The sequence below is a fragment of the Oryctolagus cuniculus genome, chromosome 10 (genome assembly GCF_964237555.1).
Source record: "Oryctolagus cuniculus chromosome 10, mOryCun1.1, whole genome shotgun sequence".
Lineage (NCBI taxonomy): Eukaryota > Metazoa > Chordata > Mammalia > Lagomorpha > Leporidae > Oryctolagus > Oryctolagus cuniculus.
This window is the reverse complement of record NC_091441.1, coordinates 83,344,477-84,443,919: the sequence shown is the minus strand read 5'-3', so window position 1 is coordinate 84,443,919 and position 1,099,443 is coordinate 83,344,477. Positions and strand designations below refer to the sequence as shown.

General features: G+C 43.5%; 1 protein-coding gene and 1 pseudogene across 36 annotated transcripts; both read right to left on the bottom strand.

The window, feature by feature from the left end:
* Positions 1-160,309: 160,309 nt before the first annotated feature.
* LOC100338652 (spindlin-1 pseudogene) lies at positions 160,310-162,257 on the bottom strand (annotated as a pseudogene).
* A 52,298-nt stretch (positions 162,258-214,555) lies between these two features.
* MAGI1 (membrane associated guanylate kinase, WW and PDZ domain containing 1) lies at positions 214,556-899,879 on the bottom strand. Of its 36 annotated transcripts, none has more exons than XM_008260898.4 (25): positions 899,007-899,879; positions 488,139-488,255; positions 347,198-347,317; positions 329,102-329,308; positions 321,799-322,000; positions 314,357-314,439; positions 309,054-309,092; positions 303,318-303,375; positions 299,076-299,197; positions 296,153-296,245; positions 287,429-287,611; positions 285,811-286,431; positions 259,419-259,450; positions 248,488-248,704; positions 244,771-244,854; positions 241,618-241,709; positions 240,037-240,229; positions 237,089-237,382; positions 233,965-234,168; positions 227,874-227,967; positions 227,697-227,760; positions 226,647-226,790; positions 222,002-222,140; positions 219,893-219,981; positions 215,849-218,063 (listed from the first exon to the last, which is right to left on the bottom strand). In XM_008260898.4, exons 1-25 carry the CDS (start codon positions 899,314-899,316, stop codon positions 218,007-218,009), a joined length of 3,858 nt encoding a protein of 1,285 aa, XP_008259120.2. In that variant the 5' UTR covers positions 899,317-899,879; the 3' UTR covers positions 215,849-218,006. The 36 variants fall into 36 exon arrangements, with proteins under 36 accessions (XP_008259111.3, XP_008259113.3, XP_008259114.3 ...); XM_070050628.1 differs by having other exon boundaries at positions 227,697-227,757; positions 233,965-234,165; XM_070050629.1 differs by having other exon boundaries at positions 233,965-234,132.
* Between the last annotated feature and the right edge of the window lie 199,564 nt (positions 899,880-1,099,443).

The following is a 1,099,443-nucleotide window of genomic DNA, read 5'->3' as shown; positions in this document are numbered from 1 at the left end:
AATTACTTCGGTTACAAATGTCATAAATTGAACTTAAATGAGTTAAGCCAAATTGGAATGATGGGCTCAACTAACAGAGAATTCTAGGGCTAAGTAGACCCCAGGAAGCCCACCCAACAACACATACAATGTGATGACATTTCATCATTTTCTTCTGTCTTCCAGCTCAGACTCTACTGTTGTCTTCTCCCTTTTCTATACACTGGCTTCTTCCCCATAGCCAGTTTGAGGGATAGTAAACAAGTATGGAAGTGGACATCACCAGGCTTCCAACATTTCTGCTTGCTAATACCACAGCTTTTCTATTCCATTGTCTTTCTGTTGCCAGGAAGATTCTGATTGGTCTGAATAGAGCCACGTGCTCACGTCTGTGGCCATGGCATCAGGTTATCTACTTTATGAGCCCACTTTTGATGCTGCAGTACTGTATCCTGTGACTGGCAGCTCCTCAGAACCACACAGAGTAGAAGAGAAGTTCCTGGAAGTGGGCTGTTTGTTATTCTCAAAAAAAAAAAAAATGTAGAACAAACAAACAAAAAAATATTCACCACATCATCCCATTCTGTCTTTATTTCCAGGACACTCAGATTCTCTGACCCTTATTCACCTTAACTCATGACATCTGCTTCCTATAAACGTTCCTTGCCATCATTCCTAGACGCATAACCCTTTTGGACTCCACCTTTAGGTTCTACCTCATCTCATTTTTGTATTCAAAGAAACTCATCCTAGAAACCACAAGTAAATAAAAAAAGAACTTTACATGTTTACTAAAGCTTTTGATTTAAAAACCTATGTAAAAATTATTCATGTAGCACCCAGAAAAATATATTGTGACTGACCATTCTCTCCTTCTCATACTCCAGGAAGTATGCATGCGAGCTGCAGTCCAGGGCACACACCTGCCCTGCAAACACCCACCTTTGCTCACCACAGCTGCCCCCATTTTTCATTTCCTCTGTAATATTTCTATTTTTTCCTCCCATTTGTTGTTCAACCTCTCTATGGGAATTAGCATCTCTGGACCACAGCACTTACTGTAAGGTATAAAAAATGTAAGGAGTTAGCAATCGACAGAGAAATGTATCTGGTGGAGCAGGCAAAGTCTGGTTTGTCCTTGGCAGGTGGGGAGGGACAGCTCCATGGATGCTCACACAGTCACAGATTTTCACTACTACTTCCCAATTCCTTAAAATCCATACTGTTGGCCCCAGTCACTCAGTTCACAATCTCATTCACAAAAAGGCCCGTTGATCCAAAGCAAGGATCATGTTCTGTTGAGAAGCTGCACAACAAAAATGGCTTTGTAATCAAGTAAAGTGGGAAAGGCTTCACACTCTGTCCCTCTACTTGAGACCTGCACTGTAGCTGAAAGGCCCTGAGAAGTTCTGCAGTGAAGAAACACAAGGGCTTCAAAATGTTCATGAAAACAGAATCAAACAATAAGCTCATTTTTGGTGCCAAAATATTCTGAAGCCCATGCATAGATTTTTCATAATATGCCTTTCCACAGGCTTGTTAATTATACTCCTCCATGGATCTTGTTTTACCTGGCTTTGCAAAAATGAATTTGAGACTAAAAATTGTTCACATTAACAGCTATTAACAGTCCTTGGAATACTCTTGGAGAATAAGGCCACCAAGAGATTTGTGGGTAACAATGCTAGATGTGGAAGAATTTTCATTTTGGGGGAGGAGGTTGGCCTAAACAACAAAGTTCACAAATGGTGGAGATGGCAGGGCAGCCTCTGGACTGTGGTATGAAGGAGAGCTCTTGAACACACAGGCTTCTGCTGTCTCTGGCTTGACACTACTTTCCGGATGCCATGGCTGAGTTCTGGGGTACCACAGGTAAGAGAAGAATGAATGATTTGGTTGCCACTGGGGAGGCCCCACTTCCCATTAAAGCAGTATAGTGCTCTCACAGCTCTCAAGAGCAGTTTTCCTACCTTGGGGGATCATGTGGCATTTTTCAGTACTCCTGAGACTTTCTGTACACTTTTTTGTTGACTCCTGCCTCCACCTCACTGCTTCTGCCTGAGAATTTTTGGTTTCAGCCAGGGTCTGTCTCTCTCCTTGGCCCTGTCAGATTTGATGTTTTGTTCCAGAGATCCAGTTCTATCTCCAAATCTACTTTCATTTGCCCAAACTACAAGTCAACCTCATCTGTTAAACTCAGCTTCCAGAATCCCATCTCATGGATAAGTTTAATCAACCACTTGTCCATTAGGAAAAAACAGAAGTGCTTCCTCTTTGCAAGGTCTTACAAGATTTTACATCTTTCCTTTGTCAGATGTAGTGCTCCTACTTGCATTATAGTTATGTGTACATGTGACCTAAATCCCTTCATCATCCCTTCTGACATCACAAGCTTCCTGAGAACAAAAATTTATAATTGTGTTTTCTATATGGCCCACAATGCCCAGGCAAAGCCTCTTGCATGTAGTAACCACTCAATGAATGTTTATTAACTCAATGAACAGAATGAATTATCTTAGATAACATCAGCAATTTCGCTCTGGACGATTAAGAGAAACTATAACCTATTTATAAAGTGAATGTATAAAAAGTAAGAACCTTGTATCTTGCTAGTCTGGAAATCCCTAACTTGAAAGCTATGCTGATTCTCACAGTGTAGCAATTTTTCCTACCTCTATATTAGTGATATCTTTAAACATTAGGGGTCTTCAAAAATTTCATGGAAAATCCATGTTATAAAATAATCACATAGGGGTCAGTGCTGTGGCTCAACAGGTTAAGCCACCGCTTGAGTCACCAGCATCCAATATTGGAGTCTCAGCTGCTCAACTTACAATCCAGCTCCCTGTTAATGTGCCAAGGGAAGCACATTAACAGGAAGCAGGTGGGAGATACAGATCAAATTCCTGGCATCTGGCTTCAGCCAGGATCAGCCCTCGTTGTCTGGGGACATTTGGGGAGTAAACTAGAGAAAAGAGCAGCTCACTCTCTCTGTACTTACCCCTATCTGTCACTCTATCTTAAAAAAAATAAATCTTTTTGAAAAACTGCATAGATTTCAAAATGTCTTTCACCAAAATAAATTTATCTTTCAATTTAATTTTTCCATGAACTTTTTGAAGTACCCTTGTATTTGTCAAAATAAAGGTGGGGAAGTCATCAGAGCTGCTGGCATGTAGTCCATTGAAGCCAGGAATGCTGCTAAACATCTTACAATGCATAGGGTAGCTCCCACACCAGAGTTATGTGACCCAAAATGTCAACAGGACCACTCCTAAGAAATCCCACCACAGAGGTCGAGCAAAAGTCTACCTTTTCGCTGTGCAATCACAAAAGCTTGCTAAGAAATTAATAGCCTAAAAAGATTGCAGGTAGAATTCAAGCTTTTTCAAATGCTTCATGTCATCTGGTTTTCTTTCATCAAAGAGTGGTCTTCAATATTGTTATTATTCTACTCTGTAATCACCCAGCATGCTTTGCTCCAGTTATATGTTGGGCCCATTGGTGACCTGAATTGCCTAAATACTTTCTCTTCTTAGTGATGTTTTTGTCTATATTACAGGGTAGGAACCAAATTTAATTCCCCAGCCATAGGACAAATATTTACCACAAACAATGGCATTCCAACAGTTTGAATCTCTAACTGCCAGAATGGCTTCTACACAAGAAATTGTAAGCACAAATGCTCAGCTAGTATTTAAAGACCCAATTGCTCATACACCACCGAGCACTTGCACAGATTACCATTTTCTTCACTTGACAACTGCTGTTTTTATCTTGACACATCCACTTAAAAATTATTTCTGACAAGAATCTTAACAGCTTTAAATGAGTCTAATTAAAGGTAATATATTTTTGCTAGAAAAGTATTTGAAATTATACTGTATTGCACAGTTCACTTTTCAAATCAAGTTAGAGTGTATTAGTAAATGCCAAGAACAACTCTGCTGACAGATGGCCTCCTTTCAAAAGGGAAACACTTCTAATATTCTGATGGAAGCTTCCAACAGCAAAGTTACAGGTGGCCAAAAAAATGCTTCGACAGGTTCTCTGTCATGTATCAGCACCATGGCCTTCAATATGACTTCATGAACATGTAGATAGCACCCCTGATAGGGTTCCCAATGGCTCAAACATTTTCCAAAATGAACATTGACTATATTTTCTGCTTAGGAAGAGTGAGGTTTTTTAAGTGCATTACAATGTGTTGAAGAACAGTATTTAAGAGATAGGCAGCACTGAAGGGGACGTAACTGACACCATCATCATGCAGAACACACGCTAAAGAGAAGGGCGAAAGAGTATTATTTTCCAGACAAATGTCAAAGTGGAGTTTGGCATAGAAGGCCCACGGGAAAGAGGTGCCATTAAAAATGACCCCAAGCTGAAATGACAGGACACTCAGATGAGAATGTCCAATATAATGTAGCTGCTGACAACCAGTCAGGGATTTCTGGCAGGCAGCAGGTGGAGAGAGAGGGGCTGTCCCAGCGGCATGGCTCTGATTTCCCATAAGGCCATGAACGAGCCCAATCCTGACAATGACAGGCTCTTCCTATGGAGGCAGCCACGGATGCTACATGGAGAACAGGCTCAAGAGATGCAAAGCAGGAAAGCCAGTCAGTCCCGTTCAGATGTGGGAGCAACACGATGTCAGCCACGTTGCTTCCTCAAGTAAGCCACAGTGACAGATAAATACACAAGGATGTGAATGTGTCACATCCCAAAGGCCCCCAGCCAACTGGGTCCCATCACAGTCTGAGCAAGCACAACTCCAGCACAACATCTCTGTGGGCAAACAAGGAGGTTTTAGAATAGCAAGGAAGGCCTACTTTCTCTCACAAAGAACACTGCAGGTTCATCAAAAGAAGGAGTTTGATAACTTTGTCACTTAGGAGCAGTAACATCATAATTAAAAGGAAAATTCAAGGCTGCATCTTTGGAGAAGGAACAGATACATGATTGTGGCTGGGAAAGGCACCACTTCCCATCTGTGGAAGCAAAAGTAGTGTAGAGATCCAACAACACAACAGCACAAGTTCTGGTTGTATGATGTGCCCTCCACACATTAGCTCCCACTGCATAACATGGGGAGAATGGTGACACCCATGTCACAGAGTGTCGTGAGAAGTAAATGGGAATAACATGTGCTATGTGCTCTCAGTTTAATGCCTGGCACTAAGCAAGCATTCATTAATAATATGTGTCATGTGGCACATGCTGCTGCTGTGGTTACTGACTATTCTTCCTGTGGCCTCTTTTGAAATTTCATTCCAGAACCTTCCATTTGCAAGGTCTTTTCATGCCTTTTATTATGTGCTCTTATTTCAAACACAGGGTCTAACTTTAGAAAGCAGGGACAGCCATTTGGCTGTAGCAGTTAAGAGGCAAATGGGATGTCTGCATCCCATACTGGAGTCCCTGGTTCCAGGTCTGAATTTAATGATTCCAGCTTCCCACTAATGCACACCCTGGGAGGCAGCAGGTGATAGCTCAAGAACTCAAGGCCCTGCCACCCACATAGGAGAGCTGGATTGAGTTCTGGACTCCTGGCTTCAACTTGGTCAAGCACTGACTGCTGTTGCCATTTGGGAAGTGAACAAGAGGATGGAAGGTCTCCCTCAGTCTGGTCTCTGGTTCTCTCTCCCTCACTCTTTTCTCTCCTCCTTGCTTTCTTTCCACCCTCTCTCCCTTTAGAATAAAAAATTGTTTTAAAAAATTTAATAAACATAACAAGGACTAGTGCAAGCCAACTGCCATAGTAACATCACAGTAGGCAGAAGTGATGTAGAACATTGCAAACTCAGAGAGAACCAGAAGCCTAGGTAACACAGAATGATGTCAAATCACTTACTTGATTTTTTGCTACTATACAGACTTTAAAATCATGAAGTCTGGTAGGATCCACCGGTTCAAGCTCATCCATATGAGAATACCCAAATGTGTTCTTTAATCATAAAACATGAAAGACTCAAAGAAAAGGATAGAATCTGTATTCTATAAGGAAATCCACACTCTATAAAATAGATAACAAAAGACACAGGCGCCAGGTGTTTAGCACATCACTTAGGATGCCACTTGGGGTGCCCACAGCCCAGTGGGAGTGCCCAGATTTGATGCTCCTTGGGGTATTTATTAAGTTTTTCCTTGATTACTCACTATTTAAAGGGTTTTCAGATTTTCCTGTTTGTAAAAATTGGTTGAGGGGCTGGCTTTGTGGTGCAGTGAGCTAAGCTGTTGCCTGCAATGCCTGCATCCACATTAGCACAGGTTCAAGTCCCAGCTGCCCCATTTCTGATCCATCTTTCTACAAATCCACCTGGGAAGGCAACAGAGGATGGGCCAAGTTTTTGGACTGCTGCACCCACATGGGACACCTGGTTAGAGTTCCAGGCTTCTGGCTTCAGCCTCACCCACCCCTGCCTATTGTGGCCATTTGGGAGTGAAAGAGCAGATGGAAAAACTTTCTCCTTCCCTCTCTCTCTTCCTCTCTCTCTCTTTCTTCCTCTTTCACTCTGCCTTCCAAATAAAAATGTAATAAACCTTTTAAAAATGGTTGAATATCCTTAGAACAAATTGTTTGTGCAGATCTGTGGTCTTTTCCTCAGGATAAATTCTGAGAGGCAGAATTTTTGATATCCAAAAGGATTAAACATTCTTCAATTTTTAATGATTGAATTGACATCTATGGAAATGCAGTGCTTCTTCCAAAAATTTTCGTCAGGTTCTAGCTGGGAATATGTAATGTTACAGCTCTTTGTCTTTCTAACCAACAGGCTCTTTTATAGTTCCACTATGAAATGCACATGTTCTTCTGTGTGGCCAATGAAAGGCTTTGGAAAGCTCCTCCTGATAGAAGAGTCATTTCCTGTAGCTTCTAAACTGAAATTGAATTAGGCAAAAATATTAAACCCACAATACTGGCTGCACAGCCCAAAGCGATCATACCTAGATGACATCTTTCAATCAGCTGAAGCTCAGAATTTTGGTTGACTCATTGTTTACCAGTTGGATACTCAGCTAAGGCAAAGAGATTCTTGACTATCAATCTACCTTCCTTTTTCACTTTCTGATCTAGTGTGTCACTTCCTTTGCAAGCAAAAATAATATTTTAATGAAACACACAAACTCTCCAAGCTCCAATCCATTTACAAATTTGTGCACATGTCAAATTTCCTAAAATGGCTTCCCTTTGCAAACAGAAAAATCTCAATGCCTTGCATCAACATGCAGTACTGCAAAAATCCAGGACCCACCCCACTCTTCAATCACCACTGCCTTGCTCTCTCTTGCCTATTAAGCAATGGCCATGATAAACATTCTTCAGACCTGTGAGCACTCTAAGCACTTTCTGACCTTAGAGGCTACTAATGCACCTGGGAAGGCAGCAAAGGATGCCTTAGAGGATATACAGACCTTAGAGTCTATACAGGAGCTAGTCCCTCTACCAAGAATCTTTTGTGCTCCTCATAAATCAGACCACAGCTGAAATGCCCTCTCTCCTTATCTGCATTCCTTCCCTGCTCACCTGGTCTGAAGCTGCCTCTCACTCACTCTTTCTGACATTACCCAGTTTCAGTCTCTGTAGTGCACTTGTCATTTCCTGATCTTATATAAAATCAAAGACCCTAACAGTTTTGTGCCTCACTGCATCCCTAGCAATTAGCAACTAGCACAACAGATGCTCAATGGTTAGTTTTTAAAAAATTATGTAGGGCATGGAAGAGTGTTCAGTCTGGTAATTAAAATACCAGACTGGGCTACCTGTGTCCCATATTGGAGTACCTGGATTCAACGCTCACCTCCAGTTCCTGATTCTAGATTCCTGCTATTGCAGACCCATGGGAGGGAGCAGTGATGATCTCCTTGATTGGATTCCTGCCACCCACAAGAGAGACCTGAATCCAGTTCCTAGCACCTGCCTTCAGACTCCATCCCAGCCCAGCTGGGAAGAGCATTTGGGGAATGAATCAAGGAATGGGAATTCCCTCCCTCTCTAATTAATAAATTTTCAAAAAAATTGTTAAATGAATTATGAAAATACTTGCTTATTGTATCCTACTTAAAGGTACCTGCAAAACAAATTCTAGGAGAGAGGTCAGCTTTGTGGCACAGTGTGTTAAGCTACTGAGTGTAATACCAGCATCCTATATCAGACCACCGGTTTGAGCTTCAGCTGTTCTGATTCTGATGCAGCACCCCAGTAATGTGCCTGGAAAGCAGCAGAGGATGGCCCAAGTACTTGGTCCCCTGTCATCCCCATGTTAGACCAGGATAGAGTCACTGGCTGCTAACTTTGGCCGGGCCCAACCCTACTGATGGTGCCACTTGAGAAGTGAACTAGCAGATGGAAGATCTCTTTCTTTCTCTTTCTCTACCTTTCTCTGTCACTCTGCCTCTTTCATAAAGATTCCAATCAGCCCTCCTGATCTTATCTGAATTCATCCTCTCCCTTTTACCATCTCTGTCCCACCATGGTCTCAACACCCTCATGTCTTGCCTGGGTGGCTATAACCACCACCATAACGGTTCCCCCTCCACAGTGGTCCCTGCGTAGTCACACATCAGAACATGACCCCCCCCCCATCTTCACTGATCATGACCCCCCCCATCTTCACTGAATGAAATAACCCATGGAAGATGGTGAACCTGTCACTTATGTTCTCCCTGATTGGTGACAACTAACTGAGCACAAAAAGGAAACCTGTTGAAGTGAAATGGACACCATGACAAACAATGACTTGATCAGCCCTTGTCCTGACTGGTGAGGAACAACTTGATATTTTATCCCTTTTAGTATTTCTTTTTGTTCTACTTAATACTATTGGTTGAAATCTTTAATTAAAACACAATTATTCTTAGGTGTTTAAATTTAACTGCAAAGTGATCCCTGTTAAATATAAGAGTGGGAATAAGAGAGGGAGGAGATGTACAGTTTGGCACATGCTCAATCGGATTTGCCCCAAACGGTAGAGTTAGAAACGTGCCAGGGGATTCCAATTCAATCCCATCAAGGAGGCATGTACCCATGCCATCTCACTAGTCAAAGTGATCAGTTTCAGTTCATAATTGATCATAATGATAGGACTAAGAGTCAAAGAAGCACTGCATTTCCATAGATGTCAATTCAATCATCAAAAACTTGAAGAATGTTTAATCCTTTTGGATATCAAAATCAAAATCAAGAATAGTGTCTGCTAATACTAACTGATAGAATTAAAAAGGAGAGAACAATCCAACATGGGAAGCTGGATACATAGCAGACTCATAGAATGGCAAAAGCCCTAAACAGCACTCTGGCCTCAGAATCAGCCCTTAAGGCATTCAGATCTGGCTAAAAAGCCTGTGAGAGTTTCTCAGGCATGGAAAGCCAAGACACTCTGGGAAAAAGAAAAAAATGAAAGATCTCTGTGAGTGAGATCCCAGCGGAAAGACGGGCCATCAAGGAAGGAGGTACCTTTCTCTGAAGGGAGGGGAGAACTTCCACTTTGACTATGGCCTTGTCTAAATAAGATCGGAGTTGGCGAACTCAAAAGGCTTCCATATCCTTGGCAACTCATGACAAGAGCCTAGGGTGATTACTGACACCATAAACAAGAGTGTCAACTGTTAAATCAACAACAGGAGGGCTAGCACCATGGCTCACTAGGCTAATCCTCTGCCTGTGGTGCCAGCACACCAGGTTCTAGTCCCGGTCAGGGTGCCGGACTCTGTCCCAGTTGTTCCTCTTCCAGTCCAGCTGTCTGCTATGGCATGGGAGGGCAGTGGAGGATGGCCCAAGTGCTTGGGCCCTGCACCCGCATGAAAGACCAGGAGGAAGCAACTGGCTCCTGGCTTCAGACTGGCACAGCTGCCGGCTATAGCGGCCATTTGGGGGTGAACCAACGGAAAAAAAGAAGACCTTTCTGTCTCTCTCTCACTGTCTAACTCTGCCTGTCAATAAATTAATAAATAAATAAATCAACAACTGAGTCACTGTGCACTTACTCCCCATGTAGGATCTCTGTCCTTAATGTGTTGTATTATTTGAATTAATGGTATAACTAGTACTCAAACAGTACTTTACATTTTGTGTTTCTGTGTGGGTGCAAACTGTTGAAATCTTTACTTAGTATATACTAAATTGATCTTCTGTATATAAAGATAATTGAAAATGAATCTTAATGTGAAGGGGATGGGAGAGGGAGCAGGAGATGGGATGGTTGTGGGTGGGAGGGAAGTTATGGGGGGAAAAAGCCATACTTTGAAAATCTGTATTTATTAAATAAAAGTTTTAAAAAAATGAGAGGAAGATCTGTGATACAGTGAGGATTAGGAAATCAATTGTGAACACATGTTGGATAGAAGGAGAAGTTTAGGGACTTTCAAGTGGCAGATAAACATCCTTTACTCTTAAGGGTGATTGGAAAGAAAGAGCAGGAGCTGGAAAGAAAACGGAAGAGAGAAAAAAAGGGAGCGAGAAAGGAAGGAGACGGAGTAACTCCAAGTGGGTCTTTGGAATGTTGTGTGGCTGAGATGCAGGAAAAGAAAGCAAGAAGGACACATGGCAGGGCCAGGCCTCCAAGGGGAGCTTCAAGGAGAAATCTGAGCAGAGCCTGTCAAAAAAAGATTTTTTTTTACAGAAAGAAAGTAAAATAACAGAGAGTAAACAAAAGCAAGTAAAATAAAAGTGTATAGCTGGTTGAAAAAAATGGTAGGCTACTCTGGGGGCTGTTACATGAGCTATGGAGGGAATCCTGGAGGGAATCCAGTACCCATATTTTTCAGTACATTCATTCTCCAAGGCCCAGTGACCGCTGACCTGCATAAGAGAGATCAGACACATAAATCAGGCTCTCCCTGTTCTCCTCTCTCATTTATCATTCTCCTTTTCTCTTAACATGTTTAATGAGATACAACACAGATACCACCTAATTCACCGACTTTTAAATATATTCACAAGGTTATACAACCATTACCACTCTCTAATCAATGCCAGGACATTTTCATCACTCCAAAAAGAAATCCCTTACCTATCAACAGGCAGGCCTCATCATCTCACTCCAAAGTGATGGCAAACTCTAACCTACCTGTTGTTTTCATGGATTTACCTCTCTTGGATATTTCATGGCCAAGTAGTCCCATGATGTGTAGTCCTTACTCACTTACTTCCTTTACCTACTTTAGTATTGTCAAAGTTCATCCATAACGTAGCAGGTATGAGATGTTCGCTCCTTCTCATGACTGAATAATACCTCATTGTGTGCATGTATCACATATTATACCATCATTTTTCAGATGATGACATTAGGTTTCTTTCTACTTTTTAGCTATTAGAAATAATGTTGATACTACCATCCTTGTATAAGGGTCTCTTGGGTCTATACCTAGGAGCAGAATTTCTAGGTTAGATGGTAAAATCTAGCATAAACATTTGGAAGAACTGCCTGTTTTCCATTTTTTAAAGATTTATTTATTTATTTGAAAGTCAGAATTACACACAGAGAGAGGAGAGGCAGAGAGAGAGAGAGAGGTCTTCCATCCACTGGTTCACTCCCCAATTGGCTGCAACTGCTGGAGCTGCACTGATCCGAAGCCAGGAGCCAGGAGCTTCTTCCAGATTTCCCACGTGGGTGCAGGGGCCCAAGGACTTGGGCTATCTTCTACTGCTTTCCCAGGCAACAGCAGAGAGCTGGATCAGAAGAGGAGCAGCCAGGGCTAGAACTGGCACCCATATGGGATGCCGGCGCTTCAGGCCAGGGCATTAACCTGCTGCGCCACAGCGCCGGCCCCTGAATTGCCTGTTTTCCAAACTGGCTGCACTACAATATTTTATATTCTCACCAGCAAGTGTGTGTGTGTGTGTGTGTGTGTGTAGTGTGTATCTGTGTACATACCTATATCTGTCCTTTAAAATTATTTGACAGAGAGAGATGGACAAAGACCGAGCTCCCAGGCCGTGGTCCACTCCCCAAATGCCCCTGCGAAGTCATCACCACTGCCTCCCAGGGTCTGCATTAGCAGGAAGCTGGAGTTCATAACAGAGCTGGGAATCAAACCCAGTCACTGTCATGAAAACATGGGCATTTTAACTGCTATGCTAAGTGCCCACCTGCACGTGCCATTTTGATTATAGTCTTCCTAATAGATATGAAATGATATCCCACTGTGTTATCTGATTACAGTTTCGATTTACATTCTCTAAGACTAATGATGTTGAGCCTCTTTTATTGCACGTATTGGCTATTCTGTTCTGCCCAATCTATTCTTCATCCAGTAGAAAAATTTGTCTTTGACTCATACCAGGTCTCCATAGTCACCTGACAGAGCTTTACAAAGGCTACCCCATGATGGACTTAAGAGAGAAGTCCAAATACCTTCTCTCACATTATACTAGCCCCTGAATAATGTTACATCTTGCAATTAGTTTACCAACTTGCATGCTTCAGGGTGTGTGTCAGTCCTCCTCTGCCTGCCCTCTGTGAATGCTCAGGTAGAACAAATGCTCACCAAATGCATTTTATTTTATTTTATTTTATTTTATTTTATTTTTTGACAGGCAGAGTAGACAGTGAGAGAGAGCAAGACAGAGAGAAAGGTCTTCCTTTTTCTGTTGGTTCACCCCTCAACGGCCGCTGCGGCCGGTGAGCTGCGGCTGGCGCACCGCGCTGATCCAAAGCCAGGAGCTAGGTGCTTTTCCTGGTCTCCCATGTGGGTGCAGGGCCCAAGGACTTGGTCCATCCTCCACTGCACTCCTGGGCCACAGCAGAGAGCTGGACAGGAACAGGAGCAACCGGGACAGAACCGGCACCCCGACCGGGACTAGAACCTGGTGTGCCAGCACCGCAGGCGGAGGATTAGCCTATTGAGCCGTGGCGCCGGCCCACCAGATGGGTTTTTAAAAACATGATCCCCCAAAATATCACTGTATAATGCACAGTAAGATGTTAATGAAAAGTGACATAAATGCATGCATTTATTTAGCTAGACTCATAATGGTGTATTGCCTTCTCTCATAAAAAACAGTGTGTACTAACTGATCTAGAAGTAGAGAAGGAAATTAAAGTAGACACACTTACTGTAGTTAACCGAATTCCATAACACTCTCCAAAGAGAGCTATCTGTGTTGTGATACTTTCTTTTCTGTTTTTAATTTGTAAAAACTTACATAAAGGAAACAAATTTCATGCATTTCCTATTCACAGTTTTAAGAGCCTATTGATTCTTCCCTCCTTCATCCTTTTCTTATTTTTCTTTTAACTTTTACAATGACATACTTTCAGTTTACTTTATAATCACAAGTTTAAGCCTGTACTAAATAAAGAATTCAACAACTAGTAAGCAGAACAACCACTGTTCCTCAAAAATATAAACAAGGGATACAAACAATAATCAAATCTAAAAATGTCAATTTCACTCATATACATACTACAATTTTTGCACTATGAATATTAGCTACCATAAATCAGGGGAAGCATATCATATTTGTCTTTTGGGGACTGGCTTATTTCACTAATTATAATGGTCTCCAGTTGCATCCATTTTGTTGTGCAAGCCAGGATTTCATTATTTCTTTCAACCAGCACAACTCATATCCACATGATATACATGTGGCCCTCTGGAATATTTTTTTTTAAAACAATAAGTAACTCAGGCAACAGGCCTGTCACCATTGCATAGACTTATAATGCAGGTTTTATTGCATCAGTAGGTATGACTATGTTTCTTCTGTTGGTGCTAACAATGAAGGAAAACAGCCTAATGAAAGTGTCAGTAACTCCGCTGTGAGTCTGTGTTGTAAGACATTCCTCACACATTGTGATTCTTGCCTATGTCAGCCTTTTGTTTGCTCAAACATAAAGGTCATTCTGAACTATGCTGTGAGTCCGAATTCTCTCCATAAGTTATTAGGTCGCTGTTGCCACACCCTCAAAAATTAGGGTAAGGTAACTAGAAGTTAATAGATAGAGAAACTATTCATTCCATGTGTTACTTCAAATGAAAAAAAAAACTTTAATTTTATGGTGTATGGTCTTTCAACATGGAAAACAACTTTTTTCTAGCACCTTTTTAAATGTACAAATTTGGGCATGAACAGAGAACAGAAACAAAACAAGAAGCAGTTTCTAGCCAAGCATCAACGAACTCTTCCTTCCTAGAACACACTTTTCTACGCATTTGTCTGCGAGAATCAGCTCATGTGCTGATGACTTAAACTTAAATTTTACCTCCCTCATAAAGATTCCAATCAGCCTGATCTTATCTTGAATTCATCCTCTCCCTCTCACCATCTCTGCCCCACCATGGTCTCAACACCCTTATGTCTTGCCTGGGTGGCTGTAACCACCACCATAATGGTTCCCCCTGCACGGTGGTCCCTGCATAGCCACTCTCCACACATCAGATCTTGATACCCCCCATCTTCACTGAATGAAATAACCCATGGAAGGTGGTGAACCTGTCGCTCCCCCTCTTCATGGAGGAACGACACTAAACCCTGCCCGGGCTTCATATCCGAGTCACGGCACCATTATGTCGCTCCCCGTCTTCGTGGAGGAACGACACAGGACCCTGCGCTGTTCTTTCGTCTGCTCGGCCCTCCCTGGGTTTGCTGCTGGTTCTTCCCGGGTTGGCTGCCGACCCTTCCACCTCCGTGGAAGGGCGGTTCCCCCTGCCACTTTCCCCACTTCTGCAGGGGAGCGGCGGAGCGGCACACCGCCGGCCGGCTCTCTCGGGGGCTGCTCAGGTGTTCCTTCAGATAGATGTTCCCCTTAGATGTTCCTGGTGCATGCCGTCTCTCTCCTCCTTTATAGTCCTCTTCCGCCAATCCTAACTCAGCTGCCCACACGCCGAGTACGCTGCTCTCCTCCAATCAGGAGCAGGATCAGCTCCTGGAGGTCATCACTCAAGTTGGCAAGAGGCAGCTGCGTAGAAGCTGTTTTCTCCTCTCCCAGCGCCATATTGTGGGAGAGCAGATGCATAGAATAAGTCTTAATTCCAGTAACTCAGTCCAGTCCGGGTTGCTCCCCACAAACCTGTCATAGGAAAAGCAGCAAGTCCAACAACAATCTTCTCATATGTATAAAGCATTTTGCTCATAGCCTCAACCCAGTGCATTGAGGACAACAGGTAGGTGTTATTATTTTCATTTCACAGATGACAAAACTGAGGCGCATGCAGTGGGATTATATGCTCAGGGTCATGTGGACAGGTCAGGGGCAGACAGAACCAAGAGTCTAACTTGGAATTCCAAATTCCCTGTCCTGAGCTCTTTCCATGGCACCTTGTTTCTTTCCTCAGACTCCCCACATACAAACACATGTATGCTTGCACATACAAGAGAACTTCAAACCATTCCTGCAAAAATGAAATTAAAAACTGTTTATTTTGGTAAAAAATTGAAATACATAAACAATCTTCAAGAAGTTCATGAAAAATTCATATTATGAAAAAAGCTACACATATATTTCAAAATTGTCACACACCTAAATAAACCCATCTCTGTGACCTTGTTGAAGTTTCTGTGACCTTGTTGAAGTTTCTTGCCATGCATACATGCACTCAAACCTGCATTTGCCTCCAAACAAATCTAAAAGCTACTTTTATTTTTCATTCTTCAGACAGAGAAGCAGTTGCATGAACATCTGTGACAGCAGAAGTCCCCAAGTGGGAGATTATTTCATTTCAAGATCCAACCACTGACACTGTCCTAAAACTGCCCAAGAAGAAACTCTCAACTTCAGAACATGCATACCACTTGAATTATCAGCAAAGCCCTTCAGATAAGAAACCCATGATCTTCTTTCTAAAGAGGAGCTCCAATTAATGTTCAGCTGAGTGTGTCCAGAAAACAGGAAAGATTAGAATGCTCCTTGACACTTTTCTTTCTTTCCAGCAAGTTATTAAACGAGGCATAACTCTTTGTCAAGCTTGTTTTTCTTGTGATCCACAGAAGGAACTCACAAACCTGGCAGAATATTCTGATCAGATAGAGCAAAGAGGTTAAATCAGAGGAAGGGGACTGAAGAAAAGGTATTAGGACAAAAAGAGAAGAGAGAATGATAGGGTATTTTCATACCCAAATATGTGTTAGAGGAGAAGGCAGGCAGGGTGTGTGGTGCCACAAGACTATTTCACTATGACATCTGGTTGCCATGACCACTGCAATATGCTTTCTCATCCAGAATGGAGAAGGTGGTTAGGGAAATACAAAGGAGAAAGCACTTTGCTGGTGACTTGAAGCAAGCTGGTTATCACAGGATATGTTGTCTATAACTCAGAACGTAAGCTCAGAAATGAATGGGCCCTAAGGGATAATCAAATAAAATTATCTCAAACCAAGGAGTTGATTACAAGATGTATCAGAGGCCGGCACTGTGGCATAGCAGGTAAAGCTACCACCTGCTGTGCCGGCATCCTATATGGGTGCTGGGTTTTGAGTCCTGGATGCTCCACTTCCTATCTAGGTCCCTGCTAATGTGCCTGGGAAGGCAGTGTAAAATTACCCAAGTTCCTGGGCCCCTGCACCTACGTGGGAGACCTGGAAGAAACTCCAGGCTCCTGGCTTCAAATTGGCCGAGCTCTGGCCATTGCTGCCATTTGGAGATTGAACCAGTGGATGGAAAACTCTGTCTCTCTGCCTCTGTCTTTCTATAACTCTGCCTTTCAAATAAATCTTGAGAGAGAGAGAGAGAGAGAAATCTTCCGGTTGGGCTAGGCCAAAGCCAGGAACCATTCAGATCTCTCATGTGTGTGTGTGGGTGGCAGGGACCCAAGCACTTCAGCCAATACCTGTGGCCTCCAAGAAAGCAGATTATCAGGAATCTGAATTGGAAGTGGAGCCAGAATTTGAAACCGTGCACTCCACCATGGGATGTGAGGGTCCCAAGTAGCATCCTACTTAACTACAGTGTCAAAAACCTGCCCCTCTCCCAGCTCAGTCTCTCTCCCTTAAGTTCTAAGGAATGGTAAAAGTGTTGAAACCAAACCAAACCAAACAAAAAGCAGCTCTCAGGTGTCTAGGCAAGGCAAGCCCTGGACACTCATCTGCAGGACCCTATGAATACCCACCAACCCCTCAGACATCACTGTCCCCTTGGCCCTTTAATTCCATGAGGTAGAAAGACATCTCTCTCAGTCCTTTAAACTCCCCATACTTCTGATTCTTTACAAACTTCAAAAATCTTTATTTCCTCCTCTTAGAGTGATTTGTCTTTCTTCTCATTGCTGACCAATTATGTGGGTGCCCTCTTGAATCACAGCATATACTTCACTGGGTGCCTACTTTAACCCTGCCTCTCCTACCAGAGCTGATTAGTTCACCTCTGTCATACTTTCGTGGTACTTATCACAGTAACAAAAATGCCTAATGAAGTGATTATTCTGTAATGATTTTCCACATTGTTAGACTAGGAACTCCAAGAAGATAAGAATATGGCCTAATTTTCCTTATTACTGGAATCTTAGTGCTTAACTCAGTCACTGCTGGCTCATGACAAGAATGTGGCAGAATTTTGTGGTTCCTTTTACTACTTTTCACCTTTCAAAATCTCTGCACTACAACATTATTCTCCCATTGTAGCTCAGCAGACATTGACTTGGAAATCAAACAGGCTAACAAAGGGAGCCCGTTAGATAGCAATGACTTAGATGCAACAGAGCTATCCCCCCTCCATAGGAACCTATCTTGCTTGTTACCACCCCTCCTGTTGCATAGACAAAAATCTATGAATCATTTTTGACATCTATCCTGTCTCTCCATCACCCTCATGTCTAACCCATCACGTAGAGCTGTCAACTGTAACTTACAACCACTGGCTTTGCTCCGGCCACAATCCAAGTCTGCTGTCACCATCTCAGTCTCAGCCACCACTCTTTTTCAGCACTAACCTTCTCTTCAGTGGTTTCATGCCTTCCCTCCTGTTCCCTTACTTCTATTCTTGACTTAGTAGCCAAAATGTCCCTTGTGTAACATCTACCATGTCACAGTATTGCCTTCTGCTGATATCTCTTCCATGACTTCCTATGGTTCTTTGGATGAGGAGCAGAAGCCTTAATTTGTCTTTGGGACCCTCCTAGAAATGCCCACTGTGCTACTCACTCAACTCAACTGTAGTAAATGACCCCTACATTCAGCTGTTCTACTGAGTGTTCTCTGGTCATGCAAACCCTCGGTGTCCTATGGCCTAGTACTCACTGCTTCCTAGACCTACAGTGTCCTCTCTGACATGCTACCCCATAAACTCCCACTCATTCTTCTGATTCCAGCTCAGTTGTCCTATTGGAAAGAGTCTCCTTTGATCAATTACTTTGTCCTGCTTTAGAGCCAGTTTCTTTTCCTTTAAGAGGCATGAATATGTTTCCAAATGTTTCTAATTATATGCTCATTCAGTAGAATTTCTTTTCTTTGCACCAGACTCTAAATTCCTAGATAGAAGAGACTGTTGATCATTTAATACATATTATATCCTGAACACAAGACACAGGAATAAGCTTTTTCTAATGAACGGATGGATGGAATGGTGGATGGATGGATGGATGGATGGATGGATGGATGGTGAGTCTAGGGTGCCAGTTGTCTATCCTCTAAGCCAAGCATTACAAAAACCCTACTGGGGCCATGTAGGTAGCATAAATGTGCAAATTATGCTATGAGTTAGTAACAAGAAATTATAGAGAATGCACAGAAGCTTAAATTTTTTGAAATCCTAGCCTGGGCAATCAAAACATATGCCCTAATTTTTACAGCTTTTAAGGTAGGGCTTTCAGTAGATTGTTCCAGGAAGCTACTCCCCCAAATCCTACCTACCTGGCACCTCTACAGTCTCTCCCTCAAGACCTCAAGTTCAGCTCACCAGAACAAACAGTACCATCAAAGACCAAGTGCAGTGAAGATGCGCTGTCCTCTAGCATGGACTCCAGGCTCTATAGCACCACAGCTCCCTTATCCATTTGTTCCAATTCAGTTCATGAAGCTGACATGACTAAAAGAGGCTAATAAACTTAAACATGTGGCATAACCCCAGCAACTCATTTGTTCAATAAGAGAAAGAAGTTTAACTTTGTAACAATAGTATGAACATAAAACATTTTCTAGGAGCAAAAGAATTGTGGCTTTGAAATTCTGTCTTTTATCTTCATGGGAAAAGCAAGAGCTCACAAATTGAAAGAAGTTTCTTTTTGGTAAACTTACAGGATTTTGGCTAACCTTCCCCCACAAACTGAACTGTTTGTGGCTGATCTGTGGACTGACCATCAGAGATGTTCTAATGAAAACATGAGGTCACTTTCACTTACTTTGCTTATTCTTTTTTGTGAAGGGACATCAATATATTGTAGACATACACGTGCTTTTTCTAGATTTTTGCCATTATGAATCTGTTTTATTATTTAATGCAACCCACCTGATTCTGATTTCCCCTACTCATAAATCTGAATTTTTACTACATTTTATCTGAGAGTCACAACAGATGGGCTACAAACCAAGAAAAGCACAATGGGAGAAAAGAGAAGAAAAAATTATTGGGCAGCAACTACACAGAAGATGAAACAATTCTCAGAATATCATGAGAAGTGGAGGGAGCAGGCCCCACAAACAAAAAAGATTGAACGACTGACTTTAAATGACAAAAAACACTTTCTTAGTAAAACTACAGATACAGCTGCATTTACCTTCAGAGTTATTGTAAGCCAGAAGGAGAGAAGGTATCTTGGAATTTTATCAACCCTATTTTTATGTCTTCCATCAAGGATTTCAACTTTCCATTGTACGCAGTAAACTTTTTTAACTAAGAGAAGGCAGCCATTTTTAATGATGTTAAACCCACAACTCCATATTTCTAACCAACCCTGCATTTTTTCCTGAAACAAATCTCAACCAGACATTTTTTTACAACCTTTCAAAAAGACATTATGAAAATACCTTAATCCTGAGGACAGCCTATTCAAACATTCTAATAAAAGGACAGGTGAGAAAACACAAAACTAATCAAAGAAATGTCCACAATTGTGTTATACTAAAATTCATGACAAAAGGCAGAATAACAATTTATATAATATAACATGAAATATTTAAATAGGAAAAATTCAATTAATCTTATGTATGTTATACGTACCTTACACCAACCAGATTACTCGAAAGTCACACATTAAAATAGATGCCTTCACATTAGTTAGTTGCTATCTAATTTCTAAAGATCTTGATTCTATAAAACTGTTCTGATTTATATTATTGCATTATTTTTCAAAATTTCCTAATACAAAGTCAAGAATGGATATTTACTGCTAACTCTGATGGAGGAATTCCATCTCTCAGGAAAAAAGCAACTAATAAAACCTGGCTTTCAATTAAAACCAAAATTTTCTTTCTAAAATCTCTAGAATACAGGTTTTAGCAAACTTCAAAAAACATTCAGGTCAAATTTGGGTTCATTGTTTGTCTTAGGATTTATCCCTTCTGTGTCACAAGCTCATTTGCTCACAAGTTACAGGAATTCACTGAATCTTGCTTTGGAATTAGAGATGTAAAAGAACACACTGTGAAACCCAAGGGCAGGTAAAATGCAGGAAGCGTGCGACCCAAGCACAAGAAAGTCAGATGTATGAAGGCAGCCAGTCTCTGGACCTCCCCATCACTCTGCGTGGTTGTTTCTGCTCACTGCAGCTCCTCACAGTTGGCTTCATTCTTTGCAGGGCAGTGTTCTCTGCCTCTCCAGGCATACATGATAGAAACAAGCACTCCCACGTCTCTCAAGATTGTAGGTCCACAGTTTACATGATCAGACAGATACCCTTGTCTGCCTCTAAATTTCCAAATGGAATCTAATGGCTCATCTTAGATCTGGTGTCCACCCCAGGCCATTCAGGTTTGGGCAGAAAGGCCAGACTTCAAAATAGGGCTTCATAAAGCTTCAGACTTGCATTTCCTGGGAGCTAGTAGTTCAATTACAGGAGAAATTTCACAAAGGTTCATAGAGGGACATGTGTAAGGATGTTTTCTTTGTATGCTGTGATGTGCAGCAGTTAGATGTCTACTACTAGAAGAGGAAGTTAGGTGAGCAGCAAATGAATATTACAGAGTGTTAGGCAGCAATGAGAATCACCAGGCTGTACACTGTCACCCAAATTATCTCTGTCAAATGTAGCACATTACTGCACACTGGATAAACCTCAAATGGGCAGATGAGAAGTCCCAGGGAGGAAGACAGCAACAGGATGCCAAATCTCAGTAACTCTTTATCATAGTATCCTACGGAGAGGTGTTTTTAGGACGGCAGATAGCCAGGTGTGTTATGGTTGTACTCCTAGAGAGAAAGCCACAACTTATAGGGCCAGAGAGAGCCTGTGCTCAGTTCTTAGTGAGTCCAGGGAATTACATGCTCATGCTGATCACTCCTGGAAAATTTTTGGCAAACTGTGGTAGCATTTGATCCATTCAACTGGTAGAGAGGATGAGCCCCAAATTCCAGCCCCTAATTTCCAATTATTTGGAAGAAAGCACCATATCATGCAGTTGACAGACTTTTCATCACTGAAATCGTAAATGCATAGTGCCTAGGGGGGAAAAAACTGGTAGAAAATTTTCAAAATCTATAAAACAATAAACATTTCCATTTGCATAAATTTGAGGGGAGGTATATACAAATGATAGGGAGTGAATGATGAGCAAACACAACCAAAGAGAATCTTTTCATAGAACAATCATGATAATGTTGTAGCATCTGAAGGGTACAATTAACTGAAGCTATTGTGCCATAAACCGCGCCCACCACCAAAAAAAAAAAAAAGAAATAAAACCAATTTTTATTTTTTTACATTTATTTAGTAAATATAAATTTCCATAGTACATTTTATGGACTACAATGGCTCCCCACCCCCCCATAACTTCCCTCCCACTTGCACCCCTCCCATCTCCCGCTCCCTCTCCCATTCCATTCACATCAAGATTCATTTTCAATTCTCTTTATATACAGAAGATCGATTTAGTATATATTAAGTAAAGATTTCAACAGTTTGCAGCCACACAGAAACACAAAGTGCAAAATACTGCTTCAGTACTAATTATAGCATTACTTCACATTGGACAACACATTAAGGACAGATCCCACATGAGGAGTAAGTACACAGTGACTCCTGTTGTTGACTTAACAATTTAACACTCTTGTTGATGGCGTCAGTAATCTCCCTAGGCTCTAGTCATGAGTTGCCAAGGCTATGGAAGCCTTTTGAGTTCGCCGACTTCGATCTTATTCCGACAGGGTCATAGTCAAAGTGGAAGTTCTCTCCTCCCTTCAGAGAAAGGTACCTCCTTCCTTGATGGCCCCATTCTTTCCTCTGGGATCTCACTCACAGAGATCTTTCATTTAGGGTGTTTTGTTGTTGTTGTTGTTGTTGTTTTATTGTTGTTGTTGTTTTTTTGCCAGAGTGTCTTGGCTTTCCATGCCTAAAATACTCTCATGGGCTCTTCAGCCAGATCCGAATGCCTTAAGGGCTGATTCTGAGGCCAGAGTGCTGTTTAGGACATCTGCCATTCTATGAGTCTGCTGTGTATCCCGCTTCCCATGTTGGATCGTTCTCTCCCTTTTTAATTCTATCAGTTAGTATTAGCAGACACTAGCCTTGTTTGTGTGATCCCTTTGACTCTTAGACCTAGCCTTGTTTGTGTGATCCCTTTGACTCTTAGACCTATCAGTGTGATCAATTGTGAAGTGAAATTGATCGCTTGGACTAATGAGATGGCATTGGTACATGCAACCTTGATGGGATTGTACCGGAATCCTAACAATTTTTAAAAATAAGTAACTAACAGCTATTGTGGTGCCTTCAGATTTTTTTTCTTTTTGCTCAGGATTGCTTTAGTTATTTGGGGTCTTTTGTACTTTCATATAAACTTGTGGGTTGTTTTTGTAGTTCTATGAAGCATGTCATTGATATTTTTGATGTGAGTTGCCCTGAATCTATAAATCACTTTGGGTACTAGAGACATTTTAACAATATTAATTTTCCCAATCCATGAAGATGGGGAAAAGGCAACACTTATGAACACTGGAGGGAATGAAAATCATAGAGAACAGTATGACAGTTCCTCAAAAGACTAAAAGTCGACCTACCATGTGATCCAGCTATCTCACTACTGCGTATATATTGAACGGAATCAAAATCAGAGAATGAAAGAGATACCTGTACTCCCATATTTGCTGCTGCACTATGGACAATAGCTGATATATGGAAGCAACTAAGATGCCTATAAATGGATGAATGTCTAAAAGTGTGGAATATTATTCAGTTAAAAAAATGATATCCTATTATTTGCAGGAAGATGGATGGAAGAGAAAGTAACTCAGACACAGACGGACAAAAACCACATGTTCTCTCTCATACATGCAAGCTGAAAACAAAAACAGCCAATCTGAATGAAGAATAATGATTACTAGAGGTTAGCAAGGATGGGGAAGGGGGATATAGAGGAAGGTTTGGTAATGGGCACCAAAACACAGACACCACTTGGTTCTACAGCATAGTAGTGTGATTATAACTTATTACATATTTTATGAATAACTAGATGAGAGTCCCAGAACATAAAGTCTCAGCATATAAAGTAATGAAAATGAGATGTAAATGCTAATTAATTTGATTTGATCAATACATATTGTATACATATATTGAAATATCAGGGCCAGTGCTGTGGCGTAGCAGCTAAGGCTGTCACCTGCAGTGTTGTTCCACTTCTGATCCAGCTCTCTGCTATGGCCTGAGAAAGCAATGAAAGATGGCCCAAGTTCCTGGGATCCTGCACCCACGTGGGAGACCCAGAAGAAGCTCCTGGCTCTTGGCTTCAGACTGGTACAGCTCTGGCCATTGTGGCCAACTGGGAAGTGAACCAGCGGATGGAAGATCTCGATCTCGATCTCTCTCTCTCTCTCTCTCTCTGCCTCTCCTTCTCTCTCTGTGTAACTTTGACTTTCAGATAAATACATAAATCTTTAAAAAAAAAAAGGAAATATTATGGGGCCAGTAAGTGATGCAGTGGTTTAATCCACCACTTGAGATGCCAGCATTACATATTGAAGGGTTGATTCAAGTCCAGGCTGCTCCACTTCTGATCCAGTTTCCTACCGATGTACATGGGAAGGTAGCAGAATATGGTCCAAGTGCTTGGGCCTCCACCACTCATGTGGAAGACTCAGAGAGAGTTCCTGGCTCATGGCTTCATCCTGGCCCAGCTCCAGCCATTGCAGCCATTTGGGAAATAAACCAGCACACAAAAGATTTCTCTTTCTCTCTCTCTTTCTCTCTAGCACTCTGCTTTTCAAATAAACAGATCTTAAAAAAAAAAAAAAGAAATATCGCATTATTTCCTAGAAATGTATGTAATTATTAGATAATCAAAAATATTTTTTAATTTTTAAGGAAATGAAAATGCTAACTACTCTTTTTTTAACTTTCCCCTTTCCTGCTCCCTCTCCCTTCCATTCACATCAAGATTCATTTTCAATTCTCTTTATATACGGAAGATCAGTTTAGCATATATTAAATAAAGATTTCAACAGTTTGCACCCACATAGAAACACAAAGTGAAAAATACTGTTTGAGTACTAGTTATAGCATTAAATCACAATGTACAGCACATTAAGGACAGAGATCCTACATGAGGAGTAAGTGCACAGTGACTCCTGTTGTTGACTTAACAAATTGACACTCTTGTTTATGGCGTCAGTAATCACTCTAGGCTCTTGTCATGAGTTTCTAAGGCTATGGAAGCCTTTTGAGTTCACCGACTCTGATCATATTTAGACGAGGTCATAGTCAGAGTGGAAGTTCTCTCCTCCCTTCAGAGAAAGGTACCTCCTTCTTTGATGGCCTGTTCTTTCCACTGGGATCTCACTCCCAGAGAGCTTTCATTTAGGGTTTTTTTTTTTTTTTTTCCAGAGTGTCTTGGCTTTCCATGCCTGAAATACTCTCATGGGCTTTTCAGCCAGATCCAAATGCCTTAAGGGCTGATTCTGAGGCCAGAGTGCTGTTTAGGACATCTGCCATTCTATGAATCTGCTATGTATCTCGCTTCCAAAGTTGGATCATTCTCTCCCTTTTTTATTCTATCGGTTAATATTAGCAGACACTAGTCTTGTTTATGTGATCCTTTTGACTATTAGTCCTATCATTATGATCAATTATGAACTGAAACTGATCACTTGGACTAGTGAGATGGCATTGGTACATGCCACCTTGGTGGGATTGAATTGGAATCCCCTGGTATGTTTCTTTTTTTTTTTTCTTTTTTTTTCCTTTATTTTTTGACAGGCAGAGAGGACAGTGAGAGAGAGAGACAGAGAAAAAGGTCTTCCTTTTTGCCGTTGGTTCACCCTCCAATGGCCGCCGCGGCCCGCGAGCTGCGGACGGTGCACTGTGCTGATCCGATGGCAGGAGCCAGGTACTTATCCTGGTCTCTCATGGAGTGCAGGGCCCAATCACTTGGGCCATCCTCCACCACACTCCCTGGCCACAGCAGAGAGCTGGCTTGGAAGAGGGGCAACCGGGACAGAATCCAGCGCCCCAACTGGGACTAGAACCCGGTGTGCTGGCGCCACAAGGTGGAGGATTAGCCTACTGAGCCGCAGCGCCGGCTCTCCCCTGGTATGTTTCTAACTCTACCATTTGGGGCAAGGCAGCTTGAGCATGTCCCGAATTGCACATCTCTTCCCTCTCTTATTCCCACTTCTATATTTAACAGTGATCGCTTTTCAGTTAAGTTTCAATACTTAAGAATAACTGTGTATTGATTACAGTATTCAACCAAAAGTATTAAGTAGAACAAACAAAAACAATACTAAGAGGGATAACGTATTAAGTTGTTCATCAACAGTCAGGACAAGGGCTGATCAAGTCACCGTTTCTCATAGTGTTCACTTCACTTTAACAGGTTTCCTTTTTGGTGCTCGGTTAGTTGTCACCAATCAGGGAGAACATATGATATTTGTCCCTTTGGGACTGGCTTATTTCACTCAGCATAATGTTTTCCAAATTCCTAACAGGGATCACTTTTCAGTTAAAATTTAAACACCTATGAATAATTGTGTGTTAATTACAGAGTTCAACCAATAGTACTAGAACAAAAAAATACTAAAATGGATAAAGTATTACATTGTACATCAACAGTCAGGACAAGAGCTGATCAAGTAGTCACTGTTTCTCATGGTGTCCATTTCACTTCAATAGGTTTCCCCTTTGGTGCTCAGTTAGTTGTCGCCAATCAGGGAGAACATATGATATTTGTCCCTTTGGGACTGGCTTACTTCACTCAGCATGATGTTTTCCAAATTCCTCCATCTTGTTGCAAATGACCGGATTTCACTGTTTTTCAATGTTGTATAGTATTCTACAGAGTACATGTCCCATAATTTCTTTATCCAGTCTACTGTTGATGGGAATGTGGGTTGGTTCCAGGTCTTAGCTAATGTGAATTGAGCTGCAATAAACATTAAGGTGCAGACAGCTTGTTTGTTTGCCAATTTAATTACCTTTCGGTAAATTCCAAGGAGTGGGATGGCTGGGTTGTATGGTAGGGTTATATTCAGGTTTCTGAGGAATCTCCAGGCTGACTTCCATAATGGCTTGACCAGTTTGCATTCCCACCAACAGTGGGTTAGTGTCCCTTTTTCCCCACATCCTCGCCAGCATCTGTCGTTGGTAGATTTCTGAATGTGAGCCATTCTACCTGGGGTGAGGTGAAACCTCATTGTGGTTTTGATTTGCATTTCCCTGATTGCTAGTGATCCTGATCATTTTTTCATGTGCCTGTTGGCCATTTGGATTTCCTCTTTTGAAAAATGTCTATTGAGGTCCTTGGCCCATCTCTTAAGTAAGTTGTTTGTTTTGATGTTGTGGAGTTTCTTGATTTCTTTGTAGATTCTGGTTATCAACCCTTAATCTGTTGCATAGTTTGCAAATATTTTTTCCCATTCTGTCGGTTGCCTCTTCACTTTCCTGACTGTTTCTTTTGAAGTACAGAAACTTCTCAATTTGATGCAATCCCAAATGTTAATTTTGGCTTTCACTGCCTGTGCTTCTGGGGTATTTTCCAAGAAGTCTTTGCCAGTACCTATATTTGCAGGGTTTTTCTAATGCTCTCTAATAATTTGATGGTGTTGGGTCATAGATTTAAGTCTTTAATCCATGTTGAGTGAATTTTTGTGTAAGGTGACAGGTAGGGGTCTTGCTTCATGATTCTGCACGTGGAAGTCCAATTTTCCCAACACCATTTATTGAATAGACTGTCCTTACTCCAGGGATTGGTTTTGGATCCTTGATCAAATATAAGTTGGCTACAGATGTTTGGATTGATTTCTGGTGTTTCTATTCTGTTCCATTGGTCTATCCATCTGTTTATGTACCAATACCATGCTGTTTTGATCTTTAACGTCCTTGGTTAAGTTTATTCCAAGGTATTGGATTGTTTTCGTAGCTATTGTGAATGGGATTGATCTTAGAAGTTCTTTCTCAGCCATGGCATTGCCTGTGTATACAAAGGCTGTTGATTTTTGTGCATTGATTTTATATCCTGCTACTTTGCCAAACTCTTCTATGAGTTCCAATAGTCTCTTAGTAGAGTTCTTTGGGTGCCCTAAATAAAGAATCATATCATCTGCAAAGAGGGATAGTTTGAGTTCTTCCTTCCCAATTTATATCCCTTTAATTTCTTTTTCTTGCCTAATGGCTCTGGCTAGAACCTCCAGAACTATATTGAATAGAGTGGTGAGAGTGGACATCCCTGTCTGGTACCAGATCTCAGTGGAAATCCTTCCAACTTTTCCCCATTCAATAGGATGTTGGCCGTGGGTTTCTCATAAATTGCTTTGATTGTATTGAGCAATGTTCCTTCCAAACCCAGTTTGCTTAGAGTTTTCATCATGAAAGGGTGTTGTATCTTATCAAATGCTTTCTTGGCGTCTATTGAGATAATCATATGGTTTTTCTTCTGCAGTCTGTTAATGTGGTGTATCACATTGATTGTTTTGTGCACATTGAACCTTCCCTGCATACCAGGGATAAATCCTACTTGGTCTGGGTGGATGATCTTTCTGATGTGTTGTCGCATTCTATTGGCCAGAATTTTATTGAGGATTTGTGCATCTATGTTCATCAGGGATATTGGTCTGTAATTCTCTTTCAATGCTGCATCTTTTTCCAGCTTAGGGATTAAGGTGATGCTGGCTTCATAGAAAGAATTTGGGAGGATTCCCTCTTTTTCGATTGTTCTGAATAGTTTGAGAAGAATTGGAGTTAGTTCTTCTTTAAATGTCTGGTAGAATTCAGCAGTGAATCCATCTGGTCCTGGGCTTTTCTTTGTTGGGAGGGCCTTTATTACTGTTTTAATTTCTGTCTCAGTTATGGGTCTGTTTAGGTTTTCGATGTCTTCCTGGTTCAATTTAGGTAGGTTGCATGTGTCCAGGAATCTCTCCATTTCTGATATATTTCACTGTTTGCTGGCATACAAGTCCTTGTAGTAATTTCTGATGATTCTTTTTATTTCTGTGGTGTCTGTTGTTACGTTTCCTTTTTCATCTCTGATTTTATTGATTTGGGTCTTTTCTCTTCTTTTTTTTAGTTAGTTGGGCCAATGGGGTGTCAATTTTGTTTATTTTTTTTTTTTTCAAAAAACCAGCTCCTCATTTGGCTGATTTTTCGTAATTTTTTTTTTTATTCAATCCTGTTGATTTCTTCTCTGATTTTAATTTTTTCTCTTCTCCTACTAGATTTGGGTCTGGTTTGCTGCAGATTTTCTAGATCCTTGAGATGCATTGAAAGCTCATCTATTTGGTGCCTTTCCAATGTCTTGATGCAGGTACCTATTGATATAAACTTTCCTCTTAACACTGCTTTTGCTGCATCCCATAAGTTTTGGTATGTTGTACTGTTATCCTCATTTACTTCCAGAAAATTTTTTATTTCTCTTTTAATTTCTTCTATGACCCATTGTTCATTCAGGAGCATGTTGTTCAATCTCCATGTGTTTGCGTATGCTCTAGGGATTCCTGAGTTGCTAATTTCCTACTTCATTCCTTTATGGTCTGAAAAGCTGCATGGTATGATTCTAATTCTTTTGAATTTGCTGAGACTTGCTTTATGGCTTAGTATGTGGTCAATCCTAAAGAAGGTTCCATGTACTGCTGAGAAGAATGTAAATGCTTTATGTGTAAGATGAAAAGTTCTGTAGATATATGTTAGATCCATTTGGGCTATAGTGTTGTTTAAATCTACTGTCTCCTTGTTGATCTTCTGTCCTGTTGATCTGTCTATTTCTGAGAATGGAGTATTGAAGTCCCCCAGTACTATTTTATTGGGGTCTAAGTCTCCCTTTAAGTCCCTTAACAATCCTTTTAAATAAACTGGTGCGCTGTAATTAGGTGCATATACATTGATAATTGTTACATCTTCCTGTTGAATTGATACCTTAATCATTATTTAGTGCCCCTCTTTGTCTCTCCTAACAGTTTTTGTGGTAAAGTTTATGTTGTCCCATATTAAGATGGCTACGCCTGCTCTTTTTTTGTTTCTGTTGGCATGGTATATCTTTTTCCAGCCTTTCACTTTCAGTCATTATGCATCTTTGTTGGAAAGATGTGTTTCTTGTAAGCAGCAAATAGATGGGTTTTGTTCCTTAACCCAATCAGCCAATCGATGTCTTTTAACTGGACAGTTCGGGCCATTAACGTTCAATGTGACTATTGATAAGTAGTAACTTTGCCCTGCCATTTGCCAAAGATATTTTCTAACATATGTTTTGAACTTCCTGTGATCTTTTGCTGTGATGTTTCCTTCCTTTACCTTCTTTCATATTGATGACCGTGTTTCTGTGTTTCTGTGTGTAACACATCTTTAAGCATCTTTTGCAGGGCTGGTCAAGTGGTGACAAATTCTTTCAATTTCTGTTTGCTGTGAAAGGTCTTTATTTCACCTTCATTCACATATGAAAGCTTTGCAGGATATAATATTCTGGGCTGGCAGTTGTTCTCTCTTAGTACCTGGGCTATATCTTGCCATCCCCTCCTAGCTTGTAGGGTTTCTGATGAGAAGTCAGCTGTGAGTCTGATTGGAGATCCTCTGAGAGTAATCTGATGTTTCTCTCTTGCACATTTTAGGATCTTTTCTTTATGTTTCACTGTGGTGAGTTTAATTACAACTTGTCGTGGTGAGGATCTCTTTTGGTCATGTTTATTAGGGGTTCTGTGAGCTTCCTGTACTAGGATTTCTCTGTCCTTCTCCAAACCTGGGAAATTTTCTGCTAGTATCTCACTGAAAAGGCCTTCTTATCCTTTCTCCCTCTCCATGCCTTCAGGAACTCCTAGAACCCGAATGTTGGGTTTTTTAATAGTATCCTGAAGATTCCCGACAATATTTTTTTAGATTTCTAATTTCTTCTTCTTTTCTTTGGTTTGACTGTATATTTTCCTGTTCTCTGTCTTCTAAGTCCGATATTCTCTCTTCTGCTTCACCCATTCTGTTTTTAAGGCTCTCCAATGTGTTTGTCATTTGATCTATTGAATTCTTCATTTCATTATGATTTCTCATCACTGTCACAGTTTCATGTTCTACTAGTTGTTTCATTTCATTTTGATTCCTCCTTAATATTTCATTTTCGCGCGCGAGATTTTCTATCTTGCCCATTAAGGATTTCTTTAGTTCAAGAATTTGTTTTTGAGAACTTCTTAATGTTCTTATCAATTTTTTGAGATCTGCTTCTTGCATTTCTTCTATCTCATCATCTTCATAATCTTGAATTGGGGTGTCTATTTCATTTGGGGGCGTCATAGTGTCTTCCTTGTTCTTGTTACCTCGGTTTCTGCATTTGTTGTTTGGCATATTGGAGATATTCTTTGGTTTCTTCGCTGTGGTGTTTTTTCTCATTGTACTGTGACTCTAGATTAAGTGGACTCTCTGCTTTTGATGGATCCTTAGAGGCTGTGATGGGTGTGGCCAGAGAGCTCTGTTTGGTTCTTCAGGGTTAAGGGTGTGCCAAAAGTGACTCACCCAGATTGTTCTCTTGCTCGCTCGCGCTCTCGCTCTCTCTCTCTCTCTCTCTCTTTTTTTTTTTTTTTTTTTGACTCAGTTGGGAAGTAATTCCACACAGCTGAGTGGAACTGAGGGTAGCTGATATATGAAATCTGGCCCATGTGTGTATTCGTCTGCTTACCCCTGGGACCACACAAAGAGTTTATGCAGCCCTCAGTGTGGTCTCAAATTTCTCTGCAGTCTCTCACCAGGTTGCCCAGGTTACCGAGTTTGTGTACTCGGTGAGTTCCTCCCCCCTCTCAGATTTTCACAGTCTCAGTTCGTTAGCTCCACACTTTCACTAGGTCTTAACCTCCTATTATTTCTCCCCACCAGTGTCAGGTTTTTCTGCTTGGCTAATGGCGGGCGCCACTTTACATACATAAAACGGCACCTGCTCTTTATCTTGCTTGGCTTTGTAAGGTGAGTGGAGAGAGAGGCTAATGTCCATGCCGGTTCCCCTTATTTATTCGTTTTTTTCTCTCCTCCAGTCAGCCTGGTGACTGAACCCCCAGTGGGGGTTCAGGCCTCGTTCCCTGTAGGCTCTTTCTGCCTTTCCCTGCCAATGTCTCTGGTTACCGGGGTTTTTGTCTCACCTCCCCTTCCAGCACTGGCGCGCAGACTCTGGCTCGTCTTCTGCAGTGGCTCAGCTCCCGTGGCTTGGCTTCCACGCGGTGGGCAACTTTGCTCTCCCCGTAGGTCCTCTGTGTCACATCCACTAGATCCGGAAGAGTTTCCTCTGCAATTTTTCCTGAGCCTTTTACTGAGGCTACAGTAACTCCACTTTTATTAAACTATCTTTTCCCGGACTATCGGTGCGCACCCTCACTATTCCGCCATCTTGGCTCGAAAATGCTAACTACTCTTAACCATTACACTGTATATACATGTTGGAGTCTCATACTATACCCCACAAAAATAAAAAATATTTTTTAATAAAAAATAGATAAATAAGAATTTATATGGCTGCAGTTTCAGAAGAACTGAGAAGACAGACTTAAGGTTACATATGAAATTTCTATCTTGTGTCCACTTTGGATTTATGTAGGCCAAACTCCAACTGGCTTTTTAGTCACAGAAATCCAGTATCAAATGTATCATATAAAAATGAAGTTCTGATCTAGTCTATAATTTATTTGAAGGTGGATTTTTTAAAAGTAATAAAAAGTTATATATAAAAAATTTAAGTTGCATGTGAAAACGCAACAGCAACCATTTGCACAAACACTGAACACCAATTGTGAGCCAGGAACAAAGGCTGCTTTGCAATATAACCAGGATGACGTTTCCCTAACATTTTCACTTACCAGCGGGTTACTAGCAAATAAGATTAACTCCTCTTTTCTTTGAAGGCGGTAGCAATAGTGAGATCAAATATCTTTTTGACCTCAAAACTCACATAAATAACAGCTCAGCCATGTAAGTCTTCACTGTTGTCAAGGAAAGTCTTGTCTACAAGCAGTTAAAGATTTGTTGAGAAAAATGGGGAAAGTATCTGGCAAATGTTTTAATAAATCACTACTGCTTAGAAAAGCATCTGAAAGCACATGGCATACATTGATTTTTAGATTTCTTATCTTAAAGTCTTGGACATGTTCAGTATCTAAAGAACTATTTCAATTTCCATTTCTTTTTTCAGATCAACTTGAACTTAGCCAAAGGTAGACTAACAGCAAGGCATATCTTTGACTAATGTGGAACAGGGTAAATTTCCCATGTCGAAGGACACTTACACACCAATTCTTTGGGATGAACTTCAATTATAGACCAACTTATATCTCCAACTTTTGCCTTGTATAAAGGGACCAGGGTTGCCAGAGGGAAGGTTTCCAGGCTTAGAAGCTGATTAAAGCCAAAACTGGGGATAGAGGAACAGTTGAAAAAAAAAAAAAAGACTGCTCTTCTTCCTGGAAATTCTTATACTCTCAGGAACATAGATGATTGGATCTCTAAGAGAAAGGCCCCCTCTCCAGCCCTATTGGCCATCAACAGGCAAGTAGAAGGTTACCAGTTTAATGATACACAATGTCATAGTGAACTCTTGCTTGTGTCTTAGGCTCTAGGGTCTTAGTTTATAGTTGGTTATTATATGACCTGTGGGAATTTATTGAAAACCAATTGTTCTCACTAGAAGACTTGTTTTGTTTTGTTTTGTTTTGTTTTGTTTTGTTTTGTTTTTTTGTTTTTGACAGGCAGAGTGGACAGTGAGAGAGAGAGAGACAGAGAGAAAGGTCTTCCTTTGCCGTTGGTTCACCCTCCAATGGCCGCCGCGGCCAGCGCGCTGCGGCCGGCGCACCGTGCTGATCCGATGGCAGGAGCCAGGAGCCAGGTGCTTATCCTGGTCTCCCATGGGGTGCAGGGCCCAAGCACTTGGGCCATCCTCCACTGCACTCCCTGGCCACAGCAGAGAGCTGGCCTGGAAGAGGGGCAACCGGGACAGAATCCGGCGCCCCGACCGGGACTAGAACCTGGTGTGCCGGCGCCGCTAGGCGGAGGATTAGCCTAGTGAGCCGCGGCGCCAGCCTAAGACTTGTTTTCTTTTAGCTTCAAGTTTTTTTACAGTCCATCTCTAGAATTCTTACAAAGGGTACTACTGGGGCCCAGATCATGGCTCAGTGGGTTGAGCAGCTGTCTGTGATGCCAGCATCCCATAGGAGCACTGATTCAAATCCTAGCTGCTATACTTCTGATCCAGCTCTCTACTAATGTACCTGGGAAGGCAGCAGAAGATGACCTAAGTACTTGGGCCCCTACCACCAACACTGGAGATCCAGATGGAGTGTTAGTCTCCTGGCTTCAGCTTAGCCCAGCCCTGGCCATTATGGCCATTTGGGGAATGAACCAGCAGACAGAGGGTCTCTCTCTCCATCTCTTTTTGTCTCTTCCTCTCTCACTGTAACTCTGCCTTTCAAATAAATAAAAATAAATCTCAATTTTTAAAAAAAGGTATACTAGGATTATTAAATATCTCAACACCCGAGAATATGACAGAATCAAGGCAACCATAAGAAGTAGGTAACATCTGTTCCTATATCCCAAATCTATTACCTTCTGTTCACTGCTACTCTATTATGAATCCCTTCCCTCCCAACTAGATAGCCAGTCAAATGTCTTGCACCCTTGGACCCCAAATACTCTTAAACTGCCTCCTTTCTTCCCCGACTGGGTTTTTTGCTGAGAGACTACTGACATTAAGATACATTCACAGTCCGAAAGTATCAGTAGGTGGCACTGTCTTAATAGCAAGATTCTCAAAGTCAGGGGCAGATCACTGAGCAGACTTGATATTAGGTAGCATCTGTTCTGACGGTTCAGCACCCATGCCACATGGTCTTTGGATAGTTTAACATCACCCTCCTTGTGGAGTTTTTCAGCTGACATATATGGTTCTTTCTCTTTCATCCACTTGTTTCCCTACTCATCCAACACCCTGTCTCATAAATCAATGTCACAGTGAGTTACTACAACAGATGAACATGTGTGGTAATCCTCAGATATTTTCAAGCATAAAGCTATACAAAAACCAGAGCTTAAATGTTAACAGCAATATTTCTCAATGCTGATTGCAAATTATAAAATTATATGGGTGAGCTGCTTTTAAAGTTGATGTCCACACCTACCCTAAGCTAATTAGCTTATGTTTTTTGACATTAATATTTTGTTATAGACTCTCTACATGAATCTAATGTGCAGCCAAAGCTGATAGCCACTGAATTGCCATTTCCAGATAAAATGCCAGATTGGTGCTTTCATTAAGGTCTAACGCAAAGGAAATCTTCAGGAATGGTGCTGTGGCACAGTAAGTTAATCTATCACCTGCGGAACCAGCATCCCATATGGGCACCAGTTCCATTCCCAGCTGCTCCACTTCCAATCCAGCTCTCTGCTATGGCCTGGGAAATCAGTAGAAGATATCGGCCCAGTGCCAGCCGTCACAGCCATTTGGGGAGTGAACCAGCAGATGGAAGACCTTTCTCTCTGTCTCTCTCTCTCACTGTCTGTAACTTTCCCTGTCAAATAAATAAATAAAGTCTTAAAAAAACAAAATCTCCATGAAGTAATTTCAGATACAATAGCTGAGTAGCAGAAGATTTTGGATCAGTTAGGATATCACATGATGTGATCAGGTCCTTTTCCATCTAGGCATGGAATGCCAGCACTGAGCCTTAAATTCCCACTGTATTTAACCAACAGGGAAATCAGACTGGCTGAAGACTGGTGAGAGACCCTCTTGTACCCACTGGTGTGTGTCTGATGAAAGCCTTCTCTTGGTGGTTATATTCATACACAGAACAGCAAACTCCATGGCACTGAGCTATTGAGCACTAAATTTATTAAAAAAAAAAAAAACTATACCCTTAAGACGCTCTACCTCTTCATGCTTCATTTACTCTACTTGGATTTAGTCCATGCTGGCATTTCTATATTAAATGATTTGTCCTGCTGTCTTATGTTTTAAGGCCCTTTGAGAAATCCAACAGTAAATTGGTCACACAATAGAAAAATTGAGAGAAGCAGGCTCCCTACCCCACTCTTTTGTTAGCATGATTGTTTTTGATTAAGTCAAGTCGAAAATGAAAACCACAGGGGCCTTCCATCACAGACATCCATCTTAAGCCATGTTGAAGGCACTTCCCGAATCCTATTAGAAGTCCAACTTGTGTGAACACAGAGAAACTTGCCTGCAAATTCTGCCACTCTCAGAAACATTTCTGGGGAGTCAGGTTGGGGTGGAAGGGCAGGCAAGGATCACTACACTAAATGGCTCAAAGCTAATGTCTCCATAAAACAGCATTTCTCCTATTCATTAAAATTCTTCCAAACTGGTATCACCATAAAATCTAAGCCATTGCCTACATTTCAATGGGTTTGGCACTCTTGTCTTGCACTGCTTGCATGTGGAGTCATGAATATGAGGGAGCTCCAAACAGTATATGGAAAATGCATGTTACGATAAAACTATGCATGTATTTTAAAATTATAATTTTTTCCACCAAAATAACCTTTTAATCCCTTTTTCTACAAACGTCTGTAATTACCCTCACATTTCCTATCCTCATTTCTTATGCCTCCATAGATTAGCACACCCCATACATGAGTATAGCACAAGTTTGCTCTCATTGTATTCATATGTGTACTCCATGATCTTGAAGGACAGTGTTCAGGAGAGTATTTGACACAAAACTGTCATTTTTTCCCTAACCAACAGCCATAAAAATTATAAACACAGCAATCACTCATTCTGCTTAGTCCAGATGCTTTACTGAAGGTGTCTGTTAAAAGATTTAGTTCATGGAGTCTACATGTCTATATAACTTTCAATTATTGTATATGAGTATACAACAGACATAGTACTTTGTATTTCCAGTTAATTTTTTGTTTAAACTTCATCAAAGATATTCCTTTCCTCATTTTATAAAGGAAGAAATTTGGGCCAGGATTACGGTACAGCGGATTAAGCTGCCACCTGGGATGCTGGCATCCAATATGGACATCAGTTGGAGTCCCAGCCACACCACTTCCAATACAGCTCCCTACTAAATGCACCTAGGAAGGCAGCAGAAGATGGCCCAAGTGCTTGGGCCCCTGACACCCACGTGAGAAATATGGATGGAATTCCAGGTTCCTGGTTTCAGTCTGGCCCAGCCCTCGCCACTGAGACTACTTGGGAATTGAACCAGAAAATGGAAGGTTTCTCTCTGTTTCTCTCCTTCTCTCTCTCTCTCTCACTTGTTCAAGTAAATAAAATAAACCTTTAAAAAAAAAAAAAGGAAGAAACTGAGTTCATAGCAGTGAAGTCCTCACCCAAGGACAGGTGGCAATTATATGGCATATCCAAAGAATATAACCTTGGTATATTTTCCTCCAAAGCCTAGTCTCTCCCTTTAACAATTCTATATTCCGTAGTAAGATGGAGATGCAGACTATTAAAGAAAATCTGAAAGTAGAGTCAAATGCATACATGTTGTTCTGAGTCATCCCACAGCCATCTGGAAAGATACTGAGGTAGGGGTGAGTGAGAGGTAGCAATCGCACCATGCAGACAGAGCAAGGTTTCTCCATTTCTTGCTACAGACCTTTGAGGCACCATCATCTGTCCTGGGCACTACAGGATGTTGAGCAGAATCTGTGACATCCACCTGCTAACAAAAGTACTCTCTCTCCATCGTGACAACCAAAAGTGAATTCAGACATTGTCAAAAGCCCTCATGGGGAAAAAATTATCCCCATTTGATAAGCAGAGATGGGAACTGAAAAAAGAATGGGGAGGTCCGGAACTGGGCAAGGGCTGAATCCCTGTTCCACCCTTTATGCGACCAGAAAGCTCCAAATGAAAACTGGGACTCAAATGGAGTGAGATCAATCAAAAGTGAGTGGATGCTCCTAGAAGAACAAAGGGGGCTTGGGGTCACCTCAGGTATTCCTGTGGCCTTGATATTGACCAGACTGAAAAGCACTCCACTCTGAAAGTGTGTTGCTCATCATTACTTTACAGCTGGCACCCCCTCACAGTCCTATGGAGAGCAATGAACTTGATGATCCTTTACACTGTCTGCTTATGTTGTGCCCTGATGGCTCTACTGTTTGCTCTCTGTGGTGCTACGTGTTTCTCCTCTTTCAAAAGGAGAATAGAAATGGAGGCAGTAACAGAGTGAGCAGAGGCGCAGTTTGGAGGTCAGTGTGTGAAGACTTTCCTCCAGCCAGTGTCCCACACAGTACAAAGATCATCCTTGTTCTACAAAGCGTCCCTGAATCCTATATTCCAAAGATTTTGAGCTAGACTTATACATATCACTGATGCCTCCAAGAAAACCAGATGAGTTAAGCCACAAAGGGCAATTCTTTAAATCTGAGAATGCAAAGGTCCAAGTAGGAATGAAGGCCCTGAGAAGCTCCGTGTAATGAATATTAACCTGAGCTTCAGACTGTGTCAGCAAAACAGAGTAACCATGACACAGATTTAATTTATGTGTTGGTTTTGGCGCCCTGAGCATCTTATCTTTCCCCGTGTTGGTCCTGGTGGAATTGCACATACTTTCAACTGCAGTGCAAGGTGATGCCTAGGATGGACGCAAGTCATTTCATTAACCGCAGATAACATGGAAAGAGGGAGGGGAAACAGGAATGTCCTAGGATTCCCAAAGCCTTTTCTCAAAAGCTTATCTCTTGCAAGTCCATCTGCAATCCATTTTGTGTTTCAAACAGGCTTAAGACAGTATGAGCTACAGAATTACACTCAACACGGAAAAGCTTTACGGCTAGGCCAGGTCAGGGATTGCTTTGTTGCTTGTGATTTTTGGGTGTGTGTGTGTGTGTTTTATTTTGCCTCCTGGCATCACTGCATGCCACAAGAGGGGTGGTCCCCTTGTTGTCATGGTGACAGGATGCTATGCATTGGCTACTCACCACTGGAAGCTGTAAATAGCATTCACACCACATGGTCACTTCCCCCTTGGCATTCTGTGATCCTGAACTGAACCAATGACATTGTGCCCCTGCTAGAACCAACTCTAGGGGTTCCTTCAAGTGAACTGGAGTTGGGACACAAGCTTGGCTTTGAACCTGCTCCCTGCCAGGGAACTGAGCCGATGGAATGAGTTATTTCAGGCAGCAGAGTCTCCTTTGAGCTCCGGACCTCTTTGCCCTTGCCAGATGACTCAAAGGATGCATCTGATGTTTCCTCCTCCTTGCTAATCTTCCTTCTGATGTCCAGGACATGTGTGTGTCTCCAAACATTTTTACAAGTAGGAAAGTAAGGGAAGAAAGAACAAAGCAGCTCCTTCTCCCACTTCAGCCTGTGAAGCACTGAGTAAAGAAGCCTCATAGAACTAAAAAAATGATTGGCTGATACCCGCACAACTTTAAAATTGCAACTTTTCCTTATTCGGCATCCTGCCACTCTTTGGTAAAACAGAGACTGCAGGTTGCCACATATTCACCCTTGTGCTTGGCATTGTGGTTAGTATGTTATGAACACTCAACGAACATGAAAGCCGGGTCCAGCATGGCTGGTCTTGTCTGAATTCAGAGAGTAGCTGTCAGAGACACCAAACGGGAATTGTCTTTATCCACTCAACCAAAGAAATGCCCAGAGTAGCCCTAACTGGTTTCTCTGCTTCATCCTTCACTCTCCTTGTTTTACATAAAGCAACCAGATGATCAAAAGGAAATCAGGCCACATTACCCCTCCATATAGAACATTCCATCTCCTGGTCCTCAAGAAAATCCAAAGTTGACCAAGGCAGCTGTGCCCTGGGCTGTGATCAGTGACCACAATGATGGCATTTCCCACATTTGCTCTCGTGGCCACTCTAGTACAGCCCTCTGGCTTTTCTGCTCTTCCCGCCCATCGTTCAAATGCTGACTCATCAGGGAATCCTTTCCGGTCCATCAATAAAGCTCCCTCCCAGCCCCCCCCCCCCCAGGCAACTCCTCACCCTCCTTCATGCTCACTGCAGTTCTTGCCACATAGGCCTGTAAAATCAGCTGATCTGCCCTGTCAGGGCAACTAAAGGTGGGACTCAAAATTCAATAAACCTATAGCAACTTAATTTTTTTAAGTTGATAATTTTGTATGGCCTGGGAATGATTTTATAAATACTCAATGATCTGAGGCAGGTGCTGCGGCATAGTGGGCAAAGCCACTGTCTACAGTGCTGGCAACCCATATGGGTGCCAGTTTGAGTGCTGCTTCACTTCGATCCAGCTCTCTGCTATGACCTGGGAAAGCAATTGAAGATGGCCCAAGTCTGTGGGCCCGCTTCACCCTCATGGGAGACCCCTGAAGAAGCTCCTGGCTCCTAGCTTTGGATCAGCACAGCTCTAGCCGTTGTGGCCAATTTGGGAGTGAACCAGCAGATGGAAGATCTCTCTCTCTCTCTCTCTCTCTCTGCCTCTCCTCTCTCTGTGAAAGTCTGACTTTCAAATAAATAAATAAATCTTTAAAAATAAATAAATACCCAATGATCCTTGGCAGAAAATATGTTCCTTAACCTTGCAATGTTAGTCTGTATATTTGCCAATCTTCCTTGGAAAGATCAGCTCTATGAGAGACAAGGACTTTGTCAGCTGAGCAGTCAAGGAAGGCCTCTCTGAGGTGGTGACATATTGGCTGGGACCTCAGTTGATCCCTGGCTGGCACAGCGGATCAAGTCAGGGGAAGAAATATCCCACCAGTACTGAAGCACAACCTGGCTTGGCAATGCTATGAAACAAAGAAAACATTTTCCCACAATTTAAAACCATTGGCTTGTTTTCTACAGAAACATGCTTCTCTTTCAGATGGTACTCATTATGTGTCAAGAGTTAGATGAAGCCTTTGTGTTCTTAAACATTTGTAAATTCTATGTTGGAAGATAACTGGGACCAATAGGAATTTTGTGAAAGGCAGTTGTCTGGGGCAAAAAAGGCCAAAGTGTTCACCCATCCGTCTTGGAGCCCCCAGGAAGATTCTCATCTGCACTTTCAAAATGCATTTTGCAGGCAGGCTAAGCCCATCCCTACTGCTTTTAGAAAACAGGGATTAAGCAAACTGTCTTCAGGATCAATACCAAAAAGTCTGATTTACCAAGAAAACAGGCTAAGCTCCAAGTCCCCTGGAAGGGGTGACCAACGACAAAAGAACAAGTGCTCACCCATGGTTACTCCAAGTCTCTATGTTACTGTTCTTTTATTATAGAAAGATGGGATATGAGTTGTTGTGAAATTTTAAAATGTACATGAGATATCTGTATCAAAGCTTAGCTTGAAGGAATTATCCATAAGGTAATACCTTTAGGGTAGGTGGGAGAATTTAGGGCAGACATTTGTTATTTGCTTATGCTATAACATCTTGGTTGGGCATGTTTATAACTAACTTTGACCTCTCTATGTGCATCTGAATAAGGAGGTATAAGAGAAAGCTACCAGGCCCACCTACTACCCAGGATATGGGAAGGATTTTTATAAACTATTTCACCCCAAGGTGATGGCAGCTTAATCTGATACATCTCCCACAGCTGTTAGCATTGCAATTTCATTTTGCTAAATAACTTATTAAGCATCTACTATAAACCATGTTTTGTGTTCACTTATGAAACATGCATTTTTCAGTAACTTTTAATAGAGTAGGGCTATTAGATCTAGGTTGGTGGCAGAAGCAAAGGTAATTTGAAAAACAAAATATTGTTCATTAGACTATTATTTTCATGATACAATTTGTAAAAATTAAAGCTCAACCAGAGTCGTCTTGGTTGATGGCCCTGTGCCAGCTGACCTCAAACCCAGACCTTCAGTAACTGCTTCCTCTCTCTCTGCCTCCACCATGGAGGTAGCACACGTTTCCTGCTGTCATGCGTATCTGAGTTCCCTCAGTGATTCCTGTGGGCCTCTCAGCCTCTCTTCCACTACCTGCATCCTACATAACCAGTTCTCTTCATTATATCCTTGAATTTTAAATACAGAAAATGACTTCTGTTTTCCTGGTTGGATCCTGGTTGATACAGAGATAATAGACAATGTTCCAAGGTCACAGTTGAAAGAGGAAGAGCTGGGCATGAAATTCAAGACTGTCTGCATCAAATAGCTATATTCTTTCCCTGACCTGGTGCTGCTTAGATACATTCATTTATCCAGTGAATATGCACTGAGCTGTGGCTGTGTGCTGGACACTATGCACACAGTGGGTCAGTAAGGCTTCTCACCCAGACTACAGATGTGCCTCGGGTTTAGACCCTGTGTTGACAGATGAGAGATGTTAAGAGGATTCTCTTTCCAAGATGCAGCCTGGTTTGTTGCTCTCTCTGGGTCTATCAGCTCATTTATTGTAACATTTGGGGAGACACCTGTGATCAGAGGAATACCGAATTCTACAACTCCCAGTACCCCAATTTCCAAATACCTATTCCTTGAGTACACCCCTATGTGCCCTTTGCTGGAGTCCCCTGAAACAGCCACCATCTCACTTCCCCGTGGAGATGCACTGGTGGCAAGTGTGGTCTGAGAGCCAAAATGTTGTCCTGAAACACGTTTTCCTGTTTCTAGTCCTGACATCTGATAATCTCAGAAGGTACCATGAAATCCATCTTGCTTTTCCGCTTCCTCCTTTATCTTACCAGTGGAGGAGCAGGAGAAGCAAAGCTCTTCCAGGACCTTACCAGCAGGGGAGAGTGGAAGGACCTGGCAGTAGCACAAGTGCAGCAGGGGGTGGCTGGGAGGCTGAGCATGTCTGTTGCATCCAGAAGGCATTTGGTGAAACACATATGAGGGTACTTCTAAAAGTTCAAGCAAGGTGAAATTTTAAAAGAAGTTTATTTAGATGCAAATAAATTTGAAATCTATGCTTAGTTTCCACATAATCCAAATGTTCTATGACCTTTTTTGAAGACCCCCTCATATACATGGATTTCAAAAATGTTTTGCACCAAAATTAATTTGTATTTTAATTCCATTCTTGTGTGTGTATATGTATATATGCACATATGTACACACACACACACATACACACGTAAAGATGGCAGGATAACCCAAAGTCATAATCCAAGTTTGTGGCAAGCAGTGAATAAGGCTAGCTCTTCTAGTTCTTCTTAGGCAGAAAAGGAGAGCTGACTCTCCTGGTTTTCCTTATAGAACATTTTTAAAAGATTTATTTATTCTATTTGGAAGGCAAAGTGACATAGACAGAATGGAGAGGGAGAGGGGGAGAGAGGGGGAGAGAGAAGGCGCCCCCCTCAGGAGTTTCAGCGAGTTGAGTTTTCCCAGCCCAGGCACAGAATGAGTGATGATGTCTCTGAGATGACCCCAGCTCAGCACATCTTACTGAAACTGCTTCAGTGACCCCAAGTGAGAACCATATAGTTGAGCTAATTCACACCAGAAGACTCTGAGAGATAATAAATGATTATTGTTGTTTCATGCCATTAAGTTTGGGGTGATTTCATATGTAGCAATAACCATATTATCCTAAGAAATAATTTATCTTCCTACTTAAAAGACCTCAGGTACTTTGTAGTTGTTAGAAACTCTTCCCCAAGAACGGGCCATCAAAGAAGGAGGTGCCTTTCTCTGAAGGGAAGAGAAGAGAACTTCCACTTTGAGTATGACCTTGTCTAAATAAGATTGAAGTCCGCGAACTCAAAAGGCTTCCATAGCCTTGGTAACTCATGACAAGAGCCTCGGGTGATTACTGATGCCATAAACAAGAGTGTCAATTGTTAAGTCGACAACAGGAGTCACTGTGCACTTACTCCCCATGTAGGATCTCTGTCCTTAATGTTTTGTACTATGTGAATTAACGGTATAACTAGTACTCAAACAGTACTTTACACTTTGTGTTTCTATGTGGGTGCAAACTGTTGAAATCTTTACTCAGTATATACTAAATTAATTAAAGATAATCGAAAATGAATCTTGATGTGAATGGAATGGGAGAGGGAGCAGAAGATGGGGAGGTTTGTGAGTGGGAAGGAAGTTATGGAGGGAGGGGAGCCATTGTAGTCCATAAAATGTACTATGGAAATTTATATTTATTAAATAAAAGATAAAAAAAGAAACTCTTCCCCTCCCTAATCTCATATGATTTTTCTAGAGTTGTCCATGAGGTCTTTTTGTTGTTTTTGTTGTTGTTTTTTAATTATTTGAGGGGAAGAGAGAGTTAGAGTGAGAGCAAGAGAGTGAGAGAACACACTGCCAGCTGATAGTTCACTCCCCAAATTCTCACAATGGCTGAGGCTCAGCCAAGCCAAAGTCGAAAAGCATAAAGTCTATCCAGGTCTCCACGTGGGTGGCAGGAACTCAATGACTAGAGCTATCACTTGCTGCCTCCCACAGTACACACTTGCCGGAGGCTGGAAACTGGAGTGGATCCAATATTCAAAGCCAGCCACTCTGGTGTGGTATGTGGGTATCACAACTGACAACTTAATCACTACACCAGATGCCTGCCCTTTCTATCAGGTCTTCTTTCTTAGTGATCAGAAATGTGGTCCAACATGGCCAGTCAGAATTCTCCACTCTGAAAAGAGAAGTCTTTGTGGTCCAAAGAAGTGTACACATGATCTGGCAGAGCCAATCAGAGAGGAGCTTGAATCCAAAGGGTGAGCCAAGATGGAAAGTGTCCTTAAAGCCATTTGGAAGTGACTGGCCTCGAAATACAATTCGATGGCATGTAACTGATAGGGGGACCAGTGGACAAACACTGCTTTATTAAGTCGCAGTGCTCCAACTCAGATGGAAGAGTCTTGTCCTTGGAACCCCACACAGGAAACTACACTGGTCTCTTCTACACTCCAGATCCCTGCCTTCATAGATGTTCTTCGCTGTCAACTATTGGTAACTTCCTCTACAGACTGAAATGATTTTTTGGTCATTTTTTCTAAAGCCCTAGATTGGACATTGTGCTTAGCTGCAAAGATTCGGTCTCTTCTTCCCTCACCAGGAACTAGACACATAGTTTAGGGAGTGCCCATTAGGACATTCTCACAGGAGACAGTCTGGTGACTAACAATACAGGTTCTGGTGTCACAGCCCAAGTTCTTAGTTCTGCATCTTTCTGACCTTCATTCACCTCTATAATGGGGGTAACAGTAGTACCCTCCTTAAAGCCATATTGTGAAAGTTCAATAAGATAATTTATGCTAAATGCCCAAGTTCTTAGTTCTGCATCTTATCCTCTCTGACCTTCATTCACCTCTATAATGGGGGTAACAGTAGTACCCTCCTTAAAGCCATATTGTGAAAGTTCAATAAGATAATTTATGCTAAATGCCCAAGTTCTTAGTTCTGCATCTTATCCTCTCTGACTTCCATTCACCTCTATAATGGGGGTAATAGTAGTACCCTCCTTAAAGCCATATTGTGAAAGTTCAATAAGATAATTTATGTTAAATGCTTCTAACAGCACATACAGTAGAGTTCAAAACACAGTAGAGGGGCCAGCGCTATAGCACAGCAGGTAAAAACCCTGGCCTGAAGAGCCAGCATCCCATATGGGCGCCAGTTCAAGTCCTGACTGTTCCACTTCTGATCCAGCTCTCTGCTATGGCCCGGGAAAGCAGTAGAAGATGGCCCAAGTCCTTGGGCCCCTGCACCCATGTGGGAGACCTGGAAAAGGCTCCTGGCTCCTGGTTTCGGATCGGCACAGTTTCAGCCATTGCAGCCAGTTGAGGAGTGAACCAGCAGATAAAAGACCTCTCTCTTTGTCTCTACCTTTCTCTGTAACTCTTTCAAATAAATAAAAATAAATCTTTTTTTTTAACTTTTATTTAATGAATATAAATTTCCAAAGTACGATTTATGGATTACAATGGCTTCCCCCACATACCATCCCTCCCACCCACTACCCTCCCCTTTCCCACTCCCTCTCCCCTTCCATTCACATCAAGATTCATTTTCGATTATCTTAATATACAGAAGATCAGCTTAGTATACATTAAGTAAGGATTTCAACAGTTTGCTCTCACACAGAAACATAAAGTGAAAAATAATAGATGATTTTTTTAAATGATGATGAAATCAGATCAGACCTATTGTCATGTTTAATCCCAGTGAGAGTCAAGTTGGGAGTTGATAATTTTTTTTTTTTTTACAGAGGATCAGTTTAGTATACATTAAGTAAAGATTTCAACAGTTTGCACCCCCATAGAAACACAAAGTGAAATATATTGTTTGAGTACTCGTTATAGCATTAAATCTCAATACACAGCACATTAAGGACAGAGATCCTACATGAGGAGTAAGTGCACAGTGACTCCTGTTGTTGACTTTACCAATTGACACTCCTGTCTATGGCATCAGTAGTCTCCCTATGCTCCAGTCATGAGTTTCCAAGGCTATGGAAGCCCTCTGAGTTCTCCGATTCTTATCTTGTTTAGACAAGGTCATAGTCAAAGTGGAGGTTCTCTCCTCCCTTCAGAGAAAGGTACCTCCTTCTTTGAAGACCTGTTCTTTCCACTGGGATCTCACTGAGATCTTTTGCCAGAGTGTCTTGGCTTTCCATGCCTGAGATACTCTCATGGGCTTTTCAGCCAGATCCGAATGCCTTTAGGGCTGATTCTGAGGCCAGAGTGCTATTTAGGACATCTGCCATTCTATGAATCTGCTGAGTATCTCACTTCCCATGTTGGATCACTCTCCCCTTTATTTATTCCATCGGTTAGTGTTAGCAGGTACTAGACTTGTTTATGTGCTCCCTTTGACTCTTAGTCCTTTCATTATGATCAATTGTGAACTGAAATTGATCACTTGGAATAGTGAGATGGCATTGCTACATGCCACCCTGATGGGATTGAATTGGAATCCCCTGGTATGTTTTTAACTCTACCATTTGGGGCAAGTCAGCTTGAGCATGTCCCAAATTATACATCTCTTCCCTCTCTTATTCCCACTCTTATGTTTAACAGGGATCACATTTCAGTTAATTTTTAACACTTAAGAATAACTGTGTATTAATTACAGAATTAAACCAGTCGTATTAAGTAGAACAGACAAAAAAACTACTAAGAGGGATAATGTATTAAGTTGTTCATTAACAGTCAGGGCTATGCTGATCAAGATCTTAAAAAAAAAGAACAATTCACGTTAAAAAAAAAAACATGGTAGAACAGGGATACAGCAGGCTCAATATAATGCAGCAAACACTTCATTTTATTAGTATTTTATGACTAAGTTGTCCTAAGGTTATGTGATAAGAGAATCAGCAACAAAGTATAAGGCTTCATGGGAGAGTACAGTTGGATGGGAAAGAGTGCTTGGATGGGCACATATTTTGGCAACTGGTTGTGTCTCCTGTGCCTATAGTGACGGTGAGACAAGTGAGACATAGGTTTGTGGGCCTGTTATTTTTCTCATCTCTAGAGGTTGATGAGGGCATAACAAAGTCATAGACCTAAGGTCACAGAAACTTAGAAGTATCTAGTATAGATACTTTTTTACTTATTCATTTATTTATTTAATTTATTTGAAACACAGAGTTACAGAGAGAGAGGAAGGGAAAGATAGAGAGAGAGATCTTCCATCTGCTGGGTCACTCTCCAGATGGCCCCAAGGGCCAGGACTGGGCCAGCCCAAAGCCAGGAGCCAGGAACTTCTTCCAGGTCTTCCAGGTGGAGACCAAGGACTTGGTTCATCTTTTGCTGCTTTCCCAGGCCAATCAGCAGAGAGCTTGATCAGAAGTAGAGCAGCTGGGACTTGAAGCAGTACCCGTATGGATGTCACACTGCAGGCAGTGGCTTAACCTGCTACGCCACAGTGCCAGCCCAGCCCTCTCATTTTCCAGACAGAGAAAGGAGGTCCTAAATGACTTGCTCAAGGACATGCAATTGGTTTGCAATAGTAGTGACGTAAAAGGATCTGTAGACAGACAAAGCATTTTCTGTAGCCCACCAACCAGGTATCTTATTACCACCTACTATAGTACTACCATGAAAATATTTATGGCATCATGACCAGCAAGACAACTCATATACAAACAGACCCCAGTATAAGCTTTTACTACTGAGAAGGCAAATATGGTACCCTGAGTTACTTTTGCTTCAAGAAGAAAGAGCAAAAAACCTTTATTATGCTAAAGTTTCCAAATCACCAAATAAAAAGTCCTCACATTAGGGTATCAGTCTATAGTAAAGAGTGCCACAGAACACAAATGGGTTGTAGGCAGAAAGGGGAAAGTGAGATCTGCATTAAGAAAAAGGATCCAGCAGCCAGCACTGTGGCGTAGAAGGTTAAGCAGCCTCTTGCAGCGCTGACATCCCATATGGGTGCTGGTTTGAGTCTTGGCTGCTCCTCTTCTGATACAGCTCCCTGCCAATGTGCCTGGGAAAGCAACAGAAGGTAGTTCAAGTTCTTGGGTCCCAGAATCCGTGTGGAAGACCTGGAAGAAGCTCCTGGCTCCTGGCTTCAGCCTGGCCTAGCCCGGGCTGTTGAGGCCATTTGGGGAGTAAACCAGCAGACAGACGGTCTCTCTGTTTCTATCTGTCTCTCCTTCTCTGCCTTTCTGTATCTCTGCCTTTCAAATAAATAAATCTTTAAAAGAAAAAAGGAAAAGGAAAATGATCCTAGCTAAACCAGAATTAAAAGGTGCGCTCACAGTCTGCACTTTACCATTTTAACCCTTACAATTGTCAGGAGACCTGGGACACAAAGACTTACATTTCAACTCTCTTCTACTCTCTAGCTTTGTGACCTGGGCCAGCTACTTAAACTCTCAAGGCTCCAGATACTGCTTCTATAAACAGAAGATAATAACATCTGACTCACAGGGTTGTTTTCATAAAGCATTAGAGAGATATCATTGACAATGTCCAGCATAGCCCCTCACACGTGGTGTTTGGCCCTGCCTCTTCCCATCCAGGTATACCCAAACACTCATTTTCTGCAATAGCCATAATTATCTGCTATGCTGCAATTCTTTCCTAATTGGGCTTTTGTTCTGTTTGTTTTAATGATTTTTCCAAATTAAATAGAGAGCAAGGAACTGGTTTAGATTACAGGGTCACTGCAAAAGAATGGAGACAGTAGATATGACCTACTTTCAAGCTGCCACAGCATAATTGGGAATATTTTCTTTTTCTTGGGAAAGAGCCAGAGCTGGAAGCCTCCTGCTCCCATCTGCTTTGTGGGTCGCGTTAACCAATGGGGCCACTTTGACAGCTCTGAGGCCCTGGCCCATGCTTGAGAACCTCCCTTCCTCCGACCTTCCCAGGGGCCCTCCTGAGAAGGTCTGCTTAGTACACTGCCCAGCATTGCTTAAATTTCCTCTACTTACAGTCCTGGCTTCAAGCAAGGTCATTCTTAGTGCATTTACAATGCTGCGATGCTACCTCTAATGCCACCTGTCGGTGACGGGTAGAGTTGATAGGTTTCTGGCCCGTTCATGAGTTTGTTGAATTCCAGAGCAATCTGTGGTTAACTGTCTCCAGAGACTGTCACCCACCCATCTTATTAGAATTACTAATGGAAGTTCTTTAGGCTAAGAGAAAATACTCCCAGACTACAATTCGAAACCACATTAAAAAAAAATGGGCACCAGTAAAGGTAATTATAATTCATGTAAACGTTGATTTCTTCTTCTTTATACTTTTAAATGATTTAAAAAGCAATTCTACAACACTCACACATAATTGCATCGCTATAGGCCTAGAGCATGTAGAAGGCCTGTAGCATGTAGCATAATTGACAATGATGGTGCAAAAATGGTGGGTACAGCAAACAGTATTGGGGAAAGGAACTGACAGCAAAATTTAACTTGAATTCATAGAAACAAATGAAGCAAGCCAAAAAGAGCAAATAGAAAGCTTAATGTAAAACTTCTATAATGGTTAGTGCTCTCCTTTTTTTGCTCAGCTTCTTTAGTAAATGCAAAATCATATAAAGCAACAATTATAAAAATCTATTGTTAAGTTTGTTACATATATGAATGTAATACAGCTAAAAATAATGGCATAAAAGGAAAAGAAGGAACAGAGTTATGCAAGAGTAATGTTTCTTTATCTCAAAGGAATAAGTTTGTATAAAACTGAAGTAGGTTGAAATCATTTAAGACATCTATGCAGTAAACTCTAGTGCAACTACTAAGAAAATCAAGAATGAGTGGCCAGCATTGCAGTATAGGCAGTTAAGCTACAGCTTGTGATGCTGGCATACCATATGGTCACTGGTTCGAGTCCCAGCTGCTCTATTTTTTTTCTAAAGATTCATTCATTTATTTGAAAGGCAGAGTTACAAAGAGGTGGAAGCAGAGAGAGAAGTCTTCCCCAGATGATCACAAAGGCTGGAATGGCATCGACCCAAAGCCAGGAACCATCTTCTACTGCTTTCTCAGGCCATAGCAGAGAGCTAGATCAGAAGTGGAACAGTCAGGACTCGAACCAGCGCCCATATGGGATGCTGGCATTGCAGGTGGCAGCTTCACTTGCTAGACCACAGCACCAGCCCCTGCTCTACTTCTAATCTAGCTCTCTGCTAATGGCCTCAGAAAAGCAGCAGAAAATAGCCCAAGTGCTTGGGCTCCTGGCACTCATGTGAAAGACCTGGAAGAAGCTCCTAGCTCCCGGCTTTGATCTGGTCCAGCGCTGGCCTTTGCAGCCATTTGGAGAGTGAACCAGCAGATGGAATATCTCCCCATCTCTCTGTAACTCTGCCTTTCAAAAAAATAAAAATAAATCTATTTTTCATTTTAAAAAGAATAGAAAGAAAATATTGTACTAAAGGAATTAAAATGGTTTACCAGAAAATACTTAATACAAAAGAAAGCAGTAAAACAGGACTAGAATAAAAAGCATGAGCGATGTAGAAAACGAAAAGTAAAATGGCAGACATAAATCCAACCATACTAGTAGAGTAATAACATTGAATGTGAATGCATTAAACAGTGCAGTCACAAGGCAGACATCGCTAGGCATTTGGCCTAGTGGTTAAGCCACAGGTTGAGATGTCCATATCCCCTATCAGAGTCCCTAGGTTTGAGTCCTGCTTCCACCTTCAATTCAGCTTCCTGCTAATGCAGACCCTAGGAAGCAGCAGTGACAGTTCAAGGACTTGGGTTCCTGTCACCCACACAGGAGACCCAGATTGAGTCCCTGCCTCCTAACTTCAGCCTGGCCTAGCCCTGGCTATTGCAGGCATTTGTGGGGTGAACTAGAAAATGGAAGATCCATTTCTCTCTATGTGTTTGTGTCTATTTGTGAGTGTCTCTCTCTTCTTCCTCCCTGCCCTCTCTCCCCTTCTCTATTACTCTGCCTTTCAAACATATATACATACATACATTAAGCTTTCTTTAAAAAAGTTTATTTTGGTGCAAAAGAATATTTGCAATCAGTTTTTTCATAAAATGCATTTCCCAAGAAGACACACACATACTCACACATACACATCCTATCGGTTCTGCTGCTCTTGAGAACCCTAATATGGTACTTAATCTTCCTAAGCTGCAGATATATTTTCTGTAGTATGAAGAAAATAATGGCACTTAAAGGTTTTGGTGGGAATTAAATGACTTAATTCATACAAAGTGCTTTAAATGAAAGAAAGGAGGCCAGTGCCGTAACATAGCAGGTACATCTGCCACCTGCAGTACCAGCAACCCATTGGGGTGCTGTTTTGAGTCCCAGATGCTCCACTTCCAATCCAGCACTCTGCTGCGGCCTGAGAAAGTAGTAGAGGATGGCTCAAGTCTTTGGGCCCCTGCACCTGAGTGGGAGACCCGGAAGAACATCCTTGCTCCTGGCTTCAGATCAGCACAGCTCCAGCCACTGCAGCCAACTGGGGAGTGAACCAATGGATGGAAGACCTCTCTTTTCTCTCTGCCTCTCCTTCTCTGCCTCTCCTTCTCTCTGTGTGTAACTCTTTCAAATAAATAAGTCTTTAAAAAAAGATAGAAACACTACATGAGCATGTGTTGTTATATTATTATAATATCATTCAAATATTTGAGGTATCTTTAGAAGCCATCTCAATATTCATTTCAACTATTCCACTAATTCATCTTTATGGAGCTCTTCAAATCATAGTATAGGTAACAATCCCCCTCTACTAAATGTAAAAACTTGAGGTCAAAAATTACATTTTACACATCTTTATATGCCCGCCCAGAGCACAGTGGAGGCTTCACAAAGAGCAAAAAAATTCAGCCTGTGGCAGACACAGAAGTCCACTTGCTCTTTCATGTCACATTAATCTGAACAGTTCTCTGCCAAAGTCACTGATGGCTAAGCTAAGCATTTTAGTAACAAACCAGTTACTATAGGATCCTCAGCTGCTATATCATTCTTTTTTAAAGATTTATTTATTTATTTAAAAGGCAGAGTTACAGAGAGGCAGGGTGGGGTGGGGAGAGAGAGAGAGAGAGAGAGAGAGAGAGAGAGAGAGAGAGAAGTCCTCCATCTGCTGGTTAACTCCACAGATGGCTACAACAGGCAGAGCTGGGAGGATCCAAAGCCAGGAACTTCTTCTGGGTCTCCCATACAGTTACAGGGACCTATGCACTTGGACCATCTTTCAATGCTTTCCTAGGCCATAGCAGAGAGCTGGATCAAAAGTGGAGCAGCCAGGACTTGAACCAGCACTCATATGGGATGGTGGTACCCCAGGTGGAGGCTTTACCTGCTACGTCACAGTGCCAGCCCCTGCTGTATTCTTCTTTACATTCATCTGTTAGCTCAAATTTCTAAAAAGGTCTTATTCATAATACAAAATAAATGATCCAAGTTTCCAAAGTATGTAGTAATTCAGTCCTAAGGGGCTGTGGCATAAGCTGTCTGCAGGCTAAAAGTGCCTAAGAACTACGGGGTGGGGGGGCGGCGCTAAGGCGTAGCTGGTAAAGCCGCCACCCGCGGTGCCGGCATCCCATATGGGCGCCGGTTCAAGACCCAGCTGCTCCACTTCCAATCCAGCTCCCTGTATGGCATGGGAAAGCAGTAGAAGATGGCCCAACTCCTTGGGCCTCTGCACCCACATGGGAAACCCGAAGAAGCTCCTGGCTCCTGATCAGTGCAGCCCCAGCTGTTGCAGCCATCTGGGGAGTGAACCAGTGCGTGGGAGACCTCTCTCTTTCTGCTTCTCCTCTCTCTGTGTAACTGTGACTTGAAAGTAAAATAAATAAATCTTATTAAAAAAAAAAAAACTATTATTGGGGGAGGCAGTGTTTGACCTAGAAGTTAAGATGTCATGTCACATATTACAGTGCCTGGATTCAACTCTCAGATCCAGCTGCTGATTCCAGCTTCCTACTAAGCCTCCTGTGAGGCAGAAGGTGATGACCCACGTGATTAGGATCCTACCACCCAGGTAAAAGACTGGGATTGAGTTCTCGGCTCCTGGTTTCAGCTGCAGCACAACACAGCAAATGCAGGTAAATGGAGAGTGAACCAGCAGATGAGAGCTCTCTCTCTTTATTTATCCCTCTCAAATAAAGAAGTTTTAATTAAATTTTTGATTTATAAAACCCAAAGAGCCGGGAAAAAGCCAGGGCCCAATAACCCCTAGTCCATCTTCTTTCGTTAACTTGATGACTGCAGAATTACCTACCAAGCCCTGAACTTCTCTCAACTGACTTGCCTAGTCTTGGCATCTTGTTCTGCCTTCCAATTTTTGCTTTTTTGCTGAACTGATGGAAACCAGAAGACAAGCCGTATATCTATAACAATGAGCATTCACTTTCCTAAGCTAATGAGAGTCAATTGCTGGGATTTGAACAGAAACAGTCTTGTAATTACATTATAATTAATAATGATGAGGATAAGGAGTTTTCTAAGTAGCGAGGGGAAAATCACTCAACACTCGAAACTAGCATATAGGCTCAGTCAGGATTAGGGGCTAACCTTTTCAGCTGCTTGGGTATCTAGCAAACAGTTCTCCTCACACTTTGAGGTTAGGAGCTTGAGGATTCAGAAATTTGGTTCATGATGAGCAACAGAATCCCAGAGTCCCAGAAGGTCAGAGCCAAAGAATTCATCTATATTCAATCTCTGCAGAAGAACCTGATACACATACACATGGAATATGCCTGAGATACATCATCTAGCTGAAAACAGACAATTGCAAGATAATACTTGTATCAATTTTACCAACATATCCACAAAAATAAAAATCTTAAAATGCTTGTCAGAAAAAATACATATTCTAAAAAGTAAATAGAAAATATATATTATCAAGAAATCCAGAAGAACATATATTACTATACTGACAGTGATTTTTTTATTTTTAAACATTTATTCATTTGAAAGAGTGACAGAATCAAAGAGGGGGGAGATCTTCCATCCACTGGCTTATTCCCAAATAACCACAACAACCATGTCTGAGACAGGCCAAAGCCAGGAGCCAGGAACTCTATCCAGGTCTCCCCACACGGGTAGCAAAAGCACTTGGGCCATCTGCTGGTTTTCCAGGTGCATTAAGAAGGAGCTAGACCAGAAGCAGAGTAGCCAGGATGCAAACCACTACCCTAATAGGGGATCCCAGCATCACAAGTGACAGGATAATCTGTTGTGCCACAAACCTGACCCGAATAGTGATTATTTCTGGAGGAGTGAAATTATGTAGGTAATTACAAAGATAGCCTCAATTGTTTCCCGCACTATGCCTCTGCTGTTTGCAGCATGATTTTGCAATTCTTCCCACCACAATGGGGAATCTGTTTCCTCTTCCTGAATCTCAACTGGCCCTGGTACTTGCATAGGCCAATACACGCAGCAGGAGTGAAGGCTTGCCAGGTGCAAACTAAGGTTTCCAAAGCTGCCACTTCCTCTCTTGCAGCCCTGCTCAGCTGCCATGAGAACAAGCCTCAAGCTATTCAGGTAGATGACAAGGGAGACACAGTCTGGGAATCCCCAGTGCCCTACCTGGCAGCTAGCCCCAGTAGATTTGCAAATAAGACCATCCTAGACCACTGAGCACTTGCCAACCACAGACAAATAAGGAACCTCAAGAGTCATCTGCTAACTTGGGCCAGAACAGTCTCCACTAACATTGAGAGTCATGAACACCATAAACACTTATTAGTTCAAGGCACTGGATTTGAGTGTGATTTGTTATACAGTGATATAAACCTGGTACGTGAGGGGCCCGGGAAAAGTTTGTGGGGAAAATATAATTGAGATAGTCATTTTTGTGCAATGTGGACATTGCTTTTATCATCAGAAAGCAAAATAAAGATTTTGGGAGTATCTCATGATTTAAAGAAAATAAACCTGAGAATCAGAAAGGGTTTATTGCCCCAGTTGATTAGTAACCTGGCTGCAGGGAAGGAATAAAAACACAATTCAACAGGATTTTTTAAATGTTTACTTAGTTTTATTTTTTTAAAAGGCAGAGTGACAGACACAAACAGAGACATCTTCCATCTACTGCTTCACTCCCCAAATGCCCACAACAGCTGGGGGGATGGGACAGGCCCAAGGTTAGAACCAGGGACTTGATAGTGGTCTCCCATATGAGTAGCAGGGACCCAAGAACTTGAGCCATCACCTCGTACTTTCTAGGATGTGAGTTAGCAGGAAGCCAGATCAGAAGCAGACTTGGGACATGAACCCAAGCACTTGGATACAAGTGGCACCTCAACCTGCTGCCCCAAAAAGGCCTCTCCCGAGCAGTCACTCTATCACCCACAATTCAAATTTAGCTCGCTTTGTCACAGGAGTCAGAAGCCCAGGCCATCTGCCTGGTTTGGAATGCTATCGATATGCTTGTCTTCAGTGCGTGTTTCTCTTCTGTGCATCTCTTTTCTCCCAGTTTAGCTTCATTTTCAGACAGATATTCCCAAGATTAGTAAGATTACCATCTACAGGTTTAGCAGTCTCCAGCATAAATGAGAATTCTTCTTTCATAAAAATTCTGGCCAAGTTTCAGGAGTCCCTCTGAATAGTCCCATTTGGAATATAGGCCTAGCTCTCATTCAATTGCTGCTGTTCCAATTGGCCAGGCCCATTCACAGGACCCGCACTAACTGTAGACAGCGCAGTGATTCAAATGAATGTTGGAGCACTGTCACCCCCATAAGGGCAGAGTGGGAATTGGGCAGGGAGAACCACAACAAAAGCTCCCTACATCCAGAAACCTAACTAGAAGGCGGCCAAGTTGTGACCAGCTCTTGGTCTTTCTGACTCTAAGCACAACACTGAAAAATGGCCTCCTATATATAGGCACGACATCATGCATGTATTTCTGCCTTCATCCTCTTCCTCATTTGGCATGCATTCCTCACACAACACAAAATATTCTACTGCTCTGAAACATCACGACAAAACACTGCTTTCCCAAGTTCAAGTGAAGAAGCCACAGTTCATCACTGGACAGCAAAAACCCGCCTTCATGCATTCAGTAACTATCATGTGACTCTTACTATATACTTTAGTGAGTTCTGTATCTGTATTAACATATAAGTGAAAACCAATACAGTCATCCTAAAAGGGGGGTTATGTTTTCATTATCATCTCACAAGCCATCTGTTTTGCAACCTTCCCAAATACAGTCAAAAGATGGCTTTAGCATAACAGAAACATGGGAAGGCCGTCATCGGAGACAAGGGATAGAGTGAGTCTGAAAATAAGAGACAGCTTTAAAGTGGGATTTTCCTATGCTTCAAGAACCTGCATGCCTTTTTCCTAGCATTTCCAAATATTTACATATGATCACATTTGCCACAATCGCTCCGAGCAAAGCCTCCTGTTTCGTTTTAAAGAAAATAAGAGCCAGAAGGAGAAACTGACATTTCCAAGTCCACTGTTGGACGAGAGGTCTGCCTGTTTTGATCATTTGGGACTGGAAGGAATTGTGAGTCACAAAGTGAGAGATGCAGCCTCTACTCCTTCCACATGGTTTGACATTATACAGACCAAGGTAGGACAGACTGGAAGATATTTGGTGCTATCATCAAAAATAAAGTGGTCTCCTCCTACCATTCATCTGGTACTTAATCATGGACTGCCCTGTGGTTTTTCTTCTTTCTTCAGTTATTTTGTTTGGTTTTGTCTTTTTAAAAAATACGTTTTTATTGTTAATTGACAAATGGTAATTGTACACATCTATGGGGTACAGTATGACATGTTTAATACATGTATACCATGTGTAATTATCAGATCAGACATAACAAATACCTTAGACACTTATCACTGCCTTGTGCCAGAAACATTCAAAATAATCTCTATTGGCTATGTAGTTTTAAATATTCAATTAATTGTTGACAATCATAGTTATCCTACTGTGCTACAGAACACTAGATGCTATTCTGTTTTTTTCTTTTTCATTTTTATTTAATAAATATAAATTTCCAAAGTACAGCTTATGGAGTACAATGGCTTTTGCCCCCCCCATAACTTCCCTCTCACCCAAAACCCTCCCATCTAACACTCCCTCTCCCATTCCATTCACATCAAGATTCATTTTCAATTATCTTTATATACAGAGATCAATTTAGTATATACTAAGTAAAGATTTCAACAGTTTGCACCCACACAGAAACATAAAGTGTAAAATACTGTTTGAATACTAGCTATAGCATTAATTCACATTGAACAACACATTAAGGACAGAGATCCTACATGAGGAGTAAGTGCACAGTGACTCCTGTTGTTGACTTAACAAATTGACACTCTTCTTTATGGCATCAGTAATCACCCTAGGCTCTTGTCATGAGTTGCCAAGGCCTTTTGAGTTCGCAGACTCCAATCTTATTTAGACAAGGTCATAGTCAAAGTGGAAGTTCTCTTCTCTTCCCTTCAGAGAAAGGTACCTCCTTCTTTGATGGCCTTTTCTTTCCACAGGGATCACACTCGCGGAGATCTTTCATTTAGGTATTTATTTATTTATTTATTTATTGCCAGAGTGTCTTGGCTTTCCATGCCTAAAATACTCTCATGGGCTCTTCAGCCAGATCCAAATGCCTTAAGGGCTGATTCTGAGGCCAGAGTGCTGTTTAGGACATCTGCCCTTCTATGAGTCTGCTATGTATCCTGCTTCCCATGTTGGATCATTCTCTCCCTTTTTAATTCTATCAGTATTAGCAGACATTAGTCTTGCTTATGTGATCCCTTTGACTCTTAGATCTATCATTATGATCAACTGTGAACAGAAATTGATCACTTGGTCTAGTGAGGTGGCATTGGTACATGCTCCCTTGATGGGATTGAATTGGAATCCCCAGGCACGTTTCTAACTCTACCATTTGGGGCAAGTCAGTTTGAGCATGTCCCAAATTGTACATCTTCTCCTTCTCTTATTCCCACTCCTATATTTAACAGAGATCACTTTGCAGTTAAATTTAAACTCATAAGAATAATTGTGTGTTAATTACAGAGTTCAACCAATAGTATTGAGTAGAAAAAAAAATACTAAAAGAGATAAAGTATTAAGTTGTACATCAATGTAATCCATAAGTCAGGACAAGGGCTGATCAAGTCACTGTTTGTCATGGTGTCCATTTCACTTCAACAGGTTTCCTTTTTGGTGCTCGATTAGTTGTCGCCAATCAGGGAGAACATATGATATTTGTCCCTTTGGGACTGGCTTAGTTCACTCAGCATGATGTGTTCCAGATTCCTCCATTTTGTTGCAAATGACCGGATTTCACTGTTTTTCACTGCTGTATAGTACTTGATAGAGTACATGTCCCATAACTTCTTTATCCAGTCTACTGTTGATGGGCATTTGGGTTGATTCAAGGTCTTAGCTATTGTGAATTGAGCTGCAATAAACACTGATGTGCAGACAGCTTTTTTGTTTGCCAATTTAATTACCTTTGGATAAATTCCAAGGAGTGGGATGGCTGGGTTGTATGGTAGAGTTATATTCAGGTTTCTGAGGAATCTCCAGACTGACTTCCATAATGGCTTTACCAGTTTGCATTCCCACCAACAGTGGGTTAATGTCCCTTTTTCCCCACATCCTCGCCAGCATCTGTCGTTGGTAGATTTCTGAATGTGAGCCATTCTACCTGGGGTGAGGTGAAACCTCATTGAGGTTTTGATTTGCATTTCCCTGATTGCTAGTGATCCTGATCATTTTTTCATGTGCCTGTTGGCCATTTGGATTTCCTCTTTTGAAAAGTGTCTATTGAGGTCCTTGGCCCATCTCTTAAGTAGCTTGTTTGTTTTGTTGTTGTGGAGTTTCTTGATTTCTTTGTAGATTCTGGTTATCAACCCTTAATCTGTTGCATAGTTTGCAAATATTTTTTCCCATTCTGTCAGTTGCCTCTTCACTTTCCTGACTCTTTCTTTTGCAGTACAGAAACTTCTCAATTTGATGCAATCCCAAATGTTAATTTTGGCTTTGACTGCCTGTGCCTCCGGGGTCTTTTCCAAGAAGTTTTTGCTGGTGCCGATATCTTGCAGGGTATTTCCAATGTTCTCTAATAATTTGATGGTGTCGGGTCATAGATTGAGGTCTTTAACCCCTGTTGAGTGGATTTTTGTGTAAGGTGAAAGGTAGGGGTCTTGCTTCATGCTTCTGCACGTGGAAATCCAGTTTTCCCAGCACCATTTATTGAATAGACTGTCCTTACTCCAGGAATTGGTTTTAGATCCTTGATCAAATATAAGTTGGCTGTAGATGATTGGGTTGATTTCTGGTGTTTCTATTCTGTTCCATTGGTCTATCCATCTGTTTTTGTACCAGTACCATGCTGTTTTGATAACAACTGCCCTGTAGTATGCCCTGAAATCTGGTATTGTGATGCCTCCGGCTTTGTTTTTGTGGTACAGGGGTACAGGATTGCTTTATTTATTTATTTTTTTGACAGAGTGGACAGTGAGAGAGAGAGAGAAGAAAGAGAAAAGTCTTCCTTTGCCATTGGTTCACCCTCCAATGGCCGCCACGGCCGGCGTGCTATGGCCGGCGCACCACGCTGATCCGAAGGCAGGAGCCAGGTGCTTATCCTGGTCTCCCATGAGGTGCAGGGCCCAAGCACTTGGGCCATCCTCTACTGCACTTCCCTGGCCACAGCAGAGAGCTAGCCTGTAAGAGGGGCAACCGGGACAGAATCCGGCACCCCGACATTGACTAGAACCTGGTGTACTTCTTCCTTCCCAATTTACATCCCTTTAATTTCTGTTTCTTGCCTAATGGCTCTAGCTAAAACTTCCGGAACTATATTGAATTCAGTGGTGAGAGTGGGCATCCCTGTCTGGTACCAGATCTCAGTGGAAATGCTTCCAACTTTTCCCCATTCAATAGGATGTTGGCCATGAGTTTTTCATAAATTGCTTTGATTGTATTGAGGAATGTTCCTTCTATACCAAATTTGCTTAGAGTTTTCATCATGAAAGTGTATTGAATTTTATTGAATGCTTTCTCTGCATCTATTGAGATAATTATATGGTTTTTTTTCTGCAGTCTGTTAATGTGGTGTATCACATTGATTGTTTTGCGCGCATTGAACCATCCCTGCATACCAGGGATAAATCCTACTTGGTCTGGGTGGATGATCTTTCTGATGTGTTGTTGCATTCTATTGGCCAGAATTTTATTGAGGATTTTTGTATCTATGTTCATCAGGGATATTGGTCTGTAATTCTCTTTCAATGCTGCATCTTTTTCCAGCTTAGGGATTAAGGTGATGCTGGCTTCATAGAAAGAATTTGGGAGGATTCCCTCTTTTTCGATTGTTCTGAATAGTTTGAGAAGAATTGGAGTTAGTTCTTCTTTAAATGTCTGGTAGAATTTAGCAGTGAATCCATCTGGTCCTGGGCTTTTCTTTGTTGGGAGGGCCTTTATTACTGTTTCAATTTCTGTCTCAATTATGGGTCTGTTTAGGTTTTCTATGTCTTCCTGGTTCAATTTAGGTAGGTTGCATGTGTCCAGGAATCTCTCCATTTCTGATATATTTCCCAGTTTGCTGGAGTACAAGTCCTTGTAGTAATTTCTGATGATTCTTTTTATTTCTGTGGTGTCTGTTGTTATGTTTCCTTTTTCATCTCTGATTTTTTTTTTAGTTAGTTGGGCCAATGGTGTGTCAATTTTGTTTATTTTTTCAAAAAACTAGATGTTATTCTGATCCAACTGCACTCCTATACCTGTTAACTATCCTGTCTCCATCCTTTTCTTCCCCAACACTCTTTCCAGGATTTGGCATCAGCTATTCCATTGTGTACTTCTATGATATCAGCTTCTTAGCTTCCACAAAGTGGATAGAAGTGGCATTTGTCTTTCTGTGCATGATATATTTCACTTAAAGTAACGTCTTCTACTTTCATCCAGGTTGCTACAAATGACAGGACTCAAATATTTTATGGCTAATTAATAGTCCAGTTTGTTTCTACCACATTTTCCTTATCCATGCATCCACTGATAGACATCTAGGCTGTTTCCATTTCTTGGCTACTGTGAATAATGCTGCAATAAGCATGGGAGTGCAGATGCCTAGCAGAATGATCTCATTTCTCTTGGATTTATATACATTAACAGAATTGATATATCATATTGCAAGTTCTGATTTTTTTAAAAGATTAATTTATTTACGTGAAGAGACATACAGAGGTATTCCATCTACTAGTTCACTTCCCAAATGGATGTAACAGCAAGAGCTGGGCCCATCTGAAGCCAGGAGCCAGAACCTTCTTCCAGGTATTTCAGGAAGGCACAGGGACAGTTGCAGGGACCATCTTCTACTGCTTTCCCAGGCCCTATCAGTGCGCTAGACTGGAAGTGGAGCAGAAGGGACTTGAACCGGTGCTCATACAGGATGCTGGTGCCACAGGCGGATGCTTGAACTACTATGCCAAAGCGCAGGCCCCAGTTCTGATTTTTGCTTTTTGGGGAAGCTTCACACTACTTTCCACAGTTTGTACTAATCTACATTCCCACCAACAGTGTATGAGTTTCTCTTTCTCTGCATCTTCATCAGCATTCTTTTTCTGTCTTTTTGATAATAACCATGCTATCAGGGATGAGGTGATAATGCATTGTGGGTTTGATTTTCATTTTCCTGATTAGTTAAGCATTTTTTTCCCATATACTCTAGGCCATTTGTATATCCTATTTTAAGAAATGTCTATTCAGGGCCGGCGCCGCGGCTCACTAGGCTAATCCTCCGCCTAGCGGCGCCGGCACACCGGGTTCTAGTCCCGGTCGGGGCGCCGGATTCTGTCCCGGTTGCCCCTCTTCCAGGCCAGCCCTCTGCTGTGGCCAGGGAGTGCAGTGGAGGATGGCCCAGGTGCTTGGGCCCTGCACCCCATGGGAGACCAGGATAAGCACCTGGCTCCTGGCTCCTGCCATCGGATCAGCGCGGTGCGCCGGCCGCAGCGCGCCGGCCGCGGCGGCCATTGGAGGGTGAACCAACGGCAAAGGAAGACCTTTCTCTCTGTCTCTCTCTCTCACTGTCCACTCTGCCTGTCAAAAAAAAAAAAAAAAAAAAAAAAAAAAAAAAAAAAAAAAAAGAAATGTCTATTCAGGTCATTCACCCAAGTCTTAGAGTATTTTTTCTGTTTGCTGTTGAGTTGTATGAGCCCCATATACTTTATAGAAATTAATCCCAGGTCAGCTGAGTAGTTTCCAAATGTTTTTTCCCATTCTGTAGGTTATCTGTTCAATTCTGTTCATTGTTGATTTTGCTGTGCAGACAGTTGTTAATCCCACTTGTCAATTTTTGCTTTTGTTGCCTGTGCTTTTGGGGTCATATCTGGAAACTCTTTTCCATGCCAAATGTCTTGAAGAGTTTCAGCTCTGTTTTTTTCCTAGTATTTTCATAGTTTGCGGTCATCCTTGTAAGTTGTTTTTATATATTTTGAGTTGATTTCTTACACATAGTGAGCGGCAGGGGTCTAGTTTCTTTCTTCTACATCTAGATAGCCTGTTTTCCCTGAATCATTTATTGAAGAGACTGTCCTTTTCCACTGTATGTTTCTGCTGCCTTTGGCAAAAATCAGTTGGCTATAAATATGCAGATTTATTTCTGAGTTCTTTATTCTGTTCCATTGATCTCTGTATCTCTTTTTATGCCAGTACCCTGCTGTTTTGGATACCATAGCATTCTAGTATGTTTTGAAGTCAGGTATCATAATGCCTCTGAGCCGTATTTTTTTGCTCAGCATTGCTTTAGATATAAGGGAGACTTTGTCTTTCCATATAAATTTTAGAAGTGTTTTTCTGTTGTTGTTAAGAATGTTGTTAGCATTCTGACAGGAATTGCCTTGAAACTATGGATCACATTGAGTACTATGTGGTATTTTTTTTTCAGTGAGAGAGACAGAGAGAAAGGTCTTCCTTTGCCGTTAGTTCACCCCGCAATGACCGCTGCGGCCAGCACACTGCGCCAGTCCGAAGCCAGGAGCCAGGTGCTTCTCCTGGTCTCCATGCGGGTGCAGGGCCCAAGCATTTGGGCCATCCTCCACTGCACTCCCTGGCCACAGCAGAGAGCTGGCTTGGAAGAGGGGCAACTGGGACAGAATCTGGCGCCTCGACTGGGACTAGAATCCAGGGTGCTGGCGCTGCAGACAGACGATTAGCCTATTGAGCTGAAGCGTCGGCCAGTATGTGATATTTTAATAATATTAATTCTTATAAACAATTTTAAAAATTTTATTGGAAAGGCAGAAAGAAATTGATAGAAAGAGCTCTCATCCATCCATTTGTTCATTCCGTAAGTGCCTGAAACATACAGCACCAGACTAGAACCAAAGTCAAGAGCCAGGAACTTAATCCAAGTCTCCCACACTAGTGGAAGGGACCCAGTCATTTGAGCCACAGTCTACATTAGCAGGAATCCGGAGTCAGGAGTCAAAGCTGGGTATTGAAGTCAGGTACTCTCACTTAAGATATGTGTTTCTTTTTTAATTTTTAAAAAGATTTATTTTTATTTATTTGAAAGAGTGACTGAATGGGCAGAGTGGGAGGGGCAGTGCAAGGTGGGAAGGGGAGACAGACTGAGAAAAACATTTTCCAACTGCTGGTTCACTCTTCAAATAACTACAACAGCCAGGACTAGGCCAGACGAAAGCCTGGAGATTTTAAGTCCATCAGGGTAAACCATGTGGGTGGAAATGGCCCAAAACCTTGGGCCACCTTCTGCTGCTGCCCCAGGTGCATTAGCAGGGAGCTGTATCAGAAGCAAAGCAGCCCAGACACAAAAGAGCACTCTTGTCATGGGATGCAAGCTGTGGCTTAACCTATTGGGCTACAGCACTGGCCCTGACATGTGTTTCTTAAGTGGCATCCTAACCACTAGACTAAATGCTCACCCTAATCCTAATCTTTTAAATCTCTGAACAAGGATTATCTCCGTGTGTGTGTGTGTGTGTGTGTGTGTGTATGCCTGTGTCTTCAACTTCTTTTATCAGTGTTTTGTAATTTTTACTTAAATTTGTTTTTAGGTTTTTCTTTTTGATATTGCTGCAGTTATTGTGAATAGGAACACTTCCTTAAGTTCCTTCTCAGCAATTTTGTTATTGATGCATAAAAAACAGATTTTTACATGTTGCTTTTATCTTAAAACTTTACTAAACTCATTCATCATTTCTAACAGCACTTAGACTCTTTAGGTTTTTCTCTGTGTAAGAGCATGTAATTTGCAGAAAAGGATAGTTCAACCTTCTCCTTTCCTAGTTGGATGTATTTTATTTCCTCCTGTTGCCTTACTGCTGTGGCTAAGACTTCCAAACTGTATAGAAAAAGGGTGGTGAAAAACAACACATTTTTGTTGTTCCTGAACCTACTGGAAATAATTTCAGCTTTTCCCCATTCAGTATGAAATAGGCTGCCGATTTATGATATGTAGACTTTATTGTATTGAAGTACTTCTAAGCCTAATTTTTGAGAGTTTTTATCTTGAAGAAATGTTGAATTTTACCAAATATTGTTCTCATCTATTGAGATGAGCAGATGGTTTGTGTCCTTCATCTTGCTAACATAATGATGCATTACATTTATTAATGTGTATATGTCAAACCATCCTTGCATCCCTGAAATAAATCTCACTAGATCATGATGAATGATCTTTTGGGTGTGCTATTAAGGTCAATTTCTGAGCATTTCATTCATAGTTTTTGCATCTATGTTCATCAGGAACACTGGTCTGTAGTTTTCTTTTTTTCTTTTTGGTGTGTCCTTGTCTGGTCTTGGTATCAGGGTAACGCTGGCCTCACAGAATGAGTTTAGAAGAGTTCTCTCACTTTCAATGTTTTGCTATCGTACTGGAAGAATTGATGTAAGTTCTTTTTAAGTTTTGGAAAATCCAACAGTGAAATCATCCAGTCCCAGGCTTTTCTTTCTTGGGAGACTTTCCATTTTTGATTCAATATCACAGCTCAATACTGGTCTGCTCATATTGTCTATGTCCTCATCATTTAATTTTTTTAGGCTATATGATACAGAAATTTATTTCTCCTAGGTTTTCCAATTTGTTGGCTTTTAGTTTTTCATAGTAGTCCCTAATGATCCTTGTATTTCTGTGGCATCAGTTTTGGTGTGTCCTTTTTCATCACTGATTTTATTCATTTTAGGTCTTTTTTCTTTGTTTATTGGTTAGTCTAGCTAAAGTTTTTAATCTTGTTTATCTTTGCAGAAAACTTCCTCCTTGTTTCACTGATCATTTATATTTTTAACCTCCTTTTTGTTCATTTCTCTTCATCTCTCTGTTGTTTCTTTCCTTCTACTAATTTTGAGTTTCATTTGTTCTTTTTTTAAAAAAAAAATGATTTATTCATTTGAAAGGCAGAATTACAGAGGAAGAAGGAGAGAGAAAGGTATCTTCCATCCACTGGTTCACTCCCCAAATGGCCACAACCACCAGGGCTGGGCCAGGCTGAAGCCAGGAGCCAGGAGCTTCTTCTGGGATTCTCATGTGGGTTCAGGGATCCAAGAACTTGGGCTGTCTTCCACTGTTTTTCCAGGCACATTAGCAGAGAGCTGGATTGGAATTGGTGCAGCTGGGACTCAACATGGTGCCCAAATGGGATGTTGGCAATGCAGGTGGAGGCTTAACCTTTTATGCCACAGTGTCGGCCCTTTGTTTTGTTCTTGATTTTCTAGTTTCTTGAGTTGCAAGGTTAGCTTTTTTTTTCATCTTCCTCTTTTTAAAATATACGTATTTATTATGATAAACTTCCCTATTAATACTGCTTTTGTTGTATCTCATAGATTTTGGTGTGTTGTATTTTCATTTTATTTGTTTCAAGGAAGTAAATGCACAAGGCAGCTCTACTCAGCCAACTTGGTGACACCCTCTGCATTTCTCTTTAGCTATTGTTAACTGGAAATGTAATCCTTATCTTGTTCTTTCTCATCTTTTTGGAGTCTCTCTTCTAGACCTAGTGCCTTGGGGCTACAGAAGCTTTACTGAGCCAGTGAAGACTAATAGGCTGCTTCCTGGATGCTCCTGGCAGTCAAATGTTGGTAGTTCTGAAGTCTGATGCTAGGGCTCTGCAGCAAAGAGAGCCAAAGCCTGTGGCAATATCTGCCACGCTTCCATGTGGCAGAGAGTGGCTGACTCTCAGGCTATGACACCCTTGCCACCCTTGCAATACCAACTCCCAACTCTCTTCTCATTCAACCCACAGTTTCATACCTTCATTTTTATTCTTCATCCAGAATTCCAACCTTTTTATGACCATACATAAACAAAAGTTCAGTCAGAAATGTACATACAGATACTCACAAAAAATCAATTACCTTGGAGCAGATGTTTGGTTCTACAGTTAAGCACTACTCAGTATACCAGCATCCTTATTGAACGGACTGGTTCTACTCTCATATCCTCCACTTCCAATGCAGCTTCCTGGTAATGCATACACAGGGAGATAGCAGATGATGACCCAAGTACTTGGATACTTGCCACCCATGTGGGAGATATGGACTGAGTTCTAGCCTCCTGGCTTCAATTTGGCCTAGCTCTGGCTATCATAATCTGGGGAGTGAACCAAAGGATAGAAGGTCAGTCACTGCCATTTTCTCTCTCTCTGCACCATCAAATTAAGTGAAAATAAATAAGTAAAAATATTTTCAAATCAATTATTTTATTTTCTGATTACGAAGTTATATATTTTGTGTAGTAAATTGAAAAAATAATTTTAAGATTATAATAAATATGATACATAAAAATCACTTGAATCACATCATCCAGAGATAACCAATGATAATGCTTTGGGAGTCTTCCTTGCCAGCCTACTTCTTCTTCCTATTTGCCTTTTCCTCCAAAATTTGGTTCATACCAATATACATTTTTAATGTTTATAAAATCATATAAGTATGTGTCTTGACTATTTTAAATGTCATCATTCTTCCACAAAATGTATTTTCTCCAAATAAATTTGTTTGATTGGGTTTCCATGTGTTGCTTTTTCAGGTTGAGGTTATCTTTCTATTAAATTGTATTGGTTTTAGTTATAACTTGTCTAGCATTAGTGGGACCTCTGACTATATGGTTACATTAAAGGAAATATTTTCAGGGGTTCAGTTTCCTTATCGAAAAACATCATGAAATCAGACCTACTTAAGAATCTTTGTTGCCTACAATGCTGAAAAAAAAATAGAGAGAAGAATAGTTAGGTTGGGTGCATCCATTGGAACATGAAACAGAAGGAAAAAGACCTTAAAAAATTTAAGAATTCACAGTAATACCATTTGGTTATCTTTTTTCCCTCCCTAATTGCTTTTAGTGCCTACACATCCTTGAAACAGGGTAAGAAAGAGCCACTGAATGATCAGCAGGCAACTTCCCACTGGCCTCACGGCAGAAAGTGGTCTGCAAGCTCATCAGAGGAACATCTCCCAGCAAATGCTCACTGAGAATAAGATGGGGGAAAAGAACATCCAGCAAGCGCCGGAACCTTCCAGCAATCATCCAAGGTAAATCACTTACATACAGAGGAGTACAGCTTTAAGAATTCCCTTCAGAGTGGGGGGAAATAGTGAGGATCTTGTGGTATTAGGAATGTTTTGTTCTTTATTCAGGTATTGATTATGAGTATGATTAGAAAAAAAACTCATTTATCTGTACACTTAGGTGCATTTCTTGGTGTGTATACTGTATTTTAATAAAATGTTTTAAAAAGTAAAACACACACACAAAAAGACATATCTATTCACTTATTTGAAAGGCAGACTGACAGAGAGAAAAGGGAAGAGACAGAGAGGGAGATCTTCTACCCACCAGCTCACTCCCCAAATGTGCACAGCAGTCAGGTCTGAGCTAAGCTGAAGTCAGAGGCAGGAGCTCCATGTGGGTTTCCCACAGAGGTGGAAGGGGCCAAAGAACTTGGGCCATTATCCAATGCCTTCTCAGGTGCATTGGAAGGGAGCTGGATTGTAAGTGGGGTAGCCAGGACACAAAACTGGCACTCAGGTATGGGATCCTGGCATCTCAAGTGGCATTTACACAATGTACCACAATGCCAAATTTACATAAGAAAAAATTCTTTGATGCTTCACACACTTAAAAAAAAATTAAACCTATCACTGGTTTTGTAGAAGTAAATTAGTACAAGGGATGGCACTGTAGCACAGTGGGTAAAGCTGCCACCTGCAGTGCTGGCATCCCATCTGGCCACCGGTTTGAGTCCCCGCTTCTTCACTTCCGACCCAGCTCTCTTCTATGGCCTGGGAAAGCAGTCAAAGATGGTCCAAGTCCTTGGATCCCTGCACCCATGTGGGAGACCTGGAAGAAGCTCCTGTCTCCTGGCTTCGGATCAGCTCAGCTCTGGCCATTGCAGCCATTTGGGGAGTGAACCTTCAGATGGAAGACCTCTCTCTGTCTCTACCTCCGCCTCTCTGTGACTTTGCCTTTCAAATAAATAAATAAATCGTAAAAAAGAAGTAAATTAGTATTCACCTACATGAACTGTCCCTGAATTTAACTACAAATAATAAGCTACATGTTTGTTAAAAATTCAGATTTCTAGGCTTTATCCCAGACCTACTGAATCAGAATCTTGAAATGGAGAAAAGAGAAAGATAAAGAACATGTATTTTCTTTTTAAGTTCCCCAGGTACTTCTGATACAATCTATGTGAAGCCACTGCCTCAAGAGTTGGAATTGGAAATCACAGACACAGGACTGGCATTGTGGTGTGATGAGTAAAGCAGCTGCAAGCAGTGCCAGCATTCCATATGGAGGCCAATTTGAGTCCTAGGTGCTGCTGTTTCCATGCAGCTCCCTGCTAACACACCTGGGAAAACAGTGGAGGATGGCCTAAGTGCCTGGGCCCCTGTACCCACGTGGGAGGGCTGCATGAAGCTCCTGGCTTCCACCTGACTCAGGCCTGGCCATTGCAGTCATCTGGAAAGTGAACTAGTGGATGGAAGATCTCTTTCTTTCTCTAACTCTGCCTTTCAAGTAAATAAATAAATCTTCAAAAAAAAAAATCTCAGCCACAAAGCTTATATTTGCTCTCTTGACTTAAGATTAACTAAACTGAATAAATGATTTTGATACAACAGATAGATTCTTCCCACCTCATGCCAACTAGTGTATATTAAATATAAACATTGTGTTCAGCTATGTCGTGAGCCAATGGTTCTAATTCTCCACTGCCAAACAATAAGGTGCTGATAACTGGTCCTCTACAGACATCCTAGAATCTTCCAGAATGTCCTCAGCAGCTAACTGTCACATTGAACAAACAAGAAATCACAAAGTTTACCATACTGTTGATAGAATTCCATCCAAGAATAAAGAAAGTTGACATTTCAGTTGGCCTAAATGGCTTTAGGATGGGAAAATATACCATGTCTGGCTGACATTTTTAAATACCAAAAATCAAGGATCCTCATCCACTACCCTCTGTTCACAAATCTCCAGCTGGGTGTTAGTTTTCTAGGGAAGAAAAGCACCCAGCATATCCTTACCTTAAGAAACTCATGATGTGATGAGGAGAACATAATATATTCCAAAAAACAAAAAAGGAAGAATATGAGATACAGCACAATCAAGGGCTAGATTGTGAAGAAAGTATCCTAAGTATCAGAAGAATTTGGTGAAGAGAAAACTATATGAAATTTGGTTCAAATAATTACATTAGCCTTGCAGATGGCAACTTGCCTGCAATTGAGTAGTTTCTCATGATCTCTACTTCAAATGTCTCCTTAGAATACCATCTCTAGAGCTCTGATGGGTTAACCCTTTTTTGTCATCTGATTTGAGGACTGTTTTGTGAAAGCTGGATTTAAACCATAAATCAATCTGGACTCTCAGTGTAAAATCCATTTAGAGAAGCAATTATAATTCATCCTTCTGCCTATACTAAGATAATTTTTCACCCCAGCAATCCAGCTGTAATTGTCCAAAAGATGTAACTTTCCAAAGAGTTTGTCACACAGAACAGAGAAGAAGCTGTGATTAGTTACAGTCAGCATCATTTCACTGTGTTATTTTAGAAGAAAGATTCTGTTTTACGCAATGGAAAAATAAGCATTCAGAAAACAAACTCTATTGAACACTACTGAAGATAGAAATATATCTTCAAATATTAAATATAATTTCTGAAATCTGTGCTACAAAATAACTTTTATACCTGTTAATTTCACTGACCAGAGAAAAGTTCTATTAACCTTCCCCACGAAGTGTATCACACTCACACACACGTATGCATTTATATTACCTGTGTAACTTACAACAAAATGGATGCAACTGGAGGTCATTATGGTAAGTAAAATACGTCAGACCCAGAAAGACAAGTATCACATGTTTTCTCTTATCTGTGGTATTTAATATAGAGTATAAAAATTGGGTGGATATCATATCATTTGGATCTTAGTTATAAATATTGCTTTGCTTAATCATACTATGTAAATGACAATATTCTGCTTTTTCCCCACATGATGATCATTGTCATGAATTCCTCACTCTGAGATATTAATATCTCTGTGTTCAAGAAAAAATAGGATTTACATATATAATGTCTTTGTTCTAAATGAATGTGACAAGGCGCTCTTAAAAACTGTAAAATGTAATTTTGAAAAAAGGCAAATAGATACAAAAAAACAGAATTAGTCCTTTCTTTTATAACCATTGGGTTTTCTTGGACTATTGGCCTCTTCTCTTAATAAGAAATAATGAAGGGCCTTTATTTACCTTTAGGTTTAGGTTGTATTTTATCAAAATCATTGCTAGTGCTCCATCTTATCTCTGTTAAGACCTACGACTGCTTAGAAAAAACTGAGTCATCTGGTTGTAAGACATAAGGATTACCTTTCTTCAACTATGTAACTTTATGTAATTTAAATTTTTTGGCACTTTAATGAAATACATAATGATTGTTTCACAGAAAAAAATAAGTTTAAAGCAACAAAAAAGTGAAAAAATATTAGAAAATTACACATAGTAAATCTCTTTAAAAAAGGGATCAGCCTGCATACAGTGTTCTGTAGTCTGAACTTATCCTACATGGGAGCATTTTTCCCTGATCAAAAAATATTCCTCTTCAATCTTACTTTTAATAGATAACTTGAATTCTTTTATACTGACTTGCCATCATTTTTATTTAATCCAATCCACATTGTAAGACATTCAGATTTTCTTCATAAATTGCCTGTTATTATACAAAACACAATAATGACTATCAAGAAGATAAAATATTTTCACCAGTACTGATTACATTCTCAGGCTATTTCGTGATGTGCATTTGGAGGTCAAGTATGTTCTTGTGATATATTGAAGGCCAACAGCTCCTCGCCCCAGGACAGGCCAGATCCATTTGTCCAAGTTCTTCTGTAGGAAGCCAGTTTTCTCAAAATAATATGGATCCTCTGACCTAGCACATATTACAGAGCTCAACACATCACTGAACCAAACATCTCCTCTCCATGACAGCTGAGGTTGGGGAAAGTCAAGGAGGAAAAGGAGAGGGGTAAACCTCACCAAGCACATTTCACTGTTTTTTATTTCACTGTACATGAGTGGGCTTCAAAAAGTTCTTGGAAGTTTTGCTCCATCCTTTAACTCAAATCTCTCAGCAACGTTTTTGCAGCCCACTTGAGTTAAGCATACCCTTCACACCAGGCTGTGCTTTGCAGGACAATTCCAAGTTTCCTGTATACCTCTTTGAACAGGGAGAATCACAGACGCTCATGAATGCATTTGCAGAGTATGATGGGTATTGTTTGTGAGTCACAGGTAAAGAGAAACACAGCACAAAGAGACAGGCTCTACCAAAGCCGTAAGAGTCAGAGATCAGGGTGAAGGGTCTTGACTCTGAGCCAAATGGGCAATAGAAGTCTTCCAGGGAAACAAGAAGACAGGAGAAGGATATTCCAGTTGGAGGGAAGAGAAATGCAAAGGTTCAGAGGCCTGTTTGAAAACAACTCATTCCAAAAGTTCACAAGTAAATGACAGCTACAGTAGAGGGAGCACAGATTGCAGCCACAGACAGGATGTGAGGATGGAAATGAGGCCTGGATGAGACCTGAAGGCCTCAACGTGTCATATTAAGGGCTCTGGAGTTAACAATTCAGGGCACCAAAAGATTGTGAGAACACTTTTCATCCTTAAAGATGTGATCTCATTGAACCATAGAGGGAGGCTAGACATAAAGCTTTGGAATCATAGGGTTGCTGAGATTATTAAATTGATGCTTGTAAAAATAATAATTGCAATGTCTGAGTATTCGATAGACAGTAGATGTTATAATTACAAGAGTATACTTATTAATGCTCATAACAACCACTTGAAGCATGCATTAGAGCAAAGAAAAGGTCAAAAGGGATAAGAGACTTGCCAAATTCCAACAGGTAGTGTGTAGAGTAGCGTGAACTCAGAACCACAAGCCTGCGATCCTAAATCCAGTGCTACTTTTGTTTTTTAACATCATAATGTCTTCAGCCATTTTGCAATGCTACAACAAAATGCCTCAGATTGGATCATTTATTAAGAATGAAAATTTATTTTCTTGACATTCTGGAGACTGGGAAGCCTAAGATCAAAGTGTGGCCTCTAGCGAGGGCCCTCTTGCTACATCCTTGCACGGCACAAAATGAAAGGGAAAGTAGGACGAATGCTGCATCAAACCCTTTTAGAGCGGCTTCACTGCCATTTGTGGCATAATCACCATTTAAAGGCCTCACCTCTTAATATTACCACAATGGCAACATCTGAATTGTGGAGGAGATACACTTAAAACATAGCACCTCAACGTCTTCACTTTTCCCTTTACATTCATCCCAGATGGAACAATATGAAACCTGCAAAAAGGTTAATTCCTCTATCCCCTTCAGGAAAGCAAGACTAAGACAAAAGATGAAGTTGGGCTAATCCTTATTCTGATAGTGAATTACAGCATCATGGACAACACTAACACAGCAGCAATAGTAGGGCATTAGTGACCACTAACTTTGAATGAGCATTTACTAGGTACCCAGGACTGTGCTAAGCATTTTACAGCACTGTACCATTTGATAGCACCCCAAGTTAGAGGTACTTTACAGAAGAACAAACTGAGGATCAGAGAAGTTGAACAACTTGCCCAATGACACAAAAACCAAAATTGGTAGACTCAAACGTGAGCCATATCACTACTAAGCTGGTGGTTTTTTTTTTTATATATATATATACTATTTTGTCCAAACAATCCAGATGCACTACCTCTTCCATAAGGAAAGAAAAGTCACCAATCGGCTTTAACACAGACTTTGTCCAGCACTGATGCCTCAGGACTGGTCCCAAGTATCACTAGCTTGTCATGCCACACAGTGACCCCAGCATGCTGTGATTCTGTCTCTGGAAGAACAGTCTGGTATATATTTGGCTACATTGGGGAAAGGCTCTTCACAAGAACGCCTGCAACTGAGTTTCACCACCAGCAGTGTGTAACTAAGGCTGGTGATGAATGGAAGGTGAGAGTGACATTTACTAAATCAGGGTACAGCCTGCACGCAGAGGGACAAGGAGCACCAGCAAGCCGGAGTGATTCACGGAACCTGCTTTGGCAATCTGTGAAGACTTTATTCCAGACTCACAGCAGGGAAAACACACTTAAATCTTGCCTGCAGAGCTCTCCAGGAATGAAATCTATCATATCACTGTAGGGGAAGAAAGAGAAATCAGCTGTGCAATTGTGTGGTGCGTCCAACCACCAGTCACTACTGTCAATATTCAAACTTCCCCTGGATGCATAATAAGAAGCCACCAGCCATGCTGCACCTGCCAGCCCATGCACCAGGGGAGGAGGAAGCAGTCTTAAGTGATCAGAGCAGGAGAAGGCTTGATTTAAAAGCTGTACATGGTCAAAACAAATAAATGCAGGGTCCCAGAGGGAGAACACAATGCATCTTCCATTCCTCCATACCTGAAGGTGAGGTTGCAATGGGACCCAGGCCTGTGCAGTGGATCAGTAGTGTGGTTCACGGGGAGGAGGAGAAAGGAGAGCTTCAGCAACTTCTCACCATTCCATGTGCTTCTCTAAGAGTACTGCCTACACAGTAACAAAGCTAATCATGATTCCTAACTTCAGTTGAACACTCTCTATATTCTAGACACAATGCAGACCCTTCATATCCATTAGCTGATTGGAAAACCCCTTCCTAGAATTTTAAATTGAGGAGGTTTCACAGATGAGGTTTCAAGTTACCTGCATGAAGTCAACCAAATCATGACCAAGATTTAAAGGGAATCGTATAACAAGAAAGCTATAATACCCCAAGTGCTTACACATGGTTCTTCTCTCAACGGTCATAACTAAATTACTATTTATCAGAAAGGGTGATACCAAATCATTACTGTATTGATTTCCACGTCCATTTCCTTCAGAGTATTTATCACAATCTGGACATATCCTATTTTCTCTATGCTTACTTATCATTATTTTGTTCCCCCAATGAGCTCCGAGAGTAAGCTTACTTGTCATGTTCGCTAACATATCAACAGCAAGTAAAACCATGCCTAGCGTGTGTAAAGCTTTCACTACAGACTTGAAAGAATGAAATGGTTTGTGATTAATTAGGTATACAGGGGGTCAGCGCTGTGGCACAGGAGGTTAAACTGCTGCCTGCCATGCCAGCATCCCATATGGGATCCAGTTCAAGTCCTGGCAGCTCCACTTCTGACCCAGCTGCCTGCTAACGCACCTGAGAAAATTGTGGAAGATGGCCCAAGTCCTTGGGCCTCTGCCATCCACGTGGCATCCACATGGGATAAGCTCTGCCATCCACATAGAAGAAGCTCCTGGCTCTCTTGGCTTTGGCCTGGCCCAGCCCTGGCCATTGTTGCCATTTGGGGAGTGAACCAGTGGATTGAAGATCTCTCTCTCTCTTTCTCTCTCCCTCTCCCTCACCCTCCCCCCACTCTTTGAATTTCTGCCTTTCCAATAAGTAAATAAATCTTTAAAGAAAACATAGCGGGGCCAGCACTATGGTGTAGTGGGTAAAGCCACTGCCTACATTTCCGGAATCCCATGTGAGTGCCAGTTTGAGTCCTGGCTGCTCCACTTTCATCCAGCTCTCTGTTGTGGCCTGAGAAAGCACTGGAAAATGGCCCAAGTCCTTGGGCCCCTGCACCCACCTGGGAGACCTGGAGGAAAACTCCTGGCTCCTGGTTTTGGATCAGCCAATTAGGCAGTGAGCCAGTGGATGGAAGACCTCTCACTCTCTGCCTCTATACTATGTGGTATAATTTTAAGAAGAGCTGATATCTGCTTTGTTGGAGCAGATAAAGCTAAGTGCAATCATTGATTAGTTTGTGGTTTTTAGAAAGTTACTTAAAGTCACTGTGCTGCCACAGTTGCAAGACATGCAAAATCACAGGACTGCCAAGAAGGTTAAATGATCAACATCCCAGTATGTAGTCACATAGTAACACTAGTTGTAAAGTCTTTATCTTCTAGCTCTGGGGTAATATTTAGCATATTGCAGAGGTTTAAAATATTTGCTGAATAACTGGAGGGAAAACTCAGTGTTCCAGGAGGCAGGTTGTCGAGGGCTCCCAGTACATCTAACCAGGAAGCAGGCAGTGCAAGGCTGAAACAGCTTAGTCCAGTGTCGGTGATTGTACTGGAATGAATAGCAGCCTCCCTCTCCCATATTTTTGTCCACTCTGAACCTCAAAGTGTGACCCAGCTGGACACAGGGCCTTTGCTCATGTAATTAATTAAGGATGTTGAGATGAAAATCTTCCCAGATGTATGGCAGCCTTTCTTTTTAAGAAGAAAGGATACAGAGACACAGAGGCAAGAAGGCCAAAGACAAGAAGGCAGAAACTGGGGCCACACTACCTCCAGCCACAGAATGCCTAAAGCCACCAGATGTAGGAAGAGGCCAGGATTCTCCTGGAAAGCCTTCACACAGAGCATGGCCCTGTGGATGCTTTGACTTCAAACCTGCAGCCTCCAGAACCATGATGGAATATGTTCCTGTTGTATTAAGCCTCTTGGTTTATAGCAATCTACAGTGGCAGCTCTAGGAAACAAATGCTGTAGTGGGCGCAGGTGCTGTTGAGAATACAGCATGACTGTCAATAAATAAATAAATAAATAAATACAGAGCAACAGCAAATGACTCAGATGGGATCCAGCTCAGGCACACCTTGCTGGAAGCAAGCTTAATCAATAGACATCTTAATTAACAGACAGGATGATCCTCAAAATGATTCATCACAAGACTTCCTTAAAGAACAAGATTCAACTTAGCCAAATACACCTCCCACAAAATTCCTCACCACATTTACTGAGCAAAAGGAGATAAAATTATAAAAATCGCTATCCTGAAAGCCACTGCACTGCTTTTCTTCGCTTTCTAAAATGCTTATTTACCAGGCATCTCCATTGGTGGGCCTGTTTTTTTTTTTTTTAAGAGAAAACTATTTTACCCAAGTGTAACATACCCAAAGTCCTGTACGTAGATAAGGGGTCTTCCAAAAGTTCATGGAAAGGCATCTCACCCTTGGATCCCATTTCTTCAGTGTTTGAAGGAATCTCATATAGATCTAGGGTTCAGTGAAATTTTAAAAATTGTTGAGCTGTTTATAATCACAAGAACTAGGAATTTGATGGGCATTCGAGAAGTCTGTGTGGTCTGCCCTCCCAGTAATTACCACCTGCCTGTGGCATGCAGCCACTGTCATGCTCTCCAATGCCAGCAGGCAGCTTGGCTTATTATGAATTTTATATTGTAGCATCACATGGATTTACCCCATGTCTGCTATTCTCCAACACTACATCCCTGAGATGCATCCATGTTGTTACATATCAGAGTACTCTGCTCTTTCATGTTGCTGGTATTATTCCATTATGTAAATATAACAATTTATTTTTCCATCCTATGATTGATAACATTTTGGTTGAGTCCAGTTTTGTGGCTACCAAAGATAGTGCTTGGGGTGGGCATTTGGCCCAACAGTAAAGTGAGCCAAACCCTAAAGTGGAGTGCTTGGTTTTGATTGCTTCTTGTGCTGTGACTCCAGCTTCCTGCTAATGTAGACCTTGGGAGGCAGGTGGTGATGGCTCAAGTAATTGTGTTCTTGCTGTTTGCATAAGAGATCTGGACTCAGTACCTGATCCTTGGCTCTGGCACCAACCACGGGCCATGATCGGCATTTGGGGAGTCAAACAACAGATCAAAGTTTTCTATCTCTGTTTCTTCACTCCTCAAATTTTTATAAATAATGCTTCTATGTCCATTCTTCTGTGTGACTTTTGGTGCACAAATGAACTCACTCTGTTAGGATATACATTTGTATCAAATTACTAGGTCCTTGGCTATATATTTATTCACTTTTACAACATACAGTCAATTTGATCCATTTTGTTAGATACATAGTAGTATTTGCATTTTTGTGGTAATAACTGATGCTGGGAATCTCTCAAACATTTATTGTCCATTTCATTATCCTCTTTTACAAAGCATCTGTTAAAGGTTTTTTTATGGCCTAGCAATTAAGATGCAGTTTGGGATATGCACATTCCACATCAGTGTCTAGGTTTGAGTTCCATTATAACCTCGACACCAGCTTCCTGCTAATGTGCACCATAGGAGGTAACAGGTGATGGTTCAGGTAATTGGGTCCCTGTCACCCATGTGTGAGACTCAAACTGAATTCCTGACTCCTGTCTTTGGCTTGACACAGTCAGGGCTATTGCTGGCATTTGTCTTTCCCTTTCAAATAAAATAAAATATTTTCAAAAAAGAGACTTCTGCCCATTTTTTAAAAACTTATATTACCCTCTCTAATAAACTTTTAATTTTTGGTTTTCCACAGAGATCACATGATAAATATTTTAGCTGGCCCAGTACTATAAACAAGAGGAAAACAACAGGAATTCTATTTTGCTCTGTGGTTAGATAGCCTCCCTTTGTTTGTTAGATAGAAGAAAACCTTGGAAGAATACAAGGCAGCTAAGTCTTGAGTCTGGTGGTCCAGTTCCTTTTTCTTTCTTTTCAAAGATTTATTTATTTATTTTATTTGAAAGGCAGAGTTACAGAAAGAGAGAGGGAGAGACAGAAAAAGAGATCTTCCATCTACCGTTTACCCCCCAAGATGTCCACAACAGCCAGAGCTGGGCCAATCTGAAGTCAGGAGCCAGGAGATTCTTCCAGGTCTCCCATGTAGGCAGGGGCCCAAGCACTTGGGCCATTTTCTGCTGCCTTCCCTGGCCAAAAGCAGAAAGCTGGACTGGAAATGGAGCAGCCAGGACACAAACCAGTGTCCTTATGGGATGCCAGCACCGGAGGCAGTGGCTTTATCCGTTATGCCACAGTGCCAGTCCCTCTTTTTTCTTTAAAAAAAAAATTATTCACTTATTTGAAAGACAGAACATATAGAAAAAGAGAGAGACAGAGACAGAGAGACAGAGACAGAGAAAGAGAGAGACTGATTTTCCATCTACTGGCTCACTTCCCAAATGGCCACAACGACCAGGGTTGGGTCAGGTCAAAGCCAGGAACCAGGAACCCCATCCTGGTCTGCCATGACAGTAGGAGGGACCCAAGCAATTGAGCCTTCTTCCATTACTTTCCCAGGCACATTATCAGGGTACTAGATTATAAGCAGACCAGCTGGGACTCAACCTGTGCTCCAGTATGGGGTGCCAGTATCCTAAGCAGCAGCTTAACCTGCTGCTCCGCATAGCTGGCCTCTGGCAGTCCACTTCAAGGCAAAAAACTGGATACTGCTGTAAACATACTGTGGAATTTCTCCTAGGAGCCAAAAAAACTTCACCCCTTCAGGCCCAAGTCAGCACTCTCCTTTCTCATAAGTAATTTGCATGCAGCAGAAATAACTCAAGGCCCTTGCACACCAAACTGATCTAGGGCCTTAGAAATGCTCTTCTCTCTCTCTCTCTCTCTCTCTTTTTTTTTTCAGCCTGTGGGAAATGCACCCCTCTGTGCTCATGCTTTCTTGGTACCCAGAAGTGAGATTTTTCCAGCATCAAGGCTCAATATCTTTTATGTGTCTTTCTTTTCCTTGCAAAGAGTATTGAAACTTTTTCAAATTTTCACTTTGATTTCAGAGAAAATATTTTGTTCTAATAGGTATGGTTGGCTGGCTTAGATTTGGCCCTGTCTAGAATGATGCACTTACTAATCACTGGAACGACCAATATGAATTCATTTGCCATCATTGACAGTGAAATGCTACCATTTTCCAGAATTCAGGCTGCATAAAAAGTGCTTTAAATAGTAGTCTGAGTTCTCTTGAAGAGTGAAGAAACTTTTACACTCAATGGAGGGATCACGATTCCTATTGGCATTTCAGACCTTAACCTAGCAGCAGCTATGCAGCAAAACCCTGGGGGGAAAAGTGCGGAATTGAAAACGCAGTCCTCTGGCATTTTTATTAGGGCAAGTTTCCCAAATACCACATTAAAATGTTGCCTCTAAGACACCCCAGAGCACACTTAGTCTCAGGAGAAGCCAGATGCAAATCAGGAAGAGCAAACTGTCACAATTTACCCAGCCACTTACAGTAGTGACACACCTTAGCTTCCACCTATGGTTTTACACCCGAAACCCAGCGGTATGGGTGACCATCAAGGATGGTGACACATGGCTCTTTTCATTCTGCTTGAAAAATATGTCTCAGTGAAATCATGAAGGATATGCAGAAATATTTTCATATGAAGATGACTATATCAGCATTGTTTACAATGCAAAATATTGCCAATAGCCTAAATATTGAGAAATAAAAGACGGACATTATTTATTATATTTTAGTTATTTTTGCTTTTATGTCTTATTTTACCAGGAAAAAAAACCCTGTATTTCCTATTAAATTAAATTTTTAAAAAATAGTAAAATGAGTATCTGGCATTGTGACACAGTGGTTAAGCCAACATTTGATATCAGATCATCATTTCGAATCCTGGTCACATTGCTTCCAATCTAGCACCCTGTTAATGTGCCTAGGAAAGCAGCAGAAGATGACCCAAGTGCTTCGGCCCCTGCCACCAGGTGGGAGACCTGGAAGGAGTTCCTGGATTCTGGTTTTGCCTAGCTCAGCCCCAGTTGCTGCAGCCACGTGAATAGTGAACCAGCAGACGGAAGACCTCTGAATACACATCTCCTACCATCTCCTGCTTTCCCCCACCTCTGTCTGCCTTCGAATAAATAAACTGGCCTTTAAAATTAAAAAAAAAGTGATATTAAAAATCAATCCACATAAAGAAAATAATACAGAGTAGCAATTGCAAAGAGGTTATTCATTATGTCTAAAGCAGAGTTTTAGGATGGGGCTAGATGGGACTGTGAAATAATTTCCTTTAGAAAAGAAAGACAATAGAACAGATGTGGCAGCTGGTTCCTGCAGCAGCTGTTGTATGATAGAAAACAATAATAGAGCTTCGTTCTCATGGCGGGTCACCATTTGCTAAGTGATGCTAGGGCTTGGGTCATCACCAGACATGACAAGTGTGTGCTATCACTTAACGTTTGGGCAGAGATGTAATGCAGGCTCATTTATGATAAATCCTACCATCTCCCTGCACCCTATCCTTCCTGTCTACACCATTCCCTGCTCTGCCTCCATCCCTTTCTCCAGTTCACGCTCTTAGCCCTCCAGATCAGAGGTTGAGGGTCAGCATGCTGCTCTTGTGTTCCCTGGACATATCTTGTTCCCATAACAGATCTAGTAGTCAGCTGGAGCATTCTGTATCTTCTCCTCTACCTCATTAGTTATGCTATGTACAGTGAAGTCATTCATTCACATGTTCTCCCCTTCAACATAGAATCAAAACTTAAACCCAGGCAGGCCAACTCCAGCATCACACTCTTCAATTCTCTGTTTTATTAGTCATTGCACACACACAAGCTGTGGTATATATGGACATGGGTTCAAATCCTGTGTTGTCAATTTCCAGCTGGTAGGATCTTCAGTAAATCTCTTTGGTTCTTAAGTCACACCAATAGTATTTGTCAAAATGGTAAATTTCCTAGGCTTAATCTAAGGGTTAAATTAAGTAATAGTGTAGCAAAAGCTCTTGCACAAAGTCTAATACATAGATATATTTAATAAAAATATTGAATATAATCAAACTAAAATGTTGGTCCATCAAGTCAGGTTTCTGAGAGAAAGATTTATGTGTGAATTGCCTTATACAGAAACTGTCTGAAAACGAGCCACATAAATAGAGCCATTTGGTAAGTACATAAATAGAGAATTGCTGTTGAGGTTAATTTGTCCCCAATCATCCCAAATTATCATTTTATAAACAGCTAATTGAGGGCCTTCTGTTCTGGGAGCTAAGCATCTCTTGTGAATTTTTCTCCAACCTTTCTCTCCCTCCCTCCCTCCCTCCCTCCCTCCTTCTCTCTCTCTCTCTCTCTGAGGTATAATCTTCTGGCTTTCTTGATTCCTACCAATAAGATTTTTAAATAGCAGATTATATAATCATATCACATTCAGAAATTTGGCACAGCCATGGAAAAAAGGAAGGACCTAGCCACTCACCCCCCAAGGTCATGCCATTAGTTGCTTCTCCATCTTTTCCAGGCATACAAGGTCGAGTGGCAGCTGGGGTCTTACTCAACTGTACTTCTGATACAGTGGATCAGGGGTTGAGCCTGTGTCACTGCCTGTGTAAGGAAGTCATGCCTGATGCAATGATGCTGGTCTTGGGTCCACATTTTGAGTACCATAGCAAAAGAACCCTCCCCATAGATGTTATCAGAGAACTGGATATCACTAATGGAAAAAGCAGTCTAAGCAGCTGGTTTGTTTGGAGTTAGGAGTTGCACATGCAAGGCTTTCTGGTGAAATGGAAGCAGCTGTTACGATCCCAGGAGAAAAAAAAATAGATGTTGGCACAAAACACGGCTTTTTGTCAGGTGAAATTCTACTGCACATCTGCTACTTACTTGGTATTTCCTACAAATCCAATAATTTTCTGGAAAATACATATATTTCATCTGACTCCATGTCAACAGTAGATAGATATCTATTTTAACATATTTGAAACATTAAACAATTGCTCAAGTTGACACTAACAGTGAAAGACAAAGCTGGAACTCAAAACCAAGTTGGCATAAGACCTAACTTCTAGATATACCATAGAACTACTCTAATCAAAATAGCATGATACTTGGGGCTGGCACCGTGGCGGAGAGGGTTAACGCCCTGACCTGAAGTGCCGGCATTCCATATGGGCACTGGTTCGAGACCTGGCTGCTATGCCCTGGGAAAGCAGTAGAAAATGACCCAAGTCCTTGGGCCCCTGCACCTGAGTGGGAGACCCGGAAGAAGTCCTGGCTCCTGGCTTCGGACTGGCGCAGCTCTAGCCATTGCAGACAATTAGGGAGTAAACCATCAGATGGAAGACCTCTCTCTCTCTCTCTCTTTGCCTCTCCTTTCTCTGTGTAACTCTATCAAATAAATAAATTAATCTTTAAAAAAAAAAAAAAAGCATGGTACCAGCATAAACAGACACACAGACCAACAGAACAGAACAGAGATCCCAGAAAAAATCTACACAGTGACCACCAACTGACTCTTGGTAAAGGTGACAAAAATATGCACTGGAGAAAGGACAATGGTGCTGGGAAAAGTAGATTTCCATAGGTGGAAGACTGAAAGTTGACCGTGCCCTCACCACTCATCCTGTACAAAAAGCAACTCAAAATGGATCAAAGAACTAAAAAAGAAAAGATGTGAAACTGTAAAACTACAAGGAAAAAAACACAAGAAAAACTCTTCAAGACCCTGGCACAGGCAACAATTTTTTGGAGAAGAGCCCAAAAGCACAAGCAACAAAAGCACATTGATAAATGGATTGTATCAGACTAGGAAACTTCTGTACAGCAGAGGAAACAATCAGCAGAGTGAAGAGACAACTGACAGGATGGGAGAAAATGTTTGCAAACTTCACATCTGATAAAGGATTATTATCCACAATATATAAGGAATTAAAAAAAAACTCAATAACAAAAAAATAAACAATTCAGTTAAGAAACAGGAAAACAGACAGACATTTCTCAAAAGAGGAAATACAAAATGGTCAACAAAGACATGAACACATTTTCAGTATAGCCAGTCCCCAAGGAAATGCAAATCAAAATCACAGGGAGGTATTAACTCATTCTGGTTAGCACGGCTATTATCAAAAAGAAGAAAAATAACAAATGCTGGTGAGGACGTGGAGAAAACAGAACACTTATACACCACTGGTGGGAATGTAAAAAATCTGCACAGCTGTTACGGAAAACAAACAATATGGGGGTTCCCTGAAAATCTAAAAATAGGGGTGGCTTTTTGGCAAAGTACTTCAGACATTTTTGGACACCTGCACCCTATTTCAGAGTGCGTAGTTTTGAGTCCTAGATCTGCTCCTGATTCCAGCTTGCTGCTAATGTGCACCGGGAGTGGCAGCAGGCCAGGGTTCAAGTAGCTGGATCTCTGCCATCCTCATAGGAGACCTGCGTTGACTTCCTGGCTCCCAGCGTTAGTCTGGCTTAGCCCAGGAGTGAAATCAGTGGATGGGAGCATCCTGCCTTTGTGTGTGTGTCTCTCTCTAGTTGCTTCTAAATACAAACAAATAAATAAATGAATAAATAAATAAACAAATTACTATATGACTCAGCTTCCCACTTCTGAGTATATTTCTGAAGCAAATAAAATCAGCATATCAAAAAGAACCCTGCATTCTAATGTTTATTTTAGCACTATTTATAGTCGCCAAGAAATGGAACCATGGATTAAGAAAATACACACAAAATGAAATATTAACAAGACATAAAAATGTGTGCTATCCTGACATCTGGAGCAACATAGATGAAACTAGAGGTCATTATGTTAAATGGAATAAGCCAGACACAGAAAGACACATACTGAATGTTCTCTCTCACATGTGGAATTGTAAGAAGTCAATTGGAACTTAGAACAATGACTACGAGAGGCTTGGAAGGATGGAAGGAGGGAGGGGCAATAGAGGGAAGCTGAATAATGGGCTCGAAAAGCCAGTTGGATAGACATAATAAAGTCTAGTGTTCTATAGTACAATGGGGCGATTACAGTTCACAGAAATATATAGTAACACTGTACGCAGAACTGGAAGAGAGGAGGGGGGATGCTCCAAACAAAGAAAAGATGCGGAAATGGAAATGCTAATTGCCTGATTTGATCAGTTCATGTTTCATTACAGGTGCTCAAATATCACACAGTACCCTATAAAAAATGTACAAGTAGTACATGTTAAGCAATTTTTTAATTTAAAAAAATTTTAAAAACCATTTGTCTCATGACATGGTTTAACAAAAAGTTAACAGATTTACTGAAGTATAGAAGACAAAAAATAGACTTGCATATATTTTTTAAACTATGATTTGATGAAATCTAAAATATGTAAACATCTATAAAATCATCACCAAAACCAAGAAAATCCTTCTATCCATTTCCTTAAAAGTTTTTTCATTCTCCCTGTCATTCTTTCCTCTCCCTACTCACCCCATCCTCAGGCAACCCTTCTGTCATGTCTTTCTGTCATGGGACTTTCCTTCATACTTTCTAAGGTTTTCTGTAAAAGGACTCAACAGGGTATACATTTTTTTGGTTTCTTCTTTTATTCAACATACTGGTTTGGGGATTTATCATGTTGCTGGTTTATCAATGGCTCATTCCTTTCTATTGTTGAATAATATTCCACTGTGTCAATAGACTGCTATCATTTGTTTATCCATTCACCTGTTCATGGACACTTGGACAGTTTTCAGTTTGGAGCTGTTAGAAACAAAACTGTTCTTAGCATGCTTGTAATATCTTTGAGTGGACATATGTTTTCATTTCTCTTGGGAAATACCTGGGAGAGGAATGCCTGGGTCATATGGTAACTATATTTAACTTAAGTGCCAGTCTACTTTCTAAAGTGGCCGTACGATTTTTTACATTCCTGCCAGCAACATATGAGAGTTCCAGTTGCTGTCCAGCCTTGCCAACACTTGGGAAGGGCCAGTCTTTTTCACTGAAACAATTCTAATGTCCAAGTAGTGATATCACATTTTTGTTGTCATTTGCATTTCCCCACTGACTAAGGATAAGAATCTTTTCATGTGCTTATGCGAAGTGCAAGCTTTTACATTCAACTTCACCATTTCTACAATACACACAGTATGATTCTTCTTAAGTGAAAAACTAAACTCATACTAATCCACAACCCCTATTTAAACAACTGTTTTAAGATATTTATTTTTATTATAATTTTTAGAAAACACATAGCAACACAAAATCAAGTAGGAATTCTTTAAACTGAAAAACTTGAGATGGCTAAGAAAAAATAAAAATTTAAGAAAAACAATTAAAACTCGCACTAGTCTAAATAATAATGAGAGGTGGTGATATTTGCTGATACTAAATTACTGCTTGCAAATTTACCTGACTTTCTCTTATAGCACTCCATGCTATTACATAGCTTTCCCTTGGCAGGAATTCATCACTTATGTGTAAGTTCTTTTTCACTCTTAGCTTATAACAAGTCCTTTTTGGGTCTAACACAGTCACAAACACCATGCAAATGTGGGTACTAACACTGCACAGCAGTACTTGATTATAAGGAGAACCAGATGATCCAAACCATGCTTACATTGTTGTTAGATTTTCATCAAAAGGAAAAACATAATATTGAAATACTCACATAACCAACAAGTCATTCTCCCTAAAGACAGGACTAGAATCCTGGGCTTTAGTACATACCCTGATGAGAAGTGCTCCATCAAGCTATGTTTTGGGGTTCTGTGCCATCTTTTGCTGGTGACACACCTCCCTGAACCCCATGTCCAGTGACCCTTTCACTGTCCCACAGGGGAAAGACTCTTCCAAGGATCGGTATTCCACTGTGCTCCTTGATTCCTCCCCCTTCCCAAATCCTGCAAGGAAGGCTGAGCAACTCCCTCAAATGCAGATAAGGAATCTGAGGCTGACAACTCCAGGCAGGTCCTCCCATGTTCACATCACAGAGCTGGTAGATTCAAGGCCGGTAAGTCCACCTTGCACCTTTTTTCCTACAGCACGTGACTTTCTGACAGTATTACTAGGAATAAATATTCTGGAGGACACACAAACCTGGGACTTCTTTAAAAGAGCTCTTCTTAGGATCAAACAACCAAATGTTTTCCATGCATTTCACTGCCACTAATCCAAAACAGATCCAGTGCCCTTTTTCTTATAACTAGCTTCTATTTTTCTTTGGTTGTCTCTTTGTCTTCTTCAATAGGAAACACAAAACTCTGGGCACATAAATCAGTCTGACACAATTTAGTCACCACCCAGTGTGTGTCTACTGTCCATCCCGTAAGAACAAAGACCCCTTCCTGCCTCATTCCCATGGAAAAGACCCCGGTGCTCCTACAATCACACCAGCCTTCAGCATCCTCTGTACGTTCACAAATAGCATGCAGCACGCCTCATTTCTTTTCCAGGTGCGACTTTTTTAATGCATCTCCAAAAACAACTAGAATACCAGCTCAACATCTGCCATTCTGTGAGCCTTTATTCCATGTCAGGCCTTTGCTGAAGGTGCACAGGTGTGTCATCTCAGTGCCACATTCCCAGGAGGCATATCTTATCCTACTCCTCTTCTGGAGATAGCGAGTTGCATTCAGACGATGTGTGTAACTTACATAGTGTCACACAGTCAATAATCAGTGGTGCCAAGATTCAAACCCTGTTCATTTAGGTACCATTAACATATGCATTTAATCATTATGCCAGTATCACCTCTGAGAAGCCATCCTTTTGCCAGCCATAGCAAAGATCTCCTAGCCCTTTTATTCTACTGGTCTCACTCTTTTTAGAATTTTTGACTTTGCACTTTCTTTATGTGTGAAATAAATACAAATATTTATTTATGTTATAAATGAACAAACCCATGCACTCCCCAATGGCTTGTCTGAATGCTCTTTGATGGCAATATTGTGCCAAACATTCCTTGGGAGTCTTTCACATGGCTTAGCACACTGCCTTACCTATAGGAAGATTTTAGTAAATATCTATTAATTATTTTTTTTACTTAAGTTTTTGCTAGCTAGAGGGACCAGTGGGCAGGTGGACAGAGCTGTTATTTTCATGTTTTCGGCATCCTTCTTTCCATAAGTGACATCTGTCATCATCATTACCCGTTTCACCTGTGGTGGAGCACAGTGTCCACTCCCCTCCCTGGTAACCTGGGAAGATTATTTCCTAATCTCCCTGCAACAGGAATTGATCCAGGAGGGGTAGAAAGAGAATCCAGCAGTTCCCTTCTCTGTCATCATACATGGACACAAGGAGACAGTGGCAGTATCTTGTGGAGAGAGGTTACATCTAGGATTAGGGAAATATCTGAAATTGTAAAGTCAGTCCTGCTAGGGCCAAAACCCTGACAAATTTACCAGTTAACTCAGCTTAATTTAGCATCTATCCATTTGGATATCGGCCACTTCCAACTTTAAATGTCCTAACAAATATTAGAGAGTACAGGTATAGATAAGGACTAGGCTTCTTTGTATTACTATTATGAAATTGGCAATGCTACAAGAGGAAGGTAGACACAACAAATGAATTGTATGCAATCTGTCAACCTGTCATCACCCACAGGTCAAATACCACCTAACACACCTGGGATACCATGGCACTCACATGAGTCCTCTCCACTAGTCTTTTATTTTCACAGTTAAGCCTTTCATTTTTTTCTTTTTTAAAAATCAAATTGTTTTCTTACCTGAATAAAAAGACTAAAGATGCAGATGATTTTAGGAAAGACTCAAACAGTACCTTTAAGGAAGTGGTCTCCTCTGCTCTTCCATCTGATTCCTCCCCTGCTGCCTTTACTCTCAGGTTTCACATGCCTTAGCAGCTCCAGGCTGTGTCTTCATGGGTACAAAACGGTTGTAGCAGCTTGAGCATCATCTCTTCATATCATCCAGGGAAGGAAGAGCCTCCTCTCCTAGCTCCTAAAAAAAGATTTTGGCAGAAGTAAGGTTGTCAATCTTCCACAATTTCATGACTAACAATAGGAAATTGATTTCTATCAAAGCAAAATCCACATGAAGAGAGAATAAGGCTTACACAAACATACACACCCAGAAGAGCACAAATAGGGTAAAAAATAACAACCGCTAAATGCAAATGTGTAAGCTATATGGATATTCATTGTATTCATATTCAATAAATATCTTTACAATTTTCATGATAAAAAAATGTAGAAAAATGAAGGTATGAAGACCATCAGTGCTGTTCATCAAAGAGTTTCTGTTCTGCCTCCAAGGCACACAATGAGTTCATACTCACCAGGTTCTTAGAATTTAGAGGTAGACCAGTGACTTTCTTGGGCCTATGAAATATGAACCAGTATGAGCCAGTGTCATTTCTGGAAGAAGTTTTGTAGACTCCTTGTGATTCTCCATGCCACCTTCCACTTGTTGCAATGATCAAGGAAGCACGCTCCAAGATGAAACTTTGTCAACCTGGGTCTCTCAGCAATGACCTGAGAACCATCCTCAGATAAACCACACTAGACATGCATCTAAGCCTTTTGTCTTACACAGCATTAAGCTTTGTGAATTGTTTGTTAAAACAGCAAAATCTACATCATCCTGATGGTAAACAATATACGTTTCACTAAAAAAAACAATATTCCATCCTCTAAACATTCAGAAACTTTAACCATTTAGTTTAATCCCCAGACCATTCTCAAGCAGAGGCCTCTAAACACACACTTAGAACAGACTAAAACTACTGATTTGGTGGTTGTTATTTCAAAGGATCGATTAAATCGTGCCCTAACCTCAAATGCACTATGCTCACTCTTTTATCTATGCACTTAAGGAATACTGGGAAAATGATTCCAATTTTTCTATTTCCTTCTTTCCTAATCTTCATGATTAAATCCTAGAATTGTATTGGAGCAGTGGCAAGAATTTAGAAAAACTCAAGAACCTGCCCCATTAGCTCACTGCCTTGATTCAGTAGGGAAAGGCATCTAGCTCATGGCACAGCAGACCATTCACTGCCCACTGAAACTTACTGTGAAACTGTGAGACAGGGACAAAAGGAAAGTATACCTGGTCCTTAGTAAGTTTCCAAGGAGAAGTTACAGTGGGCAAGAGGAATGAGAGTGAATTCACCAGCAATACAAACCAGAGAACTAGGAGACTTTCCGTAACTACTTAAAGGGAATCTTTCTTAACCACTCCACTCTTTACACAAGTATTACCTGTTGTAACAAGTGGCCCTCAATTGGCCTGTATCGGATTTTTTTTTTTTAAGTAGTTCAAGTGTCCTCTCCAAAGAAAAATCTTTAAAAGTAGCAAAGTTACCTGGTGTCCAAACTCAACCTAGATAAAAATTCTCTGAGAAACACTAAGCAGATGGCTTGATGGATAGATGAATATTTTTTTGGAAAGAGAATCTCATAGAATCTTTGTTCAGTGATAGCGGCCTGTTAGCAACACCCTATGAGTGACTCTCAGCCACCTTTGAGGCCCCATCTGCACATATGAGCTCTCAGTAATTCTTTCAGCAGCTCTGTCTGAATAACTCATCATCAACCTAAATTGACTTAGCAGAGGTATGATCTAAAGGAAACCATCCAAAATCTACATGCCTCAGTTTCCCCATTTAAAAACCAGTAGTTAGACTATTGTAAAGATTAAATGAAATAAAAATGTAAAGTACTGAGCAAGGTCTGGCACACAGCAAGAGTTCAATAAATGTTAAGTTGTTATAATGATAAATTTTTATGCCTTGCTTGGAAGAGAATTGTGTGTCTTTATGTGCATTGGCTGGCCTTTCCCTTTCTTCAAGGGCTCAACTCATTATTTTCTTTCCTGTTTAATTCAAGAACATTAAGCCATGTGCTAGGCACTGTCCTCATGGATGGTGACAATGATGAATGAGACAGAGTCCTTGGACTCCATAGACAATGCACATAATGTAATGTGATCAACTCAAAAAAAAAAAAAAAAAAGCCATGTCACAAAAAGCAGGGACAACTGAGTTGGCCTGATTTTGAATGGTGATATTTGTATGCCATCCTCGCTCCAAATCCAGCTCTCTCTTCAAAAGGACCTGCAAATACTATCCAACAGATGTCAAGAAAAAAAGTAAAACTTCCCTCCCAGATTTAATTGCTATGAAAACTGGCTTGAATGATGAAGGCTGAAGCTTAAGGAAAGCTATCAGAACCAGGGGCTTGAAATAGGCCTGTTTTCATGGATTTTTTTTTTCCCCGTGGATATGACAGATACTCATACCAAAAACCATGAGGATAGAGCTTCTATCCCAACATTGCATGCCTGTGTAATAAACCTTTATGTGTGAGTCTCCCTGCACCTCAAACCTGAATTTATTGCTCCAGTAAAACCTGTACTGACATTAGCACTACCATACATCTTGATTTGGCCAGGATAGTCCTCGTTTGTGCCTTTTGTCATAATGTAATTATTATTAGAATTACCTTTCACTTTGAAAGTTGTCTCAGTTTGAACAATAAATTATAATTACAGTGTCACACTGATTTTAATATAAATCTTCATTCCTTCTTTTCAAGTATATTTCAATGCTGAAACTTATGGGAAGTTGAATTCATTTTCAACATCATTCATGCTATAGACTTACAGTTATAGTGATAATAAACTGGTTTATTATTTATTAAAAAGCAGTCCTATGCTAGTCATTATGGTAGGGTTTCCCCCATTTAATTTCATATGTAAATGTTATAGTTTCCAGTTTCACTGGTTTCCATCAGTGGGAAAGTGAAATACTAGGGAGTGACTTTTTGAAGACAGAAATGACATCCAGGAAGGAATGGGGAAAAATCAGAAGAAGCAGGAGAGCAGGGACAAAGCCAAGACAAGGGAATTGGCTTGATTAAAGGCCAATCATACTCTTTGACTAGAACCTTGCAGAAGCTGGAGCATTAAGGCTCCCTCGCTTTGGAGCTTGAGTAAAACCTTCAGGTGCCCAGATGCATAAGTGAAGCTCTGGAGTGCTCTGAGATACAAACCAAGGCAGTGACTAAGTCATCCTGTCTCAACTATCCATCCCCTCTCTTGTCCTCAGCTCTGTGCTCTGAAGTTCTCTAGAGCAACATCAAAGCATAAAGATAAGTAAGACTTCTAAAATCCAAGGGTCATTAGAAATGTATTCTAGAGTGTCATGGCTTGCAAAAGCCTCCCTAAGGCTCAGCTGTAGAGGACTAGTTTCCCAGCTGTTCTGGGCAAACTGTCCCCTGGCTAATGTCATGAACTATGGTCAGTAGATCTGAGCCCTTCAAGATGGGTTCCCACCTCCCTTCTTGCATAATTCACATTCTGACTGCCACTAGCATCGGAGTCTCATTCCCAATATTATGGTGAATCTAATCCCTCCCAGGTTTCCACAACTAATCATATCTTCATCAAGTTTAATTTAATGTAATTTAACGTAACACTGCCCTCTTGTGCTTCACCACACAAGGGGCCTTTGTAGGAAAAGATTTATTTTTAATAAAAAATAAAATGTTTAATTTCAGCACCCTATTGCATGTGGTGCTGGGGGAGGGGTAATATTTCTTGTTTCTTTCCCTTCATCATTTATCCCACTCTTTTCTTACACTGGTTTACATCAATGATAATTGCTGGCCAAGGAAACCAACCGCTAGCAGCCAACTTCAACATAAATTCACATGCGATTATTTTCAAGTGCATATGGACAGAAATAGCAAATAATGAATCCAGGCCTCTCAGGAATGAGGAGTGCAGGAGAAACTGACTAAGAAATCAGGAAATGAAAAGCAAGTTATTAAATAGACTTGCCACAGCTGGCTTAGTCATTTCAATAGGCTTGGTTAATGGGAAAAACAATCATAGAGAGCTTCTTAATTGCTTTTCTGCTGAGTTCCTTTCCATATCTCCATGTTTATAGAGATTAATTAGGAGTTCTAATCACAACTTAAACTAAACTCAATAAGACAGGTTAGGAAAAAAAAATTTAGTGGTAGTATGCTCAGAGGACTTCTGTGCAGTATGTCTCCTAAATTGATGGTCATTGCTTCCGATTCAAAAAGAAATTATTTGTAAGTAATAAGTGATGTAAAGGCAGAACCCACCATCAAAGATTGCAGAAATCTCTACTTTCTGCGCCTTCTTGCTAGCTCAAAAATTGGATCTTAGCGTTTTTCTCTTGATTAGACACTATGCAGCACTCTGGATGAGAAATGATGGGTAGGAAAATGATCCAGAAAACCTTGGATGTTCTATACATCAATGAAGCAGAAAGGATGTGGCCCAGCTGACCTCTAAGAGAAGCAGATAAACACAGGGCCTGCATGAACAATGCCTCTGGAGGAGTGTTTCTCACTCTTCCAGTGACAGAGCTGCAGCGAACCGTTGCATTTCCATTTGTTTTTCTATATCCAGCATCCAGCTCTGCGATTATCTCAGAGGATGGAGGCTTTGCTCAGTGAATGACATCTGCAAACTAGGTACCTTTGAAAAAACAGTATGAGATCTCCCCACTCCTTAGTCAGTTTTTCTGAAGCCATGCTTTGTTTCCTGATGAGTTCTTTTGACCAAGTCTAGAAAATTCAACTTTGCCTACAGCTCTGAAATTTTCTGATGTCTTGAACAACCAATAAGCCCCCTTTTGCCTTTACTTTCTGTTCCTCTGTTTTAGTGCTTTAAGGTAGCACAGCTCTGCTACTCTGCGGAGTCACACACAACCCCACCAGGGCCACACGGCAAACAAGCAGAAGGCACACATCACAGGCTCATGTCACCTGGGTCAGCAGGCTTTGCCCAGGAATTTTCACTCTCCCTAAGGGAGGAGATCACTGACCATGATGGGTACAGAAAGTGGAAGGGGATATAGAGAAGAATCCTTTTCAGTAGGAGGCAGAGCAAAAATAACAATCAGAATAAAAGAAGGACTTGAGAAAACATAACAGAAAGACCAAATAAGCAAGAGGTAGACAGCATCATAACAGGAGATTGGGAAAGGCTGTTTATTCATTTAATAGCAGTAAATGAGAGTTTTTGGAATCACTACATGACCAGTTCTTCCTGATCCTTGGAGCCTCCTTTGTTGAGACTCATGATATTCTGTACCCAGCAACCCTCCCCCCTCATCTAAACCACCCCTGCACAAAGCTGGCCAAACTCTCGCCTGGAGAAGCTTGGTAGCCTCATCAGGCTTCAGAACCCACAGAGTCTGTGAACTGCCTGGGTTCACATCAGGTGCTCCTCTCTGACCTTCAGTTTCCTCATCTGCAAAGTAAAAATGTTAACAGTCTCTTCCTGACAAGGCTCCTGTGAGGATTTAATGAGATAATAAAAGTAAAGCACTTAGCTCAGTGCCTAGAGTCTAATAACATGATAGTCTTAACTTTTACCTGCATTCCAATCATAGGACAAATCTTTAGGTTAAAGGAATAAATGCTGATAGCATTTTAAGAAAATTGATCTAGAAAGAACTTTAGGTTGGTTGTGGAGTCAAGTGCAGAGCTCCAACTTGGTACATTGAAAAGCCAGTTCACTATCTCATGAAGCAAAGCAAGATAGTCTGTAAGCCAAACAGCCTACCTTGAACTGAAATGATAGCATTTATTTATCTGAAAGGGGGCCCCAGCAGTGTTTCTCTTTTTAAAATTTTCATTATTTTTGTGAACTGGCTTATATTTACTAATATTTCAGTAATTAATATGAAAAGCATTTTCAATAAGAATAACAAGTATGTTTTAAAATTTAAATAAAAAAAGTTTCATTCTTCAAAGAACTTTTTATGAATTTAGGCATTTGCAATAATTTTTGTTTGAAGAACTTTGCAGCAAGTTCCAGAAGTGAAGTCATTTCTTTTCCTTTATTGTATATGGCGGTGGCCACCTTTCTTTCACAGCTGTACCTATGAGGGCACTTCAGGAAAGTTATGAAATATACATATTATGAACTATGCATATAATTTCAGAAACTTTTTATGACAATAACCTTATTTTTTAATTCCATTTTCCAAAAACACTGAGAAGTTCCCTCTTATACTGCTAAAAGTAATCCTCCTAATCATTCAATAAATCATTTTTGATAATGTACATAGCACTAGGTAGACAAGGTACACGTGTTGGGTGGGACAAGAGATAGGAGAAGGGACAGAGACTGATGAGATGGCAGAGCTTTAAATTCAGAAGAGGAGAACAGTCACTTCCATGGTACATACATCACAGGGTGGGAAGCATCAGTATCTTAATCATTTGGGGAGTTTTAAAAAATATGCAGATGACCTTAGAGATCCCAATACCATCTGTCTGCAGCAAGATCCTGAATATCTGTGTGTTTTCAAAGCATCTTTGGTTGACTGTGATGTGCAGCCAAGGTTGAGACCTACAGGTACAGCCAGACCATGAGGAAGATTCAGAAAAGCATGAGGTTATTTGCCCTTGAAAAGAACAAGTGGGTAGCTTCATAGAAGAGAGTGTACTGTATTTGTACAGAGTTGCCAGATGAACGCTGGTATAATACATATTAGCCATACACCCAAGCCCTGATAAGCACACAATTACCAGTCATTCTTAACTAGAAGACTAGACAGACCTAGTAACTATCCAACGTAAGATATTAGAAATATTCAAGACAAGAATCAAACTCAAATGTGCAAGGAAGCATTTGATAGTTCACCAACCATGGGCAAAGCACCATTGGATGGAAAACAGAAAGGGCTTAAAACCGTTGGAAGCTGAGAATTTAGGGTATCTCTGTAGCTAATAGAACTACCTAACAGTAAGGCGAGTAAGTGGATCTTTTTGTGACAAAAAACGTTGCCTTCAGCCTTTTAGCAGAGAAGAGAAAAAAAGGTAGATGGATGATATGACTGGGGCTGTGCTCCTGACATGTGCATTGCCCTCTGGAGCAGTCCAAAGTCAAAGAGGGAGGAACTCTGACTGCTTCTCTAAGTTTCTGTTTTGCTGGGCAGGTGAAGAAACAGATAGATGATGCCATCAGAAGCAACTGTGCTTTCATTGCTAGAATTATTTACTTCTCCTGAAGTTCACAAAAGAAGCATCAAGATAAACCTTCTCAATGTTGCAGGGATGCATCTAGTCCCTCCTCTCATAAGAGCAAGAAATACTATGTTTTCTTATTTTTTAAATCACTGTCTGATTCTTAGGGCCCAGCTGGCCATGAGATCTGGAATCTTCTTTCATTATTGATGTTGCTGTCCTCCTAGGTCCCATATGCTTAACCAACCTCAAGCAAGAAGACAGGAAGTGACACTCTTTTCTAAGGCATCTGTGGAACACTACTTCCAGGAATAAGTTTCATGGCTATCATGCTCTGTGGGTGACATGGGAATCTTGGGCCCTCCGTGGAGTCCTGGGCTTATGATCCCACCCCTATGTAGGCATCACCTCCCACGCAACCCAGGAAAATACCCTTAGATGATCTGCTTAAGTGAGTTATCGTGGAGCTTCAACATCTTTGGGATTTTCTCAGTATCTAGAAATATTTCTTTATTCTCTAACCTTGACCTCATTGTCCCTCAGTCCCACCCACTGAGACCTTATCATCTCTTTTACACTTTTAGGCTTTTCAGAAGAGTATTGTCCTCAAGCAGTTTTGACTCTCACCAAAAAGCTTTAGCCAGGAAACTAAGGCTACTTCTTGGAACTGAGAGATGGGATATACAGACAAAAAATTTAAATAGTATTTAAAATTTAAACGTCTAATCTGACCGCACCACCTCCTGGATGGATGATCTGTAGTGGCCTACCTTTCACCATCACGTAAAGTATATCACCATTATTGACAACACTACTTATGATGTCATCCCAGTCCAATGCACTCCATCAAAAAGCTTTACAAACCCACAAGTGCATCTCAGATTCTACCTATACTGCTGCTCTGTTACAGACCAAAATTAAAGAAGCAATAACAGCTATTCATATTATTATTAATATTTTCTATGACCCAAGGACTCTGCCAATCACATCTACATTAAACAACTGTTTTTAAAATATTTATTTATTTGAGAAGCAGAGTTACAGACAGAGAGAGCGAGCGAGACAGAGAGAGAGATCTTCCACCCACTGGTTCGCTCCTCAAATGGCCACAACAGCCAGAGCTGAGCCATTCCTAAGCCAGGAGCCAGGAGCTTCTTCCATGTCTCCCAAATGGGTGCAGGGGCTCAAGAACTTGGGCCATTTCCACTGCTTTCTCAGGCCATAGCACAGAGTTGGATCAGAAGCAGAGTAGCCAGGACATGAACTGGTGCCACATGGGAAGTCAGCACCGCAGGCAGAGCATTAACCTACTGTGCCATGACACCGGCCTCCATTAAACTCTTACAAGCTAGATTATGACCCTAACATAATGTTACACATGAGAAAACTGATCCTCATGACATTAAGTCAGCTACTCAAGATTCTGTAACTAACAGAGAACTTGGAATCTAGAGTGTCTGATCCCAGAGGTCATGTTCTTAACCTGGTGTTACAGTGCCCTCTGGGAAATGTGCCCTGGTCACCCACAAGCACATCATTCAAAGTACTGGAAGATCCATTTGGGTAGACCCCGGACTTGTTACATCTTCACTTTCTAACTGTAGGAAATTTTCTTTGCACAAAAATCTGTAACAGAAGGTCTTTGTGTTACTTCCCAGAGAGTAAATCACATCCCACTTAGCCCACCTTCTGGGATCTTCACTCTCCTAGACAACCTTGAATTTATTCACTTCCGTATCTTATTTTATTAGAGCAGAGGGGAAAAGTCAACATGTGTTTCATGGTTAGCAAATAATACATTAATCAGACTAACCAAAGAATTTCACAAAACTTCTAGTCTCCCCCAGCCTTAAGGTGTTTTGCCTAATGTTACAACATCTGGAAAAATCATGCTTTCACACAAAAATCCAGGAAGTCTGTGAGTATCCTCTTGTCAAATACATGCAACCTGAAATTTAGATTAACTAGGCTAAAATCCACCATTACACTGCCCTCCCAGTGGTTTCCATCTCTTTCCCAAGTCTCCTCTATCCCTGGCTCCTGAGTATGATTCATTTCTCCTCCTTGTCAACCTAGATGAGAAATGTAGCTCTTTCCCAGTTTTTACAAAAGCATTTTGAGAATGAGGAGGAATGTACCAGAGTACAGGAGACAGACAAGTCACATCAGAGCTCCCGCACCATGAGCAATCCTCCTACTGTCAGCCTCACTCAACATCCAAAAAGGCCAATATCCTGTTGTTTTTGCAGAATAAATACATCAGACACTGCTGCCTTAATAACTGGCAATAGGTCTCTCTCTTATAGTCTATTATAAGCCTAAAATTTTTAGGCTTTCACCTGCACAAAACTTGTGTGCTTCAAAGCAAGAACGTGACCCTCCAAGTTCTTGCTCATTCTCCATCTACAGAACGGATAAAGCCAGGATAATTCTGAAGCCACCTTGACAATGACAGGGCTATGCCATTTAAGAAACCAAGGTCCTTGAATGCAATAGAAGCCTCTAGTTTCACTGTCTGATTAAATGAAAAAACAGCAAATGTTGTACTAAGCCAACCAACCCCAAAGGCTGTCTACCTCTAGACTTCTTATGAGATAATATTTTCCTTAATATTTAAGCTCATTTGGGAAAGGCTATTTTTTGTTGTTACTGTTATTTTCAGCCTAAAGATTCTTTTTTTTTTTTTTTTAACAGGCAGAGTGGACAGTGAGAGAGAGAGAGACAGAGAGAAAGGTCTTCCTTTGTCGTTGGTTCACCCTCCAATGGCCGCCGTAGCCAGCGCGCTGCGGCTGGCGCACCACGCTGATCCGATGGCAGGAGCCAGGTGCTTCTCCTGGTCTCCCATGGGGTGCAGGGCCCAAGCACTTGGGCCATCCTCCACTGCACTCCCGGGCCATAGCAGAGAGCTGGCCTGGAAGAGGGGCAACCGGGACAGAATCCGGCGCCCCGACCGGGACTAGAACCCGGTGTGCCAGCGCCGCAAGGCGGAGGATTAGCCTAGTGAGCCGCGGTGCCGGCCCAGCCTAAAGATTCTTAAAACACTCATTCTCATCTCTACAGTTCTACTTTCATAATTCTATAAACAAACTCATCAAGATGTTCACAGAACCAAGGCCAAGATCCAGGATAAAGAAGATAATTGATATGCACAGGAATTTTTAAAAACAATCTTCAGGGATAGTATGCCTTCTTACCTTTGCCTTGTGATTTTTCTGCCCACTGTTAGTAACATCTGTTATGTGCTTATTTCTTGCCCTCTCCTCAAATCTGGCAATACATTAGATTTTCTCCCTCAAATTTACTATTGGTTCAATGGCTTCTCTTTGGAGACAGTATCTGAGTCATACCGCTCTCCTCCCTTTGTGGCTTACTTTTTTTTTTTTTAACTTTTATTTAATGAATATAAATTTCCAAAGTACGACTTATGGATTACAATGGCTTCCCCCCCATACCGTCCCTCCCACCCACAACCCTCCCCTTTCCCACTCCCTCTCCCCTTCCATTCACATCAAGATTCATTTTTGATTATCTTAATATACAGAATATCAGCTTAGTATACCTTAAGTAAGGATTTCAACAGTTTGCTCCCACACAGAAACATAAAGTGAAAAATAATAGATGATTTTTTTAAATGATGATGAAATCAGATCACACCTATTGTCATGTTTAATCCCAGTGAGAGTCAAGTTGGGAATTGATAATTTCTTTTTTTTTTTTTTTAACAGAAGATCAGTTTAGTATGCATTAAGTAAAGATTTCAACAGTTTGCACCCCCATAGAAACACAAAGTGAAATATACTGTTTGAGTACTCATTATAGCATTAAATCTCAATGCACAGCACATTAAGGACAGAGATCCTACATGAGGAGTAAGTGCACAGTGACTCCTGTTGTTGACTTTACCAATTGACACTCCTGTCTATGGCATCAGTAATCTCCCTATGCTCCAGTCATGAGTTTCCAAGGCTATGGAAGCCCTCTGAGTTCTCCGACTCTTATCTTGTTTAGACAAGGTCATAGTCAAAGTGGAGGTTCTCTCCTCCCTTCAGAGAAAGGTACCTCCTTCTTTGAAGACCTGTATTTGGGACATGCTCAAGCTGACTTGCCCCAAATGGTAGAGTTAGAAACATACCAGGGGATTCCAATTCAATCCCATCAAGGTGGCATGTACCAATGCCATCTCACCAGTCCAAGTGATCAATTTCAGTTCACAATTGATCATAATGAAAGGACTAAGAGTCAAAGGGAGCACATAAACAAGTCTAGTACCTGCTAACACTAACCGAAAGAATAAATGAAGGGGAGAGTGATCCAACATGGGAAGTGAGATACTCAGCAGACTCATAGAATAGCAGATGTCCTAAATAGCACTCTGGCCTCAGAATCAGCCCTAAAGGCATTCGGAGCTGGCTGAAAAGCCCATGAGAGTATTTCAGGCATGGAAAGCCAAGACACTCTGGCAAAAGATCTCTGTGAGTGAGATCCCAGTGGAAAGAACAGGTCTTCAAAGAAGGAGGTACCTTTGTGGCTTACTTTTACTCACACCTGGATGAATGGCCAGTGGTTGGGCCTCCTCCCAAGGCAGGTGTTCTGTCTTCCACTCACTATGGTGACTATGTTGTCCCAGTTGAGACTGATGGATCAACACATCCTTAGTTAATCTTCCTGCACCTCCCATAGTATATGGAGATAGGCCAGGCAGATACAGGGCATTCAAAGAAGAAATAGTGTATTTTAAACAAACAACAGTTACAACACAATAAATCTTTCTTATGAGATTTTTCCCTTTGAAAATTAAACCATTTATCTGAGCTTCAAAGCCTTTCCTGAATCTCTTCTTTGCTCTCTTTCCACATTTCAGCCCTTCCATTACGATCTTCCCATGGCGACTGTCATCCTCTGATGCACTTACTGGTGCAGGAGGATGGAGAGATCAGGAGCGTGGACTCTGCAGACTGTCTTGGCTGGATTCCTAGTTCTCCCACTTACTAGCTATATCACTTTGGACTAAGTAATCTCTCTGGACCTTGGTCTCCTTATCACAAGAAGGAGATAATAATAAGACCGACTTTATCGGGTAGTAGTGAATATTGAAGAAATTCACTGAAAGTGGTTAGAAGACTGCCTGGGACAGAATAAGGGCTCAATAAACATACACAAAGTTATTGGTATATTTATCTCTGCTTTCTCTTGAAATGAACAACAAAATCATATCATCTTTGTAGCTCCATTGCTAAGTTACAGGTAACGTTCAGTATGTCCTGATGGAATGAATGAATGAATGAGAAGTAAGTTACTGAATGAATTTCTAGGTATGTCACCAGCTAGCAGTTTGAAGTTTGTTGCACTGAAAAATTATACCTTTAGAGTCCAAAAATTTCAGTCATTTTATCATTTGTCATAACCTCACCCAATGTTGCTTTAATTGTTTTTGCACCTGTGAGTTTTCTGACACCACTCTGGATATTTCAGTCTTCCTCTGCCACCCAGCCCTCATCAGCTGGCCCAGGTGAAAACACTCTGAATAGACTTACCCAGAGTGTAAGTCCATGAAAAAAGATGGATCTTAGATCTCCCATCCTTCTATGGAAAGATCTTTGTAATAAGCTGTTAAGTGATACAGATCAGTTAATAGAACTACATTCTAGGATGTTCATTTTGATGAAATATACATCTTGTACACTTAATGTCCAGAATCGTGGCTTTCATCCAGGGCTACAACAGTAGACCTTTGACAAACCTTTCCCTACCCAGGTTCACTCTAGACCACTTGGATCAGAAGCTGCGAGGGAGGGGAACAGCATTGGTATTCCTTCAAAGCTCTCCAAGAAATTCAAAAGATATAAACTGATACGTTATCAGGGGCTGCCTCTGCCTGATGAGATTGTTGGTGTTTTTATTTTCTTCTCTTTGCTTATCTTTCTTTTCTTCCTATAAACATGTATTGCTTTTGTGATAAGAAAAAAAAAAAAACCTTACATATAATCACAGTGCAGGTGTGGGCAGGGGCGAGCACAGTTTTTACTAGAAGGAATAGAACTATGGAACGCTCATGCTGCACTGTTTCAATTGCCATTCCACAGGGACTCACAGATGGAGGTGAGGGACAAAAACCATTGTACCATTGTACTGCTGATCAATGCTAACCAACGGGAGAGATAATTAGATGATAAGCTGCCAGCCCTAAATCACCAGATCTTCTTTGAAGTGTATTAACCTTCTTGTTAGTTAAAACCCAGCTGTAACTGTCAACCACCATGAAACCTTCACCAAAAGAAGATACATTGTGCCCAGCAGTCCCTGATGCTGTCTGATGCCCATGGCTATATACAGACAAATAAGTCTAATTCCATCTATCACTTAAAAGTTGAAAATAATCTCTGAGTTGTCTCTAGAATTCAGGATAATTATAAATCAAGGTAATTACATATGTAGTGGGGTAGGCAGGGGTCTTGACAAAGCCCACCCATAACATTCAAAAAGCCTGAGGCAAGAGTTCAAATGGAGGCTCATATACCGTGTGTCTATTTTACAAATCAGGCTAACAAATGAAAGATGTTCTGTCTCCCTACTTCCTTCCACAGAGACAGACTAGAAAGTAAGTGTGAAAAGATGGCTTTAAGGGACCAAAAAGTCAATGAAATATCAGAGATGACTGAATTTAAATATTACTATACAATGACAGTTACTTTTTAGATGAACCAGCAGTATTTCAATGAAAAATTAAACAAATCATACATACTCAAAAACACCTATCTACCTGTCCCAAAAACTTTATCTTTCTTGCCATTATTCCCATAGAATCATTAACCATTTTGTTAGGGTCAAGATTTTCATATATTTTCTATTCACAATAATGATATAAAGGATTAAATATGTTATACACAAAGTAGACAAAATTTGAGAATATCTCTATTAAAGAGTGAAAGCAGGGGCTGGCGCTGTGGCTCACTTGGTTAATCCTCCGCCTGCGGCGCCGGCATCCCATCTGGGCACTGGGTTCCAGTCCCAGTTGCTCCTCTTCCAGTCCAGCTCTCTGCTGTGGCCTGAGAAGGAAGTGGAGGTTGGCCCAAGTGCTTGGTCCCTGCACTCGCATTGGAGACCAGGAAGAAGCACCTGGCTCCTGGCTTTGGATCCACGCAGCGCCGGCCAGTAGCAGCCGTTTGGGGAGTAAACCAACAGAAGGAAGACCTTTCTCTGTCTCTCTCTCACTGTCTAACTCTACCTGTCAAAAAAAAAAAGTGAAAGCAAATGAAACCAAGTGAAAAATGTAAATCATTTAAGTCAAATTACTTTACCATTATTTAGTATTTTATCATCTTTGCATTTTTATTCTTTGATTATTCAATAAATTATTTAACATTATCTACATTACTTCTTTAAAAATCTTATTTTTCTTCTAAAATGTGTTAAAGTAATAAAATTAAAGACAAAATTTAAACTAATTAATGACTATCAAAATTAAATCAAAACTATTTAAATAAAACAAAGAATTGTACTTTGCTTTTCAGCATTCAATAAATCTTATTAAATATTTGCATAGGAATAAAACTTCAAATTTTAACACAAAAAAGTGTAAAGAATTGCAAACAGGTTTCATTTATGTTACATCTAGAGCTAAATAAACAAAAATTAAAGAGTAAATTGTTTAACATTGTGAATTATCCTTTAGCTGCCTTGTGCGACTATTGCAAAACCAAAGTTAACTCATGAGTAGCCTTAAAACAAGATTTTTGGGGCCAACATTGTGGTACAGTGGGTTAAGCCACCCTCTGCAATGCTGGCATCCCATATCAGGGTGCAGGGTGGAGTCCAACTGCTCAATATATTCAGACTCCTTTTGTTCCAAGGACTTTGGCCAAGAGATATGTTAAAATCGTGGCAATGGATATTCAGGATTACAACTCTCCCTGTGCTAGAGCTAAACATTAGATATAAATCGTATGAATAGCAGATGTGCCTATGTGCTCTTTAAAAAAATTGCTGGGGCAGGGGGAAGGCACTGGGGCACAGCAGAAGTATAAGGATATATTAAAAATCCCTACTGCAGCCTGTGCTGTGGCGTAGTAGGCTAAGACTCTGCCTGCGGCACCAGCATCCCATATGGGTGCTCATTCAAGTCTTGGCTGCTCCACTTCTGATACAGCTCCCTACTAATGTGCCTGGGAAAGCAGCAGAAGATGGCCCGAGTACCTGTGCCCCTGTATCCACATGGGAGACCCGAAAGAATGTACTGGTACTCCTGCCTTTGGCGTGGCCCAGCACTGGTTGTTGTAGCCATCTAGGGACTAAACCAGTGGAAGATTTTTCTGTCTTTCCTTGTCTCTCTGTAACTCTTTCAAATAAATAAGTAAATCTTATTAAAAAAAAAAAAAAAGTGTGTGTGTGTGTGTGACAGAGAGAGAGGGAGAGGGAGAGGGATAAAGTGAGACAGTAGAGAGAGAGAGAGAGAGAGAGAAATACTTCAAGTTCAGGGCCCATGGTAAGAGTCCCAGCTGTTGAATCTAAGGGTGAAAGTACATATGAGGGATGCCAAAAAGAATCCTTTGCTCACGAGTATCTCCTCCACTAAAAGTTCAATAAGAAATGGATAATTATATAGCCTCAGAGTTTCTCGGCACAAAATCACTTCTTAATTACAAAGGGGAAACCAACAAAAAAACTTTCAGTGGAGAAAATACAAGGCACCAACTCAAGCCACTGACCAAAGCTGACTGCACCTGTGATGGGAGCCAGTAACAAGCCGTCTATGATAGTCCTGCCAATGATGCATAAATTGAACTCAATAATGAGAAAATATCAGAAAACACAGATTAGGGGAAACTATACAAAATAAATAGACTGTAACAATCAAAAGTGTCTTGAGATTATGAAAGCCAAAACAGACTGAGGAACTCTTCCAGAACAAAGGAGTCATGACAACCAAATGCAAATAGTGATCCTGGATTGGAACATTTTGCTATGAAGGATGTTATTGGCACAACTGATGAAACCTGATCTGGGGCCTATGGATTAAGGGTCAATTATTTGATGAAAATGCTTGTATTTTAATTATATAGGAAAACATCCATATTTAAATAAAAATACTCTAAATTATTGGAGATGCTGGGGTACTATGTAACTTACTCTCAAACAGTTTGGGGGCAGTTCTTTGTACTGCTGACTCAACTTTTCTGTAAAACAGAAATTTACACATTGTGTATTAGTAAGCTTTTTGTCATATAAGAAACACCTGAAACAAGCTACTTATGAAGTAGTTTATTTCAGCTCACAATTTTGGAGGTTCACAGCCTAAGATTGAGTGGCCCCATCGGTCTAGCGTCTGATCAGAGGGGAGGTGGCAGAATGAGAGCAGAGGAAGGATCACGTGGACAGTCAAGAAGCAGAGACAGAGAGTACAGTCCTCATCTCCCATGTACATCGTCTCTCTCCTTGTACAGCCACTGCAACTGGGCCACAGGGGCTTCATCTCCAACAGTCTAATCCAATTTAAGTATTTTCCAAGGTTCTACCTTCATGCAACATAACTGGATTCATTTCCATCCTTAATTCACTAATATCAGACTCTGGGGATCTGGTCTTTAAAATACGGGACTTTGGGGAACATCCAAACTATTATCCCAATCATAACAGTCAGTTTTTAAATCATCTCTCATCCGGGGGTTTGCATAGCCTAGAATTTCACCATTATTGACATTATTTGTTCTTCCCATTAATATAAAGCATTGCCTTCTCCAGGCTCTTCTTTTTAAACTACTGCTATTCCTGAAGAGTATTAATATATTCTATTTTCTATTCTTCATTCATTCGTTTAGTCACTCAACAAACATTTTACCCATGGATTTTTTTTCTTTTTATTTTGAAAGACAGATTTTGCTATTTTGTCTGTACTCAATCATATGTAGCTTCCTGTTGGTCTGGTTATCTGTGAAATTTGTGGCTATAAAAGCAGTTGAGAAAGTGTTTGGAGAAATAATTTGAGAACTCAAATCAGGTTATCTTCCTCTAAAGAGGATTTTTCATTTACTTTTATCAGGTAACTAGAGGCATTAGGAATCTAGAATCACTTCCATCCTATCTCAGGAAACACCAAAGATGGGTGGTAGGCTCTAAGGCAGGTGTTTTTGTTTCTGCTTCACATTTCCTAATTAAGGAACAGCCTTTCACATTCCCAACCCAACATGCAGAGCTTTTACTAGGTCTCTATCTTTACTGGGCCCTGAACTTCAGCCCTCAGCTGCCTTTTCCAGAGTCAGCAACACACCCAGACTTAAAACAGCCAAAAACATTGGTTTCACCTCTCCTGTGCTTCGATTTCTTGTGTTTTGACCCAATAACACTTCATAACCTGCTTAGTTCCACACACTCTTTTTTTTATTATTTTATTTATTTATTTATTTATTTTTTTTGACAGGCAGAGTGGACAGTGAGAGAGAGAGACAGAGACAAAGGTCTTCCTTTTGCCGTTGGTTCACCCTCCAATGGCCGCCGCGGCCGGCACGCTGCAGCTGGCGCACCGCGCTGATCCGATGGCAGGAGCCAGAAGCCAGGTGCTTTTCCTGGTCTCCCATGGGGTGCAGGGCCCAAGCACCTGGGCCATCCTCCACTGCACTCCCTGGCCACAGCAGAGGGCTGGCCTGGAAGAGGGGCAACCGGGACAGAATCCGGCGCCCCGACCGGGACTAGAACCCGGTGTGCCGGCGCCGCTAGGCGGAGGATTAGCCTAGTGAGCCGCGGCGCTGGCCTAGTTCCACACACTCTTAAAAGAGATTTTCAAATATACAATATTTTATCCTGCTTTCTGATTATCACCCAGTGAGGAGTTGTTATAAATCACAGAATCTTCCACAATCCAGGGAAATTTTACTTTTCTGAATTTCGGAGATAGCTTTTCAAACCCAGTCTAAATCATATTATACAGAGATGTAATTAAATGTATCAAATGCTCTAACAGTTTTAACCAAAATTGTAGAAATCAGCATGGGCACAACAAAGGAATGAGTCTATTTTTTCACAGAACTTAGTGACCAAGAAAGCAAACAAAGCAATGAGCACAGTCCTCTGGTGGAGGAGCTCTCTCTGCCACAGGAGACAGGCAGTTCTCCTAAGCACAGCAGCTCCTAGGAATGACTCACAACAGACAACCCCGCTGTTTTCTCCAGACTGCTAATGGGCAGAGAAATTCTGGAATGATTTGCCTAGGGAGCTTTATTCGTATTTTTTTAGTTTTTGGACTTTTTTGGTCATATTTTGGTTTTAGATAGCAGTGCTGAAATTATGTTTCAGATGGAAACAACTTCCTCTCAGTGAATAAAATAAAAGTAAATAGCAGGCTTGACCCAAACATGTTTTACAAAGAAATTTAAAATTTAAAACATAAGAAACTTGAACATCTTTCGCATGGTTCCATGTGGCCTTCTGCAGGAATCTCTCCTGTAAAGGAACTTTCCCTCTTTGAGCAGACAATGAAAATCAGACCTGGTCTAAACTTGGATCTCTTAACAGTCAATAGAGAAATTCTTCTGTTGTGACGCTGAGGGACAAGTCATAGAGCTTAATGCCATTTAAGCAGTGAAAAAAATGATGAAAAAGCATCAAGGGAAGTCTCAGATTTTTTTTTCCCTTTACAGAAAAAATTTTTCATCGCATTCTACAAGAAATCGAGTCCTTGTAGGCTGTTGCACTGGTAGATAGGTTCATTATTGCTAAGAAATCAGAGAGAGAGGTTTCCACGAAATATCTAAGACTTTGGTGTTCACTGTGTTTATTAAGCAAACAAGGATAAAATATCAGTTGTGGTGTTTCAGAAATCACACAAGCTGATCCCTAGAGGGCAATCACTTTTAATAGGTTGGAGGGCAGAGAGGTTGGTCATCACAGTTGCACAGAAAAAAATGAATTATTATTTGTTGTCAGTGAGAGGCTCTGTATGTTAATGACAGGAAGCTGATATAGAGCACAATGAGACCATGTCAAAAGACTAGCAAATTAAAAGTCACATAAAATGAATGTCAGAGGATAGAAAAATTTAGGCCTTTGGAAGTTAGTCTTTCCATACAGAGATCTGTAATAGAAAAAATACTTTTCCCCCCACTAAAAAATAGAATAAAGGTGAGCTTTTCCCCCAACTCTGTCATGTACTAGTTGTATGAGTTTGGAAAATTGTAGGCTTTCTTAACCTCAGTCTATTCATCTCTAAAATGAGGTTGAAAATGGCTGCCATCTCAGAAGCCAGCTGCAAACGGCTTAGATAACAGTCTTTGGGATGGGATAAGTCATTGATATTGTTACTGTTTACCATTAGACTCAAAGTACAATTAACAAAATAAAGTATTTCCCCAGACAATTCACATTAGTCAGGGAGGAAAAGAGTATTTTAAGAAGGTTGAGGGTATTAAAATAAAACATCCTAAATCAAAATCCACTACTACATATCCAAGAATATTAAAGGAAATGAGTCACTAACATATCTCTTTGAAGTGTTGATTTTAAAATAGGGTCTTAAGCAAACAAAAGAGTGGGAAACAGATAATACAGACTGACAATGACCTCCCTGAGCAGAAACAGGAGTCTACGTAGCTGGAGTCATGATACAGAGGTGATTCTGCTTCCAGAGTTGCTTAAAGGATAAATCATATTCACTTGATAGAACTCTTTGTATAAGCATCGGCCTGGATTCTCCTCCATTTCTTTTTTTTTTTTTTCTCCTCCATTTCTTTAGCATTTCCATCCTTGGTGAAGTCTCCTATATTCATGTCTGGTTTGTCTTGTTCCCAAGAGTCCTGGGGCCTTACTCCACTGGATATAAGAGGGACCAGTTGAGTCTCCTTCACTTGTAAATGCCAGGTATAAACCTTGATTTTGCTTAAAATAAGAGATTATCTTCAGTTCACAGTGTTAGAGTTCACAGTTAAAGATCACACAGGACCTACTGGCTCAGCTGTCCAGTGAGGCCAGCGGATGGCAATTGGTGCAGTTATGTGCAGAAGAGGTATCATGCAGCAAAGCACGAAGTAGAATGCAGGATCAGGTGCAACTCAGCTTTTATAAGCAACCCTCCTATGAGACCCACCACCAAAGGGCACACCCCTAAGAGCTAAGGACATCCCACTAGACCTACCTCCTAGACACCATAAATGGATTAAGTTTCTACCACTCTCGCACCACTTAGTGATCCCCATAACCTATGATGTGGAGATCAAACATCTGCATGGATTCAGGAGCCAAATTCTGCCAAAAGCATTCAAATAACCACCAAAGCCAAAGGTTCTGTGGGCTTCAGCACGGTGGAATCCAGCTGTTCACACAACATCTACCGGAAATCTGTCACTCTTATGTCTCAAATCTGCTTTCCCAGCTGGTAGTTAGCTAGTTCTCCTCCCTGGCAAGTTGGACACCAGAGGCTTAGCAATATCAGCAGAAAGAGAGAAGGATCCTTTTTCCAATAGGTCCAACCAATATCTTACTACTCACTCTTACTGAAGAGCGTTGGGTTCTATGCCTATCACTGAACAAATAACAGTTTCAAGGCAACAAACGATATATTTATCCAGATCACAATTACATCCTCATTCTCAAAAAAAAAAAAAAAAGAAGAAGAAAATGGGAGTCAACTGCATCCAAGCTATTAGTCTAACAGTGAAAGTTTACTGTAATCCAGAGAGAGAGAGAGAGAGAGAGTGTTAGTTCTGTTAGCAGAAGGAATGCTTTACAGACAAAATAACAATAATTGCACACACGAGGTCTTCCCTGTTCTGGCCCTGCTGTCTCCTCCCACCATTCTGGACATTTCATGCCAGTAAAACCCAAAGGATACCATTCTTACCCTGTACACCTTCATAAAGCTAACCCTCAGTCACCCTGCAAGACTCAGCTCAATTATTATTTCTCCAAGAGGTTATTTATAACTACTCATTATCACCTAAGCCTAGGCTGGATTAGGAGCCCCCAGGGATACTATAATTCCCTTTGCTTCTCTGATTCATGGCACTTACACATTTATGTGCTAGTCTCCACTCCTTGGGCTCAACCTCTTCAACAAACGATTATCTCACTCTAAGTCATACTTCCTAGAATTGAACCCGTAGCTTGCATTAAAGTACTTATTCAGAATTTGTTGAGAGAATGAATGGATTAAAAAAATTTTCAATATGTGGTCAGACCTGAAACATTTACATACATACACAGATGTGGTATTCAAACAGTTAACAACTTATAAATTCACAAACCCACCAGAAAGTTCTCTAGCTGTAGAATTGGAGCTGAGACTTGGAGATACCTTCTAGGGTCCAAGTGTTTCCACTTCAGCTGCTAGATCAAGGTAAGACTCAAAATAGGAAGCAGGTTGCAAGAGGAACACTTTGGGGCAGTGGCTATTTACCAGGTACAATGGAACTTTTTGAATATTTCATCAGTTGTATTGGTACATACTGGGTGACTACCCTCTATGTATCTATTTTTGTATAGTTAATGTATAGTACATTTAACATACACATGTACACATGAAATATAGCAGGTCATCTTCTACACGTTCTCTTCTCATAAAACTGTCAACAATATCTAGGAAGATTTCTGGGAGATATTATTTTGGCATGCAAAATTAGAGTAATTCTTTTTCCATTATACTCTCTAACAAAGAAGCAACTGTTCTAACTTTAGCTCCCAGGGCAGGAGCCCCCCCAAAACCCTCTGGAGATGGCACAAAATTTCAAAGGTGCTTACTCCTCTTATAAGCAGTCTGATCATATTCACAGGCTTCCCCCAAGCTCGCCTTCATCCCCCGAGAGGGTTCAGTACCCTCCTCCAAGCACATCAAACAAACACCATGAGTCTTAAGTGATCTAAAGGTAACCAGGGTTGGGAAACCTTCAGGGAAGTTAATTTTGTATTCACAAAGGAGGTGGCAGTGGTCAGGTCCTGCCAGCGGGTGAATTTACAACATATAATTCTTTCAGAATGAGATATGCAAATTAAATCAATTAAATCCTGGCCGTGCTTGGTCATTCTAATTCGCACACTCATGGCCACATTAATTGAAATGGCTCTGAAACAGCCTTAAATTCAGGGTAATAAGTTGTATCTGAGATAATCAACAGGCAATGCATTCATATTAGGGCTGAGTAGGAAGAGCTGATTCTAAATCATTCGAAGATCCAGCATTGCATGTGAGATAGAGGGAAGTCATGTGGTGCTGATAACCGAAAGGAACTCCATTTTTCAATTCTACTGACAAGAGGCACAACTTGCTCTGGAGAGGAGCTGATTTTTCCCCTGGACATTAAGCAGGCATGATGACGAGCAAAGGCAGTGGCTGAGACCTTGACTTAGCAAGAGCTGAAGGGAATGAAATTACAGAGTAAAACTGAACCAAAGTCTTGAACTCAAGCCAGGAAAACAATTCCACCACCCATCAGTAGCAGCAGCTCAAGACAGAAACTTGGGTGTTATCCTAGATTCCTCACATTCTAATGATCCCTCTTCACCAGACAATCCAGCACTACATTCTCTTTTTTCCTGACTCCTAATTATACCCTTAACCCATCAGCCTCTCAACCTCCAATGCATAAGGACCATACAGCAAGCCACTGTCACACCTCCCTGGACCCATGTAACTGTCCCCTTACACATTTATCTGATTCCACTTTTGCTTTCCTCTGATCCATTTTCCTGGTAGAAGCTCCACTGGTCTATTACCAATACAAATATATGATCATGTCAGTCCTTGTCTTCAAACCCCTCAGTGGTTCCCTGTTATATGTCAAACACAATCTAAGCATCAAACCATGGTCCGGCTTGTCAAACAATGGATCACTACTTGCCTCACCAATCCTGTCTGAGTGCCCAATCTCCCTATTTGTTCTCCCCAGCAATCCCCACTCAGTAGTTCCAGTAACAATGGCCACCTTTCAGTTCCTCAAATGGACCACCCTCATTCTTCCCTCAGAGTGTTTGCAATGCTGTTTCTTCATTCTGATCTACTTCTTCCTACTCCCCCAGCCTCACCCCTGACCTCCTTTTATAGGTGGATTCTTCTGATCTACTGGTCTCACTCTAAAACTAATCTCTTCAATGAGTTTTTTCTGACTATTTTATCCAAAGAAAATGCCTTTCCTTCACTGAAACCCCACACTTTGCAACATCACCTCTTCCCAACAGAAAGCCTGATACCACCCTCTAAGATTTCTTCATTGTTCCCTTGTTTCAAGAGACCAACCAACAGGAACCCCCATTTTTACTCTGGCTTTCTCAAGCCTGTCAATCTGCTACGGTATCCATGAGAGATTAAATGTTCAGAGACCTGCTCCTGCTGGGATCCATTTCCACCATCAGCAGGCACACTCTAGAAAGGATAGCAGGAAACCACTTGAATTGATTTGCCTTCCATCCTGTCAACAAAGCAAGGCAATTTAACCTCACATTTTGTACTGCTTGCTTTACTAAGTACATTCTGACAGAGTTTTAATGACCTAACCCTGGGAGTACTCTATCTACATATATGTAGATTGGATGAAAACTTTGATTCCCCCACTGGAGATCTTACCATTAATCCAAGATTTATTAAGCCACAAAAGATTTCAACCTCATAAACAGGAGGCCATTCATATTTAAGTTAGCATTCCCATGTCTCACTATCCTGTTCTACTTCCTGCCAATACTTCCAGGGACTGGTGTGTCCAGGTATCTGCAGCAAGAGCAAGTGGCATCTCCATCTCACCTCTTTTTCTGCATGCAGCCCTCCAAATAGGCCTCAATGGAACTGCTATCATATTAACGAATTTTTCTCATTTGTAACTTGATGTCACCCATCTTGGTCCTGGAAATGATTTCAACATGCTCAGTGGTAGTTCCCCATTTTTCTTCTAACAACCCACTCAGAGAAGTGAAATCCACCTCCTGCAAAGTCACTCATTCTTGCAAACATACTTCAGAATATGACATAAAAGATATATACTACTTCTCTGCCAAACACAGTCCCTCAAATTGTTCATTTTGTACAGTTGTTTTTAAATGTATTTTTAAAAAACACAATCTCATCTCTTTGTTTTCACACTTCTCTGGAGTTAAAAAAGTCAAGTCTAGGGGAAATAATATAGGATTATTATCACTGTCATATCCCAATAAAAAGACTGTTTATACTTAAGTATAGATAATGATCATTATTCTAGCATTTAGCTTTTCTTCTTTCCTCTTTCTCTTTTGCCATTTATTTCTTTCCTCCTCAGGTTCCTACTTCCAAGAAATCAAAGCCAGTTCTCAATGTCTGGAGACTACATAGAGTTTATAAGAAGGCAATTAATTAGAAACTCATAGAATCAGTGAGAGATTCAAGAACAGGGAAAATATTAAGGAAACACAGAGCACTGAAAAACTACATTGTGGACATTTTGGTGTTAATACTGCTTCAAACTTCAAAAGGTAACCATACCTTCCACTGCTACTGCCAACCCAAGTCGGTGCTATTGGATTCTACATGTCATTCACTAAGGAATTAATCTCCTTGGAGAGAGAACAAGATGGGAAGAGGTTGGCCCCATGGCACTTGAAAGAGAGGAGACGCCCTCTGTAGGCAGTGCTGTGGTTCACGGTCAGATTCATCAGGATCCAAGCCTCATTCCCCCTGCTGAGGGGTCACAGAGGGTGCCTCCCGGGAACTGTCCCTCACTGCCTGGGTGGAGCTGCCTCACCCAGGATTACGGTCGGTACTGGGGACAGCCTGCATTCAGTGCCTGCTTGATACGAGAATACGAAGGCCTGCCCCTGAGCCTCAATTTGGGTCATCCCTGGAGGGCCAACCACACTCAGAGCTGCTTGGGCAGATGGCTGAGGTCTCTATAAACTCCATTTCCGTTCAGAATCACTCCCTGCCCAGTACTGCTTCCCAACAGCCTCCCTCTATTCTCCAAAGAGAATTACATATGATAGAAATCTACCATAAAGAAGACAAGGCCTGGATCCCAGGCCAGCAAATAAAATGACATTCATGCTCTACACAAGCATGTTCTCACTGTTGGAAAACAGAGGCTGCTGTCAACAAATAGTGTCAATTTACACTTTGAAAAGTCTTGAAAATGTCCATTAAGTCTGGCTATTTCCTTACTCTCATTTACACCATCCCTCCTCATTCTCCCCAGTTCACTCCCTTCTCTATTGTACTGATACAGTTCTATATCATATATATGTATATGTATATATGTATGTGTGTCTGCCTGTGTGTGTGTGTGTGTGTGTGTGTGTGTGTATATATATATATAGAGAGAGAGAGAGAGAGAAGTAATGGAAAGACAGTGGTAGAGATAGAGATTATGCACATATACCCTTGTATGTATGCATATGTCTATGTGTGTGTATAAATATAAAATATACATGCAGGCTGGCGCCGCGGCTCACTAGGCTAATCCTCTGCCTGTGGTGCCGGCACCCTGGGTTCTAGTCCCAGTCGGGGCGCCAGATTCTGTCCCGGTTGCTCCTCTTCCAGTCCAGCTCTCTGATGTGGCCCAGGAAGGCAGTGGAGGATGGTCTAAGTGCTTGGGCCCTGCACCCACATGGGAGACCAGGAGGAAGCACCTGGCTCCTGGCTTCGGATTGGCATGGCGTGCTGGCCGTAGCGGCCATTTGGGGGGTGAACATGAACCAATGGAAGGAAGACCTTTCTCTCTGTTTCTCTCTCTCTCTCTCTCTCTCTCTCACTGTCTAACTCTGGCAAAAAAAAAAAAAAGCATACATATGATTTTACTGGTATCTGTCCTCATATTCTTCTTCCTTGCTAGAATTCCTTCTCTCTCTCTGACAGACTAAATTCTGCCTTCTCTTATTTATAAAATCAATCCATCACTTGGATAGTTCTAACTGCTTTAACATACTTTCAGCAGTTTGATATCACAAAATTACCATGAAGAAAGAGTAGATAGACATCGTCATTCCCATGTTACAGATAGGGAGTCCAGTCTTGGATAGGTTAAATATCTTATTCAGTTTATTCATCTCTCTTCCATCACATTCTTTTATTTATTTATTTATTTGAAAGGCAGAGTTACAGAGAGGCAGAAGCAGTGAGAAAGAGAGAGAGGTCTTTGATCCACTGGTTCACTCCCCAGATGGCCACAAAGGCCAGAGCTGCACCAATCCAAAGCCAGGAGCCAGGAGCCAAGAGCTTCTTCTGGGTCTATGGCATCCAAAGAGATGGACAGGGGCTTGTGCTATGGTGTAGTGGGTAAAACTGCTGCCTACAGTGCCAGCATCCCATATGGGCACCAGTTCAAGTTCCAGCTGCTCCACTAGCTCCCTGCTAATGCACTCAGGAAAGCAGAAGATGGCCCAAGTCCTTGGGCCTCTGCACCCATGTCGGGGATCCAGAAGAGGCTCCTGGCTGCTGGTACAGATTGGCCCAACTCCGACGACTGTCATTTGGGGAATTAACCAATGGATGGAGGATCTCTCTCTCTCTCTCTCTCTCTCTCTCTCTCTCTCTCTTTCTCTCTCTCTGCCACTCTGTAACTCTTCCTGACAAATAAATAAGTCATTCTTTAAAAAAAGAGGAGGTTGGCTGGTATTGTGGTTCTGGGGATTAAAGCCCCGGCCTACAGTGCCAGCATGCTATATGGGCGCTGGTTCAATCCCCAGCTGCTCCTCTTCCAATGCAGCTCTCTGCCATGGCCTAGGAAAACAGCGGAAAATGGTCCAAGGCCTTGGGCCCCTGTACCCGCATGGGAGATCCAGAAGAAGCACTGGCTCCTGGCTTCAGATTGGCACAGCTCTAGCCATTGTGGCTATTTGGGGAGTAAACCAGCGCACGGAAAATCTCTCTCTCTCTTTCTCTCTCTCTCTCTCTCCCTCTCCCTCTCCCTCTCTCCCTCTCCTTCTATGTGTAACTCTGACTTTCAAATAAATAAATAAACCTTTTTAAAAAGAAAAAGGGAGAGAGACAGACAGACAATGGGCTTCAACACAGTTGTTAAAAATGTTCAGTGTTGATCACATACAAGCCCAAACACTTCAATCACATCATTTTCTACAAAGTACCAGAATTTTTATTTTTCACCCAACCATGCATCTCCAAATTGACCCACACCAGTATGTCTAGTATTCCTTCAGACCTTCACAGTCTGTTTATAGGTACTGCATTGTACACGTTACCAAAACAGTATTTTAAAATGGGAGCAACTCTCACTTTAAGAATGTGGTAATGTCAGAGAATAACTGATTACCCAAAGTCACACAGTCAAAAAATAGCAAAGTAGGGACTAAAATTCAGATTTTTTTTATAAATCTGGAACCTAAATATTGCCCTCTAGTCCACAAATGTGCTGTGTCATTTCATAATCAGGCTAACTTTTTCTTAAACTCCTGATAAAAACACTGGGGTGTCCACAAAAAAAATATGAGATTAATGCTAGTTTCATTTTCAAAAAGTCATTTGATTGCGAGAAAGGGAAATCCACCCAGCCTGCAGTAAGTAAGAAGAAACCTATTTTAATAATTCTGGAGTATCTTAAGGATTCTTGGAACTCTTGAGAAGCAGAACCCAAAGACTACCCACCAGCTAGCTAACAACATCCCTGCGTTCTACTTCCAAACTCCCAGGTCAGAACACCTAATTGGCTGAGACCAACCAGGAATGATTTGCCTTGCTCAGGTGTCTACCCTCATCTAGCCTGCTAGAGCCACAGAGGAGTATAGTGAGGCAATGCAATTATGACTACAAGGTTTTACTTCTTTACACAGAGACAACTTCTCAAAGAAGCAGCCCAAGTGGAGCTAGTAGGATAATTCTAGATGTTAAATGACTGAATTGTCTCAATCATCTGGCCTTCTCAAACATCTTAAAGATGGACAACTTTATTTACACATTATGACAATTCATTCAAAAAGAAACTTGGACTCTTAACAATGCCACAGCCATGGGGCAGCACCAGACAGATGTAAGCATCTCAAAGAGATATTTGCACTCTGATATTCCAGCAGCATTGTGCACAATAGTCAAGAGGTGGAAGCATCCAAAGATGTCCAATAATAGATGAATGAATAAAGAAAATATGGTAGGGACAGTTGTTTGGCCTGGCAATTAAGATACTACGTAAGCTGCTCACATGATGTATAGGCGTGCCTGAGTTCAAGTGCCTGATTCACTCCCAATCCCAGCTTCCTGCTAGCACAAACCTTGGGAGGCAGCAAGTGATGGCTTAATCACTAGGCTCCCTGAAACCCACATCAGCAACCTGGATTACATTCCCAACTGCTGGCTTTGCTCTGGTGGTTCTGGACATTTGGAGAACACACCAGCAGATGGGAACTCTCCCTCAATCTGTGTTTGTGTGTGTTTCTCAAACAATTTAAAAAATTAAAATGTGGTTCATATACACAGTTGAATATTATTCAGCCTTAAAAATGAAGAAAATTCTGTCATGTACTAAAGCACTAATGAAACTTGACATTATGCAAGGTGAAATAAGGTAATCACAGAAAGACAAAGACTGCCTGATAAGACCATAAAGTCTTAGAAATAGAAAGGAGAATGATGGTACCAAGAGCAATGGAAAGCCTTTGTTCAGTAGCTATAGAGTTTCATTTTAGCAAGATGCAGAATTCTAGAGACCTATTAGACTACAATGTAAACAGTGCACACCGTACTGCACACTTGAAAAACAGTTAGGATGGTACCCGTCATGTTACATGTTTTTTATTAAAAGAGAGACTCATTCAGGGGATGCAGGCAGCTGTCAGTCTCTACTGTGGTTGTCTTCAGAATCTGCGTTAGTTTTCAACAAAGCTTACCAGCCCCAGACATACTCCAGGAAATGACAGAGCACAGTGCTGGCACAAGACTTGCCAACAGATGCCTTTACAGGCAACCTTTGGAACAGTGTCCCTTCAGGCTGTGTCCTGCAGTCTAAGGCTCCTCCTGCCTTGCCTCTTTTCTTTCAGAGATGGTAAACCATGCCCATGCCATGATCTGAAGGCCTGCCCTGCCTGCTCCTACTCTCTTCCTCTTTATCTTTTGCAGGCTTTACCCTCAATAAATCTCTTGTACTTCTTCCGCAGTCTGGGCATCCCCTTCCCCATGAAGCCCACTGTCAGAGGTCACTGAAACTGCACACACAAGATCACTCAGGAGAGAAAAGGGCTATGCATGCACACATACACTTGGGGTTAAGTATACTACATGAAAACGCATCTCTGAAAGCTAACCTGACACCCCTGGGTAGCTGTGACTTCCCTCTATTCCTACCACATCTTCCACACCTCCATAATATTTAGCACACTGTATCACACTGTTCACCAGTCCATAACCCCACTGGGAATTACTTCTTGAAGGTTAAGAAGATACCCTTATTTGTTTCTGCACTCTTAGCACCTCTCAGGTTACCTGGCACACAGAATATGTTTAGAGACTACTTGAGGAAAGAAAAAATAAGAACAGGAGGAAGAAAGTAAGGGAGGAAAGTTTCAATGATAGGAACTATTTTTGATACCTCAGCACACCACAGCTAACTCAAAAATACTCATCCACAGGAGGCATGTATTCAGTAGTCTGCCTCTGTCTGTAATCCACCCAACAGTTAACAAACATTTATGAGTGCTTAGTGTGCGTCGTAAGGAGATAACTATGCACATAAGTGCATTTGATCTCCATCCTAAGCACTGAAATGCACAAGCGATTCATCTGCCATAGGCAACTGGCACTCATGTTTTCCCTAGTACTATTTGGTCAGCAAAGCCTTCTTTGCATTCCATGGATTTTGACAAATTTGAGGGGTGAGGATTATTGCTCAGGAAAATGGACACTGGTGTCACTGACTATCATCCCAGGCTGGCACAGGGAAATGCCCACTCAATGACTCATTAGTCATTTTCAGGGATCACCTTTTTCCTAACAATGGTGACCTTTCTGAAGCCAAAGATTTACTGTGAATATATTACCTGCTTCAAAAGCCAACCATTTATAAATGAAGGGTGTTGTAGTACCTGGGGAGACTTACAGATGTGGTGACCGGAGCATTCCTGCCATTTAGGATACTGTCACCACACTTAAGTCATTTAAGACTTTTAAAAACAATTGTCTTAGAGGTCTCAAAACTTTGGGAGTTTCTTCAAGAACACATCCCATTAAACACAGCCTGATTTTAGCTCAATCTTCAGATTCTGTTCTGCTGACTCATCCTTGCTTTGGGTGGATTTCTGAGTTCCAGAGTGAAGTGACCAGTAAGTGATGGAGATTGCTTCAGTTCAGTGTCCCTTAGCAACCATAATTTCACTTTCCTGTTGCCATAACAACTATAGCATGAACATCAAGGTCATCAAGCCCACTGAGCCTCTTTGAGGAAGCCAAGACTCTCATACTTTTTGGGCTTCTCTTCTCTGTTTGCCAAGAGTATTTTTATAGAAAATGATATTTGCTTCTCTCTCCCTCCTGTCTGCATTATTTTAGAAAGCAGTCCATTATATACAAAAGATAAACCATGATAAAGGGGGTACAACAATGTACTTCATAGATTTATATTTCCACTGGAATCTGGCATCTAATCTGTGCTCCATCTTTAAACTTTCCTGTTTTAAAACAATGGAGGCCATGAGAGTCTCGCAGGCATGGAAAGCCATGACACAGTGGCAAAAATCAATCTAAATGAAGGATCCTGGTGAACAAGACCCCAGCAGAAGGATCAGTCCATCAAGGAGAGAGGCGCCTTTCTCTGAAGGGAGGAAGGAACCTCCACTGTGATATGGCCTGGACTAAACAAATTCAGAGCTGGTGAACTCAAGGGGCTTCCATAGCCTAGACAGCTCATAGCAAGAGTCTCGGGTGATTGCTGACATCATAAATAAGAGTGCCAATTGTTAAATTAACAACAGGAGTCACTGGGTTCATGCTCCCCACGCAGGATCTCTGTCCTTAATATGTTTATCTATGAAACTCAAAAACAACACTACTAGTCGAACAATACCCTATACCTGGTTCGGTTGTGTGAGTGCAACCTGTTGAAATCCCTGCTTAGTATATACTAAGTTGATCTTCAGTATATGAAGGTAATTGAAAATGAAACATGATGAAGGGCGGGATGGGAGAGGAAGTGGGTGAGGGGAGGTCCACGGGAGGGAGGGAGGGAGGTCGGGGGGAAGCCACAACAATACAAAAGATGCATTTTATATTCTACTTAAACTATTGGTTGAACTCTGTAATTAATACACAATTACTCTTAGGTGTTTAATCAATGCTATAACTAGTACTCAAATAGTATTTTACACTTTGTGTTTCTGTGTGGGAGCAAAATGTGGAAATCTTTACTTAACATACGCTAAATTGATCTTCTGTATATAAAGATAATTGAAAATTAATCGTGATGTGAAGGGGAAGGGGAGAGGGAGTGGGAGAGGGGAACGTTGTGGATGGGAGGGAAGATACGGGGGGCAGGAGGCTATTGTGGTCCATAAGCTGTACTTTGGAAATTTATGCTCATTAAATAAAAAAATATAAATAAATAAATAAAAAAACAATGGAAGGACAATATAGAGGGAGAAGAATTTTAAAATTCTAAAGTCTTGAGTTCTAAGATGCCATTTGTCATGATTGCTAGTATTCCGTTAGTCTGTCTAGTTTATAGTTTCTGGAAAAATGGGGAAAGGTTGAAATTGATGATCTCCACATTGTGTGAAGCCACAGTTCCGGTGTCACATTTTGCAAGGGCTTGCTTTTAAGCAGTAAGCCAAAGGTAATTCCAGCATAGGCTGACTCACTGCACATAAAACAATCACCTTTACAGAACAAAGACAGAAGAACTCTTCACTATGTGAACTCTTTGTTCATTCCTACGTGTGTGCAGTAGTGCGGGCACTCCAGAAATGTTGAGTCACCACAAATAATTATGCAGCAAAGTAACTTTTTCTTCTGTGTGTTTTCTCAAGAATTATAAATAGTTAGCATTAAAATGGCTCTTTCTCTTAGTTCTCAACCAAAATTTGGGAGAATTGGTTAGAAATTAACACTTGGAGTTTATATTATTTAATAGTTCTAGTAGGGCAGACAAAGAACTCTCCCAGCTCTGTGTATTTTTGACTTGGAAAGAAGGGATCTATTTAGGCTCTTACAAAAATAAGTGACCCTTAACCCATTCCAGATAAATCCCCCTGTGGAGCTTACCCAGTCATCCTTGTTAATGATAACCACACCCTGAAATTCTAGATACTCGATCACACAATGGAAGCCTCCCTGTGTATCAGAGAAACTTGATTTTAGGACATGGGAATTATACTCATTAACTGAACTAAAGATCTTACGTTTTTTCACATTTTGATGATGAAGTATTCCATAAACTTTTTAAAAAATATTTCATTCTGGCCTCAGAATCAGCCCTTAAGGCATTCGGATCTGGCTGAAGAGCCCATGAGAGTATTTCAGGCATGGAAAGCCAACACACTCTGGAAAAAAAAAAAAAAGAAAGAAAGAAAGAAACCCTAAATGAGAGATCTCTGCGAGTGAGATCCAAGAGGAAAGAATGGGGCCATCAAGGAAAGAGGTACCTTTCTCTGAAGGGAGGAGAGAACTTCCACTTTGACTATGACCCTGTCGGAATAAGACTGAAGTCGGCGAACTCAAAAGGCTTCCATAGCCTTGGCAACTCATGACTAGAGCCTAGGGAGATTACTGACGCCATCAACAAGAGTGTTAAATTGTTAAGTCAACAACAGGAGTCACTGTGCACTTACTCCTCATGTGGGATCTGTCCTTAATGTGTTGTCCAATGTGAAGTAATGCTATAACTAGTACTGAAACAGTATTTTGCACTTTGTGTTTCTGTGTGGGTGCAAACTGATGAAATCTGTACTTAATATATACTAAATCAATCTTCTGTATATAAAGATAATTGAAAATGAATCTTTTTTTTTAATCTTTTATTTAATGAATATAAATTTCCAAAGTACGACTCATGTGTTACAATGGCTTCCCCCCCCATACCGTCCCTCCCACCCACAACCCTCCCCTTTCCCACTCCCTCTCCCCTTCCATTCACATCAAGAAAATGAATCTTGATGTGAATGGAATGGGAGAGGGAGCGGGAGATGGGAGGGGTGTGAGTGGGAGGGAAATTATGGGGGGGGGGGAGCCATTGTAATCCATAAACTGTACTTTGGAAATTTATATTTGCTAAATAAAAATAAATAAATATTTCATTAGTTGATAAGGAAGGCACAGAAAGACAAACTCTGCATCTTTTCAATTGTATATGGAGGTTAAACAAGTTGATCTCATAAAAGTAGACAAATAGTAAAGGTCATTGGAGGGTAGAACAGGGAGAGCAGGATAGACAGAGGCAGGATAATAGATACCAAAATACAGTTAGACAAGAGGGATGCATTCTAGTGTTCATAATAAACGAAGTGACCATAGTTTACAGCAATGTAGTGTGTATGTTATGAAGAATTCAAAGAAAGGTGTCCAAAGGCACCAAATACAAAGAAATGATAAACATTTAAGGACATAGAAATGGTAATAGGCTGATGATCATTACATCACATTGTATCCATGTATTGAATTACCACACTGTGCTTCATTAATATGCACAATTTTTTTTTTATTTATTTGACAGAGTTAGACAGTGAGAGAGAAAGAGACAGAGAGAAAGGTCTTCCCTCTGTTGGCTTACCCCGCAAATGGCCACTATGGCCGGAGCTACGCCCATCCGAAGCCAGGAGCCAGGTGCTTCTTCCTGGTCTCCCACATGGGTGCAGGCACCCACACACTTAGGCCACCTTCCATTGCCTTCCCGAGCCACAGTAGAGAGCTGGACTGGAAGAGGAGCAATTGGGACTAGAATCCGGTGCTCATATGGGATGCCGGCGCCGCAGGCAGAGGATTAACCAAGTGAGCCACGGCGCCGGCCTCGTATACACAATTATTGTATGCCAGTTAAAAAAGAAATTTTAAAAATCTATCTGTTGAGAATAGTTCTTAAGATATCTTGCCTAGCAGGTTGGGTTTTATTTTTCTGTTTGCCAAGTATTTTTGACACTGTTATATGGTTTTTCTTTTCTTTTCTTTCCCAAAAACAGTGCCAGTTGGGGTTGATGCTTGAAAGGATCTGTCCCCTCCCTGGTTCGGCCAATCCTTACTCAATCAGAGTCTTCACATTCCCTAATTGCACCCATCTTCCCTCACCCTGACGTACACATTCAGCGGGCACCAGAGGAAAATAGAGCACTAAGAAGGCCACTTACACAGATGAAATTGTTTTCTCTAGGGAAAAGAAGAACAATGTCTGAAAGAAAGGCTGCTTCCTGGCTGCCCTTGACTCACAGATGTTGCTGAAGAGCAAAATATGACTCTTGGCCAAAGAAGCAGGAAACTTGGAATGAGTATGTGACTTCCTTCTGCAGGCAGAGAGCTTAGTAGTGTATTCCACAGAACTGGAAGAAGATGACAGATAGATGGCAAATGATAGATTTCTCATAAAATGCTAATTAAAATGATATTTGGCACATAATGATCACTTAATAAATTTCTCTAGAATGAATTTGCAAATCTCAATACCACTTATTAGCATGTGCTGAATAGAGGTAGGACAAAGTTATAGCACTGAGGAATCAAAGCAAAACCATCCACTTATGCATGCATGGGCCGTACAGTGACATCTCATACTGAGAACTGATAGGGTACTCAAGCTCTACTGTTCTGCTGCACATGGTAATGGGCACTCACTACAGCCCTACAGGCAGAGAATTTTTCTATTCCCATTTTATGGCTGATGAAACTGAGATAGCTACTCAGTAATTTACTTGAAATCACATTGGTAAATGGCCAAAGGATGAGAATTTAAATTCAGTTCTTGTGGTTCCCAGACCTGTGGTTTTATCTCATATTGGAAATTTTTTAAAGGGGAATGAATTTATAATTAGAATTCTTTAAATACAAAATTCAGTTAAGCAAAAATTTTTCAGTGAGTGCCTCCATTAGGACACATTATTGCAAGCAAGAGAAACCAACTGAACAACCCTTTAAGAAGAAGGTTTATCTGAAAGAGATAGAGGGATCAGAATCAATGGGTAACTGGATGTGGGGATGGCAAGACTCTGGGGGCCAGTTTGCTGGAAGCAGAAAGTACAGCCAATCTCTTTAGAAATAGCCTGCTCAGAACATTGCCTGTAACACCACTGTTGTCAATGACATTGCCATCAATTGCCATGAAAATTTCTCCAAATATTTTCCTTATCCTTGTATCACTAGTTCAAGATTTAAAAGTCCAGCAAAGAGTGCCTGATTGGCTGAGCGGGAGTCATAGATTCAGCTCCTGGCAATCCAGAGACCAGATAGAGGAGGAATGTGTTCTCTTATTTTCACCCCTACACTGTGAGATTCTGTAGCACAACATTGGTAAAAGGAAGCCCACTCCTGAGTCAGGCATTCAGCACAGGGGCTAAGACTCCTTGGGATGAGCACATTCCACATCAGAATGCCTTGGTTTGAGTTCCAGCTCCACTTCCAATTCCAGCTTCCTCCTAATGTGCACCCCAGGAGGCAGCAGGTAATGGCTCAAATGCTTGGGTCCCTGCCATCTGTGTGGACAGGGAATGAGTTCCTGGTTCCTGATTTGCCTTGGCTCAGCCTCAGTCACTATGGGCAGTGAATAAGAGAAGACTAAGCAGACAGAGGTCAGTTTTGCCTTTGACTTGGAGTGTAACATTGTGGACCCTGACTGGTGGTCTAAGGAGCCACAGCTATACCAATCTATGAGCCCTTCTTGCTAAGGGTTTGTGTACTCACTGGCTTTGGGAATACTTATTAGCTCTAGAGATGTTTTGACATGACAGTGGGTAAATCTGTTTTACCTATCCAGCATCCTTTCTTCTTCATTCCAGAAACAGCATATAACACTGGCCAGAATGCCACTGGGGAGTGAGCCAACTCCTGCTTCCCTCTCAGACAACACTGTTCTGGTGGATATAGTAACATTTACCACTGATCCTTGCACAGGCATGACTCAAACATAAAGTACATAATCCTTCCTTTTGAGCATGATTGATTTAAGATCAATATGTCATATTGTCAAAGTTGGACCAATGATATTCAAGTCTGAGACTTCCAAAAGGAGAATAGAAAAGAATAGCTCATTTACACTCAGGTGAATAAACTGTGAGAATGTCATCCTGCAGCTTGTGTCAATGTATTTACCATAAGGTGACCAAATGCCCGATATGCAGACAACAGAGAAAAACAAACTGAGAGGTGGTGAAAAGCAGATTCCAACCCTCAGTATTTGAATATTCAGATTCAGTCATTCCTGCCTCTATTTGTGAATCTACAACCTGAATTTTCAATTAGAGTAGTCAATAATTCTCTTTTCATGATCAAGCTAACTTGAGTTGTATTTCTCTCTGTGCTTCCTCTCCACAAATATAAGAACAATAAATCCATTCATTCACTCACCAGATTTGTGGGTACTTCAAAAAGTCTCTGGAAAATTGAAGTAAAATCTAAGTTTATGGGGTAGACTTTTAGCTGAGTTATTAAGATGCTGGTGAAAATGCTTGTACCTCATACTGAAGTATTTGGGTTTGATACCTGTTCTGGCTTCTAACGCCATTGGCCTACTAATTGCTAATTGCATTCCTAACACTCTCATAAGAGGCCCAGATTGAGTTCCCAGCTCCCAGATTCAATATAGCTGTGGGTTTTGGGGGAGTGAACAGAAGATGTTAGCCGTCTCTCTGACTCTCTCTCCTGTCTCTGTCTCTATCTCTATTACATTTTAAAATTTAGAAAAAATATTTTTATTCTGATGCAAAAAATTTGTAAATGCATGAACTTTTTTTTTTATCTTTTATTTAATGAATATAAATTTCCAAAGTTTGACTCATGGGTTACAATGGCTTCCCCCCCCATACCGTCCCTCCCACCCACAACCCTCCCCTTTCCCACTCCCTCTCCCCTTCCATTCACATCAAGATTCATTTTCGATTATCTTAATATACAGAAGATCAGCTTAGTATACCTTAAGTAAGGATTTCAACAGTTTGCTCCCACACAGAAACATAAAGTGAAAAATAATAGATGATTTTTTTTTAAATGATGATGAAATCAGATCAGACCTATTGTCATGTTTAATCCCAGTGAGAGTCAAGTTGGCAATTGATAATTCCTTTTTTTTTTTTTTTTTTTACAGAAGATCAGTTTAGTGTACATTAAGTAAAGATTTCAATCGTTTGCACCCCCATAGAAACACAAAGTGAAATATACTGTTTGAGTACTCGTTATAGCATTAAGCCTCAGTGTACAGCACATTAAGGACAGAGATCCTACATGAGGAGTAAGTGCACAGTGACTCCTGTTGTTGACTTTACAAATTGACACTCCTGTTTATGGCATCAGTAATCTCCCTATGCACCAGTCATGAGTTTCCAAGGCTATGGAAGCCCTCTGAGTTCTCCGACTCTTATCTTGTTTAGACACGGTCATAGTCAAAGTGGAGGTTCTCTCTTCCCTTCAGAGAAAGGCACCTCCCTCTTTGAAGACCTGTTCTTTCCACTGGGATCTCACTCACAGAGATCTTTTTGCCAGAGTGTCTTGGCTTTCCATGCCTGAAATACTCTCATGGGCTTTTCAGCCAGATCCGAATGCCTTTAGGGCTGATTCTGAGGCCAGAGTGCTATTTAGGGCATCCGCCATTCTATGAGTCTGCTGAGTATCTCACTTCCCATGTTGGATCACTCTCCCCTTTATTTATTCTATTGGTTAGTGTTAGCAGATACTAGACTTGTTTATGTGCTCCCTTTGACTCTTAGTCCTTTCATTATGATCAATTGTGAACTGAAATTGATCACTTGGAATAGTGAGATGGCATTGGCACATGCCACCTTGATGGGATTGAATTGGAATCCCCTGGTATGTTTCCAACTCTACCAATGGGGCAAGTCAGCCCGAGCATGCCCCAAATTATACATCTCTTCCCTCTCTTATTCCCACTCTTATGTTTAACAGGGATCACATTTCAGTTAATTTTCAACACTTAAGAATAACTGTGTGATAATTACAGAATGAAACCAGTCATATTAAGTAGAACAGACAAAAAAAAAATACTATGAGGGATAATGTATTTAGTTGTCCATTAGCAGTCAGGGCTATGCTGATCAAGTCACCATTTCTCATAGTGTCCATTTCACTTCAGGAGGTTTCCTTTTTGGTGTTCAGTCAGTTGTCACCGATCAGGGAGAACATATGGTATTTGTCCCTTTGGGACTGGCTTACTTCACTCAGCATGATGTGTTCCAGATTCCTCCATTTTGTTGCAAATGACTGGATTTCGTTGTTTCTTACTGCGGTATAGTATTCTAAAGAATACATATCCCATAATTTCTTTATCCAATCTACCATTGATGGGCATTTAGGTTGGTTCCAGGTCTTGGCTATTGTGAATTGTGCTGCAATAAACATTAGGGTGCAGACCACTTTTTTGTTTATTAATTTAAACTCCTTTGGGTAAATTCCAAGAAGTGGGATGGCTGGGTCGAATGGTAGGGTTATATTCAGGTTTCTGAGGAATCTCCAGACTGATTTCCATAGTGGCTTGACCAGTTTGCATTCCCACCAACAGTGGGTTAGTGTCCCTTTTTCCCCACATCCTCGCCAGCATCTGTTGTTGGTAGATTTCTGTATGTGAGCCATTCTAACCGGGGTGAGGTGAAACCTCATTGTGCTTTTGATTTGCATTTCTCTGATTGCTAGTGACCTTGAACATTTTTTCATGTGCCTGTTGGCCATTTGGATTTCCTCTTTTGAAAAATGTCTATTGAAGTCCTTGGCCCATCTCTTAAGTGGGTTGTTGGTTTTGATCTTGTGGAGTTTCTTGATCTCTTTGTAGATTCTGGTTATCAACCCTTTATCAGTTGCATAGTTTGCAAATATATTTTCCCATTCTGTCGGTTGTCTCTTCACTCTCCTGACTGTTTCTTTTGCAGTACAGAAACTTCTCAATTTGATGCAATCCCAATAGTTGATTTTGGCTTTGACTGTCTGTGCCTCTCGGGTCTTTTCCAGAAATTCTTTGCCTGTGCCAATATCATGAACTTTTTTTTTAATAATATGCAATTTGTATGCACTCTTTGGAGATCATTTGTATTAAATGAGCACCTGTCATTTGCTAGATACTCTGATAGGTACTGGAGATACTGTAATGCACAGAGGAAACATGAAGGTTGGGGCAGCGGAGAAGCATCTGCCAAGTAAACACACAGATAAACATGCTTTGAACAATTGTGATGAGTGCCAAGAAGGAAAACACAGAGTACTGTGGGTCTGCAAAGTCCATGTGACGCAGCAGGAGATAATGTGTGAAGGTAAAACAATGATGTACAAGATCAATAAACAAAAGAACAAGATGCGGGAAAAGCAGATCAAATCAGTGAGTAAGGGAATTTCATCCCAGCTATATTTGACTACTTGCATTTTGAAGGCTCCCCAACATGGAGAGAGCTAACGACAAGAAAATGTGAAACCTTTCAGATTAAGGAACATTCTACAGGCCCAACAAAGAAAGTTCAGGGAGAAAATGCCTTCTGAACCCAAACCTGGTCAGTTTGTTTTCAACACAGAGCTCCATGAGTGTCTGCCACTTCCTGTGTCACAAGAAGTGGGCAGGGCCCTGACAGAGGCTAACAGAGAACCATAAAGCATCATCAAGATGTTCATAGTCTTTATACAGAAGGCCAATAAGAGGAATGGGGTTACCTAAGGACCCAGTCATGTGAAACAGACAAATCATGTTCAAGGACAGTGGTTCTTGGTGGCTGGAAAGGAGATGCATATTTGAGAAAGCATACCATATACCTCTACACACAAAACAGCAAACTCTCGGGTGGTGCAGACAAAGGAAATGGGAAAAATCATTGATGGAACTTGGGTTTTACAAAGTCTAGAAATTCTTCCTTTAGAGGAAAGGCCTAGGGAAGGGATACAAATTTAGCACCTACTAGACACAGGGGCTTTGGAGGCAGACCAGTGTCCATCCAAATGCTAGCACTGTCACTGACAAGCTGTTAGAAATGGAACTCTGAGCACACTGCTCCACTTTTCTGTATATCAGATACCTTTTCAACAGCAGAGATAATACTACTGCCTACTTTGGGGAGTAGTTGTGATGACAAGATGCAGTAACAAATGGATGAACTCCTTGCTGTCTGGAACACAGTAAACAATTACTCTCAGCTATGACCACTGTGTCCTGTTTTGACTTTGATGAAAAGGGAAGGTGTGGACAGATCTGGTTTCTAAGGTCTCACACCACCCTGAAAGCTAATAGCTAACTTACACAGGGTATTATTGTGTGCCAGGTGTTATGCTGGGCATTTCCCAACATAAATCCTCACTCACAGGCAATCAGAAGGGACAATGACTTCCCTAATGTATGAGATAACAGCACTAAAGCACATGGAAGTTAGTTTAATAATCTAGGCTCACATACCGCAACAGAAAATGACCCTATACAGTCTCATCCAAAGTCCCCACATTATCTCCAGATATATGCTTGTGTCTTCCAACCCCAGAATCCCCTATGGAAAGTTCTTCAAAGCTATCATCTCAAAGTCGAATACCAGAGTCCCCACTAATGAAATCTAGTGGGGAGCCAAGGAATCAGTACATCTCAGGTTCTCCCGGTGATTCTAAAGATCAAAGGAATTCAGAGACCCCAGCTTCAGAGGACCACATCTTTGGAAGGGAGTTCAGTGTACGACCCTGACCTCCATGGCCTTCCAAGTAGACACTGCCACATTTCCCACCAACACCAAAAGATTGTTTTCCTGCAGTGCTAATTCAATGGAATCAGGAATAACTCAGGGGGCAGGGACTTGTTCCAAGTGCCAACTCACTCCATCAAAGTCAAGAGTTTTACAGATATGAGGACCATTTCAGCATTAATTTTAGTTCCATTATAAATCAGGGGTTGTAGTTTGTGCCCAAAGCCTTAGACTGATGAAGTCTTGACTCCTCTTCCCCTCATCTCATCCCAGTCCCTTCCAGCATGTGAGGCTGTCCCTTAATAACCACCTCTGGATGCCCAGATCATGGCTAGACATCAACCTTGGAATCTCTGTAAAGGAGGTGGCAACATTTTTCCATGTGATTGCGAACCAAAAGGTCCCACCAGGATTCTCCAAGCAGGCTCAGAATGAATGAGTTAGCTGCTTAAGTGGTCTCGTTGTATGCCTGGCACAAATTCACTACAACAAATCAAATCTCTATTTGATTTTCCAGGAACACTTGGAATGAACTTTGCTCTCAGCAAGCAGCCTAAACAAGACTACAGGTTGTTCCTTATAGTCTGCAAAAACCAGCAGAGCTGAGAGCTGCACACATGTGGCTGTCAGCTCAGTCCAAACGAAGCTATCACTTTCACCACATGATCCCAGCAAGTCATTAAAGATGTGTAGTACCTATACCCATAGATTAATAACTCGGGCAAATACACCCACAGGCATCCAAAGTCAACGGGCAACAAGTAGGTGTTTAATCCAAGCCAGGAATTCAAATGCAGTGGAATCATTCGGCTGTTGAACTCTTTCCCCCTTTTTCTAGTAAAATATCCCAGCAGCCATTGCTGCTGCCTACAGCAGCAGTAAACTTCATTTAGACCAGTGTTTGAAGCACATTGTTCACACACAACAATGGAAAGAGAGACACTGAGCAAAGCTCCCTGCTTTGACTGATGTGTGATACAGTCTAAGGTGACATGCTATAAATTATTTCATGGAAACTATGCTCATAGCTGGAACTCATGCAAATATAAACACTGGCACCTTCATAACAATCTCCTCGTTATCTGTTGCTGGCTTTTTATACTATTGTCTTTGATCCATCTTTTTTTAAAGATTTATTTATTTATAGGCCAGCGCCGTGGCTCACTTGGCTAATCCTCCACCTGCAGCGCTGGCACCCTGGGTTCTAGTCCCGGTTGAGGCACCAGATTCTGTCCCAGTTGCTTCTCTTCCAGTCCAGCTCTCTGCTGTGACCCGGGAGTGTAGTGGAGGATGGCCCAGGTGCTTGGGCCCTGCACCCGCATGGGAGACCAGGAGAAGCACCTAGCTCCTGGCTTTGGATCAGTGCAGCGTGCCAGCCACAGTGCACCGGCCCTAGCGGCCATTTGAGGGGTGAACCAATGGAAAAAGGAAGACCTTTCTCTCTGTCTCTCTCTCTCTCTCACTGTCTAACTCTGCCTATCAAAAAAAAAAAAAAAAAGATTTATTTATTTATTTACCTATTTAAAAGGCAGAGTGATAGAGAGAGAGACAGAGAGAGAGAGACATGGAGACAGAGAGAAAAATAGTAGTCTTCCAACCATTGGTTCACTCTCCAAATACCCAGAGCAGACAGGGCTGGGCCAGGCTGAAGCTAGGGGCCATCCCAATTGCCCACATGGGTAACAGGGGCCCAAATACTTGGGCCATATTCTGCTGCCTTCCAAGGAGCATTAGCAAGAAGCTGGATCAGAATTGGAGCCATCACGACCTGAACGAGCACTCTGACATGGGATGCCAGCATCTCAAGCAGTAGCTTAAACCACTGTGTCACAACTCTGTCCCCTCCAGCGCTCTCATAAAGTCCTTTTGTTGACTTCATCTCTTGACTTTCATGTGCTTTTAATATAGATTTATAAAACTCTATTAAACATAGGCTTTTAACACTATTTAAGAAGTCTAGGGGCAATGCCTTTGGTACCCTAGAGATCTACAGAAGGAAAAGTTTGAACGTAAGCAATATGTTTTGTGGCATTTGAACTCTAATCAGTGTGTTGGATCATCTCAGGATATTTGAGAACAAGCATGGAAGTGAACTGCCTTTCAGCACCATTTCCCACTCCTGCCCCAGAATGTATGTTTAGAACAAACTCTTACCATGTTAAATATCCCACCCCTGAACTCCAGATGAACAACCAAGCCATGAAAGTTTAAATACAAGCAGGTGAACTTGGAGGATATCTATTTCTAAGATTTCTTGTATTCCTGTTTCTGGTTTCTCTCCATAAATGTGCTAAATATAACTATGTGTCCTAAACTTACACTTTCACGCCACTTGGAAAATTTATTCTCTTTTAGTAAGTTATTTCCATAGATTTACAGTCTGCTTCATGTCTCTGTTTTTCTTGGTTAATGGCACATTTGGGATTCACTTTGCAGAACCTGTTTAGTTCATAGAACTGAAGTGGTTAAACACATTTAAGTGACAAATGTGTAAAGAGCATATCCTTTGTGAAGAAGATACAGCCCTAGCTACAAAATACATTCTAAATTCAAAAGAAGGCATGCATCTCAATCTCCCTTCATTATTCCAAAAGAGAAGTGTACCCTTCATGACAGTCTCTACATCATCATCTGAGTTGTGCCATTTTCTAAGATATTGTGGCAACCTCCAGGTTTTTGTTTGTCTGTTTGGGCTACTTAGTCCCACAGCAACCCATGGTTGCAAGCAAAGTTGGCCATGGGTATTAAAACCAGGAAAGATCAGATAAAAGTTCAATTAGTGAATAATTGGTGATGGCGGCCGGCGCCGCGGCTCACTAGGCTAATCCTCCGCCTAGCGGCGCCGGCACACCGGGTTCTAGTTCCGGTCGGGGCACCGGATTCTGTCCCAGTTGCCCCTCTTCCAGGCCAGCCCTCTGCTGTGGCCCAGGAGTGCAGTGGAGGATGGCCCAGGTGCTTGGGCCCTGCACCCCATGGGAGACCAGGAAAAGCACCTGGCTCCTGGCTCCCGCCATCGGATCAGCGCGGTGCGCCGGCCACATTGCGCTGGCCGCGGCGGCCATTGGAGGGTGAACCAACGGCAAAGGAAGACCTTTCTCTCTGTCTCTCTCTCTCACTGTCCACTCTGCCTGTCAAAAAAAAAAAAAAAAAAAATTGGTGATGGCTTCCCACGCTTCTTCCTGATTGTTTCTCAACAGCCTTCTATTTTCTTTCAGAGAGCCACATGGTTCTGGGAGCTGACTCCATCTCAGACTCCAGCAATGGAATCTGTGGTCTCCACTGAACCAATCTACACGTTCCATCCAGTGAGTCACAATTCAGGAGGAGGTAAAGATTTAAGAAAAGATGTAGGTTTTGGTAGGAAAGAGAGATCAAAAATTAACAATGGTATAAAACAAGGTCAAAGCTTATTTCTCTATCATATAAAGCTCAAGTTAGTATTGTGGCTCTGCTTTGCAGAGTCATCAGGGACCTGAATTCCTTCTATCAAATTGTTCTTCCATATCTAAAGTGTCAGTCTTATCTTCATAGACTCAATATTGCTTATAACTAAGAAAGCATCCCCATTTCTTCCCCTTTACTTTGGAAGCATATATCAAAACCACATACAAAACTCACTTCCTATTGGACGTAACTCATTTGCATGGCCATACTAACAGCCAGACAAGATAATGTAGTCCCTTTTCAGGCATATAACTGCCTAGTGAAAAGTCTATCCCTAATTAAGAGGAGAATAGCAAATTAGAGGTCAACAAAATAGGCTCTTAGTAGCATGTGGCCCAGGTTTTTCCAGATCCTGACATCCATTCTTGGAATCCAAGAGAGTAGGTACTTTTCCTGCCTCTGGATGCATGGTTTGCTGAAGGGGAAACCTGAGTCAAATCAGCCATGTTTACAATCACAAGGGAAAAAATCTCAACAGGAAGCTGAAACACAGAAGAATATAGAACCAAATGAATCCCAGAGGAAATTAGTGAGATATATGGATATGTGATAAAGTTCTAGATCAAATAATACCTGAAGCTCTCTCTATCTTTTGACATCCTGCTCTTATTAGCCACTGATTTCTCCCTATTCTCTCAAGCAGCTTGAGTAAACATTTTCTTACATCCAATCAAAACATAAAAAAAAATGCCTGATGGCCAGTAATACAAAATCTTGACAACAGCCATTTGCAGACACATGAAATGTGCAAATTATTTAAAACAAATAAACTAAATATTATCAAAGCAGGGAATGATCCAAACATTACCAAAACTTCTTAGAAGAGAGAATATATGACAAAGAAGAGCTGGTATTAAGCAATCTAGGAGTCTCATGTTTTAAATAATTCCTTCCAGAGCTGCTAATATGCCTTGAACTTGACGATCGCATCACCCTCTTCTCTGCCCCCTTCCACAGAAGACTTTGTTGGGTGGGATAATCCCCTAAATGTAAAAAGCCTCATTAGATTACCAATTATTTTAGATCAAAGTCTTGGTTAGGTGCCCCCTGGCCTTGTCTCCTTAACAAAATCTATTGTAGTGGTCAACGAAAAGCCTTGAAAACAAACTTTGTGAGCTTTCCAGTCTTTGGTCCAAGGCCCCTTCAACTCTAAGCCCCAAGGACAGTACCAGACAATTACAACCCTTCTGTGCTTTCTTTTTCCCTAAGATCATCAGGAAGTTATTAAGCAAAATTTATAGTGTAAATATAGATGAAATAGGCCCAAGTTCTAGGAAACTGTGAAAGGAGTTTGTTTTCTCTATACAGTAACTCAAGACTGAATAAGACTACATGTTTGAGGAAATGGAAATTTAAGAGATGAGAAAAATTAAGATGGAAGACACTGTGTTCTGTACAGTCACAGATGAATTAGAGCTAAATCTGGAATGAGAATTTAGATCTATTTGTTCTAGTAAACCCCCCAAACCCAAATTCCTTCCATTTTTTACACGTCTAGAATAAGAAGACTTACATAGAATGGAAAAGTACTGACAGAAGTGTGGCTTAAAATTGGTCATTCAGATTAAAAGAATAAAAGCCAGGTGTTCCAGTGGGTACCCTTAGGTACTCAGGTACTGTTGTGTTTGTGAGATAGGTGGGGATAGAGCAAGACTGTTGAGAGGCCAGGTTATGGAGCAGGATGTTGATTCATTCATTCATCCTACAAATATTTCCCCACTTTGTGCCACGAACTGCTCTGGGTGCTGACGATATGGCATGAAACAAAAGAGAACAAACACACTCTCCTCAGAGTCATTAGGTGGTAATAAGGCATCAGAAGAAAGAGTTGTGGTTAATTTTTTGGAGTAAGCAAGACGAGTCAGTTTCAGGTAGGGTAGTCAGGGAAGACACCTGAGAAGACCCCCATGGCTGATCTCTTGCTCTATAAAAACCATGTTTCTTCCATCAACAAACATTGGTGATCTCGCAGCGTCAGCATGAGAGCAACGTGTGATGTGGTTCTGACTCAGAGCCTCTCACCATACCCCAGTTAGGACGCCATCTAGGCTGCAGATACTTCATGGTTTGGGGTTGAACACTCTGCTTCCATGGTGGTTGGCAGCAATGGTTGCCTATTACATGAACTTCTCTATGATCTTCTGAGGATGTCCGCACTACACAGGTAGCTTCCCGCAAAGCACGTAATCAGAAAATGAGAGAAGCTAAAAAAAATAAATAAAATAAAACTCTGGTGGTTTATAACTGACACTCAGAAGTGACTGACCACCCCTTCTGCTGTATGCTCCTCAGAATCCAAATTAAGCTTGCAACATGGCAAGAGATCAATTCACAAGGGAGAGACTACCAGTAGGCCAGGACCAAATGGAGCCTTTCAGAAGGCTGACTAATTCTGTTATTGAGTAAATACATGGAGAGTGTGAGTTCAAATCATATAACTTCAGGAAAACCATTTAACATTTCTAAATTTCTGTTTTCTCATCTGAACTCTAGAAATTTTAAAAATAATCTACATTTTTAACATCTTGAGAAGACTGAGACAATGCCAGTAAATTTCTTTAGCTCACCTCCTGGCATATATATTGTTCTGGTTATTCTTACCATTTTTATTGATGTGATTGTCATCATTATTCTCACTTTATAGATGAGAAAACTGAGGCTTAAGATCTAAATACTCACTCCATACTGCAGAAACAGATAATAATTAAATTCAAGTTTCCTGGATCCAATCTTTAGCTTTCTTTTTTTTTTTTTACAGTTTTGAAACAATTATTTCTATTTATTTTTAATTTTTCCTATTTCAAATTTTTATTACTTAATCTCTTCAAATATTTTTAAGATGTAACAATTTCTAAAATTCTGTCATATTCACTTCACATGTAAATATTGTATACATACACATATATGCTATTTTTTTGAAAAGAAGGATATTAATATCACAAATATGGGACTAATGACAATGATCAAAAAGCAAGGAAAGAAGGGTATATTGTCATGGATATGGTATAATTTAGTGAAGACTTTTTTTTTTTTTTTGACAGGCAGAGTTAGACAGTGAGAGAGAGAGAAACAGAGACAAAGGTCTTCCTTTTCCGTTGGTTCACCCCCCAAATGGCTGCTAAGGCTGGCGCGCTGCGCTGATCCAAAGCCAGGAGCCAGGTGCTTCCTCCTGGTCTCCCATGCGGGTGCAGGGCCCAAGCACTTAGGCCATCCTCCACTGCCTTCCTGGGCCACAGCAGAGAGCTGGACTGGAAGAGGAGCAACTGGGACAGAATCCAGTGCCCCAACCAGGACTAGAACCCCGGGGTGCCAGTGCCACAGGCGGAGGATTAGCCTAGTGAGCCGCAGTGCCGGCCAAAGACTTTTTTATTTCACTGTATGCTGCCTCACAGATACCACAGGAAAAATGAATAAATGAGTTTTGGAAGATTAATCTACCAGAATGTCAATAACTAAATGAAGCTGTAAGGAATGCCTATGAAAATCTAGCTTTCTGTGGTTTAAACAAGAACTGTGAAGGTGAATCACTTTTTGTTTTGATTCTGAACCGCTATCTTTTGGGTTTTGGTCTTCATGCTTATTCTATCATGGTTACAAGATGGCTGCAATAACTTCTGCCATCACACCCGCAATGAAGGGAGGGATAACAACGGTGCCAACAAATTCTGCATTCCTAAAGGCCTCATTTACAGCCAAGCAAGCTTCTATGTATACCTAATCAGCTATAGCTTTGCCAGTGCCTACCATGATCACATAAGCAATGCCATAATTTAAAATAATCATGGCTGGCCCCAGGTCCTGAAACACAACTACTCAAATAAAATTTGGGTTCTGATTTTGCAAGAAAGAAATATCTGAGTCATTCTTAGGCAGTCAACATGATTTGCCACAGTTGGGTGAGTTTCTTCCAGAAAAGTAGCAATAAAGCATAGTCATTTGTTCCCTACAGGTGAGACACTTTCATGATAACAAGAATTGCCATAATTATCTGGCTTCTGTCAGAGAAAAGAAATTTCCAGGTGAATCACTGGGCAAAGGCTCATGCCCATTGAAGGAACCAAGCCTTGTTGACATCATTTCTCAGAGGTAAATAAGAGAAATACGGCTTCATCTTGCTGAAGGTTCTTAAAGGACATCAACCAATAAAATCACTTGACAATTCAAGCAGACTGTACTGTCACTGACCCCACATACCTCTCATCTTCATTCACCGCAGGACTGCAGTGCCCAATGTTTTCTTCTAACATAATTCAGGGTAACATTTCTTGCTCTATGGAGGTGGCACAAAATATTCTCACATGTCCAAATCGCGAATACATGAACATCAACAATCAGCATACAATGAACCAACTTTTTCATTATGTTTCAAATGTAATGTCTTTTTGTACTTATTTTCTATTCTTCATGGGGCCAGAGAGAACACAGAGATATATTTTACATAAAGGTTTCAAAAGCTAACAAAAGTAAAAGGGGTGTATGAATCAGCTTTTTGTCACTACAACTAAAACACCTGAGAAGTTACTTAGGAAGATTTCTGTTGGTTTCATGGTTTTGGTGGTTCACAGTCCAAGATCGGGCAGCCTCAGTGGCCTAGCATCTGATGAGGGTAGTGGGTGGTGAAACAAGTACAGAGGAAAGATCACATAGTTGCGCCAGGTAGCAGAGAGAGACGGGGAACATACTCATCCTCCATGTCCATGTGCCTCTCCAGCAACTTAATTCAATTCACTTCCCAAAGTACCCACCTTCAGAAACCACAACTGGATGAAGCCTCCATACTTAATCTATTAATCCATTAACCTAAAACTTCAGGAAACAAGCCTCTAACACTTGGGTTTTTAGGGAGGCATCCAAACTCATATCCAAACTATAGCTTCCACTCCAGGCCCCTAAATGTTCATGTCCATTTCATAACACAAAATATACTCATTTCAGCCCTAACAGTTCGAAAGTCTTAACTCAAACCAGTATTAGCTGAAAAGTGCAAAGTCTCATCTGAGATTTAAAGTCAACTAAGCTATGAACCCTTCAGAGTTAACAAGTTATCTATTTCTCAGATACAGTGGCAGGAAAGGCAGAGAATGTACATTTCCTTTCAAAAAGGGGAAACAGAAAGGACTGATCAAAGCAAAACAAGTTTGAAAATCAGCAAAGCAAACACTAACCCCTGCTTTCTGTGTGCAGCATCCTGGGCGCACTGTGGTAGGGCAGCTCTGCCCCTCTGGCTTCGCTGCTCAGACTGCACTTCAGTTCTCACAAGCTGAAGTGTCTTCCCTGCAGCTCCGCTAGGCTGAGCACTCCTGGCAGGGACTCTGTGCAGCAGCTTCCACCCCCCATTTCCACTTGGCTTTGCCTTAGTGGAAGCTCTCTGCAGTGGCTCTGGCCCGGTTACAGTCTCTGTCTGAGCCCCCAGCTTGTCTGAAATATCCTTTGAAATGTAGGTGGAGGCTTCCATGATGCCTTGGCTGTGTTGATCTCTCTCAACATGGCCACTCTCTGAAGCTGCACGCTGATGTGTGTGGCTTTCCAATGCGTGTGAGCACACTGCTTGCAGTTACCTCTGGCAGGTGGTCCACGATGCAGGAACCTTGACCTTTCTGGGGTCTCTACCGCAGCTTCACTCTCACAGCTTCACTAGGCATGCCCTCTCATGGGATCCATGAGGAGCCTCACCCCTGCAGCATCACTGTGCCTGCCCTACAAAACTTTCTCTTTAAATCTTGGTGTATTCTGTGTGTCTGTAAAATCAGCATTATATGGATAATACCAAGATCTGCCACCAGCACAAGCCAGGACTTGTTTGTGCAAGAGTTTTGCAGTAGCCTTGGAGCTCTTCCCAGGCAAGCCAGGAACCAGAGCTGACCCAGAGGGGATTAGGATGCCCTGGGGATCTTTCCCAAAAGGGTTCATCCCTGAAGGAACAATGTGCCCTTATAGTCCTCTGATGGGACTGTCATGGGAGGGGCAGCCTGGAAGATCTCTGAAATGCCTTTAAGATACTCCTCTTACCTGCACTACTCTCTTCAGCAAAAGCTTTCTCTGCCACTCTATGCCTCAAAACTCTTGTCTGCTCCTTCTATAGCAGGCTGTAAATTTTCCAAATCTTTCCACCCTGCTCCTTTTTGCTCCTGATTTTCACTGTCCAAACAGCAGCTAGAAATGCCACGCAGTAGCCCAGTCACCTTGCTGCCTTGAGTCTTTTCTCTGCCAAAACAAATTAGTCCTCCACCTCCACATTCATCCTTCCCTAAAGTCTTGGGAAACAGACACAATGTAGCCGAGTTCTTTGCAGCAAGGTTGACCTCTAACTCAGTTCCCAAAAGAACCCTCATTTCCATCTGAAACCTCACCAGCAAGGCCCTGAACATCCACACTTCCACCAGCATTCTGGTCTTCTAAGCCCTCAGCACAATCATCCGTAACACTCTGCTTATGGTATGTTAAACTTTCTCAAGTCTGCTCCTTCAACCTTCTCCAAGCTTTTCCCATAAAGTGATTCCAAAGGCTTCTCCACATCTTCATGTACAGATTATAGTAATGATCTCACTCCTTGGTACCAACTTTACATGAGTCAGTTTTTTGTTGTTATAACTAAACTACCCAAGAGGAGATACCCAGGAAATAAAGGTTATTTCAGTTCATAGTTCTGGAGGTTTACAATGCAAGATTGGGTGAACTCCTTGGTCCGCCACCTGATGATGTAGGCTGTGGATAGTGGAAGCAGCACTGAGAAAACATCTCATGATGAGCCAAGAAGCAAGGACAGACCAGGAGCAACCTCATTCCCCCTGTCCCTATTAGCTCTTAATAAAGCTGCCATGATGCAATCCTGGGGATTCTTCCCAGCAGCTTCATTCAATGGTCCCACTTCAGGCACCACACCTGGATTTCAACTCCACCTTTCAGCCACTAACCACTAACCAAGCACCACTAACCACTAACCAAACACCTAACACACCTGCCTTTGAGACAGCCAACCTAATTATCCAAGTCATAGCAAGAGGACTTTAAAAAGTGTATGGATGGTTCTGGCATTCCGGCACAGCAGACTAAGCCCCTGCCTGTGTCACCAGCATCCTTGGATACAGCTCCCTGCTAATATACCCAGGAAAGCAGCAGAAGATGGCCCAAAAGCTTGGACCCCTACCACGCACAAGGGATACCCAGATGGAGTTCCTGGCTCCTGGCTTTGGCCTGGCCTAGCCCAGCCCTCGCTGTCTGTCTCTGATACTCTACTTTTCAAATGAATGAATGAATGAATAAAGCTTTGCTTTTGAAAAGCCTGAGAGAAAATGAGATGAAAAGAAATTCGTTTTGGTGCAAAAAATTTTGAAATCCAGATAAATAAATCTTTTTAAAAATATTTATTTATCGGAAAGGCAGTGACAGAGAAGGGGAGGCGAGAGGGAGAGGGAGAGGGGGAGAGAGAGAGAGAGAGAGAGAGAGAGAGAGAGAATCTTCCACCCACTGGTTCACTTCCCAAATGGCTACAGCAGCCAGAGTTAGGAACTTCACCCAAGTCTCCCACATGTGTGGTGGTGTCCAAGTACTTGGGTCATATTCCACTGCCTTCCCAGACACGTTAGCAGGAGTTAGATCAGAAGCAGAGCAGCCTGGACTCTACCATATGGGGTGCTGTCATCACCTGCAACAGCTTAATCTTCTGCTCCAGAACACTGGCCCCCATTGTAGGTTTTTCATAAAATGCATTTCCCAGGAACATCTTGAAGCCCTTCTGTACAGGACAGAACATTCCTGTCAAACATTGAATCTTTTTTTTTAAAGAAATCTTTATTTATTTGAAAGTCAGAGTTACAAAGAGAGGCAAGGGGGGGGGCTGTCTTCCATCTACTGGTTCACTCCCCAGTTGGCTGTACTGACCCAAAGCCAGGAGCCAGGAGCTTCCTCCAGGTCCCCAATGTGGGTACAGGGGCCCAAGGACTTGTGGCATCCTTTACTGATTTCACAGGCCATAGTAGAGAGCTGAATCGGAAGTGGAGCAGCCCGGATGCGAACTGGTGCCCATATAGGATGCCAGCACTGCAGGTGGCGGCTTTACCCGCTACGCCACAGCACCGACCCCAAACATTGAATCTTCTTTTATGATCAAAATAGAAACACAATGCAAAAGAACTTACCAGTTAATTCTGAGAAAGCAGATGCTTTTTTCCAAAAACAAAACAAAACAAAATCTCCCTACCAAAGTCATAAGTCAGTGTGATGATACATTAGAAAGAACAATGAGCAACAGCTTTCTTAAATCCTAACCCATGTGTCCAGCAGAGTTTGAGCCCCCAGGCAGGAAGTAATTCATTCATATGGGCCAGGGATACCTCCTGCCACCACTATCGGTTTCAGTGATGGGCATGGAGTTGATCAAAAACCATGATATTCAGTGTGAAACTGCTTTTTAGGTAGTTTTACTGTGTGACCTCTATGAGTTTGGGAGACACCACAATGCACACTTTACTCTCATCTTATTAAGTCCAATCTATATGGCAGGTACTTTGTCAGCATTTTCAAATGAGGAAAATGGGGCACGGGGCAGCGCTGTGGCATAACAGTTAAAGCCCCCACCTACAGTGCCAGCATACCATATGGGCATTGCTTTCTTTCCTGGCTGCTCCACTACTGATCCAGCTCTCTGCTATGGCCTGGGAAAGCAGTAGAAGATGGCCCAAGTCCTTGGGCTCCTGCACCCGTGTGGGAGACCCAGAGGAAGCTCCTGGCTCCTGGCTTCCAATTAGCTCAGCTCCAGCCATTGCAGCCACTTGGGCAGTGAACCAGTGGATGGAAGACCTCTCTCTCTCTCTCTGCCTCTGCCTCTCTGTAACTCTGCCTTTCAAATAAATTAATTAAAAAAAAAAGAGAGAGAGAGAGAGAGATCAAAAAGAGTTTAAATGGGGCCAGCAGTGTGGTGTAGTGGGCTAAGCTGAAACCTGCCTCTCTAGCATCCCATACCAGGGTACTGAATTTGAGTCCTGGCCGCTCCACTTCCAGTCCAGTTCCCTTGTAATGTGCCTGAGAATGCTGTGGAGGCTGGCCCAGCCGCTTGGGCCCCTGCCCCCAACACAGGAGACTCAGAAGCCCAAGCCCAACTGTTGCAGTCATCTGAGGAGTGAACCAGCAGATGGAAGATCTCTCTCTCTCTCCCTCTCTGCCAGTCTGCCTTTCAAGTAAATAAATAAAGCTGGAAAAAGAAGAACTCAAGTGACTTAGTCTTGATGATATGAACAGAAAATCATAGAGTCAGTATTTGATTTTGGATCTATATCACTCACAAATAGTTGATTTTTTTTTTCAGTTCAGAATCAAATACACACACATAAGGCCATTTTCAGATTTATGCTTTGGTGTGAACTCTCAGAAGGTGAATAGTTACTGAGACAGACATAATTGGAAAAAAATAAAAGAATTAGACTGCTAAAGTGATAAAACTTTTAGAAGCCAACAGTCTTGCAACAGAGAAGCATATTGACATCTTGAGATAAATATGGAAAATCAAAGACAGGAATTATGAGGAGAAAATTATGCTGTCTTTTAAAAATAAGGATGAGAGAGAGAAAGAGCTACATAAGCTACAGAGGTCATTAGACTGGGACACATTTAGGCTCAGCAAAAAAGCTTTGATAACCAGAAAATGCCACATTATAAAGTCAGATATTTAATACTTGTAAACCATTACAGATAGAATTTTTACCATGCTGGAAATAACTGAAAAACAGAGGCATGCAATTGACTACTTTATGGCTTCTTTGATTTCTCCAGGCTGTTTGAAGAGTTCTGGAAAGGATTTGAAAACCAGGCATACAAACCCGGACCATCTAATTGCCAATGAAGAAGAATGAATTACTCTGCAATTATATTAAAGGTGAAAGAGGTCCCAGGGCACAATTTGAACAGAAACTGTACTGACATGGGATAAAAGCTTGATTGGTGACAGCCCTGACTATTAAGATATTGAACCTGAGTTCAAAGGGAGGACAAGAGTAACTTTATGTTTGACAACCTTTAGACAAGGTTAGTGCCCTTGACTAAGTAAATGCCAACTTATCCAGATAAAACATTCCATTTCACAGATCCCTTCTTCATCCATCAATAGGGGCAAAAATGCTCTCAGATTTACTTATCAGAATAGTCACCTGCACTTGTCCTTAAGTTTCACATTCAAGTCATTATTTTGGCCACTGTCCAGTGACAGATAAATTTATGGCAGAGCAGATAGATGGACCCACTCTTCCGGAGTTGTAGGTGGTTGGCCACCTTCTGGAATTCATTAACAACAAAGGTTGATATGGCCTGAAAATAGAGGTAGATTGCAAGCAGGTTTTGATAATTCTTGGATGACAGATCATAATAGGTTAGTATGAAAAAAGAGGCTCAATCATTACCCACTGAACCTCTATTAGGGTTGTCACATAAAATACAGAACACTCTATTAAACTGGAGTTTCAAATAAATATGAATAATATTTTAGAATCAGTATGTCCCATTCAGTATGTGTGACACATTCATATCTTTAAAAGGTACCATTTCTCTAAAATTCCAATTTAAAGGGTCATTCTGGTTTGTTTGTTTGATGTTAATATTTTGGTTGTTGTTGCTGTTTGCTTGTTTGTTCTTGCTCAATGTAGAAACTGCAGTCCCTAGAATCCTGCTTCATGTGTTTTTATTTTTCTGGTTGGTAAATAAGGCCAAAATTATCTGTCTGAAAGATTATCAGGGAAAATCTTTGAAATCATTCCAAAACAAGTCTATTTGATTTTATATCACTTCACTATCCTCAATTGATTCTCAGTTGAACAGCAAATAAAATCTTGCATATTGTAAAACATACTGTAAAAAATGCTGAATAAAAAGATGTACTATATTTTAAAATTCATTTTAATATTTGTCAAAATAATCTGTGCATTGTTTAAATAACAAATTATATTTAACATGATTTAAGACAAAAAAAAACAGTATTTTTATAGGTTAAAGACATTTACTTACTTTACAGACCTAGTTATTTTAAAGACTTTTTTACTTGAAAGGCAGAGTTACAGAGGGAGAGACAGAAATCTTCCCTCCATTGGTTCATTCCTAAATGGCCCAGGAGCCAGGAGCTTCTTATGGGTCTCCCATGTGGGTGCAGGGGCCCAAGCACTGGGGCCATCTTCCACTGTTTTTCAAGGTGCACTATAAGGGAGATGGATCAGAAATGGGGCAACCAGGACTTGAACTGACATCCAAACAGGATGCCACCATTGAAGGCAGTGGTTTAATCCTCTATACCACAATGCTGGCCCCTCAAAAATACCCAGTATTTCTCTGATCAACCTCTGCATACATCAGACCAATTCCTCATAGGCAACAAGTCCTCAACCTTGCTAGCTCTTTTCCATTAATATTTACTTCTGCATTTATGAGTAATATGTCTACACTCTCTTTTCTTAACTTTCTGATTTTGAACATTATCTACACATTTTGAGTCACTTCTGAATCAGACTGTGTCTTGTCACCATGCCTTCTTCCTTGGGCAGTTCTACATGGTTCCTGGAAGCAATTACTACATTTTTTTTTGTTATTTTCTCTTTTTTTTTAAAAAAGCAAGGGACTCGGCTTGTCCTCTTTTTTAAATTTATTTATATATTTGAAAGGCAGAGTTACAGAGAGGCAGAGGCAGAGGCAGAGGCAGAGAGAGAGGGATCAATCTTCCACCCGCTGGTTCACCCCTAGATGGCCACAACCGCCAGAGCTGCACCAATCCGAACCCAGGAGCCAGGAGCTTCTTCCAGGTCTCCCAGGTTGGGGGTGAGGGAGCCCAAGGACTTGGACCATCTTCTGCTGCTTTCTCAGGCCACAGCAGAGAGCTGGATTGGAACAGGAGCAGCCATGACTCACAACCGGTGCCCATATGGGATGCCGACACCACAGGCAGAGGTTTTACCGTTAAGCCACAGTGCTGCCCTCCTGATGTTTTTTTTTTTTTTTTAATTATCTGATCTTCTAAGTACAAATGGCTAATTTGTTCAAATGTTCCATTATCCCTGCCATACCCTATGAATAATATTTTCCATTTAATTCTAAGACATCATTTCCATATTTTTCCTTCCTGTAAGAACTCCATCTCAGAAAGTCTCATCACTGTACTCCATCATGCTTTTTTGTTTTTTCAAAGATTTATTTATTTCAGAGGCATAGTTACAGAGAGACAGGCAAACAGAGAGGACTCCCATCTGCTGGTTCACGCCCCAAATGGCCGTGATGGCCAGAGCTGCACTGATCTGAAGTTAGGAACCAGGAGCTTCTTCCAGGTCTCCACATGGCTGCAGGGGCTCAAGCACTTGGGTTGTCTTCACTGCTTTCCTAGGCACATTAGCAGAGAGTTGGATCAGAAGTGGAGCAGCTGGGACTCAAACCTGTGGCCATATGGGATGCCAGCACTGCAGATAGATGCTCAACCTACGACACCACAGTGCCAGCCCCTGGTTTTCTGTTTCCTCTCTCTATGCCTGCTATCCAGATGACATTCTGGATCCTGACTTTTACAGTTCTCCTGTGTTGCAGTGCCTGCCGTTGAATTCTGGTTTTGTGTAGTTATTGTACCCAATATCAGAACACACCTCCAGAATCTTCCTTGAAAAAATTGTCATGGAAGTAAATATTTTGAATCCTCTCAATTATCACAATACCATTATTAGTTGATAGAATGAGTCAAGTTCTAGTTTGGCAGGCGCCGTGGCTCAATAGGCTAATCCTCTGCTTTGCAGCGCCAGCACACCGGGTTCTAGTCCCGGTCGGGGCGCTGCCCGATTCTGTCTCAGTTGCTCCTCTTCCAGGCCAGCTCTCTGCTGTGGCCAGGGAGTGCAGTGGAGGATGGCCCAAGTGCTTGGGTCCTGCACCCCATGGGAGACCAGGATAAATACTTGGCTCCTGCCATCGGATCAGCGCAGCGCGCGGACCTCGGCGGCCATTGGAGGGTGAACCAACGGCAAAGGAAGACCTTTCTCTCTGTCTCTCTCACTGTCCACTCTGCCTGTCAAGAAAAAAAAAAAAAAAAGAATGTACTCTTCACGGCCAGCGCTGAAATCATGTGGGACACTAGGAAGAAGCTCCTGGCTCCTGGCTCCTGGTTTCGGATCTGCCCAGCTCTGGCTGTTGCAGCCATTTGGGGAGTAAGCCAGTGGAAGGAAGACCTCTCTCTCTCTGTCTATACCTCTCTTTCTAATTCTGCCTCTCAAATAAATAAACAAATCTTACCAAAAAAGAAAAAAAGAATGCACTCTTCAATCCTTGGGTTTTGAAGCATCACAATGATAATGCTTTAATGCAGATATCACCTCATCTGTCAGGTTTGAATTACTTTCCTAGGGCTGTCCTAATAAGTACTATATGCTGGGTGGCTTAAAGAAACACAAGGTCTCTCACAGATGTCAAAAATCCAGGTGTCAAAAGGCACGATTTTTTCTGGAGGCTCTGAGAAAGTATCCATTGTATGGCCTTCTTCCTGCTTCTGTTGCTTGGTAGCAATCCCTGCTATTCCTTGGCTTATAGCCACACCACCACTACAAGTTTGGTTTTCACTATCATATGACCTCCTTCAGGTATTGCCCTCGTATTGCACCTGTATTGCCCCCTGTATTGGCTTCTATAAGGATGTCAGCCACTGGAGTTAGGCCTAGTTAATTTCAGATTACCTTAATTAATCACATCTGCAAAAGACCAGCATTCCAAATGAGATTACATTCTGAGGTTTGAGGTCAACACAAATTTTGGAGAGATGCTATTCAACCTCTAACAGTGTTATGCATTCCTCTTTCTGGAGCAAAACCTCCTCAACTTCTGTCTCTGTTTCTTTCAGAAAGATGGAAATTTCTACTAAAAATGAGATACTTAAAAAACAAATCAGAGGCCAATATGAATGGATAGGGTCAATGAAAGACACAACAGAACACTTCTTACATTCAATTTCTTCAGAAAAGACAGAGCCAATCTCTGGTCAGTGTTGGCTGAACAGAGTGTAAGAGGGAATCTGGACCTTAATGGCTCCAAAGTTATTCAACCTATCTCTGCTTATTCAACCCCATTCATCACCATTACCCTCAGTAGAAACCTGCTGAATACAAAGTAAAGAATTTGGTGAGTTTTTACCGGTTAGTGTAACACAGATTTTAGCTGATTTTCAGAGGTTCCATTTCTAACCTTTGAGGCAACAATCAACCAAACCTTTTCTCAAGAACTGCTTTTGGAAAAGATAAGAGTGACTCAAAATAGCTCACCTGCAATGATGTGAAAAGGAAAAGATGGCATTTGATGATAACCTGTCAGACTTGCACTGGATAATTCTAGAATAGTATAAGGATTGGATGCAGTAATAAATGGAATTGTAAGTCCCTTCATGGCTAGGAAGGCAGTGCTAATGGGAAATAACATCAGTGCACACAGATAAGGTAATGGACAACAGCTCTGGCAATGGGAGGGTTGGAGATGATGGCAAGGACCACATCCAGCACACTGATGGCTAAGAATACAGGAAATGGTATGCCAGGAGTTGCAGGCTGTACACATCTTATCACCAACCCTGGCTCTAGTTTCTACTTCATGCTGGTTTCCCTCACTGTTCCACTTCTTCCTACTTGTGCTGTTCTGGAGAGTATCAGGCCATATTAGACACCATATCAGTGCCTTCACTCCAAGAAAAACAAAGTCCCAAAGACAAAAGAGATGCACTCCTCTATAGACTGTTAAGAAGGAGTGAAGATGCAGACGTGGCAAAGAGAGTCCATGTGGCACTTCACAGAGATGGATTGAAGACTGGATTTGAGCAATCCATGGTATTTTAATTGCTGTAATTTTGTATTTCTTATTGTTTTTTTATTTGATTGATAGGTAGAGATCTTCCATCTGCTGGTTCATTCCCCAAATGCTCACAACATCCAGACTTGGGCTAGGCCACAGTCAAGAGGTGGGAAACTCAACACGGGTCTTCCACATGAATGGTAAGGACCTAACTACCTGAGTCATTATCTGCTACCTCCCAGTGTATGCATTAGTAGGAAGCTGAAACCAGGAGCAGAGATGGAACTCAAACTTGGGTACTCTGGTATGGGATGTGAGTATCCCAAACTGCATCTAACCTGCTGTGCCACAGGCCCACCCTATTTTTTATTTGAAATCACCCTACTGTTGTCTCTGTCCTGGAGTTTGCCCCAGGTAATATGCTGGCAGCCCCTTGCTCCTCCAGAGACCTCTCTGCCTCTTTCCACAGTGGCTCTTGAGAGCTCTGAAACTCATATGTTACTATAAGCAGAATTCAGTTCTCTTCATTTCCATTCCCTACCTTAAGGAATCATACAGGCACCATAGTTGTGTTGATATGCATATTGTACTGACCAAAAGGGTTCCTGATATAGAAAGAAATGATTCCTCTTAAAGTGAGAGACACAGCTACTCATGACTTAGTACTAAAGAAGACTTTTGTTTTCCTTATATCCACAGAAAGTGTGGGTCATATTTATACAACATATATGCACATACACACATATCAGATACATGTTCACATTTACTACTATATATATTGCTCAACACAAACTTGCATGCATAAAAAGGGGTTGTAAAAAGTTAGTCTAAAAAAACAGTCCATGGGGTTTTTTTCTGTATCTGTCAAAATAAACTTATCTTTTACTTGCATTTACAAACTTTCTGAAGTATCCTCATAAACAGAGGAAGACAAAGGGAAGCTTAGAATGGTATCCACTACAACCCTCAGTGAATGTTAATACAGTTATTTCTGGAAAGTGCTATTAGAGAGGAACTTTGGGTTTTCTACTATTCCTATTTTTTACAGGGATGGATTACTCAAATAATGAGGAAATAACAGCAAAACCATTTCCATTGAGACAAAAAAAAAGTCAAATTGAGTATGAGAGAGATGACTAATGAACATAAAAAGTAGAACCATAGGGAATTTTAAAAGGAAGGAAAAGAGACATTTATAGTAAAGAGCAAAGGGATAAGCTATAATCTTAAAAAACTCATTCTACGGAAGAAAACACACCTTATGTAATATTACCAGAACAACAAAACGGAGGCCCTAAGTGCATTTCATGGAACAGGAAGGAATGTAGCTAAAAGGTCACGCAAGTTCAAAGCAAAAGAACTTACTTTTAGGACCTGAAAAATCTGTGCAGTCTGGACTTCCATTCATCCTGAGGAAGTGGGTGGCTTCCTCACATTTCCCTTCCCAATTTACCTCCTCACACAGATCTCGAGTTTTTCTACCAGATTAATTCAGCACAGACCATGTTCTTTCTGGAAACATGTTAAATAAATTATGTAAATTTGCCAATTTGGCCAATTTTATAGAAAAAAATGTTATGTGCTCAGTTCTACATCTGGAAGGTCCCCATTTCAATGCGGTAGTTACCATCCTCTAAACCTCATCTCCCCCTTAGCATTCTGAAGTCAGTGGCAACACCAGAAAAGAATATGGGACTCAAGAATTAGGAAATAAGCTCAAAGTAAAAAAAAAAAAAAAAAAAAAAAAAAAAAAAACAGAACAGAGAGTAAGCCAAATATAGAAAAAAAGTCTCCAATGTCTTAGCTCTCTTCTGACTTGGCAGTCAGAAAAGTTTCTTATTATACAAAGAAATGATGTAAGATGATGGGTCATGGCTGACTAGCTGATGTAGACTAGCTCCCCCAATGAATACTGCAAAAATTATTTCATGAAACACGTTGATCTTCTTAACAGCATCTAAGAGCCAGGAGAAATGAAAAGGAAATATCAAGTAAGTTCCAAAATAAGAGCTGTAAACGGCAAACTGCAGAGTTGCTTTAGATCTGAAGCCATCTGCCAATCTGGTCGAAACTAAGCTGAGTTCTTGATGACCATGTGAAACAGGGAAAATACACATAGAAGTATGAGGTTCATTGACTGCTATATTGGTAAACTGCTCCCATACAGGTTAAACTGAGAGATGGTAAGCATCAGGAAAAGTATATCCACCCACTCTATCCACCCCTGGTACCTTGGCACTAAGCTCAGCAGGAGGAAAGAAAGAAAGCGAAGGGAAGCAGGGGCTGGTGCTGTAGTGCAGTGGGTTAAACCACTACCTGCAGCACTGTGACCCTACATGGACGCAGGTTGAGTCCTGCCTGCTCCACTTCTGATCCAACTCCCTGCTAATGCACTTGGGAAAGCAGCAGAAGATGGCCCAAGTACTTGGTCCCTTGTATCCACATGGGAGACCTGGATGAAGCTCCTGGCTCCTGGTTTTGGCCTGCCATAGCCCTGACTCTTGCAGCCACTTAGGGAGTAAATCAGCAAATGGAAAATCAATCTCTCTTTCTCTCAATCTGTCCCTCCCTCTCTGTAACTCTGCCTTTCAAACAAATAAATAAATCTTAACCAAAAAAAAAAAAAAAAAAAAAAAAAGAGAGAGAGAGAAAGTTAACCAAGGCAAAACAAGGAAACATAATCCCTGAAAGGATGTGAACCATGGGTAAGTTTTCTGAGTTATTTGTATCACCAATTTTGAGGCACGTAAGTAGCTGAAAATATGAACTATTGTTTTAACTTAAAACAGTCCCTCAATCATCAGCATACCCCACCCCCAAAGATGTGATTAAGGGACATGAATATCATAGAAAGATAACCAAGTCCACAAGGAACCAATATGCTGTGAGTGGGAATCAACAGAAAAACAAAATGGATTTCCTAGTACTTTAGATATTGTAATTATCACACCTGGAGACCACATCTTCAATTTTCCAGAAATGAAAGATCAACTGAAGGGTGAGCATTTGATGTAGCAGTTAAGAAGCTGCTTAGGATGCCCCTCTCCCATATCAGAGTGTCTAGATTTGGCTCTGCTTCCGACTCCAGCTTCTTATTAATGTACACCCTGAGAGGCACTTGAGTCCTTGTCACTTACTTGGGAGAGCTGGAATGCGCTCTTGGCTCCTGGTTTTCAGGCATTTGGGGAGTGAATCAATGAATGAAAGAAATTCTCTCTCTCTCTCTCTCTCTCTCTCTCTCTCTCTCTCTTCCCCTCCCTCCCTCCCTCCGTTGCTATACTTCTCAAATAAAAAACTATAAATAAATCAGGGTATAGGAACTATACAATGTATGATAGCAGAATTGAAAAAGAACAATATGAAGCTTCCATAAATAAAAAATACAATGATCAAAATTTAAAACTTGCTGCATAGATTAGGCAGCAGACTGGCTGAAAAAAGATTCAGTGGGGCCAGCACTGTGGCGTAGCCAGTAAAGCCACCACCTGCAGTGCTGGCATCCCACATGGGTGCCAGTTCAATTCCCGGCTGCTCCATTTCCAATCCAGCTCTCCGCTATGGCCTGAGAAAGCAGTGGAAGATGGCCCAAGAGCTTGGGCCCCTGCACCCACGTGGAGACCCAGAAGAAACTCCTGGCTCCTGGCTTTGGATAGGTGCAGCTCTGATTGTTGTGGCCAATTAGGGAATGTACCAGCAGATAGAAGCTCGCTCTCTCTCTCTCTCTCTCCGCCTCTCCTTTCTCTGTGTAACTCTGACTTTCAAATAAATAAATAAAACTTAAAAAAAAAAAAAGAAAAAAAGATTCAGCAAACAGACACTAGAAGACATTTATGGAGAATGCAACACCAAGAAAAACTAACTGGAAGAAAAAGGGAGCTTTAAGAAGAGGGAAGAGAAAGAGAAGAAGATGGGAAGGAGTAGAAAGTGAAGAGGAGAAGCAATGGGGAAAGAAATGTGGTGGGAAAAGAGTCAAAAAGTCTAAATTTTAAATTTCAAAAATAAATTATAAAAAAGAAAATGAGGCCATACTTGAAGCATTAATGAAAAAAGAATTTTCCAGAACTCAATACACAAAGGCAAGCAGCTAAAAAAATTCTAAAGGAGGCCAGTGCCACGGCTCACTAGGCTAATCCTTCACTTGCGGCGCCAGTACCCCGGGGTTCTAGTCCAGGTCAGGATGTCGGATTCTGTCCCGGTTGCTCTTCTTCCAGTCCAGCTCTCTGCTGTGGCCTGGGAGTGTAGTGGAGGATGGCCCAAGTGCTTGGGCCCTGCAGCCACATGGGAGACCAGGAAGAAGCACCTGGCTCCTGGCTTTGGATCGGCACAGCGCACTGGCCATAGCACCCATTTGGGGGATGAACCAATGGAAGGAAGACCTTTCTGTCTCTCTCTCTCACTGTCTAACTCTGCCTGTCCAAAAAAAAAAAAAAAAAAAAAAAAATCTAAAGGAAACATTCTAGAAGAAATTCACAGATAGAGATCAGAGTAAACTGCAGGAAATTAAAACTACAACAAGCCCAAAAGCAAACCAATAAAACAAACGAAAAACTCAGCTGGCAGCAGTTGGATACCTGACTTTCGCAACAATGGGTGAAAGACAGGGGGTCCATATCTTTAATTTACTGCCCACGTAGAATCCTATTCTCTCCCCAAATCATTCAAGAACAAGAGAAAGGCAAAGACATTTTAAGATCAACAAACATGTAAGACTATCCAAGAAATCAAATTCTCAAATATGGACTTCAGGCAAAAAAAAAATGTGCACCACATGGAAGATGTATGAGCAAGAACAGATAAAAAGAAAGGTTAGCTCTTGTGCAAGCAGTTTATTATTTTTTTAAAGATTTATTTTTTATTTATTTGAAAGAACTACAGAGAGAGGCAGACAGAGAGAGGTCTTCCATCTGCTGGTTCACTCCCCAGATAGCCGCATCGGCTGGAGCTGCGCCGATCCGAAGCCGGGAGCCAGGAGCTTCCTCTCATGTCTCCCACACGGGTGCGGGTGCCCAAGGACTTGGGCCATCTTCTACTGCTTTCCCAGGCCATAGCAGAGAGCTAGATCGGAAGAGGAGCAGCGGGACTAGAACTGGCACCCATATGGGATGCCAGCGCTTCAGGCCAGGGCTTTAACTGGCTGCACCACAGCGCCAGCCCCACAAGCAGGTTATTATTAAAAAAAAAAAAAAAAATGCTAGCCTGGATCCCCTCCCGGACCCTTCCAAGTATGTTACTTCATGTCTTGTGGTTTCACTTCTCTCTCTCTGCTGCATGTGTACTCTGATAGCCTCCCAAAATCTAGCAGATTGCAACAGCATGCACTTGAACTGTGAGCTAAATAAACTTCTTTCCTTTATAAATTTCTCAGCCTCAGGTATTTTGTTACAGCAACACAAAACGGACTAAGACATAGCAGACGCTCAGTAAATGTCATTATGCTTGCCTCATTAAGTGAAATCATTTATGACGTACTGGGCTGGAGAAATTTATGTATGTAATCTGCAAAGCCAATGAAATACTAAAATCTATGTTTTGATTTCAACATGGTTACCTAAAGAGCTGTGGAAAACATTGCTAATGCCCTGCCCAATACCTCTCCCTTATTCTTTCTAAATGAACACCAGATTTACGTGTTGCAGTAATATGCTGAGCTAATGCTTTATCTCCCAGATCCTTAGCAGCTAGACATCATTGGCTGAATTTGTGCCACACAGACATGTCTGAAGAGTGCCAACCCATGAGGCCCTCTACAAGCAACTCTGGCCTTCTGACCTTCCCTCTCCCGGCCTGGAAGATAAGTACAACTCCTAAAATTGCAATCACTCATTAAGAACATAAGAACAAAGCAACACATGAAGGTCAATAAAGAATACAGAGGGAGTCTGGCCCTTGATATCATCCCTGGACTCCCATGCAAACCTAGGAGTATTACTGACTCCTAGATTAGTTCTCCTTGACAGATGAATCTTTTAATCATGTAAGTTTCATGGTCTTTTGTTGTTGTTATATATCATATAAGTTGGGATTTTCCAGGGAAATAGAACCAAGAGCAGATAAAGATCAATATACAATTGTAGTGACAGACACAGAGATACAGATACAGCTACATAGATTTATTACAAGGATTCGGCTTAAATGATTAGGGAGGCTGAGAAGCTCCATTGCCTGCGACTGGAAGACCCAGGAGAGAATATACTGCAAGCCTCATCCAAGCCCAAAGGTTTGAGGACATGAAGACTGAATGGTTTAGCTACTGATCTGGAAGCCAGCAGCCTCACAGCCTAACAATAGTTTGAGTTCCAAGTTCACACAGGTAGGACGGAGTGTTCCTTACACACAGCCAGGTCACACATTTTGCTCTAGTCAGATCTTCAACATGTTTTACTCAGTCTAGAATAAATTCAATTGTTGATCTCATCCAAAAAAGCATCCTAGCAGATATATCAAGAACAACCTTTGCCCAGGTATCTGGATACTCTCAGACTCAAGTTAATACCTAAAATGAATCATCACACATGCAGTCCAATGGGATGGTGAAACACAGGTCGAGACTACCTCAGGAACATTTGTACAAGAACATTCAAGGATTCCTTTAAGAATAATATTTTTAATGAGGTATCTTTCCATCTCCCATTTTATATTTAGAAAGTCCACATGAACACAGTGGAATATGAATGTAATTTTCAAGCGAATTAAAAATAGTGAAGGAAACCAGGCTACAATGGCTTTAAATGCTAACTAGTCCTCAAGAATAGCTATTGTGAAAGTCTTTTTTTTTTTTTTAAAAAAAAAAATTGATTAATTTTAAAGTCAGAGCTAAACAGAGAGAGGAGAGGCAGAGAGAGAGAGAGGTCTTCCATCCGATGGTTCACTCCCCAAACGGCCACAACAGCCAAAGTTGAGCTGATCCAAAGCCAGGAGCCAGGAGCTTCTTCTAGGTCTCCCACATGGGTGCAGAGACCCAAGGCCTTGGGCCACCTTCCACTGCTTTCCCAGGCCACAGCAGAGAGCTGGATTGGAAGAGGAGTAGCCGGGACTCGAACTGGTGTCCATATGGGATCCCAGCGCCTCAGGCCAGGGTGTTAACCCGCTGAGCCACAGCACAGGCTCAGCCCGTGAAAGTCTTAAAAATAGAGGAGGGGCCTGCATTGTGGCATAGTGGGTTAAGCTGCTGCCTGCAATGCCTGCATCCTGTATTGGGTTACAGTTCAAATTCCGGCTGCTCCTCTTCCGAAACAGCTCTCTGCTAATGCACCTAGGAAAGAAGCAGAGCATGGCTCAAATGCTAGGACCCCTGCACCCATATGGGAGATCCGGAGGAAGCTCCTGGCTTCAGATTCACCCAGACCTGGCCATTGCAGCCATTTGGGTAGTGAACCAGTGGATGAAAGACCTCTCTCTCTCCATCTCTCCCTCTCTAGCTCTGCCTTTCAAATAAATAAAATAAAATTAAAAAAAAAAAAAAAGAAAAATACTGCCAGCCCTTTCTCCAAGGAATTCTGCATAACTGCTCCCAAAGGAACCTTCAAATCTCTAGTGCTCAACACAGAATATGAGACAAGAGTTAAAGGTTGAACCACTGGTCCCAACAGAAATAAAACCATGTACCTCATCAGCATTACAAAAGCTTTTATGATATGAAAGTCAATGTTCTTTTTTATCATTTTCTAGGACACTTCTGAATTTGTGTATAATGAACATGTTAAGCATAAACATATTTATACATTAAAAGTGGTTTCCTGAGCCCAAAGGAGAGATCCTAATTTACATAGGATGATTGCTCACTCATTCATATACTAGTTGTATAAATTACTGAGGGAACTCTAAATGTCAGGCTCCTGGGGACACACAGCCAGACACTTTGTAAGGATCTATCTTAAAATGCCAGTTCTAGCCTCTAAGAGTTAAAAATCTAATATTAATACTGATAACACATGCAAATGCCTCATGGTACAGAATAAAGGAATTCATTCAGGACATTCCCTGACAATGAGGTATTTATGTCACAAATTGTCTTAGAATGCAAGTTCATGCCTGCAAATTTATTTCTTGAACTCTATATTTAGTGGAGGCAATAAGCCTTTGACTATAATATAAAAGTATAATATCTCAAATAATAAATAAAATATATTTTTAAAAGAAGTCATTTACTTCTCCAATAGATAGAACCTTAATGGACAGTATTGTTCAGAAGAGTTTTGTTTAGGGAAATTCCAGGTCTGGGCAGGGAGATTTCAGGTCTGGGGCAAAACGTAACTACCACATGCATGTAACCCCCAAAGCCAAATGGAGCCCACAACATCATCACAAAAAGTCCCTGAAGAGCGCAGCATCATTAATCAAAGGAGGCCATGAGCGTCAATGACCAAACAGAAACTTGGACGTGAGTTGATCGTGTACCTCTCAGCCCCAACTGTAGTCCATAGCACCTTTCAACCCTAAACCCTGGGGAGCCAGGATAACTGCCAAAGTATTTCTACATGTAATTCCATCCCCAGTCTAGTCAAGGGACCGTGAGCAAACTGCAAAGCCCCTAGGAGCCTCATCCCCCTATGAAGAAAAGAAGTATAATACCTAGCATAGCATGATTCTTTGATTACTAGGTAAAATATTAGCTTAATTGCACACAGAGTGGTGCCTAGCACAGAACAAGCAGAAACTGCTCTTAATAGCCACTTCTCCTGAGATGAGAGTTGCCCACACAATATTAATCTCATGAGCAGAATGTGCACTCCAGGTATGTTTGAATTTATCAGGCTTATTTTTTCCCTCCAAAGAGTCAGCATCCCTCAACTGTCCCTAAAGACTCAGGTTCTCAGCGAGGCAGATTTCATTGCAGTAAATAATATGGGTTCTGGAAGTATATAGAAAAGCCAAATTAAATGATTCTTTCAATGCTTTTGCCAGTTATGGAATTAGCTATGCCAGTTTTGTTTCCTCCACTGTTTGTCTTTAAAAATCCATCAGTAATTTCATTACCTCCTTAAAGGATCAATTCCATGTAGCCAAAGAGTATTTTCTAGGTCATTCTTTTTTATTAATCAGTTAATTAATAAATTAATTTGAGAGACAGAGACACAAAGAGAAAAAGTTCCCATCTACTAGTTTTTTTCCACATTGGCCAGGACTGAGCCCAGGCCTAAACCAGGAGCCCAGAACTTAATTCAGGTGTCCCACATGGGTGACAGCGACCAAATGATCTGCGCATCACTACTTCCTTCCAGGGCAAGCATTAATAGAAAGCTAGAATCAGAAGTCAGAGCCATGTGTCAAACCAAGGCATCTTAACTCATGTCATAACCACTCAGCTACACGTCTACCCCTTTACATCTCTTTTTAAGGAGTTTATATTTCTGTTTAATGTAACACTACTTTTATTCATTTATTCATCCATTCATTAAATATATTTTTCTCAGCATCCACAAAGAGTTGGGTACCATTCTGAGTTTAACACTATTAAATAATATCTAAATAGTATCACTGAGGTAGACGGGTTCCTCATCTCAGAAATCTAAGTGAAGGCTATTCTTTCATCTGTGGTCAAATAGTCTTCCAGGGTTCTTCCAAATCATCCTTCCAAATCCAGGATCCTTCCTCGCCAATCACTGTAAATTCCATCCCTTACAGATTGTCCATATCATCTCTGCCTACTAAACTCCTATGCTTACTTATATAACACAATTCACCAACTTCATTTTGATTTGCACTTCTATTCTCTTCCCATTGTTTCTCAAGTTAGTGAACTCACAACAAAACCATACAGAGTGAGCCACAAAAAAATACCAGTGAGAAGTACTAACGTTTAACTTTGGTGGTTGGAAAACTATGGCAAGGTGCAAAGAAACAGTAAGTGACTCCTCTGACACAAATGAGGTCCTCATGTGATGTGATGAAGACATAAAGAGAGAGAGAGAGAGACAGAGACAGAGAGAGAGGCTTTCTAGTAAATTCTTGAGTTTTCATCAACTCAGCAGGTGGGAGAGATTGAATATCTACTCAAAGCATATGTTTATCATGGACATAGGCACTAACACATGAGTTACCATTTTTCTTAGGCAAGCTTTTTAACTCCAAGTACTTTCATGTTACAAGACACTAAAAACTGAACATTCGCTGCATGAGTTACAGCCATGTACCATACAAAAAGCCAGTGGGTACTTTTTGCCCATCAAAAGATGATAACTCCAAGTTCTCCATCTCTCTCTTTATCTCAAGGTTACTGTTGGTCTTGGCTGATTTCTTATGAGAGACTTGAATAATGTCTTTATAAATGACCTTTGTTTTGCCTTATATAACATTCACAGGCAAGGTATTCAGAAAACCTTAGCAACTTTTCTCTAAGAAGAGTTGAAAATAAATTTTGTTTTAAATGTTCACCCACTCCTTCATAGAGAAACAAGAGAACACATTTTTGAAATTAGCAAAATTTTCCAGATGTTCAACAAAAACTCCTAAAAGCTAAGAGGTATCAATGCCTCATAGCCCAGCCCTGAAGAACTGCTTAACAAAAGGTAACACAAGCCTACGTTAATGTCTTCTGGATCATTTATTTTTTTTGTGCACATAAATGTTTTAAGGATAGCATAGAGTTACATCATGATTATAAAAATTACTTAGAGAATTAACAGATTTATATTGTGTATATTTCTAAATGCAGAGAACAGGGGACTGTCTACACATTGTACAAAATAAAATCAAAATAAAAAAAATGAATTCAAGCTCAAAAGATGAGGTCATTTACCTAATTTTAAAATGTGAACACGAAGACCTCTGGCCACTGCACTAATGGTGGAAAACACAAAGAGTGCAGCATTTCCAAGGAACCACAGACACTTTGACCATAATTATCTTGTTATAATTGTTCCTGTTTTGTCTTTGGAGACTTTTTTTTAAGACAATCAGCTTAAGAATGCTTTCAGGAACCACCATTTGTGCAATCAGAACAGTCTTCTTATGGGTCTACAGTTTCAGAGATTCAATCCCAGTGTACTTTGGGGTTTGGCAGATAAAACAAGAAAAGAAAGGAAAAAAAATAAAGGAAATCTGACTGAGAAGTAACTGTGACTTTTAAAGACTGCACAGTCCCTTCAAATGCTGCATAACATACACAATTGGAAAATCGCCTTCTGTTGGCACTCCATTTTCTTCACCAGTGCATTTTTATCCTATGACCACTACAATAGCACAGTAAGCCAAAAATACAGGAAACTGAAAGAAAATAAAAAGAAAGAAAACAAAAAACCTAATATCGTTACCATCCTACTTAGAAGACAGCATGCAAAAAAAGGATGGTCTGTTTCAAGATTTTTCTCTGAAGTTTTAGATAGCAGCATGACATCACACACATGCACACACACACACACATACAATAATACTACAGCAGGTAAGAGAAAGGCCAATAGATTTCACACATAGATTCATCTCTTGCTTTGTCACAAGTCCCACGATAATTCTGGAAATTAATGTTGAATTCCTAAAACAAGGAACCAACATTCAGATACCTGAAAAATGCAAGCAATGAATGCAGATCCAAAACATGAGCCTAAAATGAAGCCCAAGATACAAGGGCTCGAGAGCAGATTTAGTCACAGTGTTGTTAAGTATGGTGTACACCACCAAAACGAAGCAAAATAGGGTGGGGAGGGGAATGAACAAGAACAAAAACCCTTGCCCATCCCTCAGCCTTAAAGGCAATAAATAGAACAGTGACTGAAAACATCATAATCGGCATCATCGATGTTGTCACTGTCCTTTGCATTCCTCTGTGGACCAGGAAATCATGGGTATATTAAAGCCACTAAAGTTACTTGCAGAAAAACCACAATGCAAGGTATCAGGCCAGGCTAGAAATGTTTGAACTGACTCAACCCTCGGGATAGTCTACGTAAAATTCATTTTCTATCCCAAAGTCACCACGGAATGTTCTGCACCCTGTCTGCATGCTGTACTGTTCATATTTCGACTCTGGTGGCACACGTATCAATGTGGGCTCTAGGAGCTACGCTCAGACTGGGGACTGACTGACAGGACTCCTGAGAGTCCTCAGTAAAACACAAAGCAGAGCTGCAGAATGACACTAATCACACCCAAGAAGCATCTATGTCTGGCGGGGGTCATGCAGCTTTGAGAAGCTCAGCCCTGGCTGCCTGTGGTGAGGCTCTGTGTACTGGGCTCAGATGCTGACAGAGACTGAGAGACAGTGACTACAGGAGGGATAGCAGTGGTTCACACCCCACAGCACAAGACAGAAGCCTTCGGGGACGCTGAAACAGGCACCAAGGAAACCATGCACAGCTAGCCCTTGAAATCACACAATCTCTTAACATCAGGAATGGTCCCAAGAGGTCACGCCCACTCTGACTCAAACCTCTGGGTTTGACTGGCAGCGTGCTCCCTCAGGTTCTGCCCAAATTGCAGCAAGATTCACAGTCTCCAAATGAGACTGGCTTCACATTTGGCCTTTCTCCTGGCTGTGAAACCACCAGGATCCTCCAGAACAAAGTGACCAGCTGTTCAACTGGTTAACCAACCACAGTTGCAGTTCTATTTCAGCTTTAATGATCTTGCAGGTACAAACCACAAAAGGACTCCAGTTAAGGGCTGCTTTCACATGCATAGCAAACGGATGATTGGACCTATTAAGGTGACTCATCTCCACTCTGCAAATCCTTAGGAGTCATGAAAGGGAATGGATCCACAGAAATAGGTGTTAAGACATTAAGCTGTCTTTTGTCCAACATTCTTTGTCCAACATTCTAAAGTGACCAGCAAGGGGAAAGAGGTCTCTAACCATGATCATATCAGCAATAACAGCTGACAAATAATAGCAATAGTAGTGACAAAAATTAATACATCCCAGAGAACTTGTTAGAAGGCAACACCATTTTTTTTTTATCTTTTATTTAATGAATATAAATTTCCAAAGTACGTCTCATGGGTTACAATGGCTTTCCCCCCCATACCGTCCCTCCCACCCACCACCCTCCCCTTTCCCACTCCCTCTCCCCTTCCATTCACATCAAGATTCATTTTCGATTATCTTAGTATACAGAAGATCAGCTTAGTATACCTTAAGTAAGGATTTCAACAGTTTGGGCAACACCATTTTTAAAACTTACATTTCTAATATAAAAGCACAGTGATATCCCATGAACTAACCATGTACACACAAACCACCAATGGATGTTGCCTTTCAAATCCATGAACTAAAATCCAAATTCCTGATTTGTACAAATAACAGACCAAATATGCAGTCCAAAAAACACACCTACATTATAATTGTATTGTGTGTTGGGTCGGCGCCGCGGCTCCACAGGCTAATCCTCCGCCTAGCAGCGCCGGCACACCGGGTTCTAGTCCTGGTCGGGGCGCCGGATTCTGTCCCAGTTGCCCCTCTTCCAGGCCAGCTCTCTGCTGTGGCCAGGGAGTGCAGTGGAGGATGGCCCAAGTCCTTGGGCCCTGCAACCCATGGGAGACCAGGAGAAGCACCTGGCTTCTGCCTTCGGATCAGCATGGTGCGCCAGCCGCAGCGCGCTGGCCACGGCGGCCATTGGAGGGTGAACCAACGGCAAAAGGAAGACCTTTCTCTCTGTCTCTCTCTCTCACTGTCCACTCTGTCAAAAAAAATAATAATAATTGTATTGTGTGACCAAGGACACACCTACATTATAATTGTATTGTGTGGATCAAGGACCTGGGCTTTCCTAAAAGTATTTAGATTTAAAATGTAAACAAAACATTTGCAAAGTTTAGAGTCAAAGGCAGCCTTTTACCTAGATTTATCACCAGTTAGTGAACTTCTGAGGTGGCCATTAACTGCTCACACATAGCTCCTATTTGGAGTTAAGTGTCTCAAGTCCCCAGATGGAAAAGATGTTCTGAACTTCTGACTTTCAAAATAAGCTGAATGTTCTTATGTGCTTCCTGTGCCCAAATCTGATTTTAAATAAAGAACGGCAATATCATAAATATGACAGACTTGGGTTAAGCACTCCTGTTCAAGTGGAGAAAATTACATCACCCCCATCCCAATCTAGAGAAAGGACTGCCAATGGTGTATGTGTACACTTGTATCTCTCACTGTAAACTGTGTGTGTGTGTGTGTGTGTGTAAGTATGCACACAGATATAAGATATAGACAGGTAGGTATAAACACATACATCTAAAAAAAAAAAAGGTAACAAGAAAAATACCAAACTATTATTGCATTGTGGCAGCAGAAAAAGAGTGTTAGAGTGAAGAGGAAAAGACTGAGAACAATTATGGGTTTAAATGACTATGATGTTAGCTTAACTTTTATCAACCTTGCCTGTAACTTCCTTCCACACAGAGTTCTTCTAAGAAGGAGTTCTCTTTACACAAAATGCTTCGTGTTCTCATCTGTACTATTCAGAACAAATTCAGTTCTGCTGGCAGAAATGGTGGGTTTGCAAGGACATCTAAGTTTTCATTAAACCAGAAAACAATCAAGTCTTCTTGTCTACAACATACATTTAATAGTTCCACAAATTTGGCAAAGTTCGTGGTGACACCTAGGATATTTTCATCAAATCGTAGACATAAAAACAGAAATCATCATCAAACTTGATGAAACAGATGGTTTGGCTTCCACTTGCTGGATGACCATGCCAGTCCTTCCTGAGCCATCATCTTTGGCATATTCCACTTGTTTGCCTACCAGGCTGTCCACAACTTCTCCTGGTTCCCTTTCTGCTGGAGGTGAATCATTAGAATCAGGCATGGCGCGAAGGTCGCCTTTTTTGCAACCATCTAGGAGCTGGTACATGTACAGGACAGGGTCGTTCTCATAGGGGATGTAAAACCACGCGTTCATGACAGGCGCCCAGGCTAAGACCATTGCCCTCGATTCATCTTTAGAGCCCTCCTCGGCCTCCAACATACGCTCCACTGCTTGGCCAATCCCTGTGTCTTCCAAGTGTGCGTCGCTGAGAGAGCTTTGAGGGCAAAGACTCTCATCTCTATTAAGTTCAAGTCCATAAACACAGTCAAATCCATCATGTTTTACAAGATACAAAGAAGGATTTGCAGGCACCTGGTCCAGGCCGGCTCCTTTCCACTGGGTGACAGGAGCACTCCCCTCTTCCCACCCACGCTGAATCTTGCATCTTACGATATTCTGCCGGGGCTGGAAATCAGGTTTGCTGCGCCCCGCACTGCTGGGTTTTCTGTGGGACGTCCGCTTCTTCACCCTGTCTGCAGACGCTCCAGCAGGGCCTGCATCAGCTCTGGACCGCTGGCCAGGTGTCTTTCCGAATGGGGTCTTCACTCATCTGCATTTAAGTGAGCAGAACCTCTGGACTAGGGTGAAAATTCAATATCCTCCCATCTGAAACTTTCCAAAGAATTCCAGTATTCTCATTAATCCACTAAACAAATGTTTCCTTTGCGAGTTCAACAAAACTCCATGAAGCCAAAAGCACGCTGCCGGTCTCACAAAGGCCGCGATCTGCCAGCCCCGCGGGTCCGTCGCTGCTCCCTCAGGCTTCCGCGGGTCCCGGAAGGCGCCTTCCGCCCTCTCGGCGCGCCCCGCCAGCCACCATGGCGCATGCGCACTGCACTGCGCACTGCACTGCGCCCGCCAAACTGCGACGGCGGCGCCGACGGCCACACTCTGGATCTCTTTACTGTAACCCAGAAACAATTCACCAAGCAGAAGCTGCCTTTCAGTTTAATTATTCGCCAGCCACCGTTTCTGGCCGCCATGACTGTGTCCTGTTGATAAACCACATTGCAGGCACCTAACTACTAGTCAACAGGTAAGAGCACCCATGGGCGTGGCCTGTAAACTCTGCCTCTAATTCTGTCTCTTGTATTTGTGCATCTGCTACCAACCTGACTTAGTCTGCTAGGACTGGTGTAACAAAATACGTTAAACAGGATCATTTATGCACAATGGACGAGGATTCCAAGATCCAAGATGCCAGCACATGAGGTATCTGGTGAGAACCATGCCTCATAGGTGGTGATTTCTGCAGCAGAAGGGTCAAACAGCCTCCCCGGGGCCTCTTTCATGGAGCGCTCATCCCACTCCTGTAGGTCCTTACCTCATGTCCTAGTCACTTCCTAAAGGCCTCATCTCTTCACACTACTGCATTGAGAATTAGGTGTCAACTGTGGATTTTAGGGGGAAAATCCTTAATTCTCTGTCACAATATGTGTGTCCATCTCTGCCTCTCTGTTGGCATATCTTTTTATGCTCCTCTCCCCACTTACGCACATGTATACACAGATAATGCATTTTTTACCTATATTATTAACTCCACTAGATTGTTAAATTTCTCCTACACTAATACAGTTAAAACTTTGACCTGACAAGTTTCCATGCAAAAAAATGTCAAAAATTATTGAGAAACAAAATTCCAATACAACCACAAGACAGCTCTTAGTTATTTTCTGCATCTAGAATCTGACACGAGGATCCCAAACACATAATAAAAGCTTTTTCTTGTCACTTGAATCAGTGTTCCAGCCATTGCTGGGGAGATCCTCAGATCCATAAATATATCAATCTCTGGGAAAACTGTATGAGCTGAAAATATGAGAACATATTTGGATTTACTATTATTTTCAAAAATATATTACTCAAGATTTCTTAACGTAGAGTCCACGTATTTTCTAGTGGATAGTGTTGGGAGTTCAACAGGCTTTTGAAACTGTATATAATTCTTTACATATAAATATTTTGTAGGAGAAAATCCGTGGGTCTCATGAGGATTCCCAAAGGAGTCCTTGTCACCACCAAAAACAGAAAGAAAAAAGAACCTTTGATCTGGCTTTTCTTTTTTTTTTCAAGATTCATTTATTTATTTAAAAGGCAAGCTTACAGACTTACATATACAGGAAGACACAGAGACAGAGATCTTCCATCTACTGGTTTACTGCTCAGATGGTTGCAACAGCCAGTCAGAAGCTGGGAGCCAAGAGTTTCGTCTAGGTCCCACTTGGACCATCTTCTGCTGCCTTCCTGGTTGTAATAGCAGGGAGCTGGATCAGAAGTGGAGCAGCTGAGATGTGAAACAGTGCCCATATGGGATGCTGGCAATGCAGGCATAATCACGGTGCCACATCACTGGCCCCTGTGCTTGTCATCTTAAAAAAATAATAAATTCATTTTAAAGATTCTACTATTGGTCAATATATACCTTATCAAGCAAACAATGTTAACAGTCACAGACTTACCACCATATGGAAGTTCATAAAACATTTTGACAATTAGAAGCATACAATTTGCTGTTTTAGAGGCTTACAAATTCCACCTACACAGAACTTTTCCAGTTGGCTCTGCTTTTTTTTTTATCTTTTCTATAATATTTGAGAGCTATTTCCAGCATAGTCCAGATGAGCTCCAACTCCATGCGTTTTTACCTTCCTGAATAGTTCCACAAGAATCTTTTCTTTCCTAGCTTAGCTCCTAAACAGAGCTCATACAAGATGGTAAAAACAAGGTACACTTAGCAGGTAGCTCATTTTGCTCTCCACAATTAGTTCCACAGAGGAGCTGTGCTAAACACAAGGTTGAAAGGGGTCATCTATTGTCTTGATTCTCAAGGTAGTAGTTTGCATGTTGGGCTTCAACAACTCCCCAAATAATAAAACTATAGAAAATGATTAAGATTAATTCAATGCAGATGCTTTTTAAAACACATTGATATTTAAGTTCTAAAACAGTTTTCAAAAGAAATGAATGCTTAGAAAATGAGTATTTGAGCAGAGAATTAAAAACCAAAATGAGTTTCTTAGCAAGCACATTGACTTCAGGAAGCAATAGGAGGCCAAAGATGGAAAGATCCAGTAACAAGTTCTACAAAGCCAAAAGGATCAGTCTTTCCAAATATCCTTCAGGGTTCCCCAAAATGTAGCCCCAAAGTTCATATCCATCTGATTTCCAACATTCCTCAACAGGCAGCTTATGTCTACTTTTCTTCCTTAAACCTAACATTGTCCTAACCCGCCATGTCTTTGCTGTTGCACACTTCAAGATGATCACCATATTCCCCAACACCTGGTCTTCACATCGTCCTAGCATGCTTTCCTTTTGCATATGAGCTTCCAAAAGTAGAATGCAAGAAAGGCCATGAAATGTTACTCCTGGGATTACCTTATGTTATATAAAACTCTATTACTTGTAGACTCCTTCCATGTCCTGTTTGTCTCCCTCTCTCTTCTTCTTCTCCCTATTTACTTCAGATAAGCAAGTTGCCATGACTCCTACAGCTATAAGGAAATTAATTCTGTCAACCACTTAACAGAACATAGAAGTGAATCCTTCCCCATTCATGCTTCTGATGAGAACCCCAAGAACCTGAGCAAAGAACCCACCTAAGATTTGCCCAGAAACCATGAGCCAGTTAATGTGTATAGTTTTAAGTTGCTAAATTTATTACACAATGAAGAAAACTAATTTGGCTAATACTGTGCTCTTTCTGAAAGGCTCTCCTTTCTTCCTTAACACGCTCTCCCTCTGCAAACAATCAGATCCAACATCTCTTCTTCACGATTTTCTCACTGGAAGCTGAACATTCATCCAAAGACCTCCCCAAAATGTTTGTTTTGAGCCTCTTCCTATCACCCCTTTCCCACTTGGGAGACTTTGGGTCTCAGTGTCTCACATGAATTTCTCTATAAATTTCCACATGAATCATGATATCACATATATAGTCATCTACTCTCTTGCCTGGTAATTCCTTCATGATATTTTTGGTCCTGCTTGCCTGGGCCCTTTGTCTACCACTCAGCTCCCCTCGACTGTAAAGGCAGTCCCTAGCAACTCTGGAGCTAGAGAGAGACCAGCAGCTCCACACTCATGGCCTGGTTTCTTCTTGATACCAGCCCTCCCATTTCCCCAGCCAACCAAACACTGTCTTCCAAGTCTGGGAGAAGGTGTGTGGGTTTGGTTATGATTCTTCCCCTTAGTCAACACTGCTCTCAAATCAACTCAACATGGCCTTCACCAGCCCTTCATCAAATATTTGCCTGCCATTTGAAGTACTCAGCACTACACACACAAAATAATGAGCCCAGCTTTAATCCGCATCCAGATCATCCTCACCTTACCTCATCTGCATCTAATAAACATCAGGTGAGTGTACAGATGGTCCTCAGTGGCCACAAATATCAACCAATGCGTATTAAGGCAGGTGAAAATGTGAACTGGAAAAGCCTTTGTGGAGGGTAATTTGGACAATATAACAAAATAAAGAGTTTATACAAGGTGATATTGAGCAGTTGAGAAGACAACTAAGATGCCTGCTTCCAGGAACAGATAATAGATATACTTTTTGTATTCCTCCTGTTTAGTAAAACTAAAAACCCTGAGCATTGGACTACATGAATCTGTGACCTACAGAATGACATGATAGTAAATGCCCTAGTTTATTTTTGGTTTTATTTTTGCTGTGTACATCCAAGATTTGGAGCTTAACAAGTCAACAACTCAAATCTATACCTGGATTTTGTAACATTCCTGATGATCCAAATCTGGAAGCAACCAAGATGTCCTTCAGTGAGTACAAAGGTTAAGCCAACTGTGTTATATCCATCCTATAGAATACTACTCACCAACAGAAAAAACTACTGATACATGCAACAACTGAATGAATACCTTAGAGAATGGTACTACAATGAAGAGTTGATCTCAAAAGGTTACACACAACAGTGTGCACATGTGTTACACTTTTGAAATTACAAAATTACAGAAATAGCATATGAATAGTTGCCAGGTTTTAAGGAACAAGTGCCAGCAGGAGGGAAGTAGGTGTGTCTATAAATGGGCAACAGGACAGATGCTTGTGGAGATGGAACTGTTCCACTGTGACTTTATCAGTGTCAATATTTGGGTTGTGAAATACTTGTGTCTTGCAAGGTGTTACCATGGGATCTCTGTATCTTTGCTTAAACTACGTATGAGTTTACAATAGTCTCAAGATAAAAAAGTTTATAAAAAACTAGAATGCTGTCTCAAAGCTTACCAACAGGTACTTTTTTAAAAGTAGGTTGAAAACATTATATACAGCATAGCCCCACCTGTGTGGAGTTTTTGTACTTGCTGTAGTTAATCTATTGCACTTTATAACATTAGAACTGCTATTCCCCATTGAAGTGTGTTCTGGTATGCATTACTCACCCTCTCACGCACCCCCATTGCCCCTACACTTCCTAGCCCCCTAGTGGCCTCTGTCCTACTCTTTACTGAAAATCAACTTCTTTAGCTTCCACAAATGAATGAAGTAATGTGATACTTGTTTTCCTGTGTGATTTATTTCTGTAAACATAATGTCGTGTAGTTCTATCCATCTTGCTGACAATAACAGGATTTCATCATTTTTATGATGGAAAGACATGGGGAATCTTCAGAAACTTCTTGGAAAATGTACATTATGAAAAAACTAGGATTTTGAAATTGTTTATGCCTGGCTCAGGCATTTGACACAATTAATACACCAGTGGGGATGCATAGATCTCATAACAGAGTGTTCTGGTTCACATTCCTGCTACTCTGCTTCTGATCCTTCTACCTGCTAATGTGTACCTGGGAAGGCAATACATTTGGGCACTTGGGTTACTTCTATCCATGTGGGATACTTGGATTGAGCTCCTGACTTCTGTCTTCACTCAGGTCCAGACCTAATTGTTATGGACCCTTAAGGAGAGATCTAGCAGGTGGAAGATACCTCTCTTCCTCTCTCTCTCTCTCTCTCTCTCTCTCTCTCTCTCTCTCTGTCTCTGTCTCCCTTCTCTCTGTATCTTTCAAATAAAATTAAAATTAAATTAAACCAAAATCAAATTATCTTTCCATTCCATTTTTCATAAACTATTTTAAGCACTCTCATACTCTAGGATGTGTATTTACCACATTTTTTTTATCCTTTTATCTGTTGATAGACGTATAGTTGATTCTGTATCTTGTCTGCTAAGAATAATACTGCGATAAACATGGGCATGCAGGTAGCCCTGTAATATAATGATTTCATTCCCTCTGGCTGTACACCCAGTGTAGGAATTGCTAGCTCATAGCGCAGTTCTACTGTCAGTTTTTTGAGGAACTTTCATACTGTTCTTCATAATGGCAATACTGATTTACATAACCATCAACTGTCTTTAGGAATTCTTCTTTCTCTGCATTCTTGCCAGCATTTCTTATTTTATTGTCTTTCTGATAACAGCCGTTCTAACTGGGTGAGATGACATACAGCTGTGATTTTGATTTGCATTTCCCCAGTAATTAGTGATGTTGAGCATTTTCACATATACTTGGTGGCCATTTCTATATTGTCTTTTAAGAACTATCCATCCATATTATACAGTATTTGTTCACTGTAAAGTCGTATTTTTTTTTTTTTGGCTCCCAATGTATTCTGGATATTAACCCTTCTTCTGATGAAAGGTTAGCAAGAATTTTCACCCATTCTGTAGGTTATCTCTTCACTGTGTTCACTGTTTTCTTTGCTAAACAGACATTTTTAGTTGGATATAATTCAGTTTATCAAGTTTTGCTTTTGTTGTCTGCTCTTTGGGGAGTCTTAGTCAATTTTTCCCTCTCGCAGTATCCTGAAGTATTTCCCCTAAGTTTTGTTCTAATAGTTTCATAGTTGTGTGCCTTACATTTACATCATCTTTGATCCGTTTTGAGCTGAGTTTTGTATATGGTGAGATTTGGGAGGAAGGAAGGTATCGTTTCTTTTTTTCCATGTGTATTTCCAGTTTTTCCAGTAGCATTTATTAAAGAAACTATGGGGGCCGGCGCTGTGGCATAGCAGGTAAAGCTGCCACCGGCACTGCTGGCATCCCATATGGACACCAGTTCGAATCACAGCTGCTCCACTTCTGATCCAACTCTCTGCTATGGCCCAAGTCCTTGGGTCCCTGCACCCATGTGGGAGACCCAGAGGAAGCTCCTGGCTTCCGATCGGTGTAGCTCCAGCCTTTGCAGCCAACTGGGGAGTAAAATAGCGGATGAAAGACCTCTCTCTCTCTCTCTCTCTTTCTCTCTGCCTCTCCTTCTCTGTGTAACTCAGACTTTCAAATAAATAAATAAATCTTTAAAAAAAAAAAAAAAGAAAGAAACTGTCATTTCTCCATCATATGTTCACTGTAAAAAAAATCACTTGACTATAAATAGATAAATTCCTCTATTTTTTATTTTAATCCATTGATCTACACATCTGTTTTAATACTAGTACCATGAAGTTTTGATTAATAAAGTTTTGTGATATGTTTTGAAGTCAAATATTGTGATTTCTCAAGCTTTCTGATTGGGTTTTAGGGGGTTGTTTTATTTTATTCATTCAGGACTGCTTTGTCCATTCTGGTTTATTTGTGTTTGTAAATGTGTGTTGTTATACAACCTTAGGGATTTTTTTTTTTTGTTAAGAATACTCTGGTATTTTGATGGGAATTGTACTGAGTCTATAAATAGATTTGAGTAGTATGGACATTTTAACAGTATTCTTCCAATCCCTAAGTATATCTTTCCATTTTGCAGTGTCCTCTGTAATCTTTCATTAGTGTCTTAAATTTTCACTGTAGAGGCCTTTCACTTCCTTGATTAAATTTTACCTTGGTTTTGTGTGTGTGTGTGTGTGTGTATGTGTGTGTGTGTCTATGAATATTTGTGAATGGGATGATTTTCAGCCAGTTCATTATTGATATATAAAAATTCTGTTTTTGTATATTAATTTTATATTCTGCAACTTTATCAGATTTATCAGTTCCAAAGTTTTTGGTGGAGTCTTTAGGTTTTTTATGTATAAGATCATACTATCTGAAAATGGGGATTTGGTTGCCTGCTATTTCTTTCTCTTGCCCATTTACTCTGGCTGAAACTCCAAGTACTCCGTTGAATAGAAATGATGAAAGTGGACATTTTTGTTTTATTCCTGTATCAGCTTTTCCCCACAAAACATGATGCTGGCTATTGGTTTGTCATAGCCATAGTTTTAATATATTGAGTAGTTACGTTTCTTCTTTACCCAATTATTTGAGGATTTTATCATGAAGGGATGCTGAATTTTACTGAATGCTTTTTCTGTATCTATTGAGATGATCATATGATTTTTGTCTTTCAGTTGATTGGTGTGTTATACAATACTTATCTGACTGGCATATGTTGAACATATGACCAAAATAAGCCTTGCATCCCTAGGATAAATCCCACTTGCCCGTGATGAAGGATTGTTACCATCTTCTGGTGGATTACATTTGACAGCATTTTGCTGAGAATTTTTGCTTCTATTTTCATCAGGGATGTTGAATTGTAGTTGCCTTTTTGTTGTGTCATCTGGGTTAGGTATCAAGGTAATTACTAACTTTACAGAATGAATTTGGCATAGTTACCTCCCTTTCAGTGTTTTTGAATAATTTTATAGTAATTGCCATTAGTTCTTTAAATGCTTTGTAGAATTCAGTAGTAAAGTCTTCATGTCCTTGACTTCCCTTTGGTAGGAGATTTTTTATTATTGATTCAAAATTACAGTTTGTTATTGGTCTGTTCAGGTTTTCTCTGTCTTCATAGTTAACTTTGCTAGGGAGTTTGTGTGTAGAAATCTATTCATTTCTCCAGGCTGTCCAATTCATTGCAATGTAATTCTTCATGATAGTCTCTAATAATCCTTTGTTTTTCTGTGCAATCCAATGTATTGCCTCCTTTGTCATCTCTATTTTTTTTGGGTCTTCTCTCTTTTTCCCTTGGTTTACCTGGCTAAATATTTGCCTTGTTTATCTTTTCTGAAAACCATCTCTTTGGTTGATGTTTTATATTTTTAAAATTTCTATTTCAATTATTTTTCCATATCATTGTTATTTCTTCACTTCTAATTTTGAATTTGATTTTGATTTTTTTGCTTGCTTTTCTAGTTCTCTGAGTTGTACCATTAGGTTATTTATTTAAAATCTTACTCATTTTTTACATGTAGACACTTATTGCTATATACTTCCCTTTTATAGTGCTTTAGCTATAGGTTTTGGATGCTGTTTTCATTTTCACTTATTCCAAAAAATTTTCTAATTTCCCTTTTGATTTCTTCAATGATGCATTGGTCATTCAAGAGAATATTGTTCAATTTCCAAGTATTTATATCATTTGTCACATTCCGCTTGTTGATTTTTATTCCTTTGGATGATAAAAGATACATACTATAATTTTGATTTTCAAAAATTTGTTGAGACTTGCTTTGTGGCCCAACATATGGGATACCCTGGAGGATGCTTGATGTTCACAGAAGTATGTGTATTCTCAGCCGTTCAATGCAATGGTCTGGAAATGTCTGTTAGGTTCATTTAATGTATGATTTAGTTTAACTCTGATGTTTCTTTGTTGATATTTTGTCTGGATGATCTAGCCAGGACAGTGGGATATTGAAGTCCCCAGCTTTTATTACATTAGACTGTATCTCCTTCTTTGGCTCTAGTAATATTTGCTTTCTATATCTGGGTGCATATATGTTTATAATTATTTCCTAGTATTGATTTGACCCCTTTATGATTACATAGTGTACTTCTTTGCCATGTGTAATTATATCTACTCCTTGCTTTGGAGTTTTCATGTGTGTGAAATAGCACTTTCCAACATTTCACTTTTAGTCTATGTGTGTCTTGAAGGCAGGTCTTGTCACTAGGATTTGTTTTTTTAATCTTTCAAGTCTGCCTTTTTTTTTTAATTTAGGAATTCAATCCACTAATAATCAAGATTATTATTAAATACAGTTATTCTTGCCATTTTAATTTGCTAATTTTTAAAATATTCTTGGTTCCTTTTTCTCTTGCTATTTTGGGGGAGGGGGGGAGCCAGGCAGAGTTAGACAATGAGAGAGAGAGAGAGTTATAGACAGAGAGAGAGACAGAGAGAAAGGTCTTCCTTCCATTGGTTCACCCCCAAAATGGCCGCTACAGCCAGCGCTGCGCCAATCCGAAGCCAGGAGCCAGGTGTTTCCTCCTGGTCTCCCATGAGGGTGCAGGGCCCAAGCACTTGGGCTATCCTCTGATGCCCTCCTGTGCCACAGCAGAGAGCTGGACTGGAAGAGGAGCAACTGGGACTAGTACCCGGTGCCCCAACTGGGACTAGAATGAACCTTGGGTGCCGGCACCGCAGGTGGAGGATTAACCAAGTGAGCCGTGGCGCCGGCTGTCTTGCTATTTATTTTTGTGGTTTAGTGGTTTTCTGTAGTGATAGGGTTGATTATTTTCCCTTTTTCAGTTATATATCTACTTTATCAGTGAATTTTATTGGTTTGTATGTTTTCATAATGGTGGTAATCATCCTTTCACTTCTAGGTGTAGGATTCATTTGAGCATTTCTTTTAAGTCCAGCCTAGTGGTGATGAACTCCCTAAGTTTTCGTTTGTTTGGGAAGTCTATTTGTCTTTCATTTCTGAAGAATAATTTTGCTGAATACAATATTCTTCAATGGCAGTTGCTTTTTCCCCAGAACTTTGAATATGTCACTCGATTTCCTCCTGGCCTGTAAAGTTTCTGCTGAGGTATCTGCTGTTAGATATCTGATGGCTCCTATAAATGTGACCTGGCACTTTTCTTTTTGGTATTGATACAATTATCTCTTAGTCTTGGAGTTTTGATATATTGAGTATAAAAAGTTAAGGGGCCTTTTCTAAATATAATCTCTTTGGGTCTTCTAAACTTGGAAGTCTGTCTTGTTCAAGATTTTATTATCAGTCAGCTATTTCATTGATTAGGTTCTTTATGCACTTTCCCTTCTCACGTGAAATTGTCATTTGAATATCTGTTCATTTAATGGTATCTTCAAGTCTCAGAGGCTTTCTTCATTCTTTTTTTTATTATTCTTTTGGATTTGGTTTAGAGATTCGGCCTGATTGGAATATTTCAAGAAGCTTGCCTTGGGGTTCAGAAATCCTTTCTTTTGCTTAATCTAGTCTGCTGCTAAGATTCCCAATTTACTAATGTTTTAAAAAAAGATTTATTTATTTAATTAATTCAAAGAGTTACACAGAGAGAGGAGGAAAGGCAGAGAGAGAGAGAGAGAGAGAGGTCTTCCATCTACTGGTTGACTCTCCAATTGGCCTCAACAGCCAGAGCTGCACCCATCCGAAGCCAGGAGCCTCTTCTTGGTCTTCCACACAGGTGCAGGGGCCCAAGGACTTGGGCCATCTTCTACTTTCCCAAGCCATAGCAGAGAGTTGGATTGGAAGTGGAGCAGCCGGGACTCGAACCAGCGCCCATATGGGATGCTGGCACTTCAGGCGACTGCTTTACTTGGTACATCACAGCACCAACCCCAAGATTTACTTATTCAGTTTATTAAGTTTCTGAGGTTTCTGTTTTGTTCTTTTTCATGATGTCTCTTGTTACTGAATTTTTCATTCATATGATGAATTATTTTTCTAATTTAATTGACTTGTCTTTCTATATCCTCTTGTATTTCATGAGTTTCCTTAAAGCCATTCTTTTGAATTCTTTTTGATAGATTTTTCATTAATTTCCTTCCCCTTGGAGTCTCTTGCTAGCGTGTTATTGTGTTGATTTTTGTTGTTTGTTTTTTTGGAGACATTGTGTTACCTTGCTTTTTCATACTTCTTTCATCTCTGTATTGATGTTTGGACATCTAGTAGATCAGTTATAACTACCAATTTTCCAAGGTGGCTTTCATAGTAAAATGCTTTCTCCTGAAGCTGTGTCTTAACTGAGGGTGTCAGTTTGGTCAGCTATGTTGACTTTATCTTTAGTTGGGCACCACAGTTTAGCCCTCCTATAATTTCTTCAGCTATAATCTATGGTTTGGGGTGTGACAAATATGGTAGTAGGGTTGGACATCATGTGTATCTCCAAAGGATATATGAAACTAGGGGGACTCTGGCAGCCCAGGAAGGGGAGGTACATGCAGCAGTGATGGTGCACCACTGCATGGCTCACTCTGGCAATAGGAATGGTAGCCCTGAGGACAAGGAACATGGCAGACCCTCCCTCAGATACCACTAGGGTGAGCGCTATTGTTGTTGGGGGCCTCCGGCAATGACAGCAACATGCCCAGGACATTATGTGTACCATGGGGGACATGTCTGCAATACCAGCAGGTGTGAGTATGACTCATGGAGGAGGATTCCAAAAGTGGCAGTAGTGATGCTGGGATGTGGAGCAGAGGGGTTGTGTCCCAGGTCTCATTTGGATGAGTATGGCTGAAGCATTAGCATCTGGAAGCCATAGTGGGCATACCAGGGTATGGACCATGGTGGCCAAGTCTTCAACCCATGTAGGGTGAGCACCACTGGCAGTGGATGATGTTGGAGGTCACATGCTTAGGGCCCCTGCTGTACACCTTGGTGGTGGGCAGCAGCAGCAGTGATAGGTGGTGCACACTCAGACCCATGGTGGTACATGCAGTGTGGCAGGGAATACCCAGGGATGTTAATATTAACTAACATTTGTAGAGACTTGCTTTGTAGCAAGCACTTTACACACATTCACTCCTTTGATCCTCATGATAAGTCTAGGACATAGGTACTATTTTTATCTGAGGTCTACAGAAAAGGAACTTAACCATTCTTTTTCTTCTTGATTTATCACCAAACTCCTACATGAGCTGTATTAGTTATTGACTGCTAACAATTGCTTATAAAGTTAGCAGCCTAAAACAATCATATTAACTGTTCACACCTTCTGTGAGTCTAAAATCTGTGCATGAATGAAGCTGTGGTGCACATCATCTCACAACCCTGCAACACAGGGTCTGTGGTACAGCAGTCTCATCTCAAAGCTTGAATGGGGAAGGATGCACTTCCGCTCTCCCTGACACAGCTGTTAAGGAGACTAAGTTCCTTGTAGTATGTAGGACCTAAAGCTTCAGTTTTTCACTATTGCCTAGCAGCTGTGCTCAGTTCATTGCCACATGGGCTTCTTTACAATCCACAATGCATCAGCTGACTTCCTCAAAAGGAATAAGCAAGAGGAGTTAAAGGGACAAAGTACAAGCAATTCAGGAAAGAAAAAATTTTTTCAAAGCCACTCTTAAAAGTGCTATCACATCATCTTGGCCATATAGTATTCATTAAAGCAAGTCACTGGATCCAATCTTGAGTCACAGGGAGGGGATGACCCAAGGGCATGAATGTGAGGCAGCAGCGATCACTGGATTAATTTCAGAAGCTGCCTGCTACCCAAGCTTCCACAGCAGCCAAGGTGGAGAATAGAGATACGCATCACATTTCTGCCTCAGCACAGGAGCTAACATTGTCTGTCTTGCCACAGGCATTCAATTAACACGTGGGAATAGGATGCCTACAATGTGCTAGGCCTTGTCCTGGGTGCTGGGGGACAGCAAGCCTAACAGAGAAGGACCCCTGTTCTCACCATTTGGCCTACTAAATGGAAGAAAAAGACTGCCAACAGACTAAAAATGTAAATTGCATCAGGTGATCAACAGGGCAGAACAGAGCAAGACATTGGAGAAGTAATGGTTGCAGGAGGAAGTAAGGAAGCAGTCCACGTGAAAATGTAGGGTTTCAGCTTTCCAGCAGAGAGAAAACCAAATGTGAAAGCACTGAGGTGGTACTGTGTCTGGTGTGCTCAGGGAACAGCAAGGAGGACAGTGAGGAATGGAGGAAGTGAACAAGAGGAGAGGAAGCCAGAGAGGCAGGCAAGGCCTTGCAGACCACAGTAAGGACTTGGCTATTGTGAGAGTGTCACAGAGCCTTCACAGAGTTAAAGCGTTTCTTTCCAAGGCCTGTCATATAGTGAGAGACCAGAGAAACTGTGAGGCACTCTCTGACCCTTACCACTGTTTCAACATTGACAGATTTTCCTTTATCTATTTCAAAGGATTGAGAATGTACAAACCATTGGTGCACGGCTTAGTCACACAGCAAGGTTCACTGTCATGAATCTCAGCTCTCTGCACCAAAGCCTGTGCTTGCTTTCTTGGCTTCAAGAGCAAGTTGAAGGTCACCAACAAGTTGCCAGCAAAATAAAAATAAAAGAGATTTTTTTTTCTAAACAAATCTGATTTTTCCCAGAACAAACACTATCTACTTTGACTAAAAACACACAAACACTAGACAAAATAAAGCCCAAAGCTCAGTCAGAAGAAAACAAAGTTGACCTATCCAGAGCACCTGTGTAAGCAAACACTGCCACGTTCTACAGAATGCACACCCAGGGAGTCCTTACATGTTAAAGGGGCAAAGCACCAGAGTATGGTTTCTCTTTCATCCTCTCCTTCACATGTGAAGTAGGTGGACCCACAACTCTGATGCTCTGCAAGGTAAGCAGTAGGCTAGGTTCTTGCACCTTGGAATGCTTGACATTGGGTGCTACATAATTCTTTGCTGTGGGAACTGTCCTGTGTACTGCAGGGTGTTTAGCACTGCACTGCCCCTGGCCTCCGCTTACCAGATGCCAGGAGCACCTTCCCAGCTGCAATAGCCAAAAATGTCTCCTTTTGCTAAGTGTTCCGTGGAGGAGAAATTTGCCTTAGCTGAGAACAAGTTCTATGAAAACTCAAATGTTTACCTCTGTAAGTTGGATGATTTGATTCTCTAAAATTTCTGTTCACAGTGTGAACAGTCATCATGCTTACATGACTCTATAATACTCAATGAAACAATTACACTGCATTGAAAGCATTCCTACTAAACTCTGAGCTACTTGAAGGCAAGAACTAAATCTTATGCAGCTCTGCTTATCAGCGTCCAGTATAGTTTGTGAAAAAACAGTGATTCCCAATAAATAGTAGCTTAATTATGATTAGTACTCATACTCCTCTACTTATGACTGTCACTATGAGATTTCTTGGACAGTATTAAGCAAATGCTTAATAGTATCGTTTAATGTAGTAAGGTCACCTTGAAACCAGGTCCTTTATTAATTCAGAACTGTTCCCATTAATCAGCATCTATTAATCATTTGCAATAATATAAGCATTCAAGGGACAGCTATTAATGTGATGGCTCTTGCCCTTCAGAGAGCCCTGCTATAGGGATACAAGTCAGCCCCACAACACAGGAGATTCTACTCAACGATGAAAGACATTACAGCCCAGGAACCTAAATCAATTCTGCACAGTTCTGTCAATCTTTTCTTGGCATTGATTCCAAGTAAAAGGGACTTCCAAAGAATCGAATCACATTAATATAAGCAATTACACTGTATATAAATGAAATCATTCTGGTAGAATTGTTCATGAACTGGATCACATATTTCCCCACCTTCCTAACTAGATCATATGCATAATTGAATCTGATTACAGTTCTATCTTGAATGCCAATTTGAATACATATTGTCTTGCAGAACTATGTTAAGAATTCCAAGGCCTCATCCAGGCCCATGTTCGATGTCCGCCATGAATGCAGCATAAAGTGTTGGTAGTTCCCTTATGGGAACCGACCATATCTGATTTAGCCTGTCCTGGACAACTCCAGACAACCCTGCAAATCTGATCCATCTCAGTAAATGACAACTCCATCATTTTACCTGCATGGTCCAAAATCTCTGTAGTCATCCTGGAATGCTCTATTTGAGTTGTCACAATCAAATTTTTGGCAAGTACTAATGACTTTACCATAACATACATCTGCCTCTGCTGCTGCTACTCTGGTAGAAGTCACCACCATGTGTTTTCATCTTTTCTCTTTGCCATCATATGCCCCAACTAATGTCCCTTGCACCTGTCAGGATTCTCCCAGCTCAGGATGTATTAACTCATCGTTCCCTCTAACTTGCATACTCTTACCAGGCAACCTCTAAGCTTGATTCCTCATCTTCATCTCCTCGGTAAGACCTTCCTAGGTATTATTTTCAACTTCCCTTGACCTGCACATATTTCTTAGGATAATCTGACATCCTACATTCTTCTATTATTTGTTTGCTAATGTAGTAAGCTGCATGAGGGCAAGCATTTCTATCCACTGTGTTCACTGTTACATCCCCAGTACCTAGAACAACAAAGTCACATAATAGGTGCTTAATGAACATTTATCAAAATAAAGGAGAAGTAAGCAAATGCTTAGGGGTATAATTTAATTACCTTTATGGGTTGTTTTAGAGAGTTTAAGAAGAATTTTTGTCTTTTTACTAAATTACATCCAGTAGTGCTCTGGTTATTTCACTCTAGTCAGTGAATCTGTTCAAAGCTGCACTGTCCAATATGAGACTCACTAGCCAGATGTAATTGCTGAGATTTAAATGTAAGCAAATTAAAATTAAGTAAAATGAAAATTCATTTCCTCAGTTGCAACAATGACATTCCAAATGCTCAAAAGGCACAAGAGGCTGCTCCGTACCATATTGAACAGACATTTTTGTCACTGCTGAATATTCTACTGCCCAGCCTGGTCTAGATTATCCATCCTGGCCACACTAAAGAAATACTGTATCTAATCTGCAGAGGGGAGAGGCCAACTAGACGAGCTTGTTAAAACCATCCATGACAAGAGCCAGCTGAGTATCAGTCAAGGTCTCAAGAATTCCCCAATGGGATTTTGTGTCTGGGCTTTCTGATCTTTATGTTATCTTTTCTTTCTTGGGTTTGGATTTTCAATAATATTCCAAAGTGTTGAGTTTATAGGGTAGATGCCCTGCAGATAACAGTATCTACACTGCCACCACTGTCACATAAAAATTGCCTCCTGAAGCCAGAACTCTATTCTGCCAGTCTTCAGAGATATAGCACAACTGTCAAAAATAAAGATAGGAATGGGATAAGATTCTCCTGGAGCCAGAGATTAGAAAGTGGATAAATTGACAGAAAGACAGGAAGTAGACCCATTATGAAGATGGGTGGACAGAGTATTACAACTTCAGGGGCATTTGTATTATGAGATAAACAAACAGGAAGAACATCGTATACAATGTTATTTACAGCTTGGTGTGTCTTGGCAACACAAGAAGAAAAGGCCCATGAATTGGAACATCTGTCTTCAGTTTTCATTTCAGGAGGTCATAGGACCCACATTCTAATTCATTGCTAACACCTCCCATATGCATCATCTCTAATGGTCTTGAATTCAGCCAAGCCACCTGCAGGGGTCACAGTGGGTGATCCCACCTAGAAAGGAGGTGCTTTCCCTACCTGCCTTCAACAGCTCTCCTTTCGCCAGGGGACAAACAGATCGGTCACTGCTCTGCTGAAAGAAGTCCAAACTTCAACACTTCTGTCAGCGTCAGGAACAAACGAAGGCTCTCTCCTTCTTGCTTAATTGCAAACTGCTTTCAGTGCCATCGAAGGAACTATAAATGTGACCTGATCGGCAATAAGCCTTAGACTGTGGAAGGCCAACATCAGAGGTTCAGTCTGAATGAGCTACAGGTACAGTTTGGCCTAATCGTGTCGCTATTAAGCAACCAAGGATAAAAAATGAGCATACTTCTTCCCCCAAAAACCCCCTAATGGTATCCTCTAAATTTCACTTAAAAGGTATTTATTATTACACATGCCATGCTGTACCCCTTCCCCTTTTTCAGGTCAAGACACTTACTATTTCAGAGTCAAAACATTTCTACTGTATTTTTTTAAAAGATTTATTTATTTACTTGAAAGAGTTACACCGAGAGAAAGGAGAGGCAGAGAGAGAGAGCGAGAGAAAGAGAGAGAGAGGTCTTCCAACCTATGGTTCACTCCCCAATTGGCTGCAACGGCCAGAGCTGCACCGGTCCGAAGTCAGGAACCAGGAGCTTCTTCCGGGTCTCCCACATGGGTACAGGGGCCCAAGAACTTAGGCCATCTTCTACTGCTTTCCTAGGCCATAGCAGAGAGCTACATCAGAAGAGGAACAGCTGGGTCTTGAACCGGCGCCCATATGGGATGACAGCGCTTCAGGCCAGGGCGTTAACCCACTGTGCCACACCGCCGGCCCTCTACTGTATTTTTAATGTGGTGAATCTGCACTATTTCATTTATGTTTCATGAATAACACTATTGTCTCTTAATTTCCTTCTCTGATAAATTGATGCTGACCTTATCCACACCTCAGGTCTGTGTTTTAGTAGGCTGGACAAAGGATCTCTGAGGATTCTAGACAGAAGTCTTGTCATTATTTGTATTCCCTATGGTACTTCATATAGACACTGACAGCAAATTGGTATCTGATTCTTCAGTGAATGAATGAATAAGTTGAGAATGCATATCAGAGTAACTACATGAAAAAATCATTACAAATGCCTGTGACTATCCAGTCTAATGTCTATGAAGAATTCTCTCAGATCCTGCAGCCAGAAACACATTTATCAATGGACTTCATTATAAGTAATAGCTCCATGTGCTGTGGAGTAACTGACAGCAGATGAAGGACAGGCACTCTTGAGAGCACTGGGAAGTGACACATCTTTCAATTGTAAGGACCTAGGCAGATGCTATATCCCTGAATGGGTTAAAAAAGTTATCTTTGGACTTCATCCAACTTTTAGACTAAAGGCATTTGCTGTAGGTAGAATGCACAAGAACAAAGACAACTGGGGTTGTCGCTGTTGCAATGCAGCAGGTTAAGGCTACAGAGTACAACACTGGCATCCCAAATTGGAGTGCCAGTTTAAGTCCCGGCTGCTCCGATTCTGATCCATCTCTCTGCTAACGCACCTAGAAAGCAGTAGATGATAGTCTACGTGCTTGAGCGCCTGTTCATAAGTGCAAGATCTGGATGGAATTTCTGGCTTCTGTATTTGTCCTGGCCCAGCCCTGACTGTGGCAGCCATTTGGGGAATACATCTGTAGATAACAAGAATCTCTCTCTCCTTTCTTCCCCACTCTGCCTTTCAAATAAATAAATCTTTAAAAAAAAAGAGAGAGAGAGAGAGAGAGAGAGAGGGATAGAGAGAGATTATCTGGGAGTGCTCCCTTTTAAGCCACATATTAGCACTGGAAACTCTTTACCAAAGGTGCTCTCCATCACTCCTCTCTACTCACTTCTAGAAGACACTGTGAAATGAGACCTTGTAGTTCACTATGCTAATGCAAATATCCATGAGTCACTGGGAAAGTAGACTAGTGGTGAGGAATGAATATAGACACTGTAGCCAGATTCTTGGCCTTGCCCCTTAGTGGAAACCCTGGCAAATGATCAGCTCCTCTGTGCTTTAGTTTTCTCATTTGCCAAATAGGGGGAATGACTGTACCTATGTCATGGTGTGCTTGTACAGAATGAACAAGTGGATAAAAGTAAAGCGCTGTGGGTAGTGTCAGACAGTCACTGATGCTATGATGATGATGATGGTCTTGGGAAGACTGTAGTTTAGTTACAGACATGTATTTTAGGACACAGGTTGTCATATGGATGTCCACTGGACAGATGTGAACTGTGTTCATCATTCAAATATCCTATTACACATTCCAGAGCTAGGGGCTCCACTGCATTTCCGCATTCACACCTGCATGTGAGATAATTTTGTATCACAGATGTCTTGGGCCTCCAGCACAAAAGTAGGAGGCAGCAGAATATAGTGCTTATGACTCAGACTGGCTTGAACACAAATCCCAGCAACATCACTTATTATTTATGCAGTGTGTACAAATTAGTCAACCTTACTTTTCTCGCCTAGTTTCCTAGTGCTGCTATGAATATGAAATAAAATACTGTATTATATTTTTAGTTTTGTGCAGAGAAACTATTCAGTTTCAGGCATCCCTCACAGTGTATTCTTTTAGCCAAGAAGCTCAGGGAGAACATGGACCTGTTACTTTGAGCCCATCACAGGATTCTGATTCATGGAACCATAGACTCTGAGTTGGAAGAGGCTCATTATTTTCTTTATATGCAGATGAGAACACTGAGGTTCAAAGAGAAGAAGTCACTTGCCTAAGCTTACCCAATGGGTAGATGTAGAACTGGGATTTAAAAGCAGTTCTCCAGGGTAGCGGGTGGTTAACCTAGCCATTAGGATAGCCACATCCTACATTGGAATACCTGTTGTGTTAAAGACCTGTCTCTGGCTCATGTCTCCTGCTACCCACCAGTGCCATCCCTGGGAGGCAATGGTGATAGCTTAAATAATTAGGTTTTTGCTACCCATGATGAAGACCTGAACTGCACTCCTGGCTCCAGCTCCAGTCTAGACTTGACCACAGCACTTATGAAGTTAAGTGGTAGGGGTGTGTGTGTGTGTGGTGTGTGTGTATGTCTTTCTGTCCTTCTATGCATCTCTGCCTCTCAAATTAGTACAAGACACTTAAAAAAAAGAAGAGGAAGAAAGTAGTCCTCCTGATTTCCTAGTCTGGAGCACTTTTGCCAACAATGCTCTGCCTCTCTGCTACCATTCAGCACTCCTCAATCTTAGATACTGTTTTCTTAAACTTGTCCCACTGTAGCAGATGCTTACAGAGCCCCAGCCATTATCCATCAACATTCACTGCTGTTCTGATCATGTCTGCATCAAGTAGAATGTCTTGGAAGTTTGTCCCACCCTGTGTAGCAGGATGGCCCCCTGTCACTGAGGCCCAGTTTCCCACAAAAATAGTCTGCTTCTAACATTCTTTGTATTGGCTTCCTTCATTTCCCTGTCTGTCTTCCTCATACCTTCCTAGGACTTCCTGGAATCAGCTACTTACACTCAATCACTTACATAATGTCAGCTTCTGGGAGAGCACTAACTAAGACAGCCACCAATACAGTGAGTGTTTGGAAGGGCAGGGGAGAATTGGAGGAATAAAACAATGAGAAAAATTACAAAGTAAAACACTCTGCTCAGAGAGTGTATAGAGGCAACCAGTGCATCCCAAAGAGTTGAATCACAAAGTACAAAATGGGTCACTGGGAGCTACTCGGACAAGATAATATCAGGTTGAAGGACCACCCTTGTCTCTGAGCCAGACCTTCAGTCAAGGACAAAATCACTGCATCCCACCCATATCCATACCACTCTGCAACATGGGAGGGGTACACAGCACCTCACTCCATTGATGCTTACCTACAACTCTGCCAGCATCATAAAACACCTTTGCTTTTTTTTTTTCACCTGCAAAAATCTCCCTCTCCTCAAGTATTCTTCACAGAGAAATTGCTTACCTAGGAACCTCAGTCCCCCGTGGTGAGGGAAATCCACCAGAATGATTCTGACCACAAGCGTTAGAGTCCAACAAGCTGGTTCAACGCCACGGTGTGAGGCCACCACTAAAAAACGGAAGCTGTTTCGGTGCTTTCAGCTTCAGTTTTCTCACCTGTGAATGGTGTAGTACTACTTCTCTTAACAAAGCCATGATGATGAAACAATGCAAAGCCTGTATCACACACACTGGTGCAGGGAAGACTTGAACAATCCGGGGCTATGATAACATTGCAGTCACACAACAGCCTGTCCTGTTCCACGGTCACAGCCTCCTGCAGCTCTTCCCTGGGTGGTAGGCTCTCTACCACCAAGGATTACAGAAGCAAGCAGTTGTCTTTCATCACAAGAGATTCATTCGGAGTTTTTCTTTGAAACACTGAGAGAGGAAAGAAAAATAGTGTTCTAAGAACAGAGAGTGCACAAAATAACCTCAGGAAGAAGCCTAATGAACACATCCAAGGCCCAAGGAAGACTCAAAAAAGAGCTATTGTGATAAGTCTTAAAGCTTCTTGCAAAATGATACATAGTTCTCTGCTTCTGATTCAGAGTTCACTGCAATTTGCTGAAGATCTTGAGGAAATTATGTCATTTGTTCTCCATAGTCTTTGTAATCAGGGCAAGTCAAATCCACAGAGGAAATTCAACAGGGTGTTGAGCAGCAAGCTATTTGTTCCAAAACATGGCCAGAAGGAAGTTTTATTTGTTATCCTACATGGACCTGCCTAACAGAGTGAACATGGCATGGTAAAACAAGAAAATTCACAACTTCTGTCTAAGGGAAGCCCAACTGCTAGAACAAACAGACCCAAATACTTTACAGGCTTACTTCCTGCTTGGATAACAAGTCTGTATAGGCAGACAGGGTAGCAGGGGGTCTCTGGATACAGTTATTTGAGGAGCCAGATGGGTGGAGCCTCTACCATCTCAAACAAGTGCCTTCCGTGGTTGCCTTGGAGCCAAAATTGGCAGGGAAGGCAGCCTGTAGGACTTGAGTCAGAGATTGGTGGCCAGGGTTGAGATGGAGTTCGTAACTTTTGCCCTCAGTCCACTGACTAGAACTCCAGCTTTTAGTTCATAGAACTGGAAGGAGAGAAGACAGGCAGTCAAGAGTGTCACCTGCAGATGCCTTGATTTTTACTGTAGAGCATTACCATCTAAATCTACCCTAAATAAAGGAACTCAATGTCTCTGAGTCAAAATGAGAGCCTTGAGTTGTGTTTACAATATGAAATATGGAGTGTATGGAAGTATTCTGAGTAAATTTCTCAAACCACACAGTGAGAAGCCAATAGTGCCCCCCAGGTGTGTGTTGCTGGTTAAAAACCACTGGTGCTGGGCTCCTGGCACAGATGGCAGCATATGGCACAACACAGGTGTTGAGGGGGAAATAACAGCAACAGCAGAGTTCTCAGGCTGCCTCCAGCTCTAACTCTCAAAAGCAAACACTCACATGTATGAAAACAATGCAGTGGTTCTTTGCCCAAATAACAGGATTGATTTTCTGCAGAGGGAGCAGAAGCTGTATTCTGCACATGTGTAACATGCCCTTCTCTCTGTCTTCTAGTTGCAGAACCCAAAGATGTAAGGCCAACACTGAATACAAACAGGACCTAGGTAAGGAGAGAGGGTGATCCATCCTGGATGCCATTATTTGAAACCCGGGATTCAAATATTTAAACTTCCCAGGATCATGAGCTGATGGTTTTATTTTTGTTTTGCTTTTTAACTTTCACTATTTTGAAATGAATTTCTGTTACTAATAACCAACAGGACTAATTAATACAAGGGTACTTCAAAATGTTTATGGAAAACAGAAATAGAAAAGTTTATTTTGGTGTAAAAAATTGTGAAATCCATGCTTCCAAGGAGTCTTCAAAGAGGCAATGGAAAATGCACATTTTGCAAAACAGTGCATGCATTTCAAGATTTTTTTTGCACCAAACTACATTTATCTTTTAATTCAATTTTCCAGAAATTTTTCTGAAGGCCCCTGTACACATTCTTTGGTTATATACCAACCAAAACATATCCTGAACACAATGTCAGTGTACTGGAAGGCTCTTAGGAGAATCCACAGAGGCAAAGGAAAAAAACGTAACACCCAGAGAAGCTTGAGGAACGCATCAGCAGGTGCTTACTCTCCCTGCTTCAGGGATCACGCTGAAATATGACTTGGCTCCAGCTGCCTTCCGTCTGCAACTACCATGATCTGCTATTTCGAATTCCTCAGAGAAAAAATTATGATTGGCACTGCTTAGGTCAGACACCTTGCCCCTTAGACATTGGTTTCTGAACTTCAGCCCTACTGATGTTTGGGTCATCATGATTCTTTGTTGCGTGGCATGGTCTGGTGCATTCATTGTATGATGTTGAGCACCAACCCTGGCCTCTGCCCACTAAATGCAATGGTATTGCATCAGCTCTGAGTATTCTTAAATGTCCCAAAGAGGAGGCAAATATCCCTGGTTGAGAGAACCCTTAGACTAATCAGATAAGGCTGAAAGCAGGTAGCACCAATATAGTCACTGGATATTTGGTGTGAATTTGACAGCATCCCAGTTTGGGTTTACTAAAAAGATTTCTGCATGGACCATCAAAATCTCCCAGTGCCCATGGACATTCCCACACTATGTATCATAAAACCAAAATAAACACAGTATTTCCTTTAGAACTCCTCCCTCCTCATTCTCCCCCCCCCCTTTTTTTTCCTATACATACCTTCCTTCTCTCACTCTCCTCTGTCCCCTACTTCGTGGTCGTTTCTTAAATAGTACAATAATCAACACATTCCCTACAAGCTAGGAGCACGATTAACATCTTGGTTTTTTCATCTCCCCACCTAACCTGCAAGTGAATAAATTCTACCAGTATCTCTCCAAATCCTCTTTTCTTTGCCTCCTAATGTCCACAGTCTTAGATATGGCCAACATCATTTTTTTTCACTGAACTTCAACAGAGACTTCTAACTGGGCAGTCTGTCACTATTCTCTCCTTTGCTGTCCTTCTTCCAGTCCACAAAATCATCTCCCCCGTATTGACTCTGCTTTGCTGTTTAACGTGTTGTATGCATTTTGGCAGCCAACTCAACTTTCTGGATTTGTATGCAATACCATTTCCTGTTCTTTTCCCCAAGATTTATTTTATTTATTTGAAAGGTAGTGTGACAGAGATGGAGAGAAAGAGGGAGATAACAGCCAAGGCTGGGCCAGCCCAAAGCCAGGAGTCTGGAACTCCATGGAGGTCTCCCATGTGGGTGGCAGGGGCCCAAGGATTTGGGTCATCTTACACTGATTGCCCAGGTATGTTAGCAGGGAACTGGGTCATGAACCAGTGCTCACAAGGGATGTCAGCGCTACAGGTGGCAGCTTCATCTGCTGCTCCATGACACTACACCACCACTCCCTTTCTTGCCTTAGATTTTCCTCCTCCATTTTTTCCCTCTCCTTGCCCCGCCCCATTAGTTGAGTTCCAGTCACATCAAAATTGAAAAACAATGACCATTTCCAAAGACATGGTATGCTTTAGCCTGGGATTGATGCCCACTATTGTGCCTCCTTGGAACATGCTTTGCTGTTCTTCCTAATGAAGTCTCTCTGAGACACTGTTCTTAACACAGTCAGGGAAACTTACCTGTTCCCCTTTCTATGACCTCAAAACTATTTGTGCACTGCTGGACCATGATACTTGGCTAGCAGAGTTGGAATGACATGCTTATCTAGCTGATTTCTCTAGAAGCTCACAACTCCTCCAGTAAGCAGGCACATGGAGAAATTGCACTGCATGGGTTTGTCCACTGAAAGTTCAAGCTGTTACAGCCAAAGCAGCAAAAATTTGTTAAGTATATGAGCTCCAGAATGTGAGTTCCAATCCTGGCTTTTCCAGATACCTGCTCTGTGATACTGAGCAAGTTTCTCTGGTTCGCCAAATCTTCCTTTCTTCTGTCACATGGTAACAGACACACCAACTTCTGCAAAGAAGCCTTTCTGCGTTAGGGAGCTCATTAAATGAGCATCAGATAAGGTCACCTCAGGAAAGCACTTACCCAAGTGCCTCTGAAAGCCCTGAATAAATATTAGCGGCTATTATTCTCACCATCATCATCATTACCCATTCATGCCCTGTCATAAGGCATTCAAGACTTAGTTGAAAAGTCATTACTGACTGTAAGTTGAAAGCAAGCCAGAAATATCACCCACAATGTGAAGAGATATGGCCCAGCACATTATCCAACATTAGCTGTGGAGAGGCGATGTCTGAATGGAGACTGAACATGAGCGTAATGCTATTCTGCCCTGAGGTTCAGAAGCCAGGGGATCCTTCAGCCCAACCTGAAGAGCACCACACACACACTGGAGTAGGCAGGTCAGTGGGGAAGAGAAACATGGCTCTCACTCTCTAGCCATCCAGCCTTGGCCAGATTGCTTTGAGGAACCTGTCTCCTTTTCTACAAAATGGCAACAAAATTATCACATACACATCTCATACCTCTGGTGAGTAAATGAGACATTTTATTGTCAAATCACCGTGCAAAGAGTCAGCACTCAACACAAATGGGAGGGCTGTTATTTTTTTAAATAATTTAATTATTTATTTATTTGAGAAGTAGAGTTACACAGAGGAGAGACAGAGAGAAAGGTCTTCCATCTGCTGGTTCACTCCCCAAATGGCTGCAGCAGCCAGAGCTGGGCCAATCCAAAGCCAGAAGCCAGAAGCCAGTAGCTTCTTCTGAGTCTCCCGCGTCAGTGCAGGGGCCCAAGCACTTATGCCATCTTCTGCTGCTTTCCCAGGTGATAACAGAGAGCTGGATCAGGAAAAGAGTAACTGGAACACGAACCAGTGCCCATACATGATGCCAGCACAGCAGGCAGAGACTTAGCCTACTATGCCACACAGCAGGCCCCAGGGCTGTTATTTTTCAAAGTCAGTTCCAACTGGCTGGGCTGATGAAGTAAAACCACAACTGAGCCCAGAGTGCTCAGACAATTGGGCTAAAAGCTTGGTCTGTCACTCAAATAATTAACCGCCAACAGGGCCACATGGATGATGGAGCCACATTACTGTACACACTAAACAGATATCTTAGAGGGGTATGTATTGTGGTGCAGCTGATTAAACCACTGCTTAGGATGCCTACGTTCCCACTCAGAAAGCCAGTTGGAGTTCTGGCTACTCTGCTTCTGATCCAGCTCTCTGTTAATGCACCTGGGAAAGCAGCAGATGGTGACCAAGTATCCCCACATGGGAAACCTGTCACTCCTGGCTTCAGCCTGTTCCAGCCTCAGCTGTGGTAGCTATCTGGGGACTGAACCAGTGCATGGAAGATCACTCTCTGTCTCTTACTCCCTCTGTGTCTATCTGACTTTAAAGTAGATAAATAAATCTTTTTTAGAAACAGACATCTCAGAATCCTTCATGTGGGCATTCCAAAGGCTCTATGAGGTGTAGTGTATGACTCACGGTCACACTGGGAAGTCGTGGGAGAAGCCTTCTCAGAACCCAGTTATGAGGCTGGCACCATAGTGTAGCAAATAAGGTTGCTACCTGCAGTGCTGGCATCCCATATGGTCGCCGGTTCGAATCCCGGCTGCTCCACTTCCAATCCAACTCTCTGCTATGGCCTGGCAAAGCAGCAGAGGATGGCCCAAGTCCTTGGGCCCCTACACCGGCATGGTAGACCTGGAAGAAACTCCTGCACCAATCCTGGCTTCCAATTGGTGCAGCTCCAGCCGTTGCGGCCAATTGCGAGTGAACAGCAAATGGAAGACCTCTCTCTCTGTCTCCTCTCTGTGTGGTAACTCTGACTTTCAAATAAATAAATAAACCTTAAAAAAAAAAAAAAATGAACCCAATTGTGGAATGCTTCATGGCAAAGAAACCCTCCATAGTTAAGATTTTCAGTACCAATACAACTAAACCCCTTGTATGAGTCCATCACTTTGTTAGGTGCAATGCATACTCCATTCTTATCCTTCTCTGGACTCTAAAATGGTAGGTATTACAAATCTCCTCTTGTGGGAGAAATTGAAGGCCAGAGAGGTTTAGTGATTTGTCATGGGTCACACAGCATGCACACAGCAGAATACTACATGAACTACCTTGTTTGAAAGCTCAAGTAGCCCACCACTCAGTGACTTCCTGACTGCTGTTTCATCCAAATTACTTGCTTGAAACTTTGTGTTATGGGCCAGCACCACGGCATAGCGGGTAAAGCTGCCAGCTGCTCCTCTTCCCTTCGAGCTCCCTGCTAATGTGCCTCAGAAAGGAGTAGAAGATGGCCCAAGTGTGTGGGCACCTGCAACCACATGGGAGACCCTGAAGAAGCTCCTGGCTCCTGCCTTCGGATTGGCTCAGCTCTGGCTGTTGCAGCCATTTGGGGAGTAAACCAGAGGTTAGAAGACCTTTCTTTTCTCTCTGTCTCTCCCTCTCTCTCTCTGTAACTCTACCTCTTAAATAAATATATATATATCCTAAAATTTAAAAAGAAACCATTGTCTTAGCCATTCACCTTTGCTTAGCTAATTTACATTTTGCAGACTACACAAACATGATTCAGGGAGCTCCTCTCAACATGGAGATCTCACAGGATAGTGGCAGGGAACAAATGGAGCTTGTCTACTAAGAAAGAGGTAATTCAGAGGAACCAAGGCTCGAGTCAGCCTGGTGTGCAAGCTGCTCTCCCAGCTGGAGCCATGAGAGGTCAAAGTTCACAGGAAATCCCAAATGAGAAACTGAAGTGCTCAGCTGCACACTGACAGGGTTGCCAAGAAATTAATCCATTAAGGAATAGGGTTCAGAACAGTGAAAAGCACAGGACTTTTGATACCGGCAGAAAGGCAAGTTCAAAGCCAGAAACCTGGGACCTTCCTCCGAGGAGGGCATGGCGTCACTCATTTCTCAAAGTTTAGGGGTGTCTGGTAGAGGGCTCCTTCTGTAAGATCATTTCCACAATAATGATGGCTATTTATTCAGCATGAGAAATGAGTAGTCAATCTGAGCAGGGCAGGGTGGGGGTGGTTGGGAGAAGAAGGGAAGCAGGAGTGGAAAAGAGAAAAATCTATAGAAGTGTGACAAGGTCAAAGTGAAAATGTCCAATGTTAAAATATGATGACTTCAAAAAGTTCCTATAAAAAAAGAAATTCAAAGACATATTGATTTTTTTTTTGCAAAAACCTGTGAAATCCATGCACAGGATATTTTTTTTAATCATATACATTTCCAAGAACTTTTTGAAGACTCCTTGTGCAGAATTGCCAAGTCTTTGAAACATACAATTTGAAGTTATTTTCAAGTACAGAAAAAGTCCAGAAGGCAAAATAAATGACTTTTTTTTTAAAAGCTCATCACTTTTGCAAGAACAAAGGACATTCGCAATTTTATGTTCATAAGAAAGAGCCAGGAATTCCTGCTGTCATTAAATTAGGATAATCATTTCAAGGCTTCCTCTGTGATTGCCAAGTTGGTACTGAAGGAGACTGGCAATTCTGTCTGCGAGGGAACAGCTACAGAGAACTGGAGGTTAAGCAAGCAATTAATCCAATATTGACCGTGGGGGTTGCCGATACTGACAGCTTGTGTCTGGTGGGGCTCCTGGCTGCATCATAGTTCTACCTTTCACTTCTGTCAGCCACTTGTGGATACAGAATAGAAGTCCAGGATACACAAACATTTGTCAAGGGGGTATGAGAATCTAGGTTTTGATGGATTTACAATTTCTACTTAAGAGAGGCTGGAACAGGGTATGGAGAGAACATGGAAAATAGGAAGGAAAAAATAAGGAAAATGTCTTACTGTGGTGCTTGCATAACCAGCACTACACTTTTCTCTGGATTATGTGCAAATGTACAGTGTCTAAAAGAAATAGATAGGCAGTTGGGCAGCTTTGCTTCTTACTTGCCTTGTGTGCTGTGGTCCAATTAACATTTCTGAACCTCAGAAGTCAGTGTTTTGGGGTATTCTAGCCACTGAAGAAGCAAGGGTGAGGCAGACTAATCTTCTGTGTTGGGGAGCTTACATTTAAGTGGGTTGAATGGAAACAAAGTAGAAATATACACTAATTTCAGGTAGTGTTCAGCTGGTTAAGGGACTACAGAGTGACAGGGGAATAGGAGAAAAGCTCTGTATTACTCAGGTTTTTGTCACCATAATGAAATACCCAGAGTATCTAACTTTAAGAAGCAAAAGGGTTTATTTACCCCATAGTTTCCAAAGTTCAAGTCCAAGATCAGGCAATCCCAATGGTTTGGCCTCTCATGGGAGCAGGGAACAGCAATGGTGGAACATGCGCAGAGTAAGGGTAACGCGGTGAGCCTGGAAGCAGGGGGTGGCTGGACGCACCTCAAGCTTTTATACCCAACCCTCTCATGAGAACTACTTTCCAAGAGCACAGTCCCAATGACGGAGCACCCTCCTGCCTTCTCCCGACAGCAGCACACTGAGGATCAAGCCGTTCACACACAGACCCTTTGAGCAATATTCAACCTACAAACTAATATCCAGACCACAGCAAACTCTTGGAAAGGGCAATCAAAAAACTTTCTCTAAGGAGAGAATATTTGAATAGCAGGTTCACTAATGGCATATAAACAGGTGAATGATTTTATATGTTGATTTTCTATTTTGCATCTTTTGTGAATTTTTTATCAGATCAAATAGTCTTTAGGGTTTTCTACATATCTGAGGGATTATCTGATTTCCTCCTTTCCAGTTTATGTGTATTTTATTTCTTTCTCTTTCCTAATTGCTCTGGCTAAATCTTCCAGTACTATTTTGAGTAAGAATGCTGAGAGTGGACACCTTGTTTAGTGTCAGATTTTTGAAGAAATGCTTTGTTTTTCCCCATCCAGTATCGTGAACTTCATTATACTGGTTGTATGCTTGTCATATATAGCCTTTGTTATGTTTGCATGTGAACACATCACTGATTTGCTTAGGGTTTTAACTATAAATGGATGCTGAATTTTATCACTTTTTTCTGCATCTATGAAGATAATCATGTGATTTTTGTCCTTCATTCTGTTGGTATGGGGTATTATGTTCATTGACTTGTGTATGTTGAAACAACCTTGCATCATTGAGATAAATGCCACTTGATCACATTGGATGATGTTTTTGATCTGTTATTGGATTGGATTTGCTAGCATTTTGTTGAGAATTTTACATCTGTAACTGTCAGGGTAATAGGTCTATAGTTTGTATGTGTGTGTGTGTATCCTTATCTGTTGTTGTTATCAGGATAATGATACCCTCAACAAATGAACTTGGAAAGGTTCCCTACCTTTCAACTTTTTGGAATAGTTGGAGAAGAGTTGATTTTAGTTATTTCTTAAATGTTTGTTGGAACTTGTTACTAAAACCGTAAGATCATGGGATTTTCTTTGTTAAAAGACTTCTTTTTAAAACATAACAAAACAAAAAAAGACATATTTATTTGAAAGACAGACTTACACAGAGAGAGGAAGAGACAAAGAAAGTAAGAGAGATTCGATCTGCTGATTGACTCCCCAGATGGTCATAACCTCCAGAGCTGGGCCGAGTCAAAGCCAGGAGCTTCATCTGGGTCTCCCATATGGGTGCAGGGTCCCAAATACCTGAGCCATCTTCTGCTGCTTTTCCAGGCCATTATCAGGGAGTTGGAGGGGAAGTAGGGCAGCCAGGACTCAATCTGTGTCCATACTGGATGCCAGCATCAGAGGTGCCAGTTTAACTGGCTATGGCACATAGCTGGCCTCACAGAATTTTTATTACTGAGTCAATCTCATTACTTCCTATTGATGTGTTCAATTTTACTAAGTCTTCATTGGTTAATTTTAGCAATTGTATGTGTCCAGAAATATATCCATTTAATCTAGATTTTCTAATACATTGGTGTATATTTGTTGATAATATTTCCTGATGGTTCTTTATATATTTCTGTGGTATTGGGTTTCAGTGTCTGTTTCCCCATTTCTAAGTTTATTGATTTTGGACTTCTTTTTCTTTATTCCTTGGTTAGCCTGGTTAACAGTCAGTCATTTTTTTTTTTTTTATCTTTTCAGAAAACCAAGTCTTGATTTCAATTAACTTTTGTATTTTTTGGTCTCCATTGCAATTACTTTGGCTCTGATGTCTTATTTCTTCCCTTCTACTCATTGTGAGTTTAGTTTGATCTTGCTTTTCAAGATCCTTGAGATCTTTCATTAGGTTGTTTATTTGAGATCCTTCAATTTTTTTTTTGATATAGGAGCCCCTTACTATAAATTTCCCTCTTAGTACTGCTTTTACTATATCTCATAATTTTGGTATGTGTTTCCACTTGTATTTGTTTCAAAGAATTTTTAAATTTTCCTTTTGATTTCTTCATTGACCTATTCTCTCCTTCAATAGCATGTAGTTCTGTTTCCTTTTATTTGTGTCATTTTTTAAAGTTTCTTTTGTTGTTGATTTCTAATTTTATTAAGCAATCCCACTCAGAATAACTACAAAGAAATAAAATACCCAGAAGTAAATTTAAATACAGGTAGGAAACAACTACACAGTGACAATTTTAAAACACTGATGAGATGGGGCTGGTGCTGTGGTGTAGTGGGTTAATGTCCTGGCCTGAAGCACTGGCATCCCATATGGACACCAGTTCTAGTCCCGGCTGCTCCACTTCCAATTCAGCTCTCTGTTGTGGCCTGGGAAAGCAGCAGAAGATGGCCCAAGCCCTTGGGCCCCTGCACCCACATAGGAGACCCGGAAGAAGCTCCTGGCTTCAGATTGGCACAGCTCCAGCCGTTGTGGCCAATTGGGGAGTGAACCAACGGATGGAAGACCTCTCTCTCTGTCTCTCTCTCTGCCTTTCTTCTCTCTGTGTAACTCTGTGTTTCAAATAAATAAATAACTCTTTAAAAAAAAACACTTATGAGAGAAATTAGAGACATATATAAGGCGAGCACTGTGGCATAGGGGGCTAAGCCTCTGACTGTAGCATTGGCATTCTACACGGGCACCAGTTCTAGTCTTGGCTGCTCCTCTTCCGACCTAGCACTGTCTGATGGCCTAGGGAAGCACTGGAAGATGACCCAAGTGCTTAGGCCCCTGCACCCACGTGGGCTATCTGGAAGAAGCTTCTGGCTCCTGGCTTTGGATTGACCCAGCTCCAGCCATTGCAGTCATTTGGGGAGTAAACCAGTGGATGGAAGCCCTCTCTCTCTCTCTCTCTCTCTCCCTCCCTCTGTCTGTGATGTTACCTCTCAGAAATAAATAAAATCTTTTTAAAATGGCTTACATTATAGAGACATATACAAAAAATACAAAGATCTCCATGGTCATGGAGTAGAAGAACTAATATTGTTTTTTTTTTTTTTTTTTTAAGATTTATGTATTTACTTGAAAGTCAGAGTTACACAGAGAGAGGCAGAGAGAGAGAGAGAGGTCTTTTATCCACTGGTTCACTCCCCAGTTGGCCACAGCGGCCAGAGCTGTGCCAATCCGAAGCCAAGAGCCAGGAGCTTCTTCCAGGTCTCCCACGTGGGTGCGGGGGCCCAAGGACTTGGGCCATTTTCTACTGCTTTCCCAGGCCACAGCAGAGGGCTGGATCAGAAGTGGAGCAGCAAAATGAAAGCTATAGAAGCAAAATAGTCACTTTTAGAACTAATGTCTTCAAGAATCCTTGACTTGATTGTTGAGAGACAGTTAACCATTGTTAGTTTTTACTGTGTATACCCTTTTTGTTTTGTCAGTTTTTTCCTCTGTTTTCTCTCTCTTTCTCTCATCTCTCTACTTCACAGTATATGATGAACTCTCTATGTAACACAGAGTTAATCATATGTATTTTAAAGCAATTGGAAGAAGATCCCAGTTAAAAACAAGGGAGGGAATAGGAGATGGAGGAGGTAGTCTAACACTGTGAAACAGTATAGTTCTGCATACAGGCATATAGACTTACCTCTCAGGGTACAGCCTAAGAACCAATCATGGGGCTCCAAACCCATAAGAATCGGTGGTATAAACACCATCTCCACTATTTCAATGATCATATTAAATGTTAAAGGCAACAGATAGACTGGTCTAAGTTTAAAAGGGGTGACATAAATAACATCAAGTACCTGGTAAAAATAATAGAATTAAAAAAGGAAGGAAGAACCAACATGGGAAGCAGTCCACACAGCACACTCCTAGAATGACTTTCACAGTGAATAACACTCTGACCTCAGAATCAACCCATAAGGCTTCCTGGTCAGGCTGAAAGGCCTGCAAGAGCATTTCAGGCATGGAAAGACAAGATTCTGTGGAAAAAAAAAATCCTACACGGAGGATCTCTGCGAGACCTCAGAGGAAAGGAAGGGTCATCAAAGAAGGAGACACTCTTCTCTGAAGGGAGAAGAGATCATCCTCTTTGCTTATGGCCGTGTACAAATACCAATGGAGTCTATGGTCACAAAAGGCCTCCATAGCCCTGGCAGCCCACGACAAGAGCCTCGGATGATCACTGACATCTTAAAAAAAAAAGTGTTAATTGTTAAAGGAACAACAGTAGTCACTGTGCACTTGCTCCCCATGTAGGACCTCTGTCCCTATTGAATTACAATATGAGAATCAACTGCAAATTCTGTCCCCAAACTGTACTCTATATGTTGTGTGTGGGCATGGGGGCAAATTGTTGAAATCTATGATTAGCATAGAGATGGTCCTCTATATATAAAGTCATACTAAAAATGATCTATAATGAAGAAGGAGATGGGAGTGGGAATGGGAGGCAGGAAGGGAGCAGGGTGGGGGCATGGGGGAAAGAACCACTGTATTCCTAAAGTTGTATCTATGTAAAAATGCATTAAATTAAAAAATGAAAATAAAAAAGACTGATTTATTTATTTGAGAGGCAGAGTTACAGAGACAGAGAGGTAGAGAGAGAAAGAAAGGTCTTCCATCTTCTGGTTCACTCCTCAAATGGCCACAATAGCTGAAGCTGGGCTGAAACAAAGCCAGGAGCTTCTTCTGAGTCTCCCATGTGGGTGTAGGGGCCCAACTGCTTTGGCCATCTTCTACTGCTTTCCCAGGCCACAGCAGAGAGCTGGAATCAGATTGGAAGAGGAGCAGCCAGGACTCAAGCCACAGTGCCAACTGTGCAATATCACACGTTGTCTCAGAAAGCTGTACAAATTTTAATCAAAAAAATTTTTAAATAAAAAAAATTTGAATGGAGAATAGAATAGAGCAGGCTTTCTCCACTTCAGCACCATTGCCATGCAGACAGCAAATTGTTGCAGAGGCTGTTCTGTGTGAGGCAGGATATTTGGGGCTATCCTTGGCCTCTGCCCACTAGATGCCAGAAGCACCCCTTCATCTAGATGTGATAAAAATGTCCCCAGTGGAGCAAAATTATTCTAGTTAAGAACCACCAGAGTAGACTAAGAAAAATCATGAAGTGGTTTAGGGAAGAATCATCTAGGGAGAAATCAGATCAAGAACAAAGACACTGGAGAAGGACTAAGGCAGTTTGGATGAAAAGGAAGAAGTCCAGAGGGGCTAGAAGTCAGGAGGACTATGAGCACAGATGAAGTCAGATCACACAGCACCTTAGGGATGGGCATGAGAGGTTTGGAATTGGAGTGGTAAGACAAGCTATTGGAAGGTGGGGACAGGAAAGAGATTTGACATGATTCACATATTTAAAAGGCCACCTTGGGTGCTGTGGGGAGAACTGATGGACAAGGTTAGCCTGGAAGCAATGGGACCACTTATAAAATGATCCCAAGCCACACAATGTGAAATGCTGGGCTTTAGACTGGAGTGATGGCAAGAGGGGTATAGAGAAGCTCTCAGATTTGGTGTCTATTTCCGTGGAAAAACTGATGGGATCTGATAACAGAATAGATGAGAGAAGGAAAGGTAAAAGAAGGCAATGACATCCTACTTTGGAATACAAACAACTGGATGAGGCCACTGCCCTAAAGTGGGGCTGGGGAAGACCAGATTTGGGTGGAGGAACCAACAGTGCTGTCTGGACACGTGGACTCTGATACCTGTCTCTGACATTCGTGAGGACTGTCTCATGATGCTTGACACCTAACGAGGGTTACATCAGCGGGGCAAGAAGAAGACAAGAAAAGCAGATACTGCTGGGTGAGCACAGCATAAAATTATTTGCCTCACCAAGTTTTATGAATTGTTTATGTGGATTATGCACTTCCTGCCTACATTGCAATGACGACAAATTGAGAGAAAAAAATTTACCCACGTCAGTCACCCATACCTTTTTGCTCCCGTTATTTTCAAGCTAAAATGGGAGAGCTGATAGGAAGAATTATTTGAATATTTGGGATCCATCATCCAGGAGAAGCTTGGTTAATCTGCCTGAATCTCCCTCTGCTTATTTATTATACTGTAAATCATCCTGAATGCTAATTGAAATAAATCTCTCTACAATGTATTTTTCTTCAAAGTTTCTTACATTTCAAAAAAGTAGCACTCCGGAGAAAAGGATGACAGACAGGGCTGTAGACTGCAGGGAAAACTGATTTTTAAGGAGCGTAAGGGTGAGTTTATATTTAGAACAAGTTAGGCTCCCTATTGTCAGGGAGATGAGTTAGTTTTGGTCACTAATTCCATAACCCCCTGCTGTTTCTCCATGGAGGAGGCTCTAGGCAAGGATCCCTGTGCAAAGCGCCTCTGCCCCATGTAAGCAGCTGCCATTTGAGGCATCCACCCCTACTGCTGCAGGTGTTTTGCTCCTTTTTGTGCTCCTTACAGTGCCTTTCCCTGTCCTGGGAGTCTTAATCCAGGTGGCACATCGCTCCCAGTTATTAGCACCTGGAACTTTGAGATTTTCCAGAGTAGAAGCTGGCAGATGGTTTCTGCAAAGGGCCAGAGAGTGAGGGTTTTTTTTTAATTTTCAGGCCTTACAGTCTCTATCAGAAGTTTGCAAAATCAACTGCATGCAGTGAAAAGAAGGGACTGTAACTCTGTTCTAGTGAGATTTGGCCCCTGAGCTATGGTTTGTAAACTGTGAAGGGAGGACTAATCTCTCTTTCTCTCTGATGATATCCAAGTCCCTGTAGAATGATTCCTAAGTCAATCATTTGGAATATAACCACCAATTCTGTTGAAAATCTGTGGTGATGCCTATGCATAGAATTATAATACTGTTACAAGTTCCATGTTAGTGGCTTAAGCATATATAATTCTAATCAAGGAAAGACTGAGTAGCATATCAGCTCTATTTATTACCACAATGAGGCTATTTAACAAGTAACACCACAACTACAAACTCTGGGGCAGGCATTTGGCATAACAGTTAAGACACCACTTGAGATGCCCTCATCCCCTATCTAAGTGTCAGTTGGAATCCCAGCTATGCTCTGAGTTCCAGCTTCCTGCTGGAAAATATATTTGATTATGTAATTTATATTTATATGTTTGATTATGTAATTTATACTTATATTTGAATATATATCCCTGGAGACAGCAGGTAATGGTTCAAATGGTTGGGTCCCTACCACCCATATTGAATGCTTGAATTGTATTCCCGCCTCCTAGGCACCTGGAGAGTGAACCAGTAGATGGTACGCCTCTGCTTGTCTGCCTCTCAAGTAAATAATTTTTTAAAACAACCATTTATCATTTCTCCAACACCTATGGATCACCCGGATGTTTCGGCTGACAGGCACCTGGTTTGCTGATCTTGACTGGGCTTGCTCATGTGTTGTTAGTTAGCTAAAGGCTGGCTGGTCTCAGATGACCCTGTTTACCAATGGATCCACCATCCACCATCTCTCATCACCCAGCACATTAACCAAGGACACTTCTTACCATACAACTGGACAAATTCAACTGCTCAGGAGAAAAAATGAAATATACTAGGCCCCCTGAGACTTAAGCTTGGAACTATCATGTCATCATTTTTAACAGGTTCTTTTAGCTAAAACAAGTAGCAAGGCTAGCCCAGAATCATATTGGAAAAGGGCCATAAAAGCTTAGGGCAAATGGAATGAATACAGAGGAGCCATTAACCAAGGTCATCAATGCAGTGAGTGTATCATTACGACTCCCTGTACCAGCTCCCTACTGGCACACAGTTCTCAGGAATGGAGCATCGCTTAGGCAAGGAATGACTCAGTCTTTAAAAACTTATGTTCCAATATATCCAATTTTTAAAATAGCCAAAAGATGGTGTTGCTCATTTTATTCTGTTTAACCATTCTTAAGAGAAGTGCTTTTAAGGGTGATTGTCATAGGATGCATATTCCAAAGTCAGGGTTTACAAGGGACAGCTATCTTAAGAAGTAAAAAGGCTCCAAAACACTCTGGCTATATGGATAAACTTAAGAAAGAAAAACGAAAACTTGAAAATCTTATCAGGAAACAAGCACAAAGTCCCAAGCTCCCCACATTCACCCAGAAAGCCCACTTAATTGGCAAAGAAAGCTTATTGCTGCCACCTGAGGGTTTATAGAGACTCTCCCACCACCAAAGTGCAACACATCTCATTTCCGTTGTAACAAGTTTCTCAGAACCTGTATTCATCAGAACACCTTGGTTCCAAGTACAGCAACCAATCTGAACTAGCAAAGGCTCTGAAAGTGGAAAAATGCCATATAAGGGTACACGTTATCTATTACAAGTATTGGACAGCGCTGTGGTCAGACTTCGGCTAGGGACCCAGAACACTACGCTCTTTCCTTTCTGCCTACTTCATTTTTCTCTCTGCAGACTGACTTGTTCCCTTACTTAGTCTGCAGAGTAGAAAATATATAGCTGAATATGTTCTACTTTTCTTGTTTTCTTTTTCCATATGGGACTGACCTAGAATGTCTATGTCCTGACTTCATATTCCTGAATATGGACTGGGTGAGTGCAGTGTGGGTCAGTTGGCCATTCTGGTCCAATCATCTATAGTGAGGTCGGAGACCATCAAGAAGGTTCCTAAGGCCCCTCTTTTGAAGGTGAAGGAGGCACCCAAGGAGTTGGTGGGAATGGCACTGGAACGCCCCCAAAAGAACTTACAATATAAATTCTCCCCAGCTGGGGCCAGTGTAGTGTTGTAGCAGGTTAAGCTGCTATGATGACTGACATATGAGTGACAGTTCAAGTCCCAACTGCTGTACTTCCCATCCAGCTCCCTGCTAATGTACCAGGGAAAGCAGCAGAAGAGGGTCCCCACCTTGGGCCCCTGACACTCATGTGGAAAATCCAGATGGAGTTTTGGGCTCCTGGCTTTGGCCTGACCCAGCCCTGGCTGTTGCAAACATTTGGGGAATTAATTGGGGATGGGAGAACTCTATCTCTTATCTCTGTCTCTGTGTAACTCTGACTTTGAAATAAATAAATCTTAAACAAGAAAGGAAGAAATCTTCATTTTAGGAAGGATTTCTATAAGTTCAATTTGTGGTATCATCAAGAGAGATTAATTCATTCTCCCTGGAGTCTAGGTAGTCCTCAAATCTTTATGTTCTCCTACTCATCAGGCACATTAGTGTTAATGATCTAAACCGTTGAGAAACACAACTAGAAGTTTTGTCTTAGTTTAGGGTCTCCAAGCAATAGACTCTGAGTGAGCAATCCCAGCAGATCTCTGTTACGTGAAATCATTATTTCAGTCATGTAAAAGCAATGAAGAAGTTAAACAGAGAAAGAGCTGATGAATGGAGAATTACCCAACAAATGGCCACCGAAGGCAACTGTACTTCATCCTGCTGGGGAACTTGAGGAAAAAGCATAAAGCGCACAACCAAGGCTTGTCAGTGCTGGTTTGTAGAGATGGGAGGTATTTCATGCCAGGTGCTGCCAGCCTGTTGCTTACCCAGGTAGAGCCAGCTCCATTGGCTAGAGGAAATGTGCAGGCACTGAAACACAGGTTGTAGCTGCTGGAAATCCAGCTGAAATAGTAAACTGGCGTACCAGCCAGGAAAATGGAGATGACCAGAGGAAGGGGTCAGGCAGGCTGATGAGTGGCAATATCTCCCCTACTTTAGAAAGGTCACAGCAGGGCGGGGGAGGGGGCTGGGCAAGTGTGGAAGCAGTGAGACTAACTTGGAAACTGTGACTTGAGTCCAGGCACAAGATGCTGGTAGCCCAAGGATATGAGTGGGGATGCTAAGAGACAGATTGATAGCTGAATGTGTTGTGGACAAAGGTCTACAGGAATTACTAATGGATTAGAAAGTGGCAAGGATGGCTCCAAGGTGGGCTGGTTGTTTCCATGACTGTTTTGCTTTATTTGGACTTGAATGGGTTGAATTTCATTACAAAAGGAAAGGCCTTCCAGGCCTAGCAGGAGCCAGGGGCTCTTCAGGGGAGAAATGCTGGAAAGGTAACTCCAGGTCTGGTCCTGAGCCACAAGCACTGCTTTGTCTTTCAGCCCTGGGTGGCCACTGTGGATGTTTCCAAGGAAACGTGCTCAGATGAGTATTTGAGTGTAGAGGGAAAGGAGTCCAGTGAGGCAGCCAATCTAATCTTGATGGATTAAATGGCAAGTGCAGAGTTAAAAGCAAAGGAATAAGGTAGAAAGATCTGAGAATCTCAGAGTCCCAGAGGTAGAGTCAAAGGAGCCAGTGATTGTAGGCTGGGGTGGAAGAGGAAGACCCGGATCCAGCGCTGTCAGAGGCTCACTGCTGGATGGATAGGAGGATGGTAAAGCACTATCCTGACTAAGGAGCACCGGCAGAGAGGGGACATTTTCTCTTTGGCAGGGTTGCCAGATGCAACAGAGAAGGCTTAGTTACACTGAGATTTCAGATGGGTAACAAATAACCACTGAGGTACATATGTTCTATGCATTTACTGGTACATGCTTATTCTAAACAGTTATTCATTGTCTATCTGAATTACTTGGTAAATCAGGCAACCCCCCACTCTTTGGACATTCTGAGTTTGTAACAGCTATGGAAACAGGTGGAGGGAGATAAGGGTCTTAAACTGAGGGCAGAGGGCAGGGCTTGAAGTACACACCTGAGAACCACACACAGAAAATGATTCACATCTCTGGTTCTCTTTCCTCGACTTTGTAACCATCTAGAGAGCTTTGAAAAAAATAAAAAAAAATTACTGATGATTACAGATTATGAGCTAATTAGCCTATAGCATAGCCTGGGAAGTTAAAAGCTCCCCCAGGTTATTCTAATAGGCAGCAAAGTTCAGGAATCACTGATCTAAACCAAGGAAATATATGAAATCACCTAAGTGAAAAAGAAGGCCCGGGATGGTCCTTGGAGAACCACCAACCCTTACGGGGTACCCAGGGACAAGGAAGGAAGGAGCAACCTGGTTGGAGAGTAAGGAAGCAACCACCAAAGCAAAGAGGAGAATCCAGGAGAGAGGGTCCAGCTCTGCCCATACTACAGAAAAGGGAAGAGATTAAAGCAGCCTTGAACTTGTGACTTTGGATCAGTGGCCCCTGGTGGGCTCATGGTCAAGGGGTCACTGTGGGTGCCTTGGAGCAGGAGCTATGGAATGTATGAGAGGTGATGATGGTGACTCACTGATTAACTTGCTGATATTCATGAGCAAGTCCTTCCTCTTTTTCTTTCTTTGAAAATGCTATCTTCCCTCTTAGCTTCCCAGGGAGACAAAAGCCACATGGGAAAAAAAGGGGCGGGGGAGAGGCAGAGCATCTTTACCTTGAGATTCTGGAACAAATACAACACTGACTTTGAAACAGTTAGCCCGGTGTCATCCTAGCTCAGTGACCACGGTTTCGGTGCTAGCCTCTGGGAACCTCAGTTCTGGCAACCACACACTGGGGATAATCACACGGATTGCACTAAAAGCCGGAGGCTTAGATGGGATCCCAGGACAGTGCCTGGAACTTGGCAGTTTCAATTGTTTCCCATCGACAGAGGACTTGGCAAATACAGGATGATGACAATGGCGATGATCATAAAATAGGAAGTTATCATCATAGGGGTCAAAAGATAGAATTTGAACAGCAAATAAAGATCACTTGGTGTTAGGTTATAGGTTACTTTAAAGAGTTTTAGCAGAGTCTCAAAATCATGTTTCCTGGGGCTGGTGTTTGTCACAGGGGTTATCTTGGGATACCCACCTGCCACATCAGAGTGCATAGGTTTGGGTCCTGGCTCACTTCCAATGCCAGCTGCCTGCTGAAGCACACCTTGAGAGGCAAAGGATGATGGTTAAAATAGATGGGTTCCTGCCATCCATGTGGAAGCCTTAGATTGAGTTCCTGGCTCCTGGCTTTGGCCTGGCCCAGCCCTGGCTGTTGTGAGCTTTTGAGAAGTAAACCACTGGATGGGAGATCACTGTCTCTCTCTCTCTCTCTCTTTCTCTCTGCATTTCAAGTAATTTTTTTAAATAACACTTTACTCTTTTCAAAGGAATGTCAAGGGTGGGGGCAGAAGAGGGAGGTACAGACAGACTGAATGAGTGAATATGAATGAGAGAAGACACCATTTTGCTAACTTACTGGTATTTCAGAAGTCTTCCATCACTACAAAAAGCTTTTCAATTCCCTTGAGATATCTTTCTCTTCATCTCTCCATTAAAAGAGAATCTGAAAATATCCATCACAAATTAAGTTTGCATTTTTCCACCACTGACCACCACTATTGCTTCCTTCAGTATCCTTCCTTCCAGTAGATTGCTTAAGCACATGAGAAGACAGGCAGGATCAAAGCCACCAGAAATGACTAAAAAGTGCCTAATTTGCCCAATTATGAAAGTCAGTGTAGGTTTTATCTTCAAAGCACCTTATAAAGTTTAATTAATTGATCCTGATAACACTTTGTGAAGTATATATTATTATTTAACTCAAGTGAAGCATCAGTTAGTGTCTACGATTTGAAAAAGGCTATTTGATGGTGAGACCCCAGCGGAGTTTGTAACGAAACTTAGGATGGCAGTAGATATCACAAACTGGTCTCCCAAGAATCCTATGTGCTGTGACTAAGAAATTTAATGACTGCTTTAGTAGCCATCTGCAAAATAGAAAAGGAAATTGTTTACTGAGATACCCACTGTTTTCAAAGAAACATTCAAATCCACAATTTCAAAGGGACGGAGCCTTGTCTGAAATTACATCTCCTTCAAAATAAAGATGTCAATAGTCTCTGAAATTGTTTCCCCACTTGGCAGTGCCCCAGAAAATTTCCATCATTTAGCTAGCGTCAGAGTTTTATGACCTTGGCACAATTGATATTTTGGGCTGGATAATTGTGGGGGAGCTGTCCTGCACATTGCAAAATTAGTAGTAGGCAATGCACAGGACAGGAGGGCTCCTGGCCAGTAAGCAAATCCTTTGCTCAATGTGACCATCAGAACATCTCCAGTTGTTAATGTCCCCTCAGTGATAAAAACAGCCCAGATGTGAACCTGGCTTATAGTAGAGAGAGAGCAAAGCATATCTCTCCAATACTGCATGCATCCAGAGGGTCCTTGCAGACTGACCAAGAAAAAAATGTTTTCTTTTCCAGGTACCATTACTGTTGGATCTAAATGAACTAAGAATTCCAGATTTTCCCATGACATAAGGGGACCTGGGTAAACATGCACACAGAGGGTCCTTCAAAGATGCTCAGAATGATGAATGCTGCAGTCTGGTTCCTGGATACAACTCCAGGGGACAACTCTGTATGGAAAGTATATGGAAGCAGTCCCGGGGTGTCTGTCTGTGACCTGAAGCTTTTATAGCTTCCCCAAGTATATTAGCTTGGTACTCTACAACAAATACCCGAGAGGAGCTTCTTAGGAAGGAAGCTGAACTGAGACCTACAGTTTTGGAGGTTACCTGTCCAAGATGATGTGGCACCATTCGTCTGGTGCCTGCTGAGGGCAAGAGATGGCAGAAAGTGTGTGGAGGGAGGACCAGGTGGTGATCAGGAAGCAGAGAGCAGCTAGGTCAAATGAACCTTGTAACTCACTCTCTTGTGAGATCCACCTTCCAAGAGCAGACCTCAGTGATCTCAAAATCTTCCTTGGACCCTCCTACAAGACACTATGATTGGATCAAGTCTTTATCCTTCATCTACTCATCATTAACATAAACCCATTAACCATTAATATAAGACTTTGGGGACCAAATCTTCAACATGTGGGCTTTTGGGAGCCACCCAAAGTATTATCCAATCATAACATGCAGTTTCCGAATAGCAATGCTAATTTTCAAGGAAGGCTTGCAGCCCACACAGGACATTTCTGGCCTTGCTGGCTTCTTCCAATTTTGTGTGCTCAAATGCCACATTCTCCCACTTTGTAGCTTAAAAGGGAGAGAAGAAGCTGAAAGCTCTGCCAGTTAGTGAGAATGAGTAATTGGATATCAGCCTTTTAAACATCCATCTCTCATTTCCCTCTCTTTCTGTCCCCATTATCTCTCTCCTACCTCCCATCAGTCCTCAGAGGTGAAGGAAATTTTGGTCACTTATGGATGAAGGGGACAAAAATCATACTGTAATTAAGTTGTCTTTTTAAAAAAAAGTAGGGGCCAGCATTGTGGCGTGGCAGGTGAAGCTGCTGCCTGCAGTGCCGGCATCTCATATGGGTACCAGTTCGAGTCCTGGCTGCTCCCTCTTCCAATCCAGCTCCCTGCTGATGGCCTGGGAAAGCAAAGGAGGATGGCCCAAGTGCTTGGGCCCCTGTGGGAGACCCAGAAGAAGCTCCTGGCTTCAAACTTCAGACCAGCCCAGATCTGGACATTGCCACCATTTGAGGAGTAAACAAACAGATGGAAGTTCTCGTGCTCTCTGCCTCTCTAACTCTGCCTTTAAAATAAATATTTTTTAAAAAGTAAAGAAATTTATCCCACAGCAGTCATAAGTAGATTATATAAGTAGGTTAAATATAGGAGGACAGCCATTCTATAAATGCTATGAACTGGACTGTATACCCCACAAATTCATATGTTGACTCTTGAGCCCCTGTATATGAGTGGACTTAGAGATAGGGCCTATAAATAGGTAATAAAGGTTAAAGTGAGGTCATTAGGGTAGGGTCTTAATCTGTTAGGACTGATGTCCTTAAGAGACACCAGCATCCCATATGGCCACCGGGTTCTAGTCCCAGTTGCTCCTCTTCCAGTCCAGCTCTCTGCTGTGTCCCGGGAGGGAAGTGGAGGGTGGCCCAAGTGCTTGGTCCCCTGCACCCACATGGGAGACCAGGAGAAGCACCTGGCTCCTGGCTTCGGATCAGTGCAGCACCGGCCATAGCAGCCATTTGGGGAATGAACCAACGGAAAGAAGACTTTTCTTTCTCTCTCTCTCTCTGTCGATAACTCTGCCTGTCAAATAAAAAAATTTAAAATAAAAAGAGAGAAAGGGACACCAGGAATGTATACACACAGAGACAAAGCCCTGTGGGGACACAGTAAGAAGACAGACATCTGTAAACCAGAAGAAAGCCCACACCAGAAACCAGCCTTGCTAGGACCTTGATCCTGAACTGCCAGTCTGTAGAGCCATGGGAAAATACAGGGCAGTTGTTGAAGTCTCCTAGTCTGCGGTAGTCTGCTAAGGTAACCTGAGTAGACTAGAACACTACTCAGTGCTATTCAGCAGTTTGGAAAAAAAGGGTGGTAGTTGGGGGGAACATGAGAATACTCCCTAATCCGGTAAGATCAGCAAGAAGTAGCAAGTGGCAAACCCTACAGATCAAACTAGTCACACACACAACAGAACACACACACAGATACACATTGAATATTTGCCTGTGGATGGTGATGGGTTCAGGAGAAGACACCTATGTGACAGCCATGGTGGGCACCTAAAGAAGACTGGGACTGTTGTGGGGGGGACAAGAATTTTTATCAGATCCTATGTGGATTTTCTAAACAAACCTAATGTAATACATATTACGTGTATCATAAAGCAAATAAAAACTTCAGATCTTTTGTCTCAATTGTTCATCTCAGTCTTCTCAGACTAAAGTATGTTCTCAATGATGACCACGTCGAGCCCTTCCTAAAAGTAGCAAAAAATTAGAGAATTTGGAATTCTTCCTGCTCTAAATTCTATTTTTGTACCAGAACATTTTCTAACATTTGAGCATAACCATCGGTGACATAATGGGGGAGGCAAATAAAGGAAGAACACTTTTCTCTAAGTCCAAATTAAATTTCATTAATAGGAAGGAAGACAAAGACACTTTTATCATCTAGTCACACACCTTTGGGATTTCTAATTCATTTCAAAGGGGTTCAGGGAGAGGAAATAAGTTCTTAAAAAAAAAAAAAGAAAAACAATCTAGACAAAATATCAAAGTAATAAAAATAAACCCCCATGAAATAGATTTCCAAATTAAAGCTGAAAGAGGCTGAGAGAAAAGAACATCATAAGGTAGACTGGGTGATTTCACGGGGCTCACGACAGCACTCAACAATTTTGTCCATCTATTGACAGGAAACGTTTCCTTGTGTGACAAAGTTCCAATAAGACTAGTTCAAAGGAAGATAGCAGCAAAGGTACTCACAGCCTATGTGTGCTTTCTGTGCTCCCAATACTGCCTCTTGTAGGAAGAATAAAGGAAATATTTACTCCTCCATAAAAAGAAAACCAACATGTGATTTCTTCCCTCACCTATCTGTGGGCATTCTATTGGGCTGAATGTGGGTTGCTCTTACTACTTGTTGTACCAGTTATTTTGCATTGAGCATCCCTTGGTCCCATGTCAACTGTTCCTTTGGTCTCTCTTCCTCCCACTATGGGGACAGGTAGTGGGTCTTTCTCCTTAAGGTTTACAGACACATTGCATTTGTTTCCACATTTTCCTCTGGACTACACTGCATCTGTAGTCTCACAGGCCTTTCCTCTACTCTAGAAATACTCTACCTTCCCTTGGCCATAAACCCTTTGCTCAAGTCTTGCTTCCCCCTTGGAGAGTTCTTCCTCCCCTTTCACCATCCAATAAAGTCCCTCCTTTTAAACTCCAGAGCACCACATTTGCCTCCATAGCTCTCATGCAATTCAACTCAATTATCCTGCCAGACTCAGAACTTCAGGGAGTATTTGTATGACAATCAGTGCCACCACCAGGCTGGGAAAATAGCACAACCCCAGTACCTATTTGCTAACTAACTGCTTTGGCCCAAGCTATAATTTCAGGAGATAATGGAAGGAGTTAAAGTCATCTAATTTATAACTCACAAAGGGTGAATGGAGAATCTGATTCATGAAATTCCTCCTAGATGGGCTTGCACTGTGGTGCAGCAGGTTAAGCAGCCTGTAAGGCCTACATCCCTATGAGACTGGATGGAGTCCAGGCTGCTCCACTTCCAATCCAGCTCCCTGCTAATGCACCTGAGAAAGCAATGGAGGATGGCCCAAGTGCCTGGACCCCTGTACCTATGTGGGGGACACAAATGGAGATCCTGGTTACTGGCTTTGGCCTGACCCAGATTCAGCCTTTGTGTACATTTGGGGAGTGAACAAATGGAAGGAAGATTTCTCTCTTTAACTTTGCTTTTCAAATGAAAAAATAAATTAAAAAAAAAAATCCTCCTAGGAGTGGTTCTGTAGAGAGACAGCTGTCAAATTGATGGCAGAGAGAAAAAGAGAGAAAAAGAAAATACTCAGTAGTCCTGCCACATTCAGCCATCAGAGAAAGAGGGATACTATCTAGTTCTAGACTTCAGGACTATTTCAAACATATTCTTGAGTTCTCTTATTCCAGAGCCAGGGCTAATCAGCTAATAATACCAGTGGTGGATTCTGGATCACTGGCCCTGACCAATGTTAAAATCTTTTACATTAATATCAGAGCATTTATTGCCAGCAGAATTTTCCCAGGAATCTTTTTCCCTCAAATTTTAAGGCTTGTACATTATTTTGGTCATAGGAATATCTCACGCTTCTATTCGGCATAACACAATTATTTTCAGCCCCAAAGTTGCCTGCTAGATGTAGTTGTCAATGGGGGTGGAAAGCAGAAAAATCACAAATATTTTGGGAACTAAGGAATTGCTAGAAAATAATGTTTCCTCTTCAGGACTTCTAATTGCTGACTGTTCAAACCCATGTTTTTAAGAAACCCCATGTTTCATTTCAATAAGAGCATTCACACATTTCTCAAAAGAATTTAAGTGAAGAAGTTACTTGGCTAAACCTTGGTTAAAGAATGGTGCTTCTAGCGTCTTCTCATTGAGAATGTTAGAGTTCCTCAATTATCCTTATTAATGAATAAATTCAGGGATGGTAGCAACATAAAACAATTCACAATTGATACATAGATGCCCCCAGTGTAAACATTTTGCTTATTATTTCATGCAAGTAGGAAAGTGTTTGCTCACCTTGGGAAAATGATTTTGAACTGTTTCCTCTGCGCTGTTGAATCATCACAAACTAAAGCCAGTGCAGACACTCTAGAAAAGAGAAAGTAGTGAAGCTGACCCACCCCATTTGGCTCAGCCTATGAGGTCAAAGCTGTTAGGGAAGGTAATGGCTGCCTACTAGACTCACCTGGGACCTGTTATAAACTCAGGCTAGACCCAGACCAATTACATCAGAATGAGGGTGTGTGCTGCAGACAGCAGCATTTTTAAGCTCCCCAGGTGACCGCACTGTGCATCCAAGGCTACGGGAGCATAGGTTAGCAGCGATGCTGTGTTGGTAACTTTCATCAGAGGGGAAATAGATCCCACAACCTGCAAGTATTTTGCTATGAACAGCTGTTCCTAATGAAAGCATGCACATTCTCAAGAATATCCATGTTACCAGAAATAAATAAGAACTAAGAGCCACAGTTTATCCCCTCAAAAGGATTTAGGCCAAACCACTCAAGGGTACCTAGTTTAAGTATAACTTTGTTTATTGATGTGTGTTTTTGTAACAGGCAATTGCAAGTCCATATCGGATTAATTAAATAAATTGTAGCCAACTGCAGCATATGCGGTATCCAGAAAGCCAATTCTCGAGAACCAACAATTGCAGGCACCTTTTCAAGAACTTGAAATTCATCAAAGTTCAGAGCAAAGAACCTTGCCCTTGTGAAGCTTACATTTAGACAAAGCCAGCTGCATACTTTGAAGGACTCCTTGTTAAAAATTTAAAAAAAATTAAGGGTCAGTGTTGTGGCATAGCAGGTAAATCTGACACCCGTGATGCCGGCTTCCCGTATGGGTGCCCGTTCAGGACCCGGCTGCTCCACTTCTGATCCAGTTCCCTGCTAATGTGCCTGGGAAGGCAGCGGAAGATGACACAAGTGCTTGGACCCCTGCCACCCACATGGGAGACCCAGAAGAAGCTCCTGGCTCCTGGTTTCAGCCTGGCCCAGTCCCAGCCATTCAGCCATTTAGGGAGTGAACCCATGGATGGAAGATCTCTTGCTCTCTCTTTTCCTCTCTCTCTCTGTGTAACTCGGACTTTCAAATAAATAAATCTTCAAAATAAATAGATTAATTTGTGGGAAAAAAATACTAAAACTTGAAAATCATGACAGCAAAGCATTAAACGAAGCAAAAGGGCCTTCGAAGGGAAGGCCCTTGGATGACTGCATGGGTTGTATCCACAGAGCTGGCTGTGATCCGGCCACCAGCAGAAATAACAGCTATGCACAAAGATTACACAGCAGGTCAGAGGAGGGAAGTGCTATGGACGGGAAACGGGTAGAATGAGTAGAAGAACAAAGTTCCAATTTTGGATAAGGTGGTCAGGGTAGGATTCACTGAAGAATAAGATTTGAGAAGACTTTGAGTAAAGCATGGGAGTCAGCAATGAGTGGATTGGAAAACAGCATTCCAGGCAGGACACACGCTGCAGCAAAGCCGCCCAGGCTGGAAGTATGGCTGGAAGGGAAGAGGGAGTGGGATCACAGAGGGCTTCAAAGCCCCGTGTAAGGACTCTACCACTGACTCAGCATTTTGGGTGAATCTCATGGCTGCAGAGAGAAGAATCTGTAGGTAGGGATGCATGGGGCCAAGGGCTGATCTAACAGTAGCGCCCGCTACTGCAGACAGGAGCAGAGAAAATGGGACTGAATGAGACCTTTTTAAAGATTTTATTATTTATTTGAAAAGCAGAGTTACACAGAGAGTGAATCTTCCATCTGCTGGTTCACTCTCCAAATGGCTGCAAAAGCCAGAGCTGGGCCAACCCATAGCCAGGAGCCAGGAACTCCTTCTGTGTCTCCCACAAGGAAATAGGGGCCCAAGCACTTGGACCATCTTCCACTGTTTTCCCAGGTGCACTAGCAGGAAGCTGGATCAGAACTGGAGCAGCTGGGTCTCAAACTGACGCCCTATGGAATGCCGATGCAGCAGGTGGCAGCTTTACCTACTATGCCACAATGCCAGCCCCTAAATGAGGCTTTGAGATTTTATTTTAATGTATGTGTATGCATGTGTGTGTGTGTATAAAATCTTAACACTGAAAAATATCCACAATATATAAGATAAAGGAAGATTTCATAAAATATCAAGTACTTAAGATTTTTTTTCATAAAAACAAAACCATGTGCACTTGATTTCCTACAAAAGTCCATGAAAAATGCAGGATGAGAAAACTGCATGGATTTCAAAAATTTTTGCACCAAAAAAAACTTACCTTTTAATTCCATTTCCCATAAATTATTGAAGTACACACAAGGAGAAAAAGATTAGAAATGTCATGAGCCATACCCAGTGGTTCATTAACTATGAATATATCATAAAAAAAAAGTCATGACCCCAGTTGTTAGTAGTGGTCATTCTGAGCAGTGAGAATGGGAAGTAGAAGGGGAAAGATGTCACGTTTTATGTTGAACTGTCCTGCAGTGCTTTAATATTTTCTTACAAGTGTGCATTGGTTTTGTAATAAATAAATTAAAAAACACTTCTCTTTAGAAGAGGGCTCCTTTTTTACCACTGAAATGTGAATGTCTGACAAAGAGTGGATTACTTACATAGGCTCTGTACTTGAAGATGTGGTCAACCTAAAAAAATGTAAAAAGAAGATTTCAAGTTTTAAAAGCAGGATCTGAAAAAAAAAGGGGGGGGGTGGAATAGGCTGGGTCTTTGAAACTGGGAGTAGACCAAGTTGAGTAGTCAGTGGTCAACCTTATGGAAGAGGAGAAACTGGGTACAAAGTGTTTGGTATATATTAAGATACAGTGCAGTAGGGGGTTTAGGTTGGAAAGAAGATGAAGTCTCTTAATGAGTGGGTGGCAAACATGGGCCTGCAACCTTCTCAGCCATGGCAACTCATGTGTGATGAGGACAAGCTATCATGCTAAGGGGGGCTGCCTGGACTAGCAATCCTGCCCACCTGGATTCACTGCTGGCTCCTCCCATCTGCTCTCAGTCCTGCTGAAGTCATCCTTCTCCAAGTTAAACTTGAGCTGGTCTCCATCCTCCTCCCCAACACACACAGCTCACTCTTCAAGAGCCTCCTGTTATTCTGAAATCTGGAGTTCAGAACAAGGCTTAGCCCATCCCTTTCTGGTGTCACCGTTCCATTGTGGACCAGTTTCTTCCCATCTGGCCTTTATCTTAGCCTGAACTTGGCTCTTTTTACCAACTAACTTCTTCACTTCCTTCTGGCCTCAGTTCAGTGGTAACCTTCAGCAATCTGGCTAAATCCCCTACTAATTACTAACAGAGCGCATGGTGCCTCTCCGTTCAGTGGTTTAACCTGTGTCTCTGCCCTCTCCAAACCAGGCACCAGCTATTCCAGCCCAACCATATACCCAGCAGAGTTGGTCTTTAATAAACTTAGAGAATGAGGAACAGAGTATCAAGCCTTGCCTATTACACACCCAGGAGTTAGCTGCCTTTCTTAGCTATTTTCACTTCAATTTTATGATCTCATTAGCTCAAAGAGGATTTATTGAGGGATAAACATGAAAATGTTCACAAAAAATGGAATTAAAGGTTAAGTTTTGGTACAAATTTTTTCAAAATCATGCCTAATTTTTCCTAGGATGCATTTTCCATGAATCTTTTGAATTCCTTCTTATACTTAGGACAGTGCTTATTGGAGTGGTAATTATGAGTTGCATGAGTTACAGGCTGTGTAGACCAGGCTTTTGTTTTTTTTGAGACATGTCAATAAAGACTTTTCCATTGGGTGTGCAGTTACTGTAGTAAAAGGTAGCAGTTAAATGAGTACATGAATATTTATGGTATAATGCAAAGGTTAATAGCATCTTGTCTAAACTCTTGTACTTTCAAGGAGACCTTGTGCTTTGGACCTAGCACACCTAATGTCGGCACTAATGAAATAAAGCCACACTCCCCTTGACCCTGACAGTGATAGCAATGGATAAAGACAGGAAAACTGGTAAAGAACGCTTCACAGAAAGTCTCCTGAAGAAAAAAAAATCCTCAGTAATTGTGTTTTGAGTTAGAAAAGGTTCAGCCTTCTCACTTCCCTTCTAACAAGCCAGTAATAATTTATGTCCCAACGTGTTCTATAGCACAGTAGAGTGGCCATAGGTCACAACAACTTATTATAGATTTTATGAAGAATTGAGAGGAGTTAAAACTTTACAACACAAAAGCATGATAAATGTTTAAGGATGGGGACATGGTAATTACCCGGATTGATCATGACACGATGTATACATGAACCACCTTATCACACTGTACCCCCTAAATATGCAGTTATGTATCCAAAAGAAGTACTTGGGTAATACTGTGCTGAACAATTGAAATTCTGATAGTGTTGCCTCACTATCAGAAAAACCACCCAGAGGAATCTGAAAGGGCTCTTCGAGATTGATGCAGATCATCACAGGTGATCTCAGACTGCCTGCTAGGAAAATCACAGTCTGAGGCCCAGCACATCTTTTTAGTGTGGCTAAAGACCTTGTACACCTCTAAGAGCTTCACACTCAGCTTCAACTACCGGTGAAGCCAAGGACCATTTCTAGATGCTACTTTTAACAAAGACATTCTAGGGAAATGAGCAGTGTCCATAACAATCATGTTGGTGACAAAGTAGAGCAAATAGATGGTTTTAAGGAAAGACCACTGTTCAGCACCACACCCTTTTCAACGCCCAGGAATTGGGTTGTATAGAAAACTCCCATCACCATATCATGCAAAGGAACAACCCAAAACCTCTGAGAAGGAAATCAGAAAGTCGCTCAGCACTATGTGATCAATCTAGATGCCTCTTAAGTCATCCACTAAGGGACTAACATTCCCATTGAAGCAAATTCAGAGTATATCTAACTCCACATACGTACCTACTTCCAAAAGATATGCTTCTAACTGTGCCAACTTTCACATCACAGCATTTTTGCTTTCATCTAAAACAATGGTAAGCAGCATTATACTTGTTATGTAGCCATGAGCCATACCATTCATCAACTTTGTGATTGAAACTAAAGGCTTTCTTCCCCATTTTCACAGTGAGAAATGCTCTTCTTCAGCTTTATAGGAAAATAAACTAAGATAGCAAAAAGACTAGGGTACCCGTCACTGTGCAGAAAATCGACAATAAAAATTGTTAATGTCATTTTCTGTGGACCCTTCTAATTGTCAGAGGTATTCTAAGTACTGTGCATTCATTCTTGTCAACTCTAGGTGTATGCTTCTTTACTGATTAAAAATAAGAATAATAATGAAACCCTGAGGCTTAAAGAGGTAAAGCAATCTGCCCAAGAATCACACAGGGAATGATAAAATTCCTGGCCAGGCAGGATTTGCTGTATTACCAGGGTACTATGCTATCCCATGCTGCTCAAACTTTCATGAGCATACAAATTAGCTGAAGAGTCTGTTAAATGTATATTCTGATTCAGTAGGTCTGGAGTGGAGTGTGAGATTCTGAATTTCTCACAAGCTCCCCAAGCATGAGGAGGAAACTGGTCCACTGACCATACCTTAATGAACAAGGCACTGTATGGCAGCTCCTTCTCTTTCAATGGAATGGTCTTTCATTGACTTTGAGTCAGAAGCCCTCAACTGAGAACTTGACCCTAATTTGAGACAACACGGAGACAAGAAAGATACCAATCCAGAAGCAATAGTGGTTATGGAATGCATACATTTCCATGTATTTTTACAGTAAAAATGCATTAAAAAATCTTTCACAAAAGAAACTTAAAAAATACAAGTAGAGTGGTGAGTCCTCCCCCCAACATTCTTTCAGGCATCCACTGTGTAATGGAAGGAGAGGAACTCCTAAATGGTTTGACTGAATCATACAAAATATTCATCCATCATCTTGCATCAAGACATTGACATGAAGTGGGGGGATTAGGGAAAGTAGGCTCACAAGAATCGGTTTTCAATTCAAGGTTACAGTAGTTCAAAGAAACTCATATCTTTCTGCTGAATGCAAAGTCCCTGTACAGTACAGTATTTCCAAAGCAAATCTGGTGTGTGGAATTCAGGTGAAATCATCACATCAAATGCCCACGGACTCAGACAAGCCCAGGTGGGTAGGACATAGATTTTGAAGATGTCAAATGTCATCTCTTACAAGAACAAAGACATCATGATGTTAACTTCAGGATGGACTCCAAAAATTCACCTTGATTTCATTTAGTTAAAACTCTGGACCACAATTGAGAGCATCAGTCATTTAACATCACAGATTTTGCGAGAACCAGTAAAAAATCCTAGCAGTGGAGCCTTCGGGATAAAATCTCCAAAGCTGGCTCTGAGGAAATTGATGAAAAAGAACATCATCATTCAGTTGTACTCTTAGCCTTATCACTGCAGTCAATATATGCTTTGTACAGAAAACTCTGATAATAAAAATAGCCTTCATAGACTTTCCCTCGTTAGCTACAGAACACACGTTTCATCTGTTCCAGGAACCTGTTTTTTTACATGTCCACACAGCTATAGCTACTCATTCTAATGTTGTGTATAAACCCATAAGTCAAATAAAGCTATGAACAATGTAGTATTTATATATGCATAGTGTTTTATAAAAAGATTGGCCCCCATACTGCTTTTCATCAATACAGAAAGAGCATTAAGTCCATAGCACACTGCAAGAAATAAATGAGTGAACAGAGAATGCAAACAAGTGCTTAATAATTCACAAGCAGGCTCACCATGGAGAAAGTGATGATATTCAAACCAACTAAAGCTTTAGAGAATTACTTATATAGTCTCCAGGTTTAAAACAACTTTACATACCTGATTTAGTTTACATTAAAATATACCCCATGAATCAATTTGTTCCATATTCAGAAATATAAACACATATCACATTCCTCACAGCTAAATTTTTGTCATAAATTCTCTTTTGTACAAGAAAAGAAGGCAACAGTTGTTTTTTTTTTTCAACAGGCTCTATTAAATACAATTTTAAAGTCTGTACACACTATGATTGGCTGGTTTTCTCTTTTTATGTCTTTATTTTTTTTTTTACAGTACCATGGGAACAACAGTGATTGACTTGCAAAGTTTTGTGTTTGTACGGAAAATGCAGAACAGTACTACAGAAATACACAACGCACTGTAAGCAGCGGTTTGCTGTAGTGGTCCAACAGGTACAAGCAAACGTTTTGGCTCAGCTAGGCAGTAATCCACTCAAACCACATCCTGGTGCTACCGCCGACCCAACCCTACCTCCCACGGGATTGAAAAAAAGAATGGAACTTTTCTGAAAGAAGGAATGTTATGTTTTGTTCTGCTGTCCAAAGACTCAAAGGACAGGGTCCTGAAGGCAGCCGTTCCCCAGACTGATCTAGAACACTGGGATCACCTTCTTCCTCCCCCTGCCATCAACCTAGAGGCTTGGATTGCGGTTTCCACGTGCGATGGGCATTTCTGAGAATGCACCCCCAACCCTCACTTCTTTAAGTATCAACAGAGAGGTCCCTTCCACCAGGGCTCATTCCCTCCTCCCCAGTTTTGGGCAAGGCAGCCATGGGCTTCTCCCTCATGTGGGGGCATGTTGTCCCCCACTCCATCTGACAAACACAGCCTCAAATCTGGCAACACAGAAGGTGTCTGTCCTTTCTAGGAGGTGAGCAAAGCCACGAGGGCACTGCCCGAAGTGAGACCTTACTAGATGTTGGAGATGCCAATGAACCTGACCCGTGCTCGGGCTGCATTTGGGTAATGGCGGCCAACCTTTGCTTCTCTGTGCTTTCTTGGACCAGGAAGGGTAACCACTGTTTTTTTGAACCAACCAGAATTCAAGAACATAAAATTCCCTTGAGCTGTGTCTTGTAGCTATAAATATCCTTCATTTGCCATAGTAGTCTCCTCATACTGTTCGCTTTATTTTAGGATCATTGGCAATCCTAATTCATCCCCAAGGGTCCTCAGCTTTCACAAATAAAACTTTGCCTTTTTGTTCTCCGCTCTGAAGAAAAACTCCTGACTATAGTATAGCCCTACATCACTACATAACAGTCGATATCAAATTAATGACACTTAATAATTTCCCTTAGAGAAAACGACCAACAGCCCCATTTAACCAGGAGAGAAAAAAGGCAGCCCTCCCAAAAGGGATTAATTCTTGATCGTTCTACAGTGCACGTAGAGACAAAAATCTATATCCCTTTGGGCCAGAATTTGGCAAATAATTTCCAAAAGAAAAAAAAAAGGTATGCATTTAAAAATATTTTCTTTAATTTTATACATCAGGCACAACACTTTTCATATATATTTTTTTTTTCTTAAAAGATTTCAAACGCATAAAATGTCCATCGCTCTTCACAGGATCCACAGGGGCCGGATGCTTCCCTTAGGTAAGACACTGAATGATTTCAGGTTCGTGACCTGCCTCGTAGAACCTTTGACACGGTAAAGGTTGGAACGGGATCCAGAGCCTCAGATACTGAGGTCGGTGCTACATTCTTTGTAGGGTCGCCTCCTCTGCTCCGGGGGGTGTCTGGAACTCTTCCCGCTCGCCTCCTCCCTCTCCCGGGGGCCGACTCTGTCCTCCCTGCTCCTCCTGTCCAGCGACCGCTCGCGCCTGCGCTCGGGGGAGCGCGCCCGCCGCCGGTCGGTGGACTTGGCTCTCCTCTCGGGCGAGCCCGCCCTCCTGCGCTCCGGAGACCGCCTCTGGTCCAAGAGCCTCTCCAGAGACCTCCTCCGACGGCTGGGGGAGCTGTCCCTGCCGCGGCCCGGGGAGCGCTCCCGCCGGCGCTCCGGAGACCCGTCTCGTCGCTTCTCGCGCCTCTCCAGGGTGTTGTCGGCGCTGCGGGTGCCTTCCCTGCGCTTCTCCGGGGGTCTCCTCTTGGGGCCGTTGGCCGCCGAGCGCTCTGGCTGCGCGTCTCTCCGGCCGTCGGCGGCGGCCCGGTCCTTGGGTCGGCAAGCCCCGCCGTCGGGTTTTCTAGAAGTTCCGTTCCAGGTGTGGTGCTCGCTGGGCTGTCTGCTGCCATACTCTCTGATGCCTTTTGCGTCTCTCGCGTGGGCCCGCCTTTCCCCATGGGGTGATGATTTGTGAAGATCGGGTGGGTAACTGGACTCCAATGACGGATGCGGCCGGCGGTCGGGCGGCGCGGCCCTCACTTGCGGAACCCCTTGTGCACCGGAGGGGGCGCCGTTCCGGTCGCCGCCGGGGTCTGCGAGCAAGACAAAGGAGAGGCATGGTTTGGTACAGGGACCTTCAGCGCCTGTCCCCACGCCCACCCACGCCTGACTCATTAGTCACAGCCAACAGACAACTGTTAAAGCGGTCAGACTGGAAGCCGCTAACCCTCGGTTAATGGATGGATGACTGCATCTAGCTAGGGTTACTAACTAGTACTGGGGGCCTTGGCTTGACTCAGGACAGAGATCAGTAAAGGATGCAGGAAATCGGTCATGATTTTGTTCTTTCCACAGGCGCAGCCCGGATTGTCTGGACTGCCAGACATCAGGACTGCCCCACCTCCATTAACCCTTGCTCTTCTGCACTCCTCCCCCACCCTTTCTCTTCTGCCCCTCAACCCTCCTCCACCCCTCTGGAAGGGATATTCTTTCCTTAATAGAATACTTGTTCGATTTGCTTAGAATAACCTGGCATATTGACCTGGAGGGGCAGGATGGAAGCTTCCTGGGGGATGGAAAAAGGATACCTCTTCTCTGGGTGGCGGGGCAGACACATTGCACAGTCTGCCTGGAACTGTGCATTTTACTGGCTGCGGCGCATGCTTCCGTTTTAAAAAAAGGACCCGGTGTGGCGGCAACACCTGGGCCACACTGACAAGTGGCACATGTGACAGGCACACGAGGGCCGCTCAACTATGCTGCTTCTGTGTCTGTCACTCTCCTTTTGTGTACATTTAAAAATAAGGAACTTTTTTATTGAAATGTGGACTTTCTGGAGAAAAAGGGAGGAGATGAGGTCGTTAGCTACACATCTGAAATTCCATGAGGCTCAGATAAAAAACCCTTCAGGTTTCCAGGTCCTTTTTCTCTGTGACATACAAAGCAGCCAAAATGAGTTCTAGGAGCTGTGGAGTCACTGGACTGCTTCTTACAACACTAAGATATCTTAAAAGCAGGGAGGCCCATGACAGCCCATACTGATGATTATTAAACTATCAGAAACAACCCTGCAAATGTTTCCGGTGGTTTCCTGAGTTTAAGAGAAGCAGGGACGCTCTGTTATAACAGAAGCTAGCAAGTCAAACTGAGTGAAACCATTCCAGGCCAGACTTGCTGTGCCAGCCTGAGACTGTGAGACAAAGCAATCCCTGGGGCTCTTTACGGATCTCCCATGAGGCTACAAGGTCAAGAGTAAGCAATTAATCTGCTTCAGGAATGATCTCCGAAAACCCAGGGTGCATGTTCACCAAAGCTGGAATACAGCCTAGGACAAGGTCAGCAGGTTTTTCTCATGGGCCGGATGGTAAACATTCTGGGCTTTTCAATGTCAGTCATTCAACTCTGTTAACTGTGGTGCAAAAAACCGAGGCCGCACATAAAACAAACAAGTGCAGCTACGAGCCAAGAAAAATCTGTTTACAAAAATGGGCTGTGCATAGGACTGGGCTCGCGGGCTGTAGTGGGCCAAGCGAGAGCTGGACCCCCAGGAAATCTCACCTAGCGCTAGCTACCAGCAAGCCCTACTACCTGGTTTGAGGACTCTGTGTTCACGTAAGGTTCATTCTTTCTAAATGCTGGGTGGACGACTAGAACAAAAACACAGACAGGTTCTGGACAAAAACCACAGATCTGGGTGAGGGAAGGTGCCTCCTTCGCTATCCTAAATCTAAGGTGGGATTCTTCTGTCTACTTGTAAGACAAGGCATAGCAAGACTTCCACAGGGTCAGCGGTGTACTTACAATTCCAAGAACGCGGGGTGCTCAGAATGAATTGCCAAACATATCAAAATAGAGCTAAGCAGAAGCAATGAGGAAATTAGGCCACAGCACAGAAACACCTAGTATTGATTGAGCTACAAACCGTAGTTTGATTATGGCCCATAAGGTAGAAGCAAGCCTCCCCGAGCTTTTCATTTCTCATACATGCAGCGATATTAGGAGGTATCATCGCTGTAGGAGGAGGGCCCAGCACCAAGAACAGTCAGAGAGAAAGAGAAAGAGAGAAAGAGAAGAAGTTGAACATTTAGATTCCCTATAACAAAAAGGAAAGAACAAAAAAAAATCTGCATTTGTTAACATAGGGCAAAGAGAGTTTATTTGTCCAGTCAGACAGTCTAAGGCAACACTCAAATAAGGCTGCAGAGACCGCAATTGGGGACAGTGACATTTTTACACAGCCATCAGGTGACTCGAGTACCCGGACAGTAGATGCATCCTTTTTTTTTGTTTTGTTTTGAAACAACTGGAACAATGACAGGCTGGCATAGGAGAGCATTAACAATAAACAACCAAAGAACAAAGGCCCCTCGGTCCCTCCCCTCCCCTTCCTCCCCCCACCCCAAGACCGCGGCAGTTAAATTAAGTACAAAAAACTCATTACAAAAATAGCCTCACAGAGAAGCAGGTTCCAATCATGTCAGAAAAATATTGGAACTTAACATATTATAACCCATTTGCGACTCTAATCGATAGAATTAGAGAGATTTCAGTCCAAATGACGCATGGAGACATTACAGCAGCACAACCCTGGCAAGTTCGACCCTTCTTGGAAAACCGTGTATTTAAACGATCTTTATTTTTAGCCCAAAGAACATTTGTTAGTGTTGGATTTTCATCCTCAGTGCAACAGACATAGGTTTTGAGAAGGTACACAGGTTACTGACGATGACTCTCAAATGAAATATCACATCCAACAGAAGCGTAGGAGACAGAAAAGGGACACAGTGTTACACAGTTTCAGTGGCATCAATACACCAGACGGTCAAAAGTTTAGTACAGTGCACAGCCATGGCATCTTCATGTTGTCAAAAATACTTCTGGGGCTGGCCATATGTATCTAAAGGGGTCTTGTCTGATACTCACCACACTCCACCCCCCACCACCTGGGACCCCCTATATTTTGCACCTGTACAAATAAATGTCCAACATGTGGGGAGCTGCATCTGAATGAAGGGTCTCCTCCAGTCCCAAATGCAGCGGGAATTGTGCAGAAGGACTTCCAGCCAAGAGGGGGATCACAGATAAATCCCTAATAAAGGGGACCAATGTATATGGGGACCATTCAATCACAGTTTCTATAGAAACTTTTGTAGACCTTTGGTTGGGAAAAAAAAGCCCTACATCTAGGGCATAGCTTCCTTTTAGTAAATTTAAACAAGCATTTCAAATAAATAGGACATGATTATTACAATATACAATATTTTGCCCTCAGGATACTAAGCTATATCATTGCTGTCTACTCAAATCATGTCTAAAGATATGACAAAGGAAGAACTCTACGTACAACCTGGCTTTCCTCATAGGAAAGGTATAGTGACATGTTTCCCTCATGACAAGCACTGGGAATTGATTTCATCCTTTATCATTTAGGAACATATGGCTAAATGTATCAACAGTTTTTGTGTTTGACAGGAGTGGGCTCCAGTGGTCTTACTGGGGGGTAAGGGACCAGCAAGGGGGATGGAGAATCATTGTAGACAGAGCAGAAGGGAGATGGGCAGAGCACCCAACTCAGCTCAGTATTTCACGCCTCTTACGACATCAAGGAACCAAAAATAAAAATAAAAAAAAAAATTGTGCCTCAACATACCACTCGGGAAACCTGCTTTCCTGCTTCGTCAAAGGAGGATAGTCATTTTGTGCTAACAATTGGAGCTGAGAAACAGTTTGGCACAGTTCAAACAAACATTCCTTGGCTCTTGGTCGGACTAGACAAAATGTTCTCTCTGATTATCAGAAACGGGGCTCTACGGATCTTGTCTTAGGCCATGCCCCAGTCCACAGAAGCAAGCAAAAGGATGACATGTGTGTAGATTTCAGAACAAGCGAGGCAAATAATCACATGGTGCGAGAGGCTGGTAAGACACTGGTGAACAGGGGGAAACAAAAAAGCCTTTCCTGCTGCCGTTCTGGAGACAAATTCATGGAGTCATGCCAGGGAAGGAAGGAAGGTTTTCATAGTTTGACCCACCATATTCTGGTACCGAGCCGTCTCCCCGCTTCAGAAACAGGCGAACTCTGCGGCCACCATTCTTAATCAGTTCTATCGCCCGAGAATGCTTCATGTTTTTGGTGGTCTCGCCATTGATCTCTAAAATTTCATCACCGATCTGCCAAGCGAGAGAGAACAAAGTGACAAAGCTGCAGGAGGTTTCTACCGGCTATTCAGGGACTTCATGAGTTCAACTTTTTTTTTTAAGATTTATTTATTTATTTGAAGGTCAAAGTTACAGAGAGAGAGGGGAGGAAGGGAGGCAGGGAGAGAGAGAGAGAGAGGTCCTCCATCTGCTGGTTTACTCCCCAACTAGCCGCAATGGCTGGAGCTGTGCCGATCCAAAGCCAGGAGTCAAGAGCTTCCTCCAGGTCTCCCACGTGGGTACAGGGGCCCAAGGACTTGGGCCATCTTCTACTGCTTTTCCAGGCCACAGTAGAGAGCTGGATTGGAGGAGGAGCAGCTGGGACTCAAACCAGTGCCTATATGGGATGCTGGCACTGCAGGTAGCGGCCCCATCCACTACACCACAGCGCTGGCCTTGAGTTCAACTATTTTAAATAAGTTTTTTTTTTTTTTTTTTTTTTGAAAGGTGGAGTAATAGAGAGGAGAGGGACAGAGCAAGAATCCCTCCCTCCATCCACCAGTTCTCTTTCCAAATGGCTGCAATGGCTAGGGCTGGGTCAGGCCGAAGCAAGGAGCCAAGAACCGTAACGGGGTCTTCCACATGGATGGCAGGGACACAAGTACTTGGGCCATCTTCTACTGCCGACTAGTCAAACTAGCAGAAAGCTGGATCAGGAGCACAAAGTAGCCAGGACTTGAATCAACAGTCCAAGAGGGGATGTAGACGTCCCTAGCAGTCGCTCACCACGAAGCCTGCTCCTAAACGTCTTTCACTTTTATTAAACATACATCAGACAATTTTCTATTGCTAGGCTGTAATGGTAAAAAACCAACCAACCAACCAACCAACGCTTGCCCAGGTGACATTCTAATATGGAAAGACAATTAAGAATTGCCTAATGAGGCAAAAACAGTTGTGCTACAGAATGTGAAATGTTAAAGAAAAAATGCAAAGCAGTAAGGGGAACGTTAGCTCCTGAGGGAAAGAGGTTGCAGTAAGCTGCTGTAGGGCGGCTCCACTGATCCTGGCCTCCCGGCTGCTCACATTGTGAGCCATGTCCTGCCTCTGAATGTGAACCAGATCTAGTGACTTGCTTCTACTAACTGGAATATGGCAAACATGACGTCAGTTCAAACAGCCCTGGATCCCATCTCCCTTGTTGTCTCTGAATGACGTTCTGAGTCACCCTGTGGAGTGCCATAGTAAAATAATGGGAGGCTGCAGCCACCAGCCCAAAAGACACTAAATCCTGCTGACAACCATGTGAGTGACCTTAGAAACACCCGTTCCTCTGATGGCCTTCTCGACAGACCCGGGTCTGGGATGCCTCACTTCAAACAGCATTTACTACGTGTCAGTCCCTTCTGTAGGCACTGGAAATGAGGGGGAACCAAGAAAGGCCCGATCGCGGCTCGCATGGCCCTTATTTAAGGAAAAGGGAAAAGCACTGGCTTTGGGGGCTAAAGCCTTGAATTGGAATCCTACCACTTGTCAGTAAAGTCATCTTGTGCAAGTCCTTTAACTTCCTGGAGTCCATATCCTCACTTGCAGACACCCACGTCTACCAAACTGCAATGATTGGGCCCAGCGCTGTGGTGTAGCAGGTAAAGCTACCATATGCAGTGCTGCCATCCCGTATGGGCACTGGTTCGTGCCTCGGCTGTTCCACTTCCGATCCAGCTCTCTGCTATAGCCTGGGAAAGCGGTGGAGGATGGCCCAGGTGCTTGGGCCCCTGCACCCATGTGGGAGACCTGGAGGAGGCTTCTGGCTCCTGGCTTTGGAATGGCATAGCTCCGGCCATTGCGGCCATCTGGGGAATGAACCAGCAGATGGGAGACCTCTCCCTCTCTCTCCCTCTCTCTCCCTCTCTCTCTCTCTCTCTCTGCCTCTCCTCTCTCTGTGTAACTCTTTCAAATAAATAAATAAATCTAAAAAAAAAAAAAAACTGCAATGATCCAACTGAACAACACACATAAATGTGATGTGTGAACTCTATGTCTTTATGGAAAATACCATGACAATCATATTTCATTCAATCTGAAACTTCAAAAAAAACTATTACAAGCCAAGGAGACAGGTTCAGAGCAAGAGATGACACTGTCTTTTAGCTCAGTTATATCAGATGCCTGAAAGGACAAAGTTACACATTTTCTGAGACCTCTCCTACATGGGGAACCTGACAAGACTGAATGGAAGTAAGCAAAGCTGAGTGGCTTCACACTGGAAGACATATTCATTCAAAATGATGACGGATAAGACTAATGACTGAATGGGACTCTAATTATGTGGAATTGTCTTCAGCTGTATGTCTTTTTGATGTAAGGGAACCATGTTCTAAGACAGGGTGAACAGTGACACTGTGAAAAATCAATTCGGTCTTCATCTAGTTTCCCGCCCTGCAACTCCTAGAATCCTTGGAATCTTCAAAGTTCCAGTGTCTTTCTGAATGCTAATGTGCCAAGCCCCTGGGTGGCTTCAGGACATGGTTTAGAACTCTCAGTCCCGGCCGGCGCCGCGGCTCACTAGGCTAATCCTCCGCCTAGCGGCGCCGGCACACCAGGTTCTAGTCCCGGTTGGGGCGCCAGCAGCCCTCTGCTGTGGCCAGGGAGTACAGTGGAGGATGGCCCAGGTGCTTGGGCCCTGCACCCCATGGGAGACCAGGAAAAGCACCTGGCTCCTGCCATTGGATCAGCGCGGTGCATCAGCCGCAGCGCGCCGGCCGCGGCGGCCATTGGAGGGTGAACCAACGGCAAAAGGAAGACCTTTCTCTCTGTCTCTCTCTCTCACTGTCCACTCTGCCTGTCAAAAAAAAAAAAAAAAAAAAACAACCAAAAAACAAAACAAAACAAAAAAACCTCTCAGTCCCACATCCAACCTCCAGGGAGAGGTGAGGGGCTAAAGGCTAAGTTGATCACCAATGGCCAATCATTTAATTAATCATTTCTAAACAATGAAGCCTTCAAAAGTAAACTAAGAAGGACAGGGTTACAGAGAGTGTCTGCAGAGTTGCACATGTGAAGTTTCTCGGCATTTGGGTCAATGGATAATTTGCCACTTGAGATGCTCGCCTCCCATACAGCAGAGCCTGGTTTGAGTCCTGCCTACTCCTCTTCTGATCCAGCTTTCTGGAAGTCTGCATCCTGAGAAGCAGCAGGAGAGGGCTCAAGCACTTGAGTGTTTGACACCAATGTGGGAGACCTGGATTGAGTCACGCATTCCTAGCTTTGGACTGGCCCAGTCCTGGCTAATGTGGGCATTTGGTAAGTGTACCAGCAAACGGGAGATCTCTTTTCAACTCACACACACACTCTCTCTCTGCCTCAATGCCTTTCAAATAAAATGAAAATAAATAAACATTAAAAAAATTTCAGTCTGGTGCTGGTGCTGTGGCATAGCATTCCATATGGATGTTGGTTCAAGTCCCGGCTGCTCATTCCAATCCAGCTCCCTGCTAATGTGCCTGGGAAAGCAGCAGAAGATGGCCCAAGTCCTTGGCCCCCATACCCTCAAAGACGACCCATAGGAAGAAGCTCCTGGCTTCTGGCTTCAGATTGGCCCAGCTCTGGCTCTTGTGGACACTTGGGGAGTGAACCAACGGATGGAAGATTTCTCCACCTACCCCCATCTCTCGCTCTTTCTTTCTCTCTCTGTAATTCTGACTTTCAAATAAATAAATAAATCTTTAAAAGCAAAAAAAATCAGTCTGAAGAAGCTTAAAAATTAAAATTGCACCTGAAGTACAAGTACAGCATTAAGCATTCACAATTACTCAGTATTTTTTCTCTTGGGGCACTAATTTTATTCACTTGGGTCCCTCCTGACCTAGCTGTCTTGATTCCTTTTAGTTGGTCGCCAATGGCTTCCACGTGTAGGTGACTTACCTATAATGAGTATATAATTCATCTTCTCCCAATCATCTCATCTGCCCAGGAGACTGACACACTCATCCACAGTAACATGTATCAGACAGAGCACAGTAACTTTTGGCATTTGTGTAATTAAAATTTGCAGCTTTGATTACTTCCAAGCAACCCTGAATATTAACACCATGGAGTCACTGGCCCTGTGCTAAGAGCCAACTCATTCTCTCTCAGGCTAGACTGAGGCAGCTGGAAGAAAACGGAGCTCCTGGTCCAGAATATTCTAGGCCATGTGGCTTCCTGCTCTGTGAGCATCCTGGGATATCCAGGAATTGTGAAACGCTTGCCTCATGGGAGTACGCACAGGGACTATGGAAATGGGATTCAGAACATATCGACTTTAATATGTTTTAAGTTGTTTGGATCCTTCGTTTAATCCCAAAGAGTTTAAAGGAATCACTGAACGTCAGGAGCTGCAACTATGTTTTAGGGAGAAATACAGGACATGGTGGCAGTTAAGAATCTTGAAAGCTGCAGAAAATAATTCCCATGACTGTAAGCCTTGTGGCCATGTTTGTCCACAGGTCCCTGCAGGAGATCTGTTGACATCGACTCCAGACTCCAACCCCTACTTACCCTCATCTTGCCACACCTTTCAGCAGGACCGTCCTCTGCTAAGCGCAGAACATACAGGTCCATGTTATACTCCCGGCCCCCTCGAAGACTAAAGCCAAACCCTTTGGCTCCTCTTTCCAGTTCCACAGTGTAAAAATCTTGCTCCTGTTTAAAGAAATTAAATTCAGTCATTCTGGGAGAACACCCACATCTCTTCCAAAGCATTCCCTATTACGTTGACTTGGTAAAAAGGTATAATCTCTGTTCCCTCCATGGTGCTTCTTAATTGCCTATTAATCTTAGTCATTCATCTCAGAAGGTGGAGAGCAAGAATTTGAAAACATGAGCATGCCTACACGGACACATGGATTCATTACAACACATATGTATTAAGATGTAATCATTGGGGGTGCTATATGCATTTGGGGCAGGAAGACTCCAAGGCATGGTAAAGTCTCACTGGCTGCAGGAAGTTCAATGCCCCTGACCCATACCAGATAAAGGCGAGCAGTGCCCATGTAGATACCAACTACCTCTACACATATAGGGAGGAGTTCCTGTATTGGTAAAAGAGAATGGCAGACAGATCACTGAACGCTCCCAGGGTAGCTAGCAAAACAGGAACCTGTTGAACTTTACATCACCCCATGCTTCTCAATTTTGTTCCACCTGCTCTTACACGCACACTCTTATTTTAGGGTGTTGCGTGAAATTCACAAGCCTGAGAAACCCCTTATCAGAAAGACATTTTCTTGGCAGAAATATATTTATGAAAAGCATGAGTAGATATTAGCAGTTTTACTCTTGCTTTGATTGTCAATCCTTGGAGTGGCTCTTCATTTTGTAATTTTTTTTCCCTCAAAAAGGATATTTAGGAATGTTTTTCAAAGCTAGTAAAATAAACATTTCCTAGACAACGAAATGAGAGCATGTATTTAGTAACTCACCTCCCCAGAGGTTATTTACTTTACATTAAGGACACCTTTTACAAAACAACTTGTAAAAACACCTTCAGGAAGTTAGAAGGAAATGTGCTAAGTATGCAGAGATAAAAGGGGAGACAGCTCTCACCTGTGTTGCCTGGGGTGCTTTGAACTCAAACTGAGATTCCTGCTTTGGTTTGGTGGTATTCCTGCTGAGGAGAGAGAAATGGATGGGGAAAACTGAGAGCAAGGCAAGGGCATGGTTGGTCACGCTGGGGACCACATCTCCCCTTTCAACCAGAAGGAAACCAAAGCCACAGCTGACCTTGTCTCCTGGGCCCCTTGCTGGGAAGGGGTGTGCGTGGTGGTGATGGTGGCGATCTTCTCCGCGTTGGTCAGCAAGGTGGCATTTGACGACTCTGCAGGGACAGCGAGAACACACAGCAATGAAGACCCTGAATTAGACCTGGCCCAACTGGGAGGCGTGCAGAAGCCCTGCATCGGAACAGCAAGTCTGACTTCCCTAGCCCCATGTCAAATGACTGGACTCCAATTTCTAAACCGTCAGGAGCTTAAAACATGAACCATTCTAAATGTGGTGTGCTGGGCTGTGTATACTTCAAGGATCCCAACCAGACTTCGCCCAAAATGAAATGAAGTGTTTGCTAAATAAAGAATACGCTGCTGCTTTAAGATCATGGCCAAGGTAGGTGTCTCTCCCTCCTCCCTTGCCACTGAAAATTGGCAGCCCCATCAAAACACTACACCACCCTAGACTTATTTTCCAGAATTCCTCTGCTAATGTTTCCTGCAATTTATCAGCAGCATTTAGTGAGTCTGCTGGATGTCCTCATGCAGATATTCAGATCGGAAGTGTGCTAACGTCTTGTTAAGCACACACACAATATCCACTTTCTTCCCTGCTACTTTTAATGAAGCACAGATGAAAATATGGAACTCCTGACAGATCTCATCTAATATCACTCATGAAAGATTAATTTTAAAACTCGCATTCGTTAGAACCACAGTTTGTAAATACCAGCTGTATAAATCATAAAGCCACCTTCAAGTAATGAATAGGATTAGATTCCTATGTAAATGGACTTTCTTTTCCACTAATCACAGTCCTAAGCAACGTCATTAATCTCTACAAGCTTGGCGGTACAGAATCTGAAAACCCTCGCGAGTGTAACTACAGACGGCATCCCAATAGAAAAGACAGAACAAGTGTCTCTGTGAGTCTGTGCTTTACTCTGCTTTTACTATGCCCAAATGCCTTGTGACCCTCCAAGGAGGGGAGGCAGTGCTTAGCACTGGGACACAGTGGAGCATAACGGTTATGAGGTCAGATTCTGGAGTCAGTCTGTCTGACTTTGTGCCCTAGGTCCTTGCAATTTACTGTCTGGGACTTCAGCAAAGTGATTTGAACTTTTGCAGCCTCAGCTATCTCCACAGTACCTGGGGGACAACAGAATTATCAAAACACACTGATGCAAAGATTACCAAGAGGAATATGGTTGGGATAGTGCGTGGCACACAAAAACTGCTCAAAACATGACCGGCACATATTTGGTAGCTTGTCCTGATGATTGTGATCATAACATTACAAGCACAATATAAGTACGCTTTTGTGACTGCTGTCTTAACAAAATTCTTTCCTGAGCCTTGGAAGGGGTATCACTCCCAGTTAAGGGGCAGCTAGCCAGCAGGACCCAAATGATGATCCTGGGTGATATTTCATAGAGCCTGCCTGCCCACCCTGTCAGGAATCAGACCGAGGGCACAACATGTCAATGTGACTCTCCAGAACTCTGATTCACACGGGGATTAGACTTTTAACAAACTTCACTGTAACTATGCTATGGACTCTCTGGACAAGACTCTATGGACAAGATCATTTGGGTCATGGAGAAATCAGAGTAAGTCAAAAAGAATGTTTCCTTATGAAGCCATCATAATGAGTGGACAGTGCAATGGTTTTCCTTTTAAAGTTCTCGTGTCTTGCTGGCAGCCAGTTTCTAGTCACATCAGATCCCATTCTTGAAAATTACTCTGTTTCTGCTGATTCATGATTTGATGAGATAAAAAACAAATTCCTTTACTCATTTTCCTTCTATTGCTCGTTTGCTCCTTATTCCATTTATAGTGACATGAAATTTTTTTCTGGGTTGAAGCTTAACTTTGAGTATTTTTAAAATGAACATTTCCTATGCAAATATCTGAAGTTGCTGAATTGTCCTCATTTTGTTATTTTTATCTAAACAGCTACCATTTTTTGATCATTTTATAATGATCAGTGCCAAACAAGCCCTGTCCAAAGTTCATTATCATATATATTGCTTCATTTCAGGTACAATTATGGCTCCACTCCACAGGTAGAGACACTGAGGCATAGAAAGACAGATAACAGGCCGAAGGTCACCCAAGAACAAGTAGAATTAGTCCCAGGGCCTGTCTGACAGCTAACTTTTATTCTGTGTACCTGGGAATTCTGTATAAGCAATATTTCTTTTCCAACAGATAGATAGCCCCAAGGTCACTAAGCAGTATCGAAGATTGATTAAAATACAAACTACCCCTCTCTGACTGCTAGATGGGCATTCTTCAGAGCACCAAAATAATATCCAGCATACCTTAAATGTCAAAGATGCTTTTATAACATCAGTAAAATTCTAAGTATTTTTAACGAACCTAAAATCTTCACTTGGAATTAAACCATCCTGCTTTTCGATGCTCTTTAGCTTTGAAAATACAGAGACACAACCCAGTATCAAAGAGTTCTATCCCAAAGCAGATTTTGCCCTGTATCACAGAACAAACAACAAAGAATGGCCTGAAACAAGAGGATGAATCTCCCTGCCCCCCAGCAGCACAGTCCATTAGGAAGGGTGTCAATATGTTTGACTTTTAAAACCCCGAGGCAAGATGGACAGATTGGATATTTTCATGACAAATTCCAGAAGGTACCCTCTGTCCTTTATGAAGCAACTGTACAACTTTACACCTACTGCAGCTCTCCCACAGGCATGGAAATGTGTATCATCCAACTTTCCCTAGTAGTCAGGTGTCAAGAGAGCACATCCTTGGCTCGCAGGGCACTGTCACCACCTGTTCTCAATCAGGGCCCTTGCTCTTGCGACAGGAGTTTCTGTCTTGAATTTCAGCCTGTCTCCCAGACAATTGATCACAATTCTAATTTTGTTCTCCTGCTGTATCCTTAGCCACTGCCCCCTCCTTAAAGAATCAACAACAAAAAGCCAAGCAAATCAACAAAGGATGTGATCATTCTTTTCATGTATATTTCAATGCACAAACATACATGTAATAAATATCTGAGGGAAAATTTGAATCCTATAAATATTTGAAGAGTTCTGGGAGAGTTTTTACCATTCTATGCGTTTGTCAAAGAAACAGCAATTGTTGCCAAGTTTCTCCTCCTATACAAGCAAACACTCTGAACCAGAATGTGCAAATTGAAGATTGCGACTTAAATAATACATTTTTAAGCTCATAAATATTTTAATTATCTTGAACTTGATTCAGCCTGATTGGTTCCATGTTAGCCTGGCTCACTCTGGTGCTGTTCTGATTTAAGACTCACCTCACCCAGCACACACAGGGCATTTCTATACAAAGTCGAGTGTGATCTGATATGGTCAATTTCAAGTTCAGATTCAGTCAGTTCCACTTGTCTCTGGGACTTTCTGTACTGCTATTATATTTTTTATATCCCTTGTCTATACCTCATGGGAGAAAAGGTTCTGGCCACACCCTACCTCCCACCTTGGCCCCAAAGACAGTAAAAACAGAGGGGTGAGGACTCCCCTGAGCACGGCCTGTCCCAGATCTGCTGGAAGCTGGCCTTCTAACAGCACAATAACGCCAAGCAAATGGGAGCCATATTTTGGAGCTTTTGTTGAAGAGGCAAAAGAGAAACAGGAGAAGTAGAGTGAAGAAATCAAAGACCAACTTGAGTGAAGAAAAAAAAGAGGCAACGGTTGACAAGAAAAAAAAAAAAAAAGAATTAGGCAGCATGGACTAAAGAAGTGGATTCAGAGGAACATTTCCAAGCACTGCCCATGCAAGCAGGCACCTTCTTGAAGTGCTGCCTGGGGTTTCCAAGAGCAGTGCACCTGACACAGTGGAGTTCTAAGACCTCAGAAACCCGCCTAAGAACTTTAGCCTCCTTGTCGGTATCATGAAACAAATCATCTTCGAGTGACCTGATGAAGTAAATATTATAATCAATGTTTGAAAGGAAACAGGAAGTCCCTAATGCAGAGATCACCTCCCTCTCATCCTACAAGCAAACACATCCAACAAATCTTCAGAATGGAAGCGGATTCAGCAAGATTTTCCCTCCACCAATCTAACTCCTCTGCCTCGACTCCAATTTCCAAGATGGCAATTCTCAGCTCCTTTTAAAATATGTGCAACCCATGTCCACCCTTTGCCAGACCTGATTCCCTTTACCGGCCATCTGACAGTTATAAAGTGACTGGTGGAGAGTTTAATTTTCACAACAACCATCTCCTGAAAAAGTCTGAATGAGATCACAACCACAGCAGACCATGTGTTGCCTTAAAAAAAAAAAATCACTCCTTCACTTTATTACACCTACTTCATGTTCACTTTGTCCTAACCAAGGCAGCACACGAGATGCCTACCTGAATTTTATATTTTTAAGTACTAGAGGTTAAAAAAATATGCCCGTTTTCCAACTGGTGTTCAAGTTTTCATAAATATTTTCCATCATACCTGATTAAGTCAAATGTAATGTGTGTGTGTGCGCGTGTGCACGTGTGCGCGCACGAGCGCTTCAGTATAAGCTGCTTTTGCATATTCATGTCTCTCCCGATTTCAAGCTCCTGACTAGAACAGACCCAGTTCTTCTGACTTTGTTTTTGAAGTCTCTCCATGGCACATAGAAAAAATGTATCTAAATTTACAGAGTAAATGTGGCGCTCTCAACCAGTTCTTGCTTTATTTTTCTGATTTCCTTCATTTGTTCCATTAGGAATCTATAGTCTCTCATCTTGCAATTGCTTCTGTACAGGGTAATAACTTTCCGGAGTGGTGAGTTGGTGGAAGGGCCCCAGAACACACCATAAGTTCCTATCCACAACTTAGCAGGAGGAGGGAGAAGCAGACCACCATTCAAGAATATGCATTTTCCCTTCACCACCAGTGTGCTATTTTTGACAAAGTTTTTTGTTCTTGAAATCAACAACTTTCAAATATTTATTCTGAAAGTAAATTCCTGGAAAGTCCTGATTAGACCACTCAATTTTGAACTATAAGGCTCATTTTCTTAAAACTAATATACAAAATTATTCATTTGCTGAATAACTTTCACTGATCTTCTCCTTCTACAGATCCTCAGCATAGACTTTTTATCACAGTATCCATATAAACCACATTTTCCTCTTGAGGAAATCATACTTTGAGAATTTTATTTTATAATATCTATAGCAAGAATGAAAAAAAGTGAACACTTTGGGACGAGTATTACTTTTCTCCCGAGGACAAAGTCATCTTAATATGAAGGTCAACATTCAGGGCTTAATTCTTCAAGGAATCAATACTTATAGCTTCATTTTTATTAGATTTGAATAAGAGGATGAATATTGCTATTTTGTGCTGCATAACATTTCTATGGGAAAAGATGTGGTCTGACCAACTGGATGTTATTGGCACCCACTGCAGATGAAGCCAAATGTTCCCTGGGAGGTAGAATTCCACAAATGCAAAAGAACCCCAAGTCTGAATTAACCACTCAAGCAAAAGAGCACCTACCTGGATTAACAGACAAAATGTATTGAAAATATATATATTTAATTCTTTCTCTATACATTTGGAACAAATCAAGTAGGCATAAACCCTAAGACGCTCCTATTAAATACAAACTATTATAATTCATTCATTCAGAAAAAAGAAAAAAAAACATAATATTGGCTCTGCCTTGCCATTAACTAGGTTTTGTGATGTCATCATATTATATAGCTCAATTTTAGCTTATTGTTTAAAAAAATCCATATCTGATTTCTAGAGAGAACATCAAGTGATATTTCCTACCTGCACTGAAACTATTCTATTGAACATCAAAACCAAAATAAATGGGAGAGAGCTGAAGAATTTATGCAACTTTGGCATCCGCAGTAAGTAAGGGTCATGGGACTAGAGGATTAATTAAATAAGAAGGTGAGCTATAGTTTAGTAACAATGGTTCATGTTTGTTTGATGGGTATGTTTAGTGAGGAGTGGGTAGAGCTGCTTCTATGTCAACACTATCCAATTACATTAACACTAATGAGAGAGAGACCTGGAGAGACACACACACAAAGAGAAAGGGAAGAAGCGGGGGGGAGAGAGAGGGAGAGGGGGAGGGATAAAAGGTAGGCTTTAGTATACTTTACCATCCCCAGGAATGATGCGAAGGGTAACCGTGTTTCCTGCTTCCTTGATTAGGTTGACAATGTCTGAATGGGATTTGTTGGTGATGGAACATCCATTTACTGCCAAGATCCGGTCTCCTACTTTCAGCTTGCCACAGCGGTCAGCGGGGCTCCCCTCAATAATCCGACCTATTTTGTGAGGCATAGCCACACATGCATTGCCTGCTTTGATATCGAGTTTTAATTGTTTTTAAAGTTACGTGGGAATATAGTGAAGGGAGGAGAAAAAGGGTTGAAAAGGGAAAGAGAAGGTTAAGTGTTAATTAATTAAAGCATTAAGCAAATGTTATTCAAAGGAGAGCTCGGCGCCCATGGTCCGAACATTGGCGAACTCCTGGCTAATAAGGAGTGCGTCCCCGAAACCAGACATCACGGCTGCAGTCTTTCCTGATTCAACATGGACGGAAAACCCCAGCTTCTCTCTTCACAGCAATTACAAAATTTGGGAAATCTGGCAACTTCGGAAATTCTCTCAAGAGCCCCTAAATAACTCAGCGCCAGCTTATTTTGGGACTGCCAATGTGAAACCCAGAGGGAGGCTGGCTGCCTTCACTCATTGTGTGTTCCCATCACTTCATTTTTGCCAGCTGTTGTGCAAGCTTCTGCCAATGTTTAGTTCTTTTTCCCTTTAGAAAAACAATCCCTGGTTCTGTGGTGAGGCATGAGAGTCGGCTAGCACAGAAAATTCCATCTGCGAACACCTGATGGGCAAACACTGGCACTTGGTACCTTCTCTCCAAAGCTTTAGGCAAAGGGCATCATGACAACAGATGCACCAAGAGAACACCTAACGTTGAACCTCACTTTTCCTTTCAGGATCTTTGCTCAATCAGCCCATCCTGGGTGCTTCCAAGGTAGGGCTGGATTGGCTCTCATCACCTCTGAAATCTTGCTCCTGCCTCGCAAAGATAACCTTAAGGGAAGATGAAAATCAAGTACCTGATTCACAGTAAGGTTCGAATAATTCCCCAACCCTTTCCCTCTCATGATCGTCCTTTTCATCACCAGTTACCATATGCCCACATTAAGAAAAACCAGGAAAAGGGCATCTGAAGAGGAAGGCTGATTGTGTGAGCACTCTGAGGCACTCAATGCTATTGTTAACTTCTAGAGAGTGGTGGGCAACTGGCTCTGCAGCCTGGCGTTAAGTTTCTAGCTGACCATACACTGAGTTTGAAAGCTGTTCATGCAGGTTCACTTATTTTGAGAATTTGCCAATCTGGGGGACCATGAAATCAGTTACGCAGTTGAGCCACCTTTTGGAAAGGAAAATAAAATTAACATGGAAGACCTAGAATCTAAATAGGTTCTTCCACCTTGAGGGTAAGTCTAGACCTTGAGGGTAAGCTGTATAGGAAAATACACTTTAATTCCTTAGAATTTCTGCAAACTGGCCTGACTTTGCGTCACTGGATATGATGTCAAGGTCAAAGCATTTTTAAAAAGAAAACTTGGAATTCAGCAGGTAGAGGTAGTGGAAAGCTGCCATACTCAAGTTCAAGGGCTTGATTAAGTTTAGCTCATCCCCAAGCGCAACTGGCAAGACAAAGGTAGCAAGCAGCAGATACAAGGCAAGCTCTGCATAGCTCAGAAGTCTCATGCAAGGTATTAGGGCAAGTAAGTTTAATTTGTTTGTTGTAAGAGCCAAAGGAAAACAATCAAAGACCAAATTGTGAGTGAAAACATCCAATATTCATTATGTAACCCACAGCTTGACACTTGACATATTTGCCATCTCTTTTTAGAAGGTAAAACTAAGAATTCTGAAATAACTGAGAACATCACAGGGTTCAGGAGATCAATCAAATGATAGATCTGAAGAAATAAACTGATGATTTCTTCTCCCCTGCTCGCTTTCTCTTTCTTTTTAAAGCAAGCAGACAACTCTCCAAACTTCATTGAAAAACAAAACCAAAACCCTCCTAGCCATCAATGTCAGGTCATCCATCCACAACATGCTGCGATGACTTTATTAATGGAGTTCACAGAAGCACTGTTAGTAAGGGGATTTGTTACTGCAGCCACACATGCATACACCTGGCTGAGTCACTGTCCCCTACCCAAATAAAACTTAGGGACAAGACAGCTGTAGCAGGAAGCAATGTACCTTGGTTGCTTAATGGAGGTGAAGTTGAGTTCTAAGGGGTCAGATTTCTAAAGGGACAGAGGACCTTGCTGATATTAGCCCACAAGTGACCTAGGCCAACAGTCATCAGAGGCCATACTGGGACAGAGCTGTGGCAACTGTCAAAGTCCGTATGCCCTTCCCCTTCTACTATCAAATTCCAAGCCAATTAACAAATTAGCCTGGGAGATGACAGATGACTTTCTAACTAACAGGGAGGGTGAGTCATTTTTTGAAGTGTGCAGCCATAATTCGTGCTAGTGGGAAATGTGTTCACAGGTGACCAGCTTCCGGAATTATCTGGGCTCTTATGTGTCTTTGCTACTGCAACCAGCAGAGTATGAACCTTCTACTGGTAACACTGTTTCGCCACACTTGGCTGAAGTACCCAACATCCAGATGAGATAAGAAAATCAAACCACTCTGAAGTCAGATTTTTAACTATTCTTCATCAAGTAAAAGTAAACAGAGTATTTAAAATAAAAACAGATAGCAGGGTATCTCATGCAGCACTTTTACTTCTACTTTTCCTAGGCATTTTATAAGCATCTGAGTCTTTTATAAACTCTTAAGGCCTTCTGAGGCCATTGCTATTCATGCCATCACATCTAAGACCTTTCAAAAGTCTTCTTCCAGCAAAAATTTGGGTCTCCACTGACAAGGAGCTGCTGTTCAAATTCTATGCAAATCTCATGAATGTTTGGGGCTGTGTGTTGTGTGTGATCTTTCAGTAAAGTAGCTGAAAATAGTTTTTAAAAATGTTTCCAACCTTCAGAAGGCAAAAGAGCTACCAAACAAATTCCATCCCCAATTACGACTTTAATTACCCAAAGCGAAAAGCATTAAAGCATTTGTGCTAATCAGAGTTTGGCCGACTGACTTTCCCTTTGGAGAGAACACACCACCCCCCCCACCCCCGCGTGGTAGGAAGCCCTGGGGGAAATCATCGTGAGCACTCACCGAAGGTCGTGCCTGCTTCGGGCCTGCTCACCGAGGACACGATGACGAAGCCGAAGCCCTCGTTCTCGCCTCGCCTGATCTCCACGTCGTAGGGCTGCACCACGGTGCTCACCACGCCGCTGCCCCCGCCCCCGCCGCTGCCGATGCCGCTGGTGCTGCCGCTGCCTGAGCTCACCGTGTTGAGCGAGTTCTGGCTGCCCTGCGGGGTGCGCTTCTCCTCCGTCAGCGAGGCGGGCTGGTTGCTACTGTGATGAGATGAGGCTGGCGAGGGCACCTCATTTTCTGTTTTGGGGACTGTTAGAGAGAGATGCGTGTCTCAGTCTACCTGGCATCCCCACGCGAAGGAAGGTGGCAACTGGCCTCACAGACCTGAGACGCAAGGGACTGAAAACAGGAGCTCCTGACAAATACTAACCTTTCAGTACCCACTGAGCCCCAGGAAACCCCAAAGACCAGTCCCAAATCATGTGTCCTTGAAAACATGCTAGGTGTCAACAGCCACACTGGGACTCCAGTCTGCGGCCACATCAGCTCTCAAGTTATTTCCACATGGCACAAAGGAAACTGGATACCAAAAGCAGGTGCGGGCTGCACCAACGCTAACCACCATCCTTGTCCGAGGCACAGCCACACCTGCTCAGGCATGTTGTCATCACCTCCAGTCTCCTTGGTGCTCAGCTTCCTCTTTTCCACCAAGCCAGGGTCCTTAAGCTGCCCGAGCCCTTGTGGATACCCTATGGGGGATCTGTGACACCTGTGAGGGGCGTACATGGCTTCTCTCCCTAGCCTCCAGATGTCAAGATCTACTCTGGATACCAAACAGGGTACCTCAGCCTCCTCCTGAATTCAGTTACCACCGCTGGCTTATCCTGCTAAAAAGCCAAAACATTAAACAGTAGCAACCTCACCAAAATCAAAATCTGTGTCATGTCCAGATTTGGGATAAAACTGTCTTTATTCCCCAATGCTGCTTTCATAGATTAAAAAAAAAAAAAGGAATGACGAGTTCTTTCACAATTTTTGTATTCATTTAGTTTTATTTGGAAGGTAGAGAGGAAGAGATCTTCTATCTGCTTGTTCAATCCACGAATGCCTGTAACATGTGGGGCCGGCCAGCCTGATGGCAGGAGCCTAGACTACTATCTGGGTCCTGCAAATGGGTGGCAGGCACCCAACCACTTAAGCCATCAGCTGCTTCCTCCCAAGAAGTGTATTCATAGGCAGCTGGAATTGGAGGCGGAGCCTAGCCTGAAACCAGGAACTTATGGTGGGATGCAGGTGTTCAAAGCAACAGCTTCACTGCTAGGCAAAACACCTGCCCCAGGTTGTTTTAATTAGATAAAACTATCGGTAAGGTTTACCATTTTAGCCAACTTGAAGTGCCCCCTTCAGTGGCGTAACTACATCCTTGCTTTGTCCAGCCTTTATCACTGTCACCCTCCAGGACTTTGTCCCCTTCTATGATTTCGCCACCTCACTGAAGTGGAGTTACACAGTACTTGTCCCTTTTATGAAAAGCTGATTTCATTTAACATATCCCCTCTTTATAGATTTAACATGCCTTTTACAGTATTAAAATACGAGGTATTGGGGGCCGGCGCTGTGGTGTAGTAGGCTAAGCCTCCACCTGCATCCCAAATGGGTAAGGTTCGTGTCTCAGCTACTTCACTTCTGATCCAGCTCTCTGCTCTGGCCTGGGAAGGCAGTGGAAGATCGTCCAAGTGCTTGGACGTGGGAGATCCGGAAGAAGCTCCTGGCTCCTGGCCTTGGATTGGCCCAACTCTGGCTGTTGGGGCCATTTGGGTAGTGAACCAGCAGATGGAAAACCTCTTTCTCTGTCTTTCCCTCTCTGTCTGTAACTCTACCTGTAAAATAAATAAATAAAATCTCAAAAAAAAAGTATTAAGGACTTGATTATACCTGTTGTTTAACAAGACAGATATATATGATAGGTATTTATCTCACTAATATCAACGCTGTGCAAAATCCATAATATTTTTTCATATTTCTGCAGTAATTCACAGATAGGACACTTCTCCTGCCTCTTCTGCAGTCTGGGGTCTGTCTGAAAGGAGTCTGGGTGGGGCTGCATATGAAGGCCCTTCAAAAAGTTCATGGGCCAATGAATTAGAAGATGAATTTATTCATATTGTGGTACAAAAGTCTCTGGAAATGCATGCTTTTTCATAATGCATTTTCCATAAACTTTTTGAGGGACCCTTCAAGATGAACAATCAAGGTGTGTGCTTCCAAGCAGCTGTAAGTCACCAAAAGGATGCTTGGTACAATTAGCTGTCTCAAATGGTAGACTCCGATAGGCAGTAAAGCATGAATCACAAGAAAGACAAAGAAGGAACGCTAACATCTGCAAGCAGCCGGAGGAAGGAGATTTTCTGAGGGAGGAAGGCTCTATTTGAGGTGATCCTAAAAGGGTCTGTAGTATTTTGAGAACTAGAGTTTGATGCTTGCAGGAAGGAGGTCTCCAGGAGACAGAAGGGCCCAGCTCCACAATCTGCTTGTACAGAAGGAAAAATCTTTCTTTAATAAATAGGACAGGCAAAACAACAGAGTATCGCTAACTTTTCATAAAGCCATTTTGCTGTACAAACCTAGGTTTTGTTCTCTTAAAGCTACAACTCATCTGACATTGATCATGACCTCGCTTATTGAGGATGATCATCGAATGAAGAGGGTACTTATGTTCTGGTCAGCAAGGAGATGGGAGAGAGGTGACCTACGTTCTACCAGCCTTCTAGAATTCTGTGCTCAATAGATGCAAATGGCACGTTATTAAAAGTACTTAAGAACGACAGTCGTTTTGGTGGGGATGAGGGCAGCACACCGGCTGGACGTTCAGAGTTTGATCATATTTGCCAAGATGGACACTCAAGGCTGCAAACAAAACCAACAAACAATGTGCTCTTGGAAGGATTGAAAGAAAAACCTACCAGCAAACACCACCTTACGGCGCACCGTGAGATTGACATGGCCCTGCTTGGCAGCTTGTTGCATGAGCTGGACCACGAGCTGGTGTGATTTTCCAATGACCGGTGTTCCATCCACACAGATTAATTCATCTCCAGACCTCAGGCGGCCGTCAGTATCAGCAGCCCCCAGTGGTACGATGTGCCCGATATAAATCTGTGGAGTAATCAGATGATGGATGAAACACTGCCCTGGTGGTTTGCTACTGCACTGATGGCCTTGACATCCCCCGGAAAAATTCAATTCATGTACTCATGTCTGCATGCATGCCACAAACATATACCGAGCACGCACTGGGTACAAGGCATTGTGCCAGGTACTGCAACAATTTTTAAGTGGTGGCAAGAATAACTCTTTCTGGCTGGGATCCTGTGGTCTTCTCAGGACTCACGCTTTCTCGTAAATCATGTGACTTCCCTTCCTTTGTAAAACCTTTTCTCCTTTCCTATCTGCCTAAGAACTTCACTTTCATAAAATTCTGCTAAATCATCATATTAATACTACTTTCCTTAATAAAGTCCAACACCAAACCTTGAAGAAAATGTGGATCATGAAAAAGCTGTGCGTGGATTTTAATTTTTTTCCACATCAAAATAAACTTATCATTTTAATTTCATTTTCCCACAAACTTTAAAGTGTCCTTGTAAGTACTGTTGAGTGGATGGAGCCAAATCTGCTTTGACATCTCAAGTCTGTAGACTTGTAGCATCTGGAAGCAATGTGGACTTTATATTTAGTGACTGTCAAAGTCACCATTCACTAACCCTGGGCTATAATATTTGTGCCTGCCTTGCATTTCTAGTAGATGATGATGCTACAATTATTTTCTTATGGTCTTAACAGTTTGGAAAAAAATGGGGATTAGTTCCCGGATGTGACGGAGAGAGGACAGAATGCATGTGTATACTAAACGCCTTTAGTACAGTTCCTGGCACACAGTAAGTGCTCAAGGAGTAATAGCTGTCATTATCAGGAGAGAATCAACAATCTAAGTACTTATCTTCAGTTGTCTTTGTTCTTTTCAAAAGAACCTTGTGGTCTTGGACTAAATTTATTCTAAAGCTGCGGAAACAGTGGTGCAGGGAGACTGAAAGGTCTCCCGATCCCTGCTCAGGACTCCTTCTCCGCTTTGGAAAGACAGGGGTCTGGCTCTCTCTCATCTTCCATACGGCCCCATGGAGCTCTCTAGGCAGCAGCTACTCAACACTCCACGGCCACTTCCTGCTGGCAGATGGAGCAGGACTGACAAGAATCAGGCCACTGTTTTATGAGTGATGCCTTTTTCTATTATTCTTTTGGTTTTCCTTTTCCTCACTGGGGGTCTCCAAACACTGTCACTGCACTTTTCATAAGCATTAACACACACTTTTTAAAAAAGGATCGGCTTCCACACAAGTCAGTGAAGAGCCCACACTGCCCCAGATGAAAGGCAGACTCAGTGTAGCATCGAGCTAGGCCCGCATCTTAGTGATCTGTCACTGCCACTGATCTGCTTTGAAGTCTTCGAAAACAGCTCTGGGGAGAGAAGCAGACAAAAGACTCACAGGTTCCCCTGGTTCATTTCCACCCAGAATCCGAAATCCAAATCCAGTTTCTTTTCTCCAGAGGAAGATGTCCTGTTCCTGGTAATCTGGAACTGCAGGGAGGGGAGAGGGCAGGAAGATTACTCGACTGATAGAAGGGGTTGCACCCGGAGCATGCACACAACGAGACAAGACAAGGATGGGGCTTGCGCAGATAGAAGCTTGCATCCCAGGTACAGAAACAAAATCACCTGGACAGGTGAAATCAGAGAAGACAAGGAGTGAAATAAAACCAAGAGGAAGTCTCACTGAGTGCTTAAATGCTTCAAAGGACTAAGCACTATTGGGTAATTCCTCGTCCACCCCAGGCCATTATCCCCAACGAAGCCAAAGTCAGCAGGAACTACCTTCCTCAGTACTGTTGCAAGGGGGAATTAAATGAATTAAAATCGTTATGTGCCCAACCCCACAAAGTGGGTGTCTCTGTCCAGGAAAAGACTTCACGCTAAGTCAGGGGCCCTCTGAAGCACTAGTGGGCTCTGAGGATGCCAAAGTCCCATTACGTCAACTGACATCTTAGCAACCAGAGGATGGAAGGCAACAGCTTGGGTTAAAAGGAGTTTGCAACTTATCTTTAAGTCATTTTTTTCCTCCTTAAAATAAACAAGATCAGCAATGCTAATAAATCGATTTGGTAGCGTGTTTTTTTGCCAAAAAATTTTTTTACTGTCAAACACTCTAAAATTTCCAGTTATCAAGTTTATGATGATTTCAATATAATTAGCAAAAAACAGCAAAACTTGCACATCATGTAAGCCCATGGTGATAATAATAAGAAGGTTCTCATTGTTAAAATAACAGCTTTACTCTAGGATTTGCCTATGTTATCTCAACATTATTAAGTATTGTTTATTATCCAGTAACTTGATTTTATTTTCAATACTCCCTAATGATCTAGGACTTGAAACTTCAAAAATCTTATATATTGGGAGACAAGTGGGGCCAGTGTTATCGTGCAGATTAAGCCACCACCTATAATCCCAGCATCCCATAGGAATGCCGAGTCCCAGGTGCTTCACTTCTGATCCAGCTCCCTGATAATGCACCTCAGAAAGCAGCTGAAGATAGTGCAAGGGCTTGGGCTCCTGCCACACATGTGAGAGACCCGGATGGAATTCCAGGCTCCTGGCTTAGCCAAGCTCAGCCTCTGCCATTGCAGCCATGTTGTCAGTGAGCCAGAGGATAGAAGTGCTCGCTCGCTCTCTCTCTAACTTTGCCTTTCAAATTAATAAAATAAATCTTAAAAACAGAGAAGTAATTTCCAGGAGGAAATGTTTATTGTATAAGAAACTATTGTATATACTAGTCTGTTCCTTCACTAAGATAATAAAAAGGGTTATTTCTGTTTAATTCCCATTTAATATTTTAATATATGCATATAGTGTTTTATGACCTATAAAGTGACAAAGTTTGTATTTGAAGAGAATATAAATGAGTTGCAATTACATTAGAATGAACTGCAACCTAAAGGAGATTTTTAAATGCTGCCCTGTTGGGCTAAAGGAGCATGTAGGCCTGGGCATTAGATTCCTGTCTTCTCCACTTTCATACATAGGGACAGGGGGAAGAAGGTGGTGGTTTAGACTTCATGTCCGTAAGAGCTATCCATTTTTAGTGACTCACCCACAGCTTAAGATGAAGGGTGAATGAAGATGCCAAGAAACTAAATGCCCAGGTAAACACAAGTGAAGAGTTTGGGTTGAATATTTTTTGCTTGAGCTGCTTAATGCCCCAGCCTTACACATGTGCTTTTGATCCAATCCTTTTGTTATTGTAATTGCTGAAGCTAAGCTGCAGAACACCACGGAACAAGGAGCTCAGCTACCTCACAGGATTCCCACAAACACAATCTGAGAGTAGTATTTTCTTGAGCACACTACGGTAACACTATTTGCTTTCTGTTTGAGTAGCTGGGTAAAGGGATTTGCTGTAATAGACTCTGTGAAACAATAAATTAAACCAAGTGTCTCCACATTTGGTTCACTTCAGCTGGTGGATTATCACCCAAATGTACGGGATGCCTTACAGGCAGCGATGCGTTCCTTGGCAGGGGTTCTGGGTCAGCTAAGTGAGCGCCCTTTCTGTGAATAACAAAGGGGCATCTGTACAGGCCTCCAGCCCAGACCCATCCTTCTCAGCATCCTTTAACACAAGGATATCTGTCCATCCTACAGGGACAACAAACGTAGCAAGTTTCTGCCTTCTTCTGCTCATTAAGATAGAAGCGTTCATGGTATGGGAGGTTGTGGCCAAAAAATCCCCAAACTTATCAAAGAGTTTAGACCACAGGAAAACAAGTGTTTATTTTGCTCTGGGAATCAGTGAGAAATGGCCAATTTATTTCAAGAGTTTTCTGTAGATAAGGAAGATGCTCAATGGACGTTAGACACACCGAGAAACACAAACACTGACACACAGACATATTACAAAGAAAGTCTTTTAGTACTTTAGCGATGAGATATGTTTCCTCTTCCACCTGCTAAATGCCATTTACCCAAGTCTATCACTTTGGTGACAAATCAGTAGTCATACATATAAGGGGATTATAAAATCTCTGACACCTTATCTTCATAGAAGCATTGATGTTTCTAAATTACTCCAAGAAAATGATTTGTTCTCCTCTTCACTTCAGACAGATTTTATTAGAAATAAGATTTTCCTGATACTAATAATACTTTCCTTCGAGTGAGGTTAAATCAAATAGAGCTGAGAAAAATCACCTGCCATTTTCTTCATTTTTAAGTCCTTGTACAGGGAACCATTTCAATGGTTAATCTTTGGGTAATGCCATTGACAACTCAATAAAGCAGTTAAAAGACTTCCTTTGATAACTAGAAAAAAAAAATGGAATCACCAGGATTTAAGAGAAATCCCCTGATGTCTCCATTACTACAGACATACAATGCATTTCCAGACTAGGCAAAAACATGCACATAACTTTTTATTTCATGCGGCCTTTGGCTTACGCTTGGTCAACAAGCGCGTCAAAGTACTTTCCTCCAAGGTGTTTCCCATCCCTCCTTTCCCGAGTTTCTCCCCAGGCCTCCAGACCAATGGGCACACTGAACAGGATGAATGATGATGGAGAAACAAAAGTTTTCGGTATATCCTTACTCTGACATTCTCCAAAATTCGTGGAATTGATTTCTCTCTCTCTTTCACCCTTGCTCAATCCCGACGCAGGCGAAGGTGACATAGCTGCAATATTAATTTCACAGTTTTGCAAAGCTTAATGTATGTGTTTTCTCTTTTAGTTCATTTTAAATCAGTTTTGATTGATCAGGGGTGTGTAGGTTAGCTTTCACAATGAAGATCCTGGCTGCTATGGACTGTAAATGACAACAGTTTCATCTATGTTTTCTTCTTTCTTTTTTCCACAGTCAAAAAACTAGTATTTACAATTGTACTACTCAGTTTCCTAAAACCCCCATTACCATCTTAAATGCCTCATATTTAATTATAACCAAAAGCACACATTCTCAAATGACCTTTTCCAGTCACATCATGCACCATAGAAAGTTTTCCTGAATCCTTATTGCATTTTGGAAAAAAAAAAAAAATTATGTCTGTGCCATTGTTGCACTCCAGCATTTATTTAAAAGACTATAAAGTTCCTGAGTAGAATTCATTCTTGTACTAACAAATGTTCAGGTTAATTCCAGGCAGTTCCAACCAGAACAGTCTTTATATTTAGAGATGCAGATCATCAGGTCTATCGGAGGTTTGAACAAACACACAAAAAGGAGCTGTTGTAATGGATATAAAAATACAAAAGTACACACAAGCTCCTTACGCTCACTATGATAAACAGGCTCACTCATCAACTCCACCTTGGAAGCAAGTTATCTTCAAAGCATGCAGGCTGAAGATGACAGTGAATGTGGCAACTCTGAGCATTTTTCTATCCTGACTATACTATAAATAGTCCAAATTTCAACTGAAAACTTTAGAATTTCTTTTGTAGTAAACACTACTGCATACATGTCACTTTTCCCAAACATTTACTAATAAGATTGCACCAATGTCATTTTTAAAGATATGGAAACAAATAGAATACGAGCTAGAGAAAAGATAAAACAGACGACACGGCTTTTAGTGGACCTCAATGTGTGTCTTTGTTTGCTAATTAAACAGTGAAATCCTTCATAGCGTTTCACGGACACATCTGTAACTCGGAGTGATTCATTTTGACCCTGTTTTGTTGAAGATGGTCATATCGAGATTATGGTATTTTGCAAAATACTTAGAGCACATGAAGGAATGTGATCAGAGATTTATTAATATCCATGTTGCCCTTTTCAATAACATGAAATGCAAGAACAAACTATCTGCAACAAAAAGGGGATGAAAAGGCTAAGGTGCTATTGCTGCCTTCAGTATTCCCGCTTGTACTCTTCCTATTTCACTTTGAAGGAAGGGGACACAGAATGGCATCTATCAAGGCCACACACTGTATTTTTTTTCTCCGAAGACAAGATACAGAACAATCTAGAGGGATGGCAGAAACTGTGATAAAACAAAACCTTGATCCAAAGATGAGATAGATGCAAGTTCTTTTGTGGGTGCTGTGAAAAGAAGAAAATCTGTGACAGATATTGAATAATTACTGTTGGAAGGAAATCCTCCCATCATGATCCTCTTTTAGCAGCAAGGAAGAGATCCCTATGAATTTAACATCAACTAGATTGCTACCACCACTCAATTACGGAGTTTCCAATCATCACAAAGACATTGATTCTCATTTCTGCTGCTATATCCCACTCCTTAAATGCGAAAGAAGGTGAAGAAACAAAACTGGTAGCATTACAAATATTTTGGTTTGGCTGCCATTTGAACTACCTTCAATGTTTACAAACATATTCCATTTTTGGGGGTGCAAATTTTTTAAAAATTTGGAGAACAAATTTGGAGAAACATTTCCTTCCATTAGGGTCAAAATGGCATTTGAGCCTGAGACTTCTCTTGAACAGTCAGTTAGAATTGTCGATTCACGATGTCTCTGCTGGCACTTGAGAACACGATTTATTTTAGTACAAAGTGATTCATACGCAGAAAACTCAATCATAAATGTGTGCCGTATTGAGAAAAGCAGGAGCGGGGTCAATAAAGCAATAGCTCAAGATCCATTGAAGTTGGGCCATTGATCGGAGGAGCCACACACTTAACAGCGAAGGGAAAGCACCACTCTTCCCCTCTGGAAAACATCTGTCCAATGGCTTTCTTCAGTGAAACTGGTACAACTCGTGAGGAGACCCAGTGAGGACAGACCCGGGTTTATACTTAGCATCTACTGTATAGGAGGGATATTTCAAATGCCAGCTTCATCTGCTTTGGCCTGGCTTCCAGGGCATTTTAGGGGTGGTGGGTGGTGTTTCTAGTCCAAGGACTGTAAAAATCCCAGCTCAAATTAGCTGGCTTTTGTCAGCATCGTGAACCCTTAACCCAAACCGCCTCTTTAGCTGCACATGCTGTTATAGCAAGGCGGCAGTACAACAGTTCTCCCATGAGGAGGAAAAGGATGGCAGGACCCTGAGCAGCATCAAACATCTGATCTTCAGCAGGACCTCGGGCCAACTTTCCTTCCCACACAGGGATGCTGGCCTCACTCAAGCCTCAGTGAGCAGAGGAGATGCAGCACAGGGGAGGCCATGCGGCACCTCACGTTCTCTGCACCGTGACTCTCTGAACCTCAGGCATACATCCAAGCAGAACCCGTGCCTGGGTGAGGCAGGGACCGAGAGGGTGGGCACAATGACTCTCCTCTGTTTTTCCTCTCCTCTGGCTCCTTCATGAACCCAGGGTCCTCCCTCCAGACTTGTTCTCTCCTGTCCCATGGCAACCACAGGAAACCAGGGGTGCTCACCCTGCGGTTCTTTTACCTAGGCCAACCAAACTCATCGAAAGTCAGCAACAGCCAAAAACAAAAACTAAACAAACAAAAAGACCTACACACACAGCAAAAAAGAACCCAAAAAACAAAAAAACACCCAATTTGTATCTGAAACTAAAGCATTTTAGGAGTCCATTTGCTAAGATCCAATAATGATGATTCATGATGAAGAGTCTTTAGAAATTACTTGAGAATAAGTAGCACGACATTAAAGAAGAGGACATTAAGTTTCTCAGAGCCAAGAAGTTACAAGGTACACCATGACTAGCTCATATTTATAGAACGGTAAAACCAAAGGAACAGATTGAACTGCTGTATAAATAATTCAAGCACCAACTACTCACTGTTATTTCTCTTTTTTTCTTCTTGAGGGGAATGTTGAGAAAGACTGAAAATGGTTACCAAGAAAATCACCACTATTTTTCAAAACCAAGAAAGAGACTGCTAAGAAAGCATTTCATTTCTTCTCATTACCCCTGCCACATGAACCAATCATGTTTAGGTTCTCCTGTGTTTCGGGGCCACGTCCCAAGACCTGAGCTCCGCGTGTGCCCCCATCTGCGCTTAGGGGAGAATTAATGACACAGCAGCTCTTATCTGCCCCTTCTTGTAACTTAAAGGGAAATCAAATCCATTTTTGATGCAGATCACTTCTGTGGTGACCATTCATTTCTGCATCCCCCCTTCCCATGCACACACACACGCCCACACGCGCACACACACACACACACACACACACAAACTGCAGACAGAAGACAGAACGGAGTTTCCAAGAATTTCTAGTCCACTCTATGTGTTCTGGGAAGCTCCAGCCTTTCACCCCACCTGACCTCTACCCAGGATACACCCAGAAATTCTTCCATTTTCTTTAAGTCTCAAGAGAAAGCGGGAGCCTCCCCCAGGAGGGGCCATGGGCAGGCAGGAATCAGGGTATTACTCACGTCGGTTTTCATACATGCTCCTGGACTGGGCCCAGATTTTAAAAGGATCTGGTTTTCTCTGCCCAGAGCTGTCAGTCTGGTCTGGAGCTGAGGCTTCCGCAGGTGGGTACTCGGGGAGCACCTGAGTGCTGTGGCTTGGGGACGCCGTGTGCAGGCTTCGATGGCTCGCAACACTGTGCTGCGAACTACTCTGGCTGTCTTTCCTTTCCAGTGGTTGCTGAGAGCAAGCGAGAGGGGTGAGAGGAGATTATTACTGGGTTCCACCAGTGGGTGTTTTCCACCAGCTCGTCTTTGTTCAGCACTTCTGCATACACAGACATCAATACATCAACAACATTTTGGCTTCCACCTTTCTTCAGCAAAGGCTGAATGCAGATAAATCCCCAGGTGATTGGCAGACAGACAGAGGGGCGGGCTAGAGAGAAACACATAATCACAAACCATACAGTTCTCTGGGCTGTAGCGGAAAACAAATCCAATTTTCAACGCAGGTTCCCGGCTAAGATACTGGGCTCATTTCTTGCAAGATTTATTAGTTTTAATATCCCCATTTTTGAACCAAAATATGTGACACAAAACACCACGAGTGGTTTAACTTAAAGGCTATAATATCCAGAAAAATAAGATCATGTCTGAGGATTTTCTTGGGGAGTCCAGGTCTTGCACCTTTTAATAATAATAATAATACTCCTTTCTATGCATTTGCCACTAGCCTTTCTTGACTACAAGAAACAGAGGTCAGAACTTGAAAAAAAATCATGCCTAGCATTAAGCAGTGCACTAGTGCTTACAGGTAAAAGAGGTCTTCAAAAATTCATGGAAAATGTATATGATTTAAAAAAAAAAACTATGCACTGGTTTCATTTTTTGTTCCAAAATAATTCTCTTTTCATTCCTTTCTTCCCACAAATGCTTCTGAAGTACTCTTGCATAAAAGTAACAATCCAACCAAGAGTTTCTTAATTCCTACTTTTGCTGGCATGATGTGTCACCTCTTGAACTGCTGACACTAGCCTTGGTTGAAAACCAAGATCCAACTTTATACTTGGGTTGATCTCTGGGGGTCAGTCTTCTTAGATCAGTCTTCTTAGTGTGCAACTTGCCCAAAGTCCAAATGTATTCAAAAGGGAAGAATTCCACTTAAATTTCAGTAGAATAAGCAAGTTCCTGTTCATTAAAACTGCTTAGCAAAGACCCTTCCCATTTTACAAAATGCTCTGTCTGAAGGGTGACTGAACAGAGAGCAAAATCTAATGGGAAGAAAAACATTAGGTAGGAAAGAAAATAATTTTAGTTCTAATTTTGTCCAATAAAAGACTACGACAATATCTGGTGTTTAGTTTCCCAAATTCAAAATAAAAATCCTGGAATAGTGTCTCCTACAATGCACACCTGCTTAAGAACATCAAAAACAGAGAGGACAGACAGGAGAGGTATTTATCTGCATCCTTTCTTGTATGTCCTATATAGCTTACGTATTAAAAAGTATCTTGTAGGATCTTTGACTTCAAGCACTCCGGCTCCCTCAAGTTCTTGACAGTGTCCAAACTTTCTACCTGGTATTACAATGACTCTTATCACTGCTGCCTCCCCAAGTACCCTCCATTATTCCTTCCCCAGGAATTATGCTAGAAGTTTCCAAAGTCATTAAATTCTCAGGTCCCTGCCAGTCCTTTCTTTGAAACAAGTATTTAAACAAAGCCCAAGGAGGACAAAGACTTCATTTGTGCTTGATTACTACAGAACTGAATACAGGCTTTGGCAAGAATTTACAGTTGAGAAAAACTGGGCATATATTTAAGTGAAAGTAAGACAGACCATTTAAAAGTATACATGGTTTGCCTGATGGAGAAAATTGAGGACCATATTCTAAGGTGGCAGAGGGATCTTAGTAAAACTGTTTCATTCACTCTGATTCAAAGGAGAACAAACTTTGGTGAAGAGGCCAGCAAAGCAGGTTGACATTGGCTGGGAGAGGGAGGGGTCATCAGAACTCATCACTACTGCTGTCTTTGGAGGCGAAATGCCCAGCTCAGCCCCGGATGGATTAGCATTCCGGACACTTGAAATAGAACTTGGCTCTGCCAACTTCCAACAGCGTCTTCTGCAACAGTGAATTCAGCTCTCAGGGTTAGGGATCTGACTCCTGTCCCAGGAAGGGTACTGCTACCTGCCCTCTAGCTACCTGGCAGACACAATGAAGATATTCAGTGTCAGAAAAATGTTAATGATGAAGACCATACCCATTCTCTTTGCATTTCCCATTGTTTTTCTCTTCAACGGAGTCTTTACAAGGGTTTTCCTCATTTATGATGTGAACCCCACGCTATAATGCACACAGCAAAGTGAGATTATGAGTGCATTTCCCCTATAATCCTCAGAGTTTCCTGTATTGCCTATTTTTTTTAAAAAAATAATACACACAGAATATTTTTATAATCAAGACCCAAATTAAAGTTACTTTCACAATGAATGAATCTCAATAGATAGAACGAAGATGGCTGCTTTATGTTTTTGGTCCCCTCTGTATGTGGTGGTGGTGGTGGTGGTGGGGAGGTGGAGATTTTAAATTAACAGCAAGTAACCCAGTAAAGATCTCTGCATCTACCTTAGAGCTGTAGGTCTCCTGTACATGCCCATCTACTCTTGGTTCTTCAAGTAAGTAGCAGATCCAAGATTCTAGGATGGATCCAGCCACACAAAATTCACTTCATAGTTAAAAATGGGTTCCTGGACTGCAAACTCTAGTCCCTGACTTCACAAAAGCTTGAGTACTGCAGGGCCACCCGAGAGCAGCGTTCACTCTGCTTCTTTGTGAGGTTATTTGGCAGTCCCTGTGCTACTGCCTCCTTGGGTCATTGTCCTTGAAATCTAACTTGAACTTCTTCCAATGGATTTCTCTTCCAGAACTGGAGAAAAACACCTCACTGGCAGCAGCCCTGCTCTATTGAGAGTCTAATAAAACTTCCAGACTTTCTCTTATAGAAATGTCTGTGTGCTTCCACACATATACCCAGATCTCCATGCATACAGATTTAGCAAGTCACATCAGGGGTTTGCAAGACTCCTGGATGTCTGTCCTGGTAGGACAAATCTCTCTCTGACATGGAGAGTCCAGATCTCATCAGTTTAACTGGAGAGACGGCTCTGCCACAAACTGTGTGTGCAAATGAAGTCTTCCGCAAATGTATGGGTCATTTTCCAAATTATAACACCGTTTCTCACCTCCGCAGTAAATGACTCATTTAGGCCCAATACAACACAAAATGACAGATACGTTCTGGGATGAAATAGCTCACTGCCTCTCAGTCAAACTGTACCTTGGAGTCCTTTTTAAATGCCACCTCAACTCTGTCCCTCCATTTGGAAAATAAATATAAAAGAGCACCCTGACAATGTGCTCCAAAAACTGCACCACCACGGAACTGTCACTAACCGTTATTATATAAATGGCACACTCATGGGCTAAATAAACAACAATCCCGAAGCATCTTGGCTTTTCCTGTGGATAAAACTGAGCCCTCACTCCATGTTCCTTCTCAAACTCAATTATGAAAACTCCTTAATTTGAAGATGCATTCTGCATTACACATCTTGTGGGCACTCTGGGTTTTCGGAAGCTATACTGTACATGTGTGTAGAAGTTTCCATTTTCTTTCAGCATGCTATTTAGTTTTGATGTTGTCCTTTATTTGGCCAGAGCCCAGAATCTTGGAGCAGAAAAGCCATGTTTCTAGGTCTCTCAGTCTGCAGTCCACTTGCATGCCTTTTTAGCAGCCTGAATGACCTCGCAGAAGACTTGAGGCATGAGAATAAGCTCCCTGTTTTAGCACAGGACCAGGTTCACAACTAATGTGATTATCTTCTACCTTAGTTTGCTAGGTAAAAACACCAGCTCCAAGACAAGAAACTACACTAGAAGACACACTCTCAATTCTGTTAACAGAAGGACAGAAGCATCTAGCACAGCAATGCCAGAAATTGGCCCTCCTGTAACACACTTACTTACACATCCAGTTAATACAATCTGATCGTTTACTGGATGTCTGAAATGGAGGGATACAATGGATACGTAAGACAGAGAAACAATGAGCTCTTGAGTCTTTATCTAACTGTGTGCATATGTATGTCTGTAGAAGTATCCATAATACTTTGAGAACATATTCCAGTGTCCTTTAGAGAAGTAGTAACAAGAAATCTTTGGGTATACATGTTTGGTATACTGCTTAAGCCACCACATGGGAAGTGATATTCCATATCGCAGCATGGCTGGTTCATGTCCTGGCTCTCTTCTGGTCCAGCCTGGGAAGCAGCAGGTGATGGCTCAAGAATTCAGATGCCTGCCACCTATGTGTGACACCTGAATGGAGTTCTGGGCCCCTAACTTTGGCTTGGTCCAACTCTGGTTGTTGCAGGAATTTTGGGCACAAACCAGCGGATGGAAGTTCTCCCTCTTTGCCTGTTTCTCTACCTTTGAAGTAAAGTAGAAGTAAATACATGCATACAGCCTTAGGAAGAACATTCCATTAATGGCCATAGCTAAGTCCCCAGGACAAAAATGAACTGGGGCTGTTTGAGGAACTGAAAGGCTATTGTGGCATAACAAGGAGATGTAGCAGCCTGAGATGAACTTGGAGGCCAAATAATGCAAAAGACTTGGGGGCTACTATAAAGAGTCTCTGTTTCATTCTTAGCTCAAGAAGGGGAATTCATTCATGAATTCAAAGTATGGATGTGCCAACAGCCAGCATATTTCCAGAAAGTTGGGTCTGGCTACTGGTAGGACATGGATTGACAGGGAGAGGAGTGAAATCGGAGAGCCCAGTCAGGAGGCGATTCCTTCCCTCCACGCAAGGCACCTGGGGTGGCTTATACTGGGGAAGCAGCAGTGATGGAGAGGAACAAATGAGATCAAAGGATATACTGGTGCCAGGTTTAATAGGCAGTGTTGAATTTCTGAATGGGAGAGAGGAGAAGCAGGGAGAAGACGATCTAGAAACAAGGGTATCCACTCCCCAAGTCTCCAGTCTGAGTAACAGTTGGACAGGGCTGCCGTATTTAAGACGGGTATTGCCAATGCTAACAGTTGACACTATGCCTCACTATGCTGATATTCATGGAGCAAGACTTTTTTTTTTTAATTTATTTGACAGATAGAGTTAGTGAGAGAGAGAGACAGAGAGAAAGGTCTTCCTTCCATTGGTTCACTCCTCAAATGGCCGCTACGTCCGGAGCTACGCTGATCCAAAGCCAGGAGCCAGGTGCTTCCTCCTGGTCTCCCATGCAAGTGCAGGGGCCCAAACACTTGGGCCATCCTCCACTGCATTCCCAGGCCACAGCAGAGAGCTGGACTGGAAGAGGAGCAGCTGGAACCAGAACCCGGTGCCCAACTGGGATGCTGGTGCCACAGGTGGAGGATTAACCAAGTGAGCCATGGTGCCGGCCCCAGAGCAAGACTTTTATTTTGGAGTCTGAAATCACAACCTACTAAGAAGGCAGTGTTGGGGGAGAGGGGGCTCTATGTAAAACAAAACAAAACTCCACAAAGGTCCTTGGCCATATATGGGTCCTGAACTTGCATTACAAGACCTTTTAAAATAAAACTACCCACCTCCTTGAAATGAATTATTTCCTTACTATTTACTGTCAGGCCAGGGAAACTGGGAAGATACACTGGTTTTTATAAATGGAAATGGGGAAAAAAATCAACTCATCAGTATTTCACAGAATGATTTAGAAATGGAGGTACTTATACAGTGAACTGAAAATACTTGCTCGGAAGAGCAAATGAATACAGACAGCACTTAGGAGCTTAAATGATGAAAAGAATTCATGTGGCTTAAAAATGACAAATCGATCCATTTTAAAGCAAAATTATTTACAGTTCACTTCTCTGCCAAGACCGAAGGCCACTGCAGCGATTTGCATGGACAACAGGAAAAACTCCAAGTGCGGATGAGGTATGAGGCCAATGTCATTAAAAGGTTGTACAAGAATCTGACACCCAAATCCAAGCCAAAACACAGCACGGCCTAACTGTCTGTCTACTTCTTTTATCACTTATGGGACGATTTCCTCCAAAAAGCCAGGCAAGAGGAGTTAGCGGAGAAGAAAAGGGAATGCATCGATTGGATATGAAAATAACCCTGGTTCACACTGAATGTTTTAAAGGAATCTAAGACAACGGCCAAGTCTGTCTTTTGGAGGGCTCCAAAGGGTTGGGAGCAGGAGCTGCTGTGGGAGGCAGGAGCCAGGGGGCTCACTTAAGTAACCCTGTATCTTTTCCAAGCACTCCTCTCCCTGCTTCTCCTTGGAGACTGGGGAAGCTTTGATGGGATCTATTACTGTGCCGGTTGTCAGATGCCTGGCGTCAATAAAAAGAAAGACAGACTCCAAGATGACTGGGAGAGTCGGAGAATGAGACAGGGTTCATAAACCCGAATGAGTCAGCCAGGGTCATGTCATGTGCACCATTTCTAAGAGGCCTTTGTGTGTCTTCCCCTCACATCTCTTACTGACTGGTTTTCAGAAACTCCTGTTAGCACCTCTGGCAGGGGAAAGGGACAGAGGACCGTGCTGCAGAGACTTGTCACTATGCCTACTCTTTAGTTTGCTAAAAAGAGGTTGCTGAAGGGAGTGCCCTGCCTGCTACTCTGTGGTCTCTCTATGAGAATTTGTGCAAGAAGATTTTTAGTAACTGAAGAAACTGTGTCTCCTCACTGAAACGGTGCACTTTCTTTTATCTGACAACAGCAGCAACCAAAGAATATGCTTCCCTTCCTGTGCTGCCTGGGCAGCTGGGGAGCTCCAAAGAATTCCATACTCCATCATGGCATTGAACTCAATCTTGGGTCTGGATTTTGTAGGACTACTTCACTGAGGTTGTTGTAATTAGCAGCTGACTGATTCTTCGTTATGTGTGTACTTGGTTCCATATTATATTTCCGCTCTATTTACTTTGGAAACTCCATGCTCAACAGACTTTCATCTCCATAAGGTAAGGGTCTCTAGGGATTTGCCTGCAGATGGGGTTATTGGTTCTCTCTTTCCAGTTCCAAGAAGGCAGGAATGTTTTCTGTTTTAGCTCTTGCTGAATACTGGAACCGGTCTGACACAGAAGATACTCCATAAATACTTGTTGATAAAATGAATCCATAAGAAGTTCTGGTAATTTGAATTCTATTTCTAAAAGGAGACATCAATAAACCATCTGTTTGCAAGCTGAAAGAAGGGAGGCGTTGGGGCTGGCATTGTGGCATAACGGGTAAAGCCACCGCCTGCGACACTGGCATCCCATATGGGTGCTGGTTCATGTCCCAGCTGCTACACTTCCAATCCAGCTCCCTCCCAACGGCCTGGGAAGGCAGCAGAAATTTATGCAACTGCTTTGTCTATTGCCACCCAAGTGAGAGATCCAGATGAAGCTCCTGGCTCCAGGCTTCAGCATGGCTCAGCCCTGGCCATTGCAGCCACTTGGGGAGTAGACCAGTGGATGGAAGATCTGTATGTATGTGTGTGTGTGTGTGTGTGTGTGTGTGTGTCTTACCCTCTTTTTTAACTCTTTCAAATAAAGAAAGAAATCTTAAGAGGAAGAAGAGAAGTGATATGACCCTTTTACTTATTGAAGTATTTCCAGTGCCTTGCTCTGAACTTAATACTTAAAGGTTCTCAGTATTAGTTTACTAAATAAATGAATGAATGGGTAAGTAAATGACAGATGAGTGTAAAGAATGGACAAATGAACAGATGATGCGTGGACAGACGAATAGATGAGCAGACAGACAAAAGGGAGAAAGTAAAAGAGGAGTCAGAAAATGACCAGCGTTGTGGCACCGTGGGTTAACCAACCACATGCTGGCATCTCCTATCAGAGCACTGATTTGAGTCCTGGCTGCTCCACTTCTAATCTAGCTCCCTGTTTATGTGTCTGGGGAAGTAGCAGATGATGGCCCACATGCTTGGGCCTCTGCCAAGTAGATGGCAGATCTGGATGGAGTTCTGTGCACCTGGCTTTGGCTGGACCAGGCCTGGCCACTGACAGCATATGGGGAGTGAACCAGCAGATGGAAGCTCTCTTTCCTCCACCCACTCCCCTGTCACTTTACCTTTCAAAGTATTTTTTAATGAATAAATATATTAATAGATGTTGATTTTAAAATTTATGGTTTGGTGTGATGTTCCGAGTTTTAAATCCTCACTCACTAGGTCTTAGAGTAACTTGGACTGAAAGTCTCAGTTAAACAAGTTTCTAGTCTGGCTGATTAAGCTGGGCAACAGAATCAGTTTTCCAGAGAGGTCTAAAACGTGACACCAAATATGTCTTATTTTTGTCTCTGCCATTTGGCAGGAAAATGTCCAATGGGATGGAAGCCCAGGTATTGAATTAATAAAATTTTATTAAGACACTGTCATGGTCTCTAGTGAGTATATAAACCATAAATTCAACATTTAAACTCAATCTAGTAGGCGAAATTGCTTATTAAGAGTAAGCTATAGGGACCACCCTGGAGGGAAATAAGATAAAAAAAGGTAAGTCCTTCGTTTCCAATAAAAACCCAATGACTGAATTATTGGGGGGAGGGGGCGGGGAACAGGAATGAGGGCAAAGAGGAGCGGTCAGTCACAGGAGCAAGGCGACAATCGCAGGAGCTTCTAAGCAGAAAACAGCATGGCTCGGGGTTAAGACACTAAATTCACGGAGCTGTGAGCAGATCTAACCCAGCACAACCCGTGGTGTCTCATCAGACAGCCTCTCCAAGGGACCCTGTCTGCGGTTAACTGAAAGGTTTTCTGGTTCCAGGACATCCCGCTTCCTCGTGGATTCCCTGACCCCCACCAGAAACATCTCATCATCATCTGCGTCTCTGGCAGGACACGATCCCAGTGCAAACTGGCAAAGCTTTCCATCCACCTGTACAGAGCCCCCACTGGTCACAGATGTTAGCAACGCTCCTCTGCCAACAGCAGACCTTGGCAGATGCCCCCCACGTTTTGTACGGCAGCTGCTAGAGCGTGCCAGTAATGGCGTGAAAACCATCATCCCTGTCCTGGCACAGAAATCGAGGAAGGACGAGCCTCCAGCTGGGGGCTTGTTCTCTGCTAACCCAGCAACACACCACTCTCTTAGCTTGTGGTAATTAAGAGCCAGCAGACTGTGGGCAAAGCAGTTAAGAGAGCTTTTTTTTCCCCTAGGAATGCAGCCCAAGTAATTGGCTTGCTGCTTGCTAATGGCAAGGCTTCTACAAAAATAAATTGTCATAGGGAATTCTCTTAACCGACTTGCTGAAGGCAGGCTGTATACCTGTTTGATACACCTTTTGAGTTCACCAAATAATTTCCAAACACTTTGGGGAGGAAAAGATGTAAATGAACTACAGAAATCCTTTTTTGGCACTGCAAGTGCAAATGGGATGCAACACAGGAAAGAACACCTTGCTACCTGATGTCACCTTACCTGTGCAAAACTGCTATGCTCCCCACAGTAGGTTCCTTGCCAAGACTCCATCCATCAGCCAAGCAGGGCTGGGGTGGGGGTGGAGGAGGGAAAAAAGGTGGCTCATGCTAACTTAAGCTCATGAGCTGCACCTGCCAGATCTGCGTCTATTTGTCTGAAGGCTGAATGGGTTTCTGACTATGACCCAGGGCCAGGGAGAAACACATGTGCCCATGCACACACTCGGCCATCTCTGTGGCTCCAGCTTAGGCACCAGCCAGCCCTTTTTTGCCTGGACATTAACACAGACTGACAGGGGCCGCAGCCCTGAAGTCAATGCTTCCAACCAGCACGGCGCTATGCTATCAGAATCACAGCAATTATTGCAGGTTTTTCTCTCGGGAGAACTTGGGAGTGGGGTTTCAGAATGCAGGAAGCTCCCTCTCTCATCTCCTTAATAAACTTCTGTCTCGCGCTGCCAGGCTTGGAGACAGGTGGAAAGAATTCAGCTGCAGCGCTGTAAGCCGCAAAGTTTTAAAGCTTTTCCTTTCCTGGATGCTAGAAAGCTGTAAATTTCCCCTCCCTCCAATCTTCTAAGCCATATGGAAACACCCCCAGCTTTATCCTAATTTTAATGAATTAGGAAGCCCCTTCCACCCAGATCAATTTCATTGGAGCTCCAGATTTTGAGTTTTTCAACAGCATTCTAATTTGTTGTCAGTGCCCCAAGAGCAAAAGCCCATACACCAAGCAAAGCACTATCTCTAAGCTATTAGCTAACATGTCAACTAGGTAATGCATCTTCAGAGAAACCAGATTAGAAAGGACAGCAAAACATTGATTTTTTTTTTTTTTTAAGAATCCTCTACCTGCAGCATAATGCTGCTAAACCTGGAAAAACAACAAAGGACATTTGCACAGCAAGGAAATGTCTTATTCTCAGCGTTGGGCATTGAATGTTGTTGCATGTGAGCATGGACACACATGCAGGGCAGAGCAATTCATCCTCAAACCAATCGGCTTTGTATTTTGTAAATAATTCACCATCCAGGGCATAAGGCAGCTCGGGGAGAGAACGGGCAGCCATGTGAACGGCTGCGAACACCAGTTGAGAGCAAAGCTACTCGGAACAGGTGGAGCTGCCTCTTCCCATCCCTCCAGAGGAGACAATAGCATTTGCATCAAGTTCAAACAGCTAAGAAACTCATCCCGTGAAGGAGAGTTGTGATGCAATGGTACAGAGACGATTCCAAACATGCATTCTGTACCCCGGCTCCGGCAACCTGCCCACAAATCACCACACAGTTAAAGGCAAGCCCAGATACCTTCTATACCAAGCAGATCCCCAGAACTTAATAAAAGGAGACCTGGCCCCTGTCTCTTCCCCAGCCACTCTAAAACCCATTTAATGAAGTGAAGCTGGACCGTGAACCCTCCCACCACCAGCCGGCCAGCCCCCCACCTCCAAACAAGCACCAAGGAACTGACAAGTCCTTACCGACTTTGGGCTCTTCTTGGGGACTGGCAGCCCTGGGGGAAAAAAAGCAACAAGGGAGGGAGGGGGAAAGAAATCATTAGCATAGCAATGTTACCTTTTCCTTAAAGAACCATCCCCAGGTGTTTCATGGCAACCTAGCCATCTGCAGAGTTATGTCAGATTTCTCCCCAGCATCGGAGTTACCAGGCTGTTCATATCGAATCAAAGCAGAGGGAGGAGGAGAGCGAGAGGCAGATCTATCTGCATTAGCTATGCTGACTTGTACTGCAGCAGCCTGGAGGCTGGGGAAAGAAATTCACAGACCTCAGCGGCCTGGGAAATTGAACACTTGGACAGAATCTCAAATGCTCTTCTGGATTAAGAGAGACTTAACTTACAATTAAGTCCGGGATATTTCCTTTCCGCACGATCCACTTGTCACATGAAGTGGACCAATCAGGACAGAGGAAAGGGTATATATTTAGTTTCAAAGGAGTACATGGTTAAAATTAATTTTTTTTCCTTTTTTGTCTTTTCTTTCCTTTTTGCCTCTGCCGTTCAGGAGAGGAAATGCCTTCTTTATTTGGATGAGCTCAATACCAAAACAAAGACAATGCTCTTTTGCCAGCACAGGATAAAATAGGAAGCCAAGTCCATGTTGGTCTAAGATCCCCTCCAGTTCATCAGCACATGTCTCGGTGCCTGTCAATCAAGCACTCAACCTCCTATTCAGCTGGTTGGAAAGTACTGGAGCTTGGGCTAGCCCCTCCAGGGGAAAGGAACCGTGTCATCTGGGAGTGCAAAGGAAAAAAGTCACAGAGCTGTGGGAAAAAAAAAAAAAAATGAGAACAAAGGAGAAAGAGAAAGACAGAAGGTTGAGCCCCAAAGTCTGTGCCCAAGCCTTGTCCTTAGTGGGAGGGGCCAGTGATTGTCTCACTTTTAGGAAAGTCAGTACAAATTTGTGGCAGATTATGGAGAATCTGTCAGCAACAGAGAATGGGGAAGAGTAGCCAAAAAAAAAGGGAAAATGGAGCACAAATGTGTGTTGGGAAAGTCATCACTTGTGCAGGCTGCCACCTCTAGTTGGGGCAGGAGTCACAATGCTCAATGCAGATTCCATCTGCGTAAAGTGCCAGAGAAGAGTGCGCTCCGAGGGTTTTGCACAGGAAATTCCAACCTGTTTTTGAAAGGGATCCCCACACACTGCAATGATTTCAAATCTCTGGGAAGTGACTCGTCAAACCGCGAGCCCTGCCAAGTTCAGCGCAAGTAATAGGAGGCAACAGAAGTGGGTGAGGACAGCAGAAGCCACTCCGAGGAGCACCGTGGATGTGACCATTCCAAGTGAGGCACGACACGAATTACTTAGCCTAAGAGGCATGGTGCGGGGGTGGGGAGAGCGCTATCTGGGCAAGGCTCGTCGCATCAGCAAAATGAGGTCACCACGGTCTGGCACAGTGGCTTTCAGACTTCAGAGCGCATGAGCAACACACAGCAGCTTGTGGAAAATGCAGGTTCCCAGGCCCCTCCCCAAGGAGCCCAGAAGTCTGCAGTCCCAAGAAGTTTTCCTGGGGCTTCCAACACAAGAGGTCTCAGAACCCCATTTAAGGAAGTTACGACGCAGTGGAGGGTGACACTTTCAGGTCAGGCAAACCCAGGCACCCTCGGCAGGTTCCTATAGCGCCCTCTATGCCCAGTCTCCACGGATGAAACAGAAACACCCCGGCTCACCTCACAAGACTGTGAAGGTAATTAAGAGAAAATGTTTCAGAGCCTCGTCCCTGGCACAGGACACTTTCTCCAGGACCTGGCCCTTTCTCTTTCCTTGGCTAATTCATAAAATTGAGAAATCAAGTGGATGTGATTATGTGACTCCAGCTAAGAAACATTTTTCTATAAGCATATTAAAATATAAAAAAGATGGGAGGAGAACTATTTGATCTACAGATAAGGCGAAAAATTCTGATTTGTCTTTCTGCTTGCACATAATTCTTGGGTGCTTTTATTGGTGCAATAATATGATCCATATCAAGTTATATTAATGTGCATCACTGTATTCAAAATTTTATACTACATCTTTAAATTCAAATTGTCACCTAATTCAGACATTCTTTGTTCATTGGAATAAGCAAAACTGCACTGTAGCTGGCTTTTACTGAACTTGACTGTGCTCTCTACAATGTTTTGTAAATAATTTCCATCTAGGTAGGTAGAATCAATGGCAATGGTTTCAATCCCGACCTATAATTGTTTACAAGACCGCACAGTTTTAAGCTCCTGGACTCTTAAGCTCTTCTTATATACAATCAAGAGCACTGTCTGTCCTCTACTCTAGAGTAACACCTGTAGGTATGTTCACAGGTGCATTCACAAGGATGTGCACGACAGCACTGCTGTAGAAAGAAAAAAATAAAAACAACTAGAAGCTCAGATTAACCTAGGAGTTAGTCAACCTAGAAGGCTATCCATGGAGGTTAAAACGAATGATGTATCTCTATGGTCCCAACAAAGATGGCCTCCTAAACACTTCGCTATGTGACGGAATGCTGAAGAATGGCAGGCACATATACACCCAAGCACATGCATGGTTTCTGGCCTTACACCACCGTCCACACCAAATAAGTGACACAGATACTTCAGGGGAGGCACGGAGGGCGGGGACCAGAGGGACTAGTTCAAGGCGGGATGTTAGTCTTATTCCGAATTCCTTTTCAAGAATACTATATCCACAGCTCATTGAGGCAATAAAACATTAATTTAAAAATTCCCACTGTTGAAGATACAAAATCAACCAGTCTGAAAGGTGGTGGGGAGTGGGGTATAGGATAGGGTATGGTCAATAAAAGCCCATTTCCTCATTACAGCGGTCCAGGGAAAGTGTCCCTGTTGCAATGATACCACAGGATGCATTTTATAATAAGAAAATGTTTCTTTAAATTCACAGAGGCATTTGTTCCTCCTTGCTGATTGCCAAAAAGCTGCATTTTAAAAAGCCACACCTTTTCCAGGAGCCCAAAGTGGGTTATGCCCACCAGTTAATATTTAAATAGTCAAAGCCAAAACACTCCACTTGACTGCATTTGAAAAAAGAAAAGAAATTAAGGATTTGTTTTAGGCCCATATGGTCATTAAATCTTAAAATCTAATAAATATGAATGCTGGAAGAAACCTCCTTTGGAAAATTTATAATTTATTTTAGCCAAAATAATTCAGATGAATTGAAAACAGCTGGGAGACCTAATAGGACCCACATGAAAGGTCACTGGTTGGCCGAATTCTCCAAGACCTAGAAATCGTAGGCTGTGCCCCTGGTCCAGTGGGCGTGAACTGCAGGCTGCATGTCCCAGATGGGCTGTCGGAAGCAGCGTTATCCGACACTTCACAGCATGCCAGTGGTTCTCCTAAGGACTAAAGCACAGCATGTGTACCCTGCAGCAGCAGGAAGTCTGTGCTCCTCAGTCTCATCCCGTAGTACACGGGAGGCAGACAGGCAAAACCCACACCTGTCTTAATGGGCTCATTTGGTCCACTCAGGGTAACCAAGGGGAGCTTTCCAAAGATGGAGGAGAGCGAGCTTGAGGACGGTACTATCTGCTCCTTGAGCAGAGAAGACAGCAATTGCTACGTCTAAGTGGTCCCAGACAACTTCTACAGGGAAGCTGAAGTCGAAAGCGTGACTCAGTGCAGCCTCTGAAGGCAGAAAACATGGGCCCTGGATTTCTGAAGTCTGCTGTCAAAGAGGCGTCTCACTGAAGAAAGCAAAGGGCAGCCGGCGCCGTGGCTCAATAGGCTAATCCTCCACCTTGCGGCGCCGGCACACCGGGTTCTAGTCCCGGTTGGGGCGCCGGATTCTGTCCCGGTTGCCCCTCTTCCAGGCCAGCTCTCTGCTATGGCCAGGGAGTGCAGTGGAGGATGGCCCAGGTGCTTGGGCCCTGCACCCCATGGGAGACCAGGAAAAGCACCTGGCTCCTGGCTCCTGCCAGGATCAGCGCGGTGCGCCGGCTGCAGCGGCGGCCATTGGAGGGTGAACCAGCGGCAAAGGAAGACCTTTCTCTCTCTGTCTCTCTCTCTCACTGTCCACTCTGCCTGTCAAAAAAAAAAAAAAAAAAAAAAAGAAAGCAAAGGGCAAATTCTCTGCTGATGACTTCGACCTGATGGATTAAGGTGAGGAGGAGGGATCTCTTTTCCTTCAAATACCAAGGCCATGCACTGCCAATAAACATGTTCTCATGTAACTCAAGGGCAGAATGTTATTCTTGGTGAAACTGCGTAAAGGTGGAGCACAAGTTATTTATAGGAAAGGAGTAGGAACATAACAGAATACACATGCAATTGGAACACAAAAGACTAAAGGGTTATATACTAAAAGTGTATTTTCTCTGCCTCATCAGTGGCTTTATTACCCATTGTAACATCTTCTACAAGAAAAGCTTTATTTAGTTACAAACAGATACATAAACACACAGATACCACAATAAACAAAAATCTATGCTACCTTTGTAAGTAATACAATTGCAGCAAACTGCACTTCTAAGCCTCTAGAGCCATCACCCACCTCTATATCCTCTATCAGTTCTTTCTTTTCCCTGAAAGGAATGCATACACGCTTACACGATTTTAAAGCACCCTGTTTCGACTCATCCTGGTGTCTGTCCTACTCCGTGAACCATGAAGCAGGTTAGCCCCGCTGAGTTATCAGGGAAGCCAAACAGAAATCAAGCACTGTGGGCCCTGCACCCCATGGGAGACCAGGAAAAGCACCTGGCTCCTGGCTCCTGCCATCGGATCAGCGTGGTGCGCCGGCCGCAGCGCGCCACCCACGACGGCCATTGGAGGGTGAACCAACGGCAAAAGGAAGACCTTTCTCTCTGTCTCTCTCTCTCTCACTGTCCACTCTGCCTGTCAAAAAAAAAAAAAAAAAAAAAAAAAAATCAAGCACTGCCAGGGGCCATCGTGTGGCACTTCCTGAGACGCTGGCATCCCATACAGTGTCCAAGTCCCGGCTGCTCCACTTCTGATCCGGCTCCCTGCTAATGTGCCTAGGAAGGCAATGGGACATGATTCAAGTGCTTGAGTCCCTGCCAGTCCCTTGGATGGAGTTCCAGGCTCCTGACTTTGGCCTGGATCAGCCCTGGCTATTGTGGCCATTTAGAGAGTGAACCAGTGGATAGAAGATGGATCTCTCCCTTTCTCCCTTTCTCTCTGTGACTCTGAAAGAAAGAAAAGAAAGAAAACAAAGAAGGGAGGGAGGTAAGGTGGGAGGGAAAAGCAAAGCAAAGCAATGAAACCAAGCACTGCCATTTTGGCACTGAGGTTAATAAAACCTTGGACTTGTTTGGACCTCAATTTCCCCAGGTTTATAGCAAGTCAGAATCCCAAGCAGACTCACTAACTACAAGAAAAATGTGCAAAGAGCTTTTGAGGGGATAACTTTGAAAGCCACTGTGGCATAGAAAGTAGAGCTACAAATAACAAAAATGTACTAGGTCACTGATTTGCATTTTTTTTCATTGTGATATTCATTTCCCTTTTGCACAGGGCTCTAGATTGGAGTATTTTAAGAGATGCATTTTCCTAAGGATTCTAACAAACACTGTGTCACAAATCCATAGGTCATGAAACAAGTGAGATTCTTTAGAGTTTTGCAAGGCAAAATGTGCTGAAAACTGTACTCCCAGGTGAATCAAGTAATACAATGTGCAAGGAGCAGGGGACTACACACACACACACACACACACACACATAATGGATGCTTGGAAGGGAGAGGGAGAGAGAGTTTATATAGATCATCAAAAGCCTGTGAAAAGGGCCATCACTGTGGCATAGAGGGTAAAGCCACTGTGTGCAGTGCGAGCATCCCATATGGGCGCTGGTTTGAGTCCCGGCTATTCCACTTCCAATCCAGCTCTCTGATATGGCCTGGGAAAGTAGCAGAAGATAGCCCAAGTCCTTGGGTCCCTGCACCCACATGGGAGACCCAGAAGAAGCTCCTGGCTTCAGATCAGCCCATCTCTGGCTGTTGCGGCCATTTGGGGAGTGAACCAGTGGATGGAAGATTTCTATCTCTGCCTTTGCCTCTCTGAAACTCTGCCTTTCAGATAAATAAATAAATCTTACCAAAAAAAAAAAAAAAAAAAAAAAAAGGGTGTGGAAAATGGAACTAAAAGATAAGTTTACTTAGAAAAAAAAAAAAAAAAGCCTGTCAAAGTAGAAGACTATGAGAGCTTGCAAAAGGGTTACTCATAGACACTAAGGAAGATATAATACTCCCAAGCATATTTTTATCTGATTCCATCAACCTTCTCTGGTATTCTAAAATCTATCAATGTGTAATCCTTTTTAATAAAAAAAAAGTTTATCAGGGATTAAATTTCTTTTTTTAAGATTTATTTATTTATTTGAGAGGCATATTTACAGAGAGAGGGAGAGACAGAAAGGGAGGTCTTCCATCCTCTGGTTCACTCCCCAGAGGGCTGCAACAGCCAGAGCTAGGCTGGTTCAAAGCCAGGAGCTTCTTCCGGGTACATGCAGGGGCCCAAGCACTTGGGCCATCTACCACTCATTTCCCATTAGCAGAGAGCTGGGCAGGAAGTGGAACAGCCGGGACTCAAACTGGTGCCAAAATGGGATGGTGATGCCGCAGGTGGAGGCTTAAACTACTAGGCCACTGCACCAGCCCCAGTGTGTAATCTTCAACGCAGGACCCCAAGAGTACAGCTGATACTGTCAATTCCACATTTGGAGTTTGCACTAAGGAAAGAATCAAACAGCCTTACACAGACTCATAGGAAAAGATGTTCAACACAGCAATATTCAAAGAAGACAAAAATTAGAAACAATCCAAACTTTGATTACAGAGGACTGAACCAATATACTGCTAGATCAGTAAAGTGAAAAATTATGAATCCATGAAAAAATGAGTACAATAAAGAATACTTAGTCAAGTGGAAAAACAGTAAGCAAGACATAGAAGCTAGGTAAACAAGCAGAAAGAGAATATACACAGTCACTGCTAAAACAGTAGATATGTATTCACATATACATACTCCACATGCAAAGACCAGAAGGAAATGTATTAAAATACAGCTTTTCAACACTGGGATTAATGGGTGATTGACAGCCTTATTTTTAAACTTTCTAGATTTTATGTATAATACAGCTGTCTCTATAAACATCTAAGCATTATTTGACAGTCAATACTGAGTGTGGTGGGACAATGGTATGCACTTACTGGCCTTAGTGTGGTGCTATATTAGAAAATAGAGATTGTTCTACTTCTATCTTGGCTCAATGCCCACTCCAGTACCTTTACTACTAAATTATCAGGTCACGGCCTTGATTGAAAATGGAATAAAAAGCTGACTGAGACTCTCTGAAGCAAAGGTGAACAGAAGCACACATTTTTCCATAGAATTTCAGAAAGTCCGTGAAACCTTGAACAGTGACCCTGAGGTGCTCATTCTATTGGACCCTATGCAATTTAGGTGAAACCATCCTTGTCCATGCACACGTTATGGGGTTGCAAGCAATTTTCAAGGTGATGTTTACTTCACTAAGTTTTAATCTTCAGTGAGGTCAGCAAATATAAAATACTGCGTCTACAAATACAGGAGGCAATGAGAAGATCACGCAGAAAGGGAAAAGTTGCATGGTTTGCTTCTCCTTTCTTGGAAAGATCTAAAGGTCACATCTTTAAAAAATTAGGAGGCAAGAAACTGAGTTAAAGACCACATGGAATGCTAATATTACCAGTAAAAATGATGCTCATGAAACAGTAATGTGTCTGCCAGGTAATGAATTTATTTGTGCATAAGAGTATGCTGATGAATCAAAACAGTAAGATAGGAAGAGAGGTAGAGTATGGGTGGGGAGAATCACTATGTTCCTACAGTTGTACTTATGAAAAGCATGAAGTTTATATTCTTTAAATAAAAGGTTTCTGGGTGGGGGGAGAAAGGGAGGGAGATCACAGAGAAACAGTCAGGGATGCAGGAAAAGAAATGGCAACAGGCTACGACTTCCCCAGCCAACCCGAGTTGATGACAGACTACAAACCAGTGACTGAACAGTGAGCACTGGTGCCTGCATTCCTCCTAAAACCGACCTCTTGCCTTCTTGTATTCTGTCTGTCTTCTTTGTTCAATTCAGAAAATGTAAACCATGAAATAAACTTTTTAAAAGTTGATTTATTTTTATTTATTGTAAAGACAGAGTAACAGAGTGGGGAAGAGAAGGAAAGCTGAAGAGAGAGAGAAGAGAGAAAGAGAGTGAGAGAAAGAGAAAGAGAGAAAGAGAGAGAGATCGAGATCTTCCATTTGCTGTTTCATTTACCAAATGCCTCCAACAGCAGGCACTGGACCAGGCTAAAGTCAGGAAGCAGGAGCACCAGTCAAAACTCACAAGTATATGGCAGAAACTCAAGCACTGGGACTGCCTCCTAGGCACATTAGCAGGAAGCTGGACAGGAAGTGGAGGTGGGACTTGATCCCAGGCACTATGATATGGGATGCAGGCGTCCCAAGCAGCAGTTTAACCTGCTGCGCCACAATGCCCAGCACCAAGGAGATACACCGACACTGACCTCTCCTCACTGATAAAATGCTAAGGACAGTCCAGAAAACAGAAAAAGGAAGGTACAGTCACTTCTAACTTTTCCTACTGAACTTTGGAAGGAAAATAGGGAAAACTTACCCACTCAAGTAATCAGACTGTACAGAGCGCCCCTCTCTGAGCCAGGAGCTGCCTGGAATACAGAACCACAAGGTCCTGCTTCCACAGCGCTCACGTTCTGGGAGCAGGGGGGAATCAACAACGAGGCCAATGATTTCAGAGAGTGAGAACCTCCGGGGTGCAAATGAAGCAGGAGGAAGACTCAGGCCACACCTGGGATGCAGAGCTACTACACGAGGTGCTCAAGCAAATCTGCCTGGAAGATGCACAACCACAGCTTTGTCCTCAATCAGAAGGTTCTATTCATTCATATATCAGAAGGTTCTATTCATTCATATAGGACTTACTGAGGTTTCTGCCCTGGAGCAGCTCATAGCATGTTTTGAAGGAGAACAGCAGCAATGTAAGCATTGTAATGCGGGGCGCTGAGCATGAAGTGCCATGGTCAAAGGAAAAGCACCATGGCTCTTATGAAGACAGAGACAAGAAATTGAACCCAACATAAAGAACGGGGCAGAAGAGACAGGCTGAAATTGAAGGACAACCAGCATTTATTCATCCGGAGGGGGGAAAGGTAGGAATGACATGCAAGGATTGATGACTCAGTGAATAATGATGATGACTCTTAAGTTTTTTTTTTTTTTTTTTTTAAGCTAGATAAGTGTGCCAACATCAACTCAAGGCCAAGCTTAAACCAGAGCACATTCTCACTGAAGGATCTTATAAACACTACATATCACAGAACTGAATCTATAAAACAAAATGAAAGATGATCCTAGCTTGGATACGTTTGATCTCCACCCCCCCTTCTCCCCTGGCCAAATACCATCATCGACCTTGCAGTACAATTTTTCAGCACAAATATTATGCCACCTGCCAAGAACAGGATCATCAGGCCCAAGGTGTCCAAAAAGATGAAGACACTCTTTCCTTTGGGGATCTAATAATGGTCATTATGAAATATTGTGACTGTCATAATTGAGAGGGATGCTTGTACTTCAGATGTCTGGAATGAGCCGTTCCCACCGCCGTGTCAGGTGGCATTTTGTGAAGAAGATGAAGATGGTAGTTGTCAAGGTTTTACAGCGACGGAGAAGTCTGCTTCAATTACACAGTACATATAGCCTAATAAATATGTCCCTAGGAGAAATAAATGGCTTGCACAGCTGGCGGTTGCTAATGGTTTACAGAGCCTTTCAACCTCAAAGTCAAAAGCCTTGGACTGCCACAGGTGAGGAGATACCCAGAGTCATTCACAGCCCAGGCTGCTCCAAGACCTAGGGAAGACAGATGAGCTGTCTTCATGGCATGCTAGAGCAATAGATGGTCACTTCAGAAAAGCTGTCACTGAAATGCACAGATCACTGTACTGCTGTTGATTCCAGAACATGTGATGGATACCCTGAAAGAAAACTTGGTTTCTTTTCTCATTTTGACAGAAAGTGGGTCTTCCAAAACAAGGGTTTTGTGCAAAAACGAGTGTTGAGTGCTTGTCTTTGACATATATTTCTTCCTTGTAACTCCTCTGTGTGTTACACACTAGTACCATCTCTACTCAGCAGATGAAGAAACTGAGACACAGGTGAAGGTTAAATAACACAGGTAAAGTCACACAGTTAGGTAAATGGTTGAGGGGATTTTGTTTAAAGCCAAGCGCCTAGGCTTTCAAATACAAATATTGTATAGTCTCATTCAAAGGGCCCTAAACCATGCAGGAACTTCAAAAAGATAATAAAATGAAATTCAAAGATAATTATTTTATTTCTACATCATTGGCCATTCAAAACTATGCATGCTAACAGTCGAGTAAGAACTCTGATTTGGGGCAATGAAGCAAGTCTTCAAAGCTTTGCAACTAGGAGACAGTTTTACAAGTAGGTAGCACCTTGATCAAGCTTGCAAATGTTCCTTGACACTACATGATAATTTTTTTTTTTAAATTAAAGGTAGAGAAAAGAAGAATTGAGTCATAAGTAGAGTGAGTTATGGTAACTTCCACCAAAAGAGAAAGAGAAAAAATTGCAACCTAAAAAGACCACTAATTTGTTGTTACACGATGTAGCCAATCTTTCTTCTCCAAGGAATATTCCTATCAAGTTCTAACCTTTATTATAGAATCAAGCCACTTTCTCATACTATATGGTAGGAAGTTCGCTAACTCTATGTACTCTCAAAGTTTTTCTAATTATGTTGTTTTGGGAATAGTCTTGCCTCAGTCCAAAAATGCTTCTACTTCTAAGGAAACTCCTTCATGGCCAGACTGACAGCTTGGCATTTCTATTACCTATGTTTCTCATCTGAATTGCTTTTTGTTGAATGCTCAAGGGCTGACCTTGTTCTTCTCATCCATAATTTGTTCCTAGAGGTCTCCCTGGGATAGAAAGGTGAGAGGATGGTAGCCTGGAAGGTCCACAACAGCCCCTCCAAATTTCAGTTTGATTATTAATACAGAGGGGTCAGGGATTCTGAACTAACAGCTGAAAATAGTTCATGAAAGAAAAAGCTGGTAGGGATTCCTTGTCCCAAACAGGATGCTGTGTGGGGCCTTATTTTAAGGTCACTGGCCCCAAAGGGAAACCAATCACTGTAACTGGTACTGAGAAGCTTCCAGGTTAAACACACACACACACACACACACACACACACACAGGGGCCCTTTTCACCAGACTTGCTGACTTTCAGGCTGATTATTATCCCGACTGCTTATTTTTAGCACAGACCAAGAAAGAGATCAGAAGAGCTCAAATTTTATCCTTACAGGACACCAAACCCCTGAAACTCAAGGCCCTTTGTAGAGTTTTTTTTTTTTTCTTTAAAGATATATGTATGTATGCATGCATGCATGTATTTGAAAAGCAGGGGTGGCAGAGGAGGGGGCAGGATTGGAGAGAAAAAGAGAGAGAGAGAACTTCCATTTACTGGCTCACTCCCTAAATGCCCATAACAGCTGGGGCTAGGCCTGCCAAAGCTAGGAGCCAGGAACTCCATCTGTGTCCTCCATGTGTGGAGCAGGAACCCAAGCACTAGGGCCATCACCCGCTGCTTTCCCAGGCTCATCAGCAGGAAGCTGGATAGCAGGAGCAGAGTTAGTAGGTACTAGAACCAGGCACTCTGATATTGAATGCAGTTATCCCAAGTGGCAGCTTAACCTGCTATACCACGACGCTCACCGCCCCAGGGGCTCCTTTTTCTCTCCCACCATAAATGTCTCCAAAATGACTGACTCCACCCACACCTGTCCATTCTTTCCCTTGCCACTGCCTCTCCTTGCCTATAGGAACACAAGCACCTAAATGCTAGGCCCTTTGCTTTGTTCTTTGATCCTCTTATAATCTATTATCCACAGAGGCCACATAGCTTTCTACAGCATGAATCGGATTATATGGTCTCCTGGCTGCAGGTCCCTGCGGATTCCCAACACCATTTTAATGAAATGTAGATTCCTTTCTGTGTCCCACCAAGCCTTCCTTGATCTGATCCTAACAACTTCTTTCATTTTATTTCCTACTTCTCTGCCCCATGGCCATAGCTAGGCTGGCATTCTCTGCTTCTGGCTCCTCCTTTTCACTCCTCTGCATCTGCTTGCAGGCTAGCTCCTTCTGCTTGGAACACTAAGCCTGGAGATCTGTGTAGGTGACTTCTTGTCACTACTCAGGCCTCTCCTTTAGGTCAGTTCTTCAGGGACTCAGGCCACCTGTCAATCTGAAATGACCCTTCTGGGTCACACTTTATGCACACAGTCTACCTTCCTAGTGTGTATAAGCCCCACCACTCTCTATAATTACCTTATTTGCTCATGATTCATATTCTTTATTACTGTTAATTTGCTTATTGTCTCTGTTTCAGAGAACTGTGCGACCTGACCAGCCTCTCCCCAGCTCGGTTACCACCTTCCGAATGGATGCACAAATACGCAGAGCTTATGAAGTCACTTCCATCTTGAAGGCTGCAGGAAAAGCTGATGAGGCAAAGGGGAGGGGCGGCCTGGCCTTCCTTTTTATCGCCTCCATCACTGTGGTGACTATTTAACAGCTCCTGATCCTTGGTCTGCTCCCTGATTTATTGGTGAGCTGCCAGGCCCGGCTCACTCTCAGCTGCCTCGCTGAGCGCAGAGAACAAGGTTCCACTGTGCCACCTTGTGTCCCGACTTCCCATCACAACGGAACAGTTCTCAGCACCAGCTGGTAGCTCAAAGCGAAACCCCAAACCCTACCAAGTCCCAGCCTCAACAAAGGCATGTCTTGTCAGGGACTCTGAGAAAATAAAGGCCTTTACATCCTTCCTTATAGAAGCAACTTTTATCAAGAAACCTACTTAAAAGGTCTCCAAAGCTGTACATTTTCCCCTCAAAAAGCAAACAGACAATGATACAAGAGTATTTCAAGTCCTTTTCTTCAGACAAATCCATGAACCTCTCTGAGCGGTTCTAACAACCTGACTCACATGACAATCATTCTTTGGGCGCAGTTTTGCAAACCAGGAGGGAAGTTTTCCAGATTGTTCTATAAAGGTATGTACTATTTGGCAATTTTGTTGAACTTTATTATAGAACAGCTTAATTGCAACTGGGGCCATCCCTGGCACAACACTCAACTGTATTCTAATCTCTTACATTTAAAAAATCGTTATTAGCCTTAAAAAGCACAGGTCATGGTTAATGTCAGCCAGGCGATTCGACTTCAGCATCTGCAGTACTGCATTATTCAAAGTCTGGAAGTCACACCCAAAGAAGCCATTTACCAAGGGGCAAGGGTTTTTCCAGGGAGCAAAGCACATTTTGTGCAGCCCTGTTCATCTGCAATGGAGATATTAAATATCATTGAAATCCTCCATCTGCAAAGTATCTGAAATGGCCTGAGTGATTATGTGAATTACAGGGGGGAGTAAAGCCATCTCCATGGCTATGGGGAGGCAGGTGAAGCTGAGGCTTGGGACTTCAGGTTTCAGTGAGTCAATACTGCACCAACCGGATGTACTTAATGCAGAGTTCAGGAATCAGTTTTAGCCGTACACACCCACATTGTCCCCCTCAGGATGGGCCTCAATTAGAAATAACTGCTACAGGTCAAGTACATTTAAGGTGCAGCAAAGATCCCTGACTGTGAGGTCACTTAATCAAGTACTTTAGCTGGGAACAAGATGTGTAACAGAGCTCTGTGTTAATGGCAGTGCAGAGTAAGTAGGAAACGAAATACAGGCTGACCTGGTCAGCATTCAAGTTAACATATTTCTTGTAGTGGAGATAAATGCCAAGACCCTTTTTCTCTCTTTCCTGTATGATTCTGGCTACTTCCTATTGTCTTTTTGTTTCTTACTTTTTTGTTTCTTACTCTGGGAGACAAAGCTCCAACCAGACTGAGACCCAATGTAGAGGGTGACCTTAAGACATGCAAACACACCCAGAGTGAATTTTTAAAAGCTGTCATGAAGTTTCTGCGACGGCTTTTTACACACAGGAAATCAGCCATGGATATGATGGGACACCCGGAGCACAATGAACGTGCCCACATCACTCATTTTTTCTCAAGCTTTTGGATGTGACATTCTGCATACCTCAATAAGTTGAGTAGGACAAAAGAAGTTCATGAAAAGTTCTGACCAATTATGTAGTATTAGTTATGGGCAATGCATGGGAGAGCGATGAACTCTATCCTGGCCCAGCACCTGAACTCTGCTTCTTTCAAATTGAGAGACGGTGGAAGCAATGGTGAGCAGGAGCAAGGAGTCCCCGCGGCTGTGCTGTGGCTTGGATTGCAGAGCTGCATCCACCCAGCACCTCAGTGGCTCTGCTCTCTGGCCCTATCCCCTTCTCAGCCTCCTCTGGTCTCCTCTCCACAGCAGCAATCCCTGGATTTGAGATTTTTACAAACCAGCACGCTTTTATAAAACAGAAAATAAGACAATTTATGGTAAGTTACGAATTCCCAATTCTGCAAACCAAGAACATGGGAAAGTGGGAGACAAGTGACAATTATTTCATATGCAAAAGAAGGAAAAGATAAGCCATTAAGGAGAACCCTGTGCACTGGACAAACGTCATTTCTTGAAGAACCCACTACCCTGTCCTGATTTTTCTCAGTTCACTGTTTGCTGAAAGGACACGACATCATGGACCACAGGGAAACACATCTTCTGCCACCTCTTCCCTGGTGGCTCCTTTCTGCCTCCCTTGACCTTTTCCTCACCCCATACAAGTGCAGGACCGCAGCTGTCTCCTTCAGCTGCTGCGGCCTGAGTGCCATCCCATCCAACACAGCCAGTGGCCACAATGCAACAAGCCCTCCTGCCATCATGGCAGCGTGGCGCAGAGGGAACGGCAAGCAGGCCCTTGTCTCGTTCCACCCTCACTATGGAGCCCAGGAAGGTGCTGCTCTCCATTTACACCAGAGGGACCAACTAGAAATTTTAATGGGAGCAAATCCCTTCACTACTTGGACACAACACGGAGAATGAAATTCCAAGTCCTGACCTGGTCTCCAGTCCTTGAACTGCACCTGTCTCTGGTCACACTGCTCTCCCTTCCACGTCCGCACCAGCTGTCCCTTCTTGCTGAAATACTGTTCCTGTCCCTGTGGCCACTCAAGTCTCACTGCCTCATCTAGAGGAGCCCTCTCCCTGCCCCCTGTGACACCTGCTCACTTCACCTGATTGGCCTCACACACTTGCCTCTGGTATTTGCTTTTCATCTGTTTATTTCTGCTCTTTCTCTCCTTCCCCTAGGGGGTAAGAAAAAAGTTCATGAAATCGGTTGGCATTGAGTACACAGGATTCTTCTCTACTCCCAGGGTCCAGACAATGCCTGGCACAGGATCTTCATGACTCTGTCCCCCAAAAAGTGACAAGAAAACAACATACTTACAATCAAATTCAATCTTGTAGAAGTACAGACTAATTCTACAGCCTGCCAACCATGGCAACAGAACTCCATTACTCTTCCACGAAGAACAACCATCATTAATGACAATCATAAAGCACACACAACTGTAAGAAATAACACACATGCAACCCAGAGCATTAAGTCTACATATGCCAAAAGCCTTGTAAGAAACAAGAAGTTTCACAGGTGCTAACCACTGTGACTTATGAAAATAATAAAAATAAAACTCAGATCATTCTATGAAGTCTGAAACACGAACTCTCGGACAAGTATGTAAAGCCTACTTAGGTTTAAAATTGAAGTGACCAAAAATGCACAAAGTAGAGTTCCTTAAGTTGTGACAGGGAGGGGTAATTTTTAAGTGTTACATAAAGACAGAACCAAAATAGAAATATTTTTGTATTAATCTCCTCACTTGCTGTAGCTATAAGTCATCGCAAATATAAATGTGAACTAACATTCTATAAAGAATTCTCAAATAAAATCCTTGATAACTTTAAACCGTGGCAATAAACCAAAATAGCAACTTAAAACTGCATCCCTACCACAGGCCAGAAAGCTCCTTAATAGCAAACTCAAATGCCACCCTGTTTAGCACTGTGGAAGTGCTAGGAAGCTTGCTAATTTTAACTGCAACAACTTTTACAAACTTTTTTCCATTTTATTTGAAAGTTAGAGACAGCAAGACAGATGGAGAGGGACCTCTGTTCTGCTGCCACAGCTGGGGCTAGACTGGGCTGAAGCTAGGAGGCTGGAACTCAATCTGAATCCCCCAGGAAGGAGGCAGGAGCTCAAGTTCTTATACCATTACCTTGCTGCCTCCCAAGATGTGCATCAGCAGGCAGCTGGATCACAAGCGGAGTAAGCAGGACTCAAATCAGGCACTCTAACACGGGATGTGGGTGGCACCAGTGGTCTCTTAACTGCTGTACTACATGCTCGTCCACGGACAACTTTAGCAAGCAAGGAGATAGGAGGCAGCATGATGGATCTGATAGAGACCTTAATTCCCAGAATTATTAAAGATGAAGCAGCATAGGTCAAAGTGGACATTGCCCCCAAGTGCTTCACTGTACACGTCTCAAGTTCCCTGAGCTACCCAACACCTACTCAACACATGCGAAGAATTCACAGCAGTGCCTACACATGGAACGAATTTACTACACAAGACTAATTTTTGTTACTATCTATATAAAAACACCCATTAACTATTAAGCTGCCTTCATTTTTGTTTTATTCGAAGGTATAAGAGGAGACATAAAATAAAAGATATTTATTATCTCTTTTTAAAAATATTTAAAGAATTAGAGAGAGAGAGAGAGAGGAAGAGACAGACATACACACACACAGAAAGAGAGAGAGAGAGAGAGAGAGAGAGAGAGAGAGAGAGAGTTAGTTTTCCATTCTCTGGTTTGCTCTCCAGATGGTTGCTGCGGCCAGGGCTGGGGGCCAGGCCAATGCCAGGAGCCAGGAGCTTCTTCTGAATCTCCCATGTGAGTACAGGGGCTCAATCACTTGGGCTGTTCTCTGTTGTTTTCCCAGGTGCACTAGCAGGGAGCTGGATTGGAAGTGGAGCAACCTGGACTCAAAGTGGTGCCCATATGGGATTGCAGCACTGCAGACAGTGGCTTAACCCTCTGAGCTACAGCACCAGTCCCTACTTTCTCACTTTTGAGAGTAAAATGACTAACATTTCTAGCAGTCCAACAACACTTTCTGTGATGATGGGAATGTTTCCTATCTACACTGCCCAATATATTCCACTAGTGGCTACCGAGCACTCAAAATGTAGCCAGGTGGACCAAGAAGCTAAATTTTTAAATTTTATTTAATTCTAATTCATGAGATAATTGCTACTTTACTAGATTCTGGAGAAGATACTTTGGGCCTAACATGAGGAACTGGCACAATCCTCTGGTACCTTGGCCTCCAGATCCGACGAGAGATGACACAGCAAAGAGACCTGGGAACAGACTCAGGCTCTGTCAACTTTTAGCTGGGTGGTCAGTCTGCTGCCTAATTCTTCACCTATCATGGTAAGCGCTCACAATTCCCAAAGTTCTCTTGAGGATTTGTGTTTAAGAAAACAAACAGGCAGATGGGTAATTCATGCAGTAGTCAAGACAACACTAGGGATGCCCGTGTCACTGATCAGAGTGCCTTGGCTCAAGTCCTGGCTCCACTTCTCATTTCAGCTTCCTGCTAATGCACACACTGGGAGACATACGGCGATGGCTCAGGTGCTTGGGTCCCTGTCACTCAGGGTGGAGATCCAGATGCAGTTCCTGGCTCCTGGCTTTGGCCTGGTCTAGCTCCAGCTACTGTGAGGACCTTGGGAGTGAGTCAGCAGATGGAAGTTCTCTCTCTCTCTTTTTCTGACTTTTAAATAAATAAAAAGAAATAAACTTTAAAAAATGATCTAGTATTACTGCATTCGATGTACATGATTGCTGGAATAAATACAAAGTGCCAGGCACTATTTTGGGCAGTGGGGATGGAGTAGTGATTGAGACCAGCTTTAGGCTCAGAGAGGGCTCACAATAAGTACATTAATCCTCCTTGACCTGCACATCCACTTCTTGAGAGTTCAGTTACCCACCCACAGAACATTCCAGAAATAAACAATTCATAAGTTTTAAATTACACACAGTGCTGAGTAGCACATACTGTTAAAATTGTTCTATTTTATTATGCTAGTGCTGCTAATGTCCTACTGTGTTTAAGCTATAAACTTTATCATAGGTATGGATGTATAGGAAAAAAACAGAATACTCAGGGTACACCATGGCTGTTCACAGGTCAGTACTTTCTATGGTTTCAAGCATCCAGTGGGGATCATGGAATACATTCCCCCAGGGAGACAAGGGGAGAACTCCTGAGAAAGTGTCAGAAGGGAGACAGAGGGGGAGAAAGTGATGGTGGTGGTAGCCACGTTATTTTATGCGAGGTGGGCAGAGCAATTCTCAGATGAAAAGAACCTTCTGGCACAGCCCTGAAGGATGTGAATGAGGGTGTTCCAGAATTCTCCAGGAAGAAGGGGAAAAGCAAGTAGGAGGGCCCCGACAATGGACTTGGGAAGACACTTTATTGACATGGAGTCATTTGGACACAAAGAGTGACTTGACCCACTTTACTTTAAATCAGTCTAACTGGAAGAAGGACCATAGGAAGAGATGAGACCTACTACAAGGTTATCGAAAAGGTCATGCCAAGACCAGAGGCCACATGATGGATGGAGAGGCCGGGAAGAAGGGGGATGCGCACCGAGTTCTGGGTATCCCGAGAAGAGTGAGCCGACAGCATTTGCTGATGTGAGTCTACAGGATGCCAACATGACTCGCTACTGGGCTATCACTCTAGAAGCAGCTCAAATTCCCCCTTTCGGGGGCTCTGCTGCTCAATTTGAGACATTTTGGCAGAGAAACACTGAAGTGGTAGAATTTGTAAATTTGCAATTCATTCTTCCATCCAAGACTAGAGGGCAAAGAGAAGAGAAGCACCTCCCAACAGGGTTTAACTCCCTGGCACACAGCTTGTTGTGGTTCTATCATGATAGCTTTGCATCATTCCAGATAGTGTGGGTGTGCGCTCACACACACACACACACACACACACAAGCTGGTATGAACAATGCACTTAGTTGATGACATTAGATATCGGTTTCCCTGTTTGATCAACCATGACTTAATGAATGAAATGTCATTAGTGAATTTCAATGAGAATTACATGGCATCAATTCGCCCATGGATTTCAGGCCACTTTGCTTCCTTTATGTGGGACACAGACTCTTTAAAGGAGCAGTTTATTGCCAATAACCTAAGAGGCCATTCAGCATAGGGAAGAGGAATGCAGTCTCCAGAGTCAGAATTCCTGGGTTCGAATCCTTGCTTTGCCAATATGCAACTGCATGGTTTTGGCTAAGATACTGAAACTCTTTGGGTCTCAACTTCTGTTTCTCTATAATGGGGCTAAGAAAACTCTCTCATAGAAACAATGGCATATAAAAGGTTAAGAACTGTGCCCAGCACATTGTAGAAGAATTTACTGTTTTTATTACCAGTCATATACATGTTTTCTCAATCAAATCAGAGATTTTTCCTTTGCTTTATACTAGCTAAATTTAGCTCTGGGGTTTCAATGCCTAAAACAAAAACAATTTCTTCTTTTATTTTTTTTTCCTGGCATAGGAGCTAAGAACCACGGCTTTCATTTCACAGAATCACAATGCAAACTGGTGGCAGTTATAAATTTGGTCACAACCATGGGGTGCTGAGGGTTTTTATTACATATGTGTACAGGGGTGTGTGTATGTGTCCTGCTTATATCAATGGTAACATCCCAAACAATAGTAGGAAAGTGATCATTACCATGACCATCACTTTTAAATTTACTTTTTGCCTTTTAACTCTCATGATCATCGCTCTAGAGTTAAAAATGCATGCCTATAAGGCTGTATGGTTGGTTATTTTCCATTGTTGCTTCAGGATCAAGTTGCATGTATTTAGGTGATATTCACTAAGATCTTCACATGTGCAAGTTTCCCATGAGGTGCATGGGATACAAGGGGAAAAGTTGGACCCAGTCCTATCCTCTGGGCATTCTAGCACTTTATCATTTCATCTTCAGACTCTACAATGACTTAGTGAGCTGACAAAAGCACTCAGTATAATTGGGAAAGCAAAACATTACTTCTATGAGAGTTGGGATCAGCAAAAGCCAGTGGAAGATTGAGCTCAATATAAGCATCTCTGATACTAAGCCCTCCTCTGAAACAGAACAACCTAGAATGTTGGAGCTAATATGAGACCTCAGGGAAGATGGAGATATCTGTTGCTCATAAAACTGACTTTAAAAAGAAGAGGCCAACACCACGGCTCAGTTGGCTAATCCTCCACCTTTGGCGCCAGCACCCCGGGTTCTAGTCCTGATCGGGGTGGCAGATTCTGTCCCAGTTGCTCCTCTTCCAGTCCAGCTCTCTGCTGTGGCCCAGGAAGGCAGTGGAGGATGGCCCAAGTCCTTGGGCCCTGCACCCACATGGGAGACCAGGAGGAAGCACCTGGCTCCTGGCCGGCTGTAGCGGCCATTTGCGGGGTGAACCAACGGAAGGAAGACCTTTCTCTCTGTCTCTCTCTCACTGTCTAACTCTGCCTGCCCCCCCCCCCAAAAAAATAAAAAAGAAAAAGAACACTACTCAGCAACGAAAAATAATCTAAGCTTCATAAACTTACTTTCCCCAAGTTGCATGTCACAGAAGCAAAACTAGAAGGAACTATGGAGGCAAGAGCCTAACATTTGCAACTCCAAGTGCACATCAGGATCACCAGTAGGAATTTCTAAAAAATACTAATGTTTGAACATCATACTCTGAGATAAGATTCTGTAAGTAACAGGTACAGCTCCTTTTAAAAAATGATGTTTTTATTTATTTGAAAGGTAGAGTGATGGTGAGAGCAAGAGTTATTCTATCTGCTGATTAGCTTTGCCAATGCCTGCAACAGCCAGCACTGTGCCAGGTAAAGCCAGAAGCCAACGCTACACCCAGCTCTCCCACATGAGTGGTAGGAACCCAAGTAGCTGAGTCGTCATCTGCTGCCTCCCAGGATGCATCTGCAGGAAGCTGTATTGGAAGCAGAGCACCAAGGGCTTCACCAGGCACTTGGACATGGGATGTGGGCCTCCCAAGAGGCAGCTTAACCCGCTGCACCACAATGCCTGCCTTCTTTCTTCTTTTTTTCTTAAATAAAAAGCCACCCATACTCAACCGCTTCTGATAATGGGTAAGAGCAGTAAAACACCTGCGCTTTATCATGGAACAATTACTTCTATGTCAGGAATTGACACGATGCTCCTTTTTAAACTAATGTTATGCACATGAGACATTTTTTCAGAAGTTGAACTAAGCTCAGAGAAGGTAAATGACTTGCCAAATGCCACACAACCATTAAAAGCAGGAATCGGAATTCAGGCTTCTGACCCTAGAATCACCCGGTCTTTCCTCAACACAATAATGACGTCATTCTTCACACAAAGTCAGAGCCAGAAAGGCTATCTGAGAGATACTGGTGTTTGAAACATCCATTTTGGGGTCAAGAAAGAAATGCTGGCCAGATGCATACAGCAGCTGGGGGGCAGAGTCTGACGTAGAGGCCAATTCTTCACACCCCCAGCCCAGGTTTCACTTCAGTAGATATATTTTCTCTCAAAAGCAAAACCTGCATTTTCCACTTTCATAAAGCATTGCTTATCTTCACTTTAAACAGAGTACTGTGAAATAACACAAAAATACTCTTCAAAAAGTTTGTTTTGAAAGTTAGAGAGAGAGAGGAGAAAGAGAGGGAAAGAGAGGGAGAGAAAATCTTCCAGCCTCTGGTTCACTGTCCAGATGGCCTCAACAGCCAGCAGTAGGCCAGGCTGAAGCCAGGAGCCAGCAGCTTCTGATCTCCCACACTGGTGCAGGGGCCAAGCACTTGGGCCATCTTCTGCTGCTTTTCTAGGCCATGAGCAGAGAGCTGGATTGGAAATGAAGCAGCTGGGACATGAATCAAAGGCCACATGGGATGCCAGTGTTACAGGCAGTGGCGTTTCCCACTCCAACATTGGCCTCACAAAATTACTTCTTAAAGACTGTCATACCTATTGATAGGTGTCAATCACCAAAATACAAAAGATCCTTTACAGAAAGGGGCACAGGTAGTTTTACTATGTAATTACAATAAAATTTCTTTGGTGAAAATGTGAAAACCTTTACAGGAAAAATTCTCTATATTTTCTATATTCAAAAAAAGTAATCATCTCTGTCTTTAGATTTCCATAGACATCAGACAATAGAATTTCTGGACAGCATTTCTATGTTAAAAATATTACAAGTGGGCCGGGACCGTGGCTCCCTTGGATAATCCTCCCCCTCCGGTGCCAGCATTCCATATGGGCACCAGGTTCTGGTCCCGGCTGCTCTTCTTCCAGTCCAGCTCTCTGCTGTGGCCCGGGAAGGCAGTGGAGGATGGCCCAAGTGCTTGGGCGCCTGCACCCACATGGGAGACCAGAAGGAAGCACCTGGCTCCTGGCTTTGGATTGGCATAGCTCCGGGCGTAGTGGCCATTTAGGGGGTGAACCAATGGCAAAAGGAAGACCTTTCTCTCCGTCTCTCTCTCTCTCACTAGCTCTGTCAAAAAATTTAAAAAAAAAATTACAACTGGGCATTTAGCCTACAGCTTAAGAGGCACACATCCCATACTCAAGTGCCTAGGTTCAATTCCTTACTCTGCTCCCAATTTCAGGGTGTTATATGCAAACGGGGAGGCAGCAAGGATGGCTCAAGTCCTTGGATCCCCACCACCTGTGTGGATGCCTGGACTGGGTTCCTGGCTCCCAGCTTCATCTTGGCTCAGCCTTGGCCATGGTGGAATCTGAGGAAAGAACGAGTGGATAGGAGCATTCTCCTTCTGTTTCTCAAATAAACGATGATGATGATGATGATGATGATGATGATGATGATAATGATAAAGCACTGTCCTGAATGGACAGCAAAGGACAAGGAAGAAGGACACAGGGTGAGAAGACCAGGACCAAGGCACAGGGACAATGTGCTGCCCTCACATGGGTGAAGGGTCAGCCAGCAGGCAGATGTCCACGCAGAGAAGACTCGGGAAACATGAGCAATGGCCCCAGCTACTCAGGCACCAGGATGCACCGGCTCCAGCCTGCAAGGCTGACCCGGGAAACAGTCTGAACCCAGAAATTTACAAATGACATTCCACCCTCTGCTGACCTCTATGTTGGAATGGAAAGGGCAAGAATGGACTCAAAATACTACAAATGGAATGTACTGGATCTTAACGAAAACAAATGTCAACAATGGGCTCGAGGATTAAGAATTAAAACACACACTGCCTACGTAGCCCATTCTGCCCCAAAGTAGAAAAGCTGAGAAGGCTTGGTCCTCATGATATGAATCCTTGAGATTCATGAGGAGTGTAGATTTAATGAGTTTGTCAATCTGCTTAGTAGGAGCTAAAACAGAAATGAGATTCATTAGAAAGAAATCAACGAAGTGACCATTTACTTTCTCATTTAACCTCGCTGCTGTCTCGTTCCTTCATCAGACCTCCTCATTATACCTCAGCACACAGGAGGGATGATTAAACGTGAGCCCTGATTCAAATAACTAAGACATGGCAGAAACAAATATATTTATATGCTTTCCAGAAAGATTAATAGTAGCTGGTCCCGGCCTGCCAACTGTAGATGTACAAACTTTCTATCCTGTACATAAATCACACACAGGCATACAGCATATTTTAAAGACTGCTGATGTTACAGTGATTTTAAATTACTCAGGTTCTGGCATAAACTTATGTAGATGTTGACTAACGTGACATATATATTTTGGAGCTTAGCATATGAATGTTACAAAGTTGATGGCATTAACACAAAGATGATTTTAGGAATTAGGAAAAAATAATACAGACACATTTCAAATCAAGGAGTATGTTTCTGTATCAGATATTTGCTAATTTGGGCAAATGCATCACAATATGGTTCCAGTAAGTGCTATAAATTAGTGTGTTGTGATGAGACTTTATTTTTTGACTTCCTTAAAAGTGACTCTAATAGAAGAGAAAATCTCTAGATGTCGTATGGTTAACAGAAATGAAGCAGCAAAGGGATTAGACCAGACAGCAGAGTGATTCGTGACTATCAGATGAGCAGGGTCTGACGCAGAGATATGCTTGATACACCAAGAACAGTCTGAAATTTCCCAGGTAGATGGCCACAGAAACCAGCAACTATGTAAAAGCCAGTGTTCTTCTGGCAGGGCAGGAAATTGAACTGGAGGCCCTGGAGTCAGGACGAATTTCTCAGTCCTACCATGAGCTGGCACCTTCCTACCTCAAGGGGAGGGGGTACCGATGGGGTGAGAGCTGCACACAGCTGTGAAAGTGCTTTGCCAATCAGAGACACATCTCTAAGAGAGGCAGGCATCACCATCATCACCATGGCTGCCACCATTGCCATGCCCACGTACAAGTCACTTCCTATACTGCATCTCGGTCACTGTTCAAGAGCCAATTATCTGGGAATCAAGAGATCCAAGTATAAAGAGAGACTTCAAAATTGTATTGGTGCAAATAATTTTTTTTTTTTTTGACAGGCAGAGTGGACAGTGAGAGAGTGAGAGAGACAGAGAGAAAGGTCTTCCTTTTGCCATTGGTTCACCCTCCAATGGCTGCCACAGCTGGCGCGCTGAGGCCGGCGCACCGCGCTGATCCGAAGGCAGGAGCCAGGTGCTTCTCCTGGTCTCCCATGGGGTGCAGGGCCCAAGCACTTGGGCCATCCTCCACTGCACTCCCTGGCCACAGCAGAGAGCTGGCCTGGAAGAGGGGCAACCGGGAAAGAATCCGGTGCCCCGACCGGGACTAGAACCCAGTGTGCCAGCGCCGCAAGATGGAAGATTAGCCTAGTGAGCCGCGGCGCTGGCCGCAAATAATATTTTTAAAAGTAAAATCTTCACAATGGCTTTTGTAACAGCTCAGGAAGGGTTGATTGAGCATTCTGATTCATGCCAATAGTAGCTCTCAATTCTGAATTTCCTTCTAACGACCCCAATCATCTTGATGGTAGAACATACAACTTCATGAGAGCGGGAGAATGCGGCTGCTGTGACATGAATTAACTCCTCCGGTGCAATGGAATCAAGGGGAAATAATAATCGGGGTCTGAATCTCTTTGCAGAGGGCCTGAGTATGTTGTGCACAAACAAATGATGCAAGAAAGATTGGGAAAAGTAGAGTCTCAGGCACATTGCGTGCAGTGAGCAGTCACAGTGGGTCACAGATACATATCCCGGGAATGTGGCATTTCCCAACTGTGGACAGTGGTTCTCAGTGTGAGGTCCTGGGAGTGCTGATGGGGGACAGAGTGGGGAAGACTGGCATGGACTCAGACAGTAGACTAACATCTCAATATTGAGAGTATTCCTGCTCTCTGGGATTCCCAACCACTTCTCTAAGATGTATTGTGAGGTACGTTTTTAATTTGATTTGTGACGCTGCTGTTCCTGAAAGTATGAATAACCACAGACCAAGTCATTCATTTCAAAATGCATTCATTCATGAATACCCAAAAGGAATCAGGTGTTGTGTTCAATGCAAGGGAAAACCCTGCCAACCTGTAGACCTGCATCCTGAGTTTATGGAGCTGGTTGTCTAGTGAAAGAGATAAAGATCCAACAACAATTACACAAAATAATACCTGTGATAATGATGATGTGACAAAGGACATCATAATGGGGTGACACTGAAGAGGTGCCAGGGAAGTGTCAGGGGGCTACGTCAGAGCAATCAGAGAGGCCCTCTCAGGGAGGGCACCTGAAGGAGACTAAGCCAAACAGATCACTCCAGGCAGTGCAAAGGCCCTGAGGTAGGAAAGGGTTGGAAGCATTAAAGGAACTTCAGAGAAGCCACCATAGCTACAGCACAGCAAGAAGAGAGAGAGGAAAGTGAAACGAGGTTGAGAGTGGACAGGAATCGCATTGTGCAGTTTTTGCGGGACAGGTTCAAGAGACTTAAAGGATAAAAATTTTAAAATCTTAATGGTTGAAAAAAGACACAATATGACTTATAATTGAAAGTACGACTCCAGCTATACATGAGTAACAGAATGTATAAACCAGAGGCTTACTGTGCATGTGTAAACCGTATCTGTTTTGATTTGGAGAAATCAAAAAGGTGCTCCAAATGCATTTGCAAATACTGAAATAAAAATGATCATAAAGGAACAGACACGAAACTCCAAAGTCACCCTAAGACCAGCCACATAAGCAATGGATTCAGGGTTAAAAAAAAAAATCATCACAGAACAACGTACCTCCTCGCTGCACCAACAGCGTGACCTCACTTCCCTTCGGACATTCGATCAGCATGTCCACCACCTGGTTGTGTGTGAGGGTCTGCACGTTCTTCTTGTTAACTTCCACGATGAGATCCCCTTCCTTCAGGCCGCGGCACCTCGGGCTGTCGACGATTTGCTTCACTCTCTGGCCACCACCACCAGGACTGTCAGCTATAGTGAAACCAAAGCCCATCGGCCCTTTCACTATGTGAACGGTGATGAGTTCTGGCTGAGTGGCGATGGAGGAGGCCAAAGAGACAGTGTCATTGGGATAACCTTGGGAACTGTTCGAAGTCACATCAGCAGGGCTGCTCGGCCGGGCATCCTTCATGCCATTGACTTTGCCTGTTTTACTACTGTGACTAGCTGGCGAATCATAGGTCTCTTGCCCATTCACAATAATTGGTTCTTTATCCAAAATGGCCACCGAAGTCACTAAACTTGTATTGGGGTCATCTGGGTCAAAAGGCAAGGGATAACCTCGGCACAGTTCAAGGTCCACGCTGGCACCGATGGGGATGGACTGGAAGATTTTCACAACTTGAGCATGCGTGTGGCCCAAAACACAAGTGTCGTTCACACTGACAATGACATCCCCTGAAAATGTAAGAGTTTGGGGTCAGAAAACACAGCACCCTGCAAAGCTGAGTCACTTACTGTAGCCCTGTGACACAGGAGCTCAGAACAGACCATTGCAGCACACTCATATGACACTTTGGCATCAAGATTATTTGCAGTTAAAGACACTTTTATTCTTCCTGAGAGGAGAAAAAGCCCACGTGGAAGATGTCCCCCCTGATATCAGGAGAAGAGTAACATTCTTGTCATCAAGTACAGAGAGTCCAAGTCAAGAGAAATCTGTGCAAACCCACTGGGTTCGATACCCTTTATCTTTCTACCCATGTCTCTGCCCGTTTAACCCAGCCCAAACTCCTCTGCCTGGTCACGTTTTCACAACTTAACTACTCTGTATCTAACCTGGCATATAATGAATCTTCTGGTTTTCACTTTCTCATAGGGTCCCTTGTCACATAAAACTCAAAGTAAATAAACCTGTACGTTTTTCCCAGGCCCAGGCAACAACCCTAACAGGGAAGCAATAAAATTTTGCCTCCTCCACATTGGCAATACAAAGTTGAACTGAACCTAGACTTGCGGGTGATACCTGGTACACATAGAGTGCTTCTATTACTTATTTTAACTACAAATAAAGTGTGCTGTTAGCATCCAGTGCCTTTCCTGCCAGTAAGAATGCAGTAGTCATTGTGAGAACACTGGAGCTTGAGTCTTTAAAAAAAAAATGTTCCTGCAAAAACTCAAGTTCAGAATTCATTTATTTAAATGGATCACATTTTTAGTAAATTATTGCTTAGCTGTACTCTAGATCACCCTAATAGCTTTCCCTAAGTTAAAATAGCTTCAAAGATTTCCATCTGTGTCAAGGGATGCATTTCTCTAATAGAGAAATCCAACACATTTTCCAAGTATTTAAAGGACATTTACAGACCCATGAAATCATGATGCTGTTTGCTGCTGTCCAGGTGTGGGTAGCAGGTGCACCACACAGAATGTGCCAAGGTCATGTGGACTCTACCTGTTTCCATCTTGCCATCCAAAGCAGCAGGACCATCGAGGACCAAGCTCTTGATCTGCAAAAACTCGTCAGGTTCATCCCCGCCGACCACGGTGAAGCCGAAGCCTCGGCTGCTTTTCCGCAGCTTTGTGTGAATGAACTTCCCTTTCAATTCAGAAGGGTTTCGTGTAAAAAAGGGTTTGCCTGGATGAAAACAAGAAAAGTACATGGAACATCAGCAGGACTGAAGAGGTGAATTAAGCTCTCCAAGCTTGTGCACAGGGGCCTTTGGGAAGATGTGTCTTCAGAAACACCTCTCCTGGGTGGGTCTTTAGCCTAGCGGTTAAGACGCCCACATCCTGCATCAGAGTATCTGGGTTCGATTCCTGGCACAGGCTCCAAAATCCAGCTTCCTGCCAATGCAGACTGTGGGAGGTAGGACTGATGTCTCAAGTAATTGGGTTCTTGCTACCTACATGGGTAACTTGGATTGAGTCCCCTTCACTCTTGGCTTGCCCATGGCTTTTTTGGCATTTATGGAGTAAACCAGCAGATGGGGGCTCTGTGTCTCTCAAATATATAAATCAAAATTTTTTAGAAGGCTCCTCTTGATTTCAGTATTAAAGAGTATTCCTAGACCCCCTTGTTCAGCAGAGGGAAATAATATACAGAGCACATCACCTCTAAGGCCTAAAAGAAAAATCTAGAAAATGAAACAGGTCTCAGGTACGTGATGGAGTTTGATAGCATCTGCACTGTGACAAGCTCCTCCACAGAAAATATGATTGCTCTTTGTTTTCTGTCTTTGGCTTTGTTTCATTTTTGATTTTGCAACAGTGCTTCCTACGTGCTACTCTGGGCTTGGCTTCCACTTGGAAAAACAGCTGAGCAAAATCATCAGTTTTTAATCAAACAGGAAACTCACACTGCAAATGCACAGATAGAACTAGGAAATAGAGTCACAAAAACAAATTTGACAAGAACATTAAAAAAAGTCACTGTTTTGAAAATGAAGCCTCATAACTTTAGTTTGTATCAGCTTCTAAATCTCTAAATTTGGGGCTAGCACTGTGCGTAGCAGGTTAAGCCTCCACCTGTGATGCCAATATGCCATATGGGCACTGGTTCAAGACCTGGCTGCTCCACTTCTAATCCAGCTCCCTGCTTATAGTCTGGGAAAGCAGCAGATGGCCTGAGTGCTTGGGCCCCTGCACCCAGGTGGGAGGAGACTGGGAAGACACGTCTAGCTCCTGGCTTTGGCTTGGTGCAGACCCAGCTGTTGCAGCCATTTGGGGAGTGAACCAGCATCTGGAAGATTCCCTGTCTCTCCTCTTCTCTATGCAACTCTTTCAAATAAATAATATACCTTAAAAAATACTTATTAAAAAATAATTCTCTAAATTAGCTGATTTTTCCCTATTAATTCGCACCTTTTAACAATTTGTGAACTAGCCAACACGTGTCCACTGCTAACATTTACTGTTTAAAAGGATATGTGACCTGGGATCTTAAAAACACACACACACACACACACACACACACACAGAACACAAAACCCTCAACAAGGTGCTGGCATTGCGGCATGGTGGGTTAAGCCGCTGCTTGAGATGTCTGCATCTCGTATCAGGGTGCTGGATGGAGTCCTGGCTGCTCCGCTTCCAATCCTGCTGTCTTCAAATGTGCCTCAGACAGCAGCAGGTGATGGCTCAAGTACTCAGGTCCTGCCACCCACATGGGATACCAGGGTGGAGTTCCTGGCTTCTGAAGAGGTGAACTAAGCATGATAAAACTCTCCAAGCTTGTGCACAGGGGCTATTAGGGAGATGTGTTTGCAGAAATACCGCTCTTGGCTTCTGAAGTCAGCCTGGCCCAGCCCCAGCCATTATGGTCATTTGGGGAGCAAACCAGTGAATGGCAGATCTCTCTCCCTTTCTCTTTCCATCACTCTGTCTTAAAAATAAATAAAAATACTTAAGAGAAAACCCCCAAACTAAAGAGTTACTAACAATAGCCACAGAACTCCAAATTCAGCCATCTTATTTAACACATATTAATAGTAGGGGCTGGCACCATGGTGCAATAGGTTAAGCTACAGGTTGCAATGCCAGCATCCATATAAGCGCAGGTTCAAGTCCTGGCTGCTCCACTTCCAATCTGGCTCCCTCCTTGTGCACCTGGGCAACAGTGAATGGTGGCCCAAGTAAAAGGGCCCATGCCACCCACATGGGAGACCCGGATGGAGTGTCAGAATCCTGGCTTTGGCCTAGGCCACCCTGAGCTATTGTGGACATTTGGGGAGTAAAGCAGCAGATGGAAGATGGGTCTCTCTCTCTCTCTGTACATGTCTCCTCTCTCTGTTTCTGTGATTTTGCCTTTGAAATAAATCTTTAAAAAAATAAATAGTTAGATGGGGCCAGCACCATTGCATAGTGGGTAAAGCCCTCGTCTGCGGTGCCAGCAAACCATATGGGCACTGGTTTGAGTCCCTACTCCACCAGCTCCCTACTAATGTGCTTGGGAAAGCAGTGGAAGATGGCCCACGTAGGAGATGGACCCAAATGGGAGACCCGAAGAAGCTCCAGGCTCCTGGTTTCAGATCAGCCCAGCTGTGGCCATTGTGGCCATTTGGGGAGTGAAATGGCAGATGGAAGGTATCTTTTTCTGCCTCTGTCTGTAACTAACTCTGCCTTCCAAATAAATAAATAAATCTTCAAAAAAAAAAGTTATATACACACAGCTAAATAACTTCCAAACACTGCACAAGGAATTGTTGAGTTTTCTTAATGTAGTAAAAAATAATATTCTGGACACAAATCAAAGTTTCATTTTGGTTTTATTAGACATTCCTCTGAGAAACTGGGATTTCTCTAGTTACTTAAATAGTGGACACAATTCCATGAGCAGAATTTTCCCTCTCTGCTAATTTCATTTCCTAGTCCTGCCCTTGCTATTGCTTCCTCATCTGTTCCACCCTTCTTCTACCAAAAACGTTAGCCACGAAAACAACAGAAGAACACACACACACCCCTGTAGTAGGAGCCTGGCACCCAGGAAAGAAAGTTATTTTTGGTTAGCTCCATCTAAAAGGCCTTAAAAGGTCTCTGGGCTTGCATACAGCTTTTAATTGCATATTTTCAAAGATTCTGGCTCTGAACAATAAGGTTCTTCTCAACTGCCCAAGTCGAAGGCCAGCTCACAACACCCTCCTCCCTAACACAGTCCCAAGGTTTATTGGAAGCTTGACAAACTCCATCCAGCCCTGTCGCTATGGCTTAGGAGATGCCTGAGGAGGATGCACAGTGCGAAGTCATCTGCCAGAAAACCAAGAGGGTGATGTCACCTGCAGCAAGGGCTTTGGGGAGACAGCTGCCAAGGCAATTAGTGGATGGAAAGTTGAGGACAGGTGATCCAACAGGAGTTGGGGTGGGAAGGCCTAGACTCCAGCGGCAGAGGCTGCTGGGAGTTGAGGGAAGAGCATTTCACTTACACAGGGACATCAACAGCTGTACTTTCCAGGGGGACCTCCCCGACTACTTCATTAAAGGCTGTGGTTCCTCCTCCCTCCTTTAGTTCTGTCCTTAGCATTTACCACCTTCCAAACATCTGAGCTACTGGCTGCTCTCCTGTCTCACTGTCCCCACTCGCAAGCATCAGGGGGCACTGCCCACGGCCCTGCGCACATGTGAAAATCCGCAAGAATCTAAGCACCACGAGGATTCCTTTTTGTGTTCACTGCCTCTGGAATATGGTCCGGTATATTTTAGGTGCTGAGTGAATGAATAAACAAACAAAAGCACAAAGCTGTGAGACTTAACCTACCTTTGAGAAGCCTAAAAAGAGATGTTGTGTATTAGAATTTTGTACACTTCTAACAGACACAGTTAGAAGATGTGAAAATGTGCCTGGGAGTCTACCTGAAAAAATTTTGAATACCATTAACCAATTCTGGGATTAGAATGTTTTCACCTTGATAGAGACAGGAACAGACTTTGAAATTGTACCATGGAATCCCGTATCCTATGTGTAACTGGGGAGAGATGATCAGAGGTTTTCCCATTTTGCACACTTTATTATGTTTTATGAATGGGTGGGTCATTATCTAAGGTAGCTTTGGGGAACAAATGCTGTTCTCTCTCCAAGCAGTACAACTTGGAGTTCTCTGCTTGCAGCTCTGTATTAACATGTAATGTTTGGATACGCCACCTTCTGTTGACCATCCACCAGTTCTAGGACCTAGCTATACATAAAAATCACCTGGGTAGAGTCTAGAAATTCTAATTCCTACCCTAGACTCACTTTATCAGGAGCTCTTGGGTGTTAGCTCAAAACCTGAGTAATCCTTGTACTTGAACAACACTTGAGTGCTTGTTTCCCACTGGGCTGGCACTGTGTTTGATACTAGAGCTCAAATGCCCTCTACCAGTGCTGTCCAGTAGCACTTCTGCTACGATGGGAATGTTCCATTCCTGCACTGTCTGATATGGCAGCCACGAGCCACATGTAGTAACGGAGGCCCTGAAACGCAGCTACTGGGACTGAGGAACTCAGTTATTCATTTTTTAATTATAAAAAACGTATATGGAAAACATACAACCTGTGGCAACCTTACCAGACAGTATGGAACACAGACTATGCAATGAGGCATCATGTGAAAAACAACCACACCAAGGTTTTAGACAAAAGTTAAACCAATCCCAGTGACAATGAGCCTTCAGATCTGTGCTCAACTGCTTACTTGCGGTGTGGCCTCGAGAAAATTACTAAAGCTCTCTTTAAGTTTTGCACCTACCACACATGACAGTTGTGATGAGTAACTGTGGCGGACGATGCCAATAAAGTGCTCAGGCAGGTGCCTCGCACACAGGAAGAGCTCAGAGGTCTTTATTTTGACAGTGTTCTTGGTAGAGTGACTACAGCAGAAGGGTGGCTCCAAAAATCTCCCTTCGAGCCTACACTTGAAACTGGAGAGTTTGCCTGAGAGCACATCTCTAAATCCACTACATGCTGGGATGAGAAGTGTCTTCTTGATCCGGGGAGAGTTCAGGTGAGCAGTGAATTTAGCAAAATTCACATCAAACACTCTAACCGAGTTAGGTATACAGCTTCTTCTGATAATACTATCAACACTCACATGGTACATAACACACAAGACTAGATAGCGGACTAGCAAATGGGTAACTGAGGATCTCAACCAATGAGAATAAAGTCTAAGTGTTTATCACAATTACACTTTGACTACAAAGGTCTGGATTCTAAAAGGTTTCTTTGGTATCAATTACATTCCAAAGATTCAAAGACAAAAACCAACATGGAAACCATGCAGTAGAAGGACTGTAAGGACAAATGAGCCAATGCCAGGAGAGTTCAGAGAGCAGAAACTTTTCCAGGCCACTATCAAACCCAAGCAGACTAATGAAGAAAGGAAAAACAAAAAGCAGAGAAGAAAAAAATCTGACAGGACATTTCTCATGCAGGTAAATGCTACCTCGACTCTACTCAGTTGGTGACTTAAGCGTTTAGCACCCAGAACCCAAACCTTAAAACTTTAATTTATGGAATTACTGATAATCCTTTAAAGAAGCTTGGCCTACCTATCATATACATATGGGTGGATGGATGGGTGGATCCAAGAGTACTTCATGTAGTTCATGGGAAAACAGAATGAATAAAGTTCATTTTGGTGCAAAAGTTTTTGAAAGCCATGCATTGTTTTTTTTTTTTTTTTAATAAATATTTTATTTATTTATTTGAGAGAGAATCACACAGAAACAGAGGGAAAGATAGAAAGGTCTTCCATCTGCTGGTTCACTCCCCAAATGGCCCCAGTGACCAGAGCTGGGCCCATCCAAAGCCAGGAGTCAAGAGCTTTTTCTGGATCTTCCATGTGGGTGCAGGGGTCCAAGCACTTGGGCCATCTTCCACTACTTTCCCAGGACATAAGTAGAGAGCTGAATGAGAAGAGGCGCAGCCAGGACATGAATCAATGCCCATATGGGTTGCTGGCACTGCAGGAGGAGGCTTAGCTTACTACACCACAGTGCTGGCCACCAAGCATTGTATTTCAAAATATACTTTTTTCATGAGCTTCCTGAAGACCCCTTGTATGCATGGACTTCAAAAATTTTAGCCCCCAGATAAATTTAAAATTCCATTTCCACAAACTTTTTGAGGTACCCTCATACACATATATATTGTTACACTCAATTATCAACTTCAGCAGAAATTAGGTACCAAGGATTGGAGCCTGATTTGAGGTTAGCCACAGTGGAAAAAATATAATAATCATCACAGTCTCCTGCTTCCACGGGACCCAAAGTCTAACGAGGAAATTACTGTTAAATAGCAGAACACAAACAAACATGAACCATACCTGCTAAGTGTTATAAGCAAGACAGACAGGGTGCTGTGAAGAGTGAATATGATATGGGAATCAAGGAAAGACCTCAGAAAAGCAGGGGTTAGCAAAGGAGGGAGTTGGAGGGAAAGACAGCCGTGCACATGCAAAAGCCTAGAGATGGTCCAGCTGCACCGGTACGAGGGCATAACAGAGGGTGGTGTCACTAATGGACTGTCAAAGAGAGAAGGGCAAGACTATGGGAGCCTGCAGAAGGAATCTGATAATTAAAAAATATTAATGAAGCCACAATCATGTTCATATTAATATATTATCTACTAGGTTCTAGTTACTATCACCACAAAAAAGTACATTTATGCCAGAAGAAATTATTTCTACCTAATTTCAATATTAATCTAGGGCAACGTCAGCACAGAATTTCTTCCTTATAAAAACTATCATAGGGAAATAAAAATCAGAGAAAAGAGTATCCCACCTAGCTTTTTTTTAAACTGTGGTTTAATTTTTTAAAATTTATTTGTAAGTCAGTTAGATGGAGAAAGAGGGAGACAGAGATCCTCCATCAGCTGGTTCACTCTCCAAATGATCAACAGCTGGGGCTGGGCCAGGCCACAGCCAGGATCCAGGAGCTTCTTCCAGGTCTCCCATGTGGGTGCAGGGCCCAAGCACTTTGGCCACCCTCCACTGCTCTCTGCTGCTCTCCCAGGCATATTAGCAGGGAGCTGGATCGGAAGTGGAGCAGCAGGGACTCGAACCATCGCCCTTATGGGATGTTGGTGCTGCAGGCTGTGGCTTTATGTGTGGAGCCAGAGTATCGCCCCCATCTAGCTTTTTTCCACACTTGAACTCTCTAAAAATGCATACAGGAAGAAGGCAAATCTTAGAAGTGTTTTATTTGTTCTATACCACGCACTTTCCCCAACTCTGTCAAACAGGATGTTTCTTCTAGTTCTGCTATTTAGAAGCAAAAATCTGAGCAAAACCCTTTCCTCTCACTGAAGAGGAAGGAGGCCTGAAGTAGCATGGTTCTGGAGCCTCCAATTTTCAAGAATGAACCCCTCTAGGGGGTTCAAACTATTTGTGAATGTAAACCAGTGAGACCCACTGAAAAATAAAACAGGTATAAATGCCAAAACTGGGGCTGGCGTGTGGCACAGCAGATTAATCAGCAACTTGCAAAGCTAACATCCATATGGGAGCTGTTTCAAGTTATGGCTTCTCTGTTTCTGATCCAGCTCCCCACTAATGTGCCTGGGAAAGTAGTGGATAGGGGCCCAAGTACTTGGCTTGTGTTACCTATGTGGGAGACCCAGATGGAATTCCAGGCTCCTGGCTTTGACCTGGTCCAGCCCTGGCTATTGTGGGCATCTGGGGAGCAAACCAGTAGATGGAAGATCTCTGTCTCTCTCTCCCTCCCTCAGTGTCACTCTTCCTTTCAAGCAAATAAATGAATTATCCTTTAAATGCCAAAATTGTGGCACGAACAGGGGATAAGAACTGAAAAGTGCAATATTAAACCATTTACACTGACAGGAAGATCTCAGATAAAAGCAAATATATTGATGAGTATTCTGAAATACTTAATGCTGAATTTTGAGTTTGCTTTATTCAACATAGTATAAACAGATTCCAAGTCAGCAATTCCCAAGTGTAGAATGGTTCTGCACCCCAGGGACATCTGGCAATATTTGGAAACATTTCTGGTTGTCACACCTGGGGGTAGGAGATGGGGTGTATGCTCCTGGCAACTAATGGACAGAGGCCAGGGTGCTGCTAACCCTCCCATAATTAAGTCTCACACACCAAGAATTATCTGGCAAGGCCAGCATTGTGGCACAGTGGGTAGAGCTGCTGCCTAGGATGTCGGCACCCCAACTGGGCAGCAGTTCATATCCTGGCTGCTCCACTTCTTATCCAGCTCCTTACTAATGACCCGGGAAAAGCAGTGGAATATGGCCCAAGTACTTGAGTTCCTGCACCCATATAGGAGACCCGGATTGGCCCTGCCCTGGCTGTTGTGGCCACCTGGGGAATGAACCAGCCGATGGAAGATCTGTCTTTCCTTCTCTCTGTGTAACTCTGACTTTCAAATAAAAATTGATCTTTTAAAACAATTATCTGGCAAAAAATGTCAATAGTGCTGAGGCTGAAAACTCTTAGTTTAATTGTTCATTTAACAAGTAGTCCTGACTTTGAGAGTATCACCAAGAGTTAAAGAAACTGACTCAGAAAAATTTTTTGGACAAGTCTGATTAACAATACATCCAGATCTGCTTTCATTATTAATGGCTTTCACTATCAAAGGAATGATCTGAGAGTTACAAAAGCCCACTTTTTAATAACAAGATTTTTTGACATAAAACCAAGATGCAATCACAAAAACACCATACCCTGAAGTGGAGCTTCTCTGGCTGGCTCCGGATTGCTCGGGGGGTGGCTTGGAATCACAGGAGGCACAAGGGATGAATGATCTTCCGTCCACTCTAGAATAAAGAACAGAAACAGCTTCCTGTTTTTCCTTCTAATGGCTGGACGACTGACAAGTCCCCTCCTTCTTGGTAACACCCAAAGCACTGAGATCAAAGGCAGAGAGCTTTGAGTCCGTAGAAAAGTAGGGAAAAAAAAAAAAAAAAAAAAAAAAAAGCAGCTTTGAGTCAGTAGAAAAGGGAATACAGTGGTGTGGGCTGGTGAGGGGAGGCTGGGCCCCTGTGCTGCGCCTGGGGTTCGGGAGGTTAGATGACAGAGGAGGCTGAGCCTGCCCAGGCGGGGTATGAGGACAGGGATGGCTCCATCAACTGTGAGCGCATCCTAAGCCTCCCAGCTCCACAGATTCAACTGGGCCACTGAGTTGCTGCAGGCAGAAGCAAGATCCTGCCACTAGGAGGCCACCTAATGTCTAAAAATAAAAGCCATGATTCTTCTGGAAAAAAAAGAGAAAAAGAAATTGGTGTCTGACCTCTTTTTCTCCTGTCAGATGGTCATGGAAACAAATATTGTGATACCTATCTATTCACCCATCGATCAATCAATTGATGTATTGATCTCAACACACAAAACCTCTATTTCTCCAGAGTCCAAAGTGAGAATAAGAAATATTGATTGGTGATCAATATATTTAACTATATATAGATATATATACCAACAAAAGCTCCACTTCTCTGTCTAGAATCCCAACTGGGAATAAATAGGAAACACCAGGGAAGACAGTCACCCAGGACAGTCCTACAAAGGAGAAACGTCACTAATGCGATTCATACCAACTGCAGAGGGAGCCAGGCGGAGGAAGGCACTCTCAGCAGGTTGTTCAGGTGCAACTCTGAAACCTGGGGTGGGGGGGTGTCATGACTCTAATCCTGATCCTAACCACGGGAGTACTTCAAAACATTCATGGAAAATCGGAATAACACATTATTTTGATAAAAAACTTGTGAAATCCATGTATAGATTTTTTTTTAGTAATATGCATTCACCATGAACTTCCTAAAGTTCCTTCCTCTAGTCTTAATCACCTTGGAGGCCCCGAAGTAATTCACAGTGAGTGTGCTTTGGGGGTCTCCTGGCTTCACTTTCTAGTGCAGCTAACACATTCAATCGCCTGTTCCCATTCCACAAACTACTTCTGAACACTACCAGGATTCACAGCTTAGAAAACACATTCTTTTAGAGGCTCTTTTTAAATAGAAAAAGAATTAAGGTATAGAAGAGAACTTTATAATGGGCAAATAAATGTAGACACATGCATCTACACACTCTTTAAATTACACAGGGTAGGGCAGCAGTCAGCTAGCTTGTATACAGCCTGGGAGCCAAGAACAGTTTTCAAATTTTTAAATAGCTGGGGAAAAATGTGGAATATTTTATGACACATGAAAATGACATGAAATTCAAATGACAGTGTCCAGAAGTAAGGTTATACCGAAACACAGCTACACCAACTCATTTACAAGTTGTCCATAGCTGTTTTTATCTGCAACAGCAACATTAGGTGTCACAGAGACTGCATGAATCACAAAGACTGAAATGTTTACTATATGGCCATTTACAGAAAAGTTTGTGAACCCATAATCTAAGGTATTGTATTTATTCAATATTACAGTATCCAGAAGTACTAGACTTGACCTTCATACATTTGATATTCACATACTGAAGGGGTACTCAACCCATAACATTAAAATGTTTTAATCAAAAATTGGAAAAATCTAATTATCTACTAATAAATGGATAGTTAAATAGTGGTGAAGACATTCATAAAATGGAATATTATGTAGCTATTAAAAGTATATAATAGGGGCTTGTACTATGGCATAGTGGGCAAAGCCGCCGCCTGCAGTGCCGGCATCCCAAATGGGTGCCGGTTCGAGATCCAGCTGCTCCACTTCCGATCCAGCTCTCTGCTATGGCCTGGGAAAGCAGTGGAAGATGGCCCAGGTCCGTGGGCCCTTGCATCCACATGGGAGACCTGGGAGAAACTCCAGGCTCATGGCTCATGGCTCCGGCTATTGCAGCCATTTGGGGAGTGAACGAGCAGATGGAAAACCTCTTTCTGCCTCTGCCTCTCTGTAACCCTGCCTTTCAAATAAATAAATAAATTTTGTAAAAAAAAAAAAAAGTAAATATATAATAAAAATATATATTAAATGACTGATAAGTCTAAGAAATAAAAAGTGAGCAAACTATATGTAGTTATGATCTGATTTTGTAAACACATGAAAATCTGCAAACCCTTGGGAAATTTTTGCACAGTGTTTACCTCTGAGAATGTGATAGGGCAAACAGGTAAGAACCTCCTTCTCTTTACCCTGAACTTCTCAGATTTTTTTCTTATAAACAACATTAAGTAACCCGTCACTTTTTAAAAGCACTCAAAATTACCATCTCTTTCTGATTCTTATAGGTCATTTTCCCCAACTTAAAAGTGAGTCTCATGTCCAGGAACTCAGCTTAACGGGGAAATGCTAAGAGTAGTTGGGAATGAGACAGTGGCTATGAAGAACCGTGCCACGGCAAGGCGAATCCATCAACCACGAGACAGCTCCTGGATCAAAGGATGCTCTTATCTAGTTATCTGGATCAAAGGACGCTCTTGTCTAGTTAAGGTGGAGGTTGGGAGCTTTTGAGTTGGGACCCCACAGCAGCTATCCAGCGGGGCTGCTGGGATTTCAGCAGCAGCTCTGTATTCTTGCTGCCGGGACATCAACTCAGAGTGGCAGAACGAGTCAACCATCAAGGCCAGTTTTGACCACACGGGGGTGTCATTGCCCAGCCTTCGCCCTAGGTTCCCTGCTGGAGAGAAGTCTCCCGGGAAGGGCTAACCTTCTGCTGGCGGCGGCTGCTGCTGCTGCTGCTGTTGTTGCTGCTGCTGCTGCTGCTCAAGCTGCTTCTTCCGTTTGGCTTCTAGAACTGGATTCTCATATTGTGTCTTCCTGTTGATGTGGCTGGGGAAGAAGGAAAATAATATTCAGCTAGGCAACACTGCATTTCACCAGCAAAATGCCAATCAGGCCAGTACTGGGTAAGTGGGTGGTCTGAGAGGCTGACCCTCCAGTGTCAAAATGCACCATTAGGAAGAGGCCATAAAAACAAATGGTTTCCATTACTGAATGCTTATATGCCCCTAGCACTGTGTTAGCAGTTTTACATGCACTTACGTGAAAATTCCCTGTAACTGACAGCATGGTAAATTCTACTTTTATCCACAAGATTGTCCCCCCTTATTTGTGGGGGACATGTTCCAAGATACCCCACAGATGCTTGAAACTGTAGGGAGTACCAAATTATATGTATATATATATATATGTATATGTATAAAATATATATATTATATATTATATATGACTGACATGATATATATTACATAGACATGGGATTTATGTAAATATATATGATTGACATATATATTACATGTAGACATGTAATTTTTCCTACATATACATACCTATGATGAAGTTTAACTTCAACATTAGGTACAATAAGAGATTAACAATTTGCCATACATCTCAGCAACCTCAGTACATGATTTCATTCTTTCCTTACTTAGAATTCTCACCTTTTCAGTGAAAAGAAGCACTTTACAACTTCTCTTGACAAAATCGATTTGCCAGCGTCCTCACTCTTGCTCTTTGGGGCATCAGTCAGTAAGATAAAGCTTACGTGAACACAGACACTGGGACACCTCTGTGGATGACCTGATAACGGAGCGGGCTACCACGTGACTAACAGGTGGCTGTGTATACAGCACGGGGATGCTGGACGAATGGATGACTGACAGATCAGGCAGCAAGAATGAGACAGCATGAGATCTCCTCTTGTGACTCAGGACAGCGCACTGTTGAAAATTTCTAAACCGTTTTTTTCTGAAATTCTCTACTGAGTATTTCTGAACCACAGGTGACTCTAACTGACATAGCAGAAAGCAAAACTGAGTAAGGGAGACTACTGCATTTTATGGATAAGGAAGTAAGTTTCTGAGCGGTTAATAACTCAGCTAAGCTACCTGTAAGCAGTGTAAGCGTGCAAGCTCCAGTCTGCCTGCTTTCACACGCTAGGATGTTAACCACTGACCCTTCTCAAGAAGGGAAATCTGCTTTAATTCGACATGAAATAGAAATAGAATAAGAAAAATAAAAACCAAGCAGATGTGACATACTGTCTGTGACATACAGGGCAGGAACTGCTGTGAAATTTTCTACCATATGCTTTGCAGAAGCATAAGCATTTAGCCAAAGAACAGAGTTTTTAAAAGGACTTTACAACATCTGTTGACTATTGTGATCAACAGACCTGGGAAAAGGATTAAAAGTATAGCTGTAAGGCAAAGAAACTGCAAATATAGCTGACCTAAGCAGATGTGATGTGTTCAAAGTGGCAGAGATTCAGAACTTTTGAATGGCCTCCAGATTGGTAAGGTCATGGCAAATACACACACACACACACACACATATGAAAATATATACACAAAGATGGCTTTTACAATGGCCTTATTTAGTGTGGGTGTGTATATATGGGCTATACATTTCAAAATGTTATGGAAATTGGAATTAAAGGTATGTTTATTTGGGCACAAAAAGTTTCTGAAATCCATACATATGAAGGCCATCTATAAGTTCAGGGAAAACAAGTATTATAAAAAAAGTATGAATTTCAAATTTTTTTTTAAATTTACTTATTTGAGAGGCAGACAGAAACAAGAGAGAGCCTGCATCTTCTGGTTCATTCTGCAAATGCCTGTATTGGCTAGGGGGCTGAAACCAGGAGCTGGGAAGTCAAGCTAGGTGTCTCATATGGATAGCAGAAACCCATCACTTGGTTACTCATTGCTATCTCTCAAGGCCAGAAGCTGAAGCTCAGTATAGAAACCAGGTACTGCAAAACCATATGTGGACATGCTAACAAACACCATAACTGCTAAGCTGAAAGTCCCAATATGTTTGTGTGTTTATACTTTAATTCAAAACCATTTTATTTCTTAGAAGTTAGGGAATATACTTATCATATACTTATTTAGAACACTAAAGATATATATTTTAAAATCAGGCTTTATTTTTAAAAGCAGCTGTGTCAAACAGATAAATTGATTACCTTTAATTCCTATTAAAATTTTTTATGTCCTAATTCTTGCTGGCAATTTTCAAAGAAACATTAATAAACATGGAGATCACATATTAAAAGACACAGAATCGAGAACTGAAGGGCAGGATGGCAACCTGCCTCTCAAACCATGTCTCTTTGGTGGTCACAGCTGTTCTCACCTGTTCCTTTTTCTCTCTTAATGCACAAACAAGATGAAGGGCAAGACAAAAGGAGCCCCAAATAGGAGAAACCTCACCATACACCTACAAGAAAAATAATCTTTGGGGGCAAACAAAGGACATTATTTTACTCCTATAAATGGCGAGATAATGACCGCATTTGCTTCTTCATCATACCCCAAAATGCCAATCCACTGTGTCAGTTAAAGAGGAAGCAATATTAGGACTGGCCAAGAACACTTGCTACTCTGAACTCATAATTTTACACAATATTTGACTGGGCATTTTACGGTCTGGCATTTGTGTATCATATGCTCCCATTACCATGGTATTGTACAGATAACATTTCACAGCCAGCAACATGAGGCTGAGACACCCCATCTTCATCCTAACAGAAAATGTTATGATGATACATTTATTTGGCATTTATTTGTCTTTTATTAGTTCTCTTTCATCTTTCTTACAGGAAATGGCACGAAGCCTATTTTGTCAATGTCCTATCTCTTGAGTATCTTTTTCCTATCATCAGTGGTTCTGCTGAAAGCAAAGAGTGAGCCCAATGCTGGAATACGGCACATAGTGAACAGGACCCAAGAAGGGCTTGGAAATCATCAGAAGTCATGTGTAGGGTTCTCCAGCAAGGGACAGGCATGGGGTGCACAAGGCCTTGTAGCTCAGCCAGAGTTGCCACTTCCTGCTTGTTCTTGGCAACATTTGATAAATGATTAAGATCTATCTTACCTTTGGAGAATGTGTGAGCGAAGAAATAACAATGAATGAGAAGTTCAGATCTGGGCAGGGCAAAAAGGAGGCTAAACAGGTCCCTGTCCTCCTGAAGATGAACAACTCTTATTCATCAAGTCCAACAAACCCCTCTTTTCTCAATTGACTTGGCTGGGTCTTAGTGAAATAAACAAAACGGATCTTGCTCTTCTAAATTTAATAACATGGCATGTTAAATTCAGAGTTACTGCATATTTTCTTTTTTGAAGATTTATGTTTATTTATTTGAAAGGCAGAGTGACAGGGAGAGAGAGGGAGATACAGAAAGAGATCTTCCATCCACTGGCTCATTCTCCAGATGGCTGCAACAGTCAAGGCTGGGTCAGGGAGGAATCCAGGAGTCAGAAACTCCATCCAGGTCTCCCACGTCATTGGCATGGGTCTAACTTCTTGGACCATCTTCCACAAGTTCATTAGCAGGGAGCTGGATCTGAAGTAGAGCAGTCAGAACTTGAACCAGCATGACACCAATGCAGGCAGCAGTTTAATTTGCTGTGTCACAATGCCAGCCAACTGCATATATTTTCTTGTTCATTAAAATGTACACATACGTGGGCACTGTGGTGACAGGTTAAGCTGCCACTGGGGATGCCCACATCCTATATTGGAGTGCCAATTCAAGTTCCAGCTACTCAGCTTTCAATTCAGCTTGCTGCTAATGTGCCTGGGAAGGCAGTCGATGTTGGCCCAAGTACTTCGGTTCTTGCCACCCATGTGGGAGACCCAGAAAGAGTTCCTGGCTCCTGGTTTTAGCCTGGCCCAACTCTAGCTGTTGCAGGCATCAAGGGAGTAAACCAATGATGGAAGATCTATCTCTCTCTGTCTCTCTCTCCTTCCCTCTGTGGCACTCTGCCTTTCAAATAAATAAATCTTAAATATATATATATACACACACATCTCCATTATAAAATATTATTTTATGGTTATTTAGTGTGACTCTTGTCATGATGAGAAGTCTGTCTAGCATCCATGTAAATCAATAGAGGAGCACAAAGAACCATGTACATTGTAAACAGGCACTTACTCTACATAGTAGATACCATAGACAGGGTCTTCGATCTTTTCCCAACCAGCAGGCAGTTCTGAAAAATAAATCATGTTTAGAGCAAAAAGTGTACATTCTCAAAAAAAATTTAGAGATTTTCAACAACTGAGTTAGACAAAAAGAGAAAGCCTCAACCAAATGCCTTAACGCCAATTCAAACTATTCATCCTAACTGCCCCCCCCGATAGCATGTATTATTTTTATCAGTATATTCTCTACATGAAAAGCCATCCTTCATCTACTGTTATTTTTCTCAAGAAAATAAACTTTAATAAAATGCAGTTCCCATACGCCTTTATTCTAAAGCAACTACTAAGTTACAGTTCAATGGAACTACAGCTGAAACTAGTCTTGAGTGCCTTGTTCCTACCTTCAGTATCCACAATTCCTTTTTCTTTCTAGACTACCTTAACATTTTCTAGACTACCTTTTCATTTGCAATACAATAGTGTTGTTATGCTCTCACCGGAATAAAATCAAATCTGCATCTTATTTTCTCCTGGTTCCTATTTAAGAAAGCTATGGAGTAAATAAAATGCCTACATGGAGTAGGGTTTCTGAATTGCAGGAATCAATCACTTCACTACTGTGTGTGGGCCAGTCCATCTTCCCTAGAGCTTTACCTATGAAAGCAGGAACACAGGTCCTGCTCCCCAAGAACTCACTACTTATGAGGGATAGCTTTATCCTTCAGTGGCACAGGGGGAATGTATGTGCCCCTCTGAAAGTTCAATCATGTTCTACTGGACTGGACTTTATAAGGTTTCATATCAAAGAGCATAACTTTACCAACTACAAATTAGTGAATTCCATGAACAAGACTGTTACTATGGGAGGGCCCATTGCCTCAGATGAATTCACTCAGTGAAAGAATTAACTGTTTTGTGTTCTGTGTCATTAAACAATCCTTTCAGGCATGGCAGCAATGAAATGACTCAATTTTAAAACTGTTTCAATATACGTAGTCAAAGCTAGCCTGTGTAACAGCTTACTCCAAGATGAATCAGTATGCCTAGAAGTAGCTGGTTAAGACTAACTTGAATGGAATACTACCAACACTTGAAATATCAGTTATTTCAAAATCATCTTTTCTCAATTCAAGGAACTGGGTGGTCACTATTTTCAAATAATGTCCTTTTCATCAGAATAGAGAGCTTACAAATGCCATAAACAGTTGCAGATGGAAATGAAGGCAGCCGGGTGCACATCAACACAGACTAATCATTCAAAGTTTATGTTTTGTTAAGATTTGGCTGTACATCAAGAGATGTTAATTTCATGATTTTTGCTCCACATGTTACCTATCTGCACACAAAGAGACAGGTTTTCCCCTTTTCTTCTAATTTATTTATTTATTTTTTTAAACTTAGCAAGTTTTAAAAAAGTCTTTGAATTCTAGAAGACATAAGCTACTAAAATGCAAGACACGTCCAATTTGCAGATGTTGATACAACTTGACATGCTTTATATACCGAGTCCTGTGGCCTGATGCAAATCAAATGCCTGAAAAATGGTTTCCCCTTACAAAGCTGGAAATTACCATTTAAATGAAAATAAATCAGGAAAATATTTCCAAAGAGTTGAAAAATCGAAGATTAAAAAAATGCAAATTGGTGCACAGTCACACATTTGTATGGGGTAGAAGAGTAGGTGAAGTTGGAGGGGATTGCACTGTATTTAATTAAACCAGACCTCTCTGCAAAATCAGCAATCTGACAATCTGAAATATCTGACCTCATGGTCTTCAGATAAAACAGGAAAAACATTAAGCATTCAATTCACTCCATTATTAATCCGAAAAACATCTACTGAGCACCTACTCTTTGCCCGAGAATGTGTTAGCTATTAGGGATACAAAGATAAATACAAGGGCACTATCTTATCAGAAAATCTAACCACATTGTGTGTGTTTTGATGGAACTCTAAGGAAGGTATAGGAAAAGCTACTCTTGCCTTTTTACCTGTCACCTAGTCGACAATTTAACATTCTGGGGTCCAGAAATGGAGCCAGTCAACTGACACTACTGGACATGCCTCAATGTAAACACATCCTCTAGAACAGATACCACAAACTCCAGGCATCTTCCAGTTGCTCAAGTTAAAACTCATTTTACATTGAAACGATAGATTTCTCACTTCCAATGTGGTGATTAACTTAATCACAGGAATTAGTCTTCTAAAGCTGAAAATAGAAATGGGTCATGGATTTTAAAAAGGAAGATGTTTGTCCTACAATTTGCCATTTGGTTCTAAAAAAATTGAACATGGTAGAAAATATGTAAGCCTCGAAAGTGATAACATTATGATTCTTTTTTTTAATGAATGCTTTGAAGAATCCTAGAGAGGCATCTACCTAAACACTGCCAGGAAGTAGACCAGACTATACAATCTAAAACATAGACTTCAGGAGGAGCTAAGACTTTTCTGGCATTGCTCGGATTGGGTGTTGAGCCTTAGCACTAACCCTTCTGGTCTTATCTGTTACTTATCTTGGACCTAAGTCTTTCTCTTGGGTTTCTCTCAAAAGACAACGATGCATTAAAAGCAAAGAAGCTTGTAAAACCCACAGTACAGTGCCTGGAACACAGGAAGTGCTCCCAAAAAAATGGCAGCTGTTCCAAGAAAGGACAAAAGGGACAGATCAGATTTCCAGGGCCTTGGTGCTTGCTACTACTCTCCCTTCTGAAAATCCCATGCTGCCCTACTTTGTCACCACAGAAGCAAATATTGAGTAAATGTTCTGAGCTCTTTTCTAAAGAGATTTGTCAGTGTACAGATGGGAATATCAGAGATAAACATCAAAATGCTGACTTAGTTTTGGTTGAGAGGGGAACTCAATTTCTCATGTCTACTGCTCCTGGTTGGCTTCATCACATGAATCCCCTATTGTTCCCAATGAAGGTCCTGCGGGTGCTTTAGAATTCTGGGGAGATATCTGCAGAACAGGTGATAAATTGTGCAAACTCAAAGTGCATAATGGAGCTACTGACCCAGCTCACAGAAAAGAGTTCAGAAATGACAACTCTATAATCAAATGATCTGTGTCCAACACCCAAGCCAACCACCCACGCCTCCCAGAGGCAGATTAGAGAGAGGGTTTCCTTGTCACATCTGGAATCGCATTGTTCACAGAAAACCTGACAGTGGCTATTGTGTGAAATTACGAGCCTCTTATTAAGAAAATGGGCAGTGGGCTTGTCAGTGGAATCTGGAATGAATGTAATGGAACACAGCATACGTGTGCACATGTGTAGACAAAAATCAAGGGTCCTATCTCTACTCTTCCTAGCAGCACACACTGGGACCATGTCTATAGTACGACACATTTCTCCCTTGCTCCTATTGAAGGGAGAAGGTACTACTGTTGAGATACTGAAAAATCTAACAGAATAGAAATAGGAAATAAACAATAAACACACTCGTTTTGCATAAGGAAAATTGAGTTAGGTCTTATACAACTTTATCTACACAATTTAATATCAATGGGTTGCTAAGTTCATTTTAAAAAAAGATTTATTTATTTGAAAGGCAGAGTTACAGAGACAGAAAAAGAGAGTGGCCAGCGTCGCGGCTCACTAGGTTAATCCTCCGCCTGAGGCGCTGGCACACTGGGTTCTAGTCCCGGTTGGGGTGCCCGATTCTGTCCCAGTTGCTCCTCTTCCAGTCCAGCTCTCTGCTGTGGCCAGGAAGTGCAGTGGAGGATGGTTCAAGTGCTTGGGCCCTGCACCTGCATGGGAGACCAGGAGAAGCACCTGGCTCTTGGCTTCGGATTGGCATGGTGCACCAGCTACAGTGTGCTGGCCGAGGCGGCCACTGGGGGGGTGAAACAACAGAAGGAAGACCTTTCTCTCTGTCTCTCTCTCTCACTGTCCACTCTACCTGTCTGCCTGTCAAAAAAAAAAAAAAAAAAAGAGAGAGAGAGAGAGCGAGAGAGAGATACAGAGAAAGAGAGGTCTTCCATCTGCTGGTTCACTCCCCATATGGTTGCAATGGCCAGTGCTGGGTCGATCTGAAGCCAGAATTCGGGAGTTTCTTCCAGATCTCCCATGTGGGTGCAGGGGCCCAAGCACTTGGACCATCTTCCACTGTTTTTCCAGGATTGGCATGGAGCTGGATTGGAAGTGGAGCAGCTAGGACTTGAACTGGTGCCCATATAGGCTGCCGGCAATGCAGGTGGCAGCTTTACCTGGTATAACTCAGGGCTGGCTCTGATAGTTCATTTTTAATAAAATTAGGTTCCAATTATCTTATCACACAGATTGAGCTGCAGGGTAATCCTACCATCATGACTACAAGGGTAACTTACTAAACATTAAAAAAAAAATAAATCCTTCAATAGTTATTGACTCTCTCTTGCATGTCCATGCAAGAGGATACTTTCCAAACAATAAGAAAAATTAGATTTTTATATAAGAGCTAAATTTTATTATATCATAATTCAAGTCAATCATGACTGATTATGTAAGAAAAACAAAACCAAATCAAAGCAATAATCTACATTAAATATGTATATATTTTCAGGTCCTAAGTCAATTGTAAAAAGACTAGGTATATTAAATAAGCTTAAGACATTTCAATTCATACTGATGTTAATTAATTTTCTACTTAAAAAAAAAAAAAAAAAAACTGGGGCTGGCATTGTGGCATAGCAGGTTAAGCTTCCGCCTGAGATGCCAGCATCCCAAATAGGCACTGGTTTGAGTCCCAGCTGCTCCACTTCTGATCTAGTTTCCTGTTAATGCATCCAAGAAAGCAGCAGAAGATGGCCCAAGTGCTTGGGCCCCTATACCCATGTTGGAGATCCAAAGGAAGCTCTAGTATCCTGGCTTTGGCATGGCACAGCCCTGGCTGTTGCAGGAATTTGGGAAGTGAGCCAGTGGATGGAAGATTCTCAATCTCTCTCTCTCTCCCACCCCTCCTCTCCCCACTTTTTCCCTCCCCAGTTCCTTTCCTTCCATCTATGCAATTCTACCTTTCAAACAAATAAAAAATAAATCCTTAACAACAAAACCAAACAAACACTATTGTCAATTTACAAACAGCCAAGGGCTTTATCTACAACAGAGTTGAATGCTGTGGTTTCCTCTGTATCCCTCTGTGGATGCATTAGATGGAATGCAAACCAAGGTTAACACTGTTCAAAGTTGAACCATAAACCACGTAACTTAGCAGGGAACAGAATTCAGTATTTTCTAATAATAAAGGAAAAAGGGTTTGGCACCATGCATTAATGTGAATGATTCCTGAACTACAACCGCTGGAGCAGTCAAGACTGGATTGACATTGTCATACATATTCTGAGGAAAACAGCACACAGGAAGAATGCATCTGGTCGCCGAGCCATCCATCACAGTGACCAAGTCAAGAGTATGTGGTCCGTGACTTAATAACAGTATGACCTGAAGGCTTATTAACTGCTCAATTAATCACTGCAATTCTTTTATTGCAATTACCCCTGCAGCAATCCTTACATTAGTCTTTGCTCTCGTTCTAGACTCAATTCGCTGACTTTTTCTTTGTGGACATAACACATTACACCCCTTTGTGTTGTTGGCAGACACATGGGTTATGAGACTGACCTTTTGTGGATCAGCTGGAGAGAAAAATCATCATTGGGGAAGTGCAAACTAAAGACACAGAGAAATCAAGCAATTCACCACGGACAAACCAATGCAGGGCCCGTCATGCAGCTGTAGCAAGCAAGGGAGGGTTTACCTAGTTCACTGTCCAGCTCCTCGGTGTGTACCCCTTCTTCTCCAAAGGAATAACAGGAATGAGACAGAAAAGAGACAAAGAAAAATTCAGATACCAGCACCAAGAAAGAAATTTCCTTCAGAAAAATAGCAGCGCACACACCCCTTTTAATTTGTCCTTACCTGTGTTGTGGCTTATTACATTGGCTTGGCTAGTAAACTCACATGGCCTCAGTGTAAATCACAAGAGGGGAAGAGCCGATATTGACAAAATAATTACATGGCTCATTTCCTTGCATGTCAAAACAGGATTTGATTGGTTGTAAAAGATGACAAACACTTTTTGCGGTTTCGATGTTCTTAAGTAGGAAGTCACTTGTAACAGAAATTATTTGGAGCAAACAAAGCTGTTACAGACCTTTCAATATCAGTTCTTTTAATCCTTCAATAAGCCTCTAATCAGGGAGGCAATTACACTCACCATGAAAGCATTACTTAACTTACAACTAATACAGCTGCTGAGCAATGGCACATGAGGTCCACATGAGAATGTAGATGGTCTAATGAGCTCAATGTCTTCCAAAACGGAGCTAGAAAGATGCATGATGTCACGATGATGTGTATCAAGGAAAGGAGGCTTGACAGCTGCCCCAAAGGAGCACAGGGAGCAGAGTTCACTGTTTAATGCTTATATGTGTACACGTTTTCGATGTCAAACAGCTCCGAAATATTAGAATGAAAATGCTCTCAATAATTTCAGTGAGCAAAGCAAGTCAAAAACCTGTCCATCCTCGGTCTCCTCTAGCTGGGAGTACAACATTTTATTACTGCCAAGAACACAGGACAGCACACCAAAGTCATCTGCCATCAAAGTCTCCATGGCTACAGAGCAGGTGGCTGTCCCTTCCACTGCAAGCCCACAGAGAGAGGGAAAAGAGGGATCCAGCTCTTCTCCCCGCAGCCATGTGCTCAGTGCCCAGTACAGCTTCAGGAACATGTTAGGTACTCAGTATTTCTTGAATGAGTGAGACAATCAAAAGTCACCCAAACAGTCCTACTCAAATGCCAATAGTGAGTTCTGACTGACATTGTTTCTTACACAAAATCCTTGTGAAAATGCCCACTTGTATATTAGCTTGGAATGTCTTTGGGAACACACATTTACTTCAATGAACTGGTACCTACAAGGTGTCAGTCACCGTGCTGGGTGACAGAGATATCAAAATGAGCATAATCAGACACATTCCCAACCTTGTGGAAGAGAAGAGTTCAGAGCTCATATCAATAAATTAGGACCACACTAAGTGCTCTAGAGTAACATTCACAGACTATATCACATGTGACTATATCACATCTGGGTGCAAGATTGTGGGAAAAAATCCCAGGGATGCAAACTGAAGAACTTGCAAAATGTAACAAAAAGGCCTGAGTGAAAAATGATTACAACATAAGCTCTGCAAAAGCAAGGCTTTTGTGCGTCACATTCCTTGATACATCTTAAGGTCTGAGAATGCACTTGAATATGGAAGAGTTTCAGTGACTCTGTGTGATTGCATGTGAATCCCAAGAAGAGAGAACTGCACAGCCGACTGTCATGGGGTGGGAACTCATCAAGGATGAGCAGGGATGAGGAGCAGAGAGCCGAAAGCGGGAGGGAGAGAGAAGTTAGCGAGGCTGAACCACACCGGGCTTTGACAAGCAAGTTATACATTTGACAGTTACTGAGCAGACAAGTGAGGCACTGAACAGGGCTTGGTCCTGGGGCTGGTCAGCAATAACATCATCCCACTGACGTTAAAAGACTGCTCTGTATGCAGCATAGAGAGAGTCACGAGTGGTGGCAGAGTGCTGAAAAACACAGTGAGTGGAATTCAGTGACATCTCGGGGCTCAGAATTCAGATGGTTTCATGCCTTAGAAATGGGTGTGAACAAGGTGGTAGGTAGATCAAGGGAATTTTTAAATATGCATGGATCTATCCTAAATAGAGTTAGGGAACAGTTAGAGAGGACCAGATTTTGGGGACAAAGACCATTAGTTCAGCCCTAACCAGACTCAGTTTGAAGTCTCTGGATACAACCAGTTGGTACTATCAACCAGGTAGATTAAAGTATTGGTCTGGGGCTCAAAGGCTAGGTGGAAGACTTCTTGTTAAACAAGACAAACAGTAATAACATGTTACACACTAAAGATCAAAAATCCCCAACTAGCTTTTCATTTATTTTTGAGACAGAAATTAACAAATATAAAATCTTTATAATAATTAAGTATGACACTACACTTATAGTCCATGTGCATATGACCTATAGGGACAAGAACAATATTTATAAAAAATCCCATTTTTCTGCTTTGTGTAATTATATAATCAATAACACAAAGTAGCTGTGTGTTAACAAGCAACAGAAAATGCACACTGATACTTGCCATGATCTGTTTATATATTTACACTGTTGGTGTGTACAGGCACACAGACACACATATAATTTCAACTAGAAACAGAATACACGAATGCTAATGTTGAGGGGATAATTAACTAAACTAACTGCATTTGGTATGAAGACACACCACAAAGGAAATAACATTAGCACAAATGATAAGAATTCCAAGAATTAAAAATGACAAGATTCGGTAACAAAAACAGTTATTAACTCTACTCAATACTTCTATTCCACCAATAGTGGTTTCTCAGTAAAAGCTACCGCAGTCTTCTAACATCAAGGAAATTATATTAACAGGCATTTTTATACAGTCCCAGTATAATTAGAACGGGTATTGACATTGAAGATACTGTAATAAGAGTGTCTAAATTGCTTTCAAAATCATCAGGCATCAAATAAAGATTAAATTTTGTTCTGTGAAGTTTTATGGTTCAATGTGTTTTATGTTCTGATCTTTGAAAATTGGTCACCTAAGTGTTATATATTAAACAGAACATTTGAATAAACAAGACAGTTCATTATTCTCTGAGCAGGCAAAATACTAAGAGCTGACCAAACCTGTCCCACTCTTTCCACAGGAAATGGAGCAAGCCACCAAAATAGAATGAGCATGGCAGTCATGTCTCCTAAGTCAGAGGACTTGTATTTACACTCGAAGTCACTCAGTTAAATATGAGCACACAACTGCACACAATTCAATGTCATCTGCAAACTCTGTATAAATGCACTTTAAAAAAAATGTGTTAAAAACAGAATTAAAAGACGGATTCATTTTGGTGCACAACTGCTTTGAAATTCACATATAGTTTTATCACAACATGTATCTTTCATGAAATTTTTATGAGAAAACCTAAGCACGGATTCCAAAACATTTTTGCACCAAAATAAACCTATGTTTTAATGCTATTTTCCCATGAATTTTTGGAAGTACTCTCGTGAAACAAAGAGATCTTTCAGGACAAGATTTCAACAGGGTTATACTTTAAAATCCATTCAGGGGTCCGGCACCGTGGCTCACTTGGTTAATCCTCCACCTTGGGCACTGGCATCCCATATGGGCACCGGGTTCTAGTCCCGGTTGCTCCTCTTCCACTCCAGCTCTCTGCTGTGGCCCGGGAAGGCAGTGGAGGATGGCTCGAGCGCTTGGGCCTCTGCACCCGCATGGGAGACCAGTAGGAAGCACCTGGCTCCTGGCTTTGGAAAGGTGCAGCACCGGCTGTGGCAGCCAATTGGGGAGTGAACCAACAGAAGGAAGACCTTTCTCTCTCTCTCTCCCTCTCTCTCTCCCTCTCTCTGTCAAATAAGTTTTTAAAAAATTAAAAAAAAAATACATTCAAAAACAAACCTCAAATGTATATATACAATACCTCTGCACTAAGGGACAAACTAATAAAATTGTGTTATCTTACTTGAATTTTTATTCAATAATTGTACTAGTTCAAGTATCAAGTGAATAATGAGATGCAAAGTAAGCTGTATGTCCATGTCAAAAAATAATTTTCATAGAACTTAGGATAAACATCTGTAAACTGGAAAAAAACAGAAGGAATTACAAACTCCAAAGCTCTGAAATAAGCTTTTTTAACAAAAATTCTTATTTTGGGGCTGGCGCTGTGGCACAGCGGGTTAAGGCCCTGGCCTGAAGTGCCAGCATCCCATATGGTCACCGGTTCAAGACCCAGCTGCTCCTGTTCTGATCAGCTCCCTACTATGGCCTGGGAAAGCAGTGGAAGATGGCCCGAGACCTTGGGCCCCTGCACCCGCATGGGAGACCTGGAGTAGGCTTCTGGCTCCTGGCTTCGGATCGGCGCATCTCCGGCCACTGCAGCCAATGGGGGAGTGAACCATCAGATGGAAGACCTCTCTCTCTCTGCCTTTCCTTTCTCTGTGTAACTCTGACTTTCAAATAAATAAATAAATCTTTTTAAAAAATTCTGATTTTTAGTGTGTTTCCGAGATTAACCAGGAGGGAGGGCTCTGGCTAATACCTTTGTCTCTTTCTTGGTAGCATACACTTTTCAGATACTCTAGGTATGTTCTAAGTTGTACAGTGATTCCTAAATTAAATGCAGTATCTGCATTATTTACACTCAAGATGGGGAAATTAATAGAGTCATAAAATACATAGAATTCAAGAGGGCATCTTGATTTTTGTCCCCAGTGTTTTTTGTTTTTTGTTTTTTTTTTTTTTCCTGACAGGCAGAGTTAGACAGTGAGAGAGAGACAGAGAGAAAGGTCTTCCTTCCATTGGTTCACCCCCCAAATGGCTGCTATGGCCGGCGTGCTGTATCGATCCCAAGCCAGGAGCCAGGTGCTTCCTCCTGGTCTCCCAGGCGGGTGCAGGGCCCAAGGACTTGGGCCATCCTCCACTGCCTTCCCGGGCCACAGCAGAGAGCTGGGCTGGAAGAGGGGCAGCTGGGAAAGAATCCAGCGCCCCAACCAGGACTAGAACCCAGGGTGCCAGCGCCGCAGGTGGAGGATTAGCCAAGTGGGCCACAGCGCCGGCCATCCCCAATGATTTTCAAAACGTAGATTGAAGGTCCAGTGTGAGTGGCCCCAACATCTTTGGTTTCTATGTTTCTAGAATTTTCTAGAGGCTCCTGGTCTCTCGAGTGGGAAGACATGCCTGCATCTGAATGGTTTCAGACTGTGCTGAAGTTCTGTTTCTGATGGAGTTGTTGCTGTGCACCTGCTTCTAGATGTGAACAAATGGTTCTTCTGCAGCAATTCTGACTTCCTCCACTTTGGTAAACCACAGCACACTTACTAGAAACTGGATTACCTTTCCAAAACTGTTACAACTCCACTGCCCTTCTTAGCACCCTTCAGAACCTGCACCTGGGAACACGCCCCCACCTCACTGAACCCAAGACCTTCCCTGTCCTTACCATCATCTTCACACTCTTCCAGGGGCTTCTGCTGCTTATTCAGGCACCGAGGGTCTAACCAAGATGTTGTTTTTGTATTATGGCTGCAAAGAAGGAACAAAAACAAGAAAGTTGTTTAAAACCAAAATAGCCAAAAGCCCAGTGACAGAAGAAATTTTGAAATACCTGCTCCCCAACCAAAATAAAGATACTTTCCAACATCAAACTCAAACCAGAGGAGAGCCTGAGTTTGGAATAACACACTGGCTTGGGGAAGGTCTTGAGCAGGCTTCTTACCTTCTTAAGGTATAATTAATTGCCCCTTTACTGGAAGCTGGAAATGAAATACCAGTTTTATTTACGAAAAATAAGTTACAAATGATACTCCTTGCCTATCCTGTCTGCCCTTGTCTAGACTTATTTTCTAATCTTCACATTCGTCAAAGAGAAAACATCATTTTAAATTTGTCTATGACTTAAATCTTAAGTCCTGGAATTCACATGGAAGGCTGCTACTTTACTCATTATCCCCATGATATATAAGAATTCTTTTTTTTTTTTTTTTTTTTTTTTTTTTTGACAGGCAGAGTTAGACAGTGAGAGAGAGAGACAGAGAGAAAGGTCTTCCTTTGCCGTTGGTTCACCCTCCAAAGGCCGCCGCGGCCAGCGCACTGCAGCCGGCGCACCACGCTGATCCGAAGGCAGGAGCCAGGTGCTTCTCCTGGTCTCCCATGGGGTGCAGGGCCCAAGCACTTGGGCCATCCTCCATTGCACTCCCGGGACACAGCAGAGAGCTGGCCTGGAAGAGGGGCAACCGAGACAGAATCCAGTGCCCCGACCGGGACTAGAACCTGGTGTGCCGGCGCCGCAAGGCGGAGGATTAGCCTAGTGAGCCACGGTGCCGACCGATATATAAGAATTCTAATGACAGTGTGAGACTCCCTCAACTCTCTCAAGTGGCTCAAAGTGACTAAAACACACCATTAATCATAATGTCCTGAATTATGCTTGGGACATACTGAGGGCAACTCCAAATTACCTATCATAAACAGCACCGGGGCCAAGCAACTAAGCATGTGCCCCAACTGCCTTCCAGAGGGTACAGCCTGACTCTGGATGAAGTGTTTGTACAAACAGTGAGCCAAGCCTTGAAGATCAAAGTGTGCAAAAATGTCCACAAGGACACTGCTTTTCCACCATGTTGGGAAGATCATGAGGACGGCTACATAGACACAGCTTTTCTGCCTCCACAGCAGACTAAGACCATGGGGACAAAGTTCTGCCAGGGCCTCCACATCCACCCCATGCAGCAAAGCGAGTGGGGCAAGGAACTCCAAGTCTACTCATTCTGGCTACAAACCAGAAATAAAAATCAATGAAGAAAAAAAACCATTTTTTATTTATTTAAGAGGCAGAGTTATAGACAGAGACAGAGACAGAGAGGTCTTCCTTCCACTGGTTCACTCCCCAAATAGCCACAAGGGCCAAAGCTGGGCTCATCCAAAGCCAGGAGCTAGGAGATTCTTCCAAGTCTTCCCACGAGAGTGTGAGGCAAAAAAGACGTGGGCCTCCTTCTACTGCTTTCCCAGGCCACAGCAGAGAGCTGGACTAGAAGAGGTACAACCTGGACTAGAACCAGCAGCCACATAGAATACCGGTGCTGCAGGCGGAGGCTTAGCCCACTACACCACTGTGCCGGATCCAAAATTTTTTTGAAATTTAGTCAGTTACTTAACTTTTTCCTCTTAGTTTAGGTTATAAATATGGGGTTAGAAGGAAGTGGCATTATTTGTTACTTTGGACTAAAATCATATTAATTGTTAAAAATAAAATCCTGTCTTAAGTGAAAAACATGTCAATTCAGTTGTGCTAATAGAGGGGCTGGTGTTTTGGCACAGGACGTTAAACCACCACCTGTGATGCCAACAGCTCAAATGAGCACTGGAGTCCTGGCTGCTCCACTTTTGATCCAGCCCCCTGCTAATGCGTCTGGGAAGGCAGTGCAAAATGGCCCTTGCCACCCACATGGGAGACCTGGATGGAGTTCCAGGTTCTGGACTTCAGCCTGGCACATGCTATTGCCATTTAGGGAGTACACCAGGAGTTGGAAGCTTGCTGTCTCTCTCTCTTCCTCTCTCTGTAACTCTGCCTCTCAAATAAATAAATTGTTTTAAAAACTGTAACAAAAGGAAAAACACAATGAAGAAAGTGAAATGGGGCTGGCGCTGTGGTGCAGCGGGTTAACGCCCTGGCCTGAAGTGCCAGCATCCCATGTGGGCAACGGTTCTAATCCCGGCTACTCCTCTTCCCATCCAGCTCTCTGCTATGGCCTGGGAGGGCAGTCGAAGATGGAGAGAGTCCTTGGGCCCTGCACTCACATGGGAGACCCAGAGGAAGCTCCAGGTTCCTGGCTTCGGATTGGCGCAGTTCTGGCCATTGCAGCCAATTGGGTAGTGAACCATCGGATGGAAGACCTCTCTCTCTCTGCCTCTCCTCTCTCTGTGTAACTCTGACTCTCAAGTGAAAAATAAATAAATCTTTTTTAAAAATTGAAAAACAGTAACAACCACTGCCACCAGGACTACTCATCTGACCACTTACAGGTACCAGCATCTGTTCAGATTCTTTTCTCTCTAAACATCCTGACACCACGCCAGTGGGGAGTTAGCAGAGGGTGTGTCTTTGATGCCAGGTGGGTGTGGAGGTCCACACCCCCAGCACGTGGGCTCTGCAGTCTACTCTTACTGCCCACTTGCAATCACAGGGCCAGCTGGATGCTGAGCCTTTGTGGAAACAGCGGCCAGGGAGGGCTGGGCTGCTTGTCACACCCTGTAGCACGTTGTTGTGGTTCCCCACCTGACCTTGGCTGGTGCAGGTGAGGTTGCAAATGCAGATTATTCTGTGGGTTGGCTGCACTACAGCCACTGTTGAAATAACACTGCTGTGAAGGAGGCCTCTTTCCTGGGAAAACAGCAGAGGATGGCCTTGGACCCCTTCCACTCATCTGGGAGATGAGGATGCAGTTCCTGGCTCCTGGCTTCAACCTGGTCCAATCCTGGCCATTGTGGCCATTTAGGGAGTGATCTCTCTCTCTCTTCCTCCCCCCACCCCACCAGGAAAGAAAGGTCAAGCAACTCCCTGTCTGTTGTTCGTTGATCCTAAGCTCCTTAGCCGGTCTGCCTTATTTGCTTCTCCTTTCAGAGTCTTATGTTCATTTTCCACACAATATCCAGAGTTTCTAAATTCATGCTTGATATTTACATGTGCTTTTTGCTTTCCAAAATCTCTTAGGTTTCCCACAAACCACAAAACTAATACATGCTCAAATATATATACACATGCATAAAACAAAGCAGACTCAATTGTAATGAAATTTAACTTGCTATTCAATGTGAAATCATCTGGGGCTGGTGCTGTGCCCTAGTGGGTTAAGCCACTACCTGTGATGCCAGCATCCCATATGGGAACCAGTTTAAGTCTCAGCTGTTCCACTTCTGATCCAGCTCCCTGCTAATGTGCTTAGGAAAGCAACAGAAGATGGTCCCAGTGTTTGGGCCCCTGCAGCCATGTGGGAGGCCTGGAAGAAGGTCCTGGTTCCTGGTTTCAGCCTGTTCCAGCCCTGGCCATGATGGTCATTTGGGGAGTGAATCAGTATATGGAAGGTCACTCTTTGTCTCCTAATCTCTCTGTAACTCTACTTTTCAAGTAAATAAAATAAATCTTAAATAAACAATCATCTAAGCGGCAGTTTATGAGAATGAAACATACAACTCAGTAACGAGGTTATTTAAGTTAAAGATATAAATAGTATGTAACTAATCAATATCTGTGGATTTTGACAGCTATAGACAAAAGTCTCACAATTGTCAAACTCCATTTTTATATAATTTTCTATTAAATATTAATTCAATGAAACAACAGCTTCACATCAGCTAAAAGCTAAAGGAAATCATGAGAAGTAGGTAGAACATTGTGCTTTTATGGAAGGCTGCCAGTTTGGGGCCACCATCTTATTAACTGTGAACATGTCCAACTTTCTTTTTTCAAACATATTAAGCCACTCTTAAGCAAAATTACTAGTGCCTTCTCTTCCAGTAATTTGAGTCTCACATTGTATTCTATTACTAAGAATGCCTCTGTTATACTTTCCTTTTCTCAGCACTGTTCTTCCTCACTAATGGAAATAATTTTAAAGGCAATTTATTGCAAAAGCTAAGTAGAAAATCCTGATCTTACAGCTGACATCCTGTTTTGTTTTTTTTTTTTTTAACAATGTCTGTACTCCTCTGTAATAACCAGAAGATGGTGACAAAAATGGTAATAACGACAACAGCGGCCACTGATTAGAACTGGTCTAAGTACTTAAGTACTTTATGCTCACTGTCTCCTGTCATTCTCAGAACAGACTGACAAGGTAAGTACGACTCTTGACATTCATGTCTTCCTTTTCCACTCATGGAAAATTGAGATGCAAAGAGGTCCCCACAAGTTCCCAAGGTCACCAACTAGAAAGAGGTGGACAGCATGAGTTTTGGGGTGAGTTCTTAACCACTATACTTCCCTAATTCCCGGGAAAAGATGACATCTTCCAGTCCTTCTGTTTTTTGTTTGTTTGTTTTTTGAGAGGCACAGGGAGCAGAGAGATAGACACAGAGAGAAACTCTCCCATGCACTTGCTTCACTTCCCAAATGCCTATAATGGTAGGGAATGGGCCAGACTACAGCTGAGAGGGAGGTACCGAATCCAGGCCTCCCTTGCGGGAAGCAGGGACTCAACTACTTAAGCTTTCACCTGCTGCCTCCTGGGGTACAGACTACCAGGAAACTGGAATTAGGAGCAGAACTTGTATCCCTTTCTTTAATAAGCATTTTCCAGGAATACGAAGAAACCATGGATTATTTCCTCCCTCTGGTTGGCCGACGACTCAGGGGCTCTAATTTGGTTGTCTAAGACTTCTTCCTAGATAGGACTAAAACACAGGCTTTGTGAACCTAAGTGTTCTCCCTCTTTCTCATGTGTTTAGGAAAATTGAGTTTAACTTCATTGTTTTCTCTAATTACAAAACACATATTAAAGATAAAAAAAGTTAAAACCCTACAGAAATGTATAATGTGATTAGAAAATAAACTCCTTTTACTTAACTCAAACCCAACTGTTTATAGATACTTGTAGATGTTTTCTACATAAAGAAATATAGAAGGAAACATCACAGAGTTCATGGAGAAATGGACTTAAAAGATGTTTACTGTGATGCAAGGAAGTTGTTGATATCCATGCAGTTCTTCGTAATGCACATTGTTCATAAATTCTGGAAATTCTGTCTACATACCCACAGAAACAAATGCACACATACCGTATATGCAGTATGTGGGTATGAAAGCATATACTTTATCAAAGTGAGATCCTGCCTATATTCCTCTGCAATGCTCTCCTTTCTTACTGGCCATTTAAGAGTAGTTTGGTTTCTTTTAGAAGCATTTTTATTTACTTGAAAGGCAGAGGTACAGTCAGTAAGAGGAGAGACAAATGGATCTTCTATCTACTCACTCTCTAAATGGTGACAGTGGCCAGAGCTGGGCCATCCTCTGCTGTTTCTCAGGGGCATTAACAGGGAGCTGGGTTGGAATCGGAGCACTGCTGGTGGTGGCTTAACCAGCTGTGCCAGAGCGCTGGCCCAAACAGTAGTTCAGTTTCAATCTATATGTACATATGAATACTCATTTATGCTTTCATTCTCCTGAGAGTTTGACCACTATTTTTTCATTTTAAGTAGTATATAAAAAGATGAATCTTAATAACAATAGAATCAAAGTAATTGATTTAAAAAATTCTTATTGGTTATAAAAATCATTCATCATACATTTTTCAGAATCACTTCAACTGCAAAATTTTTTAGCTTTTTAGAAAAAGTTAATTATCAAATGTTTACACAGGATTTAAGTTTTATCATTTTGAAAGACTTTAGCATCCATATATATATTCTCAAATACTGATCCATACACCTTGTATTATGTAAAAAAATTTAACTTAAAAGGGATCATGGACCTAAATGTAAAATGTGAAACTACGAAACTCCTAAAAGAAATATAATAAAAGTCTTTAATGGCTTTGAGGTAGGCAAAGATTCCATAGCTACTACAGCAAAAGCATAATCCACAAAAAACAGCTGACAAATTAGACCTCATGAAGATCAAGAACATTTGGTCTTGGAAAGACTGTTAGAACAATGAAGGGTGAGTGTGTGACCTAGAGGCTAGATGTCTGTATCCCACATCACAGCGCATGGGTTCGCTTCCCAGCTCCGGCTCCTGATTACAGCTTCCTGACAACGTACACTCTGAGAGGCAGAGGTGATGGCTCAAGTAATTGGGTTCCTGCCCCCTATATAGGAGACCTGAGTTCCTGGTTCTGAGCATTTGAGCAGTGAACCAGCAGGTGGGAGGTCTCTCTCTCTCAAAAAACAAATTTTATATATATATATATACACACATATATATAAATTATATTATCTATATATATATATATAGATATAAAATGAACAGACAACCCAGACTTGGAGAAAGCGCTTGCCAATCACAAATATGACAAAGGAATCATACCTATAACAATAAATAAAGTGTTCAAAAAAACTCATGGAAAACACATACTATAATAAATTATATTTATTTTTTGTACCGAGTAAGCTTATCTTTTACTTTCTTTTTCCATGAACTTTTTGAAGTATTCATATGAAGAAGTCTTAAAAGTCAATGGTAGGCCGGCGCCGCGGCTCACTAGGCTAATCCTCTGCCTAGCGGCGCCGGCACACCGGGTTCTAGTCCCGGTTGGGGCGCCGGATTCTGTCCCGGTTGCCCCTCTTCCAGGCCAGCTCTCTGCTGTGGCCAGGGAGTGCAGTGGAGGATGGCTCAGGTGCTTGGGCCCTGCACCCCAAGGGAGACCAGGAAAAGCACCTGGCTCCTGGCTCCTGCCATCGGATCAGCGCGGTGCGCCGGCCACAGCGCGCCGGCCGCGGCGGCCATTGGAGGGTGAACCAACGGCAAAGGAAGACCTTTCTCTCTGTCTCTCTCTCTCACTGTCCACTCTGCCTGTCAAAAAAAAAAAAAAAAAAAAGTCAATGGTAAGAACGCTGTATGTGAATTATTTTTTAAAAAGTGTTTATTATTTTTAATGGCTAAATAAAACCTTCAGTGTTAGTCCAACTGATATGTATCATAAATAGTTGTGTAACCTTACGAGGAAGTTACTCACCTCCCGCTTTCTCAAAGTCTTCAGACTCAATAACTAGGATGATATGGCTAATTACATTTTTTTATGCAAAGCTTGTTAAACATTATGAAAGACCATGATTGGGTGAGCAATCCCCCTGTTTTTAATTTACATCCCTGACTGCTGGAGAGAAGGAAGGAAGGAAGGGAAAAGGAAGAGAAGGAGCGAGTCAGGTAGGAATAATGGTATACTTTACTCTATAAAATAGACTTCTCCATTTTCGGTATAGGCCATCTCCCAGTTTTCAGGTAGAGGACCTAAATTATCCTCTGCAGAAAGAGGTAGGTATTGAGGGAACTTCTGAGAAGGGTCCGTGATGGGAGCAGAGATGATGCTACTATTCACAGGTGGTAATGTTGTTTCCTGGAGAGTGTGCTCGTCTTGGTCACCAGAATCGGCTGTTGAACCAGGTTGGGAGAAACAAAGGGAGAGAAAACAAGAAAATATTTAGCAATCATGTCTCAAACCTGGGAAGTGCACTACCTGCATATTCTGAATTTTAAAATGCTCTTTTCCTAAGTGCTGGGCACCCACTGTGACTTCTGACTTTTTAGAATGATGTTCCTCCAACAGACTGCGTTGAAACAATCAACAAACCTATTTTACTTAAAAGGAACACAGAGAAAAGTGTGCCTGGATAAGCAGCGTTCACAATCTTGAAGATGCAAAGGTGAAACCGAGGCAACACTCAAAGTCAAGAGTCTGTAAACTGGGAAAGTCATCCAACCAGACTGATGGGCACTCATTCCATAGGTTTGGGTTCGTGACACATAAGAGACTTCTCGGGGCAATAAAGAATTCCATGCTGAAGACACAGGGTGGCATTATCATCCATTTTTATGTAAGTCATTCATTGAAAATATTTTTGGTAGATACTGGCAAAGATCAAAGACTGACAAAGTAAGCTGGAAAGTAAAAAAGAGTTCAGAATATGGAGACAGCTATACCAGTGAGTCACACTGGAGCCTTTTTTGGAGAAGTCGAGAACATTCCTGTGAAAATCAAGACAGTTACCCTCATAACAGTGCCATGTGGGTGGACTGATTTGACATGGATCTTTAAGGAAGGCTCTAAGTACACGAGTCTCCTCGCCCTCTCATTAACTAGAAACATCAGGGGTGATGTCATCAAAGTAGCCACAAACAGCATTACGGTTGTTAACATTTTGGGTGAGTTTTTATAGAGGCTGATGATATTAAATGTCAAGCAGGCTTTAAAACACATTGATCAAGGGATAGAATGATTTTATATCTCCCACAGTAATCGTCCTGCGGGCATTTCTGACATCATAAATGCAGAGTGGAGGATAATAACACATGGTTGGCAAAGCTTTCTCTGATGAGGAGCACACAAAAGTTGGAAGGAGGACATGTCAAGCCTACTCGGCAACACTTTCACCAAAACTACCCACGAAGGATGCTGCATGGAAATTTTCCCAGCACTGTATCCATCCCCACTTCTTCTGGTACAAGCACTCAGGCATCCTTGTAGAAACCACCCCTTACATTCCAGGTCCACGTAGTCCAGGTGGGAACTAACTCCTGGCTCCAGGTAACACTCTTGGCCAGTCAGGAGTACTCCATCACTTATGCCTTTGTGGTTGGTTCAGCAATAGGTATACGATCTAAGGCAAACCAACGGGTATCAGGCATGAAAATTTTACTCCAGCAAGAGGCAATCTGTTGATGCTGGGGTTATTTATCTGATGGATTCTTATGCTGTATGTGTGGAAGCCATCTTGACATATCTTGGCAAGACTTGCAAGAATGAAGTCCACATAAAGGAAAGCAGAGGTTAAAGATACGAAAAGTTATCCAATATTTCTGTGCCTGAAATCAAAGCTGCTCTTCTTCTACAACTGCTTGATTCCCCCAAAGTCCTATCTATGCTTAAATTAATGTGAGTCAGTTTTGTAACTTGTATCCAAGAGTACAAGTTAATAAAAAACGAAATCCACTGATATTTTAATATTATATTTAAGAGGCTGGTAACTGCCAACACAATAGGAGACATGAATAAATTCACTGCTAATTAAACCCTTTAATAAAAACTAGAGAGAGTAGTGGAAATGAGTGGAACACACCACAAAGGAAATCAGAGGGACTCAGGTGAACAATGGGTTCAAAAAATTCGTGTTTTTTAAAAAAAAAAAAAAGTACTCCCAGTGTCTCCAAATCTCAGCCACAGGAGAGGAATAACAGAATGTTACAATTCCTAGAGAAAAAATAACATATAATTCCAACAAAAGGACTTTAGACTATCCAATATTCATGTTTATTTTGTGTGCTTTCTGTGTCTTATTTCCAGTTAAAAAGAACGTATACCACCACATCTTCTGGAATAAAATGGAAAGTACAGGAAGGGCAGACATAGGGCAGACTCAGGAATCCACAGGCTCAATCAGGGCTCGCACTTTGATGTACACTGTGATTTATAAAAAAAAATCTTTCATTTAACCTACCAAACATTTAGGAGCTCTACTGCCACATTCTTACTCAAGGTTGCCAATGAATCCCAAGAGGACTTTGGAATATTGCAAGGAGAGTGAATGGGCAGATAGGGAGTCTGGTTCTCCTATGGTTCAGTGGTGAATACACACTCTTCCTCAGAATTCCCTTCCATAGAACTGGGAAGGTAATCCCTGAGAAGGTAATAACTCCCGTATTTCCAGGACGTTTTCTGGACACTTGTGAAAACTGTTTGTAAACCATAACAGAAAATGAATGGCATTTTTATTTATGTCAACCAGAAGCTTTCAAGCATTTATACACACTTACACACCAGCACATGCACACACACACAAACACACATATACTCTCAAGAACTTTTGGAAGTGACTCCGAGTACATAAAGTCACATAAGAAAAACTTCTCTAAAGCTTCTTTTAAAAATATAAATGCTTGAGGCCGGTGCCGCGGCTCACTAGGCTAATCCTCTGCCTGCAGCGCCGGCACAGCAGGTTCTAGTCCTGGTTGGGGTGCCAGATTCTGTCCCAGCTGCACCTTCCAGTCCAGCTCTCTGCTGTGGCACGGGAGTGCAGTGGAGGATGGCACAAGTGCTTGGGCCCTGCACCTGCATGGGAGACCTGGAAGAAGTTCCTGGCTCCTGGCTTCAGATTGGTGCAGCGTGCTGGCCGTAGCAGCCATTTGGGGGGGGGGGGGGTGAACCAATGGAAAGAAGACCTTTCTCTCTGTCTCTCTCTCTCACTGTCTAGCTCTGCCTATCAAAAAAAAATATATATAAATGTTTGAGGCAAGTATTCAGCCTAGTGCTTAAGACAGCCAGGTCCCACATTGGATTGCCTGGGTTTGAAACTACACTCTAGCTCCTGACTCCAGCTATCTGCTAATAAAGACCCTGGGAGGCCTCAGGTGATGGCTGGTGTAAATATGGCTTTCTGCCATCCAGAAAGGGAGACCTGAATTAGATTCCTGGTTCCTGTCTTCAGCCTAGGATCAACTTGCATTTAGAGTAAACAAGCAACGGAAGTGTTCTCTCTTTCTCTTTCGCTCTACTTCTCAAATAAATACATGTTTTAAAATGATACATTCTTGGGGCCAGCGCTGTGGTGCAGCAAGTTAAAGTCCCAGCCAACATCCCATATGGGCACTGGTTCGAGTCCCGGCTGCTCTACTTCCAATCCAGCTCCCTGATAATGTGCCTGGGAAAGCAGTAGAAGAAGGCCCAAGTACTTGGGCCCCTGCACCCATGCAGAAGACCCAGAAGCTCCAGGCTCTTGGCTTTGGATTGGCTCAGCTCCAGCCACCGTAGCCATTTGGGGAGTGAACCAGTGGATGGAAGACCTCTCTGTCTCTACCTCTCTTTGTAACGCTGCTTTCAAATAAATAAAATCAATCTTAAAAAAAAAAAAAGATACATTCTTGGGGGCTGGTATTGTGTTGTAGTACGTAAAATCATAGCTTGCAATGCTGACATCCCATATGGGTGCCAGTTCAAGTCCAAATCCTGGCTGCTCCACTTCCGATCCAACTTCCTGCTAATGCACCTGGGAAGACAGTGGAAGACAGCCCAAGTGCTTGGGTCACTGCATCCATGTAAGACACCTAGAAGAAGTTCCTGGCTCCTGGCTTTGGCCTGGCCCATCCTCAGCCATTGTGGCCATTTGGGGAATAAACCAGCAGATGGGGCCGGCGCCTTGGCTCACTTGGTTAATACTCCGCACTGAGGAGCCGGCATCCCTTATGGGTGCCAGGTTCCAGTCCCAGTTGCTCCTCTTCCAGTCCAGCTCTCTGCTGTGGCCCGGGAAGGCAGTGGAGGATGGCCCAAGTGCTTGGGCCCTGTACCCACATAGGAGACCAGGAGGAAGCACTGGTTCCTGGCTTCCGATCGGCGCAGCACCAGCTGTGGTGGCCATTTGGGGAATGAACCAAAGGAAGGAAGACCTTTCTCTCTGTATCTATCTCTCTCTCTCTAACTCTGTCAAAAACAAAAACAAAAACAAAACCAAAAAACAGCACATGAAATATCTCTTTCTCTCCCTCTTTCTCTGTAACTCTTTCCAATAAATAAATAAACCTATAAGAAACAATAAAATTATACACTGTTTTACATTTATGTATATCTCTCAATGAACAACCATTCAAAATCTTTGGAGCACCATGGAGCTGATGAATTGATTTACAACACAAATAACAGCGAATGTGCACCTAGGTTCTAGAGACTGGCTTTCTAAGTTGGAAAAGCAGCTCTGATACTCACTAGCTTTATTATACTGGAAAAACTATTTGAACTACCTGGTTTGTGAATAAAAACCTTGGAAAAGTATCTGTCATTATGTGGTCAACCCTTGAGAAATAGATCCCACAGTAAATATTATTTCTTGACATGCCAAAGCAATGTTTTTTCCATTGTTCATCAATAAAAAGGAAGTGCTTGCCAACACTCTAGTGTTCAACAGTGGTCTTTGGAGGAGGGAGAAACACAAACAACATTTTGATGTCTCTTGGAGGTGATTAATAGGCGACTCAGCTGTACTAGTTTATTGCACAGTTTCCATGCTGTCCATAACGAACACAACACTTTCACAAAAGGTGTTCTTTGTATACTTAACAGTTACTTAACTATGTGTTTGGGCTATCAATGCAACTCTACTCTCATGAAGTACAAGTAAAGTTTTATCTCCCAAGGGTTCTGTGTCTTGGTCTATTATGTCAGGATTTGCTATTCTTATTGTTGAAATATTAAGACATTAAAATATCATATATTTTTAAAGGAAAGGTAACACTTTTTCATATTCTCTTTTCTTCTTTCAGTGAGAACTACCGTAACTGGCTGAACCATATTTCTGGAATTAGCTAATTTCAAAAAAAAGTATATATAAAAGATGACAAATTATTTGTTGAATTCTTTATTTAGCAGAGCCACTAGCATTGGACTTTATATAAAGTAAATTAAATATATTTTATCTCAAAAAATAGCAAAAAAAAAAAACCCGCCCTATGTCCTTGAAAAAGCAACATATTAAATAAAATTATTCAAAGAGAAAATTAAAAAAAAAAAAAGATGACAACTTTCTTCCAGATACTGCAACTATATGTCAGCCTAACTCATTCTTATTGAGAAAATGGAAATTTTCATGCATTTAAATCTCAGAGCTAAAAGGGGAAACTTAGAAATGATCTAATCCTAGCTACTGATTCTACAGATGAATGAAGTCAAACAACACATTCATAAAAAGAAAACTGTCAAGAGCCAAACCAGGATAGCAAACAATCCCCTTCCTTCTTTACCCAATACTTCTTGAAAAAGGGTTGGTCCACTGTACTTAACAGAGTGCCCTCCAGTTCTACTCACTTTGATGCAAATAACATAAGTCACAAAGACAAACACCACATGTTCTCACTTATATGTACATGGAAATGAAAAGGTGATCTCATAAAGGTAGAAGTAGAACAGTGGCTCAGAGTCTGGGAAGGGCATATAGGAGAGAGGGAGGAATGAAGAGAGAGAAGGCAGATGGCTAGTGCATAGTACAGTGGTACAGATACACAGGAGAAATGATTTGGAATCCTGAACAGTGCAGTACTGTAACTATGGCTGACAATAATGAACTGTATATTTGAAAATGGTAAGGAAGATTTTGAATGTTCTCAAAGCAAAAAAAAAAAAAAGTTACATGTTTGAGGTAATGAGTATGTCTATTAGTCTAATTTGAACATTACAATTTGTATGCATGTACTGAAATGTCACCTGTAATCTATTAGTGTGTACAGTTATTATGTGCCAACAAAACAACTGAAATATATCAAAAACAAACACAAAATGTTGGGCTATGCTGCTGCTATGACGAAGTCATTCCAAAAATTTTTTATTGCCATCTTAATGAATGGCAAGACTTTAGAAAGATCTACAAAGCCTATAGATAGCATTCAACAAGAAACAATTGTTTTCCAGAATATTCTATCAGACTGGGTGACACATAGAGGAAATACCGAGCCCCTTCCCAGGGTCAGCTTTTCTCAAGTCAAAGTATGGTGATATGAGAAGTTCTCCTATGTTGAAAATAACTCATCCATGACAATAAAACATTAAAGACAATACATGAATATTATACAGGAAAAACGGAAAAAAGAAGACACTCTCCTTAGTCACAATATTGAAGACTGAAGTTACTCATGTCTCATGCAGATGTTGCATTTGAGCTATTACCAAAAGTCAAACATGCATATGGTGAAAAAAATATTCCTGAATGGCTCAGGGTCACTGCACTAATCTGGGAACACAGATCCTAGCCTCCTGGTGCTCCTGGAGTCATACAACCAACATCCAGACTGTCTGGCACACAGAGTCACAGGGTTCTGTTCTTGAAAATCCCTTCATAAATTACAGCGCACCTAAGCTTAGGGGCAGACAGCCTCGAGTGTAGATGGAAATACATAACACAATCAACACAATAGGCCATACAATACAGAATACCTATGTGACATATAACCTCACAAGATTAGTATTTCACAATATTAATATTTCCTTTTTAAAGCATAGACAAAAATCTGCATGAGTTAACTGAACACATGATACATTCCCACTATATCTCTATAAAGGGATCAGACATGGAGATGTTCCTGGCCTTCCTGACAGTATCAGTGAACATTAACCTGTGGAACGAATTCTCAGATACTGCTTCACAGCAATCAGTCATAATGACAGAGATGTTCCAAGGCCAAAATCCACACTTTTTTTCTTGTATACCATATCATGTTTGAGAGAACGAAACCACGATGATTCTGACACTGTTCACACATTAAACTCCCAGCCCCTTAAAGATATTTAGTTGGCATCGACGAAATTCTATGAACAAGTACAAAAAGTAGGCCAGGAAAGGACCACCTCTTCCCTGAGCACCGTGTGGTGAGAGCTAGAATTCTGGCAACCTCACTGAATTCCTCTTAAGAACAGCATCCTTCTTTTAAGTCTTTGCAAACCCCTCCTGCCACCCCTCTCCCCGCACCCCTTTAATGAGGACACAGCCTGGCCTTTACCTGTGAAGCTGCTGTTCATTTCAGGAACATCATCCTCCTCCTCATTTTCCGCATGGACTATGCCAGCATTTTGCATATCATTGTAGGACTTGGTGCGCTTCGGGGTGGACTGCTTGGAGCCAGACTGAAGGCTGTGCAAGGCATCCGTCGTGATCACTTTCCCACTGACTGGCTGGCTGGGAGGTTTGGGTGTCCCATAATAGTTTCCTAGGTGATGGGAGAGACACATTTGCATGTTTCAAAAAGAATACTTTGGTGTTTTTTCCCAAGACTTCACAACCAAATCGCTCAGATCATTTAAAAAAAAAATGAATCTAGGAAACCAGAACAGATTGTGTTTCATTTCTGGGTTGGTTAGAAAAGGTATCTTTTCCTGTGTAGCTAGATCTGGTGATTTCAGAAGCAAAAAGGAAAGCTGCACTGTTCTGGGGGCCAAGAACCTACCAGGGCAAAACAAAGGCAGCCATGCTCAATAGGCAAACTTCATGCTCATTACATTTGAATCTCAATTGCCCGGCTCTTTACATATATGCACCAGCATAATGCTGGAATCTGATTTAGAGTGAGCCTCGCAGAAAATAGAAAATTCATTGCTGCTGGCATCCTTACAGGGCTAAAAAGTTGAGGTCACCATCCCTGAATACAGGGACTCTTCAAGAGGGAACCAGGGCAATACTGAAAAGGGAGGACAGTGAACTGCACGTGGCGCCTCTTTAACTGAGTGGCAGACTTGCCTCTCAGAGTCAGGAGGGGTGGGGACAAACCCTTGTCACTGGTAACACAGAACCCTGGGGGGCTACGGGCATCCCTTTGGGGCTACTCTTCTGGCCATTTTCAGCCATATTTCTCCCAAGTTTGGTACCTGTCCCACTATAGTGTGCTATATGATTCTGAGTGGTACAGAAACAGGTTTTTGCATTCTTCAAAATAAATACATGTATTTTACATTTGCAGTAGAAAAAGCTTAACAAGTTAAAGCACTAAGGAAAATGTTTGCCTTTTAAAGTTAGGAAAAAGTGCAATGCTCTAAAGAACTAACTTATTTTTAAAGCTTAAGAAGGCAGCTTTAGAGGCCAGAATTGTGGCACAACTCACTGACATCCCATATGAGCACCAGTCCTGGCTGCTCAGCTGCAGGTCCAGCTCCCTTGCTAATACGCCTGGGAAGGCAGCAGGAGATGATTCCAGTGCTTGGGTCCCTATCACCCACGTGGAAGAGCTGAATGCAGTTCCATGCTCCTGGCTTTGACCTGGTCCGGCCACAGCCCTTGCAGCCACTTCGGGAGTAAACCACTGGGTGAAAACCTCTCTCCTTTTGTTCTCTCCCTCTTCAAAAACGATTTATTTTATTTATTATTTTATTTATCTCAAAGGCAGAGTTATAGAAAGAGGGAAAGACATTGAGAAAGAAATCAAAGTTTAAAAAGCACAGTTTATAATCAATAGTATTCAGTAACTACATAATTATACACATCAACATTAGTATGCCAATGATTTATTCACATTTTTTGTCTTTTAGATCAAGGCCAGAAAGATGATGTTAAGCCCTAGAATTAACAATGTTTGTAATTCTATGCTGAGTAAAGCAGAATTTGTAAGCAATAATAAATCCTATTTATGCTGTTGCTTTCCTAGGACCCAATTCCACTGGTCACCTCAGTGCCAGTTCCATAACATACATTTTATTGCAAAAGCATAAAGAAAAGGCAAATGGAGACTGCAACATTTTCGTCTTCCTAAGGTGTACAGGTGGTAAATAATTAGCTGCCTTATCTTTGTAGTTAAGATTTCTTCTAGCCGGCGCCAAGGCTCACTAGGCTAATCCTCCGCCTAGCGGCGCCGGCACACCAGGTTCTAGTCCCGGTCGGGGCGCCGGATTCTGTCCCGGTTGCCCCTCTTCCAGCCCAGCTCTCTGCTGTGGCCAGGGAGTGCAGTGGAGGATGGCCCAAGTGCTTGGGCCCTGCACCCACATGGGAGACCAGGAGAAGCACCTGGCTCCTGCCATTGGATCAGGCCGTGGCGGCCATTGGAGGGTGAATCAATGGCAAAAGGAAGACCTTTCTCTCTGTCTCTCTCTCTCTCACTGTCCACTCTGCCTGTCAAAAATAAATAAATAAATAAATAATGAAAAAAAAAAAGATTTCTTCTACAGAAGAGGGTTTGACATTTCTTTAAAACATTCTTTTGAATCATCATCTGATTTAACACACACCCCCACTTTCTTCAAGAGTGGTGTAACAGTCTGTGTGTGGCAGCAGGGGAAACTTAAGTTTTATAAAAGCAATAGATACAAGCACATCACGCTTCAGTGGGAAGGATCCCAGGTGGAGCCTTGTACTCAAGTGTTGACATTTTCCCAGAGCAAAGGATCCATCACACTGTTCAGGAAACTCTGCTCATGTCTCCAAGTGAAAGGCACAGGGATCAGTTGAAACAGCTTGATGAAGGGATGAAGGGCATCTTCTTTGTGTTTTTAGGGGCAAACACTTGGGCAAGGAAAAATCCGCACATCTATGAGGCCAAAAACGCACTTCACCTTGCACTGTGACAGAGGTTAGGTTCAAGGACTTCCCCTCCTTCCTTGATGATCTAAATAGGCTAAGGGCTAATGTTTTCATAGACTAAAGATTCTTCAGTGAAACATGGAATTAAGATGGTTAACCAATTAAAAAATCATCACAGTGAGAAAAAAAATCTATTGAATTTACTTTTAATTCCTTCCAACCACTAACATACAGAAACAACATGTGCATTTTAGAATTAGATGTTAAATTAGGGCTAATATCAATAAGAAACTTCCCCTGAAAGATGTGACCACAGTGTATGACCCTTTACTCAATTATAATTTATAACCACATTGTTTCAATACCATGAAACTGAAGTCCCACTCAAAAAAATTACTATTTAACAATCAATTAAACCATTAATATTCATTTCATACCAGAAACAAATGCTGGAAAATAAAATTAACACCTATTTTTCACAATTACCCAGTAGGTAACCACCCTTGTTTTTCAAGTTCATTAGTAAAGTGATTAACACATCTGTCAATTTAACACCATACAGCCTTGGAACAATCCACTTGTTTAGCAGTATTGCCTCTTTCTTGGAATTAGCTTGAGACTGATGGGAGACAGATGAAGTGAACATTATCAGGTTGAACCATATGAAATCAGTACAGCAGAAGACATAAACCGTCAAACACCAACAATTTCATTCGCCTTAATCTCATGTTTATGAATTAACAATCCTGAGAAGCCTCAGTAATCTGGTCTTCTAAAAGCTCATGGGAGGGAGATGTTTAGCCTAGCAGTTAGGATCCCTGTGTCCTGGGTTCAATACCCGGCTCCAGCTCTTCACTCCAGCTTCCTGCTAATGTGGACTCTAGGAGGCAGCAGTGATGGCTTAAGTACCTGGGTTCCTCTCACCATTGTGAGAGAACTGTATTGAGTTCCTCACTCCTGGCTTTGGCTTAGACCCAGCCACAGCCAATGTGGGCATATCAAGAGTAAACCATTAGGATCATTCTCTTCTGTCTGCCTCTCTCTCTTTCTCCCTCACACCCCCCAAACAAAATTTGAGGGGCAGGCATTTGGCTTAACGGTAAAGACAGGGATTAAAATGTCCATATTTCATACTGGAGTGCCTGGATTCAATTCCTGGCTCTGGCTCTCCTTTGCACCAATGCAGACTGTAGGATGCAGCATTGATAGCTCAAGTAATTGGGTCCCTGCCACCCATGTGAAACACTTTGGTTGAGTTCTCGGCTCCTGGCTTTGGCCCCAGCCACAGCCCTGGCCATCATGGGCATTTGTGGAGTGAATCAGGGAGTAGGAACTCTGTTGCGCTCGCTCGCTCTCTCTCTCTCTCTCTCTCTCCCCCCCCAACTGTCTGTCTCTGTTTCCATGCCTCTAGAATTAAAAAAAAAAAAAAAAAAAAAAAAAAAAAGTAAGTTCATGGAAAGTACATCATAAAAAAAATTAGAAATCATTTCAAATTTTTTCCACCATAATTAACTTAGTTTTTAATTCTATTTTTCCATGTACTTTGGGAAGTGCCCTCATATTGATAAAGAGCTTAGAAGAGTCAGCCCAGAATTCAAAATCTCACTACTGACCACCTGTGTGACCACAGTCAAGTCATTTAAACATTTTTTTAAAAAGATTCATTCATTTATTTATTTGAAATGCAAAGACAAATGGAGAGGGAGAGGGAGAAGATCTTCCATCCGCGGGTTCACTCCCCAAAGGGCTGCAACAGGTAGGGCTGTACCAGGCTGAAGCCAAGAGCCTGCAACTCCATCCTTTTCTTCTATGTGGGCTGGGTTACACGGGCCCAGACATTTGAGCCATCTTCCAGTGCTTTCCGAGGAGCATTTGCGGCCGGCTGCGTGGGCAAGTGGAGCAGCTGGGATGCAAACTGGCACTCACCAGCCTTCATGTAACCCTTTTGTAAAAAGCTTTGTCCTTGGGGCCAGTGCTGTAGAGGGTACAGCCGCCACCTGCAGTGCTGGCATCCCATATGGGCACCAGTTCGAGTCCTGGCTGCTCCACTTTTAATCCAGCTCTCTGCTATGGCCTGGGAAAGTAGAAGACAGCCCAAGTCGTTGGGCCACTATACCATGTGGAGACCTGGAAAAAGCTCCTGGCTTTGGATAGGTACAGCTCCGGCAGTTGCAATCATCTGGGGAATGAACCAGTGGATCAACGTCTTCTCTCTGCTTCTGCCTCTCTGTAACTGCCTTCCAAATAAATAAATGAATCTTTAAAAAAAAAAAAAAAAAAAAAAAAAAAAAAAAAAAAAAAGCTTTTTGTCCTCAATCTTCAAATCAGGATTCTCTGAAAACCCAGCTCACACTGAGGACACTTTTCTGAGGACAAAAATGAGATCATCTACTAAGTGCTTTTTGCCCACACTGAAGTCCTCCAGGAGAGCCAGTGCCACTGAATACCAGTATCACCCATTTCTAGAGAGATAAAGTATTTGAAGAGTGTGGCACATGGTAACTGAGTTTTTGTCTTTCACTGCTGTGAAGGAAAAAGCAAGCAAACTTGGCCCAAAGAGCCGTATTTAAAAAAATAGATTTATTTATTTATTTGAAAGTCAAAGTTACAGAGAGAGGGCAAGACACACACACACACACACACAGATAGAAAGAGAATCTTCTACCCATTAGTTCTTTTCCCCAGATGGCAGAACAGCCAGAGCTAGGCCAGGCTGAAGCCAGGAACCAGGAGCTTCTCCAGGTCTCCCACATGGGAAGCAGGGGCCCAAGCACTTAGGCTACTCTCTGTCGCTTTTCCCAGGCCATTGGCAGGGAGCTGGATCACAAGTGGAGCAGCCAGGTCTCAAACTGGCGCCCATGTGGGATGCCAGCACTACAGATGGTGGTTTTACCTACTATGCCACAGCACCATGCCCTCCACTACAATTTTTTTTTGCCAATTTAAAAAAAAATACAAGGTGTTACAAATATGAGATGTTGTTATTATTCAACTCTCTCCAGCATTTGTTATTTCTCATACTGTAAACTTTGCAGAAAAGCTTCTACCTCGTGGTCTTCTATCCACTGAGCATCAGACCTTGAGAGACATGTTTTGAGACTTTCCTACCTACACATCACTTTTATGTAATTTGAATTAGTGACCAACATTTAGAAATGTGCTATTTCCAACTACAATCAGAATTCTCAATGCTGCTTGACAAACTGCATGGTCTGCTTGCATGGACGCCATCTCTTATAGGCAAGGCTGATAAGCAAGTGTAGGAGTTTAAAGACAGCTCACTCCCAACTCACTCAGTGAATCAAAGGCTTGCACAAATGTTTTGGTTCTGCCCAGCCCTTGCTAAACAAATCCCTTGCACCCAAAGTAGAGCACATCCCTAAGGTTGTTCCACGGCTAAGGCATGGCAGATACAGGGATATAGAGAGGCACGAGTCAGCATGTAAGAAAATCTAAAGCTTCAAAAATTCCTTAATAACTCACAAACTGGTCAGTGAATGAACTGACTTTTGGTGAGTCCATCCGTAGTCCTGGGTTTCTGGCTGGGGGGTTAGGGTGCTCTGATTTGTCTCTGCTGTGGAACACAGGCAGCATGGGTCACACACTCCCGAATGCCACAGCCTCTACCAGCCTATGCACTCTTACTCAACTTGCCTGGCCCATCAGGCCTTTGAGTTCATGACCGCTACACCTTTTGGAAAATTACCTATTTGATCAAGTTTCTACTCTGCTCATCATCAAGCAAAATCTTGGCAAGATCAAGACACAAACCTTACAGACAACACACACCATGCACAAGAGACTTCATGTGAATATTTTGATCACTTAACAGTGTTAAATAAAAATTATTGTAAAAATGATAAATGACTAAAAAGTTAATTAAGGCTAGCACTTGACAGGCTGACAGTTTCTATGAGCCACGAGTCTGATGTCCCAGGGCTTCCAGGTTACCCAACACACAGCTCCCTAAGTAGCCCGGCTCCCTCCCAAGCGGGGATGTGTTCCTATCTGCTGCTATTCTCAGAATTGATTCTACAACAGAAGTCAACAGGGCTGGCAGCAAGGGAGGGAAGGGAAGGACAACGGAAGATCTAAGAGGAAGGCCCTGTTGGCCTTAATTAATAGGCACAATTCCTGACCACGACCAAGCCAAAGAAAATACCTTCTGACACACATTTAAAAATTAATAGGGCCTTCAAATCAATTTTTAGAGCTTTATAAAATATTTAAGGGGGCCTATAACCCTGGATTTAAGTCAGAATGAATCAAATCTGTATGACCTCACACACACACTTACATTCACTCAATCACTTCCAGAGAGACTTCTTTGAGCCAGAAGCTGGAAATAAAAAACGTAAAACTGGGACTACACCATGATCTTCACAGTGGTTCTACACGGTGTGCTTCAGTTGTCTTGAATGGTAATGTGCAGACATTGAGATTACAGTAAATGCAGCTACAGATTCCATAGGCCACCATGGGTCCTAGACTGGGACTTTCTAAGAAGTGCACAGGTGATGCTGCGTTCACTGGTCCAGGGATCACCCTCTGTGGATGGACGACGAGGAAGGGGGAGGCTCAGAGCAGCCAATGGCAACCAGGCGCAGCAGAGGAGCTGTCTCTGCAGGGGAAACTTTTGAAAATACACAGGAAGCCAGGACGGCAGTGACCACAGGGACTGGGAATCCAGAGGACACCTTTCCACCATGGGCAATGTGACTCCCAAGGGGACAAACATGGCTTCCCTGCTTTTAGGGAATGGTTGTCAAAATCATTGTCTCTTTCTATATAAAGTACACATATGCACACAGTACACGGACACACAGGCATTCAGCACAGATCTGTTTCTCCCTGGACATCGAGGCTGAGACCTTCACCCACTTGCCAAGCCCTTTTTCCCAGCTGCCTTCTGCTTGCTCTTTCTGCTCTGAACCTCCTGGGCCTCTTTAAGCTCCTATTTGCAAACTATGTAGCCTTCTTGTCTTACAGCTCGGAGTCCCACTCCTCCACCTGTCCCTCACCCCAGCAATACCTACTCATCCTCAGGACTCAGGGACAGTGCCTCTGAGCCCAGGAACAAGATCAAAGCTGTCCTGAATGGTTCTACTATGTCCTCAGGGAACCATGAACCTCTCCTTCCTAATGCCCCTGTTTGTACTTGCCAGTCTAATTCATTAGTCAGTCTTAGTCTCCCAGGGGCCAGCACTGTGGCACAGCAGGTTAAGCCACCATGTGCAAGGTCAGGATCCTGCATCCTAGGGCAGGTTCCAGTCCTGGCTGCTCTGCTTCTAATCCAGCTCCCTGTTAATGCACCTAAGAAGGCAACAGATCACAGTGCAAGTCCTTGGGTCCCTGCCACCCACAGGGGAGACCCAGATGTCATGCTGACTCCTGGCTTCAGGCTGGCCCAGTCCTGGCTGCTGTGGGCTTTTGTGGAGTAAACTAGTGGGCTGAAGATCTCTCTATCACTTGGCACTCTGCCTTTGAATAAATAAATATAAGTTAAAAAAAAAAGTCTTTCCCCCTAGACCCCTCACATCCATGAGGGCAGGGGCCTGACCTAGTTTTGTGCACAACTGTGTCCCCAGGCCTAACAGTATTATGCACACACTGTCACGAGGCGATTCTCTGCAGAGTAAGTAAATGAACCAGTGGAGAGAGTGCACAGGAATTCCAGCCTGGGATCCTCCTAAACACCTGTGTTGCAGATCTGGTTTTTGCAGTTTCTTCCCAGCCCCAAAACTTACTTCATCCGCACTGCTGCAGATCCGCATCACTTCACTTCACCACTTGCCTCCTCAGCCCGTGATGCCATCATCCACAGAGACCAGCACTTTCTCTCTGTTCTTCCTCTCCCACTTGCCCCACCCTGAAAAATATGATCTACATGCACCACGGGCCAAGAACTCACTGACCTGTAATAAGAAGTGTGTCCTGGCCAGTGCCATGAGGCTTCTCACACAAATGCCTGCAGGACAAAAGAAGCTAACAGCTACGTCCCCCTGAGCAAGGTAAAGGATCTTTTTCTTTTCAGCCTCACTATCCACAGGGTAAAGACAAAAATACCAAGGGGCTTCAAAAAGTTTGTGGAAAATTGGAATGAAAAGAATTATTTTGGTGTAAAAAATCTGAAATTCATGCTGACTTTTTTTTATAATACACATTTTCCATGAGCTCTTTGAAGAGTCCTCTCTGCCTGGATTTCAAAAATGTTTTGCACCAAAATAAATTTATCTTTTAAAACCATTTTTCATGAACTTTTAAAAAATGTTTTTAATGCATATGAGCCATAGAATATACGAGAACACAGATTCCAAGAGCATTTAAAAAAGTATACCTACTATACGTGACTACCCACTCATTTACTAATATAAATGATATTCCATTCACTGGCTTACTCAGCAAACATGTGTAAAGTGAGGACTGGGCCAGGCCATACTCAATTGGATCCAGGTCCCTCACATGGGTGGCAGGCACCCAAGTACTTGAGCCATCACTTGCTACCTCTTGAACATTAGCAGGAAGTTGGAGTAAAGGAGCCAGAGCTGGAAATGAAACTCACACACTCTGATATGAAACGCAAGCACTTCAAGTAGTATCTTTAACTGCTGTGCCAAAGGCCTGCCTCAATTACTCTATTCTTCCTAACCATCTTAGAACAACAACAACAACAAAAAGGCATCAATATTCCCATTTTCTAATGCAGACACTGAGATGCACACAATTCATAAATGATGACTGGCATTTAAACATGCATTCATCTCCAACATCTGCTCTTAACTCAAGGAATCCTTGGAGATCTGAGCAGGAAATGCGAGCAACGCTTGGCCAGCTCCAGCCTTTCCCTCCAGCTTCATGCAGAGCAACAGCCAATTGCAGCACAGATTTCATTCGGTTACTTGCGTTATCAACAGAGAGCATTCCATGGTCGAGTTTGCCAACAGAGCTTATCACAACAGATGGCTTCCAGGGCCTGCCAAAAAGTAGGACTCTAGACAGTCTCGTTTTCCTCAATGACAACTAAGAACTCTCTTCAACCCCGCGGTATCGCTGTGTCCCCCAAAGTATACCACTGGCAGCTGCATTTTTGCAGACCTTCTAGGAAGCACAACAGTCACATTATTGAAGACTGACATCCCTTTCCTAATTAACATGCAGAAATATGCAACCCATAACTCCAATCTAAAATGTCACCTGGCATTGCATGTCTATGCTGAAGGAAAACCTTCGAACTGCTCAAAGTAAATAATCAGCCTCATCTACCCAGAGGCATTTGTAAAACAGGCATGTTTGGAACCACCCCCTCTGAATAGTTCATCCCTTGTAATCTCTCTCCTTGAGAAGTCCCCAGGGCTGGCTGAGGCAGCAACCTGTCTCACAGAGCTTAGTGTCAACAGGAACAAAAACAAAACAAAACAAAACCACAGCAAGGCAAGGGAGAGATGGTTCAGCTGATTTACTTCATGTAGCCTATCAAATAAATTAGCTCAGTTCCACAACCAGGAAGTTGAGCCAAGGAGGTAGTCTTACCATTTTTCACCTTGCCTTGCTGCCAATTCAGCCCAGTGACAAAGACAAGTCGGCTCAAAGCGCGGAGATGACAAACTCTGCTAGTAAGTTCTTCAAGGACACCTCCAAAAGTTTGTGGAAAATGGAATTATAAGGAACATTTATTATGGTGCAAAAAGTGTTGAGGGGCTGGCATTGCGGTTCAGCAGGTTAAGCCTCCGTATGTGATGCTGGCATCCCATATGGGTGCCAGTTCAAGACCCAGCTGTTCCACTTCCTATCCAGCTCCCTGCTAATGCACTTGGGAAAGCAGTGGAATATGGCCCAAGTGCTTGGGCCCCTGTACCCATGTGGGAGACCAGGAAGAAGTTCCTGGCTCCTGGCTTTGGCCTGGCCCAGCCTTGGCTGCTGCAGCCATTTGGGAAGTGAACCAGCAGATGGAAGATTCTCTGTAACTCCACCTTTCAAATAAGTAAAAAATAAATCTTAAATAAAAATGTAAAAAAAAAAAAAAAAAAGGTTTGAAACCCACTTCTAAGTTCTTTCATAATACATATTTCCATGAACTTTTTCAGGACTTCTCCTATATCTTGTGAGGGATCACTGTGAGTTTCCATATATAGGAAAGAAGGCTGTCTATTATGTTGGGAGTCTACTATCTTCTAGTTTACTCTCCAAATCCCTCCAATGGCAAGGGAGGGGCCAGGCAGAAGCCAGGAGCCAGGAGTTTCTTCCTGGTCTCTCACATGGGTGCAAGGGCCCAGGGACTTGGGTCATCTGCTGCTGCTTTCCCAGGTGCATTAGCAGAGAGCTGGATTGGCAGTGGAGCAGCTGGGACCCGAACTGGCATTCATATGGGATGCTAGCACCCCAGGCAGTGACTTTATCCGTAACGTCACAGCACTGGCTCCCCAAATGCGGCTTTTTAACCACACAGTTATCTCCAGTTCAGTCAAGTGTTTAGTACAACCAACAGTAATGATGTCCAAAGCCAATTCCAACTGGAGTTGCCAGATAAACGCAAGACAGGATGTCCTGTTTTTTATTTGGTAAATCTAGCATCCTAAATATAGCCCACTCATTTGATTTCACCCCAATTACTATTTGTACTCGGGAAATTTTTACCAATTCCACAGACAACAAATCTCTCCATCTTAAGGTCTCCCTTAAAGATCTTAACACACAATTGGATATCTGTTAGCTATTTGAACAAGCTGTCTCATCCACTAGACAATAAGACCCATAAAGTGACCATACCTACTTTGCAAAAATTTGGTCTATTTTAAATTTTATTTTAAAGGCAATGAGAAAGACAGAGACACAGATAGAAAGAGATCTTCCATCCACTGAGTCACTCCCCAAATAGCCTCAACAGTCAACGGAGAGGCCAGGCTGAAGCCCGGAATCCAGGATTCAGGCTGGGCCTCTTAAGTGACCCAAAACACTTGAGCCATCATCTGCTGCCTCCCAGGGTTCACAATGGCAGGAAGCTAGAATGGAAGGAAGCAGAGGAGCTAGGACTTGAACCAGGCACTCCGATACTGGATGTGGGCATCCCAAGCGGCATCTATACTTTTGTACTGAACGCCTGTCTCTCCCCTGTCTCTGATGCTGTTCAGCAACTGATCTTTAATGAACACATGCACCTGAGTCATTGAAGCTACAAAAGAAGCGTCGGGTTTCATTCGCAGGAAATACCAGCCTCCCGGCCCTGCCTGCCACGTGACCTAGGTACCAGGCATCGGATCAGGTTTTGGTCCTTCATTCCCTTTAGTGCCTCAGACCCATCTCTCTCTGGATTTTAGTTCTGTCATCTGAAGAGATGAACTGGACGGCAGTTCCACTCTCAAATCCTACAACTCTGCCAATCTAAATGTCAAACAAATATTGGGCTTGAAAGAAAATCCTCCAGGTTAGCAGGCTTTGCGCCTTTCTTGGTTCACTCTCCTTGTCTGCATATCACGGAGTGTGTCCACACAAGATCACCTCTCCACGGCCTTGGGAGGACTCAGAACTATGCACCCCCCCCTTTTTTTTTTGACAGGCAGAGTGGACAGTGAGAGAGAGACAGAGAGAAAGGTCTTCCCTTGCCGTTGGTTCACCCTCCAATGGCCACCGCGGCCGGTGCACAACGCTGATCCGAAGGCAGGAGCCAGGCGCTTATCCTGGTCTCCCATGTGGGTGCAGGGCCCAAGCACTTGGGCCATCCTCCACTGCACTCCCGGGCCATAGCAGAGAGCTGGCCTGGAAAAGGGGCAACCGGGACAGAATCAGGCGCCCCAACCGGGACTAGAACCCGGTGTGCTGGCGCCACTAGGTGGAGGATTGGCCTATTGAGCCGTGGCGCCAGCCAGAACTATGCTTTTTAAGAGGACCTTAACTCTTGAGACACGCTTGGCTCTGAAAAGTAGGCTGGTGAGACAGGAGAATAACTCGCACGCTTCTTTTCTGCATGTTTCATTCTAAAATTGTCATGTAAAATACAACAGCCACCAACCATATGTGGCTACTTAGATTTAAGAAAGTTCTATTAACTTTTAAGATACTTTGAAATTCAGCTTTTCAGTCACAGCAGCCACATGGGGCTAGTGCCGACCATATAGGATAGCTGAGAATACTGAACACTTCTAGTGCTGAACAAAGTTCTCAGTGGACAGCACTGGTTTTACACAAAGTTGAAATGGTTACTTCTCCACTGTTTCTAGAAGCTGCTGTTCTTTTTGTTTTGTTTTTTAAAAGATTGATCTGTTTATTTGAAAGGCAGTTTCTCCTTTCTCAGCCTTTCAAATAAAAAAAAATCATAAAAAAAAACCTACACAACGTAAAAATCAAGACAAAATCTTTAAAGAACACAAAAGAGTATTTTGTGTTGTGGTTGTCTGCAATCAGCAGAGTTTAAGAGAAAGAAATGGTGGGGAGGAGAAAATGCTGGGAGGAACTGGGGAGCCAGGAATGCTATGTACTGGAAAACCCCAGAACAGGGAGGGAATGCAGGACAGGAGCAGCTTTGGACCAGCAGAGTGTGTCAACATAAGCTAATGCTGAGGGAGGGCTAACACGTGTCAGACACTCGGCTAAGCCCTTTCCAATTATTGTCTCATTTAGTCGTCCCTACGATGAAGCATGATTATCACCCTCATTTCACCAAAGGGAAATGGAGACACTGAGCACTAAGCACCTGGCCGGAAGGCCCGCGGTGCTGCAGCAGAGGGGCTGAAATCAAAGGCAGGCAGGGAGGCTGCTCCTTGTGTCCAGCAGAGGCAGACAGCATCCGGGCCTTGCCCAGGGAAGGCATAGACAGGAAACTCTCCAAAAAGCTCCCCAGCCCTGTGACGGTGTCTGGCATTTAATGAAAATTCCATTTTGTTTGCAGCTTCTAAGAGTCAACATAATATACTGTGAGTGGTTCTGAAACATTATGAGCCATCTCACATGGTAGGAAATTATGCCACCAAAAGGTCAGAGGCTGAGGAACACCGTACAGTCAAATGGGTAAAAAACGGAGAGAATTAATCCCGGGCATTGAGAACACTGCAAGTTGAAAATAACCAATAAAGCATTCACAAAAACAGTTTTATTTAAGACAATCAGCTATTTCTGAAAAAATACTTCCCTTTTGCCACCCACTAGACAGTTAGGTTACAGGACTCATGGGTTGTGATGTCACAACTTTTTGTTAAATAGGGAAAATTCTTCTTGTGAGTTTTCAGGAAAGACAGTAGGATCTGACAGTCAAATGGAGACGGGTTTGGTTCCTGCTCTTACATCTGAACAGGCTGTCCGACCTTGAGTGAGTTACTTCATGTCACTTAGCCTCAGCATTTCCAACTAAAACTTCAGTGATAATAGCTACTCCTGTCGCACTGATGAAATTCAATGAGAAAAAGAACTGACTCCACCTATATATAATTTGTCATTGACATATCTGAATGAAATGAGTTTCTTTTCCTTTTTCCAGGTTCATTTGTCACCTCAGTCACAAGTTTCTCCTCTCTGACCCCGCCCTCGGAGAGGGGGGACTCAGGTTCTACAGGTGAGCACAATGAACTTCACACACTGACAGTTCAGAGTCTGCTTTCCAAACGAGGGCTCCTCCTTCCCTGTTTGCAGCCACTGCATCTTAAACTGGACTCACACGTGCAAGACAACATCAGGGAGGAGCCCACAGCCCTCCTCCCCTTCCCGTCCCACATCCTAGACCTCCAACATTCTCAGCTCCCCGAGCCTGGCCATAGCCCGCTCAGTCACACCTGCTTCCAGGAAACTCAGCCAACTGGGAATCAGGCATACTCTGAAGAAAATACCCCTGAGTTCCCAACTGGCAAGTTGAACAAAATCCCAACACTGTCCAATGCACAAGCACGACTTGGGAACGAGCAGTAGGAACCAACAATATGCTCCTTCCTTTTCCCTTCCAAAGTGTCACACCAGAAACCACACACCCGAGACGCATGAGCATGACTTGAACGGCAGCCACTGCCTGTGACATTAAAGCTGTATTCTCCCTAACAGTCTACCTTGTATTTACCCTTTGTTTTTAAGCCTCATCTTTATAACGCCCCTGTGACCATCCAACAAATCCAAATATTAAGTTCATAAAAGGATACATAATGTAATAATTATAAAAAAATTAATTGGGCTAGTTAATAGTTTCCTATGTCCATCTATCACACTAAAAGAGCTACTACATTGCTTTTTAAAAATATAACTTTCTGGGGCTGGCGCTGTGGCATAGTGGGTTCCAGGCCCGCTTGCTCCACTCCCGATCCAGCTCTCTGCTGTGGCCTGGGAAAGCAGTGGAGCATGGCCCAAGTGCTTGGGCCCCTGCACCCACATGGGAGACCCAGAGGAAGCTCCTGGCACCTGGCTTCGGATCAGCACAGTTCCAGCCGTTGCAGCCATCTGAGGGGTGAACCATTGGATGGAAGACTTCTCTCTCTCTTTCTGCCTCTCCTCTCTCTGTGTAACTCACTTGCAAATAAGTAAATAAATACATCTTTAAAAGATAAATAAAATATAACTTTCTAAAGCTATACAAATGGTGAAAAAGTACTCAACTTATTCATCATAGGAAAATTTAAATCAAATAAGCTATTATCTCATTAGGATAACTATTAACAAAGGGACGAATGTTGGAAAGGATGTGGGAAAAGAAGAACTGTTGTACGCTATGTATCAGAAAATAAATTAGTATAGCCATTATGGAAAACAGTATGGAAGCTTCTCAGAGAACTAGAAAAAGACCCTCATATGACCCAGTCACACCGGGACGAGGCACACATCCCAAAACATGTGCTGAAGCAGTATCGATACTCCCCTGCTTAATTTTTCAAGACAGCCAAGAAATAGAAACAGCCTATGTGTTCAACCTCTGATGAATGGATAAAGAAAATGTGGTAAATACACACAATGGAATATTATCTGGCCATAAAAAAGGAACACAATGGAATATTATTCAGAGGTTAAAAAAAGAACAAAAATCCAGTCATGTGTGGGAACATGGAGGAGCCTAGAGAGCACTGGGTTGAATGAAGCCAGGGCTAGAGAGACAAATACCACAGTTCCTCGCACTCAGATGTGAAAGCTAAGAAGTTGCTCTCATGGAAGTAGAGCATGGTACAATGACTACCAGGGTTGGAAAAGGTGAGGGACCAGGGCAGGGATGGAAAGACGATTGTGCATGAGTCCAGGGGTACAGGAAGATAGGAAGAACTTCTAATATTCCATAGCACAGATGAGTTGGCTGTGGCTTACAACAATTAACTGTGCAATTCAGAGTAGCTAGTAGTGAGAATTCTGGAAAATGTTTGACGTGATGGAAATGCCAATATCATGATCTCATGATTTCACATTCAGTGCATATTTTGAAACAACCCACAAATATGTAATTACCACGTGTCAACTAAAATTTTAAAAATATTAAAGTAACGTACATAAGTACTTATGTATTGAGAAACAGTTTTAAAAATTACAATACAACCACCAAAAGAAAATGCACTCCCCATTTGGCTTTGACCTAGCAATGCTATTTGTGGTATCCCCTCCAGTAGATGTATTCCCATGTGAAATGATCTATGTCCATGGTATTAAACACAGCATGTTTCAAAATATCAAAATGAACAGGATGCTCATGAAACAAATTATGGTATGTCCATGCACAGAAATTACACAGTAACTTAAAAAAGAAAAGCCGGCGCCGCGGCTCACTAGGCTAATCCTCCGCCTAAGGCGCCGGCACACTGGGTTCTAGTACCAGTCGGGGTGCCAGATTCTGTCCTGGTTGCCCCTCTTCCAGGCCAGCGCTCTGCTGTGGCCAGGAAGTGCAGTGGAGGATGGCCCAAGTCCTTGGGCCCTGCACCCCATGGGAGACCAGGATAAGTACCTGGCTCCTGCCTTCGGATCAGCGCGGTGTGCCGGCCACAATATGCCGGCCGCGGCAGCCATTGGAGGGTGAACCAACGGCAAAGGAAGACCTTTCTCTCTCTGTCTCTCTCTCTCTCACTGCTCACTTTGCCTGTCAAAAAAAAAAAAAAAAAAGAGGAAGAAGAAAACAGGGGCTGGCGTTAAGACATAGAGGGTTCAGAGCCTGCCTGTGATACCAGCAACTCATAAGGGCACCGGTTCAAGTCCTGGCTGCTTCATGTCCAATCCAGCTCCATTCTAATGTGCCTGGGAAAGCAGAAGAGGGCCCAAGTGTTAAGGTCCCTGCACCCATGTGGGGAAAATGGAGCAAGTGCCTGGCTCCTGGCTTCAGCCTGGCCCAGCTCTGGCTGTTGGGGCCATTTGGGGAGTGAACCAGCAGATACAAGACCTCTCCTGTCTCCCCCTGTAATTCAGCCTTTCAAAAATTTAAATAAAGTCTTAAAAAAAAAAAAACTACTCTATTACTGAATTGCAAAAACCTATTAAGACATAGTTTTTTTTTTTTTTTCTTTTTTAAAATTTATTTATTTGAAAGGTAGAGTTAGAGAGAGAGAGATCTTGCATCCACTGGTTCACTCCCCTGATGTCCATAACAGCCAGGAGCCCGGAGCTTCCTTAAGGTCTCAGATATGAGTACAGGGGTGCAAGGACTTGGGCCATCTTATGCTGCTTTCCCAGGCCACAAGCACAAGCAGGGAGCTGGGAGAGAAACGGAGAAGCAGGACTCCAATCAACACCCATATGGGATGCCGTTGAAGCAGGCGGTGGCTTAACCCATTAGGCAGGCCTCGAGACACAATGTCAAAAAAGAAGAGCAAGACACCAAATTTTGAGTTTTCATATGCGACCTTTTCTAAAAAACAGGAAATAAGCAAGCACACATGAGATGCACATGACGGTACAAAAAGAAACTTCAGAAGAGCAATCAGAAACTAGCAGTTACCAACAACACTGTACTAACACTCCTAGTTTGTTTTTACTTCCCCCTTCCTTCCTCCTCCCCTTTCCCTCCCTCCCTCCCTCCCTCCCTCCCTCCCTTCCTTCCTCCCTCCCTTCCTTCCTCGTTTTCTTTCTTGGACTAAAGAGCAAAGGGGGTAGGAAGCAGGTGAGTGGTTAAGAGGATGGGTCGATGGGAAGAATTACTATGTTCCTAATGTTGTACTCAAGAGATACATAAAACACACACACACACTGTACTATTGAATTAGAAACTGGGCAGATGGGAGAGCAGGTATAGGAAGAAGATGACCTACTGAGTACTGCTGAAATATTTTACTTTATAAACCATGTAAATGTTCTTTTCTGCTCAAAAACACATTAAAAACCAGTTAGAAGTGAAATATCATTCCTATAAGGCCACATTTGTGATTAATCACAATTTTTCCTCCTCTTCTTTTAAATATGATACAGGGTCATACTAAACACACACACACACATTTAAGTTAGTAAGTTACAAAAAAACTCCAGGAGAAATACAAAAACAATTTTAAAGGGCCCACCAAGCTTCACTCCATATATTGTACCACGTTAAGGGAACTGCAGTCCCTGTCCTTTATTGAGACCTCCCTTGCCCATAACACATTTGTGCTTTGACGGCTCTAGATCCTCTGAAACACCAGGGAGAGAAGCAGCCCCACTGACACTCTGTGGACAAACTCACCTTCATAGGTGCCAACTTCCAGCAGCGTCCCGCTCTGCTCAAGCTCCAAGAACTCCTTCACAGTCAGAAAGTTATAGTCCACACCGGGTACTTCTCCCTCTCTCGGAGACCGGGTCGTGCCTACAGGATGAAAAACCACGGACAAGAAAACGTCAGTCAACTCGCCCAGGAAGTTCCCCATCCAGGGGTAATTAAAATAACCTGTTCAGTAGGCTGGCCTACCCGAGAGTCCGCCGACTTTATCTGTTCAGACAGGGACCAACCTGGTAAAGGCGACTCCTCTGTGTCAGATGGTAACCTCACTTCCACCCTCCAGGGCCTGGAACCCCCAAATAGGAGAAAGAGAAAGCCTGGCATAGCTAGGTAATCCACAGAGAAATTTACTGTTTCTAAAAATGCACTGAATGAAAGAGGCGACCTGGATTTTATATACAGACAACACACAATCAGCAGCTTTTTGAAGCTCTAGTGCATACTAAAAAGTTATCCACCTTAAGTACAGAGCCTAAGGGGTTTATATTTTCATCACAGGCCTCAAACTCCTTGTGTTCCTCAATAGAAGTGGCAAGTTCCAATGTAATAAGCCCTTTGAAGAAAATGACACCCACTGCATAAACACATCACTAGAGAAATGTGATTGCCCAAGATCTGCGGTTGGACATCTCCCAGGGATTAAAATGCCATTGCTCTCCATGTAATTAATATGGGGGGGGGGGGGAAGGCCACCCACGAGTTCTGAGTAGGAAGAGAGGACATCACATTTGGTAGAAAATTGTCCCCTGAGTTAAGTCTGCTCATCTTGTGAACAGCTAACACATTTAACAGCTTCTCTTATGAAACCATCTATAGCCTCTTGAGCATGGACGCCACCGGGCTTAGATGCTAGGCTGCAGATCTATCACGCAAGCCTCGTCTCAACCAAAGATGTGGAAGCACTGAGCATCAAACATTGGAAGAAATGACACAGAAAATACTAGAAACCTATGCTAGACACGAGGGCAGACCAACAAGAGCTAATGCTTCAGCTGGCTAGAATATTCAAATTAGGGACATGACCAACATAGTGCAGCTTACAAGGCGTCCTTAACTATGATGTGAAGTGAATGATTTCCCACATAATGAGCAAGGAGCTTTCCCTTTCCTGGGATCTCTTCGTCAAACTTGAAAAGCGACGAATTAACCAGTTGTATGTAGCTGGCAGCTCTCAAGTTATCACCACCGTGTAGTCTCTGATCAATGCCTATGTGAATAATCACATCCACGCAACTTCACTGGGCACCCATACTCTTGGATACTTGTTGCATACCTTATTCAGACTAGATGCACCCAACTTTTCCAGCACCTGAAATCCGAGTGTCTCCAACAGCTCCAAATCATGTATAGAACAGTGCATCACAACCATCTGCTTCCCATACCCCACGAGCTGGGGCTCTCTGGGGAAAGCAGTCTGCCCTATCCTGTCTAGAACTCTTCTCGCATATTACTTCCCATTGATTTCTAACTCCCCTGTCAGCTGATGACGAGTCTCTGAAGTCTTTCACAACTTGCAGAATTGTAATTCAGATATGAGGCACACAGTAGGTGCTGAGGACACATAAAGATGGTACTACGTACTGCTGCAGGGCAAGGCTCTGCAGTCGGAATGTCACGGTCTGGTTTTCCAATCTGGGGCCCCGGCTGGACCCTTAGCTTTAGCTATTCCTGTGTCCTTGTCTACTTAGCAGGGATAATAATAGTACTTACACAATAAGTTTATTCTGATTATTAAATGAGATAATCCCTTTGGAGGGCTTTCTGAATCGATTTTAGCAGATAGTATAGTTTATGCTATTGAGTAATGAAATGGCTTGCTCAAATTTTTTTTTTTTTTTTTTTAAGATTTGTTTGTTTATTTGAAAGGCAGTCATGGCGGGAGAAGGGAAAGAGACAATCTTCCATTTGCTGGTCACTTCCCCAAATCCCTGCAACAGTCAGGGCTGGGGCTAGCCAAAGCCAGTAGTCTAGAATTCCATCTGAGTCTTCCACGTGGCTTAACCCACTGGGAAATAATGTTAGCAGTATTTAAATATTATCGTTCAAATTCTACTACAATAATCTTAAATCATATATATGCATATATAAGAGGGAACCTCAAAAAGTTCAAGAAAAATGGAATTGAAAGATAAATGTAGGGGCCAGCAGTGCGGCACAGTAGGTTAAGCCTCAGTCTGTAATGCCAGCATCCTATATGGGCACCGGTTAAGTCCTAGCTGCTACACTTCCAATCCAGCTCCCTGCTAATGTGCCTAGGAATGCAAAGGAGGACGGCCCAAGTGCTTGGGCCCCTGCACCCACATGGGACATCCAGAAGAAGCTCCAGGCTCCTAGCTTCAACCTGGGCTAGACCAGGCCATTGTGGCCATTTGGGGAATGAGCCAGTGGATGGAAGCTCCCTCTCTCTCTTTCTCTCTCTGTCCCTCCCTCCCTCCTTCTATCTCTATAACTCTTTCAAATAAATAAAAAATAAATCTTAAAAAAGATAAATCTAGTTTGATATTAAAAATTTTTCAAGGGCATGCTTAGTTTTGTTCAGAATATGCATTTTCCAAGAACTTTCTGAAGACCATATGTGTAAATGCGTGTGTGTGTGTGTGAGAGAGAGATGTTTCATTTAATGAAATTTTTTTTTTTTTAACCAGGCAGAGTGGACAGTGAGAGAGAGAGACAGAGAGAAAGGTCTTCCTTTGCCGCTGGTTCACCCTCCAATGGCTGCCACAGCCGGCGCGCTGTGGCCGGCGTACCACACTGATCTGAAGGCAGGAGCCAGGTGATATCCTGGTCTCCCATGGGGTGCAGGGCCCCAAGCACTTGGGCCATCGTCCACTGCACTCCCTGGCCACAGCAGAGAGCTGGCCTGGAAGAGGGGCAACCGAGACAGAATCCGGTGCCCCGCCCAGGACTAGAACCCCGTGTGCCGGCGCTGCTAGGTGGAGGATTAGCCTGTTGAGCAGCGGTGCCGGCCTCATTTAATGAATATTTAAGAACTCAATGCATGCTGCCTGCTGAGCAACACTGGTATTTTTATTTTATTCTGAGAGACAGCAAATAACTATAAATGTGAATAAGTACAGTATACAATTTCAGGTGGAAGTCATCTTCTGTGAGTGAAAAGATGAGAAAGCATTTCAGAGTGATTTAGAGAAGGGCTAGAGAGCCTCTCAGAGGGGGAAGAAGGCGCCGAGCAGGAAACCAGCCTTGAGGAGGCGATCAGGAAGAAGGCCTGGCAAGGCAGAGGTGATGGGGAGAGCATTCCAGGAAGCGGGAACAGCCAAACGCTTTGATGTGGGGTTGGCCTGGCCTGCTGGGGGAAGGGCAAAGGGTCGCATGTCTGTAAGCAGAGTGATGGAACACAGGATGATAGGTCATTCAAGGGCTTTTAGTAAGGTGGTGCCCAGATTCAATACTCATCTCCACAGTTCTCTGGCTTTATAGAGACAGGGCTATGGCAGAGTAGAGAGGAGGCAAGAACAGGGACAGGAAGACCAGCGGGGAAGACAGCACAGTGTGTCCAGGTAACAGGCAATTGAGTATGGACTAAAATAATTGGGTGGAGGTGATAAGAAACCAACAGATTTCTACAAGGAAACATGAAATTTTCTCCCTTTAATATGAGAGAGATACAGAAAGACAGACGGGGAGAGAGTTGCCATCTTCTGGTTCAGTCCCCAAATGCCTACAAAGCTGAAGCCAAGAGTCAAGAATTGATACAGGTCTCCCACATGGTGGTAGCAATCCAACGACTGGAGCCATCCCCTGCTGCACTACAGGGTCTCCATTAGCAGGAAGCCGGAGTCATAAGCCAGAGCCAGATATCAAACCCAGGTCCTCTGTTACGGGACATAGGTGTCTTAATTGCTAAGTTCAACAGCCACTCCAAAATGTGAATAGTTTAACTAGTTGAAGGGTGACCCACAGGATAGACAAATCTGTGTCAATTCATGACAGTGTGATGGGTCCATATGTTGAAAACAACTAAAAGAATTTGCTTTTGCCCTGGACATATCATGTAACACAGAGGAATCAAGACTGACACCTTGTTTTGTGGCAAAAGGAGTGTGCCATTTACAGAGACTGGGAGAATTAGGAAAAATGGTTTCTGGGGGGAGAAAAAATTCAAGAGTCTACTTTTGGACATGTTAAATGCGAGAAGCCTCAGTCTACCTCAGCACAGAGAACTGAAGGGCAGCTGACCTTGAAGGCTGACGGTCAGAGTGGAGTTTGGAACAGAAACTTGGATGTGATCAGTTATCAGCAAGCCATCGGCATGGGAGGCAAGACAAATACCCAAGCAAAGAGTATAGGAAAGGGGCTCTGCCTGCGGCACCGGCATCCCATATGGGTGCCGGTTCTAGTCCCGGTTACTCCTCTTCCAGTCCAGCTCTCCGCTAAGGCCCAGGAGTGCAGTGGAGGATGGCCCAAGTGCTTGGGCCCCTGCAACCATCATGGGAGACCGGGAAGAAGCACCTGTCTCCTGGCTTCAGATCGGCATAGCTCTGGCTGTTGTGGCCATTTGGGGAGTGAACCAACAGAAGGAAGACCTTTCTGTCTCTCTCTGTCTAACTCTACCTGTCAAATAAATAAATAAATCTTTAAAAAAAAAAAAAAAGAGTATAGGAAAAAGAAGCCAAGGAGTGTGGATGGAACACTAAGACCATCTAACTGGCAGAAGCTGGGGAAAGGAAGGGAAGAAGATTCTCGGAGGAGGCAAAGCAGCAGGACAGCCAGCAAGGCAGGAGCAAAGGAGGACGGGGTGGGGTGCAGCGACGTCTTGGAGCCAAGCAGGACAAGCTGCTCAGTCGGCTACTTGTAAAACACAGACAGTCTACACCATACTGGGAAATTCCAGCACACGGCAAGAATAGGATCTCTTTGAAACTTGCTGTGAAAGAATCTGTCCTAAACATGTTCTATATGGCAACGCTGGTACTCAGGCTCCCAAACAAAATTCCATTAACTTAATCCATTCCCCCCAAGAAAGAGAGGAGAGGATAAAATAAAACCAAACAGATTTTTAAAGTCTTCTCAAACCAAACAACATTGGGGTTTTTCCCCCCTCCTGTAGCCATCTTATCTTAGCCATTTCTTTCCATCCATGTTTTCAGTTCTGATTTGTCAGACTTGCTTTAGAGACAACAGTCACCCCCTGGGTCTTCGTTTCCTGAAAGCATCGAAATAATCAAGGACTTCAAAAATGCTGCATCTTAGAAGAAAACTGAAACCAACAGGACACCATTTTCCCATCAAAACAAACAGGTTTCCAGTGGCCTTGGAGTAGCAAGGGAAGGTGTGCAGGTGGGCAGGCAAGTCCCCGCCCACCAAACCCTCAGGCTTTATTACCCGGACTGAACCTTCCCAAGCTGCGGGCAGCAGGAGGTGTACGCCTGGTTATCCTCTGGACGACCTGCCTGGGCCGGGGCCAGCCTGCCCAGGCTCCATTCAGTGACATGGCGGAGAAAGCACCCAGGGAGGGGAGCCCGCCTCTTCTTTTCTTGGAGCAGAATGACGGGCTGCCGGCTGGACACACGCCTGGCAGATGGCATTTCAAAGGGTTTTCAGGAGCCATCTGGGGTGGGTACAATTATTACAATCCACGCTTCTAACAAAGCCAGAAGGGTTACTTCGCGACAGAAGAGAAGGAAAACAAATTCTATCATGTTTCTCAGGGACAGCATTTAAAAAAAAAAAAAAAAAAGAAAAAGAAATTGGCTGACAAACTGGGGTTTTTCTGCAACCTACAATACTCCCTTCTGTTTGTCTGCTTAGCAATTGGGCCAACAATATCTTGCAGTTATTAGTTTTAAGCTAACAAACACAGTGGTCCCTGCTTTCAAAAAAGAAGATGAAAAGGGGAATTAGTAAACACTAGGCAAAGAACAAAGGCTTCCATCTACTGGATGCTTATTTATGTTACAGGCAAGGTGTTAAGCAGGTGATCAGTGCTACTGTATTTAATCTGCACAAGAAACACTGAAGCCAGAGATTATCACATTCATTTTATTAATGAGAAATTGAGGTTCACAAAGGTAAAATAACTGCCCACGGTCACACAACAAGGAAGCGGGACAGAGCCATGATCTGAATGCAGTCATATTTTAGTGCTCATGTTAAACCCTCACTGTCCACTGTTCAATATAATTCTCTACCTTGATGGGAATGTTCCCTATCCATGCTTTCTAACATGAGAACCTCTAGCCACATGTGGCTTTTGAGATGTGGCCAGGCTGATGGAGGGACTGAATGTAAAATTTCATTTAATTTTTTAAAATTTATTTGACAGAGTTAGACAGTGAGAGAGACAGAGAGAAATCTTCCTTCCGTTGGTTCAACCCCCCCCCCCCCCCCCGAATGGCCACTACAGCCAGTGCTGCACTGATCCAAAGCCAGGAGCCAGGTGCTCATCCTGTTCTCTCATGCGGGTGTAGGGCCCAAGCACTTGGGCCATCCTCCACTGCCCTCCTGGGCTACAGCAGAGAGCTGGACCGGAAGAGGAGCAGCTCAGACTGGAACCCGGCGCCCATATGGGGTGCTGGTACTGCAGGTGGAGGATTAACCAAGTGAGCCATGGCACCGGACACTCATTTAATTTTAATTGCCTTAATTTAAATAGCCACATGTAGCTAGTGGCAATCAGGTTGGTGAAGAGCAGCAGTAAACCATAAGAATATCCAAGTTGCCTAAGTTAGCTATACTACATCCAATACAATGCTCCAAAGCACTCCAGCTCTCAAAATTTAACAAGGAACATATTAAACAGCAAGACATGATACAAGGAAACCTCCCTTTTAAACACTCTTAGATACTTTGGAAAATTGGACAAATTCTATGTTTTGTCCAAAAAACACATTTTGACTCCTATTGCCTGTGGTCTCCTAGGGTGCGGGAAAATCTCTTTAGGTATTCATGGCAGTTGTGGTCTGCAGCAAACAACACAGGAATAAAACAAAACCAAACTTCCAAAACCCAAAAATGAGTGCCTACACCTGGGAGTGGCTTAATGATACATGGTTGATCCAGTCACAGAAAAAGGTTTTAGCTATGTAGTGATAAATAGTATGAAAAGATATTATCTACATGCAGATACCAGGATAAATCACTAACACGCACTGCAGTGACGCAAGCAGGTTACAGGATGATATGCAAATCAGCATTACATTTCACTGCAAAACAGAAAATCAAAGTCACCATCAAGGTCAACCACACTTGCCTTCAGCTATGAAGAGGACGACACTACAAGGAACATTGAAGAGAGTGGTGCAGTTCTTCCACCTGACTGGTTTGTACACCTCACACTGTTCATCACTTAAGTAAGCAAAGCCCTTTTGAAGTGTTCAAGCACCTACAAGACTGGCACCAGCATGGCAAACACTCAACCCTTTCTGCCACCAGATGGTAACTTAACAAATTAATCTGAGTGATGCCCCAGTGAATGTCTCAGTCTGAATTAGCAGTACCCCCAAAGTTCACCCGGTGAAGCTTGAGGGGCTGCTTGCTCCTTATGCATATTTGATGGTTCATAAACTTTTAGTGCACCTGGCTTCAGTGACCCCTGCCAAGGAAATCAGAAAGTGACCTTCCTTATCATCAAACTCCAAAAACCATGGACATGGGAAGACAAGAGGAATGGGAGCCCACAGGCACACTCTCTCTCTCTCGCTCTTCTTATTCTAGAAATTCTACTGAGATACAGAGTTGAGGCAGCAAAAAATCTGAGAAACCGTGAGGAGCCACTTTATACTGTATCATGTCCCTGGCACCAACAGGTTTCAGCACAAGTTATCTAGACTGAGACCTCACTCAACAACTATCCCAATGGCTTCAAGGTCCCCTTAAGATTAAACTGCAAATACTCAGATAGCACCTGCTCTTAAATTATCTGGTTCCTGCTTATGAAAATCCACATCCACTGTCCCCACATGGCAGGCAGGCCATCATTTTGTGAGGAACACCCTTGTTTACACTTGTCAGGCACCCCGGGTACCATTGCGACACTCAGGATCGCTTTGGGCCATGCAGCCTTCAGGTGACGAGGGAATGTGTTGTTCCCCCAAATGCACTCAGTTACTCTACATCTCACAGCACTTTTGCCAGACTCGAAGAACAACAACATTTTCCTTCACATCCAACGTCTTTGCAAACAAACTAGATATCTTTATATAAAAACTAGAAACATTTAACTGCAACATAGCCAATTCAGTCGATTTAGACTTTATTTACAATACCAGATACTGGCCAAAGTAGAACTTTCCCATCTTGTTGGTAACAATATAAAATGATGGTTCAACCACTTAAGAGAAGAGCTTGTCAGTTTCTTAAAATGTTAACCCTGCAAACAAATGTTCATTGTAGCTTAATGCATATTCATTCAGAACTGGTGAGAAAACAACCCAAAAGTTCTTTAACTGGTAAATGGATAGACCTACAAAAAGTAACATAAATAAGGACCTGGTATTTACCCTATTGTGCTGATGGCTCCGAAAAGAGACCTACATATTACAGATCAGAAGCGTCTACATTGGTTTCCATGATCTTCTCTCTGCAACTTGGACTTGGGATGAAAGGAAATAAGGCAAAGTTTTGAGAGCTGAATCCAAATAATGAAAGGAGAACTCTTCAATCTATCCAAACATCCTTGTCCTAGAGACCAGTCATCCTCAGTTTTCAGAAATGTGAACTTTCAAGGATTTCTGCAGGGTACAAGGCCAAGGGTAGACCTCAGACAGCTGAGTGAACCATATGATGACACAAACAGAATGTAAATGCATGGGAACTTCAAAAAGTTCGTGGAAAACAGAACTGAAAGATAAGTTTATTTTGGTGAACAAAATGATGAAACCCTTGCACACAGTCTTCAAAAAGTTCGTGAATAAATAACTATATGGATTTCAAAATTTGACTCTCACACGCAAATGGCTTCAATAGTACATAAAGAAGAGTAGTTTACAAGGAAGGAGCTGGTGTAGAAAGAATGCGTCCGAATTAATGAGTGCTGGCTAATATGTCACTTTAACGTATTCTCATGTTACTTAAATAGTGTTTATACTTCAGTTTCTCTTCCAACCATGCCAGGGTAGTGCTGTGCCCATCTACGTAAGGAATATCACTATTGAGGCCAAGGGTCTGTGTGCCCCTTCCCCGTCATCTGCATGTACACAGGTAGTGTAGAAAGAGTTGGTTTAAGAAGCCAGCTCTGACCCTAAACCAATTAAACCAGTTGTTAACACTGGACTATTCCTTTTCATGCACTCAAGGCCCATATCTGCAAAACTGGAAGGAAACCCAAACCCACTGTTCTGATCCTAACAGAGTGATGATGGAATACAAAATCAATTCATAGCCTTGCTACATAAATTTTAGGCATTTCAAAGCTTTGTTCATTAAAAGAAATCTATTGGAGCCAATATATTTACTTTCTATTTATCATCTCCTTTAACACTTACCACACCCTTATAGGCAGGTAACACCATTAACCCCATTTTCCCAGATGAGAAAATGTGCTCAGAGAGATTTCCCAAAGTGACACAGCTGGTAGGTGGTGGTGGAGCACCTGGACCTGGGTTTCTGTTGTGCAGAGCAATAAAAGCTCAGTGCAATAATAAAGGCCCCTGGTGTAAGGGTGGGAGGGACCAAGAAGGAGGAGATGGGGGTTGGGGTTTCATAGCTCCTCACCCAGGAGTGACTAAATCAGCAACTGCCTGTACCAAGGCAGGTAAGGTCCCAGCCCCTGGCACTGAGGGCAAGGGAGAAGCAATCTGATGAAGTCCCTACTGGCCACACTTTCTTGATCCCAAACCCAAGGGTTCAGGAACTATGTCTCACTGCCTCTTAACGAGAATAACAAGGTAAACCACATTCAAGTCACAACGTGAACCTGAGCATGAGTCACTCTTGCTCTCTGCCTGCTAGGAGGGGAAGGAACTCTGGCACAAACTCATGGAAAGCATGCACTCATTGAAAACAGGAAAGTGAAAATTCTCAAGCTGTCACTGCTTCATTTCAAGCAGTAAGAAAAAACATTCAGGAAATACAGGAGAGGAACATTCAACATTAAACACCTGCTTATCAAGTTAACTTGGCAGGATTATCTTGACGTACTTTTGTTCTGAGGGGAAATCAGGAATGCCACATCCTGGCATTGAGTGTTGTCTGTGACGACAGGAGCTTAGACCAGACTTTCTCCTCTGACAGGTAGCATGTTTACTTTCTCTGAACTAGCTACAGCAACTGTTTGTATGAAGTAGAATGAACTAATTTTGATGATTTAACCAGAAACATTTCAAAAGCAAGGGAAAGAAAATGATTATTTTGGTGAAAAGCTATGATTAATTAAGAATACCAGGTTTCAACAAATGAGATGACTTTGTACATCAAATGCAGAGTTCTGAATAGTTTTAGTATTTGCTACCTTGTTTTCTTAATTAAAAAAAAAAAAATCAGGAGTGACTGCTAATGGGCACATGGCTTCTTTTCAGGATAATGAAGATTCTCTTTTTTAAATTTATTTATTTATTTTTATTTTTGACAGGCAGAGTGGACAGTGAGAGAGAGACAGAGATAAAGGTCTTCCTTTTCCGTTGGTTCACCCTCCAATGGCCGCCACAGCTGGCGCTCTGTGGCCGGCGCACCGCGCTGATCCGAAGGCAGGAGCCAGGTGCTTCTCCTGATCTCCCATGGGGTGCAGGGCCCAAGGACTCGGGCCATCCTCCACTGCACTCCCGGGCTACAGCAGAGAGCTGGCCTGGAAGAGGGGCAACCGGGACAGAATCCGGCACCCTGACCGGGACTAGAACCCAGTGTGCCGGCGCCGCATGGTGGAGGATTAGCCTATTGAGCCACGGCGCTGGCCCCTGAAGATTCTCTTAAAATTAAACAGTATAATGGTTACATAGTTCTGTGAAAATAAAAGCTATGAACTATATACTATGAAGAGCGAATTTTGTGGTTTGTAAATTGTGTATTAATAAAGCCGCTAACATATTACCCTATAGAGATGCAGAAAATTAGTCTCTGCACTTGTGGGTATTACCATTTAGTAGGGGTTGTTACCATTTCTTATGTAATGATTAGTGATATAGTTTACTCTTAAATCTTTATTTTTGTATTTGAGAGATAGAGGGAGAGAAGAGGAAGGAAGGAAATAAGGGAGGAGGGAGAGAGAAAGAAATGCCCGCAACAGCCAGGGCTGCGCCAGGATAAGCCAGAAACCCCAAACCAAATCCAAGACTTCCACATAGGTAGCAGAGACTCAAGCACTCAAGCTCCACCTGCTGCCTCCCAGAATGGGCTTTAGCAAAAAGCTGGATGTGAGGTAGAACAAGTACAAAAAACAGGCACTTCAGCCGGCGCCGTGGCTCAATAGGCTAATCCTCCACCTTGCGGCGCCGGCACACCGGGTTCTAGTCCCGGTTGGGGCGCCGGATTCTGTCCCGGTTGCCCCTCTTCCAGGCCAGCTCTCTGCTATGGCCAGGGAGTACAGTGGAGGATGGCCCAGGTGCTTGGGCCCTGCACCCCATGGGAGACCAGGAAAAGCACCTGGCTCCTGGCTCCTGCCAGGATCAGCGCGGTGCGCCGGCTGCAGCGGCGGCCATTGGAGGGTGAACCAACGGCAAAGGAAGACCTTTCTCTCTGTCTCTCTCTCTCACTGTCCACTCTGCCTGTCAAAAAAAAAAAAAAAAAAAAAAAAAAAAAAACCAGGCACTTCTCCATGTAATGCAGGCACCCCAAGTGGCATCTTAACCACTAAGCCAAATGCATTCCCCCCTTCAATAATTTAAGAATTGCTTCCATTAGTTAGTGCCCCCCAAATTGGAATCTAGGGAGTTTGCCATCAGAAATGACAGATCCTTTTACAGGATTTAACAAAAAACTGCAGGTATCTAGAGCTTTTCTAGAATGGTCAAAGAGAAAAACACTCTGAAGTCCAAAATCAGACTTGTGGGTTCAAATCCCAGTTCTGCTATTTACAAGCTGCAACCATGGCCAAGTTCAACATTGTGGACCTTGGTTTCCTAATCTCTAAAATTGGAACAATAACAATAACTGCCTCAGGAGATGGCGCAAGAAGTATATAGGATGGACTGTGCTTAGCCTGGTCATGGTATGCATTCCATCAACACTGACCATGACAGCAGAGCATATGAAAGAAAGAAAAGAATCAAGTTATGGATCCCAGTAAACTGCTGACATGGAGCACAGGTTTTCTACATGTAACATGTAACCTAATTCTCTAAAGATGTTCTATGTTAATTTTTTGTCTTTAATCATCACTGTTGAAGCCTCTCACACCAAATTTTCAAAACACCCACACAAAACCCTTCAAATTATCTTTCAATAAGAAATCACAGTCAATACATTCTGTAAATATCATTGTCTAGATCATCGTTTGTCGTTAGTCCCTAGCATCGAACCACCAGAAAATGCCTATTTACAGGAACACGAATTCTAAGTCTGAGGATTTCAATTCCCCTAATTCCATATTAACCATATTATTCCTCACATGATCGACTTGTCCTAACTGAATCAATATAATACTTATTGGACAAATGCTATGTGACTGCATATAAAAAAGTGATTTTATAAATAGCACCAAGACAGAGCAATTGTCACAGCAATACAAGGTTGATGTTAAGAAAAAGAGAGGGGCTGGTACTGTGGCATAGTGGGTAGAGCTGCTACCTTTACAACCAGCATCCCACATGGGCACAGTTTGAAACCCAGCTGTTCCACTTCCAATCCAGCTCCCTGCCAATGCACATGGGAAAGTGGCTGAAGACAGCCCAAATGCTTGGGCCCCTGCATCCACATCAGAGACCTGGAAGAACTTCCAGGCTCCTGGCTTCAGTCTGGCACAGACCCAGTCACTGTATCCATATGGGGAGTTAGTGGAGATGAGAGATCTCTCTGTATCTCTTCCTCTCTCTGTATAACTCTGCCTTTCAAATAAATATATATTGTTTAAAAAGAAAAAAAAAGAAAAAACAAGGGGCCAGAGCTGTGGCATAGTAGGTTAAGCCCTTCACCAGTGGCACCAGCATTCTATATGGGTGCCTGTTTGTGTCTCGGCTGCTCCTCTTCCTATCCAGCTCTGATTACAGCTTGGGAAAGCAGTAGGAGATGGTCGAAGTGGTTGGGTTTCTGCACCCGAGTGGGAGACCTGGAAGAAGCTCATGGCTTCAGATGGTCACATCTCTGGCCACTGTGGCCATTTGGGGAGTGAACCAACAGATGGAAGATCTCTCACTCTGTCTCCGTTTCTAACTCTGCCTCTCAAATAAATAAATCTTTAATAAAAAAGAAAAAGAATTCATATTATTTAATAAATGCACTGATTCTTGGTGAACCTAGGCTTGATAGTTTTTGATGTCTTCTTAGGTGTACAGGCAAACCCTCATGAATGTATAAATCTTATTTTGGCTCCCATCAAGTTCTGCCCTGACAAAATAAGAGAATAGTGTGTAGTATGGGATATCACATTTTGAAAGAATAAAGAGTGGCCAGTGCTGTGGCGTAGCGGGTAAAGCTGCCACCTGCACTGCCAGCATCCCATATGGGCGCCAGTTCGAGTCCCTGCTGTTCCACTTCCAATCCAGCTCTCTGCTATGGCCTGGGAAAGCAGTAGAGGATGGCTCAAGTCCGTGGGCCCCTGCACCCATGTGGGAGACCCGGAAAAACCTCCTGGAAGACATCTCTCTCTCTCTCTGCCTCCCCTTCTCTCGGAAGGAAGGAAGGAAGGAAGGAAGGAAGAAGGGAGGGAAGGAGGGAGGGAAGGAGGGAGGGAAGGAGGGAGGGAAGGAGGGAGGGAAGGAGGGAGGAAAAAAACAAGAGTACAATATCATGCTACAGCTTGGAAGGGTGTGTCATTGTACTATCTCTGTATGCCCTATATGGTATAACTGAAAAGAGTGGAAACACTACAATTTCTCCCCAAACAGCAGCACAGTTTTGAAAAAGAGCATAGCATAAACTCTAAATATTTCTTTCGATATTTTAACAAATAACTTGTTCCTTTTTTTTTAATATCAGTATTTGCCTCGAAAAGACTTTAGATTCGGTACTGAAATCTCTTTACATTGGAAAAGTGTATCATGGGCAAAGATTAAGAAACAATTGCACTGAAGATCACCTAAGGATGGGTTCCCAGGTGGTTGAATTCACCCCTGGGACTGCGCTATTGTCCAGAACCCACTCTCAAAAATGATAACATCAACAGATTCTCAGAAAATTGAGTTGCTGCCTAGACTCCTCAACCCCATTCCCAAAATCTCCATTACCTTATCTAATGCTTGGCAATTATCTCTCTGCAACCTTATATCATCATCCAAAAATATATGGACTTCAAGTAATTGCAAAATGATCCAGATCCAGCTGATCAACTGTTATTGCCCTCATTCCAATTAGTTCATTTCTCAGAGAGCAATTACACTCACACATTATAGAGTACATCTCTTGCTACAACTACAGCTCATTTCATGTTACACACTTACATTTTCTAGGTAGATGAGTCATACAAATTATTATTTTTCATTCTGACTGGTGTATCAAATTAGGTTCCTTTTAGATGTGAAATTTTCTTTAAAAAAATTGCAATGACTAATGCTTCCACATATTGGCTTGGAAAATGCTAGTGTAATAAACCTAAATTCTTGTCTTCACCTGCATGGACTTTTAAAAATATCATTTCATGGCCGGCGCCGCGGCTCACTAGGCTAATCCTCCGCCTAGCGGCGCCGGCACACCGGGTTCTAGTCCCGGTCGGGGCGCCGGATTCTGTCCCGGTTGCCCCTCTTCCAGGCCAGCCCTCTGCTGTGGCCAGGGAGTGCAGTGGAGGATGGCCCAGGTGCTTGGGCCCTGCACCCCATGGGAGACCAGGAAAAGCACCTGGCTCCTGGCTCCTGCCATCGGATCAGCGCGGTGCGCCGGCCGCAGCGCGCCGGCCGCGGCGGCCATTGGAGGGTGAACCAACGGCAAAGGAAGACCTTTCTCTCTGTCTCTCTCTCTCACTGTCCACTCTGCCTGTCAAAAATAAAAAAAAAAAAAAAAAAAAAAAAAAAAAATATCATTTCATTAGAACACTCTAAAAGAGATCAAAGGTATTATCGGAAACTTAGTGGCCAATTAAAAAAAAATTGAGCAGAAATCTTTATAATTGTAAGTTATTTTAGTCAGTTGCCACATAAAGACCATAAATAATTCTATACATTCTAATGAAAACTGGCCTTTTTCAAACAAGCCTTATTTCAAAGATGTCAACTGAGGGCTCTGGCTTTTGACATGGTCGCAGAATTCTCATTAACCCAAGAATGCAAATGATGCCCTCATCCTCCATACCAACAGGACCATATGTCAGACCAGACAATAGCCAATCAATGATCAAATCAGTTAATCTTTACTGGAGATAAGAGATTTTAAATTGATTCACTAGGCACCTTTGTTGCGACACATTAGCATCTAACGAATAAAAAAATATAGAAGGATTTTGTTTGTTGCTTTGCTTTGTTTCACATATATTAATTAAATGTCATATCATAGGATGCCTGCTGGTTCTCACTCCTGGGTTTCATCTAATCTGTCATCCCTGTCAACAGCACCTGCTGATCAAGGGCACAGAGAGGGGAGAGGCAATCTTGACTTCCTTGCGGTAGCAGCGAGGTCTGACTGCCATTAGCTTCCTGTCAGCAGGGGAAGACCTGGTGGTATGATAGATGTTCCTGCAGCTCTGACAAGGAGTTTTCACTAGGCACCTGCCTCTTAACCTATTTACCCAGCAGTTCCACTCTCATCTTTGGGGAAACCCACATTTTTGCTCAGAGGGGAACCAAGAGTCAACACCTTTAATACATCCAAAGGCTACTGCCATGGCCTTCCAAAGGCTTGGATTTTCAAAATAAACCAAAGTAAGAGTGTTTAAAGGCATCAGCTGGGTGATCCAGGAAGCGTCTTCCAATCTCAACATGTAATACATACCTGGGAAGAGGATTAAGAAACTAAAACTAAGGGGCCTGCACTGTGGTGCAGCAGGTTAAGCCGCCATCTGCAGTGCCAGGAACCAAAAAGGGAGTCCCTGCTGCTCCATTTCCGATCCAGCTCCCTGCTAATGCACCCAGGAAAGCAGTGGAAGGTGGCCCAAGTGCTTGGGCCCTTGGACCCATGTGGACGATTCAAAAGAAACTCCTAGCTCCTGACTTTGCCTTGGCCCACCCCTGGCCATTTCAGCCATTTGGGGAGTGAACCAACAGATGGAAGAGCTCATTCTCTTTCTGTCACCCTTTCTCTCTTCTCTAACTCTGCCTTTCAAATAAATTTTAAAAATCTCAAAAAAACAAAAAGAAATTAAAGCTCAGAGGTTGGGAACTCAGTCATTATCTCCCATATGGGTGGCAAGGAACCAATTACTTGAGCCATCACCTGCCACCTCCTAGGATGTGCATTAACAGGAAGGTGGACTTGGCAGCGTGGTCAGGACTTGAACACAGGTACTCTGAATATGATCGGTGGGTATCGCAAATAGCATCTTTAACTATGACCCAAAACGTGTCCCTAAAGCTAGTTATTGTAAAGGCTACATGCCTCACTGTACAGTTCTTTCATAGCACTTTACACAGTCTGTAAATTCTCTCGCCATAAGGAATTGGATGTGTCTGTCCCAGTATATTCTTAGTGAGTAACACAGATCAGGAACAAAGTAATTTCACAGTTATTTGTGGAAATAAAGGTGCACGGAGGCTCAGGTAACTTGACTGAGAATAATCCACTGGAATGCTTTTACGGGTCTTCCAGAAAAACATGGTAGGAAGGAAGGGGAATCAGTAGTGATCTCAGAAGGATCCTCTAAAACAGAACTCTTTAATGAGACTGGGAACTGCAAAGGGGCACCTGTTAAATTCTGGACTAATAGCACTATGAGACACCATTGTATTCATAAGCTAGAGGACTTCATGGGGTAGATATCCGACCCAGTGGTTAATATACCTGTGTCCCACATGGGAGTACCTGGCTTTTATTCCTGGCTTCAGATCCTGACCCTAGCCTCCTGCCAACAGGGATTACGGGAGGCAGCGGTGATGGATCAAGTAGCTGAGTTCCTGAATCACACCTGGGAAACCTGGATTGAGTTCATCGCTCCTGGCTTCATCCCAAGTCAGGCCTGGCTATTGTAGACGTCTGGAGAGTAAAACAGCAGCTCACTCTCAAGTTCTTTTCCTCTAGAATAAATACAAATGTCTGTCTCTGTGCTTTCCTCTATTTCTGTGTTTGTCTCCCAAAATTTTTTTAAAAAAACTTCAAAACCATTAGTGTCATGAAAAATTAAAGTAGTTGAAATCTTTCTCCATGATTTCAACAAATAGTTATTAAATATAAACTATATGGCAAGAATTGTTTCAAGCATGGGTGGGGAATGCCCAGCACACAGTTCATATAAGGCCCATGAAATAATCTGGTCTTGTCCTGCTGTGGCAGCTGTAGGCAGGACTAGAACTGCAATACATCTATAGCAGGCTAATTTTTAAGTCCACGATAATTTTGTATGGCCCACGAATGATGTTATGAACATCAAAGAGGCTACTGGCAGATAAAAGTGTCTCCACCCTGGAAAGCAATGGGGGATTATAGCAAAAAATAAGCAAACAACCAAACCCCAAACACAACCAAAGTTCTATCCTCATGTGGTTTATACTCTAGTGGGTGAAGATGCATAATAGACAAACTAATAAATACATAATATGCTATTCAATGTAGCAGAGAACAAACAGAATAAGGGAGGTAGTGGATTCTGGGTGGTAGAAGCAGAATTATAATTCTCTGCAGTCAGGGAATGCCTCACTGAGAGGGTAAAACATCTGTGTAGAACTAAAGGCAATGAGAGCAGGAGCCATAGAGAAAACCTGCAAGAGGCATGCTTTTTGGTACAGCATATTAAGCCACAACTTAAAAAGTACCTGGGATTAAGTTCAGCCTCCATTTCTTACGCAGCTTCTTGCTAATGCACACCATGGGAGGCAGCAGGTGATGGTTCAAGTACTTGGATCCCAGACACTCACATGGGAGACCTAGATGAAGTTCCTGGCTCCTGACTTAGGCCTGGGCCAGCCCTGGCTGCAGCAGGCATTTAGGGAGTGAACCAATCAACAGAAACTCTCTCTTCTGCTATTCTGACTTTCAAATGAATCACAATAAATAAATAAATATTTAAAAAGTAAAGAAAAAACAAACATCAAGAATTGTTTAAAAAAATACCCAAAAGAGTGGTCTAGGCATAGCACTTTATATCAAAAGCAAATACCCTGAGGCAGGCACAAGGGTTGGTGCTTAAATGACAGTAAGAGGCAATGGGAGAAGAGTAAGACATTAGACCGGAGAGATCACAGACTTGGCCATGCAAAGACAAAGAGGCCACCATGAGGGCTCTGGGAAGCTGCCAGAGTTCTCAGCACAGGGTGTCATGATCTGACTTAGATTTTAAACAGATCACTCCATTTACTCAATGAGAATAAACTCCTTGACAGAGTAGAGAAGAAAGGGGAACAGCAGTTAGGAGGTTGTTACGCAATGGAAGTTACAGACTGTTCCAGGTTACAAATTTTCCCCTTGATTTTGGGTTGGCTTTAGTGACTTGCTTCACGGGAAAAAAATATAATGGTGAATTGATGCTGGGTTACTTCCAAAGTGGGGCTGAAGGAATCCTTGCAGCTACTACTTTGGTTCCTCAGCACACTGGCTCTTGGAACAACGTCTATGCTTGGACGGAAGCCGGAGAGACCCATGTGGAGAGCAACTGAGACTCCCAGGCAAGAGCCAGCAGAGTCTGGCAGCAACCTGAGTCAGCCATCTCAGAAGTGGTTCCAGGAGCCCCCTGTTAAGCTGCCCCACCTACAAGTCACTACCTGGAGCCCTAGTGCAATCACAGAGGATGGACAGAATAAGCACTTCCTACTCTTTGAAGCCACTGTGAAGTGACTTGTGACACAGCAATATGCAAAGACAAACAAAACAGAATTCACAAAGGATCAAATCAGCCACAAGTTCCTGGGTACTAACTCAGTAGACCCTATATTCATCTGGTAAATAACTCAGAGTCTTAGAGTCAGGACGATTTGTATCTGAACCAACCTTTAACCAATGAGTTTTGAGCCTTAATTCCATCACAGAATAAAACAAGGTCCCAGTTCCTTGAGGCGCCGTAAGGTTACAATGGAGAAAATGTATGTTAAAGACTTAGCCTAGTGCCTAACACCAAATGAGGATGCAAAGAAACAAAAAGAGTGAGCTATTAATAGCACTGACTTTTTACCTTCTGAACATGGCCCCCTGCCATTGCACATTCGCTAAGTGGTAGCTTCTGTGGCATGGTTCCTTGGCTTCCATTATAGATGCAATAGGAGTTGGTCCCAGGGGAGGCTAGAAGCACAGCTGACTAGGCATCTTCTGCGCATTGCAACTGTTCATGAAGATGCCCGGGGAGTCTCTGCCCAACAGCCTGTCAGAAGCCCCTTCTGGCTACTGAAGCATGGCAGTCACAGAGGGAGCTAACTGAACAGTCCCAGCCTCAGCACAACCCTTTCCCAACTGTTACCACCATCACCGCTATTCGGGCAAGGACTGTAGCCTCTCTGTAGAGAACAAACTATTACGACACCACTTGATGAGATTCTAGAAACTCAGAAAGGCAAAGGCACAGTTTTTATCATTCCATCCCAAATTCTGCTGCCGCTGAGGCTGCTTAGTGCAAACCTCATTACAAAAGCTGAGATTAGCAAGACATAATATCTACCAGCGAGTGGAAGAGACTTCAAACACAAGGATCGCTTTACTGCATTATTAACCTGAGCTTGATAACAGATCACTGTTTGAGATACTCACGTCCCATTTCCACTTTATTACAGAGATTACACTGAATAGAGAGCTGACTTTAACAATAACAGTCTTTCTGTGGCCTTTAGCCAGAAGCAATAAAATCCCGACCCAACAGCTATAGCAAAACAGAGAAGCCTACTGTCACAAATCTCTATATTACACAAGCAGGCTTAGAGATACACTGATGGAAAGGTACAGGAAAGGCATGTTGTCTTAGAAATATCATAGAGGGGTCGTTGCTGTGGTGTAGTAGGTAAAGCCACTGCCTGCAGCGCCGGCATCCCATATGGGTGCTGGTTCAAGTCCCGGCTGCTCCACTTCTGATCCAGCTCTCTGCTATGGCTTGGGAAAGCAGCAGGATGGCCCAAGTCCTTGGGCCCCTGCCACCTGCATGGGAGACCAGGAAGAAGCTCCTAGCTCATGGTTTCAGATCGGCACAAGCTCTGGCCATTGCGGCCATCTGGGGAGTGAACCAGCAGATAGAAGACCTCTTTTTCTCTCTCTCTGCCTCTGCCTCTCTCTAACTCTGCCTTTCAAATAAATAGATCTTAAAAAAAAAAAAAAATTACACAGCCCACAATTCAGGAGCAAGTACAACAAATGTTTAGAATTGGCTTAATAAATATTTAAATATGTATGCCAATGTGTCATTAGTTTATGAAATACAGATTTAAGAAAATATTGACTTAAATACTGTATTAGTAAGCAAACATATACCACAATGAATATTCATGAACCATGCTAATTCACTATGTTAAATATAAATATGCCTACCTGGGTTCCTGAGTGATTTAGCTTCAGATTGGAGGGTTACTAAGATTATGATAAACACTAACTCCTTACCATATGTTAATGAGTGATTTAAGGCACAATATGAACTTCATGAAAAGTTGAATCTTACATTGATAAGGATTAGGAAGTCATTACAGGCTAACAGAAAACAGAATTTTACAAAGAAAGCACCACTTCTTTGCTGATACATGAACCAATGCTATGTTATTTTAAAAAACTTAAAATGGCCACTAATCTTACTGACTATTGCAATGGAATGTAATTTGTCTGGGATGCATTCCTCCATCAATTCCATTGTTCTTCTTCATAGCTACCCAAGCTTGGGGTAGCAAGAGGATCCTAAACTTCTCTTTATTACAACAGTAAAGTAGCAATAGAGAGGAGGTTCTATCACAGAGGAAGAAAAAAAATCCAAATACAATTTCATTCCTCCTTCACTCTCACAACGGCCTTCAACAAGAGCAATATTTAATTCCACAGCTTGGCATAAAAATGCTCATTTAGTCCTAGCAATAAAGAGATCCAATAATTTTCCAAAGCAGCAGGTTACCTCAATCAAACAGAATATGGCAGGTTCTTTAATTCCCAAAGGTCTTTAACATGCTGATATTGAGAGTTTTCCAAGATAAATTACGCTGTATTTACTAAGCTCTTTTCAGAACATTTCACCAGACTGGTGTTCCTCCAGGTGCACTTTGGGAAACACCATGACAGGCTGGTGAAGTGGGAGAAGCACTCTCCCAAACCCCACAGGCAGCTTACTCATGTTTTTAAAGAAACGCCTTTATCATGAAAGAATTCTTATTCTTACTGTTTCTTCTACAACAATGCAGAAGTTAAGATAAAGTCTCAAAGATCCAGAAGGCAATAAGCACAAACCAAATCTGATGAATTACATCATCTACCTGTTTGAAAGTGCTGCAGTTCTGTCCAGTCTACAAGGTTAAACACAACTTCTGTAGAGTTTTTCAAAGTTTCCCCAAGAGTGACCACTGGTTTCTTCCCCAGTCATAGCTATTAGCACCTGGGATCACAGTTTGGCTGTTTCGGCATCCCAAGTAGATGCTCTAAAGGCAGAGGAGTCCAAGCTAACACAGCTGAATGTGGCACACACCATTACTGTCTGCTGTTCTTCCTGCAGAAAACAGGTCCCCAACTCCTGCTGGGTGGGGGTGAGGAGCCCCAAACATTCTTTTGGCTCTAGGTTCAGCCTACACATCGCTTCCTCCAGAACACTGCTTGATACACACAGGCTAGGCTGGGCAGCAGGACTACGGGTTCTCACAGCATCTGCTCCTTTCCCATGCCATACGACTTCAGACTCTCCACAGGAGCAACCTGTTTACTTGTCTTTGCAACCATCACATATATTCCCTGGGGATTAAGGATGGAGTCTGGCCACAAATATCTTGTCTACCAAAGAGACATGTATCAGCCAACCAATGAAGTTATAGAGAATCTTTTTATGATAATCCCTTTTGGCCCCTTACAAAATGCTGTCAAACCCATGCATACCCACCAGGTATGAACAGAAAGCTCAAACTTAGATGCCATGAACTAAATTTAGTAAGGCAATGACGTAGTCTACACAGAAGGCTGGTGGAGTCACTACAAATGCCATTTAATGTGGGTACCCTTAATCATATGAGTGGGGCCATAAATAATGAACAAAAGGAAGAGAGCAGAAGGGAGTGATACAGGGGAGGAAGAAAGGAAAAGAAGGAAAAGAAGTGAAAAACAAAGGCAATGGAAAAGAGAGATGTTGTGAAACCAATTTCTGCACGGAGGTAACCAGGAGATGAGACTTGTTGTTGTCCCTTTGGTCTCTGCTGTGCGTCATCTCAAAACGAGCCTCCTGCTCCATAGTGTTGGATTATGTACAAACGAAGAGAATTTCAAGGGGAATCTTGACCTTAAACAATTTTGTTTCACATACTGAAAGCTGACCTGCATGTAAGTTAGGACACAATTGCACGGGCATGCTAAGAAATAAGCCTCCGCTTAGTGCTAAAAGAATTGGAAGTGGTGCCTAACACTGAAATGCAAACACAAATAAGCTACAGGAGTTAAAATATCCCTTCTACGGTTTTGTAGCATTCAAGATAACAAGTGTTAAGTATGTCTGGGGTGCAATCCTTGGAAATCTCACTTCGGGAGAGTGTATGATGTCCTGCTACACCTGACACCATCAGAAATTCAAATGTAAAGACCATGTAAAATGCCAGACCTCATGTTGCTACAGTGTCTATTGTTACCCAGGAAAGGCGCAGAAACTGCGGGCAACAGGAAATGAGAAAGGAAGGGAAGGGAAAGAGGACAAAGGAAAAGGGGACTGAGGGAAGGAAAGAAGAACACAGAAGGAAGGAGAGGGGGGAGGAAGCAAAGTTGTCTGCAGTTTTGGAGAAAGCTTTGCAATTTCACAGCAACCTTTCAGAATTAAAATTTTACTCTGTACTCTCAAATCACAATGATGATATGCAATGGATATAGATAACATGGTGCAATGGGAAATATCTGACAACTTCTATCTAGAAACAATGGGAAAAGGGAGGACCACAAGCAGAACAGAAGGACTCATTTCTAATCAGCAGCTCATGAAATTGTCCTAGGAATTCTAAGAGATAATGAATAGGAAGTTTCTTATACACAGGACAAGGCAGCACAGAGGACTTAATAAATGTGAGTCTCAAGTTCTATTACTCCGTTTTTGCAGACAGAAAAGTGACAGGCATGTAAGGTGGATTGGATTGTCTGTTGTCAAATTCCCAAAGCAAATGCAGAGGTGTATCAGAGCATCGCTCAATTCCTTGGCTGACCCTGAGCACGCCACGATTGATTGGAACCAGGTAAGATGAGGATAAAGGAACCCTGAACAAATGCAGCCCACTCAGCTAAGTGTCAACACATCCTACTCTGCTGCCCTGATGTGTGAGAATGAAAAGACGGGACAATTATCACAGTGTGGAGATCTTCCTGTAGAACCAAAGGAGCCAACTGACAGATGATGGCAGGTGGATATTTGACAACTCGGGCCTTGTGGGCACTCACTTTCCAAGTCTCCCTCAGTTCCACGGGGTTTTCTCAAGGTCATCCATAAGGTTTTGACTAAGATTCTGAAAACTTAACAGGGAACCTCGTCAAGCACCCAGCCCAGCCCATTAATAATCTGCAAGTGATCCCCTCCCCATCATAAGCTCAAGCCACAAGTCTTGGAGGTAAAACCTCAAATCTGTCTTCTAGAAACAATTCCTTTACTAGAGAGGTCTCCTCTCCACTCACCCTTATCTAGCTCCCTCAGTTGTCATTTAAAGCACCTATTTGGATCTGTGTCCCTAGACTTAAATTTACACATTCTTATCACCCTGCCACAAATCTGTGGTCCCTTTCCAGTTCACTGCCATCAATCTGTAAGACTCCTAGATGTTCCAGCTCGTTGCATGGAGTTCACACTCCAGGAGAATCCCAAGCCTCTTCCTACGGACACTCCCTGAATCTGCAGTAGCCCTCCATGCTGACACTGCCCTGGCACACACCATGGACCCTCAGCAGGGCTTTCTCCTCACTTCTTCCTTAGGGTATTTATAACCAAGCATATTATCTGCTGTACTGAGATAAGACTTGCTTTTATAAGGCTTTCAAAATCTGTGGAACTAAGATAAACTCATGATACCCGAAGATTCCATTCTCAGTAAAGAATCAATAGTAATCTGTTGAGAATGTCTGAATGCAGTATTCTGTTGAGAATGTTTTCTTTTCAAATCCACTACCAAAGCTTGTAAGAAGGTAAAATAAAAGGACATCTTTGCTTTCTGTGTGTGCTAGTGTGTGAAGTAAGTGTTGTAGTAGTATCTGAGATTTCTATCCATGATACTCCAAACAAGTTACAGAAAGCCTTGGGGTTGTAAACATTCGTGAAAAAGCAAAAAGGGAACAAAACGATCATCAGGTCACAAATCGCATTCCAAGAATGTACCTGAAACCACTAACATGATTCAGCATCTACTACATCCAACCACCATGCCCCATGCAAGGGAGGCAAACAGACATGGTCCCCTGTCCTCATCATTTACTCCGCGGGGACTTGAGAAACTACCAAATCACAGTCAGAGATCAACTTTGAGAAAATGTGTATAGAAACAGACTTTCTAATCTCTGCAAAAAAACACAGAATTTTTATTATATATATTTAAGTCTAGTATAATTTACATTACCTACACAATTGGGCTTTCAAGTGAGTAATATTTACTGTGTTTTCCCACTCCAGTGGCAGGGCAGGGCACTGGACTGTTTCATTTTCCCTTTTTTATTCCCCTACGCTCATTGGTGTTCAGTGCACTGTGAAGGTGTTGTTGACATCTTTGCCATCTTTTGCCAAAATGACTGCCCAAATTAAGGAAACTGGGGAAGTTACTGCCTGTAAAACAAATGAGGCGTCGCTGAGACGGCTACTTCTTGCTTGTATTTCATTTGAAATTTAACAAAGTCAGGGAGATGGGTCCCACGAGCCTACCTCTAGTGAAAGCCCCAGCTCTTACTAGCAACGTATGTTGTGCAGTAATTACGCCACCAAGCTGTCCAGAATTCTTTATCTGCATGCAAATGAGTTCATATGTGCTACAGCTGCTATTATGACAGTATTCAAATGAGAATTTGATAATGAAACTATCCACTTCGTGGAAACACAGTTCAATTACTCTAATAACACACTGCACATACCTGGAACCGCGTCCCAATTCAAAAGCTCAATTCCCTCCTCACACGCCCGGAGGGCTGCACTCCATCCACCGTCCCATCACTTTAAATAAATACAGGAAAAATCGAATGGGGAATTTCTAGGCTACCTACACCGACTTGACTCAGTGCTATGATCGAAGCACTCCCTCGACTGACAGCACGGGTAATTGGTTGATTAAATATTCCCACAATCCTCTAAAGGTTAAAAAAATTAAACGGCCATCAAACTCACAGCTGTTAGCTCCTAGCTTTGCCATCGATCATTAACATTAAGTCCTGAGACCTTCAAAGGCAGCCAGCAAGCAGGAGTGAGAAAGGCGAAAAAGGAATTTCAGGCCCTCAATTCCAGGCTGGAAATTCACGCACAAAGCTGAGAAGCCAGGCGCCAAAAAAACTGGACAAAGCTCATGATATTTCAAGAAGGCTAATATTCACACATCTGAGTATTCTCATCTACCTCTGCCGATTTCTGGATTTCTTGCAAAGATCCATCCTAAAATCACTGCTGTTGGGCTGGAGTCACAGAGGACAAGCAACAGCTCCCATGCGACACAAGCAGTGCCTCTGAAGAAGCAAGTCCCAGCCCTCGTCGCTGTTGAGCTTGGGATGCGACCACAAGGACACTGAGCCAACTTCTGCAACATCGTCTCCCAAGTTCCTTGTGCTTCTGAGAGATGGTAAGTACCAAGTGGCAGCTTCCCCAAAAGTGGGGACTATTACTCCTTACATAAAGTAAGTTATTTTTATGGACTACCTTTATTACGTTGACATAGTTTAAAAATCCCAAGAGGACTTAACTGCGTACTGCTGATTAATTCCTCATTGCTACCATTTAGCAAGCTTGGGGAGCCTTTTATCTGCCAAGGGCCATTTGGATATTTACAACCTCGTTTGCAGGCCATACAAAATTAGCAACTTAAACATTAGCAGCCATAGATATATGAAGATCAAGTCCAGCCTGCAGTTGCCTTGGCAGGGCCAGATCAAATGATCCTGTGGGTCTTATATGACCCACAGGCAGGTTGCCCCCACCCATGACCTACATCAAGGAAATATTAGAACACCTTGAAGAAGGTGGTGTGAAATTTAGGCTTCATAAAACTAAGAGTTACCTATTCTCACTTTTCTTCTCCTCCATGATACTGACACAAATTCACCTAAGATGGCAACATTTTTATAAGATTTTTTTATTATTATTTATTTGAGACACAGAGTTACAGACACACAGAGAGAGACAGAGAAAAAGGTCCTCCATCCGTTGGTTCATTCCCCAAATGGCCGCAATGTCTGGAGCTGCACTGATCCGAAACCAGGAGCCACATACTTCTTCCCGGTCTCCCATGCAGGTGCAGGGGTCCATGAACTTGTGCCATCTTCTACTGCTTTCCCAGGCCACAGCAGAGAGCTGGACTGGAAGAGGAGTAACCGGGACTAGAACTGGTGCCCATACGGGATGCTGGCGCCGCAGGTGGAGGATTAACCCACTGTGCCACGGCACTGGCCTCAACGGCAGCATTTTTCTAACAGTGCTAAATGCATCTAGCATTTTTTCTGAACTGATATTTTTCAATGCAGTAGAATTACCAGCCAATTTGTGCTACCTAATGTAGCAGAAGCCCCTCATCTATGCACTGCAGGGATCTGAGATGACTCCACGCACCACGCACCATGGCACAGACAGGGACTAGAGCCTAAGGTCACCACAGATACACAAGCAAGTGTGGTACTGTCCCCACAGAGTGGGCCATTCAATGGACCTGGCACTGACAGAGTATACCACTCTCTGAAAGACACTGGACAGGTTACAGAACCACCTGCAGCTCCATGTCTGAGTCTGTAACATGAAGGAAATGCCACCCACCACAAGGGGCTGTTGCAATAATTTAAATTTGATAATCCAGTTAAGTACTTTGCATGGTGCCTGGCAGAAAGCAAATGCTCAGCAAATGTCAACTCTCATTTCTTTCCTCCCTTCCCAAGGCAAAAATCAGTCACTGTGCCAATACACCATTTTGCCATTCAAATTACTGCCATTACTTAAAGCGTAATTGCAATGCATTTTCTTCTAAAAATGAGAAAGAAATCTTAGAATTTCTACTCCCAAAAAGAAAAGATGTTGAATACTTTTTTAAATGGTAGTAAAATACACAGAACAAGCAAGTCACCATTTGAACCATTTATAAGCATGCATTCACAATGTTGTCCCACGATCTTCTTAAACATTTCTTGGCCCCAAACAGAAACTCGATAAAAATTAAGCATTCATTCTTTATTTCCCTCTCTCCCCCCAACTGCTAGCAGGTACTCCAGGCCTACCCATTTGGGATGTTTCCTATACATTTGTAATCACACAATACATGGCCTTTTGAGTCTGGCTTCTCTCACGATGTGTGAAGTTTTCAATGGCATACTGTAACATGTATCAGTGTTTCATTCCTTTTCATGACTTGACAGTACCCTGTAATATGGATAAAGCACATTTCCAAAGGTATTTAGATAGCTATGCTGTTCCCACCGTTCAGCAATTACAATAGTATGCTGCCAGGAGCACTGACGTGCAAGTTTGTGTTTTAACACCTGGTGTCCACTCTTTGCAGTGTATGCCATACAATAGGACAAGTTTTAAAGGTTTAAACATACATACAACATATATAATACATATGAACATATATATGTATGCATAAGATGCATACACATATACAAGTACACAAGTAGATATAATGGATCAGTGGTTACTACACAAACACATATACACATAGCAAATAATGTGGGCAGTAGTAAGCCTTTAATGCATTCATTTGCTTAAGGCCTTCTCTTCTTTCTACAGCACTAGCTGATCTTGACGTTCTCCCATCTTTGCATTTATAATCTCTTAATATCCTTGCCATATTCCACCTGCTTACGTAACATGCAAACATCTCTTACAGTGGCTAGCTCCTAGTAAGTGGTCAAAGTCCCCTAACTGAATGAACAGGCGAATCAGTATCACCTTACATACAGCACAGACAGAATAATCTGCTGCACCAAGACCCACTTCATAGTTACAGTCAAGGTTCAAAGCAGGTCATCTTCCAGTGGTGAGAGTTTCCTTTGTTTTTGTTTCTGTGTGCCTTTTTTTTTTTTTTTTGGACAGGCAGAGTGGACAGTGAGAGAGAGAGAGACAGAGAGAAAGGTCTTCCTTTGCCGTTGGTTCACCCTCCAATGGCTGCCACAGCTGGTGCGCTGAGGCCGGCGCACCGCGCTGATCCGAAGGCAGGAGCCAGGTGCATCTCCTAGTCTCCCATGGGGTGCAGGGCCCAAGCACTTGGGCCATCCTCCACTGCACTCCCTGGCCACAGCAGAGAGCTGGCCTGGAAGAGGGGCAACCAGGACAGAATCTGGCGCCCCGACCGGGACTAGAACCCGGTGTGCCGGCATCGCAGGTGTAGGATTAGCCTACTGAGCCGCGGCAGCGGCCGGAGAGTGTCCTTTGAATGTCAACCACTGAATGTCACCAGCGTCACCCATGTCACTGCATTAGGCAAGTGCTAAGACTGACTTTGACTTCACTCTACTACCACAAAACTTCTCCAGAACTGTATAGCAAGTCAAAATTTAGCACAGTTCCATGCTAGAATCCACGCTGGCAATGTTGTGGTATGTGGTTCCCATAAGCTTCTATTTGCCCTTCTTAGAAATAGACAATAATCCCCGTGCCTTGAAGTGGCTATGAAAACTGAATGACGTAATGCAAGTGAACTGCTTAATGAAGTGCTTGGCATACAGGTAGGATAATTAATCATACCTCTTACCATTCAACTGGAAGGTTCAGAGCATAACCTAGATCTCCATCCAGTAAATTCTCACAAAATACAAAAGAAATGTCTGGAAAATTAATTCCAAATGCTCCAATTTAGACCTCCGGGTTTTTAATCAATGTACCAACAAATCTCAAATTTATACCTAGAGCTGCCAACTGACCTACAGACTTGCTTATTACCCAAATACCTATGTGAAATCTTCACTTAGATCTCTGAGACACCTTAGAACTAACAGAATGCATGGCTAAGATCTTACCATTGGGGAAAGTTGGGTGCAGTTACACAGAAACTCTTTACTATGCTTGCAACTTTCTGGGTCTTAAATCATTTTAAAATTAAAAATGATAATACTAATATGTAATTTTTACAAGTAATTATTACTATTTATAATTTCTTGATATATTATTAGTTTACAGTTATAGTGTTTATTTATAATGATAATAAAGCCAACATGGCCCACATTGAACTGGCATTAATTTGCTTGCCATCCCCCACATTCTTCTCAGAAAGTGAACCATTGTCCAAACAAGTACTCGGGTGCAGCACTTAGGCCTGCTCCTCACCTGGTAAAGAGCAGTGTTAGGAACACATGACCTGCAGCGGCCATGGTGGTGCAAAGGGTAAAGTTGCTACTTGGGACTCCAGCATCCCACATAGGAATTCCTGGATTCGATTTCCACCTCTGGTTCCAATCCAGTCCCTTCCTAACGTGCCTTGGGAGACAGAAGATGAAGGCCCAGGAACTTGTACCCCTGCCAATCATATGGGAGACTCAGAAAGTGTTGCTGGTTTCAGCCTGACCCAGCCCTGGCTGCTGTGGACATTTCGGGAGAGATCCAGCAGATGGAAGATCTCTGTCTCTGCCTATCACTCAGCCTTTCATTCCAATTTTAGTATATGTGCCGCCAAAGCGAGCATGAGCCTTTCAAATAAATAAATAAGCTGTTTAAAAAAGAACCTATGCCCTGATGTGTCATGCCACCAGACTGCAGGGTACAAATCGTGGTTCCTTAAGTTTCCAGTCTGTGACCTTGGTCAAGTTATTTGACCTTTCCATACTTCAGTTTCTTCATCTATAAAATGAGAAAAAGACCTGTGGTGTAGAGTTAACGATATGTGGGGCCAATACACTCAAGTATGTCAAATGATGTACTGCACATTATAAGTATTTAATAAAAATGTAACTATTATTATTAGTTTCCCTTAGCCTTATACCCAGACCTAACACCTATTCTAAACTTGATCACTGCTTGCCCCCTCAACAGCCACCAACTATAATAACCAGCCACCATCTTCACCCACCAGGAATCTGCACATAATCCCATTACATCTCTGTTCCCAGACTCCCCTCCCTACAATCCATTCTCTATAGTGCAGTAAACTTCCTAAAACCTAAATCAAATCATTTCCTCTTCTACTCCAGCGGTTTCCATTCAACGCTCTAATGATTTCCTATTGAGAACAAAATTAAAAAAAAAATCCTAACAGTAGTCTAAAAAGTTCTACATGAGCTCACTCCTGCTTTCCTCTTCTGATCTCATCTGCCTCCACTCTTACTAATTGCCCAACACAATGGCCTTGAACGTGGCAAAGCTTTAGCACTTGCTGTTGGTGGCATGGATTGCTACTTGATCTGCAACACATCTATTCTCCTGTCCTCTCTAAGCAATTCCCAATTTTTCAGGGTCGGGTGGCATCCTGGAATAGACACTACATGTCCACCCTGCCTTGCAGCTAGACATAACCAAGCGACTACATTCCAGCCAATGAGAGCTAATCACAAATAGTATGTGTAACTTTCAGGAGAAGACCTTAAATGGAGACGGCACATCTCTCTTTAGCTCTTCCTCAGGCCGACTGCATGCAATGCAAATATGACAGCTCAAGCTTGGAGCAAGAGGCTGGAAAAAATGAAACGCAACAAGAGAAAAGGAGCCAAAAGCTGTGGAAGGCAAAGCTAAAATATAGAAGGACTCTGGGGTCAGGTGATCAACCAGCTGTACTAAGCTCTAGGTTACTGACCTCTAAGGCAGCATTAGTGCACTCCTATTCTGCTTCTGTTGATGTCTCCCATCCAGTTCGGTAGAACAGTTGCCCTCCCAGATTCCTGCAAGGATGCCCCTCCCTCATCAGCCACGTCTGCACTCCAACAGCACCGTCGCAGGGGTGCCCGGGTTCAGCAGGACCATTCCTTCTCCCCCAGTTTCTATCACATGGCTCTAGGCTTTCTTTGCAGCACTTGATAACTCAAGAAAGTGCAGATCTATTTCTTTAATACCTGTTGCTTTTCATCCAAGCTACTTGGAGCTCCCCTGTGCACTCCGGACAGCTCCCAGCAAACATAAGGAATGGAACACCTATTTTTTTTTCCCCGCAAGTCGCCTGGTTTTGCATTTCCTTCAAGTCAGTGGACTGAATACAACCCAACATTTATTGAGCTCCTACTGGATGGAGGCACTGCAGGAGACCATAGAGAAACACACATAGAGGAGACATGGTTACTGGCAACAAGAGTTTTAGAACTGACAATACTACACTCCACATTCTCAGCACAATGTGATACATTCAAAGAGCAGAGTGAGCTGCTGTTAACTTCTGCTCAGCCTTTGCTTAGAAAGGAACTCAACGGCCAGTGTTGTGGTACAACAGGTTAAGTCGCAGCTTGAGATAACTACATCCTGTAAGAGAATGCGAGTTGGAGTCCCAGTTACTCTGCTTCTGATCCAGATCCTTGCCAATACATGTGGGAAACAATAGATGATAGTTCAAATATTTGAGTTCCCACATGGGAGACCCAGATGGAGTTCTAGATTCTTGGCAGCCTGGCCCAGCCCTGGCCATTACAGCCATTTTAGAGGTAAATCAACAGATGGAAGCTCTCTGTCTCTTCTCCCCTCTCTGTCTCTCTTCCTCTCTCTCTGATACATTTTATTTGAAAGGCAGAACAGCAATCTCAAAAACAAAAAGAACAGTAAGAAGCTCAAGAAGCTCAAACCTTACTCATTATTTTCTTTTTTGGATCAGTTTTGTCACACACTGCAATTATTTGTTTAGTATTTTGACTATCACAAAATATGGGCATCTTCCAAAATACAGTTTCAATATGTCATTAAATACCCAATTTTTGAAGAATTCTGTCATTTCAAAATCATCCTCTCAAAATCACTTTCCAAACTTCGAAGATGCTGGCAAACCTTCTGAGAAGCGTAGCAAGTAGGATTCTACCAAACTCATGCTGAAAGCTATACACACAGTCCTTTAACCAAACCACAACAGGTGAATCCTAAAAGATCTTTCAAAGCTTTCTCTGGGCCTTTAAAAGGGATTGTCTGGGTATTGAAGATAAGTCTCTTGGTCCAATTTAATTAAGATGGAAGATTTGAAAACTGAAAGTTGCAAAGCCTTAGGATATCATTCCAAATATTACCTCCATTCAATGCAAATTTTTCTACTGCTACCCAAGAACATGTGAAAGCATGCATTGCTTATGTCATTTCTAGACTAGGAATGTTTGTAAAAAACGCAATCACTACTCAAAAGTGGATTCTCTGGCCAGAGTCAAGCCTTGAGATGACTGAATTCTGACAATTTGACTACAAGCTCACAAGAGTAAGAACTACCCGGAAGCTGCTGAGCCATACGGCCCAGCTAAACTGTTCCTAGATGTGTGACCCTCAGAAATCCTACGGGATAACAAAAGTTTGTCGTTGCTGTTTTCAAAAAGAAAGGTCACTGGGAGTCTAATTTGTGGATGATGTTAGGGCAGGAATACTGTCTAATTTGAAATACAATTTGAAGTAATATTTCAGAGTTAGAAGGCATTTTTGGCTAAGTGTTTTAGAAAGAGAAATACATGGGTCTGGCATTGTGGCAGAGCAGGTAAGCTACCACTGCTTCTGATCCAGCTCCCTGCTAATGTGCCTAGGAAAGCAGCAAATGACAGTCCAAAACCTTGGGCTCCTGCACCCACGTGGGAGACGAGGCTGGAGTTCCTGGCTCCTCCTGGCTTTTACCTGGCCCAGACTTAGCTCTTGAGGCCATTTAGGGGGTTTCTCTATTTCTGTTTCTATTTCTCTGTTACTCTGCCTTTCAAACAAATGAACAACATTTTTTTTTTTAATTTAAAAATGAAAGACCATAGTCTTAGACTGGGCTGAGCCATGTGACTTGGGCAAGTGTCTTGGTAACTATTCCATGCCCCAGTTACTTGCAATAAATAAAAAAAAAATCAGAAAATAAGCTCACAGTGACCAGTGCACTGCATACAGCAAGTACTGAGTCAAGGTTCACTGTAATGTCAACAAGGTTAGCAAGAGTGAACCAGGATTTGAATCCAGGTCTGGATGACTTCAAATGCCAACCTCAGTTCAATACGAAATCCTATTCCAATTTTTTCATTCCTGGTCGCCAACCCTGGGCACCTGCAGGAGGCTTCAGCTCTGATTTTGAAGGCATGAAAGCTGCAGGGCCTCTGGCAGGAGAGAGGGTGGGTTTATTTAACCCCATCTCCATTGCAGGTAATTTCTACAGCAGCAAGGACAAAAACTGAATGGAGGGTGAGTGCCAGCTCTCCATGTGGGGGACAAGGCACCATATGGCCCTGCAATTAGGGAGGAAGAAGAATGCCAAGGGCAAAAACAACCCTGGCAAAACCCAGTATAGATGGTAAGAAAAGTCAGCTCAGGCCAGCTTCTTCTGTGTTCTTGTTTCCCAAGGGCCTTGGCTGTCCCTCCTTACCAGGAATATGAAACGGATCTGAAAGATGAAAAGCAAGTCTGATGATAGTGGGTATTTCTAATACCAGGTCATTAAATCAATTTTCCCCTTTGCTACAAGCCTGGTGCAGGAACAGCTCTTCAAAGGGAATATCAGCTTTAAGAGAAGATCATCGGTAACTTTGAAGAAGGCTAACAACCGCCCTCTCCACGTGTGCAAAGGAAGGCAGGTGAACAAGATGAGACGCCTCGACTCTCCCAGCTCTGAAATAAGCCTGGGACTGCAGGCACCAAGCCAGAGAGGGTGACAGGGAGGGGAGGAAGGAAGCTTCGCAGTCAACCCTGACCAGTCTCTGAGACACGGTTGGATTCGAGGGGAAAACCACGGAGCAGGGACTCGAGAGAATTTCTAGAAGTATTCCAGGTATGTTTTGCAACTAGGAAAATAACGAATATAGTAATCTTTTCAATGTGGAAAGTAATCCAAATGTTCCGTGTCTTTCTCTTTTAATGGAATTAAACTATCAATGACATTTAAATAACATCATTCATTGAGCTGAAAGCTATTTTATGCATTTGACTATGAAAGGATGATTCAAAAAAAAAAAAAAGCTAAGCCCTGTATTTGGCAGAATGGAAATTAATATTTCTTAAAATAGAGTTCAGTTAGGTAATCTCTATCTTAATTATGACACCTCAATATTTCTTCTTGACAGCTTACAGTCAAAATCACCCTTGACTGTTGCTGCTTTGGTTAAACTGCAGCTGATGGAATTGGCTTGGATTCAAGGATCATATTGAATTTTTAAAAAACACACAATAACCACCAGAATCGCATGCACTGTTGGATAAGATGTTCACACCATAAGGGGCACATGGAAACTAACACGAACAGAAAAAGCTGACTTGTGTCTCTGTTCCTGTTCACTCTGGGACCTTCACCCACCATGTGAAAGGCACGGCACCAACTGTAGTATCTGTGTGCTTTTCCCTCGACCTTTAAGCTAGCACATGTTGTCAACTTTGACATAAACATACAGAATATCATATCTCAGCATATGATGTTTTACTACACAGTATTGTTCTAATTTTATCTCCCCTACCAAGCTGTAGATTAGAGGAAAAGGCAGGATTCATATTAACTCCTAGAATACGGTAGGTTCCTAGCTTCCAACACTTCCAATAGGAGGGTCTCAGGAAACTGGTAATGGATATTGATAATTAAACAAAAAGTGATACATCCCTGAAAATATTTCCAGAGCTTACTTTTCCTGGAGGTTTCCATATATATATATATATATATATATATATATGTGTGTGTGTGTATCATATATACATGCATACGTATATGTAATATGTATGTATGCATATGTATATATGTATATAATGCATATTATACATATAACCCATAATATATAATACATAATATATAATATGTATATATTATATATATACATGTATGTATGTATATAATGGGCCTGTTGCAACACCTACAAAGGTAAAATAAATCACAATAAATTCCTGTGCCTTCTAGAAGAAGCCCATCCTTCCAACAGTGTGAGCTGAGACTTAGATGGTAAGTGTACTGCTCGTGCCTATCAAGTCTCCATTACCTATTTTCCTACATTCTAGATACTGCCGTCCATGTGCCCCTGACCTAGCTAACTAGCACAGCCCATTCCCTAGTCCAGGTGTTCAGGAGTGGCCATGTGCCCCAGTTTAATCAGAAGCAATACTATCTGAGGACTATGGTTGTAACCACTGATGAAAAGAAATTCACTTTTCATGCAGGCTGTTACGTTGCAAGCAAGGGGATCTAAAGCTGCAAGGAATAATCCCGTTCCCACCAGACAGAAGACACCAACACAGCAGATGGTAGGAGAGATACAGGGACAGATTCCTAAGATGCTTTGGATACCTAGATGCAGCCATGCCTATAGGCAGTCTATCTTGAGACATTGTCATTAGGGGAGCCAACAAATTTTCTTTTCTGGCTGAGTCAGTTTGAATTCAGATATGAACTATGGCCACAGAGTTTCTCGTGAAACATGGCTATTAATTGAGGATAGTACAGGCTCACTACACTCAGGTCTTTCACAGTATCTCCCCACCCACTTACTCCAACATGATCTGCCTTTATTCTGCATCCATTCCTTGCATTTAAATTCTATGTGTAGTCCACGACTACATCACCAATATTTATGCCAACATGTCTTTGCTTCTGCCATTATCTCTCCCTGTGAGATCCTTCCTTCTTTCTCTGCCTAGCAAACTCCTATTGCTACTACAAAGCCCATCCCCTGGCCCCACCCCGTGGAGCCATACCCAGCAGTCACAAACAGGAATAATCACTCCCTTCTCTGTGCTCCCCTTATATTTGTCCCTTCTTATGGCAACTGCCACACCGGTTTACTGTTATGCATTCATATGTCTCTCCCCAATTTTTTCTTTATTATCTTTTGTTTCCTAAAACCTTAATGTTCAGTGAGTGGGAAAGAGAAGCGATCAAAGAGGGTCAGAGAAGAAAGATAGATTCAGAGCAGCAGTCTCCAGAGCCTGGCTGAGATATATAACAAAGCAAATATCAGGAGATCAGCATTAGATTCACATATTCAAAACAACCTTCCAACCCCTCACCTTCCTAGGAAGAATCATTAGAGTGTTGATTACACAGGAAACAATCAAATTAGGAGTCCACGCTCTCCCCTAATCCTCTAAAAATCACACATTTAAAAAGATAGGATGGGGCAGACACTGTAGTGTACTGGGTTAAGCCTTGCCTTGCAGCAATGGTGCCCACATGCTGGTTCAAGTCCTGGCTGCTCCTCTTCTGATCCAGCTCTCTGCTATGGCCTGGGAAAGCAGCAGTAGAAGACAGCCTAAGTCCTCGGGCCCCTGCACCCACATGGGAGATTCAGAGTTTCAGGCTTCTGGCTTCAGCATGACCCAGATCTAGCCATTTTGTATGTTTGGGGAGTGAATCTGTGGATGGAAGATAGCTCGCTCTCTCCCTCTCTCTCTCCCCCTCTCCCTCATTCTGTCATTCAAATAAATAAATCTTTAAAAAAATAAATGAAGAGACAGATCACGAACTTAATGATGTTTTAAATGTTAACACAACTGTCCCTCTTCTTTTAAGACTTTATTTATTTGAGGGGTAGAGTTAGAGAGAGAGGGAGAGACAGAGAAACGTCTTCCATGTACCAGTTCACTCCCCAGATGGCTACAAAGGCACAAACTGGGCCGATCCAAAGCCAGGAACCAGGAGTTTCTTCCAGGTCTCTCATGCGGGTGCAGGGACCCAAGTACTTGTACCATCTTCTACTGCTTTCTCAGGTACATTAGCAGAGAGCAAGATTAGAGAGGAGCAGCCAGGACAAGAACTAGCACCCATACAGGATACCGGTTTTGCAGATGGAGGCTTAGTCCACAATGCCAGAGCACCAGTCCCACAACTCTCTTTTACTCTGCCTTTTTTATTAATCTGTAGGCAGCAAAATAAGGTCGAAAGCAGAAAGCAGCATTACTTGGTGTAAGGTTAACAATGGCATCAAGACTTCCAAATTCTCAAGAGTCAACAAAATACTGATATAAGCAGGCAGACAGGATTAAAATGATTAGATTTGTAAACTGGAGACCAGGACTTCACGCTGCCCCCTTTGTGATCTCACACCCCTCCCTGACCTCAACTATACACACCCGCCATCAGACTAGGTAACTACTCCCTTTTGGAAGTGACTGGAGTGCCTCTCTCTTGTTTGTCTGGACACCTCTTGACTTGGGCTCTCCTGCCCACGTGCCCTCTCCCCCTTGCAGCCTCTGGTCTACTCCCTGGAAAAGCCTGGTAACTTTCTAAGTTCCTTCTCCCTCTTATGAAGTCCCCACTTTCCTGTGTATTTCTCTCTCTAAATCAATGTTAAACTGTACCATGTTGCCTGTTTCATTTATAAGCAACCGATATTTAGGATTCTTATCTAACTATATGGCAAAAATCCTCAAAATATTAACTTTAAAATAATTTGTAAGATTTTGAGTAAAGGTCCCCGAAATCAATACCACAGCTAAGAAAAATACTTTCAAGGGAAATTTTCGAACCACACTGAGAGGTACATATCAACTTTCAGTGTAATCATGAAACACTGTCATATATCTTTTTTTCTTTCTCTCATCCCAAAACCTTTTTCTTGTGTTAAGCATTTTCTGACCAGAACAAGTTAGACCGAGTTTAACCGTAATAGTCCCAAAGCTCTTAGAAATCTGGCAAATAAAATATTAAGGGTATCAAAAGGAGCATGTAATTGAGCTGAAAAATTAATTCCAGCCTCAATGTGGTTCTCCTAGATGAGGATCCATTAGACACTGCACTCTCGTGTAACCCTCGTGGAGCAAGGCTGCGGCCCCAGCCAGACAGGCAGCAGTGAATCCAGGGCCACAGAGTGGGCGTTCGCCCTGGGGGAGAAGGTGCCCGTGTTTCACACCGGAGTGTTTCAGGCCCTAACCCAGCTCTGCACCCCAGCTTCCTGCTAATGCAGACCCTGGATGGCAATGCCTCCTGCCACCCACACGGGAGACCTGGATGGAGTTCAGCCTGGCCAAGCCCTGGCCAATGCAGGCATTTGGGGGAGTGAACAAGCAGATGGGAACTCACTCACACTCTCTCTCCCTCTCAAAATGAATGAATGAATAACAAAAACTAGAAACTCAGAGTGACTACTTTTTCTCCATTTGGTCCTGAATCCTTTTCTTTTATGAAACAAGACATACATACCACCTACGATCAAAGAGAAAACATTCTTCCCTAAAACCTTGCCAAGGGGCCATCTGAAATGGATATCCTATTCTCTAGGGAACAAGAACAACAATAAAAAAAGATGTCTGTGTCCTTTTAACCTGGACCCGCATTTGTGATCCTGGGCCAAAGCATATGTGCTTAATAACTGGGGTGTAAGGAAACATATGTTAAATAACTCACTACAGCACCACTTGGATCAAAAGCAGGGCAGGGCTTTGCTCCCTGTTCGGAGACACAAAGAGAGCCGGCTTCCTTCGCACTTAGGCAGACTGTGTACAACTAGTTAGCATATGAAGAGAGCCCCTTGCTCATGCCCACTTTCTGGAAACAAAAGCAGTCTGTCCTCAATATAAATAGTTTACATACCAATGGTTTCTAATTAACCTTGCACCAGTAGTATTGACCATATCCCATTTTCTTTCTTAGCCTCAGGAACCTAGGAAAGGACTAACCCACAGACTTGTTCCACCTCCCCAAGGACAGGCTTGGGGGGGGGGGGGGGCTTGAAACCAAGTCTGTATTTGAGTATCAGCTCTACCCCTTCTGAATTGTGTGAACAGAGCCAAGTGACTTAACCTCTTTCACTCCCCATACATTCATTCCTGCAGCAGAGACGTTAACTTTCCCCTAAGATCAGTGTGATGAAATCCCATAGGCAAAGTGCTCATCTCAAAGATGGGGCCAAAGGAAAAGTCACACCATACACTGACAATGAATCTTTGTTTTTTTAAAGATTTATATTTACTTATTTGAGAGGTAGAGTTACAGACAGTGAGAGGGAGTAAGAGAAAGGTGTTCCACCCACTGGTTCACTCTCCAAATGGCCACAATGGCTGGAGCTGGGCTGATCTGATGCCAAGAGTTTCTTTGGGGTCTCCCACATGGGAGCAGGGGCCCAAGCACTCAGGATACCTTCCACTGCTCTCCCAGTTTGGATTGGAAGAGGAGCAACTGAGACTAGAACCAGCGCCCATACGGGATGCCGGTGCCACAACGGAGGGTTAACCCACTACATCATAGAGTCAGGCCCCGACAACGATTCTTTACAGATTTAGTACCATGTAAGCTATGAGCAACACTGTAGATCAATGATCACAACCCCTAAGAGATTTCTTAATTCCTATTTGCCTTCCTGGACCACTCCAGCTAAAATGACAAACCCCTTTATTCTCTCTCCCCTCTCCCAGCTTTATTACTTTACTCTGCAGAGTGTATCACTGCCTGGCATTTGACATTTATTTTGGGTTTCTTTTCTATATTCGTGCTCCATAACGTAAGCTGAGTTGAGCTCATGACTACATTCCCTGTACCTGAAATAGTAGCTGGCAAAAACAGGTCTTCCATAGGTATCTACAGGATGGTGGGCTAAATTTAAGTCCAAAAAAAGACAGTGGGTGACACACTGTTATGTTATGTTTGGGGGGGAAGAAGATGTATTTATTAAAAGGATTGCTGACACTGTAGATTGCTTTATGCTCAAGATAGAATTGTCATCTACCTATGCAACAAATATTTCTGCACAGTGTGCTTCAGAAAGATACCTGCTGGACACTGCAAAAGGGGTGATGATTCATCAGATTCCACCCTTAAAGAAGTTTTACTTCACACATACTGGACTGCATCTTCCATGCACTATCACTCCTCGTTCCCTGATAACTGCCCCTCCCCATTATTCCACATAGGAAGAGCAAATACAGAAAGGGTAGAACACTTCCCACTGTGGGAAGGGAGGAGGCAGATGTGCCCAGAGCAGCAGGAAGCCTGAGACAGGGCTGCAGAGTTCCCTAAGGTGCGGCAAGCCTAGGGTCCCAATTTTACCAAATTTCCAAAGCATATCATCAAAAACATTTTGTTGGAAATATAATTACGTGATACCTACCAAAAACTTCAAGATATTGTGAAATGTAATCAGGCAATGCATACCAAAAGCTTTTTTAAAAGCATGTACTTTTCTAAGGAAATCTGTCCTAAAGAAATACAAGAAATGTGGACATTCATGAATACATGAAGGTATTCTTAACAGAGCTATCAAAAGAAGACAATGATTACTGTAGGTAATAGAACCAATGAAGAACTTACTTTCACGTGGTAAAATTCAGTTTAATAATTAAAAGTGTATGTTTGGGGGCATAACAGATAAAGCTGCCACCTGCATTGCCGGCATCCCATATGGGCACCGGTTCTAGTCCCGGCTGCTCCACTTCCAATCCAGCTCTCTACTATGCCCTGGGAAAGCAATAGAAGATGGCCCAAGTCCTTGGGCCCCTACACCCACTTGGGAGACCCGAAAGAAGTTCCTGACTCCTGGCTTTGGATCAGCACAGCTCTGGCCACTGTGGCCAATTGGAGAATGAATCAGCAGATGGAAGACCTGTCTCTCTCCCTCTCTGCCTGACCTCTCTGTGTGTAACTGACTTTCAAATAAATAAATAAATTAATCTTTAAAAAAAAAAGTTTATGTTTGAGGACAATTAGGCTACATAAGTAAATAAAAGTAGAATACAAAACAATATATACAACAGCAGTGGTCTCTCTGTGTGTAAGAGAGGTGATGAAGCAGGTATAGATGTAGATATAAGCATGCCTGAATGTTCAAGATTATTCCTGGATTATGGATGTAATAAGACTTTCTTTTATCCTTACCCGCTTGTATATTTTCCAGGTTCTCCATAATAAATGATTACTATTTTTTTAATGCTGGATTTTATTATCCAAAGACTCCAAGTTCTTGTGTCTGTAAGTAAGTAAAGAGGAAATGCCTCAAAGATCATCAGGAGCGAGGCTGTATTTATCACTCCCTGCAGCAGGGAGAACACACACTGGGGAGAAGTCTGGGCCATCTCAGTAACAGGACATTGCCAGGCACTTGCTTAGCATCAGGACACTTGTCAGGTAACTTATGTGACCTGGAGGGGGTTCAGAGAAGCAGGGCTTTGTCCTAGACCGGATGCTATTAAGAAGCAGGAGTACTTCTGTGATTGTGTATCCACATACATCTTACCCAGGAAGCAGGAAGCACAAAGCCACACAACAACTGCCAACAGGTAAAGCAGCAGCCATCATTCACATCAGCCAGTAGACGAGGATGCCTGGCCATTTCTGCAATCTTGATAATTTTCATGTTTTGTTTGTATTAAGATGTGATCAAAAACATGTGTTCTTGTTTTTGACCATAAACAAACCAGTAGACACAACAAAGCTCAAGTGATACTACCAGGCCAGCTCTTGAAGCTATGCATATGAGGGATTTTCAAAGAAGTTTATGGAAAATGCATGGATTTTAAAAATTTTTGCAAAATAAACCTATCTTTTTTTAAATGAAAGATCAGTTTTATTTTTATTTATTAGTATGCATTTCAAAGGCAAAGAGAGAGAGAGAGAGATCATCTCTATTCTTGGTTCACTCTTCAAATGCCAACATCAGCTAGGATTGGGCCAGGACAAATTCTGGGACACGGAACTCAATCTGGATCTCCCAGGTGGTTGGCAAGGATCCAAATATTTGAACCATCACCACTGCCTCTCGAAGCGCACACCAGCAGGAAGTTGGAAGCAATCCAGAGGGGAAGCTAAACTGAGGCTCTCCCCCATAGAATGTGGGCATACCAAGCTTGAATCCAATGTCACCACACAACTTTTTTGATGTACCCTCAAATATGCTTTCCAAAATACAGATGGCCGCCTCCCTATCCAAGATTGGCAGATTCAACCAACTTCAGACCAAAAATAATTGGGGAGAACACCTACATCAGTATGCAATATGCACAGACTTTTTTTAAAATTGTTGTTAATCCCTAAATAACATAACCGCAATCGACACAACCTTTACATTGTATTAAGAATTATAAGCCATCTACAGATGACTTAAAGTACACGGGAGGATACATTAGATACAAAGAGTATCTCATTTTATATAAAGGACGTGAGTGTCCATCAATTCTGGTACCCATGAGGGGTCCTGGAAGCAACCTTCTGAGGCTCTCACGACATGACTGTATGGAGGACTATGCAGTGTGATTAGTGTCATCTCTAATAACAAGCGTAATACCAACATGATGGAGTTGTTTTTCAGCTTAAGTAACATACATGAGTGTGATTTATAAGTCAGGCACTGCTAGACAGATGTTACTATTTGGCTACCATCTTCAACATCATTGTCATTTCTATCAATCCTAACATAGGAGGATCTGTTTCTTCAGGGTGGGGGAGGCTGTAACAGAAACTTATGCCTTAGTTTGTTTACCAAGGTGATGAAAGATTATGGAAATTAAGATGGAATCTTAGAAACGGTCACAATTCAAAACACAGACATCCCTTCACAACTCTTTAATGTGTTACTGTTGACAAAGCCGTACCAAGGAACAAAGTTGAACACCTATCCCTAAACACAACAACTTAAAAGAAATCAAAGAATTGGCCAAAGTGGGCAAAGCTAAGAGGGGCACCATCTCAGCAGCTTACTTTCAGTGGTCCAGCCAAAACAGAATGAAGAAATGAAGGCAAATGTGGCCCAGTACTAACATTTGGGTGTACATATGCTATTTACAACGCAACAATCTGGGGCAGTACAGCAGGTTAAGCTGCCTCTTGGGACACCTGCACCCTCTTTCAAAGTGTTGGTTCCAGTCCTTGCTACTCACTTAAGATCCACCTTCCTGGTAAAGTGCCTCGGAAGACAGCGAATAATGGCCCAAGTATCTGGGTCCCTGCCACCCACATGGGAGAGCTGAATCAGGTTCCTGGCTCCTGACTTCAGCCTGCCTCAGACTCAGCTGTCGTGGATCATTTGGGGAGTGAACCAGCAGATGGAAGCTTACCCTCCATTTCCACCTTTCAAATAAATTAAAAAAACTCTGCAAAAAAGATGACATTAAAAATATACTATATATACATAGAACTCCTAATAGTTTCTTCCCATACTCTCATCAATCATATTGCACTCAAGAAACCATTTCTCTAATGGACCTACTTATGACAGGGAAGAATTGTGGGAGTGAATGTAAGATGTGCGTCAAAGACGTGTTAGAACTGGTGCTCATTGTAACGCAATCATAAATTCTTAGGTGACTCACACTCTAGCCATCTACTCATTCTAAAATACCTGCACAGCTCCCGAGAAGGATCAAATTCTGTGCAAAGTATCAGAAGCCTATGAAGTCTGGTCCAAACAACACTAACAGGGTCTCTCTCATGTGCCATCTCTATGTGCGGGGTGATGTACCAGTGGCTGCATAGGAATTCCATCTGGCAGACACCCTCCCCACAACCAATACACTTCGAATCCCATCTAAGGGCTGTAGGTACTCGACCAGGGATAAGAAACCAAACAGCCCATAATAAAAGAGTCACAGTAAGAGTAAGTTACACAGAAAAATAATAACACCGAACTCGGCAGAACTACATCTCTGAACACTTTCGCTTCTCACGGATGCACGCACATGGTAGGATATGTTCTAAAAAAACAAGCAAAACTCTGACCAATGAGAATAAAACTCCTCTATTCTTCCAGTCCCTCCAGAGGCAACCAGTGTTTTCTATACTTGTGTACACTTGCATTATTTACTTAAAAACATAAATGGTAACTAACTCCAAACATTACTCAATATCTTGCTTTGTCTGACTGAACAACATTCTCATTCAGTCATTTATTGAGCAACTATTGAGCAGCAAGCACTATTCTAAAGCCACAGAGAGGTGATCAAAAGAGACACAAGTCTTGTCTTCATATCTCGGGGTCTGTTCCCTAACAGTATATACACAGCAGGGCATTGTACAATGGCTGTGAATTCACTCTACTGTAAGGACAGATGGTCCCAACTTACAATGGTTACACTTATAGTTTGTCAACTTTCCAGTGGTGTTACAGTGATATGGCATCAGTGAAAACCATACCTCAAAGTCTGAATGTAAGTATCTCCCCCAGGCTAGCAATATATGGCTTGATTCTCTCGGGCAATATTGGGCAACACCAGCAAAACCTAGTACCCAGTCAGCTATGGAAGTCACATGAGTGAGTAACTGCTAAGTTATGACAGTATGATAGTTTACATGGATCAAAAGCATTTCAATTTCAGAGGGATTTATCAGAAGAGAACTTCATCTTAATTCCAGGAGCATCTATATGTGCTACAATTTAACCACTTATTGATTGCTGTGTTTATTTCCATTTACCACATGCTTTTTTGTAAGCATTGGGCTTAAAATGTCTTCGTTCATAAACAAATATTTTGCATAAACCCTCAACAGCTGTTCAAAACATGCTACTCTATGTCAATGTTGTATTTTCAAAACGTTTCATTCCATGACTTATTTTTAGTTTGCCAACATCTATAAAGCCACATCAGAGGACATACTTATTCTAGAATTGCTAAAGTAAGATTCCAATTGATTATTTGCAACAGTTTTGCAGATTATATTACAGTTTTTAAGAGCTTAGGAAGAAAGTAAATGTCATAGTCAATCCATTTTTTTCTCCCTTGCAACTGTTAAGTGTGGTGCTAATTCTTCCAGCTGGTTTTCAGACAGTTTTAAAATTAACTTTGAAGTTTCCCTAACCCTTAAAAGTCAGTGATTACTTTGCCAAGACAAACAGAGCTCCTACTGAAAGAGTCGGAATTCACCAAATCCTTAAACATTTCCAATGCAGACTTTCTGGGCTCTGTGTGGGTGGTGTGAGTGTGTGATGACTGTGGCAGGTCCCTGATACACTACCATCAAAGAAGCGATGATGCTAAGCCATGGTTACACTATGCTATGCTACAAAGTAACAACATACCCAAATGCAGGAGACTATACCCATTTCCAAAACAGACATCATCCGAATATTTCTTGAGCGTCTACTTTGTGTGTACCAGGCCTAGTGCTGTTTTAAGTCCATCTTCTATGCAATACAACCCACTCTAAAGATGCAAAAACTGTTTTCTCTCTATCACTGGGCCTTTCAAATAAATAAGTGATCTTTAAACATGTAACAATGGAGGCTGTGAGAGGTTTAAGTTCTTTGACAAGTTCATTCAACTCCTGAGTGACAGAGTTGAATCTAAAGGCCCACAGATTGCCTTGGCTTTAAAAATCTTTAAGTACTGTGACACTGTGCTACCATAACTTCAGAATACATCTGATAACACCTGCCTATGAATTACGCGGTAAGCATTTTATACCGATTACCATCTAACACATCATGTAGGATTTATATGGGATAACTCATGAATTCTGGAAAGGTAGGATCCAAGATTCAACCCACATCTATCTCACTTCACAGTGAGTGTTGTGCCTTTTTTTTTTTTTTTTTTTTTTGACAGGCAGAGTGGACAGTGAGAAAGAGAGAGAGAAAGGTCTTCCTTTACCGTTGGTTCACCCTCCAATGGCCGCCTGATCCGATGGCAGGAGCCAGGTGCTTCTCCTGGTCTCCCATGGGGTGCAGGGCCCAAGCACTTGGGCCATCCTCCACTGCACTCCTGGGCCACAGCAGAGAGCTGGCCTGGAAGAGGGGCAACCGGGACAGAATCCGGCGCCCCGACCGGGACTAGAACCTGGTGTGCCGGCGCCGCAAGGCGGAGGATTAGCCTAGTGAGCCACGGCGCCCGCCTGTGTGGTGCTTTTTTATTCAAGGCACCCCAGAAGGAGGAAGCCCATGAGGAAGGTTTAACACACGTGTTACACAAGGAGGCAAGGATGAACACAGCTGAACCTTGAGGTGATACTACCTCCATTCAAACCCCAGCTCCGTCACTGTGCACACTGGACAAACCTCACTGCTTCTGCTGATCTGTTAAGTGGGGATGCTATTCTTGGTGGCATGTGTGTACTGAAGAGGATAATATATGGAAAGAATGGAAAACAGTGTCTGGTCTATATTTACCATCTTTACAGACCTTGCTGTGATGGCTACACCCCCATATTCAATCTCCTGTGTTGCTCTATCCCACACAACAGATCTCAGAGCCTGGAGTTCAAACACAACACAGGTTGCAGAAGAGGCCGACGGAGCTTCCTTATTAGGAGAATAGGAAGGATGAAGTTCAACTGAGGAGGAAAGAGAAGCAGAGGCACTCCGGACCTCCCATCCAACAGCTCCTCAAGCAAGAAAGGGTTTCGCATCACCGCGGGGCCCAAAACAGCTGCCACACACTTGCTGATAGGGATCCACTGTGGTCTGGGGGGGAGAACAGCTGCTCAGAGCAGCCAGCACGGCTGCCAACACTGACATTTCCTGGGGCTGGGCAGGAAAGCCAAGGAAACCAGCGCCACAGGGTACCCACGGGCATCGCAGGTGGACGGAGCGCGCCTTCGGGGCAACCTTCTGCCCACAGATCAACAACCCCCATGAGGGTATGGAGAGGGCAACTGGCACACAGCAGGCCAAAAAGGCCTGGGCTATGCCACACTGCCTTTGCCTGTCCATGGGAGAACGACGAAGGCCCTACAACAGGGCTCTGCACAAAAGCTCCCCACCCCAACCCGGCCCCTTCTCTGTCCCTCTATTTTCTCCAGCTGAGGCCAGCTTGATGCAAACACCACTCCTAAAGCAGCTCAAAGATACAGAAGCTGCGGTGAGCCAACAGTTCACTGAGCAGCAGCAGCAGGCCGGCGGCCCGGGGTCCGTAGGAAAAGCTAAAGTAAACCATCCTCGGAAGGACTCCTCCCCCAGTCCACGGCCGAGAGCACAGCCAGCCTGGCGCGCGCTGGCCGCCCGCGTCTCCTTCCACCTGCCCCACGCTGCAGCCGCGGCGCTCCCGGAGCGTGGGGCCCTGCCGCTCGGCTGCGCGGCCGAGACGCCTGCCCAGAAAACATGGCTGGTGGAGCCGCGGCGCTGCCGTGCGCTGCGCTGCGAGGCGAGCGGCGCGCGAGGGAGCGTCTAGGGAGGGATCGGCCGCCGGCCAGGAGAGGTCGGAGGTGGGGAACTTGAACGCCCCGGCCAAAGCCAAGCGCAGCGCATGCCAGCTGCCCCCGCGCGGCTGCGCCCTGCTTCCCTTCCTTCCTTTTCCTCCCTTGCTCTGTCTTCCCTGCTTCCCCTCTTCCTGGTCCCTGCCCAGTCTCCTTCCTGCTTGCCTGACTCCCCTCCCCTGCTGCTGCTGTCACTTCCAAGCCCGAGGACAAAACCCGCTCGCCCGCGGTTACCTGCGCGCCTCTAGCCGCACCGAGGTCCGCGTCGGTCACTGCCGGAGCCCAGGCGCGCCCTCAGCCGCCGCCCGCCTCATCCCCGCGCGCGTCTGAGCTGCCCGGCGGCGGCAGCTGCTCCTTTTATGGGGCCCGCAGGCAGGAGGCACAGACCGGGCGGGCGTCCCCAGCCTCGCTCGTCAAAGCGCGCTATTCACACTCGGGGGCTGCTGCCGGACCCCCTCCTCCCTCCTCTCCCCCCAAGAGTGCGAGCCTAGCTGCCCCTACCCACGTGGCCTTGCCCAAGGTGGGTGGGGGTGGGGAACGAGCCAGACTTTGAGGGCACCCACTAGGAGAGGAGGTCACGTGGTCCTGGCCCAGGGTAGCCCACTAGGAGTTGCTGCCACCTGGGTAATAGACCCACGTGGAGAAGCCAAACACCAGGTGTGGGTTTACTTAGAAACAAGGCAGAAACACAGCTGAACCTCCCATCATCATCACCTTATAATAATGAGTAAATAGTACTTGCTATTTCATTCTATTTTTACAATATTTATTTATTGTATTTATTTGAAAGACAGGGTGACAGAGGCATTTTTCCATCTGCTGGTTCACTACCTCAAATAGCAGAAGCTAGGAGCCAGGAACTGCATCAGGCTCTACCAGATAGGTGTCAGGGACCCAAGAACTTGGGCTATCATCTGCTGCCTCCTAGGTCCATTAGGAGGCAACTGGATGGGAAGAGGAGTGGCCAGGACTCAATAGGGGTTTTAAGACCAGGCTGGAGCCACTGGGTCACATACACTGACCCCCGAACTCATTATTTTATGAGATGATTACTAAGAAACCATTCTCTTTGGGCACAGACCATTTTGAAAGCAGTGTGCTATGTCCACTTTGGTTAACACAAATCCCAACCTATCTTCACTCTTTTTGATAGAAAAACTACACTGACCTTGGCTCCCAAAGATACAAGCTAACCACCTTAGCTGGCTTTCCAAGAGTGCCTTAAACAGCTCTCCCAGCCCTAGGCTCCAGCCCCCAAGCTGATGCATCTCTTCCAGGCAGCCTTTGAAGAGGTGACCTATTTGTTTTCCCTTTGAAAGATGAGAAGGATGAAACTCCCAGAGGTTAAGTAAATGTCAAAGGTCACTCAGCTAAGAAGCCACAGCAGTGTGGCAGGTCTGCCCAAGTTGAAGGTCCTGGATTTTGGTCTTCCTGCGATACTGTGCTTTGACTTTTGGAAGATATTTTACCTCTTCACTGACAAGAATAAAGCTTAAAAATAAAAAAAAAAAATTGGATTCCCCAGGCCAAGAAAAAAATTCCAGAGCCCCCTTTGAACCTGTAGCCCCTCTGGACAATTTTAGTACTAATTTTATGTGGACCCTGGCCACAGGCAGTAGTGGGGTATTCACAGGAAATTATCAATTGGACTACTTTGGCCCCTAGCTCACTCACATCAATACCTGAAATAGCAAATCATCTCCCAAGAAGAAAGCACAAGCCAATTGTTTGATATGCTTCAAAATTATGAAAATGATTTTTCCACGTGAATTATAGAATCAGAGAACAATGAAGCAGGCCTCCCTTCTGGGTGTGGAAAGGCATTAGCTAGAAGAGTAAATAATAGCACTGTCTACTCCTGTGTCTTTAATTTTAAGCAGTCACAGAGCAAAGATATGACATGAGGCATTCCCCCAAAGCTGAGCTGGTACAATTCCTCTCTGTGGAGCTCATCAGAGGATTAGATAAGTCTGATTCTGATAAGATGCAGGCAAATCTAAGTTTGTGACTTCAAAATGGAGAAGGCCGCGAGATACTTCTGCAGGAGAGAAAGTGATTTTTCAATTTTGCATAATTACATTAGGTCTTTCAATGGCTAGAGTGGAGTATCTGAAGCACCTGGTATTCTGGCATTGAGGATCTCAAATACTGAGCGTGAGGAGCCAGAAAACCTGTAATTAGAAATCTGAAGCACTTACCATCTCTGATAAAGAGCACTGGCATGCACCCTACTCAGGTAATAGGTGTGTGTGTGTGTGTCCCAATTTCTCAACACTGAGATCTTAGCAGGCCAAGTCTTACAAGCCTCAGGGGGTAGGAAAAGGAGAATTAAAAGCAGCAGAGAAACAACAAGAAAAAAGCCCACTTCACAAAACTCTAAGAAGCGTGATTTAGAAAAAGATATTTGAACACATATTCCAAAGAAGCTTGCATTTGTCATGGCGGTGAATGCATAGCTTATTCTCTGAGGCAGCTGGAGAAATTCTTTACCGCCTTCCTGATTCTGAGTTACACAACTTTCTGGTTACATCTGCACTTGGAGCAGATTTTCCTAGAAGCTCTCACCCTGTTACGGGTAAAGGCTTCCGGGAACAAGAAAACAAGGGCCTGGTAGTGCTGTCTCCATTCTTTTGTCTGTCTCCACTCATATATATTAAAAACAGTTTCCTTTGAACACATCTAGCTTTTCTGAGGTCCTGAATTACTTACTTTGGGAAGTGCCTGTGAAAACCGAAATTTGCATCTATCTGTACGGCCTAGTTTAGACAATCATAAGTCCATAGCCAATCTTAACACAACACATATGAACCTTCAACATATGCCAACCAGTTGAATGTATTATGCCTTAAAAAAGATACTGAGATGAATTCATAGGATCTGAATAATACACCAATCAATTTATGTCTGCCATTCACAGAGATGCTCATTGTAACATTTCTACATTCTCCTGTAACTTGAGATTTCTTCTCTGTTCAGTGGAAGGACTCTGTCTAAAGGACATTTAGTCCCTGCTCAAACATAAGAAGCTGGGTTCTAAACCCAGTTGAAAAAGGAAGAAAAAAGTCATACTCATTATTGTTCACTCAAGGCACCGCCATCATTTTATTTTCAATGACAATACTGATTGCTTTTTTCTTTTGAGCCCTTCAAGATGGATGGAAAAATTAAGTCTGATTTAATCTCTATCAACTATGCATGGTAAAACAATATTAAGTCATATGTTTGGAGTTTGAGTAGCTACAGGCACTTTCTACATCAAACCCAACTGGCCACCCAGAACTTAACTTTGTCTGCGGTAGGTATGAATCTTATCCTACACTTTTGTCGTTGGTGTTTATTTTCTTTAAAGACCTAACATTATGGCCCTAACATTAAACAGAAATAATTCAGCTTGGCTTTGAAAGTTTTGTCTTCAAATACAACATCCTTTCCCTTTTATCCATTCAACAGACAGGAGGGTACTTCAAAAAGTTCTTATAAAATGGAATTAAATCGTAAGTTTATTCTGGTGCAAAAAAATGTTGAAATCCATGAATAATTTGTTTCATAATTTGCATTTCCTATGAACTTTTTGAAGCTCTGTCCTATGTTCTGAGCACTTCCTGCAAGGGTACATTCTTCTAGATACTAGAGCCACAACAACCTGTGTCCAGCTAAAATCTTAACATCGATATTGCAAATGTATAAAGAGGTGACCCACAATTATCTGCCCTAGTAATGGTGCTATAATGGGAAGTGCAAATGAATAAATAAAGCCCAGGAAAGTCTCTCTCTGGTTTTCGGAAATGCTTTATATTCTTTCTAATTGGTAATAGGAATATGGCTGTAGACTGGCATGGATAAACAAAGACCTTGTACTCTGAGATCTCCTGTTCGGGTAGATATTCCCATCCACACCCACTGGCTCTGTGATTGTGGGCAATAATTCAATTTTGGTAATTCTCAGTTTCTTCATTTGTATTTTTTAAACTGAGGCGCTAAGAATACTTTCCTTGAAGTGGTGTGAATTAAGTAGGATCATAGAGGTAAATCAGTGGACTTATCACAGTGATTGTGAACATCTTTTTCTTTAATTATGGCTACCACCAATGAGCTTTCTTAGATTTTTTTTCTCCCCAACCAACCCCTGCTTCCAATAAAATGTAATGCAACAGAAATATTGCAATATGCTTAAGTACTGTAGATAGATTTGTATTTATACATAAAAATAGTAAGTTTTTTTTCATTCCCCTAAGAACCAACATACAAACACTTAGGGGTGACATCACCTCCTATTGAGAAGGCATGGTAAAGAGGCTGCCACATAATGCTGGTTCAGTTTTAGCAAATATAACAATAAGGAAAATTAAATAAATGTAAGATTCTATGTCCCAAGACTACCAAAGGGCAGAATAAAGTCCAGTACAAAGATACAAAGGGAACATCAGCTGGCACCCAGGAAGTTGGAGCCCAAAACCAGTAGCAGAGCAGGTTACATATGGAGGTTTTGTTGAGCACAAATCAAAAGAGCTTCTTGCTGATGGACAAGACACAGGACCCAAAGCAGCAGGGCAGCTGGACAAGGGTGATTACAACTCTCAGCAAGTCATTTGATGCTACCAATCACTTGTACCTGCAAAGAGGAGCCAGGATAACAGCAAAGGGCTCTAGAATCAATGTTTTTGGACACAGTTCTCCTTGCCTAAAAACTCTCCTTCCACCCCTCTATCCATCCAAGTAGCACTTCTCATTGAAGTGCACCCAAAATTCCACTTCCTTTGGGAAGTCTTCTACAACATGAGGGCTTTCAATCTTCAGACAAACTGGCACTAAGGGGCATTCCTATAGTAACTGACCACAGTTTTTCTTCACAAGTGTCAAAGTCATGAATGACGAGCAAAGACTGAAAAAGTTTTATGCTGAAGACAAAACAACCGAATGCAATGTGGAATCCTGGGTTGGATCATACAACAACAAAGAGACATCAGTGGGAGTAAGAATGTGCAACCTGAAGTGTCCATTAACAGTACTGTGTTTCAGGGCAGGTATTGTGTTGTTCCTTGGGACATCCACATCCCAAGTTCAAGTCCTGGCTACTCCACTTCATATACAGCTTCCTGATAAAGTGTCCATGGAAAGCAACTAATGATGGCTCAATTATATGCATTCCTCCCTGCCACCCATGTGGGAGATCCAGATGGAGTTCCTGGCTCCAGGCTTCAGTCTTGCCCAGCCCTGGCTATTGCTGGTATTTGGGGGAATGAACTAGTGGATGGAAGATTGATTTTTCTCTCCCTCTCGCTGTCTCTCTCTCGACTTCTCCATCATTTTGCTTTCAAATAAATAAAAATCAAATTCTCTTGGTCCTTTCCATAACCCAAGAGTGTTCAGTCAAAAAAATAAAAAACAGTATTTTGTCAATGTTATTTAATTACTATTTTTTTAAAAAAGATTTATTTATTTGAAAGGCAGAGTTATAGAAAGAGAGGAAGACACACACACACACACACACACACACATATACATGGGTCTTCTATCCTTTGGATTACTCCCCAAAGGGCAACAATGGCCAGAGCTGGTCCAAGCTGAAGCCAGCAGTCAGGAGCCAGAAGTCTCTTCCAGGTATCCCATGTGGGTAGCAGGGGCCTAAGCACCGGGGGCATTGTCCACTGTTTTCCCAGGTGCATCAGCAGGAAGCTGGTTGTATCAGAAGTGGAGCAGCTGGAACATGAACCAGCACCCATATGAGATACAGGCATCATAGACAGCAGCTTAAAGCACTATGCCACAATGCCAGCCCCCAATTTACTAGTTGTTGATCACCATACAATGATTATGTAACGTTAAGGGAAGCTGGAAGGAAGTTATATGGGAATTCTCTATACTAATTTTGTAAATTTTCTCCAAGTGTAAATTATTTCAAAATAAAAAGCTTTTAAACATATGTGTAATTTACCCACTCAACTCTTTCAAGTATGTTGGCAAGGTCTGCACCATGTTAGGCCCTTGCAAAGACTCAGAGATCTGCATTGAACAAAAGAAAACTAAAGTCCCTCACTAATTCTAGGGATTTCACTCTTCTAAGAGGTATAGAGCAGTACCTACAGAACAATACCTACCTTAGGGCCTTATCCTGCCTGCTACTGCTGTGCCAAATTCAATGTCCTTATCCAGCCTCCCCATGGAGAAGGCATTAAGTTGCTCAGGGCACAGTATGACACTTAAGTCTTCCTTCCACTCAGGGTGGATGGAGAAGTGAGCTCTGGCATGCAGCACTTGCCTAGAATAGTGCTTGGTACACAGTAGGTCTCTGATCAGAGAGAGGAGGTGGCATTTTATAAAATATGAACTCTGGGACCAGCACTGTGGCGAAGCAGGTAAAACCACCGCCTGCAGTGCTGGCATCCCATATGGGCGCCAGTTCGTGTCCCAGCTGCTCTACTTCCGATCCAGCTCTCTGCTATGGCCTGGGAAAGCAGTAGAAGATGGCCCAAGTCTTTAGGCTCCTGCACCCGCGTGGGAGACCTGGAAGAAGCTCCTGGCTCATGGCTTCCGATCAGCGTGGCTCTGGCCATTGCAGCCAATTGGGGAGTGAACCAGCTGAAGAAAGACTTCTCTCTCTCTCTCTCTCTGCCTCTCCTTCTCTCTGTGTAACTCTTTCAAATAAATAAATAAATCTTTAAAAAAATATATGAACTCCAATCACAAGAGCCTGTACAAAGGAGGTGTCCACTTACCATGTTTCTGGCCTAGAACACAAGAATGAATGATCAGCTGTTGTTCCCCAGGGACTCTCAAATGCTGTAATTTTAGGACAGCCCATCCTTAATTCTTTGACAATCAAGACTGTGTGTGTGTCTGTGCACGCATGTGTATGTGAGGAGGTGTCAGAAAAAGAATTATTAGTTTGGAGATAATACAGTAAAAGGAACTGAGACCAGCATGAACACCTCTCAGTGGAGTCTAACACTTCAAAAAAAAAAAAAAAAAAATTAGCTGTGATTTAAAACTCTCCATCAACGTGGTTTAAAAGACAAGAATGATCATCAAAGGAGAAACATCAAGAATTCCCAGTTGTCCTTTGCCAGACGTTAGCTACTTACACATAAATTAAAACACAAAACAAAACCTGTCATACGGTTTTAAAAATGCAGTGCATTTCTGTAGATCTGCCTAGAAGTGCATTTTTCTTGGCAAAGACCTCCCTACTTTCCCCCAGACACTGAGCCTATATGTTTACTTGCTGCATGCAATGATATTGCTGATTTCAAGATTAGTTCTGTGATGTTTTCCATAAGCCAATTCTCTTCCAGGGTTCCCTCTAGCATCAGATGTCATCTCCATCCATCCCACTCTAGACGCCAGGACCTGAGAAATCACCACAGATAACTCCTTCACTCCATCTGGAAATTATGACAAGTTTTCTTCCTAAATACACTTATATACATTCACTACTATTTCTACTGCCAGTGTTTTTATGCATTACGATCTTGTGCCTGGACAACTATAAGAAGTTGCTTCTTTTCTTTTTAAATAATTATTTATTCAAAAGGCCAAGTGACAGAGAGGGACAGACACACAGAGATATGCCATCCACTGGTTTACTCCCGGATGGCTGCAACAGCCAGGAGTGGGCCAGACTGAAGCCAGGAGCTGGGAACTCCATCCTGGTTTCCAAAGTGGGTGGCAGGGATTCAATACTTAGATCATCATCCCACTGCCCTCCTGGGAGCATGCATGAGAAGTAAGCTGGATCCAAAGCAGAGTAGCCAAGACTCCAACAAAACTCTGATATGGAATGCTGGTTTTGCAGGTGGCAGCTTAGCCTGCTGCACCCCAATGCCAGCCCCTATAAAAGCTTTCAAGCTGATTTCCCTACCTATCCATACTGCTCACAGCAGGCAGAGAGAGACAGAGGAAAAAAAAATTATATATATATATATATATATATATATATATATATATATATATATGATTACATCATTCCCAGGCTTAAATCTCCAAAGAACAAAGTATTTAATGTGACCTAAAAGGACAGGGAAGGTCTGGCCCTTGCCAACTTCCTCAGCATCACCTCTCAGCACAGGCTTCCGGGCTCTCTCTGCTCTGATCTTTGTTCACTGTGTCAAAACACTCAACACTCCAAACACCCAGGGAAGGCTCAGCACCAAATGCCCCCTCATTCTGTTCTTCCTCTCTGTTTCAGCTTCAGCAGCACCTCCTCAGAAGCACCCTCCACCAATCCCCGAGACTTGCGTGTTGGGGGACCTCCAAGATGGTTGGTTCTGGTGTTCAGACTCCTGTGTACTGCCATCTCACAGTGCAGGAGGCTTGGCCTCAAACACCAATGGACCACAGGAAAAGTGATGCCTGACACTCCTAAGATGAGGTTACAGGACAGCACTACTTCCATCTTGGCCACATGCATATTCTCTGTCTCCCTCTTGAACTGTTTGCTTTGGGGGGACCCAGGTGCTACATTCTGATCAGCCTTGTGCAAAGACATACTTAGTGAAGAACTAAAGCCTCTCCTACCACCAGGGATCTTCACAGTGTGCAGGGTGGCTGCAGAGCATTTGGTGGTGTCCCTTAAGGCAGAGGGGGTTATCAGCTCCCCAGCTCTGCCCAGAGAAACAAATCACCTGCCTGGGGTAACCTCATGGATGACAGCAAACTCAACCTAGTGGAAGCAATACTGTAGTTACGAGTCTACTTCTTTGATTGCGGTCCACGTTGTCACAGCCAGCCACTGGCTGCCCTGCCCCCTGCTCCCTTGCAAGCATATGGCAACAGTCACCCTAACCAAGAAGGGACTGCTGCAGGTATGCCCCTCAGAGTATGCTCCATGTTCGGGCAGTACTCAGCCCCTAGCTGACCTGCTTTCTTGCTGCTTCCTTGCAGTGTATTCGGACAATCTAACTCTGCCCATGCTCTCCCTTGCTGAATTCTTCTCACCATGTACTTCCTGCAACTCACACTCCTTCCTTCAGATGACTGTGGCCCTGAGCAACAGTATGACTCAATGCTTGACAGGTGAGACAGTTAACAGTCATGCTAGTACAAGTTGGTAAGTTTGGGGAGCATTTCTTATCTGGCAACAGAAAATGGTACACATGCTTAGAAAGCCATGTCACACCCTCCCAGAGACATTGTTCCTCTCCTTCCTTGTCTATATCTTACTTGGTAATTATATACTACTGAACTATATTGACCAATGTCAGTCTTCCCATCAATTTTATCTCGCCATTGCATGATTATTTCCAGAATTTTCTCACAGCCAAAAGGTAGACCCTCAAAAATATTAGTTCAATTAACTGCCATAGCCTGACACCCAGGAGGCTCTCCTTCAATAACATAATCACTCTGCTAAATTTGCTTTAGGTAGGGAATTGACACAGGTAATGTGCACCTTACAATTAGTCAGTAATTAATAGGAGATAAGCATGCTGACAAATCTCCTAACTATAGCCACATCCACCATTAATTTCACTCTGTAGCATGCCCTTAAAAGCGAACCCAGTTGCCAAGCTGCCTTGCACCCAGAGTCAATTATGAACAATAAAATAGCATCTGATCCAGGTCTGGGCAGACTGCATCTCTCTTCTGTCATTGTCTTGCAGATCTATGGAAGTCCAGGGCACTAATGGGCTTACTCACCCTTGAAGGACTTTCTCACCCATGAAGGACAATTATCATTCTCTGTCTTTAGAAATACTAGCCTAGACACTATTGGCACCCACTGAGGGGACCAAGCACCCCCTATCTATGTTGACAAGTTTCTGGTTTTAATTGGCTGATTTTTATTTTTCATGGATGACATACACTTTCTTGGTGTCTCCTCTGAAATACTGTAACTACTGCTTGTAAGTGGAATAATTTTCCAAGTAAAATGGAGCCAACAGTGCCACAAAAAGAACAAATAGGTCATCAATACACAATGTTTAATCAAAAAGAACAGCAGATTTTATTTTCCCCTTGCACTGTTTCTTCTCAGCTGTTTCCCCAAATTCATATCTTAGAGTGACAGAAAACTCAAGTTTCCCTTCAAAGAAGTGTTTTAGCCAACATTTCCAATAGGTTGACTGTAGAGGGTAGGGTTTTCCTAGCCTTAACTGATTGTAGATTTTTCAAGTAGGGCATTTGGTTAAAACAGAGACAGAAAAACAAACAAACAAACAAACAAAAAACTGTAGACTTAGTATGCCTTCTGGATTGAGACAAAATTTCCAGAGGAGGCAACTAGGAATTTAGATTTTAAACAATTAACTCAAGAAGTAGATTTTATGGGGCCAGTGCTGCGGCTTAGTGGCTAGGCCTCTGCCTGCAGTACCAGTTCATTTCCTGGCTGCCCCTCTTCTGATCCAGCTCTTTCCTATGGCCTGGGAAAGCAGTGGAAGACGGCCCAAGTGCTTGGGCCCCTGCACTCATGTAGGAGATCAGAGGAAGCTCCTGGCTTCTGGCTTTGGATCGGCCCATCTCTGGCTGTTGCAGCCATTTGGGGAGCAAACCAGCTGATGGAAGACTTTTCTCTCTGTCTCTCCCTGTCTCTGTCTGGAACTCTGTCTCTCAAATAAATAAATAAAATCTTAAAAACAAAACAAAACAAAAAAACAGATTTTATTACCAGGCCCAAAAGCTCGTATGTGACCTAGAAGCATTTCTAGTATAATGAGCACTGAGATCACAAATACAAATATTTGCTCTAACGCAAATGACAGACCAAGGAAAACAAGGAATGCTGTAAGGCAAAACAACTTTTGGAACTTCATTCTGTAGTACCATAACTGTGTTAGATTAGGCTTCTCACAAAGGGACCAAAGGAAGAAAATAAACACAACACACATGAGACAGCTAAAATCCTTTGTGTAATAAGTGAATTATAAAGTAAAAAACACCAATAAAAATGATAATACAAATATTCTTCTTGGAGTTTATTTTGCTGTCTTCTTATTTTTTTTAAAAGATTTATGTATTTATTTGAAAGAGTTAGAGAGAGGGAGAGACAGAGAGAAAGAGAGAGCTTCCATCTACTGTTCACTCACCAAATTGCCATAATGGCCCAGTCTGGGTCAGGCCAGATCTAGGAGCCTGGGTCTCCCATGTGAGTGGCTGGGGCCTAAGTACTTGGGCCATGTTTGACTGTTTTCCCAGGCACATTAGCAGTGAATTGCATTGGAAATGGAACAGCCAGGACTTGAACAGGCACTTACATGGAATGTCATATATGGCAGGCAGCTTAACCCACTGTGCAACACCAGACCCTTGGAGCTCATTTTGCTTGGTGAACTCAAAGAATAAACCCACTGTAATCTCTCTGGAAAAAGGTGAGCCCTGGCAGGAAGTCGCACTTGTCACTTGTGTTCTGAAGCTCAGGACAGAAGAATCCTTACACATAATCACTTGTTCTTATCCTATCGTGAGTCATGCAGAAGAAGCAGTTGTTGACCCAACTTCCAAACCAGTTTTAAATAAGCCTGTGTGAAAATGGAGCCGTATTTCTATAGGATGTCTGAGTCTGCAATATTTTCAGTTTCCAAAACTGGTTCCTGAAGATATTTACCTGTGTACCGCTTCACATTTTAAATTTATGTTTACTTAAGTTTTTTTTTTCCCCTTCTGGTGAAATGTGCTTATCTCTAACACTCTAATACCCCTACAGTACTTAGTGTATAAAGCCAACTGCTGCACCGTGTGATTCAACCCATCACTTCCTTTCATGTGTTCCAAAGTCTGGTAAAGTAGGGATTGATACTTCCTTAATATACACCAGAAAGTGAAGGTTCAGAGAGGTTACAAAACTTGTTTCACATGGGAAGTGAGATACACAGCAGACCCATAGAATGGCAGATGTCCTAAACAGCACTCTGGCCTCAGAATCAGCCCTTAAGGCATGCGGATCCGGCTGAAATGCCCATGAGAGTATTTCAGGCATGGAAAGCCAAGACACTCTGGAAAAAAAAAAAAAAAAAAACCTAAATGAAAGATCTCTGTGAGTGAGATCCCAGTGGAAAGAACGGGTCATCAAAGAAGGAGGTACCTTTCTCTGAAGGGAGGAGAGAACTTCCACTTTGACCATGGCCTTGTCTAAATATGATCAGAGTCGGTGAACTTAGGGGGCTTCCATAGCCTTGGCAGCTCATGACAAGAGCCTAGGGTGATTACTGATGCCATAAACAAGAGTGTCAATTTGTTAAGTCAACAACAGGAGTCACTGTGCACTTACTCCTCATGTAGGATCTTTGTCCTTAGTGTGCTGTACATTGAGATTTAATGCTATAACTAGTACTCAAACAGTATTTTTCACTTTATGTTTCTGTGTGGGAGCAAACTGTTGAAATCTTTACTTAATGTATGCTAAATTGATCTTCTGTATATAAAGAGAATTGAAAATGAATCTTGATGTGAATGGAAGGGGAGAGGGAGTGGGAAAGGGGAGGGTTGCGGGTGGGAGGGATGTTATAGGGGGGAAGCCATTGTAATCCATAAGCTGTACTTTGGAAATTTATATTCATTAAATAAAAGTTAAAAAAAATTTAATATATAATCTCAAAAAAAAAAAAAACTTGTTTCAATTCATAGAGTTCATGGATGATGAGCCATATTTTTAGGAACTCTGACTGCAAAGCTGTTTATTTGTTGTTGTTATTGTTAGTGAAGTACCAAACTCCACAAATAAAGAATTAAATGACTTATATCTTCACATTGTGATATTAAAAATACTGTTTTAAGACACAGTGATTTTCTTTTTTTTTTTTTTTTTTTTTTTTTTTTTTTTTTTTTTTGACAGGCAGAGTGGACAGTGAGAGAGAGACAGAGAGAGAAAGGTCTTCCTTTGCCGTTGGTTCACCCTCCAATGGCCGCCGCTGCAGCCGGCGCACCGCGCTGATCCTGGCAGGAGCCAGGAGCCAGGTGCTTTTCCTGGTCTCCCATGGGGTGCAGGGCCCAAGCACCTGGGCCATCCTCCACTGCACTCCCTGGCCATAGCAGAGAGCTGGCCTGGAAGAGGGGCAACCGGGACAGAATCCGGCGCCCCAACCGGGACTAGAACCCGGTGTGCCGGCGCCGCTAGGTGGAGGATTAGCCTATTGAGCCACGGCGCCGGCTGACACAGTGATTTTCTACCACTCTGGTTAAAGTGACATTATAACCACTCAGTCTCTTTTTAAGCACATTCACTACAATGGTGCAATGGAAAATATACTCCCATCACTTATTCTCTCCTTTTATAAGAAAACACTAAATCCACTAGGAAAAAAATTAAAGTGCCATTTTGGATGCTAAATGAGCTAGCCACCTGCAATTAACTTCATAGGTTTGGAGTGAACAGGGACTATTTCCAGCTATGGAAACAAACTGACATTACTACGTATGCAAGATGGATACGTAAAAGACCTATCATAGAGAGGGAAAGAGAAATGTCACCAATGAAAGCATCCCATTGGGAGTCACAACACGGGCAAGTCACACATGTGGAGGGATTCCTGCTATCAAGCCCACTAAAGACAATGAGAGTCACGTGGCAAAATCTCCCAACACTGGGAGGGTCTGAGGAGAAGCCTGGGTGGTGATTAGTCCAGATGGAAACTATCAAATCAGCTAATCTGAACACCCAAGAATACAACCCATGGAGGTATCATTTTGTGCATGAATACAAATAAGGCCTGCATTAGGAAGTGTTCATGCCAGTACATCCTTCCTTCAGTAATTCTTGTAGATATAATTCCACCAGGATGGAGAGAGAAGACGCAGAGAGAAGAAAAAAACGAGATGCAGCTGGAGGCACTGAAGAGTTATAACATGATTTTCCTATATATATATATATATTTTTTTTTTTTTTTTTGGACAGGCAGAGTGGACAGTGAGAGAGAGAGACAGAGAGAAAGGTCTTCCTTTGCCGTTGGTTCACCCTCCAATGGCCTATACCTGAGGTTCTTAATAACTGTTTGCACCTCCAGGTAGAAAAGGCTTTTATAGGTCTTTAAACACTACTAAGAAAATCTGGAAAGTATAACAATGATTTTCTTTATCTATCAACAACTCTTCTCAATTTGGCAGAGCTTTGCATTATAGTAAAGATATTTCATCAAAATATTTGAGAACACTTTCCCCTTCAAACCTGTATTTCTCTCACCCTTGGCACCAGGGCACTCAGAATATCCATGGCTTGGGCAAACGTAAGTAAGGACTAAGGTGGAAGATTCTAGCAAGGATTCGACCCTTAAGGAACAATCCATCGGCTGAGATGAATTCAAACATTTCTATTTTACATAGTTTCACAAAGCCAAAAAATACCATAGAGAAGAACACAAACTCAAATCAAATTTAAAAATGTGCTTAACTTGAGCTCAAAGGATCCTGAAGTGTTGGGTATAAGCTTGGGGGCGGAGTCTGTTAACACCCCCACATTAGTGGCAGATTTTGGGATAATGCCCTCAGAGTCTGTACTGAGAAGGGTTGGTGGATTTCATTCTATTTTTAAAAATAAACTTACTTTTCACACAAATGGTACCTATTTATGTGATTTTTTGCTACATGAACACACTGTAATGGTAGAATCAGTGTAAGGATATCTATCTGCTCAACTATTTATAATTTCGTTGTGGTGAAACATTCAGAATCCTTTCTTCTACTTGTATTTTTGAAATGCACAGGGTATTACCATTATCTACAATCACACTAACATGCACTAGCATAGCACAACTTATTTCCTCTAACTGTAACTTAGATGGGGCACAGTGTACTGAACAGGTCTGATGGGCTTTATTTTACTTTATAAGACATCTAAGACTCCTTATCCCCCAACAGATTAAGAATTAAAAGGTATGGTTTCTTTCAGAAAAGATTTGAAATCACGATATTCAAGCTGAAAGAGACTTTGGAAATAATTTACATCAATTCTCTCATTTTCTACATGAGCAAATGTGATGCTGACTTCATTTACAGAACACTGAATACAAGTTTCTTTTCAAAATCAACCCACTGCTTTACAGAATTTTATTAATAAATTGAAATAGACTCAGTCAAACCACAACTGGACAGAAATACCCAATTTAACTGTAACAAGCCTCTGATTCTCATGCATTTAGCATATTTTCCAGAAAACAAAGTCACAAACATGTTTTATTTTAGCTATAGCAACAATGATAATTTATAAAGCCACCAGGAAGAAAAACAAACACTGCCAATTAAATCATAAAATGCCACTGACTGTAGAATGAGTTTGGATTTCTGAAATGTTAAAATTTAGAAAATTATGCATCTTCGAATTGATGAAATATGTATTGCAAAAAATGTACTTCCTTGATTTATAGGACTCTTGAAAGAAAAACTAGGTAAATCTCCTTTTGTAACAATGAATAGGTAAGAAACAACTTCTGAATATCTCATACATTAATGCCCTCTTTCTCACATATTTGAGACCAGTTCATGCTAGTCAAACAAGAGGTGCACAAAGTAAGAAATTATACACAGTTATTCAAACATTGAAAACATTTTGAAACAACACACATGTGTGCAGAGTATTCATTCTTTCATCCATCTTTTAAAGAATACTGAAAACTTTTTTGAATCTGTGTTCTCTCTGGGAATTTATGAGAACTTTCCTGACACAAGCCATACTTACAATTCAGAGTCTATGATTTCCAATTTATTTGAAATTGAATGATAACGTAAAGACAGTTACAAAAGAATTTGAGGGCTTTAGATCTTTTATGACATTCCTTTATATTTTACAGTCCCTATCTGCACCTTATTTAACAGCAATTTTTAATCCACCAGCCTTTATCCTGTCTTCCTAATGGAATCAAATGAGTCTTCTAGGAAATAGCAACATCCCTCCCATCATTGGCATTTCACTGGTTTACATGATATATAATGAAATTATATTCTATATTAGCAAAATAACTGGGATGGGCATGCAGAGGGACAAGCAAAATACTACTGGAAAGCACACAACTCGGAGCAGAGACATCAGTGCGCAGATAGACACCAGCTTTCAAGTTGATGGCCCATGATTCTTGCCTTCAGGTCTTCAAGCTCTGTGCACTCCAGTGCAACACTGAATAGGGCTGATCTGATACAGCAGAAATGATGGCCTGTGAGTCTCAAAGTGAGGTCACCAAAGACCTTACAGCTTCCAACCTGTTTTCTCATTACTTCGCTCATCACTCCAGGGAAACCAATGGGTGTGTTATGAGGTCACTCAAGCAGTGCTATTGGTAAGTTCCCATGGCTTCCAACCGGCAATGCCAGACACACATTTTGAGAAGGGGTCACCCATAGCCAGTCAAGCCTTTTGAGAACTACAGCAACCCATGATGATGCTCTAACTGCCATCTCCTAAGAGACCCTGGCCCAGAGTCACCCAGCTAAGCTACCCTTAGATCCTGGACTTACAGAAACTGTTTGAGGAAGTAACACATAATCTGTCACAAAAGGAGAGACAATCAACACAGTAGCCTGCCAGCCAACATGTGCAGATAGCAAGCTGAGTGTGACTTTAGGGTCAAGGGCAAGAAGGTTAAGTGGACATTCCTCTAGAGAGGCTCTGTGGATTTCTTTACAGCTGGAGGTGACCAAATATCCTTTATAAGCAAGTCTATTTTCCCCAATTCCTTGTAAGGTACTAAATCAAGGATGAGAAAGAAAACTAAGGGAGTGTGCTAATGGCACCAGGAAGCATCAGGGCTGGGTGAAGGATGAGTGAGCCCTGCACACAACTGCAAACTGGTTAGAAAGGTGGATATGAAGAAAACAAACCTGCCCTGACATGTGCAGCCTTCATGATAGCCAATCAGCGCTCACATGAGGTCATTCCACCTCAATTCCTGCAAGTGCCTGCTAACCAAGGGCTTTCTCCCTGTGCTCCACATCACGCCTTCAGAAGTCTACACTGCAAGACAGTGGGTCTCTGAAGCTCCCATAAAAATCTGTTTCAAACACAACAAAACAAGGGCAGAGGAAACAAAAGAAAACTGATCTAGAAAACAGACACATTTCAAAACATGCAATTCAATCCATCCTTGCACACACACAAAAAAGCAATTAACAGAAACTACCAACATTTGATGCAAATCCCCCAGTGAAGGCTTAGCTAACTAAATCTGTTTTGTGAAATCGAAAAAGTGGGCTAAAATATGTTATGAGCTTATGTTGGGTGAAACAAGCATTTAAGACCTCAGTAGAGCAAGAGTTGGGGGTGAGGGGAGGGTTGATTGGCAATAACAGAAACAGATGCCATGGGTCTGGTGCATCTGATATATACTTTATTTCCTACAATTATCCCACAAGGTAATATTGTTATTTCAATTTTACAGATATAAAAACAGAGCACATAAATAAAGAATTCATCCAAAATGCCACATACAGCCTAATTTCAGGGCATCCATTTTTCCCCACTAAACCCTTGGTGGGGGCAGCTGATGCCTGGATCCACGGACAACTCCCTGTCATCCCTTCTGCCCTTGGCACTCCCGTGGAGCAGCTATCTGAGATGGTGGCAGCCACCCTCAACTATCAGTCTCCTGCACTGGCATAAGGAAGGGACACAATGAAGGCTGTAGGGAGAGCTGATGGGGAAAAACCACAGCTGAACTGCAGATCAATATTAGCAGCCTAAATTTGGAAAAAATACAGATAATTCACCCTTAGTTCCTCAGCCTCCAGAGGGCAGTCATGTGGTCTAAGGGTTAAGATGCTGCTTGGAATGCCCACCTTACATTGTGGGGTGTCTGGGTTTGGGTCCTGGTTCCGTTGCTCCGATTCAGCACTCTGCTGATGTGCATCCTCAAGGCAGCAGATAGGACTCAAAGGGTAGTGTCCCTGCCACTCACCTGGGGCACTGGGATTGACTCCCAGGCTCCCGGCTTTGGCCTGGCCCAGTCCTGCTTGTTGTGAGCATTTTGGGAGTGAACCAGTGGATGGAAGGTCTCTGCCTTTCTACCTCTCTATCTGCCTTTCAAACAAAATTAAAATAAATTTTTTAAAAGAAATCAACATGGAGCACAGAAGGTAGAAATAAGAACTGAATTTAAAAATTCAGCCTCACCTCTTATAAGCTCTGTGACTGCGCAAGTCAAATGAAGAACAACATCATAAAAATTAAGCGACAATATCCATACAGCAGTTGCAAACAACAAGCACCCATTACACCAGTGGCACCAATCACTAATTGTACTAATGCTTAGATGCCAAAGTTTTATAATCAGACCAACTTGGGTTTGAGCCCAGACTCAGCCACTTAGTAACTGGGTAACCCTGGGTGGGGCAGTCTATTTCCCTAAGGTTTTGTGATCTTGTTAAGAAAATGGGGTTGATGTTTGTGCTTACTCCTAGGACTGTTCTCAAGTGTTGTTATAAATTCAATACAAATACTGCTGGCCACCAGCAGTTACCACATGCACACCTTCATATTCATATTCATTATTATCACCACAGTGAGAAGCCTTCAGAATCCTTAATCACCCCACTTACAAAGGAACATACTGCAGGCCCTGGCACTCATGATATACTGTATTTATTTTCTTGAAAGGCAGAGGTAGACAGAGACAAAGGAAGAGATCTCTCATCTGCTGGTTCACTCCCCTAATGCCCACAATAGCCTGGAGTGGGCCAGGCTGAAGTCATCGGCCTCAAACTTAATCTATGTCTCCTACATGGGTGACAGTGACCCAAATCCTTGAGCCATTCCCTGCTGACTCCCAAGCTCTGCTTTGGCAGGAAGCTGGAACGGCAAGTGGAGCTGGAACTCAAATCCAGGCACTTGGATATCCCAGGCTGTGCTGTAACTGATGCATCAAACACACTCGGATAGGAAATACATAACAAACACAGCTTCCAGCAGTAGCACACATAACAACACTTAGGCTCTCAGGGCCGGTGGTGTGGCGTGGCAGGTAAAGCCACTGCTTGTAGTGCCGGCATCCCATATGGGCTCTGGTTTAAGGCCCAGATGCTCTACTTCAATTCCAGCTCTCTGCTATGGGCTGGGAAAGCAGAAGACGGGCCCAGTCCTTGGGCCCCTGCACCCATGTGGGAGACCTGGAAGAAGCTCCTGGCTCCTGGTTTTGGGTCATCCCAGCTCCACCCACTGCGGCCATTTGAGGAATAAACATGAACCAGTGGATGGAACACTTTCTCTCTCTCTCTCTCTCTCTCTCTCTCTCTCTCTGCCTCTCTGTAACTCTGCCTTTCAAATAAATAAATAAATCTTAAAAAAAATTTAGGCTCTCAAGCCACTGGAGGCTCGGTTCTTGGGAAACCAGAACGCAGGTCCCCACTAACCCAGTGGAGCACTGAGCTTCTGCATTTACCTCTTTCTCTTTGCTCCTCCCAGAGCCACACTCCTGGACCAGACTGGGGAGAAACCAATGGGAATGGAGTATGGGGACAGCAAGTGACCTCAGAAAGCCTGGACCAGCTCTGCTGCCTTAGACAAAGCTACAAAAATAGATTATGCTTCTTTTAAGAAAAAAAAAAAAAAAAAACCCAGGGGGCAGAACAAATCTATTTTAGAGATTCCTTCCTTCCTTTTACAATCATGACGCGCTTCCCAAGCACCATGATTCTGATATTTCCAATGCTATCTTCTGCCCCTGCTGTTGGCCTCCTTCCACATCTAATTCTGATGTGTCTTGTTCACTGAATAGATCTAGCCAAGGCAAAGAGACAATTAGATGGGGAAAGAATGAATGAGATTTTTTTTTTTTATTTTAAAAAAAGCGATCCTTAAAAATAACTTCCTGCAGAAATCTTGAAATAACTGTGGACAAGGAATTGTCACCCAGTTCATAATACTAACATCATGCAGGTGAAAAAATAAAAAACAAAAACAATGGGTTATCCAATGGCTATTCCTGACTCCCCTGGGAACTTAAAAATAGGCACAGCCTCATCTCCTGTTCACCAGTAACCTGAAGACTGACGTGCTTAACACTGTGATGTCCTAACAGTATTCTAACCTGCAGTCAGGGTCTGCAGCACATGGCATGCTTGTCAAAAATGCTCTTAAATGGCATCACTAATGTTTGGTCATCATAAATGCCTGGAGAGGACAAATTTACCCCTCACTGCAAACCAACTTGTCAACGGTAGAAAACACAGAATGTTCCAAGGGCTTTAGACCATTTGAGGTGACAACTTAAAAATAGAGATGAGCCAGCAGCCTGCATATCCAAAGTACTGGTTCCCCAGAGAACATAAAAAACAACAGAACTTCAGTCAAGGCCAACTGAACTGCCTCACCCTCCCCAAACTCAGATACTCACAAGTGGGTACCAACACACTGGCTAGCACATGCACCTGCATACAGGTACAGGTACACAAGTGCACACACCCAGACACGTGTACATAGGCAGTTCATTAAAGGGTTAAACGCATCTCTATTGACAACTGAGGAAAAACAAACTAAACAAAGTGCCTGACTTAAGACATCTTTTATGGGGCTGGTGCCGTGGCTCACTTGGTTAATCCTCCGCCTGCGGCACCAGCATCCCACATGGGTGCTGGGTTCTAGTCCCGGTTGCTCCTCTTCCACTCCAGCTCTCTGCTGTGGCCTGGGAGGGCAGTGGAGGATGGCCCAAGTGCCTGGGCACCTGCACCCGCATGGAAGACCAGGAGGAAGCACCTGGCTCCTGGCTTCGGATCGGGGCAGCGCCGGCTGTAGCAACCATTTGGGGGGTGAACCAACAGAAGGAAGACCTTTCTCTCTGTCTCTCTCTCTCGCTGTCTGTAACTCTACCTTTCAAATAAAAAATTTTTAAAAAGACACCTTTTCCTATTCCTTTTCTCTCATTATCAGATATTGTGGCCTATATCATATGTAAGCAAACTCCAATGAAAAAGAAATTCAGTACTTCTATCAATAACCTATCATCTTCCTTACTGATAATCCACAGTATAGAGCTAAATCTAGCATGTCAGTACTAAATAGAAAATACATAGGAATACTCACGTGTAACAAATATTTCACAACACTGTAGTAGAGGAAGGGAGAAAAACAGGGTGCAGTGGTTATTTGCATTCATGGTTGATGGGCAAAGTGTGCTGGCTGACTCAGCTTCTCAGATCCTTCTCTTCTCCAGAGTGACAGCATCCTTCAGTTTAGGCAATGTCACTCTCATTAACATAGACATCCTGGGGAAGGGTGTCGGATCTAGTGGTTAAGACACATCCCCTATTAGAGTGCCTGGTTCAAGTCAGAGCTCTGGCCCTAACATTAGCTTCCTGCCAGTGCAGACCTTGGGCAGCAGCAGGTGATGGTTCACATAGTTCTGTCCCTGCCGCCTCCATAGGAGTCCAGATTGCATTTCTTGCTCCTGGCTTCAGAGAGGCCCTTCCCAGACATTTGGGCATTTGTGCAGTGAACAAGCAGTTAAGAGCTCGGTCTCTCTTTCTGTGTATGTGTGTCTCATCTGTTTCTCTATCTGTCAAATAAACTAAAAATGTACTATAAGAAAGAAGCTCTGGTGTTTTGCTGTATTGTAAGGTGACAACAGATAACAATAATGCACTATTTTTTATAAAAATCAAAAAGCTAAAACAAAGGAGGTGGAATGTTTTAGCTTTGAGTCCTGCCACTCACAAAGGAGACCTGGCTGGAGTTCCCTATTCCTGGTTTGGGCTCCAGCCCAGGCTCAGCTCGCTCCAGCTGTTAAGTGCACTTAGAAGTAGTAAACTAGTAGATAATACTTGCTCTCTCTCTGCACCCCACCATGCCACATGTATGTGTCAAGAAAATAAATAGCTTCAAAGTATCAACAATGACTTAAGTGGTGGGATGGGATTCAAGGAGACTTTTCTTTCCTCTATTTCTGTTATGCCTATTTTTTTTTTCTCACAGGTAACATATATGATCTCTGTGGTTTACATTACTTATAAACAGCAGTAGAGGCCGGTGCCGTGGCTCAATAGGCTAACCCTCCACCTGTGGCGCCGACACACCGGGTTCTAGTCCCAGTCGGGACGTCAGATCCCGATTGCCCCTCTTCCAGGCCAGCTCTCCGCTATGGCCTGGGAGTGCAGTGGAGGATGGCCCAAGTCCTTGGACCCTGCACCTGCATGGGAGACCAGCAGAAGCACCTGGCTCCTGCCTTTGGATCAGCGTGGTGCACCTGCCACAGCGCCCTGGCCGCGGCGGCCATTTGAGGGTGAACCAACGGCAAAGGAAGACCTTTCTCTCTGTCTTCTCTCTCACTGTCCACTCTGCCTGTCAATAAATAAATAAATAAATAAACAGCAGTAGAGGCAAAACACAGATACTTCAAACCTAGGAAACTTGTACCCAAAGTTACCTAAGGCTTTAGCACAAGTGACAAGATAACCCACAGATCAATTTCCCCAATTCCATGCTACTGGGTTTTTGTTTGTTTGCTTTTTTGTAATGCAGATTACATACTTGTGCTCAAGAGTTTAGGCATTGAGCAAAAAGCAATCCAAATTACAATCTACATATTTTTTAATTAGCAACACTTGTTTAAAAGCAGGCAAACCTGGCAGTGCCTCTGAAACATTAAAAGGGGCCTTAAAATGATGGTCACACATTAGTGATGCTATGGAAAAGCATTTTTGACAAACATTGCTTTTGCTCAAGACCCTGACTATAGGTTAGTCTACTGACAGACTATCAAAATGCTAAGCTCATCAATCTTTAGGTTGCTATAGAACACGAGATGAGGTTGTACCTATTTTTTAATTTCTCAGGGTTTTCAGGATGGCCCATTATTAATATGAAGGAACCAAGCAGAGTTAGAAAAGCTGGGGTGTATCTTTAAAAATACTAACCACAATCTTGTGACTGTACCCGTAGGGCTGAATTGAAAATAACGACAGTAGTCTATATTTGCAGCCACTGCTGTACCCTACTCCCTCCACGCCCACCAGGAGTCCTTGCGAAGTGTAGAATAGATCATCCCTCATTGCCCTCTCCCCCAGATCAGGCAAGACTCATTGGATAAAAACTGGGAAACACTTCTGCAGAGGGACAACTGCTAAAATTCAAAAATAAAACGCCAGGTTACTTAAGGCCAGCACTGTGGTGCAGTAGGTTAAAGCCCCAGCCTGCAGCGCCAACATCCTATATGGGTGTCGGTTCAAGTCCTGGCTGCTCCTCTTCTAATCCAGCTGTCTGCTGTGGCCTGGGAAAGCAGAAGATGGCCCAAGTCCTTGGGTCCCTGAACCCACATGGGAGACCTGGAAGAAGCTCCTGGCTCCTGGCTTCGGATCAGCTCAGCTTTGGCTGTTCCGGTCATTTGGGGAGTGAACCAGCAGATGGAAGACCCCTCTCTCTCTGCCTCTACCTCTCTCTGTAACTCTTTCGAATAAATAAAATAATTCTTTAAAAAAATAAAAAAGCCAGGCTACTAAAAGCATTAGTGGGAGGGTTTTATGGCTGTGTCCTTTACAGTTTCACCAAATCTAGGTAATTAAAGAACGAAGAGAAGGAGAAGAAAGAGTATAAGCAGCAGGCCATCTTCTCGCACTGCTGTCACACATCCCATGGGCATGTTATATTTACATTTAATTTAGGCGGAACGTGACTCCAAAACATCTTTTCAGCAGCTAAATGCTTGCTTCAAAGTGATGTCAGGGCATAAATCCCGATGTCAGCATCCATGTCAACACCAACATGGAAGCCTTTAAAAGCACTGTCCCCAGGGCACCTATTTATCAGGGAAAGGACACAACCAGAGAGGCAATTAGGAGGGTGAAGGGCCACACATGCACCTGCAGACCAGCTCTTCATCGATCTCACGCACACCTGGGCAGGGAGCAGGTGATGGACTCGATGGCTGCGCGTCAGGGACTGTTTCCCATCTCATTCCTCCTTGCTACCCAGGCTTATACCCCACGCTTTCTGGCAACAAAAATAAAATGATTTTTTAGTGGAAACACACATTTTCTTTTTCCTCTTGGTTATGCACAGGCAGTTAGAGTCCTTATTACACCCATAGAAGCAACGTAGGTGATTCCTTGTTACAGTTGGTCAGGTAGATCCTTAATCATAATCAAACCAGGGCATATAACACGGTCACCTTGGTGGAACTGTTGAGTTGGGGAGTCACTGAGCACAAGCAAGGAGCTCTGACTGGCTCCTGTGCCAACAGATGCAATTTCTACAGCAGTGGACTGGATAACAGGAGCTATGTAAGTCCAGCTTGAAAGGTATTCATACATTCTCTACCTGTTAAGCACCTGCTCTGGGCAAAGCTCCGTGCACGGTGTGGTGTGCTGGTTCCCAAGAGAGGAGAACTGCTGCCAAGTTTGCTTTAGGGTTTTAGCCACGTTATTGAATATGAGTACAAAGTGTCAGGAAAAATCTTTGGTAATGCTCCATAAATTTCTAATTAGTCAGGCCTTGAAGCAGAAGGAGGTCTGTCCCTTAAGTGTGATTTCCAGGGTTATTGCATCCTCTGAGTTTCCAAGGCTTCCATGACCCATAGCAATGAGTTCTTAATAATGTCCACGTGTGGCTTTGTTAGCTGTACAAGGCAGCCCACACAGAATGGCGGTACACATACTCAGTCTGGCTAGCTGAAAATGATTTTCTTTGGTCCACACAGTGCTTACACTACTTTATTATTATTGTCTATTATTCATTTGAGAGGCAGAGAGAAAAGTAAACAGAGACCAACCACTGCCAGGGTTGGATTAGGCAGAAGCTGAGAATTAAGCATCTTGGTCTCCCATATGGGTGGTAGGGACTTAACTACTTGAGCCATCACCTGCTATCCCCCAGGGTACACGTTAGCAGGAAGCTAGAATTGGGAGCAGAGGTGGGACTCAAGCCCAGGCACTCCAGTGTGAGATGCTGGAATCCCAATTGGCATCTTCAACATTAACTCAAACAACAACCCCCAAGTTCCTTTTAAAAATTAATTGTCAGGGCACCGGCACTGCAGTGTAGCAGGTAAAGCCTCCACCTGCAGCGCCGGCATCCCATATGAGTGCCGGTTCAAGTCCCAGTTGCTCCACTTCTGATCCAGCTCTCTGCTATGGCCTGGGAAAGCAGTTAAGATGGCCCCCATCCTTGGGCCCCTGCACCACGTGGGAGACCCAGAAGGAGCTCCTGGCTCCTGGCTTCAGATGGGTGCAGCTCTGTCCATTGTGGCCACTTGGGGAGTGAACCAGCAGATGGAAGACCTTTCTCTCTCTCTCTTTCTGCCTCTCTGCCTCTCCTTCTCTCTATGTAACTCTAACTTTCAAATAAATAATAAATATTAGGAAAAAAATTGTCGGGCAGGCATGTGGTACAGTACATTCAGCCACTACTTGAGATGTCCACATCGCATAGTGAATGCCTGGTTTGCCTTGCACTTCCAATCTAACTTGCCTTTAATGCACCTGGGAATCAGCAGATGAAGGCCCAGGTACTCGGGCTCCTGCCACCCCTGGGAGACCTGGTTCCTGTCTTCAGCCCAGCCTACCGTGGCTGGTGTAGGAATCTGGGGAGTGAATGAGCTCATAGGTCTCTCTATCTCTCTGCTTCTCCTTTGCTGTAACTCTGTCTTTCAAACAAGCAAATCTTTTAAAAGAAATAGTTGGCAGTACCTACAAACTTGAGGTAAATCATAGGGAAAAAATTCCAGACTTCCAGCTTGTCTTTAAAAACTGGGGAGGTCTGGCAAAACCTGACATGCAATGCTGCCTGGCATTGGGTGCTGAAGCACAGGATGCTACCCCCTTGCCATGCTCCAGTTCCCTGAAGTCCCTACCATCACCACTGTCAGTCTTCACAGCAGATTCACAAGTATCTGTGTATTCAAATAATGATGTCAAGAGGTCTCAGTAGGGTGTGCAGTGTTGATGTGCATGAATTACAAATCTTCACCCCAGTTCTAGTCAGACAGCCTTATCAATACCTGTAAGAGCTAGGTGTGCACAGAGAAGGACACCACGTATTATCAGGATTCACATATCAGGATTGCCTGATTTACATATACATGAGGCCTGCAACTCGATGGATGGGCTGAGACAGCTAGTATGTGTAACTGCTGTTAGCAGAGACCAACACATGGGGATTAGCTAAAAATGAGCCACCTCGAGCTTTTTTTTAAATCGATGACATTTCAAAAGTTGGACTCACACTGCCAGGATCAATGCAGCCTTTTGCTCTCCTATAGCTGCCAGGTTCATCTGCTCAGCAGAGAAGTTCTGGAGCACACTCTGCCTGCAGCGCTGACATCACAGCCAGTGTGTTGTGACAGTCCCAGTGACCACTAGCAACACAGACACTCCACTTTCTCCATGGTGACCTACAGTCATTGTAGACACCCAGAAGTGATGATCTGTAACCAAGGTGTGGCTGGTGGATATTAACATGAAGATTTTGCTTATGTAGGTTCATTTCATGTTGGACCACCTTTTACTGCATGGACTCATTCAATCATAATAGAAGTCACTTGGGGAGATGATTTCTGATCAGTATACATCTTATGCTATATCTCACAGCAGGGAGCAAATATCAAGAGGTTGGAGGTCTTGTTCCCTACACATTGACAAAGGGGTAATTTCCAGCCCCCTCTCCTAGCAGGCTTTTTTTTTTTTTTTTTTTTTTAAGATTTATTTATTTATTTGAAAGGCAGTGTCAGAGAGAGAAAGAGAGAGACAGCAACCTTCCATTTGCTGGTTCACTCTCAACATGTCTGCAATGGCCAGGGCTGAGCCTGAAAGAATCCAGGTGCACAGAATTCCACCTGGAACTCTCACACGGGTGGCAGGGGCCCAAGCACTTGGGCCATCTTCTGTAGCTTTCCCAGTTGTATGAAGAGGGAGCTGAATTGGAAGTGGAACCACCTGGAACAGAAGCAGTGTCCACATGGGATGCCAGTATCACAGGCAGCATCTTAATCCACTGAGCCACAAGGCCTGCCCCTAGGAGGCATTTTTAAAAATTCTGAGGATACTGTGTGTGCACAGCAGGTTAAGCCACTGCCAGGGATGTCCAAATACCCTACTGGGGACCTGATATAGGTCCTGGCCTCTCTGCTTCTGCTCCAAGTTCCTACCAATGCATCTGGGAAGGCAGTAGCAGAAGGCCCAAGTACTTAAGGCTCCTGCCAAAAAGGTGGGAAACATGGAGTTCTTTGCTCCTGGCTTCAGCCTTTTCCAGCCATGGCTGTGAAGGGCATTTTGGAAGTAAACTAACAGATGGAAGATCTCTCTCTCTCTCTCTCTCTCTCTGTCTCCCCCCTCCCCTCCCTTCTTCTCCCCACCATCACTCTGCCTTTCAACTAAATAAACACATAAATCTTTTTTAAACAATTTGTGGATATGCTTCTGATTGTCACATGATGGAAGGTGGGCAGTACCAGCATTTAATGGGCAGAAGCAGGGACATGAAGTGATCTCTCATACTTGAGAGAGGTCACACAATGGAACACTTTCATCCCAATGGCCAAAAGGCCTTGAATTTAAGGAAAGGAAAACACATTGGTTGATGTTAACCACCAGCTCCCAAAAAGCCTTTTCTCATGGAATCCAGCAAACAGTGGTGCATCACTGTTAGCATGACAGAGCTGGAAGCCCTTGTACTGGCTGCAGACATGAACCGTGTGCACTTGCAGACTTTGCCAAATCTTCTGTTTCACAAAAGAAAATGAGCACAGTGACCACTCTCCAAATCAAAGTTATCTGGAGTTGTTTCATTTTTGTTTTTAATTACTACAACACAAAGTACACATCTACATTACTTTAAGAAATAACCTTGGAGCTGGCATGGCGTAGTGGGTTAAGCCATCACTTGCAACACTGGCATACCATATTGGAGTACGGAGTATTGAGTTCTGGCTGCTCCCCTTCTGATCCAGCTCCCTGCTAACGCATCTGGGGAAGGCAGTGAAAGACAGCTCAAGCGCTTGGTTTCCTGCCATCCGTGTGGGACACTAGGATGGAGTTCCAAGCTTCTGTCTTCAGCCTGGCCTGGACTTGCTATTGTACCCATTTGGGGAGTGAACCAGTGGCCGTAAGATCTCTCTGCATTTTGCCATTTCTAACACTCAGCTTTTCAAGTAAATTAATCTATTAAAAATAACATGTGGAAATAGTTCTAATATTCATCAACAAATGAAAGTATAAATGAAGTTGGTATAGGCATTCAATGGAGTATTACTCAGCTTGAGACATGAGAAGCCAATCTCAGCCCCATCAGCATGACGCCTTCAATTCAGATCCTCAACACCACTGAAGAATACATGTTCTCCAATGTACTGAGTTTCCACCTCCCAGCTGCAGCCTCGGCCTGGCCTTTGTGGGCTGTGAGAAGTAAATTAGCAGACAGAGGCTCTCTTACTTTGTCTCTCGACCGTTCAAATTAAAAAAGAAAAAAAATTAAAGAATATATTTTTAATCCCCTCAGATTAAAAAACTAAAAAATAAAAAAAGAACTATATACAAGTCAGAAATTAAGAGATGTACTAAAATACCAAGAATACCAAGCATTAAGCCTGTCCCTTGTCTTAAGGTTTATAAATCAAATCCTACACACTGGTGCATTTACAAAAGAAACTGCACAATATCCTGAATTTGCTTCAAAATGACCCAGTGGCAGGGAGAATAAAATGGAAAGGACCAAGAGTTGGTCGTAGTTAAAATTCAGTGAAGGATACCTAGATTCATTACACCATTCCTTCTATTTTTATAGAAACAAATCCAAATCAAGCTAAAATAGAAAACACAATAAGCACTGAATAGAAACCACTCTTTTTTCCACCGCCCTACTCTAGTGGGAGGCGGTCTAGTTATTTAGAATCCTTTAAATCCCATGATTCAAAAGAAGTGCTAGAAAAAAGCAAGCAAACCATAATATGAAGTAACAAATTCAATTTCGCTAATTCTATCCATAGAAAAGTTTAAACTAAAAAAAAAAAAACCCTTAAAAATCAGATTTACTGTTTCTGTTAACTCAGAACAGACAGAAAGGTCATCTCTTTCCAGAAACCTATTAACCAATTTGCTTTTACAATTTTTCATTAAAATTTTAAACATGAAATATGTTCTGGTAAATGAAAAAGCCAAATGCACCTGCCCACATTTGGAATTCACTGCTTGGAAAATTCTATTTTAAAAAATGCAGGGGTTGAAACTCAATTCTTTGTAAACAATTTTATACCATTTTCTACTGAGACAATACAAATGTATTTTATACATTTTATATTTTGGAAAATGTGGAAGAAGTGAGAGTTTTTAGATGGTTTTTTAAATTGTGAATAGAGGGGTGGGGGTTTGGCGCAGTGGGGAAGTTGCTGCCTGGGATGTCTGCATTTCATACATGCCTGATTCTATTCCTGGCTACTCTACTTCCAATACACTTTCTTGCTCATGTGCATCATGGGAGGCTGCAAATGATGGCTCAGGTACTTGGGCCCCTACCACCTAAAATGGGAGACTTCAATGGAGTTCTGGGCTCCTGACTTCAGCCTGGCCCAGTTCTGGCTTTGGTGGGCATTGGGGGAGTGAACCAGCAAATGAAAGAATTCTGTCTCTTTGATTCTCTTGGTCTCCTAGCCTTCCAAACAGAATGTAAACAAAGAAATAAAAGTAAATTTTATTTAAAAAACAAATTATGGATACATGTAATAAGTCCTATCTCTCAAAGAAAATAGCAGAGTGATCTTTAATTGAATTCTTAGATATAATTTCAGAAGAGTAGTAAATCTTTCCATTTCATAGGCTTACTAAATATATTCCTCAAGTAATGATCACTAGGATATATCACAGGCTGATCCAGAAAAAGCCATAAACAGCCCACTTCTTTAAGTAATTCTGTGTTCTTCATTATAAGTGACTGGTCAAAAAAAAACGTAGCAATGGGAAATGGATTTCAACAAGCCATTTCACAGGGTTTAAGGAGACGCCATAGGTGACTGGAAAAACACACTCAAACGCTACTGATTGATGGATCAATTTTGAGAGGTATCGCCAGCCTCAACGTTTGATTTTGTCCCATTCAATCATGTACACATACATGTATTAAATGAAAACCCAAAGAGCATATATTGACCAAAAACACTGTGACGATTTGATACATAAAAGTATAATTTCAAATCATTCTGTCAGTGGAATGAGCACTTAACCTATAGGTAAAGAAGCCCTTGTGCCATATCAGAGTCCCTGGCCTCAATATCTGGCTCTGGCTCCTGACTTGAGCTTCCTGCCATTGCAGATGCTGGGTGGCAGCAGTGATGGCTCAAGTACTTGGGTTCCTGCCACCCATGTGAGGAGACCTGGATTACATTCCTGGCTCCAATCTCAGTCCTGCCCAGCACACCTTAGATGTTACAGAAATTTGCAGAGTAGATCAAGGTATATAGCTCTCTTCTTCCTTCCCTTTCTCCTTGTTTCCCTCCCTCCCCCTCCTCTCTCACTCCCTCTCACTTTACCTCCCCTCCTCCAATAAATAAATAAATAAACATTTTGTCAATTTGGGCAAATATGCTCAACTTCACAAGATTAAAAAGAAAAGTCTTATTATTTGTATAAAGAAAAATTGAATTGTTTATATACAAATTGGAAAGTAAAAACGTTTAGGAGAAAGGGATAGAAAGTAATTATCCTTTAATAGAGAAATTTTCTGAAAAGCAAGGAATGTACTAATACTACTTAATTTCGACTAGCAAGCATGAGGCAGAGCAGACTACCTTATAGTACCGAGTATTTATTAGGTGCCAACAAACAACACTCAATACTTTTAAGAGTCGTGTTTCATCAATTCCATCCTACAAGCAGGACATCATTTTATATGGATAAATACACTAAGAATCAAGGAGGTTAAAGGATAGTCCAAGGTCAAACGACTTTAAATGAGGGAAGAATTATTAGCCAAGGCTACAGGAGCAAGTTAATGCAAATTCAGAAGTTAGCAACAAACTAATAGTGTTAGAAGGAAAGAAAAAAAAAAAAAAGGCTAATGTTCCTAGAGCATAGCACATGGCACAAAATAAGAGAAACTGGTTGCCCAGCTGGAGTTACTGCTGTTTGCCCCAGTGGAGGAATACAGGCTGCACCAAAAGGTTAGGACCATCCATCCTTAAAAATGGTTCAGAAGAGGCAGGAGGTCACCTGTCAAACATGGAAACAGGACCCAGGCATTGAGCATCAAGTTAAACTACAGACCTTGTCCTCCTTTGATGCCCTAAGGAGAAGCAGCAGCGGGAGCAAAAGCAGGCATTGCCATTTACTACATGCATTGTACCATAAGCTGTTTTACTGTATTATCTTTTTTTTTCTTATAACAATATTGTCCACTAAGTATTATTATGCCCATGTTGAAACACAAGAAAATCAAAGGCACATACCAAGTCCAGGATTCAAGGTCAAATCAGTCTAGTCACAAAATCCACACCTATTATATCACTTTTCCCTTCAAACACATCACAGGACCATTGGATGTTTTCAACAGTTGCCCAAAGGATCAACTCTAGCCCCCAAAATGGACTGCTTCTCTCCAACTTTAACTGTTCCCAGAGAGTCACCTACCCCAGAATTTTAGACCTGCACAATTTTTACAAATGAAAAAGTAGTATTGTAGAGATACAAAGGCAAAGTTAACAATACTATCCCTATACTCTATCACATGCACAACATAAGTGAAGTTGTTATTTTGATGTTTCATATTCTTCCCTCAGACTAAAGTACACACACACACACACACACACACAGGGTTAGGTTCTTTTAATCAAAATTAATTTTAACTGTATAGATTACACAATGTATTTTTTTCAGTTAATCTTACAGGAATATTTTCAAATTATTATAAAATCATAGATCAATGCCTCACAAGAAAAAAATGCAAAATTTGTAAATAAAAATTTAACAACTCAAATCCAACAATAAATAAAAAGGATGCCACATCATGATCAAGTAAGATTTATCCCCATAAGGCAGGATGGATTTAACATCAGAAAATATAGTATAATTAGTCACAGTAACAAAGAAAAAATACACAATCAACTCAGTAGGCATAAAAAAATCTGACAAATTCCAACATAAAAATACTTGGTAAACTCTAAGTAGTATGGAACTTTTTCTGCCTGTATGAGTAACCTACAGCAAACCTCATACTTAAGCACGAAAGGGACAAGAATATTCAGTTTCTCAAATTCTATTCAACACTTAAGGACAGGCTCTAGCCAATGCAATAAGGCAAGGAAAGGAAATAAAAGGCATCCACACTGGAAAAAGGAGATGTAAAACTATTATCATTTTCTCTGACAGCATGGATATCTATCTGAGGGCTTGGTCAGTTTGTGTAATTAATCGTAGTTTGCAAATCCACAATCACACCCATTCACCTACATATTACCTACGGCTGCTTTCTACAATGGTCAACTGCCCAGACAGCACACAAGCCACAGGATTAAAACATTTACTCTCTTGTCTTTATGGAGAAAATCTGATAAAATCTCCAAAGAAACTACTAGAAGTTACAAGCAAGGCTAACAGCAATGCAGAACATCAATATACAGCCATCAGTTGTGTGTATGTATATATATATATATATATACACACACACACACACACACATATATATTTTACTTATTTGACAGGTAGAGTTATATAGACAGTGAGAGAGAGAGCGAGAGCGAGAGAGAGAGAGAGAGAGAGAGAGAGAGAAAGGTCTTCCTTCCATTGGTTCACTCCCAAAATGGCTGCTGCGGCTGGTGCTGGGCTGATCTGAAGCCAGGAACCAGGTGCTTCCTCCTGGTCTCCCATGCAGGTGCAGGGGCCCAAGCATCTGGGCCATCCTCTACTGCCCTCCTGGGCCACAGCAGAGAGCTGGACTGGAAGAGGAGCAATCGGGACTAGAACCCAGCACCCATATGGGATGCCGGCACCGCAGGCGGAGGATTAACCAAGTGAGCCAAGGCGCCGGCCCCCATCAGTTATATTTCTATATACTTACCAGTTGTAATAAGAAAATGAATTTCTAAAATAGCACTTATAGGGCCCAGCGCTGTGGTACAAGGGGGTAAGCAGCCGTCTACAGTGCTGGCATCCCATTTGGGCACCGGTTCCAGCTCCGGCTGCTCCACTTCTGATTCAACTTCCTGTTGATGCATCTGGGAAAGAAGAAGATGGCCCAACTGCTTGGGCCCCTGCACTGAGATGAAGCTCCTGGCTCCTGGCTCCTGGCTTCAGCCTGGCCCAGCGCTAGCCGTTGAGACCATTTGGGAAATGAACCAGTGGATGGAAGACCTGTGTCTTTCCTCTCTAATTCTGACTTTCAAAGAAATAAATAAATCTTTAAAATAAAATAAAACAGCACTTATGCTAATGTCAAAAAATATATGAAATACCCAGGAATAAATCTGACTAGAGATGTAAATGATCTATATATATGTTCAAAAAGTTACTGTGAGAAAAATTTAAAAATATATACCATTATTGGGCAGTATTAATTAAACGTGAACACTCTACCCAAGTTGATATATTTCAAGATAACAACTCAATCAAAATTCCCAACACATTTTGTAGAGAGGGACAAAGTGATTCTAAAATTCACGAGGGATATTAAAGAACCTAGAGTACTTATTGGGAAATAAGCAATAAAGCTTGAGGGCTAATATCAACTAATTTTAAGACTTAATTATAAATTTTCAGTAATCAAGGCTGTGTTGTATTGGTATAAATAGAGACCCATGGACCAATAAGAAAGAAGAGAGAACACAGAAATATACTGTAACATATGGCGAAAAGTAATTACTGACAAAGATGCAAAGGCAATTCAGTGAAGAAAGACCATCTTTTCAACAACTGTTGCTAAATAAACTGGACTTCCATGCTTAAAAAAAAAAAGCCTCAAAATGGATCACAGACATAAAAGTAACACAAAAAAACTCCAAAAATCATAGAATGAAAGCTATGTAATTCTTAGATTAGGTGAAAACATCTTAGATATGAAACTGAAAGCATATTCCATAACACAAAGAATTCTTAATTTGGACTGCATCAAAATTAAAACATCTGTTTTCCAAAAGACATTATCAAGAGGATAAAAACACAAGGCACATGATAGGGAGAGTATTTACAAATCAAATTATCTGGTAAGGAACTTTTATTCAGAATATAGAATAAATTCTGAAAATTCTGAAAGATAACAAAACATCAAATAGGTTAAAAAAATGGAGTAAAAAATTTGAAGAAATACTTCCACAAAGTCTACAAAGATCACATGAAAAGACTCAATATCATTACACATAACAGAACTAAAAATTAACACCATAATGAGAGATCACTATACACTGTTAAAAGGTTAGAATTAAAAAGAATGACTAAACCAAGCACTGGTGGAAATGTGGAAGAACTGGGACTCTTACACACTGCTGGTGAGAATGTGAAGTAGTAAATCCACTCTGGACAACTAGTAGGTATCTTAAAAAGCTGAGATGATCATATGATTCTGTCATTACTTTCCTAGACTCTTGTCCAACAGAAACAAAAGCATACATCCGACTTTATTTGTTACAGTGCCAAAGCGAAAACAATTCAAACATCCATCAACAGGGACTGGATCAACCATAGAACATCCACATAGTACGACACTGCTCAGCAATAAAAGTAATCAGCTATTATCCTCCACCTTGCGGCGCCGGCACACCGGGTTCTAGTCCCGGTCGGGGCGCTGGATTCTGTCCCGGTTGCCCCTCTTCCAGGCCAGCTCTCTGCTATGGCCAGGGAGTGCAGTGGAGGATGGCCCAGGTGCTTGGGCCCTGCACCCCATGGGAGACCAGGAAAAGCACCTGGATCCTGGCTCCTGCCATCGGATCAGCACGGTGCGCCGGCTGCAGCGGCGGCCATTGGAGGGTGAACCAACGGCAAAGGAAGACCTTTCTCTCTCTGTCTCTCTCTCACACTGTCCACTCTGCCTGACAAAAAAAAAAAAAAAAAAAAAAAAAAAAAGTAATCAGCCATTATTATGCCTTATAACATGAATGGATCTCAAATGAAGTACAATTCACTATTCTGCTGTGAATGATTTCATTCATGTACAATTTTCTGAAGAGTAATCCACATCATTGGTTGTCTGAGCATAGGGAGGAGTGATTACAAAGGGGCATAAGGACACATCGGCAGGGACGGTGAGGGACAGGTTACAGACTTGAGCATTTTCTTAATTGCAATGATAGTTCCATATGTGTCAAAGTTTATCAACTTACACGCTTTAAATGTGTATGAGATGCTGTATATCAATTCTACCTCATTAAAATGTTTTTAGAAAGTCAGCAGGTATACACTGGATTTTGTTTTCTAATTGCTTTACCCACATACACACAGGGATTTTAAAATTTAGTTTTCAGTTGACAGAAAAGATTGTGCTTATCATGCACTTCATAAGTTTTAAGGAATACGTTCTTTGTGGAATGACAAAATCTAGCTAATTAACATGCATTATCTCACACAGTTTTTGTTTTTTTTTTTTTTTTTGTAATGAGAACACTTGGCATCCACTGTTCTTGTATTTTTCAGGAATATAAAACACAATGTGAATGAAAGAAATACATGGTTAAGATTTTTATCATGCGCACATCACAGAATGTACTGACACAGACTAAGATGGCTATTACACCACTAGGTATATAATCTTTCGGGACCACAGATATATGTGTATGATACATGCTGAAACTTCATGTTGCATATGGCTATACAGTCACTATAGTATACAACAAATTGCATTAAATAGTTTCCTCAACGAAGTGAAATTTTGCATCCTTTGACTGAGATTTCACTAGTATTCTCCACTTCTATGAGACAAACTTTTTAAGGTTCCTCCTCAGTGGGATCATGTGGTACTTGTTCTTCTGATCCTGGCTTATTTCACTTAAAATAATGTCCTCCAGGTTCATCCATACTGTCAAAACTGATCACATTTCCTTCCCTTTTGATGGCTGAATAATATTCTATCACACACACAAGCATTTTTATAAAAACTGTAATTGTAGTATGCTTGCTCAATATTTTTAACCAAGTTTTCTATTTCATGTTTGTGTTTCCTTCCCAGCTTGTCCATCAGTGACGCCACAGTTTTCAAGTGGTCATCTAAAAATTCAGTTCAGGTACTAGGCAATCAACTTAGAAACGCTAGTCTCATGACAAGTGTGATACACTAGCATGAAATTAATGTTCCTGGTCAATGCTATGCGGGCAAGGCTAATCAACCACTGCACTCTGTGAGCCTTGGTAAGGATACCAACTCCAACACATTGGAGCTAGTTAGTAGAAAAGGTGAACACAACAGTGCAGCAGAGGCAAACGACTGAAATAGGTAAATACTTTTCCATTTCCATCTTTATACCTGACTTTCTCTGTGCCATTTGTTGCTTTACTGAAAATCAAGGAAAACGGGTGTTGCATTTCCAGCCACATTTTATCTGCATTTAAATAACAGTTTTCTTGAAGAGGCAATTTTGTACTCATATATTCCAGGAAGCCTCTCATTGACTAAGCTCAGGTCACAATGAGCTTGACTCTTTCTGAATCTGCTTAACACCACATTGTTTGCTAGACAATACCACACTTAGCTATCTGGTGCCAGGATTATTCTCGGAGCCTCACTTTTCTCACTTGCAAAACGATGAAATCGATACCTATATCACACAGTTGTGCGAGGACTGGAGATGCAGTATGGCTACCTCAAGGAAGGTAAGTTCCAACAGTAAAGGAGTTCTGTCTAACTTATATAACCCTAGCACCCAGAACTGTGTCAGGTACAAAGTAACTGTTCAATAAGCAGCTACCAAATAAGTGAATCTGTAAAAAATCTTTCACATATCATGGTACATAAAAACCCATGCCCACAGTCAGTATCTTAACAGAACTGACCTGCTTGAAAACAGTCACTCCAGACACCTTCTTTGTTCCTTGGAATCATGTTTTTTAAAGATTTATTTGTTTGAAAGACAGAGTTACAGAGAGAGAGGTCTTCCATCTGCTGGTTTACTCTTCAAATGCCCACAATGGCTTGAGCTAGCCAATATGAAGCCAGGAGCCAGGAGCGTCTTCTGGGTTTTCCATTTGGATGCAGGGGCCCAAGGACTAGGGCCATCCTCTACTGCTTTCCCAGGTGCATCAGCAGGGGGCTGGATTGGAAGTGGAGCAGCTAGTACTTGAACCGGCACTCATACGGGATGCCAGGGCTGAAGGCTGGGGCTTTAACCCACTGTGCCAGAACACTGGCCCCATGGAATCATATTTTATTACAGCTTTCTAAAGTCAGAAGTGAAGACAAATGCCATGGGCTCAGTCAGACTAAGGAAAAGCAAATGACAAACAACCCTGGTACACAAATTACAAGGGGCACCAAAAAAGTCAGCACATGAGAAAAAGAGTATTTCATGAACTATTTGTAAAAACTGCTTGTATATTTTATTTGAGAGGTAGACAGAGAGAGCTCCTATCCACCAGTCCCCTTTCTAAATGCCCACAACAGCCCCTGGGCTGGTATGGCCCACTGGAAGACTGACACCAGAAGCCAGGAACTCTCCAGGTCTCCCACAGAAGTGGCAGGAACCCAATCACCTGAGTCATCCCTGCTGCCTCCCCAGAATGTGCATCAGTAGGAAGCTGGAGTCACGAGCTAGAGCTGGGAACCAAATCCAAGTACTCCGATATGGGATGCAGGAGTCCAAACATCTACCTTTCATGTGATGTATCTTTAAAAGTCAAAAATGATGCAATGAATCTATTTAAACAAAATATTAGCTTTAAACAAGGAAAACATTGCTAACAATGCCATCATGAGCCGCATTAAAGCCTGGGGCTAACAGAAAAATCCAAATAATTTTGATCTTAAAAAAGGTCACATGAAAATATTATTTACCTAGCATGCCCTTAAATTCTGTGACCAAGGTGCTTGCCTTACAGCAACCCAATCCTGGCTTCACTCAGCTGTCAAAACTGTCCTTCAAGAACCCCTTTAACTGTCCATGGATTATAATCCTCTCCTCTCAGTAAATTCTCAACCACCACTTTGTCTCCAGAATGGTAACAGCTCACCTGGATCAAGAAGTTGGCTTACATGTAAGGAACTGTGTTGTATACAGAACATATATCTTCACACACCAGAGCCAAGGTTCTAGAAACTGAGAACAGAGAACCACGTCTCCCATCTCACTCTTACTCCAGGCATTGTCTCCAGGGCAGGCAGACTAAATTATATGGTTTTATCTGTCTACGCTGAATCTTTTTTGTGTTCTCTCTTCACCTCTGTCTCTTTCTCTCTCACATAAACACACTCGAGTTGTATATTTGGGATGAATAAATACTGCCTGTGTCTTGGCTGTTCAGGATGGGTCCTGATTCTACGCTCAGGAAGCCTCAGCTCCCATCAATTGCTAGTGCCTTCCTCAGCCCACGGAAACAAAGGCGACCCTGGCAGCCAGGCTATATACATCTTCTTTTTCCTTAAGGACCCGTTCCATGTTGCTTCCCACAAATTCACAGTTTTACCCTGAGATGCAATCACACCATTGCTGCCAGCAATCACACACGGAAACATGGCTCTGTTTTGTTTCTGGACATACTGTGTTTGATAAAATTAGAAGGAAGTCACCATACCAACATTTTCACACAAGAAAAAGAAAAAAAAAGAGGAAAGGAAAAAAAAATCCACCAGCTCTGACATCCAGTATAGAGAATATATAACAAAATGATTTTTGCAGATTCTAAATCCTGAGAGAGAAAATATTCTCTCCTATTTGTCTTTGTTCCCTCTTGTGGCATCGAGCCAGTCAGCAACTAATAGAGGAGCTGGATGCCAATTCCATTAACCATATTTAAATCTCCATGGAGAGAGAGTCATGGGGAAAAAGTGAACCAGCCCAGTTCCAAGTCTCAATGAGAACAGATATTCCCCGCAAGCTTTCCCAAATCAGCTCCACGGTTTAGATCACTCATACAAAATACAAACCTGGCCCTGAGCCTCCCATGGCAGAAACAAAGAAGTTATGCTCACATAACTATTCAAGAGATGAATGTTCTTAAAGTTCAAATCATACTGGCTATCCCCACCCCTGCGTGAATCCTAGACTCACAAGGTACTGGATTCCACCAGTTCATCCCAGGTTTGCACCAGGCGAGGGAACAGAGGCTCAGCAAAGCCAGGTGTCTTGTCTTACTTGAATCAGGATAACAACAGGTGGGACCATGCACACCAATGTCTACCGAAGAACTCTGATGTTTTCTGTTGTCCTAGGTAGTACATTAGAGGCCAAGACTGGAACACGGTGTGGCCCTTACACGATTCCTGAGGACATGACACTTTACACAGTGGCTTCTGAAATGCAGCCAGGAGTCACACACCTGCAAAGGCCCACCCATGGGAGGGAGAGATGCAGACGGAGATAGAATCACAAAGAGCTCCTTTGGGGTGTTCAGCCTAATGATTACGAGGTCAGTTAGGATGCTCGTATCCCACACTGAAGTACCTGGGCTCAACACCTGGCTCTGGCTCAGGCTCCTGACTCTAGTTTCCTGCTAATGCAGATCCTGGGAAGCAGAAATCATGGCCCAAGACACTGGGTTCCTGCCAACCATGTGGGAGACTTGTACTGAGTTCCCACCTCTGGGCTTTGGCTTGGCCAGTCCTAGTCATTGTGGGCATCTGAGAAAGAAGCAGCAGATAGGAGCTCTTTACATCCTTTAAATAAATTTAAAAACACGGAAGTAATATTTTAAATGCAAATGGAGTTAGACAAGTTCACTGCATTTTTCTTCATTAATTCCCCTGTCTTTTCTGAGGATAAACACTGCAATGACTGCACATGATCACACAGGACTGTCAACTCTCTGAGAGCAAGGCCTCTTTCTGTCTCTTCCATTGGTCTATCCCCAGCCCAGGCCTGAATCTAAAGTTGAATAAACATTCCCCAAACAAATTACAAAAGAAGAAGGAAAAAAAACAAAGAAAAGGAAAAACACATGTTTTTGAGGAATTAAGAAAGTCCTCCCAACATGAAAAAAATATTCCACAACCCCAACTGATATTATTTTAGACTATTCTTTCTACATTGTGTCCTGCACATGCACATACAAGTTTTCAAACCAATGAGACTAGACTGCACAGAATTTTATATCCTACTTTTTATTCTTTTAATTTCAAAAAAAAACTGATTTGAGAGACAGAGAAACAGAAAGACTGAGTGAGAGAACTTCCACCCACTGGTTCATTCCTTAAATGCTCACAACAGACAGGACTGGCAGAGGCCAGTTTCTGGGAATTCAACCCAGCATAGGTGGTTTCCAACACAGGTTGCAGGAACCTGGCTACTTGAGCCATTACTTGTTACCTGTCAGAGTCTGCATGAGCAGGAGCTGGAGCCAGTATTGAACCCAGACACTCCAATATGGGACACAGGTGTCTGATCTGGTATCTTAACTGTTGGGTCTAGATTTCCACCCTCTTGCTTTTAATTTTAACCTTCTCTTCAGTTCTCTCTTCTTCAATTCAAGTGCACCGGCAACCAAAATCATTAGATGTGTGTAAATCAATACACAGGGACCCAAAGGCAAAAACCAAAAGTTCTTCCTGTAGTTAAATAACTTGGGTAGAATAAAAAGCATCTTTCTGAACCAGTTCTTCCCTACTCCTATCATAAGTGATTTTTTTTTTTCAATTAACAAGTCAGGCAAGCAACACAACAATGAATACTGGACTCCATGGTGGTCCCTGCACAGAAAAGAAATCGATCTCTCTGCCAAGGAATGAGTAAAGAAGTAAAAGAAGGACAACACAAAAGACGTGGCAGACGGCAATCTTGGTTACCAGATTCCTTAAGCCCTTCTGAACTGCCAACGCTGTTTCTGATTCTCTCGTGATGTGCACAGGGTTTGCACACATTAATGTGTGCATTCCAATTCAGCAGACTGCCCACTGACATCTGTGCTTGGAGTTGAACAACACTCTTCCCCTTTAAACTGGCTCCCTCTGTGAATACTAACACCAGCTTTCCTTAGGGACCAGGAGGAAAAGGCAAGATGCCATCCCTTCCTCCTAAACCTTCCATCAAAACTCATCTTTCAGAACTGATCCAGAACCTGCCCTCTTCCTACACACTCTGGGCAAGCTTCCATCAGTACTCACTTTGCCACTGCATGAACCTCCAAACTTGTCTTCCACACCCAAGCTCGCCTGTCTACAGGCTGATATCCACAGAGCATCCATAACTCAAAGAGGGTAGCATAAGAAAATTCGGGAGTGATGGAATGACTGTGTCTTCACTGTGATGGCAATTACAAGACTGTGCATTTCTCACAGTTCATGGAACTGCACAACAAGAAGGAATTTGGGGGCAGGAATTTAGCACACTGACTAACACATCACTCGGGATATCTGCAGTCCATATTGGAGTTCATAGATTTCAGTTCTGGTTCCATTTACAATACTAATTTCCTGTTAACATGTACCCTGGGAGGCAGCAGGCATGTCCCAAGTACTTGGGTCCCTGTCACCCATGTGGGAGACGTGGACTGAGTTCTGAGTTCCTGGCAGCCTACTGCAGCCCAAGAGGCTACAAAACCAGTGGATGGAAGATCTCTGTCATATTCTCTCTCTCTCTCTTCCGTTCAAAGAAATTAAAATTCATTTTTAAAAAGAAAATTTTACTGTTGGACCAAAAAAAGAATAAAGAAAAAACTATGAAAATAACAAGAGAGATCAGATAACAAAAGTTCTTTGCTCAAAAACCTCTGCTGTGAAAGCCAAAGTTGCCAAAAGATCTAACTCCTTGTAACCTATGTGACTCTGTCTTCAATACTCCTTCTCCCCTATGCCCACTTAGCCCTGCCACACTGGTACCTCTAATGCTTCTCCAACAAGTCATACATTCTCCACCTGCTGCCTCGGTGACTCTGTACTGTTTGCTCCCTTTACCTGCAATTCCTCAAATCCACTCTTTGCAAGGCCAACATTCACTGCTCCCAACTCTTGCACAAACATCCCCTTCCCAGCAGGGCTCAATTTAAAATTGCTGCTTCTCTCCCAACATTCCCAATACCCCTTTCAGCCATTAATATATTCCCAATACTTAGAAAAATGCCTAGAACATAGTCAACACTCAATAAATATTTGTTGAATAAATGAGTATACACAATTGGTATCTACAAGATGTGAGGCACTGTGCTAACTCAGTAGATTACAAATGTACAACAGGTATTCTGTTAAATAAATAGGTTGGCTTACATAATTCCCAAGTTCCTCTCTAGCTCAGAAATTCATTCCAAGGGATGTTTTAAACTGTAGGATAAGCTCCACCAAAAACAAGCTCCCTAAAGGCAAGAATTTCAGACAGTATTCTTGCAACTGCTTCCACTGCCCTTGTATGCCCCTTGCCATGCAGTTACTATTTAGTAAATAAGTGAATTTCGTGTGGACAAGGAATAAAGCTTCTGACCCTACCTGGCACAAATGAGTGGCTTCACTCTAGTTAAATTCTGCCTAGACCACCAACAAGCAGCTAAAAAAATTACATGAGGTAGAAATACACACAGTCTCTCTCAATATTAGCTGGGATATTAGCAAAGGACATGATTTTAAACGTGTTACATAAGCACTGAACTTCAGGTGATAGCCCTCTGGAATTTGTATTAGCCGCATCACATCAAAGAGAGGCTCCCTGATGTTGACATGTCTGAGATTCCAAGCACGAAATTGAGGTCAAATAGAAAAACTCCTGTGGAAAGCAGGCTTCTCCAGAGAAATTGCTGGGACTTGCTTTGGCATTCTGACCTTGTTACCTCATTTCTCTGTCTTCAAGTTCACCCCAAGGCCATCATGAGCCCAAATGTCTATGGAAGGCACCTTGGCCATCATCTACTGCCAAGCCTCTCTCATCTGCCAGAACTCTCAAAGGCTTTGTGTCCCTAAATATGAGCTTTCTGAAAATGGGTATGCTTTGTCAGCAAATGAAAGCTAAACACGAGATACAGATACAATGTCTACAACTTTTTAAATTATGAATATAATTGTCACTCCAATCTTTCAGCATTGTCCAATAAAGTTGTAATAGGAACCAGATATGTACTCTTACATAATATTAAAAAAGACCAAATCAAATAAGTAAAATTAATTTAATCATGCATTTGCTGAATCCCAACAAATCCAAACTACTGTAATTTCAACATGGAATGAATGTAAAAATGATTAGTGAGATCTTTTTAACCTCCATTTTTTCATGTTAATAATGTCTTCAAAATCTGGAGTCTACTTTACAATGAAGCAAATCTCACTTGCGGTCAGTAGCCCATGACCTGGGTAGCTACAGTACAGGCACTAAGCATCTTCTCACTCGGGTTAGTAGTGTGGCTAGCAGATTCACACTACTTAGAGGTCCAAGAACTGATCTTATAAACAGTTCCAATAAACTATAACCAAGAGGAAGTGGAAGCAGCACACAGCTCATTGAAGACTCAAAAGGGTGTCTAACCAAGCTTTTAATGAAGAGGAGCTAAAATCACATTCAAGGTTAGGTGCTGAGCACTGCTTTGAAGCTGTGTACCGAGACAAGCTCTGTCACCTTCTCCTTGAAGGTGAGATTACTGCTTCTCCTGACCTCTCAAGGGTGAAACGGATCAGCTGGACATGAAAGGCAGTTCAACTTGGAGAACTTTCCACAGCACAAATGGTGTGACGTTCATAGCTACATGGAACATAAAATAGTAATTAACACATCACAGAGACTCTGACATTCTCAAACTCTAATTCTGTTATTCAAGGCCTCAAAAATGCCTTTTCTGTGAAAAAGAAAGCAAATTGGCTTAAAGTTAACTTTTGGTTGGCTTCAAGTATTGCTCAAGCTACAGAAAGAGCTATTCTGACCTAATTCTATCTCACAGCTGACTCAGCCAAGAGCAGCTGAAACAATGGTTTCAAGAGTCCACTGCTGGGACTGGTCAGACTCTGACATAACCCTGCCCAAGTCAGCGATTTCTTACAAATGGGGTCAGCTTGTAGGAACCCAGATGCTCTATCTACCGGCTTGGATTCTTGGAGAATGCAAAGACCAGCCTACAAAATATCCAGTACCCTAAAAACAGCCGGGAAACAATGGGAGCAATCGCAGTATACCGGAGGGATAAGCAGAGTCTGGCCCACAGCTGGGAAGCCACTGAGTCAGTCTGCAACTACTCGTAGATATCATATTCAAGCAGAGGGGAAGCCTAGCAATGAGTCTCAGGTCACAGTCCTCTTGACCTCTGAAAAAGCGTATCATAGCAGAAAACAGAAGTAAGGGGGCATATCACAGCCCCAAACTTTAAAGCCTTCAGCCTCCCTAAAAATAAACTGGAAGTGTGCAGTAAAAAGTTGCCTATGAATGACTGAAGCACTGAAATAAATGGACAATGAATATAAAACAGGTTCAACTCAATAAACACCCTAGACTCAGGACAGTGCCTAACAGAACCACATTTGTAATATTTTTCTTGGCTCAAACACCAACATACTCATTCCTTACTTCGTTCGTTTAATAATGTGACGAGTTGCCTTAAGCTTTGCATGAACTGTGTACAATGCAAGTCGCTGGTGCTGTAACAGTAAGCCAAATGCAACAAGGACTTGCCTTCCCTTGTGAGAAATGCAGATAGATTATAAATAAATTCACTTCGGTCAGTCTGGCTTGCAATAATTCAATGAATGACTACTATGTGTCAAGTTCTACGGAAGGCACCCGCTTACTTCTAATAGCCATAGGAAACAAAGCAGTAAGATCATTTTACAGATGAGGTAGGTAAACCTTACAGAGGTCAAATGATTTGCTAAGGCCGTCTAGATAATTAATGACAAAGCCAGTATGTAAGTGTCCAACTCCTGCCACCAGTTTACTGTGTGAAAATAGTTTCTCATCTTGTTATTTTAGAAAATCAGGCAAACCAATGATTAGAAGGAATGAGTGAGTACATTACATTAAAATCTGTGATTGTAAACAAGCAAATTTAAAATGGGTAGGAGTGGAATGCTGGCATTTCATATTACAGTGTCTGGGATCAAGTGCTACCTCTGCTTCCAATTCAATTTCCTTCTAAAACACTACATAGGATGCAGCAAATGAATCAAAACGTTTAGGATCCTGACACCCATGTGGGAGAGACCTGGATGGAATTCCTGGCTCCTGGCTTTAGACTGGCCCAAACCTAGCTGTTGTGAGCATTTGAAGAGTGAACAAGTGGATGGGGCAGCTCTCTCTCTGTCTCTCTCTCCTTCTCTTTCTCTGCCTTTCAAATAAAAAAAAAATTTTTTAAATAAATAAATGAGTGAATGATTGAGATAGATACTTCAAAGAAAAAATGGGGAAAGTAAATAAGCAGATGGAAACATGTTAAACACTTATCAACATTTGGAAAATACAAGTTAAAAATCACAGAGAAATATTACAAATGTTAAGAAAAATATTTTTAATTTGACAGTAAAGGTTGAGCATTCTTAACCCAAAATGCTTGGGACCAAAAGTATTTGTGATTTTGGAGTTTTCCAGATTTTGGGGTACTTAGGTGGACTTCATTAAAGCAGGAAATACAAAATGTGAGTAGCACTCAAAACACTCTGATCTTTGGGGTGTTCTGGATTATCAAATGCAGGATGTCCAACCCTCACCAAGAGCTGGTGAAGACAGAGGAAGCAGAACTCCGACTCTGTGCAGCTGGCAAGCATGCAGCATGGGGCAGCCACTTGCGAAGGGTTTGGAAGCTTCCTAGAATATTAAATCCACACTCACCATGGAACCTGGCGAGCTCACTCCCAGGCATTCACCCACACCACCTGTGTGGGACATGAACCTCTCCAGCCCCCACTGTTATCTGTCCCTGAGGCTTTGGGCCTAGCGTCTTGCTTTCCTTGGAGGTTCCTTCGGAGACATTATTCATAATCCTGAGAGGTAGAAACAATTCAGTTGTCCTTCAGTTGGTGAACAGATAAGCACACGTGTGCATATCCATGAAATGGGACAGCAACAACACGGACGGCACATCCATGTAACTGAGTGAGAGAAGCTTAACACAAAAGCTTCATACTAACCAATTCCACTGACAGGAAGGAACTTTTAGGGGTAATAGTACTATCCTATTTATTTCTTTTCTTTTAAAAGATTTATTTATTTATTTATTTGAAATACAGAGGGGGATGGGGAGAGAGACGGGAGAGGGAGGAAGAAGGAGAAGGAGAGGGATCTCTCATCTGCTGGTTCCCTCCCATACGGCCACAACAGCTGAGGTTGGGACAGGCTGAAGCCAGGAGAAAGGAACTCCATTCAGGTCTCCCCCACAGATGGCAGGGGTCCAAGTACTTGGCCATCTTTTGCTACCTTCCCAGGCACGTTGGCAGGGAGCAGCATCCTGAGAAGAGCAGCTGGGCCTCAAAGCAGTGCTCTGATAGGGATGCTGTTACTGCAAGGAGGGGCTTAACCAGCTATGTCACAATGGCAGTTCCCAATCTGTCTCTTGAATCAAGTAGTGGTAACATGACTACACCAACGCAAATTATTTTCATTGTATGTAAATTTTAACAGGAAATAAAATTCACTTCAAGAAACTGTGACTTGTCAAAGGTACACAAAATCCGTAAAATTTACCTCGATTAAAGGCATTCTTAACTACAAAAATTTTTTATAATGAGAAAAATGTTCGAACATACCTATTTTTCAACCGGCAAGTAACTGACTTTTTTTTTTAACACCTTCACACGTCTTGGCAAGTGGAACATCTCGCTCCAACACCCTCAGTCTGTGCTCCGGAAAATGCAAACATGGGCAGCCAAGCTCCTGCACTGGGGGCTGTAGCTTTCTCCTCCATCTATAATAAGCCGCCAAGCTGCTGTAGGGAATGCATGTCTACACAAAGGAGGAGCTGCAATTTCCCAAAGCCTTGGGCTTTCCCATTAAGAGAGAGGACTCTAAGAAAAACCTAGCCAGTTGCCCTGGGAGGTACACCCAATCTACTGCTGGGTAAGTGCTGTGCTAGCAAATATTCCTTTTGACATCCAGTGACATTGACATTCCCCAGAAAGATACTACTCGGCCCAGTAAGATATCACTAGGGGCTTCCACCTGTTGATGTCAGGTTCCATAAAAGCAGCAGTTCATGACCTGGCTACTCCATATCCAATCCAGCCCCCTGCTAAAGATTCTAGGAAAGAAACAGAGGATAGATTAAGTATCGGGGTCTTTTACAACCCACATGGGAGACCTCCATGCAGGTCCCAGTTCTTGGCTTGACCAAACCCCAGCCCTTAGGGCCATTTGGGGAGTGAACCAGAAGATGGACAAAGATATGTATAGATTTCAAAAAATTTTTGAAGCAAAATAAACACCTTTAATTCTATTTTTTCCATTAACTTTTTGAAGGACTCTCTTCTTACAACACAAAGACAGGACACGGGAACATTCTACTCCCAACTGTCTGGCAAGCCTAGTAGCAGCTCACCTTCGCTGGTGACTTCCAGACGGCGACACTGTAGCACAGGCTCACTTCCTCCCCCGGGGCTCTGGGGCCCATTCTCTCGGCCTCCTTACACAGGGCCCCTTCGGAACGGCCCCAGAGCTCTGGCTCATCTGCCTACCAAAGACGCACTGAAAACCCATATTACAAGCAATTCAAAGCATGAAATGAAAATTGATGCTTTCACCTCCTGGAACGATGAAAGCGGGAAGCTGCCAGAAACTCTGTTCCCTCATTTTCCACGTCAGTTTTCAAGAATACAGACGGCAGCGTGTTACAGGAGATAAGAGCATGCACTAAGGGTGAAATGCTCCTCCCTTAATATGACCCCATTAAGGCAGAGCTTTTGCAGTAAAAGGCAAATCTGGTAGGGTTGCATTAATAACACAAAGAAAAGACACAACCTTCACAACCAACAGCAAGCAGAGTAAAGGTGACAAATTCTTCCCAGTATGTAAAAGGCACATTAAAACAATGAATTACCAATGCCCTACAATGTGAACCACAGAACGTGGTTCAATGAGGACAACAAATATGTAAGTCTCCACTGTTCAAAATGTAGCCTCTCTACTGTTCAACTTTTATTCTTATGCATTTTATTTTTTTTCATTTTTTTTTTTTTGACAGGCAGAGTGGACAGTGAGAGAGAAGACAGAGAGAAAGGTCTTCCTTTGCCGTTGGTTCACCCTCCAATGGCCACCACGGCCGGCGCGCTGCGGCTGGCGCACCGCACTGATCCCATGGCAGGAGCCAGGTGCTTCTCCTGGTCTCCCATGGGGTGCAGGGCCCAAGTACTTGGGCCATCCTCCACTGCACTCCCAGGCCACAGCAGAGAGCTGGCCTGGAAGAAGGGCAACTGGGACAGAATCCGGCGCCCCGACTGGGACTAGAACCCGGTGTGCCGGCGCTGCAAGGTGGAGGATTAGCCTAGTGAGCCGCGGCGCCGGCCTCTTATGCATTTTAAATATCTACCAAGCAGGACAGTAGGGCAAAAATAAAATCTCAGGTTTGTTTTTTTTTTTTCAACATTATGCTTTAAAGTTCTAAAATTTGGGGACATATAAGAGGGCAATGTATTATCTGTCTTCCCCCTCTAAAACATACATTTCCTGAGGGCAAGGACTGTGAGTCACCATACGCTTGGTACTTGGAAGAGGGCCTGCCATACACAAGATAACAGTTTTTTTTCTCAAATGAATGAATGACAGTAGATGCAGAGTAACTTTCCCTTGCTTCATTACAGGACCATCAGGTTGTATAATTAAGAAGTAAATATTTGAACTTCCAAATTTTGATTTCATGGTAGTCCCTGGTAGGCACACAGAGATGCGTAAGACACTCAGCTTAAATTTCTATTTCAGAGAGGAAAACAACAAACGTTTGCTGTAAAAAAGAATCATGTAGCCAGTAAAGAGTTCCGAATGATGCTTGATAAGGAAGGGTCAGGCTGTACAACTCGCAGCATTGTAGGGGTGGCTTCCTGCTAAATGCTAAATGGTCAAGAAAAATTGACCATTCTTATTACAGAGATGGGGATTCTTTTCCAGATTAGGCTATCACAATGGGGCAGTTTCTGGACTTTAATGCCCCAAGAAGATACTATGCAAACAGCCCCAAACTTGACACCCACCAAAGCCACACCCGCAGGCTCACACCTCCCACACCCTGATGGAGAGCTCCACTGAGATGCCCCTAGTGACGTCCCCCTCCCTGGCACTCTTCCTAGGACCCAGCACGTCGTCATGTTCTCCTCCCTATCCTTCCATCTCCCGTGGCATTTTTAAGTCCTTTTAGTTCTCTCTGGTGAGTACTTCTTGTGTCTCTCCCACCTCCAACGCCTTCCACTTTGGTCACAGTTTCCTTTTTGACCTTCTTGCACTAACTGCATCATTCCCTAAATCATGGTTGAAAACCTTTTTCTGTAAAGAGCCAGAGAATAAATCGCTTAGGCTTTGGAAGCCATACAGCCTCTGTCCCAGCTTCTCACCTCTGCCACTGTGTCACAGTAACAGTCACAAAAAAATGTGCTTATGAGGGGCCAACGCTATGGCGCAGCAGGTTAACGCCCTGGCCTGAAGTGCTGGCATACAATATGGGCGCCGGTTCTAGTCCTGACTGTTCCTCTTCAAATCCAGCTCTCTGCTATGGCCTGGGAAAGCAGTAGAAGATGGCCCAAGTCCTTGGGCCCCTGCCTCCGCGTGGGAGACCTGGAAGAAGCTCATGGCTCCTGGCTTTGGATCAGTGCAGCTCCAGCCATTGCGGCCATCTGCGGAGTGAACCAGTGTACGGAAGACCTCTCTCTCTGCCTCTTCTCTCTCTGTGTAACTCTGACTTTCAAATAAATAAATAAATCTTTAAAAAATGAGTTTATGATACCAGTATTCCAATAAAACTTTATTACAAAGGCAGATCATGGGCCAAAAGTTGCCTAAAGGCCAGACTCTGCTCACTTCTACATCACATGATGCCACAGTGATTTTCAAAAAATATTCAGGGCCATGTTACTAACCTGCATAAGCACCTCCAAAAGTCCCACTGCCCTCAGGGTAAGCTCCAAGTTCCTTGGCAGGACACAGGAGCACTGCTGCATCCCTCTCCCTCCTTCTCCTTTCTTTCTTTTTCTCCCTCCCTCCCACCCTCCCTCTGTCCATACCTCCCAGTTCTGACAACCGTGCATTGAACACCAGTGATTTCATGCTTCCCAGCAATATCAACCTCTACACTTGGATTTGTATATGCTTGGAATGTGCCAGTTCCCAATTGGGCAACTTCTTGTTTATTTATCTACTCTTCCATGACTTTCTCTGGCCTGAATTCTAGACAAAGCCAGGCCAATCTCTCTGTTGGCCAAATGCCTTTACATGTTTCTTTTAGAGTATAAGACACTGGGCTGTCATCAGCCATATATATGTTCCTCCCACCAACCCAACACCAACTCCATGGCAACAAACATCCTTCCATCTTCAGGATCTAGCAAAATACTAGCTCACAGCTGGGTCATACAACTTTTTGTTTGATTAATTAGTGAAAAAAATCATTAAAATTTCCATGTGGCTCATTCAATTTTGCATAACTTTAAGAAAATTTGGATTCACTTTAACAATCTTGGTTGTGCAAACTATTTTAATTAAACACTTGGTACTAAAACTTGACAAATGTCAGAATGAACTGTTCTTTCTCAGGTTGGTAGAATTCAAACGCACCCATTTTAAGGGAAATGTATTTTTTAAAATTGCTGCTTAGCTGTCTCCCCCATTACTGTCATGAATTAACTGGTGAACAATGCTGAATATGTTATATTCTCTGGCGGAAAGCACTTACTCTATCCAATAAAATGACCCATGTCACCACGATGCCCATGGTAGGCAAATCTTGAGAAATTGCTACATTTTCCAGAATCTGGACATAGTCCCTGCCTGAGTCTAGAGAACACAGACTAAAAAGTAAATGGCTTTTCACCTATTACACAAGCAAAACTTTAAAAGGCTGATTACATTCAGTTTCGGCAAAGATGATAGGAAATGAATATTCTCGTACACATTGAAGGGAGAGTACATTATACATTTCTGTTTACAGACCAATTTCCACATAGTCTGCTCTTACAATGTACCCTTCTCTTGGGGCTGGTACGGTGGCACAGCAGGTTAAAGTCCCGGTCTGCAGTACCTGCATCCCATGAGTGCCGGTTCGAGTCCCAGCTGCTCTACTTCCAATTCAGCTTTCTGCTGTAGCCTGGGAAAGCAGCTGAAGTTGTCCCAAGTGCTTGGGTCCCTGCACTCATGTGGGAGATCTGGAAGAAGCTCCTGGTTCCTGGCTTTGGATCAGCCCAGCTCTGGCCTTTGCAGCCACTTGGGGAGTGAACCAGTGGATGGAAGACCTCTCTCTTACTCTGCCTCTGCATCTCTGTAACTCTGCATTTCAAATAAATAACTAAATCTTTTTTTTTAAAGTACACTCTTTTGAACCGAGTGACTATGGGAGTTTAATCTACAGAAAGATTCACACTTGGGCCCAGTGTTAAGCATGCGTGAATGTTCCTTTCAGCATTGCTTCACTGATAATTTCATGGTTTCTTTTGACACATTTTAAATTTTTATTTTAGAAGCAGAGGGAAAGAGACAAGGAGACAGTGATCTCTCATCTGCTGGTTTTCTTCCCAAATACCTACAATAGCCAGGGCTGAGCCAAGCCAAAGTCAGGGAACTGGGGCCTCAATCCAGGTCTCCCACACCTGTGCCAGGAGCCCAATTATTTGATCCATCACCGCTGCCTCCCAGTGTGTGAACTGGCAAAAAGCTGGAATTGGCGGAGTCAGGAATGAAACCTGGCTGCTCCAATGTGGGACACTGGTGTCTTAACTGCTAGGCTATATGCTTGCCCCTTAACCTTGCTGCTAATGTCCAAAAACTAAAGAATGATAATCTAAGTCCTGTGATGAACAAGTCCTCCCCGATGCCCGGCTCTATAAACACATTCTTCCTGCTAGCTTTCTTCTCTGTCTAGTGCACTAAGTCCACAGTGAAACCCTGATCTTAAATCAAAAACTACCTACATTAAAGCAAATAGCAATGTCATTCTTCGAGTTCTCCAGGTTAAAAAAAAAAAAAGGATAAACTTGGGATCATTCTCAATTTCTTTTTTCTCATACTCCTCATCTAATCTACCAGGCGATCCTCCAGGTCTACTTTTAAGACATACCCAACCACTTTGTGGGCTGCTAGTATTGTTATTCTGCTATGGCCAGCAACCTGTTACAACAGGATGACAATGAAGGCTTCCCAGATACGCTGTCTGCCTCCACTCCTCCAGCCTGTCTCAACAGGCTATCTAGGTGAGGCTCTGCCGATCTAAATTGAGAGTGTATCATTACTCTAATCAAGACCTTGCAACAGCTTCTGTTTTCACTATGAGCAGTGCTGGTAGAGTCTAAAATGGGGCAGGCAATGTGATGCAGCCATTCGGGAGCCTCCTGGGACATTCACGCCTCCTATCAGACTGTCTGGGTTTGACTCCCACCTCTGCCCCAATTCCATCTTCCAGCTTCTGCACACCCTGGGAGTATGCAATAATGGCCTAAGAACTTGGGTACCAACTAACCAACTGGAAGACCTGGAAGCTCCTCACTTTGGCCCTAGCAGAGCCCTAGGCCTGTCTATTGGGGGCATTTGGAGAGTAAGCCAGCAGATGGAAGATTCATTCTCTCTCTGCCTTTCAAACAAAATTTAAAATACAATGTCCACATGATCCGACTCTCCTTCCACAGTTCTACCTTTGCTCTCTCTAGTCCAGCTACACTAACTTTCTTGCTATTCATCAGAAAATGTGGGTATTGCTTCTGCCACAGGGCCTTTGCACTGCGTTGGCCTTCAACCAGATATGTATAAGGTTCTTTCTCAGTCATTCAAGTGTCTTGTAGTACTTTCCCAGAAGGGTCTACTCTGACTCCCTGACTACCTCAATTTTTTTTTTAATATTTATTTATGTGATAGGCGGAGAGTTACCAAAAGGCAGAGGCAGAGAGAGAAAGATCTTCCATCCTCTGGCTCACTCTCCAGATGGCCTCAATGGCCAAAGCTGTGCCCATCCGAAGCCAGGAGCTTCTTCCGGGTATCCCACGTGAGTGCAGGGGCTCCAGGACTTGGGCCATCTTCCACTGCTTTCCTAGGCCATAGCAGAGAGCTGGATCAGAAGAGGAGCAGCCAGGACTTGAATTGGCTTCCATATAGGATGCCGGCACCGCAGACGGTGGCTCTACCCACTACGCCACAGCGCCGGCCCTGACTACCCCATTTAAAACTGCAATGTGGAGTGTCTGGTACAGCAGTTAAGACACCTCTTGGGAGGACAACATCTCAGCCTGGAGTGCGTGGGTTTGAGTGGTAGCTCCACTTCTGATTCCAGCTCCTGCTAACATACACCCTGGGAGACAGCAGATGACAGCTCAGGGAGTTGGGTTCCCTGCTCCACACGTGGAGGACCTGGCTGGAGTTCCAGGCCCCTGGCTTCAGCTCTGTCCAGTCCCAATTGTTGCAGGCATTTGGGGAGTGAAGCAGCGGAGGGAGGCTCTCCCCCTGCATGTCTGTCTGTCTGTGTATCTGCTTCTCTGAATTTCAAGTAAGTAAAAATAAACCAAACTTCAACGTGCAACCTTAAACAATCTCCACACCCTTGACCGCTGACTCTGCTCATACCAGTTATCATACCAGCTCATACCGCTTTCCCCTCACACCAGTTATCACCTCCTAAAAAATTAAATAATGTGCTTATTCACTACGTTTGCTGTTTATTATCTATCTCCTGTGACGAGAACATAAATCCCACAAGAGGATCTTCATGTGTCTTGAGTGATCATATACCCTAAGCACTCAAAAAATTTTTTAGCACATCAAGATTGTTACATACCTATTTGCTGAATGAATAAATTTATCTCAGGACTCAATCAGCCAGCCCTAGCATGTAGCAACCTGATAAATATGAGTTGTATTCAGAAAGAATGACATAGACAAACATGTTCTGATATGGAAGGGTGCCCAGATGTAATAGCAAGAAAAACCAGCTGAACGAGTGAGCAAAGATAGCTCCTACAGCATGGTTAGTACTACGGGACAAGGGGAACAACCTACAGTCGCACCATCAGGTAACAGTCAGGTCAGTTATACCCCGTTCCCTAACTGGGACAACACCAGGGAGTTGTTAAGAATTAAATAGGAGAGGCTGGGGTAGGGTGCACTGGGTTAAACCATCATGCCCCTTATCCAGAGTGTGGATTCAAGTTCTGATTGCTTCACTTCTAACCCAGCACCCTGCTAGTGCCCTGGGAAGGCAGCAGATGATGGCCAAGTACTTGGATCTCTGCTACCCACTTGGGAGACCAGGATAGAGTTGCTGGCTCCTGGCCTCTGCCTGGCCCAGACCTGGCTGTTTTGGCCATTTAGAGAGTGAACCAGAGGGTGGAAGATCTTTCTGTCTTACTGTCTGTCTCTGTCGCTCCCTCGATCTCTTTGCCACTCTACCTTTCGAATCAATCAATTATATTTTTAAAGATTTATTTATTTATTTGAAAGTCAGAGTTACAGAAATATATGGAGACACGGAAGAGGGAGAGAGAAAAAGAGGGAGAAATGGGTCGGGGTGGGGGGAGAGAACCTCACACTCTTGCTCTCTCTTAAGAAAACAGTTACTTTTGTGAAGCGGGAATGAGGTGAGAATCAGAGTGTTATAGTTCTATACTGCATTGTTCTGTTGTACTTTATTTATTTATTTATTTTTGTAAAGCAATCAGGCCAACTTCTGTTTTGTGAACCATAGTAATTTTTAGAAACAAACTTCTCGGGTGGGTGAGTGGGTGGGAGGGCGGGGATGGTGGGAAGAATCACTATATTCCTAAAGTTACACTTATGAAAAGCATGAAGTCTATATTCCTTAAATAAAAGGTTTCTTTGGGGGGGGAATAAACAAAAAAATTTAAAAAAAAAACTTCTCACAGCTAAAGGATTTCATTGTAAGTAATCATTTCTTCCTTATTCCCTATTCCCTGATCTTATAAGGACTAAATTAACATGGGTTCTAATACAAGCTCCAGGAGGGTAGATGGACTGTGTAGGTTTTGTTCACTCTTCTATTGTCACCAGTATCTGGCACCCCATAGGCATGCAAATATTTGTAAAATTCGTTATTTCCAATATGAGATCACTTTCAGGTAAGACAGGATGTAGTAAATAAAAGGACCCAAAAAGCCATGAAGAAACATAGAAAAGGCCTCTATAAACTGAGTGTTAAGCCTCATTAAAAAAAAAAAGGAGTTAAACATTTACAGGCATTTTTGCTTCCCCTTCAGGTCTCTATCTACAACTATGTATTTTTTTTAAACAACTCTCCTTGGCAGCGCTCCACAATTAATTAGAAAATTATGGAACTTACTGTCTTACAGGCAAGTTATTGTCTACAGTTGTTGTCAGATCTGTAGATTTCCACTAATCTAATCTTTATTGCAGCAAAAAAGCTATACCCATGAGATGATTCAGAGCCAGAGCTTACTTGAGTATGATATGGGTAGAAAGAGATGAAGATTCTTTAATTAGGAGGGCAGCATCAACTTTGAAAATCAATTCAACAATGAGCAGGAACGTAAATTTTTTAAAAATCCCTAAGGGAATATAAAATCTGCTGTGGGAAAAAATATATGGAATATTAAATACATAAAAACTAATATTCCCTTTTTCAAAATGATTTTTCACAGAGTTGTACTCTTTTGCTTTGCTTTGCAAACAGCAAGGGCATTGTGGTTTTAGCACAAACTTCATAACGACCAACTGACGCTTCAGCTGCATTCACTCAGTCAAGTGTTTACTGAACACATGTTATGTGCTAGACACTGTGCATAGTATTGGGATACAGAAAGAGAAATATCAAAAACCTCCACAAAAGGGTTATGCCTCATGGGATAGAATTAAATGCATTATATTTATGCTTTCTTTTGCCCTTTCAAGTCAGATAACCACAAACATTAAAACTTTCAAACTCTTTTCACTGAGGAATGTTTGGCCTATGAGTCATTTTGAAGGCCAAAGCACTCTCCCACCCCCCTCCCTTATTTACTCTCATGCTAAGGCCTTCACAAACATTTTGGTGTAAGTTAGGAAACACTTTCCCCATTGTGTTTTTAGGGTTTGGAGCTCACAGCCTACTGAAACTTAAAGTGACATCAATCTTCTTGGAAGTAGAAACAAAACTCAGCAAGAGCACCTTGAGGATTGTATTAGGAGAATAATAAATGCACAGATATCTGCAGGCCATTTAATCATCAATGCATCAAATTCCTGGGAAGCCAAGGGATGCAGGGCCATTTTTATTCATATGGAACCTGTCGTATAATTGGTTTACCAATGACAACTGGCACAGCACACTATTCAGAGACACTGTTCAGGCATAGTTTCCAAGGGTGTAGTCATCCCAGAGAATCATACAGATGTCCCAGAGGACGCCAATGGCAGAAACTTGTCAATAATGAAAACCTGGAAGGTCAGGGATGAGAAGATCTTTGCATTTAGTGTTTGTAACACTTCAAAAGGCCGCAAGTCATCCAGAGCCGATCTGCTGTCGGAGGGAGAGATAGCAGCAGAGTTACTGAATTACAGCCAGCACTGCTGTCTTTCCTTCCCACCAGACTCAAAAAAAAAAAAAAAAAAAAAAAGACTCTGACAGCTTCCCTAGTGCCAGAGGGTGTCAGTGTGACTGGGGAGGATGTGCTTACATTTAAATATTTGGGGTCTGATTAGCAACATAAGAAACTTTTTTTTAAAGAAACAAACATGCTGAGAAAATGGTGATACTAAAGTAAAATTGGATTTTGCATTGAAAACATGGATGCAAAGAAAAAATAGTTGGAGTGTTCCGACTGAGTGGAATCCTTTCATTTAGTTTGTTCTAATACTATCACCTCTAAATTCACTTTACATTTTAGAAATAATTTTACCTTGCATTATCTCCGTCTCCCAAATAATAGGCCAACATCTAACAAAAACATGGTTCAACGTACTTACTGGAATCATTAAATAGGCAATCTCAGCTGTCATCACATCACCTGCTTTAAATATGACAGTACAGGGTCAAGGAGAAATTACAATTCAATTTTTCAGTAATTGGTATCAGTCAATCGAGATGCTCCTTCCTAAGTGTGGAGATTTTATATTCATTCTCTCTGTCTCTCTCTCTCTCTTTATCCTATGCTTCTCCTCTACTCCCTATCCATACTGAAGAGTGAATGGGAGCCATCAGTTGCCTCTGCTTTCCTGTCTTGGTGGACTCAGCTACAGTCATTATTTCTAGGGTGTTGTTATTTCATGGTTATAGCAACTGTTCTTATACATAGTAATGTCAACTATCTACAACTGTTATCACACAGTCTTAGGTACTGTGGGGTGAGGAAAAAAACAGTGCTTTAAGGAGTACTTTCTAGTAACAAACCCCATACAAAGCTGTTAGCTGCAAGCTTAGAGAGCAGCTGGGATCAATGGAGTGGGAGTGCCAGCGGACACACCGGCCATATCACAACCTGCATCTTCTGGCATAATGAGCTGAGGAGGCACTGAGGCTGCTGGGGGCAGGGGGTGGGCTCCTTAACAAACGCAACTGCCCATGCTTTTGCTCAGTGAGGATCAGCACGTAAGCCTCAGCTCTACAGGTGATAACACAGTGAGATCTAAGAACCACAGTAACAAACCGACTGATTCTGCATGTTTGGTACAAGCAAACCAAATCCCAGCATCAAACCTTGAACATTCCCTTAAACACTGTCACAGAAATGCAACTTGAGGTATGCAGAAACTCACATAGGGAAACAGACCAGTAACCGTCAGTGCATAACTGAATAAGAAGGTGGGGTAGAGGGTGTGAGAGGAGCGTCCTCCACAGAAATCCTCTCCCTCTGCCTCATCCCCTTTCCCAAAGTCCAACCAGGAAAGGCGATGAGAGGTAAGGGCAGGCTGCTTCTGTTTGCCCAGCTGAGAAATGGAGGAACTGAGTTTCCGTGGCTACCATGAATCTGTTAAAGCTTTCAACAGCACTGAAATTCACTGGGGAGTGATGAGCTCTGCGCTGCTGATGACTTACAGTGCAAGTTACATCATGAAAGGAATTTGAACGTGTAGCCAATCAATACAGGTTTCCAAAGTGATCATAAAACACCAATTTTCAGAAAGAATTAGCCTCACAGATGAGAAGAGATGAGCTTTCTCAACTAAGAAATGCATTTATTTTCCAAGAAGCTAAAAGACAGTGTTATTCTGTGGGTTACCATATCTGCACACACAGTTCAGATGCACTGAATACACACCACACTTAAATGCTTTTCCCCATCAAAAGTCACAGCACTCTCCTCCAAGAGCTTCCAGTTGAATCCAAATCCCCAACAAATATGTCTGAACCTCTTGAAAGCACTGAATACAAGCGGAGAAGTACACAAACAAACAATAACAACAAAAGCCAGCAAGCATTATTTGGCCAGTACATGCTCATAAAAAGTCTCCTATGGGATTCCCAGCAGACGGGGCCCCCAGTAAGGTACACTCTCGGATGAGCAAAGGGCACCCCAAACCTAATCCTTATAAATAAGCTACTGGCACCCTGCAATCATTGAGTTCAGGCGTAAATCCACTCCCTTTGTGTGGACAGCGACTGGGTACCAATACTGGCCAAGACAGTTTCCTTTGCACCTGTCACTGCCACCAGGTACCCAGGTCAGTTAGATCTGGCACCTTGGAAGAGGAGGGGCCAGCCAGCCCCCCTGCCTCTTTAAAACCCCCTAGCCTCCTGTCTGACCTCATAGCCCCAAGAGCCGTTCTGCTCCAAGCACTCAGCTAGCCAGACTCCAGATTCTGCTCTTCCGGTGCGCACAGGCATGCATATCTTACCTAGGTAAGACAGTGCTCTCATAAACACATGTTAATTTCCAGGAAGCAAACTTAAAAAGCCTTCTGCACGGACATTCTTCCTTTGAAAAACAGAGCCAAGGGGAGGGGGCGCCTCGCAGTTCCTCCCTTGCTCATTTTCCCGGCAGCTCGCCAAGCCCTCCGAAGTGCAAAGGCATCTGCCCACTGCGCCCGCCAGGGACCGGCAGCTCCGGCGGCCCCCAGCCTTTTCCCAAGCCTGGGCGCCCGAACAATGCAGCAACATACACTGACCAACACCTGCTGGAGCCTATTAATATGCACGGGGACGTATTGATTTTTCCCTCCTCCCTCCCCCTGCCCTGCACACTGAGCAGGCTTTCATCTCCTCTTTTACCATCCATCAGGAACTCATTCGGCCGGCCCCCTCCCCCGCCCGCCCCCAGTCCCCATTCAGCCGAGCCCCTCGCTCCGAAAGCCCAGGCTGACGAGCACACTTTGGAATGCACTTCATTAAAATTGAGCTGCCCGATTCCAACCTGCAATGCGGAGGAGGCAGTACAAAGCGCGCGCCACACTTCCTCCAGCATCCCCTTCAAAAGCCCCATTGTTCGCCAGGCATCTGCTCCGGAGCCCGGCCTCTCCTCTACCCAATGACCCCTGATTTTTCTTCTCTCCCCCTCCCCCGCCCTCCCGGCCAGGCCAAACGGGCCTGCCCGGTGAATTAAAACGCAGCAGCCTCAGCCATCTGGCCCTCCCAAGCTGGCCCGCTTTCTCGCCGCCCCGCCTTCCTGGTCCACACGCCCCACACGGCACCTTCACCTCCAAGGATGTTCCCACAGCCCGAGCGCAAACCTCCAGGTGGCCGCGGCCTCGCCGCCGCCTGTCCCGCGCCCGGGCTTCCTCCGGCGGCAGAGCGTTCGAATCCAGAGGTGGGCAGGAGGCGGCGAGGGGTGGTGAGAGGGAGATCCTGGACCACTCGTACTTGCCTGCAAACCCCAGCCTAGTCGCCAAGATTAATCCTCCTCTTTGTGAGCCTGCAAGAGCCTCCCACCACGCTGGTCCTCGGCTCTGCAGCGCCTGGAAAGAGAGGCGGGGGTGGTGGGGGTGGTTGGGGGGGGATCCGAACCCCTTCCTAGGAGACTGGGGGCGCCCCGGCCACCTGACCACACAGCGGTTTGGCGAGGGCAGAGGCGCAGGAGCAGCTGATGGTGCGAGAAAGGCGAGGAGCTTGCGCCTTTTATATTACTGGCGACATTTCTAACACATGACAACAATTTCCATCTGTATTTAAGCCGCGAGTGTGAAAAAAGAGCATTACATCACAGGGCCCTGGTTCCTAGAGGCTGCCGGATAACTAGGCCAGCGGGGATTAGGGCCGCACCTGCGGAGGGGGCGGGCCCAGCCGGCCTCTGCCCGCGGGCGTGTCCGCTCCCTGGCGCGATCAGTCCTGGGGGAGGCCCTGGCCAGGGAAAGGCGGGAAATGGGGGCTACCCCCAAGTGCCACATGCTGGGGGCTGGGTGGGAAGGGGCGGGCGAGGGAAGGTGGGGGGTTCTCTTGGTGAGGGAACCAGCCCTGACTTGCCAAGAGCCGGGGGCCAAGTCTTCAAACACCTGGTGAGACTCATGCCTGCCTCGGCTTCAACTTTGGAAGGAATTGCAGAGATAATGAGTCGGAAGTTTGAAATAACTGTTTTCCTGGGAGTTAAACGATGATGGAGAGGCTTAGGATGTGAATTTGAAGAATTCGCTTTTAAGGAACTGACACTTTCAGAATTACGGGGAGAATCTGGTTCAGGACCAAGCTGCTCTTAACTGCTTCTCTCTGTTATCCACCACCAGGCATTTAAGGATCTGTAGGAACCTGATGGTACCAATTCCAGCCAGCTCCTCAGGAGGCTCCCACCTTTGCTGTGGAGAAAGCTTTATTGAGGAGTTCTGGCTTTGGAAAGACACTGACCCTACGTCCTTTCGCAAGACAGAAAATGTCCAGACTGAGGTGTGTCCACCACAGCCTTTCCACAATCCAGGTGGATTCCACTCCAGGAATCCCACGCCACACCTCGGCCAGGAGGAGATAAAGGGGCTGGGGATGTTCTGAGATGACAGTGACAAGAAAATCAGGAAAGCAGGAAAAGCAAACAAGGAACATTTTTTTCCCCTGCAACATAAGCTACTTCTGGAGGGGAAGGCAATACAGAATCTAGATTACAAACAGAGTCGATGAGACCTCAGGTAACAGCAAAGCAGCCATAGGATGAGAAGAGAGGGGTTGAAGTCGTGGTGTAGTGGGTAAAGCTGCCACCTGCAATGCCAGCATCACCGAGGGGTACCAGTTTGAGTTCTGGCTGCTCCACTTCTGATCCAGCTCCCTGCTAATGCACCTAGGAAAAGCAGCAGAGGATGGCCCATGTCCTTGGGCCCCTGCAATCACATGGGAGACCAGGAAGAATGGCCTGGCTTTGACCTGGCCCAGCCCTGGCTGTTGTGGCCATTTGAGGAGTGAACCAGTGGATGGAAAATTCTCTCTGTGCGTCTCTCGCTCTATCTTTGTTACTCTGCCTTTCAACTAAATAATTTTTTTAAAGGATAAGAAGGGAAAAGGATGAGATGAGAGGAGAGCAGAGCCCTTCAGATAACAACGTGGCACAGATCTCTCCTTAGAATGCTGTAATCAGCGGGACTTCATAGCATACAAAAAAAAAAAAAAAAAGGAAATTTCTTTACATTTGCTACTCAGGAGAGTGTCCCTGTGTGCATACAGGGCTGATGCGGTATTCCCTGAACAAACCAAGGCCAAGATGGATGGCATATTTAATGCGTTCCTATTCCTTCTGGTCCAAAAGATTCAATGTTAGCCTCAGACTCACTGAGTTCCAATCCCCACACCCCACATTCTGGGAGGATAACTTTCTTGCCTGTTTCCCCAGGTGTAAAAAAATGGCATTAAAACTATCTCTTTGGCCGGCGCCACGGCTCACTAGGCTAATCCTTCGCCTGCGGCACTGGTACCCCGGGTTTTAGTCCCGGTCGGGGCACCAGATTCTGTCCCGGTTGCTCCTCTTTCAGTCCAGTTCTCTGCTGTGGCCCAGGAGTACAGTGGAGGATGGCCCAAGTGGCTGGGCCCTGTACCCGCATGGAGACCAGGAGGAAGCACCTGGCTCCTGGCTTTGGATTGGCACAGCGCGCCGGCCGTGGCGCTCATTTGGGAAGTGAACCAACAGAATAAAGACCTTTCTCTCTGTCTCTCTCTCTCACTGTCTAACTCTGCCTGTCAAAAAAAATATTAAAAAACAAATAAAAAATATCTATTTGTTGTCAGAACACAGGCAAAGTGCCTGGCCCTTGACTCATATATAAAATGCACTCACTAGAGGTCACCTGGTCTCACTGCCACTATGCTAATCACTATTTCTAGGTAGAGCCTCTCAACAAAATGAACGTGAACCTCCTTGAGCTCGGATGGGCTTTGGTGAGCAGACGCCAGGACACGGGACCTCAGAGAGCATGTGAGCAAAGCCAACAAGATGCCTTGGAAGATAAACACATCCATCCGCTTCCTCCTCAGGATGAAAAGGCCCTGCGAGATGAATGCAAAGTATGAGCTCACAATTTCAGTTTGAGGAAAACAATGACCTGCAGGGAATAGTGTCTCCATCAAACATGGATATAACACACGTATTTACATATTTCCCCCTCTCAGTCATCAGCCAGAAGAAAAGCAAAGCAGATATTACATGAAACTTTCAGAAGCCTTTAGCCACAAGCTAATGCTAAAAAATGGAATTTGTATTTTATTAGTTTTCCACAGGAAAATGATTGTGCAGGACAAATTAAATCGCTCTTTCGCAAGGAAGCTGCCCAGAGACAGCACCGAAGGGAACAAAAGTACAAAAGCCATTCTCTTTATGAAAGAAAGAAGGGAACTTTTATTCAATAAGTATTCAAGGATGTAGCTTTCCAATCTTCAATAGGGGGAGAAAAATAGCCCTCATTTGGTTTGGAAATATCCGTAACAATAACAAATTATTTTCAATCAGAGCTCCAGAGACCAGGTTTCTTTCTCTACATGCAAGAGAAGCCCAAGAAAGTGTCGACGAAAATCCACTCTGTTTTTATCCGACAGTTAAACTGCATCTCAGACACCAAGACTCTCTGAGCCTGTGGGGTCTCGGCACAAGGCAGGAGAGATGCTCACTTGCATTTCTTCTGAGATCTTTTTATTAAAAAAAAGATTTATTTATTCATTTGAAAGTCAATGTTACACACAGAGAGAAGGAGAGGCAGAGACAGGAAAGAGAGGTCTTCCATCCGTTGGTTCACTCCCCAGTTGGCTGCAGTGGCCGGAGCTGTGCCGATCCGAAGCCAGGAGCCAGGAGCTTCTTCCGGGTTTCTGACGCGGGTGCAAGGGCCCAAGGACTTGGGCCATCTTCTACTGCTTTTCCAGGTCATAGCAGAGAGGTGGATTGGAAGTGGAGCAGCCGGGTCTCGAACTGGCACCCATATAGGATGTCAGCACTACCGGTGGCGGCTTTACCCAGTACACCACAGCACCGACCCTCTGAGATCTCTTTAATTATACACAAAACATCAAACCTAGCAGGTCCTGGGCTAGCCTCCCTTCATGGGTGCTTGACTTCTAGACTATGTAGTGTCTTGAGAGCACAGGTCAGGGTGGCAGTGATGTAGAAACACTTCCTCTCTAGCAAACTTTACCAAACTGTGACCAAAGAGGCAAGAATTTTGTTCCTGGAAGACGTTCAAATAAGTGAACATTTAGAAATGGGACCAAGTAAATGTGGTAGAGAAGTGGCCAACTGGGGGGCAGTGGAACATACAATGGGATGGGGGCAGACTAGTTCAAAATCCACTCCTGGGGCAGGCACTGTGGCGTACCGGATAAAGTGCCTGTGACTCCAGCATCCCATCTGGGCACGGGTTCGTGTCCCAGCTGCCTACTTCTGATCCACCTCCCTGCCAATGGCCTGGGAAAAGCAGTGGAGGCTGGCCCAAGTAGTCAGGCCCCTGCCACCCATGTGGGAGACCCTAATGAAGCTCCACCCTGGCCCAGACCATCTTGGGGGTGAATCAGTGAATGAACAATCTTGCTCTGTCTCCCCCAACCCTTTCTCTCTGGAACTCTAATTTTCAAATAAATAAATAATCTTAAAAGAAAAAAAGAACTACCCTGGCTCTCTTGGTTTGAACGACATCACCTTGCAGCACCTCCACTTTGCTACCTGTGAAAGGGGAGTGAATAGAGTTCATGCCTTTTGAGACTGTTGAGAAGACAACATCGGTGGATGCACGTTAAAGCACTTGGTTGAGGCTGGCACGGAGGAAGAGCTTGTTCAGCATGCCTAAGTGTTAGTGTCACCTCAATCACAGCTAACACTTAGGTGTAACGCATGCTTTCCACATGTTTTCCACAAACGCTTATTGGACACATACCAAGCACATAGCTCTGTTGGATCTCCTAAGGAGGTACACTGCATCTACAGGGTTGGAAAAAGGGCTGCATAGTTGTGTCATAGAAAAGTCCTTTGGATATAATTATATTGAACTGACATAATATAGGCCACAGCCACTGAGTAAATTGCAATAAAAACACACATTAACAGAAAAAAGGAAAACAAAATTAACAATAATAAAATCTGTGTGATGTATCCAAATTGCTTCACAGAAGGAAAGTATAGCCTTAAATGGATGTATTAGAGGATAAGAGAGACAAAGAATAAATCAATTACAACTTCTACTTGTGCAGCTATAAAAATGAAATAAACTAAAAAAAAAAAGTAGAAAATTCAGTAGATATTGCTGGGACAACTGGATATTCACACGTAAAAAATGTGAAGTGTGTATATGGGGGGAGGGCAGTGCCAGCATTGTGGCATAGTGGGTAAAGCCACTAGCTGCATACCATATGGGCACCAGTTCAAATCCCAGCTACCCTACTTCCAATCCAGCTCCTTATGGTCTGGAAAAAGCAGAAGATGGCCCAACTAATTGGGCCTCTGCCACCCATGTGGGAGACCTACATGAAGCTCCTGGCTCCTGGCTTTGGCCTGGCTCAGCCCTGGCCCTTGTGGCCAAATGGGGTCTGAATTAGCAGTTGAAGATTCTCTCTCTCTCTCCCTCTCTCTCTCGTCTTTCCCTCTCGCTCTCTTTAACTCTTTCAAATACATAAATCAATCTAAAAAAAAAAAAAAAAAAAGATCTCCACCACCTCACACCATGCACAAAGGTGAACCCAAAATGGTTCACAGATCTAAATATAAGACCTAAAACTTTAAGACCCTTAGAAGAAAACAATGACACCAAAAGCACAAGAAACAAATAAACAAAACAAATAGATAAACTAGGCTATATCAAAATTCAGAAGTTTTATGCAGAAACTTCCAAGAAAGTGAAAAGATAACCTACAGAGCAGGAGACGATATCTATAAATCACGCATCTGAGAAGGAAGTTGTATGCAGAATATATCAAGAACACCTATAATTAAATAATAAAAGTTTAAAAAATAATTTAAAAAAATAGGCAAAGAATTTGAATAGCATTTTGTCCTAAGACAATATATAAGTGGCTGATAACATATGAGAAGGTGTCTGACATCACTGGTCAGTAGAGAAATACAAATCGAAACCACAGTAGGATACAATTTCATACCCACTAAGAGGGGCATAATCCAAAAGACAAATATTGGCAAGAATCTGAAAATATTGGAACTCTCCTACACGTTGGAAAACAGCTTGGCAGTGTCCCAAAAAGTAAAATCTATGATATAATCCAGAAATTCCTCTCTGTCATATATACCCAAGGGAAATGAAAACATGTTTATACAGAAACGTGTACATGAATATTCATAGCAGCTTTTATAGCCAAAAACTAGAACAACTCAAATGTCCCATAACTGATGAACAAAATGTGGCATAACCACACAAAAGAATATTACTGGGCAATAAAAAAGAAAAAAGTAGCAATATATGCTACAGCGTGGATGAACCTTGAAAATACCACGCTAAGTAAAAGAAATGAGACACAAAAATGTACAACATCATTCTGTTTATGTGAAATGTCCGTAACAGGCAGATGTATAAGGACAGAAATTACCCAAGGCTCTGAATGTTGAAGGGAAATGGTATGTGACTGCAAATGGGTACAAGGTTTCTTTCTTGGATGATAAAAAAGATTATGGTAACGAGTAAACAACCTTGTGTATAAGGTTTGTTACTTGATATCCATGGGCAATTAGTTCCAGGACTCCTCACAGATACCAAAACCCCAAAATGTTCAACTTCCTCACAGAAAAGAATATATAACAGAGAAAAGAAAAACTTTTTAATAAGTAGTGCTGTAAAATATGGATTATATATGTGCAAAAATGAAAATTAGGCCCTTCCCTCTCAACATACACAAATATCAACTCAAGTTCGACCAGAGACCTACAATTATGCAACTGAAACTATGAATAGAAAACACCTTGAGACATTGTTGTAGGCAATAATTTTTAGATAAGATCCTCAAAGCAAAGGCGATGAAAGCCAAACTAGACAAACTAGATTATATCACACTCAGAAGCTTCGGCACAGCAAGGGGAACAATCCATACCCTGAAGAGGCATCTTACACAATGCGAGAAAATATCTAAAACCTACTTACCTGACAAAGAATTGCCATCCAGAATATATAAGGAATGCAAAAAAATCAACAACAAAACAAACAATCTAATCAAGAAACGGCAAAAAAACCTGAATAAACATTTCTCAAACGATGAAACGTAAATGGCCAACAAATAGATGAAAAAATATTCCATATCACAAGCCATCAGGGAAATACAAATGAAAACCACAATAAGATAGCACTCACATCTGTTAGAATGACTACTATTAAAAAAGACAGAAAGTAACAAACACCAATCAAGATATGGAGAAAAGACAACTCTATGCATTGTTGGTAGGAACATAAATTAATACAACCACTGTGGAAAACAATATGGAGATGTCTTTAAAAACTAGAAAAAAAATCACTGTATCAAAGAGAATACTTGCTCTACCATGTTTATAACAGCATTATTCATAACAATAGAGAAACAGAATCAAGCAAGGTGTTCATCATTGAATGAATGGTTAAAGAAAATGTGGTATATATTAACATTGGGATGTTATACAGTTATAAAAAACAACGAAATCCTGTCATTTGCAGCAGAATGGATGGAACTGGGGGACATCACACTGAGTGAAATAAGCCAGACTCAGGAAGACAAACACTGCACCTTTTCCTTCCTATGTAGGACCTTAAAATAACAACAAGGAAACCCAAAAAAGCCTCAATCTGAACACAGAAGAGTGACTATGAGAGATTGTGAAGAATAGGGCGGGATAGAGGAAATGTGGATAATAGGTACCAAATCAGTCAGAACAAAGGAAGAAGTTCGCAGTTTCACACAGCACAGTTTGGTGACTTCAGTTCCTAATAACTATTATATATAGTATATATCTTAGCAAGAAAGAGAAGAAAGCAGCTCCAAGCCTCCAGTCATAAAGTAGTGTCAAAAGGACAGAAATATGGATCACCTGCATTTGATCAGTATGCTTGGTGTACTGGTATTGGAATGGCACACAGGTCTGCTTTGTCTTAAAAAAAAAAAAAAGATTTATTTATTTATTTGAAAGTCAGAGTTACACAGAGAGCAGAGAGGCAGAGAGAGAGAGAGAGAGAGAGAGATCTTCCATCCCCAGGCTCACTCCCCAATTGGCTGCAATGGCCTGAGCTGCGCCAATCCGAAGCCAGGAGCCAGGAACTTCTAGGTCTCCTACGTGGGTGCAGGGCCATCTTCCACTGCATTCCCAGGCCATAGCAGGGAGCTGGATTGGAAGTGGAGCAGCCAGGACTCGAACTGGCACCAATATGGGATGCCGGCACTTCAGGCCAGGGTGTTAACCTGCTGCACCACAGCCCCAGCCCCAGTATTGTTAATTTTTAAAAGGGGGAAGAAACATCCCCCAAATGCCATAATACCTGTATATAATCTACATTTATTTTCTATTTTAATCACTTCTAGATTACTGACAATGTAAATACTACATACGTAGCTGTTACACTGCAGTGTTTAGGGAATAACATCAAGGAAAAAGTCTGTATGTGTCAGTGTGGATACAACCATCTCAGGCCTAACTACATAGTACACAATCCACGTGCTATCTGTAGATATGAATGTGTACTAAAAAAAGAATGATTATTAAAATGGGTGAATGGTGTTTTACATGACATATTTCAATAAGGCTTTTTAAAAATGTAAAGAATAATGAGATTAAGGTAGAAACCAAAAAAGATAACTATGTGCAATTAAAGATAGCAATCAAGAGAAAAAACTGTTCTATGAAATTATTTTCCACAAACTTTATAAAGTACCCTGATAAAGTCAACTGATAGAATAAATAGAGAAGTCATTAAAAATATAAAACATATTTACTTTCATATATGAAAGAATACTATCTACAACTTTATACCAATTAATTTGAAAACCTAGAAAGAAAGATAATAAATTACTGAATTTGTCCTCTAAGAAGCAGTAGAAAACCTGAACACGGCAATGGTTACCACTGAAATCAAGGGGAGCTGAAGAATGATCTCCCTCCTTGTCCTAGCGGCTGTAACAGCAACAAAAGCTGTGCAGCAGGCTAATATATTTCATGGACAGATTTCAATAAGCCTTCAAAAAGAGTAGGGCACCTCAAACACATACATTCTCTCCACTATACGTTATAAATTTTCTATGGGTTCAAATTTGTGAATACTTAGAAAAAGAATAACATTTGGGGCTGGCACTGTGGCACAGCGGGTAAAGCCACTACCTGCAGTGCTGGCAGCCCATTTGGGTGCCGGTTCGAGTCCTGGCTGCTCCACTTCCAATCCAGCTCTCTGCTATGGCCTGGGAAAGCAGTAGAAGATGGCCCAAGTCCTTGGGCCCCTGCACCGGCGTGGGAGACCTGGAAGAGGCTCCTGACTCCTGGCTTTGGATAGGCTCAGCTCTGGCCGTTGCAGTCATTTGGGGAGTGAACCAGCAGATGGAAGACCTCTCTCACTTTCTCTCTCTCTCTGCTTCTCCTTCTCTCTCTGCATAAATCTGACTTCAAATGAATAAATTACTCTTTCAAAAAAAAGAAAATAACATTTTTAAATGATGATCTACAGTTACCATACAAAACAAAAACCTGGGGATTGGGATGGTCAACAAGGGCCCTGGCATTTATCGCTCTACTTCTATGTTAATAAAATTAAATATCACATGTGATAAAAATAACTGGACAATGACTGGTAATGAAAAAATTAAGCTATTAATTCAAAGCATATATTGTATTTTATATGTGTCTCATGGAATCCTGGAAGATAACACTAGGGACAGCAACTTACTCTAATTGTAGGCAAAATCCCCAGGGAACTGTAGCTTCCTAAATATTGGACTTGCATGCCTGAATATAACTCTAAAGCAGAAATAACAAAAGGGCATAGTCTTGTGTTCTAGTCTGTGTGCTATCACAAATTAACTAAGATTGAGTAATTCATTTTAAAAAAAAAAGCAGAAATTAATTTCTGCAGCAAAGTTCTGCTTGGATAATGATATTGTTAGATACTGACATTAATTTATAACGATTATTTAAGAAATAGCTAATAATGCTGCAGAAAGGGAAGCAAAACAAAAGCACCCCAATTTATCTGATGCTTTTTAAATTCACCAAGGACCTGATCATAATATTAACGTATAACAGAGAAGTGAGATGAGAGTTGCTATTTTTGATAAGTCTTCTTGGCTTATGAAATATGACTTATGAAGACAAATGCTACATTACTTCACAGTTATTTTTATACACACAGGATGGATGCCTTCTTCATTAAAAAAAATCATACACATCTTTGATTTCTACCTTACAAGAAAGAAAATAAAAGTGAAACCAAAAGACCAGCTTGCAGTCTAGTATTCAGCTGGATTTTAACTTGAATTGTCAAAAATGTGTGAGGAAGTGGCCCACTTATTAAAAACAACTTCAGGGACAACTCTTGGTTTTTTAATTCAATGGGGGAATAAACAGAATTCCTATGGCTATGTTAACATGCAAATGTGAACAGAGGCACAAGAGAGATACAGCATTTCTCTGGAGTTTCACTTCTTAGTATTACTTCTCTCCAAGGTGCCAAACATGACCATCTTCTCAAATGGTACACAAATGAGCTTTATTACATGTTTTCCAGGAAAACGTAGAAGCAGCAAGCTTCCACATGTAATACCTAAAATCGTTCATGGAATGCAAAGGTGCAGTTTAAGTTAGCTAATGAGAATCTTTCTTCAACTTTTTATCACAAATAAAAGTTCCTGGGGTCAAGGTTATGGCCTAGAGGATTTCCAGCATCCCATATGGGCACAGGTTAGAGTCCCAGCTGCTCCACTTCTGATGCAGCTCCCTGCTAACGTGCCTGGGAAAACAGTGGAAGATGGCCAAGTCCTTGGGCCCCTGCATTCATGTAGGAGACCCAGAAGAAGCTCCTGGCTTCTGGCTTCTGCCTGGCCTACCCCCACCCATTGCGGCCTTTTGGGGAGTGAACCAGCAGATGGAAAATCTCTTTCTCCCTCTCTCTCACTCTCTCTAACTTTGTCTTTCAAATAAATAAAATAAAAATATTTTTTTAAAAAAAGGGGGGAGTTGTGTTTCATGGAGGCCATGCAGCATTGTGGGGATGCTCATCTTCCTGAAGACAAAGACTCAGTGACCGAGAGCCTATGAGCTGACAGTATAAGAAAAACCAGGGTCAGGAGTTTTGCATAGCAGCTGTGACACTGTTTGGGACAACTACATCCAATACCAAGTTTAAGTCCTGGCTACCTTCCCAATTCTGTTAATGTGCACCCTGGGAGGCAGCAGGTGTTGCCACAAATAGCTGGGTCCTTGCCACCCAACTGGGAGATGTAGACAGAGTTCCTGGTTCCTGGCTTCAGCCCAGCCCAGCCCAGCACCAGCTGTTGCAGGCTTTTGGGAGTGAACCAATGGGTGAGAGTATGCATTCTCTCTCTCTCTCCCCTCTTCCAATCAATAAACAAATAAAACTTAAAAAAAAAAAAAAAAAAGGAAAACCAGCCCTTGTAGGCCAACCAGATCATATTAGGGTGCCTCATGGATGTTTAGAGCAGGTCCAATGTTACTAAATTATAAATTGTTCAACTCAGCCTGGATGGTGTACAGACTTAGTTCCACTGCAATTGCTCTAATAAACATTAAACATTTTGGTGGCAGAATTACAGAAGCAAATTCTAGAGCAAGGCCCACTTTCACCCATAACACAGAGATGAAGTCCAGCAAACCTTAAGGCATGGCAGGGTAGTTACAGCCAAATGACCCCTTCCTCCTCTTCTGCCTCACTCAACTCTGCTCGTGAAATAGTTATCATTATATTTATAGAGTGTGAAACTTTCTTTAAAAATTTTATTTATTTGACAGATACAGTGAGACAGATAGAGAGAAATGGATCCTATCCCCTGGTTCCTTCCCCAAATGCCCACAAGAGCAGAAGGTAAGCTAGGCAGAAACTGGGAGCCAGGAACTCAAATCTAGGTCTCCCCCATGGGTGGCAGGAATCCAACTACTTGAGCCATCACTGCTGCCTCCCAGGGTCTGCATTAGCAGGAAACTGAAATCCAGATCTGCAGTCAGGAATCAAACCGAGGTCCTCCAATGTGGGTGATGGGCATCCCAGCCAGCATCTTAACCGTAAGACCAAACTCTTGCCCAGAGTGGACGTTCTCTACTCATCGTTTACTAAGATGTATTTCTGTGGTTGGAGCACCTACTATGTGCCAGAGCCTCTGCTGATTCTTCTCATGTATTATGTCACTTAGTTCTAATTTTATAAATTAGAAAACCATAGGGAAGTAATTTCTCAAAGATCATCAAGCCAGAGAGTAGAGGGCCTGTGAGTCAAACCTGTATCTGTCCACAGCCAGAACCTTTATTTACTTAGAAACCACTCCACCATGCCTCTCTGTGCCCCCCAAAAGCTGATGGAAGGAGCCTGCTTCCTCAGATGATTCCGGATTCTGGTCAGCCCTGACAGGAGTACTCAGGACAGTTCCAGTAACTGCTTAAGCCAGTATGACAGTTTCCCATTCTGGTTGTTTTCCATGTATGCAGGGCAAACGCATACCATTCACAGTAATGCAATCCACTATAACATGGTCTGGGATACCCAGGTCATCCCCAACATTCTTGAGCCTAGCATGCAAATGGACATCCTGGAACACAGCCTTCTGGCTGGTGCCTACACTGGTTCCTCCTGGAGCAGAGGAGTCTTCCTCCCTCTGACTTCCTTCTTCCTGATGCAGGTCACACCCCTCTCTGCCACTGTTACTACCTCTGCCTCCAAAAGAGCCTCTCAGCTGGGCTAAGCACTGGTTAAGGCAGGCAACGTCTCCATTAACAGAAGTGGTATCTTCACCGTGTTCAACATCGTCACTGCTTTGACCATGACCATTATCTATCACAGCAATGGTCACCCAGGAAGTGCTTATAGGAGACCAAGCACTGCGCTATTACCCGCAACAGCCCTTTAAGGGAGGGACTATTATCTCTGTATTGCAAATGAGGAAACTGAGTCACTGAAAAACTACCAAGGCAGGAGGAAGAAAAAGACATGGCCCAGTTACCCTTCCTGCACGTTCCCCACCATGAGTCAGGGCAGGTAGATTTCTTTAACCGGATCCTGTCTATATTTTCTCTTATTCTCTCCTTTTCAGAAACTTATTTCTGGTTCTTATTTGTCCCAGTTGCAAAGATAAAATTCTTAGGGGAACTCGTATGATCTATGGTGTGCTTCTGTCACCAGTCATTCCCATTAGCCAACTGTGTACTATGCATGTGGCCAAGGTCTCCGGTTTTGTACTAGAAACAAACACATGGAATAGCACACAGGGAAGAGAAGGAAGAAAGAAATGTGAGAATATACAGCTCATGTAATAGCAGACTCTTCTAAGTTTTAGATATGATTCACTCTTGCCTTCTCTCTGCCTGGAACAAAGTAGTTAATGTTTGTGACTGGTGATGAGTGTGGACTTACTCATATCACTCACCACGACCTACAAATCAGGTCCACTAGCCCTACTCTTTAGGTAAAGCTCAAAAAAGGCTGGGCAACCTGTCCAAGTCTATGTGCTAGTAGGCACCAGATTTAGAATCTAAAACCCAACTCTTTCTGCAAATCAGAAAGACAAAGACAAACAATCCAATTAAGAAGAAAAATGAGGAAAGACTTGAACAAACCTCAAGAAGGAGAAAATAAGCATTTGAAAAGGTGTCCAATAGCATTCCACTTTAGGAAAATGCAAATTAAAAGTCATAATGAGATACCACTGCACATCCTCCAGGATGACAAAAAATCCAAAATACTGACACTACCCAATGCCAGGGAGGATGAGAAGCAGTTGGAATCTCACACAGAGTAGGTGTGAGTGCAAATGGTACAACCACTTTGGAAACTGTTTGATGATATCTATGACAACTGAACATATGTTTACACCATGATGCTGAATTTCTACTCTTAGATTCGAGCACATATGTTCACTTGGGGAAGAATGTTCACAGCAGTAGCTAAAAGCTAGAGACAACGCAAATTAATCAAACAATGGGTAGATCATGGTCTATTCATGAACGAAGGACTAGCTAGTGGGGAAAAAATCATACTGCTGCTACCTTCAGGCATCATGGATGAATCTCATAAAAGAATGTTAGCAAAGGAAGTTAGAAAAAAAGAACGCAGACTGTGTGATTCCATTTATCTGAAATTTCAGGCAGAAGTAATCTAGGGTGATAGCATCAGAATCATGGTTACTTTTGAGAAAATCAAAGTCTTTAATAGAAGAACTACTGGAATGTCTGGAGTGTCTATATTGATCTGGGTAATGGTCATGTGTGCACATGTATAAAAATTCAACAAACAATGTAGTTAAGACTTGTATAACTTTCTACATGTATTTTATTCTCTTTTTTCCACTGGGAAAAAAAGTCTCTTAGCATTCAAATATGTCTAGTTGTAGTACCTGCTTATAACTGTGAGGTCATATTGCCAGAATCTGAAAAAGGAAAAGAAACAGCCCACATTGTGCTTGGAGGAAAGGGAGGACCGGGGCAAGGAAGTGGGGAGAGGAAGAGAGCAAAGAACGGAGGAAGCAAAGGAGAGGGCTGACGTGCCAGGACAGGACAAGTCTGATCCCCAAAGCATATAATATGTGTTCAGAACAAAACAGCAGCTATTACCTCAACAAGCTATTTTCTTCCAGCTGCTCCAGGTTCCTCAGAGATACACTGTCTTTTAGATACACCTGACCATTTCTTGATTGGTAAGTGGTGCATCCTACAGTGAACTGAGAAGGGATACAATTCGCCTACAGGGTCCCAGATCAGAGTGGACTTACATGAGGCAGGTAATTATGAAGGAATGCAGGAGGCTTCCGGAATACTTTTCTATAGGACAAGTACTGAGCAGCAAACACAAACTCAGTCAAACCTTTATCAGCAACAAACTTCTGTCCCTCTGGGAAAAATCACCCACAGGGGCCATTGTTGTGGTACAGCAGGTAAAGCCATGGCTTGTAAGGCTGCTTTCCATATTGGATTGCTAGTTAGAGTCCTGGCTGCTCCACTTCCAATCCAGCTCCCTACTAATAGACCTCAGAAGGCAATGAAGATGGCCCACGTGGATCCCTGCCACCCATACAGAAGACCCAGATAGAGTTCCCTGGCTTCAGCCTGACTCAGTTCTTGTCATTAAAACCCTTTGGGAGGTGAACCAGAGGATGGAAAATCTCTGTCTATGCCCTTTCTTTGTCTGACTACCTTTCAAATAAATGTCTTTTTAAAAAACTTACCCAGATTCCTAGAATTAGCTATGGTTCTGCAGGTCCTTCTATCAAAATTAGGGCAAAATTTCATTCCACCTAGAGACTTCCTATGATGTTCATCATAGGAATATATTTATTTATTTATTTTTTAAAAGATTTATTTATTTTACTTGAAAGTCAGAGTTACACAGAAAGAGGAAAGGCAGAGAGAGAGAGAGAGAGAGAAAGAGAGAGAGAGAGAGGTCTTCCACCTGATGGTTCACTCCCCAATTGGCCACAATGGCTGGAGCTGTGCCAATCCAAAGCCAGGAAGCAGGAGCTTCCTCCAGGTCTCCCACGCTGGTGCAGGGCCCCAAGGACTTGGGCCATCTTCCACTGCTTTCCCAGGCCACAGCAGAGAGCTGGACAGAAAGTAGAGCAGCCAGGTCTTGAACCAGCGCCCATATGGGATGCTGGCGCCTCAGGCCAGGGGTTCACCCACTGTGCCACAGTGCCGGCCCCCACACTATATATATTGAAAGAACATTTTATCAACAACTCAGCAACTTTGTTTCTTCAAAATTCCATGAAACAGATGTGTATTTTTCCCTCCAATCACTAATAAAGTGAAGCTGAGACTGTGAAACCATTTAAGAGATGAAAATAAGGAACATAAAGCCATAAAATCAGCTGATGAAAAACGAAGAACACAGATATTACAGCTTGAGCAATTCTGTAAGGTCTGTTAGTAATGATTTTATCCTATGAGATGGGAAAGGAGAAAAAGGTCAACTTCATTGAAGTACAACAAGTATAACAAGAAAGGCAAAGTAATAAATCTTTTGCAGGTCAGCAGCTTTGTGACCTTTGAAATGATTTCATTTCTTTCTTTCTTTCTTCCTTTCTTTTTTGAGTCATTCATTTATTTGAAAGCAAAAGTGACAGAGAGAGAGAGAAAGAGATATCTTCCAAATGCTGGTTCCTTCCCCAAATAAACACAATGGCCAGGGCTGGTCCAGGCCAAAATCAATAGTCCAGAATTCCATCTGGGTCCCCCACTGCTGGTGACAGTGGTCACCAGTACTTGGGCTATCTTCTAATGGCCTCTGAGGTGCATTGGCAAGATGGTGGGTCAGAAGAGGAGCAGCTGGGACTTGCACTGGCACTCCAGTATGGGATGCTGACATCACAAACAGCAGCTTAGCCCTTGAACGACAACACTGGACCCCAAAATGATTTCATTTCTAGTGTAACCAAATTTTGTCTCACTTTTCAAAGCAAGGCCTTTTAGACAATAAAATGGTTCCACTTCTCATAGGCAGGTGGTAAGAGTAGAAAAGCCCCGATTTCGATTATGGGAATCTCAAAAGGGGTCCAGTGAAAAGAGAAGAGAAGGGACGGCTGAGCCTTGGAGATCTGTCACTTTGCCTCCTTAGGCTTCTTGCTTTAACAAGCAACTGCAGGTGATTCTGATGTAGCCACACCTCAGTCCAAAGAGTCACCCCACTGTATCCCACACCTAGTCAGTGTGTAAAGGGATGACAAGGGAAAGACCATTTGCCCCAAGTCTGCAACTCATAAAGGGCCTCAAATTTAGACTTTTTTCCTTTCTTCAATAAAAGTTATATCTACAGTACAAATACATGTTAACAAATGAAAGATATTTAAACTGGGCAACCATTACCAGATTACACCATCTTTCACACATTGTGAGTTCATGTTTTATGTATACTGCAACTGGTAGATAGCACAGTGATCCTACTTTGTGTATACTCAACAGCATTCATTAAATGCAAACAAGAAAACCATGGCCTGAATTTTGTTGTACCACTGTTTTGAATATTTCTGGAGATAATAGAAGCGGTCTCTCAACACTTGAAAGAGCTTAAAAAGAAAGCCCCATCCAAAGTACTAGATGATGTTGGGACTGAGACTAGCATCTTAGGATGTTTAATGTGCCTATTGTTCTGCTAGTAAAGAGCTTCCTTTAAAAAGAGAAAAGGACTGCAGATGTTGAGTGGACTCTACTGCCCACAGTCACAGCGGTAGATGCTTCTTCATTCTTCCTGGGGAAAATGTTCTACTGTTTTTCAGCTTGTCTCTGCTTTGGTATTTGTTTATCTTCCTTTGTCACAATGATCCACAGATATTATGACTAAGGTTGAGCCCTCCTTGTAGGTCAGTACTGGGCTCATTCTATTATGGGTTCTACTACATTTTACTGCAACTGCCTTTTTATTTGTCTTGCCCACTAACTGTAAGCTTCCTGGGAGTAGGAAATGTATCCAGCTCACCCCTAAATGCTGAATGTTCAACACTGTCATCTGCTCATAGTGGCATTCGATACATGTTTGTCCAAAGCACAGAGAAGTATCTAAATAGAGAATGGCTGGATGAAAAAACAATAGTCACCAGCAAGAAGATCCAGTTCTAACACTATACCCATCCTCTGAGTTGCATAAAGTAGGGAGAGATCAAAGGGATGCAACTGGAAATCGTTATACTTATTGAAATAAGCCAGTCTCAAAAAGACAAATACCATATATTTTCCCTGATCTGTGGTAACTAATAGAGTATCAGAAATGTATAGGAGTGAAATAGACTTTTTGAGATTCGATGATTATTTATAGCCCTTGTCTCTACTGTTTAGGAACAGTGTTTTTATCTTCTTACCGTTTGCTTAACTCTTTAGTTAGAGTAGGTTAATCTTATGGGTATAAGGTAAACTGAAAGTAGATCACTGTAAAATAAGAGAGGAGGAGGAGGATGGATGGGAGTGTGGGCAGCAGGGAGGGTAGCATGGGATGCATCACTCTGTTCCTAAATATGATGAAATATATAAAATACAAGAAATTTGTTTACCTTAAATAAAACTTGAAAGAGGGAGAGATCTTCCAACTATATTCGATCAGGTTTCTGGTGATCAATTATTCAGCTAACTATATCCTCACTGCAGTAAGGCAAACCTCACATATTTGGCAAGCACGGTTGAGACACATCCCTCCAAAATGAATGATGATTTGATTCTACTCTTTCAGTCAACTACTGAGAATCAACTACTGCTGAGAATCAACTACTGCATCTTTCGCATGGCCATTGCATTAGGCCATGCAGTCGGGCCACTGGGTAGCACAACAGGCAGCATGCACACAGCCCCCAGAGCTGTGTAATGTGGTGGCTTTGGTGCGACCTAAGACCAGGAAAGAATTACAGTGGAGAGAACAGCAAAGGACACCCTTTCCCAAGAAAAAGAGTAGGTTTATTTACTGATTATTTATCTTTTATATTATTTATACTTTTTATATTATTTATACTTTTATATTCTCTAAAGCTAAAAATAAGGACAATATGAGTCACTGGTTAAGAGTGAAATTCATATGACAACATAGTATAGCTCTACTATATTTGCTGTGACATCTTGAACAAGTTATTTAACCTCTCTGTGCTGCAATTTCCTTGAATGAGAAGAAGGAAAATATCATACAACATAAGACTATTATACAGACTAAGTGAGTTATGATACCGTTAGTTAATAAAACCAAGCACATGGAAAGCAGGTATTCAATATACATTAATAATAATGAGTATTATAATTAAGATGGGTACTTTTATATTTACCTAGAATCTTATTAGCAGATTTTAAAGATCCATTTAAAATGATTTTCCTTATTTTCTAAATGTGTTCAGGAACACACGTGTATCTATATATACAGATACACACATAGAGCCTGAGCAACAAAAATGTGGTTATTTGTGGAAGGTCTAGTATCCAACTTGATTGCCAGGGTTTCAATCCTAATTCATAATTATAGGACAAGTCACGAAATATGACCGAGTCTTAGTTTTTTTTTTCATCTATAATAAAGATAATGGTAGGACATATTTCATAATATTTCCAAAAGGGCTAAATGAGAAACTGTAATTAATTAAAACACTGAGCATGAACATGGTATTCTCTATTTTGATTGTTTTTAAAGATTTATTTGAAAGGCAAGGGTGACAGAGAGAGAGAGAGATCTTCCATCCCCTGATTCACTCCCCAAAAGGCCACAACAGTTAGGTCTGGGCTAGGCCAAAGCCAGGAGCCTGGAGCTCCAGTCAGTTCTCCCTCCTGGATGGCAGGAACATGAGTACTTGGGCCATCTTCCACTATTTTCCTAAGCACATAAGAAGGGAGCTGGATCAAAGCAGGCAGGACTTGAACTTGCTACACCGCAAAGCGAGACCCAGTGTTTTAGTTTCTCTTTCAACACATGTACAGCATCTTTCAAGCTAGTCTCTCTCTCCATGTATTAAGGAATAAAATCTCAATTCAGAGCTAAAAACATTGATATAAATGGGGGAAGAGGGAATAAAAAATACAACATGCACATATAATCTCCTAGTCCACCAAACCGGGTAATTCTTTTGGTGTGTGTTATGTTTTTCAAAAACAAAATTATTAGGAAATAATTTCAAACTTGTAAGAAGTTTCAAAATAAAAACAGGACAGGAAACATCATATACCCTTTACCCAGACTCATCTATCTTCAACATTTTAGCCTACTAGCTAATCATGCTTGCTTTCTCCCTTTCTCCACACATTTTGTATTTTGCACATTTACAAACATAGCTCATCCTACTCCTGGGAATTTACCCAAACCCAAAGAAATCGTTTATGAGAGTTATCTGTATTCCCAGGTTCACTGCAGCACAGTTCACCATTGCAAAGATAAGGAATCAATCCAGATGTCTATCAACTGCTGACTAGATAAAGAAATTATGGTATATATACATTATGGAGTACTACTCAGTTGTTAAAAAAAAATGAAATTCTGTCTTTTGCAACAAGATAGTTGTGGAAACCATTACACTTAGTGAAATAAGCCAGTCCCAAAAAGATAGATATCATATGTTTTCCCTGATCCTATGTAACTAATAAAATACCTGAAATGTATTGGAGTGAAATAGGCATTTTGAGAATAGATGATTATTTATAGCCCTTGTCTCTTCGACTGAAGAACAGTGTTTTGCTTTGTTTGCTTTTGCTTCCTACTATTTGTTGAACTCCTTTAGAGTCTGGTTAACTATACGATCATTAAGTATAATGAAAACAGATCACTGTAAAAATTAAGAATGGGAATCCAAGAGGGAGGGAGAGGGAGGGTTATCCCACTATGTTCCTAAATCTGTGTATATGAACTATATGAAACTTGTAAAACTTAAATAAAATTTTTAAAGATTTATTTATTTATTTGAAAGGCAAACTTACACAGAGAGAGAAGGAGAGGCAGAGAGAGAGAGAGGTCTTCTATCCGCTGGCTCATTCCCCAACTGGCTGCTACAGCCAGAGCTGTGCCAATCCAAAGCCAGGAGCCAGGAGCTTCTTCCAGGTCTTCCCATGCAGGTGCAGGGGCCCAAGCACCTAGGCCATCTTCTATTGCTTTCCCAAGCCATAGCAGAGAGCTGGATGGGAAGTGGAGGGGCCGGGACTCAAACCCACACCCATACGGGATGCCGGCACTGCAGGCGGCAGCTTTACCCACTACACCATGGCGCCAGCTCCTAAATAAATTTTTTAAAAAGTGTTTCCATGTCCTTTTTCCTATATTTTTAAAATATATTTGACAAGCTGGGGGTGGGGGCCGCGGCGGAGAGACAGACAGAGATCTTCCATCTCTGGTTCACTCCCCAAATTCCTACAACAGCCAGGACTGGGCCAGGCCAAAACCAGGAGTTGATAACTCAGTCTATTTCTCCTAAATGGGTGCAAGGTCCCAATTACTTGAGCCATGGTCTGAATTAGCAAGAAGCTGGAGAAGACAGGCTGGAACCGTGACTCAAACCCAGGTACTCTGATGTGAGTTATGGGCTTCCTAATGGCTAGGCCAAATACCCAACCCTATTTTATTTAAATTATGGTTGAAATGATGCAATGGACATTTTCTTTTTTAAATTTAAGGCAACTATTTTGGGCATATGGTCCACCACAATGGTAAACCAATCAGATAGCAACCAGCAAAGCATCCCTATTTGGATCTTAGCATAAATACACATGATGGGAGCTGGAACATTTGTCTGTACTTAATTTTCATCAAACACATGCCTTTCTTTTAAAATACAGTATACTTCATTCTTTTGACTTAAATGATTCTCAGGAAACTAAAGTGTGGAACCGCTCTCTTAAAATAAATAATAAATGGTGGTGAAACTACAAAAACTTTCATGTACCTTCATAAATCGCTATGGAAATTGCTTTATAATTGCAACGAATCTTGATGAAAAATGTCAGCTAAAATTACAAAGCAATTAAATAAATTAACATGGCTGCCAAATAGATAGATTAGTATCCCACACCCAGCCCTGGACTAATCCATATGTTATTAAGAGAAGACTCCTTTTAAAATCCAATACATTAATAATAATAATAATAATAATAAACAGTTTCAGTGACCGCAGGCAGAGAAATCAACCAAGGGTTGCAGTTCTAAAGGGGGTTTGGATTCGAGTTTTATCATTATTAAACCATGTATCCTGGGGCAAACCGCTGCTAAGCTCTCCACACCTCAACTGCTGAACGCTAACAGGTAACACAGAAAAGCTAACATCATGTCTCTCAGAGGCTGGAGAGAGTCAGAGATAAACCTTGTAAATCATTGAGTACAGAGCCTGTGCATATAGTAAGTACTCGATTAACACTAGATGCTGTTATTACGTGGTGAGGCCTGGTCTAACACATTTTCCTAAGAAGATTATAAATTACATCAACTGTAATTAAACTTAATCTAAACTCCTAAAGCTTTCTTTTTTCTACACCCCTGAGAACCTTAGAATAAAGAACACCAATCAAACCATGTTTACTTGAATACATTAACAGTCCAGCGTGACAAGCTTTTAAGTTTATAATTTTTTCCCTTTTTTTTTTCTCCACTAGGACTATCCACTCAGCCAGTCTACAACAGCAATTAGGGTTAACAACATATAATAAGAAACACAAAGAAAAAGAACATTGGGGAATTAGCTGATGCTGAGAATATGCAGAAAATGTGCTGCTTCAAGCATGCCTATTATTGGCTAAATCATCCAATTATTAATCTTCACTGTATTCTTGCCCAGCATCTAGTGTTGGGCTGTTAACTCAACAACTGTTGGAAAATCTTTTTATTTAAATTTAGCTTGTTCATTAAAAAATTAAAAATAGAATCTTCATATAAGTATGGCTCAAAACCTACAGAGAATTTGGAAAGAGAAAAGGAAGAAGTTTGGGCTTGGGGAATCATGTACAAAGGGAAGAGAGGGGCAGGTGTTTGGCCTCAGGGTGAATTTCAGGTTCTGGCGCCTGCATTGTAGCAAAGCGGGTAAAGCCATCACCTGCAACATCGGCATCCCCTCCACTTCTGATCCGGTAACATGTTAATGGCTTGGGAAAAGCAGTGGAGGATGGCCCAAGTGTTTAGGCCCCTGCACCCATGTGGGAGACCAGGAGGAAGCTCCTGGCTCCGGTTTGGGCCTGGCCCAGCCCCATCCATTGAGTCCATCAGTGGAGTGAACCAGCAGGTAGAAGATATCTCTCTTTCCCTGTCTCTGTTTCTCTGTTTCTCTCTATATATAACTCTTTCAAGTAAATAATTTTTTAAAGATTTATTTATTTGAAAGGCAGAGTTACAGGAGAGCGAGAGGAGAGACAGAAACAGAGATAGAGATCTCCCATCTGCTGGTTCACTCCCCAAATGGCCACATCCTCTAGACCTGGACTGATCTGAAGCCAGGAGATTCTTCTGGGTCTCCTACATGGGTACAGGGACCCAAGAACTTGGGCCATCCCCTGCTGCTCTCCCAGGCACATCAGCAGGGAGCTGGATCAAAGTGGAGCAGCCCCTATGGCATGCTGGCTCCCCTGGTGGCAGCTTCACCCACTACCACAACACTGACCCCTAAATATTTTTTTTTAAGGTTCAAGTTCAGGTTCTGGCTCCCGACTCTGGCTTTCTGCCAGTGCAGACCCTGGGAGGCAGCAGAAAAGGCTCAGGTAATAGGGTTCTTGCCACCCAAGTATATGGGAGATGTGCACTGAGTTACCACCTTCTAGTTTTTGGCCCAGCCCAATCTCAGCTACTGTGAGCACTTGGGGAGTGAACCAGCAGATGGGGGAGTTTCTTTCTTTCTCTCTGCCCCCCTCCCCACTCCGGCCTCCTCCCACATGCCTCTCCCTTTTAAACAAATTAAAAAAAAAAAAAATTTAAGGGAAGAGAAAGAGGTCCAGAAGAAGGAAGAAGACTTCTAAGTAGCAGGTCTAAACAGAGGACACAAGAAGCGCTATGCTCTCTGTTGATGGCTTACACAGTTCTCATCAACAGCAATAAAGCTAATGAGGAACTGGACTTCTGGGAAGCATGCACAACTAGCTCACACGAGGAAACTGGGAGAGGCTGCCAGCCTCCTGGGTCCACCATGTCTGAAAGTTCATCACACCTACCTCTTCTGGGCCCAACTCATCTATGCCAAGGGCCAGTGAGACACAAAGACAGGGAGTGGGTCCAGCTGTGCAAAGCTGAATGGGCTCCAGTGGTGGCCTAAGAGGGATGGCACAACCCTTCTGGGAGTGCTCTTTTCTGTTAATGCCATGTTGCTTCAACAAACTACAGCTCTAGCATCAAACGATGAATGACGTTGGGATGGACCTATCAGATTCAAATTCAACTCTCAATAGCATCTACAACCTTGGGCCATTTTAGGTCTCATTTTCTCTTTTGGGAAAGGGATACAATATCAACTCATACTTCAAAAGATTAAGAACTAAAGGAGGTAACGTATGTTTGGTAGAATTTGTGACATATGCTCATAAACATTTGCATTTTTGTTATAAAGCATGATGTCAGGTGAGTTCCTCAGCCTCTCCAGTCCCTCTCTGCCACATCTGTATAATGACTGCAGTACCTGTCTCGTACCACTGGTGGAATGAACAAAGTGATAGCTGTACACTGCTTAGGCTGTCTATGACGCAGTGCAGCTAACAATGGCTGCATGTCTCCTGCAGAATTCAGAATTTCATGGAAGTTCTTGAAGCTTTCAAAAAGCAAAGAGTCTAGATAACCTCTAAGGAGAACGACTGAAAAACTATATGAGATGGGAAAAAGGAAAATGAAAAAAAGATAAATAAGACAGCAGAGCATCAGGAAAAGTGACTGACATGGACTGAAATAAATGATGTCTTAGAACCAATAGCATGATGCTCCATTAATCAATATGTCAGCTTTATTACTAATTAAGGCTACAGGGGAGGATATGGCTTTAGAGCTCAGTTCACAAATCACTTCCAAAATCAACTTAGCCCATTCCCAAGAAGATCTCGAAACCATGGTCCTCCTAGGAAGATCTGCCGAAATCAAGTTCACAGCACAGAGGACGGCGGCTGCGTGCTTTCCTAGGAGCAGCAGAGCCCAGAGAAAACAAGTGTCTCATTCAGGAAGATCTAGGCCCTTCTCATAAACTCGCTGTTGGGAAAATTCCCGTGGCAAAAAGGAAACATAGATTCTTCCCTGCTGGCCTCCCTGCCCCACAAGGGGCACTTTAGAAATGGGTGCTGGTGGTTTGTTACGGGTTGTCACACAGAAGAGGTAGGTTGCTGGTGTGTATCCACAGGTTTCAGGATGCTCAAAGTTCTTCAACGAATGACAGTCCAGAATCTCAGGGAATCTTCCTGCTTCCCTCATGGCCCTTCAATTGTTTAACAGTCACCTGATTTCAGACTCTAACTCCAAGTGGCATCTCATCCAAAAAAAATTCTCCTCTAACTCCACCATGTTTAAATGTGGCACAGAACTCCTTGCCTGGACTACTATATTAAGTGCTATCTCCCCTTAAACACATCAAAACAGCAAACAAGCAGTGGAGGAAAAACACAGGCCATCATGTATGGAGGCTATTGTCTTTTTTTTTTTTTTTAAGATTTATTTATTTATTTGACAGGTAGAGTTACAGACAGTGAGAGAGAGAGAGACAGAGAGAAAGGTCTTCCTTCCATTGGTTCACTTCCCAAATGGCTACAATGGCCGGAACTACGCCAATCCGAAGCCAGGAGCCAGGCGCCTCCTCCTGGTCTCCCACGCAGTTGCAGGGGCCCAAGTACTTGGGCCATCCTCCACTGCCTTCCCAGGCCACAGCAGAGAGTTGGACTGGAAGAGGAGCAACCGGGACTAGAACCGGCACCGCAGGTGGAGGATTAACCTAGTGCCCCATGGCGCCGGCCCCCAAGGTTATTGTCTATATATGGAAAAATGTAATAAGCATTATACAAAACATAGAAACAAATCAAAAATATAAAAATCCATCACTACCTACTAATCTGCTTTTGTTGATAGGAGATCCCATCACACAGCATGTTTTTTATCAGTACTGGTTTAAGTCACTTGTTAACATAGGAGAGGCTTCAAGTCCACTCAGAAAATGGGCATCATCTTTTAATTCTATTTTCCCATGGACCCCCTGAAGTCTCATACACATGTTATTGGAGGAGGGGGCTCACAGCACAGCAGGAACCGTTCATTTTTTGTTCTAATTCTTGGCTTCTTTTCAGAAGCCCAATATGAAACCAACGCAAAGCAAAAAAATGTTTTACTGCAGAAGGCTGAAAGGGACACGTGTCAGTAGTAAAAGGGCGGGTGGGCTTGTGGGGAGGGTCCCCAGCCCAGAGACCAGCCATAGAGGATACCTTAGTGATGGGTACAAGAGGACAGAAGGAGACAAGCACTAATTGTACCATAGGCAAAAACCATTTGTGGTTACACAGAAGAGAGGCAGAGTTTACGAGCCAAGTGGCCTGTGTTCATGTCCTCACGAGTCTTGGTGCCCTGGATGACAGGAAGAAAGGTAGTGGAGAAGAGAATCAGACAGACAGACAGACAGGTAATACAGACACAGACTGACTATTGTAAGCACCTGGCACACAGTCCAAAAACTGGAGAGATTCTATTACTGTCACTCACAGGCCAGGCTTTGTAAACTTTTAATTTTAGACAGCCCTTACTTTGGCTAGAGGACAATGACATTAACGACAGTGAGAATGTTCCCTGTGAGCTCTACCTGATCAGTGCTATGGCAGCTTAAGAATTTCCTAGTTCATGATACAGGCCTGGAAGCATTCCCCAAGTGCGAAACACAACCTGAACCCAGGGTGGCATGATCCAGAAGACAATCTATCTTCCTGAGTCCAGTTCCCCGCCCTGGCCTTTGGCTAATAAATTGGTCTGGCTTGTGTCCTCAGCTCTAACTGCTACGAAGCACAGCAGAAAGCAGAAAAGGCTGATTTCAGACAGGCTGGACTAGAAACAACTGCATTTACAAGAAAATAAGGCGCAGCTAGCACCAGAGGTACTTTGGCCCTGATGAAAATAAGAAATGAGGCCAAACGTTACCAGATACGAAAACGCCCACTGGAATACGGCAGCTCTGTTACTAAAGCACAGGGTCACTTACGCTCACCACAGCAACTTTAAATTGTCCTGCAGCTCAAATGCATCTCATCTCTTCGCAAACTCCTTTCCATCAATGACCAGTGCCTCTTGGACAGGCCTTGGCATCAGGCAGAGCCTTGATCAACAAAGTGTTAAGCTACAGAACAAAATCAATTTATCCTAGATGACCTCTGCTTAAAAGGAAAGACGAGTTCCTGAGAGTTGGGCCCCGAGAAGTGAGGAGGAATGGGAGGAGCGTTGTGGAGCATTCCAGAGGAGCAGCACGGCTGGGTGAGCTGTAGCTGGCTTCGACAGCAGCAGTATACCAAATGACAAGCCCTGTCAGGTAACACATTCATCTTCACCGGAAAAGCAGCCATTCCAGAGCAAGAATCGTGGATGTTGTCACATCAGCTAGGACAGGAAGTCATAAAACAGAAAGGCTATCAATGCAGGAGGTACAGCCACATCTAGAGTGCAATTAGGGGGAGCTGTGAACGGGCTCTGCAGCTCCAAGCCTGCAGGAGCTTGGACTTTTTCCCTTGGGGCTCACATTACTGGCCACATAATGAGGGGATTTCATTAGTTAACTATGACCCTTCTCTGGGCCCAAGCTCCTCTGATGACTTTCATTCTAAAAGTCTGCCATTTTTTTTTTTTTTATTTTTATTTTTTGACAGGCAGAGTGGACAGTGAGAGAGAGAGACAGAGAGAAAGGTCTTCCTTTTGCCGTTGGTTCACCCTCCAATGGCCGCCGCGGCCAGCGCGCTGTGGCCAGCACACCGTGCTGACCCGATGGCAGGAGCCAGGTACTTATCCTGGTCTCCCACGGGGTGCAGGGCCCAAGCACTTGGGCCATCCTCCACTGCACTCCCTGGCCACAGCAGAGAGCTGGCCTGGAAGAGGGGCAACCAGGACAGAATCCAGCGCCCCGACCGGGACTAGAACCAGGTGTGCCGGCGCCGCAAGGCAGAGGATTAGCCTAGTGAGCCGCGGTGCCAGCCAAAGTCTGCCATTTCTCTGAAATACTAGGGAACAAGGGAAAAAAAATAAAACATCTGTAGAGTGTGGTCTTCCATTTCTTCATTCATTCAACAAACACTGACCTTGTGGTCCAGGCAGAACTAGGTGTGGGCTAGTCGCTAAGGTAGATCCAGTGCCTGGCCCTGGAAAGTTAGATTTTGCAGGACATGCAAATATATAGTGAACACCATAACCGGCACTGGGCATGCATGAAGGGAGCCATGGAAGAAGATCTGGGAATACTTAGAAGGGCTGCAAGCCCAATCTGTGGAGGCTACGGAGGACATAGTGTTGGAAGTAGCCTTCAGGCTAAAATTTAGAAGACGGAAACCAGTCAAATAAAAAGGAGACAACCTGGAATGGACATTTGGCCCAGCAGTTAAGTTGCTGCTCTGGGATGCCCACATTCCTTATTACAGTGCCTCGGTTCAAGCTTTGGCTCCACTCCCAACCCCAGCGTCCTGCTAATGAGCATACTGGAAGGCAGCAGGGGATGGCTCAAGTCATTGGTATTCTGCCACCCACGTGAGAAACCCAGATAAAGCTCCTGGCTCCTGGCTCGGGCTGCAGTGCCCTCGAAATGCCAGCGTTATCAGGAAACACCTCAAGAAGGGGAAAAAGTGGTTGCAATTCTAAGAGTGGACAACGAGGATCTTCTTCCAAGTCTGGGAAGTTGAAAGGAGATGACCTCCAGGCCATGAAGAAGGAGTTGACCCAGATAAACAAAAAGTGGATTCTCTGCTGGAAAGCCTGGAAAAAACTGAAAAGGAGCAGAGCAAACAAGGAGCTGGAGTTGATCAAGGATGATGAAAAAGAGGCTGAGGAAGGAGGGGATGACACAGACAGCGCCAACGGCAAGGATGACTCTTAAGCACATAGTGGGGTTTAGGAATCTTATCCCATTATTTCTTTACCTTGGCGCTTGTCTAAGATGAAAATTCTCACCAGATCCTCTCCCCAGTATCTTCAGCACATGCGCACTATTCACCCCAATCTTGTCCTTCCCATGTTCATTAATTCATATTGCTCTGCGCCTAGTCCCATTTTCACTCCTTTGATGCTCCTAGTAGTTTTGTTAATCTTGCCCTATAATTTTTGCTTTTAATTTTGATACCTCTTTATGACTTAACAATAAAAAGGATGTATGGTTTTTTTTTTTTAAATTCTATTCATCAAACCAGGGAATTTCTTGGAAATCAGAAAATTAAATTAAAAATTAAAAATATTTTTGAGGGATGGTGCCTCACATCACTCTCACCCGAAGACATAAAACACTATCATTTTAAACAGTTAAGACTATAAATTTGGCCATCAGAAACATTTTCCCCTTTTTACTTTCAAAGGCCTATTTCTATTTTAGTCTAATTAGAACATTATTAATTACACCCAACTTGGGAGTTAAATACACCTAGTTTAACCTTGACTATTCTATCTGCCAGGTGACCTTAGGCAAGCTATTAACCTCTCTGAGTCTATTTCCTTCAAGGAGACTCATCTCTAACAGTTTCTGTGCCTATCTGGTGAGACACTGGTTGAGTTAGTGCTTCTATTGTCATTTGACCAAAGAGTAACAAGAAGTTCTGTTAGCAGACCAGGCCCACCTCCCACTACCCCTTCTGACTCATTCTGCATCTGGTTCTCTTTTCTGTCATTTTTTTCCCATTGGGTGGTGGTGGTTTTCAGCAGCAAGTATAATTAAATTCCAACTAAAATGTCTTTTTTCCATATTATAGAAACAATACAAATTCTTGAATGAAGGCAAAATAAAAAGGCAAGTGGAGATAGTAACTGTCACAAAAATAGCACTGGATGGATTTCCAATGGGCGGATTTTAGGGTATGTGAGTTTTATTTCAATAAAGCTGTGAAAATTCTGAAAAATAAAACTAGCATTGGATAAATGAAGTAATATGGTATTTAGAAGTGGTATGATTTTGAGGAAGTTAATTTTTATCCATCATCTTAGCCTCAAAACAGGGGTGCTATTGTCTGTGTTGTCATTACCGAGGAATTGGGATAAAATTGAATCCTAAACGGTCAAGTGCATTATGAAATGCAGAAGACTACACTATGGCGACACTAAAAAGAACTGCAGAATGAGGGAGCCCTAAGTCTTCATTGCAGGTTGCCCCCGAGCCTCCTAAAATGTCCAGGGCATGAAGGTTTCCCACTCCCAAGCACCTGCTCATGAAGTCATGCCTTCTTAAAAAATACTGACATCCCTACAACATCTGCAGCAAGAAGCTCTGAAAACACAGGAGACATGAGCTCTGTTCACCATGGCACAGTGACAACGGAAGCGGGAGGCTCCATTCTCCACATCTTGGGCTTCCGGATCCATTAGCACAAGCGTTGGTAAGAGCTCTGCTTTACGAGTCACGTGAGCTCAAGAACCAAAATAAACACAAATGAGGCCAGAGTAATCCAAGCCTGAAACCAAATCCCAAGTCACCTCTGGTCTCCTCCTGTTCAAAGGCAGGCGCTCTGCCCCAGACTCAGTTATTTTCCATTTTATGAAGGAAATGTAAAATGAATTGGTACTTGCTTTCTCTGTCAGTTGAACACCATTTCCACTTTCCAAATTCCTGATTTACTGGTTTTGGAGAAATAAAACATCAATACCAAGAGTTTTATACAAGCAAAGACAAACATAATTTTTCCACCAACTGAAGTCATTTTTGCCCCAATTCCTACGGAGTGGTAAGCTTAAAATCAAGCCATTTAGCTCACAGTCAGGTCCAATAAATCAGTGGAAAAAAATAAATGGGAAAACATGCCCACAGGTAACCATGGTAACACCACAGATGCATCAAGAAATGGTGTGCTCATTTGCTTCATTCCCATTTCTTAAATTGGAATCTGAGTAGGGGAAAAATTACACAGAACAATCATGATTCTATAATCACCGAATTCGGCAAAAGTGTATTCAACACACTATACTGTAACTTCAGAGCCAGGTATGGTGCAGCTACTGAAACAGCCCCCAGTGGCTTGAGTCATAAAGACTAGGACCTGCTATTTATTAGTTACTTAATCCCCTAGAGACGCTGCTTCTTGATTTGTCAAATGGGCATAAAAGACCTTCAATGTCAAGGGCTTACTGCAACAGTAAATCCTGACATTGAGTCAAGACGATCGGTGGGCTTGAGAGACTCCAAGCCTTTGCCACCTGCACCCTTACTTCTACTGGCCTATCTATGTGCCTCAGTTTCTATTCCCTTTAAAATTGTTTATTTTATCTATTTTAAGGGCACCATGGCAGAAAGAGAGAGGGACAGAGACAGGGAGGATCTTCCAAAGGCTGGTTCATTCCCTAAATGACTGCAATACCCTGGACTGGGCCAGGTCAAAGCCAGGATCCAGGAACTCCATCCAGGACTCCCATATGGGGGACAGGATTCCAAGTTCTTGAGCCACCTTCTGCTTCTTCCTCATGTGCATTAACAGGGAGTTGGGTCAGAAGCAAAACACCCAGAGCTCAAACTGGCATTTTAATATGGAATGCTGGTGTTGCATCCAAGACTCTCACGTGGGTGAGAGGATTTAGGGCTTGAGCCATCTACTGCTTCTTTCCCAGGTGCGTTAACAGGGAGTTAGGTCAGAGGCAGAGCAGCCAGAGCTCAAACGGGCACTCTAATATGGAATGCTGGATTCAGGCATTGTCTTTACTGTTGTACCACAACACCAGTCAGTCTCGCTTGCCTCAGGTTCTTTGTGGTTTTTTAAAGATTTAATTATTCATTTGAAACACAAGAGTTACAGAGAGAGAGAGAGAGAGAGAGAGAGAGAGAGAGAAAAGACACAGAGATTTTCCATCAGCTGCTTCACTCCCCACATGACCACAATGCACAGAGCTGGGTTGATTTGAAGCTTAGAGCAGGAGCCAGAAGCTTCTCCTGGGTCTCCCACATGGGTGCAGGGGCCCAAGCACTTTGGCCATCTTCTACAGCTTTCCCAGGCACATTAGCAGGGAGCTGGATCAGAAGTGGAGAAGCTGGGACTTGAACAGGCACCTACATGGGATACTGGCCCCTATCGCAGTTTCTTGATGTATAAAAATAGAATGATAGGGGCCGGCGCTGTGGCGTAGCAGGTAAGGCCACCGCCTGCAGTGCTGGCATCCCATATAGGTGATGGTTCGAGACCTGGCTGCTCCACTTCTGATCCAGCTCTCTGCTGTGGCCCGGGAAAGCAGTGGATGATGGCCCAGGTCCTTGGGCCTCTGCACCCGCGTGGGAAGACCCAGAGGAAGATCCTGGCTCCTGGCTTCAGATTGGTGCATCTCCTGCCATTGCGGCCAACTGGGGAGTGAACCAGCAGATGGAAGACCTCTCTCCCTCTGCCTCTCCTTCTCTCTCTGTGTAGCTCTGACTTTCAGATAAATAAATGAATCTTTTAAAAAAAATAGAATGATAATCCATGCCCCACCAATATGACTACCATTCTTATTACTCCAAAATACTGGGGATTATGAAGAGGATGCTATTAGAATGCCAGCTTTCAATGCAAATGCTGAGTGTCACAGATGCACTCACATGAATACCTTGCCACAGTCTCTCTCTGTCAAGTGCAGCCCTGCCTCTCAGTGGAAAGAGGCAACCATGAAGCCCTGTCCCATGTCACTGGCAATTTACCTCTTCGCCTTTCCTCTTAGAACCTGACTTTAATTAAGAAATAAAATGGAGGGCAAGAGGCTAATCTAGAATCTGATCTCTCAAGGCATCAGCCTAGTTGTACAACCTAAGTCGTTATAAGCATCAGAAATGTCTGATTATTTGGGCTTATCAGTTTACAGAAGTTTAAGGACATATCAGCCCTTTAGAAAGTCACTCACAAAAACTTTTTTTTTTTTAAAGGAAGCCATTTATACAAACAAAACACATTCATAGGAAGTTTACCTTAAACATGGATTTCTCCTTTCTTGGCCTCGTTAAAAAAATGTTATTTCCAAGCAAAATATTTCAAATTTTGAAAGATAGGGTAGCACAGAAGAAAAGGAAAATTCCAAGCAATAGAAGAAGAATCACTCTCCCTTCATGTCTTTTTTTTTTTTTTTTTTTTTTTTTTTTTGGACAGGCAGAGTAGACAGTGAGAGAGACAGAGAGAAAGGTCTTCCTTTGCCATTGGTTCACCCTCCAATGGCTGCTGCGACCGGCATGCTGCGGCCGGCGCACCGCGCTGATCCAATGGCAGGAGCCAGGTGCTTCTCCTGGTCTCCCATGGGGTGCAGGGCCCAAGTACTTGGGCCATCCTCCACTGCACTCCCTGGCCACAGCAGAGAGCTGGCCTGGAAGAGGGGCAACCGGGACAGAATCCGGCGCCCCGACCGGGACTAGAACCCGGTGTGCCGGCGCCGCAAGGCGGAGGATTAGCCTAGTGAGCCGCAGCGCCGCCCACCCTCATGCCTTGAGTAAAATTCGATGTATGTCTTCCCTGCATCCACCCATTATGGTCAGCTATGCAGGACCACAGTGCAGCAGGCACAGCAATACTTCACTACAACTGAGGGCCACTTAATCTACATGTAGACAGATCAACCGACTGCCTTCTTCCTTCCCTTAACACAAACCCAGCTTTCAGAGTTCCTAGGTTTTCTGTCCTGCTGTCTTAGATTTGATCTAATCCAACATTTTGGGGGATTTGGGATTATTTTAATCTGTAGAAACCATTCCTCCAAAAAAAAGAGATATAAGAAATTCTGACTGACAAATTTAATAGAGTTGGATGGAAGGACAGAAAGTAGGGGGAGAAAGAGCTCCCTGAGGGGCCATTAGGGATCCACTGGTCTCCATCCAAGTCAGTCTAAAAGTCTCTGGATTGGCCCATTTCATTAATGACAATGAGAGTTAACATTTACAGAAGCTTGCACCATGCCAATACTTTGGAGAATGCCTTACACAATTCATCTCATTTAGCCTTCATTATAGTTCGATGAAGCTAGTATTACTGGCATACCCTTTCCACTCATGTGAAAAGAGGACTTTATGAAAGGTAATTTGCCCATCTTTGCAAACCAGCAAGTGGCAAAGCTAGGAAGGACATCCAGGCATACCGTGAAGCTGTGCTGTTGGTCCCACTGCCCTGTTACGACTCACCCAACCTAGCAAGTCCAGCTGAGCGGGAAAGCTGACAAGTGTTCCAGAACCAGTGATAACCTTTTAAAAAAGCAGTGACCTTTTTTTCCCTTGACTTTCTACACATTCACCCAGCAGTGAGATGCCAGAAACTGGCTACTTACAAGGCACAGCATGGCGGTAAAGGTTATCCCTTATGGTCTGCTGGAGTTCATGGTCAGGAGAGCCTTTCTGGAACCGCTGACTGAGAAAATGTCGCAGGTCCTTGTTCAGCCTTCCTCCTGCAAAAGACACATCAGACAGAAAACATCAACAACAGGGGCTGAAAGTTGTTTACAGCAGCCTGAAAGTTTTAAGAAAACCACACAATGCAATTCTCCTTGGCCTGCCCTCAGTCATCAAAAGAATGGAAGTGAGATTTTTCTCTGCAGGGGAAAAGGCAAGCAAGAGAGTAGTCCAGATGAAATGACATGCAGGCAGGCACGGTGGCACGGTGGGTTTAGCCACTGCTGGAGAGGCCGAATCACATCTCAGAGTGCCAGTTCTCATCACAGCTATTGTGCTTCTGACCCAGCTCTCTGCTAATGCACCTAGAAATCAGTGGGCTAATGTATCGAGAAAGCAGCGGGCACTGGCTCAAGTCCTTGAGTTCCTGTCACTCATGTGAGAGACCAGATGGGGTTCCTGGATCCTGGCTCTATCCTGGCCTACCCTTAGCCATTGTGGGCATTTGGGGAATAAACTCTATCCAGTAGATGGGAGATCAGAGAGACAGAGAGAAAGGTCTTCCTTTTGCCATTGGTTCACCCTCCAGTGGCCACCTCGGCTGGCGCACTGCGACCAGCGCACCGCACTGATCCGAAGGGCAGGAGCCAGGTGCTTCTCCTGGTCTCCCATGCAGGTGCAGGGCCCAAGCAATTGGGCCATCCTCCACTGCCTTCCCAGGCTACAGCAGAGAGCTGGCCTGGAAGAGGAGCAACCAGGACAGAATCCGGTGCCCCGACCGGGACTAGAACCCGGTGTGCCGGAACCGCTAGGTGGAGGATTAGCCTATTGAGCCGTGGCGCTGGCCAAGGGAGATCTCTTTCAGTCTCTCTCTCTCTCTCTCTCTCTCTCTCTCTCTCCCCGCCACTCAAATAAATGAACAAATACATCATTTTAACAAAAGGAAGAAATAGTATTAATTGGGGGGGTGTCCTGTATCACATAACACTAGAGGGCTAAAATAAAAAGAATGTAAACTAAGCTATTACATTGAACATGTGCCATAGGAATAGGCATTTAGCCTCACAGTTAAGGCACTCACATGCCATGCAGGAGAGGCCCGGTTCAGTTACCAGATCTGGGTCCTGACTCCAGGTTCCTGCCAATGACCATCCTAAGAAGCACTGGAGACAGCTCAAGTCACTGGGTTCCTGCCACACAGTTGGGAAACTGCAAGTGAGTTCCCAGCTCCCCCCTTGGGCCTTTCCCAAGCCCCAGGTATCCCAGGCATCTTGGGAATTTATCAGTGGATGGAGCCCCCTGTTGCTCCCTAGCTCTAGCTCACTTGGGCTGGAGCGCTCTCTTTCCCTCTCTCCCTCCCTGCCTCCCCCCTATTTCTATCTCTCTCTCTCTCTCTCACTCCCTCTCTCCCTCCATCCTCTGTATGTGTGTGCATGTATATGTATGTTTCTGTCTGTCTGCCTCTCATATATACTTTTTTAGATAACAAAAAATAAAAAAGAGAGACTGGCCAGACATTTAGGCCAGCATTCCATATCGAAGTGCCTGGGTGTAACATCCAGCTCTAGCTCCTGACTACAGTTTCCTGCTGGTGCAGACCCTGGGAGGCAGTGGTGATGGCTCAAGCAATTGGGTTCCTGCCACCCACATGAGAGAACTGGACTGAGTTCCTAGTCCCCAGCTTGGGGCAGCCCAGATCTGGTCATGGCAAGTGTTTGGGGAGTGAGCAAGTGATGGATCTGTTTCTCTTTCTCACTCTTTCTCAAATAGTAACAATAATAATAATAATAATAAAGTCTTAAAAAGAAAAGTTTAAAAGAATAAAAGGAGAGATCACATATTAGTAGAAGGAATCATAAGAAATTTGAGCAGCTAGATCTTTTAGGGAAAGAGAATGAACTGGGGAAACAGACTTCATTCCTAATTACAGAGGTAGACACATGACACTACTCTGTGTTGCTTTTCTTGTTTCAAAAAACCCATATGTATATATTTACATAAAAGAAAGGAAGACATACAGAGAAATTCCATCTGTTGGTCCAGTGCTCAAATGCCCGATACAGCTAGGAATAGGCCAGGCTGAAGCCAGGAGCCTGCAACTCATGGTGGATCTCCCACGTGGGTGGCAAGAATCCAAGTAGCTGAGACATCAAGTGCTGCCTCCCAGGGTATGCATTAACAAGAATGCTGGATTGGAAGCAGAGCAGCTATCTAATCCAGGGACTCTGATATGGGATATAAGCACCCCAAGCAACACCTTACCCAAGGGGTACCTCTGGACTTTTCCAATACCAGGTATGTACTGCTTGATTATTGCTGGTGTTGTTTTAGCCATAGTTCTGAGTGGGTTTATGTGTTTATTTCGTTGCTATTCTCCACACTTAAACAAAGCAAAAGCTAAAATATATAGAAAATAGCTAAAAAATGCAGAAAGCAGACACAATGTTCATATTAGAATCACAAGGTGCAGTGTACATGTCAGCAGAAGGATTACAGATCAGCCTTCACCCTTAATGGCAAAGATGCTTCAGTGACAGTTAAAAATAAAAAGGCTAAGATTCTCCTTCCATTTTTAGACAAGATAAAAATTAGGTAAGAGCATTTCTTAGCCTTAGAGAAACAATGCAGCAATCTAGTAACCACGTGAGCCACAAAACTCTTGTCTGTAGACTACAGCTTCCTCAAGGTCAAAAAGAGTAAACCATGAGAATAAGAGTGATGGTTAAGAAGATAATATTTCCTACCAAAGGCAGGAAACTACTGATCTTTATTTTAATATCATATTTAAAAAAAAATCTACTACTAACGCTGCTTATTTCATATGAGTTGTATTATATTCAAGGTTTCAAATGGCCAAAAGGGTAACACACATTTGAGTTAATCTAAGGTCATTCAATCACTCACCAAGGATTTACTGAACGAAAAAGATGAAAACCCACTCATTCTACAACCCCCCTCCCGGATGCAGGAACGAGGTTGTAACAGACAGTTCACAAAGGAATATATATGACTAGTCATTCAGCACATGAAAAAAAAAAAAAGTTAGACATAATGAGTCACCAGAGAAATACAATGAGATCTCACTGAAAACCCACTACAGGAACCAAAAAAGACAGACAGTAGTAAGTGTAGGCAGGGTTGTAGGGCAACAGGAATTCTGAAATACTACTGGCCAGCATATAAAATAAGACATACTTTAGGGAAAACAATTTGGCAGTATTTTATGAAGTTACAACTTCATTAGCCAAGTCACCCAACAACTATACTCCAATATCCAGGAGGGAAGTGAAAACAAGTCCGAAAAAAAGCTTGTCAATCAATCTTCATAGCAGCTTTACTCCTGAGAGCCCGAACTGGAAACAACCCAAACAATCACCAAAAAAGTAATAAATACTAGGCTGACGCTGTGGCGCAGTGGTGTAGTGAGTTAAAGCTCTGGCCTGAAGGACCGGCATCCCAAGTGGGTGCTGGTTCTAGTCCTGGCTGCTCCACTTTGATCCAGCTCTCTGCTATGGCCTGGGAAAGCAGTAGAAGATGGCCCAAGTCCTTGGGCCCCTGCACCGGCGTGGGAGACCTGGAAGAAGCTCCTGGTTCCTGGCTTCGGTTCAGCGCAGTTCCGGCTGTTGCGGCCATCTGGGGAGTGAACCAGAGGATGGAAGACCTCTCTCTTTCTCTACCTCTCTCTGTAACCCTGTTTTTCAAATAAATAAAATAAATGTTTTTTAAAAAGTAATAAACAAATTGTGGTATCTCAAACAATGGGGTGCTACACAGCAATGGAAAAGAATGAACAACTATCTCATACTAAGGAATCGCAAAGATTCAGGGAAGTCTTCAAAAAGTTCTGGAGATGCATTTTAAGAGAGAACCGTGCGTGGACTTCAATATGATTTCTGAACCAAAATAAACTTATCTTTCAATTCCATTTGCCCACAAATTTTTTTAAATATTGATTTATTTATTTGAAAGAGTTACACAGAGAGAGGAGAGGCAGAGAGAGAGAGAGGTCTTTCATCCAATCCACTGGTTCACTCCCCAGATGGCTGCAATAGCCAGAGCTGAGCTGATCCGAAGCCAGGAGCCAAGAGCTTCTTCTGGGTCTCCCCCGTGGGTGCAGGGGTCCAAGGACCTGGGCCATCTACTGCTTTCCCAGGTCATAGCAGAGAGCTGGATCGGAAGTGGAGCAGCTGGGACTCCATAGTTGGCACCCATATGGGATGCCAGCGGCTTTACCAGCTATACCACAGAGGCGGCCCCCCACAAATGTTTTAAAGTTCTCTCATACAATGCTAAGTAAAAGAGGCCAGATACAAGAGAGCACACTGTGTGATTCATTTACATATAAAGTTTTAGGCCATGCTAAATTTGTTTACAGTGATAGCTGTCACCTGGAACTTAAGGTCAGCAAAGAACAAAGGAATATGTGGCAATAAGATCTATGACTGTTTGGATAGTACCACAACTATGTGTTATAATATCCTGGGTATCTATCCTGATTTTAATATGTTTTTCAAAAGGGTAAATACAAAAGAACTTTTGGGGGACACAGAATTCTTTAACTGTGGTATTGATAACACGAGTTTATATATCTGCCAAAACTTACAAAAACATTACAGAATGAGAGCATTTTATTGTATCTAAATAACACTGCAATAGTTGATTTTGAGAGTTTAAATATACAAAGTAATTGAACAACTCCTTTGTGCTTGGCACTGTCCTAGATGCTTAGTTCTCAGTTTCCCATTACAGAGCCAAACTGCAAGAAAACATGTGTGGGGCCGGTGCTGTGGACCAGTGGGTTAAAGCCCTGGCCTGAAGTGCCGGCATCCTGTATAGGCGCCGGTTCTAGTCCCGGCTGCTCCACTTCTGGTCCAGCTCTCTGCTGTGGCCTGGGATAGCAGTGGAAGATGGCCCACATCCCTGGGCTCCTGCACCCACGTGGGAGACCCGGAAGAAGCTTCTGGCTCCTGGCTTCAGATCGGCACAGCTCCGGCCGTTGCGGCCATCTGGGGAATGAATCAGCAGATGGAAGACCTTTCTCTCTGTCACTACCTCTCTCTGTAACTCTGTCTTTCAAATACATAAAATAAATCTTAAAAAAAAAAAAAAAGGAAGAAAAGAGAACATGTTTAAAGGTAAATCTTGGTAATAAGGACAGACCAGCCTGGGTCTGAATCCTGGCTTCATGAGTATTAGCTGGTAAAGCGAGCAGTGGACTTACTCTCTCCTTACCTCACTCTGCTCACTGTAAAAATAGAACAGTGATATAACAGGAGCTCTGTCACAAGACTATCGTGAGGATTAATGGGGTGACACGTTCGGACAGCACTTGGCAAAGAGAAAGCACTCGATGAGATGGAAATCATAATTACAATGATGTCCAGCAGGCAATTGTTGAGGTGAATAGGGAAAGAACTAAAATTAGTTCAAGCACCAACACTTGCTCTTTTTGTAAAAATGCACATAAACACAGAATCTATCCTATGGGCTTAGAAGAGGCCAGAAATAAAATACAGGTCTAAGGAAATTTGGATTAATGGATATTTCTACTGTTTTTGAAAGTGGAGAAACATTTACTTGTACTACAATGGTGTGGACATAAATAGCTTGGTAAGCAAACACTTAAAGTGTACTTAATGCACTCCAGGCACTGTGTTGGTGCCAAAGGTTAGAAAACTAAACCCAGCAGAAATCGCTGACATCTGATAGTCACACCTGTGACTCCTAGCTTGAGGTGGAAAGGCACTCTAGAATTTGAATAAAAGAACAACAGTGTTTACCATTAGCAAAATTCCCATATCCTGTATGGGATACCCACTTTTTTTTTTTTTTTTTTTTCACAGATAGAGTTAGACAATGAGAGAGAGAGAGGTCTTCCTTCCATTGGTTCACCCGCCAAATGGCTGCCATGGCCGGAGCTACGCCGATCCGAAGCCAGGAGCCAGGTGCTTCCTCCTGGTCTCTCATGGGGTGCCAAGTCCCTAGGACTTGGGCCATCCTCCACTGTCCTCCCAGGCCACAGCAGAGAGCTGGACTGGAAGAGGAGCAACCAGGACTAGAACCCAGTCCCATTTGGGATGCCACGGCACCGGTCCCTGGACAACAGCTCTTAACATTAAAAACACACTGATGGGACCAGCACAATGGTGCAGAAGTTAAGCTGTTGCTTACTATGTGGGCAACCCATACAGGAGCACTGATTCTTGTCTCAGCTGCTCCATTTCAGATCCAGCTTCCTGCTAAGGGGCCTAGGAAGGCTTGGGCCCCTTTCTCCCAAGTTGGAAATCTGGATGGAGTTCCAGGCTCTTGGCTTCAGCCTGGCCCAGTTCCGGCTGTTGCAGCCATTTGGGTAATGAACTCTAGGATTAAAGAGCCCTCCCTCCACTCCTCCTGCCACTTCTATCTGTATGTTTCATTCTGCCTTTCAAATAAATAAATCTTAAAAAAAAAAAAAAGGCTCTGACAGTTTTAATTTGCACCAAGAAAAGCAAAAGATGTCTATATAATCCAAATGGACTGAATCAAAAAAAGAAAATTTCAAGTCAGACTCAGGGTACAGTATCTCATTATTCCATACACAACATAGATCCATATACCTATGGATTATATTGGTAACTGTCGAGATAAACTATGGGTATACAGAGTGGAAAACATTGTTAAGACACTCGTGGGTTACACTTCAGTTTTATATTCACACCAGCCAAGCCAGCCTGGGTTTATGATCACAAAACTAAAACTCCTCTCTACGGCGGATGTGCAAAAGGGCAGGGTTAACCATGCTGCCGGTTAACATTTACTCTCTGTTCCATGACATTTGGATGTGAAAAGCCTCAACCTTCGCATTCCATTAAGAATACTGTACTTTTTGGCATCTAATCTCAAATTAATTGCCAATTATTCAGGGGACATGTCCATAAATCTTCTTCTAATTGTCGAGGGCAGTGAGCCAACGAAATAATAAATTGCCGGACAGTGAATGTGTCATAACATCCTCACTTTCTTTGAAATCCAAGATTTGTTTTGTAAACGGAAAAGAGCAGACAGGTCACGAATGTGTGGAATTTTTTCCAAGAAAATGGTTCAGAGCTTATCGTAAGACAAAGTTTATAATTTAAGCGGTGAAAATGAGGACTAGAATCCATCTGAACTTATCATTAATTTATATTTCTACCTTTAATTTATATAAAGGACCTTCAAAAAGTTTGTGGAAGTGCATATTATGGAAATAACTGGCTTGGTTTTCAAAATATTTGTCACCAAAATAATCATTTAGTTAGTTTTCCGTGAACTTGTTGAAATTCCTTCAAATATCTGGAATTCTGGAATTTTATGTCTTTTAAATTAGCAATAATATATCTCTGCTTTCTTCAATCATATTAGTGTGTAAAATTTTTACCAGATTTGACCAATGCAATTTTTATTTTCAATGACATATAATAATTCCACTTTAAAAGCATTACAAAAATTTGGGATCAGGCAGTTAAAGCCTATTAATTGAGATGCTTTTGCCTCCTCTATCAAGAGTATCTGGGCTTAATTCCCTGCCCCTGCCCCTGCCCCTGACTCCAGCTTCCTGCTAACGCAGATCATGGTTGGCAGCAGCGATGGCTGAAGTGATGTGAGTCCCCTGCTGACCACATGGGAGACCTGGACTGAATTCCCAGCCTTCAACTTCAGCCCCAGCTATGGGCTGTTGCAGGCATTTAGGGGAATGAACCAAGGGATGAGAGCTCTCTCTCCCGCTGACTCTCAAACAGATAATACAATTTTAAGAAAAATTTCCAAAGATCAGGTGTGAAAAACTGTCTACAGAGAAGTTCCTCAGACACCCGGGTCCAGAGGTTTTCCTGAGGGCTGGTCACACAGGCAGCCTCTGCTTGGCATGGAGCAGGATGCCAGGCTCTCAGAAGAAAAGTATCAATGACAGCAAGGAATTCTTAGCCATTTTCAAGGGTTTAGGGAATGGAAATGCTCCTCCCCAAACCAAGTCCTCAGATACCAGCTAAGGACCAAGGTGGATCTCAAACCAGCTGCCATTAACTCTGTCTACACAGCCCATCTTCCACATACTCTTCAATGTAATAAAGATAAAACGGGGGCTGGCACTGTAGCACAGTAGGTTAATCCTCTTCCTGCAGTGCCGGCATCCCATAAGGGTGCCACTTCTAGTCTTGGCTGCTCCTCTTCTGATCCAGCTCTCTGCTGTGGCCTGGGAAAGCAGTAGAAGATGGCAAAAGTGCTTGGGCCCCTGTACCCGTGTAGGAGACCGGGAAGAAGCTCCTGGCTCCTGGCTTTGGACTGGCTCAGCTCCAGACATTGTGGCCATTTAGGGAGTAAAACAGTGGATGGAAGACTTTTCTCTCTGTTTCTCTGACTGTAACTCTACCTGTCAAACAAATACAATAAAAAAGAAAAAAAAAAAAAGGTAAAGGGGCCAGCAGTGTGGTACAGCAGGTGAACGCCCTGGCCTGCAGTGCCGGCCTTCCATATGGGCGCCAGTTCAAAACCCAGCTGCTCCACTTCTGATCTAGCTCTCTGCTGTGCCCTGGGAAAGCACTGGAAGATGGTCCAAGTCCTTGGGCCCCTGCACCTATGTGGGAAACCCGAAAGAGGCTCCTGGCTCCTGGCTTCGAATTCGTGCAGCTCCAGCCACTGCGGTCAACTGGGGAGTGAACCTCAGACAGAAGACCATTCTCTCTCTCTCTCTCTCTCTCTGTGCCTGTCTTCTCTGTGTGTAACTCTGACTTTCAAATAAATAAATAAATCTTTAAAAAAAAAAGATAAAATGACACCACAGTTTTATATTAATTTATACTTACTAGTGAGACTAAGCATTCCATCCCAGTTTCAAAAAATTGCTGTATCTCTATTTCTGTGACTTGCCTCTTCATATTCTTTATGCATTTTCCTAAAGGATCTTCTTGCTAAGATTCTTTATATATATATATATATATATACACACACACACACACACACACACACACACAGAGGCTAGGATTCTTTTATCAATTATTTATGTTGCAAATGGTACTTGTAACTATAGGAACATGAAATGATCTCCTAACCTAATTTGGTTGTGTAGCTTCTTCAGCCTTTCCTCTCACCTGTTACAAAGTTCTCTGCCAATCAGAAGCATCATTTGAAGGTGATAGATTATGAAGGAACTCTGCCTGGCTGGATTCCTAACTCCCAGGATACAGATCCTAAGGTGGGGGTAGGGTGTTAGCAGAAATAATCTTCATGGAAACAAGAATTCCAGAGAGAACATCTGCAAGCCCCCTTAACTCATCCATTTGATTTTTTTTTTTTAAAGATTTATTTCTTTGAGAGGTAAAGTTATGGATGGTGAAAGAAAGAGGAGACAGAGACAAAGGTCTTCCAACTGCTGGTTCACTCCCCAAATGGTCGCTACAGCCAGAGCTGCACTGATCCAAAACCAGGAGTCAGGAGCTTTTTCGTGTCTCCCACATGGGTGCAGGGGCCCAAGCACTTGGGCCATCTTCCATTGCTTTCCCAGGCCACAGCAGAGAGCTGCATTGAAAGAAGAGCAGCCCAGACTAGAACTGGTGCCCATGTGAGATGCTGGCGCCACAGGCGGAGGATTAACCCACTGTGTCACAGCGCTGGCCTCAATGCATCCATTTGTAACCAACTCCCTCACCATCCCTCCAGAATATCCACATCTAAGAGGTCGTGCAGTGGTGTTTCTTTACAATGAGAACTGACACCTTCATGCATTTCACATTTCCAACGCGAGGGAAACTTGCATAAGGATATTAAGGCTAATCACACTTCCAGGTGCCTCTGCTTGAGCACGCAGTCCCCTCAGGAATGATGATCGTTGCAGGAAAGGGCCATTTATTAAGGAAACACAAATGGTTTGTACTGCAGTGCAGCTATTAGAGCAAATAAAAATCTCTGTCAGTTCAGCACTTCCGAAAGGTTTTCTTTAACACAAAATTATAAATCGAAAACCAAATTAACTTGTTTTATGGCCACTCAAACTTACAATCCAAAATTAATTTAAGTGAGCTTGCTGTGAAAAAAGATGTTTGCTATTTGTTTTTCTAATACATTTTCCCCTAACATTTTTCTTGCCGTAACAGCAATATAAATTATCGGGGAGTTACTATTTAATGGGGACAAAATTTCAGTGAGGGATGATGAAAAAGGTGTAAAGATGGATGGTGGTGATGACTGCACAACCATGTGTAACCTGGTCTTGCCATGGAATCGTATGCTTCCAATGGTTACAATGATACACTGTATGTTCCATCTATTTTACCACGATAAAAAAGTAAAATTCATTCATTGCAATTGCAAGCTTTGGAAAACCAAGCAAGTAAAATCGCCTGCAACTACATATGCAGCCCAATCAACATGTCGGTTTTGTGCACTTGTGTCCTATGTATGCACGCACAGACACCCCCACCAACACACACACTTAGAATACATTTATATACTTGGAGAGACTCACTCACTCAACAAATATTTATTAAGTGGCTATAGCCAAATACTGTGTGAGCCCTGCCTGAAGCTACAGTAGTGAGAACACAGGAGTCCAGGAGCAGAAAACGGCCTACCCATTTCAGTGAGGACAGACAGGGATGGGCTCTGCACAGAGGCATTTGCTAAGATGAGAAGTGAAGGAAGACAAGAAGCAAGTTTGCTCTGAAGGCTTTTCCAGGCAGAGGGAATGGTATATACAAAAGGTGTGGGAGCAGAAAAGAAGCTGGCATTTTGCAAAGAGCATGGAGCTCAGACAAGGATGATTCAAATTGAGGTAAAAAAGAGAAAAGGACAGAAATTTTGTACCTTGCATGCTACAATAAGGAGCTTGCATTTTATTTTATTTTATTATTTATTTTTTTTGGGGGGGGGACAGGCAGAGTGGACAGTGAGAGAGAGAAAGGTCTTCCTTTGCCATTGGTTCACCCTCCAATGGCGGCCGCGGCTGGCACGCTTTGGCTTGTGCACCACGCTGATCCGAAGCCAGGAGCCAGGTGCTTCTCCTGGTCTCCCATGCGGGCGCAGGGTCCAAGCACTTGGGCCATCCTCCACTGCACTCCCTGGCCACAGCAGAGAGCTGGCCTGGAAGAGGGGCAACCGGGACAGAATCCGGCGCCCCAACCGGGACTAGAACCCTGTGTGCTGGTGCCACTGGCGAAGGATTAGCCTAGTGAGCTGCAGCGCCGGCCTGCATTTTATTCTAAAAACAGGAGGAATGCACACTGAAGGGAGTGAGTCATGCAGAGGAAGAGGTGGTCAAAACCATGAGGCTGCTTTGGCAGCTGTGCAGTGGGTCAAGGGTGGATGCCGGTGCCAGAAGGAAGTCAGCAGAGCTGATCATGCAAGATCTGAAGTGATCTGGACTTGGGAGGTGGCTGGGAAGAAGGGCAGGGAGGAGACAGCATTCAAAGCTGGAACAGAAACTGTTAGCCAATGTGATGGAGGAAGACAACAAATGCAAGGAGGGGAGTCAAAACTGATCCCAGTGTTTGTGCTAAGCTGACGACAAACAAGCTTATATGGAATACAGAGTTTTATTAGTTACTAATTAAATATGAGATGTACAAGATCATGCCATGTATATGCACTTATATGCATATTTTCTAACAACTCATAAGCATTTGCAGTATATTATTCATGTTCAATAATAAAGTTTAAAGAGCTGCGTAGTATTTTATCTGATCAATTCATCACTACCTATTTAATGACACCAATTAATAAATATATGAATTATTTCCACTCTGATTATTTTCCTTGACAAAATCTATCTGCATCTCTGATTGCTTTCTCATGATCCTTAAAGTGGAAATAATGGGACAAAAGGCACACAAAAAAGTTTGAGATTCTTGATATGGATTCCCTGCAAAAAAGATTGTATTAGTTTCCCTTAGTCATGCTTGATTTTAAATGGCTCCAAAATAGGTATGTACAGTCACGATACTACCATCAGTTTCATGGTAGTAAACTTTGGGATTGTTTTTGAAAGTTTACTTATTTTTACTTGAAACTCCAAGAGTGAGAACAAGAGAGAGGGAGTGAGCAGGAGTAAAAGTAAGATCTTCCGTTCCCTGACTGACTCCCCCAAATAGCTGTAACAGCCACAGCTGGGCCAGATGGAAGCCAGGAGCCCAAAACTGCATCTGGGACTCTCACGTGGGGTAGCAGAGACTCAAGTACTTGAGCCATTCTCTCCTGCCTCTCAGGGTGCACATGAGCAGGAAGCTGGATTAGAAGTGGAGGCAGGATTCAATCCCAGGCATTCTGATACGGAACGCAGGCATCCCGTCTGGCAGCTTAATCCCCTGTGTCATAATGTCTGCTCCTGGATTGTTTACCTTCTAAAAATATTTTTTTAAACTTTTATTTAGTAAATATAAATTTCCAAAGTACAGTTTATGGATTACAATGGCTCCCCCCCCCTAATTTCCCTCCCACTCTCACCCCTCCCATCTCCCGCTCCCTCTCCCATTCCATTCACATCAAGATTCATTTTCAATTCTCTTTATATACAGAAGATCAATTTAGCATATATTAAGTAAAGATTTCAACAGTTTGCACCCACACAGAAACACAAAGTGTAAAATACTGTTTCAGTACTAGTTACAGCATTACTTCACGTTAGACAACACATTAAGGACAGATCCCACATGAGAAGTAAGTACACAGTGACTCCTGTTGTTGACTTAACAATTTGACACTCTTGTTTATGGCGTCAGTAATCTCCCTAGGCTCTAGTCATGAGTTGCCAAGACTATGGAAGCCTTTTGAGTTCACCAACTTCGATCTTATTCTGACAGGGTCGTAGTCAAAGTGGAAGTTCTCTCCTCCCTTCAGAGAAAGGTACCTCCTCCTTTGATGGCCCCGTTCTTTCCACTGGGATCTCACTCACTCACAGAGATCTTTCATTTAGGTCTTCTTATTATTATTCTTTTTTTTTTTTTCCAGAGTGTCTTGGCTTTCCATGCCTAAAATACTCTCATGGGCTCTTCAACCAGATCCGAATGCCTTAAGGGCTGACCTTTTAAAAATATTTAAAATAATGCTGTGATGGAAAATTTGGAACATATATTTTTGATAAAATTTCTTAGCAGGAGATTGACTAGACTGATGAGTATGAACATTATTTCAAAATGTATTGACAAACTGCCTTTCAGAAAGGTCACACCAGTGTCCACTGAAGTCTGGAAGAAATTCAACATCACTCAACTGACAATCACGGTGTCAAAATGAAAATGATTTTCCTTTTAATTATGTGATTTTAAGTTTTTCCATCAATAATTCAAATAGATGTCAACAATGTTTCAGAGAGCCTGCATGGATGTACAGCTATGTTTCTTAAATTTTGAGAAACGACTGGTTTCCAGTAAGAAATTTGGAGAATGGGCTGTTAAATAATGAATGTTTACCATTACTGTATTGAGGTATAGAACTAGAAGACTGAAAACAAAGCAAATTCAAACATCTAACACACACACACACAAAATGAAACTTTCAGTGTACCAGTTCCCTATGTAAGAACTTCCATATTCCCTCTTCCCAACTAGCATGAAAGCACTGGACAGCTTGATTTCTTTGTAAAAGGCAAAGAGCTAAAATAAGTACCTACTCCAGCCTTGAGGGCACAGCATCCATGCCCAGATTTTCAACTCTGTCTCTGGTCATGAAAGCAGCCACTGACATTATATAAAATGAAGTTATTTTTCAATAAAACTTTATTCACAACAATGGGCAGTGGATTTAATCCATGGGCCACAATTTGCTATTTCCTGGTTTACATGTTATCCCTGCACATCAGGGTGAGCAAGCCTCCTTAAACAATCCCTAGGATAGAGGTGAAGTTAACTCTTGAGATGAAGGAAGGGAGTGGTTCTCAAAGTATGGGTAGAGAACCAACACCAAGAGTAACACAGAGAAACTTAACTGAAACGCAAATTCTTGGATCCCACTTAGACTTGACCAAACCAGAAACTCCAAGGGTAGGGCTCAGTAACCTGCACTATTTAAATATTTTTTATTTTTTTAAAGATTTCTTTATTTATTTGAAAGTCAGAGTTACGCAGACAGAGGAAAGGCAAAGAGAGAGAAAGAGAGAGGTCTTCCATCCGATGGTTCAATCCTCAATTGGCCACAATGGCCGGAGCTGCGCTGATCCGAAGCCAGGAGCCAGGAGCTTCTTCCAGGTCTCCCACATGGGTGCAGGGGCACAAGGACTTGGGCCATCTACTACTGCTTTCCCAGGCCATAGCAGAGAGCTGGACCAGAAGTGGAGTAGCCGGGTCCTGAACCAGCGCCTATATGGGATGCCAGCACTTCAGGCCAGGGCATTAACCCACTGTGCCACAGCACTGGCCCCAGTAACCTGCATTTTAACAGGCCTTCCAGACGATTCTATTACATGCCAACATTTGTGAAACAAGAGTCTGTGCCACAACAAAGTCCTCTAACAAAACGTGCAAAGCTGGGATCTGCGAATGAACCTCTTCCTCCATCTCTCACAGTATTCTCCATTTCTCAAAACCCTCAGGTGTTGGGCAGGCACTCTGGCACAGTGGGTTAAGCTGCCACTTGAGAAGTCACATCCCATGGTGGAGTGCCAGATCAAGTCCTGGCTACTCCACTTCCAAACCAGCTTCCTGCTAGTGTCCCTGGGAAGGCAGCAGACAATTACCCAAATACTTGAGTTCCTACCACCCACATGGGAAACCCTGATGGAATTCTTGGCTCCTGTCTTTGGCTTGGCCCAGCCTTGACTGTTGCAGACATCTGGGGAATGAAACACCAGATGAAGATCTCTCTGTCTCTTCCTCTAACTCTGCCTTTCAAATAAATAAATGCATTTTTTTTTTTTTGACAGGCAGAGTGGACAGTGAGAGAGAGAGAGACAGAGAGAAAGGTCTTCCTTTTGCCGTTGGTTCACCCTCCAATGGCCGCCGCGGCCAGTGCGCTACGGCCAGCGCACCGCGCTGATCTGATGGCAGGAGCCAAGTACTTATCCTGGTCTCCCATGGGGTGCAGGGCCCAAGGACCTGGGCCATCCTCCACTGCACTCCCAGGCCATAGCAGAGAGCTGGCCTGGAAGAGGGGTAACCGGGACAGAATCCAGGGCCCCGACCAGGACTAGAACCTGGTGTGCCGGCGCCACAAGGCAGAAGATTAGCCTAGTGAGCCACGGCACCGGCTTAAATACATATATTTTTTAAAAAGTAAAACTGCTTTATCATATCAGGTGTACCCCCTCAAGTCCAGACATGTAGTACCTCCACAGACATAGAGACCCAATCTATTCCCCTAGCAGCACAAAGACTGCGTCACAGTTGTGTTTCTGGAAAACCTCTAATAACCATAATAAAAAGCACAAGGGGAGTCAGTGACTGCCCTGGAGGCTGTGGGAGGGACTCACACACGGAGATGAGGCTTCAGAAACCATCTACACAACTTCTCACATGGACAGGCACAAAACATTTTGCTAGCACTTCAAGAAACCCGCGTTATCCTTATTACCTCCCTGCCTTCTCCATTCTTTTTCTCCTGGTGAATCTTTTGTAACAAATTTTATCCCCCACAGTGAGAAGAAACTTCAACTGAGCATGGGAAGAAAAGTAAGCTTAGGTCTAAATTCTAGCATCTCTATTTTTTTCATTATTTATAGCCTTTGGGGCTTCTTATATTTATTCCAGTCCAATGAGTATGGAGGAAAAAACATGTGCTCAGGAAAAAAAATAAGAAGAAAGGATTTATACATGGCCAGTGCTGCCCTACTGGTGTCATAGTTCGACTGATGAGGGCCAGTGCCTGGCGCTAACGCACAGTTGCATGTTTGCATCAAAAGCCAAAGTCACACGTCTCCACATGTGGAACCCGGAGAGAAATGCAAAGATCTGTGTAGATGGGTGTTAAAAAAAAATCACACTCTATAGAAACGACACTCTCCCAATCTCTAACAGACCTGCTGGACAGTGAACGTTGATGGAATACATTCAAAAGGCCACATGCACTGCGAATCCACTCAGATGTTATCCCAATCCAGTAAGGTTGGCTCTACTGCCAGCCCTGTTTCACAGAAGAAGAAACTGACACTCAGAAATTGTCCTATTACCCTGCTAAGTAACTGGCAGAGGTGGTACTCACATCCAGGGTCATATGTCAGTCGGTATTCTTTTACTCTTAATGAGAGAGACATTTTTCTTTTTAAAATATTTATTTTCTTTGGAAGACAGAGTTAGAGAGAGACAGAGAAAGAGATCTTCCATCCGCTGGTTCACCCCCCTCCAAATGGCCACCATGGCCAAGGCTAGACCAGGAGCCTGGAGCTCCACCTGGATCTCCCATGTGGGTGACAGGGTACCCAAGCACTTGGGCCATCTTCCGCTGCTTTCCCAGGTGCATTACCAGGGAGCTGGATTGGAACTGGAGCAGCCAGGACTCAAACTAGTGCTCGTATGGGATGCCATCATCGCAAACAGCAGCTTAACTCCCTGTGCCATACTGCAGGCCCCAATCAGAAAGGTACTTTAGAAAGGGTTCACAGTAAGAATGACAAAAAGGACAACCCAGGAAGCACCAGCAAAGGCAACAAAAGCAACACATACAGGTGCTATCAAAAAGCTGAAGAAAAATGCATTTTATGAAAAAGCTATGCATACACTTCAAAATTTTTTGTACCAAAAAAAAAAAAAACACTTGTCTTTTATAATTCCATTTGAAATACCCGTGTGTATTTTTCTATATTCAAGTTTAAAGGTCTTTTTAAACTGCTGCTGTCTTGGGAAAGTGGAAATGTATTGATAGGATCACTGTCCCTACAGAGCATGCTTCTCGCTGTGGTAGGTGGCAAGAAGCCAGCTTGAGTGAGTTCAGCTCCAGGCTCCACATCCACCAGCTGACCTTGGGCAAGTTGCTAAGTCTCTCTGAGTCTCAGTTCCCTAATCTATCAGTGGGGATAATGACAGTGTCTGCTCAGAAGAGTTGTTGTGAAACCAAATGACATCATGCGTTAACACAATACCTAGGGATAGTAAAGGCTCTGTGAATTATTATTCCTTTAAGAAAGAATCAGTATAAAGCAGTGTGTAAGCTTGCCTGGATCCTCATTCATATTCTCTCTCTCTCTCTCTCTCTCTCTCTCTCTCTCTCTCTCACACACACACACACACACAGATATTTATATCTCAGCTGGGAGAATGTTGAATATGTGCTGAAAGTCTGATGATGTTACTAAATGAATGTTTCTATGTGGCAATTGCATCATGGCTTGTGGGAAAACGTGATCTGTTGGGGGCGATGCTTGCTTACTGAGGGATGAAGCATCACCATATTTATAGCCTACATTCGGATCATGAGGATACTTCCAAAACTTCATGAAAAATACAACTAAAAAGTAAGCTTATTTTGGTGCAAAAAACATTGAAATGCAGGCATAGTTTTTTCATAATAAGTCGCTTCCAAGAGCTTAATGTAGGCCTCTCATATGTGCTAATTTCAAAACTCTCTGCCTGAAAGTAACTTATCTTTTTTGTTTATAAAAGATTTTATTTATTTGAGAGGTAGAATTACAGACAGATGGAGAGACAGAGAGAAAGGTCTTCCATTCACTGATTCAGTCCCCAAAATGGACTAGAACTGGCACCCACATGGGATGCTGGTGCCACAGGTTGAGGTTCTGCCCACTATGCCATAGCGCCGGCCCTATGAACTTATCTTTCACATCCACTTTCCATAAACTTCCAGAAACCCTGGTATATGCCAAGTGAAAGGGATGGAATATGGAGGGAAGGGTGTTAACAGCTGGTGAATACTGGCAATGGAGGCAATGGAAAGCTGCTCTTAGTATGGGTTTGAAAGTCTTCAAAATAAAAAGAGGCCAGCGCCATGGCTCAATAGGCTAATCCTCCGCCTTGCGGAGCCAGCACACAGGGTTCTAGTCCCAGTCGGGGCGCTGGATTCTGTCCCGGTTGCCCCTCTTCCAGGCCAGCTTCTCTGCTATGGCCCGGGAGTGCAGTGGAGGATGGCCCAGGTCCTTGGACCCTGCACCTGCATGGGAGACCAGGATCAGTACCTGGCTCCTGCCATCGGATCAGTGTGGTGCGCCAGCTGCAGCGCGCCAGCCGCGGCGGCCATTGGAGGGTGAACCAATGGCAAAAGGAAGACCTTTCTGTCTCTCTCTCTCACTGTCCACTCTGCCTGTCAAAAATAAATAAAAAATAAAATTATCATTTTTCTAAAGCAGTTACTCACTATGACACTAGAAAACACGGCTGTGAATCTCCACATGAACCCAAAGACTGACTTCTCTTCCAAACTGCTACATGGAAAAAGCTGCCCCACCATCCCTTTCCATGTCTGTCACGCAGTGAAACAGAGAAGGTGACATCTGAGCAGCACTGGCTTCCAGAGAACACTCATCCAGGGCACGGAAGCCAGGCTCGCTCAGGAACCATCACTGAGACTAAGCCTGGTCCTAGTCTAGGTTTCAGGGCTCTGCAGACAAGTGAGACACTTTAAATGTTTTTATGCAAATGCAACTGAGATCCCACTGGCATTCCATAACCCTGAACATCTATAGTAATTAACACAGCTGTTCTGCCAGCCTCACCCCAATTTACTCTCAGGAATAGATCATCTGGGTTACAAACTGTATTCTATTATGGCCTCATCTCATTCATGCAACAGTTGGCTGGGGCCAGAATCCCCGCGCTCTGACCTACATTGGCGAACATCATACAAACAGCCCTGCAGTTAAGCACACCACTTAGATATCTACTGGACTCAGAGAAGAGAGCACACCATTGAAACACATAACAATCCCATATCCACCGAGCATCCTTATGAGTCTCTTCTTTGCATGGTGCCCCTTTACATATGTTTCAAAGTCACAAACGAAACAGAAAGACAAGTAATTGCCACAGTCCCTGATAGGAGAGCAAGCAAAGAGTGATCTGGGGGGAGGGGGAGGGGTGTGCTGGTGGGGAGAGAGAGAGAGAGAGCGCGCGCGCCTATCAACTGAATGTGGCTGTGTGCATGATTTTAAGTTATTTTGTGATACAAACCCATTAAGTTAAAAATTCTCAACCCATTAAATTCTTGTCACCAGACAGACCACAGCTCTTACTTTTAAAGAGTGGGATACACAGTATACATATACCTGGTTAAAAAATATTTAATGGAAAGAATTCTTATATAATAGGCTGATCATGAGAGATTTCTAACCTCCATAGTTCCACAAATGATTATAATTTTCTCACTCTACTATTTTCATTCCACCTCACTGTAGTCTTGCAGCTGCTATTCAAAAATGATTATAAATAATGGGGCTATAAAAGCCATTCCGTAATTAGGACACTCACTGGCCATATGCCAACCTCCACAAAGCAAGGTGATTTATGGCGGCAACCCCACCACATCTGCCAGCCTGCTTCTCCCTCTGATGGGTGAGCTGGTCTCAGATTAACATTGCTCTTAATGACCATTCTGCCTCGAGCAGAGAGCAGACCGGCCAGCCAAAAGGCTCCAGCTATTTTAGCTTTACCTACAAAGAAAGAAAAATACACTCCATCAACTTTTTTCTGTCCTGCTATATCCCACATCCAGAGAAAGGAAGAAAGGGATCGAACAAAATAAAGAGGATCAGGTCAAAATAAAGAGGATGTGTGGACTTTATTGTAGAATGAGAAAGACCTAAATGTAACCAAAGGACAAAAGCAAAATTCAGATCTGACTGGCCAAATCCCTTCGGCAAAAGAGGCTTCAGCGTCCACACACTAATGCTCGGCTGCACGCTGTAGCACGTGTTCCTTAACAGCAGAACCACAGGCACCTGGCACAGGTGAACTGCTGGTGTCTGCCATGAACCTGGACATTGCGCATCCCTGCTCTTGGCAGCCCCCAGCTAAATGCATGAAGTGTCCCCTCCACCCTGTCACTGTGACAGCCACTATAGGGCAGTTCGATCCAGGAGATGGGGTTATGTAAATAAATCAGGGACAGTTACAGTGCTACTCTGCCTCCTAACACATCGTGGACTCTCCTTCTTATTTTTCTTTTACATCCAAGAGCATATTAGAAAAGAACATGGCCAAGAAGGCACATATTGAGGATGACTCTAAATTACTAAGAAGGTATCTGCTATGCACACACACACACTTAGCTTTTATTTATTTATTTATTTATTTATTTTTATTTATTTATTTTTTTTTTTGACAGGCAGAGTGGACAGTGAGAGAGATAGAGACAGAGAGAAAGGTCTTCCTTTTTGCCGTTGGTTCACCCTCCAATGGCCGCCGCGGCCGGCGCGCCGCGCTGATCCGATGGCAGGAGCCAGGAGCCAGGTGCCTTTCCTGGTCTCCCATGGGGTGCAGGGCCCAAGCACCTGGGCCATCCTCCACTGCACTCCCTGGCCACAGCAGAGGGCTGGCCTGGAAGAGGGGCAACCGGGACAGAATCCGGTGCCCCGACTGGGCACACTTAGCTTTTAGTACAGAGCTGCCGACTCCAAGGTAGCAGAGAGCCGAGCAGGGATCACAGGTCTGAGACAATGCCCATCACGGCTCAGAAGAGGTCCTCCATGTCACTCTACAGAGAAGTTGCAGCCCCATCAGCCTCCAGTCTGGTGTTCTAATCTGTGTTCATGGCAGGAATCATTCTTTAAAATGATCTTTTCTGTTTTCTCTCTCTCTCTTTCTCTCTCTCTCTCTCTTTTTTTTCCTGTTGATTATCTTTCATCTCCCAAACCCTTATGAGAGTTTCCTAAGAGATCTGGGATCCTCTAAGCCTAGATAAGATGTTCTTGACCCAGATGAGAAGTTGCTAGAGTTCAAGGAATTGACTGACCGAATGAATAATAATAATACTAATTATAACAGTCCAAGCAGTAGCTAAACCAGAACCAGCGAAGCCCATGTCCCCACCCGGCTCAGCTATGCATGTTCATGAACAGGTTTCTTAATCACTCTGAATCTCAGTTTCATCATCAGCAAAACGTGTTGATAGCGTTATCGACCACACTGGGCTCAATGAGGATACACAGCATGCAGAACAAACGCAAGCTTCCCTCTTCCGACTTTCAAGCCACATCTCCCGACTTGAAATCAACGTGATACAGAAACACCTTTCATGAGATTCTGTTCTCCGAGAAAGGAACTTTTGTTTTCTGGAATTTTCGTGATTACAACTGAATGTATAAAACAAATGAGTTAAACAAGCCAGCCTCTCCATATCTCCAGACTGCCAACTCATTGAAACAAACATGGTATCGCCAGATTGCTTTCCCACACCCACCCTCCTGTGTGCAGTGCACTGCCTGGCCAAAGGTGTGCAAGCCAAGAGGGAGAAGTACCTTCCAGCTTTGTGTGAACTGTGGCGATGGAGCCGAGTATCAATCAGCCTCTTGCCTTTTATTCCAGCACCAGAAATAAGGGAATCTGGAATTTTTTTTTTTATTCCACAGCTTATTTATATGTTCTTTAGGGGCAGGTTTTGGGTTTAGTGCTGAAGTCTTTTAGGAGACATGGATTGAGTTCCTGACTCCTGGCTCCATCCTCAGTCCAGATCCTGTTGCTGTGTGCACTTGGAGAGTAAACCAGCAGATGCGAGCTCTATCTGTCTGACACTTAAATAAATAAAAAGCTCTTTTTGTGTTACATTGTTGATTTATTATTGTAATTTGCATTCTATACAACTAATGATGCTCAGCATCTTGTCACGTGCTAATGGAAATCTTTTTTCATTGCTAAGTTTCCATTCCAATTGCATGTTGATTTTTATCAGGTTATCTTAATATCCACTTGCCAGAGTTCCTTCCACATCCTCTATGGCAGGTTTTTCACAGAACTATATTTTGCAAACAAAATCTCCCAGTCAGTGGCTGCCTATTCATTTTCTTAATGATATCTTGTGATGAGCAGAAGTTTTCAATGCTAATGAAGTCTAATTTATCAAGTTTTAAGGTTTTTCTTCATTATTCATTTATCACAGACAAGTCAGAAAACAATGTGACAAAACAGAGGATATCTGGGCAAGAGTCGGGAGACCTGGATTTCAGAACCAAGTCTGTGTGATGTCTGTGCTGGGGGAGTCATCCACAATGGTTAGTTTTACTTGTCACCTATGACTGGACCAGGGGGTACCAACATTACCTGGGTGTTTGCAAGGATGTTTCTGGGTGAGTTGACACATAAGTGGACAGAATAAAGGAGATTTGGTTTCCCTAAAGGTGGAGGTTGGGGGAGGGTTGGGGAGAAGGGGAGTGATCCTGATTCAATCAGCTCAAGAACTGCATAGAATAAAAGGCTGACCCTTCCCTTCCCCAAACCAAAGGGAATTCTTCCCCACCCCCAACTCAAAGCTGGGAGTCAGTTCCATCTTGCTTCTGACTAAATTTGGAACACAGGCTCTCTTGGAGTCTCTAGCCTGCCAACCTTCAGACAGCAACCACCATGGGTTCACTGGGGTCTCCCCAACTGCAGATTGGGTGGTGGGTCACCCCCTTAAATGCATGGGTTAAGTCCCTACAACACATTCGCTATATTTACATCCACCTGTACGTTCTGTTTTCTCAGAGGGCCCTAACACATTAGCATCCTCCTTTTGCTCTAAAATAGCATGCAGCATTCTGCTGGATGCATAATGCCCAGAAAATCAGCCCTGTTCACCTATCTGTAAATGAATCAGTGAGATTCAACATGCCCAGAGGTCTCTCTCTCTCTCTGAAAAATCTCTGATACTTATCTTGGTTTCCCAGGATGTCTTTTCCCTTAGGTGTCCTCTATTAAAATTAACATGGCAAAGGTGACTTAGTGCCTCCCAGTTCCTCGGTTCAGAAGCAACCCCACCACAGTCCCGCCACACATGAACCCGGCTGCCTCACGTGCCCCTTCCTGTTCCAAAGCAACCCACAGCAGCAGAATACACACGGCTTCTCCTCCAAGCACACCGCTGATGGACATATTCTATCCACCCCATTCCTGAAGTCGTACTTCCAAAACTGCAACTGTGATGGATGCCAAATGAGCTTGATAAACTCGACTCCTAAGGGCAAGCAGGTCCTTGGCATGCTACAGGAGTTGGCGAAACTTAGGAGGTGATCAAACATTTGTCGACGAACAAACCGAAGCAGGTCAACACCTCAGCCTGTGGGAACTGTGACACTCTCCTGTTTGTTGCTGTCTGACCAGCCCTGATGGGAGATTTATCTGCAGGAATTAAGGTGACCTAAAGTAAATTCTGCAGTGTTTTTTGAGCTCAACACATGCTCTAGGGAACTGCTAAGCCTCCAGTGGGAATTTTTACTTTACAATAAAACTATCTTTAAAAAAATAAAAGAACCGAAGGTGGAGCTGATAGAGTGTTAGAGCAAGAATCTCAAAGAATCGTTTCACTGGGCTTCCCCCCAAGGCTCCAACAGAAGAAGCAGAGAGCTGCTCTCTCCTTGGGCTGCAAAGTGTTTTTAATTACAGGTCATCAGCCAAGTAAAGGGGATCTGAGTGTTGTTACCTTAAAAATTGGGTACAAACCTCATTAAACATCAGAATCACTTGGGGGTATATATAAAATAGTACCAGTGCCCAGGACCCCACCAAAGCCCAGGAAAGTAAGAATCTATGGACAGCTAAAAAAAAATACACAGGTATTTTTTATATTTTTTAATAGAAAAAAAAAAAACTCAGTAGACATATTTTTAATCTCCTCTGGCAATTCCTTATATAGTCAGGGTTCTAAAACTAGCCTGTTTCTCAGATCCCGAATTCCCAGTGGATTCACTAATTGTCAGAATAGCTACACAGAAACTTCTATTTCTAGAGCATCCTGCACAACTCCCCCAAGACGAAGTGCCCCAAGTTTCAAAGAAGATACAGAACGAATAGCAGAGAGGGTTGGGAGGGAGGAACATCAAGGAGCAACAAAAGTGAAAAAATTCTAACACCCTCTTAGAGTCACAGCACTGGGAATTTAAATTGGGTTTCTGCCAGCCCTGCCAAGGAAAGAAAACTCAAATGAGCTGGGTAGAAATTTCATCTGAGACTTCAGGGGACTCCAAGTGACCTGCACACTTTGATGTCTCACTGCAGTTCAACCACACTTTCCGCTTTCACACGAATTCCTGAGCACAGCCATCAGTAGTTTGAATACAGGACATAAAAAATGTCAAGGGTGGGCAAGGAGGTGCAGGGACCGAGGTTTCCACCTCACTGTGCTAGACCACAAAGGGCAAGGTGAGAAGGGGCTTGCTGAGAGCACCGAGGCTGGGCTTTCCCACACCGAAATCAAAATAATGATGCCTTCAATGTTTGCGCTGGCTGACTTCTGAAGCCACAAAGAGTCCCAACACATGTGAAGAGAGCTGGAGAAGATGAAAGAACAACAGAAGGCTCCCCCCAAACTAAACACCACTCAGTGTGACTGCTGGGAACTAAGTAATTATTCTGTTGATGGATTCTACGCTCGGCTAACACTGATTCATCTGCTACCTCAAAAGTTGTCTTCAAGCATCAACACCAATTAGTGTTTGCAGCCACTCCCATGCACAGGCATCAAGCCTTTTAGTCCTCACAGGAACAATGAATTTCCTTTAAGGAGATATTATTCTGCCACTGTCAGATACAGGTGCCATGGCAATCATGTCCTCCGTGCAGAAGACTTCAGAGAATGCAAATGCTTCTGGAACTTTCCAACTGCTAACTAAAAACAGGTAAGTCTAGCAGAAATCCACCTTCTTCATCCAGGCAGCAAAGTTTTACATAAAATGGTTTTATGCTGGCTTATCTGGACATCTACCCATAATCTTGATGTGTATAATCCATTTAGACATAATGAAGTCACATTGGTATTTTCAAAGTTCAAGCAGAATCAAATTATGGAAGTCAACCAGTTCTACCGTCTTTCGTTTTTCTTGATAAAAGAAGACTAACTTAACATTTGCTTTTCTCCCCATAGTTAGAAAGATTCTGGAAACAGAAAATGTAGTCAGAATTGAGCAGAAAATAGCTAAAAAAGACATCTCATACATAAAAGGATAACAATTAAAGAATAAAAGCTCCATCTCTCACCTGATGGGTATTACCTGCCCAGAAATTAAAACGTAGCTTGTGCCATCTCCAGCGAAGTCTTTGGTTCCAAAACGAGGGTCTAATGTTTGAGCTGTGCAAGCCAAATCAGCTTGAAGGAACAGAAGGCTCTGCTGAGCGTTAGCAGAACAAGCCCTAACAGAATATGCCAAGGAACACGTGTGACAAAACAGAAGTAGAAAAATATTTTCAAAATCCGTTCTTGGCTTAAATATAGCATTTGGCACCTCAAGTAAACACAGAGAAGATCTAACTTGGTGCCACCATGTGACTTTCTGAACGGCAGGAGGCCAGACGGCTGCACTGGTTACTCATTTCTCTGTTCCTCTCCCTCTCTGCCCTTCCATTAGTGACTTCCCGCTTTAGGATCCCTTGGAAAGATAGGAAAGAACCGGATAAATGCATAAAAGTTGTCTTCTTTGTAATTATTATCTCTTTTAAAATGAATTTAGTATCAAGCACCTCATGCCAATTCAACTTTTTTTACAGTACTGGATTACACAGGAAGTCTCTGTCTCACCTCCTGTCTACAAAGCCTAAAGGGATAACAGGGCTCCAGCTGCAGCAAAAGGACAGATGTTCATCTCCCTATGCTTGCCACTAAGCGCATCGAAAGGCCTTGGATGCCATCCACAAAACAAACAAGGAGACAGAAACATAAAGGAAAACAGGCAAACCCACTGGGAACCTCTCAACACACTTCAGCATGAAGAGTGGTCACACAGGTTTTCACTCTGTCTCATACATACAGCAACTGCAGCTGAAGAAGCCAATGGGAAAAACTGTTAAAAACCAATGAAACAATAAAAACCAATGAAACAAAGGAAAATCAGAAAGGACAAGGCCCAAAAATGTCGGCTCTCTCCAGCTAAAGAACTAGCAAAGAGGTAGACAAGCAAGTGAGAAAACATGCAGACCTCAACTGCTCTACTGCAACAAAGACCTACAGTTCCAGCAGCCCTCAGGTCTGTGAGGACTGCATAAGATTTAGACTTCTGTTCTTTATACGGGTACTCCAAGACTGAGCAGAGAGACAGAATTCAATCCCGTCTCCTCATTTCTTCCTTCCCCTACGAGTGGAGAAATCATGGAATCCAGAACTCCTGCCTCACTGAGCAGTAATACAAGGACACTTCAAAAAATTCACAAAAAGCAGAATTAAAAGTTCATGGGGGGTGTAAAAATTTGGAAATTTATGCATAGATTTTCCATAATATGCATTTCCAATCACCCTTTTGAAGACCCCTCATACGCATGGAATTCAAATTTTTGTGCACCCAAATAAACTTACCATTTAATTCCACTTTTTCATGAATTTTATGAAGTACCTTTGTAAGAATTCATTCCTTCTTAACATGAAGAAGAAGCAGGGGGAACCTGGACTTCTACCGTCCCTTCCCTGGCAATAACAAAGTATCATGTCCCTCTTTGCCATTCCAGTATAATGTCAAACAAAACCTTCTAAAACAGAAGGCGTAAGTAGGATTCAGAGTCTTTGAACAAAATATTAAAATGCCCAGATTTTAATAGGAAATCATTTATCATAAAGAGAATCGGAAAAATCTCTGCCAGATTAAAAAGACAGTTAACAGTTGCCAACACTGAGAAGACAGAGATATTAGAAGTACCTGACAAGGATTTTGAAACAGTCATTGTAGAAAGAGATTCGAGGACCAACTACAAACACACTGGAAAGAATAAAAATGTATAAAGTCCGAGCAAAGAAACAGAAGATGTAAAGATAAAACAGAAATTCTAGAACTATATAATCCATAAAATAAAAAACTCAATGAATGGACTCAACTGCTTAATGGAGAGAAGAGAAAAATCAGCCTACTTGAAGGCAGATTATTAAGAACTATCCACTCTAAAGAGAGAAAATGACCAGAAGGAAGGAAGACAGGGAAGAAATAAGGGAGGAGGAACAGAACAAAGAGACACTCAAGAACTAATGGGCTATTTAAAAAGATCTATCACTTGTCTGAGACATAAAGGGAGGTAAAGGAGAGCAGACATAAACATTTACTTGAAGAAATAATGACTTTAAATTTCTCAAATTCTGCTAGACATAAATGGACAGATTTTAAAAGGGAGACAAATACAAAACAGGATTAAAATAATTTAAATTCACACCAAAATCCATCATAATCACATTTCTGAAAACTAAATGAAAAGAAAAATGTCTTTAAAAAACAGTGTGAGACATGCTACCTTAACATAGAAAAGGGGAAAAAAGCAGAGTGACCACAGATTTTTTCTTTGGAAACCAGAAATAAAAGGTTACAACACTTTTCAAGTGCCGGAATAAAAGGAACTAGCAACCTCAAATTCTACATCCAGTGAAAATATTCTGCAGGAGGCAAGACATTCTCAGATGAAAGAAAGCAAAGAGACTTTGCTGACAGCAAATCTACCCTGAAAAGGATTGCTAAGTAACTTTTCTGGACAGAAAAGAAGTTATAAAAGTGGGAAATCTGGAAGTAAAGAAGAAAAACAATACCAAGGGTGAAGACATAGGTAAAAACATGTTCTATCTCCCGTTGAGTTTCAGTGATTCAATTTGAAGGTCAAAACAAAAAGAGCAACACTGTCTGAAGTCATTCTCAATGTACGTGGAGGAATCATTTCTGATGATGTTAGAAACAGGAACGTGAAGGGAGGGGAGCTTTTACAATTCCACCCAAACCAGTAAAAGGACCAAGTCAGTAGACTTGGATAAATCATATAGAGATATAACACGACGCTTACAGAAACTACTAAAAAGAGATACACTCAAAATCATCTGGAAAACTTAGATTGGTAAAACATGCTCAGCCCACAGGAAGGCAGGTGAAAGAAAACACGTATATATTGTTTGGGAAAAAATTAGAACGTTAAAAAACTTCTTGCCCATAGGAAAATAAGAAAATAATGAGAAATAAAAAGATAAAAATACAGACCAAAGTCCTAACATATCGCTAATGACAATAAGTCTAAGTGGCCTATAGACCAATTAAGGAGTTAACAGAGTGAATTAGAAAAAATAATCCAACTATATTTTGTCTACCAGAAAACTCACTTAAAATATAATACTGTGGTGTGGTAAAAGAAAGCACTAGAAAAGTTTATCATGAATATGCTAATCAATAGAAAGCAGGAATGCTATATTAGTATTTCAGATAAAGTAGACTTAGGAGCAATCAAAGTGCATCCAGAAAGAGAAAGGTACTAAATACTGGTAAAAGAACCAAACCCCAAGGGAGAAAGCTATCTTAAATGCATATGTACCAAGGGCCAGTGCTGAGGCATAGTGGGCAAAGCCGCTGCCTGCAATGCCAGCATCCCATCTGGTCGCTGGTTCAAGTCCCGGCTACTCCACTTCTGACTCAGCTCTCTGCTATGGCCTGGGAAAGCAGGGGAAGACGGCCCAAGTGCTTGGGCCCCTGAGCCTGCAAGGGAGACCTGGAGAAAGCCCCTGGCTCTAACTTCGGATCAGCGCAGCCCCAGCCGTTGTAGTCAACTGGGGAGTGAACCAGTGGATGGAAGACCTCGCTCTCACTCTCTCTCTGTCTCTCTCTCTCTGCCTTTCAAATAAATAAATAAATCCTTAAAAAAATTTTCAACATTCCTGCCCTAACACCTGGTAGGAATTACACAGAGAATCCATTAAGAGGGAGAAAGGCTCAACGTCTCAAACATCAGGACCTAACAGACGTGTACAGAGCATTCCACCCAGCCACACAGAAGGTGCATTCTGTTCAAGTGCCTGCGGAAGAGGTAACAAGAAAGACCACAGGAGCATTGTGTATGATAAAATAAATCTCAGCAAAATAAAAAGAACTGAAAGGATACAGAGTGTGTTTTGTAATCACAAGGGGATCAGACTAGAAGCCAATAAAGGGAAAGAAGAAGACCTCTAAACACGTGTAAATTAACATTATGCTGGCCTAGAAAACCTCTTACCTGGCAATACCAGTAAGAAGGGTAGAGGGGAGAACCGGGAGCCCATATCCATAAACACTCCAGCCTGGGTTTAGACTGGGCCCCCTTAGTTCTTTGCTGAGGCGTCTACATGGTCTTTTAGGTGCATTTTCTTCATTAAACTTTGTTAGCAAGGCCGTATTGGGGGACAGTGAGTTAAGCCACCGCCTGAGATACCAGCATGCCATGTTGGGATGCTAGTTGGAGTCTTAGTGGCCCTGCTTCTGATCCAGCTCCGTGCTAATGCACTGGGGGGGGGGAGGGGGGCAGCAGAAGATGGTCCAAGAATTTGAGCCCTTGCCATCCATGTGGCACACCAGGGCAGAGTTCCTCTTTCCTGGCTTTGGCCTGGCCATTGTAGTCATTTGGGAAGTGAACTAATGGATGGAAGTCCTGTCTCTTTGTCTCTTCCCCCCTGTCACTCTGCCTTTCAGATAAATAAAACTTAAAATAATATTTTTCTAGCATGAATACTGCTGAAAAGAAACTAATACACTTCTTAAAACACACACGTGTGTGCACATACATCTCATGGGTCAAAGAAACAGTCTCAAAGGAAATTTACAAAACCTTTGAACTGAATAAAAATTGAGCACAAATCAAAATACATCAAAATTTTTATGACATAAATAGGGCTGAGAGGAAAGGATTACATTAAAAATAGTCTAAAATCAATATCATTTTCAATCATCTGAAAAACTTACCAAAGAAACAAAATCAACAAGGAGGTGAAAGAAAATAATAAAGATAAGAGCACAAATCAATGAAACTAAAAACAGAAAAATGAGTGAAATAAGGATCCATTCTTTGAAAACATCAAACAATTGACAAACACCTGGCAAAGCTGATCAGGGTGGGAGTGGGGGAGGCACAAGACACAGATTTCTAATAAGAGAAATTAAACAAGTATCACTAAACATTGTCATGCATCCAAGGATAAGGAAATACTATGAACAAATCTACAGACATATGTTTGACAGCTTAGATGAAATGGACTAACAGCTTGAAAAACACAAGCAATCACAATTCACACAACTTGAAACACAGCCCTAGAACTATGAGAAAAGTGGAAATTTTTTAAAAATGTTAATTCATTTTCATCTACTTGATAGAACAAGAGACAAAAGCAGAGAGAGATTGAGATGCCATCCCTTGGTTCACTCCCTAAACACCTGCAACAGCCAGAGCTGTGACAGTCTGAAGCCAGAAGCCTAGAACTCCAATCTGGTCTTCCTCATGGGTAATAGGAACCTAAGCACTTCGGTCATGATTTGCTGCCTGGATTGGAAGCAAGAGCTAGAACTTGGAACTCACATTCTGCAACAAAATGTAGGGATCCCAAGCTGTAACGTATTGTGCCATAAAACCCACTGGGCCACAAGGCCACCCTTGAAAACATTATTTGTAAATTAAAAATCCAAAGAGGAAATCTCTTAATCCATATTGCATCACTAGAGAACATCACCAAATGCTTACAAAGAATTAATACCAATCCTATGTATTCTCTTCAAGGAAAATGAGGAGAAACGAACATTTCCAATTTATTACATGAAGCTAGTATCACTAATACAAAACCAAAGACAGAAGCAAAATGGAAAATCTCTCCCACAAACCTGGATGTAAAAACTATTTTTAAAAGATTTATTTATTTATTTATTTGAAAGGCAGAGATACAGAGAAAAGGAGAGAGATAGAGATCTTCCATCTACTGTTTCACTCCCCAAATGGCCACAATAGTCAGGGCTGGAAGCCAGGAGCTTCTTCCAGGTCTCCCACATGGATGGCAGGGGCCCAAATACTTGGGTCAACTTCCACTGCTTTCCCAGGCACATTAGCAGGGAGCTGGATAGGAAGAGGAGCAGACAGTATTGGAACTGGCACCCATATGGGATGCCGGCACTGTACGTGGAAGCTTAACCTTCTATGTCACATAGTCGACCTGGATGTAAAAATTCTTTAAAAAACAATTAGCAAACGGAATGCATCAATAAAAAGAATTATACACCATGATGAAGTGGTGTTTTTTCTAGGGATGCAAGGTTGATTCAGTGTTTGAAAATCAATCACTGTAATCTACAATACTAACATATTAAAGAAAAATCAAATGATCACATCAACTCCCTGAAAACTAGTTGGTAAGATTCAACACTAATCATGAAAAAGAGAAAAATTTTCAGAAACTTGTGAACAGAGAAGAATTTCAAGTTGATGCAGAACACTTAAAAACCTTTTACTTTATGGTAAAAATCAGAACACATGCACACCCGTAAGATTGGAAACTGGAAAATTTGCACCACTCTAATGAGTCACTGCAAGGGCCAGCAAAATGACGCCAAAAAACATAAGAAAAAGAAACAAAGGACATGCAGATCAGAAAAGGAAAAATAAAACTGCCTCATGTGCAGATAACATGATTATCTCCAAAGAGCCTACTAGAAGCCTAAAGAACTCTTAATACTAATGAGAGGTGTGAAAGGTCACAGGTTACAAGATACACACCCCAAAATGGATGTGTTTCTTTCTTTCTTTTTTTTTTTGACAGGCAGAGTGGACAGTGAGAGAGAGAGACAGAGAGAAAGGTCTTCCTTTGCTGTTGGTTCACCCTCCAATGGCCACCACAGCCGGCGCGCTGCAGCTGGTGCACCGCACCGATCCGATGGCAGGAGCCAGGTGCTTCTCCTGGTCTCCCATGGGTGCAGGGCCCAAGCACTTGGGCCATCCTCCACTGCACTCCCTGGCCACAGCAGAGAGCTGGCCTGGAAGAGGGGCAACCGGGACAGAATCCGGCGCCCTGACCGGGACTAGAACCCGGTGTGCCGGCACCGCAAGGCAGAGGATTAGCCCAGTGAGCCACGGTGCCGGCCCAGAAATTTAAATTTAAAAATAGAACACCATCCACAACTGCTCAAGAGGGACACAACCCTGAGGTACAAATCTAGTAAATCACATATAAGACTTGCATGCTACAAACTAGGAAATAGTGATGAAACAAATGAAAGAACACCTAAAAAAGTATAGGTAGAAACCATTTTTAAAATTAATTTCTTGGGGCTCATGCTGTGGCGTAGCGGGTAAAGCCACCGCCTGCAGTGTCATCATCCCATATGGGCACCAGTTCGAGTCCTGGCTGCTCCACTTCTGATTCAACTCTCTACTATGGCCTGGGAAAGCAGTAGAAGATGGCCCAAGTCCTTGGACCCTGCACCCAGTTGGGAGACCTGGAGGAAGCACCTTACTCCTGGCTTTGGATTGGTGCAGCTCTGGCCATTGTGGCCTATCGGGGAGTGAACCAAAAGATAGAAGACCTTTCTCTCTCTCTCTCTCTCTCTCTCTCTCTCTCTCTCTCTCTATCTCTGTGTGTGTGTGTTTCTGTGTGTGTGTGTAACTCTGACTTTCAAATAAATAAATCTTAAAAAAACTTTAAAAAACATTAATTTATTTATTTTAACGGATTCAATACAGTTTGTAATGTAATTCTAATAATATGATATTACCTTCTTCCTTCCATTCCTCCACCCTCCTTCCCCCATCCTACCTTTCTTTCTCTTTTCTTTCTTTAGCTTTTGAGATAACATACTTTTAATTTACATTACAGTCAAAGGCTTAATGCTCCGCCAAATAAACAGTTCAACAAGTAAAAAGCAAAAACCCCCAATTTAGCAGGAATTAATGCAAGGACTTTTTTAAAAGTCAACATCATGGTGGGCATTTGCTGCAGCCTAAGCCGTGGCTTGGGAATCCCACATCCCATAATCAGAGTGCCTGTGTTCAAATCCTGTTACCCTTCGAGATTTCAGCTTCATGTCAATGTGTACCCTGGGAGACAGCTGGTGAGGACAAGTACTTGGGTATCTGACACTCATATGGGAGACCAAGACTCACTTTCAGCTTCGACCTGGCCCAGCCCTGGCTGTTGCAAGCATTTGGGAAGTGAATGTCTAAACCCTCCTCGCTGAATCGATCTACTTGCATGTGTCTAGCTCTTTTAAAGATTTATCTTATTTGGGGCCGGCGCCGCGGCTCACTAGGCTAATCCTCCGCCTAGCGGCGCCGGCACACCGGGTTCTAGTCCCGGTCGGGGCGCCGGATTCTGTCCCGGTTGCCCCTCTTCCAGGCCAGCCCTCTGCTGTGGCCAGGGAGTGCAGTGGAGGATGGCCCAGGTGCTTGGGCCCTGCACCCCATGGGAGACCAGGAAAAGCACCTGGCTCCTGACTCCTGCCATCGGATCAGCGCGGTGCGCCGGCCGCAGCGCGCCGGCCGCAGCGCGCCGGCCGCGGCGGCCATTGGAGGGTGAACCAACGGCAAAGGAAGACCTTTCTCTCTGTCTCTCTCTCTCACTGTCCACTCTGCCTGTCAAAAAAAAAAAAAAAAAAAAAAAAAAAAAGATTTATCTTATTTGAATGACAGAGTTACAGAGAGAGGTAGAGACAGAGAGAGAGGTCTTCCATTCGCTGGTTCACTCCCCACATGGCCGCAACGGCCGGAGCTGCACCAATCCAAAGCCAGAAGTCAGGAGCTTCTTCTGGGTCTCCCACACGGGTTCAGGGTCCAAGGACTTGGGCCATCTTCCACTGCTTTCCCAGGCCATAGCAGAGAGCTGGATCGGAAGTGGAGCAGCCGGGATTAGAACTGGCGCCCATATGGGATGCCGGCGCCCCAGGCCAGGGCTTTAACCTGCTGTGCCACAGCACTGACCCTGGCCATACAGCCTTGAATATGGTAGCTGTGTAAGTCATGAAATCAAGTAAGCAGATGTCTATTTTTTCTTCATTTTCAGAAGATTTCTCCTATTCCAATTCCTTTGCTTTTCCATATGAATTTTAGAATATCATTTATATCTCCCAAAACATTCATGGAATTTTGATAGGCATTACATTGAATATTATAGCAGTTTGACAAAAATTGAAATCTTTACTAAGTTTACTTTTTTTTAAGTTTGCTTTTTTAATTTTTTAATTTTAAATTTATTTTAACTTTCAATTCTTAAATGGAAAAACACAAACTGTGTAAAATATTTGATATCTAAAGGTAAGCAAAATGTTCTTAGACTTGATATCAAACCATGATCTATAAAAAGAAAAAAGTTAACAAATTGGGCTTTATGAAAACAAAACAATTTTCTTTCAAAAAAAGGACCCCGTTGACTGGGAGAAAATACATGCAAACTACATATCTGACAACTCTCTCGATATACAAAAATAACAAGAGCAAAAAAATCCAAATAAAACATAGGAACAAATGTGAATAATGATTAAACAGACAGTAAATATGGTACCAAATAAGACACAGAGAGTACAAAGATGTCCATTTAGTGATTAGGGAAATGAAAATCAAAACCACAAAGAGTTATTACTACTGTCAAAATGGCCAAACTAATTACACCTAATGCTGGCTAGTATAGAGAGAAATGGGGTACTCCTATGTGAGTGGTGGCAATGCAAAATGCAACTGCCATTCTGGATGACATTTGGCAGGTTCTTACACACCTAAACATGCAACTACCATGTGACCAGCAAGTGGACTCCTAGACACTTGTTCCAAAGCAAAACTCATGTTTACACAAAAACCTGTGTATAGATGCTTTTAGTAACTTTACTTGAAATAGTATAAAAATAGTAAACAACCCAGATGTCCTTCAGCGAGTAGGTGGTTAAGTTGGTACTTCCACACCATGGAACACTATCCAACAACAGAAAGGAACTATTGGGGTGGGCATTTTACCTAGTGGTTAAGAGACCAGCATCCCATTTTAGAGTGTTGGGTTCAAGTCCCAGCCAATGCAGACGCCAGGGGGCAGTGGTGACGGCTCAAATGGTTGAGACTCTGCCACTCACGAGGGAGACCCGAACTGAAATAAGAGAATGAAGAGGCACCTGGAGATCCCCCTTGACAGGGAACACAGCCTGTTGACACCTTGATTCCCAGCTGTGGCTTCCAGAACTGTGGGAGGATGTTTCTGTGGTTCTAAAAAAAATTTTTTTTTAAATTCATTTACCTGAGAGGCAGAGAAAGCACAGAGAGAGAGAATCCCTTATCCACTGGTTCACTCCCCAGGTGCCCACAACAACCAACTCTGGGCCAAAGGTGTGAGCCAAGAATTCATCCAGGTCTTCCATGTGGGTAGCAGAGACCCGGCAACCTGAGCCATTACCACTGCCTCCCAGGAAGGGTACCAGCAGGAAGCTGGACTTGGCAACGGAGCTGGCTCTAGAACCCAGGTTCTCTGATACGGGAAAGCATCTCACGCAGAATCTCAGCTATGAAGTTCAGCACTCTCTATGGTTTTAAACCACCAAGTTTACGGCAATCTGTCAGGAGCACTGTGAAACAGCATCAGCATTTCAGCAATGTCCCCTTGTGATAAGAATGGAGAACACAAAGTTTGAGAGGCATTGATATAAACTACGACACAGTGCTTACGAATTAAAGTCATGGCTTTGTGCTAACACAGAGGGCATTTATGATGATCACCATATGTAAAATAAATAGAGTACATTTCTGAAAACACATATTGTTAGTATGATTCTGCTATGTATATAAACTAGAAGTCTGAAAGGAAATAATCAAAAAGCAACAGACTATTGCCCCTCTCATCTCCACTTTGTTCTCTATGCTTCTGCTAATTTAATGTGTGATAATTTTTCAAGAGCAAGAGGCTGACACGCAGACCAACAACTGCCCCTTTTAGTCACACCTCTGTTAGGATCGTGAGACAACAGGTGGAATAAAATTCCACAAGTTGAAGGCTCATTAACAGCCTGCCATACAAAGAAATCACTTGGTTTTAGTCGATTCAACCCGCTCAAGAAAAAAAGCAAGACAATTGTCCAGGGGATTCTCTTTTGAAGAAATACACAAAGCAACTCAAACAAACTTTACAGGAAGGCCGGGTAGCCAGTGCAGTCATATTTCCTGGAGTCCAAAGACTGTGAGCTGATTTTTGCTACAGATGCAGAGCTGGCAACCTGAACCCCAGGAAGTACTTAGCGTCCTGAGTGTGCCAGCACTTGCCTAAGCACATTAAGAGGGCCATAGACCTGCATGTTAAGCCTACTCGTCCAGCCACATGGAGTTAGCACTCATCAGACAATGAAATTGCTGAATGTTCATCAGAGAGTCGGCTATTACATTCTTTGTCTCCTTTTTCTTTCTTACTGTAGGCAGACATCCCAGGCATGCCATCATTGCAAATGGCACCAAGAAAACACCACCAGATTTTCTGAAGATCCAACAGATAATCTTTTTTCACAAACTTGAAACAATCTGCTTCAATCAAATCCAAAGTTAATTTTTCAAATAATTTGGACTGTGACCCAATTTTTCCCTCCTCCTTGTAAAATGACCACCTTTCAGACAACCTTTTCATCTTTAGAAAAGGTATCATTCCAGTTCAAACATGTCCTAGCTATATTTACATGTAAACAGCTAAAAACCTATCTTCTTTCACTATTATGCTGAGAAAAAAGGCCCCTCTAATTAAAAGCATAATGCTCAGTTGGATAAACAAAATGATATTCAATTCCAACCTTGAATAATTATTTATATGCATGCTATCCAAAACAAAAACTAAATGAGATGCAGTTAAAATGAGTTTTATTATTGTTCCTAGACTAGTCACATCCATGCCATGATGTCATTATCTAAATATTTTCAAACTCTAATTATCAAAGGATAGATAAACAATTCAACACTCTTCTGAGAAAAATCCATTTTCATCCCTGAATATGTTGTCAGTGTCATTATTTAAGATTTCAAGAAGAAAGCAGAATTCATAATCAAAGTAAGGGCGAGAAATAAGAGGAAAAAATATACATCACTCCAATTCATGTCTTTCACCCTTCGTACTACAGACACAGGGGGAGAGAATTCTTTGTTGTGGAAGGGGCTCTGCTCTGAACTGTATGACATTGAGTAGAATCACTGGCCTCTTCCCAGGGGAAGCCAGATGCCAGTACTTATTCCCATCAGTTGTAACAACCAAAAATGTCTCCTGGGGAAAAAATTATCATCCTCAGTTGAGAACCACTGCTTTAATTTAAGAAATAGGACAACCTACTTAAACTCTGAGATGTAACAGAAAAACTCTTCCTTGACCCTCTGTAGGGTGAGTGGTTTGCACACCCAACAGAATGACTGGTACCTGTCCAGCTTGCAATGACTACATTTTAGGAATCAACAAAGTGTTAGATTTCATGTAATACAAGGCCATAAAGAGGTGTAGGGCTCCTTCTTTACCTGGACTGAAATAACGGAGTTGTGAGCTGATCACTGGCTTTCAAGAGACAGAAGGTGTAATTTTAAAGGCTGAAGCCAATGACTAGAGTCTTAGCGCATACCTGAGAAAACCACAGTGCCCCAAACTGTGGCAAGGGGGTGGAAATCCCGGCCTAAGTGACTACCAGAAGCACAGTTCCCTATGAAGCTAAGTGGCTGGAGTCCAGGAAATCTGGGTAATCAGAGGTCCACGAGGTGTGTTAAGTCATCAAGCAGTAATCCGGCAGGTCACTAGTGCTTTTAGAATAACATCAAAGAAGTGAGCAAGCCTGTATGGGTTTTTCTCTTGTTGTGTTCCCCAAAGGGAACATGCGGTCAAGTCACAACCTAAGGAGGAATAAAGAACAGCTTCGGGGACCTGAAAGTCATCTAGGACTCTCGTCATCTTCCATGGCTCCCACATCACACTGACTACCCAGCTGTGCCAATTCCACTTCCTGTGGTCCCTTGAGCAACTCACCTCTTCCCACCAGACTTTCCACTGTTGGACTATTACTGAAGACCCCTAAAAAGTCCCTTCTCTTCCCCTTTGGCCACTTCTACCAGACACAATAGAATCTTCACGGGCCTCCCAATGTGCCTAGAATGAAATCCAAACACCTGCAAACTATGATTTCATGTAAGGGTGGCGAGGTGGAGAGCACAGAACATAGTGTCACATGCAAGAAACCCAGACGAATAGAGGATTTAGTACTGAAAGGAGTTTTAGGAGCCCAAATCACTGATGATACAAATAACATCCACAAATTCTTGCAAATTCTAGGATCTGAAGTTTTAGGAACCCAAAGGCCTAATCAGCCTCTCCGATTTCTCTCTCTCGCTCTTTCCCTCCTTCCCTCCCTCCCTCCTTCTCTTTCTCTCTCTCTCTCCCTCTCTCTTGCTTAAAGATTTATCCTAATAGAAAGGCACAGTTACAGAGACAGAGACAGAGACAGAGAGAGAGAAAGAGAAAGAAAGAGAAAGAGAGAGAGATCGACCTTCCAACTGTTGGTTCACTCTCCAAATGGTCACAACAAACATGGCTGGGTCAGGCTGAAGCCAGGAGCCAGGAGCTTCTTCTGGGTCTCCACGTGAACACAGAAGCCCAAGGACTTGGGCCATTCTCCACTGCTTTCCCAGGTACAGTAACAGAGAGCTGGATTGGAAGTGGAGAAGGGGAGACTTGAACCAGTGCCCACATGGGATGCTGGCAGTACAGGCAGTGGCTTAACCAGCTATCACACAATGTAGCCCCTCTAGTTTCTCTTTGTGCTCCTGCTGTGCCCTTCCTTTTCCTGAGATTATGAAGGCAAATTACACAAAGGTTATTTTAAACCTAGCAGGAGTAACAGTTAAAAAAGAATAGGTATAATTAAAGGAATTTCATGTTCTCTTTATAAAGTGTTTTAGTTCCATGGATAGAATCTAACTACACTTATGATGTGACTCCAGTATATAAAATACAACTCCAACTATGTTCAAAATATGAATACAGATAGGCATTACATTTCCATGAGGACAGAGGGGGTTGTTCCACACAGTGAAATACGCAAGCCAGATGAACTAGAAAGAAACAGCCATATGTTAGCAGGAATATGTCTGGAGGGTGAGATTACAGATGATCAAATTCATTTTCAAAATTTTCATGTATTTCCCGTTACCAATAAGGGAATTTGAAAAAAGTTTCAAAAGGTTACTTTTTAAAAAGGCTTTATATATAGACCTAGATATAGGACAGACAGCAAAGGGAGTATCACTTTAGTTTAGAATGGCAAGATTTATCACCTGCCCTTATTCTTCTATGTTGCAGATCTTTGGGCCCAGATAACAAGTCTCAGAATGGAAACTGATGTCATTTGGTACCATCATAGTTATCCCACTAATCAGTCATCTCTAAACATTTTTTTAAAAAATATTTATTTATTTGAGAAAAAGAGTTACACACAGAGAAGAGAGACAAAGGGAGAGATCTTCCATCCACTGGTTCACTCCCCAAAAGACTGCAACGGCTGGAGCTGAGCTGACCTGAAGCCAGGAGCTTCTTTCGGGTCTCCACGTGGGTGCGAGGGACCAAGCACTTGGGCCGTCTTCCAGTGCCTACCCAGGCTATAAAGCAGGGAGCTGGATCAGAAGTGGAGCAGCTGGAATATGAACCGGTGCCCAGATGGGATGCTGGGGCCGCATGCAGAGGCTTAACCAATTATGCCACAGCGCAGCACCTCTGAAGATTTTAATACACACAAAAATAACAAAAAACTTGGGCCACAAAAATTCCCACTAAAACTTAAACGGCTGTAGGAGATTATTAGTAGATGTGTGCAGCACTGGGGAATGGTAACCTGTCTTGAAGGCAAACAAAGGGAGAAGGGCAGTGATGGAGGGAGCCTCATGACACTCAGAAAAAAGGTTCCCCTGCCAGCTGGCTGAAAGCCAAGGTTCTATAATATTAATAGCCTCAAGTTCAAGTCTTGAATAAATTTTCAATACACCCTGTCCAGTCTCTTTTGGGTGCAAGTGATATTTGAGTAGTGAGTAATTTTTTGCATTGAAGAATATCTTTGTCATTATGGATACGACTTGATGGGCATGATTACACCCATTTACCAAATTTTACCTAACGTCGATCTTGGTTAGGGCGTGAAATGAACGTTTGTACAGAGACCACCAACCATGCTCTCTCTTTGTGTGCCCACTACATTTCCTTTCTTCAGTTTCTGAGTTATAGGTCTCAAATATAAGAATACAAGCTACACTGACTTTATTGCCTGGTTGTTATTGAAATTTAGAATTTTAAGCACAGACTGGATATGGAGTGATTACGAGTATTTTGCAATGGTCAAAGAATTTAAATTTAAACACAAAAATGCCTCGTTCCATTACCCTCTTTCTTCTATATCAGTTTCAAAAGGTGAAAACTGATCACTGTCTTGGAACAGCAAGCCAGCTGTCATTTTTACTACACACAGTGCATCTTCCTACAGTGAGAAGGCCAGCGGGGTAGGGGAATGTATTCAACTCCCCAGCATTACAGCAAGATGACAACTGGGAATACAGACAGAGCAGAGAGAGAGAAAAAAACAGTATCTCACCACCTGTAGTCCCAGATGGCACTGGAAGATGCTTCACTGTAAACCCATAAAGGCTTAAAAAACACATAAAGCAATGCACTAATTAAAAGGAAAAAAAATCTAAATCCAGCCACATATAGTTATGGTACAGATTATTATATACACAGTCAACTGTGACTTCTGAAATATCACCAAGTCAAATTCCAGCAAAACACAGATGACAAAATACAGAGTTCTTCTGTTTTTCCTTCCATGGTTGGAACCATAGAATTCACACAGATTTATTAATTCCAAGAGTTTTTCCACTCTGCTCAATTTGACATGTAGGAGAGAACTCTGGGTTATCATCATCCATCACCATGATGACTACAATTTATTGCAGAATTGGGCTGAGTGCCTACATACATTATTTAACAGAATCCTCACCACTCTTTGAAATGGGAACTACCATCATCTGTGTCTTAAAGAAACTGAGTCACAGACAAGTTGAGAAAGTTGTTTAAGTTCACACAGCTTAGCTAGAAATGGGACTGGAATTTAGGTAGCTGAATTCCAGTGTCCAGACTCTTTAACAGGTATGTGAAAAACTGTGTTGTTTACTAAGAAATGATTTCCCTAGGTTTTTCTTTAGGTCTCTTCTCAAAAGATATTAATGTTGTCTACACATCCTCCGTAACCATTCCAGATTTCAGTTTCCTCGTAAACAGATAATCTCCTAATATCATTACGTGCATATCAGGGGCACAGAAATGAGCTTTCAGAAGTGCTAACTTTAAAAAAAAATTCCCTCCATAAAGGCCATATCTTGAGAAAATTCATTCATCTTAGTCAGAAGTTTGAAAGCTCGCACCCATCCCTTCGCCTGTGATGCAGTTCACTGCCTCTGAGACTCTGTACAGCAGAAGTCCCACCTGTGTTTGCCAGTCGGCCTCTCAGCAGACTTAATCCTGGAAAGCAGTTGAAGTCTGCAGTCAGTTTTTGAAATCTATTTTAGATCCAAAGGAAGGCAAACCCCAGACACCAAACAATCACACAATACAGAATAATACTGGAAGGGGCTTCGAAAAGTTCATGGAAAACTGGAATTCAACGATAATGCAAATTTACTACAAATGCTTTGCATGAATGTTCCTGCATAACCTTTAGCCATTTTGCGATTTCAAATCTTATGCACATAAAATGTTATGAAAAGTAAAATATGTTAATGAGAACAGACAACCATCAGTGGACTCTGAGTACTAACTTCTCATTCTAACAGGGAGGAGGAGATTGAAGAAGGTCATCTTGCAAAGGTGAAAACAAAGACTATTGACTGGGGTCAGCACTGTGGCGCAGCAGATTAAAGCCTGAGCTTGCAGTGCTGGCATCCCATATGGGAGCCGGTTCAAGTCCCAGCTACTCCACTTCAACCTAGCTCTCTGTTATGGCCTAGGAAAGCAGTAGAAGATGGTCCCAAGTCCTTGGGCCCCAGCACAATGACGGGAAACCTGGAAGAAGCTCCGGGCTCCTGGCTTCAGATTGGCTCACCTCCGGCCTTTGCAGCCATTTGGGGAGTGAGCCAGCAGATGGAAGACCTCTCTTTATTGCTCTCTCTCTTTCTCTTTCTCTCTCTCACTTTGTAACTCTGGCTGTTAAATAAATAAAAACTCAAAATAAAATAAAAAAAGAATATTCACTGTGCTAAACCCCAAACATAGGACAGGATCAGGAGGTACTGAAAAAGAGATACAATAACAAAAATAATTACCACGAGGAAAGGATAACAATACCGCAAGTTATTATCAATTCCTACTAAGCACCAAGTATGGGGCTAAGATCTTTATACAGACATAGCCCTACCTTGAAACCACACCATCCCTAGGAGCTAAGTACTACTGCTATCCCCAACTGAGAGGCAAGGAACTAGATGTTGAGGCTGGCTAAGTATCTTGCCCAAAGAGATACAGCAAATGTGGGGCTGGGATTCAAACTCCAGAGCCTGTACTGACCCTGCCTCGTAGGTAGAACAAACAGAAAATGTGCCTTTGAATCAAGTAGCGTGGGAAGGAGTGCTCTGCATTTTGTACACACAAGAGCAAGCAGCAAAGCAAGTCAGAGGAAGCTATGCTTCAAGGAGTCATGTATACTTATTGCCCAAATGAACACTTTTGTCACAGGGGTCAGGAAGCTGGATCCCCAAGTAATTTAGGAATGACAGTGCAGTGAAACCCTCTCACTTCTACAGCCTGGCTGAACTTTGGTTTCTATTAAAATCTCTACTTGACTGTATTCTAATTAGCCCAAGCTTTATACAGCCAAACTCTGGGAGCAATGAAACTTGCTCCCAAAAACAACCTTGCATAATCACCCTCAGGGGAAGGGATATTCGGTGAGTGTAATTTCTTCATCTTGTCAAACCTGCATTACGAAAACTTCCTCAGAGGGTCACAGTTAACAGAGGAGGCATGTGAAATGGTTAGCACAATGTCTGTGTAATTATTAATGAATCATTATTCAGTGTTTCACGTTAAGTCAGTATAGCACGCTAGAACTTAAAGTGATGCAGAAGTCAAACCAAGGACAAGTGCAGGCTTTATCATATATTTCCTGGGAAAAGAGATTTAAAGCTGAAAAGAATCATTTGTCTTAAAAGGACTGAATGAAACGATATTTAAAATTAACCGATGTTTTTTCTTGGCTTATAATCACTAAAAACAATTCCTTTTGGGCTCCAGAGAATTTTACAGTTCTCTTTATTCTAAATTCTACATTAAAAGCTTGACTTCTCATAAGGAAATGGTAAAAAAAATAACAATATGTCAGTGCAAGAACAAATTTTCCAGCTTACTATTCAGTTAAAACCTAATGGTATGGTAAAATGTTATTTTAACAGTCCAGCTTAACTTTTGAACAATTTTTAGCTGCTCTGTTCTCTGACACAATGTTTAAGCACCAAGATTCTACTTGTTAGTAACCTATTTAAGGTACTGAACGAATGAATTCTCTAGGACAGCTCTTCTAAGTGTATCAGATGTGCATCTCAGTCACCTAAGGATTAGGCTTAAATACTGACTGTGATACAGAAAGGCTGACACCTGAAATCATGCAATTCTTTTAAATAAAGATTTATTTACTTTGAAAGTCAGCGTTACAGAGATAGAGAGATCATCTATCTGCTGGTTCACTTCCCAGATGGCCACAATGGCCAGTGCTGGCCAGGCTGAAACCAGGAGCTTCATCCAGGTCTCCTACGTGAGTGACAGAGGTCCAAACACTTGGGCCATCTTCTGTTGCTTTTCCCAGTCCATTAGTATGCAGCTTAAATGGAAGTGGAGCAGCCAGGACACAAACCAGCGCCCACATGGGCTATGGCTTTACCTGCTATGCCATAACTCCAGCCCTGAAACTGTAAATGTCTACTATACTTCCAAGTGATAACAATGCTGCAGTTACAGGGAACACACTTTGAGCATCAAGATTATGAGATACAAATCATCTCTCTCTTTGTAAAATCTGCCTTTGGATTTTTCTTTTATCAGCTCACAAGTTACTTTTTTCACTGTCAATTTCCACTGCCAAAACCTGCAGAGCACACAGTTGTGCCTGGTCTAAATCTGAGAGTTTTCTTGCCCTGTAGTTCAGCACTTCCACATCAGGATGGAGGAAGGCACAATAAATAGCAGAAACCAACTACAACATCCATCTATATCTCCTTCCTTTAGGAAAGGAATGATAGCTGCTCCCTCTTGTTGTGCTTCATACTGGTCCCTTACATACCTCTAATACCGAGAGAAAATGAGCCAAAAACTAAATGACTCATCTAACATCACCAACATAGGAAGCAGAGTCCAATTCCCAAGTTCATGTTTTGAACCACTATGGTAGATGCACCATTGCTTGGCAACTTCCAACTCTCTATCTGGAGAAATAGAGCATCATAGTGGTGCTGGCCCCAGGTTCGACATGTCTCATCCCCTGAATGAGTGGATACAAAAGGGAGCAGTTTTCCAAAGTCTAGTAGTACCTGTTCTTGTACTGGATCAGCCACCAAAGGGACCCAACATTTTTGGTAAGCAAGAGTTTGCAGATTTATTATTGGTCCCATAAATTTTTGAGAGGCAAAGAGACAGACTCACAGAGAAACACAGCTCCCATCTCCGATGGTTCACTCCCCAAACACCTGCAATGGCTGAGCCAGGGCTGAACTTGGGAGCGGGGAACTCAATCCAGGTCCCCAGCACGGGTGGCAGGAAACCCAACTCCTTGAGCAGTCAATGTCATCTCCCAGGTTCTGTACTGACTACATAAAACTAGAGCTAGAAGTGGAGCTTGAGTACTTCAACATGGGATGTGGGCCTCCGACTCACTAAGTGAAGCACCTGCTCATTTTACTGATTCTCTGATTCGTCCCACGGATATTTGCTAAACAACTATCCCACGTCATATGCACCATGTAGGGTACTAATGCCATAAAGGCAATCTCAGACACAGGCTTTATGCTCTCCAATTTTAGATTCATGCAGTGAAGATGGGCATTAAACACACAATTATATGAAGAATCTCAACAGTATCAAGTACAACATGGGCTGTAAGACTGGCCTTGTCAGGGAGCACAAACAAGACATCCTAGAAAAATCTGAAGAAAAGACAAATTCTCATACACATTCATTTGTCTTTTTTTCTTTTTTCTAGTCTATCTACACAAAGTGACTGTTCTCTGACAACTCTGAAATCAATGCATCAAATGGAAACAAGGAATGTTATTGTCTTCTTGAAAAAAAGTTTCCAGCTCTCATTAGGGGGAAAATGGGCCAGATTTCTGCTCTTACTGTATGATTACTTCAATCTCTGGTTAAAATCACAGAAAGCTGGAGTGTCAACGTTTTCTGACATCTGTCTTCTAACCATGCTTTTCCCTTTCAGATTAAACAAATTTCCTATAATGGGACAAGATGAACAGGGAACATCGTCTCTGTAGGAAGCCACATCTGGTCTTCCATAATAAGCCATTATAACACTTTGGAATCACATGTATGATGCCAAAGGACCAATTATTACCAGAATCTTAATTCTGGGAACCAGACTAGAAGGGAAAAATCATCAAGTTCAAATAAAATTGTACGCATCAAACTGGAACTTCATGGGCACATCAAACAAAGCACTAAACAACACCCAGGATTCCAACATGAATACTAATTTTCTCAAGTAAATTAGGCTCCCTTTAAGGACACATAATTCCTAATATAATAATATATAATATATATTATATATGTTATATATATTATGTATTATATTGTATTATATAATATAGTATATTATATAATTTATATAATATAATAATAATAATTCCTAATATAATAATACAATAACATATAATTCCTAATATTGGTTTTGGGCTCTAGAGAGGAAAAAAGAAAACAAACTAAAATGGGTCCCATGTATATTCTTACACATATTTGCTTATGGAATGGCATGCAAGTAGATTAACTGTAAGTTCCCATCTCCCACTGGGTTGAACCAGCCTTTCTGGATCTCCAGTCTAGAACTGTGAAGTAGTGGAGAAAAAAAAAAGCTCTAGCAATACCTCCCATTATCATATGTAACTTACAAAGTAAAGCATTTCCTGTCAACAAAATGAATTCCATTTGTTGTTTTGACCGTGGCATCTTAGTAAACACACAAGTCATTTTCATTTTTAAATAAAGAGAAAGTCAAAGGAAAGAAGCCATTTAAAATGACATCTTGCTTGTCAGAAGTTTTTTAAAAGTCCAAAATTAATATTCTTTTTTTTTTATCTGACAGGTAGAGCTATAGACAATGAGAGAGAGAGAGAGAGAGAGAGAGAGAGAGACAGAAAGGTCTTCCTTCTGTTGATTGACTCCCCAAATGGCCACCATGGCCGGCACTGCACCGATCCAAAGCCAAGAGCCAGGTGCTTCCTCCTGTTCTCCCATGTGAGTGCAGGGCCCAAGCACTTGGGCCATCCTCCACTGCCTTCCCGGGCCACAGCAGAAAGCTGGACAGGAAGAGGAACAACCGGGACTAGAACCAGCGTCCATATGGGATGCCGGCGCTGCAAGCAGAGGATTAACCAAGTGAACCATGGTGCTGGCCCCAAAAATTAATAGTCTAAACGACGTTTCCATCTTTGGCCTTAGCAGCAATACATCAATAATCAACAAGCCCTAGTACCTAACTCTTGAAACCACACTGAGTCAAGACATTCGAGGTGGATTCCTGCAGTGTCAGGGTCTGGACACCTGTGGCAAGCCAGTTCTCATCTCTGAGCCTTAGTGTCCTCACGTGAAAATCAGGGCTGAGGGACTTTCGCTGATGTGACACATAACCAATTGTCACAGCCTGGCCCATGGCACTCATAGTGCTACCTGTTTTATTATTCTTGTTATTATATTTGCATTTCCTCATGACCACAACCAAGAAAAATAAAACAAGAATTACCATCAACTCTACTAATGAATTCAGGATAGAAGCTGAATCAGAACAAACGAAGAGGTGAGGGAAAAGAAGAAAACCAAAGTCAGCAGACTGGATAGGCTCCCACATGCACTCACCCCCAGTTAACAAGCAAGACCTGTTGGGTGCATGGAGAAGCAGAATTGTTTACATTTGACATTCAAATGAGCAGCCTGGCTTGGTTTTACATGACAATGCATTCATCTAAATTAGGGATCAGCAACTTTTCTGGAAAAATGCCAGACAGTAATTATTCTAGGCTTTGTGGACCACACGGTCTCCGTAGCAACTGCTTGATTCTATCATTTAGGGTGAACGCAGCTGTGGGCAGCAAGGAGCCACTGGACATGACTGTGTTGTAATCAAACGTTACTAAAACAGGCAGTTTACAAATTGCTGATAAAAAAAGAAGCTTGAGGACTCATTGTGGTGGATACATTTGTTTCATTGTATTTCCCAGTGATGTTACTGTTGTATAAATGAATTACTGAATAACTGTAAGCTACAAATTGAATACATGTAAGGTATGCATCAGGAAAATATTTTGATACACATAGTGAAGTGATTACTACAGTCAAGCAAATTAACATATCCATCATTTCATAGTTGTGTGTGTCTGTCTGTGTGAAGTATTTAAAATCTACTCTCTTGGCACACTTCCAGTGTATACTACAATAATATTCACAATAGTCACTAGCCTTAGTCATACTACATAACCACAACTTCATACCCATTGACCTGTAGGCCTCCCTTGAGATGGACAGTTTGAGAGTGACACATGTTCACACATCCCATTTTGACTACTGCTTATCCTACTTTTTACTTATGTTTGAAATATGGCACAGTTATTATTTTAAAAATAATAAAATCAGAAAGTTGGAAAGAAGACAAAGACTGGACCCTAAAATTCAGAGGACATGAAGTCAATCTATAGAAAAGCCAAACCAAAGGGCTAGGTGTGCTTGTAGATTCCTTCATTCACAAGGTATCTATTGAGAGCCTGTGCTGGATACCAGGGTAACAAGTCACAGGGCCTGCCCTCAGGGAGCCTCTAGTTAGTTCAGGGTTTTTTTTACCATTGAGACTACTGACATTTTTGGCTGTAGAGTTCTTGGCTATGGGGCTAACATTGTACGTTGCAGGATGATTAAAAGCATCTCTAAACTCCATCCCACTAAATCAAAGTAGGATCACTCCCTTAGCAGTGACAACCAAAATATCTCCAGATATTGCCAAATGTCTCTGGAGTATCAAAATCACCTCCACTGTGAGCTACTGGCCAAAAGTTGAGGAATGATCATCACAGTGATTGTGAATTATAACATGTCAAGTGGTGTGGACACGGCTTTAACCACAAAATGTTAAGTAAACCTTTACAGAAAAATAATGTCTCCAATAAAATCTATATTCTGACTAAATGATAGTTACGGTCATTAGGAAAATGATAGACTATATCCACACTGCTCTAAGACACTACAAAACCTTTCAACTGTATTGGGCTTCAGAGGTAACCAAACTCTGGCACCTACAGTATTTCATGAGACACTCACAAAGCCCAGGCCAACTCATTATTATTATATATTGCATGGAAGAGAAAAAGAGACCTAGAAAAATTAAGCCACTTAAATAAGGTGGCCCAGACAGACACTACAGGCAGATTTACTGTCTCCAGGTCTAACATCAACACCAGTAACGATAAAGCATATTCAGTTAACAGTTCACCACCAACTTAGAAAATTTCCTACTCTTTACAACTCCATTTGTGCCAGCATGCTCACACATACTGTCATATTAGCAACTGGAGCAATGCACAAATAATATTTAAAAGATCATCAGGAATACAGACACAACAATAAACAGTGATTTGCAAATATACTTGTTTAAGAGAACAATGGCTGACTCCAACTCAGGGGAGATGGTTGGGGTCATGCCCCATGGAATGATCTACCAACTTTTCTTTGCAATACAGCATTCTCCGGAGGCTGCTCCGCCAAACACAAGTCACAGAAGATGCTTTGAGAAGAACTGTGGGGCAGATGAGAAGGAAAAACACTGGAGATGATGAGACCCTGTAGTGGCTCAGTCACATACTGCCAAGGCAAAGGCACTGAGAAGCCCTGCAGGCAAGGTAGGAATGAAACCTTTCTAAAAATACATTTCCATGAGCAGTTCTCAGACCATGGTTTGCTTTTAAATACGTGTGAAATCCATGGAACAATGTTGAATAATGTTATCCTGGTAGCAGAGGCCACAGAGAAAGATGTTAATAGTTCAACACTCAGGGCCCTTTCAGTGCTGTGAAAGAGCCTGTGTGATCCTCAGCATCATTTTTTTAAGATTTATTTATTTTATTTGAAAGGCAGAGTTAGGGGCACGGGGGAGAGAAAGAGAGAGAGAGAGGCAGACACACACACAGAGAGGGACAGAGACAGAGAGAAAAAGAACTTCCATCCATTGGTTCACTCCCTAAATGGCCACAATAGCTGGGGCAGGAGCAGGGCCAGGCCAAAGCCAGGAGCCAGCAGCCAGGAGCCAGGAGCCAGGAGCCAGGAGCCAGGAGCCAGAAGCCAGGAGCCAGGAGCCAGGAGCCAGGAGCCAGAAGCCAGGAGCCAGGAGCCAGGAGCCAGGAGCCAGAAGCCAGGAGCTTCTTCCAGGTCTTCCATGTGGGTGCAAGAACCCAAGCACTTGGGCCATCTTCTGCTGCTTTCCCAGGCATATTAGCAGAGAGCTGGATTGAACTGGAGCAGCCAGGAATCAAACAGGTGCCCATATGGGATGCCGGCATTGCAGGTAGCAGCTTAACTGGCTATGCCACAGCACTGGCCCCTCAGCATCATTTCTTTAATGCAAGGCTGAATCACACATCAGTCACACAGATAGCTCTGGGCCCCTTCACAAACGCCACAGTTGCAACATTGACTGCAAGACCATGGTCAGGTTCTGCCATCAGGAGAACCTTTACCTTACAGTACCAATCATCCTGAGCTGGATGACAGAATGCTGGCAAAGCTCTTGGAAATACAAACAAGGATCCCACAGGGAGAGAAGACCATGATACGAGAACCTTCCTCTATAAGAAAAATGGCATTGTCCTGTGTGCCCACAGCAAGTACAAAGGTATTCCTTCTGCCTAGAATCAGTCTTCAAATTAAGACATTTTCGTTTTCAAAAGGGATTTGTCTAAATTACGTGGTGACATGAGGAAGGCTGCCACGAAGAAAAGCCTTAGGGACAATTCAGAGTATGTGGGTACAAGCGCTGGGAAGGCAAGCTGGGAGGGGCGACTTCCAAATGGCTTACAGAGAATGAGTAAATGCAATGCAGAAAAGAGTTCGGTTCCTCTGAATTCCATGGTGGCCGATTCCTGGGAGAAAAGCAGCCAGAAGGTAAAATGTAATTATGCTTCCCGAGGCCACTGGAGACACTCCCGCATAAGGAGTGTGATATGCGGTTGGCACATGCTGGGCCGGAGAGGACCGCATGTGGGGGCCGGGGGAGTGAGAGCCAGGAGGATGAGGGTCTTTCTCAGGGATCGTTCTGGGCTCAGGAAGGTGGAGCTGTTTTTAACAGCCCCACTTACAACTGGACTGGGGAACGAGGGCTTGTGCCATGCATGAACCACTAAGCAAGTTCAGCTGGGATCCAGCATATACCGTCCGTGGGACTTCCATTATAACGTAAAAGTTGTAATTAGTAATGCTAGATTTTCCCAAGAAATAACAGTACAACGTTGAGGTGCACAGCATGAACTCTGAACCAGGGCTGCCTGGGTCCCCATCCCAACACTGTCACTTAGAAGCTGTGCGACGTATGGCTAGCTGCTTAAACTCTCAGCACTGCCGTTGTCTTACCTGCAAAATAGGTGTGATTAATAGTATGTCCACCACAGACTTGAGGTTGAAATGCACTAATACACTTAAAGTGCTTAGCATAGTAGCTGGCACACGAAGGCTATTTAAACAGTCACACTGTTCGGGCAGGCTTGCGTTGGCTCAGGACAGTCCAATGCTGGCATTTCTTTCCAGCATAAAATTCAGCAACATCAGTTATCTCCTGCCACAGCCAGGTGGTAAACATTTACCTGCATGTGACACACATATACTACACACAGCATGTGTCTACTTTTTGTGTCACACACACCTACGTATACACGTGTATACATATGTATACATAGGCAAGAGCTTATCATCATTGCTGTCATAACCCGTTTTCAACATAACTAAAGCAGAAACGGATCGTTTACATTCCTGGCTTTTAACAAGCGACATGAAATGTAGACACTGCCTTCGCTTCCTCAACCCAACAACAAAAGCAGATGCTCCCTGACTTCCAATCGGCTTAGGCCCCAAAAACCTGTCATAAACTGAAAACATATCCCTAAGACAGTGTATTTAATGCTCCAAACATCATAGCTTCACCTCGGCTACTAAACATGCTTGGAACACTGACATCAGCCCAGACCTGAACAAAATCACCTCACTCAGACTATTTCTTACTATAGTGTTAAAGGTCTTTTGTAATTCACTGACTACTATACAGAAACTGAAAAACAAAATCATTGTTGCACCATTATAGAATTGAAAATTTTCAGTTAAATCAGTGTAAGTGGAGGGCCATCTGCATTTTCAAAATGCTATCAAAATTGTCTGGTAGAGGTCTATTCTTTTTTTTTTTTTTTTTTTTTTTTTTTTTTTGACAGGTAGAGTTATAGACAGTGAGAGAGAGACAGAAAGAAAGGTCTTCCTTCCGTTGGTTCACTCCCCTAATGGCCACTACGGCTGGTCCTGCGCCAATCTGAAGCCAGGAGCTGGGTACTTCCTCCCGGCCTCCTGTGCTGATGCAGGGACCTAAGCACTTGGGCCATCCTCTGCTGCCCTCCCGGGCCACAGCAGAGAGCTGGACTGGAAGAGGAGCAACCGGGACTAGTACCTGGCGCCCCAACTGGGACTAGAACCTGGGGTGCCAGCACCGCAGGCAGAGGATTAGCCAAGTGAGCCATGGCACCGGCTGAGGTCTATTCTTTATTTGCCCCAAGAGAAGTCTAAGAAAGGACTCTCTTTTTTGATGTCTTATTTTTATTTTAAATTAATATAGAAAAGTATAATAATGAGTTTGATAAACACAGGTTTCACAATTTTAATTTTTAAAATTAAAAATTTAATATTTTGCCATATTCACATCATGTGTAAATATTATAAATATACACACACATACAATTTATTGAAAGCTGAGGTGTATACATTGATATGACATAATTTAGGATTCATGACAAAAATCATTAAGTGAGGAAAGAAAGCTGTATTTTAATTAATATATTATGTGATAACAACTATTATGTAATGGGCATTATGTAATTAGTATGTATGCCATATAATTCAGTGAGGAAAAAATTTATGAATGTCTAATTCCCAAATATTATGGCATCAACATACTTTAAAATACTACATATATATATATATAAAATTTCACATACAAGAGAAAACATGTGGTATTTATCTTTCTGTGTCTGCCTTATTTCTTAGCATAATGATCTCCAATACCATCTATTTTTTGCAAATGTCAGGATTTCATTCTTTCTCATGGCTGAGTAGCATTCCATTATAACAAAAGTCTTTACCTTTAAGAAACTTACAGTCTAGCTAAAACTTTTTTGCCAAGATGGTGCAAAAGAAAGAGCCAGGCTCACTCCCTGCACTGCCCCAGCAGCCCTTACTTACCTCTCACGAGATGGAAGGAAGAAGAAGCGGGAATCCCGCATCAGGTAGTTTGTGAGCTTTGCTTTCTCTGGGTCCACATTTAGTTTGGCTGCACAATGATGTCAGAGGAAGCGTATTTGGAGGTGTAAGTACATTCCTTAATTTATTATTTATTTTTAATTATTCTTTTCCAAATCCATTTCTTTAAAAGATGGATGACCAGCACCTCCTCTCAAGAGCAAGTCCTGCCCAGTATTGAGGGGTTAAAGGACGTATTCCAATTTTCTGGGGAAATGTGGAAATACAGAAGACCTGAAGTGATATGCCCCCAGGATAGGATCAGGTATGATGCACTGCTTTCTTCTATCTTACTTTCCCAATTTAGGTGTTAGGTTCTAAAAAGGTGCTAAAAACTTTTCTTGTCCTCAAGGCCAGCAGGGCATGCCATCCACGAGCCCTAGCGCCATCTGTTGGTGGCAGGCAAAGTGGTCACACTTGTGATGGGCTTGGGCATCTTCACTAAGATTCCTTGATGGACGTCTTACACGTGGAAGAGCATTTTTACACTATCCCAAACGGTGTGCCAAAGAAGCGCTTAAGCATTTCTCCAAATCTCTGTACTCTTTACGTGACCAAATGCCGAACTAATGCCTCCTAATAATCTGGAGATAAAGATGGAAGGAACTGCCTCAACTGTCCTGATACCGCGTATTGTTATCTTAAAATTTCTTAGGAATTGCCGGCGCCGCGGCTCACTAGGCTAATCCTCCACCTTGAGGCGCCGGCACACTGGGTTCTAGTCCCGGTCAGGGCGCCGGATTCTGTCCCGGTTGCCCCTCTTCCAGGCCAGCTCTCTGCTATGGCCAGGGAGTGCAGTGGAGGATGGCCCAAGTGCTTGGGCCCTGCACCCCATGGGAGACCAGGATAAGTACCTGGCTCCTGGCTTCCGATCAGCGCGGTGCAACGGCTGCAGCGCGCCGGCTGCAGTGGCCATTGGAGGGTAAACCAATGGCAAAGGAAGACCTTTCTCTCTGTCTCTCTCTCTCTCTCACTGTCCACTCTGCCTGTCAAAAAAAAAAATTTTTTTTTTAATTTTTCTTAGGAATTATGTACTGTATACCAGAGTAATCCAAGTTTGTTTTCATGTAAAACAATTTTTCAGGTATTACAGTTCAAGGGATAAACTGAGATCACCAAATAGTGGAGTTAGCTGATGACTGAGTAAGAAGTAGTACTTCTTAGGTATATCATGAATGATGGGTACTGCCAGGGACACTCTGGCTCCAGCTTGAGAACAACAAGGAGCTCAGCACAGCTCTGCCCGCTCTGAGTTTCAGTTCTCTCTGTACGGCAAAGACCGTGGATCTCGGCTCCACGGGTGCTTCCTGCTCCGAGTCTCTAGAAAGCAGACTTTCAGAGCAGCAGACAGAAGCTGATTTCCTCTCTCTCTGAGTGAGCCCTGAGGATACATTCTCCAAGAATGAGGCCACGAGAAAATGTACAGATTCTTTTTATTTATACTAGATTGCCAGCTTAATAAATATTATACATAAGCATTTCCTACTTGATCTCTATTTCTATATTATGCATTCAAGTCGGCAAAATATAAGCTTTTTGTCTCTCATTCTTAATCATTAGCAAAATAGGGACATGCTTTCTAGAGGGCACCACCTCATATTCAACCATACACAGTAACTCAATAAGGTTAGGCCTGGCATTCAGGGGTGGGACAAAAGGTGACATTAAAGACACAAGCAATCATCATCTCAAATGAGGTCTCAAAATGTTGCTAAGGAACAAGCATTTCGCTTACCAATTAAGATGCCTGCATCCTACATGGGAGTATCTGGATTTCTTTTTTTTTTTTTTAAGATTCATTTATTTATTTGAAAGTCAGAGTTACACACAGAGAGAGGAGAGGCAGAGAGAGAGAGACAGAGAGAGAGAGAGAGAGAGAGAGAGGTCTTCCATCTGCTGGTTCACTCCCCAGATGGCCGCAACAGCCAGAGCTGTGCTGATCTGATGCCAGGAGCCAGGAGCTTCTTCTGTGTCCCCCATGCAGGTGCAGAGACCCAATCACTTGGGCCATCTTCTACTGCTTTCCCAGGCCATAGCTGAGAGTTGGATCGGAAGTGGAGCAGCCAGGACTCAAACCGGCGCCCATATGGGATGCTGGCACTGCAGGCAGCGGCTTTACCCACTACGTCACAGCGCCGGCCCCGGGGAGTATCTGGATTTGCTCTCTGTCTCTATCCCCTGACTCCAGCTTCCTGCTAATGCAGGCCCTAGGAAGCAGCAGTGCTGGTTGAAGTAACAGGGTTCCTGCCACCCATGTGGGAGCCCTGGATTGAGTTCCTGGCACCCAGCTTTAGCTTGATCCAGTCCCAGTCACAGTAGATGGAAATTTTGCCCCTTTACCTAAAGAATGAATGAATGAAATGAAGCTAAGGAGTTTGGATGTCTCCATATGATGGTTCTTTGTATTTTGCATACTCTGACAATTCTAACAAGGAAACTCAGCAGCACACAATCTCAGTTAAGACTTCAGTTAAGACTGTTGCCAACTTTGAAGAACACAAATCTTCAAATATATTTTCAGGAACCAAACCACTTACTTTATTTCTCCACTGTGATCGTGGACATTCTCACACACATGAGGTGCCTGTGATACTCCACATATGGAAACTATATTTTTAGGAAAGGGGCCAAGGTGTCAGAGTCGATACATCCCTTCTTTTTCCTGACATCATCCCCCTTTCTCTAGTTTCCGACACAACTATTTCCAGGGTGTTATGTTCTCAGACAAGTTTCATCCTGGCCTTCCCGCTCAGAGTCACCCCAAAAGAAAACAGAACAAACTCCAGGGTGGTCTTTACTTTTTCAGTCCTCCCCACCGTCCGTGCCCAGTTGCAGGTGTTCCCTGGACTGACACATGCCCTTCACACAGCCTTCTGTGCACATCCGCGCCTCGGGCATGACCCAGGCACAAAAGTCATCAGCATATGTGCAACAGAAGCTTCCAGGGGCTCATCCGTTGCATTTTAAATATTAAAAAATGAGGATTAATCTCATCACTGCAACCTGACACATGCGTTAATATTAATAAATAAACTTCAAACTTCCTGCACACAATAAAAAGTGGAGAGAAGGCTCTATTGATATGCTAGAGCCACACTCCCTAAGTATGCGAGCAGCAGGCTCTGGTGTATCTCAGAAGATAAAAGAATCAGAAATGAGAGGGGGAAGGAAATCCTGATGCGACACTCTCTGATCCAGTCCCCCCGCCCCTCGAAAAGCTTCAATCATGCCATCAGGCTCAATCTCAAAGCCGCTGGCACTGGGATTCACGATGACAAATGAAAACAAAGTGACGATATTCATTTACGCGCAAGATGGAAGGGTGGTTGAAAAGCTCCCTACATCTGGAATTTCAAGCATAATTTGAAACAGCAACATATCAGCCTAGAAACAGAACCCTCGCCTGTCTAAACTTCAAGGATAGCGGGAGACACTTGCTTAGAATAAATCAATTTGGAAAGCTGCCGTCATCAATCTCAAAGTAATTTCTGCCAAGGTAGAAATGGTGAGTTAAAGACCAGGGAGAGGAGAAGTGGCAGAAAAACACCACTTGAACGTCTTAGGAATAGCACATTACAGGATGCATATAAAGATCATTTATTAGAGTACTTGTGGAAAATACACAAAGAAAAATCTAGATAAACTTATAGAAAAAGGCTGCGCAAGGAATTCAGCCACCCATGAAAAATGCAAAGGAAGAATAAACCCATCACGAGCCAGGTAGGGTCTGACCAAAAATTCAAGGAGAAGTGTAACAGCAAGAATTAATGAGGTCGCTCAGGACAATGGTAAGCACCACACACACCTCTAAGGTAGAATCTGAACTACAGAAGCTGAGCTGAAAACCAAACCAAACAAGAAAACTGAGAAAAACACGGTCTTGAGAAAAAATAAAAGAAGATTCTTGAACACTTCACACAGGTTCAACCAAAGAAACAATGCTCAACTCCAATACTGGAGGGGAAAAGTGGCTGAGTCACTCTCTCTAACAAGTGGGAAGGCAGGAACAGGGAAGAGTGAATGGGCTTTCAGTAGTGATTTGGGCAGCTCTTGAGTTTCACCTTCTGATGATGACTTTGAACTTTAACACCCTCCTCTCACCAAACCAAGAGGTTATATCAGCAGACAGGGCAAAGAAAACATTTTATCAAATTGAGCACATATATTGACAAGCTTCTAGGAAAACACAAAGGATATTTGTAGCAATTAGACTTAACAGGAAATGCTGGTAACCATTAAAAAGAAAAGAGACTCACACAAGATAATGAGAAGGAGAGAAGCAAACAGGAAGAGCAGCACAGAGACCACACACAATCACATGCTTATAAGCCACGACAGGGACATGGACTTGTTCCCATAGCACAAGCACAAAGCATGAAAAAGACACACAACTACATCAAGCCACAAGTGGGAGCCAGCTCCGGGGGATTAAATACAAGAAGGAACGTTCATATTTTACTCTATGAAGTCCTGAAATCCCAGACTTTTCTAAAAACACACACAATTCTTGGTACACAAAGGGGATGAGACGCAGGACACCCCGCAGATTGAAAACCTTCAGCTTCTCAAGTTTCTCATATAAAGTGATGTATATGTATATAACTTACGTATGTTCTTCCACGTGCTTTAATTCTTAAAACCTGTTTTTCTAATTCATTTTGAAAGGAAGAGAACGAAAAAAGAGAGTTTGAGACAGAGATCTGCCATCAGCTTGTTCACTCCCCAAATTTTTCCAACAGCCAAGGCTGGGCCAGGCCTAAGCCAGGCGCCAGAAACTCAATCTGAGTCTCCCACACTAGGAGCAAGATTCCAGGCACTTCAGCTATCACCACTGCCTCTCAGGACGCACATTCGCAGGAAGCTGAACTGGAAGCGGAGTGGGGACTTGAACCTAGCTCTGAGACATAGGATGAAGGCATCCCAAGCAGCTTAACAGCTGGGCCAGAGGCCCAACTCTTGTCAACTGTGTTCCATCGACAGGTTGCATCAGCAGGTGTACACCACAGACAGGATTGGCTGAGTGTTCTTCTTTTTAAAAGATTTATTTATTTATCTGAAAGAGTTATATACAGAGAGAAGGAGAGGCACAGAGAGAGAGAGAGAGAGGTAGAGAGAGAGGTCTGCCATTCACTGGTTCACTCTCCAACTGGCCTCAACAGCTGGAGCTGTGCCGATCCAAAGCCAGCAGTCAGGAGCTTCTTCTGCGTCTCCCTGTGAGTTCAGGGGCCCAAGGACTTGGGCCATCTTCTACTGCTTTCCCAGGCCATAGCAGAGATCTGGATCAGAAGTGAAGCAGCTGGGACTCAAACCGGCGCCCATATGGGATGCTGGCACTGCAGGCGGTGGCTTTACCTGCAACACCATAGCACTGGCCCCGTACTTTTGTAATTAAAAACAAAACAAAACAAATAAATCTGGAGACTAAAGGGAGAAATTTTTAATTAAAGACAGAGAACTGGACCAGGCCAGGAAGCTCACGTGGGAGAGGCTGCGTCCACCACCTCCACGTGGAGATGCTCCTTTTCGTCCCGACTCCAGCAAAGAAGGGGACTGCAGAGTTGAGCTGACTGCTAAACAACCTGGGCAGTGAAAACATCCCTGCTTGTATCTCCCTCTCCCCTTCATTCTCAGCTCAAGAGCCCACTCCTTTTGTTCTTTGCTCAGGAGCTGCAGAAAACAGATGGTCACACCATCCCTTGAATTTGTCAACGAATCACACAAAACCAACAGAGCTTTTCTGGAGGGACAATATTGTGTTTAACAATAAAAATGACACATCCCAGTCTGCTCCTCACATACCAGGCTGCCTTACTAATGAGACAAAGGGATTTTACCAGATGTATTTCATTTAACTGAACAAGTATTACTTTACGTCTCCCATGTACTTGCTATTCTATGAGCTGCCGAGAACCTTTTCAGAAATTTAAAAGTCTACTGTTGGGAGGGAGACACATGACAAGAAAGAAAAAAATATTCCTGGGTAATGTAATCATAAATTAATAAATAAGCACTAATAAGATCTATAGGATTGAGATTAAGCTTATAAGGGTGAGAAGAGAAAATATTATTTTTTAGCTTTTTAAATTAGGTATTTTAAATTTCATTTTGCATTTTTTTGGTTATTTTTTATTTATTACTTTTTTTGGTGCTAAGAGGTCTTTAAAGGGGCTAGGAAAATGTGTGTTATGAAAAAACCACTCATGGATTTAAAAATTTTTATATCAAATTAAGTTATGATTTAAGCACCATTTTTCTTTTTTAAATTTTTTAAAATATTTATTTATTTTGGCTGAATTAGAAAGCCAGGGAGAGAGACAGAGAAAGACAGATCTTCCATTCACTGGTGCACTCCTCAAATGTCTGCAATAACCAGGGCCAGGCCAGGCTGAAGCCAGGAGCCTGGAATTACATCCTGGTTTGCCACGTGGCTGCAGGGGCCCAAGCACTTGGGTCATCTTCCGCTGCCCTTCCAGGTGCATTATTAGCAGGGAGCTGTATTGGAAGCCCATACAGGATGTTGGTGCTGTAGGTGGTGGTTTAACTGGCTGCACCACAACATCAGCCCCGCAAAGAACATCTTAACCACTGTGCCAAACACCTTCTTAGGCGGAAACTGTTGCCGCTTCACTCTCTACATCCTATGTCTATGTGCAGCCAATAGTAAAGTGTGGTAAAAAACCTTTCCACTCTCTCTGCCCTTTGTATCTGGGCCAAAGGTAAAACTGCACATCTCCAGTGAGCCACCTCTGCCCAATGCCAAACCACAAGTAAAAATTCATCCCAGAGTGCTCATGAGACGGTGGTGGGTGCTTCTTACTGAAAATCAGCTACTTACACTGCAAATTGATAGCACTTTTGCATTCTCCTTAAGTAAGTGAACAAATGATAGCACTCCATGCTAACTAACAGAGTTACTTGAGATCAAGTCAAAAACATAATGAGATTGAGAAAAACATGCAGATATCTTCTCGTCCTAAGTAGAGGGAACAGATCGTGTCAGGGAAGAGACAAACACACCTCCGTGGGTCCACCCTGTGTCCTTATCCTCAGGCTCTGGCAAGCATCTTCACTTTGGTTCCAGGGACACTATGTCACCTGGCTCTATTCAATGCAAGAAGCCAGAACCATCTTTTTTTTTTCCTCATCAGTGTAAGTCTTCAAATTTTACCAGCCTGCTGTGCTCACACTCCTTGAGAACAAACAACAAAAAGTCAAAATCTCTTTCCTACCCTGAAACTCAACAGGCTCCCGAACACCTGCAAAATTCCACACATTGATACTCTGTAAATTTTGCTCATTTCAGCTTACCCTTTTTACTTCAATGGTAGTTATTTTCTATTCTCATCCACACCCAGAAGAATCATTAAGAACCATCCAATCTTCCAGTGTGAATAAGGGGCCCTCTCCAGTGCTAGCATTCCACTCACTCAGCTTCCCCTCCTCAATCATGTTGTTTAATTTCCTGTCAGCTAAGCAAATCTTTGGATTAACAAAGCAATTTTCTCCTAGACTGTGCCACTTCTGCCGTGAAGGTTTTCCAGGCACCTGCCTACATCCTTTGGCTCAAAAATACAAATGTACTCTACTCAACATCACCAGTGTTCTGTGCTTGCACTGTGAATGAGACAGGAATTACATAAAGCGAGTCCAGTCTGCAAATCCAGAACACACTGACTACTGCATCTGAGAACCACCCCTTTGCAGGCACTCACAATAAAAAGAACCAGACTTGGTGTTTCCTGGGGGATTCTATGTAAATCTCACTATTTTCTTAACAGCATCCTATGGCCTAATTAAAGTCTCTTCCCACCATCCCAGATCACTAAGAAAAATGGAGCACAAGTCTATACAGAGAGAGATTACCCAGAGGCAGAATTCTCCAGAATTTTCTATGTGCTGCCTGCCCCCACCCCCCCGCCCCGGCCCACCATGGAGTGATGTTACATTTTGATCAAAAGTTCCCAAACCCAATGAATCCCCACAAGGATGAGGACAAGTCACACAAAATGGTTAATAATCTTTTGTTCTAGTTTGCAAATTATTTTCTATTTTTTTATAAACTTCAATGGACTGGGGCATATATATTTAAAAAGGCATTCTCCGGCCGGCACCATGGCTCAATAGGCTAATCCTCCACCTAGCAGCGCTGGCACACCGGGTTCTAGTCCTGGTCAAGGCACCAGATTCTGTCCCGGTTGCCCCTCTTCCAGGCCAGCTCTCTGCTGTGGCCCGGGACTGCAGTGGAGGATGGCCCAAGTGCTTGGGTCCTGCACCCCATGGGAGACCAGGATAAGCACCTGGCTCCTGGCTCCTGCCTTCAGATAGGCTCAGTGCGCCGGTCGCGGCGGCCATTGGAGGGCGAACCAACGGCTAAAGGAAGACCTTTCTCTCTCTCTCTCTCTGTCCATTCTGCCTGTAAAAAAAAAAAAAAAGGCATTCGCCATTGACTGGGCCTCAAAACTAGGTCAAGACAGCACTATGCAAAAACTATTTTACATGTTCCTTAGCCACCTTAAAGGATTTCACCCATTTCTTAGTGAGGGCTGTCTGAGCTGAATTAAAATGAGGATGCATGCTATGTTGATACCCTATAATGGATAATCTGATGTACATGTCAGCCATAGGTATATATAATCCAGTACATCTGGCATTGTTTGTTTATTGCAATCTCTAATAAGCTTATATAACTATGGCTAAAACTACCAAAATGTATTGCATCCTATGTATTTAGTCAAGTTCTATGGGGTGACTTTTTTTTTAAGTCCTGAAAAAGAACCCCTTTGGACGTGACTAATGATATGCCTCTTAGCAAGGATAACCTCAAGTGGAAATCACTGTTAAGATTTTCTTGCCAGGGTGGCATGTCAGTATCCTAATCCTGATTTATTATTTATCATATGAAAATAATAATAGCCAATAAGACAGACATACAAGGGTTCTGTGTTCTTTTTCATATTTATAGAAGTTATATTCATTAGAGTTAAAGGAAGAATGTGGAAATGAATGGCTATTTCACATTTCATTGAAAAAGCTGAAGAGATCATCAACAACAAAGTAAGTTGTTCAAGCACAAAGTGGAAAATAAAGGAGAAACAATAATGGGTCATGTGAATTTCTGGGTATTTGTCAATCCACAGCAAGTAGAACATACTGATGTACTTCTTAAGGTGAAATAATGATTATTATATAGAAATTAAAGAAACATAGAAAGCTAAAAAAGTACTCTCAGGGTTATATGCTTATATATCTTATTAGGTAATGAATGAACACGAAATGCATGAATTTATAACTAAAATTAAGACTATCACACATTGCCCATATTTTTACTGGAATTAATAGTATCAAGTGGGATTCTGAAGGTACAAGTCAACTATCTAAATTTTCACATCTAAAATATTTTTCTACATCTATAAATTGCTGGTATCTTTACTTACACGCTTAAAAAATAATGCAGAGAATTATATACCAAAAAAAAACAAGATGTGGTGTGTTTCCTGGGGGATTCTATGTAAATCTCACTATTTTCTTAACAGCATCCTATGGCCTAATTAAAGTCTCTCCCCACCATCCCAGATCACTAAGAAAAATGGAGCACAAGTCTATATGGAGAGATTACCCAGAGGCAGTATTCTGCAGAAATTTCTCTGTGCTGCCTGTCCCCCCGCCCCCGGCCCACCACGGAGTGACGCTGCTGCTGAAGGGTGATGATGCCACCTTACCCTGTGTTATTTCTAGGAAGGTGTCATCGAGCCATTCCTTGGAGGCAGAAGAATCACCGAGATCCCAGAACTTTGCGCCAAGGACAGGTGTGACGTGTAGCTGCTGAGGAAACTCTTTTTACCCCCCACCTGCACTCCACTCTGCAGAAAGCAGACCGTTGTTTCAGCCGGCCAGTGTGAAGGACTTTTGGTGGCCACGACTGAACGGGGTTTCGTCCTGATTGTTAAATGTTGACCACATGGGGAAAGGAATCACTCCCATCTCTTGAGTTTCTGTGAGGCTGGACCGGGAGGTGGCAATGGCAGCTGAAGTTGACAACGGCATGCCCAGGCAACTGTCAGCTTTTGGGCCATTTTCTTCTCTTGAAAAGTGGGATGAAGGCAGACAGAGCCCATACTGAGAACACAGAAAGCACAGTTCTCTCCTTTATCCCAAAGTGTTTCCCCTTCTAAATACAAGAGCAACAAAACCAGATAACATCCTATAGAAAAAGGCCACTTTTCTCACACTATGGTGACACACTCCCTATTCCTCCTTGGAAGCTGGAGGTACAGGTCTGCCACCTGCCTTGGATTCCTATACCCTCTTGCGTCCTCACCTCAGTCATTCCATTCCAAACGTAGGGCATTAAGAAGAACTGTAGGCCGGTGCCGCGGCTCACTAGGCTAATCCTCCAACTAGTGGCACTGGCACACCGGGCTCTAGTCCCGGAGTGCCGGATTCTGTCCCGGTTGCCCCCCTTCCAGGCCAGCTCTCTGCTGTGGCCCGGGAGTGCAGTGGAGGATGGCCCAAGTGCTTGGGCCCTGCACCCCATGGGAGACCAGGAGGAAGCACCTGGCTCCTGCCATAGGATCAGTGCGGTGCACCGGCCGCGGCGGCCATTGGAGGGTGAACCAACGGCAAAAGGAAGACCTTTCTCTCTGTCTCTCTCTCTCACTGTCCACTCTGCCTGTCCAAAAAAAATAAATAAATAAATAAATAAATAATAAAAAAGAAGAAGAACTGTAAATCCTTTCTCCCTGAATTTATTCCTCCTCTCTTAGACAGGCCTAGGTCTCATTCACAGACCACAGTCTGGAAACATGTGTCCCAAATTAAGCTATTTCCTACACTTGATCTTAGCCAAAAGGCTGAGAAGCGATATAAGCTATTTCCTTAATTCTACTTTCTCACTAAAGTTCCTGAAAAGTAATAAAATACCTAGATAACACTGAAGGACAAAATAATTCTTATATCCTGCTATTATTTTAGAATGTGAGTTAGATCATTTTTACTTGGAATGAAAAATCCAAACATTTTTAAGGAAAAAAAAAACCTTTTCATGTGTGTATATATCCAACTGAGACAGACATTACAATTTACACTATCATTTTACTGTCACATTGTTTGGAAACATTTTCCAAAGATGATACCCCCCCAAAGTATTTTCTATTTAGATAAAGAATAGCATATCCTCTGCAATTGTATATATGCCTAAGTTCACTGAGATGCAATGCAAAACCATCTTGCTTTTGAAAAGAGAAGAGCACCAATAGATGGCAAGTGAATGATTTTCATCTTTTCACCCATCCTCATTCATGTTGAAAAGAATGTAAGAAGCAGATGTCCAAGTGAGCACACAATGTAAAACAACAAGTTCATAGCAAGGTGTTTAAGAGTCAGGCAGCTTTAAGTAGGCATAAATAAAAGCATTCCCACCCAGCATCTCAATTTTTAGAGTACTCAGAGTGGGAAAAAAATAAAATAAAGAATCCCCTAGGGAAAGGGGAAAACATTCTTTCAGTGAAACAAAATACTTTCTAAATGGGAAACCAGGAAAATTACAAGTAGGCAGGCCAAGCCAGAAAATGGAACCTAGTAACAACAGGCCTGCCTTTGCTGGAAGCACTCTCACAAAGAAGTTAGGGGAAGGAGTGCCTCTCCCCAGCAGCAAGGTTCACTGCAGTGCTACAATAATCGAGACAGCACAGTACTAGAACAGAGACACACGCACACATCAAGAGAATACAAAGCCTGGAAACAGGCCCGCAAAAAATATGCTTGGCTGATGTTTGACAGTACAAAAAGCACTCCATGGGGGAAGGATGGCATTTCAACAAAACGTGCTACTGCAGGCGGACAAATACAGGACGCAAAATAAGCACTGACCTAACCCTCACACCCTACACAAAACTTTACTTGAGATGGATCACAGACTTAGATGGAAAAAAATAAAACTATAAATCATTCAGGAGAAAACATAGAAAAAAAAATCTTTAGAATGTCAGGCCAGAGGAAAATGTATGAAATTGGACCGATGGCATGACCCATTAAAGGAAAACCTGAACCACGCGGGCCTAACAAACATTTTGAATTCTCACCCTGGGAAAGTCCACATGAAGAAGATGAAAAGACAAGCTAAGGGGCAGAGGATGCTTAGCATGGCAAAAACACCAAGTACAACACCACAATGGTGGAGATGTGTTATTATATACTTGTCTGAACCCACAGAATCTGCACCACCAAGAGTGAACTATAACATAAAGTGTATACTTTGGGTGAACACGACACATTAATGTAGATTCATCAGTTTTGACAAAAGCAGCACCCCGGTGGGGGATGTTGATCATGGTACAATTAATACACGTGTAGGGGCAGGGACCAATGCAAAATCTCTGTATCTTCTGCTCAATTCTGTTGTGAAACTAAAACCTACTCTCAACACAATATTTAAAATTTTTAAAAAAATGACAAACTACCAACTAGGAAAAAATATTTTCTTTTTTTAAGTATTTATTTATTTATTTTGAAAGTCAGAGTTGTAAAAAAGGGAGGGAAGAAGGGAGAGAGGGATGGGGAGAGACAGTTTTCTATCTGTTGGTTCACTCCCCAGATGGCCACAATGGATAGCGCTGGGCCAGGCCACAGCCAGGAGCAAAGGGCTAGGAACTTCATCTGGGTCTCCCATGTAGATGGCAGGGATCCAAACACTTGGACCATCTTCTGCTGCTTTTTCTAGGCCATTAGAAGGGAGATGGATCCAAAGAGGAGCAGCCATAACTCAAACTAGCACCAATAGGGAGGCTTTGCCACAAAGCTGGCCCCAGAAAAAATATTTTCTAATCATGCAGGTGATGAAAAACTAGTAGAACACATAAAGAACCCTCAAAAGACAAAATAAAAAGACAAGCATAGGGGCCGGCACCCCGGCACAGTGAACTCACTCTGCCTGCAGTGCTGGCATCCCATGTGGGCAACAGTTCTAGTCCTGGCTGCCCCTTTTCCAATCCAGCTCTCTGCTATGGCCTGGGAAAGCAGTGGAAGATGGGAGACCGGGAAGAAGCACTTGGCTCCTGGCTTCGGATGGGTGTAGCTCCGACCGTTGCAGCCATCTGGGGAGTGAACCAACGGAGGGAAGACCTTTCTCTCTGTCTCTCCCTCTCACTGTCTGTAACTCTACCTCTCAAATAAATAAATAAAAACTTTAAAAAAAAAAAAAGAGAAACACAGGATACTCAATTAGAAAATATAGAAAATAGTCCAGAGATGGGAACACAAATGTGACTGGAGAGGCTTTAAAGATGGCAAGTGCATGAAAAAACATCACCATCGTTAGGCATTAGGAAAATGCAAATGTAATCCACCATGAGATCTCTCCACACCTACCAGAATGGATACAGTGACAAGAGAGACAACACCAAAGGCTCGTGAGGATAAGAAGAACCCGGACTACACTCATCTATCACCAGCAGTAATGCAACATGGCACTGCAATCCTGTTTACTCAACAGTTGGTGAGTCTTTCTGTAAAATTAAAATTCAATCAAAGATTATAGTCATGTACATTTATATGCCCACGAGGAAAACCTACATTAAAAAATAAAAGAACGCAACAACAACCTGTCCATGAGTATTCATGGCAGCTTTATTCCTAACAGGCAAAAACTGGAGTCAGCCAAGGTGTCCTTCGACATGTGAGTGAGTGAACTATGGCACAGACACATGTATCATCAGATAGTACTCAATAACTCAGCATTTGATATTCAAATGCAAACTTTCTCAAGTGCCAAAATTTTATAAATTGAGGCCAGATTGTCAGGGGTGGGAAGAGGGGACAGGAGGGAAGTGGCTGTAGCTATAAATGGGATTTTTATTGTACCAGACCTGTTCAGTATCTTCCTACAAGTAGGCAGAAACCAGGCTAAATGTGGAAGGGATCCCGCTGTATTATTTCATAAAACTGCATGTGAATTTACTACCAGTTCGAAAATTCCCACTAATAAAAAAGATTAAAAAGTGCTAAAAAATGAGCATCATTAAGATGTATACTTCATAATATTAAGTGAAAATACCAGATCACAAAACAAACGGAAACATTCTCATTTTGTCAAAATGTATACATGCATTTGTTTATCTATGCCTTAAAAAACAAATTAGTAGGGGGCAAGTGTTGTAGCACAACAAATGAAGGCACCAATTAGGATACCTGTGTGACAGGCGAGAGTACCTGGTTAGAGTCATAGTTACTCAACTCTTCTCACCCAGCTATCTGGTAATGCACCCTGGGAGGCAGCAGATGCTTGGGTCCCTGCTACCCACATGAGAAACTCTGATGGAGTTCCTGGCTCCTGGCTTCAGCCTGGCCTAGCCACAGTCATAGCAAGCATTTAGGGCATAAAACAAAAGATACAAGAGCTTGCTCTCTCTCAAATAAATAAATATTTCCTTTAAAAAAAATGAAGAAATAGGGGCCGGCACTGTGGCATAATAGGCCTCTATCTGTGGTGTTGCCATCTCATATGGGTGCTGGTTCGTGTCTCAGTTGCTCCTCTTCTCATCCAGCTCTCTGCTATGGCCTGGGAAAGCAATGGAAAATAGACCAAGTCCTTGGGCCCCTGCACTCACATGGAAGACCAGGAAGAAGCTCCTAGCTCCTGGCTTCGGACCAGCTCAGCTCTGGCCATTATGGCTATTTGAGGAGTGAACCAGCGGATGGAAAACCTTTCTCACTGTCTTTCTGTCTCTCTGTCTGTAACTCCACCTTTCAAATAGATAAATTAATAATCTTTAAAAAAATAAAAGAAGAAATTTTCATCCATGCCTACCATTTTTTGGTGGTAGGATTTTGCATACACTTATTTGCTTAACTTTTTTCCCTCAATTTGTAATACATTTTTCAGATAGTCTATAATGAACATACTGTTTTCATACTCTAGTGTTAAGAAAAATGTTTGATACCAAAAAGGGAAAAATCTAGGCTGTCTATATTTCATATCAAGCAGTATGTCAGAATGTAGCTTGTCTGGGAGCTAAAAGATTTGCAGCTAAGAAACTCTGTGTTTAATTTATATCTGGTAACCCCTTAAATGTAAGTAAATATACTTTTTCATGTTTATTCATTTTTATTTATTTGAAAAGCACAATGACAGAGAACGAGAGACAGAGAAAAAGAGAGATCTTCCACCTTTTGTTTTCACTCCCAAATGCCTGTAACAGCAGGGGCTGGGTTGGACCAAACCCAGGAGCCAGGAATGCCATCTGGGTCTGCCACATGGGTGGCAGGGGCCCAGGGACTTGGCCCATGTTGCTCTGCTTTCATAGATGCATTAGCAGGAAGCTGGGTCAGAAGCAGAGCAGAGGCAGGCAGGACTGGAGCATACGACATGGGATGCAGGCATCCCAAGCAGCAGCTTCACCTACTAAGCCATAACGTCCATCACAGTAAATACCTTTTGTGATGCAACTAATGGAACCCACTCTACATATTGCTCATTTGGTTTGCTTGATTCCATGGTTTTTTATTTTAGCAATAAGGTGTTGGGGGAAATACAAAGTACACACCCAGAGACTGAGAGGACTGTGTAGCTCTGAACAGCTGCTCTCTGGTCAAGCTAGTGCGGGGACTGCACGGTGAGGGACTACGGGGCTACTGGGAGGGATGGGAATCAAGCTGGGAAATACAAATCTGCCTGTGGTTACAAGGAAGTTACACGTTCTCCCTGTGCCTCCCCCTCCCCCAAAAATTATCTCCATTTGCTTCAGCTTCTCCACAGGCCTTCATTTAACACCTTCTCGCAGCTCAGTGCAAAACAAATCTGTCAGCTGCAAATATGGCCATAGCAACTTTTCCCCCAATTACTAGGGTAACGAAGTGAACAGCACAGAAAACGTCTCCAAAAGGAACGGATCGCCCTGCTGTCATGTGCTGTGCAGTAACTTGGGCTCTCCACTGGCTCTGGTTCAGGGGACCATTGGCTGGAATTAGCCAGGGGTAGGCACAGTGACACCACACCCATCAACCATCATCACCAAAGTCCTGGGTTCAGCAACTCTCAAGTGATGGCATCCCTTCCTGTGGGACATTTAGGAACCGGTCAGGGGGCAGGGGATGAGGGGAGCTGAATGCAGAGAGGGGGGTGGTCACAGCAACGGGAGGGCACAAACAGGATTCTGTTTGCAGTGTCGCTCTGAAGACTGACAGTCAAAGCATCCATGGCTCAAGCCTGTACTAGCACAGTAAACGGAACGCCAGGCATCTGAGCAGAGAATCTTCCTTTATCTCACGTGCAGATGCCAAGTATGATTTCCATGCTTTGCATACACACTGCACACAAGATGGTACAAAGTGAGAAAAAAGAGCTCACTTGATTGGCTTAGATTTACAATAGCAGGGTCGTCTACCATTTCAGAAAATGGCATCACCGACAGCAATGCTGCTGTGAGTTAGCAGTAGCAGCCCTCTCTGCGCATCTGTGGCCTCTGTCTCAGAGCTGCAATGTTCACAATTCTACGCCCAGGTGCAAGCATCTGACCACTGCATGATGTCCTCCAGAGCCCTGTGATCCCAGGGTTGGCCTTACACCAGCAGTACTGCCCTCGCATGAGAAGCTGGTAGAAACGCATGCAGACTCCCAGGCCCCCCAACACCAGAGCTTCTACGTAGAGTCCACTTTTTTTTTTCTTTAAGATTTATTGATTTATTTGAAAGGCAGAGTTACAGAGAGGCAGATGCAGAGAAAGAGATCCACCCTCTGATTCACTCCCCAGATGGCTGTTAATGGCAAGGGTTGGGCAAGGCTGAAGCCAGGAGCGCAGAACCTTCATCCGGGTCTCCCACACGGGTACAGAGACCCAAGCATTTGGGCCATCTTCTGCTGCTTTTCCCAGGTGCATTAGCAGGGAGCTAAATTGGAAAGTGCAGCAGCCAGGACTTGAACCAGTGCCCATGAGGAATGATGGTGCTGCAGCCAGTGTCTCAACCCACTGGGCCACAGCACCAGCCACAAAATATACATTTTAAGATCCCAGGATGAAGCACCACTCTAAGGAACTTGTGCCCAAGCACTTAAAATGTTCACAGAAAATGGACTTAAAAGACATTTATTTTGTTGTACAAAAGTTTTGAAATCCATGCATACATGGTGCCTTCAAAAAGTTTATTGAAAATGCACATTATGAAAAAATTCTGCATGGATTTCAATAAACTTTGCAGCAAATGAACTTACCTTTCAATTCCATTTTCCCATACACTTCAGAAGTACCTTCAAATCTATATACACTATAATACATATCATTTCCTGTGATTTACTTTAGTTTTACTTTTATTATGCATAGAAAGTTGATTCACTATATAATTTTTAAGAATGTGGCATACTAATAGGATGCATTATCTGTTATTTTCATTTTAGGGTGACAAAGAAAGCAAATTAAAAATATTTACTGTGAAGAGTGAGGCACTGGGCTGAGCATCACTAAGAAACTGCTCACCACCAGCTCCATCCGTAGCTTCATTTTTCCATTCTATCCCTAGCCCTGGAAAAGTAACTGAATTGCAGAAGACTGCAAGAGAAACACATGTGTATTTTCCTCAACTTTGACTTTGGGTACCAAATTGTCCTCATTGAGGCAATGTGATGCTATGTCACTAAAATGTGGCATCTAATGCAATTTGCCACTCACAAATGGTGGCATTTTGAAACACATAATTCCTCTGAGACCCAGATAGCAGTCTCTTGAAGAGAAAACAAATGCTTCATGCATGCTTCCCTCGCACAGTCTTTAACTTCATAAAGCATTCCACCTACTGCCTCTCACAAAGAAATACGCCTCAGTGCCGAGCAACAAACTGAAGACAAGATTGGATTTCCTCAAGACAGAATAAAACAATCCTGCCTTCCATGTTCTAAACTGCCCAATTCTACCAAAATGTCTCACCACCAGTAGCTCAAACACATTTCAGCTTCAGATACACATGCAATATTTTCTCTTAACTCTATTTTTTTCCTTGATTTCCTTATTTCAGTTAATGATCCCCTCCACAATATCCCGATCTCCTAATTCTTTTTTTCTTTTGTGACTTGCTTTTTAATATAATATTTTCTTTTCTTTTTTTTATTTAATAAGTGTGAATTTACAAAGTGCAACTTTTGCATTGTTATGGCTCCCCCCCCACCTCCCTCCCTCCCGCGGCCCTCCCCTCTCCCTCTCCCTCTCCCATCCAACTCTTCATCAAGTTTCATTTTCAATTATCTTTATATACAGAAGATCAACTTAGTATATACTAAGCAAAGGTTTCAACAGACTGCGCCCACACAACCGCGTACTGTTCGAATAGTAGTGTTATCGTTAACTCTCATAGTAAAACACATTAAGGACAAAGATCCTACGTGGGGAGCACGTGCCCAGTGTCTCCTGTTGTTTAACAATTGACGCTCTTACTTATGACATCAGTAATCACCCAAGCTCTTGCCATGAGCTGTCGAGGCTATGGAGGCCCCTTCAGTTCACCAACTCTGAACTTGTTTAGTCAAGGCCATATCACAGTGGAGGTTCCTTCCTCCCTTCAGAGAAAGGTGCCTCCTTCTTTGATGGCCCATTCTTTCTGCTGGGGTCTTGTTCACCGAGACCTTTCATTCAGGTGTTTTTGCCACAGTGTCTTGGCTTTCCATGCCTGAGAGGCTCTCATGGGCCTTTTAGCCAGATCCGAATGCCCCAAGGGTTGATTCTGAGGCCGGCCAATCTCCTAATTCTACAGTAACATAAAAGCCATTGAGAAAGAACCAAGTCATGGTGATAGCAACAAGAAAGAGACAGAGCCCCCTAGTGGACAGGCTCGCTGACAAGGAAAACTCCTGGGCTAGTGAAGCAGTCCAAAGTATTTAAAATCTTGTATCCCCCGCTCACACATGCATCCCACATTTAATCAACTGTCAGGACCTGTGGACTTTATGCCTGTGACATGCACCCATTTGTTTACTCTATTAGCACCTAATCATTTAACAACCTTACTGAGCTGCAGCTAACTCACTAGAAGCTCAATTAATGGAAATCTTTTTCATTCCACACATGGGAAAAGAGGTTTTCACAAGCACACAAGCTAAAGGCAGGAAACATGGGATCCTATTATTTCAACCTCCCAGGCATATTTCTGCTGCTGCGGACCACAGCATCTCTATTTTCATCTGGGCATAATATTCTACACCAGCTCCCCGGCTCACTGCATGTGGCGTCAATGGGGAAGACCATACCTACTCACGGGCAAAGGAGACCACGCAGAAAACAGCTTTGCCTATCACAGATATGGAGGGATTGGAAGAACACAAGAGTCACAGGACCCAAACTAAGCCAAAGAAATTTAAATCTGGGCTTTGCTGAAAGAATAAAAAAGAAACATTCAGTTTCCACTGTACCTACAGGGTAGACTGGCTGGAGTCTATTTTATTATTTTTTTCTCTCTTTTTTTATCTGCAGTCCATTTTCTTACACCGACAAAAATCTTCCTTGAGAAACAAATGAATATAGAGGAAGAAAAAACGTAGACAGACAAGCTGAGTCTTGGTAACACGTTGTTAGCTAATAAATCCCTTCCTTTGACACACTTTCCCACTGTGTTTTTTGCTAAAGCCAGTTGTAGTTACCTTCCTAACACCTGCAAGGAGAATCTTAACACGGATGCTTTGAGTTGTTTTTTTTTTATTTAATTGCTGAGTTTTATTGAGAGAGAGACATCATGATCTATAAACTTTAACCACTTTAATGGTCAATATTAAAAACTGGTATCTGTGAGAGCACTTGACCTAGTGGTTGAGACACCCATATCCACATACTGGAGCACCTAGGCTCAAATCTCAGCTCTGGTTCCTGACTCCAGTTTCCTGCAAATACAGACCCTCGAACGAAGCAGTGATGGCTCATGTCCCTACCACCCATACTGGAGACCTAGACTGAGTTCCCAGCTCCAGGCTCTGTCCCTGTTCCAGCCACTGCAGGCATTTAAGGAGTGAACCAGAGGATGGTAGTTAGTTTGTTCTTCCTCTGTTAAAATACAAAACTAACTTACTTAAAGTGGTGCCTATGAAATATCACGATGTAATACTATGATTCTTTGAATGGCACAAGATGATATTCTACTAAATATACCCTACATATCCAACTAACAAGATATGTGAATTAATTTTAGTTTTTTTTTTAAATTTTATTTATGTATTTGACAGGTAGAGTTACAGACAGTGAGAGGGAGAGACAGAGAGAGAGGTCTTCCATCCACTGGTTCACTCCCCAAATGGCCGCAATGGTCGGAAGTGGGATGATCTGAACCCAGGAGCCAGGAGCCTCCTCCCAGTCTCCTACATGGGTACAGAAGCCCAAGCACTTGAGCCATCTTATACTGCTTTCCCAGTGCTGGACTGGAAGGAGAGCAGCCGGATCTAGAACTGGTACCCATATGGGATGCCGGTGCATAAACAGAGGATTAACCTACTCTGCCACAGCACCGGGCCCATGAATTAATTTTAGACTATCCAAAGTCATCACCTTAAGAACATTTTCCTCAGGATACCAGTGCTTTAAGAAAAAAAGGGTTTCAGGCAAATATGTGTGGCTGAATCTGCATACCACATTCCCCTCTTGGAAAGCAGCAATGTACATTAGCATCCAAAGGTACCTAGAAAGTGGAACTAAAAGGTAAGTTTATATTTGTGCAAAAAAACCTTGAAATACACGCATAGCTTTTTCACAGTACACATTTTCTGCAAAATTTTTGCAGACCCCTGCATTAAGAGCTCTGTGATACTCTGCATTTGAGACACTTGGTTTTCTTCTTTGATCACATACTTACAATCTTATTTATTTACTTATCACAAATATAACACCTGAAAGAATACTATATTTAGAAAAACACTTGGGGGAAGCATTTGGCCTAGGATTTAAAGACACCACTTCCCCCATCACAATGCCTAGGTTCTATGCTGGCTTTGACTCAAAATTCCGACTTCCTGCCAGTCTAGATCACGGGAGGATGAAGAGTTAAGTAGCTGGGTGATCACCATTCATGTGGGAGACCTTGATAACATTTCAGCTTCAGCTCTGGCCCAGGTCTAGTCACTGTGGACATTTTGGGAGTGAACAAATGAATGCAAGCTCTCTGTCTCTCAAACAACAACAACAACAAAAAACACTGAACTCAAAGGGCCACTGATTGCATCTTAAGAACGTTCCTATTGCTGCTTTGTCAATAAAAATATAGTAAGAACCCTGACTTTTCAAGTCTAACAGAATTTAAATGTGACTATCCTAGCACATCCCCAGCTGACACACCTCCAGGAATTGCATGGTCAGAGTCGCGTTGTATCTCTCAGTTGTGTATCAGACTGCTCAGGCAGTGTGTGATTACGAGTGAGGGGAAACAACACTGACTGCAGTGTAATTGTTCCAGGGAACAGGTGCTTAAACCATTTCCAACCTAATTAGCTTCTCGTGGAAGCTAAAAATTTGCCTTATGCAACCCAATAGCTATTATTAAATCAAAGAGCACTACAATTCAGAATAGAATAAAATTCACTCCAGAGTAGACATTTAAATATTCTGTAATGGAGATTTAATGACAGGACTCATACACGACTTGAGCTAATTCAAAAAGACAAGTATAGGTACATGAGATTTTTTAAAAATGTGATTTGGACATTTATAGATGAGATGCAATAATTTAGATACAGAAAAAAAAAAAGAAACCAGGAATAAATAAGCACTAAGAACTCTCAATATTAGAACTTATACACACATGCATGTTTTAAATATTTCAACAGTTAAAAGATAAGGTATCACATATTCATTCATTCTTGCTTGTTCACATTGGTTCATCCATTTAACAGGTTTCTACTGATGGCTTACTCTGTGCTAGGTGATGGGGACAGAATAGTGAACAAAAACAGCCTTCTTCCTTTAACCCATGGTCTAGAGAGAACTGTGCCAGCCCCAATTCATACATTGAAATCTTACCTCCCAGTACCCCAAAGCATGGCTATATTTGGGAGCAGGGTCTTCAAAGAGGTAATTCAGTTAAGAGGATATCATCCTGGGCCCGACTCCAGGATGATGACTGTGTCCTAATGAGAGGAGGAGAAGCTCTGCCTTGTCTTTTATTTTAACATAACAGCATCATCAGGCCAGGTTACTTAAGATCTCTGAGACTTGGTTTCTTCATCTGCCAAATGGGGATTTACAGTATCATCTATCCCACAAATTCAGGATCCAGCAGTTAATACACATCAAATGCTTAGGATGAGGCTAGGACATAGGAGTGCTCAATGAACTGGGGTTTTTTGTTTCATTGTTTCTATTACAGAAGAGCACTTAGTGTGGTGTTTTAAGTAGAAAGGCGCAGGATGGTCATGATTAATGAGCCTTGGAAAGCTCAATCTAGTCCAATGTAGAGAATGCCTAAAAATGGCCAGAGAGGAGAAAAATGGGAGACAATTCAAGCAGGGCTGTCTTGAAGAACTTGCTAATTCAAAATAAAATTCTGAGTAAAGAAATCCATTCTTGCAATCAAATCTTCTGCAGAAGTCAGGTATACAAACCAGGGGAAAGCAGAGCTGCTCACACTGAAGTCACTGTGACAGCCCTGAGTCTTAGCAGCTCAGCATCCCTCCTGGGCCAGAACGTCTGTTCAGACCCCTACGAGAAACCCCCCAATTATGAAGGGCCCGGTTTAAAAACTGTTCAGTTATCTTCTGATAGCATGATTCTGAGCCTGTCAAAATGTCAAAAAATGCTTCCTGTGAACTGCAGGATTATGCATTTCTCAACATGCCTTCATGTGAAGTTGCAGGAGAGAGTCATTCATGTATTCATAAATATTTGTCGAGTGCTTCCTCTGCGCCAGGCACTGCTCTGTACACTGGGGATTCAGATATACTTTGAACATAAGTGAAAAATCCAGGAATACAGGCAGGGAGCAGGAGGCAGAAAACACAAAATAAGGGAAACATATACGGAGAGGGTCACCGTAGAGATTAACCTTTCACACCATAGCAGGTGATGGGACGTCTTACCTCTTGGCATCACAATCTGATTGTGACAACATTCTAGACCAGCTCCCCTGAATTTCCTGTACCTGATGATCTCTTTATCATACTGATGTTGGTTTCCATTTATTGTATATTCCCCCTTCTAATATTTTTGTGCATTTATCTTATTCTTCGGACAATGTTCCTCTTCCTTCATTCAACCTCCTAGCCAGGCCAGCTGGCTCAAGGCCTCCTTCCGCAACAGCACGGCATCCAGCTCCAACTTCAATTCATCTGCAGTGGTCTCCTCAGAAAACCTATCCACAGGGCACCGTGGCTCCAGACTCTGAGCCCTGATCTATAACACGAAAATCACACTTAATCCCTAGGCATAATGGGATCAAGGGGGAATGAAAGGAAACTCCAGGAAGGCAGGAACTGCTCACTGTTGTATACCCAGGGTTCAAAAGGGCATGTAGCCAAAGTAGTACCAGGGGTTGAGGGGAAGGAGGGTAGAAGGGAGTGAGGGAGACACCCGGGAGGGGAGAGGGGTAGAAATGAAGAGAAATGGATAAAAATGGATGGATGCATGGATAGACGGACAGACTGTTGGAAAGATAGAAGGAAGGGAAAGAATAAAGAAAGGAACAGGAAGGGAAGGAAGGAACGTGGTGAGGTCAATGATATCAATGAGAACATACAGAAAGTGAAGTGTGTTCTTTTTTGCAAGAGGACACAAAGGCGGTCCTGACAAGCGCTGCACAGTTTAACGTCATCCACAAACCACTGTGGGATGACTACTACCCCCAACATCACATCAACATCAACCCCGTGTTGTAGAGGTTTTCCTAAGAGGGACAACTCCGTGTCTCTGTGTCCCTGAGCCACGACTGGGTTTCCAGGCATGCAGAGCATAAAGAGAGCAGGAGCACTGACCATGTTTCAAGAGCGAGACTGAACAAAGCGGAGGCAATGCCCATCATCACGATTCTCTGGAGGACCTTGAATGTCGGACTGAAAACGTCTATTGTCCTGACACCAAAGAAGAAGCACGGTGAGCTTCCCAGGAGTGAGAAAAAGAGGCCTGGGCACGCAGGAGCAGCAGGTGCTGCAGTCTGACAGCCAGGGTGGCCAAGTTCACAGCATTTACAGCAGGGGCGGAAATGGGTAAAAAGTATAAACAGAAGGTTACTTTTTCAACCCAGCAGAAAAAAATACAAATGAAAACCATGGCTGTGAAATGGAGTCAGATCACTAGACAGAAAACAAGAGGCATCAAGAATCAGACCTGCAGAGCTGGCGCTGTGGCATACAGGGTCAAGACTCCACCTGCAAAGCCAGAATCTCACATGCGATCACCAGTTCAAGTCCTGGCTCCTCCACTTAGAATCCAGCTTCCTACTAATGCACCTAGGAAAGCAGTTGAAGATGGTACAAGGATATGGGCCCCTGTACCCACTCAGGAGACCCGGATCTAGTTCCAGATTCGTGGCTTCGGCATAGACCAGCTCCAGCCACTGTGGCCCTTTGGGGAAGGAACTAGCAGACAGAATTTCTCTGTCTCTCCATCACTCTGCCTTTCAAATAAGTAAAAAGAAGATTTGAGAACAAAACAAGAATCAGACCTCTGATACTGTGCAGGATACTCAAAAGCTACTCCTTAACACACATTAAATCTAAGCCATTGCAACTGTGGTTGTTACTTTTATATGAACTCCTTAACAAGCAGCTGGCATCGCACTAAGTAGTATGCCTTCAGCCTACCACTGGTACTTTTCTGTGCCATGATTCGGGAGCGAGGGGAGAACAGTGCCTACCTCACCAGGCCTGGGTGAGAATTTGGGAAATGCTGTGTGTGGAGTGCAAGCTGCCTGGCAAGTAGCAAGCGCTCACAAGTGCGAACCGTTCTCACCACCACTGCTCTGGCTCTGTCCTCACAACAACTCCCCAGGTGGAGCCAATAAACCTCCATTTTACAGATGGAAAAACCAATGCCTGGCAAGTCATCCCCAGGGGACAGAGAACAAAAAAAGGACTCAGTACAGTCCCTTAAATCACCAACAGAGAGTTATGGCTCAGTCTCTGCCTCACTGCAACCATACCTGGTGCCCTGACACTGTCACCTCACCTGTGCTCCTGTTACCAACCCCCTGGCTGCACTTCTCACAGCCAGGCCCTCTAATAAAACACATGTCCTAAAAGACAGAAACCCATTATTTACAACCCCGGGCTTCCATAATAAAATTCTGCCATTACTACTTAACTGTACTGAGACTCTGGCTAGCTCGCTCTCTAAACAGGTTGGGATCATTGGTTTCCTTTATCCTGTTGACTAGGATGTGTGTGTGTGTGTGTGTGTGTGTTTTAGCAACTACCACATCAGGGAACAAAATGAGAAATTTCTTTTGTATATAAGGTTGCTCCTGCTCAAGGGAAAACTTACTAAATTAGATTGGCATTTACTACAAAAAAAAAAAAGTGCAGAGAGAAAGGGAATAAGGTCTCCAAACTAATAATCTCATTAATACATAAATGCCATGTGACATTCACTCCTGTATTCTCAAACAATCTGCTTCCACATAGGTAGCTGATGAGATCAAAAAGGAAGGTGGGGAGAACTGAGCTGGCAAAAAGACAAAATGGAAGTGAGCTGAGCAGAAGAGGGTTCTTTGGGGTGGGAAACTGTTGAGAGAATGCCGGGACGGAATCACAGACTTGCTAATCTCAGCCCAGGGAAATGAGGGCTGCAGGCTACACTGATGGGAGTAGGACACAAGAACTTGTGCAAACTAAGGCCATTGGAGGGTGAACCAACGGTAAAGGAAGACCTTTCTCTCTGTCTCTCTCTCTCACTGTCCACTCTGTCAAAAAAAAAAAAAAAAAAAAGACTTATTTATTTATTTGAAAGGCAGAGGAACAGGGAAAGACAGAGAGAGAGATCTATCTGCTGGTTCACTCCCCAAATACTCCCAAAAGCCAGAGCTTGGCCAGCCAAGAAGCTAGAGCCAAGAACTCCAACCATGTCTCCTACATGGGTTGCAGGGAACCAAGTACTTGGGCCATCATCTGCTGCCCTTCCCAGGCACATTAGCAGAAAGCTAGATACAAAGCAAGATACAAAGTCCTGCAGAACAAGCAGGACTTAAACCAGTACTCTGATATGGGATGTACTACAAGAGGCAACTTAACCCATTACACCTCAGTACTGGCCTCTTTAATACTCAATATGAACTGTTGATGGATGAAGTATATAAAGGAAATCTAGAGTTGGCTCTTAGGCTTCATGGAAGTATAATAAGGCACTGGAAAGCCATTTGATATGTGAGCTTTTGGGACATCCATGAAGAAATTTTGTTTCATGTGCAGACTCCAAGGGCTCAGTTCTGGCTATATACTGTGTTGGAATGCCATCCCAATCAAATTCAAGTCACCAAGAAAGGGCTCTGTGATTGATTTGTGATGTCTGCCTAGAGTGCAGTCACAGTCTTCGATTCATCTTACAGCAGTGAGGATGCTTTCCCTGTTGCCGCAGTGTCAAGTTAAGGCAGAACCTACCCCGTACCTCCCTCCGTTGGTAGCATCTCTTCTCTCTCAGAATGAAATCCAATGGGCAGTCAGCATCCACTTCCTCACCTACCCAGCAGCTCCCAACTGTACTGGCCTCCTTGTTATTTTTCAAATCCAGCAAGCCCACTCCTGCACCAGATGCTTCACCACAAACATCTGCACCTCTAGACATCCACAAGCACACTTCCCTCAATGGCTGCAGCTGTCGACTCAACTATCTTTCTGCCAAGCAGGCCTCCCTTGTCCACCCTATTGCAAACAGCCCTCCCTCACCGTCATTTCCTGTCATTTCATCGAGCTTTAGTCTTCTTTATCCCACTTGACATATACTCACTTATACTGCATCCTCTTTTCTTTTGTTTTAAAAGATGCATTTACTTATTTGAAAGTCAGAGTTATAGAGATAGAAGGAGAGACACCGAGAGAGATCTTCCATCTCCTGCTCATTCCCCAGATGGCCTCAATGGCTGGGACTGGGAACCAGGAGCTTCCTCCAGGTCTCGCACATGAATGGCAGGGTCCCAAACACCTGGGCCATCTTGGGCTGCTTTTCCCAGGCCATTAGCAGGGAGCTGGATTAGAAATGGAGCAGCCAGAACCGGAATAGGTGCCCACATGGGATGCAAGCATCCCAGGCAACGGCTCTACCCACTAAGCTACAATACAGCCCTGTTTCCTCTTTTTACCCCTTCCTGCCCTCCATCCCATACTTAACTTCACTAGGAAAGGAATTTCATCTTTTTAGCCATGGTGTATCCTCAACACGTAGAACAGTATTAGATACATGGGACTGAATGGATCAGTTCCCAATAACTAAAATGATTAAGCTCATTTTAATATAAATATCAGTACAGTGAGCCAGTGCTGTGGTGTAGTAGGTTAAGCCTTCGCCTGTGGCACCAGCATCCCATATGAGTACCAGTTCATGTCCCAGCTGCTCATCCACCAATCCAGCTCTCTGCTTTATGGCTTGGGAAAGCAGTGGCAGATGGCCCAAGTGCTAGGCCTGTACACTCACGTGGGATACCCAGAAGTTCTTGGCTCCTGGTTTCAGATCAGCCCAGCTCTAGCCCGCTGTGGCCTTTTGGGGAGTGAAACAGCAGACGGAAGAACTTTCTGTATCTCTCTTGCCCTGTCTGTGATTCTACCTCTCAAAGAAATAAATAAAATCTTTTTTTAAAAAAAGAACAGTTTATCTACCCATAAAAGTTTATGGTTACAAGCCTTTTATTTTGCTTCCCTCCTGCCTGATCCCATAAACAATTTCCCAAAGTGAAGCTACTGTGAAAAAAGCTAAACAGAAATAAACATTTGAATTCTCAATAAAAATATACTTTTTCTCACCATGAAACACACCTAATAAAGACACAGAGCAGGGAAAAACTTCTGCGTAACTCTAAAATTTTCCCTGAAGCAATCATTCTTAATAATGTGACCCCTGGACTCACCATGCGAGCCCCTGGGCACTTTCTAGAAATGTAGAAGCAATTCCTGGGCACTACCCACACCTCATAGTGCAACAGCTCTGAAGGTGGGCCCCAGACACCCGTGTTCTCACAAAGCTTCCGAAGGATGCTGGTACACACTCCATCTGGAGAAATACAGAATATTTTAGAATCTGGTTTTCACTAGGAACAGTTTTGAACTTTGGGCTTGTAAATTAAAAACATGATTCCTTATAAGGTTGGTAAGAGAGCCTTTAAATAATCAGCAGAGTTCACAGGATCATTAAAATGAATTATCATTTTGAATAACAATCGTACATGAATCAATCTAATGTGTTTCTAAATCAAGCTTTGTATTCCAGGGATGCCCTGGATCTACTTATAAATAAAACTGAACAACCACATCTAATTTCCTCCTAATGCTGTGACTGTTTCGGGTAGCAGTTCTGATAATTAGCAAGAATCAGCAAATTAAAAAATGACTGTAAAACATCCTCGAAGGATAGAGACGAAGGATAGAAAACTTGCATCTCTAACAGCCCGGAGTCCAGAAACCTCACAAAATGTCTTAACCTGAAGCTGTTTCTTTAATTGCTTCTAATGAAGCCAATGCATGTGCTAATTAAATATTAAGTGCAAATGTGAGTACTTCTAAGCTGCAACATAGTTCCTCATATCCCAAAGTGCTCCAGCCACACTCCACCTTACACAACAGGAGGGCGCTGATCTGCAAATCGGTCAACAGCCCCTTCGTAACACACTGGAGCAACCATCGAGGGGCTCATTTCCAATTTGGAGAGACAAAAATCATGCTCGCAATAGAGCTTCAGGTTAGATAAACAGGTCAGCCATATTAATTATCAGCCTTATACAAAGTGTTGTCTGTGTATTATCTAATTTTCACAGGAGTCCTATGAGGTTATTTTATATCCCAAGTTTACAAAGGGAGAAACTAAGGTCCTGAAAGATAAACTAATTTATCTAAAACTGCAGAGTTCATAAGAATAAAGCCTGAACTGAAATCCAAATATCTTTCAATGCAAGATTCTCCCTCCTTCCCTCCCTCTCCCTCCTTACCCTATCATACATATGACTCCCTAGAGCTTCCAAAGCAAGTCCCAAATAAAGGCCCTTTTATTACAGGGCTGAGAAACCTGTGAGTCTGAGGGGCCTCAATGAGAACTTCATTTGCCAAGAAACAGTCTGGTGGACCTAGATTCTTCCCTTTTCTCTTCATTGACGCTTGGAATCACAGCTGTACGTTTCCAACAAAATGATTTCCGAATCACAGACGGTCAGTATGTGTAAAAGAATAAAATAGAGGAGGAAAAACAGTAAGAAATGGCTGCACTGGTACCCGTGATAAAATTTTAATTTGAACATTTTCTGAGAACAGATTTCAGCTTATCAAGCGCTATGCAAATCATATGCAAATCCCACACAATGCTCACATATATTCCCCCACGCCTGTTACTTTTTCTCCTCTCCCCAGGATGTGGCCCTTGGGAAATCCAGGCAGAAGCAGCAGAGCTGCAATTGCCCCTGTGGCTCAGTGCGGAGGATGGAACATTTGTTGTAGTGGAGGTGATAAATCTGAGGCAGGTTTCTGATCAGTATTCGGTACATCTGTTTCCGAGTAAGCCCATGGTCTTCTGCAACGGCAGTGTTAAACCCAAACGTCAAAAAGAATTTGTATACTTATATTTTTTTAAGTGTCAGCTTTTAATGCCTCAGCTTAGTTACAGGCAGTCTTTTGACACCCTGCTTTAAAAAAAAAAAATCAATGAATGCACACAGACACACAGAAACACCAAACCACCCCTTGGATGTACTCATTAGGCAGAAAGTGTTTTCACAGCAGAGCCCAATATCACCGTAACCTTCTTTTGGATCCACATTGTACTTTATCATAGCACAATTTGCAGAGCACCCCCGAGATGGTTCTCACACAGCACAGGTGAAAGGCATGGCAAGAAGGCATAAATTCTCAAAAAGTACACACAGAGTCCCCACCAGAGGCTGCAAGTGGTCTTACCAGTCTCCTCTGACTTCCCAGAATCCCCCAGCCCTCTCGTGCCACGCCCTTTCCCTTGTTCTTGTACTGCACCCGACTCGCCTACATCTTATCCCATGTGCATCTTTCAAGGCTCTACTTTCACATCCTCTACTCTGAAAGGCCTTCCCCAGCTGAAGAAAGCAAGGCAGTGCTTTTTCTAGCCAAGTACCTGACTAGGCGTAATTATTTACTTTACTTATTTATTGCTTCCAGAATCTGAACTCCTGGAAAGCAGGCATCTTGTTTGTCTTGGCCACCAGGGTATTTCTAAAGCCTTGGTCTTTACTGCACATTTATCCAAGGAATGAAGAAAAAAGAAGCGCTCCCTTTCTGTTTACACTCCTAAAAGCTTAGGCTCAACATATGGCGGTGGGAAACTCTTGCTCAGATACATGAGATGCAGAACGAACCCCCGCTAAGAAGGATGGAAGGAATTTGCCTGCCTTTGTACAACACTTGCAGGCAGAATCTGGAGCAGGGAAAGACAGCTCAGACTCCAAGTTCAGGAGCTCCTTCCTGCATTTGACAATCTGCCTCATTTGGCCTTCAAGGCATGGTGCTTGTCTCCCTACTGTTTTGGCAGGGGGTGGCTGGCTTTCAGTCTTAGCTGCTGGATGTGCTGCATGGTTACTGAACCAGAAGATGAGCAAATCTGACAACCGCTCCAATGCTGAGTGAGTTTAACTCGAGTAATGAACACCACGAGGGCATTCGCTGGACCCAGGAATGGGGTGTGAGGACCCATGACGGGTGAATCAATTATCTATTCAAATGCCAGCTAGACTGCCCTGGACAACTTTTCTCAGGGATTCCAATAAAGACCCAAGAAAAACTTGTCTGAGAACATTTAAATACGCTCCAGATGCCCTTGCTCATGTCATGAGATGGCAATGCCCGCAGGCAATCCTATCTAAGCCCACGGCATCAATTACTGTCACCACGCTGATGAGTCCGTTTTTCTAGCCAGGACCTTCCAGCTCTTCCCGTAAATTCAGTTGCCCCCATAGACAATGCTTCTGTAGATGATGCCACATGGATATCTTGCAGGCATCTCAAGCTCAAAATGTGCACAGCTCACTCGGAGTCATAGTGATAGACAGTGGCAGGTTAATTTCAGGTTTAGATGACACCAAAGAATATACTCATAACACAGGCATGCGGTGTGCCTGGTGGCCTTCCACTCCTTGTCAGGATGCCTAGGGGCAGAACGGAACGGAAGCTGCAACGGCACTGACTTGCCTGGGTAAATGAACCTTGGGAAAATGCATTCTACATCACTGATGGCAATGAAGACTGTCAATAAAATGGTACCAAACCTCCCATTCACCCAGAGAACTGCTGACTTCAGTGCTGGCTGGGGATTTCTTAGACACTGATGGCCTTTAAGTTGGATCAAGACACTCGCTTGCCTAGAATTCAGCCAACAGCTCTTTTGATTACTTACTTTGCCTTTTAAGGGTCTCAAAGAATGAAGTATCTCCCAGCACAGGGGATCAGGAGAGGGGGAAGAAGGGAGTCACGAATCCACTGTTCTCTTTTAAAAACACTCACAGGAAAACACCACGTCCTGAGCAGCAATCTCCAAGGCCACTGGGGGGCTTATTCACCTCTTCTCTCGTGTGTGTTGAGCTCACCACCGCTAGGCTTAGAGAGATCCTCACCCCTGCATGGAGCTCTGCCACACTGAGCAGCCTCCTCCTCTGCAATTTGCTTGCAAGACTCAACTTCTAACAAGTTTCTTAGATGCAGTTGTCACCAAAGGAGCACCAGCCCCAGGTATGAGGTCAGCTGGCTTGTCCAAGTAGGACCATCCAACACTCCCAGTAGGAAACACAGATCAGACTGGCTGTCCTTTCCTGCCTCGTTTTCCCATGTTTCCTCGGGAAGTGGGGGATGATACCACTTGCCAGGTTTCTCCTGCCCTTGACCTTCTCTGTTTCCAGTTATCTCTGTCCAGACAGATTGTTTTGAACTGGACTGGTTTTCTCTCGTCTCACTTGGCACCAAGTGCTTGCACATTTGACAAGTGAGTCAGTGGGGCTTATGTGGTCTTTAAATTTAGGAATGCTGTTGTAGGTCACTTCAGTTTTCTTTTTCGACAATTGTATTAGTCAGTTCCCGAGAATTCCTGTGTATTCCATCACATGCCATGTAAAGATTCATTTTTGCTTAAATGGCGTAATCAACTCTCACTTCATAGCAATGCACCTGTGCAGGGAGCTGAATATTCCCCCTTCTTTTTAGTTATCCACTAGACACCATCTCATTCCATGGTGCAGCTCATGTGCACCCTGAGCAGCTTCTCATATTTACCAACCCTTCCCAATAATCCCTATTTTCCTTTTAGACTTAAAGAACAGCTTTTGCCTGCTGCAAAAACTCCTCGGTGGCTTTCCCAAATCCCCAATCAATTAAAAACGGCTCTGCCTGGCTGGATTTTTGGAGACCTTTGTTGAGGTTCAGGATCAGTCACAATTCATCTTATATTACTTTCACACAAATACTAGGTAGGACACCAATGCAGAGACTTTCAGGAGATTTTATAAAAACTTTCATTCTCATGGTTTTAAGTCAAGCTGTGTTCTTACCAAGGTCTATTTGAAACAAGAAGAAAACGATTCCTAAGTTTACCTTCAGATAATAAAGTGTTATTTTAAGTAATTTAACATTTTTGGAATGTGTTAGCTTAAATGAATACATTTTCTGTCCTATAAAATTTCACATAGTGGTAGGCATTCAGTGGTACACCAAGGCCAGCTATGACAAATTTTTGGAAGTTACCGAAAGTCTAATTAAAGAGTATCTAAGTAAACCCAAAACATAAGTAGGTTTGACCAATATACTTTGATTTTAAAAAGTGTCTGTAGACTGAATATTTTTTAAAGATTTATTTTATTTATTTGAAAGACGGAGTGACAGAGAGTGGTTAAGACAGTGAGAGTTTTCCATCCGCTGGTTCACTCCCCACATGGACACAACGGCTGGAGCTGTGCCAATCTGAAGCCAGGAGCCTCCTCCGGGTCTCCCATGTGGGTACAGGGGCCCAAGGACCTGGGCCATCATCTACTGATTTCCCAGGCCACAACAGAGAGCCGGAACAGAAGAGGAGCAGTCAGGACTAGAACCATTCCCCTAAGGGATGCTGGCGCTTCAAGCCAGGGCTTTAACCAGCTGTGCAACAGTGCTGGCCCCTAGAGACTGAATTTTACATTGTAAAGCCGTTAATTTGGAGGGGGTGTGTTTGGCTCAGCAATTACGATGCCATCTGGAATGCCCCCAAACATACCAGAATGTCTGGCTGAAGTCCCAGCTATCTCCACTGCTTCTAATTCAGCTTCCTGCTAACGCGCACCCTGGGAGGCAGCAAGGATGACTAACATTCTTGGGTCCCTGACACCCACGTGGGAGATCAAGATTGAGTTCTCCACTCCTGGGCTTTGACTTGGCTCAGCCCTGACTACTGTGGACATTCAGGGAATGATCCAATGTTTACAGCATGACCATCATACTCAATTTCAGAATCTCCAGGTCATGGCCTTGGATAATTCTCAAAAGCTAAATCATAATAGAACTTGGCCATTTTCACATTCCCCCTCAATGATGTGACAATAACATGTCCCATTCCAAAGATTTCTTGGGAGTGGAAAAGGAATTGCAAAATCAAATGACCACTAAATGCTGAGCTCACTGATGTCAAACAAGTTTTCAAGCTTTTTGTTCAGAGAGGGCAGGAATACAGGTTTGGGCTACCCATTCTCTCACTAGAGAGGCTATTGGGAAGTTGGCTTCTTATTGACTAACACAGGAAAATTCTCAAAATGGACAGATATTTCCATATCTTCTGTACATTTCTGTGGATGAGATGTGATTTTGCAAAAAACTCAACCTAGAGTCCTTGAGTAACAAATCCTTCTCTAAAAGTACAAACTCTGTTTTCAAGAATATGCCTTTCATACTTTCAACTCAATGCATCAGCAAGCTTAGCTGTCCAATTAATTTTTTTCCAATCAATATAATGAAAATTATAGCGCTTTTGTCTTCTTCTCAAGAAAACCATTAGTAGATGATACACAGGGGTGAATTTAATTTTCACCTTGCTTTACAAATGGGATTTACATAAAATCAACTCTAGTTTTATCAAATCAATGACTGTCTGAAAAGAACAACAATTAAAAAACAAAAAACAAAAAGCCCTGAAATAGCAAACTATGGCCACTATGTACACGAATGAGCACAATCTGAGCAGACTGTTCAGCCTCACCAGAATATTTAACAACTACTGCAAAATTCATAAGGAGCCACACCACAGCCTCTGTCTTGCCAGAACCAACCCAGGCCCTAGTCATTTAACTACTGTGCACTGAGCTCTTTCTAGTGTCAAGCACGGTGCTCTGGTTGTCAAATGAACCCATGTCCTTTCTCTCAGTGAGCTGGGAGGATGGCATCACAGGAGACCCTGCCAAGTGTTAAGGACAGAGGGACACACAGGAGGTAGCATCCAGGAACAGCCTGGAGCGGACTGGAAGGTGAAGAGGATTCAGCATAGGAGAAGAGAAGGAGATCTAGAAAGGTGAACCAGGAATGCAAAGTCCTGAGACAAGGCGAGCCTGGCCCACTGCCTCTCTGTTGACTAAGGTGTAATGGACTGGGGTGGAAATGAGAAAGCAGCAGGGATCGGGTTCCGGGACACCCTCTTGGCCACGGGTAAGTTTCAGCACTTCATTTTAAGTGCAACAGGAAGGCACGGAAGGCCTTTTCTCGGGATGCTCAATTTGCTTTAAATCTAGTCCTATAATTCCATCTTCCCAAAGCATAAACTAAAAATTTCCATACCCAAACCACCTGCGGGTTTCATTTATCACTTCAAGTGAACCACTGGCTCAGTATGGCAGCTGGATAAACTAAAGACTTGGCAAAGGATTTGGTGGATGACAGCTCATTGATCAAACTCGAATGTGTTTGCCGTAGCTCCTGGAGATGAGGTAGGAACGTCTAGCCCCAAAGCCTGCCGGAACCTTAAATGGAGGCCACTTTTCTTCACTGCTGATTGACAGGGCTCCTAAGGTGGAAGTTCAAAACCGAACCTGCCATTTCACACTTCCAAATTAAATATTTCATTACTCATATGCTGCAGGATTCAGGCTGTGGCACATGGAAGCACTTTGTAAATGATCAAAAAATGCAATCAAGATAGCGAAAGCATCCCTGGAGAAGACAGAAGTTACAAAGATAAAAGACCTTTCACCAGCTGTGAATCTCAAACTTCCCTCTCGCGTTTCTTTCTCAGGAAAGCTTTTAAATTTCGTCGAAAGCTGAAGCAGAGGAAAACAAGTCGATAAAACATTGACGATTAGGAGACCTTTAAAAATCCAAAGTCATCATCCTGTCAATCCAACCTGGGGCGGTGACTGTGTAGAAAACACAAAACTGGATGGATACAAAGAGTGAGGCATCATTTGAGAGAGATCAATGTCTACATACTTTTAAAAAGCATTCATCATGAAAGAGTATGGAATTGGACATAGTTCTACATATGTTCTATTTGCCAAAATCATCATTCTATAAATGCAATCCAGTTTAGAACACACCTAAAAATCAGCCTGACAAAACCAACGTCTCCCCTACAAACTTTCCATACCTTGAGGTTCAAGACTGCTTCAATCATTTCCAAACGAGACCCAAGTTGGCTTAATCCTTCTTTAAACAAACAAAAGCAATCAGTAGCATTTAAACATGGAAACAGTTTTTTTTTTTAAGCTACTGAAGCGAACACAGTGTGGGTCAGGAGTGGAGGAAGGCCAGCTTTCCATGGGTAAATACATCTGGCCACTTTCAATTACAAGTAAGGAGTCTAAGCTGAGCCCTTCCCTTCCTGTGCAGAGACACAGAACAGTCCCAGAAGGAGCAGCCCTGGCATCCCATGGTGGAGGTAAGAGCCCTGGCCTGCATGCAGTTAGCAAAGACCAGCAGGGAGCTGCCACTGTCTCATGAATCCAGAAAAGCTTTCTCTTCTTAAGGGTCAATTTCAGCAGAAAAAAGTCAATCACTGCTTTCTACTAAGACGGACTTGGAGAGCACAGAAGGTGGCAGTTGGGTTAGTGGCAATGGGGAGGAAAGGGAAAAAATAACAGGAAGATAAAGGGTGAAGAAGAAAGGAAGGAGAGAAATATGAGAGGAGAGAAGAAGGCAAAGGAGAAAAAGATGATGGAGGAGGAGAAAGGAAGACGAGGCAGGAGCTAGCATTCCATTCCCAGCTGCAGAGGAGACCTTGCCTTTCTCCTCAGTCAGCCTTCCTCTTCGTTTCTTTTCTCCTTCCCGAATGCCAGGGAGGTAAAGAAGATGAGGAATAAAGTGGACGGTGAGTCCAGCCACATAAGGAGGAATCATGTCCAATGCTATCATCCCACCTGTCAATGCTCCACAAGTTCTGTGGTCTTAGAGGAGGGAAATCTGAGGTTTAATAAAGATTAACAAATCATTTTAATTTAATAAGACCCCAGTAGAGGGGACAGACCCAAACACCTGGGCTTTGGCACAACAGAATTTAAGAATAAAACTATTCAGTCATTTTCAAATAAAGATGGAGATGGGTATACATCTCTGTTCCCTTTGGTGCAGAAGAAAGGTATTTGGAATGCACATCACCTCCTCGCATGTGCCTTTTCCGGAGTATTAAATGGGGTAAAAAAAAAAAAAATGTGCAACCTGCTACATTTCTGAAATCAGCCTCCAAAGCAGAAGCAGCTGGTGGAATACCAGGAGTGAAAACCCTCTCTCTTGAGTTTCCAGTCCAGCAATTACTTAGCACACTGCACAACAGAGCCCTGAAGCTGTGTCTCTTTTTGAAAAGTGAGTAGGCTCACCCATCTCTATTAGTACTTCTGAGGTCCCTCTCCAGCTTGAAGAGCTACTGAGAGAACCCGAGGGGAGGACAAATACTGAGAGCACTTTCAGAAACCTCATAGCTGAGTTTCAGAAAAACAAAGAGGCGACACTAGCGACAATGGGAAAACATTCCACTCTTATGGCATTTCTGTGCCATAGTGAGCGTGGTATAGTGAGCCAGACCTTCTGCGTGGTACCCATTAGAGAAGTGTTTCACACAATGATACCTGATTGCACCACCAGCATATGAGAAACCTGCTCATTTCACGAGTCACATTCGACAAGTTAAAAAGTCAAGATAGGCTTTTGTCAAGCAATTTGAAAGGAACGGCTTTAATTTACAGACAGCACCAGCCGCTACAGGAACCGAAACACACACTGTAAAATGGTGTAATTCAGGTCAGGCCTAATATTCTCTTGCCTAGAAGTATGCAGTGTGATTCATGTTATGAGGGCTCCTCATCCAAAACCAGTGACCTTATAAAGTTCTCACCAGAAGCTCCTTGATGCGAGACATGGTTTTTAGAAATGGAAAACACAATACTATGGCAGAATGGAAGGCAGAGCATAAAGGGGGAATTTAAAGGACATAGGCTTAACGAGGTAAGTGTAGAAGATTCTCGGTGTGGGGACTCACTTTTTCCACCCAAGTTTCTGGAACACATTGTCATTTCTAGATGTGCATCAATATGATCATCCTTTGGAAGCTCTCTCATCCAATGAGGCAGAAAGCAGATACAATTATTCTTATTTATTTATTTATTTATTTATTTTGACAGGCAGAGTGGACAGTGAGAGAGAGAGAGACAGAGAGAAAGGTCTTCCTTTGCCGTTGGTTCACCCTCCAATGGCCGCCGTGGGCGGCATGCTGTGGCCGGCGCATCATGCTGATCCGATGGCAGGAGCCAGGTGCTTCTCCTGGTCTCCCATGGAGTGCAGGGCCCAAGCACCTGGGCCATCCTCCACTGCACTCCCTGGGCACAGCAGAGAGCTGGCCTGGAAGAGGGGCAACTGGGACATAATCCAGCGCCCCAACTGGGACTAGAACCCGGTGTGCCAGCGCTGCAAGGCGGAGGATTAGCCTATTGAGCCGTGGCGCCGGCCATATTCTTACTTCATACATGAAGGGAACGGTGTTCAGAGGCCTCATTTGCCCAAGGTCACACAACCAATCAAGGGTAGAAGAAAACATGAACGCTGTGTCCTAACAAGCAGTTCAGAGCTCTCGTCCCATGGACTCCACTGGCTCCAGTTTGAATGTGTTCTTCCTCAAAGCCCATAGGCAGGGACTTCCTTGGAGTTTCTCTTGTTGCTCTTTTTGCCATCTGTTCACTCTTCTGCTCTTTCCTCTACAGATGAACCTTCTGCCTTTTGCCTTTTCTTTTATGCTCATTCCACTTGATGTTCCCGATCATGTTCACGGCCCTGGAACTCCAGCACCACATGCCTGTTGAACAACTACTCACCAAAAGCCAGCAATGTTCTCAGCAGTGCTAGGTATGTAGGAATGATGCTAGGAGCATGAAAATAAAATACCCTATGTCACTGAAGCTTGATGTTTAGCACAGGAGAAAAAAATTCTAGTGAGAAGCAAATTCTATAAATTCTACCATGCTATGTTTATCAGATGAAAAGATTCTACTTGAGTCTGAGCCAGGATTAGATTAAAAACTTCCAGAGGAAATAAGAATGAAGCTGGATTTCTTTGAATATACTTGCTCTTCTAGATTTTGCTTTGGAATCATGTGAATATTTTATTTACATATGTATGAATTTACAAGGCAGAGTGATACCTTACATCTGTTAGTTCACTCCCCCAAATGCCTACAACAGCTAGGGTTGGGACAGGCCAAAGTCAGGAGTGAGGAACTCCATCACAGTCTCCCATATGAGTGGCAGATGTCAAGTACTCGGGCCGTTATCTGCCGCATTCTCAGGTGCATTAGCAGGGAAGTGCATAACTTGATCCCAAACATGCCAATATGGGATGAAGACATCTTAAGTATTAGTTTAACTCACTATGCCAAAATGTCCACTCTTAAACATTTTATTTAAATGTAAAAAATAGATACATAAGAAAGCAATCCCTAAAAACAGGGGCCAGCACGAATAATTCAAAACCTACTAGTTTAAGTTTTATTCACTGTAAGATGTATCTACAGACAAAAAAAAAAAAAAAAAAAAAAGCACACACATAACAGGAATATGATAAAAGTTTTTTTTCATCTTTTCTTGTTCTTGCTGTAGTCATGGCATCCTTAATACACTAATACCATCCCCATATTGTTGACTCTCAAGAGCATGCCCCCTTCATTGCTGTTAATGTTGCAATTTACCTTTTATTTGTGTGATTTTTTTTTTTTTAGATGGACACTATCTCCCAAGCTATAAACACCATACAGACAGAAACAGAGTATGTTTCTCCAAAGTGCCTAGCAAATAGCTGGCTCTTATCATGATTTAAAAACATAGCGTGGGAGCCGCATGGATCCTAGCAAGTTAAAATGCCTTTTGGGATGCCTACATCTCATAATGGAGTGCCTGAGATCATGCACTAGCTCCATTTCTAATTCCAGATTCCTGCTAATGAGCACCCTGGGAAGAAGTGGCAACGGCTCAAGTACTTGGGTTGCTACCGACCACACAGGAAATCCAAATGGAGTTCCCAGCTCCTGACTTCATCCTGACCCAGGCCCAGACACTGAGGGCATTTGGGAGCAGCTGATGGGAAATTTCTATCTCTCACTTCCAAACAAACACATAAAATTTTCAAACAAACTTTTAAAAACACAGCCTAAAAATCCTTCAACTCTCTTCCCGTTGAAACATGGGGTCTATGGCCGGCGCCGCGGCTCACTAGGCTAATCCTCCGCCTGCGGTGCCGGCACACCAGGTTCTAGTCCCGGTTGGGGCGCCGGATTCTGTCCCGGTTGCCCCTCTTCCAGGCCAGCTCTCTGATGTGGCCCGGGAGTGCAGTGGAGGATGGCCCAAGTGCTTGGGCCTTGCACCCGCATGGGAGACCAGGAGAAGCATCTGGCTCCTGGCTTCGAATCGGCATGGTGTGCCAGCCACAGTGCGCCGGCCACGGCGGCCACTGAGGGATGAATCAACACAAAAAAGGAAGACCTTTCTCTCTGCCTCTGTCTCTCTCTCACTATCCACTCTGCCTGTCAAAAATAAAAATTAAAAAAAAAAAAAAAAAGAAAGAAACATGGGGTCTATGTGCCCATCTCTCTAATTTGGACTCTTGGAGATGACCAACAGATTAAGGCAGAAGTGATGATGTCTTACCAGTTTCCAGGTCAAGAGCACAAAGAGATTTCAAGTTCCTCTCCCTTGGACACTCAAGCATTCTTGGAACTCAACCAACGTGCTGAGAGGACACCAGCCCACACAGAGAGGCCAGGTGTATGTGTTCCGGCTGACAGTCCCAATCTACTCCCAACAATGACTGCCAGACACACGAGTTAGGAAGCCCTCAAGGTGAATCCAGCCACAACTACCATCTAACTGCAAGGATGCTAAGCAAAAAAATAAACCCAAGCCATGAGAGGTAATGGGAAAACTATTGTTTTCAGCCATTATGCTTGGGAGTTTGTCATGCAGCTACAGATTACGTGAACAGCACTCTACATGAAGAGTCTCTCACCGGTATGCTTTCTGAGATATTTCTTGAAAATTGCCCCCTAAATGTTTTGAGCTATCCCTGGGATTCCTAGCCGAAGAGCTTCAGCCTACCTTTATTCCCTCACCGATGGACTCTCTAACAACATACATGTCCAGGAAAGTCATAGTTAGAAAAGTAATCTTACTATTAGCTTTTGACCTGAAACACAGGCAAATATCTTCAAAACCAGGAAGGAGAGAAAGTTCTTCACACAGAACAGCCTTTTAGAGCCCATTTCCTCCACGCTCTGTCCACTGTCATTTGCAGCAGACGCCACTGTTTGTGGCCATAAAAGGACTCTGGTTGCCTGAGTGATACAGCATCACCCTGCCTTCTGCCTTCGCTCCCTGCCATGCACCAGCCTCATCAAAGCTGCAGCCATCACCATGGAAACCAGTCCGGGAAGAAACTCAACATTCTTGGTCAAACCGTCTGTGCTGTCACCCGCAGGGAGCTGTGGAAAGAGAGCCTTGTATTTAAGTAAAAATGGTTATTTCAGGTTCTGGGAGGCACCCTTGTTTTCACCCGATCAAGTTACAAGAGAGATTCAAAAAAATAATAATAAATGAAACACTCCATTTCTCGCTTTCAAAAATAATACTGACTGCTTACCTTGTGGGAATTCCTGAAAAAAATTCAGCTGGAATGCCAAACCCCAGGGGCTGTAGAACACTGGCCTGAGTTTACTCCTAACTGAGAAAGGCAGAGATTATCCTCAAGCACAAGGCTTAACAGGCCCAAGTTCAAGTCTTAGCCATATTATGTAGATCTGGGCAAGTTCATTCAAACATTTAATGATTCACTCAATGCAGATATTTTGTGCGGTCACTTCGTTAAACAACCTGCATAAGAGACAGAGACAACCCCTAAATATTATCCCCATATTTACCACACACTACTAATCTAGCTGCTGGAAATTACAGATGAATGAAATAAACACTTTGACTTTAGAGAACTTTCATTCCAGTAGTGGAAACAAAGGGAAAAAAACTAAAAACTATCATCATGCAAGACTCTTGAAACACACAGAAACTCAGAGAAATTAAGACAAAAGCTTCACTTTAGAGCTGTGATCAGAGAAGACAATGTTGTTTAGTCTATGCAAGTCTTCCTTTCTCTGTCCATAAAACAGGCAGGATGTTACACTGCATTGTGACAAGGATTATAATTCACCCACAGACAGCATGTGCACAGGGCTTGCACACAATGGAGTTCAATGGTTCCTATTGTGATTTTTATTTACATATATATATGTAATTTATATATATTATATGTTATATATAATATATATAATATATTTTTTTTTTTTGACAGGCAGAGTGGACAGTGAGAGTGAGAGAGAGAGAGACAGAGAGAAAGGTCTTCCTTTTCCATTGGTGCATCCTCCAATGGCTGCTGCGGCCGGCGCACTGCACTGATCCCAAGCCAGGAGCCAGGTGCCTCTCCTGGTCTCCCATGCGGGTGCAGGGCCCAAGGACTTGGGCCATCCTCCACTGCACTCCTGGGCCACAGCAGAGAGCTGGACTGGAAGAGGAGCAACTGGGACAGAATCCGGCGCCCCGACTGGGACTAGAACCTGGGGTGCCGGTGCCACAGGTGGAAGATTAGCCTATTGAGCCTCGGCACTGGCCTATATATAAGTATTTATTTGAAAGGCAGAGAGAGAGAAAGGAGACAGATACAAATACATCTCTTATGCACTGATCACTTTCCAAATGCCCACAAGAGTTGAAGAAGGGTCAGGCCACAGCCAGGAGCCTGGAACTCAACCCAGGTCTCCCATGTGGGTGTCAGGGAACCAACTACTTAAGCCATCACCACTGCCTCCCTGTGTGGGCATCAGCAGGAAGCTGGAATTGGGAGTGGAGCCAGGACTCAAACCAGACACTCCAATATGGAATGCTGATGTGGTGACTTCATCAATACACCAAATGCCGGCCTCATGCTGGGATTATTGCTGTAACGTGTAAAAGTAGCTTGGGTGACAACCCTGGGGAGACAACCCTCCAGGGCCCAGACCCATGGGTGTCCCTGCAAAGATGCTAGGCCCTAAGTGCCTTTGGCTTTCACCAGTGCTCAGGGTAGTGTTGCCAGTGAACAAGCTCAAGAGATTGGGTCGTGTCTCCACCCAGGGAAGAAGTAGTCTTGCAGGAAAGACTCGGTCTCCCCAACCTCAGGGTTTCTCACCTGCAAAGCAAGCTCACAGTGCAACATCCACCTGGCCCCTTCCAATTGTGCCCTGGGGACTTGGCAGGCAAAGGCTTGGGCACAGGGTGTCCCCGCAGACATAACACTCATGTTGCTTACTGTATTATGAGTGCTGATAGTCCTTTATCTTTGACACAAGAGCCTCATGTGTTCTGCCAGGTCACATGAATCTGTAGTACTGAATCCATTAGCTTGTAAATAAAGGAATATCCTAGACCTTCATCACCAGGGTTTCTTACAGATGAGCTCAGGCCCTCCCTCAATCAGTTCTTCCCAGACAGTGCACTCTGGTTTGCTGCTGTTCCTAAATTATGTACTCATTTATTTATTTGAGCAGCAGAAGAAGAGATGGAGATAGAGAAAGAGCTAGAGCTACAGAATGTGTGTTTGTGAGTGCTCATCAGCTCGTTCACTCCAATACCTGCAATGGCTGGGGTAGGACTGAGCTAAAACCAGGGGCTGGGAACATAATCCAGTTCTCCTATATGGGTGGCAAGAACCCAATTACTTGAGTCATCACTGCTGCCAACCAAGATATGCATTAGCAGGAAGCTAGAGAGTCAGGAGCCAGAGCAGGGACTCGAACTCAGGCCTTATCTCGTATCTTCACCACTAGTCCAAATGCACAACCCTTGCAGTCTCTTTTACTGATAAGTGTCAACACCATGGAATACACACAAATGCCACTCCATGACTCCAGGTTAAATTATCCCACATTTCTGTTGACCACTGCCATCGAACCTGGGACCTTCTTTCTGGTCCGCAACATTGGAGACATACTGTGGATATGAATGAGCACATTTTGTTCTACCAAAATCCCAGAAGGAGGAGGGAAAACAGGTCAGCTTTACAATCAGCACAAAGGATAATGATAAAGATATAAAATGATGAAAAGGAGGAACAGCAGAAGGAGGCCGAGAGGTACAGAGGAAGGGAGAATCATCAGAAAAAAGATGGTGCGAAATCTTCAAATGCAGCATTGTACACAGATTCGCTCTCAAAATAGAGACCCACCTAGGAAGAAAAATGACCTTAGACGTGTGAGGTTTAATCAGCAGGGCTTTGCAAAAAGACATTTTGTCAAGGGCAAATCACATTTATCAGATGACAAAATGGAATGTAACAATCTCCTGTAACCAACATGACAGTAAAAAGTGCACAGACAGCAGATACCTTTTTGCAGAGTCATAAAGATTTTCTTGCTTCTCTTATAAAATTTTCTTCCTTCTTTCCAGGCTATCTATTTATCTATCTATCTATCTTACAAGCAAAGGTATAAGTTGAATTTGCTAATCCTTACTATTTATGGTAAAAACTCTGAGTTTGAAACTGACACTTTCAATTAAGTATACTGCTGGGAGTTCAGAAATCCCAAGGCGGGTAGCAGTTGTCTATTTCATACTGACAACAGAAAGCAGCCCTGCTTCTTCCTCTCATTACCACTCACTCCTAGGGAGCAGGTGCACATTTCAGAGAATGAAACAGCAGGTAGAACAGGCACGTACCCAGAAGAGCCACAGCATCAGATAGGTTTTGCTTCTTTTTTTAAAAAAAGAAATCTCAGGGCAAGCACTGTGGCTGCCGCCTACAACTCCTGCATCCCCTGGGGGCAGCAGGCACTAGCTCACGTACTGGCTGCTCCACTTTCAATTCAGCTCCCTGCTAATGGTCTGGGAAAAGAAGCAGAAGTTGACCCAAGTGTTGAGGCCTCTGCCATCCATGAGAGAAACCTGAATAAAACTCCAGGCTCTTGGCTTCAGTCTGGCCCAGCACTGGCCATTGCAGCCATCTGAGGAATGAATCAGTGGATAAAAGATGTCTCTCTCTCTCTCTCATTCTGACTTTCAAATAAATACCTAAATCTTTTAAAACAAATCTCTTGGATAAAAGAAGCAGATGTATCACTTCTCCCAGGTACTAGCCATGCTATGGAATTATTCCATGTCAAAGATAATTACATCAATGAAATATTTATGTGCATTCTATATATGACAAACCCGAATCTATAATCAACATTTTTGTGCCACTGGAGTAGGAAAGCTGGGAGAAGTGAAGTAGGAGATTTCATTCTGGTTTGGAGTTAGGTGAACCAAAGCTGAGGCAGCTGCCCATCTCAGCTGTCCCACTGAGCAATCAGACGTGTTGTAACCGGTTTGGCAGAGGTTCAAAAACTCCCTGCTCAGTTGAAGGTACATGAGATTCAGCTTTCTCTGTGCCTTAAATCTTTTGAAGTTGAAAAACTGGATTCCACAAAAGCATTTCCTAAACTAAGGCTCTCTTGGACTGTTCTAAATTAAAAGCACTGGGCACGTGTCTGGCCTAGAAGTTGAGACACCAGTTAGGACCCCCACATCCCACATCCAACTGCCTGGGTTTTAGTCTCAGCTCCATTCCTTTTTTTTTTTTTCCTTAAAGATTTATTTATTTACCTGAAAGTCAGAGCTACACAGAGAGGAGAAGCAGAGAGAGAGAGGTCTTCCATCCATTGGTTCACTCCCCAATTGGCTGCATCAGCCAGAACTGCGCCAATCCAAAGCCAGGAGCCAGGAGCTTCTTCCAGGTCTCCCCCGTGGGTGCAGGGGTCCAAGGACTTGGGCCATTTTCTACTGCTTTCTCAGGTCATAGCAGAGAGCTGGATGGGAAGTGGAGCAGCCAGGTCTTGAACCGGCGCCCATAGGGGATGCTGGCGCTTCAGGCCAGGGCGTTAACCCACTGGACCACAGCGCCAGCCCCCCTAATTCCTCTTAATATCCACCCTGGGAGGCAGTTGTGATGGCCTAAGTGGTTGGGTTTCTACCACCCATGTGTGAGACTTGGATTGAGCATCTGACTCCAAGCTTCATCCTGGCTCAGGCCTGGCCATTGTGGGCATTTGGGGAGTGGAACTGTGGATGGGAGCTCTCTGTCTTTGTCTGTTGGTGGGTTTGTCTGTCTGTCTCTCTCTGCATATCAAACAGATTTTTTTTTTTTAATTAAAGGTGTTTTCCTGTCCTCCTCTTTGGGACTGATTTATCAGACCCCATCTACCTAGGCGCAAGGTGCTCCAACTGATGCAGGGCTAGCTCAAGAATCTGGGGCAGTTCCTGAAGACACAGTGGGCGCCGTGGAGGCTGCCAGACATGCTGGGAGCCAGTGACCTGCGATCCCAAAGGGATTTGTGTAATCTTGCTGTTAGAAAAGCCACGGATTCCAGAACACACAAGGCTGAGAACACAAATATATTTCATCTTCAGAAACTGCTCTGAGAAGGAAAATAAAAATAAATTGTTTTCCACCCAGGATTAATTTATCAGTCACTTACCTCAACATGCACTGCACAAAAAACAAAGGGAGAGAAGAACGGCAATTAGGCCGACACAAAGGCAGACAATCTTATTTCACAGAGCTGCAGGAACAGTGGGGAACCGCAGCTCCTCCCTCCCTACCTGACTGTGAAATCCCCCGTGCCTTCAAATCACTTAATTGCTTATCTTTGCAGAGTGCTGGCTTCCTTTCTCTGCACTCTCCCAGAGTTCAGTCTAATAATTCACATGGTAGAGTTCCTAATGACTCTTCTTCATGGGACCCAAGGTGAACAGAAAGAATTAGCCCTGCATTCAATGAGTACACATGGAGGAGGGCCTTACCCCGTACCACGCTTTGTGCTGGATGCTAGTTTTTTTATTGGTTTTAAAAAGATACACAGAGAGAAACATACACACACACACACACACACACACACACAGAAAGAAACAGATAGATGGTCCATCTCCCAGTACACTCCCCAAATGCCTGCAACTGCCACGGTTGGGTAGGCTGAAGCCAGGAGCCCATACCTCAATCCAGATCTCCACAAGGGTGGCAAGACTCAACTACATGAGGCATCACCTGCTGCTTCCCAGGGTATGCATTAGCAAGAAGCTGGAAATAGGAGCACAGCCAGGACTCCAGCCTACGCACTCTCATACACGATACTGGCACCTCGAGTGGTATCTTAACCACTGCATCAAACACCTGCTCCAGGTGCTGGGATTTAAAAAAAAAAAAAAAAGAATTCTGATTCGATGAACTGTAGCAAGATTCAAAAATGATTTCCCAAACTATGACACACACTTCATCATTAACTCCTTGTCGTAGTAACTGAAACTCAAATCCACTAGCTCAAGCAAAAGAGAAAAATATACTGCCAGATGTCATAAGCAGAATAATGGCTCCCCAAATATATCCATGACCTGCTCCTTGGAACCTGTGAATACGTCACTTGACACAGCAAGAGGGTCTGTGCAGAACTGATTAAGTAAAGCAGGACTGGGGAACATCCGGCCAGCAGACCATAGAAGGTCTGCAGCCTCATTTGTTCTGGTTCTGCCAAGGCAACTGCAGGTGGGACTTGAAATTCAATAAATCTATTGCAGGTTGATTTTTAAGTTGATCATTTTGTAGGGCCATAAATAATGCTATCAATAACCAAATGGCCCTTGGAAGAAAAAGTTCCCCATCCCCAGTGCAAAGGATCTCGAGATGGGGAAACTTCTGTATTGTTCTGGTTGGGCTAAACACCTTGAAAATTTAAAAGAGGAGAACCTTTTCAAAATGATGACAGGGTGGCGCCATACAGATGTCAATGACAGAAGACCAACACAGTACAAATAACTAAGAAGTCAAAGATTGTCTGTAAGTCCAATTAGTTGCTTCCATCGGTTGTCTCCAGGGGCCAGTTTTGTCCCTCAGAGAACATCTGGAGATATCTGGAAATGTCCAGTTATCACAACTCAACTGCTTTATTAAGGGGTGGCATGGGGGAAGCTACTGGCATCTAAAAGGTAGAGGCCAGAGATGCTACTAAACACCCTACAAGGCCCAAGACAGCCCTCTACAGCGTCAAGCCCCCAACGTGTACTCTCAGAAATTCCCTCCTTATAGGTCTGGCAAAAGTCCTTGACTTGATTCTGATTAGCTCCAGCTTGGATCACTCACTGACTCCTGAACAAATGCAGTGACCATGAAAATGGAGGACCATTCCAACTGGCCAAGCTGGGTCACATGGCCTCCCCTAAGGCCAAAAGGATGGAGTCAGTCCCAAGTCCACTAACACCATCACCCCAATGCAGAGGATGCTCACCAAAAGGAAACAATTTAACAAAGCTAGTAAGTATCCACTGCCCTAGTGGAGCCCATCTAACCAAGCCAACAGGACTACAGGACTTCCCTATACAAAGTTTCACTTTGTAGTACCCGAGACTCCAGGGCCACCGAGGTAGCAAAACACAAAATGGAAAATTCCAAAACCAACAATTCATAAGTCTGAACTGCAAACTTATTTGAATAGTGTGATGACACTTGCACCACCCAGCTCCATCTGGACTGGGATGTGAACATTCCTGTCTAGAGTACCCACGACTTGGCTGTCAGTCACTTAGTAAAGCCATGTCAGTTGTAAGACCATAGTGGTATCATGGTGCTTGGATTCAAGTAACCCAATTTTACTTTACATTGACCCCTAAGTGTAAGAGTAGTGGTGCTGGCATTTCAGATATGCCAAAGAGAAGCTGTAAGATGCTTTTTAAAAGTAGAATTATGAATGTATAATAAGATATGTTAGGAGAGAGAGGCCACAGTCATATAACTTTTATTACAGTATGCTGTTACAACTATCCTATTTTACTATTAGTTATTACTGTTAATGCCTGACTTATAAATTAAACTATCATAGCTACATGTAAGTGGGGGAAATAAGGTTGAGTACTATTGTTCAGTTTTAAGAATCTTCTGGGAGGTCTTGGAACGTACCCTCCATAAAGAAGCGCCTACCTGTATACAATGGAGGGGCTTTTTATTACATTATATAACAACTTCTCCACACAAAATCTTGTACCTGCACTCAGAACTTTAAACTGATTGGTTTATGAACTAACTCCTGCTGTTAGAGGTGTCTGCACCAGGTCACAGAAAGATACAACCAGTAGACTGTGATGTCAGTGACTAATGTGGTGCCTTATTGGCCCACGTGGTAACCAGTCACTGTGAAAGAGCTCACAGTTGCAACAAGTTCTACAATATTGCCAGAAGCATTCTAGCTGGATCTAAGTGACAGCTTCCCAACATGCTGAAAACATGGTAACTCTGAGAACTTGGTGCAATGCATTCTCTTCCTGACACATGTTTCTTGAACAGATGGACATGAACCAATCTTTGCTCAGTGATATCAATAAATGGGAGAAATAGAAATAACCTCAATGTCATAGACCAAACCATGCAACACTGTGCCTTTGCTCTACCTTTTCAAACCTACTCCCATCACTCTTCTTTTCTCTGCAAAGCATGCACAGTTCACTTTAGTGATGCACTCATGATGTACCTTTCTTTTAAGTTTCTTCACATTTTCATAACTCTAGTAGAACAATCAAAGTAGCCTGGGATCAACGATACCTTAGATCTCTGAGCATATTCTGGAGTCAAATTATTATGGGATCCATATGCAAACACTAAAGGAGAGCACAGGAGCTGATATAACACTAAGGAGGACAACATAAATGGTGAGATGAATAAAATCCTCATTTCTTCAGAGGAACCTTCCAGAAACTACAGATGTCATATTTGGATTCAGGTTTCCCCAGTCAGGTACCACTGGGCATCCTTTATAGATTTCCATCAGATCTGTCAAACTGGACCACAGTGTTTTCCTCTCCTTTTACTTCTTCACTCTCTCTGTCCCTCCTGCTCTTGTTTCTAAAAAGCACCGAGAGATGCTGTTAACTCCTACTCCCTTGCTCCTCATGCCACCTTATATGATGCCTTCCCCAACTTCTGCCCAGTAGTACACAGCCCTGTAAAGAAAAGGACACGGGCTGGCGCTGTGGCGTAGTGGGTAAAGCCACTGCCTGCAGTGCCAGCATCCCATATGGGTGCCAGTTTGAGTCCCAGCTGCTCCACTTCTGATCCAGCTCTGTGCTGTGGTCTGGGAAAGTCACAGCGGTAGAAGATGGCCCAATCGCTTGGGCCCCTGCACCTGCATGGGAGACCAGAAGAAGTTCCTGGCTCCTGGCTCCTGGCTTCGGATGGGCACAGCTTTGGCCACTGCGGTCATCTCGGGAGTGAACCAGCAGATGGAATCTTTCTCTTTCTCTCTCTCTGTCTGCGCCTCTCCTTCTCTCTCTGTGTAACTATAACTTTCAAATAAACAAATAAATCTTAAAAAAAAAAAAAAAAGACACAAAGCAAAATGCCCCAAACTACTGGATCCTAAAAATTAAGAAAAAAATTATTTGAAAAAATAACTTTTTAGAACTGACACTACATATTCATAAATAAGATCAGAAGATACAAAGACCCCACAAATGGTAGTCTAGCCACATAAAGATAAACAATACAAGCACTCTGCTACAGATTCATTCAAACTATGCACATATATCTACTTATTGAATGTAATGTATGCCAGACATACACATATATCCAGCCTTAATACATACACACACATCAAATTCCATTTTTGTAAAATGTGGACATTATACTATGCATAACAAATATTAGGTATTTTAATTTTAAAATGGCATATTATGGCTGGTGCCGTGGCTCACTAGGCTAATCCTCCACCTAGCGGCGCCGGCACACCGGGTTCTAGTCCTGGTCGGGGCGCCGGATTCTGTCCTGGTTGCCCCTCTTCCAGGCCAGCTCTCTGCTGTGGCCAGGGAGTGCAGTGGAGGATGGCCCAGGTACTTGGGCCCTGCACCCCATGGGAGACCAGGATAAGTACCTGGCTCCTGCCATCGGATCAGCGCGGTGCGCCGGCGGCAGCGTGCCGGCCACGGCAGCCATTGGAGGGTGAACCAACGGCAAAGGAAGACCTTTCTCTCTATCTCTCTCTCACTGTCCACTCTGCCTATTTTTAAAAAAATGGCATATTATGAACTATTTTATAACTTGCTTTTTATAATTTACACATACGACAAAGTGAACACAATTCTAGTTCAATTGATATGAATCTAGGACATCATTAAAAACTGGTACTTTATTAAAGTATATGATGCCCCCACTAAATCCTTTATCCCATACATTTAGGTTTGGGTCAACTTCGTAATCAGATTCAAATGTTTAAAAGTTAGTATTCAGATGGGTGGAACTAAAAGCCATTTGATAACTTTATATATTTTACTTAAGCTTCGTTCAGAGCTCCCACCTTCACCAGTGGCCAAGTACTATGAACTTACCATTGATAGCATCTCAATTTCTTGCAGTTTACATGAGGACCCAGGCCAAAGCCAATGGAATATAAATTCCACAGAGACAGGAAGTTTTGTCTGTTCTGTTTCCTGCTGTGCCCTCAGTACCTACAGTAGTACCTGCATATGGTACGTGCTCAATCAATATGTTTTAAGTAAAAGAATCTACTTTGTCATGTAAATACAAGCCTGCTCCCTGTCCTCCTATCCCTGCTAACCCCAAATTGACATCCAAGTGCCAGGCAATCTTGCAGCATGGAGAAGGGGACCTGGGCTGGCCGCTGGATCCTGGCTCTGTGCTGGGAAGGACCTTACCCACGAGATTGCCCAGGGTTATGCAGGCCCTGCCACTGCTGTCTGTCCTGGTTGATGCAGCCGTGTTCTCCAGGCACAAATGGAGCCCCTTTATACTCCTGTCCCAACTCTGTCCTACTTTAACCCTTTCAAGGTCTGATGAGCCACCTGCCTTGGTCTGCACATCCATCCAATCCCTGATCCACCCAGACTGTACCCTCCAGGATGTTACCTCATGCTTGCTACATTATCTGCCAGGGCAAGTCCACTAGCTCTTTCCTAGAAACCTTATAAATTCCCCCCAATGAGTGTAGTCAAGTTCCCTCCCACACCAAGTTGGACCCAAGGAAGCTCAGGACTCATAGCTCTCACTGGTCCTCTTTCTGCTTGTGCCTGATCAGCTGCTGTTATTATTAAGCTGATGCATGGGGCCACTGTAGCTTTTCTGGAGTTCCAGAGACATTGAGGCCAAAAACACCTACTGCTTTTAGCTACTATGCCCACAATCACCCCCAACACACACACGCTGGAGTTCTGACTCACAACACACATGGACACGTGTGATCACTCCCCTCCCCTTCCAGCCTCTGCCTGTGTCCCCATTCTCTACTGGGCTTCTGGGTTGGGCTCCCTCTGGCTGTACCTCCTCTGAGGCAGGGGCTTTCCTTGCTATAATTTATCATCCAGCCCAGGATGCATTTGAGAATGAAAGGAGTGCTCTTGATAATTAGGTCAGGACAATGGATATGAATTGGAGCCGTCCCAGGCAAGCTAGTAAGAGTGGTCACCCCAGTTAATATTAAACCTGACATTCAAGTTCACTGGGCCTAGTTCTTGATATGCTAATGGGGGCTTAAGGGATTTAGAAAATCTTATTTCAGTAGACAAAAGTTGAGCACTGATTCATTCTTGCCTTTCTGCTTTCAGAATTCTAATCCCTTGAGGCAAATGGGTGCCTGTGGGTGATGGAAAAGAAGGTCACATACACAGAAATGTAAGAGAGAAAAGCATATTAATTCACTCAGAAGTCCAACACTATTCTAAACAACGTAGCAATGGACACCCACAGAATTAAATCACTACACATGGCCTCAGTTATTTTATTAGGTCTTTTTCTTTTCCAAGTAGGATTACACATGCTTGATTACCAAGAGGCAGCCTTCTGGTTTTCCAAAGCTTGTGGTAGGAAGAAAAACAAATTAAAAGACACACATTTGGCAGTTTCCTAAGTAATTCTTATCTCCCCACTTGCCATAGTGTTTCTCAGCCATGGGCTGTTGCTATGTGGTTTCTTCTCCCTGGAAGGCTCCCCTACCTTTCACTCTGCTCTCAATGTTGAGTCTTTATTGGTTGCCCCCCATCTGCACCCAGTCCTCCTACTCAAGGCCAGCTGCTCCACATACAGTATTCTCCTATGTTACTACACAAAGAGAGGACTTTCCTGGACTATTAACCAAGTCAGCCAATCTGTGCAACAGTGAATGGCAGGGAGAATTCCCACTGTACAGATCAGGAGACTGAACCTGGTAAGCCACAGTTGGTACAAGCATCCAAACTAAGATTTACTCATCAGTGCCTACCTTATCAGAGCTTGTTTCTTCCACTCCTACAGTCAAGATGAAATGACCTAGTGAATGTTAAAATTCCAACAAACAGTTGAGGAACTGGACAATATAAAACAAAATTAAAAAATTAGCTTGAGGCCGGCGCCGCGGCTCACTAGGCTAATCCTCCGCCTAGCGGCGCCGGCACACCGGGTTCTAGTCCCGGTCGGGGCGCCGGATTCTGTCCCAGTTGCCCCTCTTCCAGGCCAGCCCTCTGCTGTGGCCAGGGAGTGCAGTGGAGGATGGCCCAGGTGCTTGGGCCCTGCACCCCATGGGAGACCAGGATAAGCACCTGGCTCCTGGCTACTGCCATCGGATCAGCGCGGTGTGCCGGCCGCAGCGCGCCGGCCGCGGCGGCCATTGGAGGGTGAACCAACGGCAAAGGAAGACCTTTCTCTCTGTCTCTCTCTCTCTCACTGTCCACTCTGCCTGTCAAAAAAAAAAAAAAAAATTAGCTTGACTCCATATTCTTCCTACCTGGATGTTAAACTCCTTGATGACAAAGATGAGATTTTATCTGAATCAGAAAATGTTAGTGTGACATATAAGTCTCAAAAATTCTTAATATAGACAGACATATGGCCTAATAAGTAAGACATCAGGTGGGACACCTGCATCCCATTATCAGAGTGCCTGAGTGCAAGTCCTGGTTCCATTCTCCAGATTACAGCTTCTTGTTAGTGTGCACACTGGGAGGAAGCAAGTGATGGCTCAAGTGTTTGGGTCCCTACTCCCTAGGTAGGAGTTCTGGACAGATTCCTTAGCTGCTGGCTTTGACCTGGCGAAGCCCTAGCCCTTGCAGGCATTTGGAAAGTAAACCAGTGAATGAGAGCTCTGTCTGCTGTCTCTCCTTTTCTCTCTCCCAAACAAAAAAAACTTCAAAACAAAATAATAGATCTTTCATGCAGAATCCCCAACAGTTAGATGACATCAAGAGTGGCTAAATAGCTGGGAGCTAGACAATATAAGGAATTCTTGCCCTACATTCTTTCTTAGTAATGAACAAATCTGACTCAAGGTGAATGTCCCCACCATAAGATGGCTCCCAAAGAGACCTAACCATCTCTAGACCTCCAAACAACAAAACAACAGTAAGGGTCGTATCTTAATGCCTCAGGCTGTGGTCTTTCCTCAAGCAGTTCTCAGTCTCAAGACCCTTTTATACCCTTCAAAACTATCCCCAACAAGCTCTCTTTCCTATTTCCAGTGATTCTCATTATGGGGACCTGGCTCTACCGATGTTCTACTTGAAACATATCCAGCAATGTAGCCAAATGATCTGTGTTTTCCCAAAACACATCCTCCTCTTTAAGCAGTGCTTTCTGATTCATTTTAGGAAGTTAACAACAGCAACAAATAAGAAAAATAGTAATTTTGACACGTAAAATGCATATCATAATCACAGTTTTCATGGAAAATTTATGCTAAAGTGAGAGTAACAAAATCTTAATTACATAGGAGGGCCTCATTAGAGCCTTAAGTATTCAATCGTTAGTGAGAGGCAACTTTGCATGAAAATTACCATGTTTTTTGGACTAGAAAATGTGAGAATTTGCTAGGTATACCTGTGAACATTTATATTTTTTAAATGCCATCAATTGCACACACACAGCAATTTTACTCCAAGCAAAGCAGTGACAATTATAAACCTGCACAGACAGGTTTATTCAGCCTGAATTCTGTGTATCTTAGAAAAAAAAGATTATATATGCACTAAGGCTTTCTTCCATCTGAACCAAGCTGTGCAAAAGCACATGTGTCTGCACAAAAACACACTGTCTTGTCAAAATTATGATGTAGCAGCTGAGGGATGCTCAGAGGAGCAGTTACCATAGCAACACAGATCGCCACACACTGAAGACATCTGAGTGATTCTGTCTCTTCTCTCAGGTTCTTGTCACAATGACTCACTCAGGTTATCTGTCAGCCATCCAGAGCAAAGACCCACAGGCACAGGACTTCCATTGTTCTGAATCACCTGGGTATGGCCACAACTACAAAATTGTTGGGTAGGAAATCTGACTGCACACTGGCTCAGATCAATCAGTGCTGCCCACAAGACTGTAAACTGGCTGAGTGGAGAGATTCTTCCCTGCATTGCTGAATTCCACCTAAAATAATACACAGCACCTAACAGGTATTCAAAAAACACTGCTAAATTAATAAATGAACCCTTTATTTGATCATCATGAAAATCACAGGATTAATTGAAATCAAAGTTTCAATCCTTCCATTAATTTTTAAAATCACAAGGCCCATGATTTAGGTCAGAAGAACTCAACATGTCAATCACACAGAAGGAAAAAATTCCAAATAAGATTTCTATGAAGAAGTTTTACTCTTTATCCCTTCCAGTTACACTAAATCATTCAACTATGGCAGGAGAGTGCATTGGTTAAATGCATGGATGCTGGAACCATGAGTGCTAGCTTTAAAAGCTGGCTATATCATCACGTGACCTTGAAAGGAGCACTTAGCCTGTTTGCTCCAATATCGCTGTCAAAAAAAAAAAAAAAAAATTGGGAATAATAAGACCTGCCTCAAACATTAACTACTACATTGAGCACACATTATACAAACAAAGATGAATACAACATCCTCCAGTACTTATTATATCCTGCTAATAAAATATCCCCCAGTACTTATTATATTAGAAAATGTATCATATATTATGACATGACAGCACAAGGACAGAGGGACAATCATCAGAGAGTCTTCTGTTAATGCTGCCACATGCTGGTGGTGGGGGTTTGATGGCCTGGGGACTCAGAAATGAATGGTGGTAAGTGGATATGTGTGATAGCCTTTTGATGGAATGCAAGAAATGTAAAGAACCTTATAAACATGAAGCCATAGGTGCTGGAAGACAAGAATCAGTGCATCTCCTTCCTGCTTCCCAGATTTGGCTATGAATGGCAGTACATTTCATTCCAGCCAACTTAAAATATGAGGAGCACACTCTCAGCCTCTGAGAATCAACAGAAGATCTGAAAGGTCAGCATCCCAAGACTCTCTATGCTGGCCACCATAACAATACAAAGGTCTGTGAACAACAGGAAAAACATGGAAACTCACATGCTCAAAAAATTTGAATACAGGTAAATGAGTTAGTAATAAACATAGAGGAAGGAAAGAGAAATAAACTATTAAATAAAGGGTTAACAGTCTACGCTTCTCAAATATTTCCAGAAGCCAATTTCGCAAGGGAAAAGTGATTTATGTGAACATATTCTTGGCAAAGAGTACAGTAGAGAAATAAAAAATTATGCAAAGACTTGTTGAGATTAAATGAATTACTGCTGCATATGAATCAGTCTTTTTTTAAGAAGTCATACAGTATAAAATAGACATAGTCTTGCAGCTGATTAGATTTACACTTCCATCTTATTCAAGCCATGCCACCTGGAGAATAAGATAATTCAATGCTTTTTATATAAAACACCTTGGCTTAATATTTCACAATGAGAAGTCTTGCTTTTGAATTAAATTATGCCAAAATGGAAATCTAGGAGAATAGAGTACTCACAGTGTGTGATGCTAACCATTCAGTCTGGTAAAGAGACTGAGTTTTTGACAGCAGACAACTAGTACTATGTACATTTTCTAATAATCAAGAAGTAGATTTAGAAATTCTACCAAATCTTTGGAGACAGACATAAGTACACTGTATTGGTTTCTTTTTTCTTTTGGGTTTGGGCACCAAGTTTCTGTAGCCTTCACAAAGTCCAGAGATCTCTTAACAATGCCATCTTCAGTTCACAGATGATGTCTCAAAAATACCAAAAGAGAATGATGGTATTTTATGCACACGGATCTGAAGAAGGCCATAAATTCTCTAGATCACTACCTTTAAGTGTACTTTTAAGGCAAAACTTCTCAAATAGGGTTCCCAGAAATACTGATGCCCTCAGCCCTTGGGGGCCTGGGTGGGACTTTGAGTAGTAAGAACCCTAGCATGGTCCCCTTATTCTGTGACCACCTTAAAAGGGCTCCAAATCTCTATCCCCTCACACAACACACAATGGTCATGCAAAGGATTATCTACTACAGCCGTGGCATTCAAGAGTCATATTCAAGAGGACATATTTCTATACACAGTTAACAGAAAACAACAAGCATGGGTTGGAAGAAATTCTGTGGCCAAATATGTATAGCAGATAGACAAACCAAAATTTTTTGCCTCCAGGACTTAAAAACATGCTTTAATATGTTGATGGAATATCCTAAAGGAATATGATACCATTGTGACTCACGAATGTATGTGACAGCACATTCATTTCAAATGTGTTTCATTAGGGTTAAAAATTCACAGAATATACAATTTGAGAATCACTACTTAAAATATTTAACTTGTGGGCCAGTGCTGTAGCATAGTGGGTAAAGCCACCACCTGCAATGCCAGCATACTATACAGGTGCCAGATCGAGTCATGGCTGTTCCACTTCCAATCCAGCTCTCTGCTATGGCCTGGGAAAACAATGGAAGATGGCCCAAGTGCTTGGACCCCTGCACCTGCGTGGGAGACCCTGAAGAAGCTCCTGGCTCCTGGCTTTGGATTGGCCCAGCTCAAGCAGTTGCACCCATTTGAGGAGTTAACCTGTGGATGGAAGACACCTCTGTTTCTCTCCGCCTCTCCCTCCCTCCCTCTCCGTCTGCCTCTCTTTAAAAAAAAAAATAATTAACTTGGGTGACTTGATGAAGGGATTTCAACACAAGCTATATCTGAATTTTTTTAAATAAAGAATTATTCTAAATGGGACTTTCAATGAGGTAGATGTTTAACAGTAAGTAAGACTGAATGTGACATGGAAGAAGTAATACACTTCGATGGCCTAAATTAATGTTGCCATTTTACTGGTAAAACACCCCACATGTCTTCACGTATTGTTTCCCTTTTTTGTTTTTTGAACTTGATTGAAGGAGTAATGAGAAGTGCTTACAGACAGTACAAGGTACTTCAAAAATTTCATGTAAAATGGAGTTAAAACATAAGGTTATCTTGGTACAGGAAATTTTGAATTCATGCATATGAGAGGTCTTCAAAAAGTACACAGAAAATGTGTATTATGAAAAAACGTCACTTTGATTTCAAACATTTAACACACTAAAATACGTTAGATTTTTTTTTAAAGATTTGTTTATTTATTTGAAAGGCAGAATTAGAGAGAGGCAGAGAGAGCAAGATAGGTCTTCCATCTACCGGTTCACTCCTCAAATGGCCACAACTGGACCTATCCAAAGCCAGGAGTCAAGTGCAGGGGCTCAAGGACTTTGGCCATCTTCTACTGCTTTCCTAGGCCACAGCAGAGAGCTGGATCAGAAGTGGAGCAGCCAGGACTCGAACCAGCACCCTTATAGGATGCTGGCACTGCAGGCAGTGTCTTTACCCACTATGCCACAGCACCTGCACCTCCATGAACTTTATGAAGTCCCTTCATATATGCCATGGGCACTGGGGCATCCAATCTCCCTTACAGTGAAAGACCAGATAGATAAACAAGGCAGGCAAGTTGGAACTTCCATTTTCACAGAAGTCGGTGAGAGAAATATAGACACATACACTAAATTCAGAAGTGACATCGTATTACATGGTAAGCCTGAAATACCACTCAATCTGGGTGAAATGATGGAGAATGAGTAAGGGTGGGGAGGAGTCTGGATGCCATGCAAAGGAGGTGACCCAGGAGCTGCGTCTGGAGCTATCAGAAGGCGGCAGACACATCCAGAGCTGGGGAAAGAGCTTCCTATTCCAGGCAGTGGGGAGGTGCAGGGCTTTGAGACAGAAACACACTCCGGTGACATGAGGAACAGGGGGCAATGTGTGAGCGGGAGAAGGTGTTAGAAGATGAGGCTGAAGATTCAGAGAGAGACACGACATTGGGACTGTACAGCCCATGCTACAGACCTCAGAGCTCCATCTGAGCGAAACTGGTGGCATGGTTCTAAGCAGGAAAACACTGTAACTTGATTTGTGTTGTGGAAACAGCTGATGCCATGGAGTAAATAGCAGGTGATAAGGCTCAAGAAAGGAAGACGAGGAATTCACACCTAAACATGGTAGGATACATTCTCCAACCCCAAGACCTGAAACTCCAAATCCTGCAAGAATGATTGAACTTGACATTCATCCAGCTAAGCAACACAGATGTCAGTCACACAGGTGCACTTTTCTCCTTCAAGTGGTACTGTCCAAAGAAACATAATTGCCCTAGAGAAATACACAAAAAAATTGCTTTAAGATTATTTTCTTAAACACTATTGATTTGTTTACTACATAGAGAGTGAGAAAGAGATCAAGAGATCTACTAGTTCACTCCCTAAACTCCTGAGACAACAGAAGCAGGGCTGGAGCCTGGAACACAATCCTGGTCTCCCATGTTGGTAACAAAAACCTCATCAGTGGAACTATCACCACTACCCACCAGGATTTGCATTAGCAGGAAGGAGAAGTCAAAAGTCAGAGCCGGGTATTGAACCTACGCGCTCCAATGTGGAATGCAGGCATCTTAATGGCCTCTTAATCCAAGTTTCTTTTGGATCTTAAAGGATAAAACTTTTTCTTTGAACTGCATTAGCTCTATTCTTGTAGAACTCAAGGGTGAATCAAAGCCAATTAAAAAAAAAAAAAACAGTACGGATCGGAGACTGGTGCTGTGGCATAGCAGGTGGGGCCGCTGCCTGCAGTGCTGGCATCCCATATGGGTGCCAGTTCTAATCCCGGCTGCTCCACTTCCGATCCAGCTCTCTGCTATGGCCTGGGAAAGCAGTGGAAGATGGCCCAAGTCCTTGGGCCCCTGCAACTCTGTGGGGGACCTGGAGGAAGCTCCAGGCTCCCGGCTTTGGATCAGCCAAGCTCCTGTCATTCTGGCCTTTTGGGGAGTGGACCAGCGGATGGAAGACTTCCTCTCTGTCTCTCTGTCTCACTCTCTCTCCCTCTCTCTGCCTCTGCCTCTCTGTAACTCTTTCAAATAAATAAATAAAAAAGAAAAACAGCTGGTGCCGCGGCTCAATAGGCTAATCCTCCACCTGCGGTGCTGGCACCTCGGGTTCTAGTCCCGGTCGGGGTGCCAGATTCTGTCCTGGTTGCCCCTCTTCCAGGCCAGCTCTCTGCTGTGGCCCAGGAGTGCAGTGGAAGATGGCTCAGGTCCTTGGGCCCTGCACCTGCATGGGAGACCAGGAGGAAGCACCTGGCTCCTGGCTTCAGATCAGCGTGATGCGCCAGCTGCAGCGTGCTTGCCGCGGCGGCCATTGGAGGGTAAACCAACGGCAAAGGAAGACCTTTCTCTCTGTCTCTCTCTCTCTCACTCTCTCACTGTCCACTCTGCCTACCAAAAAAAAAAAAAAAAAAAAAAGAAAAAAAGAAAAACAGTAAGGCTCTCCCTTAATTCCTAATCAATACCCATATGATATCTCCCCATTAAATAAGTGACATGTTTATGACACTTAAGATTGAAAAAAATGAAACAGTAAAACCCGACTAATTCCTAACCTGATTTAATCAGATTTTGAAACAGTTTGGACCTTGTTGGTCTGAATATGTTCTCCTTTATTCAGTTTTTAAAAATTCTTCCCTGCAAATTAGCAACTAAGAATGGATAGGGTATATTATTCACTCTCAAGAGAACAAGCTGTGGGCTGGCGCTGTGGCAAGGCAGGTAAAGCTGTCGCCTGCAGTGCTGGCATCCCATATGGGCACCGGTTCAAGTACTGGCTGCTCCACTTCCAATCAAGCTCTCTGCTATTGCCTGGGAAAGTAGTATAAAATGGCTCAAGTTCTTGGGCCCCTGTACCCACGTGGGATACCCAGAAGAAGCTCCTGGCTCTTGGCTTAGGATCAGCATGGCTCCAGCCATGTGGCCATCTGGGGAGTGAACCATCAGATGGAAGCTTGCTCGCTCTCTCTCTCTCTCTCTCTCTGCCTCTCTAACTTTGCCTCTTAAATAAATAAATGTGAGAGAGAGAGAGAAACACAAGATGTATAGAAACATATAGGCTGGTGCCATGGCTCATTTGGCTAATCCTCTGCCTGAGGCACCAGCACCCTGGGTTCTAGTCCCGGTCGGGGTGCCGGGTTCTAGTCCCGGTCGCTCCTCTTCCAGTCCAGCTCTCTACTGTGGCCCGGGAAGGCAGTGGAGGATGGCCCAAGTCCTTGGGCCCTGCACCTGCATGGGAGACCAGGAGGAAGTACCTGGCTTCTGGCTTCGGATCGGCACAGTGCGCCAGACTCAATGCGCCAGCCATAGCAGCCACCTGCGGGGGTGAACCAACAGAAAAAGGAAGACCTTTCTCTCTGTCTCTCTCACTGTCTAACCCTGCCTGTCAAAAAAAAAAAAAAAAAAAAAAAAAAAAAAAAAAAAGAAACATATAAACACAGAATCAAAACCCTAATGGACAAACTGCTTATCTATTCAGTTTAGCAGGTCACTCAAAGATCTCTATTATACTGCTGGCTGACTTTGAAGTTGACAGCACTAGTGTAAGTAAAACAAATTCTAGTCATTTCAACACATTTCCCAGGTGAAACTTTCCAATAATTCTAGCTAGTGTTAAAACACAGTTCATACAAATATTTAAGGTAGGCTTGGTTCCAATTAAATCATCATCTATTAAAATTCTCACACAACAAATAATATAAAACAAACATTTCATATAGTCACTTATGTATTTACTTTGATCTAAATTCACAAGTGGACTAACCTCCAGCTAAAAGTTTAAAAATTATAATGAGAGTGGGTTTTTAGCCGACCAGTTAGGATACCCATGTCCTACATCAGAGGTCTTGGATTCAAAACCCAGCCTTGGGTCCTAATAACAGCTTCCTGTTAATACAGACCCTGGGAGAAGCAGGTGATGATTCAAGAATTTGGGATCCTGCCACCCATGGTGGGAGACACTGACTGTATTGGGAATTTCAGGAAGCAACCAGCAGATGCAATCTCTCTCTGTCTCTTTCTCTTTGCCCTTCAAATGAGTATTTTTCTTTTTTTGACAGGCAGAGTGGACAGTGAGAGAGAGAGAGACAGAGAGAAAGGTCTTCCTTTACCGTTGGTTCACCCTCCAATGGCCGCCGCGGCTGGTGCAATGCGGCCGGAGCACCGCGCTGATCCCAAGGCAGGAGCCAGGTGCTTCTCCTGGTTTCCCATGGGGTGCAGGGCCCAAGCACTCGGGCCATCCTCCACTGCACTCCCGGGCCACAGCAGAGAGCTGGACAGGAAGAGGGGCAACCAGGACAGAATCCGGCGCCCCGACCGGGACTAGAACCCAAGGTGCCGGTGCCACAGGCGGAGGATTAGCCTATTGAGCTGCAGCGCCGGCCTATGAGTATTTTTCTTTAAATTATACTGAATGCTTTAAGATTTTATTTATTTATCTGAAAGAGAGAAAGATCTTCTATCTGCTAGCTCACTTCTCCAAATGCCTACAACAGCCAAAGTTGGACCAGGGGGAAGCCAGGGACCAGGAACTCCATCCGGGTCTGTGACAGGGTTGGCAGAGCCCCAGGACTTGACCCATCACCCACTGCCTTCCTGGACTCTCACTCAGAGAAGAGCCACTGCCTATCTTGCTTTATCTAAACATATCCACGCCTCCCTGTCTTAAAGGCTTCCTATCACTAACAGAAGTGAATTCTGCCTCCTGACTTTTCCAGCCGCTCAGGGAATCTAGCCATAACCAGAGTCTACAGAGAGAAACTATGAATCAGCACACTGTAAGTACAGTATTGCAGTCTAGTCAGCAGCCCAGACTAGACTCTCTTTAGCAAGTGGTTAGCAATAAAAGACAGTGATGCTCAAATCGCCATGTAATGCAACCCTACTACCTCTGATGTCTGCTTACACAGGAGCTCAGAATCATGTCATTAAATGAGAAAGGCTGGATTCATTACTTTATGTTACCAAACACATTGCAGTCTCATGTTCAATGAAAAATTAAAACTTGGCCACATATACCAAGAGCCTAATTACATTTTTCAACATCTGCCTTTCTTTCCAGGCCAAAAGAAAACAATATTTGTAGAACAGCAGAGTGAGACAAAACAGACTTAAGTCTTTTCATCCAGTAGGGGTGGTGAGCATCTTCATTACATTCTCTGCCTTTTGGGTGGTTCAGGAAGGTTCCTGGATGCAAATTAGACAATCCCTGAGTGTCAGGGTGGCTTAAATAGCGAGAGGCTCATTTTTCTAACAGGAATCTGGAGGGAGGTGGTCCCAGGAGCTGCCTCAGCCATTCCACAATGCTGTGAAAGACACAGATCCCTCTGGTCCTACGGTTCTCCACATGTCAGTTTTCCTCCTCAAACCTGTCACCTCCTTTCCACAAGATGGCTATCATATTTCCACACAACACATTCTCACTTACAGTAGAAAGCAGAAGTGAAAGCAAAATGAGGTACCTTCATGGATGTCTGCCACTTTTATTCAGGACGGGAATGCCCCCTATTTCCCTTAGGTTTCTTGGGCTGAACTAGGGCCACATGTACAACTCTAGACCAATCGCTGTTGAAACAGGCTATGCTGGCCAGAACGGCTTAGACCAATCCAGATTCAGCAAGGAGCAGGATAGGCACCATATGCCTGAAATGAACGAGCTGTTCTGAGTAAACACAAAACCAGGGGTCTGTTCGCAGGAACAAGTAGACGAGGACAGCAGTGTATCCCTCAAGGATTTCTCGGAATGCAAGGATCTACGAATAGACAAATAAGCAAATGACTAGCGCAGAAGAAAAGTAAGGGCACATCTGTGGGGAGCAACTGGGAGCAACTCGGACTAGACTAAGTTACTGGAATTAAGACTTATTCTATGCATCTGCTTTCCCACAATATGGCGCTGAGAAGGGAAACAGCTTCTACACAGCTGCCTCCAGTTCAACCAATAAACTGTGGGACCTGCTCCTGATTGGAGGAGAGCAGCGTACTCGGTGTGTGGGTAGCAGAGTTGGGATTGGTGGAAGAGGACTATAAAGGAGGAGAGAGACGGCATGCACGAGGAACATCTAAGGGGAACATCTATCTGAAGGAACACCTGTGCAGCCCCCGAGAGAGCCGGCCGGCGGTGTGCCGCTCCCCCGCAGAAGTGGGGAATGTGGCAGGGGGAACCGCCCTTCCACGGAGGTGGAAGGGTCGGTAGCCAACCCTGGAAGAACCAGCAGCAAACCCGGGGAGGGCCGAGCAGACGAAAGAACAACGCAGGGTCCTGTGTTGTTCCTCCACGAAGACGGGGAGCGACAACATCCTGTGTCTCCTCTAAAGCTCGAGTACTAAAGGGGACTGAAGTGTTGACAGAGCTGTAGAACACAAGGAGTCACCATCTAATTCTCTTCCTTAAATCTTTCCTTATTAAGAGGCAAGATGGTCACCTCCATTGCAAGTCTTAACATATTAAATGAAAAGAAACAGCATGAATCAAGTCACCTCTAGAAACAACCTCTACCCCAGATTTCAATGACTGCATAACTTAAATTGTAACCAGAGCACAGGCATTTCTTCCAGCTTTTTGAAGGGTAATTTAAATGTCCATTTAAAACATATAACCCACACTCCAATGATGAAATGAGTGATATTTAAAGAAACTCTGTACTGTGTTAAGCAAATATGAGAATGTCTGTTTGCCCACAGACATACATATGTCATGCCCACATACAAGTAATTTTTGTGTTATGGCTAAAAACATCATCACACAGTCAACCTTAACATTTAGCTACAATCTGGCTAAAATTGAATTCCAGCAACATACGAAGAAATTTACATTATCATACATACATTAGCAATTTCAGAACTTTAAATAGTAAATTCTTAAAATTCAGCCAATAAGCACACTGTGTTTACTTATCTCCAGGGTTCAAGGACTGATACTGAGAAGATCACTGACTGGTGATAGTAGCCACAATGGAAATGCAAAGCACAACCTCTATTCTGACAAGCACAGGCAGAATAAGTCTGTCCATGTTAGAAACTTCCAGATGTAACATTATTGGCTGTGATTATTTGGGGGTCAGATATCATATTATGATGGTACAGTGACATAATCAATCAATATTACTGTAAGTCTTTGAAAAATTTTCCCCTTTCAATTACATTACTTCCTGGTAGAAAACATCCATGTAAATCAATTTAGAAAATTAACGCCTGTAACCTGTGCAGGAATAAAATAAATTCATTCAGTGTTGGTCTAAAGAAGAGGTCACAGACCTTAGAGAAGCAAAATCTAAAGAGGAAACACTCCTGTCGTCCTTTCCAGAGACTCTGTGCTGGGACTGCAGCCCAGTTGCTCCCACTGAGCAGCCAAACACACCCAGGTTAGACCCGGCTACTCGGACCTAGAACACCCAAGACTCTACACACATACACTACTCGTTTGACAGAATCCTGGGGATAGGAATAACCAAAAGCCAGCAGAGTACACGTGTCACCCTTCCTCCGTATCTTCCATGGTCTCCCTGTACTCTCACGATCTGCTGTGCCAGGAAAACAGGCAAAGCAAAGGTTTCCGAGTTATTCCTTGCCCCAAGCTCTCAACCACCACCAAGCTGCTCTCTCTTGCCCTCTAGAGGATCTCAAGATTATGGCAAGAAAAGAAGAAAACTGATGGTACCTGCTTTCCCATCAACTCTCAGTAAATACACTTCTGACAACTTGCAAAAGAGCATGGATCAGACATACATTCTTAGAATTGTATCTATGAACTATATTGAATCTGTTAAAAACTAAAAAGCTGATTTATTTTAAAAAAGAAGGTGGAATTGAGTTTACATAGGAATTCTTGCATGTAACATAAGACCCCCTTTGGAACTTATTTTTTCTTTTTGCATTTCAAATCTCAAAAGATAATCACAGAAAAATCTTGCTACAGATGATATATCTATCTAACTATCCATCTATGCACACATATATATGGCATAATTCATGCATATAAACCCCCACCCCCCCAGGCCTAGTGTACTCTGGGCTGCACATCTGCTAACTAAAGACATTAGACTATAAGCACTCCGGCATCTCTCAGTTCTCAAATAAGCAAAACAAAAACCTGTACCTCCATGATTCTTGGGTTCATTAATCAGAAACTCAACAAGAGAAATGAACTAGCTGTAAAATACCAGGGAACAGTAGGGGCTGTGGTAAGCTGCAGATTTCATGCCCTCCTAAAGGGGTGAAGATGTACTAAGTTCTGGCTCACTGAGCTCTCAGTGAAAACAAAGATCATCCAGTTAGGTTTATTTATTTTCAAGCCAGAAAAGATAAGTTGATATAAAATCTCCACATTCTAGATACTGAATGACCTCCAAACACTGCACTGGAAAAAAAGAAACCAGGACAATATACTGTACTTAGTCCATCACAGCAAACATTTCTGCAACAACATCACCTGTCCATGGTAAAGGCAATTCAAGAGAAAACCAGAAGGAAGCCCCATCCATCTCTTGCACAATGAGATCCATCCTATCAAAGAACCATCTGGTCTGCAGGGACAGATGCAGCAGATGTGGTAATTGGACGACTGCTTAAATCTTCAGCCAGTCCCTTCCTTGGGTGTTTCATCTTAATTTTGAAACAAAGTGGCTTTGTAGGGTGTATTAAAGCATAAATAAATCACCATAACAGCCTGTGTTATTTCTTCCACAGCCGGCTCAGCCTGCAAGCACAGAAGATAGATAGTGGGATGGACACTGGCAAGGAGGGGACGGTGGCCTGAAAGGGCTGGCACGTGTGCATGGAAGGCCACGTCACCGCTGCTGTTACTAACCAAAGCACGGGGAAGGGGGATGCAGGTTTGTTTTTAGCACAGAAATTCTTGGCCTAATTTTAAGTTACTTCCCCCGCCCCCATCTTGGATTTGGTTTATATCCCAATCTATTCTTCCTATGGGCCATAATGGCCATTTCTTAGGTCCATTTATCTTTTTCAAAAATAAGGACACACTCGCAGTCCATGTTCTCCACAGCTCACAGACCCAGGCCTGGAGAACAGATGAGGAAGGGCTGGCAAGACGCCAACTCATTTTCATTTGCGGGTTAAATACACTGTCTTATCTACATAACCTTTACCTCCATTAGTCAGACCTCCGCTTCAGCTGCACTGAAAACTCCTTAGTGGCTGTGCCCAACTCAAACATACGACCTCTGCAGATTCCTGAAGAAGCGGCGTCCCTCAAGTCTAATCAAAGGACCCAGTCCCCCTGAATACAGGCATGTGTGTATTAGAAATTTCCATGGGGACAAAAGCTTGCATCATGTCTGGATTAAGAGCTCTGGGAAAGACAGAAAAGAAATAATTATCTGAAAACACACACGAAAACTTCTCCCTGTATGTTTGCCTATGAGTGTATGGGAGCAGATATTTTAAGCCCAGAGGTTATGACATCCAGGTCTCGTGCTGTAGTGTCTGGGTTTGATTCCTCGTGCCTCACTCCAATCCCCTGCTTACTGGAGACCCTGAGACACAGAGGTGATGGCTCATGTAACTGGGTCCCTGCTATCCACATGGGAGACCTGGACTGTGTTCCCAATCCAGCCCCAGTCATGGTGGACATTTGGGAAGTAACAAGTAGGTGGGAGTGCCTCCCTTCTCTCCTCTCTCTCTCAAGTAATTTTTTTTTTTTGGACAGGCAGAGTGGACAGTGAGAGAGAGAGAGACAGAGAGAAAGGTCTTCCTTTTCCATTGGTTCACCCCCCAAATGGCCGCTACGGCTGATGTGCCACGCCAATCTCAAGCCAGGAGCCAGGTGCTTCTCCTGGTCTCCCATGTGGGTGCAGGGCCCAAGGACCTGGGCCATGCTCCACTGCACTCCTGGGTCACAGCAGAGAGCTGGACTGGAAGAGGAGTGACCGGGACAGAATCCGGCGCCCCAACCGGGACTAGAACCTGGGGTGCCGGCACCACAGGCGGAGAATTAGCCTAGTGAGCCGCGGCGCCGGCTCTCTCAAGTAATTTTTAAAGTATATACCAGTGCATGCAAACTAAATGACATGAAAATCAGTCAAAAAAAAAAAAAAACCATTATTATTTACGATAAATTATTCCTAAAAGGCACACAAAGCTAAATTTAAAGATCTACTAATGTCATTTAACTTCTGATGGTTTCCTCAACACCACTAGAATTGTGCTGTACATCTTGCATTTACGTTTTCCCTTCATATGAAACAATGAGAGCTATGTAGAACACTTTGTTTTAAATTTCACTTTCTAGCCTAGTGACAGTAAGGATTCTAATAATACACAAATGGAAGAAGAATTTACACATCATTTTAGTTTCTCATTTTAAAAGTAGATGAAACTTTTCAAAAGTGAAAATTTTGGAATTTTTTGTTTAGGTTTTTTTTTTGAAAGGCAGAGTTAGAGAAAGAAAAAAAAGAAGAGATCTTCCATCCACTGGTCACTCCCCAAAGGCCAGCGCTGGGCCAAGCCAATGCCAGGAGCCAGGAGCTTCATCCTGGTCTCCCACATGGGTACAGGGGCCCAAGTATGTGAGCCACCCTTCACTACTTTTTCAGGCACATTAGTAGGGAGTTGGATTGGAAGTGGAGCAGGCAGGACACGAACAGGCAGCCATATGGGGTGCCAGCATTGGTGGTTGTGGCTTAACCCCTTACACCACAGTGCCGACCCTGGAAGCGATTTCTAAGGTTACATAAGATAGTAAGACTGACACAGGGATCATTGTTGATATATCATATGGATGTTAAAAGAGGTCTTCAAAAAGTTCAATGAAAATATATATTATAAAGACAGTGTACATGCATGTCAAAAGTTTTTGAACCAAATAAATTTTTTTTTAATTTTCAATTATCTTTATATACAGAAGATCAATTTAGCATATATTAAGTAAAGATTTCAACAGTTTGCACCCACACAGAAACACAAAGTGTAATATACTATTTGAGTACTAGTTATAGCATTAATTAAACACCTAAGAGTAATTGTGTATTAATTATAGAGTTCAACCAATAGTTTTAAGTAGAATATAAAAAATAGTAAAAGGGTAAAGTATTAAGTTCTTTTTTTCTTTTTTTTTGTTTGTTATATAGTTTTTTTTTTATTTAATAAATGTGAATTTACAGAGTGCAACTTTCGTATTGTTGTGGCTCCCTGCCAGCCTCCCTCCCTCCCGTGGCCCTCCCCTCTCCCACTCCCTCTCCCATCCCGCCCTTCATCATGTTTCATTTTCAATTAACTTCATATACTGAAGATCAACTTAGTATACACTAAGCAAGGATTTCAACAGGCTGCACTCACACAACCGCACAAGGTATAGGGTATTGTTCGACTAGTAGTGTTGTTTTTAAGTTTCATAGTAAAACACATTAAGAACAGAGATCCTACGTGGGGAGCCTGTACTCAGTGACTCCCGTTGCTGATTTAACAGTTGGCACTCTTATTTATGACGTCAGTAATCCCCCAAGACGCTTGCTATGAGCTGTCTACGCTATGGAAGCCCCTTGAGTTCACCGACTCTGAACTTGTTTAGTCAAGGCCATATCACAGTGGAGGTTCCTTCCTCCCTTCAGAGGAAGGCGCCTCCCTCCTTGATGGCCTGTTCCTTCTGCTGGGGTCTTGTTCACCAGGATCTTTCATTTAGATTGTTTTTTGCCACCGTGTCATGGCTTTCCATGCTTGTGAGACTCTCATGGACCTTTTAGCCAGATCCGAATGTCCCAAGGGTTGATTCTGAGGCAGGAGTGCTGCCATTCTATGAGTCTGCTGTGTGTCCTGTTTCCCCTGCAGGATCATTCTCTCCCTTTTAATTCTATCATTCATTAGTTGCTTACACTGGTCTTATTTGTGAAATCTCATTGACACATACCCTATCTTTTTGATCGGTTGTGTATTTATACTTATCACTTTACCAATGTGCTGGCTTTGGTACCTGCCTCCTTAGTAAGATTGAGTTGAAATCCCCTGGCACATTTCTAGTTCCACTATTGGAGGTAGTCCAAGTGAGCATGTTCCAACCTATATATCTCCTCCCTCTCTTATTCCCACTCCTATGTTTAACAGAGATCACTTTTCCGTTAATTTTAAATGCCTAAGAATGATTGTGCATTGATTACAGAAATCAACCAGTGGTCTTATGTAGAACAAACAGAGCAACAACAACAACAACAACAAGAAAGCAGCAACTTTCTTGTCTCCTGTTACATGTCAAGATGAGTCAGAATATTTAGGGCCATTTGTTAAATTTTTAAAAAAATTAAAAATATTTATTTATTTATTTTTTGACAGGCAGAGTGGACAGTGAGAGAGAGAGACAGAGAGAAAGGTCTTCCTTTTCCGTTGGTTCACCCCCCAAATAGCCGCTCTGGTGGCGCGCTGTGGCCAGCGCACTGTGCTAATCTGAAGCCCGGAGCCAGGCGCTTCTGGTCTCCCATGCAGGTGCAGGGCCGAAGGACTTGGGCCACCCTCCCCAAGGGATGTGGTACTCCCGGGCCACAGCAGAGAGCTGGACTGGAAGAGGAGCAACCGGGACAGAATCTGGTGCCCCGACCAGGACTAGAACCCGGGGTGCCGGCACCGCAGGTGGAGGATTAGCCTATTGAGCTGCGGTGCCAGCCCAAAATAAATCTTTTAATTCTACTTTTCCAAGAAAAGTGTACCCACGCACAAGTCACAGTAATCAGCCATGCTGTCAGCAGATAAGAGCAATGTGGGGGCAGCACTGGTGGTCACACAGCACTGAATTCATATCTGTGGCTCTCCCTAGGGCTCATTCCCATCCTTCAAAAGATCCTTTGACTGCTGTAAAAATGCACTCTCTAGGCCTTACAGCAGCCTAAGTATTAGCAACAGCCTACTGGAGAGAAATTAACCAACATGCACTGCAAGCACTTTCCAGGCGCCATGTCAGTCACTCCTCACAATGCCTCTGTGAGGCAGCTGTTGTTCTTAACCCCGAAGCGAGATTTCATGGAAACCCATAGGGCCAGATTAAGTCACAACACCAGGGAAGGCCCTAGCTGCAACCAAAACCCATGTTTTCACCTCCAAAGGTACAACTCTTGCCTAAGACCCTCCAACAATTAAAATTCCTAGCCATAGAACTTTCTGGAATAACACTGACATCTCTGCAAGATGAGAGGGGGCACACAGTGAGCTTTTCAATCTAGCTAATCCCTACTCCACAGTTCCATCATTCAGCTCACCTGAAATGTTACAGGGTCTCACCACAAGGGGAATTTTTTTTTAAGATTTATTTATTTATTTGAAAATCAGAGTTAAAAAGGCAAAGAGAGAAAGATCCTCCATCTGCTGGTTCACTCCCCAGATGGAAGCAACAGCAGGAGCTATGCCGACCTGAAGCCAGAGCCAGGAGCTTCCTCTCTGGGTCTCCCATACGGGTGCAGGGGCCCAAGGGCCTTGACCACCTTCCACTGCTTTCCCAGGCCATAGCAGAGAGCTGGATCAGAAATAGAGCAGTTGGGATTCGAACTGGCACCCATATGGGATGCCAGCACTGCAGACTGGGGCTCTAACCCACTGCGCCACAGCGCTGGCCCCCACAAGGGCACTTTTACTGCTGTCATTTTCTCTCCAGTTCGTAAGAGTCCCAGGAAAAGGAACAGCCTCACCTATATGCTACCCATCAGGGCTGATCTTTAGACAAAACAGTGGAGTTCCATGTGACAAGAACACAGGCTCCATTTAGCAGAATACTAGTGGTATCTCTCGAGGTCGTCCAGAGAAACAGAACCAATAAGATATATACAGAAATGTGAGCGAAGGTCTATTAAGAGAATTGGCTCATGTGATTACGAAAACCAACAAATCCTACAAGATGCTGCCTTGCAAGCAGAAGGACCAAGAAAACTGGTGGTGCAATTCAGTCCCTGAGGGTGTGAATTCCACATCCAAGGCTGAAGAACTGAACACCAGGGGCAGGAAAGGTGGGCTGGTCAAGTTCCCCAGCATCTGAAGGCCCCAAAACAAGGTGTTCCAGTGTCCGAGGGCAGGAGATGAGAGTCCCAGCTCAAGTAACTGGTCTACCTTCCACGTTTGTGTCCTATGCAGGTCTTCAAAGGACTAAATGACACAGGCCATCATGGATAATGGTGGATCTTTTTTTTTTTTTTTTTTTTTAACTGAGCCTACAGATTCAAACGATCATCTCTTACAGAATTGTCACACATACTGAGATCCTGTGTTACCAGCTTTGTGGGTATCCCTTAACCCAATCTGGGTGGCACACAAAATTAACCACCACACCATTAAGTTCTAAAACATCTTCACTCGTGGAAAGTCACAAACACCTGCGTGCCCACCAGCCAGAACAGAATTTTAATATTAACACACTGTATTCAAAAGTTTCACGATGGATGGGTAGATATGTCCCCCAAAATTAATAAATAAAAGCAACTTCTTCAAATAAGGGACAAGTTACTGTATTGAACCACTTCATTTGTTACTTGAGTAAGAACCCAGCAATAGGCTTAACATTAGGGAGGCAAAAAGTGGTAAGAGAATCATGTAATGCAGCTCTGATGTGGTTATGCAGGGAGTGCTGTGAAGTGTGGCAGGGGGAGCTCTAATCTTGTCCTCAAGTCAGCAAGGGCACCTTCCTTCACTCAAGGCTGGGGTCTACAGGGCAGGTAAATCACATCAAGGAGCCTAGGGTTTGAATACCTGGGCCCAGGGATTCAGCCACTCATCACTCACCACCACTCTGCATTACGTGGTACTAGGTCCTGCAGAAAATTTTTTTTACATGGGTAGGTGTCCAAAGTCAAGTCACAAAGACCCAGGCAAGTCATGTCAAACAGGCAGTGAGATCACTGGATTCCACTGTGTCAACATCAGTCTAGCTGCAGGTGGCTGATGGATTAAAGGGGGCGAAGGAGGAAGTACTCAGTTTCACTTACCCAGTTACTAAGAACTCACACATCCCCAGCCTGTGAAACCTGCCTCATTAGGCGTCCTAAAATTAGATTCTGCGTTTCCTTAACAATTTTCTAACTTAAACAGGAAAACTCACTGTAAGCAGCTCACGCTTTCAAAAGCTCTCCAGTTCTCGTTCCTCTCCGTGCCAATGACTTTAGGCTACATCTTCTCACTCTGCTACCCAAGTGTTTAAATCATAGGTTTGCATTTGAACTAGCACCCATCCCATCAATATCCTCATGGAAGACTGACATTGCCTCTCACATACTAGTGCATCTGAAGCCTGTAGAAGAATGTACATGCAGTATACCCAGGAATACACAATCAAACACACGCACAGAAAAACAACAACCCATAGTTCTGCCAGGAAATAGGCAGGGCCAGCATCTGCAGGAGGTACCTTTCCATTTTTGTAACAATTGACTGGACTGATGATATTTTCCCCACCAGACATTGTGCAAGGCAATTGCCCCATCTAACTTCACCCTCACAGGTGAAACCACCGCTTAGAGTTGTTCATGAGTTTTCCACAGCCACACACCTAGGAAACTGAGAGGCTGGGATTTCAGCTTGCAAAGTCTGAATCCGTGTGCCAAAACTGTGGCACAGTGGATAAAGCTAGAGGTTGTGGTGAAATGCCAGTTCAAGTGCAGGCTACTCCACTTCCAATCTAGCTCCTTGCTTATGCACCTGGGAAGGTAGCAAAAGATAGCCCAAGTACTTGAGCCCCTGTCACCCATGTGAGAGACCCAGACGGAGTTCCTAGCTCTTTGGTTTTGGCCTAGCCCAGCCCTGGCCGTTGCAGCCATTTGGAGAGTGAACCCACTGACAGATCAACCCCTCCCCCACCCCCTCTCTCCTCACCACCCTGTGCTCTGTCTTTTGAATAAACAAACAAATCTTTTTCTTTTTTTTTTTTTAAGATTTATTTATTTATTTGAAAGTCAGGGTTACACAGAGAGAGGAGAAGCAGAGAACCATCCGATGGTTCACTCCCCAACTGGCTACAAATGCCGGAGCTGCACCGATCCGAAGCCAGGAGCCAGGAGCTTCTTCCGGGTCTCCCATGAGGGTGCAAGGGCCCAAGGACTTGGGCCATCTTCTTACTGCTTTCCCAGCCCATAGCAGAGAACTGTCTGATGGCACCACAGGGGTCCTGGGGCTTTCTCCTCCCACAGACTCCCCTAGAATGCAGAAGGCAGCTATCCTGACCCCACTCAAACAAATCTTAAATAATAATAATAATAATAATAATAATAATAAAAAGCCTGAATCCAAACACAGTAAGTCTAATGCTCACGCCTATGTCCCAGGGAAGGTAGGTGGGGTGGTGTTAAGGGCAACTACGGATCGCACATCTTAGAGTCACATGTTCTTTCCCTCCTTATGACTGCTTTGAAAATATATTTTCTGGGTCTCAGGAAAGCCCCAGAGGCAGTGGGGAGAAGGCATGGAAAACTTAACTGCTACTAGTCATCTGTATCAACTAAGAAACAGTGTGTTCTCCATGACTGCCAAGAGATAGGTTGAAAATGCCAATAGATCTGTACTTCTATAAAACAACTGTTTTAAGCCACTAAAATGAGGCTGGGGAAAACAGTCCTTACTGATGTGTAACGAATATACAGCTAAGTTATAAATCCCACTTTTGTATACATCTATCCACAAACATAAAATACACACACACACACACACACACACACACACACATGCATTTTAGTCTGTCTCTGAGCTGATTATTTTCCCTTCTCAAGGCTTTTCTACCTTCCCTACGTGACCCAGAATCACTGAGGGAAAAGAGGATCTCAAGGCAGCTTCAAGGGGCACACTGCAGAGTCTGATACCATTTGGGCCGCTTCTGAAACGCACATTTTCAAGCTCCTGTAATGATGCGAACAAAATCAAAGACGACAGTTATGACAAGGCAGACTGTGTATTCCTGATCAGCTGTGGAACCCACAGTTTTACCAAAATAAAAGAGGCTGCTATTTCTGCTTCATTTCTGAAGCTACAACATTTGATGAGATAAAAAGGACTTGTCTCACTGGCACATTCAGTTGTTTGGCCAACATTTAACAGTTTCAAAAGAACTTAAAAATCTACTATGGAGTAGGTCTATTTTCCTTGAGCTACAGTTTGGGAAGTTGTAAAGACTTGTTGAGAAGCCCAATTTTAAAACAGTGCCCCTGAAAATGGCTTCAACACTGAAAAATACACCCAATAGGATCATTCCAAGTCATGAAAATCAACCAATATTTCTGTTGTGTTAACAGAATTTATTATATACAGGCATGAAGCTTTCAACAAGGAAATACACAGGTAGTAAACGTCCACGACCTATTTCAACCACCCATTCAGTCAATACATAACTATTCAAGGCCAGGCCTGAACTCGGTCTAGAAAATAAGGTATAACCCTTCAATCAAGTAGTATGGTCAGAACCTACCAGACCACCAGCCAGAAAACGCATAACAGGATCACATTACATGCCTTTCATTTCTTCTACTCATCCACATATGGTGATAGGACAGTTAAATATATTTATATCAAAAAGGTCTAGAATTCTATAATATTTATCACCTTACCAAGTGCAAAGTGCTGACACTGCGGCACACTGGGTTAAGCCCCTGCTTGCTACTCTGGCATCCCGGATCAGGTGCCAGTTCAAGTTCTGGCTGCTCCACGTCCAATCCAGCTTCCTGCTAATGCTCCCGGAAAAGCAGCAGATAATTGCCCAAATACTTCACTGATGTGGCAAATCCTGATGAAGTTCCTGGCTCCTGACTTCAGGTGGCCCAATCCTCGCTTTTGCAGCCATCTGGCGAGTGAGCTAGCATATGAAAGATCTCCCTCCCTCTCTCTATGTCTCCCTCACCCATGTCACTCTGCCTTTCAAATAAATAAGTAAATCTAGAAGAAAAACAAAGGCTGCTATTCAAAGGCTCCTAATGTGACATGTCAGTAACACAAAACAATAGTGATGGAAGGTATGACTCAAGGAGCATTTTCAATGCAACAGGTAACCTGCCAAATAGTTCGCATCATCATCTCATTTAAAAGATGATTCTTAGAATACTTTGAGATAATGCGTGCATTTTTTTTTTCCTTTGAAAAACTCTAATGCATGGAAATAGCATTTGGCCTATTGGTTAAAATACCCACATCCCATATCAGAGTACTTGGGTTTAAGTTCTGGCTCCATTAGCAATTCCAGCTTCCTGCTAATGCACACCCTGCAAGGCAGTGGTGATGGTTCAAGTGGATGGGTCACCACTATCCCTGTGGGAGACCAAGGCTGAGTTTCCAGCTTCTAGCTTTGACCTGGCTCAGCCTTGGCAATGCAAGCATTTGAGAAGTAAACCAGAGGCTGGGAGAGCATATTCTCTCTCTCTCTCTTCACCAACCGCCTCTATGCAAACAAATAATTTAAAAAAAAATCAACACATTCCAGAGCCTGCTTCTCATTTTAAAAATCCTTTCTCACACAGTGCACATAGGCCTTTGGAGTTCTGACACATCAGTGTGTAACCTGAGGCTCCACTGTGAATTCATCCTGTGCACTTTGACAAGTTCTGTGGTCTCTGAGCCCCTCTGTCCTCATCCAGACCCCTTTCCCAGCACTCTTGAGAGAATTAAACACAATGCCACAGGCGGGGCAATACCTCTGAATGGGAACTATGCTCAGAGGACCTCACTCAAGATACAACCTACAAGACCACTATTCCAGGAGCTCTCTTTCCTCCACTAAATTCCATTTTGCATCGTCCTCCTAAGGCTCAGGACACCACCACTGGATTCTGTCAAGTCAGCAGGCTTCTATATCCCTGGATCTGCAAAAACCTCCAGCGTCTGTCACACAGTTTATCAGAACGGAGAAACCTGGCTTGAGAAGCTACTGTTTAGTTGAAGAAACCTGCTGATTGACAATATGTCTGGGAAACGTTTGTAAACAAACTCCAAAACATCTGCCCACATGCAAGCTGAAAAATAGATATGATAATCAACTTTTGTGGGGTACACAGAAAGCAGGATAAAATAAGTCTCATTTTATTCATTGTTTTTAAAAAAAGATCCTATATGCTTTTTATATACAAAGGTAAATGCATATATTCCAGGATGCCAGGCGCATGTACTCATACTAATACGGCTCCTGGGGGCTGTGGCTATGGCACAGTACATGAAGTTTCCACCTACAGCACCGCCATCCCATATAGACACTGCTTCATGTCCCAGCTGCTCATCTTCCAATCAAGCTCTCTGCTTATGGCCTGGGAAAGCAGTGGAAGATGGCCCAAGAGCTTGGGTTCTTGCACTCACTTGAGAGACCCAGAAAAAGCTCCTGGCTCCTGGCTTTGCATCAGTCCAGCGATGGCTGTTGCAGCCATCTGGGGAGTAAACCAGCCAATGGAAGACCTTTCTCCATTTGTCCCTCTCTCTTTCTGTAACTCTGTCTCTCAAATAAATAAATGAGTCTTGAAAAAAATATGACTCCTACCACACCTACCCATCATTACCATTCCAATTTTCTTGCGAGCACATTTATTAAATAATATATCTTTACCCTATAATGACAGCTTAGTACAAAAAGTTCCGTGCTTTCAAACTCCATTCATTCACTGAACCATCACGTTTCTACTCTGTGCCTCAGATTACAAAATAAGGACAAAGTTGAGAAGATTCCCGAGGTGTGTCCACCCAGATCTTCATACTCCACCACCCTCCTTCTAAATGAAATGAGAAAGATATCTCTGAAGCAACTGCTAAGCTATCAGACTGCCTTTCAAGCGCTTGCGTTCTCAGGAAAATCACTAACAGAACTCCACACTGCTCCGAAGGGTGCCCACCGCTCCGATCAGAACTTGCCGTGTCGGCACCTGTGCCTGAGAGCGCCCTCCTAGCTAATCCAGAAAGCTCTCCCCAGCCCCTCCCTCTTGCCCTACAGGAGGCAAATCTGAGCCATTTTTCTTGTCTCTTACTGGCTGGTAATAAAGTCTTTTTCTTCTAAAAAGATTGGCATCCCAGAGTTTGATGGGGAGGGATGAGCAGCAAATTTACCTAAGTTCTTAACACTTAGTCCCTGCCACTACTTAAAAAATCTACACAAAAAACCCTTTCCATTACTCTCAGGAAGACTTTTTTCAAAATACGTATATTTTTCTATTTCTATCCTAAATACATTTTGCATGTTGGTTTATCAATCTTGAGTGGGATATGTTGTAACATAAGAAAGTCTGACAACAATTATTTTAGCTCTAAGAAAGATAGACATTCACACAGAAGCTGTTGCTTTGTGTGGCCTTTGTCCCTCTACATTACAAAAAGATAGTAAGGAGGAATGTGTACTCCATCAGATTTCTAATAAGAGGATGCCCTTAGGCTTTGGGTTTGTTCATTCGTTTGGCTGTTGGAATATGACTCTTCCACAGTTCATCATATTACAAACCAGTTTTTTTTCCCTTTTTTTGTTGAAAAATCAGCCAACGGAATCAAACCCTGATATATTCTTTTTATTTATTTATTTATTTATTTATTTGACAGATTACACAGTGAGAGAGAGAGACAGAGAGAAAGGTCTTCCTTCCGTTGGTTCACTCCCCAAATGGCTGCTACGGCTGGCGCTGTGCCCATCCGAAGCCAGGAGCCAGGTGCTTCTTCCTGGTCTCCCACATGGGTGCAGGCGCCCAAGCACTTGGGCCATCCTCCACTGCCTTCCCAGGCCACAGCAGAGAGCTGGACTGGAAGAGGAGCAGCCAGGACTAGAACCTGGCGCCCATATGGGATGCCGGCACCACAGGCGGAGGATTAGCTAATTGAGCCATGGCACCGGCCCCACAAATCAGTTTTTAACAGTGGTCAAAAGCATGGTGGAGGGCCAGCGCTGTGCTGTAGTAGCCTAACTCTCCGTTGGCAGTGCCGGCATCCACTATGGGTGTTGGTTCATGTCCTGGCTGCTCCTCTTCCAATCCAGCTCCCTACTGATGGCCTGGGAAACTCAAATGGGAGACCCAGAAGAAGCTCCCGGATCCTGGCTTCAGATTAGCTCAGCTCCAGCCATTGCAGCCGTTTGGGGAAGGAACCGTAGATGGAAGACCTTTCTCTCTGTCTCTCCCTATCTCTGTAACTTTGCCTTTCAAATGAATAAATAAATAAATCTTAAAAAAAAAAAAAGGCATGGTGGGGATATGACTGAAAACACAGAGGAGGAGAGGTGGCTCCACAAAATGGTTCTAATACCTGTTCATGACCAAGTGACGTACAGGGAGTTTTCATGCACCAGAATGAGATGTCCTACACCAGGGAGTTTAAAGACCTGAGGAACGTTATAGAACTACCAGATCACCCAGCCAGTGTCTCCCCAAATTCATCATTTAGAACTAATTACATCAGCTAGAAGTTGGGACTGTATTGTTCAAACCCCACGGCTGGGGCTGCCACTGTGGCTAGTAGATTAAGCCTCTGCCTGTGGTGCTGGCATCCCATCCAGGTGCCGGTTCGAGTCTCAGCTGCTCCGCTTCCAATCCAGCTCTCTGCTTATGGCCTGGGAAAGCAGTGGAAGATAGTCCAAGTGCTTGGGCCTCTGCACCCATATGAGAAACCCAGAAGAAGCTCCTGGCTCCTGACTTCAGATCAGCTCAGCTCCGGCCATTGCAGCCACTGGGGAGTGAACCAGCAGGTGGAAGACCTCTCTCTCTGTCTCTCCCTCTCTCTGTCTGGTAATTCTGACTCTAGAATAAATAAATAAATCTTTTTTTTTTTTTTAAAGAAACCTAAGGATGGCTTATATCTCTCTGAGAGCCCAGAAGTATGACTGTCATTTGATATATGCTTAATAAATATCTACTGAATGAATGAGAAAGAGGAGTGCTTACAAAGAGAAGGCTGAAAAAGATCATAGAAGCACATGGTCTTAAATTAAGGAACATAATGAGAATGAAATCTTAAGTGGCTGACCTTATAGATGCAAAGGTTCCAACAGAATGAATATAGGGCTTAAGAGTAAGGATTAAAGAAAGGGTGACGTGGGTGTGGTGCACTGCAGGCAAGTGTCCTTACCAGAACAGGCATCCTAAGAAACATCATCAGGAGACTGCATTGCTGTGCATTGCTGTGCAAACAATGTACAGGGCACTTACGCAAGCCTAGCTGGTATACGTCAACCACTACATTATACAATGAAGAGACATGATGAATACGAGATGTGTAAGGCAGCTGCCAGCCTAACAAGGCATTCTGATTTACTTTTTTATAAGTAGATAAAATATGCTCTAGAATAATGATTAAAAGTATAGTACAGTAAATACACAAAACAGTACATCTATTTACTATCATTGCCAAGCATTATGTCCTGTACACTTGACTGCATGTGTTATAATTTTATACGATTGGCAGCACAGGTCTGTTTACCCCAGCACCACCAAAAATATGTGAGTAATGAATTTCATTACAATATTATCATGGTGACAACATCACTGGTTATAGAAATATTTCAGCTTTATCATAATCTTATGGAGCCACCGTGGCACACAGGGCCCATCATGGATTGAAACATTGCTATGTAACACATGACTATATAGAATTTCCTTTATTTCTGTTTTTAAAAAAATTATTTGAGAGAGAGAAGCAAAGACAAAGAAAGTTCCCATCTGGTGATTCACTCCCTAAATACCCATAATGGCCTGGAGTGGACTAGGTTACACTGAAACCAAGAGCCAGGAACTCCATCCACATCTCCCAGGTGGGTGGCAGAGACCCACATACTTGATACATCATTACTGCCTCCCAGAGTCCACATCGGCAGAAACCTGGAGTCAGGAACCAGAGCCAGCCATCAAATGCAGGTACTCCAGAATGAGAAGCCATCCTGACCTGTACCTTCACACCAGGCTCAACACCAGCCCCTGACTGTAGATGATTTGAATTCCAATAATAAGAAAAGACTATCAGGAAATAATATTTTGTAAGAAGTAAGAAAAACATGTCAAAATAATAACAATGAAATGTCTGAAGAATAGGAATATGGGTGATTAATTACTTTTGCCTACTCTGTTAACATAAAATATCTGAAACATAAAATTTGCCACTTCACTCACTTGTAAGTATGTAATTCAGTGACATTCTCAATGTTGTACAACTACTGCTACTAATTTTCAAAACTTTCTCATCATTTCCAAAAGAAATCATGTGACAATTAAGCAATAATTTCTCACCCTCTCTCCTCCTCTAGCATTGGCAACCTTCAGCTATTTTCCCATTCTCCGTATTTCATATAAGTGCATTTCTATCATGTTGGTCATTTTGTGTCTGGCTTGGTTTACTCACTCATCTTACTGTTTCTAATGATCACTCAACACTGTTTTTTTTTTTTTTCTGAAAAATTTTATACATTGTTTTGGGTTTTGTTTATTTACAATGGAAATGTTATACACAGATGTCCCCCACTCAATGACAGTTTGGCTTATGAGTTTTTGAATTTTAGATGGGGCACAAATAATACACTTTCAGCAGAAACCATATTTGAAATTCTGAACTTGGATCTTGTCCCAGGCTGGCAACATGCAGACTGATCCTCACTGGTGATGCTGGCATGAGCGGTGAGCACAGCTCCAGTAAGCCCCATGGTCCCCAGGGGAAACAGCCTTGACTCGATGGTGTGCAATGCTGTTACACGATGATGCTGGGCAGCTTATGTTTATTACATGTATTTTCAACTTACGATATTTCTAACTTACAGTGAGTTTACTGGGTTGTGCCATTCCACCACAAATTGGGGGTTTCTGTACAGGAAGGCAGAAGTCTTCACATTTTAAATAATGAGGGACACAAAGTGCAGTCCAAGAGAAAAGAGAAGGCGCCCCAGCAGGAGAAGGGGGCAGACACGACGGCAGAGAGCACGGTGCGGGCAGTACCTCCAGAAAGGCACAAGACATGGTGTGAATGAGCAGCCGTCACTGTCAGTCCGCAGCGCTGACAGCAGCCAACAGAGAACACAAGAGAAGGAACCCAGAGCATCTCACAGAGCTTTTACCGCGAGATCCACTCCGCTGACAAAAACACAGAGTACATTACTTACAATTGGACGCCCTAATTTTGCAGGAGAGCCTATTTTGCATGATTTGGCAGGTTACAAATGAACACAAGAAAGCAGCATCTGTCAAGTCTCTTGGGAAACCAGGCAGAACCAAATGTAATTCCTTACCTGAAAAACATAAACACATAACACATATTAAAGTTCTATTGGCATAATTTTATGTCTTTCTTAGTAGTTTAAACCTCATGTTTAATCAATTATCTCTTCTTCTCATGCCAGGCTGGCAAAGGCAACTGGATCCTGAATTCTTATTCAATGCACATTCGTCCCTGATTTAATACTATCTGATATAAATGTTCCTATCAAGGATATATAGTTAATAAACGCTCCTAATGAAAGCATATAAAAATCACTGTATCAAACCGAACTTGGTGTCGACAGCATTAACAGTGTAATTAGTCATTTCAAGGACACAATAATCTTAAAATCAAATGGACTCTTAATTCCCACTTGAAATCCCATCAACCCCTGAATGCATTCATTCACTCAGCACATCTACTGAGCACAAATTATGCCTGCTGATGATACAGAGGGAAAGCACAGGATCCTAATCATCAAGGACTTGACAATCTAACAGAGAAGTAAACTGTGTTCAAGTGTTTTCTCTCTTTACCCAGGAATTCCTAGAAAATGGTGATGTTAGTTTACCCCTCTTCTACTGAGTTGGTCAATGATTCAAGGAGTATATTCAATGTGGTTTTTGGGATAGTAATTAAGTTGCCCCTTCAAGAAACGTGAGGGAATTCCACACTTTAGTCACCTAAGAGTACGAGGGACTTGGTGGCTGCCAGTGAACGCCAGAGAAGGTAATGGTGAAAATGAAAGGAGAGAACATTGAATGCCTCTAATGGCATAATTAATGCAATTCACAATAGCTTTGATTACCACTATTACCATAGCTATTCCTGTAATTGAACACCCTGTCAAATAAGTAAGATCTGATTGTATGCTTTGTAAAACAGGACCAGAACCAGTTGTAAAATCATCCTATGGAGCAACCATCTACCGTGCAAGTGGGTATTTAGGGTTAAAGCCAAGTAAGACCTGTGAACAATTTCTGAATCAACTGTTGGCCAAGCAACAAAGGGACAGGATTCAAAATATGTTCCAGGACCCTTATTTAAATATACAAGTGTTGCTTATGCTTCCTTGGGTGAGATTCAGATGATACAGCACAGAGAGACTGCTGTGCCACCAACGAGAAAAACTCGGGCTGCTGGTGACCAAAGCTGTGGTCACTGGAAGGTGGAGTAGGAGGGGTTCCCACAGCCGCTGAGGCTGGCACACGTGCCACAGATGGGAAGCAGAAGGTGGAAGCTCGCAGGCAAACAGCATAACAAACCAGTAATCACCAACAATGATGTTCAGGATGCAAAGCCACTGCCCTTGTAATTCTGGTCAACTGATGAGGCAGGGACAGAAATCTGGAGAACTTGAAAGGAAACACACTCATGATGAAGCGACTGGGCAATGTGCTCTCGGAGTAGGGATCAAGGCACTGGAATTCCTAAATAGAAAGGGATCTTCAATACTGCCTCCCAAGGAGACAAAATTCTACCAGAGGCAATCAAACCCACACACTGACCAATTAGAGAACGAGTTATAAAAGTTCATAAAAGACTTGACAATGCAGTCCTTCTCAAGTGTGATTTCACTTACTTAACAAATACTGGTCATCAAAACCCATTTTACAAACGTATGTAATATGATTTACACCTAGGAAGAGGCAGAATTAGTTCCAAATATGCTATAGAGATCAGAATTTCCCTGCACGTGGACACTGGACAGTTTGCATATCCCTACTTGAGGGGAAAGGCATCCTTTAAGGCTCAGTTCCAGGTTTATAATGTTAGAACACTGGGCTTTAGGCTTTCACAGGTGAGCTCTAAGATTTAAGGTATCCCACAATACAGTGAACTTTGGAAGACACCAAGGGAAAGCACACAGACACTGAGAGAAGCACTCCGACATTTTCAACTATTCTCAATCAACACAAGAAATAGAGCAGCACCTGGAATTTCTGTAACAAAGAAAGAACAGCATAGCGGGAGGTATCACTAGACAGTGGGGTGAGCCACTGAAGAAGCCTGGTGAGATCTCTGAAGCCTCATTTATAGAAGATTCAGTATTCAACTAATTTAACCTCCCAGCCTCAGTTTTCTCGTCTTAAAATGGAAATTAAAAGCAGTTTCAGAAGCTGGTTATAAGGACTGACCCAGCTAATAAGTTTACTAAGTGCAACATACCCGGCACAAAGAAAGTAGTGAACTACCTCAGCTTTAATTATGGAGAAAGAGGATCTCTTTAAAACATTGTAACCTGCCCTGCAAGCAAAACAGAAGAGTATGAGATACTTTTTTGCCCTCCAATTTTCCCTTAATTTAGCTCAGAGGCACTGAAACAAATGTAAGGGCCCCTTAGGCAGGTGGCTTCACAAGAAGAAAGAAACTGTCCTGCCCCCTGCTGGCCAAAGAAGCACTAACACAGAATACAAAGGAAAAAGGCGGCGTAAGAGCTGGGCTGCAGCATTCCCACTGTGTGGCGGGGTCAGCTTCACCGAGCAAACTGCGCAGTCTTTGTCTACTTTGATGTCTCTTTTCAACCCAAGATTATGATGTCGCACCGACCTTCAGAGAAAAGGGCACTGTTCTACACGGTGCTGATAAGCTGCTTTCTACAAACACTTCCTGGATACTAGCAGCATTTCTTACCAAGAGGACAAGATGATGATGACATCATTTAATAGTGGCTTTGGAAAGAGACCAATGCCAAAAGCAGTTTCCAAAGGTCACCAGAAAATGGCCCTTGTAAAGTATCACACAGTCAAAGGTGTTCGTCAGGTGTGGACCTATGTTTTTCTCACCCTCACTGAAATACCTAAAAATTCTACACTGAAGTTCAATGAACAGTTTTACAGTTGAGAAGATGTATAACATTTTCAGGCAAAGATCTGGTCCCTAACCAATCTTTTTAAAAGTTAGTTTCCTTCTTTGTTCTATCTTTCACACATACAGACTTTCTTATGGAAGAATTTGTAAAAAGCTTTTGCATCTTCAAAGGTACCTTTAAAGGTATATGCAGGTATCTTTTAGAACTGGACTCAGAACTCAGGTTCAGTCACTGACTTTAATATGGTGTTAGGAAAAGTTACTTAACCTCCGTAAACCTTGATTTTCTTCTTCTTTTTTTAAAGATTTATTTATTTATTTGAAAGTCAGAGTTACATAGAGAGAAGGAGAGAGAGAAAGAGAGAGAGAGAGAGAAAGAGAGAAAGAGAGAGAGAGGTCTTTCATCCGCAGATTCACTCCCATTTGGCCCCAATGGTCGGAGCTGCACTGATCCGAAGCCAGGAGCTTCTTCCAAGTCTCCCAAGCAGGTGCAGGGGCCCAAGTACTTGGGCCATCTTCTACTGCTTTCCCAGTGGTTTTACCCACTGAGCCGCAGCACTGGCCCCCTTGAATTTCTTCTATGCATTGCAAAATAGCTACCTAGGTGTGTTGCATGGAGTAAATGAAATAATGTGTGGGAAGGTGCTTTATAAATAGCAAGCAATCGAATAATGTTGTGTTAAAAAGAAACAGAAGATGCCGGCGCCGCGGCTCACTAGGCTAATCCTCCGCCTAGCGGCGCCGGCACACCAGGTTCTAGTCCCGGTTGGGGTGCCGGATTCTGTCCCGGTTGCCCCTCTTCCAGGCCAGCCCTCTGCTGTGGCCCGGGAGTGCAGTGGAGGATGGCCCAGGTGCTTGGGCCCTGCACCCCATGGGAGACCAGGAAAAGCACCTGGCTCCTGGCTCCTGCCATCGGATCAGCGCGGTGCGCCGGCCACATCGCGCTGGCCGCGGCGGCCATTGGAGGGTGAACCAACGGCAAAGGAAGACCTTTCTCTCTGTCTCTCTCTCTCACTGTCCACTCTGCCTGTCAAAAAAAAAAAAAAAAAAAAAAAAGAAACAGAAGATAAAGAGTGAGCTCTTGTCACGCACAGAACCAACAAAGGTAGAAACTAACTTAAGAAAAATTAGGAGGGAGTCAGAGACGACTCTAGCAGTTAGGATGCCTGTATCAGATTAACCAGGTTCGATTCCTAGCTCTCACTCCTGACTCCAGGTTCCTGCCAATGAAGACCCCAGAAGGAAGCAGTAGTGACTCGAGTAATTGTATTCCTGCTATCCACAAGGGAGGATTGAGTTCCCAGATCCAGGCTCCAATCCTGGCCCAGCCCCAATCACTGCAGGGATTTGGGGGAGTAAATTAAAGAATGGGAGGTTCTGTCTCCTTCTCTCTCTCTCTCTCTCTCTCTCTCTCTCTGTCTTTCTGCCTTTTAAATAAATACACTTTTGGAAAAGTCCATATATCCTGAATTGAAATGGAGTGCCTGAAAACTAAAGGCACATTTGCAAACACACCATACCCAGGTACCTGTCCAGGCTTGTCAGAATTTGTGGGGCCACAGAAACATAGCCATCACTAGCCAATGGGAAAAAGACTACCATGAAGCCCTCCAATGTGTATTAGCTCATAGACTTATCACCAAGGAAACAAACAAAAACCCATGGCCTTGGTATGACTATTACCCTCCCTAAGGTAATCTATGCCAAGTTATATAGGTGGCCACTGGTGGAGTCCAGACCCAAGCCCAGGCAGGTTGATACCAAAGCCCACACTTTTCATCAGCACACAAAACTGCCTCCCAGGGAGTGATATTCAGGAGAAAGGAGAAAAATAAAGTGGAAATTCCAGAAAAAGCAGAGGGCTCAGAGACGTGGTGTATTAGTGCATTACCTGTTGCTATCACAAAATACCTGAGGATGGGTAATGTATAAAGAGATTTACTTAGATCACAGTATTAAAGGCTGAAAGTTCAAGATCAGATAACCCCATGTGTTTGCTTTTGGTGACCACCTCCTTGGCCAGATCACAACATAACAAACAAATGATAAAAGAAATGGTTGTGTTCAGAAGTGAGAAATCGCATAGCAAGACAAGAAGTCAAAGAAATTCAGGAGAAAGGCTCATTCTTGTTATTTGATTAAGACAGGTAGACAGACACACACATAGACTTGAAAGGCAGAGATCAATCTTCCATCCTCTGGTTCATTCCCCACATGACCACTACAGGAGGGGCTGGCTCAAGCAAAAGCCAGGAGCCAGGAACTCCACCCAGCTCTACCTGGTGTACTTGAGCCAACACCTGCTGCTTCCCTAGTACATCAGTAGGAAGGTGGATTAGAAGCAGTGTAGCCAGGACTTGAACCACAGCTCTTAAATGGGATATGGGGTTCCCAAGCTATGGCTTAACCGGCTGTACCACAACACTCACCCTGGGGTCATTATTGTGTGTGTGTGTGTGTGTGTGTGTGTGTGTGTCCCTTCTCTCACAGGGACTACCTGGGGTCCCAGATGAACCACATTAATTCCTTCTGAGGACAAATGTCCTCAATGGTCTAACCGCCTGCCTCTTCAAGGTTCCGCCTCTCAATACTACCATCTGGATGTGGTCGAAGCTTATGCAGAAACCTTTGGGGTACATGCTTAAATCACATCCACACCACAGCAGACAGACACTGGCCACAGGTGCAGGCAGAGGATGTGGATATTCCTGAATGGACACAATGTCCACAAGAATGCATAATGTAGTGTACCTGCCATATCAGTTGTAACCACACAAAGTCCTTCTCATTAGTCACAGAAATATTCCTGCCAGAGAAATTGGCTCTTCTCACTCCCATCTTCACTTGAAATGTATATAATGATGAGTTTTGCTAAATTCAGTAACTTTGCCCCAATTATTTTAAAGTTAAAAAAAGAGCAAACTTCCCAATTCCTTCTGATCTCAGAGAAAGAATTTTGATCAGTACCACAAACAGTGAATCAAACAAGTATGTCCTTATCTGAAATGAAAACTAAGAAGCACATTCAAAATTAATTCCCGTTCCCATACAAGTGGCAGTTGCAAGAGAGGGGGAAAAGAGCTAATTAGTGAAAAAATGAAAAAATTAACTATTAGAAAGAACTATCAAGGGCTTATAGGGCATAGGAAAACACATTTATTTAATCATAAGCGTACACACTTGTTTTCGTCCTCATATTTTTAATTTGCCAAGAAGAAGAAAGTTATTACACAGCTTCTGAAACAAGCATTTTATTAGATGCATCTGATGATGTGCTACTGAAAAAGAAAATCTTTTTATTTACTTATTTGAGAGGCAGAGAGACAGAGTACTCACATCTGCTGATTCACTCCCCAAAAGCCCACAAGAGCCGGGACTGGGCCAGGCCAAATTCAGGAAACTGGAATTCCATACAAGTCTCCCATGTGAGTGAGATGAATCCAATTACTTGACTCATCATCTGTTGCCTTGTAGGGTTTGCATTAGCAGGAAGCAGAGTAAGGCATCAAACCCAGGCACTCCAAAATGGGACTGAGCTGCCTGAACCACTAGACTGTAAACACTCCATCCAGCATGATACACTTCTGTGACTCCTGTGATCTTGTGCAAATTGGGTTTCCCCTGAAGCCCTTGGCAGTTTGCAAGAATTAAAACCTTGGAGGAACCCCACTGGGTTTCAAATACTTAATTCTCACTCTCCCAAACCAAATATACCAACTTCTAGACAAACATATAGCAAGTCATTTGCCAACCAATTCAGACAGTAAGCACCTGTCTAAAGGCTGAACCTATTTGGGGTAGATACCAGCTAGTTACTGTTTCCAATGTTTGAAAGGGAGTATCTTCCATATAATGAGATGTAGAAACAGATCAATTGAACAAATATTAAACCCTCAAGTGTACTCATCTCCATTAATATTTACAACATTTTACCCAAGTGGGTAATTATTTCCTTTTGAAAACTGAAGAGGGAAAAAAAAAAACTTAGAATATATGTAACATAGCCAGGTAATAGTCACTTCTGACCAGGTCCAACCCACATTCTTTGCCTTATACTTGTGGTCTCTAATACTGGCATATTTATTCATGCATGTGGAAGTTTATTTGAACTAAAAACCACCATTGTGTACTGAGTGGTGTAGGAGGCAGAGGAACGGTGTGGTTCTTAGAATCCATTTCACTAGAGAGGCTGGGAAGGGACTCAGTGTGAGGAGGGAGGAATTTACATCCAGGCATGTAAAATGAGTAAGTCTTCTAAGAAAATGTAAATGAGACCCAAGGATACAACCACATAGATTTATGGCCTTTCAGGAATGTTAGCATAATGCTTTAATATTTTCTCATGTGAATAATGAAATTAACTCACACAATCGAGTATTCTAAAAAAAGGAAAGCAACAGCTATTCCGCAAAGTTATCATAATTATTAAAATAAAATCTCATTAACCTTGTGCCAGCTAATTTCAGCTAGTACCAATTTGAGGAAACTATTACCTTCAAGGAAACTTTATGCATTATTACGCTATCATACAGACACCCAATAATCTGAACTTAGAAAATTCAAAATCTGTCATTTCTGATGTCTCACATTTCACAGCATCCACAGGATTTCATCATTCTCTCTTCTCCACTTCAGAATAAGCTCCCCCTGTAAGTCTTTAAAATAACTGCAATTTCACATTGACAGATCCCAAGGCTATTCTAAATCTGGGAGCAGTTACACAATATTCCCACAGTGCAAGCAGTTAATGTGTGGGTCTTCATGGCCTCCTTCCTCTCCTGTGCCACCTTAGTCTCCTCCCAGACACCCACATGTGGAAAAGAAAAGGGATGCTCTCGTGTTTTTCTCCAGTGGATCCCTGAAGGGGTAAGAATGAGCTGCACCCCAGTGGGGAAGTATGGCCAGATGGGGAAACACCATGCACACCCGGTGCAGCATAGATAAGGAAGTCAAAAGACAGTGCAAAATGGCGTGGAGGACAACGAAGGTCTCAGCAGAGTTGTCATGATGCAGCTCATGAAAACCCAGCAGGGGTCGTAACGCTCGGAACACAGCACTCCCCTAGGGTGACCAACAGGGTACAGCCTCATACATGCCACCAGTTCATCCCAGACTTGGGCTCCTGGTGCCACAAGACCCTGCTCTAACAAGCCTTGGCTGAGCATTGCCATCCTTCCTGAAATATGTCCTGTGCCACCTGCACACTCTCTACAGCCAATGACAGTGGCCCAGTTGCTTCCCGTAAACTACCACGTGAAAAGTTATGGTTGTGTTCCCAGGTGACACATTGGGAGGTCACCACTGGGCATCCCTATCTTCAATACAGAACACTCAGAGAAAAGGGCCACAAGATGGGGGGCACTGTCTTCACTTGAGCGTTCACTAAAACCAAGTAGTACCTCCATACACAAACCTATCATCACAGAAGTAGAATGTTCAGCTCTACTACCACCCTGAGAAAAGCAGCATTCCTTTGGTAATGAGGAGCTTGTATGTGCACCCACACATGGAATGTCAAACTTGAAAGCGTGTCAGTCCAAGAGTGAAACCTGAAAACCACGCTGAAATAAATCTATTCACACTCAAGCAAATACAATTCCAAAGCTCAGAGTCTATCATAGCTTTGGAATGTTATCTTTGTGAATGTGGTTTACAAAATCATTTAAGAGCCCTTCTCAACTTATATAGCTCTCCATTCGCTACAATTTCACAGTAGCTTGGAAAGAAAACATATTTGATGGCCTATATGTTGGATTCTTAATTTTCAATGAGTTTGAGGTGACAAGCACTGACTTAGAAGCATTAAAAAGAACTAAAGCTGGGGACAAGGGGGACAGCTTTTATAGAAAAGAGAATTTCTAAAATTTGGAAAGAAACATACCTCACTGTTGCTCTATCCAGGTTTTGGTTGTTGTTGTTGTTTTTTTTTTTTTTTTTTTTTTTTTTATTTATTTGAGAGGCAGAACGAGTGCTCTCAATGTGCTGTTTTACTCACCCAAATGCCTGGGACAGCTAAGGCTGACCTGGCTCAGAAGCCAGGGGTTAGGAACTCGTTCTAGGTCTCTCACATTGGTGTCAGGAACCCAATTACTTGAGCCATTAACAACTTGCTCCTGCATTAGAAAGCAGCTGGAGTCAGTAGGCAGAGCCTGGTACAAAACCAAGGCATTCAGATAGGGGACATGGATGCCTTAATGAGTGTGTTAACCACTAGGCCAAATGTCTGCACCCTGATCACTTGTGTGTTTGCTTTTAATGCAACATACATTCAACTTCTATAAATAAACCATACCTTCTTAATGAACTCAACCACCTTCTCCAAAGTATTTCACATTGCACAAGGACAACTAACAATTCCAACTTTCAGACTGTTCTACCGTGAGGTTGAAAAAAAAAAAATCTGAGACCTAAAAGGAATTACTTTATTTTAAAAAATTCGGGGAGGGGGCAGCACTGTGGCATAGTAGACTAAGCCTCCACGTGTGGTACCAGCATCCCACATGAGCGCTGGTTCGTGTTCCAGCCACTCCACTTCCAATCCAGCTCTCTGCTAAGGCCTGGGAAAGCAGTGGAAGATGGCTCAAGTGCTTGGGCCCCTGCACCCATGTGGGAATCCCAGAAGCAGCTCCTGGCTTCAGACAGGCTTAGCTCCGGCTGTTGCAGCCATTTGAGGAGTGAATCAGCGATGGAAGACCTTTCTCTCTGTCTCTCCCTCTCTCTGTCTGTAACTACCTTGCAAATAAATAAATAAAATCTTTAAAAATTTTTTTATTTATATAAGAAGAACAAACTTCATGTATTACATTAATACAGATTTAGGAGCAGAGTGATTTGCCAATTAAAGAGGGAATATAAAAGAATCAAATACTCCAGTTTTCTTTGCTTTATAAGTTTAAATTTTCATCTTTTGATAAAAGAACATATATCTGAATTTTAACTAAATATATCATGTAAAATTTCCCTTGAAAAACAAGGGCACATATTCTGCTCTAGGGAGATACTGTAGAGCATTTCCTCCTTTCCCAGAACCTTTTCTCAGGAAAACTGGCTTCAGATACTCATTTCTAAGAGATAGAAATCTAGATGCCTGGAAATCCTGGAACTTAGTTAACTGGGTCCTAATCAAACAAACAGAAGACATTTGCTGACTTGTAGAGGTCATCTACTCTCAGGGAGATAAATCTCTAGTCTAGACGAATCTTCTCAGAGAGACACAAAGACTGCCCAAGACAGAATTTTTAACTGAATCATGAGAGGGAGAAATGAAGTTTATAAAGAAAACCAGGCAAAGCAGGGAGTAATGGTTTCCATTCTTTCCAAAGATGCTTACTCTATTGATTTTATTATATTAAAAACTATCCAAATATTAGACATCCTGAATGTCTTATTGCTTTACCCCTTTTAAACACCTGCTGCTTGTTTCTGAGATTAGCACTCTCAAAATGCCTGGAGAATATGACCTTTTAGATCCACTCAGATTTTGCAAACTTCCAATTTAAGCCTATGACCACATTCTCCTGAGCCTGTTACAATCATTTTTTTTTTTTAATTTGACAGAGTTAAACAGTGAGAGAGAGAGAGAGAGACAGAGAGAAAGGTCTTCCTTCCATTGGTTCACCCCACAAATGGCCGCTACGGCCGACGTGCTGTGTCATCCGAAGCCGGGAGCCAGGTGCTTCCTCCTGGTCTCCCATGCGGGAGCAGGGCCCAAGGACTTGGGCCATCCTCCACTGCCTTCCCAGGCCACAGCAGAGAGCTGGACTGGAAGAAGAGCAACTGGGACTAGAACCTGGCGCCCATATGGGATGCTGGCCCGCAGGCAGAGGATTAACCAAGTGAGTCACAGCGCTGGCCCCACAATCATTTTGAACACACACACACACACACTCACACACACACACATATATATATTCCCAAAGCAACTGGGATGACACAACCCAGAGGACACTTGGCACTATTTGGAGGCTTCTTTAATGGTTCCAAGCCGGGGGCAGAGGGGGGGAATGATATTGGTATCTAGCAAGCTGAGGCCAGGATACTGCTACAGACCCCATAACAAGGAGTATCTAGTCCCAAACTGAGAGGAATCAACTAATAGCACTTTATTGTCTTTATTCCTTGAGAGTGATGTTTCTCAAAAGTTTAAATCATCCAATTCAAAACTCTTCATTGTTTCCATACATACCCTCAAGAACTTTGAAAAACAGGCATTTACTTATTTAAAAACTAAGATATTCCATCAACATACATGAGAGTATTTCAAAGTTCGTGGAAAACTGAAATTAAAAGTAAATTTTGGTTTGAAATCCATGCACAATTTTTTCAAAAACATTTTGTGTGAAGATCAACACACACTTAATTTTACTTTTCCATGAACTTTTGGAAGGACCCCTGCATGCCTGGGAACCTAAATAAAATTCAAATATGTGATCTATGTAATACATGGATGCGTTTTCACACATACCTTAGCACAGCCCCAGAAAGGAGAACTGTTAGGTCTGCTGTGACGACAGAGAAGCTGAGCTGAAGGGGAGCAAAGCAACTTGTCTGGATTTTCCATGACTAAGCAAGAGGGCAAGGAACTGAATCCAGTCCCTAGGACTCGTGTTCTTTTTATCCCCTGGTGCTCTGTTCTTAGGAAAGTTGTTTGACTCCAGAACTGAGCTCATAAAACTATAATCAAGCCTTCTGTGCCAAACAGTCTCAGATGTCACTAAATCTTTCCAAGTCTCAGTTTTCCTACCTGTAAAATGGGCGTTGTGTTGTGAGGAATAGACATGATGATGTTCCTTCCTTAGCACTGAACCAGCTCTCAAGATGAAAAGGTACTTGTCAGTGCTATTCATACTAGTGGGATCCCAGGTCAGTAAGGGACTTATAAGAGAATGGCATTTGCTCAGCACAAAATCCGCTTTCAACAAGAAAAAGTAATTGATGTTCTAACTAGTGAGGTCCCAGGTCAGTATGTGGAATTACCACGGGATGATATTTGAGCAAGCAATCACAAGGCTGATTAGGAAACCCAATGGAAAGAGCATCTACTGCAAAACACCTTCTGAGTAAGCAGAAAGAGAGAAGAAAAAGAAGGTGACTTTAGGCAGGCGCTGCGGCTCACTTGGCTAATCCTCCGCCTGCGGTGCCAGCACTCCGGGTTCTAGTCCCGGTTGGGGCACCAGATTCTGTCCCAGTTGCTCCTCGTCCAGTCCAGCTCTCTGCTGTGGCCGGGGAAGGCACCTGCATGGGAGACCAGGAGGAAGCACCTGGCTCCTAGCTTTGGATCGATGCAGTGCACCGGCCATAGCAGCCATTGAGGGGTGAACCAACGGAAGGAAGATCTTTCTCTCTGTCTCTCTCTCTCACTGTCTAACTCTGCCTGTCCCCCCCAAAAAAAGGGGGTGCATTTAGTTAGAAGGGACCCAACACCCCCCCCAAAAATCAGATGTCTTCAGTATTTGCCCGGATTTCTTTTCTACTACTGAAAGTGCAAAACAAAGTGCTTCATTTCCAAGTCAGGGGGCAAAGCTGAGGCTCACAAACTTACAGAGATCTTCGTCCCAGTAAAACTGACGGAGTCTATACCTCCTTAGTCAGGTAATTATTTGTTTTTCCTTTGAAATGCAGAGAGAGGCAGACAGTCAGAGATCTTCCATTCACGGGTTCACTCCCCAAAAGCCCAAAAGCCCATAAGATTCAGGACTAGGCAGGGCTGAGCCCAGGAGCCATAACTCTACATGGGTCTCCCTAGTGAATGGCAGGGACCCAAGTGCTTGGGCCATCACCTGCTGCCATCCAGTGCACACTAGCAGGAAGCTGGAATCAGAAGCAGATCCAGGACTTGAAACCAGGCACTCTGATTTGGGTTGCAGGCATCCCAAGAGGTGTCTCAGCCACTGCACCTGCCCTTGAATCAGCTTATTTAAAGGGACAGTGAGGAAATGAAAGAGACTCATGATAGAGCTCACTTCTGAGAGATACAGTACTCAAAATGAAAACTCAGGGCTCTAGCATTGGCCTGCATTCAAATCCCAGCTCTATCCAAGGAGCTCGAACAGAAAGCTATGTGCCCTTCATAACCTTCAGCTGGAGCAACACCTTCACAGAACTGTGCATACAACTGTGAGTCAAATGATACGATATACGTCACACCGTGAATCCAGGGCCTGGCAGACATGAAGAATGAATGTGGATCACCTCTATTACTACTGCTGTCATTGGGTCCTCTTCCTCCCCGCCATGGTCAGTTCTACATCCCGCTAACGGCAGGCTCTCAACTACAGTCCGCTGCATCCTAACTGATCACTCTGTGCCAGGCATGTTCTATAACATAGTTGTACTAATTATCCCCTTTTAGAAGGAGAAAATGTCACCAGCGATACCAGCAAGGTTAAGAAACTCATGTGGGGGGTCAGCGCTGTGGTGTAGCAGGTAAAGCCGCCACCTGCGGCGCCGGCATCCCATATGGGCACGGGTTCAAGCGCCAGCATCCCATATGGGTGCTGGTTCAAGTCCCAGCTGCTCCACTTCCAATCCAGCTCTCTGCTATGGTCTGGGAAAGCAGTAGAGGATGGCCCAAGTCCTTGGGCTCCTGCACCCGCGTGGGAGACCCGGAAGACGCTTCTGGCTCCTAGCTTAGGGTCAGCTCGGCTCTGGCCATTGAGGCCATGTGGGGAGTGAACCAGCAGATGGAAGACCTCTCTCGCTCTGCCTCTGCCTCTCTGTAGCTCTGCCTTTCAAATAAATAAATAAATAAATATTTAAAAAAAAAAAAAAAAAGAAAAGAAAGAAACTCACGTGAGGTCACACAGTGAGGAAGTGGCTGAGCTGTATTTTGAGCTGGGGATGTCAGGCCCACAAAGCTCTCTGCTCCCAGCTGTCACACTGCTGCCTTAGAACGGAGGAAAAGGGAAAGAGGTCGAGCTGAGAAACCGTGCCCCCTGAGCGCAGAATCCCAGCATGTAAGACCCACCTCAACAGTAGGGGCAAACCCTCCGGCTTGAGGTGCCTGTCAGAGACAAGCTTCCTAGAAAGACTTCCGTGACAGACGGGGTGGAGGGAGGTGGGGACGGCCTTGAGTACGAGTGGCTGGTTTGCCCTTTTCACTGTGTTTAGGGCTGTGTATACACAGGCGACCTGAGACCGGGTCCTGGAGACCAATCACTGGAACAGCAGGTCACTGAGGACCAAAGAGCAGGACACTTACAGTTAGAACACCGGTCTTGGTGTCCCCAAAGGCCCATGTGTTAACGGTTTGGTGCCTACATTGGCAGTTATGGGAGACAGCCCGATCTTGAGGAGCTGGACCTGGTAAGACAGAGTTGAAGCAGAGTCCTGAGTCTGGGCTCAGTTCCCCTCTCTGCTCCCGGGCTCAGCATATGAGCCTTCCTCTGTGCACTATTAACCACTGCCACCTGCCACCTTCACAAGAGGCCAAACTAATGGGGTCACTCGATCTTGGACACGAACCTCCAAAGCTCCAAGCTATGTAAACCTCTCTCTCTCTCTCTCTCTCTCTCTCTCTTTCTCTCTCTCTCCTCTTTCTCTCTTGCTCTAAGATTTATTTACTTATTTATTTATTTGAAAGTCAAAGTTACAGATGGCTGTTAACACCCAAGCTGAGCCAGGCCAAGCCAGGAGTTTCATACACATGAGGCAAGGGCTCAAAAACACTTGGGCCATCTTCTGCTGCTTTTTCCAGGCCATTAGTAGGGAACTAGATCAGAACGGAAGCAACCAGAACACGAACAGGTGCCCATATGGGATGCCAATGTTGCAGATGGCAGCTTTAACCCTCTATGCCACAACACCGGCCCCAACCTTTTCTCTTTATAGGGTTCGCTGCCTTGGGTATTTCATTACAGTGACAAACAGCTGACTAGTATGGGGCCTTTTCCCATGATGGACGCAGCTAAGCCGCCATGGTCACTTGAAATCCTCAGCACATCCTGACTCTGGAGAGGCAGCTCCAGTTTCCAGGGGGTCCCTGGGATGGAGAAGGCAAAAGATGGTATGTCCGCAGGAAAATACCTTTTAGACATCACAGCTCTGAAACCATGCATCTTTATTATCTGATTCAAAACTAAATTACAGAGTAACAATTATCAGATACAAGATTCCTGAACCATACAGCTAAAGAAGGGAACCAAAGTCATATTAAGAACACTGTTTGGGGGTCAGTGTTGCGGCCCAGAGGGATAAACCACGACTTGCAACACTGGCATCCCATTACAGAGCACTGGTTTGAATCCTAGCTACTCTACTTCTGATCCAGCTCCCTTGTTCATGCTCTTGAGAAAGCAGCAGAAGATGGCCCAAGTACTTGTGCCCCTGTCACTCACATGGGAGACCCAGATGGAGTTCCAGGTCCCTGGCTTCAGCCAGGACCAGTGCCAGCTGATGCAGCCATCTGGGGAGTGAAGCAGCAGATAGATCTCTTTAGCATTGGGTCTCTCTCTTTCTCTCTCTCTGTGCCTTTCAAATAAATAAATCTTTTTTTTTTAATAACACTGTTAAACACTATTAGGAACCATAATTGTATTTCAATAGACCTACTGCAAATCCTATAAATAAGGGCTCATCAGAACATCAGCAAAATACCAAGTTCCAGCCCTGTTAAGCCACTTCCTAGAGCAATCACATAAGCTTTCATTTCTAACCTCTCAAAATGCTTTTATGTCTGCCTCTCTTCTAGTGGCAAAGGCACGAGGTTAAGAGGAGCGAGCCCTTTTGTTTCAAACAAGCCAGAAACCCAAAGCACAATGCTGCAAAAGAAATCTCTATTCTGTCAGCCAACCTGCTCCTCATTAGCTAGCCTCGAATGAGCCTGGAATACGCAATTTTGTGGTAATCACAGCAAACAGATGCCCATGATGGCTGCAGGTAAAACTCATTGTCTCTGGCTCTCAGCACCAGTGGGGAGGGAAGGAGATCTGTTTCATCTCCACCCTTCCTTCCAGGGCTGCCTAGCGCTGTGGTGCTTAGGAAAACAAGTCAGGTGTACGGACGGTGCCACAGAAATGAAAAATGGTCTTGACAGGATGCAGGGCTGCATTTTCCATCTTGTTCTCAAGCGGGCCTGGGCAGACACAAAATGAGGGCTGCTTAACTCTTCAGGACCCACAGCCCAACACAGCAGATGGGGAGAGGGGGCTCGGAAGTGTCCAGGAGGTCAGCGTGCGGTGGTGGGACCTGGCCCCATTTTCCTTGACTGGCACCCACTACCATTTGTCCAGCACTCACCATTCCCAGGATGACAGCATTCCTCCAGACAGAAGCCACTGGAACACCCAGGGCCATTCTGGAAGGCAGCCCACGAACAATCACAGCTCAAGTGGTCCCCCCTTTCCCTCCCCAACAAGTGTCGAGTCTGGGTCCTGGGTGGGGCTTGCACCGACAGCACCAGGAGCTTCCATTTCTCCATTATCATATGTGAAAGGGAACAGAGAGAGAGATAGAGAGAGATTGAGATGTGGCAGGGATGGCTCCTGGGGCACCAGATCATTCTTCACACACTAGGCTCTCTGAGGAACCCCATTACTGCAGAGCAGATGTAGAAGTGAAGTGGAGAGACAGGGAGAGGAGAATACCAGGGATCAGAAACGTGTGGCTCTCAGATGGATGCCAGCCTTATTGTACTCACTTTATAATGATCCCAACACTGTTCATGTATTCAGGCAACAAAGAAGAGGAGGGTACATAAAAAATGTTGTGGGGGCCGGCGCTGTGGTGTAGGGGGTAAAGCAGCTGTCTACAATGCTGGCATCCCATATGGGTGCCAGATTGAGACCTGGCTGCTCCACTTCCAATCCTGCTCTCTGCTGTGGCCTGGGAAAGCAGCAAAAGATGACCCAAAACCTTGGGGCCTCTGCACCTGTGTGGGAGACATGGAAGAAGCTCCGGCTCCTGGTTTCAGATCAGCTCAGCTCTGGTCTTTGCAGCCATGTGGGGAGTGAACCATCAGATGGAAGACCAGGGCCGGCACCGTGGCTCACTTGGTTAATCCTCCACCTGCAGCGCCGGCATCCCATATGGGCGCTGGGTTCTAGTCCCGGTTGCTCCTCTTCCAGTCCAGCTCTCTGCTGTGGCCTGGGAAGGCAGTGGAGGATGGCCCAAGTCCTTGGGCTTCTGCACCCATGTGGGAGACCAGGAGGAAGCACCTGGCTCCTGGCTTCGGATCGGCGTAGTGCGCCAGCCGTAGCGGCCATTTGTGGGGTGAACCAATGGAAGGAAGACCTTTCTCTCTGTCTCTCTCTCTCACTGTCTAACTCTACCTGTCAAAAAAAAAAAAAAAATAGATGGAAGACCTCTCTCTCTTTCTCTCTTTCTCTCTCTGCCTCTGCTTCTCTGTAACTCTGCCTTTCAAATAAATAAATACATAATCTTTTAAAAAAATTTCATGAAAAAAAGAATTAAAAGATAAGCGTATTTTGGTGCAATAAATAAATTTGAGAAGGAAGTATTTGGCCTAGCAATTAAGATACCAGTTACGATACTCCAAATCCCGCCATCAGAGGGCCTGGATTCAGCACCCAGCTCTGCTCCTGACTCCAGCTTCCTGCTGCTGTGCGCCCTGGGAGGCAGCAGTGATGGCTCAAGTACTTGTGTCCCTGCCACCCATGTGGGAGACCCAGATTGAGTTCCCAGGTCCCAGCTTCAGCCCTCATTCCAGGGCCACGGTGGGCATCTGGGAAGTGACCACGCAGATGGAAGCACTCTCTCTTTCCCTTACTATGTCTCTCAAACAAAAGATTAAATTGTTTAAATATGATATTGATGCATTCTAGGGGCCTTAAAAAACTGGTGAGAAAAAAACTATTTATAAAACTATTTATAAAACTCAAAAATTGCACCAAAATGAGTATCTTGTAATCCACTGTCTCTGAACTTTTTGAAGAACTCTTCCATGAACAGGACTCTGGGGAACCAAGGATGTCATCATCACTGATAATAACAGCTTGAATTTGTTTCTTTAATTACATCACATCTGGTGTATTATTATGGGATAGCACTCTGCAAAGAGCTCAACACACTTCCCATTTAATTCTTACAACTGCGTAAGTAGGTGCAACTGAGGCCCCCAGAGACTCAATGTCTCCTCCTAGGTCACATGGTTCTAAGTGGTTGCGAAGGGTCGGAACTCTGGTTTGTACTACAGTACTTAGTTTGTGAATTAGTCTACCACTTGTAGCACAATTTGGAACCAGAAAATGGAAACAACATCTATTCCCCAAAGTAGGGATGGTTCAGTCGATGATGGCGCAGCTACACAGTGGAATATAGGCAGGCGTGACAAAGGAAAGCCAAGCAAGAGCGATAAGGAAGGCAGACAGAACGAGCCACTCTGATGTGCAATTCTGGCACTTGAAAAACAGCAGGTACAAGAAGGGCTCTCTGACCCTCCTCCTTTTCTTCCTGAAGCAGGAGATAGAACTCCCATATGGAAGACATCCTTCCCGTACCAGAAGGAAAATAACATTGTTATCATCAAGGACAGGAAGTTGAGACTTGGAAAATTCTGCTCCAATAGATGTGAAATTTCTGTCTTCCTTTAGGCTCTCCACAAAGCTCAGTTACTTTTCCAGGGCTGCCTCTGTCTCGCCAAATATAAAAGCATCTAGCTTTTGTCACTTCTTGGAACTTCATTTCCTTATGAACATGCCTGTGCCATATAAACATGTATGAAATAAATGTGTGTTTTCCTCCTGTCAATCTGTCTTATGTCAGTTCAATGACATCAACATTTACGTAGTACTCATGACTTGTCAACTCACAACAACCCCAGAAAACGGAGGCACAGAGAAGCAGAGATTTGCCCAAGGAACACAGCGGCCAACTCTAGGGGCTGGGATTCTAACCTGGGCTATTTAGATTCAGAGTTCATGCTCTTAAGCATTACCCTGCACTACTGGTAACAACACAGCACCCTCCTGGGGAGGGCATTTTTTCTAGCAGTTAAGATGCCACTTAAGATGTCCATGTTCCATACTGGAGCACCTGGGTTTGAGTCCCAGGTCTTGCCGCTGATTCCAACTTCCTGTTGATGTGGACCCCTGGAGGCAGCAGGTAATGGCTCAAATTGTTGGGTTCCAGTCACTCACATGGTAGACTTACATTAAGTTCCTGGCTCCCAACTTTGGCCTGGCCCAGCACTATGCAGCCACCTGGGAAGTGAACCCACAGGTAAGAGCTCTGTGTGTGTGTGTGTGTGTGTGTGTGTACATGTGTTTCATCTCTCTCTCTCTCTCTCTCTCATACAAGTAAAAATTTTTAAAAAACAGCACAATCCTCTTGCTGTAAATGTACATATATTTGTGACTGTGTATACACACATACACACTTTCTAAAAAACTCCTGGTTATTAACAAGTTATGGGCCAGCGCCGTGGCTCACTAGGCTAATCCTCCGCCTTGCGGTGCAGGCACACCGGGTTCTAGTCCCGGTCAGGGCGCCGGATTCTGTCCCGGTTGCCCCTCTTCCAGGCCAGCTCTCTGCTGTGGCCAGGGAGTGCAGTGGAGGATGGCCCAAGTGCTTGGGTCCTGCACCCCATGGGAAACCAGGAGAAGCACCTGGCTCCTGCCTTCGGATCAGCGCGGTGCGCCGGCTGCAGCACGCCAGCCGTGGTGGCCATTGGAGGGTGAACCAACAGCAAAGGAAGACCTTTCTCTCTGTCTCTCTCTCTCACTGTCCACTCTGACTGTTAAAAAAAAAAAAAAGTTATAATTGGGTATTAAGATGACCTTTGTTTTCCTTATATGAGGAACAAGAAACACTTAATAAAGTTATGTGAATTTCTGACTCCACCGAATCCCATTTGAAAAAAGAATGCAGATGTAAAAATGGCCTGACACTCCCAGGCAGAAGTGTAAGGTGGACCTGGAGAACATTACTAATTGTTGAGAATCACTCTCCCTGGCTGCTCCCGGCTCCTGCCCTTTCTCTCCAGTCCCCACCACTGAAAAAGGAAAGGAAAATGTGAATGTTCAGCTTTGCCACTGTTTTACTGTTGGCTGGGTTTTCAAAAGAATCAATGTTTTAAAAGAACCAAAGAAACAACAACTACTTAATATGGTTCTTCATTTTTTACTCAAAGCCGATGTTAATTAAAGTTGCTTTAAAAAGATTTACTTATTTGTTAATTTGGAAGGCAGAATGACAGAGAGAGGAGAGACAGAGACAAAGTTGGGGTGGGGAGTATCTTCCATCTGCTGATTCACTCCCCCAATAGCCACAACATCCAGGGCTGGGCCAAGACAAAGCCAGGAGACAGGAACTCCATCTGAGTCTCCCCTATGGATGCAGAGGCCCAAGCACTTGGGCTCGCCTCCACTGCTTTCCCAGGTGCATTAGCAGGGAGCTAGATTGTGAGTACAGCAGCTACAACTGGAACTGGAGCTACAATATGGGATGCTGACATCAAAAGCAGCAACTTAGCCAGCTGCAGCAAAATGCCCAGTCCCTAACTGAAAGTTTTAAAGGATGCCTGACATTGGAAGCCTTGCAGAAAGATTACCTAACTCAACAGACTGCTTAAGGGTAAAATTCATTAAAAGCCCTATATGTTCTAGACAACAGACATCTACCATAAATCAGCTTCCATTTTTTAAAAGACATCCTCTTTAGAACATGGTGAGAAAACTCTCATTCAGCATGACTTTTTGAAAGGAATTTCAGAAATCAACTCCCCAGAGTAAGCACAGGTGCACACACAGCCTCAGTACATACATGGGGCCTATGGATTTCTTCTAGATGGTTAGAACCAGTACTTATTTACTCCTTACTGGTTACTCCTTTATCAGTCAGTTCACAAAGTGACATGGCAATAGACAGGGTATCATTTCCTTGGGGTTGCAGCACTGAGCAAAGAATAAGGCAGAAATGTGGACACTACCTTAGCAAAGAAATGGTAGGGACTGACTTAAGTCAACTGGATGGCGAGGATGGTTTTCATAAAGGGGCCGTGGTCCCAGGCAGGCAACGTACACATTCCACTGTGGAAGTCTAGGGTTTGGCCCTCAAGATGGTATCCTTCGGTGCTACAGAATTCAGCAAGCAACCTAACCTGACTTTCCTGTTGCCATCTAACAGAAAAACACCTGCAATCAACTCCCATAGAATCAAACCCCGTTCAAACACAATGAATCTCATTTATAGCTCTGGTGCTCATTGATAGCTCTACATACACACCCAAGGGAAGGTAATAAGAGGACTGCTATTAAGGGGCTCGATTTTTTTTTTTTTCTTTTTGACAAGGCATTTGGTGCCTGATTTTTCAAGTGAGATGAAACCAAACACTTAATGGTGCAATGGGCCATGACAACTAGAAATACACCAATGTCTGAAAGCTCTTTTTTTTTTTTTTTTTTTTTTTGACAGGCAGAGTGGACAGTGAGAGAGAGAAACAGAGAGAAAGGTCTTCCTTTGCCGTTGGTTCACCCCTCAGTGGCCGCTGCGGACAGCGCACCGCGCTGATCCCAAGCCAGGAGCCAGGTGCCTCTCCTGGTCTCCCATGTGGGTGCAGGGCCCAAGGACCTGGGCCATCCTCCACTGCACTCCCGGGCCATAGCAGAGAGCTGGACAGGAAGAGGAGCAAGTGGGACAGAATCTGGCACCCCAACCAGGACTAGAACCTGGGGTGCCGGTGCCGCAGGTGGAGGATTAGCCTATTGAGCTGCAGTGCCGGCCACCCAACCTTCTTTCCAAGTAAGTCAATGACTCTTCTTTACAATACTCACAATACTGCAAGATTTGCCCCAACTCTTAGTGTATATGGGAATTCTGCTATGATAACCAAAACATGTGCAGCACTTAACTAAAAAGTTTTTTAAAAAGATGTATTTATTTACTTGAAAGGCTGAGTTACAAAGAGGCAGAGGCAGAGAGAGTGATCTTCCAGCTGCTGGCTCACTCCCCAAATGGCCACAATGGCAGGAGCTGGGCTGGTCTGAAGCCAGGAGCCAGGAGCCTCCTTGCAGTCCTACACATGTGTGCAGGGGCACAAGGTCTTGGGCCACCTTCTGCTGCCCTCTCCAGTGCACCAGCAGAGAACTGGATCAGAAGTGGAGCAGCCAGGACCCAAACCAGCGCCCATATGGGATGCTGGCACTGCAGGCAGCAGTGGCTTTACCGGCTACACCACAGCACCAGCCACTTCACTAAATAACTTGATTTAGCCACACCCCAACCCTTGATCCCTTCTGTGACTTTCTTCTCACTATTGATTACATGGAGATGAACAGGGAAGAATGATTTATGCTAAGCATTTTTCTGCTTCTTCAACACATACAACTATGGCTATTCACATTTGCCTTCCTAATGTATTTAATACTAATTAAAACTCACAGATTCTTCAGAAAACTTCAATTGGCTAAATGAGGGACACCTGCTTCAACAAACCAAAAGCTATTTTAACAAGTTTTGATTGCATATAATGGAGCTTATTACCTTCAGCAAGGGGGAATGATACATGACCTGGTAGGCAATATCAACAGTACGCCCAAGTTATTGGGATTCTTTCTGGCTACAATATTTTAAGAACAGAAACAGAAGTGTGTACAAAAAGAGATGAGGATGAAAGAGACTTGAACTTATTATAAAGGATTCTACAGCTAGCCTAAGTAGAAGCAAACACAGGTGTACAGCTAAAGCAATAAATTAGTTAAAACATGAGTTCAATGAAATGCAAGAAAGAAAGAGAGAGTCTCAATGTAAAGAGAGTAGGAAGCAATATGTTATACATCATATTCTTCTCTTGGACTTTACAAAAAAAATACTAGTGTTATGATGAATTTGTTTAGGAAACAGATGGTTTATATTTTGTACCTTGCCTACACCAGTAATACCATAGTTGGCAACTGCCAAAGATGTCTGACATGACAAACTATAGACTGCCTGATGGCAATGAAAAGGACACAGACTGCAACCTGTTGAAAGGATCTTCATTGCAGCCACTACTGTAAAGGAGCAAAAGAAACAGGATCCTGAAGATAAAGATGCTTGGCTCTGGTCCCAATTCCATGGGTCCCCGACCGCACCTTGAACAAGTCAATCTGCCCTCTAAGTTTCCATTTCCTTTTCATTTCTCCTATACTTAGGGCTTGGTGGAGATTATATAGCAGGGATGGCAGAAGCTTGGCATGCAAATTAATCTGCATGCAGGTTCTGTTTGGCCAGAGAGTACTCACTGCATCACCACCATATCCACCTCTCCTGTTCATAAGCACCTAGTTACTAACCTATCCTCCCAGACCCCAGCCAGCATATGGTCCTCAAATCCTGTAACATTTTTTTCAGATCCAGAAACATACATGGTAACTCCTTCTGAATTACCCATAGTTTTGTTTTGTAAGAACGACAAATTATTTCCAAAAATCTCATCCTAAATTAAAGACTACTTATAATAGGACTTAGCTGAAAGCCATCTACTTCCTTCAAGAAAAGAACTCTCCCCAAAAGTCACCCTGACAACCATGCAATGAAGTTTATAAGAAGGCATTGTTTTGGACTGAGTCCCCGTACTAGTCCCTAACAGAAGAGACCAAACAGAATGGAGTCACTCATGCTAACACTCTCCATCGCTGAACTGAAGCTAAGTTGTTTACTTGACCTTGAGAGAAATCAGGACAGACATGATAGCTAAATCCCCAAACAGGCCAGGGTTAGTTCAAGAAGAACTTCTCTATGCTCTGTCTCTTACAAGGAAATGCAGTAGGATTCTGGGACAGAGACACTTAACAGGCTCTTAACAGAAAAACAGCTTTTAATCCTGCTGGCAGAAGCGGGGATAGTTTTGCTTCCAAATTCTGGACTCTGAACAAAGCAGGGTGTTGTCCTGTATACCCCAGCACAGATTACTTTAAGCTTTCTAACAGATAATCAGCTATGCAATTTTTGATTATATATCTTAGAACTACAGCACTACATACACAATCACCACACCTGCACGCATCGAAATCACTACAGCTGATCGAGTCATGTTGCGATATTTCTCAGGAAATTCCCCTGATCCCAGAAAGCCCCTGCCTGAAAGCCTCTATTGTTTGTGCCTTAGTAAGTTTTTTTCTTCCTCCAGGGGAAGGGTCCCTGCCACAGAAAGAAACCTGAAGTAGCTTTTTCCTAGGTACAATAGGACTTGTTGCCCCAAAACTCTCACAGGTGTTTAAACTCTGAAGTCTTATTGGTTGACGGATGAAGGGTGGAGACTTCTCTGAAAGGTGTATGTGGCATTGGCATTGGACAGTGGTTCTCAAAGGAGTGTTAATTGTTTGATTTCAAGTTTGGCTTAGTTATTCTCTCTCCTTCCTGACAGACATCAGACTATGGGGCTATCTGATCTTGAACTCAACCTTCAAATTGTGACCCAAAATAATTCCCATCTTTCCAAAGAAGCTCCTTTTCAGTATTTTAGTTAAAGAAACAAAAAAGTGAACTTGATGTTAACCAACTCACTTTTTATATTACACTGTCTTCTTGTTCCTGCTCAAGCTCACTCACAGAAACGTACTGTTCTGCCTTGCTCTACCAAACACCTTTTTAAACATTTATAAAAGATGCCTTGGAGTTGGTCCTCTGTATATAAAGTCGTACTAAAAATGAATCATAATGAAGAAGGAGAAGGGGGAGGGAATGGGAGGTGAGATGGGAGCTGGGGAGAGGGGTATGGGGGAAAGAACCACTATATTCTTAAAGTTGTATCTATGTAAAAATGCATTCATTAAATAAAAATTTTTAAAAAAAGAGATGTTTTGCCAATTTACAAAATGTTAACACAAGCCAATTGTATTACCAAACTAAAGTCAGTGAAATACTGTTTTAAAAGTTCTCTGTAATATTTCTTTCTTTTTATTTTATTTGAAAAGCAGAGAGACAGAGATGACAGAAAGAGCTCCCATCAGCTAGATTATTCCCCAAATGCATTCAACAGCTGAGGCTAGGTGAGGCTGGAGACAGGAGTTTGGAACTCAATCCAGGTCTCCAATGTGTGTGTCAGGGATCCAAGTTCATGAGCCATCACCTGCTGCCTCCTACGGTGTGCACAAGCAAGAACCTCAAAACAGAAGCATGGCTGGGACCCAAACCTAGATACTCCAAACAAGTGTATAGGTGTTCTAAGCCAAAGTGTCTTTTAATTTTAATATTTTTAATGATTTAGTAATTTATTTGAAACTCAGAGTTACAGAGACAGAAGGAAAGACAGACACACACACACTTAGAGAGAGAGAGAGAGAGAGAGAGAGAGATCTTCCATATCTTCCATTTGCTGGTTCACTCCCCAGATGGCTAAAACAGCCAGCACTGGATCAGTCTGAAGCCAGGAGCCAGGAGCTTCATCCGGTTCTCCCACGAGGGTGGCAGGGCCCCAAACATTGGGGCTATCTTCTGCTATTTTCCCCAAGCCATTGGCAGGGAGGTGGATCCAAAGTGGAGCAACTGGGACATGAACTCGTGACCATATGGGATGCCAGCGTGGCAGGTGGCAGCTTTACTTATTATACCACAACGCCAGCCACCCAAACTGTGTCTTAACAGCTATATTAAACACTCACCCTCTGAAGTATCATTTTTCAACACAACCAAAATAGGCAAGCATTTTCATCCTGCAGGAAACTCTTTAAACAGGTTGCTGAAAAATTATTTAAGCACATTGGTTCCAAAACATCAAATCCAAGAAAACAGTAAAGTAGAGGTTACTTGACTCAAACATGTCTTTAAAATTTTTTTTTGGCCTTACTGAAGAGCACACACACACACACACACACACAAAAATCTATTGAAATCAAACAGCAGAAAGGTAGAATGCTTTCTGAAAAAGTAATCATTCCTGCAGGGTTTTCATAATAACAGCCAGCTGTGGGATAGAATGACTTTATTCACATCTATTAAGTAAATGGCAAAGATGAAATGCAGCAATGGAGGTCTGTGTTTTCCAGTTAAGGCAGAGCACACAGGAGTCCAGGTTTAAACCTTCCTGGAGTTTAATTTTTAATATCTCTGCTTTAGAAAATATGACAGTGGCAGTACTTTTAAAAAATCATTATCTTTTGGAAAATGGGAGAAACATGTTTAAAAAGATAAAAACGGTTCCACACAGAGAATAATGGCTTCCCCTATAAACTCCAGGGACAAAGCACATTTTCCAGTGTCATCTTACCATCACCCACAGGGATTCTGGCAAAACATTGCCACCCAACCTCGGTACTAAAAACTCCTTGGAAGTAAAAAAACAGTAAACAGCCTGTTGATAACTTAAAGAGATGAACTCAATATTTGCTTTATTACTGAAATTTAGAAACAGGAAAACTCCTAAAAAGTTGTCAGTATTGGGTGGGAACTAACGCAAAGTGGACTAAGCCACCACTTGGGATGCCTGCATCCCATATCCAAGTGCTGGGATCAAGTTACCTGACCACTTCCCATCCAGATTCCTGCTAATGCACCTGAGAGGTGGCAGATAACGGCCTATACGTGTGTGTACAAGGGTTTTTATTTGTCAGTTTCCTTTCGAGGGATTTTTACAAAAATGGGGTCACCCCATAGATGTACTGTTTTCCTTACGCAAAGCGCAATGGCACTTTATCGGAAGTATACAACTTCACGCCCCACTCCAGATACAGGCTGCATTGTAACAACATTCCAAGGCAACTGATTGGTAGGCAAATAAAAAATCAAGCTGTGAGACACTTTTAAAAAGCACCATTCCCTGCTCAGCTTTGATGAGAAGACACTGATCCAGGTGTTTCCAGGCACCAAGAAAATAACCATCCACCTTGTTTTCCATGTGAAGTGACTCTTTATGTAGCAATGCCTTTGAGAACGTAGCAGGCTGTGCATCTTTTCAGAACACATCCAGAGATGATCCTGTCTCTTACCTCTACAGTGTTGTGAAAACAAAAGTGCTGAGTGAAAATGCAGAACTCATGCAAGCAATTTCCTACCTCATTTGAGGTTGTTGCACTAAGTTCCCCATGCTTGTTTGACAGGTGAGGAAAAAGGTCCCTTCAAGGTCAAGACTAGGGGATGGAGAGCAAGTGGGAAGAGCTTCCCATGATGCATCACTTCTCCCATAAAGTTATTTGTATATTATCAATGAAGTGGCCTCCCTTGTCACTCACAAGGAAGTCACTGTATCCAACAGGGCCCTCGGATAGAGATGCTCATTTCCAAAATTCACCAGCAAAACCTCAAGTTGCAAATTTTTTTTAATATTTTTTGACAGGCAGAGTTAGACAGAGAGAGAGAGACCAAGAGAAAGGTCTTCCTTTTTCCATTGGTTCACCCCCCAAATGACCACTACGGCCGGCATGCTGTGCCGATTCAAAGCCAGGAGCCAGGTACCTCCTCCTGGTCTCCCAGTGGGTACAGGGCCCAAGCACTTGGGCCATCCTCCACTGCCTTCCCAGGCCACAGGAGAAAGCTGGACTGGAAGAGGAGCAACCGGGACAGAATCTGGTGCCCCAACCAGGACTAGAACCCGGGGTGCCAGCGCCGCAGGCGGAGGATTAGCCAAGTGAGCCACAGCACTGGCCTCAGTTGCAAATTTAATGCTATCTTGAGTCCATGACATTCTCATTGCTTTCATGTATCATGTTTATTTTTTAAATTTATTTTACTTCTTGGAGAAGCAGAAAGAGATAGCTCCCTTCTGCTGGTTCCCTCCCCAAATGCCCCACAACAGCAAGGTCCAGGGCTGAGCTAGGCCAAAGTCAAGAGCAAGGAACTCAATCCAGCTCCCCCATGTGGGTAACAGGGACACAATTACTTGAGTCATGCCTGCCTCCCAGGGCCAACCTCTGCAGGAAGCTGGAATTAGGAGTGGAGACCAGCCTTGAACCCAGCACTAAAGCAACGCAAGCAATGTCTTAACCACTGTGCCAAAAGCTTGCACCACACAAAACTTGATTAGTAAAGTCACTAGAAGGTAAGAGTGCCAAAAAAAAAAAAAAATACATACATATCATAGGATGGAAGTGCTTTGGCTGCCCACTATGGATTTCCTAAACTGCTGTGTACAGAAAAAAATGCAACCTCTGGGATAAGATCTGTACTGCCTTTCAATCCTCCCAGGACTATATACCTCCTCCCAGTTTCAAAGACTGCCTCTTAGAAAACTGAAATTGAGAGTTTTCATCAAAGTTGTTAAAGCACTATAAGAAGTGTGCAAAAGAAAAAAAATATTTTTTCACAGCCCTCCCAGTTGCTACAGGGCATCACCTGGTACATTTACTCTGCTATCCCTCCTGCCAGATGCAAAAAGAGACAGCTGGGGGAAAGCCTACTGGTCAGCCTCTCTTCTGATCACATTTAGCAAACCTTGATGGGAGCAAGTCAATCCACGTGCCACAGTGTACACTTGTGAAAATGACACCTATGTGGGCTTCACAGTCCATGGGGGCTGAAGCAGCTATGAAAGATACTCTCACAGGCAATCTGCACTCAGAAAATACTGGTTATCCTATCTAGAAATATGTTTTTCTCATTCTTTAGCATGTTATTTTCACTTCAAAGAAATCAATTTAAAGAATTTTAAGCAAATATCAGCACGGGTGCCATGTAAATGTGGGAAAATACATCCTGCTGATAATTCTCAATTCTTTCATGCCACAGAGTACGCAGCAGTGAGGATCTCTTTAAAAAACACAGGGGAAAATACAGAGATATTTTACTTTACCATAAATATGGAAAAATTTATGTGTGTAACAGAAAATCTCAACAACCAGTTTACATGTCTGCAATTTCTGTTTAAAAACTAGCTATCAAAGGAAGGTATAACCAGCCTTCTCCAAATGTGTTGATTAATAGTTATTTGCTATCACCTCATCTTGTTTTATTTCCTGCTAGCATTCAAAAGCAAATAAGCTGGAGTGAGACCAAACATTTAAGAAACTCTGATCAAAGAAAAAGTGTAATGGATTTTGTGTTTCCCCCCATACACCTGTCATTATTTTACTCTACTTTAGTGTACTTTCTGAATGCTAAGAGCTGTGGCACTTTGCTATGAGAACAAGGGGCCTAGTTGGCATCCAAAGTTTATTTCAAGATTCTAAAACACTGAAGATCTCGATTTATGGTCATCAATATATTAAAAGAATAAAAATGGAGCAGGAATTAAGACACCAACTAAGATGCCCGCCTCCCATTAGAGTACTTTATTAGAGTTTCAGCTCTGGTCTCAATTCCAGCTTCCTGCTAATGCAGCCTCTGGGAGCTGGCAGTGATGTCTCAGGTGGTTGGGTGCAAGCCACTACATGGGAAACCTAAAATAAATATCCAGCTCCCAGCTTCAGTGGGGTCAAGCCTCAGCCATTACAGGTACCTGAAGAGTAAACCAGAGGTTGGGAGCTCCCTGCCTGTCTCAGATTACATAGTAAACAGCAGATGAGACATAGATTAGATTAGATTGGACAGACAGTTATTCTAAATGCAACTTGCTGGGCCTAGGCTCTTGCCCTCAGGGGTCAGTTTTCTCTTTCCTTATCACAATGGACACTCTGATTTTTTTTTTTTTTAATACTCTGATTCTATACTCAAGGATCTATCCATCGGCACTGTCAGACTGTGGAAAATTCCTTCCTTGCCTCTTCTGCCCTGATTCATGGCACTCAGGCACAGCCACCCACCATAGGACCCGGCCATTCTTGCCACCAGAGTGGGCATGGGACCTAGGGTAGCCATTCAACACTGACTCAGCTGATCCACTCAGAGAAAGACAATGATGCAATACAGCAAGGGGCCCCTTCCTTTGTGATGGGCCTTCCTTTGACAGCTAGGAGCACTAGCAGGGACAAAGAAGTATGCCAGGAGTTGCCTGTGGAGAACACACTCCTAAAATTGAGGCAGACACAGGGAAGGCAGAAAGGGAGCAGGGAAAAGGAAAAAGACACCATGCAAAGATGAAGCCTCACAAAGTAGACACATTCCAGGCAAACCAGGGTGACATCTGTCAAGGACTTCATGTTTGGGAAAGTACACATTTCCAGGCACCTCACTTCAGGACCTGAGTGCTCACGACTGAACATGCTGGGAGGATTCCTTGCCTTCAAAAGTTAACAGAAAAGTCACACAGAAAGCAGGTCATCGAAACTCATGGGAATTGGAGGGGAAGCAGGAAAGACATTGGAACTGGAAGATCAGTCACGGGCATGAAGGTCGTGAGCCACTGCAGACAGTTCAAGGTCTGCAGAACAGGGTTAAGGTCCACAAACTGCCTCATATCAGCTGCCTGACTTTGCAAAAGTTATTTGATTCTTCAGTGTGTAGTTGAAACCCCCAAGTTGGGGTTTATGTTGTGCCATAGTGGGTAAAGCTGACGCCGGTTCAAGACCTGGCTGCTCCACTTGCAATCCAGCTCTCTGCTATGGCCTGGGAAAGCAAAACAAGATGGCCTGAGACCTTGGGCAACTGCACCTGCATGGGAGACCGCGCGAAAGCTCCTGGCTCCTGACTGCAACAGCTCCAGAGGTTGAGGCCATCTGGGGAGTGAACCAGTGGATGGAAGACTTCTCTCTCTCTCTCTGCCTTTGCCTCTCCGTAACTCTTCCTTTCAAATAAATAAATAAGAAAGAAAGTCCCAAGTCACCAACCCTGAATCACTATAATCAAGAAATACCCTATTAACAAACAGCCAATGCCAAATGATTAATGATACTAAGTAATGAGGGTAGATTCCTGACAGCTAGCACTAAGATACTCTGGCTCCAAATCTGCCCGCATCATTTCGATTGCTTAAAGAGAGCTACAGGTCTGAAAAGCTCCTGGGGCGGGCGTGTTGATCCACAGGCCTAGGAATTCTAAGTAACAATCACCTTTGAACTTGCCTCTGATCTACAGGTTCACAGGACTATTTCCTAGAGAACATGAAGAACTCAGAAAGAAAATACAACCATGATAATTTGCCTTTCGCAGGTCTCACACTGCCTTAGACTGGGCTGCCTATGCTTTAATTATACTGAAGTCATTAATTTTAATGACTTTTTGTAATTAGATACAAAGATTAGAATTTTTATATCCCCTTGTACTTTTCTTTTAATCCGAATTACTTGTGGTTGCTGAACAAGCTACAAATTAGAATAACTTCTTTTAAAGAACAAAACTAAAGAAAAAATTCACAGGAAGAGAAAAAGTTCCCAAGGAGAAAAAGCTTTGCTGCAAAAATTCCACGTGGAAGATGCCTGTGACGCTAACTAACCCCAAAATGTAGTGGTGGCACCTGGACATTTATATTCACAGTCCCAGATCGCTAGTTCACACACACACAAAATGCAATAAGGTGGCAACAATAAAGCTTTATTCTAACACTGGGGGAAATTTCCATGTGAACGTCTGTATCCAACAAGAAATTCAAGCTGGACCAAAAAAAATTTTTTTTCAGAAGCACAGAAATCCTGAGCAGAGTAAAATGGCAGTTTACCTCATCTGACGCTATTTAAAAGGCATGGAAGGCAGTTATCACGGTTATCTGCATGACTGCCCTGTGGTCTTTCTCATCTATGGAATTTTGAAAACATGGGAGGGGCCGGCATTGTGGAGCAGTGGGTTAAGCCACCTCCTGCAATGCTGGCAGCCTATATGAGTGCCTCTTTGAGCCTCAGCTGCTCCACTTCTAATTCACTTCCCTGTTAATGTGCTTGGAAAAGCAGCAGAAGACGGTCCAAGTGCTTGAGTTCTTGCACCCATAGAGGAGACCCGGATGGAGTTCCAGGCTCCTGGCTTCAGTCTGCCCCAGCCCTAGCTTGTATCCATTTGGGAAGCAAATCGGTAGATTTTTCTTTCTCTCTCTCAACTTTGCCTTGGAAATACATAAGTAAATCTTTTTAAAAATTGAAATAAGCAAACTTTTCATTCTGTAAGGCCTCTGGGATAACCAGTTTCTAAAATCCCTGCAGCAAAAACCCTTATTATTCTGAACACCCAAGTTTGGTTGAAAAAGGACTCAAGACTTGTGGCCCCTAAAAACTCAATCTATTAAGCTTGTGTTCTCAGAGTTTCTGGAAACACTGTGCACCCATCCTTAACCCTGACATTCAATATGTGCTGCTCGGAGAAACAGCATGCTCAAAATATACTCCAATTTGGTGATCAACCAGTACGAAGAACATAAAGACCACCAGAGATTGTTTTTGAAAGAAGGTGGTCATGGGGCCGGCATGGTGGCACACTAGATTAATCTTCTGCCTGCGGTGCCGGCAACCCATATGGGCACCGGGTTCTAGTCCCGGTTGCTCCTCTTCCATTCCAGCTCTCTGCTGTGGCCCGGGAAGGCAGTGGAAGATGGTGCAAGTCCTTGGGCCCCTGCACCTGCATGGGAAACCTGGAAGAAGCTCCTGGCTCCTGGTTTCAGATCGGCGCAGCTCCGACCATTGTGGCCAATTGGGGAGTGAACCAATGGAAGGAAGGCCTTTCTTTCTCTCTCTCTCTCTCTCTCTCTCACTGTCTGTAACTTTACCTGTCAAATAAAATAAAAAAAAAAAAAAAAAAAAAAGAAGGTGGTCAAGAAACTCAACTAAAGAGTCAGCTGTAGATGAGCCGGTGCCCTGTGCCTCACGGAGGGCACTGAGACTCGTTGACTCTCCTTGGGCAGCAGGGAGACAAAAGTAAAGCTCAGCCCCAGCAGGCACAGGCAGCTGTGACTCCGTGTCTGCATTCAGCAGTTCTGCAAGTCAGTTCCTTCACATTTCCAAGCTTCAGTATCCTCACTGACACCATGGGACAGAAGCGTCAAGATCACAGGATGCAAGTGCCAACTTACAGAGACAACATATACGACATTCACAGTGCCTGCAATGGAGGAAAAGCCCAACAGATTTCATCAAAACTAGAAGTCCCATGATCAGTCTTAGCATCCAAAGGTCACTTTTATCCTACATTTTCTGAAATCTTATAATAGTTTCTCTTCTTCTCCCTCTGTAAACACACACACACACTGGCTGCTTACTCTGGTAAACAGTGACATACAATACAATAAGCATCTTGTATTAAAGGAAGCATGGCCTTTACTAAACGGATATGTACCAGAAAAGTACATGGTACTATATGCTGAAGCATTCAATATGGTTAGCACCCGGAAAATGACAGGTCTTTTTAAAAATTTATTTATTTGAAAGGAAAAGTGACACACAGAGAGAAGGAGATCTCCATCAGCTGGTTTACTCTCCAAATGGCAACAACAGCTAGCTTAGGATGAAGCCGGGAGCCTGAAACCCCACCTGGGGTCTCATACGTGGGTGGCAGGGGCCCAAGCACAGGGGCCTTCTGCTGCTGCCTTCCCAGGTATTTTAGCAGAGAGCTGGATACAAAGCAAAGCAGCCAGTAGTCAAATCAGCACTCCGAGGAAGGATGTGGGCATCATGAGAGGTAAGTTCATCCACTACAACACCCCCCCGGACCTATATTATGGGTCTCTTAATAGTACTTTCTAATTGTTGTTTGAGGAACTTGTAATTCTTGAGAAAGAAAATTTATTTCCATAAAGGAAATAAAACATAAATCCCCAACCTACAGTGTGCCCAAAATGTAGTTTTTTTTTTTTTTTTTTTTTTTTTAAATGACTATGCTGGGGCCAGCATTGTGACATAGAGGATTGAAAGCGCCACCTGCCATAACACCATCCCATATTGGTGTCGGTTCAGGTCCCGGCTGCTCTGCTTCCTATCCAGCTCCCTGCTAATGACCTGGGAAGGCAGCAGAAGATGGCCCAAGTGATTGGGCCCCTCCACTCACATGGGAGACCAGGAAGAAGCTCCTGGCTCCTGGTTCCAGCCTGGCCCAGCATTGGCCATTGTAGTCAGTCAGTCAGTCTCTCTCTCTCTCTCCCCCCACCCCCCATCCCTCTCCCCCTGTATCTCTGCCCTTCAAATAAATAAATAAAATTTTTTAAAAATGACTATGCAAATGTATTTTTTTGGCAGCCCTACTATTCAGTTTGCAACTTTAATCCGTTCCCTTGAAATAAAAACACTGACATATCTTCTCTGTAGGTGGCACAGACAGGGTAGAAGAAATCAATGCCACATTCTTTACGACTTGCTGCAGGAAACACGACTGGCAGACAGCTGGGCTTTTTATGGCTTCTGAATGTGTTACCTTTCATTAATTAAATCTTACTCTCAACTTTTTAAAAAAGCCACACAAATATTAATCTCAAAAAAAAGTGATGAGGGGGGAGGAAATGGAAGTTATGTTTCCCATTTTTTTCATTGTCTCTAAGTCACAGGAAATATTTTTTTTAATGGTAACCCTTATTTAAACACACAATAAAACAAGATCTCCTTGCCAAACATATTAAATTATAAATTGGACATCAGTTTTCTAAAGGCCGATTTCTAAATTATAATAGAACACATCTGGGGTGATTTTCTGACTCTCCTCCAATATACGGTTTTCTTGGCAGCTGCCAGAGCTCTCTGGGCAGACACACCACCCCAGTAACTAATGCCAGCTTTCAGGCATCATGATGAAAGAAAAAAATTCATGACAGCAACAAAACACAGCACCCTCCCTCCCCCAACCCCCAATAACTGGGTATTTAATATAAAACATGAAGCCAGGCCTCCAGGCTGGAGCAGCTGAAAGACATTTGTGGGATGCATGAACAAAGACTCATCGGATCTCCCCCACCAGACCTCGCTCTGCATCTCAGCCACTTTTGTGGACTCACACCCTGCACCCACCCACCGCCTGGTGCTTCATTCATGCCTGGTTCTGTCTGTGTTGAACCCTGCTACTGCCTCTGCTCCGGTTCCAGCAAGGACTCGCCCTTCTCCTTGCTTGACTCTTCCTGGAGTTCCTGAAGGGCTTCAGGGCTTCATGCAATGCCCAGACCCTGATCGAAAGGCTGGGAGTAGATGGGAACCGTGAAGGAGGAAGTGGATGGATAAAACGTGCATAAACTGAAAGCAAACAGCAAAAATTAAAAGACTTTCTTGCTTCTAATGCTGATTATCTTCTAAAAGCAACTATTTACTTTTCCTACGCAGGCAGCTAATGGGCTTACGAGCTGTGCAACTGCAGAGAATGTCTAGTTTGTTCGTGCTCCACATTCCTCATCTGAATTTGGTGTAGTGGTTTTAAGACCCCCGGTTTGGATGTAGCATGCCACATCAGAATGCCAGGATTCCAGTCCCAGCTCCACGTTCAAGTCCAGCTTTCTGCTAATGTGCACCACAGGAGCCAGCAGCAGTGATGGCTCCAGTACTTTGGTCTCTACCACCCACGTAAGAGACCCAGATTGAGTTCCAGGCTCCCAGCTTCGGCCTGCTGGGACCTGGGACTAACGCAGGTGTTTGGAGAGTGAATCAGCGGATGGGAGATCTCTCTCTCTCTATGCCTTTCACATAAATAAAATAAATAACAACTTAAAAAATAGACATAGTAATGGTACCTTCCCAGGGATTACTATGAGGGTTAAATTCATGACTATAAAGTACTTAGAAGACTGACTAGAATAGAATAAATGCTCTAGGTCAAGGGGAAAAATTAAGTAAACACAGACAGAAATCAAGTTCATGATTACTTTGCTATTAAAACGGAGGAGTCATATAGGCATTAATACCAAATACATGGGCAGGTGATGCTGTGCAGCAGGTAAAACAGTGACTTGGGACACCTGCATCCCATGCTGGAATGCCAGGCGGAGGCCCAGATACTCAGCTTCTGACCCAGCTTCATGCCAGTGCACTTGGGAGGCAGGAGGTGATGGATCAAATACATGTGTTCCGGCCCATGTGAGAGAATTGGATAGAATTCTTAGCTCCTGGCTTTGGCTTGGCCCAACCTGGGCTGTTGTAAGGTCTGGGGAGTAAACCAGCAGATAAAAGATTTCTCTCTCTCTTTTTCTCTCTTCTACCTCTCCCTCTGTGTCATTCTGCCTTTTAAATAAATCTTAAAAAAAAAAAAAAAAAAGACTTGAAAAATATCTTCAGTCTCCCAGAAGACAGGGAGAAAATGTACCAGCTGGCTTCAAATCTCACCAGTTTGGTGGACTGTACAAGGGTTTCTCAAAAAAAATTATGGAAAAATCAAATTAAAAGCATATTTTCCTGCAAAAATATCTTAAATCCACAAGTAGTCTTTTCATAATACGCATTTCCATGAAAATTTTGGAAACTTTCTTATATGCATGTATTTCAAAAAATTTTTGCACCAAAATATACTTTTTAACTCCATTTTCCATGAACTTTTGAAGCAGCCCTTGCATAATGTCTCAAGCTCTAAGGGAACATCTGGTTAATTAAGATACTAATAGTTGTCATCAGACATTTTTGTGAAAATTAAATTAAAGAACAGGTTTGTGGGACTTAAGATATCTGCCACATACTTAATAATCAATACCATTTATCTCACAGTACTACAACAGAATCTGGTGGCATCATGAGGAGACAGTTATGCATAATAACTTCCACGCTGGCCATCATTTGTTTTTGCATTCATTACTTAATGAGCACTTATATCATACTAGACAACCTTATGTACTAGGGTGGGTTTGAGCGCCTGAGTTTGAGTCCTGCCTCCTCTTCCTAACTAGTTTCCTGCTAATGCACACTCTGAAAGGCAGGAGGTAATGGCTCAGACAGTTGGGTCCCTGTGGAGAGACCAGATTGAGTTCTGGGCTCCTGACTTGGGCTTGGCTCAGCCCTGGCTGTTGCGGGCATCTGTGGGTATGAACCAGGGGACAGAAGACCTATCTATCTAGCTATCTGTCTGTCTGTCTGTCTATCTATCTATCTATCTATCTATCTATCTATCTATCTATCTATCTCTTGCTCTGTGTCTGCATCTGCCTCTGCCTCTCACTACCTTTCAAATAAAAGTAAAATGAAAGTTTAGATATTGAATGCTTTACACACCACAACCATGTGAGATGGTTTATAGCCCAAACTTTAAGCAGAAAACAGTAGCTTAAAAAGAAAACTTTTCAAAGAAAGGTAGGAGGGATATATATATATATATATATATATATATATATAAAAGATAGCATTTGTTGAATGGCCAAAAGGCTGTTCACATTTCCAATCAATCCTCACTAAACACCTGGACCACTGAGAGGGCATTACTGCACCCACACACACAGGCTAGGAAAACCGCAGCTAAGCAACTTGCCCAGACCCTTGTAGTCAAAGAGCTGGAGCTCAGACTCTGATCCACCTGACCACACACCACATCTTGTGACTCTGTACCCATCTTAATATTCGCTGACCTGAAAAACACAAAGATGAATGAAGCCAGTCAAAACTTGTCTTTGCTTTCAGTAATTTTATTTAAAACAAACAAAACTGTGATCCCATGAGCAAGTTTCCAAAGACTCCAATATATTCCCCGAAGTTCTCAACCAGTGGCAACTACGGAGGGCCCTGGGAGCCCTCTGACAGAGTCCAGAGTTGTCACAGAGGGAAGGAGCAACTGTCTTAGATAGTGGACCCCAGAGACACTGCTAAGCAGCCTAGAGTGCGTACAGCAGCTGTCTCCCTCCAGCCCCAAACAATGATCCAAAATGGCAACAGCACCAAGGTAAAGAAACCCTGCACTAATCAACAAAATGAAAATCTTTTGACTTTCCAAAGTCACACTGTGCTTAGTCATGCTCTCGGATTCCACAGGAATAGCCTCGCTCAGTTTTCCTCCACTATTAAGTTTCTGCTTCAGCACACATTACTGCCAGGATGACATCTTCCAGCACACCCTGGGCTCAGCCAGCATTAACTTCAGTAGCCCTCCTCTCTGCAAAGATATGCACAAATGGACGCACTGTGGTTGGAAGTGGACACAAGACAATTGTTAAATCAACAACAGGAGTCACTGTGCACTTGCTACCCACGTAGGATCTCTGTCCTTGATGTGTTGTACTATGTGAATTAACGGTAAAACTAGTCCTCAAACAGTACTTTATACTTTGTGTGACAGTGTGGGTGCAACCCAGTATAGAGTTAATCTTCTGTATAGAAAGATAATTAAAAATGAATCTTAATGAAGAATGGGATGGGAGAGGGAGTAGGAGATGGGATGGTCTGTGGGTGGGAGGGTGGTTAGGGGGGAAGAACTGCTATAATTCAAAAGTTGTACTTTCAAAATTTATATTTATTAAAGTTTTCTATTAGAAAAGAAAAGAAAAGAAAAGAAAAGAAAAGAAAAGAAAAGAAAAGAAAAGAAAAGAAAAGAAAAGAAAAGAAGGGCCCTGCTTTGATTCCGGAAGGGCTCTGTCCAAGGGGAGGGAGGCCTGGAGGAGACGTCTCAGATGCCGTAACTGAAGCACCCAACATTTTCCCAATCACGAAGCATCTTCAACCCAGCAATGCAGGCTCCCATGCCCGTGTTTTCTGACATAAGCAACTGTGAGATGACTTAAGATTGAACTCTGGGAAGGTAAAACTGAATTGGCTTTCTAAGAGCAGATCTTTAGATCAATGTATTCCTTCATTTGATAGCATCTGCCCAATCCCAGGAAAATTCAAGTTCAGATTTATAGGTCTACTTAGACAAACTGTTCTCCTGGGGCATATAGCCTTGTTTAAAGTCATAGTCTAATAAATTATATTCATACCACAGAGGAAAATATCTTGGTCCCTTAAGGTCTCCAGAAAATATCTATCTTTTAAAAGTGACACGGATGTTGTTAAACCAAAGGAGGAGCCACTAACTCTAACCTTTTGCTTACTAGCTAGATCTATTATTGATTACTGTGACGGCAGCATTTATTGCCACACAGAGAACCGTGCTAAAAGGGAAAAAAAAAAAATTACACTTAGGATACAGTCCTTTGTCTCCAACACATTTGACAAACTTAAAAAAAGGGTGGCACTGATTTTGTGACTTTGCGGTTAATTCGATGTACCCTAAGGACAGGCAGAAAGAAGAAAACAGTTCATTGAAGGTGACAGCTATCAACTATGCACAAAGAAACCTTCCCCTCTCAAACACACGCTGATTCGTTTAAATAAATATTTAATTCTGACATTCCTCACTTGCCTTAAAGATTCGCAAAAGCACCATAGAAGATTGAAAAGCCCAAGTTCTCTAACCACAAAACGATGGCGAGTCAAAGCACTAACAAGGAGATCAGAAACTACTGAAAGAAGAGGCTTGGAGGGCTCATTTGCACATCTATTCGTGGGAAGTTTTAATATTCACCCTCAAGATTGCACAGGGTCAGAAACTGTCAACAGCTCAACTGAAGTTTCGTCTGGGAGGGAAGAATCCATTTTTTTGAAAACCAATTTTAACATTTCAAATAAGTCAGTACTTTGATCCAGTGGATGAATAAGCCCACTGTATATTTTGAGATCATGTGCAGACATGCTTGCAAAAACTCAGAAAACCTCGAGAAGGATGGGTACCACATTGGCAGGGGGAGGCTGATGATGGAAGAGAAGAGAATCCAGGCCACGTGGGACAGAAGGAGGACTCTGCTGACTGTATACATTCTATGGGCCTGGTTTTTCAGTTGTTTCCATTTATTACTGTAAAACATTTGGAAGGAAAATGGAATACTGCCTGCACGCATCATGCTCAAAAACATACTCCTAGGTATCTTAGAGGCCACACTGAACATTCTATGTGCCAGACACTAGGCACATGCTGGCTTCACTGGGTCATGTGAGAATCTAATTACCCTTCTTCACTACTGCCTTATCCACCCTGAGAAGGAAAGAGTCCATCTTTCTCAAACTTAAACAGTCTGCTTTACACAAAGGGGCTCATTTAAAGAATTATTATAGAAATTATACCACTACTGCTACTTTTCAAAGAGGATACAATGAGCCCGACTTAACATTAAACTCACATTACATATAATTCCATTTTCCTCATGGCTGAGAAGGTGTGACAGAACCATAAAGAGCTTCAGGATGACATCAGCAACATCACAAATTATAACAGCTATTGCGGAAGGATTTGCTAAAGGTGTGAGTGCAATTCACTATTCATCTCTCATCTCCCATCACCCCGCCCCTCTGAAATGACAGAAACCTTAAGTCCAAGTCAGCAGGACGGTGAACCACCTGCCTGGGGAGCCGTCACTGTAAATATGAGATTACTGAGCAAGCAGAGTGTGGCTGGCAAACTCAGGGGTCTTTCGGACATGCTAGAAAAGTCCACTGTCCCCACGAGTCTGCATGATGGGGTGGGTCTCATGGCCACTGGTTGCACAGGCATGCCGCAAGCCCAGAACCTCTGATTAGCAAAGAGAAACACTTCTCCATTACAGCCATAGGAATTTTTAATTAGGAACATGACAAGCAGAATTATGGCCCCCAAGATGTCCACATCTTAACCCCCAGGATTTGTGAAGATGTTATCAAGGTTTCCTTAAGGTAGCATTATGTGCCTAGGCCCACTGTGATCACAGGAGGCACAGATGAGAAGAAAACCGCCTGATGTGACTACAAAAGAAAGCCCCAGAACGCCCCAGCATTGCTAGCTGTGAAGGTGGGCAAGATGGAGACTGAGGATTCTCCCGCAGAGCCACGGGAGGGAGCACAGCACGGCTGACACTCTGAGGTCAGCCCAGAGTGACAGCTGTCACACCTTCAGCATAAACAACTGATGATACTACAGTGGTAAGTTTCAAGGCACTAGCTTGGTGGCCATTTGTTACAACAGGAAAATTGTTTTTACAGCTTTTTTTTTTTTTAAAGATTTATTTATTTATTTGAAAGGCAGAGTTATACAGAGAAGGAGAGGCTGGGGGCGGGGGTCTTCCATCTGCTGGTTCACTCCCCATCTGCTGGCCTCAATGGCCGGAGTTATGATGATCCGAAGACAGGAGCCAGGAGCTTCTTCCGGGTCTCCTAAGTGGGTGCAGGGGTCCGAGCACTTGGGCCATCTCTACTGCTTTCCCAGGCCATAGCAGAGAGCTGGATCAGAAGTGGAGCAGCCAGGACTCAAACCGGCAACCATATGGGATGTTGGCACTGCAGCAGCGGCTTTACCCACTATGGCACAGCACTGGCCCCACTACAGCTTTGGGAACAAGGGCAAATAAGAACTATTTTAAGAGTCACATAGATTATTTCTTAGTAAAATATTTTAAATGTTAGATGAAAGGGTCACTTTATTCTATTTTCCTCAAAACACCTGCCTTCTAAAGAAACTGATTTGAAATACTGGAGTTCAGGGTATAGTCCCGACAGACTAAAGGGCTTTGTTTCAAACAAGTTGATCTGTTTTCAGGATCAGTAACCACAACAATTAGCACTTACTGAGTGTTCACTATGTCAGAGGTGCAAGTGTTGCTTATTAAGTCTTCATAAGCATCACTCTGGCGGATATTATGATTACTGGGTCAAGCTGAAAAGTGATTGAATGGATCATAAGCCCAGCTTATATAAGCAGGACCTAAAACTGTAAAATTCTTCAGAGAAAACACAGAAAAATAAATCACATTATTTTAAATTAAGCAACAGTTTATCAGATACAACATCAAAAGCATAAGCAACTTAAAACAAAATCAGATAAGGTGGACATCAAATTTCAAGCCTTTTGTGTTGCAAACAATACCATCAAGAAAGTGAAAAAAAATGGAATGGGAAAACTTTATAAATCATATACTAACAAGAGTCCATTATCCAGAATGTATTAAAAACTCTTGGCCGGCGCCGCGGCTCAACAGGCTGATCCTCCACCTAGCGGCGCCGGCACACCGGGTTCTAGTCCCGGGCGGGGCACCGGATTCTGTCCCGGTTGCCCTTCTTCCAGGCCAGCTCTCTGCTGTGGCCCTGGAAGGCAGTGGAGGATGGCCCAAGTCCTTGGGCCTGCACCCCATGGGAGACCAGGAGAAGCACCTGGTTCCTGCCTTCGGATCAGCGCGGTGCACCGGCAGCAGCGCACCAGCCGTGGCGGCCATTGGAGGTGAACCAACGGCAAAAGGAAGACTTTTCTCTCTCTCTCTCTCTCTCTCTCATTATCCAGTCTGCCTGTCAAAACAACAACAACAACAACAACAACAACAACAACAAACTCTTAGATGGGGCCGGTGCTATGCTGTCGTAGGCTAAGCCTCCACCTGCTGCGCCGGCATCCCATGTGGATACTGGTTCTCGTCTCGGCTGCTCCTCTTCTGATCCAGCTCTCTGCTAATGGCATGGAAAAGCAGTGGAAGATGGCCCTAGTGCTCGGACCCCTGAACCTGCATGGGAGACCCGGAAGAAGCTCCTGGCTCCTGGCTTCAGATTGGCCCAGCTCAGGCCATTGTAGGCATTTGGAGAGTGAACCAGTAGACGGAAGACCTTTCTGTTTCTCCCTCTCTCTGTCTGTAACTCTACTCAAATGAAGTAGTAAAATCTATTTTTTTTTTTTTAAGAAAAACCTCTTAATTAAAATAACAAAAAGGCAATTCAACTAATGCAAACTGATGAATGGGCTAGGGACTTTAACAGACATTTTTTCAAAGAAGATACACCAGTGGCCAATAAGCACATAAGCAGATGTCCAGCGTTGTGACAAATGATGGAACTGCAAATCACCAACTGTATCTTCATACCCACTAGTATGGCTAAAAAGAAAAAGGCACCAAAACAGGTACTGATAGCCACATGGAAAAGTTGGAACCCTCACACATAGGCTGATAGGAACACAAAATGAAGCAGCCACCTCAGAACTCAGTCTATGAGTTTTTTGAAAAGTATTAACATCAAGTTATCACACAACCTAGCAATTCTACCCCTGTGTGTGTGTGTCTATGTGTGTGTGTGTGTGCACAATGAGGACATATGCCCATAAAGAAACCTGTACATAAAATATTTACAACAGCATTAATCATAACAAGTAAAAAAGCAGAAACAACTCAAACATCTATCAACAGAGAAACAAAATGTAACATAGTCAGACAACGGAATATTATTCAGCAAAAAGAAGCCAACTATGACATATACAACAACATGACTAAGAACTGAAAACAAGGTGTATGTAACAAATCACAAAATATCGCATAATGCACAATTTCCTTTATAAGGAATGTCTAGAATGCTCAAATCTACAGAGACAGAAAGTAGATTTGTGACTACCTAGAGCTGAAGGATATAGGCAGAGCTAGACAACATGGTGAATACCAACAAATTCCTTTTGGAAGAGACAAGAATGTTCTAAAATTAGGGCACAGTAATGGTTGGACAACCCTTTGAATCTGAGAGGTACAGGGTGATGCGTCGGGCACTTGGGTCTCTGTTACTCATGTGGGAAACATGGATTGAATTCCCAGCTCTGTATCAGCCTGACCCAGTCACAGCCACTGCAAACATTTGGGGAGTGAACCTGTGGATGGAAGACCTTATGTTGTCTGTCTCTTTCTCTCTGCCTTTCAAATAAATGAAAACAAATGAACAACAAAAAAAAATTTTTTAAAGCACCACTGAGGGGCTGGTGCTATGGCTCAGCAGGTTAACGTCCTGGCCTGAAGCGCTGGCATCCCATATGGGCACCAGTTCTAGTCCCCGCTACTCTTCCCATCCAGCTCTCTGCTGTGGCCTGGGAAAGCAGTGGAAGATGGCCCAAGTCCTTGGGCCCCTGCACGCGCATGGGAGACCCAGAAAAAGCTCCTGGCTCCTGCTTCGGATCGGCACAGCTCCAGCCGTTGCGGCCATCTGGGGAGTGAACCAGCGTATGGAAGACCTCTCTCTCTGCCTCTTCTCTCTCTGTGTAACTCTGACTTTCAAACAAATAAATAAATCTTTAAAAAAATGTGTTTATGATACCAGTATTCCAATAAAACTTTATTTACAAAGGCAGATCATGGGCCAAGAGTGAACGAGTGGATGGAAGACCTCTCTTTCTGTCTCTCTCTGCCTCTCCTCTCTCTATGTAACTCTGACTTTTGAATAAACAAATAGCTTAAAAAAAAAAAAAAGCACCACTGAATCGGGGCAGGTGTTTGACCTCACAGTTAATCACCACTTGGGAGACCTACATCCCATATGGGGCTCCTGCATTTGAGCGCAACTGTGTTCCAGATTCCAGCTTTCTTCTGATGTGCATCCTGGAAGATGGTGGTAATGTTTCTTCAAGTACTTAGGTTCCTGACACCCTCATGGGAGGCCTGGACTGTCTCCAGCTCCAGGCTTCAATCTGGCCTGGCCTCGGGCATTGTGGGCATTTTAGGAGTGAACTACTCGATGGGCTCTCACACTATCTCATCCCCCACCCACAAGCCCTGCCTCCCAAACAATAATTTTTAAACCCTACTTACTTGTACATATTACAAGAATTAATTACATTGTACACTAGTTATACCTTTATAAAGCTGGTAAAAATGATGTTTAACTTCTGCATCTCTCACCTGCTTATGAATTACTAAACAATTTTTATTTAAGGAAGCAAGTTATTTGAGAAATAATTCTAAGAGAACCACAGTAAGCCACAAGAGGGCGCTTTCCTCACAGCTTCAGAAAGAGGATATTCTAAATTACCTGGGTAGTATTTACTAATTTGATTTCATTCCTGGGCCCTTTTATGTGGAAGAAAGAGGATGCTAGTAGATTGCATCCAATGTCCCGAAACCAATAAGTCTGTGACAGGTTGAGAAATCACAACCTAAACTCAATAAACAGTAAATGTTTAAAATATTCTTCAAACACAGCAAGTACAGATAACCTGCATTGCACTCACTTCCTTCCCCTCTAGTCACACAAGAGACTATACAGAGTTATTTATGTAGGATAAAATTCATTGAGATAATATAAATCATTGAAAGAAATGAAACAAGTTATAAATACTTGGCCTCTGGTTCTCTGCTCTATTTCCAGTTCCTGGAACAATGCCGGGCATAGCCAGCACTTAATAATTCTTTATTAAATGAATGAGATAATTAGATGCATGAAAGAAAGCAATATTTCATAAGTTTCAGAAACAAATTTACCTGCTGTGCCTTGGAGACCAGATCAAAATATTTCTATTCATCCCTAACACAGATATTATATAACAAAACAGTCATTTCTCTGACGAAAGACTGCCCAAACAAGTTCATGGAGACATCCTGTGGTGTTAAGTATAATTACTTTGCCCAAGAACCCTGCAAAACTGACTGATACACCTCTCTCGTTGCAAGGTCCTTGATCTTCCTACTGCAAGTTTTTCTCACCTTGCAACTCACAATAAACCAGACTTTTCATGAGAGGAAATCAACTCTCCTCCTTCCATCTCCAATTCCACATGGTATGACATCAGAACAAGTTCTGGGGCAAAGAAACACTGGCCCTATACATTTTCTCGAAGGGAGGCATATTCAGTTAGAAAATTCGACTTCACCCTCAGTTCAGGCACAATAAAAATCAAGCACGGGAACACAATCTCAGATTTTTCCAGGGGCTAGCGTTGCGGCATAGTGTATAAAGCCACCGCCTGTGAGGCTGGCATCCCATATGGGCACAGGTTCCTGTCCAGGCTGCTCCACTTCTGATCCAGCTCTCTGCTAATGGACTGGGAAAGGCAGCAGTATATGGTCCAGGTGTTTGGGCTCCTGCCACCCACATGGGAGAGCCAGATGAAGCTCCTGTATCCTGAGGAATGAATGGAAGGTCTCTCTCTCTCTCTCTCTCTCTCACTCCCGCACCTCCCACCATTCCTCTCCCAAAACTCTGACTTTCAAATAAATAAGTACATCTTTTTACTAGGAACTTAATAAAGAAGTGAAGGATGGGCTATCATTCACATCTTTAAGATACCTATAGTTAATAATAAGCCCCTGGAATATCGTTAGAGCAATACACTCTAAAAGAAACTGGGGTGGGCATTGGGCATAGTAGTTAAGGCACTATAGACACTAAGACCCCGTATTAGAGTGCTGGGTTCAAGTCCCAGTTCTACTCCCGATTCTAGTTTCCTGCTACTGAACACACTGGGAGGCAGCAGTGATGACTCACGAAGTTGGGTCCCTGTTACCAACATGGGAGACCTGGATTGAGTTCAGTCTACAAGTTTCAGCCTGGCCCAACTCTGGCTGTTGTGAGCATTTGGGGAGTCAACTAAGGACTATATCTGATACACAGGAATGTCTCTCTCTCTCTTTCTCTCTCTCTCTGTGCTTATTAAATAAGTTAAAAAATTTAATCTTACGAAAATAAAAGAAACCAGATCACTGAATGGTAAACTCAACTTGCAAAGTCTTCCTCTGCCATTTTTCAGGGAACAGTCTACTGTCAAAACAAAGATGTTATGTTTAGTCAGCTCTAGGCAGCCCAGAAACTTTAAATAGAACGCCCAAACACATTGTATCTGGACGACAAGTGAACTAACTCTAACAGCTCATTCATTTATTTCACTAAAAATGATTCCACAGAACTCAGAATGATATTAAGTGCTAGAGATAAGACCACAAATGGGGCACATTTGCTGCCCTGTAAGACTACACAACCTGGTAGACCAGATGAACAAATAAAGGGGCATATACAAAGAGTGGAATGTCAGGGGCAAGTACATGCTGTTACGGGAACATAGGCTGACCGCCTAATTTAGCCTTGGGTGGTGAATAATAACTACAAATGGATGTGATAATTTAGCTACAAGTGAAAGGCAGGAGTTAGCCATGGAGACATGAGTAGAAAAAGCACTCCAGGCAGAAACAAAAGCCTGTGTAAAAGCGTCAAAGCCACACAGCTTAACAATTACAAGAAATAAGAGTTCAGGGTGACTGCAACCAAGTTTGGAGACACCCGGGGGTTAGGGAGCGAAGCACACACCAAGCATACAAAAACTTCATTTTTCTCTTAACCATTTGGGAGTCATCACCTGCAAGTCTACAGGTGCTTTTTGCCTCCCTACCCACCCCTACTTTCTAGACTCTTTTCAACTTCGTTGAGGTCAAACCACAAACCTTAAACAGTAATTAACATACACTGTCACTCAACTATGCCTGAGTGAACTCACACAAAACACTCTAAGACATTCCAAAAAACCCATTTGGGCAAGACAAGCAAATCATATACATGCTAAAAGCATTTACAGATTTTACAAAAGGTTTTCAAATACAGTTTGTCTTAGGAATTACACACCTTCCCACAGAACGGACAGTCTCATTGCAGTCTTACAGATAGGAGTACCGAGGCTGAGAAAGGAGAGAGAACTAGCCAAGGTAATGAATTCCATTAATGGGACTTGGACTTCAACTCTGGTCTTACTCCAACTACCACTTATTTAGCAGCACAGCAGCTGCTTCCCTTTGGAAGCAATCGCTCGTAGGTACATAAGTTATGATCACTTTTCCTATGCGTTCGGATGATTCACTTCAAGCTGTTTTAGGGAGCAGCTTTTGCAGTGTGCTCTGCCCAAGTCCACTCCCAATGAGTCTCATCACCAGCTGCACTGCAGAGGTCTACGAACAGCTCCCAAACCAGTCCATGCCCGGCCTACACTCAAGACCCTGCAGTGCAGAAAAATCCACCCCACAGTAGCTCTCTCTAAACTGGAGCATCTCAGAAAGTCAATCAATCAGCCTCAGAGGAAAACAGCTCACGCCCAAGATGGCTTCTATAATTATCTGTGGGGACTGCTCGGTGAGAAGAAAAACACAACTTTGAGCAGCTTATTTATTCCAGAAATACCAAACTCACACAACAAACAGAGAACTAAAAATAAATGATGATCAAAAATGTCCTGTCAGTGAGGAAGGAAAAAGACAGCGAGTAGGTGGAGCAGCAACGCTGTACCAGGCCTGCGGTGTCTTCCCCTGCCAATCCGCAAGGATGCTTAACCTTCCTGGGTCAGGAGCCCCTGCAGGCTGCCACAAAAGCCCCTGACAACTACGCTTGGCACAGGCCCCCAAATGCCCTCCCACCTCCTGAAGACACGAGACACGGGACATTTTACTTGGCCACAAGGCGCCTCAATTCTGCAAATTTCTAAGTATCATTTAATCCTTGAGCCAATTCAGGCAGGCAGATGATTATCGGAGCAGTTAGGTAACTTAAAGTCAGCCAGCCAGTTAGAGGAAAGTCTAAAATAAAACCCAAGTTTCTGAGTCCAAATTTGACAAGTCACTTCTGTCATTTTTAATAAAATGTGCCCCTACTCTCAACTCTCTGTAGAAAATCTCTGTCTTACATGGCCCCAGACAGTGGGCCCTGACCCAGTTGAAGGTCCTGTGACAGAACAAAAACCTCTCCAGGGGTGCAAACTGCAAGGATCTCTCTAAGCCAGAGTCCCACAATTAGGGTCCCCAATTAGTATATGAGATGCATGGAGAGCTTTGCAAGTAATTAAAAAAACAAACAAAAAGGTCCCTGAATAATGAATAACCTTAATAATTTGGACAAACTTTCCCATCTTTGCTCTGTTTATCAGAAAAAGGAAGCATCTTGCTAATAAACAAAACTTTTCCAAGTTCACAAGATGAAGTTCTTGCAAAGAGTGCTGACAACAAGAAACCCTATTATCCGAGGCATAATCAGATGTAATCACTGTTAATGTAATAATAGATTGCCCATCTTTTCTTCCATAATTTGCAGACATACAGATGAGCATCAGAAAGATGCTCTTCTTAAACAGCAAGCAAATATTTAGAGAAAAAGCTATTTCCATGCACTCCTATGAGCTAAGCAAATACATACACACCCCAATTTCACTCACAAACGCAACAGTTACAAAGAAGGATCAGAAGCAAGCCTTCACCTTAGCAGTTAAGAAGCCCTCATCTCATCTCAGGTCCAACTTAGGACTCCAGCTTCCTGCTAAGGCACACCTTGAGAGGCAAAGATGATAATTCAAATGACAGCACCCCAATCATCCATGTGGGGGACCTGGATTGAGACTAGTCCATTGTAGGCATTTGGGAAGTAAGCCACTTGATAGATTTAATAGATCCATTCATTCACTCATTTATTCCCCCCCCCCCCGCCTCCTTTTCTCTCCTTCCACCTCAGATAAATCAATTAAAGAAAAAACTCAAGATGCAACATTGAAAATTAACAAGTATAAAACTACTGGACCATAATATGGAAAAAAAAAAAAAAGATAAAATGCTTTTGATCCTACTGCCTTCATTAATTATATCAGTCCATATAAATGAGAAGCAACGAACAAAAACTGACAAGGAAGCCCACTGAGGTCTCCTTGCAAAATATTTGCCCAACACAGCTCCGTCTGAATTAGTTTTTTTCTTCTTCTTTTTTTAATATTTATTTATTTATTTGAGAGGCAGAGTTACAGACACAGCAAGGGAGAAACCAAGAAAGAAATCTTCCACCCACTTGCTCACTCCCCAAATGGCCACAATGGCCTGGAGCTGGGCTGATTGGAAGCCAGGAGCCAGGAACTTCTTCTGGGTCTCGTGGGTGCTGGGGTCCAAGCACTTGGGCCAAATTTGTCTTTATTAACCCAAGCGCAGCAAGTTTTTCATCCAGTCCCTTTGAAGTATATTAATAGTCTTTGTTTTGACTAAAACCCAAACCAACTGGCCATACAAGGGGTTAATGCTTTTGAATGCCTGGGCCAAGGACAAAAACAACCTATTTTTCTCTAAGACACATGGAGTTAGACCTTGATAAGACAGAATTTTATTAGTCCTGTGAAGTCAGCAATGGAATAAAATGAACACTTAAGCTTAAGCTAATAAGTGGGGGAAAGGACAGCCCGGACTCATAGCCTCTTAACATTTCACACTAACAACCTCAGCCTCCTGGGAGAAATGTGGCCGAGGCTCCCAAGTGCACTGTGGTCAGAGGTCAGAGCAGTGAAGAATTCTCAAATCCACATGTGCTGTCCACACAGACACCTGTCACAGGGCTTGACATCCGGGCTCTGTGACTGTTGGTGTCCCCACTTCAAGCTCCCAGTGATTGGTGCAGCCCACATTAGTAACACTTGACATCACCCCCACAAGCCCCCCCCCACACACACACACATTCCGCTCCTTTCAGAGCTGAAGGACTCATCAGAGAGTCTCTTCCGGTAATGAGAACACAAACACAAATCCCAGATACTGGTTGTGGTTCTGTGCTACAACGTTCCAGGACAGCGCTGGCCATTTTTCCACCATGTATATGTGAAAAAGAGAAAAAGCTCCTTTTTAAGGAAAATGGAATAGACATGATAAAAGATGAAAAAAAAATTTAAGTAATAAGGAAAGACAAAAGTAGAACTATGGCTACTGAATTTGTACCAATTGGTTCAAGTACCCTGTGGGGCTCAACTCTCTTCCTCTAGGGCTTGGGTCTTCGGTGTCCTGCCCTAGATATCATTTTGGGCTGAAGCTCCTTTGAATAGATTCCTTTTCTCAGTAAAATATTGTTTAATTGGACTCCTCTACCTTGTAAAACAACACTATATCAAAGAAAAATTTTATCAAGAAAATGACTGGACTAATTTGCTAATATGCCAAGGATAACTGGGCCCAGATTTAAATGACAAGCTACATAGGACTGCTCAAGCGAGCTGTGATTCATATATTCTGGTACTGCTCAACAGTCATTTATTTATACACTCTATGGGAAGCTTTGCAAGTGCTGGGCTCAGTTCTGAACACAACAGATCTATGCCTTCATGGAGCCTACTACCTACCAATGTTTCAAAAGACAGCAATTCAACAGAACATACTAGAGATGCAGCTTTTGAGACACTTGCACCCAGTTTCAAAGTACATGGGTGGCAGACCTAGCTCCGTTTCTGACTTCAACTTCCGGCTCACCCTGGGAGCTAGCAGATGATGGGTCAAGTAGTTGAGCTGCTGCCACCCACATGAGAAATGTGAACTAAATTCCTGACCCCTAGCTTTGACAGGCCCAATCCCAGCTCTTGTGGGCATTTGGGGAGTGACAGGTGAGTGGAAAAAAATCTGTGTCTATCTCTCTCTCCCTCTCTGCCTTTCAAGTAAAATGAAAATAAATTAATAAATGTGGGAATTCAAACCATGGAACACTACTTACTCATCAGTAAAAAGGACTGAACTCCTGATGCACACAATAACGCCTTGAGGTGCTTGGGCAAAGTACAAAATTGCGAATCCCAAAAGGCTGCATGTAATATGATCCCATGGATACAACATGCTTGAAATGGCAAAATCATGAAAGAGGAACAGAAACTGGCACAGAGAGAGGCTACAAGAGGGGACATGGGAATATCCTGTATCTCACCTCTATGAAAAATCCGTTGTCATTGGGACTATTGCGGTATAAAGGATATATATGAGATGGCCCGACCATACTTCTTCGAGCTACCTGTAAATCTGTAATTATCTCAACTTCACTCTGAATGTACATCAAAGACACGCTGACATTCCAAGGGAAGAGTCCAGGCATTCGACATAGGTAAGGTTGGGTCCAGGGCTGCTACAGTTCTTAGCTCTGGACCACGGATTTGGAAGGATGCCTAGAGTATCCTCAAACTTCATAGAACCATGCTAATTGCACTCAAAATAAATATTCCCAAGATATGAGACAATCCTGTTTGTGAAACAGGTGTCTAAATTACAAGAATTTCTGGAAATGCTACAGCTAAATGAATAGAGTGGTTCACAAGTCAGTTAACTGTTGCTTTAAATGAACACCAAAATCTTTATTCATGTACTTTTTAAAAAAAGATTTATTTATTTATTTGAAAGAGTTACACACACAGAGGAGAGGCAGAGAGAGAGAAAGAGGTCCTCTATCCGATGGTTCACTCCCCAATTGACCACAACGGCTGGAGCTGCGCTGATCCAAAGCCAGGAGTCAGGAGCTTCTTCTGGGTCTCTCACGTGTGTGCAGGGCCCCAAGGACTTGGGCCATCTTCTACTACTTTCCCTGGCCATAGCAGAGAGTTGGATTGGAAGTGGAGCAGTCGGTACTAGAATCGGTGCTCATATGGGATGCCAGCGCTTCAGGCCAGGGCGTTAACCCACTGCGCCACAGTGCCAGCCCCTAATCATATACTTTTTTAAAGGATATTCTTTTAACTTGTGTTTCCAGAATTTTTGGAAATTCTGTATTGTACATTTCCCCCCAGATTAACAACTATACCCAGTGCTTTATATTTAAATGTCATTCAACTGAAAAGTCTGGAATCCTCAAAAAAAAAATGAATACATTATGTGAGCATACACCTACCACACTATTTAAAAATAAGCTTATAATGTGTTTCCTAATTTTTCAAAGATCTTGAGGATTCAGACTGGCTAATTCCATGTCTACTGCTAACTTAGCTGAATAATATTGGGTGTGTTACTTGATCTCCAAAGCTTTGGTTTCTGCCTCCCTAATTGGTGATACTAAAAATACCAGCCCCATATAAGGTTCTAATGAAGAACAGATGACAAAACACATGAAAAGCATTTACAGTAATGCCTGTCACACAGCAAGCACTCAGGAAGAGGCAATTACCATCTTCTTCATCGTTAATTTGTGGTCCCTACATTTAAAGGTGCCATAGTAAGAACCAGCATTGAGGCCTGCACGTGCAACGTCAGCATCCCACATCAAAGTGCTGGTTCAAGTCTCTGCTGCTCAGCTCCCAATCGAGCTCCCTGCTAACACACCTGGGAAGTCAGGGGACGATGACCTAGTGGTTGGGCCTTTGTCAGCCTCGTGGGAGACCAGGATGGAATTCAGCCTGACCCAGCTCTGGCTATCACAGCCATTTGGGGAGTGAACCAGAAGACAGAAAATCCTTCTCTGTCCAACCTCACCCACCACCTCCCTTCAAATAAATTTTAAAAATCTCGAAAAATACTAAGATAAAAGTGCCAGGCAGTTCCATGTGAGAGCAGGTTAAAATTTTGGGAGTGAAGCATGAAATACCATCACTCCTTCTTTGCTTCACAGTATTCTATGTATACAGAAGGATAACCACTAGTGATTGTGAGTTTCTTATAGCTACAAAGATCTAGAGGGTAACATAGGAAAGGCTGGCTCCTCCCACTGGCCTCTCTCACACTCTTCTGCTTATCATGCATGGAATATATCCAGTGAACAGGTACACTGTGGAGCATGCCATGAACTTCTTCAACTGCTTACTGATACTTCCATGGCCATATGAACTCTCGCCATGGAAAATGTTTCTTAATTAGAAAAAAAAAAAATCCCAAACATGAAACTAGCAAAAATCATTGTTTCTGGGAAGGAATAATAATATAAATTCTTTTAAATACGTATTTATTTATTTGAAAGAGTTACATAGAGAGAGAAGGAGAGGCAGAGAGGAGAGAGAGAGAGAGAGAGAGAGAGAGAGAGAGAAAGAGAGAATAATATAACTTTTAAAACCAAAAGCTGGGGCCCACACTGTGGCATCATGGGTAAAGCTACCACCTGAGTGCCAGCATCCCATAAGGGCGTCGGTTCGAGTCCTGGCTGCTCCACTTCTGATCCAGCTCTCTACAATGGCCTGGGAAAGCAGTAGAAGATGACCCAAGTCCTTGGGCCCCTGCACCCACACAGGAGACCTGGAAGAAGCTTCTGGCTCCCTGGCTGTGCACCTGCACAGCTCCAGCTTTTGCAGCCATCTTGGGAGTGAACCAGTGGATGGAAGACCTCTCTCTTTCTCTGCCTCTGCCTCTCTGTAATTCTTCCTTTAAAATAAATTAATAAATCCTAAAAAAACATAAAAATTATTTATCCATTGTTATGGTTTACTGATATTTTTCTCATATATTTTCCTCCTTTGTCATACATTGGATCATTTGCTATAGACTTCTATTTTAATTTTCCTTGGATGAGAGAGTTGAACAAATCATATGGGTCACTCAGGACCCATATGAGTCTCAGCTTTTTAAATCTCATTTTAAGCAGAACCAGATTTTAAAGCGCATTCTCGCCATACAATAACACAGGAAATTTCTATGTAAGCCCAGTCCCCTTACATTTATTTCGAACTCCCAATCACTAGTATTTGATATTTTAAAGGGTCATAGAAAAGTTCTGTATCCCAACAGTGGCAGCAGTAGTGGCTACATGGATGTAGACATTCATCAAGAGAGATTTCACTTACACAGCATGCACCTAAAACTGATGTATTTTGAGGGTGGAATGAGATGATGAGGAAGGACTCTCTAGGCACTGTTGGTTTACATTTTAGATATTTATGAAAATCAGAGATAAAAACAATTCTGGGTAAACCTCTTCTGCGATAATGTTATACATTAATGTTTCCAATAAGAAACACAGCTTGAAATAGTAGGGAATAACCACAGAAAGTCAGACGGAAATTGTAGATTTCAAAAGCAACAGGTGTTTAGCTTTCAGTGAAATAAGAACATAAATGCAGAAGATACCAATGGTTTGAGTGTTTTAGGATCTAATGCAGCACACCCAAAGGAAATGTCTAGCTCCAAATAAAACAAAAAACTGAACCTCAAAAACAGAAAAAGTAGCTCGATGCAAAGTCTTAGAATTCTTTAAAAATGCTGAGATCTCAGATGTCATCTAGGATGACTACCAAGTTTGGAGAAGGCCTTTGCACTTGAAACACTTTGCAGAAATGGCATTACTATGAGTCAAACAAGCTTTGGTTCCCTAATACAGACATTTGAACCTCAAGTCTAATGTGAATGGTTAACGAATTAAGGTGTGTGAAGATGGGGCTTCTGGGAAGATTAAGTGTATGAAGTTAGATTAGATTCTAAGTTCCTGAAGTGAGCAGAACCTCGGATAGAATTCTAGTAACTTTAGAAAGAGAAAAACATGGACGCAGAATACAGTCAGTCTCTCTCTCTCTCTCTCTCTCTCTCTCTCTCTCTCTCTCTCTCTCGATGCCAAGAAATTCTGTGCCTGGCAAGAACCTGAGTTTTGCTCCCACCATGGTGTCTTCTTGCTACGTCCTCCCATGGAAGACGGCTAAAAAGGAACCAGGGCACTCCCTTCAACCTCCATTACTAGGGAACTAACCTGTTCATAATCCACCCTCAAGACATCATCACCAACCAAAGGTCCCATCTCTTAATACTACCACATAGGCAATTAAGTCACGACAGAGTGGCACGGGGTAGAGGGTTGAAGGTGGCTGCACTACAGGTTGGATGTCCCCAGTGAGGAATCACATGGACCTGAAAGGACACAAGAGATGATGGACAGTGGACGTTAAAGCAGGTCACCGTTGATAGTGAACTCTCATGTGGCTCCTATTAACAACATACTCTTGCCATCTAACCTGATTACTCCTCAAGATAGGTATCCGTATTCCCATGTTACAGATAAGAAAAAAGAATGCAGGAAATTGAATAAATTATCTAAGGCTGGTCCTCTGGATGGAGCCAAGATTTAAAATATGATGAGTCTGACTGCTCAATCACAACTGCTTGGAACAATGTTATAGGTTGAGGGCCAATAACAATGTAAGTGGCCAACGTGGGGAAATGACACCCTTGGGCCCCGCTGCACAGTGAGAGACACTCATTCAACAAACAGATCTTCAGCTTTACCACCACACCACCTCACCAACTGGGGCCTACAACACCTTCCTGTCACTCAAGATGACATACTCTGGACTCACTCAGGACCCATATGGGTCTCAGCTTTTTAAATCTCATTTTAAGCAGAACCAGATTTTAAAGCGCATTCTCCCCTTACAATAACATTAATTAAGTTCACAGCTGAAGTTCAGCTGGGACACGTGAGGTCCAGCAATGATGTGTCTCACGGATAGTCCAGATGGGAAGAGAAAGAAAGGGAGATTTATGCTGGGAAAATGAGTGCAATGCCCAGGGCGAGAATAACCTAAAGTACAGATATTTAATCTGAGAGAAATATTAGGATACTGGGAATTTCAAAGGAGAACTGAGCCTACAATTATGGTGCAGAGGACCTTTGGGTAGGCTATTAAAAAGTGCACTTACATTGAAATACTATGCTACACACACACACACACACACACACACAACCACACCAGAATGGTGTAAAAGTACTGTTTGAGGTTTCACAAGGCATTCCCATTACACACAGTGATGATATGCTCTAATGGCTGGGATAATTGACCACACTGGGACCCAGAGCTTGTTTCCGGACTCTTCAGTAGCACCAACGTACAGGAGAGTTTCAAGCCACTGGGATTTGTAACTCTTGTCACCGTTTCCAACAGGATGTTGAATAAGTAGGTGAGAGAGTTCTATGGAAACCTTTGTCTGGGTCACAGAAATTCAGTTCACTAAGGTGATCCATTTTCAATCTCCCATGTGATATGGAAAGAAGACAGCTTGGGTAAGTCGAATGACTGGAGGCCATAAAGCAATGGAGAGCATCAACGGAGTGCAAAGAACAAATGATGCGTCATTCAGAAACTCTTTACACTGCGCCTCCAGTCCCACCACCCAACATAAATCCAAAACAATGGAAAGCTTTTTCTGTGTGGTGGAAAGCCACAATCACAGTGACCATGGGACATTCTCAAAAGCTGGCTCAGCCATGAACCAGACACTAGACTCTTTAAGCCAGAAAGAGTCTAGAGTCAAGGGAGGGGATACCGGCCAAAGAAAAAGTAGAGCTCACTACATAGAAAGGGGGAATGGATGCTGTGCAGGACTGACTAATACACAGGAGATTCAGCTCAGCCTTGTCATGGCCATATAATGGCAAACACCTATTCATCACTCTTTATTTTTTAATAGTATTTTTAATGTTAATTTATTTTCATCTACTTGAAAGGCAGAGCAAAAGAGAAAGAAAGAAAGAGACAGAAATATTTCGTCTGCTGGTTCACTCCCCTACAACAGCCAGGGCTGGGCCAGACCGAAGCCAGGATCCAGAACCTGCATCTGGCTCTCTCATGTACATGACAGGGGCCCAAACACTTGAGCTATCATCTACTATCTTCCACGTACATTAGCAGGAAGGTGGATGGGAAGCAGAGAAGGTGGCAGGACTCAATCCCTGGCCCTCTGATATGGAATGTGGGCATCCCAAAGGCAGCTTATCCAACTGCAGCACAACACCTGCCCCTGGTCTTCGTGGAAGAGTTCACTGTCAGTCTTAAACTCACGGGGCTCCTTTCTTCTCTTTTCTGCAACACACCCCATGTAAAGGCCCCCTCAGCTTTTTTCCCACTACTCCTGCACACACAGCCTTTTTCTCCCTTGCCACTCCCCTACACAAACACACCTTTCTGTATCATTCCTTCATACCAGGATCTCTTTTTTCCTGCATTATCTTATGATTGCAATTACAAAAACATGAGCATGTCCATGAACTCATTCACCAAAACATAAAACATGCTACCAATACCATCCTTCCTGTAACTGAAGAAATGTAGGCTAAGGATGGAGTTCCAGATACCACAGTACTTTTTTGACCTTTCTTCCTACAGATCTTCAAATCATGCCACAGAGAGACTGCCTTGGAGGTCTGGTAGCAGATGGCTTCTCCTTCCATTCAACCTCTACCCATCTCCTAAAAGGCAATTAGAACCCCAGTTATACCCTTCCTCAGTACTATTTCCAACAGGTTCTCCCCCATCAGTGAGAAGGACCCAGCTATGTCAGCCATCACCACTGCCTCCCAGGGTCTCCATTAGCAGGAAGCCAGCACTAGGAGCAGAGCTGGGACTCAAATCCAAGCAGTCTGATACAGCATGTGGACATCACAAGCAATGTCTTAACCATTACACCAAATGTCTGCCCCAGGTTATCTGACTGTAACTTCTGGAAACTAAATGCAGAAAGTATTTTACAATGTCAAGGTATGTATGCATAAAAGCAAAGAGTTGTCAAACAAACTTCATTCACTAAGTGGTATAGAATCATCTTGCATCCGAATTCTTTAGTATTTGAAGAGCATCTATTGTTGTGGTAACATTTTTTTTTAAAGATTTATCCATTTATTTTAAAATCAGAGTGACAGAGAGAGGAGAAGGAGGAGGGGAGAGAAATAGATCAATCTTCCTTTTTTTTTTTTTTTTTTTTTTTTTTTTTTTTTTTTTTTTGACAGGCAGAGTGGACAGTGAGAGAGAGAGACAGAGAGAAAGGTCTTCCTTTTGCCATTAATTCACCCTCCAATGGTCGCCGTGGTCGGCGCGCTGCGGCCGGCGCACCGCGCTGATCCGATGGCAGGAACCAGGTACTTATCCTGGTCTCCCATGGGGTGCAGGGCCCAAACACTTGGACCATCCTCCACTGCACTCCCGGGCCACAGCAGAGAGCTGGCCTGGAAGAGGGGCAACTGGGACAGAATCCGGCGCCCCGACCGGGACTAGAACCCGGTGTGCTGGCGCCGCAAGGCGGAGGATTAGCCTAGTGAGCCGCGGCACTGGCCACAATCTTCCATCTACTGGTACACTCCCCAAATGGTCACTACAGTTGGGGCTGGGCCAGGCCAAAGCTAGCTGTCAAGAGCTTCTACAGGGGCCATCAACAAAGGGTGTATTTTTCCTTGAGGTGAGGAGAGAACTTCCACTTTGCTTATGGTTCTGTTTAAAAACTGCTGACAGAGTTTGTGGACTCAAAAGGCTTCCATAGCCTTGGCAGCTCATGACAAGGGCCTCGGGTGATCACTGACGTCATAAATAAGAGTGTCAATTGTTAAATCAACAACAGGAGTCACTGTGAACTTGCTCCCCATGTCCTTAATGAGTTGTACTACGAGAATTAACAATAAAACTTGCCTTCAGACAGCGCTTTATACTTTGTGTTTCTGTGTGGGTGCAAACTGTTGAAATCTTTACTCAGTATAGAATTGATCTTCTGTATATAAAGATAACTAAAAATGAATCTTAATGAAGAATGGGATGGGAGAGGGAGTAGGAGGTGGGATGGTTTGGAGAAAAGAGGGAGGTATGGGGGGAAACACCACTATATTACAAAAGCTGTACCTATGAAATTTATATTTATTAAATAAAAGCTTTCTAAAAAAAAAAAAGTTAACAACAACAAAGAGCTTCTTCCAGGTCTCCCACGTGGGTACAGAGGTCCAAGCACTTGGACCTTCTTCTGTCGCTTTCCCAGGTGCATTAGCAGGGAGCTGGATCAGAAGTGGAGCAGCCAGGACTCAAATGAGGCTTAACCTGCTACGCCACAATGCCTCTGTGGTAAGAGTTTTCCTTAGTCATCATATGGCTCCAACTGGCATGGAAAAACAAGGTAGGTGAGATTGCTAACTTTCTCAACAAGAGCCTAGAAGATCAGTCTTAAACGTGGGTTGCTTTCTCCTTATTCTGTTCGACATCCGTTGCCTTGTCTGCTGAGCCCAGAAGCCAGCCCTCCTCTTGAGAAGCTTCCTGCCAGATCTCCACAGGGCGCCTCAGGCAGCCATGTTGGGACTGGGAAATCCAAACTCCACTCATAGGCCAAGAGCAGTCACCTGACACAAGCTTGGCTCAGCTCAGTCTCTTTGCAGGGAATGCGAGTGGGAGCCAACTAGTCAGCGCTGTGGGTGGCAGGAACTTCAGAAGGAGCTAAGGGTTACTCATGTTTTCTTCCACATGAAAGCTGGGCTGTAGTGGAAGACAAGTGTAGTCAAACAAAAAAGCAGAGCCAAGACAGAGAGAAAGTTCTGGTGGTCGTCCAGATCTGTGTTCCAAGCAGTTCCCAAGTACCAGTGCATTACTAGTCCTGAGTCACGGGAGCTGCTCTTCCATCTACATGGTAGCTCCACTTTTTTCTTCTTCCACTTAAGCAACTCTGCACTGACTGTCACCTACTATGTATACTTGCATTTCCTGAGAGCAGAAAAGGCTTCTATATACAGGGGTGTGTATGGACATAATCCCATACACAGCTACAAACGCAAAACTATTCCCTTTTGTGCAAACTCCCACAGAAACTCTCTGGTAGGGGAGATAATCTTAGGATCGCTGAATGAATGCAGCCTGAAGCTGATCTGTGTCTCTCCGTAACTCAGAGCCAACCTAAACTGCTTTCAGGAAACATTGCTTCTGAGATACCAGACACACGAGAAATCATTTTTTAAATGTAAGGGTGAATAAGGGAACACCAAGCGGACATTCTTATCACATCCCTACCTCAGTGTAGGTGCAAGATAAAAGTTAGCTCAAAGTGGCTGTTCTAGAAATCTCCATCATAATTATTATTATCACGATGTATTTACTTATAACCCAGGGCTCTCCAGCAGTGATGGTGGGAGGTTATGCACAGGATTTTGTGACCGTAACTCCATAGGAACGTCTCTGAGCAAGGATGGAATAAAATTACAGACTAGTTATAAGTTAGCAAAAACACCTGGCATTCTAAATTCCAAAGGAACTTCAGATCACATAAAATTAATGACAAACTGGTTACCCTTGGTGCATATTTTTCTTAAAAATAACTTATACATTAACTTATATTGTATTAGATATAAATTATATTTATGATATATAAACTATATGTATATTAAATATACAAATCATACACATCTAATTTATAAAAATTATATTTATATTAGATATAAATTTTATTTATATTAGATATAAATATTCACATATCAATGTTTATTTAAATTATTTATTGAAAAGCAATCAAATACATGCAATAACAGTGGCAGCCAAAGAACTGGAAGCTTCTGCATGCTTCTGAGGAAGTCCAGAAGCAGTGGGAAGGCAGCACGGCCTCAGCATGGTTCCTGGAACAGCCTTCCAAGCTTTTCTCTCTTTAGCTCATTAAGACCCACACCTCTATTCCCAGCAGCTTTTGATGGATCTGTCATGGGCTGGGTGAGACCGTGAAGAGCCAAGGCTCCTTTCACCGTTGGCTACCCATGTGATTGTTCCATTAAATGCCAGAGCATGGCAGGAACACTCTCAAACAGAAGGAGACGGAGGGTAATTCAGAGGAAAGGGAGGGCAGAAAAAAAGAAATAGAAAGGTGGGGGTGACTGATGAAAAAAAACAGTCACAAACATCAAACAGGCACTATGATTCTCTATTTGGGGCCTATTAAACTGGCAGCTAGTTAGAAAAAAAAATCACTACATAGTATGGCAGGACTACGGAAAAACAACAAGATCAGAATTAATGGCTTGGGAGGGTAACCTGTTTCAACATTTTTGGAGGGAGTAGTGGCAACGTGCCTGTCTTTAAAATATGCATCCTCTTCTACCCTGCCATACCACTTCTAAAAACTCATCCTACCGAAAGCATCAGACAGACGCAGTTTATCAGGGACACAGGTGTGACGATAAACTGTACTTATCACAGGCAGAACACAGCACCACCTTCAACATTCCACAGCGGTGTAGTAGGGTCCTGAAATACAGCAACCCACTGAGGTCCAGGACTCTTCCAGCTGTGTTCTGTAAAGCTCTACGAGATGTTCACATGTATCTAAATCTACCCTGCAGGAACGACCAAAAAATTCCAGTGGGTGAATTCATCACAGATTTAACCAAACTGAACCTATATTAAGTAACAGCCATCCTCCAAAAATTATATGTAAAGAAACGTTTCTGCTACTTAAGAAACAAAGACAAAGTCACGGAATACTACAGACTATTGTATAGCTCCTATAAATCATGTTCTATAAAAATACAGACGACTTAAGAAGGGAGAGCTCCCCAGTATTTGGAGGTTTGCCTGAAGACAGGTATTCAGTATCAATTTCTCAGCCAGGCAACTCTTAATAATGGTGTAATCTTTACATTTCATCTGCATAAGGCAATAATAAAACCTCCTTGTTCAAATGGCAGGAAAATCTGAAATGATCCATAGAGTTGTGGTTACCTCGATGACTGGTACTGAACACTCCTTAACAGAGGCTCTTTGAAGATACTTACTGTTAAGTTCGAATTTACTAGGAGGTATCCCTGACCTTCCATTCACGTAGCTCTTGATGCCATCATCGGTTAAGAAGACATCCCAGAAGCTATCTTTGAAATCAGTGGTGTTTTTTTTTTTTTTTTTAATAAAGATGAGCTTTATGCCTTGTAGTTAACATGCCAGTCTTAGACACCCGGGTCCCACATCAAAATGCCAGGGTTTGAATCAGGGATCCTGCTTGTAACTCCAGCTTCCTGTAAATACAGACCCTGGTAGGAAGCAGGTGTTGGCTCAAGCATCTGACTCTGCCCCCAACCTAGGAAAACTAGACTGAGTTCCTGGCCCAAGCCCTGGCAGTGGCAGGTATGTGAGGCATGAACAAGCAGGTAGCAGCTCTAATTCTCTTGTCAGCCACTCTAACTCCCTCTCTTGCTCAAAGGACTCCAGTCTTCAAGCAGCGCAGTGTGGGCTTTCTGTTTTGTTTTTCAGCTAACGAAGCACTTTATTTCTTAAGCAACCACACAGTCCCAACACATTGCCTTTCCACCACAACCCCAGGACCGCTCACAGAATCCTGGTAGCGTCACAGAATGTTACAGAATTCTTTTATGGAGAAAAAGATGGCCGCTCTGTTTTCCTCTCTCTGAGAAATGATGGTAATTCAGGTTTCATTTCTATAGTAATTTGATTTGATCGTTTAAAAACACAGACATAAAATGGTTCATTGATATAACCAGTTGCTAAGAGTCCTGGCATTTTAATAGGTGGCTTATGAAAACATACCTTTTGAAAGAAAATACTGATGTCTACAAAGAGGAAAAGGATGGATGAAGCTCATAAAATTTAACTGCCTTTTAGTTTGATTTGGGAAAGCTATAAGATCATCCACTTGGGAAACGCAGTCCATATATCCACAAATGTACTTCCGAGTCTCACCTGGGACAGTTCCCAGGCCAGTGGCTGCTAGGAGAACTTCCTCTCTGCAGGGAGCCAGGAGCCAGAGCCCCTGCAGCGTTTTATGTCCACCTTTCCCTCTCCTTTCAACTTTGAAGGACTGAAGGAAGCGGAAAGGAATTTCTCTCCTCCAAAAGTCTAACAATCCTGGGCCCCAAGGTCTGGGAATGACCTGATCTGGCTTAATGCGGGGGCTGGGAGCCAACAGCTAGTTGTTGATTGCTTTAAAGAATGGAGGTACTACCAGCCCTCCTCATTTCTCAAGAGAAAACACCTGCCAAGGGCATTTAATTCATTCCAAATGAGCAATTTCAAGGTGCTAAGGAAACTGTGTTTCAAAAAAGCAAAGAGAGCAACTTCTGGTAGATAGATCACACTCTACAGAAACCTTTCTGCTCCCCATTCATTTGACAGGGGTGCCTAAATTTCCACCTTGATGTGCCATTGGACATACTAAAGAAACTATTTAAAATAGTTACCTAACAGGGAGAGCAAAAAACCTGAAGACAGATCACTTAGTATTATTTTAGCAGAATTTTATAAAATAGACTTTAAAATATTATATTTTTATATTACTGTAGTTATATAAAATAATTTAATTATATAAACCATAATAAAACTATGTTATAAAACATTTTATTAAGGGTTTATGTGCCAGCGCTTTAGTGTTTTATATACCTTATCTCAATCTGCACAGGTTTCAGGGCAGATACTATAATTATAATACACATTTTATATATGAAGTAACAAAAGCATAGATTGGTTAAGAAACTGAGTAGAAGTTACTTAGCTGGCAAGGGACAAAGCCAACTCTCAATTCTGACCTCTAACGTATAGTTCATTGTCTCTAGATAGATGCCAAAGGAAGTAGACAAAAGGAGAGGAATGCCAAGTTCAGGAGACCATGATGTGTCTATTAAAACAAAAAGTATCGGGGCTGGCGCTATAGCGCACTAGGTTAATCCTCCGCCTGTGGCGCCAGCATCCTATATGGGCGCCGTGTTCTAGTCCCGCTTGTTCCTCTTCCAGTCCAGCTCTCTGCTGTGGCCCGGGAGGGCAGTGGAGGATGGCCCAAGTGCTTGGGCCTCTGCACCCACATGGGAGACCAGGAGACTCCTGGCTCCTGGCTTCGGAGAGGCGTAGCTCCGACCATTGTGGCCATTTAGGGAGTGAACCAACAGAAGGAAGACCTTCTACCTGTCAAATAAATAAATAAAAATCTTTAAAACAAAAAGGCCGGCGCCGCGGCTCATTAGGCTAATCCTCCGCGTTGCGGCACTGGCACACCGGGTTCTAGTCCCAGTCGGGGCACAGGATTCTGTCCCGGTTGCCCCTCTTCCAGGCCAGCTCTCTGCTATGGCCAGGGAGTGCAGTGGAGGATGGCCCAAGTGCTTGGGCCCTGCACCCCATGGGAGACCAGGAGAAGCACCTGGCTCCTGCCATCAGATCAGCGCAGTGCGCCGGCCGCGGCGGCCACTGGAGGGTGAACCAACGGCAAAGGAAGACCTTTCTGTCTCTCTCACTGTCCACTCTGCCTGTGAAAAAAATAAAAAATAAATAAAAAAACAAAAAGTATCCTAAGTGCTGGGATGCTGACTGGATTCATCAAGGAGTACAGCTCCCCCAGCCACCATGCAACTGACTTCAGTGTTTGGCTTTTCAAATGCTCCTCTGGCGATTGTAATGGGGAGTCAAGATTGGAAAGCACCATCTGTATGGGTCTGCAGTAGAACTTCCATATCGGTAGATGAAGCACATGGCATTCTGGGAATCTCTAGAACACTGCTATCTCCAACACTTCTTTCACTGATGGACAGCTCTACAATCTGTCCAACATGGTAGCCAACAGTTACAGTAGCTAATATAATTAAGAAACTCTATTTCAAACTGTATTTCATTGCAATTTATATAAATTTAAATGGCCACACATGTGGCAGATCAGAGAGAACAGGGGTCCAGAGATCCATCAGTATGCCTCAGCTTTACTGGGCTGCAAGTTTTATTTGTTTGAGAGGCAGAGAGAATCTTTCATCCACTAGTTCACTCCCCAAACGACAGCAAACGGTGGAGCTGTGCCAATCTGAATCCAGGAGCCAGAAACTTCCTCCCGGCCTCCCAAGTGAGTACAGGGGCCCAAGGATATTGGGCCATCTTCCACTGCTTTCTCAGGCCACAGCAGAAAGCTGGATAGGAAGTAGTATGGCTGCGTCTTGAACTGGCACCCATATGGGATGACAGTGCTGCAGGCGGCAGCTTTACCCACTACACCACAGTGCCAGCCCCTAGGCTGCCTGACATTGACTGTAAGCAAAGAGGCAAAGTTGATGAGCTCTAAGTGTCAATTATTTGACATGACAGGTGGTCCAGAGAGGAGCTTTGTCAACAATTCAGATACTCGAGTATCTAACATGGAGAACGATGATCAATGTCATTGAAAACATGTCAAATACATTTAGCTTTAAGGATGCAATTTAATTTAATTTATGGATGCAGTTCTTCAAGATCATTCCCAATGTGCTCTCCATAATTCAAGAACCAATTGCTCGGGATTAGGACATCACGGGTTAAGCTCCTGCTTGGGATGCCAGCATCCCCTGTTGGAGGAACTGGTAGTGAGACTCACTGTGCTTCTCAACCAACTTGCTGCTGATTCATCTGGGAGGAAGCACAAGACAGCTCAAGTCTTGGATTCCTGGATGGAGCTCATGGCAACTACAATACCACAAAATAAACGAGAATTCAGAGAAGTGACAGAGAGTATCAAGCTTTACTGCCATGATGAGTCAAAAAAATGTTTTGGTTGATTTTCCTATCTTTGGACCCTACTCTAGTGCTTTCTAGATTCAGTGAATGAATTAATAATTTAATGATGGAGCATTTACCTATTATCCTGAATACTCAGCTAATCATACATAAGGAATCTAAGACCTTATGGTGTACAAAAAGTACCACTATATCTCATTTTTATTCATAAAGAATGTTTTTAAATCTCCAGAACATGCCTTTGTGTCAAACTACTACACATTCCTTATTTTGAACTGCAAGACAACATATCCAGAGATATGTTTCCCTAAAATTTGTCATAATATGATTCATTTTAAAAAATACTTGAATTTTGCACATCAGATGTTCAATTTAATCTCATTTAGAAATGCTTTGCAGTATATTATACTTAGCTAAGTGTATATGTACGTGAAGACTACCAGTTTAAAATTATTGAATTCTGAATGGAGCTTGTGAAATGCAATCATTTATGACTCTATATTTATTTTTAAAGGCAGTACAGTAGTTCAAACTTATCCACAGCTTTACTTTCTGTAGTTTCAGTTATCCATGACCAAGAAGTTCAAAAAACACGAAATGGAAAATTGCTACAATAAACTCATGCCTTTGAAATTGTGCACCACTGTGGGTGAAATCACATACCATACCATCATATTCTGCCTGGAAAATGAGCCATCACTTTTTCCAGCATATACATCCACGCTTGATATGCTACTAGTCCATTAGTTACTTCATGGTGGTCTTCATTATACACCAACTGTCAAGGAATCTAAGTGCTTGTGTTCAAGTAGCCCTACGTAGTAGCCCAACACTATGTCACAATGCCTACTTCACTGTCTCTCCATCTCATCACATAGACATCATTCATCTCACATCATCACAAAAAGAAAGGTGAGTATATTATATATTTTGAGAGAGAGACAATATTCACACAACTTTCATTCCAGTATATTTTGATAACTTCATTTTTAGGATAACTGCTGTTAATATGCTACTGTACCTAATTTATAAACTAAACTTTATCATACTAATGTATATGGAGGAAAATATAGTATACATATAGTATACATAGGCTCCTATAAGGGAGTCTTAGAATATATCCTTTGTGGTTAAGGGGAAACTGCTGTAATGCTGAAATCTGGGTATGGAACCAATCTAAAAGAAAATAAGTCTGTCAAGTTAAGTTGTTTAGAGATAAAAATCAAAAACTTGTCAACTTTTTGTTAATCTAATAATATGCTTTCTCCCATTTTCCAAAGTGAAGCCAAGTTAACAATGGGTAGAGAAGAGAGAGGCAAAGTCCTTAACGACACAGAAAATGAACCCCACACGCTCAGTTCATCCACTGCTTTGAGGACACAACTCTTCTGACCGTTTCTCTTCCACTCAGGGTCATCTAAATAACAACTATTGCTTGGACCTCGGTAAATATCATTTTTATGACAGTAATGTAAAGAAAGGGTTTGCCTATATTTTTAAGCTAATGACATAGCAAATATGACAGAACAAGACACCACAGTTTTTTAAAAAGGAAAAGCAAAACCTAAAAGAAATGTGGACTGTGATAATAGTTTAAAATAGTCCATTCCAATGCAAGCAACCATGGTATCTCCTAATTGTTCTTTCAAGTAAATGGTGAAAGCCAAAAGACATACACATCAACTGTAATGAAATAACAAATTGAGGTTCTGGCTATCTGAGTCAGTCAGTCAGTCTCTCTCTCTCTCTCTTTAGCTGTTGGAAATTTTCTTTTTTCCAAATAGAATTTTTAACTCAATATAATGTTTTTAAACTCAAAAAAGTATTTTAACTCATTTAAAAATGACAATATTCTTTATTATTCAAACACCGTCTCAGTGAAGAAAACATGGGTTAAGTAGTCCTCTATAGGTTGTCTTAGTCTCTCCCCATACTTTGACTGTGTACTCTGTATTTGGTTTACACATCTACTTCAATTTAACTAAACAAATATTTATGGAGGCTCTGCTTGCCAAGCACCATACCAGGTGCTGGAGACTGGATAATAAATATATAATGTTTCCTAGTCTCATAGAACAATATCTAGATATACACCTGAGTAACAGCTGAAGCAAGAACATACAGAAGGGGGTAGGGCTAGGGGTGGGGGTTTTGGCCTTGATGAGTCCAAGCAAGGCTGCTCGAGGGGCCAGCACTGTGGCACAGCAAGTTAAGCTCCCACTCGGGATACCCATATCCCTTATCAGAGTGCTGGTTCGAGTCCCCACTGCTCTGCTTCTGATCCAGCTACCTGTTAATGTTCCTAGTAAGTGCAGGGGTCCCTATCATCCACATGAGAGACCTGGATGGAGTTCCTAGTCCGGCCCTGGCTGTTGTGGCCATGGAGGAGTCAACCAGCAGATGGCGATACCTATCATTCTCCTGGCTTTGCCTTAATCCAACCCTAGCCATTGCAATCATTTGGGAAATGAATCAGAAAATGGAAGATCTCTCTATATCTGTGTATCTCCCCCCTCTCTGTAACTCTGACTTTCAAATAAATAAATAAATAATAATTAAAAAATTACCTCCTGCAGTGGAAAGCAGAAATCTACAAGACTATCTCCCAATACAAGATCAGTAATGCTGATTCAACTTCATTCTAACTGGAAAGTATCTACTTACCTCTTCTCCCAGAACAATGTATACTTCCAACACCCTTCACCAATACCTCACACGCTCTTATAGCAGAATCATAAGGGATTTACTCTCATGGAACTCACTTGCCCTAAACTTTGTGTATGATAACTCCATCCCTTCATACCCACACCCCTCATGTCACCCATCTATGCATGCTTCTCCACAGCCAACTTAACTCTGTGTTTTTTCTTTTCTTTCTTTTTTTTTTTTTGCAAAGTTGATTCTATCAGTTGAATGCTGACCCCACTTCACCATGAAGATAATCAAAAGCAAAGTTGAGGAACAAAGGTTGCTTAGGTCAACAGAGCTTATCCATTCAAAAACTGTGGACCAGAATTATGTATCTGCATGGCTAAGCAAATACCCAGCACCAGATATATATCTCAAATCAACCCACTGGACCACATTTGGCATTTTCCTATAATTTATTAATCAGATGATCGACCTTTTAAGGGTTTTATTAAACGACAACCATCACCCAAACAGAAACAAATCCTTCCTACTGCACAAGCATTTCCAAGAGAAAACAACCACCAGCACACTGGAAAGTGGTGTTATTTACTGTAGCAATATTTTTCTGCCTTTCAACTCACACTGCATAATTTTACCATTTTCTCGGAGATCCTCCGAGATGAGCCTCAGTGTTTCTGCTGCAGAACCTTGCTCATTACCATCTGAGATTTATCCAGGATTTTCTTGAAATTTAGAGCGATTCTGTGGCAACCACAGCCCTTCTGTTCACATAGCAGTGTCCTCCTCTGTGTCAAGGGGCTGATATACAGAAAGGCCAGTGATCTCTTTTGTTTAAACCAGGAAGTAATGCTTCCACTCTCATTGAGAAACACACACATCAGGGATCCTTCACCCTCAAGGGTCAAAAGCCTATGGGGGGCCATCGCCGCAGCTCACTAGGCTAATCCTCCAGCTGCGGTGCATCCGGCTGTGGTGCCGGCACCCTGGGTTCTAGTCCCGGTCAGAACGCCGGAGTCTGTCCCGGTTGCCCCTCTTCCAGGCCAGCTCTCTGCTGTGGCCCGGGAGTGCAGTGGAGGATGGCCCAAGTGCTTGGGCCCTGCACCCGCATGGGAGACCAGGAGAAGTACCTGACTCCTGGCTTCGAATCATTGCAGTGTGCCAGCCGCAGCGTGCCGGCCGCAGTGGCCACTGGGGGGTGAACCAATGGAAAAGACCTTTCTCTCTGTCTCTCTTTCTCTCACTGTCCACTCTGCCTGTCAAAAAATAAAAATAAATAAATAAATAAAAGCCTATGGGGTCAATATCTCCCCAGACTTATGAAATCCTGAATTCAAAAACTGAAGCCTATCGTCCTGCAGTACTCATAGCTTAGTACATAATCTCCATTTTTGAGGAAATGCAAGAAACATGAGAAAAAAAATCCTATCCAAAGCAAACTATTTTTTAACAATGGCTTGGCTATTTACTGAGCCTATACTATGTGCCAGAGTCAGCTCAGCACTGAGGAAGCTTCATAAAGCTTGCATTTTGAATGATGGGCACATGCCTGGCATACTCCATCTCCAATTTCACCATCAGGGAGGGAACTGAGCACACTGGGCCCTAAAATTAAAAAGACTGGGCATGGATCTTGGTTTTGCCACTTACCAGATGGTAGGACACTAGATGAATTATTTAAACTCTTTGTCTCTGTGTCCTCACTGGTGAAATGGAGAACATTTAAACCTCTATTTCCCAGAGTTGTCATTGGAATTAAAGCGCTTGAGCACAATGCCCAACACAAAACAATCATTAAACTGACTATTATTGCACCAATTTTTTTCTAAAATTAACCTTCTCATTAAATGGGGATTAAGAGTTCTTTGAAGCCACTGATGTCTACTCACTGCCCCTGCAAATCTGGAACTTGCTATCATACTGGGAATCCCTGGCCTGCTTTTCCCCTAAGCCCTTGTGGGGTCTGGGAGGAGAGAGAAGTGCCCGAGCTGCAGATGTGCAAATAGCAGGACTTGTTTACCCACTGCATCTGGCCTCCTCTCCAACGCTTGGTGGACACGGGCACGTCACCAGCCAGAAAACCACGCATTTTCCTTGTGCATTTGTTCCTTGAGGAAAATGAACAAACACTGTGTGGGTGAGGGGGAGTCACGACAGGTCTTGGTTAATCCCCAAACAATAAGCACAGTGAAACGCACCAATCATGTCCAAGACCTGTTAAGAGAGCTGCATACAGGATATGAGCCAAACAGGTTGTAGCAATGATTCTGCCTATATTTCATTATCTTCAAAAATACATCTGTCCACTGCTGTTAGCCTGACCCGACTTCTTCCCATCAATAATGAGCTCACAATAACAACAAAAAGACACAATAGACCTCTATTTCCCTCTGAAGATTGCTGCCTAAACAATTCTCACATCTCACGTAGCATTCAGAGCCTGGAGTGTTTATGCAGGAAGGCAATGCTACTAAAAGGAATGGCTTTTCTCTTGCCTATCAATAATTTAATCTCTAAGTAAGTTATAGGAAATTTTTCTTGACGGAAAAACGCCAATTTCTGTCTTAACCTCTTTAGGACTCAGACTCTAAAAAAACAGAAACACTGTTAAGATTAAATGGATACTAAATATTTAAAGATGCTCTGTGAGAGGCCGATCTGCATCTCTGCCAACCAACCAGCAAATACACACACACACACACACAGCTTAAGGTACAGCACCCAAGGAGTAACGAACAAGTGAGAGCAATTTATCTTCAAAAGCACAGACACAGAAAGCATCTTTACCACTCTTAAAGAGTCTGCTGGTGTGAGATGTTTTAAAAGTTTATCTGTGAAAATCTAAGCCTGGGGTTACTAGCAGGAAAACTAATTTAAGCAGTGAAAAGAAAAGAGCTTGCAGCTCATCAATTAAACATTCTGGCCAATGGCACAGTCTTTTTCCCTCCTAGTGGATAGTGACTCTTATCATCTTTGGAATCTGTCTACCATTTAAATGATACTTCACTTAAAGAACTATCCTTAAAATCAATTATTTACAAACTTTATCCTAAGCAGAGGTTTGCTGAAGCTGGCTCCCACTGGCTCCTCCCCCCCCCCACCCCCCAACTCCCAATTCAGTAACTTCAGCTAACATCAGCTGCAGTGGGTAGAGTCAGCTGTAGTGGAGCTGTGGAAATCAGCAAGTGCTACAAAGCAGAGCCCTTTCTTCACAGGGCAGCCTGCCGTTACACTCCCAATCAACTGCCCAAGCTCAATGTTCATCATCAAACAGGACTTGTTAAATAAATCATGAACCAATCATAAAATGAATTTCCAAAACACCCAGAAAGGCAACACAAAACTATCTTTATTAAGGAGAAAAGATGCTCATAGTGTTTTTGAGTTAAAATTATATGTAATTTAAAATTTGTACATACATGTGCATCTGTGTTTTATATGCAGGACCCCATTTCAGTGAGCTATATGTACATGTATGAGTATACTTCAAACTGTCCATGGAGGAGCAGATGAGTGGTCCACTGGTTCAGGTGTTGCTTGGGACACCACCATCCCACACCAGAGCGTAAGTTCTGGGTTTGCTCCCTATTTGAGCTCCCTCCTAAGGGGCACCCTGAGAGTCAGCAAGTGACAGCTCAGGTACTTGGGTGCTTGCCACCCACATGAGAGACCTGGACTGAGTTCCTGACACTGGCTTCAGATGTTGAATGCATGTAGGGAAGGAAGACGCAGATGGCAGATTATCCATTCATCTACATTTCATATCAAATAGAAAACAAAATTTTAAATAAGTTAAATCATTTTAAAAATCATTTTAAAAAGATAAAGAAAAAGGAGAAATAAAAGTACTAACATTTTGATGCAAAAACTATTTTGAAATGCATGCACCGTTTTTTCATAATATGCATTTTTCATTATTATGAAATGAACCAAAATAAACTCATACAATTTTTTTAAGATTTAGTTATTTGAAAGAGCTACACAGGGAGAGGAGAGGCAGAGAGAGAGAGAGAGAGAGAGAGAGAGAGAAATCTTCCATCCGCTGGATGGCCGCACAGCTGGAGCTGAGACAATCCGAAGCTGGGAGCCAGGAGCCTCTGCCAGGTCTCCAACACATGTGCAGGGGCCCAAGTACTTAGGCCATTTTCTGCTGCTTTCCCAGGCCATAGCAGAGAGCTGGATCAGAAGTGGAGCAGCCGGGACTTAAACTGGCACCCATATGGGATGCTGGTATTGCAGGTGGCGACCTTACCTGCTATGCCACAGCGCTAGCCTTTAAACTCATACTTTTTTTTTTTTTTTTTTTGACAGGCAGAGTTAGTGAGAGAGAGAGACAGAGAGACAGAGAGAAAGGTCTTCATTCCATTGGTTCACCCCCAAATGGCCGCTACGGCCAGCACTGCGCTGATCCAAAGTCAGGAACCAGGTGCTTCCTCCTGGTCTTCCACGTGGGTGCACGGCCCAAGCACTTAGGCCATCCCTCTGCTGCCCTCCTGGGCCACAGCAGAGAGCTGGAATGGAAGAGGAGCAACTGGGACTAGAACCCGGCGCCCATGTGGGATGCCAGAGCTGCAGGTGGAGGATTAACCAAGTGAGCCATGGCGCTGGGCCCAACCTGTTACATTTTGCACCCAACTTATAAGGCCAGGCCAACCTGACACATGTAAGTGTGGGTATTTCTTCATTCACTAACCGCATCAAGCACACTGTGGTGTTTGTTTGTTTGATTCTGCATCAAGCACATTGTAACGTAACATCAGTACTTCTGCAATTAGGATATCCTAACCACATCTGAAAGTTCAAAACCCCATTCTGTTAGTTTTATTCTTCTTGTTGTTGTGAAAGAGACGAGAAGACAGAGAACTCCCTACTGCTAGCTCACTCTCCAAATGCCCAGAAAGGCTTAGCTTGGCCTGGACCAAAGCCAGGAGCTACAAACCCCATCCAGCTGGCCCAGGTGTGTGGCAGGGACCCCAACCACGTGAGCCCTCACTGCTGTCTCTCAGGGTACACATTAGCTGGAAGCTGCAACTGGCAGTGGAGATGCACTTGAACTCAGGCACCCTAATGATACAGACATCTTCAGGGCTAGGCCAAATGCTTCCCCTGTAGTAGGCTTTAAACACAGAACGCATAACCAACTTCATATTTCAAAAATGACTTCTCTCTCCAACAACTTTTAAATGTATTATCAATGATAACATTAGTGAGAGAAATGAGAAAGTCTTTAAAAATGAATGAGAGGAAATGAATCCATTCTGTTAGCAGTGCCCGTAGCTACATCCTTCAATTTCTCCTCATATTACTTAACCTGTGAATTTGTGTTGCCTCCCCTAGTATCCTACTCCCATAAAAATGCTTCCTTTTTCTCACTTAGGTTCAGCTACTCTCAGGGGTATTCACTTCTAGAATCCAAGATAGCTGCCTGCATAAAAGGGTTTTAAAATAAAGATTTGTTTCAGCCAGTCCCAGAAAATCCAGCACTGGTCACAAACCTAAATCTTCACCACTATCTGAGTAGCTCTCCTTTATTCCTTCCCATATTCCTGTCTTTGGCTGATAAAAAGAAAAGCAGCATTCAGGACCAAGAGCCTAAGAGATCTGTCAGACTTCCAGAACGTCATGCCAAACTGGGAGGTACAGTAGCGAGTGAAGAACAGAGAAGAAAACGACTGCCATTTCCTGATCACTTTACTGTATGTCAGGCGCAGAGCAAACAATCCTGCAGGGAGAGAAAAAAACATGAAATCTCTCTATACTTAAAAATCTCTGAAACATAATATTATCATCTAGAACTTACTCAGCAAAATGAGATAATTCATGAGGCAGGTGCATGACTCAGCAGTTAAGAAATTTAAGCAAGATAACACCAAAGTCATACATAGCTACTCAACTACAGAGCTAAATTGACCTTGGTCCAAAGCCCTTTTAAAGACCTATACTCTGAGGCCCCAAACTAGTCCAAGATCTACACCTTAAAATGCCTTTGTTTTAGACTAAGTTAACAGGGGTCAAACACAAACATGTCAGGTGCATTGGTGCTTGAAGCGCTTCTCATCTATGTTCCCTCTACTACACACTGAAGTGCTAATTCTAAAGCTATGTGCTCTTTGCATGGAGGTTATGAAAGATTGCTAAGCTAATCACTATAGGGGGATAAGTTTCCTCCTGTTCAATTCAATGCTCAAAAGTACATTTTTACTCACATGTATAAAACATCTAATTTCCTATCAAATCATTCTGCTTGCCTACCGGACAACTTGTATAAATCACGTGTAAATATAAGCAGCATTGCCCATTCCTATTATGACAATGGTGAGGCTTCAATGTATCCAAAAAGCTCCCTGAGCACTTCCTTCCAGGTAAACCAGGAAAGCCAGGCTCACACAACATACACGTTCAACTTGAGTGGGTCCCACAATATATTAATCAACAGGGCTTCATTTTGCAGTGACAAGAGCCCGTATGCCTTCCTAGCGACAGAGTTGGAATTCAAGACAGCTTTAGGGATATCTGAGCCTGGAATGGCTCTACTTTAAATGGCAACTATCTCCCCTATTTTTAATTGTTTGTGTTGTATTGGGTTATTTGTTTAATTAATTAATTGCTAATTAATTAATCTGAGAGGCAGAGAGCAAGCAAGAAAGATATAGACATCTGTCATCTCTTTCAGCCCTTGGGACTTGGAGAACAGAGTATTTATTCATGCCCAGTTATATCAACAATGCTCTCATCCTGGCTTTCAGTACCCTATCTTGATGCTAACTCAAAAGGGGCTGTTTAAAGAAATGCAGCCATGGATTAGGGATGATACTGCCCTAGAGAATGGGAACAGGGCAGAGACCAGATTGAGCTGTGGGCAAGTGTTGACTTCCAGAAGCCAACAATGATCCTCAGCTGACAGCTGGCAAGGAAACAAGGATCCTGGTGCTACAACCACCGTGGGTGCATTGTGCCAATCACCCAAAAGAACAGGAGAAAGACCTTCCCCAAGTACCCTGCCAGCATCTTGATTTTCAGCCCAGTGAGAGTAATGTCAAGCTTCTGGCCTTCAGAAACAAAATAATAAATGTGTGCTTCTTAATCATTACGTTTGTGGTCATGTGTTACAGCAGCAACAGAAAAGAAATAGATATGCTCACACAACATAACCACTTTTCTGAATATCTTGGGTCCCCAGGTCACTAAAATCAAAAGGAATGAGCAACACGGTGCTAGGGCTTAAATGTCAGTTTCCTCCTAAAATCCGTATGTTGAAACCTGTATCCTGAAGTGATCACATTAAGAGGTAAGGCCTTTGAGAAGAAAAAGTCATGAGGGCTCCACTCCCATGAATGGACTCAGTGTCCTTTGAAAAGAAACTCCCTTCAACACATTCTACATTGTGAGGATAGAGCTGAGAGAAGACTCACTCAGAAGGCAGTGCCTATGAGGAACAGGTGCTTGCCAGATGCCAAATATGTAGGCACCTTGATCCCTAATTTCTGTTATTAGTAAGTTATCCAGGATAAGGTGGATTTGAATAACAGTCCCAGTTGTCTAAGACACATAGTAAGGTACTTACAAATGTTCCCGAACAAGTGTGAGAGTTGTACAAAACCAAATTTGCAAAGCCAAAGGAGGCCGTTGGTGTCAGGCAAAGTCCTTGAGAGATTACTATCAAAGATATCAAAACATTCCAGACTATTCTGCAAAGCAATAATAATGAACATTGGGCAGTAATTCCGAATTGTTGTAGTAAAATGTGTTTTAACAATGATAAAAATGTGTCACAGACCCCTACATGAATAGCTGTGGTTTCATTCAGTATTGATTGATAAAATGAATAAACCCCCAACTCTACTCTGGTTTCATCAATGCTTGTAAATGATTGTCTTATTCATCACAAGAGATCTACAAACAGATGGAAAACTGTATTCCAGAAGTAAGTAAAATAATTATTGATGCAGAGAAAGCATACAACACACACAAAGACCACCTGATTTCTTACCACCAGCACCACCCATATCCATGCCATGGGAGCCAGAGTCATGGACTGAGCACTGAAGGGAGGGTCTTGGGATGCACCGTGTTAGAGGGAAGGGCACCACCATTTTTCTCATTTCCCGCTTAATGAACAATCCCAGCTCTTCCTGGGGCTATTCATGTCCTGCTAAAGCAACATCTGAAAAACAACAGTGTAGAAATAATTGACTGCTTTTTTTAAAATTTCATTTCCAAATAAAGATATGCCAGCCATGTAGTTGGCAAGGCTCAGTTTATTGCCAACCACTGAATGATTCAAACATGGCTCCAGTGGAAGTTCTCCTGGAAAACGTAAAATAAGCAGCAAAATATCCACTGGGTTCCATTATCTCTCTGAATTTTCCACCACAGATAGGCAATACTTGGCAAATGTGCTGCCACAAGACATGTTCATGCAGCAGACACCACTTCCCTTTCAGACCACCACAGCCAAATTCCATAGCAGGCTACTTATCAAAAGAGGCACCCCAAAATGATTAAAAAGACCAACTTATATTTGCAATTAATATTCAATGTGAATTATGATTCACAGTATTCTATTAGGCAATGTATAGAAAATAAACACATACACATGTGATTAAACAGTAGAACACTTGTCTAAGCCTTATCCTGGTCGTGATATCTCCAACATTTTGAGAAAGTAAAACAGAAAGAGATGGGATATTTCCATTGTTTCTCAGGAGTCTCTGTTGTGACGTCTGGTAGCACAAATGAAAAGGTTTGCAGTATTTAAACTGAAGCAGACCAGGATGCAAAAAATTGCTAATCCACAGAGGAGAGGGTGTCCCTGGACAGTTCTAGCAGGGTTCTGTAGAATCTGGGGCAGGTGACTGGCCCCATGGTTAAGATGCAGGCATACCATATCACAACACCTTTTTTTTTTTTTTAAGATGTATTTATTTTACTTGAAAGTCAGAGTTACACAGAGAGAGAAGGAGAGGCAGAGGCAGAGGGAGAGCGAGAGAGAGGTCTTCCATCCACTGGCTCACTCCCCAATTGGCTGCAACGGTTGGAGCTGTGCTGGTCCAAAGCCAGGAGCCAGGAGCTTCCTCTGGGTCTCCCACATGGGTGCAGGGGCCCAAGGGCCTGGGCCATCCTCCACTGCTTTTCCAGGCCACAGTAGAAAGCTGGATTGGAAGTGGAGCAGCTGGGACTCGAACCGGCACCCATATGTGACCCCGGCACTGCAGGCAGATGCCCTACCCGCTACACCACAGTGCCAGCCCCAACACCTGGGCTTGATACCTGGCTCCAGCTTCTGATTCTAGCTTCCTGCTAATGCAGACCCTGGGAGGCAGCAGTGATGGGTTAAGCAGTTGGGTTCCTGCCACCCATGTGGGATACTAGGATTGAGTTCCTAGCTCCTGGCTTCAGCCTTGTCCCAGCCCCAGCTGTTGGAAGCATTTGGATAGTGAACCAGCAGATGGGAGTGAGCTCTCTCTATGTCTTTAAAATCATTTTTTTCTAAAAGAAAATAAAGATTATACAGTTTTTTAAGCGAACAGTCTAACATTTGACTCTACCAATCATTAGCTGTACAGGGTTAGGCAAGTAACTGGGATTTGCTGAGCTTATCAATTTTGCTTTTTATAAGAAATGAAGAGACTCGTCTGCATTTGACACAGCGTGAATTCATGAAGGCTATGCAGACTAGAAGCATCCTTAAGACTGATCTTCGATTCCTGATGATGTTCCCACCTTCTGACTCCAGGCTACACATCGAAGCACTGCTCTGAACTCTGCCCCTGAAGTGTTGGGCAACATGGAGCAAGTGTCAGATTCCCAGCAACCTCAGCTCAACCTTTGCTACAGGCTTCTTTTCTAATTATGAGGAAGAGGAAAAAGATAACTTAGGAAAAAATTTCTATATGACCCAAGTAGCATTACTGTCAATGTAAACTAAAACAAGCATGAACTTAAAACCCAAAGCTAATCAGTTCTAATTCTTCCATGCTTCTAAGCCTGGACTGTGTGGAGGCTACAAAGCATTGCATTATAACAAAGCATAGTGTAGGATCAGACCATTTTTCTTCCAAAGTACACAAAACAGAATACTTAATCCATAAAGTCGATTTGAAGAAAAGCCTCCAACCCTTGACAGTTGCATGCAACCACAAGACAGAATACCAAGTTCTTGAACAAAAAAGCAAAGAACTAAATGACTCCAGATCTCAAGATCTGGGCAGGAAACCCATGAAGTCAAAACAAAAAAATTCCACATGGACTTTTAGCAAAGGAGAATTTTAAAAACCCCAACTGGAAAAAAATCGACTAGTATGAATGGGAGTTTTAGAGTAAATGTCCATTTCAATTACACTGATGGTAGAAGAAGAAGAAAAAAATAGCAGGTATCCCATCATCATGGCAAATTTGGAACTGACAGAGGAAAATCTGAAATGTGCCATTCTCTAATTGAGCTGCAAGGTAATGGTGAGAACACTGTCAGAGTTGCAAAAGACATTCTTTGTCCACTCCTGCACTTAGTGTGTCTGAGAAACAGTGATGGGGTGTGGCTTTTAATATTGTGCCAATCCTTTCTTGAGAGACCTCAGACTATGATTTACCAGGAGATCTTTAACAGTTTGCTGTCATCACTCAAGAGTATCTTTTAGTCTAATGTTTCCAGTCATCCCTCTTTTTGAGACCACCTCTCTCCTGTCTGCCCATAGACAAATGCTTAATGGTGGCTGGAAAGTGAGCAACTGCACAGCCATCCCTGTAAATCACACTTCAGATCCATGAACCAACACATTTAATTGGCAGGATTGATGTCTCCCATATCAGTGCCTGCAAATACAGCTGGTCTGTACAATCCCTGTGACTTATAATTGGGTCAAGTCCTTTCCAGATGGTGCCAAGAGAGGAGCTGAAAGAGACGGTTCAAAGCAGTAGCAAGAACCAGAACTGTGGCATAGTGGGCTAAGCCTCTGCCTGGGACACCGACATCCCATATGGGCATTGGTTCTAGCCCCAGCTTCTCCTTTTCTGATACAGCTCTCTGCTATGGCCTGGGAAAACAGCAGAAGATGGCCCAAGTGCTTGGGCCCCTGCACCCATGTGGAGACCTGGAGCAAGCTGCTAGCTCCTGGCTTCAGACCAGTCTAGCTCCAGCCATTGCAGCCATTTGGGGACCAGTGGATAGAAGACCTTTCTCTCTGTCTCTCCCTCTCTGTCTGTAACTCCACCTCTCACATAAATAAATAAAATGTAAAAAAAAAAAATGGGAGTGACTTTCTTTTTTTTTTTTTTAAGATTTATTTATTTATTCGAAAGGCAGAGTTACAGAGAGGTACCAGCTCCCAGAGTACTTTCAGTGTGTTTTAACACATGTAACAAAACTAAATGCATTACAACTCATCGAGACGAAGAATCACAGAATAAAATGTTGATGAGAAATTCTTCATAACTAAAGCACAAGCACTTCTGTGAATGGCATGTGCTCGTCCATGCCTGTTTTGCAAGTACCCTCGGCCTGGACTCCTCCGCCTCTGTAGGATGAACAGCCTCCATCCTTCAGGATCCCCAGGTGAAGCAAGGTGATCCTCTGTATCATGAAAGATTTGGCTTGGAGCTGCTCTTTCTATGAACACCACACAGTACACAGTCATTCATTTTCCTGCACATCTCTTTCAGATGACCTGAGCTGCTGTTCATACCTCCACAGCCCAGCACAGCTCCAGATACTTCATCTTGACAGAAATACCTGCCAGTCAGACAAAGCACCTGCTTTGCACATGCTGTCTATCCACTCTGATGAGAAGGGCATGCCATCATGGGTACTGCACGACTTCTAGGTTTGAAGATTCTTTTACAACATGGGTGACCTAGAATGCTACTCACTGCTTTCACCCACCATACAACTGTTACAAGGGAAGAGACAAAAATACACATTATTTTTTGTTCTTCAATAAAATCTTCACAAATCTACAGTGATAAAATTAATCATGCTTTTCCTTAGGAGTTAAGTGAAGAGGTCTTTGGAAGTTAAATAAATGACTTTTTTGTTAGCTCCCAACAAGTAATTCAGTGACAGAGCAAAGACTGGAACACAGAACAACTGGCATACAAGTTACCCAAGGGTGTAGATTCAACTTCAACACAAAGCAGAGAAATTGAAGAGCTGACATTTCACTAGAGGTAAGTATATATGCTTAAATATCTATTTAATAGGGTAAGCACAGATATCTTACCTGTGTGCAAATGTTTACTATGTCATATAAAGTAGAGAATATTCATGTGAAAATCCCAGGATTAATGAGATTTTTCATTATTACAAAAGATTCGGGAACTACTAGTCTTTTTCCACGCATTAGGTTGGCAGGTTGACTAGAATATTCAAGCTTTAAAAAAAAAAAAAAAGATTTATTTATTCAAAAGGCAGAGTTAGAGAGAAAGCGAGAGACAGAGAGAGTAATGTTCTGTCCTCTGGTTCACTCCCCAAACAGCCACCAACAGCCAGAGCTGGGCCAGGCAAGAGCCAGGAGCTTCTTCTGTGGTTACAGAAGGCCCAAGCCCTTGGGTCATCGTCCACTGCTTTCCCAAGTGCATTGGCAGAGAGCCGGATTGGAAGTGGAGCAGCCAGGACTTGAACTGGTATCCATATGGGATGCCAGCTTCACAGGGTGCGGCTTTACCTGCTATACCACAGCACTGGCCCCAGAATATTCAAGCTTTTTGAAGGGGAGCTCCCATGAAAGTTTCCTTAGTTGGGTCAACAATGATATGAAACCAAAGGTTAGCTGAAAAGAAAAGGGTGGATCTCTGTGCTGTACTTGTATACCACAAAGATGCTGCTTACTAACTCGAAAGATCCCTCGTGCCAGGGAGGAGATCCACAAATTCTTGCTCAGTATCTATGGCCTTAGCTGTAGGGATACCATATTAAAGATGACACATGTAATTCTTTTTTTTTTTTTTTTTTTTTGACAGGCAGAGTGGACAGTGAGAGAGAGAGAGAGAGAGAGAAGTCTTCCTTTTGCCGTTGGTTCACCCTCCAATGGCCGCCACGGCCGGCGTGCTGTGGCCAGCGCACCGCGCTGATCCAAAGCCAGGAGCCAGGTGCTTCTCCTATCTTCCATGCCGGTGCAGGGCCCAAGCACTTGGGCCATCCTCCACTGCATTCCCGGGCCATAGCAGAGAGCTGGCCTGGAAAAGGGGCAACCGGGACAGAATCCGGCGCCCTGATGTAATTCTTTCTTTCCCAGAGCTGACATTCTTGTGTGAAGCACTGGCTAATAAACTAACCAAAGGGGGGGAACACATCAGATATTAATTAAATGCTAAGAAGTAAATGACCAGGTGATATGAAAGTGAGAGAGGAGGGAAAGCAGGAACAGGGGGCCAGAGAAGGCTGTGCAGGGGTTACTGTAGACTGGGGAGTTACAGGGGTTTTGGAGACAGTGTTGAATTTAATGCTCAGAATGAGTAAGAAATGGGAAGAATATTTGATACAGAAACCATAAACAGTGGGAATGGATTTAATGTGCTCAATTCACAAAACAGGTAACCCAATTAGCTGGAGCTCTTACTGATTTCTACTTTGGTTCCATTGTGGTTGGGAAACACAATCTATAGGATTTCAATTGTTTTTAATTTAGGGAGGTAAATTTTAATAGCTAAGGATATGATTTATCATGTATATGACCTGTGGGTGCCTAAGAAGAAAATGTATAGAGAAGAGTGCTGTGGCATGGCAGGTTAAGTCGTACTCTGGATGCCTGCATCCCGTATCAAAGTACCTGGGAGCAAGTCTCGTCTCTGCTTCCAACCCAGCTTCTTGTAATGCACATCCTGGGAGGCAGCAGGTGATGGCTTAAGTACTTGGGTCCCTGCCTCCCATGTGGGAAACCCAGATGGAATCCCTGGCTCTTGGCTTGGCCCTGGCCCAGTCTGAACTGTTGTAGGCATTTGGGGAGTAAGATCTATATCTCTTTCTCTTTCTCTCTCTCTCCACAAATGCTAACAAGATCCCATTGGTTGATGATGTGGCTTGCTAATTTTCCCTCTCATTAGTCTATCAATTGTTGAGGATTATCTACTATAATTCTGCATTTATCTATTTCTCTTACATAATTATAGATTTTTACTTTATACTTTGCAGCTCTGTTGCTTCGTACATAGGCATTTAGAGTTGCTAAGTCAATTTCCTGGAAATGGTTATGATAAAATGTCCCTTTCTATCCCTATCTTATACTAATACAGCCACTCTTGCTTTTTTCTTTTGATTAACATTTGTATTATATATCTTTGACAATCCTTTAACTTTTAACTGGACTATACTGTTTCATTTCAGATGAGTTTTTTGAAGAGACCATGTAGTTGAGTCACATTTTTAGTGTACTCCATCAATTCCTTTCTTTAAACGTGTATATTCAGATAATTTTCTTATAAAGAAATGACTGATGCTTTGGGTCTTAAGTCTACCTATCTGGTTTTTTCCCCATTTGTTCTCCCTTTTATTTTTTCTAGCCTTCCTGTGAGTTACTTGAATATTTTTTTTTTATAATTCCACTTTGGCTTATAGATAGTACTTTGGAATGCCTTTTTTGGAATTTAATATAATACAGGTATTAATTTTATCCAGAAATGTATTATGTACTAAGTGCTATATAACTACTCACATCAAGAGATTATAGTTCTTTCATAAGGACATTTTAAAAAATTCACAGGTTTACACATATTAGGGGGAGAAAAAAGCGTGAAAAGGTTCACTTAAGAGCAACGACAAATGTACCAGCAAGCTAATTTATATCAAGCAATTGGAGAAAAGATTCACGTGTAATCCAAAGCCAATGCATTTTCACATTCCGTGCACCTGCATTTCCTGGTTCCTGATGCTTGCTGCTTTAATAACTACAACTCACAAGTATGATAAAGCCTATTTGAGATAAGTCAACATTTGAAACAGATTACTAAGTACAAAAAATTAATGATGCTGTCTAGTGTATTAAATTTCATTTCCAAACAACATTTGCTTTATTATTATATTTTATAGTAAAATCTAAGAAATCCAAACCATTTAAACGTAAACCAGAGCGTGCTTATTTGAAATTAAGTACTTAGGGGCCATTAGTTGGCAGATTTAAGAACTTATTTTTACAATTTAAGGTGTACAACACATAGAGTCTGTCACTCTTTGCCTGAAACCAGAATGCAGCCCTGCTGTTCAACCGCCCTGCTCCCCCCTTGCAGATTACATTAAGCTTCTTGTTTACTCCTGCTTTAATTATAAAATTAGATCCGTGGATAATAGATGAGAGCAGAAATTAAATCTGTATCACTGCAGGCAAGCTGGGTGTTGCCTTTCCATCTAAGTACCCAGGACCTGGACACTTGGTTTGATGGCTGGAGTGGGTCACACACATGATGCCAACTGCACAATGCTGTGGTATCGTCCACCAACCCGACACCACATGAAGCCAGGGGCCAGACCAAGGATTCACAGGAGGCACAACTGGCCCGACATGAAATAAAAGGCAAAGAATCCACCATCATAAAGCCAAAGAATGACGATGTTTTCATTAGGAAAATCTGAAAATTTTGATCCATGTATGCAGCAGAGTGCTCTACTCAGTGATAGGCTGGATGATAGCAAAGAACTTAACCCCATCTGCAGGCAGAGGGCAATGCTGCTCCAGTTCCTTGCACTTCTGAAGGGATCTCCAACACAGAGAGGTTGAGGATCACTGGTTGATTGATGGGGACAGTGACAAAAGGACAAAGGTAGGTATCAAGAGGTAAATAGGGAAGCTGATGGTTGTCGGAACAAGGGGGAAGAACTGTGCTGCCACCAAGTCAGCATTTTCATGTTGCCACAAACACCATGCTTAAAATCACCTGCCCTGCCTCACTTGAGCACTGGGTCTTGAAATAACAAAAATCATGCTACCTCTTTATATTAATGAAGTCACTGACACTTTGTATCCTTCTGACCTGTGCTTACAGGAGTCCTAAACATGACACCCCTGGGAACTGTTTCTAAGAAAAACTACTTACAGCATCAACAAAGGACAAATAAAGAGGGTCTTCTGCAGTTAGGAAAAAAAAAAGCACCAGAAACAGGCATTTAACCTGGCAATTAAGATGCCCACATCTCATATTAGAGTGCCTGGGTTTGACTTCCAGCTCTGGCTCCTGACTCCAGCTCAAGTAGTTAGGTCCCTGCCACCCACGTGGGAGACCTGGATGGAGTTCTCAGCTCCTGGCTTGTTAGCGTAGCCCAGCCTTAGTTGTTGTAGGCATTTGGGGAATTAAATGGCAGAGGGGAGATTCTATCTCTCTCGCTCTCTCTCTTCCCCCCTTCCCCATTCCTCAAATGAAATATTTTTTTAAAACTCAAAAACAGAACACTTGCTCCTCATTAGGCACTGTGATATCTCTGTTTCAAGAGACACACTGGGACAATGGGATTCACCATACTAGAAGGTAAATGGTATCTTTCAAGACAAATGCATGCCTCATGGACCTGCCCACCTCCATCCTGGGCAATCTGGCATTTCTACAGCAGGTGGCTGAACAGCCTCCCACGTGAACATCAGGCACAGCCGCCATGACTGCTTAGCAAAGGCACAGCATGCTATTCACACCGGAGAGGAGAGGGGTTCAATGACCTCCCAGAGGTAGGACATGGATTCTGGAATTTTCCCAGCCATAATCTCCAGGGCCCATACACCTGCAAAGTTGGACCATCAATCTATCCCTCCTGCTCACCACACAGGAAGGCCCCAACCAGTGGGTATCTTCTCCCCTTGCTTGTGCAACTCATACAGCCACTGAAAGCAGCTGCTTACCCAAGATGCAGCCAACCTGCCACTACTTAGCAAGCACGCACATCTTCTCTGTGATGTAAAAGCCACATAGGAGCATGGAGTGCAGAACAACTCAAACTTGCCATTTCCTTTCTCTTCTGCCAAGCTTCATCTCCTTCAGGCTTACCAGAGAGGTTTCCATCTAAGCTGTGCACTCTGCTCCTCTCTCATGATCCGTCTGGCAGTGTTGTCTGGTTCCTCAAGGCACAACCTTACATTTCACACTCCCTTCCTGGGACGTCTTTACAGGGTCCAGAATAGGGTTTCTCAAAGTCAGACTACCAACACTGTGGGGTGGAGAAGTCGTTATGACTTTTTATGTAATACCTATTTTGGTTACTTCTATGTAAAAAACAAGCTAGCCAAGAAGCTAGTGAGGAGAGCTGAGGTGAAGGGGTCCTGTGAACTCAGAGAGTCTTTGGAAATGAGTGAGATGAATGGCAGGTAATGAAATCAGTCTTGCCTGCAGGATCCTGAGCAGCACTGCCAGCCCTACCAGCAGCAGTCTTCGCTCACCAGAAACGAAACCTAAGATCTCTCTAGATGCAGCAAAATGCACCTGAGATGGTGGGACAAGGGTAGGGTTTTCTGTTCTGTCCCACTGACCTATGTGTCCATCTATAACTATTTTACAATGTATACTCCAATAAGAAGGGACACATAAAAGGTTACTTAGTCAAGTCACATTTGTTTTCTAGATTTTTTAAACTTATGTGTTCTTTCAAATTTTGCTTGGGTCAAGTTTTACCTTAAAGTTGTTTCTTGCTGGAAGAAGTATCTGCAATTCATTCATTCATTCATCCATTCTTCTCTTCCTTGTTCTCTTCCTCCCTTCTAGCAAACTTTGGAGCCCACAAGGAGCCAGCAGGAGGCCATGTGATCCCCTGCTCGATATTCAATTCTAAAAGCACACTTTGACCATGACATTCAATCTTCACAGTGGGATAAAGTAACCCTTTGATTAAACTCTTCTCCATCTTCTCACCATAAATGAAAACTGAGAACTCAGCTCCTCTCTACAGAGAGGTGGCAGCAGTCACCATAGTGGGGGCTCTCAATGACTCCCATCTCTTGGTATTCATGTCCTTGAATGGTCCTCATCCCATGGGTCTGCACAGAATTACTCACTCACAAGAACTGTGTAGAAGCAATGAGGTATCCCTTCCAAGATAAGGTGATCAAAGATAGTGTCTTCTTGGAGGTTCTCTCACTCCCACCCCTGGCTTCTTCTCCTTGGGAGCAGCCGGGTGCCACTGTATGTGGCAGCCTGTGGGGAGGTCCAGGGAGCGAGGGACCAAGGCCTGCACACCCAGAGAGCCACCCTGGAAGCCGATTCCTCCATCACTCCAGCAAACCCATCAGATAAGCCCTGCTGATCATTTCACTGCAGCGTTATCAGGAACCTTGAGCTCCAGAGACCAAATCAAGCAGTGCTCAGATTACTAACCACAGAAACTATGAAATACTAAATGCATACTGCTTGGCAATGGATAACAAGCATTATGTCTCAGCTGGAAACCTCTACAGGCAAGACTGATTTCATTACCTGTCATTCATCTCACTCATTTCCAAAGACTCTCTGGGTTCACAGGACCCCTTCACTTCAGCTCTCCTCATTAGCTTCTTGGCTAGCTTGTTTTTTACATAGAAGTAACCAAAATAGGTATTACATAAAAACACAAGTTCAACCTTTCAGTCGGTTTTCAATAGTAGTCACAGAGGAGCTCTGAGAAAAAAAAGATTTCATGGTCCAAAATGTTGGGGGAACATTAAGAGCTATGTCATCCTCTTGAGAAACCCACAGTTTCCTTAGCATACTGAAAGCTCTGATTTGGGCAGAAGAACTGTGCACAACTTGAACACATCCTCCACACACAAAAGCATCCACTATGAAGAGGCATGTCTGAATGGTATGCTCTATGGTACAAAGCACAAAGCAGAGGTTCATCAAAATCCAAAAAACAGATGCCCATGATAAAGCCCCTTAGGTGGGTCTGGTGATTTTCACAGCAACCTGCCATTCAGCAGACTTTATCTTCCAGAATCCAACACACTAGGGTGAAATAGAAAACCTCTGCTTTTTGAGGGTGAGGCTGGTAGAAAGTTCGCATAAATATATAGACACACAAACATGCATGGACACAAGACCATGCACACATGCTTCCCTCGCAGAACAGCCGCCCTTCTTCCTTGGAGCCCCTGCTGTGGCGTAGCAGGTAAAGCTGCCGCCTGTAGTGCCAGCATACCATATGGGCACCGGATCAAGTCCCAGCTGTTCCACTTCTGATCCAGCTCTCTGCTATGGCCTGGGAAAGCAGTAGAAGATGGCCCAAGTCCTTGGGCCCCTGCACCCACGTGGGAGACCTGGAAGAAGCTCCTGGCTCCTGGCTTCGGATCGGTGCAGCTTTGGCCATTGTGGCCAACTGGGGAGTAAACAAATGGATGGAAGACCTCTCTCTCTCTGCCTCTCCTTCTCTCGCTATGTAACTCAGACTTTCAAATAAATAAATAAATATTTATTTAAAAAAAAAGAGTAAAAATTCAATTCACACACATCTTAGTTCTTAATTTATAGCATGTTTTCCAATGTAGATTCGACCCTACCTAGATATATCAAAATTAAGGTCTGTATGAAGTGACATTCATTACCATTTACCAACTCACTTCTAAAAGACAAACCAAGAAGCCACAGGTCCATTCTCACTGAAGATTTGAAGTCTAGAAAGACATCAGCACTCTTTGTGGGCATGCATTAAATTGCTCAACCCTCTCTTTCATAAGTAGTTCTTCTACAACTGAAATTTTTAGAAATGTGTAAAGTCATAGTTTAGACGATGCACCTAGAGTAACTTAGAACTTGCAATCCAGGTCCATTACTCACTCTCCAGGTTGACTAACCTCTCTGAGCCTCACCATCACAGAGCAACAACATCTCTTCAGCGGAATACACAAGGTAACTCATGTTCCATTTTAGCACAGCACCTGACTAAGAGTAGTGCTATCTACTGATTCTGTTTTCAGTGCATCAGAGCTCAAGTCAACTAGTGTATGTTTCTAATAGAGATCCAACATCTCAGTATGGTTCACCCACATCCTTCAAAACTGCAGATGCCATGGCCTTGCTACGCCTTTGCACTCACAAGCCGAAGAGTCCGATATTTTAAGTTCCTTGTAGATGGCAGCTCTCAAGCTCTGCAATCCCCCTCTGTTCCAGCCAAACCTGTCTCAACTGTTTCTGGTTCCAAACCACAGGTAGTTCCACAACCAGCTCAGTTATGGAACGAATGTTCTGTCTTTTACAAAAGGTAGGCTTTATTGTTTTCCTTTTAATACCATTCGTGATGTTACTCTGTATTTTGCTGGCCTTATGATTGAGCAAACAGTTCAACCTTCAAGACTATCGGATCCTTCTGCTTGTTTTATCTAGTTCAAAGACATGAGGCATGGGTGGGGCCTACTAGTTTACATGCTCACTTCTCCACTGGAGTATCAGGCTCCAGCTCCCATGTCCAGCTTCCTGTCAAAATAGACTCTGGGAGGCAGTAGTGATGGTGTAAGTAACCAGGTTCCTGCTTCCCATGTGAGAGACGTGGATTGAATTTCCAGCTCCTGATTGGTTCCAGCCCAGTACCAGCCATTGTGTTCACATGAAGGATAACCACAGAGGGGAGTACTCTCTCTAGCTCTCAAAGATGCTTTAATTTTCTTTTTATACAACTCAGGGATCAAAGTTAGCAGCACAAAGTACCACTGCCGTACTCAAGCATTTCGCTTGGCAAGCTCAGTAGCCACACAAACTGCCTTGGTGCACAGGTGCAAACAGACAGAGCAAAGGAACAGGGTCCGGGCAGCTACAAATGCAGCACCCGACAGCCCCATCCACCAAAGGAAGTGGTTACAGAAAAGTATTATTTTCAAGACGCTCACTAAAATCTCAGGAAAACATTCCTAACATTGGTTAGGCAACACCTGAGAACTAGCTGGTTTCTGGAGACACAAGCCCTGATGTAGTGAGGTCTCACGTGATGAGCAACTGAAATGGGAAACATCACTCCAGACCCTAGAGCATTGCAAACCTCAGGCAGGGCAGACAATGCAGGCAGTGTGGTCTTAGGCAGCCTGAACATAATTTCTTAACCACTCTAAGTAAGACTTCCTCATTGTAAAGTGAAGGTCAAGGTCTAGACCTTCTTCCTTGTTAGAATTCAGCGAGGCGATGCCACGCACGGCGTATTAAGGCAGTGAATCTGGAATAGGGCTTCTGGCTCTAGGAGGGTCATTACATTAAATCTAAGTAGGAAGTGCCTCAGAGAACCAACGCTCATGATCACCAATATGTTTTCAGCACTTACTCCATAACAAAATGTGTTTCCTGTTTTTTAGCCCTATAACAGCCCCAAAATAGGTTTTGCTAATATCCCACCATGGATGGAAAAACTGTAGGTCTGAGAGGTTAAGTTAATTACCCAAGGAAGCTAGGAAATGTGGAGCTATGATTCAAATCCAGGCAGTTGGCTTCTGGGGCCTGAGCTCTTAGACATCGCACATATTGCCTCCCTGGGGGAAACATTTAATACTTACTTTCAAAGATGGCTGGGTTAACAAATATAATTATCTAGTATTTCTGTCGAATCTCCCCCTTCCCAACAAAGAGAGGAAACATTGACTTGTTCTTACAGATTGTAGAGGAGTAGCATCTTATTAAAAATCAAGCACATTTGTTTATACCAATTTTAAGACAATTATTTCCTGGAACAAATTTTTCCTACCCTGAGGATGGGTACTTATTTAACCACTGCCACAAATGAAATGAGTATGCAAAAACCAACAGCTGATCACTAGAGGCAATTTTTGCTTTGTAAGTACAAAAAAATTATACTGGCTAAACGAGTTTAGCATGACAAATCACAAATCAGAGACAGAGCCTTCTACGTGAGGCTTTAAAGCTCAAGAATTTCAATGTACTTAATAATATTAAATCTGAGGCAGATGGCTAAATGCCTGAAAAATCTCAAATTGTTAAGGGTATCCTGGATGGAAACTCCCTGGCTGGGTTTGTTGTTTCTTCTCTCTGCATCAGAAAATGGCTGGCACCACCTGCTGGTTCTTTTTCTTTTAAAACCAAAGCTTCCATGTGCCATAAAATTTAGAAAGAGCATTCTTGCTGTCAAAGTGATCCCTGTTAGAAAGCAAGCAATCCTTAATTTATAATTTATTCATATCATTTTAACTAGATCACTTAACAAATTTAGTTTTTATCCATACAGACATACTCTCATCTTTAATGAAATTCCCTCCAAATATATTTATCTACATATATGACAAATAGCAAAGTGAACATATTCAAAATCCCCAAGTTTTACAATTAGTATGGACAAAGCATTCCTGAACTCATACATCATTCAAACTTCATTAATTCAGTCATTTATGGCGAGGTTGTAGAAATCACTTTATACAAGTGTTTCTGAGCAACTCGTATCATTCACCACTGTTCTCTCATTCACTCACTCACTTATGCTGATGATACAGAATTATAATTTACTATAATCTGGGTAAATCACACGTTCCTTTAACCAAGCAACTCCACTGAGTACTGGGGTATATTTCACCATCTAAATGGGGACACTGAGTCTCAGTCTGATTAAGACACTCGCACTAGTTTGCTAAACTACTAAGTAGCAGAACTAGGATTGAAATAGTTTTGCCCATGCTGACAATCCTCACTGACATAATTTGATTCATCATGATAACCATGTCACTGATTAATCCTGACATAACTGCACACAACTGGCCCATTCTAAAGCACTCCTAAATCCCACTAGCTAGGGAAGTTATTCTGAAATTTTCCCTCTATGGCAATCCCAATAACTTAAGGTATAGCTGTACTGAACACCTAACAGGTGCTCAAATATTTGCTGATTAGTTTAAATGTTCATGCAGTTGACCTCGATAGCTCTAAAGCAATAAATAACCTTTCCTCACAGAAGCACAAAAGATATCATCAGAGGATAAGAATTACTTAAAGGATAGGAACGACATTTGTCAAATTTATTGCAAGGAGAAACAAGACCAAAGAAATTCACTGTGTCAGGCCATGGGTCTCTGAATTTCTCGAAGTATGGTGAACATGAGAACTGCATGTTATCTTGAATGAAATTTCAAATAAATTAAAACCAAATGAGAAACACATGGAGAGTTAAAGAGTTAAGCAAAGGAAAGCAAAATGACCTAAAATGCTGTCTATCCCATGTGGGCTCTGAACAGTTTTTTTTTTTTTAATAGTTTTTGTTAATTTATTTATTTGAAAGACAGAGTTACAAAGAGAAAAGAAGAGACACAGACAGAGAGAGAGGTCTTCCATCTGCTAGTTCATTCCCCAAATGGATGTTCAATGGCTAGGGCTGTGCCAGGCTGAAGCCAGGAGCCAGGAGCTTCCTCCAGATCTCCCACATGAGTGCAAGAATCGAAAGACTTGGACCATCTTCTGCTGCTTTTCCAGGTGCATTACCATAGAGCTGGATTGAACGTAGAGCAGCCAGGATTTGAACTGGCACCCATATGGGATGCTGCCATCACAGGCTGTAGCTTAACCTGCTACACCACAAGACTGCCTCCCTAGACAGTCTTAATGAGACGCTTAGACTGATATCCAATGGGGGCGGGAGGGTTGGCATTGCAGTACATTTTCTCCTGGCCCACAGACACATTATTGCTCGGGTTACAATACTACAACACTTCCCAAGAGCTGACAGGCAATCTCTAATTAAAATGCATCAACAACTTAAGGTACCATTTGTGCAAAGAAAACAACCATCCCTTTGGTTAAATTTTCCAACGTATTTGTATTCCATTTTCTTTTCTGTAGTTTGCTCTTAAGCTAAGAGCTTTCACTGAAAAGAACAAATTGACCTCATAATTTATAAAGAGATAAAAATCTATAAAGGGGTTGGAAAGGAATGCCAGCACTATAGTTTAGCAGTTAAAAGCTTGGGTGCGGGGCCCAGAGCTACAGTTCAGCAGGTAAAGTGGCCGCCTACCATGTTGGCATCTCACACGGGAGGGCCAGCTCTGAGCCCCAGCTGTTCCCCTTCTGATCAAGCTTCCTGATAAAGTGTCTGGGAAGACAACAAAAGATAGCCAAAGTGCTTAGGCCACTGCCACTGATGTGGGAGATCAAGATGGAGCTCCCAGCTCCTGGCTCTGACCTGGCGCAGCCCTGGCTGTTGAGGCCACTTAGCAGTGGATGGAAGATCTCTCTCTCTCCTTTCTCGCTTTCACTTTGTCTCTCAAATAAATCTATTGGAAAAAAAAAAGCCTGGTTGCTGCACACAGATAGTCTTGAGCTTGAACTTCATCATCACCTGCAAGCTGAACACTTCTTGGTCAAGTTATTTAAACTCTTTAAGCCTCAAGTTTCACATCTTCAAAAGTGGCTGGCATCAAAGCAACTCAGCAAATTGTTCCAGCTCTCTGCTGTTGTGGCCGTGAAGTTTACACTTCCTGGGCTCCTGGTTTGGGAGTGAGTGGAGCCATGTGATTTCTTCTTGTCAGTGAGCTGTGTGCACACATGAAGTTGTCACTTCCAGTCCCAACGCTTACCACCACTTCGAAACCAGCCACAGCCTGCCTTCCTCTTCTGTGCAGCAATGAGCAAAGCTGGGATGCTGCCATCTGATCAGTCTGAGTGACTATGAGGACCCACTGGAAGCACAAGTATCCTCACCACCCAGCCCTTCTCTATCTCCCTTATCCCAAGGGGTCCTTGCCCGTCTTTCATCATAAGGAATTCACTGACTTGAGAGAGTGATCCAGCTGACCCCATAAGGTTCTTCTTCTTCTTCTTCTTCTTTTTTTTTTTTTTTTGACAGGCAGAGTTAGACAGTGAGTGAGACAGAGAGAGAGAGAGTTATACAGTGGGAGAGAGACAGAGAGAAAGGTTCTTCCATTGGTTCACCCCCCAAATGGCCGCCACGGCCAGCGTGCTGCGCTGATTCAAAGCCAAGAGCCAGGTGCAGCCTGCTGGTCTCCCATGCAGGTGCAGGGCCCAAGCACTTGGGCCATCCTCCACTGCCTTCCTGGGCCACAGCAGAGAGCTGGACACGAAGAGGAGCAACCGGGACAGAATCCAGCGCCCCAACCGGGACTAGAACCCAGGGTACCAGCGCCGCGGGCAGAGGATTAGCCTAGTAAGCTGCGGCACCAGCCCCTACAAGGTTCTAATCATCCCACTCAAGCAGTCATTTGCTTCCCAGGTAAGAACCTTGATGGCCAGGATTTTCTAGAAGAGTTAATTTAGGGGAATCCCAGGTCTGGGCAGAAGGTCACTGCGACCTTCTGGTAAGCCCCAAACCGACTGGAGCCCACCTGGCCATCATAAATTCCCTAAACCATCATAAATTCCCTAAAGAACACGGCATCATTGACCAATCAAAGGAAGGTCATAAGCTCCACTGACCAACTGGGAACTGGACACAAGCTGATCATGCATTTCTCAGCCCTAATTTCAATCTATAAGAGCCTGCACCCCAATTTCTTGGGGTGCCAGAGAATTAAGCAACAGCTGTGTGGCTCCTTGCTCTGAGCTTTGCCATAAATACCTACTTTGTTTCATCATCAATATCATCGATGGGCCTTCTGCACACTGGGCAAGTGGACCGGATGGAGAGCAAGGGTTCTATAGCAACACCTCTAACTAGTTTTGGGTGTTGTTCGGCAATACAAACAAGTATTTTGAATGGGGATGAACACTGTGATCCAGGAGTTGGTTATCTGTTAGTGATAATTGTCGAATACTGACCAAAAGACTGTTTCATAAGCTGGTTGTAAGAAGTAAAAGAAATAAAGCCGGGAAAAAGGCCAGTGAATGCTCACAAAACGGAGTCTTGCTTGTTGCAAAGGAGCAAGCATTTCTTCTACTTGAGGACAAAACGGTAAAACTGCATATTATTTTAAATCAAACCACTAGAGAAAGAATTTAACTAAACTAAAGCATAAATCTACAAATATTTTCTCATGTACTTCTTTCCATGTTTCAATATAGATTCAAGGTCAGTGTTTGGAATCCTGTCAACATCTAACCCCAAGGAAACCAGATCTCCCTCAAAGCACAGAAATTCTCTGCAATGCTTATATGTGCATTGCTTCACCATTTTTTGGTACCAGGCAGAATATTACACAAAATTAAAATATAAATTATGCACTTACATGGTTTAGGGCCAAAGGCGATTTTTCTTCTGAATAGCTGATATTAGAAGTGAAATAAAAATATTGCCAAACACATCTGGATACCATTTCTTTATTAAAAAAAAATAATGCTAATTTAAGTGCACTTATTTGGGGAAGGTGCTAAGATTCTGATTGTGTGTATATGTGTGCATGTGTGGCAGTATGCATAGTGTTCTAAATTGTTAAGTTTAGCCCTCTTCCACTTGCATTACGCAAACCAGAATGAGCACTTACAATTTGCCAGGGACTTGCCCAATTGTAGCACCGAAAGTCTTGTTTTAGTCACAGGTAAACTGTGTCCCAGTTTGTCCAGGATTCTTCAGGTTTATCATCAAAAGTCCTGCATGCCAGGAACACTCACAAACCAGGATGGTCAGTCATACTAATGCAAAGACATCCTTAAAGTGTCAAGATAAGCAAGACACATCATCTTGGTGTATAAAGGTACAAGGCGGGGACATTACATCATGCGAAAGAGTTTTCCATTAAAACACAGATAAGTAATAGAATACGATATAAACTCTGGATGAACTCCCAGGATAAAACTCAAGCTGTCAAAATAACGTCGAGCTTTTTATCCTCGATTTTTACAGGGGAACCCCCAGCTTCCTTGCTGCATGAACTTAAACCAGACATTGAACCTCTCAAGGCCTCCATCGTGCTTCCTCTATTTAACAATCATCTCCTGCTGGACACAGGGCCTTTTCTTTGGTCACTGCAGTGTGCCTCATACTCAGAACTACACTTGGCATACAGAAGAAAGTCACTCTATGCCACTTCACCAAATGAGTGGCTAAATCTCACAACCATGGATAAAACTAATATTCATGTAAGGATATCAAGGAATACCATATATGTAAAAGTGCTTTGCATATTAAATACCAGAGCTATATGAAAGTGGTTTCTATGGCTTCACAAATCTCTTTATTTTTCCCCAGTTCCTGTCTTGCAAATATTATGTTGTTGCCTTATTTCAATTTTGATGGGTAGCAGAAATGGAGTGTAATCTTACCCAATAACTTGGGAAAAATCCATTAGGTTAAATTATATACAAGGTGGAGTCAGCATTGTTGCAAATAGGGTTTAACTGCTCTGCGTGACTCTGGTATCCCATATGAGCACCAGTTCAAGTCCAAGCTGTTCCACTTCCAATCCAGCTCCCTGATAATGCACCTAGGAAAACAATGGAAGACTGCCCAACTGCTTGGGCCTCTCCCAACCACGTGGCAGATCTGGATGGAATTCCAGGCTCCTAACTTCAGCCTGGTCTAGCCCTGGTCATCATAACCATTTGGAGAGTGAACCTGTCTCTCGCCCTCTCTCTGTAAATCTTTCAAATAAGTAAAACAAGTGCCTTGCAAATAAAATAAATGTTTATACACACACACACACACACACACACACACACAAAACACTTTGAAAAGTTCGTGGGAAAATGGGATTGAAAGATGAGTTTACTTTGATGCAGAAACCTTTTGGAATTCAAGCACAGGTTCTTCAAATTACCCATTATCCATGAAACTCTGATGATCACTTATGTATGGATCTAAAAATATACATATATGGTCAGAGATTTAGAAATATCTTCTAAAATATCTAGACAGAAATTTCTTTATACAATAATATATAAAATAGAGCTTAATCAAAACGGTTTGTTGACATCGGCATCATAGAGAGGAACTGCACTTTTGGTCTCCAAGAGAATAGTTGGAAAAGCAATTAAGAGGAGCGTAGATGAAGGCCAGAAGTTGAACCCTGTGGGAAAAGTGTTCAAGCCGGGATGAAAGAAAATACACTGAGCTGGGAGTAGGTGTGTTCAAAAGCATTTTGGGTCCAGGTAACATTTTGTCTTTCCCTCCATGGGAGCAAACAGCCAACACACCAAATAAGTTCATGCAGCAATGCTATATACACCTGCTTCCTAAATTGCCCTCTGTTAGGGAAGAAATCCTGACCAAGGTTATGCTTCTGGTGGTTTCCACAAGGTGATACCGGCAGCTAACGACAGGACTAGCACAGTAGTCTAAGATGGGCCTTTCCACCGCTGGTCAGCATCAGATTTGAGCCTGCCCCAAAGAAGAAGAGGATAGTGGTTAACCGAATTTCACTTGGTACCACTGCCAGAGTATCAGGTTCAGGATGGTGAATCAAACTGAAACCCTCCCCAAGAGGTAAAAACAAATCTTAGGGAACTGTGTCTACACACACCCCGACTACCACAGAAAAGTCATGGAAGACATACACAACACTCACTTTTAGGTCAAGGGCAAAGTCCACTTGAGAAAATGTTTGTGATGCTATTCTGAGACACACCACTAGCATCCTTTGTGGAATCATAATTCAAGATCTAAAATGAGGTCTGTGGGGACAGGTGGTTGGCACAGTCAATACAAATGCCACTTGGAACATCTACATCCGGTATCAGAATGTCTCAGTTCAAGTCCCAGCTGCACACCTGATTCCACCTTACAGCTAATGCACATCTCGAGAGGCAGCAAGTGACAGCTCAAGCAGTGGGGTCCTTCCCACCCATATGAGAGATACGGGTTGAGTTCAAGACTCCTGGTTTCAGCAGAACTCAGTGGCAACCTGGGAAATAAACTAGCCAAAGGAAGAACATTTGCCTAAACTTGCCTTGTCTTATCCCTCTCCTCCCCTCCTCCCTCCTCCCTCTCTCAAATAAATTGATATTTTTTAAAAGAAGTTGTGAGATTGATTACAATTTCTAGATAGCCCAGTCCAACCTTATGCTGGAATGGTTCATGAAAAGCCATAATACTTCTTTGCTGTGTGAGAGAAATAGTTTTACAGGTGCATATTCCTGCCAAAGTCAAGATCTTGCTTAGCTCTTTCCTCTATGTATGTCCTGCACTGATAAAAATACTAACACAAGTTTTATCCCTCTAATTTTTCTTATTGAGGCTGGCATTGTAGTGTAACAGGTGACGCTTGCATCCCATAAGCACCACAGGCACCACTCCACTTCCAATCCAGCTTCCTGACAATGCTCCAGGGAACATGCCAGAGGATGACTCAAAGTGCTTGAGCCCCTGCACCCACACAGGAGACCTGGAAGAAGCTCCTGGCTCCTGACTTACAGCCGTTCAGGGAGTGAACCAACAGATGGAAGAACTCTATGTCTCTCCTTTCTCTCCCTCTCCCTCTCCTTTCTCTCTCTCTCCCTTTCCCGGGAAATAAATCTTTTTAAAAAATGTTTCCTTTTCAAAAGTCTAAAACACACACCATCCTGATCTCCGCTACTGGCACATCACACTGTACCAGACTCTTACTCTTTTCTCTGTTCTGCCCACACTGCCCTCCCCATCAACTTAATTTGAGAGAAACATATGATGGCTTCCTGTATTGATTAAAAAGCTTTGGGCTGGCGCTGTGGCATAGGGGGTACAGCCGATGCCTACGGTGCCAGTATCCTGTATGGGCTCTGGTTGAGTCCCAGCTACTCCACTTCTGATCCAGTTCTCTCTTTCAGCCTGGGAAAGCAGTAGAAGATAGAACAAATGCTTGGGACTCTGCACCTGCATAGGAGACCTGGGAGAAGCTCCTGGCTCCTGGCTTCAGAATGGACCAGCTCCAGCCATTGCTGCCATTTAGGGAGTAAACCAGCAAATGGAAAACATCTCTCTCTCTCTCCTTCTCTCTACCTCTCCCTCTCTGTAACTCTTTCAAATAAATAAATACATCTTTTTAAGAAATCAATAAGCTTTAAGATGTATCCAAAAAGGGCAGCTCAATGACAAGGAAACAAGGGCAATCTCTATCTATGTGAGACTAGTTTATTAAATTGTTTCAAAACACCTCCTTCTGTTGGATGCATTTCACTGCTAACACTAAACATGGAAGCCTCCCTTGGGAGGAAAGGGGTCACCTTAACCAAAACTGCCAGAAGTGCCCCTGACACAACTATGTTAGTGGTATGCAAACTCTAACCTTCCATTTAAAAATAATCTTTAAAACAAAACAAACAAGAAAACATGAACAAATGCACTACACTTTCTCCTTGCCACTCTAGGGTTTTGCTAGGCCAGTACTCAGTGCCTTGTACATACAGGACATCTAATCTCTGTATCAGTGAGGCAATGATGTGCATCCAACTCTCCACTCTCAACAAGGCAGGAATTCCACAGCCAGCATTTGGACTCTCACCACTTCCACGTGATTAAAATAAACAGCCCACCCAATAAACGAAAGTGGATTCAAAGGCCAGACTTAAAAGGATCAGTGATTCTGTAAAAAGGGATAAATTTCCAACATACCCATGGAAAAGCTCCACACTGGCTTTTCAGGTCCTATCAAGGGGGTTCTGTGTGCATGTTTTGCACCAGTGGGTGTTGCAGAGTTGGGCTCTGCCGTCTAAATGGGGTGCTGCGCTACATGGCCTTCCCACACACCACCCAGGGTGCCCAGCCATCTAGGGCAAAGGGCCATACAACTGAAAAGGGAAACACTTACTAAAAGTCCACAAGCCAAGGGAGAAGAATGGCACCTGAGAGCCATGAACAGTATCCTCTGATGAGAAGTTGTGAGCTCAGATGTCTACGGAGACCAGGAAGAGAACATACATAAACACAACTACTGCTAGGCAGTGCACCAGAGGAGATGAGATGGTTTCATCAATAGAGGGTATGCCAGATCTCAAGGACACATGTGATTATTTAGGGGTGGGCATCTGGCCGGATAGCTACGATGCCAGTTAAGATGCATGTCCCACGGTGGTTCAATTCCCAGATTTACTTCTTGACTCTAACTTCGTGCTAATGCATACCCTGGGAGGAAGTGGCCATAGCTCAACTAATTGGGTCCCTGAAAACCACATGGGAGACCTGGCTCCTTGTTTTGGCCTAACCTAGTCCCAGTCCTTGAGGGCATCTGTAGAGTAAACCAGAGCATGGAGTGTTGGGGGGGAGGGGGCTTGCTCTTGCTTGCTCTCTCTCTCTCTCTACCTCTAAAATCAAGTTTTTTTGAAACAATGCTTTAGGGACTATCATTGTGGCACAGTGGTTTAAGCTGGCACCTGCAAAACTGACATCCTATGTGCTCTGGTTCGAGCCCTGGCTGCCCCACTTCCAATCCAGCTTCCCGCTAAGGTGTCTGAGAAAGCAGCAAAAGGTGGACAGAGTACTTGGGCCTCTGCCAACCATTAGGGAGACTTGGATTGTGTTCCAGGCTCCTGGCTTCAGCCTGGCCCATCCCTAACCACATGGCCATTTGGGGAGTGAATCTGCAGATGGAAGATACCCCTCTCTCCCTCACCCTTTCTCCTTCTCTCTCTCCCCTCCCCCCAATTATACCTCTCAAATAATTAAATATTTAGAAATAATAATAGCACTGTTTTAAATCCTAGGCTGATAAAATTAAGCTTGCCCAAATCAATGGGGCATGAGCTTATAAACAACATCACGGGCTGAAAGTCTGCAAAGTGCCTCATTTCTTCCCTTAGTACTGGTGAACAGATGCCAAATTTCATAGGAAGGCAGTGTGCCCAGATAACAGGCTACAAGTCTGAGCATCCCATGCAGGGTGGGGTACCAATGAAATCATAAAATGCTGGGGCAGGCCTTGGCACAGCAGTTGAAGTCACCTCTTGGGACACCCACATCCTGTATCGGAATTCTGGTTTGAGTCCTAGTTCAACCGCTGCCATTTCAGCTTCCTGTGGGGTAACACCCTAGGAGGCAGAAGATGCTGGCTCAGGGACCTGGGTCCCTGCCACCCAAGTGGGAGACTCAGAGTTCCAGGCTCCTAGCTTTAGCCTGGCCCAGCCCTGACTGTCACAAGCATTTGGGTAATGAATCAGTGAATAGAAGATCTCTCTCTGCCTCTCCCTCCAACTCTGCCTTTCAAATAAAATGAAAGTATTTTTCAGAAATGGTTAAATGGGACTTGTAGAAAAGCTTCTTGAAAAGGGACAAATGACTGGCGTTTGCTCTTGTCCCCTCTTCTCTTCTTCCTCCCTCCTTCCTATCTGGAACTGGATCCAGGAGCCTAACTTTAGGGGAGGACAAGAGTCCCAACTGAGGGGTGGTAAAACACAAATTAAATACAGTGATACTGACATGCAGGAAGTGCCCCAGACCCCCTTCCCTGGGACCTCTCATTTCTTGGAAGAAAGGCAAATCTGTTTAGCCACTGTTTTCTATGTAGTCTCATCCCAACACAATTTCTAAGTCACAGAGAGCCTTGGGTATGTCTAACTTCACTCACAACATGGAAATGAACAAACAGTGAGCACAAAGAGAAACAAGTCAACCCAGGGGATCTGGAATCTTATAGGTGGGTCTAATGGAACTTGGCTCATTTTGGGCAAGCTTTGCAATCTGGCTTGCCTGAGCTACCATGAAGAAAACTGGGACTGATCTCTGCAGAGAAATGTTCAAGAGTGCCCTGAATCATGATCCTCGAGCACTCAGCATGCCCACCAGGCAGAATGGGCCCGATGAAAGACCCCAGGGTTAACAGCAACTCAAGTGAGTCCACAAGATGCAAAATGGCCTGTGAATTAATTTCTTTTGATACCTACAGAAGAGTTCAACAGCACCAAAGAATTTGGAAGAACTTTAATCAAATAAATGAAGCCAGAAGGGTGTACACAGCTCATGCAAAGTCCTATGAGCTAAGCCTGGATGGCCATTACCCCAACTCTTCTTGGGCAGGAAGGAAAGGAAAATATTGACCCAGGCACAGTGGGAATAAAAGCCCTACACTTACTGACCCAAGTATATCTTCTCAGTGACTATATCTCTCACTTGCTTAAGCAACATACTCAACTGAAGACTCTCCCTGGCTCTACCCTGGGACTTGATAGCGCTCCACATCAGGACCTTATTCTTGCAGAGTGGACTGTCTCTAGCACCTCTAGTAGAAATAGCTCAGATCTGTCCTATACGATAGCTATGTGTACCTATCAAGCACTTAGAATATCACTATTGAGACAGAAGGAATGAGGATTTTCTTGTTAATTGTATTTCAATGAATTAATATTTAACTTAAATAGCTCAAGGCTACGACACTGGATAGCATCAGGTCTAAGTATGGTGCTGCCTCATGTTGGGGAGAAGGAAAAGCAAGAGGATTGAAGACCTCAGGAGAATGCAAACCAGGTCTTATCTGTGTGTCTCCGTATACTCTCAGCTTTCTATGCCAGTTGTATAGAACAAGGGATCAATTCTTCCATTCCTACCCCCACCCCCATCGATCTTCTAACAGGCTCTCCTAGATGACAGAAGTTATACATGAATGGAAATGGTGACCAACAGCCAAAAAGATGTTCAATAAACTGTGTACCAGAGAGCAGAGTCAGTACATTCAGGTGCCCAATCCACACCGACTCCAAACACATGCTGCCTAATGTGGTGTCCTTAACACACACCCCTGCACACAGAATGACAAGGTCACCTTCACATCAGGGCACACAGCTGCCACACTGCTTCAGAAAACAAGGGCTCTACAAGAACACACACAGCTCTGCTCCCCTCCATTATGATATATGTCAGCTGAATATGTGGGGATGACAGGCACCTGTACCCCTCTGTGTCAACAGCACCTACTAGAGAGGTTAATGTGTTCCCACTACATAGATACTCAGGGAAGAGAAACTGGGAGCTGAAGGCCTCAAGCCCTTCTGCAAAGCTGGAAAGCTCTCTTCACCCGAGCCAGCAGCATGAAGGACACCTTGGCTCTCCATGAAAGCTGCCACGCATGATCAAGTCCACGGGATGCATAATAGAAGAGGAACTCAAATCGCCCACAGATCCAGACTTTCTTTTCTCTTAAGCCAACAATATATTAGAAATTCTCAACAAGCCTACTGAAAACACACACATCACATAAAAACCAACATAGCCTAACTTCCCTGTTTACTAGAAAGGGCTCAGCCAGCCCCAACTGAGGCAATGGAGCTTAGCACAGCTGCACACATACACACCGCACCTGGCCGAAAGGCAGCCCTTGCTTCTCAATAGGAGTTGGCCTTTGCTCACAGGTCAGTTGCCAGAGTCACGGTCAGTAGCATTCGGAGCAGGGAACAGACATAGTCTTTACGAGGACTGGCAAGTAGTTTCTGGGCAGAAGAAACATGAGAGTGCTGGACAAAAGTCTAAGACTGCTGAAGATTTCATCAGCCATCAAACACAGACATGCAGCCAAATAATCCTATTTCAGACACATCCTGCTTTTCACGTATTGAGAACTTAAACACTAAAGAGATTTTGTTAATTATCACCCTGTGATGTTTGCAAATCCGAACACTGTCATAGCTAATCTCTAATTTACACCTGCTAGGGCTCACATGACTCCACCAGCAGACAAGTATCACCCCCAAGCCACACATGCACAAACAAGAGTCAAGGGTCCTTCCTGGGTCACAGAACTCAGAGCTGAATGGCTCCCACATCTACAGCAGAGATATCTGCTGCATCATACTGTAGATAGTTGACCAGCAAGGCTGTGGTTTTTAGGTCTCTTTTTGTTCTTCTTTTTAATTTGGGAGGCAGACAGACAAAGAGCTCCCATCCACTGGGTCACTACCCAAAAGCCTGCAACAGGCCATGGCTGGGGCTGAAGCTGACAGCAGGGAATTCAATCGAGGGCTCCCACAAGCACCCGATTACTGGAGCCATCACCATTGCCTCCTAGGGTCTACATTTGCAGTAAACTGGAATCCAGAGGCAGGTATTAAGCCCAGTCGCCAACTCTTTGGCTTGGTAATTATTTCCCTTCAGAAAGATCCCAAAAAGGCAAAAATCTGCAAGCCTGTCTTTTGTGGAATTCCTAGTGCTGTGCACAAGGCAGCCAGTTAGGTGGTGCTACAGTCTGCTACCCACAGATAGGACAAAGGTAGGCCCTGCTCTGCCTGTTACGACATTTTCTTAAGGTAGACACATTGAGGATGTCCCTTACGAAGGAACAGATGGGTCTAACTCACAGCATTCAGGCATCTAAGCAGACACTCATGAAATCCTAGTTTTAATTAGTATTAATTCTAAAATGGTGACAACACAGATAACATCCTAACAGCAGTCTGAACAAGAGCATGGTGACGACCACCAAACATTCACAACGAACAAGTCTCTAGGCGACTTCAGAAAGAACTGAGTGCTTCAAGATGACACAATGTCAAATGATGTTACAATCTGTAGACAGACTGATTAGGAAAAAGAGCGGTGCCTCCCCCTCTATGATACAAGCCAGTCAGTCGTTATGGAGACAACACATCAATAGGTCTCTGCTGCATTCAACTTGTGGTTAATCTCGTAGATTTGTGACTCTGCTTGGCTGGGTAATGCTATTAATAAATGTGAAAAGATGAGAACCAGGATTTTCAAAGTTCTAATAAGGGATAAATGAAATCATGGCTTCCTCCAGCAGGAATTGAAAAGCTCCTTTACTTTTAACTCTCTTGCACTATTTTTCTCTTCACCAGAACTAAGAATATCTTGGTCTTTGAGGAAGAAGAAAGGAAGGGATTAGTACTGTGATAAGACCCTTCTTCTTTTTAAAACCACTTGGTCTTGTCATCTCTGTAAGAAACCCCTTATCTCTAATCGCATGGGGTGAAACTACATTGAGAACTTCAAACATTTTATTTTACGCAAATATGTATGCTCCAATTGTATATAAAGCAAAATGGTAACCAATCAAAACCCATGTTCAGATGGACTTGTGTTTTTATTTCAGACTTCATTCATCTTCATTCTGGAATGAGCCAACACCAAGTTTCTTTACATCCACCATAAACACAATAGGAGCTGTCAAAGTTACAGAGCAGGAAATTATTAGCCTGGGCAGGGAGGAAGGAGGAGGAGGAAGGATCAATCATACTGTGAACTCTGCTATGTGCCAGCTACTGTACTGTGTGCCTTAGACATGTAATTTCATTTAATCCTTACACAAGAACCACAGACAAACAGACAGAGGCACCATGACAGACAGACATGGAGGCAAGGAGTAGAGGAGGGATGTGGCAGAAGCCTCAAAGCCAGTTAGCGTGAGAGGCCTACAGTCCTTGGGCCTGGCTTCCCTTCCCTCCAGATCCTTGGGGTCAGTTGCCGGGGTGCCTAGTTCCATCCGTAACCTGGCTGTGGGATTTACCATGGTGATGGCAACTGCACCCAGGTGCCACGGACCATCCCCCTAGGACTGCGTTTCTGGCCAGCCTGCCCTCCCCAGGGTGGCTACTGGCTCTGAGCAGACTCCTCGGTGGGCAAAAGCAGGATGCATGCAGGGGCTTCCAGTGAGTGATGTCCCCTCTTCCCTTCCCGTCAGCATCTTGGAGAAGGGCAGCCACACCCCATAGATTTACACTGGGTTCGCATTCTTCAGGCCACTTCCATGTAAAGAACAACACTCACTGCTTTCCACCTCATTGGCCCAAAGCTTCCAGAGTAACCCAGAATTCACACAGGATGGCTAGGGTGTGCTCCAATGGTGGTCCCCCTGTTGGGCAGCATTTCCACAGAGGAGAGAAGGCCAGCCTCCGCATGACCACCACACACCTGTGACCACAGGCACAGGGTCACCCTTTAGGTTAAGACTGAAGAAAGCAACCTCCTCTCACTCTAGCACTCCCACTGTGTGCAGGGAGCCTGGTTCAGGCCTCTTTAGACTGCCCCCATTGATTCAAAAATTTCTTCAGCAAGCTTAATTCCTTATCGTGGGGTCACAAAGTGCAAACTGCGATGCTGAACGGGGCCCTTGTTTGTCAACACAATGCTGCTGTGTGTCTGTGTACGTGTGTGCTTTAATTTTTAATTGAGTCTATACTTTCCTAGACCAAATGTACACTCCCTTATTGGGCCATAGTCCCATCCACAAGGTATGACTTCCGCAGCCAGGCCAGGGGTCACCTCCCTGGTTCCTAGGGACCTTGCAAATCCCAACATCATATATTCAAGGGGAAGAAATAGTAAAACACCTGATTTCCACACGAACCCCTACAACTGTGCGTGATAGTCTGCTGATATCGAGAGAGGGAGAGACCGAGGAGGACAAGATGCAACAGCACAGCATGTACAGAGTAAAGGAACCCCATCTCTGCCCAGGGAAGCCTGGGAAAGTTTCGGAGTGAGGAGCCACCTGACCCAGGTCTTATAAAGGAGGAGCGTGCAGAGGGGAGGGGCACCATGAGACAAAGACACTCACACAGTGCAGCACTCACTTAATGAATGACTCAGAGGCTGAATCACAAGGACTGTGCCTCTACTGTCCCACCAAAAAATGTGGATCTAACTTTCCTTTAACAATCAAATTAAAGCAGACAATAAAAACTCTTATTAAGAAGCTTGTCAGGGCATCCACGGGCTTACACAGTGCACAGTGCTAACTCGGGGCCAGGCAGCATGAGACAGCAGATCTGGAACAACTGGTAAGGCCTCCTGCCCAGAGAGTCACAGAACGTGCCATGTCTCTCTCATCAACATCACTAGGCTCCCAGAGTTCACATCTGGTTTAATTTGGGTTCTCCTTTTGCCTGACGTCCACTTCTTCCAAGACCTGGTCCTTTGGTGCACCACCTTCTCTTCTTTCTGCGTTCATTCCCAGAAAGACAGCATTGCCCGCAAGAGGCAGACATGGGTGACTAGAGCTCAGGCACTGGACCAAGACCAGCCTAGGTCTGCAACTCCTGCTTCCTCCATTCTCAGCAAGTTATCCCTAAGCTCACTTTTTCCTTCTGTAAAATGAGGCAACAGCCAGAACAACCTCACAGGTTGATGTTTTCAAAGTATTCAATCGCAGTTAGTATTCACTAGATGTCAGACTTAATTTATCTAATTACACAAGGCTACGCCATGGGCTCTCTTCTCTCCTTGGCTCTGTGCCTTCCCTCCTCTAGATCAGTCAACAGCACCTCCACCATCACATTGAACTTGCCAATCATAGCAAGTGTCCCATTCACCACCTCCAGGCTCCACTGCACAGCCTCACGTGCAGCACTGTGGGCCCACAGAACTGGAGAAGAGAAGCGACGTGAGACCATTTCTTGACACTCCATGTTCTCGCCCTCTCTACCAGCTTTGGGCAGGATTCACCGAGGGAAGCCTCACGCTGAACATGGCAGAGCCACACCATGGAAGAGTCTGGGACCCTGAATCACCACTTGGAGGAGCTGCCTGCTAATTAGAAACAGCTCTTTTATCAACTGTGACCATAAATGAAGTTGTATCAGGGTAAGCTTCAGAGGTTCTGGGATCTGTGACAGTGGCATTCATGGAACTCCTCAATCCTTGTAATCACTGTTCTTAGAGTTTATTCTCTCTGATGACACCAAGTCCCTTAATATTGGAGAAAACTCTCATCAGTCTTCAAGGAGCCATTCAAATACCACCTCTGCGGAGAAGCTCAAGTGGAACTGGTCACCGTGTCCTCAGGCAACCAGAATACACAGCACATATGAGGTTTATCACCCTACACAGGAGATCACGGACACTATCATAGAGTCAAAGTGTTCTATTCTCACCCCACTGTGTGCTTCTGCATGGAACAGGCTAGGCAGCAGGAGCAGGGACTGACAAATGTGATACAAGTGAATGACCACATGAGGAGGGAACCAGGGCATACTCCATCTACCCAAGAGGCAGTATGTCCAGCCATGATTATTTGGCATCACCATCACAATAGGAATACCACTTCCCTAGCGTAATTGTCTTACTGCCCAGTTACCTTTGTCTAGTTCCTAGATAGAGATGTGCAAATCTGAATCACTGGGCAAAGAAAGCCAAATGAAAGCGCTGGTAAATGCAGGCAGATCCACTCTACTTACAGACCAAGGTCTCAAAGCAGTTAATCTAATAAGCAGAATGGTAAAGCAGATGAAGAATCAGCAACAATGGAAATGACCCCAAAATGACTAGTGACAGAAACAACAGCACATCCATAAATGCAATATTATACAATGACAAAATGGATATGGGGTCCTCTGTTGTGGCACAGCAAGCTAAGCTGCTCTTTGGGATGCTGGCATCACTTATGAGAGTGCTGGTTCAAGTCCCAGCTGCTCCAATTCCTACCAAGCTCCCTGATAACACTTGGGAAGACAGCAGATGATGGCCCACATGCTTGGGCCCCAGACACTCATCTTGGATACCAGCATGGAGTTCCTGGCTCCTGGCTTCAGCCTGTCCTGGAACCTGGCTTTTATAGGCATTCAGTGAGTGCACCAGCAGATGGAAGATCTCCTTTTATCTCTTCCTCTCTGTCTCCTTGCCTTTCAAATAAGTAAACAAATAAATAATAAATCCTCTAAAAAATAAGTACAGTCCCCTCTTTTGCTACCCCAATTCCATCTCCACATCTCAGTGTCCAGATTGTAGCGGAAATGTCAGTTCCTGAGGAACTGATCCCTTCTGCTCCACTTCACACAGTAACCTTCCTTAAGACTTCTTTCACATTCATTGGTATGACTATCTGGTCATCGTCTAAGTCCCTAACCACTACTAGAGTAATGAAAATGAAAAGAACATTTCTTTAAGTTTTAAATAGGTTCTAGACAAATGAACAAACATACAACAGAATTAAGACATAGCATTAAATGACATGCACTTGTAAAACATTAAGTTACATAGTAGCAAATATATACCATACCCTATTTAGCAAAGGAAGAATGTTATACCCATCAGCCAATCTAAACACCCCCACACAGAAACACCTGGAAGGTTCTTCATCAAAACATTAGGTTAAAAGAATCTGTGTGAGATGATCAAGACCTCATTCAAGAGATTCTAGATTTTTCTCTCTCCTTGGTGCAGTCCACGGTAGCTTCCAGCTGAGTGATGGATGAAATGGATACTCTGTGTGAGCAGGTGGAGGAGGTGGCCTGCTTCCCTGCTTTGCTCGCCAACTACAACACCAGCAGCTTTGAAGGGGAAGTCGGGTCTCTGCAGGGCATCCATCAGCCAGGGTGAGATCTCTGAGTCCACATGCCAAGTGGCTGCTTCAGCAGCCACAGGCAGCACTACACAGCTGCATGGCAGGGTTGGAGAAACTGGCATTTTGATTCCAGTGGCCCAGCTTGAGCTGGTTCACTGCAGAGAGGAAGAGATGATGAGTGCAGGATCTAAAACACTCTGGGCTCTCCCCTGCCACCTGCCTCAGGGCTGTCTGGAAGGACAGCAGGTGGCTCACCATGGCTCTTCACTGGAAGTTCTGCCTGCTACGGATCCTGCCACTCACTGTCCAAATCCAAACTACAGTCACAAAATGGAGACTTTACTAATGGTGCAAATATTAGGAAAATCAAGGCTTCTACAAGCATGATTAAGTATGTGTAAGTGCCCACCGTAATCACGATGGTAGACACTAAGCAGCAGCTCCTCTTAAAATTTTAGAAGTGTATATCAGTGAGGATACAAAACCAATACATATAGACGTAAATAGATTGTATAATGAAAAAAAAAAAAACCTCTAATATTTATTTTAGAAATCAGAAGTAAGGGAAACTGAGTTCTTGTCTTTGCCATTTAGTGGCACAATAATTCCTTTGGATATTTACCAAATAAATACTCTTAGATGTGCACCAGGGGACTGGCACTGTGGTCCAACAAGTTAAGCAACCGTCCAGGGCACCACCAGCATCACATATGAGCACAAGTTTGAGTCCCAGCTGCTCCACTTTCGATCTAGCTTCCTGCTAATGAGCCTGGGAAGGCAGCTGAATAGGGCTCAAGCACTTGGGCCCCTTCACCCATGTGGAAAACCAAATGGAGTTCCAGGGTTCTGGCTTTGGCCTGGCCTGGCCTCAGATGTTGTGGCCACTTGGGGAATGACCAAATCAGCCGATAGAAAATTCCTCTCTCTCTCTTTCTCTCTCTCCCTGTCTCTCCCTCTCTCTGTAACATTCAGATAAATAAATAAATATTTTTAAGAAGGTGTCAGTACATAAAATTTGGAAATATCATAAATGGCAAATGTTGAAAAAAATTATGGAAAACCTAAAAAGAGGAAGCATTTCATAAACTTTTAAAACCTCAAAGGCCTGCAAATGACATGGAATTATGAAGAAGATAAAAACAGGTTTTGAAGCACTACACATTATTAGATACAATTTTTAGAATATAAACATATATACTTCATATGTATATATGATAAACACATTAGGTTAAAAGAATCTGTGTGAGATGATCAAGACCTCATTCAAGAGATTCTAGATAGACATATAAACATGTCAAACATACAAATATACATAATACATAAAGACATATAAGGGAACTTCAAGAAGTTCATGGAAAATGCAATCATTTTGGTGCAAAACATTTTGAAGTCCATTCACAGGAGGCATAATGTGCATTTTTCATAACACATATTTTCCATGTACTTTTTCAAAGCCCCTTGTGCTATCTATATATGCAGGAAGTGGTTGCGGTTAAGAAGGGCTGCTGATAATTACTGTCTTCAATTTTTTCCCATTACTTTCTAGTCTTTTTTTCCTTCACAAACAAGATGTGCATTTAAAAGCAGGGAAAGGTGGCAAAAAAGAAAGTAAACTACAAAAAAAAAAAAAAAAAAAAAAAAGAATCCTGGGCTACGGCTACGATATAAAACAGCCAGCTGATCTGAGTGCTTAGGGCACTTTGAACACACAAACTCCCACCTCAGGCCAGCCCCCTGTGCTACCCAAACATAGAAAGACCAGGTAATGACAGAACGATCTATGCAACTCGGGCTTTGTAACAAAAGAACTATAGAATCCTGTGTATCTATATAAAGAGCCAAGGTATGACCTACATTATTGGTATCACCAACTACACTCTTCCTTCCTCCTCATCTATCCTCTGCTCAGCCCAGAAGTATTAACTTCACAGTCTTCTGAGGTTAACTGTTTTTGTTTTAGATTCATTTATTTGAAAGGAAGAGTACCAGACAGAGGGAGGGAAGTAGGGATCTTCTACCTGCTGGTTCATTCCTCAGATGGCTACAACAGTCAGACCTGGTCTAGACTGAAGTCAGAGGCAGAAACTCTATCTGGGTCTCCCACATGGGTAGCAGGGGCCCAAGCACTTGGACCTTCCCAGGTACATCAATAAGTGGCAGCCGGCACTGGAACCAGCACTCCAAAACAGGACACTGGCTCTGTAAGTGGGTACCACCACACTAGTGCCTGAGTTGAGTGTTTTCCTAAGGTGGCGTGGAGCCAATTCATCCAACAAACTAGAACAACAACATAACTCGGGGTTGCTCGCCAAGTACGGGATAAGCCAAGCACTCAGCAAACCAAGAAGAGGGCTGGGCACCCAGGACAAGCTGACAGGGTGATTGCAGCCAAGCAGCAAGTCGCACAGCTGCTCGGTGGCTGCTGGAAGCAAACTCAGCAGCAGCCATACAGCTTCAGGCCTTCCTAAGGAGAAGCAAAAAAACCAGACGTCTGGGTGACTATGGAAGTGTGGCCTTGGGTGAGGTTCTTAACTCCTCTCTCACACTTAGTTTCCTGATCTATAAAATAGCTATAATAATATCTGTCTCATGGGGTTGTTGCTAAGTTGAGCCCTGCAGCATACTTAGAAAATCACCTGGTCCAAGGTAAACATTTAAGGTTGGTTTGTCATCATCCAACCACTGCCATGCAGAGGCCACAGGCAGGCGGTCCCTGAATTACTACTCCCTGCAGGCGAGAGAAGGCCCCGGGGTGGGGGCAGGGCTGCGCCTCCGCTGCCTCTCTTCCCCACCCCCAGGCACGGCAGTTGGTAGGCTGCTGGCAGCCGTGTATTCTGCACACAGGGCTCAGTCACAGCACAGTTCCTGAAGAGTCCGGCTCTGCAAAGTCTGGCATTTCCACAACAGATCTCCTCTTCTCACACAGTGAGCCCTCTCCCTCCAAGACTGTCCCCGCCACTGACTTGCGCCTTCTGGATTCCACTCCACGTTGGGGAACTCGGGAGGTGCAGAGTCTGGCGGTTGGAAGGGAACAGATGGCAGTCCCAGGAGGACCTCCTCGGCACCGCCCATCTCTCAGGAACCCACAAGCCGCCCCTCCCTTTGCTGTCATTTGCTTACAAGTCTCCCTGCTGAGAAAAGTGCCCGTGAGCCCCTTCGGTCCATATGCTGTTCTAGAAAGTCAGCCACATGGCGGGTGGAGGAAGCAAGCAGCCTCAGGCTCCCAATCACACACCACTCTTCTGCCCTGGGTTCCAGAGTGCCTGGGAGCGCACAGCCCTCTCAGCAGTGAGTCTGATCTTAGGGCAAAACCAGCAAGGACCATGGACTGAGGGTGGATGAGTACTGAACACAGGCAGACCCAGACTAAATGCTGTCAACAACCCTATGTGAACCCTTGAATCAAGCATCAGTATTCCCATTTCATGGAGGAGGCCAACAAATCTCAAAGAGGTAAAGCAACAGGCCAATCGTGCGAGGGCACAGCCCAGTTTCCATGGGTGGCCTCACTAGAAGAGGGTGTGTAACCCCTTCATGTAACCGCCCAGACAGCCTCTGCACCCTGGATAAAAGACTCGGGGTCTCGAGGGGCCCAGCACCTTCCTCTAGGGGGTAGCTCACTGATGGCCAGTCTATCCCACTCTGTGCTCCACTGGAAATCTGTCACTCTCCACCCTTGAACATCTCATTACCTTGTGAGGGTTCACTCATTTCCCCCATAAAACCAAAGGCCAAGAGGGAGCAAGGGGGACGGGATGAACTATTCCTGGATGGCCAAGTTCAACAAAGATCTGTCCAATGAGTTCTTAAGCCCTTTTTTAATTTAATGTTTTATATCTTTTACCAAATTCTTGACTTCTCAGTGAAGTCCATCTGCCACCTCCTGGCCATTTTCAATATCCTCTAACTCTGCTCTACTTTTTATTTAGACCAAAACCCTTATGAACTTCTCATATGCCTCATTACTAACTTACCAACTTTGTTCACAACGTATCATCTATCCTATCCCACATGCCCACCCCAACAAAAACATACACCTCCCAAAAGTAAGACTCTGCTGTTGCTTCTTATTTGTTTGAGACACAGGCAGAAAGAGAGAGAGCAAAAGAGATCTCCCATCCACTGGCTCATTGCCCAAATGGCCATGACAGCCAAGTCTGGGCCAGGCCCAAGTCTGGAACAAGAAACAACATATGGGTCTCCTACATGGGTGGCAGGGGCTCAAGTACTTGGGCCACCTTCCACTGCCTTCCCAGGTGCCTTAGCAGGAGGGTGGACTGGAACGGGCTCTCCAATACAGGATGCCAGTGTCCCAAGCAGAGGCTCACCCACTATGCCACCATGCTGCCCTGTTTTTAACTCCTATATTGCAAGTACCTACAACAGAGCATGTCACAGAGCAGGCACTCAGTCAACATCTCTAATGAAACTGAATAGTAATGAAGAAACTCAAGGCTCGGTGTCTCACATTCTTTGTCTCCAATTAGGCAGTGCTGGTGCTGACTGCTTCATGCATGGTCATAAGAATGAGAGGGCAGGAGACACACGTGGAACATGTGGTACTGTGGCTGGCTACAGCCAGCACTCAATACATCCTCTCTATTCTTTAACCTAGAAAAATGAAATCTGCATTGCATTCTGTACCTGGTTTCCTAGTTTAGGTCACTGGTTGCTACCATTACAATGGATTGAGTTGTTTCTGAAGCTGGGAGAACTATCCTTCATTAATGTAACTCCTTTGAGAAAGAACTATTTATACTGCAGGAGACTGAGCATTTATTTCTACCACAGACAGGAGCCTATAATGTTGAAAAATGTCTGCAATGATTGGTAAACAAACATGGGAAAGGTAGGGACCCGGCTTGATTTAACAGCCTGCTGGAACATTGGTTTTTTTTTTTTCTTTTTAATATCCAAGACCCAAGGTCAATTCAATATAGAAATCCTGGGCCTCCAATGAGCCTTTAGTTTCATTCTGTAAATGAATGAGGAATATTGTCCAAACAACAGGGAAAACCATTGCAACAATTAGCTATTCCCATTCTGATCTCCCCATGGGCCCCTGATCCCCTACACGGCAAGGGCAGCATTTTAATGCATTTATAGGTCCTGTGACTAGACCAAAGTAGCAACTCATTAAATGAGGAATGGAGAATGAGGATAAGAGGGAAGGAGGGGAGCAAGGTAGAAGGGAAAACCAGGCTGCGCGTATACTGAGATTTGACCACTGCACTGAAAACAAAAAAGAAATGAAGAAAGAAGACAGTCTTTATGCTTCTATGTTTTCTTGTATATGTGAAAAGATATTCAACCCTTGGGGCCAGGGCTATGGTATAGCTGGTAAAGCCACTCCCTGCAGTGCTGGCATCCTATATGAGCGCCAGTTGGAGTCCCGGCATCTCCAGTTTCAATCCGGCTCTCTGCTATGGTCTGGGAAATCAGTGGAAAATGGCCCAAGTCCTTGGGCCCCTGCACCTGCGTGGTAGACCTGGAAGAAGCTCTGGCTCCTGGCATAGTTCCAGCTGTTGTGGCCACCTGGGGAGTGAAACAGTGTATAGAAGATTTCTCTCTCTCTGCCTCTGTCTCTCATATAAATAAAGAAATCTTTTAAAAACAGAAGATATTCAACCATTAACACTGGATGTCCTGGAGTGGTGCTGAGAAAGAGCTTAGACTGGAGAAGGGAGAGGAGATTACACTCATTTTTTATTAATGCACCTCTGTAATATTTGACTTCCTCCAGTATCGCACTCTGGTTCTGCAGCAGAAGCTCCAGTTGAGAGCATAGCTCTAAGAGAAGATAATTTTGGAAATTGTTGCAGGAAAATGGAAAAAAATGATGATGAAATTCTGGGTACCTCCCAGGAAGCCAGCACTAAATCATGGAAGACAAAGAACTCACCAGGTAAGATGTGCTGTAAAGTTAGGGCAGCCGAGACGGAGACGAACGCACAGGGAAGGTACTTTTACCAAGGACCACACTCGGGAATCAGACTTCAGAGAGAGCCAGCTGGAGGACCTCAGAAGGAAGCGAGCGTTAGAAGGAACATGAACTATTCAACATCACCTTGATGCAAGGTTTCCTAGTGAATGCTAGAGAGGAAAATGTAAAATCATGGCCCGGAGACAAGGCTGTTACAGACAGAGATATGCCAGCTTCCATTTCTCCTGCACCTTGTGCAGTCACTGTCCCTTCTTAGGACCCTCAAGAACACCCTAGATGAACCACTCCCTGGTATTTTATCCAGCCTCCATGGATAATCGTTCTCCACTTTTTCATGTCTATAAGCAAGGACGTCCCCTTTCATGTCTGCCTGCCTGCCACCGTCTACTGCAATCAATACAGTGCAGGCAGCCTCTCTGAACTGTCACTAACTTGCCTGGGGATGGTCACTGCACTTCTCAGACCTTCAGCTTCCTAAGTGACAGACGGGGAAAAGAGTGTACAGCTCACAGGGCTGTTTTGAAGATCAAGATGGATAATCACATTAGCACAGTAACAAGCACATAGGAAGCCGTACATAATTACTAACTGTTAGGTGTATGCAGTAATTTCTATACTGCTCAGAGTCATAAGGGCTTTTTAAATCCCATTTTACAGATGGGGAAAATATGCCTTGGAGGCACCAACAGCCAGTAAATGGAAGATCTAGAATTTGAATGACAACATAAACTTGTGTTCCTAGCACCACACACTGTCTCCATGTCTTTCTGTCCACCTGCCTTCCTATTTTCCTAAGTAATCCCCTTTCCCCATTCTGCCTTCATCAGCCTCTTTTCCTCTTTCTTACACCTGACTCTTTATACAACTGAAGCCATAGCACACACTCTGAGTCCAGAGCCTAGAGAGATACAGAAAGAGGATTTAAAAAAAATTCAGTGCCCACTTAGTATCTTCCAAAGCTAAACGGACACCTAACCTAAGACCCAGCTGTTCCACATCCATGTAAACACACAGAGAAAGCAGCAATTATATCTACCCAAATACTCTTTCAAGAACAAGTAGTACCCTCACTGAAAATGGCTCCTAACTGCAAACTACCTAGATGCCTGTGAACAGAAGAATAAATTAATATATCATGGTATGCTCACATGAATATTATACAACCATTAAAAATGAACTACTGATAACACATAACAAAATGGATGAATCTCCCAAACAAATTGAACAAATTCGGTCAGACATAAAAGAGTACACTACTGAGCTGTTATCTATTTAAAATTCAAGAGCACATAAAAGATGTATGATAAGAGAAGGCAGGACATTTCTGTCCTCTTTGGGAAGGAGGGCTTTGAGGGTGCTTGCCTTGTTCAATATCTTGATCTGGTAGATACACAAGAGACAGATACACAAGAGGGTGATGCACCAAGCTGCATTTAATTCTGGTGCACTTTATGGGCTGTATGTAGTCCAGACTTCAAAGGAAAACAAAAAAGGTAATAAAAACAAATCAGAATCCATTCCATGCTAAAGTTTCCAGGGATCTCGGACAGTTGACAAGGTGGCAAGCTACAGTGCTTTCCACAGGTAAAGTGCTGACTTAACTACTGGCTGAGGCCCGAGACAGTTCCTCTTGTGTGGAGGAATGGGAAGAGCGTACACCACAACACATCCAATGGACTCACAGCCAAGTGCATCTGCTACTAGCTGGCCTTGCAGCCAGCTCACAGGCCCACAGAGGTCTGCAGCAAAAACTGAAGCACAGCTCAGCTGCCTGCACTAACCCTACATGATGTTCTTGGGAAAACCCTCTGTTTGAATTCCTATTTTATATTCTCTGTGATGGTTTTAGGTGGATGGTATGGTACTTTGGTTCTCTGTCTAATCTTAATGTGAGCACACAGACATCTGTCCAAGATCCTTATTCATCCTAATCTCAAAGGCTTTAGGCAATATCAAGCCAATTGCTACTTGAGTTCCCCACACCATGTGGGACAGAAGGACCTTGAATGCTGAATGCGGAGATGGGACAATGACAGTGTGTCAGAATCCCTGCAGAACTGATTCCATAAGAGAGCCAGGAAAATTCCATGGGAAAAGAACAGTCTTTCCAATAAACGGTGCTGGGACTGCTTTACACTCACATCTGAAGGGGTCGTGTTGGGACCCCTTCCATATGACATGCAAAAAATTAACTTAAAATGGATCACAGATTTAAACACAAGACCTCAAATTATAAAACTCTTACAAGATTATACAGGACTAAGTCTTTATGACCTTGGGTTAGGCAAAGCCTCCATAAACCAAAAGAACAAACAAAAGGGAGAAAACAGGTAAAAAAATAAAACTTCTGTGCTGCAAATGACATCATCAAGAAAGTAAAAGATGACTCACAGAATGGAAGAAGACACTTGCAAATCACTCAACTCATCAGACTTATACCCATAACATATAAAGAACTATATAACTCAATAAGAAGAAGAAAAACTATTTTAAAATGGGCAACACAACTAAGTAGGTCTTTTTCCAAAGATGATACACAAATAACCACAAGAACACACGAAGAGATGTTCAACAACACTAGCCTCCAGCATCATTAGCCAAGTGGGAAATACGAATCAAATCACAATGAGATACCACTTGCTACACCTCCACTGAGCATACAGATAGCAGGAAGTGCTAGTGACAATGTGACGAAACTGGATCCTTCATACACTTCCGATGGGAATGGAAGATGATGCAGCAGGTCTGGAAAACAGTCTGGCATTCCCCAAAAAGTTGAACATGGAGTTTCCACTTGAACCAGCAGTCCAAATCCTGAATACATACCCAAGAGAAAAGCTGGCACGTGTCCACACAAAAACCTGTTTGTGAATACCCATAGTAGTAGCATTTATAAGTCAAAAGAGGAAAAATTCCAAGCATGTCCACCAACTGATGAAATGGAAAAACATACAAGTATATCTGTGTATTATTTAGCCATAAGAAAGAATGAACTACTGATACATGTTAGAACACGGCTGAATCTCCAAAACATTATGCTAAGGAAAAGAAGTCAGCCGCAGAGGACCTTAGGCTGCAGGTTCCATTACGATGAAATGAAAGGTAAACCTTTAGAGAGAGGGTGGGGATCAGTAGCTGCCTAGGGCTAGGGATTACAGAAGTGAGAGCTAAGGGTTGTGGAGTTTCTTTTCAAGATGATGAAAATGCTAAATTAGATTTTGGTAACAGCTGCACAACTCTGTGACTATACTAAAAGTTATGGAATTTTAAACTTTAGATGGGTGATTCACACGGTATGTGATTTAGTTAATAAAGTTATTACATATTTCCAACAAAAAATTAGGAAAAATGAGATTAAAAAAAGGCTATGACATTAAAAAAAAAGAAAAAGAAAAACAGCAACAAAACACCCTCCAGTCTACAAAGGTTACATGAGGAAATTTTCAGCAACAAGACGTGGTTATGACTAAAGTGAGACATGTAAGGATCCAACCTCAGATCTGCCTCTCACTATCAACTAGCCAATGACTCTTCTCTGAAACTGAAGGACTATAACACATTACATCGTAGTTCTCTTCCAGTACTAATATCTCCTGATTCTTAAGGATGCATTGCAGATGAGCAACCACAGTATAACATAATAAGGAAGAAGAGAAAAACAAATAGAGAAGGGAGTAACAGCAGCTAATAATGACTAAGCTCTCCCACTGCTGGACATACAATGGGACTTTCATTGGTTTGCCTGCACTGGTTTGTTCAGTTCTGCATGAGAGGAACAATCAGAGATGGGTACAAAGGAAATTAAGCCAAAGAAAAAGCAAAGCGCTTTATTAACATCATTTTAAAAGCAATATAATTGCATTATGCTACATGGCTCAGCTGTGAATATTCATCCAGAAATGCTGACATACTGATACTGATAACGCAGATCCTAGCAGGCAGAGGGAGGAAAGCATGGGTTTTTGGGAGCATAAGAAAACTAAATCACAACTTCCTTAAAAGGAATAATAATAAAAATGAATAATAAATAATAATAAAATAGATAACACCTAAAATTGTAGGAAATTAAAACACAAATGCATGATTTCTAACACAAATGGAAACACCAGAAGCAGTAGCTTACAGAGGAAAAGTGGGAACCTGAGTCCCCGAACAGAGAAACCATGTTGGAGACTGATTTTTTTGTGTGTGATGATAATTCTTTTTTTTTTTTAACTTTTATTTAATGAATATAAATTTCCAAAGTACGACTTATGGATTACAATGGCTTCCCCCCCATACCATCCCTCCACCCGCAACCCTCCCCTTTCCCACTCCCTCTCCCCTTCCATTCACATCAAGATTCATTTTCGATTATCTTAATATACAGAAGATAAGCTTAGTATACATTAAGTAAGGATTTCAACAGTTTGCTCCCACACAGAAACATAAAGTGAAAAATAATAGATGATTTTTTTAAATGATGATGAAATCAGATCAGACCTATTGTCATGTTTAAGCCCAGTGAGAGTCAAGTTGGGAATTGATATTTTTTTTTACAGAAGATCAGTTTAGTATACAATAAGTAAAGATTTCAACAGTTTGCACCCCCATAGAAACACAAAGTGAAATATACTGTTTGAGTACTCGTTATAGCATTAAATCTCAATGTACAGCACATTAAGGACAGAGATCCTACATGAGGAGTAAGTGCACAGTGACTCCTGTTGTTGACTTTACAAATTGACACTCCTGTCTATGGCATCAGTAATCTCCCTATGCTCCAGTCATGAGTTTCCAAGGCTATGGAAGCCCTCTGAGTTCTCCGACTCTTATCTTGTTTAGACAAGGTCATAGTCAAAGTGGAGGTTCTCTCCTCCCTTCAGAGAAAGGTACCTCTTTCTTTGAAGACCTGTTCTTTCCACTGGGATCTCACTCACAGAGATCTTTTTGCCAGAGTGTCTTGGCTTTCCATGCCTGAAATACTCTCATGGGCTTTTCAGCCAGATCCGAATGCCTTTAGGGCTGATTCTGAGGCCAGAGTGCTATTTAGGACATCTGCCATTCTATGAGTCTGCTGAGTATGTGTGATGATAATTCTTATAGTAGTTTTTAAATCTCTTTGAAAATAATCCACACATTACTTTAAATTTGAGATTAAAAATTTAATTAAAACAAAACAAAAAACCTTATCCAAGATTAAGCTGAATCTGACACTCATGCCATGACCAATATCCTCTTTGATTTAACCTTATGGAGCCTTTGGCCACATGATATTTATATAAAATGCTCTGGGAGACGCCTAAGGAAACGTCTATATACAAATGAAGTCATTTTGTGCAGCGTTACCCAAAAGAATCAATTCATCACACAGGAAAAACCCATCCAGGCACAGCACTTCTCTCTGCCATTACCAAACAGGCATGGGCAGCACTAGGCACTGCAACACAGCCGTAATTGCTGGCAGCCTCCCTGTAAATATGAACAGCTCTTAGAGGCCCACAGTCACAGTCCTCTGTTGTTCTCCACATCCACCCATGGGGACAGGTTCCCCAGAGACAAACTCAGTTTGAATCCTACTGGAGCAAGCCAGCCTCATCCTTGGGGAAAGCGTCTTGGCTCTCAAACATGAATCAGTTGGATGAGAAGAAGGTGCAGAAACAGCTTAGCACCCGAACAGTTACCTGCTATTCAGAAGCTCTGTGATCTTCAGAAAACAACCTGATCCCCTACACCAACAGAACAAGACACAGGGGAAGGCACTGCGGCACTGTCCGTTAAGCCACCACTTGCAACGCTGGCATCCTATTATCAAAAGGCAGGTTCAAGCCCCAGCTGCTCCGCTTCTGATTCAGCTCCCTGCTAACAAAAGATGGCCCAAGGGCTTGTACACCTGCCACCCTTGTGGGGGGAAAGGATGGAGGGAGTTTCTGGCTTTTAGCTTCAACCTGGCCCAGATCTGGCTGTAATGGCCATCTGGCGAGTGAATTTGTGGATGAAAATCATGCTCGCTTGCGCGCGTGCTCTCTCTCTCTCCCCTCACCTCCCTCTCTCACTGTTACTCTGCCTTTCATATAAGGACATAAAAAATTAAAAAAAAAAAAAAAAAGAACAAGAGCATTGGATATATCATGAAACGATTCTGGCTATGCAAGAAATCCTCACTTAACAGGGTTTTCAATCTTCAACTCAGAAGTTTGGATGTAAGAACGAAGGCCCATTCTTTATTTACCAAACAAAGAAAAAATAAATTATCCTTCTCTTCCATCCTCAAATAAGTGTTTCTTACATTTATTACACTAGGAGGAAGAAATGAAAGTACAAGATAAGGCACACCATGGACAAAGTGGACAGGTTTCCCCCAGGACTACAAATTACATTTCTGACAGTTTAAATATTGCACTTCAATCCTGGGCAGCCTGCTAACAAACAGCCCTGAGCCCTGCAACTGACCACAGATCAAAGGCAGGCGGCCTGGACTGATTTAAAGACCAGCTCAAAGCAGAAGCTGCCTCCAATTTATCTTAGAACAATTCGGGGAGGTGTGGGGAGGCTGGGAGGTGATAGAGGTTGAAACAGTAGTTTGCACTAGATGGTTTCTTTCTCTGAGGGCCTTCTGGCCGTGGGCCTGCCTGATCACCTCCCAGCTGCCCCTGTCACCACAGCTGCAGCCGGGAAATACAGTGATCAAATGCAATACAGCAGTTAAGATGTAGCTTGGGACATGCGCATCTCATACTGGAGTATTTAGGTCCCACCTCCACTTTTGATTTCCGCTTCCTGATAATGCACAAACTGGAAGGTAGCAGGTGGTGGCTCAAGGGGTTTGGTCCTTGTCACCTCTGTATGAGACACTGGATTGTGTAGTTGGCTCTTAGCTGCAGCCTGGCCTAACCACAGCTATTCAGGGTATTGGGGGAACAAATGAATGGATGGTACATCTGTCTGTGTCTCTCTGTCTTTCTAATATATTTTAAATTTTTTTGAAAGTCAATACAGAATTCATTTTTGGCATGCCTTCATGCCATCAATTTGCCTTAAAAAAAAAAAAAAAAGTGAAACTCCTCGGTAAACAAGAGTATCCCCACCAGGCAGGCCTGCGGCCTGCACCCTAATTGGGGGTGAGTCAGCTCATCAATGCACCAGAGACTGGGGCTGAAACACTCCTTGAACATTTCTCAACGTGTTGATGCAAAGCCAGAGTGAAGGTGGAAACAGAGAAGGAAGAGAGGCAATTTGGCATCACTGTTGAGGGGGTCCCAGGATCCACAGTCAAATCCTGGAAAGGAATCCTTAGGCATCTCCTTAAGGACGGTGGAATACCATGCCCACCCCCACCTGCAGGGGGCAAAGTCTGAACACGGGGAGGAAAGGCTCCGTGCAGGGCAGCATCTACAGTCACCATCACAGCCTACCTTGTAAGAATACTGAACATCTTTGAATGAACGCTCTGTGCACCAAGTGACATCAGGCTCAAACCTTACATCATTCAACAACCTCCAGTCTCTGTTCCAGCTTCCCTCCAAGCTGGCTGTGTGTCCATGGGCAAAATTCTTAACTTCTCTGTGCTCAGAATCATTTGTAAATTGGGAATAATCACAACCCCACAACTCAAAAGGGAGTCAGTCTTGGCAAAACTCCTGGTACCACAAGCAGTCCAGGGAGGATATGATTTTAGGATGGTTATCTTTAGTATCTCTATTTTACAGATAAAGAAACCAGCCTTCAAAACCATGACACATCTGTCTAGAGCCACACAGCTCAGGAGGAGGAGGACTGATGTGACAGAGTCCAGTGCTCACACACATTACAGGCCCTCCTCTCCTCCTTTCATCCCTAACAAACAGGTAAGATCAGCTCCTAGACGTCTATGTGATAAAAAGTCTTGGAAGAAAATTCCCCTTAAAACCCACAGTGGAATGATCATGGTAATGGTGGTAGTAGCAGTGGTGGTGGTGGTAGGAGTAGTACTCTACTCCCAGTAGTTGGTGATGATGGTTGTCTCGGGAGCAGCAGTAATTGTTAATGGCCCCTGGTATGCCAGGGTAGGCTACAATGTTTATAGACGTCTCATCACCCTGTCTGGGGAGTCCCCATGGGTGACAAGTGAGCTAAAACATCAGGAATTTGTAACAGCACAGAGGGAGGGCTGTGTGTGGACAGGACAATCATGAACAAGAAATGTTACTCAACAGTGCCCCCAAAGTATATTTATGAGAGATGGGGGAAGAGCATCAGCACATAAAAGCGATCACGCCACACTTCAAACTGGAGAGAAGGATGAACGGCTGACAACCACAGGTCACAAGCAGTAGTCCTTTATCAACCATCACAGCGGCAGAGGCAAGGTGGGAACGGCCTGAATAGTTCTCAGCCACTTATTCTCACTGAACTGAAGGTGAAATTCAAAGAAACTGTGTATAACTTCCTAAACATATTGATGGAACCATTGGGCTGGGACGCATCGCAACAACTTCTCATCACTTTCATATTCCTCCATGTTATCTTAGGAAATGAGGTCTATGGCTTCCGGTTTTAGCTCTTCATCTACATTCTGAGCTAGGTCAGGCACTGAGTCACAATTCACTGCTCTATACCCACTATCTACAACAGTACCTGGTATGTACTAGGCAGCAGATAACAAGCGGGTACTTCAAAAAGTTTGTGGGAAAATCGAATTGAAAGACAAGCATATTTGGGTGCAAAGAAATTTGAAATCCATGCAGTTTCCCCCTAACGCACATTTCCATGAACATCTAAAAGACCCCCTTGTGAAAAGGCACTGAACATATAAATGATGCATCTAAATCTCTTAACAGGCACATACTAAGCATGCAATGTGTAAATGAGAACTATCATTATTTTATTTATTTTTTACTACGGAAGGACTGATCTCCTTCTTGGATCCCCCATAAAGCTAAGCAACATTAAATGCAAAGCATTTGATGAAAGAACAAGTTGTATATTTGCCTCAAACCACTTCATAAAAAGTTCCTTGCTGCCAAACATGAAGAAAGACTGAAACCAATCTCTCTCTCTCTCTCTCTCTCTCTCTCTCTCTCTCTCTCAAACACACACACACACACACACACACACACACACACCCTGTGAACTTTATTGTGGGGATACTGAACATTTTTCCCCAGAGAAGATAATAACTACACAATAGAAAAGGTGAGGCACCAGAAAACATTCCTCACTTCCTAGCTCATCACTGTTAATTCCTCTCTTAGAACCAGAATCCAAGGTCAGCACTGTGGTGCAATGGGTTAAGCCAATGTTTGCCAACACCAGCAGCCCATATCAGAATGCTAGTTCAAGTCCCAGGTGCTCGACTGCTGATCCAGCGCCCTGCTAATGTGCCTGGGAATGCAGCAGATTATGGCCTAAGTATTTGGGATCCTGTCACCTACGAGGGAACACCGGATGGAGCTCCTGGTCTCAGCCTGGCCAGACTCTGGCAACTGGAGCCATCTGGGAAGTGATGAGCAGATGAAAGAATTTTTGCTGTCTCTCCCTCTCTGCTGCACTGCCTTTCAAATAAATAAAAGAGGCCGGTGCCGCAGCTCACTAGGCTAATCCTCCACCTAGCGGTGCCGGCACACCGGGTTCTAGTCCCAGTCGGGGCGCCGGATTCTTTCCTGGTTGCCCCTCTTCCAGGCCAGCTCTCTGCTATGGCCCAGGAAGGCAGTGGAGGATGGTCCAAGTGCTTGGGCCCTGCACCCCATGGGAGAGCAGGAGAAGCACCTGGCTCCTGGCTTCGGATCAGCGCAGTGCGCCGGCCGCAGCGCACCAGCCGTGGCGGCCATTGGAGGGTGAACCAATGGCAAAAGGAAGACCTTTCTCTCTGTCTCTCTCTCTCGCTTTCCACTCTGCCTGTCAAAAAAAAAAAAAAATGCATTAAAAGAAGATGAACCAAAACTCAAACTCTTTGAGGCAAAAAATGAAAAAGAATGGAACCCAAGATTGCTTCCCTGTCGGGGCAGAGTGGAGTCATAAGGATGGGATTCAGAGTTTTAAACTTGATTCCATACTTCATTGGAAGGAAGGAATAACAGTATAATAATAAAAAGAAGCCACTCCTCCCATCCAGTTATTCAGCTCCCCTATGCTACCCACCCTTACGCCTAGCTTCATTAAAATACATTTTACAACCAAAAGAAATAGCAAAGATGATCTAATGATCAAACCCTTAGTAACAGAAGTAACAGCGAACACTGTGAATATTTGTAGCTTTGTCCATATTTGCACCTGTTTGGGGGCATTTCACCATAAAAATAAAAAGTCAATGAGTACACCTGGCTTCCCTGAGGCTAGCTTCCTCCTTTTGGGTCATTTTGTTAGTATGCTTTTTTTTTTCCAGAGACATTACCTTGATCCTATAATTCCCATGCTTCAGAAAACACAGCAGTCCCATTTCTGTAGAGGCAAGGTAGTGTGGATACCAGGTGTCCGGCATTGATTTCCCCAGGTAAATGACTTAATCTCCTAGTACTGTAAATTCATCATCTGCAAATAGGGGTTAGTGACTAGCACTCACATAGTTATTGGTAGGATTATAGGAGTTAATACATGTTACAGTTTTTCCAACTATTCTTTGCACTATTTTACCTAGCACAGTAAAAAGAACTACACATATATTAGACATTGAATGAATAGTCACTCACAGGATAATCCAAGTTTTAATTTCTCAGCCTAAGTTTACTTACCTTTTATTGAATACCTACTCTGTACTCTTATTCACACTATAGTAAGTTTTGTCCATTATATTATGAAATTGATAGGCAACAGCCAGCCAACTAAGGGAGTCTTTTTTTTTTTTAAATAATTTTTAAATTGGTATTTAATTAATTTATTTGAAAGGCAAGGAGGAAGAAATCTGCCATTGTAGGCTCCCTCCTCAAATGTCCGCAAGAGCTGGGGCTGGACAGACCAAAGCTGGGAGCCAGGGACTCAGTCCAGTCACCCATGGAGTGGGAGGCAGGTACCCAAGAACTTGAGCCATCACCTGCTGTCTTTCAGGGTACACATTAGCTGGAAGCTGGAATCAGAAAGGGGTCTACATTAACTCATGGTTTTGGAAGCTCATAGTCTAAAGCCAGGTGGGCCCCAGGTGACCGGAGAATGGCAACGGTAGGATATATGCAGAATAACCATAATATGACAAGTCAGGAAGCAGAGAGAGAACAGTAGGTACAATCCCCCTCCATCTCATTCCCTGTTGTGAGAACTACCCTCCCAGGGCATACCCACAGGGACTTAATGCACCCCCGAAACCACTCCTAAATCATAACTGCATTACTTTTCCAACCCTTCATGGCCGTTCAAATATCTTTGTGAATCTGAACATCAATGAGTTCAGGAGCCAAATTCAGTTCAACTCGTGGTACCCAGTAAACCCATGAGTGTAATCCAGAGGAAAGAAAAGGAAGAGCCAGGCAAAGAAACTGCAGTGGAATTAACGTCCCTAGGATTCACCAGACTGAGGCCCAGGATGAGAAAGCCCTGGGGAAACCACGGCTGACTTTCTTCTTGGGAAGCTGGTTCTCTTGACCAACTACAATGCAGAGCCGCTTTATCAGGTGTCCCTCAAGATCCTGGGAGGAAAAGAAATCAATGGTAGGGAGGGCAGTGACTAGCCATGTGATGGTGTGAACAGGAAAATCCTTCTAAAGGGTCATGAAGAATTCACTCACATCCCAAATCTACTCCATGCGTCCTGGTTTTGATCCCTGGAACTGCAGAATGACAGGTGGCTTAGTAAGCTCATCACACATTTAGAGAAAGCTCATCAAATGATTTACACTGAGCCTTAAGAACGTGTGGGTACCCACAGGACAATGTGTTCTCGAGTGTGTCAGAGGGATGTAGCTCCTGGTGTCCATCGAAGTCCTTGCAATTACTTGTTCTAGCAACTGAGCTGAATAGGAGAGGAAGCTTAAAACGTCTTCTGTCACCCAAGCAGACTGCGGTCGAAAGGCACGAAAGCCTTAGGAAAGCTCGCTGGGGCAAGGGCCGTCGGAAGGTGCCAGTCAGGCGCTGTCAAGGGGAGCCCAGGTTTCTTGCGACCAGGGAGCACACGACTGACTGGCCCTACTCACCCAGCAGCCGTGTGTTTGGGAAATCCCTGACTTCCTGTGGGGCTTGCCAGCCGGGGGCAAAACCATGAAAACGCTGCAGTGAGCCCTATATCCTGACAGTGGGTATTCACCTTTTCAGTTCGCAGGTGATCGGTCCGATCTGTGTCTCACCCTGAGCGAGGCAGGTGAGGCTAAGCTGCTACGTTCACCATTCCCTAAGAGGTCCCTGGGATCGTGAGGAGAAGCTCGCTTCAGACAGGTCTCCTGAGTCAGCAACTGAAACCAACTCCAGCCAACTTTAAACACAGAAGACGACAACGTGTATGATACAGACACAAAATCTAGGGAAAAGCTAACCTATGACAGAAACAAAAGCAAGGGTCCCGCAACAGACCCCAGCAGTCTCCTCTCATCTGTGGGGTGGGTGGTGTTTACCTTGTTTCCATACTCAACCTCCAGAATGGTGTGTCTGGCTCATTTAGCTTAAGTCACATGTTCTCTCAATCATGGGAAGGCAGGAAATTATGGCCAACTATCTATTCCTAAGTGGAAGGGGAAGAAGGGAGGGGGGGTGGTGAACGAAAGAAATGATAAGAAGAAATCAGAGAAGAAAATGCATAAGCTCATCTATAAGTAGTCAGGTAGCAAGATGCCCTTCAGCAGTAAATCGCACATCCCTCGTCCCAGTTTCTGTAACATCCCAGTGAGCTAGTGGGGCAGGTTACACTCCACAGGTTGAAGTTACAGGCCCAGAAGCACAACTGCCTCTTGAGAAAGGCACAGCTGGAGATGACATATGAAAAACGAAGCCGGGGGCCAGAGCCATGGCATAATGTGTAAACCTACCACCTGCAGTGCTAGCATCCTGTATGGGCACTGGGTTCAAGTCCTGACTGCTCCATTTTTGATCCAGCTCTCTGCAATGGCCTGGGAAAGTAACAGAAGATGGTGCAAATCCTTGGGTCCCTGTACCTGTGTGGGAGATTTGGAAGAAGCTCCTGGCTTCAGACTAGCCCAGCTCTGGCAATTGCGGCCATTTAGAGAGTGGACCAGTGAATGAAAGACCTTTCTCTCTCTGTCTGCAACTCTGCCTGTCAAATAAATAAATAAAATTTTTTAAAAAAGATAGAAGCATATTAGAAGACTTTATTACATGAGGAATTTAAAAAAAAATGAGGCCAGGACATTAGGCCAAAAGGTTAAGATGCCAGCTAAGATGCCTGCATCCCCAGGAGGAGTGCACAAGTTCAATGCTTGGCTCTGGCTTCTTGCTCGTGCAGACTCTGGGAGACAGCAGGTGATGGTTCAAGTATCTGAATCCCTGTCATCCACATGCAAGACCTGGATTGAGTTCTTGGCTCCAAGGTTCAGGCCCAGCCCAATTCAAATCCAGCCTTAGCTGTTCAAGGCATTTGAGAAGTCAACAAGCAGATGGGAGTTCCATTTCTCTCTCTCGCTCTCTCGCTCGCTAGCTATCTCATTCTCCCTTATCCTCTCCCTCTCTCCCTCCCTCCACCTCTCACATGGGGAAAACAAAAAAGTGCTCAAAAGTCAACAGATGTCATAAAAGAAGAATTTAGGCATTTCATGATCAAAAGTTGAACTTGGGACTTTCTGTTGCTCAAATTAGTCGGAAAAAATGTTTCAGAACACCTACTGATGCAGCAACTCCTAGTCTAAAAGAAGTAAGTTGAAATAATTCTGCAATGTGACCTTCAAGAATGAATGAGACAAACTATTTTACAAGCAGGGTGGGTCATAATAAGGAAGAATTTAATACTGGTTAGAAAAATACTTCTTTGCAACAATGACAACAAAAGACTTACTTCTACAATTCTACAGAAACTGGCACATTGCTCAAAGATTCTACAGCAGGAAGACCACCCAGTTTAATCAGACTATGTCAGTTACTGAATCACGAATACAGCTTTCAACAGGTATTCTTTGAAAGAGATGGCTGTTGCTGGAGTTTAGAAAACAATGCGCCAAAGCAGAGGCCTCCGAAGCCAACCAAGTTTCTTTCCAGCCTGTGCCTGTCATGCTGTCTGTCTCCCCTCATTCTCACCCATAGTAAACCACACATGCCAGAATCCCTCTTCCCCAAGGCCACACACAGAAACCGGAACACCCCTTTTCCCCAAAGCCAGCCATAAAAACCTAAAATCATTGTTCTAATTTTCTTCCACCTTTGTGTCTAAGAGTTAGCCACAAAGAAATCCTTTTCTTGCTTGATGGGAGGTCACTGACCCCACATCCTACCCCCACCCCTACCCCAGCCCCATTAGAGAAAAGACCCTGCCTCCCACCCCAGGATGGAAGAAACACAACCAAAGGGTAGAAAACCATGTGAGCAGACAAGCCCAGCTGGGAGCACAAGCTGAGTCTATCTCCCCAGGCACATTTCTATACTGTCACCCCTGCTTCAGGGGCCTAAGCACAGTCAGAGTCCGCCCTTAAGTCCCTTAAAACCATTAGCAAATAATCTGTCAAGCTTTTCTCTCATTAACCTGTCCCTTGTTACACGGGTGTGAGCCTAGCCACGCCCTACCCTGCTTTAAACACTGGCCTCAGAATATCCAGCCCCGAGATTAATGATACATTCCTCAATTGCTACAGGCTTTCCAGCTCTTCCAACCTTGTGCTCATTCTTATTTTCCTTCAGACAACCGGAAGACAGAGGCAGCTGCCTTACCAACTGTTTCTCCTGGGTTTCAGTGTAGACATGAGTTGCCTATGGGCATACAGTACAAATCACTAGGTCAGTCCGCTTCCTTCATTGGGAAGGAATAAGCTTTTCATTCTTAACTCCCCAGTCTTCCCAAAAAGAAAACAAGAAAATAAAAAGGGGAGCGAGGGGGGGATTATTTTAGAATCATTTCCTAAATTAACCTCCCCAAAATATTTCTTTTAAGAAAGAAAGAAAATGAGATTCTGGTAGAACAGCAAGATAGAAAGCAACTATGTTCAAGGGGAAAGAGTCAGAATGAAAGTGGAAGATGGAAGAAGAAATCAAAGGTTATAGGTAACTAGATACACTGCTTAATTCACAACACAACAGAAAGCAAGCTATGCCTACCAACTCCCTGCCCCCACCACCCTGCCACTTGCTGTATCTCCCTAGATAGGACAAGGAGCTCACAACAGCACCACAGAGCATGAGGTATCCAAGCGCAGGCTCATTATCAGTAAAACAGGATAAATTGGACCACGTGGAGTAGAACAGAGAGAGAACTAGACTAAGCCATCATCTAGAGACACACAAAACACATCAACAGTGGACAAAAAGTACTTTACTGTAATACAAAACGACATAGTTTCAATAATGCAGGCTAAAACTAAGAAAAATTTTAAGAAAACTTCAATCAATTTCCTGGCTATTAAAATCCTGAGCAATTAAACAATGAATTTTGATATGATGAGCAAAGATTAAAGTTGAAAACAATTTTTGTCACTACAATATTATGTACCAAAAACCTTCAAAAAATGTAAATCCCATCACTAAGCAAGTCAACAAGTATTTATCTTGAGGAAATAGTTCAACAAACATATGACACTGCATGCATAAAATTGCTCAACACATCACTTTTTTTTTTTTTTTGTTTTGTTTTGACAGGCAGAGTGGACAGTGAGAGAGAGACAGAGAGAAACGTCTTCCTTTTGCCATTGGTTCACCCTCCAATGGCCACCGCGGGCGGCGCACCGCACTGATCCGAAGCCAGGAGCCAGGTGCTTTTCCTGCTCTCCCATGGGGTGCAGGCCCCAAGCACTTGGGCCATCCTCCACTGCCTTCCCGGGCCACAGCAGAGAGCTGGACTGGAAGAGGAGCAACCAGGACAGAATCCGACACCCCGACCAGGACTAGAACCCGGTGTGCCCACGCTGCAAGTGTCAATTCTTCATCATTTAAGAAAACAAAGTGCCTAGTTAATGCCAACAGCTTCTGCACAAATACAAAAAAAAACACATGGTGCACTTAGTCCAAGTTGGAACCAAGAAATTCAAACACTAAAATCAGTACACGTGCTGACTAAAGATTCCAAAGATCACATGTATATTTTTGCAGATGTTGTAAAAAGGTGAAAAAATTGATCTCCAACTAGTTACCTCCGGAAAATTAGAATTTTAGGCTGGAGACAGAAGGTGGTAAGACAGAAAATTTACTTTTCTACTTTATACACCTATGTTTATTTGAATTTTTGCAATGAACATATATTACTTTAATAATATACAAAAAATAAAACATATATTAGAATTTTGTGAGGTTCAATAACACAAGAAAAAGGCACGTAGGCAGACAGGTGATGAAATTTCTGACTACAAATAAAACCACGGTCTTCAGAATTCAATGATATAAATCTATACACTTGAAAATTCTACTACACATTAAAAAGGCTATAACATACCATAAAACTTGAGTCTATTCCTTTAACTTTCCTGCTTTGACAGTACAACTTCTCTGAGACAGAGACAGTAAACAAAAGGAGGGATGGAGGGAAGAAGGAGAGAGGGGGAGGGAGGAAGAGGAGGAGACAGGAAGAGGGCAAGGGGCAGGGGGTTAAGAGGGAGGGAAATGGAGATGGGGGAGGGGGAGGGAGGAGAGAGAGCAAGAGAGAGAAGAAAGTTAAAAAACTAACAGGATAGAAAAATAATCATTCTGTGTCTAGGAAAGATGTTAATACGCTTACATGTGTAGGCCATCACTTTCAACAAATAATGTTTTCAAGGTGGATACCATCAATGCCTTCAAGTTATTAAGACTCTGTAAGGAGTGCAGAATGCCCCTTATGAAACTTATCGACTGACAGATTATTCACTGCCAAGTACTTACTCCCACATAGACACAGTACAGATATGTTACAATGATAATGCACATCAAACACACATTAACAATCACACGGAATGTTAGCCACTATTAGCACTAGTCTAACATAGTATCAAAAACTCTAATAGTAAATGGACCAGATGGAAAAAGTGCTCCCATTAGTTAATTCAGTATGTGATACTTCAGAAAAAAAAAAATCTATCACTGAATTAACATTTCTTGGGATCCAGCGCCCAGTCTTAGTAAAAGGTTCCCAATGAAGTAGCTAAATCACCCTTTTACTGTAAAAACCACTTCTACCACCCAACCCGATGGTGAGAGAACAGGCAGTCACATAACTGTGTGTGAAGGTCACCAACTTGAAACAATCTTACAAAAGACTGCTCCTAATCTTTCTAGGACTCACAATCTAGCGCTCTTGATAAGCAACTAGAATTCTTCACAAAAGCACAAGGCTCCAGGGAGCCTGAGAAAGGAGGACCCCATCTTTCATCTCCAGGGCCAGAACCAAAGAGAAGTATCAAGCAGAGACTCACAAAATATCTAATGCAAGCAAGTGAAATATTCCAGAAATCCATTCTAATCCTCCATGTTAAAAACCAAAAGCCCCAGGGCCAGCTGTGACATACCTCTATCTGCTGTGCCGCATACCATATGAGCACTGGTTTGAGTCCCAGGCACTCTACTTCTTTTTTTTTTTTTTTTTTTTTTTTTGACAGGCAGAGTGGACAGTGAGAGAGACAGAGAGAAAGGTCTTCCTCTTGCCGTTGGTTCACCCTCCAATGGCCGCCACGGCTGGAACGCTGCAGCCGGCACACCGCGCTAATCCGATGGCAAGAGCCAGGTGCTTCTCCTGGTCTCCCATGGGGTGCAGGGCCCAAGCACTTGGGCCATCCTCCACTGCACTCCCGGGCCACAGCAGAGAGCTGGCCTGGAAGAGGGGCAACCGGGACAGAATCCAGCGCCCTGACCAGGACTAGAACCTGGTGTGCTGGTGCCGCTAGGCGGAGGATTAGCCTATTGAGTCGCGGCGCCGGCCTCCAGGCACTCTACTTCTGAGTCAGCTCCCTGCTCTGCACCTGGGAAAGCAGTGGAGGATAGCCCAAGTGCTTGGGCCCCTGCCACCCATGTGGGAGACCCGGAAAAAGCTCCTGGCTCCTGCTTCAGATCCAATCTGCCCAAGAGCCAATCTAAGAACAAATATCTGAGAACCAACTTCCCAAAGAAGCTGCAAGAACATTCCAACTTTAGAGGGTGTGGCATGGCATCTGGCCTAGAGGCTGAGATAGCCACATCCCATATAGGAGTGCTAGCTTGGCTCTCAATCCCACCTTCCTGCTAATATGCACCTTGGAAGGCAGCAACTGATGTATTGGGGTCCCTGCCGCCCACATTGGGAAGCCCAGATTGACTTTCCAGCTCCTGACTCTAGCCAAGGATTTCCAGTTAGCAGATGAGAGGTGTGCCTGCCTTTCTCTTTCTCTCTCTCTCTCTCTCCACCATCTCTCTCTCTTCCTCTCTTTTCTCCCTCCTTCCTTCACTCTCCTCCTCCCAAATAAGAATTTAAAAAAAAAAAAAAAAAAACCACGGGGCCAGTGCAGTGACGCAGTGGGTTAAAGCCCTGGCCTGAAGCACCGGCATCCCATATGAGTGTCAGTTCTAGTCCCGGCTGCTCCTCTTCTGATCCAGCTCTCCATTATGACCTGGGATAGCAGTAGAAGATGGCCCAAATCCTTGGGCCCCTGCACCAGCGTGGGAAACCTGGAAGAAGCTCCTGGCTCCTGGCTTCAGATTGGCACAGTTCCGGCCGTTGTGGCCATCTGAGGAGTAAACCAGCAGATGGAAGACCTCTCTGTCTCTACCTCTCTCTGTAACTCTGTCTTTCAAATAAATAAAATAAATCTTAAAAAAAAAAAAGGCAATTTTACCACTACCCAAACACTATTTAAAAATAACAACCAGATTCACATAGCCAAAAATATAGGAGTTGAACAAACCACAAAATACTAGCCCACTCATTTACACAGGTGCAAGCTAAGGAGCACGTAAATTTAAGGAACTTGCCTCCAAATCAGTCATATAGCTGGAACTGTACACTAGATTCCAGTTTAGAACTATCTCAAAAAGCTAAATTGCTTGAACATCTCCCATTATATCTGTTAATAAGCAGCAGAAATAGCACCAAAAATTAACTTATTGACAAAAGGTGAAATTTATCACCTTGTGGGTTTAGACAACAAACCCTCCTAATGGATTTGCAATTTGGACAAAACTTGTTCTTTAAAACAATGAGTCAGATAATGGCAACAAGTGATTTACTGAGCTACCATTATAAAATATATGTCACACCTTTCCACCCACCATTGAACAATCACTGAATTAAGCCTTGGGTAAGCACAATCAATAATACTATTAAAACACACATTTTAAGAAAAACCTAGGCTGCTAAACATTAAGACACTATAAATTAAAATGTTAGATTAAGAGATAGAATGTTCCCTGCCTTATAATTATATAATACTTATGTTACTTTTCCCCATTAGTTAGCTGGAATCAACATGATACACTTATACAACCAGCAGTGACAAAAGCAATGACCACACTTCAATGTATTTAGCAAAAGATATTGCAAACAACATACAATATGCACAGCTGTCATGTGCCACAGCCTGAAGGGGGTTGGAAGACTCTGAGACAAAACCATGTTGGCTCCAGTTCAAATTCATGACAAGTAACCCGTTATAATAGGATTATGCTGAACAATGAAGTGTGTACATGTATTGTTATAAACAGATACTTCATATAGAAAACTCACAACAGATACTCATAGATACTCATTATATTAAAAACACCATCTTTAATTAGAGTCACCAATGTAGCTGGCTATTTTCCATCCCTGATTATCATGTAACACACAGCAAGAAGACTTCTGGTTACAGCCAGATGGGCACCCAGTGTGCAAATTCCCTTCAGGTTCAGTGACCCTAACTGCAAAGCTATTTTTCCTAAATTACGTTACAGAAAAAGACGTCTCCATCTATGGTCCCCCTAAGCCTCACCAGCTCAGGAACTCATTAACTTAGTTACAACAGCGGACACTACAGAAAAGAAAGGGGAAAAAAGAAAACAATATGTATAGCTTTTTGATGAATATAAAATGATAATGGGGGGCTGGTGCTGCAGCTCACAGGTTAAGCTACCACCTGCGACACAGGCATCCCATACGGGTGCTGGTTTGTGTCCTAGCTTCTCCATTTCTGATTCAGCCCCCTGCTAATGCTAATGTGCCTGAGAAAGTAGCAGAGGATGGCCCAAGTCCTTGGGTCCCTGCACCCACATGGGAGACCTGGAGGAAGCATCTGCTCCTGGCTTCAGCCTGGCCCTGCCCTGCCTGTTGTGGCCATTTGGGGAATGATCCAGCAGATGGAAGATCTCTCACTCTGTCTCTCCCTCTCCCTCTCTCTGTAACTCTAGCTTTCAAATAAATAAATCTTTAAAAATAAAATGATAACAGGAACAGATTTTATGTAAGTGACTCAACAATATTTGTGGACAGTCTCTGGTTTATTTTTCAAGAATTCTCAAGAACTAAAGAAATACATTTATAAAGAACACAATAACTTCAAAGAATCTACCTCAATGATACATCAACTACATAAATAATTACAGCAGCAGCTAGTATTTATTTATTAAGTCCTCATTAATAGAATCTAATGCATTAGCATAGGGGTAATCCTGAGCCAGCCTAATCATGCCTGGGGTAGCTAAAAAAGTCATGGCGGGGCCAGGGTTGTGGTGCAGTAGGTTAAGTTACAACTTGCGGTGCATTCGTATCAGAGTGCCTGTTCCAGTCCCAGCTGTTCCACTTCTGACCCAGCTCCATACTAACGCACCTGGACAAGCAGCAGAACATGGCACAAGTTCATGGGTCCCCATTACACTCAGAGAAAACATAGATGGAGTTCCTGCCTCCTGGCTTTGGCTTGGCCTGACTCTACCCATTGCAGTCATTTAGGGAATGAACCAGGGGACAGAAGATCTCTCTCTCCCTCTGTGTGTGTGTGTGTGTGTGTGTGTGTGTGTCTGTCCCTGTCACTCTGCCTTTCAAATAAATAAATACCTGGAATTTCTGATTCCGTATATCTGAAATGGGTCCCCTTATTTTAACAAATGTGTTAAGGTAATTCCTGTGATGTGATAATGCTGGGAGACCGAGTAATACTTCATGGTATCTTCCCAACTCTGGGAAGTAGGAGCCAGTGTTAGACCCATTTGACAGCAGAAAAGATCAAGGCTTAAGAGGCCACCAAGTTAGTCAGGTCAGAGGCATTAACAAACTCTTAAATGTGAGCTCAACCTTGGAGCTTTCAGCTGGAAAGTAAAACTGTTAAGGTTCTTCCTCTTTCTCCATGGAACAAAACAAAGGATACTAGTGCAATTTCTGGGACAAAGATGTACTCACAATCCACTCTTTTCTCATTATCCAAGACTGGACGATGGGTGCTGCCAGCCAAGTCCTACGCAGGTGTAGGTACAGAAGCTGCATGAAGTAAGATCTTCCCACCTCCTGCCCTTCACCCTGCTTGGCTTCGGTCACGCTGCCTCCTTTCGTCAAGCAAGCAAAGGCTCCCAGACAGGCACAAGCTTAGCAAAATGGGTGAGATCAGGTTGGGCAGATACTAGGATCAGATACATTTTTAATTTTTCTTTTATGATTTTCATTTCAGGAAAATTGCTTTCAAAGTGGTTTCTTGCCTAGAGAAAGGCACTTACACAAAATTTGCATAACTTCTTTTAAAATCAAAACACAATTAACATAAATCTGACCATGCATTCTCAAATGCCAACAATATAGTTTAAGAGGAAATAAGGAAGCCTCACATTTTTGAGCATCTCGCAAATATTAAACCTCCAGCTCTCTTAGTAAGTACAGAGGGAACTACTGTTAGGCACACTTACAGTTAACAAAACAAACACAAAGAAGTTAAATATTTTGTCTGAGGTCACAAAGTTATTAAGTGGTGGATACAATATCCAAACCTAGAAAAACTACTGTTTCTTCAAGCTCATAATGTCCTTATTCCAGTTATCCATTGTGGCATAATAAAGCACCTTAAGACATAACAACTTAGAAAGACAGCAATCATTTTATTTGTTATCCTTCACAATTCTGAGTCAGGAATTTGGATAAAGCACACGTGAAATGTTCTGTCTCTGCTCCTCGAAGTGTGGTGCCTCCATGAGGAAGGCGCAGATAACTCGGGGCCAAAGCTCTGTGCACTGGAATCCCTACACGTGGTCTCTCCATATAGTTAGCTGAGATTCTTCAGAGCCTGATGGCTAATTTCAAAATCAACCTGGGGGCTGACATTGTGGTACAGTGCGCTCGGCTGCCACCTGCAATATCAGCATCCCATATCGGAGCACTGGTTCAAGTCCTGGCTGTTCTGCCTCTGATCCAACTCCCTGCTAACGTGTCTGGGAAAGCAGCAGACTATGGCCCGAGTAAATGGTCTCCTGCCAACCACAGGATGCAGTTGCTGGTTCCTGGCTCCATCCTGGTTTAGCACTGCCATTTAGGGAGTAAACAAGTGGATAGAAAAGCGATCTCTCTCTCAGTCTCTCCCTCCTTCTCTCAAGTCTGCCTTTCAAATAAATAAATAAATCTTAAAAAAACAAAAAGACCCTATCTTAGAATTCTTGTAGCACCATTTTAATCACAAACACTCTTTCCCCCTTTCAAAAAAAGGAAAAAAAAAAAAAAACCAGCACCACCCACCTCCCGTGTGAAGAATATCAGGGTCACACTTTAGGAACAACATGTGGAATGGGAGCTGTGCCAACAGTCAATGTCTGCCACAGCCCCTCCAACACAATCAACATAATTATCCCCACTTGACAGTGAGAAAATGGAATTTCAGACATGCCATGTGACTTGCCCAATGGCACATAATTAATAAAGAACATCACTACAATGTCATCATAGGACCATGTAACTCCAATTCCTGTACACTTTCCATTACACCCTATTTGTAAAACAGTCTGTGGAAACTGCATAGCTTATTAGTGAAAGCTAGGACACAGCGATGTTTCCTTAAAAAATAAAAATAATGAAAGTATAGCTTCACCAAAAGGAAGCTAAAATACAAACCCAAATATGAATCATCAGAGTAGGAAAAGGAACAAACAGAAATCCCAGGATAAAGTATTCTTACATTTACCGGGGTGGTGGTGAATGGGAGGGGTTTTGTTTTTGTTTTATTGGGGATCTGCACAAGAAAAGAAAAATAAAAAACTAAAGTATTCTGCAAGGAGAGTCCTTGAGCAGAACAGGAGCCACTCAGGACTGCGGTGCAAATCACTCAATTAAGTCTAAGCAGGAGATTCCCAAGCAGCACAATGAAGCCAGTGAGCCACAGGCTGTGTCTGATGCCAAGTCTGAAAGCAGAGCTCTCAGTCATCCCCATCCATGGCTGTGGAAGGACGAATCCCAGCTCTGTGTCTCTTCTAGCATGGGAAATTTCACAACACTTCGTATTGCAGGCCACGGCCGCTTGCATCATCCAGATTTATTGCCTTATGAAAACTTGCACTGTGCGTGTTTACTGTTGTCATGGAACCTTCACAAGAGATCCAAACAACACACACCCATCACTGTGGCACTCCCAAAGAGTCCCCTGGGACAATAAGGATAGGAAATAGAGGTGTTAACTTACGGCATTTATTCAAACAAATCAAAACCTCTCTCCATTTTTACATATTCGTGATGCTCATGGAAGAGGGTGGTTAGCAATACGTGTATGGTCTTGCATAACTTGACAATAAATCCATCAGTCCTTGACTTCACCACTGGGCTGACTACAGAGCCAGACATGAAAGTGAGTGTACCTCTTCCACAGATGAGTCTTGTCCTAAGTGGTCAGTGTCAGCACTTGCTCCCCAGACAGGGTCACAGCAAGTACAAGCACAGAATGTCTTGCTTGAGACCTCAGCAGCTTTCCCTCCACCCAGTACCTCGACCATGGACACTATAGCATGTAACACAAGAAGCACGCAGGGGTTCACTGGTCTCAGTTTTTGAGACCCCTTGAGGTTTCAGGAATTAAGCTGTCAGTTCCAAGTCACAAGCCAGAATTCTCAAAATGACTGTCATTCACTACAGATGGCAAGGCAGGGCAGACAGGACTTTTGTCTTCAAGAGGTAATCAAATTTATTCTTTCCAAATCTCTACAAAGAGTCTTGATAAGATTAATTACCATCTATCCTGCAGCTTTCTTTATCAAAGGGAATAACAACCTAAATTCATTAGAGTTTGAAGTGCCAAGTCCATACTTAATAGATAAAATCAAAACAAAGACATGCAGATGGTGCAGCTACACCCAGACTAAGTTACCCTCCATATTAACACTGTACATCAAGGCATTGTTATACCATCAATACACTCACTTACAAATAATTTTATCCTCTGAAAGGATTCAATAATCAACTAAAGTTGGAGGAAGGCATTTGGCACAATAGCTACCCCATCACCGAGATGACTACACCCCATAACAGAGTACCTGGGTCCTAGTCCTGAGCTCACCACCCATTCCTGCTTCCCGCTAATGTGCATCCTGGGAGACAGTAGGTGATGGCTCAAGTACTTGGATCCATGCCACCCATGTGGTCCAATCCTACCTGTTGCAGACATTTGGGAGTAAACCAGTAAATAGGTAACTATCTCTCTCTGTCTGTCCTCTGTTTTTCAAATAAAAATTTAAAATAAATTTTAAAGAATGTTCCTAGTCCCCTGGTTCAGTGGACATAGTCTCTGCTTTCTGGGGCTAAACAGCTTTGTCCCAGCACCTGCCACTTTGTTCTTTCTAATTTCCATAATGGCTCAATGAACCCTACTATTTCAGAGAACTCGTGCTCTCAAGAGTTTGGGATTAACATTACTAACAACAGTAGTCACAACAATAAAAGCAGAAACATGCCCTGTACTGGCAGGAGGGTTATCAACACTGGAAAAATTCAGTTATATGTGAATTTTTTTTAAGGATTTATTTATTATTTATTTGAGAGGCAGAGTTACAGAGAAAGAGAAGGAAAGACAGAGAGAAAGAGAGAGAGAGAGAGAGACAAAGAGAAAGATCTATCATCTGCTAGTTCACTCCACAAATGGCCACAATGACCTGGGCTGGGCCAGGCTGAGGTCAGGAGCCAGGAACTTCCACCTGGTCTCCTACATGGGTGCAGGAGCCCAAGTACTTAGCCCATCCTCCACTGCTTTCCCAGACACATTAGCAGGGTGCTGGATGGCAAGGGGAGCAGTCAGGACTCAAACCAGTGCCCCTATGGGATGCTCGTGCTGCAGGCCATGGCTTAAACCGTTCTGCCACAGCACTGGCCCCTATATGTGACATTAAAAAAAAAAAAAAACCAAACACAAACTTGAAATTATCAGAACCTTACACTCAGCTATTCCACATCCAGAGAGCACATCCAAGAAAATTACTGATCATTTGAGCAAAGATTTAGCTACTATAGCCATCACAGTTCTTTAAAACATGAAAACCTACAAGAAACCTAGATACCCAATAGTAGTGATACAGATAATACAACATACAATAGAATACTAAGCAAACCTTTAAAATGCTATTCAAGGGGCTAGTGTTGCGGGACAGTAGGTTAGACCGCCACCTGTGATGCTGGTATCCCATATTAGCACTGGTTTGATTCCTGATTGCTCCACTTCTGATCCAGCTACCTGCTAATGTGCTGGGAAAGCAGCAGAAGATGGTCCAAATGCTTGAGCCCCTAACACTCACATGGGAGACTTTGATGGAACTCCTGGCTCTTTGCTTTGGCCTGACAGCTCCAGCCATTACTGGCATCTGGGGAGTGAACCAGCAGATGGAGGCTCTCTGTCTTTCCCTCTCTCTGTGTAACCCTGCCTTTTAAATAAGTAAATAAACCTTTTAAGAAATGATATTTTAAAAATGGCATGGGACACAGCAACATATTTATGATTTAGTAGGAAGCGAAAATGCAAATAACAAAATTTATAATCCTCAATATAAATTTTGATTTTATACAGCCACACATAAGGTGAGTATATCTGGAATAACATACCCAAAAGGTAGTACTAGTTTGATGGGATTAAAGGTGATTTGGGGAATCTATCTAATAGTCTTCGTAATAGCTTTTTTTTTTTTTTTTTTTTTTTAAAGATTTACTTATTTACTTGAGAGTCAGAGTTACAGATAGAGAGAAGGAGGTCTTTCCATACACTGGTTCATTCTCCAAATGGCTGCAAGGGCCGGAGCTGGGCTGATCCAAAGGCAGGAGCCAGGAGCTTCTTCTGGGTCTCCCACATGAGTACAGGGGCCCAAGCACTTCGGCCATCTTCCACTGCTTTCCCAGGCCATCTGCAGGAAGCTGGATCAGAAGTGAAGCAGCTAGGACTTGAACAGGTGCCCATAACAATGCTGGTGCTGCAGGCAGATTCTAAACCTACTAGGCCACAGCGCTGGCCTCTAGGTTTAATGTTTTTTTAAAGTCCCTTAATAATGCATTAGAAAATTAATAGAGGGGCCGGCTTTCCTCTTCTGATTAAGCTTTCTGTTTATGGCCTGAGAAAGCAGTAGAAGATGTCACAAGTACTTGGGCCCCTGCACCCACATGGGGGACCTGGAGGAAGCTCCTGGCTCCTGGCTTCAGAATGGGACCAGCTCTGGCTGTTGCAGCCAGCTGGAGAGTGAACCAATGGATAGAAGACGCTTCTCGCTCTCTCTAACCATAACTCTCAAATAGATAAGTACTTTTTTTAAAAAAAAGAAAAGAAAATTATGACTTTTAATGTCATATTGGCATATTAGCTTCTAACCCAAATCCAAATATTTAACTTCAGGTATAGACATAAATAACTCTTCCTCTCTGTAGAATATTTAAGAATAAATGTTTGAGATCAGATTGCCCAAAGCCAGAGAGTGTAACACATCAGGGGTTTTAGTAACTACAAAACCCCCACTCAAAAGCAGTCTTCTCAGTGTAACCATTTCTGCCAGGTGCTTCACATAGATATGCAAGCTCAACTATGAGACAGCATCAAATTTTAACACTTCCCAAATAAGAGCTCATTGAAAACTTCAAATAAGGGGTGCAAGAGAGTATTTCAGAGATAAACTACTATTTGACAAAACCCCAGGGGAAGCAGCAAAATGGAAGAGGTAAATGTGGCAACAAAGAAAGAAGCCATTCACTCATAAAAATTAAATACACATACACCTACTTGTATGTACATGTATATTATATGTGCAAAATTACCCATACCCATAAACATGTAAACAAAAATAAAAGGATAGTCTGATGCTCAAATGGTTGATAAGTGAGTGATAAGGTGTGAGTTGATAGCTCCCTCATTTGTAAAACTCATGTCACAAAAGTTCCTGTTATCTTGCAACACTTACTACACAAAGTGCATCAAAATATACTGACATAGAACAACAAATGAAACCCCAAAGACAAAGTATACATTGTAAATGGATGTTTTCTGAGAAATAAAAAACACTCTCACAGTGTCAAACCAAAACTATGAGGGTTCAACTCTGTGCAAACAGTTCCTAAGGAAGGAAGTTCATAATTACTCAGGTCCATTTTCTTGCCAGAATTTTCCCTAATAACATGTACCTTTATGACGATTCCATTGACCAGATCAAGCCCCTTTGAAAAGAATGAAGAACACAGGAAGAGGAAGAAGGCCAAGTTCAGGAAAAACATCATTTCAGAGGTGCTGGCTGACAGTGGAAACATCACCATACCCAAACACTACCATGCCTGTCTGACACAAAGGGTGTGTCGAACTTCTTACGGACAACACCACCAGAAAAATAAAATCCAGAGAGTCTGAAACAGAAAGAACAGTTGCAAGCTTTCCTCATTTTTTAAGCAGAAAATGAACGTGCATCAGGACCCCAGCGTCAAAGTTAATTCTCCATATGTATACCAAAACCTCCACAGAGATTTTTAATACAGTTTCTAATATGCTTCCCCTAACTTATTTACATTTCAAATTAGACTGGGAAGTAGATTAAGGGACACAAATTAAAACAGATTCCCTGACACATGACTTTTCCAGATGCCACAGAAGTCTGCTTGGTCAAGTCTAAAGTGAAAGTGCAAAAATAGTCTTAAACACAGAAAACCAGACCTTGCTTCCAAAGAGGGGTAGACAGAAACGTTTCTTCATGTATCTTGCAATCAAACACTTGCATGCTTATATCAAAAATAATGTTCCAAAAGAATTTCAGATCAGCTTTCACGTCATCACATTCCCCAAGATTACAATTACCTGGGCCACAAAATATAATAAGCTACCTAATCTACCGGGGCAGCACGCTTCTTCACTGTCCTTCCGGGCAGGCAACAGGCAGGATCTACACAAGAGTGATGCCTCGGAAGTTACTGCCAGGACACGTGCAGTACCTCATCTCTTGTATGTCATGCCCCCTGGAGTTCATTAACATTTAAAAATCCCATCCACCACCCAGGACATAAAGGTCTAAATCACAACATCACTAAGCAACCATCGAAAGAACTTCTCATTCAATATAACATGCATGATGGGGAAAAGACAGACGGAGAACACAGGGCTACAACTGGGAAGAGGTAATCAAAATGCCAAAGAAAACTGAATGAATCATGTAGTAGGTGTCTAGTATTAGACCTGAAAAAGGGCTGAGATGACAGCAGACGCTCAATAAATGCTCACTTAGTAATAACAGTAGCACACGGTTACTATGCCTATCTGTCCAACACCTGCGTGGAAACACTCACCAGTATGACTAGGAATCGATGAGCTTAAAATTGGGGTGGTAAAGGGTGGGGAGAATAATGAAGACTCTTAATGTTTTGTTCTTAATGTGGGTGCAGCTTATGAGCATGATCAGTGGACAAAAATTCATTTATCAGTATACTTATGTGCATTTCTTGGTATGTACACTGCACTTCAATAAAATGCTTTTAAATGGGGAGGCGATAAGAAGTCTAACACAAGAAGCATAAAAATCAGCTGTGGTGACCACCACTGGGTTGCCAGACAAATAAGCTGGGTTGCCCAATTTTCTAGCCATTTTCTCACCCAAACCTGTTGGTTACAATAGACACACTAGGAGCCATCACGTCCGCATGGAACGCCCCTGCACTGGCCACAGGCATAGGCATCTAGCCCATCACGGGGCAGTCCAAATCCCTCTCCCTGGAATTTACAATAATGGCTAAGAGACTCCAGGCTCCATCTGGCTGGGCCCTTGAGAGAAAGAATGAGTGCTGAAAGTGTGAGCAGGCAGGCTCTGGTCAGCTGATCAGTCTATTTTGAGAAAGGGAGACAAGAATGAAGCAAAAACACATCAACCAGGAAATGACAGACACCTACAGAAAACGCTGATAAGGTTTAAAGTGCTCAGTCCTAGGGCGCTTCTGAGACTTAATGACGTCGGATCTCCCTGGGCTCGCTCTCTTCAACCCTGCATACTTAAAAGAGATGCCCCCTGTATGTTTTTGTCCAAGAGCATTAGACAACATGCAACTCTGAGCTTCGTAACGATGATTCTTCTCTAACCAAAATAATCAACAGACCAGAAAGAAAAAATCAGGCTGCAGGGAAGGCAACGCGAAATAACTCAAGGGGGTCCAAGCAAAGACGAGGAAGACGAGGAACCCACCACGTGGGCCCACAGGAAGCAGAGTTACATGTCTGTTCGTCTCCGAGGGAACAGTTAGACTACTGCAGTGAATACATTGGCTGGAGATATCAGAGTTGTTTTTACAAGGTTGAGTATCTGTGAATACCACATTCTTTTCCTTTCTTGTACAGTCTTGTTTGAAACTCTGGCAAAACGCTGCACAGAGGAAGCCATTGAGAGTTGGCTGTGATGAAGTTCTGTGATTTCAATTAAAAACGTTCTCTCACTCGCTGCTTGCCACCGCTGGGGAAAACAAAGCACTGCGATGGCAAGGGGTTTTAGGGTTTTTTTGTTTTGTTTTGTTTTTTTTCCCTCCCCATTGAAAAATATTTCTGCTAAGCTTCAGAATGGTGAAAATCATTTATCTACATTCACAAATACCTTCTGTTCAAGCCAAACCAGGGCTCAGGGCCAACTCCCAGTTTCTGGGAAGGCAAATTTTGTAGAGCCTGATCCCACTGTTCTCATTTCCTAAGTGCCCTCCATGAATTTGCATTGATGCATCTAAGAATGCTTAAAACCACTCACAAACGCCAGCATCCCAGAGGCTCCGTAATTATCACTTCTACTAGTACATGCTTTCTCTGCCTCCAAGGATACTTACCAGGTTTTAAAATTCGTTATTATTTTTTTAAAATCTTTTACCGTACAAAAAGAACTACCAAAACTGTTCTCAAAATGACAACACACCCGGCAATTTCGCCCCCCCCCCATGATATTTATTAAAACACTAAAGAATGCAAAAAATAACACGTCTCTGTGATAGTCCTCGAAGATGGATTAACTAGACAATTTCAAATACACAGTACAGGCAGTAACACCATGATCTGCACCTGTTTACTGAATACTCATCTAATCGACATTTCACTACTCTGCAATGACCAACAGAGGCCAACAAGCAGGCTCCCTGGAAGCCAGAGACATCCCGGGCCACTCTGCACTGGGTCCTCCCCAAAAATCAATCTGGGAAACCACTCAGACCGCCAGGCTGGGTGAGAAGGAGGGAAGCCACAGATCGCCCCCACATCTCTGACTGCAAGTCCCACTTTACTGTTAGCCAGAAGCAGAATGAGTTAAAGATGGCCTCTTCACAGCAGAATTGCAAGCAATACAGGAACACACAGCCCACAGACACTGGACTACAGAAAGCAGGGATAGGCCAGGCCCTGGAATACAGCAAGTCCCTACATGGAGTCAGCCATTCGCACGTGAAAACACCCACAGCTTTCTTACTGTCCCACGTGGAAGAGCTGGGTTTTAGCTGTGAAAAGACAGAGATTGGGCTCTCTTACCTGTACCAGCCTGCGGCTCCCTCCCCCTTATTCCCATTTGGGACAGGCAGCCAGACGGGGTTCTTCCTGCAACTCTGGGAGTGGGGCGGGGCCGCCGGAGCAGCTGCCTGCACCTGAATGCAGGTAACAGAGCATGCTCCCCCTTCACAGCACAGAGCTCAGGCAGGACCTTGCTCCCTCTGCGCAAACTCACAGCTTTACTGAAATCAGAAATTAGGGATCAAAAGGAAGAGAGCAAAAGGGGTCACAGGGTCACTGGAGGGCTGCTCTGAGGCCATAGGCACCCTGCAAGTTGTCAGCCTTCAGCCAGGGTCTCTAAGCCTGAGGTCTGAATGCAGGGCAGGAGCAGTGAGTGAGGGTGGGGGCCATGGATGTTTGGTGCATAAACTGGCTCTGCCATTTCCAAGCCAGGGGTGAACTTGGCCAAGTCACTTGTCCCTATGGTTCATTTTCCTCATCTACAAAACAGGGGTAACAGCAACACCTACCTTAGAGGGCAATGCCAGAATCAAATTCCTGGCACACAGAGGTACCCATGCGAAGTCACTATCAAGTGTACTACAACACAGGAGAAACTACAAGAGCCTACACACACACACACACACGCAGACGTCCACAGAAAAGAGCTTCCTTAGGAGAGAGGAAAAGAAGATACTTCTGAAAGGTTTTGGCTTTCTCCTTGCCAGTTGGTTTGTTTTTACCAAAGCTCTTCGGCACTTTTTATACATGGCCTAGTTTTCAACTGGCCTAAAATCAGACACAGAAAATAATTCCACATTCCGCAAAATCATGTAAATTGGGTGAATGACGAAGGAGCACAGATGAATCCATATTGGTGGAAGTTGTTGAGATTTGACAGCAAATTTGTGATTCTGCTAAAATCTTTCCAGCTAAGGCCAAACAGTGCAGAGATGTCACCACATGGGGTGATGTTTCCCAAAGACATCACAGAGCCAGGATAGCCAGTGAGGGCCAGGGAACCCTGGGAGGACCAGCCCTACTTTGTTTGTTGTTGGATCTGCTGGGCATGACATCAAAGACTCTCACAACAAGGAAAGGTAGTAATTCAATCTGAACACCTTCCTCCTCGAACACATCTCCAAAGGGATGTTCAGCCCCAGAGGTATCAATCAATGAGCTTCCTGCTTAAAACCTTCCAAAGGGGCCAGTGCTGTGGTGCATGGGCTAAGTCGCCACCTGCATTGCCAGCATCCAATATCTGAGCCCCGGATCAAGTCCCAGCTGCTCCTCTTCCAATCCAGCTCCCTGGATATGTGCCTGGGAAAGTACTGGAAGATGGCTGGGGTGCTTGGGTCCCTGCCATCCAGGCAGGAGACCCAGATGGAGTTCCAGGCTCCTGGCTTGGGCCTTGCCCAGCCCTAGCTGCTGCAGTCATTTGGCAAGTGAACCCATAAATGGAAGATCTCTATTCCTCTCTCTAGTAAATACATACATACGTACATAGTTGGGTTTTTTTGTTTTTTACAAAAACTCCATGGATAGTCACTGTCATTGGAATAAAATGCGAACCCCTCATTTGGCTTTGTGGACCCTGTGGCTGTCCTGCCTATTACAGTTCGACCCTTGCCTAGGCATGCCCTCTCCCCACACTCTCAGCTTTGCTGACTTCTAGGTCTCTGTTGCCCCACCCCTGAGCCTAGAATGTCCTTCCTGTTATTCCTGTCTCTGGCTTTCTCCTCCTCCAGGTATCGGACTACCCTGTCTAACAGAGCCAAACCACCCATTCAGCTCACATCAGTCATTGTGGAAATACTTTCCTGATGTTTACCTGTTTGCAGCCTAACTCCCCACCCTTACCAAACTGGAAGCCAGAACAGGGCACAGCCAGGTGCTGATCACCATGCAGACGCAGCACCTGGCCCAAAGTGACCAGGCAGGGAAGTGGGGACTGCCTCCGAAACTGCCCACCTGCTCCCTGGACAGCATTTTCAAAGAAAGCTTAAGCAGCTAACAAGTCAAGGTGAGGCTCTGTCCTGGAACCCTTCCATCTCTTACAGAATTCAACAATTCACAAACATCTCCACAAGACTAAGTACTCTATATGGGAATCTCAACTATGAGCTCACATTACAATAATTAGGGAAGCTTAAAAGAATACTCAAAAAGGGTGTGAGTGTTCCGATCAGAAAGCCTGGGTTCAAGTCTGGTACTGCTCCAGATTGAACTGATATGCAGCTTTATCTGATTTAAATGCTAACATTTATCCAAGGTGAGAAAATCGCTTTAAACTACTTAGCACCAATTGTTTAGTTCCAAATACAACAAAAACTAATTAGAATTTAAAAAGGAAAACATATACACAATGCAATGCCCAAATTTTTCATGATTAAATTCAAGAGATATACAAGGCTTACTCTCAGTATGTATTTATACCATGGTGCAAGGGAACAAAAACTGTGTACCCAGCTGGGGTCCACAGAGCACATTTAGAGTAGCACTGCCCAGAGGGTAAAGGAAAAGAGGAAATGTCCTCTAACAACTGAGTTGAGGACTGCACATCCTCTGAATTAAGCCTGAATTATACGAGCAGTGGAGCAGGCGTGGCGGTGCAGCAGGTTAAGACACCACTGGGATGCTCACATCCCAAATGAGACGGCCAATTTGCAAACCAGCTACTCTGCTTCCAATTCCACTTCCTGGGCAAGCATCTGGGGAGGAACAGAGGATAGCTCAAATACTTGGGTTCCTGCTACACAGGTGGGAGACTGGATGAGTTTTGGGCTCCCAGCTTTTGCCTAGTTATTGGAGACATCTGGGGAGTCAAACCAGCAGATGGTATCGGTATCTATCTCTCTCTCTTCCTCTGTCACTCTTCCCTTCAAATAAATAAATCACAGCAGCAGTAAATGACTATGTCTCTAAACAGGACCCTGTCATACAGACCACAAAAGGCAGGCATCTTCCAGCAACAGACAAGAGTTCTCCATGAGTTTTTAAACTGCAGGAATAACAGAATTTCTGGAATGCTTTGTGCACAATGAAGATACTCCCTTTTCAAAAACATAACCTTGCTTCTGTTCACTTGGGTTTTTTTTTCAATGTCTGTGTAAAAGCATGTGTTTTGCATTACTTATTATTAATAACATAGAAGCATATCATTCTTCTCCCTGAAAATATGCTATCATCAAGGCACATCTTGAAAATGACAGCATCTAGCAATAAAGAGAATACAGGTGGTCTTGCGTAGCTACTGGCTCCACTTTTGCAACCTACTATGTATTATAAATATTCTTTAAAAAAAAACCTGCATCTGTACAAAACAGACTTTTTCTTGTCTTAAAAATATAGTAAAACAAGTTTGTAGAACGTACACCGTGCTAGGTCTTATAAGCAATTTAGGGACGATTTAAAGCATACAGGTTACACAGTATTTTATGCATGCTTGAGAATCACCAATTCTGCTATCTCTGGGGATCCTGGAACCAATTCCCCCCACCACGACAACGGAAGATGGAAGCAGAAGTAAAGCAGGAAAGACAGACGCATTGTCTTAAGGGAATCCAGGGATGAGAGAGATCAAGTTGGCAAAGTGTTCTCACGCCCACTGCCACCCTAGGCCTTGTAACAACTGGGCCAGCTAAAGTTTGCCCCTGAAATATGCACAAATGTGAAAGCAAAACACACATGAAAGGCAAGAGCACTAACTGGCTTCAAAATATAAGACTGCTCGGCTCTCCAGAAACAGACAAGCCAAGGCTTTGCATTTTCCAGTCTGAAGTCTTCAGTGGACCTGGGTTTCACACTGCCTCGTCCTGAATCCTTTTTTAGAGCCACCACTCTGCCTTCACTTTAATGTCCTCCAACCCTGCTTCAAGCTAATCCTTAACCCTCCTCAAATGACCACCCTCAGTCAGACCTGTTCCTGTCTCAGGGCCTGGACACTTGCCATTCTCTCTCATGAAACATTCTCCACTCCTATATCCAGAGGCCCTATATCTGTGTCTCAACTTGTATGCCAGGACCACCAAGGGAGGAATACTCCCTCACAGGTCTCCCCGACATTCCACTGGGTTCCCCTGTTTTACTTTCTTTCTAGTGCTTATCACATTGCACACATGTACAACCTTAAAAAGGATTAAAGTGAATGCAGAATAAATAAACCAGATGCCACACATCAATAGTTGCACCCTGAAGGAAAAGTGCTCATAAATAAATTCAAAAGAAAAGAAACCAAATATTGAATCTTTTGCTGGCTCACAGACATACAATAGGAAACAGTCAAAGGTGGCATACACAGGAACTATAGCACAACACCAACCTCTTCTGGTCACTAATATTGTCCACATTAATCCATACTATTTCTACAATGGACAACTTTTTCAAATTTTATCTGTTTAGTTGACAGGCAGAGAGAGAGAAAGACATCTTCCATCTGCACATTCACTCCCCAAATGCCTCCCCTGCCCCCAGTGGCGGAGGCAGGATAGGATTGGGGTTGAAGCTGGAAGCCAAGGTTTCAATGCACACCTTTCACATGCATGGCAGGAACCCAATCACTTAGGCCATCACCACTGCCTACCAAATCTGCATTAGCAGTAAGCTGGAGTCAGGAGGCAAAGAGGATAATTGGACCCAGGTACCCCAATACAGGATGCAGGCATCTTAACCTGGGTCTTAACCTCCAGGCTAAATGTTTGCTCCTAAGATTTTAATTCCTGCAAATTATCCTCTAGATTTATCCCTCTAGGTAATAGGTCAGGTTGCAAAAAAAAAAAAAAAAAAAAAAAAAAGTCAGCTATGGTAAACTGACGTCTAAGCTATCCAATGTCAAGTACATTAGGGCTCCATGGCTAACTTCCCTCCAGAAACTGTGGATCATTCTTTTCAAGAGACTCCGCAGGGCAACTTTCCAGCATGCTTGTCATTAGAGGACTGTCGTGGTCATTAAGCATAATGACCATTCACCGGCTACATTTCCATCTGCAACCAGTGGGGCTGAAACTCAGGAGTCGGCTCATTCCCAGAGTGTTATGCGGATGTGGATCAATTTTTTAATAAAAGTGGTAAGTTTATGGTTTTAAAACAGAGGATGAGTTCCAGCTGTGATAAAAGAATCCATTTTCTAGGGATGACCTTTTATAATGCCAGCTCCAGGCACCAGTGGGAATCAAGTTAAAGAGTGACTATTTCCAAGTATTACCAAGAGCTGTCTGCTCATGAGCCTGCCTCACCCTGCATTAACGAATACAAAATCTTCCTGCACTGACGCCACCAGTGAAGTGCTGGTGTCAACATCATCGTCTACAATGTACCTCTTCCTGAAATAGCTGCTTCCAGCTTTATTCCAGGGATCTGGGGATTCCAAGCAAGAGAAGCAAATCCAAGTAACATCTGCACAATCCTAGCTCATAACCATATGCCCATGTATGGATAAAATTACATTCCTTAAGTGCATTAAAAACAATACATGGTTTTAAGTAGTTTTGGTTGTCAAAGACTCAAGGGGTATCTTTCTTACGAGACGGACATATATTTGTGAATGTCAAAATCAGAGAGAAGATCTTATATTCTCTTAAAACAAGAACATATCAGTTATTTCAAAAGCAAATATATTTTTAAATGACAACAGATACAGTGTTGTATGCTGGTAACATACAGGTCTTTCAAATGCACTTTGCAGAAGAAAAACAAACACCCCAGGGCCTGAGTTGTGATATAGTCAGTTAAGCCACTGCCTGCAATGCCAGCATTCCATATGAGCACCAGCAACCCACCTTAGCACTGGCTTGAGTCCCAACTGCTGCACTTCCAACCCAACTCCCTGCAAATGCAACTGGGAAAGCAGTGGAAGATGGCCTGAGTGCTTGGGACCCTGCCACACATGTGGGAGACCCAGATGGAGTTCCAGGCTCCTTTCTGGCTTCAGCCTGACCCAGCATTGGCCATTGCTGCCATTTAGGGAGTGAACCAGTGGACATAAGATCACTTTCTCTGACAACTCTGGGTTTCAAATAAATAAGCAAACCCTGGGAGAAAAAGCAAACACTCTTAGAAATCAAGCAGTGAAAAATAATAGAGTATGCCACCACTGCAAGTGTCCTCATTGTTAATTATAACTAGTATACAAGGCGTGTTTCAAAAGGTCATAGCAAATGCTTATTATGAAAAAACCATGCATGGATTTCAAAAATATTCTGCATAAAATAAGATTATCTTAATTCCATTTTCCAATAACTTTTTGAAGTCCCTGCTTATCAAACTGGTTACTAATGCAGTCCCATTTCAGAGTACCTGGGTTCAATTTCTAGTTCCAGCTCCTGATTCCAGCTTCCTGTTAATGTAGGCCTTGGGAAGCAGCAGTAATGGTTCAAATAATTGGATTCCTGCCACCCACATAGGAACTTAGGAAGTGAACCTGCTCTCACACTCCTCTCTGCCTCTCAAATAAATAAACCCAACAACAGCTTCCTATTGTTGTCAGGACATAACCCTCAACTCGCCACTCCAATCTTCCTTCCAACATCCTGCCAATACAAGGTCCTGATCGTGCCTAATTCCTACTCATCATCTATCACATATCACAGATGTCTGCCTTCAGACTTCTTTGGGGCAGGGCAGCCTTTTGCTATCCAGCATGCACTTCCCCTACTCCAATTTCATCCAGAGAAAATGCCTTACCTCCAGGGGCTTCTAGCAACTACAAGTCAAGGTTCTCTGTGTGAGCACTGTTTGCACACAGGGACATCGGTATAGTTGTCCATGGAATTTCCAGCTCAACCAGAAGAACACAGTCGGAACTGCTTCATTCCAAGGGATGCTGAGATGATGCTTCCTCCACCAACAGTCCCGGAGTCACCCCTATTCTAACTTTCTGATCCAACTTTTCTGATATTTCTCAGATTCTATTAATTACTCCATATTCCTAATGTTTGTGCATAACACGTTATTTTTCTGCTTAAAGTGAACACAGGGTAGGTTTTGCAACTAACACATCCTAACTCATGCTTGCCAAAGTCACTGTCACATTTTGGTACCAAAACCCAGTCCCTGACTAGTTTCAAGCTCTTTAAAGCTACAACCCCAACATGACTGGGGGAAAAAAAAATGACAGCAAAGACAGCCCTTCTTCCTAAACCAGACACATTATGTCCCCAAATGTGCTAAACTTTTCTAACCTTCCCTGACAAAACCAGAATAGGGGTCAGGGGTATGTGAACAGCAAGTCGAGAGCCTGGCTGAATCAGGGGCAGGGTGAAAAATCAGCAACAAATGGATAATTCACACATGGGTCCTTAAGATCTGGGCATGGTTCAGAACAGCCCACATCGGGTTTTATTTGGGCTCCGTGTGTTGTCTAATAAACAAGTGCCCCAAAGCAAGAAAGTGGCATGCACTTGTCTATCGGTTAAGGCACCAGTTAAGACACATGCACCCTTATTAGAGTGCCTAGGTTCTGCTAGCACCAGCTTCCTGCTAATGCCATGCTGAGAGGCAGCAGGTAACAATTCAGGAGCTGGGTCCCTGCCACCCACAATGGAGATCCAGATTCAGCTCACCAGTCCCAGCTTCAGCCTGGCCCAGTTCTTGCTGTTTTGAGTATTCAGGAAGTAAATCAGTGAATGAAGTGCAAGCTCCCTCCCTCTCCCTCTCAGTGAGCAGGAAAATAGTTTTCAAGTTAGGAAAATGTTTTTCAGGTTTAGGAACGAATACCAGCACGCAGAAAACAAAATTCACGGAATTAACTCCCCATAAGACCCCAGGAAAGGGGCTTCACCTCTTAGGACAAGTGCCCTTAATAAAAGAGGCAATTCTGAGGGCTCTTCAAAAAGGTGATGCAAGATTCACATGATGAAAAAACAATGCATGTATTTCAAAAGTATTTTGCAGCAAAATGCACTTATCTTTGAACTCCATTTTTCCACAAACTTTTTGAATTCCCTCTTTTTTTAAAGTACCTGACTAGATGATGGGAATCAAAAGAAAGCAAATATATGGGACAAGCTTTTCGGCTTTGTAACAGATACTAAACAAAATGCCCAGAGGAAAGAGAGCAGGTCCCCTGAGTCTACATTTAGGCAAGTCTGTCCAACACACCATAAACGGCTGCAATAGGTTTACATGCCCAAAACAGAGACAGAGTCCGTGCCTCATCAAGCAATCAATCTAACAGACTGCATCAAGAATGACGTAAACATCAGGCTGATCATTTTAGATGTAACCAAGTCATGCATTCCAATTCTTCATCAGTTGTTTCATATCTGAAAAACTTCATTTCACAAACTTAATCCATCAAAATGGAACTGAGATTATGGTGATTAATCTCTCACTCTCAAATTTAAAAAAAAAAAAACAAAACACTAAGACATGGAGCAGTGCTTTCAGGTAACTTCAGAAACTTGGGAGAGGCATTCCCAAGAATGGTCTGTAGGAAAATCATAGACACAGATTGTTCTGCAATACAGGGAGGTGAAGTACCCACAGGACAGATCCCAGAGGAGGCCGTTTAGTCAACCACGTGTGGGAAACATGGGACTGCCCAAAACAAAATAGGTTCCTTGAACAAAGCATAGCTCAGAGCCCTTAATATGTTGTGCCTCAAATTCCTAAGTAGATGATGGAATATAAAGCATTTCCCAAATTTATTTGCACAGAGCATTCTTCAGGCAAGCATTTCATGGCAAACACACTGAAAACACGGCAGCAGACAGTCAAAGACAACTCACCAAAGAGAACCCATGAGAACATACTGCAGTTTTGGTAGGCCACATGCGTGAAGAGGAACTCTGCCTATCACTGACTTAGTAACCCAGGCTCTCTGTTTTCTGTTCAAGAGGTCCTAAACATTCCAGAACACTCTTGATGACTTAGGAGACACCCATGTGCAGCCAGAAAGCAATCTCTCCAAAGCTGGGGAGAAATTATAGACCCTCTGTTTTCACTAAATGCTCATTAACAACTAATTTGTTCTTGTTTTTTCTTCATTAGATTTAGCCTCATGATCAACATCACCTCTGGGCCTCCTGCAATTAACCAAACATCAGCCTTTAGGAGATTCCCACCAGGCTGTGTCCACAGGTCAGTTGACAGATACTCAGCAAACAGACTACTCAGGGAATTCTACCAACAGAGGACCTTCTGGGGAAACTGATAAAACTCAACTGCTAATAAAGTCAACTCATTGTTTCACACTGAGTAATGTAAATACCAGCACAGTTCAGTTCAGAGCAAAAATCAATCTGTTAGCATTAATTAATCTGAACTCACAAAAGCACACATCCTGATGGGAATACTTTCGGGTTTCGTGGTTTCTGCCATCACAAGTTCAGATGCCAGCAGGGGCCGTGCAGATAGGCATAATGAATAAAGCAGGCAGAGCTCAGGCAAACAGGGAATTAAAGGGATGCAGCCTCAGGGCATTCACCCTCTGAATTCAATAAAACCACAGTGCTGACTCCACCGCCCCAACCACCCCCTCCCTCAAACACAAGCAACCCAAACAGGTGCAGTTCAAATTTGGCCCACAAGCTGCCTGTTTGAGATGTTTGGGAGGGCTACCATCCGTAAGAGGATCTACACTTAAGGTTCCACAATTGCCTAATAAACACGAGAATAGTGTCAATTCAGACGTGTCAAACAAATTTACTTATGGTGAAAGGATGTTTTCAGGGTGTGCAAACAAATAGACTTACAGCACTGTACAACTGAGTTCAGTGCCTTCAAGGTCACTTCTGAGTGACCTTGGATAACATTTTCCCATCCATAAAATGAAGATGATGGGTTCTGGCGCTGTGGCTCAGCGAGTTAAGCCGCCACCTGCAATACAAGCACCCCGATATCAGAGCACCAGTTTGATTCCCGGCTGCTCCACTTCCACGCCAGCTCCTTGCTACTGTGCTTGGGCCCCTGCACTCATGTGGGAGACCCGTACGGAATCCAAAACTCCTGGCTTCAGCCTGGCCCAGCCTCAGTTGTTGGGGCCATTTGGGGAGTGAACAAACAAATGGAAGATCTTTCTCTCTCTCTCTCTCTCTCTCTCTCTCTCTTTCAAATAAATAAATCTTTTTTGAAGAAAATGACTCAAGCGAGGACAGTCAATGTCACAGGCAAACTGTGTGGTAAATGATGCCCCTGCATCTGGCTGAAGCTGCTACTTGTGTGGCCAGGCTGAGCCACTTGGCAGATACCATGAAAGGATGCTGGTGCCATCACATGAAAATGCTCAGATCCCAGAGGAGACGAAAATACTAGCACTGCTCACATCTGAACAACAGCTTCTACACATTTAGCATTAATTCCGCCAAATATTTTTAAACACTCAATTCAAAAGTGCAAACCCAAACATACCCGGGATTCTAATCCTTGGCCCTTGCCAAACACCTTGCAGCCTGCACAGTGACTTCCCGCCACAATTCACACCCGTTCACATTACCATTCCCACATCGGCTTCTAGCTCACAATCTGTACACCTGCCCCTTTTTTAGACACTGAATGCAATCCCCTACAGAAAATTTAAATTCCAACTTGTTGGGTTTACTTTTTTCAAAAAATCCCTAAAGAGACTGGATTGAGAGAGGAAAAACGATGAAGTAATAACACACAGGTGCTTCCTACCTAATTAAAACAGAAGTTTCCAGCTGCACGGGTGGTGAATCATCCCCATGGCTCACCCACGTTCATCCTTCAAGTGGCACGGACTTCTATCCAGGGCCAGACGCCATATGCCTTCCCGAAAACTGCCTTCTCTTTGCTTAGTAAAATGATGACTAGCAGGTAACTAATGGCATTTTCTGCTTCCTAGCTTTCCTCCCTGTGGACATCCCAGCTCAGCTTTGTTTCCTTAATACTAAAAATCATTAAATAGCGGTGGAACAAGAGGCTCAAAGCAAGCTATCAGTGAAAAAAACACAATGCAACTGCATGTGTATGTTATTATTTGTAGATATTTAAGATACATACAATATGTATATATCCACACACAGGTCCCACACACACACAGTATCTATTGTTATATACATCAGTGCAACCTGTCACTACCTTTAAGAAAACCAAATGGGGCCGGTGCTGTGGTGTAGCGGATAAAGCCACCACCTGCAGTGCCAGCAACCCAAAAGGGCACCGGTTTGAGTCCTGGCTGCTCCACTTCTGATCCAGCTCTCTACTATGACCTGGGAAAGCAGTAGAAGATGGCTCAAGTCTGGGCTTCTGCACCCATGTAAAAGACCTGGAAGAAGCTCCTGGTTTCTGGCTTCTGATCTGTGCAGCTCCAGCCATTGCAGCCATCTGGGGAATGAACTAGCAGATGGAAGATCTATCTCTCGCTCGCTCGCTCTCCTCTCTCTGCCTTTGCCTTTCAAATAAATAAATAATTCATTTAAAGAGAGAGAGAAATGACCCATGTAGAAGTGAAAACATGCAGATAAAACACAAATGTAGAAGTGACTGAAGTTTACCTGAAACAACTACTACACACTACCTGATTCTAACTACACTATGTGACATTCCAAAAAACGCAAATCTATGGAGACAGCAGAAGATCAGCAGGATGCCAGGGTCAGGGGTGTAAAGGGGCAGTGCAGAAGACTTTTAAGAGAGAGCATATGGGAAATATGTATATGTGAAATATCTGCTATGAATCTATAACTAACAAATGAATTCTCTTTTTTAAAAAGTTACACAGAGAGGCTGGAGCTGTCGTACAGCAGGTTAAGCAGCCATCTGCTGGTTCAAGTCCCAGCTGATCCACTTCCGATCCAGCTCCCTGCTTATGGCTTGGGAAAGCAGCAGAGGATCCCCCTGCACCCATGAGGGAGACCCAGAAGAAACTCCAGGCTCCTGGCTTAAGAGTGGCCCAGCTCTGGCTGCTGTGGCCATTTTGGAGCGAACCAGTGAATGGAAGACATCTCTCTATCTCTATCTCTCTGCCTTTGTCTCTCTGTAAAAAAAAAAAAAAAAAAAAATCCCTATCATTAAGTGTTTTTTATTAAATCCCAGAAAACCATCTGTAATGTAAAAACCAACTTCAACAATTCTATCAGGTTAATTTCCTGCACTGGTTAACATTCTGGGGATAGACACATTCACCTTACAATATACTCTTTAGGGAGTCACTCAACAACTTCCTTTTTTTTTCTTTTTTTTTTTTAAGATTTATATTTTTAAAGGCAGTGAGACAGAAAAAGAGAGAGAGAGACAGAATGAGGGAAAGGGAGAGCTATCTTCCAATCTCCAGTTCACTCCCAGAACTGCCTCAACAGCCAGGTCTGGGATAGACCAAAGCCAGAAACCAGAACTCTATCCTGGTCTCCCAGATGGATGACAAGGACCCAATTCATTAGGCCATCTTCCGCTGCTTTCTCAGGCCCACTGGCAGGAAGCTGCATAGGAAACAGAGCAGCAGGGATTGGATCCAGTGCTCTGACGTGGATGCCAGCGTGGCAAGCAGGGGCTTCACCTACTCGCCTCAATGCCCGCCCCGCTGTAACAGTCTTAAACAACAAATGAGCTGCTTTTATCCTGTAGCTTGGTGGCTTCAGATAACGGCTTGATGAGGCTCAGCAAACTTTAAACATTCTTCTGGTCAAATTGTCCTACCAACAAAGAAACATAAGATAAGGAGAATGCTTACACAGACTTGGAAAAGAGTTCAATGGCATGGCAGAGAGATGTGTTGTTCTTAAGGAAGGATGATAAAACTCATTTTCAAAACAAAAGGAGCACTAGCTGAACAGTAAAATCAGAGTCCCATATTATTCTTGCAGGCAACAGTGTGTTTACAAGGGCAGTGGCCACACATGAAACCAGGTAATAAGGTAAATATTGATTTGCCAAGACCATCCGTTTTCATGATCCCTGCTCAACAGAATTTCATCCACCCTTCTTCCGCAGAAGAGCAAACTAATTTCAATGAATTTTGACCCCAGGAGATGAAATGCTGGCTTCTCATTCTAAAATTATAAGGGTAAGAACAACATGATTTTCCATTTTTTAGCCTCCAAAATGCTTACCGAAGAGAAGGTGCCAGGAGATAACTTGATATTTTCTTATTCGTTGGACTTTCTCTCCCTCTCTGGGGTTAAGTTACAGAAAAGTAATTCTCCCCTTTCAAGCAATTGCTTACTGCTGGAATAATTTCCCTAATACACTCTCAGCCATCTTCCTAACGTCCAGCTACTGTTTTGATTATCAAAACTCTAATTTTTAGCCAAATATCTCAGATTGCTAATCATCTTGCCTCCTCCTAACTTTATTCACTCTTAGGCCATTGGTCACCAATTTCACTGGAAACCTAGGAATGACAGAAATCAAGATACTCTTCTGCTTCACCTTAAGGACCAATGTTTGAGTCCACACTCAAAAAAGAGTTCAGGCTCAAGAGTTCAGAATCCAGGAATAAATCCCATTTCTAGGCAGTCACACTTGTTTTAGGGAGCTTCATGTGCCACAAATAACTCCCATTGTCCTGTTCACATTCCCCAGGGAAACACACAAACTCAGCTTCATTTTACTCTATTCACTCCTCACTCATTTACGATGATTCAAACCAAAGTTCCTGATAATGTCCCTGGGACTGCAGCAGAAGATGGCCCAAATACTTGGGCCCCTGTCGCCACCCATGTGAGAGACCTGGATGGAGTTCAACTCTCCTGGCTTTGGGCTGAACCAGCCGTAGCCACTGTGACCATTTGGGGAGTGAACCTGTAGAAGAAAGGTACCTCTCTCTCTCTGCCTGTCAAGTAAATAACCCTTTACATAAATAAAGTGTTGGTCTCAACCCCCAATTCTGCTGTATTTGACTCTTCCAATTAAACACTCCAGACTGTACCCTCAATTTTTCCAAGACCTCTGCGATAGTCATTAAAGTGATATTCAAAAACAAGAGGTTCTAAAATTACCTTCTTTCTCTCTTTAAACAGTATGGAACAAAACATATTGGATCTTCCATCAAATTCTGACAGTCACACACAAACACCGTATGAATTTCTAATCCTGCACCATCTCTTAAGGTTATAATATATGTTTCAGGTGAATATCTAATCTCTAGGCCCCTGGATCCAACCACCCCAAGGATCTCCCTGTTTACAAGCTGCATCTATCCCTGATACCTAAGAAAATATTCTTAAAACAATACAATATAATTAAATTCAATCCATTTTATATCTTCTTAAAGATATTCTCAACAATGTTTATTCAATTTCACATTTCAGAAGAAAATGAAAATGAAGATTAAATTGAATTACCCCCCATGGGTTTTAAATTATATTCAACTTATATTTGGTAGGAACAAAATAGAATCAGGCTGCAATTTTACAGTTATAATTGACTGCATTGCCAAGCTAAGTTCAGTTCAGATTATAACCATAAAGAAAATGTGAATACATGATTTTAACTTTCATTAACACTTCAACCCACTGCAGAATTATTTAACATCGTTTTCTCATGTTGGAAGAATCCTACCAGATGATATTTTGTTCAGACCACTATGCAATCAGAAAAACTTGATTTAAGAAGATGATTTCTTGGGGCTGGCACTGTGGCATAGTAGGTTAAACCTCTGCCTGCGGTGCTGGCATCCCATATGGGCACTGATTTGAGTCCTGCCTGCTCTACCTCCGATCCAGCTCCCTGCTAATGGCCTGGGAAAGCAGTGGAAGATGGCTTAGATGCTGGGTCCCTGCACCCACATGGGGGCCCCTGCACCCAAATGGCAGACCCAGATGAAGCTCCAGGCTCCTAACTTCAGATCAGCCCAGCTCCAGTACTGCAGCCATTTGAGGAATGAGCCAGCGGAAGGAAGACCTCTCTCTCTCTCTCTCTCCTTCTCTCTCTCTCTCAAATAATAAATAAATCTTAGAAAAAAAAGATGACAATTTTCTTAAGTCAGTATGTTTTTCAACACTGACTTATGATTTTCTTAAAACTTCACTGCCATATTTGAATAACCTTCAATCAACAGAGACTCTTAATTTCTGTTGGGCAACTCACTCCTCCTCAAAGAGTAGCCACCCCATGAAATCAATCAAAGAGTCCCTCAAAATAATCAATAATTGGCTATAGCCTATGAGTGAAAGGTTAAAAAGCACAGAAAAAAATCAAGCTTGGTTTTGAAAACTAGAAAAAACATAGATTAAGCAAACATACTTACATTCCACTTCACGATGAAAGAAGAGAACAATTCTGGGACTGTATCAAGTGTATACAAACAAATTACATGATTTATCTGCATCTTCTCATCTAACCTTCAAAACCTCCTAAGACACAAGAATCACTATCAATTCCTTTTACAAAACTGAGACTCTCAGAGAAGACATGATGCACACAAGGTCACACAAAGAGCAGCAGGATCTAGACCTAAGCTTATGATGGATTAGCAGCCAATTGAAGAGGTGATACTTTGAGCAGTGTCCCTTCCTCCTCCTTCCCCCACCCTCATTTCCCCAAAAATATGGTCCTCCTGGAAGCTCACGTGGCCTTATTTAGAAATAGAACCTTTGGGGGCTGGCGCTGTGGCTCACTTAGTTAATCCTCCACCTGCGGCGCTGGCATCCCATATGGGCACCGGGTTCTATTCCCGGCTGCTCCTCTTCCAGTCCAGCTCTCTGCTGTGGCCAGGAAGGCAGTGGAGGATGGCCCAAGTGCTTGGGCCCTGCACCCGCATGGGAGACCAGGAGAAGCACCTGGCTCCTGGCTTTGGATCGGCGCATCACCGGCCATGGCGGCCATACAACGGAAGGAAGACCTTTCTCTCTGTCTCTCTCTCTGTCTGTAACTCTACCTGTCAAATAAAAAAAATAAAAAAAAGAAATAGAATCTTTCCAGAGATAGTTAAGTCATGACAACACGATGCTAGATGACGAGGGAGTCTATAACCAACAGGACCAATGCACGTTAAAGGAGAGAGAACACTGAGGATGCGATCACACTCAGCAGGAAGACAACCCTGTGAAGGAGACAGAGATCACAGTGCTACAGGTGTAATACAGCAAAGAACGCTGAGGACTGCTGGCTACCACTGCAAACCAGCAAGAGCCAAGGCAGGAACCTACTGTCCTGCAAGATATCAGACTCCGAGCTTCCAGAACTGCGAGACAAGAGATTTCTGTTGTTTTTAAGCCATGCAGTGTATGGTCTTTTGTCACGGCAGCTCCGGCAAACTATTATACCTCAGAAGAGAAAGTCATGAATCAAAGTACTGCACTGCCGGCAATCCCAGCCCCAAAGAAAACCTGTGAGCAGCACGGAGGGACAGCTACAGGCATCAGCCAATCAGAACTCCAGGTTCGTGGCAAGTAACAACCACTGCTGCATTTCCGGCCCCTTTCAACAGCTATTGGAAGCCCCAGCTTGCAATCCTATCTGTAATGAGCTCAGGTAGCACCACATATAATAGAAAAACATAATATTTTCTCTTTATAACAGGAGCATCTGGCTACACTGAATGCAAGAGATTCACAATAGAAGAAATCTGCAAATTACAGTCTTACAGACCAGCATTGCAAGCACGATTCCAAGACCCCAGGGTCAGGTGCATCACACAAGACTTCTTTTAAAAAAAAAAAAAAAAAAAAAAAAGACACCGCTTATTTTTTCTCTTATTTGAAAAACAGAGTTATAGAGACAAAGAGAGAGAGGCAGAGAGATAGAGATCCTCCATCCACTGGTTTACTCTCCAAACGCCTGCAACAGAGAAGTCTAGACAAAGACAAAGCCAGGAACCGAGAATTCCATCTGGATCTCCCACAAGGGTGGCAGGAACCAAAGCATTTGATCAATCATCTCAGGCGCATTAGCAGGAAGATGGATTGTAAGGCAGATGCAGGACTCAATATCACGTACTCCAATATGAGACAGCAGCTCAACCCACTGGACCACAACACCCACCACAGCAAAAGATTTCTGAGTCTTCCATGCAGGACCTATGCTTGCTCTCTTCATTCCTTATGTACCTATCCATCCATCAACCCATGTACACAAATATTAAGCTGCCATTCAACAAGCAACATCGAGAGCCCATTGGGTACCTGGCAGTTGGCTTGTCCTTAGAGATACAGTAGTAAGCATGACAAATATAGGATTGTCACTAAGGTAGTCTTACTCTCTATTAAGAGACATTCAAGAAGTAAATTTAAGTGAGATGGGGGGCCCGGCACTGTGGCGTAGCAGGTAAAGCCTCAGCCTGCAGTGCCGGCATCCCATATGGCCCCGGTTTGAGTCCCAGCTGCTCCACTTTAGATCCAGCTCTCTGCTATGGCCTGGGAAAGCAGTAGATGGCCCAGCTTCTTGGGCCCCTGCACCCAAGTGGGATACCCAGAAGAGGTTCCTGGCTCCTGGTTTTGGATTGGCACAGCTTCGGCCACTGCAGCCATCTGGAGAGTATACCAGCAGGTGGAAGACCTCTCTTTCTCTGCCTCTCCTTCTCGCTCTGTGTAACTCTTTCAAATAAATCTTTAAAAAAAAAAAAACAGTAATAGGAAATAATTAAAGAGTTTTTAAGTATTAGACTCAGCTATGTAAGGAAGCAGAAATAGTAATTTCCCAGCTTTATTTCGTCATTTGTACAATACTGAAATAATTCAAGGAGATGCGTAAATAATTGAAGCTAAGACCATCTGCGAAGAAAGGCCATTTTGGCTCTCTACCAACTGACATGCATTTAAAACATTGATGAAAAGGGTACCTTTTTCTATCCTTTTAACTATAGGAGGATTTAAATGATTTATTAATTAAAAGCTATTTCACTGACCTAAAGTAGGACCCGACTCAAACTGTCTTCCCTTTGCACATATCAAGTTATTTTCTTCAAGAAAAACTACTAAAATGGCCCAATTAAGAAGGGTTAATCTGCAGTAGTGAGACTGTATCTCCCCATCTATGAGACTGTGAGGTTCAAAAATCAACCCTTTCACTTTAAGGTGGATAAGTTCCACTTCAAGAATTTGTAACATCAAATCAGGCAAGAAAATCACTGGGAAACAAATTTCTGTTACTCAGAGATTCTCAGAAGCCTTCATTTCCTGGCCAAGGAAACCAGGATGAGCTCAACAATGTAAAGTCAGGGTGAAGCCTCATTACATCCAAAATTATCTACCTGTGAGTCCTAGTTGGCTTGGAGCATCGCAGCAGGCTCCCCAGAGGGGCTCAGGGGGTTCTGAATCATAAGGTACATGCTACACTTACAACATAATGTGGTTTCGAACTCAGGCAAACATTTAAACCCAAAATCACGTTAGCTGTAGTAAGGCGTTAGAAACTTAATCCCACTATGGTGTTGAGGAGGTGCGCCTAGCAGGAGGTCCTTAGATCACTGGGGGCATACCTGTCAGCAGGGAGCTCTTCCAAGAGAGCTGCCTGGGCCGGGCACTGTGGAAAATAAGTTAAGCTTTCACCTGCAGTGCCAGCATCCACCTGCTCCACTTCCAATCCTGCTCCCTGCTGTGGCCCGAGAAAGCGACAGAACATGGCCCAAGTGCTTGGGCCTCTGCACCCATGTGAGGGACCCAGAAGAAGCTCCTGGCTCCTAGTCCTCAGAATGGCCCAGCTCCAGCCGCTGCACCCATTTGGGGAATGAACCAGTGGATGGAGGACCTTTCTCTCTGTCTCTCTGTCTCTCTCTTTCTGTAGCTCTGCCTCTCAAATAAACGGATAAATCTCAAAAGAGAGCGAGCGAGCCAGAGAGAGCTGCTTACAAAAGCATGGCTCAGCTCGCCACAGGACCATTTCTCCACTTACTCTTTGCCTCCAATTCATCCTCCACCTTCACCAGAGGTCAAACCAATGGGCTACCTGACTTCGGACTGTGAAGTTACAAGTCCGGGAGCCAAAATAAACCTTCAACCTCCTTCCTTCATAACTAGCTTCTCCTGGGTACTTTGTTTTAGTGGCCGACAGCTGGTTCACAGTACACATCACAAACTTGTCTGCGCGCAGATAAATTGGGAAACTCTGCATTCCACACTCGCCCTCCTTGCTCCATGCTTCAGTCTCCTGTTACACCAAATGGGCACAAACAGCCATGCCTAACTCATAAGGCAGTTGTGAGGATTTACCTGCTAATACATGTAAAGTGATCAGAATCATGCCAGTCACATAGGAAGTGCTAAATAAAAGGTCACGATTACTGGTTTCTGTTTTAGAGAACCTTGATTTGTTTCTGTCCATAAAACCCCCTGAGAAGTGATTCAAAGAATCAATCTGTTGCGCTATTTATACTTCAGTCTTACCCACATGTGTGTGGTCACAAGATACTTTCATCCCCCGCCCCTAAAAATACATTGTTTCACTGGGAGAGCAGAAGTCCTCTAAAGCTCACTGTGGACGTGCCACTCTTGAGCTTTGCATCTCATTTATCACCACGGCTCATTCTGCAATTAAGGAGACCTTGTGCATTATTTAAGCCATGAGACGGCAGAAGAAGGGGAAAAAAAAAAAACACAGATCCATGTTGAGGCATCTCCAGTCTCTAGTTCCTCATCTGCTGAGTTGTTCCTGATATTTCCTTTGGAATTTAATCCAAGTCAAAAGGACTCAAATACAGGTGGTGTTTTTGTGTATTATTTATACATAAGAAATTGGCTGAAAGGTCAAACATGATGACAATAAAGGGCACCCGGCCCAGATGTGCTGTGAAAAAACCACCTTGACCCCACCAGGACAATTATAAACAACCCAAGGCCAGGGACCACATATTTCCCTGGTGAAGCGCTGTGACGAAGACAATGGAATTCTGTTTGCTGAACTAACACAGTGAGCTATTCCTCTTTGCATTTACATAACCCAGAACTCAAGTAACATCCTTTAACAATGTGTTTTCTTGTTAGACTGATAAAACTAAAGAATTCTACAGTTTTGAAAAAAAATAACAGCTCCCAGTCATTGAGCCATAACTATCCTTAATGTATTAACTCATTTAATTTTCACAACTAGTCTTTTAGATAAACACTTTTATCCACATTATATGCATGAGCAAACAGGCACCAAACAATAAGTGCCATACTCAAGATCACAGAGTCAGTAAAAGAAGAGCTCAGATCAATACAGTTTGGCTCCAGATTTCATGCTGTCCACCCCTAGTTAAACATGATATGATATTTTCTAATTTTAAAATGTTAATTAAGAAGTAGGGCTCTTAAAAGGATTTATACCCACTACCAACCCTGTAGCATTATCTGGAGAGGCATGTTAACCAAACTTCATACACTGAAAAGTCACATTCATAATTTGTCACGCTTTTTTTTTTAATTGTTTTTTACTTGCAAGGCAAAAGGGAACAGACACAGAGAAACAAACAAAGAGAGACAGAGAGTACTCATCCACTGGTTCACTCTGCAATGCCCACAGTGGCCAAGGCTGGGGCTGGAGTTAGGGGCTAAGAATTCAGCCCAGGTCTGCAGTGACAAGAACCCAATTACCTATGCCGTCACCACTGCCCTCCTGCCCTACAGTGATGGGGAAGCAGGACAAAGGACTCAGGGCTGGGCACCCAAGCCATGCACCCTGGTGGGAGACACACGCATCTTGGGTTAAACACCCACTTCTCTATTTCATATTTCCTTAAATGAGCTTATTTTTTTTTAACTTGAGCAGATTTCATTTGAAAAAAAATTTCATCATTGTGAAAGCAAAATCTGTATCACCTACCCTGAAGAGAAGGCAACCCGAAAGACAAATACAGAATAAATAATGTCATTGGCTTCTAACAAAAATTCTGTTATCTGCAAGGGATCCAAGATGGAAGTCTTCCTCCCTTTTCCTTCCTCAGCTCTTGTTATCCCTCCCTGGCTCCCAAGAAGGTAGAACAGCAAGTGCTGAAAGATACGAATGACTAACTAGCATGGAAATGATACTATCTCGCCACACAGCCACACCCACAGAAAGAAACCTGCACAGGGCATGACTGTGTCATTGGAGAAGCCAATGTCATTTAATATCAGGAGCGCCTATGCTTCCAATCTCCTCACGTACCACGAGTGGGCCCCCACTTTGGCAAACACTGCTTGAAGGAGCATTAAGAACTAGGGATGTCACAAATGCAGATTTATTTGCCAATAAATCAGGCCGCCCCTGTAGGTTTTTTACATAATGAGAAACCACAGAGATAAATGCAAAGTACCATTCCTAGGTTCAATCAATCAAACGGGTAAAATGATACAATGAGGAAAGCCTAGCTTGGGTGGCAGGTGATCCTGAGGAAAGGGACTTGTGGTTTAGGCTGACCACAAGATCAACACCAGCCAGGAGAGTGAAAGGAGACCTGGGAGAGAGGAAGGAGTCTTAGGCTGCAGCTTTTACCCCAGTGGTGACCAAACCACAGGAAGAAAAGGAGATCTTGTGTTCACAGTGAGCCACAAAGACCACACCTGGTGCTCACTACACACAACTACTTAGCACAGCATGTCTACCTCAGAAAAAGCAATCAGGAATGGGCAAGTTATCTGAAAACAAAGCCCTTGCAGGAACAGGATCAACCACTTTAAAACTGCAACCCACATCCCTCCAGTGTACATCATTCTCCTTACTCTTTTTCAAAAGCATTTTACCTCTCCATGTGCCACATAAATTGCTTTTACTTAAATTTATTACCTGTCTATATCCACGAAGACAAGGATATTTTATGGCTTTGGCCACTGATGTACCCCAGTGCACTGAACAATGCCTGACACATAACAGATGCTCAGCAAACTGCATGAATTAATGAATTTGTTCCTAAGAATTGAAGATGTTGACACTGGAAAAAAGAAGGCTTTGGTGAACTACAACCAACTTTTTAACACATGTGAATAATAATTTATATTTTAGGGTGTTTTCAAATACAGACTGTGGACCGGAAAAATGGGTTTGGTTCTCAGATCTGCCACTTATAAGTAACTACAGTTTGTATGTTTGGATAAACTCAGAAATAACCAGAGAGACTAATAGTCCCAAGCATTTGGGAATGGAAAGAGACACTACGAAAAGAGAGAAAGTAATTAGCATTTATTTCCCACCGTTGCTGCGGTGATTAATTAATAATGAGCCTTTTGACCTGTAGCAAAGTGCCGAGAGCCATTATCTATTATCAATTAAGGTTATCATGGTCTCTGTCATGGTAAGTTATTATGTAGGGGAGTCCCTGTTTGCAGAAGCTTGCTGGTATTGATTGACACTACAGAGCCATCTACATGTAACTCTTCCCAGGTCAATGTTCAGTGACTTCACACTGGCCATGGTGGCAATACTGATACAATAGAAACTGGCAAACACCACCTATCAGGGCCACCTACCCAGAAGAGTTAACCATTAACCAGCACACCACTGGTTATACTTGAGAACAGCATTTGGGACCACAACAACACAAGAATGAACTTACAAGCAAGAGAGCTTTTCAGATGGAACCAGCACTGTTTAAATAGAAACTGGATGACATCATTTGTCAGGAGCATGTGAGATGAAATCAAGCATTATTTTCCCACTGGACTCAGATGCTCTGTACGGGCAAGTATCTCAGCTGTGCATAGCTCTGCATAGCCCCACATCACCACGCGGGTAGGCATGTATCCGATTGTTTCTTTCCACCTGATTCCAAAATTCTGTAATACACATCCAACTACATTAAGTCTAATTTCCCTGGTTCTATTACTAGAGAAAATAGATCAGTGCCTTCCTTTACATGTGCAAAGTGTCGTTTCTTCTGTTAAACTCTCCCTTTTCAATAAAAGAGCAACCACAACAGAAATATTTATACCAGGAAAACCACACTTTGTAGTTTGCCCATCATCCCCATCTCTTGACCAACCAATGAGATTCTGTGTGTGTGTGTTCTTCAGAAGGACCCTGACAATGACTGAAATGGTTTCAGATATGCAATAAGCTTGAGTTTTCCATGACAAAATGATAATGGGTGGGAGGAACGTAAGAGGTTATCACTGATGCTTTCCATCAATCCATTCAAAGAAAAACACCTGTGACAAAGAACGAGTTTTGTAGAGCATCTGTCCTCTAACCTAGTTATAAGCTTCATTCACCCTTTCACCTCAATAAAACTCAAAATTCATCACATCTAAATATCCTTTCCTGAAATGATGAAAATGCAGCCACCAAACAGGCAAAGAATAAGAATTTTATAAATATGAACTCAATGCAATCCACATGGGATACTGCATAATTAATTCTACCTTGAGTAACTTGAGATCCTTCATGTTACAAAAGCCATAAAATGTGAAAACTACAACAGGGGTGGGCATTTGGCCCAGCAGTTAAGTTGCCCACATGACCTAACACAGGGCCTGGACTGGAGTCCCAGCTAGGCTCTCAATAAAAGTTTCCTACTAATGTGCACCCTGGGAGGCAAAAGATGATGGCTCACATACTTGGGTCTCTGCCACTCACACTGGAGACTCGGATAAGATTTCCAGCCCTCAGTTTTGGCCTGGCCCAGCAGCCGCATGCCAGCTGTTGCAGCCCTTTGAAGAGAAAACCAACAGATGAGAGATCTGTGTGTCTGTTTGTCTCCCCACTCAACACTCCCAACCCACTTGCCTTTCACATAAATAAAAATAAACAAAACTACAACAAATCCCCAGAACAAAGATACCACAAGTCACAAACAAGAAAACAAATCACCCCTGAGTAATAACTCAGGGTAAGAAACTGAAGGGACCCAAAGGGCCCGCTAACATAGAAACCCTGATTCTGGTCTATTCTTGATTTACTAATAGTTCTATGACTTTGGGCAAATCATTTAAACCAAGCTGTAGTTTCTGTTATTAGCACAAGAGGAAGACTTCTCTGTGAATCTTACAGCATCCCTGGAAGAATAAATGACACAAAAAAAGCACATAAAATCAAATTCTCCCCATCCTGTCTCAGCCTTCACTACCATCTTCTAGAATGAGACAGACATGCCTTGATTGGAAAGATCACAATCTGGTATTCTCTTCAACTTTTTTTCAAATTATATGACAGGTTAAAATAGCACCTTATGCACTATCCTCTCAGGTCACATAAAAACTTGCCATTACATGTATATTTGAACCCAGTTCTGAAAATCTCCACCTATATTTTCATAAGATCGGGTTTTCATTGCACTGTAACTAGAGCAGAGCAAGCATATGCATACGCTCATAGAAAAGCTTTATGACATCAGTTAAACTGTGTGTCGAAATGCCCTCTCCCCATTGCATACATTCACAGTTTATAACACTTCACCAAAACTTGGAGTTGCCAAACAGTCCAAAAAATAAACCACAGAGACAGAAAGTCCAAGCATTTTGGAAAAGAAGGACTTCTTACTAAATTTTCTCTTTGTGGACACAAGAAGTTGCACACCTTTCAAAAGATTTCACTACTTTCTACCAAGGAATGCCTTGAACTTGGCCTTTTATGATCTTGTTTGTATGTCATTTCTTGTGCATTTTCTCATCTGTTCTACTTAAAATGATGCAAAGAAGGTCTTCTTAAGGTACCTGTGGACTGCGCTCTATTCACATTACTTTATTGCTCTGCTAAATCACAAGTATTTCAGGCATCCTGACCTAACCGGGATGTGCCTAACAAGAATTAGAATCACTAACACAGCACTTGACTCTGCATCTGCCAGAAGGAAGGCATCTACTCTTCCAAATAGATGTTTACTAGCAATCATGTACAATGGCGAGGAACACTAGCGTTCCTGATAAATGCCGTACAAGTACATTACCAATACAGTCTTTGACTGTGGGTATTTGAGTCTGTCATAAGCTAGTATTTTACCCCATTTACCCCAGAATACAAAAGCTCTTGATGGCAAAAGATACAACACAGAATTACAGAGGAGATGAGGGAGAAGAGGGAAATGACATTCAGGATTTTGGACACTTACTGCTGCTTTGAAGATCAAGAGGCTAAGAAGTTGTTGCCCCATAAGATGGAATAATATTATGCCTTTTAATACTGGCTCCCTCTAAACAGTAGCAATACTTGAGGGATCTCTTTGCCCACAAATTTCTTCTTTGGGACCTATTCTCTTCCCCTTCAACATCTGCGCTCCCCCTAACATACACACACTTCTGCAGGAATGTCTGGCAACAGTGGATTGGCTTAGAAATGCACACATGACTGAAACCTGACCAATCAAATATTGCCTTTGCGGAAACTAGACACAAAACCTCTCAGTGAATAAAGTTGTCATATAATAAAGTTGGGGACTGTGGGGCTTCTAAATGCCATGTCATAAATGGAAAATGAGAAGACCATCATGAAAGAAAAATATTGGGAGGAAAGAAGAGAGAAGCCAGAGTCCTCGAAACACTCTCTTCCAGTCCCGTCTCCGCCCGCCCTCCTGGGTTCCATGGCACTTCTCTTTCTTTATATAATAAATTCTCCTTCCTGCTTATGACATCACTTGTAACCAAAGCTGATACATAATTTTAAAAAATATTTATTTATTTATTTATTTGAAACTCAGAGTACAGACAGAGAGGGAGAGACAACAGAGACAGAGAGATTTTCCATCTGCTGGTTCACTCCCCAGATGGCAGCAACAGTGATGGCTGAGCCACGCTAAAGCCAGGAGCCAGGAGCTTCATCAAAAATGGAGTCACCAGGACAGGAACTGGTGGCCATGTGAGATGCTGGCATTGCAGGTGGCGGCTTTACATTGCTGTGCCACAATGCTGGCCCCCATAGTTAAGTTTTCATAAAGTTCAAAGTCATACTATCCTATACCAGACCACATTTACTTAACAGTTTGATCTTTTCAAATTTTTAACCTTATGAAGAAAAGATGCTATGAAGGAAGAAACAATCCCGCCAACCCCCAGGTAACACCTAACCAGATGCTCCACTGAAAACCAGACGTTCAGGGAAGCTGACAGCTACACCCCTCTCAGTAACTATTGTGAGTACATGCGTGTGGCTTAAGAGTACCTTTACCAGGACCAAACATGGGCAATCCATTTACTTGTCCTTGCCTTGGAGACCAGAGAGAATGCAAAATTGCTGAAGTGTCATGGCCTGGAAACAACCACACGCACCTCTGATCTCACAGATTGTGGGAGTCAGAAGCAGTGCATCCAGATGGTTATGGCTCAGGGGCTGTGGTCAAAATGTCAGCTGCAGCCACAGTCATCTAAAGGTTTGATAGGGACCAATAGATCACTCACAAACAGGGTTGTTGTCAAGAGATCTCTACTCCTCACCACGTGGACTTTCCAAAAGGTTGCTCAAAACATAGCAGCTGGCTTTCCCCAGCATTAGAGACAGAAGACAGCAAGGCGGAAGCCGCTATGTCTTACCCAACCTGCCACCTCCATCACCCACCCTCACCCAATGTTGGCTTCATGTCAGACCTATGTGGGAGGGAGCTATTCAGTGGCATGCATACAGGAAGTAAGAATTATTGAGGGAAGGTGAGAGTCTTAAAACTCTGGCTACCACAATGGGCCAGATAAGAACATATATCCACTCAAACTATTAAATTACCACTACACAGAGTGTTTGGAGTAAAAGGAGAAAGAAGACAGATTTCTTGGATGAGTCAGTGCTTACCAATTGTTTATGACAGCATGAACAGGGAAGAAAATAAATCAAGTATAAAATGTACTCCTATTCCTTCAGAGTTCAATCCAGGTGAGATGCCAGGACTTGAATATGGAATAATTAGAGGGTAATTAGGGTGACAAACTAATTCCAAATGCAAGAAAAGTTCAGAGGAGGAAAAGATAATAGGTTGGGTGAGTAAGGGTAAAATCCTTCTTCATCCTTAAATTAAAACTTAGCTTAAGGTAGCATCTTTAACCACTTTTTTTTTTTTTTTTTTTTGGACAGGCAGAGTGGACAGTGAGAGAGAGAGAGACAGACAGAAAGGTCTTCCTTTGTCCATTTAACCACCTATTTTTTAGAGTATAGGTAGGACTTTTCCCAAACAACTGTTACTAGAAAATAATCTAAAAAAACTAATGGCTCAGTAAATACAAGAAGAAGCCTTCTAATATAACTACAAAACAAAGTCTCTCTTCTATGGACTATTTTCCTTGATTGATTAACTGGAAAGGAAAGGAAAGGAAAGGGAAGGGAAGGGAAGGGAAGGGAAGGGAAGGGAAGGGAAGGGAAAAGAAAAGAGAAAAGAGAAAAGAGAAAAGAGAAAAGAGAAAAGAGAAAAGAGAAAAGAGAAAAGAGAAAAGAGAAAAGAGAAGAGAAGAGAAGAGAAGAGAAGAGAAGAGAAGAGAAGAGAAGAAAAGAAAAGAAAAGAAAAGAAAAGAAAAGAAAAGAAAAGAAAAGAGGGAGGGGACAATTTAAAAAGGAAAAATCAAAACCATTTTATAAGCAAACGCCAATAAAAGATCTGCACCAATGTGATCTGTATACTACAAGTGTTTATTTCATACCAGCTTTTATAAGCCAGTCACTGTGCTAGGTACCTAGACACAGATAAGAATAAGACACCAGTCCTACCCAACTACATTACTCAGGTTATCAGAGAAGACAAAAGAAATTAAAAAGCTAATAAAGGAATGATGAGCACTACAAGGAAAACCAGGGCGACCTAAGTCACAGAAGAAATGTACCATGTCCCCAAGTCAAGGGTGTATAAGGAAAGGAAGGGCACATTTGGCGACATTGAAGCTAAAGTCTAAAGTATACATAGCATTAGCTAGGGAAAAAAAAAATAGGCAAGAAAAAATATTCCAGATGGAAAGAAACACATTTGCAGGTGAAAAGCCAAAGAGCAAGGTGAGCTTAAGGAACTGAAAGAAGTTTACTCATCAGCACAGAATGGAGAAGAGGGAAGAACAGACAGGAAAGGATTGGGTGGCTGAATCCACTGCAGCAAAGCCCATCACCAGGCAGAGCCTGCTACTGACGGGGGAAGGAAGCGCCGTGTGGGCTCCAGCACAGGGCTCTCAAGGCGCCTTCTCACTCCCACGTTCAGTCTTCAGGAATTCTGTCCCCAAACTGCCCAGCAAGGAAGGCAGTCGACCCATGAAAGGAAAAGGTCCCATGTGAAAGAGAACCCAAGAGCTCGGGGGACAGACAGGAGCAAAGCCAGACGTGCAAGACAGGCCACGTCAGAACTTCTAGCTCAGTCTTCGGCGAGCTGAACACAGCAGGCAAAGGGGCCCAGGTGAATCCAGCCCACCAACTATTTGGCCAACCCATCCAATTGCTGGAGATAAAAAGCCACTGGTTTCATAAAACCTGTGAGTTCTGACGGCTCTGAGATGCAGCAACTAGAAAATGACCAAATGACAGGTGAGCAGATCAAGGACTTCAGTCTTCACTCTGAAACCAATGGAGAGCCAGACAAAGGGTTCAGGAACGGAGAAACATAATCCTTTATGACAAGCAACAAGCGCCTACTGTTAGGAAACTGGCGCAGTTGTAGCCAGGTGGCCAAATGGCCCAGCTACCTGAGCCAGGCTCCACCCCCATCCTAATGGGATTGGCTGCTTCTGCTTCCCTGCCCGCCCTCAGGCAAAGTTTTAAAAGGGCCTGTTCCTGAACACGTGCTCTCTCTTGGCTCTTCTCTCCTGCTCTCTCTCGGTTCCTCTCTCCAGCCTCCTCCTCTGGTCTCTTGGCTCTTGGTTCTTCCCTTCTGCTCTCTGCTCTATCTTCTTCCTTGCTAGCTCCTCTCCTCTGTTTCTCTCTTATATTCTCTTTCTCCCTTTTTCCTTCGCCGCCCCTTCACTCCGGTCTGTAGGTTGTTCCCCAATAAACCCTTTCCCTTATTCCAGTGTCCGGTGTGCTTTGCGACAGCTAACATTAAGATATAACACCTACGCCAACAAACGTGCCAGGGCCCTAGTAATATAATGAGCATGGGTGTGGCAGAAAGGGGATGGGCACAAAACAGAAAGAGAAAACGAAAGCTCCAGAACGTCTAAGGCTTTCATTAGGTATCTGCCATCCACAACAACTCAAGAGCAGATCATCTCTTGTACAGTCATATGTATTATTATACCTTCTCTGGAAGGCAAGTACATTTTAATGTGTCGGATTAGCCATGGAAAGGTCACTCTCGGAAGTTCCTGGTTCCGTGATAGTCTTAAATAAGGAGATTTCAAAGAGCCATCAATAGGGCCAGCATTGTGCACAGCAGGTTAAGCTGCACTTCCAACTCCGGCATCCTATAGCCAGTTAAGAGTCCTGGCTGCTCTACTTCCAATACAGATCTCTGGTAATAGGCCTGAGAAGGCAGCAGATGAGGGCCCAATTGCTTGGGCCCCTGCCACCCACGTGGGAGAGTCAGAGGTTCCTGTCTTTGGCCTGGCCCAGTCATGGCTATTGCAGCCATCTGGGGAGTGAAGCAGCAGTCAGAAGATCGCTCTCTTCCTCTCTCTGTCACTCTTCAACTAAGCAAAGAAATATTATTAAAAACAAAAAACACAGCTGTTTAAAGAACAACAGCCTGACACACACCTGGAAAATGCTTGCAACCTATTTGCACACCCCACCCAGTCCTTCCCTGTCACCTCTCCCTTACCCTTTGGCCTTACATTTTCAAAGCCTGCTGGCTTTGTCTGTTTTGAATGGCAGTGCTCACTGTTCAGCTGAGGAAATCCTCTCCTTCCCCAGCTGGCTCACAGGAAATTATTTAGAAGTCAGCTTTATCCTGGAGATGGCCTATCTGTCCACAGGGAGGGAATGAGGTTGTCTCCAGGGTTGAAAGCACTGCCCTGGCCATCGCACCAACAGGGTGGCCACAGGCAGCACACTGCATTTATTATACAGCTTGCTTCGGAGATAAACAAAACAAACACAGCACACAATGCCTCATCTGCTAATTGCTTTTTTTTGGGGGGTGGGGGGGTTGGGGGGTGGGGAGAGGCAGGCCTCCCATCCAGCAACTCACTCTCCAAAATGCTCCTGATAGCCAGAGCTGAGCCAAGGTTGAACTCAATCGAAGTTTCCTACATAGGTGGCAGGGACCCAAGGACTTCAACACCTGCTGCCCTCCATGGTCTGCATTAGCAGGAAGCTGGAGTCAAGAGCCAGAATCAGGAATCAGACGTGGGCACTCAGATGTGGAACATGGGCATTTTAACCTGCGTCTTTACTGCTAAGCGAAACATCCAGCCTTAAGTAGAACTTTCAGGCCACATCTTTTATTTCATTTTATTTTTTGTCCTTAATTCCAACTTGACTAATTGCTAAGAAATAGGAGGGCCACTGCAGAGAGTAATATTTGACACAAACAAGGGGTAAGAAAGACAGTAAGATTACATCAAAATTAAGTAAGATTTTACCTAAGGGACATTATTCTGTCAGATGATAACTTTAGAGCAAAAGTGTTACAATTTAGTAGCCTTGGGCTACAATTCAATCTATTAGAAAACAAAATATGGTAATTCTGTTATTTATAATTTGATTTTTTTAATAAAAAATCAGATGTCATAATCAAGAGAATACAAACTCTGTCAAGGAATAAACTTTTAACCAGAACTTGCTTTCTGTCAAGTTCTAATACATACCAGGAAGACAATTCTAAGCTACTAAGAACTTACTTCAATTATCTAAGTCACAATAAAATCAGCTTCCATGAGAAAGAACTTGATCAGCAGACAGGAATAATTTACTTCAATTCAATTAACTGAAATCTTAGAGGATAAAGTATGAAATATGCCTCTTTAGGTATATTCATCAACAAGATCCGTTGTCTCTGTTGAAGGTGATTCAAGTACTACACACCCAATGGGGTGGACAAGACTGACCTCTGACCGCCCCATTCTGTGCTACAACAACACTGGTAAAAGATGACAACTTCTCCATGAATCACATCCAGACCTACAACTGTCTCCTTTCCTGCCTTCTGACAGGACGATTTAAAGATCAGAATTAAAAAAACTAAAATGGAGTGTCAACCACACACTTCTCAGATTGAAGACCTCTCGTCAGGACTGTAGGTGGGACGTCCCAATTATCTCAGGCATGAAGTCCTACTTGTTCTCTGGTGTCACAGTGACATAAGATTTATTTATAGTTTTCCGGAGACTCATTAAATGCTTCCTGATAGGCGACCACATCGCTGAAGTCACTTCACTGTGATAGGCTGGCAGCACACAGGGGAAAAGGTTCTCAAAGACAAAAGGACGAGGTTCTGCCAGCTGCCTTTGTAGCATGGGGCAGTGCCTTGCTTTTTGTGAGGATGCAGCAACTGTACGTAAACAACAGGAACTCTCTCCTGATGCTATATCCTGTCCTGTTTAACTCATTAATTTAGGAGGCCTTAAGCCACTAACGTAAACAGTAGCACTAGCGATTTTTTTTTAGGTAATGAGGTCATTTTTTATGACTATTGAGCCAAGGAGAAAATTATAAACAAAGCCTAGTTTGATTTACAACTAACACAGAGGACACACTGAATGGAGAAGTCTCGTCGTCAATGAAATACACCCTTACAACCTTACTAGCACCCCAAAGTTGTACATGAAGGGTCTTTTTATCTACCTTGTTTTTCTTAATTGCCTTTTAGGATGCCTGCAGGTTTTCAATTTCTATTACCATTAATAGGAACACCAAGAAGGCCAGATACATAATCCTTATAATCAAAAAACATAACAAACTATAGTTTATCAGTAAAATCATAATCTCATATTTACACTGTGGGGTGGGGAAAAATCAATATTACAATGTTAACTCTGCAAAACTACAAACAGCTAAATGTAGATGACTACAGTTGTTCTTGAATTACTCACACACACAATGAATAATGTGAAGTACCCCACAGAAATTTTGTCAAATGACGTTAAAGACGGCTTGTTTTCAAACTTGCAAGAAAATATTTCCAAGGCAATGTTAAATTATGAACCCGTCTAAATCATGAACTAAGAGTGACACGGGCAATATAAAACATCAACTGCTACTTCTCCATACACACACAGCCCCTCCAGTCTTCCGTGGAATGTGTCCTCTGCATCTGAAGTGCTCTAAGAAAGGAAAGGGTGATTAACTGGAGGAGGAAAAAGACTTAGTAGTAAGGAAACCAAGCAGTCTGGGGTTATGAGGGTCTGGAAACATAACTGACTTTCCTCATATTCCCTGAACATGAGCAGTCACACTGTGGACCTTGACAAAGGGTTGTTCATAGTATTTCTCATTCTCTGCATCATTTTATAGTCTCCAGAGATCAAAGAAGAAAAAAACAAGAAGGAAGAATCTTAAATGACTAAATAAAAAAAAAAAATCAAAGGAGAGTCTAAAGGCATCAGTGTGGCAGAGACCTGTCTATCCCACCCCTTTCCACCCTTAGTAACAACGTCTAGGTCGTCAGTGAACCTGGATCAGGTCTTGGGCTATTCAGCAGGGAAAGCCTGAAACCCTTGCAGTGACACTTAGGGAGGGTGCACTTCAAACCTCAACTCTTAAACCCAAGCAAAGCGGAGCTTATAAAGAAAGCCACTGTAGCAAGGGCTGTGGGAAGAATTCACCACTTCTGCCATGTCGACCAAAAATTGGGCAGGTGAGGGAGACAGGGTTGGTGCAGCAATTAGAAGTCCACTTAGGATGTCCACATTCCATATCAGAGCACCTGCCGTTGAGTACCAGCTCCACGTCTGATTGCAGCCTCCAGCTAATGTGCACTCTGCGAGGCAGCAAGGGGACGATGGCTCAAGCACTGTGACTGTGTCACCCACATGGAAAACCCAAAAGAATTTTCCAGCTCCTGGATTTGTCCTGGCCCAGTTCCAGTTGTTGTGGGCATCTGACAGTGAATCAGCACATGGGTGCTCCCTCTATCCATATATCTCTCTTTCTGTCTCTTTCTCTCTCTTTCAAAAAAGTTTTAAAAATGAATGACCATCAGCAGGTGTCTCAGTTCAGGCTGCTGTACCACAGACTGGTGTGACACAGACCACAGACATTTATTTCTCACAGTTCTAGAAGCTGGCAGTCCAAGATGAGGGTGCCAGCACACCTGGGTTCTGGTCAGGGCTCTCTGCTAGGCTGCCACTGCCTTCTGTTATAGCTGCACAGGCCAGAAAGAATGCTGGGAGCTCTCTTGGGGTCTTCTCTTCAAGGGCACGGATTTCCATTCATGAGGGCTTCATCCCAAAGACCTAATTACCTACCAAACGTCCCGAACACCCAATCTCTAAAATCACACTGAGGATTGAGGTTTCAACAGAGATGTGGGAAGAACAAAAATGTTCCATCCACAAGAGGAGTGTAGTTTTCTACTAATAAGATTGTTTACTCCTGTTTCAAACTGGTAAAATTATGAATTTCATTGCACTACCATATACAAATTAACCTATGCAAGGAGCTTATCAGACTATGCAACCCACTGACAACCACAATGCATTAACTATCATTTTGTTTGTTGATGGTACACTTCCATGGATGACTCCTCAACACCTCACAAATCACCAATAGCTGTTTCTTATTCCAAAGTTCAACAATTAAGCAAATTCTAAAATATGCTACAATTTTTCTGGCAACTGACACCATCTTTTTTTTTTTTTTTTTTTTTTTTTTTTTTTTTTTTTTTTTTACAGGCAGAGTGGACAGTGAGAGAGAGAGACAGAGAGAAAGGTCTTCCTTTACCGTTGGTTCGCCTTCCAATGCCCGCTGCGGCCGGCACACCACGCTGATCTGAAGCCAGGAGCCAGGTGCTTTTCCTGGTCTCCCATGGGGTGCAGGGCCCAAGGACTTGAGCCATCCTCCACTGCACTCCCTGGCCACAGTAGAGAGCTGGCCTGGAAGAGGGGCAACCAGGACAGAATCCGGCGCCCCGACCAGGACTAGAACCCGGTGTGCCGGTGGCGCAAGGCAGAGGATTAGCCTAGTGAGCCGCGGCACCGGCCTTGACACCATCTTTTACCTCTTCCTTCCGCTTCCAACACCCCACAAAAAGATAGCAATTTGCTCTGAAACAGCAACCAAAGTTAAAAAAATGTTAATAGAGTCACCTGCAAAGAATAGAACCCTATGGCCATTCGGTGACACTGTAATGGTTCACTTACCAAGTTGTTCAAAGCAGATTTTCTCAATCATAGTACCACCAGCATTTGAGACCAGCTGGTTCTCTGCCATGGAGAACAGTCATATACACTGTGGGACATTTAAGCAGGATCCCTGCCCCTCTACCAAGTACCGGCCCATTGCATCTTCCCACATGTGATAACCAAAAATGTGTCCAGACATTGCCTACTACCCACTGAGGGAAACACTGCTACTCTAACCACACTGAACTGAGAACCCAGCTCTGAAATCTGATGCTCTGGGTTTCCCTTCCCTCACAAGTGAGGAAAACACGTTGTTTAGAAATGCAAAGAGCTTCCCCAGGGCTTTGAGGCGTTGCATGAAGAGCAGCCACTTTCTTACAGAACACCACTTGCTGTCCTCACCATACAACCTGCTCCCACAAACTCCCACCCAGTGCAAGAATGTAACCTTTACTGATGGCTTCAGTAACACCATCTACAGGACAGACACAAAACCAAAAACCCCAGGGCGGGCATTGTGACACAGCAGGTAAAGCCACTACCTATGACACAGGCATCCCATGCAGGCACTGGTTTGTGTCCCAGCTACTCCACGTCAGATTCAGCTCCCTGTCATGCACCTGGGAAAAGCAGCAGAAGATGGCCCAAGTGCTTGGGCCGCTGCTACCCATGTGCGAGATCTGGATGAAGCTCTGGGCTCCCATCTTGGATCTAGCCCAGCACTGACCCTTGTGGACATCTGGGAAGAGAACCAGCAGATGGGAGATAGTTCTCTCACACTCTTCCTCCCTCAACTCTGACTTCCAAAGTAGATACATAAATATGAAAAAAAATAAAATAAAATAAAATAAAATCCCTTATTTGGGGCCAGCACTGTGGTGTAGTAGGTTAAGCTCATGCCTGTGGTGCCAGTATCCCATATGGGTACCGATTCAAGTCCCGGCTGCTCCGCTTCCGATCCCGCTCACTCCTAATGCACCTGGGAAAGCTGCAGAAGATGGCAACAGAGCTTTGGACCCCTGTACCAAAGTGGAAGACTCAGAGGAAGCTCCTGGAACCTAGCTTTGGATCGGCCCAGCTCCGGCCATTGAAAACATTTGGGGACTGAACCAGCAGATGGAAGACCTCTCTCTCTCTCTTTCTCTCTCTCTCTCTCTCTCTCTCTCTCACCTCTTCTCTGTAACTCTGCCTCTGAAATAAATAAATAAACTGTGAAAGAAACAAAGAGAGGGGAAGGAAGGAAGGAAGGAAGGAAGGAAGGAAGGAAGGAAGGAAGGAAGGAAGGGGTGGGGGGAACCTTAAAAAAAAAAAAAACTTTACTGAGGATGACCGGCCATCACAAGCTATGGCAAGAAATTTGCCCCAACATCTCCAGAAATTGCTCTCCATACCCTGGAGGATTCTCCTCTTTTAACAGTCCTCAGCCAGACAGCTGATGGTTCTGGGACTGTAAATACAGTTTGCCTGGGCCCTCAGTCCCACAACTGTGGGGCTAGAAAGAACATACGGCACAATCTCAACTGTAATAGAAGAGGACAGACTTCTCTTTTTGGTTTTTAATTAACCACGAGGTCAAAACTGCACGTCCTAGAGGAATCATCACTGCCATTTTCTGCTTTTACACTTCCGTCTATCACACAAAGAGCTGGCATGTGGCTCTTACTAGCTTTGAGGATCATTAAATGTAAAAGGTACACAATACAGTGAATAGGAGATGCATGCATGTTAAACACATACAATTAACACAGCTCTGTTTCGTGAAAGAGAAATTATTTTTTTCGCTTGCATTTTTCATGTCGACTTGGCTGTGTTATCTGTTTTTGTCCCATTTTTCTTCTGGGGATGTGGAAGCAGCCTTTTGACATGTTCCTTTCTGTCTCCAAATTCACTGTACCTCTTATAACATGCTCACACTTTCAGCACGGGGGAAAGATACATCTCAGGAAAAAATACCCAACCATATGTGATGCAGGAATGGTGTGTTTGAGAGATTATGTAAATGCAAATTCTGGTTTGTAATCACTGTATAGATTTCATGACAGTCATGAATCTTGCCCTGCCACTTGGAAAACAATGCTTTAGATGAGTACACCGCAGAATATTCAGTACAGAAGTAATACCTTAATCTGTTAAAGAAAATATTTATGGCCAAGCAAGTGTGGCAAACACTTTATGCTGTGTACCCTCACAACAGTGCAAGTCTTTTTTTAAGATTTATTTATTTATTTAAAAGGCAGAGTAGAAGAGAGAGAGAGAGGAGGAAGAGGAGGAGGAGAGAGAGAGAAAGAGAGAGAGAGGTCTTCCATCACTGGTTCACTTCCCAAATAGCCGCAACAGCTAGAGGTAGACCTATCCACAGCCAGGAGCCAGGAGTTTCTTCTGGGTCTCCCCATGGGTGCAGAGGCCCAAGTACTTGAGCCATCCGCTACTGTTTTCCAAGGCTATAGCAAAGAACGGGATCAGAAGAGGAGCAACCGGGACTAGAATCACTGCCCATAAGGGATGCCGGCACCACAAGCAGGCTAAGCTTAGTCTACTACGCCACAGTGCCAGCCACAGAGTCTTTTTAAAATTCCGCAATTAAGAGATCTAGAAATTCTATAGACCCCAAAAGGCTCAAACTTATTTATGAATTCAGCACTTATTTATGAACTCAGTACTTATTTCTTGTATTAGTAACACATTAGTGTCACATAGCTTGAGAAATCAAAAACTAAATTTTTTATTTCTAAAAAAAAAAAAGCAAAACAAAAAAAAAAAAAACACTAAGTCCCAGGAAGTGCCTAACCCTGTGTTTGCGGCAAGGGCTTCAAAATCCTAGTTGTACTCCACTAAGCAGTTTTGAGATTTCTTTGTAAATTTAATGAAAAAGTGACCCTGTATTGTTTTTCCCTTAAAAAAAGAAAGTACTAGTTAAAGCAAATAAGATAGCAAAGATTGAAAGTGCTATATAAATGCAAATAGCTTTTCAAAGCCAGGCAAGGAGCCCTTTGGATATTATATAGCTCCTCTGTGCAAGAAACTTATAGTAAGAACCCCCAGTCACTAAGTAAACAGCTCTAACTAAAGAGTATATGCATAAATTACTTGCTCTTCTCAGCATTACAGAATAGGAGGAAACCGGGAGTAGGAGTGAATTCAAACAATAGGGTACACGAGTTGTTGAATAGCATTCAAGTGTTTAATCAATATATATTCATTATATGATATTGGGATTCATTCTACTGAGAATATCCATTATATGAAGGACCTCCCAAAGTCCATAGAAAATGCATATTACCATAAAATCATGCACAAATTTCAAAAAATTTTGCAGCAACATAATCTTTCCAATCCACGTTCCATGAACATTTCGAAGCACACCCTCTATTACATTATTGGGGTAGGAAGCATGAAATACAGAATAGGAACTCAACTCTTCATTTTCCAACAAACATTTAAACCAACACTGCAACTAGAAATTGCTGATGTGTTGTAGGATAACAAGGCTCAAATTTGAAGGCATCAATAAATCTCCTGGGGAAGGCGTTTTGAAAATGCAGATTCCCTGGCTGATTTCCCAGATACCCAGGTTCTGAAGGCGTAGGGTATACCCAGGAATCTGCATTTGTAAGAGGATCTCTGTCCTTAATGTGCTGTGCATTGAGATTTAATGCTATAACGAGTACTCAAACAATATATTTCACTTTGTGTTTCTATGGGGGTGCAAACTGTTGAAATCTTTACTTAATGCATACTAAACTGATCCTCTGTAAAAAAAAAAAAGAAAGAAAGAAAGAAAGAAATTATCAACTCCCAACTTGACTCTCACTGGGATTAAACATGACAATAGGTCTGATCTGATTTCATCATCATTTAAAAAAAATCATCTATTATTTTTCACTTTATTTTCTGTGTGGGAGCAAACTGTTGAAATCCTTACTTAATGTATACTAAGCTGATCTTCTGTATATTAAGATACTCGAAAATGAATCTTGATGTGAATGGAAGGGGAGAGGGAGTGGGAAAGGGGAGGGTTGTGGGTGGGAGGGACGGTATGGGGGGGAAGCCATTGTAATCCATAAATCGTACTTTGGAAATTTATATTCATTAAATAAAAGTTTAAAAAAAAAAAAAAAGTGCCCTGAATGCTCAATTCTATAAAAACATACAGGGTTTCTAGTATCTGCCAAATTCCTGTTCTTGGAGCTGGAAAGAGGACAGTGAGTAAAGGCACAATTGAAAAACAAACATTAGGGGCTGGCACCCGAGGCTCAATAGGCTCCACCTGCAGCACCAGCACACAGGATTCTGTCCTGGTTGCTCCTCTTCCTGTCCAGCTCTCTGCTGTGGCCCGGGAAGGCAGTGGAGGATGGCCCAGGTCCTTGGGTCCTGCACCCCATGGGAGACCAGGATAAGCACCTGGCTCCTGGCTTCGGATCAGCGTGGTGCACTGGCCGCGGCGGCCATTGGGGGGGGTGAACCAACAGAAAAGGAAGACCTTTCTCTCTGTCTCTCTTTCTCACTGTCCACTCTGCATGTCAAAAAAAAAATTTAGGGAGGTTTATGTATGTATGTATCTATCTATATAGTATATATGATATATATGCCATATACTCATGACTCATGTCATATACTCATATGATATATGAGTCTATCCCAGATTATTTGGTAGAGAAATAATATCTCAATCTATTAAAGAAATGCCTTAGACTCGACAAGTGTGATAAATACTTTATTCTGTGTATGTATGGGTGTATATACATAAATATATTTAAATACACATATTTAATTCCTTAAAATCAAAATAGTATTTGGTACATGCAAGCACAGCATTTTACATTCACATGGAGTACTATTTATACTTATATATGTTAAAGTGTAAAATCTATTTTTAATTCCTTAATATTAAAATAATATTCCTCAAATTCTAATCAAGCACCAAATCTCCCTGCTCTCCAATTTGTTTTCTACTTTAGAGGAAAAGCACAGTTGGCTGTTCGCTGGGCCTGACCCTGGGGTCGGCCTCACCGTGGACCCTGGAAGCAGTGGAATTTGGGAGCCAGCAGCCACCTGCAGGATCTTTAAACCTGAGTCCCTCACATTTCCTGTCATTCCTGCAGCCCTCAAAGCTCCTGGCTCCTAGGGAATTCAGGGCCATCGTTGGAAATCAGAAAAGGATGGTGACAGAGAATGAATAAAAACTGTGTAACTTCACAAAAGGTAAAATTAAAAAGCTTGTGGGAACTGCAAGTCCTCCTAGATATTGTACTGCTTGTGGACACTGACCTCCCCACTCTGTGCTGGCCAGAATCTGCTGCCCGCCCAGCGGGTTACATCACTTCTCTCCTAATTTGGAATATTCAAACTCCAGGACATTCTGTTTTGGTCTCTCCTCACCACCCCCATCTTTGAGTGTAAATTTCAAAGCAATTTTTCCAGGTTACAGAAAAGCAGAGCCAAGGGTGGCAATGAAATTCTGCATGGATGAGAGAGTGGACTCCAACAGGGTACAGCCCAGCCCTATTTGTCTTGGCAGTGGCACTCAGTGAGCTGTTGGTTATGTCATTTACCCACAAGCAGGCCTCACTGTTTTGCAGTCACCCATTTCCCAAAATTGGTGTCTTGACGGCATGCATGCACACATGCACATGGGACTGATCACACGCATGCGTGCAGGAGCACCGCTCCAGCAAAGTACCCACTACCCTGCACTTGCCCCGGAAGAGGTTGTACCAGAGACAAGAGGGAGGGAAAAAAAAAAAAAAAGAAGAAGAAGAAGAAGAAGAAGAAAGGATATGATCCATGTTTAAAAAAAAAAAAAAGCCATACAATAATTAAATAAAAAAAAAAAAAGTGGATGGCTGGTGAATTTTATCCAGCTAATGAGTTTATGCAACAAACTTGTGAAGTTAAACCTAAAATGACTAAATTATAATGACAGCTAAGCAGTACCCAAAAATCCTACAACTGCAGTGTTTCATCTAGGGTATTTTATATGAATTAATTTCAATTTACAGCTAAATGTCAAGGAAAATTTGTTCGTTTTCTATATTGTGTTAGGTCTGCTGCCCTAAGGCCTTCAGACTCTGAGTAACCTATAAATAAATAACATTGTATCCTTATCATTATGTAAAGTAATTCCCTAGTTTATGCTTCCAGCAGTCCCTGAAAGAAACAGAATCCTAATGCTACAAAAGAATTAGTTCTATAAGCCATAGTTAACAGCTCCTGAAAGCAAATCAACAAAATTCTACATAACATAGGACTGTTTAAAAAAAAAAATTTATTTGAAAGGTTCTAGGGTGGATAGGAAGGGAAAAACTGGTTTACTACCCAAATGGCTGCAAAGGCCTGGCCCTGGCAGAAGCCAGGAGCCAGGAACCTCAAGCCTCATCCAGGTCTCCCACGTGGGTGCAGGGGCCCAAGCACTCGGGCCATCTTCCACGGCTTTCCCAGGCCACAGCAGGGAGCTGGATCGGAAGTGGAGTGGCTGGAATGCCAGTACCACAGATTAACCTGTTACCCCATAACAAAGGACCCAGAACTGTGTCCTTTCGTATTTATGGTTTTATGTACACTAAGCCTAGAATTAGAATACGTAAAATTCCAAGCAGAACAGGAACACGCAAGACAAGGACAATCCTGAGACATAAGTAAGAACCTGGAAAAATCATATGATCATTCTAAGATGGGAAAATAAACACAGTATTTTTCTAAGTTCTGACATAAGATACATTGTAAGGATAGAAATTCCTGTATTTATACCTTAAAATCATCAAATGAAAACAATGAAACAAGCTATAATGAAATTATTATGCTCAATTTACACCAAGTATAAATTGTGCATTTCAAGTAAAAGCTTTAATCAGCAGTAGCTTTTTAAAAATAATCTGCAATGTCTATTCTGATAAAGGTGGACTTCATCTAAGCTCTGTACAATACATACCCATAGCAAGCAAACATTTTAACATAAGCCCCATATCCACTCTCCTTCAACAACTCCTTTGTTTTATAAAGTCCCCAAGATTTCTCCTTGTTTGAGACTTGCCTCACTTACGAAAGTTCTTCCTATTGCAATAGCCTGAATAAAATACCCAGTACATGTGCTCTTTCATTATAAAACAACCCGAACTTTCCAAGTAGAGCATATGGCAACTTTTAAAGAGGATTTTAAAATCATTCAGCCAGCTACACTAGACTACAATATGACTTAGGCTCAGAAGCCTGAAATTTTTGCAAAGTTCAGCAGGGGCTAACCCAATAAACATCTAAATCCATGTTTAAATTTCAGAAATCTTTCCTTCAGAAGATAAGGACACAATTCAATGCGGCTCAGCTCATTCAATGTATTTGTAAAACAAATGACTGTGTTTCAAGCCTGGACATCTATCTGCAACCCACAGATGTAAAAAGCTATACAAATGGAACTACAAACCTTCCTGGAAGAATGGAACTGAAAGATAACGACCATTTTTTCCACAAATTCTGTGAAGAACACTCACAATAGCCTACAAATAGTACTCAAGAGACTGTTAAAATCTGTTAGGATCTCAGCATCATAAAAATCTATCAGCAGTCATTTGAAAAACAAAGTCTAAAGAACATGAAGATGATGCTATAGAAACACTCACTCTCCATGAATCATGCAGCTCAAATTCATGTCCCAAAACAAAATGAATGAACCAATCCATCCACAATCTCCCCAGGAAGCAGTCTGAGAAGGCCAACAGAGTGGAATGAATGAACCACTAAGAAAAAGATATGCAAGGAAGCGAGGTGTCCTCATTGGACACATCACTCTCTACCCCCAAGCGTGAGCATTCCTCATGTCCTGAGCATTCTTCCATCACAGAAATGATGACATTTGGTTAGAAATTTTTATTTTCTCAATTCATTGAAATGCAAGTACCCGATCAGGCATTTAGCCTAGAAGTTAATGTGCCTGTTACGACACCTGAGTCCCACATCAGTATACCTGGGTTTCACCCCCAGCTCATGCTCCTACCTCCAGCTTCCTGCTAATGCAGACTTGGGGAGGCAGCAGTGATGGTCCAGGCCACTGGAATGAGTGTCTAGGTTCAGCAGAGCCATCTCAGGTACTCAGGAGGTGAACTAGCAGACAGGAGTTGTGTGTATGTTCCCTTCCCTTCCTTTTATTCTCTTTCTCTCTTTCACTCTCTCCCCCTCACAAACAAAAATTTTAGAATAAATCAATTAAATACAATGCTAGTCACTTGGTCCAGAGCATGTATCCCATCAGGTACATTCCTCAAAATTGCATAACAAGCCTATACAAGCTCCATGTCTACTGTTTGTCGTATCAGAACATTCTAGAAGAGCATCTGGGGGCTGGCTCTGTGGTGCAGCGGATTAACACCCTGGCCTGAAGTGCCGGAATCCCATATGGGTGCCGGTTCAAATACCAGCTGTTCCACTTCCGATTCAGCTCTCTGTTATGGCCTGGGAAAGCAGTAGAAGATGGCCCAAGTCCTTGGTCCCCTGTACCCTCATGGAATACCCGGAAGAGGCTCCTGGTTCCTGGCTCTGGATCCACGCAGCTCTGGCCATTGTGGCCAACTCAGGAGTGAACCATCGGATGGAAGATCTCTCTCTCTCTGAGTAACTCTAGACTTTCAAATAAATAAATAAATCTTTAAAAAAAATAAAGGGCACCTGACACCTAGTAAGCACCCACTAAATATCTGTTGAATGAATTCATAAATATCAACTGCTATTTTCATCATTATTACTGCTACTTAGTTGCAATTAAGTTTTTTTAGCAGTCGACTAAAAAAAATAAAATAAAAACACAATCTACTGACAACTGTACCTTCTTTCTCAATTATTATTTAGATTTTTCCAGGTTTACTGCTTTATTTTACCAAGACAAAACTCCACAAGAGCAAGAAATGTGCCTTTTATTCTCTCTCAGCTGCCCTAGCACAGAAAAACACGCAACAGATGCTGTCAGCATTCAGCTCAGGTAGGAGGCATGCTTCCTGGTTTCCAAGGCCCCGAACAGTTCAACTTTCTCTCCTAAGTGTGAAACCATAGTGCGAGTGACACATGAGCAAAGTCCACTTACTGGTAGTGTCTGAACCTCAGCTTCCGTATCTGCCTTAAACCCTAAGGTTTCAAACTTTCATATCTGGGGAAAATTTTTTCTTAAACTATGCTATTTAAGATCCAATCTAGATAGTCAGAGAGACTTTTTTTTTTTCCATTTTATTTGAAAGGCAGAAATCTTCTATGTACTGGTTCATGCAGGTCAACTGGGACCTTGGCTATAAGGAAAACCCTAGTGAAATCCCCAGTGATAGAAAAGCCCCCGGCCAGCAGCAATCCACCTCAGACATCTATCTCCCAGATTATAACCCACTCTGCAGCAGTTATCAGCTTCCAGCTGCCCCGCCTGTCTTGCTGTCTCCTGCCGCACCTGACAGTAGCCAGGTAGCCCCTAGCTATCCTAACCGCCCACTGCGTCCTTGATGCATATTTCATAAACCTAATGCTGCTCACTCTGTCTGCCTGCTCTGGTGAATTCTTTAACCACCCAAAACATGTGACATGTTCACTCTCCACAACAGTCAGGGCTGGGCCAGGACAAACCCAGGAGCCTGGAGCGCTACCTGGGTTTTCCACGTGGGTGGCAGGGGCCCAAACACTTTAGCCATTACTACTGCCTCCCACGATGTGCACCTGCAGGAAGCTGGATGGGAAGCAGCACAGCCAAGACTCAAACCAAGCACTCTGATATTAAGATATGGCAACCTAAGGTGCTAAGTTAAACACCTGCCCCCAATTGTATATTTAAACTAGATCAAGATGAACAATATACTGGTTCATTATTTTTCACCAACAACTGACTTTATTTTGTCAATTTTTATCACAATAAATGTAGAAGGCACATCCACCATTCAAACTAGACAAATAGGTAGGTAGTAAAAGCACAGCTATCTGGTCCAAGGTGGTTAAATTAAAATTGGCCGAAATTTTGAAGCCTAAGCTCAGGGAGCAGTCCTGGAAGGGAAAAGCTACTTGCTAACACTTCAGCCAACAAGCCAGCTGCCAGCATGGAGACTCACTGATTCTTCCAGGTCAGGGCCCTCAGAGTGGAATGGCAGGTCTTCCTAGGTCCCCAAAAGGTCTGGCTTCAGCCCAGTGTGGCTCCAGCTGTTGCAGTCACCTGGGGAGTGAACAAGTGGAAGACCTCTCTCTCTGCCTCTGCCTCTTTATAACTCTGCCTTTCAAATAAATAAATAAATCTTTTTTTAAAAAAAGGAAAACAAAAGTGATACAATAACCCTTTCTCTTAATTAAGACACAGAACAATAATAGTGCTGAGTCTCATGACTACTGTAATTATAAGGAGTGACAAGCATAATGAAATATTAAAATATCTAAGATTCCTATTGACGACAAAGTCGTAAGTATTGCTTATGCCACTGTGGTTTGTTTCCTATATTCATAATTGGAGGAAATGCTCAAGTTTAGTCAGGGTTAGTGAAAATGGAGCTGTGACTTTGACCCCACCCTGTTTTATGGATCCCCTGATTTCCAGCCACAGATCTCTTTGGGGAGCCCTGGACTCCAGTTAAGAATGCCGACTCACATTGTGGTGTACCAGATTAAGCTCCTGCCTCCAAGCCAGCATCTCATATGGGCACAGATTCCAGTCCCACTGCTCCTCTTCCAATCCAGCTCTCTGCTATGGTCTGGGAAAGCAGTAGAAGATGGCCCAAGTGCTTGGGCTCCTTCACCCACATAGGAGACCCTGAAGAAGCTCCTGGCTCCTGGTTTCAGGCTGGCCCAGCTCCAGCTGGGCTATTTGGGGAGTGAACCAGCGGATCAAAGACTGATCTCTCACACTCTCTCTCCCCCTCTCTATGTAACTCTACCTTTCAAAAAAATAACTAAATCTTCAAAAAAATTAAAAAAGAATGCCATCTCACACCTGATGAATCCCTAAGTCCTTTGGTCAAAGATGACTGCCATCCTTAGGATGTCGTGATACCTTGGCTGATTCCTATTGATTAGGTGTTCATGACATAACCAAACTAACATTATTTATAAGGAAGCACACACACGTGGTTTTTTTTTTTTCTTCCCAATACTTTTACTCTGCAATGGAAACAGAAAGAACAGCAAGGAGTGTATTTTTTTTTTTCTTTTCTTTTCTATTTTTTTGGACAGGAAGATTTTGACAGTGAGAGAGAGAGACAGAGAGAAAGGTCTTCCTATCCGTTGGTTCACCTCCCAAATGGCCGCTACGGCTGGCCCGCTGCGCTGATCCGAAGCCAGGAGCCAGGTGCTTCCCCCTGGTCTCCCATGCAGGTGCAGGGCCCAAGCACTTGGGCCATCCTCCACTGCACTCCCAGGCCACAGCAGAGAGCTGGACTGGAAGAGGGGCAGCTGGGACAGAATCTGGCACCCTGACCCGGACTAGAACCCGGAGTACCGGCGCCTTAGGTGGAGGATTAGCCTAGTGAGCCACAGCGCCAGCCAGGAGTGTATATTTAAAACACAAAAAAATCTGAAGCATGTACCCAAACAATGCTTTTGATCTAAAGATGTTTTTGTCACTGAATAGTGAGCAACCAGAAACCCCTCATAAATACTGGTTGCACTTCACATCAGGAATTATACAAAGAATTTTCCATTGTTTATTTCCATGTGCAAATAGCTCTGTGACACTTATCATATGCCGGGTACTGTTTGAAGGGCTGCTGTTAATATTACTAACATTAGTACTTTAACTACTAACTTATTCATCCGTAAAGCAACCCCATAAGTTAAATACTATGAGGATGGGGCCGGTGCTGTAGCACAGTGGGTAAAGTAGCCACCTGCAGTACTAGCATCCCATATGGGTGCCGGTTCAAGACCCAGCTGCTCCACTTCCAATCCAGCTCTCTGCTATAACCTGGGAAAGCAGTGGAAGATGGCCCAAGTCCCTGGGCCTCTGCACCCACATGGGGGACCTGGAGGAAGCTCCTGACTCCTGGCTTCAGATCGGCGCACCTCCAGCTGTTGTGGCCAATTGGGTAGTGAACCAGCGGATGGAAAACCTCTCTTTCTCTCTCTCTGCCTCTCCTTCTCTCTCTGTGTAACACTGACTTTGAAATAAATAAATAAATCTTTCAAAAAAAAAAATACTGTGAGGATTATCCCGTCTTCCAGATGAGACAACTGAGGCACAGAGGAAAACTTAGATATCCTGCTCACAAGGATTCACCGCCAGTGACATTTCAAGGCTAGGGCCACACCAACACCCATTACAAAGGAGCAAAGGTTATTACTCCCTGCACTCCTGCTTCCAAATCACGTGTTGAGAACTTAAAAGGACAGGAGGAAAGGAAAGCCACTTTCATACCTTCTGGCCTTTTCATGGGCGGTATCCAAACCAAACCAAATACCTTTCTTTGTGAAGAAACATAAAGACCCCGCCTATCTTAGGACAGCTAATGCTGGGCCTGGCTTTTTTTTTTTTTTTTTTTTTTAATCTGAAATAGGCTCCAGGAGAATCTAGCTCCAGCGATAAAACCAAGTTTCACCTTCACACCACCGGCTTAAGGGAGATTACACACATACTTGGGGTTTCGCCAGCAAGAGAAAGACACAGAAGCCTTCTCATACTTGGTTACCAGGGCCGAGCAAATGCCACCAGCATCAAGAGCTCACCACTGAGGTTTCAACAAGGAAACCAGCCCTACAGGTGTATCCAGGAAGGCAGGTGCACAAGCCACATTCTTTCCTCCAGTGAACAAACGAGGGTTTGTTTCTCTGCTGTGCTGAGCACACAGGGCCAGATAAGCCTCACTCTTAGGACAATAGCTTCAACCCAAAAACATTTCAGCTCCCTAACACTCTGTAGAGCCAAAAGTAAAATGTCTTTCCAATGCCCAGCATGAAAAAAGAGAAGCAATTAATCCTGTAAGCCAACCTAGACCTTAAGCACCTGTTCAAAACGCAATAAGGTAAGTAAAGCTTTTGCTTTCATCACATCAAGACTGCTGCACCTTAAGGCAGACATGCTATACTTGCCTCCTCTTTCGATTCTCTCTGGCAGCTGTTATTGACAACCTTCTATTATAATTCTCTATGCTCAAGCTAAATGGGTTTATAATCTACATAAGGGTAGCCTATCACTACCCACTATCTGGGAGTCTATAAGACAATTTCTTTCCATCTTAAGGGGCAAACCACTTGCAATTGATTTTTTTTTTCCAGTTTGCTTAAGCTGAATAACTGACCAAGCAGGGCACACAGCCACTGGTGCTGACCGAAAATTCTCCAGCTCATAAAACAAATTCATTAGATGAGATAGGCGGAGACTTCCAGACCCAGGACAGGCAGGGCCTGCGCTATGCCCCTCCTAAGCTGGAAGCAGCTATAGAAGACATGGTGATCTCCGCCCTTCCGCATCCCTTAAGATTAAGGTCTGGCCGGCGCCGCAGCTCACTAGGCTAATCCTCCACCTTGCAGCGCCGGCACACCGGGTTCTAGTCCCAGTCGGGGCGCCGGAGTCTGTCCCGGTTGCCCCTCTTCCAGGCCAGCTCTCTGCTGTGGCCAGGGAAGTGCAGTGGAGGATGGCCCAAGTACTTGGGCCCTGCACCCACATGGGAGACCAGGATAAGTACTTGGCTCCTGCCATCGGATCAGCGCGGTGCGCCAGCCGCAGCACGCCGGCCGCAGCAGCCATTGGAGGGTGAACCAACGGCAAAGGAAGACCTTTCTCTCTGTCTCTCTCTCTCACTGTCCACTCTGCCTGTCAAAAAAATAATAATAATAAAATAGAATAAAATAAAAAAATAAAAAAAAAGATTAAGGTCTGGAATCTCTCCGAGGGGACAATGATATAGGCAGGCAGATGGGATAAACTCGATTAGATTTGTAAGCTGTTAGACCACAGCCCCTGTATGATCTCGTGCCCCTACCTGATCCCACCTGTACACCCACCCACCAGTCAGACCACGTAACCACTCCCCCTTTGGGAGTAAATAAAGACCTGGAACATGATGAACCCTCCTCTTGTTGCACTGTGGGTGCATGGCCTTCACGCCACCCACTCTCTGCTTTCCCGTCTGCATGCTTGCTCCACATGGCTCCTGGCCTGCTCTCTGCCTGGTACGGACCCAACTTAGCTTCAAGACCTCTCTTTCTCCCCTAAATGAAGCCTGCACTTCCCTGTGCATTTCTCTCACTGAATAAAAAGCTTAAAAACTTGAGAGAGAGAGAGAGAGAGAGAGAGAGAGAGAGAGAGATAACATTTAGGAAGACCATGTCCTTTAGGTGAAATTTAACTACAGCCAAAAATCTTCAGGACAGATACAACTTGATAAACGTCTGGAGCTATGAAAACCTAATACTACCTTTTAAAAGGTCTCTTGGACTAATTTAAAAGCTGCATCTCAGCTATGTGAACTGGCATGCCCTTTCTGAAATGATAGAATCCCAGTGGTAGCTATAATATTAACTGAAATGACTTCATTTCCTCCAGAGAAATATTTTTACCTCAACTCCCTCTCTCTGGCACTCCAACACACAAGACTGCAATGCCAGGGGGCAAAAAGTCAGCCCTATTAGGCCAGGATCATTCTCAGATTAACAACCTTGGGGGAATAATCCCATAAGAAAATATTTTCAAGATTTGAGGGAATAACATTTTGGGGGCCAGATGACATTCGTTAGAGCCTGCACTTTCTGTTTCTGAAAACCTCTGAAGTCATTTGTTTCCCACAGTTTTTCTCCGAAGCTACTTTGTGGGAAAGAAAGCCAGGTCCTAGGCAGCAAGCCAGAGAGATCTGGGTTGCTCTGAAAGCGAGCCAGCCCGTGCCCCGCCTGTGCACCTCGGCCAGCTCTGGCCAGGGTGGTTAATGGCTTCCCTAGGTAGAGCTATAGTTTCTGGCAGCGAACCTGTTCGAGAGGCAGAGTCTCAGGAAACATGCACGATGCTCCCAGCCCAGGTTCGCCGCTTTGGACAATGTAACAGTGAAGGCAGGCAGTGAAGCAGTCACATTCGGGCAGAGAACGAGGGGTGGGGGAAACAATGGGAAACGACAACACTGTCGCTTAGGACACCTACATAGTGGCCCTCCTGCAAATCCCAGCTCTGCTACTTACAACATGATTTAAATGCTTTCCACCTTGGTTTCCTTGCCGGTGAACTAAGGCGCCCCACCCACAGACTGGAAAGAACTGATAATGAGAACAGCACCTGGCACTGACCAGGTATCAGGTCAGGGCGATTGTGACTGCTGCGACTCTCCTATTGTCACCATCAACACAACCCTCGCAGCTAATGGGATGACCACTGCGTCCACTGCGGTGACAGAAATGAGGCTTAGAGAGACGAAGGAACTTGGCCTCTATCAGGAAGTTGATGAAATTATGTGGTGGGATCCAGGGGGCTTGAGTGAGATCAGAAGCCAGCAGTGTTAACTCCATCTCGTCTGGCTTTTCTTTTCATTTTTTTTTTTTTTAAGATTTATTTTATTTATTTGAAAGGCAGAGTTACAAAGAGGCAGAGACAGAGAGAAAGAGAGAAGTAGAAAGGTCTTCCATCCACTGGTTCACTCCCCAAATGGCCGCGATGGTCAGGGCTGGGCCAAGCCAAAATTAGCAGCCTGGAACTCCACCTGGGTCTTCTAAATGAGTGGCAGAAGCCTAAGCATTTGAGCCATTTTCAACAGCTTTCTTGGGCACTTTAGCAGGGAGCTGGATTGGAAGCAGAGTACCTAGGACTCAAACCGGCACCCACATGGGATGCTGGAATCATAGGTGGTAGCTTAACCCACTGCACCACAACACCAACCTCATTATTCTATTTCATTAAACGAAATCCCATCAACTCAACACTCTCAGAGTTCTGTAATGAAGGGCTCCTTCTCCCCTCTCCTCCAGGCCTGGCCTATGCTTAAACTCTAGCTGGAGTCTTACCAGGCAGAGCCGATGAGGTAGAGGAGGGCAGTGCCCGGAGGACAGGAAAAATCCCACCTGAATAAAGGAAGCTCGCCTGCCTCTTGAGGGTCTGTCCTCAGGCCTGTGCTGGGGGACCAAGGACATACCCACTGCAGCCTGCCCCCTCTAATGCCTCAGAGTCTCCCTCCCAACAAAAATGTGCCTCGTGGCTCAGATGTCTCCTTCCGTCACTCCTTAGTTCCTGGAGCTCTACAGTCCTCTTTCAGACCCCAGGGCCGGCCGGCCACTGGAGAAAAGATGGAACACAACGGCAGCACCGCGGCTGCCAGCCACAACACTGACCCACGCTGGAGGGCTCGGCTTTGTTTTCAGTGGAGGATGCAGACAGTTGACGAAGGAAAAACAAAAGTCCTCGGTGTCAAAACACAAGCTGAGGATGGCTTCCTCCTCCGCTGCCCTTGTGTCACAGACACACAACTGCAGGACAGTGCACAGCTCTGCTGACCATACACTTGCCATCCTACCAAACACACAGGCATCCCCCCACCCCTCCCAACACGAAACATGCCAGGCGCTTCCAGAAAGGATATATCCGCTTTTCACGTCTAATGCTCTGGGTGAAATAACTTTGTGTCGTCTAAAAATAGATAAACTAAAATAAATACAGGAGTGTTCCATAGTTAGGAAGCCAGCCAGTCCTTCCTGTGACTCACAGCAACCTCATAACTGCTTTTTTATAATAACCACAGGCCAGGAACTGGGTGCTTTTTCTGGGAGGAGAGATAAACTCTTCATACCACCCCTGTGAGGAATTTTAAACTATGCCCATTTTGCAGGTGAGGAGAATGAGGCTCGTGGAAGTTAAGCAACTCTGAAGGTTCACACAGTTTGCCCTGGTGGAGGCAGAAGTCTCAGACAATCTTCCTACACTCGGTTAAATCCTCGCATGCTCATCCTGCACCCCTCAGCCAGGCAGGGTTCAAGCTAAATTCTTTCAAGGTTTCTGGGCCCCAAATCTCAGCCTCATTTCTTTCCACAATAAAGTTTATTTAAATTTTTTTCAGTAGCCCTATTTTTAAAATTTACTTTATGTACTTAAAAGGCAGGAAGAGAAACAGAGAGCTTCCATCTAACGGTTTACATTCCAAATGGGCCAGGTCAAAGTCAGGAGCTAGAAATTCAACTCACACCTCCCATAAGGGTGGCAGGAACCCGCCCATCTGAGGCACCACCTGCTGCCTCCCAGGGTTTGTGTTCAAAGGGAGCAGGAATTGGGGTTTCAATACGGGACGCAGGCATCCCAGCAACATCTTCCCCGAAATGCTGAACACCTACCCCGGCCACACTTTCACACAGCAGCAGCTGAAACATGGTCAACACCGAGCCTGAAAGGATATTAAATTAACTGGGCTGGTGCCGCAGCTCAATAGGCTAATCCTCCACCTAGCGGCGCCGGCACACCGGGTTCTAGTCCCAGTTGCCCCTCTTCCAGGCCAGCTCTCTGCTGTGGCCAGGGAGTGCAGTGGAGGATGGCCCAAGTCCTTGGGCCCTGCACCCCATGGGAGACCAGGAGAAGCACCTGGCTCCTGCCATCGGATCAGCGCGGTGCACCGGCTGCAGCGCACCAGCCGCGGCAGCCATTGGAGGGTGAACCAACGGCAAAAGGAAGACCTTTCTCTCTGTCTCTCTCTCTCACTGTCCACTCTGCCTGTCAAAAAAAAAAATTAACTGGAACATATTCTGTGCTGCTGGGGATGTAAACTCAAACAACCACCTGGGAGCACCACTTGAAACTGTCTGGTACAGTTCCACTGAGGCACGGACCCACAAGTCCTCTCTGGGCACACCCCAGAGAAAGGGAAATACACATTTCCAGAAGACATGCATGACCGTAACCGCAGTCACATTATTCATAAACGTCGCAAACTACGAGAAACAAGTGTCTTCAAAAGTGGAACGCAGGGGGCTGGTGCTGTGGTGCAGCAGGTTAAGCCACCACCTGCAACACTGCCATCCCATATAAGCACTGATTTGAGTCCTGGCTGCTCCAACCCAGCTCCCTGATAATGTGCCTAGGAAGGCAGCAGAAGATGGCCCAAGTACTTGGGCCCTTGCCACTCACATGGGAGACCCAGATGGAGCTCCAGGATCCTGGCTTTGCCTGGCACAGCCCCAGCCACAGCAGTCATTTGGGGAGTGAACCGGCAGATAAAAGATTCTGTGTGTGTGTGTGTGTGTGTGTGTGTATCTCCTTCTCTCTCTCTCTCTCTCTCTGTGTAACTCTGCATTTCATCTAAATAAGTCTTCAGAAAAGAAATAAATTCTGAAAAGAAGCAAAAGGGCTAGCCTTGTGCTGCAGCATGTAAGGCTGTTGCCTAAGACACTAACATCCCATATGGATGCCAGTTTAAGTCCCAGCTGCTCTACTTCCCATCCACCTCCCTGTTAATGTGCCTGGGAAAGCAGTGGAAAATGGTCCAAATCCTTGGGATCCTGCCACCTGCCACCCATGTAGTAGACCTGGACAAAGCTCTTGGCTGCTGGCTTTGGCCTGGCCCAGTCCTGCCCATTGCAGCCATTTGGGGAGTAAACCAATGGAAGATATTTCTTTCTCTCTTTCTCTACCTCTCTCTTTCACTCCCACCCTCAATAATTCAGCCTTTCAAATAAATAAAGCAATCTTTTTGAAAGTAGTAGAAAACATGAGTAGATGTATGTATATACACCCATACACACACATGCTATACTGTTAGGCAGGAATAAACAGGAAAGAACCTCAACATAATGGCAAGCACAAAAGAATTCTTACTGAGTGAATGCATTTTCACAAAAAACTACAAGAGAAGCAAAACGCATGGGTGTGGACAGAGGTCAAGGGTCACCACTGGGGATAAGGGAGTGAGCCCATGCGGGTGCATCTCGACGGCTACTACCTCCTACTTCCAGCCTGGGCTGACGTTGCCAGCAGAGCTGCCCCTGAGCTAACTCACTCTGTGATTTATGCAATACTCTTTCAGACAACGCACCCTCCCTCTTCTCACCCCTCAAAAAGATAACAAATAACTAAGGAAGGACATTCAGAAAACCTTGACATCTAAACCAAGTTTCTGAGACTTTCACATGAAAAAAAAAAATCAGTACAACTTAAGACGTTCCAAAGACAACTCAATGATGAAGGAGAAACTCATCAGCCTCCAAAGTCCGTCTGAACATTATTCTAAACTCTGTCTGCATTCAGTACAGACCTGCTGACTGTGGCATCAAGAGATAGAGCCACAATCAAGAGGAGACTCACATGCAGGGTGACCAGAGTTGAGAGCGCTGCCAGTCTTTTCACGTCTGGGTACAAAATCGCCTGAGACTGAGCATTCTTTGAGAGGGCTGCTAAAAGACACCAGAGAAGGTCTGCCCCTTACCCAATGGTCCCACGGAAAACAACAGAGTTGCACGTGCACAGCCCTAGCGAGCAAAAACATACACAGTGCCCCTTGGCCAGTGCAGGAAGAATTCAACAGCTTCCCACAACTGCTAAACTACAGAGAAGGTCTCACGGGGTGGTAACACCAAAATGCATGGACCCAGGAATTCCGAACTGACTTGGTCCTCTAACCTCTTCTTTTGGCTAAATTTGCAAAATATTTCAGATCTACCTTACACCTACTGCATTCAGACTTTCTCTGATCTCCCCTTCCTCTGGAGGGAGGGGGGGCCTTTGCCTTCTGCTCTCTTTGATGCTGTTTCTTTCCTACTCGCCCTTCATACAAATAGTCCTTTTACTCTTATCTGCACAAATATTTGATTCATCACTGGGAAAGTCACTCTCCTGCCCATTGTTGAACCCCCAGGACAAGGCACAATGTCAATCTGTACATTGTAGGTGCTTAATAAACACTCAATGGACAAACGAAGAAATTCTCGTTTTGTACCACCCACAACAACAGACACCAAGTATCTCTACATTCTTCCCCAAGCACTGACCACGGTGCTGTGTGTTACAGAAGTGACCTAAACTCGCCCCAGATGCGGCTTTAGCCTGTCAAGCTGATTTTTCTTTGAGCCTGGACTCCCCATGTGGAAAAGCTCCCAGAAAGCCTTGATAAGGGCAAAGTGCTGTCTAGACAGTTCCGCATTAGCCTTCTACTGGGAAAACCTCCAACTGTTGCACTGAACTTCAATCACCAAGTCATAGTTCACATTTCACAGATTCCTTACCAGGGCCCTGAAATCCCAGCAGAAAGCAAGCAGAGGGAAGGGCAGGCACGGATCTGTCTCTCCAGTGGCTTCTAACAAACCAGTCAACGCAAAGCCGTCCCTATCCCCAAACAGAGTGGAGGTCTGTTTTATGGAAGGACTCTAAAGGGGTTAAAATGTACCTCATCAGAACTGAACTAACATATTTCATCCTGAAATCCAAGAGGAGAAAACCACCCACACCTGAAGCTGGACCAACAGACTTCATCGTACACACAAATGTACACGAACTTGTCCTTGAACACAATTGTGCGGGAAGGTAGGCTAGGTGTCCTTCACCCATTTCAATTCTTCCATCTCTCCCTAAAATTTCCCCATACTCGCCTGCACGTGGCCAAAAGGAAAAATTCCAGGAAACAAGTTTAAATATGTCACTTGTATGGATTCCTCCCTAGTCTATTAATAACACATCCCTACCACTGATTTCTGTACCTTGTTTCTTTAAAAAAAAATACTTATTTTATTTGAAAGAGTAATAAAGACAAAGGGGTAAAGGGAAAGAAAGAGAAGTATCTCCTCTCTGATGGGTAACTCCCCAAATGTCTGCAATAACAGAAGCTAGGCCAGGCCAAAACCAGGAGCCAGGAACTCCATCTGTGTCTCCCACATAGGTGGCAGGGGCCCAAGCACTTGAACCATCTACCACTGCCTCCAAGGCACATTAGCAGGAAACTGGATTAGAAGGACGGAGCAGCCAGGACTTGAACCAGCCCTCAGATACATGGAATGCAGACATCCTAAGCACCGGCTCAACCCATACCACCACAATACCTGCCCATGAACACTGTTTGTAAACTATAAGCACTTGGTGGACAGAGACCCATCTATCTTTCCCATGCTATAGACAGCAGAGAACAGGGATGAGTCTCACGTGGCAGGTATGCAAATAGTGACAGGCTAAATGGATGAATGTGTGAATTAGGTTCCTTTAATGCTTTGCACTCACATGAAATTCCAGCATAACCTTTAGAATTTCCATCCCACCATGCTTCTAGAGACAAGAGAAGTAAGAGAAGGCATTGTGGTCTCCATCGAACAGAACCCTGCAAGAGGCTACTTTCACCTGCTGAGTGCATCAGAAATTGGACAAACAGCCAGGAAACTAACTAGTCTCTGGTACAGTCAAAGAATCATCCAACACAACTCTATAGAAATGAAAGTCACCTTGAGTTTGCACCACAATGCACTTTTTACCACCTCTTGGAATTCACTGAATTATTCATGCATCCCTTCCTAGGAGGTGACTGGTATGATTATTTTCAATACAAGTTCTTTATGCAGCACAGAACACACATAAACAAAACGCACACTATGGGTGCTGAATAAGTGGGTCCTGAAGATGCCTTATGTAAATTAAGGGAAAATGGAAAATCCCCCAAAATCCACTGAAAAATAATTTTTACATTCAACATCGGTGGCCATAACACCTGCGAAAACACAGAATTCTGAGTACCTTGGAAAATAAGATGAAAAAGGAGCCCCCTTGAAGATAACAATGACATGAGAAGGGCTAGTGCCTTCCAAGGCACTCTACAGAGAACGGCATCCTCATCGTGCTCAACTCATTCAAGAGTCGAACTGATATCAAAGAACGACATCCATCCATGTCATTTCGCATGTCTCAATAAAGACAGAGTCCATTCCTCTTCCCCTGACCTTCCTGCCAGGTTTCCCTTAATAAAGTTCCTGCCAGATAAACATCATGAATGTTCCATTGTGCAGAGAAGAAAGACGCTTACAGAAAACTGCTATCATAGAGCTAAGTGTCTGGGAACCATCTGAGCCATCAGCTAAAGTGATTTGGAAAAGGCTTTTTCTCCACCGGGAAAGTGTCCATGGTCTGATGTAGCACAATATTCATCAAAGGTTGTTTTTCTTCTCCTATCTTTCACATATTAATAGTTACAGGATCAAAAGTAAGCATATTTGGCCTGTTTGTTCTCACAGACATGTCTCTGAACTGTATTCTGCAAGTATATTCAAGTTCTTCCAGGATGGATGGACACACACACACACACACACCCCAAATGTACTTTCCAACTCAGCTGTTTATCAAGATCATTTTGTTACCTCAAAATGTCCATTAGGAAGTTAAGACACAATGGGCAGAGAAATTAGCTTTCATCTCATGAGCAGGATAAAGAGAAGGAGCAGGCATTATAGCCACCACTTTCTATCCAGCTTCCTGTTAAGTGCATGAGAGACAGCATATGATGGCTCAAGTGCTTGGGAGACATAGAGGGAGTTCTAGGCTCCTGGCTTCAGCTTGGCCCAGCCCTGACCATTGCAGCCAATGGGGGAGTGAACCAGCAGATGGAAGATTCTCTCTCTCTCTCTCTCTGTAACTCTGTCTTTCAAATAAATAAAAATAAATCTTTATTTTAAAAAGATCTGTGTGTGTGTGTGTGTGTGTGGCACTCTGTCTTTCAAGTAGATAAACATGCAAAAAAGGAGAAAAGTTCAAAGAGTTTTCTAGTTTTTTAAAAATAATGCATGTAAAATTAGTAAGTAATCTGTTGTGAAAACAATCACAACCTAATGCAGACTGGACAGTTAATAACTTTTTCATAATATTGTTTTACGATTTTTATTAATTAATTTATCATTATTTATACTGAAGAGGCACCGAGACACTCCACTGGTTCACTTTCCTACCATGGCCATGACTGGTTCAGGGCAGAAGCTATGAACCAGGAACTCAATCCAGGTGTTCCAGGTGGGTGGCAGGAACTCAATTACCTGAGCTGTCGCTGCTGCCTCCCAAGACCTGCATTGGTGGGAAGATGGAATCTGAACCCAACTACTCGGACACTGGATGTGAAGCATCTTTACCTAAATCCTACATGATTGCCCCTGCTTTATAATGCTTAGAAAAACCCTATGCCAAGTCCTCCTTTATACACTTTAATTTAAATCTTACAAGAATTCTAAAAGAAAAGAGGAAAATGTCCAAAGGGCAGAAAGCTTTGCCTGTTCTGCACATCTGTTTCTCTCGAGATCTGACACAGTGCTGGAGATACAACAGGTACTTAACAAAACCTGCTGACTGAAGGTTGACACATTTGCCTAAGTGAGACACACATAACTCACAAAACACTTTTACAAGCCTGCCTGAGTGGCTGTGCCAGGCTTCCAGGGAAGGGCAGGGAGCTGGGTTCCTGGATCCTCGCCCAAAGCTCCTCTGGGAGTCTGGTCCTTCTAATATTGTTGTTCAGAGTATTAATATTAATCCTTATCAAATCGCATCTCTGCCAGGCAGATACAAGACATTTTCCTGCAGCCTGAAAAACAAGCACAATTTTAATCCATGAAGCACAGACACTGGCTGGCTGCCCCATCTTCCCACATCAAAGCTTTCAAGATCTCACTCAGTGTCTCTCTGGCCCCACTAACCTTCCTAGCAGCAGAGGAACCTAAAGACAGTAAGGACCTGAGATCAGCCAAATCACTAACCTGCTGGGGTATAAAGGCTCCTAACTCTGGGAGGCAGTGATCTCCTTACTAAGTTAAAAAAAATTTTTTTTAATTGATCCTAGAAAGAAAAAAGAGAAGCTCATCTGAATTCATCCTGAAATTCCAAACAGAGCCTCACAGTCCTAGGTCAGGGAAGGAATCAAACAGAGAACTCTTCCCCAGTCGGGGCATGAGTCGCTGGATCCCAGCTTGCAGAGACATAAAGGGAAGATCATTTTACACACCAATGAAAAAACTACCTCCCCTCCACCCGACTCTCTGCCTCACCCCCCCCCCCCCATCTGCTCCCATTCTCAGAGATCCATGAATTGTCAGCAAGCAGTGAAGATGTGGTTTTGTTTCCAAGGCAAGGACCTTGACCTTCCCTTCCACCTCCAGGCTGCTTGGCACTAACTCAGCTCAGACAGATTTTCTGAGCAGCTGCACACCTTCTCTCCAAACAGAATCCCTAGGAATTGTGCAAAATCCTCAGGCTTATCCTGGATTCCCTCTCAGGGTACTCCCAGAGGATCTGCCTTTGGGATGTTCCTCTGCCTGCTGAAGCCAGTCTCCATTCCAACAGGTAGGCAGGACTCACTTTCTGGATGTCCGCACCACACAGGAGATATGACGAATTGCAATGGAAAACTCGCAGGAAGCCATGTGCATCCAACTCACCTGCTTCTGGGTGCTGACGGCACCAAGGACTGCTTCAGAAAGATGAGCACACTAGGCCAAATCCCCAAGGTATAATTATCTTTGCTCTAAAACCCTCCACAGAGGCCCGATCCTACCGTATACACTTTTCTTAGCCAAGAAACAGATGTAGGGTATAAGCAATTTTCCACTGAGTACCTTCAAAACAGATGCAACGACCTGGCGAATGCTCCCTACGCCCAGAGCATCCACCGTTGGTGCAGGCCAGACACACAAACACTGAGATCATTTAGTTCTGCACTGTAGAAACGCCCATCATTTGCAGCCCACTCTCATGAGTTTTGCCACATGGGAACACCACTGCTACTATTCCACCTTTGCCTGTGCTTTAAACTAGTTCTTCTTAAGCAACTAAATATGCTGTACATGGAAACTCTGTATCTCCTCTAGGAATGGACAGACAAAACCAGTTGCCACAAAAGTAAAATCACCTGGGCTGATTATGATGTAGAGGGTAAAGCTGCTGTCTACAACACCAACATTCCATGTGGGCACTGGTTCCAGTCCCGGCTGCTCCACTTCTGACCCAGCTCCCTGCTAGAGCTAGGAAAAGCAGTGGAAGATGTCCCAAGTGCTTAGGCCCAGCCCAGTTCTGGGCATTGTGGTCATCTGCCAAATGAATCAGCTGATGGAAGATCTCCCTCTGTCTCTCCCTTCTTTCTCTGTTCACTCTGACTTTCAAAATAAATAATCTTTAAAAAAAAAAAAAAGGTAACCAGAATATAAACACAATGAAAGCATAAAGATGCCACCAAAAACCATGATCTCTCAATTACAAAGATAAGCAAACATCAGGGGATATAAAGGACATATGAGCACCTAAGAGAGAAGAAATGAGGAAGAATGAAGAGGAAAGATTAAAAGAACTTTATATGAATTGACATAGGTACTCAAGTGAGAAGACAAAATGTGAGGGCTTTGCTTCAGCATTCTTATTACATCTTGAGGCACAGGCCTAACAGTGTTTACTGGGAGCTGCTTTCAGAAATGTAAGACAGTCCCAAGGTCACAACTCTCACTCTGAAATGACCAAATAGGATGTAACTTCTCCTCAAAACATCCATGTTTAGGTTAGGGTCAACAGTTATAATTAATGTTTTCACATCATCTTTCCATGAAATATCTCAGACATCAAAGTCAGAGTCATTTCATAGCATCTCAGATGTGAAGAAGTGACCAATGCCAGGACTGCTAAAACACCCCAAGGCAATTCCTATCTGCCAGTTCACCCAGACAACACGAGGGCCACCCTGGACTGGAAACACTAATGGGAGGGAGAGTATTTTGACAAGATACAAGGAACAGCAAAATACTCTCTGTTCTACAAGATGGACCTTCAATAGCTCAAAGTCACACCAAGAGCTCAAAACACAGAGATGCTTCCAGCTGTTTTTCAGAATTCAGATGAAGACTCTTTTTCAACCTCAAAAATCTCTGCCACTTTATAGAATCCTCAAGTTCATCATGGGACCAAAAGGCAAAAGGAAAAGTCTGGCAATGATGGCCACTAAAGCATGACAGATTTTGTGCTTAAATTCTGCTATGGTTTGATTTATGTGTGATCAATCCCACAAACTCATAGCAAAGGTACAGCCTAAACCCCAGGATGCTCATCTGAAAATGGGGAGTACGGATGCTGTGAGGGCCATCTGAGGCCAAGCACATAAAACTCCGGCGCAGAGCAGGCCAACAGCTGCTTCTCCCTAAACTCCACAAGATCCTTGAGTCCTGTAGAAAGCTATGACATGGTGGCAGGCATTTGGCCCAGCAATTAAGATTCCTGTGAAGGCCGGCGCCGCGGCTCACTAGGCTAATCCTCTGCCTTGCGGCGCCGGCACACTGGGTTCTAGTCGGGTCGGGGCGCCGGATTCTGTCCCGGTTGCCCCTCTTCCAGGCCAGCTCTCTGCTGTGGCCAGGGAGTGCAGTGGAGGATGGCCCAAGTGCTTGGGCCCTGCACCCCATGGGAGACCAGGAGAAGCACCTGGCTCCTGCCATCGGATCAGCGCGGTGCACCGACTGCAGTGCGCCAGCCGCGGCGGCCACTGGAGCGTGAACCAATGATGAAGACCTTTCTCTCTGTCTCTCTCTCTCTCACTGTCCACTCTGCCTGTCAAAAAAAAAAAAAAAAAAAAAGATTCCTGTGAAAACATCCACATTCCACATCAGAAGCATCTGGATTCAGGTCCTAGCTCTACTCTCGACTTGCTTTCTGCTAATGCATACCCTGGAAGGTAGTAGGAATGGCTTAACGAAGTGGGTTCCTGCACCCACATGGGAGACCCAACTTAGACACCCTGCTCCTGGCTTTGGTCCAGCCCAGCCCTGATTCTTGTAGTCATTTAGGGAATAAAGCAGCAGAAGGAAGTGCTTGTTATCTCTTGATTTTTTTTTTTAAATTGATGAAATTCATACTAATTCAGCATTTGCTATCTGACATTATATACTACATCATTAATACATGGTTGCCTCTGTTCTGAATGTTATAGATGTACTAACTCATTTAATCTCACGTAATTCTGTGAAATAAGCATTATTATTATTATTATCTCCATTTTATGGATGAGAACACTGAGGTACAATCAGGTTCAGCAACTTGCCCAAGGTCACAGGGTTAATCATTAGCAGAGGCAAGGTTCAAACCCAGGTAATCTGGCTCCTCAGCACATACTCCTAACTCGCCATGCCAGGTGCCTCGGAGTGCCACCGAAAGTCAGACAGAGAGGGACAGAGAGACAGACAGCTACGTTATAAAACAAATACAGTAAAATGTCAAGGGAATCATCTAAGAAGTAGGCATGTGGATGTTTTCTGGACTATTTCAACTTTGCAGAACATTAATTTTTTTTATAATAAAACATTGGGAGAGCAAGAAGTGCCCAGAATGTCACTTCCTGCTCAAAAATGGAAGGGCACTAAAGAGAGGATGTCACTCATGCAAGGATGAAAGCATTCGCCCCTCCCTTGCCCCTTCGCCCAGTTAACCTCCCCGGGCCACAGAATCAAGTTACAGGTTATTCCAATAGCGGCACAAGGCTGAGAAAGAGAGAAAAGCAAATGGACTGTAAAACTGGGTCCAGTGCCAGCTAAGAAAAGCAACCATCTCCCCCATTGAAAGTGTTAATGGAAATGCCAGGCCACAGCCATCCACTGGAAGTTGTTCTGTGACACTGAGCATGGAACCAGATACAGCTGCTTCTAAAATGGCAAAGAATGCAGCTCTCCAACCATGCCTGCCTTTCAGCGCTGGCAAGCACCCAAGACATGTTAACAGATCGCGGTGCCTTGGGCTCAGCCGTTGAGCACCAGCTCTTAAGAGCCTCCCAGGGAATGAAAGAAGAAAAGAGTGAGGAAGGAGATTCCACCCAGATGAAGCGGAGCCAACCAGTGGAGGGCAGGACCAGGTGAGCGGCCAGCAGCCAAGCAGACCTCTGCTACGGAGGCATTTCAGGTTCTGCCCTCAAAGGCAACAGCTGTGGGGCCTTCAAGAATGCTCCTGGGACTCTTGCTCTCCAGGTTTCAATGAGACAAGCACTTGAACTGAAGGCTCAACAGCATCCAGACCAAGTCACGGGGTGGGAAGTGAAGTTGCAGAGAGAAATGGGAAGGAAAGGATGCAAACAAAATAACAGGGTCAAATTGTAGGCCACAAGCCAGGCAGAAGCCATGAGCCAGCAACGCCATCCAGGTCTCCCATGTCGGTGGCAGGAGCCTAAGTATTGAGCCATCATTTGCTGCTTTCCCAAGCATATTAGCGGGAGCTTGATTAAATGAAAATAAGGAGCAGAAACTAATATGTACCCATAATTTTAAAAATACAAAGTAAGTGACTGTGCACACACACATTGTTTACACACATGTATTCATGTGAAGGGTCTTCAAAAAGTTCAAGAAAACACATACTATGGAAAGAAATATGCATGGATTTCAAAAGTGTTTTGTTCCAAAACAACTTTATCTTTGAATTAGGCATTTCTTTCTTTCCTTTTTTCTTTCTTTCTTTTCTTTCCTTTCTTTCAGCTCCCACATATAAGGGAGAACAAGCAGTATTTGTTTTTCTGTGTCCAGCGTACTTCACTAAACATGATGTCCTCCAGTTGTATCCACTTTGCTGCAAATGGCAGAATTTCATCCTTTTTTATAGCTTAATAATGCAATTCCAATTTCTAAAAACTTTTTGAAGTAAACTCATACTCCTTAATTTTTTACACTACACATATAGTCCTTTTTCACTTTAAATGCAGATAAATATATATAAATATTTGAAATAGTATTTGATTTGCTGGGAATGCAATGGTATATTCTGAATTCAGATCTAACATGTCTTAGAGTTTGCTACAGTAAAGTGTCTACAATGTGTGAGACGTTCACAAAACTACTTAAATGTACAGGGTACAAGGCATACATTTGTATATCAAATTTTACAAAGGATGCAACTCAAAAAAAGAATTGCTAAATAATTTGCTATATTCAAAAAACTTAACACAAGACTAGAGTCCAACTAAAATAATTCACATAAAAGAATAAAATCATTATCATACCGAGAGCCTTCGAAGAACCCCAAGCAAAGGGCAGAGGCTGGCCCCAGGAACATGGGAAGTGGAGACTGCAATCCGATCAGGAAACTGCCATCTCTGTGGCTTCCCCTCCCCCCACAGTATTCCACCTTCCACACTGAAAACCTGGCTCTCACCAGTTCCCAGCCCAAACCTGGAACCATTTCACCAGCACCGGACACAGGCCTCAAGCTTATAATTCTTGTCATTTTAGTCCAGAGAGCTCTGTGGTGTGGACAGATACCCTGAGACTGAAGCACTGCTGGATGTCACCCACTAGACACTTAGCAGCATCCCCCAACAACCAAAAATGTCTCTAGACATTGCCATACGCCCCTTGTGGGGTGAAACTGCCGCTGACCTAGAGAACTTGAATTGCTTGCTCAAGTTACCTTCCTAAGCGCTCAGAAAAAAGCTCTGATTGGCCATCTTATTGCTCACATCTGGCAGATGGGCAATGGCAAGCCAGCATCCACAAGCTGACCTCTGATAGGCTCGTGGTTTACATGGGAGAGAGGCGTTCCTCTTGACTACTGCTCTACGACTTTCCCTATGCCCTCTAAGTCTGTGCCGTTCCGAGGAACCCTCTGCAAATGGTTGGACGTGTTCTGCACCTGCACTGTCCAACACAGCAGCCGGGACTAGAAATGCAGCTACTATGACTAAGGAATTGTATTTTTAAAACTATTAGTTGACTTTGATTGTAACTAGAGGCCACGAAATAGAAGAGCACAACTCTAAGTACTGAGAGAATTCAGGTCCCTTTAGACAACTGCTGGGACCCAGCGGTTGAATAAATGAATGGGTATGGGACGATACAGGGTCTGGGGCAGTAAAGATGGCTCAACCAAGACAGATGGTTCTAGTCATGGGGAAAATGGGAACTCACTCACAAAGAGTGAGGAAACCAGAAGCAACCCCTGTGCCCATTAGCAGATGAATGGATAAAAAAAATTAGGAACATGTTGGATATAATCAATGTGTATATGTGCATATATGTATATATTTACATATATATGTAACACATATACATATATATGTGTGTGTGTGTATATATATTTCAACCCCAGCAAGGATGGAAATTTTTACATATGGTACAATGTGGATGAATCTCAAAGGATTACGCTAAGTAAAATAAGCCAACCACAAAGCGACAAACGCCGTAAGATTCCATTTGTATGAGGTACCAGGAGTAGTCCAACTCAAAGAGACAGAAAACAGAATGGCAGCTGTCACAGGCAAGGGGGAGGGGAGAGGGAAATCAGTGCTTACTGGATAGAGTTTCAATTTGGGAAGATGAAAACGTTCTAGAGATGGGTGGTAGTGATGGCTCCAGAACAACACAAAAGTATATAATGTCACAATCTGTGTACTTAAAAATGGTTAACAAGGTCAATTTTAGCTCAGGTGTATGTTATCACCACTTTTACTAAAAGGAAAGAAAAGAAAAAGAGTACCAGGAAAACTTAACATGGGGTGGTAGACTGCACCCCCACTCATGACTTCATACCATGCCTGTATTCTGGAAACAAAAGAAAGAGACATGACCCCAACCCCACACTCTGGCCCTAAGGGCAGGCATCTCAAAGCCTGATTGACATCACCCCATAAACCTGTGAGTGACAGATACCTTCTTTCTTTGCAGGCTCTGGTTTTGGAGGGAGTATGGTGCACACCATGTTTACACAGGAGCTACCAACCACAGGATAATCAAAGAACAATGAACTCTCAACACAGGGTGCTGAAAGATCAAATATATCCATTCCTTTAACAAATACAACAAAGTTTATGAACCATCAATGAAAAGCCCCACTTAAGTCTCAGAGCCTCGAAGACAGCGTGTTCAAGGCAGAGCGAGACTACATTCCTTAAAGGTCTTATGGTTTTAAGTGGGATTGCACCTGCAAAAAAAAAAAAAAAAAAAAAAAAAAAAAAATCCTGGCCTGCTCATAGCTTATTATCATTCCTAGGGACCATCTGATTTTTTTAAGGATCCAATCTGGAATGCTCCCTGAAGCACTTCAGGACTCAGTATTCTCATTTCAATATTTCTGCTTTCAGCAGGCCCTGGCAGTCCCTGGGAGCTGGCAGCCAGCGTACTTTACCGTCTGAGACCCTTCACCCAGAGAGGAAAGAGAATCCGCATCCAAGTCGAGCACATGTTTTTATGCAAAGAAATCAAACCGTGAGCAATGGGAGGGCTCACAGGAGCCCTGTCATCACTCACAAAGATCTGTGAAGCAGACTCGGGCTCACCACCACTTCCACAAATCCCTGGGGCCTTCCTGTGCCCTGCTGGGAGGCCACCTGCCCAGCTTCCTGCTGGGTGCGCTTGCCGTGGGCTTTAAAGTGCTACAGGCCTTCCTCCAGCTGCTCTCCACCGCTGAACCAGTCATCAAGGAGTGGCAATAGTTATTTTTTTTTCCCCACAATGAGCAGACTTCTTACCCTGGTATGCTCCACGTTCACTATCACTTCCTCCGGGGCTCAATCAATACTCAAGGGGCAGCCTAGCAAGAAGGAGCACACAGAAGCTCCAAGGGCAGATAGGATAAGCTCCTAGTCAGGGAAAGTCAGAGAGAGCCAACAGGGAGAGATTGGGAGGGGCAGGAGGGAAGGTACTCACACCCAAGGTTCTCTCAGGTCCACCCCCAGCCTTGCAACCTAACAGGTCCCTAATCCTGTTACCTCTTATGGCACAGAGGTTTCCACCCCTCCCTGGGAAAACTGACAGGGGCACAAGGCATCAGACACTTTAGCAGCAGAGAAAGCAGTCGGATGGAGAAGACTGTGGAAGGAGGAGTTGTGAAACGAAGTCATGGTCGTCCAGCCAAATTGTTAACATGTTAAAAGGGTGCAGAGGGGACTGGGTGTTAGACCTGCCAGTTAAGATGCTCACATCACTGTGCCTAGGTTCAACTCCTGGCCCTGGCTTCCTGCTAACACAGATCCTGGGGGGCAATAGTGATGGTTTAAGTACCGGGATTCCTGGGGGGGGGAGGGCAATAGTGATGGTTTAAGTACCTGGATTCCTATCACCCACATAGGAGACCTGGATTGAGTTCCCAGCTCCAGGCTTCAGACCCAGCCCAGTTCCAGTAGTTGTGGGCATTCAGGGAATAAACCAGCGGATGGGAGCTTGTCTCTTTTTATCTGTTTCTCTCTCTCAGGGAATAAACCAGCGGATGGGAGCTTGTCTCTTTTTATCTGTTTCTCTCTCTCTCTCTCTCTCTGTCTCTCTCTCTGTCTCTCTCTCACACACACACACACAAATAAATTTAAGAAGGAAAAAAATGGAGAATATATTTTAGAAATATGTTCACCAAAATATGTTCAGCAGATTAAATTTCTGCTGCTTAACTGAGTATGTCTTGGCACTTTAACACATATTCTGACACAGTAAAATTCCACTGTCCAAGACATATGCACAGGACACAGACTTCTGTTTCTTCCTTTATTTGCAATTTAATTCAATTTAATGAATGACGCATTCCCTTTCATTTCAAGTCTCTTACATAGCCTCCTGGGCAGTAGACACCATACAATTTTCATGTGGTTGAAATCATTTCATTCCCTGATTTTCATTTGCAGTACCTATGTAGCCTGCAATCACATGCATTCTTGCTAAAATTACTAGACTTGGGAACAGTGCTATGACATAGCAGGTAAAGCCGCTGCCTGCAGTGCTGGCATCCTATATGAGCACCAGTTCAAGTCCCGGCTACTCCACTTCTGATCCAGCTCTCTGCTATGTCCTGGAAAAGTAGTGGGAGATGGCCCAAGTCCTTGGGCCCCTGCACCCACGTGGGAAACCTTGAAGAAGCTCCTGGCTCCTGGCTTTGGATCAGCCCAGCTCTGGCCACTGCAGCCATTTGGGGAGTAAACCATCGGATCAAAGTCCTCTCTCTCTCTTTCTCTTATTCTCTCTCTTGTTCTTGCTCTTGTTCTCACTCTACCTCTGCCTCTCTGTAACTCTGCCTTTCAAATAAATAATTAAATCTTAAAAAAAAAAATCATTAGGCTTCCCCCTGAGTGGTGAGGGTTGGATGGCATAGGCTGCTACTGAGGAATAGGATAAAGAAAAAGAAGAGGGAGAAAAGCATCAGGAAAAGGGACGACATGTGCAACTACTAATGGTGAACACCCATTACATGTGTATACGTGCACACTCAAATCTCAGGACAACAGAAAAACAGGTTTCTTTTCATATTATTTTACATAAGAAAATACAAGGAAAAAAATAAGCTCAAGAAAGCTTAGGCCAGTTGGCTGAGGTCCTTCACATGGAAGACAACAGTACTTAGAGCAAAGCCAGGGAGGAATAATTCAAGTACTGTTCTCTGAACCTCTTCACTAGTATACTACCTCCAGGTGGGTGTCCGGTCCACTTTGATGAAGATTAAAAGTAAAGCAAGTGGCCCTCCTCCCAACAGACATCATTAAGTTCATTTATCGCAGCCTCCTCTCTTCACAGGGATCAAACTTTAAAGAAATACATTTTCATGAGACCTGGAATTTGGTCTTCCCTTCTTTTTACTTTCAACACCTTTTGAAAGGATAACAGGAAAAAAAAAAAAAAAAAAAAAAAGGTCCTTGGAGATGAGATGCACAGAATTTGATGGCATCTCAACCAAGTTCTGACCATTACAGTTCCTGTGACAGTTAATTTGACCAAGCTACACTTTAAGGAGTCTTGTTTACACACAGCAACCAGGACAAGTGTCTCTCAGACAAATACAGACTGCCGGAGCATGGCACAGTGTATCTGTATGGATGCATCTACAAGTGCGTACTGAACAGTAGCTAAGAGCTTGAGATCCGAGTTTAAAATTCACCTCCCATTCTTACTGATTTGGAGGTTAACTAAACTTTTCTTTTTAAATATTCTTTATTTATCTGAGAAACAGAAATATAAAGTTCTCATTTGCTGTCCAAGACATATGCATTCCCCAAATGTCTGCAACACCCAAGGCTAGGCCAGCACTAAAGCTGGGAGCCAGGAATTTAATCCAGGTCTCCTACACAGATAGCAGAACCCCTAAAGCCACCACTGTTTTCCTGCGTTAAGAGGAAGCTGGAATCAGGAGCCGCAGGTGGGTATCAAACCAAGGCTCTCTGACTTGGGACACAGGCATCTGAACCCACATCTAAATTGAAGAGACAAATGCCCAACCACTAGTTAATTCTTCTTCATCTTAGTTTCATATCCGTAAGACAGGGATCATAATTATTACATCTTGTGAGGATTAATAGAACAGATGTATATCAGTTTCTTAGCACAGGATTTGGCACAGGGAAAGCATTCCATCCCTACTAGTATTTATTACTAATTTGACTCAAGTTCCCTTTTCCTTCTCAAATGCCTTAGTACCTTTTCATTTTCAAAACAACTCATACAATCAGGGAGAAAATGTAAACAATGAAGATAAACAATCCATTTAATGCACCACAACTTTATACACGCTGATGTCATAAAATATATTTTGTATTAATTTCATCTAAAATTCATTTTTGTAGTATAAACAAAGTATGGTTTAGATGTTGGTTGTTTCCTGTTTGGAATCAGCACCAAGAATACCCCCCCAAAAAAAGAGGAAAACTAAGATGTTTCTTTAAGAACTGATTTCTTTTTTTTAATAATACAAAGCAGATTTATTTGCATGCACAACAATGAAGATAAGAAGGAAAGCCATCTCTGGGCAAGTGGAAGCTACCAAGAACTTGGGACCCACTACATTCAGCTGAAGCCTCAGCAGGCCTTTCTAATTTCTCCATACAGGCAAGATGGTATTCCAGATAATCTACTTTTTTTTTTTTTTTTTTTTTTTTTTTTCAGGAACTCCCCCACAAAGTGAAAGAGATCTTTTTCACCAGTGTCAGAAGCTGAAGTCTGCAGGTCTTGCAGCTGCTTGCTTTTAATACATTCTCAAGTACAGAGCAGACTTTAAGGCTGGCATGCTAGTTCCCCAGTTATCTATATCAGGCCTCTGCTGGAGAGGGAGTCGAGGGTAGGACTGATTTTCTTATAAAAGTCAAATTTAATCCTAGAAAAGTGAAAAGATGGAATGCAACTCAAGTTTTGCTGCAGAAAACTCACCATTTTGCTCCTTAAGAACATGGACTGTGACATTCACCTTTGCATCTGAGTCACCAAGCACTGTTCCTGGGACATAGCAGGACCTCCATCATTTGTTAGAAACATGATGGGTGGGAAGGAAGGGAAAAGAGGGAGAAGGAGGAGAAGGTATATGGATGAGTGGGAAGGAAGATGGTTGTGGACAGGGGTGTAGGTAGACGGATAAATGTGTGTATGTGTGTGTGGGGGGGGAGTTTTTTGGGTGGATGTGGATGGGCAAGTGGGTGAATCCATGGTAGATATGTAGAAGCCAGCACAAATGAACCAATCTTATGTTGCAAATTTGCATTAGTTATTGATTCCTGTGCAACAAACTACCTCCATCTTATTGTATTCCACCAACAAGTATTTATTATCTAAGTATGGAGTTTCTATGGAGCAGGAATCCAGGAGTGGCTGAGCCAAATAGTTCTGCCTCAAAATCTCTCACATGTCAGCAGTCAAGGTGCTAGTGGGGCTGCTTACAGGGCCCTAAAGGAAATTTACCCAAGCTCACTCAGGCAGCTGTCAATGGAGGAGTCCCTCACCCCAGGAGCTTCTCCACAGTGGTACAAACAACAAGGTTCCCTTAGAGCAAAAAATCCAAGAGAGAGGAAAAGAGAAAGACAACTGAGACCAAAGACAGACTTCTGCCATCAGATCTTGGAAGCAACACACCACCACGACGCTGCAGATCACACAGGCCAACCCTGGCACGGTGTGGGAACAGAAGGTACAAGCGTCTGACATCAGGAGGCAGGGGCCACTGGGAGATGTCTTGGAGGATGCAAACCTCAAGGTCATCAAACCTTCTGAATCCGAAAGCCAAGGTCAGACAGCGACAAATGAACACAGCACCACAGGCAGGGGTATTTTTGCACAGTTGCAAAAGCACACACAAATCACTCATATTATGCTGCAAAGATAAAAAAGGAAATATCCATAAAGAAGAAACAGTAATCATCCATTGATGCAATGTCAATCTGGATTTTCTTCCTGACCCAAAAATGACTGAAATGTTCTTGCTGCCCAACTTCCAACTCATGGCAATAATTCTTTTCATTCTTAAAATTCAGGACTTGATTCAGAAAACACATCAGTGCCCAGAAGGCGAATTTCCAAAATCCCTTCTCTTGCCTTCTGGAACAGACTAGAACGAAAGGAAGAAGAGTTCAAATCACAAAGGAGTCTATCATGTCCAGCTCTCAGCAGCTGCACCAAAAGACAGGCTCTTGCACAATTGATGTCCAGCATGAAATACAAGGAAACACCTTTATCCAGTACCTTATGACCCAAGGCTAAATTAGAAGACTAGTCTGACATCACCAAGAGCTTTGCACTGACTTCCGTCCTGTTTGTCACTCAGAGCTGGAATAAAATGAAGTCATAACTGTTAGATGCTGAGTCTCCGTTATTTGATCTCTTCTACGGCTGTATCCAGCCCTTGGGTGTCCTTGTTTGAGACATTCTTCCTTATTCCAGATGTTTCAAGAGGATGGTGGGAGGAGCCACTGTGTACTAATAGATTATATTTTTGAGCTAGGAATTAAAGAGAACGAAATGGCGACTATACTAAGCAGCCACTGAATGACAGAGAATGGATAGTCCTGATGTATGGCTGCCTTCTGTTGCCATTCTCAGACCTTCTGTGACATGAGATGACACCAGGAGAGCTTCAGAGTTCTAATATAATCACAAAATCAGTAAACCATCACTAACACCTTAGATGACACATTTTACTGTGTAGGCAGCCCTGTGCATCTTTTATTTTTATTTATCTGAATGGCAGAGTGACAGAGAATAAGAGAGAGAGAGAGAGCTATCTTCCATCCACTAGTTTACTCCCCAAATGGCCACAAGCCAGGCAGAAGCCATGAGCCAGCAACGCCATCCAGGTCTCCCATGTCAGTGGCAGGAGCCTAAGTATTGAGCCATCATTTACTGATTCCCAAGCATATTAGCAGGGAGCTTGATTAGAAGGGGAGCATCAAGAACTGGAATTGAGGCTCTGATGAGAGATGCCAGTATTGCAGGCAGCAGCTTAACACTGCGCCACAATGCTGGTCCCAGGATTGTGTATCTGAGGGCTTCACACCAGAAGAATCAACCAACTAAAGATAAAAAATGTTAAGTGGGGGAGAGATGGAACTGCATCTATATCGGACATGTACAAAGTTTCCTTGTCATTGTTCCCTAAACAATACAGTGTAACAACTATTTTCAAAGTCTGCATTGCTCTAAGTGCTTTAAGTTATCTATACATGATTTAAAGTACATGAGAGGATGTGCAAAGATGACAGGTAAATACCATATTATTTTACACAATGGACTTGAACATTAGGGGATTTTTTTTTTATCTGAAGGGAGACCTAAAACCACCCTCCATGGAAGGGCACAGAGTAGGGAAAGGCTGTTAAAAATTAACACAAAAAATTCATTAAAAAGACTGTTCTCAACAATAAGTTTATTCATGGTAAAACTAAATAAATAAGGGGCCGGCGCAGTGGCACAGTGGGTAAGGCCACAGCCTGCAGTGCTGCCTTCCCATATGGGCGGTGGTTCGAGTCTTGACCGCTCCACTTCCTACCCAGCTCTCTGCTAGGGCCTGGAAAAGTACTGGAAGATGACCTAAGTCCTCGGGCCCCTGCACCCACGTGGGAAACCTAGAAGAAGCTCCTGGCTCCTGGCTTTAGATCGGCCCCTCTCTGGCCATTATGGGGAGTGAACGAACAGAAGGAAGACCCCACACACACTCTCTCTGCCTCAGCCTCTGCCTCTGCCTCTGCCTCTCTGTAACTCTGCCTTTCAAATAAATAAATATTTTTTTAAAAAGTAAATAAATAAATAGAAAAAGTTTTAATCACGTTCTAGAATTAATTACCCTTGCATCTGACTTTGTTCGACTGAAACTCAATTACACACAGAAATCAATCAAAACACGCTTTGCTTAAAGCACAGGTAAACCATGAGGAGCTACAGGGCAATCGTGAATTAGCAAAAGCTTTATTACCTGCCCCAATTCAAATGGCACATTTTCACACTTGCTTTGTTCAAAGGCTCCACGGAGGAAGGGGTCCTCGAATGACACCTTCATTCTCCGCAGATGCTCTTCCAGGCATTTCAAGCAGAAATTGTTTGAATATTTCAAGTTAACAAGAAGTAGAAACCATCCCGGCAGGCAACCTTTCAAGTCCTAATTCCAGGAAACCAACATGTCAATTAAAGCACTTAACCCTGGGCCTATTTAGTAATTAATACTCAATACCAGTTTAGAAGTGATGTGACATTACAAGGTATCCTTCTGCTTAATTTGTGCTTTGGGTATCTCAGCATCAGAAAGGAGACCACAGGTCATCACACAGTCTAACACTGTTGTCCCCTGAGCCCCCCACACAGTGGTCCATTTGGAAGGCAGTCAATGTCATTGTCACCCTGTAGTCCACTTGACTTCACTCCAGCAGCACACTGGGTACAATTCCCAGAGCAGCCTGCTGTGCAGCTTGATCACTCACTGTCACTCTCACAGTATATTCCACACTCCTCCTTCGGCCCCTGCCTCGCCTCTGAGCCATCTCCCATGTGTGCGCTATCTGAGCCACGTGCTTCTCCCAGTTCTTCTTCAGCTGATCCAGTTCTGTCCCGCAGACTGTTGGCACCGTGCTCTCTCCTGGGGCCCTGTGCCCCCAGCTCATCCTGAGGCTGACTTCTACCAGAAATCCAAATCCTGTCGCAAACACCTACTTCTCAGAGAGGCCTTCCCTGGCCAAACTGCACATCACCCACCACCCCTTATCACCAGCTGTGGTTTCTGTCTGCATATATTCTTCAGTATCCCTATTATCTGCCACATGTGTACCTACAAAGTACCCTCTACAAAACCAGCAGGCAACAAGAACTCAGGCTTTCATGTGACGGAGAAGGCTCAAAGTGCCCGGCATAATTCTAAGCACTTCGGTTCTCACAACCACCCTATAAAGCAAGCAAGAGTATGACCCTCATCATAAAAAGGAGAACCCTAAAACACAATAACTAAATCATAAAGCTGGGAATAAAATGCAAGCCCTCTGGGAAGACGTCCCACACCAGGGTCCTGCTCACTTTGGTCTCCCAAAGCCTGGCAGGCAGGGACAGAGGAAGGCAACTGGTGCAACTTCTCCCCCAGGCAGGCAGATCGCCTTCTCCCTGATCACACCCAAACTCTTCTAACACAGGGACCCTACGCCCACTCCCAGCACCGCACTCAGATCCTCCATCACAGATGTCATTCAGAAGTCATTCAGCAGGGGGGACTCTGCCGGTAACTTCGTCATTCACAGAGCAGTGATGTTAATGATGCAGAACGCATCTCCGCCTTCATTCAACACACCCAAATCCCCTCTCACTCACTCACTGCTTTTCAGTTTTCACTCCAAATCAGGAGTGAAGCTAGAGAGAACAAGCAGGGTCTGTTGATGTACTTGTTGTAATTTTTTTGTTCGTTTGTTTTCGCCCCAGCTACGATGCACAGAGATACCCGGATCTCTGGACCAATAAATAAGAAGTGAACACCAAACCCCGGGCCAATTTCCTGATAGCAATTCATCAAATCAGGCATAACCGCAGCCTACAAGCCGCTCCTGCAACCCCAGTCTCATTACATTTCTGTCTTCAGGAGGCAGCACATTCCCAGGGCTGAGACGCAGCCTGTTGCTTCACCATTATACCACCCAGCAAAAGCCACCCTGCCGTCCCAAGTGCCCCTCCTTCGGGAGCTGCTGGCTGAAAGCTCACTGGGATGTCAGGGATGCAGCTATTCCTACTCCTCAGGGTAGTGCTATTTTACCCCAAAGCTACGTAGCCCAGCAACCCTGAGGAAACCTGATTGGCTTCTTTGGGGACATGCTTGTAAAAGTCACTGCTCTCTTCACTTTAGAGAATTTTAATGGCCGCACTTCTATTTCCCTACAGTCTTAAAATACTCAGAAAGAGATGAGCAAAAATTAACACCTCTTGTGGAACAGTCTTCCTATTTCTTTGTACTGGACTTTGTGTGTGAGAATACAGACCAGGATTAGGAACGATGCTTCACCTCTCCCAAGGAGAGCTTGGTCAATGAACCTGATAGTAACTGGTCCAAAGGGGCTCTTCACAAGTGTAGCCTTTCAGGTTACCAGCACCTGCCAATGACTCCCATGTCTGGGGCTGCACAGCTAAGATGGTTCCAGCACCAGGCCATGAGACCAGAAATAATGAATCAGTCCCTAATAATCCATGAGCTCAGCAAGATGCCAGGGTTCGGCTGTACCCTTGACTCCAGAGAGTCATCTTCAAAGTATGTGCTGGTGACTCAAGAGGAACTGACCTATAACGTGGACCAGGACGAAGCGCTCACCGCCCCTGTAAAAGCTGCTGAGTCCACGGCCCTCAGGGAGCAATCACGGGGCCTGTGTATGAGTGAGACAAGGGAGGCGGGATGGACCAGTGCAGGATCAGCCACTGAACGCACTGACAACTGTGATATTTTGTTCCTCATGGACTTTGTCATGAAGTTTTAAGTGCATGAACTATTATTTGTCATGATGACTGGGATTTTTAGTGTCCCTGAAATTTTGCACCTGAAGGAAGGGACCCATCTGCCTCACCCGAGTCTCAGCCCTGGTCTCAGCTCAGTCAGTAATAGCTTATGTCCTATCCCAAGCTTCAGAACGTTTCAGGTTCTGTGACTGCTGATACATACCTGTCAGTCATGTTGCTTGGTTTAATCCTCACAGCAGCTCCAAGAGCTAAGTACCACTGTTATCTCCATTTTACCCAAGTCACTCAGCACCAGACCACCTGCGTAACTTGCCCAAGGATGCACATTATGAAGAGCAGAATTCAAGGTCTTCACTCCCAAAGCCAGCAGATTGGGATCTGCAGCCATCCTGGTAACTATCCCTTCACAGGCAGCCTTGAGCACCCTTCTTTAACTCCACTACCTTTGCTTTAAAAGAAAGGGGAGAGGTGGGCATTCGCTCTAGCAGTTGAGATGCCATTTAAGATGTCCCCATTCTACGTCAGAGAAGCTAGGTTTGGTCCCCAGTTCTGGCTCCTGATTGATGTGGACCCTGGGAGGCAGCACTGATGGCTTCTGCCACCCATGTGGTAGACCTCAACTGACTTCCTGGCTCTTGGCTCCTGCCCAGCTCCAGACCCATTCCATCCATATAGGCATTTAGGGAGTGATCCAGTAAATCGAAGCACTCTTTCTCTCTGTATCTCAAATAATAAGTACATAAACAAATGGTAGCTGATGACAATTACATTATTTTCTTTTTTTAAAAAAATTATTTACTGATTAAAAGATTTATTGATTGGTTTTAAAGCAGAGTTACAGAGAGGCAGAGGCAGAGAGAGAGAGAGAGAGAGAGAGAGAGAGAGAGCACTCTTCCAACCACTGGTTCACTCCCCAAATGGATGCATTGGCCAGAGTTGTGCCTATCTGAAGTCAGGAGCCTCCCTCTGGCCTCACAGGGTGCAGGGTGCCCTTGGTGCAGGGGCCCAAGGACTTGGGCCATCTTCCACTGCTTTCCCAGGCCACAGCAGAGAGCTGGATGGGAAGTGGAGCAGCCAGGACTCGAACCAATGCCTTATAGGATACCGGCACTGGCACTGCAGACATCAGCTTCACCCGCTATGGCACAGCACTGGCCCCTAGATTATTTTCAATACCAGCCCAAACGCAGCTTGAAAGATTATTAGACTATCTCAAGCTAAACCTAAGTCATATGACACTTACCCTAAAAAGAATACTTACACAAATAAGCTGCTGAGGTTCCCATCAACACTTCAATATGATTAATGCACCACAGGAGAAAACAATCGCAGCTCCCCAGCCTGAGCTAATGCCAAATGTGCTGAGATCCTGGTGAGGTGTGCACACATCTTAGACAAGGAAATCAAGAGCATCGAGGGGAAGAGGACCAGGGGTGTGTTCGTTTGCATCTGGGAAACATCAAAGCAAGAGCTAATTTTAGGCCTGGCTGCCCTGTTGGAATCCCTTTACCTTAATTACACACTTCTGCTTAATTCAGCTGAGAGACTGGTCCTGATTCTGCCAAAGGAGACAAATTCAATGCACACCCCAACTCATCTATGGGTAAAATTAGTATAGCTTGTAAATGTATGTATAGAATCTATTTCTTCAGCTGAGCTCAGGATGCTTGCAAACAGTAACTCATCTACAAATGTCACATGATACATTTTCAAAAAGCTTATGTAGGAGCCTGCGTTGTAGCACAATGGGTTAAACCAGTGCTTACAATGCCAGCCTCCCATACCAGAGTGCCCATTTGAATCCCAGCTGCTCTACCTCCAATTCAGCTCCCTGCTAATGCTCTTGGGAAAGCACAGAACAATGATCCACATATATGAGCCCCCCACCTATGTGGGAGACCAGGATGTTGAGGCCAGTTAGGGAGTAAATAAGTGGATGGAAGATCTCTTTCTCTTTCTCTTTTTCTCTCTTCCTCCCTCTCTCCCTTTCTTTTTGTCACTCACTCCTTCAAAGAAATAAAGCTTTTTTTAAAAAGAAAATGTTAATATAGGAACAATCTGGAGCCTATCAACAGAAAGAAACAGTATCCCATATCAGAAATGGCATCCACAGTTCAATTCCTGTGCTAATTCCAATATGAGAATGACCCTGCAGACAGACACATACACACTTGTTGAAAACGATGACATGGTCACTCAGCTCTCTAGCTGCATGGCAAGAAAATGACCCCACACATCCAATCTATTTGCTCCCCGATCCGACTCCCTGCTCCTGGAACTGATTTCCCAAAAGCTATTAAGCATAAGGGATCTATCACTGAAGGTAGAAGTCATTACAAATATTTTAAGCATTTGCTACATTCTTCTTAACTAATCGTGCTAAATCAAGTCATTGGGCGTGTTCAAAATGGGTTGTTTTAACTGGTTTAGTTTCAGTGCTTCAATGACCCATTCCAGTTCTCTCAGGTTTCCTACAAGGCTGCTATCTTTTTCACCTGGAATCAAAGATGCAAAAAAAAAAAAAAACAAAAAACAAAAAAAAAAAACCGTGAGCCAAACTGCTCCATAACACCTCGCCACCCTATGGTGACCACAGGGGATGCTGTCCTAGGACACGGCGTCATTTCCTTCCTAACAGGTAGCAAGTAAACAATTAAATCCTGGAAATGAAGTGCATTTTCGCTTCTCAAAGCACAAGGGAAAAAAAGATGAGACAGTACTACCTGAAAAGTTCGATTTGTCTCGGGCTCATTGCAATAATCTTCAATTGTGTTTGACTCTCAGGAATAGGGTATCTAAAGGAGTTCGCAATGAGACTTGGGACAGATAGGCATTTCAAACTTTTCTTAATCTTACCATGTATGTTTCCAAACAAGGAATACAAACTAATTCTTGGAGTCCATCAAGAACATTCCTATGCATGTCTAAAACGATAAGGCTACCAAATTGGCCACTGTGATCACACTCGACATCCTTGGAAAAAATTCAACTCGTGAACAAGGTTTCAGCTTCTGCTGCAGGAAGCCTTCGCTGACCTGCTACCCCTTTCAGATGACAGCAAGAACAGCCTGCCACATTCCTGCAACACCTGCAATGTCTCCGTCCTGTAGTCAGCGTGCTTCCCCATGCAAATCAAGACACTGACAAACCCTCTGAAAGTCACACACGCTCAAGAAATGATGAACCTGTGGAGTTGCGAACAGCACCAAAGGTAGGGTTGGGAGGGACGTGCAGAGAACTGGACTGAGAGGTAGAAGGCCTCTGGCCTGCATCCTGCTCTCAACCAAATCTTACTCAAGAACTGCCAGTCACTGTCCTCAGACGGCTGCATCTGTACAGCAACTCCCTCAGCACCAAGTTACTCTGAGAACAAAATGGCATTTTATTTTGAAAAAATTACATAAAAACTATTAAAGGGGGAAGGGCGAGAACACAACATCCAATTGGCCACTGCAGTTCCATGAAGCACTTAGCTTGTGTATGAACAGAGTGTAAAGAAATAAATAAATACCAGGTTTGAGGATCCACAAACACAAAACAACATCTTACTACTAAACACTACATCCCCAGCACCTTACGCTTTAAGAAGGCATTCAACCGACAGTTGATGATTAAAGTAGGCCATGAGTGAACGGTTGATGATAACAGTAACAACAACACTGATAACAATAACATACTAAGTACTTCCTGCATACCAGGTACTCCTGGAAGTACTTCATATGCCTGAATCCACTTAAACTTCCAGCAACTTAAAAGGTGTACCGATGATCACTTTACGAGATGGGCACCACCATGACTCCACTTTATAAATACAAAAAAAGGAGACAGAGGTTCCCACCTAACGTTTCATCCACTCTGGGAGGACCACTGGGTGACTGCACACGTGAGGGTATGAAAGAATAAATGATGGGAAAGATATAAAGACAAAGAAAGCACTTATTTCAAAGACTGCTCACCCAACTCTTCAATTAGATTCTTTGGAGATTCTAAAAACACAGTATTTATCTAAATAGAAAATCTATTTAAGAGAAAATTATTCATATTTGGAATCATGCTATTCAGATCTCACTGTGTGTTCAATGGTTTTGAATCCAAACGATGTGAGCCAATTTTAAGACAGCAAAGTCCAGAGCTGGAATGCTCACCAGCGGTTTCCAAATCATCTCACAGAGAACCTCATTGTACTCCACACCATTCAGATGAAAGGACTTTGCTTGATTTTCACAACTTCAAAGGGGAACACAAGTCAACAATGGTCCATAAATCAGTAACCATGAAGCAGAGAGAAAGACGACAGAAATAAATAGTAAGTCGGCAAAAAGAAAAGAGAAGCAAATATTTATGTCAAAAGGCAAACAAGTTTCACTTTATGATATATTCTGGAATCTCCCTCTTCTCTAAGAAAACCAAGCATTAAAGCATACATGCTCCTCGCTGTGAAAGACAATTTTTGTGCTTGTTTTGCTTTGTTTTAAATACAACAGAACGTGCATTCTCGGGGTATCAACATCAGAGTTTTGGGGAGCTTTGAGTCCTGCTCTGTCAATCACAAAGGGCTTCAACTTCAACTCCTCCCAAGTTCAAATCTACAGTCACTATAATCCACTGACCTGACTGAAAACACACTGCAGTCATCATGATGTGACACAGGAGTCCTGCTGCCAGACCACACACTCTCCTAGGCATTGATAATTAATACGTTTTATGAAACCGTAATTATCTCATCATGACATTCACCCCACATGGTATGTTATGTGTGCATTAAAAGCACTGGTTTATTAGGTATAAATATTTAAAGTATACCATCATTTTTATAACTCTGTTTTGGCATTTCTTCCCTTTTTAAATGCACCATGGAAATTGCCAGAGTGTCTCTGGACTTGTGCCCGGGACTCTGGAAGGGATGCAGCGTCTCCCTGGCCTGGAGGAGAGAGGTAACAGAAAGGGCCTCTGCCTCTTTTCTCTAAATTGCACCTTGCAGATGAAGTAAAGGAGCACGTGCCTTGCCCAGATTTCAGCCAAGAGATGAGCAGAGGGTGGGAATTAGAACCCCAGGCCAGTCTCAGCTCAAGTGGTCAGGAAAGCCCTCTGCCTAGGTCAAGACCTCCTCCCAGAGCCACTTAGGATGGGCCAGATGACCAAGGAACTCAGCCAAGAAGCCCAGCCACCTGTCTTCAGATTCAATCCAGCTCCAGGCAAAACGGCACTGCAGGAGAAACAGTCCTTTGCTTTTTTTATTTTAAGTTACATAATGAAGTCTCCAACCCTGCAAGGTTAAGAGGGATTTTAAGAGCCTGGCCTCGGCGGCGGGCAGATAGATGCCCTCACTTACAATACATGATGCAACCGAGAAACCCTATGCAAAATACACACATGCCCGCTGTAGGGCACTCAGTACCAACCACTGACACAGAATTAATACTACATTTTTTAATATCTTAAAGTCAGGAAGGGAGCTACTCTTACCCCGATTTTACTGGAATCAAACTGAAGTTCAAAGAGACCAAGTCACTTGCACAATGTTAGTCAGCTGGGGTTAGAGAAACCACAATAAGAAGTTGAAGTCAGCATAACTCCCAAGAACAGTGGGCTGCCACATTTTATAAGTCCTCAAAGAAGCCAAAGTGAGAGCTAAAAGGTCCTCCCACCTGCTACAGCAGCATCGTCCGAAGCAGCACTCAGGGAGTCTACAGCATTCTGCTGCTCAGTTATCCAACAGAGAAGTCCAAGAGCCAAAAGTGCCCACTGGGCTCTTGAAATGGAGCTAGTGTGGTGAGGGAATTAAATGTATCATTTTATCCCATTCACCTGTAATTACTTCATTTTAAGTAGCATACCCATTGGCCAGGTAAGCTCTAGAACACAGGGTGACCCAAAGCAGGACTGGCAGTAAGACGTGAGCACAACTCAGGCCAATGCTATTTCCACAAACCCAACTTCAGAAGTCATGTGTGCTGATTCATCCTGTTACATCCATCATTTAACAAGTCTGAAGTTCAGCTACTGATGAGAAACTGTGTCCTAAGTCACGATGGTTTTCATGGGATACCCAATTAATCCTCCTACACCCACGAGCTGCATTCTCAACAGTCTCTGGAAATATGATTCAGAGAGGCTATGTAGCTTGCCCAAAGTCAGAAGATGTCAGGAGCCAGGATTTAAAACATGTAGGTATGGACTCTGGCTTTTTTTAAACTTAAACCTTAACACGAACAGAGTTTGCTAGTATCATTAAGCCTGAGTAATTTCCTTCCTAATTACCTCCAAGTGTTAAAAGGATAAAATGATACATGAAACTGAAAATGCATTGAAGACAGAAAACAAGTCCAAGTTGTTATCTGCACACAACTTCTTAAAACTTAAAAAATGAAGCAAAACAAAAACTCAGCTTTTCAGAGCCTGTTAGTGGAGGCTCAGGACATAAAAATCCAGCAACAAAACTAGAGCAGTAACTGGAAACCTGCAAGAACCTCTGCACACGGTACTTGCATCGACACTTGTCCCAAATTCAGGGGATACGTTTTTTAAGCCTATGATTCCTGGAAGCTGGGCGCTATTTGTGAGCTGAAGTTTAAAACAAGCATACTTGTTGACCATTGGCAACTTGTACTAATAAACAAAGTAATCCAGACGGCAGGAGACTGAAGGGTTGGAAGACTTTCCTCACCCATCAGAGCCACCACCTGCTACCAACAAGATTTCTACCAATAATGTGGACACCTGCAACTGCCAGCCTGCCACCTACAGAAGAGGACAAATCCCAAGCTTATCCACTATGCCAAAAATAAAAAACTTAAAAAACAATAAATAAACGACACTGAGAGACAGTGAAAGGAACCTCTGGACCTCATCATCAGACCAGGTTGCAGTTCTTGCTTCCGTTGTAATTAGCAGCTGTTTTTCAGTTCAAGCATTAATATGAGCCCAGCTGTCCCACTCTGAAGACAACCAGAAGGCCAAGAGCAATTACACAGGGTTAAGTTCTGTAAGCATAATTAGAAAGAAGTCGTGTTTTCTAAAGCGTCACCACTAATGTGAAATAGCTTCTCCTCAAACTCCTCCTAGTGGATATATATTTTTTTTTATCTTTGCCCAGACTCATTCATTGATAGTATTTTTATGCCCTGATAGCTTTAACATACTTACCAGCGCTCTGAGGATATGTTTTCTCATTTGTCCCTTACTCAACTTTGGGGGCTAAGCAGGTTAGTAAGGATTAATCCCTCTATGACAGCTGACTTAGCAAGGCTCAGAAAGATGCAGACAATTGCCTATGATCCTCGGACCAGTAAGTGGCAACAAATGAGCCTAGAACCTAAACTGCTAACTTTTACTCCAATGCTCTATCACAAAATTATTCATTCCAAATGCCCCCTATTCTGACACCACTGAGAGCACTGTAATTATTTCTGAACAACCAATAAGTCCCAAAAAATGGCAGTTTTTAAGGATTAATAAAAAATAATGTAAAGCATGGATTAAAGCAGGCAGAGACTAAAGATAATAAGGCTATATGATCACACTCTAGGATCTGCATTTTCAATTTTGGCTGCACACTGGATTCACCAAGGAAATCTTTTAAAAAACCTACCTATATCCATTCCCCATTCCCAGACATTTTGATTTAACTGGTAAAGCATGATTTTTTTACACATAGTCAATATTGTTTTAGACCTACCCCATTTGACTCCCACGTAATGCTATGAACAAGAACCACCACACAAGTCAAAGTTTGATGTAAACAGTACCTGGGTCAGGAGTAGCAGGTGACATCACTGTGTGATAACAGCAATGATTTAAAAAAAAAAAAAAACTAACAGTTGTGTGTTCCTTTTAATGACTATTTGGGAAAGATCAGCTATCTTTTTCTGTTTGTCTTACAGATTTTACAGGCTAAAGTTTAGAAACTGAGTTGATCAAAAGAAAACGATAGGTGAAAACTAGTTTGGATACTACACAGGTGAGAAGAAACTGTGAAGATGGTTCAACCAAAGTCTAGGTATCAACTGATGATGATGATGATGATGAAGATGATGATGATGATAACAGGGTCCTGAGGGCAGAAGAAACAGCAGCCAACGGGGGAAGAAGTATGGGAAAGCAGGAACTAACTCCAGACAAGAGAGAACAAAGAGCTCACACAACTCCCAGGCAAACTGTAGGAGGACAAAGTTGGGCTCGGCACTTTGCTCCACACACTAGAAACACCTTGTAGGTTCTCAACAAGCAACCCACCATCAGCAGAATGGAAAAGCTAATAAGGAGGTTACTGATGGAAAACCAACATCTAAATCAACTGCTTAGACTTGTTCCCTTGGAATCATCAACAGATTGCCTGACAATGGGAGCCACCTACCACGGCTGCCCGTCAAAGAGCAGGCCCACGGTAAGGCAGGCTCTCCTTCTTTAGTAGAAACTTCTAAAACCTCGCGCGGGACAGACATTATGACAAAGTGGGTTGAGTGGCTGCTTGGAGATATGTCTTCACTCCCTATCAGTATGCCTAGGATCCCCTGTTTCCTATCCAGCTTCCTACTAATATACCTGAGAGACAGCAGATGATGGCCCAAGTATTTGGATTCCTGCAACCCACATGGGAGACCTGGATTGAGTTCCTGGCTCATGGCTTTGGCATGGCTCAACCACGGCTCTTGCAGGCATCTGGGGGACAAACTAGCTGATGTTCTCTATCTATCTATCTCTCTGTCTCTCCCTCTCTCTCTCTCTCTCTCTCCTGCTCTATCACACTCTGTCACTCTGCCTTTCAATTAAATAAATTACATTTAGAAAGAAAATCAGCTGATCCCTTAATTTAATAAAAGTCTATAACACATCTTAAAATAAATAAATAAATAAAACCACATGAACATAGCTACCAGGCCATCCCTGAGCACATGACCATCATCAAGTCTCATTCTTCTAATTTCAGATCCAACCAAGGCACTATCTATGTTATAAACATAGTTAGCCCCAAATATGTTTGCTAATATGCAGAGGAAAAACTGAAGTGGTATATGTGCACAGAAACAAATGACAATAAATCACATTTTGAAAAAGTTATTTCCTTTCTAATTCTCTTCAACCCCTGGTGATTCTGAAGCTTAGCAGGCCAAAAAGTTTCCAACTAGAAAGGGGTTCCCCACCTCTGTAACACTGGTAATGTACAGTATTTAATGAGCAGACAAGACTCAGCACTTGTATGAGGAAAGCAGCCATTCAGTCTAATAAGTAAGATGCTTGTGTCCCACATCAGAGTGCCTGGGTCCCACATCAGAGTGCCTGGGTTCCATTCCTAGCTCCCACTTCTGACTGCAGCTTCGCATCAGTGCAGACCCTAGGAGGCAGGACACACTCAAGTAATTGAGTTCCTGCCTCTATGTGGGAGACCTGGATTATGTTCCTGGCTCCAGGCTCCAGCCCTGGCCCAGCCCCAGCCACTGCAGGCATTTGGGGAATCAGATGGTAATGTACTCTGTCTCTCAAATAAAAAAAAAAAATTTTTTTAATGGTTTATTTTAGTGCGAAAAATAAATGCTGAAATCCATGCATGGTGTTTTCATAATATGCACTGTGAACTTTTAGAAACCCTTTATGAATTTTTCTCCTCCTTTAGCTCTTTGAGTATAATTTTCCAACCCCTGTAATGTGAGTTTCTATTCAAGGAAACCTGAGCAAAACACAGCGACCAGTTTTATAACAGTTCCGTCCTGCCTTCCTAAAAAGACTGCTTTTTCTCTGATTTCCATCACTTCCATACCAGGATTATCCAGCCAAAACTTTCCCACCATCAGGCTGAGAAGATCTTGTTCCAACACAGATTCTCATCTAACAGGTCTAAGCGGAAGACTGAGTCTACAGTCAGCAATCTGGGGTTACTCAAGCAGCTGTTTGTCCATGGGCCTCATTCTAAGCAGCAAAACCCTATATATCACCTCTGCTTCTAGATTCCACAAGAACAAGAGAGGAAGGTGCACAGGTCGCACCAGGTTTTCCCGAACTTCCTTCTCTTTCCAAGAGCCTGGCATCACTTCAGCTTTTTTACAGGTGCTCCAGACCAGAGAGAATGTCCCGGTTACCTGAGCACCAGTGCCACAGGCCTCACACACTGGATTATAACGACACATTACTAATTTGCTTGCCTCTCATCATTTCACCAGCAACCCACCTAATGCCAGTTTCCACAATGACATTTCAAAACGACAGCTCTGCCTCCCTGATTTCCCAGGATGTGGAAAATATTGGCAGAACAAAAACCCAAATAGCAACAGGCTGGAGATTCCAGTACAGAGTGTGTAAGAACAGGCAATACAAAGAACTGGCAATCCTTAAGACAACACCTTCAGGCAGGGGGCTGGCTCTCAGTATAATGGGAAAGATGCCCATGAAGATGCCAGCAACCCATTTTTGAGTATTTGGGTTCAGAGCCCGGCTCTGGCTCCCAATTCCAACTTCCTGCAAACATGGACCCTGAGAGACAGCAGGTGACGGTTCAGGTAGCTGGGTCCCTGCCAACCATGTGGAACCCAGACGAGGTGTCCCCAGCTCTGGTTCCCAGCTCAGCTCCAGTGGTTGCAGGGATCTGTGGACTGAACCAGCAGACCGAAGCACACTCTCTCGCTCCTTCTCTCTTTCTTTGCCTTTTTTTTGTGTGTTTAAAGAACTCACATCAATATAGACTACACACATATTACTCATTTATTCAACAAATGTCTGCGGAGCACCAACCATGTCCTATGTCCCATTCTAGCTTCCACGGAATAACTTCAAATGTTTTCTTCACCAGTATACACTTGGCACCCTTGGTGGACACTTATTTTTTCATATTGAACAAAAGTTGATCACAACACCCCTGTGAATTCAGTATTTCAACTGTTATCACGACACTGTGCTACACCATCTGACACAACTTTCCAAGTCCACTTTCTTTAGTTGAGACATACACACACACACAGAGAGAGATAAAGAGAGAGGGAGAGAACTTGAGGTCATCAAGCAAGCCCCACTGAGGTGACACCACTAGTAAGTGCCAACACCCTGGAAAGGGAACAGAATTCCACCTGACTTCAAGACCCACACCCTTAACTTCGTCTGCGCTCCCTATGCTGAAAAGGGATTCCCTGACTGCCCACAAGAAGTTTACCATCTCATGAAAAAGGGAGGATGGCTCACAACCAGAAAGCCAGAAATCACATAAAATGGTCAACACCTAAAGCCTCGAAGTGAATGGTCCCAAGGCAGCAAGTTCTAGAAATCAGCATCCATTGTGAAACTCACTACCCTTTTCACAACCCATCAGCTGAGAAATGCTATTTAAGCATCTTTCTTTCCCATTCACACTCTGCACACACCAAGGAGGGAAACCAGCTACGTGATGAGCCCACTCTAGCTGCCGACAAATACTTCCTAAACACATCTGTTTGAATTATCTACCATTTTACCCCCAAACTGTAGTGTCTTAGAACAGCCAACTGCCTTTTGATATTACTCCCAACTCTGCCAATCCAGACTTTGGACAAGGGACAACAGGATGTTGAGCCTCAGCTCCCTGGGAGATTTGCTGGTGATGGAACAATCTGCTGCCTCCACTCACAAGCCTGGGGATGCAGCAAGAATGGTTCACACAACACAGCTGGCAGCTGGCTAGGATGGCCTCACTGGAGTCACTCGGCCACACTCTTACAGCAGTTGACAAGCCTTGCAACATTCAAGAATGGGGACACCAGACAGTTATGGAGACCTGGCTGTGGGGTTCACTGAGGATCACCTGCACACATAAAGGAACAAACAACCATCTACCAGTACATGCAGTCACCTTCCTGCTGTCCTCCATGGGATGAGTCATGAGTACAGAGAGGATATGAACTTGTCATTTCCCTTGATCATGTCGTGGGAATGAAACAAAGGGTTACGTGGTCAGGTGCCACGCATCAGGGGCAGAGTCCTTAGACAGGAAGCCCCTCCACCAACACAAGAGCTTTTGGGGACAAGAACATGGCCTTATTGCCCACTAATCCTCAATTCTCACTCACACTGCATACCCTGGACAAACATGGAAGGAATCCTGATCCTTCGATGAGTCACTTGGCCTTGGCTTCTCCCTGGTGCAGGCAGACAACAAAAAACACATTTCCATCAAAGTGCTGAGATAAGCAGCAACATCAGAAAGAAATGAAATATGGTCTGGAGATGGATTTGCTACCTGACGGGCGGTCCAGAGGGCTCCCACAATGGGCAGGAACTACAATGAGCTGTTAGTAGGTAAGTGGCTCCCATGGTCCCTGTGCAGGGCAGCCAGGATAAATAGATTTGGTCCCACTGAAACCTCAAGTTAATTAGAAATTTAAAATACCCTTTCAACAGTATAACTCCTAGAGACAAGAAGATACATTTTCTGCAACCATTTTCCCTATAGGGACCTACAGCTCCCTTAAAGGTTTGTTCAAGATAAGAGTAAGACCCAAACTGTGTCATCAGGCTCCAAACGGTGGATTCAAATCCTCCTCAAGCTATTGTCAGGGGAGAAGGGGGAAATGCCAGAGCCAGCAGGCACATTCCTGAGACAGCAAACTGAACAGCCTCCTATAATCTCTTCCAGCTGAAGGAGCACTGCTTGGCTGGACCCTTCTAGTCCCATTTGCAATTATTCAGGTGCATTTGTTTCTATTGTACTCAATACCTACCTGAGTCTGTGCCCTGGGAATTTCAAGAACAGAGCCTTCCAGATGAAAGTTTGTGAATCAACTGTAAAGGATCTTTTCTGCTCTCTTCAGAAAATATGAATGTGCGTTGAAATCTAGACCCACCACTCATTAGCTAGGCAGCATCAGCGATTACTGAAATGCCCTGGGCCTCACCTTTCTCTTCTGCCACATGGGAATAAGAATAGCACACACCTCATAGGGCGATAAGGAGGATTTCAAAAATAATCCCATGGATGTCAGGTGCTTCATCCACAACATGGCATATGGTAAGCTTTCAATAATTGCTGGTTACTATTATAACTTGTCTTTTTATACTGCACCTAACCTGAAATTAACAGTGCAACATTTCCTTTTTTTTTTTTAAGTCTCATAATTCCACCCCATTCAAGCCTAAGTGGATTTGAAATACACACCAACCAAAAACTAAAAAAGCAAGACAGGCACAGCTGCCAAATGGCAAGTAAAAAGCCGTAATTTTCCATCATTGGAGTATATTTAGTGATAACTATAAATGAAAAACTAGAGGGGGGCAGGGATCCCACTGAAAGTCATCCTTCCAGACTGACAGTCTGAAAACCAAAACACGGTTCCACTTCCTTAGCTTTGTTCCTTCCCTCTCTGTCTGTCAAGGTTGGGTGGAGAACTCCCACATTTCCTGTTCTGAGCTGGGCGCTCTTTGCCAGGTGAAGCAAGACACACTCCAGCTTGTGTTGGACAGCTGGGACGGTTGGAGGCTGCAGCTCAGGAAGCTCTCTGCCCCTTTCTGGATTATTTCTGAAGGAACCAGCACCCTGAGCTGCGAGAGCACCCCCGCCGAGGTGGCAAGGTCATCAAACCACTGGCACACTTGCCATCTTAAGCCCACTCTCTTTGTCATCCATGGTATGAAAAGGTATCACGGTCAACACACCCCTTGTGTGGTGATCTACTATCAGGCCCTCCACAGCAGACAAGAATCTCATCTGTTACGCTACTCAGTTGGCTTTCTAGAGGAAGAATTATAAGTGGGATATATGAGGGGACTTAAAAAAAGCTCACAGAAGGGGCTGCTGTTGTGGTATAATGGGTAAGACTACATACCACCTATAACGTTGGCATCCCACGTGGGCGCCGGTTCTGGTCCTGGCTGCTCCACTTTCAATCCAGCTCCCTGCTATGCTCTGGAAAGCAGTGGAAGACAGGGCAAGTGCTTGGGCCCTGCACCCTGCACTTGGGCCCTCACACGTGGGTGTGAGACCCAGGAGAAGCTCCTGGCTTCAGCCTGGCCTAGTCCCTGCCAATGCAGCCTATGTATGGGGAGTGAGCCAGCTGGTAGAAGATGTGTGTGTGTGTGTGTGTGTGTGTGTGTGTGTGTCTGTAGAAGGAAAGAAGGAGGGAGGGAGGGAAGAAAGAAAAAGAGAAAAAACTAAACAATAACTCTGTCTTAGGGCAAGTGATTTTGAAATTCACGCTAATGCACATTTCCCACAAGCTTTTTGTGGCACCCTCATATATAGCTCTTCAGATTTCCTTCTATGTTGCACTCCTGGGGAAGTCTCTGTTGTAGGGAGTACTTTAAAAATATGGATGTGTACACGCTCCCTTTCATGGTATGGTTTTGGCAGCCACTTCCCAATGACACTGATCAGCACTAAGACTTTCTCCAAGATCCAAACCACTGTAACCTCCAACAAATCACCCTCAGACCAAGTTCAGATGTGCCAAGACGTGCAAAACTACAGCAGTGCCTCCCTAGAAAGAAGAGACTACCAGCCCTAAAGATCTCAAAAAAACTAAGAAAATAGCACCTATGCAACTAAATTCAATGAGTCACATCCTACTGCTCCCACAGGCTCCCACTCTTGGAAATTACCTTGTGCAACTACTTGCTTTCGTGTTTCCCAACTTCTCCCTTCATGTCACTCCACACAAGAATGTAAGATTCCTGAGAGCAAGGACTTCCAGTCTGGTTCCCCACTGCAACTCTGGTCTCCCAAGACACAGCAAATGGTGGTTGTGGTGGATTCAATTATTTTGTGGCAAATATTGTCTCCCTCCTCCTCTAACTTGTACAGGAAGAATACACTTCAGTGACTTGCTTTGGACATGTGCTTAAAATGACAGTGTTAGCATGGGTGTTTGGCATGGCACTTAAGATACCAGACACTTCCTAGGTTCATGTCCAAGCTCTGATTCCTGCTAGCATGCACCTTGGAAAGAACTGGGTGATGGGCTAAGTGGTTGGGTCCCTGCCAATCATGTGGGAGATCCAGATTAGGTTCCAGGCTCCTGGCTTTGGTCTGGCCCAGACCCAACTATTGTGGGCATTTAGGAGGTGAACCAACAGATGCAAGACCAATCTCTGTCACTGTCTCTCCCTCTGTCTCTCTACTTTCAAATAAATTTTCAGGGAAGGAAGGGAGCATACTGTTTGCCATGCCAGTTCCAACATCAGGCCCCGGAATGAAGCACACAGAGCAGGGCTCTCCTGCCAACCTGCAGACCTGGGAGAAGAAATCCTGCTGAATTTCACAGAGCTCAGGGTGCTTTACTGAGCAGCGCTTGTGTGCTGAGACGACCGATGCAGAGGGATCTTAACAGACGTTTACTGAGGTCACAAATGAAAAGACATCATTGTAATCAGACCTCCAAAAACCCCCTTACTTGCAATAGTTACACAACACACCAAGTAGTAAGCCTAGTTTTTGCTTTGGAATGTACTTCTTTCATGAAAAATCCATATTTTGGAAGTGGGACTTAAGAGCAAGACTAATCCTGCAGGCTTTCTGTGATTAACCAGAGCCAAAAGATAACGACCACTTCTCCCATTTGTAGATGATACTCTGCAGCCATTTGATGTCCTTTATCCTCTCCTTTCCTAAAATGCCGTACGTTACCAATTTTTATAGGGCAGTATTCCTTTCATCTAGTGCAAAAAGCCTTGAAGCTCATAAAGTTGAGGGAGGCTGTAAACTTTTAAAGCAAAGAGCTTCATAGGTTACTGTTGATGGAGTTCCATTACTTGAAAACACTTAATGGAGGTCGTTTTACAGTTCACTTACATACTGTATTTATAATTACTTCATTTCTTTAATTTAAAAAAGATTTATTTATTTGAAATACAGAGTAATTGAGAGAGAAAAGGAGAGACAAATGGAGGGAGCTATTCCATCCTTTGGTTCACTCCCTAAATACTAGCAACAGCCAGGGCTGGGCCAGGCTAAAGCCAGGAGCCAAGAACTTCATCCATGTGTAGCAAGAAATCAAGTACTAAGGCCATCACCTGCTACCTCCCACGTGCATTAGAAAGAGGCTGGATTAGAAGCAGAGGTGAGACTCGATCCCACATACCCCAACACAGCATCACAAGGGGTGACTTAATCCCTGCACCACAATATTCACCCTAAAACTACTGCATTTCCTTTCTTACCTGAGAATAGAATCATAGCTAAAAGGGGATAAAACCACATTACATTTTGTAAGGGCTCTTTCATTCTGACCCTATCACTCAAGGCAATGGCTATGAGAGAATTGTTTTTCCATGAAATTATAACATGGGGGGCTGGCCGGCACCGCGGCTCAATAGGCTAATCCTCTGCCTGCGGCGCTGGCACACCGGGTTGTAGTCCCAGTCGGGGCACCGAATTCTGTTCCAGTTGCCCCTCTTCCATGCCAGCTCTCTGCTGTGGCCTGGGAGGACAGTGGAGGATGACCCAAGTGCTTGGGCCCTGCACCTGCATGGGAGACCAGGAGAAGCACCTGGCTCCTGGCTTCGGATCAGCGCAGTGCGCCGGCCGCGGCGGCCATTGGAGGGTGAACCAATGGCAAAGGAAGACCTTTCTTTCTGTCTCTCTCTCACTGTCCACTCTGCCTGTCAAAAAAAAAAAAAAAAAAAAAAAAGGAAAGAAATTATAACATGGGTGTAGGTAGGCAGAAAACAGACAGATGGACACAAAAGAGACAGGACCAATAAAGTCTGAGCCCAATATGCTTCCACATCTATGGTACTAAAACGATCACTCTGAACGTGCCAAGCATATGAAATACCAAAATTTCAAAATACCACATTTAGTTGGTAGATTAACTATGATCCACCAATTAAGATCTTTCCTTCCATCCCAGGAGTTGCCAAGCAGCCAGCAGAGTGCCCAGGCCTTATGGTGAAATACTCCATGAACAAAGCAAATCTATTTTTTACATACATTTTAATTACCTAAAATTCAGATGAATTCAAAATGTTTTCTAGGCCATCTTGGGAAATTCATCATTTTTCTCCATGTGGTAAAGTTCAAATCACTTTTGGACATATGATATTAACGTTGGTTTAGTCCTTATTATTATTATTATTATTATTATTATCTGGCTGCTAAAGTCCCTTTGAAGCCATGATGGGAAGCATCAGATGTTCACAATCCTTTGGCCATCTAGAACTAATTGCATCATGTTCTGCAAATACAGTCCAGGGGGTGAGAAATCCGTATTCCCCAAATGCACTTAGGAGCTAATGAGTAACCAATGTGCCCCTGAGTTAGCCAGGGTAACCACACAGAGCTGAGATAATTCCACCTCAAAGCAAAGAAACGTGACATTGTGGTTAACCCAGGTAACTAAATCGTTAGAAAATGTACTCTTCTCAATTGGATCTTGTTCTTTTTTAATGATGAAAATAGCTCAAGATTCCTTGGCCCAAGTACCTTTGAAGGATTCCCCATGGCCTCAGCAAACCAGACTGCCAGCCAACCTTAATTTTAATCCCTACTTCTGCTTCTCTTTCTCCCCACCTCTATTAAATCGTCTTATGGCAATAAAAACAGGCTTTTTTCAAAAGAATCTAATATGACTAAGACAAAAATAACCCTGATACACAGTCTGATATTTATATCTTGATTACCAGCCAAGAGTAAATAATGGTACAAGATAGGGCTGGTGGGACACAAAGCCTGAAGGTACCAGGCACAATGAAAGGGGTTCCAAACTGGGGTATTTCAATAAGGAAGCAGGTGGCTGAGAACAAGGCTTTCTCCTCTCACCTCCTGTTGGGGAAGAGGACCCAGCCTATGCCCACAGCGGCTACTTCATAAATATGTATCCCCTATCAGCACCAGGGCAATGGCCTGCAACATGAGTTAACTCTTCCCTACCAGGTTTTTACAGAAGAACAGTGACCCTAATTCTCTCAGTCTACCTGCTGCATACTAAGTCTCTTCCCAACAGTTTCACATTCTTGTTCCATCCAATCACCCCAAGGACCTGGTGAGCAGTCTACAAACTGAGCCTCAAAGAGTTGCTGTCAGCCTGAACACACAGGTTGCCAAGTGTGTTATGCCCAACTAAATTGATTTTTCCCAGGAACTTTGTGATGTGTTCTCACCTTAAGATACTAGGAAGACACCCAGCCCTGGTGTAGGAGATGGCAAAACAGAAAAAGATGGAATGGTTTTCCCAAGGGGACTGCTATCATAATTTTCTGACAAAAAAAGGTTGCAAGAAAAACCAAGAGACAGGGCCAGGCATGGTGGTGCTCTGGTTAAGCCAGCACTTGGGACACTCACATCCCACAGCAGACTGCCATGATCCAGTCCCAGCTACTCTGTGCTTCTGAAAAATTCCTACTAATGTGTCTGGAGGACAGCAGGTGATGGCCCAAGTACTTGGGTTCCAGCAGACAGAGTTCCTGGCTCCTGTCTCTATCTCCCCCTCTTTCTATTTCTCCCTGTATATGTCACTGTGATTTTCAAATAAATAAATTGGTTTTTTACAAAAAAAAAAAAAAAAAAAAAAAACCTAAGTAAGCACAAGGTGCCCAAGAGAGGCCCCCCAAACTGGCACTCAGGGTAGAGGTTCTCAGACCACCATGGTTGTACTTGGTCTTTTTTTTTTTTTTAATATTATTTATTTACTTGAAAGTCAAGAGTTACACAGACAGAGAAGGACAGGCAGAGAGAGAGAGAGATCTTCCATCCAATGGTTCACTCCCCAACTGGCTGCAACTGCCACAGTTGCACCGATCTGAAGCCATCTTTCAGGTCTCCCACACGGGTGCAAGGGCTCAAGGATCTGGCCCAACTGCTACTGTTTTCCCAGCTGTAGCAGAGAGCTGGAGCAGCCGGGACTTGAACCAGTGCCCATATAGGATGCAGGCACTGAAGAGAACAGCTTTGCCCGCTACGCCACAGCACCGGCCCCTGAACTGTCTTTAAGATTTGAAAGCTAGTATTACAGAAAGAGAGAGAGAGAGATGTCTTCCATCCTCTGGTTCATTCCCCAAATGGCCACAACAGCCAGCAGTGGGCCGCTCTGAAGCCAGGAGACAGTACCTTCTTCCAGTTCTTCCAAGTGGGTGCAACGGCCCAAGCACTTGAGCCATCCTCTGCTGCTTTCCCAGGTGTATGAGCAGGGAGCTGGGTCAGAAATGGAGCATCCAGGACTCGAAGAAGTGCACATACAGGATGCCTGTGCTTCAGGCAGCAGCTTTACCCACTATGCCACAGTGCTAACCCTTGAACTCAGTCTTAAAGAGCAAGCAGGGGTTGGTGCAATTAGGATAGAGGAAGCAAACAACCAAATCTCTCAGAAAGAAGGAAAACAACAGGGCATTCAAGAAGAAAAACTTTTTTTTTTAAAGATTTATTTATTTATTTGAAACGAGAGTAACAGAGAGGCAGAAGCAGAGACAGAGATCGTCGATCCACTGGTTCACTCCCCAAAACGGCCACATGACTAAAGCTGGGCCAATCCAAAGCCAGGAGCTTCTTCAGGGTCTCCCATGTGGGTGTTAGGGGCCCAGGGACTTGGACCACCCTCTGCTGCTTTCCCAGGCACATTAGCAGGGAGCTGGATCGGAAGTGGAGCAGCCAGGACTGGAACCGGCGCCCATAGGTGATGCAGCTTTACCTGCTACGCCACAGCACTGACCCCGAGAATAAAATCTTGAAATAAATTTTTAATACTCAAAATATACACATAGCATCTAAAAGTTATTGTGACTATCATGTGCCTGGCACTGTCATAAACATTCTGTTGTAATCCTCACAATAACTGGAGGAAGTAGGCCCTATAATTAACCCCATCTTACAGAGGCAACAACTGAGGCTTGGAGAGTTGAAATTAAAATCACCTGATGAGTAAGTGGTCCCATAAATCCCTACAGAATGCAGAAACTCACAGGGCTTCGAGATTACTCCTATGGGCCCTTCTGATTTTGCTTCCTGTCTGGCTCATAATCATGAGTCCTCCTAATCAAAAAAAAGAAAAAAAGTCCAAAGACATTCTGGAACATCTGTGCCAATTGTAATGAAATAATTGATGCCCACAGGCCAAGCTCTTAAAGCCCTCAGAAAAAGATGGATGTCGAAAGCTCTCGTTTATACAAAACAGAAAGCTACCCTATATGGTGGCTAGCGAGGTCCAGATCTTCCCCCTTGTCTCTGTACTTGTTGCCAACAGCAAGCTCAGATTTGATAAACCACTTCCTGCCTCCAGTCTTCTAAGCCCCAGTGTGCTCAGACCCTCTGAAGCCATGTGACACGGCTGGCTGTTTCTAGTTCATACACTGAGTCTCATAAACAAAACCAAATGCCCGCACAGAAAGCTCTGGCCAGTAAAGGGACCCGTATCAGTCCTCTTCAGGCAAAACATTAACTTTAATATTTAGCTTACAAATAAAGCATTCTTTGTTAGCATTCTGGAAACAGGGGATGGATTGGGAGGGGATATCTCACTAATGTTAAATGTCTAACAAAGAATTCCCTCAACTACCCATTTTAATCACTTGACATTTTGTTTCTTTTTAATGCAAATATACAGCTCCAATTTGATTTGTAAGGACACAGCTCTTAGGCAAGAACTATAGCCTAATCAAAAGACATTTTGGAGGGGGGAGATGTGTATCTTCTTCTGAAATGACTTGGTGCTAAGACTCATCTGTCCCAGATGGACTGTTTTCCAAAAATAGTGCTTCTGATTCACTATACTCCAAAGTTGCCTTCCCCGATGTTTTCAAGAACAAGTGGCATGGGACAGGCCATTTACTAGGAAGGTAAATGCCATCTAATGATTGACACTAACAGGAGAACTAGAATAGGGTTGGAATGAATGATAACAACCACTACACGCACACACACACAGGCAACATAAAATCTATATTCATACACAAGCAGTTAGGGAAAACTTTTCCTTAAACTACTTTGACCTGCCTGCCCTGAACATATGAAGGCAGCAGCAATAACTGTCTCCTATATGAGCCTGGAAATTAATAAAAATGTTGGTGCTAAACTGCAAAGCCTTTGAACAGTACAGTCCTAAGAAGCTGCCACCAATCACCACCTTCCCTCTGCCTTCTCCCCAGCCATTTGCCACCCCTTTCCCACTGTGCATGGAAACAGGACATATGACACCCAGGGCAGCTGGCCACAGTGCAGTGCGGCGTGCAGACGCGGCTTCTTGACTCGAGCTTAAGAGGGGGTAAGCATAAGAGTTCTGCCCACACAGAATATGGGAAAACTCAATGCTTTGTTATACATTTCTCTTCTTTGCAAACACAATTATTAAAATGTATTTACTTATTCATGTTCTAGGAAAGAAAGCAACACATTTGTTTCCAAGGCTTCTGTAATGAATGCAAAGAACCTTTACTAACACAAAGCCCAGCTCCTGGCCGGCTCTGGTCAAAAGAACAGCCCAAGCCAGCACCGCGACTCACTTGGCTAATCCTCTGCCTGCGACACCGGTACCGTGGATTCTAGTCCCGGTTGGGGCGCCGGATCCTGTCCTGGTTGCTCCTCTTCAAGTCCAGCTCTCTGCTGTGGCCCTGGAAGGCAGTGGAGGATAGCCCAAGTGCTTGGGCCCTGCACCCGCATGGGAGACCAGGAGGAAGCAACTGGCTCCTGGCTTCGGATCGGCGCAGCACGCCAGCCGCAGCAGGCCAGCCGTGGCGGCCATTTGGGGGCTGAGCCAATGGAAAAGGAAGACCTTTCTCTCTCTGTCTCTCTATCACTAACTCTGCCTGTCAAAAAAATTAAATTAAAAATTTAAAAAATTTTAAGAAAAAGAACAGCGCAGTGTCCCAAAAAAAGTGCTCATCTGAGAGCCAGGAGGCCAGACACTGAGTCGTAGCTCTGTGTACACTGTCTACCCCTGTCCTCTGTCTTCCTTTATATCTGGGAACCTGAGCAACACAGTTCATAAAGTACTGCTGAGTGCTCCAAAATATTCAAGTGGGAAAAACATCCCACTCAGATTTCTCAAGAAGGTGAAGCCTCTCCCCAGTCTTCCTCTCTTGCTACAAATGTTCCAAATTAAACTACTCCAAAACTTTGTGGGGCAAATCAACCATCTCATTACACTCACACCTCCTGCGGCTCAGGAACTCAGACTGCAATGCAGACAGTGGGACTCTGCAGGCTCCAGGGCCTCAGCTGTGCATGACTTCACTGGTCAGGGCTGGAGTGTCTGGAGGCAGCCGCTGTCACATGTCTGCAGGGTGATGCTGGCTGTGGGCCGGAACACCTACACATGGCCTCTCCCTGTGGTCTCTTTGTGTGGGCTCAGTTTGGGCTTCCTGACTGCTTGGTGGCTGGGTTCCAAAAGCAAGCATCCCAAGAAAGCAAGACAGGAGTGAATAGCACTTTTACAGTCTGTTCTCAAAAGTCACACAATGTGTCACCCTCTTGTTGGTCAAGATAACCACAAAGTTCTCCCCAGACGAAGGGAAGGGGATACAGCCCCCCCACACCACCATGGGAAGGCAGTTATTGTCATGTTAGAAGACAAGGGATGGGGAGTATTTTTTTTAAAGATGTATTTTATTTATTATTTGAAAGACAGAGTTACAGAGAGAGATAGAGACAGAGAGAGAGGTCTTCCATCCACTGGTTCACTCTCCAGATGGCCGCAACGCCTGGAGCTATGCTGATCCAAAGCCAGGAGCCAGGAGCTTCTTCCGGGCCTCCCACATGGGTGCAGGGGCCCAAGGACTTGGGCCATCTTCTACTGCTTTCCCAGGCCATAGCAGAGAGAGCTGGATCAGAAGAGGAGCAGCTGGGACTAGAACTGGTGCCCATATGGGATGCCGGCACTTCAGGCCAGGGCTTTAACCCGCTGTGCCACAGTGCCGGCCCCAGGGGTTTGTTTTTGTACCATTTTGGGAAAATGCAATCTGCCCTGGTGCCTGACCACTGGGAGAAGAATCTCCAAACAAGGTGAGTCCAAACATTCTGCCTCTCATACTGCCTTGGCTATTGCAGGTTTAAAGTAAACACTCAGCTAGGGAAAATGTCATGACAGAGAGCTAGAGGAATGGGATGTTACCCACAGAAGCCCACCAAGGCCTTTGAAGGCATGATTACAAATGCTAGTCCTGGTGGCAATTAGAAGGGTCCCCAGGGCGGTGCCGCGGCTCACTAGGCTAATCCTCCGCCTAGCGGCGCCGGCACACCGGGTTCTAGTCCCAGTCGGGGCGCCGGATTCTGTCCCGGTTGCCCTTCTTCCAGGCCAGCTCTCTGCTGTGGCCAGGGAGTGCAGTGGAGGATGGCCCAAGTGCTTGGGCCCTGCACCCCATGGGAGACCAGGAAAAGCACCTGGCTCCTGGCTCCTGCCATCGGATCAGTGCGGTGCGCCAGCCGCAGCGCGCCGGCCGCGGTGGTCATTGGAGGGTGAACCAACGGCAAAGGAAGACCTTTCTCTCTGTCTCTCTCTCTCTCACTGTCCACTCTGCCTGTCAAAAAAAAAAAAAAAGGGTCCCCAACATATATACTATGTCTCTTGCCACTTCACTGTTGTTTGGGTCCCTTCTGTATCCCCTGACATGTGATTTGAATGTAGTGTACAAGAATAGGAAAACATCTGCGGAATTATAACTCCAAAGTTCAGATGACATCAAGATGAAATCTATGAAACTATGGATTTGCCATGTAGAATAGCTTTTTTATTTTTAATGGAACACAGAGAACAGCTGTTTATAAAGCAGCCGCATATGCAAAGCCGTGGGTTAGGTTTAATTGGGAGCTGATGTGACCTACAGATCTTTGGATGGGGCGCAAGGAAGACTCAGTCTTCAATAATGCAGCAATTTCAGCAAGCCAGGCAGGGGAACAGGAGGCAGACAAGACAATCTGCAATGAGGGTCCCATACCTTGATGTTCAGCATCCTTTTTTCTCCACTTCCTAAACTTAAAAGCCATCTCCAGCCCTTTCTGTGTTGCAAAGACTTAACAGCCCACTGTTCAGACTTCTGGCTGCATCACTACCCAAGACCATCCCGTGTTAGGTTAACACCCTCTTTTGGAGGAAGGAACACCTCCACCCCCCAGCTGTTCCATCATCCATATTCACAGCCTCTTCGTCTTTCCTCACCTGCTAAAGAACATCTTTGGCATTTCCCATTCAGTACTAAGTACATTCCTCAACCTCCTACCCCTCTGCCTTGCCTCTTACTACACATATTGAGGCCATTTGTGAAAATGGGATTAGAAATAAGTTAATTTAGTGCAAAAACAAACTTGAAATTCATGCACAGGAGAAGTTTTCAAAAAATTCATGAAAAATGCATCTTATAAAAAAAGTAAGCATGGATTTCAAAATGCTTTTGCGCCAAGCTTTATCTTTTAATCTCATTTTTCCACAGATCTGTTGAAGTACTTTCCTATGTATCTACAAAACTGTATGTGTTTCTATGTAGCTATGTATGTATGTATGTATGTGTGTGTATATATATGTGGGGTATATATACAGATAACTGATACAATCTAGAATGATTTATTTTCAGCAAATGCCAAACCCTATGTAAGGCTGACAGAATGCTTTATTTTCTATTTGTTTAGACTTTGACCATCCTAGGACATTTCCAATAATGTCACAAATAACATGGCTGTTTCAAGAAAGTATGACCTAAAAACAACAGAACACAGGCCCATAAATACTACTGGGGAATGGTATTGGGATTTTGTTTCAGCCTGTTTGGAGCTTAGCAAGCCCATCTCCAAAGAACATATACAGCTGTAAACTCAATGAAGCTCCACTGCACCCAGGGGTCAGTGCAGATGCCAGAGCCTAGGAGGGGAGGGCAAAGCATGGCCCTGCCCTGGTAAAGCGGGACCATATCTACCTGATTCGTATCTTATATCTTCCCCGTGATGCACTCTTTTCCTCTATTACTTACTCACCTGCAAGAATCAAGTTGCAAACAACAGAATCAGGAAACCAAGAGTCAGAAAAGCTGGGCAACACACTCAAAACCCAACTGGTTCCTAAGAAATCCAGAGCGGACCCCAAACTGCCTAAGATGACAACACATCTCTCACATAGCTGAAGTCCAGTGGAGAGGAGCAGAGTGAGGAAAAGGAAACGCAACTGTGTAAGGGTACGGGTGGAAGGAAATGGTGCAAGTATAGGACAGAACTTTCTGAAATGCATCGCAAGCAGCTGCTATCAGTTAGCTTTGTTGTCATCGTTTTGGAGCAAACACATCAGGACCATTTATCAAGGGCACTGCGGCAGGAGAACGGATGGGCTTGATGCAAATGAGAAAATACGCTGCAGAGAAGAGGAACGCAGAGAACGCCAAAGTGACACAAGCCACAGCATGGTGGCCACCTTTTCAGTGTATTTGATGCTTTTCTCAGGGCAGAAGAGGAAAGAGCAGAAGTGAGAGGAGGGAGCGTCACCCACACCTGTGCTCTATATCGCACCTGGCTCCACGGATTTCTACTCTTCCAAGTGTGGTCCCAGAATCAGCATCAGCATCACCTTGGAGATAGACCCCCACCCGGACCTCCTGCAACAGCTGCATCCCCAGACAACTCGCCTGTATGGCCCAGCTGAGGACACACCAGGCTGGACCCGTCCAACATCTGGTGAGTCCACAAGATTCAATCTTTTCATCACCTCTTGCTTCATTTGGTCTCCAAAATTAGAGCACCCGCTACATAATGGCACTGTGAAACCAGCAGTGAAAACACCAGTGAGGGCCCTCCTGCATGCAGCAGAGAGCTGAGCACAGGAGGGACCAGCCAAGACTCGGGAAACCACAGACACACTCCCAAGTGTAACCATGTGATGAGAGCTGCAAAAGGGAAACATGTGGTCTTATAAGAGCACTGATGTTAGAACTGAGATCGGCAAGATGAAGCGACATCAACGTGCTATGGAGCGGAGGGCACAGCATCCAGGCAGAACACAAAGGCATGACCAAAGCCCCCATGCCATAGCACACCAAAAGAACAACAAGGAAACAACAGCATGTCCATAGTTAAGACTGACTGGCAAGGGAGGTGGACCCCCACAATGTGGGCTCTTGCAGATTGATTAAAGACTTGATCCTAAGAACAAAGGGAATCCTTGAGGAGGTTATAAACAGGTTACACCAGACGAGGGGAAAAAAAAAAAGAGTGTAACCCGATGCTGTGGTGCAATGGGTAAAGCCACCACCTGCAGTGCCAGCATCCCATATAGTGCTAGTTCAAGATCTGGCTGCTCCACTTCCAATCCAGCTCTCTGCTATGGCCTGGGAAAGCAGTAGAAGGTGGCCCAAGTCCTTGGGCCCCTACATCAGTGTAAGAGACCCGGAAGAAGCTCCTGGCTCCTGGCTCCTGATCAGCCCAGCTCTGGCTGTTGCGGCCATCTGAGGAGTGAACCAGTGGATGGAAGACCTTTCTCTTTCTCTCTCTCTCTCTCTCTCTCTCTCTCTCTCTCTCTGCTTTTCTGTAACTCTGTCTTTCAAGTCAATAAATCTTAAAAAAAAAAAAAAAACTAACTTCCTTCTTGACATTTCTGATTTGCAGTCCAGTATTTGTTGAAGCTGCAGAATTCCTGCTCTATTCCAATCAGGAACTGAATGGTACTTTGAAATTTTGTGCATACCACAGTCACCCGCAACTTGGTGTTAACAAAGCACTATTGTGTCCTTGGGATTTCCAGACAGAGATAAAAGCACAGGGTGATTATGTGATGACTGATTCTATGGTGTTGCTGTAGGGGTATGTGGCATTCCAGGCAACTGCAGGCTAAAGACCAGGACTTGAAAGCTTTCTCGTAGGCCAGACGCTACCTGTAGGACCTAAATGGTAAAGGGCCTGCTGAGGCAAGTGCTTCCCCAGGGAACTAGACAGACATCAATTTGCTCTAAGTCACCCCTGGCTGGGGAACCTAACAGAAAGCCAGAATTCAGACTTTTCTTCCAGCTGCTGCTTTATTTAGGACAAATGATTTTACCTTTCCTCTCCACTAAAGATTGGAGACATTGGAGAAAGCCAATTCATCAAAGTTCAAGGGTGTCCCTACAAGGCAGTGTGCACAAAGCCAAAAGGAATAGGAAAAGGACTGCCCTACGTATTCCTTCCTTGGCAACTAACGTGAAAAAATACAGATTTGAGGGCTACTCAAACATGAGCTGAAGTCCACATCCAAGTCCCAGAAATGTGTGGATTGTCAAATGAATAAAGTGGCACTAATCACACACACACACACACACACACATACATCACAAGCTCATATGCAGAATGCTGTGCTACAATGTGCCATCCATCTCCAAGACCCACCCCCCTAGTCAGGACCTACCTTGGCTACAGAGGGACCCACCTTCCCTAAGGTCACACCCCCTCCCGGGACAGCCCAGCTGCAGCCTGGCTATCACCAGGGTCCACAAGCCCAGCACGCTCCTCTCAACACAGGACAACGCTGACGAACCATCTCAATGTGGCTGCTTCCTAGAGTGTGGCTCACAAACCAACTTCTCCAAGGGGCTGATCCCAACAGCATTCCCCAACAAAAATCCTAATCATGGGTGTGTGTATGTGTGTGTGTGTGTGTGTGGAATATCTGAAACTACACAAGATTGATGCTCAATGAAATCACTGGCCTGGATGGGGGCGGGGATGAGGTTAGGGGACCCTACTCATGTAGGACACGACAGTATTGGTTAATCCTTGCAGACTCACTGATCTCAGCTGGATAACAAATAACTCAAGGAAAGCATGTGCCCTCTGAAATCGATCAGGGAAAGTGCATGTCCTCCCTTAGTGCTATTTCTCTTGGAAACTACAGCATGAAGTAAGTGAGAACGAGAAGCAGCTCAGGATATTCTTAACCAATGTAACCGTCACACTCAATGTGTGGCAGCCCCCTCAGCGCCTCCTTTTATTTTCCACCTTGGTCTATGCATTCAAACCGCTCAGACGTCACTTGGGAGCACCTATTCTGAGCACTCAGAACATGTGTTTCCGGGTGGCCATCCTCACACTGGCTCAAAGAAATTCTTTCACTGTCACATTCGGTAGCATCAACTTGCTTTCTAGGTTGCCATATGGTAATCTCCATCTCTGGGCTTGCTTTCTAGGAAGCCTCACAAAAACGCTGCACTAAGAAAGAGGGAATCCCAGGCTCTGCATCAGCAAGGAGCTGGAGTCCAGAGCTGGAGGTGGGAACCAAACTCAGGTATGCAACGTGAGACACTGGAGTCCCAGCCAGGGTCTTCATCACCAAATGCCCATTCCTGACGCCTATTCTTAGTTCCTGATTTGTGCGGATGCAATGTGGTTCTTGTATTTCGATATGCTAGAGTCACTCCCAACCAGAGACTCTTCTGTCCCCTAGAAGACTTCTGGCAACGTCTACAGACATTTTTTGGTTGTCACAACTTGTGAGTACTGAGACGTAGGAGTTACCGGCATGTAGTGGATAGAGGCCAAGGATGTAGCTAAACGTCTTACAACACCCATCAAAGACCCCAACAACAAAGAATTCCTTAGCTCCAAATGTCATTAGTGCCAAGGTTAAGACTCTGGTGTAGCAAAAAGCCCACTAAAATCCCAAAACAAAGGAGCCTTCAGCAGGTGCTTCTCTGAGCCTTAGTTTCCAGATACATAAAATGAGGGTAACACTTCTCAAGAGCGTCAGCAACAACACAAAAGAGGTGAGAGATGCGAAATCACCTAGGTCCACTCCCAACACATCCAAAGTGCCCATGACGTCTGGTAAATCTGAATCACTGCTATTTTTTAACTTTAGTTATTTCCCACCCATCCTCATTTCCTCTGGGATTTTACCGGGAAGCAAAGAAAAGAGGAACGCGGCCAGCGGTAAAGCCCACTCTAGGTCGTTTGCATGGAGCTCATTTATTAATTGTGACTCACATTGTGTCTAAATTTATGTTTGAGGAACCTGGGGGTGGGGAAGGCCACAGTTTTATATTTTTTAAAAAGGTGTGTTGTTTTCCCAAAGGAGAATTCTATTCAACCACGTAGGAGCCAAATGAAAGAAGGAAATGCAAAATTTCCCACTAAGTCTTTGGTGGCAAAGGCACACTTTCAAAGACAAGGCAAATCTTCCATGATTTAATCAAAGGTTGATGTAAGAAGAACAAAACAGATGCTCGCACTTCTGACAAAAAAGAGAAAAAAGGCAATTTCTCCCTTAGTAATAACTATGCAATGGTGGCTTAGCCGTAAACCATTACATCAAAGTTTTAGGGCCACAATTCTCAATTTACCGTACAAAAAAAATAATACTTTCTTGCCACAAACTACACCAACAAGTGACATGTGGAAGGCTCAGTTTCACATTACTCTTGCCTCAATTCCAGTCCTCAGAAAACTGCAGAGTAACCATATAATTCACCATCTAAACCAGGACACCGAAGGAGAAAAGTAGACACTAGAGTTTCACCAGGACAACAGGTGTAAACCAGATATTCCTCAAACAAACTGAGACATATGGTCGCCCCTCTCAGAGCAGCCATGGGTAATGGACCCACACTGTTCCAGATCATTCTACATTTAAGACACACACAGACACACCCAAACAGATCAGTTGTGATTATGTTAACAGGACCATCCCATAGATGCTAAATCTATATTTTTATTTGGGTGGGTTTGATCTAACAATTTTTTAAAAATTTATTTAATTATTTAAAGGAATTACAGAGAGAGAGGGTAAGACAGAGAGACAGTGAGAGGGGGGAGAGAGAGAGAGAGAGAGAGAAAGAGAGAGAGAGAGAGAGAGAGAGAGAGAGAGAATATCTTGTATTTGCTGGTTCACTCCACAGAGGCCTACAATGGCCATGGCTGGGCCAGGCCAAAGCCAGGAGCTAGGAGCTTCTTCTGGTATCCCACATGTTTGGGAGGGGTCCACACATTTGGACCACCTTCCACTGCTTTCCCCAGATCATCATCATGGAGCTGGATCAGAAGTGAAACAGTCAGGACATCAACTGGTGCCCAAATGGGATGCCGGTGTCGCAGGTGGCAGCTTTACCTGCTATGCCACAATGCTGGCCCCGGTCTACCACTTAAGATTCCAGTTAGGACTCCCACATTCCACATCGGAATGCTGGGTTTGATCAGATTTCTGCTAATGCAGACTCTGGGAGGCAGCAGATGGTGGCTCAAGTAATTAGGTCCCAGCCACCCACATGGAAGACCTGGACTGAACTGAGTTTCCAGCTCCCAATTTCAGTCTGGCCCAGACCCCATGATTACGGGCATTTCAGGACAGAGCCACTGGATGAGAGATCAGTCTATCTGCATTCTCTTTCTCTCTCTTTCTCTCTCTCTCTGTCACTCTGATTCTCAAACGAAAAAATAATAATATATCATCATCTGTTTACATGTCAGGGCACAGAGATCTATCTCATTTTTTAAACTGACTACAGAATATGCCACTGCAGGGAGATATCGTAATTCTATTAACACTTGTAACACATCCATGTCAACCTCAATTTTTTGTCTTCAAGTAATGCTTTTGAGAATAGAACATGACAAAGATCTTTGTTGAGTTTGAACACTTCCAAAGAAAAGTTTATCACGGTAGAAATGCTAGGCCAAAGCATTACAAATCTCAAAGGACTCTTGCCAAATACTCTCCAAAAAGGCTTTATCAAATCTTCTCAGGACAAAGAGCTAATGTATGCTTCTGAAATTCTGCCCATCTGGTAAAGGAAACATGTGGCTCATTCCACTATCTCCTTGCCTGCTGCCTCAACTCCACGTGCACTAAGCCTAGGGCACACTTGGAATGCTCCTGCCTGCAGGCCCTTGCGCCTACTGTTCCCTCCACTCAGAACAACATCTCACTCCATCTCTATAAATGTCCTACTGATGACAAATACAACCTCCTCCAAAAGGCCAGTCCTGAGCTCAACTGACTACAAATCATATTCCCATAATCCTCTCTCCTGGGAATGCCCTAAGCACTGTTACACCCCCACACCCACACCTACCCTATAACACAAATCAGAGTCCATGGCTAACTCAAAATCGTGGGAACAGAGACAAGTGGCTACACACAGGTACAGAATCAACAAAACCTAGGGCAGGTTCCCAACTCCACCATTTACTTGGACCAAATCACCTGCCCCAAACTCCGGGCCCTGATATCCATACCTGTAAAGTAGGGGCTTAGAGTAACACCTACTCCAAGGCCTATTTTGAAGATTAGGTGACCAAATGTACAAAGTGCGTATACGAGACCAAGAATTGGTAGCAGTGTAACTGAATACTGACTAGCAACAGGACAGATCCCCTGTCATGTTTCATTCAACTGTAACTGGTCTATTATTCTGGATAGAGAAATCACAATATGAGAGGTTTCAACAAGTTCATGGGAGATGCATAGTATAAAAAGCTATGCACAGATTTGAAAATCTTTTGGTACCAAAACATACTTTTTAAAATTTATTTGAGAAGAGAGAAACAGAGATAGAGACAAACAGAGAGCTCCCATCTGCAGCCTAATTCTCCAAATGACTGAGGCTGGGCTCGAGCCAAAGCAGGGACTCTACCACTTGAGCCATCACTGCTGCCTTTCAGTGGCCATACTAGCAGGAAGCTGGAGTCATGAGCTGGAGCCAGGAGTGAAACCCAGGTCCTCCAACGTGGGACAAGGGCATCTTAACTGCTATACTAAATGCCTGCTCCCATAAACTTATCTTTAAATCTCATCTTCCAAGAACTTTTTGAAGCACTTTTATATATGTTTGTTAAAATAGCCATTCATTAATCGCTCAATGGGTCAAAAAACATTAATAGTAATAATAGTATCTAATATAAAATGCTTACTACATACTAGGCATACTTGACAACTATTTCTCATGCATTATGCCATTTAATTCTCACAATTATATGAGCAAGGTATTTTTACAGACAAGGAAACTGAGGATTAAGGAAATTATGGGCAAGACCAAGGCCAGTGGTAGATAGAGGATTTAGACCCAGACCTGCCTTACTCTGAAGTCTGCACCCCCTTAACTGTGACCTCACATGGCATCAAATATCACATTAGACACAGAGGAACAGGCAACTCCTAGTTCTGCCCACACAGTGTTTTACAGCACACATAGATACTTCTATAGTTATGTAGCCTGCATTCTCATGAAGGGAAAACCTACCACTTAAAGCATTTACCACTCATCCATTCCCCACATCTTACTCACCCACACCCACCAGATCTCCCCCCATGATAAAAAATAATTTATCTCAAAATAAATCAGCATAGGGGGTGGTACGAGAATGCCATGCTTTCTAGGCAAGGCTCAACTCGGGCCTCTTGCAGTCAAATGGATCCTAGACCTGACCTCACACTGTAGCTCTGGGTCCAAAGGCACAGTCACAGAGCTCTCATGCGGTACACTAAGTCTAAGCAGGGGACGTGGGCTGGGCACTGCAGAGTTTCTGGAACAATTCCAAGGTGAGCCTTGTGTACAACCACCACAGTAGACGGCTACAAGTCCTCGGACCACAGGGCCCTGGGCTGGCACGTTAGAGTCTAGTGGCTGACTTCTGATCCCATTCATAGCCAGAACAATGGACAGAAAGAAAAACTGAACAGGACAGACAAGGACCCTGGCAGCCAGTTTACTGGAAAATGTCCATACGCATTTTCTACCCTTCTCTCTTTACATCAATCATTCTAGAAGACTGAAGACATGGGGATCATTTCATTGCCCTATCATCATTTGTAGCTTCCTACAGAGAAGGGTGACTAAATTCAGACTTTAAGAGATCTAAGGGAAATAACATGAACCATAAAGACGGTATACTTAGAATGTGTTTCTATCAAATCTGCTCCATGTAATTCCATCCAACAAATTCAGCTCCATAAAATCTCAGAGGCGGTGGTGGTGCCAGAAAGATTATAAACCCCAGAGTGTAAAACAGAAGTGTTTTGAGTCAATTACACAGTCAATTCAGTGCCTTCACAGACCTAAAATCAAAAGTTATCAGATTCAAAGGAAGAAAACCAACAAACTTCACACAATAATCAATATTAGTCATTGAGTGTTGCCTTGGCTCTATGTTCCATGCAAACAGACCACTAAATCATTTCATTTATACAACAACCACACAAGACAGGTACTCTTACTGCCATATCACAGAAGCAGAATGAGGTTCCCAACGTCTAAATTTGAACCTGGACTACATGAAACCCAAATCTTAGCCACACAACTACTGAGCACGTAGCTTCCAACCCAGAAAGGAAGAAAGGCTGACCCACTGAAAGATAATGAAGACTGAAGATCAGATGACAAACACACATCCTGTGCAAACTGCTCTAAGTACCAAAGAAACAACAAGGAAACCTTCCTGGTATAGCTTTCCCTGGCAATATAGACCCCACCTGCAGAACACAGTACAGTAGGCAAGCAGGTGCTTCCAAAAAGGCCCCAGAATTGCAGGCAAAGCAAGAAAAGAAGAAAAGGGAAGGGAGGAGGTGAAGACATTAAGAGAATCTGACAACTGTTTCTAAGAGGCATGGTAAGACAAAGGTCAAACAGAAACAGGTGGAAAGAATCCAAATGCCCATCAAGAGATGAAGGATAAGCAAAATGTGGCATTACCATACAGTGAAACATCATGGTGCTTTAATAAGGAAGGGACTTCCAGGGCTGGCGTTGTGGCATAGCAGGTAAAGCTGCTGCCTGCAATGCCAACATTGCATGGTTCATGTCCCAGCTGCTCCACTTCTGATGCAGCTCCCTGCTACTGACCTGGCAAAAGCAATGGAAGATGGCCCAACTGCTTGGGCCCCTGCTACCCACCTGGGAGACCTGAAAGAAGGTCCCGGCTCCACCCTGGCCATTGCAGACAGTTGCGGGGTGAATCAGTGGATGGAAGTTCTCTCTGTCTCTCCCTCTCTCTGTAATGGACTTTTGAATAAATAAATAAATCTTTAAAACAAAAATAAAATGCATCTTCACTTCAAAAAAAAAAGGTGGAAAATTCTGATACACGATACACCATGGTTGAATATTTTCTTTTTTTAAATTTGTTTATTTGGAAAGCAGTAACAGAGAGAAAAAGGTAAAGAAAGAGAGAGATATCTTCCAATTGCTCGTTCCCTCCCCAAATGGCTGCAATGGACAGGGATGGGCCCATCCGAAGCCAGAAGCCCAGAACTCCACCAAGGTCTCCCAAATACGAGTGGCAGGGGCGCAAGAACTTGGGCCTTCCCTTGCTGCTTTCCCATGCACATTAACAGGGAGCTGGATCAGAAGTAGAGCAGCTGAGACTCTAACCTGAGTTCATATGGGAATGCCAATGTCACAAACGGCAGTTCAACCCACTGCGTGACAACACCGGCACTACCATGGACGAATACTGAAGACACTATGCTAAGAGAAAAAGGCAACAATTTCAAAAAGTGAAACACTATGAAATTGTACGTACATGAAACTCCTAGAGAAGTGAAATACATAGACAACACAAACTTAGAGGTTGCCAGACACTAGGAGGAAAGCAGCATGGCAAGTTGCTATTGGATAGAGTTTCAGTTAGCAAAGACGACAAAGCTCTGGAGATGCACCTTGGCATGGTCACACAACAATGTGAATACACTTAATGCTATCAGTAAACTTAAAAATGGCTACAACAGAGGACGGCGCTGTGCTATGGTGGGCTAAGCCTCCACCTGCAGTGCAGGCATCCCATATGGTCGCTGGTTCTAGTCCTGGCTGCTCCTCTTCAATCCGACTCTTGCTACATACTGGGAAATCAGGAGAAGATGACCCAAATCCTTGGGCCCCTGCACCAACATGGGAGACCTAGAAGAAGCTCCTGGCTCCTGGCTTTGGATCAGCTCAGCTCCAGCTGTTGCAGCCATCTGGGGAGTGAACCAGCAGATGGAAAACCTTTCCTTGTGTGTCTCAGCAAGAAGTTGGAACAGGACTCGAACAGGCACTCTGATACAGGATGCGGGCATCCTAAGTGGGTTTTTTTTTGTTTGTTTGTTTTTTGTTTTGACAGGCAAAGTGGACAGTGAGAGAGAGAGACAGGTCTTCCTTTGCTGTTGGTTCACCCTCCAATGGCTGCCGCAGCCGGCGCATCGTGCTGTTCCGAAGCCAGGAGCCAGGTGCTTTTCCTGGTCTCCCATGCAGGTGCAGGGCCCAAGCACTTGGGCCATCCTCCACTGCCTTCCCGGGCCACAGCAGAGAGCTGGCCTGGAAGAGGGGCAACTGGGACAGACTCCAGCGCCCCAACCGGGACTAGAACCCGGTGTGCCGGCGCCGCAGGCGGAGGATTAGCCTATTGAGTCACGGCGCTGGCCCCTAAATGGTATCTTAAGAACTAGGCCCCACACCCACCCCTACTGCTGAAGATTTAGAAACAGGTGCACGTTGCTGAGAGAAGCTGAGCTGAAAGGAACAGAACCAAACTCTCTGATGGGATCAGCAGCAACAGGGCCCTTCTCACTCAATTTCCACTCCCATATGTGAAGCCCAACAGGTAAGTGATATGACAAGACGAGCAGATGAGAGCTAGAAGTCTTTCCAACCTTGGAAAGAAACAAAGACTTATGAGAAAAAAAACCACAAGGGGAGAGGATACAGCAGTCAAATAATAAGAATGTCAGGAACCAACATGATTAAAAAAATAAGCAAACAGCGTCACTGCTTTTGAGGGCATTAATAGCTACAAATTGCTTTATTATCTTAGAATCATTTACTTCTCCTTTGATCTTGGTCAGAGATAGGGTCCGTAATTACTGCTGGATATGCTTCATACAAACATATATGAAACCAGGACAAGATAAGGACACTTTGGTGGGGGGGTGTGCATGTGTGTGAACACACATGCATTTAGCGTTCTTTTCTTTTACAAGCCTACAACACCCTTAACCACTAATACACACACACACAGTCCTTGCACACTTCCATATGTATAACTGCTGCCACCACATAGGAACTGTAAGAGCAGACTCTTCTCCTCCAAAGACTTTGGGCCTGGTGGACAGCATTCGGCTATGCCTTCTCCCCACCAAAGATGACTTCCTCCTATCCATCATCCAACCAGGTACATTTAAACCCTGACACTCCAAAACTCTAAAGCACAGAGCTCTGCAGTCACCTCCAGGCACTGAGAACCAGACACTGTTCTCTTTTTCACTAAAGATGAGGAATCTGGGGCCCAGAGAGGTTAAGGAGAGCACTCAAGGTTGCACACCATGGAAGTCCACTACAACCTCTAAGCTATCCTGTCTCACAGGGACCACAGCCCCTGGTGGTCTAGGTTCCACGTGCACCTGCCACCACCTTTGATGGCCTCAGAAGGAGGGTGGCCCTCTGTACATCCCTGCATTGTGAGTGCAAAGGGTTCTAACCAGTTTTCTGATTCATGCCCTCACCTCACCCTGCACAGCATGAGTTGATCCCAATTACTTACTCCCCACTCCCCTCTTTCAAGCTGCTCTGTGTTGAGCTTTGCCGGCACAATGAGAACTTATCTTCTTGTCACTCCTCACTGGACCCTTTAGGAACCCAGGCTGAGTCTCCAGAGTTCCTAAGCACTGCCCAAAGATTCTGGCTAATTCTTCTGTCTTCCTTGAGCCTTCTCCACATGGGAAAGCACCCACCCACCCTAAGAAGGCAGCCTCCCGGACTGGTCTACTCACTCATTCCAAACATGTAGGTGCGGCTCACCTGTCCAGGCGCTGCCCTCAAGTAACCACCCTCCCACTGAAAACCACTAGTCTTCAATGCTACTTACACTGGAGCAAGAACCAGAGAATAGCAGATTACAAGCTGCTGACCTACAGCCAATTGCTGACCCTCCCTAAGTCTGGGTTTCTCCATCACTAAAATACTCCCTACCTGAACAGCTGTTCTGGAGAAAAATAAGGTAATGTTTGGAAACAGTCTGACAAGGACTGGGGTCACAAAGGGTCAATACATAGAAGGTGTTACTAATTTTTAACCCTCCTCTTAACAGCCTCTACTTGGTCCTTAGGGAACCCATTCTCCCGCACTGTGCAACAATCACACAGCCCAGACCAGGGATGCTGGCACTCTCCTGCAAATGGCACATTTGTCTAAGCCTCACTGAATGGTCTGTGGGTTGCAGAACTAAGCCACTTAGCACACGCGTGGCATTTCCCATGGGTCTCTCCTTCTCTGGCTGTGAATAAGAAGACATATCATCTCTTTTGCCACGGTAACCCATCTGCAAACAAGAGAAGCCCTCATGAGGCTGAAGGCAGGACAGTGCAGAGAGCAGCACGGAGAATCAAGAAAATCCAGGCTGGCCGTACAGATAGGCAGATTCTACCCTCACAGGTAGTGAGTATGGGCACCATATGGGTGATGGGCAAATCACCCTGATCAAACACTACCTGAAACTGTCATGCTGAAATTCTAACTTATGTGCATTAGCTAATCTCCCTGTCACGTAAGCCACTTGTTTTTTTTTTCTCTAATTAACTGCAATCAAAAGTGTCAAGCGATACAACATTAGGATAGCTCAAAGCCTCCCTACATAAACACTCATGTTGCAATCATCTTCTGACTTTCTACTACCTTCATCCATTGCAGAAGGTGCTGGAGACAGTCAACAGGAGAAATGTCATCCCCAGCCTCATGGAGCACAATTGCTCTACAAAAACTACCTTCTTTAAGAGAAACGGCACCCTGCCCCATGTTGAACTCAAAAACATCTTCATTGGCAAATGCACTGGTTACAAAAAGGCCACTAAAACACAACCTATCCCAAGTTTTCCAAGTTAAGAAGCATCAACCCCAAGTGGCACTCTAACCTCATCAGAAGTTACACTAAAGATCTGTGCCTGTCCTCAACACTTGCAATGGTCCTGTTTTCCGTCCTGTTCAATATGGTGGATACCAGCCACATGTGGCTACTTTGATTTAAACTGGCTATGTGAAAAGCGAATTTAAAATTCAGTTTCTCAACCACACTAGCCACACTTCCAGTGTACAAGCCCTACATGCAGCTTATAGATAAAATACTGGATGATGTAGATCAATATTCCATCATCACAAAATGTCCCAATAGTCAACACTGTTTTTCCTGTATGGTACACAGGGAAATGTCCTGGGTATTGGTTATGAGTCTGCCTCGGGGGCCCTACAACAAGGAAATGACATACACACGTGCACACACAGTATTTAGGACTGTTAAAACAAATAGCTCAAATAACTCAGCTTGTATTTCTATTCTTGATCCACTTCCCCAATTAATATTCATTCAAGGGCAGACTGGGCAACTGGAATTAGGTATTAGGTGACTGGAACTGAAAAAGCCAGGACTGTGGCGGGCTTTTTGGTACATTCGTTAAGATACCACCCCAAGGCCGGCGCCATGGCTCAATAGGCTAATCCTCCACCTGCAGCGCCGGCACACCAGGTTCTAATCCCGGTCGGGGCGCCAGATTCTGTCCCGGTTGCCCCTCTTCCAGGCCAGCTCTCTGCTGTGGCCAGGGAGTGCAGTGGAGGATGGCCCAAGTTCTTCGGCCCTGCACCCCATGGGAGATCAGGAGAAGCACCTGGCTGCTGTCTTCGGATCAGCACGGTGCACCAGCCGCAGTGCACCAGCCGTGGCGGCCATTGGAGGGTGAACCAATGGCAAAGGAAGACCTTTCTGTCTCTCTCTCTCACTGTCCACTCTGCCTGTCAAAAAATAAAATTAAAAAAAAAAAAAAAAAAAGACACCACCCCAAATGCCTACATCCCATATCAGAGGGCCTGGGTTCAATCTCAGCTCTGCTTCTGATTCTAGATTCTTGTAGTGCCTGGACCGGTGGGCAGTAGGTGATGGCTCAGGTAGGTGTGTCCCTGCCAGCCAAGTGGGAGACTGAGTTTCGCTCTTGGCTTCCACCTAGACCAGCCCTAGCCCCAGCTGTTGAAGTCATTTGAAAAATAGTAGTATTTTAGAGTCTAGAGCCTCAAACTCCAGACTTCCTAAAATTAGCCAGAACTTTTCTTAAAATATCGTGGCTTCAAAGGGCTTTCCCCTATCCAAAACACACACACACACACACAGGACTCTGACCCATGAGTCTGGCCTGAGGACTAGGAATCCCCTTAATTAATGAACATTCTGCAAAACCCTGAATCAACCATTCCAAAACCATTCTTGGAAGCTGGGACCTCAGGACTGCTGGGGAGGAGGCCTGAGTGGGACTCACTAATGAAGCCACCCCCAGACACGTGTAACTTGCCAATTCTCCTAGGTAATTCTCATGCACTTCCTTTTACCCAAGCCAATTTGTGAGCCAATGTTTCCAGAGCTGATCATTTTCTCCAGGCAGTTCTGCCTGCAATCTGTTTGCAGCCATCAGGTGAATGTGAGTGCCTGGTAACAGGTGCACAGGAGCACAAATTTTCCCTGCAGCCTTTTCTCCCTCAGGACTTCAGGCAGAGGGTGACTCACTCTGCTTCACTAAACCCCACCAACAGGCTCCTTCCACCAAAAAAAAAAAAAAAAAAAAAAAAAAAAAAAAAAAAAAAAACCTCCAAGAGTAACAGCCAGCTATCCTATTCCCATTAATGCCGCCTTCTCACAATTATCTTTCTTTGGGATAATTTATTTCAGAGACTAGCTTCTAGCTTGAGCTTACATTTTTAGCTGCGATGTCACAGAAACACATACACATTGCTTGAGCAACACAGGGTCTTTCTTCCTGGCAGCCCTGTGTTCCCAGAGAGTTAGACAGACATAAATAGGCAGCACGTACAAGAATTTTTCCTTTTCTGGGTATCTTATTTGCCTGACTTTTCTCTTACAAGTAATGATATGGGTATAAAACATTAAAATTGAAAGTAACGGGGCCAGCGCTGTGGCACAGTGGGCTAATCCTCTGCCTGCAGCGCAGGCATCCCATATGGGTGCCAGTTCTAGTCCTGTCTGCTCTTCTTCCAATCCAGCTCTCTGCTGTGGCCTGGGAAAGCAGTAGAAAATAGCCCAAGTGCTTGGGCTCCTGCACCCACATGGGAGACCCAGAAGTAGCTCCTGGCTCCTGGCTTCAGATCGGCCCAGCTCCAGCCGTTGCGGCCATAGGGGAGTGAACCAGTGAATGGAGGACCTTTCTCTCTGTCTCTTCCTCTCTTGTCTGTAACTCTACCTCTCAAATAACTAAATAAAAATCTTTAAATATATACATAAAGAAATCAACATACTGTGCTTTCAAAAGCCTTCTTTCAGAACTGGAGTTGAGATACAGTGAGTAAAACCTACCTCCTGGGATGCCAGCATCCCATATGGGTGCCGGTTAGAGTCCCGGCTGCCCCATTTCTGATCCTGCTCCCTACTAACCGCCTAGGAAAAGCAGCGGAAAATGGCCAAGTGCTTGGGCTCCGGCACCCATGTGGGAAACGCTGAAGCAGCTATCAGAAACAGCCTGGTCTGATGTCCTTCGGCTGGAATGAATGACGACTGGTTTCTTGCCACCTCTGCCTCACTAAACTCAAGAGTCCAAGTCCCAAACGGACCTTAATTTAGGCCATGTGTCAGATACATGGACATGAACTCCCACTTCCTTGGTTACTTATTGCTGTGACGATGCTACACAGTAACAATCACAAACCTCAGTGGCATACACCATCAGCATTTATTACACCTGCACCAAAGGTTTGCACAGGGTTGGCTAGGAAGACCAGCCAGTTCTCATACACCTTGAGCAGGTGTTTAACTGCAGGTCTGCACCATGGCACAGCTAGACTCATCTCTTCAACAAAGACTAAAGCACAGAAATTTTATCAAGGACAGCCCAGCTAAAAGACCACAGAACCTATCTTTCCATGCCTCATCTCAAACCTTGAGCATTTTAAAGTAGCCAGCAGAAGCCAGGTTTTATGCCAAGTTGGGGGACTTCTTAGCACCCCAAAAGTGGTTTACATAATGAAGAAAGTAGATCAGGACACACAAGAATCTAAACCTGGAAACTCTCTTCAGTTTTGTCTTGCATCGTAAGTTCTGGATTACATATAGAATACCCTATCTAAAATTTGAATTCCTAGACAGGCCAGAGGAATATTCCATTCTGATTGGATATAGAGGGGGGATAATGGGACCAGAAGGTGAAAGGAGATGAATAACCCAAATCCAAACCTAGGAAAATTTAAACTGCACGTTAGCTATGCTTTTGCTGCCTACTTTATAATTTTAATTTCATAGAGGGCTTTCCTTTCTTGGCTCCTTTGTAGAAAAACTACATTGACAAAACTTCTCATCAGAATAACTCAAGTCCCTTTCCTGATCCCAGTGCAGCAAACCTAGTGCCCGACATGAATTATGCAATGCAGAACAATCCATTATGCAGGCAGGAAAGCAAGAAGGGCTGCACTGGTTTTCAAATGCAAAATTCTACCATGTAATGCTGGCATTAAGGAACAGACACCCAGCCTTAGAAGTCCATAGCGTTCTGACAGCGCCTACTCTTTCAATAAAGGTCACAGCCCTGATTCATCTCTAGAGTGTCTGAACAACTTGCAGTATGAGGAACTTTCCTTCTATATTTAAGATCTCCCTACGTGGTATACATAAAGTTCATTTACTCTTTTATTTGCAAGGCTGCACAGTTCACACTAAAATCAACTCGGAGCACAGAATAGATCTGATCTGATTCCCATACAGAGAATGCATATTCCTATGAACAGCAATTTTTTAAACATTTTATTTATTTGAGAAGCAGACTCACAGAGACAGAAAGGTCTTCCATCTGCTGATTCACTCCCCAAACAGCTATGATCCCTAGAACTGGGCTGATCCAAAGCCTGGAGCCAGGAGCTTCTTCTAGATCTATGCAGGTGTGGGGGCCCAAGAATTTGGGCCATCTTCCACTGCTTTCCCAGACCATAGCAGAGAGCTGGATTAAAAGACGAGCAACCAGGACTTAAACCAGTGCCCATATGGGATACCGGAGCTGCAGGCATAGGCTTAGCCTACTATGCCACAGTGCCGGACCCTGAACATCAATTTCAAGACACGATTTTGCACCCAATTCCAAGACTCAGCAGAATGGGAATCCTAAAGCAAAATATTCAAAGAATATTTTGTCAAAACAGATTATTTCCTCAGCTCTTCACAACTGGAACTAGGGAGCCATCCCCCATCAGCTTCCAACAAACCCACATGGAGCACAGTGATAAACCAGACTAGTACTTCCAGAACACATGATTCATTTCCGCACACATTTCTTGGCCCCTCTTATGAGTCAGTCCCTATCCTTGGCCCTGAGAGTGAATATGTTGCAGATGAGATGAAAGGTGAGAGACATTAGGTAACAAAGACACATAAACCAGAAGTTACAAGCTGGTCACCTAAAGACCCAATATGGCTCCCAGATGTGTTTTGTTTGGTTCACCCAAGTTTCTCAAGGAACTTTGAGCCAACATTTAAAAATTGGCAAACCTGGTTAAAAAAAAAATTAAGCTCTTAAGTTCTCTTAAAACCTTGAAAGAACTAGCAACACTTGGCCAATGTCGATGTATGGAAGCAACAGACTAAAGCAGAATGGCAACTTTCCCCTTTGAACAAGACAAGTGCTTCCAATTTGCCCAGACCGTCCCACTCCCTAATGCCCTCTAAAAGCCTACTCAGTCTCTGAGTTCATGATGACCACTATAAATAAACCATCAGAGTGGCAGGTATTATCTGTTACAAGTGAGGAAAATGACAACCCACAGGACTCACAAATACAGGCAGCAGGGACAGAAATTGATAAATTCTCTGGAGGACAATATGATGGTGGCTATTAAAAGCTTTAAAATGATGTAATTCATATAAGCCAACAGCTCTACTTCTAGACATCTATCCAAAGAAAACATCTGAAGATGTTCACTAAAATATACGTACAAGACACTCATCAATATGTTGTATAAAATTAGGAACTAAAAACAATCTAAATGCTATCCTCAAAGCATGGTTTAATATTACAGAACAACTAAAAATAGGTTCCACCACCATTGAAATGGTAAAGTCAATTTATATGTAATATGTTCAAAGTCCATGATATATTGTCAGACACAAAGAAAAACCCACCAAAACAGCATATACTAGCCAGTCTCATTTTCATAAGAACAAGATAACCCCCCAAAAAATTTACAAGTTTGCATATGTATGTATGTGAGTATTTCTGGATAAAAATAGAGTGTTAGCACATGTTTTTCTCTGGGCTGGGATGATGGGCAATGTGGATATATTTTCCTTCCACATTTACATCCTTCTGTATTGTGTACTTGATTTATAGACGGGGAAAAGATCTTAATTTCATGAGAAAAAAAAACATAAACTATGGAAGCAGAGATCAACTCTGGAAAGCAATGGATAGTCCCATAAGGTCACAATACTGCCTGAGTTTTTAAAAGTTAGAAACTCAAATTAAGATGCCTGTATTTTTTATATTCAGAAAAAAAATGCATTTTCCAACACTAGAGCATTTTTTAACAACTTGGTCGCGAGCGTTGGATTCTTAACCAAGTCACACAGACTTCAACAGGCTGATAGTTGGAGGGGGAAATGAACAAACTGCCTATCAGATGTGAGCCCTAACGCGAGGCCAAGAATCCAGGTGGTACGACACTGCGGCTATTTAAAACAAGCCAAAGGGATACCGGCCATGGCTGCACTCCATCCATGACAGGCTCAGCCACCACACACATCTGGGCAGGATAAAGGCCCTCAAAGACCCTCAACACAATTAACTCAATATTTTCTCTGTAGTTCAAAATGCTACAACAACTGGCAGGCAACCATCTTAAATCATTACAGAAAAGTCAGACATATGGCTAAGTATATTTAATATGCCTTAAAAATAAGACACGGATTTTCCAGCCAACAAAGATCTTAGGCAAGAACTTTTTTTTATTTAAAAATCATGCCTACTCGTTACCCTCAAAAAGATTCAATTCAACAGATATTCGTGGGCACCTACAGAGGACAGAGATTACAAAAATATATTAAAAAAAAAAAAAAGGTCAAGCATTTAGCCTAGCAGTTCAGACGCCGACATCTCATTTCAGAATTCTTGGGTTTGATACATGGCTCCGACTCTCGACACCAGCTTCCTGCTAATGTGAACCTTGGCAGGTAGCACAGATGGCTCCAGCAGTTGGGGTGCTGACATCCAGTATGTGACACCTCGATGGAGTACCCAGCTGCAACCTTTCGTCCTGACCCATTGCCACCCATGGCCACCCATCACCAGCCATTCCTTTGTTAGCAGGAATTAAGTGAACTAGAAGATAAGAGCTCCCTTCTCTGAAATACATAAATTGAATAAAATACAAAAAAAAAAAAAAATCCAGGAACGTTGGCCTCAAGAAACACAAGATGCTGTACAGGTGAAAGGCGGGTAAGTCTACGGTTACAAAGCACTGCTGTGACTGCTGAAATAATGACGTGCATGCCAAACATGGAGGGAGCACAGGAGAGCAAGGGACGCATGGGGCTGGTGCAGCAGACAGGAAGAACAGGAGAAGGGGAGAAGGCAGCAATTAAGCAGAATTGCTTGAAAATATGTAGCAGCACACTATTTCCTGCCTGGCAAATACTTCAGAAATCTGCTTCCAAACTGATTCTAGGACTATCTTCAGTGGAGTCACCAGGCCTATGGGCCTGTCTCTGGCAGCAATAGGGCCAACCTACAACAGAGGCACCCACATGGGCCTAGGCAGTGCCAAGGACATGAGGGCTCCATGTTACAGAGTCAGATCCTTCTAACACATAAAGCAAGGATAAGAATTTCAGATCTGAGTGCCAGTCTCCCATGTCAGGATGAATAACCTGACCATTCGAGCTAACTTTCTCACGGCTAAAAGGAGAATAGGATCATGTTCCCAGGCAAAACTCTAAACTTGGGCCTTGATGACATGTCAGAAGATCAATAAATCACCACTAGGATTATGCATCTCCCAGCCCTAATTCAGATTCCCAGTCTCAGCCATGGAGTTACGCCTCTTGAGCAGGATCCTTCAACCTTGGCTTGGTTCTTCAACATTACAGGAGCTGGATAATTTTCTGTTGTGGGGGTGGTGCTGGGCATTGAACATTGTCTAGTGGTATCCTTGAACTCTACTCAAAAGATGCCAAGAGCTCCCCATCCCTGAACCAGGACAACCAAAAATGTGTCCAGACATTGTGAAATGTCCCCAAGGGGCAAAAGTACCCCCAGTTGCGAGCCATCCTTTAGAACTCAGTGCTGTGTTACATACATTGCCTCATTGGGTCCTCACAGTCATCCTACAAGGGAAATGGTTTTCTCATTTTCAACTGGAGGAGTGAGGTGCTGGGGGGTCAACCTGCCCATTGGGGTCAGCTGGGAAATGGCAGAGCCTGGATTTGAACCACGGCAGCCTAACTCCAAATTATCTCACCAGCTGTTCCTGATCTGGGAGGTCAGACATAGCCCCAGGAAACCCAGATTCGTGTTCAGTTTCAAAATGCTTGCTATAGACAGGGGCACATTCTCAGTGTCACACTGGCAAAGATCATCGTGGCTGGTCCTGGCTTGCCTGCGACACCCCAGTATCAGAGAACGTGCCCTGCCTCCTCACTCCGCCATGACCTGGAAGCTAAGAAACATCATTAGAGTCCATCCGTCAGGGGCCAGAGCCCGTGGATCACCACTTGGTTAATCCTCCGCCTGTGGCGCCGGCATCCCATACGGGCGCCGGGTTCTGGTCCAGCTCTCTGCGTTTTCTGCTGTGGCCCGGGAAGGCAGTGGAGGATGGCCCAAGTGCTTTGGCCCTGCACCCCGCCGTGGGAGACTAGGAAGAAGCGCCTGGCTCCTGGCTTCAGATGGGCGTAGTTCCAGCCCTGGCGGCCGTTTGGGGGGTCAACCAACGGAAGGAACACCTTTCTCTCTGTCTCTCTCTCTCTCACTGTCTGACTCTACCTGATAAATAAAAAAATAATAATAAAAAAAATAGAGTCCATTCATCACCAGTGATAACATGAGAGAAGGAGGGGTGGTTCAGACCTCCACGGAGAGCAAGGATGAGTTCGACAGGCTTCCTTCCAATGCGTCTCAACTAACCCTGCCTCAGCCTTTTAAAAAGACAGCAACCGAATCACACCGGGAAAAACAAGGGCTTTTTTTCTAGCTGTGAAAAGCTCTCTGGAGAACTCTGTAGCACAATCTCTACCTCTCAAGAGATTCTTTCTTCTTCCCCCACGTGCTTTCAAACAAGGAACATTCAGGCAGTAACACGGGGCAATGTTTACTGAGCGCTTACCCTACGCCAGGCCACGCACTGTCTGATTTACTTAACTCTCATTTTATTTCTCCAACTACCGAAGAAAATAGTATTTTTATTATCCCCATTTACAGAGGGGGCAAATCCTGCCTCAAAGACATCTTGCCCCAGGCCATCCAGGTTTGCATAATTCAAGCCAGCCTTTGTCTAACATCTGAATCTACAACACATCAATAAACTGGTATCTGTGGATGATTTTATGAGCAGCACTGCAGGCAGGTTAACATTGCACATAGCAATAATTTTGAAACATGGTTTATAATCAGGGCCTAATCGCCTTTTAATTGCACCCTCACACCACTGTCTGTAAAGAAAGGCTTGTATTCCGTCTCTTAACAGGCTAAAGGATGAGCCTTCCTGTGGCAAACCTAACTGCAGCCCATTAAAGCCCCATACAAATGCCTCCTGCGATCATAGCTGTGGCCATGAATGTCTCTTACATAACTGGCTCTCAGGATACTGGAGATGGTAATAGAAGTCTACCCACGCGGCAGAAGAACCTCTCCAAAGTCTGCAAAGACTGCAAAGTTCCCTGACCTGCTTAGCACAGGACTGCCCTAAGGATTACTCCCCCCTACCCCAATACTCACCCCCACAGGGGAGCAACCGGCTCTTTCAAGCACCTCTGCTGGCCTCGTGGCCTCCCCGTCTCACCTGCCCCTTCCTCTATTAGAGCTTTCTGGGACCACCTCCTAAATAAGCTGCTTGCGTTCAAATCCTTACCATGAGTCTGCTTCTAGGGATTCAGTCTAAGACAAGGATGTTGGTAAAGGACAGACATACTAAAAGTGGATTGGGGTCAGTGATTTGGCTATGCTAGAGATGCTGTGCATAAGTCAACAAGATCCTCATGGTGACCTGAATAGCCTCAAGTCTCCTGCTGGGATCAACCACCTGCTAACTCCCGTTACTGCCATTTTCCAAATCCAAGTAACCCCAAAATCAGGGTACTTAATAACTCTTAAAAGTCAAGGTCCTCAGCCGGCGCTGCGGCTCAATCGGCTCATCCTCCACCTGCAGCACCGGCACACCAGGTTCTAGTCCCGGTTAGGGCGCCAGATTCTGTCCCAGTTGCCCCTCTTCCAGGCCAGCTCTCTGCTGTGGCCCGGGAGTGCAGTCCTTGGGCCCTGCATCCCATGGGAGACCAGGATAAGCACCTGGCTCCTGCCTTTGGATCAGCGCGGTGCGCCGGCCACAGCGCGCCAGCCACGGCGGCCATTGGAGGGTGAACCAACGGCAAAAAGGAAGCCCTTTCTCCCTCTCTCTCTCTGTCCACTCTGCCTGTCAAAAAAAAAAAAAAAAAAAAAAAAGTCAAGGTCCTCTTCCATGCAAGGAACTGGAACTATAAGCTACATGGGACCTTCATCACTAACCCCAAGGAGACTGCAATGGATTCTGCCCTCCTCTTCTTTACAGGACCCAAGCTTCTTACTATAGTACACCCATACATCATATTAAGACCAGCTGATGCAGGCCAACAATGCTCAGTGTCTGGAAGAGCATTCCTGGATCAAGGGCCGGTTAGCACCTCACTGAAGATACCCACAACCCATATCAGAGAGCCTGCTTTGGAGGCCTGGCTCCATTCCTGATTCCGGAGTCCAGCTTCCTGCTGATGCGCACCCTGGGAGGCGACGGTGATGGCTGCTGCCACTGTGTGGCAGATTTGGATGGAGCTCCTGGATCCTAGCTTCAGCGTGCCACAGCACTGGCCATAGTAGGCATCTGGGAAGTGAACCAGCAGATGGAAACACGGAAACTCATTCTTCTCTCTCACTCACTCTTGCTCCATCTTGCATCTCTGAGACAGAATTTTCCTGGATCAATCAGCTAAGCTCTATTAAGCCTCATAGACTGCAAACCTCAAACTCTTCTAAAGCTTAACGTGACCCATTTCACATTACCTTAATTTTAAGAGACTTTCAAATCTGTGACTTCCAGAGGCAAATGAACTGAGGGGAGATTCCTTCTAGCTCTGAGTCTGGACAATGGACAGTCAACAACAACTTCAGCCATTACCACGTGCCAGACGCTGTTCTTGGTACTTTAGACACAGCAGGGGAAAAAGACAACAACCTTACCCTCTGGGAATATATATTCTAGAGGGATACAGAAAATCAAAAACTTACATATTCTGAACTGGTCTACATGGAATGGAGTGAAAGAAGGCAGAAGAGGGGAACAGGGGATGGCAAACGACAGTGGGGATAGGATTTTAAATTACGTGGTCAGAGCAGGCCTCAGCGAGAAGGCTGCATTTGACAAAGACGTGACCTTCACCAGGGAGTGAGCCTGTGAGATGTGTATGTGGGGATCAGCAGGCCACAGGTAGGGAAACAGAAATAATATCCTTGGACAGATCACAGGGCCTTGGGAGCTTCTGCAAGGACTCTGACTTTCACTCTGATACAGAGACTAAAGAAACGATTATAAATAATGAGTTATTCCATTAATTAATTACTAGGCTATAAGAAGAGAAGATGACCATTTAATCATAAAAGACACTGTCCAAATTACAGTTTCTAATTTTGCTCCATGCCCTCAGAAACGCTGACATCTAGAACATGCTGGACTCTTCCTAGGACACTTTACTATAAGGCTGAAGTCACCATGCTGGGAACGTCCCTGACATCGATGAGTTTCAACTGCAAAATCAACAAAGGAATTCACAAGAAATAAGCGATGCGTGCTGACACCCATAGGGGCACAGTACAGCAAAGCTCCAGTATTTACTAGGGATTGTTCAAGGTTACAGATGTCACATACGAGCTGCATAAAAACAGGCAAGAAGGCAGTAACCTACTTTTCTGGGGGGAGGATGTGAATGTCAGCCCTTAACGAATTTGACAGCCTTTATTCTCAGTATATACAAAATCAGTATATCCCGTTACATGTATATACAAACTCAAGGAAAAGACCACTAACATCAGACAGCGGTGTTTTGCATTAAATAACCATCATTTATAAGGCAACATCCTTCATGTAAACCCCTGTGGTAAGGAGATGTCAGAATGTTTTCTCTTATAAACCACTTAATTCCCCTTAGTGGATAGCATCAATTCTGCCATCCAAAACTAGCCGGGTAACGAATGCCAACACATGCAGTGAGCCAACCGTATGCCATTGCCTCATAAGGTCAAGTTAATCTATTTTTAAAGAACACAGCCAGTGGCAAAGGGTGCTTACTGTGGAAACAATGGACCAGTTGGATTGGCTGTCCTTGCATTATTTTTTTTTTGTAAAAGCTGTGGAGTGTTCTACAGCATAACCTAAAAATACTCCTTTGAGAGTGGTCTTTTGGCACCAAGAACAAAAACTAATTGATTTTTAAAAGTCTAAATTAAAAAGACATATAAATACAAAGCACAATCTAGAAAGAGAACTAAAACATGACTGCTTTCTGTAGCAAGGATTCATTTACTGTTAGCTGAGAAAATTGTACACATGGACAATGTTGCAAAAACAGAGGGAGATTGTCACTCTTAGAAATCCTGACACAGAGCAGGTGCCACATTCACATAAAACAGAAATCCCTCCATCATCCTACCTGCTGAACTCTGAAATTTCACACTGCAAAAGCCATTTGTTAAACTTCAGGTACAGCCAGTAGGCAGAAACACTAGATATCTGTCATTTGTAGTCCAGTATGATTATAAGACACAGGGTGTCAGCTAATTGGAGGAGCTGGTGATGAGAAAGTGAAGATCCTGGGATCTTAAATGAGAAGTAAAGATGAACTACAGCAAAGGAAGAAAGACACTGCACGGCCAAGCAGCAATTATCATCTCAGTAAGAAGAAACGATGAAATGATCATTCATGCATCCCACTGATTTTAGTGAGCATCTATTATTTGCTGAAAGCTATTTTAGACACTGGGAGATAAGAGAACTGAACAAGAGATTAGATTCTTGTTCTCATGGAACTTGCATTCCAGTGGGAGAGGAGACCGATGATAAAGAAGAAACAGGAGATAATGTAAGACTGTGTCAAAGCTCTGAAAGAAACAGAACGGGGAGGTGGACACTGTGGCCCACCTGATGCTTGAGACACAGTTCTCCCACATGACAACGCAGATTCAAAGCCCAGCCACTCTGCTTCCAACCGGCTTCCTTACAATGTGCTAGAAGTGGCAGACAACTGACCAAGTACCTGGGTCCCTGCCACCCACGTGGAAGTACTGAATGGAGTAGGCTGTTGAGCTCATTTGGGGACCGAACCAGCAGATGGGAGATCGAAATCTATCTCTCCCTCTCCCTGTCATTCTGCCTTTCAAATAAATCACTCATATATATATATATATATATATAGTGAATAATATATATATACATACATACATACATACATACAGGTAGAGGGCTCGCAAAGACTCAGGGAACTATGTGATATGGAGTCAGTGATGTGCTGTGATCAGCTCAAACTTGGTCTGGAGAACCAACCAGCTCCAGCTATACCACTCATCACGGTTTCCCAGCTACGAGAGTCGGCTGTTGGTGCATATAGAATCACACCAGGAAGAGCTCTTCAAGGGAATCCATGAGTCTCTCTGAACAGACTTCCTGGAAAAGAAGCAGTCTTGCGAGTGCCTGGGGGGAACCGATAAAGACAAAACACTGTAGCTTATAGCAAGGACACAGTTATTTTACAGAGCTGTGTCCTACGTACCAACCGGTCAAAACACACACACACACACACACACACGACATCAAAGCAAAACCAAAGAATGGAACAAATAAGTATCTTTAACTGGATGTGGTCGCAACACCCTCACTGCGGTAAGGGAAGGAGCTGTGGTGGTGTTTTGGCTTTTAAATTGTATCCTGTGCATTGCCTCCTCTCTGCCTTAAAAAAGAAGAGAGACAGGTCTGGTTCCTGGGTCATTTGCAAAACCGCAAAATTCACCTACACAAATATGGAAGCATGACCATAATAAACCGGTTTGGGAAACTTCGGTCACACCATTTAAAACCTTTGCAGACTGGGTTATTCAGGGAAATGCAGCATTGCACACCTGTGGACAAGAGAGGCGGCACGCCCACTGCTGTCTGGAGTGAAGACACTTGGGCCCACAGGGGCTGACTCGCTGGGATGACAGCATGAGCTGGCAAGGGCTTGCTCTGGGAGCCAGGTCATCTGTTTCATGTGATGTCATTGCCTCAACTTCTGTCTTTACCCTAGGGCAGGGGCTCGCAAAACTGAGAAAGCACCAGACTCCCTGAGAGCTCAGTGACACATCCCCCAGGCACCACCACAGCCCACAAGTGTCCAAATCAGCAGAGCTGGGGGAGGCCCGGGAATGTGCATCTCTAACCAGCCCCCACACCATGCTAATGCCACTGGTCAGGGAACCCCACGAGAGGACCCAATCGGTCAGGAATTAGGGCATGGGTTTTAGATTCAGACCCAGTTGATTTATAGCTTACCTCCTGCCACATGCGCTACAACCCTTAAAAAATAAGTTACTCAAATCCCCTGAACCTCAGTTTCCCACATCTGAGTCCAGTTAGGAGGTCAAGAAGAGAATGCCCACAAAGCAGAGAAATGCCTAGCAGAGAACTCAACGAATTCTAAGTCACATGCTTAATAAATACCAACTGTTTCCTATAGTTCCTTAATAATTTGTTTCCCAAAACACTAGACTAGCAACAAGTCAAGACAGATAAGAAACTGGCAAAGATAAGGAGCAAGAATACATTTATAGCAGTTAACAGTCCCAATGTCAAGCAACAAGCAAAAGGTCAAATCAGTGTACGTCTACAATGGAATACCACTCAACAACAAAAAAGAACCACAATGGAATACTACTCAGCAACAGAAAAGAACTAAGTCAGTAATACACACAACAACATGAAAGCTCCCCAACATTCTGTCAAATCAAAAAAGTCAGGCGTACTTCATACTACATTATTTCCTGTTGATAAAGCAAACTCACCCATGGAAAAGAAAGCAAACAAGCTTTGCCTCTGAAATGAGTGGGAGAGAATTCAGTGGAAAGGGCAGGGAAGAAACTGCTGGGATAAAAGAAATGTTCTGGGCCAGCGCCGCGGCTCACTAGGCTAATCTTCCGCCTTGCGGCGCTGGCACACCGGGTTCTAGTCCCGCTCGGGGTGCTGGATTCTGTCCCGGTTGCCCCTCTTCCAGGCCAGCTCTCTGCTGTGGCCAGGGAGTGCAGTGGAGGATGGCCCAAGTACTTGGGCCCTGCACCCCATGGGAGACCAGGATAAGTACCTGGCTCCTTCCTTTGGATCAGTACAGTGCACCGGCCGCAGCGCGCCAGCCGCGGCGGCCATTGGAGGGTGAACCAAAGGCAAAGGAAGACCTTTCTCTCTGTCTCTCTCTCTCACTGTCCACTCTGCCTGTCAAAAAATAAATAATTAAAAAAAAAAAGAAAGAAAAAGAAATGTTCTGTATCTTAACATAAGGGGCCGGCGCTGTGGCATAGCAGATAAAGCTGCCGCCTGCAGTGCCAGCATCCCATATGGACGCCGGTTCGAGTCCCGGCTACTCCACTTCCTATCCAGCTCTCTGCTATGGCCTGGGAAAGCAGTGGAAGAAGGTCCAAGTCCTGGGACCCCTGCACCCACATGGGAGACCCAGAAGAAGTTCCTGGCTCCTGGCTTTGGATAGGTACAGCTCCAGCCATTGTGGCCAATTAGGGAGTAAACCAGTGAATGGAGGACCTCTCTCTCTCTCTCTACCTCTCCTTTTCTCTCTGTAACTCTTTCAAATAAATAAATAAATATTAAAAAAAAAAATTAGGGCCGGTGCCGCGGTTCACTAGGCTAATCCTCCGCCTAAGACGCCGGCACACCGGCTTCTAGTCCCGGTCGGGGCACCGGATTCTGTCCCGGTTGCCCCTCTTCCAGGCCAGCTCTCTGTTGTGGCCCAGGAGTGCAGTGGAGGATGGCCCAAGTACTTGGGCCCTGCACCCACATGGGAGACCAGGAGAAGCAACTGGCTCCTGGCTTCAGATCAGCGCGGCACGAAGGCCGTGGCGGCCACTGGGGGGTGAACCAACGGCAAAGGAAGACCTTTCTCTCTGTCTCTCTCTCTCACTGTCCACTCTGCCTGTCAAAAAAAAAAAAAAAAAAAAAAAAAAAAAAACATAAGGAGTAATAACATAAGAATATACACCATCAAAACTCATCAGATGCTTAACAGCTGCGCATTTGGGGTGGGCACTGTGGTGCAGTGGGCTAAGCCACACACAGCTTGGGATGCCTGCATCCCATAATGGACTGCAGCATGGAGTTCCAGCAATTCCACTTCTGAGTCAGCTCCCTGGTAATGTGCCTGGGAGGCAGCAGATGATGACTAAGTAACTGAGTTCCAGCCACCTACGTGGGAGACTTGGATGGAGTTCCTGGCTGCTGGCTTCAGCCTAACCCAGCCTCAAGAGCTGCAGCCATTTGGGAGGTGAACCAATGGATGAGAAGATCTTTCTCTCTCCCTACCTCTGTCCCTTTGTCTGCCTTTCAAAGTAATAAATAAATCTTATAAAAAAAAAACATATTCGTGCATTCTATTATGGGTAAACAAAATCTTAATGTACTTAATGTATTTATACACACACAGAACTGTGTGTCAGTGAGAGTTCTGGAAAATGCGTCATTAGGTGATGCTGGCACTGTGGAAGCATCAGAGTGCAGCTGTACAAATGAGGACAGCTCCAACATCTGTAGGTGCCAAAATCTTACAGGAATACCATCCACTACGTGCTCCACTGTTGACCAAAACATCATTATGCAATATATGTCTCTGTGGATATATATATGATTTTTAAGTCATTTTATAACATAGGACAACCATCTTCTCCATTTAAAATGAACCAACTCTGGTGGTGGGCACTGTGGCACAAGGGGTTAACAGGCTTGGAAGGCTGGCAGCCCATAAGGGAGTGCCCGGTTCAAGTCCTGGCTACTACATACTTCCTATTCAGTTTCCTGCTAATGTGCCTGGGAGTCAGCAGAAGATGGCCCAAGTCCCTGGGCTCCTGCCATCCACATGGGAGATGTGGAAGAGTTCCTGGCAGGCTTCAGCTTGGTCCAGCCTTGGCTATGGCAGGCATCTGTGGAGTAAACCAGCACATGAAAGAGGGATATTTCTCTCTCTCTCTCTCTTTCTCTTTCTCCCTCTCTCTTTCTTTCCTCCTTCCCTCTGTCATTGTCTTTCAAATAAACACAACCTTTTAAAAATAAAATAAACACCTCAATCCAATAGATCCATTTAGTTTGACTCCTTCACAATGCAATCCTGCTTCATATAATACCATTTGCTACAGACTATTTTGGTCCATGCATCTTTCCAGAGAAAGGAAATAGAAACAGCACAGTGTACTCCCACAAGACCTTTCCATACAGTCCCCAGAGAGAGCTGTGTCCCTGTGATCGGCTAGCTCGGGTGCAGACAACACAGGGGTAACACTCTTCTTTTCCACACATCAAGTAAGAGCCGGCCTAATATGATTAAGACACGATAGAGACACAGCAAGAGCAATTCTGCCCTGTAACTTAAATCATATTTCCAGTCAGAAAGAAGGAAGCAGAAAAGCTGGGTGAAACGGCTTAGGCCATCTTTACATCAGAAGAGCTAAGTGCACCTGCGTGGTTACTACATGAAATTGCTTTCATAGTGCAGTGGATCCCAGGCCACTCAACTTTCCAAATCGTCCTCCTTCCTATTCCATTCCAAGTAGAGTCTCAGTGTCTCTCTCTCTCCCTCTCTCTCTCTCTCACACACACACACATACACACACACACACACACACACACACACCTGTGCCTGGTATGAACATTCCTGTGCCCACTGAATAGTCCTGGGTGGGGCCTAAGGCCTTAACCTACTGGGTTAAGCCACCAGTTACCAGTTCAAGTCCCGGCTGCTCCATTTCCAATCTGGCTCCCCACTGATGTATCTGGGAAAGCAGTGGAGGATGGCCCAAGCGCTTGGTCCCTGCCACACATTTGGCAGGGGAGATACAAAAGAAGCTCCTGGCTCCTGAATTTGGTTTTGCCCAGCCCTGACCATTGTGACCATCTAGGGAAAGACCTAGCAGATCTCTCGCTCTTTCCCTCTCTCTCTCTGTAACCTTCAAACTAAAAAAATTCTTTAAAAAAAAAAAAAATGGTCTTGGGTGAAGGGAATTAACCCTGGAGACACCACAGAGTCCTTCCAAACCAGAGGCATCGGGATCCAAACCCACGTGGTTAACTCACCAACTCTTTCAAGCACCATGGAGGAGGCAGCCCTGAGACAGTAGCCCCCAGCTCTTTGATCACTGGTAGGAGATTCAGCCATGCACGGAACCTTGCACGCTGCAAGCAAACTTCCACTCAAGGCCCATTAGGCAACCTCAGGAGATGAGCAGGTCCCCCAACCCCGACCGCCTTCCCTCCTCCCTTTTTCTCCCAAACCACCTGACCTGCAGTAGCACCCGTCAAATCCCATGATCCAGTATTTTCTCTGTAGCGCTAGCAAGTCAAAATCATCGCTCCTGACACTAAAAGCTAAGCCTCAGAAATAAATAAGTGCTCAAATGTCACCCAGACATAGCAATGGCAGCTAATTTTTACTGAGCACTTACTAGGTACGGGCACTATTCTGCACACTTGGCACATATTAAGCTTGCATAACACAGATAGGGAAGCCAGTTTACAGCTAAGGACTCCCTGGCAGGAGAGGCATGCTGTAGGACCTCAAAGCCCGGGGCAGCGTGCAATGAATGGGGCACATTCTCTGCCTGCTTCTGTGGAAATGAAGAAATAAGGACCTAACTCCCAGTTCAGGGTTAAGTTTAAAAAAAAAAAAAAAAAAAGCACAAGGCACACATTAAGGGAATTCAGAGGATGAAGAATTTGTTCATCCTGGCAGGATGCTGGAGGGCTTCCTGGAGGAAGCATTCAAGCGGAGGCTGAGGATACCAACGGAAAGAGCTTTCCAAGGCTGAGTGACAGCCTCTCGGCTCTCAAAGCGACCAAAAGGCCAAGCTGTTTCCCCTGCCCCCTCCCCCATTTCATCTGGAACAAGTCTGTTTCCAAGAGGGGACCAGCCCAGCCCAGCCCAGCCCAGGCTCCTTTCCTGTGACACATTCCTCCAGCTGCCGCCTGTCCTTATGGAAACATATGGGAACTTTTCACCACGTTCAGCCCCACCACCTCCTTCCGTGCCTTCCTGGGGAGACTCTGCAGTCACGGCACTTGATGGCTCCAGGCACCCTTCAAAGGGCCCCAGTCACCTGTGTTGGGCACATTCAGGGACAGGGAAGGGCCCTACCACCAACAGCAGCCCACTGTACACACTTGCTGTGGGGTGGGGGAATGTGCTTCCTACCCCTCCCTCACCAATCACCTCTCCCCAAACTCCTTGGTCCTCAGTCTTCTGGTTCTGCAGTGAGCTTCAAACCCTCCCTTCTGGTCCCTGCGTCACCCTGGACAAGTCACTTAACCAGTATCAGTGCCGGTTTCCTTATCTGCAGTATGAGCTTTATAGGAGCAACTCAGAACTGTGAATCAGAGTGGGACACTGCAGGTCAAGCATTGCACCCGGAGCCGGACAGGGAGTAAGCTACACACGTAGAGCAGCCCCGCACTCCTGTCATCCGTAGTGCCCTCGGCGGACTTGGCAGCAGGGTAAACACAGACTGGACCGGAGCTCAGGGCGCAGCGTCCCTCCCCCACGGCAGCCCAAGCCTGTGGTGCGGCCACACCGTGGAGACAGCACGCGTCATCAGCGGAGAGGTGGTGAATGCAGCTTCCAAGGCGGCCAGCCTAGGGACCGCAGGGCGCTCACCGCCCGCCCACCTGGAGTTTCTGGCGAAGGGAGGCCCACATTCCCATGGGAGATCCAACATAACCATAACCATAACCATAACCATAACCCTGGCCGGCAGACCCACTCGCCAGGTCTGGACACTGAGTGTTGGCAAACGCCCGCGGGCAGCGGCGCGCTCTGCATGGAAGCCCCGGAGGGCCCGGGGAGCGCCCACCTTCAGTCCGGCGTGGGGGCAGAGGCGGGGAGGCTTCGCCGCTCCTGGGCGCTGGGTAACAGCTCCGCAAGCCCGGGCTGGGGCAACGTCTCCCCGCTGCCCTGCGCAGACCCAGCGCCCCCTTCCCAACGCAGGTGGGCCAACAACCCGCACCGTCGCCACAACTTTTCACCCTCACAGGGCGTGCGGCCTCGACTGCTCCCCCTCGGCGGCGCTCGGGAAGAGAAAGGCGGGAAAGCCAAGGGGTAGGGGGCAGGGGGCGCCCCCAGCCAAGGGCGCGCCCCGTCTTACCTGGTCTGACGGCCTTGAAGGTGACGGCCTCCTTACAGCTGTCGAGAACTCCGAGCACGTCATAGCGGGGCAAGCCGGACACCCGGACCCCCTGCACCTCCAAAAGCAGCTCGCCTTCGCCCAGCCTCGGGCCCTCGCCGCCGCCGGGCAGCCCCGCCGCCTCGGCCGCCGCCGCTCCCACGTACGGAAACTCCCCGTTCTCGGCGCCCCCCAGCACCGTCACCCCCAGCTCGCCCTGGGGTCCACGTCTCACGGTGCACTCGTGAACCCGGCTCGTCCAGTGGTTCTTCTTCTGAATCACTTTCGACATGATGCGTTACGACCCTCCTCCCCCACCCCACCCCCCCAAGGAAAAAAATAATAATAATGAGAAGTAAACCCGAAGACAGGTGCGCCCCCCACCAGCACGGCCGAAGCCTCCAGGGGTGCGCGGGCTTTCACGGGAGGCACATCTGTCCCCCCAAAGAGCCACACGGGAGCGGGAAACTTAGCAGGCTCGCTCCCCGCAAGCGCTCGCGCGCTCAAGCCATCACCCAACAAACTTTCCGGGCTTCCTCGCGAGCCCCGCACGCGCGCCCGCCAGCTTTGTTTGCATGCCGGTGCCTCCCGGGAGCACGTTCCGACGCCCGCCCGTGCGCTCCCGGGTCAGAGTCCACTCTGCGCCGCTTGGCTTTTTTTTTTTTTTTTTTCTCTCCCCCTTGCTTCCTTCCTTTCTTTCTTGCCTTTTGGAAATGTGCTGTGTCCTCTCTCTGCCTCCCGCCTGGCTCGCCTCTCCTCGCCGGCGGGCGGGCTGTTCCTGAAGACGAGGGAAGCCCTTCCAGCCAGTTGCTGGGAGCCCGGGAGACGCGGTTGCGGGGCGGGGGTGGAGGCGACCGGAGGGAAGTGCCCGCGGCCCCTTTAAGCAGATACAAAGGCTCGGCTTGTTTTGTTACAGTTCATTCTATTCCGCGCCGCGGAGCGCAGCGGCCGGCCAGGGGAGACGCGCGCGCATGCGCCCCGCGGCCGCCTGCCGGCCCGGACGCCCCACCCCTCCTCCCCAGAGGCAGCGATTCCAGCGTGCCGCCCGCTGGGTCCTAAAGCCGACCCCGCGGGCTGCCCTATCCCGAGTGCGCCGTCGCGTTCCTCTTTTTCTTTTCTTCCAAAGCTCCCGACGCCACAGGTCCCTTTGGGAGCTTAAGGGCCTCGCACAGGTTTCATTCCCACTGTCTGCAACTTCAAGAACTTGGGCATTTTAAAGCCATCGCAAACAGGTCGGGGTTGGGGAGGCTCGCACGCCCGCCCTCGCCCGGCCTGAGCCGCCCTCGGCCAGTGGCTGGCCAAGCTGTCGGTCACGCAGCTGGCCTGCCCGCGGCCACCTTGCCGCCTTGCCTCCTGGAACCTCCAGGACCTGTCCCCAGGCGCGCGTCTGCTGCCCGCCTGCCCTGCGCCCGCGGCGTCCTGCCGGTGTCCCTGTGTCCCAGGGGAGCTCCTGGACATTGCATTCCCCCGGGCCCATAACAGACATCCCGTTGCGGGTCACGCGTCCCCCTGCTCCAAAACACATGCGCGCGCGTAAAGTTAAAACTTGGGGGCCAACTTTTTGGGACGCAGAAAAAACTATAGATGAGGAGAGGGCAGCCAGAAAGCGTGGATGATCTTCAACCTAAGACCAGCGCGACGGACAACCCTAGAGCAGCTCACGGGGCGGCGATAAGGTGCACCGGCGCTCAGGGCTCAGGGCTCGGGGAACAGCTCGGAACCCGCAGCCCCGGGGTCGCAGCCGCACCGCGCTGGGTAGAGAGGCCGTCAGTCCCGGGGAGTCCTGTGCCGGAGCCTGGAAGTGGCCCTGGCCAAATGCGCCCCACTCCGGGCTGCGAGGTGTCTTCCCAGCAACTAATTTTTTCCTCGCTGATTTATAAGATGTTTGCTCATCTTTGGTCACAGAAAAGAGTCCAAGAAAGAAGGGAGATGACTTTTGAAGCGACTCGGATGGGCTGCTGCAACGGTGAAGGTGGACAGCTGGGCTCTGGGTTGAGGTTCCCCCTGGCGCACCTAGGTGTGACCTTTAGCGGGTACCCCGCGACCTCTCAGGGTCTACACTTCTGCACAGTTAAAGGGGTCCGTGTAACAGTACGTCACCGCGGTCTTGGGAGAATTCCATGGAGAACGCCTGTAGAGTGAATGCTAATGAAGTGGCGTTGAATAAAACTTTAACAGGATTGGGAGCCGCAGTATTAGTGTTTCGAAAAAGAAGTAGGAAATCATTTGGGATTTTGGATTAAGTGGTGATGATAATTCATCCTTTACTTTCTACAATTTGAGAACTAGGAGAATACATTTCGATGTACTTTTAAGCACGATTTGTAGGATGCTGAGCTAATAAAAATGAGATGAGCTGTTGGTACAGCGTTTTGACACCTGGCTTGGGTCTCCAACATCCCTATCACTGTGCCTGCATGGGGCCCCAACTCCGTTTCCAATTCTGCTTCCAGATTCCTGCTAATGTGCACCCTGGTAGGCTGTAGGTAATGGCTCAAGTACTTGGGTCTCTGCACCAGCTTCCTGGCTTCCCAGGCCCAAGTGAACCAGTCGCCAATTGGAGCTCTCTCTCCCTCACTCTCTCAAATAATTTTTTAAACTAAAAATGCTTCTCTCTTGGGATATCCAGATCTGAAAATGCCATTGCCTTGTATTTTCCATGACCCTTCTTGGTCAGAGGAACTTCATCTCAGCCTCAGTTTTGGAAACAATCTATCTCAATCCTGATGGATGAAAATTAGCAGGGACTTCAAAACATGGATTCCCAAACCCAATCCCAAATCCAGCCACTCTGAGGCCCGAGGATGAGCAATGCCATCTAGACATTGGAGGTCGTGCTTAGATGCTTATAAATTTAGTATCTCAATTCCTGAGCTTTTCCTTTTCTTAAAGTTCTTATAATTTGTTTATTCTTGAGAGAGAGATGAGGAAGGAGAGTTTCCCTCCTCTGGTTCACTTGCCCCAAGGCACACAATGGCCTAGGGTGGGCCATTCTGGGAACTTAATCCAGGTCCGTCACATGGGCGGCACACACCCAAGCATTTAGGCCATGATGGCTGCCTCACAGGGCAGCTGGACTCAGAAGCAGAGTTGAATCAGTGAAAGTTCTGCACCTATACAGGATGTGGGTGTTCCAATTAATGTCCTTTTTTTAAAGGTTTATTACACAGAGAGAAGAGAGGCAGAGAGAGAGACAGACAGAGGTCTTCCATCCACTGGTTCACTCCCCAATTGGCCGCACGGCCAAAGCTGCACCAATCCGAAGCCAGGAGCCAGGAGATTATTCTGGGTCTCCCACGGGGTGCAGGGGCCCAAGGACTTGGGCTTTCTTCTACTGCTTTCCCAGGCCATAGCAGAGAGCGGGATCGGAAGAGGAGCAGGCAGGTTTTGAACTGGTGCACACATGGGATGCTGGCGCTTCGGGCCAGGGCGTTAACCCGCTATGCCGAAGCACCGCCCTCCCCCCCAGTTAATGTCTTTTTTTTTTTTTTTTTTTTTTGAGAAGCAGAGTGAACAGTGAGAGAGTCAGAGAGAAAGGTCTTTCCTTTTGCTGTTGGTTCACCCTCCAATGGCTGCCGCAGCCAGCGTGCTGCCACCGGCACACCACGCTGATCCGAGGCCAGGAGCCAGGTGCTTCTCCTGGTCTTCCATGGGGTGCAGGGCCCAAGGACTTGGGCCATCCTCCAAAGCACTCCCGGGCCACAGCAGAGAGCTGGCCTGGAAGAGGGGCAACCAGGACAGAATCCAGCGCCCCGACCGGGACTAGAACCCGGTGTGCCGGCGCCTTAGGCGGAGGATTAGCCTATTGAGCCGGGCACTCCAGTTAATGTCTTAAACACTGAGCCAAACACCCACTCCCTAAACAGTTTTTGACGTCATGGTCTTTTAGATAAGAAGTCTGTTATCCACACCTCTCTCAGGCATGTATATTCCAAGAGGGCGGGGAGGGGGGGCTTAACGTTTTGTTTACTGCTTTAATCCCAGTGCCTAGAATCCCATCTGGTTCTTAGTGAATGTTCAAATGTTTGTCAAGTAAATCTTCCTAGGAAAATGTACATTTCTGGATCCCCTGTCAGAGAGGAGTTGCAGATTCCCCGTAAATCATCAGTAGCCTTGACCTGCTATGCTTTCCCACTTTGCTAGTAACCTGTTTGCCAAGAATTCTCCTGCCTACCACAAGTAGTGGTCCTGGCCTTCCCACTGGACTTTCACTCCCACCAGACACATCCAAGAGATGAGGTGAAACCAGGGGTCTGTGACTCCTCCCACGGAAGCAGTATCTTCCCTTTTTGGGATTCCAGTTGTGGCCTCAAGGGCTGAGAAGGGGAGAGGACTAGAAATTCAGCATGCCTCAGGGTCTAGATGTGGAATACCGCCCCCCCCTCCCACCCCAGAGAAGGAGTGCTTGAGGGCAGAATGGAGAGAAGAAGGGAGTGGCTTATCACAATCTGGGAAAACACAACAGCTGGAAGCTCCACAGGCTGCCAGTTTCTAGGCACCAAGGTTGGAATGTTCCCTCTGCTTCACCTGGGCTAGTTCCTGTGCCCTGCCCCAGACCGGAAGGAATCCTCAGTACCAAAAAATCATGCCCTGCATGGAGTATGCACATATCCAGTTGTTGAATGAACACATGAATGGATGAAGTATGACATTAAGTTGTAGAAGTGACTTTGAACCCAAACCTAAAACCAATGAATTTGATTATTTTCTTAAAAGAACTTAGAGATGCTTTATTTTTAAGTAGATTTTTTTTCTCAGGTAGTCGTAAAGCAGGATTCTAGTATTCTGTTGTTCATGCTATGAATTTGGCTGTATAATAATAGGCATTATGGCACAGCAGGTTAAGCTGCTGCTTGGAATACCAGCCTCTGATATTGGAGTGCATGGCTCAAGTCCAGCTACTCTGCTTCCATTCCAGCTGCTTCCTGATGCACATTCTGAGAGGCTGCAAACTATGGCTCAAGTGCCTGGGTCCCTGCCACCCACATGAGAGACTCAGATGGAGTTCCTGGCTCATGGTTCAGCCTAGCCCAGCTTAAGCAGTTGCAGACATGGCAATGGACTGGTGGATGGAAGATCTTCGTCTTTCTGTCTGTCTCTCTCCATCTTTCTATCTTTGAGATAAATAAACTGTTTTTTTTTTATAGATGTATTTATTTATTTGAAATGCAGCATTACGGAGTGGGGGGTGAGGGGTGGGGGTGGGATCTTCCATCCACTGGTTCACTCCCCAAGTGGCTGCAACAGCTGGAGATGGGGCAGGCCAAAGGCAAGAGCACAGAGGTCCATCCAGGTCTCCCACGTGGGTAGCAGGGGCCCAAGGACTAGAGCCATCTTCTGCTGCTTTCCCAGGCACATTAACAGGAAGCTGGATCAGAAGCAGAGCAGCAAAGACTTAACATATGTGATGCCACCATTGCCAGCAGCAGCTTAATCCACTGCACCACGATGCCACTTGGCAGAAAGCTCCGATGGAAGAAATGCATAAAATGCCTAAATCTGAGGATATGTACATGACAGTTATATGTGTTATTTTTTGTATTCATCACAACAGCTGTGTGAGGTAAGAATGATCAGGAATGACCTTGATTTTACCATTGAGGAAACTTGCAGCTGGAGAAGTGAAGAAATTCATAAACCCAAAGGCACAATCCAGAGCCCATACTAAAAACCGCTGCACCCTGAGAGTGTAAGGCCTGTCTGTTTAGCATGTTTTGCATAGCAGCATTTTTTTGGCTCTGGAATCTTCCACATAGTATGTGCATAGTCATTAAGTCACCCTCCTTTCTCTTCCCTTAGTTGGCGGGACTACAGTGTTCCACTCTGGAATCTAATCTCCCAGTACCCATCTGTAGGTTCTAAAGATGGAATAATTAACAGGAATGTAAAGAGGATTAATTTGCAAACATTTCTACAGTGTTTAGAATCTGTGGGCTTTAGTACAGGTGATGTGTCAAACATCCGTATATTGTTATCACATAAGCATTTCAACAATGAACTCAATAAACACGGTAGATTTGGAAGAGAAGTAAACGGCAACACAATAAGCACTCAACATGCTAAGATCTGATTCTTGTACTGCTACTTCTACTAGACAGAAGAAAAGTAAACCACAAGTACAGAATGTGCAATGCCTCTTCTCTCAAATACGTTTCTTCCTAAGTTTTCCAGCTGTTATTAAAGACACTTATTTTTTTTTAAGATTTATTTGGGAGATAGAGTTACAGAGAAAAGAGGGAATGACAGAGCACTGGCTCACTCCCCAAATGCCCACAACAGCCAGAGCTAGGCCAGTCTGAAGCCAGGAGCTCAGTTCTCAGTCCAGGTTTCCCACAGGGTGGAAGGGACCAAAGTACTTGAGCTATCACATGCTACCTCCCAAGTATGCATGCGAAGAAAGCTGAATGTTAAGCATGGTGTAGTTGGGACTCAGCACAGACACTCTGATATGGGATGCAGGCATCCCAAATGATGCTTTACCCCACAGTGCCACAATGCCTGCCCCAGGAAATTTATAATTGCAGTCTAAAGTGTTTTAATTGTGTTTAATGCGAGTTTGGAAAATGAGTTGGTTGACTGTGGGACAGAGGTAGGCATATAATTTGGTTATCTTTTGAATTCAGAAACATGCCATCAAGAGGTTTACATCAGAGATGTTCATATAAATTCTTTATAGACAGTAAAACAGGATTTTCAGACAGAAAGTCATAAGGGAAGACTGAAGCCATTGGTGCAGCTACATGGTCAGTAGCAGCATAGGCTATTTTCCAAGTCCTTTCATGATGGTATTTTTATGACTCACTTGATAACCTGTTCTTTTCTACACCTGGGAGGCAGGTGCATAGTTTCCTCATCAAACCCTTACAGCAAGCCTGGGAGCTGGGTTTTGCAGGTCTGATTTTGAAATGAGGAGGGGCATGCATTTGGCCTAGTGGTTAAAACATCGGTTGGGACAGGCTGGCACCGCGGCTCACTAGGCTAATCCTCCGCCTACAGCGCCAGCACCCCGGGTTCTAGTCCCGGTCAGGGTGCCAGATTCTGTCCCGGTTGCCCTTCTTCCAGTCCAGCTCTCTGCTGTGGCCCAGGAAGGCGGTGGAGGATGGCCCAAGTCCTTGGGCCCTGCACCTGCATGGGAGACCAGGAGAAGCACCTGGCTCCTGGTTTCGGATGGGTGCAGCGTGCTGGCCGTAGCAGCCATTTGGGGGGGTGAACCAACAGAAGTAAGAGCTTTCTGTCTGTCTCTCTCTCTCTCACTAACTCTGCGTGTCAGTTGGTTGGGACAATTCCATTTCATGTTGGAGCGCTTGGGTTGGAGTCCCAGCTCTGCACATATGAAGAGGATTTAGCTTAGATCCTTAGATAAGTATTCATGCTGAAGAGAAACTTTTTCTTCTAGAAATTGTTCAGAGAGCAATATTAGAGCAACAGAAATGTAAATGACAAACACTGAAAGGTCACAGAAAAAGAAATATAAAATAGCTCGTAACTACATAAAAAGAGTTCAACCTTGCCTGTTTGAATAACACAGTGAAAACCACACAGGTGGTCAAGTGATGTGGCACAGTGGATTAAGCGGCCATGTGAGAGGCCCACATCCCATATCAGAGTCCCTGGGATTGAGCAATGGCCAGAGATGCACCGATCCAAAGCCAGGAACCAGGAGCTTCTTCAGGGTCTTCCTCTGTGGGTACAGGGGCCCAACGACTTTGGCCACCTTCTACTGCTTTCCCAGGCCATAGCAGAGGCTGGATCGGAAGTAGAGCAGCCAGATCTTGACCCGGTGCCCATATGGGATGCCAGCATTGCAGGTGGTGGCTTTACCCGCTATGCCACGGGGCTGGCCCCTTTGTGACCTTTCAAGACATCACATGTGAACCATTATTTTAATACCCCAGAGAAGGAACTCCAGAGTTTATCTACTGGTTAGTGCTCTGGTACACCAACAGTTTTGCAAACGTTCTTCAAAAAGTGAATAATAATAACAGCAAGATTTGAAGTTATATTGAGAGTCCAGGGAACCAACAAGAACCCTCAGTTTTATCCTACGTATCTCTCCTAAAACTTCCCCAATGATTCAGATATTTAAAATATTAAATATGTAATGAGCATATAATCCTACATAATTCCACTGCAAATATATACCTAACAATAGTGTTTATTTCCTTGAGAACAGGAACTCAGTTTTCTTGAGAACAGACATTTGTCTATCTTTTTTCTTCCATCTTCCAGGAATTTCTTAAACATACAGTTACTTGCACAAAGTAGATGTTGAGGAAACAGCAGTTTGGGATTGAAGCCGTTCACTGTCTGACGGTTCTTACTCCTCCTTTTCCTGTGTGTGTGTCAAGGTATGCACCAAAACAGAACTGACTGGGAGAGGAGGAATGTACGCATCAAAACCAAGGTTAGAATGCCCATAGTTTGAAAAGTACCCTAGGGGCCAGCGCTGTGGCTTAATGGGTAAAGCTGCCACCAGTAGTGCTGGCATCCCATATGGGTGCCGGTTTGAGTCCCATGTGTTCCACTTCCTATCCAGCTCTCTGCTATGGCCTGAGAAAGCAGTAGAGGATGGCCCAAGTCCCTGGACCCTTGCACCCACATGGGAGACCCAGAAGAAGCTCCTGGCTCTTGGCTTCAGATCGGCACAGCTCTGGCTGCTGCAGCCAACTGGGGAGTGAACCAGCAGATCGAAGACATCTCTCTTTCTCTCCTCCCTCCCCACCTCTCCGGCTCTTTCTATGTAACTCTGACTTTCAAATAAATAAATAAATCTTTTTTAAAAATAGTATGCTAGTTGTATAAGTTTCTGTGGGAGAATTTTTAGGGTGTAATGACACAGTAAGTTAAGCTACCTCTTGGGACTCCTGTTGCTCCCCCTCTTCATGGAGGAATGACACTAAACCCTGCCTAGGCTTCATATCCGAGTCACGGCACCATTATGTCGCTCCCCCTCTTCGCAGAGGAACGACACAGGACCCTGCGCTGTTCTTTCGTCTGCTCGGCCCTCCCCGGGTTTGCTGCTGGTTCTTCCCGGGTTGGCTACCGTCCCTTCCACCTCCGTGGAAGGGCGGTTCCCCCTGCCACTTTCTCCACTTCTGCGGGGGAGCGGCACACTGCCGGCCGGCTCTCTCGGGGGCTGCTCAGATGTTCCTCAGGTGTTCCTGGTGCATGTTGTCTCTCTCCTCCTTTATAGTCCTCTTCCACCAATCCCAGCTCTGCTACCCACACGCCGAGTACGCTGCTCTCCTCCAATCAGGAGCAGGTCCTACAGTTTATTGGTTGAACTGGAGGCAGCTGTGTAGAAGCTGTTTCTCCCTTCTCAGCGCCATATTGTGGGAGAGCAGATGCATAGAATAAGTCTTAATTCCAGTAACTTAATCTAGTCCGAGTTGCTCCCAGTTGCTCCCCACAGACTCCAAGTCCTGCTCCTCTGATTTTGATTGAACTTCCTGCTTATGTATCCTAGGAGGCTGCAGGTGAATTGTCAAGTGCTTGGGCCCCTGCCACTCACATGAGAGATCCTGGTGGAGTTCCAGACTCCTGGCATTGGCCTGACCCAGCCACGGCTGTTGCAGGCATTTGGGCAATGAACCATTGCAGTGAAAAATGTCTCTTTCTTCTTCTCTCTCAGTCACTCTGATTTTCAAGTAGAAGAAAATAAACATTAAAACACTAAGAGAGTACTGAAACTCATAGAAGAGTTTGGGAAAGTAGCAGGATGTAAAATCAATGCACAAAAATCAACAGCCTTTGTATACTCAGACAATGCCACGTCTGAGAAAGAACTTCTAAAAATCAATCCCATTCACAATAGCTACAGAAAAAAACCAAATACCTTGGAATAAATTTAACCAAGGATGTCAAAGATCTCTACATTGAGAATTACAAACATTAAAGAAAGAAATAGAAGAAGATACAAAAAAAATGAAAAAATTTTCCATGTTCATGGATTGGAAGATCAATATCATCAAAATGTCCATACTTCCAGAAGCAATTTAAAGAATCAGTATGATACCAATCAAAATACCAAAGACATTCTTCTCAGAAATAGAAAATATGATGCTGAAATTTAAATGGAAACACAGGAGACTCCAAATAGCTAAAGTAATCTTATAACAACACATTACACCCTAATCTTCTAACAACAACAAAAAAAGCCAGAGGCATCACAATACCAGATTTCAAGATATATTCTGGGGCAGTTGTAATTGAAACAGCCTGGTACTGATTTAAAAACAGATAGGTAGGCCAGCTCCGCGGCTCAACAGGCTAATCCTCCACCTAGCAGCACCGGCACACCAGGTTCTAGTCCCGGTCGGGGTGCCGGAGTCTGTCCCGGTTGCCCCTCTTCCGGGCCAGCGCTCTGCTGTGGCCCAAGAGTGCAGTGGAGGATGGCCCAGGTACTTGGACCCTGCACCTGATGGGAGACCAGGAAAAGCACCTGGCTCCTGCCTTCGGATCAGCGCGGTGCGCCGGCAGCAGCGCGCCGGCCGCGGCGGCCATTGGAGGGTGAACCAACGGCAAAGGAAGACCTTTCTCTCTGTCTCTCTCTCTCTCACTGTCCACTCTGCCTGTCAAAAAAAAAAAAAAAATGCCAGAAATCAATCCAAGCATTTACAACCAACTTATCTTTGACAAAGGAGCTATGACCAATTCCTGGAGCAAAGACAGTCTCTTCAACAAATGATGCTGGGAAAACTGGATTTCCACATGCAGAAGTATGAAACAAGAACCCTACCTTACACCTTACACAAAAATCCACTCTACATGGATTAAATACCTAAACCTATGATCTGATACCATCAAATTATTAGAGAACATTGGGGAAACCCTGCAACACATTGGCACAGGCAAAGAGTTCTTGGGAAAGATCCCAGAGGCACAGGCAGCCAAAGCCAAAATTAACAAATGGGATTACATCAAATTGAGAAGCTTCTGTACTGCAAAAGAAACACTCAGGAAAGTGAAGAGGCAACCAACAGAATGGGAGAAACCATTTGCAAACTATGTAACTGATAATGGATTAATAACCAAAATATAGAAAGAGATCAAGAAACTTAATAACAACAAAACAAATAACTTAGCTAAGAAATGGGCAAAGGACTCAAACAGGAATTTCTCAAAAGAGGAAATCATGTTCAGGATCACTAGCTGCCAGGGTAATGCAAATCAAAACCACAATGAGGTTTCACCTCATCCCAGTTAGAATGGCTTTCATGTAGAAATCAACAAACAACAAATGCTGGTGAGGATGTGGGGGAAAAGTACCCTAATCTACAGTTGGTGGGAATGTAAAGTAGCAAAGCTGCTATAGAAGACAGTATGGAGATACCTCGGAAATCTGAACATAGACCTACCATATGACGCAGCCATCCTACCCCTGGGAATTTAACCAGGGGAAATAAAATCAGCATATGAAAGAGTTATCCACACCCCCACATTTATTGCAGCTCAATTCATGATAGCTAAGACATGGAACCAACCCAAATGTTCATCAGTTGAAGACTGGATAAAGAAATTATGGGATATGTACATGATGAAATACTATACAGGAGTAAAAAAAATGAAATTTGGTCATTTGCAACCAAATGGATGAATCTGAAAAAAATCATACTTAGTGAAATAAGCCAGTCCCAAAGGGATAAATACCGTATGTTCTCTCTGACCTGTAATACCTAATAGAGCATCTAAAAGGCAATCTGTAGAAGTGAAATTGACACTTTGAGAAGCAATGACTTGAACAGCCCTTGTCTTGATTGTTGAGGAACAGTTTTTTTTTCCATACTATTTGTTGAACTCTACTTAGCATAGAGTTAATCATATGTGTATAAAGTCAATTGAAAATAGTTCTTAGCAAAAAATAAGAGTGGGAATAAGGGAGGGAGGAGGTAGAGGGGTGGGAGTATGGGTAGGAGGGTGGGCACAGTGGGAATAACCATGTTCCTAAAGTTGTAATTATGAAGTTTGTGAAGTTTGAAACTGTAAAGCTGTATAGATCTGCATACATTCCTACAGACTTACTTCTAAGGGTACAGTTTAAAAACTTGCCATCAGACGCTAAATCCCCTTAAGCTGGGTGGTAAAAACACCATCTTAAGTGTCAAAGTTATCATATAGATAGGATTAAATGTCTGGTGATAATAACAGACAGAATTAAAAATAAGTGAATTTTCCAACATGGGAAGCAGTCCACACAAGCAGACTATTCATAGAATGACAAATGCTTTAAATAGCAATCTGACCTCAGAATCAGTCCTAAAGGCATTCTGGTTTGGATGAAAAGCCCACAAGAACATTTCAGGCATGGAAAGCCAAGACATTGTGGCAAAAAATGTCCTATATGAAGGACCTCGGTGGGTGAGAACCCAGTGGAAAGAAGTGGTCATCAAAGAAGGAGGTACTTTTCTCTGAAGAGAGGAGAGAACTTCTACTTTGCGAATGGCCTTGTCTAAATACTGATGGAGTTGGTGGATTCAGAACTCTTCCATAGCCTAGGCAGCTTATGTTAAGAGCCTTGGGTGATCACCGATGTCATACATAAGGGTGTTGATTGTTAAATTAACAACAGGAGTCATTGTGCACTAACTTCCCATTCAGGACCTCTGCACTCAAAGAGTTGTATTATGAGAATTAATGGTAAAAATTGCTCTCAAAGATTTATTTTGTTTATTAAGTGGAGGATATTCTTATGTCTCATAAATTTTAGTTATGCCTAAGTGTCCAACTCCATTGCTTATTTTCTTAGGTGCTTCCTTAATTAATGATAAAACTCATTCTCAAAGACTTACTTTCTTTTAATGTATTAAGTGGAGGATACTCTTATGTTTCATAAATTATGTCTAAATGCTGACAAATGATGTATCATTCTTGGGTGCTTCTTTAAAGTTAATTAAGCTTCTAAAAAACAAAAAGGAAGTGAAATTAACTTCAAGACCCAATGACTTTGAAAAGCCCTTGTCTTGACTGTTGAGGAACAGGTGTGTGTGTGTGTGTGTGTGTGTGTGAAAACCGTTAAATCTTTACTTACTATAGAGTTGGTCTTCTGTGTATAAAGATTGAAAATGGATCTTAGTGGAGAATGGGACTGGGAATGGGAGAGGGAGGAGGAGGAGGATGGGTGGGACTGTGGGTGGGAGGGCAGGTATGGTGGGAAGAATCATTATATTCCTAAAGCTGTACTTATGAAATGCATGAAGTCTGTATTCCTTAAATAAAATGTTTCTTTGGGAAAAAAACAGATGAATAAAAAGGCCATATTAAATTAAGTCATTCACCATCATACTACTAAGAACCAACCACTTGAGTGAATCTCCCTAAAGGCTTTTTCCCAACAAAATCTCTCTCTCCCTCTCTCTCTAACACACACATTCTACCCTCTTAAATTCTTCTCTTTTCCATTTTGTGATTCATTGTTAAGTTGTAAAATAAAGTAATCATTGTTATCCTTTTGTACTCATCAACATATCATTACTTTTCTAGTTGTAAACATAAACCTCCTTCTCACTTTCCATGGCCAAATAATATCCTCTTCATTGAAAGTTCCAAAATGCATTAACCAAATCCCTGTGAATAATCATTTAAGATTCATTTGTAATAGGAAATGTGTTCACCCTCTCCCTTTCCCTCTCCCTCTCCCTCTCCCATATAACTGGCAAGACCAGTGCTCAAAGTAGTTATCCACATGTCTAGATGAAGAGGTTCAAGTGGTAGCCTCGGATTTCTCTCTTGCCATCTCTTGACTCTGCTTTTATTTGTCTGTTTCCCCATCCTCTTCGATCACAAACAGATTGACTTTCTCCAGCCAGCCAGGAGAGTTACTTGCAAGTGGTTTGCTGAGTGCTTGTTGAACAATTCCAGCAGAAAGGACACTTTCCCTAACAGGAGGGAAAAGCAACAGGAGAAACTCCAGTCTCTGGTACAGCTGGTTCAGTGGATTAGTAGTAGGGTCTGCCTATTTCCAGGGGCTTTGGCAGTCAAGACAAGTGAGACAAGAGCATCCTCGGTTGCCTGATCAAGCTGGCAGAGTGTGTGAACTTGAGATGACTTGGGGAGACCTCATTAGGGAGGTGTTCCTCTGCAGACTCTTGTCTGCTGTCACCTAAAAAAGTTCCAAGAAATCAAATGCAGTGGGAGTCTGATTTCAATCAAAGCTACAGTAGTTGGCCCATATTTTTGTAGATATTTTGAAGATCTTCTGAGTCTGGTGACAACGCAGGATTGAACCCTTTACAGTGGAAGCCAGCCGAGTGGTGTACTTGTTTAGTACAGATGGCTTGTTAAACTACGGAATATTGATTTTGAAAGTTCTAAAACGAGTCTTGAATTTCCTCTGCGGGTAAGCTGAAAAAGAAAGTTAAATATTCCAGAATGACACAGGACAGCTGCCAGATTGTTTTCATTCATTCATTCTTTCAACAAATATTGATTGAATACTTATTTTGTCGATTCCTGGTACAGAACTAAAAGATACATTATCTTCTCCCAGAGGAAATCTGCTTCATAATTTGGTACTCAGACAAGAAAAAGGACCAGTAGTTGGTAAGGTCAATGGCACAGACATCCATGTTGATCCTAGAAGAGCTCTCATTAGAGAGGATTGCAATTCATAAACGGGACTTCAGAAATTAAAGGTGCCACTGTTAGGAGAATTTCTTGCCTCTTCCCTTCTAATTTATTTTAACAGTACTTTAAGAAGTGACAGACCAAGTCCAGTTTTATGATCCCATTAAGGTACTTGAAGGTGTGTTTTATGGAGTCATCCATTGCGTTCCCAGGTGGTTGTGGTCACCCCGAGCGTGAATAATATGGTTCTGTAAAGCGCAACTCTATCTTGCACGACGCTGAGCCAGCAAGCCAGTCTGGGTTTTGCAAAATGACTCAGGATGAGGAGGCAATCTCGGCGACCTTGCTCCTTGAACTGTGCCATCTTTGGGAAATTGTTCCCCACCAAATCGTGCAGCCAGCTGAACAAGGACGCCAAAAAAAAAAAAAATGTATTATTCACTTTCTGGATTTAGCACGTTCCTAGAATTTTAAGCTCATTTTTATGGACCGTTGCCCAGGTGAGCGAAGACATAGCCAAACCCAGAGTGGTGCTGAGCAACATCCCTCAGGCAGTCAGTTCCCAAATTTGGAGTCCTTGTATCCGGAACATTCCTGCCGCTACTGGCTGAGAAAGTCGGCTTCCCTGAGTTTGAGTACCCCGAGGATTTCAGATGCAGCAGCTCCAGAGCTGCCGAGTGAAGCTAAGTGTTGGAAGACGCTGCAGCGTTAATTATTTAGTTAGCCCTCTGTTGTAGTGAATACACAAGCTGGCATATGCTTGGGAACGTTTCTGCTTCCAAACTCACAGCATCTGCATTTTTCAGATGTTTGACCTTGATCTTTCGACCTTGCCTCTAGAACTCTGAGAGTGCTGGGAACACTCACAGCTGAGTGATGGGAGCAAAAACTAGACAGAAAGCGGTTCTCTCCTTCTTAATCCTCTGCCTATTTCTCTCTCTTTTTTTCCCATGTAAACCCAGGGTTACCCCATTTCAGACAGACTCTTTATTAATTTTATTTTAACATATAGTCTCAGTATAACGATACTTTCTGAATTGATCCCACTAAAGCCTAAGGCTATTAAAGCCATGCCATCCACTTGCTAAGGCAAGCTGGTATTTCCTGACATTGCTCTGCAGTTAGCTAGAAAACTTCTGTAGTCTCATGTCTTCCAAACTTTTTTGATTGCTCTTCACCACATGAAATGTGTTTTTATCACTGTTTAGTACATGCATATGCACATAGACGAAGTTCTCAAACAGTTCATGAAACTATTCTTAGGCGTTCTGCACATATGTCAAGGGCTATAGTCCACAGCCAACCCATTCCTTAACCTGTTTCTTTGACTCATGAGCTGAGAATGGCTACAGATTTTAAACTGAAATAAAAGAAGAATAACGTCTTCATGGCGACATATTTACAACACGGCACACACCACTGTACATCTTTGTATTTACTGTCTCATTAAATCTTCACAATCATTTGTTTTTGTCTCAGTCAAAACCATGACCGTGATAGCAATGGTAGTTAACAGTGTTTCAGTGAGTGCTCACTGTGCTGAGCACTTTGGTAAGTGCTTTATTTCTTGCACTCACTCAATCTTTTCCATTCTGCAAGGCAGGAGCTATTAGAATTTCCATTTTACTGGTAAGGAAACAGAAGATTGATTAACAAGATGATGTTTATAATTTACACACCTAGGGAGTGGCCCCTTGCCTACAACATAGCACATTGCATGGATTCAAGACATATTTGAGGAATGAATAGGGGCCAGTGCTGTGGTATAGAGGGTAAGGCCACCACCTGCAATGCTGGCATCCCATATAGGTGCTGGTTTGTGTCCCAACTGCTTCACTTCCTATCCAGCTCTCTGCTGTGGCCTGGGAAAGCAGTGGAGGATGGCCCAAGTCCTTGGGTCCCTGTACCCATGTGGCTTTAGATCAGCCCAGCTCTGGCCAGTGAGGCCATCTATCTGCCAGCAGATAGAAGACCTCTCTCTCTCTCTTTCTCTCTCTCTCTCTCTCTCTCTCTACCTCTCCCTCTGCCTCTGCCTCTGCCTCTCTGTAACTCTGCCTTTGAAATAAATGAGTAAGTCTTTAAAAAATGAATAAACATATACACGAATGAATGAAGGACTATGAGATAGAATGATGGTCCTCTGTGGATTCTGACCAGCTACAGAAACAGACAAATTAGGGGATTACTCTGTTTTTAAAAAATAACAAAACAAAACAAATATTTAATGAGGACTTCCTAATTACCAAACACCGCAAACCCATGAGTTCAATACCGGCTCTTATTCATAATTACACTATGAGGTAGATACTATCTTTGGTTTAGGGATAAAGAGAATGAGGTTCAGAGTGGTTAAGTAGCTTGCCTGAAGTGACACAACCGGTATTCAGATGCAGTGGGACCATGTGCTTAGTGACTGTGCTATTAACTTCCATTTATTAACTTCTAACATCACTGTGATTGTTAGGAAAATGGCGTAGTTTTATCTATGGTGTGATCTACACCCTGACACCATCCTAGGCTCTAGCCCCCGCCGCCATTCTTGGAAGCCAGGCAGCCACATGCCCACCCACCGGTGTCAAGCTCCACCCTCATCATAATGGGATTCGTTGCTTCTACTTCCCTGCCCGCCCTCTGGCAAAGTTTTAAAAGGACCTGTTCCTGAACACGTGGCTCTCTTCTCTTCCCCTCTCCTCCTCTCTCTCGCTCTCTCCTCTCTCTCTTTCTCAGCTTCTCTCTCTCCTCTCGTCTCTTGCTCACTCCTCTCTCCTCACTCTCTCTTCTCTTCTTTCTCTCTCTTAATCTCTCACTCTCTCTTTTCCTCTCCATCTCCTAAATTCTGTCTCTGTCTCCTTCTCCCTCTTTCTCCTTCCTCACCCCTTCCCTCCGGCCTTCTGGGTTTTCTCCAATAAACCCTTTCCCTTACTCCGGTGTTTGATGTGTTGTGTGATGATCTTACAGTGATAGTATCTTCCCCATAGTTTTATAAGCAAAATAAATAATGCATCAGAACCTTCATAAATAACTCTAATGTGGAGATTGGCATTGGGGTACAATGGGCTAAGCTGCCTACTGCAATGCCAACACTCCATAACAGAGCACCAGTCTGAACAATGATTGCTACATTTTTTTTTAATTTATTTGACAGGTAGAGTTACAGACAGTGAGAGAGAGAGACAGAGAGAAAGGTCTTCCTTCCATTGGCTCACCCCTCCAAATGGCCGGCGCTGTGCCCATCCAAAGCCAGGAGCCAGGTGCTTCTTCCTGATCTCCCATGTGGGTGCAGGGGCCCAAGCACTTGGGCCATCCTCCACTGCCCTCCTGGGCTACAGCAGAGAGCTGGACTGGAAGAAGAGCAGCTGGGACTAGAACCCACAGCCCATATGGGGTGCCGGTGCCGCAGGTGGAGGATTAACCATGTGAGCCACAGTGCTGGCCCCTTATTGCTCCACTTTTGATGCAGTTCCCTGTTAATGTGTCTGAGAAAGCAGCTGAGCATGGTCCAAACCCTTGGGCCCATACCTCTCACACAGGAAACCTGGATGGAGTTCCGGGCTCCTGGCTGTAACCTGGACCAGCTCTGGTCATTGTAGCCATTTACAGAGTGAACCAGCAGATGAAAGATATCTCCCTCCCTCCCTTTCAAATATATAAATAAATCTTAAAAAAAAAAAAAAACAAAAACCTACAATGCAATGTAATGACCAAATGTGAAATAAGAGGCCTAGGGATTCTATCTAGCACATTTTATAGGGGATTGTATTACTAAAATCTGTTATATAATTTTTGAAAATTTTCTACAAATCTAAAACCATTCTAAAATTAAAATAGAACCTGAAAAAAAAAACACTCAAAGATGTTCAGCATCATTAGTCATTAGGGAAATGCAAATCAAAACCACACTGAGATACACGATACACCAACTAGGATGGGTATACTCTTAAAAATGGAATATAACAAATGTTGATGAGGATGTGGAGAAAATGGAGCTGTTATACATTGCTGATGAGACTATAAAATAGTTTAGCTTCTGTGGAAAACAGTTTGGCAGTAAGTTAAAGTTAGAATTGTGGTATGGCTCAGGAATCCCACTCCTAGGTATATATACCCAAAAGAATTGAAAACAGGTGGGCAAGCAAAAACTTATACATGAATATTCATGTGGCAATATTCAAAATAGTCAAAAGGTGGAAGCAACCCAGATGTCCTTCAATGGATGAATGGTAAAGCAAATGCAGCATACCCTTGCAATGGATTATTACTCACCTACATAGAGGAAGGAAGTAGTGATACAGACTAAAGCATGGAAAAATCCTGAAAACATGATGTTAAGTGAGAGAAGGAAATACAAAAGGTTACGTATCATATGATTCCATTTGCATGAAATGTCCAGCATATGCAACCATAGACCCAAAGGATAGATGAGTGGTTGGTCAGGAAGTGGTTGGTCAGGGAGGAGCAAGGATACAGACAAGAGACTTCTTTTGGGGGGGTGCTGAAAAAGGTTCTGGAACTAGATAGTACAGGTGGTTGGAGTGTTATAAATGCACTAAGTACTATGGAACTGTCTACTTTAAAATGGTTAAAATGTTGTAATTTTTGTAAATTTTACTTAAAATTTAAAACAATCACAGTGACATCATTGAAAATTGTGACATTACAATTATACGAAATGTGCTAGGATATAGAAAATAACTTAGTAAAGGAAAAGTAAACATTACTGGAAATAGCATTGCTCAGTACATTGACTTGATTTGGAGCCTGGGCTTTTTATTTTTCAAATTTTATTTATTTATTTGAGAGGCAAAGAAACAAAGAGAGACAGACAGAGAGGAGAGAACTCTCATCCATTGGCTCACTATCCAAAGACTCTCCATGTTTGGGGATACACCGAGACATTAGCCACGAGACCCGAACCCAATCCAGGTCTCCTGTGTGGATCACTGGGACCCAATCATCCGAGCCATTCCCTGGGCAGGATGCTGAAGTCAGGGAGCAAACTGTGGCATTGCAATACGGGACACAGATATACCAACTGGGATTTTATTTATTTATTTTTAAAGATTTATTTATTTGAAAGGCAGAGTTACAGAGTGAGAACAAGAGTGAGAGAGGAGAGATCTTCTATCTGCTGGTTCACTCCCGAAATGGCTACAACAGCCAGGGCTGGGTCAAGTGGAAGCCAGGAACAAGGAACTTCTTCCGGATCTCCCACGTGGGTGCAGGGGCCCAAGCACTTGGGCCATCCTCTGCTTCTTTCCCAAGCATATTATCAGGTAGTTGGACTGAAAATGTAGCAGCCAGGACTCAAACCAGTGCTTATATGGGATGCCAGAGTTGCAAAACGGTAGCTTTTTCTTTAAAAAAAAATAAATAAAATATTTATTTTATTTACTTGAAAGACACAGAGAGAGAAATCTTCCACCTGCTGGTTCACTTCCCAAATGGCTACAAGGTCAGGGCTGGGCCAGACCAAAGCCAAGAAAGAGAACCTTCTTCTGGGTCTCCCATGTGGGTACAGAGACCCAAGCATTTGGGCCATCTTCCATTGCTTTCCCAGGTGCATCACCAATACCTATATGGGATGCCAGCCCTGCAGGCAGTGGCTTAATGCAGTGTACCACAATGCTGGCCATTGTATATATTTTTTTATTATCTACTGGTTTGTATTAAAAGCAGAGACACACACTCAAAGGTGGGGGGCAGAGAAACAGAGAGAGACAGAGACAGAGAGTAGATACACAGAGACATCTTTCATCTGCTGGTTTACTCCCTAAATGCTTCAATATCCAGTGCTGGGTCAGGCTTAAAGCCAGGAGCCCCAAACTCAGAGTCTCCCATGTGGGTGGCAGGGACCTGAGTACTTGAGCTATCATCTGCTATCTCCCTGGTTGCTCATTTGGAGAAAAGAGGATGGGAGGGGGAGGCAGGATGGGATACAGGTGTACCAGTGTTTCAAGCGCTGTGCCAAATACCCACTTAGTCCCCACCAACTGAGGTTTTAGCCACTGGTCTAAAAGCCCAGCCGAAGCAGAGTTTTATAGCTGGTGGCTCTAGAACAAAATCCCTGTTCTGCCACACAAAAATCTCTCATCTGACAGATTTTATCATCTGTCTGAGCCCCAGCGTCCTCACCCATAGAAATGAGTAAGACTGCTTTTGGATATCATAAACCACTTTTCAGGTAAGTTAGCTCTTAGCCTAACAATAATGATGAAGGTTCATGTAAAACTCATTCATTTTTTTCTTTGTAATGTGAACTGAGTGTTGTGAATCTTTCCAGTGATCATTACTTTAAAAGCAAAGTAATCTGGGTTTGGGGAGATAACAATCCCATTTTGAATGGCTTTTATCTCTCTAAGAGTCTTCCTACAACTTGGGAAAATTTTTCTGTGCATAGGTCTTTAGTTTCCAAAGGAGTATAGAAACCCACTCCAACTACCATGCAGGATTGTGTTGAAATTTAGATCAAATTGCTTTTAGTAAAATTTCTAGACTGATCCCAACCAACTAAGAGCAGTCATGGGATCTGGGATTTGACAGGAAAGACTTTATTAAGAAAAAAGACACCTATTTCTCCTTCCCTTCCCCTTGAGGATAACTAACCTGTCACCACGAATATCAAGACTACTATGTCTTCCTGTATTTGCATATGGCATCCTCCCAGGTAGTTTATGGAGTGAATCCTAACCCAGCGTGGGAAGAAACCATGTAGCTTCTTTAGTATTGGTGGTAACTAAAAGACCAAAACATTTAAAGCAAGAAAATTCCTCCCTCAGGCACAGGACTCTCTGCTCCACTCCATACACAACTCCTCCGCCCACACAACTCAGCCATTACAGTAAGAGAATGACACTTCTAGAACCCTCCCTCTAACCTCTGCTCCTTTTCCTCCCTGCTTCTCCTGGGAGTTGAGGAATGCCGGAAAATAGCTGCAGGCTTTGGCTTCCAGTTGGTCAAACCTGATGCTAATTTCTCCATGAGACTTTTCAATCTCCGTTCTTGGCAGGGAACTGCAGAGCCACAAACACTGCCAGCTGAGTGAAAGTATGTTCAAGAGCAAGGAGGGTGGGAGACAGGGGTATGTGGGAGTAGAGCTCCCAGCCCTGCTTAGATGAACACAACAGGGCTGAAACCCTCTTTCCTATTCCATAGCGAGGACAATGGGGGTACATTGGAAACACAACAGTGAAAGCATTATGCAAATATTCTTATCATCATGGAGAGAAATGTCTGGTTGAAGAAACAAACAGTAATCAAATTTCTCCCTTATAGATATCTTTTTTCTCTTTTTATACACATGAATTCAGCTTTTTTTGTGGATTTATGTATTTGAAAGGCAGAGTTAGGAGAGAGATCAATTATTTTTTAGATTTATTTACTTGAAAGGCAGAGTTAGGGAGAGAGAAAGGGAAAAGAAAGAGGGAGGGGGAGGGGGAGGGGGAGGGAGGGAGAGAGAGAGAGAATCTTCCATCCGCTGGTTCACTCCCTAAATGGCTGCAATGACCAGAACTGGGCCAATCTGAAGCGAGGAGCCAGGAGCTTCTTCCAGGTCTCCCATGTGGGTGCAGGGGCCCAAGTACTTGGACTGTTCTCCATTGCTTTCCCAGGCCAAAGCAGAGAGTTGGATTGCAAGTGGAGCAGCTGAGACTGGAACTGGTACTCCAATATGGGATGCTGGCATCTCAGGCAGTGGCTTTATCTGCTACTCCGCAGTGCCGGCCCCTGGATGTCTTTTTCTAAAGGGGCTATGTATGAAAGTAGGGTTGAAATAGCCAATAAACATACCTGATGCAATTTAAGGGAAGCATTCCTTTAGGAAATGGCATTTACTCCAAAATCCAAAGAAGTAGAGGCTACTCTGGTGAAGTGGAATGAGACTGGGAAGGTATTGGGAAAGTGTTTCCATTAAAAAAGAACAAGTACGTTTAAAGGGATGAAAGGAAACAAGGTTAGTGGTTCTAAGAAATCAAAGATCCAGGTGAATGGCCTGCAGAGAATGGGGAGGAAGCCATTCCTAGGAACTGGAAGGTAAGAGCCAGAGACAAATCACCCAGGGTGTTGGGCAGTTCTGTATTTGTTTAGCTATTCAAATATGTTCGCTGTCTCTCTTCCCCAAGGGACCAAGCTGCTAGGAGGTGGAATCAGGGTGCAACAATATCCCCAGCACCTCCCCAACACAGGTGTAGTTTGTTCTTAGGGACTGCCTGGCTGACCCAACCACCCAAAAGCCTCAATAGTAGAAAGGCAGCTTGAGTTTTCCAAGTATTTGGTTTTGCAGACTGGGGGTTGAGAAAAGGCCAATAGAGTTAGCTATTTTCAAAGCTGTGTTTTCTCAGATAAAAGCTGCCCATAGCCATAGAGAACTCCAGCAGAACCCAGGTCCATTGATCCCTCCACACTACTAGGATGAGACACGGTTCATGTCACAACTGGGTGACAGCACACTTTTTGGACAGGAGCTCACTGGCTCAGTTAAAACTTTGTTGAGAACTTACGTTATCCAAAACACCTGCCATCCACCCAGCAGACTGACTTCCAAGGTCTTGTCACTGTGTGGGGGCGAGGGGGGGGGGCTCTTATTGCGACTCTGGGAAAATGTGCAGAGATGCAGTCAAACCTTTATTTTCGTAAACCCGAAGATCAACTTTTTGGATCTAGATTTGCCTTTCGGGACTTATGTATGGGATCTGAAGTGTGTCTTCTGAGCCTCCACTCCCCTGTTCCCGCCTTCCCAGCAGCCTCGTCTTCCATTACAGGATACGTCTGGCGGCTGGGAAAGTCAGAACAGGTGTAGCCAGGCAGGCCTGCTCGGTTCTCCTGGCCGTGGTCGCTGACCTGCGGCAGGGGCGTTGGGGCAAATCTCCTGTGTTGTACTGGGAACGCTGAGACAGAGGCACCTTCTTTCACAGTCGGCACCCCTTGGTGGTGCAGGGCCTGCTGGGCCCATGGTGCTATCAACAGGGGACGCCAGCTTGGGGTCTGTGCTAATGTAGAGGAGATCAGGAGCTGACAGCAGGAAGGCAGTGATGGAACCTGGAATCAAATCACATCTGAAGTGTGGCCTGTGTCTGGAATCTTCCACTGAGTAAGTTCATACATCCCTTCAGTTGATTGTATTGGGACCTCTGTAACCAGTGGTCAGATTGTCCAGGTAGCAAGGATGATGGAAAGTGAGGAACAATTTTGTTGTCCCTAAAAATGTAACAGCATGAATGAGGAAACAGAATATAGATGGAATTCCTCCCACGTTCATCTTAAGGTTTTTTTTTTTAATTATTGTTTAAGTGAAGTCTTCCAAGAGTTCATGTCTTAAATATATTAACAAAAGTTTGAATAAGTGAAAATGCATGTAGTTTTTGGATTTTATCTTACTTGAGAGGCACAGAGCGAGGACTCCCATCCATTGGTTCCCAAAATGCTCACAACTATAAAGACTGAGCCATGCCAAGCCAGGAGCTAAGGACTAAATCCAGATCTCTCAAGTCGGTAGCAGGTACCCATTTACTTGAGCCACAACACTGCTGTCCAGAGTGTGCATTTGCAGGCAGTTGGAGTCAGGAGTAGCAACTGGGTCTTGAATCTAGGCACTCCAATACGGCATGAAAGTAAGTTAACTGCTAGGCCCAAAGCCCAGCAATGGTTTTTAAAATTAAATGCCAACATTACAGAGGGACAAAATAGTCGTAAAAGAGCATCATTCCCACTCTTTTCAGTTCCCCTCTTCACAGGCAACACCTTAACTACAGTTGTTCAGTTTCTTGTGCCTACTTCCTAAAATACCATGTTCACACATCTCCATTTTAATCTACACAAATGGCACAAAGCCAGTCACCTAGTTGTTGCTTTGCTTAGAAATATATCTTAGAGGTTGATCCATATCAGAAAATATTTAAGCTGCTGCTTAAATATGACAACACGACTAGAAATATTTTATTCTTCATTTTATTACTACAAGCCTTACCTGCAAATAGGGGGTGAGTAGATTAGTTTGTTTAATCTGTGAAATGAAGTAACCACAAACACCTTCCCAGACAGCTGAAGAAGCTCACTTAAAATTATTAAGCAGCAGCAAACTATTCCTTTTTTTGGTTCTGTGATTTATTTAACCAAGCTGCAATAGAGAATCATTTAGGCTATAACCTTTAGCTACCTTTTACAAAGCTGCAATAAATGTCACATGTGCTGGTTTGCTCGACAGCTGTATAAAATATGCTTAACAACAGCCTGTGTAACGTAAGTGAAAAATAGTGTCGAACCAAAAGTTTTACCTAGAAAATAGTAAAATAGTTCAATTGGTTTTTGTTGGTGGTGGTGCTAGTGTTTGGCATGTAGCTCTCTTTTACAAATAGTTGGATTCCTTCTTCTCATTCCTTGATCTATGTATTCATTTATTAAGCAAATATCTCTTGGATACTTTCCCCATACCAAGGGGGTATTTGGAGCTAGCTCTCCATTCTAGGGGCTAACATTATACTCATAGCCTCATTTGAGAAGCAGGTGTGGGTTTTTAGACACATGAATACTGAAGGGGCTTTGGTTTTAACATTGTGCAAATTACTTCAGTACAAACCAACTTTGTGGACCTGTATCAGAAGGAGTCATTTCTCTGCTAGACCATTCCATATCTCTGAGAGTAAGAGGCAGTATGGGCCCCCAAAGGACACTGTAGTAGGGGCGTCATTGATTGAACCCTTACTCTGTACAAATAGATGATATCTCAAGAACAGCAAGGAGTCCCCTAGTCTGTCCCCAGATTCATCACTGCAGTATGGTTTATTTTGTGCTTTTAAAAATGTTTAATTTCCTCTTGATTTTCTTGCTGTCGAGCTTGGGAAAAAAAAAAAACAATCTTTGGCTCAGCATTTGCAGTTTTTTCTACAGTTGCAGTATTCTATTCTGTGTTAAGATTATCAAAAATATTACAAATCTGAGGAAACAAGAAACATTGCTAAGAAAATGAGGCTGATCTCTTTCTATGGCCCAGATACACTGTTTCTCTTTTTATTAATATTTATTTATTTATATGAAAGGCAGATATACAGAGAGGTAGGGGCAGAGGCAGAGAGAGAGGTCTTCTATCCGCTGTTTCACTCCCCAGATGGCTGCAATGGCCAGAGCTGTGCCGATCTGAAGCCAGGAGCCAGGAGCCTGGAGCTTCTTCTGGGTCTCCCACGTGGGTGCAGGGGCCCAAGGGCCTGGGCCATCTTCTATTGTTTTCCTGGGCCGTAGCAGAGAGCTGGATCGGAAGTAGAGCAGCCGGGACTAGAACCGGCACCTATATGGGAAGCTGGCACTGCAGCCGGCAGCTTTACCCGTTATGCCGCAGCGCCAGCCCCAAGATACACTGTTTCTAACAAATCAGTGATCATAGTCACTTCAAGCAGAACTGGAAATCTCTATTATTAAATGTTAATTTATGTCAGGCCTTTCTTGATAATCTCAGATGCCATCCTTTGTTTTCTGTTTATGACTTTTGTCAAGCTTGAAAACAAACTGCAATCATTTCTCAGTATCCCTTGATGATTGGTTCTGGGATGTCAGAGGTACCACAACCCTCTGATGCTCCAGTCCCTTAGATAAAATGGTCTAAGCATTTGCATATAAACTACATGCATTAAATCATCTCTAGGTTGCATAGAATTCCTAATACAGTGTAAATGATATGCAAGTGGAAAAAGCTTGTAAATGTTTGGTACAGGTATAATGGATATAGGTCTCACTACATTTTTAAAATTTTAATCTACTCTATTTTATTTGATAAATTCATTGTCTGCTGGTGCTGTTTCTTGTCTTTTTTTTAAGATTTTATTTATTTATTTGAAAATCAGAGTTACACAGAGAGAGGAGGAGAGGCAGAGAGAGAGGTCTTCTAACCACTGGTTCCCTCCCTAGTTGGCCGCAATGGCCAGAGCTGCACCAATCCGAAGCCAGGAGCTTCCTCTGGGTCTCCAACGTGGGTGCAGGGGCCCAAGGATTTGAGCCATCTTTTACTGCTTTCCCAGGCCATAGCAGAGAGCTGGATTGGAAGTGGAGCTGCTGGAACTTGAACACGCGCCCATACAGGATGCCAGCACTGCAGGCGGCAGCATTACCTGCTACGCCACATCCCAGGCCCCTGTTCATTTTATTTTAAAAGAAGAGAAAGAGGCAAATAGGGAAATTTGCCATGTGAGGCTGGTTCATTCCCCAAATGCCTGTAACATCCAAGGCTGGGCCAGATCAAAATTATGATGCCGGAAATCAAACTAGATCTCCCACCTGGGTAACAGGGACCAAGGGCATGAGCCACCACCTACTGCCTCCCAGGGTATGCATTAACAAGAAGCTGGATGACAAGTAGAGGTGCTACTCAACTCCGGCATCACCATACAGGACCCTGGCATCCCAGCCAGCATCCTCACCTCTGAGCCAAGCACCAGCCATCCTAATCACTTTTAGATCCATGGCTGGTTAGATTTGTGGCGCAGAGTCTACAGAAACTTACTGAGTGATGATTTCTTGTGTTTCTCCTCCACTGGCTGAGAGCTTTGTAAGAATAAACAGTTTTCTCTCAGGGCTTAACACATGACAGGTGCTTAGTATGTACTGGTGGGATTCAATGTATTTGGCCATGAGCTTGTTATTCAAATAACCTAAAGACAAGAGTGGCTTGTGTAATTAAATTAAACTAACATAGTAATAAAAAATTAAAGGGAAGGAATAAATTGAAAACAAGCAACTCAGTAAACCAGCGAACATGAAGGAGAGGCATTGATTGATTCTGTATTCCCTTGGCAGGAACCTACCTGTGGCCAAGGGCACATAATTAGTTGGTTCAAGGGTTGACATGAGACTTCACAGGCTTCTCAGGAAACAACCTAAACTGTGGGGAGCAACTGGGAGCAACTCGGACTAGACTAAGTTACTGGAATTAAGGCTTATTCTATGCATCTGCTCTCCCACAATATGGCGCTGGGAGAGGAGGAAACAGCTTCTACACAGCTGCCTCCAGTTCAACCAATAAACTGTAGGACCTGCTCCTGATTGGAGGAGAGCAGCGTACTCGGCATGTGGGTAGCAGAGTTGGGATTGGTGGAAGAGGACTATAAAGGAGGAGAGAGACAACATGCACCAGGAACATCTATCTGAAGGAACACCTGTGCAGCCCCCGAGAGAGCCGGCCGGCGGTGTGCCGCTCCCCCGCGGAAGTGGGGAAAAGTGGCTAGGGGGAACCGCCCTTCCACGGAGGTGGAAGGGACGGTAGCCAACCCGGGAAGAACCAGCAGCAAACCCGGGGAGGGTCGAGCAGACAAAAGAACAGTGCAGGGTCCTGTGTCGTTCCTCCACGAAGACAGGGAGCGACACTAAACTAACTGTTTGGGACTGGGTTTGTAGCTTAGTGGGTTAAGCCACCAGCTGCACATCAGAATCACATATAGGAGTAGCAGTTCTATTCCCAGCTGCTCCTCTTCAGATTCAGCTCCCTGCTAATGCACTTGGGAAAGCAACCAAACATGGCCCAGGAGGTTGGGACCCTACATTCACATGGGAGACCCAGAAGAATTTCCTGGCACCTGGCCTCAGCATGGCTCAGCCCAGGCTATTGCAGCCTTTTGGGGAGTGGGCCAGCAGATGAAAATTGTCTTTCTGGGGCCAGTACCATGGCACAGTAGGTTAATCAGCCAGCATCCCATATGGGAACCAGTTCTAGTCCCGGCTGCTCCTCTTCTGATCCAGCTCTATGCTGTGGCCTGGGATAGCAGTGGAGGATGGCCCAAGTTCTTGGGCTCTGCACTCAGGTGGGAGACCAGGAAGAGGTGCCTGGCTCCTGGCTTCGGATCGGCACAGCTCTGACCGTTGTGGCCAATTGGGGAGTGAACCAACATAAAGAAGACCTATTTCTCTGTCTCTCCCTCTCACTGTCTATAACTCTACCTCTCAAATAAATAAAATCTTTAAAAAAATAGGAAAATTGTCTCTCTCCGTGTCTCACCATTTCTCTCTGTTACTCTGCATTTCCAATAAATAAATAAAACTTAAGGAAAATTAAATGATTCTGCTCTATATATTGTCAAAGAAATGTAAGACAGAGGTAGGTGCTGTGGCCCATGGGAAAGGGTAAGCCACTGCTTGGGATGCCTGCATATCATATTGGAGTGCCTGAGAGTGAGTCCTGCCCTGGCTTTCGATCCAGGTTCCTGCCAAAGCTCTCAGGAAGCAGCAGGTGTGGCTCAAGTACTTAGATTCCTGCCCTAACATGGGAAACTCAGATGGAGTTCCTGGCTCCTGGCATTGGCTTGGCCCAGCTCCTGCTGTTGTGGGCAATTGGGGAGTGAACCAGTACATGGATTTTTTTCTCTCACTCTCTTTTTTTCTCTTTCTCTCTGTCATTCTGCCTTTCGCATAAATAAAAAATGAATAAATAAACTTTTTTTAAAATCAGCCTATTATAAAAACGACAATCTGATACACCCAAATGGCCCCTTTCATCTCAGCACCTTGAGACTTTGCAAATGATAATTATCTCTGACATCATTCCCTCTGAGGTAAGAATTTTTTCCTCCATTTATAACTGAACCTACATAAAATTATTTCTCCCAAGGTCCCTAGTCACGGCTGGGGTTTGACTCCTTCACCTCCGGAGATATGTGTAAGTTAGCACATAAATCTCACTGTGACGCTGGAAAAACTTTAACTCAGCGCAAAGTTATGTTTGGGCTATCAAGAGATTAAGCTTATTAGAGGCTTCAGATTTCAGGCAAAAATTCCCTAGTGAGGAGTGCAAATGGGAAGCGATTGGAGGGATTTCAAGACAGAAAACTGTTTGGTTCTACTTCATATTTTAATAACATTTCCGATATTCGGATGGCCTAAGAGATGAATTGATTTCAGGACACATTCTGAAATTGCAGGTGACCTGGAGCCAAAATAAAGCGTATCTGACCAAGAATACAGTCTCAGAGGAATGATAATAAAATCCTAGACTGGGAGAGTGTTTCATTTTATTGCCCAAATCCATGGAAATTCACCATGGCAGATCAAACTTTTAATATCTGGTCACAACAGGACATCATTCTTAATGATACCCAGCTGCAGAGCGTATGTGCTTGGAATTTTTATCCCCACCTCTGTGCTGTCAGAGATCCTAATTTTAGATTTGCACAGTTTTTAAATTTTTATTCACAAATAATTATTATAAGTGTCAAGAAAAATTGCAGTAGTACAAAAAACTCCCACAGGCTCTTTTCATAGATTCACAATTTGTTAACATTTTGTCCCATTTACTTTATCACTTGTCATATGTAAGAATGTGGGGGGAGATGGGAGTTTGGCACAGCAGTTAAGATGTTGCATTGGACACCCACATGCCATATTTGAGTGCCTAGGTTGGAGTCCCAGTTCCACTTCTGAGTCTAGCTTCCTGCTAATGCACACCATGGGAGGAAATGGGTCGTGGTTCAAGTAGTCGGATCCCTGCCACCCTGTGGGAGACACTGACTATTTTAGGCTCCTGGCTTTGGCCTGGCCTGGTCCTGGTTGTTCTAGGCGTTTAGACAGTTAACCAGCTAATGGAAGACCTTTGCCTGTTTCTATCTCTGTCTTTGTGCCTTTCATATACAATGAAAAAAATTTCAACAAAATCAATATTGTCACCTCTGAAAATAAGTCAGATGACTTAAAAAAAAAAAAAAACAAGATTTTTTTTCAGACTATTTGTAATTATGCTGTATTTGTCATTCTGGCTTGCCCTTAATTTTTCAGTGTGTATTTCCTAACAAAGACGTCTTATACAACCCAATACGGTTACCTACTTTAGGGAAATAGGGACCAGTGCTTTTATTGAATTGACTGTCTATATTCCAATTTTGTCTATTGATCCAATAAAGCCTTTTATTGGATTTTTTCATCTAGGACAGGCTCGAGACTGAAATTGCATATTACATTTTGTGATTATGTCTCTTTTAATCTTGATCATTTACTCAGCCTTTCTTTGTATTTGGCAACAGTGGCATTTTTGAAGAACACAAAGAAGTTTTACAATAGATTACATAAAAAATCTTTTGAGACATCTAGGTGTTATGGTTGTTGCTGTTTTCTACCTAACAGCTTTGAGTGGCAAGTGCAAGAAAAAGATGAAACTAGGTAGCTTAATTATAACATCAGTGAAGTCCATTGTAAATCTACTCTTACTGTGTACCTGGCACACGGCTACTACCCAATAAATGTCCCCAGGGGTAGCTTCCCCACTACCAACCCTATGTTCCAATGAGTGAGGGGCACCCCGAGTCTCACTGGTCATTTTCTCCACATCGTCTGTCAAGTGATTGATGTTTGGTAGATCCAATAGTTTGTTCAATGAATGAGTACCACAGGGGTAGTACACCTCACACTCAGATGTGTTAAATGACTGCATCATTTTTTTTTTCTCTTAGTCACCCTGAAAATAGTTACAAGCCATAAAATAGTTGAGCAGGCATTGAAAGCCATTATATTGTTAGAGAAGTGGGTTTTCCCAGAAAACATCAGGCACACTCCTGCAAAGAAAATTTTGTTGACTTCTGAACTGCTTGACATCCACTGACACAGTGTTTTCTGTTACCTTTTCCTTAGACATTATATGTAATTTTCTTCCCATCTTTGTTTATTCCTTCTCTCTGCACATAAGGATACCAAAACTCATTCACGTAGATTCTGCTAAATTGAAACTTGTAGAGGTTTTCAAAAGTTCTCTGTCATCTGAACATGATAAGCAATTAAAAAAATTTCTTTATTTGAAAAGCAGACTGACAGAGAATCTTCCATCTGCTGGTTTATTCTCTAATGCCTACAACAGCCAGGGCTAGGCCGGCTGAGCCTGGAACTCCTTCTGGGTCCTCCAAGTGGGCTGCAGGGACTAATCCACTTAAGCCATCCACCTGCAGCCTCCCAGGATCACATTAGTAGGAAAGTTGGGTTAGAAGCAGAGTAGCCAGGACTTGGAACAGGCATTCGGATATGGAATGTGGACATTCCAAGCAGCAGCTTAACCTGCTGTGCCATACCTGTCCTATAAGAAAACTTTGTAAAAAGAAACATTTGTAAGGGCCCCCACTTAGTTTAAAGTATTGCTTTGCTTTGGCACCTTTTCCATACAAGTGCTAGATTAACTACAATTAGCTGTATGCTATTACTTACTTTTTTTTTTTTTTTTTTTTTGACAGGCAGAGTTAGAGACAGAGAGAAAGGTCTTCCCTCTGTTGGTTCATCCCCCAAATGGCCGCTACACCTGGCACTGCACTGATCCGAAGTCAGGAGCTAGGTGCTTCTTTCTGGTCTCCCATGCGGGTGCAAGGGCCCAAGCACTTGGGCCATCCTCCACTGCCCTCCTGGGCCACAGCAGAGAGCTGGACTGGAAGAGCAGCTGGGGCTAGAACCCAGAGCCCATATGGGATGTCAGTGCTGCAGGCGGAGGATTAACCAAGTGAGCCATGGCACCAACCCCATGCTATTACTTACTTTTTAGGGGACACTTGCTCTGTTTTGGTTGAATTTGCTCTAATCCCAACATGGCTATTGCAACCACAAACAGTGATGCTTGGAGAGAGTAATTAGCCCAAGGTTATACAGCTGGGACTGGAACCCCAGTCTCTGAGTCCCACCTTTGCTTGACCTCTGTGCACTAGGCTTTTTGAATATGTAGGTGCTTAGAGTCACATGCTTAGCTCCTAGTGAAGCAATTTCAACAACAACATCACATTTTTAACAAAAATTAAGTGTATACTGTTTCAGAAAAATCAGTAATATAGTGCTGTGGGAAAACGAAGAACTATGGACACTTTTTTTTTTTTTAAAGATTTATTTATTTATTGGAAAGTCAGAGTTACATGGAGAGAGGAGAGGCAGAGGCAGAGGCAGAGAGAGGTCTTCCATCTGCTGGTTCACTCCCCAACTGGCTGCAATGGCTGGAGCTGCGCTGATCCGAAGCCAGGAGCCAGGAGCTTCCTCTGGGTCTCCCATGTGGATGCAGTGGCCCAAGGACTTGGGCCATCTTCTACTGTTTTCCCAGGCCACAGCAGAGAGCTGGATGGGAAGTAGAGCAGCCTGGACTTGAACACATGCCCACATGGGATGCCGGCACTGCAGGCAGCGGCTTTACCTGCTACGCCATAGCACTGGACCCATGAACACCTTTTCAGTTATTTTGAGGTTGATTTATTTTTAAATACAAGGTAGGATGTGGGATGTGGCCATCATTTTCTCTTCAGTTCTAAGTGCCCTTAAAGCTGTAACTCCAGCCCTGGGTGCTTTAGAAGGAATACAACTGCATTTCACTAAAAAATATCCTTTCTGTGACTTTGGAGAAAAATTCTCTCACATAGAGTTAATGAGCTTTTCCTGCAAAAGGCAATTGTGAGAGAGACTTTGCTCTTGAATGATGAAACTCAGAGCACAGTTGGAGCGATTACAAGAGCGCCACAGATAAACGGAATCACCTGATAGAAAACACGTCTGTGTGTGGGGCGACTTGCAATGGACATTTCAGCCTTACCATCTGACTTTTCCTCATTTATATGTGGTCAGCTAAGGATTAAATTCTGTCTTCGTGTGCTGATAAAGTGCCTTCTCAGTACTTCAAAACTCACTCTGCTTGTAGTTGATTTTTATTTCTTTAAACATTCTTGTGTTTTTTTAACCAAAGGCCATTGGGGAATAAGCTGGGGGAAGAGGCTGGCTGGAGTATGAAAGGAATTTAGTTAACTTGTTTCAGGGAAGAATCATGAACTTGTCCATCCACCATATTTTATATGCTTCCTTATATCTATGATCTATTGTTCATAAGTAAGATTGATTTCATTTAAATATATGCCTTGTCTCTTACTCAGGCAGGCTCCTAAAATTGAGTAAGTAGTCTTTAAGGTTCCTCTTGCACTTTACCTATATAAGCAGATGAATACATGTTGCATCGTTAACATGTGCACGTTTATAATAGCTGGGATGACACTGTCTTGCCTGATAGGCTGGTGGGCAGGAGCAGTGTTAATAATAAGCACTCCTAACAATTACCGAGCAGTTGCTATTTGTAGGCACTGTGGGTAGCACTTGGCTCTCGCTTAATCCTCACCACAAACCTCAGAGGCAGTTACTGTCATTATCTGGTTTTCTAGATGAAGACAATCAGGCTCAGGACTGCTCTTGAGCCAGACTCTCACAGCTGATGATTCATTTTTTCTCACTCTGGAGGTTACACTTCGTTCTGGGTACATCTGATTTGCTGTCACCGGGAGGGAGTAGTGGAATGAATGCAGGAGACCAGAGGAGCTGTCATGGATGTCTGTCTAGGAGGTGATGGGAGCCAGGGTTAGAATTTCAAAGGTGAGGATAGAAGCAGGTGTTAAGCCTAGTGGTTACGATGCCCATATCCCCCTGTTGGAGAACTGGGTTTGATTTCTGGCACTAGCTCCTGATTCCAGCTTCTTGCTAATGCAGACCCCGGGAGGTAGTGGTGATGGCTCATGTAATTGGGGCCACTTTCATGGGAGACTTGAAGTTTGGCTCATCTCGAGTCCTGTCATCATTGAAGGCATTTAGAAACTGAGCCAACGAATGGGAGTTTGCTCTGTCACTGTGCCTCTGTAACAAAAATTTTAAAATGTTTCTGGAAGATGAAGATAGAAGAAAGTGACAGATGAGGCAGGCTGTGTGGCATAGTGGGTTAAGCTGCTGCTTGGGCTGCCTGCGTCCCTTATTGGAGTGCTGGTTCAAGTCTCAACTGCTCCTTTTCCAATCTAGCTCCCTTCTGAAGGACCTGGGAAACAGCAGATGGCGGTTCACTTACTTGGGCCTCTGCCACCCATGTGGGAGACCCACATGGAGTTCCTTGATCCTGGCTTTAGCTTGGTCCAGCCCCAGCTGTTGTTATTTGGGAGTCAATCAACAGACAGAAGATGTCAGTCCGTGTATCTCTCTCTGCCTTTCAAATAAACAAACCTTGAAGAAGAAGAGTGAAAGTGACAGAGTTGATCAGGTTTTGGCGATGAATTTGGTAAGGACAGGAGGGTACGGATGGTGCCGAGGGCTGGCCCTGGGTTTCTGCCTGACCTGGCAGGGACAGGTGTTGGGACAACAGCTGTGGCAGGAAAGAGCCAGCAAAGCGTCATCAACTCCTTGTCAGGAAAAAGTCAGAAGCAGGGAAAGGCGGCATGGTGGAACATCTGAAAGGAAACAGGTTTATTATTTCCCGGAAGTAGAACCAGGCTCTAAAATGATGGCCCAGAGCTCTGATTTAATAAAGAGTTAGGAACAGTTTTCCATTGACTCCTCAGTTGGCCTACAGACAGTGCTTTTCAAGTGTTTGAAAGTGATTAAGAGCAGTTTGTTTTTTGAAGTGGTTTAAATATTCCATTTGTAAATCTTGTTGAACTCTTCATTTGCTTGTTGGGACTCTTTCTCTTTGAAAATGGGGAAAAGCTAAACACTGGCTGAGCCTCTGTTCCCGTTCCTGAAGCTCTACTGAGTTGGAAAATAGTGACCGGCTGCAGGAGCCCAGGTCGTCTTCCCACACAGCTGAGCCACTGTGCACCAGGCTCTGAATCCGCTGTCCACTGCAGCCTTAGCTGGCATTAGTGCTCATTCACGGCTTCTCCCATCGGGGTTCTGCATTAGGAGTAGCTTTGTGAAGTTGATGGAGTTTATTGTGGGCAGGGAAAACTGCCAAGTCCTTCCTCCTCCACACTCCACCTTACTGTCGCTCCCCCTCTTCGCGGAGGAACGACACAGGGCCCTGCGCTGTTCTTTTGTCTGCTCGGCCCTTCCTGGGTTTGCTGCTGGTTCTTCCCGGGTTGGCTACCGTCCCTTCCACCTCCGTGGAAGGGCGGTTCCCCCTGCCACTTTCCCCACTTCCGCGGGGGAGCGGCACACCGCCGGCCGGCTCTCTCAGGGGCTGCTCAGATGTTATTCGGATGTTCCCCTTAGATGTTCCTGGTGCATGCCGTCTCTCTCCTCCTTTATAGTCCTCTTCCGCCAATCCCAACTCTGCTACCCACACGCCGAGTATGCTGCTCTCCTCCAATCAGGAGCGGGATCAGCTCCTGCAGGTTACTGGTTGAACTGGAGGCAGCTGTGTAAAAGTTGTTTTTACTCCTCTCCCAGCGCCATATTGTGGGAGAGCAGATGCATAGAATAAGTCTTAATTCCAGTAACTTATTCTAGTCCGAGTTTCTCCCCACACCTTACCACCCTGCTGTTTCTTTGGGACATTAGCGATATTTGGAAACATCTGATTCTGACCATAAACTTTGAGAGGACAGGGATTGCAGTTTGTTCTGTGTTTAACCCCCAGCACTTGGGACATTGTTTGGCATGTGATTGGCATTCAGTTAATGCATATTCAATAAATGATTCAATGAGTCGATGAACAGGTAAGTGTAATAAATGCACAAAAGACTTGAGTTGTTAGTAAAAGATGAACTGTGTTCTCAAGAAACCGAGGCAAGGCGTTAACAGGTCTGTTGGAAGGGACGCACAACCTGCAAAGTTGATCTGAGCCAGGGCGAGCATTTGCTGCTGAAGGGTGTTTCACATCCTGTTTGGTGAGGCTGCAGGTCTGTAGTGGACACAGACACTTCCAGGCAGTAGCAAGCCCACCACTCATACATTAATTTGCAGTGCAGATATGGGGTATGGCCAATAAGTATGTAGCCATGTATCTATGGACTAGGTGCTGTTCGAAGTACTGCACGTGTATTCATTTATAAGTGTATCACTTAGTTTTCATAAGAACTTGAGTATCTTAACAAAACTCCCATTTTCTAATGATGAGATAGTTGAGTTAAATAACCTTCCCATGGCAATACAACTAGGGAATGGATTCACTCCTGGTGCCAGAATTGGTACTCACTTTGCTGGGTGACCCAAAGACCTAACATACTCATTGGAAAAGAGTTGAGAACCATGAAAGAGTAGGCCTTGAATGTTGGTCTATTAGGTAGAAAGAACACAAGCACACATAACATTTCGAGGCTAGGGGCAAATTATTTAGTACAAATGCACCTGGTCGCTGTAGTGGTAAGGATTGAAGGAGAGAAAGTGACTTGTCTTAGGTGGTGCTGGTAAATGGCACAGCTGGGACTAGCATCCAGCCATGGCGGAGACCAAGTCCAAGGACTTTAAAGTGTGGCTAGGTGTCGCTCCCCGTCTTCGTGGAGGAACGACACAGGACCCTGCGCTGTTCTTTCGTCTACTCGGCCCTCCCCGGGTTTGCTGCTGGTTCTTCCCGGGTGGGCTACCGACCCTTCCACCTCCGTGGAAGGGCGGTTCCCCCTGCCACTTTCCCCACTTCCGCGGGGGAGCGGCACACCGCCGGCCGGCTCTCTCGGGGGCTGCACAGGTGTTCCTCTTAGATGTTCCCCTTAGATGTTCCTGGTGCATGCCGTCTCTCTCCTCCTTTATAGTCCTCCTCCGCCAATCCCAACTCGGCTGCCCACACGCCGAGTACGCTGCTCTCCTCCAATCAGGAGCAGGATCAGCTCCTGGAGGTCATCACTCAAGTTGGCAAGAGGCAGCTGCGTAGAAGCTGTTTTCTTCTCTCCCAGCGCCATATTGTGGGAGAGCAGATGCATAGAATAAGTCTTAATTCCAGTAACTTAGTCTAGTCCGGGTTGCTCCCCACAGCTAGGCTTTCAGGAAAAGAGAATTGCAAGGACATTGCATTCAGTCTCAGGTTTAAGAAAGAAGAAGACCTGGCTGTGTTGTTTTTATTCATTTTAGAGTTATTTTTTAATACAATTACCAAATTGCATAACCATTACTAAAATTGTTTTAGAACATTCTTGTCACCTGCAATAAAATCTCACAGGCCTATCTGAAGTTAATCCCTATTCCTCCCTCCAGCTTTATGCAATCTGTCTTGTGTCTCTACAAATTTGCTTTTCCTCTACATTTCCCAGAAATGAAATTGTTCAAAATGTGATTTTTTTAAAAAAATTACTTTTATTTATTTGAAAGGCAGAGTTACAGAGAGGGAAAGACAAAGAGAGAATCTTCCACCTACTAGTTCACTCCCCAAAGGCCGCCAGAGCTAGAGCTGAGCCAGCCAAAACTGGGAGCCAAGAGCTTCTTCCAGGTCTCCCACATGGGTCACGGACCCAGGGACTTGGGCCATCTGCCGCTGCTTTCTCAGGAACATTAGCAGGGAGCTGGATCATAAATGGAACAGCCGGGTTTTGAATTGGTGCCCGTATGGAATGCCAGCATCGCAGGTGGTGGCTTCTACTGCTATGCCACAATGGCGGCCGCAAAATGTGATATTTTGTGTTGGCTTCTTTTTCTTAGCATGTTGAGATTTAGGGTCATTCTTGTTGCAGCTTGTATCAGTATTTTTCCTTTTGATGGCTAAATAATATTCTGTTATATAACTATGCCACATTTACATTTTGTTTTCCCACTCATGTAATGATTGTGGTGTTGCCCACTCATTGTGGTGATTGGGAGTAGTGTTGCTTCAGTCATGTATGAAGTTTTATGTGAATGTATGTTGTCATTTCTCTTGAAGTAGATACCTGGAAAGGGGATTGCTTGATTGTATGGTAACTTTGTTTACTTTTGCTGAATTTTTAAAAATATTTATTTATTAAAAAGGCAGACTTAGGCTGGCACCGCAGCTCACTAGGCTAATCCTCCGCCTAGCGGCGCCGGCACACCGGGTTCTAGTCCCGGTTGGGGCGCCGGATTCTGTCCCGGTTGCCCCTCTTCCAGGCCAGCTCTCTGCTGTGGCCCGGGAGTGCAGTGGAGGATGGCCCAAGTGCTTGGGCCCTGCACCCCATGGGAGATCAGGATAAGTACTTGGCTCCTGCCATCGGATCAGCGCGGTGCGCCGGCCGCAGCACGCTGGCCGCGGTGGCCATTGGAGGGTGAACCAATGGCAAAGGAAGACCTTTCTCTCTGTCTCTCTCTCTCTCACTGTCCACTCTGCCTGTCAAAAAAAAAAAAAAAAAAAAGGCAGACTTACACAGGGAGAGGGAGAGACAGAGGGAGAGGGAGAGGGAGAGGGAGGGAGAGAGAGAGAGAAAGAGAGATCTTCCATCTACTGGTTCCCTCCATTAGCAGGGAGTGAGATTGGAAGTGGAGCATCAGGGACTTGAACCAGCACCTGTATGGGATGTTGGTGCTGCAGGCAGCAGCTTAACTTAAGAAACTTTTTAAGAAACAAGTCAATGCTAAGGAAAGCAACAGCCAAGAGAAATGCAAACGAAGTGGGCTAGGCAGTGGGAAAAGCATATTTTTTTATGTTCCTTAGATTACACTATGCAGAAATAATTGTTGCATTTTGCATCTAAAACCCAAGGCTGGATACCATTATCAAAGGAAATCCGTCAATTCCTTGAAGATGATAAATGTGCTCGTATCACAGCATGGTTTCTTTTCCCAGTTGGGATTGAAATATTCTATGGGAAATCAAATTTAAAAACCACAGCTAATTAAAAACCAGGTAAAGCAAGCAAGCAAGCACATTAGCCAAACCTCCAGCCCTGATAGTCTGGTGCCAAAGAAAGACTCCATGAGTACTCCTCTTTCTGTGTTTCGGCAAGTTAATTACCTCTCATGCATACCAATAATATTTGCAGAGTCTGAGAGCCACAGCTCTGTTTGCCCTGCTTCCCAAAAGACAAACGGCATTCAGCAAAATGGGGAAATAATCACAGCCAAGCCATATTTCGCCAGTATGCTTATACTTTCTCCCTTTTTGTCAAATTTCGTTCAAGTTGCTGTGCGCATGTGTGTTCCCTCTCTGTGTGTGCTTTTCAGTGCAAGACAGAACAAGTATTCACGACTCCAGCAGGTCAGCCAATCAGTGGAGCACAAAATACGTTGGTTAATCCAAGGTGACCTACACATTTAAAATTTGTTTGCAAAGCCAGCAGCAGTAAGGCCACGAAGGCAATTACAACATTCTAAACCACGGGAGTACTGGGAGATGATTTCGAAAAGGCCCAAAGAGAGTTTTTACTGCTTAGGCTCACAACCAGCAGTTCATGGCACATTAAGTTTTACATTTGAAGACTACGAGAATCCCTTGCTACAACTTGTAAAAGTGATCAGAGAGAGAAAATATCAGGATCCCTCTCGATGAAAACTGTTCTCTATGTGGTTATGAAACTCCAGCTTCCTCTCTCTACGTCTGAGATTGAGTGATGGTTAGGGGTTGGTGATACATCTGTGTGGAGGTTGGTAGTGGCATGTGTTTCGTTATCTGTTTAAAATTCTGGTCTCCAACTTATGGAAATGTCTCCTTTAATTTCCTTTGTAAAATAATGCCATTCTCAAGTTCATGTGGGTTGGTGGGCCTGGCTTCATCATTATTCCCCAGGGGTAGGCACATGACCAAAACTTGGCCCCTAATAGGTTCATGGTGATGGGTTCAGAAATGGGTATTGATCCAAGCTGGGATAGTGAGAAGACTGCAGGCCTCTCTCCTCTGAGTTCTTAGGATGAAATAATTTTTTCTAGTTTTTTTTTTTTTTTAATTTTTGAGAGGCAGAAAGAGAGAGCTCTCATATGCTGATTCATATCCCAGATATCTGCAACAGCTGGGGCTTGGTTAGGGCCATAGCCAGGATCTGGGAATGCAATCCCGTTCTCCCACATAATTGAACACATCTGGACAAGCCCCACTGCCTCCTAGAACCTGCATTGGAAGGAAGCCGGGCTCAGGAGCTGGAGCCTGCTGTCCTAACTACTAGGCTGAACTTGGATGCCTAGGCTGGAAGAATCTGACTCTGGAGATGGTAATGAGAGCCCTCCATGGCTTCAAGGGGGGAATCCTGTCTACAAGAGGAAAGAATACAGCCTACAGATAAGAAAGTAGAACCAAGACGTGGAGGAGACCTGGTTACCGTGGCGTCATCTCAGCTTCCAGGGCCGGCTATGCTGAAGCCTTTGGAGTCCCTGGCCCCCTCTTGGTTGAGCCAATTGTTTCTTCAAGGCCTTTTAGAAACCATCTCTCTAAGTTTATGTCTGTGGTTTAGAATGCTGTAATCGCCTCCATGGTTCTACTGCAGCTGGCTTGCCTACAAATTTAAGTGCTCGGGTCACCTTGGATTAACCAATGTATTGTGTGTTCGACTGGTTGGCTGACCTGATGGAGTGTTTGGGTGGAGGGAGAGTCTTTTACATGCAACCAAAAAATTCTTACCGATCTAGGAACCTAATTAATTTTTGGACTTTTGCCTATTTTTAACCCCCATGGCTGACTCAACACAGGGTTCCACAATAGTCTCAGGCAGGCATTGTGATACAGTGGGTCAAGTCACACTTGAGACTCCCGCATCCTGTGTTGGAATGCTAGTTTGGATCCTGGCACCTCTGCTTATCATCCACCTTTTTGCTAATGCTTCCTGGAAGGCAGCAGATGATGGTTGAAGTACTTGGATCCCAGCCACTCATGCAGGAGACCTGGAAGGAGTTTCTGGCTCCTGGCTTCAACCTGGTGCAGCTCTAGCTAGTGTGAGCATTTGGGGAGTGAACCAGCAGCTAGAAAATGTCTCTCTCTGTCTCTCTCTACCTTTCTGGTAGATGAAAATAAATAAAATAAGCATTAAGAAATAATCTGGGACAACGCCGCAGCTCACTAGGCTAATCCTCTGCCTGCGGCGCCGGCACACCGGGTTCTAGTCCCGGTAGGGGCACCGGATTCTGTCCCGGTTGCCCCTCTTCCAGGCCAGCTCTCTGCTATGCCCGGGAGTGCAGTGGAGGATGGCCCAAGTGCTTGGGCCCTGCACCCCATGGGAGACCAGGAGAAGCACCTGGCTCCTGGCTTCAGATCAGTGTCGTGTGCTGGCCGCAGCGGCCATTGGAAGGTGAATCAATGGCAAAGGAAGACCTTTCTCTCTGTCTCTCCCTCTCTCTCTCACTGTCCACTCTGCCTGTCAAAAAAAAAAAAAAAATCTGATCATGTGAAGATGATTTCAGAGTGTTTTTTGCTTTATCTGTACACAATTGTCACACATAAAAATCTCAGCCTGTTGTAACGGAGGAATCTGAGACAGTTAGTGACCTGAAAAGACAAAGTGGCCATCATAGGGCCTAATGCTGTGGTGTCATGGGAATGTCATGGTACCAGAGTCTGATGCTCTCTTTCATGGAGAGAGCATCTGTCTTGTATGGACGTGAATTTCAAAATCGAAGATGCAACACAGAAGTGGATTGCAAAATCAACAAGTATTGGTCATTGTTTTTATTTTTTAAGAAAAAACATCAAAATACATCAGATACAATAAGGGCAAGTGATAATTCTGAGACGTTTTTATCCTGTTGTACATGAAAATACGTGTATAGATTTAGATAGATATGTATGTTCAGAGTCTGAAACTGTATCAGATGATGTGGAGAGAGCTTGTTATATTCCCAGGCGCAGTATGTTTTACGGTGGTTCATGTTCAGAGTTTGCAAACCTTCTTAGTGCATATTTGAATTTCTTTTATGAGCATGCTTCTTATCTAAACGGACAAAAGAACAAATTTCTCCTAACAATAAAGGGTCGCCCAGCATCCTGCAAGCTGGTTTATGCGCATGGCACGGATTCTGAGTTGTGAACACAGCGTTTCCCTGTTTGCCTTGCACATCCCTGAGCTGCCAGGAAGAAGAGCATGTTTGGGGGGCTGTAAGTGCCGCACACAATCAAGTCTGATCTGTTTATGGATGTAATTCCCTCTGCCCAGAGATTGGGATGTGCGCTGTGGTCTGAATTATCCTGCATCTGATTTTCATTAGCTGCCTGTGACTTCCCCTCCCCTGGATCCGGTTTCTCTGCCCTTCTCTGAATTACTGTGCGCGGGCTGGCTTCTGCAGTTTGCTCAGCCTCGGTCGTCAGCAGTGGAGTCCACTGTTCTGTTTCAACGCATGCTGCAATTTGAGCGCATCCACGTTGGGAGTGTTTTAGACATAAAAATGCTGTCTAATGATGAAAGAAACTCCCTCACCTAATCGCTGCTGCATTAGAAGGTTTATTACCAAACCCTATGAAGAAGGGGTGGGTTTGGTTTCCTAGGCCCGGCGACAGAAAACCAGACCATAAATGTTTAGTACCAAGATGTGTACAGGGCTGTGAACTGAATTGTGTGCTCATAACATGCATGTGTTCAAGCCTTAACCCGCAGTGTGGTTGTATATGGAGAGAGGGCTTTAAGGTGGTGATCAGGTTATATGAGGTGATGAGAGTGCAGTCCGAATCCAACAGGATCAGTGGCCTTACACAAGGAGGGACAACAGCTTATTTTCACGCACTCTGTGCTCTGAAAGACCATGGGGGAACCAGGCAGAAAGTGGCTTTTGGTAAACCAGGGAGAGAGCCCTCACTAAAACCCGACCATGCTGACGCCCTCATCCTGCAGCCTCCAAAACTGTGTGTGTGTTTGGGGGTGGGGGTGGCTATTGTTTGAGCCACCTAGTCTTTGGAATTTTGTTAAAACAGCCCAACTTGACTCATACCACTTTTTTCTTAACCTAATAAATACTGGCGTGGTGCTTTCTATGTGCCGGACTTGTTCTAAATCTAAATGCAATCTTCTGAAGAACTCTGAAGAACAGAGCAGGCTAAGTTGTGTTGCAGTAATTGCCACACTTCAGAGTTTATAATCTTTCTTTGTCACATTTGTGTGTCTTTCTTCATCATATTCGTATCTGGAGACTGGTGGGGGAAGGTAGGTGGGAAAATTCTACTGGGAAATAACAAATCCTTCCTGCTCACGTACCATTGACTGAATAATGCAAGTTACAGCCATCATTTCATTGGGACGAAGAAGTACTTTCTTACCATGTTGTTTTCTCTTTTATGCCTCCAAATTTGTTTATTTGAAAACAGAGGTTGGGGCGCTGGATTCTGTCCCAGTTGCTCCTCTTCCAGTCCAGCTCTCTGCTGTGGCCCGGGAGTGCAGTGGAGGATGGCCCAAGTGCTTGGGCCCTGCACCTGCATGGGAGACCAGGAGGAAGCACCTGGCTCCTGGCTTCGGATCAGCGCAGCGCGCCGGCCATAGCGGCCAGTTGGGGAGTGAACCAACGGAAAAAGGAAGACCTTTCTCTCTGTCACTCTCTCTCTCTCTCACTGTCTAACTCTGCCTGTCCAAAAAAAAAAAAAAAAAAAAAAAAAAGGAAGGGGGGGGGAGGGGGACAGGCAAACAGATCATTCCCCAAATGGCCACAGCTGCTGGAGGGTGGCCCGGCTGCTGCCAGGAGCCAGGAACTCCATCCTGGTTTTCACATGCGTGGCGGGAGCTCCTGTACTTGTGCCGTGATCCACTGCTGCCCAGATGCAGGAGCAGGAATCTCAGTCAGAAGCTGAGCTGTGGGGAACTCAAACTGGCACTCGAGTGTGGGACGTGGGCAGCCCAAGCAATGGCTTGACCTGCTGAGCTGCGCACCTGCCCTGCCGACCATGTTCCTCAAAGGAGGAGACCCAGACAGACAAGGGCACCTTAGAAAGTTTGTGGGAAAAAATGGAATGAAAAAATAGATTCAGAGTTGATGCTTAGCCTAGCAATTAAGAAGGTTACATCCGACACTGGAGTCTCTAGATTCAGTACCTGGCTTTAGTATCTCACTCCAGACCTTGGGAGGCAACAGTGCCAGCTCAAGTAATTGGGTTTTTGGGAATCCTGTCTTGTGTTTCTGGTTTCTGGCTCTGGCCCTTGCTGGCATTTAGGGAGTGAACCAGTGGATAGGAGTTCACTTTCTTTGTCTCACTCTTGTATAAACAGGTAACCTTAAAAATTTTTTTGATGCAAAAAGTTTGAAATTTGTGCATAGTTTTTATCTAATAGATATTTCCCATGAACTTTTGAAAGTATGGTCATCTTTGTTAAACAGCAAAAACGACTACTGCCACCATTCTATGAGGAATATGCTTTTATTATTCCTATTTTTACAGGCGAGAAGACACAGAGTGTAAGGAACGTGCCTTAAGGTCACGAAACTAGTGAAGGGAGTAGGGTTAGCAGCTCATAACACAGAACATATAGTTACATCTGAATTTCAGATAAGCAACAAATGATCTTAGTAGAAATACAGCCCTTTTGTGGATCTGGGATGTATTCCTGCTAAAAATGTACTTGTTACTTATCTGAAATTCAAATGTAACCTGGTGTCCTGCATTTTATGTGGAAACCTTAACCCGGTCAGTTCTCAACTGAGATTTGAACCTCAGCATTTTGCCTCCAAAACATGAATATTCTATTCAGCCCTATTCTCTTGCTTCTGTGGTCTTCTTTGGTTCTTCTGCCAACATTAATTTAATGTTTGGTCTTCAACCATATGACTCAGGCTGAAAGCAAACTTTGTGACATCTCAATCAAAGGGTTGGGGAGGGGAGGAATTTTGGAAATGTTTTTGCACAGGTTTCACTACCGTCCTGGGAGGGGGTTGGGGATAATAGAATTTCTGCTCCCAAAGTGAGTATATTGTCAGCCATCCCTAATGATGTACCCACTAAGTGTTAGCTAATGGAAGGTGACATGTGAGGCAGATCATCAGATATCTTTGAATCCCCAAAACTTTCCCCTGTGACTGAAATGTGGCTTATTTGTCTTTTTTAAATTATGAAGCATTTGGACTGATAATAAAGTTAGTTAGCATTTTCTGACGGCGATAATTGAAGATTCAGGCTTGAGTTGAGTCCACACCAGTGGCGGACAGTGAACTAGTGATTGTTTGTGGGAGTGGGTGTGAGTTGGAAGAGGAGAGCATAGAGCCAGCTCAAAACCACACATTTTCAGGCTCCTGGCTTGGGCCTGGCAAGTCCTGACCAGTGAGGCCATTTGGGAAGTGAACAAGTGGATGGTAGATCTCTCTTCGCTCTTTCTCTTTCTCTGTTTCTCTCTCTGTGTGTAACTCTGCCTTTCAAATACATAAAATAAATCTTCATCTAAAAAATGTGTTTTTTTTTTCTTTTCCTCAAGGTTGATGGTTGATAGGCAAATAATGAATTGTTGACAATGAGAATAGCTGATCCGTGATTAGCCTTTAATAAATACGTATTCATTGGCAGAGTGGGAATTAAATATTTGTTAAATCACTGCATGGTAGTCTCCATCATTTGTCCTATTTTACAAATGAGGAATCAGAAGTTTGAGAGGCTAAGTGACCATCAAATTAAAATCAGTTTCTAAAGAGCTTTGAGTCTAGGTAAGAGCTTTGATTTATCCCAGGAAGGGTTTGTAGAGCTCCCTATTATTACTCCTCTTGATTTCGCTTGGCCTTCGGAGGCCTGGCATCAAGCCGCTGAAGCTGATGACTCATTCCCTCTCAGGAATAATGACTAACAAACAATTAGGAAGAATTGATTAACATGCCAGAGCCCTTGGATAAAAGATAACCAAGTACAGATTAGCATTTTTCGCTGCTCTGTGGCCTGAGTTTCACTTCCTTCTTTATCCCCTGCAGAAAGAGACAAAAGCTTTCTCTAGGCAGGATTATAAAGCAGGGTCTTTCTTTCTTTCTTTTTTTTTTTTATTTGAAAGGCAGAGTTACCACAGGAGAGGGAAGAGGCAGAGATCTTTTATCCCCAGGTTCATCACTCCAAACGGCTGCAGCAGCTGAAGCCAGGAGCTTCATCTGGGTCTTCCACTTGGACCAACCTCCACTGCCTTCCAAGGTGCATTATCAGGGGGCAGGATGGGAAGTGGAGCAGTCAGGACTGGAACCGGCACTCATATAGGATGCTGTCGGTGCAGGCAGTGGCTTAACCCTCTGTGCTACAACGCCAACCACAGCCGGGTATTTTTGTAGCTTGATGATCCCAGCAACTGAGCTCCCTTTCTTTAAATCTCATCTTGCAAAGACACAGGCTGAGTGTTCTTGGTTGTAGAAATAGCTGCCTTCTGCAAAGGCTCCGTGATGCCTTGTCTGCATCTTGTCACCTGCCAAGAAACTGCACTCTGACAAAGTCCCCTGTAGAATCATTTCACAGCAGAGTACTGAAGAGCCCTTAGGACTCTCTTACTGTGTGCAGGAGCCCAGGAAAAGGAAAGTAAATGCAAATCTGAAGACCTTCATAGTCAGAAGGTTGTACAACGTGGATGTGTCCGTTGGCTGTTTATATATTTTGGCTAGTCCCTAAAGTGATATCAATAAGCTTCATATACACACCTTGTAGACTTACCAGTATTGCAGAAACTAACACTGAACATTAATTTCTATTGAGAATATTTTTATTTAGTCATTACGATATCCCAGATCCTCCTAAGTTCTTTATCATAATTAATGAACTCGGAAAATACTGGACTGTTCTTCCACTGCTGGTGAATGTCCAGCTTGGTAGCTTTTCCCAAGCTGAACAGTTAACAGTTGTGCCTCTTATGACCCAAAAATTCTACTCCTCAATTTATATAAACAAAGATGCATTCATGTGGCTACTGCAAAAATATGTTCTAGATTGTTCACAGAAGCATTGTTAGTAATAGCACCCACATAGGAGCTACTCAAATGCCATCAATTTTTAAATGTGTAAGTGAAACGTGATATTGAGGTTGGTTCACAATGGAACACTGTGCAATGAAAAGGAACAAGAGTATTTCATATATGGAATATTCAACCAATAAGGTCAGATATAAGAGCATACTATATGATTCCATTTTTATAGTTAAAGACAGGTAAAAATACTGTGTTAGGCAAGAGATAGTACTTAGCCATAGGGGATAGTGTAGGAGGTAGAATTTTAAGATGGCATAAAATTCCTGCACCATAATGTGACTCCCTTGTATAACCCCTGCCCCATGAGTATCTGTGGAATCTGACTTGATGGGCTGTCACTCTGTAATTAAGGTCCCTAACTGCCCAGGCAGTTGGTGGGCATCACTTAATCAGGTGCGTTCATAAACGAGCAGTTGGAGGTCAGAGAAAGCTCCTTCTGGTTGGAAGGAAGGAACAGCCCTAAACTGCCTGTGTGGGCCACTGGCAAGCAACTGTAGATGGCCTGAAGAAGCAGAAACTGGTCCTCGTTCTGCAGCTAGCAAGAAAATGGGGTCTTAGTTACACAGCCACCCAGAACTGAATTCTGCCAGCAAGTTGAATGGGTTCAAGTCCTAGATGGGAGCACCAGGCTGACCTTTAGAATGCCACCATCTGAGATCCAAGCAGAGGATCCATGGAAGTGGACAGATCATCTATGTGCTGTCTCCAGACCCACAAAGACTGAGGCATTAAATCTGTGCTGTGTAAGCTACTGAGTTGGGAGAGTGGGCTCCATAGTCATAAAAAGCTAACACACGTGGTGGGGACTGGCAGGGGCGCTGGGCACTTGGAGCATTCTTTCTTCTGGTCTAGATGGCGGTTTATCTGAGTGTATTTAATTTGTAAATATTCATCGTGCTATACATCTAGACTACACGCAGAGAAAAGCATACATGCCCTTCTTCAGAAAAAGCTGTTTAAAAGTCAACCTTTTGAAGTAGGTTATATATTGTGATCTCTCTAGTCGAAGGCGGGGAAGCTCCAAGGCCCTCAAATGTGCTTCCACCTGAATCCTCTGTGCTGTGGGTCGTGCTAGATTTGGTGAAATAATGAAAAAAAGAATGAGGACTAGCCACTGAGCAGGAATCAGACCTTAGAGGTGAATTTGTTTTGATGACTCAGGAAACCCTGATTGTGTCCATCATTCTCGAGTAGAGCAGGAAGTGACCTCCTCTGCTTGTCTCCTTGCTCCTCCTCCTCCTCCTCCTCCTCCCGTGGATCAGCCACACTTGCATCTGCTAAGGATTCTCACTGTTGATCCCCCTGGTCCACAACTGAGAATGAAAGTAGAGTTCATTCAAGATGCGCGCATTCCAAAAATGGGGCCCATGAGGCCAGCATTTATTTTAAAACAAAACAAAGCAAATCAAAAGAAATAAAAATTAAAAACCACTAAAAAAAAGTCTTTTAAAGATTACCAATACATCACACAATTACTTGTACAGATTCAAAAAATTTCAGAAATTAAAAACATCCAGAGTCACCACTGGTAACTCTTGAGCATGTCTTACCTTTTTTTTTTTTTAATGATCTATTCATATGGAGCAAAAACAAACAAGCAAAGAAAAAAAAAAACCACAACCACTAAAGGTGGGTGTTTCACCTAGCAGTTAAGATGCCCACATTCCATATTGGAGTACTTAGGTTCTCGTCCTGGCTCCACTGTGTACTCCAGCTTCTTGCTAATACAGACACTGGGAGGCCACAATGATGGCTCAAGTAATCGAACCTCTGACTTCCATGTTAGAGACTAGAGTTTCCATGCTCCCAGTATTGTGGGCACTGGGGGAGTGAATCAGTGGGTAGGATTCTCTATCTTTCAAATAAATAAATAAATTTTTAAAAGGAATGTAAATGCCTTTGTTGGTTTATACTGGTTATATTTAAAATGGTACTTTGGGGAACATGCTGAGTTACAAATATATTATTGGAATTGCTAGAATCTACAAAATTTTACTTGTAGGTCATGTAACATTTTTGTTAGGTAGGGTCATCTGACGTGTTGCAGGTTTTTCGCAAAAAGATGTCCACAAAGCAAAAAACTGGAGCTTACATTTCAGGGCATCATGAGTTGTTTTTAAATTTGTTTTCTGATTTTGAATATATTATATAATAATAAAATCAGAAATATATAAGAGCATAAATTAGGAAGCAAAACTCATTTGAGTCAACATTTTCATTAACATTGTGACTGATAAACCTATAAACTATATATAACTTATGTAAGTACTTATACCATGAATATAGTCTGTTCCATTTTTTTTTTTTTTTTGCTGAATCTGTCATTGACTTCTTTCCCTAATAATGTATAGGTAGATACCTTACTATATAAATGCATCTTAAATTACTTATCTATTTATTATATTTGATAGGCAAAGAGAGAGAGAGAGAGTTCACATCAACTGGTTCTATGCCCAAATGCCTGCAACAGCCAGGACTGGGCCAGGCCTAAGCCAGGAACCTGGAACCAGACCCCAAATGGGGTTTCCCACATGGATGGCAGGGACCCAACTACTTGGGCCATTGCCTGCTGCTTCCCAAGGTCATATTAATGAAAAGCTGGAATTGGAAGCAGAGCCAAGACTCACACCTAGGTACTCCATAGGGGACATAAGTGTCCTAGTGGCATCTTAACCTCTACATCAAACACCTGCTCACATAAATATACTTTAATTTATTTATCCCATCTAATCCTGATTTAGATTGCAGTTTTTTTTTCTTTTCCTATGAAAATTCCACTGCTGTCAGTGACCTCATGCACACATCTCCTGGTCCTTGCCTCATTATTTTTTTAGAATTCACTCCTAGAAATAGGATTCTTGGGCCAGATAGCAGAGCTGCAAAATTATAGATTGATACAGTTCCATGTTGGTTAGGCTTTTGTTTTACTTTTTTTTTTTAATTTATATGATAGGTAGAGTTATAGACAGAGAGAGAGAGACAGAGAGACAGAGAGAAAGGTCTTCCTTCCATTGGTTCACCCCCTAAATGGCCGCTATGGCCGGTGCTGCGCTGATCTGAAGCCAGGAGCCAGGTGCTTCTTCCTGGTCTCCCATGCGGGTGCAGGGGCCCCAGCACTTGGGTCATTCTCCACTGAACTCCCTGGCCACAGCAGAGAGCTGGACTGGAAGAGGAGCAACCGGGACTAGAACCCAGCACCCATATGGGATGCCGGCGCCACAGGTAGAGGATTAACCAAGTGAGCGATGGCACTGGCCCAGGTTTTTGTTTTACTGTCAACAGTAAGCCCCCAGCTGTCGGGACCCTTTACTTGTAGTATGACTTACTCCATATGGTTATGGGTAGGATTATCCCCTGTACCCCTCTACCACCTCCTGTTAGTTTTTTGACAAGTTGAGACTGAAAGATAATTCAGGGTTTTATCTTCCAGAAAAGAAGCTGGGTATCCCTAAGGAAAAATCAAATTAAAGTAATCAGGGGCCTCTATAATTCTTGAACCAAACCATCAGCAGAGCACTGTCCAGCTTACGACCGGCTACTGCGGGCTCAATTGCTCTTGTCAGCTCCACTCAGCGTTGAGCAGAGTGATGGGGCCCCACATGGTTCTCGAATGTAGTCTAAGGGAAGGCAGACATATCTTACAAACGGACTCTGAGTAAGGCTTGTACTGACATTGGCTGGTTTGCTGAAGTCCCTTAACCAGGATCAGACAAAGCAGCATTGGTCAAAGGATCCCGTGACTGTTGTCACCGTCGTTCAACCTGCAGTTGTTAAAAGAGTACAACAGACATCTCCTTGAAATGTGGACTTGGTATCCTACCTCTTTGCCAAGTGTTTGGAGCTTGGTATCTAAGCTAGAAATGTTATTTTTTAAAAAGATTTATTTATTTATTTGAAAATCAGAGTTACAAAGAGAGAGGAGAAGCAGAGAGAAAGAAAGAGGTCTTCCATCCGATGGTTCACTCCCCAGTTGGCCGCAATGGCCAGAGCTGCAGCGATCTGAAGCCAGGAGCCAGAAGCTTCTTCTGGGTCTCCCACATGGGTGAAGGGCCCCAAGGAGTTGGGCCGTCTTCTTACTGCTTTCCCAGGCCACAGCAGAGAGCTGGATTGGAAGTGGAGCAGCCAGGTCTCGAACCGGCGCTAGTATGAGATGCCAGCACTTTAGGCCAGGGCGTTAACCTGCTGCGCCACAGTGCCAGCCCCCTAGAAATGTTATTTTATGAGTTAGCTTTGAAGAGACAGTAAATGTCAATGAGCCCAGCTATAGTGCTGGTAGGATCAGGACCGCTGTGTGACTGTCAGTTATAACCCATCCTGGAAATGTGTTTCAGTCCTACCAGGGACCAACGTGGGGGTTTCAAGCCACAAGAGTAATACTCTGTTTGATACTCCTTTTTTGCTTTTTTAAAGATATTTAATGTCACTTGAAAGGCCAGCCAGAGAGACAGAGATCTCCAGTACATTCAATCACAGTCTTTTGTGTGAGCTACTGTGAAAAGTAATTTCCTGTTTAATAGTAATTATAGTTTCTGCACTGAGGAGGAAGCATATTTGATAAGGAAAGATTATTGGTAAAACAAAATTGCATTTAAAGTGGCAGGCTGCCCGTGCTTCCGAATAATTTGTATTAGAAGATGAATAAATGCTTTATTTGAAAAACATGGCTAATTGGGATTGTTTTGTTGCATAAGAATTTATTTTTAAGAAAAGAGGCATTTCTCTGTTGAAAAAGAAAAATCGCACATAAAACAAACATATCAGACCTTTTGAATGCTGATCACAGGTTAGTGCAGCAGCGGTTAGTGTAGAGGTTAAGATGCTTGCATCTCACATCAGAGGGCCTGGGTTTGAATTCCTACTCTGCTCCCAATTCCATCTTCCCACCAATGTGGACCTTGGGAGGCAACAGCGATGGTTCAAGTGATGGGGTTGATGTCACCCATTTGGAAGACCTGTATTGAGTTCCTGGCTTTCTGTTTTGGTCTGGTTGTGGTTCCAGTTGTTGTGTGCACTTGGAAAGTGAATGAGAGCTCTCTGTCTCTCTGCCTTTCAAATAAATAAACAAAATTTTCAAAAACAATGTTTCAGGTACATGATTGATCGACGCGTGTGTTGCCTTGGCAAGGTCTCTTTCCCCTCCTGTGTTTCAGTTTTGTTGCCTTAAAAGTAATTGGATTGGGGTGGCGCTGTGGCGTAGCGGGCTAAACTCAGCCTGTAGCGCTGGCTTCTCTGGTGGGCATTGGTTCAAATCCTGGCAGCTCCTCCTCTAATTCAGTTCTCTGCGTATGGCCTGGGAAAGCAGTGGAAGATGGCCCAAAAGCTTGAGACCCTGCACCCTGCACCCATTGTGAGGACCCAGAAGAAGCTCCTGCCTCCTGGCTTTGGATTGGCCCAGCTCCGCCCATTTCAGCCATTTAGGGAGTGAACCAGTGGATGGAAGACGTTTCTCTCTGTCTTTCCCTCTCTGTAACTCTGACTCTCGAATAAATAAATATTTCTTTAAAGTAATTAGATTGGACTACTCTGTCCTGCATGTTAATTTCTGCTTTCTAGAGGTTGCTTAGATCCTTAGGTTGAGAAGTACAGCAGGGCCTCAAGCAAGCTTAATGGGAAATAATTGATCAATTAGTAATGTCTGCTCTGAGCAGAGGGAGAAGGAGAGATCAAGTAAATTCCATTTGTTTGCAATTTCCTGAGCTGGAAGTTCTCTGAGGACATGGACTGTTTTAAATATTTCATCTGAAAACATTTATAAAAGGGTTTTATTATAGGATAAAACTGAAGAGAAGTAGACTGATCTCTAGATTTTCTCTGGCTGTGTTGGAGTCTTTTAACAGCTTGAAATACACATGTGTTTTTGTGTTCTTGATAGCAACATGCAGGACAAACTCTGAAGAGAAGAAAAATGTGCTTGGATTTCAGAGAAATTTAGTGTGAGATATCTGATAGGTGGAAAATGATTTATGAAATGAATCCTCTGTTTTGTTAGAATATAGATTGTTGTTCCATTCAGGGCTCTTTATATGAAACAGATGCCCAGTCTATAAATCAGGCACCCTGCAGTAAGGAAGACGGCGTTTTTTTATAAATTATTGTGGGTTGGGGAAGTTGAAGCGTGGATGAACAAATTGTTACCGGTTTCTTGGCGTGCCATTTTATCAGCCATCTCTGTGCGAGGATCTTGTCCCCATTTCTGTTAAGGGAACTGATAATGGGGAAAGAGTTGAAAGTTCCCCCGAGAAATTCGGGCTTTGACCTAACAAGTCTCCCTCCTCAGGTTTAACACAACCAGAGTAGATAAGTGGATTTTTCCAGCTTTGTGGAGAAAGTGCTGTTTGGATCTCAGTTGCAAATCTAACTCCCCCAAAGGAAACTGGATTAAAGCAGTTCAGGGAAGGAATACATGTACCGTTAGTGTGGGCGTGGATTGCTCCCTTTTCTGTCTGAGTTCTCACTAGGGGGCTGTGTTTTCTCCTTATCTTTTCCCCCCCTTTTTAATATTTATTTATTTGAAAGGCAAAGTTACAGACTGAAAGGGAGAGAGAGAGAGAGAGAGAGGGAGATCTTCCAAGTGCCGGTTCACTCCCCAAATAGCTGCAGTGGCAGAGGCTATGCCAGGACTGTGGCAGGTGGGTGACCTGGATGAAGCTCCTGGCTCCTGGCTTCAGCCTGGTTTAGCCCTGGATTTGTGGTATTCTAGAGAGTGAACCAGTGGTTGGAAGATCTCGCTCTCCTTTAACTCCATGTTTCAAATAAATAAATATGTATTTTTTTAAAAAAGAATTTCATAGCTTTCATATAATTCTTTGATTGTTAAATAGTTTGTTTTTTCTAAAAAGTGAATTGGGGAACTTTTTGTTACTATTTTTATTTATTTGAAAGGCAGAGAGAGAGAGAGAGAGAAAGCAAGAGAGAGGGATCAATCTTCTATCTACTAGTCCACTCTGCAAAGTGACTACAGCAGCCAGGTCTTGGCCAAACCCAAGCCAGGGAACTAGGAACTCAATCCAGGTCTCCCATGTGGGTTTCAGGCACTCAAACACTGGGTCATCACTTGCTGCCTCGCAGGGTGCACATTAGTAGGAAGCTGGAATTGGAAGCAGAGCCAAGACTCAAATTCAGCCACTCAATTATAGTATGTGGGTATCCCATGTGGTATGGATTGCCCATAGGCAATCACCTAATGATTATTCTCTCCACAACTGAAAATAATCTGTTCATTCATTTATTCGTTGGTCAAATAAAAAGTATTCATCTAACTCTCTGATTGAATGTAAGACACATGGCTGGCCTCCCAAGTTACAGTGCTACATAAGACAGGGCCACTCTTCAAGGTTTACAATCCATAAATACAATCTAAATGACAGATCATTGAAATCTGAGTTCTAACTGATTTCAGAAGTCCTTTATTTTAGGATATGCTAAACATTTGAGTTTGGTTTTTATTTTATTTGGGTTGGCAATATGTTCACATGGTTCAACAATAGAAATTAAATCAGAAGAAGTCTTATTCTAACTTCTCACACCACCTACCTACTGTATTTCCCACCATTTGGCCTCCTATATACAACTATTCTTTTTAATCTCTTGTGCACTCTTGTGTTTATTTTTGTGTGAGTGAAGCTATATTCTTACTTGCCCCCATTTATATTGAAATGAGGATACGGGGCATTGTTTGATACCAAGCCTTTTTCACATAGATGTTTTCCTGAGATAACTCCACAGGCTCTTCATTCTCCTTCCCTGGCTCTGTGATGTTGTGCAGAGGTGCCATGGTTTCTTTGCCCACTGGCGTCTGGGTAGACAGGTATTTCCAGCTCATGCACCCACTCTGCAGTTGGCTAGAGGGTGCATCTGTCACTTCACTTAGTGCTGGTTTAAGTACTCACATAGCTGTAAAACCTATTCCCAGGAGTGAAATTGCTGAGTAAAAAGTAAATGCATTTGTAATTTTGTTAGCGATTGCCAATTAGTTCCCCAAAGGGCTATCCCATTTTACACTCTTGCCAGCAATGTATGAGAGTGCCTAATTCTGCTATATATTACAAAATGTGCTGTAAAATTTTGGGATTGGATTTTTGCCAAGTTAATAGGTGAAAAGTGATATCCCTATTCAGTTTTGACTTGTATTTTTCTTTTTATAAGCAAAGTTGAACATCTTTTTATATGGGTAAGAGCAATTTTGTATTTTTCTGTGACATGCTGGTGTTTCTCATTCGTATGTCTATTGCTTTGTTGATCTTTTTTTCCTACACAATTTCTAGAAGATAAACTTACTCTTCATAAACATTTATTATAAGGAACTTAGCTACATTCTTTTTATGTGTATACTCGTTTAGTCCTTACAGCAAGCCTGGAAGTTGGGTACTATCGACGCATTTTTAAAATGAGGAGGGGCAGGCATTTGTGCTAGTGGTCATAAAATCAGCTGGGATGCCTGCATCCCATATTGGAGAACCTGGTTTGAGTTCCAGCTCTGCTCCCAGTTCCAGCTGTGCTACTGGAGACCCTGAGAGGCAGCAGGTGATGGCTCAAGTAACTGGGTCCTGCCACCCTCATGGTTCCCAGCTCCCAGCTTCAGCCTGGCCCAGCCCTGGCAGTTGTAGGCAGATGGTAGCTTTCTCTTTCTCTCTCAAATAAATAAAGTAGTAAATAAAAAGTTTTTTTTTTTTTTGAGCTGGCATTGCGCCATATGGGTTAAGCCACTGTCTGCAATGCCAGCATCCCATATGGCTGCTGGTTCAAGTCCAAGCTGCTCCGCTTCAGATCCAGCTCCCTGCTATGCACCTGGGAAAGCAACAACAGATGGTCCAAGTGTGTGGGTCCCTATTACCCCTTGTGGGAGACCCAGATGGAGCTCCTGGCTCCTGGCCTGCCCAGCCCCGGCCATTAAAACCACTTGGGGAGTGAACCAGCAGATGGAAAATCTCTCTCTCCTCTTTCTTTCTCTCTCTCTGTAACTCTGCCTTTCAAATATATAAAATAAATCTTTTTTTTTTTTAAAAAAGGTTTTTATAAAAATGAATAAACTGAAGTTCAAAATATCTCCATAACTGACTGCAGGGCACACAGCCAGGAAGAGGCAAAAGTGATCTTCAGATCCAAGTTGGTCTTACTACTGAAGTCGCTCCTCTTATTCATCCAGTATTGCTGTTTTTCTTAGGAGGAGGCCAGTGTCAACTCATTCACACTGATGTTCGTTTCTCAAACACACAAGGTGGTGGAGGAACGTGGCACCGGTTCAGGCTGGGTGATGTGAAAGCCTAGCTGACATGAAAGCCCGCCATGCCATATGGTGACTGAGCCCCAAGAATGTTGGTGTTACCCGCAGGAAGGCCTCATGGCAGTGTGGCTGAAGGCAGACATGACAAGTGGCTTAAATTACACAGCAGAGGGCTCATACCAACTCAGGCATCCCAAAGTGCATGTGACCATCGTGGATCAAGTATGCTTCTCCTAGGCCGGCCTCCCACTGGGGACCTGGAACCTGTTTAAATGTGGTAGCTGCTTCTGCCCCTGCTGCCATGGAGGAGGTCCCAGGGGAAACAGTTCTGGGTGGTGTCTGAAATCCCTTGCCAAATTATTTCTCAGTTTGGCCCAGCACCTGGAGGCTCAGGTAATTTCCCTTCTAATGTGTCCTCTCTGCCTCAAGCTGCTGGCACTGTAGGTGAAAAATTGAAGTGGCCTCCAAAGTGCAAAATAGAAAACTGTGGTTCGTTTATGGCATTTGGCAAATTTGCAAGATTTGACGCGAGTGCATTACTAAATGATTAAGCCCCAGGTTCTCCCCTCCGGGAGTAAGTGTAGGCGAGTGTTATATTACTCCTGAATAATGCAATCACTACAGTTTTCTGCCAGTTCAAAAATAAAGCCCAGGTGCCCCTTTTCACCTTAGTTACCCATTGCAGTGTAAAAACCATCATCCTTACAGCCAATCTCTCCATTTTCCTTCAGTGAAGATTATTGTGATTCAGTGCGCTTTGAATCTGGTGGGTTGTAACACACTTGACGCTACAGTCATGTTTGCCAACAAGGTGGTGGGCACGTAGGAGGGTGTAAGCTTACACAATCCCGGAAGAGTCCCATGGTGTAGATTCACAGGTGGCCAGCAGAAGACATTGATCCCTCATGCATAAGAGGGGAGTCGAAATGCATTGGATTTGCTGAGTGACTGATTAACCTACACTGTTGCTACTTTAGTCTCTGTTCTATTGACTTTCATTCATCAAATTCGGATTTCTTCTAAACTTCCAATTTGACATTTGAGTGCAGCAATGATCTCAGAAGGGAGTAATTGTGCTGGGTACTGTTAAGCTGGCCTCTGAATGGGAAAAACATGAATAGTAGCTTAGACACGAGAAGCTGGTGTGGTGTGGTGCCCAGGCTCGATGGCCCCTCTGCGTCTCCTGCTGGAATGCTAGTGTCCGCTGTGAATGCTGCTGTCCACAGCAGTTGAGCCGTGAGAAAGTTCAGGGCAGAACGAAGAAGGCACAAGAGGTTTCCATAGTGAACCTGCAGTTCCCTACGGTGTCATCCATCAGAGAAACCTCGCCACTAACTGCAGTCATCTTGTGTCTTTGTTTACTTGTTTATTGTCTGTTTCCTCTCCAGAGACAAGCTTCAGGAGTACTGGGACTTTCTGACTTGTCATTGTCAAACCTGATATGATGGCTGGGCTGTTGTAGACACATTCAATATCTTCACAGTGAACTCCATCTCTCTCTCTCAATGTCTTTCAGATAAGTAAAAAAAGTGGAACAACAACAACCAAAAAAAAAAAAAAAAATCTCAGTACCTGGTACTAACTCTTCAATGATGACCAGAATGAATCAGCTTTGATTAGTGCCAGGTAAGAGTTGACAATGATCACATGACAAGGAATATGTAAAGCGTTCTACTTCCTGTACCTCATTTTCTCCTTCTCTGGTTTGGATGTCATTTAAATGTGTCCCCTGGAGTTTCAGGTGCTGGAAGCTTGTTCCCCATTGTGATGGTGATAAGAGGGAGTAGGACTTTAAGAGATAGGGACCAGTGGGGGCACTGTTAGGAAAATGGTGCAGTTTTATCTATGGCACAATCTACACTGATTCCATCCTAGGCTCTAGCCACCCCCCACACCATTGCTGGAAGCCAGGTGGCCCCATGGCCCAACCACCGGTGTCAAGCTCCACCCCCATCCTAATGGGGTTCGCTGCTCCTGCTTTCCTGCCCGCCCTCTGGCAAAGTTTTAAAAGGACCTATTCCTGAACACATGGCTCTCTCTTTCTCTTTTTGCTCTCTCTTGGCTTGCTTCCTTCTCTCCTCTCCCTCTCTCTCGGCTCCTCTCGCTCCTCTCTCCTGCTCGCTCTCTCTTCTTATGGGACTCTTGTTAGTTTTTCAGAGAGCAATGTTGTATAAGAGCAAGGCCGGCCCCTCCCTGTCTCCCTGGCTTCCTGTCTCACCATATGATCTCTTTCCTGCATGTACTCCCACCATGTGACACTATCTGCCATGAGGTTCTCATCAGAGCTTAACTCATGCTGATACTGTAACCTTGAACTTTTAAAACTGTGACCTAAACAAACTTGCTTTCTTTATAAAGTGCCTTGCCTCAGGTGTTTTGTTAAAGTAAGAGAAAACAGATTAGTGCATTCCTCCAACCCAAGGACAAAAAGTAGTCATAGTCCAGAATTCATGATAGGGAAATTGGATCTCATAGAAGTTAAATAATGTGTCCCAGGTTGATACCACTGGAAAATGATAGTCAGGACTTGAAGCAGGAATATAAGATTTTAAAACTGTTTGTCTTAAACACCAGTTGCATTGCCCACAGAGAAGACTGTTAAACTGTGTGGATGGGGTGAAATGATTTAAGGATACCTGGACTAATTGGATTAAAAGTTGGTTGAGGTGCAATAGATCAGCCTCTAATACATGTATAGCAAAGAGATGCAGGATCACTTTGTGAAAGAGTTAACCATTTTGCATTGACTTGACAGTGAATCTGAACTTCTTCAGTTACTTCGTTATGATTAATGACAGGCATTCAACTTAAACTCAAGAGAAAGTTAATGAAGTAAAACCTGAAAGTTAGCAAAAGGAGGTGGAAAAGTCTAGCTGATACTTAAAAACTCAAAATTTTTCTTTCAGAGTTTGAAATCACATTTCTTTATGAAGACTTAAGTTTCCAACTTTTTTTGGTTAAGATTTTTTTTTTTTTTTTAATATCGTGCAGCTGAAACTCAAGACTGTAACAAAGGTTTTAACAATTATAATGATTTAATGGGGCTGGCGCTATAGCACAGTGGGTTAACGGCCTGGCTTGAAGCACCAGCATCCCATATGGGCACTGGTTCTAGTCCCAGCTGCTCTTCTTCTGATCCAGCTCTCTGCTATGGCCTGGGAAAGCAGTAGAAGATGGCCCAAGTCCTTGGGCCCCTGCACCCACGTGGGAGACCCAGAAGCTCTTGGCTCCTGGCTTCAGATTGGCACAGCTCCGGCCATTGTGGCCAATTGGGGAGTGACCCAGCGGATATAACACATCTCTCTCTCTCTCTCTGCCTCTCCTTCTCTCTGTGTAACTCTGACTTTCAAATAAATAAATAAATCTTAAAAAACAATTATAATTATTTAAACTAAGTTAGATATTTGTTCTTTATTTTCATTGTATTTGAAAGGCAGAGACACATAGAGACAGAGACAGAGACAAAGTTTCATCTGGTGATTTGCTCCCCCAATGTTTGCAGCTACCAATGCTGGGCCAGGCTGAAGCCAGGAGCCCAGTTTTCCATCTGGGTCTCCCATGTAGGTGGTAGGGACCAAAGTACTTTAGATATCACCTGCTGGCTACCAGGGCGTGCATTAGCAGGAAGCTGTAACTGGAAGCAGAGCCAGGACTCAAAGCCAGACATTCTAATTCGGGGTGTGGGAATCTGAACTGCTGTGCCAAATGCCCACTCCTAGAATTTATTTTTAAAAAGTTCAGTCCAAATCTTTCTGTTTGAGAAAGAATGGGGTAGCAGCAATTTTCCTGGGCTTAGAAGTCTGCCACAGACTTTGAAATGCTGGGTTTACCTATTTCTCACTGGGTGGGAGTATTAAATGCTGTTCTACTGTTACGCCTTGAACAAGCAATGAAACTTAGGGCCAGCACTGCAGTGTTGCTGGTTAAGCCATCTACTGTGATACCAGCATCCCTGAGGGCCCCAGTATGAGTTCAGGATGCACCATTTCTGATCCAGCTCCCTGCTTGTGGCCTAAGAGAAAGCAGTGAAGGAGGGCTCAAGGGCTGTGGGAGACCCAGATGGAGCCCAGCTTTCTGGCTATAGCCTGGCCCATCCCCAGCCATTGTGGCCATTTTGAGAGTGAACCAATGGATGGAAGATCTCTTTTTCCATGTCTCCTTCTCTGTAACTCTACCTTTCAAATAAAAATTTTTTTTTTTAAAAAAGGAACTTAAAAGTCCCCTCATGCTCTGTGTGTCAATTATAAGCACCCTTTAAATGCTGAATTGGGCTGTGAAGTCAGAATTTGGTATTACTCTCTCGGTTTTTAAAATTTTGTTTGAAAATTTATTTTAAAGTCAGAATTACACACAGAGAGGGAGAGACAGAGATAGAGAGAGTGAGATTCCATTTGTTGGTTCATTCCTGAAATGATTGCAGTGGTGGCACTGGGTCAGGCTGAAGCCAGGAGCCGGCAGCTTCTGGGTCTCTCACGTGGGCGGCAGGGGCCCAAGCACTTGGGCCATCTTCTGCTGCTTTCCCAGGCCATTAGCAGGGAGCTGGATTTGAAGTGGAGCAGCTGGGACTCAAACCAGCACCCATATGGGATGCTGGCATTGCAGGTGGCAGCTTAACCCACTGTGCCACGGCATCGGCCCCTGCATTTGACATCTCTTCTGGGGACTTGCCACTTTTATTGATAGCACTATAATGATGAATAGTACGTTCTGGGCTTTTATTAGGAGCCTAGTCCAATATAAATCACTGAGCACACTCTTTAGCTTTATTGGCCAAAGTTGATTTGTGTTTGGTTTTCTAAAAACACTTTTTAAAAAAAATTTAGGAATAATATTCTGCGGAAAAGCACATAAATCTTCAACATTCACTGCTCAATGAGATTTAAATGTGTTCACAGTCACATTCCCCCACCCAAGACAGAGACTATTCCCAGCACCTGAGTTTCTTTATGCCCCTACTGGCTGGTTCCTCTCTCAAGTATTCTTCTGTTTTAGCTTTTTATTTTTTTTAAAAGATTTATTTATTTCAAAGAGTTACACTGAGAGAGGGACACACACACAAACACAAACACATACACACACACACACACAGATCTATTATCTGCTGGTTCACTCCCCAGATGACGGCAATGGGAGTTAGCAGGGAGCTGGATCAGAGGTGTTACTTGAAAAGCAAAGAGAGAGAAACAGAGAGGAAACAGACAAGACAGACTCTCCATGTGCTGATTCACTCCCTAAATACCATCAATGGCCAGGGCTGGGAACTCAATCCAGGTCTCTCATATGGTGGCAGGAACCAATTACTTGAGCCATCACCTATTACTCTTCAGATTGTGCATTAGCAAGAAGCTGGAGTCAGGAGTGGAGCTGGGACTTGGACCCAGGCACTCCCGTGTTGAATGTGGGTGTCCTAAACACTGGGTCAAACACCCATTTCTATGTTTTCATTTGAGATTATTTGAGACTTACATAAAGAATTGCAAAGCAAGACAAAGAATTCCTGCCTACCCTTCTTCACCCACCTTTACGAAATCATGGGACAACTGTCAAACCCGGGAAATTAACATTGAAATTATACTAGAAACTATTGACTTCATTCCTACTTCACCAATTATTCCACTAATGTCCTGTTTCTGTTCCAGCATCCAGGCTAGTTGTGTACAGGGTACGCTTATGCCATGCCTCTTCAGTCTACTCCAATTTGGGATGCACGTTTTGTCTTTCTGGATTCATGAATTTTCAAAGAGATTGGTCAGTTATGTTGTACAATTTAAGTCTGTGCGATGCTTCCTCGTGAATAAATTCCCAAGATGCAACAGGGTGATTTTGTGCCCTTCTTTATGCTTGCTACCTAGAGATAACGTGATAACGTCTCGCTCTTAGTGACACTAGCTTGGATCACATGATGATGGTGTGCTCTTTGCATTTCTCAAATGGGGAGTTACTAATTCCCCCTTGTTTATCTTTTAAAAGGTTTATTTTTTATTTGAAAGGCAAAGTGATTGAGAATTCTTCCATCTGCTGTTCACTTCCCAAATGCCCACATCAGCCAGGGCTAAGCCAGGTTGAAGTTAGAAACCAGGAACTTCCTCCAGGTCTCTCACAAATGTGGCAAAGCCCACGTACTTGACCTGCTGCCTCCCAGGATGCACATCGTCACTAAGCTGGCCCAGAAGCTCAGGTGGGACTTCAGGCCATGCACTCCGACTTGAGATGTGGGTGTCCTGCACGTGGCTTCACTGCTGTGCCACAGTGACTGCCCCCTTATTTCCTTCTGCATAAATACTAAATGTCTTGTCGGGAGATATTCTGGGAACATGCTAATATCTTGTTACTCATCATACATTTACCTAATTTCAGCATCCCTTATTACTTTTTATTATTCTTTTTATAATCATGAAAGATTGTAAAAATCTGCTCTACGAAAGAACTGTTCGGGGCTGGCGCTGTGGTACAGTGGGTTAATGCCCTGGCCTGAAGCGCTGGCATCCCATATGGGTGCCGGTTCTAGTCCCAGCTGCTCCTCTTCCAATCCAGCTCTCTGCTATGGCCTGGTATAGAAGTAGCAGATGGCTCAGGTCTTTGGGCCCTTGTACCCGAGGAGAGATCCGGAAGAGGCTCCTGGCTTCAGATCGGCACAGCTCCAGCCATTGTGGCCATCTGGGGAGTGAACCAGCCGATGGAAGACCTCTCTACCTCTCTCTCTGTCTGCCTCTCCTCTCTGTGTAACTCTGACTTTCAAATGAATAAATGAATCTAAAATAATGAATAATGAATAAATAAATTTTAAAAAAGAAAGAACTGTTCTTTTTATTTCTTTATTCTGTTTTATTTATTTATTTTGAAAGACAGAGTTACAGAGAGAGGTAGAGACACAGAGAGAGGTCTTCCATCTGTTGATTCACTCCCCAGATGGCTGCAATGGCTGGAGCTGCACCAATCTCAAGCCAGGAGCCAGGAGCTTCCTCTGGGTCTCCTACATGGGTGCAGGGGTCCAAGGACTTGGGCTGTCTTCTACTGCTATCCCAGGCCATAGCAGAGAGCTGGATTGGAAGAGGAACATCGGGGACTAGATCAGGTACCCATATGGGATGCCAGTGCTTCAGGCCAGGGCATTAACCCACTGTGCCACAGTGCCAGCCCCTATTCTGTTATTTATCAATTTTTGATTTATTAATTTTACTTAGCAAGTAAATTTTTAGTAAATAAAAATTATATTTAATTTATTTTCAATTATATAGTTTATGTATTTATCAGTTATTTAGTATCATAGTTATTTTGTGTGTTATAATCCATTAGTGTTAGTGTTTATTGCACAAATAGTCCCAGCTTTGGTTATTAGGAATGCCTCTCAGTTCATTCCTGTCTTTGTAAAACATGCCTCATCATTTTTCTATTTTTATTTTTTTGGTGCTTCCCTAAGTGCTTGTACCATAACATGTTCCAGGTTCCTGTTGTGCTTTCAGTGCCCTAGCCCTGGAGTCAGGCATTTGTTTAAGAAGCCTTTGGTCTTTTCATTGGGGTGTGGCACAGAGAGCAGGATTCGGGTTCAGCATGTGCACATTGCTCCTAGGATGTTACTGCTTTTGTTGTTTCTGCGTCCTCCGAGCGGAAAACGCTGGGAAATGCATATGGATGCTTCTCAACTTAGGCTGGGTTACATTCTGGAAGACCAGCTCTAAGTTGCTGATATACCTAACCTGCCGAACGTGCTAACTCAGGACACAGTGCACTGTGGGCCATCAGTTGTCCCCCCTCCTGATGCCTGAGTTCATTGCCACATCCCAGGAGAGGACTGGACCATGTGTCACTAGCCAGGAAGCAGATCCCGATTAAAAGTTCATGCTGGCCGGCGTCGCGGCTCAATAGGCTAATCTGCCTTGTGGCGCCGGCACACTGGGTTCTAGTCCCGGTCGGGGCACCGGATTCTGTCCTGGTTGCCCTCCTTCCAGGCCAGCTCTCTGCTGTGGCCAGGGAGTGCAGTGGAGGATGGCCCAAGTGCTTGGGCCCTGCACCCCTTGGGAGACCAGGAGAAGCACCTGGCTCCTGCCTTCAGATCAGCGTGGTGTGCCGGCCGCAGCGCACTGGCCGCAGCGGGCATTAGAAGGTGAACCAATGGTAAAGGAAGACCTATCTCTCTCTCTCACTGTCCACGCTGCCTGTCAAAAATTTTAAAAAAAAGTTCATGCTATAGTTTCTACTGAAAATATATGATTTCAGCACCATGAAAAATCGTAAGGTGAACCACTGTAAATTGGGGACCTCTATGGAATACACTTACACACACATACATGTACACACATACACACATACATACTTCTGTTTTTGTGTCCATCTCACTGTATGAGAGTATAGGTATGTATATATAACCACTGGCCCTTTCTGGTAACTCCAATTCTAGTCCAACACCCCTGGGATTATTCTACCTTTCCTCATTTTCTAATTTGTGACTCCCTTCTCTGTCAGGAGGAAACCTGTATCCCATCCATAATATATTCACTAGCTTGCTCATTCTTTGATTATCTATGACATAGTTTCAGATTTACTGATCCACACTGCTCTAAAAATTAAATTGAGCTAGAAGATGATATTTGTGTCCAGTTTAGTTTTGTGATGTATGGCAAAACAAAACAAAACAAAACAAAAAAACCCAAAACTGTTTTCTACATTTATTTCTTCTCGCCCTCATCAGCTGGTGATTATGCACCTGTTATAACATAGGTTCAATTATTACTTTTTGTGTCCTGTTTGATAACCCCCACCGCCCAGTTGATTTCAATTGCATATTTATTTTTGAGAAATACTAACGGGTAGAAATCTAGAACCTCACTCAGAACTGTCACTTCCTTCACCTCTTCTACCTCTTTTCCCACTTCCCCACTCTTGCCAGCTCTTTCTGCTTGCCTTTGTACCTAATTGTTCTTGTTGGTTTCCATGGTGTCCTTTTTGGGCAAGTTTTTTTTTTTTTTTTAAGATTTTATTCATTTTATTTGAGAGTTAGAGTTACAGACAGTGAGAGGGAGAGACAGAAAGGTCTTCCTTCCGTTAGTTCACTCCCCAAATGGCTGCAACGGCGGAGCTGTGTCAATCCGAAGCCAGGAGCTTCTTCCGGGTCTCCCACGTGGGTGCAGGGGCCCAAGGACTTGGGCCATCTTCTACTATGGGCAAGTGTTCTTACATCTGCTTTCTTACAGGAAAGGTAGCATCCTGCAGATACTCTGGGCTTTTTTTCTTCTTTTTTCACTTGAAGCATATTCTTGGAAATTGTACCAGTTCCTGGAGAACTTCCTCATTCTTTTACAGCCACACAGTGCTCCATTGTGAGTTACTGAACTTCTCTCCTCCGTGTGGGGGTGTAGGTGGTTCCCAGTATTTTGCAGTAACAAGCAATGCTATTATAACTTGTTGGTGTGTATTTCTGTGTTGTTGGAAATGTATCTTCAATTTGATTTCCCAGGAAAGGGGAATTGCCAAGTTGAAAGGTACATGGACACATAGTTTCACTGGATAGTTCCCAGTTCCCCTCCATCAGGTGGGCACTAGACACATCTCAATGCCTGTTTCTCACAGTCCCACTAGCACAACGATGGGTAGTACTTGTTATTTTTGCAAATTTGGATGTTGAGAAATAGTATTTGGGTGTTTTAATTTACATTTATCTAATTGGGAGAGAGTATGAATACCTTGAGCTACCATTAAGGGTCCTTTATATACATGTATTTTTTTGTGGCAAATTGTCTGCACATGTGTTTTTCTCCTTCTTTTATTAGATTTTTAAATCAATTTGAAAATATTCTTTCATATTAGTGATGTTAATCTGTGATACATGTTACAAATACTTTCTCCAGCTTGTCAGTTGTCTTTTGACTTTGTTAAAAAAAAATTGCTAGTGCTATGTAGTCAAAATTTTCACTTTTAATGGATTGCAGATTCTATATTTTAATCATTAATTTTAAGTTTACAACACAGAATTTGTAATTATGATAATGCCTATGGAATTTTGAATCATTGTTGTCAAGTCTTTCCCTTCTATTCCTTATGTGATTGCATTTTTTTTTTTTTTTTTCCATTTGGTCTCCCTCAAGCACTTGAAGCTTGTGCTTATATGTGGTGGGAGGTAGACATGTAATCTCTCTATTAAAATTGGCTATCCGGGGCCGGTGTCATGGCTCATTTGGTTAATCCTCCACCTGCGTTGCCAGCATCCCGTATGGGGATCAGTTCTAGTCCTGGTTGCTCCTCTTCCAGTTGAGCTCTCTGCTGTGGCCCCAGAAAGCAGTGGAAGATGGCCCAAGTGCTTGGGCCCTGCACCTGCATGGGAGACCAGGAGGAAGCACCTGGCTCCTGGCTTCGGATTGGTGCAGTGCCGGCTGCAGCGGCAATTTGGGGGGTGAACGAACGGAAGGAAGACCTTTCTCTCTGTCTCTCTCTCACTGTCTATAACTCTACCTGTCAAATAAAAAAAAAAAATTGGCTACTCGGTAATCTGAGCACTACTCTGTAAAAATCTTCTTTACCCTGGTGAATCGAGGGGCTCCCTTTATCACATACTAAATTCTCATATATACTTGGATCTATTTGTGAGGCATTCTGCTCCACTGTTCTATTTGCCTTTTGCAAGCACCACACTCTATTGATTATAAAGCAGTTTGTCTGACAGGGCAAGATGACCCAGGGCAGGCAGGCATTTGGTATGCTGGTTGGGATGCCAGCATCCAATGTTGGAGTTTCCGTGTTTGAGTCCCGGCTTTGCACCCTATTCCAGCTTCTTCTGGCTAAAGTATTCCCTGAAAGGCAGTGGTGATGGCTCAGGTAACTGAGTTCTTGCCACCTAAATGAGAGACCCAGATGGAGCGCCCGGCACCTGTCTTCCATCTGACTCAGCTCAGTCTGTTGTCAGCAGCTGGGAGTGAACCAGCCAATGAAAGTGCTTGCTCTCTCTTGCACATACACACTCTCTCTCTCTTTCCCTGCCAAAACAAAACAAAACACCAAAACAAACAAACAAAAATACCTAAAATCAAAACAAACAAGAAAACACCTTTGAAATATTTCCTTTTCAGCGTAGGCAAGAACTGTTCCGACTTCTGTCACCATAGGTTGATTTTATCTGTTTTCAATTTCCTCTAAATGGAAGCATAGACTATCCATTATTTTGTGCCTTATATCTGCAAGGTGCATCATGCTGTTGGATGTAGCAGCAGCTAATTCATTGCTGTGCAATAGTCCTTTACATACTTGTACCACTTTTGTGCCCTTTCTTCTGTTGACAAACCCTCAGGTTTTTTTCTAGTTGTGTTCCGGTTCAAAGGGAGCTGCTAGAGACATTCTTGTGCATATCCAAGCACACGTCTCTCCTAATTGCTGAGTGGAATTGCTCAATTATGGGACACTTGTATGTTTAGCTTTATTTTAAGGTTTATTTTATTTATTTGAAAGGCAGAGTTACAGAGAGGCTGTGATAGATTGACAGATAGATAGATAGAGATTTTCCACCCACCGGTTCACTCCCCAGATGGCCACAACGGCTGGAGCTGCACCTATCCGAAGCCAGGAGCCAGGAGCTAGGCGCTTCCTCCAGGTCTCCCACGTGGGTGCAGGGGCCCAAGTGTCTGGGCCATCTTCCACTGCTTTCTTGAGCCATAGCAGAGAGCTGGATAGGAAGTGGAGCAGCCAGGACTCTAACTGGGGCCCATATGGGATGCTGGGCACTGCAGGCAGCAGCCTTACCTGCTACGTCACAGCGCCGGCCCTGTGTGTTGAGCTTCAGTAGACAGCACCAAATGGCTTTTCAAAGTGTTTAGAATGATAGCCCCCAGCCGTGTGTGAGATTCTCAGCTGCTCCACAGCCAATGGGCACTTGGTAGTCTCAGTTGCTGAAGATGCCTGAATAACATAGATTATTCATCCTCTTGAGAATCAAGAACCATTTCCAAAACCAGAAATATCCTAAAAAGAAAAACAATACCAGGCTCCATTTTTCAACACACCTAGGACATTACTCACATCAGTGATGCATAGTTAGGCTTTTTTTTTTTTTTTTGACATTTATTTATTTTATTTGAAGGGCAGAGTTACGGAGAGGCAGAGGCACAGAGAGAGAGAGAGAGAGAGGTCTTCCATCTGCTGGTTCACTTCCCAGATGGCCACAATGGCTGGAGCTGGACTGATCCAAAGCCAGGAGCCAGGAGATTCTTCCAGATCTCTTGCATGGGTGCAGGGACCCAAGGACTTGGGCCATCTTCTACTGCTTTCCCAGGCCATAGCAGAGAGGTGGATTGGAAGCGGAAGCAGCTGGGACTGGAACTGGTGCCCATATGGGATGCCAGCATTGCAGGCAGCAGCTTTACCCGCTATGCCACAGTGCTGGTCCTGCTTAGTTAGGTTTTGTGGGAAATACAGAGGAGCTGTTACCAGCCTACATCAGATACAGCAGAGAATTTGTTGCCATTTTCCCATCCTCCTCCTGGCAGAACCTCACTTTTGTTCAGCATGCACTGTTCAGGGAAAGAGATCCTGTCTGCAGTTTGTGGGTGACTCTGGGTTGATTGAAGCTAACTGTAGTTTTCCTATTCCTCTCCCCAGTAATTAGCTTAGGAACAAGCATGTGACCCAGTCCGCCCTGGCTGATGGCCCAGGAAAAGCCCGCTGGGGCAGAGGAGGGCTCCTGGGGAGGGTGTCTCAGCAGTTCCTAAGGTGACTTCAGAACAGAAAGTCCCTTTTTGCCTCTGGCTGAGATATAACTGCGATGCCTGGAGCTTCTGCAGCCTTCCGGCTGCCGGCCTGAAGTGCATCAAACCTAGGAATGAAGCAGAACAAATGCAGGTGGAGGGCTAAGTAGGGGACCAGAACCTGCCCTGTTCCAAGAGTTTTCAAGAAAAATTTTCAAAATTATTTATTTGAGAGGAAGAGGGAGAGCAAGGAGAGGGGGAGAAAGAAAGGAAGAGAGAAACTCCCACCCACTTGTTCACTCCTCAAATGCCTGCTGTTGCCAGGGCTGAAGCGAAGAACTCAATCCTGGTCTTTACCTCAAGTGGCAGAAACTCAAGTATTTGGGCCATCACCTTATGCCCATGCCCAGGCTTTCATTAGGAAGAAGTTGGGGCCGGCGCCATGGCTCACTTGGCTAATCCTCCGCCTGCAGTGCCAGCACCCTGGGTTCTAGTCCTGGTTGGGGCACTGGGTACTAGTCCCGGTTGCTCCTCTTCCAGTCCAGCTCTCTGCTGTGGCCCGGGAGGGAGGATGGCCCAAGTGCTTGGGTCCCTGCACCCCCATGGGAGACCGGGAGGAAGCACTTGGCTCCTGGCTTCGGATTGGTGCAGCGTGCCGGCTGTGGAGGCCATTAGGGGAGTGAACCAATGGAAGGAAGATCTTTCTCTCTGTCTCTCTCTCACTGCCCAACTCTGCCTGTCAAAAAAAAAAAAAAAAGGAGTTGCAATTGGGAGCCAGAATCAGGAGTTTAACCAGCATCCTAACTGCTTGGCTGAGTGTCTGCCTCTCCCCTCCACGAGTTTGCGTGAAGCAATTCATGGGTTGTCTGAAGCCATCTGGGCTGAGATTTTGTTTGTTCATTTGTTTTAACTACTGGCGGGTCTACCTGTGCGTACTCCAGGTATTGGGCTCTGACTTATTGCTTGCATGTCCGTATGGGGGCTTTCTTTTTGTGCTCAGTGATTCTCAGTCTTCAGCTTGCATCAGAATCACCTAGAGGGCTTTTTTTTTTTTTTTTTAAAGAACTTTTATTTAATGAATATAAATTTCCAAAGTACAGCTTATGGATTACAATGGCTCCCCCCCCCATAATTTCCCTCCCACCCGCAACCCTCCCCTTTCCCGCTCCCTCTCCCCTTCCATTCACATCAAGATTCATTTTCAATGATCTTTATATACAGAAGATCAGTTTAGCATATATTAAGTAAAGATTTCAACAGTTTGCTCCCACACAGAAACACAAAGTGTAAAATACTGTTTGAGTACTATTATAGCATTAAATCACAATGTACAGCACATTAAGGACAGAGATCCTACATGAGGAGTAAGTGCACAGTGACTCCGGCTTTTGAAAACAGCTTGCTTGTCCTACCCTCCTGCAAGAATTTCTGATTCGGTAGGTGTGGGATAAGGCTAGAAATCTGCATATTTAGCAGGTTTGCAAGTGTTGCCCAGGCTGCTGTTTCAAGGACCACACTTGGAGCACTACTGCTGAAGCATGTAGACCCCATCTTATGGCATCCAGTAACATGTTTTTGCAAAAGTTAAATAAGTCATGGACTGCTTTCTCATGTCAAGAAATACGAGGAGGGGACAGATGTTTAGTCTGGTGGTTAAGATGCCCACATCCCACATCAGAGTACTTGTGTAGGAGTCTTGTCTCCACTTCCTGTTCTAGCCTCTCCTGCCAGTGCAGACTCAGGAGGCAGCTGTGATGGGTCCCTGCTGCCCATGTGGGAGCCCTGAATTGAGCTCCTGGTTCGTGGCTTTGGCCCAACCCAGCTCTGGTCATTGTGGGCATTTAAGGAGTAAGCCAGCAGATCAGAGTTTTAGTGCATGTTTCTTTGTCTTTTGCCTCTCAAAAAAAAAAAAAAAGTGATCATCAGAAAAGTTCATGAAGATGTATATTATGAAAAAAAACTGTGCATGGATTTGTGCACTACAATAAACTTGTATTTCTGTTGCCCACAAACTTTTTGAAATATGAGTGTTTCTCATTGTTTTGAATGATTGCCTAGTTTTATGTTATATAGATATACCAGAATTTGTATAATGCCATATTTGTATACATGAATGTATATAATATAAAAATGTATCAAAATATATAAAATATACTATATTTGTATGTACTAATAGTAGATATTTTGGTTACTTTATGGAATTTTTTGCATTATCACATAAACATGAATAATCTTGACACTAGTATCATTTTTTATACTAATTCGACTTTAAAAAAAGAAGATTTAGTTGAACATCAGAGTTACAGAGGGAGAGGGAGAGACACACAGAGAGATCTTCCATCCACTGGTTTACTCCCCAAATGGCCACAATGGCTGGGGCTGAGCCAGGCTGAAGCCAGGAGCCAGGTACTTCTTCCAGGTTTCTCAAGTGGGTTCAGGGGCTCAAACACTTGGACCATTTTCCACTGCTTTTTGCAGATCATTAACAGAGAACTCGATCAGAAGTGGAGCAGTCAGGACATGAACCGTTGCTTGTATGGGATGCCACTGATGCAAGTGATGGCTTTACCGGCTACCCCATAATGCTGGCCTCTGAAATTCTTAAAATATTTATATTATTTTCATTTTATATTTATACTGACTGTTTAGTGACTTCTGTAAGACAAATCTTTAAAAGTAAAATTGATGCATCAGAGGGAAAAATGTTGGATTTTATTCTTCTCACACCAGCTTCATAACTATCTATTTCTAGTTACACTTCTCTTAGCTTTAGAAATTTTGCCAAGGGACCTCTTGGTGATGCTGCCTCTGCAGGACAAGACCTTGGCCTTTTGCCTTGCAGTAGTCTTTCTTTCATGTTCAAAGTACTGAACTCGAGAGACCATGGCATTGCCAGCCCTGAGCTTGTCCATTACCAGGGAGAGAATGGGAGCCTCACAGTTTCAGAGGCCCTGCTGTCCTTCTCTGTATTTGATCATCCTTTCAACCAACTGCCCCGTACTCCAAAGAGGTGGAAAGATACTGCGTTTGGATATCATCTGTCCATCATTTCAAACAGATGTTGGTCACCCTGCAGGGGGAAAGCTGGGTTCAAGTTTAAATGTGTGTTTGACCATGAGAGAATTTATCTTCAGATGCCTCAGCCCACCTCAGTCAGAGTGGCACATCCAATTCAGCTGAGACTTCTAGTATATTTAATTTTAAAAAGAAAGAGGAATTCTCACAAGAAGCTAGCTAACAAGTACCATGCAGGCCATGTCTGATCATTCCTGCTCTTGGCTTCAGTTATTCTGGAATTAGAGGCTGAAGCAATGATTGGGTCATCTAATATTTTATTTTATTTTTCAAAAATTTTGTTTCTATTTGAAAGACAGAGATCTCCCATCCACTTGTTCTCTACCCAAACACCCACAATTGCAGGGACTGGGCCATGCCAAAATTGGGAGCTTAGAACTCAATTCTAAGTCTCCTGCATGAATAGCAGCGACCCGACTACTTGAGCCTTCACTGCTGCCTACCAGAGTGCACATTAGCAGGAAGCTGGAATTAGAAATGGAGGCAGGACTGAAACGTAGGCTCTCTGATATGGGATATGGGCATGCCAACCCACAGCTTAATCACTATGCCGAATACTAGCCCACAGTTTCCTTTTAAACATAGACTTTTTTTTTTTTAATTTAAAAACTCATTGCTGAATAGTCCATTATTGTCATTGGTTTGTAGCCTCCAAGATGCTTCCATTGTTGATACTTCCTAGCCAGTGGGTTGGGGAGTTGGAAGGAAAGGAGCGGGGAGATTGAGAGAGAGACAGGCAGACTCATAAACTCAATCATTTGCAAAGGCAAGACCTAAATTTGCATGTACCACTTGTGCTCGTGTCCCACTATAAACAACTTGGTGAAACAACCATACAGAGCCCTGTCCAGTGCCCTGAAGCTGTAGTTTAAGAGATTAAAGCCTGGGCAGGCAGTGAGGGAAAAATAGAAACCAGGCAGAGAAAAAGGTCAAGTTGACGTGATGCTTTGCCTTTTAAGTGGGTTATGATGAGACATGTGGAGCCCTCCATAGGCGTGTTTGATTTGCACATGGCCCTGTTTTGCAAGGAGGAACTGTGACTGGGAAGTCCAAGGAAGAGGAAGAGGTGGGGAGGTGTGTCTGCTGCTCTGCCCCCTCCCACTTCCCGTTCTTGGAGGTTTACCCCCACAGGGAGATCGTTCTCCTCTCAGGCGCTGACTCTGTGCCCTGGAAGAGGAAGGGTGACCCCCTGTGAGTTGGACATGATTGGAAGGGAGGAAAGGATCTAAGCTGGTGCACAGAGCTGTGTTCCACGGTGTGACTTTATGTCATCTGGGGTGGAAACAACAGTAATGTGGCTGCAAACCTTGTTTTTTAAAAAAGATTTATTTATTTATTTGAAAGTCAGAGTTACACAGAGAGAGGAGAGGCAGAGAGGGCCTCCATCGATGGTTTACTCCCCAGTTGGCCTCAATGGTTGGAGCTGTGTCCATCTGAAGCCAGGAGCCAGGAGCTTCCTCCAGATCTCCCCATGTGGGTGCAGGGGCCCAAGGACTTGGGCCATCCTCTAATGCTTTCCCAGGCCACAGCAGAGAGCTGGATTGAAAGTGGAGCGGTCAGGTCTCAAACTGGCACTCATATGGGATGCCAGTGCTTCAGGCCAGGGCATTAACCCCCTGTGACATAGTGCTGGCCCCGCTGAAAACCTTTTAAACTGATTTCTCCAAGTTCTCAACCTGTTCATTGCTCAGTATCTTTAAAAATTATCTAATTGATCAGAAGCTGATAGTGGGAAAGGAGCCTCCCTGATTTTGGTCAGGAATTCTCCCAACATCAGGTGGCATCTCCGTAGGGATTTTGTCAGGCATCTCAGAAACCTAAAGGAGGGTATTCTGACCCTGCCCTTGCCACCCCGTGGGTGCCGGTTGGGTGCTGTCAGAGTTTTCTCTCTCCCACCTCCTTCTTTCTGGCCAAGAGGGAGATTGGTGTGTGATGACCTTTGTTCTGTTGGTAAGTTTGAACTCCTCAGTGTGACATTTTTCCTGGAAGGCAGCCAGTGTACAGACTGATCTGAGTGGCACTGGGTGTGGATTGCTGGCTAACAGTCACAATATACCTTAGGTTGCTTCTGGTTGTGTCTGATATGTTTGCTTACTGTGAACCTGTGAACTCTGAAGAAACTAAAGGAAAACTTAACCAAAGACCTCCCCTAAATGAGAAGCTAGTGTAGTAGATTTTGAAGAATCTAACTATGTTTTCAAAGGATCTTCGAAAGCAGAGATTTGATCTTATTGGCATAAATGCTGTTTTTTTTGTTTTGTTTTGACAGGCAGAGTGGACAGTGAGAGAGAGAGAGAGACAGAGAGAAAGATCTTCCTTTGCCATTGGTTCACCCTCCAATGGCCGCCATGGCCTGTGCGCTGCGGCCGGGGCACCACGCTGATCCGATGGCAGGAGCCAGGTACTTCTCCTGGTCTCCCATGGGGTGCAGGGCCCAAGCACTTGGGTCATCCTCCACTGCACTCCCTGGCCACAGCAGAGAGCTGGCCTGGAAGAGGGGCAACCGGGACAGAATCCGGCGCCCCCACCGGGACTAGAACCCGGTGTGCCGGCGCTGCTAGGCGGAGGATTAGCCTAGTGAGCCGCGGCGCCGGCCATAAATGCTGTTTGACATCAGAATGTTTAGTGGTTACTCTCACACTTTGGGACTCAGAAGACCACAATCAAGTTCATGGTCTTCCTCTAAATGTCTCAGTGACCTTGAGCATGCTTGAATGCTTAGATCCTTAATTTTATTTTCCATACAATGAGGAGTATAACAACATCGTTCTGAACCAGGATGTTGTGAGGAATAAACGAGGTAAAAGCATGTGAAGCTCACGGCACACACTGCACTCCCGGTAGATGGCAGGAGCTATTACTTTTGTCATCATTATCATTGCCATTTTGTTGTCTGACTCACTACTGTCCCATTGAGAACTTCAGAAGTAAATGTAACTCTGGTCAAGGAATTTCACATGAGTGACTTTTGTGACCCTTCCTTTTGGTAAGGGGATAGGGACAATCATTACAGGGCATGTGAGACGTGTCAGCTTGGTGCCTGCAGAGTATCAGCCTTCAGGCATTGGCTTGTTACAGGTTATGGTACCGTCATCTCGAACTTCATTTAAAGTATCTTAGCTCTTCCTATCACGGGGCACACGTGGTTACCTAATTTTGCAGCCTTCTCAGGAAGCTTAGTCAGTGGTGTTAGGGCTTTGCCGCACACCCTGGGAAGATTCCTGGTCTCACCTGCACACTCAGAGTCACCTTGTCCACTGAGACTAGCTCTGCTGCTGCAACCCAAAAGGAGCACATCCAGTCTTCTACTCCCAGCCTCTATCATAGAAACAAAGCAAAACACAGCACCTTATGTGGACAGTGCAGGCAATAATCCTGCAGAACTGCTAATTCCTAGCAGGCACCATTCATCAATTTGTTTACAGTTAGCCTGGGATGATATTGCAGTTATAAATTGCACTTGTTGGTATCTGGGAGAAATCCCATCAATCCTGCAGCTGTGGTACTAAGAGCTGAGGGCTCTCCCTTTGTTTTTCGGAGCATATATATCACTGTGTTGAGTCCCTATCCCTTCAGTCCAGGACAGTTGTATTTTAGTTGGGATGTGTGTCCCGTATAGTAAAGTGCCATCTTTTCTTGACTCAGCAGTTCTTAGCTGCAGACACAGTGATTTATCTGACCAGTGCCAGCTTCCAAATGAGAAGGGAGCAAGAAAGATCATTAGGAGGAAGCATCCATAGACTCTCTAGCCATTCGTCCTCCCAGCCTTCTTTTATAAACCACTCGGTTCCAGAATCAACAACACTGAGTCTGACGTTTCTAGTTCTTTCTCTTTTGAAAATGTATTTTATTTACTTGAAAGGCATTCCTCAAATGCCTGTGACAACTGGAATAAGCCAAGCTGTAGCCAGGCCCTGGGAATTCAAACCAAGTATTCCACATGGGCGGCAGGAGCCCAATTACCTGAGACATCACTTCCCAGGGTGTGTGTTAGCAGGAAGCTGGAACTGGATCCAAATCCAAGCCCCTCTCATGGGGGATGCCTGTGTCCCAACCAACCACTGAAGCATTGCCGCAACCCCCTCCCTGCAACCTTCTAGGAAGATCAAAGTGAAACCAGAACAAGCTCTTGAAAAAGGTTGTTCACAGAGATGAGGTTTGGGAAGTAGACAGTGGCAGGCAAACGCCCAGCTGGAGTTTTCTCGCCTCTCTGTTTCCCTCTCAATGCGCTTTCCCTCCCTGCAGTCCAACCACACAGGTCTCCTTATGATTCCTCAGAGGTACCAGTTCTTCCATGACCACCTGAAGCTCTTCCTCCCACCACTTTCCATAGCTGGTGCTTTCTCATCTCAAACCACCCCTTCCTCCACAAGGCTTCCCTAACCATCCAGCTAAAAGGAGCTGCCCACTCCATCTCTGCAGTACTTCACACAGTTTCATTGTTTCCTTAACCAATTATACTATCAACAATTGTGGCTTTATTCACTTACCCATTGGCTTGTCCTCTATCTTTCCCAATCAAGAACATACATTCCATTAGTGCAAAAGTCTCATTTGATTTGTCAGCATGTTATTCTTGGATGCTAGAAGACACATTGGAATTTGGTGAATGTAATGAGCACTTGGCATGGGCTCAGATGATCTGGGCCGGTGGTGGCACTGTGTGGCCTCAGCTCCTTTGTCCATGCCCTCATTTGCTGAAGGGGAATGATGATGCCTACTTCCGGGAGAATTGGAACAGGAGGATGTTCCTGATCTTTGGGACAACGATACTGGAAATATTCTATAATCTGTTACTGATCAGGGTTTCTGAAAGGCTCCTGACACATGAAGTAGTGAATGAAATTTCATGATCCTGGAGAGGGTGGTTACAATTTGAGATGGATCAGATTTAACACATTCATCCCACCAATAAAAGAAAAAGTGTGGAAGAGGATACTCCAGGAAATTATATCACTTGACTATACAGATTCCAGAATGTCAAAGCAGGAAGAGATGTCAGAGTATAGTCAGGTTATTTTGAACTTGACTTTTTGAAGTCCTGAGTGTTCTTGGAAACCCCCAGGGACTTATTGTAGTGAAAAGAGACACAGAGGGGCCAAGCATTTGGCAGAGTGGTTAAACTGTCACTTGGGATGCCTGCGTCCCATATCAAGGTGCCTGGTTTGAGTCCTGCCTCTTGCACTTCTGATCCAGCTTCCTGCTAATGTACATCCTGGGAGAGGAGACAGCAGGTAATGGCTCATGTACTTGAGTTCCTGCTACCTGCTTGGGAGATGAGGATTGAGTTTTGGTCAAAATGAAATATATATATATACACACACACACACACACACACACACACATATATCTTTTTTTTTTTTTAAAGAGAAAGGAACAGTGAAGGAAGGGACAGCCGACCTGACAGAAATCCATGCCCTTCCTCCCTGTTTCAATCAGATCAGCTCCTGGAGAGCTCTCTGGCCATGCTTTGTGTATTGTTCCAGGAGCTGTTTACTTGTTTTTTAGTACCCATCCTCCTCTTCTTCCTTCCTAGATCCTAATTTTGTCTGCAGTGGCAATGGCCTTAAGAGGCTGTGGGGCGTGGTCAGGGTCATTCACCGCAGTCCCGTTTCTTGATTTCTCAGGCTCCCTGGCCCCTGAAACACGAGAAGAAGCCAGCTATTACTCGTGTCTGTAGAACAACTTTGATTTCCTTATTTAACAGAGACGCATGTGGCTGGTGCTCCCCACCCGTCCTTTCTTCTTCCTCCCTTTGATGCTGATCGCATGTCTGCCACTGCAGCAGCAGGTTGGTGGCCCCGTGGTGGTCAGCATGATGGGAATGCCGGGACACACAGGAACAGTGACTCTTCCCTGAGGGAGCCTCTGAGCCAGTTCCAGCAACCGCCACCTGAGGAAGAAGCCACTGTGGGCTGAGCCACCTTACTTGAGTTTCCTGTCAGTTGCATCTCAACAGATAGACACGTGTTGTGCTTTCAGATAAGATTTTGTTTAGATCAAGGATTCTGAGGCTAAAAAGAAAGTGAAAGACCATGATCTCATCCTAGAGATAAGAAGACAGTTTCAGTTTTCTATTGCTACATTAAAAGCTACCTGAAATCTCAGTGGCTCTAATAGCAGCCTTTTGGTTACCTCTTAACGTTCTGCAGTCTGAGTTTAGCTGGCTGGTTCTGCTGCTGCAGCTTTGGCTGGTTGTTGAGGCTCCAGCTATCACAAGCCTCAGTGGGCTCATTGACCTAATGCCTTGGCAGGAGCAGAAGGAAAATCTGGAAGGCTGAGCTTAGCTGGGACACCAGGCCTCCCTCCTCACACAATGTCAGAGCTGCTTCCGGTCTGTGGCCTCTCCATTTGGTCTCTACAGCTGGCTGACGCGCTAGAGGAAGCTGAACTTCCCGTACGGCACTCAGGGCTCCCAAAAGCCCCAAAGAGAAACTACCAGGCCTTCCTGGGGCTTGATCCTATATCTGGCATAGTGGTACTTTTGCTTCATCCTACTGGTTAAAATGAATCATAGGAGGCAGACATTTTCCCTAGTGGTTAAGATGCCTATTAGGATACCCTGACCTTCACATCGGGATTCCTGAGTTTGATACCTGGCTCCAGCTCTGCTAATACAAACTGTGACAGGAAGCAGTGATGCCTGGGTGATTGGATTCCTGCCAGACCTGGGTTGAGTTCCCAGCTCCCAGCTCCAGGCTGGCCAATTCTGAGCCATTGTGGACATTTGGAGAGTGAACCAGTCAATGGACCTCTCTCTCAGTCTCTCTGACTCTTCACTAGATAAATAGAAAGTAATAAAATGAGTCAGCGGACCATCTCAGTTCAAGGACAGACGATTACTCATGGGCATAAGTAGTGGGAGGAAAGCTTTTTAGGGACAATCTTGCAGTTTTACAGAAACTGAGACCCACACCATGATAGTTGGCTGTCTAAGCCAGGAGAGTCATACTATTCAAATTAGATCACTGGAGGAACGAGAGATTTCTTGTGGGACATCACTGGGGATGAGGGGGAGGAAAAAAATGTTCTTACTCCTAGTCTAAGACTTTGCAACCTCGTATGGTTGACTCTGGGGTCAGGCTGTTGTGTGGAGGGTTTTGCTGTAGAATGTTCAACAGCATCCCTGGCCTCTACCTACTAGATGCCAATAGCATCTCCCCTCCAGCTATGCCAGCCGAAATATCTCCAGATTTTGCCAGATGTCCTCAGAGGTTAACCCCTCTCTCTCCCTCAGTTAAAAACCATTGCCAAGGGCTTGGGTTTACTGTGTATCTGTAACTTCACTGACACCCAACTGGGCTGTCCTACAAATAGGCCAGTGGAGCACATGAAAGTCCTTAAATCCTTCTGGTGGGAAATGAAGATAGGATAACCAGTTTCACTCCAGTCCACACCCTTTGTATGGCACTTGACTTTGGAGAAAGGCTTTGCAGGGTCTGTTCTGTGTTCACCAAGTTCACTTGAAGATTTTGCTACCATGTGAAATCTAAACCTTTTCCCCTCAGCTGTTGATGCATAGTACCAAGGAATGCCTGTATCTTTTTTTTTTCTTCCTTATCAAGAGTAATCTACAATTAAGTAGGTGAATTTAAAAGTGAAGGGACTGGGTGAAAACAGAGTAATAGGTAAAAAAAAAAAAAAAAAAAAAAAAAAAAAAAGACAGTGGACCAAGCTAGGATCTTCCTTAAGGCCCGCCAACATTGAGAGGTGAGTATGTATATACTGTATAGTACCAGAAGTCAGGAAAATGTTTATAGACAGAGAAAACTCAAAATTATATATACATATACATGTTGTTTCCTCCTCATATTCTCTCTCACACATATGCACACATATTTAACTGTCTCTCTGTATCCTCAGGTTCCAGGAACCCCTATGGGAACAAAAATCTGCAGATGCTGAAGTCCCTCATACCAAATGGTGTAGTAATTGCATACAACTTGTGTGCATCATCTCATCTACTTTAAATCACCTCTGTATCACTTACAGTATCACCATGATGTAAATACTATGTAAACGGTTGCTGTACTGTATTGTTTAAAGAATAATGACAAGGAATTGTCATTCTTCAGGAGAGATGCAGCTTTTTTCCTGAACATTTTCAATCCATTGTTGGTTGATCCTGTGGATATAGAACCCATGGATTTGGAGAGACAACTGTATATACAAACACATATACACAATATGTATATGAGTATATTTTTTCTTATTCAGTTGGAGATCACTTGACTGCACAGAGTAATAAGGAAAACTCTAAAATAATTCTGACTGAAACCTAGACACAGTAAAAACCCAATAGTGTCACTACCGAGTTCAGGTTTGTTGTGACCTACTCTAGACTACAAGGGGGTCTATTCATGAGCTCCAAGAAATGTACCTGACAGTCCTTTCTCAGCTCAGTGTTCATAGTGCCTGGAAAAGTGAATGGCATGCAATAGGTGCTCATAATATGCTTGTTGAAAGAACTTTAACACAGAAAGCTAGAAGACATTGGTGACAGGTATAGCTGTGTGATATCATCCTACTTCATGTTTTTTTTTTTTGTTTTTTATTTTATTTTTTTATTTTATTTATTTTTTTTTGACAGGCAGAGTGGACAGTGAGAGAGACAGAGAGAAAGGTCTTCTTTTGCCGCTGGTTCACCATCCAATGGCCGCTGCGGCCAGTGCACCGCGCTGATCCAATGGCAGGAGCCAGGTACTTATCCTGGTCTCCCATGGGGTGCAAGTGCCCTCCACTGCACTCCCTGGCCATAGCAGAGAGCTGGCCTGGAAGAGGGGCAACCGGGACAGACTCCGGCACCCCGACCGGGACTAGAACCTGGTGTGCCTGCGCCGCAAGGTGGAGGATTAGCCTAGTGAGCCGTGGCGCCGGCCTGTTTTTTTTTTTTTTTTTTTTTTTTTTAAGATTTATTTCATTTATATGAAAGGCAGAGTTACAGAGAGAGAAAGAAAGAGAGAGAGAGAGTGCTTCCATCTGCTGGTTCACTCCCCAAATGGCTGTAAAAGCCAGGGCTGGACCAGACCAAAACTAGGAACCAGGAGCTTCTGCTGGATCTTCCATGTGGGTGCAGGGACCCAAGCACTTGGGCTTTCTTCTGCTGCTTTTCCAAGCCATAGCAGAGAGCAGGATCAGAAGTGTAGCATCTGGGACTCGAACCGGCACCCATATGGTGCCCCACAGATCATGCATTTGTTGCCTGCCCTTACCTGGAAGGCTATCCATCTTCCTGTTGCTGTGAGCAGTGGCTTGCTCCAATTGAGAGATGATGATAGTGGGCCCAGGGTGGTGTTGGTAGAAGTGTTAGAAGTGATTGGCTTCTGAATACACTGTGATGATGCAGCCAACAGGATTTCCTGATGGACAGGAAGTAGAAAGTGAGATAAACAAAGTATGCAAGGATGAATCCAAGGTTTTAGCCAGAGCAGCTGGATAGATGGAAGTTGAAATTTGCTGAGTTATGGAAGATTGCACATGGAATATGTCAGAGGTGGGGTGGAGGAACAGAATTACAGTTTGAACCGTACTAATTCCAGTGCATCTATTAGAAAGTCCAGGGGAGACATTGAGTAAATAGTTTCATAGGTGAGTCTAGAGTTCAGGAGAAGGTCTTGGCTAGAGGTAATTTGGGAACTAGCAGCACACAGATAATTTTTTAAAAATTTATTTATTTGTGTGAAAGAGTTACAGAGAAAGAAGGAGAGACAGAGAACCATCCATTGGTTCACTCCCCAAATGGCCACAGCAACCAGGGTTGGGTGAGGCTGAATCCATGAGCCATGAGATTCTTCTGGGTCTCCCACATGGGAACAGGTATCCAAGTACTTGAACCATCTTCCACTGCTTTCCTGGGCCAATTAGCAGGGAGCTGGATTGCAAATAGAGCAGCCAGGACTTAAAGCAGTGCCCGTATTGGATTCCAGCGTTGCAGGCGGTAGCTTTATCTGCTATGCCACAATGCCAGCACCATCATATGGACAGTTTTTAAGGCTATGAGAATGAAATAAACTACTAAAGCACTGAATTTGTTTAGCGGAGAGGAACAAGAACAGAGCTGTAGAAACGTTTATGGTAAAAATTGCATTTCGGTAGTCTTATAACATAGTCCTCTTGATACTATTAAGTTCCTCAGTCTTTCCCTCTATCTACAAACTCAGTGTATTTCTTTTAATTTCTTTGTAATTATTCATCATTTGCACCCAATTGTGCCTGTTATAGTTATCTATCAGCGAATAACAAACTTCACCAAAACTGAAATCACCCGCTTTCTTATTGTATCACGTGATCTTGCAGGTGCACAGTATGGACTAGGCTGGGCTGGGTGATTCTTCTGATCCACTTGGGGTAGCTGGACGTCTAGCGGTGGAATTCAGCTGGTGCAGGAAGTCACATCTGCACTGAGGAGGGATGTATACTGCACCTTGCAGTTAAGCATGGAAGAGCAGATGAAAGAAGACGCTCTGTGGTGTGCAGGAAGAAAGGCTGCGGGTTCCTGGGGAGAAGCCTTCCCTCTCCTCCGCCTCCAGGCCCATTCCAGGAGTGGAGGGACGTGACCAGCAGTTTGGTAAAGTGCAGCATCCATACGTAGAGACAACTTCAGCAGTGTATAGAGAAATCGGAATCCCATGGGAGCGTGGGCTTGCCACTTGCTCATCACTCTCTCCTCTAATGATTGAGCCTTGACCTCCTGGGCTGAAAATTCGTGTGCTGCAAGCCACAGTTCTGCACCCTTCTCGGGGATACTTTCCAGACTTTTCTGGGTGGAAATAGTTGTTTCTTGTGTTGTGTTCCTCACAGGAAGTCCTCATTCTCTGAAGAACACTGCCACTAGATAAGACGCATTCAAGGAGGAGCAAGTGTCAGTGCATCACGTGGGGGCAAGGGCATGTTTAGGGGGACATCACCTTGAGAGAAAAGGAAAGTCAAATGATTTTTTTCTTATTCGATAACCTGTTACTTGTGATAACACTGACATATAAGAAGCAAAGAATGAAATGAATATTGATTGTTTTGTTTGGCCATCAATAACATTTTATGAAATGATGTGACAAGAAATCCTTCATTCAAGTGTCACTTTTCCACCCTAATAAAGATAAGTTTTGCATTTGCATATACTCATGCACACCCCATGTATGCATGTGTGTGTATGTGTATATATATTTCTGTGTTATATACAAAGGAACTTCAAAAATGTGGAAAAATGGAATCAAATTTAAGTTTATTTTGGTGTAAAATTGTTTTTTATAATTGAAAATGTGTATTATGAAAAAGCTGTACTTCAATTTCTAGATTTTTTTTTGCACAGGAACAATCTCATATTTTTAACTTTTTTTTGTTTAATTTTTTTGATTGACAGAGACAGATCTTCCACCTGCTGATTCACTCCCCAAGTGCCCATAACAGTCAGGGTGGAAACCAAGAACCGGTAATCCAGGTCTTCACTACTTGAGCCATCAGCACTTCCTCCCAGGGTCTGTACTGTCAGGAAACTGGAGTCAGGAACCAGAGCCTGGAGTTGAACACCGGTACTCTGATGGGGGCTGCAGGAATCCTTACTGCTGAGCTAACCACCGGCTCCCTAAAGCCATGCTTCTAATTTCATACTTTCACAAACTTTCTGAAGTACCCTCATATATACCCACAAAAGGTCTTCAGTATTTTAAATTTTTGACATATATTATACTTACAAAAAAATGCACAAGCCTTCAATGTACAGCTCTAGGAATTTTTATTTTCACAATCCACCCACACCCATGTAGGCAGCACATAGCTCCCAAACCGGACTTTTACCAACACCCTAAATGCTCCAGCCTTACCTAATATGGTCATTAAACTTCCCTCCAAAATAATAACTCTGCTGACTTGTAATCACATGCATGAGTTCTGATTGTTCTTGAACTTCCTATGGATGGAGTAGTATTCTGCTGTCTGGCTTCTTTTTCTCCCTGTTATATCTGTGAGATGGACATTTCATCCCTTCTCCATGCTGTGTATCTAATAGCATACATTTACTAAACTGTATTCTCCCATCATGGGAAGCTTTCACTTTGAAGTTCTTTGGGCCATCAAAGAAGGAGGTACCTTTCTCTAAAGGGAGGAGAGAACTTCCAATTTGACTATGACCTTGTCTAAAAAAGACTGGAGTCGGTGAACTCAGAAGGCTTCCATAGCCTTGGCAACTCATGACAAGAGCCTAGGGTGATTACTGACGCCATAAACAAGAGTGCCAATTTGTTAAGTCAACAACAGGAGTCACTGTGCACTTACTCCTCATGTAGGATCTCTGTCCTTAATGTGCTGTACATTGTGAATTAATGCTATATCTAGTACTCAAACAATACTTTATACTTTGTGTTTCTGTGTGGGTGCAAACTGTTGAAATCTTTACTTAATATGTACTAAATTGATCTTCTGTATATAAAGAGAATTGATGAATGGGAGAGAGCAAGGGAGATGGGAGGGTTGCGGGTGGAAGGGAAGTTATGGGGCGGGGGTGGGGGAAGCCATTGTAACCCATAAGCTGTACTTTGGAAATTTATATTTATTAAATAAAAGTTTAAAAAAAGAATTATAAAAAAAATTTGAAGTTCTTAGAAATATTACTGTGATGAAGTTCAGAATAAGCTGTCCCAAAACAGGGAACCATGGCGTTTGAGAAAACGACAGAGGCAGGAGCTCCATAACCTTCAGTTACCTTTCTCCCTTGAAGTGGTTCATAAGGTCTGGTTGACCTAGCCCTCCCATAGGCCATAGCCCTTCTTCCAGACACCTCCCTCTATCGGGAGGCAAAGCTGAACAAGTCATTGTTAAGTTTCCCCCAATTTGTCTCCATTACATCACACCCTTTTGTCAGCCAGTCATACTGGAGTATGATTCTCCATGAAAATGCATGATTTTCCCTGTTTCTTTGGATCTTCCTTTCTCTAGGCCCTCTTGTCACAAAAAAACCCACACTGAATGTGTATATTTACTTTGTGTTCATCTCTCTTATTGAGGCCTCAGCAATGAACCTTGTGATGGGTGAGGAAAAGTTACACTTTAGTATGTGAGTTTTGGAACATATGTGAATGAATTTCTTTTTTTTTTTCTTTTTTGTTAAAAGGTTTATTTAGATAGTTATCTGGGAGTGGATGTGACATAGACGACCAGTGGGGAGAGCAGGGACGCCCATGGCTCCGAGTCCACACATTGGCGCTGGAAGGGGAGGATTGAAAATCTCTCTCGTGAAAATGAAATTTTAAGGAAGAATCAAAATGAAATGCAGAAACTAGTAGAACAGGAAAGTGTGCTAGTGAAGAGAAATCAAAATGAAATGAAGAGCTCAATAGATCAAATGACAAACACATTAGAAAGTCTAAAAAACAGAGTCAGTGAAACAGAAGAGAGAATATTGGACTTAGAAGACAGAGCACAGGAAAACATACAGTCAAACCAAAGAAAAGAAGAGGAAATTAGAAATCTAAAAAATATTGTTGGGAATCTACAGGATACTATTAAAAAAAACCAACATTCGAGTTCTAGGAGTTCCTGAAGGCATGGAGAGAGAGAAAGGATTAGAAGGCCTTTTTAGTGAGATACTAGCAGAGAACTTTCCGGGTTTGGAGAAGGACAGAGACATCCTAGTACAGGAAGCTCATAGAACCCCTAGTAAACATGACCAAAAGAGATCCTCACCACGACATGTTGTAATTAAACTCACCACAGTGAAACATAAAGAAAAGATCCTAAAATGTGCAAGAGAGAAACGTCAGATTACTCTCAGAGGATCTCCAATTAGACTCACAGCAGACTTCTCATCAGAAACACTACAGGCTAGGAGGGAATGGCGAGACATAGCACAGGTGCTAAGAGAGAAAAATTGCCAGCCCAGAATATTATATCCTGCTAAGCTCTCATTTGTGAATGAAGGTGAAATAAAGACCTTTCATAGCAAACAGAAATTGAAAGAGTTTGCCGCCACTCGTCTGGCCCTGCAAAAGATACTTAAAGATGTGCTACACTCAGAAACACAGAAACACGGCCATCAATATGAAAGAAGGTAAAGGAAGAAAACTTACCAGTAAAAGAGCATAGGAAGCTCAAAGCGTATACTAGAAAATATCTTCGGGAAAATGGCAGGGCAAAGTCATTATGTATCAATAGTCACATTAAACGCTAAAGGACTTAACTCTTCAGTTAAAAGGTACAGACTGGCTGAATGGATTAAGGAACAAAACCCAACTATTTGCTGCCTACAAGAAACACATCTCTCTAACAAAGATGCATGCAGACTGAAAGTGAGAGGTTAGAAAAAGATATTCCATACCAACAGAAACAAAAAAAAAGCAGGTGTAGCCATATTAATATCAGACAAAATAAACTTTAATACAAAAACGGTTAAGAGAGACAAAGAGGGCACTATATAATGATTAAGGGTTCAATTCAACAGGAAGATGTAACTATTATAAATGTATATGCACCTAATTACAGGGCACCAGTCTATTTAAAAGATATGTTAAGGGACTTAAAGGGAAACTTAGATTCCAATACAATAGTACTGGGGGACTTCAATACTCCACTCTCAGAAATAGATAATCCGGACAGAAGATCAACAAGGAAACAGCAGATTTAATCGACACTATTGCCCAAATGGATCTAACAGATATCTACAGAACTTTCAATCCTACATCTAAAGACTTTACATTCTTCTCAGCAGCGCATGGAACCTTCTCTAGGACTGATCACATACTAGGCCATAAAGCAAGTCTCAGCAAATTTAAAAGAATTAGAATCATACCATGCAGCTTCTCAGACCACAGCGGAATGAAGTTGGAAATTACCAACTCAGGAAACCCTGGAAAGTATGCAAACACATGGAGACTGAACAACATGCTCCTGAATGAACACGGGGTCATTCAAGAAATCAAAAGAGAAATCAAAAACTTTTTGGAAGTAAATGAGGATAACAACACAACATATCAAAACTTATGGGATACGACAAAAGCAGTATTGAGAGGCAAGTTTATAGCAATAGGTGACTATATCAAGAAATTGGAAAGGTACCAAATAAATGAGCTTTCAGTGCATCTCAAGGACCTAGAAAAACTGCCACAAACCAGACCCAAATCTAGTAAGAGAAGAGAAATAATTAAAATCAGAGAAGAAATTAACAGGATTGAATCAAAAAAATTACAAAAAATCAGCCAAGCTAAGAGCTGGTTTTTTGAAAAAAAAAAAAAAAAATTGACACCCCATTGGCCCAACTAACTAAAAAAAGACCCAAATCAATAAAATCAGAGATGAAAAAGGAAACGTAACAACAGACACCACAGAAATAAAAAGAATCATCAGAAATTACTACAAGGACTTGTATGCCAGCAAACAGGAAAATCTATCAGAAATGGATAGATTCCTGGACACATGCAATCTACCTAAATAAACCACGAAGACATAGAAAACCTAAATAGACCCATAACTGAAACAGAAATTGAAACAGTAATAAAGGCCCTCCCAACAACGAAAAGCCCAGGACCAGAGGATTCACTGCTGAATTCTACCAGACATTTAAAGAAGAACTAATTCCATTTCTTCTCAAACTATTCAGAACAATCAAAAAAGATGGAATCCTCCCAAATTCTTTCTATGAAGCCAGCATCACCTTAATCCCTAAGCCAAAGAAAGATGCAGCACTGAAAGAAAATTACAGACCAATATCCCTGATGAACATAGACGCAAAAATCCTCAATAAAATTCTCGCCAATAGAATACAACAACACATCAGAAAAATCATCCACCCAGACCAAGTGGGATTTATCCCTGGTATGCAGGGATGGTTCAACATTCACAAATCAATCAATATGATACACCACATTATCTGCAGAAGACTGCAGAAGAAAAACCATATGATTATCTCAATAGATGCAGAGAGAGCATTCGATAAAATTCAACACCCTTTCATGATGGAAACTCTAAGCAAATTGGGTATAGAAGGAACATTCCTCAATATAATCAAAGCAATTTATGAAAAAAACCACGGCCAGCATCCTATTGAATGGGGAAAAGTTGGAAGCATTTCCACTGAGATCTGGCACCAGACAGGGATGCCCACTCTCACCACTGCTATTTAACATAGTTCTGGAAGTTTTAGCCAGAGCCATCAGACAGGAAAAAGAAATTAAAGGAATACAAATTGAGAAGGAAGAAGTCAAACTATCCCTCTTTGCAGACGATATGATTCTTTACTTAGAGATTTTTACTTATGATTTTTTTTTACTTATGATTTTTTTTTTACTTATGATTCTTTACTAAGAGACTATTGGAACTCATAGAGGAGTTTGGCAAAGTGGCAGGATATAAAATCAATGCACAAAAATCAACAGCCTTTGTATACACAAGCAATGCCACGGCTGAGAAAGAACTGCTAAGATCAATCCCATTCACAATAGCTACAAAAACAATCCAATACCTTGGAATAAAATTAACCAAGGATGTTAAAGATCTCTACAATGAGAATTACAAAATCTTAAAGAAAGAAATAGAAGAGGATACCAAAAAATGGAAAAATCTTCCATGCTCATGGATTGGAAGAATCAACATCATCAAAATGTCCATTCTCCCAAAAGCAATTTATAGATTCAATGCAATCCCAATCAAGATACCAAACACATTCTTCTCAGATCTAGAACAAATGATGCTGAAATTCATATGGAGGCACAAGAGACCTCGAATAGCTAAAGTAATCTTGTACAACAAAAACAAAGCGGGAGGCATCACAATACCAGATTTCAGGACATACTACAGGGCAGTTGTAATCAAAACAGCATGGTACTGGTACAGAAACAGATGGATAGACCAATGGAACAGAATTGAAACACCAGAAATAAACCCAAACATCTACAGCCAACTTATATTTGATCAAGGATCTAAAACCAATTCCTGGAGCAAGAACAGTCTATTCAATAAATGGTGCTGGGAAAATTGGATTTCCATGTACAGAAGCATGAAGCAAGACCCCTACCTTACACCTTACACAAAAATCCACTCAACATGGATTAAAGACCTAATCTACAACCCGACACCATCAAATTATTAGAGAACATTGGAGAAACCCTGCAAGATATTGGCACAGGCAAAGAGTTTCTGGAAAAGACCTGGGAGGTGCAGGCAGTCAAAGCCAAAATTAACTATTGGGATTGCATCAAATTGAGAAGTTTCTGTACTGCAAAAGAAACAGTCAGGAGAGTGAAGAGACAACCGACAGAATGGGAAAAAATATTTGCAAACTATACAACAGATAAAGGGTTAATAACCAGAATCTACAAAGAGATCAAGAAACTCCACAAAAACAAAACCAACAACCCACTTAAGAGATAGGCCAAGAACATCAATAGACATTTTTCAAAAGAGGAAATCCAAATGGCCAACAGGCACATGAAAAAATGTTCAAGATCACTAGCAATCAGGGAAATGCAAATCAAAACCACAATGAGGTTTCACCTCACCCCGGTTAGAATGGCTCACATTCAGAAATCTACCAACAACAGATGCTGGCGAGGATGTGGGGAAAAAGGGACACTAACCCACTGTTGGTGGGAATGCAAACTGGTCAAGCCACTATGGAAGTCAGTCTGGAGATTCCTCAGAAACCTGAATATAACCCTACAGTTCGACCCAGCCATCCCACTCCTTGGAATTTACCCAAAGGAATTTAAATTGGCAAACAAAAAAGCGGTCTGCACCCTAATGTTTATTGCAGCTCAATTCACAATAGCTAAGACCTGGAACCAACCTAAATGCCCATCAAAAATTATGGGATATGTACTCTTTAGAATACTATACCGCAGTAAGAAACAATGAAATCCAGTCATCTGCAACAAAATGGAGGAATCTGGAACACATCATGCTGAGTGAAATAAGCCAGTCCCAAAGGGACACATGTCATATGTTCACCCTGATCGGTGACAACTAACTGAACACCAAAAAGGAAACCTGTTGAAGTGAAATGGACACTAAGAGAAATGGTGACTTGATCAGCATAGCCCTGACTGTTAATGAACAACTTAATACATTATCCCTCTTAGTAGTTTTTTTGTCTGTTCTACTTAATACTACTGGTTTAATTCTGTAATTAATACACAGTTATTCTTAAGTGTTGAAATTTAACTGAAATGTGATCCCTGTTAAACATAAGAGTGGGAATAAGAGAGGGAAGAGATGTACAATTTGGGACATGCTCAAGCTGACTTGCCCCAAATGGTAGAGTTAGAAACATACCAGGGAATCCAATTCAATCCCATCAAGGTGGCATGTACCAATGCCATCTCACTATTCCAAGTGATCAATTTCAGTTCACAATTGATCATAATGAAAGGACTAAGAGTCAAAGGGAACACATAAACAAGTATAGTGCCTGCTAATACTAAACAATAGAATTAAAAAAGGAGAGAGCGATCCAACATGGGACGCGAGATACACAGCAGACTCATAGAATGGCGGATGTCCTAAATAGCACTCTGGCCTCAGGATCAGCCCTAAAGGCATTTGGATCTGGCTGAAAAGCCCATGAGAGTATTTCAGGCATGGAAAGCCAAGACACTCTGGAAAAAAAAAAAAGGACCTAAATGAAAGATCTCTGTGAGTGAGATCCCAGTGGAAAGAACAGGTCTTCAAAGAAGGAGGTACCTTTCTCTGAAGGGAGGAGAGAACCTCCACTTTGACTATGACCTTGTCTAAACAAGATAAGAGTCAGTGAACTCAATAGGCTTCCATAGCCTTGGAAACTCATGACTGGAGCATAGGGAGATTACTGATGCCATAAATAGGAGTGTCAATTTGTAAAGTCAACAACAGGAGTCACTGTGCACTTACTCCTCATGTAGGATCTCTGTCCTTAATGTGCTGTACATTGTGATTTAATGCTATAACGAGTACTCAAACAGTATATTTCACTTTGTGTTTCTATGTGGGTGCAAACTGTTGAAATCTTTACTTAATGTATACTAAACTGATCTTCTGTATATAAAGAAAATTGAAAATGAATCTTGATAAGAATGGAAGGGGAGAGAGAGAGAGCGGGAGAGGGGAAAGTTTCAGGTGGGAGGGAAGTCATTGGGCAGGGGGGGAAGCCAATGTGATCCATAAGCTGTTTTGGAAATCTATATTCATTAAATAAAAGTTAAAAAAAATAGATAGTTGGCTAAGAGGCAGAGAGAAAGATACTGAAAGCTCCCATTCTCTGGTTCTCTCATCAAATGGCTCTAACAGGTGGGTCTGGCCTAGGCTGCAGCTAGGAGCCAGCAACTCAGTCTGTGTATCCATGTGTGCAGAGGGACCCAACTCCATGACCTGTCCCCATGGTGTACTATGAAGTGCAACATCAGGAACAGGGAGTTTGGAGCAGAGTTGGGACCCAAATCCAGGTCTGGAATGCGGGTATCTTAATCTATAGGGCAAACACCTTCCACTGCGTGCATTGCTGTTAGGTCATGGTCTACTGGTTCTTGTCTGTGAATCTGTATACGTGGGTGTTTCTGTTCATAATTGCTGCTTGTGTGATGTTTTGCCTATTGTTAAAAACATTGAGGTAGAATTCTTTCAACATTTGATACACAGAACTTTACAAAAGAGTTCTCACTGATTCAACACTAAATTAAAAGTATTATCTCCACAGTTTTGTGGATACAGAAGCCCAGTAGTCAGGTGCAAGTGATTTTATGAAAACAAATATCTGTCACAGGAGGAATACCATCCACTCCTCTCAGCGTTTTAGTCAAGGACCCTAAGGAGGCCTAGCCCTTCGGGAGATGAAGCTGCCAGTTGTACTTGAGTTCATGCTCTTCCTCAGATGCATTGGAAACTTCCCCATCACACATCAAGCTCTGCACGGAGGGCAGGAGAGATGGCCAGATTCCTTGGACTCAAAAAACACCCTTCACAGCAGCGAGAAGTGGGTGTACCTCACTCCCACGTCATGCAGGACTGTCATTCAGGCCTTGTGTCATAGTTTCACTGGCAGCATTTTTACTCTTCGCTGAAGGTAGGTACATAGCGATGCATTTCATCACAAAAACATTTTATAGTTGATGAAATGTGGTAATCAGAATGATAACATGAGAGCTGTCATTTATTTATTGCTCCAAGCACTATGTTCAGTAATTTAGAAACATTCTCTCATGTAATTTAATCTTTTTTATTATTGTTTGAGAGAAAGACAAAAGAGTGACAGCGAGAAATAAAGAGCATATAAAGAGCATCCACGAGAGAGCGCCTCCAACTGCACATTTACTTACCAAAACGCATGCAGTGGTAGGGCCTGGGTCAGGGCTGAAGCCAGGAACCAGGAACAAAAACCACATCTTCTCCACAGGTGGCAAGAGCCCAATCACTTGAGCCACCCCACTGCCTCCTGGAGTCTGCACTGGCAGGAAGCTGGAGCCAGGAACTGGAAGTGGATGTCAAACCCAGACACTTTGATGTGAAATGTGTAATCTCTTTTTTTTTTTTTTTTTTTTTTTGACAGCCAGAGTGGACAATGAGAGAGAGAGACAGAGAGAAAGGTCTTCTTTTGCTGTTGGTTCACCTTCCAATGGCCACCGCAGCCGGCGCACCACGCTGATCCGATGGCAGGAGCCAGGTACTTATCCTGGTCTCCCATGGGGTGCAGGGCCCAAGTACTTGGGCCATCCTCCACTGCACTCCCTGGCCACAGCAGAGAGCTGGCCTGGAAGAGGGGCAACTGGGACAGAATCCGGCGTCCCGACCGGGACTAGAACCCGGTGTGCTGGCGCCACAAGGCGGAGGATTAGCCTAGTGAGCCGCGGTGCCAGCCGTAATGTGTAATCTTAACTGCTAGGCTAATGAGTTGCTCCATCATTTAATCTTTACAGCGGCCATAGATGGTCAGTAAATCAGGCAGCTGTGCAGAGCTACATTGATAGTGTGCGTTGCAGCAAGTACTCAAACCCAAGGGTGTGAAATTTAGTGAATGCTGACTTCCTGGTGCTGAAGGATGCTCTGTTGGAGGATGAAGTCCTCTGGAGTGCAGAGGGACAAGGAGATCATTTTGGCATTGTGTCTGGGCAGTGTTCTTCACCCCAGCTTTGACAATCACAAAGCTACAGCCCAGGTCCAAATTCTCATTCTCTGCCTTAGTTACAATAGTGCAATTGTTTCCATTTAAGTCTCCCTGCTTCCAGCATTACTACCTCTATAATCTGTTCTCAACATAACAGCAACACTTAAAAAAAAACTACATCAGGAGAGAGTGGCCAAGTGGTTGGATGACAGTTGGCATGCTCGTGTCCCATATCTGAGTGCCTGTGTTTGAGTCCTGGCTCCACTCCCGATTGCAGCTTCCTGCTGGTTCACAGCCTGGGAAGCAGCAGGTGACTGTTCAGATGGCTGGGTCCCTGCCACCCACGTGGGAAACCTGGACTGAGTTCCTGGCTCCCAACTTTGTTCTGGTCCAGCCCTAGATACTGCAAGCTTTTGGGATGCAAGGCAGCAGATGGGCACTCTGTCTGTCTGTCCTGTCTCTCAAATAAATAATGTAAAGCACTCAGTAACAATGTTAGTTTATAGATCGAATAAGACACTAAAATAGAAAGTTTTTTAAACAATCTCCACCCCCCCCCCCAAAAAAAAAAAACATAAGTCAGAATCTGTTTCTCTTCCAGCCCAGCCCTCCAAAGGCTTGTTATTTTACTTGGTATAAAAGCTGAAGTCTCCCTCACTCTGCAGAGCCTTGGACCTTGTGACCTTTTGCCAGTCTCAGACTTCCCTTATAACAGCATCTCTCTCCCTCAGCCCCAGTGTAGCCAGTCCCTTCTCTACCCCCACGTCAGCTTGTGTCTCCCACCAAGAGCTGACTTGGAGACCAAGACTTGAGTGTTGATATTTGGAAAGTTTAGGAAATTGGAAAGGAGGCAGAAAAGGGGCTGCACTGCGTTCTAAGCCAGCTACCACTGCAGGCAATGAGTGTTCACTCCCCTGGCAAAGCCCAGGGGCCAGAGTAGTCCACACACATCACAGGCTCTCCTGGGGTTGGCAGGGATAAGCGCATAAGTCTTGGTGTAGCTATTTATACACCAGCTCTCACCTGTTCCTGGCCTGTGCTAATTCCCTCCAGTCCTAGCCAGCTGTGTGTGTGAGCAGAGCAGGGTCTGGGGCCCAGAGAGAGCCCTCAGGCAAAAAGAGTCCTGGTTATTTGACATTAGGCCGGCACTAAATGGTAACGCTGGAGGTGCGTGGGCAGGACCCTGAAAGGATCCCCCACAGCCCTGAGTGTGCTTGTCCTGCTGCCTAGAACACTCTTCCCACGGGTATTCCCACCCTGCTCCTCCAAGCTCTCCTCTGCTCATTCCTCAGCAAGGCCTTATCTGGTTACCTCTCCTAACTCACCCCCACTCCTAATGAACATGTGAGTCTAAGAGAGGCATCAGAGGGCAGGGATGCCGATCATTTAGGCTTGCTACTCTATCCCCAGGCCCCAGCCAGGTGTCTGGTACACAGTAGAAGTTCAGTGAATATTGAAGGAGTGAATGAATGCATGAATGATCATTTAAAAAACAAACAAACAAAAAAACTCTGTTCGGCTCCGGTGTCTACCAGTCAGCTGTGTTTGTCAAACAGAAAATGAGCAAGGAAGCACACAACCACTTGCACATACACTTGTAATTTTTTCTGGGTGAAAGATACAATGTGAGCAGCAGTTGTAGAACAATGAGTTAAGCTACTGTATGGAATGCTTGCATCCCACATAGGAGTGCATGAGATCTGCTTCTGATCCAGCTTCCTGCTAACTGACCTGGGAAGCAGCAGATGATGGCACTTGGGGTCCCTGCTGCCCTTGTGGGAGACCTGAATTGAATTTCTGACTCCTGGCTTCAGCCTGATGCAGCCTCAAACATTTCAGGCTTTTGGGGAATGAACTAGAGGATGGAAGATTCTCTCTCTCTCTCTCAAATAAATAAGTATAAATAGCTTTAAAATTACAAAAATAAAAATATGATTCCTTCCCATCTTCAAACGCAGTGTGTATCTATTATTTTGTAGTCAGAACTGATTGTGAACGGCTTTAAATGCCCCTCCTCTCTGTTTCTCAGATGTCGAGTATCAGCCATGTGCCAGGCACCATTCAAGCACAAGGGAACTGCAGTATTTCAGCTGGGAATGGCTCTTGGTGGGAAGTGACAGAAACACCAAAAGCAGTGGCTTCAACCAAGTAAGAGTTTTTTTTTTTTTTTTTTTTTTTTTTTTTGACAGGCAGAGTGGACAGTGAGAGAGAGAGACAGAGAGAGAAAGGTCTTCCTTTGCCGTTGGTTCACCCTCCAATGGCCGCCGCTGCAGCCGGCGCACCGCGCTGATCCTGGCAGGAGCCAGGAGCCAGGTGCTTTTCCTGGTCTCCCATGGGGTGCAGGGCCCAAGCACCTGGGCCATCCTCCACTGCACTCCCTGGCCATAGCAGAGAGCTGGCCTGGAAGAGGGGCAACCGGGACAGAATCCGGCGCCCCAACCGGGACTAGAACCCGGTGTGCCGGCGCCGCAAGAGAGTTTTTTTTTTTTTCCCCCATGTAATTAGAAGTCTTAACACAGGTGACCTAACGATCTTACAGTGGCTCCAAGGGGCCATCAGGGATGGTGTGTGCTTCTACTGCCTCACTGTAGCCCCGAGCCTGCTACACACTGCATTCCAGGCAGAAGAGGGGAATGGCAAAAGGCAGGGCTGCATTCCAGAGGACTCCTGCCTCACTTGAGGATGCCTTCCTGCAAAACGGCCCCCAGCAGTTCCTGGTTCTATCTCCTGACCACCCAGCAGATGGGTTAAGGAATGTAGTGATTGTTTTTTTTTTCTCTTATCTTTGAGGGGTTCCCTGCTTCTGTAAACAAAATTGGGAAGACAGGCACAATGGAATGCATCTTGAATAAGTGACCAGCAAAACTGCTGTAAGACTAATGCGAAGTGTGCTCTCGCAGTGTTGGTACTACGGTGTAGGCAAATGGAAAATAAGCAAGCAAGCACACAGACACTTGCAGACTGTGCCAAATAGCCACAAACACTGTGCAGAGGAGTAAAATAAGAGGAGAAATTAGACGTTGACTCAGATTCTGTGTTTATTATACCTGGAAGTTAGAGAAGCGACTCTACTAAGAAGTGACATTGGAGCTGAATTCTGGATGACGAGGCAGACAACCTTGCCAACATCAACTGCGATTTTATTCATTGCTTGTTGGTGATAATTCAGTCTGAGACAGCGGAGCAATATAGCCATGTCAGTCCAGTTCTTTAAAATCCAGCCTTTAAGATGTGGGCTAGAGCATCCTTCCTAAACGTTCCTGCAGTGTGGTGACAGAATGCTTCTCCCTCTATGCGTCCTTTCTCTCCCTCTCACACACAACAAAACATTGAGCTTGTTCCTACACAACGGTAAAGGATCATGGGAGGGAGGGTGGGAAGGGGTTTTGTTTGCTGTTGTCCTATCAGTCTGGCAAATGGGTGGGTGTTTGACAAGTACCGGGCTTCAATTCCCAGCTCTGGAAGGCAGTGGTGATGGCTCAGGTTACTGGGTTCATGTCACTCAGGTGGGAGACCTGGGTTGAGTTCTTGACTCCTAGCTTTTGCCCAGCCCAGCCCTGGCTGGGGAAATGATCCAGCAACTGGGAGATTTTCTCTCAAATAAATATAATTAATTTAAAAAAATGTAGCAAAGTTAAAATCCACAAAAAATAGTCCAGGAAAATAAGCCAGATGTGGACAACTTACAAGAGAGGAGTAATTGTTGTGAGATTTTCCCTGACCCAGAAGCCGGTCTGGTAAACTTAGGTAATAAGTGTTTTGACTTCAAGAGTCTCTGTGAGGCATTGAATAAAAGTATTCTTTTGTTACAATCTAATTCACTTCCGACCTTACCTCATTTGCTTCAAGTGTTGTATGTAAGTCAATTCTTACAGAGAAGTGTGCATTCTGTGTTTGGAAGTTCTGCTGGTTATAACACGAATTTGAATTCTATCATATTTGTTTATTTTTCTTGCAACTCAACTGCTGCATGGCTTCTTGCCACCATTCTTTCCCCTTCGTATTTTTGATACTATAATTAGCTACCCTTTATCTGATATGTGCTACAGATAGAAACACCTTTATGTAAGTGGAAAACTATGGCCCCTAAAAAATCCTGGCCAGGAGAGAATTAGCAGGTGCATGCCACCAGCACGGAGGAGAGTGGGAAAATGTCAGTGGGCATCATGGATGTAATATATAACGTTGATCAGTGCTTTTTATGCTTCGTGTAGAAATGCTCAGAATGCCTCCCATTGTATTTCATTTGTAGGCTGTAGTGTTGTTATACTGCTTTTTTTCCCCTTTTGCTTTAAAGATTAATACACGTTCTCCCAGGATGTCCCCACGATTGTAGAGATGATTTAGGATGTCTACTAAACTGTCACATTCACATTATTTTTCATCTTTATCCAGCATTTTTTATTTTTATCTAGTTATTTTGGTATTGTGTAATGGCTGCTTACATGAAAAGCTCTCCTCCTCCTCCTCCTCCTCCTTCTCTTCTTCCTCTTTCTCCTCTTCTTCTTTCTGGTTATTTGAAAGACAGACAGACAGAGGTCTTCTACCTGCTGATTCACAGCTGAAACACCCACAGCAGCCCGGGCTGGGCCAGGCCAAAGCTATGAGCCACGAAGTCCACTCAGGTGTCCCATGGCAGTACAGGGACCCAGGTGCCTAGGCCACCGCCTGCTGCTTCCTAGGATGCGCTCTAGCAGGGAGCTGGAGTTGGAAGCAAGCTGGGACTTGAACCCCTGTGCTCCAGTATGGATGACAACCTGCTCTAATTTTTTTCTTTTTAACTATAAGAAATGTGTATTATAATGAATTCAGGCATATTATGATCTTTATTGCATGTAAAATTCTTTTTCTGGGTGAGGTAATAATTTTCTCTGTTTTGGAAATGCCTACTCTTTTCCTTTTGCTCCAGGATCATTTGCTCATGCAGTGATTCCACTTATGGAATAAGTATCAAAGATGAAAGATTCTGAGAGGTTTTAAAAGGTTACTTAAATGATTTAAATAAATTAGTATATAGAGTTATTTATGATTAGCAACCATGCTGTTAAAATATTTAATGAGAAAATAGTTTTGATCTTGAATGAAATAACAAGCCCATAGAATGCAATCAGTGAGAGATTATTGCTTTTTGTGTTTTTTTTCCTCCATATTTATTTATTTATTTATGTCAAGGGCAGAGTTATAGAGACAGGAGGAGAAAGAGATCATCCATCCACTGGTACACTTGCAAATGGCCTCAATGGCCAGGACTGTGCCAAGCCAAAACCAGGCGCCCAGAACTCCATCTGGGTCTAGCACGTGGGTGGCAGGAGCCCAAGCACTTGGGCCAAGGCCCATTATCAGGGAGCTGGATCAGCGGGAGAGCGACCAAGACTTGAACCGGCACAGCTGGGACTCACACCGGTGCTCATATGGGATGTGTAGCCTACTGTGCCATGTTGCTGGCCCCATGATTACAGTTTTGAATGATGCATTAAAATAAACTTGAAAACAATATACCCAAGTATTAAGGACTGCAATGTGGAAATCTGAGTGCTTTTTAATTTTGTATTATCCTGTATAATTTGAATATTCTTACAATGTGAGCACAACACATTGATTTCAGAAAAGAACAGAAATCTGGCTGGTGGTGTAGCACAGCAGGTTGAACTACTTTAGCATCCCATATTGGAGCAGTACTTTGAGTCCTGACTGTTTTCCACTTCCAATCCAACTCCCTGCTGATGCTCCTGCGAAAGCAGCGGAGGATGGCCCAAGCACTTGGGTCCCTGCCATCCGCATGGGAGATAGGAACGGAGTTCCTGGCTCCTATATTTGGTGTGGCTCAGTCTGGGCCATTGTGTCCATTTGAGCAGTGAACCAGCAGATGCAAAATCTCTCTCTCTGCCTCTCTGTTACTCTGCCTTCCAAATACATAATCCTTTTAAAAAAAAAAGGAACAGACATTTATTGAAGACAACGTGTGAGAGAGAAAAGCATCAGCTTGGAGCTGAGCAGATGTGGGTCCAAGTGCATGTGACTGTCTATTATCATGTCACCTAAAGCTCTCAGAGCTCCCAAGACTTCATCTGTAAACCCAGGGGAAGGAAACAGTGGTTCTCCAACAGCTGTATCTTTTGCAGTCAGTATTCAGATGATGGGTTGAGGTGGCAGCTGTTAGGATCACAGTGAAAAGATGTCAGAGGAGGGACAGGGGTTTGGCATGGCGTGAAGACACCGCTTGGAGTGCCCGCTTCCACACTGGAGCGCCTGGATTCAAGTCCTGGCTCTGTTCCTAGTTCCAACTTCTTGCTAACGCTCACCCTGGAAGGCAGCAGCTAATGGCCCAAGGACTTGGGCCCCTGCTAACCGTGAGAGAGACCTGTTTTGAGTTCCAGGCTCTTGGCTTTGGCCCGGCCCAATCCTAGATGCTGTGGGCATTTGAGGAGTGAATCAGACTGATGGGAGCTCTTTGTCTATCTCTGTCCCTCTACTTTTCAAAAAAAAAAAAAAAAAAAAAAAAAAGTTAAAGGACTCTGAGGATGCAAGGTCATGAGAGGAGATACACAGAAGAGGTGGTGAAATTGGGACTTTGACAAGGTTCAGGCTCATGCGTCAAGCTTCAGAGGAGGCTTTGTCGCCCTGGTCCCACCCTGCTAGGAAAAATGCATACTGCCCCAGATCGTGAGGAAGTGCCAGGAGAATACCACCCATTGCAGGTACTAATGGGAATTGTCGCGTTCTAACATGCGCTGTCCGTCATCCACAACCGGAAGCAAAGAAGAGCGGGAATGATAAGAATTGCCATTATGCTGAGCTGGCAGCCTCAGCTCTTCCCGAGTCTATTTTAGTGGACTTCCCCCCAGCTGAAGAACAGAACAGGGATAACTAGCTTGACTTTGTCTCGTTATCTCTTTCCATTTAAACACAGATATCCTGCTGGGGTAACCTTTGACACGATATTACACGGCCACGGTAAATAATAACTGTTCCTATTTTCTAATGCTCCCCCTGGTTGAGCAAGCCATTAATTATGGAACATAAAAGTTGAAGTTTTTGTGAATTGGAGGAAATGTCATTTGAATTCCTTTGCTGTGTTCACTAAATTTATTCAAAAGCTTGAGAAGTTTAAATGGCTAAAAGAATTATTGAGTTGGGTTGTCATTCAGAACTGCCCCATACCAAACATGAGAATCTGGGGTCAGGGGCAACATGTTAAGAGACTTACAGAGCTTCCTGCAAAATCTGAGTTTGAGTCACCATGAAATTTAGAAATCAACTTTCAGATACCCTCTGGCTACCTGAGTTCTTTAGAAAAATGCATTCTGGGTTATCTTGTTTTTGAAACCCTGCTTCAGAACTTGCAACGGACTGAGTTAAAATCATTAAAAAGGCTTATATACGTCACTTGGAGGAAAGTGTTAGAAATTGTTTGGCTATAAATTTCTATATTGATCAAGACACTGATTTCGAGATTTTGTCACTTTTTCATCTTTGATAGTTGTTGTCGGTATTTTTAAAATAAGGTGAAACCTGGGTTTGATGGCATTCAAATTTTACTGAGACTCTTTTAATATTCTCAATTTTTTATTTTTCTTAACTTGCATTTTAATTTCAGAAATGTTTGCTATCTTTGTTTCATGTTATATGTCAGTTTGCATCTAACCCTTTTTAGTCTTAGCTTTAATGAGCTCCAAGTAAATATCATATTATGAAGGATGACAGAATCCTACAACTTTAGAATTGGATGGAGCCTTAAAGTTCACCTATTCCATCTTTGTCATCTAAATGATGACTGCAAAATCATAAACACTGGTGATATTTTAAATGCGAACAATTATTTTCTATTAGATATGTTTTGTATTATACATCTGCTGTTTTGAAAAGTGGTGATAACTGCATCCGATCTGGTCTGAGCACAAGTATAAGGAAGAAATGTGCGACTCTGGAGTACATAAAGGATCGCTGGCATTTTTTAAGAGGAACATCGAAGTCGCTGGGCATCGTGTGCTCCAGAGACAAATGGTTTTGTCTTTGACTAGGCTGTTTTACGGGTCTGTTGAGAAAAAAATTAACTCGAAAGCTGTTTTATTATAGATTTCTGATGGACCTGGACAATTCAGAAATCAATGATAAAACCAATAGTTTTGCAGACATTTCTTACCTGTAGTCATGCAAAGAAATTCTGCCTCTTGCTTTCTCTCTCCGCCCGTGAAAGAAGACAGCTTTGTGTCCCACCTCAGAGTTCATTTCAGGGTTCCCTCCTACCCAGGTCTCTGCTGTTTGCTTCTCCTTTGACCGAGTTGTACCAATTCCCTCATTCTCTCATTTGTGACACATACAATGTTTTCCAGGTGTTATTTTATATGAGAGTCATGATGGTTCCTCTTTGGGAGCACCACTCTGTAGCCCAAGTTGTACAAACGACCATTCCTTAATAGAAAACTATTCATCCTCTACCTCGGCCTGCAGCTGAGAACACGGAAGCTTGGAGAAACTCGGGGCACACATGTCGTAAATTGCTCAGCTGGATATGAATCCAAGTCTATTTGGTTCCCGAACTGCTGTTCTTTCTGTCTCACTGCACAGCCTCCTCACAGACAAATACATTCTCATCTTTAAAAACTGGCTTTTATTGTCACATTCCAGTTGATGTATATGCTTCCAAAATAATTACTTGTTATACCAGAAATACTCCTATAAGCTTGAGATTCTCAGTGGTGACATTTGATTTATATATTCTTTCTTGGCTGCTTGCTTTCTCTGTTCTGTTTGGCTCGGGTGTTTCTCTTGGCTTTGCATCGTGTGGTACCAGGTTTCTGAAAGCCTGCTTGAGTATCATGTGTGGGATGCATTACATTGTATATAAAGCTATTCCCTCTAAGTTCTGATCATGGAAGCAAAGCCTCCTTGGCCATCGCAGGTGGGGAATCTGCAGGAAAATGGAATTAAAAGATAATTTTCCTTTGGTGCAAAAAAAGCTTTTAAATCTATGCATAGTGTTTTTATGATATGGAGGTTTCATTAACTTTTTGTAGACTTCTTTTATGCATGGATTCAAAGAACTTGGAGCACCAAAATAAATTTATCTTTTCATAACATTTTTCCATAGACCTCTTTTCTAAAAAAAATATTTATTTGAAAAGCAGAATAACAAACTGAAAGAGAGAGACAGAAAGAGATCTTCCATCCACTGGTTTACTCCCCACATAGCCACAGCGGCCACAGCTGGGCCAGGCCAGAGATTGAAACCCCAACCAGGTCTCCCAGTCAGGTAGCAGGGGCCCAAGTACTTGGATGCTCTTCCGCTGCCGTCCCAGGTGCATTAGCAGGGAGCTGCAACAGAAGTGGAGCATCTGGGCCTCAAACTGGCACTTCACTGTGACATGCTGATGTCACAAGCAGTGTTTAGCCTGCTTGGCCCATCTATGAACCTTTTTTTTATATAAAGATTTGTTTATTTGGGGGTTGGCGCTGTGGCGCAGCGGGTTGACGCCCTGGCCTGGGGTGCCGGCATCCCATATGGGTGCGGTTTGAGACCCAGCTGCTTCACTTCTGATCTAGCTCTCTGCTGTGGCCTGGGAAAGCAGTAGAAGATGACCCAAGTCCTTGGGCCCCTGCACCCACGTGGGAGACCAGGGGGAAACTCCTGGCTCCTGGCTTGAGGTCAGCGCAGCTCCAGCCATTGCGGCCATCTGGAGAGTGAACCATTGGATGGAAGACCTCTGTTTCTCTCTCTCTCTCTCTGCCTCTCCTCTCTCTGTGTAACTCTGACTTGCAAATAAATAAATACATTTTTAAAAAAGAGATTTATTGGCCAGCGCCGCAGCTCACTAGGCTAATCCTCTGCCTGCAGCGCCGGCACCCCTGGTTCTAGTCCCGGTTGGGGTGCCAGTTCTGTCCCGGTTGCTCCTCTTCCAGTCCAGCTCTCTGCTGTGTCCCAGGAAGGCAGTGGAGGATGGCCCTGCACCCACATGGGAGATCAGGAGGAAGCACCTGGCTCCTGGCTTCGGATTGGTGCTGTGTGCTGGGGGTGTCAACAATTTGGGGGGTGAACCAATGGAAGGAAGACCTTTCTCTCTGTCTCTCTCTCTCACTGTCTAACTCTGCCTGTCCAAAAAAAAAAAAAAAAAAAGAGAGAGAGAGAGAGAGATTTATTTATTTGTTTGAAAGGCAAAGTTACAGAGAGGGAGGGAGGGATTGAGGGAAGAAGGGAGAAAGAGAATGTTTTCCATCTACTGGTTCATTCACCAAATAGCCACAATGGCTGGAGCTGAGCCAATGTGAAGCCAGCAGCCAGAGCTTCCTCTGGGTTTCCCACGTGGGTGCAGGGGCCCAAGGACTTGGGCCATCTTCTACTGCTTTCCCAGGCCATAGCAGAGAGCTGGATTGGAAGTAGAGGAGCCAGGACTTGAACAGGAGCCCAAATGGGATGCCAGCACTGCAGGCGGGGCTTTATCTGCTACGTCACAGTGTCATCCCCCCATCTATGAACTCTTTGAAGCGCTCTTATATATATGTGTGTGTGTGTGTGTGTGTGTGTGTATTGACTTGTCTTATTGACTGTCTTTGATTATGGAAAATAATTCTGATTTGCACTTACAGTAATAGCACTAAACCTATTTTAAAATGAATTTCAGTTGAAGGCATTTGGCCCAGACGCTAAGAAGTGCCTTGGGACAGCCGCATGTCATATGAAAATGCCTGTATTCATGTCCCAGCTCTGCTTCCATATCAGCTTGCTAACGTGCACCCTGGGGGGCAGAAGGTGATGAATCAGTTTGCTGGGTTCCTGCTGCACATGTGGGAGACTGAGTGCTGGGCTCCTGGCCTCGGTCTGGCCCAGCCCCAGCCATTGCAGGCATCAGGAGAGTGAATCGGCATCTAGGTCTGTCTCTGTCTCTTTGTCTCTCTTTCAGATAAAAATCAATAAATAAATACTTTGAAAAAAAAATCAGTGAGATAAAGTATATAAATTAATTCTTATATAGCTCAGATAATAGTTATGAGCAAAGAAATATCAAAAATCATGACTCTTGCCGGAGCCGCGGCTCTCTAGGTTAATCCTCCACCTTGCGGCGCCGGCACACTGGGTTCTAGTCCCGGTCGGGGCGCCGGATTCTGTCCCGGTTGCCCCTCTTCCAGGCCAGCTCTCTGCTATGGCCAGGGAGTGCAGTGGAGGATGGCCCAGGTGCTTGGGCCCTGCACCCCATGGGAGACCAGGAGAAGCACCTGGCTCCTGCCATCGGATCAGTGCGGTGTGCCAGCCATGGCGGCCATTGGAGGGTGAACCAACGGCAAAGGAAGACCTTTCTCTCTGTCTATCTCACTGTCCACTCTGCCTGTCAAAAAAAAAAAAATTTAAAAAAAAAAAAAAAATCATGACTCTCAGATGGCTCAAAATTGGGGAAAGGGAAATGTCTTGAAAGTCAAAGTGTAGGGGCCAGCACCGTGGTGTAGTGGGTTAAGCCTCTGCCTGCAGTGCCACCATCCCATATGGGCTCTGGTTCAAGTCCTGGCTGCCCCTCTTCCTATCCATCTCCCTGCTGTGGCCAGCTGTGTCTGTTGCGGCCATTTGGTGAGTGAACTAGCGGATGGACGACCTTTCTCTCTGTCTCTCCCTCTCTCTCTGTAACTCTGCCTCTCAAATAATCAGTTGTGTAATAGTTAAGTGGCCCCTGGTCACTTACGTGTGTGTATAACTGAGGGTGCGGCTCCCTACCACTGGGCCTATGGTTTGAATGTGCCTCCTTAGCATTTATATGCTGAAACCTCATCACCAGTGTGCCCCTGCACAGTGCTTTCAGGGCAGCCTGCCTCCTTAGGGACCAGTTTATTTGTCCTGCTGTTGTGATTGCAAATGAGCCTCTTATTCAGCCTGGCTCACTGACTTGAGGCAGTGGTGCAGCTGGCCCTACAGGCTCCCTAATCACGTGACTAAGGAGATCCTTTATCTGCTCTGTACATCATGTCTTGATGGTCATTCTTGTCTTGAGGGCTTTTCCCCCCAGGAACTCCCGCCCCAAGCAAACAGTAACAGGCACCTGCACATAGTCCCTACATTGACTGGAGGCCCCTTGTACCATTGTCAAAATTCCCTCCCGATCATGTTATTGATGACCAATCGAAAGAGGGCCCCTGTCATTGCAGACCAACCCAGAACTTGGACTCTAGCTAAGCATGCACCTCTCAGGCCCAACCTCAATGGATTAGAACCCTCACCCATTAGGTGCCGCACCCTTGTGTTGGCTCTTTTGTTTTATCTCCGAGCAAGCCATACAGGATAAAGGATTGCAAAATCAGGTCTTTAGATGGGTTTTGTCTCTGTCTTGTAACTGAATGTCAATGTGATTGTCAAGTTTTTTTTTTTTTCCCCAAAATTGTGCTAAAAATCCCCAGTGCTTTGGGGCCCTTCAGGTTTTTCCTCACTTGGAAGCCCGCTCCATGCCACCTGGCTGGAGGTCTCTGACTCTAATAACTCTCGCTTTTCCATCTCTCTGCTTGCCCACTTAGAAACTCTTCTTCCATGTGAGAGAGACAACCGGGGTAATAACAATCTCTTCGCCAATGCTTCACCTGTAACAGAACCAGCAGATGGAAGATCTGTCTCCTCTTTGTCTCTCTGCCTTTCCAATAAATATAAATAAACAATTCTTAAAAAAAAAAAAAAAAAAAAAAAAAGCCCTCACTCCCCCACCTCTCTGGGAGAGTGAGGGCTTTTTATCCTGATAGCAGGATAGACAGGATTACCAATCCCACTCCTCTGATTTTTTTTTTTTTTAATTTTTTGACAGGCAGAGTGGACAGTGAGAGAGAGAGAGAGAGAGAGAGAGAGAAAGGTCTTCCTTTTCCGTTGGTTCACCCCTCAATGGCCGCTGCGGCTGGCGCACCACACTGATCCGAATCCAGGAGCCAGGTGCTTCTCCAGGTCTCCCATGTGGGTGCAGGGCCCAAGCACTTGGGCCATCCTCCACTGCACTGCTGGGCCACAGCAGAGAGCTGGCCTGGAAGAGGAGCAACCGGGACAGAATCGGGCACCCCGAATGGGACTAGAACCCGGTGTGCCGGCGCCGCTAGGCGGAGGATTAGCCTATTGAGCTACAGCGGCGCCGGCCTGATTGGTTGTTAATCCAGCCCTCTCTTTGGTTATTAGCTGCTATTCTGCCTCTCCACTGATTGATTAAATCTAAGTTCCCACTTTTGTACATAAAAATAGCCAGGCTTCCCAGAGCAGTTCTTCCCTTAGAGCCCCACTCCTGACTGCTGTAGCAAGAGGTTTCTCACTTAAAATCTTGCTTTGGTCACTATCCACATGGATATTCTTCAACTGAGATCACCTTTGTCATCCCGTAACACTGGTTCTGCTTCCCATTCCAGCCTCCTACCAATGTGTACTGGGAGGTGACAGGTGATAGCACAAGTATTTGAGTCCTTGCCACTCATTTGGGAGAACTGGATTGAATTTCAAGCTCCTGGCTTCAGCCTGGCACAGTTCTGATTGTTGTGCACAACTGGGGAGTGAATCAGTGATGCAAGCTTGCTTGCTCTCTCTCATCTGTCTCTGTTCTCTGCTTTTCAAACAAATAAAACATATACAGAAAAGTTTGAAAAGTAAATATTGCATGTGATCCCATAAAATATATACATTTATAGCCTTTCATTTTTCCCTACAATGATCAAAGCTATATATCCCCAATATTTACATTATATATATTGAGTATGTTCAGTATATATATTTGGAGTAGAGAAATATATGGGTATTTCCCAAAGTTTGTGGAAAATTTGATTAAAAGATTAGTTTATTTTGATGCCAGAATACTTGAAGTTCATGCACATAAGGAAGCAATAAAAAATATCATCCTTCACGTCTGAGACCCCTTTTTACACATCACACTCTGGAGCAATCACTCGTGATTTGAAAATATGTCTATTCTTATTTCTCTATGATTTAAAAAAATCCTGGAGCAGAAATGTAGCCTGGTTGTTAAAGTGCTGGTTAAGATGTGCATCCTACATGGGAGTATCTGGGTTCAGGGCAGTGCTCTGGCTCCTAACTCTCGCACCCTGGGAGGAAGCAGATGATAATAGCTCTAGGCATGGGGCTCCTGCCACCCGTATGGGAACCCTGGATTGAGTCCCCAGCTGCTAACTGTGGCATGTATTTGGGGAGTGAACCGGTAGACGGGAGTGAACTCTCTCTCTTTCCCTCTGGGTGTCTCTCTCTGTTTCTTCATCTCTCAATTAATAAAATTTTTTAAACACTTGAGATCCTACTGTATAAACATTTGCAATCTGTTATTTTCATTTAACAATCAATCATAAGCGTTTTTACTTGGCTGACAAAATTCTCCTATTCTCGTGGATTTCAGTGTTTTACCCACAAGGAGTCCCTCCTTCCCTGTCACTGATTATGGGATCTGCCAAGGGAAAATCAAGGTGTGAAGTCGTCAATTAAAATATTTCCAAATGCCCGTTCTGAGTGGGAGGGTATATACTCACGTGTGCCTTGTGCCTTGGGAGTGAGCTGGGCAAGAATGCTGGGCGGTCAGCGTAGGGAAAGAGAGGGAGCTGGACAGAAGGGGACAGAGAGGAGGCTTGGGACAGAGAGGTTCACGGTCATGAACCAGATGGGCAGATCCCTGATAATGGAACTGGGTTCCTTGGAACCCACCCATTAATCTTGGGCTCCCTCTGCTGGCACTGCGGAGAACACTCACGCACCAATAACCTGAACAGACCTGAGTCCATTGAAATCGCGTGAGATAGAGTCACCGTTTCTGTGATTTCTCTAAGATCAAACTGTACATCCACATTGGTGGGTTGACAGGCTGTGCTTATTGAGTTGAAACAGATTGGAAGCCTTGCCTGTGCCGCCTACCCTCCTCCCCTGCCCCAGGGGAGTGAAATACTGGACGTCTCAGCTTGCTTTTGCAAGACTCTTGGCATTCTCTGCCAGACCGAGGGTGAGCTTGTGTCTTAACTGTGTCTTGTTGCAATTTTCCTCTCCTGTCTCACCTGTGCCACCCCACCCCACCCCAGAGCCCCACCGTTTGCTGGTGCCATTTGTGAACAAAAGCGAAATGGTGAAACTTGCCTTGGCTTTGTAAAACAGACTTCCATGGGCTTCTCTAATTATACAGCCTCTTATTTCCCCATTTGTGCTTAATTCAAAGCTGTAAAAAGCTTTTCAAAATAGGTGCGCACTCTGCTTGACAGTTGTGAGAAAACAACAACCCCAATAAAGAGAAAGCAACTCACATTTGCCATTTCCTTTTCCATAATTTATGATTTAGTTCCCCCACCCCCACCCCGGCCCCCATCAGGAGAGAAGAATTTCTTTGGGAATGATTTTCTTTTAATAGCACCATCTGAAGCAGCAAACATCTCTTCTGCCGTCGCCAGAAATCCTTGCCTCCCAAACAGTGGCTGAAGATTGAATTAAGGTTTGGAGGGAGGCTGCCTGAGTCCCATAAATAAACAATGAGGGCTCTGGCCATTTCATTACAGAACTTAAATAAGCAGTGCAGATGGTGGGCTGCAGCGTTACACATGCATAACCTACTTAAGACTGGACGTTAGAGGGTCAGGAGCGTTCATGTACTCCTCGTGCCATTTATTTACTCTACTTGGGTTACTTCTTTGACACCAAGCTGTGGGTCAGGCAAATTACTGCAGGCAGTAATGCAGACAGATGAGAGGATAAGGGCATTGCTGAGTGATGCGAGGACAAATACTAAAGGAGCTTAAGGATTTATGGCCCTGAGCTTAACCTCAGAGATGTTGCTGTTGATCCTTCTCATGCAGTTGCAAAGGAGCAAAAAATATTAAATCCGTTTAAGTACACTCAGAAAGGTGATTAATTCATTAGCTGATTAGCTCATGTAACTGAGAAGTTCTGAGCTTTAGGGAGATGTGGTTCTAGATACTCTGGGAGGGTGATCAGGTGTACTCTATTCCTTCTTGCCTCTCTCCCTCCCTCTCCTTTCTTTTTAAGTTTTGTTTACTTGCTTGAATGGGGGGGGGGAGGTGGGGGAGCACGAGTGAGCAACCTTCCATCCACTGGTTCTCGTCCCACAACAACCAAATCTGTGCCAGGCCAAAGCTGGCAGCCCAGAATCCCATCCAGATCTCCCACATCGATGGCAGGGACTAAGTTACTTGAGCCACCACCTGCTCCCTTCCCTAATGCACAGTAGCTGGAAGCTGAATCAGAAGCAAGGTGGGGACTCGCACCCAGGTCCTCCAGTGATGGATGCAGGTGTCCCGAGTGGTGTCATAACTCTGAGCCAAATGACTAACCAAGATGTGTGGGTTTTTTGGAACCACAGGTTCTGTGTAGAGTCAAGAACCTGTCCTGTGGGTTGCAGTGCTGGGGGGTGGGGCGGGGCAATGGAGATGGCACCTGCAAAAGAGCTGTGTCAGGAGAATGGCTCCACAAAGGAAAGTCTACATACTGTTAGTGAAGAAGGGGACGTGATGCCAAGAAGCAGAAAGGGGGTGGCTGGTTCTTCAGCCAAAGCAGCTGAGAAAGGTGTATTTGTGAGACCCTTCCACTGAGGTCAGGTGACGCACAGGATGGCCCCTGTGGAAACACTCGAGAATGTTCTCTCAAGTCTGTTCCCCTGCAGGTATTTTCATTTCCCAGTTACATTTATAGCAGGCTGAGCTCGCAAGTGTTCTTCGAAAGCAAAAACAGTATTACAGGTACCCACCTTTTATTTCTCCACTGGTACTGCTCAATGCTGCCAGGTTTACATTTCCCATTTTCTCCTCTGAGAGAGCAAAGTCTTATTGTACAACAACTTCAAAAAATTCACAGAAAATTCATATTATGAAGAAACTATGAGAGCAGGCATTTGGCACAGTGGCCAAGACATCCCTTGGAATATGTCCATCCCATATCAGAGTGCCTGGTTCAAGTCCTGGTCCTCTGCTTCTGATCCAGCTTCCCACTAACATGTGGCCTGGGAGGCAGCAGACAATGGATCATGTCCTCTGGTCCCTGCCAGCCATGTGGACTGTCTTCCAGGCTCCTGTTTTGGCCTGGCCCAGTCCTGGCTGTTGTAGCAGATGGAAGACATCTGTCTGTCTATGTATCTATCTATCCATCTATCAATCCATTTATCATCTATCTATTACCTATCTTTTTCTGCCTTTCCAGTAAAGTGAAAATAAATAAAAATATTTTTTAAGGTGACAAAACCTTTCATTTAAAAAGAGAGGAAGTTATGCATGGGTTTCAAAGTTTTTTGCACCTGCACAAGTGTATCTTTTAATTCTATTTCTACATACTTTTGGAAACATCTCCCTACCACATCCCTCATTCTGTTGAATTCAACTAAATGTATGGCAGCCCTTCTAGGAATCCCTGTGATGAAAGGGTCAAGTGAATGTCAGAGGCACAATTGGACTAACAGATTCCAGGCTATGTAGCCCCTGTCGCGAGTTGAGAATGATTTCCTTTAATCTGTGCTTTGGTCCATTTCCTTGTGGTCCGTGTGGTGGTGCCACCATCTCTCAGGAATTTCTTACTAGTCTACAGCCTAACACGAAGAGAAGCTGTTGTTGCTTTTCAATATAGAAATAGCACACACATCCAGAAGTCCAGTTCCAAGGGAGACAGATGCATTGTATCCTTGTCAACTTCCTGCTTGTCATACTGTACTGTAGTTTTGAAAGATGTTACCATTGGGGAAACTGGGAGAAGGTTACACAGAATCCTTCTGTATATGTTTTTTAAACTGGAAATATACCTACAAACATTTTATGATAATTATTTTAAAATAGCAGAAAAAAAAAATAGAATAAATAGTAGTAAGAGGGTTGGTGTTGTGGAGCAGGAGCAGTGGGTTAAACCACCACCTGCAATGCCAGCATCCCATGTGAGTACCGGTTCAAGTCCTGGCTGCTCCAGTTCCAATCCAGCTCTTTGAAAATGTGCTTGGGAAGATGACAGATGATGGCCCTGGTACTTGGGCCTCTGTCACCCATGTGGGAGATCTTGATGGGGTTCCAGGCTCCTGGCTTCAGCCTGGCCCAGCCCCCTGTTGTTGCAGCCATTTGGGGGAGTGAACCTGTGGATGAAAGAGCTCTCTCTCTCTCTAACTCTGCCTTTCAAATAATAATAATAAAAAAAGATAGGGCTGGCATTATGATAATGATGTCCTGTGTCATTTTTAAGAGATGTGCTTATTTATTTATTTGAAAATCAGAGTGGTAGAGGGGCAGAGAAAGAGAGGAAGAGAGATTGAGATCTTATATCTGCTGATTTACTTCCGAAGTGGCCACAATAGCCCTGGCTGGGCCAGGCTGAAGCCAGGAGCCAGAAACTACGTCTGGGTTTCCCACATGGGTGGCAGCGGCTGAAGTACTTGAGCTGTCTTCCCCTATCTTCTTTAGGAGAATTAGCAGGAAGCTGAATCAGAAGTGGAGTGGCTGGGTCTCCAGCTGTCACTCTGATAAGGAATGCCTGTGTTCTCAAGAGGTAGCTTAATCTGTACACCATGATGCAGCTCCCCACCTACCCTCCTGGGCCCACCATGTAATCATTTTTTTTAAAACATTTCTATTTATTTATTTACTTGAAATTCAGAGAAAATGAGAGAGGGAGAGGGGGAGGAAGGAGGAGATGGAGAGGGAGAGGGTGAGAGAGAGAGAGAGAGAGAGAGAGATGGACAGAGATCTCTCATAGCATCTGCCCGTTCACTCCCCAAATGCCTGAACAGCCAAGATTTAAGCTTGGCTGAAGCCTAGAGCCCAGAACTCAATCTAGGTCTCCTACATGGGTGGCAAAGACCCGAATACTTGAGCCAACGCTGCTGCCTCCCAGGGGGCCCATTAGCAGGAAGCTGAAATCAGAAGTGTGTGTGTGTGTGTGTGCATGTGTGTGTGTGTGTGTGTGTGTGTGTGTGGAGGTGGGGGGAGGACGGCATGTACAGCGGCAGGTTAAGTCTCTACATCCCATAACGGAGTACTGGTTTGAGTTCCAGAAGTTCCACTTCCCATCCAGCTTCCTGCTAATGTGTCTGGGAAAGCAGAGGATGGTATCCCAGGTGCTCAGGCATCTGCCACTGCATGGGAGACCGGGAGGGAATTCCTGCCTCCTGGCTTCCTTCTGGTCCAGTCTGGTGGTTGCAGCCATTTATTTGAGGGAGTGAACCAGCAGATGGATGATCTCTCTGTAGATCTCTCTCTTTGATGCTCCACCTTTCAAATAAATAAATCTTAAAAAGAAAATTGTAGCCAGAACTGGAACCCAGGCACTCTGATTTGGAATGTGGGTGTTCCACATGGCATCTTAACCACTGTGCCAAACTTCCGCCCTGTGCTGTGTCGTCTTGGTCAAAGCACATACCCGAAATGTTTTTCCAAATAAGGGTGTGAATGCGTTCTTACCTCCCTGCAGCAGGCCAAAAAGCTTTGGACAGAGGCCCCTGAAGCCCTAGGCTGGGGTTACAATACGCTTCCCTGAGTCTCAGTAGAGACTCCTGAACAAGGCCCTCTCACCAGGTACCTACTTAAATACATATTTACTTTTCAGTTTCCTTTTTGAAAAAATGGAAGCAAAAGTCACATAACATTAACCATATCAAAGTGGCTTGCAGTACATTCACTCCCTTATGCCACCTGTGTCTCTATCCAATTCCCAAGCATGTTTATCACCCCCAGAATATGTAAAACCCATTCCCACTAAGCAGTGACTCCACACTCCTACCCTTAGCTTCTGGCAACAGCCAGTACACTTTCTGTCTCCATAGATTCTTCTCAACATTTTATATAAATACCATTCCATATGCAATTGTGTGTGTGTGTGTGTTGTGTATGTGTCTGCCTATTTTTACTTACTGTAATGTGTTCAGAGTTCATCCACAAGTGGTGGTCTGCTGGGGTTCAGGCCATGGTACCCCAAAACAGGCCACCGTGGCATCTCAGGAAACTGAAAGGGAAGGGAGGTGACACTCACTCCCCTCCCACCCGTCTGCCCTCAAGCAGGCCACCAAAGATTTCTCTGAAGTTGATCTAACAGCCCTGCTCCAAGGTGCCCTCTGGTCCTCAGGGAGAAGGAATGTCCTTATCTCTGAAGACAGAAGGCAGGGAGGAATGTGCACAAACAGGACCTGCCAGGAGCTCACCGCTCTGTCCACTCCTGCTCCCACACCACCAGCTGCCTCTCATCAGCCTGAGTGTGAAAGCCCACGCTTTCCCTGTTTGGGTCTACATGTTGGCAATGGTGAGTAGAGCTGCTACAACATGGGTGGACAGGTGTCTGGTCACCTGTTTCTGCTTCTCTTGAGTATACCCATCCCAGTGACATTGGTCATATGACCATTCTGTGTGTCACAGAGCGAATGTCAGCTGAGCAACTGCAGTATTCCCTGTGGTGCATAAGTGCTGCCCACACAACATTGATCCAAGATCCCTGCCCTCCTGGGGCTTATACTCTAATGGGGAAGAGCAAGGCAAGAAACTGTAAGCAGGAGAGTTGCACAATTGACGGTGCAAAATGAACACACAGGCCCCTTGTGTTAAGCGGGCAGGCTGGTGACTGAGATGTCATGTAGGACGATTGCTTCCCACACTAGAGGGCCTGGGTTGGACATCCACCTTCTGCTCCTGTTTCCTCTTTCCTGCTCGTGCAGACCCTGGGAGGCAGTGGTGATGGCTCAGGTGACTGGGTCCTCCCACCTACATGGGTTGAATTTGTGGCTCTGGGCAACAGAACAGGTGGTCAAACACCTGTACACAAGCTTTGCCACAGCTCTATTCACCACTGCCAAAAAGTAGAAGCAGATTAAATGTTCATCAGTGGACGAATGGACTTAGAATTGTGGTATGATTTAGCCATTAAAGAAAGTTGTGGGGTGAGAAGAGATTTCTTTTCTCACTCTCTGCTATGTTCGGGACTGAGTGCCTGCAATAAAAGCCTAGGAAGAGAAGAGCACACAATTTTAACTTCCCATGCATTTATGTGACGCGGGAGCCTTCAGACGTGAAAATCCAAAGAAACAGGGAAAGCGTGGGCTTTCACACTCAGGCTGATGAGAGGCAGCTGGTGGTGTGGGAGCAGGAGTGGACAGAGCGGTGAGCTCCTGGCAGGTCCTGTTTGTGCACATTCCTCCCTGCCTTCTGTCTTCAGAGATAAGGACATTCCTTCTCCCTGAGGACCAGAGGGCACCTTGGAGCAGGGCTGTTAGATCAACTTCAGAGGAGTCTTTCATGGCCTGCTTGAGGGCAGACGGGTGGGAGGGGAGTGAGTGTCACCTCCCTTCCCTTTCAGTTTTCTGAGATGCCACGGTGTGGGGTACCGTGGCCTGAACCCCAGCAGACTGGGGAGTAAGCCAGCAGGTGGGAGCTCTCTCTTTTTGTCTCTCTGCCTCAAATAAATAAGCACAAGGTTTTAAAGGGTTGTAAAGAATTTCAAGATGGCAAGAGTTGAGTGTTAAACCAGGTGCAGGCCCTCAGAGACTACAGTCATTGTTAACCCATGAAGCTGATGCTAACAATAAGAAAACTAGATGCACTTAATTTCCAATGTCAGGCAGCCTTGGGTACACAGAGTACAACAGTGAGACAGAGAGTGAGCTACTCTTCTTCCCTGACAAGGCCTCTCTGTGGAGGTCGTGTTTAAACTGAGACCTGAGTGTTGGAAAGAAGCTAGCTTGTGTCACGGTCTCGGGGCAGAGAACCAAGCAGAGGGGGGAGCTGGAGCAGATCCTGTGAGCGTGAATACACCAGGCATGGGTAAGGAGCGAGAGGGGGCCAGGCTGTTGTTGCTAGAGCCTGCTTAGCCTCAGCCTGAGTCTGGGTATGGTTTCTAACCCACACTCCTTGCAGAAGGCACCCAAGATTTTCATTTCTAAGCCATCAAAGCTTGAGGCCTGTTCTTTGGAATGAAGCTGGTGAAAATCAGTCATGGTGACATCGGACTCTAGACCTGTGGGTCTCACCACTCAGTACCCTGTTCTTCCCCAGGCACTCCCCAGCTGCGGCCTAGACTTTGCCTAATGTGTACAAATTATTTTGCTTCATGAAGAACCCACAGTATCTGTCAGGATGCAGAGATCAGAGTGGACATTGGACCTAGCAGTTAAACTGTGCTGTAAGGGGTCAGTGTTGTGGCGTAATGGGTTAAGCCTCTGTCTGCAATACCAGCATCCCATATGGGCACAGGTTCGAGTTCCCACTGCTCCACTTCTACTCCAGCTCCCTGCTAATGCACCTGGGAAAGCGGCAGAAGATGGCCCAAGTGCTTGGGCCCTTATGCTCATGTAGGAGACCTGGATGAAGCTCCTAGCTTTGGCCTGGTCCAGCCCTGGCCAATGTGGCCATTTGGGGGAGTAGACCAGCAGATGGAAGATCTTTGTCTCTATCTCTCCCTTTCTCCCTCTCTGTAACTCTGCCTTTGCAATAAATAAAATAAATCTTAAAAAAAAAAAAGAGAGAGAGAGAGAGAAAGATTGATTCCATTTAAGATGTTTACATCACAGCTCAAGATCCTACCTTTAGGTTCCTGCTAATATAGACCCCAGGGGGCAACAAGTGATGGCTGAAGTGACTGTGTCTCTGCCAGCCATGTGACAAACCTGGACTAAGTTTCTAGGTCTTGGCTTTGGACCATCCCAGCCCTGGCTGTAGCAGGCATCTGGAGAGTGAACCAGCAAATGGGAATTTTATCTGTCTCTTTATTTCTGTCTCCATCAGTGTCTCTGTCTCTGTATCTCTGTCTCAAATTTTAAAAATGGAGGGATGGCCGGCACCATGGTTCAATAGGCTAATCCTCCGCCTGCGGCGCTGGCACCCCGGGTTCTAGTCCCAGTCGGGGTGCAGGATTCTGTCCCGGTTGCCCCTCTTCCAGGCCAGCTCTCTGCTGTGGCCCAGGAGTGCAGTGGAGGATGGCCCAAGTGCTTGGGCCCTGCACCCCATGGGAGACCAGGAGAAGTTCCTGGTTCCTGGCTTCGGATCAGCGTGGTGCACCGGCCACAGCGGCCACTGGGGGGTGAACCAATGGCAAAAGGAAGACCTTTCTCTCTGTCTCTCTCTCTCACTGTCCACTCCGCCTGTCAAAAAAAAAAAAAAAAAAAAAAGGAGGGATGCTGAGCAGGGGAGGAGCAGGATGCGGAGTGTGTGGGGAGCAGTTTGATGCCAGTGAGTAATAAGAAGCACACACTGTAATGTCAACCCAGTGCCAAAGACAGTCTGCTGCAATGGTCAGAGCACGTGGGTTTCAGACGGTAGAGCTCTGAGACTTCAGGAGCTGAACTGTGGCTGAGAGAGTGGACTGATTACTGTGCCCTCTCACAGGCGCCCCCAGATGTTGCTCAATAGGTGTGCACATGGCACTGCAGTCATTGCTGGTGGCTTAGAGTGTTTCAGGAAGCAGAAAACGTGGAGAACATGACTCTAGACAACACTAACAAGGTCTGGATAGGTGCAGAGTCCCAGGTCTCTACAGCTGGGGAAGGGCGGGTCCAAGAAGGAGGATTTGCATGCAGGCCAAGGTGTTTTTCCAGCCATGCAGGAGGAGTGAGTGAGTCAGAGAGATGGTGCATGGCCGAAGAATTCCCTTAGGAATTACTGTAGCATCAGTGCCTTAGAAAACCGAATTCATGGGGCTAGAGACTATTAGCAAGGGGCAGGGGACATCTATGGTTTCCACGTTTCCCCTAAGAGGTGGTCCAAAGTGAAGGGGAAGAACCAGAAATGTCTTCACCCGAGAGGACAAGCTGAGGATGCCAGGTTGCATCAGCCACTGAATGGGTGGCTCAGTGGTCCTCACGGTTTGTATGAATGAATGCTTTCTAGTTTTGGGGGACAAACTCTTCATTATCTTAGATCACTCTGAATAATGTGGGCCCACAATATGCCCAGACTTATTTTTTTAAAGATTTATTTATTTATTTGAAAGTCAGAGCTACACAGAGAGAGGAGAGGCAGAGAAAGAGAGAGGTCCTCCGTCTGATGGCTCACTCTCCAATTGGCTATAACGGCTGGAGCTGTGCCGATCCAAAGCCAGGAGCCAGGAGCTTCCTCCAGGTCTCCCATGTGGGTGCAGGGACCCAATGGTTTGGGCCATCTTCTACTGCTTTCCTAGGCCATAGCAGAGAGCTGGATGGGAAGTGGAGCAGCTGGGTCTCGAACTGGCACCCATATGGGATGCTGGCGCTCCAGGCCAGGGCATTAACCCACTGTGCCACAGCAACTGGCCCCGCTCAAACTTATTTTAAAGGGCACTACATCAGTTTCTTTTTAAAACTTTTCTATAAATATTTATTTATTTATTTTTATTTGAAAGGCAGAGTGACAGAGAGAGAAGGAGAAGGAGAAAAAAAAGATATTTCACCTGCTGTTTCACTCCCCATATGATTACAACAACTGGGGCTGGGCCCTACTGAAGGCAGGAGCCAGCTCCATTCTGGTCTTTTATGTGAGTGGCAGGGACTGAAACACTTGGGTCATCTTACACTGCTTTCTGAGGTGTATTAGCAATGAAGCTGGATAGGAAATGGGACAGCCAGGACTCAAAGTGGCATTCCTATGGTATGTCAGCCTTGCACCTGCTGTGCCACAATGCTGGCCCACCATGTCAGTTTCTTTCTCTTTTATTTAAGATTTATTTTATTTATTTGAAAGACAGAGTTACATAGAGAGGTAGAGTCAGAGAGAGAGAGGTCTTCCATCTGCTGGTTCACTCCCCAGATGGTTGCAATGGCCGGAGCTGAGCCGATCTGAAGCCAGGAGCCAGGAGCTTCTTCCCGGTCTTCCACATGGGTGCAGGGCCCCAAGGACTTGGGCCATCTTCTACTGTTATCCCAGGCCATAGCAGACAGCTGGATCGAAAGAGGAACAGCCGGGACTAGAACTGGCACCCATATGGGATGACTGGCGCTTCAGGCCAGGGCTTTAACCCACTGCGCCATAGTGCCAGCCCCACCATGTCAGTTTTTGAAGAGCCCTGTGTATTCATTTCATTTGTAGATTTACTGATTGATGAGAACATCATTTGTGATTGATTTCAGCTATAAGGTCTAAATGATAATATAACTCTTGGAGGATACAGGGTCTATGTCCTTTTTTCTTATTTTTTATTTGTAAATTAAAACATATTTTTTTGTCTATTTTAAAGGCAGGATGACAGACAGACAGACAGACAGAGATCAACCATTTGCTTGTTTACTCCCCAAATGCTGAGACATCCACGGCTGAATCAAGTGGAAGCCAGGAGCCTGGTTTTCTCTCTGGGTCTCCTATGTGGGTTGGAGGGGCCTAAGCCCTTAAGCCATCATCTGCTGTTACCCAAGATGCATTAGCAGGAAGCTGCATTGGAAACCGAGTGGCTAGGACCCAAAGTGGCACTCCCATATGGGATATGGGCTTCCCAAGTGGTGGCTTAACTTGCTATACCAGGTTTTTTTTGCTGGGACAGGTGAGGTGGCACAGAGGGTTAAGCTTCTGCTTGGGATGCGCATACCATATAAGCATGCCTGGGATCCATTCCGGCCTGTGCTTCTGATCTAGCTCCCTAGCAGCACACTTATAACGCAACAGGTAATGGCTCAAGCACTTCAGTCCCTGCCACCCACAGGGGAGACCTGGATGGAGTTTCTGCCTCTTGGCTCTGGCCTGGCCCAAACCTGCCTATTATGGCCACTTAGGGAGTGAACCAGCAGATGTAAGATCTCCCTCCCCTTCCCCCCCCCCCTTTCTCTTTCACTCTGCCTTTCAAATAAATAAATCTTAAAAGAAAAAGAAAAAGGCTTTGCTGGTGGCCAGCGCTGTTTGGGATGTGTACATTCCGTATCAGCCTGGTTTGCATCCCAGTTCCACTTCTGATCCCAGCTTCCTGCTGATGTTCACTGTGAGAGGCAGCAGATGATGGCTCAAGAACTGGTGTCCCTGCCACCCATGTGGCACCAAAATTCCTGAATCCTGTCTCTGGCCCGGCACTGGCTGTTGTGTGCTTTTGGGGAGTAAACCAGCAGATGAAAGATCTGTCTTCTTTATCTTTTCAAATAAAGTGAAAATTTTAAAAATGCTAAATGATTGTGGATTTAAAAATTATTGCAAAGCAGAGAAAGTTATTTTTCTTTTCAAAAAAAGGTTTTGCTAAATCAGCATTCTATTCCAATTGTGCAGTGTATAACTTTGTGTTTTTTAAAATACTCATCAGCACTTACCAACATTTTTATTCTTTCAAAGTTAAATATCTAGGGAGATGTTCTATCCTCATTTAGAGCTAAATATACACCTACAGATGGAAATAGAAATTAGGAAATGTTCCATCTCATTTTGATTTTCTGCCTTCCCTCCTTCTATCATGATAGTCGAGGAAATTCACTGAATAGCACTCTTACCCAAAAATAGCCCCACATTTATTTCTCCCACTCTGAGTAAAATTTGGAAGTTAAATCCTTGTTTAAGAGAGAATCTGAAAATAATTATTTTGTAATTGTTTTGAAAAAAAAAAAAAAGTGGAGTTATCACAATTATAATAACTGTGATACAAACAGAAAGCTTTTTTTTTTTTTTTTTTTTTTTTTTTTTACAGGCAGAGTGGACAGTGAGAGAGAGAGACAGAGAGAAAGGTCTTCCTTTGCCGTTGGTTCACCCTCCAATGGCTGGCGCGGCTGGTGCACTGCGGCCGGCGCACCGTGCTGATCCGAAGGCAGGAGCCAGGTGCTTCTCCTGGTCTCCCAAGGGGTGCAGGGCCCAAGCACTTGGGCCATCCTCCACTGCACTCCCTGGCCACAGCAGAGAGCTGGCCTGGAAGAGGGGCAACCGGGACAGAATCCGGTGCCCCTACCGGGACTAGAACCCGGTGTGCCGGCGCCGCAAGGCAGAGGATTAGCCTATTGAGCCACGGCGCCGGCTAGAGAAAGCTGATTTTTGTATGACTGAAGTTTGACTTGAAACATTACTTTCCCATTGCCTGTTTTTTTTTTTTTTTTTTTTAAGATTTTATTTATTTATTTGACAGGTAGAGTTACAGACAGTGAGAGGGTTCACTCCCTAAATGGCTGTAACGGCTGGAGCTACACCTATCCGAAGCCAGGAGCTTCTTCCAGATCTCCCATGCAGGTACAGGGGCCCGCACTTGGGCCATCCTCCACTGCTTTCCCAGGCCACAGCAGAGAGCTGGACTGGAAGAGGAGCAACCGGGACTAGAACCTGACGCCCATAAGGGATGCCGGTGTCGCAGGCGGGGGATTAACCTAGTGCGCCATGGCGATGCCCCCCCTCCCCATTGCCTGTTTTAACAGGAAAAGAAGGCTCTTTTTTTTTTTTTTTTAACATGTAGTTTTCTTTTGAGAACTTTCCATTTAAAAACCTAATGATGATTCCTTTTAAAAATCTGTGTGGGGGCCAGCACTGTGGCATAGCAGGTAAAGCCACTGCCTGCATGCTGGCATCCCATATGGGCGCCGGTTCAAGTCCTGACCACTCCACTTCCGAGCCTGCTCTCTGCTATGGCCTGAGAAGTGGCAGAAGATGGCCCAAGTGCTTGGCTCCCTGCACTTGTATGAGAGACCCGGAGGAAGCTCCTGACTCCTGGCTTTGGATCAGCCCAGCTCCGGCTGTTGGGGTTTATTGGGGAATGAACTATCAGATGGAAGACCTTTCTCTCTCTCTCTCTCTCTCTCTCTCTCTCTCTCTGCCTCTCCTCTCTGTGTAACTCTGACTTTCAAATTAAACAAATAAATCTTTAAAAGAAAATCTGTGTGTAGGGACAGGTATCGTGGCACAGCAGGTTAAACTGCCACTTAACTCACCACATCACATGTGTGGTGTGCTTGGGATTGAGTCCCACCTCTGCTTCTGACTCAGCTTCCTGCTAGTGTGCATGGCAGGCTGCAGGTACTCAAATAGTTGGGTTCCTACAACCACATGGAAGACCAGGATGGAGCCCCTGGCTCCTGGCTTTAGCCTGGCCCAACCACAGTTGTTGCAAGCATTTGGGTAGCAAACAAGTGGATGGAAGATCTCTCTCTCTTATTTTTGTTTCTTTCCATCTGTCATTTTACCTTTCAGACAAATAAATCTTCTTTTAAAAAATATGAACTTTAAAAAATATTTATAACATGGCACTTGTGAGAGCAATAATTTGCAGGATAAAATTGAGACTGTGTTAGGAACTCTGAGATAGTTGGAAATGAACACGCCTCTTTCTCTCCATTCATTCACCATATTATCTGGATTATTCAGGAGTTATTTGGATAATATTCCATGGAGTCCCTGTTTTGACTTTTTATTTATTTGAAAGTCAGAGAAGAGACAGAGTCCGAAACACACACACAGAGAGCTTGTATCCTCTGGTTCACTCCCCGGTTGCCCACAATGGCTGGGGTTGGTCCAGGGCCAGAGCTAGAAGTTGGGAACTCAATCCAAGTCTCCCATGTGGATGGCAGAAAGCCAATTACTTGAGTCATCACCACTTCCATCATGCCTTCCAGGGTCTGCATTAGCAGGAAACTAGAACTTGGAGCCAGAGGTGGGCATAGAACCCACTCTGATGTGAGACACAGGCATCTTAATTGCTAGGCCAGTTGCCAACTCCGACCCTCTGCTTTAGATCGCAATAGCAGTGATAGGAACCAGCTGTTCATACCATCTTTCTTTTGGAGGTATGTGTGTTGGGGGTCGGGTGGGGTAGGGGAGCATGTAGTTGTGTGCGTAGTACTCTGTTCTGTGCTCCAAGGTCATATCACTAACACAACCCTGGGAAGCAGGTACTGTGATTATCCTGTTTGGCAGACAAGGAAAGTGTCACTGAAATTCACTGGGCCATTCATCCAAAGCGTATTTATCACCTCCTTTGGGCCAAGATGTGTGGTGGAGTGCTGAGTGCAGAGTGATGATGATGTCACGTGGAAGGAATTCCTGCTATCATGGCATTGACAGCCAAGACAAATTCCGAGTCCACTTGACTCCGCAGTGCTCCATTCTGCCTGTCAGCCCAAAATACCAAGGGAGGGGTAAACCTGCTAAGCGATGCTAGTCTACTCAGCTGAGTTATGAGGCAAGAGGGAGGAAGACAAGAGTAGAAGGTGTTGGAGGATGAGTTCAAGTTATATTGCTCTCAGGTGATAAGATATGCCCTGCCAGCAAGCATTGCATTTAAAATGCATCATTTGGGGCAGGTGTGTGTTGAACCTAGCATTTAGGACTTAGGTGAAGATGCCTACATCGTGCTTCATTGTAGCTGGTTTCTATTCCTGGCTCTACCTTCTGGCCCTGGCCTCCTGGACATGCAAACCATGGGAGGCAGCAGTGATGGCTCGAGTCATTGGGTGTCGCTCCCCTTCTTCACGGAGGAACGACACAGGACCCTGCGTTGTTCTTTTGTCTGCTCGGCCCTTCCCGGGTTTGCTGCTGGTTCTTCCCGGGTTGGCTGCCGTCCTTCCACCTCCGTGGAAGGGTGGCTCCCCCTGCCACTTTCCCCACTTCCGCGGGGGAGCACAGCCGGCCAGCTCTCTCGGGGGGCTGCTCAGATGTTCCTCAGGTGTTCCCCTTAGATGTTCCTGGTGCATGTTGTCTCTCTCCTCCTTTATAGCCCTCTTCCACCAATCCCAACTCTGCTACCCACACGCTGAGTATGCTGCTCTCCTCCAATCAGGAGCGGGATCAGCTCCTGCAGGTTACTGGTTGAACTGGAGGCAGCTGTGTAAAAGTTGTTTTTACTCCTCTCCCAGCGCCATATTGTGGGAGAGCAGATGCATAGAATAAGTCTTAATTCCAGTAACTTAGTCTAGTCCAAGTTGCTCCCCACAATTGGGTTTCTGCTACCAATGTGAGAAATCTGAGCCCAGCCTAGCCCAAGCCAATGCAGACTATTGAGGAGTGAACTAGTAGATAACAACTTTCTCTGCCTGTCTCCAAGATAATAATAATAACAAAAATGTTGTTGTTTTAGTTTGGAGACTCAGGAATGAAACTCCCTAAGGTGGAGTGCAAAGTGTCCCACAGCCTGGCTCTAGGCCATCTCTCCAAGCTCATCATGAGCCTCCCCACGCAGCTGTGCACGCTCGGTTCCCTGCCTTCCTAGTGGCTCACTGAATTCATTCTTGGCCTTCTGTGTGGAGGGGCCACTCACCACCCTTCTTCCTTGGGTACCACCCCGTTCACCTGCTCAGCATTTCCATCTTCTTAAGTGGTCATGCCTGACCACCTGCTCAGATTTAAACCTCTCCCAAGACCCCCTGTACCTCTCCAGGGAAACACTGATGTCACTGGTGCTTAACTTTTTTTTTTTTTTAAGATTTATTTATTTATTTATTTGAAAGTCAGAGTTACACAGAGAGAGAAGGAAAGGCAGAGGGAGAGGTCTTCCATCCGATGGTTCACTCCCCAATTGGCCGCAACAGCCAGAACTGCGCCGATCCGAAGCCAGGAGCCAGGAGCTTCTTCCAGGTCTCCCTTGTGGGTGCAGGGGCCCAAGGGCTTGGACCATCTTCTACTGTTTTCCCAGGTCATAACAGAGAGCTAGATCGGATGTGGAGCAACTAAGACTAGAACCGGTGCCCATATGGGATGCCGGCGCTTCCAGGGCGTTAACCTGCTGTGCCACAGAGCTGGCCCCCAGTGCTTAACCTTTGTTTATGTGACTAAATAATGTTGGTCTCTTCAAATAGACAGTGTAATCCTTAAGAGTAGACACTTCCCTTCCCTCTCATCCTTTGCTCACGTTTAAGTATTTTGCTAAATTTATAAATGTAGTGCTAGGTATATGTTGAATGAATGAATGCATAAATGAATGAATGAAGGTGAGCTGTTAGTAAGTAAGCATCAGGGCATGTAGCCATTCCTCCTGCTGCTCATCACTGTCTACCTATTGCCTAGCTCTGAGCCTGGGAGATCAGCTATTGAAGCCTCAGTATATCTGGAGAGAAGCCTAAGACTCTATGTTAAATTTTAAGTTTTAAGAGACAGAGACAGTGTCTATCCTCTGGTCCATTCTCTCGATGCCCACAGTGGCAGGGACTGGGCAGGACCAAAGCCAGGAGCGGGGAACTCAATCCAGATTTCCCATGTGGGTGGCAGGAACCCAGATGCTTGAGTTTTTACTGTTGTCTCCCAAGGTCTTGGGTAGCGGGAAGCTGGAACCATGAGCTGGAATTAGGAATCAAAACCAGGCATTCTGATGTGGGACATGGGTACCTTAATTGCTAGTCTAAATGCCCACCCCATATTCTGCATTTTTTAACAAGGTTTCTGGTGATATTGAGGCTGTTGGCTCGAAGACCACACTTTGAGTAGCAAGACTCAATGATACAGAGCAGTTGCGTGAGGATATTGGCTTAGAGTGATATATCAGAATGCTCTGGGCTCCAAACCCAGCTTGAGCTGGCTTACTCCAAAAATAATGATTTAGTTTGTCATATAAGTGAACAGGCATGTGACAAAATTGAATTCAGGCTCAGTTTGATAAAGGTTCCAGCTCTGTGGCTCTGTCATTCCCTTGGTGCTGCTCTCCCTCAGTGTCCTTTTCATGCATTAGTTGATGACTCCCTTGATGGTGGGAAAATGACTGCAGCTTTTGCAGCTATCACATCACATAGAACCTTCCAGTAGGAAAGAGGTCATCTATTTGCCCCGTCATCAAGAAGAGTCTGTTCCCAACTGTGACTTGATGAACCTAGGTTGTAGGTGGGGTGTGTCGGGAGAGAATGTACAGTTGAGTTGCCAGCAGTTGTCCATTTGCTAGCCTCAGAGGAAGCTGCTGATGGTGTCCTATTGGGGTGCCTGGTCCTTGTGGACTGGATGGCTCAGAGGTTGCCATGCATGTGGCCTAAACATTGCACAGTCTGCAAAATCATAGTCAAGTACAAGGACCCTGGCCTCCAAGGGCCTACCCAGAGCACTCATTCTCACCTCTATCACATTAGGACCACCTGGGAAACTTTAAAAGCACGGGTGTTTGGTTCTTACCCTAGATAAATCAGAGTTTCCTAGGTTAAAATGTACAAGTATGACATGTTAATGAAAACTTTTTTAAAAAGAGAAAAATAAGAAATTTTGCTTGGATCACAGCCCACTATTCCAAGTTATAAGAGAAGATTGCTGGCCGGCGCCGCGCTCAATAGGCTAATCCTCTGCCTTGTGGCGCCGGCACACTGGGTTCTAGTCCCTGTCGAGGCGCCGGATTCTTTCCCGGTTGCCCCTCTTCCAGGCCAGCTCTCTGCTGTGGCCCGGGAGTGCAGTGGAGGATGGCCCAAGTCCTTGAGCCCTGCACCCGCATGGAAGACCAGGAGAAACACCTGGCTCCTAGCTTCGGATCAGTGCGATGTGCCGTCTGCAACGCGCTGGCCACGGCAGCCATTGGAGGGTGAACCCATGCCAGAGGAAGACCTTTCTCTCTGTCTCTCTCTCTCACTGTTCACTCTGCCTGTAAAAAAAAAAAAAAAAAAAAAAAAAAAAAAAAAAGAGAGAGAGAGAGAGAGAAAGAGAAGATTGCTGGTGGGGTGGGCATTTCACTCAGAGAATAAAATGCCAGTTGAGATACCCTCATCCCACATTGAAGAGCTTGTGTTCGATTCCCAGTTGTGTCTCCTGATTTCAGCTTCCTTGCCAATGTGTGTCCTGGGAGGCAGCAAATGAAGGCTCAGGCCCTTGGGTCCCTGCCATTCATATGGGTGATCTGGATTGGGTTCCCATTTGGCCTCAACCCAATGCTGGCTATTGTAGGCATTCAGGGAGGGAACCAAGGGCTAGAAGAACTTTGTTTCTCTTTCCTTCTCCACCTCTTGTCCTCAACCTCTCTCTTAAATGAATACATAACTTAAGAAAGAAGACACTCAAGTGACTCTAATGGGTGGTTACAGGGGGAATTGCTGACTTGAAACTGTGAGTCTCAGCGGAAGGAGGGGTTTGCAGGCCACATTTGTCAATGTTTGGAGCCTTTTTTGGTTTGCACAACTGGAAGGGAGTTATTGCTGACGTGAGTCTGGTTGCATGGTGCCCAATGTCTTCGTAAGCGCAGGAAAATCTCCTCTACCCCACACTAAGAATTATGTGGCCCAGAACCTTGATATCCATGATGTTGAGAACCATGACCAACGATGTATTTACAATATGTTCTGGAACACTGGTAGGAGAACGTGGAGTAGAGAGAAGTGGTTTTCAAGCTTCAGTGTATTTCAAAATTAACAGAGGTGCCTGGAGCTGGCTTTGTGACATAGCAGGTTAAGTCGCTGCCTGCAACACCAGCATCCCTTATGCATTCTGATGTAAGTCCCTGAAGCTCCACTTCCCATACAGCTCCCTGCCAATGCACTTGGGGAAGCAGCAGAAGATGGCCCAAGTGCTTGGGCCCCTGCCACCCATGTGGGAGACCCAGATGGAGTTCCTGGCTTCTGGCTTAGGCCTGGAGAGCAGCCCAAGCTATTGTGGCCATCTGGGGAGTAAACCAATAAATGGAAGAGCCCATCTATTCCCTCTCTCTCTGTGTCACTGTGTCTGTGAAGTAAACCAATAAGTCTTTTATTAAACAAAAAAGGACTTTGGGAAAAAAAAAATGAACGAGGTGCTTGTTTACAATGCAGGTTATTGGGCCTCATGCCGTCAAGTATTGATGGCTCCTATGTGGAGTGTGACCCAGTCATCTAGGGGTTTCTTCTGATCAAATGGCCCCTAATTCTGTATTGCAGCAACAGACCAGGGCTGGAGGAACACAGGTGGAGAACCATCCGTGCTCATATTACACTTCATGTTGTGCTTTCAGCTGTGAGCCGAGCAAAATCTAAAAATAGCCACACGGAGGGCATGATCCCGAGCCCCTCATGCCAAGCCTCCTGGTGGAATTTCAGGTGGTGGGGGGGGGGTGGGGAGGATCAGGGGCTGCCAAGGCTCTGGCAGGCCCTCTCGTGGTCTGCGACCATGTCTTCCTCCGAGGAGAGGAAAGGTGGTGCCCAAACAAGGCTGCTGCTTCCCAAGTCCCAAGGGAACTCTAGGGGTGGCTCTGATCTTTGTTTTTGCAGCTCTGGGGGGCTGATTTCTATTCCTATCTGTCAGTGATGGAAGCTACATGGGGAGGAAAGGGGAGTCCCCTGAAGTGTATGGTTTACCCCCGTCCCTGACTAAGTGTGAGCTGTGGTGGGATTGGCGGAGCCAGGCTGGGCCTCTGTGGCTCTGATCTTTGTCACTGGCTGATTATCTTCTTGCTGCAGTGCCTTGTGGTAAAACTTGGTACTGGAGCCTGGCACCCTGGGAGAGCCGCATGAGGGACTTCAGCCTTTCACTGCTTCCCAGGGAGACCCCAGGCCTCTGCAAAAGACACAGCCCTGCTAATACGCCCAATGAGACACGCAGTGCAGTGGCTCCAGCTGAGAGAGCTGACTAAATGCCGCTTCCCTTTGCAGCTTGCATTGTTTTGGCAGAGTTTCTCCTAAAAATAGCACAGCAGAGTCCATTCCAGCAGCAGGCTCACTCCCCAAATACCTATAATGGTTGGGTTTGGGCGCTGCTGAAGCCTGTAGCTTGGAATACAATCTAGGTCTCCCATGTGGGAGGGCAGGGACCCAACAACTTGGACTATCACCCTGCTACCTCCCAGGGTGCACATTAGCAGGAAGGTGGAGCCAGGAGCTGAGCTTGGACTCAAACCCAAGCAACCACTGTGGGACCTGGAAGTCCCACACAGTATCTTGACTGTGGCACCATATGCCTGCCACTCTGGTCTCTGCTTGATTGATAGCTGTCACCTCTGCCAGGATTCCACAACAGCAGACACAGAGACTACCTTTTGCCTCCCTGTGTGCCTCTACCTTCTAACTCAGTGGCTGACTCCATAAATATTTGTTGAGTTAGTGAACAGATAAATGAATAAAAAATACATTCAAGTCAGCCAAGGTTTGGAGGATGTCTTCTATGTGCTAGGGCTTTTTAGTTAGGAATTATTTATTTGCAAGAAACAGAAACCCAACCCATCTAACAAGAAATGAAATAAATAACCAAATCTGAAAGCACAGCCGGGTCTGGAGGGACCAGGGGAAGAACCAAAAAAAATCAGGAAGTTCAAAACTGTGTGTGTTCACTGGCCCACAGTTCCTCTGTCCCTCTCCTTCCCCCAGTCCTGCCTTGACTCTTGCTGCTCACCTCCTCTGTGTGGTTAGTCTCATTCTCCTCTTTGGCTGCATGCAGGCTCCATCTACACTGATCATCCTTGAGACCAGGCTGCCCAACCTCCCCTTTTAAGCAGTCTGGGGCTGGTGTTGTAGTGCAGTAGGTTAAGCCACTGCCTGCAATGCCAGCATCCCAAATGAGTACGATTTCTAGTCTTGGCTGCTCTACCTCCAATCCAGCTCCCCGCTAATGTGCCTGGGAGAAGCATTGGAAGATGCCCAAGTGCTTGGGCCCTGCTACCCACATGTGAGACCCAGATGGACTTCTAGGCTCCTGGGTTTGACTTGGCCTAGCCTCAGACATCTCTCTCTCTCTCTCTCTCTCTCACTCTCACTCTCACTCTCTCTCTGTGTTTTACTTCCTTTCAAATAAGTAAGTCCTGTATTTTAAAGTACCCACTGTTGCTCGTTAACCAGAGTCTGAGTCCCAAATTCAAATTTCTAAGAAATGAAGAGGACTGACTTCCAGGTCTACATAGATGATCTCAGGGAGGTGGGGAAGCCCTCCTATTTGCCCCTTATTGTACAGGAATTCACCCCTGAAGTACAAGCTCAAGGGGAAAGCCTGGATGCATATTCGCAGAAGGCAAACAGAAGCTAAGGTCTGATCATCAGTAGAGGCCTGTCCACAAGGCAGGCAGTGTGCTGAGCACTGGGCCACCATTCATTCACTCCAGTAATATTCCCTGCAGCCTGCAGTGAGCCGGGTGTTGAATAAGATGCCTAGGATATGGCGAAAGCCAAACAATGACTCTGCCTCCTGGAACCCTCATTCTACAATAGAGATCCTTCTGCATTCCAACAAGGACATGAGCAAGATGACTTCTAAGAGTGGTAAGTGTGGAGAAATGGGCATGGCCTAAGGTGATAGGGCAAGGGATAGAAGGTTAATTTTTAAAAATATTTATTGATTGATTAGGGAGAAAGAGAGGCAGTGACCCCATCTGCTGGTTTATTTCCCAAATGCCCATGACAGCCAGTGCTGGGCCAGGCTGAAGCTGGGAGCCAGAAACCAATCCGCATCTCCCACATTGGGTGGCATAAACCTAATCACCTGAGTCTATCAATGAGGGCTGATGCGCATAATGCATTAGCAGGAAGCTAGAGTCAGGAGCCAGAGCTGGGCATCCAAATCATATCCTCTGATGTGGGATATTGGACACGGGCATATTAACCATTGTCTTAACCACTAGGTCGTGTACCCACCTCAGGGAGTCTTAATTGTCATTGCCTCTGAGAGTGTCCTCTTCTGCCATACTGGCCAAAAGTACTAACAATAGTGCCAATATCTGATGTTCTGTTTACAAAGAAGGAGGTAAGGGTAGCATTCAGAATATTCCTTGCAATTCTCACTATGTTTTTCATGAGATAGGGGACCGTTGTAGGAAAAGCATGTAGAAGGGACAGTGAGGCCCAGGAGTCACCCTTTCTACTTCTTTTTGGGAACATATTCTGGAAAAGGCTCTGAGTGACTCAGGACATCCTGTAGCATTCCAGAAGCCCCCTGCCTCTGCTTCACTGAGGGTCCTGCCTAATATAGGCTTCAGGGGAAGAGGGAGGAATGAATGTGATGGGAGAGGGGAGGTCACTTGTTCTCCTCACCCTCAGGCTTCTAGGCTCCCCACTGCCTTCCATAAGACAGATGCAACAGAGAGCAAGGGTGTTCCTTAGCCATCCTCTGAAGTAGCTACAGCAATGACAAGATACACTAGGCAAAGTTCTACAAGTTCTGCATGTATCAACTACTTAATTACACTCTGAAGTAGGTATCATTATCATTGCCACTTTACAGGCAAGGAAATCATGCAGAAAGCTGATATTTCTTAGTCCCTAAAGCTTGTATAATTTTCTCAACATCATGTGATAAAACTGAATTTCAGGCCGGCAACTTGGCTCAATAGGCTAATCCTCCGCCTGCGGCACCGGCACACTGGGTTCTAGTCCTGGTCGGGGTACCGAATTCTGTCCCGGTTGCTCCTTTTCCATTCCAGCTCTCTGCTGTGGCCCAGGAGTGCAAAGGAAGATGACTCAGGTCCTTGGGCCCTGCACCTGCATGGGAGACCAGGAGAAGCACCTGGCTCCCGGCGCTGGCCACAGTGTGCCGGCTGCAGCAGCCATTGAGGGATGAACCAATGGAAAAGGAAGACCTTTCTCTCTCTCTCTCTCACTGTCCACTCTGCCTGTCAATAAATAAATAAATAAATAAAACATTTATAACTTTAAAAAAACACTGAATTTCAAGTGTAGGCATTCATTCTGTCTCCAAAATCCATGATTTCTCCCAGTAGTGACCTCTCCCTAGTGAGTTAGTCCCTTGTTGGTGGTGTACTGAAGGTTTCCCTCCAAAGTAAGTAATGGATAATCAAACAACTACATCTTTTTCATTAGTTCCATGGAATTTTTGTGTAAGTCCACACCATATGCATTTTTGATATCTCTGAAAACTCCTGTTCATCTATAGAAAAGGAACATAAAAAGCCTCTGATTTCAAGTCAAATGAACAACACTTTTTGCAATCCTTCCATCAACTATTACAGTCTGACACCCATCAAGGGAAGGAAGTATGGTGTTAACACTTGGCTTTATTTAAAGGATTAGTCTCAGAGTTTGCCCCATGAATATGGTGGATGAGAGCAAAGTATTAAAATATTTAGACAAGAATGCAACTCCACAATGGAATTTCAGGCATCAGCAAGTAGGTGGGGACATATTTGGGGTTAGGCCTTTTTGATGCTTCTAACTTTCATGCAGTCCTTGGAAAGTGTAGTGGAATCTATCAGCGAGGCCAAGGCAGGTTTTGCTTGGAGGATTTGGAGAGCTGGTGATTCTTTTCCCTCATTTTTCCAAATAGCTTTTTTTTTTTTTTTTTTTACAGGCGGAGTTAGACAGTAAGAGAGAAAGAGACAGAAAGAAAGGTCTTCCTTCCATTGGTTCACCCCCAAATGGCCGCCAAGGCCGGCGCACTGCACCGATCCAAAGCCAGGAGCCAGGTGCTTCCTCCTGGTCTCCCATGCAGGTGCAGGGCCCAAGCACTTGGGCCATCCTCCACTGCACTCCTGGGCCACAGCAGAGAGCTGGACTGGAAGAGGGGCAACCAGAACAGAATCCGATGCCCCAGATGGGACTAGAACCTGGGGTGCCAGAACCACAGGCGGAGAATTAGTTAGTGAGCTGTGGTGCCGGCTAAAAATAGCTTTAAAACATTGAAATGTAGTACACACACCAGTGGTGGATGTATTTTGCAGCATTTAAGATACAAATTGGGACGCCACATCCCATATTGGAGTCTCTGAGTTCAAGCTCTGGTTTGTCTGCTTCTTTTTTTCCCCCAAAGAAACCTTTTATTTAAGGAATACAAATTCATGCATTTCATAAATACAACTTTAGAAACATAGTAGTTCTTCCCACTGTACCCACCTTCCATCCGTCTTCCTCCTCCCCTTCCTATTCCTACTCTTTTTTTGTCCGTTTTTGATTCAGTTTCCTCCTAGTGCATACCATGGGAGGTAGCAAGTTATGGCTTAACTGCTTGGATCCCTTCCACCCATGTGGGAGACTTGGATTAAATTATAGGCTCCTGGCTTTGTCCTGACACAGCTCCATCTGTTGCAGGCATATGATTGTCTATGTCCTTCTCTGTTTCTCTTTAACTGCTCTACCTTTGAAATAAACTAATAAAACTTAAAAATTCATGTGCAGGGGCAGCCATTGTGATGCAGCAGCATGGGTCACCGCCTATAATGCCAGCATCTCATATGAGCAATGTTTCAAGTCCTAGTTGCTCCATTTCTGATGCAACTCCCTGCCAATACACCTGAAAAGGCAGTAGAATATGGCCCAAATGCTTGGGCCTTTGCCACCTATGTGGGAGACCCAGATGGAGTTTCTGTCACCTGATTTCAGCCTGGCCTAGCTCCAGACATTGTGGCCATCTGGCGTGAACCATCGTATGGGAGATTCTCTCTCTCTCTTTCTCTCTCCCTCTCCCTATCCCTCTTCCTCTGCCTCTCTCTCTCCTCTAACTCTGTCTTTTAAATAAATAGATCTTTTTAAAAAATTTTAAAAATTCACATGTCCACAGCAACAAAACAGACAACCCAGTTAAGAAATGGGCAAAGGACTTAAACAGACATTTTTCGAAAGAGGAAATCCAAATGGCCAACAGACACATGAGAAAATGCTCAGGATCACTAGCCATCAGAGAAATGCAAATCAAAACCACAATGAGGTTTCACCTCACCCCGTTAGAATGGCTTTCATACAGAAATCAACAAACAACAAATTCTGGCGAGGGTGTGGGGAAAAAGGTACCCTAATCCACTGTTGGTAGGAAGGTAAACTGATAAAGCCACCATGGAAGACAGTATAGAGATACCTCAGAAATCTGAATATAGACCTAAAATATGACCCAGACTCCCCATTCCTGGGGATTTACCCAAGGAAAATGAAATCAGGAAATAAAAGAGTTATCTGCAGCCCCATGTTTATTGCAGCTCAAATCCCAATAGCTAAGACATGGACTCAACTAATGCCCATCAACTGAAGACAGGATAAAGAAATTGTGGGATATGTACACTATGGAATACAACAGAGTGGTAAAAACAAATGAAATCTTGTCATTTGCAACCAAGTGGATGAATCTGGAAAGCATCATACTTAGTGAAATAAGCCAGTCCCAAAGGGACAAATACCATATGTTCTCCCTGATCTGTGAGAACAAATAGAGTACCTAAAATGCAGCCTGTAGAAGTGAAATTGACACTTCAAGAAGGGATGACTTGAGCTGCCCTTGTCTTGCCTGTTGAGAAACAGGTTTTGTTTTGTTTTTTGTTTTTTTTTTTCTTCATACTATTTGTTGAACTCTTTACTTAACGTAGAGTTAATCATATATGTATAAAGTCAATTAAGGATGGATCTCAATAAAAAATAAGAGTGGGAATAAGAGAGGGAGGAGGAAGTTTGTAACTGTGAAGCTGTATAGTTGTGCATACATCCCTACAGACTTACTTCTAAGGATGCAGTTTAAAAAACTGCCATGGAACCCCAAAGCCCATTAAGCTGGGTGGTAAAAATGCCATCTTAAGTGTTAAAGTGATCAAATTAAGTGTTAAAGTGAACGTATAGATAGGATTAAGTATTAAAGTGATCATATAAATTGGATCTGATAATAATAATAGCATCTGATAATAATAATAATAGATAAAATTAAAAAGGAGAGAAATGTCCAACATGGGAGGCAGTCCACACAGCAGACTCATAGAATGACAGTTGCTTTAAGTAGCACTCTGACATCAGAATCAGCCCTTAAGGCATCCTGAAAAGCCCATGAGAGAAGTTCTACATGAAGAATCTGTGTGAGTGAGACCCCAGCAGAAAGAAGGGACCATCAAAGAAGGATATACTTTTCTCTGAAAGGAGGAGAGAACTTCCATTTTGCTTATGGTCTTTGTGAATTTAAAAGGCTTCCATAGTCTAAGTGGCTCTGTCAAGAGCTTTGGGTGATTGCTGATGTCATACATATGAGTGTTAATTGTTAAATTAACAACAGGAGTCACTGTGCACTAACTTCCCATGCAGGACGTCTGTCCTCAATGAGTTGTATTCTAAGAGTTAACTGTAAAACTTGTGTGTGTGTATATAAATTGTTGAAATATTTACTTAGTATAGAGTTGTTCTGTGTACAAAGTTAATTGAAAATGAATCTTAATGGAGAATGGGACTGGGAAGGGGAGAAGGAGGAGAAGGTGGGGTGGGAGTGTGGGTAAGAGGGTGGGTATGGTGGGAAGAATCACTATATTCCTAAAGTTGTACTTACGAAATTTGTATTCCTGAAATAAAAGGTTTCTTCGGGAAAAAGAATTCACATGCCATAAAGTGAATTCTTTAAAGCATAATGTGTCAGAGAGATGTGGGATTATCACCAGTAATTCTAAAACAATTTCTGCACTCCAGAAAGATATGCCTTACCTTGATTGTGGTAATCATTTCACAATGTATACACACTTCAAAACATCACATAATACACCCTAAATATATGCAATTTTTGTCAATTATACCTCAATAGTGTTGGAAAACATGAGTTTAAAAAACTGACAATTCATACTCTAAAGACTCTTCCATTAGCTGTCACTCTGACTTCCTCAAATCCTTAGCAGCCACCAATCTATGCTCTTTCTTTATGGATTTGCTTATTCTGGAAATTTCATATAAATGGAATCAGATAATATGTAGTTTTTCTGTTTGACTTCTTTCACTTAGGAGAATAAAATTAAAGTTCATTTATGTTTTAGCATATATTAGTACTTCATTATCTTTTTTTCTTACAAAAAAGATTTATTTAAAAGTCAAAATTGGGGCCAGCACTGTGGTGTAGCGGGTAAAGCCGCCACCTGCAGTGCTAGCATCCAACATAGGCATCAGTTGGAGTCCCAGCTGCTCCATTTCTGATCCAGCTCTCTGATGTTGCCTGGGAAGGTAGTAGAGGATGGCCCAAGTCCTTGGGCCCCTGCACCCATGTGGGAGACCTAGAAGAAGCTCCAGGCTCCTGGCTTTGGATTGGTGTAGCTCCGACCATTGTGGCCAGCTGGGGAGTGAACCAGTGGATGGAAGACCTCTCTCTCTGTGCTTCTCTTTTTCTCTCTCTGCCTCTCTTTTTCTCTCTGTGTAACTCTGACTTTCAAATAAAATAAATATATCTTTTGTTTTTTTAAAAGGTAGGGTTTCAGAGAGAGAAAGAAAGAGAGAGAGAGAATCTTCCATCTGCTGATTCACTCCCCAAGTGGCTGCAATGGCCAGAGCTGGCCAAATAGAAGCCAGGAACTCCATCCGCGTCTCCTATATGGGTACAAGGGCTCAGGTACTTGGGCCATCCTCTGCTGCTTTCCCAGGCACATTAGTGGGGAACTGAATGGGAAATGGAGCAGATTCCACAGTGTGAGGGACCTTCTCCCTTATTCGTGCTGTTCTGTGGGTCAGTATGGCAGGGGGCGGGGCGAGAGGAACTGCAGGATGTCGTCACAGCCGGGGCAGAGCTGCCGCTCACCCACAGGGGCATCAGAGAGGGCACAGAAGCTGGGCGTCCTCCTTGTGGAGCTGCTGGGCAGGGTCTTCCAAGAGGAAGCTGCAGTGCGTGAGCGTGTCATGACACCATTCAGTTCAAGTCTTGCTGCAGCAGGTAAGTGTCAAAGGTTTCGGGAGTGAACTCTCTCCCTTCTTCCTTCCTTCCTTCCTTCCTTCCTTCCTTCCTTCCTTCCTTCCTTCCTTCCTTCCTTCCTTCCTTCCTTTCTTTTTTGACAGGCAGAGTGGACAGTGAGAGAGAGAGAGAGAGAAGGTCTTCCTTTGCCATTGGCTCACCCTCCAATGGCCGCCGTGGCCGGTGCACTGCGGCCGGCGCACCGCACTGATCCGATGGCAGGAGCCAGGTGCTTATCCTGGTCTCCCATGGGGTGCAGGGCCCAAGCACTTGGGCCATCCTCCACTGCACTCCCTGGCCACAGCAGAGAGCTGGCCTGGAAGAGGGGCAACTGGGACAGAATCCAGAGCCCCAACCGGGACTAGAACCCTGTGTGCCGGCACCGCAGGCAGAGGATTAGCCTTGTGAGCTGCGGCGCCAGCCGGGAGTGAACTTTTGAACCACAGGCTGCACCATGTACTTATTTTTTAAAAAAATATTTATTTATTTGAAAGGCAGAGTTACTGAAAGGCAAAAGCAGGGGGAGAGAGGGAAAGAGGGAGAGAGGAAAAGAGGGAGAGAGGGAGAGAGGGAGAAAGGGAGAGAGGGAGAGAGGGAGAAGGAGAGGGAGAGGGAGAAGGAGAGGGAGAGGGAGATGGAGAGGGAGAGGAAGAGGCCCATCCGCTGGTTCACTCCCTAGATGGCCACAATGAGCAGAGCAGTGCTGATCTGAAACCTGAAACCGGTAGCCTCTTCTGGGTCTTCCATGTGGGTGCAGGGACCCAAGAACTTGGGCTAACCTCTACTGCTTTCCCAGGCAACAGCAGAGAGCTGGATTGGAAGTGGAGCAGCTGGGACTTGAACTCGAGCCCATATGGGATGCCGGCACTGCAGGCGGCGGCCTTACCTGCTACACCACATCATTGGCCCCTGCACCATGTACTTATGCCTTATATCAAGGCCCTATGCAGACCACAGTCATTTTCATTTATTTTTGCCTTCTACAGAATTCTGAGCCTGGCAAATTAAAAGTAGTTTTGACCCTGATGAAGAACAGGATGGTAGAAGCATCCCTGACCTTTTAAATTCTCATTTTTTTCCCTCCAAGCCTGGTGTTTCTCGTTAGTTCTACAGGCTGGAAGAAAATAGATTTTGTGCCATGTAAATTATTTTGAGTTTATGGTCTCTGGTGAGAAAGCCAGGCTGATTGCACAGAGGGTGTTTTATGCAGGTCCATTAGCGTGGGCTCCGTATTGATGAACCCATAAAGCATGCCCTGCCACAGCCTTGTCACGTAATCTCCTAATCCATAATTAATATTCATGCAAAACACCACCACATCAACCTAACGTCCCTCGCATGGTAATTGGGGTTTAATTGCTTTTTCATTAGCCAGGATTGGTAAATCTTGGGAGATGCTAGTCCTAGGCATTTACTTGAAGAGGCTATTCAGTCTTTTGGCTTTTTTAAGTTAATAATACCTTTTGATGAACCAGGAATCCTGAGAGACCTGAATTTTTGTTGTACTTTAAACCCTACGTCATTTGGGTCTCCTGGCAATCCTGAAAGGTAGAATAAGGAAAGTTTTCTTTCTTTTTTAAAATTTATTTTTATTTTTTATTTATTTATTTTTTGACAGGCAGAGTGGACAGTGAGAGAGAGAGACAGAGAGAAAGGTCTTCCTTTGCTGTTGGTTCACCCTCCAATGGCCGCTGTGGCCGGCGCACTGCAGCCAGCGCACCGTGCTGATCCGAAGGCAGGAGCCAGATGCTTCTCCTGGTCTCCCATGCAGGTGCAGGGCCCAGGGACTTGGGCCATCCTCCACTGCACTCCTGGGCCACAGCAGGGAGCTAGACAGGAAGAGGGGCAACCGGGACAGAATCCAGAGCCCCAACTGGGACTAGAACCTGGTGTGCCAGCGCCACAGGTGGAGGATTAGCCTATTGAGCTGCAGCGCCAGCCAGGAAAGGTTTCTTTCATTAAGCCCTGTTTAAAAAATTTATTTGAGAGGCAAAGGTAGATAATCACACACACACACACGCGCGCGCGCGAGCGCGCGCGCACACATCTATCTACTGGTTCATGCTCAAAATACCTACAATGGCCAGGGCTGAGCCCAGGGCTGTAGCAAGGAGGCAAGAACTTGCTCCAGGTTTCTCATGTGGGTGACAGAAGCCCCATTACTTGATCCATCCTGCTTCTTCCCAGGGTCTACCTTAGCAGGAAGCTGGAGTCATGAGTGGAGCTGGGAATCTCACTCAGGTACTCCAATGTGAGACTTGGCTTCTTGCTTGCTTGCTTTCTGTCTGTCTTTCTCTCTTCCTCTCTTTCTTTCTCTCTCCTTTCTCACTCCCCCCTGTTTATTTCTTTCTTTAAAAAAAAGATTTATATATTTATTTGAGAGAGATCCAGCTTCTATCTGCTGGCTCACTCCTACATGGCTGCAATAGCCAGGGCTGTGACAGGCTGAAGACAGGAGCCAGGAGCTTCTTCCAGTTCTCCCATATGGATACAGGGGCCCAAACACTTGGATCATCTTCTGCTGCTTTTCCCAGGCCATTAGCAGGAAGCTGGACCAGAAGTGAAGTAGTCAGGACACAAACCAGTGCCCATGTGGGATGCCAACATTGCATGGTGTTGGCCTTACCTGTTACACTACAATGCCAGGCCCTGACTTGGACTCAGCAACTAGACTTAAACACTTGCATCCATGAAGCCCAGTTTTAACAACTGGGAAAACTGAGGCTTTAGCCCCCCCCCCCAAAAAAAAAATCACACAAAAAAACAGATCTTAACCCAGATTCTCTTAATGCTTAGCAACTCCTGATCTGTATTTAAAGACATTAATAATGCACTGTATTAATGCACTGGGTTTATTGACTTGATTTGTCAACTCAGCTTTGTCCCACCATTTTCTCAGCCATTTTCCCAGCACTCTAAGGGGCCAGTGAATAAAAATCAGTTTCAGAAGCTAATGTTTGGAGCCAAACACTGTCAGGATGATGGATCCATTCAATTAAAATAAAATATAATTCTGCTCAAGCAAAACAGTTTTAAGAATCAGACACATATGTGTAAGGGATGCATTTATTCCCAATACACCTGGCCTCTCCTCCTCTCTGATATTGCAAAATGAATGATTCTATGTGTACAATTATCTGGACAAAACTTGAATTGACACACTGGATTAAGCACTCTTATGAAAATCAATAGTAATTAAAGGGGACACTTAGCTGACAATGTTGACAGAGCTAGATGTCCTCAAGGGCTCTTAATTTTCTTTTCCCTCCTAATTGCTCCCCCTGGCTTCCGCAGCCACCAATGCTTCTTATCCAAATATCAGATAAGCTGATCTAGTCTGGATATTATTGGGTGATTTCAATTACTATACGGTTAGATGAGATTCTTTTTTTCTAAAATAGGATTTCTCTAATCTTGTGCCTATTTCTTTAAACTCTGTCAATTTTCTCTGCAATTCAGATGACACAGGAAATGATGACCAAACTGCTTTCCTATGGCATCTGCCTAGGTGGGTTTGAGCTGTAGCAGGTGCTATCAGCTTTAGCTGCTTGAAATTTTCCTGACTGAGAATTGCTAATATTCTAAAGAATCTTCTCTCATTTCCCATCAATCTTTTCCTACTATCCCTGACCTTGACTGCCATTGGAAATGTGCAGTGGAAATGGCAAGCTGGTAAACCAAGAGAAATAGTGGGAACCCCCTTAGAAAGTTTCTTGGGCTCCTAATGACTCTGGGGTCAAGGTGGAGAAATGTCTGGAGCCTGTGATTGTATAGATGCAGTGATGTTCAGATATTTCTGTTTAGAAGCCAGCAAATTTAGGTAAACGCATGAAAGTGAGTTGTTACTAAAGCAAGCCTCAGCCCTGAATTGCTCTCTGGCTTCCTGCCTGGTAGTGATCTTCCCCTCTGCCATGTACTCTTGCCATGGTGCCACCTGCTCTGAAGCCCTCACCAGAGAGGGCTTTGAGTCTCCAAAACTGTGAGCTCACGAACCCTCTTTTCTTTATAAGTAGCCTGCCTCAGGTGTTTCCTTGTAGGAGCATTAAACTGACAAAAACACTCATTATAAAGACCAGAAATGTGGAGCTTATACTTCTTGGAGGTGCAGAGTGCAGTAACAGGGCACTGGTGTCTGGAAGAGCCTGTTGGCTGCATCATAGCACAGTCAAAGGCAGCACAAGGTGAGGAAGTACGTGCAGAAGAGAGAATAGCCAGGCTGAATTTATCCTCTCTCCACAGTAGCCAACTACTCTTGCAATAAAGCTCTGAATCCATTCATGAGAGTAGTGCCCTTATGGCCTATTCACCTCTTAAGAGTCTCACCTGTTAACATGGTGACAGTGGCAGTTGGATTTCAACACGAGTTTTGGAGGGGGCATTTGAACCATGGCATGCAGCCAACTGCAAGTCCTCTGGGACGGCTGGAGTCTGGAAACAACACGGAAGGCAGCAAAGTTTGAGCTGCAGCCATGAAAAGGGCAGACCATTTTCTGAGTCAAGGGCAGGACACAAGGGCACAGGGAAGAATTTTAAGCAAAAGATGAGGATCTGAATCCCATGAACCCAGTTTCTGAAGACCACTGGTGAATCCAACACATCCCATGGGCCTGGCATAAGCAGACAGTTGGCCACCACCTTTCATGGAGAGACATGGTTTGTGCAGGTGATGACAATAATACTCCTGGTATATGGAGGTGAAGTCATCAAAGCCCTTTCACGTAGATATTCTTTTTTATGGTTGATTTATTTATCTGAAAGAGAGATACTGTGTACACACACACAGACACACACACACACACACATCTTCCACTTGCTGGTTCACTCCCTCAAATGACTGCAACAGCTGGGACTGGGCCAGTTTGAAGCCAGGAGCCAGGGTGGCAGACACCCAAGAAGTGGGACCATCTTCTGTGCTTTCCCAGGCACATTAACAGGGAGCTGCATCTGAAGCAGAGAAGCTGGGACTGAAACAAATGCCTGTATGGGATGCCTACACTGCAGGCAGCAGCTCTATCCACTAAGCCCCAATGACACCCCCCCACCTTGCTTTAATCTTATCCATATAAAATAATCTTATAGCATAAGAATTTTATCACGTAATTAAATATTTTTCATGGTTCCAATTTTTTTTCTTTTTTAGAGAGTGAGTACTCCCATCCATTGGTTCATTCCCCAAATGCCCACAACCGCTGAATTGGAGATGGAGCAGCCAGGACTCAGCTTGTGCTCGGATGTCGGATGCCAGAGTTGTAAGTGGTGGCTTAATCCCCTGCACCACAACACTGGGCCCTCAGGTAGGCATTCTTGTTTAATCTACAAAAGTTAAGTCAATCCACAGCTGAGAAAACTAAGAGTGAGAGAGAAGGAGGTCCCCGCCTTGCTAAGATTTTAGGGCTAGCAAGAGGTCAGCCTGGATTAGAACTTTGCCCTCTGACCCTTCACCTCCCTTGTAGGAAACAAGCCCCCTTGTCTGAGTGCTGAACTGCATTCTCTAGCTGGTCTCCCAAGAAGGCCTGCAGTGCCTGTGTCTCCGTGGCATCCTCAACAGCCTTGTTAAAATGATCATCCTTTGAAGGAGTGAAAAAGAAAAACAGCTGTCATTTGAGAGGCATTTACTGCCATAATTACAGCCACCATTTGGAGAAGTTGAGTGAGAAAACCCCGATGACTTCAAAGACAGACCACATTCCATATGCCACAGTCTGTCAGGGGCCAGCGTTTGACAGGAAGCAGTTTGATGGAAATGTTTCTGTTGTCATTTCAGAAGAGATAGGCGCGTCGCGGGGAACCGCTCGGCAACGTGGCTGCATTTTTCTCATTATGGGGTTGGGTTTTGCAACCACTTTCATGTGCTATCTTCTAATCTCTCTTAGGCTCTGTCCTTCTTCATAACCTTTCTCCCCAAAATCTCTGGATTTTTTGGGTGCCATAATAAGATCACTTTTCTTTCTTTTCATCTCTGGCGTCTGAGACTCTGTGGTCCCCAGAATTACGTTGTCTAAGACATGGACCATGAACCCCTGTCGTTATGCTCTAATCACTTCTATGCATCAAAAGGACCAGAGAGGGAGAGGGTCATGGTGATTTCTGGGCCCGGCCATCTGGATGTGAGCCGAGAATTCTGCATCAGCCATCTCCCTCCTCTTTGCATTCCGGGCTCCCCTTCTCAATCCACCCATTGTCCCCAGGACCTCTCTGCCCCCACCAAAGTCAGACTGAACTTTGGGCTGAACCTGGAGTTTTGCATAATAAATGACTTAGGCTGGAAGTTGATTTCCTAATAATCATTCGTGTACACCAATGGTTGTTAATCAGGGGTGATTTCATCCCTCTATGGGATATTTGGAAATGTCTGGGAGTGTTTTTGTTAGCCACATCTTGGGAGAAGGGATGTAAGTCACTCTGTGCCAGTGGGTGGAAGCCAGGGATGCCAATAAACAGCCTGTGGTGGACAGGACAAGCCCACAACAAAGATTTCTCTGACCCAGGGGCAGGGTTTGGCACAGAGGTTAAGATGCTGCTTGGGATGCCCATATTCCATACCAGAGTGCCTGGGTTTGAGTCCTGGCTTTGCTTCTGATTTCACCTTCTTGCTAATGTCTGTTCTGGGAGGCAGCATAGAAGGCAGTACTGGGTCCCGGCCATTCATGTTGGAGACCACGATTGAGTTCCCATCTCCCGGTTTTCGCCTGTACCCAACAAGTGTTATAAACATCTGGAGAGCGAGCCAGTGAATGGAAGATCTGTCCGTCAGTTTCTGTCCCTCTTTTTCTCTCTGCCTTTGAAATAAGCAATCATAAATAAATTTTAAAAATTTAAAAAGCATTGTCTGGTCCCAAATGTCAACAGTGCTAGGTTTGAGAAACCGCATAAACTCAATTAATACTTTCTTCTATGTCAGGCCAAACTGTAAAAAAAAAAAAAAAAAAAAAAAAAAAGGGAATTCTGTGATATGTAGGACTTGTGCCCTCTAAAATTCCCTTTCTGGAGAGATATATTTCATTTAGAAAATTTTTTCAACTGCAGTTTACAAAATGATCAGAAAAATGTCTTTCAAGTAGCTTTAATTTTCTCATGTACTAGAAACCTAGAGTGGGTTTTAATTGAAGAACTCAAAAGGTCAGATATCTGGGTGATTTTTTTCAGAATATTTTTGCCTTTCCTCCTGGGGTTACAAAACAGCTGCAGCAGCTCCCTTCTCACCAGAAAACCCCAAAACAGGAGGGGTGAAGGGCCTAAGCAGCTTCCTCGGATACATGCATTCTCTTTTCTTCTGAGTGAGAAAAATCCTTTCCAGAAGTGTTCCAGTGCCTTCTCTTATATCCTACAGGTCTGATTTGGGACACTTGGCCATTCTTAAATCCTTCAGGGATAGTTTAATATGAGCTTACCATCCGTGACATGGTCCAGAGTCAGCCAACATTATCTGTAAAGGCCCACGTAGCAAATATTTTCAGCTGTTAGTGAAGTGCATGGTCTGTGATGATGTGTCTCTGAATTTAAAAAGAAAGTTTATTTATTTACTTATGTGTGATGAGAGAGAGAGAGAGAGAAGAGAAGGGGAGGGGAGGGGAGGGGAGGGAAGGGGAGGGGAGGGGATATCAGTCATCTGCTGGTTCACTTCCCAAATGCCTGCATTAGCTGAGGCAAGGCCAGGACGAAGCTAGGGGCCAGAATCTCAATGCAGGTATGCAGGTCTCCCATGTGGGTGGCAGGAACCCAATCACTTGAGCCATGACCTCTCCCTTGCAGTGTGTACATTACCAGGAAGCCAGACTCAGGAACAGGGTTTGGACCTGAACTCAGGCACTCCCATAGGGGGTGCAGGAAACCCATGTAGTGTCTTTACTGCTAATCCAAAAGCTTGCTCCTTCTTTTCAATATTATTTAAAGTTTTTAGCAATGTAAAAACTATTCTTAGCTCACGGGCTAGATAAAAACAAGCCTTAGGCCACAGTTCCTGACCCCTGGACAAAGTGCTTCCCTCATAATACGTGAACCAAATCAGGGTTCTGTTAGCAAGGAGTGTGGTACTAGCGGTGGTAACTGGGTGGTCTACAGCAAGATGCATAAGAGAGAGGTCTAACGCGGGGGTACCAGTGCTGTGATAAGGATGTGTAGAGGAGCCCATGGGCATCAACCTACCAGATGGACCCCAATGACCCGTGCCTCCAGTGTGCACACCCTTGGATCAGGTTGATTTGTTGAACCAATGGAAATGACAACATGTGACTGTAGACACTAGATCAGGAAAGACATTGCTTCTTGTACCTTAGTTTCATGGACTGCCCGATCTCCAGGAAACCAGCTACTATGTAAGGAGGATGCTCAAGTGGCTGGGTGAGAGGTTCACTTAGTGAGAAACAGGTTTTCTGCTCGCAACCGGCACCAAATTACCACCCTGTGAATGAGCCACACTGGAAATAGCTTCTGCTGCTCCAGCCAGATAAGCCTTCAATTGACAGCAGTGCTGGCTGACATCTTGGCTGCAACCTCATGAGAAACCCTGATTTCCAACTTTACAGTTAAGCTCTTCCAGATTCCTCACCCACAGGAACTGTGAGATAATACATATCTGTCATTTTAAGTCCCTTAGTTTTGGGCGCTTTGTCATGCAGTCATAAATAGTACAAAGACTTCTAAGCAGGATGAGAATGCCTTGGTATTGAGACTCTTGGAATGGCATTTTCAGATCCTAGTTGAGATAGGTGTGTTGGGGGTGGGGGTGGGAACAACAGAGAAAGATTAAGGAAAACTGGGACCTCTAGTCCATTTGTGAAGTTGGAGCAAATCAGCTTGCTTTTTTGGGTGTCATACACAAATCTTGGGAAAGACAAGGTGAATAATTATCAGAGAAGTGAGAGAACTATCAAAAGTACTTGGAATAATGTATATATCATGATACATGGCTCAGTTCTGTTTTCTCTGAAGTAGTATGTGACTTAGCTTTTCCCCATCATTCCTTTCTAAAGATTTATTTGAAAGTCAGAGTTAGAGAGAGAGGGAGAGGGAGAGGGAGAGGGAGAGGGAGAGGGTGAGGGAGAGAGAGAGAGAGAGATCTACTTGTTGGTTCACTCCCCAAATGACTGTAACAGTCAGAGCTGGGCCAAGAGCCAGGAGCTTCTTCTGGGTCTTCCACATGCATACATGAGCCCAAGGACTTGGGACATCCTCTGCTGCTTTCCCAGGCACACCAGCAAGGGATTGAATTGGAAGTGGAGCAGCTGGGACTTGAACCAGCACCCATATGGGATGCCAGTGCCATTGGCAGCCTTACCTGCTATGCCACAGCACCCACCCCTCCCCAATCATTCTTGAAAAGCAAGATCCATAGCACCCAGAGAGGTTGGACAGGAATCTAAGTGTTCAGCATTAGGAAAAGTGACCATGTATGGAGGGTGGTTCAGGACCAAGGACAGATGCCTACATACCCCTCCCACTGCCCATACCCCCTAGAAAATTAGGGGTGTGGCATGCATTTTCTGGTATCCATTCTCTGATATATAAAATTTGAGGAGTTGAAACATACGATATTTAAAACTCTGCTCAAATAGTCTGTGAATTCATGATTCCAGGTTATTTGCTCTGCTCTCAAATCCTTGTCAAACACCTTCGGTTTCTGCCAATAGAGAAGGTCAGTCCTGTCTATTAGACAGACGTAGCATTGAAGGTGATATGCTGAGCTCACATCAATGTACCAGAGAAAGAGGACAAGCCAAGGGTGCTAATTTATTTCTCTTTCTTTGGCTCTCATTTTCTGCTGCGTGCTGTCATCTGCCAAGCCCTGCAGGGAATAAAAGAGGGGAAGTTGCGGATTTTTCCTTCAAAAAGTTTTCAATCTGGAAGGAGAATGACAAGGACTTATAACTCTCCCAACTGCAATGTCTGTTTCCTTCTTTAGATAGGTGTATACTCTACTTGTCCCCTAAAAAGACTGCCTCTCAGAGAAGGATCTTGTAATAGACATTTTTACTTTGATATGAGTTTAATTCAGTGTGTTACTGTGCATTTGAAACTTCATCTACCTTATGAAAAAGAAGGCTTTTGTTAAAAAAAATCTGAAGCAATCATTAGCACGTATTTTAAGAAAAGATTTATTTATTTGAAAGCAAGAGAGTGAGAGATACAGAGAGAGAGATCTCCCATCTGCTAGTTCCCTCTCTATGGGGTCATAATGGCCAGGGCTGAGCCAGACCAAAGCTGGAAGCCAGGAACTCCAACCAGGTGTCCCATGTGGGTGGCACAAGAGAGCTATCTTCCACTGCTTTCCTAGGTGCATTAGCAGGGAGCTGGATGGGAAGTGGAACAGCCAAAAGTTGAACTGGCACCCATGTGCAATGCTGGTGTTGCAGGCAGTGGCTTAAACTGCTGTGCCGCAGTGCCCCTAACACATTTTTTAACTTGATCAAATTCATCATTAGAGTTTCTTCAACTGCAAAATGGGCCTGATAATACAAAGGTACTTCAGGCAGTCCATAGAAAAGTCAAAATTTAAAAATTTGAAATCCATGCATAATTTTCCATAATACACATTTCCATGAACTTTTTGAAGCCCCCTTGTTTTGGTAACTGCCTACTTGTAGCTTTTGTTGGCTTAACACTCCTCTTCCTTTTGCTGTATTAGTACCTCCAACCCTAATTCCAAGCACTTTTGGCTGAACTGTCAATCACTTCCACTGCCTGGCTACTGGTGTGGCCACAGATTCAAACCTGGCAATGATGAGAAACTGTTCCATTGCTCATGGAGACCAACTCAAAGGAAGAGTCCATGGCCAAAGTAGAGATAGTTAGACTCCTCTACATCTGATATCTGCTCCATCTGGAATTGCTTTAGGAAGTCATGAGCAACACCAGAAAATGATTCTAACATGGATTTTTAGAAAGATTTACTTATTTATTTGAAAGGCAGACAGACAGAGAGAGAAAGAGAGATCTTCTACCCACTGGTTAACTTCCCAGATGGCCAGAATAGCCAGAGATGGGCTGATCTGAAGCCAGGAGCCAGGAATTTCCTCCAGGTCTCCCATTTGGGTGGCAGGGGCCCAAGCACTTGGGCCATCTTCTGCTGCTTTCCCAAGCACATTAGCAGGGAGTTAGACTGGAAGTGGAGCAGCCGGGACTTGAACTGGTATTCATTTGGAATCCCAGCATTGCAGGCGGTTGCTTCACCCATTACACGCACAACACTAGCCCCATGATTTTAACATGTTAAAAAAAAAAAAAACAGGAATCCAGACACAATGAAGTGAGAAGAATGAGAATGGAAGAGAAGCAGAGAGAGGTTGTTTGACCTCTGGAAATAGCCAGTCCTGAATGCAACTTACTTTATATTAGTCAATAAATTCCTTTTTATGCTTACGCATGTTTAAGACATGCTTCTTTCATTTACATTTTGGAGGAATCCTCACTCATATGCTAACTATAAGGGTTATGAGGAGGATCACGTGAAATAAGAGTTGTGAAGGCCCTTTATCAAATACTATACAAAAGCTGCAATAAAGTTCTAGGGACCTATCCCTTTAATCTCTCCACATGCCTCTAAGTGCTTAACAAATATTATTCCATTCAATCTGTCCTGCAGCCTGGCTGCCCTGATGATGGTGAAAACCTTCAATTTTCCTTCCTTTGATTTTAAGCTAATGCATTTCATCTATTAAACTTCTCCATAAAGTGAGTAATAAACGGAATGATCTCTGTTTTCTTTCAATGTGGGTTAAAAATGTGTAGCTCCTCCAGCGTAAGTGCAGCCAGCATTTTGCTGTGCCTATAACAAGAACCTTAAGGGAACCACTGGTTTGGTGATATTTCGCCTAAATGGCAAGGCAGTGACTGCTGTTTAGGGTGATAGAAAGCTCTCCTACCCACTTCCCTTGATTTCATCCACACTAAGAAGAATCCATGACAGCGACATTCCTGAGATTCTGGGCCAGACAAAAACTTTTGCAGATGTTTTCTGAAATTAATTTCTCTCTTCTTTTTTGGTGCTTAAGACAGCCTCACCTCTCTAAAACATTTTTAGGAAACCCTTTGAGAGCCTTCACTTACAGTCGGTCCTACAATTACCCCCCTTTTTTCTTCTTTCTGCCAAACATAAAATACGTCTGCTGGAAGCATGGGACTTTGCCTTTTATCCAAAAGTAGGCATGTGTTTGGAATCTAATTTAGAGATGCTGATGATTTAATGCTTTAAGTGAAAACAGAGGCTGAGGCAGGGGTCTTAGAGTTTGGTGCATGTAAGCTTCCTGCTGATTAAGTCATTTGGGGCCCTCAAAGAGCCATTTAGCATAGCAATTCCTAAAAGCTGACCTGTAGCCACATAGTTCTTTCTGATAAGGTGATTAATAATTGAAAAAAACAGTGATCCTTTCTTGAGTTTTTCTTTTGGTTTCATAGATTTTCATAACTGCATACAGCCAGAGTCTGCTCTTAAAAATCTATCTTGTGGTTACTAGGGAGTCATCTGTGCTTACTTAGATTTGACACGCAGGAACGAAGGGCGCTAATAATTTACTGAGGCCTCCCAGTCAGCTAGCCTGGTCCTGTCCTTTCTCGGCAGTAAGACCAAACTCACTGCCTAGCAGGGCCTTCACATTTCCTATTTCCTCTGCTTTGGATGCAATTTTTTTAAAAAATTATGTTGTTTATTTGAAAGAGAGAGAGAGAGCGAGTGAGCTCTCCCATCTACCAGTTCATGCCCCAAATGCTTGTGGCTACTGGGAATAAGCCAGGCTGAAGCTGGGAGGAGGAACTCGATATGGATCTCCTGCACGGGTAGAAGGTTGTGCACTAGCAGAAATCTGGACTCTCGAGCAGAGCTGGGACGCAAACCCAGGCCCTCTGATACGGGGTGTGGGCGTCCGAAATGGTGCCTTAACCACTACACCAAACGCCTGCTCCTGGATGCAGTTTCTTGATTCTTTGTAGGTTGGCGCCATCCTGCTGCTTAAATATCAGTTCAAACGATTGCTCAGAGATGCCTCCCGTGTCTCACTCCACCTATGACAGCCCCCAGTCATTCTTGGTCACCTAATCCTGTTTTGTTTCATATGTTGCTGTTTTGTGTTTATTGGCAGTCTTGCCCCTAAAACTTCAGCTCCACAAGAACTTGTTTATCTTGTCCTTTTCTATATTTCTAGCTTCTAGAAACAATGCTAATCCATGGTAGGCACTCAAATATTTGCTGGATGAAAAAATGCTTCCGCTTGTGATTTCGCCTATTGGCATGCAGATATTAGATTCCTACTGGACACTGCAGCAGGGGGCATAGGTGAACTGTGGTATTTTCTGCATCACTAAAAATAACCGCAGGAGTGGATATTTGGCCTAGCAGTTAGGATGCCAGTTAAGAAACCTCGCCCCACAGCAGAGAAACTGAGTTAAACACCCAACTCTGACTCCTGAATCCAGCTTCCTGCTAATGCAGATCCTAGGAGACAACCTCAAGTAGCTGGGATTCTACCACCCATGTGGGAGGCCTGGTCTCCTGGCTTTGGCTAGGTCTAATCCTATTGCTTGCAACAAAAGACTGTGAGATTTTAATTTTTCATCAAATGTTTATACAGTGGCAAATATGTGCCAGGCAAGGGAGCCACACAGAAAGCGTCCGTGCCCTCATGCAGCTTAAGTGAAGACAGCATTATTCTTCCTTCTGCTTCTTTCTGTAAGTGGCCATTTCCTCTGGTTAAGATCCCCAGCTCCTGGCCGGTGCTGTGGCATAGCAGGTTAAACATCTGCCTGTGGCGCCAGTTGGTGTTCTGGCTGCTCCTCTTCCATTCCAGCTCTATGTTTATGGCCTGGGAAAGCCTTGGGAGATGGCCCAAGCGCTTTGGCCCCTGCACTCATGCGGGAGACCTGAAAGAAGCCCCTGGCTCCTGGGTTCAGATCAGCCAAGCTCCAGACATTGGGGCCATTTGGGGAGTGAACTGGCAGAGGGAAGACCTCTCTCTGTCTGTAACTCTCTCTCTCAAGAAAATAAATAAATAAATCTTTTTAAAAATCCCTAGCTGCTGCAGCCTTTCTTCGGTGACATTCCTTTAGCACCACACCCTGGCACCCCTGAAGGTCTGTAGATTGATAGAGTATTGGTAAGAAATCTTAGATAGCAAGTGCTGGAAAATCAATCAGTTAAATTAAGTGAAATGTGAGACTATTGGTTCAGGAAACTGGAAATCCTAGGAGGAGTCCTTGGTGGCAAGGCAGCTCAGGGCTCTGTAATGATGCTCTGGGGATGCAGGGCAGAGTGCCACAGGCTGGGGCCTCAGCAACACAAAGCAACTCCCACGCAGTTCCAGAGCTGAGAAGTCCAAAGATAAGATATTGGCAAGGGGAGAGGCTTTGTAGCTTAGCAGCTACGGTGCCTCTGTCCCACATTGGAGTACTAGGGTTCAAGTCTCAGCCCTGGCTCCTGATTCCAGCTGCCTGCTAAGACAGACCCTGGGAGGCAGTGGTGATGGCTCCAGGAGTATGGTTCCTGTTACTAACCAGACTAAGTTCTCAGTTCCCAGTCTGGACCTGTTCCAGCCCCTGCCGCTGTAAGCATATGGGAAGTGAGCAAGTGAATGGATTCTCTCTCTCAAATAAATACATTTTAAAAATTCTTCTAAAGAGCTGCCGGGAAGGTTGGTTCCTTCTGTGTTGCCTGACTTTGTAGCTTCAGGGATCATGTGGCGGCACCCCCTGCCCTCCCCTTAGGTTTCTGTGGTGTTTTTCCTGCAAGGAAGTCTCATATGCAAACTTCCCCCATTTATAAGGACACCAGTCAGGATGAACTAGGGACCCCCCTAATGAGCTCATGTTAACTAATTGTACCCACATTAATCCTATCTCTGAATAAGGCCACGTTCTCAGGGACTGGAAGTTAAGACTTCATCATCACAGTGTCTTCAACAATCTCTTCATCTTTTGGTTCTACTCCCTCTGTCTACTTCCGCCTTATCCAGGCTATCTCCAAATTGTGATGGAAGTGGATATCGGCACCACTGCAGTTGGAAAGAAGTGCCTTTTGTTAAGTTGTTAAAAACAAAACAAGCAGCTCAGTAGGCTAATCCTCTGCCTGCGGCCCCAGCACCCGGGTTCTAGTCCTGGTCGGGGCGCCGGATTCTGTCCCGGTTGCCCCTCTTCCAGGCCAGCTCTCTGCTGTGGCCTGGGAGTGCAGTGGAGGATGGCGCAAGTGCTTGGGCCCTGCACCCACATGGGAGACCACGAGAGGCACCTGGCTCCTGCCTTCGGATCAGCGCGGTGCGCCAGCCGCAGCACACTGGCCGCAGCGGCCATTTGGGGGGTGAACCAACGGAAGGAAGACCTTTCTCTCTGTCTCTCTCACTGTCTAACTCTGCCTGTCAAAAAAAAAAAAAAAAAAAAAAAAAGAAAGAAAAAAGAAAAAACACAAGCCCCAGCCCTGTCTGTGATTGGCCCAGCTTGGATCATGTACTCATGACCTGCCCAGTGTCAGGGGAAGCAGAGGAATATTCAGGCTTGCCAGCCCTGGCCTGTATGTTTTGCCCTGCATCTGGGATGTAGATCAGTCCCCGCCTGAAAAACAGGGCTTCCATGTGGAGAAGGGGGCTTCCCTAGAGAAAAAATATGATATATTCCTAGCAGAAGAGGTACAGGTCTCACCTACATGGACAAGAGCTGACCACTGCAATCGGTGATACTCTTCTGCCCTGTTCGCACCATCTCGGCTCATGAGCCTAGTATTATTTATTTATTTAAGAGTCAGAAAGTGAGACAGACAGACAGACGGACAGAGCTCCCATCTGCTGGTTCACTCCTCAAATGCCTGCAAAGGCTGGAGTTTGGCCAGGGCCAAAGCCAATAGCTAGCCAGGAATTCCATCTAAGTCTCGGGGTAGATGTTTAAGCTTCTTAGACTGTCCTTTTATTTGCTTACTTCTAAATTACTTACCTTGCTGATATGAAATTTTATGATTCTTCAACAACATACTTAAAGTCCTTTTCTCCTTGGGATAGTATTTGATCTATATAAGGACCAATTCTCTAAAAGTCTAGACTTATCTTTTTTTCAAGTGGAGGAGTGAGTTTCACTTTGTTTTGATTTGCAGCCCCTATACTGACAGTTTTGGCTACCTGGTGCTTTGGGGTCCTGATAAGAGTAACACAAAAGCTTAACGAAGCCGTTAGCAGATGGGCTGGCTGGGACTAATAACCACAGACAGCAGATAGGATGCCTCTGTTCAATAGTCTACAAAATGGGACTTACTTAATTCTGCTGTGACACATTGTTCTTGGCTGACAATGGTCTCTCTCTAGAAAATTCAAGGTCTTCCCCATCTCTCTACAGAGAAAAGCAGTAGCTCGGGAATTTGTACCCAAGCTTACAGAAAACCCACACCTTCCAATCTTTCCTTTAGGATTCAAACTTTCTAAAAGCTCACTTACTCATGAGACAAGACTCATAAGAAAGGAGACACCGTGCCTTGAGCACTTATTAATATTCATTACTATTTCCAAACAAGGACCAAAGTGAGATGATATTGTCAGACTTATGAAAATGTCTCGTGAAAAGTCACAAAATACTGCTATGCACAGGGTGCCACTTCAGGCTTTAACAGTGTAGTTTGTACAGCTTGGTCTACCCAGCACCACACTTCAGCTAACCCAGACAATGGGTAGAATTACATATGGATGTATATAGAATGGAACTTTAGAAAGTTCATGCATCAACAGAATTAAAAGATAAATTCACTTTGGTACAAGAAGATAAACTGAAGTCAATGCATAGCTTTTTCACAATATGCATTTCTTGTGTACTTTTACAAGACCTCTCATACTGAGATGGTACATGGAAGGTACAGGTGCTCTACCTCTGACTTCTAGAATCATGCTGTATTCATCAGAGATCAGGCAGGATTCTCCAGAGGAACAGAACTGACAGGATGTAGGTACAGACACATAGATAAAGACGATAAGGACTTAGCTCACCTGCTTACGGAGATGGGAAGGCCAAACGTTGGCAATCTGAAGTACTTGAGTTCCTGCCACCTATGTGGGAGACTTGAATAGAGTTCCTGGCTCCTGGCTTCGGCCTGACCCAGCCCCAGGTATCTGTGTATGTGCTTCTTCCTGTCACTTTGCCTTTCAAATAAATAAAGAGAAACAAACTCTTTTGAAAAAACGAAACACTCATGGCCGGTGCCATGGCTCACTTGGTTAATCCTCCTCCTGTGGCGCCAGCATCCCATACGGGCGCCAAATTCTGTCCTGGTTGCTCCTCTTCCAGTCCAGCTCTCTGTTGTGGCCCGGGAGGGCAGTGGAGGATGGCCCAAGTCCTTGGGCCCTGCACCCGCATGGGAGACCAGGATAAGTACCTGGCTCCTGGCTTCGGATCAGCGCAGCACACCGGCCATAGCAGCCATTTAGGGGGTGAACCAACGGAAGGAAGACCTTTCTCTCTGCCTCTCTCTCTCACTGTCTAACTCTATCTATCACATAAAAAAATAAATAAAAATAAAAAAGAAACACTCAGAAAAAACTTGAGCATATATATATATCACCCCAAAATTGACATATAAAGTTGACCATCATATACACAGACCCATTCTAATCCCACTTCCAATGCTTTAGTCTCTGGGCAAGTAAGTGAAGTACTTCAATAATCAGTTTCGTTGTCTATGAAACAGAAGACAAAATACCTGGCTAATAAAGGTGTTTTGAGGACCAAGTAGGTTAACCTACAAAATGATTTGTTAGAGAACCTATAGAAAGCACACAGCACAACAACAACTATTGTTAAATTAAAAATTTTTTTTTCCTTTAAGAATTATAAAAACATAAGTGTCCTGGATGCTTTTGCTTGAACATAATGTTTAAATAAGTAGAATCGTGGGGCTGGCGCTGTGGTACAGCCAGTTAAAGCCCTGGCCTGCAGCACTGGCACCCCATATGGGCACAGTTTGAGTCCCTGTGGCTCTACTTCTGATCCAGCTCCCTGCTCTCGCACCTGGGAAGCAGCAGAGGACAGGACAAGTCCTTGTGCCCCTGCACCCATGTGGGAGACCCAGAAGAAGCTCCTGGCTCCTGGCTTCAGCTTGGCGCAGTCCCAGTGCTTGCAGACATTTGGGGAGTGAACCAGTGGATGAAAGACCTCAGTCTACCTCTCTCTGTAACTCTGCATTTCAAATAAATAAATCTTTTTTTTTACAAAGTATAATCTTTGAAAAAACACACCTAGCTAATATTTATATTTCATTTTGTGAAAAATTATATGAGAGAGAGAGAGAGAGCAAACTCTCATCCACTGGTTCACTCCCCAGATGCCTCCAACAGCCAGAGTTGGGCTGGTCCACAGTCAGGGCCAGGAACTCAATCTAGATCTTCCACATAGGTGACTTAGATCCAACTACTTGGGCTTTTACTGCTGCAACTCAGGATCTGAATTTTTTTTTTTTTTTTTTTTGACAGGCAGAGTGGATAGTGAGAGAGAGAGAGACAGAGAGAAAGGTCTTCCTTTGCCGTTGGTTCACCCTCCAATGGCCGCCACGGCTGGTGCGCTGCGGCCGGTGCACCACGCTGATCCAAAGGCAGGAGCCAGATGCTTCTCCTGGTCTCCCATGGGGTGCAGGGCCCAAGCACTTGGGCCGTCCTCCACTGCCTTCCTGGGCCACAGCAGAGAGCTGGCCTGGAAGAGGGGCAACCGGGACAGAATCCGGCGCCCCGACCGGGACTAGAACCCGGTGTGCCGGCGCCGCTAGGTGGAGGATTAGCCTGTTGAGCCGCGGTGCCAGCCAGGATCTGAATTAACAGGGCATGGAGTTAGGAACCAGAGCTAACCATCAAGCCAGGCACTCTGATTAGGGATGTAGGTTTCTTAATTGCTGTCTTAACCCCTTAGGCCAAATGCCCATCCCTGGATAATATTTTTAATCTAGAAAAAGTTACTGTACCAAAGTTATAAAGGAATTTTTTGTTGTATTTAGTTTGTAATTCAAGAATAAGTTATATCTTGAAGTAATTTTTATAAAAAACTTTCCATGCATAGATACAGTACAGAGTTCTTTAAGAAAACAACTGGAGGCCGGCGCCATGGCTTACTAGGCTAATCCTCCACCTGCGGCGCCAGCACACCGGGTTCTAGTCCTGGTCGGGGCACTGGGTACTAGTCCCGGTTGTTCCTCTTCCAGTCCAGCTCTCTGCTGTGGCCCGGGAGGGCAGTGGAGGATGGCCCAAGTGCTTGGGCCCTGCACCCGCATGGGAGACCAGGAGAAGCACCTGGCTCCTGCTTTTGGATCAGCACGGTGCGCCGGCTGCAGTGCACCAGCCGTGGCGGCCATTGGAGGGTGAACCACTGGCAAAAGGAAGACCTTTCTCTCTGTCTCTCTCTCTCACTGTCCACTCTGCCTGTCCAAAAAAAAAAAAAAAAAAAAAAAAAAAAAAAAAAAAAAAACAACTGGAGCAAATATTCTGGTGTCTTCCATAGAACCTGAGAAGAATGTTGGGGTGTTACATAAGCACGAGGAATTAGGAAGGAAGCATGCTTTGACAGCCAGAGGGGAAGAGCATGGAGGAAGTGAGAGACTGGCGGTACCCATTACAAGTGACAGTCTTTGTTTCCTAGAGTATGCTGCTATGACATCTGCTCAGGAGAAGCTGTAGAACCTAGTTAATAAAAGACGAATTTGAACTTTATTAACAAAAATCAAGCCAGCCTCAGCAGTTACAGGATCTTACCTGAAGTTTGAGATCACTGAGGAAAAAAAGGCCAGCCCACAACAGGATGTTAGAGTTTAGAAGGTTTCAGGCTTTTGTATTTACTTGACTCGTGATTTCCAAGTATAACACCAGCTTATACTCAACCAATAAATAAACGATATAATTTGTGCTGGGCGGGAATCAACAGGCACTGTACAAAGAGTTTCCTTTCTCCCAAGGGACTCCTCAGGATTTTGTAGGATCTGATGGAGATTTCATTTTTGGGTGCCTTAGTTGTGAAAGAGGAAGATGAGGGGGATGATGCCGAAAACTCTCCTGCCCTCTAGCAAAGTGTGAAAGGGTTTCTGTTTTTATTGGATAAGTGAGCCTATCCTGCCAGTGATGAATGGCTTTCTTAGGTCTCTTTCTAACCATAATTTGTAATTCCAAGAATGAGGTCTCCCTTTTACAGCCAAAGCAAAAGTGAGACTGTAGCTGAAGTCATTCTGATAATTACCGGCATCCTCTACTTCCCTTTGGTACCCCAAACCTGGCCTGTCTCAACCAGAGAATGGCCCTCTGGATTGAGGGGATGAGTGGTTAACTGGGTTCACTGCCAAGGACAAATGCACGGGCTCCCACGGTGAAGTTGGTAGATGTGATATCTCCCAGCAGAATTTTGGAAGGGCTGAGATAGGTGCAAGCAGATTGTCATATAGGTTTGGGATATCTGAGCAATAATGACAAGTAGCAAGAAGGCTGGGAACAACGAAGCTACTCCAAAGACCACTGGGATCAATGGCTTTTGCACATAAGGAGAATTGCAACAGACTCCCAGAAAAAGTGTGAAGATTCTGAAAGTTTTCATCATCAACAGCTCGTGCATGATACTTCATGGTTTCACACTCTCACCCTTTGAGCTATTGCGCTCTTCCCTGCCAGCTTCGTCTCCCCTCCAGCTCACGATGGTACCCACTGCTGCCCTTTGTCTATGCTATGGACACTGTCATTTCTTGCACCTTTGGTCCCATGATGGCCCAGGGGTGACAATGAGATACCATGTATGGTATATGACAGCTCCTCGGGGTAGGGACTCACCCCTTGAAGAGCAGTGCTCAATAAACTGGCATTTTAGGTACAAGGAGGGGATCAGCAGCTTACAGCACATTGATGGACTTTAGAAATGCATGCGGTTGAGTTCCTTTAACCATAGTCTAGCACAGGCCAACGATGAAGATGTTGTTGAGTTCTTCACATTGCTGGGCAGTTACTTTTTCATTTTACTTAAGGGAAAGAAAGGAGTAAAATAAGTGGGCTAAACAGAATTGATTTTGTTGGGTTTTGTGCTGTAAGAGATGAGTGACTTCATTAGCTGCTATCTGGAATTTTCTGAGACAGCTCATAAGAATTGGAAACCTCGCCTTCTCCACTATTAGTTGAATTGGAGCAGGCAGGGCAGGCTTACTCGGTATGGCCAAATTTGATGCACTCCTAAGGAAGACAGAATCCTGCCACCAGCTATTGTCCATTTTTTGTGGCCCCAGCTGGAAGCTAGGGTTCAGATGGCCTAAGGGTTCTGGGCTCAGACTTCCCCTAGGTGACCAAGGCCCAGTGAATTGTATGCTGTCTTTCTTGTTCTCCTTCTGAGCGTTTCTTGATACCCACAAGGCCCCTGGATGGTAAAGCCAAAGCAAGGGGAAGCTAATAGTCAGGGGCCTTCTTCAGTCCATACAGAAGAGCTTGCAGATGGTTGTTCACCCTTCCTACTTTTTTTTTTAAGGTTTTTTTTTTTTTTTAATTTGAAAGGCAAAGTTACACAGAGAGAGAGGGAGAGACACAGAGAGAAATCTTCCATCTACTGGTTCACTCCCCAAACGGCTGCAATGGGTGGGGCTGGACTGGGCTGAATCCAGGGACCTGGAGCTTCATCTGGGTTTCCCATGTGGCTGGCAGCGGCCCAAGCACTTGGGCCATCTTCCGTTGCTTTCCCAGGTGCGTTATCAGGGAGCTGGATTGGAAGTGGAGCAGCCAGGACATGAACCAGCATGGAAATGAAGCAGCCAGGATGTGAGCAAAGTACCCATATGGGATGCTGCTGTTGCAGGCAGAGGCTTCACCTGCTGTGCCAGAATGCCAGCCCCTCCTTCTTTTTAAAAGATTTTTTTTAATTTGAAAGGCAGAGTTACAGAGAAAGAGAGAAATTTTCCGTTTGCTGATTCACTCCCCAAATGGCCACAAAGGCCAGGACTGGGACAGACTGAAGCCAGCTTTATCCAGGTGTCTCATGTGCATACTTGGGCCATCCTCATCGCTTTGCTTTCCTAGACTCATAATCAGGGAGCTGAAGTGAAGTTAGAACAGCTGGGACTCGAACCAGCACCCATAAGGGATGCTGCATTGCAGCTGGAGGCTTTACCCACTATGCCACAGCACAGCCCCAAACCCTTCCTTCTTTTAAACAGACAGTTCTGGGCAGCATCGTGTGTACTTGTCACGATGTCCTGATAGAGTTAAACCTCTGTGGTCCCTATCCAGTGGCATTTTCAGTATCATACGTTTGTATTGGCTTCCTCCCTGTACCCCATCTCTACCTCTAACCTCCTGGGGTTCTCCTAACAGATATAGTGAACTCAAGTTCTAGTCTTCAGGGTTCTTAGACTGAGACACAAAGAGACTGTATTCTATGATAATATTCTGTGGATTTGAGATAACAGGTGTCTCTCGGTTACTTCGATTTGTTAACGTTATAAATGTCCTATTTTGCTAATTAAAGGAAGAAAAGTAAGAGATATAAGTTGTTTTAGCTTTAGTATTTTTAAAGATGCATTTATTTGTTGGAAATTCAGAGTTACGGATAGGGAGACACACAGAGGAAGATATCTTCCACCTGCTGGTTCACTCCCCAGATGGCTCCAATGGCCAGGACTGGGCCATGCCAAATCCAAGAACCAGGAGCTTCATCTAAGTTTCCCACATGGATGACAGGGGCCCAAACACTTGGGCCATCTTCTGCTTCTTTTCCCAGGCCATTAGCAGGGAGCTGGATGAGAAGTGGAGAAGACAGGACAGGAAGCAGTGCCAATATGGGATGCTAGTGTTGCAGATGGCTGCTTTACTTGTTACAGCACAATGCTGGCCCCAGATATAATTTTTTTTTAAAAAAAAGTAAGTATTTTCAAAATGTTATCAACTAACTCATAAAGAAAGAAATCAAGAAAGTATAATGCAGAATAAACATTAAGTAGAAGCGGCAGGGCTTTGGTCTAGCAATTAAGACACAATTTAGGACGCTGATAGACCACTTTGGATGCCTGGAGTTAATTCCCAGCTCCAACTTGAAACTCCAGCTTCCTTCTAATGCAGACCCTGAGAGGCAGCAGGTGATAGCTCAGGTAGTTGGATACCTGCCACTCGTGTGGGAGACCTTTCTGGCTTCAGCCCCTCGTGTATTGCAGACAGTGCAGATAGGAGTCTCTCTCTCTCTCTCTTTTTCATTGTCTCTCTCTCTCTCCTCAATCAATCCACTAAAATAAAACATTAAGTTGAAAAAAGATGCAGTTAAATATGCTTTTAAAAAATACATAAGAAACATCTATGTTCTTGATTGCTACAAGTGGGAGGTATTCAAAAATGTTCATGGAAAATGCATATTATTCATGGATTTCAGATTTTTACACCAAAATAAGATTATCTTTCAGTTGATTTTTTCCACAAACTCTTTGAAGGATCCTCATATATTTGTGGCCAAAAAATATGTTCCAAATTAGGAAAGGTACACAGGAAAATGGGGTTGTCAAGGGATGGAGAGTGGATTTTGCCTTTACCATTTCTGTCATATATATATTTTTTTGACACGCAGAGTTAGACAATGAGAGAGAGACAGAGAAAGGTCTTCCTTCCGTTGGTTCACCCCCCAAATGGCCACCACGGCCAGCGCTGCGCCAATCCAAAGCCAGGAGCCAGGTGCTTCCTCCTGGTCTCCCATGCGGGTGCAGGGCCCAAGCACTTGGGCCATCTTCCACTGCTTTCCCGGGCCACAGCAGAGAGCTGGACTAGACGAGGAGCAGCCAGGACAGAATCCTGCGCCCCAACCGGGACTAGAACCCAGGGTGCCAGCACCGCAGGCGGAGGATTAGCCTAGTGAACTGCAGCGCCGGCCTCTGTAATATATTTTAAAGAAAAGATTTGAAGAACAGTTCAACAGTGTTAACATTGGCTGATTGTAGTTGGAAGGTGTGTACATATTTATTGTATTTTTCTCTATTTAAATTTTTTTCAAAATTAAATAAGTTAAAGTTGTTTTAAATATTTTAGAATAAAAGCCAGCAAATCCAAAGCTCTGAAAAAAACCATGATGACCTATAAGCTTGACAATGTCTAAGCAACTAGTGTTGTTGATGTCATCGGTCTCCTCCAGATTTCTTCTTTCTAAGTCCTTATATGTTGGCTTAAAACTCAATTATTAGTCTTGCTTTGTCTTCAGAAGCTTGGAACTCCTGTTGTTGACTATGGTAACCAGGGAGGAAGTCTTTGTAATAAAGGTATTTTCAAAACATATTTATTGGGGCCGTGGCTCACTAGGTTAATCCTCCGCCTGCGGGCCAGCATCCCATATGGGTGCCGGGTTCTAGTCCCGGCTGCTCTTCTTCCAGTCCAGCTCTCTGCTGTGGCCCGGGAGGGCTGTGGAGGATGGCCCAAGTGCTTGGGGCCTGCACCTGCATGGGAGAACAGGAGGAAGCACCTGGCTCCTGGCTTCAGAGAAGCGCAGCTCCGGATGTTACAGCCATTTGGGGAGTGAACCAGTGGAAGGAAGACCTTTCTCTCTGTCTCTCTCTCCCTCTCTCTCTCACTAACTCTATCTGTCAAATAAATTAAAAAAAATTTATTTTCCAGAAAATGTGAAATTAGCGGTATAAGAATAAATGTGAGGTATGACTTAGTTGGTGGAGCCACAGACAAGAGTCCCAATGTAAAGAATGTTTATTCTTGTTCCAGATGGTTGAATCCAAACCAGAATTTTTACTGGAAATAAATCAAGCTCAACTACTAACTCTTTTCTATCATCCAGTTATAAAAACTCCAACATACAAACCTGTCTATCTTCAAAAAACCCTTCTGGTTTTGGGACTATTTCTTTTCTTCTTTATAATTACAAATAGCTTCCATAAATTTTCAAACTCGCTCCAGTTTGGGAGCTTATGCCTGACTGCAACTTGGTATTATTCAGTATTATTAGCATTAATATACGTGTTGGGAGACAAGAGAACATTTTGATAAATACTCATGGAATGTACCAGATCAGTGCATATTTAGAGTATCTATTTGCACAAAGCAATTTCGTGAACATATGGCTCACAAGTTTTGAAGTCTGATACTGTTAGATAGATTGATGCTGGTAATTTATCATATGCCGCCAGGAGCAGAGACATGAATTGCAAAACCCGGTAATGGCTTCTGGCACCCAGGCAACAAACCCCTCTGGCCTTTTCCTCTTTGCCCTCAGACCCTTCAGCAACCCTGTGAAGTAGGATTCGAGAATGAAGTCAACATGAAACTTTTTTCTCTAGTTTTCAGGGACAGGGAGGGCTAGGTTATGCGCAGACCTAAATAGAAACACTACAAGGGTAAAACCGCAAGGTATTTTCCTCTGAGGCTTTTTTTAAAAGGACCTGCACTTCTGCTCGCTGCAAATCTTTCTCTATGCCTCCCTGTGCCATGGGAACCAGGAATGAGAGTTTCCAGTGACCTAGGAGAAGCAGAGGAGGTGGCGGTTGGGGGACAAGCTGCAAAGCCACGCAAGTGATTTTTAAACTCTCAAGTCTTTGGGGCCTGCTAGAGCCAGAAATTATAAATAGGAATGCCTGGCAAGAGGGGAAGAAGGGACAGATCTTTCCGCTTCTTCAGAATGCTCTTGAGCAGGATGGAGGCAGCAGGAGCATTTTAAATGTTTTTGCACAAAACCCACTTCATTCCTTCACAGCAGAGCCATTTGGCATTTTAGGAGGGAGAGTAGTTTATCTGGGCAGGATCAGAATGGAAAATTTTTGCTGCAGTGGCCACTGTTGAACTGATGGAATTGAAAGATTCTTCCTTGCAGGAGAAAAAGTATACAAACTTTATTTATAATTTATTTTATTTTTAATTTATTTGAAAGGCAGAGAGACTGAGATGTGCCCTCTACTGGTTTACTCTCCAAGTATCTGCAACAGCTGGGGCTGGGCCAGGCTGAGTCAGGAGCCAGGAACTCAATCTGGGTCTCCCACATGGATGGCAGGGACCCAACCACTTGAACCATCACCACTGCCTCCCCTAGTCTTCATTAGCAGGAGGCTGGAATCAGAAATAGAGCCTGGACTTGAACCCAGGCCCTCTGATATGGGATGTGGGTATCTTAGCTACTAGGCCAAGTGCCCGCCCTGGAGTATCTGTCAATTCCTTGTCTATTATGGACTGAATTCTGTCCCCTTACATGCATATACTAATACCTTAGCACAGGTGTGTCTGTATTTGAAGACAGAGACTTTAGGGAGGTGATTAAAGTTAAATGAAGTCATAAGGGTGCAGTGCATAGTTCTATTGGAATAGTGGCCTTCCAAGGAGAGGAAGCGACAGCAGGAAAGCATGGACAGGGAGAAGGCAGCTACTCTAAGTCAGGAAGACAGCCCTCACCAGAAACCAACCCTGCTGGCACCTTGAACGTGGACTTCTGGCCTTCAGAACTGTGAGAACATTCATTTCTGCTATGTAAATGACCCAGGCTATGGTGTTCTGTCTAGGTAAGGTGGGCAGGGAGGTGGCTAGCAAAGAAGAACTCTGGATCTCCAACACATGCACCACAGCCCTCCTGTGTACCACCAAAACCCCACCTCTGTGGGCAAACCACAGCTGCTGGGGTTTTGGTGCCTAAGAACCAGCACCTGCTGGAAATATCTAATAGGGCTTCAGGCTGGGTGCCTTGCCTTGACCTTTAGGTTGGCACACCGACTCTCATCATGCACCTAACGCCCAGGACAAAAGAAAGGGTACAGAAATGGGCTGCCCTCATTGCTGTCTGTCCCTGCCCCAGATACTGCCCTCTCCCTGTACCTCCAGATAAATTAAAAGGACAGCCCCAAACCCAACTAATTCCAAGTCTGTCTCTTGAGGTTGCCTACACTTACTCCTTGAGTGTGGCTTTCACTTTGAATTAATCTTGCTTTCCTGCTCATTTTTACCTGTGTCTCTCCTTGAGACAAGAACCTGATCCCAAGCATAGCCAGGGCCACCCTCACAACAAAGGGAGCCCTAGGAACTTAGTATGGTATCTTTTAACGGTGGGAGGCAGGCCTTGTTTTATTGGCATATGTTAAAGGGCACTGGGTCCACGTTAAAGCCTGAAAGGAAGTAGAATGGTTCAAAAGATTGGCTGTTGTCTCCAGGCAGGCCTGATTCAAATCCCAATTGATCACTTAGCAGTCATATGACCTCTTACAAATTACCATTCCTGATCCGTACAGAAGGATAAGGAATAAAAACAGTTTGTATCTGCAAGATGGTTGCGAGGTTAAATGCTGTAATATAGAGCATGTCACAGGGGCTGGCAGATAGCACTCTAAAAATAAGCCTGCTGTGACAGTGATGCCGAGTGCCTCCTGTGTGGCTGGTATTTTCAGTTTACAAAGTTCTTCCATAGCCATTATTTCATTTTATTTTTATAGCAATCTTGTGAGATTAGCTGGGAAGGAAACACTACACCCACTTGAGAGAGGAAGAAACCAAAATTCAGAAAGGTCAGGAAACTTGTCCAAGCTCAGATTTCAAATAAATTTGGAGCCAGGCTTCAAATTAAGGTCTCCTGACTCCAAGTTTCATGTTTTTCTCACTAAACTTGCAGTTCCTGTGAATTCTTGTCTTCCTCTTTCCCTTCCTCCTTCCATCCTTTTGCTCTTTGTTTCCACCTGCCAAATATGAATTGGGTCTTCATCGTGTTTCACACATTGCCCCTTCCTTTCATGGATCTCTGTGCTGCCTTCTTCTTCACTCATTTGAATGCGGATGTTGCATGTGTGAGACTGCTAAGGAGTGCACCTGTGCGCGCTCACACTTGTCCATTTCATCCTGTGGTTCTCACCGGGGATGACCCCTGCCTTGTGTCTCCTCTCCTTACCTGCCAGTTTTGTTAACTCACAGAAGTTGCCCTCAGCTTTCAAGGACGTATTATAAATAGAGCCTTAGCAGCACTCTCCTTTCTTATCTGAAAACTGACACCACGCACAGTCAACCAGGACAAAAAGCAAGAGAACAGCGTCCGTGGCAGAGCAGATAATCAATATCTTTAAATGATTTGAGAGCAGAGCTTCCCAAAGGGGAGGTGAGAAGAGACCTGAAAATGACAGCCCGAGGAAGCTCCTTGGGATCTCCTAGGGAGTGAGGGATGGAGGATTATTGAAGACACAGATTTCATATTGCAATTTTTATTTTTGGAAAAATGCCAAGCAAAAACCACCTGCCCCTTATTCTTGCAGTACAAATGATGGAAACTAAAGTTCCACAGAATCTCCTTGACCCCTGGCATTAGGCAGGAGTTGCATTGATTCCCAGTAGGGGAAGAGGCGGGCTCTGAATTAGGAGACGTGAGATCATTACCATGAATTTTGTCCACTGGGAATGTGAACTTATTGTTTATGCACGTGTGTTTATTTGAGAGGTGTGCACACACACACATACACACACACACAGCTCCCATTCATTCATTCACTACACACACGCCCATAGCAGCTGGGGCTCAGCTGGGTTGCAGCTGGGAGTTGGGAACTTGAGCCAGGTCTCGCATGTGAGTGGCAGGGGCCCAGACACCTGAGGCATCACAGCTGCCTCTGAGGGAACAGAGCTGGAACTCACACCTAGGCACACGGTATTCTATCCAGGGCCAGGCAACCCCTCCAGCTGAGAATCGCTGGGTGTGGAGTCCTCGGGAGAGAACAGGGCCTGAACAGTTCCTATAGAATTTGAAAAGGGCATCGGATCCACTCCCTGATTTTACACCTCAGTCATCTCAGGCTCAGAGAGGTCCCTGGCATGAAGAATCATGGTTACAGCTGGACTGGCCAAGCCCAACACTTGCTTCAACTTGCAATGGGGGAGGCCCTGACCTTGATCCTCAATCTGACCTTCCCCCTTAATGATCTATGTGAAATGGAGAGCTTGCTCCCTTCACGATATATGTGTCCCTGTACCAGACTCTTCCTGACACTTATCCCCCTTGAACCCTGCCCCTCAACATGCACCCCCTCGCTGTCATCATGACCTAACCCCTACGTTCACTCTGCGACCCCTTATTTGTTCCTTCACATGATTCTTACCCCCCTACAGATTCTGACCCTAACAATGACAGAACCATCACCAGGCTGATTCTGAACATGAAATCTTACATTCTTTTAAGCCAGTTTTACTTAGATTTCTTATAACTTGCAATATGAATATTCTTTTTAAAGATTTATTTATTTGTTTGAAAGTCAGAGTTACACAGAGAGAGGAGAGGCAGAGATCAAGAGAGAGGTCTTCTATCCGATGGTTCACTCCCCAATTGGCCGCAACGGCAGGATCTGTGCTGATCCAAAGCCAGGAGCCAGGAGCTTCTTCCGGGTCTCCCAAGCAGGTGCAGGGGCCCAAGGACTTGGGCCATCTTCTGCTTTCCCAGGCCACAGCAGAGAGCTGGATCAGAAGAGGAGCAGCCAGGTCTCAAACCGGCACTCATATGGGATGCTGGCACTTCAGGCCAGGGCGATAACCTGTTGCGCCACAGTGCTGGCCCCACGAATATTCTTTTGAGAGCTATGTATAATTTGGAACTTTTTACACTTCTGTGTATTTTCCAGTGTGCTGCTTTGATTTGTGTTGATATGATCTCTCTCACATAGAACCACAACTATGTGGTTCTCATTGATTGGCCTCACATAAGACACGGGTTAATTCCCAGAGATAATGTGGATTTTCTTTAGAACTTAGTGTCTGATTTCTTCTTTACCGCTAGTCTGAACGCATGAATCCAATTCTCAGTACTACTTGCTTTAACTCACATCAAGTTCTGGTTGAGAACAATTATACATACGTGTTCATTTTCTCTTGTGTGTTCAGGTTCCCCTTATCGTATTCCAACTTACAGCTCACAGGCATAAAATGTAATTGAGATGAATGTGGATTTCTGAGATTTTGGCTTTTTTAGTGATAGAAATCTCACATGCATCTTGGCTTGGGAAAATGGAAGTAGTGTTGAAAAACTTGCACATGAGTGCCTAGGAGCTCTGTCTCACACTCCTGGCAAAGAAGCCCCTCCTTGCTGCTTTGGAGTAAGCCGCGATGGGCAGGGGAGCACGTGTCATTCAGCTCCAGGGCACATTCTGACTGGCAGGCACAAACGAGAAAAAGCCCAAGCAGCCGTAATGGCAAGAATCCGCAGTACCCTATAAACAAGCTCAGTGTCAGACATCCCTCTCTGTAGGATCTCCTCGTGGCCTCCTGCAGTAAGCTGAGCCACACATGTCCCTTGCAAAGGCACGCTTTTCCTTCAAGGGCGGTATCATCTCTCACAAGCAGGGTGCAGGGCCCCCACCACACCCTGGATTTGCCTTTGTCTAGAACTCCCAGCCCCCAGAGCTGTCAGAAATAAACACTTGCTGTTTAAGCCCCCCAGTCTGTTGTGACACCCCTCGGACTAATTCAACAGAGCAAATTAGAGTAAATCTTAGTAAGATTTTTTTTTTTAATTTGAGAGACAAAGAGAGCTCCCATCCTCTGGTTCAATCCCCAGATGTCCAAAACGCCTGGGCCTGGGCTAGGCTAAAGCCAGGGACCAGGAAGTTAATCCGGGTCTCTCATATGGGTCCCAGGGACCCAAATGCTTGAACCATCACTGCTGCTTTTCAGGGTTTCTATTAGCAGGAAGTTGGAATTGGAAGCAAAGCCAGGGCTCAAACCCAGGTACTCTGCTGTGGGATGCAGGTGTCCCAGCCAGCATCTTAATCAGTAGGGCAAACACCCCTTCCCAGCAGTAGTACTGAACAGAATGTGTGAGTACACAACTCCAGTCTGAGAGTCTTCCCTTAAATGTCCTCCTTATTTCTTCCCAGAGTGAAGCAAGATAAATGCAAGGACAGTACAACACATTTCAAGTGCACAGTCTTACCAGACCTAATTTTAGTGGACTCTTTGTTCTTAAAATTATGTCATTGGATTAATAAAATATCTACATGTCTTTGGATAATAATGCATATTTGTATTTGTCTTCTCTAAGTATTTAATTAATAGGAAGTAAATGCTTACAAAAATTATGCAGGCAGGTTTTAATTTTCTGTCTTGTAGGTGTCTTTATTGTCTAGATAAAGAAAAAAAGGATGATTTAACTAAAGATAGTAACTGACATGGATACTTGATTATACTGGGTATAAGGATTGCATAGATAGGTAAGAGTATATGTTAAGGATGTGATTTTCTGTTTGTTTATTTTCATAAGTATAGTTCATGCATATAACTAATGTGATATACAGTGTACTGTTTTATTTAGTATACCTACAACTATTTTAAAGCTACAGTGTAAATGTTTAAATTGTTGTTTACATTTGTGTGTGTATGCATATATCCCAGAAATAATACCATTTATTTGGGAGCAAGAGAGAGAGGGGGAGAGAGAGAGAGAGAGAGGGAGAGGCAGAGCTCACTCCCATCCACTTGCTCATTACCCAAATGCCTGCAGCAATGAGGACTTGGCTAGGCTGAAGCCAGGAGCAGGGAGCTCAGTCCCCCATGTGGTAATCCTTTGCTGATCACTATACTAAATGAACAGTGTTAATCTACATAAATACTCCTTAGAATCATGCAGACAAGAAAAGTCTTAGAGGAGTTCAAAGAGGCTGCTATTAACTGTCAGAAGCAAGTGCCTCATTCAATTTAACGTGATCACTACATCTCAGGATGGCCAACCGATGGTGCTCAAACATTTGAAACTGGAGTTTCATGAAAATCCTTCGTGAGAGAACCACAATGCGATGGCAAAGCAGCAGCAATATTAGAGCAACATGGTTGCCTGATTTCAGATGTAGATCCAAAGACGTGTCACAAAGCAAGCCCCCACCTGCCAGCAGCACTGTCGAGGTGGTCAAAGACGAGAATCAAAGACCCTGTCCCCTCCTTTTAAAAAGTTTTATTTGAAAGAGAGAGAAAGAGAGACAGAGACAGACAGAATGAGAATCTTCAATCTGCAGGGTTACTCCCTAAATACCTACATGGCCTGGCTGAAGCCAGGGGCCCAGAACTCCATCCAGGTCTCCCAAGTGGGAGGCAGGGCCCCAAGTACTTGAGGCATTACCTGCTGCCTTCCAGGATGTGCGGCACCATAGAGCTGGGTCAGAAGTGAAGCCAGGACTCACATGCACTCTGATATGGGATGAAAGTGTCCTAAGCAGTGGTTTATCCCCTGTGGCAGGAAGCACACCCCCAGGGCCCTTTCAACACCTCCCAATGTACTCTATACAAATATCCTTCACATTGCATTATAAATAAGCTTTGCTTGTAGTGTATTTATTCCCAGGGTGGAGGGTCGTTTTTCCTTGAGGAGTTCTAAGAGTGAGGAAAAAGGGGTTTTGCCCATCTGGGGAATTCCCACTTATCTGTGCAGTGACAGAGACCTTGGCGACTAGCACTAAAGGATGACTACACAGAAGCTTCATTGCCCTATCATGGGGGTCAAGATGAAAAGGGAGAACAAATAGAATTTAAAATTAAAATCACCAAAGCTCTCATTAGCTTTCATGTCTACAAGAACAACTGTTTCTGGGACTCACGTGCGATGTTCTTATTCTGCATAGGCAGACCTTTGAAAAGGCATGAACAGCTGGGCCTTGGGTGTGTGTGTTTGCGGGGGGGTGTCGCTGACCTGACCCTGCTTCGTGCCCCTTTCCACCCATGGGGTAAGGCAGCGAACTGCAGCAGCTGTTTCTGCCCACCTCGTAGATTGCGAGTTCCAAGTCCTTCTGCAGTTTAATTCTTGCCGCATAAAGAGCCCCTTCCCCACTGCTCCCTGGCAGAGAGGAGCCCCACCCCTGCACCCCCCAGCAAGAACCTGGCGAGCCATGTTGCTAGGCAACGCACAATGCAATGCCCTTGACCCTGCTGCGCGCGCTGACCTTCGCGGGGACTACTGAGCCCGCACCGACTGCTCCAGGGGCCACGGTGGCCCAATGGCTGTTTTGGAGGACCAAGCTCTAGGCAGCCGTCGGCAGCTCCAAGAGCGCCTGCTGCGGCGGTTTGACGAGGATCAGGGATTACCGGGGAGACCTGTTGCATGTCCCCTCTTTCCTCAAAAGGAAGAACCGCGCGGGTGGCAGGGACCGGACACCAGCTAAGAGCTGCATTCCGGCCACCTGTTCCTCCAAGCAAGTGCGCTTGCGCCGGGCTGGCCCGCGGGAGCGCCGGATTGCAGGGGTGGCGCAGCCTGGTCGGAGCGGACGTGCTCAGTGTCGCCGCCTGCTGGGAGTCTGGTCCTGGCTTGTATTTCAGATGTGGATTGAAGGCTGTCAGTGTTTTAAAACCATGAACAGATAAAATTAGGTCAGTACTCTAACAGAATCACAAAAGAATAGTTGAAGAACAAGCAAAAAGCAGTCAGAATTAATAGAATAATTTGTTGACAAAAGAACCTTTTATGATCCGGGCATAACATAGTACTTTCACATGAAAGACTTAAATAATGATTTATTACTTTGGTTTATTATTTACGTAGCAAACTTTAGTGAAGAATAGACATTCATTTGCATGAATTTAGGCACGCCTATACAAGCATAGAAATAGCTATTGGCTACAGCTTTTAAAATATGATTTCGGGGCCGGCGCCGCGGCTCACTAGGCTAATCCTCCACCTAGTGGCGCCAGCACACCGGGTTCTAGTCCCAGTCCGGGCGCCGGATTCTGTCCCGGTTGCCCCTCTTCCAGGCCAGCTCTCTGCTGTAGCCAGGGAGTGCAGTAGAGGATGGCCCAAGTGCTTGGGCCCTGCACCCCATGGGAGACCAGGATAAGTACCTGGCTCCTGCCATCGGATCAGCGCGGTGCACCGGCCACGGCGGCCATTGGAGGGTGAACCAACGGCAAAGGAAGACCTTTCTCTCTGTCTCTCTCTCTCACTGTCCACTCTGCCTGTCAAAAAAAAAAAAAAAAAAAAAAAAAAGATTTCGGGGCCAGCATTGTAGCATAGCAGGTAAAGCCGCTGCCTGCAATGCCAGCATCCATGTGGGTGCCAGTTGGTGGCCTGGCTGCTCCACTGGCAAGCCAGCTCTGCTAATGTTCCTGAGGAAAGCAGCAAGAGATTGCCCACGTGCTTGGGCCCCTGCTCCCATGTAGGAGACTGGGGTGATGCTTCTGAATCTTGCCTTGGTGGTTGTAGCCATTTGGGGAGTGAACCAACAGATGGAAGATTTCTCTGTCTCTTCTTCTCTCTCTGTTACTCTTTCTTTCTTTTTTCTTTTCGACAGGCAGAGTTAGACAGTGAGAGAGAAAGAGAGACAGAGAAAGGTCTTCCTTTTTCTGTTGGTTCACCCCGCAAGTGGCTGCTATGACCAACGCACTGCGCTGATCTGAAGCCAGGAGCCAGGTGCTTCTCCTGGTCTCCCATGCGGGTGCAGGGCCCAAGCACTTGGGCCATCCTCCACTGCCTTCCCGGGCCACAGCGGAGAGCTGGACTGGAAGAGGAGCAACCGGGACAGAATCTGGCGCCCCGACCAGGACTAGAATCCGGGGTGCTGGTGCCATAGGTGGAGGATTACCCTAGTGAGCTGCGGCGCCAGGCCCACTCTGGGTTTCAAATAAATAAATAATTTTTTTTTTTTTTTTTTTTTTAAAGAAAGCAGGTCGGTCCTGCCCCTGTTTTCTATCCTAGATCCCTGGCCACACTAAGTATTTCTCTTCTAGATAACTACAGGTTTAGGCACATTAATCTGATTAGGGAAAATATATTTTTACTTAAAATGTATATGTTTCAAGAAAGAAAATACTCTTTGGATAAAAATAAATAGGGGCCGGGGCTGGCGCTGTGGCGTAGCAGGTAAAGCCGCTGCCTGCAGTGCTGGCATCCCATATGGGCACTGGTTCAAGACCCAGGTGCTCCACTTCTGATCTGGCTCTCTGCTATGTCCTGGGAACGCAATAGAGGATGGCCCAGGTCCTTGGGAACCTGCACTCACATGGGAAGACCCAGAGGAAGCTCCTGGCTCCTGGCTTCAGATGGGGGCAGCTCCAGCCATTGCGGCCAATTGGGGAGTGAACCAGCAGATGGAAGATCTCTTTCTCTCTCTCTCTCTCTCTCTCTCTCTCTCTCTCTCTCTGCCTCTCCTTCTCTTTAGGGCTAGGGCTAGGGCAAGAACTTGATTTGAGCTAGGTCTAGGGCTAGGGTTAAGGTTTGGGTTAGATATAGGGTTCAGGTTAAGGTTAGCGGTAGGGTTAGGGCTAGAGCTAAGGCTAGGGTTAGGGCTAGGGTTAGGTTTAGGGCTAGGGCTAGAACTTGATTTGAGCTAGGTCTAAGTGTAGGGTTAGAGTTAGGGTATGGTTAAGGTTGGGTTAGGGTTAGGGTTAGCCGTGGGGTTAGGGCTAGTGCTAGGGCTAGGGCTTGGACTAGGATTAGGGTTGAGGTTAGGGTTATTTAAAAAGATAAATAAATATTTAAAAAAATAAAGAGGGGGCCAATACTACTGTGGTACAGTGGATTAAACCATCTGTGACACTGTTATCCCATGTCAGAGTGCCAGTTGGAGTACTGGCTGCTCCACTTTTTTCTTTTTCTAAGATTTATTTATTTATTTGAAAGAGTTACACAGAGAGAGAAGGAGAGACAGAGAGAGAGAGAGAGAGGTCGTCCATCTGCTGGTTCATTCCACAGTTGGCTGCAATGTCCGAAGCTGTGGCAATCCAAAGCCAGGAGCCAGGAGCTTCCTCATGGCCTCCCATGTGGGTGCAGAGGCCTTAGGGCTTGGGCCATCTTCTACTGCCTTCCCAGGCCATAGCAGAAAGCTGGATTGGAAGAGGAGCAGCTGGGACTTGAACCAGCACCCATATGGGATGCCAGCACTGCAGGCGGCAGCTTTACTTGCTACGCCACAGTGCCAGCCCCTGGCTGCTACACTTCTGATCCAGTTCCCTGCTAATGCACCTGGAAAAGCAGTAGGAGATGGCCCAAGTACTTGGGCCCCTGCACCCACATGGGACCCAGATGGAGTTCCTGGCTTCGGCCTTGCCTAGCCCCAACCACTGTAGCCATTTGAGGAGTGAACCAATAGATGGAAGATTCTTTATCTCTCTCTCTCTCTCTCACCGCCCCCCACCCCGTAACTCTGGCTTTCAAATAAATTGATATATATTAAAATATGATATATGATTGTGCTTATTCATAGATCTGTATTTTTTCATTCTTAGTACACTCAACATCCACATTACTTCCTATCTTATTTTTAAATTTATTTATTTACTTGAAAGACAGAAAGGGTCAAAGCTTCCATCCACTGGTTCACTCCTCAAAGTCCTGCAACAGCTGGGGCTGGGCCAGGCTGAAGCCAGGAGCTGGAACTCAATCCAAGTCTCCCATGTGGGTTGCAGGGATCTGATGACTTGGACCATCACCTGATGCCTGCCAGAGTGTACGTTAGCACGAGGTTAGACTTGGGAGAAGAACCAGGGCTCAACCCCAGGCACTGTTAAGCTGCACCAAACGCTGGCCCCTAAGTACCATCTTTCATTAAAGTAATCAGTTTTTTCATTTTTCCTCTAGACAAGGGGACAGTTAAAGGGGACAGTTGTCTAGTTAAAACTATCCAACCAGGCCAGTGCCGTAACTCATTTGGCTAATCCTCCACCTGCGGTGCCGGCACCCTGGGTTCTAGTCCCAGTCAGGGCACTGGATTCTGTCCAGCTCCTCTTCCAGTCCAGCTCTCTGCTGTGGCCCAAGAGGACAGTGGAGGATGGCCCAAGTGCTTGGGCCCTGCACCCCATGGGAGACCAGGAGGAAGCACCTGGCCCCTGGCTTTGGATCGGCGTAGTTCTGGCCGTAGCAGCCATTTGTGGGGTGAATCAACAGAAGGAAGACCTTTCTGTCTGTCTCTCTCACTGTCTAACACTGCCTGTCAAAAAAACAAAACAAACAAACAAACAAAACTATCCAACCAATTTGTTTATGGGAATTTAACTTGGATTTTTAAAAGTTTTGAAAAAGCAAAAGGAAGAAACACATCACTGGCCAAGCTGGCTTCACAGCCCCCGTGCCAGTGAATGCAGTGGACTTGTCTGAGCCCTGGAATCAAGAACCCACGGGAACACACCTGCAGATGGGCTCTTTGGGCTTATTACCTGCGGATGGGCACAGAGGGAGAGCTCATGCTGCTGGGATCTGCAGTGTTTCTCAGCAGGAGTGTGAGAAAGTACCTGCTATGGAATCTGCTGTTTTGTTGGATGCTTTAAGAGAAGGTCTTAGCCGGCGCCGCAGCTCACTAGGCTAATCCTCTGCCTTGCGGCGCTGGCACACCGGGTTCTAGTCCCGGTGGGGCACCGGATTCTGTCCCGGTTGCCCCTCTTCCAGGCCAGCTCTCTGCTGTGGCCAGGGAGTGCAGTGGAGGATGGCCCAGGTGCTTGGGCCCTGCACCCCATGGGAGACCAGGAGAAGCACCTGGCTCCTGCCATTGGATCAGCGCGGTGCGCTGGCAGCAGCGCGCCGGCCGCGGTGGCCATTGGAGGGTGAACCAATGGCAAAGGAAGACCTTTCTCTGTCTCTCTCTCTCTCACTGTCCACTCTGCCTGTCAAAAAAAAGAAAAAAGGAAAAAAGAGAGGGTCTTGTCCTAGACTAGGTGTTGTTTCAAAGTGGGACCAATTCTATCATTGAATAGGTTGATGACTACAGGACACATAATTAGGCAATATTTTAAAATTTTAATTATACTAATTATACCTTTAAAATATAATTTGTCACTATATCAAATAAAACTGTATTTTTATGTGAATGCATTGTAAAAACTTTTTTTTTTTAAGTAGAAGATCAAATAGAAACTCTCCCTGTAATTTTAACGCTCAATATACATAATTATCTTGAGGTAGTCTTTCTTTTTCTGTAGGCATAAGTGACACCTAGAGGACAGAAAGTAAAAAACCATCTGAGTCATATTTTTTTTTTAAGTTTTATTTATTTCTTTGAAAGGCAGAGTCATAGGGGGACAGAGACAGAGAGCTCTTCCATCTGCTTGCTCTTAACCAGATGTTATTCTTATACGAGACATCACATGACTCTGATAGTGAATGGAACCCTTAATGTCACCTCAAATCATTCACTCACTCTCACTCCCATTCTGATCCACATCTTTATCTTGAACTTGATTCTGACACCCACTTTGAATCTAGCTTGTATGCAGAACTAACTGTGATGTATCCTATGCACTGTCATTGCCTTTAGACTGATCCTAATCCTGAATGGGACTCTAAGCCTTATATGACCCTAACCTTCATCCTGACTCAGAGCATGACCCTGCCTCTTATCTTCATATAAAACCTGACACTGACCATTAGCTTTATATCCTAAGTGAAATTTCTCACCACCCCTGCCCTCAAACTGCCCATCATTTCTCTCTGACCCTGACCCTGTATACAGCCATCACCCAACCATGACCTTTGCTCTCACATGTATGCTGAATCTGACTCTGGCTCTCTCCCTCTTTCTGCTTCCACACTTGAGAACATGGATTACTCCAACTCAGGCTCTGCCATGGCTGTCCATCATCCACCAGCCACCACGGGGCTCTCACCAGAACTGAGCCAGTACACAGCCATGCCCTTGCCCATGAACCTCCGTGGTGGTAATTTATTTATTTGGAAGGCAGAGTTACAGACACACACACAGAGAATTGCATCGCTGGTTCCATGCCTCAAATGGCCACAATGGCCAGGCGATGGGCCAGAGAGAAACCAGGAGCCAGGAGCTTAATCTGGGTCTCCCACGTGGGTGCAGGGGCCCAAGGACTTGGACCATCCTCCGCTACCTTCCCAGGTACATTAGCCAAGAGCTCTATCAGAGTGGAATAGCCAGGACTGGAATGGGCACCCACATGGGATGCCAGTGTCCCAGGCAGCAGCTTAACTCACTATCCCACAATGCTGCCCTGTGATGGTTAATTGTATAATGTCAGTTTGACTGGATTAAGAAACACCTTGGAGGCTGGTGCTGTGGCGTAGCGGGTGAAACACCTGCAGTGCCAGTATCTCATATGGGCGCCGGTTCGAGACCTGGCTACTCCACTTCCAATCCAGCTCTCTGCTGTGGCCTGGGAAAGCAGTAGAAGATGGCCCAAGTTCTTGGGCCCCTGCACCCATACGGGAGACCTGGAAGAAGTTCTTGGCTCCTGGCTTTGGATCGGCCCAGCTCCAGACATTGAGGCCTCTTGGGGAGTGAACCAGCAGATGGAAGACCTCTCCCTTTCTTCCTGCCTCTGCCTCTGCCTCTCTGTAACTCTGCCTTTCAAATAAATAAATTCATTTTAAAAAATGGGATGCAGGCATCTCAAGTAGCATCTTAACTGCTGCATCAAATGTCAGCCTCCAGTTTAAAACAACAACAAAAACAATGCCTTGAAACTTGGAAAGGCATTATTGCAAGTGTATCTGTGAGAGTGTTTCCAAATGAGATTAGCATGTGAGTCTGAGGAAGTCCTGGCCCACGTGTCGAGCATTGTCAACTGAGCAGAGGTCTGGAAGGAATCAGTAGAGAGGGCAAGTGGATTTAACTAAATAGCATCATGGTGGGTATCTTCTTAAGCATTTTAGTCTTATAAATGATTATAATAACACAATTCACAAAAGTTTAATATATTAACTAAATTATAATTTCCATACTGTTGGCTAACATTTAAACTTAAACCTAATTTAATTGAGAAATTATCTTTAAAATACTTGATTTCTAAAAGTGCAAAACATGCTGACTGCATGTAATTTTAATTCACCCATATTTCTTGGAGTGTCAGTAGATTAGTAAAATGTGGAAACAAAATGTTGGCTTTACATTTAAAAAATTTTAAGTAACAGAAAATAAATGTTCTATAATTACCAGGATAATTTTTAGCTTTTTGTGCTCCAGGTGTCTGTTACGGTCTAGAAAAGAAAGAAAAATTTGACTGAGGGTGCTACTTATGGTGGTACAGGTCATTAAAGTAATAAATTTCACCCACTTCTCTCTGCCTCCCTTGTTACACTGGGAGCATTGCAGTAGCACAGAATGAAACTCTGTCACTTTTGTACACCTGCAAGGATTTGGATAGCCCTGAGTGTGTGCCCCAGGGGATCGTGTCTGGCAGGCAATGTTGGGAGGAGTTTTGGACTTCCAAGATACTGGACCTAGGAGGAGTTCCTTGGGTCACACAGGTACTGCCTTCAAAAGAGCTAAGGTAGTTCTCCCAGGATCTTGAGTGAGTTTTCACCAGAGCGATCCTGACCGCTGTCTTGTTTCTGTCTTCCAGTCTCGAGATGGGCTTTTCCCCTCTCTCAATTGCTCCTTTTTTTTTTTTTTTTAAGTGTTCTTTTTTTGTTTCTTTAAGATTTATTTATTTGAGAGGCAGAGTTACAGAGAGAAGGAGAGGCAGAGAGGTCTTCCATCTGCTGGCTCTCTCCCCAGGTGAACACAATGGCTGGAGCTGCACCAATCCAAAGCCAGGAGCCAGGAGCTTCTTCCTGGTCTCCCATGTGGGTACAGGGGCCAAGCACTGGGGCCATCTTCCACTGCTTTCCCAGGCCATCAGCAGGGAGCTGGACTGGAAGTGGTACAGCCGAGTCTCCAACCGGCGCCCATATGGGATGCTGGCACCACAGTAGGAGGCTTAACCTACTACATCACAGCGCTGGCCCCCTCAGTTTCCCTTATACCTGCCCCACCATTGGACCATCACTAGAAGCTGCATGATCTTAGACTTTCAGCCTCCAAATTATGAGCTAAGTAAACCTCTTGTCTTTGTAAGTACCATTGCCACAGATATTTCATTTTAGTTATTAAATAAATGGGCAAACAGAATCCCTGTACCTAATTTAGCACCTGGTACACAGCTTGTGGGAAAGAAGGAAAGAGGGGAAGGGGATAGTCTACCCAGTTCGTTAACTTTTCTCTCTATATCTGAATTTTTATTAGTAACAAGATAATTGACCTACACAATGTAATGCTAGAATTACTGACTTTATGAGGAAACTCACATACAAATAACAAGAAAGTTGGGAATGAGGGAGAGAGGGAGGATAGGCTGTGAAATATCATTATGCTTTTCAAACTGTTCCCTTTATATAAATAAAAAAGGTTGTTTTTTAAAAGCCTGAAAAAAACCAAATAACAAGAATGGCTATTTGGTAGTATATACAGACAACAGTAACAACACCATTTACTTCTGGAGTTTCATTCTGTGGAGTTTTCACAGTTTAGTGGTTTTTAAAGCATTTGTTAGAATGCCAGTGCCCCCAGGAAAAGCAAGGTACTGCATGTCTTATTCCTCATTGTATTCCTAGAGCCGGAATAGTGACTAGGGCATAGTAAGAGTTTAGTAGAGATTAGTTGAAGGAGCAAACTACTTGTACCAGCTCTGATTAATTGCTGGAGTGGTAGCTGACAGTCTTTTGTTGGGAGGTATAATGTATCAATAATGGATTAGCAATGTGGGAGGTGTGTGCAGCCTTGCAAAGTGGGCGTGCCTTGAGTGTGTTCAACCACTTTTCTTGCCTTGCCTGTCGGCTAATACTTTAAACACTTAATTGACTGTGAAGAGAAAATCTAAGGAATTAGGAGATTGACAGAGGACATGTAAATCTAAGATGGTAATGTAAATCTGGGAGATTTGGTTCCTTATTTGGCTAAGTATGTTGATTTTGGTGGAAAAGGAAGAACTTTAAGATTTCTTATTTGTTACTTGCTTACTTTTTTCTGTCATTCTTTTTTTTTTTTTAACAGAAATTAAAAGGTTGGGCTGTGCAGTGCAACAGTGTTTCAACATTTCACTAATTGAATGAAGCTGGTGATGTGCAACAGAAAGGTTTTCATGTTTACTTATTGAGGTTGGGTGGGCACTGTGTTAATTTCACACTCCTTGAACATGTAGTTCTCCAGTCTGAAAGAAAATGGCATTGCAGAGACTCAGAGATAAAGGGGTGATTTTAAAGAACAAAGAAACGGATTTAAAATTTTCTGTCCCCAGAGTCTTCTATCTTTGTCTGGTAAAGAGGCAGGTGCACTCCTAGGTTTACCTGTTGTTCCAAGGTGATTATCTCAAGGCTTTCAGTGTAGGATTGGAGTGTGTGTGTGTGGGTGGGGGGAAGGTTCTTGCGGTATTTTATCAAGAGACTGAAGAGAATTTGAAGGATATACAGAGACATTTCACAGTATAGATACAAAGGTCTTAATTTTATACTTGGTTCTGTATAAAACAGTATTCATTTGATTTGGAATGAAGCATACTTATTTACCTACATAGGGCCCATTTGGGTTTTCTGTTATATTTTTGTCTTACTTCCCAGCTTTCTGGTCAGTGGAGATGGCTCCTTGATCCTGTGGAGGAGTGATTCATTCAATCAACAAATACTGGGGTGGGCATTGTGGTACAACAGGGTAAGCCATCACTTGGGATGTCCATATTCCGTATGCCTGGGATTAAGTCCCACCTCCGCTTCCCATCCAGCTTCCTGCTACTGTGCCTGGGAGGCAGCTTAGTATGGCCCAGGTGTTTGGGTTCCTGCCACTTAGGAGCACCTATTTCCTGGCTTTGGCCTGGCTCATTCCCAGCTATTGTGAGCATTTGGGGAGTGAACCAGTAGATGAAAGCTCTCTCTCTCTCTTTCTCTCTCTCTGCCTTTCAAATAAACAAATAAAATATAGTTAAAAAAAAAAAAAGACACCCACAGCCGGCACCACGGCTCACTAGGCTAATCCTCCGCCTTGCGGCACCGGCACACCAGGTTTTAGTCCCGGTTGGGGCACCAGATTCTGTCCCGGTTGCCCCTCTTCCAGGCCAGCTCTCTGCTGTGGCCACGGAGTGCAGTGGAGGATGGCCCAAGTCCTTGGGCCCTGCACCCCATGGGAGACCAGGAAAAGCACCTGGCTGGCCGCAGCGCGCCGGCCGCGGCGGCCATTGGAGGGTGAACCAATGGCAAAGGAAGACCTTTCTCTCTGTCTCTCTCTCTCACTGTCCACTCTGCCTGTCAAAAAAAAAAAAAAAAAAAAAAAGGAGAAAAAAAAAAAGACACCCACAAATATTTAGCAGTGGTGCAATACTCAAGTGGCATCCAACTCATACCTTTTATTCTTTTTAAACTTCTCTTTTAAAAAAATTATTTAAGGTATACAAATTTCATGTGTTTCATATATACAGATTTAGGAACATAGTGAGTATGCCCACCATACTCTCCCAGATCATTTATCCTTAAACATTTATCTTAATTTGGGTTTCATCTATAGTCAACCCTGAGAAAATGATTTGGGTACAGCTAGTTTTCTGGGGGTGATGATTCTGGAAGCACAAATAAAGAAGTAGAAAAATGAGACAGAAAAGAGGGGAAAGGCAGTAAAGTAGGCAAAATATATCAGCTTAGTGCTGTAGGCAACTTGGTCCCAGTTCTCCTGGGGAAGCCCTGAGAATCTATCTGAAGCATACATAAAATCTGTGTATCAGAGGGAATGCGGGGACATGGATACACCCACATCTCCTGATGGTGCTACAAGTTTCCCATGGTACAAGAGAGAGGTCTTAGGTAGGAGGGACCAGAGACACCACTTGATGAGATGTCAAGGACTGTGTACCAGAGCTCACGTGAGCCAAGGAGACATGGGGAGTGCATCAATGACATTCATAAATCTTTGCTTTCTCTGCTCCAAGGCAGGGTCTCTTTTGGAACTAAGAAACTTCCGAATGAGGTAAACCTGGGGGCTGCCACATGTGTAGCTCCAAAGATTACTACTCACACAGATGGCAATATAGTTATTGTCCCCTCGCGCTGTGGAGCTTTTGCAATGAAAAATATGTAAAACATTCCCATGGATGTTGGTGTCACTGGCATCCCGTGGAGCCATGCCGGATACAAACTGCAAAGTTGTACACACTGTTTCTCTCATTAACAAATCTTGTTATGAAGGCTGAATATTATTTTCAGAAGAAAAAAATAAATTACTATCCAACATTAGACAGAGGGCATTTCATAACAAGTGCAGTTAACATGTTTGCATCAGCACAACCCTAGTTCCAGGTATCTAATGGCTCACTCCCTAAATGTTCACAACAGCTGGAGCTGGGCCAGGACCCTGGAACTCCATCTGGGTCTCCCAAATGGGTGGCAGGGGCCCAAGCACTTTGGCCATCCTCACTGCTTTCCTAGGTGCACTAGCATGGAGCAGGATAGGAAGGGGAGCAGCTTCCCTTGCCTGAGTACTGTGACTTGAGCTGGTACTCATGTGGGGTGCTGGCACAGCAGGCAGCAATTCAACCCACCACACCACAACACAGACCCCTACATGAATCTTGATGGCTAAGAACCGCAATACTGGGGTGGGCATTTGGCCTAGAGTTAAGACTATGGTTAAGATGTCCACATCTGGGCCTGGTCTTGTGGAGTAGTGGGTAAAGCCACCACCTGCAACACAGGCATCCCATATGGACACCAGTTCATGTCCTGGGTGTTCCACTTCTGATACAGCTCCCCGCTGATGGCCTTGAAAAAGCAGCAGAAGATGGCCTAAGTGTTTGGGTCCCTGGCACCCACATGTAAGAGTAGGATGAAACTCCAGGCTTTGGCCTGGCCAAACCCTGGCCATTGTGGTCAACCAGTAGATGGATGATTTCTCCCTCCCTCCCTCCATCCCTCCCTCCCTCCCTCCTTCCTTCTCTCTCTCTCTCTCTCTCTCTCTCTCTCTAACTCTGGATTTCAAATAAATCAGAAAAAAAAATGTCCACATCCAGGGTCCAGTGTTAATGGATCAGTAGGTTAAGCCTTCATTTGCAACACCAGCATCCTATATCACAGTCTCAGGTTGAGTTCTGACAGCTCTGCCTGTGATCCAGTTTCTTGCTAATTCACAAGAAGTCAGCAGAAGATGGCCCAAGTGTTTGGGCTCTTGCCACCCATGTAGACTAGGGTGGAGTTCCTGGCTCTTGGCTTCAGCTTGGCCCAGGTCTGGCTGTTGCAGCCATCTGGGGAGTGAACCAGCCAATGGAAGATCTCTCTCTCTCTCTCTCTCTCTCTCTCTCTCTCTCTCTCTGACATTCTGACTTCCAAATAAATAAATCTTAAGAAAACAAGATGTCTGTGTCCCGTATCAGAGAGCCAAGGCGTATAACCCTGTTCTAGCTGCCAGTTCCAGCTTCCTATTGATAAGACTCTAGTAGTTAGCAGGTGATGCCTCAAGTACTTGGGTGTCTACCACCCACATGGCAGATCTGGACTGAATTCCTAGCTCCTGGTTCTGGCCCTGACTGTTGTGGCATTTGGGAAGTAAACCAATGGATGAGAACTCCCTCTCTCTCCATCCCTCTGCCTCTCAACTAAAAATTTAAAAAGGAAAAGAATCAAAATGCTTATAAAATGATAGGTTTCATCTTTAAATTCCTGTATAAAGCAAATGACAAACATTATAACTTTCATGTAAACAAATACATAGTTTAAAACAAAATTTAAAAAAATGGGGCCAGCATCATGGCACAGCTGATTAAACTACCACCTGTGATGCCCGTGTCCCATTTGAGCATAAGTTTAGATCCTGGCTGCTCCGCTTCCAACCCAGCTCCCTGTTAATGTGCCTGGGAAAGCAGCAGAAGATGTTGTTAAGTACTTGGGCCCCTGCCAACCAACCACATGGGAGACCCATATGGAGTTCCAGACTCCTGGCTTCAGTTTGGCCTATCCCTGGCCATTGCATCTATTTGGGGAGTCAACCAGCAAATGAAGATTCTCTTTTTAAATTGCCTTTCAAGTAAATAAATCTTTTTTAAAAATTGTTTTCCTGTTTGCAAACTATTATCACTGTTAATTGTAGACTATTGGGGAAAGAAGATAGATACCATATATATATGCAATGTATATATATGAAATATATATATACCATATATATATAACATTTCACAAATTTTTTTAAAATATTCACTTATTTATTTGAAAGGCAGAATGATAGAGAAAGAGGGACAGACAGAGCAAGAGCTTCCATCTGCTGGTTCATTTCCTAGATGGCTACAATAGCTGGGGCTGGGCCAGGTTGAAGCCAGGAATTTTGAACATTATCTGGGCCCCATGTAGGTGGTAGGGGTGCAAGCACTTGGGTCATCTTCCTCTGGTTTCCCAGCACATTAGCAGGGAGCTGGATCAGAACTGGAGCAGCCAGGACTGGAACCAGCTCTCTGATATGGGATGTTGAATGTTGCAGGTTTGCAGCTTAGCCTGCTATGGCACAACACCACCCCCACCTCAAGTTTAAATCTTTCTGAAAACACCTACCCCAATTTTATTACTCCTTGAATTCTTTTTTCAAGGACTATTATGGAAGTTGAAAACACAGGTGAAAAAAATGGTGGCATAATAGATCAGCTAATATTGCTATTGATCAGTTGTTGGAACAGACTGTCAGCAGGACAGAGGTGGCTTGCCCAGGGATTAAAAATCCATTATGTGCTAGCACAGAGTATGTGCACTGTGAGTTCTTGTGCAAGTATAGTATTATCTGCTTGTTTATGGAGGATAACTCATCCATGGGATAAGAGAAGAATTTATAGTTAAAACACTGTAGAAAAATGACTTTGTTTCAGCGATGAGTTTCATTTTTTGGAAACTAATTTTGAATCTTTTTTTTTATTTTTTTATTTTTTGACAGGCAGAGTGGACAGTGAGAGAGAGAGAGAGAGAGAGAAAGCTCTTCCTTTGCCGTTGGTTCACCCTCCAATGGCCGCCGCGGCCGGCGCGCTGCAGCGGCCGGCACACCGTGCTGATGGCAGGAGCCAGGTACTTATCCTGGTCTCCCATGGGGTGCAGGGCCCAAGTACTTGGGTCATCCTCCACTGCACTCCCTGGCCACAGCAGAGAGCTGGCCTGGAAGAGGGGCAACTGGGACAGAATCCGGCACCCCGACCGGGACTAGAACCTGATGTGCCGGTGCCGCAAGGCAGAGGATTAGCCTAGCGAGCCTCAGCGCCGGCCTTGAATCATTCTTTCTCACACTACACTTAGAAAAAAAAAAAACCTAGATTTTTCTTTTAACTTCCCATTTTATTTCTGCAAGCACCATGTAGTCTCTTTGCTCATCACAATGACTTTTAAAGAGAGATGATTTCTTGCTCTTTGGAAATGGTCTATCTATTGCCAACTTGGTCACAACAAAACTGATTTCTCATTATCTTGGCTGCAATCATTTATGCCTCTGACAGAGCCCCTTTTTGGTTTTAAAGGAAATCACAGCAGGCTAGTAGCAGTGGATTTTGGGAGAAGCTGGGGGTCGGGGAAATTAGCAAAGATATTGCTGTATGGATGCTGCATATTACAAATTGATACTTTTTCTTCCAGCTGTCTCAGACATAGGGACAATGGTTTTCTGGGGGGGGGGTACCCTGAAGATGTCAGTAGCAATGCACACTGTGTAGTTTAGGTCTCTAGCAAGCTTGCATGCTCACTGGACATTCTCAATGCACATCAGCTTCACTATGCAGCTGAAGATACAACTGTGCAATGGTGATCTTCATTTCTTTCTCCTTTCCCATCCATCTTCCTCTTCTTTCCTTTACTTCCCGAGTTGAGCCCATGCGATGTATTTGGCATTGAATATGCAATGTCTTCATGCATTTTTATAATCTAGCGTTGGAGACAAATGGTAAACAAACGACCACACAAACATAGAATTACAAACTGTGACACGTGCTGGATGGAAAGCCTGGTGCTACAGGAGAAAGCTAGTGAGCCTGGGGTGAAGTGAAGCAGAGGAAAAATCTCTCCATGGAAACCTCTCAGTGAAGGTGAAGAAGGGGAAATATGGGAGTGAGGCTGAGCATATGCAAAAGACCTGTGGTAGGTCAGCTTGCCTCGTGTGAGACACAAAAATGCTCAGTGTTGCTCAAGCATTGTTATAGCAAATGAGGGCCAGCGCTGTGGTGCAGCAGGTTAAGCCTCCTCCTGCAGCGCTGGCATCTCTTATATGTGCTAGTTCAAGTCCCAGCTGTTCCACTTCCTATCCAGCTCCCTGCTTATGTGCCTGGGAAAAGCAGCAGAAGATGGCTCAAGTACCTGGGCCCTTGCACCCATGTGGGAGACCTGGAGGAAGTTCCTGGCTCCTCACTTCGGCCTGGCCCAACCCTGGCTGTTGCAGCCATTTGGGGACTAAACCAGTGGATGGAAGATCTCTCTCTCTCTCTCTCTCTCTCTCTCTCTCTCTCTCCTTCTCTCTCTGTATCTCTGCCTTTCAAGTAATAAATAAATCTTAAAAAAAAAAAAAAAAGAAAAAAAAAAAGGAAAGCTGACTGGAGAACCCTGAAGTGGAAGCAGCAGTCAGAGGTACGGTCAAGTAGGGTAAAGGGAAGAATGTAAAATGTTGAGAAATCAAACCTGCAAAAGGAACCAAACTGAAAATTAACGGAGGGGCTGGGACTGCACCCCAGTGCCCAGTACCCTGTGGGTGGTCACTTTTCACTGTGGAGGGCAGTGGTGGTCATGTTGCTGTGTCAGCCACATCGATGCTGAGAAAGGCCCAAACAATGATATTTATGCACCTTTTCCAACTGATTCTTTGAACTCTAAGGGCTCACCTGGGGACAGATCAGGAAGATGAATGTGGGGCCTGCAGCATTAAGCCTCATTTAGAAGGCTGCTGGTAGCTCTGAAGAACAAAAGGTTGTGTCCTTTTGCATGGATGCCTGCTGTCTGCTTGACACAAGATAATAAATAACAAGCCCGCTGTGGCCCCGAGCTCTTCGAAGGTTTACAACAAGGAAGGTGAAAAATGGCAAAGCGAGCTAGAGAGGGGCACGACTGATGAGGGAGCTGTAGAATTGAAATCCGGACTAATACCCATCATTCTTGCAAATGTCTCCATGCATTATCAGGAGTCCTGGGACTTGAAACAAGGCTCTTGATTCTTCGCCAGAGCAAGAAAGCCACCGTCTTCTCTCCTTCCCTCCAGCAAATCTGACTTCCTTTGGAAGCACAGTGGCATGGGAGGGGTCATGGTGAGGTTCTGATTATTCGTTGATGGAGGAATGTCGTATGTCAGCTTTTTTGTGAGAATGAACAACATTTCATCTTTCACCTTAAATGCATTAAATGTGTTCTGTCTCTGTTGAAGAAAAAAATGTACCTTATATTGAGGTCAAATATAGATTGCATAAAAATTACCATTATAACCATTAAACTTTTGGCTTATTTTTATTTATGTATGAAGTCTCATTTGTGTTTTCACTCCCCAAATGCCCTCTGGGAGCCAGGAACTTGATCCACGTGGTTGGCGAGAACCAAGCTGTCACCTGCTACCTCCCAGGGTCTGCACTAGCAGGAAGCTGGAATCAGGAGCCAGACTGGGAATCAAACTCGGATACTCTGATGTGGGATGCTAGTGTTGTAACCACTAGATTAAGCCATTGGGGTCTTAACCAGTATTTTCACAACGAGGCTAAACATCTCATTATAATCATTTTTAAGAGTGCATTGCAGTGATATTCACATTATTATGTAACATCCTACCTATTTCTTCCCCAGCAGAAACTCTATACCCATTTTCTTTAGATGACCACTGCTCTACTTTCTGCCCCTGTACATTTCACCATTCTACGCAGCTCACAATGAGTGGAATGCTATAGTGTTTGTCTTTTAGTGATTGGCATACATCACTTAGCATGTCCTCAAGATTCATCCACGTTGGCCGGCGCCGCGGCTCACTAGGCTAATCCTTCACCTTGCAGCGCCGGCATACAGGGTTCTAGTCCTGGTCAGGGCGCCAGATTCTGTCCCGGTTGCCCCTCTTCCAGGCCAGCTCTCTGCTGTGGCCCGGGAGTGCAGTGGAGGATGGCCCAAGTACTTGGGCCCTGTACCCTATGGGAGACCAGGATAAGTACCTGGCTCCTGCCATCGGATCAGCGTGGTGCGCCGGCTGCAGCGCGCCGGCCACGGCGGCCATTGAAGGGTGAACCAATGGCAAAGGAAGACCTTTCTCTCTGTCTCTCTCTCTCACTGTCCACTCTGCCTGTCAAAAAAAAAAAAATTTCATCCACGTGAATGAATGGATGTTTCAGGATTTCATTCCTTTGAAGACTGAATAATAGGACATGTCTTCAAAAAGTTCATGGAGAATGCTTATTATGAAAAAAATTAGGCATGGATTTCAAAATTTTCTTGCAACAAAATAAACATCACTTCATTCCATCTTGCCATGAGCTTTTTGAAGTACCTTTGAAATCTATCATATACATATATGAGCATCATGTACATCAAATTTATTTATCTGTTTGTCAAGGATATCTGAGTTGTAGAAAAAGTGCCTTTGAAACACAGAGCAGAGACTTGATCATCCTCTTCCCTTACTTAATTGGGCTTTTTCCTTTCACTGTTCTCTCCTTCTTTCCTTCCCTCCCTTTCCCCCTTCATCGGTGGTACAATGGAATTTTTTTAAAAAAAGATTTGCCTATTTATTTGAAAACCAGAGTTAGAGAGAGAGAGAGAGAGAGACAATGTTCCATCTACTAGTTCACTTCTCAGGTGGCTGTAATAGCCAGCATATGGCCAGGCTGAGGGCAGTGGCTTTATTTGCTACACCACAATGCCATTCCCAGCAGTGGGATGGAGTTTGATTAAAGTTTGTTGTTAAAAGGAATCTTCAGCAAGTGCCAGAGCTTTGGTGTAGTGGGTAAAGCTGCTGTCTGTAGTGTCCACATCTCGTATGGGTGCTGGTTTGAGTCCCGGTTGTTCCACTTCCAATCTAGCTCCCTGCTAATGCACCTGGGAAAGCAGTGGAGGATGACCCAAATGCCTGGGTCCCTCCACCCATGTGAGAGACCAGGAGGAAGTTCCTGGCTCATGGCTTCAGCCTGGTTCTTGTGGCCATATGGAGAGTGAACCAGCAAATGGAAGACTTCTCTCCCTTTCTGTAACTCTGACTTTTAAATAAATAAATAAATCTTAAAAAAAAAAGAAATTGCCAAAGTGTATTCCCAACTGGTGATGACTTCCTTTTGAGAGTCATTGGTTTACCTTTAAAAAGCCAAGAGTTTAGACACAATTCTGACATTTAAATCGTAGGGTGGTAGTTTAGACTAAGTGGGCAAGTACATAAGTTTGATGGATCAGTCATGCATCTAGGGCCTGATGTCAAATGGTTACAATTTCTCTTATTCATGCGGAGGTACCCAGGTGAACGGAGAAGGGGGTTTTGGAGTCAAGAGGAAGTTTTTAATGACAGTTTCCATCATCATTCTTGAAGGCTTGAACCAAGATGCATTGTAGAATGAAAGGAGAAGGGAGTAGATTCTCTGAGAGATTAGGTGATGGTTTGGGGAACAATGATAAATAACAAGTTAGACAAGAGGCGGGCTTCTTCACTAAGCAGACTTCAAAGGTGGAGGAATTGTGAGAAACACTCAAGTTGGGCCCAGCATTGTGGCACAGTGGATAAAGATGCTGCCCTTGAGGCTACCAGCATCCCATATGGGAGCCGGTTAGAGTCCCAGCTGCTCCACTTCTGATCCAGCTCTGTGCTAATGTGCCTGGGCAAGGAATGGAACATGACCCAAGTGCTTTGGCCTGTCCCAGCCCTGGCCATTGTGGCCATCTGGGGAGTGAACTAGTGGGTGGAAGATATCTCTCTGTTTCCCCCCTCTCTCTCTCCAACTCTGAGTTTCAAATAAATATGTAAATCTTTAAAAAAATTTTAAATATCAAGTTGATAAAGTAAGATGCTTATAAAGAAAAATCTATTTATGGATATTAATTATTTGAAGAATTATTATTTAGGTTTAGCTGGAAGACTGTGGTTTAATGGTAGACATTATTGTTTAAATGATTGATGTGAAAATCATGAACTTCATTTATATTTTCTCATTATTTCATGTACTGCATAGAATAAACAGCTTCAGTTGCCCTTGATTACAACAATAGTCAGAGGCAAGGGAAAAAATCACCTGCTGTCATCATCTGTGCCAGGTAAGTGTCACAAGGGTGACCTATAATTATCCATTGCCACTTCAGTAGAGGGGAACAATTATAGCAAGGGCACTTCTGTGTCATATTTCAATATAATCGGCTTGGGGACTGATGAATTGAAAATGCATGGGGCACCAGGTCTTAGAATAATTTCCATACCCAATGGGGTAGAGATCTTTGTCAGAGAATGTGAGAATTAGTGGAGCAACATTTCATTCTGACTATTTTTATGTATGTCTTGGAAACCTAGCCAGAGTTTCATCTTGGGTCAAATATTGAATAATACCCAATTATAGGAGATAGTTGATTGGTTCCTTGAAAGTCTGGGCAGGTATAGCTCAACTTGCTTATGGAGCAGGTTAAGGAATTAAATGAGATCATGTGCATGGCTCAGCTAGACACAGGTCAGCAACAAAAGATTTATACGGTGATGAAAGTTGCAGTAGTAGCCATAATTATTCACCAGAAATGATATTAGAAAACAGATTATTTTCAATATTTCTAGAGATAGTCAGTCATCATATAGATTTTTTCCTGTGCATTTGTAAATTGTTTATCACATCTAAAATTACCCCCTTATGATTTCTGCTGCCTTGTATTCTTGCCTCATGTAATCCCCTCCCTCTGAGCATGGGCTGACAAAAGACAGGGGATGTTATCTCATAGACTAGGTTAGAAGAGAGAGAGAGAGAATGAGAATGAGAGAGAATGAGAATCTTCCATCAGCTGGTTCATTCCTTAAATAACCACAATGTCTGGGGCTGTGCCGGGCCAATTTCAGGAGCTGAAACTCCATCCAGGTCTCCCACAAGGATGGAAGGGGCCCAAGCATGTGGATCATCATCTGCAGCTTTCCCAGGCACATTAGTAGGAAGCTGGGTGGGAGGTGGAGCAGCTGGGACTCCAACTAGAGCCAAGATATAGGACACTGGTATCCATGGGCAGCAGGTTAACCAGCTGTACCACAACGCCAGCCCCATGGCTTCTACTTTGGGTATGCTCCCTCACTCTTTTATTTTAGCTCCTTCTGGAAACCAGGGGCCATGTTGTAAACTCCCATGAGAAAAGGCTCAATGTGGAAAGCACATGAGGATGGCCTCTAGGCAGCAGAAAGAGAAGAATTAGGCCCCTCACCTCCACATCTGGTGAGAAACTATCTAAAGCTTAGCCCTTTTGTGCTGCAAAATATGTAACAAAATATCACAAACTGGGTAATTTATAAGGAAGAGAACTGGAAGTGGTTGTTTAGCCTAGTTGTTAAGACGTCTATGTCCCACCTCAGAGTATGTGGGTATGGTTCTTATCTCTAACTCCCACCTTCAGCTTCTTGCAATGCATAGCCTGGGAAGCAGTGATGAATGATGAAGTTTATGAGTTCCTGCTGCCCTTATGAGAAACCTGGGTTGAGTTCGCAGCCCCCAGTTCTTGTGGGCTTTTGGGGAGTGAACCAGTGGAACCAGTGGATGGGAACTTTCTGTATATCAAATAAATTTCTAAAAAATAATTTTTTTAATTAATAACAATTTTATTTCTTACAGTTCTAGAGGCTGGGAAGTTCAAGATGAAGATTTCAGCAGATTCAGTATCTGATGAGGACTCAGTTTCTGCTTCTAAGATGGTGCCTTAAATGCTGTGTCCTTATGTGGTGGAAGGCAAAAGGCACAAGGCTGAATATTTTGTGAAGTCTCTTTTATGAAGCCCTCATTCTCATTAGTGAAGGAGAAGCCATCATGAACCAGCTGTCTCCTAAAGACTCCTTTCTTTTCTTTTTTAAAGATTTATTTACTTATTTATTTATTTGAAGGGCAGAGTGAGAGGGAAGTGGGGGAGAGAGAGAGGAAGAGGGGAGAGAGAATGAGCTTCCATCAGCTGGTTCACTCCACAAATGGCACCAGTAGCTGAGGTTGGGCCAGGCTAAAGCCAGGAACCAGGAACTCCAGGGGCCCAAGCACTTGGGCCATTTCTGCTGCTTTCCCAGGTGCATTAGCAAGGAGCTGAATCAGAAGTAAAGCAGATGAGACTTGAATTTTCACTCTGATATGAGATACTGGCATCACAATTGGTGGCTTAACCCCCTGTGCCACAATGCCAGACCCAAGGACCCTCTTTTTTTCCTCAGAAACCTTTTATTTAAGGAATACAAACTTCATGCATTTCATAAATATAACTTTAGGAATATAGTGATTCTTCCCACTGTACCTGCTGTCCCACCCACATTCCCAACCCTCCTACTCTTCCCTCTCCTATTCTCATTCTTATTTTTTACTAAGTTAATTTTCAATTAACTGTATACATTATGATTAAATCTATACTAAGTAAAGAGTTCAAAAACCCTATTCTTCAACAGTCAAGTCACTGCATCTCGAAGTGTTAATTTCACTTCTATAGATTACCTTTTAGCTGCTCTATTGGTTATCACAGATCAGGGAGAACATATGGTATTTGTCCTTTTGGAACTTTTTTCACTAAGTATGATATTGTCCAGACTCGTTCATTTTGTTGCAAATGACAGTATTTATTTTTTACTGCTGTGTAGTATTCCACAATATACATACCCCATAATTTCTTTATCCAGCCTTTAGTTGATGGACATTTGAGTTGATTCCCTGTCTTAGCTATTGTTAATTAAGCTGCAGTAAATGTGAGGGTGCATATAGCTCTTTATATGCTACTTTCATTTCCCTTGGGTAAATTCCCAGGAATGGGATGGCTGGATCATATGTTAGGTCTAAATTCAGATTTCTGAGGTATCTTCATACTGTCTTCCACAGTGGCTGTACCAGTTTACATTCCCACCCACAGTGGATTAGGGTACCTTTTTCCCCACATCCTCACCAGCATTTGTTGTTTGTTGATATCTGTATGAAAGCCTTTTTAACTGGGCCTGCTTTCCCAGGCCACAGCAGAGAGCTGGACTGGAAGTGGAGCAGCCAGGACATGAACCAGCACCCATATGGGATGCCAGCATTGCAGGTGGTGGTTTTATCCACTATGCCACAGCGCCAGCACATTTTCATCACTTTATATATTCTGTTTATTAATCCTTTATCATTTAAATAGTTTGCTAATAATTTCTCCCATTCTCTAGGTTGCCTCATCACTTTGCTGAGTGTTTCTTTGTAGAACAGAAGCTTTTCTGGCCAGCGCTGTGACTCAATAGGCTAATCCTCCACCTGCGGTGCCGGCACCCCGGGTTCTAGTCCCAGTCAGGGTGCCAGATTCTATCCTGGTTGTCCCTCTTCCAATCCAGCTCTCTGCTGTGGCCTGGGAGTGCAGTGGAGGATGGCCCAAGTCCTTGGGTCCTGCACCTGCATAGGAGACCAGGAGAAGCACCTGGCTCCTGGCTTCGGATCAGCGTGGTGCGCCGGACGCAGCGCGCTGGCCGCAGTGGCCATTGGAGAGTGAACCAACGGTAAAGGAAGACCTTTGTCTCTCTCTCTCTCTCTCACTGTCCACTCTGCCTGTCAAAAAAAAAAAAAAAAAAAAAAGAATAGAAAGAACAGAAGCTTTTCAATTTGATGCAATCCCATTTGTCAATTTTGGCTTTGATTGCCTGTGCCTCTGGGGTCTTCCAAGAACTCTTTGCCAATGCGAATGTCCTGCAGGGTTTCCTCAATGTTCTCTAATAATTTCATGGTATCAGGCCATAGATTTAGGTCTTTAATCCATTTTTAGTGTATTTTTATGTAAGGTTTAAGGTTGGAGTCTTGCTTTATACTTCTGCATGTGGAGATTCAGTTTTCCCAGCACCTTTTGTTGAAGACACTGTTGTTGCTCCATGGATTAATTTTAGTTCCTTTGTCAAAGATAAGTTGGTTGTAGATGTGTGGGTTGATTTCTGGCATTTCTATTCTGTTCCTTTGGTCTATCCATCTGTTTTTGTACCAGTACCAGGTTGTTTTGATTATAGCTGCCCTGTAGTATGTCTTGAAATCTGATATTGTGATGGCTCAGACTTTCTTTTTGTTGTATAAGATTACTTTAGCTATTCAGGGTCTCCTGTGTTTCCATATGAATTTCAGTGTCATATTTTCTATATCTGAGAATGTCCTTGGTTTTTTGATTTGTGTCACATTGAATCTATAAATTGCTTTTGGTAGTATGGACATTTTGATGATATTGATTCTTCCAATCCATGAACATGGAAGATTTTTCCATTTGTTTGTATCTTCTTTGATTTCTTTCTTTAATGTTTTGTAATTCTCATAATAGAGATCTTTGACATCCTTGGTTAAATTTATTCCAAGGTATTTGATTTTTTTTTTGTAGCTGTTGTGAATGAAATTGATCTTAGAAATATTTTCTCAGTTGTGGCATTGTCTGTGTATACAAAGGCTATTGGTTTTTGTGTGTTGATTTTATATCTTGCCACTTTACCGAACTCTATGAGTTCCATAGACCCAATTGGTGGAGTCTTTTGGATCCCCTAATGTAGAATCATGTTATCTGCTAATAGGGATAGTTTGACTTCCTTCTTCCCAATTTGTATCCCCTTGATTTTTTTTTCTTTTTTTTTTTTTTTTTTTTTTTTTTTTGCTTACCTGATGGCTCTGGCTAAAACATTTAGGACTGTATTGATAGCAATGGTGAGAGTGGGCATCCTTGTCTGGTACTGAATCTCAGTGGAAATGCTTCCAACTTTTCCCCATTCAATAGGACATTAGCCATGAATTTGTCTTAAATTTATTATGTTGAAGAATGTTCCTTTTATATCCAATTTGCTTAAAGTTTTCATCATGAAAGGGTGTTTTATTTTATCAGATGCTTTCTCTGCATCTATTGAGATAATCATATGGTTTTTATTCTTATATTGTTAATGCAATATATCATATTGATTGATTTGTGAATGTTCAACCATTACTGCATACCAAGAATAAATTCCACTTGGTCTAGGTGAATGATCTTTCTGATGTGTTGTTGGATTCATTGGCTGGTATTTTGTTGGGGATTTTTGCATCTATGTTCTTCAGGGAAACTGGTCTGTAGTTCTCTTTTTTTCTCTCTGTTGTATCTTATTTTTTTAAGTTATTTTATTTACTTGAAATACAGAGTTACAGAGAGAGGTAGAGACAGAAAGAGAGGTCTTCCATCTGCTGGTTCATTCCCCAGATGGCCGCAACTGTGCCAATCTGAAGCCAGGAGCCAGGAGCTTCTTCCAGGTCTCCCACATGGGTGCAGGGGTCCAAGAACTTGGGCCATCTTCTACTGCTTTCCCAGGCCATAGCAGAGAGCTGGATCGGAAGAGGAGCAGCCAGGATTCGAAACGCCACCCATATCGGATGCTGGTGCTTCAGGCCAGGGCTTTAACCCACTGTGCCACAGCACTGGCCCCTCTGTTGTATCTTATTTCAGATTTAGGAATTAAGGTGATGCTGGCTTCATAGAAGGAGTTTGGGAGGATTCCCTCCCTTTCAATTGTTTTGAATAACTTGAGAAGAATTGGAGTTAGTTCTTTTTTAAATGTCTGGTAGAATTCATCAGTGAAACCATCCTTTCCTGGGCTTTTCTTTGCTAGGAGGGTCCTTTTTACTGATTCAGATTCTATCTCAGTTATTGGTCTGTTTAGGTTTTCTATCTTCATGGCTCAATTTATGTAGGTTGTATGTGTCTAGGAATCTATCCATTTCTTCTGGGTTTCCCAATTTGTTGGCATACAGTTCTCGGTAATAATTTCTGAAGATTACTTTTATTTATTTATTTATTACTTTTATTACTTTTTATTTTTTAAAAAGATTTAATTTATTTGAAAGAGGACCACAGAGAGAGGAGAATCAGAGAGAGAGAGAGAGAGAGAGAGAGGTCTTCCATCCACTGGCATACTCCCCAATTAGCCGCAATGGCTGGAGCTGCACCAATAAAGCCAGGAGCCAGGAGCTTCTTCTGAGTCTCCCATGTGGGTGCAGGGACTCAAGGGCATAGACCATCTTCCACTGCTTTCCCAGGCCATAGCAGAGAGCTGAATTGGAAGTAGAGCACTCGAGACTAGAACCAGTGCCCATATGGAATGCCGGCACTGCAGGTGGCAGCTTTACTTGCTATGCCACAGCCCTTGAAGATTCTTTTTATTTCTGTGGTGTCTGTTGTTACATTTCCTTTTTCATCTCTAATTTTATTGATTTGCATCTTTTCACTTTTTTTTTGTTAATTGGGCCAATGGTGTGTCAATTTTGTTTATTTTTTCAAAAAACAGCTTTTCATTTAGCTGATATTGTGTATTTTTTTGTTTTACTTCTGTTTATTCTCTAATTTTAATTATTTTTTTTTTACTAGTTTTGAGTTTGGTTTGTTGTTTGTTATTTGCATTGGTAGCTCATTTATTTGGTGCTTTCCAAATCTTGATGTAGGGACCAATTGCTATAAACTTTCCTCTTAACACTGTTTTTGTTGTGTCCCATAAGTTTTGATATGTTGTATTGTCATCTTCATTCATTTCCAGACTTTTTTTTATTTCTTTTTTGATTTCTTCAGTGATGTTCAGTTTCCATATGCTTATGTGTGTTCTAGAGATTCTTGAGTTGTTGATTTCCAGCTTCATTCCATTGTGGTCTGAGAAGATGCTAGTATGATTTTGATTTTTTTTGAACTTGCTGAGACTTGGTTTATGGCCTAGTATGTGGTCAACCCTAGAGAAAGTCCATGCACTGGTGAGAAGAATGTGTATTCTACATCAGCAGGATAAAAATTCTGTCTGTCCATTGCTGAAAGTGGAGTATTGAAGTCCCCCATTGCTATGGTATTGGAGTCTATATCTCCCTTTAGATCCATTAATGTTTCTTTTAAATAGCCAGGTGCCCTGTAATTAGGTGCATAGACAATTTATATTAGTCACATCTTCCTGTTGAAGTAATCGCTTAGTCATTACAAGAGTGACCTTCTTTGTCTAGTTTGCCTGTTATTAAGATCTTTTTCGGTTTCTGTTAGCATGGAATATCTTTTTCCATCCTTTCACTTTCAGTCTGCCCAAAGTCCCAGCCACACCCTGTGCCCTCCCATGCAGCGACAATGTTTTCACAGTCCCAGCACACAGGCTTCCACAGTCAGGAGCTCTCGGCTCCTTGTCAGTTCTCCCAGCCAGACTCGGGCATCTGCTCTTAGCTGATTGCTGGCTGCGTGGACATGAGCTGGTGCAGCTGTTCTATTTGTCCAAAATGGTGTCTGCCCTCTCTCAGCTAGTTACAGGACATGGGAGAGAGAAATGTGCCCCCTTTTCCCCCCTCTAGGTTGGCAGGTACACTGTCCCCAACAGGGATCCAAGCCAGAATCCCACCAGGCTCTTCTCACAGCTTTATCACCAGTGGCTTGGGCTGCTGTCTGGTCTCACCTCACTCCAAAGCTGGCGCTGAGACTCTCGCCTCCTGGGGTCCCTAGTTGTGTGCGTCCACAGTGTCCCTCTAATTTGCGTCGAATTTCCTCTGCCATTTTCTCCCTAATTCTTCCCTGAGATTGCTCACACTTTTTTTTTTTTTTTTTAAGCTATCTTCTCCTGGACTAGAACAGTAACTCCCTCTCTATTCTGCCATCTTGACAACTCTCAAGGCCCGTCTTAATAACATCACTTTGTGATTAAGTTTCAACATAGGAATTTTGGAGGACAAAGTTCAGATCACAGGAATTACTAATTTTCAATAAAGATCAGTAAGAAGAGATTGGTGCTCAGACCTCAGCCCTGTTGAAGATTATGTCCGTGATTTTTGTTTAAATCAGGGTCTTTTGTGACGTGCCTTTGAGCACTTGCTAATTTTTTAAAATATGATGAAGATTTATGAGCTTGTTTAAAAGTAAACTTGGCTTACAGATTTTACTGAGAGGAAATGTTATTATCATAACGTTACAGGTATAATGCAAATCAGTGTTTCCCACATTGCTTGTACCTTTTAAAATGAAAGATTTGAGGGCATATGCTGTCTGCACTGTGGTGATAATGATGCTGTAGAATGAGAGATTTGAAGACGTATCCTGCCTGTAGTGTGGTGATAATGGTGATGCATTCAAAGTCCATCTAAAAAGCATGCCTAAGTAGTCATCAATCTTTCTCTTAGCACGCCATGAAAAGGAGGCCCCAGGTCATGTTTTAATATCTGTATTTCCTTAAGGACTTCTAGTGGCTTCATGAAATACCTGGAAAAGCTTTTAACTTTGTACAAAAAAAAAAAAAAAAAAAAAGGAATATACTTTTCATTTTGATTCTGAAAGGCCCTGATGAATTATATTCCCCTTCAGGTTACCAGAAAATGACAAGATAGCTTCTCTTTACAAAGTTAAAGGCAATCATTACATTAAAGAGGAAAGGGTTTTTCCCATAATTTTAGACCAAAGGATGTAGGAAGTCAAAATTAAAATCAGAATTCTGGGTCAAGTTTTCTCTAAAGGGAAGGGGTTCTTTCTGAAACTTGCAAGATGTTAGCAAGTAGAAATAAGATCTACATTCACTTAGGGTGGTATAGTAGTACTTCAAAGTGATATACACCCTAATAATTTATCGTTCTCTCATAACATTTAGAATCTATAACATAAATAGAAAAATTCAGAAAAAGATTAATATTTTCTATATGCTAAGCACTAGGCTACATACTCTTCATGTATACACATATTATTCAATCCTCATCATGCTGCAAGATACTCATATATTTAAAAAATTTTCTTGGATATAATTTACATTAACAAATACATCCATTTTAATTATTTAAGTTAATGAATTTTGGTAAACATATACACCCGTGCACCCTCCACCCTCCACCATAACAACAGTTGTGATTATGTCCATCATTGCAAAATAGTTTTTTGTGCCCCCTTGGTAGTCAATCTCTGGCCCTACCACAGCCCCTGGAAACCACTGATGCACTGTCATAATTTTGTCTTTCATAGAATCTCATTTGAATGGATTGCAAGGAAGGTAGCCTTTTGTATCTGTTTTTTTCACTTAGCAGGTTTTGAGACTGATCCACATTGTTACATGTATCCATAGCTCATTTCTTTTTAATTGCTGCATAATATTTCATTGAAAAGAGTCACCATAATATGGTTATTCACTCACAAGTTGATGGTTACTGAGGGTGTTTACATTTTTTGCCTATTATGGATAAAGTTGCTTTGAACAATAATTTAAAAATAGTTGTGTGAACCTATGTTTATTTCTGTTGTTAAATACTTAAGAGGAACACTGGATTTCATAGTGGTTATACCATATTGTATGGCTGACATCAGTGTAACAGTAGCTCTTCATCCTTGATATCAGTTAGTTTTTTAAAATATAAGCACCCTAATGAATGTGTTGTTGTACTCATGGTGGTTTTAAGTGATGTGGTAGCACCCAGTGATTGTTTCTTTGCTTTTATTGATTGATTTATTTTGAAATTCAGTGTGAGACAGGTGGAGACAGAAAGAGATCTTTTTATTTTTTTAATTTGGCAGGTATAGTTATATACCGTGAGAGAAAGACAGAGAAAGGTCTTCCTTCTGCTGGTTCACTCCCCAAATGGCTGCTATAGCTAGTGCTGCACCAATCCCAAGCCAGGAGCCAGGTGCTTCTTCCTGGTCTCCCATGTGGGTGCAGGGCCCAAGGACCTGGACCATCCTCCACTGCCCTCCTAGGCCACAGCAGAGAGCTGGACTGGAAGAGGAGCAACCAGGACTAGAACCTGGCGCTCATATGGATTGCCAGCGCTGCAGCTGGAGGATTAACCAAGTGAGCCATGGCGCTGGCCCCTGAAAGAGATCTTTTATCCACTGGTTCATTCCCCAGATGGCTGCAATGGCCATCACTAAGCCAGGCCTGTGCTAGAAGTCTTGCGTTCCATCCAGGTCTCCCACATGGGGAGTAGGGGCCCAAACACTTGGATCATTTTCTGCTGTTTTTCCCTGGACATTGGCAGAGAGCTGGTTTGAAGTGGAGCAGCCAAGACATGAACCAGCACCCATATGGGATGGCAGTGTTGTAAGCAGTGGCTTTACATGGTATGCCACAACTCTGGCCCACTGAGTGATTCTTGTGGTGTTCATACCTTGTGTAGTCCAATCTCATATTAAATACTGATGACCTGTGTAACAAATGGGCTATTGGAGGTGTGACAACTTGAGTGACTTCTAGGGCCAGATCATAAAAGACATGGTAGTTTCTGTCTTGTTCTAGATCACTCACTCTGGCGAAAACCAGCTGCCATGTCATGAGGACCCTCAGCCTGTACTGTGGCAAGGTCCAGGTGGTGAGGAACTATAGCTATCTGCCAGTAGGCAGCAAGAATTTGGAGCGAGCTCCCTTGGAAGTGTATCCTCCCCAGTCCCAATTATGTCTTATGATAGAGGAATTTCAGGAGAAACCGTGAGTCTGAGCTACCCAGCTGTCGCTCCCCCATTTGCGGAGGAATGACACCAGACCCTGTGCTGTTCTTTTTGCCCGGCTCTTCCCAGGTTTGCTGCCGTTCCCTCACTCGCGGAGGAACGGTGCTGTCCCAGGTTAGCTGCCGCCCCCCCCCCCGCCTCCGCGGAGGGGTGGCACCCCCCCGCCGCTTTCCCCGGCTTCCGCGGAGGAGCGGCACACCACCGGCCGGCTCGCTCAGGGGTCGCTCAGGGGTCGCTCAGATGTTCCTGGTGCATGTTGTCTCTCTCCTCCTTTATAGTCCTCTTCCACCAATCCCAACTCTGCTACCCACACGCCGAGCACGCTGCTCTCCTCCAATCAGGAGCAGGATCAGCTCCTGCGGCTTATCAGTCAAATTGGTGAGGCAGCTGCGTAGAAGTTGTTTACTCCTCCCCAGCACCATATTGTGGGAGATCAGATGCATAGCATTAGTCCTAGTTCCAGTAATTTAGTCTAGTCTCAGTTGCTCCCCACACCCAGCCAAACAATTCTTGGATTCTTGACCCACATCAGTGTGGGAAGTAACAAATTTGCATTGTTGCATTAAGCTGATAAGTTTTGGGGTGATTTCTTATGCAGAACTACACAAGGTAGTTTTTTTTTTTTAAGATTTATTTATTTAGTCATTTGAAAGTCAGAGTTACACAGAGAGGGGAGAGGGCAGAGGGGAGAGGGGAGAGGGAGGTTCACTCCCCAATTGGCCACAACAGCCAGAGCTATGCCGACCTGAAGCCAGGAGCCAGGAGCTTCTTTTGGGTCTCCCACGTGAGTGCAGGGGCCCAAGGACTTGGGCCATCTTCTACGGCTTTTCCAGGCCACAGCAGAGAGCTGGATTGGAAGTAGAGCAGCCGGGTCTAGAACCGGCGCCCATATGGGATGCCGGCACTTGAGGCCAGGGCATTAACCTGCTGCACCACAGCGCCGGCCCCCATACAAGATAGGTTTTGATCCTTGGAGATGGGGTGCTGGTGGAACTCCTGAGCTTTGGGGGTCCCTTAGCATTGGGCAGTAGGTAGATGAAAAGACTGTGAGAGGACGGTCAGACAAAGTCTACTGATAGAACCCTGCTGGAATTGAGCACAGCCAGCGAGGATTTACAGGAAAAATGTGGTAGGCAGAATTCTAAAGACCCTCAGGATTCTTGACCCCTACTGTACTTCTTTTGCATAGTTGTTCCTCTTGAGCTGGGGGCAGGACTAGTGAGTGTGAGGAATATTACTGCAGTGAGTAGGTTGCATTATCCAGCCAAAGAAATTTTGCAGATGTAATTGGGGTCCCTAGTCAGTTGACTCTGAATTGAAAAGACGTAAATTATCTTAGTCTGGGAGGGCCTTACCAAATCATGTGACTTTTTAAAAAAGACTTATTTACTTACTTGAGAGGCAGAGATACAGACAGAGGTAGAGACAGAGAGAAAGAGATCTTCCATCCCCTGGTTCACGCCCCAAAAGGGCTGCAACGACTGGAGCTGGGCTGATCTGAAGACAGGAGCCAGGAACCTCTTTCGCTTTTTCTGGGTCTCCCACATCGGTGCAGGGTCCCAAGGACTTGGGCCATCTTGCACTGCTTTCCCAGGCCATAGCAGAGAGCTAAATCAGAAGGGAGCAGCTGGGACAAGAACCAGCAGCCATGTGGGATGCTGGTGCCGCAGGTGGAGGCTTTACCCACTATATCACAGCACTAGCCCACATCATATGACATCTTAAGAATCAAGAGGAAGTCAACTAAATTGCTTTGAGAGGGAAAGGGCTAAGAAATGTTCTTCAGGCATTAGCAGGAAAGTAGGATGCTTGAGCATGCACCTCTGTGAGTAGTCCTTTCAGTGGTAAGGGTGACAGCAGACAGCAGCTGAGGGTGTGCACCACGCTAAGAAACAGCATGGGCCATCTCCCATGGGCTGAAGAGGGAAGATGTCTTGAGCAGGGAAAGGGTATTACCATCATCTTTACAGAATATTTTTTAAAGATTTATTTTGTTTATTTTTAAAGAGTTTATTTTTAAAGAGTTACAGAGGAGAGGCAGATGGAGACAGAGATCTTCCATCTGCTGGTTCACTCCCCAAATGGCCACAACGGCCAGAGCTGAGTTGATCTGAAGCCAAGAGCTAGGAGCTTCATCTGGGTCTCCCACGTGAGTGCAGGAACCATCCTCTACTGCATTCCCAGGCATATTAGCAGGCAGCTGGCTCAGAAGAGGAGCCGCCGGGACTCCAACCGGTGCCCATATGCGATGTCAGTACTGCAAACAGCGGCTTTACCCGCTACACCACAGCGCTGGCCCCTAGCAAATGTTTTCTGTAAGCCATGAACCAGGCCAAGGACTTGAATGCATTATCTCATTTAACTTGTAGGAATATCATATGAAGAAGTTACAGAAGGGGGAGGGACTCAATCTTAGAACACGATGCCCAAACCCAGTAGTTGATAACTCAGAATTTGAATCCCATACAATCCTAAAGCGATTCTTATTGTTTCTAGACCATATCTTATCTAGAAGAGCAATGATTCCGACAATGGTCTCAACGAGCCTGCCAAGGCTATTGTGAGGGTTTTGAGGAACAGTGAGGAAGGCACCAGGTAAAACTTCAGGCCTGGCTCTGCTATGTTTGCTGCAGCTTTGGGTTTGCTAGTTCTCAGAGCATTGGAATCTCCTGTAAAATGAAAATAATGGTTACCTTATAGAGTGTGAGAATTACATAAGAAAATGCCTGTCAATCACCTAACACCACGATTAAAAGACAGCTGGTCCTTAAAACGTATGTAAGGTCTGAAAGCGTTTATTTGTTTAAGTGTAAAGACGTGCTCATTCCGAGAAACTTGAATTAACGGGGGCTTCCAGGTGTACACAGGAATAAAAGAGAACCAGACGAGCAGGTGAATAAGTTCAAGGAATAATCAGTGTAATAACTGCTGGTAAGAGGAGAAAGCTAGCTGCAACTCAAGGAAATTTTTGAG

Bases quoted from the DNA above. Each gene is read 5' to 3' on its own strand.
- MAGI1 (XM_008260889.4), bottom strand. From the start codon at position 899,316: ATGTCGAAAGTGATTCAGAAGAAGAACCACTGGACGAGCCGGGTTCAC. The intron at 296,246-299,075 runs GTTAGCCCTTCC...TCTTTATTCTAG, and splicing joins GCAGCCGCCGCCAGCAGAAG to AGTGGACGGAAGATCATTCA. The intron at 259,451-285,810 runs GTACGTTGTTCT...TTTTTCCCCCAG, and splicing joins GCTGTTGGTGCAGCGAGGAG to GGCTGCCAGTCCCCAAGAAG.